General features: G+C 30.4%; 46 protein-coding genes, 3 long non-coding RNA genes and 2 other non-coding genes across 87 annotated transcripts; 28 read left to right on the top strand and 23 right to left on the bottom strand.

Annotated features, from left to right (window-relative positions):
- Positions 1–98,706: 98,706 nt before the first annotated feature.
- Positions 98,707–101,045, bottom strand: atms (RNA polymerase II-associated factor 1-like protein antimeros). The gene is made up of 3 exons (XM_035094763.1): positions 100,942–101,045; positions 100,517–100,879; positions 98,707–100,427 (listed from the first exon to the last, which is right to left on the bottom strand). Exons 2-3 carry the CDS (start codon positions 100,681–100,683, stop codon positions 98,966–98,968), a joined length of 1,629 nt encoding a protein of 542 aa, XP_034950654.1. The 5' UTR covers positions 100,684–100,879; positions 100,942–101,045; the 3' UTR covers positions 98,707–98,965.
- Positions 101,046–101,409: 364 nt separating this feature from the next.
- On the bottom strand, positions 101,410–108,518 carry cnk (connector enhancer of ksr). Its single transcript, XM_035094800.1, has 6 exons — positions 108,132–108,518; positions 106,855–107,806; positions 103,993–106,776; positions 103,781–103,924; positions 102,151–103,450; positions 101,410–102,076 (listed from the first exon to the last, which is right to left on the bottom strand). The coding sequence occupies exons 1-6, from the start codon at positions 108,187–108,189 to the stop codon at positions 101,852–101,854; spliced, it is 5,463 nt and encodes a 1,820-aa protein (XP_034950691.1). The 5' UTR covers positions 108,190–108,518; the 3' UTR covers positions 101,410–101,851.
- A 62-nt stretch (positions 108,519–108,580) lies between these two features.
- LOC118073980 (synaptobrevin homolog 2-like) lies at positions 108,581–110,667 on the top strand. 3 transcript variants are annotated; one of them, XM_035094806.1, is made up of 7 exons: positions 108,581–108,812; positions 108,998–109,082; positions 109,180–109,229; positions 109,309–109,359; positions 109,458–109,690; positions 109,897–109,973; positions 110,429–110,667. In XM_035094806.1, exons 2-6 carry the CDS (start codon positions 109,017–109,019, stop codon positions 109,932–109,934), a joined length of 438 nt encoding a protein of 145 aa, XP_034950697.1. In that variant the 5' UTR covers positions 108,581–108,812; positions 108,998–109,016; the 3' UTR covers positions 109,935–109,973; positions 110,429–110,667. The 3 variants fall into 3 exon arrangements, with proteins under 3 accessions (XP_034950697.1, XP_034950696.1, XP_034950698.1); XM_035094805.1 differs by lacking the exon at positions 108,581–108,812 and having other exon boundaries at positions 108,823–109,082; positions 110,429–110,665; XM_035094807.1 differs by lacking the exons at positions 108,581–108,812; positions 109,897–109,973 and having other exon boundaries at positions 108,823–109,082; positions 110,429–110,656.
- A 341-nt stretch (positions 110,668–111,008) lies between these two features.
- LOC118073979 (long-chain fatty acid transport protein 4-like) lies at positions 111,009–115,659 on the top strand. Its single transcript, XM_035094804.1, has 12 exons — positions 111,009–111,320; positions 112,278–112,428; positions 112,547–112,784; positions 112,857–113,088; positions 113,172–113,373; positions 113,692–113,884; positions 113,964–114,107; positions 114,208–114,412; positions 114,486–114,576; positions 114,664–114,817; positions 114,893–114,948; positions 115,041–115,659. Exons 1-12 carry the CDS (start codon positions 111,196–111,198, stop codon positions 115,137–115,139), a joined length of 1,890 nt encoding a protein of 629 aa, XP_034950695.1. The 5' UTR covers positions 111,009–111,195; the 3' UTR covers positions 115,140–115,659.
- A 30-nt stretch (positions 115,660–115,689) lies between these two features.
- On the top strand, positions 115,690–124,046 carry LOC118073978 (5-oxoprolinase). 2 transcript variants are annotated; one of them, XM_035094802.1, is made up of 20 exons: positions 115,690–116,140; positions 116,742–116,941; positions 117,298–117,722; positions 117,962–118,124; positions 118,198–118,283; positions 118,385–118,586; positions 118,660–118,920; positions 118,979–119,104; positions 119,173–119,374; positions 119,462–119,690; positions 119,758–119,896; positions 119,992–120,269; positions 120,347–120,607; positions 120,681–120,786; positions 121,377–121,544; positions 121,613–121,857; positions 121,984–122,095; positions 122,168–122,392; positions 122,467–122,808; positions 123,822–124,046. In XM_035094802.1, the coding sequence occupies exons 2-20, from the start codon at positions 116,771–116,773 to the stop codon at positions 123,960–123,962; spliced, it is 3,882 nt and encodes a 1,293-aa protein (XP_034950693.1). In that variant the 5' UTR covers positions 115,690–116,140; positions 116,742–116,770; the 3' UTR covers positions 123,963–124,046. The 2 variants fall into 2 exon arrangements, with proteins under 2 accessions (XP_034950693.1, XP_034950692.1); XM_035094801.1 differs by having other exon boundaries at positions 116,702–116,941.
- An 18,315-nt stretch (positions 124,047–142,361) lies between these two features.
- Positions 142,362–188,021, bottom strand: Neto (Neuropilin and tolloid-like). Of its 3 annotated transcripts, none has more exons than XM_035094782.1 (10): positions 187,660–188,021; positions 186,806–186,862; positions 186,355–186,549; positions 166,349–167,464; positions 152,527–152,811; positions 150,289–150,449; positions 149,097–149,343; positions 148,648–148,763; positions 145,285–145,425; positions 142,362–145,053 (listed from the first exon to the last, which is right to left on the bottom strand). In XM_035094782.1, exons 3-10 carry the CDS (start codon positions 186,494–186,496, stop codon positions 144,079–144,081), a joined length of 3,183 nt encoding a protein of 1,060 aa, XP_034950673.1. In that variant the 5' UTR covers positions 186,497–186,549; positions 186,806–186,862; positions 187,660–188,021; the 3' UTR covers positions 142,362–144,078. The 3 variants fall into 3 exon arrangements, with proteins under 3 accessions (XP_034950673.1, XP_034950675.1, XP_034950672.1); XM_035094784.1 differs by having other exon boundaries at positions 186,355–186,862; positions 187,660–187,716; positions 187,875–188,021; XM_035094781.1 differs by having other exon boundaries at positions 186,355–186,862.
- A 1,474-nt stretch (positions 188,022–189,495) lies between these two features.
- Positions 189,496–189,568, top strand: TRNAV-AAC (transfer RNA valine (anticodon AAC)). The gene has a single exon. It is a non-coding gene; the product is annotated as a tRNA-Val (tRNA).
- Positions 189,569–189,917: 349 nt separating this feature from the next.
- On the top strand, positions 189,918–199,663 carry LOC118073944 (uncharacterized). The gene is made up of 4 exons (XM_035094756.1): positions 189,918–189,992; positions 198,850–199,074; positions 199,134–199,274; positions 199,346–199,663. The coding sequence occupies exons 2-4, from the start codon at positions 198,874–198,876 to the stop codon at positions 199,661–199,663; spliced, it is 660 nt and encodes a 219-aa protein (XP_034950647.1). The 5' UTR covers positions 189,918–189,992; positions 198,850–198,873.
- An 11,479-nt stretch (positions 199,664–211,142) lies between these two features.
- On the top strand, positions 211,143–233,091 carry Ptx1 (pituitary homeobox homolog Ptx1). The gene is made up of 5 exons (XM_035094757.1): positions 211,143–212,472; positions 219,958–220,155; positions 221,225–221,472; positions 230,464–231,128; positions 231,399–233,091. The coding sequence occupies exons 1-5, from the start codon at positions 212,205–212,207 to the stop codon at positions 231,757–231,759; spliced, it is 1,740 nt and encodes a 579-aa protein (XP_034950648.1). The 5' UTR covers positions 211,143–212,204; the 3' UTR covers positions 231,760–233,091.
- A 6,851-nt stretch (positions 233,092–239,942) lies between these two features.
- Positions 239,943–244,638, bottom strand: LOC118073829 (progestin and adipoQ receptor family member 3). Its single transcript, XM_035094557.1, has 7 exons — positions 244,314–244,638; positions 243,310–243,478; positions 241,757–241,938; positions 241,529–241,685; positions 241,144–241,296; positions 240,785–241,064; positions 239,943–240,701 (listed from the first exon to the last, which is right to left on the bottom strand). The coding sequence occupies exons 2-7, from the start codon at positions 243,451–243,453 to the stop codon at positions 240,562–240,564; spliced, it is 1,056 nt and encodes a 351-aa protein (XP_034950448.1). The 5' UTR covers positions 243,454–243,478; positions 244,314–244,638; the 3' UTR covers positions 239,943–240,561.
- A 161-nt stretch (positions 244,639–244,799) lies between these two features.
- eff (ubiquitin-conjugating enzyme E2 eff) lies at positions 244,800–248,574 on the bottom strand. Its single transcript, XM_035094562.1, has 6 exons — positions 248,442–248,574; positions 247,481–247,544; positions 247,283–247,314; positions 247,101–247,178; positions 246,906–247,011; positions 244,800–246,820 (listed from the first exon to the last, which is right to left on the bottom strand). The coding sequence occupies exons 1-6, from the start codon at positions 248,463–248,465 to the stop codon at positions 246,681–246,683; spliced, it is 444 nt and encodes a 147-aa protein (XP_034950453.1). The 5' UTR covers positions 248,466–248,574; the 3' UTR covers positions 244,800–246,680.
- Positions 248,575–248,795: 221 nt separating this feature from the next.
- Positions 248,796–250,107, top strand: LOC118073832 (uncharacterized). Of its 2 annotated transcripts, none has more exons than XM_035094560.1 (2): positions 248,796–249,771; positions 249,885–250,107. In XM_035094560.1, the coding sequence occupies exons 1-2, from the start codon at positions 249,058–249,060 to the stop codon at positions 249,951–249,953; spliced, it is 783 nt and encodes a 260-aa protein (XP_034950451.1). In that variant the 5' UTR covers positions 248,796–249,057; the 3' UTR covers positions 249,954–250,107. The 2 variants fall into 2 exon arrangements, with proteins under 2 accessions (XP_034950451.1, XP_034950452.1); XM_035094561.1 differs by having other exon boundaries at positions 248,796–249,775.
- An 87-nt stretch (positions 250,108–250,194) lies between these two features.
- Positions 250,195–306,007, top strand: LOC118073834 (uncharacterized). Its single transcript, XM_035094564.1, is given in 12 exon segments — positions 250,195–250,916; positions 267,719–267,748; positions 290,244–291,536; positions 291,624–291,722; positions 291,940–292,701; positions 294,944–295,216; positions 300,717–300,866; positions 302,207–302,413; positions 303,445–303,887; positions 304,171–304,346; positions 304,431–304,627; positions 305,369–306,007. Coding segments are annotated over 12 exon segments (3,750 nt in total). The 5' UTR covers positions 250,195–250,871; the 3' UTR covers positions 305,444–306,007.
- Positions 251,326–258,202, top strand: LOC118073830 (uncharacterized). Its single transcript, XM_035094558.1, has 6 exons — positions 251,326–251,622; positions 251,697–251,907; positions 252,182–252,295; positions 252,894–253,110; positions 253,692–253,796; positions 257,609–258,202. The coding sequence occupies exons 1-6, from the start codon at positions 251,485–251,487 to the stop codon at positions 257,769–257,771; spliced, it is 948 nt and encodes a 315-aa protein (XP_034950449.1). The 5' UTR covers positions 251,326–251,484; the 3' UTR covers positions 257,772–258,202.
- On the bottom strand, positions 300,493–301,602 carry LOC118073835 (uncharacterized). Its single transcript, XR_004691142.1, has 3 exons — positions 301,422–301,602; positions 301,155–301,271; positions 300,493–300,968 (listed from the first exon to the last, which is right to left on the bottom strand). It is a non-coding gene; the product is annotated as an uncharacterized lncRNA (long non-coding RNA).
- Positions 306,008–306,207: 200 nt separating the features above from the next.
- LOC118073828 (proton-coupled amino acid transporter-like protein pathetic) lies at positions 306,208–313,991 on the top strand. Its single transcript, XM_035094556.1, has 8 exons — positions 306,208–306,749; positions 308,806–308,880; positions 309,824–309,916; positions 310,170–310,527; positions 310,606–310,881; positions 310,959–311,137; positions 311,258–311,427; positions 311,508–313,991. Exons 2-8 carry the CDS (start codon positions 308,819–308,821, stop codon positions 311,747–311,749), a joined length of 1,380 nt encoding a protein of 459 aa, XP_034950447.1. The 5' UTR covers positions 306,208–306,749; positions 308,806–308,818; the 3' UTR covers positions 311,750–313,991.
- LOC118073986 (sensory neuron membrane protein 2-like) lies at positions 311,962–315,512 on the bottom strand. Its single transcript, XM_035094814.1, has 8 exons — positions 315,378–315,512; positions 314,935–315,086; positions 314,677–314,839; positions 314,355–314,603; positions 313,662–313,873; positions 313,403–313,577; positions 312,898–313,233; positions 311,962–312,207 (listed from the first exon to the last, which is right to left on the bottom strand). Exons 1-8 carry the CDS (start codon positions 315,510–315,512, stop codon positions 311,962–311,964), a joined length of 1,668 nt encoding a protein of 555 aa, XP_034950705.1.
- A 935-nt stretch (positions 315,513–316,447) lies between these two features.
- On the top strand, positions 316,448–323,458 carry LOC118073827 (zinc finger protein 628). Its single transcript, XM_035094554.1, has 6 exons — positions 316,448–316,588; positions 316,680–316,838; positions 320,223–320,461; positions 320,591–320,886; positions 320,980–321,256; positions 321,536–323,458. Exons 1-6 carry the CDS (start codon positions 316,448–316,450, stop codon positions 321,810–321,812), a joined length of 1,389 nt encoding a protein of 462 aa, XP_034950445.1. The 3' UTR covers positions 321,813–323,458.
- Positions 323,459–323,843: 385 nt separating this feature from the next.
- On the bottom strand, positions 323,844–326,988 carry Cpr100A (Cuticular protein 100A). Its single transcript, XM_035094559.1, has 6 exons — positions 326,932–326,988; positions 326,637–326,814; positions 326,301–326,577; positions 325,241–325,675; positions 324,871–325,113; positions 323,844–324,689 (listed from the first exon to the last, which is right to left on the bottom strand). Exons 4-6 carry the CDS (start codon positions 325,253–325,255, stop codon positions 324,135–324,137), a joined length of 813 nt encoding a protein of 270 aa, XP_034950450.1. The 5' UTR covers positions 325,256–325,675; positions 326,301–326,577; positions 326,637–326,814; positions 326,932–326,988; the 3' UTR covers positions 323,844–324,134.
- LOC118073985 (ionotropic receptor 75a-like) lies at positions 326,436–329,045 on the top strand. The gene is made up of 10 exons (XM_035094813.1): positions 326,436–326,571; positions 326,660–326,823; positions 326,899–327,207; positions 327,276–327,400; positions 327,472–327,639; positions 327,703–327,941; positions 328,005–328,216; positions 328,289–328,453; positions 328,522–328,640; positions 328,742–329,045. The coding sequence occupies exons 1-10, from the start codon at positions 326,436–326,438 to the stop codon at positions 329,043–329,045; spliced, it is 1,941 nt and encodes a 646-aa protein (XP_034950704.1).
- A 476-nt stretch (positions 329,046–329,521) lies between these two features.
- Positions 329,522–332,526, top strand: ERp44 (Endoplasmic reticulum protein 44). Its single transcript, XM_035094771.1, has 6 exons — positions 329,522–329,660; positions 330,010–330,082; positions 330,418–330,567; positions 330,645–330,945; positions 331,570–331,865; positions 331,939–332,526. The coding sequence occupies exons 1-6, from the start codon at positions 329,604–329,606 to the stop codon at positions 332,277–332,279; spliced, it is 1,218 nt and encodes a 405-aa protein (XP_034950662.1). The 5' UTR covers positions 329,522–329,603; the 3' UTR covers positions 332,280–332,526.
- Positions 332,527–333,876: 1,350 nt separating this feature from the next.
- On the top strand, positions 333,877–512,589 carry LOC118073861 (uncharacterized). Of its 2 annotated transcripts, XR_004691144.1 has the most exons (5): positions 354,201–354,253; positions 374,519–374,639; positions 398,981–399,027; positions 459,561–459,643; positions 512,218–512,589. It is a non-coding gene; the product is annotated as an uncharacterized lncRNA (long non-coding RNA). The 2 variants fall into 2 exon arrangements; XR_004691143.1 differs by lacking the exons at positions 354,201–354,253; positions 374,519–374,639 and adding an exon at positions 333,877–334,306.
- Positions 337,169–402,585, bottom strand: LOC118073858 (neo-calmodulin-like). Of its 4 annotated transcripts, XM_035094611.1 has the most exons (9): positions 382,980–383,028; positions 372,398–373,136; positions 368,068–368,109; positions 349,129–349,374; positions 343,600–343,633; positions 341,545–341,646; positions 340,878–341,013; positions 340,286–340,434; positions 337,169–340,193 (listed from the first exon to the last, which is right to left on the bottom strand). In XM_035094611.1, the coding sequence occupies exons 2-9, from the start codon at positions 372,482–372,484 to the stop codon at positions 340,162–340,164; spliced, it is 828 nt and encodes a 275-aa protein (XP_034950502.1). In that variant the 5' UTR covers positions 372,485–373,136; positions 382,980–383,028; the 3' UTR covers positions 337,169–340,161. The 4 variants fall into 4 exon arrangements, with proteins under 4 accessions (XP_034950502.1, XP_034950503.1, XP_034950504.1 ...); XM_035094612.1 differs by lacking the exon at positions 368,068–368,109; XM_035094613.1 differs by lacking the exons at positions 368,068–368,109; positions 372,398–373,136; positions 382,980–383,028 and adding an exon at positions 402,170–402,585.
- Positions 405,022–407,181, top strand: LOC118073859 (uncharacterized). Of its 2 annotated transcripts, none has more exons than XM_035094615.1 (3): positions 405,022–405,158; positions 406,431–406,645; positions 406,763–407,181. In XM_035094615.1, the coding sequence occupies exons 2-3, from the start codon at positions 406,514–406,516 to the stop codon at positions 407,159–407,161; spliced, it is 531 nt and encodes a 176-aa protein (XP_034950506.1). In that variant the 5' UTR covers positions 405,022–405,158; positions 406,431–406,513; the 3' UTR covers positions 407,162–407,181. The 2 variants fall into 2 exon arrangements, with proteins under 2 accessions (XP_034950506.1, XP_034950508.1); XM_035094617.1 differs by having other exon boundaries at positions 405,104–405,241.
- Positions 408,697–451,670, bottom strand: br (broad-complex core protein). 15 transcript variants are annotated; one of them, XM_035094609.1, is made up of 7 exons: positions 450,539–451,665; positions 439,622–439,823; positions 439,219–439,410; positions 437,707–438,292; positions 437,324–437,371; positions 416,902–417,168; positions 415,460–415,594 (listed from the first exon to the last, which is right to left on the bottom strand). In XM_035094609.1, exons 2-6 carry the CDS (start codon positions 439,805–439,807, stop codon positions 416,915–416,917), a joined length of 1,266 nt encoding a protein of 421 aa, XP_034950500.1. In that variant the 5' UTR covers positions 439,808–439,823; positions 450,539–451,665; the 3' UTR covers positions 415,460–415,594; positions 416,902–416,914. The 15 variants fall into 15 exon arrangements, with proteins under 15 accessions (XP_034950494.1, XP_034950493.1, XP_034950500.1 ...); XM_035094607.1 differs by having other exon boundaries at positions 437,324–437,383; positions 450,539–451,664; XM_035094598.1 differs by lacking the exons at positions 415,460–415,594; positions 416,902–417,168; positions 450,539–451,665 and adding exons at positions 429,220–429,971; positions 440,611–440,895; positions 442,904–442,923 and having other exon boundaries at positions 437,324–437,383.
- LOC118073856 (uncharacterized) lies at positions 490,212–602,485 on the bottom strand. Its single transcript, XM_035094593.1, has 8 exons — positions 602,162–602,485; positions 586,170–586,857; positions 575,341–575,440; positions 573,257–573,419; positions 500,032–500,217; positions 492,608–492,770; positions 492,230–492,528; positions 490,212–492,118 (listed from the first exon to the last, which is right to left on the bottom strand). The coding sequence occupies exons 2-8, from the start codon at positions 586,492–586,494 to the stop codon at positions 491,594–491,596; spliced, it is 1,761 nt and encodes a 586-aa protein (XP_034950484.1). The 5' UTR covers positions 586,495–586,857; positions 602,162–602,485; the 3' UTR covers positions 490,212–491,593.
- Positions 602,486–606,956: 4,471 nt separating this feature from the next.
- On the bottom strand, positions 606,957–631,679 carry LOC118073984 (uncharacterized; the record flags this gene model as incomplete). The annotated part of the gene is made up of 17 exons (XM_035094812.1): positions 631,491–631,679; positions 629,254–629,402; positions 628,900–629,172; positions 626,297–626,454; positions 625,780–625,904; positions 625,063–625,303; positions 624,806–624,922; positions 623,487–623,716; positions 622,018–622,227; positions 619,232–619,445; positions 616,945–617,219; positions 616,124–616,448; positions 615,559–616,041; positions 613,184–613,314; positions 608,506–608,663; positions 607,261–607,517; positions 606,957–607,195 (listed from the first exon to the last, which is right to left on the bottom strand). Coding segments are annotated over exons 4-17 (3,147 nt in total), but the record flags the coding sequence as incomplete, so codon positions are not given.
- Positions 626,165–626,236, top strand: TRNAE-UUC (transfer RNA glutamic acid (anticodon UUC)). Its single transcript has one exon. It is a non-coding gene; the product is annotated as a tRNA-Glu (tRNA).
- On the top strand, positions 629,968–631,193 carry Pym (partner of Y14 and mago). Its single transcript, XM_035094775.1, has 3 exons — positions 629,968–630,134; positions 630,269–630,365; positions 630,447–631,193. Exons 1-3 carry the CDS (start codon positions 630,104–630,106, stop codon positions 630,949–630,951), a joined length of 633 nt encoding a protein of 210 aa, XP_034950666.1. The 5' UTR covers positions 629,968–630,103; the 3' UTR covers positions 630,952–631,193.
- A 363-nt stretch (positions 631,680–632,042) lies between the features above and the next one.
- CCDC53 (Coiled-coil domain containing 53) lies at positions 632,043–633,360 on the top strand. 3 transcript variants are annotated; one of them, XM_035094778.1, is made up of 5 exons: positions 632,043–632,089; positions 632,404–632,480; positions 632,556–632,720; positions 632,806–633,113; positions 633,186–633,360. In XM_035094778.1, the coding sequence occupies exons 2-5, from the start codon at positions 632,427–632,429 to the stop codon at positions 633,235–633,237; spliced, it is 579 nt and encodes a 192-aa protein (XP_034950669.1). In that variant the 5' UTR covers positions 632,043–632,089; positions 632,404–632,426; the 3' UTR covers positions 633,238–633,360. The 3 variants fall into 3 exon arrangements, with proteins under 3 accessions (XP_034950669.1, XP_034950668.1, XP_034950667.1); XM_035094777.1 differs by having other exon boundaries at positions 632,057–632,089; positions 632,193–632,480; XM_035094776.1 differs by lacking the exon at positions 632,043–632,089 and having other exon boundaries at positions 632,096–632,480.
- On the bottom strand, positions 633,349–634,329 carry RpL36A (ribosomal protein L36A). Of its 2 annotated transcripts, none has more exons than XM_035094780.1 (4): positions 634,180–634,329; positions 633,764–633,937; positions 633,561–633,677; positions 633,349–633,436 (listed from the first exon to the last, which is right to left on the bottom strand). In XM_035094780.1, exons 1-4 carry the CDS (start codon positions 634,180–634,182, stop codon positions 633,416–633,418), a joined length of 315 nt encoding a protein of 104 aa, XP_034950671.1. In that variant the 5' UTR covers positions 634,183–634,329; the 3' UTR covers positions 633,349–633,415. The 2 variants fall into 2 exon arrangements, with proteins under 2 accessions (XP_034950671.1, XP_034950670.1); XM_035094779.1 differs by lacking the exon at positions 634,180–634,329 and adding an exon at positions 634,061–634,114.
- A 791-nt stretch (positions 634,330–635,120) lies between these two features.
- On the top strand, positions 635,121–642,404 carry LOC118074028 (acidic leucine-rich nuclear phosphoprotein 32 family member B-like). Its single transcript, XM_035094903.1, has 3 exons — positions 635,121–635,686; positions 639,239–639,422; positions 639,500–642,404. Exons 1-3 carry the CDS (start codon positions 635,579–635,581, stop codon positions 639,553–639,555), a joined length of 348 nt encoding a protein of 115 aa, XP_034950794.1. The 5' UTR covers positions 635,121–635,578; the 3' UTR covers positions 639,556–642,404.
- Positions 642,405–642,775: 371 nt separating this feature from the next.
- On the bottom strand, positions 642,776–646,683 carry LOC118074027 (putative transcription factor p65 homolog). 2 transcript variants are annotated; one of them, XM_035094901.1, is made up of 11 exons: positions 646,370–646,683; positions 645,694–645,806; positions 645,371–645,614; positions 645,156–645,290; positions 644,874–645,064; positions 644,517–644,655; positions 644,158–644,379; positions 643,903–644,041; positions 643,429–643,820; positions 643,184–643,332; positions 642,776–643,090 (listed from the first exon to the last, which is right to left on the bottom strand). In XM_035094901.1, exons 1-11 carry the CDS (start codon positions 646,518–646,520, stop codon positions 643,067–643,069), a joined length of 1,899 nt encoding a protein of 632 aa, XP_034950792.1. In that variant the 5' UTR covers positions 646,521–646,683; the 3' UTR covers positions 642,776–643,066. The 2 variants fall into 2 exon arrangements, with proteins under 2 accessions (XP_034950792.1, XP_034950793.1); XM_035094902.1 differs by lacking the exon at positions 646,370–646,683 and having other exon boundaries at positions 645,694–646,263.
- Positions 646,684–647,289: 606 nt separating this feature from the next.
- On the bottom strand, positions 647,290–655,159 carry LOC118073852 (embryonic polarity protein dorsal). 3 transcript variants are annotated; one of them, XM_035094586.1, is made up of 12 exons: positions 654,397–655,156; positions 654,038–654,118; positions 653,684–653,946; positions 653,323–653,566; positions 653,089–653,232; positions 652,605–652,795; positions 652,143–652,281; positions 650,055–650,147; positions 648,365–648,530; positions 648,028–648,248; positions 647,790–647,947; positions 647,290–647,727 (listed from the first exon to the last, which is right to left on the bottom strand). In XM_035094586.1, exons 2-12 carry the CDS (start codon positions 654,084–654,086, stop codon positions 647,578–647,580), a joined length of 1,818 nt encoding a protein of 605 aa, XP_034950477.1. In that variant the 5' UTR covers positions 654,087–654,118; positions 654,397–655,156; the 3' UTR covers positions 647,290–647,577. The 3 variants fall into 3 exon arrangements, with proteins under 3 accessions (XP_034950477.1, XP_034950476.1, XP_034950475.1); XM_035094585.1 differs by lacking the exons at positions 647,290–647,727; positions 647,790–647,947; positions 648,028–648,248; positions 648,365–648,530 and having other exon boundaries at positions 650,006–652,281; positions 654,397–655,158; XM_035094584.1 differs by lacking the exons at positions 647,290–647,727; positions 647,790–647,947; positions 648,028–648,248; positions 648,365–648,530; positions 650,055–650,147 and having other exon boundaries at positions 650,749–652,281; positions 654,038–654,133; positions 654,397–655,159.
- Positions 655,160–655,161: 2 nt separating this feature from the next.
- On the top strand, positions 655,162–660,557 carry LOC118073853 (coiled-coil domain-containing protein 39). Its single transcript, XM_035094588.1, has 7 exons — positions 655,162–655,485; positions 655,625–656,241; positions 657,222–657,582; positions 658,059–658,250; positions 659,407–659,549; positions 659,633–659,797; positions 659,999–660,557. The coding sequence occupies exons 2-7, from the start codon at positions 655,877–655,879 to the stop codon at positions 660,159–660,161; spliced, it is 1,389 nt and encodes a 462-aa protein (XP_034950479.1). The 5' UTR covers positions 655,162–655,485; positions 655,625–655,876; the 3' UTR covers positions 660,162–660,557.
- Positions 660,558–661,386: 829 nt separating this feature from the next.
- LOC118073863 (apoptosis-resistant E3 ubiquitin protein ligase 1) lies at positions 661,387–683,459 on the bottom strand. 2 transcript variants are annotated; one of them, XM_035094621.1, is made up of 15 exons: positions 683,138–683,459; positions 682,791–682,984; positions 667,982–668,138; positions 667,657–667,862; positions 666,295–666,494; positions 665,607–665,844; positions 665,378–665,547; positions 665,120–665,297; positions 664,398–664,609; positions 664,062–664,328; positions 663,915–663,990; positions 663,526–663,815; positions 663,121–663,435; positions 662,765–663,027; positions 661,387–662,675 (listed from the first exon to the last, which is right to left on the bottom strand). In XM_035094621.1, exons 2-15 carry the CDS (start codon positions 682,966–682,968, stop codon positions 662,573–662,575), a joined length of 2,853 nt encoding a protein of 950 aa, XP_034950512.1. In that variant the 5' UTR covers positions 682,969–682,984; positions 683,138–683,459; the 3' UTR covers positions 661,387–662,572. The 2 variants fall into 2 exon arrangements, with proteins under 2 accessions (XP_034950512.1, XP_034950513.1); XM_035094622.1 differs by lacking the exons at positions 682,791–682,984; positions 683,138–683,459 and adding exons at positions 674,058–674,274; positions 677,785–678,368.
- Positions 670,509–673,285, top strand: LOC118073864 (relaxin receptor 2-like). The gene is made up of 4 exons (XM_035094623.1): positions 670,509–670,631; positions 670,724–670,868; positions 671,087–671,571; positions 671,664–673,285. The coding sequence occupies exons 1-4, from the start codon at positions 670,629–670,631 to the stop codon at positions 672,012–672,014; spliced, it is 984 nt and encodes a 327-aa protein (XP_034950514.1). The 5' UTR covers positions 670,509–670,628; the 3' UTR covers positions 672,015–673,285.
- A 3,379-nt stretch (positions 683,460–686,838) lies between the features above and the next one.
- Positions 686,839–703,586, top strand: LOC118073899 (serine protease inhibitor dipetalogastin). 2 transcript variants are annotated; one of them, XM_035094689.1, is made up of 10 exons: positions 698,109–698,178; positions 698,293–698,402; positions 698,689–698,805; positions 699,100–699,409; positions 700,524–700,667; positions 701,411–701,581; positions 701,983–702,147; positions 702,239–702,361; positions 702,572–702,748; positions 702,842–703,586. In XM_035094689.1, exons 2-10 carry the CDS (start codon positions 698,378–698,380, stop codon positions 703,071–703,073), a joined length of 1,464 nt encoding a protein of 487 aa, XP_034950580.1. In that variant the 5' UTR covers positions 698,109–698,178; positions 698,293–698,377; the 3' UTR covers positions 703,074–703,586. The 2 variants fall into 2 exon arrangements, with proteins under 2 accessions (XP_034950578.1, XP_034950580.1); XM_035094687.1 differs by lacking the exons at positions 698,109–698,178; positions 698,293–698,402 and adding an exon at positions 686,839–687,115.
- On the bottom strand, positions 692,988–701,498 carry LOC118073901 (uncharacterized). Its single transcript, XR_004691149.1, has 4 exons — positions 701,359–701,498; positions 701,157–701,282; positions 699,270–699,662; positions 692,988–694,727 (listed from the first exon to the last, which is right to left on the bottom strand). It is a non-coding gene; the product is annotated as an uncharacterized lncRNA (long non-coding RNA).
- LOC118073900 (DNA replication complex GINS protein PSF1-like) lies at positions 701,912–705,128 on the bottom strand. The gene is made up of 5 exons (XM_035094690.1): positions 704,932–705,128; positions 704,748–704,812; positions 704,367–704,679; positions 704,130–704,289; positions 701,912–703,041 (listed from the first exon to the last, which is right to left on the bottom strand). The coding sequence occupies exons 1-4, from the start codon at positions 704,998–705,000 to the stop codon at positions 704,146–704,148; spliced, it is 591 nt and encodes a 196-aa protein (XP_034950581.1). The 5' UTR covers positions 705,001–705,128; the 3' UTR covers positions 701,912–703,041; positions 704,130–704,145.
- A 21,411-nt stretch (positions 705,129–726,539) lies between these two features.
- Positions 726,540–733,021, bottom strand: LOC118073983 (uncharacterized). Its single transcript, XM_035094810.1, has 12 exons — positions 732,662–733,021; positions 732,500–732,592; positions 732,143–732,410; positions 731,808–732,056; positions 730,896–731,740; positions 729,455–730,333; positions 729,239–729,331; positions 728,991–729,152; positions 728,811–728,931; positions 728,340–728,730; positions 727,797–728,263; positions 726,540–727,702 (listed from the first exon to the last, which is right to left on the bottom strand). The coding sequence occupies exons 1-12, from the start codon at positions 733,000–733,002 to the stop codon at positions 727,190–727,192; spliced, it is 4,422 nt and encodes a 1,473-aa protein (XP_034950701.1). The 5' UTR covers positions 733,003–733,021; the 3' UTR covers positions 726,540–727,189.
- A 1,091-nt stretch (positions 733,022–734,112) lies between these two features.
- On the top strand, positions 734,113–748,637 carry Fak (protein tyrosine kinase 2 Fak). Its single transcript, XM_035094913.1, has 20 exons — positions 734,113–734,363; positions 735,696–736,063; positions 738,185–738,318; positions 738,977–739,152; positions 739,267–739,398; positions 739,485–739,634; positions 739,809–739,997; positions 740,081–740,161; positions 740,258–740,480; positions 740,591–740,626; positions 740,813–740,944; positions 741,036–741,218; positions 741,473–741,880; positions 741,959–742,163; positions 742,235–742,314; positions 742,396–744,146; positions 744,741–744,884; positions 744,957–745,106; positions 745,203–745,534; positions 745,988–748,637. Exons 2-20 carry the CDS (start codon positions 735,786–735,788, stop codon positions 746,607–746,609), a joined length of 5,406 nt encoding a protein of 1,801 aa, XP_034950804.1. The 5' UTR covers positions 734,113–734,363; positions 735,696–735,785; the 3' UTR covers positions 746,610–748,637.
- Positions 748,638–787,418: 38,781 nt separating this feature from the next.
- On the top strand, positions 787,419–864,088 carry LOC118073889 (neurotrimin-like). 2 transcript variants are annotated; one of them, XM_035094678.1, is made up of 10 exons: positions 787,419–787,556; positions 841,401–841,495; positions 849,748–849,955; positions 851,214–851,372; positions 854,374–854,502; positions 854,896–855,033; positions 859,966–860,127; positions 862,746–862,811; positions 862,887–862,991; positions 863,667–864,088. In XM_035094678.1, exons 1-10 carry the CDS (start codon positions 787,448–787,450, stop codon positions 863,840–863,842), a joined length of 1,347 nt encoding a protein of 448 aa, XP_034950569.1. In that variant the 5' UTR covers positions 787,419–787,447; the 3' UTR covers positions 863,843–864,088. The 2 variants fall into 2 exon arrangements, with proteins under 2 accessions (XP_034950569.1, XP_034950568.1); XM_035094677.1 differs by having other exon boundaries at positions 841,398–841,495.
- A 6,189-nt stretch (positions 864,089–870,277) lies between these two features.
- LOC118073825 (neurotrimin-like) lies at positions 870,278–967,367 on the bottom strand. The gene is made up of 10 exons (XM_035094552.1): positions 967,131–967,367; positions 912,290–912,384; positions 899,654–899,861; positions 887,373–887,528; positions 883,494–883,622; positions 882,720–882,857; positions 880,337–880,486; positions 879,127–879,180; positions 871,285–871,347; positions 870,278–871,103 (listed from the first exon to the last, which is right to left on the bottom strand). Exons 1-10 carry the CDS (start codon positions 967,240–967,242, stop codon positions 870,934–870,936), a joined length of 1,275 nt encoding a protein of 424 aa, XP_034950443.1. The 5' UTR covers positions 967,243–967,367; the 3' UTR covers positions 870,278–870,933.
- Positions 967,368–970,071: 2,704 nt separating this feature from the next.
- On the bottom strand, positions 970,072–971,605 carry LOC118073826 (uncharacterized). The gene is made up of 3 exons (XM_035094553.1): positions 971,458–971,605; positions 970,599–970,913; positions 970,072–970,490 (listed from the first exon to the last, which is right to left on the bottom strand). The coding sequence occupies exons 1-3, from the start codon at positions 971,489–971,491 to the stop codon at positions 970,444–970,446; spliced, it is 396 nt and encodes a 131-aa protein (XP_034950444.1). The 5' UTR covers positions 971,492–971,605; the 3' UTR covers positions 970,072–970,443.
- A 6,088-nt stretch (positions 971,606–977,693) lies between these two features.
- Positions 977,694–985,702, top strand: LOC118073982 (leucine-rich repeat-containing protein 40-like). The gene is made up of 11 exons (XM_035094809.1): positions 977,694–978,045; positions 978,122–978,318; positions 978,403–978,606; positions 978,681–978,804; positions 978,911–979,080; positions 979,165–979,307; positions 979,411–979,611; positions 979,685–980,017; positions 980,075–980,260; positions 980,791–980,887; positions 982,834–985,702. Exons 1-11 carry the CDS (start codon positions 977,892–977,894, stop codon positions 983,920–983,922), a joined length of 2,898 nt encoding a protein of 965 aa, XP_034950700.1. The 5' UTR covers positions 977,694–977,891; the 3' UTR covers positions 983,923–985,702.
- Positions 985,703–1,026,299: 40,597 nt separating this feature from the next.
- LOC118073904 (transmembrane protein 147) lies at positions 1,026,300–1,027,361 on the top strand. Its single transcript, XM_035094693.1, has 3 exons — positions 1,026,300–1,026,538; positions 1,026,611–1,026,749; positions 1,026,827–1,027,361. Exons 1-3 carry the CDS (start codon positions 1,026,462–1,026,464, stop codon positions 1,027,298–1,027,300), a joined length of 690 nt encoding a protein of 229 aa, XP_034950584.1. The 5' UTR covers positions 1,026,300–1,026,461; the 3' UTR covers positions 1,027,301–1,027,361.
- A 104-nt stretch (positions 1,027,362–1,027,465) lies between these two features.
- LOC118073902 (DDB1- and CUL4-associated factor 8) lies at positions 1,027,466–1,031,040 on the bottom strand. The gene is made up of 10 exons (XM_035094691.1): positions 1,030,978–1,031,040; positions 1,030,311–1,030,904; positions 1,029,938–1,030,222; positions 1,029,630–1,029,856; positions 1,029,138–1,029,505; positions 1,028,897–1,029,062; positions 1,028,523–1,028,819; positions 1,028,267–1,028,386; positions 1,028,051–1,028,191; positions 1,027,466–1,027,985 (listed from the first exon to the last, which is right to left on the bottom strand). The coding sequence occupies exons 2-10, from the start codon at positions 1,030,681–1,030,683 to the stop codon at positions 1,027,845–1,027,847; spliced, it is 2,118 nt and encodes a 705-aa protein (XP_034950582.1). The 5' UTR covers positions 1,030,684–1,030,904; positions 1,030,978–1,031,040; the 3' UTR covers positions 1,027,466–1,027,844.
- Positions 1,031,041–1,031,086: 46 nt separating this feature from the next.
- On the top strand, positions 1,031,087–1,033,278 carry LOC118073903 (glycoprotein-N-acetylgalactosamine 3-beta-galactosyltransferase 1-like). The gene is made up of 3 exons (XM_035094692.1): positions 1,031,087–1,031,282; positions 1,031,660–1,032,887; positions 1,032,987–1,033,278. The coding sequence occupies exons 2-3, from the start codon at positions 1,031,727–1,031,729 to the stop codon at positions 1,033,179–1,033,181; spliced, it is 1,356 nt and encodes a 451-aa protein (XP_034950583.1). The 5' UTR covers positions 1,031,087–1,031,282; positions 1,031,660–1,031,726; the 3' UTR covers positions 1,033,182–1,033,278.
- An 11,525-nt stretch (positions 1,033,279–1,044,803) lies between these two features.
- On the bottom strand, positions 1,044,804–1,064,982 carry LOC118073888 (zinc finger protein 729). The gene is made up of 10 exons (XM_035094676.1): positions 1,064,851–1,064,982; positions 1,064,706–1,064,761; positions 1,055,559–1,056,425; positions 1,054,779–1,055,114; positions 1,054,373–1,054,702; positions 1,053,595–1,054,178; positions 1,053,044–1,053,520; positions 1,047,393–1,047,590; positions 1,046,613–1,046,784; positions 1,044,804–1,045,719 (listed from the first exon to the last, which is right to left on the bottom strand). The coding sequence occupies exons 3-10, from the start codon at positions 1,056,411–1,056,413 to the stop codon at positions 1,045,480–1,045,482; spliced, it is 3,192 nt and encodes a 1,063-aa protein (XP_034950567.1). The 5' UTR covers positions 1,056,414–1,056,425; positions 1,064,706–1,064,761; positions 1,064,851–1,064,982; the 3' UTR covers positions 1,044,804–1,045,479.
- Positions 1,064,983–1,065,707: 725 nt separating this feature from the next.
- Positions 1,065,708–1,137,068, top strand: tio (tiptop). Of its 3 annotated transcripts, none has more exons than XM_035094625.1 (4): positions 1,065,708–1,066,672; positions 1,109,257–1,109,387; positions 1,129,721–1,129,961; positions 1,130,872–1,137,068. In XM_035094625.1, the coding sequence occupies exons 2-4, from the start codon at positions 1,109,321–1,109,323 to the stop codon at positions 1,134,548–1,134,550; spliced, it is 3,987 nt and encodes a 1,328-aa protein (XP_034950516.1). In that variant the 5' UTR covers positions 1,065,708–1,066,672; positions 1,109,257–1,109,320; the 3' UTR covers positions 1,134,551–1,137,068. The 3 variants fall into 3 exon arrangements, with proteins under 3 accessions (XP_034950516.1, XP_034950517.1, XP_034950515.1); XM_035094624.1 differs by lacking the exon at positions 1,065,708–1,066,672 and adding an exon at positions 1,092,828–1,093,326; XM_035094626.1 differs by lacking the exon at positions 1,109,257–1,109,387.
- Positions 1,137,069–1,153,433: the final 16,365 nt, after the last annotated feature.

Genomic DNA, 1,153,433 nt, shown 5'->3' with positions numbered 1-1,153,433 from the left:
TTTCTAGGAAATCATCACGTGTACAGCCATCGAGTTAGGATGCACGCACGGCGACGGTTGTGCCAAAGTTTCGTTTGAGTAAAATCCACATGGTACCCATATTCAAGTACTTGCACTGAGGTATTAACAAACATTACTCTAAAAAGAGATTGATTTTATTTCAATACTTTTATCATCCATCATGAGTGTGTTGGGTAGACATTCAGATTATTAAAAAATCCATAAATAAGATTTATTTTTAATAATTAAATATTTAAACATGAAAAAAAGATGTTTTATTTTATCAAAAATATAAATATTGAAAATACTTGTAGTAAATTGATGAACTGGTTATTGATAATAAGTATCTCACAAACTTATTGAACTTTATAATGACTGTCTAAGTTTATAATAAATTCAAGATGACTGCTAGTAAGTTTGTAATTAGGCACTCAAATACTGTAATGAATACTTCGAGTTTTTAACTTTTCAAGTAAACATATTAACGTTATCCCCATTCTAATATAATTAAGCATAAAAATCTATAATTTAAATTCCTAAAACTCGAATGAGAATAAATAAATCCAATTATTTAAATAGAAATAAACGTCGAACACACAATAGGTCGTTATTTACTTCGGTGTGACTTTTAATCTCGAGTCATTTCTTACATCGCGAGGTCACTCTCAACACGCCCGATGATCGCGCCCCTACTTTCACGCGCACTCAACCCTTACATGACTTTGCGCACACGTCGGCAGTTCCATCAGCAGCCTATGAGGGGGTGGATGTGATTAGCTCAACGTGCTTGAGAATAAGTTCCCTGGAAGGGTGTCGAGAATTGCAAGGGAGCAGAAATACACTTCACTATAACATTATTAATTGCAAACTCATGATAATAACAGTGAATATTACCTTCATCGAATATGAAAAATGTATAGGCCTATTTGTCGTGACAAAATCTTTTGTTGAAGGGTTGCAATAACTAATGAAAAAAACATGCACGTGCGACAAATAACACTTCCCTCAGTTTATGTATATAATTATGCGGGAGTCCATGGTATTTTGCGTGCATCCAGACAAACATGTGTGCTCTGTGTGAGAGACAACACACACACACACACACATCGACAATGTATATATACCGATGATGATTTGTGGATGGGATGAGTATACGCTACTGCTTCTTGTGGGCCGATACTAATCTCTCAACTCGTCAGGCGTCGTTACGCAAGAGTGTTGCGAAATAAATATGCGTGATTACTAATTGTCTGATCTCGCGACGAATCACGATACCGCCGGAAATATCTTGCCGGAAGTCACTAGAACTTTAATTTTCATCATTTTTATTATATCTTTAATATTTCTTTTAACTTAAAAACTATTTTTTTTTTTTAATCTTTTTAAGAGAGTTAATTAATCACGTTGAATGCGAAATATAAAATAACGAAAGAAATAATATTTAATTAGAGATTGAAATATTTAGGTTTTATGAATTTTATTGCGATTATGTAGTTTATTCAATGTACAAATGGTCCGTCTATGCTACCGCAGTAGCATTTACGGTTTGATAAATCTTTAACACGCATATGCATTGGCTGCACGGTCGTCTGTCACGGAAGAAAAGAAACGGGTTTATACAAACTCAATAAGACACATATATTCATGGAAATGGTATTTCCATTTGAACTAATAATACTCTTATCAAGACTTTTTATTTCTCTATACTCTTAAACTATATTTAATAGAAAAAGATTATAGCGTGTCAAGACATTGCTTCATTACCTATAAATGCTCAAAAAAACATTTAACTTTTATATTTCTTTACATATATGAAATCGCGTTGTACAAAAAGAGTTTAAAATTGAGCTTCTCTCTTGATCCACACTTTGAAAGTTGATCAAGCGATATTGGATATAAAGTTTAGTGTGTTTACACTTGGTCTAGCACTTTTGATACATATCTTCGTGTTTCACCCACATTTGCGGTCATCATATACATTATGTCGCGTCTTCGTGAGTTAATGGCGAGGCCACTTCTACTTGGTGATATAATCTTTGCACGATGTGCGTGACGCTTTGGATCTACACTTACGCACGCGTGTTATATTATTATTTTTTTATCCGTTTGTTTTTTTTATGAAACAAGATTCTTCGTGATCCACAGATAAAATAGTTTCTGTAAAAAAATACAATAAATGTGGATTGTAACAACTAACTTAGATGGCTAATTATACCAACTTCCAATCATTATAGTAATTATGATTAATATTTTAAAAGAATGTAAAATAAGGTAGATAAAAAATAAAAAAAATACCACCATATGCATCAATGTCTATCACATTTAATTACTCATCATTTTGATAATGAATCAGGAAGTTGTTTCTATTTTGTAAATAATTTTACTAAACATTTTTTTTCTTCTCTGAAGCAAAATAAAATAGGTCAATTCCTTCAAAGTGGTAGTTAATGCTTATTATTGTATCATCAAGAATAAAAAAAAAAAATGTACACGTTGTTTAATTTTTGGAACGAGGAGTTAGGACGTGATGTGAAATTCTGAAGTCGTGTTTTCTAGGTCTCATAGAAATGCTTGGTTAACATTACTGCAGTAACAATTTCTACTGGTCCGTCGAGCGATCAACAACTACATGCTCCTACCATTTAGTTAACAACACTGTAGACTGCGTATATAGTAAGGTACCTATCGTCAAATAACGGTAGACGATCTCTCGCTTTTGCTAACATCAGTTACAGTACATAGTAGCTTGGCGATTGCAATTACGCCCCCACAAGATCAGAGAATATTGTAGGCACAACATTGCATTATTCTATATAACTAACCTACTCACAGATCAGGGTATGAATATTTTCTCTTACATTCTTGAGGTCGAAATACCAAAACAAAATTGTGTCAAATGTCATTTAACTTTGTTAAATCATTCAATTTATTAGAAATTAAAATTGAGGATGACTGAAGACTAATAAGGATTCCTAATTAGGACCACACTAACATTTTTGTTTGGGTATTTTCACTCTATTCTACATATCACTATCGAACTTGGTAGGTCTTTTCAGGAATAGAGCTTTAAGGTTGAATATCCCCTCATTAACGACCAGTGGAGAATTTTTTTAACGAGTAAAAAAAGTTATCCTTGGAGCAATCTTCTAGGACACGCAAAAGTTATAGCTGTACAGCTTGGCATTTCTCGTCTGTAAATATTCGCGATAATTTCAGTTTTATTATTTTTTTAAGCCAACAAATTTGAGGGCCTGAAGGCGTACACAATCTTATGTCTGATGCACGCACTTGGAATTCTCTAATAGGCACATACGAGTACATTTGGAGTATGCATGTGCACACCAGACAGGTGCAAGTAAAAGGAAACAAGAGATCAAGGAGAATCTCGTCTTCATTCTGGCTAAAAGCAACTCTTGGCAATGTCTGCACTCTCCCCAAATATATTTACGAGTGTGTTACAGGAAGGATCTGCGATATAAGACACTCGAAAGGCATCGAGGCGTTCGAATTTACACGAAGGACTTTGAAATTTTATGGCCTTTAAGATTCGACCCTTCTTGTCGCTTCTTAGTGCGTAACCTCCGGCACCATTTCGCTTCTCTTTTACTTTATTTGTTCTTTGTCTTTCCTTCGTATTTAATTCCCATCAGTATATTTGCCTGACATCACGCAGTAACACTGCTTCACGCATTTAGTCGACGTCCGACCTAGCACGAACGTTATTATGCCCCTCGAGGAAAAAGAACATGCCATTTAAAATTGTTTTTAAGCAAAATTAAAGCCTGGCCTCTCTTTGATGTCTTCAACCCATATTTAGACATTTATTTTATTCGAAAAATAGCAAGTTTGAAAAGGAAATAAATTTGAAACTTTCGAATTAATAACAGATTAGTTGAGTTGAATTAGTTAATTAGACCAATAGTGTATGATTCCTAGTAGTAGTTGAGGAACAATTTGTTAATATGAAATAAGTGTTGGAGTTGTTGAATGGCGGAAACTACAGAAATGTGCTTTTAGCTTTACGTGCGTAAGCTGGATTTTCCTGGAGAACGAAACCGCACACGGCGGGCGTCGTGCAGTAGCCACGCATTACCGTCTCTCTTGTCCTACCTCCAAGACCATCATTATCTACCAGGATGAGGATTCGCGTTTATGGTTGGATATAGCCGGCAGAAAATCCTCCGACGTTATTATTATTAAACCTCTCAGACTTAGCTCCTGTGTTGGATGGGGTCGAAAGTACCTGACATTGTAGGGCAGTCATTGCTAAAGTTTCATTATTATTTCGAGTAAATTCCACTCCTCCTTTCCAACCTTCATTCTGCAACAATGTTGCTTTATTATATTCATTTTTATTTACTAAGGATAAAGGCAATGAAGTAATTATAAAATGCTTCGTTTTTATTTAAGCTAAATCAAGACAGTGTATAATTTAACTGTTGGATATTGTACTATCGGATAATTAATTTTTAATTATTTCCTGGTGGATGGAGTCACTTATTAATTTATTTACTGTACTTTAAATCTTATGCATCATTTATAATTTATTTGTACGATAGTACTTATTTATATGATAGTTAATTTTGTAATATTATCAACCATTGCTGATGTATGTTCATCGACGTCATGGTATAATCTTCCTTAATTGGTAAATAATTGAAAGAAAGTTTGATGATAGAAGTCATCGTTCTATGTAACTTTGATCATGTCATCAAAATAATATCAAGAAATTTGAAAAAAAAAAATCCAATTATTCAGAAATATTTTTGTGTAATTGCAAGAGTATGTGTTAATTATGAGATATATTAAATGAAGACTTTTCTATTGATAATGTTGGTGAAAAATATAACTCAAAGAAGTCGAGAGATCAAAGGTCAAAAAAAGAGTCACAGTCTTTTCAATAAATTATAATTACTCAGTATAAGACATATGTTTTATGGCTTTGTAAGCTACACTTTCATAACATTTGTCGAGTTTTTAAGTGTATGTTAAAAAACACTAAAACAAATAAAATGAGACTCAAGTTCACATACAAGGAGGAGAAATTTATTATAATAAAAAAAATTAACATCGTAATCCATTTCAAGGTATCACGATTGTATACGTTGTTGTTGTGTATTAGTTACTTTGGTTCTTTGCTTTGCCCTTTCATTTTGATCTCAAGCATTTACTTCATTCTGTATAGTCAAGAAAAACTTATGTTATTAAGTTGCGGCAAAAGTCTTTTTCACTCTTACCCTCTATTCGTCTCTTTTTCTTATTCTACCTCCACTCGGAGCCATCGTATCCTTGGTGTTCCTCTGCTAGATTAGTTCATTACCTGGTACGGCGTGTCTTCAGTTTTTGCTTCAGCGTGGAAATAGATTTGTAGCAAGATCGGCAACTGCGTTCTTGCGTATATACACGTTTCATGGATATATAAAAAAAAAAGATTGAACATTGTAAAAAAATTTCTCGCATTTTCTGAATCTTCTGTGAATTACCGCTTCGGTGAATTTCATGTCCTTCAGTTAACTCGCGTTAACTTTTAGCACTGCTAGCCTTTCATTTTTTGTCATAAAATCCTACAATAATCATTCTTAATCGTGTCTCTTAAAAGTTTAATTGAAATACGACGTAGTAGTAGTTTACGTTAGAAAATTACTTCAAATACTTTCAGTCTTTATTGGAATATATTCGAGCTTGAATAATAAGTAAAGCATGGATTCGAATTATTTTTTATCGAGTATAGTTTACTTGTATGTTATGAGCCAATGATTAAAGTTAATAACCATATAAGAGCTTATAACTTTAATATTATAAGTCAACCATGTCCTTGATATTAACAGCAGCATTTAAGTCTAAGATAAAACTCAATACTAATTGTTTTAAGGTCAAGATCCATTGAAATAAATACTGAAAATTAACTGATTACAAAGTTGCATTGAAAATGACTTGAAATGTTCGAATATTTTAATGATCAGGTAATAAGTATTATTATTGATTGTCAGTGCATCGTATCATAGTTGTTGATGTAATGACTATTCATCAAATGAATGATTACGCTATTTACCTAGAGGTAAAATAAAGACAAGGATTAACGTATAAATATTCTTACATTGTTGAGCGATTTGTCAGTTGAATGAAAAATGTCTAGAAAAATTGGTTGATCCGAGTTCTGATAAACCATCGAGTTGATGGCTCGTAAACGCGGCCACCGCAACGCTAATTGCCAACGTAAAAAACTTCCACGCTAATACCGTCCGACGTTGCAGGGAACGTTTTGAAACATTGCCCTGGTACATTTTGCAGCCTACTAACGAGAGAGGGTGATAGAGTAAAATTATATACACATGGATAATTGACTTGGAATTAGTTTGAAAATGATCGAGTTATGACTTTTTTCAAGAATAATATATTCTGGGGAATGATTCTAAGTTTTCAGATCAATCAGTATGAATGTATCATATTTATAATGAAAATGACGTTTACAAAAGTATCATAAAATCTTTTATTTGAGTTGATGACGTGTTAAAATAGTCTAATTTGTTAAACGAGAATCAGGTGTTTGAGTGGAAATGTAAAATGTAAGTAGTAACTCGTGCCATTAATTTTCACACTAGGATTGTTCTCTGGCAAATACCTAATGCTTGCGACTCGTCGTTGTGTTACAAAGTGGTCCAGCGACGTTTACGATTCGACGGTAACATCCCTCTTGGTTCATTCCGTGTGAGAGTTACGCGTTTTAGCGCGTGATATACTGCTGCTCGAGTGCCAAGCGTTGTCGCGCCGCTGCGACCCAAAAATGCCACCAGCTCGGAATACACGATGAATAACGAAAATATATATTTTCACGAGTCTCTTCCCCGTGGTGATACGCGTAAATCGATTAGAGGCATTTGTCTTCTGAAAAATTAATTTAAACTTACACTCTAAACAAACAAAAAGCTATATCTCATCCATTATAAAAAAAAAAAGTTAAAAGTCATCTCTAAAATGAGTATAAATAATCTCACACATTTCCGAGGAGAAATTTTATCTTAGGTCCACATGACCTTTGCCACATTTCCCATGTAGAATCCAAGGGGTAATCCTAATTGCTGATCTAATTACTTATCTAAGAGCTGGCCCATGATAGATGGAAAAGAACAACACTCCTCACACGGAAAAAATTTCATACTTTATTTTACTAGTAAAATTAAAAATCAATAAGTTTTTTTTTTTAGTAAAAATAGCTAAAAAACTTTCTGAGCATTTTTATTTATCAAAATCGTATTTTTCACTAAGTTGTTAGCTATTTTTACTAAAAATGTCTATAAATTATTTATTTTTTTGCTCGTAAATTACAATAAAATTTTCTCCATGCAGTTATTTTAAATAGATACATTTAATATTTCTAAAATTGGAACATGTCTCTTTAGTTTTCTTGCATTGTTTTTTAAAAAAAAATAAATAAATAACTGAAGTTGTTCTAAAACCATAAAAACCATACCTTGTTCGCAATGTGTTAGTTTATTCATCTAAATATTTTTTATAGGTATTTTAATGATAATATGTTTTAAGATAATAATCGAAAAATATTATTTTATAAATAATATTCCAATTTTGATAAGGATATGATAATAAATGCCTAATATATTGGTATGCTCCACAGTTTGGTAATGAGGACCACATATGTCTTTAGGAGTGCCAAGCAAATATTTCTACTCGGGTTCACCACCCACCACTACGATACGTGTGAAATAATGGTACAAAAAGATAGCTGTAATATTATCATGCACTCAAGTGGATCATGAAATCTTCTGATATCTAATCACGCTACGACGGCTTTGATTAATTTCATACAAGAACACAAAGCGCCAAAACGATGTTACCAGTGGTTTGACAAGCTGAACGTGAAACAGAGACATATTTTACACTTCTCTCCATATTCTCTATACATTGGAGCTGTGTATTCCTTAATCCCATGTCTTCTCGTGATGTTGGCTCGTACGTGGATACAAAACAGCCAAGATATAAACTTTCTTATTTGCATTATGCATGTGTCGATGTTCAGACAGACATGTTGACCTGAGAATAATACTTTGAAATCAAACTAAATTATAATGAAATATCTTCTGATGATATTTTTATAAGTGAAGTTTAAAAGAAGATACTTGATGCGTACATTTGCATTATAAAAAAAGAAATTTCGATCGTGTCTGTTGAGGACAGACGACACTTTGACGATAGTCGTATTCGATTAACCAGGACTAAGTACTGTAAGTCTCCCTTTAATCACTAAATTCCATTTGTATAATGCTTTAGTCGTCCATCAAAGCCAAAAGCATTTTTCTTCGCGACAGGATAAGTCTTCCAACATCATACTACGAATTATTAATTGCTCGTAAAAGCTATTGAAATATCTCGAAAAATAGGTTGCTCATCACTCTGAGCTAATGAATAAGCTTTTATTTTATTCAGTCGAGTAATTGACATTTGCAAGAAATAGTCTGATGTAAGTTACAATATTTTTTGATAAATATTTCGTTACTTATTCACGATAAAGAAATAGCGTGAGCTTGGAATGCGGTAGCTTCAAGTGGATCGATATTAAAATGGTGACCGAATTCCACGAGCTACCCCGACCTACCCGAACCTCGCGTCCTGCCACCCTAGCAACTTCCGAACCTCTCTTTCTTCCTCTCCCTGCTTTCCTGTCTCCCTTGGCCCGAATTCGAGCTACATTCTGGTTACCTAGTCACCCTTCTACTTCCCATGTTCCACTTTTTTCTTTCTTCAGTTCCCCCTGTCATTTCTTAACATGTTACATGATCGAAATTTTTTCTTTCTTGTCTATCAGAAACATTGACTTTTCTTTAGAATTTTGTTTTTGAATTCAAAGAAACTGACTGAACATCAATTCTTATATTGAAAGAGAGATTAAACAATCTACATTGAAAATGAAAGAGTTTTAACTAAATTAATTCCGTTGTTATTAAAGCAATTGAAACTCAATGATTGTAATTGTTTAAAAATTTATTCACCTGTTTCACACCAACACAGAATGACATAAAAAGTCTACAGTTAAAATGTTTTAGTCTGTTTTTTTTTTACCAGTAGCACGGAAAGAAGAAAGGAAAAATGAATAAGGAGGAAGAGGAATAAAAAGAATAAAATTCACAAGAGCGTATACACAGTGTAAGCAGAGAGACATACGAGTGACAAAGAGTCCGTTTATAATCACATAATTGCACTAAAAATGCCAAAAAGCTTGAAAACGTCAAGTTAACAGTATAAAGTGTCATAAGATCGTTTATCCACCATCCTGTATGTATAAAATTCTACCTCAAGTTCAGTAATGACCTTTATTTGACGAAATTTTAGACGTTGGTGAATATTCATTGGATAAGATTTAGCTAATAAAGAAGGTAGAGAAATTTGATTTTTTCTCATTATGATCAAAACTGTTTTTACTTCAATGTAGAAAAATGCATAAATTCTTATCGAATGGCTAAATGATTTTGTAATGTTGTTTAGCTGTAAATACAATTAGTTTGAATATAAAGTTACACACAATGATGTAGAAATAACTGAAAGAAATTTGATATCTCAATGTATGTACAACCCGCATCATGTAATGGCTCAGTACATATATATACACATGAAGATTATTAAATTTTCACACTCATGTGTACCGGTTATGTACGTACATAAAAATAGAGTGCTAGTATCGTACCACTTTACAGTTCATTAATTTGTAATGTAATCCATTATCTATCATAGTCTATCGGCCAAGTATAAGCAAGTTACATTAACCGATCGTAACTTTTTAGAAATAATTATCGAGAAAGATCGTCATTTTTATATTTATCTTTACAATACTTATAAGTTCAATTATTGAAAATAAAAAGAAAAACTAAGCAATAAATATCAAATATCAGATTTGACTAGGATCTGATAGAAATCTTTGTTCAATCTCTTAGGGTATATCTTGTATGTTTGCTATTTGCCGTCGATACTAAGAGTACTCAATCGTGGAATTTATGATTGTCGATAAGGTCGATCGAGGGAAATACGACATATTAAACCATGAACTCACTTGATGTTGCTAGTAATCGTTAAGTATATTTTCTTCAGACTAACAGAGATGCACACACTTCAACGCAATCGGCATAATCATTTTATATTATTCTCATGGTGACAAAGAGCACAACTTGCGGCACAATGACCTTTGTGTGACAAAAAATTCCTCCAACATGACCTCATCTTCGTCTCCTGGTACGCAAATGTCGTTGGGGTGAAAATCTCCATCCATACTGAGACTTCTGCTTCATTCACACTTGACTGGTATGAAGTATCATGTAAACTACAGCATATTACAGCTCTGTTGGAATGAGTGAGTGTAAGTGAGCGAGGCATCAAGAGCTTGAAAAATATTTTTCGTAGACACGCAGTTGTGCGAATGATCGTCGAATCATGACCTATCTCATTCGAGGTCGTAGTCTGGGGTCGCGAGAAACAGCTTGTGATCGGTGGAAATACGTTGGAGGAAATCGCATGTTCAACCCGATAAATGAAATAAAAGTTGAGTTGAGGTAGGTGGAGGGTGAGAGGGCACACGGATATTGGTGTGTACGTAATGCTTACGCTGGTGCGGTAGCGATAGCGTGCACTTCATCTGCACGCTACCTGTGCGACTAGAGGCTGCCAACTAACTTCTGTACCTCCTTCTCTTTTGCTTTTTTCCCTACCTACATCCAATCGATACGTCCAATTTATTTTGGATTATTTTCAACGGGCTCCTACTAGTGTGCGGCATCGAAAATCATTTTTTTCCTTTTCCCTTTAGGAAACACTCAATTGGACTTTGGTATCACCAGTAAAATATTCAAAACAGTCTGGTTGACATTTTGTCGATTGAATTTTGGAAATTTGATTATCTTCTAAACGATAATATAATCATTTTTATACCTTGAAATAGTTTATCATCTGAAACAGATAATCATCTCAATTATTCCATTGACTTTTCTCCTTATACTATTTAGATATAAATTTTATTATTCATCAAACGCAAATAAAATATCTAAAAATACAACGATATTTACTCTAGATTGGAAAATTGACTGCTAAAACATTTTGTGGGTCGTTGCAGACTTGCGATGATATTCGTCTATTTGACATTCGTTACGGACCACGTGTTGGACATATCCTCATGGTGGTTAGTCAAGTGTATCCTTGTTCAGTCTCTATATTTCTCTCTTCTTTTCACTGGCAGTGTTGATGCGTGTGACAGTATGCCGGTGCTGTTGTTTAAATCACGGTGTATCAATAACATAGCAGTTTTTCGTGGATTTCATTGATTTTCGATATAGTTGCGCCGATGTACAGGACAACGTGCCAGCAGGTAGGATACTACATGCACAACATGGTAATTGATTGGTCCTGTGGCCTGATAACCGCGACTTGCTTCTCTATTTCTCTCTCTTTCTACTTCATTCTCGTCTCTCTCCGCCGTTAATTCGAAACCCAAGTACCGACTGGCGCACAAATAATCCTTTTTTTCCATCGTTTTCATCAAAACAAGCAACAAATTAAAATGGTCAATTGCCATATACGTATATTTCTATAATTCCATGTAAAAATGTTTTTTCTACCATTTCAGCTGTTGTCTTTTTTCCAAGTTTGAAATTTGAAAAAAATAAAAATATTATTTATTTTCTACATATTGAATTGAATATCGTGTAATAACTCGGTGAATGTTTGAGTTTAGGAAATTTTTTAATGATCAACAAAATATAATAAAGGAATAATTTACCATTAAAAAAGAACGTGAATAATCAAATATATAGAAATTTTTTCGGTATATTAAACTAAAGGTGAAATAAAAGATCCGGTTACTCACGTGAACTCGTTTATTCTTCAATGATGATATCACATTAATTGAGACTTAGTTGCATGTAATAACCCTTGAATATTTTTTCACAGTATATTCTATGGTCTGAAATAGGATTAATTTGAATGTAAGCATATTTTTAACTACTTGAAATGTAATTAAGCTAAAATTTTTATCAATTAGGTACTTGATTACTTTAAGAGATAATTTGATGAAAAGACACTTTCTACAGACGGATTTCAGTGCGAAAGAAGAAAAAAATTGCAATGCTCTAAAGTATTAATTTTAGTACAAATTGTTTTATAAAACTGTTGGAAAGAAACTGGCAATGCAATTATGTGGTTTCAAAGTTCTTTCAAAGGTTCGGTGCTTGCAGAATTTACTCTTAAAAAAAACCTCTGGGTAACTCGAGCGTCGGCGTTCCGGCAACTTCATTCCGGTCCGACGGATCGAATTAGCGTCCTCTCATTCATTCGCACACACCGCGCAGTGCGTGAGCAATTAACTTTCCTGAGAAATTACGAGATGGTTGAAGATACGCATCGTTCACGAAGTACAGGAAGAATGTAATTCTTTCGGACCTAGCAACCGTCGCTTTGAAATAAAAATTGTCTGCTTTACAAGAAAAGTCATAACAATACACATTAAAATTAAATTTAACAATTAAAGTAACATTGTCAAAATGTCACTTAATGATCATCTTATTAGTATTTCATGACACTGAAATCTTTCTTGAGGTTTTTATTAAGAATTTAGATACATTTAATTACATCAAAATATTTTAATCAACTCATACTAGAAAACTTTCTGTCAGTAATTAACTGTAATTTTTTTTTATGAATATGACATTAATTGTAACTTATTATTATAATAGATGAATATTTTTTATTGTTGTTTATACTTGATAATGATGATTGTTGTCATTAAAACATCGTGATTGAAAGTTAATTAATATCAAGGCCGTTAGATTAATAAAGGCTTAAAAAATGAACAATAAAATTAAAAGAAACTTTTGTTAAATTTTGATTTGAATAAATTTATTTATCAAATTATTTTTATTTTTATTTACAATCAAATAACATCGTAAATACATATGTCAAATATACTCACATGGCTAGAATTCATATTAGCTTACATTTTCATAAATGATAATAGATTATAATAAATTATTATAATAGATGTTAATGTTACTTATAAAAAAAAAGAAGCATGGCAAAAAGATGTATAAATAGTTTAATTATCAACTAATTTAATATGGTTCAAATGGAAAATTACAGATATTAATGTTATACATTGGAAAGTACTTGAAATAATATTTTATAAGAACCTATTATATTAAAGTAATAATGGAGATGTCATAATTAAGCAATTAAGTACCTTAATTAATATTACTTCTGAGCACGTGCATGAATATTTAGCTGCAAATGGTGATTCTTATTTTGTATACTCGTGCATTTCTACGGAACAAAATTACAAAGAAATGTTCCAGCTATTTCACTGCTAATCCAAGTGTTTCAAAACTAAACATACCATTAATATTCCTTATTTATTTCAGTTATTTGAAATAAATAAAATAATACTGCTTATTGGATCCTAAGAAGCCTTCCAAGTGAGGAGAAAATAATAGACAAAAGTGGTTGTTAAAAAAAATGACTATAGTTACATTGACAATATAAGGAAGAAGAGAGAAATTGGCATCACTTTGCAAAAGTGCGAGGCTGTAAACGGTTTAACGGTTCGTTAAGAGCTGCGTGAATGCCCCGCGAAAAAGAAGACGTGTCTGCGAATAACCTTTTCGTAACTATTGCGTTCTTGTTTCAACATTATTTCCATCTTTCTCCTTTATTCATTCCAACTTGCAACTAGAAAGACAACCATCTCTCTCTCGACTACGACAAAGAAAAGACTTCCGAGGCAAAATCGGTTGTTCGCGAGCAAGTAAAAACTGAGTGTGATCGTTACGGTAGAACCGACAATGAAATTTTCTCAACGAAAAGGTAATTCTCACCATCATAAGTCCAGTAAGATTGTACTCTTAAAAGCCGAAGATCCTTCGCAATGTACCATTGAATAACCATTACGCGTTTTCTTTACGCCCTCCAGTAGCTTTTTTCGTTTTTTCTGCTAGTTCATACTTTTTTCCTCAATCTCCTCTTCCTTAACAGAGTTACGAGCCACGAGGTGACGCCTTTCGAACATAATAATATTGTATTTTTCACCGAAGCCAGTTTGTACTATCCATCATTTCTATACTTATGTGCATATTTGCTGTTAGAAGTTCGTAAAACTCCTGTTCGAAGTTATGAACATGTTATGAAATATACTCAAAACACACAATAAAAATTTTAATGCTCAAAATTTTTATGAATATTTTTCTATAGCATGTATAGATATCTATATTTAAAAAATGTACATCTATCCTGTCTATAAATTACATCCATTTAGAAGCTAATTTCGCTCATCAATAAAATATACATCGTCAACCAAGTTTTCGAATGACAGAATAAGATCTCTCTCATGTATCTTCAAATATCTTCATAATTTATTTTTTCTATTTGCGTCAATTTGTATTTTATTAATTTTTAATAAATTATTTGAAGATTTATAATCAGTTATTGATTCCTTGACTATTATTATCATGACAGTTGCTGTATAATAATTAATTTCCAATATTGACATAACAAATGAAATAAATAAAACTCATGTACACGTGTGATAATTATTTAATAGTATGTCGGTAGTCTTTGAAGGCTACACTTTAGCATAGTTTGCTTCGTTATTGCTTGTGTATGTCTGCGAACTTGATTAACTTCACACTATGGTAGTATACGGACACGCATCGTTATTCTGCAGCTATTTATAATAGTTAAAGTGCAGCAGAAATAAATGTATTCTTTCACAAATAATGTTAACAAAATCATCTTGGTGAGTTTATTGAAATATTTAACGAATGAAGGTGCTGACAGTAATGATTGTTGTCCCACTGATTACTTTATTCAGTTCCTCCATTAACGATCGATTCTTGTCGCTTTGCTGTGACTCTCAAGATCAACGATTTGGTCATTCGTCTTCCCTGACAGTCTCCATCGCAGCTGTTTGGACGCAAGTCTACCCAGAGAAGAGAGAGAAAGAAATCACTCGACACACCACGTTGGTCACGATATCCAATGGTCTGCACTAAAGTTGTCAATCTTATTTACTAATGAATGTTCTTTAAGTATATTCTTATTATTATCATTTAATGTTATTACACTTTAATGTATTATCTACGTGAAATTATTAAGATGTAGAAAATTTTTCAATGAATAAATTAATGAGATCAAATTTTTTTATTATGAAAAAGAAAATTTTCGTTCTGCTTTCAAATTATTGTAAATTATCAGTGCGTATTATTGGCTACTGTTTTTTACTTGTATTGTAAAATAATGGTACGAGAAAAGATTTGAAAGAACGAAAAATTTATTAGAAATAACAGCAAGGATTTTATAATTATAAAAAAACGTCTGATGTACTCTATAGTCGCAGTCGTAAATTAATACAAACAAATAAGTCAAGCGTTGCTAACAACAAATCCTGTCGTTTATCAGTCTTCATATAGATGGAGGCATGCAATTATTTGGCAGTATTTGTATAAAAATATATTTATTTAATCAATAAAAAAAATTAGAAATATCTGCAATAGAATATTTTTTATTGTATTGAATGAAATTTTGTTTGTAAAACATTTTTTGATTTTTAATTTAAGATTATAAGTTTAAGTACAAGTGATATTATATTAATTCTTACTTCCTGAGTCTTCATGTATCATATAAAATAATCATTTCAATGAAACATTAAAATAAATCAATACTCAGATAATTCTATTTAAAATAATCGAACACAATATAAATGTATTCTTTTAATGATTTATTTTTCTATTATTTTAAGTAAGCATCAAAATTGAATTTATAAAAGTGTCAATTTAAAAAAAATATATAAGTAAATTTTTTTCTCAATGCATAACAAATCTTATCTTTTATATTTTTAAGGGTTGTCTGTTCATACTGTACCACTTATTAATAACTAAAGTTTATGAATTATCCGATTCGATAGAAATAATTGAATCTAGTCTATACAGACATTGAAACCCTCCGTCAAATAAAAATAATCCATTTCAACTTATTTTTCCGAATAATCTTTTTTCTTATAGTGAGACGGTAATTATGATTGATCGGATTTCAGCCGAATTCAATTATGATGTTTTAAATGCTGAAATAGAACATTTCAATCAAATTTCCAATAGTCAACTGACGTATAACCAAACAAAGTATTATTATCCATTGTCACAGAGTTGGAATTTTTGTTGCGGAATTATTGGAGATTTGATTTCAGAATGAAGAGACCACAGTGAGAAAATTAGAGTAACGGAAGAACGCTGTCGAAATATAAAAAATCCCACTAATCAAAAATCTTTCAGTGTATTTTTAATCCATACGAGACTCTAGTAAATTGAATAATGGAATTAAATAACATTTTGTTAATTATACACATATATCACACACCATCAACCATATCAAATTTTTAATCAGATTTTCATTGACTAGATAATAAATGAGTAACAAAGAAAAAAATTCCATTCGATTAATCACTAATTGTAATTCGTCATAGCCATTTGATCACAAAAATTGCACTGAAAGACATAAATAATTTGCAATAGTACTAGTCTAATGATTAAAGATAAAACTTCAAACAAGAACATTTATATTCTTCGTTATGCTGTCAGATGTATGATTAGATTCAAACACCGTCGTTGAAAATGCCCTAAGCAATACTCCATCTCTTTTTAATTTTCACAGACTGAATATACTGTCCAATCGATGTAGACCCTAAAACGATATACGAAAGAAGGAACGTTATTTTACTACTCTTGACTTACCATCATATATGCCAGGGTAAACATGATCCGTCTTTCGTACACAATCGTAAGATTATTCATTTTCATCATGATGGAGATTCCCAAGTTACGACTTGCGTGTTTATAAACGACATACTTACTTGGATACGCGAGTGTGCATAAGCATTGAGTAAAATATGTAAAGAGTACGAAAGTACTCCGGTAGACTAAATGAAGCTGGCCCTGGGCTAGTGATTCAAGTTTTCTACCATGTTTACCCATCTGGTATATAGGTGTTCATGCATATATTATCTCTTTGCAGAATGTATTTAAGGTATGAGATGCATTAAACTTTAAATATAATGAATACTTGACTGAACCTATTTTGAAAATTTGCAAATCAAAATTATTTGGATAAATGAATTAGGAATTGTAAGTAATGGTTTTAAATGTATTTCAACTAAACAATTATGGTTGTTGAATGATTTTTATTTTCTCAATGAAAGATAATGGCTTTGACCAAAGTATAGATTACAGATTTCATAAATGGTATAAATATCATAGTTCTATTGCTGATCTTAAAGTAAGACTCTTGAGTTACGATATTCCCAGTAAAAGTCATACGTTCTTGATGTTGGCATTCTGTAGCCTTTGGGGTTTGTTAAAAAAATTTTTAATAAATGTTTACAAGATGTAATATTCATTGAATATATAGATTTTGATAAATTTCAGTTTATCAAGGGATCATAATAAAGACAACGAACATTTGTTTAATTTTTTAAAAGTTAGAGTTTACGGACATAATATATTAATGTGCATTCAATGTTTTTATACATGTATGCATACCTTTCACACGCTGTTCCATTGAGTATATTAATATTTTTATTAACATACAGTTTGTAATTGTTCTTTCATTCTCAATTACTTTTTTCAAATAATTTCGTGTTAGATAAAAATACTATGCCATTAATTACAATGGTATTCCTTCATCGATTTATAAATAATCAAAAGGTTTTCCTAGAAAAAGAATTATTTTATTGGCTAAAAAATTTTATCTAATAATTAAAAGAAAAAGTTTATTATAAATAATACCTTTTTTATGAATGTTCAATTGAAAATAAAATTTCTACAATTAGCAATGATACCAATCTATCCATCGAGTAGGTTTTTAATGTCTTTAACCCAAACACTGCAAAATCCGAGTATTTAAAAATTAAACATTTCAAGTGTTTACAATGTTAAACACCATAAATAAACCATAGCAGTTTTATAGACGAATATTAATTATTAAACACTTGAAGAGTTTTATTACCAAACACTTAAATTTTCCTGGATCCGCAGTGTTGAAGTTTTTAAAGAAGTTGGAGCAAATTTTCTAGTCAACTAAATATTCTAAAATTTCTGTAAAACGTTTTGTAACGGAATTTTGAATGTTCCCATCTATCACTTTTCTCGTATTATTTGTATTGGGTTGCAGCAGGGATATGCATGCGCGGGTAACTTACGTGAATATTTACAAGGGGGAGGAGAGACCAGTAGCTCAGCAAGGGGCAATGTGCGCACCTTGGAGTTTACGGATGCTCACAGCATCTGTTGGTACAAGACGGACGTCCGAGGCATTATGTTACGACGTTACAACGCATTACGCTTGAATGGGCCACACACGCTCATTGCGCAAGTGGGAGGAACGTGTAGTAGGCGAAACACCTATGCGATCCACTCTCTCACATGCCCTCCTCTTTCTACTCCCGTCGAGAACTGATGTTCGGTCATTGCTCACCGTTGTTGGTGGTCATCGAGTAAGTCTCATACCGCGTACCGGAAATTGTTTACTTTTGCACTCGAGGGTGTGTGTGAAAAAATGACAAGAGACTAGAGTATGACAGCTTTTTACAGATCATTTCACTGTAAATTTCGTCCAACTTTATGAACATTATTGAAGTTTATTCAGGTAGAAGTGCTAAAAGTCTGAAGTCAGCTACGACTAAGTCACTGTTGAAAAAAACTCGTTAGTTACAGCATTCAATTTATTTTCTAAAAAAAAAAAATATTGTTATTTTTGAATATCAATTATTTTTTATGAATTGTTTTTTTTTTTTAAATTCATGCTGTATCAACACCAATGCGATTGGATAAGAAAATACTTTCTGAGTTTTCTTCATCATTGCAAGTTTGTATTTTATTTTTTCTCGATTTTCTTGTAGAATAAAGAAGGTTTGCAAAAGCCTTAATAATAAACCCCGAAGGGAGATTGAATCGAGCGTAGATATTATCGAATCGTTTGCCGCTCGCGAAACTTTGCTTCGCATCACCGGAGACGATCGTTATGACGTTTTTCTTTTCTCAACTTACTTTGTCGTTTCAATTCTTCTGCGGACGTAATCACTACTGAATTTTTTTCCTCGAAAGACGCGTGTGCAGGTGTTGAAAATAAATACATTTAAACTTGAAAGAAAAAAAACTAAACTCTATGAGTGATCTTGATGATAAATTGATTTATTTACATATCAATTTTTAATTGAATACCATCAATAAATGTACGATTTTTAATTTCCATAATTGTGCGTTAAAACTATATCAATTAAGAATGCAAGAAACTCAATTAAATACAATAGAGAGTAGACAATCAACCGTAGCATGGCCAGCTCACTTTTTATCCTAGAATTTAAAAAAGAAGTCAGTGTTCCGGTCATGGCAGACAGTTTTATGTCTTACAATAAGAAATTTCATGATGACATGAATCAATCGATTATAGAAATCAAGACATTTAGAAATAAAAGAAGTCATGAAAAAATGACATTCTTTTCTTATAATCGTGGTTGGCTAAACTATTTACAGTAAACTTTTTTTAGAGAAATAAGTATTAAAGTATCTATTTTTGTCAATTTCGTAAAAAGTTTGTTTAATTTCCATAATTGATTTCTCCAAATAATTTTAGAATATCCGAAGAAATAATTTAATTACATTGAAAGAAAAAAACTTACTGTGAAGAAGTGATATTTTTTTTTCAAATAATAAAATCACAATTATGAATAATCACAATAAAATGTTTTTTTTTTCGGAATTAACTTGATAACATTTCTGATGGTTACATAAAATAATAAATAAACAATTCATTAAAAGAATACATTTTTATAGTGCCGCATTTAATTAAATAGAATTATTTAATTGTTGGTTTATTCTGGTGTTTTATTGGATTAATTTTTTTTTCAAGATCTATGCTCTAAAAAAGTAAGAATTAATCTAATGTCACTAGAATTTAAACTGAGAAGAAAAGGTAGGATTATGGGTCACTTTTTGTTTTTACTCAATTACATTTTACTCCGTTGAATTATCACCAATTGTGACTTTTTGGAGTTTCTGTTTCTTGCCAAGAAATTATTTTTTAATATATTTGTGGGTTAACTGATAGAAAACGTACTGAGCACTGTTTATATTAATTAAATAAGTATCTTACAATAAAAATTTCGATTGTAGCCAGTTAAGAATAGTTGAAAAAATATACGACATTTCACGATCGATAAAGGAATGTCAATTATAGGCTGTCCAAGTAAGATTTTATACCATGTTGAAACTAGTAGAAAAAAATGTTACTCAGACAAGCCATAAGATTCTAAGAGTTACAGTGTAATCTTAAACAAATTATTACGTTAATACACAACAGACGTGCAGTGTTGGCATATTTTTCTTCCTAATATCTACTGAACGAAAGCGTCTCGTAATTGGAAGTCCGCAGTCTACCACTTCCGTTCACTGGCCACTACTATTTACGAGCCAATAAAACAAAGCGACAGGTCGGTCGCGAGGGATGAAGAAGAAGAAGATGAAGAGCAATTGGAGGAAGACGGAAAGAATGAAACTACAGCACTAAAGAGTAAAGCAAAGATTCTTCCAGTAGACGTATACGCCCCACAGGCATACAATTACGTTAGAATTGGCGGATGGTCGACGATGCGTACCTATAAACGTCTTGCTTATGCTTTTTAACGAGTTGCAACTCTCCTTGGTGACGCTCCTTATCTTCGTCACTGAGGCTAAGATCGACAGGATCGTGGCAGGAAGCACTGACTCGATCGTTGATCGTCTTTTCTGTGCTGTAGACGTCTCGTTAAAGACTTTGGGCCGTCGATGATTCCACAATGTTCAGCGACAACTGATTGGCGTCTTCGTCTTTCCACCATCAAGGATATTGCGGTCCAGTTATCGCTTGAATACAATGCCAAATTAAATTTCTTGGTGAAACGCAAGTGAATTTATTTCGGCGTGATAAACTCTTGAATAAACAAAGTCATTGGAAGCTCAGAGAGATTCAGGAATTTTTTTTTCTCATTATCTGGCATTGTTATCCTCAATAATATAACTTTATCCACATTGTATTGATGCTAATTATAACAATGTCTATATTTTTCTATTGTTAAACCAATAAAAAAAAAATGCTGAGATTTTTTTTTCTTATAAAAATTTCACCATTCCTTTGTAGAATTTTTCGGTTCGTTTACGCCGAAAAAGAAAGCAAGAAAGCAGAGAAGTTGGGACAAAAAATGAAAATTATTTGATCGTAAACTGCTACCTTTGCGTACCTGAAAGTGATAGTAATATGAAGAGTAGAAAAGGAAAGAGATAGATAGATGTAGAGAGAGAGTAGAAGAGAGTAGGGTTGGGCCGGGCTGAGCGACTGTGCACACGCCTAAAAGGGTTTTCGTTAGATTTCATTTCACACCCAATTACACAACACAGACGTAGTGCCAAAGAGAGGATTCAGTGGCAAAAGACAGAAACAGAAGTGTGAAAAAATAAAAAGAGAACACAAGAGACTATCTATGGCTTCAGGCAAAATTATATTCTAGAATACGTATAACATAAGTCATATTATATTATGCTACATTATTTTTCATATTGTTTTTTTTTCCTTTTTTTTTTACATACAAGGTGAGTAATTTTACAAAGAAAACAAAAATATTTGCCAAGTTGTTAGATCTGAAAGAGTTTGCTTAGATGCCATGATAAACTAAAAAATGTTCAACTTTTGTATATGATGTAAATAGAACAAACCAGATTTCCGTTGGCAGAATATGTATGAGACAGAGAAAAAACATTCAGAACATGAGAAAAATTTCACATGACACAAAGCTTATAACCGGGTTAAGAAATATCATTCAAGAGTATTTTCAAAACTAAGTCTCGACTGTCAACGCAGTTCTTGCTGTATTTGCCACCTGTACGGATCTTGATTCTAGAGAAGTGTATCATATTTTAGCTGCTTTATAAACTAAACAAATGCGAGTAAATAAAAAAGAGATCAGGTAATATGTTGGAGATAGTGAGAACATGATAAGAAAAGAATGACATTTCTTCTCAAATAATTATCCTATCAAATGTATTCTATTTTTATATTTTTAAAATTTATTTCAAAGAAATCTCAATGAGTTTTTTGTTTATTTTGAAATGATATTAATTATCAATATTCTCAAAGCATGATTAATTGATAGAATAAAGTTTGACTCGTTTGAAACTAGTAGAACAAGAAAATATTGCTCAGACAACAAGTTGTATGCAGGGTATACTGAAAGACTTATATAATTACTTGACTAAACTGAGAATGAAGAATTCCAAAAATGAAGTTATTTGAAAGAACAATAAATATCATAATTAAATAAAAATAGGAAGATAAAATTTTCTTGTATACTGCAGCAGAATATTAGATTTTTTTTAGTCTTGTTACTGAAGAATCTTGGTGAATAGCATTTAATGGGAAGAGGTTTGTAAGATTCTCAGAAGGAAATTTCCGATTCTCTCTGCTGGTTAGGGCTTGTCCAAAGCGCGTAATGGATGTTTAAGAGGTAGAAAGAGAAGTCTAGAAAGAGCAAGAAATGACTCTTTAGATTGATCTGTAATGGAAGAGAAGCAGGAGTGAAATTACAAAGTGGAACAGTAGACACTTCTAAGAAGAAGCCAGAGAAACTGATGCTTTGTTCTTGTTATCCTGACGCAATTTGACCTACTTTTCGTTTATTTTAGCTTTTTTATTTTCGTTTCGCACTCCAAGACTTTAATTCTGCGAATGAAAAAGTATCATTTGGTTTATAACATCATAAATCTAATATTTATAGAATGAATTACGCCAAATAACAGAAAATATATTATTAAAGTATTACTAAATGGCTGAAAGTTGGTCAGATATATCAGTTATATTTAACTTGCAGCAAATAAGTGAATTCAATTTGCTACATTTTATTAACTTAATAGAAATTTAATAAATTCAATTAAACATCAATATACTTAAGTTATTCATTATAAGGATAATTTATTTTTAAATCACAAAAGCACAAATTTTAGATTAATCTATAAATGATGTAATTTTTTTCGTTATTTATTTTTAAGAACATTGATTACAATGTTTAAAGGAAAAAAAAAGGATGAATAAGTAAAATAAATAGGAGAAATTTGATATCACGAACCCTTGATGTTGTCGTCCATTGGTGTGGCATCAAGAGCTCCGAGAGAAAAGAATTTCCGTACTTTCAAGGAACGCGTTTGAAATTACTAGCGGATTGCGTTGCATTCTGTTCGTTGCGCTTGGCTAGCACCGAGCAAATCTAATTCCTCCGGACTCTGAGTCTCAATCTTTTAGAATTTTTTATTTCTCTTCTTTTCTGTTACTTTTTTTTTTTTAGTCTCTCTATATATCTACTACATCTCTGAAGCCTTCCGTTTTCACTCGTTATTATCTTTGTTTCTTATCCTGTCGCTTCTCGACTGACACCACCCCCCAGAGGTATGGGAAGAGTAATCGACTTTGAGATCGACGCATCTAGGACCTCAGCGCGTTTTTCGGTTAGATGCTAGATGTTCTCTCGGGAAATCTGGTGCAAACGGTACGACGTCATCTAACGTTTGCTGAAAAAGAAGTGAGAGATAAGTAGAGTGAGGAAGATTTTTTTCTATGATACTATTGTTTTTTATTCGAGAGTTTTTGATTTACTTTATATTTCATAATGTACATTGAAACTATTAAATGAAGATTTTAATGTACTTTAATGTGCATTGATAAATAAATTTAAAAACTATTCTATATTTTAAATTTCTTTGTTATGCAATTCAACATTATAACGAATAATGTATCATCAAACATACCAAAATAATACATTATCTGGTTTTCGTAGAATTAAATGAATAAAATTTATAACAAGTATCCTCAAGTTTCATGCGTATTATAGTCAGCACTTGAATATTTTCCAGGTATTACCCATCTATACTTTCTGCTAATGCAGTACGGTTTTGCTTGGGGAAACTTTTCAACAATAATAAGGATGATAGTCTTCAGTAATATCATTTGATCATTAGTGGAAGAGTATATTATATCATACGGACTTATTTCGGCCAATATTATTCAATTTTAATTAATAAAAAATATATTAAAATTAATTTGATAAATGAAGGCTGTTTCATTTACATTAATATATACGTGTTGATTGCTTTTGTTCCACTTATAAGAGAATAATCGATCCAGACCCAAGAAAGAAAAAAAACTATCACCATTTAGTAATTATGGATTTGATGTGCCAAAGTGTGTTTTTACATAAAAAATTTTTTAGATAATAATCTAAGTTATTCGTTCAACTGTTAATATACATTAACCACATGATCGATATTTCTTGAAGTAATTTAGAGCACATGAAATTATAAAAAAAAAACTCCACCAAGTCGTTTTCAAGTTATTCAAATAAATGTAAAGAATATTCAAAGCAAAGAAATTCAAGGTTCAGACAACTTACATCTTGTTTTTCTTCAACTCTTTTCTCCATTTGTTTTTCCATGATATCAGACTGTATCTATCCATTCTGTTATATAATTCATACAGTAGGACATAAATAAATGAGCTACTGTTAAATCGCGAAAAGAAATTTGGTAGGAAATATTGTGCAATAAACTCGAAAGAAAAGCGACACTGGAAAATTTTTGAGTACAATAGAAAGAAATAGGAGCGCATTTACGCATCATGTGGAAGTTTAGTCGGTTGCCAGACGTTGTAAATTTTATCGCTTGAGTAAAAGGCAAGTTATAGAGAATAGCTATAAAGATACTTTAATGTATATTTATATTGGAATATAATATATTGTGTTGTTGGATGTTGAGTGAATTGAATAGTTATGATATTGGTGTTTAATTTATTATCATATCATGAAATAGAATATAAAGTCTTTGGAAAAGCTGTCAGCAAGTGTGGCCGTAGTTCTTGGACTGATTATTAAAAGAGGGCTGTCTGACACGAATTGTCGGTATTTAATTAGTAATTTTACGGAGCACGTCAAGTGTAACATCGATGTTGTCCCTTGGCTATAAATCTTTCAACGCGCGAAGTGGAGTTAAGAATTCAAACTACCTCTCTTACTCTAGCATCGTGACGCGTCTATATCGGTAAAATTAATGGTTCAGAGTTTCATAAATATTTATTTAACTTGAACCCTACAGTGAAAATGGTATATTGGGTTTAGTGAATATCGTCCTTTGTAAAATGATATTTTAACGAATTTTATCTGCACACATATATTTACGCTTTCTCAAACTGCTTTCTCGGTTGCCTTTGAAGTTTTCCGTTATTTTGAATTTTCTTATTGCTTCAAGTTGGAAGAGATCGCGTCGCTGGTTTGATTTGAAAAAAATCGTCCAATGGGAGACACACAGCTCGATATTTGGGGTGCGGTCCCTAGGGGTTTGCAGACCCTGAGGGGTTTGCGTGAAATGTGACGTTGAGAAAGAGCGAGGGATGGGTAGAGAGTGTGTATACTTACATCTATACATTCACGAACGAGTCTCACACACATCCACATCGACTTTGAGTAAAAGCAGAGAAAGCGTGAGGAGAGAAAGAGGAAGTCGTAAGGAGGAGTGAGACGGTTGTCAGTGCAGAGTTGAAAGCAAAACGGGTGAGGGAAGGAGGTGTGCATGCAACCGAGAAAACCTCGGAAGGACACTCGGAGGATAGAGGACGATCGGGGGTGGCTATGGCGGGGTAGAGAAATGAGAAAGACGTAGAGAGACGTGGGAGGATGAGCATGCTTGCACGCGTTGTGCAGTGCGGTAACGGCGTGTGCGTTGTCGACGGCCAACGGTTTGAAGCGAAGCGGAAGGAGCGTCAGAGGCACACTAGCAAAACCACCAAGAGAGAGGAAGCAAGTAAAGTACGGGGTGAGAAAGAGAAGAGACGAAGAGTGAGAGGGAGTGTGTCCTCAGGGAAGAGAAGAGAGAAGGAAGGACGCGGGCGTCTCGGCGTTCTGGCAGACGAACGCATCGATCCCAGGCGGGTCAAGCACGGAATCTCTACCCTTCAGCCACCCTCTAGCAACCCGCTAGTACCACCAAACTCCTCACTCACTTTCTGCCCCCTCACCGCTTCCAGTCGTTATACCGCGCGTTCGCCCCCGCCAGACAAAGACAAATTACGCTGCATTTTCAGAGCCCCAAAGAGCCCTCCTCTTCTCCACAGCTTTCCTCTCCTCCAGCGATTTTGCCACTCCTCTGTCTTCGAACACTATAGAAGGGTGTAAGGAGAATCACCCTTTCCCTTACTCTTAGTCTCCCTTCGACGAATACCTTTCGTCACGCTTTGTGTAAGAGTCTTGACTATGTAGGCCATCAAACAACCACTTGACGTTTACGCACTTTTATTCAACTTTTCATCTCAACCCTTTCTACCTCTTTTATTCTCGACTTTCATCGTAATTGCATATCCTTCGGTCCTCCAAAGCTCCTGTGACGCGTATCTACACTGGAATTCGTTGAATTTCAGTAAATTAAGTGTCAAACTTCTCCAATGCTTTTTACAAAGACTGCAGAGAAGAGCCTCACACTGCATAGCTTTGGAAATAATTGCTCATTGAAAATCCTCGCTGGTTAAGGATCACTTTCATTCACGAGAACTCTTCCACCCTCTATACTTTAATTACGATTTAACTCTGCTATATCTTATTTACATATATTCATTCATTTAATGCTCTATTAATTTTTATTATTTCTTCCATCATCATTTTAGCTAAATCTCACGTGAGATGCTGTGAGTAAATTCAACATCATTTCGGTCGAAGGAATTTTAGTCATGCTTCCAGTAGATTTTTATCATTGTTTTGGATTATGACTATGAAAGAAGTAGAATGTGAATATTGAGAAGAAGATAGTGAGCAATAAAAATCGTAGTAAACTCTTTCTCACTTGGAGAACGTGTCTAGAATAAAAGCATATACATAGGTGAAACTAGACTATGGGTGTGTGCATGCAGATAGTATTTTACAGGAATAGAAGAACGCTTGAACCACAGGTGGCCATCAACTCTAGTATAGTGGTCGAAAATTTCATATTCTCCAGTGAAAGGTCAGGCAAATGTATATGATTCATAATGTAATTTTGGAGTTATACAAGTTTTAAAATAAACTATATTTTAATTTATTTATTGAAAACACAGGTTAGTTGATAATTACTAACAAAAATAATACTTAGCATCTGTAGAATAAACTTTATCATGTTTATTGATCACCTTGAAAAGTATAAAAAGTCAACTTTCTTACAAACAAAGACCAACAAGGTAAAAACTTTTGTGAAACATATCCATAGATCATGGAAAGACCGAGTTTCGTGAAACTTACTGGTAAGTGTAAGTTTGAAGACTCTTTCAATAACTAGTTATAACTAGCATAGTTCCTCTCAAATGAATAACATAATATCTATCGATTTTATAGAACTGAATCAATCCCGTAATTACAAAGATACTTAGAAAAGTAAATGAACATTTAAAAGTCCAATAAAGACTAGAGCAATTAAACTTGGAAAATTATTTTTAAGATGCATTTCTTATGATCATTAAATTGAATTTAAAAAAATTTTGAAAATAGTCAAAATGGGATATAATTTTTTTCTATTACTCTATAAATGAATAACATTAAATAAAATATATATTTAAATTGTTTTTTGTATTCCTACACATTTTAGAATGGTTGGAAACAAACTTTTCTTCAGCTTTTTTACAGAGTTTGGAGTAATTTAAATCTGTAGTTGTAGAATTTCATTTCCAAATTATTGTTTAAGCTTTTAAAATTTTTTTAAACCATCAAATGGGGAAACATTGTTTTGGTTTCAAAATTTTTTCAAACACCTTTTCACGAATATATATATAATAATTAAATTAGGCAAAAAGTAATGTGTAATTGTTTTGAAACTCTTTATTAAATTACTTCAAATATAATAATCTGTTTAGTAATTCCTAAAAAAAATTCAATCTACTTTAGGTTGACTTTATTGTGAGTTAAAAATAAATTATTAATTAAATTAACATTGATAAACATATTAAAAAAAATTGGGAAACGTATTCAGAGTGAAGCTTTTATGACATATTCAATATCTTAATTGTTTTGAGTCTCTTAATAAACAGTGTAACATAATTTTTTAAACAGTTAAATAAATATTCACAGTTGTTTTTTGTTATAACATTCTTTTATGCTTAGATGAATGTTGTCATATCCGCTTTTAGTTTTCCTTATGGTTGTGGTATGTAAACACAGAGCTATACTCACGAGAAAACTTCCGCTAGGGAGATTGTAGAGCTTGCAGTACAGAGAGACTCGTGTATGCTCATCCTCTTCTCTGATTTCACCATCTGAAAAGAGAGAACTCACGGCTATGTTTTCTCTAGGTCAAGCATATATATTCAACGAAATTTTATTACTCTATGCGCACTCCACCCAAATGTCAAGGCTAGCCTAGACTTTTATACATTAAATATAAGGGTGAGATATTTTATTTTCCATGTATCATATTCATTCACTCGAGTTTCAAATTTGATATTCATTCCATGATTATTGTGTTATAATGAAAAATATTGTTCTCAAAAAAATCGTATTTCTTCATTTAATTTTGCAATAAGAAACCTGACCCAGTTCTTAGCTTACATGCATGTACCAGTTGCCAATGATTTTGTGAATGTTCTGACAATCTTTTTTACCCCAGAGAGAACTGTTGGAGATTTCTCTTGGCAATAAAGCATCGGTATCAGTAAAAAATCTCGGTCGTTTCTCATACTCGTTTATTGCTCCAAAGCGTCAAGTGTAATATAAAAAAGTAAAGGTGTGTTGGTGTCAGAAGATGCCAAGAAATCGAGAGGACATCCGGAGTAAGTGTAGGTATTGTCGATAGTGAAAAACAAGAAATGGTTTAGAGATTGGCGTAGGCTGGGGAATGCCGTAGGAAAATTGGAGCCGCAACGTCGAGGGACATGAAAAGACTTGGTGTGAGGGTGCACTAGTATTTGAGGAGGTTGCACTAAGGGTAGTTCAGTGGATGACGTGGTAGTAGGAGTGATGGTCGATAGGGGGACTAACGGCAGTCACACCACCGACGTCGCCAGCAGTACAGACGCATAGAAGAAGAGGAGGAGAAGAAGAAGAAGAAGAAGAAGAAAGAGATGGCAAGAGGTGGGTGACTATGGTGGAGGCGGTTGAGCTGAGATGCAGAGGTATAGCTAAAGGAAAGAGCCGTTGGGTTGGGTCGATTTGCACCAGCACCGACATGGCTCCAAGCAAAAGGAGTATGAGGCAGGATGGCCGGGCCTCTGCTCGCTCGATAAAGGCGCGTCCCGTCGTCCCATGATTGGAAACCAAATCGCCGCACATCCATCCCCTGTCGTCCTTCTCTCCTTCACTCTTCCTACACCTTCATCTTCTCCTTCCTGTACCCTCAGCTTGCAATACCCTTACACTCGATCTCTTACAACCCTATCTACACTGCGTTCGCTCGATCTTCAGTCTCGTCTTTCCCCTTGCCTTTCTACTCCTACAGTCCATCTATCTACCAATCTATCTAGCTCATTTTCTTGCATCTTCCTCCTCCTCTTCTTTTCATTCTTCAATACTGTCTTTACGAACGTCAACTGTGCAACCTTACTACAGCTGTGATCGTCATTCTCTTTTTCTTTGTATTACTCATGAAAAGGAGATGTGATTCTAATGTGAATCGAAGCCCTTAAAACCTTATAGTCAAGGATTCACATACCTACAAACTTCAATGGTCTCCATAAGTAACCAGGTTTACACATTCACCAACTTATTTTTCATGGTAGAAAAAACTCCCACGAAAACTCTTATCTGATTCATCTCATTTGTTACTAATTTTTCTTTGTCTTTTTTTCGAACATTTTGTCCTCTTCTTCTTGCTGCTAACATTTGGCAGCAGTATCAATGGCACAACTGCTTGATAAGGATTAGGGAAGCGATTTTTTCTATCTCAACTGGAGAATCAACTGTACCAGATAATTTTTTCTCTCCCAATAAATTGATGCTCTGAAGGACTCCTTGGTAAACTAATAGGGTAATGATCGATACACACATTTATAAAACAATTTCATCTTCCAATTTATCTCAATGTTCGTACTTCAACGATTCTATTTTACAAATTATAATAAAGCTGAATGATTTATTTGTTTCTGTTGTAAGGATTTTTTTTTAATATCAAAATGTTTGGTATAAAATTATTAAGTAATGAAACGTGTTTATTTACTTATGGGTGTACTATGTCAAAAGTTAGCCCCGTAACTAGAATCAGAATCATTATCACCTGCTACAACGAAAACTTTGTGAGGATGAGAGCAACACTTTCACTCTTGTTCGTAATGTTTATGCAGAGTAACACAAAACTTTCTTCCAGCAAAGTGTAACACACCTGGTAATCATGGAACTACTTCAACAATGTCGCATCGAGCTTACTCGCGATATAACACTATAAACAGTATAAGGATAAAAAGGAATATTAGAGTTTGTAGAGATATACAAGAGTACTGTGACTCTGTATAGGGAAGAAAGTTTCCAATACTCTCTGGAGTATGTGAAAAATTCAATTGAATAGTTTGTCACTCGACATTTTAACACATTTACTTTTTATTAGGTCATATAAACTATCTGACCTTGGGAATTTACTTTTGACTAAAACAATGAATTGATTACTACAAAGTTTTTTTTTGTAATTGAACTTTATTCTCAAATGTTTCTCTTAATTGTGATGAATGATAATTAAAAAAAATAAGCCTCATTTTTATTAATTAACATTCATATGAAACTTTTTAATAAAAAATAGTACAATATCATCCATGAAATAGCAATATCTAATGATAAGACGAATTTCTCATTTCTCCCAAGGCTATCAGTAGCATACAAGTATCTTGACCCACGTCTCAACTTTGCTCGAACCAAGTTGAGTCTCTGAGAGCACAGTATGACGCAATTTCGACACACATACTGTCTCCAAACAAGAGTCTAACAGACAAGTTGAATGTGTACGTGCTTCTGGTGCTCTAGCCAATACATTTTACCCCTATACCCATGCTTTAACATAGGAAGAGATTATTCGCACAGATCCGTGCACAGATGAGCTTGTACCAAAGACGACTAGACGTTCGTCGCAACGTCGCTCCGACGTCAATAGACTTTGCCAGAGAAGACATTACACTAAAGCTTCTCCCTAGCCCAAGCTCTCATATCTTCTGGGCCTCTGGGCAACGCCAAGAACTCATCTCTGCTCATCTACCGTCACCTGGGCTTGCTAACCACCATAGATATACTATCTCGAAAGCTAAAAGCACACACTCATACCTACATGTATACTGAAACATCCACAGTATTTGCACTGGGGAATCAACGTCAACTCAATTATGAAAATAGTCTCTCCCTTGTAGTTGATGTATGCTGAAAAGTATTTATATTTTTACTTATTATCAATCATTTCATTAGCATTAATTATTGTTAAAAAAAAATATCAAATATCTTGGAATGTTGGAAATCGTCAATTATACGATTATTGTATAATCTAATATAGAAATTAAACGTTATTATATAGATTACAATATTGCACCTTTTGTTTAGAAGTACAAGATTCTCGAAGTGTCGCTTACAAATTGTGGTATAACTTCTTGTTGAGTATGAAACCACATTGCAGAGAAGTTAGATCGCAGTTTACTAACGAGTGTTGCTGCAACAGGTAAATTAGTAACTTACAGTGACAAATATCTTATGATGCTTATCTCTTACACGTATTGTTAGTGGATGAAGAGAGTTTTAAAAATTTTTTTATCAAAACAATGACCAATTATCTTGGAAATGCTTCACTACCTGTGCATATTTTCTCTTTTTGCTTGGTCATTTTTTGTTTATTTATCAAAAACCTATAGAATTTTTTACCAAAGTTGTTGTAATTTATAAAGAAACAGTGTCACATATTGTGGTCGAGAATGAAGAAGAATGAAAAGATGAAAAATCATATTCAGTCATATTATGAAGGGATGATATAACTGCCTGACTGCACTTTGTCGAGTACCAAGAGTAGGTGGAGCGAGTCTCATTCAAGAGAAAGTGTGTCTTCTTTGTGAAAAAAAATCAATGCATGTCAGTAACGCAGTCTTAAATTGTTACCTTTTATACAACAGATAGAGAAAAATAAAAGGACGCATCTGGTGTGTCGACTTACATGGTTTCAAGTAGGTAAGTGTTTGTTAATGGACGAAAAATGGTCTATTATAAAGTTATTCACATCTTGAAATGGAATTTTAGTAAGGAGAAATAAAAACAAAATGATAAAGTCTGAGTAGTAAAAAAATGTTGTCTAGAATGACAATTTTTTTAATGATATTAATGTTAAAGTAATTATTCCAATTTTTGAGATTCAACTGAACAAACTTCCTGTTATTCATCATCAACTTGAACAAGAGAATATTTCATTTCAACATCTATTTTCAGTCAAATTGAAATCATGACAACCCTGCTGGACTAGCCCAGGAGAGCACTTGAAAACGATTTTAGAAGTACAATAATGTCATGATCCCTATGGCATATTCAAGGGCACTTTTAGGTTCAGAAGTTGACTCTTGGTCATCACTATCACTGGTGAAAAGCAGATTCCATAATTTATATTACACTCTAGTCATCAAGCACTAGACAGAGGTACCCTCGTTCCAGTGGAGTGATTATGTCTCTTCAAGCTTCGTTAATATCCATAGTATGCAACCATATTGTTAAAGTGGTACAGGCGCCATATTTCAAAACAACACCCTCATCGCGTGGCTTTTGCGATATCGTCATGAAGTCAAGACCTACCCCAACGGTAGGACAACTTCTCACGCCCTTCTGTTCTTTCCCCACTGACACACAGGGGAATGTGCGAGGGATCGCAAACCTAACCATTTCTCCCCCAGCCCTTGTATATCAGACAACCCTAACCAGCCCTAACTCAGACGAACGTGGGCGGGATAAAGAACTATATCGACTCTTTCTTCATTATTATCCTTCCGCCTTCTTTTTGCCTGTGTATCTCGAAAAGAAAACTGACATCTATCCCTAGTGAATGTCTGTAAGGCACATTTTTTCTTTATCAATTCTTTCTCACTCACACTCATTCTTCTTTTTCTGTACGCTGTTCCCTTTTCCTTCATTCTTTTCACAATTTTTCTCGACTCATGAGTTTTTTCTTGCAATGATCTTACTTCTGCTTAACGACGCGGAACAGTTGCAGCTACCATTATTAAGTCTTGAAGAAACTTTATATATATACATATAAATATATAGAAAAAAAAAATGCCATTTTTGACCTTTCAGTCATTTTACTTTTTTCATAAGTTATTGTATGTTGAGATCCAAAAAAAAGGACAACTTTCTAAGTTGAAACTTGCTATAAAAGATATTCTATTGTATTTTTCGGTTAACTTTATGTAAAAATATATTTTCCATTATCAAATTATTCTTCAATCCTTGTGAATTTATTTTTGAAGATTCGTTGATAGTATTATTTTTTTTAATTCTAATGAAAAGGAATAATAAATGTTGATGACAGTCCATTATGAGTTGATCGATATTACTTATTGTCGAGAGTTATTTTAATTATAATCTAAAAATGGTAACGAAGAGAAAAAAGATGAATTCAAATATTCTTCCTAATGATAATTTTTTCGGATTTTAATTTCCACCTTGGGCAGTTCAATTCTCCCAACTTTTTCATCGCCAAGTTGACAGTGGTTTGTGATGAATTTCAGAATTACTTATATATTCAATCATTTCCATGTATTCATTGTGGTTGGCGGAGGAGCAAAAGTAGGAAGATGGAAAAGATCAGAGAGAACAAAAGTAGAAAATGTAAAACCTTTTGGTAACGAGACGAGAAACAACGAATTCCAATGCCGAGTGATACATGGCCTTGGCAAAGTGCCAGGGTTTGCGCTGTAAAATTGCACCATGGTGCTAATGCGACCTGCTGCGATTCTACTCGTCTACGCGACCTGACGTTGCTAGCATTTTTTCGTTTTTTTGTTGACTCGTTCTATTTTTTTCTCTCTTCCGTCATGTGCTTTTCGGCATTAACAATTAGTTGTAGTTGAGACTCCACTGCTTGTTAAATGCCTTGAGATTCTTTGCATGAAATAAAATTAAATGTAAAGGCTCTTATATTGCTGTTTATTGGTGTGATGATGTTGTTTGTCACAAAAGAAAATAGCTAGTGGTAATAAAAATGTCGCCGAAATATTTAGCAAAAGTTTAAGTCGACGTTATCGAAGTAAGATGAGGCTACCGATTGTGAAGTAAAGTTGAGAGCAATTCAAGGAGGGTTATGCTAATGTACTTGGCCCCATACACCCCTTTTCTTCTTCTCGCCCTCTCTGACTGCTACAGCAACACGCGTTCCTGACCCGCGGCGCTGTCACGACTCCAGAACAATGGCGTCGATATACATGTCTCATTTATATACACGTATTCGCTAGAGACAACCGAGGCCAAGGTATATTTGAATGCTTCGCAAGAGATTCTGTACCTTCGCGCGTACGTACGCTAGGGACCAGTCGAGGATATAAAATCCTATGGAATACAATTTAACTCGATCGAAGCTTTCGATACACTTGTCGCTGCTTGTCGTCTTTACGAAAGAATTTTCGTTTCTGCATCGAAACATTTTCACTTGTGCAAACACTGGAAAATAAAATTGTCTTCTTGTTTCAATTGTATTACGCAGAAATCGATAAAAAAAAAAAATAAAAACGTTTAGAAAGAGTTTCAATTCGAATAATAATAGAATGCTGATATAATTATTAAGCTACCAGCTCAATAGTTTTTCACTTGAGAAGAAATGTTACAAATGTTGAATGAACATTTAAATAAATGAAAATGTTGCAAAGAAAAAGAGGAAAAAATGACTCATATATTATTTTGCTAAGCGAAGTGTAGTCATGCAGCTCAAACAGTTTAATATAAGAATGAAGAAAAGCAAGACAGAGAAGATAAAAAAAAAGGAAAAAAGAAAGTTACACGCGCGTGAGTGCACACGTAGGTGTACCAGGAAAGGCCGAAGGCAGAAAGAGAGGGAAAAAACCAGGAAAAGAAAGAGACCGAATAAGAATAAGACTCGCATCGTGTTTGTCCTGCGCAGCCATTTCGTGGCATCGACTTGGAGTCTCCTCGGCATTCTAAGAATATACTTGGCCACCCCTTGCCCTACGCTCCATATTCGTGATGCACGCGCAAGTACGTGTATTGTCGTCTTACTCTTTCCTCCCTTGCTGCTGGTTTCGATCTGCAGTTCTTCGGTGTCGTCTTACTCCACTTGTGCTTCATTCTCTTCTTTGCTAACTCGGCAGTTCAAGTAATGTAGAGACAATGTGCTCTAGAAAATTTTCACTCTAGATAAACACGACTGTTTTCTTCCATTTGAAAAATCATGGAAAATATTTTTAAACTTTTATGAGAAATTTGTTGGAAGATTTTTCTCAATCTTTCATTGGATTTTATACACAATATTAACTTTAATATATTTATTATTATTATTATTATTATTATTATTATTATTACTGATAATGAAATAAATTTTAAATTTAAATTCCATAAAATAAATATTTTTTATCAAATGAGAACATTTTTCAAATAGTAAAAACATGAAAGCATGAGCTTAATGCAGAATAAATTGGAGATTAAATTTTCCGTAATATATATACAAACACACAAACTTTATTGACATACTTTCTAAAAGCATAATTAAATCCTTGCAATAACAATTTGTTGGCAGTGTGTTTGATAAGTGAAAGGTCAAATAAATTTATATAAATGAAATTCAAAATATTAATAACGTAAATAATGTAAACATGCAATATTTCGATTTTATTTTCACTGAAAACTCATTACAAAGAGAGACAAGTCGGCTCTTTTGAAGGCAAGAAACACAGAACATATGAAGAGAGCTGGATGCAGTATATATCGTCGTGGCAATTCAATCGTTGGTGCGCTCATAAGTAGGTGCTGGTATAATGGTTTGCGGGAGTTCAAACGGTCGCTCGGGACTGTGGAGATATATGTAAGAGGGATAATTTATTAGGCCCGGAGGCGAGCAGGCGTACTTATAGAGCCTGTAGGTATAAAACGAGGAGGCATAAAGAGAGACGAGTAAGTATATGAACTAATGTAGCAGGTTGGTGGAGGTGGTCGAGATGCTGTATATTCTCTTCTTTTTCATTGCGTGTAAGAGTTCACAGGTCACGCGAGAATCGTGAACTACCTTCATTCGCAGCAACCTAAACGTCTCCTAGTCTTTCGACCATCTGTATACCTACGTCACATTAATAATGTGCCAACCAGAAGCGAGAGATTATGCGATGCGCATATCGAATGTCATCTCCGTTAATTATCCTTCTTTAACAACACCAATCCGCCGCTCAATTACATCACGGTCGTCGTGTGAAAACTTTTACAGATAGAACTTAGTTGACTTGATAATTAAAATCTTTGAACATCTGGTTGTAAAAAAAAATATTAATATCATTTTATATACTGTTTATTGAAAAACTAATATTCCTATACTGAGAAAAAAATTTATTGGGAACAAGTAATATAATAAAACTTTTGAATAATTGAAATGAATTCTTTTTTTGAATTTAAGATTCTCATTCAACTTTAGAGTCTTTAATTATAATTTTAAAGTTGACATAATAAAAAATGCTATACAAACAATGTTATAAAAATTTATAATAACATTAGTGACTAAAATAAGGTTCTTTCGATCAGGCTAAGACATCAAAATCTCCAATGAAGTTGATGATTCTTAAAATGGAATTAAATTATAGGCGGCAATTGGAACATCTAGAGGAGTTGAATATTTTGAAATTGAAACTAAACTCTAAATTTAGTCTTGGGTAAAATAATCAAAAAATAATTCATTAAAAACATACATTTGTATTGTACTCAATTATTTTAAACGGAATTATCTGAGTACTAGTTTATTCTAGTGTTTCATTAAATTGATCATTTTTTTTAAGATTTATATTGTCTCAGAAAATATGTATTTAAACTCATCATAATCTCGAACCAAATATCCAAATATATTCCATTAAATTCAATAAAATATTTTATAGTGAATATTTTCATTTTTTTTAATTGATTAAATTAACATTTATATGTCAAGCAAAGATTTTCAGAAATAATTTTATTTTTTATCATAATTACACTGGAATCACATGTCCCCTATTTTTATTATGATAAAAAAATTATTATATTCTTTCTGTTTCATAGATTTCGTTAAAAACATAATAATTTTCATACAAGTCTCATTACTTGGTATTTTCCGCCCGCAACATCAATTATCGTTTAATGCCACCGGATAATTGACGCCTTGAAGCGAAATCGACTTGCAGCGCAAATCTTCCATCGCTCGTCAAGTCTACTCACTCAGTCGTATGTATAGAACAACTGTCTCTAGGGTAAAGAGAAAACGTCAGGAGTCATCACTTCCGGCAAGGAATGTCGATTCATCTCTCTTTTCTTTTAGTGGTCAACTGACAAAGCATCTTTTTTTTTCTTTTTTATGTGTCAGTTAAACTAAAGAATGAAAACCATCCAAATGTTTAGCAAAATATAATTCATTTTATTCTTTACGCTTATCACTTGCAACCAGCGTATCTTATCAAACTGCAGCAGCAAAAGCATTGATCCAACACCTAGACATATATACGTAAAGACTAAATCTAGCTTTGTAGAACGACTCTAGATCTTCGTACGCTCATTCCACTTTGTGCCAGCTCCAATGCCGCAGCTTTAGGTAGGTTTACCTCTGGTCGCTGTTGGGTCTGATGGTGCAAAAGCCTTATAAACCTGAAGCCGCTACAGGAAATCGAGGGATTAGCCCGTTAGTTGCTCGGGCGTAAATGTCGAACCGCTTTATTTGGCGTGTATTAGACGAGAAGATGGTCTTGGGATATACGAACGAGAATGGAGAATACTATTTGGAGGGTTAGAGAGAAGACAGATAGGAAGTCCCGAGAGCAACGAGGAAGGAAGGACGTTAAAAAGGAAGTAAATGCAAAAAACCTTAATCACGAAATAAATAGGATTTCCCTTCGTTCCTTTTTTTTTTTCTTTTTTATATCAAGTACAAATTAGCTTTCACAGCCAAAAGAAGACCTGTCGATAATTAATTAAATCTGGAATTCCGGAAATTGAAAGAGGCATCGAGATTCTACCGAGTATTTTAATTTAGTTTCTGTTATTTTGTATTTTTGTGTATGCTTGCTTTATTTCACAGCGTGATTGAATGAAAATGAGTTTATAAATATAAGACAGAATAATATTTATATTTTAACGATACTCTATTTTGACAGATAAAAAATCAGTAAATAAACTAGAAAATATATTTTTAATCTTCTTAAAAAAATGATAAATTCAATGAAATGGAAAAGTGAGTTAAGTAGCGGGAAAAGAGGAGTTGCGAAATGAAGAGAACCACGAATGTTAAGGATAGACAGACAGAGACGGAAAGACTTAGTGTAAGCAGAAGGTAGTTCGCTAATGTCACGGCGCGTTCCTGGAAGCGTCCGCACGCTGAAATTAGATTACCACGAGATTACTGGTCTTCTCTTGGTTGTCTGGTCTCTCTCAGCTCCTTTAGTCTGTCCCCGCTGTTCACCTTCCATCCGCCACCATCGACGTCGTCCTCGTCGTGTGGTTGTTTCTCAAGTCCCCCCTGTTCTTTACTCCTTACTCTACGTTGTAACCACCAATGTTCGTCTCTTATTCTGGGATCGCAGCAAAACCTACCTGGTGGGCTTTTACCATACCTCTTTATTCTCATCTCTTCCTTATGGTTTCAACAAACCACAATCTTCTGTCTCCCACGCATGTGCATCTTCACGCACTTAACAATCACACGCACAAGCATGCAAAGCGAATTAGATGCATTAAACTTCACTCATATATTATGCCATTAATTTCTTTTGAGCCAAATGGCTTCTAGCGATTTATTCGTTAAAAGTTGTATCACCTACGCGACGTGAAGAGAATCATGGTAGAATGACGGAGTAAGGATGAGTAGAAGGATCGAGTTGGACGATATCGCACGCCATTTCTAGGAACTCATCTCGCTGAATCCTCATCATGCCACGCATGCACGCACGCATCTCAGTCCATGTCCGGTCTGTAGAGCTTGTAGATGAGCAATAGTATAAGAGTGTATACGTGTAAATTGGTATGGGAATATACCTGCAAAACATTGCAAGTGATTCTTCGCAGCATGAAAATGCCATGGATATGTAAAAAATTTATTTTTAATGATACATAATTTTTAACATTAAGCTAAAACAGCTTCTGAATAATTACCATCTAGTATTTTGCATAGAAATTGCAGAGATGAACAATGTATTATATATTATTTTGATGATAATTTTAAATAAATGCCTATTAATTACTTGAAAAAGACAACGTTGATATCCATGTGCGTGAAAGTGGTATCTCTGTGGCATGAAACATCTTAAAAACGAAGAAGAAGTTGAACCAAGCATCTGTGCCGGTCTGACAAAGCTAGCGGATCAACGTTTTGCGGTGAATTCTGCGGTAGGAGGCAATTTGAAATAAACAATTAATTTTCTCGAAACAGTTTTGCCGATTTCCGCGCACTACTGCGTTTTAACTTATCACTTTATTTGCGGTTACTGTCAGGTGACTAAAATAAGAATTATGCAACTTCCGAGTGCACGATTGATTCTATATATCATACGTAACGCAATCATTTTTACACTATCTACTTAATTTATAATTAAAATAATTTTACTATCATTATCAATCTTTTTTTTATATAACTTTAAGCTAACATGATATTAAATGTCACGCTGTCTTTATAGAATAAAAATAACATCCATTGTCAAGTTACGTGTTCACACACTTTGTTTTATCTTTTAAATTTTTTTGTACACATCGAGTAGTTCTGCAATGATTATTAAAATATAAAGAATGTTAACAAATAAGTAATTACTAGAATAATCATTGCTGATATTGTCAGAATAAAAAATCAATAAATCTATTTGAATGCTTTGGGGCATGAATAATTGATTCTAAAGTTAATAATAATAAGAATTTAATTATTTATAACATAAAAAAAAGTTGTTTTTTGTGATCGACAATTTTTTATAAAACATTCTGAATTAATGAAGTAATCATGACGAAGAATGATTTGTAAACGATTGAATACAAGAAATAATTTTAAAAAGTAAATTCAAACACCTTTACTTTTTACATGACCTTGCATTCAGCTTATCTTCAAGTAGCAAGGTTTTATCTCACACTTTGTAATAATCTTTTTACTACCGTACAACTTCTGTAGTTTTTTATCCATTTTTAGCTTCCTTCAGCAAGTTGGTATATTGCATTCTTTACGCGTGCAAAAAAAAAAAAAGGAAAAAAAATATTTTGAAAAGTAGCATCACATTACATTTCCCGCTCCTCTGAGGTACTCATGACTTTCTTGAAGATATTGCGGGATGTTTCTCCCTCATTTGACCGATGTACATCACGATGCACCCGAATGAAACTCGCAGAAAGGTCATACTTTATCTCTGACGCCGGTGGCGCAACTGAATTCTCTCTAAGACAAAAATACCTGGAATGTAAGCATCGTAACTTAATTTTAATTACAAAAAAATTTGAGAAAAAAAGTAAAATAACTGAGAATTTCCTCGAGTTCTATTAAAGATAAATAAATAAATAAAAATCGATTGAAGAAGGAAATACTCATCAGTTATAATAATAAAAGTATTTGCCACTGATGTATGAAGAGGGTTGCGAGAAATTATGAATATAATCTGTATTTCATATGCCGGAAAGAATGAAAAGGTGACATGACAGCGAGTAAGACAAAGATAGAAATGACTCAGTACTCTCAGCAGTCTGTTTTAAAGCGGTTGAAGCAGCATGAATACACTTAGTCTACAGCAAAATTGTTTATAGCATGTGCATGTCATAGGTCAGCGCTTTCTGCTGCAATGAAAAGGGTCGGACTCTGAAAGTCTATTGGTATAACGTTTATACCTACGCAAATCTATAACGCAAGTTTATTAACTGTCATCGAAGATCTCTTGTGGATATACTTTTATATATACATAAACTTTTCTCATAAATAATTCTCACGTTCTTTTTATTCCTCAGCATTATTAGAAAACAATGTTTTATGGTTTTGCTATACATATTATTTTCCAATTACACATCGTTGGTCATCAATTATTGTCATCACACGAATTTATTATTTAATCAAATCATCTTGCGATAATTAAATTGAATTTAAAAAATTTTTAAATAGAAAGAAAATTTTTCTTTTGTTGAATAAAAAATTACATCTATTAAAAAGAAAAGAAAGAAAGTCGATATAGTTAAAATCATTTTTGAACCATAATTAATGCTAAAATTGAAGCAAGTTCCCGTTTTACCCCATTTTAGGAGTGAGATAATTAATTTTTCATATGTTTGACCTGATTCCGCATTTCTACGCATTGAGACGAAGAGAATGAGTCCTCGATCATCAAAATCGGACAACTTTGATTTTTCGACCCCAAAAAATGGCAAGTGGTACCCCTTTCCATTTTTTTCAGCCAAAAAATAAAGGTACTCCGATTTTGATGATGGAGGGCTCATTCTCTTCGTCTTGATGCGTAGAAATGCGGAATCGGGACACCACCCAGAAAAATTCACTTTTACACCCTTAAAAACGGGTTACACTAAATACAAATTACGAATTATCATCCCCTTGACTTTAAACCCCTATAACTCATAAACGGACGGTCCAATAACTGTTTTTAGGGACGTTTTAAAAACATTAAAATCTAAGCTATCTAACGATATCCATAGATTTATCGAAAAAAATTTCTTTCACCCTTAAAATCGCTAAAATATAAAAAAAAAATCACATTTTTCTGGAGTTTTCCAACTATTTTTGCAATTTTAGGGGTGAAATAAATTCTTTAAACGGTTTTTATGGATATGTATCTTTAGCTTAGATTCTGAAGTTTTTAAAAACCTCTTGAAAACCATTATTTGATGACTTGTACCAAAGTTATAGAGGTCCAAAGTCGGAGAGTAGATAATTTTTTGTCTTTACTTCGATTTTTAACCACTATAACTCTAATAATAGTCATCAAATAATGGTTTTCAAGAGGTTTTTAAAAACTTTAGAATCTAAGCTAAAGATACATATCCATAAAAACCGTTTAAAGAATTTATTTCACCCCTAAAATTGCAAAAATAGTTGGAAAACTCCAGAAAAATGTGATTTTTTTTTATATTTTAGCGATTTTAAGGGTGAAAGAAATTTTTTTCGATAAATCTATGGATATCGTTAGATAGCTTAGATTTTAATGTTTTTAAAACGTCCCTAAAAACAGTTATTGGACCGTCCGTTTATGAGTTATAGGGGTTTAAAGTCAAGGGGATGATAATTCGTAATTTGTATTTAGTGTAACCCGTTTTTAAGGGTGTAAAAGTGAATTTTTCTGGGTGGTGTCCCGATTCCGCATTTCTACGCATCAAGACGAAGAGAATGAGCCCTCCATCATCAAAATCGGAGTACCTTTATTTTTTGGCTGAAAAAAATGGAAAGGGGTACCACTTGCCATTTTTTGGGGTCGAAAAATCAAAGTTGTCCGATTTTGATGATCGAGGACTCATTCTCTTCGTCTCAATGCGTAGAAATGCGGAATCAGGTCAAACATATGAAAAATTAATTATCTCACTCCTAAAATGGGGTAAAACGGGAACTTGCTTCAATTTTAGCATTAATTATGGTTCAAAAATGATTTTAACTATATCGACTTTCTTCCTTTCGTCGAGATCTCTCATTTAAGCTCTCGATCAACCCCGTGGCATCAATAGCATAAAAGTTATGCAAATCTCCATATTTCTTAATTTTGAGCCAATATATCATTAGTTTATGAATTTTCATTATGTATATTGTTTTTGCAATAAAAAATCGGTTAAAGTACGTTTGGAATAAAGAAAACAAATTTTCAAAAAAAAAAAAAAAAAATTTGTTCCCTAAACGTTCCCCATAGTCTCACGAGCGGAACGTCGAGGAACTTTCCCACCTGATAACATTCAGGGAACCTTTGTGGAACAAAAATTTTTCTATACGGAGAGTTCAAATATAATTATTTAAAAAGTAGCTAATACATTCTAAATCCTCGATCGTATTTTTTTCTCAACTTGCAATCGTGCAAATTACGCAAAAATGCTTAATAAGTCAAAAATAATTATAAATACAGACAGTGCATGCTATTATGTGCAAAGAACTGCAGATGATCATTATTGTATATAACTGAATGAGTCAAGCCGATGTTTATCAGCGTTATATATCAATCCATTGTATATTCATTATAAATTAACTCAGAAACCTTCCTTTCAACAGAAAGTTAATTTTTGCTAATGAACTTACTTGCTCTAAATTTTTACATCAACATAAACCCACTGTTACTGTAGTTATAGAATGCACCTGCACCTATAACGATGAAGATCCGAACTCCCGGAAGACAGCTATTTATTAGCCACCCGCGATGTGTCACGTACCTCTTGCGATAAAATAGCCTAATGATCGAGTCGTTTCAATTTAAGCCTTCCTTCTTCAAATGCAATACAGAAACGTGTCGACATCTTATTATCCAACATAATGCACTCATGTGTCAACTTAAAAAAAAAAGAAAATAAAAAGTGATATTAAGTAATTGGATGTAAAATATAGGAAGTAAAATGAGTGAAAGACCGGAGAAGAATAAAGTAGTCGAGCACTTCTATTAGGTATGACCGTGATAATATATGTGAAGGGATCGTGTAATTTTCAAACTCGTGCGAAAATTGGTGCCTTGCGGCTTTAAACACTGAGAAACTCAGCCATTTCTCTCCAAAAATGCTTCCAGGCGATATCGTATTGAAATTTTTATGATAATTTATATTCTTATAATTAATGTAAATAATATTGGAATTAATTTAATCGAATATTTTATCTTTGTTATGTATAACTTCATTAAATCGATTATCAAAAAATATGCAATTATAATTTTTTATGCTTCCAGGTGTGATAATAAAAACGTTTTCCTTGTAATCAAATATCCACAAACTCATGTACATAGTTTCCTAAAGCAAAACGAGCACCTTACAATTTTATTTTGCCGCTGTAAAAAATGTAGCCCTCAGGGATTTGTTAGCTATATGGAAAAAATTCTTGTCAGTGCAAAAGATCAAAACCTTTTTGATTTTTGTTTAACTTCAAGAACAATTTATAAGCACAACGAATACCAAATAAATTTATATTTGTCACTGAAGAAGACTTTCAATCTGTTCCGGCAACATAATATTTTTTCCATGCATGTATACATGAGACGTGCAAGCTATTCACATACTGTTTTTCGTGCTAAAATGACACATGATGCCAAGAGTTAGTCTCCATTTCAAACATATCAACATTGTCGGCAACTATTTATGTAATGACAATTATCCACAATTATTCTTATTATAGCTCATCTTCTGCAATTTTTCGATGTCGTCACATTGAGTTGAAATAAATATACTAAGCATAAAAAAAAGGTGATGTTCATTGTTATCAAGTTCATGAGTATGATAGAAGAGGACATGTTCTCAACAATTTTCTATTGCCAACTTGCTTGAGAGGATATTAAATGAATTGCTATGCTGCAGGCGCGAGAAAAGGATGGTAACGCGCACAGACCGTATCTGCAAAACATGCAATAGCACGCGTATTAAAAGTCGGCTAATTTAAAATCGAGCGAAGATCAGCGCGTTGCAATCGAGCAGCGAACCCAACCGGGACCTCTCTAGCTGACTCACGATCTCTTTCAGGCACTCGACAGTGGCGTAAATAACAGGGGGCTAATCAAATGAGATCCTTTTTTATTACAATAAAATTACATTCATCCAACAACACTTGAAATTCGTGAAAACAGAAAAATTTTATCTCATGATCGAATAAATAAAAAAAATAAGAGCAACAATTATGGAAAAAGCGTGAGAATTTAGGGAAAAAGAGTCATCATCAGCTAAGTGATGTTCCGGATGTACACGATTTGTTGTATTCGATCATGGAACAAGAAATCAACGGCCTTCTTATACTGTAAGTAAAGTGTAGTGCGAGAGATTAAATACGGAGTAAGAGGAGAAACATCGAGAGGTGATGAAGAGCAACGAGTCAGCAAGAAAAAGAAGAAGAGTTCGGTGAGAAGATCAGTAATGAAAGAGGACATGGAAACTTAAAGCCATGGTATTACGTATCTTATAAGTACTATATAAGCAATCTGAAATTATAATCCCGATATTTACACCTGATAATTATTTTATAATTTACTAATAAACCAGTAACATGATATGTGTATTTGAAGGCTCAAAAAATCGAATTACATATAAAAAATTCAAAGATTTTAATTATTGGAAACTTGAACGTTAAAAATGGTTGAAATTATGGTACGGATAGATGGGAAATGTTATTTATTGCTGATGCCGCGTCTTGGACCAATAAATAGACGTAGTTCACGCACAGACGATTTACTTGAGTTAAACCGAGATGTCTAGAGCTTGCTTTGCTCTCTACCAAATTAACATAAATCATGTCTGTAAATCGATAGTTCAGCTTACTGATCCATTAACAGAGTGTAGTAATAGAGCCGTATTGCTAAGGTTATTGGTGTCCTCTTAATAACAACCTTATCGCGAGTTGAATAACAGAGTCAGCTTGAATTATGGCAGCGTCTCAGCTCCACCCCTTCACTGCTTTTATTCTCCAAGAAGAATTAGCGGATAGTAATCAAGCCACGAACCTCATATATGTTGCAACTTTTGACAAATTTTTCAATTTTTTTAAAAAAAAATTCGTATTGAGAAAAGATCACTTGACCAGCATCGATGATCAAAGAAGTTTTGCTTAGGACAGTGTTCTGACAGCATATGATTAAGGTCAAAAAGATTGAAGCTAAGATTTTTTAATGAGGACGCAATTACCGGAATCTTTTTATTTTTAGTTATTTTCATATAATGATTATATTCAACTTGAGTAATTACTTTATTAGAAATGATATATTTTTTTTAAAACTAGAAGAAGTGGATTTGAAACTCATCAAGTGTCCAAAGAGTTCGAACAATGTTCTATTTAAAAATAGAAATAAATTGAATGCTAATGAAAAGAATAGTCAGTTAATAAGGTGATTTTTAAATCAGCAATAATGCGGCAAAAATCTCTATGGGATGTTGGCTAATTCAGTAATCGCAAAATTTGTCATACAATAAATCAATTGACTAGCGGAAATGGCATGGCAATTTAATGCCGTTAAATTGCACGACTCACCAAACTACTCATCAGACTAAACGCGTTACAGATTTTTAATGGGCTTACTACCTTGTCGAAGAGAGAAGGCGGAAAGTTCGACAATTATCGATGCGCGTTGGCGGTTCTGATCGAACAAAAACATCACGAAATTCTGATGTTAAATGATTGCATATTACAAATTGTCCTTTCGTTTATTATAGCCCATTTCCTCTCATTTCTCTTTTTCCTTTCATCACTCCTCTGGTTTTTTTTCTCTTGCAACACACTTTTGGATGAATTTTGTACCATCATCATACCATCACCAGGAGAATTAAAATATCCAATAAGTAATCGAAAAGCCAAATAAGGGCTGGCGAGAATAAACACAACATTACTTCACACATTTTTATCTTCAAAACATGACGAGGACATCTAGTGCAGCCATTACGATCTCTCTCACGTGATAAATAATAAGTCACGCGAGGAAAAGGACAGCTCGTTTCTATCCAACTGTACTGTGTTGATCGATCGATCCTATCGTACTAGCACGATGCGATGTACCAGAGGGAGAAAGAATGAGAGAAGAAGTAAAGCCGAGTGGTAGAACACATAAAGACGTCACGCTGCATCACGTCGAAGCAAAGACGGCACGATCTCGCTGTGATCAGCTTGTGAGAGACTTGGAGAAGAAAGGATCAGCACTCTCTGCAACCTTCATTGGAAACTCTTTGGTGCGTGCAATGCGAAACGTGACAAAACTCACTCGTCCTTTTGATTTCTCCAACAATACCCTCATCTGTGTCTGCTTTATTTTCTTTTCATCTAGAATATTTTTTTACCTTTATTTCCTTACATTTTTACTAATTTTTCTGATCAGACTTTCTTCTATTAAGTCATGATAAACTCTAGACCTACTTTAGTCATTGGTGATAGTGTTGATACTCAAATGTTTTCTATTTCTCAAATATAAAGTTCCCTTGATATTGATTCTCAAATGGAGTAAAATAATTCTCAATAGCAGATTGCTCGAACGTGATGCATTGTCTTGCCACGTGTCAAAAAGGTAATGAGACATTAAAAAAAAAAAAATTTCATCTTCTCTATTTTTATTCTACGAATTTATCAGACAATCAATATATATTTCAAAAGTTTATAGACTGTCGAAAAAATTAAATCATCAATAGATGAGTTGTCCTGTAAAGTCTGAAGCAAAATAAATCATATTTATAGCAAGTATAAAAAAAATTATCTCACTATTAAAAAGTATCACTATTTTAAATGATGGATTGATTTATCATATTCAATTGTCAATATTGTCTCATGGCTTACATGGTTTGCAAATATAGTTTTCTGTAAAAAAAAAAAAAAAATTTATTCCAAATTTTTAGACAGTGAATTAGTTTTATTGGAAAAAGAAATGAAACCACCGACACCATAGTTATAACTTGGTTCAGTCAAATAAATTTAGAATGAAATGAAACATTTGATGTTTCGATAGTTGAGTTTAGGAAATGATAATTAGATTCTATTCTTGAACTCCAGAGACAATCTATGAGATTGTAACATATCAGACGATTGCATTGTGATTGGATAACTCAATTACATTAAAGTCAATAATTGGAGTGCAAGACTGCAAATAACATCTCCAAAATTGGCTGTTAGTCATTAGGAGAAAAGGATGAATTGCTAAGTGAAGATTCTAGTATTTTCTAACTATCAAGTGTAGACCAATGAGGAGTTTCTTGTATATCCGAGACTTGTATTTTGGACCACCCTGTAAGACGTGAGAGGCGTATGATGGCGACCTCGCTATCTTACCTCACGATCCTGATCACGATCACGCACGCACGCGGAACCGCCCACTGCGTCCACGACTTCTTCTTCTCTTTCTTTTTTATTCCTTTCTTCTCATTCCTTTCATCTCTTTGTCTACCTCGACTGTACTTTCACGTTCTTACCTCCTGTTTTGAGTTCACGTAGTCGCATCACTCGGACGCACGTGCGTGGAACACGAAAGAAAAAAAAGAAAATCCCAAGACGTGACCCTTGAAAATTCTGAAGTAGGATAATCATACCCCATCATAAGGATCTTGAAAGAAAATCGATAAATTGCTTCTCAGTAACTCTACTTATAAATCTTTATATCTTCTCCTTATTTTCAAGATTGTCCTACATGAAAAAAAGAAAAAATAATTTGATAATATCTACTATAATTTTCAGACATAAATTCAATGGTAATATGCTTACTAATTGTGCAATAGAGATATTTGTCGAGTAATGTTTCTTTTTATTTTTATTGCAAATATTAAAGCATCGTACTGTAACTTACTTGAATATATTTAGGTAGCTTTTTAGCATAAAACCAGGTGAGATGACCGCCATTAAATTGAATCGGTGGATTATCGCTTTCCAACCTTCTTAAAATGGTCTGCTTTCTGATACAAACTGATATCCAGCACGATTTACCATATACACTTATTTCCACCTCGTATGATTCAATTTTATTTAAAATATCAGCTTAAATAGATAGCGGAGTATGAACCAACTTAAACGTGATTTTGAAGAATTTATTCGTGATTGCATAAGTAAACTTTAATCGTTTAATTATATTTCCATGGGATGAATATAAAAAAGAGAATGTTGAAATGAAATAAAACATTTTTATTGAACATTCTGCGTAAAAGTAAATTCTGCCTCACGTTGAGTTTAACCCGGACGAGAGCTTGAGATGAAGCGATAATACATGAATCCGGGCAATCCGGAATGTACGATTAGGTATTCCTATCGCTTCACCAGGATCTCGATTCGCGTGCGCTCGTGCCTTCGATCCGTTTTCTCGTGGGGCACACACACCGTCGACTTATCCGTAAACTCAACGGCCGTGCACGGCGCTTGTACTTCTTTGCGCTGCACTGACCCCATCTGACCTAAGAGGATGTCCTCGTTCGCCCCCAGCTACTTCACCACGATCGACGTTTGTTCAAGTACCACAAGTAGGTACACAACTGCTGTCATCATTAAAATGAATTCTCAACTTGGTGGTGAACTTATCAATTGTCTCCAAGATCATTAATTAATATTTATTTATATGAAATAGAAATTCCAAGTCCTATCGAACAAGTTGATGTTATTGAAGAATACAGTAGAGTGTCTTGTGGACTGAAAGTAGCCTTCTGCTGGTATCCTCGATACAACTGTGCAGGTCATTGGTGGTTCATAATTATTGGAGCGTCGTTGCAGCACCCACGCGACGCTGCTGTCTTCTCTCACGTCTAATTGGATACTCCGTTGAGTGTCTCATGTCCCGTTTCTCTATCGATCTCATTTTCTCAGGATCCTGAACAATTTTCGATCCGTTCACTTAAACTGAAATTACGATTACACGGAGAAAAGCATCTTGCCAAGAAGATCGTACATACTTGTTTTACTACACATGTTGAACATCAGTTGAGTTTAAGTAACGTAAGAGAAAATGTATATAAATAAGTTAGTGTCAATTTTTCTCTCATGAAAATCGTAAATTCCTCGGCCGTGTGGAGTAATTAACGTTCGAAGCTAATTGGTCCAAAGGGTTGTGCGAGAAACTCTCGAGTACAATCGCAATATATTTAATTACGCAAGATGAGAGCTAAAATGAGAAAAATAGAGAAAATGTTGTAGGAGTAAAATATACAAGCGCTTCGCTTTGTCATAAGATCCCACTAAACGAAGAGAAAAGTAGAGAGAGACTCATATGATCAGACCGACTAGAAGTTTAAGTACACCATCTCTTTCTCTTCCTTCCTTCCTACCTCTCGTTCTTACTCTATAACTTCCCTGAGTAAAGTACGGCAGGGCACGGCAAAGGTACGAGTAGATCATTAGCCATGATTTGTTGTCGGGCAGGCTGCCCAATGACCTCGCGGTCTCGAACGTGAACTCCGCAGGGAGAACGAGATCTCCGCGCGATCATCTCTCGCGACTGTATACACCCATCGGGACTACGAACTATACAAGCTTGATCGAGGGTATACGCGTATAAATTGCACCAGATGATAAAATAAAATAGAGCGTGGGATGAATTCCAATCGCTGCAGATAACGAATTGTAGATTATGAAAATAATTTGTTTCTTTTTTTTTGCATAATTATTCTGAAGCAGAAAAGATAATGTGTATTTTACTTGCTCAGTTATTTTAATCATTTGCTCTTTTTCAAAATAAAATCATCAAAATGTTTTTTATCAAGTTCAAAAAAAAAAAAAAAATAATTATTGCTGAATAATTTGCAAATTGATTGTAATAATTATGAAAAAGTTCCTTGAGTGGCGTGAAAAGAACGTTGTACTCAAACGCAGTCGGTCACAGTTGAAAAATCCAAGTCGCGGCCAAGGATTCTGCTTTCAAAGTTATATGCACAGCGGTGCAAAAAGGAAAGAATTGAACTGAACGTCAAGAATGCACCAAGTCAGCTTAGATCATCTGGCGGAAGCGTAAGCTAATGTATGAAGTATGTTCTCATTTAAATATTTATCTACGCATCTTTGCCTTCACGCAATAGCAATCAATCTTGAAATGTCTTAAATTTTTTACTCATGTTGAAGTATTTTTGTTAATAATTATTATTGATTATGATTACTCTACTAATCACTGTAAGTAAAAGAGAATGAAAGAGGAGGTAAAAGATCACTCTCATCGCATCATATAAAACATTGGTACCTTCCGGCTCTCACAGTTTTAAGATTAAGAGAGCGGAACGAGAGTTATATGACCTTATGATGTAGCAAATAGGATCAATGATCGCAGGTATTAAATTCCTCTAGCAATATTACAGCAAATGAGTTTTATTTAGGATCATTAACTGTTTCGTTTCAAGACAATCAAATTAATTTTATGAAATTTTTTACGTCTTACGAAAAATGGATAAAAGTGCGTCTAGGTCATCGCAGGAGCTATTGAGTAATCGTAATTAATTGGAGATGTTAGCAAGATTAGCCAACTTGGGTAGAAGGTATAATTTATACCTAAAATATAGCGTGCGTAGATTTAGCTGATGTTGAAGGCCATTATGATGCAATGTCCATTCTGCGAATTTTGGGACTCTAGAAAATTTGGAAGCAGTCGAGAGATATAGTGAGAATGGAAGAGAAAGCGACTCAATCGATGTTTCTGAAATGTGATGACGAAAAATTGACCTGACTACGTATTATATTCTGTGCTACTTGATTGAACGTTGAGACAATAAAGCTGAATTGCCAGTAATTATTACATTTTTCAACTGGTCAATTTATTTCTTCATTAAATAAAATAAAAAAATTTCATTTGTCAATATTACTATTGAAAATACTGATTTATGATAATTAAAGTTTCTCAAGACATTTTTATATTAAATAAAATATTCAATAGCGGAAAAGATAGTTAGCAAAATTAATTTACATGATAACGAGTATTACCAATGTGAAGAACGTCATTAGCAATCGAATCTACATGAAAGAGAAATAAAAGGCAATATATCAACATGAAAGAATCAGAAGCTACAGTTGGACTGGAAAGGAGTAGATTCTAGCTACGCAGTGTTCACGCAGTAAAGATAATCTTGAATCCTTCGAAGAAGAGGAGGAGAATCGCAGGTATAAAGTACCCAAGTACCCTTTTGCTCGCGATACGCGCTCTCGATGGGACTGGGTATCCAACGGCTCTTCAGCTCACGCGGGACGCTGATCTGTGACCCGGATCCTCCCTACCACATCTACGTTTCTTGCTCGTTCTCTTCCATCCTCTTCCTCTTTTTCTACTCAGCATCTTCTTCTCCTCGACAGGAGGACCGTATCCTCATGCTGGTGCTCCAATGTACACTAACTCGCTTACTGTTACCAATACTCGTACATCGTCGTTGTACATGGAACCAAAAAGATGCTGAAGAACGACTGCAGCACATCCGCAAGGATCCTGAGAGCGTGAGTACTCGAGTGGGAACTCTCCGCACGCATCCGTGATAAAAAACAACGCCACGGCCCGAAGTTTTACCGAATACGTAATTCCACGGTCAGGGTTCAGCCAATAATCTGGTTCATTCCGCGCGAGCATCCACATCGCTCTCCTTTGCTGATGCATTCGCTCTCTTGCTCCTTCACGGCGTTAGGGTTCCAATACACTCTTCTGGACTATCGCCAGGGAATCTCTTGTTCCATACGCTGCAATCTTCGCCTCGAGCTTGACTTCATGACCAAGGAAAAGAGTATTCACGAAAGGTGTGTGCTGTAGGCCTTACTTGCAGATCACACAGCTTGCTTTCTTTTTATTCCTCCTCCATCTATTTTTCTTCATCTTCGAGCCCTTGAGTCGTAGATACGCTCTGTATAGATAATAGCCACCGTCGACTCACTGCTCTTCATCGTTTCATTCCCTGGTCAATTTCCACCTTCACGGAATTTACTCAGCATCCAGATTGGATGAGAATCTGACATCGTTTATTCGCTCTTCAATTTAACGGATCGAAGAATTTTGAGACTTGCACTTGTGCTGACAAATGAGTTAACAATGCTGTAATATAAAATATTCATTTGAATTATTATCGATTGAGAGAGAATTCAACTGTGTCTAATAGTGATTATTTCCAAAGATTGGATTTTAATAAATAGTTCATAGGGATTTTGTATCTGTGTGAACATGAGAGAAAAAATTTGCTTTACCAAGTCCTAATCTATTATCTGTTTTTCGGTTATTAGTGTCCATGATGATGTGTTATTTGTTATAATTTATTATCGTCAACAGTGGATAGGTGAGTGTATTAAACCATCAAGATTGATTACTAATGGTAAAGTTATTAATGGAGAAAACAAATTCCAACTTAGCAACATATGACGCATCTATTCTCTCTTTCTGTCGTTTACAATCTGACATGTTTCTACTCACCTTTCTGATGGAGTTTTCGAGGTGCATGAGATATCCATGAAGCAACACTGACAACGAATGGGGTTAATGGAAGGAGTAGAAACTAGACGAACAGTATGGCGACAATTGATGGCTTTAGTCACTGTCACCTTGGTGATAGCCTTGTTACATGTTTGATAAAACAAATGTTTAACTCTCCAGAGTTCCACGATATCCAAACTTGAACAAATCATCTTCAACTTGCTAAGTTATATAGAATTACTTAATGCTCAACAAATAACAATTGAACTAACGATTTAAATTAACAAATAACATAATGCTAGTTTTACTACATTTATAAACACTACTTCATGATAGAGAAAGTGTCAATATTTTATAATAAACTACAAAATCAAGTGCTCTTTACAATTTACAAGTAAAACAATGGAAGAGAAATATTGAATTACGTTACTCTGAGTTGAAAGATTTTACTTTTAATAGTGTGAAAGATTGACTTTAAAAAAACTTTATAAACAAATTAAATATGTAACCCTCGAAATCTCCACAACTAACTTCCCAACGGAAAGAATAAAAATACTACATATTATATTTATCATTATTATTAGTATTATTACTGTAATTAATAATGTCGAATAATTATTAACAACAATCATTTGTTACTAACAATATTTAATTATTGTTAGCACCATTTTATTACTATTAACAATAATTTTTTCACTATTATATCATTACGAATGCTATTCTTTCAATACTGACACAAGTTTAAAATTCTATAAATTTTTATTGTCTTTATTTATTAAACTATCTTTTATTACAATATATTTTTATCATATTTATTCAAATGATTCCAACAGGCAATAATTATAATATTATTTAAAAGATGTTGGGATTCTGTATTATTAAATAATATAATTTATGAATCGAGCTCATTACAATAACCTCCCACTGCAGAATTATTATGAATAAATTAAAAAATTATCACTTTAAATTTTACATTTATTAATTACTAATTCCTTGAATTAATTTTTATTTTTAAAAAATAGTTTAAAATTTTATTTTTATTCGAATAATTGTAATACAATGTTCGACCATGATTTGAGTCCACTTAAAAATAATGCAGATGTTGGTATTTAAACAATGCAGTGAAGCGATATCACGATAATTGTGCATTGCATTGAGCTGTGAAAATGAGGAAGTCATGCAATACGGATGACAAAAGATAGGAATCTAGGATGGATTTTCACTCAAGTTCAGTATTCTACTAATCTCAGTCCATGGCTTGTAATAAATATAAAAGTATCTACCTTCTCTCTTTTCAGGTCCCGGACATGGAATATATGAGTAGTCACGGAAATATGAGTATAGTCCTTGGATATAGGGTGCCAGTATATTATTTGGCATATCTCCAACCGGCCGCAAGGCTTGCTTCATGTTTTTCATCTTAACGTGGCCCTGTCCCCCTGAACAAAGAACAAATTCAACGAAAAATAGTATGTGCGCAAAAAAAGGCCAATCCCACAAAGTTCTTCCATATCGACAATGCGCAATTCGTCCCCCATCATTACTTCTCTTCTTTCCTGTTTTATTTTCTTCTCTTTTTATATTTCTTTTAAAATATTTCGAATGAAGGAAAAAATGAGCAATCCACACTTTTGTTCAGAAATGAAAATAAATAAAAAAAAGAATGGAAAAAAGGCATGTATTTTCACCTGTGCATCTGAATATTAATATTGGAATGTACATAGGAAGCTACGACAACAATGACTATCGGTTGAAAATATTCTAACAATTATTCAAGTAATTTCTATTTTAGTACTTTCTACTCTCATACCCATTAGTTTCTTTATTTCCATCCGAATTCGATGACGAATCGATTTTAATCACTGAAAAATTCATGAGTAAGTAGGTATAATAAAAAACTTTATTATTCATGACAAGAGAGTAAATTAATTTGAAATCTAAATCACTCATTATTTGATTTATCCAGCAAAAAAGATGCACCATCACAATAATGACATGATGATGGAGCTCCTAGAACAGAAGTAATGTCAAAAGAATTATTTTCTACCTACCACAGAAGAAAATTGTATACGACGGTGATTTATAAAAGGGGTTGTCTGCTGACTTGTACTTCTGCTGATGTAAGTATCATTGTGTATGTAGAATGATCCAGTTCCCACGAAGCGTACTTCTTGCTCAAGCATTTGCCGGCATACTTAGCAGCCGTCTTGACTATTTATGCAACATGTATGTATCCAAAGTACGCACTGGGCTCTATGAGACATCAAGGAAGACTTAAGTAAAGCTTACGGCCCGCTGAGAAGCAAGAAGAGTCAGCGCGTGAACCCGGAACGCTCTCGATCACGAACGACCTCCTCCTACGATCAAAGGATCATCCGTGCCGCGTCAAAGCCATTCTTGTAACGGTGTTTTGTCGCGAGATATCAGATCCATTCTGTCTTGAAGAAGATTCTTCTGAAGCAATGAACTTTGTTTTGTCTTTAATAAACAATAGAGTAAACATGCATTGGATTTTTCATTTCGAGATCACCCACGTAAAGGAAATGAAATAAAATACTTGATACCGCTGTAACATTGGATAGAGTTATGATAAATGTATCTCGGCTAAATTATCCTCGAGCAATATAATTTATGAGAGATATTTAAATAAAAGACCAGAAAAAAATTTTAAGTTGATTTTTGAGGGAATTATTTTGGCATTAATGATGCTTGAAATTTTTTTTATTTATAATATTCATCTAAGAGTGCATGGAAACATACTGAATGAAGCTTATTGGTTCCGATCATGGCACACCAAGCTATAAAAATCATTATTGCGTTTCCAAGGATACCGTTTAATCGTTAAACTCGTTGGCTATTCGCATTGCGTCACGCTATACATATATATATCTATGAATTAATTATAAGGGCAAGTACAAAAAAAAAAAAAGAAAAGAGAAGGAATCAACGACAAATGTCGACAACTTTTTGGCTATTCAGTATGTGATATAGATACTTTTTTATTTTCTACAGTCTAATTTTAATTTATTTGATTTTTCTCCGACAATCGATTATATCCTGAAGGTCATAAAACTACAGCGTTTACGGTTTCGTGGTTGATGATCGATGCTTCCAATACATAAAATGGTTTTACGAATGGAAATACACCAGAATATAGAAACAGACGGACAAATTGGTATAGTGAGAAGGAGAGCGAATTGAACGATCTACTCGGCAATTACGAATTCAATTAAACGACAAAATTAAATTGTATGATTACAGAATGACCACAGATTATTGATGTGGATTCAATGCAGACAGAAGTTGCGTGGAGCAGTCAGGAGTGATAGATGTATATTTCCATAGAGAAGTGTTTAATGTAGAGATGTACTGTACTCACTGATAATGTTCGTAAGTAGAAGTTATACGTACAGGTTATACTAGCAATTAACGGCGAGCGACAGCCGTCCACATAAATCAACGGTAATAACCCCAATCCGGCGTTCTCCAACCGGATAACTCGCGTGCGGCTAAGCAACATTTTCGCCAGCAGTCCCATGTCCTACGCTCACAAAACGCCAGACTAACAACGACTTCCGTATTACTAATTTTTACCTGTCAAAATTTGTTTCCAAAAAATACTCCAAAATGATTACTCTATGTTACCATGGAGAAAAATCCGCTCTCTTTGGTAATCTTTTTATAATAACATCCTTTAATGTATATTATCTAAAGTAACACAGCCATTATTATATTGTTATTGCTATAATTATTGTATTCAAGTGAAAGTTTTTGAATTCACTAACGCTAGGTATTAAACAATGCGTATAAAACTTTTCATGAAATAATATTTTTGCAGCTTTTTTTCCCTTAGAATGGATAAAAGTGAATAATATTCTCACCAGTATTATAAAGTTAAAAAGTAAAATAAAGTTATATTCTAAATAAATCAATTGAAAGCAAGATTATTTATTTATTTTTTTTTAAAAGGAACAAAACATTTTCTTGACAATCTGATTATTAAAAACTCATACAGCAATGTGACGGATTGTGTATAGTAACAAGAGACGCTTATTAGAAGCAAACAATTTAAAAATTAATTATAAATTTCCTAGGATGCAGAGAAGCAAAGACAAAATTTAGCTTTAATTAACTATTTCTAAATTCAATGTTCCATAACTCGTTATAAAAAAATTTCTTTTTCGACGTCGCGTAAAAACTTTGTAACGTAGTGTAATTAAAAAAGTGAAGTAATTTTTTAAAATATTTAAAGGCGTTGGTCATGGGGATAAATATGAAAAAGAGTGTTCAAAAAAAAGGTTAAAGTGTCAACTGCATATAAATTCCTAACGCCTCGTACTGGGTACGACGTAAGCATGCACATGTACACCCTCTCACCCTTTGCATCCGATTATACTCCCTTTCTCTAGGTAATGTTGTTGGACAACTGTTGCTGCCAGTACATCCATTATTACAACATTACGACTAGCCATCGTAGCGCACTCGTCTTGGATCTACACGACATTATAACGTCCGTTAAAGTCATTCTCATAAGCCTGAAATGATGTTTATGCTCTCATGCTTGATATAGGTACACCCTCAACGTTGATTCGTATCTTGCGCGTACATAGACTATCTATGCGTTGTGCTCATTATTAAATGAATGTAGAAGATAACCATAAGCTTTTGTCAGATAATAAAGGAAGAAAAGGGTCGACGTGACAAATGCAGTTGACACCAGGTTACCAAGTTCCACTTCCAACCCTACAATACTATGATGCTACACTCGAGAAATCTTCCTTTACTATCGAAAGCGCGCACGCCACAACCAACGCTTTATTATCATTACGGTTCGTGCATCGCGATAATACAATGCTCGCATAGACGAAGGCAAGCGTTAATAAATGCATTCGCCGCTACATAGGAACACAATGTTGGATGAGGGAAAAAGAAGAGTATACATTGTTGGAATTTTTATCTTTTGTCAAAGTTTATTTGCCACGAGCTAGCTTGAGAAGAACGTGCCGCCAAGATACGTGAGGAATTTTTCATCAGCATCTTCCAGAGACATCATACCTTACATTGATTTGATTACTTATTCTTTTTATGACTGTATTATAACAATATTACATCGGAATAAAATTAGTTTTTTCTTGTCATTTTGATGTTGCTATATAGACTGAAATATGGTTAGAGTATATTTCTCATCACGCAAAAAGAAGAAAGCATAGTAGATGATAATGGTGTGAAACTGGCTCCGCATCTCAATATGACGCGAAGGCTTTAGAATAATAAATCGTCTCGGTAGTGTCGAGCAAGTCTGACATCACTTGCATTCATGCATGTGTTTTATCCTTTGGGAAGATAGGCACTGTGCATAGTACATTTATTTGTACTTTCTGTTTCTCATTCTCGAGTGATTTCTCGAAGAAAGTTTGATTCTTCATATCATTCACGATAATGCATATACGAAACTTAACATGCCGCATATACGGATTGTTGACGTAAGTGTTTAATCTCAAACGTCTTGCAGGTGATATTACGGAAGTACGCGGTTAATCTCGATCCACTGAGAATAATTACTTCTCCGACTATATTCTACACGCTTCAAGTGATTTATATTAAACGGCCATTCATTCGTTGATTTAATCAAAATTGATAATCATGCTAAGATTTGTGTACCAGCATTTTCTTAATTAATAGTCTGTTGTGTACATCGTCTGTGTAAGTGTGTGTGTGTGTGTGTGTTTATATTAATGCAAACAAATGATTTTCATATCATTTATAAAATCCTACAGCATTTAATTTAATTAAAATTTTCCCATTTTTCATTTTATTCTGTGTATTTTTAATTATTGCCCATACTTGGGTAGACATAAGACGACTCTTGGTGGTGTAGGAAAATTTGAAGATAGAAATTAAATGTGCTTGGATGAGAATCAAAGAAGTCGTGATTTATGTCAGTACTCTGAAGCATATATTCAATTGCGGTCATTCGTAAAAGCACTTTACCATGCACGTAGTGCTATATTCTGCACCACTTACCTTCGAACTACGTGTATATAACACGCCGAAGAAAGAAACCGAAAAAGAATATATACACTAAAAGCATATCTGCGTTCGTATATAAGTTATATGGATTAGTTTTTTCAAACGGTCTCTCAAGAAAAGAGAGTGAATTACGGAGGAAAATTTATTACAAATCCCTAGAGGAAATTCAATTAAAGATAATGAACGTACTTTTCAATAATGCTACTTGTCCTTGTACATACACAAGTACCTATATACCACAAGTGAATATTTTTTTTTCTTTTGATAAAAGATGTACATTGTAATGTGATGTCATAATTTATTTAATAGACATTATTTAAAATCAAGGGGATGATGATTTCTTAAGTGGATCCAGTTTTACCCCATTTTAGGGGTGAAATAATTAGTTTTTTATAAGTTAGACCTGATTCCGTATTTCTAGGCATTAAGACGAAAAGGATGAGTGGTCAAACTTGAAAATCGGACAACTTTGATTTTTCGACCCCAAAAAATGGCAAGTGGTACCCCTTTCCATTTTTTTAGGCCAAAAAATAAAGGTACTCCGATTTTGATGATTGAGGGCTCATTCTCTTTGTCTTGATACGTAGAAATGCGGAATCGGGACACCGGTCGGGAAAATTCACTTTTACACCCTTAAAAACGGGTTACACTAAATACAAATTACGAATTATCATCCCCTTGACTTCAAACCCCTATAACTCATAAACGGACGGTCCAATAACTGTTTTTAGGGACGTTTTGAAAACATAAAAATCTAAGCTATCTAACGATATTCATAGATTTATCGAAAAAAATTTCTTTCACACTTAAAATCGCTAAAATGTAAAAAAAAATCACATTTTTTTGGGAGTTTTCCAACTATTTTTGCAATTTTGAGGGTGAAATAAATTTTTTAAACGGTTTTTATGGATATGTATCTTTAGCTTAGATTCTAAAGTTTCTAAATAGCTCTTAAAAATCATTATTTGATGTCTTGTATGAGAGTTATAGTGGTCCAAAGTCGAGTGAGAGTCAAAAAATCATCTACTCTTGAAATTTGGACCACCATAATTCTTACACAAGTTAATAAATAATGATTTTTAAGAGCTATTTAGAAACTTTAGAATCTAAGCTAAAGATACATATCCATAAAAACCGTTTAAAAAATTTATTTCACCCTCAAAATTGCAAAAATAGTTGGAAAACTCCCAAAAAAATGTGATTTTTTTTTACATTTTAGCGATTTTAAGTGTGAAAGAAATTTTTTTCGATAAATCTATGAATATCGTTAGATAGCTTAGATTTTTATGTTTTCAAAACGTCCCTAAAAACAGTTATTGGACCGTCCGTTTATGAGTTATAGGGGTTTGAAGTCAAGGGGATGATAATTCGTAATTTGTATTTAGTGGAACCCGTTTTTAAGGGTGTAAAAGTGAATTTTCCCGACCGGTGTCCCGATTCCGCATTTCTACGTATCAAGACGAAGAGAATGAGCCCTCAATCATCAAAATCGGAGTACCTTTATTTTTTGGCCTAAAAAAATGGAAAGGGGTACCACTTGCCATTTTTTGGGGTCGAAAAATCAAAGTTGTCCGATTTTCAAGTTTGACCACTCATTCTCTTCGTCTTAATGCCTAAAAATACGGAATCAGGTCAAACTTATAAAAAATTAATTATTTCACCCCTAAAATGGGGTAAAACGGGAACTTGCTCCAATTTTAGCATTAATTATGGTCCGAAAATGATTTTAACTATATCGACTTTCTTCCTTTCGTCGAGATCTCTCATTTAAGCCCTCGATCAACCCCGTAGCATCATTAGCATAGAAGTTTTTCAAATTTTCATGTCTTACAATTTTTCGCCAATATATTATTATTTCATTAATTTTATCATTATATATATTGTTTTTGCAAGTAGAAAACATTCAAAGTACATTTGGAGTAAAGAGGAAAAATCTTCAAAAAAAAACACTACGATTTTCTCTGATATGTTAAAATCTAAAATAATAAATATTTACCGTATAATTATAAATTTATATTTGTTAATAAATAAAGTAAATAAGTGAATGACATTTGAGATTGGCTGAGAATCTAATTAGCGAAGCGAGCTACAAGCGTTTACACGTTTTTTTATTGTATAAAACACGCGATTGTTTCTAAGATAAAATAAACACAAGGGAGTTCTCGCTGAATTAAATTGCATTAAAACGCAGAGTTGATGAATTTACAAAGTACATGAATAATTATTAATTGATAATATGATCAGTTACATTGATCTATCTTCTGATATGATAAATTCAGAATTAATCTAATTATACATTTTTTTTCCATAACTTAAGATTACATCCAGAAATATTTAAACACGAGAGTGACAGTTGTTAATTAAAGAAAATATTTTTATAAAGTTAACAGAGTGCTTGAAAAATAAAATAAAAAGTGTATCATATGTGTAATGAGTAACTTTTTAGATACGGTTGTTTGGAAGTTATTAAACTATATAATGTAATAAAATTTAATTAATAAAATTTTATATCAGCATTATGAATATTTTATAAAACATTATATATTCTTTGTTAGCTGAAGATGAATATTTTTTACATCACAAGTAAATGAAAAAAATGACAGCAGGAACAAACCAATTTTATAAAGAGGGACTTTTTCAAGAATAAATATACGGTATTCGACCATGGACTGAATATTTTTTTAAAAGAGAAGTCAAATGCTAACATTAAGATTCTAGGTTTTCTCTCTTCTCTATTTCTCACGCGTCTGACGATCGACAGTTTACGAAAAAAAAAAAATTCTGCCGTTAGGTTGAGAAAGAGAATAAAAGACCCGGACACATGCAATGGCTCCGGTATATAGTTCACCGGAGACAGACAGTTTGATAACCATGATCGGAGTGCTTAGAAATGCATGGTCGGAACTTGCCGGGTCACGCTCGCTAGACAGGTAAATACCCTCCGTATTTTCTCTCGATAGATGCAACTACTGTCTCTCAATGTGCGCACGTGCGACATGTGAGAATCGTGTCCATCCGTCTAACTTAACATTTCAAGTGACGCATAATATAATACATTGATTGGTTTTTATAAGACAACGAATTATTTCTTACGATTAAAAAATTTTATTTGATAAATGTCAAAAGGATGTTAACTGAACATTCTCTAAATGTACTGTAAAATAATAAATTTGTGACTTACCATCATGCAACTCAGCAGTTAATCAAGTTATTTATGTTACAAATAACTCTATATTCTAATGTCAATAAACTTTAAACGACTTTTAAGATGTTTATAATATTTTAACTTTTTTCTAGAGTGTTAAGAACATTAAATAAACTCAGTGTGTGATTATTAAACTAAAAAAAAAATTGTATGACATTAAATGGAAACACGGAAAGATATGAATAGAAATGTTGAATAAAAATCAAAGGTAATCTATATGTCAATAAAAGTTTCCACAACTACTTATCGTGAGAAGAAAATTTTTATTCTATTATGGACAGTAACAATTTGCTCGTAATATGCGAAAATCCAGTTATAGAATCAATAATTTGTGGATAGTCAATGAAAGGGGGAAAAAAGTTAATCTATAAATAAATGGATTTTATATACGCATGAACTTGGTATATAGAGTAATACCTCCATTAGATAAATAATGAATAATATAAGAGAACTATAGAAGCTGAAAAAGCTTTCAGCGTAGTTGAGTAACGTGAATTTTAGAGTTCAATATAACATTTACTTTAAGGATACCAGGAAAATGCTGACGTTTGCCTGCCTACTGAATGCGTTGATGCATGCTTATATTTAGCCTAGCGTAACTGCAGTGAGTGAAGATCATAACTCGTTTTTCTTTACGAGATGTTGGATGATGTTGACATGAGAACACAACTGATTGTGAAGTTCAGAAGAATTTTTAATGTTTTTTTTTTTGAATTAAAACCAATAAGTGAATGATAAGAAGAATACTCAGATGACATAAGAGCAAAAGGAAAGATAAAAAGAGCGAACGGAGAGAAAGAGGAGAGAAGGAGAAAAGGTGGGGTGTTATACACCGGCCACATTATGATAGGCGGTAATTACCAGCAGCATTAATTAGCCGTTTGATATATGAGTCTACCGAGGGCTGGCATGGATCATTAGGTCTGTACGCACTGTGGCGTGAGTAAAACGTGTTACCTGTAAAAGTCAGAGTACATATATAAATCGTCTCACCATCTTTGCCAAGACTCTTCTCACATCCCTATTTTCTTTCATTCCCATTCTCTTTTATTCGCCAGTCTACTTATGTCTTTTTCTTCATACATACGTATATATTTTCCCTTTCACTTCTCACAGTTCTTATTTCTTTCTATATCCTCTCTTGAGCCAGTTTCTTATGTTAAAAACCGAAGCTGCCTCTTGAGTTGTAAACAACTTGCGGTCCCCCTTAGGTACATCCCCATAAAATACATTTTATCTATCGTAAATCGATGTGCAATGTTCTTAACCCGAAGCTTCATACAATGCAGCTCAATTAATGCCAAACTGCGATTCTGATTTATTTTCAGATCCTTAATGCCACTTATTTGAATTTTGACCACTCAGAAAAGAAAAAGATTTCTCAGTTTTCAATGGAAGAATGATTTATTATCATCATCTTGGATTTATTGAGGCTTTAAAGTCTAACGAATTTAGTTATCATGATTATGTGGTCTCTAATCTTAGCACAGTCATGAATTCCATGTTAATGCTCCACTGGTCCTTGCTATCCCCATTGTTACTTCAGTATCTGTATAATATGTAAACATCCAATAAACAATAATATCAACATTAACGGCCTGTGTGATCTACATTTCTATCGATACATCCAAGGTAGTACAACTGGATTTGTTATTTCTCTAGTAAAGCTCAAGTTTCGTGAATGTTAGTGAGTGACTAATTAACCCCTTGATACAAGATTTCACGTTACCGCGGTGACTAATTATTTCCCGGTCTGCCGATTATTGTTCTATGCCAACATTCATTGAGTTGACAAGCAAGGACACAAGAGAAAGACAGCCAGGATTTCATGAATTCACATCTCACTATAAAGCTCTTGGTTCCATTGCTATACTTGCCTCCTTGTGTTTCTCTATATTCGAATATATCTGTTGTATCTGGTGGTATCCAGTGCAAACGTTTCCGGACTACAACGCAAGAAGAAAGCACTGGAGATATCACGTCTGGAAATTTCAAACCTTCAAATACCAACAGTTCAGTTATTCTCTCTCACTCATGTTATAACACCCAACCTCTTCTTTGGTTGGCTTCTCGGAATCCTAGGAACAATAGCCGAGGAAGGTATTTACTCAATGTTAAGAGCGTTCTAGAGCTTGATATTGCAGCTGTTGGGTTTCTATTATTCGGCACAATCGACAACAATTTATTTTTATCATCTGCAACGATCGAATAATTTTAAGCTTTAAGGAGAAATTCCTACTTACACTGATACTTTCAAGATACTTGACACCTTCGATTATATACATAAATGTGGTTAAAAAAATACTCCACCTATGAGTGACTGAATATTTTAAGCAATGCTAATTATTGATGAGTTAATAACGAAAATAATTGCTAATGGCGACAGTGGAATATTAAAATGTAATTGACTAATTGAGTTTAATTTAGATAAACTGAACTGAGAACAAGATTTATCACTCTAAGTGGAATCAAAACTTGGAATTTTCAATCACTGTTATTGATAAAATGAAGTTTTTAATAATGGAAGAGAATTTAATTTTTTTAATTGACACTTACACATATGGAATAGAAATGTGTATGATCATAAAATAGCTTAAATAAAGGGAATAAGCATTTAACAATTTTATTGATCCATATTTTTAGTCTTAAAATAATCTCTTGATACAAAGGACTAAGGGGATATGTAGAACAAGAGATAAAATCGAAATAGTAAGAGTTAAAGATCGCAGAGAGGAATAGGACTTGAACGTCGCTAAAGGATAAGTTATCTAGAGCATTCCCATGAAATACAAACATTGAAAGTCGATAAATGTTTCCTTTTAACTCTTCGCAGGCTTTCATTGTGTGAATTAAAACCAGGAAACATTTATTCCGTTACCAAGTCTCGTCGAAATCATATATAGAAAAGTCCAAGTATTGCGTTCAGCATCTTAAGTAAAATACAACGAGAAAGTATTGGCCAATAGAAAATGAGTTAAAACTCACAACCGTATCTCGTTATGTCTCGTTTTGCAGACAATAATAGCATCATTACTTTGTCATTTTAGCAGACGCTTTCATCCATTTTTAAATTCTCTCCGGGAACAATCACCTCAACTGGGACTACATTTACCCGGTTTCTATATATAAAGTCAGTCCGAGACAATCTGGTGTACGGTTGACTGATCTGATACTAAATTTTCGTTGTGACTGTCGGCGACGTGGTAGTTCAATACTACCCATTTGTCTCTCGCATTCTCCCGTGTCTTCTTCACTAAATACGTAGGCGGCTTACGGCGTAATAATAAGTCACGAGTACCGACAAGCGCGCCTGCATGCGGTAAAAGTCTTCGAGTTGCAATCAAATTAACTCAGGGGCTTCCACGATATTGCGAATTTAATTCTTCCTCTAATCGCTTACTACTCGTGAAAATTATACCAGTGACATTATAATCAACCAAGGTGTATCGAAAACTTGCGCCCCGAGTATTTCTTCGGAGACGTGAGCAATTAACAGACATTTTTTTTAATTGTCAATAACTATTAGTTTCTAAGCCACCGAGTTGGAAATTTAGTTGTATATACAGAGACTGAATATTTTAAGATCTTTATTCCGGAAATAATGGGCAGTTAATCGACTATGTCTGTTGACATTGATGACAATGCACATGGATAATCTTCTTGTAACTATTATCCATCACTTCCGCCTTCGATGTTACATGCATTTTTATTTATCATTAAAAAGAAAATAAGTTTACGCGTACAATTATTGAGATTATATTTAGACTTAGATCGTTGAACTGGAGATATTTCTTTTTTCAAAGTCTTTGTTTAGTTTTACATTTCCCCTATCACATTATCCATCATAATCAAATACTTTTTGAATGGAAATTTTCGCTAATGGACATTGAAATTTATGCGCTAATTATTGTGTACATCTGGCTGAAGATGAATAATAAAATACGATTTAATTCAGTGTCTATAGTAATGACTACAGGAATAGTTTGTACGAAATAATATCGTACAAATTTCAATAGCATTACTGTAGTTGGGCCTGTGCAAGCTATCATTCTGTGTCATAATTGAATTTCGGCATAATTCGCAATCAGAGATACTCCAAAATACGGTAGACTCATAAAGTAAACTTTGGAAATTGTTGAGGAATTTCTGAGGTGTCGTGCACGTGGGATTTCTCATCCCCTGCTACAATTATAATTGTACATACACACTCAACATCTACACATAAGTGTTGGTATATTACACGATATCCTGCTGTTTCTGTTAAAACACGCCTTCAAGGTGTTTCGTATCTGTGTCCATCGCTAAACAGCCCGACCGTGAAATCAAACCAGCGGAATCATTTCTGTCCCTAGTTTAAAGTCTCTCATCTTATTTTTCTCTCATTTCTTCCCTCTACTAATGCCTACAACAACGAGAAAGAGTCCAACTTCGAGTTAGTATGCCAGCACGTAGTTCTGTAATAACTACCACAAAGTAGAGCTTTCTTGTAGATATGAGTCTGTAGCAAATAACATACAAATGTTAGTTTCTGAATTACAGTTTCACAATGATGACATAGGGTAATTACAGATTTCAATTTGAATTAATGTTTACCTAATGTACTACTAAGTGTTTTTCATTGTTTTTAAGTAGAAAATCATAAGCAATTTCTCTTTTTTACTAGAAAATAATAAAGCTTGATTTTATTCTTGTTTTATACTATTTATTTGTTGCTTAAATAAATTATAAAATAATATGAATGTATGAACAGATTATATTACTTTTAACAGTGAATGTTTTCTTATTTTTATGATGTTTTTCTCGGAAAAAAAAAGATCATCAAAAGTCGTGAAACCTACTAAAAGGAAAGCTCATCCAGGACAGGTAATGTAATAAGAAAAGAAAGAATGAGAAAAACTTTAACTTGAAATGTCACGTTTGCAGCAAACGACGCACATGGCACAGCTGGAGTCTCTGCACTGAGAGTCTACGTGCCTCCTATCGACTGTACGCGTTACGAGTACATCCCCATGCTCCTGTAGCTCTCATAAACTCTAGAATAGTCTTTGGCTTCACAAACCCTTTCAATGTTTCTCTTGCACACCCAACGATGGAAATGGAACACGTCCGCAAACGCACAGCGTGCAATTGTCACAGCTGTCTGGCGATACAACTTTGTCTAAGCATATCTTTACAGTATTTTTCTTCTTCATGATGTTAATGCGTTCAAAATATATCTCATTAATTAATAAAAAGAAGATTAAATGAATATTCGAATAAAATGAATGATTTATATCATCTTGGCTGATACTCAAACTAATAAATAGCAAATAATGTTACAATGATGAATTTATAGGTGCTAAGATAAGTATAAATGTCTCGTACTCCAGCAACAAATATAGTACCAACAACTCTCATTAGTCATTTATATAGAATATTACATGACACTAAAGACAGTAACCTACAGTGAGTTACAAATTCATCTAGAGGTGGTCACGATTTGCAAGCAATTTTCTGTCGCATAATAAATTTGTCACGAATCGTCATCTATGAATCTTTTGATGCAGATCAAAAATCCTACTATCAACTATTTTTAGCACAATTACTATCGTGAAAGTATGAGGAATAAAAGTGTTAATGATGAATTTTCACATGGGGATAATGCACACTTTGGGAAACTGGAAGGTTGAAAAAGAATAGCAAAGGGTAGAAGCTGGTGAACAGAAATACATAGTAGGGTAGACCAGATAACCCTGCATCCTAGTGCCAAGATAATCTGTCTTGACCCGCGAGTCCTCTTTGCTGAATAATTACATGGAAGGTACACACAGTCCATAGAGGCAGCAGGAGACCTGAACTTGGTGGCTTTCAGTCTTTCTTTTTCTCCTGTAGCTGGATGATAGTATCGAGTTACGATGCCTTCAACTTCTCCTTCTTTAACCAAGTCTTCCAAACCAGCACCCTCTGTCTGTTCTTTTTCTTCTTCAGCACCGCCCAGCATGTAATGCAGCACTCGCAACTTGAAATAGTCTATAGAATTTTTTCAAACTTTTTTCTGCTTTATTTTACTCTGTCCACGTTCTTTACTCATCACCAAAGTACGTAAGTTCTGGCGTTCACTTACAGCATCCTCGGAAAGGGTTGCAACGTGACCAGCGATGTCTGAGAGAGTCCTTCCAAGCTTCCGACTCATTCTAGACCAAACCAACCCGAGTCACGAACTAACGCACACCAGGAATAGATCCGCTCAACCAGAACAATATATAAGCCTTTAAGAGCCGCCAAGTTGGTCTTTAAATCTCAAGACAATTGTCTACTTTTTCTACTTTATTGTGCTATGAATCTCATTAGTTGGATTTTTTTAGCCTGTTTTATCTTTCTTTCAGCTGAAGAAATTTTTAATTTTCTGAAAATCCTCCAACTAAAAGACATCCAAAATAAATGAAACAATTCTACAATGAATTCCTGGACATTAATCAAAAAGTAAACTTTTAAATTCATGATTATGCTGAACCAAACACTTTCGCAATCATTTTACATAACATGATCACTTAGGGCTAAACAGTATTCGATTCTCAAATGTTTCCCATAGATCAAAGTATTATTCTCAACAGAACGTTAAGTGCACAAAGAGAAAAGTAAACTTTCGAGTCAATCATCTGCTATTTCTCCACATTTTTCCATTTTTATTGATCGACAAGAATGGTAACAAAAGATCAATAGTAAACTATTTAAATTGCCCACGATCCTATCATTTTCCTCATTTTACAGTTATGTTATACAAACATTTTTAACTTCTCTTGAATCATCATTATTTTAAAATAACTGAAGATCCTAATTTCAATGTAGTGAACTCACAAATTTTGTTCATATAAATACAAAGCTGTTAAAAAATTTTGTATTTGTACTCTGATGGCAATTATCAAGTTTACTCATCACAAAAGAATAAAATCTAAGTCAAAAGGTGAAAAGGTCACTGGTAGCCATCAAATATTTCTGTAGTGTTGGAGGATATTTTTATACTGGTGGTCACCTATCAAGTAAATAATTAACGTAAATGGTAATAATTACCGAGTGTCAAAAGTGTTTTTCAACTGTGTATATAATTTATATGATATCCAACATAAATTGGCTGAAAGATTTATTAAAAACCACCTGCCCTTACCTACTTATAGAACATTTTAAAAGTCAAGACATCTTAGATAATCAAAATTATTATTTTTTAAATGCTAAATTCTTTACAAACTGAAAACATTTATTTTTTACTGTAATGTTAAAGTACTCATTCCTCTTGCACTCGTTTTTAACATTCGTGAAGACTCCCTAGAGTATATACCACTTATGCAATATGCATTAACGCACATCGAGGCTAGAGTCGCACACAGTAAAGGATGTAAACACGAGGTGAAAACATGAAAACGAAGAATAAGTGTGAGAACTAACCCTCTGCACATACAGACATTTACAAAGAAGAGAAACGCGTAAAACGACTCCCTGTGGAAATGTGTCGGATGCAGTTACGTCTGATCTTTCACCCACACTCGCATTAACTTTTCTTTTAACAGAAGATCTTCCACCCTAACTTACCTTGAATATCATCCTACATCCTTTAAGAGCATTTTATCACATCCTTCTTTTACTTTATTTAGACAGATTATTTCTCCAAAATTCTGTTCACTTAAATTAAAACATTTCATCATCATTTTTATTATGATTTTCAGAAAAGTTTATTTTTATTTTTTGGTAGGAATTCTTTGATGGGTCAATGGTAATACCGATTAAAGATTATGGATCGACTTGGGGCTCAGATGTTTGTAACGAGGGCTCATTTTGTTAGCCAAGGTACGCCATAATGAGAGAGGTTACAAGAGGAAGATGAGTACTACCTGCTACCATCATTGGCTACTGTGTTCCTTCGTCGATGCGCGTTATCGTAACTGAACATTAACTCATCATTTATTAGTAGGTTCTCATGCATTGCAATGTAATACCGTTATTCTGTTTTTAACTTTTTAAAGAGTTAATAAACATCATCTTCTTGTTAAATCTTTCTAAACATCATATTACATGGGAAAAATAGAAATTAATAATTGTGCTTAGTTGAGGTAAAAATTAAATTTTCCACATCAGATTGTTGGTTGCCAATATATATATTTTGTAAAGTGAAAATATGAAATAAATCATCGATGTAGAACTGTAAATTTCGAAATATGTAAAACATCCATTCATTCTATATGATCGAATGTGCAAGTGATTGGAATAATATGGCTTGTACTCGATTTGTGGATTGTTTGCTGGTGTATCGACCTGTGGGTGCTCTATTTTTTGTCCTGCCATTTCTCTCGTTATTAATAGTGAACTCATCTCAATATCATAAAAAATTGAATCACCAATATGTCTGCAACAATTTTGAATAAATAATTGTTCCACATTCAAGTTTACAAAGGATTAGATATTGTTTTTTTTTTTTGTTATGTGATAACATGAAGTTTGACTTGATGTTAAAATGATGAATTTATTTGTTTCATTATAGCATAGGGAATTTATATGAATTCCATACATCTACACAAAATGTTCAATTACCTGTGGCGATGAAGTTGAAAGATAATTCTAGCACTTCAATTCGATTTATTATCGAGTAATCCTGTCGACCCGTTCACCTTCACCATGGAGGACACTTCGATAGCGATGGATACCAATGTAGTATACATTTTGCATGTGGATAGGTCATTATAACGAAGTTCCTGATCTCTAAACGGATGAAAGGAAAAGAAGGAGAAGGACAGGCTTTCGTAATGGGAGTCCCATGAGAGGCAGCCGCGAAGTGAGAATGGCAAGATGAGGCAGGTCGGATTGTTTTCAACGTGTGGATCCTTCTGTTCTACTGCAGCTGTTCATTCGACAGGGTTGGTACGGCACGTACGGCTAGTGACGATATGTAAAGGACTAAACAGTGCGATAGACAAAGACAGAAAAAGGAATGTGAGATGCGAGAAACGTACGAGTGTATATCCGTATGGAAAGGAGCTCCCGTATCTCACTGGTCAGAGCCACTTAATTGACACGCGGCGCATCCCTAACACGTCGCGACCTCCCAACCAGGTTCCACATGCGGCATCACGGATCTCTATCTGTCCCGTCACCAATTCCTCGCACCATCCAATCATGGAAATTGGAATAGTTTGTATACGAGGTTTGTTTTCATTTCAAACTGGAAAATAAAATTATTTAAACAATCCTATATTATTTTACGAGAAATTACTAATTATTTGATTGCTTTCAGGTTTTGAACTCTATCTAAAAAGTATTGTAGATTCTCTGAAACGAAAATAAACTGAACGACATATTTTTAAATAAGTATATATGAATCGATTAAGAATTTAAAAAAATGATTAAACCATCACACGAATGAAAAACAGTTAACAAGTTTCTTGAGGCGTCGAACGCACGCAGAGCATACAATATCGACTAGCATAATCGATCACGCCTATTTATCCCGGCCTTTAGGGGCCGAGCAATTTATGGGGTTCTCCAGCCGTCAGTCCACTGCAGAACAGAGATCGTGCTGGTGATGATGCAACGAGAAAGACGGGGTCTTCGCGTGGCGGTCTTCACGAAGATGAGACAAGCTCTTGTTCGTTTGCTTGGCACCCACATACACTGAGAAGTGAACACGAGGACCAGTAGACATCAGGATCCCCCGCAAGTCCTAAGGCCCTAAGTATAACCGTGAACCTTGGCCTGCGCAGATGAAGAGAAAAAAAAAGTAAAACCGGTGAAGGAGAGAAGAGAAAAAAGAGACAAGTAAACAGGCAGACAAACAGGATGGACGGGACTCACAAGATGGGAGTACAGGGAGGATGGTTTGCTCTGAATTCCAGACGTGACCCTAACTGACCTGGCGAGAACATCTTCGCGTATTTTCTCTTTCTCTTTTGCGTTTCTTCGTCGTCTTCCTCTGCAATTATATCCCCGCTTCTTCCAGTAAGTACCCAAGATAAGTTGCTTTAGGTGGTATTACTGTAACGCGGATGTGTCTGGGCGAAGCATGCCCTCAGGATAGTAGTGCATCCGCACTTGAAACGTGATCCTGCGTGCCATCCTACGGTCACATTCATGCATCGATCTGATGTGTGAATACCACGCATTGCAAATCGAGCTAAGCTTCTCATATGCATCGAGGATGCTTTGCGATATTATGTAACGTTAGCACTCCGTAGAGGGTACATTGTTGACGTATTCTATGGACATGTTGAGCCTTCCAGGGATGATATCCATGTTACGATATTTGTCTGACTGGCAGTATGCTGACACCTATGAAGAGGTATCTTCCTATCTGCATACGTAAATATTGATGACGTATGATCCATGGTAATGTTTCAGGTGAACAACGGCTATACACAATAAATTTCTGATACTATTCAAATTATTCATCATAAGTAAATCCATCGATGTGATGTATTTAATAGTTTTACTATTTCATTCCATATTCATTATTCCTTAAATCTATCCTTAAAAAAGTACCATTTTTTTTTTTATAAAAAACTTTACTTATTTGAAATACTTTATTTTTATAAAAATAAATCTGTATTTTATAAAAATTTTCAAAAATGTAAAAAAACATGAAATATCAATTGAATTGCTTTTCAATTCAGTAGAATTTAAAGCTCAGATTTCTTTGTTGAAAATTCCTATAGCGTAAAAAATTAATCAATTACTAAAGTAAAGTTTTTTTTTTTACATTTGATCGCTCATACTTCATAAACAAATAATCGTTCAATAACTGTTCGGTTATCATTAAAAAGTTTGAAATTTTTTTTTATGTTTATATTTACGATATTTCGTTGAGTTTTTGAACATCAAATTTCAATATTCAAAAGTTATAAAAAACAATATTTTTCATCAAGCTCAACGTCACTTTGGTGGATTTAATTCAAACGTTGTCTCTGCAGTGCATTTAGCCTTGTTTGTGACATTTGATATTCTTCTGTAAACTACAATTCTCTACATCACATAATAAACACATCATTTTATCAATATTCTATCATGATCAGTTATAATGAATTTATTACGCTCGAGTTTAAAACAAAAACTAAAGTCACATGTGTTTATTTAAATAATAGATATCTCAGATGTTGATAATAAAAATCGGGTGTCTAATTAGACAAAGTAAAGACAACTCTATCTCATAATTACATGAGAATACTCAACTGATTCTTGATCATTTAGATAAATAGACATGCTCGGTAACATTTCCAAATTACAAGCAAGAGAGAAAACGGGCAGAGCTGGGGTTTAAAGTGTGAGAGGTAGTACGAGCGGCAAATTTAACTGCGGTTTGACCCGTAGATTCGAAGTAATTCGATGATCTATGTACACGTCTGCTGCATTCCTCCAGGGCTCTTCGTTTGACCGCAACGCTCACGTTGCAACAAAGGAAGGTAAACTGGGTGGAGAAATTGTTCACGTGTACTACAGTCAAACGCAATCACTATAACAAAGGATGCATTCGATTCCGTTTACCAAACTGCCGGGGTCTACTGGGTCTACTCTTCAAGTCTTTGTTATTCAAGTATCAAATTTAAAAAAGGTATTATTTTACTTGCAAAACTTCTAGTCTTATAGTTAATAACACAATAGTCATCTCAATGATTGATTTGTTTTTTTTGTTCAAATTATTTTATTTCTATTAACAAAATAAAAAAGTGGGACAGGTTTGAAGAAAAATGCGAGCTCATTAATTAGTATCAAGAAAATACAATACATCTTCGTAAAGTACAGTCGAGTGAATTGGTGCGGTATATGTAATCGAGCGTGCGAGTAGTTTTGGCCTCATTGTACCACACAATTGTGGACACTAATGTCTCCAATAATTAACCGATGCATAGAAATTGTTTGTATTTACAGAGACGCATCAATTATTCTCAATCGTCTATATTTGTACCAAGCTGTAAGACAATGAAATATATTTTTCAGTAATTCGATCATTTAAAATAAGTCATATGAGCAAACGGCAAACATACCTTGGGTAATGTTTAAAAGTAAGATGTCCCTGTATTCTGACTTTTAGTATTCGACATCACGTTGGAAAGCGTAAGGCTTTAATTGACTGTAATTTGCGTAGCGGAACGCGACGCTGAAGACTGTAAACAACTCTGAGCAGTGAAGCCGAAGCACGGCAGCAAAAGCAAAGGGTCACTGACCTTCTCTGCAAACGTAGAACTCAGAGTAACCTTAACCCTGGAATTGCCCGCTTTAATTCCTACTCTAGACTTACTTCTCGTCGTAAGATGCCGACCGTGCGCACTGTTGAATCGTGCGCATGTATACCTATCTTACAACCTGGTCGCATTACAAGAGAACACACTTGTCGGACGAAGGCAATGGAAGAGACAATCTTACAATTTGTGATTCCATTTTCTGAAATTCTGCTCTGATGTCAGACAGTAGTAATAACGTTGCTACTTTGCACGACTTGTGCTTCAATCATTCTTCCACCGTTCATTATCGTTATTTCAATTTCATAAAAAATTTACTATTATTTATGACATTCAGTATGATTGTTTATTGAAATAATAATGTAATATAATACTGCATCAATATATTACTAAAATATTTGCAAAGCTCATGTAATTATAGATAAAGTATTAACTTATACACACATTACTATCAGATTGTCTCTTGACATACACCTCCTTCAGGCGTTTCCAAGTTTGCCTATCTCCAACCATTTGTGTTCATATAGTTAGATGCAGCATTATCGAATTATTTATTTATTTTTGTGATTGAATATTATGATTGTATTTTCACATAGTTATACGTTTATTTGTTAATAAAATAAAATATTTGGTATTTTATTATCTGCTCATGTAACTGTTGTAACTTCTGAAGAGCAATAAAATGTAATTCCACCAACAAACAGTTTGGTAAAGCCTAAGATATCTGAACATGAATCAATATATTTTGGGTTTAAAATTTTTTTTTGGCGTAATTATTTTCAAAATTAATATTTTATGCTTACAACAGTCTTCATACAAATAGCTCATAAAAATGATTTGCTTTCACGATAGTATATCACCGGGGTACCATAAAGAAAATATTGCCAAAGTGATCTAGGGTCTTAGGTATGTGTACACATACATACATTTCTGTCTGGCCACCGTCTGCAACCACTTTGACGAAACGATCACGTCTGCTGTCGTAAAGTCTAATGCATTTGTGTCGACTAGGGTTGACGCGAGACAAAGATCAGTGTGCATACATTCGCAATATAGAGCATACCATCACAATGAATTTTCGTCGTGATCGTAAAACTTGGATGAATTGACGCATTGACGGCTGCAGTAAATGTTACAACATCGATGCGTTAATAATGTAAAGTGTTGCATATCTGACTAAGTAAACAGATCCATCTACTGCTACCCTTCGTAAATAACTAGAATATGACAAATGTGTTGCATGCTCTTTACTTCACCAACGCCCTCACTCAAACGTTTTCTTCCCCAACACCTTTTCACTGGTAAACGTATTTGTTTTAAGGTCACTTTATGATGGATAATGTCCAGTAAAACACTTAGGTAAAGGGCTCTATTCATCCTAAATCGACCAAATTAGGGTATATATAGACCATAAAAATGTAATATTGATTGTAAATGGCTATTTCGAAGCTTTTATGCTATGTAAAGTCTCTACAGTCTTTAGAGTCAATAAAATAATAAAATGAAATTAACACGTACAATGAAGTTGTTTACAACGATCTTATGTAGTTAATCATTTTTTTATCATAATACCCGTGTCAGTGAAATTTGTGATAAGAATTCTATAGAGAAAGTACAAAAGGAAAAGGTTGTTCTGCTTGATGCTTTTAAAACTTTTTAGTACTTCAAAAGGTGTATTATCAAAGAGGTAAGTTCATTGGTTACAAGCGGTGGAACTGACGTTGACAACATATACTAAATTGAGTAGGTAAGTTATTACGTGGCTTTTATACAATTACATGTTTTATTAGTATATTTTCATAAAAATACATTTACCTACTAATGATGCATGCTTTTAGGTAATTATTCAACAAGTTTATTATCAAACAATAAAGATAACAAAAATATTTTGCTAGCAAATTCAAGTAATGTATTTTCATTATCTAGAGTTAATTTTCTTGTTGATAATTATTTTTAACAAAAATTCCCGAAAAATACAAAAATAATTTTTGTTTTATTTTTTATATTGAATACTACTCTGTTCATAAAATATTCACGGAATGAGTATACCAAAATTCCAATGAAATAGCAGAATATTTTTTCTCATTACCATGAAATTAACTAACGCAATAACATTTTGAACATTCTTCTCTGAGTAATGCGTGAATACCAACTACGAAATTGTACAATTGCTTATATTCACACACACACATTTATGCGTGTGTGTCAAAAGGATACCAAATGTAGTGTATGTGCACATATAGAACGTGATGTTTTAAAAAATAATCAAAAAAGAAATAAAGTACGAGTGAATATTTTTTGTTATAAATGGTGAGGAAAGTGAGAATGTGCGTACAAGAGTTTACGAATTTCAAGAATACAGGATATTGTAGCAGAACAAGAATAGAGTAAGGTTGAAGTAGGGGGTTAGTAAAGTTGTATGGGAATAGAGGACGATAACGGGACTGCGTTTTCGGGCAACGACCTGTCGCCATCCCTACAAACTCACAACTCGACCCAACCTTTTCGCCTATTCTACCAAACCAACCCATCTACATTTCTGTTATCCTTGCTCTTTATCCTACATCCTGCATTTCGTCGCGTCTGTGCTAGGGTTTCGAAATTTACCTCTCATTTCCTTTGAGCTTATAGATGAGTTTTCTCTTTTACCCCCTGATTACTTAGAGTCAAGCACGTTTTCCTATTGCCATCTAATCAACGCCAACAGTCGTTTAAAGTACTAATCAACGTTCTCTAAATTAATTAGAATGATATAAAGCATTGATCGGTCAACTCTGAGGATGAAAGCATGCTTAGTATTAGTGGTTGTGGGCTTGTGAAGCTTTGCGGAAAGCACCGCTAGAGAATTCAAGGGTTTAGAGGAAACCAGGACTAGGAAAATGTCGTTAACGTATGTATACCTCTCACGTGGAGTCACAGAATTTCACAGCATACGCCCAGAAATGGTTCCTATACTGCTTCTCTCTTACTTCCTCTCTTCGTAATTCGGTAATCAATACTAGAGACTGGAGACCGATTGAGACGCCAATTGGAGAGCTTGAAAATCCTTTTTCAGGATTTTTTTACTCACACTTTACTGAACACTAAGCTGGATTAGTTTTTTTATCACAAAATTTCAAGTGAGAATTAAGCAAAAGATAAAGATAAATGCTTCAATGCAAAAAATTTCTTTTATTTAATAAGCATTTTTATTGATGCTATTTAATCGTATTGTAATTCATTTTTAAAATATTATAATCTCATCACAAACATCTTTGTAGTATCTTTTTAAAGAGGAGAAGTATAACTTTCCAATCAATAGCAAACTTAAGAAATGATAATTATGTGATTGATAAAAAATTTCAATTTAATTGCTAGAAAAATAATAGCAATTATGATACTATTTTTTCCCTAGTGGTTCCTAGAAATTAATTTTCTTAGAAGGTTTCCTCTCGACTACCATTTTAACCTATTTACTCGTAGTAGAAAGTTTAAAAGAAAAATGAAGTAGAGGCGAGTATACTGAAGAAAAGACAATTCTTCGGCTCACGATTATCACTGTTCCGTAAGACGAAGTTTTACACTCTCGATTCGGAATATTATCGTGCCTCTGGCCTCGACATCAGACGGTTCTGTTGGTGTGAACGAACTCGGAGTTAGTGAAGAGAAGAATGAGAGAAACAGACTTGATAGCAGTTAAAACCGCCCACCTCAGACAAAAGTTTGGTAGCCAGTCGGATATTTGCTGTTGTGCGTGAGCGAACCTTCAAGGGTTGAGTTAGTAAAGCTCTGTCTATCTACGTGACTTGTCCTTTGCAGTGCGGACTGTATAATAGCCCCTTTTCAAACGACTAATTTAATTTTCACAATACAGAATAATAAATGGATATTAATTTTTCATTATAAACTATAGTTTCTTTCAACTTTAAATGGCATAAATGTTATTTTTAGTTCTCCAGCTGTTAATGAATTGAAAATTTCCGAAGTTAAGAAAAAAAATTTTCCCGAAAGAAAGATTGACTTCCTAAAGCCCCAGTAAAACCTCTGAGTTTATCCACGAACTAATCCCTTGATCTAGGAATCCTTCGCTGTCTTTCTTTCTCATTTGCCGCAGTTCACTCGCCTGCAACTGATTTCCCTAACCATCTGAAAGAATTCGAGAGCAGCTTTAACTTAAACCCTGTAAATTCCTCCTTGAAACAATACCCGAGTAAAAAAATAAATATCTACCTGTTTTTTTTCCTCTGTACTTTCTTTCTATCTATTTTATTTCTCTCCGCCTCTCTCCTAAAACGCTTAAGGAATAATAAAAGATCGGTGTGAACGAACTCCAGAGAGATTCAGACAAAAGTTGGATAGCCAGACGCACATTTAGTGTGCGTATGCGTGTGAATCCTTAGGGAAGGGTAGGCTCGGGGGTTGGAGGTGGGCCAAACAGCTATGGGGAAGAGGAATGGTGGCGCGTCTCGTTTCAGAGTTTGGAGGGAGGTCGCGTCTGGTGGCGCGACTTGACCCCGGTTGACCCGAGACTCCTCTTTCCTCCCCTTTTCTCTCTTCGTTGCTACTTCCCTTCTTCCTCCAACCGCTCACTCATTCCATATCAAGCGGCTTTCTACCCCTAACGCCCTCTTTGCGTCTTACCGTATCCGTCAGCTCTGGTAATTATGGATGTGTCCGACGTCGACAACGCATTGCCGTCAGTCAATTTCCTTCTTCCAAAGAAAATCCTCACACGATTCTGTCTTTTTTGTTCCTCTTCACTGTACAAATACCCCAAGTGGACCAATATAGTCAATGTAAACACGATTACTTGAGCTTCTGAAGAGTGGTAAAAAATTCATCAAAAATGAAAAGATGGAAATTATTCGGAGGGGTTGAAAATAATATTAATGGTCTACCATTATCGACGTTTGCATAGAGTGTATAACTTCCTGATGATAAAAGTATAAGAAATGACAGCAAAGTAATTGAATAACTTCGATATTGATAAAAAAGAAAAAAAAACATAGCTGTCGCTACGGCATTTCCGGCAGACTTACTTCAAATTAGTATAAGATCTACTAAAAGGCAGATGGGTAACGGGCAAAGAGTTATCGACCAGGTTAAGTCGACGAAATGGGTAGCCTCATTAAGAAACTTCGTTAGGTATACTTCGCATCGTCTTTGGATGTTCCACTAGAGTGAAGCTCCCTTCAAACTCACAACTTTCCACTTTCCTGTAAGTAGCGTGTACGGTTCATAAAAGTTGGCTGGCTCATATTAGATTCATTTGGTCATTTTTGCACGTGCATCCAAGTTACATTGTTTGATAGTTTTGGAGATATTAAGACTGACATTATTTCATTCAAGCCAATCAAATTTTCAAAGTCTCCAACATGATAAATATTAAGAGAAAAACATTTATTCTAACCAGTTTCGTTTTTTTATTCTTTCGTAAGAGACATTTACAAAACTAATAAAAGCTGTGCTTCAACATAATTTATTCAAACAAGTCAACGACTGGTGGGATAAGAAGAATTATCCTGCACTTAAAAAAAGAACAGTCGACCCCTCCGTTGCTACACTACTAGAACGTTAAATACTCTCCTCCGTGCACGCCCCACTGGCACAGTTTCCATGCAAATTCTATTTACTTCCTCTTCTCACTTGCACTCTCTTGTCCTCCTATTTATTTTCTCTTCTTCTTGTAAAATCCTACGCCATGCTCCTAAGTATATTCATCTTTTTTATTGTCACATTTCTTTATCATCTTTTTTTCGTCTCCATATAAACCATGTTTATAGCTATTAATAATATCATGTTAATAAAACTGTTATAATATCATTTAAATAAATTTATTATTATTTATAAATAAAAAATGTGATAATATTGATCTTGATAAATATAACTAATCATCTAACATGCAGAAAGGATAATGTCTGAACAAAATAAGTCAGTTTCACTTTTTCAAATATTTCAAGAATATTTAATCTTTTCCTCACTAAAAAAAATTTGATTTGATCATCTTTTAACTTCATTTAATAATTTGATTTATTTTGAAATGAATTTGCCTAGGATTTGTTTTATTTACTACATTCATGCATCGAGCATTTGTTTGTTCTCTACTTTTTCTCATTGGAAAATACGAAAAGAATAAAAGCTCAATGCTGAAATGAACGCATGAATTTCTATGATGTTTTTCAGTTTCAACTCCGTGTCTTTCCTTAGGGTAAAAATGGTGTATGCCACTCAACCATTCCAATGCAATTTCATCGGGCGAGGCTGACTGTTGGCTGAACGTCTTTCGTGTTCGCAGTTAGATCGTACTGGGTATATTCCGCGTGTCGAGCTTTTACTCGTCTAGTCGAGACGATGGCGGCGTCGACGGGCCACGTTTCGGGGGTTGCGTGCGTCGGCTCTGCGTGCATCGCTTCGAGGTGGTTGAACCTCTACAAAAAGCTGGAAGCTCAACGAACGTAGTTGTTGGGTCACAAGAGAGACAGAAAACGCGTGCAGGCAAGAAAGAAAATAAAGGTATAGAGCTGGTGACCAAGACGATGGTGTAGTAGTGTTAGGTCGCAGAAGAACCTAGGACCTAACCTCATGCTACAACAAAAAGAAAGTAAACTGAAAGAGGAAAGGCTTTTGCACGGTCGTCCTCACGCACACTTTTATCATCTCAACATACAACCTCAGCTATATATGGCCACATAAGAGGGTGGTTTCTTTCAATACTACCACTATGTACACACAACCACTTTTGCATTCTCACAAAGAGCATCACGGACGAGAAAACGACTTTCGTCCGTTCGAAGAAATGATGTCCTTTGAAGAGGACTTCAAGGCACAGTCGTAATGTCGTAGTGAGTCTAGAACCCCACTTGCCTTTTTACGAGCATCGTCTAATATTTTTTTTTTCTCTATATTTATACGATGCTAGACCAAATGATTTTTCTTCACTGGCATTTATTTTCAGAGATGATAATAAAGTTTGATGTCGCATGTTCAACTTGAAATAAATGATAATAATCATCATAATATTAAATATATAATTTTTTTACAATTTTTATATACTCTTGTTGAACTTTTATATTTTTTCATTTACTTGACTTAGTTTTTCTTACTACCGCAATACATTTCTATTTTACGATTTATGGAATTTTTTTTTTCTTCGGTACAATAAAGTATAAGTTGATTTTTTTTGTAAAAGAAAAAAATAATTTAAAAATAGATGAATTATTTATTTTATATTTACTTGAACATAATAAATGTGTTATAAAATGGTGATTATTAGTAGTAAAAGCCCTACGGGTAATTAATCAACCAAATATTCGAGTTTTTAATCTACAATCACAAATATCACCTGTATTACACAACATTTTGTCATAAAGTTTAATCGCCAAATATTAAACAATACCAAAATGAATATTATTCGTAATTCGTTCACGCTAGTAATGTCGGTGATACAAATCTAAATGTCATGCATAGAAAGTTATATTATTCAATATATATACTTTTAGCGTGTAATTTATTTATCCGATAAATAAAGTCGATATCAAAAAAAAAAAATTATTTACTTAATACTCTTCTGGTATAAACGTGTGACAAAGTCAAATAAAATGATGAGTTTCCTTGTATCGATAATCATCTTGAGTTGCATGTTTGCACACGCTTATAATTCAATGGGATACCATTACTGTAACTCACTTATCGAGGCGCAATGTATTGACGCACGGCCTACTTGAATGTACGTAAACGATCGTAGAGTCTCAGCCTAACCAAGGAAACTTCCTTCTATTGGTTTCCGTTGAGAACTCGAAGCCAACTTGAATAAGTCAGGAGTAATGTTGTAGAGAGAGGGAAAGAGTGAATGCAAGCTGCACGACATGTCGTTCTTACGAGTGAAGAGGACTTGTTCGTAGCAAAGCGTACGTCTCATTAATAATGGAGACAATTCTATTACGATGTCGTACTCAGCTCGGATATCAACGCATGCTTGGAGTAACGTGAATCTCAAGAAATAGAACTTAATATACAGTGCAAAGAATCTTACAAGAAAATCAATAAGTATTTCTACAGAATGCAGTGAGCAAAAAAAAAAAATAACCAAATGAATCGTAAAAGACATCCTGCATTTCAACCCTTATCGATTTTATTTAAGAGAAAAAATCTTCAACATTTTTCTCGAGTTACTATTGAGTTGGATAACCGAAAATCAGAATGGACTATTGAAGGATCTTACTTCTTTTCACCAGTTAAATAAAAGCCTTTCTCGCTACCAAATCGATAAACTCCATACGGATTTTTTACAAATACTTTCAAAAAAATAAAATATTTCCATAAATAAATTATAACAGTTTAGACATTATTCACTATTCCTAAAACATTTCTATTTGTTTACTTTTATACATTTCCATCGCTTAACTAATAAGCATACATCGCCATAGAAAATAGATATCAAATTGCTCAGTAAAACCAAAGTGTTGAAGAACAAATTCAATTGTTATTCCCATCTAACTATAAGGTACGTAGACTTATACTGAGTATCTTGCAAATTTAATTCATGATAGAGAAAAATTATCAGGTCTATAAACTGTGTAATATTGTGCTTCAATTGTTGCAAAGTTTATAGGTCTACATGATCAATGCCTAACAAAGTAGTGGATAAAGTATATTCGCAGTGGCTTAGAAATATAATGCTCTTTTTCTTCAAGTTTCAATTAAAATATTCACAACTTTATCGTAGTTTGACAGAGTTTTGAAATTGATAGATGCGAAGTATCTATATATACAGCAAATAGTTATTTAAACATTTATTTAAAGTAGAAGTCAAAATTGGCGATTAAATAGGAATATTTCATCCCAAACAAAGATCAACAATGAGTACTTCCCCAAGTTGAATCAGTGTAAACCATTAGCAAATTAGTGTGTCTTTTCAGCTTCAAGCATCCATCAATTGCATTAAAATATTTTAATTCTTTTAATGATCAACATTTATTTGAATCCTGAATGTCTGTGATGGTATCATCCCTAACTTATTATTAACTTATTTATTAAATAATTGTTAATATTTTAATTACTATAATTTTCACACAAAACTATTTGTACCATAATTGCATAATGTACAGTTAAATGTTACATTTAATTCTCACACAAGAAATTGATGTATGGAAATGACAGAAGATTGTTCCTTACAGTAAGCAATCATTTGAACACTTGATTATGCGTAATATTTCTTTCTGTCGATTTAAAATGTACGAGTACATTTTAAAATGCGTGAGTCACGTATAATTTAAATTTGTGGAATGTTAACTTCACCTTGAGAAAAAAAAGTATATCTTTAAAGAAAAATTCTGAATGCTAAAATTATCACAATTATCATAATTGTTTCATTACAAGTATTTAAGTTTTTAGTATTACAAAGTAAAAATGAACAATGAAATAAAATTTTCCAGTAAATTTATCAACTCTACACGTATAAATATTTTTATTCATGCAGTTGAAGAAATAAATGCCTCAAAATATTTGAACATGAGTAAGTATACCCTGTTCTTCCGTTTATATTCATTCAGAAGAAATTAATTTTTTTTTGTACGAGATATTTTTCACGCGTTAAATAATAAATGATTTCTTGTAATGTATACAAACTTGTTTTGTACTTAATAGACAATAATTAATAAAAAGATTCAATATAAATTATTATTTCACATGATAATAGCGTTGTAAACAGGTATTGATGAAGCTAAACATAGCTAAGATTAGCATAAAAGAGAATAATAACATAATCAGAATGAATAATTGACTTTCAGAATGTTTATTAACTCCACTTAATCTCTATAACCAAGGAGTGAAGTTTCCAATGAGTTATCTAAACCTCAAAGATGTTAAAATTGAAAACTTATCATGATAAAGTATTCAAAATTAATTAGAAATATACGTATACAGGCAAGTATATCAAAGAGAGCATAGTATTGATTGGTCAATACTGCAAACGAAAGCTGCTTTAGCTTCATCAGCTGCAATTTTAAGAAGCTTTGAGAGAAATAAGACTGCTGGCTTTAGTGGTTTGAAAAAAAAAACAAAGTCTTCAAAAATGTCGTTAGCACATGGATACTTTTCATGTACCAGATTCTTTTCTGCGTCAAAAAAAAAATTGACGTAAATACTACAGTCTTGGAAGACTTATATTGATCCTTTTTAGACTGAAAATTCTACTCTTTTGTTAAGTTTATAGAACTGTAGAATTCTTGGTACAATAAACTACTGTTAATGCAGAAATTGCAAAATTAAATACCCGTAATTAAATACAGTCTGAGATACGATTTAATTTTCTTGATAAAAGACTTGCTGTTATCTTCAAAATATCTGCGTAGAAAAATCATGATGCAACTAATTTTGGAAGATTGAATAACAGTTGAAAACAAAATCGTCATTGTGGAATTAAAAATAAGAATCAAAATATGTATATGAAAACATATGAAGTGAGAATTGGAAAAAGAGATTGCGAATGAGAGAATGGACATGAGACTGGGTGAAGATATTTCTCTGGAAAACGTCTCAGTAAAGTTGGCAAGCTGAGAAATGATGCCAACCGGACCCGGACCTTGATGGTGCAACGGAAGGGAAGTAGAAGCTTGAAGAGAAGGCACAGACGGTGATATCGACCGCCCGGACCTGCCTCACACCACTTTTTATCTTTCTCTCTCTCTTTCTATTTAGCCTCTTTCTCTTTTACACCAACGTCAATTCAAGCAGTTGCCTACTCACACTGTCAGCACGATGAGTTGTGTGTCCTACTACCACAGTCTGTTACCACTTACACTTTGTCTTTACATGGCTTGTGCGTATATGAATCGTTGTGACCTCTTACGCATTTGCCCACGCAGCCTTGTCGCATCATGAATCTTACACGCAAGCGCAGATTTATTTTAATGAGCGAATACATGTACTTGTACTTACATGTATTACATCAAGTACCCTCTGAAAGTCATTCACGCGTGAGATCAAATTGCAAGTAAATCTAATTTAAGAGCGCAAAAGTAGCTATAAAAATAAATACATAATTTATTTGTCATTTCAATAGATAAAATATGTAATTATTTTTATGGTTGATAAAATGTCTTTTTAATTCGCCATGTTTTTATTCTTTTTACTTTACAAACAAAGAGATATCTTGGCATGGAAAAATCTTCCAATAAAAATTATAATAACTGAATCTCAAAAATACCATATCAATGATGAAGATAAATTTAGGAATTCCAGCAAACTTGATAAAAACTTGAGAAATATCATTATCAGCAACAGAACAGTCAACTGGATGGTCATAAACCGAAGCTAGCAAATGTACGAAGCATGGCTTCTCTTTACAACGCATATCGTTGGACCTAGCAGCAATATAAGCTCCAAGGAACTACGTGTCTGGTACCTGGTCTAGACACATTCTCCAATAATAAATACGACCCCCTTATGGTTATGATATGCGCAATGAAAATTGCGATTTCCAACGTTTCCCTACATCTTAGACCTATTTTCTTTTTTCTTTCTTCCAACTTTGTTATTTTATTTGACATTTCACCTGAAGTTACGACTAAGATATCGTACTCCGATCTTATGTGTGTGATTAATCTTTTTATTTTTCTTTTATTATCTCTGCTATTTCTGCTTTCTATTTTATCTATGATTCGTCATACTTGACATAGCAAAAATCTAACGTCTTAACTTTAGAAAAGAATCCGTACTTCTTCGAGAAGAAAACAAAAGAACGAATTCCAAAGCAGTAATCTTTTGTGAACGATAGAAGCCTGGAAGAAATAAGAAACGAACATAAAAAAGAGTAAAAAGTCTGGTAGTAAAGACAATAAGATAAGAAAAGGGGGTAAAGTATGATCTAAGACTGGAAAAAAGCTCTACTGTTACCAGCAGCATCAGGGTATTTAACGAGATGGAGAGTTGGCAGGAAAATATTCCCGCGCATTTGTTGACTTCCCCTCTCACTCTGCCGATAGTCGTTAAACAGGTCCCTCTCCACATTACGATACGGGGGTTAGGGCTGTGACGACGCAGTCTCTACCACGTCTAGACGCACCCCCACACCCACTGGCATCCATTGCCACTCACACACTCTAGAATTTACTGCCATCCCGTTAATGCCGTATCACGTACTAGCGCGACCTCACAAACATCCTCTTTCTTCCTCTTTTATGTGCATCAAGTGCTACCTTTTCTCTCTATCCTTGAACATGTACACAGCTATATGCGAAAATGCCGTAAACTCCCACACAAAAGCGATTCTGTGGTAGAAAAAGCATTCCCTTGGTATATACACATCATTCGCTTCGCCTCCCCTTTTGCTTCTTTAGTTTTCTCTAATCGTGGCTGAAATATTGGTATCATGAAAAAGAAGTTTAAATTTTTTGTCTTGGCGATATCGTCAGGCAAAAGAATGGTCTTGAGGTAGGTCAATATTACTCACTATAAAGACCTTATACAACGTGTTCTTGAAAAAAAGTTTGTTTTGATTAATGAGCATGAATTCATTGTGTGAAAATATTTTAATGAAAATTATTATTAAATATGTGATTTAATAGGTATACATTACCATTACCCTGTGAGCAAAAAATTAAGAAACCTTTTTTTTCTTGCTAATAATAATAGAACAAAGACTGCAATTACATAAAATACAACTTAGACTTTTATCCAACCACACATACTTGTACCCAATTACTTTATTACTAAAATCACTGAACAAAGTTTTAAGTTTAACTTGAGTCAATAAGAGCTTGAACTATTTTTCAAAAAAATTGAAATAACCTTTCTTTGTACCATTGATCAATGATAATTAATTTGATTAGAATTTTACTTTATAATAATATTATTTTAACCGATTGAATTTAAAATATCTGGATTTATTAAAATCGTATGATTTAATTACCCAAGAGCTAGTGAGAAAATTCTCACTACTTGATACGAATTTTTTTTCTACTAATTTTAAATCACATTGTTCGACAAAAAAAAAACACCTCCAAGTGATTAAATTTATCAAGTAAGTGTTACCCTGACGTAAGTACTTTGAAGCTTGGTAGATTGTCAATTAAAATTGATTGGCACTTCCCAAAAGTAGTACTGATAGTCTGCAAAGTGGATCATCAAAGATTTGTGAGAGATGGCACCTGTGCCAATCAAATTAGATGTATATCAAAAAATCTCCATTGTATTGTTTACTAATAATTATTAGATTTTTATTAAATATATTTAATACTAAAAGCAAACTATGCTTAATATTGGCAACAAAAAAGTTGAATTGATATTTTCAAGGTACGCCCGAGTACGCAACGCTGATTACATTCACAAAGCTTCAGCAACTTGCTTTATCTTTATCTTTTTTGCTTCTTCTCTATCATGACACGCGCGCGCATGAAACTTTGTCATCAATTCTAGGTTTATTAAAACACTGGATCGTCTATTTTATCTTATATGTACAGCCTTGTGTTTAAGGTTTTGAAATTTAAATGAAGTAGCTTGGGTCCTATATTGTCTTTTACTCTTTATAACATCCCATTCGAAATATGATATGCATAATGGTTAAAATTTTATAAAAATCATACAAAAGGGAAGAAGTATATACAGATCATCTAATGAATTAGTATTTCTGATTACAACTGCTGATAACCGCAACGAAGATTACTATAATTTATCGATATTGCACCAAAGCGTGTACAATGGATCCATGTTGATGGGTTTCATCATTCTAGAGAACTTACTTCATCGACTCCATCAAGCTTTATCAGGAGGAATCGAATGGAAATGCATCCAGACTAATTCCGGTATAAAACGAGTATATCTACAAGCTTTGACATCCGATAGAAACTACGATTGATCGAACAGTGTCATTGGTAATATTGAGCTGCTGGTGTAGCCACCTAACGTTACTAGGAGGAAAGACTTGTATCCTTTTCTCTCCACATATCTCAACGCGTTCCTAGCTATACGCACTTGCAGACTTTGCTGTTACTACTACACGACTAAATTTCGACGTGTACTCCACACACACAAATACTCTCTAGTCTTCCATCTATACATCTCGTCTCATGTGCTCAAGCTCTACACTCATATCTCTCACGGATTCTCACAAAAACAAGATCAGGGGCTTCACGCAGACACTTGCGAAATTACGACCTTCGCTTACGTCTGGATACATCGCTCGAGTGAGCAGGCTAGTGCAAGCGGACGACGAGGGTTTATAGGGCTACAGGTAGAGAAAGAGGATGGGGAGTGAATGCTCGAAGAGGAAGAGGAGGTAGAAGGGAGAGAATGAGTCAAGAGTGGTGGGCTTTAGGAATCGGGAGAAGAGGGTTCGTTCAGAGGACGGTGGATACGAGGACAACGCACACACCGACGCGGTTTTACTGTTTCGGAAGTCTAGCCGCCCCCGGCTATCCACCACCTCCTGTCGCGTCCCTTTACTCCACGTCTCCCACAACCTCTATCACGTCGCCTCTCCCCGGGCTCATTCTACCCTTCCGGTGGTCCCACCCTCTCGTCGCTTATACGACCTTCTACCCCGTCGGCCAGACTAGCACACACCAAAGTCGTAAACCCTCTCGTCTCTTGTCTTGCTTTCCTTCTCTCTATTTCTCTCCTGCCGATTGCTGCACCCACCGCCGGGCAATCCCAACCCGTTTTACCTCTTCTCCTATTTCTCAACCCTTCTCATTCCCTCGTTTTCTCGTTCACCCATCTCTCTGCCAGCCGAATCCCAACCATCGAGACTCCCCTCACCTTTCCTCTTCCTATTTCTCATACCTACTATTCCCTCGTTCTCTTTACGATCCCCTTGTGAATCCACCAAATGCACCAGCTCTTTCTCATTGTCCGTCTGACACGCACGCACGCCAATGCTTCCATTTGCCCGGGTACAACCACGTACCCATCTATATAAGTATACACTGAGGGTAAGGTGAGTGCTATGTTTGGTGTAAGAGTAGCACATCAAAGGTAAAGACCAACTCCAAGAGGGGCTACAGGGGAAAAGCTGTTGTTGCATCGCTACCTCCACTCTTTTGGCCTCATTCCAAACCTCAGCTTAATTTCTTCGTGCCGCGTACCGCCACGACGTTTACTCACCACATATATACATATATACATTTTTACATTTACACATGAAACTCGTTTTGATTGCCACTGTTCGTATTACTTTTCAACTCAATGATTTAAACTTTTCGGAACAAGATATCGTGTGTGAATGAATATTTATCTTATTAATCTATACTAATGTGAATAAATATACTTCAATTGATGTTACTTTTTTGTTGAGTAAATTAACCCGGTATATTATATCGATGAGCTACATTTATGTTAGAACTGCAATATTACTGAATATGTTAATGCCAAATTTTTTTTCAACTTCAACTCGATATCGATACCAACGAATATGGTTACTTTAAAAAGCAGCTCTTGTGTATATAACATAGAGGAAAATGTTCAATCCCCAACATTTACCGAGAACTTTAATTTTAGAATTCCCATGAGTATCCCAATCACAATTCTCTTTCTCTTTGCCTCTACATTTCATTTATTGGCGACTACGTAACGCGATATCGCGACATGCATGGACTGAAATTCCATTCACAATAATGCAACCAAGTGTATGACAACATCTCTGATATACCTCTGTAGATGTGCATTAATACAAAGTTGAATTTTAGACGGTGATAAAGCCCAGCAGAATGATGATGAACAAGACTGTCTCGTCATGAACGATTATAATAGGTCAGGAGACGTGAGTAACTGTATAAATTGATGAAAGCATCTTAACCCATCTCCGTGCTATCTCATCCTCTTCCATTTTCGATGTCCGTCAGACAGCAAATTACTTCACTATGAGAATTTTCATCTAATTTATTTCCCTCGGTCTGTGTCTTTAATGCTATTACCATCTCCTTTTCATAAAGAGATCATCGTTCGAACAATAAAATGATTATTTAATTTTTCATTGTTTCAAAATAGATCAATGCATCTATCACTTAGTTGAATGTTGATTGACTGAACAATAAATTATAACAGTCTCAAGATATACTGAGAAAAACATGATAATATTTTTGATGGTTACTTAAAATGATGAATAAATAATTTATTCAAAAAATATATTTTTATTGTGCTTCATTTAATTGATCAGTGTTTTTTTAAAATCCATGGTATCTCAAGAAGTAAAAATCAATTTAACGTCACTTGTATTTAAATTTATCATAATCTTGAACTAAATATCAAAATGCGTATTTCAAGCGAATATCGTTAAATTCAATACAATATTTTATTGTGAGTATTTAAAATTATTTTTATTGATTAAATCAACATTAAATGTCTACATCTAAATAATAGTGAGAAATATATTAATATTTTTCGATATTTTTATTTACAATTACTGCATATTTTTGATTTCATACTTTCCGGAATTTTAAAATTAAAAAATCACTGCACTTTCTTATTTTTCACTTAGCAGATTATTTATAATCTAAAAATGTCTTATCAAATTTTTCCTTTATTCAGTGGCATATCTTTCATATTTCCTCGGTGAATCTCCATATCGAACAAAAAAATTCAACTCTCTAAATCCTGAAGACTGCTCGTTAATGTCGATGCTTTTCCCAATAGCGAGTCCATTACGCAGTGTTGCAGGAGAAAGAGAATGAGGTAGAAACCGAGAGAGAATCTTTATGCCTGACGCGAAAGAGCTGGAGTAGATGACGAAATGGCGATACCTTATCTGTTAGCGTGCAGCTGAAGTAAAAAGGCCATCGGAGGAAGGAAAAATGGTAACGCCGGATGGCAAGAAAGTCGGTAAGTTGAGTTTCGACGTTGACTAAACGAGGCAGGGCGACATGGCGTCCAACAGAAGAAAGATGACTGTGTGTATAGTACCTATACAACTTACTTCTCGACCCTCATACTCTGATTTTCCCAAGTATTTGGATGCTTTCTTCATCACTTTTCCTTAGTTTATTGCACCCTCCTCTAACCATTATTGATTCAAACTCACTTATGAACTAGGCGTTACCCTTTCCAATCAGTAAGGAGTTTGTTTGAACGCATGTAATCGTCAACTCACATACTGTTCAACCCCTTTCTACCATTTTACTGCCAACTTCTCTGTTCTTAATGGTTCTTCATTTCCATTAAAGGTATCTGCTTTCAATCATCTCATTTAATTTAAAATTTCAATGATTTATTTTCAATCACTCAGCTGCATTGAAAAAATTTGAAAAATAATTAGTTCTGCAATGTCTGTCAATTTCATAAAACTTAAAGGTAAAATTTTAATTAAAAATTTTGAAATTAACTGAAGCGTTCCAGTTGGTGAAGCTCTAGTCCATTTATCTGTGAAGATGTAGCATTAATGAGAATTAAAGCAATTTGTTCTAACCTCAAGGATTGATTAATTATTTGGCTCTCCGAAATGAAGAAGGATGTGATAAGGTGTTATGTAAAGCACTGAAAAGTGGATGTTGATGGAGTATTAGTCGTTCAAGTGTCAAACGGAGCACAGCTTTGACCGTCCAAAATGTGGTTCAAGTAGTAAGAAAGGTCTAGGGACCAGCGAGGGCGGATCAATACAATCGCTAATCCGGTGCATTGTGAGACGAGGCGTGGCGTAGCAAAGAGGCGAAGTGAGGTGGTGGTCTTGCTTTCTCTTCTCTTCCCTCGTCTGCCTGGGTTTTCAACCCTCGTCGTCGTCGTCCTCTCAGTTTCCTTCTCACACTACTGTCCCTCTGGATTGCCGTCGGCGTCTCAGCCTCTGACGCCGCGTGTACCGCCCCGTCTGTCCCCGATGCATGTTACTTCATGGCCATATCACCCATCCCAGCTACTCTACCATCTAACATCTTACCGCACTTCCGCTTTAACCCTTAACTCATCCTTTAACATACACCATCAGCCCTGAGGGTCCAATCGCACCAGAGGACAACACGACCAAATCGACACAAAGAGGAAAAAGTTTCAACAGAAAATAAGTAATTCGTCTTGTCAGTCCTTTTGACTTTTGAGACCAATGATGCATTCATGAGTGAACCTTGCAGTTTCAGGATTTATTTTCTTTTTCGATGGAAGAGATTCCTAAAGAAAATGCAGGGATTATGTTTGATAAGATGGAGTGTTATCCTGGTTTGCATGATAAGAGAGATAAAAAGGGCGCCGACGGCCGATAAATCGGATAAGACACCAAGGATAGATCATGGCAAGTTCTTATACGCACTCACTCTCCTCTGTCGTACTCTTTCTCCTTCTTACTAGCAAAGAAATCGTGCTCAGCTGAGACATGGCCGTAGCTCTCATGCTACTCTCATGTAGCGGGCAAAAGATGACTTATACCCTGCCGACGCATTACTGCATTTCCCACGGTTCTCGTCCTAACGTGGCTTCGTACCAGAGGGCGGTAGATATAAACTGCGGATGAAAATTTATTCACCGTTACATGCGCAGCATCTATGGCGCCCAAGATCCAACGAAAATGTCCTTCTCGCTACCGAATATTCCAGCTTCGCTTCGTTTGTTACGTAATAAGTTTGTTTGTCCTAGTGCGAGAGAGAAATAAGCATTGAGAGAAATTCCCAATGAGAAACGACTTCTCTTAATCATGCTACCAACTTATTTGAGAGGGTCATATATGAAAACCACTCTCGGCGAAACCTTCATTATATTAGTAATTGCATTTGCAACTTCCCGACACGGTACTTGCCATGAAAAAAATACTCAATACCTCTAAACCAACCATCAGTACACATATATATAAATGTATGTATGCTGAGAAATACGCGTAACAAGAAACACGCAGTAAATGCACATACACCAAAGACTATAGCCGTTTATCGGCATCCATTAATTCCGAACGTGCGCGGAAGAAGTACATGATTACCTAATCAAGATATGTAGTTACTGGAATCAAAAGGTTCGATGTATCGTAGGTTGAGACAGACATACTGATAACACTGGAAATTATGATGTGAGTATCACTTTAATCCAAGGGCGTGAAAGTTCATTGATGACATGACAGGGATAATGCTGATGATATGTATCTCTATTATTTATTCAACGACATCCAAGTAGATTCCACCTATGACATCTATAACTTTTAACAGAATAAAATTACATGGATTACTCATTTAATTTCACTATTTAATTAACAATGTAATTTTATCTAACTCCACATACTAATCACTAATAAAGTAGAGGATAATTAGAATAAAAAATTAATTTAATAAATTTTTGAAATATTATTAATCAAACTAAATTGCATAATAAGTCATGATTAAAACTCGAAAAATAGAAGCAGTTATAAAAATTTCATTTCATAAATTAATTCGTTGACACCTATTTTTTTGGAGCAATAATGAGGTTCATTAAGCTGTCAGCTCTGCGTTTGTGATGCAATAAAGCTCTGAAGCTGAAAATAAGTTGAAATAAAACATCTGAAATTTATGCACAACAGAAAATGATATGAATGAATCTCAAGTGACTATAATATTATTTTCTTAAATAATTTTAATGTGCAGCAAAACTATTGCCATGAGTGCGAGGGTTATTACTGCAAATCTATCCTATTGGTGCATTCACCCTCTTCTATTCCATTTCCAACCCCTGCATCCTTTCTACCAGGACCGCCTACTCTCAAGCGAGATGGATCCAAACAGACTTGTTTCTGAACAACAGAAACTGTGTTACTAGAATAAACTCTGTCCAAGACAGAGGCAATTCAACAGCATAGTTACCACAAACACAACCCTCAAATACCACAGACACTGTGCACAATCCACCTCCCTATATCTTTTAACGTAGCAGGGTGATGGTTACTCATATGAGAGTGTGGACATAAGGGTTGAGCTTATATAGCATTGTTATCTTAGTTACAACCACCAGAGGGAGGAGGAGAAGGTTCACTTCCCTTTCTCTTGGCATCAGAACTAGAAGAAAGTGCTATAAATTTTCCATATAATGCCTTCTCTTAGAAACTACTGTTCTTATGACCCTACTTGAAGGCCACTACTTGTGCTCTTATTTCTTACAGGAGAAATTCAAGGTAACACGTGTTTCTCATCCTTTCATTTTGCTCATTAAATAATATTTGCTCATGCTGTATACAATCCTTCCCCTTTATTATGAAAATCAAGAGAAAGAGACACACCAAGTTTAACCATCATAATTGCTTGTACTCAAATATTTATTTAATTATTATGACGTGGTAAATGTTTCAATGAGATTTTCTCATAACAACTGATTGATTCTATCACTTGGTACTTATTCATTATCATTACTACTAGCATATCAATAGACAATAAATTTTGAGGATTTTTTTATGGAGTAGTAAGAAGAAAAAAGAGCAAAATATTTACAACAATTTGTTTTATATAAATAATCCTTTCAATAGCTTCTCTGTTTTTCTAACGATAATTAAAAATATAATTTCTTGAGTGAAAAAAACTGTTCTGCTTAATAGCATTGAATTATTCTTCAGCTTTGTAAATATGAATCTTCTTTGATCACTCTAAGTATCTATACATGTTATGATGCTTTTATATTCTCTATTTTTTATTGATAAAGATATACATTACTTTATCTATAAATGTGCAAGCTGTAATGATTGATTTTTACCAAGCCAACGAAGCTATCTCTTGTTGGAATTCAAGTTGAATTTTATTTTCTACAAAAGTTAAAGAGGAAGAGGACAGAAAAAAATTCTGTTAAAAAAAGCATGTGATCATCAGGAAAAATTCGAATAGCGAAAATGCCTTGGCTCGAACCAGTGAAATTAATTGAAAGCTGAGTAATACGAAGATGGAAGAAAATGGAGAAAGGTAAAAGACAAAAAAAGAGTTAGGATGGTAGCAGGAGAAGGTATAAAATGAAGAAGTGAAAAAGGGTAAAACGAATTCGTGATCGAATGAATGATGAAATAAACGAGGAAAAAGAGAGAAATCGCGAGACTTGGCACAACTTGGTGTAGGCACATAGTGGACGAAGAAAAAAGAGAAAATACAGTTGAGAATTCTGACGGAAAGCAACCAATACTCGATATATTGAAGCAGACGTAGACTTCCCACACAGGCCGAAGGTATAAAATAGTTGGACAGCAGTCTATATGTCCTATACATCTCTCGTTCTTCATTGAAGCTCTTCTCAAATGGCAAATACCAATAACCAATTCATGAAGAGACACGCGCAAGGTTTTATCCAACAAGCGAAATGGAAAGAGGAGTTGACGGATACACATATATGTATACGATATGTGCGGGTTATAGATATCCAAGATATATGTGCCAGCTACACCAAATACCTCATTCGCCATCTAACCGGATCTATATTTCCTATAATCGTCACAAGCAATCATCTGAATAATTGCACAACTGCACTATATCTCTGAATCAATAAAAATATTCTCTATAGGAAATCGATTCATCATTTGAATATTCACTGCTATTTTAGAGCGTAAAGAGAATTCATATGTAGTTGTTTGTAAGTTTTTTTAATTATCAATCATAGAATACACTTCCATCATTATCAAATGTTGATTTTTTAATGACAAAGCACAAATCTTAAGCATAAATATTAATTGAATCAGATAGTGTTGATATTTATTTCACAGAAAGACAGCATTTTTCTCACATTCATCATCTGTTGCATACGCATTCTCATTCTATTCACTGAATGTCAACACTTTATTCAACAAAATGTAAATTTCAAATTAACATTTGTCTTGAGACCATTGAAAAATGATGAAAAAGGCCTAACAATGCACGGTGATCGATCGACCGGTGGTTTATGGTGAGCGGATGACAAAGAACGATATATCCGTCGTGTTGACGGAAGTGAGAGTCGCCACGTGTGAAGAGTAGGAAGCGAGGGGACTTTTGATCTTGGTTGAGAGCGCGACCTCGGCCATGCCGATTGATTTACAATGGGTGGAGGTGTGGCAGAACCCGACACCCAATATCATGGCAAAATAGTCAGGACTGTGCTGGACAATTATCGCAAGTTGGACAAAGGCAAACGGGGGTGTAGGTTGCACTTACATACAATCTCAGTTTTATGCTCAATACTCAATTCTGTGCAAACAGAGTTTTCGATTGAAACTTGAAAGGCTTTTTACGTAACTAACGCATGTATTATACTAAGAAGTTGCGTAGGCACTACTATGGTGCGTGGGCCAATGCATGTGCACGCAATAATACCTGAAGCTTCAAAGTATGGCACTCTACTATTATATATGTATACATACGACCATTCAATTATACTTTCCTTGTATAGGAAGCCAATTTATTCGGTTAGCGGCGAAGCGTATCCAGCGAATGGAGCTCTTCGCTTATCGAACGTCGTTGACCCGATGCTCTCAAAGCGCGCGAGAATACCCATCTCTATGTCTCTTCTCTCTTCCATCTCTGATTGCCTGTACGTGTTCCCACTCGTTCTTTATCGGATCTATCTCGAGGATTCGTAATGAGGAAATTGTAAAATCAAGGAAACAACCTTGCATGTACAAGTGATTAATACGATAGTCGTACTATTAATTCAATTCAATTGTCATTGTTTCTATATACGATTGAAGGTTGAAAAATATCTGAAGTCGTATGGAATCTTACTGATGAGATGGGAAATTTACATCTACGTCCGTCACGCTCACGTCCACGTAGTCTCGTTTATTTTTTCGCTGATTCTTCTCTTTCACTGCTACCCCACAGATAGTAATACCTCTGTAAATACCTAGCAATCATCGGTCAATAGACATCCAACATCATCTCATCATTTTTCCTTTACAAATATGACAAGTTAAGGCTGTTGTGTCTATCACGCCTCTGCATCCAACCATCACTGTCTTGAATATTGCGTTGTTGTTCAATTCATCTGTATTATAGTAAATCTATCTATGTCTAGTGAAGCATTAACTTGCACATGTAGTCACCAGCCAAAATACTTGAGAATCGATTTCAAAAATCACGTTTTCCATCTTGTTGAACGTCACGTACGCATTGAAGAAAAGTCTGATAGAAATTCATTTTTACTTCTTTTCACAGAATACGTTTTTATCAAAAAATCTATCACAAATAAAAAGTATTATTATCCAATTAATGGTATTGATCATAGCTAAATACAAGATACTATTTTTATCATTTTTAATGGAATAAAAAAAAAAAATAATGTATTGAACTTTATCTTCTAATTACTTAGTTAAAAATAAGATGGACAATTATGCTTTTAATTGGATTGAAAATATCATTAATGAATTAATGGAATATTCATATTAAACTTTTAAGACTGAAAATCGACAGGAAGATGAATTTGATTTACGTTTATAATGGAGTAATTTAAGGATCTGCAAGAGCGGCGATGCGGCTGAGCGAGCGCGTGAATTCTTAACATGCAAAAAGAGATGTCTTACGGTTAGGTATGTATTCATCTCTCTATTTCGCATATACCGCTGCGAAAACGTAGGTGTCTTAAAAACACACTGAATTATAAAGGCTTTACCGATATACTCAGTTTGCCGCCTATATCTCTACGGACTTAATGCTGCGCACCCACGAGTCACACGTGCGAGAACTTGTTGAAAAATTAATAATTTCGATCTCAATAATTCAAAGAAAGATACAGCAGAACGGATATCGTATGAGTAAAAAGCCTTGTACTGCCTTTCGGCTAACACTACTTTGTGATGTAGGTGTTATAAGAACATGTTGATTTATACACAAGATATTTTTGTCTGAACTGAATTGCTTTCAACGTCTCAAAAAATTGAAAAATATTTAAAAGTAAATATTAAATTTGATGAGTCTAAAAATTGTTTTATTCTGCATTCAATCCATCTTTTTTTTGTTCATATTCATAAAAATATGTTTAAATCCCTCAATCTCTAATTGCTGAATATTATGTTGATTTTTTATTCTCCATGCATAAGCATAAAACTATTATCCTTCCATCTTTTAAAAATTAGTTGGATTATTTAGTTGGATTCATTTAAATCATATATAAATAAAATTGATAACAACATTATCAACGCTGATTTCTGCACATATCCACTATGGGTTTAGTAGTAAAGCTTGTGGAAAAATTCCACAGCTGATACTAGTATATTCTATAATATTCTTATGTTAAATAAATGAAGATGATTCATTTTGTTAATTCTTCATTAATTTTATTTTTAACATTATGAGCGATGTTTATATATGTACATAGATAATAAATAATATCTAATTTGATTTTATAAGTAATGAAAATTCTTCTATACAAACATACAAAAGCTTGATCCTTACCGATTTTCGAAATCAATACTAGAGAGTATTTATTAAGCTCATTCGCTCTCAGATCCACTTCCACTGCTAGCACTACCGCTACCACTTTCACTCGCGCTTTGAGATCTAGATCTCGAGGGTGACTTACTCTTTGATTTAGACCTAGAGCGCGATCTAGATGCAGATGATGAGCGAGAGTGAGATCCAGCTGGTGATGGAGAACGTGATCTCGAAGCAGAACGAGATTTTGAGGGTGATTTTGATCGGCTCCTTGATTCTGGAGATCCTGAACGCGACTTTGATCGATTTGATCTTGCTGGACTTCTGGATTGTGATCTTGATTTTGAAGGTGAGTGTGAACGCGATCTCGATCGTGATTGAGATCTGGACTTGGAAGGAGAATGAGACTGTCGAGATTTGTCACTCGAAGCTGCTGAAGAAGCTCTTGACGAAGGTCGTGTTCCAACTTCTTCATTATCACTTTCATCATTGTCATTATTTCGTTTGCTTTCAGAATTTTCTCGTTCTTCTTCTTCTTCCTCTTCCTCCTCTTCTTCTTCATCATCTTCATTAGGAGGTTCTAATTGTTTTTCTCTATATCTTTGCATTTTGAATTCACTGGCATTCAATGGTCTATGTCGTACAACAAGTCTTGTATTATTAGCTGGTTGTCCAACTTTTTGACGACGCTTGCTCAATCTTACTCGGGTTTCTAGCTCGTTGTAATATACTCCATCATCTCTCATAACCAAGAAATAATTTTCTTCATAGCCTTTCGAAGCCTTACTTTTTACATTCCAATTGTACTCTCTCGCCATTTTATATTCATATTCTTCTTCATCAGCGTAATCAATTCCTGCAACGAAATCTCTTCTTCTTTTTTCTAAAGTTTCTTCAAGTGGTAAGAAGTAAGCTACGAATTGTTCTCCACTTTCATCCATCACACCTCTGATCATTGCCTGTGACATTTCTTCTATTTGAGCTGGAACAGAACGTCCTGATGGAGCAGGATCTGAATCAAAAATGACTTGAGCACATGGATACTTCCACAACTTAAAATCAGGAAATACTGGAAGAATTTCAACAGGAACAACATTTGCTTTACTGTAATGTTTTTCAATAGATTTCTTATTATCTTCAAAAGTCTTCTCAATAGCTTTTATCTGACTTTCACGATCCATGTAAAGCGTTTCTTCTTTGAAACTTTTCTTGATACTATAACCAACTTTTGCTTCAACTTTATCCATTGTTTGAGGTTGAAATCTAGTTTGTTCTGTAGAAATATACTCAGTGCGCCGCAACCAAGATACACTTCTTGCATGGTGTCGAGATCTTTTTGAGTCTTGAGGAGTAAGAATGTCCTCTTCAAGTAATTTTTCATCTGCCGGATCAAGTTGAGCATTTGGATCGCCTGCGTATGTATCACGATTTATTAAATCTATTTCAACACCCAAATCATGTTCGGTAAGAACTTCATATTTATAATTACGCTCCAAAGATGTGGGATTATATTGAATAAATCTGAAATTTGAAGAAAGTACTATTTTAATAAAATAAAACGACATTAATTTACTTTTATTTTGTACGAGTATTATAGAAATAAAAATTACCTTGAAGATTCAAAAGGATAAGTAATAAATTTAGGGTCGAATGGAATATCTGGTAAAGTATTACAATATTTTACACGACAAATCAATTCTGATCTTTTTTCTGCAGGTCTTACAGGTCTTTTTTCTCTGTCATTAGCAGTACCATTTGTTTGAATTGTTGGTGCCATTTTCGATTTATTTTTCTCTCGATTATTTATAATATATTATTTCTTCGTACTAAACAACACTGATATCAAGTTTTTCAGTCAACGTTTTCTTGAAAAAAATTTACTCCACAAAATCGTACACTTATTGAGGTTAGAATCATTAGCAGAATAGATAGTACGTCGGTTTCATTATGATCCAACTTATTCGGCAATCATTCTGAAAAATTAAAACCCGGTTTAGTTATATTTAACAAATTTTAAAAATGTATGAAAATTTACCTTCAGTTTAATCAAATTACACATTCATTTTTTTGCACAATTTTCGAATTACAATCGCAATAACGGTTTAATGGAGTGGCGAAGCCATATGTTGCATATAGATGTGACCGCTCTACATTTTTTTCCGTTCGACAGTTGGTAAGTTATCTGAGATTGATAACGTAGAAAATATGTATCATTTTCGCTTAAAAAATGGCGGTAATAATCATTGCTAAAACTTTTATTTAAATTACTGTAGTATATTTTTCCATTTTACACAAATAAAAATGCTTAATTAAAATACTTTTTAAATAATACAACAAAAAATTTAGTTGACTTTTAGTAGTCAATTTATTCTATTTACAAATGAACAAAATTAAATTTACAAAAAAAAAAACTAAATATACGGTCAAAGTACCTACAAAAACTTCATTAAAAAATTGATTATCTAACATTTTTCAAAATATGTATATCAGTAAAAATCCAGGCACTTGTATAAAGTAATTCATGTTATTTTATGAAATTAGTATAAATAACATAAGGCCACAATAATAATATCGTAAATATTTACCTAAAATGTTTAATTTAAAATATTGTACGATACTCTCTAATATTATATGAATCCGTGCATATATTTTCACATAATGATGAGTTGCAATTATATTTTTATCATTTTTCATATTAGAAAACTAATAGGACGGTTTGCCTTATTTTTTATCAATCATAAATTTTTAGTAAAAAAAATATGCAGTTTTGATAATTTAGTTTCTAATATGTTTTTCAAGCATGTTTCAAAATTATTATTTATATCTTTTTATGAACTTAATGTCGATATAATTTATATTATTGCCGTATCAAATCACAATGTAATTCTAATATGCTCTTCATCATGTAGCGAAAATCTAATTGTTTATTTTATTACTACGTTGATTTATTCAGAACTGTCTCTTTGATTTTTTTTACTTCGATTTCGGAGAAGAGACGCGTCTGACAAAGAATATGTACCGGGTTCAAATACCGGCGGATATTCTAAACCTGGATAATCATCTGGTGGTGGTGAGGTAGGTGGAGGAATATATGGCAGAGTCGGTGGCATTAATAAATTGGCATTTATGTGTGAAGATTTCTTCTGACACATCTCATACGTTTGGGTACACTGAAAATAGAAATAATTATTGAACAACTATAAATAAAATAAAAAAGATTTAAATACTGAAGTAAATATATTACCTCTTGAATATTGCTGGTGACTGGTAAATGACGATTCCAGTCATTAGTTGAACTGAAGCTTTGATTAGATTTATTATAAGAATTGGACGGTTGGTTAATTGAATTATCATTAGAACATTGGCCAACTGCTTTGGAACGTTGGTTGGTATTTTTATCACGGAATAATGCCCTGTGAAGTCTGGGGGAACCTAAAAGCGTTTTCTGAGTTTCTCTGGAAGAATCAGATGTTGATTTTTGAGGACTTTTGCTGCCGAAAAAACTCTTTAATCTACTGGTTTTTTGTACATTTTCACTTTTATCAAGATGCATTTCAAATGCCGCTCGCATAGAACCTTCTTGATCAAATGGTGAAGATGGAATAGGTGGTGGCTGGTATTGTGCCACATTTTTTAGTCGAGATATTTCACTCGAACTTGATTTCTTATCCGATCGTCTCAGTGAATCCATCCAATGTCTCTCAGGTGGAAAGTAACTACATCGTCGATCATTAAGATTGAAACTTGCTTTTCTACTAACGGAAGCTTCTTTTTTTGCACGCTGAAGTGTTTCTGATGATGTACAGCAGCTCAAATCGCCACTAGACCCTGAATAACCATTATCTTTTACATATCGTCTTAGTGGTGGTTGTGTAACACCTGCTAAATCATTCCTATTAGAATCTCTTAAAAATTTTGAACTCCGAAAGCTATTATCAATTGTAAATTCATTTCGAGAGTGATAAGAATCATTTGTATTAGTACGAGTTCTGTGTGATCCTGTACTGTCTAATAAACTGAATTTATCCTCTTTTGCTACTTCTGGATAATAACTTGCATTGTCATGAATTCTTTTTATGAGTTTATTTGTAGAATCAATGATCATTCTCGGTACCGGAGATGGCTGTCCACTAAATTCATTAGCCTTGTCAACAGCTGAATTATAATCTACCCTTTGCTCATGGGGACTATTTACTTGATTTTCATTTATTGATCTATCCTCTAAATTACGTGGATGATAATCATAAGCAGTCCTGTTAGTATTAATCGGTAACTCTTCTCCATTTCTTGGGTGCCCGTAAATCATACCGTTACTGACAGACCCATTTTTAAAACTACTACTTTGTCCATAAATAATATTATTGTCTTCGACGCTTCTATGCTGATAATTAAAATGATCGTGACTTGATGATGCAGTAGGTGATGAAGTCGAGCCATTGTTGTTCAACATACGTTGATTTTCACTTTGATGAGAAAGCATAAATTCTTCCAAAGTTACAAATCCACGAAGATCGTCTGGTCGACGATTACGATTAATCAGCAACCTGTAAAAATGGATCAGAAATAAAATTTTTGATAATGTTTATTCAAAGTATTTCATAATTTTATAAATTACTTACCGATATAAATATAGTATTAACATTTAGAAGGTAATAATTGACTTGCAGTGAATATTTAAATGTTTAACCAGAAAATAACAAAAAAAACATGCACAAAAAGTTGAAAATAAAATAAAAGAAAAATTAATTTAGAAAACTATTTTATTAGAAAGATAATTTACATTACTTTTACATTAGAAATATTAATTTTACATGCAATATTAAATTTTCATAAGTACTATGAAAATTATAAGTATTGGAGTAAAAATCGTTTACCTGTCTGTGGTTTGACGGTAGTCACCCATATCCTGACTAGTGTTTGGTACATCCATAGCACTTTTTGATGATGATAAACTGAAAAATGAGCTTCCTGCTGTATTAGCTCGAACATCTTGAGAGTTTTTTGGTGTTTCTGGTTTCCTAAAAAATTGATACATAAAAAAAATTGTACCAATTTATTTATATACTGATTAAATGTAAAAGCTTACTTATTTGAAGTTGATGATGGTAATACTCTTCTATAACTTCGAAATTGTGCTGTTGGAACAGGTACATTATGTGTACGAGAACCTAAAAATTTTAAATATTTTCGATCTAAACTTGCACCACTACTCTCATGACTTTTTCCACTTGAATCTTTTCTTCCAACTTTTTTTAATGATCCGAATGTTTTGTCAAATGTATTTTTACAATCCAAAGTTGATGCACTTTTAACCTTGACTTTAGTTTCAGTATCGCTTTCATCAGTTTCACTAAAAAGTCCACTTGTACGGTTATGGCTATCTACTCCAAAAGTTGCTTTATTTATCGAGTCTAACCAATGTGTTAATGTATCTTCTGCATCAGCTGCAAAATAAAATACCGTTCCAGTGTGGTAAACTTTGAATGCATATTTGCGTGATTTAACTTCTGATGCTTGAGATGCTGTAAATCCTGGTAACACTATAAGACAATCAGATTTGGTACTTTCTTGATTTTTGAATCGATATAATGATGATCCTTTGAGAATAAACCAAGATCGAGCCCATGCACCACCAGCACCTCTACTTCTATAAGTCAACCATCCTTCTAAATCACCGGGAGCTATATCTTTTACTGAAACATTTCTTCTTCTTGCTAGTAACATATTACGTTTACGACTACTTTTAGGACTACCAGATGAAAGCTTGGAGCTACTATGTAAACCAATACTTCTAGCTACCATCATTGCTCTATTAACAACTCCTTTATCATAATTTTTGTCTTTATCAAGAGTACGAGGCTTCAACTCTGGAGTAGTTTGTGATTGACGCGAAAATCCTGATCCATCAGGTGAGTCTACAGGCCTTGAAAAAAATTCTTGCGATGAGCTTTGTGTAATAGGGCTAGTAGAATTAATTGATCCTCCAAATTTTTCAGTAAATAATTGATATTTGTCATAATTAGATTTATCGTCATGAATTTTTTTTTCACTCATTCTTGGTAATCTTAAATGGTCAATGTGTTCTAAGGATACATGATCACTCATTGATGACGTTGATCCATTAATTGTATCCCTGGATGTTTTCGGATTATGAAAAATATCATAACTGTCACTTTCTTGAAAATTTGAAATCGATTCATAATTAAAAAATCTTTCGTTATATTTTTCTTTCTTCCGAATGTCTGATCTATCTGGAATTTTAGGCTTTTCTTGATATTCCATATCAGAATTACTACTAGAACAAACACTTAATGGTGCAGGTCTGGTGAAATATTTTCGTGGTGGTGGTTCTGGTGGTGTCTGCTTAACTTTAGTTGGTGTATTTCTTTCAACAATCCGTGGACCTTCATCTTTTATAGTTAATGCTTTACCAATATTATCTAACTTTAACGGCGATGAATGATCTAAAGGCACTTGCATATTTGTACATTTATCTGAATCATCCTTTGGATTTTTTGAAATATTTGTCTCATTTAATTTCGGCAATATAGAATCTTGAATTTTTTCAATTTTTAATAAAGTATTAACTTCACTACTACTGCTACTACTATAAATACTTTCTAAATAACTACTAGTTGATTCAGATTTGTCTTCACTGCTTTCTCGATTTAAGACACAATTTTTAGAATCTAATAATGATTCAATTACGTTACCATTTATATTACATTTTGAATTAAAATCATCATTGATAGTATTAATATTGTTATTTATATTATGATTGCTTATTATTTCAGTAGATTCTTGTTTATCGTCAATTTTATAATCTAAAGTATTAAACATTTTATTATCTGATATAATACTTGAAGATTTTGTCATTTCCGAAAAATCCATTCCAGTTTCTTCCTCTGTTTCATAAATATTTTCATTTGTTATTCCTTCAAGATTGCTTATTAAATTTGCTTCATAATCAACATCCATATCCTTTAAATTATTATTATCAGCAGTGTTAATGATTTCTTTTTTAATATCATCATCCGTAATAACATCATTATCAGTCTTGTTAATAGTAATAATACTACAAAAATTTAAAGCGTGTTTTGATTCATCCATTAATTCAGAATTATTATTAACATTATTTAAATGAGAATTAACAATGTTAGTAGAAGATATATTAGTTAGTTCACAATCGGTATGCGAACTCTGATTTACCACAGCTGATTCACACACATTATCAGAACTACTATGATTATTGGTGTTACTTATTTTTTTACATATTGTAGAAGGCACTTCTATATCACCATTATTATTATTATCATTGTCATCATTATTATTGCTTTGTACGCTTAATGCCGTATCACTTTTAATACATTTTTGAACCTCTACATTACCATTTGAGACCACTTGATTGACTTCATCTTCAATTAATCCACTTGGTAATGAATTCGTTTTAATTTGGTTCAATTTTTCATTAAACTGCACTTTTTTTTCTTCTACTGGCTCATCAGTTTTTTTTCTACGTTTACTCGGTTCAATGCCCAAACACGTTTGAGGACGTATACTTGACGGCACATTATCCAAACCGTGGGCACAGGAAGCTGCTTTATCACGCAACTGAAACGTTGTATTATGTTCTTGTTTTAACTCTTTCCAAAGTAACTCAATATCAACAGCATGTTTGGTAGTTGGACTTGCTCCTGTTATTGTTGCTCGTCTTTGAACTAAATTACGAGGTTTGGGTGCATACAGGCGTTCTGATAAATTTGGTTCAGATTCACTATCTGATCCACTACTATCTGTAACCATTGTATTCAACATATTGACAGTATCTATAATACTTGACGGCTCAGGGCTAGGATCTTTAGGCGTATGTCTGTGAAGAATATGTTTAAACATGATTAATAAATAGATTATGATAAGAAAATAAAAATTTTACAAAAATATGTAATACCTTGGTAGTGGTATAGTAAAATCTGGTATGGTAAGTAATTCAGGTCTTGGCGATGGAAGATTGTGTTGCCATCTTGTTGTGTATGGAGTTTTTTTATTACTAGGCAATCGATATGGTTTGATATAAATTTGGCCAAATACTTTTGTATGCTTTGGACGTCGTTTTAATGTTAATAAAATTTCTGAAGGGCATTCGTTGAATAATTCTAAAACATTTTTTCTTTCCCATCCTACAACAGTTTGATAATTAACTTGTACTATTTCGTCACTATCTTCCATTTTACCACATTGATGTGCGGCAGAGCTGAATTTGATATCAGTAATTTGATGAGAGCCATGAAATGATGGTAAAATATAAAAACCCAATTCATCTCCGGGTCTTTTTTTTAACGTTGCCAAATCTAAACTAGAAGGTTGTAAAATCATAGGATCAGATATATCTTGAATAATATAATCAGCAAGTTTAGCTAATTGACCACATGAATTTCTTATTGCTTCAATAGGTTTTACTGCAAATCTTTCTCTTTGAGCACAAGTCGCTATTTCAATTGATAATTTTAATAATTCGTTTCTTTTATCATTGTATTCCAATTGTCCACTAAAAGGTGGTCGGTCAAGCCAACGTACTAATGGTTTAACAGCTGACATTACAGCAACTACGTCGGATAATGCTTGAGTTGAAAGAGGTTTAGAGCCAGTTTGTCTACACAATTCATTGTGTAAACTGTGAGCTTGACAAGAAAGCCGTAATGCCAGTAATTGTAAATTTTCACGATCCAACTCATAATGAAAATTTCTTAAATATTCTACAGCTTCAATAATTATTTCTTGGTGTCCTAATTTGAGCACTCCTAGTTGTTCTAAGTCTTCTGGTCGCAAACTGAGTAATTGTTGTCCATTGACTCGATTATTTGTAAAACTGTGAACGTATGGAAGCACTGAATTGTCGAGTCCTGAAAAAAATACAAATTTTATCTTTGTTAATCATTCATATCGATGAATATATTCCTTATTCTTTAAATAGATATTTTGGAGCAATGAACAAACTCCGTTTATTATTAAATTTTCAAGAATTGAATTAATTCTGTATTTATTATATTACTTGATTCATTGATTCAAATTATTATATCAACTCATTATACCCAGTTTTTAAAGTGCGTAATATTGAATAATTCTACATTGCTTAATACTGGGCTTGTCACGCCCTGAATAATGATATCATATTTTTAATTATAATAGAATCAGTAGTAAATGTAATGATTATTTGTTATAAAATACCTTTTAACCATTCACAAACTTGTTCTGTCTTCCATTCTGCAACATTGACATAAGCCATGACCCGAACTGTTCACTAATATATCACGAAACATGAGATTTCTTTTGTTAACAGTGATCTTTGTAAATATTGTACACACTAGATCCTAGATTGCTAATATCTGGATTACGTATATACACAACGATAAAAATTTATTTACAAGCAATGTATATGCGTGTGAAGGTTATTTATATATATAAAACACTAGGAAAAATTGGATAAATGTAAATTACGTCCAAAAGAATTATTTTATTTCCATTTCCAAAAGTTTTACACTGTCTAAAAGTGGACTGAATCAAAGAAATGATGCCCCTACTTCTTCAAATATCAGACAAGCTACGCATTTTCATCATAGAAAAGATGGAGCGGGAATTCTATAGTATACATTCAGCCAGCTGAAGGATATGCTATAGTTCGTTTTCTATACATATAGTCCAGCTGGCCAAAAATAGAGCCAACAAAAATATTCATCGATGAATTCCAACACTGTGTTAATTATTATATTTTGTAGTGAAAACTTGTCTACTGATTAATCAAAATAAAGATGATTAATTTTTTCTATTTTTTGCAGTCATTAATCATGTACTTATTATTTTTATGATGTACAGTTTTGTTTGATACTTGTTATTAGTTTTATCTGATGTGTGAGTAGAATTTCTGGAATTAATTTTTTTTTAAGTTTTTTCTATTCGAGTACGTGTGTTCATATGTGTCGTTTTTCTAAAAATTAAAGTCAATAATAAATTCGAAAGTTTATTTTCTATGTATAATAATATACATTAAAAATAAATATTGATTTGATAAGTACTAATTAGTAATTTCTATCAAGTTCAAAGTAATTACTCAATATGGCAAGTTTCAACAGATCCACAGTTACAAGTTCTGATGTACGAAGTGCAAATCCTGATGAAAGGGTAACGTCAATAAAATTTTATAAAATATAGTATTTTCTACGATAAAACTATCACTACTATTGAAACTATTGATATTAATTTGTAAAATTTATTACAGGAAACATTGCTAGAACATGATAGTGATCCAGATGAAGATATGATATTTAAGTAAGTATTAGAGTCACTATTTATTTTGAAGAAGATCATGTCTTATTTTATAAAATTAAAATTTATTTCAAAATTTCAGTCGCTCTAGTGTGTCCTCAGATGATGTTGAAGTACACAGAAAGATTGATAGGTATGTATTGAATTTTTATATGGTTATTAATTAAAAAATGTCGAAAACATCATCAATTTGTGGTATAGTAAAGTATAAACTTCCAAAATTATTTTCAGTGTAAAAGTACAAATACGTGAAGTGACTGAAGTTATGCGTGATAATGTACAAAGAGTACTAGAAAGAGGAGAACGACTAGAAGATTTACAAATGGCTAGTGATAGATTAAATATTGCTGGAAATGAATTTCGTGATGCTGCTAAAAAAGCACAACGAAGAGCTTGGATCCAAAATATTAAATCAAGGGCACTCGTCGTAGGAATTACCATCATAATTATTTTATGCATCATAGGTAAGTTCAATTGAATATTCTTTATTTATTAGTTAGTTATTATTCAAAATTTGTCCAATCATTGCATAATTATTTCACTTTATAATCGTTTTTTCAAATAATATCCATCAAATCATTCTAATATCATTTTTATTTTGATGAAGAGTAAAATCTTTGAAGTAACGATCATGATTTTCATACAGCTAGAATTTGTATATCATTTTCAGTTTTAGATATTGTGGTGCTTTATCTGGTTGTCAAATAATTATCGTCTTATTCTGCCAAATTGTTATACAAAATTAAGGTATTTGAGTCCTTATCAGTAGCATTGAATGCTTTGTCATTATTTTTACTGATATCGCTGCTTATAATTGTTTATTTATTATATAACCCCTTGTTTTAATATAATTTATTTCATTATATAGAATAATTGCGAAAAATATAAACCTTATCTGTTGCTCTTTGCCATTTAATTTGATTAACATTTAAATATCTTTCTCAATGTTCATAACATTATAAATAAATTTTTTTACTGCAGTAAATATCATATTAACTATTCATAATTATTTATTTAAAACGAATTTCATGTCTTCACAAGAATATATTTCAATTTAAATGTTCATCACGCTCTAACTTTATTTAAAAATAAAGAATAAACAAAATGATTATTCCTTTAAGTAGTAATAATAAATGCTCAAATATCTTAATTGAAAGAATAAATGTTCTGTTAATACTGAATGTATTTTTTGTAATTTTCAGTGCCTATCATTGTGAAGTATTCTTGACTGAACAGTTAATTGAGAAATTCAGTACCTTATTTTACACAATAATCATCAGATAGCAAAATATTGATTCCAGTCTTATACATATTTGTAAACAAATGTATAAAGTATTAAATAATGTTTAATTAATACAGGATATATTTTTATCTTTATATTTTTAAAAAAAAACTGAAAATTTTTATTATTGTATTGTTTATTGATAACATGAAATACTGTTTATATTTAGCATGTAATATTTACGAAATTTTTATCCAAGTTTTGAAATATTATTTCTGTGATGTAAATTTTTATTTGTTGTTAAGTACTGTAGATAAAAATTACTATTATTTATAAAAAAAAAATATTTGTAAGTTTATATAATAAACGATAATTTTCTTAAATTGAGTGTATTTATACTATTGTAGCTCTTTATCTAAATGGAAAAGTAAAAAAGAGAGAGAAGAAAATTAAATATTATCATTTATGGCTTGGGAATTTCATCTTCGCGACGCCCATGGCCTCTTAATAGCTCGTTATTGTGCCTCTGTATGTATGTACTCTCTCTACATTCAGTCAGCGTTGCAGCGTTCGCCTGCGTTCGTCGCAGTTTGAATCATCTCTTCATCTGAGTTTTATCCAATTAATCACTAATTATTATATTGTCAAAAAATATCAACTTCAGTACATATAGAAATTGTTGAAAAATTTTGATCAATTAAGTTGTATCAATTGTTAGTTATTTAGTTTAAGAAAATATCCACAGTCATGATGATGGGACTTTATCAGATAGGCTCTTCAGCAGTGATCGCTCTTATTGCTGCCTATCTGTTAACCGGAAGTCGATGGCGTACACTATATATCCTTTACAGAACTTTGCCTCGAGATATCATGTAAGTTTTTATCAATAATTTTGATTGATCTATCGTCTCGATAAGTCTGTTTATTGTTTGTTATGTTGATAAAAAGAATTTCCACCAGTAGCAACTAAAATGATGTTGAAAAACGTACAAAAAAAGGAATAAGAGTTTAGTAAACTTTCTTCTTAGGGTCTTATGTGGTGTGGAACATTAAAATAGATTAGAGTGTCTTTGAGTTAAAATAAACTTATTATCATATCAACTGTCTTGGTTGTATAAAACATTTAAGACTCACAGATATAACATCGCAGTTCAGCCTACTACGCAATAGTATATGAATATGAAATAATAAAATAAATCTATGTAGGCTTATATTATTTTCTTCTTTTATAAAAAACTATTTTCAGTCCACGGTTATTTACAAGAAAGCGGTCTGTACCAGTTGTCTAGAGTACCAAGCCTATGGTAAATTCTAGGTCATCTATAGCAACCATGAGATGCATCTGTAGAGCTGATGCACCTTTTATTTACTTACGATAATTAGGACTAATTAATTTTATAAAATAATACTTATTGTTTAATGCAGAATCTAATTCATGGGGTATAAAATAATTGTAAATCGAAATACGATTTACCGGGATAATGAAATTTGATTCGTTTACCTTTGTACTTTACATGTATTAAACAATTATGGTAAATGGTGTCGATTCAGTTATTCAATGAAATGTAATGCAATTCCGGGACATTATTCGAATATTCAAGATCGCAATTCGAGAAAATTGATATTAGCTAAAATAAAATTACAATTAATGACTAACATTAATATTTTTCTTCAAAAAATAAGATATATAATATATTAATCATTATTATTATATGTTTTCAAAGGTATAATTATATTAACAAGTTAATTTTATGTTTGTTTTTCACGAAATCCAAATAATTGTTCAATAATAATAACTTTCATTAATTAATTGCTAATTTTCATTACAGAGGATCATTAAGATTTCTAAAAGTAAATATATTACTATGGTATTGGGAAAAACGAGATTTCACCGTAGCAAAATTATTTACTCGTCAAGTTGAAGCACATCCTGATAAAATAGTTATTATTTTTGAAGATCAAGAATGGTCTTACAAAAAGGTGAATGTAACATAAATATACAAATTATTAATTAAATTTCTAAAATATAATTTTTCATTTTCGAGTTTACTTGTGATTTGCATTTATTTTTTTTTAATAATATCAAGTACTCTTACAGCTAGATAAGTTTACCAACAGATTTGCACGATTTATGCGTACTCAACCATATTCTCGCGGTGATAGCATTGCTCTACTTATGGGAAATCGGCCGGAATATATTGGAATCTGGCTAGCACTTAGTAAAGCTGGTTTTGTTACGGCGTTAATTAATACTAACTTACGAAAAGATGCTTTGATTCATAGCATTAGAATAGCAGAATCAAAAGCAATCATTTTCGGAGGAGAGTTCAAAGAAGGTAAATGATCTAGAAAAAGAATGTTTGTTAAGACAAATTATCAACTTAATAATTCTTTTAAAATTCTTGTAGCAATTGAAGAGATTAGAAATACAGTTTCTGATCTTAGTTTGTACCAATGGTCTGAAGATCCTAATAAACCTGTCTTGCAAGATGCAGTGGATTTGAACAGCTCTGTAGCTAATACTGCAGACGATCCTATAATAGTTGACATGTCGCTTGCATGCCCAAGGGATAAGTTGATTTACATTTACACATCCGGGACTACTGGAATGCCAAAGGCTGCAGTTATCACTAATCTGAGGTAGGTAATGTAATTGACATCCAATACCTTCATTCAATACCATGACCACGAAGGCTTTAATTGTGCTATTATTTAAAATATAGATACATGTTGATGACTTGTGGTGTCTACTGTATGCTTGGCCTTCGTCAAACGGATCGAATTTACAATTCTTTGCCTCTCTATCATAGTGCAGGAGGAATTATAGGTGCTGGTCAAGCAATTTGCAATGGAATAACCATTGTTATTCGAAAAAAATTCAGTGCTTCCAATTTTTGGTCTGACTGTATTCGACATGACTGCACTGTAATTGCTTTCTTATCAATATTGTCAAATTGGGGATAAAATTTTTTAAAGAATTTCTAAGTTCTAAAATATCGCAAAAGCGCACATTTGAACTTTTCATTTTCTGGAATCTTGATTTTTATTGGAAACTTTAACGTTTTAAGAGTTATAATCATCTTTATTGAAAGTTTAAAACTGACAATTTTTTTTATAAATTTCAATACTTTTTAATTTTTATTAGCATTTTTTATTTCAAATTAAAGTAGTATCATTTTACAGGCTATGTTTTCAATGAATGTAAAAAATTAATTAATGATCTATTTTTTTATTGGAATCTAGATAGCACAATATATTGGTGAGATTTGCCGCTTTTTACTATCAGTTCCGCCGAGTCCTAATGATACTAAACATAAAGTTAGATTAATGTTTGGAAATGGATTACGCCCGCAAATTTGGGAAACATTTACTAAGCGATTCAAAGTCAAACAAATAGGAGAATTTTATGGTGCTACAGAAGGAAATTCTAATCTTGGTAAGAAAATTTAATTTAGTGATATAATTAAGTATTTGTGTTATAATATATAAAAACTTGTTTTTAATTTTTTTTCAAGTCAATATTGACGGAAAAGTTGGTGCTGTTGGTTTTCTGCCATTATTCGCTGGGCCCATATATCCTGTAGTTTTAATAAAAATTGATGAAGAAACGGGGGAGCCTGTTAGGGGACCTGACGGATTATGTATTCGTTGCAAGCCTGGTGAGAATAAAAAATTAACAAGGGTTCACTTTTATTAATGCTCAAAAATAATATGAAATATTTATTTTCTAATCTTTACCGTATGTATGGATATTTCTAGGTGAGCCTGGAATATTTGTGGGTAAAATAAATCCAAAGAAAGCAGTACATGATTTTAATGGCTATGCTGACAAGCGAGAGACAGAAAAGAAAATTATTCATGATGTTTTAAAAAAAGGAGACCGAGTTTTCAATTCAGGTGATATTTTAGTCATGGATGAGTTTGGATATTTTTATTTCAAAGATCGACGAGGAGACACATTTCGGTAAATATTGTTAGAAATTTAAATTGAAGAAATCTTTTTCAAATATTTCATTATGTTATAATTGATGTAATAGGTGGAAAGGAGAAAATGTTTCAACTACAGAAATAGAAGCTGTTATTAGTAATGTAGTAAATTTGAAGGATGCAGTGGTTTATGGAGTAGAAGTATGCTTCAAAATTTAATTTGAAAACTTTAAAACGAAAAACTCTTCCTTTTCTGAAATTAATTATCCTTTAATTTTTTGATAAAAGGTTGTTGGAAATGAAGGCAAAGCAGGTATGGCAGCTATTTATGATCCTGAAGGTTCATTGAATATTAAAGAGCTCGAAGAAGGATTAAAGAAAAATTTACCACTATATGCACGACCGATTTTTGTCAGAGTCTTATCAGAATTACCTCTTACAGGTGAGTGATAAGATCATTAATATTTCTAACTGGAACAAGTAATAGAATTTTAATTTATCAATTATTTACATTTAGGTACATTTAAACTACAGAAACGTGATCTTCAAAAAGAAGGATATGATATAACACAGGTAAGTAAATTAATGAGCTAAAAAAATGATCTAAAAATTTCCATAACTTACAATTTGATAAATATAACTTTATGCTTGAAATTTTTTCTTAGATTAAAGATCCAGTATACTTCTTAAATAAATCTGGAAACTACGAGAGATTTACCGAGCAATTGTATCAAGATTTATTATCAGAAAAACTTCGAGTTTAAATAGATGTATTTTTTAATCTGAGAATGAGCAAAATTCTTACTAAGATGATATTTAAAAAGTTAACAAAGCTAAATGCACATTCAGACTACAATAAATGAAAAAAAGACATAAAATATCGTATAAAAATGTGATAAAAATTTATTTTAAATTTCTCAGCTCAAACTCGTTAAGAATTTTATATTTTTTATTTCGTTCCAAAAAAAAAACGTTATATATACATAAATATATAAATTTACATAAATGATATCTACATAATACTCAGATAATTCCACAAAAGACTCATTTCAGGTCTGTGACTATTCCCTATTGATAGTAATAAAGTAAAAAAATAGTTTAATATTTTTTTATACTATTCAAATGTTCATAAATATAATAATGAAAAATATTTATGGTATATTAATAATGGTAGCTTTATAAAATAAAAGCTTTATGTAATATTACTGTAAAATTTAATAATGAATGAGTGGAGGCCATATGGTGGATAAGTATATTTTATTTAATAAAAAAATTTGTTACCAGTTTTGTTATTTATATTTCAAGAATTACCCTTATATTCAAACTTTAAAGAAAAAACTCCAAAAGAATAATTGATAACAAATTAGTTGCGCACTCGCAGAGTGCCAGTGTTTCTCATTAAATTCTTCTATTCAACATTGATCAATGTTTGATAAATAAATTACTTACTTCGTGGCAAACAATATTAAATAATAAAAGTTCTTCAATATTTTGTTCTCTGTAATGATTTTGTAATTTATTTATAATAGTTTTAATAGGAAATAAAATGAAACAGGGTTAATCTGTTCTCTTCACGTTTTGATATCATCTTAAGCACCACTTTCACATCAATGATTCCTAAACGTTCTAAATGTGACAGTTAGTGTTAACTCGTGCGCTCGTTCAGACGTATGAGAGGTTATTATTTCATGAGTTCATTTAAAAGAGTTGATTTCTAAATTTTTGTGATCTTTTTATTACTTAATTGAATAGTTGATAATACTTGGTAATTATACATCCAATATTATAGACGATTAAAGTTCATTAATTTCAAAAAAAAATCAGTAAAATTTCGAATATAAACAATAACTTATATCAAATCATAGGAAAAAAATTTATGCGCAAATTATTATGATATAACAATCAGATATTACAAACAATCACTACACCGAGCTTATCAACAATCAGTGATATAGATATCTGTTGTCATGTGATTTTAACTAGAGCTGATAAAGATCTTTTAAAAAATGATACCACTACATATTTGAATTTACATTATAATGTTTTAATTTATTATTATATAACTCTGACAATTTATGACTTGAATGAGAATGAAAATATCTTAATATGTATATGTTAATAATGGTAGACTCAATGTGAAATATGTACAACATAAATCATGACACTTGTTGCATTTAACTTGTTTCAATCCATCAGTTAAAAAATGCTCATACAATATAATAATGCATTACCTACGGAATAAAAATTCATTTTTTATCCCTTAATATTTTAATTTCATCTGACAATTTTATTTTATTTTTAAAATTTTTGTCGACACTTTTATTAGATGCAGTTAAATAACGACGATAAATTCTGTTTAAATTCAGAATAGTGCGTCAACGTAAATATCACCATAATGACAATCATAAACGATAAATTTGGCTTCGCAATAGATCGTGGTGGTACTTTTACGGATATTTATGCTCAATGTCCTGGTGGTAAAATCCGAGTTATGAAATTGTTATCTGTTGATCCTGCGAATTACGATGATGCTCCAAGAGAAGGAATAAAAAGAATTTTAGAGCAGGTAAGCTATAACACCTTTATTCAGATCTTAACATTTTTTATTATGACTTTTAGAATTATATATATATATAATTTTTTATTTAGAATGTGAAAGTTTTCAAAGTATTTTAGAAAGTTAATAGGCCATATATTACTTTATGGAAGTGAATTATTATTTTGTACATTTCATAGTGACAAACAAAAGTGACTTTAAAAAGTTAATATAACTTTGAAAATAACTATTTTATACACAAGCTCAAACAACAACAATCAACTTTTCATGAGAGACCAGAAATGAGCATATCGATTGAATTTAATGATATTGAATTTTAACAATTATGAAGCGGATTGAAACATTAAAGTCTATTTTCTATTTAGGAAACAGGATGTTCCATGAAAGATGAAGTAGATACTTCAAAAATTGCTTGGATTCGAATGGGAACGACAGTCGCAACAAATGCATTGCTTGAAAGAAAAGGTGCTAAAATGGCTTTACTGATCAACGAAGGATTCAAAGATTTACTTTACATTGGAAATCAAGCACGTCCAAATATTTTTGACTTGGAAGTTGTAACACCATCTGTTCTTTATTCCAAAGTAGTAGAAGTTAAGTGTCGAGTAATACCAGCTTTATCAGGAAAATGTTCTCTTGGCAGTTCAAGGTGGAGAAAAGTAAAAGGTTTGACCGGAGAAGATTTATTCGTTACTCAAGAACTTGATGAGGAAACTTTGAGAAACAACTTAAAGTTTCTACAGGAAAGTGGAATCGAGAGTTTGGCTGTTGTTTTACTTCACAGCTATACGTATGTTGTATAAAATACCTATAAAATTACCACGATATAAAGTAAGAACATCAGACGCAATTTTTTAGCAGAATCATTTTCAATGTTTGATATAAAATATTTCTTGTGTATGATATATATTATCTTATTATCATTCAAATAATTAATGAATAAGTCTATTTTGCTCCAGATTTTCCTACTTGTAAATAGATAGTATATTTGTTGTTAATTGCTAATTGTCGGTAAACTGCTTATTCTAGATACACCGAACATGAGCGCCGAGTAGGTGAAATTGCTAAAGAGATGGGATTCTCTCAAGTTTCTCTATCTCATGAAGTGATGCCAATGACTAGAATTGTTCCAAGAGGGTTCACAGTAGCAGCAGATGCATATTTAACGCCTCATATTAAAACTTATCTACAGGTTGAGCTAGTTCCAAATTAAGTTGTCAATTTTAATAGCTGGTGATATTAAAAAATTTGTTATTTACTTTTAGAGCTTCTCCTCTGGGTTTAAAAATAATTTAGCTGGTGTGAATGTACTTTTTATGCAGAGCGATGGCGGCCTTACACCAATGAATTCGTAAGTAGGATCAACGTTTTTTAAAAGGATTACGATCCCATGGTACATATTATTTAAAAATAACATAACTTTTATGAAAAAAAAATTGCACTTTCCCAAAGATTCAATGGTTCTCGAGCTATATTATCAGGGCCAGCCGGTGGTGTTGTTGGTTATGCAATGACTACGTATCATAGAGAAACCACATTGCCTATTATTGGCTTTGATATGGGTGGTACATCTACTGATGTTAGTCGCTATGGTGGTACCTACGAACATGTATATGAAAGCACTACAGCTGGTGTTACTATTCAAGCACCTCAGGTATTTCTTTCAAACGTATTATTATTTTACAAAAATTTTGAAAATGATAAATATTTCTTATGTTGATATGCAGCTGGATATAAATACTGTAGCAGCAGGAGGAGGCTCAATGTTATTTTTCAGATCTGGTCTATTTGAAGTTGGACCAGAAAGTGCAGGAGCTCATCCTGGTCCTGCTTGTTATAAAAAAGGAGGTCCTTTAGCTGTGACTGATGCTAATCTTGTCCTTGGACGGTTGCTGCCTGAATATTTTCCTAAAATATTTGGACCAAATGAAAATGAACCATTGGATAAATCAGTGACTTTAAAAGCTTTTAAAGAATTAACAAAACAAGTAAGTCACTTGATTTGTTAAAAAAGTTTTTATATTTATTCTCTGTTTGCAAATTCAGGTGAATGATTATTTATCAACACTTGAAAATGCAGCAAAAACAGAAATGACGATTGAAGAAGTTGCTATGGGATTGATTAAAGTTGCAAATGAAACAATGTGTCGTCCTATTCGAGCACTTACTCAGGTATTTATCTACATAAATAAATAAATTTAAAATAAATTATGTGGATAATGTAATGTTAAAATAACTAGGCTAAAGGATATAACACTGCAATGCACGTTTTGGCATGTTTTGGTGGAGCAGGCGGACAGCATGCTTGTGCAATAGCTCGGTCTCTGGGTATGAGTACAGTTTTCGTTCATAAGTACGCTGGTATTTTATCGGCGTATGGAATGGCTCTTGCAGATGTTGTTGAAGAATCTCAAGAGCCTAGTGCTGAATTTTATGAAAAAGGTGAATGAAAATCATTATATTATATTAATAATTGGACGTCATTAAATAGTAAGTTTTCAGGAATAAACTAATGGTCATTATTAACAGATTCTTTTCAACATCTTGGAGAGCGCTTTGATTATTTAAAGGAAAATGTCAAAAAAAAACTATACAATCAAGGATTCACTGACGATCAAATAAAATTTGAATATTATTTACATTTACGTTATGAAGGTACTGATTGTGCATTAATGTGTACTCCTAAAATATTAAATACAAGTGAACATGAAAAAGAATGCCCAAAGTATGGAGATTTCGAATCAACTTTTTTGGAACGGTAAATAATTTTTGAATAATAATTATTGACGATGTATAAATGTTCAAATTGTTACCATTTTTTGTAGATATCAAACAGAGTTTGGATTTACAATGCCAAGTCGAAAGATTGTTGTAAACGATATTCGAGTTCGTGGAATCGGTAAATCAAAAATTCCTGAAGAAAAAGAATTACCATCAGTAACTGAACCTCCGAAAATTGAAAAAGTATAAATAAACCTGATATTAAAAAGGAGTTGATTTAATACAACATGACTAGTGAACTAAAATAACCATTGTAGCATCTGTCTTTAATTTAACAGGTTGCAAAAGTATATTTTGAAGGTGGATATCAAGATACCAATGTTTATCTAATGCATACACTAATGCATGGCCATATGATCAATGGTCCGGCAATTATCATGGACAGCTTAAGTACAATTTTAATTGAGCCCGATTGCACTGGCTGTGTTACATCCCGTGGAGATATACGGATAACAATTGGAAAGGGCAAACGATCGCTCGTTACCACAGAATTAGATACGATTCACTTAAGTATTTTCTCGCATAGATTTATGAGTATTGCTGAACAAATGGGCAGGTATTGTTTAACTATTTTAAAACCTTTAAAATGATCTCTATTCCGTTTAATAATATCTTTGATTAATCATTGCTTAGAATTCTACAGAGAACTTCTATTTCCACCAATATAAAAGAACGACTTGACTTTTCTTGTGCTGTATTCGGACCAGATGGTGGTCTTGTATCGAATGCTCCTCACATTCCAGTTCATTTAGGTGCAATGCAAGAGACGGTGCAGTATCAAATGAGAGCATTTGAAGGAGTATTCAGTCGAGGTGACGTAATCCTGGCTAATCATCCCTCAGCTGGTGGGTCACATTTACCGGATTTAACTGTAATTACGCCAGTTTTCTATAGGTAAGCCAAACCATTTATAAGATATTTTATTTTTTAAAATAAAAACGTGGGGATTAAAAAAAATTATCCTTAGTGACTTGCCACAGCCCGTATTTTTCGTAGCTAGCAGAGGTCATCATGCAGACATTGGTGGTATTACCCCAGGGTCAATGCCTCCCCATTCAACATCCTTAAATCAAGTAAATAGTGCTACTGTATTTTGCTAAAAATTTTCTATTCTATTCACGATGCTTGTAGAATTTCAACAACGCTGTAAGACTGTTCGAGCATTTATCAAAAACCCGAAAACTAGTTTTTCTTTTATTTACTTTTAACTTTTTTTTAATGATCGCATTTATCAATTACATAAAATTAATACTTAGATTTCCTGAATATTGAATTGTTTTATTTATTTATTTATTTTTATTTCCTAAACTGAAAAGCTTTTGAAAGCATTACTTTTTTATGATCTATTATTGTTTTACGAAACACTAAAAACTCCATAACTCCATAAAATGGATAAAAAATAGTTAAATAAAAAACGATAACTTTATTGAAAAGTTCATGCTTCTCGGTTCGAAAGTGTCTTCATAAAAGTTTCTACGATCAATCGTCCATCAATTAAGAGTATTCAAAGTGAATAAGAAACTTTAAAACCGAAAATTAATAATACTAAAAAAGACGTATATTATAAGATTATAAATGTCTAGGAGTTTTCTTCATTCATTTAACAATTTAAAAATTAACAATGTATCAAAGTATAATTTTATTATTTTATAAAACTATACAGGAAGGAGCTACTTTTAAAAGCTTTTTATTAGTTCACAAAGGAATTTTTCGTGAGAAAGAGTTAACAGAAGCTTTGATGGAACCAGGGAAAATACCGGGGAGTTCTGGAACTCGAAACTTGGCAGATAATTTAAGTGATCTCAAAGCACAAATAGCTGCTAATCATAAGGTGAAAAATTGTAAATAAATGGAGTGAAGAAGTGTTATTGAGTATATTGACTTGAAATCGGCTTGCAGGGCACGCAGCTGGTAAACGAACTCATTGACATTTATAGCTTGGATGTTGTCCAAGCATACATGGCTCATATACAGCAAAATGCGGAACTAGCTGTGCGCGAAATGCTCACGTCTGTAGGGAGAAAGTTGCTTCATAAAACGGCAAGTACCACTGTCAGGGCCGTGGATTATCTGGATGATGGGAGTGTAATTCAACTACGGCTTGAGTTCGATGTAGAAAAGGGTCAGGCCATTTGCGACTTTACGTACGTTGGAATTGCTCATTTCGTGCTTGTTATTTATAGCAATTTCTCAAATAAATCCCACTAAAATTGACTCATAAAATAGCTTCAAGTATAGGAGAATTATCAATAGAGATGATTTTTTTTTAGAGGTACCAGCTACGAAGTTTGGGGTAATTGCAATGCACCACGTGCGGTTACGTTATCAGCAATAATTTATTGCTTAAGGTGCATCGTTGGTCGAGATATTCCGTTAAATCAAGTATGGACTAGTTTATTATCACTGAGAATTATTGCATTTTTTTTAAAATATTATGAAGATGGTCTTTTGTAGGGTTGTTTGAAACCAGTGCAAATAATAATTCCCAAAGGATCCTTGCTAGATCCGTCAGAAGATGCTGCTGTAGTTGGTGGAAATGTTTTGACTTCTCAGCGAGTTGTTGATGTAGTCTTTACGGCTTTCGGTGCTTGTGCTGCTTCGCAAGGGTGTATGAATAATATTACTTTAGGTACAGATACATGGGGTTATTATGAAACTGTCGCAGGTGGAAGTGGAGCTGTAAGAGGATAGTGATATTTATTACCATGAAATGTTTATTGATCAACTTTTAAGCTAATAATGCTTATTTAAAGGGTCCAACTTGGGATGGCAGAGGAGGAATTCATACACATATGACTAACACACGAATCACCGATCCGGAAATTCTTGAATTACGATATCCTGTTATACTTGAACAATTTTCTTTACGTCCGGGAAGTGGGGGAAATGGCGCTCATCGTGGAGGTGATGGAGTTATCCGGAAAATGAAGTTCCGATCATCCATGACGTTATCTGTTTTGACAGAGAGAAGATCTCACAGTCCACCAGGTTTAGAGGGTGGTTTACCAGGAGCTCGAGGACGAAACACTCTGATAAGAGCAGATGGTAGGAAAATTAATCTTGGGCCAAAAACTGCAGTACCTGTACTTCCGGGGGTAAGTTTATATGTTTATCGTATTTGATAATATTTATTTTCTCTATAACTTTTATGTAAAACCTTTGGCGAACTTTTTAAAGTTTCCTTTAGTTACAATAGATATTAAATTGGAGCAGTTGTTACTTTATTTACTATATCCCTTTTATTCTTGGGTTCAAGATAAATTTCTTTGACTCCTCATAAAATTAAAATTTTTATAAAGTTTATTGTAATGATAATAAAAATATTCTCTTATAAAAAAATTTTAAACAGCTAAAGAAAGTATGTGTATATCTATACCTTATAGAGTCAGACATATATGTTGCATATGCATACTTATATAAGACCCAGATTTCCGTAGTTTTATGTGATCTCGTAAAGATTTTATTTCTACGAGTGGAAAGCAGCCTCTTTTCTTCCGGCTCACCGCCTTTTTCATGTTTGGTACCATGACATATCACCATACTCTCTGTTGTTATCGAAGCTATAGCTGGCACGTACCAACAAAAATGTATATTCAGATGAAAAAATCATCTTGGTTTCATCTGTTATATGTTACGGTATGCTTATTTTGCAAAAAAAATATGATAATAAGAAGATGGTCGTGATAATGATGATAGAAAATTATATTGAAGATAACTAAGATTTACATATACTCCAAAAACTTGATTAGAGTGTGATGAAACTCAAATTATAAAGTTTCATTGAAGTGAAGAACGCTTTGACGCCCAGCCGGCATGAAATCTGATGGATGGAGTGAACATTTTCTAGTACTTATGGAACAGTCAGTTGCCTTCACATTTATTTTAAAACTAGGAATGACATACGAACACTCTTTTACTGTATATATCACTTATATATATATATATAGAGAGAAAAAAAAACGTAGGTTATAAAAAAATTTTTAAATGTATGAGATCTTCATGTACTTTTTGAGAGCACTTAGCATAAAAAATGGACGCCAAATTTTTTCGATATCAAAAGTTTGCAATTTAATAATAATTTATGAGATTTTTTCGATTCTGTTTTTAGGATACATTCCTGTTGGAAACTCCAGGAGGTGGAGGATATGGAACTCCTGGAACGAAGTCATTAGAGGCACAAAGTGTACCAAAGAAATTCGTTGAACATGGAAGTGTGTTTGAATATCGAAAAGCACAAGAATCTGTATAATTCTCATAATAATTGTTTTTATTTATCTAAAGAAATTATGATTTGTAACAAATAAAATTGAAATAATATATTTTATTACTATCAGATTTAACTTCTCATTTATCGAACGAATTACATTAATTAACTTGCAATTTTCATATGATTTTTATTATATTCTAATTAATAGATTACATGATATTATGAAATTAGTTAAAAGAGTTTATTTACAATTTCCATTATTTGATATTCTAAACGTTCATTATGATATATGATTACAAAATACATTCCTAATTACTCCAACTTTTTATGATGAAATTTCAATGGTTACTGTAAGCACCATTCGGTTCGACACGACGTTCTAGCATAAAGGAATGTTTTTGTGATTCAGCAGAATTAATTACAAATGTATATGCATAAATTAATTCACCTTATGATTTATGTTACCTTCAATATTGAAGAAGATTAGATATACATAATTTTTAATTATATTTCTATAATTATCAAAATTAAGAGTCAAGATTACAGCCGTTTCGATTTCCGTCCAAGTGAAATCACTCAAGTGTTATTAGCAGAACGATCAGGTGGTTGATAATGTAGGTTTGAGATATCATTATTAATGAATATGATAAGTAATTCCAAAAAAGGTAAATAATGATGTTTAGAACGTAGGATTGATGATAAACTTGAAAAAAATTCAAATACGACAGTGTATCAACAGTAAATTAATCCATTAATCACTCAAATATGTGAGATAACCGAACTCGATGATTGATATCACCTTCAATATAAAAAAATCATGTCACTTAAGATAATGAATTTTAATATATGCATAAGCTTATCTTTATTTAGATTTTTTAATTTTATGGGATTAAATTTGAACTTGTTTCAATAAGTTTTTAGATTACTAGTTCAAGGCAGATTTTATTGAACCTATAAATCCAATGTTGAGTACTGACACCTAACCAGAAGTAAAGTCAAGTTCATACAAAGTGGTTCATTTCAACATTTCAAACTAAAAAATAATAGTACTATGAAGAAAATTTTGCTAATACTTACTATTATTGTACTATTCAATTGTTTCACAAACTTTGTAACAGCAAGACCTAGTCACAATTCTGGATCACAAGGATGGAACGAATATCCTGACTATGACTATGGCACAGATATTAACAATGTGCCTCATAGGCGCAGTACCTTTGGACCTGATTTTAAACCAACTTTAACTGTTGTTGACTCATCTGATGAAGAACCTTCGAGAGGAGATATTCCAGAAGGCGAAGAAAACTGGTATAGTTCTGACTTTGATCATCGAGAAAGAGGAGACATACCAGATGAAGAGCTGCTTTAATTACATTCGAGGTTTAAAATAAATTATTATTGTTCAAGAACATAATCATTGATATTTTTTAATGTATTATATAATTTATGTTAAAAAGTTTTAATTAAACATAGTATAATGCCAATTATTTTTTAATTAAAAAAGTTTTGAGAAATCTTATTTCATTATTTTAAAAAAAAAAATGAAAATGTATCCTGTCTCATAATTTCTGTCAATTAAACAAAAGCTATTATGAAGATGTATGATAATTATAATGTGCATTTTATATTTTATGCTAATGTTTTTTTTTTTTTTTTTATAAAATCCTAAGATTAGGAGAAGAATGAAAACTTTTAGAGTAGTCTTTTTACTTAGAAATCTCTCACATAAATGATTATGATATTTTATTTATATAAAAAAGCAAATGTTGATTCAAAACACGTTAATAAGTAATAATACTTGAAGATATAGAATGATTTTTGAATACATATAAATTCAAATAGTGATTTATAAATTATTTATGAGACAGGTTACATATCGACATTGTTACAACGAAAGTTTTGATTGTTTGATAGGAGTTGAAGTTATTCTGACGAAACAGAGAATATTTGAAGTGACTACATACATATATACATGCGAAACTGTTAGCTTTAACTTCAGCAGAACTGTACATGATCAATAAGTAAACGTCACCTCAGATCGATGTTATATTACATCAATGATACTGACTGTTTATTTTCAAAGCCATTATGCTAAATGAAAAATAAGTATTTTTCTCATAATATGGCATAGATAATGGATTTATCAAATTCAAAATTAAAAACAATTTTTTATCTTTATGATGAGGAGATTTAGTTTCATCATAATGATCCTCATTTGAAGGCGTTTAATTGAGGAATGAAACATACTACTTTGTAATTGGCGATTTCAAAGGTTTTGATACTCTTTTGAAATACCTAATTGGATAACTCTGTTACTAAAGAAGATTTCACGAGATTCTCATAAAGTTTTTTCAAGTTAAATCGGCTTTTAAATAGATAGAGACATTTAATTTATTCTTCTTAACATTTTCGTGTCTTCAGCAATATTATAAATATCAAATAGACACTACTGACAGCACCTAAAAATATATCTTGGAAATAAATATATTCATTGGCAAAAGTAACTTTAGAATTCTTCCGAAAAATAAATCACGCTTCTTGCATATATGCCTATCCAAGGAATAGTATATTTCACACCTAGGGAGGAAAAGTAGACTAGCTCAAACCACGTGTAAAATTACAACCCGAGCCGAAGGCGAGGGGGGTAAACACGTGGTTTAAGCTTGTCTAATTGTCCTCCTTAGGGCTGAATATAATTTTTCGTCATACCTGAGTGGAAAGTTCAACCCCTCTCCAATGGAAAAGTGAACTTTCCGCGCAGGCATGACGAAAAATATATTTCGTACTACATACGTATACAGTTTATTGAACCATAGTTAATAATTTATCTTTTTTTTTTTGTGTATAAATAAGAGATGTATTTTATTTTCCATGATATTTTAATTTCTCTAGAATAAATGAAATATTCTGCTAGTTGGTTCTTGAGATAGAAAGAAGCACCACAGAACAACGAGTGTCACTGCAAGCTACTATAAAAATTCGATCAAGCATCGATGCTTTAAAAAAGTTGAATTTTATTGAAGTGGATACAATTCCATCTGCAGTTTAGAGGATTCAGTAATTTAACGAACTGAACCGAATATTTGATTTTTGATTGAATATCTCAGAAACATCAGTAAAAAATATTGTATTTAACAAAACTGTTATAACATTCAGCTTGACGTTTTTTTTTTTTTAAAGTTTCTATTAACTCATTTATCTTATATGTACTTATCGATTATTCACACAGAAACTCTAATTTCTAATCGATTTCACAGAATAAGTAATTGCATATGTAAAAGTAATTGAGTTAAGTAACATCATTTAGTCCAAGCATATTTTAATGCCAATGACTATAGAAGATTTTAGTTAATTATGTTTCGTTGGTTTATTCATCATTTTGTTAGTCAAGTTGAATTAATACAATTCGTAGTTTTGCATGATTAATATAATGGAAAGGCAGTTATGAGCTTTGAAATGTGGTGTCTTGAGGAAAGTAACTAAATGGAAGTGTTAGAAGTTATGTGTTTAGATGGATCAAATAACGAGCATCTGTCCTCGATGATGTTGACGAGTGTAACTGTCTTCGACTTTAATGGAAGTTTGTCCCACAGAAAATTTATTGTGTCTGAAAGACATCAGGCAGTTATGGATTAGTAAATTTGTACAACTATATATTGTGAGTTTTAATGTAAAAATTCTTTTTCAACTATTTTTTAAGTAAGATTCTTATTATAAATAAAATACAGAATGACTATGCTGAAATGTGTGAACGTTTTTGCAATTTTAAAAAATGTTATAAAACTAAACCAGACTTTTTCATGTGGATCATATTTGTTTTATATAGGAAAAAAAATCATCATTCAATTTTAGCAAATTGAAAGAAGAATCTAAAAATTGAAAATATTTTTAATTTAAAAAACAGAAATGGACGAGTATAAATCAATAATTAAGCAACGGTATAGAATGAAATTTTTTTGTTTAGTCATTAATCTTGTTTGGTCTTCATAAAATATGTTATAATTATTTTTTAGTTAATATTGACTTTGAATGGTAGCATTTTTGTTTATTTAAATTATAAATGTTCTAAAGACTTATCTGCAGAATAAAAGAAAAGATTTGTAGTTCAATGTACCAACTATTAGTTATCTCATTCAAGTTTACTGCTAGAGTTCCGTTGAGATATTTGAGTTTGTATCATAGAAATCACTTGCGCAGTGTACATAGTTGTATCCCGGAGGGGTCTGAAAATTATATAGATGCACAGGTACCCTGTATAACATGGAGATCGATTATTGTTGTAGTTTGTAGGTGGTTTGAATTTCAATGGACTATACACTGGAATAGAAATTTTTACAAGTTCAAATACATGATGTTTTTCACTTTTTTGTAAGTTATAATATCACATAAATAAGAGATAAATACAACACCAAGTTCATGTTTATGTTTTAAGTAAACATAAAAATTTTATTTACTATCAGAAAATAAATTAGAGTTGGACAGTTTTAGAAAGAAAATGTTCCATTTTTGTAGGATAACAAAATGAAGAAAAGCGATTGTTCATCTCGTCTATTAAATAATCCTGATCATTCTTTATGTCCTGATAAAGAGTTTTATTAATCCAATACTACATGTTGATCTAATTGAATAGGGTATTTACTAAATTCTACAAAGATTGTATTTTAATTGTCACAAAATTTCAAGTGCAATTAAACTGATTTATTTCATGTTCACTCGTAAGCACATACGGAAAATTGGTAGGATATTACGTTTAGATCGGATATTACTCGGTGGGGAATGGAACTTAATTCAATTGGAAGTGCTTAGCACAGCTTGTTGCATGCCAGTAAAGTTTATTTGGTCAATAACTAAACTTCATCGACATCAGAATAAATATATATTTGAATGTAATATATATTTCAATTCCATTCATGTAAATAGTTGAAAATAACTTTATTCATTTTGTATTGGAATATTTCCTGTAAGAATATTGTCACAATAATAATAATCATACTAGTTTATATTAGTGATAATAATGGTTTTGTAAAAAAATATTTAATATTGAATTACAATCCCTTTATTCTAACTGACGTGCTCAGAAATCGTTAAAACATCCTGTTTGCTTGTTATCGGATTTCTAAATGTCAAATTTTTGTTTGGTAGCTAAGCTTCATAATACATGGATGGTAATATTTTCTATATTGCCAAAAATTAGTTGAAAAATCTTTCATTTTATTTACGATATTTTTTTTTTACTTTTTTTCTTGAGACTGATTCAGTTATTTTCCTCTTTATTCATTTATATTTAATCATCCAATTTTTGCCTCTCAATTTTTAGTAATATTTTTGATAAACTTTTTTAAAAGTATACTCTAGAATTACACAATATTTTTCACGTATTTTTTTCATTCCATGTAATATTTTATAAAATGTTCTTAGAAGGCTTGCTAATTAAGATACTCAGGTATACTGTTTCACAACGTTGCACGACAAATAAAAATATTTTTTCTACAACATTCGTTAAAATGATTTTTTTTTTTACTAATTAACATTTATAATTGAGAAAGTAGCTAGGAAAAATTCATAGCACATACTACTTCTATGTTATAGAATAATGAAGAAAAGGAAAAAAAAATTGGTTGAAGGATAAACCACAATATCCAACTGCAATCATCATTATTTTCTGCAACATATATTCAAACCAGTAAAGCTGTATACATTAAACAAAGAGTGTGGAAATGACATCAAATAATTTTATAAAACAGTATTCTTTCACATTATCTTTATGGAAATAAATATATGCGTATATATTTGCAGAAAATTTTATATATTTTCTTTCTATGTGAGTAATGTGAGATTGAATTGATTTCACTAATCAATATGATTAATTATCTGGTAAATTAATTTTATATCTGAACACTAATTATAATAATTCAAGACGTTCAAGTTCACGAAAGAATAAATTCATCACTCCAAGTTGATGTTTTTGATAAATAATTTTTCATTTTGTTCTACAAATTAGAGCTAACAAATTGCATGGAAAAATGACCGTATAGAACGAAGAAAATTTATGAGCTGCTTGTTACCCTCGAAAAATATAATAAATTTATGATTGCGACTGGGTACTGAAATACCTTCAGGTATATCTTATTATGTGTAATATACTTTTTTTACTTCAGCCCTAAAATCACTTCTTTTGTTTAATTAAATCTTAGTGGTGATATTAAAAATTATAGACATAATTAAGTCACACCATTTGTTTATAACCTCACGAGGTAATAATGAATAAAAAAGGTAGGAATGAGATATTTAATAATGTATAGATTGAATTCTATAATTAAGTTTATCGATAAGTAATTTTTATGATTATGAGGGTAATCGGGTCAATAAGGAAATGAACAACTTGGCTGAAGGAAATAGCAAAAGAAGTAGCACAACATTGAGGATGGAAGTTTAGTTGGCCATTAAGTGGTCTAGTGGTAGGCTATTTTGTTCGTAAACTTCATTTGCTTTTTATTTTCTTTACATTTTTTCTATTCTATATTGTTCCTAACGTTATTAACTTTGTTCCAAGTTAATTTTAACTCAATAAAGACCGAATTGCCTGTATATTATTAATATAACTAAATTTTATTGTTATTATCATTAATATTCAACTGATTAAAAATTTTATCTCAATTACTATTTCAACAAACTAATGTTTGAAAAAAAAAAACCAGTTCTGGAGCTGCTAATTATTCATTATTTATTATTAAATACATTCTCAAAGTTAACAGAAACTTTGCTATAAAATAAAACTTACAACTCTATAACATAATATGGAGCAAAATTTATATCGATTATTTTAATGAAATTTTTGAACTTTTTAATTTAAAAAAAATGTCATCTAATAAATTACATCGGCCATTTGAAAACTGTTTCAAGCAACTTGGAATCTCAGTAATAAAGTTAAATGTATCATTAGGATAATAGTAGATAAATTTCATTAAACAAACTTTAGGTGATGAGAGTAGCATTAGAAAGAATAAAAAAGTTTCGATAGCTATATCCCTTTTAATAGTTAATGACTATTACAGTGACATGAGAACTTAAAATTAAAACGTCAAGCCGTAAGTCTCTCTTACAAATGAAAATGATTGTTTACATATTCAATGTAATTAAAACCTTCATTGCAATTAAAATATCAATTAACATATTCATGGATTCCATAATATAAAATAATTTTAGTGAAATATTTGAATGTCATGAACAGAAAATATTTCAGAATGATTATTCGGAAAAATTGTCAATCATCATTGATCGAAAAAAAATATAGAGTATGTACATATTCAATGATGACTTTTTGACTTTTAGTATTTTATTTTGATTAATAAACTATTTTAAAGTCATTGTTTAATAAAGATTTAATTGCCTTGAATTGTCCAATTAAATGAGAGAAAATTTGTTTATAGATATCATTAAAGTGAACACGACAAGATAGACCAACTCTACTTTATTTCGTGTGTTATTTAAATAATTGACATCTATAATTGCATCGTTATTGACAATGTTATCCAAGGGAAAATAAAAGACAGATTATGAGTTGAAATTTCGATCTATCTTTCATGAATAATAAAAACAATAATTTCTTAATGAATACCATTGTAATTCTCATTGAGTTATTTTTATTATTGTATTATAGAAATGTAAATTCTATACTAAAGTAAACGAACTACCTCTCCATTTAGCTGAATGTTGAGCTTAAACTTGAAAAGTAGACTTTTGATGTCGTCACATAAAAACCAGAAAGGTAGGATTAGTTTGATATATAACAACTTTTCCAAATGGAATAACTTTTTCTTGTGTTAATTTTTGTATTACAATATTACGAAAGTAAGTATTTCTGAAAATATGTTAAAATAAAATTTATGTCATATGCTTAAAATAAATTGGTATAAATTTACTATAAATTATTTTCATTAAATATTTTTTGCAATTTTCGTGTCCATGATGAAAGAAAAAATTATGCATAATTTTTTCTTTATACATATTAAAAATGATTAAGACTGAAATGAGTATATGTCTGACCCAACGATATGGTTCTTCTACTAGTTATTGCATTCTCTGAACTCGTTCCTTCTATTTGAAAAATTTGTTAATTTTCAAAGAGATATTTAGAATATCTACTCTAATTGTTTTTTAACACATAATGACATACAGATATGATCATTATTTTTAATAATATTTTTTGAACTCACAACTCTGGAAGTATAAAAAAATTAGAACGTTGATTATAAGCAAGTGTTTCGAACAAATGATCGTAAAAATAATCTTTTTATATCAATAAAAAAAATTTTTTCAGTCCAAGGTTATTTTATTCATTAAAATTATAATATTCTTTCATTTAAATGACATGCAATATGCTTCAGAAATATATAAATGTCATCCTCTGCGAAATCAAAATAGAAATTTATAAAAGGAAGAAAAAATTATTCAGGAATCAATTTAAAAAATGCATGATTTGTGACTTTTTATACGAAATAATTGAAATACTGGTAAATGAATATTATTTATAAATTTTTTTTATTTATAAAATACATTCATTTGTATATACATTGGATATTCTATAGGAAATGGAGTGAAATATTTTTCCAGAATGATTGAATTTTTTATGCTAAATCCATCAAAAAAAATATAATCTCATATATTTATTTTTGTAAATGTATGTATTAACTTTATGATATTAATGAATAATGATGTTAAATCTCGCAATAAATCAGTAAATAAATCGATATATCGATTCGATATTTTGGTGTATGCAAGGTTTTTCCCGGTATATCCTCGATATGCTTTACCACGTTTTAGATAGCAGCCAGGTAAAACAAATAAATTACTCTTTGGTAGAAGAGTCATGTAAAATATGATCTCATCTCAGGCTCAGAGGTGTTTTGCAAGAGGGCAGCTTCGCCATGTCACGTTACACTCCGAGGCCATTTGCTCTTCTCTGTACATATCATCCTTGAATAAAGACATAAATTCTATACCACCATGTCTCGTAAAGTTTCATTTTTTAAACACTAAAAAATGAAAATTTCCAATATTATATTCATTGAAATTTTTTTGTTATATTCTCGTCGCATTTGATTTTTTTATCATAAATAAATTGTATATCATAACTATTTATATTGATGAGATAATGAAATATCTATTTTTCATGCATTTGAATTTTTTTTCGAAGACTTAACATTGACTGGCAGTCCACAATCGATATGGATGCTATTTTCCCAGGATTTTTGACGTCAAATACTGTGTGAGTTTTATAATGATTGTTCATTTATCATAAAAAGGATTATGTCCTATCATATCGTTTTATGTACTTATCATTAAAAGATGTAAAGTAGCGGAAAACATAAAAAGGATTACCATTTTTATTCCACTTACAAAAAACGTAAGTACATAGAACATATGTAAGAAAATATTCATCCAATATTTATAAAGCTCAACTAAATTTTTATTAAACCGTCAATTTATATTTTTTAGAACGAAAATTTACGTCAAGAAAAATTTTCTAGATTTACATTTAATAAATAAATATATTATGTTACTAAACCAATTGTATTTCAAATTTAAACAGAATTCATTCAATTTTCATGAGTTTCCTTAAAAAATGAGTGTCCTGTGCTTTCGAAAAATGGTATGAAATAATTTAGTAAATCATATTTTCTTTGGTGTGAAGTTATCGAAATTGACTGTAACCTGAAACCAAATATTTTTTGAATTCACCGAACAATGGTCCCTTCGTGAAAATATTGTTGGGAATCAATAAGCTTTCAATTGAACATATTCCATACATTGAATTGACAATGATATAGGATACATATATCTTGTATGCAATCATTACAAGTATTTTGATAGAAAAATTTATGAAATACCATGGAAAACATCGAGCAACCACCAGACCTTTTGAACACATAACATTCAGCACTCAAATAATCAAAAAGCTTTTTTACTGCAAAATAATAATCATCAATAATTCATTCATTCTGAATTACATTGCATAACTATTTTTAGACAATACACAGGAAATGTAATAATTAATTTATTTTTAAAATTGCTTTTCAAATATTTTAATGTGATACGAAACAAATGAATGAATATCAATCAATAATAGACAAAAAATTAATTTAATAAAAATTCAGTACAAATTGCGTGTCAACGTGACTAATTGGATACAAATGGTTTAAATGATTAGAAAAAAATGGTGTCGATTCATCAAATAGTGAAATATTTATAGAGACATTATGGAAAGTTTTAACAGCGATCAATTCGTTATAGGGTATAAGAAAAACGATTCAGGATCCTGAATGACTGAAAACCTCGTGAGATTATACAGTAAGAGAACTTTAAACGAGTCAGCGTGAATGCATAAAGATGTGTGTGCTGTTTGTAAATGAAGTCTAGGAGAGTGATTGGCCCCTTGGGAGACTGTCGTTGATACGAGGGTTTCTCGAAACCTCCTTCCGCGTAATCAAGGTAAATTAAATTATCGTGTTTCCTATAGTAAACTCTTTGAATAAATATTCTCAAAGTATGTATAATGTGAATTGAGTTCTTGCAATTAACATTGCGTTTCTCAGATGTGAATCACTATAATATTACGCAGTGTTTCTGAGCCAGACTTTTGCTTCGAAACACACCCGAGGGAATTTATTCCTCTTTTCTCATTTAATAGAATCTGTTGGTACGAGACTTGGTGTTATTAGTGCATAATTTATGTATTCACTTAAAGCACAGTCAAAACTTTAACCAGGTGGTAATACAATATTTAGTGACATTTTCCACATTGAAACGACTGGTCAATGCTAACTTTTTTTTCTAAAAATTATATTTTAATGTTTCTAAAGAATCGTGAAGCTTCACAAAAGGCATAACAGTGCAGGAACAATTTTATTTACATGATTGTAGGTTTTTTATATTGGGATAACATGCTTGATCATAAAGAGTAACTATATTAAACATGAATGGAAATTTTAAATTTTGCATAATTTGATCTTTTGTTGTCATCTAAATGAAATACCCTCATGTAGGTGGTTATGCTTCCACTTCTTTTACATTATTCATATCCAGTAGAGGTATCTAGAATTACTGAAGTAATATGAATTGAAATGATTGTTGATAAATCATATAATGAAAGGTTATATCTGTTTAGTATCCATATTAATTGACGTTGGAGTCATTTTTAATTGACTTGAACTTATAATAAATTTTTAGAGATCATTAACTTCGTTAAGCATCAAACACTTCGTGCCTGAAGGAAGATTTTAAGAAGAAAATAGTTTTTAAACCTCTGAGTTAAAATTTGATGTAAACAACAAGAGTTGATATACTTTATTTGATGGAATTGAGTTTATTGAAAACATTAGCTGTTCATGTAAAGAAGAATTTTATTTAAACGATGACAAAGTTTAAAGACATTTCCTTGTAACTAACATTAAAAATCCCTGAAGGTATCTTGTTCTTGGGATATTGATAACAAAAAAATACCTTGATCAGCATAAAAGATTACAAGAATGCATTTTTCTGTGCTCTTCATTTTTCTATGTAAATTCAATAATGAATAAAAAATAATTTTTAGATAAATTATGGTCTTCTAATTTAATGAAGTTATTTATTATATGCCTACAGTACTTATAAACATGTGGTTAAGTTATACAGGTATTATATAAGGGCTTCAATGCCTCTAACTTCATTGCATAACTTCATTATTTACTTTAGAAATCTTGTTAGTGAAAACGTTATTAATTATGTATAACTTATTCTCAAATATTGGCATTCAAGTTAATATTAATAATTACTTGGTAATACAGTTTAAATATTTTTCCTGGTGATGCTTGAAAACCATAAGATCAATAGTTACTTTCAAGCATTTAATTGAAGTGATTAAATAATAAATAATTCTATTATCAAATCAATTACTCTATAAATAATTTATAAAAAAATTTTAGAAATTTTACTTTCGTTTGCTTCGCAGATATTTCACAAGTCAAGAGTCTTGAAATATTTTTTATCCAAGTATCTGTTGAGGTGACTTCAAATTAATAGAGTTATGAGTAAAATCCGTAGCGAGAAATTCAGAAAAATGTAGGAAATATTTAAGAGCAAAAGGCCAGAGTTGAGTATATTGAGGTCAGAAAGCTCACAAATTGTTTACACTGACATGAACTTGCAGTAAAAGAAATAAAGTAGTTATAATAAATAAAGAGAGGCTTTTAATACGTAATATTTTATTTGGTGAAGCGTTAAACAAACTGAGTTAAGTCCTTGCTCTAAAACTTTTTGATTTTGTCAATTACGTATCGTTACAGTTATACGATTCTGTTAAATATTGGGAACTTTTCAAGTCTATACAGTAATAGTAATCGTTAAAACAACTCTTTTATTTTTTTCTCTCTATCGGCAAATCTCTTTGGTCCTATTATTTCGAGCCACAGCATCACTTTCCGGCCATTCTCTTGTGAATGTCATTTGTGGATATTGCTTGATATTATTACGATAGTTTTGTCTGGGAAATTTTATATTATATCAGCCTCATTTAATTTTTAAATATTTATTTAGATAAAATAGGAGCCAAGAGAGAAATAACTTTTTGTTCATTCCACTATGAGTTCTACTCATACCTAAATATTATGTTACTTTTATAAAATTATCATCAAATACAAATACAATATTTATCAACCTTCACTGGCTGAATATTTTAATAAGTTTTAAAAATGAAAAATTCATGGGAATCGAATTTTAATAACTTTCAACTAAAAAGTGAATAGTATTTTTTATCAACTTGGTGGTGATAATAATTGTAAAGTAAACCGAAATATTGGCTCTTGAATATAGAATCAGCAGATTCCCAGTGAAACTTATGGTATTCTTTTTCTCTTTACATATTGATCTTTCACACAGTTACTTTATGACTTTGAATGAGGTACAGACATCGAAGGTTAAAAGAAAAGCTTTTCTTGCATGAGGATATAGTGTAAAGGGAATAAAAAATGGTAAAGTATGTGGAGCTTTTATGTAACTTGCATGCTTCAGAGCGTAATCGATTAAAAATGTGGTTTCGTAGCTTTCACATTTCTTTATTTGTCTTTGCTTTTGCTACAAAGAATAATACGGGTCAGAGAGTACTGGTATGTATGTATAAATTCTCACATATGGTCATTGAAAATGTACACGAGTAGTATGATTTAGCGTGAAGCCAAGCCTGATAGGAGCAGCTCCCAAAGGAATAAGATAGGCGTCATCGTGGAAACGGGTGTGGTGACGCTTCGATCCCTTTTTCCTCCTGTGACAATCAAGATGGACAACTTACCTTTACTCATTCTAAAATCCAGCTATTTCAAAGTAAAGATGTAGGATACTTATTTGAAGTGAATCTCCCCAAGATTGCTTTCTTGTGATGTCAGTATTTTACGAGTACTGGTTTCATATTTCACGAAAAACAAAGCCAGAACAAATTTCAATAAAATTCAATTATATTTCAATTCGACCTTCTTTCTAAAACTTTCAAAAACATGCTATCAGAATTTAATAAATTCGTCCCATTATCATACATTTACAAATTTTATGGTTATTTGTTTTGGCTTGTCTTCCGTTGAGGAGAAAAAATTTGACTATTATCGGTGTGAAAATTGTTGAGTAATGTATGTGATATTTATTCATGACATAATGAAGAAGAAAAATGTTTTTTTAAGTGCGCTTGACTAAGTGAAACAGTAACGAATGGTATAATTTTTATTTCAATTACATAAATTATGTACACTCTTTGCTAGCTATTAAAATACCACCTGATGGGACTATTATTTATGATGAATTGAGACATACAAAAGCTGCCAAAGACATTTCATTTTTATCATGAGCTTTTTTTTTCGTTTCTATTGTTGATAGAACACTACCCAACATAACATTAATGACAATAGAATTTTAAGGATTGTTGGTTAACATCAAATAATAGCACTACTAGAAAAGGTAAAAATTTTATCAGGAAACTCGTTCACCTTAAGTTCGTACTAAAGATGTCGATAAACGTTTCCTGTCAATTAAACTAACATGCGACGTGTGTCTCTGATGTATCGACAATTCGCCTATTTCAATCGACAAACTGTCAACTTTTCCAAATACATTTTACATGCTCATTATTACATATTTACTGTCTGTAAAAGTATCTATTAAATTATTCAAGTACTTTACTTTTAATATACTTTTAAGCGGAATATTTCAACCATTTTCTCTGGGCAATGATGGTTGGATGGATGAATCGTTGTGCTTCCGACTGTGTATTAGTTACGCTCAACAAGATCAGTCTGCGAGTTGAACTCCGAAGACAGAACATGTAGACGTGTACGTTATAAGTTTCATCCACCGTGAATTAATACTCATAATGCATAACATCACTGGTGACTGCATATTGTCCTGATTTTAGCATTGAAAATAATAAAACATGTTGCATAACTTTTGTCAATTTTTTTTGTTGTTCTTTATGATAAATAAAATTGACTGACATTGAATTACCTCTGATAATTTTTTCAGTTTTAAACACACTCTCAGTCCACTGTTGAAAAATTTTGGTTACATTTACAAAATTTGTGTAACTTCTGACCAATTTATTATCCAGATATAATGGCTCTATTTTCTCTTCCGCTATTTTATGAGATGAATATTTCGTGCAATTTATTATTATTAAATTTTTATTGGGATACGTGTGAAAATATACATAAATGACTAAACCGGTTCAAATATATGGATATTCACCTGTATATCTATACATCAGATTGTATCGTGTCCGTTTATTACGTTAATGCACGTGCTGAGACACTCGTGCCTTCAGTGCCATAATCCTATTTCTAGCTAAATGGAACTAGATCGAGATTCTGATCTGAATACAATTGTTTTGTTTATTGAGAGAGAGAATATTTTGGTTCTGTAATTACTTTAAAATTCAATTATTCATTTATTCTCATAGTTAAAAGAGATCGCAGATTATACTATCATTTTTTAAAATCAGTTCTATTTCAATAAAAAATTTTTCGTTGTTGATGAAGAGCGTTAATTTAATTTATTGTGAGCTTTTCCCAAGAAATAGATAGAAGATATTATTTGTTCCCTTTTCTGGCTTGATATTATTTCTGAATAAGCATTTAATTTTTTTTGATTATAAATTAATAGAACGTTATAAAATAGATTTTAAACGTTTGAATACAATCGTTTGAAAGCTATTCGATTCAGCAATTTAATTAATACGACAATATCAGGTAATAAAATGAATATTATATTTTCAATTACCAATGAAATTGGATGTTTTGTTATTTTTAGTTCTTTAGAATGTAATCAGTTTGTTTCCAAGCATAAAACATTATGAAATAATTATCAAAATATTTCAAAAAAGATGTAAAAATATTTGTCAATGTAACATTAGATTATCTTTCAATAATCCATACTTTTAATTGATCAATCCTATTGAGAAGATTATTAATTTCTGATCTAATTATACTTATTCATTTTTATGAGCGAAAGAATAATAAAAGTGCATATCTAATGCAGCATAACTATTCATGAAATCGATTATTATCTAGAGTTACTAGCGTTCGTTAATGTCTGCGCATCTGTGATACGATGATCATTTCAGCAAAGATAACAGTCTCTATAAATTGTCACAGTCTCTACACTAGGGAATAGTTTAATGATAGCCGATAGGCTTCTAAGATGTTCAGTTTACGTCACGATAGTGATACTGACTTATATTGTTGGAGACATCCACTGAAATCAACTGAAATGATAAAAGACATCAAGTTGCTAATAAAAATGTAATACACTAATACACATAAATTTTCTTTCGTTCGACAAGTAGTTTGCAGTACATCCTGTTTATTATTGTATGTCAGAATAAATAACATATATTTTATCTATGAACAAGTCAATTCCACGCCACAGCTTTCTTGGGATTTCAGAGTAATGCTCGTTTTATGACTTGGCATCATAAAGAAGGATGCCCACCAATGAGCATAAATTTTTTATCTGTTGCATGGTATGGTCTATATGATATTTGACAATAAATATGAGTCGAATAACGAAAAAGGATTTATTGAAAAATTGTTTTGTATATGCCAATATGTATAAACTTTAGAGAAATGAAAAATGTTTCAGTTATTTTTTTTTAATTCAACGATATTTTTGGTTTTGTAATTCATAGTAGATTTATTCCATATTCTCTTTTGCAAAAATTATTTTATATCGTTTTTTTAATGATGAAAGTTTGAAAAAAAATTACAAAAACAACAGCGAATTCCAATTCGAGTGTGATCATCTAAAAAAAATTTTTTTGTTAATCTTTTAAAAAGGACTGAAAAATAAAATTTGATATTGACAGTATAGAAAAATTCAATAAATTAATAAAAGGTTTACTTCGTTAGTGACAGAACTTCAATAGCCGAGGTTCCATTTTTTTTATTTTACCCTTAATTATTTTATTTGATAAAAAAGCTCTATCAATGAATATCGATTATTAAAAAGTGTTAAGTAATTATTTTATAAATATAAAAAAATTATTAAATTTACCCACTCAAATATTAAAATATTAATTATTTTTATTGAAAATATAACATTGATAGAAAAATAAATTTTAAACATTTAACAAAAATGAAATAATTAAAATAAATTGCCATTACATTACCATAAAATGGTGAAATCGTGAGTTTATAATCCACGTATTCTTGAATAATAGCAGAAATTAGTAATAATTTGGATGAAAACATCGTGCTATTTATTCGAGAATATTTTTAAAAATCCTCCAGTTAATTCAATTACGAAAATTAATGGAAATTAGTATTACTCAAGCAAACTACGAAAATTCTATAAATTTTTTTTAAGTGTTCATTAGTCACAAGATTAACTGTTACTACAGTACATATATCAAAAAAAAAAATTACTTAACGCTCACAAATCTTAACAAAATGTCTTTATAAGATATAGTGCTAACTTTAAAAGCATATTTCTTGTAGCTAAACAATGATCTTTAAATGATAAAAAGATTCCTGAACTAACAATTCATTAGAAGCGATATACTTTGAGCAGTAATGAGAGTAATATTTCTTTTGTGTACTTCTTCTGTGATTCAGATAAATAAGAGTAAGACATTTTCTTGGATTAAAGTACGAAAAAAGTCTCATATTATCACTTTTATAACCATTGATCGTGGCAGTAGAAAGACTAGAATTTTCAGACCCTCTGTGACTTCCATAAAATTGTAGGAAAGTGAGACGATTTGTCAAGTTGGAGGATTATAGCTCGAGCTCAACGTCGTCGCATCGAATGTACGATGAAAGTTACAATGAAAAAGGTACTGTAAGAGTGAATTGTGAACTCAATACCACTCTTTGTCATTCACCTCGTTTAGGACAATTGAAACAAGTGATTATGTCACTCAAAAATGCTGTAAAGTATACTGAAGTATTGATAGATGCTGATCTTCCATCGATTCGTTGAGTCTAAAGAAAGACATTATGACTCTTGAAGGAAATATTGTATCATCTGGATTTTTATTTCAGTTTAAATCATCACAACTTTCAAAAACACCAACTAATGTAAAAGCTTTCTTTTACTCGATAAAATATTTTCTTTTAATCTTTCTATATACATTAAGTGTTTACTATCATATAAAAGTAATGGATTATTATTTTTCCTCTCAAATACTCTACATTAAACAGTTACAACCAAATCTTGGAAGAAGAATGAAATTATGTAGTTTATCACAGCACTAGAACTGAATGTTTCTAATAAAATATCTTAAAGAGGGAGAAAATAAAGTTAAGTGTAATTGAAAAAAATTATGTTGTAATATATAAACATAAGAAATTAACTTTCACAATTTATTTTCAGTAAAATTTTTCTCCTTTTTATTACTGACAGAATGAAAGATTTTTTTTTTTTTAAGTCATAAACGGAATTATAAATTATGCAATAATTTAATTCAACAGATGAAGAAGGAAATGAGGTTAAATCTGAGTGGATGATTGATATAATAGGGAGATTTTTATACAGGGCAGACACATGATAATTTTCCAAGATCTTACTTGATATTCGTATAACGTAGCGTTGGTACTGCTCAAGCGTGTATATTTTATTGTGTAGCATTCTTGCAAGCTCTGCCGCAAGCACCAACGTGGCATCGCTTACTGCAGAATTACTGCGGAAGACAGTTAATTCGCTAGTTTATATGTTAAATTTATTCTTACTTCTCCAAGATAACGTTTCATAAATCAACAACTATGATAGTAATGCATAAAGGATTTCTGGAATTAAAGAATAACAGTCCTAATACTCTTGACTTAAAATCTATCATTCTTTCCAAATCACAGACATGATATCTACAGAATGTGAGTTTTTTTTACAGAAAGGGAAAAAATAAAGAGAAATAAAATCAGATGCTTCTTATTAATTGAATCTAATAAATATTTATTTATTTACTATGCTAATTTTTAACAAATAATTATGATTAACTCATATATTATATACAAATGTGTACACCCTGTACGTTCATCTACGCACTATTGTTAATTCATAATCTGTACATAAAGCACTATTGCTTCTCTATATTATAATTACATGTACATAGTGATCTTCACCTGGTATGATATTGTTCATCTTCCTTTATAGATACATCAAAATGACATCACTTGATAATAAATTTAATTGACTACATTGATTAAAATCATTTCTCATTATGTTCTATATATCGTTCACACTCGGAATAATAAAAAAAAATTTTTTTTTTTTAAATATCGCTATTTTGACATATTTTTCATCAATGAAAAAATGCAAAATTAATTAAAAATAAATAAATGCAACCTTCAATAATTTCCGTAGGTATGAACGATGCCGTTAAATTCGACATATTCAATTTATTTAATCAATGTGAAAAAATAGACCGTTTAGAAATACTATTTTTTTACAGTATTTATATATATGTCAATAACCGCATAATTAATATTACTATTCATACACTATATTATATATTGATTGTAAATTGCCATTTACATTTGTATTTTATAGTGTTTGTTTTTCAAAGGTCTTTAAAAATTTAATTACAAACTTTATGAAAAACATTTCATGTAATAGTACATTATTATCTAGTATATGAAATATTGTAAGAACTTGAAAGTTCATTTTCGAGTAAATTACATGTTTTCATCTTCTACATGAAACTCACTGTTCCTTGTGAAACTTTAAAAATTTATATTTTACAGAGATCTGTCACCTGGACAGCGATATGTATTTATCTACACATATATAAATGTACAATTATTATTTAACTAATAGTTTTGAATGATCAGCTTCTTTAAATATTAAAAAGAAATTAATCATTTGGCAGTGCTGACTAGACTAGACATAAAATAACTGTTGAAGATGGGCAGAGAGGAAAAAGAAATAAATGAACAAAGCTACTCTAACTGTGCGTACTGTTCTTATTAAATCAAAAATCGATTTTCCTGAGTCTTTAATTATCAACATCCACCATTTTTACCCTGGAAATGTACAAAGCCTCGATGATTGTGTTAAAAACGCTTCTCACAGCATGAAATGAACTTCAGAAAGGTATTGACACACCAATATCACTGGTCAAAGATTTTTCTATTGAACCTGTAAACCAAACAGTCCGATCGATATCTGTAGTTGGTATTCCATTGATCCCAGGAGAGCTTTGGGTTGCTGTGTTTTTTTTCCTGGGTCTTGTATTGGTTAGTCTACTAGGCCATGTTCGATATAACGTATCTTGCGTGCAACGTTTGAGTAAACAACAAGGCATAGCAGGACGTATAGATGTTAGGTGGGAGTGTCCAACACAATTGCAATGCCTCCATGTAATGACAGGTGATCGAAACTCTCTAGGTGGTTTTAAGATGGGTAAATCGTCCAAGTGCGGTGAAGTGTCAAGGCTTTGGGTACTTGGACGTAACGCGGTAGAACACGAAGATCAGGAAGTCATGATCATTTCAAATGTAGCAGTCATTGAGGTATCATCATCTAACGAACTCTGTGTGCCAACACTTATTAGTGGCACTCGGTTAAAGGTACTGTGTGATTGACAGTTCTGATGACTCAGACGGGGATGGCGTCTTTTGTAAGGTTCCCAATCCCCAGCTTCCCGTCGTCAGTGCGTCGCGATGACGTCCGGAGCACTTTTGGTACTTTCTATGCTAAAAGGCCTCTTTTGGTCTACCTCGATGACCGCCTCCGCTCGATATCGGGGGTCTGAGGGTGAATACTTTGGAGTTCCTGAATGTGGAGAGCTATGTGCATTGCTGGCAGTGTTATTGGATCCACGACCAGAGCCGTATGAAGAGCCTCCGTATTTTTCACTTGAACCAACAGTCGCCTGCCTCACGAGACTAGACTCCTGATAGTTTTTGGCCACTCTCTCTGGTTTGGGGCTTTGGTACCTCTGATAACTTGGATAGTCAGACTCGGTGTAGCCACCAGATGTTAGGACTGGCGAGTATGGTGGTTCATGAACTGACCATCCTGGTGGTGCAGGTATTGGAGTATGCTTTGGACAAATTCCATTACCACTGTCTTGTCTTACAGTTGAACTACAAATAGAGCATTGCTCGGAGGGTCGTCTGACACCAGAACTGTTCAGAGAAATTTGTTTTGGACTTTGTCTTGACAATTGACCTTGTGACGATTTTCGTGAACTTGTGCTTACACCATTTTGAGAATTAGTAGCACTACGATAACCAAATGTTGAAAATGCTGGTGATGGTATTCCCGGGTCTACAATGCGAGGATCAAAAAGACTTTCCCGAGTTTGACAAGAACTGTCACACATTTCTGGCTCCTCTGTTGATTCTTGTAAACGTTCCTGCGTTGCATTACTAACATTGTTGCTCTGGTGAATGTCATTTATCTCTGTCGTTCCATAGTTCATCTCCAATACGAGCTCTTTTGTGTATTCCTGAGCAATAAGAGTCGTCGGTGGTATTAGTTCCTTGCTTGAGTCTATTTCTAAACTTGGTGACTCACTACTTCTCTGACGAATATCTGTCTGCGTCGATGATATTGGACAAGGCGTTGCTTTGCGACCTATTTCATCCAAACGATTTTCTCGAGACTGCCTTATATGTTCCTAGAATCAAATGCAAAATATTCATGCATCTATTTTTTAAATCACTTATTTTTAATATATTCTTTTAGCTGATGTTAGTAATTACTAAAAACTATTTTCAACCAGCTAGAAATTTATTTGGTTAAAACTTTACTTGAAATAAATCAATTGAAAATTGACACATTTTATAATGAAATAATGAATGGCTGTGAAACTATTAACTGATAAAAACTAAATTATTTTTGAGCTTACTTGAATTATTCGATGGTCTCGTATAAGTTTTTGAACGCAGTTGAATATAAAAGCGAAACACATGCCAAACATAATCATGGAAAATATAACTAGAATAATTACGATCCTTGTTGAGTCTAGAGCAATTGACCCTTTGCCTTGCTGAAACATAGGAAACACAAAGATAATTATGATTATGGTCAAATCATAATTATAATAGTTTATTGTTAACTCACATAATTATGAAAACTATTTTAAGGAGTTTAATCCTTATACTTATCACTTGATTATAATGAATACTAAATCAGAATATTTTGATAACATCTATTTTTCTTTAATCTTATTATAAATTGTATCGTCTTTTTATTATTAAACATTTAATTCATCAAAAATGATCTATTCAGCAAAAAATTTATATTTCTCGAATCTTTTCTTTTTGAAAGGTAATAAAATCATTAAATGATTATTTTTCATCTTGAATATCATAAGACTTTTAATTGTACTCTAATTACGAAGGGAGGAAAATCTTCAATAAGATCATGAGATTTGCTTGAGGTTGGATCATTATAGGGATTACAATGTGGCGGCTTTCCTACTTCACTAGATGTACGTTTTACTAATGCAACGACAAATAAGATCTTTACGAGTCAACCACAACAGAAATAATGAGTCACCTCAACCAAATTATCTAAGGTCTTTAAACCAGGTAAATAACTTAATACCAACCTGTTTTTACTTGACATTGGGGCATCAGTAAATTGTGATTTTAATTATTCTTGAGTGAATTATCATGCAAATTGGTTTTTTTAGATTTAAAAATTCTATTCTCATTATCTGTTTTATTTTTAAACCCACAGTACTAAGTCATTTAAAAAAATTCTTTAGAATATTTTTTCTTACAATAAATTTTTTTCTTATGATTGGTAAAGTTTCTAAAATGATAGCTCAATCTTAGATAGTTGACAAGATGTCTACTGAATCTATTCTCTTCTACTTGCCAGAAGCATTAACCACAACCACAACCGCATAGCTACATTACAACAAGAATCCATTTAGCTTCTGGAAGTTAACGGAACTACCACCTAAAATGTTAATCTTAAAATTCAAATTTCTATTATATAATCAATAGAGTTAAAATTGAAACTACAATGTTGATTTATGATATTTAGCTTCATTCTCATTCACCACTTGTTACATGACTATCCTTGTAATATCAAAACGAATTGTGTTCTCATTGACTAAGTTAGAATAATTTTATAAATTAAAAGTATAAGAAAAATATTGATGTAAATGTTTAGATGCATGAAAAGAATGAATACAGTTCATTTAAAAGTCTAGAGCGAACTCTTGAGAGTTAAATGATATAATTATTTTTTTTTATCACAAAAAAGCTGTCGGAATAAATTTTTCCTTGAAGAAAAATCAAATGAATAAATGTTAGATTTTTTTGTGAGCATATTTAGACAAGTTTTGTGCATCTACGCAAAAAAATTTTGATGTAAAGGTTTTAATAAATAATTTCCATTCTTTTGTTGTCTATGGCTTTGACTGCGTCCGACATAACATTGACTTACATCTCGAGGGAACAGTGAAATATTTACTCGTTTAATGTTACCTTTTTCCCCAATAGACTTGAGTATTTTTATTCGATTTGAATTGAGTATCAAGTATTATTCAGTGTATTGAACATAGCAATACTTGTTCAGTTGTCAACTGTGAAAAAATATTTGTTATGCACACCAGATTTAAACTGAATTCGTAGTTAATTTAGTATGTCTTTGAATAGAGAAAATAAGTAAATATTTTTGTCGAATGAAAAAATTTCAAGCACATATTATCAACATAAAATAGTTGCGTGGTAAACAGGATTCAAAATCAAAGAAAAGAAAAGAACCACATTCATTTTGACTTTCTCTTCTACGTGTGAATGAGCATTTGACGAGAGCTGCTGACTTTGTAACCATTTTCATACAATGTACTGCAATGTCAAATAAAAAGCAACAAAACAAGTATGTATTTCTTTTGATGTTTAAATTGAACATTCCACTATGAGTATGATTTACAAAAACTTAATATTTTTTGTACAAATGTTAAAGTTTAAAAAAAAAAAAAAAAAAATGTTTATGAAAGCTATCCACGATACTTTCTACAGTATAATATATAATGTGAAGTTAATATAATAATAATAATTGATAATAATTATAATAATGATAATTTTAATCCAAAAGTTAATATTGGAGCTATAAGTACATTTAATTAATGTTATGTCTAATAATTTGATATTAATGTGTTTAAAAAAAAAAATTGAACCAGTTGATTTACATCTTGCATATTCAGTCTTGCAGTTCTGAGCTTGTAGATAGTTGAAATACGATGGATGAACTTGAAATTAACTTAACTAATTAAAACTAAAATTTAAACGAGTTTTGATGATTGACGCAGTCAGTTGTACTCATCATGAATTTGTTAAATTAATTTTCATTTATCTCTCCTTTCGTAATTGTAATATCATCAGATATTCTTTTTTATAGAATTAAATAAATATTTAGAATTATTTTCATTTTAACACTGGAATGTTGCTTTACGTTTTTATAATTCCATTACAACAATTTATTAAAAATATTTTAGAAATTTTTAATCAGTAATAGAATAAAGAATTTTTGTTTTTATTATTTCGAAATATTTTGTAGCTAAAAAAAAAAAATTTGAATGAACTATTAAGAGATAAGATCGAAAAGTGAAATAGAAAATTTGTGTTATTTATAAGGGAAATTGAAGTTGAAGGATTCTCAAAGACAAGTAGGTACAAAGACTTCCAGAAAAAGTTCATCGTTTAATATTATACAGGAAAAAAAATCATAAAAAAAAGCTGAATTTTTTTCACGATCAATCTTTTCTTATTACTTACAAAGGAATATCTTAAATACCCATGGAATGAACATTGAGAGAATGAATTTAATGTTGCATAATATTTATGCATTTAAATTTAAAATGATTAATATTAGTAGATGTAAATATATTTAACTTTCAAACAGTTAAATACAACTTGTGGTATTATTTATAAAAAGTGCTATTAAAATAATGTTGACATATTAAAAATTCTTGAGATTAATATTCCGTCTTAAGCAACACATCGTTTGGTGTCTTGTTCTGGTAGTTTGCCAAAAGCAAGGTATTGTGTATCGTGAAACCGGAAACACCCACCCATTCGTTGTCAGACATCTACACTTCCTCATAGCAACTCGAAATAAAAATATGACTCTAATATCTAAAGGCATCGTATTAAAATAAGATATCTGGTCATTTCATGAATAATATTATAATCGAGATGCTTGATCGTAAAATTGAAAAACTTTAGTTCTTAACAATATTTTATTTACTTACCCCACAAATAGATGGATCTTCATCCCATTTAAGGCGACAGTTTTCACGGTTATTGCATCGTAAAAATCCGGCTATGCATGTTGCATCATCACAATCGTATTCGTCTTCTTCACAAGCTGAAAATTTCATATCAAAATTTTATCATCACTTATTTAAAATAATAATAATCTCTAAACTCGAATTAATAGAATTGTTTTGAATGTAGAAAATAATTATGAGTATCAAGCACTGTATTCACTAGTAGTATTATCTTATTTTGTTCTGACATCCTTTCATTATTTTAGAAAAAAAAAAAAATTGAATTCCTTCAAAAATATTTACGATTGTCAATGATTCTTAAATATTAAAGAAAAAATCCTCCTCATTTGTTCGGAGTAAAATAAATACTAATAAGATTAAGCGAATCAGGGAAAAAAAATATCGAAGTTAAATTGTAATTTTATACGTACAAGCATCATTACTTTCTTTATCTCTTACTGCTGTCATTAAAGTTGTAAAAGTACTATTGATGGCTTTGGGTTCTACATAAAATCGAATATACATGATGTGAGACTTGGTAACAACTGCTTCAGCAATGCTACCACAAAAGTTTCTCAATAATGAAGGCATTTCCGGTTTCTCATTAAAAACAGATAAAAAATTAGCATCGCAATCGTTGGGTTTATCCAATTTGAAAACATCGAATCCTAACTGCATCTAAAACATATAATTGTAAAAAAAAATTACATTTAATCGGTTTAAAAACTTATTTGAGAAGATTAAATAAATTGAATTATTTTTTAAGTAAATGAAAATATTTATTAAATCAGACTGACTGAATACAAGAGAATATATGGATATTTCAAATTTCGAAGGCTCTTTTTCAGATATGACAGTCATTTAAAGCTCGCTCAGTAACTTTGTTATAAAAAAAATTGAAGCTGTCAGTGCATTTTTGTATGAAATAATTGAAAATTGAACATGACATGAAAATTCAGTTGAAACTTTATTTCTATTTAATTATTTAATATTTTAAATTTGACTATAAACTTTTAAAACGATATTCCACATAGTCTAAGTAATTTATAACTTTATTACTTGAACTTTATTTTAAACACTATTCTTTTAGAGCCGTTTAATATTCGTGATAGGCAACTGCAAATAAAGATTTATATTTGACTGAAGTATATGCTCTTGAGTAGATTTTCTCAAGTAAAAAATTTTTTTTAATTACTCAACTTCAAGTCAGAACAAATTAGTTTACATATAAACTCATTTATTGTTCGTTAGTTTTTAAGGATTCAGGGTAATAAGAGCTCAGGGGCTTGAGATAATTAGACCAGTGGTTTAATTATCCTAAATAAATTCTTATTCTTCGATCGTTTTCGCTTGGGAAAATACAGTAAAATCACTTCATCATTGTTGAAACTCTGAGGATTCAATGTTCTTTATTTTTTCATATCTTAACAGAAAACAAATGAGTTTTTATGAATTCTAAAATATATTAAAAATATTTTTTATCATATTTATACCACAAAAATGATCATTTATTTTTCTAGATGTTTTCTAATCAAGCCATTTCAATATTTCTTTTCACATAATAATTAATTAGTCTTAAAGAGAATAAAAATTTTTATGTAAAAGAGTGCAAACAATAGTTACCCTCCATTTTTCTTTTACGGTAACAACCCACAAACAATCCAATGGCATTCCATTCTTTTCTGCGATTTTCTTCTCTTCCTCAACATCTGCACTACTGATTATTGCTTCGTACTCGTCAGTCACATTCCTAATGCAGGGTTCCGGTTCCGGTGATACTCCAGCTGTGAATTAAACCTATTACAGCTCTTCTAAATTCATAAAATGTATTCATACTTATATATATTATTATCATAATGTATAGATATTTAAAATAAGAAACAATATATCGTCTAGTCATAGAGAAATTACTTGATGACTATATAAATGAATTTCACTATAACTAATAGTGTGCATACGGTTTATACAGAATCATCTATTTCCGAAATGTCTCATAATTTCTCTTCAGTTGCCGGAGGTAATTTGCATTATCCTCGAACACAAATTGCCCAGGCCATTCGTTAATTGCACATATCAGGATTGTAGTCAATAGCAGGGTAATACGTTCAAATATACCAATTCTAGAAAATTACCCATTTATAAAACATTTACCAAGTGGTTTTGACGTAGCTTTTATACTTGTTTTGACTTTCAAGCATGAAATACTTGACTAAACAAAATATTTCTCCATGAAAAAAACAACAAGTTTCTTCATAGTGGTTGCATGCTTTTTCCAAATAGATAAAGTAAATAGTAGGATTCTATTTGGTGTATTTAATACACCACTGGTTTTTTGAGATTTAAATAAAAAAGCAAAGCATGGAATAAGAGGTTTATTATTCGATGGAGCATGAAAAATTTTAGAGAAATTAACTTTAGAATTCTATGTGGACATTGCCAACAAAAAAATATTCCGATTTAGAACTTTTCGAGATAAAAAGTTTCAAAGTTGGTGATGGATGGAACAATATGATGATTTCTAAAGAAAGTTGTATTTATCTTATCAGAGAAAATTAGATTGGGAATAGTGGTAATCATAAGAGTGATATTGACTTTATTAGATTTAGATAATTAAACCCGTATAAAAAAATTTCGTTCCCCTCGTAGGACTATGGGGAACAAAATTTGTATGATAGAATTAAAGCAAGTTCCCGTTTTACCCCATTTTCAGAGTGAAATAATTGATTTTGTATAAGTTTGACCTGATTCCGTATTTCTAGGCATTGAGACGAAGAGAATGAGTGGTCAAACTTGAAAATTGGACAACTTTTATTTTTCATCCCCAAAAAATGGCAAGTGGTACCCCTTTCCATTTTTTTAGGTCAAAAAATAAAAGTACTCCGATTTTGATGATTGAGGGCTCATTCTCTTCGTCTTGATGCGTAGAAATGCGGAATCGTGGCACAGCCCGGAAAAATTCACTTTAACATCCTCAAAAGGGGGAAAAAGTGGATACAAATTACGAATAATCACCCCCTTGACTTTAAACCCTTATAACTCATAAACGGACCGTCCAATAACTATTTTTAGGGGTATTTTGGAAACCTTAAAATCTAAGCTAAATATTCATATCCATAAAAAATGTTTAAAAAATTTATTTCACCCTTAAAATTGCTAAAATATAAAAAAAAAATCACATTTTTTGGTAGTTTGCCAAGTATTTTGGTAATTTTGAGGGTGAAAGAAATTTTTTAAACATTTATTATGGATATGTATCTTTAGCTAAGATTCTAAAGTTTCTAAAAACCTCTTAAAAATCATTATTTGATGACTTGTATGAGAGTTATAGTGGTCCAAAGTTGAAGTGAGGGCCAAAAATCATCTACTCTTCGCCTTTTAACAAAATATAAAAATCCAATCTTGCTTTTCAAGTAAAAGTGCTTCGTAATTTGTAGAATTTTTCATATTTTAATAAATAATATCAAGAATTTCGACAAGAACTTGAAAAATGTTAGAAGAAAGCGAATAATAAAGTCCAAGATTTTCTCGGAAATAGTTTTGAGAGCGTATAACAATAGTACTTTCAAAGTTAGAAATAAGATCTACACACAAATACATAAATACACTGTCTGTGGATGTCTCTAAAGTATTTTCTCCTAGGGAATAGTTTATATATTTTTTTATTGAAGTTTTATCTTCGAGACAAGGACTTTTGACTTTTAATTTAAGTTAATGTAAAATTACGGTCAAAAATATCAGCGAAGGTTTCTACAAAAATTAGTCTCATAAATTGGAATCATAATTTCATTCTTATAAATTTCATTCCTTATATAATGTATTTAGAGAAGTCTTATTTTTTTTGTGATAAAAATTAATACTTACGATAGGTTGGTCGAGGGACCATACTCCAGACAGCTTTAAATCCTTTGTACTCGATCGTTTCGTCACTGTGAAAGCGTAGCCAAAGGTATCGGGACTTGGATGTGATTTCAGGAGGAAAGTTTTTATCGCAGTAATTTCCAATGGGAGTGGAAAAACCATGCTGACCATCCCGTACTTCGAGAAAATCGAATCGACATTCGGAGTCCTTATTGTCTTTGATTGGCATAGCAGATTCCAGCTCGAAGTGGTCTCGGAAATCGAGTTTTATCAGCATTCCTCTGTCCGCTGAAATTCAGTATAAAATAAAATTCAAATTAGCTTTCGACGCTTTCAAAGATGTTATCATTTCAATTTATCAGATAATCGATAAAATAAAATGAATCAGACACAAAAAGCTCGTTGTAAATAAATTCTATTTTTTAACATAAATTAACGATTTTTATAATAAAATTTCCCAAACAATTAGTGATATGTTGATTAACAAATTGTAGGTATTGAAAATTTTCAAACTTGTTTCGAGTAACGAATCAAGTCATCCGTGATGGAAGTAATCAATAAAATAAATATTTAATAAATATCGGACTTTTAATTAAATGTATATCAACGATACTGCAAACGAGTGTTCAGTCTATTATCAATGAATATTAATAATAACTATATCATCAGACGATAATATATGATACTATGTCATAATAATGGCTAATTATCCGTGATAAACTTGATGTAAAATTAACTGTAGTTTTCGATATACGATAAAGGGACAGAATAAATATCATTCAACTGACTTATTAGTAATTGAATGATCTCCTGTTGCACATATTATTCAAATTACATGATCAATATAATTAACAATCATCCTGAAATTTAATTATAACATCATTTTTAAAAATTTTCACTCAATATCTTTTTCAAATTAAACTATTAGTATCGCATAATTTGTATGAATAGGGATAAGTAATATTTGCAAATTTATGTGCGAAACCTATGATTGAAATCTACTCATCAAAAGCTGCTTATTGCCTCGATCTTCTATGATAATTTTGGCATGTAGATGATCAAAATTTGATTCAATCGAATGTTATGTGAAAAGAAGAAATATTATTACAAAATAAATAATTAAATATTCATGTACAAAAATGTAAAGAATAGTAATTTTAAAATTTAAATATATTTATTTTATTTTCTTGTTACTTTACTTTGTACAATAGAGTTACTTTTTTCTTTTGACGTAGTAATTTAATTTCTCGAGAGAAAATAAGATGATCTTGATTTTTAGCTTTAAATATTTACGTACTTTTTAAAGATGGATACTTCTGCATATGCTGTCTGTTATCTGAGGAAAACTATTCTGTAAAGACTTGCCACAAAAATTTATATAGAAAAAACTTAAAAGCAATGTAGATGATATAATATTTATGCATGTAAAAAAGTAAACATTCGCCTATTTGTAACTGTAGAGTATACGGATAGTTAGGTACGTCCTATAAATTGAATATTAAATATTTAAATAAAAATATTTACCTCCATCAAAGAATTTAAAATAAGTTCGATAATTATTTATTTTATTCCATCTAGTTTCTAAAACATCTACTGTCAGAATAAAATTATATTTACAGGTCTTTGATGATGTTTTCGTAAATTAAATTATAGAGAGTAAATTGAAATGTTTTTTGGGTATCTTCTATTAAATAAATTTTTTTTAAACGAAGTCAACGATGCAGATATAATGGAAATTATATTAATCAGTGAAAACAATATTGTATGCTTCAAAAAAGTTATAGTAAACTTGGCAATTCAATTATACAGAATTGATTTAATACAATTTATTTACTAAAAATAAGTGAAAATAAAATAAATGAACACAGACTGAATAAATACTTGAAACAAATAATTACATCAGGTTTGTTTGGAGAAGTTTATCTCTCTTTATAGCATTTTAGATTCGACTTAAGAGCATAATAGCCAATTCATCATTTAAAAAAATGCCAAATTTTGAATTTCTTGAAAATCATTCTTACAAGTGAATTTAGAGGAGAGTCAGATCGATGGTAATCGATGTTAAAAATTAGATATTCAGAATGCATATGTAGTACAAAGTAGCTTTGGCCTGAAATTATTCAACTTCGGTCCGATCGTTAGAATTCACTTAACCATTTGTTGGCGTATAACCAGCAACTGAACCTCTTCCACAGGAATTGTAGGTATATATACTTTACGCAAATACTATCTAGACACAAGGCATAGTGTGTAGGAGGGTACAGCTTTATGTGCTATCAGGAGGAGTAATGTCAGAGCAAAGATTCTCGTTACTCAGAAGCTGTCGGTTTGATGTTCTCTGATCTAATCGATGCTACATTTAGCATGATATTCACTGTATTTAACCAATATACAGTTTCTAATGATTCTAGAGAAAGCTATTTTCATTTCACATTTAATTGAATTTTCAATAAACACTGAAACCAACATCAATGGCGCTTTATTTATGTCAAATAAAAATACCAATTTACTTTAACATTAAAAGTTAACTCAATAAATCGAGTGAACAAAAAAAAACAACAAAGATAAAGTCAACGGATTGTTAAAGTTAAAAAAAAAAAAACAAATTACTTAACTTGGAGTTAAAGAAGGAAAGTATTTTAGGAATTCTGTTTATTTCAACATGAGAAAAAAGTAATGAATGGAAATTGAAAAAAATAAATTCATGTACGAATAACATTAATTTTTTTAATTTAACTGTTTTATGGTGTAGAATAAAAATAAAATTACTTAACTGTAATCATTTTAATTCTAGCACAAAAAATAATTATAATAAATATATTATTAGTCAATATAAATTCAAGATTTAAACGAAAATAATCAATTATACTTATGATCTAATAATCAACATGATATCATAAAAATTTTTCGTTCTGTCCAAGAAAGAAAAAACAATGTGCATGTTAGAATGCTCGAATGAAATGTGTAGGCTAAATTGTTTCCTTTCTGAAGAACCGAAGAATAAATTTTAATAATTTTCTGCTAGAAAGGAATGCAATTAAGTTTTGAACACATTTATGTTGATATTTAGCATAATTTCTTATAGATAATTGAATTTTTCGTCGAGTTTTCGCTTTATTATTAAGAAAATTCATTTTATTAAAACTAGCCAGTCTTAAAAATGATTTCTCATTCTGTAATAATATAATCATGTCAGTAAAAGTAAATTCTCGTTCATTTTAATTCACATTTTATTACACTCTATGTATATTAACTCTAATTATTATTCATACATTTAGCTTCATGTTTTAAAGACAAAAAAACTCAAGTACTTAAAGTTCCGGTAATTGTATGCTGTAATCACTTTAGCGAGCACTTTAAGCATCAAGACTAAGATTTTCTTGAGTACCCTGGAGCTGTTTATTCTTAGTTGCCGAGTGTTACTATGATAGAATAATATGACTCGGAGCACTGGAATTATTTTTCTAAATTTTTTTTCAAATTTAAAGAGATCATTCTCATTAGTCGATTATCAAAGCCCTTTTCCTTTTTACACTTACGATTTCAAATAATTAATGACCCGGCGTACTATCGATAGCGCTTGGATACTTTCCAACTTCTCCTACAAACACATCACTTTTCTCATGGACTTTGTGCTGCCGAGCAAGAGAATCCGATGGTCGAGAAATATAGTTAAGTTAAACGATGCTTGGAACGGTCTGAAGATACTGAAAATTTCTCAGAAAGCGACTGAAATTTAACCGGATGTTTATGCTACTTGGAAATCACCGTGACAATATAGAATATTTTAAATATCGAATAAAGCTTAAGCTTAAGTATTTTATTGTTTAAATATATTCTTCAATATTCGTCAGATAAAATGGTTTTCCAATAAGTAAGTAAATCTACTGTTTCATACGAAACTAATGTATTCCTAAGGGATTCGGTTCAGCTGAAATGGATTTATTCTATCCAACATGTGATTGGATAATATCTATGAGTTAGTATTTATAAATAGTTAAGGATAAATATAAATTGAAATATTTTGAATGAGTTAATTGCTTCTCACTCTTGGTTTCTTGACAAACCCCAAAATACTTGGCTATGTCTTCAAATAACTTGAAAGACTGACGTGTATACACATGCATGCACTTTAGAATACACCTTTTTTTATATTTGATAAATAATATTTTTATGCAAGTTACTGTATCATACTTAAAGTCGTATTTACAATTAATGTAATCAGTGTAAAATATTTTTGCCGAAAATTCATTTAAATTTAATAATAGTTTTAAAAGTTTTGAATAAATTCGTGCATTTCTTATGAGAAAATTAACTTCACCAAGTAAAGAGTCGAAACTTAGCTATTGCTTCGAGAAACTGCTTTAAGTTTAGTAAGTACATGTGAAAAACTTGACTTTATTATTTTTATAAAAATAAAAGCAATAGTTCACAACTATTTCAACGCAAAACAGTAGAGAGAAAAAATTTCATTAAATTCATACAATTTTTAAAGAAACCAATTAAATTAAACTTATAAACAACATTATTTTTTTTTTCGTTTTCGAAAATTCTTTAATAAATTTAAAATAAATTAAACTTGCTTAATTATAATTATTATAAAACTAATCGATATGTCTTATGGTAACATAGAGTTGATGAAATTTTCAGCAAGATCGGTCAAATCGTATTAAAATTTATGAGATAATTTAAACAATATTCCAGGCAAGAAATTCTAAGTCTAGTCTCTCGAGAGTCAGAGGACTTATAATTAATTTTTATATTAAAAAGTCCGTAAATAAGTAAATTATGCAAAAGTTCAGATGTACAGTACTAGAAGTAATTTACATTCACTTTGATTAACTGACTGTCGTTGGAATAAATTTTTAATTTTTCTTTGTTATATTTTTAATTGTTAACTGTCCGTCAACCTGATTGTTCTTTTCTCAACGCTTCATTTACCAAACAAAATTATTTCTTAGATACTGATGTGATGATTGATGGGAAAAATTCTTCACTAAATATTTAGACACATCCTTCATATTCATCATACACATATTTTTTATGGTCAAGTTTTTTTTATTTAATTAAATAAATATTTTTTCAAGAGACATCGTTATTTCATTTACTTCAAAAATAACAAAATATCAACAATCGTTAATTAGTCAAAATAAACCAACCATTAATTGCTTTGTATTTTTTTAAGCGCTTGTCTAAATGTGGTTTCCACATAAAAATAAAAAAAACTAAAAATATAGAACGTTGATGCTAATATCTCAGTTTTGTTTAAATTTTATGACTAAATAAAATTACTGCTGTTGGCAAACAAAATTTCTGACAATTTATATACTTCCCATAACAATTTATCGATAAATAATATTGTAATAATTATTCATAAATTTTAATCGTTAACTATAATTTAATACCAGAATTGTTTCATCCGGAAAAACAATAGGCAATAAAGGAATGTACTTCTAAAGAGAAATAAATAATTTCCATAGAGCTCAAGAAAACAATGGCACGATTTATTTTTGATATAGATTAACCTCTACCAACAACACAAGTAAATGAAAGAATTTTTTGAATTGAAAAAAACGAATAATACATTTTTAATATTTAATCGGATTCACTGTTGTGATTGGAATTTAATAACATAACAAATAACAGTATATCCATTCTCATTGTGTGGTAATAAATCTTTAGAAAATAGTCGAATATCATTTTGGAGGCTTTTGAATATATATTATTAATTTATTTATGCAAATGAAAAAAGAAATAAATTGTTGAGGTGACATATAAAAAGGGATTACAGCTACATGTCCTATTCACTCTACTTCAGATGCAGTGATTAAGCTTTAGCTTCAGCATTCATCTCCAGAATTTCCAATTCAACTGGTTTTATTCCTCCTAAAATTCCATTATCGAATCCCAACGAGTCGGCCATATGATAACTGGAACTCACCCTTAAAATTTGTCTGGCTGACAGAAGCAGCAGCAATGCGTTGCACCATTCATTGGGAACACACAGGCTTCCGTTGGAGAAATGATTCATGATGTCCGCGTGGGACAAACTAGATAAAGCGTTCTGTCATCGAATGTCTGACAAATACAATAGGTGTGTGGCGGATATACAAGAAAAAAATATTAACAATTCTCGGAAGTACTTGTCATATCATATGGCTGAATTTACAAAAGTACGAAAAATAAAATGACCTAATTAGGTGAATGGTATCATTAGCTAAATTACTGTAAGTAAAAGGATTTCAAATCTGGTAGTTTCAACCAGCTTCTAATTGAACAGAATGAATAAAGCATCACTTCAAAAATACCACACTGAGAAAATACGTTACGTAGAGACTTCAAGTACCATTACTGTGAGTAGTGACTATACAGTAATTTAGCGATCTGCCAAATGACTACCAACCGCATCAAAGTGGTTTCTAACGTTAAGTGTAGTATAGTAGATTTATCCTTCCATATGTAGCTTTTATTCATATCAATATGTATAAATAGCTACTCTTTATAATCAAGTGGTTGTATTTTCTCAATTTAATTGTAATTTTCCTAAAAAGCTTTCAGCTTGAGATACTTGAACATTAGTTCATTCAAAGGATGTGTGAAGAATGGAATTAGCTGAAAGTTAATGGATCATTAATGCTTGCAGGCAACTTCAAGAATTATTAATTAGCTTTGGAAGTTTTTTTTTATTCTTCACGTCATTAGATACTTCCTTTTATTTCTATTCTTTATCTGTTTCGTATTTATAAGTATTCAAAAGTTTGTTCGATAAGTTGAAAAGAAGAAAGAATGAATAAATGAAATTCAAAAGTTTTTTCTCCAAAGGATATTCTCAGAAGTAATTCTTGGACGATGTTGAAATAATAACTTTCGATACATTTGAATATTTTTGATTTGTATTTTATATTTTTGGAATACTGTAAAAAAAGTATTGACCATAGAAAATACTTTGTGATATCTCACATCATACTTGGTCAGCTATAGAAAAGAAGATCTTGTAGTTAAAATGTCTATTTTGTGCTGGACAGAGTAAGTTTTTGTGACTTTTCGCCAAAGTCTACTCTATAAAAGACAGAAAGTTGGGTAGAAGTCCATTCTACAACATCACTATATCTTCTTAAAGAAACTTCCTTTCTATGTCCTCATAGTCAAAGTAACCACTAAACTTTAAAAGCTCAGTAGATGAACTATTTCGTCAAGCCACCTTAGAAAGCACAAGAATTATCCAAAGTCCAGAAATCCTTATATAAATTGTAAGATTATATACACAAAAAATCAAACTACTTTTATTTTTAAGTAGCTTTTTACTTCTATCACTTTTTCTCTAAATCCAGAACCATATTTCTCATTTCTTTCTTTCTTTGTTGATCCATTTTATTTTCAGAGTAACTTTAGTCTAAAAAAAAAAAATTAAAAAATAATTTATAAATCTATTTCTAACTTATTTGAAGAATGTATTCTTTTATTTGGAGAAACTTTCCAATCAATTCGTTCGAGAAGGCTGTAAAAAAAAATTGACTGAAAAATAATTATTTATTAAAGGAGAGTCAATACCTAAACAAAGCTGGTCCATTTCAAGTGGAATTTTCTTCGTTTTTTTTGTCGTCTATTGGTGTAGCTCTTGTAGTGTTTACCGATATTTTAAATTAATCCTTGTCCGTTAGCTTCTTTGAATTTATCTTGTACTTAGCTATCATAGCTTTGTTCATGCTTATGGTAGACATTTCATCTCTACTTAATCTGCTTCTTAATCCACATATAGCTACTACCTAATTCTAGACAACATCGTTTTCATAGATACAACACAGCACCCTGTTTGTGTATCAACGTCACTACAATCTCTCTAAAAATGAATTAATGAATATCATTATTTTCCAGTGATTTTCTCTGATTCATTTTTAGAAAGATAAATCAAGCTTGTACTTACTTATTATTTATTCATAATAATTTCATGGAATTTTTCAAGTATTTTATGAATCATTAATATTAATTGCAGTAAAAAAATTAAAAATAGTATTTATCCAGTAAAATTTAGGGGTTTAATTTACTGACGATTAATAAACCGTGTATTCGATTGAATCAATGTGAGGTCAATTAAATCAGATCCATTTTGCGAACCCGATAATTTAATGAACTTAGACTCTGATGTGGTTTACTGTGTAAAGACATTGATGGAAATGAATCAAAGCTATTTCAATCATTAAGATTCCACGAGCTATATCGTTAACAAATCTATTTGCTCAGATGCATTGAAAAGTTGGTATATTTCATAAATGACTTATAACTAAATTATCGTCATCATGAGAAGCAGCGATTAAAAAGTTTCATCACTACAATCAGAAAGTACTGAAATACAAAACTTGACCGCGTTCCTCGTCAAAGGACTTGAGATGGAGAGTGATCGAGTAAGTTGTATCAAAGAGCTCCGTCAACTACTTGTTATTTCATTAACGAGAAGTACCGTCAAGTTATTGAAATTATTTTACATAAACTCATTCAAATGTTACTTAACATTTTGTCATGTTTACAAGTGTTCGTATAATGAGAAAAAATTTAATTGGATACTCTGGAGAATTTTTTTTATAAAAAGTTATCATATAGAGATTAATCAACAGTTTGATTGTTTTTTTTCTTTTTTTCATATAATATTTAAAAAAATAGGTAATTATTAATGAATACAAGGTGAAAGAAAATATTTTCATTGGGAAGTAAACCATGAAAAATCCACAGGATATGCATGAGATGAATATTTACATTCTTTGAAAGTAGTTCATAAAAGTTTCCATGTTATTTTTAACATTCTAAAGTATTTTTAAGTTTTTTTTTCCAGTCTCCTTAAAATACTTTACTTTAATGAAATAATTTTTAATGTCAACAGATGCATAAATGTATTTTATTTTGATTATAAATAAATAAACACATTTTTTATCAGAAAAGAAAAATTGTATTGGTTTTTGATTTACTTATTAAAACACTTAGAATTTGTATTTCTAAAATTATTTTTATTCTTTAAAGATAATTCATTCGATTTGAAATGTCCTTTTTAATTAAAACTTTTTATAATAAATAATGACAATTATTATGGTAATTATAAAGTTGTTTCAACTAATTTCACTTTAGAAAGTTCAGTGAACCTATCTGTCAAGACAATACATCATTATCATAGTGGTAACTTTAATCAGATTAAACACTTAATAGTATTTTAGCGAGTTTTAAACATTGTATTTAAACAAGTTACAAAAAATAGTGAATAATGAAAATTTTTAAATAAAACAACTCACGTCATGGGGTTATAAACTAGTGAGAAGATTGATAGTAACAGATGGACACAGTCTTTATCAAGATTTGATTTAAAATACAATATAAAAAAGCTGCTGTTATTTTATTAATAGAATTTTTTTTTTTATTGATGAGTTAAAAGATGCATTAGTGTATGATTGCAAGTTAAACTAAATCATAAAATCTTTTATGAAATGTCGACATGAAATAATATTTTCATAGAATGAGATCATTTAGATGCTTCAATCAATGGCACTAAAAATATGATGCACAAGTAATTCCAATTCTCTTGTACTCTTAAATAACAAATTAAATTTAGAAATGAATTTAAATGCTTCCATTCTTATTCTTTCTCTGCATACTAGCTATTAATAGTGTTCTATTTTCATGGCTATTTGTAATTTCATAGCGTCACTACTATTCATTACCAAACATTGCAGATCTTATCTAAACATTTTATAAAATCACAAGCACGTAGAAACCTTAAATATCCCAATTCGATGCAATATCTTCCATTGCAAGGATTTCAATTACCCCAACCGTTTCAAGTTACCCGATCAATATGCAATTCAATCAAATTCCTTTCACAAGACTCGCAGTTGCTCCCACTTTCAGTATATTAATTATATTTTTAATTAATTGCTGCAAAAGGAGCTTCACATATCTCATTCACTGATATAAATTTCACAGGTTGGCTTTATTTCGAACTAGACCATTTAATAATGGTGTCGTGAAAAACATCGTATTGTGAGATATGTTATCTTAAAAGTTTGATTTGTTTTGAGTATTACATATTTCCTATACATTTGAAGTGTATGACGGTATCAAATATACACGTGAGAAACTCAGAGTCTCGCTTCACCTATTGACGCCCAGCTCATCAAGTAATTCACAAATGCCAAGCACGTTTCTGTGTCTCACGATCCGACCTCGGTTTCGGTCTCGAATTCCTCATGAATTCCTGATACCTATTATCATCGTGAATTAAGGGGGATTATGATATTTCCCAATGATTATCGCAGTTTCCTTAGATTCCACTATTCTATAATATGTTAACAGCGCATTCGTGAAATTTTATAATTCAACGTGCTGTCATTTTATTCACCTCGAGACTTTCCAAAGTCACTGACGATACCGGACACGTGTGTTCTCTGAATTTGTAACTATTTCTAGGTGCCAAGAAATTTTGGGTTTAAATTCCAATAGTAGAGCACGTCGACCCTGACTCAGATTCATACAGGAGCCAATAATCTATTTAGTCAACTTCAGCCATTATTCATTTTGTATTTTCAACTTTTTTATGATGTACAACTGTTTTCAGAAAAAATGCTTCTTGTAATTCTTAAAGTTTTTAACCCTTACTTCTATTCACGCAACAATAATACTAATGTCCAAGAAAGTTTTATGTTCAAATTTCTCTTTAACTTTTGAACACAAATCTGGTTTTATTGGTTCAAAAACTTAGGAAAGCTAAAAAAACTTTACTAATTCAAGTCTATGTATGAACATAGCCATTTCCATTTTTCCATTTCCAATTTAAAAGTCTGAATAATATATCATATTTTATTTTATATATTATTACATATTTATAATACTATTAAAAATAATCATAATAATATTCATTATTTAAATCAATTTTTTAATTCAAATAATAACTACATCATCCATTAATGTTAATATTAAATAATATAATCATTATTTCATACAACAAGCTTTATATAATAAGCTTACAAATATAAAATGGAAAATTTTATGAAATAAATAAAATTTCCAACCATTCATTGAAATTTTGAGAAGATTTGAAATGTTTTTAATTAAAAATCATTTATAATTAATATCTATTCAAGTTTAATATAAATAAAATAATTTACATTTATTAATATCATTTACTTCATTCATTAGTATTTTAATAAATCTTTTATTTTATCATTTTTTATTTTCAGAAATAATTTAAGGTGTCTTTCATTTTAATTCAAACTTTGATCAAAAGTTAATAAAAGTATTCATTAAATATTTACATATGAGAATATTTATTTAATCGAAACCACAGTGCAATTCCAAATAAATGTATAAAAGAACATGAGTGTACATCGTCTTCTCATTTCTTTCGTACACGAGTCATAGCCTCATAGGGGATGAATCGATTGGTAAATTCTTTTGCTGATAGACGACTGCACTAAGAAGAAGTACAATAGAAGCAGAAGGAAAAGAACAAAAAAAAAGAAAAAGAAGAAGTGATTTACGACTTTCCAGGGAAGCTTGCCAATTTTTTCGACAACTTCCCTTTAGTCGTTCTCTATCTTCATGTGATCAACGAGTGGACCTGCGGGGTTAAATTGAGAGATAGTAGACTGAGTCGTTCTATATGTACCCTAACTTTACTGAACTACCTACTCTTGATGACTATAATAATCTTTTAGACCAGTTTATTGTTATGGTTTTTTCCGTGTATAGAAGCTTCTGATAAAAACACTTTCTTTATCATCAAGTTTTGAGATGTTTTAATATCTATTTATTTCCTGATCATATCAAATATAAGGATAGATATTTCACAAATAATCGCATAATTTTCCTATTGAATTTTAAAAATTTTTTATGCTTTCTTTTTTTTCTCTTACTTAACTTCCGCTTCACGTAGTACTTCTACACACAAGTCTCTTTTGCAATTTAATACTTCAACGAGAGTTATGATGAATCTGAGTTCTGCCGAATGGCATAGCGAAGGATAATTTGCTGATCCTTGAATCGCATTAGTTTTCAATGATATATTTTTAACAGTAAAATTTTATGACAAGATAGAACTGTAAAAAAAAAATTAACTCTTGAATCTCTGACGCATATTATTTTTTGAAATAAAACTGTTAGAATTTTATACCTACTGTTCATTTAATTTAATTCGTGATATCGATAAAAATTAATTGTAATAAAAAAAAAGAAATGAATAAATTTGCTGAGCAAAGAACTCTAGTGAAAATTTTGATTATCAGATTCAAACTTTTTATCAGATTGATAAGAAATGTTATTGATTTTTGATGAAGTGAAGTTAGTTTCCATTTTTTTTTTCTTTAAAGAAAAAAAATATCTCATAAAAATACTAGAGATATTTTTTCTTATTCATTTTTCCGTATTTTGTCATATCCCAGTTTTTTCTTCAATTTTTTATGATTTTTTTTTATTATTTCATCTTAAACTTTGTTCAATTATAGTACCAAAAATTTTTTAAAAGAATTAAGTTCATTAAAAAACGTATTCCAGAGACACCATAGAAACTCTTTTAAATATATCATCGTGTTTGTGGTATAGCCTTGGAGGCAAAGTAAAATATTAATGACTATTTGACTTTGAGTACGGATGTACGCGGCTTCAATGTTCATTTAGTTCATAAAAAAAATGTAGCTGAACATACCTAACAATAACAAGTATATCAACTGGAACAGATAAATTTGAACGTAATAGCAGTGAGTAGTTAAATTTACACAGCTGCGTTCTGAATACCTGTATATACGTAATTACAAACAAACAAAAACATGTATGCTTTTGAATCTGTATAATAAACATCCTTTATTACTTGAAACTTCAGCTTATATCTTTCTTTACTCTCAAATGTAATATTAAACTTTATCATAGAAGCACCAATATTGAGTTAAAATTCATGCAGACATATCAATTGCAATGAAATTATGTGAATAATATTTTTTGCCTAATTTAATTTAAATTATAACTTACAATTTATTTAATTAATACTAGCTGGGCATAACCCTCGTGCTAAAGTTGTTATATTGTTTCCCTAAAGTGCACTTTTACTACTGCACAGCTTATCGAATTGACTGATAAGCTCATCTTTATAATGCGATTTAGTTGATTATTGAAAAACCAACAATAATTCATATCATGAATCGAATGCACGATTAACTTTTTTCTATAAATCTTCTGAGTGAAATAAATAGCAGATATCTCTATTGTATTTTTAATGTGAATTTTTATTGATTGTCATGATTTTTATAACGTGCTTCAATTAATTGTTTTTTTTCTATCTCATCGATTTGAGTGAATCTGACAACTTAAATGGTGTCGAGTTATCTTGAAAATGTTCAATTATTTAAAAAAAATATCCTGTTTGCTAATGAATCATTAATTTAACTGTACATGATATTGTTTTAATGTAAAACTACGACAAAATCTCTCCAAAAATTTCTGATTTTACTGATACTCAATAACATATACCATGAATGGTACATTTCAATGAATAACATAATAATGATGTCAATTTGAAAAGTGCCAATTTAATAAGCACGATGAAAAATTTACGATACTTTTAGTATGTTGTAATTCATGAATTTATAGCCAGTGAAAATGAAGGGATCAATGGAAGATTATGATAATTAAATATGAAATATCTTTGATAGTAATTAAAATTGTATTTAATATAAATAATCTGTCGATGTTGAGAGAGTAATGTGTGTAAAATTTGTTGAAATCAATTACAAAGGTTGAAAGGAGATAGTTTTATTTGTACAGATAGAAGAGTAAAAGCAAATCGTAAACTCACCCTCAAGGACTCTGACGCAATCGACCGAAGGTGGATAATTCTGCGGGTAGTTGGGACTGTAGAATTCCCGTTTGGCGTCATCGCCTATTTCAAACTTCTCGCAAAGGTTCTTAGGGGCATCCCGCATATACCGTCGAAATGGACCAACCACTGTAGTAGGCAAAGTGGATTCGTGATCTTGGAACTGGAGCCATCGATTTACGGTTGAATGTTGAGTTGAGAGGAGAGAAGTGTTGGATTGATCGGAGAGCCAAGCATGTTCATATTCTGCCTCCGTCTTAGCTGGACTTGTTATAGAGCTAGGTACAAGCATCACGTGGTTTTCAGTGCTTTTCGATTGAAATTGAAGTGAATGGGTGGACGAATGTAGTTCGGTTGGATGGGAAAGCATTTTAACATCGTCTTCTATCACTGGTTGATCTGGAAGAAGAGGGTTTGTCACGTCGGTGCTTGAAATTGTGCCGGTCGAATCCAATTGAATCCTTAAGCTGAATGGAGTTGGATTTCCTGCAGTAGATTTTGTGGTAGCATCAAGGCCCCTTGCGTTGATTTTTTCATACTTTTCGATTCCTGCGGGCAGCATCGAAGAGGATTCTCTCATTGCTTGCTTTCCAATCCCCTTTGGCAATACTTCTGTTTGACGGGAACCATTCAGTCTCGTTAGATGTATTTCGTCTGGAATATCCAATTGGATTGAAAGTGATTGGAATAACTTTTCTTTTTTTTTGGTACTCATATCAGTGATTGGTGAAATCGTTTTTTCGATATCTTCTTCAACGTAAGTTTCAGCTGCTTTTCTTTCCTTGTCATCAACTTGTAAACCAGTGTCATCTCCAATTGCTCCACTTGAAGTCAGCAATGGAGCCATTTTAACTTGACTGTTTGCTAAGTTAATACGGGTCGCTGCGTTGGTCCTTTCCAATCGGATATTAGAATTCGAAACTTTCGATAGCGTATTAGGATAATATTTGTTCGGAAATACGGTTAAACTCTTGAGTAGTTTTTGTTTCGATGAAGTGCTTAGTGTGTTGTCGGATAATTTGGAATTTTTTTCATCAGTCATAGCATGCCAATTGGATTCTTTTGTTGTGTAGGTTCCCGAAGTAGCTCCAGTAACTGCAACAATAAAATTTTACGTTTACTTTTCTATTTCGTCTTATTTAGAGTGGTACAATAAACTGTACAACGTGTGTTTAGAGCGTAGATATCACAATTATAGTTTTATTTTTTTTAAAAATATCCTGACGTTATAACCATTATAAATTAGTTATGTTAGTGTTTTATAAACTTGATACGAAACATGAAAAAATGTCGAAAACATTCTCTACTATTTTATATAATTTATTTATTCTTGGAAAGAGTTGACTTTTTTTTTTAATAAATTATCTGCTCATTCAACTTCAGTGAATTTCACCGACGATGAAATAATTCAAGTTGACAAACCGTACCATTTTGATGATGTCGTGACACTTATAAGTCCAGTAGGAAACCATTAACCGATATATTTGAATTGTTATCTTGCCAGGAAACTCAAGAGAATTAGAGCATAAACAGAAACTTCTAAAAACATTAATAATATGAGATATTCATAAAAAGCTTTCAGATAAAAACATTTGAAATGAGAGAAGGACGATATTAAAAATGATATTATCTATTATATACCGAGGTGATAGTATAATAAGTAATTTAAAAAATTTTCTATCTATTGAAACTTAATCTTTAAGATCAGATTATTTCACTGATGTCTTCTTTTAATGTCACTTTTTTGTGTGAAAAAGTTAATCTTAAACTCGCTTCCCTTCTACTTCGATACGAGTAATTGAGTTTTGCAATGGTGACCCGAGAAATAAAAAAAAAAATTACGTTCGAGAAAAAAAAAAATGAAACTTCATCCTGAGTAAAACGAATAAATTTTTTAATCTCCTCCAATCGATAACAGCAACATATAACGTTGAGATTGCCAGTATAATTTTTTCACCAACAAATAAGGAAACAATTCTTTTCAAGAAATTAAAATGAATAAGAAAATGGTATTTTTTTCTCGAACAATTATACTTATTTTATTTAACACTGAATTCCCATTAAAGATGCCACAAACTTTGCCAACAGTTCGTTTTATTTGAAATACTTAAACCGTGGACATTTTATAGAAGAAATAGTTCCAATAGAATTTTCACGGGCACTCATAAAAAATAACTGAAGAACAAAAATGTCGTAAATGCAATATCTATAGAATCAGATACATAAAATTGATATGCTTTTTTTTATAATCCAGTTTGTCTATAAAGCATTGTTATCATTAGAAAAAATAGAAGTGTTATAAAAAAAGATATTTTTTATAGTTATAATTGTAAAAAAAATAATTTTTTTACAGTGTGATATTTTGTCACATCATTTGTTAGTAGTGAGAGAGGTTTATTAACTGTAAAAGGAATCTCTTTTTGATTGCCCAAGGCAAAATGTTCAATACGAAAAAAAATTCGAATCACATCTTTGTGCCATTACTTCTGGAGGTTTCTTAAAACAAACGGTCCCAAAGTATCACAAGGAATTTGTGAAAATCTCAAGAGAGTCGAAAAACGTTGAGGACCGCCTACCTGAAGACAAGAACCTGGATTTAAATCCGTACCACTCGAATAAATCAGATGCCGCGGCATCTTCTGTAAGCTTGAAAAGTCTGCACATTTACCAACTTCCCAGTTCGCTTTATCTTTAAGTCTTGTGATATCCAGCCAGCGCATCGTTTCTTTCACGCCTACGGAGACAAACAGTGTAAATGAGAGCCTTGTCGTGGTTCTGAAAGTAAGAGCTCCACAACCTCTGAAATACGATGACTGGCGATGAGAAAATTATGCAATTCGTACAACCACAACTTCCGACGAGAGTTTAAAAAGTTTTTATTTTTATTTTTTACCTATGCTCTGTCGACATGAAAAAAAGTAGTTCGTTTAACACCCACGCGGGTTATTTCGTTAATTCTACTCCTTCCTCAACTTTATTACTAATGACTCTGACACTTCCTGACATCCGCGTTGATTAGAGCTTTATCTCTTGACCTATATTCCTTTAAAGCTATTCCTTGATTTCATCTCACGTGTAGATATTATTATCATTATTATTATATTATTTAAGGAGTTACAAAAAAAAGTACAGAAATCACATCTTATTCAAGTTTTTCCTTATTTATATATATACATATATATTTATTTAGTGAAGCTCTCTTTTAATGCATTCATTCTAATACAAAATTGCACAACTATTATAAATGTTTTTAGCAATATATATTCAGGTAAGAAGCTTATAAACCTTTTTTACGATCCAGAGATTTTTTTGAACACCGTAAATAGCTTACATTTACTATACTGCAAAAAGAATTTCCTTGTATTGGTGAAATTTTGTAATAAAGATAAAATTTTTAATGAGATGATGGTATATTTGTAATAATATTCTCATTTAATTTATGAACTTTAATATTTTTATTAATTACGATATCTAAAAATAAAATGATAAGAAGAGTACATCATTAAAAGTGAGAGATGGATAATTAAAATTATTTAATAATATTCTCTAGAGAACAAAAATTTTGAAATACAATTTTCAAACTCTCACAGTCAACTATTTGAAAAAAAAGTTTGATGTGTTTCAATAATGCAATATCACAGAATCGATGCTGTGACCATTTCGATCATGCAGCTTTTTCAATGCCAATGACAGGATTTATTGAAAAAACTGATGGTTTGTGAAATGAATTTTTCAATATTTCCATAACATAGTTATAAAAAATATTGTAAATATTATTTGAAATAATTGAGCGTGAAATTCTACATGAGTAAATTTAGCAAATACACGAAGGGGTTTGCTTTCATTCTATAATTATAAGTATCCAACTGTTGGGAGTATAGTAGTTCGAAGACTCAACTCGAATTTGCGATTAATTGCAATGGTACTTCTATTCTCTGGATATAACGTCTATTTTCCGATTGAACCGCAGATATATTGTTGTAAGTTTCTCTATTGTAACCTTTCGATACTCTAACAATATCAGATCTACTTCCAACACTGTATAACCAGACTGATTTAAATATTCCATGAATAATTCAATGAAATTTATTTAAGCTTCTATATGCATTGATAAATGCAACAGGTTAATTTTTAATACATTTTACCTTCCTCTTGACTGAGATAATATCAATATCGTTTGAAAGTTAAAAGAAGAGGGCAAATGATCAACTGTACTTATTTTATGCTGAAACACAATGAACATAAAGCTAATCAAACACTTTTTAGAGATCAACGTGACCTCTATAAAACCAGCTGAATAGTGTATCCAGAAGGTTTGTGGGCTCCTGGCCAGTAAAGCAAAAGCTTTGCAAAAGAGGGTGTAACATTAGATCTCTTCCGGACGACCCATCGTGTGGTGAACTACACTTGCACCATTGGGATTTCTGGCATTCACCATTTATCTTTTTCGCTGACTTGGCTCGACCTCGGCTCGTCGCTACGATTTATAATCAAGATCTTGTTTGAATACAAAAACGAAAAAATTTCAATCTAAAAAATATCAAAACAACCTACACAAAATATTGTCGTAATTGTCAATAAATGTACTAGATATATATGTATATTAATATTACTATTTATAAAGAGCATACTCTGCTTTGCAAATAAAAATCAAATACTCTCCAACAATATTTGCTTCCACTAAACCAACTATTGATGCAGAGAATGATATTGATATGTGGCGAGTACACGAAAAATCAATATTCGAAGATGAAAGGTGCAATTAATATTTATATAGGAAAATATGTTTTTTTATTTACCATTTTTTTCCATTTCACTTTCCTTTGATTTTAACAAATATGATCTCAGTTGACAACTTTAAATATTGTCTCAGAGATTTTGATGGTTTGAAACGAATCAGACGACAGTCGGAATTCACTAAAAAGATATTAAATTTCAAATTTTCTTAAAGGAATTGAATATTTTTTTTTGGACCGTGTAATGAAAAGTAAATTCTTTATAAAAGTAAGTATTTTGGAATATGGAAAAAATTATGCTTACTATTTCTATGATTATTATCTATATTTATATAGTAAGCATAATAATTGATGACTCGTATGAAAAAATCTCGTTCCCCAAAGGTTCCCCTTGTGGTACTATGAAGAACAAAATTTGTATGATAGAATTAAAGCAAGTTTCCGTTTTACCCCATTTTCAGAGTGAAATAATTGATTTTATATAAGTTTGACCTGATTCCGTATTTCTTTACATCAAGACGAAGAGAATGAGTGGTCAAACTTTATTTATTTCACCCTCAAAATTACCAAAATACTTGGCAAACTCTCAAAAAAATGTGTTTTTTTTTTATATTTTAGCTATTTTAAGGGTGAAATGAATTTTTTTCTATGAATCTATGGATACTGTTAGATAGCTTAGACTTTAAGGTTTCCAAAACGTCTCTAAAAACAGTTATTGGACCGTCCATTCATGAGTTATAGGGGTTTAAAGTCAAGGGGATGATTATTTGTAATTTGTAACTAGTTTTACCCCTTTTTGAGGGTGTTAAAGTGAATTTTTCCAGGCTGTGCCCTGATTCCGTATTTCTACGCATCAAGACGAAGAGAATGAGCCCTCAATTATCAAAATCGGAGTACCTTTATTTTTTGGCCTAAAAAAATGGAAAGGGGTACCACTTGCCATTTTTTGGGGTCGAAAAATCAAAGTTGTCTGATTTTCAAGTTTGACCACTCATTCTCTTCGTCTCAATGTCTAAATATACGAAATCAGGTGAAACTTATAAAAAATTAATTTTTTCACTCCTAAAATGGGGTAAAACGGGAACACTCGTTTATTTTAACATAAAAATGTTGTTCTACAAGGCAAACCGTTGGGGAACGAAATTTTTTTATACGGGTAGTTATTCATGAAGATACATCTTATATTATAAACTATATCACGCACATTTATTTTATTTAGGCCATTTTTTTATGAGATTAATTAATATTCAAATTCTTTGAAATGTTAAATGGAGAGTTAAAATGTGAAATGTGATGAATACACCATGTGCATGGACATTTAAATATATTGATAAAAAAAATTTCTATTTTTTACACCATTGTTATGATCCTTTTAATTCATATTCTTTTCCTTTCATCCTCCATCTGTCTTTTAATTTTATCGCATCATTTCACTAGATTTTCACTTTGTATAATTCTTTCTTTGCTAAAGCCGTTTTTCTGGGGTTTCTTCAGAAAGCCCGATATTTGACATTGCGGATTTTCTCGGTAAAGAATGAACTCAGTGAGGTTGAAAAGTCAGTTATTCGAATATTACGTTTTGCAGATGAATCCATAAATATGAGGAATTTTAAAATTTTACAAAAAGTTTACTCCCATTCATACGTACTGATGGTTACAATATGTAACATTAAAATTATTGAAGGTATGTTGAGAATAAAATTTCAACAGACAGAAAATTAAATTAAATCTAAAGATAAAATATACCATCTGCTTTATTAAATTTAGAGAAGTTATAGTTCATGTTAAATTTAGTAAACTGAAGCAGAGTTAAAATGTAATATTTGAAAAAATACTGAAGATTGTAAATAGAGTAAAATAATTGATAACAATAAAATAATAAAAATAATATTAATAATACAGTAGAGAATAGAATTCATTTAATTAAAATTATTATTGTTCTTTTGTTATTGGAAAGAATTAGAGAGAATGGGCTTTGTAGAAATAATAATCAACAAAACTGGACGTAAAAAATTCCAGACGATTGATAAAAATGTTGCTGTGTAATATAGAAAATCGTTCTGATATTTCATTTTTATTCAATAAAAGTTACAATAAAGCACTAGATTTCCTTCACTTTCATATTCAAAAACCAATAAGATCGAATGAAATTCTATGAGATAGAAAAAAAATTTAATGCAGGACTTTTTGACTTAAAAGTGGTTTTTGATTCATGAAAAATAGATGTCAAAGAATAAAACATATACATTTATTTCAACCACAAAAATATTCATTATGGATGAATGTTTAATAATATTATATTCCGTGTATTCTAAATGATATAATAATTAATTAAAAGTTAAAATGTAGATGATGGTACGTTTCAAAAATTTGTAATTGGCATAATGAAAATGGAAAACATGAAAGTTTTGACACACGTTGTAATACAAATATAAATCATTCAATGGATTTTTGGTTTTCAGAAATTTCGAGTGTATTAAACATCCATCATGTCGTGTTTGAGAAATCGAACTTTTTAATAAAATATGATGAATATATTATTTCATGAATATAATTTGACATAAAAACAACATTTTCAATCCACTAATTGAATTTAATATAATTTATTCAAAAATTTTTCGAAGGAAAATGTTTTTAAATTTTATTCGTATTACCAATAATAATTATACAATATAATAAAATTATTCATAATTTTAATATCATTCATGATTGAAATTTGTAAAAACAAGAAAATCCGTATAAACCAGAATAATTTAATTATCACATTAAATTCCATCAGACATCACTTTTATTCAGAATAATAGCTCATAAGTTAAAGACATATTTCACCATTGATTTTTTAGTTTATAAGTCTTTAGTAAGCACTAGAAACTTTAACTCTAAAAGTAAAATTTATTGATATTAAAGTTATTTTAATGATTCTGAAAGAGAAATCAAGATCGTTAAAATACTATTACATTCATCAATTTTGATATTTTCACTAGGACATTACTTATTTTTACGAATAACTAGAATTAATATTAAACATCAATTTTTATTCAATCCATGAGAGTTAATCTGTCGAAATACGCTACAGATAGTTGTTAGTATTAATATCTTAGGATTCACAAGTGAATAACTAGCTTATACTAATCAGATTATAAATTCGTTCAATTATTCTAGAATAACTTGTTGAACAAAATTTATTGTTATATGAATTTAGTACATAAAGATACTAGAACACAAGTATATTTATCACTATACCCTTCAATTTTGCTTTTTCAATTATCGTTGGTTTAAAATCAAAGAAAATTTTATTGCTTTAGTCATCGATAACTCCCGTCGAATGAGGATTGGGCAATTTAAGAGGAAAAAAATTATTTATTCATAAATGAAATTGCAATGGCAGTGAACTGAAAAAAAAACGCAGTAACACCAACATAACGAATCAATATTGGATATTATTTTACTGAAAATATTATTAACAATAATTGTACGAACATTGAAGGGTATGAAAAAAAAAAAAAAAATTAATAAACATCTTGAGAAGATTTTTTAAATCAGTTGAAAATCAATAAGTCATTTCTAACAACTATATTTCAATTTCTTCAAGTCAAATAAAAACAAAATTTAAAAAATTTCATTAGCAGCATGTCAGACTGAGGATCGATTTAATTCAAGATTGAAATCGGAATAGGAACACTTTCCTATCAATTTTTTTTTATCGAGTATTTATGCATTATTCAACATTCACTCAATTACAATGTCAGTATTAATTCAACACGCTTCATTTCAGACGCATATAGTTCTGAATATGTACAATATATCTCATGAAAACTTGCATTAAAACAATTATTATATTTGGAAACACATTAGAGAATAAATTATATATTGACAAAATTATGATAATATACAGCCATCTAAAACCGAATGAAGTCAGGTTCACTCAAACATGGTTAATATTTGTAACAGTATTTCAAAGTTTGTCGTCATTACAAATTATAATATGTGTGGTCTATTTAAATAATTTATAGTGGAATAAATATATCGACTAAGCAATTTCAAATTTATTAAAACGTTCCAATTACTCTATTAATTACTTTATGTATCACTAAATACTGATTACCTTTTCATGAGTAAAATTCACAAACAGAAAATAGCCATTGCTTGATTGATAATGAAGCTAGCAACCAGAATCTCTTTTTGATGATAGATTTAATAAATATAACTTGAATTAATTAGCGTAACGACTGTTATATTGATAAAGATTTATTAAATTTAAGTCGATAAACGAGAACATTATCTATTAAGATATACTAACTTGATAGTAAGTGATATGCTACTACGTAAATGGAAGCACTAAAGTGGTGAAGATCCACTTCGAACTCAAGGAGAATCTCTTCAACAGACCACTTCCAGGTTATTGAAGGGAAATAAGAGTTAGTGAACTTCGGGAAGTGGTCAGTATTTGCAGTCATGGAAGTTTATTATTTATTTTAGAAGATATTTTTTTGACAAAAAAGAACAGCAAACAATCTTCATTTAGAATTAATAATAGGAGGAGAGAAAAGTTTTCAGTATTAGGCATTTAAGTTCATCGTTGCTGGAATAAAATAGTTTCATGCAATATCGTAAGGATGCAAGTTCAGCTCTTGAGGATAATTTAGACTTTTTCTTTATTTAACACTCTTAATAACATCTCTATAACTTTTAAGGACTTTTTAACCACTAACGCTCCTGGGAATTATAGGCAAAAATACTCTTAACATCTTTACATTTTAGATGAGTCTTTTTAACTATTAATTATTGTTACGTAGGAAAACATCAGTGGTAAAAAAATATAGGTATTTAATTTTGCAAAATAATAGCATTATTAATGCAATAAGAAGAGATTGGCATTCATCTGATATATGAATGTTTTTGTTTTAGTTATTATTTAATTACATAAAATTTGTCTCATGTATATATAAATTATACTAATGAAACAATAAATGAATAACGATGTCAATAGTTTTTTTTTTAGATTTCGAAACATACATTCATTAGTTCATCTAGAGTAAATTTCATACTCGTTACGCTTGTATTCGAAATCGGAATATGTATGGTAAAAAGAACATGAATTTAATTTTAGGTTGTTATGTGAATCAGGGCAATAAATAAAATTAACATATTTTAATTACTCCCATAATCGGAACTAGTGTGTGATGTATTTTTATAGTTGGATTCCACTACATAAAGTAAATAAAAATCTCATCAGAGTAGTGTAAATTTGAGACTAACTGCAATTTTGATTAAGGAAATAAATCTATCTTAATAGCTTTCATTTTAACTAGTTGAACGCTTTGATCTCCTCAATATATCCTTTGAAATCTCACATTTACGTACAATACGTGTAATACCTACGGTTAAATTCTGTCTAGAACAAGTAAACTTTGAGCAATTGGGCTCTACTTATACTTGCAGAGAAATGATTAAGATTCAGAGGTAATGTCGACTGACAGAGAATAACTAATGAGACTGATTTAAATAATGCTTTAGAATAAATTTTTGTTCATAAGAGATAAATATAAAAATTAGTCATGTGAATGGGTGATCATAATGCGTGTTGGAGTAATTTTGTTGATGTCAAAGATAAGTTGAATATGACAAAGTAGTCTTACACATCATGTGAAGCAGTCATGCCGTTAATTTTCAGATGCAAGAGTAAATGAGGATAATCATGGAGGTAGTTATCTCAGTGTGACACAGAAGCGTCTCCTGCTTTCAGTCGTTTGTTCTGTCTGTATTCTCCCCTTTTCTTCGGGGAAACTCTAAAGTTCTTGCGCGTCATGTACGGTACCGTGATAGTAAGAAAACAAGGGAGGTACTCAGTGAATGGAGATGAAGGCGAGAAATACAGACAAGAGTTTCTTCTTCCACTTGAGAAGCCTCAGACTCGATGGACTCCTTTATCTCTTGAGAAATAGCCATCAGCATATAATATTTTCATCATATCAAACCACTAAAAATAAATTTATAATTGTTATGTACCTTGATAGCAATTTAAATTCAGTCCTGGACACACATAAACAAATGAAATCAGAGTAATTTAGTTGATTTTAATTCTTTTTCTTTCAATCCAAGTTTAAAATTATAATTAAAATAAATAACTTAATCGTTAAATTGACATGCAGATGAAATAGTTGTTCAAATATCTGTCCAGTATATCGATTAACTATTGGTGAGTAAAATACATTGTATCGCTTTCATAAATCATACATCAATTTTTTATTTTCATATGTTTATTTATGACTCCTTCGAGCTTTTATTCATATCCGTCAACAATAACCTATAATGTTTCACGTTTTAACTGCTAATAACGCTCGAGGCTTCACCCATTTTAATGTTTCTGTATGCTTTCTATGTAATTTGGCATCAAGCAGATTTTCTGCATCACATAGAAATAATTTGATCGTAGATAGGATTATCTAGTTTACAAAAACATATTAAATATAACGATTATTGTTACATTAGAAAATTATTTCATCTGAATACAGAATATCTTTTGAGATAATTAAGTAAAATTTTTTTAAAAAAATATTTTTCTGGCGTTTTTTTTTTCCTTCCAAATAAAAAATAGATATCTTCAATTAACTATTAACTATTTGATTTGCTGTAACTTTTTAGTTAAATTTAAAAGAAATAATACATTATATTGTTAGAGAAATACATTTGATATCGATAGATTTTTTATCTCTTGCAAAAAATTTGACTGCATTGAACGCAAGATAAAAATATTCGGATTCTATTAGAAAAGGGGAAAAGTTTTGTACAGAGAAATAAAATTCGCAATTCCAACTTTCAGAATTGTAGACAGAACATTGTATTTGAGAATTATCGATAGCTACTAAAAGTTTTGAGGATACCAAGTAATTCTGACTAGATTTAAACGTAAATTTGAATTGTCGAGAACTTTTTTTTGATAGATTGATGGAGTGTTGAAAAAATAAAATTCATGAAACATGAAGAGAGTCGAGGATAAATGATAAAGACTCACGTTATTTTATAAAAATGTTGGTAAATATTGAATTCATACCAATAAAATACAAATATATTTTCAATTTCCAATAATTTCAATTAAAATGTTTTAATCTATTACATAAAATATTGATTAAAAAATAAAAGTCGTAATATTTGATCTGTAATAAATTGTCTAATGTTTTAATTTAATATTGATAGAGTATTAAGTCGCCCCTAGGAGTGCGTTAATATAAAGCCCATATTTTTTTCTGGCACATCTCTACATTGAAAATTTAATTAAATGTTAAAATACCAAGCTAAGTTTTAATTTATCTTTTATAGAACTTTTATAGACAATATTATGTACATAAAAACAAATTATAACAAGCTCGCTCGTTTAAATTTCATACTAGGAACATCATTAAACTAATTTCCAAGAGAACTGTGCAATATTAAGCAAGCATTAAGCCACAACTGGTGAATCCTTCTCACAGATTCCTGAGTATTTGCATTCCGAGAATTTTGCGTTTAACTAGATACTATCATTGAGAATTTATAGAATTTTACAAATTTTACTTACAGTTAGTTAATGTCTTAATTAGTAAATAATTAATTGAAAATACTTTCTCAACTGCACCTGAAGTTTTTCAGTCTATAAAAAGCGAAGGAATGTTTTATTTATTATACAAGATGTAAATATAAAAAAAAATAATTTTTATGAAACCTCTAATGCTGATACATGTGGTTTATGGCAAACGTAATGGGCAAATTGAAATGGTTGAGTAAATTCTATACCTAGAAGCTCTAGTTCTATGATTTACGCATTCAGTAAACTGCAATTGAAATCCTTCTGACATAAACGATGCATATGCCTCTGTTTAATATGACCAAGTGTTTGTATGCAACTAAGCCATCAAGATATTAATTTAATAGCTCAGGAAAAAAAATCAATTTTAAAAATACTTGTTCATTGGATCAGTCTTCGAACGATGAAATTAATTTTGGAATCTAATATTCAATTTATACATTAAAGTTCTATTCAAGGTAAAATATATTCAATATACCATATTAATTACAAATTAAGCAGCTATCTATTTTAAAATTATGCGGAAGAATATTTAATTACAGTGTTGTAAAAAACAGTCGAGTTTATTTGTAATTATTTAGCTATTTTATTAGAGAACAGACACAAAAGTTCGGCTCGTTTTTGTACCAGTTTGACTTTTCTATATCGACATTTAAATTTGATAACTTTTAATGAATAATTTGATTAAAAATAGTATTCTCAGTATTTTAATAAAATGCTGTATCTTCTCTTCTATTTAAAAAAAAAAAAATTAGAAAAAAACTTTGTATAATATTCGCAAAAAAAGCTTCAAGAGAGATCTACTTTTTTAGGAAATTGAACATTTTTTGTTGTGTTAAATATTCAGATCATCAAATACAGACAATTATTATATTGATATTTTTGATTTAATCCATTATAAATCTGAATTTATTGAAATCGACAAAAGTCAGTGTTACACATCAATTCGTAAAATACTTGAGCCGCTTTATTGATCTCTTTGAGGATGAAATTCTTTTTGTTCCCAACACAGATACTGAAACCGCAGAGCATTTCGCTAGTGATTCTTCGTAACTGATATCCTGATACCTATTGATAAACCGAGTTAACTCACGTTTGTCTGTTTGAGTTGTTCAACCAATGTTCAATTGAGCGATTATTTTTTGTATTCATCATTTTCATTCTATTAACCTATTTCCAAGTGATTAATGAATAAAAAATAAAATTAGAAAAATTTTCTTCATCATGAATAAACTCATTTTGTTTAATATTTTAATAATTTTGCAAGAATGGTGAGTAAATTTCACACTACAACAATTATGTATTTTTAAAACTACCCGAGATATTTTCAGTCACTGATCCAATTTAGAATAATTGGGCAGTTGTGTAGTATTTGATGTGAAACACAAAGTTAAAGAAATTAACTTACTTTAGGTCAGTTGTAGAGTAGAAAAAAAATAACCTAATGAATAGTTTACGATGTTGAAACTTGAAGAATACAAAATTCGTAAGAATTTATTTTTAAAACAAGTATTCTGAAAATATTTATTTATTCATGCATGAACGAAGAATCATGAAAGTTCATCAACTCATTTGTGTTTCACAATTTTTTTAAAAATACCTTTGAAGTTAAAATTCAGTTGAAAATAATGTTATTATCATCGAATACAAGAAGATGAAACTTAAATCCTCCATTTATAAAATTAAGTCATTTGGTAAATAATTATAACATGAATAATATTATCGAAGAATACAAAACTTTTTCAACTGATGTAAGTAAGTAGGTAAGCCACAATAAAGTTTAATGCAGTTGAAAACAATTATGAAACTCTGAGACTATAATATTGAACGAAAAGGAAGTTTGATGAATGTGTGAGAAATTTTACTTTGATGAGCCAAAGCAGGACCGGTAACCTCACTAATCGAATTACAATTTCATCAAGATACGACAATACATTTATGGTACAGCCTCATGTAACGAAATGGAACTAAACTCAAATTCATTATAAATAATGAAAATTGTCTTAAAGTTAAAAATATCGTGATATTTTTAGCCATTTATAATCGTATAACTTAATTTAAGAACATTTGTGAGATAAATAAAAATGTAAATGTGTCTTTCCATCTTCTCTGTAAGCTTCGAGCCCTTGCAAATATTAATTAAAAAATTAAATAATATTCAGAACACATGGGACATTATAGTGAGTACGTAGTACATGTGCTTTGTGTCGAGATATATTGCAAAGACACAACAAAACCCGTTGCATAATTAATGTCATGTTGCTGAATTGAGTTTACAAAGTGACAATTAAAAAAATAACAAAAAGGAAAAACCAAGAATATCCTCTCTGTCTTCATGTAATAACATAGACATATACACGTGTATATATCTGGTGTAATTTTCACAACATCTAACAATGTGATAATACGTGCAGAAAATTAAGCTTCGTTATTAGCATTAGTATTCTTGATATACATCCCACCACATTTATTGTTGATATTCACAGTTTTTTTCATCTACACAACAAAAATTAGTACTTTCATTTTTTTCTTTACTTTTCATTCCCTTTTGTGTCTTTTCTCGTTTATTTTCTTTTCTTTAGGATTTGCAGATTCTTTGTTTCCTTCTCGCCCGAAGAAAATATTAGTCTAACAGGTATAATATTATACCTGTATATACATAATTTATGTTGCCAAAAATCCGTCGATTATCTTGCCAAAAATCGCATGAGAATCGGGTCAATTTAGTGAGATGCACTAGATAGGTTATGTGACAAAGTATTCTCATGAATGTAGGTTGACATATTAATACACACGCCTGGGTAACTTGTGCACGTTAGGTAAAAGCTGCACTCGATTCGAATGAGAACGCGTCTCCGGAGGATTGTGCGGCTTTAGAACCGTTGATGAATTTTTAAATGTACGCCGTTTGCTCTCATTTTTCGCTTTTAACCACAATAAATTTTTTTTCATTTCTCCCTGTGAATTATTCAAAACAAAAAATTTCTTAATTAAATTCCAAAAAAATGTATACTCAACCATCTAAGGTCTATTTATCTCTTACTCTTTATCGGAATTTGAGTTACTAATTCAGTATTATGTTTTAGATTGCTACAGAATTTACTACTGTTGCTGATTATTAATCTGTATTGACATTATACCTAAACTAAGTTACGATATTAATTAGGTAAAGTGAGCTTGGGTACGCCATATATGTAATTGAAACCAACATCCAGGCATTCAGAATTTCAGTTGTGGTGTAAAATACATATCCAAATTACTAATTTCATTCACTATCCAGTACATGTATTATCGTCAGGAAAAAAAAATCGACGATTGAAATTCAACTGAGATTTGTGAATTTAATTATTCAGGTTCGAATAAACATCATATAATGCCGAAAAATATAAAAGAATTAATATAAATTCATAAATCTTTGTATCTAGAAAACAAAAAAAATTAATTTAATGAAATTGAATTATTACAATACCAGAACCGAACAATAGTTTAGCACTCTGTTCCTATACAAATAGTCTGCCAGCAAGTGAAAAAAATTTTTTTACTTATTATGAATATAAATAAATAAAAATAAAGTTTTAGTTTTTCAGTTCAATGGAGATTCATTAAAAAATAAGTAACAAGAACGAATATCTACTGAAGTGAATTTTTTTTTTTTCTTAGAAATTTGTATTCATCAGTAGTTGTAGATAATTAGTTCATTCCGGTAACATTAAACTTGAAATATTAGAAAGAAAAATGAATTCATTAATAACATTTTAGATTTTATTCTTCCACTAGAAGTAATTAACAGATGGCTTTGTAATTAGATAAAAGAGATGAATAAAAAATGAGAATGTAAAGAGAGATGGTGAGAACCGATTCAAAGTAGAAAAAATTCCTTAGCTAATTATTTTATTATCAAGTACAAAGAAAAAGCAATGCATATATTCAAAGGTTCCTTCGAGAACAGAAGACGTAATCTGAAAAAAACTTTGTTATGGAGCAGTATTGTTTGGCAGTGGTATTGCAGTGTGCAGTCAACAGCATAGTCCAAACAATAAAACACTGAAATAACCTCCTGGCTATGGTGTAGTCTTCGGAATAAAATTTACCGGTCGGAAGTGAATTTGCACTGGAGGAAATGAGGGTATATCGAAGAGGTTTTCAACTCTTACCAGAGCGTGACCTCAAATTCCTTTTAAAGACATTAGCCGTGAGTTGCCTTCAAACGTCGATAAACTTATTCATGCTTTTTTTCCGCAATACTTTGTTATATTTATAGAGAAAACATTTATGAAAAAATCTAAAGAAAAAAAAGCCTCTTGCCTCGATAATGTTACAAGAGAAACGGATCTTTCTATTCAAGAAAATTAAATTAAATAAACTTTCAATGTTATTCAATTTTTAGATATGAATACGTGGAACCACTCAAAACATATTTGATGTACTTTTGCTGAATAAAACTTTATGATATTTCAATGAAATTATTCAATCGACTTAAATAATGTTTTTCTGTAAATTACTAGTTAAGATGAATTAATTTTTGGAAAATAATTAGATGTATTTATTCAAATGACTTGAACAATACTTGACATTCAGAAGTAAAATGAAAAAATAGTCGAGATTTTGGTTTTGAAACCGGAAATAGGTTAAGATATTTTTGTCAATGTCATGACTCATATTATGAATGCATTAGCTGTATGCATTTCATAAACTCATTCATCAATTTTTTTCAAGTAATTAACATGAATTTATATGCTTGATTTAACTTTGTATTTCAGTTGAATATTTTAATGGTCACAAAAAAATAAAATAAAAACAGTAATCTCAAGAACACCTTGTTACATGAACTTTAAATAGATGACAAATTGAATTAGCTATACATCCAAAATTACTAAACACCTTGCAGAATAGCACAAACTTTAGTTCTTGCGCTTAATTTTGTGCGGTGAAATGTCTGGACTCTAGACCTTTCCATAACTTTATGAAATTGCTCTGTGTTCATTTAGTTCAGGGTCAAAGTCGATATTTACTTTGGGCAAGAATGCGAATATGCTTTGCGAAAACTATAAATATTTCTGCGTCCAAGAATTGGAATGTTTTTTTTTTTTTTTTAAAACCATTATTTTGTTGATTTAAAAAAATGCTGAACATTTTGTACATAAGGTGAATTGTAGCTCGTATTTTATTGCGTGAAAAATTTTCATAATTCATATGATAAACGATGATAGTCTTTATAATTTATGAGTACATTCTATATACCAAGTAATATGTGGCTGGAAATATACGCATTCCAAGCATAATTTTTTTATCATTTGTATCAACATTTTTTAATATCTCATCCATTAACAATTTTTATAGATGTGGGAAACGATGGAAAATTCTCGAAAAACTTTTTATTATATAAAAAATACCGTAATTCAGTGAAATATTAAAAAACATACTATTGTAACAAGATGTTTTAAAAATTTTATTGTTATTGATCAAATATAATTTTTTTATGAATAAATTCTTTTTTAATATAAATGGTATTCCATAAACAAAAAAGTTATGAACAATTTAACGAAAAAGTAATAAACCATTCAATAACATATTAAGCTCTTTTCAAAACCATATCAATGAACTTTAGCTTTTTTTTTATTTTTTGTAAATAAAATTTTTCTTTTTTTAAAATGCTCACCACAATATTGAATGCTGTAATTATATTACCTATAGGTGAGCATAATTTTAATTCCCCATTTGGCATTATGCAATGAATCTTACGGTGAAAAATGATTATTTTTCCAAGTAGTATGACTCAATGTTGTTCCGACCTGATTATTTCTCCTTCAAACCCATAAATTCATATTTTTTAGTCTCAAACATATCTCCACCATTTTTCATCATAACTGTTAAGATAATAATGAAAAATTTTCTAATTGCACATTAGTATAAGTAACATTGCATTTGCCAATACAACAGGGAGTATTCTAGCATTACATTAGTTGGAAAGAGTGATTACATCGTCTCTGTTAATTAATTAATCGGCTACGATGTGCAAACTCTGACAAAGTAAATTATTCACATAATGTTACCATACGATGGATCTATAATTATTAATATTATTTAAGTTAAAATCCAGCATACGTATTATTATGCATATACAATCAACGAGATTCGTTATAGTAACAAGGTTATGCTGAAATTGAATATTTCAATCGCTTTTTGGTATTAGAATTTAGTATTTGATCGTAGACGACATTCAATCAGTCTACCAAAATCCAAAACTCAATTTTTTACTTTACAAAATAAAAAGAAACAATTGGTATAAATAATTTTTTATTTTAATTTAAAATTAAATTACTTGAAAAAAAAAAATTCTCAACATAGAAACATCTCTTTTGGAGCAATAAATAAATAATAAATAGATATATATTTGTCAGGATGTATCTTGGGATAGATTGCTGATCGGAAGTATATAAAGACGTAGACATAAAGTTTTACGTGATATCTAAAAGAATTTATACCGTGTCTATATGTCGGATTTGCAGACTATACATGTGGTAGAGACTATTTGTAAGAATAATAAATCTTTTGTAACAAAGGCTCCGAAAGCTAGCATCTATTAATCGTCGCCATTTTATCTTTTTTACTATCAAAAGAATAGTGAAAGCATTTCAAATGTGCCGCATATAATGTTTTATGACTACATTATCGAAAATCTATTCGACTTTTAGTTATCTTTTATACAAATATAACATTTTTATATAAAAAAAAAAAAAAAATACTGTCATTTAAATTAATTTTCAGTTTCAAAAACTCTATTTACACATGCCTGAAAAATAGATGTATGTGTTAATTCAAAAAACATTCGTATATATTCTGAGAAGCGAGGGAAATATTATAAAACTGAATGAGTAGAAAAAGATTTTTCTCGTTTCAGTTCTGAACAAAATAAATACAAGAAAAGATTCAACATCGTCGCGTCTCTTATAAATAAGGTCATGCTCAGCATTACTAGACTCTTCTAAGCTGATTTCCAAGCTACCTGCAATGAGCCTTATGTATACTTATGTTAAGCTCAAAAGTATAGACACGTTTACAAATAATATGTTAGTAAGTAGTTTAACAACATATTAATTAAATTCTTTTTCTTTCACATGCTTCTTATAGAATGTATTCAAATATTTATCTACTTCATCTCTTTTTGTCTCTGTACATTTAATATTAATGATAATGTTATCATTTTGATTACCATTCGAACGCATATATTTTCTTGCGTTATTCAAATATTATGTAATTAATTTTTTTAAGGCATAGATCATGCATAAATATAGCTAAATTAATTAAATATTATTATATTTAATAATTATATTCACAATATTTAGTTTAAACAGAGTCACTGGGAATATTTGACATTTATTTATAATCATTTTCGATTATAGTATTTTTTCTGAAATGATGGAATTTATTGGATTTAAATTCTAATTATAAAGTTATTAATTTCAGTGACGAATTTTATGCAATAACGAGGAATATTTCGACATGCAATGTTATTATGCATAGAGAGAGTAGAGTTGGACGATAAAACTTTTACGATAGAATTCAAAACCAAATATTTTTTGATGAATGTAAAAACGATAGGATCTGGAACTACGCAATAGATGCAACTACACTGACAATCTATATAACCCAGTGACATCTAAATATAGAGTCACTCTACTCACCGAGTACGAGAAGCAGCAGAACTTGTTGCGGGAGCCGGGCCACCATTGTGGACTCCTCTCGCTCATTTATGTATTTAAATCGAGCACGTTTCTCGTCTCTCGATTTCACTATCACTATCACAAATGCCCGGGGCAAACGCATCCATTTGATGTTGAACCTGGTCCCGATTATACCTGTCCACCCTTAACTGCCCACTAGAGTTTTTTTGGTTATCAATTTATTGAATTGCTCTTCGTAGAAAAGCTCTATAAAAATCTTATCCAATTATTTTTATACTAATTTCTATCACCATATTCCAGAATTACTCGGTTCACGTACCAATGTGTACATATGTATGCACAATGCGTACTATTGCACGAATATCTTCAGTATATAGTGGAGTTCAAGAACATACTAACCAATATATATCTTACAAACGTGCAATTTATGCTCATAGTATCTTTCATATACCTAATGTGCTTTCACATGGTGCTGTGCTCTACATGACTCTTGAATTTACACCTGCCCCTATATCGAAGAAGAGTAAAATATGATTTTTCTAAATTGTATTATGTCGTGAAACGGTGAAAGATGTAGATGCTATCTGTGAGATAATATCATTTTTCTCACATAAAAGAATGAAAAATATATCTGGATGATAGATATGAATATATCACATGAACATCGGGTCACATCTCCAATGCATAATCTTTATTACATTGCACAGAAAAGTGTTGAAATGTGAAACAAATTGAAAACCAATATTATTTTTACTAAAAAGAAATTCGATAATTTTTGCTCCAACAAAGTTCGTTTTTTTTTTTTGTATTCAAGTATAAATCAATGTTATCTTTGAATTTTGTTTTTAAATTTTTTCGATGCTGCTTTGTTATGAAAATAAGTATATTCGTTTAGGAAGGCACATATTCTACCAGCGAACGTTTTCTCTGCCGCGAATGCTTTTTGAATATGTATGATCACGTGCCATCAAGCTTTTGAAACAGTTTGTATGCGTTAATCGAAGCTTTATTGGACGATGATGAATTTATGAAAGATTGACGGATAAAAAATCGTTAAAAAGTTAAATGACATTTGCATCAAAAATCATTATTTCATTCACATTCAAGAAATTTACAAAGATACTGATAAGTCCATTATGAATTAGAAATAATTGAAATATCATTATTAAAAATAATTGCCAAGAGAAAGAAATTTTCAATCATGCTCCAATTTCATTTAAATAATCTTATCGAATGACCCGATATTCATATGAGTCGAGGCTGCTTGGCAATGAGCCGAAATTTTTTCCGGTATATTTTTATCACCTTCGTTCATCGGTCACGATTGTTTCTGCACGATAGATTTGTCAATCAGCTATATAACTAAATTACAAAGATACTTCTTTTTACATTTAAAAAATATTAGATAAGTTTTATTATAGTTTACTCAAATATGATCACTATTTATAAAATTTCTCATTCACGTAACACATTATTTGTTATAAAAATAAAAACAATTATCCACTTTTGGTGATCCTCACTCGTTTTGTTTCAACAAATTTTTCTTCTCTAAATTGTTATTCTAATTCAATAAAGTTACTTATTTACATGAAGAAATTTATATACGGGTTTTAAAACAGTTTTCAGTGATTGCACCACATATAGGAAGAAACGATGTGTTGCATGCGGAGTACAGCCGCCGACTGATGAGCATGCGGTCCGCTAGAACGAACCCAAAGGTACAGCAAAGTGGAAACCGAGTACAGAGCATCCAGCGCTTCAATCGTATATTGACTCAATTCATTTTCAACTTGAAAATTTAGCTTTTTTCGTCACCTTTGAAGAATATAAATAATACAAATAGTTGATTGTTAATGACCAAACATCCAAATCACTAATAAATTAACACTTTAACAATTGAAATACGTAAATGAGTTGAAAATATTTAATATTGCCATCCTTAATGATACTTTTAATTAGATACTCAAGTATTGGAAGATGATAATAATAGAAGAAAAATTTATAAAATATTGAACTTCCAGTATTGTGCTGATATGAGTTATTTGGATGGCAAAATTTTATAGTCGTATTTATGATAGTGAGGACACCAATCATTAAAATAAAATATAATGCTGAATTGATATTGCCTTTGAAGAAGCATCTCATTAAGATTTAAATCTCCAAGTAACTTTTTTCAATTACTTGAGATCAAATATTTAATTAAATAGTTCAAAGCATAGAATCATTAAACCGTTCATTAATAATGAGAATACAAGTGTAATTAACTTTCACAACAGTGATAATAAAGATAGTTATAGATTGTTCTGCAATGAGGGTAGGAGTTTCATTCTGTGAATAAACTTCAATCCTTGGCAATATTGAATTTGAAGAAATAATAGAATAATATTTTTTAGTTGTAATTCAAGAAATATCTCAATGAATTTGGATCCATTAATGAAAATATTATAATAAAAAATATTACATTCTAAATACTTAATGAGGAATTAAATGTAATTACATTGATACTAATTATCCAACTGTTTGAAATTTATGATTATGTATTGAAACAGTTGATAACATTATTTAATTTAATTCCAATAATATCGATGACAAAAAAGTCAATGGCCTATGTGACCTATGAACTATCATACAGGGTTCATAGACAGTCACCCTCTAATTTAATTACATCATTAGTTGGTAGATACCTTGAACTCATACCGAGACAGGGAAAATATACCTTATGAAGACATGCACCATAGGATGGTATGTACTAGTCTGAGAGCTTGCTCTTGGACCTATCGAGTTACCGCATGAAACATTTTTTGTTGTGAAGTACTTACTATTTTTTTGAAAACTTAATGGGCCACCATCTTAAGTGGTGCACAAGATTTACATGGTTTTTTAAATCTTTCAATATAGGTACAGTAATCGTACTAAAGGAGGCTTGAAATTTAATACTTACTATGGAAAATAAAATTATCATTTAGTGCTTTGATTTATATGGAACCATCACCTCAGCAAGACATTTTTTAAGTTTTTTATTTTTTCGATAGGAAATATCAGCAGAAGAATGATGTAACCAGCACTGAGTTTGTCATGATACTTGAAATTTCCACATTCACTCTAGATCTACTTCTTCCTCTTAACTACTTTCTCCAACAAGTTTCCGTGGTGTAGCGGTTATCACATCTGCCTAACACGCAGAAGGTCCCCGGTTCGATCCCGGGCGGAAACATTTTTTACATCTTTTATGTTAAATTTAAATTATTTCGCCATATCACCATATTTTTTTTGCTTTACTTCAATTTATTCATATCTCTTTTTGATAATTTTAATTCCCGTTTGAACTTATCATCACTGCTGAGTCATTGTAACTATGTTGCCGACTGGTAGAAAAATAGAGAACATTTTTATCGACTGCTGCTATTCTATCGATCGTAAAGGTAAATTTTGTTTTTATCGCTAATCAGTACTACCTCAGATTACTGTTGAATTTACTTATAAAACATAGATGGCTCTGTGGGGGATTTTTTTCGTGTTTTTATTGATTCAACTTTGAAATTTCTATAGTAACATGATTATTTGATCGATTGTGTATTTTCTAAAAAAACGTTTTGCCAATCTCTTTTGTCATTATTGAAATTAATTATCATTTACTGGTGAGTAATTTATTACAATTATAATACGTAATGCACAATATCTTTTATTTCGATAAATGAGTAAGAAAATGTATTATAGAGTGTATTAGAAAATTCAGAACATAATTAATTTAATTTTACTTCTATTAAGGCCAGGCATAGAACTATCTATGGTAGGGTAAAGTCTCTTTGACATCAGTCGGTGATTGAGACACCAGTCGACAGACAGTTTTCCCTCAGGTAAACTGGATCAAAGCTTGCAAGGTGCAGAATTGCTCTTGCCTGTCGACGTCAATTCCTAACTAATACGTCAAAGTACTTGGTACAACTATCTAGAGTTTCTTTGATCCCACAGTCTTCTAAATCACCCTTGGCTGCTTTCCGAAAATTTACCCTTACACAGAGTCACGCGTCGTGAATGAATGTTGCAGGGTGATGAAATCCAATTTAACTTGTAGGCACGTGAACATTCCATCAAAACAACATCACTATTAGAATAAAAATTGTTTAAGAGAAAAACACTTTTGTTCAATCAAAATTTTGAAAATTCTTTTTTTCTATAAATCAATAAAACAAAAGGATTGAAATAGCATCTACGAACAATTGTAAATTTAATTCTATAAAAAGAAAAAATGACAAAGTCAAAAAGTAGGCGTCATGACATTGATACATGAAAGCAGATGGTTACTTCAGTTAGTTCATATTTTCAGTAGGTCGTCTCACCGTTGGTTTATTTTTATCGCGTCATTTTAAGAGCAAATAAAAGTGAGATAGAAAAAAGAAACAAGTAAAAGTATCAACCACATAAGAAAGGAAGATAGGAGGGCATCAAAAAATTTGAGGGAGGAATCGTCTCCACGATCACAGTCCTCTTTTGCTATAGATCATTCTATTGTGCGAAAGGGGGAGTGTATATACATTATGTTGGACACATTATGGCAAAGCAATGTGTGTACACACTCTGGGGACAACACGACACAGAATGTGCGGTGTTTGGTCTCCATTAATATCGGATCGACTGGATACTACCCGACCTCTTGTATCTCTTTTTTATGGAGCCATATGTCTTCTGTGCATCGCGTCCCTGCACTGGGCCACTCATTTGTCAACTTGCAATCTGCTGGTGTTGCCATTTGATGACTTTCAGTCAAAGTACGCAAACTCATTGGTATTGTTTATACCTGTGAATCATAACAGTGATTTATCTGTTGACTGAAATGCAAAAAAACCATTTTTTATTCTGTTATTTATGAATAGTATGCTGTGTAATTCATTTTTTATTGTTCGATGACTCGTCAATTATTATTTAATGATGATCAAATATTTTTTTAAAGTCCTATATTATTTTTAAAAAAAAATTTTGTTGTGGTTGACTGCAATTAATTTCGTTCTCTTTACAATTTATAGTTATAGAATTTTTTATATTTGCTATCACATAAAAAATCGAATAAAATTCAAGACTAAAAATTGTAATACATTTTTTGAAGTAAAGTTATGAGATAGCAAAACATATTATGTATATGTATGCGACTGAAAAAAATCGAAAAGCCCATTTGGGAGCATTTAAATGGCTTGAAGACACCTACTGTGTTGACGGAGGGTAGACTATAAAGTCAACTGGACCCCCTACATCTATCTGCGTAGGGTATTTCGCAGTTTTTTCATTTCGAATTCATGTCATTCAAAAAAAATCTCAGCTGCATGCTATGTACTTACAAAAAAAATCAGTGTTTCCACAAAATCAATAAATAAAATATCATTTATAAATTTAAATAAAAGAAAAAATTTTTTTTTGATTTAATTTATCCCTATTTAAATTTTTTTTTATGAAAACTTTGGTGATTTAAAAATTAAAAAAAATTACAGGTAATTGAAATGAATAATGGTGTTAAAACATTGAGGGTGATGTAAAAAAAATATAATTTATTAATAGCAAATATATCAATCAGTAACTCTTTTTTATTGGAATATTTGTTTGATCTACATAGAAGGTCGTATAAAGTTAATATAAAATATGATTAGCACCCGCGGAATGGAAGGGTGTCTTATGTACACCATCCCTAACATTGCATAATATCAATGGATGACGGGGTAGCAATGATCACATCGCATTAGCAATGAAGCGTTCTATGAGCAACTACCGCTACTTTGAGGGTAAAACATCCTGAATGAAGGGGCCATAGAAAACAAGAAGGGAAACCCCTATCAAGTATTAGGCCTACGTATTGGTTCAATCGAACCCCTCTAAAGCGACTCGGGTGTAAAATAAACGATGCCTAATTATACGCGTCCCGTCTGCGTGAAGCTGAAGGGCGAGCAAGTGCTTGGGTAATGTGAGAAGGTGAACTTCCTGTTAAATAGGATTGGGACAATGTAGATTGATTATGTGTAGACGTTAATTTCACAGTTATTATCAAAAAAAAGCATGCTCTTCTTGATAAATCAGACGATTTTAATTATTAAAACTTTCAGATAAAAAATTGCAATTTGTTTGAAAGTCAATTACATTATTCACATGCAAACTATGTATCAGAGGAGTAGACTGAATTTTTGAACTCCCTTGTTGCATAGAAGGTGGAGCATTTGTGGGTTGGCTGTGCGATGATTAATTAGTGTTTGATGAATATGTATGAGAGGAAGGAAACAAAGTAAAGCGAGACAACGATCTCATGGTCCAATGTCTCCAACACCGAGCTTCAGCTCTGTATATTCTATCACCCCCTCATCCCCATCACAATATCGTATTTACCACCCTCAAGCCACAGCCCTGTATTTCAGCTCGGTCAAGTCCTCTATTCAGCGTGCTATGTTTATCAATGCGGTTCCTGAATCGAATGGGCTTAGTTCAGTCGCCACTGCATCTATAACGCATACACTAATCTCACCAGGTCAATAATTTCTTTTATTTTCTATCGACATTTTTTTGGTTTATTCAAATATCAAGTTTATATATCTTCCCATCGCAGAAACATTGCCTATACAATACCGAGAAATAATGTAAGTGTATTTTACAGATGAAAATAAATTTCTCTGGGAAATGAATTTTTATTGAATCGATAAATTAAAGCTTATTTTTTGAATGACGAGTGACGATGAAGTTTACTGACAGGAGCACAGTATATAGATAGCCATGGTAGTGAGAGGTTGGAGTATTGTTCAAACCCAAAGAGAACAAAGCGAACAATGGTGGAATATAGGCGCCGCGTCGCGACCCAGCTTACATTTGCGAATACAATTATATTGTGGGACTCGATTACCATTTAAATGGGAACAAACGTGAAATGCTAAAATATACTCCTGTATATGTCGACACTCATTTTAGAAGACTTTTCCCATCCCTCCTTCATTTCATCCCCCGAAACGTGTACATACTTTTACGACTACATTTTTAACAATAAGTATGGAAATTAAATGTCTCGAAATTTTAGTGATGAAAAATCGTGTGAAAAAAAAATCTCCAAGTGGCGAAAAATCATCACCCCAACCCCTATTATTATACACTTAATTTCTTAATGAGCCGAAGCAAAAGAGGGTGCATAAAACGATTTCGTGCACTGATTTCACGGACCACCTGTCGCACTTACTGGTTTTTCTCTTCCTCAATTCTTTCACTGTGGATTGAACACAGGATCAGACGTTTTATTCCAAATGTCGATGGCTTTCATGAAGTGTATGATAATCAATTTGAATTCATTAACTGTACAATTATTAATACAATACCTGGATTACCTTTAGATATTCATTAGTTAATTTTACTAATTCTTGATGTATCCACCAACCTCTAATACTTTGGAGATTTTTAGAATTTCGACAAATAAAAGAAGGAGATCATCATGTCACATGTTTTAATGTTTGGACATTGCAAGTAAAAGCTGTATCAATATTTTCTCTCTTCTATTGTTGTGGTTTTCTCGTAAAGAGTATATTTTTCACAATAGAACAATATTTACTTTGAAATAAAAATCTAAAATTTTTATAAAAACATATTATGATCATCAGACATTTTAAATGACAGGAGGCAGTTTTTTTATTTAATTAAATAAATATTTTATTTCATTATAACTTTTAACAACAAATTATTCGTTCACTTCTGTTTTAGAAGTCTACTCACATAAAAAATTCATCAATCTTCTATCAAAATTATAATTATCATCATTTATCGTTTACCCTCGAACATCTACTAACTTTCACATTATTTTTATGTACAACAGTGCCATAGATAAACCAAAAGAGTCATTTAGACTTTCACCATAGAAATCTTTACACAGAGAACCTTGAAGGGATGTTCGGAGCTTTATAGAGCAGTGTAGAGAAAAGGCAAATGTGTTCGGTAGACAGTTCAGAGGCAGGGGGGTTAAAGGGCAGAAGAGAAAAGGGGCGGCTTAAAGATACGTGCGGTCAGCATCACAAGGGCTAACAAAGGTCGACCGATGGGTTCAGGCATTCAGATGGTAATGCATCCAATATATTCGAGCATGAAAGTCAGTAGTCCACATACAAACACATACACTCGCTCTGAGTTATACCGGTGTAAGAGAATCAAACCAAATATTGGCAATATCATCCCCTTATTGTGCTGCTACTCCTCCTGGATCTAGCGTGACCTGCTATGATGGAGTTTCAATACTCTCTTAGCTTCTTCCTCATTTTAGTTGATTCCAATGCTGCTGGGAACACTCATGTCTATTTAAATAAACGATTCTTACGTTAGAATCAATATCAGCTTTTTAATCCCACTGACAAGGATTTTTCTAAAAAAAAAACGAATGAGTTAATCTCATTGAGTTGGAATTTTTTTTCCATTATTTATGATTTATGAAGTAAAGTTGGAAGTTTAAAATTTACTTTTTAAACTGGACTCGACGGTTTTTGTGCTGCAAAGTTTTTTTAAAAAAAATAAATTATCAAATAAAGTTGATGTAGATTTTGTATTAAATGATGAAGTGAGAGAGAAGAGGTTTCTTTTTTTTTAATGTAAACTATTTTTAGCTGGTTGGAATAACTAAAAATTACAGATTTATCGATATAACAGATGCACACGACTGACGGATCAACGGACGCGAGCAAGATCGAGGATTTCTGTTGATTTAGGGCGTGCAGCATCGCACCACGTGCGCATAGTGTAGACGAACGTAAAGCCCCCCTGATTTGAACTCTAGCACGCGCCACGATTACGCGATTACGCGTGTCATCTCGCCTACGTGGGGTTCCGTCATGTTCCAAACGTCACGAAGAGTAACAGAGAAAGTTACTTGGTTTTGAGCAGACGGAGAAACTAAGTGTCTTTTACATAACCAGTGACATAAAAAAAAGGCTTGTTCATATCATTGGAAGATTTAATTACAGAGTTTTTAATTTCTACTTGATATTATGGATTTTATAATTGAGGAAGACGTTTAATCTGCTTCAGTCTAAGTTGTGAACTAACATAAACAAATCAGTCAAGCGTTGCTAACAACAAATTTCAGTTAGATGGACACACACATTGATTTTACACTTCTTCCGGTCTTCTAAAAAATGATTCCCGGAAATTCCTGATAGTTGGATGAAATATTCAATAAGTCTGAATTGTGAGAACGAGATCTTTTTATTGCACGAGTTGAAATCATAATTAGAGCATAATTGATGCTAAAATTAAAGCAAGTTCCCGTTTTACCCCATTTTTGAGATGGAATAATTGATTTTATATAAGTTTGACCTGATTCTGCATTTCTACGCATCGAGACGAAGGGAATGAGTGGTCAAACTTGAAAATCGGACAACTTTGATTTTTCGACCCCAAAAAATGGCAAGTGGTACCCCTTTCCATTTTTTTAGGCCAAAAAATAAAGGTACTCCGATTTTGATGATTGAGGGCTCATTCTCTTCGTCTTGATGCGCAGAAATACGGAATCGGGACACCGCCCGAAAAAATCCACTTTAACACCCTCAAAAAGGGGTAAAACTAGTTACAAATTACGAATAATCATCCCCTTGACTTTAAACCCCTATAACTCGTAAACGGACGGTCTAATAACTATTTTTAGGGACGTTTTGGAAACCTTAAAATCTAAGCTAAATATGCATATCCATAAAATATATATAAAAAATTTATTTCACCCTTAAAATTGCTGAAATGTAAAAAAAAATCACATTTTTTTGGGAGTTTGCCAACTATTTTGGCCATTTTGAGGGTGAAAGAAATTTTTTAACCATTTTTCATGGATATGTCGCTTTAGCTTAGATTCTAAAGTTTTAAAAAACCTCTTGAAATCCATTATTTGATGACTTGTATAAGAGTTATAGTCGTCCAAAGTCAAAGTAAGGGCTAAAAATGATCTTTTCTTCGACTCAGAATCTTCATAACTCGTGAAAAAATCATCCGACGATAATTGTAAAAAGCTATTTAGAAATTTTAGAATCTAAGCTAAAGCGACATATCCATGAAAAATGGTTAAAAAATTTCTTTCACCCTCAAAATGGCCAAAATAGTTGGCAAACTCCCAAAAAAATGTGATTTTTTTTTACATTTCAGCAATTTTAAGGGTGAAATAAATTTTTTATATATATTTTATGGATATGCATATTTAGCTTAGATTTTAAGGTTTCCAAAACGTCCCTAAAAATAGTTATTAGACCGTCCGTTTACGAGTTATAGGGGTTTAAAGTCAAGGGGATGATTATTCGTAATTTGTAACTAGTTTTACCCCTTTTTGAGGGTGTTAAAGTGGATTTTTTCGGGCGGTGTCCCGATTCCGTATTTCTGCGCATCAAGACGAAGAGAATGAGCCCTCAATCATCAAAATCGGAGTACCTTTATTTTTTGGCCTAAAAAAATGGAAAGGGGTACCACTTGCCATTTTTTGGGGTCGAAAAATCAAAGTTCTCCGATTTTCAAGTTTGACCACTCATTCCCTTCGTCTTGATGCGTAGAAATGCGGAATCAGGTCAAACTTATATAAAATCAATTATTCCACCTCAAAAATGGGGTAAAACGGGAACTTGCTTTAATTTTAGCATCAATTATGCTCTAATTATGATTTCAACTCGTGCAATAAAAAGATCTCGTTCTCACAATTCAGACTTATTGAATATTTCATCCAACTATCAGGAATTTCCGGGAATCATTTTTTAGAAGACCGGAAGAAGTGTAAAATCAATGTGTGTGTCCATCTAACTGAAATTTGTTGTTAGCAACGCTTGACTGATTTGTTTATGTTAGTTCACAACTTAGACTGAAGCAGATTAAACGTCTTCCTCAATTATAAAATCCATAATATCAAGTAGAAATAAACTTTGTGTTTCTTTTAATAATTTCTCGGGCCATCATTTAACAATTTCATTCCACAATATTCCAGCTAAGGACTGTTATTCTTTTTCTTAGCTCTATAAATTCGTGTATAACAGTAAAATAAACAATTCTATAAGTTGTTTTGATAGACCAATTGAAAGTGTTTACAGAAAAGAAATCGTATTAGAAACTACTTACACACGTAATCCGATTAAGCGAATCAAATTGGCAGAGGATAGCCAATGAAGCTCCCACGCGGGGAGTGAATGAGGGTGTTTGAAATCATGCCCATAGAAACGAGAGAGCAATAAGAACAAGATAGATGCATAAAACTACAGTAAAATGTTGTCAGGCAGTGAAGCAATCGGTGAAACTAAGGGAGACCACCCAGTAGCACGTGCTGGCACGTGACACTGTCGCTTTGGACAAACAGTATTATGCACGCCCGTACTAACATAAATTACTGTGGCTTTAATATTGGACCTCAGCTTGCCTCATGGACTACCACCTTCGCGGTAAAACGTTTTAAATAATACTCACGAATCCATCTTACTCTTAATCCCTCTAAATAGTCTTCCAGAATGAAAACCATCAGAACTTTCAGTGAATGAACTTTGTGAGTTCTACTGGTACATGTTTTAAATCTTCTGATCACTTCATATCTATTTTTTATTTATCTAAAGTAATAAAATAATTAATTTGAAGAAATTTTTATAATAAATATTATCTTCATGTATGTTGATCATAGTTTCATGGCACACTGTTTGACCATGTATAGTATTCAGGTTAAAGCTAGACGTCAGCTCTTGATATACGAGGGTGGTCTTCTCATTACGGTTTACCGGTTATACCCCACGCCATTATAGTTTGTTGGTGAACGTGTTAATTATGCCAGTCGCGTTTACAGCACACCGAAGCTCGCCGAGTTAAATCGTCGTCGGGCTAACTACGGATTCGACCACGAATGTTTATGTGTATTTGCCCTAATTGCAACGGTAAAATCACAATTCAATCTGTTAGAAAATAAAATAATTTTTATTTGTTGAAATGGAAATCGTGAGTGGTATTTAAATTCACCAGCTTATTATTTAATCGCATTTTTCACATTTAAATAAAATGCAAGAAAAAATTTTAAACCTTGAACTTTTGTAATTATCTTGTCTTCTATGTAGATATGATGAAAAAAATTTATGTTAAAATTAATCTGTACATATGAAAGCATGGAAAAGAAAAACTAGAAGCAGAAAAAAAAATAAATGATGGAAAAATGTCGAGGACATATAATTTAGAACGAACAAACATTATCTCGCAAGACTTGAATAAACAATTAGTCGTAAATCTCATTTCCAGCTGTATGTAGAATATATGATTAAGTTATCATCTATCTTGAGTTAAGATACGAGAAATAAAATAGCTATAGTAAAACAAAAAATTACTAAATATGGATGAATCATTTTATATAAATAATTTTGAACATTTTTGAACACACTTTTATCAGAATTATTTTACTTTTAAAATAAAAAATCACCTCAACAGTTATTTATATATTCAATATATCCTTTCTTTGTTTTATTAGACAATTTTATTAAACATTTATTATTTTTTTAGGTTAATAAAATAGCTTGAGAAAAAATGCCATCAAATCATCGGAATCCTTATCCAGTGCCCAACATCTCCAGCGAAGGTTACTGGTATCCAAATGGTCCAGTTTTAGGAAAAAATATCTCACCTTATGACAGATCTTGGCAAACTAAAGCTAATGTTCCTGAACGTCTGTTTTCCCACCATACTCTTAATAGCATTCGTCGTGATTGTCGACTCATCAGACAAAAGGTAAATTATTCTCTACAATTACCACGACAATGGAAATATTTATTGATTCAATTCCGCAGGAACCAAGGGATGCACTTGATTTCGCACTTTCATCTATCTACGTTCATAGCGATGACTTCATGGTTCCCAAAATGTATGTCTTCATGCAGCCAGAGTCTTTGAATCTACAAACTTGGAGACAACTTCGAAATGAATTGAAAGTAAGAATAATATTAGCAAAAAGTGTTGTTCTGGTTGTTATAAATAATGGAATGATACCAACTTTTTTTAGCCTCCAATGAGTTCAATGACAACAGAACAAAAAGCTCGACAAAAAAATTTTTCCGAGAGAGTATTTTCTAGCAAAAACTACCATTCAACATCACCAAGTAAGAACAACTACACAACGACAGAACCATCAAAAGAGTACTCTCACAAACGAGATGATATTCTGGATAAAAACCAGAGGCGTGTGACTTATGCTTCACAAATGCGCGCAATTGAGAGGATTCATCCCAGCAGTCTCAAGCTGGCTATCGAAGGTCCTCATGCGGATCAAACAAATCCTGGCTACAGTCGTAAAACTGATGGAACATTTTATAGCATTTAAATGTTTGACAATGAGATACATATTAATATCATTCTGCAAACTTATATTTCTTTATTTATTTTTATTAACTGTAATTTACTTCAATATTATCTCTCTAAACAATTACAGTACTTATGAGAATCGATGAAATTATATCACATCATAAATGTCAGTTATGCTAGCAGTTCCTGAATTATGGAGCATACAACAATGTTATCTGATGATGTTGAATTAGTCTCAGAGATTACATCAACCACTATTGATAAACTCCAATGAGAATTAATGTCAAAAAGAATCAAGATTATCTCAAATAAGAGTCCAAGTTTTAAACTTAATTAAGTGATTAAACAAAATGGAGGATTGAGTTTGCTTGAAGCTTCTTAAAATTCATCCTGAATCTTATATAAAAAATTTTAATGATCCTATTTAAATTCAAAACTGATGGCTGTTTTTATTTAGTGAGCATCTTTTTATTTCAGCATATAATTACCAATATAATTGGAATATAAAATTGATCGCAAAACTTTCCCCAAGAAAACATGAGTCAATATGGGTCAGAAAGATTCCCATTCTGTCCTAATCCGTGTTTGTAATAAAGTAACGTCCCGCTGCCAAGGGTAAACTATCTCGACACTATCCCCGCACCAAACGCATATGTTCACTCATGGAATATCATTTATGTTTCCACCCTACATAAACGTTCCTGTCTTGTGTTCATTTGACCCCCAACTCATAACCTTCTCGATTGCTCAGTCTGAAAGTTCTACATACAACACATCCGCACCCTCCAAACTCTTATTTTTCGCCCTCATTTTATCCTTATACATAGCCTTAATCCAATCATGATTGCCCTAGCCACCACCCTTGGTCTTCTCACCGCGAATCCTCATTTCAATTTTTTTCAACCCCTTTTATCACGACGTGTGTCTGAACTCTGTTTACATATATCCCTTTTAACAATCATCTTTTCACGCGTCAAGGATTTTACTTGTTTTAAATTCGTCCCGATTGATATATTTGAAGTGAGCATTGGAGAAGAAAAAAAAATAATATAGCTACATCTGATGATGAGTATGAGAAAAGGTAGATTGATTTCTTTTTTTACGATGCTTAAGAAAACAGTAAGGGACGGTGGCAGTTCTTTTCGCAAATGGATCGATCAAAGAATACGATCCACGGATAAAAGACAAAACAGCGTAGCCAATTACTTGGCCGAGCGGTTTTATTTGTATTTAATTCTTATTTAATTTACTTTTTACTACCAGGCTTCAAGGTATACTTTCTACTCTGTCAACCTTCAGCGTTTGCAAAATCAACTAACGCTTCACTTCTTTGCCTGTATTTCGTTCTAGTTTTACTAACCCTCATATTGTGCTGGAAAACGAGAGCATTTGCTCGGGAGTCAATTAAATAACACAATTGGATCCAGTAAGATAATAGGGAATTAGGTAGTGTGTTAAATTTTTTTATCTCAATCTTATTATTTCCCATCATGGCATCATCTAAAATACCACCACAACCCTGACTAGCAATGAAATATAGCCACGTATGGGACTGATTTCAATGATGAAAATTTATTTAAAAATAATCTAAAACAATAAAAATTCTTAGAAAATAAACATGAAAAGTTTGTTGGTTTTAAACAAAAAAACATTGATGGGAAAAATAATAAATTTGAAAGATCACAAGATTATTTTTATAACATTCTTAATATTTTTTTATTTTATTACTCAGAGTGACATAAGTAAAACAAGAAAAGAAATACGATTGAGTAGATTCACTTCTGTTTTGAGGGCTTTACAAAGATAGTTGTCTATATTCCGAAAATAAATAGAAGCGGCTTTACTTGGCGAGGGAACGGGTGATTGGTTACGTTGCGTGTTCTATACGTCTTTACCCTGCCTATCCTCGAGTCTTTCCGCGCGTTTGCCTTCGTCTAGTAGTTGAGTTAGAGAGAAAGAATCTCTATGTAGGTGAGAGAGCCAAATAACTTGCAAGATAGAGATGAGAGAAACAAAAGTGAGTCGTTGGAAAGACGCGTTGATCCTTTCGGGATGAAGTTGCTATTCTACTGAACTTGTTACGTTATATTTATCAGCGTAGAGCAGCACGCCGTCATAGTCTCTAGGGTAACTTCTTTTCTTTTCCTGTATCTTTCATATGTGACATTTTCACATTCAGTCATTTCTCTACAACAACTACAGAAATACAATCTATGAATTCCCATTCAATTTTATTTATTAATATATTGGTTGCTCAACTTTTGCTTTTATTTACATTCAGATAATACTTTCTATATTTAGGATATCCAAGAGCTTATTTTATTTCGAGAAAAAAATATAAATTCTCGTTATCATTCATCAATAAAAGATATTTTTAACATTTTTTTCTTTCAAGCTGAATAGAATTTAATCCAATGAAAATCAAGTCATTATCTTGACAACTTGCTTTTATGGTTTATATAAAATTTTTTGTCCACTCTGAACAATATGCTTATTTCATTCTCAAGTGTTTATCTAGTTTTTTAAAGTTATTTAGAAAATATGTAGAAGAGCAGTTATGATACGATTGAAAACACTTGAAAATAGTGAATGTAAAGGGTTTTCAATGAGTCAAGGGGTTGCTACAGTGTGGGAACTCATCTTAATTGCTTTCAGATTTACAAATACAATCATTTTAAAACATGTATTATAATATTTTTAAAAGAAAATTTTCAATTAAATTCTATGATTATATAACATGATTCTGTATCAAGGTTTTTTTTTTTAATTAAAATAAAATCTTCTCTGTTGATAATTTCTAATTATATCAAATACAAAAAGAAAGTGAAATAAAGATCACGTGAATGTTCGAGAGCGTGCCACAGCAAAAGCTCTGAGGATCAAAATGCAGCCCTCCACAGAAGCAGAGATTACCTTCAAGGGCTCTTTCGACATCCCTGTCTCCGAAGCTTTAACTTAACCTGTGGCATCCCCTTTGTAGCTCGCCTCTTTTGAGATCACTTAAAATAACATCCTACAATCTACTTTATACATATTTTAAAACAAAATATAATCCCATCAATGTCTTTTTTATAAATCACACTCTATTTTTATTCCATCTATTCACGTCAGATATATTTACAACAATTATTGTCATATTTGTCAAATCATATCTATCAATATTGAATAAGTTTATTATTATTCTGCAAAAGTAGACATCAACTTCTTAAGGTGGTTTTTTTGAAAATGCCACCATTGAAAAAAATGATAGAATCACATTTGAGTGACAATTGAACCCTCCGATCAATGATGTCTTATGCTTAACTGCTTGCTCGTATAGCCATGATATTTCTGGGGTATCACATGTAGCACATATACAACAATTATGACAGAAGAACGATATAGTAGACGTGAATCGAATAACGACGCACTTGATGCTACAATTCGTTTGCTCTCAGTTTTTCTATCCCAGTCGTTCGTTATCAAAGATTATGTGCTTCATGAGGCATAAATTCAGGGGAGAGCAGTGAGTCAGGGACAATGATACAACGATAAACTGCAACGTCTATTTCAAATTGTGACAGGAATAAGCAAATTCATCTGATTGTTTTTTTTTTGTGTGGTTGACTGTAATTGTAGATTGTTCTTGATTCGAGATTTTTGATCAGTCATTCAATTTCAATAAATATCTATAACTGTCAAGGTTATTGACATATTTTTCTAATAAATAAAATTACGAACAGCCCGATAAATCACTTAAATATTATTTAAATAATTTCAGTTGATTTTTAATGTAGATAAAATAAATGACAATTTTAATTAATATTAAAAAACATACGTGAAGATAAAAAGTAATTGTTTTATTAATCGGCAAGTTTAATTATACTTAATATTTACTTGAATGTGAAGAAAAGATAGCGACAAGTCGTTTACTCACGTCTGAAATTTTTTTGAACACTCAAAAGATAAGGTTTTATGGCCCATCACTTATCATGATTGTAGTCCATCGTGCATTTTCTTCTACATTAAACTTCTTACGACTTGCATCGGTCAACAATAAGAATTATTACTCAACAATTGTGACATTAAATACAAATACACAGATATACTCTACCTGATATTCTTCAAATAAAATCTGTCTCACAATTCTCTTTTTAACGACATTGAGTATATTGTGAACACAAAAAAGACTTACAATCGTCAATGCGCTTCATAACATAATAAAATTCGCGAATTTTTCAAACAAGTGCAAACGAAGTAATTAAGATAACTCGAGCTATATAGATAATATCGTTTATAACCAGTCATTAATATAATGTTAAAAAAATCTATTATATCATAATAATAATAATAATATACATTGGAAAATAGAACATTCAAAAATAAATAGCGAAACAATTCCAACACCGAGGATTTAATTCTCTCTGTTATTGTATTATTGTAAAAAAATATTAATAATAAATATTTAAAGATGATAATTATATTTAAATAAATTGTTAAAAGCAATCTAATAATCATCTCATCAATCAAAAGTCTTTTTGCTCTCAGTGAACCAATTACTGTCGAATTCATTTGATTCAAAAGACTCTCGGAATATCTAACACACGAATAAGCTTAATTTTGATAAATTACTATTGGAAAGGAAGATAAGTTCAAGACGACCACATAATAGTTTAAGAAACCGATGTTCGGTTCGCATGGATGGAAGAAGGAATCGATGCGTGAATGTCAAAGGCGAGGAAGAAAGATGGGAATATTCTTTCAGTAGCAGTGAAGCTATCTTGGGGTGGCAAGGGCATCGTTCATCATTCTATTGCCGTGGCAGGCGCGAGAATATTCATAGACTACCCTCCTTATTCCACCTATCCCCTGGCATACGATAGACTGTGCAGGACTGTAGAACATTCGCTCTTGCGGTAACTGCGAATCTACAGTCGCCTTTTGTAAAGTAGAAGGGGTCGTGATATATGACGGTGCTAGCACGTGGCTCGTTTCACACCTTCATACAATCTTCATCGTCTCTGATGCCTGCTGTACCTTCTTTATAAAACAAACTTATCTTCGTCGTCTTTGCTGCCCATGAAATGTCCTCACGACCATAAACTTTCCACGTCCTAAAATTTAAACGATGCAACGTCAATTAATCAACTCTTGAAGCAAAGAAAAAATGATCTCTTTTATTTTAATAATTTTTTTTTTCAACTCTAATGGGTTGAATCAATATTAACTTGGTCCTTTTAATTTCTAAGTTGGCACTTATATGACTTACATAATCGGGCCATTACAAAAGCTCTTTTAGAGTAAATAATATTAAATTCCATCATATAAGCATCGTAACTTTAAATCGACTGACGTACAGGTAATTATTTGGTGTAGGAGATTTTGTGTCGGCTTAGTCCGAGCGACGGTAGGAAAATAATTTGCAATACTATGTTAAGCCAGACGAGTAAGTTATGTTGTGCCTATATAGGAGACCAAACAAATTAATTGTGGTCCTACGTATGATATGACCGGCGTAAAATGCAGTCTGGTTATTATTATCTACCTTAAGAGGGATTATGAGTATGTGAGGGTCATTATAAAAACGTTCATTTATTGCTCTCAAAGCGATTACAGAGATGGTCTTAAATTTTAAGAGTATATCCAACATATCATCTTGACTCTGTTAGTCATATGAAAATATCATCTGCAAATAATTGGACAATTTTTTTTTGTTTTTAATCTTCCCCTACATCGTTATAAAAGTTTTGTTTATTTCTTGGTAGATTGAAAGAAAAAATGAAATTTAAAAAATATGCATAGTCAAGAAATGTAGGTGATTAATGAGAAAAGATATAAAAGAAATAATGGAGTGAATATTTTTCAGCTCAACAGCTAGTGGATAGTGACAGACTCGACGTCGACGGCTATGTTGTTTGTTGGAGGTCCGAAGTAAGTGATCGAGCTCCGCGGGGTGGACGACGGCGGCGTCGCGAGCTGCCATGTTGGCCGAGTCGAAGGCGCCGCCCCAAAGCCACGACTCCATTGGCGGTGACGTCACGACGCCGCGGAAGTGCGGGGATTTCAGGGGCACCCACACTCCAATCTATACACACACCGATACGAAACATGTGATGATAAAGGTAGATGTATGTCTACACAATCCAAGTGTTTTCCAATCACACAAGTTACCAAGTAAGAAAAATCATCAATTACTACACCAATAATAAGTCTGATAATTTTTTTTGTTATTATCTGTCATAACTAATCAATTTATTATAAAAATTAATGAATATTTATGTAATAAAATTGAAAGAGATTATTACAAGTTTCTTTGGATGGCAATTTTACATAAAATAATGGTTGCAAAAAAAATAGTTTGCGTTGAAGAATTTAATAAGAGTGTATCAGATGATATTTTGTCAATGGCGAATTTTTTTATGCATGCAGAAAAGGTTCAAGAGTACATGAAAATATATTGAAGCGCGTGCGTGCGAAATAACCTTCAATATTTTCTCTTTGTGACAGGAAAACTTGCACCCTCTTCAATAAGACGAGCACGAAAAGCATACACGTATAAGTAATATACCTGAGAAGAAGCTACAAAGACGACGCGAGAAAATGGGAGAGACTTCTTTGTGATTGAAAATTGATGGACTGGAATCAACAGGATTCGGAAGCGATGTAAAAAAGACAAAGGGATAATAGTGTTTAAAATTCATTTATCAAAGATACTTAATAGATATATCTTTATTTTAATTTTTTTCTTGGTTGATAAAATGGTTATTTACAAAATGTATACACGCGGATGGTCTATAAATGCAACAAATAAATAAATCTCAAAGAATCAAAGACTCGTTAACATCGTTAAGTTTAATACTACTAAGCCATCGCTGTCGCCACAAATCGACTAAGAAACACGCCAAGTTTTCACCCACTTTTCCATCTTAAACTGGATTAACGTTAACTGCGACTAAACTTAAGTAGACAACTCATGTGAAAATATCGACACAGCATATTTACACATAAGTATGTCGCTAAACAAGTAGCTTCAATCATAATATACTTTAGATTTAATCCCAAAAGTATCTGACATTTTATAAACTATTATAAGATGTTTTTATTTTAATACACGAAAAAACCTTTGGCACCACATTGCAAATTGTTGTGTTTTATTTCAATGCATTTAAAGTGTTTTAAAATGATGTAATTTATTTTATTAACATTGTAGTCACTTCTTAAATATGTTTGAGTCAATTAAAAGTGACTGGAATTTTAATCAAATAAGTAATGTCATTTTGAAACACTTTAAGTGCATTGAAATAAAATACTTCTGAATTTTAAATTTGCAATTAAAAAATAAAAAGTACAAATATTTTTGTTTAACAGTGAATTCTGGATTGTTGGAAGTAATTATTCCACTACAAATCTAGTGTTTAACAAGTGTTTAAGAAAACTGAACACTTTAAGTGTTTGCAATGTTTTAAACGTCTGAAAGTCGTCTTTTTAAATTTTTTAGTCTTTTTAAACACTGGATTTGTATAGACACTTCTTAAGTATTAAATTTACGTACAAGAACTTAAAATTTACTGTTAGATAGAAAATTTTTTATTTATCAACTTCGAAATGTGCGAGTGTCATTTTTTGCACTCATATTCAGTAAAAAAATTCTTTCTGTGTATTTGTTCAGTGAGTATTTAAATATTCATGATCGAATGATCATACTTTCCAGAGGATTTATATTTTATGGGATCGTAAGGATGATTTGAACTCGTCATCAAAAAAGTTTTATCAAAAATTATGGATCATTGTAATAAAATTTATAATAAAAACCGATCATATGAAGAAGTGAACACTTTACATCAATTTTTTTTTCGTGCATTAAGTATGAATTATTGAATATTTTTCAATCATTTTCAACAGAAAAATTTAAATTCTCTTATAGATATATATGATATTTACTTATTTTCTTTTTTTTCCTCAGCTGAGAAATTTTTTAATCAAATACAAACATTTGATATAGAGAATCTTCTTCACTACCCCTTACATACACAAAGCTCCACATTTTACCCCACTATGAGTTTTCACCCTCTCTCGTTGCCTACTACATTGACGTCGAAGGGATGAAATCTGCTCCGCCCAGCCACGTGACCCAAAGTATTATCTTTCTCTTCGTTTCTCTCCACTCTCATTTTTTCATCATCCTCCGACCCCTTGTCTCTCATTCTGCCTGGTTGCGTTGGTTTTCCTTCTCCGTCGGCTTCTCGACGACTTTATGCCTCATAAAAATGATATAAAATTTGTAAAGACGGAGCGTCGTAACGACTGAGCAGCTCGGTCGTATATAGAGTAGAAGATGAGGGTCGGAAGCTCACTCACTGCACGAAGAGAAAAAAAGGACGCGAAAAAATGTGATAGAGAGAAAATCGAGAAATGGTGAAGGCAATTTGCTATTGATGCGATGCGTGTAGAGATCAAGTTAGACTTGGGATGGCAAAAAAGGCTGAAGTAACTTTATTTTAAAAATAAACTACAAATTGCTCTTTTCACGTAATAATTCCCAAACAATTTACAAATAAAATAGGCCTAAATAAAAAATATACTTCTGTGCATCAATCAAAGGAAAATTATTGTCAAGCAATAAAATAAAAATATTTCTTTTTTCGCAAAATATTTAGGACTCTCAAATTTATACGATCATATATACGATTTTTTATATGCAATTTTATAATTTAAGGGAATTTGAGATTCTTCAGATGAAAATGTAAAATTTACGACTATTGTTAGTGACACCAAAAATATGTGCAGAATTGTCATATGCAGTGGAATTGAGGAATTTTGAAGCGATTTTATTCAAACGTATTACGTTTTAGTATCATGTTCAGCCATAAAGTTTTAGATATTTTAGGAATTTCAAATGGATAAGATTGGCAAAATTACGATCTACTTCTTTGAAATTTAAACAAGTATAAATGCAACCAATAAAATGAAATTTTTATGAAAAAACCTCAAAAGTCATCTTTTCAAAAAATCTTGATGACTTGATACTGACCTATCTCTCAATTAGAACACCATGAATCTAGAAATAAAAAATCTCGAAATTACTTTAAAGTAACTTTGGTCAGTTTATCAATAAAAACATCAATGATCTATGGTTGAGTTCTTTGTCCTATTTTATCGAGTAGTGGCTGTAGACACAAGGAATGTGTTATCTTCTCTGATGTTCGATAGGAATCTAAAAAAAGGCATTTTACACAAAAAAATATAGACTGTTTGCGCCATACCCTTGTACTATCGCTAATAAAACACGATCGAGCATGTCGGCATCAATTGATCTTCATGTATGTACAACCTTCCGTAACTGATAGACTCTTTTATGATACATCATTCTGCCGACTTGTTTACTCAATGAGAAAATTTTATTTATTAATTTGAATGACATAAGTCAATATCAGAATAATAAAAAACAAGATTCTTTATCATTTCACTCCATTGTTTTTTTTTTTTTTTATATTTATAAACTCACAAGTTTTATTAAATGTTTTTATTATGACCTCAATTGATGATAAAGATGTGCTAAATGTGCTCCAAAAATAAGGTCTCTGATATCAATATATTTTGGAGTAATTCTCTTCTACAATACATGTTGTCATGAAATATGCATCTTATAATTTACGTTGAAATAAAAAATCTCACAATAGACGTAAAATATGTATGTATAGTAAATAACATCAGAGGACTATTATGCGTTGTCATGACCTTCCTTGGAGCAAAATTGAGGTCTTACTGTGAAGCGTTTAAATGTCAGAGTTAATAAATGTCTGTTCCAATCTTTACATAGCACACTGGTGATAATTATTTGACAGTTATTAAAACATTTTACGAGTATGCTTCTTTATAAATTAATAAAAAAAAAAAAAATTCTCCACAATGTAAATATAAATAATATTATTAAAAATAATTATGCAATCATTTGAAGCTGGGATAAAAGTAGACTCTGGTAAATTAGCACTTGATGTCAAACTAATGCATCAACTGAGATATAATGGAAATCAGGAAAGCTGTATCTGTCTGTGTGTGCAACTGATCAGTTCATCCTATTTCCACTTTGCCAGCATGATGCACGAGATCCGCAGTCAATCAAAAGAGCCGATAATAATCAACGACCTCAAAGCCAATCTGCAGGTAATCCATAATCCTTCAATTATGAAATTATAATAACTATATGCTCTATGCATGTTATCATCAGTGTCCATTGTATTCATTCGTGTAAGCACACATTTTTGCACGTTTGCACATTTACCTCGAAACAGACTGTCTCTTTCTCATTCAGCCACACGGAAATAGTGTGTAATCACACACAATCAAACCGAGAAGAGGTCCGTATGTTGGATGGTGACGAGCACGTCGAGCTGGGGTTTGTTCTCTGTTAAAAAATCAACGATCCCCCGCCAGTTACTATTTCCCCTACTTTCAATCTTGTGAGTAGACACACATACTCATAGTAAGGACTCTAAACAACGCCCTCACTGAATTGTAGGCGTGGCTAGATCGTCATTTGTCTCTTGTAGATGTTCCTCAGCTTCTTACTTTTCTTTGTCTTCCTCTTTCCTTCTGTACTGTTGGGGTGGCTGCGAAGGCGCAGGGTTGACGTATGTACTACCCCGATCGGCGCTTCCAGCCGAGTACTTTGCTACTATGACCTTTACTACTTGCAGTTCTCACCTTCGGCTGTGTCTGTTTCTACTTCAGACTCAGCTCTTCTTTTTCCTGAAAGTTTTTTTCTGTTTTTGTTTTGCTTTACTTTATCACTGTAGTTTATTGTAAAGAATAGTTGATATCAGCTTTGTTCAATATTTTTATAAGAATTACTGGTACAAATGTAAGGGAAATTGATTTTTAAAAAGATGGATCGTCATTCCATCATCTATTTGATTGAATAGGAAAGAATTTTTCTTATCGAAATGGAATGTTGATTTTAAAACAGACAGTCATTAAAGTATAATAATTACAATTAGTGAATAAAATTTTCTGAAACAATTAAAAGCTTCTATTGTGTTTATTAATCTGCAATGCTTATTTGCATAGCATTGAAAAGCTTCAGTTGAAGATGCACATGAAGAAACACATGTTTGGTAAGGAAAGTTATTTTATATTCTTACTGATAGAAATATTTACACCTTCGATAAACTGTTTTCTCTCTTACATTCTGTGAGCGCTTGATAAAACGAGGAGTAGACCAAAGGAGCTGAGAAAAACAGAAAAAGCACACATCACTGCGAAAGCTCTGCGTTGAAGCAAGAGTATCTGAAATATACAGAGTGAGTGTGTAGCGATGAGTTGAGAGTGGGGGTTGGTGGCGATTTGAGGTCTCTGAGTGTGTAATTGTGGGAGTGGCCGTCCACCCTAGTGGAGAAGTAGATAAAAGCGGTGGGGATAACTGTGAGCGCAGGCTGAAACCAAGTGGTGGCTCACGCTCTCTGCTATCGTAGAGCTTGGAAGCTCGTGTTGTCCACGCGGGGGGGAGAGTAAGTCTAGGGTCGCGACAAGAGAAGCGCAGTCAGACAGTCAGGCAGGCTGGTCGACAAGCAAGACAGAGTCAGCGTGCTAGGCACAGTGCAGCAGCCAAGACCACTAGATCCGTACGGCTTACCCGACTTAGAGACTTAAGCCGACAGGCAGTCCGAAAGGCTCAACCGGCTAAGCCTCGTCGACCCACCTACCGTCTCCAACGTGTGGCCAATACACCACCTAGGTGACTACCTATCAACCTACTATACTCGTGTCTTTCACCCTTTCATCAACTCTCGCCAATTCTCACGAGGATCAATCCAATCAAGTCCACCACCGAGCTGACATACTCATGGACAGTTATCATACTAACGTCATTATCAGAATTGATAAGGTGGACACGCGGGTGTAAATGTCCAAGAATTGTGCGTCGACTCGGAGGCTGGTCTTGCGTCCAGAGCTACAGTGAATGGGTACAGTCAAGTAGCAAGCAGAGAGTGCGACGCGTGCTCGTGTTTTATGTTGGCGGGATGGTCTAACCTACTTGCCAACTAACTTGGACGTTACGCAACCTAGTGAGCTGTCGGTTTATCGGGTTTATTATCAATAGTCGTCAGCTACCCAAGTGAACGCGTGTACATGTCGACTTCTTGGGGTAGGTGTTGGGAACTTAAGTCTACTTGATTCCCGAGTGGATTTTCAGTTATCCTTTTGTTTGTGTTGTGACTGCAGTGCGCTCTAAGTGAATCATCAATAAACTCTATTACTTAACTACTAAAATATTATTCTTTATCTTAATCATCACCGTATTAACTCGAAATTCCAACCAAAGCAGAATACTAATTTTTGATTATTTATGTGGTGATTGTATTCTGTGTCAATTAAGTGGATTCCTAGCTTCATTAGCATTGATATTTAAACATCATCATCATAAGGTGAAGGTGTATTCGTGCAATTACTGAACATATGACACCCTAGAGTCGGTTCACTAGGTCAAGGTGCTGGTGATTTCTAAGAACACCAGCGTTCCGTAGGGAGAGTGAGTTCTCGAGGTGTACAGCACAGTCGGCAGGACGTTAACCTTCTACAGCATGGAGCACGGCGGGGGCGGGGGAAGCCTCGAACTCGCCGGCGGCGGTGGAAATACTGAGCTCTGTCTCCAGGACCTCGTTTCAGGATCAACTACTGGTTTATCTGTGCAACATTACCAACACGCAGCATCCATGGCTGGACTCCATAGTGATCATCTCCAAGGTGCTATGCATCATCATGATGTACATGCCGGTTCCCATCACGAGACATCCATGATTCGCAATCTTGGTCATCAACTCCCTCACGAGCCACTGGAAAAAATGAAACGTAAGTTGATGTTTTATTAAAATGATGAAACTTTTTATAAGTTTGCCTGTATTTTAGTTGATTAGTTAAAAGAAGGTAAATAATATGAGACGTAGTTAAAGACGTAGGAGCTTATCAGTGACCAACTTATATTATCTTTTTGTTACCTTTTACGATGTTTGGTTTCCGGAGCAGACAATGTCTCCCGACGGAATAGATACATGTTCATTGGAACTACTTGAAACAAAATTTATTTTGACGTCAAATGATTGAACAAATAAAAAATATTTCATTGCTTTACTTTCTGGTTACGGTGATAATTAATATCACATTCATGATTATTGCCTACGATCATGAATCGAGTACAGAACTTTTATGAAATATAAAAAGATCATTAAAATATTTATGATATCGGTAATTCAAACCAGTTTCTTGAAAAGATCAATATTCATATAACTTTGTGATAAAATTATTAAATTTAATAAATGGTAAAAAAATATAATGAATTTCTTATCATTGATAAATTATTTGTATGTAATAAAGACGTAAATTCGATTATAATTATAATTATCATCTACAAAGGATAAAGAGCAGATTATTTACAGATGATAAATCTGCAGATGATAGAAAAAGATATAATGTTGGACAAGAGAAACAAATTTGATTGCTTGTTTAGAGTATAATGTTAAGATATTAAGAGATTTTCTAAATGTTCAAGCATTGGACATATAACAGTTATACGAATTTGCAGACGAAAGATGTTCTCTTTGGCGTCACCACCTGTTTTGTGATTCATTAACTCACCGGCTTATCGGGATAAGGCAGACTTATCCAGGGCTCGAACTCGACATCGCGACTAAACTCGATCTTATTTCGATGGCATTTCACCTATTTCCGTTTTCATTTTACTTGCCACGCTTATAAGCTTATAAGAAAATCACTGTCGTCTTTATTATATATTGATCATAATCACGTAACATGTCATGTCAAACATCATTGAGCTTTAGATTTTCTCTATTTTTTTTTTTAAAGGAAGCCCAATTATGTCAAGATAATTAACAGTAATTAATTTCTTAAATAAATTAATTCGTTATCTTGAAGAATTTATTCAAAATGAATTGAAATTACGCCAGTGAACACTTAGTAATTAATTGGGGCTTCATTGGCGATCAACGGCGTCGTAAAGTAATGATAAGAGCCAAGAAATTCAATGTCTTTGGCTAGAGCTAAATTTTTTGTATTAATTGAATTTTTTACTCAATCAAGAAATCATTGTGAATATTTTTACAATCTTCATACATCTTTGCTAGTTTTTTTTTTATAAACTTATCAATGCCAGATTAATTAATATTGACAAATAAATTAGATAGATTGGTTGTCAAAATAAATCAGTATTAAATAATTGTCACTTAAAATAGTTAGGATCGTGAAAACGATTTATAAATAATATTTCGATCAATCAATTTATCCTTAGTAACTATTTAACCAACGATTATCCTACAAGCAGTCAATCAATAAATCTCTTCTGACACAAATAGTATTTGAAATCGTCAATCAAAGACCCTTCAAAATTTCGTTTACTGGATCAATGAGAATCCCAATATTTTGCCAACGGGGTGACCATACGGTGTGACACCTATTTTGATACTAACCCGAAGTCATTCAATACCCCTTTATGATGATGATAGCTTCAGTAGTATTGGGCAGATGCGTCCTCAAAGTCAACCCTTGTGCCTCCTCTTAATGGTGTTGACAAATTGCTCGGCTAGCCAAGTCTCCCCAGGGAGCAAGACGCGCCTTATGTGTCTCTTCTGTACCACGAAATTGTCTAATCTAACAGGGGCACATTTTCCTAGCTCTCTTATAGAATAATTCATCCGAGAAGCCATCTGAAGCTGTCGCTGTTAATCCTTTACTTTGATTAGTTTCAAATTTCCTGAGAATTGTTTCATTAAATTTCCTTTTATTCTTACATAAAATGATTCATAAAAATTGATTAAAACATTTCCGGAAAATTAATACACTAATTTCTTATCATGTTTGCTTACCGTAAATTGACAATTAAATTACAAAATCATGACACATTTCATGAGAAGAACATTTTTGAGTAAATTTGAAAAAAGTAATATCATTTAGAATTCAAAGAATAATATTCAATGTGTAACTGAAAAATTCTTCAATTATCTACGTAAAAACAAACAAGTTATTTTTTTGTGATATAGATAATTTATTTTTTGGTGACGCATTGTTTGTATATTTATATTAGATAATACATAAAAATGCTCCTAGTGAGGGACTACAGAATAAAGTAGTTGGATAGATTATGTTATTTCCGCACAAATATGTTAATAATTACATAAATTTCATACTATACAGAAGTAACACAAAAACTGATGATAAAATAACATTTATTCATTAGAGATAAATATCATCCTAATGTCAATCAATTTTATTTCCTACTTGTTTTATTTATCTTGTTTTATGTCAATAAAAAACTAATTGAGCATTAAAATGATTAATTAATCAACAGTGAATGTTAGAACAAATTTCTTTCTAATCCACTTCTAATTTAATCTCTTATTGACTATTATTAGCTGCCTAAAATTATTCTAGTAACTGGAACTATTGAGTTCTTTCAATGTAAGACAATTTTAAGATGTTTACAAACTGTGGTTACAGATGCAAACCCAGACCACCCTAGAAGTATTACATAAGCGTGGTAAATGCTCGTATTTGGTAGTAAAAACATGTAACACGAGTGTTATAGGGAAATTTCCGGTTTCCTGTTTGTCACGCCCATCGAAACGACGAAGGTAGCGACGGACTGACGAAACTGCCGGACGGACTCGATTTTCCGCTTCGATTTTCTTCGATCACGAGGTCGGGCGAATAACCAGCATCTCCAATGAAGTATAGGCTCCCGGATCGCCGTAGGGATCAACATAGAAATGAACTGATTTCCTTCCCATTATCTCTACAATCTCAGATGAGACGTCGAGCCCCGTCGCTTCATACCTAACAGACAGTAGTTTTTCCATTGAAGTTAATCAATGAATAATCTTCTTGAAATTTAGTGTGCTTATTAATTAATAAAAATAGTTTTGATGATGTGACTAAATAATTCAATAGCATAACTTTAAATTCAGTCAATCAAAATAGGAAGAAAATTTAATTTTTTCTTGTTGAATATTCAACTTTCCCGACCTCCCACATCTAAACTTCCGACCATATATCGCCGCGATTTTTCGCTCCAAATCTTGAAAACGCCCTTCTCCGCAATAACATCTCAAGTTTCTGGATAGCATATGCGTTCTCTGTGAGTCAAGTTGAAACTAACCAAATCGTCTGTAACATATTAGGGTGTAGGACTTGAATCATTCTAGTCAACCCTATCAAACTTTTGTCTTCGTTGAACCGTCGGATAACTCATACCTTTAATATTTTATATCTCTAATAAATTTATTACCTTATTGGATTACAACAAAATTAATTCAATAATAATTCAAAGAGTTCATTTCAATAAATATGAATCGATGGAAGAATAATTTTGGTAGGTAGGAATATTCTTTGATGTTGATTCACCTGGAGAGATTGAGCTGGACACCATCCGTCGGCTGCAGAAATTAAAGTAATGAACCGCTAAAAATTAATATCAAGTTGGAAAGCATTAAATTAAGAGAATTGTAATCATAAGGTTAATTGAGAAGTCTTTTATAAAATTCATCAGTATCTAAAAAATGGAACCATGGAGTTCATCTATCCAACATCTAGGATGATTAAGCACGTGCTTTTACTAAACGTCACCAAAAACCAGTGGTGTCGTTTCTAAAACAACATATAACGCCCAGCGTGGCTGACTAATAAACGACTTCCTAAGGAAGCCAAGGATTAGGAGATTAGGGAAGAGAGTCCATGCTGACTTTCTCGCAGCCGCGTGCTCCTCTATTCTGAACTCACAGGTGCTCACACGACATGCCTGTACTTTACGACTGACATATCCCTCTCATGTCTTTTCTACTTAAGGAACAGTTTGACTTAGTAATTATTTGCCACATGACACTTTCTTTTTCTTGATACCCAATATCCCTCTGTGCTCCAAATATCATTTTAAGCAATCGATAAAGTAATCGTCAACTATTCATTTCAATTATATTAACATCAATATAAAAATAATAATTTAGGTAATTTATTTGATGAATAATTTATCGACTGTCAACATGAAAAATTTGCATCTAAGAATTTTTATGCCTGAGAAAAATTTCGTGGGATACTTTAGCACAAACCACAGCTGTCAGGGATGTTTTAGTGACCCCCGCCCCCTTGTAACTCTCCTCGTCATTGAGCTGCCGAGACGATACGCCCCACTAACCACCCACAAATTTTTGCGTCACGTGTTATTTTATTCATAGACGCACAAAATATTCTCATTGCATTATAATTCCTTCCCGTTTGTGCAATTTTTTTCCAATTACAAATACATTCATGATGATTCTTCAGTTTCATTCAATCGTCTTCCAATATTTTAGGAAAAATAAAATAAAATCAACTGTTTAATAAATGTCAGTAATGAAATAATAGATAGATACTTTACTCCAAAATTAATGATACTCTCGACAACAGACATATATGATAGTCACTGCAGCATGAACGGACTGAGAATGAATGCAGAATGAACGAGAGTGAAAGCCAATTTGAGAATGAGAGTGAGGAAAACTCGCGTGCACAGTCGTTCGTAAAATCCGTTAGGATTAGCGGGCGCTAATATATCCCGCGGGTAAAAACGCACCGAGCAGCTGAGATATTCGTTCATCTCCCTTAGCCCCTACTTCAAATCACCCATGACATGGTTTGTCTTTGGAGTGAAATAACTTGAAGTAACCCAGAGAAAAGTCATAATTTATATCTTCTTTTTTTTCCAAACATAAATTAAATTCTTCGTCATTTTTTCTAGGTCTTTAGATTTCACTAAATTTCACTTAAGTTCATTTAATTTAAAGAGTCGCTCGTGCCAGTTATGCAAGAAATTCCATAATTTAGAAATCCGATTTTCTATCCATTAATTTCCCTGTCCTCGTGAAATTCAATAGCATAGTGAATAATTGGGCCATTTTATAGACTAAGGTCATCTTTAAATAAATCTTTAGTACGAGACGGGCCTCCATTTTTTTTCTACGAAGGTCAACTATTTCTCTAGGGCCCGTGAAATATTTTTTGGTGTTAAAACACGTGTCTAAACTCCCTGAACTAACTGAGAGGGGCAATACTGTTGATTTGTTACCTAAATGAGTGTCATGACCCTCAAAATAATACTAATGATTCTGGAAAAATTCATACTCATTTTATTTTTAACAGAAAAGAAAAAATGTTTAACATCACTAGTCGAGAGATCCCCATATTATGGCAAAACAGATATATTAAATAATTCTCTGAAACGTTTTAAATATCATTGATGACAAGTTGGAAGTGGAGTGTTGGTTAGCAAGGGTAAAGATCATTTAGTATGACATTACACCCTTATTCATTCTGCATGATGGCAAAGCATCATTTGATCTTACTTTAAAGGAGCTGTAAGTAGTTAGAAAACGCAATTGTCAACTGATCCCAAGGCTCGTGCCTCTCAGAACTCTGCGGGGTAGCGCACACGAAAACTCTAAGCCAGTGAATTTATGTCCTCTTTATTTTACTTTTAGTACTTTTTTTTCATCGAATTCACTTCATAAATTTCAACTCAAGTGATACTGAAATCGTATGTGATTCTCTAATTTAATAGGTTAGTTTTGAGAATTCCAGAAAAAAATAATTCAAAAATATCTTAAAAATACAAAACCAATTTAAAGTCAAGTAGTAAACATTAAAATAAAATATTCAGTTGCTAAAATATTTTTATCATCATCTTATATTATCTAAATACAGTTTTATTCACCTAAAACACATTTCCGGTTTATTCATACACCATTAAACATGTTCTACTAGTATTTACGGGATAATCAAATAAATAAGAAACGAATCTACTGACTCTGAAAACTTTTTCTGATAAAGTTCACAGAATTACACAGATGTTTTGATAAAACTATTGATCTATCATGAATAAAAGGGAAACAATCTAAAATAAAAATACATTTTTTCAAAAAATTATTTTTAATATAATTTAAATTATTTTTTTTTTTTTTTTGGTGCATAGTGAACTTCAGTAATAGATACAAAAGTCCAAAGATTCCCCACATCGTTCACGTCTTCGCTCTAAATCAGACGGAGTTATGTGCCGACTAATTGTGAGGCGCGTCCCCCAAATGACTCGCGTGCTAACCAAATATAACTAAACGAAACTAAACTAAACGACCCGACCGATTAACTTCTCAAGTCACTATAACGCCTCTAGCCCTATTCTCGAACATGCTATACAGCTCATAACAAACTTTTCTCTTTCTTCAACTTTTTTTCCTCGACGCCGTCGCAGCCCTAGCAACTTGATAAATATCCAAGAGACGCCTGAAAGAACATCGATTAATGTCTTGCTTGTAAGCCACTTACTAAATTGGATTATTAACGAAATAATCAACTATTAATTTTTTTACCTTCACCGATATTTATGACTGTGCTTGGCTTCTGGAGGTTCGACATCCTATAGAATTTCATTCAATGACACCTTTATCAAGGAAAATAAAATATATTTTGGGCTAGAAAGACATTTTTTAGGGTAAAAATAATTAATTCCGTCAATGAAAAGATTTATGATGAAGAAAGAATTATTATTCAATTATTAAATCGCTTTTATAAAAGCAATAAATATTTTATTAACTATTATTATCGTTATGATTGTGTGAATTTAATTGTTTATAATAACTCTAAAATAAACAAATGAGTTTCTAGAGAGATTTAAAATTTTTTTTAGTGCATTTATTACATTAAATATTGAAACGAGCAACTCAACTGTTGGCACGTGTACATTCCATAAAACTCTGCGACTCGTTTTTTGTTTTACGATAGAAAATATGGTGACCATGGATCGTAAAGCTGCCTCCCTCATCGTATATATCTAGTCGAATAATAGCTTTGCAGAAGAAAAAACATTACTGTTTTATTCAACCGTCGCGCTTGTTTCCGCGTGATCCATATCGAACTACGAAAAGAACGTAAAAGAAACGACAAGGAGATAGAAAGAAAAAGACACTGAATAAACGTATTCACGTCACAAAGTTAAGAGACTGTGACGTTCAAATTTGTTTATCTCAAGAATCTCTGCAACTAAGAGTTATCTTGAATATTCACCAAATTAATGAACGTATCAATCTCAACAGTCTCATTTTTATTTTCCAGCATGAATTTTGATTAAAAAAAATAATGATAATTTTTAAATAAAATCACTGTGATTCTTGATAAATATTCCAGTTGACATTTAGAACGAAAGCAAGTAAATTGTTAGAATAATTCTTGTATGAATATTAATAATAAATTATTTATTTGTTAGAAAAGAAATAAATGTTTACTAAAAAGAAATTTTTTTAGTATTAGCACTAAATGATTACCGGGATGAAACGAATGGAGGCCTTGCAAGACTCGACTTTTCAGCTCACGGTGGACACACTCCAGGTGGTAGTACACCAAGTACACCAGGTGCTACTCCTTCGACACCCTCGGGAGGATTCTCCACAGCACAACCTCGGAATCGAACAAATAACAATCAAAGGACAGACATTCGTAAAGGTAAACAGTCATAAAAATGAAAATTGTCTATCATTGTAATTCATTATTAGCATCACTGTGATTGTTTAGGGTAACAGTTCACCTCGAATGTCAATCAAGAGAAATTTAAATGTTGTACAACAAAGTGCCATCTATTGATGTCAACATTTATTCGATTGTTTGTTCAAGACTCAGGCAGCGTTTTCTAAATCCCCGCAAATTGAAATATCCCTGTAGTCTTATATACGTTACTGGTTAACAACAACTGGGACAGATCTCACTTCACTCCAGATAATCCAAGGGATGAGGGTTAAGTCTTCTCGCAATTTCTTGAGCAAGTCCGGCACGTTCACAGAGCTTCTGACTGTACCACAAACTCCAAGTAGTTTCGGACACAGTACATTATTTATTTTTACTGTCATTTTAATTAATCATACTCCGATTTCAGCTGCTAATCCACACTAATGCTACCAAACATAATAACCAATAAAGCTACTAAACATCACACAATTCTGTAGTTGATTTAGTAAATGTTATAAAGACTATAAATAACAAGCTGAATATCTTTCTGTGACGTTATTCTATTTTTGTTGGAAAGACTTGACTTTACTGATGAAACTTCCAAGTGCGACTGTCGTTTTTCGTGATCATTGAAACTAAACACTCACGGACTATCAGCTTTATAATACCTGAAGTAGACATCACTAAGTGGTGTGTGATATATATTCATTACAAGAAGAGATTTTGGCTTCGGTATTGCAGGAAATACTGGTGCTGATAAAGGCAGTTTGTGACAGGAGGGGCCTATCAATCATGTGGGTGTCATATATCGGATCGAGAGAACTAGTAACGCTAGACTAAGCTATCAAAAGACTTACGGGACATTGAAAATCCAGGGCTTATTATATCACCTGCCATTTACATATAAACACAGTCATTAAATCGATAATGAATTTTTTTGGTTTATTATTAATCCAGAGAAATATTTTTTCCAAAAATGTTCTTTGCTAATTTTGAGTATTATTAATATTCCATTTTTTATCTGCTAAACAAATTGACCAACTTTTTTGTTTTATATTCTATTATCTAGGTGTTAGAACACCTGAAGTAAAACACGAGATGCGATCAGAAGTTGTTTCTTCTGGCGGAGTAGTGAGTGTAAATGATGCAGTCGACAAGGATGGTACAAAAAATAAAAGACAAAGACGACAAAGGACACATTTTACCTCCCAACAACTTCAGGAACTTGAATCGACGTTCAGCAGGAATCGATACCCGGACATGGCAACCAGGGAAGAGATTGCAATGTGGACTGGATTGACAGAAGCACGCGTTAGGGTGAGTTGGGAATTTTGTTGTTTTTTTATGAATAAATTTATTGTTTGAAGAATAAACCAATGAATAAAGATGCATTTCATGCAAAATTTTCAAATAAAAACAAATCAATGAATAAATTGAAATTGAAAGTATCAGGCAGCATTAAACCATCAATTGATAAATAAAAATGATAACTTTGACTCGAAATGCTTTTGACTAATGAGATATAATGTATGATGTTTAACCAATCGTTACTTGATAGTTATCATCCTCTATCATGATAATCAAACAGTAGGTAGTATGGAATCAAGCGAACGCCATTCTGTTAGTGATAACGTCAGCATTTATTAATCATACAAACACTTGACTGCATTTGAGGACTTTTATTATAAGCTTATTCCTAGCGAATATATCAAAATTATGAATTGCTCTTTATATGTTGAACATCAAGATTAATTCATCTTAGAATCAATCAAGAATTCCCGGTGTGTTTTTTATGTTTAATATCCTTTAGACACTTGGATGATAGTAACAGAAAGTCGTCAAGTTGTTGGCACAGTGCCGGCATTGAAGCATATCAGTTTCCAAAATCAACATCTCGTTTCCTCACAAGTATTTTTCTGGCAGCAGTTGCCAGTCTCTTGATTTGATCCAGCCTAACCGATGAATTGATGAGTATTTCTTTGTTTTAATATTCAAAATATGCAAAAGTAAAGCCTGAGATAAAATATTACACTTTTTTGATTGAATAATTTACTTAAATTCAATTACATTCAGAATTATGCTTAATTTAAGAATGTATATATTTTTTTAAGCTGCATAATACGATCGTCTATCAAGGAATTTAAGCTTCATTAAGAGCTTTTTATTTTAGCATTGTAGATTATTTTATTTAATCATGATTGTTATGAATTTTTTTATATAATTTTAAACAACTGCTGATCTAAATAAATAGAAACCAAACAAACTCATACCATTTAAAAGGTAGAAATTTGTTTTTTTTTTGTAGAAAAAGTTGTCGGGAATTCGGCTACAAAATTATCTTTACGCGAGAAAGAAGATAAAGATATTTGTAGACTACTACAAACAATGTATAAACGAGAGAGGCAAGGTAGTTAAAAGGATAGAGGGTAGAAAGGTCTATGTGGATGCAGCTATAGGGCGGCTTTACGCGAGTAAGCTCCCGATGGATTTATAGAACCACACACAACGCAAGGTATACTAGGTCCTGCTATACACCATGCACCAAAACTCTGTAGTCCTACAGTAGAGATCCTGTGGTGTATAGCAGTATGGCTACGTTACTTGGGTCTGCATTTACCAGGATGGAGAATTATATTAGCTACTGGCACTGCACTCTCGTTCGCGAACTGTAACACACCGATGGAACGTTCTTCATTCCAAGAGCCCCTGTGGCTTTCGTTACGAGGACCTCCACTGCGTTCAACGGATTATGCCACTAAGCGTATATAACTTTCTCGCTATACTGAGTGGATTTATCGAATACCAAAAACTTTGGTGTCGAGAACTTGTGATTCCACTATCGATATCTTTCTTTTTTTTTTGCTTCAAAAATATTTTCAAGTCTTTTATCGATTATCCATTTAATTGCTAATTGTTGACTATCTGTTAGGACTGAGTTGTGTGTGATTTTTAAAATCCTCTTAGTGAAAAAATAGAAAATTAAAATATTTCTGTTTTATTTACTCCAAAAAATTGGATTAACTCATTACTATTGATGGGGAATGGTTTTTTTTTAATGTAGATATAAAATTGAATGAAAAAAATGATGAAAATTGGGAGAAATAAAGAGAAGATAATTAGATAAAAATACTTAAATACTTTTAATTGTCTTTAAAAGTTTCAAAAAGTTAAAAATCGGTCGTATAGGAACGTCATGGAGAGATTTAGGAGAAAATGTCGAGGCGTTCGGTCGCTGTGGTTATCTGCAAAGAGGCAGGCGTATGTTTCGGTTCGTGGCAGAGCGGTGTGGCTGTCCGAGATAATCCGTTGGTGATTAAGACCATAAATCCATCGGCGGATTAGTATGGTTGCACCGCACACCGCGCACCGCTGAACGTTGGTGCCGTCGCATCGCATAATGTCTCTTTCTCACTCTAACCCTTGTCTGTGGCTTACATGTGCAGCTATATTGCATGGAATAGAAACAAGAGAGACCGAATGTACGAGAACATCGTAATGGCAACCAAGAGGAGTAGGATACATAGCACAGGGTTTCCTGGTCAGTTGAATGTGGAAATAGCCACACAATATAGCCAACAGAGGATGTAAACCGGTATGAGAGTGAGGATTACCGCTGTCATCCGTATTCGGCGGGTTAGCGACTGTCAACGGTCGAGCATTGTGCACATAAACCGCCTGCATATTCATATCAATTATAACAGTCGTATATGCGTTTTGCTTATCGTTTATAACCATGTGCACATTCGATTGTCCACTCATTCTCTCGTACAATCACGCTCTGTTCATTTAAATTTCTAATTCTAGTTCAATCACGTAAATAAGCCATATGATAAACTTCATTTCAATGATTACTTTGGCTCAAATCAACGTAATAAGGTAAATTGATCATAGAATAGTTGAATTACATTTTCCTCATTGCATATAATCAAAAAATTAAGCTGATAACTTGCTGGCAACATGTAGATCTCTGATTGAATTTTTTTTGTTATCCATTTTTTTTAACTGCACTGTAAATTCAAGTGCACTATTGTTACACTTTTAAACCTGTTAAATATGACATCAACCATTTGATTAACATTGTAATCATTTTTAATGTGATCCTAAATATGTAAAAAGTGTCTACAATATCAATCAAATGATTGATGTCATATTTAACACGTTTAGATACCTAACAATAATACACTTGGATTTGCAGTGTGTGTTAAAGTTAATCATTTCCAAAAAATGTGTAAACTCATTAAATAAAGACAACTCCAAGGTCAAAAGTCACAAAAGTATACTTTTGTATCGACGAAATCTTTTGTAGGGGAATTCCAAATTACTATAAATGGAGCAGGGATGTGGATTGGTTAAATTTCGTGCTATAAAGATAAATTGGGTAATTCGTATCACTATTTTTAAGGCAGACATTTTTTTTGTTGGTCTGATGGTCTCTTTTTTGTCTCTGGAATTTAATCTATAAAAATGGAGCATTGAAAATTGAAAAAAAAATAAAGCAAAACAATGACTATGGATTTTTGATAGTTTTGTCTATTTATAAATTATCAAGTAACGATGAACATGTGAGGGTGGTGATGGGGGTGAATGAGCATTAAAAATCACGTGTTCCGCTTGAGCTCATAATCTCATATAATCTTTTGCAAAGTTGTTAATACTTGCGGCTTACGGGTGTTAATTTAATATCCATACAGGTGCGCTAACATTGAATATCCGAATCCCACTGGTAGTGGCAGTACTGCCGAGAGTGTTACCACCACTAGTGTGAAAAAAAATCCATAAAACTGCTCTTTCATTCCGTACGTATACGACATTTGCCCTCACATTTTTGTGTCCTCTGCACACCTATACCTCCACACGGGTACTCCAATTCTCATTCAGTAGAGAAGCATTTCAAGCTCGCTGAATAATCGTACATTTAAAACCCCTTTCTATAATTCGATTTTGTTTCCAAGTCGATTAAGTAACGTGAAAGAGGAAGGAAGATATAGAAGCAAAGCATTTATAGAGATGGCAAAGACGATTCTCACGTGCCAGGCGTTCACGGCCAATTACAAATAAGGGTCGCGCAGCCAAATCCACCGGGATCATTCCGGATCAGTCTGAATGACGCTCTGACACACCAAAACATGCCACCTGACCTACTAGAACTAATCAAGTCTTGTTGCACTCATTCACTTTTGTTACGTTTTAAATTAATCAAGAAAACATCTCTCTTATCCAACTGCTATTTTTATTTGATATTCTTTTTTTTTTAAGCTCAGGCATTAAGTAATAATTGTTCAAATATTTTCATTAATGTTTCAATGATATTTTTAATTTATTACGTTCTTGTTTGATACGGAATATTTAATACCATAATCTTTAAAGTGACTTTACTGGCATATTTATACACAAAAGATAAATTCTCGAGTTGCATTTTATCTCAATTTACTGTCATATCATTCCCACGTGATGCACATAATTATAAGGTGTTGTTCGTCATCCAGAAGTCTTTGGAAAAATTCTTTATACAAATTTGAAGGAATATTTTATGCAGTTGTCGAGTTGGAAAGTCGATCGTTCATTACATGAACTGCTGTAGGTATGTTTAGTCATGTAGATCTTATTTTTTCTCGAGTCCTGAGTAAAGTATGACGAATTCTCGAGGAATCTACTTTCAATGGTCTTTCCAAAACATACAGTGCATATTCAAGTGTATAAGTCGATGATGTATGTATATGCGCATTGCGCATATTCTTCCTTACATTTTCATTCCAGTCTATGTATATGTATATGTATATATATACAGTACATATTATGTACATACACCAACATCTATATAAATACATATAAATGGATAGACACGTACTCACAACCACAGCTGCATGTTTCCTTGGCACGACCCCGTGAGACGTGGTCGCTTTCTGCTTGATCCATCTCGACGGTACAGTGAGATTTATGGAGACGCCGCTGCCACTGGAAACTGCTCATTCCTCCGGGGACGCGAGAATACGAGAAATAGAGGAAGTCGGTGCGGTAAAAGGTAGAGACAGGGGTAAGCATGAGAGAGATATATTATTGTAAGAATCACCAAAAAAAATTAAACTTATTTTTTCATGTTTCTGCTCCTTTTATTTTTTCATCATTTCAACATTAAATTATTACCTCAGTCTACTTATAATTTTTATTGCCATCCAAAAGTTAGTAGGTTGTTAAAAATATTAGGATAATAAACAAATCGTAAAGAAATCAGCAATAAATAGCGACTCAAAGGCAAAAACACGATATAAATACAGGTGCAAAATAAATTTGTGGCGAGGGTGAAGTACGTAGATTTACACGAAGAAATGTAGCGTATAACGTGGAGTAGTATTGCAAGAGGAGAAATGAGAAAAAAACAAGGATTCTGATGTAGAGAGGGGTTGAATAGAGTTATGGATACTGACTTGGCTGGAGTTGCGCTTGAAAATCCTTGCGAAGCCACGGATATCCGGTGGCTTCTTCGCGGAATTTATTTTTAATGAAGTGGTGCCGACCGTTTGTTCGGAAAAATAGAGAAGTCTACATGAAGTCGAACGTCGTATCCTTTAAGTACATTTTAGGACTTATCATATTGTCGTTCTCCACTATCCCATTACTTTTACACATTTTTACGAAGACACTTGTGTGCTGAAGGTAAACGTACGTGCACTTTCATCCTTTTTAGGGGATTGTGGAGAAGAAGAAAAATTACAGATTATTGATTAAAGAAAGAATTTAAGTTGAGTTGAAGGGAAAGAGTGAAAACATTTTCCAAAGTGAGTTGAGACATTTGGAGAAGGAAAAAGCAAATTCGCTTTTGCGAGGGAACTTCGTAGGTGTGCGCACACGTTTGGAATAGACAGAGGGATGGTGGATAATATAATGATGGCGTCGCCAAGCAAGGAGGGGCGGGGCTACGAGGGGATCAATATTATCCTCCTCCACCTCTTGCAAGCACTACCGCCACCGCGTTCTTCTCTTCACCCTCTCTCAACTGCTCATGATACTCCCTTTCTTTCCCCTTTACGACCGTCCGAGAACGATCGAGTCTTCTTTCCCTTATGTACACTCTTCAACTATTGTCTTCCTCTTCTCTCTCATACTCCACAGCTTTTTCTATTTCCAGTTTTGTTTTATTTCCCCTCGCTGGGTTGAAACACCACTTCCATGGATACGCACCAACGTGAGTGATGCGTCGATATACACGCACCGCCCTGAGAGTCGAGATATTCTTGAGATGGCTTCCTTCAAGAAGAGAAATGGGAAAAGACTTTTTAGCTTATTCTCTATATGGATATTTGTAGAAATGGTATAGGAGATATGGGGATAGATATTGGCAGAAAAATTTATCGAAAATTACCTAGACTTTTTCGGCTTTAAGTAGATGAATTCTTCCTGCAATCAGACAAATGAAAAACCATGTCCTAAATAGTTTAAAAAAAATAAAAGATTCTCCTTCACTCACTCGATACAACGTTTATAACATACTTCAAATAATAATTCTAAAATTATTAACAAAAACCTTTCAACCCAGCAATTATATGTAACAAATCAATTGATGTGGCTAGTAGATGACCCGCGTGCAGATCAGACAATTTCAGAGAACGAATAAACTAACTAATAAATAATTCTATAAATGTAGTAATACTTTAAATCAAACAATGATTATCAAAAGTCAATTAAATAATCGTAAATACTCACTTGGAATGAAAAAGAATGACCTATAAAAAATCAAGTGGAAATAAATATAAAAGTGTATCAGGAAAGCGACATAAAACAGTCAACAAAAGTAAAGGAAAGAAATAGAGATGAGAGGAACACAATGCTTGAACCATTGTCCAGCAGAGACGTTAAGTCGCAGGATCACGACTGATGGGCCACGAAGTCTCAACATCTATAACGTATCTATAGTTACCGAGGTGTAGTGGAACAGAGAGAATAGTGGCCTGAGCCAGTGAGAAGGGAGATCTGGGGGTGAAGTGATTGATGAGACGCTCGACCACGGTCTCATTACAGTTATATAAGCTTCTATAGATTGAGCTGTGCACAAGCTTAGGATGTGGTGAGGGAGTCGTGATTTGATGAGGTTTTATTGCTCGCGTGTCGCTTCAGGAAGCCATTGTTCTAGCGGTTTTGTTCTAAAAACTGCGTGCGCACATTCGATTGATCATTTTACAGCCAAGTAATTAAATTTTTATTGTTCTGTAATATTTTTTTAATTTTAATTAATCATCTTTATTTATTATTGGACTTCTTATCATGAGGCAATGAGGATAGAAGGGTTGAAAAAATTTGTCAAACAGCTGGAAAACAATCTTAAAAATCTGAAAATGACAATACTGTGGTATCTCATGAATTTGAAAGTTCATTCATCAGGGTAACTACCTAGCGACGGCCATCGTGAAATTTTGCGACGCTGTTAAAGTTTATGGGCGCGGCTTCGCGTGTACAAACCCACGACCTCGTCGGGTGGGAGCCTCGACGTTGCCTCGGGTTTATTGATTCTCCTGCCGCGGTAGCATCTTCATCCTCTCTTTCTCTCTTACATTCTCGTCGTCCACTTACTCTCAATGTTTCTCCACCGGATTTTTAAGTCTTACAAACATACTCATTGTCAACTTACTACTATACTAAAATAACATAGAAAGTTGTTCCTTACTTCACTTTAACATGATACTTTAGTTACTAAACGTGAAATTTATATCTTAATCATTTTTAATTTTCATCTCATGAGAATAAACCAACATTTACGATTTAATGAATCTATAAAGAATGTTAGTTTTATTTTCAAGTCGTCAGTGATATTTTTTAAGAGATTGATTAAAAAAAAGGACATTACTCAAAATATAATCGCCGTAACTTTTTTATATCAAACAAATTAAGAACCATTAAATTGAAGATTAAACTTCAGGAAAACATTAAAAAAAAGGAAACTTTGTTCTGTTATTAAAGACAGTATAATAATCAGACCATTAGTCTTCATTACTTTTTTCCTTACCATGTTTTCAATGACTCCATTCTGGCTCTTAACATTTTCACGCCACGATCAAGTAACTATCTATCTTTAATAAGATTTTGATGGTTGTCATCTTGCTCTGTTCCTTTTATTATCTAAGTCTTTGCCATTTATTTCCCTTTTCAGAGCTTTATCCATGTCGCTTTTATCGCTCATTGCCTTACAGTTACGCGAGCGCGACGTGTATCCAAGTGCAACCATCCATATAATTGCGAGAGGGTGGCAGGACTAGAGGGTTCGTTCGCCACAAGTTAGATATAGAATAAGGAGAAGACTCAGTCGTACCAGAATACCAGTAGCCCTGAGGTCAAAGGACTGAGGGTGGAAACGGCTGACGAGGTCGGTTCCGTATAGTATCGAACGCTCCGCCACGCCGCCTTGAATTAACGCTGTCATATTTCAGGATGGAAGACCCAGCTCCAATTCTCTCGGTTCTTCTTCCTATTTGTCTTCGATCTAAAGCATTACTTTCGAGACTTGCCTTTTTTATTTATGGTTGATACAAAAAAATTGTCAAGAAAAAGAGAAAATATTTTCAATTTGTCAGAAAATCAAAACTCATTTTCAAGAAAATCTAAATTGACTTCTGTGTAAACTTTATATCTAACAAAGTACATAAACAAGATATAAATTATCAGTGACGTTTTTTTTCTCCAATTTATCCAACAGAATTGAGCTAAATAACTGACCCTTTTGTTTTTACAAAAAAGGCTATCAATTTAAATCTGTAAATGATACAATAAAGATAGTACTCCTGTTTGACTACTATAAAAAAGATTTTAACAGCATTGTAAATAAAAATAGAATAATAATAATTATTTTATTTTTAGAAGTTAAATTGTATGTCAATGATCGGTCTATCTATAAAAACGAAAAAAATAGTGGTGTGTACTAGAATAAATGTTACGTTGACGATTATCGCTCTAATATTTTACAACTACTTATTTTTTGGATTTAATATTTCATCATTTTTAAAATCTCAATCAAACAACCAGCTTGAACAAACACCAAGATAACCTAAAAATTCAGGTGAAGTTATTTGGGTAATCTTCAATAAAACTTTATCATCTATAATTATGAGTTAAAAAATTTAGAGTTAAATTACTTCATTTTACTTACTATTATAAAATTAATTTAATTCTCAATATATTTAAAAAAAAAAAAAAATAGAGACTAAGCGATTGATACTTTGAATTTCAATAAAAAAGTTATAAGAGAATATGTTTAATAAATTTATCTCCTTACTTTATGCTTAAAGAAAAAAAATATTTAAAACTGAATGTTTTCAACAGGTTTGGTTCAAAAATCGTCGAGCAAAATGGAGGAAACGTGAGAGGAATGCAGCAAACGCAGCAGCAGCTGCTGCCGCAGCAGATTTTAAAACTGGATTCAGCACTGCGGGGCTCAACAGTTTTATAGGACGTGCTGATGTAGATGCTATGTACAGTTCTTACAGTTCTTATAATAATTGGGCAGCAAAAGTTCCTTCACCATTGAGCAGTAAAAGCTTTCCTTGGGTGAATCATTTAGGAACAGTTGTACCGACAGCTTCTCATCACCATCATCATGCTCAAGTCCCACCAGTGAATTGCTTCAATACTTCAACTTCAGTAGCAGGAAGCCACGTCGGTGGAATGTCAATGTCAGTTGGCCAAGCAGCAACATCTATGCTACCTGGAATGGGTTCAGGTCTTGGAGTTGCTGGATCGCCTGTTGCTGCTTCTGGAGCTGCATGTCCTTATGCAGCTCCAGCAGCACCTCATCATTATGGTCCAGTTTATACTCCGCATCATCGAACAGCTGGGCCCGAGTCATGTACAGTAATGAACAGTAGTATTGCATCATTAAGATTAAAAGCAAAACAACATTCAAGCGAATATGGATCTGCTAGCTCCTTCAGTACTGGAACTACAGCCACAGGTGCTGGGAGTATAAGTCCTGTGAGTTCTAGAGCTTCTTCTGGAGGTGGATTGAGTGCCTGTCAATATGCTCTAACTACTGGAAGTGGGAATCCTCATTCTCCCAGTACTGATCATGCTAATGCCACCGCCCGAGCTCAAGTTTGAGGTGAGGCGGGGGCTGCATCCAGCCCCCATCACTCGGTGTCCACTGCCGGTAGTTCAATGAATAATCAAGTAGCTGGAACACCGCAGTCAACCAACTGTACCAATCAATCTACAACCGACTCACATAATCCATTGAGATCATCTGAGTGACCCAGGCCAAGGTCCGCCGCATCACCGATGTTGTCATCGACACCCTCGTCAACTACATCTCAACCCCACTACCTCATGTATGACGAGGAAACTGCAGCGGCGGACCAGAAAATCAATGACGATTCTAGAATGATCATCAGTGCATCTGCTACCAGTGATAATGGCTCGAGTGGTATTGGAGTTGGTGTAGGAATAGGTATGGGAACTGCTGGACCACCTGGACCTAGTGGAAGGCTTCCTGGTTATTGGCAACATGCTGCGACATCAGCTGCAGGATATTGGTCTTCCCTTTTTGATTCTTGGACCACTAATTCCATTGCTACTGGGTCTCAATCCCTTTCGCTTACTTGGGATGAAAATCGAAGCCAGTGATCACCGAATTAAACGCGCGAGCTTATAGCTACTATTGTCGATTCTCACACGATTACAGTCAGAATATTGAAAATGAGTCTTTTGGAAAATTTATTTTAATTTATCTAGTATCATTTTTTATATTCAAAGCATTAAGCAAATTTCATGATGAGAAAGAACTGATATTCACTGTGACCAAAGTTTCGTGCAATATTGTGAGTTAAATAATTTGAGTTTATGAGTGAACATTTCTACGTTGAGTTACAATTACTGTAAATAATCATTAAATAATAAAAATAAATTAATCCTTATTGTAAAAATAATTTTTTATCGTTTTTTTTGTCGTACAAGAGCTTAGTAATGTTTACAATAAAAAATTTACAATATTCTTTTTATTAACGTTTTCAGTTATAAATTGATAAAGTCTGATTACAATTCTTAAAAAAATAGAAAGAATAGAATAATAAATTCACATCTGTTGGAATATTTGCAAAAACTGCAACTTGACGTAGATAATGATATGAGCGATGAATGAAAATATATCTAATAGCATTAAAAAGCCTTTTTAGTATTGTTTAACGACTGATCGCAGACGAACCGACAGATAAAGAGATCGTTCGCGTCATGAACTCACTATTCTGTAGATATCTGTATAGTAGAAACTAAATATACGACGTGTTAATCTAACCAAAAAAGTTGTAACATTTTATTAATAATAAATCATTAATGAAATAATGTACTATTCAGCTAATACCAAAAAAAAAACCTAAAACTGTAGAAGAAAAAAATAACTAAATAAGTTTGGGCATGCATCAAGTGAAATAATTTCATCGATTTGAAGCTGCCATGTACAGTGTATGAGCAAAATCGTTATCTCGATTATATTGTACGTTATATAAATATTAATATTAGTTTGTAGTTTTGAAAGGTATTCAGTATATTTAAAAAATTATAAAAAATTTTCGTACCACTTTAAAAGCTTGTTCTTTTGTTCATATATCATAATATATCATATCCTGACAAATAAAAATAATCTTCGTATCATTTGGAGCTGATTCAGAGCTTTAAAGTGCCACGAAAATTTCACAATCCAAAAAAATAGAATTGTATAGACTTTAAGGTATAAAAAGAAAAAAAAAACTTGAAAAGACGATCGCTATTTTGTATGAATCCCAATATCGTACAAATATCAACGTCAAAAGCCACATATCCCAAAGTCGCATGGTGAGACGAAAGCTCACATGTTTCACTACCTTCATTCACTAAATGTGTACATGTTTTCAATCGAATGATGTCAAATATTCGATTCTACTCCGTTTGTAATCTAGTCACAATAAAACCGATTCTATTCTATATTAAAGTCGTTTATTTAATTCCACTAAGTTTTATAATTTTATTTATAAATAGGTGAATATAATTAAAAAAACGACAAAATAATAAAAATACTTGTTTGTGCAAATATTTCGTCCATTTTATTTTATCTTTCCCATCATTAAAAATATAGTCATAGGTTATTTATAAATAACAGAATAAATTGTTAGGAAAAAAACTGGTGATCCATGAAATTTTTGTTAATCAAGGCAATAATAGACACTGCAATCTGATATGGATAGTCGTCCGGGATACAAATCGTCACTTAATCGACGACAACTGGTTAAAGTCATCACTGCCAACCCTCGATTATCGGATAAGTAGCGATAACCTTGCAGAATTCTCATGCATAGCAAGGTCGTAACGTATTGCATTAAACAATGGCCAAGGGTGTAAAGCGATAAATTATGCACCCTACTCAAGCTTGAACACCACACTGAGGGTGAAATTCTGAAGCGAACATCGCTAGAGCCCCTCGCATACGCTAAACTGAACTTAACGTACATTACAGTACCTTCATACGTTTACGTTATTCCTATTACGAGATATTACCATCCCAAGGTTCACCATTAAGTGGACGCTTCTCCTCGAGCAGAAAGGATAATGTGCGATGTACTTGCTTAGCCAAGATTATGCTCATGTACCTTGACTTTGTCTTAAGCAGGAATACTCTTACTTTATCAGCCACACTAAGTGTGAATTTATTATAGGAGCTTTTCACTTAAGTAATTTATAACATTTTTTAAAAATATTATTTAAATGTTTTATCCTGGATTGTTTTAATTGGATCATCCTTTAGAAACCACGAAAGAAAAGCAGAGATTTTTTTAGGTAATACTGGAGTTGTATTATCTGATTTATTTTTTCTAGTTGAATAGAAAAAAGAAAATAAAAGAAGTAAAGTATGTGCGCCGTTCGGACTTACGAGAAAGAAGACATCGTAATACGAAGGGTAGTCTTCCATTGCAACATACTCAGTTCCCTCAGTGGTACTGTGAACCTAGAATGTGAAGACCCGAGGATTTACTCAACGAATAAAATCCGATGAGACGTCGTGAACATGTCAGATTACTGCACGAAACTAACTCTATCTGTCGATATAAGTTTATTTTCATAAAAAAAATATATAAACCAACAATAATATACCCTAAAACAAATAAGCAAATATTTTTTTATTTATCAAAAAAAAAAAAAAATAAAACTTGAATAAACAAATTTGTTTATCTGGTTTGATATTCTGCAATTTGATGTTATGAAGTAGAGTGTATTATAGACATATCCTTAGCCAAAAAAAAAAAGAGAGGAAAAAAGAAAGCTGAAAGTATCCTAACAAAGTTTTGAGAAACAACCCTGAGATTCCTGTCACGGAAAAATATATATTCTGAGTTTCCTGATTACTTCGACCCCTTAGAAACTGTCACACTTTCACTCCTCATGCTGCTCACAATCTAGACCAGCTGGATATAGTCTGAAGAATAGTCATTTTATGACCACACTTAGATCAGAAGCTACGTCATGCTCTTTTTGATTCACATTTCGTCCAACTAAATGATGATTTAGTAGATTTCTTTTCTAAATGATTTATCGTTTACTGATGAATTAAAGAAGAGAATAATTATATTATAACTCACTTAGAAACATTGAAAAAAAAGTTGATGAAAATATGAACTTATTGTGGTAAAAAATTATCAAGTAATATATTTTACAAACAAATTAATTAAAAAATAATATTACTATTTGGTATATCAATTTTTCAAACTAAATGAACTTGATATGGTTTAATTGGTCATCATAAAACGTCGTCAAGATTACAGTCATTCGACAATATTAAACATGATGGGAAGATGATAAAATACCTAACCAGTGAACATTAAAACCAAGGCAACATATATTTCTGTGAAAGGTAATAAAGATACCGTATCTTCACCAACATCTCCATGGTCTTATCTTTATCTTGTGACGCAATCTTCAAATGTTGTCAAGACTATAAACTTTGAATTGCAAAAAATAATTAAACGTTTTGTATTTATTATTTTCATGCTCAATTATTAAAGAATTTGGATTCTTTAATCATAAATTTTTTCTTGACAATACATCATGAAATAATTTACAAACGATTACATTTAAAACTAAATTACTTTTAAGTTGTAAGAAAATACATCAATTAAGTTACGGTTGATCGAAGTTGGTCAAATGAATTATAAATATCTGAGCTGGCTTTTATCATTATTCATTCGTTCGTATTCTCTTCAGCCCCTTTAATAGGGGAACACAAAATACGACACTCAGAGAAAAAACTTTTTTTCAAAATTCAAACTGTTGTTAATTCTAAACAATTCAGTTACTCGACGAAAATTCATTTATTGAGATTAAAAAATAATTCATGAAATTTTTATTAGCAAAATATTCCATCAATTTATTTTTCAATATTTTCTGTCTTTTATTTTTATCGTCATGTTGAAACATCTCGGTCATGTCCACATGTATGGACATTACACTTTATGTTACCTAGTGTGCAGAGTGGATTTTGGTAGAGCACAAAATTATATTTATTGGAAGTACGCATACGCGAAGAAACTAGTAGCAAGTAAAGTCCAGTGGAGTCAATGCAATGAAACGGAAATACCTTTTCCTCAACAGACACTTTTTATTAACGAGGTGAGTTCAATGTTGTAACATTTTTAATGCATCAAGAAGTTTTTCTACAATAAAATTACCAGGAAAATAAAATAAAAAGTGGAATAATTTTTTTAAATTATTAAAATGCAATGATTACTTACTGCTCAGTCCTAAATGGAGCAATCTGTTGATGAAGTTGATGACTTTTTTATTCACACTACTCCAATATGTAAATAGTAATCAAGTAGAGTGCTAAATCTAGTTGCACTTAGCATACATGAAGAACAAAAAGAATAATAATTAGTATAATTCAGTTTAATACTTTGTATTTAATTTATTCATTCCTTTCAATGCTTTAGATAAATTGAAAAGAGTGAAAATAATGAAATGAAGAACATCATTCAAATTTAACATCCACATTTATGTATAGATAAAAAAAACTGGAATGTATTTTTCAAAACTGACGAAACACATTCCTCAAAAGTCCATGCATAGATGCATTACAAGGATCAAGATACTACATAATGCATCGGCGTCGATTTACTTTTCTTACGCGCATATACTACCATCGACTAACGTGTTTCAGATGAAGCCCTTTGTGCCTACGAAGTCGTCCCGAGATTGAATATAAACGCGGGAATAAGAAGCCATTTTATCACGCTTTTCGTTGAGCTCTTACTCTAGTGAAATTGAGGGCTCAAGATGTGGCTTAGAGAATTGGGAGAGGAGATTCTCTTACCTCAAGAAGAGTTCACGCTCCACTGAAAATGGACCATGTCGTTTTTTTTCATTGGCTTATTTCTCTTACCCATTTTATAACTCCTTCATATCTATTTTTTAATCATTTGCGAAATTTCCTTGTTAAAAAGAGTGATGCAGTTGATTAAATTTTTTTAATATCAAAACATTTAGTTGAGAATTAGTAGAAAAAATAATTAGACAAAGGGTAACTTTATATAGAATTTGAATAATATTTTTTAGAAGTAAAATTTAAAATCTGATCTATGATTTTGTAACACATACTCTGTTATAAATAAAGACAAGTTGGAATTTAAATAAGATCAATAGATGTATCAGCATTGTCCCAGAAAAATAAGTTGACAGGTTTATTGTTGTCTGAGGATATTTTTAAGATGATTGGTCCCTTCTCTACTACCTTTTCCTTGAATCTAGTTCTAAACATAATTTTTATTAACTCAAAATAAAGAGGAATTTTTTTAATAGACGATAACCTGATAGGCTGATTTTCAATATAAAGAAGAATTTACTTTGACATTGTTGACAGAAATGTCATAATTATCAGCGTCTGACATATGATTCAACGTCACGACTAGAAGACAAGTTTGAAATCTAAAAGGCTGCACCTGCAGGACACTTTGAAGTGAGGTAGATAATCCCTGCTCACATGATGTCGTGCTCTAAGCCTCTGTGATTTAGATGCTCTGGGAGTATTTTAAGAATCCTCTTTGCCTCGACACCCCCGAAAGTAATCGCTAGACAACTAAATAAATTTATACTTACAAAAATATATACATGTAGCTCAGTATTTTCACTTTGTTGTTAGCATTTCAAAGAACTGAAAATTAATGACATGAAAAAAATTTTCGAATTTATATCCTCAAGTCATCTCACAGCAATGAACAAACTTGAAACTATTAACATAATCATAAAACTGTATCATGTATCTAAATCCCTAACAACTCTCTAGAGATATTTTATATCTCGACGAATTTTCTCTCCGATGACATTGTTTTCCCTTGGGTGACAATAATACCATACGTAAAAGCCCTAGCTGTAATAAATCCATATGTTACACGTACAAATTTTATTATAATCAGCTTTAATACCTTCAAGAGAGCAGAATATGCACAAGAGTAAGAAATATACATATAATGATACAATGTATTCATACATATATATTAGATACATGAGCAAGAATATTCACACAGCACAATATATCAGGGTCTGCTTACATGTGCAGAGAATAACGTGCGGACGGCAATCCTCTTGAAGGTACATTGCTGCCTCTTGCTTTCCTTCATTCTTCTCTAGTTCTTCCTTCCTTCCTATTCCTTCCGACAGTTCTCCCCGGCTACCTTGGGCCACCTTCCCTTCGCGCTCGTTGAATCTAATTACACGCCAAGACCCACCCGCTCACTCACCCCCAGTCCCTGTTGCCAGGACGACGGAAGCCATCTTGGAGGGTTGCAGCCACTAATGGCCTAATGAATTTAATGGAGGCTCCAGCTACGAAGAGAGCGAAAGCAAGTAAGAGAATGTTGGTTATCTCTTTTTCCTCGCCCTTGAACCCTCGTCTGATATGCCAGAGGTGAGCCAAAGAGGCGAGCGATTCCTTTGCTAGTGAGTCTAATTCACTGGAAACACTGAGGGAAGAGAATGGTCTTGAACGAGAAGGGTTGTTAGTTGGGTTCCAGAAGCTTGCTTTCGAGGGAAAACGATGCCACCCCTGAACTAGATATATATTTAAAGGGGTCGTTCAGGCAGAGGAAAAGTGTCCTCAAACCGATTTCCAAGCCATGGGATTTTCACAATTAGGTAAAGTGTAAGTGGCCGAGAGACCAGGAGATGAGAAAATTGAGCTAATATAACGAGATTTCCTGACTTCACTTTTGCCCTTTAGCATTAAGTACTTTACCTTATATAATAATACCTGGAATACCTTTTTCTACCAATCTGGTAATTAAATAACTCATGAAAGTCAAGTGAATAACATTCATACCATATGCCATTGATCAAAGTACAAAGAAAAAAATCATATTTCTATTCGCACATATTGTGCATGCAATACATTCAATAGAAGATAAATCTTGAGTAGAAATGATGGTATGGGCACGTGGGTTCCCCGGGAGGGTTGTTTGCCTACTGATAACACTTGTACGTGATACGAGATTATTGTAAAGATAGCTGGAATGAGAGAACGTATGTATTACTCGTGTTTACTGTTGTAACTCCAATGATAGTCTACTTGCTGTTTTTCTAGTGAACATACACATTATTAAAAAAATACGTTTACATACGTGGCATTTCAACTGTACGTGATGATGAGTGCTTTGTTACAGCTATTACTGATTACAAACAATGTTTAATCAGATCACTCTAAAAAACATTGTTATGTAGCATGAATAAATAATGATAAATAGATGAATATGCTCTAAGAATCTTAATTTATTGTCATAGGACTTTACTTTAGAACATTTAAATTTTTATAATTATCAATGCAACGTTTATTGAGGACAAGGTAGAAAATATCCTTCCGTAAAAATATTTGTAAAAAGACAATCCACTAACAGGAAGGTATTGTATCTAGAAAATAAAAGTAAGTATAGCAGAAAGTAATCCAGAGTCCAGTCTAGAGTTTACTCAAGCTTTTTTAGGTGTTTATTGAGTCGATTTGCGCACGCGCTACCAATAATAAAATGACGAGATAGGAAGCCAAAATTTCGACAAGTATTTCTCCAATTCAATTTAAAAAAAAAATTTTTTTTATTATGATCCTTTTAAAATAATCTTTTACATTTTTTATCTCATTGGAAGTACAAATATTTTTTAGAAAGAATTTAACAAAAAAAAACTTGTTTAGTTTTGTGGTATTAAAAAATTAACTCATTTTATTTGCAATACTAAAGTGGCAAAACATTAGTTCTTATAAGTTCAATCACTTTTTAACTGAGGTTTAAAGACTCTCATTCAATTTACTAGTTTGTTTTTCTCATAAATTGAGGAAGTAATTATTCATAAATGCTTTTCTGCACACTTTATAAAGGTATTATAGTCTTTAACTCTATTAAGTGGGCTTGGATAAGAGAGCAAAATGTGAATTACGGCGAGTATAAGGATGCTTATAAGTAATATGATGATGAGTGAGCGAATGAATGAATGGATGAGTCTGCACCAGCAAAGAAAGAAAAAAACACAAGAATAAAAAATAGGGTCATATTTATACAGTCTCTGAAGAAGTGAATGAAGAATCACAATAAAAGAACTTCCACCTCATTGGTTAAAACAAATCTTTTTTAAAAAAATAAACAAAAACTATTTTAATAATTAATTTAGTTAATCATTAATTAGCAATAAACATGCAATCACTTTAGTCTCATTCTCTTTGCAAGACACTATTACTTAGAAAAAGAACAAATAAATTTTTATAATGTTTATTATATAATGAACAATAAATTTATCTTTAACTAATAATAATTAAATAGATTATTATTTTTATAAATTTAAAAAGTCTATGAAAGAAACAAAAACTCCATCTTTCGATATCAATCTGAACATCAGAAGTAAAAGCCTTATAATGATGCAATCGATTCGATGGAACTCTGTAGCTTATCGGTATACTACCTTCAAAAGATATAATTATTGTTACTATTATTATTAACAAAATAATAAAAATAAATAATTCACTTTTATAAACAATGTCATGGGAGCATGAGCTCTTGATGAAATATAAAAATCAAGTGTATGGCTATTGGTAACAGTCAAATATATTCTGATGGAATTTTAGAAATTTGAGGTAGCAATATATACACAGTATAATAAAAATATGTAATGAGCAGTATTTGAAAATATTTCATTACTTACAAAAAATGGTCGATCTACTTTTCAACTACTATAACTTATATATTCTGTCAATCTTGAAGTAATTTATATTAAAGCAAGGTGTGACCCTTTAATAACTAATTATTATCTATATACTTTGTACAAATGCAGTAGATTCAATATAAAGTCTGATAACAATGATTTCGAATATACAGTTAAATAACTATAGTGTATAAAATTAACTTTACCCATAAAGTCATTCATTTCTACTTATCACAACTTCATATTTGTAGGACATCCATGGTTCATTCGATATTCCACGTAAAGCATGCCGGTATTGTGCCAGTAATACAAAGCAAGAACCACTAATGCATGCCACCATTGGTGGGATGATCCGATATAATCCATAGCTCCTTATATATTAATAAAAAAATTATTTAAATAATTTTTTCTTATCACTGAAAGATATCTATTGAAATTATTGAAGATTAACTACCTGGATAAAATCGTTCAGGTATTTTACTCATGTATATGGCAAATGCACAACCGCTGATGATGTACATTCCTAAAACTCTTGGTATAAGCATCTGTACCATAGGATTCTCCATTCCTCCCATGGCGATACCCCAATGTAGAGTCGGCAAAACACCGTATGCTGCCCAAGCAACAAAAACTATCAGTTTTATATTACCATTCACCTCAAGACTTGGAATCTGCAGTATCATAGCGATTACAAATATCAGCAGTACGGTAATTAAATAAAATTGTTGAAGCTCCTGAAATAGTATTGTTATCATTGTTATTTATTCCATTAATCACTAAAGATTAAATATATAAAAATATATTTGACTTTACCTTGTGGCACCAAAAGGCATAATAAACCCCAGACATGTAGATTGCCAGTAAACTTAATGCAATTCCGAATAAATCATAACATAAAAAACACCAGTAATCTTTTTCACTTCGACAAGAGAACGTGTGATATACGGATGAGAGTATCATACATGCCTGGAATATGTTTATGAAATTTTTATTAATTATTTTACTAAGTTAAATGAGTTTTATTTCATTAGTCTTATGATTGATCAACCAGACAGAGAAAATTGTCTTGGTTATTACCATTTTGGAGTATCAGTGATATAACAAATAATTTCAACTAATGAATCAATTTTATACGTATAAAAAAATTGACAGAATAAACAAAAAATTATTTTATTTTTTGTATTATTTTTTTGTCTACCTGAAAGCAAATAAGCAAAAGTGCTACTATCACTTTATCGCCAAATGGAGCATGAATATTCAATAAACACAGATCGTATAGTGTAAGTCCGAGAAAAAGCATCCATCCAAATACGTGACTCCATATGTTGATTGTTTCATTCGTCCACCAAAATACACTGAAAAATATTGAAATAATTTTAATGCAATCTCTATAATCTTATTTAATACTATGATAAATTTTTTAAACCTTTCAAGACACAGCTTTGTAGTTAAATATCCACGATATCCATGTAAAATATAAGGATTGTGTGTTAAATATTCTGGAGCTTCTTCAATAGGTAATAGCCGCCTCATTTTTTCCTCATCTTCAGGTGTAATTTCACCTTTGAACGGTGAACCTGCTGGATTTTTTGGCCTCACGTGTGCTACCTGAAATATTCCGAGAAATATTATTGTTAGTTATTAAGAAATTACAAATTGTAAAAAATCAAATTTAAAATCATAATCCTGGGAAACAATAAAATTTTAATTACAATTCAAGTCAACATAATTTGACCTCCAGAAAAATTTGAATTTTAATCACCATTAATGTACTGATAACACTACTGATATTGCAAATAGAATAAGAAAAATATGTTAACTAAGTTAACTGAAATTAATATCAATATATTAATTCATTCAAATCTAACGAGGCCACAGGTTCATTGGATTTTACAGGGATAAGTAGGCCATTCTTCTCCTTTTCATCTTTAATCCTGAGCAATTGAAAGCGATCTAAAGACTTCCGGACGCTAAGGACAACAGAAATTTTCGCAATTACTTGTGGGTACAATTGCTCAAAAAAATCATCTGGAGTATTAACTTTTTTAAGTATCTATTATACTCATGTATTTCATGGAAAATTGTTTGTATGCACGTGAGACATGAGGAGGAAATCGAATAGTCAATGACTGCATTTACATAACGTATCACGTTGACCCTTGATTATAACTTGATAAAGTTGTGCATATTCACGGCATTACGACAAAGAATTTGTTACCAATTGATCAATACTTATTCGATAAAATAACGTTATGTAGAATACTTTCTTTAGATTCATTTAAACTTTTTAATGATCTAAAATAGTTCACTCGAATAATTAAATTCTGTATACATTTTTTTTTATCAAGAATGAGAGCGATCCTAAATACTTCCTTATATACAACTAGTAAACAAGCTAAATAATGCATTATAATAAGCGCCTCATTTTTTAAATTAATTTTATCAGTTTAAAAGTTGATGTACAGTGAGAAAGAAAGAAAAGCCATTAATTTAACAACATAGTTATTTACGATGATTAAACTTTTGCAGAGTCTTCAGTTGAAAGAAGAAGGTAAAAGGAGAAATATTCTATGCCATGATGAGATAGGAAAGCGGCAAGTAGGTCGCAACGGAACCTGCTTTTCATCTCACTATGTCAAGTCCCATATTGTGGATTTTTAAAATCACCAGTTTTTTCGGTTCACTTTGCGATAAAATTATTTACCGTCATCACCACAATCATGACATTTTACTATTTTAATTGAGAATTGGATTATCCTTAATTTAAACTAATGCTTTCAATAGCAAAAACATAATTCGTGGAATTTTATTCATAAATAATAATAACTTTAGAGAGTAAGTATTAGAAATCTGCAGAAAATTACTGAAATTATTGTCGTAACCCGGAAAATACTAGATGCGTGTCCGCAAGCTTATTCGTATGGAAAAAACTTTTTGTAATAAAAGAAATAACTAAAAAATGTTATATTGTATACTAACCTTTTTCAGACATGGTTTTTTAACTTCTTCTGTACTTGTTGATGTCGTATTATGATTTTCATTTGCTATAATTGTTTGAGTATTATTAAGTTTCTTTGTCTCTTCATCACTGACCTCCTCTACAGCTGCTAATAGTTTCATCATTGAAAGGCTTGTTAATAGTTTATGTCTAAAACAAAATAAAATAAATAATTATTCACGGCTTATAACGGCAATACTTATTAAAGATGAATTATCTAACAACTACCAACTATTTTAACCAGTTTTAGTTTTATAATGATGTGGTAGATAAGTATTTTGTAGAATAAACCACTAACATTCAGAAACGGAGATATATTTTAATTTTTAATTATTAGTGATGAAGATAAACTTTCTCTTTGTGGATCAGAATAATAGTTATGCTCATCATAAACAAATCACCAAATAAAATTAATACAATATTTAACAACTATACAATTAGGCATGATAGTAAGTTATAATTTACAATTATTTTGTTAACTTAACAGTAGCAGAGAAAAAAATTTTCAAAATGAGATAGCCTGTTGATCTCCATCAAGATGTTGACTTCTTTATTTTCACTCTCTCCAAAGCGTATAACACTACACATTCTGTTGAGTCTAGTTTATGTGAAAGTTACGAGAAATGCATTTTCAATCAACTATGAAGATATTTCTTAAGATTTTGAAATGAAAGTAACAGTTTGAATAAAATTTGAATGATCTTCCATTCTGTTACTTCATCTTATTTTTATATAATCAAACGGTTTATCAGAAAACAGAAATATCTTAGACCACAGTATTTGACTAAATTTTAAATTTAAAAATGTTTTAATCATTGATGACAATGAATTTTTTTGAATTTCAAGTTTAATTGACATTTAAATTTCTCATAAGAAGTTATTTACGTCAGCAGTTTCATGAAATGCATGAAATAAAAAATGTATAATTGTGTTAAAAGGATTTACAAAGAGGTTAATAAAATGAAATTGAAAACAATAGACTTACCTTGGGAATGAAGATTAAGGTTCAAGGGCTGTATCCTGAAGAATTGATCAAGTGTGAAACAAGTCTGGTCCAGCGGCTTTCATATCATGAGAAAGGAGCGAGGCCAAACGACTGTAAGTACTGAGGTTCTATACGAACCCAATGCTTATGAACGACGCCAATGGACTGGATTCTACACAACGTAAGAACTCCAAAGTACATTAACTCCATCCTATCCGTCCACCTCGCGTGCCGATTCGCAAGAAAACACTGAGGAAGGGGCCTCTCGTTTACCTCTTGCGTCACCTGCGGACACTCTCTCTGATGGCTCTGAGACACAAAAATCTTTTTAGTGAGTTTTCATCGAGCAAGTTTAGCAGTTAGGTATTGTGAAACAGAAGAACACCTATGTCCTAAGAAAACTTACGTAAAATAAGAATTATTGTATTTAATTTAATTAATTTTTATAATTAATATTAATGGAAATATAATATAATCTTTAGCACGTTGTTATTGTTATGTGGACTTTATTATATAAAGGGCTAATGCTAAAATGTACACAAGATAAGTTATTAAAAATGTTCATGATTGCGTTAAAAATAATAATTACACTTGAACCGCATCTTGTTTCTAATAACTGTGAACAATGGTTATCCGGAATAATTTGTATTTTTTTAATCAATTTAAATACCTATCGTGCCGCGCTTCCTTTTATTTCTTTATCGTGTTTACAATGATAAATGTTCATCTAAAACATGATTGGCATCGATGAACCACCCATTACAACGTGGATAACTAAATTCTTTTCTACGTTTACAATTTTTTTTTTATTTTCAATAATCCACAGGCTTTTTTTTTGTTAATTATTAAAGCACCGATGGAATTGGTTATATGTGCTTTACAAAACTTTTACATTCACTTTGACACACGTTCCATTCTTGTAAATTATCTTACTCTCTAATTAAGAGATCCACAATCATGGCGTATCACGATTAAAATTTATTTTTGTTAAATAAAATCAAAAGATAAACGCTGCTAGAGCCATCAAAGTGTGCAATCTCATCACAATCATTTATTTAATTCGAAAGTTCTAGCATTGCGTGGGAGTTTAACATTTAACAATTGAAATTATAATGCGTAATTATTTTTTTTTCTAATAAATTGAGCTCATTCAAATTCTCTTTCTCTGTTATAATAAATTAAAGAATATTTCCATCAAATATTGATTCATTCAGTGAGAATTGGATTAAAAAAAAAAATTTTGCTATGCTATTCAGATTATTGTCCAGTAATATACAACATAACATTCGTAGTAAAATAAATACTTTTTTTTTAAATTATTATAAGAGAGAAGGAGATTATCGAGGCAACGAGAGAACTATAAAAGGCCCCTTGAGAATAAAAAGAATATCCATATATTAGACAATGAAGTATTTAAATGAATGCCATTAAATAAGTGGATGAGCGGCAAATTATTGACTTATGGCAGTGGCCTTGAGGCAAGCTTTATTGTTGAAATGGGAAAAGTACAATAGATTAACTAACTGTAGTTTCAGTAACGCAAAGCAGATTTATTTAAGTGATTAAACATTTAATTTCGACAATTTCTTAATTTAAATATAACTGATAATATTTATAATTAGTGTAAGCCAATAAGCCTGAGTCACATTTGCCGTTCAGCCGAAAAAACATTAAATTAACAATTAAATTATTTCACACACCGTCAAACCGAGCTATGAATATCAATAGTACTTTATGAAAATTGTTATAAAACAGGTAAGGAATTTTAATAATCAAACAAAACTGAATAGGTATAGTTTCAGAAATATTTATATAGAGCCCAGTCTTACAAAAAAGTGACCGCATTGTTTCAAGGGACGGGCAAAGATCGCTCAGTTGCATAAAAACTAACAACCGGTGTGATGTCAGTACGAAGTTTGGTTTTTTTTTTCACTGAGAAAGTAGGTTTACGATATTACAATATTATAAGCACAATCATTGAAAATTAAACTATTAAGTTCAAATACAAATCCTACTTTCACTCTCCTATTTTGTTTTTTAAATTTAATTTCTTTATTGTTTATGAAAATCAAAGCGGACATTCTTTTTTTTTTGTCGATTTAGATGAATAATATTGTGTGACCACCTTTAAAATTGCCTCAGTAGCCTTCGTGTCGCCGTCTTAAAACTCGCAGGCTACCCAGGAACTAGAATCTTTTGGCGTTGAATCACGTATGACCTGAGCGCTCCTGCGAGCCTCAACTGCGGCACAACTTTAAAATCGGACGAGCAATTGCTAGTTTGAATCGGTGCTGAACGATAAGTGGCATTAGGCTGGGGCTGCTCGTTGGTGGTGTTTAGATGTTGAAGTCAACAGAAACTGACGCATCACATGGCATACTTGCGCGTCCATTCACGTGCCAATTCGTTGTACTTCTCCCTGTCGGTTTTGTATATCCTTGCTATTTCCGGTACTAACGGGTCATCTGGATTTGGATCACATAGGAGAGAGCATATTGATAGTAACACTGAAAGCACATCACATTGATTATCAGCTTTATTCCTGCCATTCTATCTCTGATATAATTTTACTTAAGTATCAATTATAGCTACCTTTTGAAATAGTGAGTGCTGGAGACCACTGTGATCTCAATATATCCAGACAAATACTTCCATTACTGTTTATATTAGGGTGATAAATTCTGGTCGTGAATGCTACCTATCAATTACAAATGGAGTAAAACATTAGTTGTATAAGAATATTTAAAATTGTAAGTAACATTAAATGAGAAAATAATTTTTACTTACTTTAGGTGGTTTAAAGGGATAATCTGTGGGAAAGTGGATTGTAAGGAAAAAAACGCCTCCTTGGTATGGACTGTCAGGCTAGAAATAAAATTTATTTATTAATATATTTCAATCGATAAATCAATCAACTATAATATCAGATATAAAAATGTTACATGAATAAAACAAAATATTATACTTACTGGTCCCATTATAGTGGCTTGCCAGTGGAATACTGTAAAAGGTTAAGTGCAAGAATTAAAATAAATTCTCGAATAAAATCCAAGAAAATTTCTGATTTTTTTTTAACGAGCGAATAAGTTTTTACATTTTAATAATTTCTTATATCTTCTAGAAGATTTAATAAATAATAAATGCAAGAAAATGAAAAATAAACTTACAATCTTCTCCTACGGGACCAGCTGAGCATTGTGCAGGTGGATCTCTTCCAAGATCTTGAAGTTCCTGCAACAATAAAAATGTGAAATATTTTATTTACGAAACAATGAAAAGATGATGATAAAGTGACATTAATACGCAGTATTTTGTTATGTTGAAGTTGATATGAATTACTTATATATAGTTCGTGTCTATATATCGATGTTTACCACAAAGCAGAAGTTAAAAATGTGTAATGCGCTTTCTGCGTATAAGAATAACTTATTAAAGTTCAATTAAGCGATGATAAATTTTTTCTCGGCTCATAATTTGGCACGATTCTTATGTATACAAATGACGTCAATTAAACATTTAGGATATCAATATTAATTCATATTACTCATTACACAATAAACGAATGACAGTGCATGACTGCATTAATGAAACATCAGATCGAGTGACTAATTCTAACCTGATAGACAATAGATAGTGTAAAGTTTTATCAATTTTGGAATGGAATACCTATCACAATTTTTATGGAACTTTTTAAATAACAATTGGACACCGCGTTAACAATTTCACTATTAAAATTTCAGTAAATTCTAAGTTATCTATAGATCTCATGTGTATATATAGATATATGTGTAAAGTGCGGTTTTACGTTACTTCCGGCAATTTATTGGAAAGCCACTCCAAATTTGATAATATTTTCACTGTCACCTATGTAATCAACACCGGTGTATTTTTAAAAGAATCCTCCGATTACTTTATATAAAGTTAAAAATAAAAATATAAATTCGTCAATATCCAAGCACAACAAGCGGTATATGGCAAAAAGGACGTTCAGAGCCACCACGATCTTCAATGCTGGCTTACATTGCTTCTCTACTTCAATCGTTAGGGGCGTACGTCCAGATTTTGTACACTCTTTATCCATGATTGTTTATCCTTATATTTTATCAACACCATGAAACTTTAACGTACCTTATTAATTCGTTTTAAAGCCATCTGATGAACTGTGTGTTGATATTAACTGGCCGAAAAACCAGACAACGAAACCCGCTAGCCAAAGATCTTTGATTAGGGATTGCAAGATGGCTACCTTCTAAACGTCGTCCTACTGCGTGACTCAGATTGTAGTTTATAAAAAAATCTTTTATACTCATTAATTTAATTAAATAATGTTCTATATTTACCGTTGATATTCCAAATCGACGTTATAATTTTTTGTCGTCAATTCTAATACAATATTCGTTTTATTTAATTATATTTTCTTCACTTTTCTAGTGAATATTCGATTTTCTTTCCAACAAATTCTTTGTTATCGACAACTCGCGCTTTTTTGACAGTTTTCTACAGATAACTGGTAGATGACATGTCTACGGCGGGATATTATGAGAATTTTGAATTCATCATTTGTGTCAGTAAACTGAATTAACATAATTATGAATTTAGTAACAAAAATTAAAGCAGATATCTTCAAAGCGATGCAAAAAATTTTTCATTAAATTAATTTTCTCATTAAAAAAATGAAATAAAAATTTTTAAAATCATCTATTTCATTGTGGGTAATTTTTTAATCAAATTTTTTGTTGAAATCATGTATTACGTAATTGGAAAGCCACTGAAATTGAGCGTTAATCAACCTCGATTTCAATATTATCGAGAGGAAAAAGAAAGAATGTTGAGAGAAAAACGTGAAAAAGTTCAGAAAAAAAGACAAAATTTTGTACATAATCCAGGAGATGAAATTTCTTGTGAACCTTACATGATCGATCTTCAAAAAGAATATTCAGAAGCCTCAATTGAATGTGATTCGAATTTTGAACTTCCCTGGGGAGACATTGCTTTACCGCATAAAAAATTAGAAATTCGACAAGAAGTAGATATCCAAAATGGGCAAAATAATGAAACAGTAATTGGAACTGATGATAAAAATAAGGAACAAAAAAAACCGTCGGATAAAATAGAACTCCCTTGGAGTGACATCATTATAGACGACATGGTCGTCAAATTTCAAAGACAACAACGTCAAAATTTAAAAACTTGTGATTCATCTCTCGAGATTCCTTGGGAAGATTTTACTTTAGAAACACCAACAAGAATTAAAGATGTGCCGCAGGCAGAAACATGTGATCGAGAGGACATTGAAATTCCTTGGGACAACATAATACTCCCTAAAGATATTATTATTGAACCAAAAATCAGAAAACATCCAACAGCAAACACTCGACGTCTGAGAAATAATTTAGACTGTAAAAACTCGAGTTGCTGTGATCGATGTACCAAGGAAAAAAGAAAACAATATTATCCGGTGGGTAAGTATAACATGCAAATATTCATTGCATGTTAAAAATTATTTAGCAATGTAATTTGAATTTGTTAGCAATAAAAATCGACTCTAAAACAACCTCACCTTTTTTATAGATAACTATAAACCAGTCTAAAAAGTCAAACTATTTAGTAAAAAAAATGGTGAATTGTTTATTGAGCTAAATTGTTGGGAATAATCAATAGTGATTTATTATAATACGCCTCCAGGAATTCCCTTTGAATCAATCTCATCAACGATTCCATGCAAAATAAATTCATCGTTTTATATTCATCAAGGGCGACTATACGAAATTAATGCAAAATAAATTGCAAGAGAAAAACGATAGTCAATAAAAGTATTATATTCAAATTTGTAGAATCAATTTTATTTATTTGAATATTTTCAGACAGAAATCTATTATCGGTAAGAAAGATTTTATTTTTATCGACTATTGACTAGATAGTTTCAATTTCAGCCACTGCAAACGCGCGCATCAGTAAGTTATGGAAGAGTTTCAGCAATCGACGGCAGTAGACTTTTGTCAGTAGACGCGATAGGTGTGTGATTTATGAGTGCAGATGAGTCAGGTGTAAAGAGACAAAGTGAAAATGGCGTAAGAGTTGCGCCAATCTGCAATATTATGTATCTTTTTTTATTAAAATGTCACCCTGAACGGTGGGAACCGGTTTCATGGCCGGTGCAGAGTAAAAATAGTCAATAATTTATTCGTAAACCTCTAGACTCCGCGATGAGGTTTTTACAGACGAATTGTGTGACAAGGAGTGTGTGAAATGGTAGTGTTAGTGCTTTGGAGCATTGTTTGACATCAATTGTTCACAATCACGAATAGTTTAAAACCATTTAGACGATTGCCTTAATGTGTTATATCATTTGCTAAAAGAATATCTTGAATATTAGTCCGAAAAGAAATTAATGAATGCAAGACATCAGCGATGTCATTATTAAAGTGTCGAAAATACGTCCTCGTGACAGCTTGACGACCTTCTCGACAGCGCAAGATGGCACCACCGGCATTTTGACATTTCTACACATTGAGAGCTATCAGCTGGACTTCATAAACATCCCTTTTTTTTCGTATTATGAACAGGGAATTTTTTGTACCTTGCACACCATACGCATATCCGGTAAGTACTACATCCTTGACTTATTGATCCTATTGAATGATTAGAAAGTTAGCGTGCCTTACGACCTTCCTATTTTTCTACACCTATTGTTTTCGTCGTATGATTCCTTCTTGTCGATCCGTTTTCTACAGGCTACGCGTGCGTATGCTTATTATTGATGAAATCATCGAGGGTGTATAACAAAAGGATATTTTGAAATTTAAAAAACCTTTGTGATTAACATTAAATAAAGATTTCTTTTAATAATGCTTTTAATTATGATAATCAATGATATTTTCAATCATTTCATTTTCTACTTGATTTATAAATTAACACATAAATAGATTTTTATAAATAAATTCCAAAGGTTTCTTTATTCCGTCATCCTCATAAAAATCATATTTATGAAATTTGTTTGAAGTGATGTGTGTCTATAGTCATTGAACTTGAAAAAATAAACAAGAAAGTATAACAAAGTGAATTTGGCTGTCAAGTGAAACATTTTATTTTCGGAGTAAAAGTTAAAAGGTTTGGAAAATTTTCTAGTATAAATAAAATCAAAATGAATCATATAAATTAAAATGATACAATGTCAAATAATCTTTTGGAGCATTTCAACAATGATTCAATACCTGGATCTTCTTCATTGCCAAATAATCCATCTAATGCAAATATTCCACATGAAAACATCAACAGAATTTCAGTTATCAAGAATTTAGGTGAAAGGGTTGGTCATATTTTAATTCATTTTCTAATTAATTTATTTAGAATAAATTAGTTTATTAAATGGAATTATGATAGATCAGATCTAGTTTGCCAAACATCAGGAATCATTTAAAACGTTTGATAGGATTGAAAAATCTGAACAACGTAAATTTAAGTGAAGAAAAAATTGAAGCAATTAAAATTGATGGACAGGAACAAATCGTGGGTTCAACATCTGATGAAACAGTAGCTGATTCTAGTGATCCCTATTATGAGGCGCTGAATAATGATCTAGAGTGTATTATAGGTAATTTCCTAACCCCAATTACCTTGAAAAGTCCGAGTGATTTTTCATTTTGATGTGAAGAATACGTCTCGAAGGAGAAGTAACCAAACACTACATTATTATCGAATGATAAACTAATGTTATGAAATTGTTTTTTCTACCAGGAAATTTCATCATTTCAGTTAATATTTGACCAAATAGTTTGTGTATTTATATTGTTTTTATTTTAATTTTACATTTTTTTATTATCAAGCTGAGATATTGAAATGGAAATATGTTTCATTCCTTTCTCTAGATACTTCAAGTTCAAGCTCTTCTAATTATTTTGAAATATCAATTCGTCCACCAAACTTATACGAATATCACACAGCTGACCTTCCATCAACGTCAACATTTAGACCTGTGACAAGTACATTGACATTCTAATATATTTTGTTCTTTTTTACTCTGGATTATTAATGTTTGTCATGCTCACATGATGTAAAAGTTCTATCTTTTGCATAATCTACATATTCTATTTTTTCAATTTATTTATACATCAAATAACAGTGAATACATATAATTTTGTGAGTCATACATCCACTTACAAATGATCTTTTATATGTGATATGATATTGATATATGAATTGAAAATGTTGGAAACCATATTTGCCAACAGTGACTTCATTAATAATTCGTAATAAAATATTCATTCGATTCGAATTGTCCCAGACTGCACCAGTGACTGATTAAATTGTTAATTCAATAAAATGAATAATTACTTCACTTAATATTAGATTAACATTGTCAAAAAATAAAATATTTCTGAAGTTGATTTCAAAACAGTCATGTTGTAACTTGCATAACTATCTAAAAATATCTGTAATAAACAAACATGTTTTGAATTTTTTTGTTTGCAATTTTATTTGATTAAAATTTGATTGATTACTGAAATGCCTCTGGGAATTATTTGAATGATTGAATTAAAAATGAATTTTTTTATCTTAGTAAAATGATTATACTCCTAGATGATACATCACTAGAAACTGACAGGGCTGAACAGCGTGATACAAACCTCTCAACTATTTTTTTCCCATCCATAAGTACAACTCCATTGATGATTTCTCATAGTGTCAATACAAGCATGGATGCTTTAACTATGTCAACTATAAGGAATGAAGATGCAGCTGTTATAGTTGCTGGAAATTCTATGGAGTTTGTAGCAACATTATACGTTCCAATGGGGTATGTCAAGGACTGCAGTCAATATCCGCTCAAACTTTGACTCAGTTTGATTGATAAGTAAACTAGAATACAAACATATAGACTGTTCAATACCATTCTATACCTTCTATCATACTATCCAGAGGTTCATCGATTACTCGACTGTGGACAGACGTGAATGTTGACGTGTTTGCTCGAAAGTTAACTTAACTCGGCCAGCGAACGTGAAAGATCGATCATGTAGATGCGTAGCAACCCTCTTTGTGTTTAACGGATAACAAAACCTAGAAGCACCTCATGTGTGCCTTTTATTTGGTATTCACCTGATTAAATCTAGTACCACAAGCTTCCAGCCAGATTATTTGCACTAGCTGTGAACTTGTCACAACCAATCGATTACTAATTCAATAATCAACCCACAAGATTAATTATGACAGTTAGCCCAACGTATCTACACGTGACTAAACATGTTTATCATTTTATACTTAATCATAAATGACATTGATGATCAATAATGAGAAAAAAGTATCAAATATGAGAATCCATTAATCAACTTCTGGATATCAAAAAAAATTTTTATCTTAATGAAAATGTTTTTTTAGAGCTGAGAGTAGTGAAAGGATAATTCTTGAACCCAGAAGAGTTCCTTTATTCTTACCAAACAATTCCGTTGGAACATTTAGGATTGGTGGTATTCCATCATCTGGGTGAGTTGATTATAATCAATATAGGCCCTCGCCGGATGCCATGTGCATTCATGACTAAACAGTTCCAAAATTACAAATGTACATTTCTAAACACCCGTACATTATGTATACGCGTGCACTGCTTAATATTTAGAAGTTAAATAGCTATAGGAAATGCCAGGTTTGATCTAGTTTCTGCAAGAACCGGACGTTCTCGAATTTATTTTTAAACCTTCTCGACGATTTTTGAAATAGCTATGCCTGTTGAAATCTACAGACTATATTCATGTAAACGTTACTTGTGATTGTGTAAAATCCTCTTGAAGCTTGCTTCAATTACTGAAGTTACTTTTTTTAGAATAGTAAACAATGGATAACTATTTGAAGTTTTTTTTTTTAAATTCATGTTCCTATAATCCAAGGTAATCAATAATTGGAGTTACCATAGTCATTTAAATTTTAATTTATTTAAATTGAAATAATTCAATAATGAACTCACAAGAATGAAGGGAATATGCTTGGATATGAGGGTATGATGTCATCGATTTTTGACATAAAAATTAATGATTGAAACTAGGAGTATTATTGAAATAAATATTAGATAAAATACTTTAGAGTTGAATGCACTTAATGATGAATGGTATTCCAACTTGTGACAAATTTTCAAAAGAGGTAATTTCTGTTGAAAAAGTTACTTCCTATGGATTTATCTGTGAATATTTGATTTCCTTTTCAGTCTTTTTAGCTTTTCCTTGCTTTTCTTTTTCCTCTTTTGCTTTTCTTCTAGTATTTCTCCTCCTTTCATTCTTTTTCACCTTCTCGTCATACAAGTAAATGTTGTCTAGACATATTGAGAAAATAGTCAATGTGGTTAGTATCAGAGTAAGTTCTAATCGCGTAGAATATAAGCTAAAAAAAATTAGTAACGGTATCACTTTGCGGTTGGTTTACATTCGCTCTATGCGGTGATACGCACGACAATTCGATTCAAATCATTTTCAGGTTACTACATACGAACGATTGTTCTTTAATATCGTATGTGTATGGTATAGGTCATCATCGTGATCATCAATAATTGATACAAAATTTCCACTAGTAATTTACATGAATTCCAAATTAGATGGAGTAAAACTAGGGTGCTCGAGCGTTACTTTCGCGGTCATTCTTCCCATGGAACACATGCTTACGGTACCCCGGATCTAGTGTCTTGTACATTGCGTTTTATTTCTCAAAGTGTATTATATGTGATACCCGACAACGTCACGCGCTTGCCCACCGAACGTGACTCATATACTGTTTTATTATGAATTATGATGATTATGTTTTTTAACTGATGTATTGATCGAAGAATTGCCGCTTCTATATAAAAGTAATACCTCAGTTTCAGAATAATATGTGTGTTTTGAGATATTACAAAAAATAATTGATTATAAGTTTGTGTAAGGATTGGATTTATGTTGAGATTGGAGTGGAATAAGGCTGTAGGATATGTTCACAGGATACGTAGTGTTTTTTACATGATTAATACATTGCAATTTTCAGGTATATTTACAATTTGTTTTATGTATATGTCACTGTAATGCAACATAAATTTAATTTGAAGAAGTGCAGTTGTTTGAGTGTATGTAGAGAAAAAAAAACGACGTAACTCCGTTGCTTGGGTTGTTCAGGAGAGTACGTATATACACGTGCAATGCCCTGAGGTTGTAACGTTCGATCGTGACTCACCAGTATTTATTCAGGTACGGATTGCACGACGTGTCTACATGCGATAACCACATATAGCGCTCGCAATTGGTCTACATTAACCATAAATCATCTACACTTCATTACCGAATTGTTTGAACATCCTACCAAATTTTTTTTATTCCACAATCTTTTGTTTTTCTTTTTATGAATACTCCAATGCCTCAACTGAAACCTAATTGTTAATTAATCTAGAATTTTTTTGTGTCAGTGAAAATGACACTTGGATGCATTGAATGCATAACAGCTAGTCTAGTACCTGGTACGAGATATGGATTGGGGTTTATTTGATTTCGTTAAGGGGTCGTAGGTAGATAGGCCTTTACCTGATTTTGCCTCGTCCGCGTTCACGTTGTTCGTGGGTACGAAATGACTGTGGCGTGCCGATAAAGTCTTCCGTGACCTTTCGATCGGGCGTACCCAAGAAAAATTAGGCAAAGTCAGCGAATAGAAACGCTGCAATCCGATACTTTCCTTACATACTTTTATCAGTTTCATCTGTCTCTGATTTATATAAGTTGCCAATTTACAATAATTATTCTTATAAATCGTATAATTGCCTCAAGCTTCAAGTAAGCAGAGAAAAGTTAATGGCAAGGAGATTAGTAAGATATGTAGTTTATGAGAGAAAAGTTGTTTATTTTTTTTTAATTTCAAAAAAGGGGTTGTCTATAACTCAATCGTGATTGGATTACGTTATGAACTTTTTAAATGTGTATAAATGCATCGATTTGTTGCAGCATTTAAAGTGATTTTTACGTGTATAGAGTCAACTATGAGTTGTCTATTGTCTTTCATTCCTTAGTTGCTCTTTTAACGTGGATCACGCAAACCGATTATTATGTTTCTCAATGTACTCCATAAACATCATCAGTTAGACTGGGTAAAAGAATTGGATTTTTTCTCACCTTTTGTCTCTTTTCACAAGACAATTTTTTCGGCCTAAAAACATAAATGTATATTTCTGTTATGACAGAATAAACATAATGCTAAATAATGATAATAAATTCAGTTGATTAAAATGATAGTAGTATAAAATATAGTTATAATATTTCTCAATTTTTTTTTCTGCTACAACGAATTTCGTCACGGATGGCAATGATGATCGACTAGATAGACACCTCTCTAGTGTTTGTAAATCTTCTGCTTGTGGTTTTGAATCTATTATTGACTCTGCGTGATTTTTAAAAATATCATGAATTTAATTCTGTTATTTATAAATATCTAAGAATTATCTTAATGTATGGAGGAGCACGCACTTATTCTTTGGCTCGTTGCACGCGAGTACGCACTCAAGCCTTAACTAATTATTCTAGAAAGCAAAAGTCCTATGAATAAAAGTCGCCGCTTTGAAAATTATTGCGGCACAGTTTTTATCAGTTAAGATAAATCAGTATAAACTTTTTATTTTTAATCTATTTATTTTTGTTCAAATTAAATTTCACTGATTCAAATGAACTCTTTTACGGCTTTAGAAGTATCTAATCACGAATCGATATTTAATTATATTTTCGGTCTATTGCTCATTAAGTCATCGATTTAATTGTATTTTGATAAGTTTGGTTGTCAATGAAAGGTCAATACAAGTCACAGAACAATCCAAGGTCTCATTAATTATTATTTTCTTTAAGCTTGTGATTTGTATCAGTAGTTTAATGTATTCCAACTAAAAAATACTTGAATTTAATTATCATCTACTTTAGTATTTAATTGCATGTATTTCATTAATATTTTGAAGGTAATTCAAAAACCTGGTAATTTCCGAACTGACTTTTAACACTTGATACAAGATGTTATAACTTTGAACAAACCGGTTACCATGATGTGCGAATTTTCCGGTATTTTGACGGGACTAATGAGCAACGGTTTCAACTAAAGATAGAATCTTTATGAAGTAGGTTTTCGTTTTATTATAAAAATTACATAAAGAATTGAGATAAAGGTAACGAGAAAAAAAAAATAGGAAATAAAAGTGCTTCCTGTCATGAATGTACATTATATATGGAGTTATAGTTCAATATATTCTATTGATATTTAACAAAGAAAAGGCTTCTGGGACGAGCATTAAATATTTACATTTCAAATAGGAGCGAGAGTAGCAGTGAAAGTGGAATAATCAGTGAATTTGGGGAAACAGATGCTCTGATGCGTCACCGAAGGAATGAAGAACGACAATTGTATGATGTTGCCATGAGGCGTACAGTAAGGAAGCCATTTCTTCACTTAGATGATGAACCACCCATATATTAAAGATAATGAAAGTAAATGAATTAGTCATTTAGTTCAGCTAGAATTTTAATAATGTAAACATCTCAGAGAAAATTAATGATCAAATGATGTCTTCATATCATTACAAAGATTTTTAGTAGAAAAAATAAAAAGGATAAATTTTCGAAATCATTTCGCAATATTTTTTACTCATTGATTACTTACAATTGTCTAGAAATTAATGACGGTGTAATAATTAAATTGGTCAAAGAGGCGAAAATACAGGCTTTCGTAATGTGGCTCATGTGTGCTGCAGTAATTGCTACTGTTGTGAAAATTTATAATAGATAATAGATTCTTCTTCCTATTAATTTCTTCCCAAGATTAACAAAAAGAAAAAGAGATACGGAAGCTATACTTTAATTCCTTTAGTCCATAAATCTTTTCCTCTTCTCACCTTCTTAGAGGTTCGATTGTAGCATATTTCCTTGAGGAATGAGGAACAAGAACTCTGAAAGAATGATGTAATGTTTTTTGGAGATGTCTAAGAGATTAATTATCGGAATAATCTAACTAATTATGTCTATTTATATGAACTGCGGAAAAAATTATTTTGACTAATAATTAATGTTTGAAGGAATTTACAATGGAATTAGTGGATGCGGCAGGTCGAGCACGCGTTCATATAATTACTAATGAGGAAATCCGAACGGAAATGACTTCATTCTTGGTTTAGAAATAAATTGGAAAAATATTTTTGTTATTTCCAGGCTTTTTTTTATCTTCTAATAATTATAAAAAGCATTATGTCAGTTTATTAAAATTACTTGTTGCATCATAGACAGCAGTATAGCATATATTTTCTAATTTATTTCAATTAAATACACTGACCGTTGAAAAAGCTTTCTTTTCTTTGCAAATAATTAATTAAACTGTCTTATAATTATTAGTAATCGCTGAAAAATTGGTATTTTTTCTAACAAGTTGATAATCGATGATTCATCATGCTAAGTGAAAGACCAGGAGTTGATCAAGGTTGGAAATTAATTATCAGATCTAGTTCATTGGTTTTAAAATATTCATACATCCATCTAAACATATGTTAACCACTAAAGACGCGTAAAATAATTATTTCTATAAGTGGTCATGTATATATGACACGTGTTCACATTCAGAAAAGATAGTCAGACAAGCATGTTCAGCAGTAGAAAGCAAATTACGTACTGTAAGTATAATTACTGCAGAAAATTCACCATGTATGTATTGTTTATTTGTGATAACCCACAATTATATCGATGAGTGACTGATAATTTACTCCATCTTTACTTTCTGGGTTTACATGTACGTTCAGACACCATATAGTGGTTTAGCTTTCATTAATATAATTACGAGAAATTCATACTGTTACTTTTTACTAGCAGTATGTGGTTTTCTTCTAGATTAAAGTTTAACTATATCTGACTCATGTGCGTTTATGGATTCTAATTCATAATTTCTGAGCAACAAAAAAATGTGTAGTAATAACCTCCGAGTGCTGAGAAAGTAAAATCATCTAGATGTTAGAGATAAAAAAGAGTATTTCGTAGGCAAAGCTTACGTAAGTTTCGGTGAATTGTTCAAAATGTGTATAATATTCGCAATAAATCCTTTTACGACAATTCACTGGACTGTAAAAGGATCCATCATACTAAAAAAGACGATTGTAAGTTACGTAGGTGAATTTCCATTGTTTTAGTGAGTATATATGGACACTTGACATTGAGACTTGTTTCTCGTATCTTTGCCTCTTTTACTTAGGCTATGAGCTTGATTCCAATGGTAGCTACTCCAACTACGGTATAGGGCAGACAAGTCATGAAATGCGTTCCGCACGTAGACACGCTTTGTAACGGCAGCCGAGGACATTATCCTAAGGGGACTCCTCTTTGTCTGAAGTGCTCGAACAACCAGACGTACTTTGTCTCGGTGAAAATTACACGTCTATGTGTAGACTCTGTATTTCAAAATATAATTGATCTTTTTATTATTATTATTTTATATTTTTGTTTATGCAATTCATTTTTCATGGCAGCAAATTATCATCTGTTCGTGGAATTGGAGCTCAAACAATATGTTACTATGTATAGCTCTACAATGTTACATAAATAATTATTATAGCAATATTGTAATTACTGATTTCATCATTTTTGCTGTTAAGTTATAATAATATTTTCTAATTGAATATTCTTAAGTTATATGAAAGATATGAAAATTGCTGTGTACTTGAAAATTTTAATTTTTTCATTTTTTAATAATAATGTAATATTAATTTAATGTTTAAATAATATACCTAATTGGATTTTAATTGAATCAGTTCTTGGAATGACTGCGAAATGTGATATAGCTGTTAAATAATAAAGAAAGAAGAAAAGTGTGTTGTCAGTAATGTTTACTTTTGTAATTGCACAGTCGCAAAACTGTCATTTGTCATTCTCATTTTCTCATTTCCATTATCTCCGACTTTAGTTTACGTACTAATACGCGAACTGTTTATCGTCGTGGACAGCCGGGTTTCACCGTTACTTTCAGACCGCATGCATGAGGATAACAATAGTTTGCATTTCACCGGAGAAACTTGATGGCTTGAACGCATGTGCACTTATCAACAACATAGGATTGAATTTTAAACTTGTCCAATTACTTAGTAACTACTATATTATAGCAGTAGGAATCTATTGGACTTTTTTCTATTTATTTTTTTTTCTCTCAAAAATTTCAAATAAATTATCAATTTCACACTCATTGTATGGACCAAAAAGAAATGTAATGAAAGTTACACTTTTTCTTTTGTATTCAGTAACCATTGTAAATGTTTACGTGGTTTCTCGAAAGCTCTTTGAAAAGACTAACGACCGCAGTATCATCACTGTTAGAATGACAGCAGACTTTCTTGACCATTTTTTAGAAGTAAATATATTTTGTCTAAGTGACTTGAAAAAATCTATTCAAACTGTATTCACTTTGGTGGTTTGTTTGGCATACTTTTTACTCTTTTCTCTAATATTTTTCTCCTTTTTGTCATTTAAATCCATGACAGGATAAATTATGATTGATTTTGAACCATTTAAACGTCTTTATTGCTCTCTAAGCTTTATGTGGCTTCTAATTTGCAAGTAAAATATACGTGAGAGAGGTTTCTTATTCTTTTGACATTACTTAGTAACGATTGAATCAACTGAAATGACTACTTATTTCATTGAATTTATTTTCTATCTATCATATAGCAAATTGAGAACACAAGAGTATATTATTTCTTCTAAATAATCAAAAAATTCTTAATAGTTTTTACAAAGTAACAAATAATGATGACTTCGTTTACACTGTAAGATATAATCATCAATGTGTCATCAAAGGACATCAATTTTCTTCTTCATCATCTTCGTAATAATAGTCCAATCTATCTTAAGATCCTGGAAAGACTTCTTGGAACACTTTGAAGGACACCAGGCTCTGTCGTGTTAATTCATTTTCTTGTTTCTCACTGGCTTGGCAGATATTAGTCTAGGTATACGTAAAAAGTTGTGAGCACCAGTCAACTTGCTATTTGTCTTTTAACAGAAGTAATTACCTGGTTTTGTATATATGTATGTGTACATTGTGGTGTATAATAAGGCACTCGAAAACTTTTACTTTCACGGGTGTTACCACTATCCAAACTGTTTTGTACTTTACTCATTAAGCAAACAATACAAGAAGTAAATTAAACTTTGTTATTGTTAAATTTAGACTTGGAATTAAATATTATTTTTTAAACCTACTACTGACTGTACTGCGTACATTTTTGTGGTAAAGAGAAGCTTATTTAGAGTCAACAACAGAATTTCACGCTTCAGTGATTGCTCTTGATTTTTGTCCTTAGTAAAATATACCTCGAAAGAGAACGTTTTTTCCTTACGGATATGCTCTGATTGTTCGCTTTTACTGACAAATCTTTTAACCAATCACATCTTAAAATATTGTTTAAAAAATCGGTTGTTTTGATCTATGTTTTATAGGTAGACGAATTTTTATTATGAAGAAATAAAATTCATTAACAATGATTCGATTTTTTATAAATAAATTAGAGGTTTTCTTTTAAACTTTTTTTTTTTTTAATTAATATAAAAACAATAAAAATAACAGTCTTGATACTTGTAGAAAAACAAAATTATCTTTTTGATTTATTTATTCTCGTAAATTCAAGTGTATTAAATTCAATCCTGCTATTAAAATTATTTTATTGCGTAAAATTTCCTAGATATTGAAATTTGATTATTCTTGCCTGCGACTTTACTCACGTGGGAATATAATAATTTTATGTACGGATGACTTTATGATACGATTATAACTTGGAAACTACTTACCCAATTTTAATCAAACATAACTTCACATCTATCTGATAACATATCTACATATGAAAGAAAATTCCATGAAAATTGAATATCAATTTTTGGAGCACAACTATCCAAGTAGACAAACACAGAAAAGTAGTCTAACTAAACGGAGTAAAAAAATATTTAGCTCATAAAATTTTATTGTTGAATGTCAGAAATACGAAATAAGTATTCTGTTCTTCTATCAGCTTTTATACATAATGTAGAAACTAAATATAATATGGCTGTTCTATCATGTTAAATACTTTTATCACTTACTCATAACAGATTTTTTGTAGGCTAATAATAAATTCTTATTGAGGGAACTTTATTTGTAGTAGTTATAAAATGAGACCATAATCCTGTTCAATAAGTCACCAGAATCAGCACAGGTATAGACTATTATAGATAAGGAATTCCTAATAAAGTTAAATCAACTCTCTACAAGTTTACTTTCGAATAATATTTCAAAAGTGATCAATAATTTGGTAATATTGATTAATTTTATTTCAAAATTCATTGTAATTGATTACTTACAGATTTTAGATATAGGATGTGTTATGACTTTAATTATAATAACCTTAATTTAAATAGATATCGAACTATTTAGTGTTATTTAATTTTATAAAACTACTTAATTACTTTTCCATGGATAATTAATCATTTTTTTATTACATCAAAAATCGAGTAATAATTAATCCTTAAACCTTTTCACTTTTCCATAAATATCAGATTATAGATTGAATTAACTTTTGACAGCTCACAACCTTAATGAACTTTTTCTAACAATTTTATTTGATTATCAGCTAAAAATCATGTGTTTAATCCACACCCACGTGTATCATTAATCAGCGATATTTATGTTTTGCATGCTTTTTTACTGATTACATGACCCCATGCCCAACATCGACTGGTACTCGTGACTTGATCGGCATTAGCAATAAAGGAATCCTTGATAACACTTTATTAAAAATTAGTTCACTTTATATATTATAGTTCTACATAGACGTAGGCGGTCTCTTTACTGTGGAAAATTTTTCCTCCATGTTATATTAGTTATCCCCAAGTGTGATAATGGCTTGATGAATTGGAGACGTTTGAATGTTATCTTTAAAGTATACTTGACTTGTAGTATTTCTATCACATGACCGCGTGAAACTACGGAAATATGAATTTTTATATTAAGTCTTGCAATAAAATCCAAGATAACAAATGAATCATAGTAAATAATTCTAGATGAAGGATTTATGATTGGCAAATTAAATTATACCTTATTGAATTCATTAATCATAATGTCAATACTTATAACAAAATTAATTTCCTAGAATAAAATATTTCTTTCCTTGTTTATTATTGAATTGAAAAAAAAAATGAATTTTATAATTGAATTGAGAATATTATTGAAGAGTCAGCTTTAATTTATATCTCTTCAACTGCTGAAGTGTGTAGTCTGCTAAATTATTATCAGAGGAAGATACTTGAATTTAAAAATTGAAGTATCATGAATATTTATTTGTTTTGAAGAAAAATACAATTGAAAAAATTTTATTCTATGTTGAATAATTTAATTTAATTAGTTGTACATCCGTATATATCTAGGGTAATAATCGCATTGTCCAATTAAGAAATCAAGGATAATAAAAAGTCGTTAATGAGAGGAACACGAATAATTAAGTGGTTACTTCGACGCGTGCTCATTTATCTTTATAGCACTTTACCTAACGGTACATCAGCAGATCATTTTTTCGATTCCCTGAATTTTGATCAACATCATTCTCCATTTTCTAGGAAATAAATATCTCACTGATTAATTTATTAGAATAATAAACGTACAAATTGATGGTTGGTGTGAATGAATACATTACCTGATGCAACAGTAATAACAGGTATTCGTTCGTTAATTTTTATAGTAAATAATGAAGGCTTGTTGTAATTATTAAGTTTATTACTTGATTTAAAAAATACCTGATGAACTCATTGATTCTCATCATCACCGTAAAGATTTTTTTATAGAGCAAGTATCCTCTTGCTGAAGCGAAACTCAAAGTAGTACTCGAGCACGCAAGTTGGTGGTAATATCTTGCAGGTTGGATAGATGAAATAGAGCTTTCCAGACTCATGAACAGCAATATTTCTGGGCTGCTGCACTGCAAGGTGACTTCCTCCTTCTTCCGGTTAATTGAGATCCACAGTTGCAGTGATTCATTTTTATTCTCTCTATATGATTTATTATTGCCTTAATGTGAACTTTTTCTGATTAATCTTTTTTTCATTATAAATATAGACAAACTTTATTACGTCTTTAATCTTATAGATTGCGGAACAAATAATTAGAGATAGAATTAAAGTTTTTCAAAGAATGCCATTCATAAAATTTTAGTTAACGATTCGATTTCTTTCTTTCTATCGTTGCAATTTATCTAAGATTGCGATTAATTCCTTTCCTAATGAGAGTTTCCCACTAATATACTTTTATAATTGCATTTTTTTTTTGTTACGAATCCTTTTGAGTTAAAATACTTCGTTTGAGGGGAAAAAATACTAATTCAATAAACCATAATTATAGCAAAATAATATTTATAACTCTTATTGAGAATAACTCATTAACATTAACTTAAGAATAACAATAATTTAGAAATTTCTCTATTTAACACGTTTCCCTTAAAATACTCTTTCTTTAGCTGACTAGTAATTTATTGGATTCTCAAATAGAATTGGCTGATTTCATGAGGCATTGACTGCTAGCACCTGTGTTTAATATCCACTAGGACTATTAAGAATACGGAACCTGCAAGAAGTATATACTATAATTTTCATTGAAGTGCAAGTAATCATTAACCAGCTGCTGTTCTCTTCTTTAGTGAGTTTCAAAGATCCACATGGAGATGTATATCTGTATTCAGTATCTGAAAATAGTTTCTTCAAGCACACGTCTCTTTGAGTTTTACTGTTTAGATTGAATAATTATTCAAAGTCTGGGTCATTGTTTTGTGTGCTTGTTTAACTGCAGTCAACAAAAGGTAAAAGATTATAAGTAGTGATAAGACATCATGATGATGATAATATATGCAATGCAGGTTTTCAGATTCTTATTTATTAGTGACGTGTGCACAACCATATGTCGCGACTAAGCATTGTCCCTTTTCCTAGTCATGTTTCATTGTGACTTTACTCTATACAATTGAATGATTACAAAAGGTTTTTTTTTATTGAATGTTTTTTGTAAGTTATATATAGGTACGTAGCATGAATTTCGAAATACTTTTTTGATGTACCATTCAATTATACATTATTTTTAAATTAAATTTAAAGATAGTAAAAAAATATTTTTAATTACTTTTATTATTTTATGTTAAAAAAAAAAACGAAAAAAATTCAAACAAGAAAATATCATTTTTGTTTTACGACTCCAAACCAGGAAGTGAATTTCGCATGAGAATTTTTTGCACTAAAATTTCTCGTCAATAACATGAAGCTATTGTTGAAATACTTGTAGTAATTACTGTATTTTGGACAGTTTAAAGATAAATTTCTTTAAATTGTTCGTTTATGGGCATCATTTAATCTTTAACATAAAAACTAATTGTATCAACAAAAAAATCATCACAAAAAATGTAATATTTAAGGAGTAAATTGTTTTAAATTATATAACGAATAGTAGAAACAAACTATGCAAATAGAATTATTATTTCCAAGAAAAAAAAATAAATGAAAAGTCGAGAGAAAAGCAGAAAGTAAGGGCAAAAGTTCAGCTGAATAATGTACTTGACGTTACAATCTTGCATCTAAAGGCAGTCGATAAAAAGAAAATAAAAAAAGAGGTCATACATACTTTTCAAGCTTGTATAGGGTTAAATAGCCGAAAGGAGTAATATTTTAACGTTCAGGACTTTATAAGTTCTTTCGACATCCTTTCAGACGAATTCAATAACGTACATTATGTTCAATTCGAGCCATTAAATTATATTCAATTACTGCATGAGGTACAGAGGCTTAAGTACAATACTGGTCATTCGAAATATTGTTTTTGCTTGATAAAGAACGATAAAAGTGGTATATAGTTGCATCTGATCAGCTTTATATGTGCCGTCCAAATAACGGTGAAGGTTTATTATCCAGCGTGTTCGTTGTTATTATCATTATCCGGACGATACCTTCTTCTTAAGACTAAACATATAATACCTATATACACACATCATTGGTAGTGTTTCAACGAGATTCTCGTTTACATTTTATTGCTCATATAATACTTAAGCGAATTATTTGGTTTTTGTTAAGCGATTCCAACAGTTCTTCATTGAACCAATTAAATTAATTTCACGCTCAAACTTTATTGCATATACAAATACGATGTACAGTAATTTCAAACGTCTAAAAATATATAATTAAAAAAATGTTCAACTTCTTCTCTAGCTTGCTCATACTGAGACACGAATATGTTGATCATAAATCCTAACTTTCCATAATGATTTTAAGAATCAAGTTAAAAGCTAAAAGAGGTACCTCCAATAATTAAAGTACCTTCATTAACTTTATTATTTTAGAATATTTTTTAGCAAATAAGTAGTTAGTTGTTCCCGTTATAAGAAAACGATTTCTTTATAAGCCAGCAATAAAATTGTTAAGGTTTAAATGCCAATATATCGTCGTATAGACTTCGTGCAACGATTCCTGAACCACGACAATGGCTATAAAAGTCATTGGTATTGTTGTCTCAGCTAATTAATACGAGATGTTTTACTTGATCTAAGTGGTCTGAAAACACATTCTTGGAATTTCAAATCAATTTTTCTTCAACTCGATACCATCTTTGGCACCTGTCCCGTTCATTGTCCCGTAATGTTGTTTCGTCTCGTTTATTTTCGATTGCAATGCATTTACTCGTCATTTAGCGGAAAGGCCAGACGCGCGTGACGATTAAATGCGTATCGCTACCTGTCACGATACATGGAATTAATAGAGTCGACATAGCGGAAGATACAAGAAGTGAGTGGGATCTAATAGGAAGTGTTATGCAGCATGCTTGAATTGTATGATTGCGTGAGCCATCAGCATTCGTTAGAGCATCATATGAGCAACATTTCATCAGTATCATGTTATAAATAAATTATAAAAAATTTCATTTTTATAAATAAGTATTAGTTAAACACCTACATGTAGATAATAATTCACATGGATTATAAATTGAGCATAGAAATATTAAGTTTGTATGATGTGCCTTGAGGCTCATCTTCTTCTCTTTCATTAGTGGGTGTAAGGAACGTGTCAATTTTCGGCCCACACCCTTTGTCCAGTATAAGTCTGACTTGGCACCACGCCTGGTGTACAACCAGGTTGTTTTATCGACCATCTCATACATATATCTAACTGGATATTTTATTACAACGTAAATTTAAAAGCTATGAACAACTGCTAAGATTGTATGTATCTTTTAATTCTATAAAGCTCTTTTTGACAGCTTTAAAGTCCTTACTATTTAAGAACCTATAACATTATTTTTTCAATACTTTACGACGAGTAAATAACATAGTTATTTTATAAGCTCTAATAACCTATCTAGATTTAACCTGCTCATTACTGTCTCATTTTCTGTTTCAGGTAAGTCAAGGCATTCATGGCAGTTTTAAGGTAGTTTTTATCTAATCATTGGGGTTTAATGATTTTAAATCATCTGTACTTGCTGGTTTTTTTTTGTCATAAATTGTAAAGCTGACTAATGAATTTATGAAATACCCCTCAAGGTTAATGTTCATTATGAGATGAAGGTTTTTCAAAATTTCTGCCAACTTGTTTAAATTATATACAAGTGGTAATTGTTGCGTGAATAAATTTTCTGGAAGAAAATAATTCAGTATTACAGTAATTTATGTTATGTGCTAAAGATTATTCAGATGACATCTTGGATTGTAAGCAAGTGGTAAATAATTTAGGAGAAGCTAATTAAAAATTATCGTTGATATCTGTGGAATGAATATTCAATTGTTAATTTAGCATGTTTTATCGTATTGAGAATTAATTAAAGGAGAAAAATGTTGATAGCAGTAACCAAACATAAGTATAAACAAATATGGAAGACAGGAGATCTCCCTTGTGAATAAATGCCGACGTGTGCTGGTGATTTCGCATGGTTTGCCAGAGGCAAATAGCCAGAAGGAACAAGTTTTGCAACTAGACGACCTCCACAAGGCGATCCAAGTCTAGAAGTCTCGTTTGCATAGCATGCAGTCAACAGAGCTTGAACATCTAGAGTCTGCAGCTGCAACTGGACCTCCTAATAGAGTTAATGCGGCTGATTCTCCAACTATTGACTTATACTTTCTCATTACTTCTTCAAGGCATTTGTAATGCAGACGGAACGTTGACTCTTACAATTAAATGATCTTAAATACTCGATTTAATATTACCGATTTAGCTAATCGAGTTTGCTAATCGCATTGCTTTGATTCTAATTCGATTATCAACCTTTAACTTTGTTTGGGATTGAGTCTTACAACTGTAGTATACCAAGTGTTTCTTGTCACAGATTTGTCGACACGGCGAATGATTCTAGTCTACTTTAAACGCACTTCAGAATTCATTAACACAACTTACTAGACCGTCGACTTTGTAACATTTTTTTTAACTTACGATCCAGAACAAGTTTAAATCCTCCATCATAATTATTGCACTTCCAAAAGATACATCTCTCCCTTTTGATATTGAACCAACCCGCATCGGATAAAATAATCGTAAGATTAAATGAATGGTATGCGGGTCGCAGTTACAAATAAATCGTTAGGTAAAAACGCGACACATGTGGTTGGGAAGCCAACGACCATTATCCGCGAGAATTTGGGGTCACGTTCCGAGCATTACTGAATCCCGTCAAATGAACATTCAGTTCTTTCTGTTCCACATTGCTTGATAATAAATAACAAATAGTGGTCCGAAAGTCTAACGTGTATCGTTCACTTTAATATATTGGTCCTATTGATCAATTGACATCTAACTAATGATCTTGTCAAAAAAAAGTCTCCTCAAGGTCAATCATTTGAAGACTTAAATAACTTACTCTGTCATTCCTGCACGTTTGAGACTACTGTGAATATAGGGTGAAGTTGAAACATTTGTTTTATTGGATATTTTTAAACCATGGCTACCAAAGAAAGGTTTGCCAAAAATGGTACGTTGAGTTGGTACTGGAAACCAATCCAATGATGAAAAATTGCTGATAAAATTAATGTAACGACTTTGAAGTTTTTATTTACATTAAGTGTAAAGTTATTGTTTCAAATTTGAATATGAAAAGCAGGTTTTTACTTTGCTTTATCACTGTAGTATGAATATATTCTAAACAACAATTCTGGAGCAGATATTGAATGATTTAAAATTTTAAAATTAACATAAATTCCTGATTTTACGTTGTTTCTTGTACTGGAACTAGTGAATCGTAACAGAATTAACCGGATCAACAAGAACTCTCGGTCAAGGGGAGTCTGAAACTAAAGGCACTTCCTGCGGAAACGGATGTAACCTGGCTACGCTTGGCCAAGCGCTCGTGCTCCCTTTGGTTTATGTCTTATTTGTGATGATGATCCTCTTCTTGTTCGCGTTACATAAAAACATGAGCTAAGTCTCGTTTGACGTGACTGAACGCATCATGTTTCTGCATGTCAGCTATCAATACATACGTGCGTAAATGAAATATTACGTGTAAGTTTCGAATATGATTAAATAATAAAAACAAAGTAAGATCATCAGGTAAATAATAATAGAGTAAACGAAAACATTGAAACGCATTAAAATGGTTCTTACTTCCGGCAGGTCGGGGCCAACAAAAAAGAAAAGAATAAAAATTCAAGTGTATTGAATAGAGACAAACACAAAGAAATAAATACAATAACGTTTCACAAGAATTGAAAGTAAATTTGTTTTTTTCAGAGTTTTTAAAAAACTTGGCTTTGTGTCAAATTAATTATATAAATTCTATGAACCAGCATATTTAATACAATGATAAACACTTACCGAATCCAGGTTAATTTTTTAATGATTTCAAATAACTGTAAAAAAAAAGTATATTACATGTTTTTTGGAGCTTTTTTTTTATTGGTAAAAAAAGATGAATAAAATGTTGTTTATTTAATTTTTAATAATTAAATTAAATATTTTATTTTCAATTTTCCAACTTATTTTCTTTTACACTTTAAATTATTAAAGACAATTATCAAAATTATCTTTAAGTAGTTTTTGAAGGCGTTACATTAAAAGCATTAACATAGATTGATGTCATTATATCATACTTAAAGAGAAACTGATTTAAAAAAGTCATTTTAGTCTTTTTTTTTTAATCGTAATGTTTAAAGTCGAATTAATAATGTAAATTATATGAATTGAATCTTGTTCACTATGATAATATAGACATAAAAAATCGGGGTTAAATTTTTAATGATGTTGAATGAGTGTAAAAACGCATCATTAAATGTTTTTTGATAAAAATATAATCTCAGATAAAATTCATAAAAATAGTCTTTTCATTCAAAAAAAAATACTGAAAATTATCTATTTAATTTATTCCATAATAATTATACTTGATCAAATTTACTTTCAAAAATTTTTTATTTCAACTTTCACAATATATTTTCTCAAAAAATAAAAATTAGCAAACTAATGTCGACATATTTTTTTTAACTGCACAAAGATAATAGAAAATTTATCGTTTTCTAAAGTAATTATTCCACACATTATCACTCCTGCGGAAAAAAGTTTAAAACGTTGAACATATTTTTCATCTTTATCTTTTGCACGTGCCAAGTGACTGAAACACATAGAGAGGTTGCAGTTAGTCGGAAATCCGTGGAGACAGAGTGTACATAAACTCTAATAGGTCTAGTCAAACTGACGACACGTAGCTTGCGGCCTTTTCATGTTTAGTGTAGAAAACTTAACTAAGGGGTGTAAATATAACTCGATCCTATGATGTAGCTTACATACTAGTAATCGCGTGCTGTTGGTCAAGACGAAATTCCATGGCAGTGGAAATTAGAGTTTTGCCGGAGGGATCATTTACCGTACACGGAGAAAAAATTCCAATAAAAATTACCGTGCTCAGCACAACAATCCACGCGCAAATGTCAATTCCCTAAAAAATTAAGACAACCTTCAAAGAAAAATTAGTAATCCTTTTAAAATTTTTATTATAGATTCAATATTTATTAAGAAGAGTAAAAGTAAAAATTCTTATGCAGCACGGTAATATTCGATAAATATTAATTTTTATTCAAACTTTAAACAAAAATTAGTAAGTGACTAGAAAAAAATGAGAATCTGTATATAATTTATTATGATCCGTGTGGTAGGAAAAATTCGGGTGCTCTCCTATAATTTTTTCTATTCTCGAGAGTTTCCGTGCTGGGTCGGGAATCTTCGAATTATCGGTCCAACACAATCTTTCTTTGTATTGTAAGACCGTTCACACAATCAAAAATATAAGCCGTAAAACGTACAATTTAAGACGTACGCGTGCATACTAACATCATAATAAGTTAAAAATTGGTTTGTACGCATGCGTACATCTTACGGCTTTTGTTTTTGATTGTGTGAACACCCTCAGTGCTATAGTTACTTTTTCCATATTGTAAACAAAGATGACATTCATATTTTTCGTTACGATTCAATATTGGCGGCAACACGTTATATCTTAACAATTTATGATAAGCTTAAACGGATTGACGCGGTGGACTCATGGGTAAGCGTCAGCTTGACACACGATGGGTCGCGGGTTCGAGTCCCGGCCGAGACAAAAGTCATTTATATGATTTTTCTCGGGCCACCGTGAGCGGGAGAGGAAGATCTCTTCGGAGAGCCGGGTGGTTGTATCGACGACACAGGTTTTCTGCGTAAGATCCCGATCGTAGGGATAGGGGGGGGGGCAGTATTGTAAAACGTGTGCCGTATTTCATTCCAACGAATTAATTAGTTAAGAAAGTTAATTATCAATGAACCTAATTTATTTATTTATTTGTTTATATAACCAAAAAAATTATCACTAAACTTAAATAAAATTGTTTGTCGGTTACGTAGTTATCACAGCTAACGTTACTAAATTTTCAGGTGCTGTGGAACACTAAATTTTCTGGTGCTGCCAAAGTAATTTTCAAAAAACTGAATGATACATTTTCTTATGTAACTTATAATTTTTGTATGTTGATCATTACTTTTTACTTTTCAGTAAGTTTGAACTCACATTCTTGAGCAGCACGGTAATTTTTGTATGGATTTTTAAATAAAAATTAACGGAATTTTTTCTCCGTGTACGGTGTCTGATAGAATTAACACATTTCATGCAACTCGAATCTAATAATTATTTTATTCATAATTCATATTGATTATAACTGGACTTTACATTGCTTTACTTATAAATTCAAGTAATCTTTCTTCTAATAGACCACACGCTTATTACCCTCTTATTAACAGTTATATGATATATATTTATCAGACGATGAATGATCATTAACATATTATATCATAAAAGTGATCATTTCAGCTTAATCAAAAATTAAATGGCTCAATAAATTGGTTCATTTGTTGTCTGTCTACCAGATAGCTGCAAAATACGAAATATTTATGATTCTTTATTGCACCGACCAGTCAATAAAGAAGAGAAAAAATATAAATAAAAAGATGAAACAACGAGCGCAATAGGTTGAACGCCCTCGTAACGACTTCTCTCACGAATGATTGAATCGACTTGAGAGTAGTCTCATTGCTGTCGGTCTCAGGCATCTTTTAACCGGATTAGGAAGCCCGGACTCCGAAGCTCAGAGTCAAAGCAAAATAACTGAATGTACGTGTTGCGTGATGTACGAGAGATAGAGTAGGTATATAGAGTTTCGCGAATACGAGTTGGAATTATATGTGCTTGGGGATAAGAGACGTGTTACGGTTACAATTCATGCAAACCGTATCTATTAAGTATCATGACTCCTTCATCATTGAGCTCCGTTTCTCAAACGTGTCACAGAAATCCCTAGAGTTGCGATACGTCCGTCGTCTTTTTCTTGAATCCAAGCATCACTTTGGAACGCTTTAAAAGGCAATAAATCGGATTATTGAAATTTATTCGCAATGTTGAGAGTGATAAATTTAATTATCTTCAAGAATCACATTTATTCAACTTATTTTTTGTTATTTCAATTAGATACTAAAAGATTAAAAAATATTTTTATTAAATTTCATTAAATATGTCATTCTAAATTTGTCACACTTTTATGTTCTACTATTCCTCTAAAAATTACCGTTATTAATTAACTCATATGCCATTCAGAATAAAACTCTTGGTGTCTTTCATATCCGTTTTAATTGTTCATTATTCATGATTTATCTTCCAAAATTAAAATACATTTCAAAATAATAATCATTCTCTACTTTAATCAATGTTTATGATCAAAAATAATTTACCGAAAATTATCGGACATTTTTTTTTTTATTTATAGAAACTCTTTCATCATATTGTGGTTGATCACATAAATCAGATTTCAATGTTCATTTTTAATTTAGAGCTGTGTTGAAAAAAAAAAAAAAATAAAAAATAAAGAAAGTTTTCTAGCGTGCAAATAAAATCACGATATGAGCTGATGAAGTAGCAACAGCTGAATAACATCAGTCCCTTCTATGCGATAGGATAGATGAATTGATAGTACACTATTATGTCTAAATAACCGTCTGCTGAGTTTGCTCACTGGTACTCTAACGATGGATAACACAACGTATTTTGCTACGCTCTACAAATCAACAGAGAAAACGCTATATTCTTTATGCTCTTTTTTTATCTATGTTGTCTGATGTATATACCTTGCATTATGCATTTAACTATGGCACCATTTAAGGGATGAAAACTTTTTATTTACCAGTCTCTTATCATTTCATCGTGATGATCATTAATCATGATTCAAACCATTATTTTCACGCTTATCATCTTAATTAACAAAAGAAAAAAAAGGATACTTGAAAAACTTGCACTATATACGAAAAATGGAATATTGAAGTAATAAAGTGATAAATGAATATAAATAAATTACGGTAAATATTCTCTTAAATTATAAGCAAGAATAGTAATTAAACTATGTAATTACGTACTTGCTAATAAAAATGCTAATAAATTTACTTATGTACATATTTTTGGTTCTGATTATTATGTCGGTGAGTTCGTTAATAAATAACAACGAGCAAAGAAAAAAAAATATTAGAATAAATGGATGCAATAAAATACAGTATTTTTTTGAAAGAAATTATCTGCATAATTCATATAAAATGAATAATGTCAAATTTAGACCATTTAAAATAGTAATTGAACATAAGAGAGTGACTGGACTTTATGTTACATGTCATTAATAGTACTGCGAGAAACACTAATGGGTGTGTGAGTCTTGTAGCACAAATGAGTAATGAGTTGAGTATTTAATTGAACGATTATCGAGTATGGTAAGTCGTTTGCCATTTACTCGACACAAGTTACGTCTATTGCAATTCTACTATTTTTACTATCTCTGTCTTTCAATGCTCTCCCACTCGTTACGCATTATGAGTCGGTTTCTAGTTTCCTCAGTAGGTATATTTGTATGAAATATAAAAAATCTAATAGTTCAATTTATTTCAATGGCTCTCTCTCTATAAAATAAAATCGTAGAGTTTTAGATGCAGATGTTTCAGTAATGCTTTGGAGTTTCTCTAATCCTTCTATGAGGAATGTTTGTTTTATTAATCATCTATAAGTGAAAGTTGATGAAGATGATGATGATGCTGCTGCTGATAAATTATGCTTTTCATTTATTAAGTAGGATTCGTCAGATTCATTGCTTTATTATTGCAATTAGTCGAAGTATTGCTAATCATTATTTTTAAAAGGTGATTTTCAATCATTTTATTTTCCATTTGTTTTATTTCTTTTATTGGAGAAAATAAAAGGAGTTTAATATTTTTACCATGACCATAACGTTAAGAGAATAAAAAAAAACAAACTAAAGTTCATAGTAAATTCAATGTCGGGCAATTTAATTATTTTAAAAGCTTTTTATTACTTTAATAAATAAATTCAATGTAAAATAAATCCTCGATAATGTTAGCAATTTGTTTGAATACTGTTACATACTCTGCAAGAAATTCGATAGACTCAGATTCTATTTTTTCTTCTCCTTATCTGCAAACAATCCTACTATCGTATTACACTTCATTGACTTTATGGATGTTGCATTTCATCCCAAGTGTTTCTCAACAGTTGCCATCTGTCATCTGCAAGCACCTGTTCAGCAATACGGTAGTACATGTGGTGTGCAACTATGTTTCCTCTTCTTTCAGTATGTAATAAAAGAGCTTGAATACAGAAAAGCTAAAAATAACACTTTAACATACTTCATCTTAAACAAAACTGTTATTAAAAAACATAAAGTAACAAAGTAACAGATTTTTTTCGTCATAAAAATAGTAACAAAGATGATTACACTTGGTAAATATTTGCCTATAAAATTTTGTTGACGAACAGCTTTATAGAATCTATCTATCCAACAATGTTTATTTTCACTCTTCCTCCTTGATGAAGCAAACACTGGCAATGCAAACTTCACTCATACTTCGCCATTCTATAATTATATCAAAGCTTCAAGCATACGCTTTGTGTAAGTTGATTTTCACATAAATTTGAAATCATTTATGAGTCTAGTATTCGTGGCATTTGATATGTCACCCGGAAGTGTTACAAATACACATCAAGATTGTCTGAATGAGATCCTTGTAATTTTCTCGCTCGACACGCGTATCGGAAGTTTAATTTAAATTTATGGTCTCTTCTTGTGATCATGATGTAATGATGTTGATTATGAACATAAAATCATCAAGACACTGTGAAAGATTAAAATTAACTTATACAAAACATCCCGCAACATCTGTATACACACATGAAATAATATTACAAAATAAGAATAATGAGAAGAAATATAAATAAAATTACATTTCATGCTCATTCACGTACAATTACCTTCAAATTATTTCTTTTAGAATTAATTATTTAAAGTTTATTAAAAAGTTAAGTTTATCATAGTCATCGTCCTTGGAACACCTGTTAACTCTGTTAGATGAAATGCTTGGGTGCAACCAATCAAGTTACATAATTTTTCAGATCGAAGGAAGTGATACAAATAGGTGTCTCTATTGTATATTCGATGTTATTGTGATTGATATGTAATTTTTCGTGTGGTTAATACACGATTGCTAAGTGACATTGCAATGGAACATCGTTATATTCCGACATGTGACGAGACAAGTCAATTGATCGTACATACGATTCACAACGTTGTAAACAGGATGATTGTGCTTGAATCAATCAGTTAAATGATTCAAAAGAATTCTGATTAAATTCTCCTTACTCGTCCAATCTCTTCTGCTGTATAACTCATGTGTTAACAAATGTGTCTGAAGTGTCTTTCAATAATTTCAATTCTTCCTATAATCCTAAGTGATCAAGGGGAAAGTAGATTTAGAAGGAAGTGCATAATGCTATAATCTTTAATCAAATTGTCTAATGAATCATCATGATGTAATTCATCAATTACATGATCGTAATTTTCGCAATATTTTTTTTCTTTTTTAGTTTTATTGGTAATGCTGGATGTTATTGCCATGGAAAGGAGCTCGTGAGATCTCTTCGTTTCGAAAATTCTCGAGAAAAAGTTTCGCGTGGTATGGTTTCTCTCCGGCCTTGCGGCTCATTGCAACATGCTACGAAATAACATATATTTAAAATGCGTGCAATACATTGATGACACCACTGGAATACAGTATTAATCATTACACATTTAATTCTTTAGTAAAATAATTAATTTGAAGACTCGGAACTTACGAGGAATGTGAGAACAACGTTTTTATTATCAACTTATACCTTATAATTATTTTTATTTTTTTAATTGAATTAATGCAAACGTGTTTTCACTCTTAATACAGTATTTATGGATTTCGGGTCATAATAAATCATGGTAACCCTGATATATGCGCATTTTGTCTTATAAGTTTAATAATATATTTTATTTTTTATCTTTTAATTGAGTTAATTTAAAATGAGGTAAATTTCATCATACTAAATGGACAATAATTTACCGGCTTTTTTTTTACTGTTTATTTAAGTTAATGGTTATTTCTAATTATGATAAATAATGATATAAATCATGAAAATATTTCACAAAGTTGAAAAAATTATTTCATGATGTAGGTTCAGATGATATCTGTAAAAAGCTTATAAGCTGTTTTATTAATTTTCTGCGATCTTATTTCAATGCACTTAAAAGTGTTTAATGACATATTTAAATACTTTAAATTGCATTACAGATAACTGAAAATTTATTGAAAGTTCCAACTTTTGCTCAAAAAATTCCGAAACTTTTTATTCCAAGTTTAATTTTTAACTAATTTGAATATTATATAAATCAATCTACTGTTTTCTAATCTTTTTAAATTTATTTTTCCTTTTAAACTTCAAAACATGTAGAATCATTGTCACATTTCTCAATTAATAAGAAATTAAAATAATATAAATATACAAAAGTGAAAAAGAACTTTCTCAATTTTCATCTGTCACTACAAATATGACATTTCATCTCGAATATATCATAAACGTGGGATAATTGAAGTAAGCATGTCATGCATTCCAGAATAAACTGACAATATGAGGAGAGATTACCTTTCACTGTTAGAAAGTATTTGACACAATGATATGTCTAATGATATACATGATTATCAATTCATTTGCAAATAAGACGAATATCAATGAATCAATCAATTAGCTAATATCCCCAACACTCAGTTGAAAATACAATCCTCAGAAACACACACATACACCCATGTGTAAAAAATGCCCACAGACAAGCTGCCTATAGATTGAATGATGTAAAGAATTGTATCCGCAAATGTATATATGGTAGTAATTTCTTTTCACCATCTTTTGAATTCGATAATATGTCGCTGTGAATAAACATAAAATCCGGTTTCTCATGAATTTCAGGTTCTGTGGATGCAATATTTCATTCTATGTTTATCTAATCTTGTGATGTAACTGTTGGATCGAATTGCGATTCGTGATCAGTTGGCATTATTTTACAACGTCGATGTTTTTATTCCAACAATACTACAAATTACAAATAGAGTATTAATTTTTTCTAGAAACTTCATATTACTTATTAAAATAAATGATCTTAAATATAATATTCATTAAAACCACTTACAAGCTATTTTAAACTTACTTTCCAAAGAAATTAAACAAAATTATGATATGCTAGACATTGAAAAAATCTCGTTTATATAATTTTTTTTCAATCGATAAGTAAAGTTAAAATTTATTGAACAAAAAAATAGAATGATGAATTGATCGTAGATATATAATAAACATATGATGGGGACTTGTGCATGCATATTAAGAGCCACCGAGCAGCGGTTTAATAAAACCTAGCAATCAGTCGCATCCTGCGACCTGGTTTTCTCTCTCTCTCTCTGATATATCTTGTTAAGACACACTTAAAACGATTAGCGTTGTTCAACACTTTCTAAATGTTAGCTCTACATACTTCTAAATGTAACGATGACAAGTACAGATATTTATTTATTTTCACTTCCCTTTTCTGATAAAAAACAAAAAAAAATGTCTATGTAAAGTGATGATAAAAAATAAATCATATTAATTTATTATTCAATACAAGAGGAAAATTAATGACAATGATGAGATTCCCCATGACATCAATTAACATGACACAGAATAGTCAAATATTTCCGCTGCTTCCGGTCACCCTTTTGTACCATTTATGTCATTCAACCAGCTATTTATAAACTTGTCAAAAGAGATTATAAAGCAACCTTCATCAAAGACTACTTTGTAGCCACGCCTCGTTAGAAGTGAGCCTAAATCCTTTGAAAAACCTAATTAATTTTTTTTTCCACTGCTATTGATCCTCTGTGGTGATGAAAAGATGTGTTTGCTCTTAGTTATTATCTGAATTAGAGACTGACCAGCTTGGTGGTCATTGTTTTCTAGGCATGAAAAAAAAAGTTATGATCACGCACATGTGATGTTGGTCGTCTTCTGCTGGACATTGAACTCACTTGGAATATATTTTTTATTCATTACAATAGACTGAACTAAATCGAGAAATAATATTATAAATATAATGAGCAGCTAATTAATTTCATTCTGAATAAAACTCATCAGCTGTTGTAATTACCAGCATCATCTCTAACTATTAAATAATTTTCTCAACAGGAAATAATAAATCAATCAATTTTACATCATGATAGCTTTTTTAAATTAAAGATGAACTCGGTTAATGAATTTTAAAAAATACCTAACTAGTTTTCTTTCAAAGACGAAAGACTTTATAATCGATATTTATTTGCCAAGTTTTTATTTTCTAGCAGACAATATTTTGACGCAGTGCAATGACCTATATATCGAACCATCAGTTCGTAGAAGTTGGGTTACCAGCCCCTGTGAATTCTAGGAAAAATTTATAGGATTGTTACGAGTTACCGTTCGAAATATACCTGCGGTTTACCTCGCAATTTCGTAGCAATTTTGATGACTCGAAATAAGGAATGAATTTGCAGCAAAAAAACTATCCCAAATATCGACATTTTTACGAAGAATTCTAAATAAAATCAATTCTTTAAAATTATATATTGTAATAAAAATATGATTTATGATATTGCAGACATAATTATTCGTATAATTCACGAAAGTTTATTTATTAGAAGTTGTAATATTTCAATGGCTGTTATAATTTTAATTTACTAAATGACTTTCATTTAGAAAATGCATATCGGCAAAAACCACAAGAGTAATAGATTTCATTTCAGATAAATTGAAGTTAACAACTAAAATAAGGCAAGTAAATCAGTAAATTAGATTTTATTTCTCGTTCAAGGTAATATACATAAATATTGCCAATCATATTTTACAGTATAACAGCTTGAGAGAAGAGATTTGCAATATACATTCGTATGTACAACTTTAGTTATGACTAGACAAACTATATACTGGCATGTTTGATCGATAGAGCGTTATGTATACGAAGAACAAAACTATAATTCTGTCTTGTGTTCTATACTCTGCTGTAACCTCGGCTATACATGCAAAGTTCACATGGAAATTATACTTATCACACTGACTGACACGCCTGCATGACCATGATCCGCAGCAAGAAATTCATTGTGCATAATAAAAAATCTCTATGACATCTACAAACAAAAATCTTCAAAAGATCATTTTTCGTTTCGATCTAGAAGTCATATAGCTCGAGCTTAGTGAAAGATATTATTGAAATGTAGCTCAAGTCGACATTAAAACAATTTTATTTCCTAAGTACTTCAATAACAAAAAATGAAATTTGCATAAATATAACGATGTTATAAATTTAATCTTTGATATGTTTTCTCTGAACTCTATTTGAACATACATCCATGGCGTAGAGTTAGATGTGTGTGATAGTCGACAAGAGAAATTTGCGCCCTGTAAATATTTTTTTAAACATTGTGAACATGGTCTACAAGCTAGCTTATACGTGAGACTTAGTCGAGGTGTACCAACTTCATATAAAATCAAAGTGTCTAGCCATATCACTACAACTACGAGGAGAAAATACTGTTGCAATACGATAAGAATTAGAATAATAAAACAGTGTGAATTTATTCTTTTTATTGGAAAGAAATAATTCAAATTATAGAGTGGAATAAAAATGAAATAATTCAAAACATATGTAATTTATCAGTTACGTCAAATAATAAAATAAATTCTGATGTAATGGAGTTGCTTTCAGCTTGGTATTATTAGAAATTTGATATAGGTAGAAAGAGAAATATTATTTCACGTCATCTAATATAACATGAGCAAATATTTTTTTAATTAATTACTGACAATATCAATATTTCGTGTCAATGATTTTATTTTATATAAAATCGATTTCAAAGTTTCTAGAAAGAATAATTTTTTTCCAAGACCAACACTTGGACTGACATATATTTTCCTGTTATAAAGATCTTCTGATGATATACAAATTGTATTTATTTATTATTATTATTCCACATTATTCATTTATGATTTAGATAATGCAGTGATAAAAATAAAAGCGTGAAAATTAAAGCTTTCAAGATACATGAGAGTAAACTATTGTACTAAAATTTTGCAGAATCATTATGAAGAATAAATAATATAATAGTGTTAGAAGATTTGAGAAATTTTTTAATAACGGTATTAAGAACAATAAATTTGATACGTACTTAATGTTATTTCGTTCATTTTTTAACGTCTTCAAAACAAAGAGAGACAAAAAGAATTGTAAAAAGTTTTTTCTCATGCTCTGAATTTTCTTCTGCAACTGGTATCTATTCATTGATGTTTCTAACAGTTATCCGGATGCTATTTAAAGTAATGTGGGTCAAAAAGTGTAATTTATCTTTCATTAAATCTATTTTTATATACAAAAAAACAATCAGCTAATTTCAAAACATTCGATCATAATAATAAAAGCAGAACAATTACAAAATTCTACTGTTTTGACATACATTTGATAACAAAGCTATAAATATCCAAATATTCCACGTATTCAGATAACATTCTAATTATAAAATACTTACAATTTGATATGCATTAAATTTTACTTGAAATTCAATTGAACAAATGCTTCATAATGATGGGTAATAAAAAAAAATTTTTTAATGAAATATAAAATAATCAAGTTGAGACTAGTTGTAATGATGAAATCAAAGAGTTTTGATTAGTTTATCAAATCTTGAATTGATAATTACTAGCATCTATCAGGTTTGTCAAATATGGATATCTATTCAACGTTAGATAGGTCAGGAGCCTCGCCTCTTGATACTCGTAAAGTCAATCAAAGACTAAAAAACTCAGATATAGAAAGAGTGTGACCTAATCGATGTACGTTACATTTGACTGAGTGAATAATAAGTACCTGTGTGATGAGGATTGACCAAGCGGAGGAGGAAAAACGGGTAGGTGCGGCGAAATTAGGTCCCAAGGCTCCACCCTTACCCATGTGTATGAGTTAGTTGCATTAAGTTTCAATAGAACATGCCTGAAACCATCACGTATTGCTTTTGAATTCGTTTGTGCTGTGGTACATAATTAACTCTTGAACCCTGACAATGCACGTTGCGCGATTTAATTAAAAGACACGTATTCAAGGTGTCTATGTGTATACTTGGCTTGATTCTCGAGCCAACAGTTATCTAATCACTATCGGTACTCTGCCGTAGATAATCTAGACTATCAGAATATTTTTCATTTTATTTACATCCTTTCTCATGTTCTATGATTTTTTTTTCTAGTTCTTGGTGGTATAAAATACCTATAGTTAACTTTCTATTTTCGTAGTTTCGTTGTACTTATGAAAACTGCAAAGAAACGTGTAATTAAACAAGTTACATGCACAAGGAACAGGTATGCATTTAATCATATTTGTGAATTTGAATTTTATTTCGTTCAATTAGATATGAGAAAATGATTTCTCCATCGATATCAGAAACTAATATTTCTGTGAAGCAACAGAAAATATTTTTTTTATTCATTTTTGATATTTTCCATTTTAATAGGAAGTTTTTATATTTATTTTTCTCACACTATCATCATTTGATGAATATAATAATATTCATTAAAATTTCTTTTGATTTTCCTCACGATACAATCTACATACTACAATGTTAATACTAAAATAATAAAAATATTTATTACATGATTGTAATCATATATATTTTTCTACAATTTTCTCAGGTACAATAGATCTTTCAAATTAGAAAGTTAATTATCAAATACTTCATGACACTTGATAATTAGAGACGGCTAAATATTTATTATTAAAAATCATTACTCACACATTTTAATAAAAGTTGAATAATTAATTATTCTCGTATGCTAAATCCCCGTGAAATGTAGAAAAAAATTGTATACATTTTATTTAAAGATAGAAAATACCTTTACAATAGAGTCATTAAAAGAATTGATGATAAAGCGAAGACAATGGGAATTAAAAAAATTTGAACAATTGCTGCATAGTCTCTTAAGTAAATACACCGTCGACTAATGCAATGTAAAGGGACTGTGAATTGGGATCACGGTTGAGTAACGGGTCCATGGCCAATACGTACTGATTACTGTTTGGAGATGACAACTCAGATATCCTTATACCGTCACAAAAATCGATAAATCCTGTTGTAATCAAACGTACTGTTCAATATCTTCCAGTCGCTTGCATTATGCTAATGCTATTCTTGAGTGAAGTTATCTCAAGATGAGGTTGAACACAATGACATAATCGAATTCAATTTCCGCACCAGATAAGCCGATATTCAATGAAAGACTTCATCAAAAAACTGCTCTAAATTGTTCAATCACTTGGAATAGTTTTGATCCTGTGACTTTTAAAATATTATAAAAATGTTGAAAGCAAATATCACATCTTTTTATTTTCCTAAATATATTGATACATCAAGCATCAAAGTATTCAAAGATGTAGTCGGATGTTTGATAGAAAACCGATTGGAAAGTAAAATCTTCAATAAGTTCGACTTCTCCAACCACTACTTTGAATATATCAATTCGATATCGATCTCCGACAGGCAGTCTTTGGCAAGCAGAGTAAACATTTGCTAAGAGAAACGAAAATATATGTAATAACTGATCACGGATGTACTATGTAGATAAAGTCCAAATAAAAGTTGAAAGATATAGAGCTCTATTATCATTGGATAGGTTCTTGATGTTCTGATATGATGTTACATTTGAAAAGGGTCTGACAGGTATTGCGATATTTTTAGAATAATGTTGATACTGATAAACATTTTAAAGATCACTCTACCAAGGGACTTGAACATTTCTATTATGTAAATCTTTTATTTATTATTACTTAATCTTGGATGAGAAACAAATAGTATATGTCAGCAGATATTTGACTTTCATGAAAGATTCTCTCAACATGGCGCTATATGTTGAACACTTATTAGAAATTGAAAGCATTGAAAGGTCAAGTATCTCAGTAGGGTCAAGGTCTATACTGAAAGGATTCTCGTCCTTCTTAAGCAGCAGAACGATGATGAGTGAGGTTTCTGCCTTTTCTGGCTTACTTTAGATTGTTTGAGAGGCTAAATGATGTTCTATAGGTAGAGAAAGAATCTTTATCTGTATCGTTACACTATGCTTCATTTACTTTCAGCAGAACTAATTTCTTCTTTTAGCTTATTCATTAAAAATGTTAAGACTCATTTAATCATTATTTTCAATTATTTTTTGTGATTGATAAACTACTTAAGTATTTTTTCAACTTGGTTCAAGACTAATTGATTAAAATACATTTTTTTCGAGTTTTCATAATTATGAACGTTTATTAATATTTCTACATTATAAACAGGAAGTTGGTATAAATTTATTGTTTGATAAATACCATTGATGAAAGTTTCATAAATTAAGCTTCCTAAGATAAAGGATAGATTTAAAATGAATATTAATTGGGAAATTTTAATAGGCTTTTTATGTAACATTTTATTTATATTAAAGTGAAAATAGAATTATTAACATAAAATTTTTATTTTTACAATTTTTAAAAAGAATATATATTTCCAACTACCGCAATAAACAAAAATATTCAAATGAAATTCTATCTAAGATATAAAATATTTTATTTATAAATTATCGTGATCATCGATAATTCAAAAAAAAAAGAAAAATAGAATAATTTCTCCAACAAGGAAGTATGTTTATCTATTAAAACTTTTGGAGTTTAGTTCTTGACAATTTATTTTATTTTTACGATTGTCAATAAAAATTAAAATAAAGCAACTTTATTCATTCCATGTAGCGTAAAACTAAACCATTTCTTTTTACACACAGTTGATTTTTCTATAAAATCCTGAAGAAACAATTAATTGAGTAAAAGTTTCTCCTGATTAATAATTTCCATACAGAAAAGTCACGAATAACATTCGCTTCCTTGAATTTTGAATAAGGAAGATCGATGACCTGCGATCGATTATAAAAGGATTCGTTTCCGTTCCTATCATCTGTATGCACACAAATATATGTATATACAACTGAGTAGTAATATAAGCCTACACACTAACCATGAGTCATTCAAACAACTTCTAAAGACATTTCCATTGTGTACATAGAAGCACTATTTAGTATTTCAAGCATATTTCTAAACTAACAAGATTTACTAGAATGTAGCTAGAGGCTTTTTCAAATGTTAGAAACAACCGAATAGACTTGCGTGTAACCATCCGTGACTGTCGACACTGCTAATCTAAATATTTTAGATATTCTCGCGGATCAATCTTTTTTTTTGCTTGATAGTTTTCTTTGATCTAGAAATTCATGATTAAACATTCTTATAATAACATTGAAATAGAGAGTATTTTGAAAAGTGATAAATATTACTCTATAAATTATTATTGACAGCTTAAAAAAAAGTCAACACTATCAGCAGAATTTTTAATTATCACCTCATTGGATATACTATCTAAAGTAAAAGTATCTAGTCTGCAGGATAAACTATTACTATGTTGCTAGGAGTTGTTAACTATTTTTCAAGGGTAGACATGACAAAAATCAAAACTAATGCAGGAATGGACCTTTGACCCACGACGACAAGAAAATATTTTTTTTTGTGAAGGTCTGAACTGCAAGTTCTTGTTTGTATAGTCCGGTATGTCTCGCCCACTCTCTTCCACTACTTAACACACTCCGTTTTATCTTCTTGTTTCTTGACACTCAAGATCTGCTTGTCTTGGAACCTTGGAGTTGTCCATGGTATACCCTTGAATCAGTGGGTATCATGACGATCTTGTCTTAGGACGTAAAGCTGCACTTGCTAGTACCTACATGGAGAAAGCCATGTACCTCTTAATTCATGGCCACAAGTCAGTATGTCACTTTCCCAAAGGAAACCACGCCTGATCTAACTACTTTTCTAAATCGATGATTGATAAGCAATATATCTCATATCAACATTCTTTGTATCATTCTATTAAAACCTAATTTTTCGTTTCTACTTTCTTAACACGTCAACAATCAATTTCATTTTGATTCCTCAGAGAACGTACGTAACAGTTAAGTCTCAAGTGTTGTTATTCATGTGATAGATTACAAGCTATTTCCTGATAATTGATATTAAAAATTAATCAGCCGGTAATAACTGTTATTTTTTTCTCTATTGAGTTACGCCTCTTAGGAAAATAAAAAGGTTTTTTGGATTCAATAAATACATTTAATTAAAATACAAAAGAATTTAATTTTTAGGATACATGAAATATTTGTCTAATTAATCACCTGTCTTTTAATCATTTTGTAAACATTATAGAAAATGATTGAGAAATTTATTACTCATTTAATTTTACAATAAAGAACTCTTCAGAACACAATGTGATTACAATGATGACAATAAATAATGATCACGATTAGGACATTTTTTCTTCTTAATGACAGACCTTTTCTGTTTCGTCACGTTAGAGCATCAATTTCCTATAATTATTAGTGATTGTGAATACGATATTTTAAGCTTTCTTTAAGAAAACACTAGGAAGAGACAGGCGGAGGCGGACAGGATTTGCCTTGAGTGCATAAAGATAGAGTGAAGCTCGTGGGTTACATAGAATAGTTCGCCTACCCTTGGTACTTGCAGAGCACCTCCTAGACTTTCCTTATAAGAACGTTGACACCCGCGCAGATGATTGCTATAGTGTTTCAACTAAAGAGTGAAGAACAGGCTTTACCATGAGCCTCGCCTTGTCGCGTGAATCGTTACTTTTACACTAACGGCTATATAGTAATGCCAGACTAGACTTCAGGGACTTTTCACCTAGCCCACGTGCGTGCTCACGTTTCAAGAAGACTGATAGGCTTCACGGTATAACTAGTACCTACACCAGATAAGCTCCACTATCTGTCCTATGACATCGGCATGAATCATCGCCTCTGGGTAAAAATGTCTCATCTTTTTTCTTTGACCAAAGAATTTATAAAGACTTTATCCTTGCTCTGGTGCAGTTACCTCGACAACAACATTGCCATGTGAAGTGTTATAGGCTATGACATTAAAATTTATAGAACATCGAAGGATATAGCTTCTGAATGAGTTGGAATTAGTGCCTGAAGGTGACGATTGGCAGTGAAAACTTTATTATTATAACTAACAAGAGTATTTCATTCAACGTCTTGCACACAATACACATGGGCTTCATATCTATAAATCAAGAAACGAAGGTCAGCAGAAAAAAGTAAAAGTATTTATGATGAAATGATGATGTTGATGAGATGGAAATAATTTATAGATGTAAATGGAATCAAATGAGACTTTTTCAGAAGTGTAATTTTGCAAAAATACTTTTTGAATATTCAGTTGCTCGAGTAGAAAACCGGCTCTGTAACTCGATCCTTGTTCATACATGTCATTTAATTCACATTCGTTATCCTTTGATTTTTATTTTTTATATGCCTTCCTTTTTTATTGAAAGTTGCTCACAGAGGTGGCCTGCAAAAACAATGAAAAGTCGACAGTGGTTTCAAGAATATCACGAGAATGCTCACAGTAAAGAGTTACCTTTCAAAGGATCTTCAAGGTACTTTCTTGTCACGATTTCATGGCAAAACGCGTTTCACCCCCGTCATTGGAATTCATGAGACCAGTAAGGCTGATCTATAAATAAACTCGTTCGATCTGCATAATCCATTCCACCACTCCATGTTCTCCATGTTATCCCCTTACTACAATCATCATTTATTTTTGCTTTTGCATTAATCGAATTCATTGACTAATCTCTTCTGATATCAACTCGTTGAGTCAATCATAACAATGTTTAGATACTATTAACTCCTATAAAAAATCATTATTGGACTATTTTATCATTACCTGTCGTAATAAAAGTCGTAAGACAGTTATAAAAAATTTTTTAAGCTGCAAAAATAAAATATTGAATCATTTTTATTATTTATTGCAGCTGTTAAAAAAACATTATTCACATAGCAATTCTTTCTTGTTGAAATACATGCTGTTATATTAACATAAAAGCCTGAAAAAATATTCAAACAATTCCTTCGGTCATTTCAATACGTCCGACTTTCTTTTTACAACAATTTGACGAGCGCTCATTTTTTTTTTAATTTTTACCTCATTCCTTAGTAATTTGGTGGAACAGATCTTGGAGAAATGTTTAATGAATGTTTTGTCCATTTTTTATAGTCTTAAGAGCCATTAAAAATAATAAATCCAAGAAATCATAACATCTTGATTTTCTGAAGAATGCACACACGTGATATTCATTTTTCTTTGGTACATAAGACAAAACCGCGTGCTTATTAGCTGAAATTACAAGGTCCTTTCAAAGAATTAATGTATCACGTGCTCGTTGTCATGCAAGACTTCCGTAAGTACGCTTCATTATCTTCATCATTATTTGCCACAGCAGTAAAAGTCGTATTTCAAAAAAGTATAAAAAGGAAGAACAGAGTTTGAGTTTTGTAATTATTCATTAAGTTGCTCTTTCATACGTGCGTGTGGCATGCATTAAAATTTGCAGATCAATTTGAACTATTTTTCACACTAAATTAATTTTTGAATTTAAAATGAATCAAGTATATCTGCATTTAAGAAATTGATTATTTTTCATTTTCATTAAGACATAAATACACTGATCGAATTATGTAATTCATACAAACAAAAAAGACTCTCTGATATCAGTAGTTTTAAAAATATGTATCACAGAATTAATGTCTTTGACTTCAGTGAGATTTCCATATCTAATATTATTAATATCAAAACTTTCTCATTATTATGTACTGAATAATCTACAGTTAAGTACTGTACAATTATTTCTATTAATTAACGGGTGCTATTTAATTGCCTAATCCCACCATAATTATGAAGACGGTTGAAAAAAGTGCAAACAAAAGTAGAAAAGTTTTATCAAGTGGTTGGTAAGCGTGCATATTATTTTGAAGTTAGGATGCAGAGGAAATAAAAGTAAAATAGCACTCAAAGAGAAAGAGCGATAAAAATATCACAAATACTAGCTATTTCAACACTTCGTCACATCATGAAGATCACTTCAATCATACTTTTTTCTTCAATCCTTTCTTCGCCTCAAATGAGTTACTTGAAACGCTTTGACACAAAAGCCCAGTTTTCTCTTACTTTCCTGTTTTGCCGGTCGACTAGATCCGACAAAGTTGGGATCGGCAGCAACGATGCACGTCGACAACGCCCGTCAATGTAATGGGAATACAGAGTACATGAAAACAACTGTGTATGTGCATGTAGCAGTCATAGAACAAGTCAATGTCTGGCCCACATCCTCTCTTGTTATGTGAGTTGACTGTCAGCATTATTATTATGTACTTCGGCTACTTGGACATCATAGACATTTATAGTTGAATTGCCTATGCATTCAGTACAGAAACTGATGTTGATCAACAGAAGGAAATATTTTCCTAAATTTATTTCTCAAACTCATCACCATAAATTATTTGAGAATAATTCTACATAAGTACTTGTTGATAGATCTTGAGATTTTAAAATTAAACTTTTAAACGCAATCGTTTATGTAAGTGTAGGACATTTCTTTATACTGATAAAAACTATATAAATTATCTTAGTTAATTTTTAACTCGTCATTCTCTTTTTCTTTACCATAACTGATGAAATACCACTTGTTTTTTCTTTAGACAATTTCTTCCTACATAACTCGTATTGAGATTATCAGCATCCATATATGTAATTGTTAGATCTTTAAATCTTTTCTATGTATACTCGAGTGTTTTATCGTGACATAAACTGAGCAATCATAAATTATTTTCACGTATGAAAGTTGACGATTTCACTGCGTAACGCGCAATATTATACGCTTTTCTTACTCACATATATGAGCATTTTAGTTTTTACTTATTCATGTATACATCATCAGTTACGTTACAATTGCTCATCTTTTTTAATATGTGTTTACCTAACGAAATAGAAAATAATAAATTCATTAATTCAGTATAATGATATAATAACTAATCAGTTGAATAATTGTCATGATTGTTCTAATGATTTTTATTTGTATTTTTCAGCAAAGCGGCAGTGGATCTACCGAAGGTGTGGTGGTGAATAGTGAACCTGGTGGCATGGACTGCATGCCTCTTCGACCAGGACCATTTCACTACTTAAGTGAACAGGCTAAGTCTTTGGTCGCCCTCAAAGAGCTGCAGAATGAGGTCGGTGCTCTTCTCGAATTCCGGGACCTCGTCATCGAGACGTTCCCAAACCTCAGGCACAAGATGGCTGCTTCGGCTACGGCCTCGGTTGCGGCTTCCGTGATGTCGTCGACGCAGAATTCACATACGCCATTAGCATTATCAAGTCCGTCATCACGAAGAATAAGTGAATGGGAGCCAGGTAAAGTTAGAAGACGAATTGCACCACGAGAAGCTGAGACTTCAGCAACATCGTTACCAAGAAGTAGAAGTAACTCGCATAGCGGAGGCAGTAAAAACAGTGCAACTGTCCAAGACTCAGGATTTAGTACCGAGACTTCGTCGAAAGACAGTGCATCAACGGCAATCCCTAGACCAGCTAGTCCAAAACCTATGTTAGATGAAGCTGAAGATGAACTGTGGAATCTGTTAGATGTAATTCATAGAAAAGGAATAAGACTTCGAGAGGAAGTTGAGTCACTTCAAGGCAAATTGGAGAGTGTAGTTTGTAATGATTTTGTTGCTGAAGACGTGCTTGAGGCTGTGAAAAAAGTGACTGGTCATGAAGAGTCATCAAATAGAAATGACAAAGAGGAAGAAGAAGTAACGATACTCAAAAAAGAAAAAGAGCAACTTCTTGATAAAGTCGCAGAATTGGAGGCTGAAACGATATCAAGTAGATTGCGAGCACAAGAGTTACAGTCTGAACTAGCAGCACTGTCTGCTATTAAGAGTGGTTTAGAAGATCGATTGAGAGCTGGACTGAATGGAGAACAGGAAATATTAACTCCTTCAGCACAAAAAAAATCCATTGCTTTAGTACCAACGTCACCTCCAGAATCACCGAAGAAAGGAGTTAACATTAGAAGTAAATCTTCAGCCTTTGCTTCAGTTGCTGCAGGCAAGGCACATAAAAATCGGTTTAGAACGAGGACGATAGAAAAAAACGTTTTAGCTAATGGAGCTGTGCAATCTACTAAAGAGTTTGATCCTGATGTTGCTGTTCAACAAAGAAGAGTAAGATTAGGAGCTTTAGACTCGGTTCTCATTTCACCTACTAGAGTAGCTCATGTAAAAAATGTTGACTCTGAGAAAATTGCTGCAATTCTTCGGGAACATTCTCCATTAGAACTGCAGAGACATCTCATTACTACAACCGTCCATAATCAGGTTTTAATTTATATTTAATATCTATATAATTTTATTTTATCATTGAAACATTTTTTGACCACATACTAACTATCAATATTTTTTCAGTGCCTGCAAAAAAGGTTAGATGAAGTCCAAAAAAGTACGGAAACCTTATCCGAAAAATTGTATAAGGCTAGGGAAGAAAATGATGATTTAAGGTTTCAGGTAAGATTTATTTTAATTTTAACAAATGTGATGTAGATATGAAAATAGCATTGAGAGAAAACTTGTCAAGTCATAAGTGAAAAATAATGAAAAAAATACATTAATACACTTCTAAATATTTACATAAATTATTTTCATATTCACACCACATTATGTGGCTCTTAGACTACTCTAGACAAGATTATTGATCTTGACACTAATGTAACTTGTATTTCAGTTAGAAGAACGGAACATTGAGTTGGCAGGTACACGAGCACAAGTTCGTGTATTAGAGAGACTGAAAGAACGACCACCTACAAAGTCCGATGTCGATCTAGAGTCTGAAATAGAACCTCGATGTGAACCCTGCTGTTTAGAGCCAGGAAGTAGCACAGAGTCCGCTCGAGATCATCATCAAACACTTGAAGTCAAACCGTCACCACGGAAACGGCCTCCTAGTCGAATACCCCTGCCAGATTCTACCAAATCAACAGCACCCAAACCTCCGATGTGTAATGGCAAGAGCGACAGTCGCGAGTCTCTCAAGACTTCACTCAAGTCTCTGACAAAACCTCCAAGGGATTCTAGTCGTGAGAGCAACACTGGCAATAACTCCAAGACGTCGCTTTCCAAGACGAGGGACTCAAGTCGGGAATCGTTAAATAAAAGTCTACCTAAGAATGGAAAGGAATCAAGCAGAGAATCCTTATCAAAGTCCTCATTACCACGCAATAGTTCCAGTCGAGATTCCTTAAATAAATCCTCGCTGTCCCGTGCTCGAGACTCTTTAGAATCGAGCAATAATCATCATAATCATCTCCAGAATAACACCCCGGGTACTCCTCCTCGACGGCCACTCGCTCCTGCTCGTCGTTCCCACAGCCTGGCTCGAGCTTCCGTCGATACAGATACGACTGGCAAGGTAGGACCAGCTAAGTTCGTCTTTTGGAGCAAGTGGATGAAGTAACTCTCCATTAAATCGAGGCAACAAACTTCAATAGTGCCAGGGCCTGACGGAACGCTTTAGGGATAGGGCTGACTCTTTGAGACTATTTATCTAGTTGACATGACAGAAATAAATATTAAGTATATTGTGACCCACATTCAGAACAAATATTACTACTCACTGTTGACAGAGACATTTCTACTGAGGCTATATACTAATTTTTATGTTTTCGTATGGTTATTACTCTTCCTATTCTCAACAACTATGCTAAAGAAATAAATATCATGAGGTAAAAATTATTTTTAAAAAGAAAAACATTTCAATAGTGACAGAACAGTCCATTAAATACATTAAAGTAATTATTTTTTCAGTTTAAGAAAGTCTTTACATTTAAAAAATGCAAACACGTTGAAGTTGAAATGAATTTTAATTAAAATTAATTTGGCTCTTTTTAGAATTCATCTATTTAACTGAATTGAAGTATATTTTTTTCATTTTTACTTGAATAAAGATGTTCTTAAACTAATAAGATATATATTGCAGATTAGTCTTTGAATTTCTTTTTAATAATAATTTTTGTAATGTAGTAAAGTATCGAGCTGATTTGTATTAATTTACCAATTTTTACTAATGCTGTAGTTACTATTTACATCGATAATTTCACTTTTGTTATATTCAGAAAATTTTAGATCTTCATTTAATTCTGATATTGGAAAATGGTTAAATTATTTCGATTTCTCTGTCATGTGTGTCATACATGAATTTCATATCATCAATCATTTCGTAGATAAATCTATTAATAAAGAAAAATAGTAATAGTCTTATACTGATTCGGTACTCAGATTGAACTATAAATCACAAGAAAAAACTGACTGACAACTCATCTACTGCAAAAATTCTGAACTTGGAGCGCAGGCGAACGTGCGTTCGAGTCCATCCCCAGCTGTGCGAAACGCAAATGGCCCCTTCTCGCGTCCGTCAGTCTCTCGTAAGTTATGCTTCTTTTATTATCATTTGCTTCAATGCTTCTTTTTGGATGTGGTGAACCATTAAAGCCTCTGCCCATAGGAATCTCCTATGATTATACCTGGTAGTATTTGTAGAACCTATATTCCTAATCATTCGAATTTGGCATGTGCACGCAAGACTGTCGTTTATTTTATTTATTGCATTTTTTCATCAATTAGAATTACTCAAGACTGTAAAATTGCTCTACAAATCATTTCCATCGACATAGAAATTTTTTGAAAGTTTAATTACTTTTAACTTCTTATCAAACAATTACATGAAAATTAATTCATTCATGGTCAACGTTATCAAATTATTTTTCAATGTCCACAGTAAATTAATGACTTATTCATAAGAAAAAAAATTAATTAACTTATTGAACCAGACTTTGAGAGTTTTGTGGTTATTTATTAGAAAGTTATAAAATTTTTTCTTGCTATCAGTAGTAAAAGCGAATAAACATCATACTGTAAAGATTAGAAAATGAAATGAAATAGATTTATAATTTACTATCTTTCTTATGAATTAGTTGATGCATGAAGTAATTAATTTTGATTTCAAGTATTACATTCTCGAAATCAATTACTTCAATAATTATTTTTTTCAAGATATTCATTCAATTTTATTTTGATAAAGTATTGATATGAATTGAAAGCCTTCTGGATTTGAAAATTAATTAAAAGTAATTAATTAAAAGTTTGTTTTTGCTATTTTTATTTGCTCAAGTTTGTTTTATTTGCTGCTATCCTTGTTGCCTGACATACGGACATAGCTAAAGAACAATTCCAGCCGCACTTAATTGAACAATTTTTAACTCATCGAACTCGATTGACTTCACGCTTACCTGCTTGGTCTGCGGTTCGACGCTGAATCTATAATAAAGGCTGTATTCCTAATCATTTAAATTTTATATTTGCCATAAGCAAGAGTTTGATAATTACATAAATACATCATTTAAATTATCTTATTGAATTGGTAAAATTATTCATAGATCATGTTTTCACGTATGCATCATCGAAAACCAAAATAATCCTTGTCAAAAGTATTTTTTATATTTCTTAATCAATTTTCTGGCAAACAATTTTTTTTCTTAATTAACTCAAAGGACCGGAATTTATTTGAAAGTTTTCTATTGAAATATCAATTTTTGACCAGGTTATAATGGTTAACATCAACCATTCACAAAAAAAAAAATATAAAAATTTGATGCAAAAACATTTTAGGGTATTCATTAATCAAATATAATTTTTTTTTTTTTTTAAACTATTAATATTTCAATATATTTCAGGCTCTTACTGATCCTCCGACCTCTTGGTGTTCTTCTCATAGTGGCTTTCAAGCTAGTGAATCATCTCTGTGTCCAGATTCATTGAATCCAGAAAGTACATCGATAACTGGATCAACGAAAGTGGAATTCATGATCGGTTCACCGACCAGAAGATTTCGACCAAATGTTGCTTGGCAACATCAGTATTTCGATAGCATAGATTCGGCTGCAATGGCTGCTGAGAGTCTTTCAACTGATGAATTCCCTCTAAGACGTGGTGAAGCGCTTGCTGAATGTGATTCACTTGAAGTACATCCAATATCCAGCGAAGATTAAAATTTAATTACTATTAAATGTACAAAATCATCAATTCTCTAAGATTATATATTTTTTATTAATGATTATTACTTTGAAAATTCTTTTTTAATTATAAAAATCAAACTATCAAAAATTAATCGAGTGGAGTAAGTGCTTCCGAAACACTTATATATTATTAAGTAACGAAGAAAACTGATATATTTCACGACACTAATGTATTGCTCACTTATACAATGAAAAAATTGCAAAATTAATTCTGAATGTAATGAGATCATTGATTGTTAGGCAACATTTATATTTTGTAAAATTTATTCAATATCTTTTTAGATTATTGTTGTTACAATTATTGCAATATAATACTAGTAATTATCGTAATGATTTTCAATTGTTATTTCATTAAAGTTGATTGAAGAATAACATGAGGTGAATGATCAGATGTAGAAGAGTTATTGATAATTTTATTTTCAAATTTTATGTAAGAAGTGAATGCATGCGAATGCAGAATTTCAAGAATTAGTTTGTTTAGCAAACTTAAAATTCTTTGATACCTTCTAAGATTGCGATCAATGATTTAATCTCTATATTTACATTGTTAAGGAAAGTCGCAATTTATATGCATTTGTATCATGGAAATTTTGATAGAGCAGGCTGTTTTAATCTGTTTGTTATGTTTATAAAAATTGTAAATATAAATGTTTATATTATAAGATTAAAAGGTAAATTTGTACTAAGAAAATTTGTGATTATTTTGTAATATCTAGAGGTATTTTATTTTCCGTATGATAGAGGGTTTATTATGAAAACAGATGAAACAGCCTCGAATGTTAAGTTCATTCCATCATATTTATTTTGATAGTGCAGTGTTGCATTCCGATGAGCATTTGTGATTTTTTTTTTTAATTTATTATCGTGTAATATTTTAGTTAACTTTTTATTGAATTTTTTCTACAGATTCTTAAAAATTTTATTTGTAAAATATAAATAATTAAGTGCAATTCTTTATGCAGAAAATATTGACATATTAGCCTAATAAAAATTAAAGCAAAAGTATGTCAAAATAAAGTTTTATTTAATAAAAATAAAAAGTATTAGACATATCAAATGAAAAATTGAAAAAAAAAACAATAAATTAAAATTGACATAATTTTATCTCAGTGATTTATTATTAGCAGACATTACAATTACATTTATGATTAACTACAAAAACTATCTGCCTTCGGTCAAATTATTTTAATATCAAGTCTTTTTTTCACAATTAATAAGAGAAAATGATTTATGATTACATTCGTCACAAGGTTTAAATAATTATTAATAATTTGATGCTATTGTAAAATCTAGATTTTTGCTTGATGGACAAATTAATAATTATGTATTGTAATTAAAACGATGAAAAATTTGAGCTCTATCACAGAAAATCTTGTGATTTACTTTTATAATTATAGACTATGCATATGTAATGACTTGACTATAGCACAATTAATTGTAATAATTATTTATCATATGTCTTCATAATCATTCAATCATTTCATCTATGTAAAAAAAAAAATAAGATAAATCCATAAAAATAAAACCTTATGGAAACTTTTGAAATTCTTATATACAAAATATACCATATTATTACAATAAATTAAAGATGTAAGAGTAGTTATTTTCTTGTTTAAATATAGTTGAAACATGATAAAATTTCTAAGAGACAATGTTGCATAGAATTATTATTCGTATCATGAGATAAAATTGTGCTAAGGTCTTGGCATTTAAACGGTACGTGTATGCATAGTCACTAACTTGTGATTAACGTAGATAAGTTGAATAGGACTGACAGGACATTACTTATTGTGTTAGTGCCTGATTTACTACAACGCAATGTAAAACATAATAAGAACCAGTCGTACCGATGGTTTTTTAAATTTATGTTGTGGTGTTTTATGTTTTTTATCCGTCATTAAAACGACAAATAAGATATGCAAACATAAAAAATAATATGCTCAGATATAATTATTTGTGCAGCTGACGAATTCTTACATTCTTATGATGTGTCCAGCATTGTCTACAGGAGACTATTATTTTTATACGCTAACGGTGATTAGTAATAATAGAGAAATGAATAAGATACTGCTACGATAAAAAATAAGTAGCTTTTCTCACGGATAATCTAGTTGTATTTAAATTTGTACTCCAAAAATATTGTAACATTGTACGATTTACTACGTTGAATAACACTTGTGTTAGTGCGAACCGATTACTTGTAAATAAAACTCAAGTCGTAAAATATTTAACTAGTTTTAATGTACATAAACTATAATATGTAATAAATGCGTGATAACGTGATAAGATTAATAAAGAAAAAAATTACGTCAATCACTCAAGTGCTTTAACATCAAATCATATTAATTTTCCTACGAATCAATAATCAATATCTCCTATCGTTGATTTATCAATTTAAAATTTTTCAATAACATTGATTTATCTACGAAAATTTTCACTGTGTCTCTAGATTGTTTATTACTAAATGATAAACGTAAATATGATAAATTCAGAAAAATTTAAGAATGTTTATTCTTTTTCTTGTTGAATTCTTTGTATTATTTTTATTTTATACTTCTAATTCAAAGTTTGTTAAAACTTTATTTATCCCTCTCTTGATAGACTAAGTTTAAAAATCATAAAACAATGTCAATAACAGATCTGAAATAAGTACCATTTCAGACTAAAAATGAAATAATTGAACTATAAGCCGTTGATAACGATTTAATGTATCTATTAATCTTATCATTGTATTGACTTGTTGTTTTATTATTTACTAATCTACAAAAATTAGTTATTATCATCGATAATTAAAATAATTAGCAAGATTATGATTAGATGATTCGTAATTCATCCTTAAGTTAATAATTAAAATGGAGTTTTATAAAAAAAAAATTACTACTGAAATTGAGGATAGAATGTTGCAAGTCGCTTGTTTTTATGATTAATCATGATTTAATTCGTCATATAATGAATACTTAATACTATTTTTTAAGTTTCCTGTATAACAAAAGAATATTTCACGAGCGTAAAATTCTAGTCATAATGTTTACACGATTCAAATAAAAGATAATTACAAAATAAACAGATGACAAACGCAATATCACATTCCTGTCATCTTTGCAAGGTGACAAATCCAACACAAATTTTGATTGAGAGCATCTTTCGAGACAGCCTTGTAGGATATTATTTTTTCAATTTAATTCTTTTCATACCAGTGGACCTTGTTCTTACTTAGGTCATTAGCACTTATTCTACATCATACAAATTTTGTTTGCGTTGAATTATTGTCACTATAGAAACATTTTCATCACGCCAATTTGTAGAAGGTAAGCATAAGGTCAAGGATAGTAATTTCCTTATAACTTTGTTCTACAATTTGACATTTAAAATTATTCTTCTAACCGACTTAAACATGGCTCACATCATTAAAGTAATTGAATCGACTTTTTAGACATCATCAATTTTCAAAAGTTTTTTTTTCGTGATTTATTAAAGAATTATTTAAGATCAACGTGAAACCATAAAAGTCAAAAGTAATTGATACCATTCCTGCTTTGAGGTAAATTGCGGGCCTTGTTCTTTCCTTTTGTATACAAGTATTGACATTCACTGACACTAAAAATTTATAGTGCGTTAAGTAAAAATGTAAATAATATGTTCCTTAACACATTTTAAGTATACTTTTTAATAATAATTATTAAATTATTTATTCGAGACTCATAAAGAACATTTAAAAAAACTTGATTCACGATGAAATACTTCTAATGACGAGAAGCGTTGACCTCCTTGATACGGAAGTATAATGTGATGACCGGATCTTCCTTGAAGTAGACCTTGTAATCGCCGCAAGGTGCTCTTTCGTGACATGGATAACAAGTAAGAAACTTCACGTCTGCTACACGTGCTCATTTATCTTTCATACCAGTATTTTTCTTCATTTTTTATTCTTTTAACGATTATTTTATCATCGTTCATTACCACTGTCTGCACAGAGAAAAAACGAGAGAGACAGGTGAAAATCCACAAACGGCAACTGTTGCTGAGGTTGAAGCTAATATCAATGAAGAATATGATCCATTCGCAGCACGATCTTTGACTCAGACTAATTCGTACGAAAAATGATTTAATAATTAAAAGCATGATTTACATAATAAACATTGGACTCACCGACATGGTCGAGTGTACTTCCTCACATTCACGTAAAAAATTCTTACATAATGAACTTTGAATTTGTAGAATTCAATTGTATAGATGATAAGATAAATGCACGGATTTTAAATATGAACTAAGTAATTAGCATTCATTGAAATATTGTTTTGTATACAATAATTTTATAAACAATAACATATCTTTAGCTTAGAGAACACGCGGTAAAAAAGTCATATCTATATTCTCCTGAATTATGTCATAAATTTGCTACTAAGTTTTCTTAATACATTGTAGGTAATTATTCCAAAGATCTCACTTTCTATTCACTATAAGCAATATGAAAATAATTTATTATAATTTATAAGAAAATGAATCACTCATTTTTATGAGTGTGAGTGGAAAGATTCTTCATAATTTCATAATTCAAATATAATTAGTTAAATTCAAATTACACATGCCATTTTATGCTCATTATTACTATTTATCTACCGCAATTAAGTTATAATAATTAAAACGTGACAAATGATATCATTAAACAAAAAAATTATAATTTTAGATAATGTATATGAATGAAATAATGTGAAATTAACATAATATTTTAAATCGTAAGAATACTTTAAAAGGCAAGAAAAATGTATCTATTTTGATTCTTTAAAGGAAACATTTATTGCCATTTATTAAAATGTCATGTTAAATCAAACTTAATCACTGTACAATATTGTACATAAATAATAGCAGAATAAAAACTTCGATCAGTTATCTTATGAATTATTAAATGTGACATCTTGTAAACTTTAAGAGAGTAAAAAAGGTCGTTTTCTCTATAATTCGAATTTGTTAGCGACTACTATTGTAGATAAATTTCTCGTATCACTGATAAGATTGTCATGTATAAATGCACAAGTATCATGTATTGACTACTTTTTTCTAGATAAAAATGAAATTACATCTTTTCTATTTACATTGAATTCTACAATATTTGTAAATATACACAGATAAAATAAAATGAAATGAATAATTATTTTTTTTTTTAATATAACAGAGTTAAAAATATTAAATAGTACATGAACTTCGATTATTTTTATTTCCAATAAATTTCAATTGGTATTTGTTCAATGAAATTTATTTCATTGGATTAGTAATAAAATATTAATTAGCTATCTCAATAGAAGATTTATGAAACTGATAAATTTTCTATTATTTACATCACAGTATCAATTATCATATTAAGTTACATTGAAAGATGTTAAAAATGAAAATTTCAAAACATTACTGATCTTTATTATCCTTCGATTATAGTGACTTGGTGGTGTTTATGCACTTACTGAAGGCCGCAGTTGGCAGCGGCATACTTTTTCTTCCACATGCATTCAGACTGGCTGGCTATGTAACGGCCTTAACATGTAGCTTGGTGATTGGAATGATAAGCTCCTATACAGCTATTCTTATCGTAAGTTCATTTTTTCCTGGTTTATGAAGGTTTGTCTAAATATCGAGATTAGATCTCTTTGTTTTGGATCCTCCAAATGATCCAAATATTCATCAAATATACCTGATAACATGAAAAAATTCTATAATGTTTTATTATAATTACTAACGTACCTCTATCAAATAAAAATGAGTCATTTGATCTATATAATTAATCAAAACAGAAAGGATTGATCTCTTAATTGATAAAATACTCAGGCAGTTAAAAGAAAACTAATCGATGTTAAGCTTTTTTGTCGAACAAGGTTACCTTGATTGGACCGGTGAGCAAATTTTTATTGAATTTTTGACACGATCTGCATAAAATTAATAATTATGCAATACTTAAGGTATTTCACCGTTTTTAATTAAGATGACATTTTTTATCCTGCAATAAATTTCAGTGTCATTTAAAATAAATTTTAAAGTATTTGAATGAATATATATAATTAATTCCAACTAAATAATAATATAAATTATTTATATAAAAAATATTTGATCAACCACTAATTATTTAAAATTGAATCTACAGTCTTACAATATTTCTAAAAAATTGTTGCACTTCGTTGAATTATAATTATCACACCTCTTTCTTTAGAAAAAATATTCGCAATATTTATTAGTAAAGAGAAAAAAGAATTATCCGATTCAGAGAACTTTTTGCACAAAACATGATCCACACTTTCGAGAAATCTAATTTTTTGTGATAACGGAACAAATAAACTGAAGACAAATAAACCATTAAAAATTTAATTTATTAACGAATTTTAAAAATAAATAAATATTAACACATAAATTAAATATTTTCGAAAAACAAATCTAACCTAGTATTATCAGAATCGGATGGCAATAATCGATTATCATCGATTGTCTACAATTTTGTAGTGGTACGATTAATTCGTTTGCAATCGAGATATCGATTTTTTCAACAATACTTCTAGAGTCTAACCGTGAAGTTGCCGGTCTTACAAAGGAAATACTAGAAAAAATGTGTGACAAAAGCACTTATTATAAATGCAAAAATATTTTTATATATCTCGAAATGGTGTCAGAATATTCATGTATGAAGAATATGAACAACTATACGCCCGCGCGTTCATTATAAATTCTTTTTATTTGGTTTCAAGACCAGAGTCAGTATTTACGCAACGCTTATCTTTGAATTTTTTTTTACTTACATAGCTTGTAATGTATTTATTAGCTAAATGACTGTGAGAGAGCATCGACCAGGACCACGAGTCGATACCTCTTACGTTGATACTTATACCAATACATACACTTAATCTTTCTCTTTTTCTTATGTCTCCATGGTTTGTCATGCAGGTGCAGTGCTCCCAGATCCTTTGTAAACGTTTAAAAAAACCTTCATTGGATCTCGCTGAAACAATCTCTTCGTCATTTATGTTTGGACCTCAAAGATTTCGAAAGTATGCTGTTCACATGAATATCCTTACAAATGTTCTTGTATGCTTTATTCAATATGAGACGGTTATAATATACTCAATATACATTGGTACGTCCGTTGAACAGGTATGTAATTACTTAGAAGGTGATAATAAAACATAAGAGGAAAATATTATTAAATATTAAATCATTTACAAGATTTTTTTTCAATGAATCATGTTTTACTAGGACGCATAGATTATCAGTAACATTCCAAACTAAATAGGACAACAAAATTCCTGAGTAATAGAAAAATTAAATCCGATATAATTCCAGAAACAAATGATTATATTTTAGATATGTTTACGCATAATGCAATTATCCCTTTAGTTCCACTAGAATTAACCGGAAATTGTTCATCCTCGTAATCGGATAATGAAAACTCTTGTCTTGTTCGGGACAGATTTGGTTAATTATGTAAATATTTGAAAATTCTGGGTAAATACCACCGTGCAATACGTAATTTCCGGTATATGTAGACAATAAAAAAAAACTTCCGGAAATTAGTTATTTCGTAATATGTATAATTGAACTTATAAGAGGCGTAATAACTATATTATCAACTAACTGCTGATATTTACCAACTCATATTAGAGAAATTTTACTCAATACAGTGATGGATGTCTCGATTGTCAACTGAATATAATTGCATCACAACTTTATAATTACGTCGTTATATTTTTTGAGTAATAAATAATCAAAAAAATATTTGAGAATTTTTTAATAAGCATAATGATGAAGATGATAGTTATCGTTGTGGATAATTTTGTTATTTGAATAGATTGTAATTCAAGTAAAAAAAAAATTTGAGTTTACTTTAAATTTGAAAAAAACTAAGCAAAAAAATTATTAGATAGATGCAATATTTAACACTTAGATAATTAAATAACCGGTCACGAGATGTGGAAAATTCCAAACCTCAATAGATAAAACTCACTTCAAGCAAAATTCAAACAACTTCTATTGTACGAAAATTAACATTTTTATTTAACAATTATACTGAAAATTTCCGGTTTGAAAAATGTATTTTTTGATATTTGCATGTATTATTCTAAAACGTCCATAAATATTCTACTCAGACTATTTAAAACTATTCAAGTATCCTGTATTTTTTGCAGATAATAGAAAATTTATTCAACGCATCACTGAACATTAGAATCTACATCCTTATGTTTTTGCCAATTTACTTGGCATTAGGATTAATACCAAACTTCAAACATCTCTTGCCATTTTCCATTTTGGGCTCGATCTTCTTAGGACTAGGCTTGAGCATCACTCTCTACTACTTTTTTAGTGACTTTCCCTCACCCGGAAGACTTGAGACATATACGGGAATTCCCTACATTCCTATTTACTGCAGCATCTTACTCTTTGCAGTACACAATATGACACTGATAATGCCCCTAGAGAATTCAATGAAAAATCCTCAAAACATGCCAAGAGTTCTCATTTCAAGCATGACTCTCAACACATGCATTTACATGGCCTTTGGTTTTTTAGGATACAATAAATATCTTAATGCTTGTGATACAGTGATAAAGAATTTATCAATTGATGACGTGTGAGTTACTTGTATAATAATCTGTTTTATTCCGTTATGCATAAAGATTAATATGCTCATAAATAAATCGTGTAACTAGTAATTTCCTATAATATTTTAGTTTCTTGACTCTTGTTTCCTTATGTAATGCGCAATATCACCTGCTTGGTCTGCTAATTAATTCATAGAAAACTTTGTAATACATGGAATATTCCATGACTCACCTTGAAAGTAGTTAGATATTAGATTTTGCAAAAATATATCAATATTGTTTACAATTAATATGAAATGTTTGAATTTTTAGTGCAGCCAAATTCGTAAAAATTGTTGTCACATTGTCAGTAATGTGTACATATGGCCTTCATTATTACATACCAGTATGTATTCTATGGCCAATAATCAATCAAGCAAGTGAGAGAGCAAAAAGCCATCCTCGTCTGTATGAGATTCTATTTAGATTAGGTGGCGTAACAGTTACAAGTAAAATTTATTATCAATCATGATGTGTTTTAATCGTATTCCAAGAAAGTTTATGAATTTTAATTTAATATTCTTTTTTTTCAGCACTTTTTGCAGCTGCTATTCCACAAATGACACCACTTCTTGGTTTCTTAACAGCTTTAAGCATGACCACCACTATGTTACTATTACCTATCATTGTAGAGCTCATGACTAAATGGCACGATCAAGAACATCCCTTTTTTTTCTATTTACGTTGTGTCAAAGCTTCATTAATCACCTTAGTTTGGTTCATAATATTTGTGAGTAATCAAATGCTACTATCAAATAAATTGTATTTCATTGAAAATATTTTTTAATTATATTATTATATAAACTACACAAGTTAAATGTAACTTATCTACAAAGTATTTTTTATGAGATTATAAATTTCATTTAAGTACCCATATATTATAACGAGTAGTATTTACGTTATTACATGGCTATTATTTTCCAATTGATATCAATGATTTTAATTTAATTTCGATAAATTTATCATTAATTAGTCATTTTTGAAGTTCTGTTTTTGATGATGTTTTTATAATAATATCTATTTAATTAAATTTTACCTTGTCAATACAATTTTTGTTTTCTTATAAAATTAATGCTTTAATTGATTTTTAATGATAAGAGTTATTGATTTTCATGACTTAGAGATATTTTACACTTTAGATGAGGTGGCATTTATCGAGCTAATCTCTTGTTATTTTAATAAGTCATCAACTTATTATAAATACAAGATGATGAATAATACAAAAAATATTCCATATGAAGTTATAGTTAAGCTGATTCCTAAGGTGCTTTGAGGGAAAAAATAGGAATGCATAAATGTATATGGACCTTCGCGCACTGGTTTTAGGCAAATAAATAGATAAAATAAGGGAAAAAAATTCGCGTATTTTGCTAAAACTAGTGCGCAAAGGTCCATATACTTTATTATATCTATATTTTTCTGCTCGAGACGCCTTAACAATTATTAATATTTAAAAAAATCTTCATTTCAGGTGTTCGGATCGTCAGAAAATCTGCGCAAAATAATCATGGCACTTCAGAATGGAGATAGTAATAATACATGTTGACGTATGTCAAAAGTGTGATTTCGAAATTTTCCCAAAAAGGACTGATAAAGTTTCTTAAGGGTGATGAAAGAAAAAATAAGATTGCAATACCTAAAATAATGAACAAGGCAAAACAAATAATGCCAAAAAATGATTGAAATGGAATAAATGTAGAGTCACGTGTTTGTATACTGAAAAAAAGTGAAAGGAAGAACGAGATCGAGAAGGTATATAGACGCGAGGGACTCTCCAGAGGAGTAAGAAGGATAATTACACTAGGATTTCGCATATGATAGAGAAGAATAAAGTATTAAAGATAGGAGGGGAAACGAGGACAAAAAGAATTAACGGGGAGAGAAAACGATAGAGAGGAGGTGGCGGTGAGTTGCAAGAGAAAGGGAGAGACAAAGTGTGAACGCATAACAGAAGTTAAACGCAGTTAACGGGTTCAAAAGAACGGACGGATTTACCTGTCCCCTCTTTCTTTCTTTTATTCTCTCGTTATCATCTCGTTGTCATTCATACACAATATCCTCGACATATACTATGACGTACACGCCTGTCAATCCACTATTCATCACTAAACGACCAAACTAATGTCGATTTAACAAAACTTACAACTCACTACTAAAATTCATGCCAAGTCGAGGACGAATCCCCCACCCTCTGACACAATCCGCTCCTTTATTTTCCGCTGATGACTTACCTGCGACCCTCACGTGCATTCCTATCGGTATATATAATTCTGTCTACTGCTGAAGACACCTGAGAGTAGTGTTCGCCCTCCAAGTGTTATCATAACAATTCTCTTTAGTACGAATCTTCCATTCAATTACCAACATAATCACTCGTTTTTACGCTCTCGATTTTACTCTTGGAAGGATCGAGTAATCTGTTAAAGTTGAAGTAAATTAATAAAAACTGCAACATTTGAACTGTAAATAAAAAAAATTGCAGAAACAACGAGTTGAATTTTTAATTAATTTTAGTGCATTTTTGTGTTTATTGGCAACAAGATAATACCAATCTTGTTAAACAACCACATTCATTATTTTTTAATCTATGACGATAATAATTATCGTATAAATGGGGGCAATATAAAGCGAATTATCAGTAATCATCTCAATCATTGGTGATAACGTAGAAATATTTGTCTCGTGAAACGACTCTTCACGTGTTCTTTAAAGGCTGTCGAGCTTTGGAGAGTGACGTTCCATCGAATGAGACGTTCAGTCTTCTTCGACTCTCGTGATCATCCACTACACACTATTCTACTGTGATTTATTAGACACAAGGAATACTTTTTCTACTTCAACCTCAATACCAAGTATGTACTGACTTATATTTATTGCTTGACTTACACCAACGCTTAAGGATAAACCTTCAAGTTTTTTATCTATTGTAATTATTATGAAAATGATTTAATCATTAGCAAGTCATTCATGTGACGTTAATACCAATCGTTTGAAAATTATTAGATAGAAATTTCGTTTCAAAAAAACATTAAATATTTCAAAAAAGTAGTTGCAAATCCGAAATTCAATACTAAGGTCCAGGATTAGAACAACTGAAATAACGAAATGTCAACTTTTAACTCTTATGAAATAAAATAAAACGGTTGGGTATTGATGTTGATCATTAACTTGATGTTTCTTAATTATCATTTTAATTAACGAAAACATTTATAAATCTGTGTAACTTTAATGAAACTAATGAGGATTAAAGAGACTATAATTAACATTTAATTGTCTGCTCCAATATCTTAGCATGTTTTTACGTAATTTTAAAATATAATCCTGTTGATCTAATTTTTTTATTTAATAAAATTTTATGAATTTATGTTTTATTTATATTAAATTAGCTATTCATAAAATTTGAATTAATTTTTTGGAGTATCTCTGATCTTTTATTACTCCAAGATAGAGAAGTGCAATAAAATTTTGCGAGCAATGACACGATTAATTACCGTGTTGATAAATATTGTAGAGCACGTGGTAAAGAGAAAATCCCCTGAATGATTAATAAATAAAAAAGATATGATTAAAGTGTTCAAATATAAGTTATCATTCTTCAAATGTGAACAAAAAATTTTCGATTAAATAAATTCAGGAAAATTGGATAAAATTTGATGAACTTAACTTCTTAACTATTTGCTTACTTAAAAATAGAATAATTCTCTAGATATTAGATAAGTTGATACTAGCTGGGAACATAGTTATTTTTATTTTAACAATAAATACTTGTTATCATCAGGACTTTAAACAATGTATGTTTACATATACTCATTAAATACATATTTTTTAACCTCAATAACACTGGGAATTAGATTTATTGTAATTTATACTGCAATTACATATTATTATTCATAAACCAGACCAATAGATGTGCGTAATCGCTTACTTCAGCTCTCAATTTACACAATAAATTACATCACGATGATTTAACTTTTGTTACTAATAAAAAAGAACGTAATTAACATTATTTAACAAAATTTTATAAAACCTATATTTTGCAATAATCATTATCGACAAGGTCATTTATTTAGTGATAGCTTTTAAAAACTATTAACTTTGATTTTTGTAATAGAATATTAAATTAAAACAAATCCCTAACAATTTCGAAATAATATGTTTTAATAAATCAGGGAAATGAGAAAAGTATCGAATTGATTGATCAATTACCTTATAATTTATCAGAAATGATAATTTCATTGCTGCTGATTATTTTAATTAATTATCTACGTATATTATCATTCTTCCATAAAGTGATAAAAGTCTTTCTCTTTTGTTTGAAATCTATGACGTTCATCATTCCAAAGAAAACCAAGAATATATCAGATTAAGATGATGATATTTGTGCTTACATGAGCGATATAATAAAGAATACAATCGAATGCAATCAATTGGAATCAATTGATGATTGTTTTTTTTTATCAACATTAAATTAATTATTTCTATTGCAAACACAATTTTTGTCACACTGTATTTACGTATTTGTCTCGCTTGGATACACCATGATTCCATTTCCGTGTTTGATTTGGTGTCAATGTCACAACGATTTCACTTGCGTGAATTGATAATTAGAAATTATACTTCGACCTTCGATATGTACTTGAACAATGAGTTTTCTCTTCCGTATAAATTTTTTCATCTGTCAAAAAGTGGAAAGAAAGTGAAAAAATCCCAAATTTCTTTTAATCAATCAATTAGCTATCACATAGAAAATAGTATCAGTCAATCTTGGCATTGATAATCTTTTGATGGGAATTTCCGCTATGTTATCAATCTGTATTTAAAAAAGATAATTACAATGTAAATAAATAAAAGAATGTGGCCAATAAGCACATTGAACGCAAGTAAAGATAATTTTTTTTTATTTTATAGAAAATCAAGCAAAATGTGGAAAAGTACGACAGAAAAGGAAACACCTGGCAGCCAAATGAAAGAGTTTAGCAGCACGTAAGTATAATCTTTACCTTTTCTTTGTATTGTCAATGTTATGATTGTAATGCGCATTAAAAATGATATAAAGATAATAAATATTTTAGATTTGGAGTTAAATAGCATGTAAGGCTTAGGCAAAGTAATAATAAATGATAACATTTTCGAAAATTTAAAATAAATACTAGGCATCGAGTCGAATCAGTAATTCTCTAAAAAAATTTTATAGCATGTTTTATCAATTAATTATTATAACTTCATGACGTTTTTTGTTGATGTTTAGTCTAGATCTCTTTACTTGGTGGCCATTAACATTGTTATTGATATTATCGAATTCATATCGCCACATAACAGTGTATTTGTGATATGATATATTTATTTTCATTTTTTTTTATTTACAAAAAATATTGTAAATTTGGAAACTGGATTTAATTGAGTTGAAAAAAAATTATGATTACCCAGCTTCAATTTCACTTTTGCACTTTAAGTTACAACATTATGCTATGATAAAATTTCAAGTGCAAATAATATTATCGCTTCTAAGCCTCAATATAATGTTTAACTATTATGAATGAAGTGTTTTATTATTATTATCTTTCTATCATAATCGACTTGTCACTAAACAATCTGATAGTAAAGGTCGTAAAAGTTTTATAGGTAAAAAAATTCTATGATTGATAAAAAAATATTAGTCGTGATTACAATGTGAATTTTTATAAAAAAAAAAAATATTTTTATCAATAAACTTGTGTAACTCTTGACATTTATTTTCTTTTATGATAGTGAAGGATAATTTTTCAAAAACTTAAATATGATTCAGATTTACTATTATCATTCAAAAAAAACTTTTGTAAAACGATAAAAATACTTTTAATAACCTTCTCAATTAATAATAGTATTTCTTTTTCAAGTTTAACTATTTTTAAAATACCTTATATAAAAATATTTTTGAAATTTATAGCACAAAAATAGCACCTGGGCCCATCGGAGAATATAACGAAAAAGATGAACTTTACGACCCATTTGAGAATCGTGATAAAAAACATGCAAACTCGTAAGTAACTCATTGAGTCAATATTAATATTTTTTATTTTCAAAACACATTTAATAATGAATTAACTTTGAAATTATATTTCAATAAATATAAATCCATCACAATATTAACATAAATCATAAAATTAATGATTGAGTACAAAATCACAACGACATTCCATATAAATCACTTTAATGACTAGCGTTAAATTTTTTATTTGAAACATAATAATGTGAATAAAATAGTGATTAACAGTAAATAATGAAATCAACAGTGACCTTGGATCGCTTGTACATATGGTCAAATCATCATTAGGCTCAGGAATATTAGCGATGCCTAATGCTATAAAAAATGGTGGTCTTTTATTTGGTGGAATTGGTACCATTCTAATCGGTATACTTTGTGGCCACTGTGTCCATATCCTTGTCAAGTCATCCCACGCTTTATGTAAGCGAACAAAAACACCATCAATGACGTACTCCGAAACAGCTCAGGCAGCCTTTGCTTGCGGCCCGAAAGCTATTCGTCCTTTTGCAAATTTTATGAAGATCGTCGTGGACACTGCTCTTTGTTGTACCTATTTTGGCGGTGCATGTGTTTACGTTGTGTTTATTGCTACAACTATCAAACAGGTAAATAAACAAACTACATTGAAATTAATTTCTTCAACCATGAATGAGCAAATTATTAAATTATACAACTTTCTGTAGATTACAGACTTTCACACCAAGACGGATTTGGATATACGATTGTATATTCTTGCGTTAATACCAGCTGTTATTCTCCTAGCCCAAGTCCGTAACTTGAAGCATCTCATTCCTTTCTCTACACTCGCCAACGTTTGTATGATGCTTGGCTTGATTCTGACCTTGTACTATGTTTTTAATAATTTTGAACCCACCAAAGACATTAAATATATTGCTGAAGTTGGTAATCTACCAAAGTTTTTTGCTACTGTTATTTTCGCCATTGAAGGAATTGGTGTGGTAAGTTGAGCAAAAAATAAGCTATTATAAATTATTTATAAATTCAAGATCTTATACAAATTTTAATTTATTGCTAGGTAATGCCTGTGGAGAACAGCATGGAGAAGCCAAATCATTTCTTGGGATGTCCAGGTGTCCTTAATATCACAATGAGTATTGTTGTTTTCTTGTATACACTCGTAGGAATTTTTGGATATTTAAAATACGGTGACTCTACGGAATCAATTATCACTCTAAATTTAGCTACCGAAGACATGTAAGATTTATTTTGAACTAATTTATGTAAATTTGCATGTTTTGAACTTTTTTATCTTATTAGAGAAATTAAATTACACAGTTCGTTGAATTTTATATTATGTTAATATTCAAATTTCAGATTGGGTCAATCCGTGAAAGTTATTATCGCTCTGGCTATACTTTTCACTTATGGTCTACAATATTTTGTTCCTCTAGATATTATGTCAACTTTAGTCAGAGCTCGGTTGAGTCACAGATTTTCTGGCGTTGGTGAAACAGTTTTCAGGGTCTTCATGGCATTATTAACAAGTAATTATCATACATAAATAACATAATTACTTACGTATTTGAATAAACATGAGAACTAATATAATGTTGAATTATTTCAGTTGCTGTTGGGCTTGCAATTCCAAAATTAGAGCCATTTATTTCTCTTGTGGGTGCAGTATTTTTCTCGATTCTTGGTATCAGTATTCCTGCGATTGTTGAAACAATTTCCTGCTGGGAAGGACATTTAGGAACGTGTTATTGGCGACTAATAAAAAACATCATCCTTGGTATTTTCTCAATATTCGGTTTAGTCACTGGATCGTGGGTCGCATTAGCAGATATTATCAAAACTTACTCATAACAACTTTGAATATCTGCTTTTTGAATGCTACAAACGCCCAGTAATTCACTCGCTCGAATCAAGGACAAAGAATCGAGAAATTCGAGTGAAAACATGTGAGATTCGTCTGACGTTTTCAACTTATGGATACTTACTATAGTTAATTTGTGACATAGTAGGTATTTTGCCAAATGAAATAAAATGGAGCAAAAAAAAATATTATCACACGACCTTCAGTTAAACGCGTGATTACGACGATTCACGGCTTGTTTAACAAGTTGTTGATTTGGAGATGGATTCTTTTGAGCCATTTTGACATGACCGGTTTTGTTATCCTCGGCTGTAAACTGATATATGCCAATATATAACATGTAAAAAGTACCAAGAATGATTGGAATCCATGAGAGATATCGACAAAAGTATAAAAATCGATGAGCTCTAATAACAGGAGCGAGTAATTCTAATCTTGCTTCACTCGTCTGGAAAGAAAAAAAACAAAACAAACATTATTTACGACACATTTTTTCAATTAAATTATAAATAGAACAATGACATGATGATAATGTGATTACAATTCATGAGAGAATTGAAACTTGAAATTTTTAAACGATTCAAACACCATTTTTAAATTCTATCAATTTACAAGAGAATGTGATAATTCATTCATGAATTAAAAAACGAAGATTGCGTGATTTTTTATGACACATTAATTTATATACAGCATAGAGACTTCGTTATAGTACGATTACGTAAATAAACATGATGATATTATTACAATTCAGTACGAATTTTTTATACTTCAATAGCCTTCAATAGAATTTCTTAGAACTCGTTCTACAATAATTTCAATTACTGAATGATTTATTTTTCTACAACGAACTCTCCATTGAAATTATCCTCAAACTATTTTCAGCTAAGTTAAAAGAATTGGTTACTGTATTACAAATCATGGAAATTAACATTCGAGCTTATGAAAACATTGAAAAACAAAATATTTACAATCAGAATAGGATATGAATAATGTAAAAGCACCAGTGGTTAGACATATGTTAAAACTTTAACAAAATTATTTACTTAAACAAGAATAAATGTGTATTACTAAACTTCAAGAAATCAATTTCCATTAATGAATAATTAATAACAATCATCAACAGAAAAATACTATTTACGCCTTTAAAAGGTTTGAAATAACTATGTCTAACTCTGGAAGCTTCTGAGAGAACATCCAAAGCGGTAAATGATATTGTACTGAAAAGTACCTCTTCGGCCCAAAGAAAGGGACAAAAACCCTCCGTAAGGTTAGATAAAACGGTAACTGCAGTATTTGGAGCGATTCGAACACTAAGTTGCAATTTCTTCGACCCACTCAAAGGAGCTCCAGTAAGAGGTTCGATAACAATATAAGTTGCGTGAGCTTCTATATTGGGCGTCAAACCTTTCGCATAATCAAGAAGATCTGGATCTCCATGGAGAAAATGTGGTTCTGAATATATTGCCTCGGCGTCCTGTAACATTTATGCAGAAAGTATAAATATTTATAATCAACTACGTGCGATCTCACGTAATGTGAACGATTATTTATTAAGCAATGTACAGTAGGTTACATAGAGCCTGAAAATGTCAATCGAGCTCATAAAGTAATTATATACGAAGTATTACATAGTAAATTATTACCTGACACTTTGAGATATCTAAAAGACCAGTTGGTAGACATTTTAATGCTTTTTTTGGTCCAAGTGGACAGTAGCATTTGATTTTGTCTTCAGACCAAACGGAATCATCCATTTCATATCGATGGCCTATTAATCCGTGATAAATTTCATCTCGTTTATACATAGTCTCTATTGATCTATTATAATAATATAATCGTGTTAAAATATTTTTTATTTGTAAACAGTACTTTTTGAGACATAGAATTAAGTTTTGTACATACCGACATAAAGTAGGTTCATATACGGTAACGAAAGGCCATTTTTCTTCCATTGGAGCCCATGTAATTGAATCAGTACCAGAAACAATATTGCACTCTTTTTCATTCCAAAATTTTCCTACTCTAATATTTTTATAAGATGTCGTATTGCCTAATGCATCTTTATTTTTTACTCCTCTGTTAACAGTAAAGGGGCCTTGTTCGGTACCGTTAAGCTGTGACGTAATATTACATTGTATTATTGTAAAAACTATTTTTAACGTAGAGTTAAATCTATTTATTAATCTTAATAAACAATATCGATTATTACATAAAATGAATAATTAATGTTTATAAATGTGTAATTGTTTTTTTTTTCAATAAGTTATGTGTGTTTATTTTTTTATAAGAGTTTCTTTAAATAATTGATTTTATTTTGTTATTAAAATAAACTACAATTATTTAACTTCTGTATTTTTTATGTTATTTCGTGTTGTGTTTTTTATTATGATAAAAAAATAAAAAAAATTGCACACCGAAAATTTGGAATAAAAAATTTGAACCATACTATAATTTATAACTCTCTCTTTTTTTTTGAATTTTTCTAAAATACTTTCTATTAGATTTACCTATATATTTGCATTAAAAAATTTTTTTTTCTAATTATTATTATTATTTCCATAATGATTAATATAATGATCAAAAAAAGATACGTACCGCTCCAAAAAGACTGTAGGTATAATATCCGTCCCGATCGGTAGTTTTTATCATGGGCGGTCTTTGCATTTTCAAGAAAGTGCAGATCATACCAAGATCAGGAAACTTATCTTTATCACAAGATAGTGGAAGTCCTTCAAACAATAAATCCTTCACTTGTACACGTAAAAATATGTCACGGAATTTGGGAAAGAGATTTTGGATTTGATTCCCTAATTTGGGTAACATCATAGCAGCTTTTGCTTTTAACTATAATAGGAATCATTACGTCAAATTAAAAGTTGTTCAACAATAAATATAAAATAAGGTATAAAATAATTACAGTATTCATAATCCCAACGTAAGGACTATTCAATAGGACAACTTTATCATCTGGAGAGTTGCTCCCAGATGCTTTTTTGTTAAAATAGTAAGTTTTAACTAGAGTAAAAGCTATCTCATCTTTTTCTTCATCAATGTTGAGTATTCGCTTGTCTATGATTAAGCTGTAAAAAATATAGGTCAAAAGTTCAAACCTTGACAAGAGCCAGTTTTTATGTAATTATGATGTCTAGGCACAACAGCATTGATAATGACTTACTCATAGACGAATGGTCCACGTTCTTCAAGGATTGGCGTTGCACCTTGCATCACTTCATCAGGATTAGTGACATGAAATAGATATAATTTAAAAAATAATTCATTTCTTTTCCAAATTTTGTATCCAAATTTTCCATCTACTAATTCAGCATCCTACAAATAACACCATATAATGACATCAATGAATACTAATTAATGATGAGATAACAACCGTTAAATATCACCCGGATGATGTTTAACATGGTATTTAAATGAGGTCTCATTTAGATACAATGTAAGATAAACTATGAAAAAATTTTCTTGAAAAAAATTGTGTCATTATCATTATAATTTTTTATTTTTGACTTGAAGAGAGTAAAACTATATTATTATGCAAATTGATAAAATGGAGAAAATTATTTTATGTGCTATAATAACACTTAATTTGTAGCAATTAAAACTGACCTCACGTACTAATTTGGTTACAAAATCTACATGAGACTTAAAGATTATAAGATAAACTCCAATTGCCAGAAGTAAAACTCCTGGAATACATGACAGCAAATTCCGGATCACTTTAAAACCATTCATTTTCTTCATGGTTTATTATTATCACTATGAAACTTTACGAAATAATCGATTATTCTATTGGCAAAGTATATGAATATCAATTAATTATTTTTAATATATTTATCCATGTAATAAAATTTTATATAGTCTTGATATACTTTGTATGCTTCTGATGATTGAGTAAATAATGGTAAAGAATGTTTCTTTACGTACAATTTTATTATGATACCCGTGGAATAACATTTTATATATTCAACAGATTTTATCATATACAAATGAATTATAAAAGACTACAAAAACGCCTGTGAAATAGATTATAAATTTATGCTACTTAGCTCATGCTATGATTTGGATGTCACGCTATATTTATTTACAATTGAATTGAATAAAATATGCTTTAAAAAAATAATATATATTATTTAGGTGGAAATTCATATTTTATTGAGTCTTATCAGAAAAAATTACTTCGTAAAAATTCAATATTTATCACTTTGTATACACTTGGCTTCGTAAGTACCGAGTTTGAATCTTTTCAGTCTAACGTGTAACCGATTCTCCGAATTGTTGATGTTTAGAAGTCTTCCTTTGTAGTTAACGTCGATAAAACAAAATATTTTATTATCGACAGAGTTTATTTTTCACAAGCTTCATTATTCAGCCGCTAGATGGATTGTAACTGTCTCAAAAATTCCTGCGCTTGTAAATTCACAAGATTTTCGATGGGGTGGTGAAGAAACTTGAAAATGGCGACGTTTAACTCTTCCGGCATTGAACAGTAGTTTCTTTAAAAGTGTTTTTCTTGTTTTTATTATGATTACTGCTGTACTATGAATTAATAGTTATTCATATTATCAGTAATTATTTATAATTATACTCGTAAAACTTCTCAATTGTAAAATAATAATTTTATATTAATCTATCTAATTTTATAACCTAACATACTTGCGTTTACCTGAGTCCAAACAATGGCAGTAAATGAAGATTTTAGTTTTTCTGAACTGTGCAGACTCTGTTCCTTAAAAAGTAGTCATCAATTGCAAATTTTTGATAAAGAGGGAGAACAACGACAATTGCTTTTTAAAATTCGTTCTTGCATACCTTCTGTGGTAAGATTTAAATACTATTCATTTTGATTAATACTGAATTAAAAAATTTGTTTTCATTATTTTATGATATATTTATTAAAATTATTTATAGATAACTAAAGAGGATGCTCTACCTAAAAATATTTGCCAGAAGTGTGTTTATAAATTGGATATGTTTTACGAGTTTCGAGTAAGCTGTATGACAACGGAAACGGTGTTAAAGAACTATGCAGAGAGCTTAAAACATCTTGCTTTGTCAGTCAACTCTCAGGTAATACTAATATTTTTTTTTATTTATATTATAATCATGACAACACATAAAATTCGTACATCATGCAACACTCAAATTAGTCTCATTCAAAACATACATTCCATTCTATAATTTCCAACAACAATCATTGATAAATCTATGGATTCTTTCGAATAATTATAACAAGGCATCTAGATAAAAGTTAGTTACCAGAGGCCTTCAATACCATTGAGGTTTTTTAACTCTTATCCTCTTGACCTTGCCATCCCTTTAAGAGACTAGAGGTGCAAATTTATTTGCCCTTGTATGCACACACGTGGTGTATCTCTCACTTTATTGTAAGAGCTGTAGCTTTAATTATCATTGCAATTATCAAATCCCCATACCACCAATTCCTTTGTTATTTTGTCTGAAAGGTTTTTATATAGAAGATAAATACTTTTTATGCTCATGCAACCAATATCATTATTTTCCACTTTTTAACATCTCTATTAACAGATTCTTAAAAAGTAATGTGGAAGGTTTCCAAAGGTACATTGTCGTATTGACTTAAAAAGTTTCCATTAAATTAAGTCAACTCTCTTAGCCCCATGACTGGTGCAGAATTTGGTAATGTGAGATGTTGATCGGTCGTCTGGGACGGTCCTTGATTTCACCTCTTTGCCACCCCAGTCTCCCTTAGGACGCGGCGCCAATCTCAATAATTCCACCCTCACACATACGGTGCAAAGCGAGAGTGTAACCGTTGTTGCGGTGCTATTGATCGGCGCGTCATGGCCCTGCGTCGCGCACGGAAAGTGAAAGTCAGTTCTCTTTTCTTCAGCGTCTCGCCTTCTTCTATCTTTGTCTGTTGAATCCATCGAGGCATAACCGACTCGTTTGATTTCGAAGCCCTTGCCTCATATCTCTAGTTCCCCTTCTGCTTTGTAATCACTAAGGTGTGCATGTGTGTACTCATTCCTTCCTCTCTCTCTTTCTCCATCTTCATATATTCTTTTATCTCACTTCAGTATAATATACTTGATCGTTCGATCCTTCACAACCGATCCTTGCCCGGTACAGGTGCGTCTTGAACCTTCGCGAGAAAACCTGTTTCAACTCTTGAAAGATCGACAACAAATACAATGCGCTCGCATTTTCGATGGTAAATTATGAGGAATGCCAAAAAGGGAGGCACAAAAGCTAAATGATTTTGAAGTATTTCACTTTGCCGAAAGTTTAGTTCATAAAGAACGTTTACGTACTTTCTTTATGTTGGCTTTATTACAGGTATCAGACTTTTTTGATGGCTCTCAACATATACGATAACCTGATCTTTAGTATTCCTATTTCAATGTCAGTGTCAAGGTCGTGCTCTACTACTACTAAGTATATGAGTACGTTATCAGGCTTATGTATAGACTAAAATGAATGTGATCACACGATTAAGAGAGTAACCCTTGTAACTCGAGCTGTCCATTGCAGTCATATACCCCGAACATCAGACGTTTTCAATGGTAGCAAGAGGTTGCGGTGGTAGGACCTTCACACGGCCCGAGACTCTCCACTTTTTCCTCTTTCTCTCATTCTCTCTCTCCATCTTCATTGCTCACTCGTATTTTCATTCTTCCCCTGTCTCCGTCTGTCTGTTCCTCCGTTTCGGGGCACTCGCCAGCCATCGGACGCGCCAGTCTCTCCTCTCTCGTCCGCCACGCTGCATTCCGCGTGCCTCCTGTGTGTCTTCCTCACGATATTGCTGCATGTTGCAGCACAACAACAGCAGCAGCATCCGCGCACCGTGTCAACCACACGTTTGGTCCCTTTTTTCTTTGTCATTTTCTATCTCTCTCAACTTCACCGCACTTATCGTACCTTATACTACTCTTTACGACCATCAGACCGCAACTCTTTGGTCTCTTTTTTTAATCTTTCTTTTGTTCTCAGCTCGCTAACGTCCATTCCGTGAGCCAAATCTTCCTGACAAAGTTCTTTGCTACTGTATTTTTCATTTGCCTCATTGCTTTCTCCCTTCACTTTCCTTTCTTTTATTCTTTCCTTTATACTTTACTTTTTTTCCTTTCTTTGCTTTATTAACGGTCTAAACGACTCGAGTAAACATCATTATACTCCAAAAAAAAGTGACAGATAGTCAAGTTATTATTTTTTAGTTGGTTTTACTTCTTATCTTTATATTAGTGCTCCAAAAATCTACAAGTGAGTTTTAATTATTAATTTATTATTTTTAATATTTCAATAATATTACATAGATAATATTCAAGTTTTTTATAAGTGACAAACTTATTTGTAAATATCTGAATCAGCACTTAACTCTTATGATAATTAAAGATGAATAAATTATGCAGGATAAAATAAAGTTTTTCTAGCTACGCATAGTCACTTACCACTTTTCTTGAAATTTATTCCAAGCTTTACAATCATCCATTTATTCATATTATTAATTTGCAATAATTTCTAGTATGAGCAACATTTCTGAATCAAAAGACCAATAATTACTGTCAACATGTAATTACTATATTAATTTTTTATATTCACCTTTTTATCTTCACATTTGTTATGATCTCAAAATCTTTAATTCAATTAAGGTACAAACCTTTAATTATACTGTAAGTCTTAAGCAATTAGTGTACAATTCATACCATACACGTACAGATAAAGTGTATTATAACTTACAAGGACAGTTTTGATTTCAACGTTGTATGGAGGATAATTTGTTCATCATGTAGTTCCAGTAAATGCAATAAAAAGTCCCGACAGCGTCAAGTGAAGGACAAGTATGTTTTTATAATTCATCCAGGAGTAATGTCGATTTATGGTGAATTCGAGGCACTTTTATTTAACCCTGACAACTGAAATAATAACTAGTTACATTTTATTAATTTATTTACTTTCTTTATTATCATTATTTCATGTGATTATTTCCACTTCATCTAATTCAACATCGATCGTTAGGGTCACTACCCCAAGCAAATATTAGTTTAAAAGGGAACAAACAAGACTTATAGTAGACAGAGGATCAGTGAAAACAATGTGGATACATAATTAAAATAATCAAAGTCGTTGATTTTTTATGAAGCTTGTGAATGACCATTAATATCAATGTCTACGAATGAGTTTGAATTGTTTTTAGATGAATAGATCAAATATTTTGATAGTAAATTAATAGAAAATTGATGGAAAAAGATTAATAGCTTTATAAATTGACACTGGTGACAACTTCTACATTTCACAAGAGTATCTGAATGATATAGTTATAAACTAATGGAATAATTAGCTTACAATTGCAAACTATGATAATTAATCGTTTAAAGTTTCGGTAGATTAAATTGTGTTTGCTACAGTAGATTACTCTATAAGCAATTTGGTAGAGTAGACTATTAACTATATTTAATCTATGTTAATTTTCAGAACGATAAAGACAAAATGTCGACGAGTGGTCAACAGCAACAGCAACGTTCTTATGTAGAAGCTCATGCTGTCGCGCATGCGGCAGTTCAACAGCACATGGCACAGCAGGCTGCTCAAGCAAGACTTGCTGGCCCAGGACCCCCATCGGCACCACAACCACCTAATCCTACATTTACACTTCCTGATGATGGCCTTGGTTATGATGATGGGGTTCGTGTGCTCCGTTCAATTGGCACGTGGTAAGATTCCTCTTCTTAATTGAAATTTAATAACTTGTATGCGTCATTTTGTTTATCAACATCTTGATGCTTTATTGAATTCTCTTCAATAATTGATAAAATAATTATTGGTCAATAACTGCATTTCAGGTCACCAGATTATTCAGCTGCAATGGCCCGTCCTGGTGGAGTAATGCCAGTATTTCCGGGCACGACAGATCAACAGTTTCCGAATAACCGATCAACGACAATAAATCAACCCCTTCGGACTACAAATAATGTTGCAGCTCGACCGGGCTCTGTATCAAAAGCGACCAATACTGGAGAACCAACAACAAAGGCATTTGCTTGCACGGTTTGTGGGAAAGGATTGGCCCGTAAAGACAAACTTGTTATTCACATGCGTATACACACTGGAGAAAAACCATATTCTTGTGAAGTTTGTGGTCAGTACACTGAGACATTTCAATCAAACTTTATCTTTGTACAACTTCTTTATGGTTTTCAATGCTTAATTTGAATTTAAATAATATTTGCAGGAAAAGCATTTGCACGACGAGATAAACTTGTCATTCATATGAATAAGCTTCGACACCGACCTGGAGTTACGCCTTTGTCTACTCCAACAGCTCCAAGTACTGATCAACAACAGCAACAACAACAGCAGCAGCAACAGCAACAACAACAACAACAGCAACAACAACAACAGCCACGTCAAGATACAGTTCATAAATTAAAAGAGGAACCAGTTAGTTGGGCTTGTGAATTATGTGGTCGAGTTTTAGCTACGAGAGAAGAGTGGATGCAGCATGCGCGGTAATTATTATTAAAATTAAGAGGATGTTTTAAACTCATTTACTCTAAAGAACTTTATTTATTCATTTATCTTCTAAATTAACTTTTATGGTTTTTATACTTCAAAAGGTAAGATTAAAATAATACATTAATCTTATGTGCTTGACTTTCTTAATATTTGAAATGTTCAATGTATAGAAATATACATAAATAGAAGTGAAGTTTTGAGACCTCTAATTATATAAAGTATTTTAGCACATCAAAATCATTTAATAAAATATTCATTGATTTCATTTATAGATCTCATTTGGAAGCTTCAGGACCACCTCAACATGCTGCTGCATATTTCCCTGGTTCAGCACCACCTCCACAACCTTATGCATCAGAGAGACACTTTTGCTTAATGTGTCGAACCGATTTTACTGATAAAACGGAATTCATGTTCCATGTACGCTCACATTTTGAAGCACCTCAAGCTCAACAAACATCATCACAACACCCAGGTATTAAACAAGATCCTGCAACAGCAGAGCTGATTGCTCGTGGTCTCGTTGACCCTTCTGGACTTTGCAGCTAGAATTTTTTCAACTATCAAAATGTACCATCGATACGTGTCTTACCGTAGTACAACTAAACGATCACTTTTTACTCTTATTCACGGTTGCATTGGCATGCACTTTGTGATCATTTTATCAGCAAAACAGATAAAAAATACACAGTGTCTTCTGATTAAGTTCACTCAGGGATAGTACTATGTTGATTTGCATTTTTATTCTATTTTTATGTACTTGTTTATCATGTTTTTATTGTGAACTAAAGATGACAATTTAAATTTTGTCACTGTGTATTTTTTAACGCGAATCAATTCAATATACTAGAAAGACTACTATTAGATACTTTCATGACATTATTAATGAATTATTGTCAAGCTAGTATCTAAATGTAAGTAAATAGATAGCACATGTTTTAAGATTAATAGCTTCTTTTTTTTGATTCTTTAACTAAATCTCTTTCTCGGTTGTGACCGTGGAATTGATTATATAAGTTTGCTTATACGACACTTTTTTACGTCTTCGTAAATAGTTTTAAGTAATAATAAGGAAACTTGATGAAAAATACAAAATAATCATGTAAAGATGCCGTGCCTCCTACTTAACAATAGTTTAGTTTCGACTGGCCAAATGAATATGACTGAATACTGCAATTATTTGTATTTTCTATGCATTTTTACATATTTTAAGTAAATAATAGCTATTTTAAGATAAATGCCGAATAGAAAAATAAGATTCAATTTTTTATTGATATTTTACAATGCGTAGGTAGTTAATGACTACAATTTTTTCAATTTTTGTTAAATATTAAGTTTAACATTATTCAATGTTTTCGATTAAAATATGTAAGGAAGTTTATTTTATTTATAGAATGTTGTATTTTTATAGTTTTCATTCAAAAATTTATGGTAGTAGTATGCTATTGAAATATTCAATATTTCTTAAGAAATTTTAAAAGAATCGATCGTGCATAAAAACGTCTTAATAAATATCATAAAACCATTTATGTAGGTTTAATATCATTTTTATACATTTAAGTATTCTTCCAGTGATTTATGTCAAGAAACGTAGAACTTATTTCTTACTGATAATATTTTGTATTAATTAATCTAAATACTTTAAGTGACGGGCTGACAGCGTTCAAAAAATTTGTTGTTTAATTTTTTTTTATAGTTAAGTGCAATTATAAATATTTTTTATTATCGATAGTACTATGATAATGCATTCATCAATTTTAGTGCAAAAATCACTCTAAATTGTGAGATGAAATGGAGGAAAAAAATTTGATTATTAATATTGAAAAGCAACGAAATGAAATTTTTTTAAAATGTACTGATAATATGTCATGAGAACTGAAAAATTTATTAGACGCATAGTGCCTTGTCCTTGAAATTAATTATAAAGCTTTTTATTTTTTTCCTGGAGAAGAAATCTTTAGTTTATAATGTGGAGGCACGTTGGCATAATTATTATGAGTAAGATATGGATAATAAGTGTAATATTTGTTTTTTTTATTTTTTTTATATTCATTAAGAAAAATGTACTTTAAATGCTAACGCCTTTAGCAGCTGTTTTTAACTACTTTTATACTGTTGATGTCATTTACAGCTAATCAGAATCAGTATAATACTGCCATATTCATAATATTCATCTGTATACTCACAATATCTTTATAAATAAATATTAAAGTAAAAAAAAATTGTAGTATTTATTGAAATAATGAACACCAACTTATACTTACCATTCGTTTTCTTGCAATATCATGAAATCCAAATGGTCTTAGTAAATAATCTTGTGGGTTCATAAAATCATACTCTTGCAACACAAGGGAGAGTCTCAAAGGTTAGCAGATGAAAGTAAAATGAACTCATGGCGCTAAATGACCGAGATCCCATGATTCTTATGAAGAAGTCAATTTTCATTGCACTTTAGGGTGGAGTCAGGGATCAATTGTTTCAAAATTCTGATTGTCGACAATTTATGAATAATTCACACGGATCTAAATCACTTTTATATTTTTCAAGTAAAATGACTTTCTATATTGATTGAGACTAAAATCTATTCAGTTATTTTTATTATTCAAATATTCCAATTTACAGTTATCTACTCTGGAAATTTATTACAAAGTGCATCGATAAAAATCTTGATCATAATATTTTAAATCCAATACAGGAAGTGAAGAGAAGTTGACCTTTAGTGCTGCTATTGATACAATTAAATCAATATAATTATAAAGTATTGCAACTATTAAGAGTGCATATAAATAAAATGTTTTATAATATATTATGATGGTAATATGTTTGATTAAATAACTGCAATAATTTAATTATTTAATTTCCAGTGCACTTTCAACTCTTACTGAAGCTATAAGAGAAGCCATCTGGAGTTCTCGTGAAATCTAATTTTCCTGGAGGATAAAATCTGCGAGGTGGAGGTGTCGTAATTTCATTGTATCGAGAGGGAGCTGCGTCGCGTGTTGGTATGGCAATTGAATACTCTACATAAGGACGATATTGTTGAACAGGTTGTTGTTGATGGTATTGTGATGGAGGTGGAGGTGTGGGTTGTGGTTTGTATACTGGTAAAGGTCGAGATTCGTGACGGTATTCATGCACAGGACGAGGTTGCTCATATTCTGGCTGATAGTGGTGTTGATAAGACAAGCGAGGGTGAAGTGGTGGTGGAGGAGGTGAAGGTGAAGGACGAGGTTCATAAGTCACTCGCCTGACAGGCTGCGGTTCAGAATCGTAATCGTAGGACTTTGTAGGAGCTTGTGGTTCACTATCGTAATCGTATGACCTTGTTGGAGATTTATAATCCGGAGGATTATATTCAGGAAGTGGTTCGTATTCTGGTTGCGGTGGAGTTGGTGGAGTCACTTCAGGAATGCCGTCTCCAATGGCCTAGAGCGAATAAAATTCACCTAATTAAATTCATGTGACGGAGTGATAAATTAATGTTCGAATAGCATTTCTCATAAATAAATGTAATAAATTATTTGTTTGTTGATGTTCGATAAAAAATCTGATTAATGATTTTTAGTTATTGATTTTTTTATATTATTTTGAAAATATATTTGCAAACCTGAAATCCGTCTTTTCCAGCTGTATAAAATACTGTCCTCCTCTGTCCTGTAGGATCTACGTAAGAATATGATCCTTTCCGATTGCCTTTGGCATCACTTTCCTCTTTAAATTGCACCCCATCCTCTTGGGTGTAAGCAGCACCAAATGTTCCATCTCCAGAGAGATACCGAGCATCCGTGAGAATCGCTGGAGACCTATAATCTTGAGCCGTTGACAAGGCAACTATACTCAGTAACCAAATCTATAAAAACCGATTATCAACTGATTAATAACTTTTCTTTTCAGCCACAAATATCACTCTACAGTTCATATAACATGTAATCAGATTAATTGAAAAAATTATTAAAGAAACTCAAGAACCAACTTACAAAAATGTAACGCATGTCTAGAGTGACGTACAGAGTAAGGAACAATAATGCGCAAACAAGGAATAAGAGGGGCGTTTTATACTTCTCTTAAGTTCTCCAGTTTCTCAGGATCTACGGGGCCAAAAGGCCTTGATCGCTCTACCCGCGCGTCGCTCTTTCGCTTCTCTTTAGCATCATAGATTGCATGTACCTTCCTATATTCTTTCACAGGTTTTTACCACGCCTCTGTTATCGCGTGGTAATTCCTCACTGTGATCTCAGTAACGCAAACTGTCAGCTCTTTAATTCGTAACAATGCAGTTTAATGGTTCTACCAATGCATCTCTCTTGGGTGTGTCAACTAGTTTCTGCAACCTACAGCACTTGCTTTATCCGGTACTTGTGACAGACAGCTTTATAAAGTGACACTAGCCTCTTAAACAATGCGTCAATGATCTGTAAATAATTTACTGTGTTGTATTGTAAGCATATTCAACATAAACCATGTTGAGTAAACAATAAAATAAGATTGAGTATTTAGGTTGCAATTTGTAGACACAATAAACTATTAAATGTTAATTTTATTGCTATTTAATAGCTGAATGTGTGAAACGATAGAATAGAAGACTTCTCAAAAATTATTTCAACGATATTAAATATCTTACAGGGACAACTGTCTATTCTCTGTACAGTAAATTTTTTTATGAAGTGAAGTATGGGATTCCTAATCAATGGGAGTACTATTCTATAATACGAAGTATTAATTATGAGTGAGAATATTAATACCTATGTTTTGTGTAGAGTCACGAAACGACTATTACATCGATTTATGTAATGTAAGGGTGTAAAATCAAAACCATCAACATAGCTGATAACAGATATTAAATGTCAATACAAAGTATTGAAAAAGTTTTAGTTTTAGTTCTAAAAGGAGTAATTTGAAGTATTGGAACCTATAATTGAACCTCTACATCAATTCACCAGAAGTTAGGATAAAGGAAGGTATTATCAAGAATTTAATTAGTGGAGTCACGACAGAACCTTCATTTTCGAAAATATATGATTTCTATTATTGCGATACCTTATTCAATGTTGTCACATCAATATAGAGCATGATTCGCACGAAAGATGAATGTTAGTCATCATTCATAATTCAGTTGAACTTTCCATTTTCAATTCATATATCATAGTTTGAGAATTAGTACAGACACGAGATATGAACCTTAAAATATGGCTCATATTATCAACTTTATTATTCCAGCTGATTCAATGCGATAAGGACTTAATTCATTTCCTGCGTGAATATTTTGCCAGTAATTACATTCATCAACTTGTAATTTTTGCTTGCTGGAGTGCTCCTGGTATTAAAAAATAATATTACTTACATAAAAAATTAATTTAAATTCAATATTCTTACCTACTGTTTTAAAAACAATTCAGATGCAATTGAATTGGTTAAAAAAATTACTCAACTAGACACAGTAGTGTCTTATAATTTGATCCATGAGCATATTGACATAATATCACTCTTGAAAGTCAATTATTATCACATCGGTGTCATTTTAGACTATGATTGTCCAAAAAGTAATTTTATTCTGAAACAGGTAAGTTACAATATGGATTTTTTCAAATTAAATAACTTGATTAAATTAATTTTAATAGTATGAATTCTATAACAGTTTTCTGATCAACTGGTTTTCAATGATTCTTACTTTTGGTTACTGCTTACTGAAGCATCATCACCACCAACTGCTTCTTTGCGTGATCTTCCACTCACAGTGCAAACTGAAATGACCGTTGCTACCAGAAAAAATGAATTATTTGAGCTTTATGATGTTTATAATCCGAGTTACCGTCATGGAGGTTTTATTAATATTACTTATAAAGGACAGTGGACACCAAAAAATGGATTGGTCAATAAGTTAACTCAATACAAGTATATCAGACGTCAGAATTTATCTGATCTGTCTTTGAATGCATCTATTGTGGTATGTAACATATTTATTTGAGGTCAAGTATAATAAAGGAATTGCTAATTTCTTTGATTTAAAAATAGTTGACAAAAAGTACAGATATGGACTTTGAAAAATACGTTACTGAACCTGTAAATCCACAGCTGGACACTATGGCAAGATTTCAACATGCTGTAAATCTGATTTTGAGAGATTATTATAACTTTAGGTGATCATTTATAATTCAAATAATGTAAAAATGCTAAATTTAATATAGAAAAAAATTCTCGTGCCCAATAGATTAAATTTAAAACGGAGTAGCTCTTGGGGAATGTTAGTCAATGGATCATGGAATGGAATTATTGGTGAAATGCTCGATGGTGTGACAGATCTCAGTAGTTCACCATTTTATTTTCGGCCAGAAAGATTATCTGTGTGCGAATATACTGTTAGTTTATGGAACGTAAAGTGGGTATTATAAAAGTTAATGTTAAAATAAAATTAAATAATATAATCTTGTTTTTTGTTTAGCATTGGTTTTATTTTTCGTCATCCAAGGAAAGATGAAATGAAAAATAGCTTTCTAAAGCCATTTACAACTCTAACATGGTCGGTGTCTTTAGTTATTGGTATCACTTACTGTATTTGTTTATTTATTACAGTAAAAGTAGAAGCATGTTTTAATAAATTCGAAATATCAGAAAATACTTTAATGTCAATTCCAGCTTCTGAAAGTGGGCTTATAACTATGGCTGCAATTTCACAGCAAGGTATAATGATAATTTGTGATAAATTTTTTCCTTAAAAAATTATTCAACTGCATTAATATCTAGGTGTAAGTAATTCTCCAAGTACTTTTTCTGGTCGAATTGTATTTCTGTCACTCTTTCTATGGGCATTTCTTCTTTACCAATATTATTCAGCTGATATTGTAAGTTCTTTACTTGCAAAACCTCCGCGATGGATTATCTCAGTAAAAGATTTACTAGATAGTAACTTGGAGTGTGGAATGGAAGATATTTTGTACAGCTATTATTTTCATAAAGTAAGTTTAAAAAAAATCTTAAGTTCTAGAGCAGCTGTCATGATTATAGGATCCTTTTATTTATTTATTTAGCTCACAACCGATCCATTTGCACGCCAACTTTATCTGAAAAAAGTAACACCAAATAAAAATAGGCTCAAAGGAGAATTTTACTTAGCCGAAGAAGGATATAAAAGAGTCCGAAAAGGAGGCTTTGCCTTCTATTGTGATTTTGCAATTGGCTATAAAATTATAGAAGTAAGACAAATTGAAAATTTTTTTCTTGGTATTATGTGACGTTAAATCATAATTTGAAAATATTTTAGGAAACATTTAATGACGATGAAATATGTGAACTACAAGAAATACTAGTGATTAAACCTCATGTAAAAACTTGGAGTGTTGTATCTAAAAATTCTCCTTTTAAAAAAATGTTTACATATGGGTATTTATTATATTGTTTTAGATAATTTAAATTTAATTACATTCTTTCTAATTGATGTGAAAAAAACATTTTTCTATCTACTATTTAATTTCTATATTTAGATACAGAAAAATTGTAGAACATGGCATATCAAAACGACTTTATCCAATATGGCATCACAGGAAACCAATATGTCCAGAAGCCCACAATTCTAAACCATCACCAATGAATTTCAATGATTTTTGTCCAGCGTTATTTTTTCTTTTGATAGGAGTTGGGGTTTCTATAATTATTTTAGCGGTAGAGTGTTTGCACAACAAATTTTTTGAGAGTATAAATCTTAAAAATATGTTAATTGAAACAAAGTCACCTAGTTTCAATGGTGAAAAACATCAGGAAGTCATCGAAGATCTTCAGGATTTTTAGTATTCATAATTATTTGATTAAAGAATTTTGTTACTCAAAAGTATGACTTGTCAGAGATAATTATGAAAATATAATTCTTGTATGAAACTAAAATTCGTATTTCTCAGAAATAAACACAAGTACACTGCAAAGAGTATCGATAATATTACTCTTTGATTTATAATCTTTCTATAAATATATATATACATAAATTTTTTAGCTAGAAACTGAAAATGTTTTTGAACTTTTTCTTGCATAATTGATGAACTGGTATGATGTCTGATCAAAAGTGGTATTTAAAATACTGTCGACTATCATTGGAAGAATTCGACTTTATCATCAGTCAGAGACCAGTGTCAGCAGTCGATTAAAGAGTTGTATTATTACCAACAATATAAAATGAATTTTTTGAGTTGGTATGAATTAATTTTAATTCCGATCTATCGATAGTAATTTTTCGATATCAACCACTATAAATCTTAAGTTTCACACCATAGTTCACGACAGTTGACACATCTTCGGGTGTTTGTCGATGTTGGCATTTTTAAACACAGAATTTAGCTAATTAATGATCACAAAATGCCTGATTCACGTAATTTCTTCCACCATAAATATATCCTTTTCACTATTTTATCAGTAAGTTATTTTTTTATATTCAATTGTGTAATAATCATTTATAATTTTCAAATTTGTCATCGTCTCAAGTGACACGTTTGAAGTAACCGATAACAGACTGTAATTAACTAAGAAGAATATTTAGATGAGTGGCAAAGGGTTTAATTAATTATATTTATAAATATATCCAACAAGTTTTTTGATGATATTATTTTTTTCAGTCATTTATAATATTCTGGTATAATTCAAACTTTACTATTCTTTTATTAAAAATATGACCTGCATGTTGAAAATGATTCAAAATTTATCAAAATTCTATCAAACAATTTATTATTGTAGAATATCAATAACAATCTCGATTTTCTTTTAGATATTCTTGACACAAAGTCAAGTTGATGGAGGTGCTGTACAACTCACTCAAAAAGATATTGATATGACATTAGGTAAATATCAAGTATTATAATCAACGACTTACATGAAAATTTCACTTGCTATAAAATTTTTTTACAACGCTATTATTATTTTATCACTATTTTTAATTTAGAGTATTTCATACATGAAATATTTGAGTTATGCAATAAAAGTTGTTGAAAATAACTTGTTAATATTCTTTTATCTAATTTTTATTTTTTTGAATCATTATCATTGATATATAAATAAATATATACATATACTTATTATTCTAATTTGTCCTCATTAGTTCATTTAAATGACTAAAAAAATTGATCATACATATATTTTTTATTGAGTATTAATTATTAAATATTTTTTGTTCCAGCGTCTAATGAGTTAGTATTCATTAATTTTTATGCAGATTGGTGTCGGTTTAGTAATATATTAGCACCAGTATTTGATGAAGCAGCGGATAAAGTCAGGGAGGCCTTTCCAACAAGAGTAGTTATGGGCAAAGTAGATTGTGATGCAGAGTGTATGCTTATTTTTAATATTAAATTTTATATTTTTAACGATAGACTCATGATATAATTTATCTATTCACTATTTTAGCTTCCATAGCATCGAGGTTCCAAATAACAAAATACCCAACATTAAAAGTAATTAAAAATGGGCAACCAACAAAACGAGAATATAGAGGTCAACGATCAGTTGAGGCGTTTGTAGAGTTTGTTAAAAAACAGTTAGAAGACCCAATTAAAGAATTTCATGATCTCAAAGAGTTGATGGATTTAGATGATAAGAAACGCATGATAATAGGTTATTTTGATAGAAAAGATGTTCCTGAATATGAAAAATTCAGACGAGTAGCAACAAATTTGAAAGATGATTGTCAGTTCCACGTTGGTTTCGGGTAAGTTTCAGAAATTTTAATTTAAAAAATCAAATTATACAAAAGAAGTCTTTCCAATAACTAATCTACTTCATTATGATTGATTTAATAATTTATAATAAATATGAAGAATATTCAATAGTGAAGTATAAAAAACCAAAAATAAAATTTAATGAGCCGGGTCATTCGCTTAGATGAAAAAAGTAACAATTTGCAAAGACTTTTCTTGTGAGCTAAAATCTAATTGAAATTATTATATGATTTTGAACAACATATTGAATTAATGTTTAATATAATTAAATCTAAATGTAATTTGACAAGCTTTTGCTCCAAAGAATCCTGTCAAATCGGACAATTCTTCGAATCGTAAGTAACTGAATAAATTCGTCGAGCAAATAGGTCTAGTTTTTTTTTTAATGAATATTATTTCATTCTCTTACGTACAATAAAAACTTAATCCATGGGGATTGAGCTTAGATATAAATATTTATAATTAACAAAAAAGAATTACTGATAATATTGCTTATTTTTTTTTATTTTGTATATTATTCGTAGCTTTTTAATAATTTTTTTCAGCTGAAATTATTTATCAATGTCAATAGTAATCGTGTATTTGTTGGAATATCATTGAATCTTTTTTTATAGGGAAGTTAGTAAAGCTATGCATCCTCCTGGCCAACCAATCATCGTATTTCGACCAGATAGAGCCTTATCGAATGATGAAGATGAAACATATAAAGGAAGTCTTCATAATTTTGATGAGCTCAACATTTGGGCTCAAGAAAAATGTATACCATTAGTACGAGAGATCACCTTCGAGAATGCTGAAGAGTTAACTGAAGAAGGTTTACCATTCTTAATCCTTTTCCATGCTCCAGATGATGTTAAGAGTGTGAAAGAATTTAAAGATGTCGTTACAAATTTTCTTGTGGATGAGAAACGTACGTATTTGATTTGATATTAGATTATTTTCTTTCAAACTTATAACTATTATAAATATTTTATAATTTGTAGAAAACGTCAATTTCCTCACTGCTGATGGTTTCAAATTTGCCCACCCACTTCACCATTTAGGAAAAAATTCCTCAGATTTGCCTCTAATTGCAATTGACAGTTTTCGACATATGTATTTATTCCCAAAATATTCAGACATTCACACCCCTAGTAAATTAAAAAATTTCCTTCGTGATCTTTATTCGGGTAAACTTCATCGTGAATACCATTATGGACCCGATCCTAGTCTCCAAGTGCCAGACGCAGATCAACCAAAAATACCAACAACTCCTCCAGAGTCAACCTTTAAGAAACTGGCCCCTAGCAAAAATAGGTACACCTTATTAAAGGACGAACTGTGAATGTGATGATAAGCATGATTAAAAAATTAAACAGCTCAATATAGGATGAGTTGATAAGTTGCCCGAAGATTTTTATTTATCTCAATAGTATCATAGTATTGATGATCCCGTTGGGATAAAACAAACTGATGCCTCGACTTTATGAATATGTGCAAATGAAGAATTATTTTGGAGTAATTGGATTCTAATGATGCAGTTTAAGGAATGATAATTGAAGTATAAATAAATATGTGAATCAATACTCTAACAGTTATTTGGGCCTTATTTACTAAAGTAGTAGGACGTGAATAAAGATACAATAAGGATAACTATACATAACTTTCACGCTTGACTGTAACTATTGAACTATTTTATTGGTTAATTAACAAAAATCATAGAAAATTTTAATTTACTTTAGCAAATATGTAAATGACGAATGTTGTTTGTATAATTATATTTTTTATTCAGGGTATAGGGATTAATCATGAAAGAAAAAAAAAGTTTCTGAATTGACAGTAAAAAATTACATTTATATTCGTTAATAAAAAAAGAACATATTTTTTCAGTTATTGGTAATAGATTTTTGATATATTTTTGTGTTAAAATGATTTATAAAATTCAAAAGTCTAGTACAAAAGGTAAAAAAAAATGAAGTATTCAATTATGGTGATCAAGTAATTATGGAGATTCCATTCAATTATAAATTTATTCAGTTTATTGTTTTATTCAAATTTAAGATATTTATTATTATAACTTATAGAAGTAACTGTGAGCTATTATAACTAATACAGTAAATTATAAGATTCATTTCATTCAACCTTTATAACAATCAATCAAAAATTCGATATACTAGAGTGATGAGCGCAATATAATTGTAAATATTCACACTTGTTTTATGATGAATGAATTTACTACTATGGCATTACTTTTACTGATGTCATCATTGTGAATGCGTGCGAATATATTGTCTAATAATGAATTTGAATTGAACAGATAATAGAAAATTTATTTTCATGAACCATTTTATTTTTCAAAATTTATACTTTGACACATTATATGACTTAAGTAATTCTAACCCAGTCGAATCTTTGATATTATATTATTATTCTGCTATATTTGTATAGATGATGGTATTAATTTTATTGTTAATAAACACTGTCTAAGTCATTATGTACTTATTAATTCACAATTTTGTAATGATTCTGTCATATTTCAATTAATCTGTCATTTTAATTAATTAATAATCTGCATGATATTTTTAAAAAATTATTTACTGTTAATTAGAGACAATACTTTTAGGAAAAGAATCAAATCACATAACACTCTACTCCATTTTTAATGTGCTCTTAAAAATTAAATTTTTTGATTTTATATTTTTCAGAAGATTTTTTTCGAAATATTGGACAGTGTTGTATAAAAATAATTTAATAAGTTAATTTCATTTGTTGTTATATAATATACATACATTTATATAAAAGTAGCTTACTCCAAATTTTTTTTTTTTTTGTTTCGGAGTAGAAGATTTACGCGGGAAAATGTTAGTCCGTGTTCTGTCGGCGCACGCAGTTACTGCGCAGGCGGGGAAACTGCATGCGTATTGGTAGTTTCGTAGCGTCTACCGGCGTCGGTGGATATGATTTTCAAGCCCGCGTACAAAATTCCGTTAAAATAGTATAAAAATTAAATTATCGAAGTAAATAAATATAATTTTTAATATATAATAAAGTTTTTTAAAGCCATAGAGTCATTTTAGATCAATAATTAGTCGTGAACAACGTTTATTGTCAGTAATACAATCGGAGCACTTATTTTGGTGGTTTGCGATTACGGCGTCATTAGTCCGTTAGTTAATTTTATTAATTTTTTAGTGTTTTTTTGTACAAAAAATAATAGTTTTGTATAATTAAAAAGTGTATCTATTATTTAAGTGTAAAAATGAAGCGTTTTGTAGTGTGTTAATACAAGTAGAGCAAATTTATTGTGTTGCGAGCAATAAATTGGAGTAGGTGAATTCCTGGAAAAGCTTCTAGGACATCAAAATAAACAAGGTAAGATTTTTCGATATAAAATCAGTAAATTGCGTCCGCTGAACAACATATAATAAGAAAAACATAAAAAGGTATTCAAAAAAATTCCTATCTTTTCATTGCGACTACTTTGAATCACTCACTTTATATATGTACTCCAATCAAAAAGATGTGTTTCAAAATACATACGTTTAAATTAATTTTTTTTTCTTCCTAAAAATGATTGGAAATAAAATTATGCAATTATTTTACGCTTACAAGAGAGGAACATGTAGTAGAAATAATAGAAATAGACAATAAAATATCCATTAAAAAATGGCTATATTTCATGGATAATGTGATACATGTAGTACATTCCATCAGTACACATCGTCACCGTTTGTCTCAGTTTATTTTCTATTCTCACAATACTTACAAGACATTAAACACATGATTGTTGACATACATCTAACATCACACATACTCATCTTTCAACGGTTAAATCATGTTTTACTTTATGACGAAACATGAATGAAGCAGATCTCTTACGATACTCTGGATTGTAGAAAATAGAGTGATTTTACTGAGAGATTAGAGAGTGATTAATTGATTATTGAAAAATAATTTAGTTCAGTAACTAGATGTAGAACTATTCCAATATTGGGAATTCGTTTAATCACATGTACATAATAAAATTTTTTCAACACAGAGGCACGTATGCCTGATTTCTCCACATTTAGCAGAACTTTTTCACGTATTCAAAAAAGGATAAATTTTTCTACATAATTGTATCTATCAAATTTTTTTTAAGCTTCATTTATCGTAACAAATTTGAGATAACTACTGATCCAAAACCTTTGCTTTATACTGATTGTGCTTCGTCATACTCAGAGCAATATATATATATAGATATATATATTCTTTTTTGTGTTATAAATAATATATTATAATAAACTATTGTTACCATTAGTGCTATAAATCGAATGGTATTGCAATAAGTAATTATGATTAATAAATTCCAATAACTTTCATGTTCATAAAAATTTGATTTGCATATTGCCAATGTATTTAGCATAGTCAAAGTGCATGAACAGTGTAAAAGTTAAAGTAAATTTTCAAAATTGTTATTTAATATTTTTTCTTTCTTTTTTTTCTTTTATTAGATCCAAATGATTCGATTTTACTAGACATTCAAAATTTTATTAAAATTTGGTAATTTTCATGTTCAAATTCCTTTATTTTTAGTATCGAAAGCTTTAGTACTATAAACATTTTTTTACATAAAAATAGTAGCAATTGATAATTATAGAAAAATGTATTCTAAAAAAATAATTTTGCAAGCGTTTCTATCGAAGAGCAAATCTTGTAGAAATATTTTTAGTTTATTTTGTTCATGTATAAAATAAAATAAGTCTGAACTTGTTATAATAATATTTCATTGTATGCTCCATATACATATATTTTTTTTAAAGAAGTATAAACCTTTAATATAGTTAGCCTGGAGCAAATTAAAAAAAAATATGTATATGTTTTTTGAAACTATTGTAAGTAAATTTATCAGATCATTAACAGAATTTATTCAATGAAAAAAATTAATAAATATTAAATTTCTTTGATGATAGAATTCCCATGTGCATTATATTGAATAGTTGGTTGATATTATTTTTCAAAATTTAATTCCAAGCTAACCATATAATCCAGTGAATATGATTCTTGTCTTTTCAATTGTTTAATATTTTTAGTTTCTCCAAAGTAAAATGATAATAAATCTTATACAGTCCAGCTGCTGCGATCCATATCCTTTCTATTCCGATATTCAGTTATTATATAATATTTATTTTACTTAATAAAATAGTGAAAGACTTGTTTCTATATCTTTTGTTATAATATATTTATCAATGGTATTCATTTTGCAATATTTTTAGGTCAAACTTCTATGAAAAATAACCCATTATTGAATTATTAAATTAAATGGGTTTATCTTTGATAAAGATAGTAATTTATTAAATTCTTCAATTATTTATCTGAATAATTTTCTAAATACTCTCTGCAATTCCTTGAAAAATGACTTTATCTCAAGATCCTCTTTGGTTTAAAATTTATAGTATTTGAATAATTAAAAAATTTTTAATTCTTTTATTACAATAATAAATCATCATATAAATATTTGATATATTTAACGGACAATTAATAAGATAATTAATATATAGTAATAAGTAGTTGAAAAAATCACATACAATCATCCAACCTTAATTCTAGGTAATACGAATGAAATCATTCAAAGATCATTTTAGTACATGATCTATGATTCTATATTTAATTTATTTTATATGTTTTTATTATTTAAAACGTTTAACATCTAACAGTTACTTGCAATTTTTTTTTGTTGCACTATTTTTTTGACACGATTTTTTCGGGTTCATGGTAACTTTCATGTCTTCTGATTTATATATTTCAGCAATGTAAATATATACCTACATACATGTACATTGCATCAGTATAATATCAATCATAGAATAACAAGTATAATTCAGTGCAAAAATTGTTGTCAATTTTTTTAGCATCAATTTAGCAACTGAATGATTTTGCAGTCTGCATAATATTTCATTTTTTCAGGAGTTGCCATCTAAATTATTTTCTAACTGGTTTACATATCTAAATGTTTATTTTTTTTATATAATAATTAGGTTTTTTAAAGTTATTTAATTAATGTCATTTGATTATTTTGCAACTTTAACGTACATGATATTTTTTTTTATTACATGTTTCTTATTGATTATTATGATATTATGACAGTATGAAAAAAATGTCAACATTTTTTCTCAATGGAATTCAACTAATTTAAAATTTCTTATTATTTAAAAGAATTATTTCAAATATATTATTTATCAATAGTTTTTTTTTTGATATTTTTATTATAAAAACAAATAGATTCTATAGATCATTAAGATTGATGAATACTTAATTAGGTTCGTTGTAATTATAATTATAGCTGATGAAGCAAATAAATATTACAAAGCTATTAAATTAATGTTACATCAAAACGCAGTCAATTAATACAAAGAACATAATTAGATATGAGGAAGACCTTAATAATAAAAAATAAGCTATAAGAACAATTTATCTCATCACAAGTGGCATTTTTTAGGACGACCTGCACCCTCAATTATTGATATACATATACATAACAATATCATGATTTTAATTATAATGTGTACACCTTAAGTCATGATGCACACGTGTGTATTTAAGGACTTTAAGCTATAAAAATATTTTTTGATTAGACCGAGATAAATAAATCTTTCGACTCAATAAATTCGAAAGATACTGTTTTCTGATCTGGAAATAGTAAGTTAACAGTTACATAAATTATTACATTTATTAATATTTTGGATAGTCATGACGGCCTATTATTACCATTAATTGTAATAATTATTAAAATATAATATTTATAATAATGAAATAAATTCATAATAAATTTTATGTAATTGTGGTTTGCAAATATAAATTGAAAATAATTTTAATTTTAATTTACTAATATAATATTAGGTATAAATATTTTAGATAAAATAAATAATTAATCATTTTAAGTGAATAAGATTCGATGAAGTTAAAAACATCGTGAACACTTTTCGTAGCCTTGAGATGGCTAATGAGAGGGAGGAGAGGAATAATTAATTTTTTATAGATTGTGGCAAAAATGCAAGCTTAGGAATTTTATTCCATTTAGAATGGAGTAATTGATGCTGAACAAGTTTTTTTTTATCGTAAATATTTCGTTAGAAATTGTATGGAAATAGTAGAATTTAGGCCGCCTTAATAATGACTAACCCATGCTTGGATAAATGTATTTTTAATCTGTCAGATATTGTCTTTGGGACGTTTTATATTACTATTTGAATTGGCTCATCGCAATTATCTTGTCAATGGCTTATACATTGTATTATTTGTATAAGAAGTTTTTCACCCTGACATTGTATATCTTGGCTAACATCTAACAGCATTATTCAAGGTACTTTATTTATTTTTATTTTATGAATGCTGTTTTATTATAAGTACAATCGATTCTTACTGTAACATAATGTCAAGTAATAATCGGGAACGTCGATGGTGGCACTTTACTTGTCTTCAAATATATTTTTCTTATCTTAATGTGCGTTTTTTTTTCACAAAAATTTATTTATCAGATATAATATATAGATACTAATTTGTTATAATCTTACATGAATAAATTAGTACATCGTATGTTTTTTTTTTTTTTAATCAACATCCGAACAAGTACAACACAACACATTATTGTCTATCGCTGTGAATAATCATCGACGTTACCGATGATAACAACGACATTGTTTCCTCTTTATTTTTTCATTTCTCATTATTCCTATCTTTCGGTCAATTATACACTTAGAAATAAAACTAGAAAAAAAGCGCTCGGTTTTTTTTATAGACTCAACGAATAAATAAGTCATGATTATAAAAATATTTGTCTAATATTTTTCAAAATATTTTATACCTCTGAATGTTTCTTTAGAATTTGTATTATTTGCAGTATTTTAGTTTACTATTAACGTCAGATGAATTCCTTATGTTTAATTAATTCATATTTTCAAGTATTAAATAATTTATTTGATAAAAAATAATTTATTAAAAATCGATTAATAAATTATCTCAATTTCATTCCGGAGTGTATAATTATCAATCGATCGCATAATGTTCAGGATTTTAAATTGTTGTTATATTTTCTAAAATATTTAATTTTTGTTTTATTATTTATGAAACAACGAAAATATTCTATGTTACCAATACCATTAATTTTACTACATAATCTACATCAATATTCACCTTTTATTATTTATTCCACGCATCGATTAATCATATAGAATTGTTAATGCGTGAGATATTACCTAATATTTATAAATTGATTTATGTTTTAATTTTTATCTCAAATGTCATCATCTCAGGGGTTTCTAGAAGGTGCACGATATTCATTTGCTTGTGTAGTTATAGAGAAAGACAGTGACGAAGATATACCGAATTAAAGTATATATTTGATGTCAAAATGTTTCCTTTGATATTCATAGTATTGTTATATCAATTCTGTAAATTTCTCTGATAGCTTTAGAATTCGACTAATAGTAAAAAAAAAACTGCCATAAAAATAAAATAAATTTGAATTTTGTAGTTTTTCAGTTCAGGAACTTGACGTTTCCAAAATTAAAATATAATATATTTTTGATTATCAAATCATTAATTAGAATAGTGAAATTATATTTTATAAGTTTATCTGAATTGGCAATTGGTGAGAGAATGGATTTTTTATATCAAGTTTTAACAAAATTGAAAGTTAATATTTGGTTAGATTATTGGAAATAGTTTGAATAGCAAATAAATAATTGGTATTAAAGATTTTATAACAATAGAAAGCCGTTTTCATTGACTTAATGCAGTTATAAACGGCGATATATAAATACATTAAATATTTATATATGTATAGGTATGCTAACTGAAGCTCAATTGATTGTTTTAGGATGCAACCTTGTTCTTATTCTCACCTAATCTAAGAACAAATTAATTTAAAAAATAAGTAAAAACAGTTTCGTGATGTAATTAGCTGATTTATTCGTTGAGTAAACGAATCTTGTCGAGGCATTGAAAGTTTTAGAAATTTGATCATCTGCCCTTTTATCCTGAAGAAAGTTTGCTTCTTCCCTTTGTATCTTGCCTTTATTATAGATTTTATTATCCCTCGAGGCGCTTTCAACGTTACGGAATATCAAAACATATTTTTATTACTGCAGTATTATTCATCTGCAGATTAATGCTTGAAATTTTTTTCAAGAGTTTATAATCGGTATAGTTTTCTCGTCCGTAACTTGCAGTTTAATTATTTGCACCAACTAATTTTTTGACGTTAGAATTGTTACGAATTCTGAAAGTTTTTAGTGATAAAAATTATAATATTAACTTTTACATATTTTAAAGTTTTTTATCATTATACCAGATGGTGTTTGAATTACTCACCCTCGTAATTTACCATTCCATCACCATCCAAATCGGCTTCTTTAATCATGTCGTCTACCTCTTCTTCAGAAAGTTTTTCTCCTAAATTCGTCATCACATGGCGTAATTCCATAGATGAGATCAGTCCATCATTATTTTTATCAAATACTCTGTAAAACAATTCGTATTTTACTTAAAAGCATCATATGAATGCCTAAATAGTAAAGTTTATCTGGACTTATCCATTTTGATTATTTAAAAATTGACTAGATGTTGAATTAATTTCATGTTTATTACAATGAGATTTATAAAGCTCTTCATAAATTATACAAGCTTTACGATTTTAGGATTTACATGAAAGGTAGACAGTATTGATTTTCAGATCTATAATTTAAAAAAAGTACTAGTGTCATCTGAGCATATATTAAATATTTACAATGATGTGAGTAGTATCAATGTAACAAAAAATCATTGATAAATTTAAGTTTGAAAAAAAAAAAAAAAATTCTAAAGTAAATAAAAATTTTTCATGAGTTTGTATAAATACTTAATTACTGTCAAAATGAAAGTTGTGACCTATTTTCATTTTTGTATTAATAATTAAAAAAACTACCTGAATGCTTCTCGTAGCTCAGCTTCTCCATCAGCACCTTTCATTTTCTTCGACATCATTTGAAGGAACTCATTGAATTCAATAGTACCATTTCCGTCTTGGTCAACCTCGTTAACCATGTCCCGCAATTCTGTTTCTAAAAACACATACGTTTTAAAGTGCAAATAGTTATGTTAAAATAAAAAAAAAAAAAGTCAAAAATATAAGAAAAGAAAAAGCTTGTTAAAAACTTATTCAAACTACTTATGTGCTATGTGAAATATAATATTGTTAAAAATTCTTCATAGCTATTCAAGTAAATTCTTGAGACAATAGTCAGTAGTTGACTGAAAAAGAATCTCATGTCAAAAGCTTTGAATAAAGTATACTTGCTATTCTGTTGCATTCTTCAATTGCGTAGATAAGATTAAATAGGTAAAGACAAAAAGTAAAATCTACTTGAGTACTTGGAATAATTCATTTTCTTTTGTGAAAGCTCTAACGTTAGTGAGTTCTTAAATAAGCTTAAAAAAATCTCAATAATTAATAATATCACTTTTTAATAAATAAATTAAAACTAAGATAATAATAACTTTAAGTAAATAATAAAGTTAAGTTTAAAGAAACAATGATACTGATACTAAGAGTAATAAATTTATAAGTAACTAATTGAAATTAAATTATTCACCTGAAGGTCTCTGTCCAAGAGAACGCATCACAACTCCAAGTTCTGCCATTGTGATCATACCATCTTCGTCTTTGTCGAAAAGCATGAAAGCTTCTTTGAATTCTGGAAAATGACAATAATTTATGACAATAAATATTTATTGTTCGTTCTACTTATATCCCGGTCAGGGTTAATAGGATCGTTTAATACAAAATTTTGTTGTATGGAAATCATAAATAAATTCAGATAGTTGGGGTAGAAAAAAAAAACTTGAGCGACTTTCTGGCGACGATGAAGTACATTCGTTGAACACGCAAGCAAGCTAACAAATAAAAGGCTCAATGAAATCATCTGGCAATGTTTATCCATTGGAAACTTACGATTGTCAACATAATCTTTTATATGCGTAAATTTCATTGTCGATTAATCTTATACTTTTGTGCACACTTATGTGTAAAATACGTATAGACATACATCACGATTTGGTCACTGGGTTATGACTTGAAAGCACAGATCTCATGTAAAAGCTACTGGGCGCCTAGCCAGAATTCTCCACACACTATTATACTTTCTGATAGTCGATATTATAAATCTTGATCTTAAAGCCCCCGAGTGAGTTCTCGTGTTCCTATCCAAGCTCTACGATGTTTAGACTCATGAACGCTCTTGCAACTTGAATTTATTTTATGTCGTGTAAATGGTTAAATTTTGTTAATGAAATGTCAGGTGATATATGAAATTTATTGTCAGTTATAAAATAATATGCTATTTTTGTCAATTTTATTCCAAAAACAATTATTTTTATGACTATGAAATGTTTTTTCCACAATTATTTGTTCAAAATTTGAAAAACTTATTATTTTTTATCATTAAAATGAGATTATTTGTTTAAAAAGCGATTCAAACCATATCCAAACTTTCGAAAATAATCAATATAGTTTATTGCTAGCAGTCTAAATTTTTATTGCACTTTTTATTTATTTATCCAATTTTATTTTAACAGTAATATTGTTGAAAAAAAGAGATGCATGATCAGATTTTTTTTCGAACTCTGTTATTAATTGAGTTTATTTCATTGCGAATTTCGACAAGTAAAATAGTTAATACAATCTGTTGGAATTGATATTGACATATAAATGGCCATCGTAGAGGCCCATTGGGAGATCAAAATAGGATCTATTCGCTTTCGTGGAATCTCGTTTAGTTAATATAAATTTACGGTACCAATACCATGACAGAAATAGGCTTAACTTGTAAAATGACCCAGATTCCTTAAGATAGTCAAAGTTTGATAAACTTTCATACCATTCATTATAAGTATGTGTCGATTATTACCTTATTATACAGCAAACTTCATAAAAGCTATTTATTTCGATGAAAAGTTATCTCTTTTAATATGAATATTTAATAAAAAGTAATATTTATTAAATGAATATTTAGTTTTTGAAATTAGTTTGCATTTGGGATTTATTTAATGATCATTATGGTTGTGTAAAGATAATTTTTAATTTATGCATTAAATAAAATTTTCAACTGTTGTGGTTATGAAAATTTTTTTAATATCATGTTTACATGGATAGGTGTGTACAGCAAAATTGTAAATACTTGAAATTTCGTGACCGCAAACACTCCCTTTCACATCCATAACCTTTACATTTCTTAAAACAGTTTGTAATATGTGTAAATTACTCCACATTTGTAAACAGCTTAATGTCAACAAGAAAATAGTATAAATCAACTCCGCGAATAAGGATAAAGAGTGAAACGATATTAGTTTGAATTTTAATCAGAGTTTTCAATTAATAAACCTTGATATTAATCTTGATATATTTTTATTAAATTGTACCAGATAACTCATTAGATTTAGATAAGATTAATAATGTTTTACTTATACTCAAGCAACTGCAATAAATTTTTTTTCATTGAAAATTAAATGATGGAAGGGCATTTAGACTTTAATTCTTTTCGCGATCGTTAATAGATTGCTAATAGTTTAAAAAATATATAAAGTGGTCTGAATTATATCCCATAAAAATAAATAACCTATGGACATTTATATTAGTGCAAAAGACTCACCTGCAACTTGATCCTCTGTAAGTCCATACTCCGACTAAAACAAATAGAAGTATGTTTTAATACGTTCATAAAAAATCCATCAAGTTGATGAATTCATAAGTGATTTTATTCCTACTTAATTCCTTTTAATATCACTTCCTCAACGTACATTAATGAGTAGGGATTTAGATACATAGTATATAGAGTTTATAACATTTATGTACATAGAATATATTCCATTTACTGCATAAACGATCAATGTACTTATTGAAGTAAAATCCCATCGACTTATCTAAGGCATTGGAATTTGCATCTCCAGAATGATAAGATCAAAAGATGACAAGACTTTGGCTGATTGCCGAAAATCTCTCTCAACTTTCGAACCGAAAATATATGTATATATGTATTGCGGTTCTACGGAAGTGGTTATATCCTGTATTATTAGTAATATGTGCCACAGTAAACTGTGATTGCAACCAACGTGCACTAGCTATGCTAACGGATATCCGCAGCAGCATAATTAGGTCATTAAAAGTTCTCCATAGACCCCGGACCTGTCCGCATTTACATGCTAATATAAATAAAAAAAATACGAAAATGTTCTATTAATTAGTTTGATTCGTTTATTTTTAAATATAAAAGTACTTTTTTTCAAGCTACTAACGAGACCGGTAATGAATTATTTTCGAGACTGGTCAAATTAATTCATTTCTTGTTATGGAGCTCTTAAAAGTGGTTGGAATTGTGAAATAGAAAATTAATTAAAATATTTTTTTATAATTAAAAATTTTCAATTAAATCATGATCATATTACTAAGCAAATATTTTGCTTATGTTGATATGAATTTACTGGACATTTTGCAAATCCATAGTTGATTCTAAGGAATTAATTCATTTTTGTTATTTAAAAAATAAATTAACCATCATTTATCAATAAAATCATCTCAAGAAATTTACATATTTAAACTTTTCATGTATTCGATTCGTCAGGTACACAGGGGATAAGTACAATGTCTCATAAATTGCTGAATGAATACAAGACAGCAGTCAGTTCATCTGAATCACAGTACAGAAGGGAAAAAATTGTTCACATTTATTTCCGGTGAAAAAAAAAACTCGGTCACGATTACTTGGGTGGTGATTTACATATTCTTTTTTCCTTTTCATGTGTCACATGTGACAGACTATATTTAGAGTCAGAGAAATCAGGCAATATCGTCATAAAATAGATCTTTTTTCAATTCGAATGAATATGCGTGCCACTGAGATGTAAGCACGTTTCATGATACGACATGTTTGGGATTTTTGTCTAATAATAATATCACTACTCTTGTAGATCTTTCGGTTTGTTTTGTAGATAAAAAAAGCTCGGAAGCAAATTTTTCGTTGTGGGAGACACGTGTGTGTTGTCTCGCTGTTTATAAATGATGACACGACTGAATTTAATGCTGTCCATTTAGATATTTATCAGAAACAAATATGTAGCCTTGAGTTTTATTAGCAAGGTTAGAAACTTACAGTTCAATATTTTAAAATCAACCTTCACGAAAGCCACTAATGAAGTTTATTGTTTATTTTTCGGTATTTCCTTGAAAATAACTAAACCATATCATTGTAAATTTAGTAATACACAGCTGGAATAATTATCTATAAATAATTTATGCTTTAATAATAAAACCAACATCTAGTCTTCTAGTATATGATCCAAGATAGAATAGTGTTATCTATAGACAATTGTCATGTCTACAGATGTATGATTCTTTTATTGTCACTTTTGGCGCGGAACCAACTGTATAGCTGATGATGTTAGTTCAGTTTTGATTCAGTTACTATATGAAATAAGATGAGGAAAAAAAAAATCTTCAATACCGGAAAACTTACACTGATTTGTCTTATATGAGGATCAATAGTACTCGTGAGTCTTCTATACTTTCCATATGCTGTTGTGTATTTTTTCTCCGCCTCAGCCATTAGTCACGTGCTTCACTCCTTCACACTTGATCAACTCTTTATAAACACTTTTGATTTGAAGAAATAAACTAGTTTCCACTGGCGCACGTGCACGTGAATTTTATGAGAAAATTCATTGATCTCAAGTTTCCGCAATAAACGAACTGTCGATTTTTAGTTGTGAGTGGGAGTTAAGACAAGATGAGATATTATGATAGAAATTTTAGCAGAATTTCACGGAAATGGCGGTTGTGCTACTATACTCAACGCGCGTCCTCCTTATGTAGATGGTCCGCTACATTTATTACTGGCGCGTCCCAGCCAGTAGTTGGTTGCCAGAATTCCCAAATTCCCCAACCACTTCTGTTTTGTTGGGAACGAGTTCCGGCTTAATTCTTGCCACGATTCTAAAGCCTCGAAATATATTAGATAATCAACAAATAACATGCAAAATGCGGTTGAAACCTGGTAGAGGAATCTCACTTATCTAAATTAAAATACCGATGGTTCGATGTGTAGAGCACAATTCTCCACACTTTGTGTAAACAAACCAATTATTTCTTTATACTTTCGTTTCAGTTGATGAAATTTCCAGTGATATACACCACACTCCACCGCAAATAGATGAATTAAAAACTTCTTTCATCGATAGAAAAAAATTTCTCAGTTTTTTATTACAATTATTTTATCAAAAAAAGTAGAGAGTTCTTAGTTTGTGAAAAGTTTAAGCAAGGTAGCTTTCAACAATGATAGTTGGTTGTAGATTACTGGCATGACACTGACAGTTAGACATCTTGAAAGGAAGAGGAAGCTCCTTCGTTTACTCTAGTATAACCTTCGATCATTTTTAAACTAGTATATTTCTAACGATTTATTGATGCAACCGGTTTTTTTTTGTTGCACCATTACGCATTATTAGAGACGAGGTTCCTCACACAAGAAATTTTATACTCTGCCAAAAAGCATGATTGTAGAGTGTAAGTTGATCTGCAATTTACCTCAAGGGCTCATTACTATCATACATATATTTTATTAATTGCTTATATTCTTTTAATTATGATTTATAATTTTAAAAAAAAAACATTAAAAAATTGAAATGAAAATCTAAGAACAAAAGTTTATAAAATACTTGCCAAAAATTGTTTCTTATTTTGAATATTATTTACTTAAATAATGCACATTAAAATAAAATTATGTGTGAAAATATTTTGAAATTTACTTTTGAAAACAAATGATCAACAACTAAAAATATCTGAGTTTCATTTGAATTATCCTAATATTTTTTTTTCTTTTATTTACGAACAATGGTCAATAGAGATATAGTATAACTATGAACAGTTGATATTACGAGAAAGATGGGGAAGAAAACAAATATTAAATTGGTACAACCACCGTACTAATTTGCGAAGAACTACTGCACTAACCTAGCAGTAATTATTTGAATAACTTGTTCATAGTGCAACGGCTTAGTATATCCATATGTATAGTTACATTCCATTATCGTGTAGAAACAATCTAATTGATCGTAAAAGTAGCATTTTATGGCTAAACTGAGAGATGGAATAATATACTGAGAGATATTTACATGCATTGAAGTAACACAATGGGTTAGAATATCCACAGTATTCTATTCGATACTTTATTATAGTTCAGGTGCTAAAGACCTATCGATTGGTCATCGCTGCAGTAGTCCAAGTAGGTCAAATTAAACTACTTAAATAACAAATAACTAAATAGCAATATATATATTTTACTGTCTTTATTTACCTTTTTTTATTTTAATCTAAGTCACATTGAAAGTTTTATTGTTTACTTTGCTATTAAGTCTGGAAGTAAATATAAAAAAATATCCCTACGAAATATTGACTGCAATTAATTCTTCATATTTAAAATTAGCTTTGTTTTAAAGAAACTTTTTTTTTTTAAGTCCAGATTTGATGAGTAAGAAGGTGTGAAAAATTAATTAAATTGAGTGTTCTAAATAAATTTATAATGGTTGTAAAAAATTTGCTTTTCAACTTAATCATAATAATAATAATCAACAAACAAACTTTCTTGAGACTCTTATCAAATCAATTAGAAGTTTTAGAACTCGGCAAAATTGAATGGAATCTTCACACCTGCTTATAAGTAAAATGAAAGCAAAAAAAGTCCCTTCTGTATCATTATGTTTTATGTTGATTCCACTACATACTTTTTAATTTTGTTTTTATTCAAGCTGTTCACAGGATTAATAGAAAAAATAATTTCAGGAAATATTATTTTCACTAGGGGTTTATTTCCTCGCAATTTTCACTCTGATAATGAAACTTCGTGAATTAAAAAAAAAAAAAAATACCTGAGTTGACAATTACAATTAAACGGATAACATCGTTTTTTATGCAATGTTAAAAATATTAAACATTCTTTAGAAAAAAATAGCTTTTCGCTACAGATTTAATGACACAGATTTCTTTGCATCTAAATTTCTTTCTTTTGAAGTCCAACAACTTAGTTGATAGTTTTCCGTCTACTTGTCCTCTCTTTTAGTGATACATATTTGCTTTGATGGCAAAAGAGTCATTGTAACTTTCAAGCAGGCTGGGTTCTTTCTTGCTATTGTATTAAATTAATTTTAGTTTCTTAAATACAGTTCATACTAATGACTCAAAGACTTGAAACCTTTGATAAATAAGTCACATATTTGTAAAAGTATGCATCAAAAATAAATGGTTGTAGCTTGCAGCATTTGTGTTTTTCAAACATAATGTCCAAAAAATTTCAGCTTCGTTAGCGAATAATCATCACAATAATTTATATGAATCGTGACTAAGAGCAGACAATTTTGAAAAATATCATGACAAGCACGTACTATCGTGGCTTACGGGTATGTCCACATTTTTCAATTATTTTTTGTTCTTTGAAGTTGCTTTAAATCCTTTCATTCTATTTTTAAGTCATTAAATTATTACGTTGGATTGTAGAATGCTTAAAAATTTTTTTAAACTCTATTAAAATTACTTTTCCAGTTATTAACTCATTATTTAACAAATTTACTTAGAATTCATTGAAATAAAAAATCAGTTTCTCAGATAGACCAAAATTAATTATTTAATACTGAGTGGAAAAGTATCTTTTGGCTCATAGTCTTTACCATTTGGATTTTGATGATATCAAAATACTATTCCTATTATTATGAATATCGTTATTCTCATTGGAACCGTTGAATAGAATAAATGTTGGCTGAAAATTTCATTCAAATTTGGAGCTTAATATTGTTCCCTCTATTGTGGTGTATTCCGGACGGAAAACAATATAGAAGCCTTCGAGAATTGAATATACCTGTACCACAAATCTTTGCTACAATCATGCCATAGATGAATAGTCAGTATTGATGATATAATAACAATAGTAATGATCATTATATTCATCAAATGTAACAGCATAGTTTATTTAATTTCAAATGAATTCAGTTATAAATGTCATATATCATACTCTATCTTTTACTCCTAAATGTTCACTTAACTTTGGTTATCATTATCGTTATGAGTATTTAAATGGAATAAAATGTAATAGGAATAATGGTAGTAGTAGATGGAATAGAAGAAGCAAAGTACTTACTATATTAATATTAACTATCAAGTCGTATTGTTGTCTTTGGCCTTTCTTTTTATTTTTTCCAGTTTTAACACAGGCTGCTTTAGGCGTTACTTTGACTTGTCCCTTTTGCGCACTCGGTTTTTGTGCAGGTTTTGCTGCGCCTTTCGCCCCAGGAGCACCTTTTTGGCTGCCAGTCAGAGGTGCTTTTTGTCCGGTAGTTCCTTTTTGATTAACGTGTCCAACTCCATCTGCTGGTTTATTACGAGCCTGTCGCATGTAAAAAGATTGATTAATAGGTGTTTTTATCTTGGAAGCTTTTGTTATAAATTTAAAAAAATATCTAGATTATATAATCATAGAATTTTTTAATTTAAATAACTTGAGAATAAAAAATGATGCAACATTTTTTTATTAAATAGAATTTTTTTTAATAATAATTTTTAAAATGTCTGTTTTCAATTTAAGCATATGCTAGATGAAATTTCGTGTCTACTCTAATATTGTAGCTGTAACATAATGATTCTACTATAACTATATATACGTCACAACTAATGTTACTTTAAGTCTCGAAGTGGCTGAAATTTGTACTTGCAAAAGTTTGAAACAGTAAAATAGAAACAAAAGTCAAAGTTAGGTATAAATTTTCTCTTGCATAAAGAAAATTGTTGATGAATGTATTTAGCATATATATAAAAAAAAAAACGATTATAAATAAAATTAATAAATTAATATTTTTTTCGACGAAAAATCTAGTTAAAAAAATATTAAATAAATACTCAATCTTCTGTTGAATTATTTTGTTGAGATAAATATTTTCTCAAAATTCATCCACTGCTCTATGTACAAAAGAAAGAAGCAAAATTGAAAAAAGTTGATAGTAAAGTATAAAAATAAAATTTTCTCAACAGTATATAATATAAGCTGAAGATACGAATCTTGCGAGAGGAATGAATCTCCGACACTTCATAGAAACATCGTGAGGACTGAAGAAACTAGGACACTCAGCGATCGAAACTTGCAGAGCTCGCGGGTTCTCCTGGAAGTTACCGTCAAACAGGGAATTACGTTAGAAGTAAAGGAACGTTTGTTTGCTTTCTTATTGTAATGCATTTTCCGATAAATCTCGATGAAGCAGCTTTTATTACACACACTGAAGTCAGTACTCGAAATTCAAATAGGCGCCTCTATACATCGCTATAGCGATTTAGATGAATTTTTAATGCTGCAATGGCTTTAAATTTTAACTTTGTAAATAATATATTAGAAACATATCAAGAATGTACATTTATCTTTCTTTTCGTTCATGTTGAAAAGCATTACTTTTGTTTAAAAAATCTCTCGGGATGTACGATTATACCATGAAAATATTCTTGACATTAAAAAGTATAAGACACCTAGAAGTATAAATTTACTCATAGTACTTGTAAAGGTATAAGACTCTTGTGACTATACTTACTAACGTACTCACTGGAAGTCAAAGTAAAACTGGAAGTGAACGAGATTAATCTCATTCGGTGAATGTAATTCAAATAGGCAGTTATTGTGTAAGTTTAAAAGCTCATGCAAAATGTAGATTGGTTTGCAAGATAAGTAATAAAGAATACAGAAAAAATAATATGAAGAATATCTTTGCAAAGATGTATACATAAATGTTAATATAAAGTTGAATTATATGTTTTAAATTTATGACACAAATAGAGACAAATTGTAATAGGGTACAGCGGAAATACAAAATAGAATTCTCGATGTTAAATTTTGAAATTTATTTCAGGGAAATTCATTGGTACAGAAATGGAATACGTAGAAATATTCTGCTGTGTATATTTATTTTTGGTAAACTATTTTATATTTTATTGATTTGTGTAAATTTATATAACAAAATTAATTATATAAAAAAACTCTTTGATAAATACTGTAATTTATCTCCTGTTCTCCAGCGATGTATTAATTAGTTGAAACAACATTGATTATGTAAATCATAATAAAATTTTAATATAATAGTTTTCAGATATTTTAATTTTAACTTTAATCCATAAGCTGTTTGGCTTTGATAAAATTTAATTACACAGTTATAAATATAAATTAACGTTAAAACCTTGTTAAATATTTAATAATTATAAGTATAAGCAAAATAATATCAGATTTATTCATTTGAAAATTGATTAATTACGTTAAAATTCACCAATTTTCAAGAACGTAATGTACATGGATTTTAATCTACGTTAATTAATTTAGATACCAATCATTTTCGAGAGGATTTGAGCTGGAACTAATGAATTCTATATTATTAAATTCGTAGTAATTTAATTTATGTCATTCGTTAGCTTTTATTTTTATGGTTACCCATCATTAAATTAGTTATCTTTTTATTCTTGACAAGCATAGATTTTTTTTAGCAATCGAAACTTCAATCTAGACCTTTTAAAAACAGTTCATTTATTCAAATAAAGAAAACCCTTGGCGTGATAAGGTATTGATATCTAGAGATTTCAATTGAAATCATTAACAATCAATTTATTTTATTACTTCCGCAGATAAAAATGATTATATTCAACACTCTTGTTAGGAATAAATAGTTATTTGATTTATTGGAGGAATAAAATATGCCTCCCCTCTATTGAATGCTTTTTAATGCCTGTGGCGTTGTCGAATATAGAATTGGAGTTTCTTTTTAAATTTTTATCAGAAGCTTTCACATATTCTAATACGAGATACTGAAAGATACCTCGATTTTTTATCCCTACTAGAAGTCGAAAAGTGAAGAATCCAAAGTTTGGAAAGTTTTATCTTAAGGATTTACTTCCACGTCGTTAAGGGTTTTCCTGTTTGCAGTAGTAACTGTGACCTAGAAAATAACTTGAGATAAAATTATACTAACATTTGTCTTTTTTAACAATGAAAATACCACGAATGGTACTTGATCAAAGAGAAAATTATTCTAAGAGTAGTTGTTAAAATTTTGAAGGATAGATGAATATGTCTACACATCATCATGTCTATTAAAATGAATAGTCAATGAAAAATTCTTTTATCACTCATGTCTACTGCTAAAACATATTTTTCTGCTATTCATTTCATCTTTATTCATTGTTCTATTTTACTTTTTCATTTATCACACAGCCTTCTTGTTGAAAACTTTACTTTAAAGTTCTATCTATAGATTTTCAACAAACAATATCATATTTCAAGCTTATCGCTAACGTTGTGAATGCTGCTCTACATATCAATCGCCCTTCACTTGCAATAAAGGGTGCTCGGAACAATGTATTTAATTACTAATCTCTACTCGATCAGTAACCGCTGAACATTGGTATAGCCAGCCCTAAAATTTAATCAAAAGACGTCATTTACAATCTACAACCATTTTGTTTGCCAACAGTCACCAGGTTATTGATAAATCTTAACTCTTGATAACATACTGTATGACTAAAAATTTATCCAAAATTTTCCAATATTCGTGTACATGATAAATGTCTCTTGCTTTTTAATTAATTAACAAAAATGATTATGACATCGTTGGAAGAATGATTTATTTTTATTTTGAATCTTAAATATAGGAAGTGATGGGATTTTTGATAAAAAATAAATGTCTTTCATCCCTCGATACATTTTTGATATAGAAAGTGATAAAAAATAAATTCTCAATTCAATTTGGTTTTAATAGAAAAAACTATGATTCAGAGAAGAATCCTTTTTTTGGTATCATTCATATCCGTAATGGAAAGCTTTTATTTACTTTATAATTTTATTTTTTATCTTGCAGAAAGGTATTTATTTAAAATTCTAGGTAGATAAAATTTACAATTGTATAAATACTTTAAATTATATTAAAATTAATTATATTAGCCCAATTGAAATATCAGTATACAAATTCAGAAAAGATTTAAATGATTTGAGTGAATTTTGTTTAATAAAATTTTGTGATTCTATAAGCTTCAATTATCTACTCTTTCGAAAGAGTTCAAACATAATTTTACTTCATCAAGTGAAGTTATCAGTTTAAATGAGAAAAATACGATTAATTTAATCTAAGTTCAATCCTCAGATATTAAACAAACTTTTTAGCGTTGATTTTTTCCAATTGATTTAACAATCTTTCATAAACTTATCAAAAAAATTAAAAAAAAAATTTCAAAAGCTTTTTCAAGTTTCTTAAAAAAATAAATACAAAGGTATTTCATTCAAGTATTATTTTTTTTGTTAAAGTGGTTAGAGCAAATAGTTGATCAAAGTGAATGGAAGATCAGACTAAGTTTGAGAGAAGAGCCTATTAACAGACACAATGCTTCAAGATTCTGCACTCGATGTTGAAAACGTGATTCAGACTTCTCGAAACCAGATTCTCGGAGATGGATTCTTTAACGTGAATAAATACACAAGGTACACTAGATTAGAGTTCTAACGTAACTATTCACTCGTAAAAGAGACAATTCAAATATGAAATTGTTAGTAATATTCTCTGTATAATAGTTATTCCACCTTATGAGACTACACTAGCACATTAAAGAGAATTCCGATGGTTTAGATGTCGCGAGAGTGAGAAAATAGGGCTGAAATATCTAAATAATCTCGAGAATCCAAGAGGAGATGAATGAAGTTTCTAACTACGTTGTGTTTACTCAAAATAATTATTTCGAATGATTTCTATTTTCTTTATCAAAAAGTATACATATATATATTTTGATAATAAATTATTTATCCAAGCGTGTTAATAATTAAATAATCATTAAAATCATGTTACTTCTGTTAATTAAATTCTTGACAACAATACTCACGAGAGTTTGCGTTAATCATAGTTAAATTACTTGAGAAAATGTCAACTACAAGTTTAAGTGAAAGAAACATACATTTGTATAATGACTGGTACACAGATCAAAAGAAAGTTTAATTCAATTAAATGAATTTAATGAAAAGTGTCATTAATAAATAGTTTGTACGGTAAATTATCATAACTTGAATTCGTTCACTCGAGTAAATGATATTTTAAATATCCGCTTAACTACGTGAGAAAATTAATATAGAGTGCCATGTTGCATATGACAGGAAGATATAATATATGAATACGTAATAGCTTCATTCATTTATGCGCGAACGTAGTAGGTCAGTTTTGTGTAATAGTGTACTTCATCAATGTGCCATTAATCAAGTAAGTCTTATGTGACACTGTAACATTGTGGTGATAATTTTAGAGACTGGCTTTATTTCTCGTTTCCTTGTACTATAAGAAATACGATCGTTTTCAAATTTACTATCCTTTATTGTGAACGTACAAACACACCAGAATTAGACTGGTAGTAATATTTTCTTGTTAACTCCAGAGCAATTAATATCGAGTTCCTAATGAGGTCATAATAATTCTTTGGAGATGCTAAACATGAAGTAAACGCCCTAGGGAGTATAATGGCATTCTCATTTGCTTCACAACGCCCCAAGGCACTTCATCAATGTTTCATTAATCAGTCAAGTTACATGTACAAGTTCATTTTATCGTGCTTTTATCTTTCTAAATAAGCTTAATTCTACTGTCGCTCGTCGTAGAAAAGCAGTCAATTTTACCTGTGGTCAATATTTTTCCCAGGAGACACTAGAACAATTTGTGGAGTATTCTCATGAGATATAACTATGGCTATAATAGTCGCCAAGTTATTGAGTTAATCAAACTCTATTCTACTTAATTTCGTCTAATCGATAGTAGGCATTGAGTCGTTAAATTTTATTTCTTGGCTTGGTTACAAAATATTTTTTCTCGTTTTATATTTTATAATTCTTTTGTAGTTAAATTTAATGATTAAATAAATGAAAATAGCTGTTATGGAATTCATGAATGCTTGCCAAAAAACTCTTTGATTCATTAGAATACTACTTACAACTTTTTTCCAATATCTCTGTACCACCTTCTTGTGGACTTTTTATTTATTTTTTTCCTCTCTCGGTGAAACTAAATGCAATTACTCAGTAACTATAGGTACATTTCTCACCGTGAATAAATGTTAATTAGAGAAATCATTAAATGTTCTGAATGTTAAACTTTGCCAAGAAGTTTTCAAATTTGACTTCAATTTTCTCTTATTGAATATTTTAATCCTCGAACTTGAACATGATGAGCTATTTTTTTCTCATTATTACATGAGAATATACAAAATTTACATTATTATCTTTTTTCTAGAAAATTGAATCAATTATCTTTGGTAAGCTGATCACAATCTGATGTAACTTCAACATCATCAAAGATAAAATTTCTCTGAGATGTTCTGAATGATGTTTTAGAATATTTCCCTCTTGTGGGATTGTTTTAAACATGAACTCCTAATCTTCATTTGAATTCATATGTGCATGCTTCGCAATTTCTCGAATGATATTCCAGAATTTTTGTGAGCTTATTATACTTGAATCTAGCATTAGAGTCGTCGGTTAAAACTGCTATTTATATACCGTGGAAGTTGTTTAACTTTTTTTTTTTTAACTGTTTAGCGGCTTATGGTTCAGTTGAATATTCAATTATCAAACGTGAAACTTAAGAATAATGACGAAAAAAAATAATAGTAATAAAATAACAATCAAGTTACACTTTCTTATTGTTTTCCAATATTTTACAGCTTTTACCGTATTTTGAATTCAGTGGTGCAGTGAATTTTTAAATCAAACTGTCTGGCCACTTTAAAATGTAGCTGTGAAATATATAACAACTGAACTTGAATTGTTAAAAAAATTCGTTGTGAATGAATTTGGGAAGTGAAATAGTTCAAATGATTTGTAGTCATGCAAATGCGAAACAATTTTTATGACGAACCAATTTTCGTTGTAAAAAACATTTTTGTGTATTTTTTTAAGCAGGAAATGATGAGATAAAAAGTGTACGAAACATAAAATAAGGGGAAAAAAGAGATAATAAATAGGAAAAAAAAAATGTAATAAAATAAAGAGATTACAAAACAGAATAAAAATAAAAACGCTAAGCGTAAATTTCGCAGACACATGATGTGTCAAATTGTATGTTTTTCCAGCTAATCTGAGGCGTTTGTCAGTTTAGCTACGTGCTGAGAGACGAGGAAAATAAACTACGAGCCATATAATCCTAGATAGTCACATGGATTTCAGAGGATGCTTGAAAAATCCTTTATTTTCCATAGATCGTTTCCGGTTCTCGAGTCGGCAGAAAAAATATTATTCTTTCTTTGCACACTTCTCGTTTTTAACATTTCAATAAAGAAATCAAGAATGTGATATTTATTTTTGCTGAATTTTAGCCCTTTAGATTCTTTTTCTATTGGTCCTGTTGATGTTGTTGCAAAAAAAAATTATCCTTGCATACATTCGGTATTTTTACGTTATAAAAGTTTTTAAAATAATACTTCTTCTTTTTTTTAATCATATTTCTCGCTCGATTCTCGGTCAGTTAATCCTGGATCATTTGATTCCGGTCAAGAATATTTGAAAAATAAATATTGTGAAAAAATGGCAGATAAGATAAAAGGAAATATTTAGATTTCCAGATTTCACAAACAATTCGTTTTAAATAGTTGGGCTTTTGAGTAATATATTAGTACGATATTATTATAAGCGTAGTAATTTAGAAGTTTTCGACTTTAAATCACGATGACAAAGTACGAAATGGAATCCAAATTGCTTACGAAAGTTCACAAGACTGCTGACTCTCACGAAATAAATTTCTTGATAGTGGATGCAGTGTAAATTTATAGCAAACTTTAATCATTTTATGAAAATCATTGTGATAACAACTACAATGTAACAACAGGATGAAAACAGTAATATTGTGATCTACGATTTCAAATCTACATTAATTCAATTATGATCACAATATGTTTTTGAATTTGGTAACTATAATTTAATTATTTACATCGAATTCGATGTCTTCAATTGATATATACAATTTGTACATCTGGTGTGATTTACTAATTCATCAGTAATATATCATGTGCAGGTTAATCCATTAGTTCCGCTCTGTTCAATCATCATTCATGCCTATGCCTATGTCAACAACTATGCATCGTCTATAACACTAGTTGGTACCAACTAAATAACATTCAAGATGTTGAGATTTAGGTCACCAAATGGATCGTTCGATTCCCTATATCTATTTTATAAAATAAATTTTCATTAATAATTAATAGTTGTTGATCAATTATCATTATTAGACAAATAATATTCCATTTAGTTGCCTCTAAAGTATTTTATGTTGAAGTAATAACAATATTTATCAAATAAAAATTTTTGTCAGTACAAAGTTAAATTTTCAAAGATTTTTCTCTTCTCGGAATTGATAAAATTGTAACTCTTGGCAGTATAATTTTGTGTAAAAATATATTTTTGATAATAAAATTTCTGCGCATGCTGATTTGGCATTACTTTGTAAGACAAGTTTTCATTATTTTAAAAAAATTTGTAGAGTCACAGATGTATATTGATACATTTGGCACAAGTAACAAATTCCAACGCGTGGTCGACATAAAACTACTATTACTTGTCTATTAAAATGGAAACCAATTCTCCTGGAATATTCAACATCACTGACAAATTATATAGTTTAAATTTAAGTAGGCGTTAGTTATTTTCATTTTATTGATGATTCACTTTATGTATATTTATCGTTGCGTCGATTTGCAAATTTTGACTCTATTTATTCTAGTATTCAGTGCGAATCAAAAAAAAAAATACTCTCAGATTAACACTTGTATAGAATTTATTTGAACAACAAAATTTTTGATAATATTTGTAGAGAGGAATAGGATAAGTTGTTGATGTGATTATGTTTTATAAATGTTTAATCGAAAAATAGAAATATAAAATCTGTTGAAATGCATCAAAAAATCTCATTCACACATTGTTACATACACATTGAGAGTGTATTTGTTTCATACAGAGTATAATTTTTTTTATTACAATATATATTATCTTGCAATATCAATATTGTTGCTATATCGAATGAAATAAATATATTTCTAATAATAATCAAAGGATTTACATAAAATTTAATTTGTCAATTTTGTAAGATGGCATAATATTTTGAAAAATTAAATTGAAAAACCTTTTAAAAAAATTTTATTGAAGAATGAGAAGGATCAAAATTAAAAACAAATATTAATGTTTATCATTGCTGAGCTTTGTATGGAATAAATTCAGTATTTCGCTATTTTGACTCACGACTATATACATATGAAATGTTTACTCGACAAACCAATAAAGCTCTGAGATTATGCGCAGGTTGCAAATACATCAGTTCTAAGCTTTATAGGGACGCAAGTGTGCAAATGAGATAAACCATACTGAATAAAATTGCACAGAATGCAATGGTGATGCAAATATGCATCGATATTCCATCACGAATATGCATTATTCTAATTATTTACACAGATAAAGATTGACGGCATTACTACATCACTTTTACATACAATAACATCATCATTATGACCTACATTCGTTGTATCATCAACGATTGTAATCTTTAGTTTACTTTTCAGTGTAATTACTGTATATCATAGAATCCTATTACTTCATATTCTAATGAATATTCAAGTAGAGTAGAATCACAGTTATGAAAAAATGATATAAAAAATTCGAGATTAGCTTACTTTATATCCATTCTATCTAGAAAAGCGTAGGGATCCTTTCATTTTTATTTTTGTCATACGCCATAACTAAAGTATCTCAATGAATAATAGCATTCAATTTAATTTCTATTCTTTTTTTGTGATTTATTTAAAAGATCTTCATTCTTTTCTTGTATTAAATTTTTTGTGGATTATTAAAGCTATCTATTTAAACAATTGAATTTAAAAATGTGTGATATAATTATACAATTAGAATTTCTAGATTAAAAATGAAATCTGTGACTTTTATTATTCTTCACTTTATCTGAAAGCTTGGATTTTTCTTGCAAAAAGTTGCAACAAATAGCTAGCAAAAATCCATCGTAAATTCCCTGAGCTCTTTGTCAGCATGACACTGTTATATCAACACCAACCGATATCGTCCAGTCAAGCCATTGATGTCTCTATCAGTACCTCACTGAATGAAGCAGTCAAGGCTAGAGATAGTATAGAAATGTGATTTCAGTCTCCAAGCAGGATTAAATCTCAATCAACTATGTGCTGACATTGATTAAGACTGATAATGGCAACACGATTTGAATAATAATATGTCACGTTTGCCTACGTGATAAAGAATAACGGAATTATGCATTTGGTTGACGATTGCCACTATCTCGTAGTAGCTTGGAGGCTATGACTAATTTTGATGCTGGCTTAGGGTCTCAGCGATTACACAAGAGTTAAAACACTAACTCTGCTGAGCCAGTCACCCTCATGTAGAACCATCCGGCGTGGCTAACAAAAGTCTCTGCCACTAGCTTTTGGCTCTTTCTCTTGCACAACAACCATTCTCGTTGTCGCCAACACTCGCTCGATCTCACTAATATTCTCGTTACGCCACGTCGTGAATTTGTTCGAGCACGTTTCCTAAATTGGCCAACCTACTATAGTAAGTTTCAACCAAACCCACCCTCAGTTTATTCGCTTGAAATTCTGCGGCATCCGGAACACATCCGATTGCATACAAAAACTTTTGAGTCGCGATTTTTATGGTACCATTATGAAAACTAATCTTATTTGAGTGATGAACACTTGTCTGAAAATCCCTAAGTTTAAAGATTGATACAAAAATATTTTCTATGAGTAAGTTAATTTAAAATAAAAAATATCTCTCAAGAATCATCTTTAAATTAATTTAGTTTAAGTGTGAAGAAGTATATAGAGATGATTACAAAAAAGATGCAACGCTAAATGAAATTCTGACATCATTGGGTGACCAAAGAACTCGGTATAAGACAGATAAAATGATGGCTAAAATAGATACAACTGGTGGATCTCGTCTTGCAGTGGATTTCTGCTGTGAGATATCATCTCCTTTAAGATCTTTGTAGGGAAAAAAATTTACGTGAGAGTGTAAATGATAATTTACGAAATTTTATTTAAGAATACCTTAGGATTATTTCGTCTTTAAAATTTTTCCTGAAAGTTGAATTATATATGTGGTGTTGCTGTAGTTTGTATCACGATTATTCGCAAAGCATAAAAAGTTAATGTGCATGAGAACTAGAATTAAATTTTTTGCGGAGAATAATCTCTGTATACGGACGACCGCAAATTTCTCCTGAACGTAATGAGAATATTTGGATTTTAAATTCACCAAATGCTCTTGAGCTTTTAGTATTAAATGTTTATTTTTTTTTTCACTTATTTTTGTTTCTTGGTTGGTGTAAGGTAAGGTGGAGCTTTTTTGATCCTCTTCTACAGATAATAGAATTAGTTCATGTCGTTATATGTATGAGAAATAGCTGTTGAAATATTTCTAAAATTTTTTTTTGTTATAAAATTAAATATTTGTTCACCAATGTGTGCCCAAAATCATCAAAAAATCAATAATAATTAACTTGACCGTTATTATTGATGCTAAATCTTTCAATAAATAAAATTTTTAAATAAAATGAATTAAGACAACTATCAACAATCAAAAATATTTTAATCTCTACAGTTAGTCACCATTTGGTCTGTTGTATTTTTTTTTTTTAATTTCAAAGCATAAAATGTTTTTTACCCTTTTAATATTCAGTGTTTACACATGCAGAGGAAAGTATAAATTATACATGGAGTATGTACTATATAAAATTCTCGCATTTAAGTACCTAATATTTTATCACTTTAAATTCATATTTCACAAGGTAAATGTTTTAAAAGAAAATTTGTTTTGTTGGATAATTTCTTATGTTAAAGATAACAATTTCTTGAGCTCGAATGTATTATTTTAGAAATATTATTTGTGAGGTTGTTAGATTTTTCTTCAATTCAAACTGCTTTTACGTCCATTGAAGTTGATTCAAATGGTGGTAAAAGTTTCTCTTTTTGAAAATATTCTTTTGAAATATAAAACGAAGTAACTCTTGGATGGAAATAAAATTCTCGAAATTTTCAAGTCCTATTTCCACTGACCTCATTCAAATAATTAGAGGTGACGTATCTACATAATTTTAACAGACAATTAAATTTTAATTGCATGGTTTCTTCTCAATTATCTTCATCGCTCAATTATTTTCCCACCTCTATTTTCTATGCCTTGAATTGAGTTATATGCAAGTTATATAAACAGTTTATCACGTTGCATGTAAATGAAAAAAAAAAACAATAATTAAATGGTTTCACTATTTTGTAGAGTCAATTTTGTTATTATTAATAACTTTTGATTTTTAAAAAGTTTTTGTAAGTCTTAAAAGAAAATTACCATTATATTTATTTAATGACTAATTCATGAATAGATAAAAAATTTATATTCATCAAAGGATTGAATAATTAATCTAGTCTTCAACTAGCAGATAAGATTCAAAGTAAAGTAAGAAGATAGACATTTATTTAAAGCAAAGAAAATTTCATTTCAAAAAGTCCTTTAAATCCAATTTCTTTCTATCTATAGATAATAATTTTGTACCACAATGAAAGAACCTTAGTTTGATAATCGGATATAGAATAGGACATAGGGATATCGGCAAGTCCGAGAGCGGAAGATTTTAATCACGTCCTGGGCTGCTCTCGAGCTTTAGTGCAGTCCCTATGCTCTTCTCCCTCGGCGCGGAGATTAATGGATTTCCACAAAAAGGCAGGGTAAGAGCGCTTGAGGCATTTTTTTATTCACTTTATTCTGCTTTCTCGCTGATTTTTTTCTTCTCGTTTTCTATCAAAGTCGACGGGATGGCAAAAGCTGTCGGCCACAACGTGCAAAACTCTCATTTAAATATTCACCGTTGCCGAGGTTCATATAGGGGTTTTGAAGAAAATAAAAGATGATGTGACAACTCCGGAAGTTGATTCTAAGGATCTCAAATGCATCAAGGAACTGCAAGAGTAGAAGTAAACTTCTGATTGCACAAGACTGACAGGTTTCTTAACTAATTGTCTGTCAAGATCATTATTTTTCACTTTCCTCTAGCTACATCGTCACTGTTCCTCTGTACTTTGCTTGAATAATAGATAGATAACCTTTACTAAAGTGACAAAATATAAATTTAAAAAAATGCAAAAGAATTTTTTCTATTAAATATGAGGATTTTGTAGAGGATACTTTTCATGTGAAGATCTACTGATTCGAAGTTACTGATAGTAAAAGTTAGAACGAAGTTTGTTCCAACAGTTCATATCTCAACCAAAAAAAAACATCATTTAAAACATTTCTACAATGGTATTTTAAAGTAGAACATACAAAGTTTGAAAAGCTATACTTAGGTTTTTTGAAGTTCTTTGTCAATTTTGTAGAAGTTTCCAAATTTTACGAAAAATTAAAGAGATTCTTTTGCTTTCATTGCAATGCAGAGTTGATAGACTTGAAGTATCACCACCATTTAGAAAATAGAAAAACTATTTTCATTTGAAGATAAATAATCAGATATTCTGATTGATAATTTCAATACTTATTCGAGAAAGTATTCCAAGTCTGGGACCAAATTTAATTATATGAGATAAATTAGTGGCTCCACCACAGCTACATAAGAACATCCCTAGGTGACAATGATACCTTATCTAATTATGAACACAATTTAAACGGAGAGAAACAAATTTGTCCGGAATACAATTAAAGATGTTTCATCCTGAAGATAGCTTTATAGAATGAACTTGTATCTCTTTGACAAACCCTCGGAAATTCGAGGCAAACAGACAACATTTCTGGGACTATTGTTGAAATATGAGAACTGAACGCCAAAGAATGAATGAAAAAGGAATTTCGACTACCCACGCGTGTTGGAACTTTGCCCAATGATATCAATACCACTTTTTCCTTTTTGTATTGGAACAACTGCAGTACAAAGGTATAAATTTTAAAATTTACAGAGTCATTGATCGTAAAAGAAATCAATCTCTATCACTGAAATGTTATTCTCTCTCACTAGATACCAGAAGTATCACGATTCATAATAGAGAAGAATTTATCAGGGTGAAATCAATCATGACTGTATCGAATTCCGAGTGGTGTTGAAGTGTACTTTTTGCTACTTGTGTCGCATGTCCATCAACATTTTTTCTGTCTGATCATTTGGTGGAACTTTATCGAGGGTAAAGAGAGATACGAGGTAATGGTGTTGTGATACAACATGTTTCTCATAACATTGGAGGATGAAATTTAGTTTGCGTCAGACTGATATCAGTAGACCATTGAGGTAATGTATCTAAACCTCAAGCTCGCCATGACACCTTTGCACAGCGACAAACGAGACTGGCTTCTATCTAGACAAGTAATTGGTAGTGCTTGAGAAGAGTATTCTCTCGTGTACAACAGCCATGGCAAGATAAGTAAATCAATCCAGAGTGGTCTTTACAGTTCTCGATCTCATTAAGAGAGTCCGGTAATTACCCATTAGCTCTGTAAATTAAATATCTCAGGATATGTCACGGTAATTATATCCTGAAAAACAGTTCTATTAATCGAAAAATATTCTGTGTTGGTTGAGAATAATATTCATTGACATCTCTATTTAAAATATTTATTGAAAAGGGTCAGTTAATTAAATGAATTTCATGTTAATTAATCTTTTACCATGACATGATGATATGATTACATCAAAAGACAAGATTGATTGGTACTTTATCTGTACCTAATCAACACCTCTTGTTTCTTTGGGAGATAGCCAACTGATAATGAATTCAAAATATACTAGTTGTAGTTTTGTAAGTATTGGAATAAAATGACAGATAGATGATTTAATATACCAAGTAGGGTGTAAATTCATTTCTTAATTTTATTTACGATAATTTATTTATTTTTATTCTATTGTGTGTTATTTTTTTTTTCAGTTGAGATGAAAAAAAAATTAATAGAATTAAGAATTAATGGTAGAAACATTGAAAGTTTCTTTTTGATTCAAATAATTAGAGAAGTTTTCCAAATATTTTTTTTCTGAATGAGTTTAAGCTTATTTTACTCTTCTACTACTTTCTAATTACAAATGTAATTAAAAAGGATTCCATCACAGTAAATGTATAAACTTAATAAATTATTTTTCACAGATTTTTTTTCATCATTACTCTCGACTTTAAAGATTGTCAATTTTTATTTCCGTTGATTACTGTTACATAAATTTTTTATGGTACATTAATAAAATTATATTCTTGGATCAAGAATATCGAGTATTCAGTGCACTTTAATAATTTTATAAAAAAAAATCAAAACTGTAACAATACGAGAAAAACACTGATGAGACTAATATCTATAAATATATAATTCATGAAGTCTTGTAAAATTCAATTCTATTCAATTGAGTTATTTTTCTTAAATTGTAATGAACAATTTTATTTAATTATTCAGATACATGAATTTTTTATTTCATTACTAAAATTGATAATTTTAATATAAAATAAAATAAAAGGTAATTTATAATAAAAACTATAAGAGTCATTTCAACAAATATTTATGTATAACAATGAATATATTTTTACATGTTCAAAAAATATTTATTTTATCTATGTAGAATATATTCTGAATATTTGATAAAGATATTTTGAATATCAAATTATGCATTTCACATGTCATGAAGCAATATCTTGAATACATAAGTTGAAATTGTATTGTACAATATTTAGAATATGTTCCATGTTTTCATAGATAATGAAAAATATTTTTTCATATTATGAATTTATTTTATTTCTCTCAACTGATTTTTATTTTATTTAGAAACAAGCACATATTTCTTAGACCTTTATCATAATCTTACAATAGATTTGCATTTAAAGCTGGCAAATGTGTGATATTGCTAACTATATTAATTGTCTTTCATGACTACTCTTAGTTTAAGCAGTCGGTAAATTTTCGATTTAAGAAGCTTATCACGTAGATTAGTGTTGCTCTAAATATATAAATGTATGCCTATGTATTTAAGTCATAGTATATTTACATATGTAGATATATCACCTCTATTCTTGGTTCTACGGTGGTGCAAGCTTTATCTTTGTATTTGCTACCAGGCTCGGAAACCATTTGAACGGGATCAATAAGAAGCTTGCCGACTGTCCTTGAAAAGTTTTACTCTTTCTTTTTCCTCTTCCTCTCTATCTGTTCCTCCAGAGAGTTGAGGAAAAGAAGAACTTGAAGACAAATGCCACGATAGCAAACCCATGAGAAGATTTTTAGATAAAAATAAAAATTTTACCGAGGCCAATTTATTTGTCGAACTGCAAAGTAAAAATGTAGAGGACGAAAACAGAGAATGGAAGAATATAAAGACATTTTTCTTCAATTGTCATCAATTTAAATTGATTAAGTATTTTTAAATGTGAGAAATGACCGGCGTATTTGACGGTAACTCATGTATTCAACGACATGGAATCAGAGATTTCCGCAAGTTGGAAACGATCAAGTTATAGGAGGGTAGTAGGGATGAGCAATATGCGGTCAGCAGAATTGGAATTTCGCACTTGTGAACTGTCCGGAATAATTTTGGACCATTATGGAAGATAGATCATCACTTGATATATCTACATCAAGATGCACTGAGAATGTTTGTTAATTTAATTGGATAGCCCTTTATATAGATAAAATGCGTTGTGGTACGACCTAATTTTGTATGTCACATTTATCAGTACATCTAGTTTATCATCAAAGTTTACTGATTCTGAATTTTTCTCATTTCTGTAAGTGTATGAAGACTTAAAAGCATTGCTAACAATAAACGAGCTTTTTTTTATTAACAATCTAAAATAGCCCGTAACTTGATTTTTGTAAGAAGTAATTCTCTACTTTTTTCTTTAGCTTTTAATTTATTATAAAACTGTTCCATTGTTTTGCTGGAGGTTTCATAAAAGATTAAAGGATTCAATTAAAAATGATAGATGTATGTTGTATAGATAGAAAAGTCAATTATTTGCTGGATATGATTGCAATAATTACCAGAATGACCTTGATCAGAATTGTTACACTTACATGGTCGAATGCCTCAGCAGGAAATTAATAAATGAAAGAGACGAGTATGTACTACTTGCTGTGTACACTCGTGACTGCACCCGCGAGATCATCGATCGTCTTGTCATTTTTACGCCAAACTGCGACCTACAATTGTTGAAAGTTGTGTCGACGAGTTTTCCAATAGAAATATCAATTACAATTATGTTTTTATTTTCGATTATTTTTCCTTTTTCTAACTGTCTCTTTACCACAGTAAAGTACAGTTGATGTTTCAATTAATGTCTAGAAGATGGTTTAAGTAAAGTAGAATCGTTTATTATTTTTTATTATTATTGCACAGAACTCTTTAAAGGATGAATTCAATTAATTGATCGACTTTTAAGTCTGTATTATTTGATTTGATAAATCAATGGGGATTTGATAATTTAATAATTCCATGTTGCAATTGAAACTAATTGATATAAAATCAATTCATAAATATTTGAAATTTTCAATGTATTTTGTTCCAGTCATATAAGTGTTAAAGTTTTGTGAAGAAAAATAAATTTGAAGCTCTTGTAAAATAAAATTACAAAGTTTCTACTGGCTGTCATAGTAAACTCATTTACATACTTGAAAAATATTTTGTACCTATTAAAAATAGTTTACTTTTTACCTTAAAAAAATAAAAAGTAAAATCATATTAGTTTTTCTTTTGTATTTATAGAATTTTTAATTCAAAAAAAAAAAAAAAAACTTTAAGTATTTACTCATTTTATTAGAGATCTCTTTTTCTGTTTCTGCAAATATTATTTTATTTTGATTCGTAGATAAATCAACATCACTCATTAAGTAATTACATATTAACTCGTCCAATTTTAAAAACTATTATTGCAATGGGAAGTTGTTTAGTTGTTAAATAAATCATGTAAGTTAAATAACAATATAAATAAATAAAAAAAATTGACAATTTTATAGTCTTGGTTGAAATCTGAATGAGCTTTGTAATAAGATTTATTTATTCAATCTTGTTTTATAACACGATTTAGAGGTATTTGATACGTATCTCCTCTGGTCATATGTGTTATAAATGAGATACAGAATCAGAGAGTTCAGTTTCACTATATCTCACCAGCGAAAATACCCGGAAGGAACAGGTATATTATTAATACGTCAGACACTAGACGTGTTGCAATGAAACGAGACTATGATTATACAGGGAGTGTACAGAAAATACCTCGAGGAAATGTTAACAACAAATGAACATTCTCTGAATAGTAATTAAAACTAAAATGTTCTTCAATCAATATTATTACTTGTCTTAAAATCAAATAATTTATTATGTTGTTTTTATAAGCCTGGCAAAAACATTGCACTTCCATTATTAATGTTCTGTACGTGATGATTGGGCGTTTTTTTTTAATTATGGAGAACGAAGAAATAGTTCAGACAGCAAAGACAACTACAATCACGTGCAATATTATACCCATTAGTTCTAAGAATTGATACAAATCATTTTTTTCCTAATGATTTCAAAAATATTTGCGTGATTAGGCATGCTCCAACAATAGCGTGTCAACCACACATAAGCAAGTGCTTCATGCATGCATCATTTTCACTTTTTTCGTGCAAAAATGCTATGCACTATGAGTAAAAAATATATGAGCCTTTCATACAAATTTATTTCTATGAACACAATGAGTATAGGAAGTTGAGAACTATGGAAGAATAACATGTAAGCAAGAGTTTATAACATAATTATTAGAATAAAATAGAACATATCCCATTAAGACTTACATATTAATTTCATGGTGATTTCTAAATCTAAATATTTTTATTAGATATAGAAATCAAAAATGAATCAATAAAATAGAATAAACATATTTGAAATAAATTTAAACTGTGACTATTTAATGCAAAAATGCATTCTATCATTGAATAGTTCTATAAATATTTAAGAAACAATAGAACTAAATTGCTAGGTCTAAATCTAGCTATGTGGATTACTGTGATCTTAGTTTGTACCTGGCTTAGGCTTCTAAAGCTACTTGTACTGGCGCTGCGAGCCTGTAAACACAAGTACAATACGGGTCACCAATCACACTGTATTTTTTGAAAAAAGTAGAATAGAAGTATGTTAATACGTGAAATAAATTATTAAATTCATATATTCGTGATAGTCTGTAATAAATAGTCGATATAAAATATGTATATATAAGATAAAACATTCAATAGCCAGTGATACACATACAGGAAAAGTTTTCATTTACATTTCTAAACAATGTGTATATTTTCTATCCAATGAATGTGCTGGAAACATTTATTGTTTATCTGTACATTTTTATTTGTTATTGTTTTATTTATTTCTTGAGACACATAAAGTAAAGCGTGCGATTGAAATTCTTTTTTTTTTTTTTATAAAAAGAATAAAAATAACTGGTAGAATAAGATAGAAAGTAGATTGAAAAATAGTGATAGCTTCTTAAGATCAATACATAGAAAGTGTCAATAATTAAATAAATTTTTATTTAGCTCTTGTATTTTAACAGTTTATGACAGTTATAGCATACTACAACAGCAATTGAACATTGATAAAATTACATTGAGGAAAAGATTTCTTTATAATTAATAAATGAGTTCAGGTGTTGGTTTTTTTTTTTCATTTAATTAATTCATGAAATTTAATAGACTTTATTATTCAAAATTTTTATTCACGACTCCGATTAATATGCAGATGACTTTCCATAGAAAATTTTAAAAGGTAACCTTACTACAAATCGTTTCCAAGTTCCTGTCAATAATGCTCAGTCGACTGTTTGTATCAAGAATATAATAGCTAGATTCAAACTGATCTCCTGTCGTGAATTTTAATAGATCTAAAGCGATCATTTTTGATGGAAATCAGGTTATAGAGAATTGAAGTCGAAATAAATAAACAAAGCTTCTAGAGAAAAATATCAATGTGAGTGATATCTATTTTAAGTAACGTAAAAAAGTTTTTTCAATAATTTTTCTGATATATCAGCAAAACAAATCAGAGTCGAACAGAGAAAATTTCTAAAGACGATTTAATTTTATCTGAGTTTTATTTTATTAATTATAAAGAAATCTTTTTACAGAAATGACTTTTTGTGTGTGTCTGAAATCATTTTTATCCCTTGAGATTCTAAGTATAATAAATTTGGCAATGGGGTGAAATACATTTACCGATTTCCGATTATATATAATGTCGATCAAATATATTCCTATTTCCTCCTAATTTATTCAGAGTCACATCGCAGTTGAACACATCTACTGTGTTATCAGTCTATCAGTTGTAAATGTAATTTGAATTCGAGAAGTGCAACATGGCGCTTGGCATTGTTTGTTTCGATGCATTGCAATCAACTGTACATTCATTTAGGCTGTGATACGTTTGTCAGAGCTTTTTTCTATCTTTCGAATGTGCATGTAACACAATCCCGATTCTGTCACCCACTGAAACGAGACCTGCATGTGTTGTACTATTATTTTCTGTCCGGAAATTTCCAGTCACTGTTTATATGAATTTTATGCTTTGTCATTCGCTGGAAATATTCATTAAGAAACTGTCTCCACATATTAGTTGAACTTTTTTGTGTAAATTATACAATGGTTTTTTAAATCTCTTTTTTTTCCTCATGAATGCACCACCAAACTTCCTTCAAATTCATTCAACAATTGACCTGCAAGACACACACATTTCATTTCCTAATGGTCATTGTGAATTTTCTGTGATGTAAATTTATGCTTACTCTCGTTAATACCAGCGTTTGGTTTTTGATGGTCATTATAGAATAATACCATGAATTCGACTTTATACATATACTGTGAGTTGAAAATAATGGTTAATCATCGACACCTCAATTCGATAAAGTTGGAGACACCTTGTTCGCACGAGAGTGCAGAACCAACTCACTGTAATTCCATTGAGAACTTGAGAACTTAACTTGAACTGTGTTAATTAAATTTCTCGGCATGATATTTGGAAATAGCATCGAGATCTAACTTTTATTATGCAAATATCGTATGTTGATATTAGATAGTAAAAACTCAAGAATATTTATGAATTTAAAAAGTGGAAGTTATTTTTAAGTGATTCATTAACTAGTTTAATGGAGCAGCTTGTTAAGTTGTTATTGAGATTTTACCAGTGATTTCTCGAATAGCAATGAAATATGGACCTGATCACATGTTCCTACTCTCCAACTACTCTAATATCACCTCATTACTCCAGCTATCTTATTATTACCATAGAACTACCTATTACATCAATAATTGCTAAATAGTCCTAGTCTTTTTTCCTCTTCCAGGTCTGAATCTACTCCTTCACCAATACCATAAGGACTCCAGAATAAAGCCCAATTTAAATTGCTACCCAAGTTAATGAATGCACCAATTATTATTTTTTTCTAAATTTTAATTAAACTCACTGGGTGTTTTTCTCTTTAAAGGAAATCGTTTGTATTTGTAATTTCCAATTGTCCATTTACTTTTCAGCAGTATGAAATAAAAATTAATGGTCTTATGAGACCAAAAACAGTAGAGCTATTGTAGCACTTGAATGATTTCTTTCCAATTGATAGCAATTTGACACTTCAGTAAACATGAATTTCACTGGCAATAAAGAACTAAAGAAAAAGAATGAGCACAAAAAATGATAAAAAAACTTAATGATTCTACAAATTAGTACAATTTGCAATATTGATTATCGATAGAAGCTGGATTTTTTTTATTTCACTTTTGTTAGTTGATAATTGAAAAATTTTATGTAAAATACCTAGATCTTTTATTTTATTATTAAAATATTAGTCACATAATTGAATATACGAAAATTGCATAACTAAAAAAATGAATGAGATGTGATCTAATAGGAAATTGAATATTATTAACAAGGAAATAGAATTCTCTGTGTTACCACGAATGTGTTGAGAAAATATGAAATAAAATTTCATGGATTCCTAGATTGAAAATTTTTAATCTTCATCCAGTTTAATCCCTTTTCCTCCATCTGCTTTTAATCTGAATGAGAGTCAGCGATAATTTTGTCACATATTTTTTCATGGAATTGAAATGATAAAATATCTTAAATATACTGAAATAAAATAATTCAACGAGGCAAAAGTCTTGAATTATTTAAAGTTATAAATAAATTAAATACACTTGAATTCAACAACCATATGGTTCTTGAAGTGAAGAGCCTTTCAAAAGACCTCGAGACTAACAGCAGGAAAATGATAACAAAAGAGATGACAAGGCATCATGAGATTTAACATCATCGCTGAAAGTACGTTTTTGGGATGAATCGATAGTTGATAGCAGCTGAAGTCTTAGCTGCTGAAGTATTGTGCCGGGAAAAGGGCGATAAGAACTATCAAACATGACGTTTTCACGAACCAATGCTTCAATATGAAAATAGTGAAATGTTCCATTTTCTATTCCTAGTCGATATTAACGATGATGCATAATCGAACTAATCTTCAAGTGCTATTATCGATAATGGAGAAAAAAAAAAAAACTTGGAAAAAACTTTTCTGTGACAGCTGTATTTTTTCAATATCATTAAAAGTTTCCTCCGTTAATTATATATTATCAAGCACTTTCTGTTTAAGTTTTTTTTTTAATTTTATCATTCAACTTATTCAAGTTTAGTAGTGATATTATTAATCACAAGTCTGTACATCAATAAAAGCTAAAAAAAATAGATTAAAAACTTTTATGTGATCATAGGGGAAACTTTTGAAATGAAGTAAATATAAAAATAATAGACATATTCTAGTGCAGACTTTATTCTGTATTTTTTTTTTTTTATATCAACATTCCATAACCACTCGTACGAACAAAGTGACATACTGTCAATTTATGCATTGAATTAATCAAAACTCCTGGAATTTTCATTATTGAATATCTCCAGCACGAAACTGTATGTTTGTATCAAACTATATATCATGCGTATCACCATTGAAATAGTAACCGAAGTGAATCATGAAAATCACTGGAACGGAAGTTAGTTAAAAAAAAAAGATCCAATCTTCATGTTGCACTTCCGCGAGTCCAATTTACATTGTATTGAAATTGAATAAAAAAATAATCTCCACTTATTGTATTTACCATCATACAATAAACATCTCGTTACCATATATTTTTTTATAATTCTATAACATGTCATTATAATTATTAAACTTCTATTGAAGTAAATTTAAATTACTCCAATTTAGATATTTGAAATTTTATTCATATTTAATAATGATTAAACATTTGCCTAAAGTTATTTTATTCCATTATTATTTTATTATAAAATGGAAGCAATCGAGGAATAAACTTGAAAAGATTTTACCTTGCTCCTATTTCTTGGTGCAAAATCCTCTTTACTTGCTTTTCGTCGCTTGTCCTTGAGAATCATTCGAGCTGCCGCGAAAGCCATCTTTGAAGTTTTGTAGCACTTCCGGTTTTCTCACAATAGAAGAATGGTCTCTTATATAAATTCGCGCGCGAATGGCCCGATTAGTTATTGCTCTTAGAACGGATATAACAACAATATTGCTAGGATTTTATTATCAATAAATATCTAGAAACGGCACACACTAAAATTTATTATCACTGCGCAAGCTATGATTCATAGGTTTGGATCAGATGTTGCTTTAATGAATAGCAATTGATCATTAAATTTAACTCTATCGATTATCTATTGATGATATTTATTTGCATCTAAACTATTACATTAACTGGGAATATCAGCAATATAACTCTCTATCCTATGACAAAATTGACGAATGTAATTTTCTGATATTTTTAAGTCCACGTGGCTACAACTAGAACTAGTATCATTGACCGGTGTAGAATGGTCGGTTGTAATTGTCGTTATTTGGAAATTTTGGCTTTCGTTCACTCGAAACATTTGTTACTAATTTCCTTTGGTAATTGACTTGGTCTTTAAAAATATGATTATCCGATAATGCTGAGTATGATTCTGTTAAATACACATACACGATCACAAATAATATCTTTCTTGGAGTCGCAGCTGCATCTTCGTGGTTGACTAATTAACTGATCACTATTGAACTATGGCCATGGATCTAAAAGAGTAATTTACTGCGCTGAAGTAATTACAATAAAAAATTTTTGACTTTGAATAATTAATGAATAAAAAATGCTGGCATAACAATGTTTTTTTTTATAAGCTTTTGTTCATTATAACAAGTTATGAATGTTTTAATTATTTTTATGACATATTGTTTTACTGGCACAATAGTATTTCCATATTTTATTTTCAATAGTTTTGTGTTTAAATAAAATGTGATGAATTATCGGATAATTATAAACTGGTATTACAAAGAAATTCATCTATAGTGAAAATAAAAAGAAATTTCCCAGTAGTTGGCGCTTATAAAACAATTTCGTTCCCTCTACTTATTTACCTTAATTACTCGTTTCAAAGTTTTAATGGTTCACGTTTACTTTGAGTTAGCAACGGTCAGTTCTCGGAGATAATTAAATGGTAAATATACAACGCCGCATCACGTAAAAGGTTTTATCGTCAAGCTTTTTTTCTCCTTAATCTTTTAGCATGTTAGTGTGGAAATTATTAAGGTTTTATGATCAGACATAGTATTGTTTTTCTTGAATTATTTTTTATTACATTACCTCTAAAATATATTTTATAGAATATTTTATTGTAGATTTTTTATTATTTCTATCAAAAACTGATAAAAAAAATTTATTCTTGCATAAATTTCAATGAATTGTTAGGTGATATTTTTATTCGCAATTAAAGTTTGACATTTTTTTTTTTTTTCATAAAAGCTATAATCATTCCTTTTAGCATGAGTTATTACAAATGAACTTTTTAAGTTGACACGCTATTTTATGCTGGAACATGAAAAGATATTTTCATGCAATTTCATTTATTTATCAAGACATCTAAAGAAGATTAAATAATTCTTAATTTATAATTATCGTTTTTGCTATTGCAAATACTGAGATAATTTTTCAAAATTACAACATCAATTTTATAAATGAACATTTTTTTCTATTTATTATCAACAATATATCTTATCAAAAATAAAGTTGTGTCAGTGTATCTAAAAATTAATCATAATAATACTGTCCATTAATTTTTAACAATGGTGATATTGTGACCTATTCAATTTGTTTAACTACTATTTGAAAAGAATAACTGATGATTCGTTCGCATGCTTTATCATGAATGATAAATTCCACGTAGTCTTGTACAAAACATGCAAACCTATCTATGATGGTAGAATTTTGAAATATGTGGAATTAACTATCTCTAACTAATCTATTAATTCATCTAATAACTTGTGGTTAATTCATATGTCATGTCGAATGTGTATTAATCAATGATGGAGAAATTAATCAATGTATCAAAATAGTAGATTTAGCACATCATGATTATGATTTGTTGAAATATTTAAAATCATATTTAATTTTGTTTCAGGTACTTGGACTAACTATTCACCTTTAGCTGAGCTTGTTTTTAATAGAAGTTACTCGACTTCTTGAACACTAAAGTATCAACAGTAATTGCAAAAGTTTTGGCAATAATCTACAAGAGCAAGGTACGTTGTTACAAGAGTCTCTTACATGTACAAACCAGATCTTCAATAGTTATATCATGAAGGTGATGATAGAGTTACGTGTTTCGTTAGAAAAATTCAGTAAGAATTAGAAACGAAATTACTTGATGTAGTTAGAATGACTTTGGTACCATACACTATAGGTACTTTATAACTCATTTTCCTGCTTTGTTAAAAATTATTTCAAAGAAATTATCATCATTATTTCTTTCTTCTTATCAGCTCAAACTTGTTGCAATTGAAAAAAAAAGAAAGCTAAGTTATAAATTATAATATTTGGCTATTACCTAAAGTAATCTCTTCCTCTTTTCGTTATCATTCACTCTATCTATGTTGATACCCTTTAAGATGCCACAAGGGTCGTTAGCCTTAGTAATATTACCCTCAGACTCCACACATCAAGAGTTTCGTAAATACCAGTAAAGCTATTTAATTAATATTGATTTTTATTAACTATCCAATGGTTTTCAAGGGGGAAAAAAACTTCATGTATCTAGTTTTTAAATAAAATGAAGGTTGAATACTAAATACATGATTTTATCTACTTCTCGCAATAAAAAAAAAGTTTATCAACTCTTTCTTCTCATAAAGCACAAAGCTATGGAAATATAAATGTCATGCTCAGAACATATTGTGAGGGCATAAAATCCAGAAAGTACAGAGGAATAAGCAAAAGCATAAAAAATATTCTAAAATACATTTTGCGATAATTTTTTTAGTAATTCGTAAAAAGATGGCAAATATTAAATAAAAGATGATAATAAATATGTGTTATTGAATTACGAAAAATGATAGCAGAAAATTTTAACATTGAAATAAATAATATCCTGCATAAATTATTTTAATCTTAAATAATTGAATATTTAACTCATCTTATTTTTGGAGACTAATAGTTTAAATATTTAATAATTTTCTCATAAATTTTTTATCTAGTTACTTAATTATAATTATAATAATTGTTTTCATGATCAGTTAAAAAGTACTTGAGTGAACACATAAATGTGAAAAGAATAAAATATTATTGACTGTGATAAACTGAATTAAAATTGTTCAAAAAAAAGGATTTATTATATTTAATATTCACAAGACTAAAAAATCAAAGCTTAATTGTACTTTATGGTACTTCCCCTTTTGATTGAGCAAAAAAAATAATGATACTTAATACATTATATCAGTAAAAAACAAAGTCTCAAAAGTTTATTTTTTTTAGCTCAAGCAGAACAAAAATATATTTATCCTTTTAATTTTATTTAGATTAATCGTTTAATTGATTTTCTCTATTTGATAAAGTACTTTTTTTATATGATATCAAATTCGTGTCTACCAGTAATATAATCGCTCCAATTCTTCATCACTCTTTATATTCATTTAATATTCTCATCAATCATGTTGATCTAATGTACGATTATATTAATAAGGCAAAGAAAACATTCTAGGGGATGTTATTGGTTCACACGTTCAGTGATATAACTCGAGAATAAGATACGTGATTTATTACTTATGTTAACAGTTTTGTGTCACGCAGTAGAAAGAAATAAAATTTGCTACAATTTTTCTTTTGTCTACGAAAAAGCAAACTGCAATAATTTATCACATTAATTTATAGATAATACTTTTATTGAAAAATGAAAATACTTATAAGATTATTTATTTGAAAGTTGAAGTATGCCCTCAGTTATAAATTTTAAATGTCAATGTCTCTTCAAGATGATGAGTGAATAAAGACAGTGCCAAAGTACATACTTTATATCAACACTTCAGTTGTGTAACATTCCTCTTTGACGATAAAGCTTTTTTTAATCATCAAATACTCCTAATTCAAGGGTGACATACTTTGTTAAAAGAATTGTGTCATTTAATAAAATTCCGTCATGTGACTATTAAATTTTGAAAGTAGTTGATCTGATTATGTTGATTAATTATATTAGAGCAATTAAAAAGTCAATGCTTAAGTGACAGTAAATATGTGAATCGACAATATTTGAATCAAATAAATGAAAATAAATTTTTATAGTCAAAAATATAGTTTGAATTTTATATTAAAATATTGAATATTACAAATTCAAGCTAAAATTCGAAATATTATTTCTGGTGAATACAGAAGGGAGAATTTCCTGTAAAAAATTTCCATGTATGAATTGAAAAGACATTGTCCATTCTCTTTTTACTGACTATGTAATCTGTTCGAGCATTTCCAAAATTCGCGAATCGTTTTATCTTTGTTACTCTCCCAGAAAGTTGGTACAGGGGGAGTATTGATCACTCCTACGCCGCACCCAACAGTTTCAACCCAGCGGCATGCTCCGTTCTATTTCTCCATTCTCTGCCCTCTTCAATTTCTCGTTACTTCCACGTCTCCGTCTACCAATTCCCATTTTCTATTCTTAGTAAGTTAGTCGTTGAAACATACTCATTTCGGCTTTCGAATCATTCTGATCTGCCAGACTTTCGATAAAAACTGTCCGATTTTTGACTGCGTTGGAATTAAATGTTACATTATATCTATATGTCGTCTTTTATGATTATATAATCATTTTATTTTTAAATTGAATTTGATAAAAAATCCTTCTTAGCTTGAATGAATTCGTTTTATTGGAACGTGACTAATTTTTCAGTTATTTATTAAATTTAAATTGATTCCCTTCGAAAAAAAAATCACGCTTTTGATTGATGGAATTTTCTAGCGCGCGTATTCGTCCGTGTCTGTCGAACGCTCGATAATCGTTTTCGCGTATATCAAGGTACCACCGCAATTGCAAGAGAGAAGGAATACAAACCGTACGTTATCAGTATCATGCCATTCTCGTTGGGAGGAAAAACGAGTTACCACTTCCGATTTTTTAATGATGATATTCAATATTTCAGATGATTTAGCTTAGATTAAAATGATACGTGACTTTTTACTATTTTATTAATTCTCTATGATTATTAATTCCATTTCATCATTTATTATTTAGCTTCATTATTAACACGCGAGCGGTGATTTAAATTGCTGTAGATATTAAATCTGAAGTGCTTCAATGCTTTATATATACATGAAATATATTAATAAAAAAATGTTTCATTGTTTTAATTTGACAAATCCATATCACAAAGTTGTTATTTTATAAAAAAGTTTATTCGAGTTTTTATTTATGTGTGAATTGATTTTTTCAGTAATATTCTGTACACGATAATAATAATAAAAAAAAAAAAAGGTCAAGAATACTTGTGTTGATATGCAGTGAAAAATGTGAATTCAAAATGGTTATATTCAACTTTTATGTGACGTTTTTGACTTGGTAATTGTTACTTGAAAAAAAAAATAATTCCATTAGGAATGTATGAGCCTTTTTTTTTCATTATAAAAATAAATTATTATACAATTAAACTGGAGAATATTTTAGTAAGTAGTAAGGATGAAGAATTCTCTTAAAAAAAATTTCTAATTTTTAATATTTAATTTTCGGAGCATTCATATTTAAAAGAACGAATTCACAATTTATTTATGAGAGTGAAGAATAATGTTAATTTTTTTAGAATTCTACACCTACTCTATTTTATTTTAGAATAAGGTTTTTTTTTTTATATAATAAAAAATTGTAAAAAAATATACTGAATAATCAGAGTGAATTATACTGGCATACTTGAAGCTACTTGAACTAGTTGAACTGACATAGCAAGTAATTTCGAAAGATGCCACAAAAACGAAGAAAGTAAGAGAAAAGTAATATTGGCATGATGCCAAAAGTGTTGCTAATCCTACGATAATTAGAAATACATTGACGGTTGATTTATATATAGATGTATAGTAAAATTTACTTAATGCGATCTATCTTTTCTACTTGGTCGCAAATGGACATTGTATGATAATCATTGAATTATCCACAGCTCCTAATTTAATCAGCTGAGTGCGTAAATCTACCGTAGTTTATGAGCTTGCGCTACGCACGTGTGATTCAGATATCAGCCGAGTAATTTCAATTGTACGTTCAGACTCTCTCCTTCATCACACTGATTTATGAATTAATTTTTTATAACCATGAAATGAGTTTTGGATAGAATTTTAATAAACATCTCATATGGATAAATAATCTTTCCATCTGTATCTGATCGAATTATGTTAATAAACCTGTGACTAATTTTCAATCACATTAGTGACAGGTTTATGTGTGTTATAAATAATTGGTAATATGAGTGGGTTGTGAAGGATCAGATATTCAATATTAATTTTGTAAGGAATTTGTCAAATTGACGAGAAAATATTTTGTGGGTGGAAATATGGTTATTCTTTAATATTATAGAGCTGACTAAAAATATAACAAAGGTCAATATGACAATCATCTTGATGGACAATGTTACAAAATTTATGTAAACAATTTATAAATTTCAAACATCATCTCTGTAATCTAAAAAAAATAGTATAGTTTTGGATTTATTTATTCACGTGTTAATTTTTGATTCCATCAAAATTTTTTATAATGGATGATGATGTTGGTTGAAACATGGTCGGATTAAAACTTACAAAAATGTATGTCCCAGATTAAATGGTAGTAATTATTTATTTATAAAATAATATTTGAATAGAGAGCACAAATTCAAAAAAGACTTTTTCAATGTCTATTTATTCTTTATTCTGGAATTTATTTTTTACGAATTTTTTATTAGTGCTTAACAAATACTGGGATATACTAACATTCATGTTAAATTAAAAAACCAATTCTAAAATCAAACGACAAAGTATTTATCAGAGTAGCAAATCAAGCTTTAAAATAAACTAAATATCAAAATACTGATCATTTTTTTTTCATCATTTGATTAAATTGAATTCAAAAGTAATGGTATAGAATATATGTATAGAATATATATATCTACAGACTTTTTAAATCCTTAATAAATCCTACCCAACAGTTTTATTCATCAATAAACATTCACGTTGTTTGGACATGTAACCACATTAATAATCAAATTCTAAAAAAAATATTGACAAGAAAATAATATTTTTATTTATCAAAAAAATTTCAATGATTGAAAGTCAATTCATTTTTATTGTATTGTAGTCAGAAAATTTGAAGGGGAACAAACTTATTTTTAGTTGTAAAAAACATCAATTAAATTATATTTTTATTGAGTTACAATATTCTAGAATGTCAATGATTTTTCTGAATTTATTGGATTTCCTAAGCTTTTTGACTTGTTAGAGCTTCATGAACGAGAACACTCAACTTCACTCTTAACTTCAAAAACATCATTGATTTTCAACAAGATGTGCATTAATGAAGTAAAATAGTTACCATGCTGATGTAATTAAACACAATGGATTTTTTTAGCAGCAAAAAACTTCACCCAAGAAAAAATTTCAATTTTTATAAACGGAAAAAAAACTTGTTAGAAAAAAAAGGAAACACTGTGGTAAAATGTGATATGTGTTGGAACATTTTTTAAAAATTAACCACATCATTTTCCACTTTCATTACATAAAATGAAAGTCAAAAATTGCATAAATAATATATAGCAGATTTTCTCGAGTAAGATAAACCAACTACTCAAACAACAAATGAATTTAGCATAATTTTTTTTTCCATCTAAATTAATATCCTGAGCTATTAACGGCTTACTGAATTTATCTACCTATAAATGGAGTAAATTATATTGGTATAGACAGGTAGGACGGTTTTTCCAGCACTCAGTGCTCTGAGAAGAACTTCCTCTTCATCCTTCCGAGAATTTTCATCTGAGCAAAACGACGGAAAAGAGGAATTAGAACAACGTCTTTCTCGAGATCGTTACAAAAAGAGGAAAAAGACGACAGTGAAAGAAGAAGAGGTAGTTATAGATATGGAGACGAATCATGAAACTTCAGTATTGTTATATATCACGAAGTATTTATTGAAGAGGACTACCCATGAGGGTGAGCGAACGTGGGCTATATTGAACATTTGTGTAAAGCCTTGAGTACCTGCTAGGTTCATGTCCCACTTACGATATTGAACTGCAGACAGTAGAGGTCAAAGTAACCGTGCAGCAGTTATCAAATCGTTTATTTTGCGTTTATCTTTGTACCCTGATCTTTAATCTATCAGTGCATTCTTTGTGAAATTTTTTTCAAGCTTGACTAACCGCATCATTCTATTCATCGAATTCAATTAAGCTCACAAATTCATATCATCAGCTGTTTTATATTTCAACATGACTATATTTTAAAATCACTAAAAAAAAGCTAATGGGCAGCTTTTTTTCTATATGTAATTTACTTTCGAAAGAAATGAAAGAAAAAAAGAATATCGATGTCACTTTGAATAAACATTTAATATGCAAATAAAACCATTATATCGATTGTGTGATACAACTGTCGCGAGGTGAATGTCCGACGCTGATTAAATTGTTTTATCGCACCGGCAGCAACACATTAATAGAATGTTTTGATACGAAAATAAAGTAGATCTTTGTATTGAAGATGTCATTTTCGCGATTGGTATTTATAGAAAAGATTACGAACATTAAACATGTATTCACTGAAATAGAAAGTCATTTAAAGTATGATATATGGATATGGATTAACAAATCTTGAAATAATCAATGCCAAAATCAATACCAAATTATATTTTCCTTGACACGCAACTCTATATGTCAAGCTTAGGTAACCCAACTTTGTCATATTTTTATTATTCATTTGCAGAAAGTGAATAAGTACCTGTTGGTGTACGTAATTTTTAAGTTTCTAAACTTTCAAAGTATTTAGAGTTTTTTAGCTCACAAGCATATGAGAAATGGTGTTGATGGGTTGATTGGTATGTTTGATAGCATGAAATATGTGGATTTAGAAAATAGCTTCAATTATTGCGCTTATATTAGTGGAATGAGTCATGCAACTACTTATAATGCTGATAATAAGCTCATGTACTGATTGTGCAAATGATTACACAAATTTTCATGTGAAACTGGCACATATTATCGTTAAGTGCAGTTAAATGTTTTTAACTCTTGATGAATTTATTCCTATCAAAAGTATTATTCTTACAATATTTTTTTGTTATCTAATAATTATTACGTGAAAGTAATATGAGAAAATAGCAATTGACTAACAAGTCACTGCAAAAGATAGATTTATTAAAGTAGATCAGATTTCTGTCAATCTCAATTTTCAATTTCGAATTTTTAATAAATAGTTTGAGAGTGTTTCTAGAGTTTCATCAATGCCTTAATACTGTAATAAACTTATATAGTTTTTAATATCGAAAAAACTTTTAATTCAATATTTTAAATACTTGAAAGATAAGTTTCCGTTAAATTATTATTACTTGTATAAGCACAAACGATTCCTCTTCGCGCAAGTCTCTTTTCATTGAGTTTCACGACTGCTTTTCATGTCAAACACATATATTAACCCAACACAATAAATTTTAACTGCATTCCAAAAATTCTTAGCAGAAAAAATATCCTTTTATTTTAGACATTGTTATTATTTTATTTTTTATATATGGAAATACTATTTTTGGAATATTTTTCAATCGAAATCATGATCATTATTCTTTTTTAAAAATAAAAGTATAAATAGTCAACTGTGATTTTAAGTATGAAGAATGCTATAATCATAGAGCTAAAATTTAATAATTAATTAAAACATCCATTCAGTTCATTCGAATATTCGTATAATAATAATAAATTTTTTTATTTAAAATTTCTTGTACACATTTTTTAGAATAATAATTTTTTTTTTGCTCACGTTAATTAATTTTTTTTAACAATTCATTATAATTTTAATTTATCTAAAACAATAAATGTATTTGCCGCGTGTTTTGCACGTGTATTTTATCATCATTATTTACGATTAACCATTCTGAATGACTAATAAAATAAAAACAGCACGTATCTAACAATTAATTTAAACGAGTTAATAAAGTAATCTAATTATTCTCTATTACTTTAACAACAGGCTGTAAAAATTTAAAGTACTATTTCCATAACAATTATATTCTCATATCAAAATAAATAAACCACGTAACAGCCTCATGATAAATAATACACAATGATGAATGAAAATATTTAGAAAAAAATTAAATTTTAACAACAATAATCACTTGCTGATTTAACGAATAAGAAAAGTAATATTTTTATGTAAGTTTTGGTAAAATAACCGCCATTTTTATAAGATCGAATATCCGTTCGGTTTGCAATTTATCACGATTTGATAACAGAATTTTACGCAAAAATGTGTGAAAAAATAAATAAAAATCATCACGAAGTTTTTATTATCGGTTCTCAATCACATTTCGTGTGATCTTTGTGATTGAACTTGTTAAAACGATGAATCAACGCTGAACGAACGTGTTACAAACTTACGTGTTTGTTGGTAGGCAGATGGGCCGTGACTAACACCCCCGGTAACGACACGCGCCCCTTTCGATGAACTCAATGCAACCCCCCATTGATACGGCACTGCGCAGGTCTGTGCATCCTTAAAGGTTTTTGGCGTCTTCCCTCTTCTTCTTTTGTTTTGGAGCTTTTGTACATGTTCATGATTATCTTTCATAATAATTAATTAGCTATTACCTTTCTTGATTAGCTTCTACTGACTCTTATTTGTATAGATAAGTCATACTAGAGTTAAATACTGACAATTAAGATTTTAAGCTTTCAAGGATTAATCATATTTCGGTAATATGAGAGTAAAATTATAAAATACGAACATGACAAAGAGTGCAGTAAATAATTTCCATTTTAACAGTTATAGAACTTAGTAAAAATATATTATTAAATTCTTGTTAAAGACTCATTTTTAATGAAAAATGTTTAACTCAATCTACTTTGATGTAAATTATATTTTATTCATGAATATGCACATATTCTCATGAATATTCGGATCTTCATTATCGTCAATGTGTTTCAACTTGACAATATAGGAAAAAAATTGTGTTGATAATGTCATAACGATGGAGTAATTAAGATTTCAAAAAATTCCATGAACGTTTGCTTCAATTAAACAAAGAAAGCTGTTGAAATGTTTTAAGTTTTCATTAGCATTTTGATAAAAAAAATTTACTTCATAAATTTTTAATTAATAACTTGGAAATTTTTTTCAAAATCAATTCACAGGATTTACTAACCAAACTTTTATGTATTTTACAAAGTTATAAATATTTTAATTTTGTTTTTATTATAAGATTTATGGAGGATATATGCTGGAAGCAGCTTATTGTAAAAGTAAGAAAGAAGCTTTAGTCTCGCCATAGCTTTCATTAAATACATTATGTATTATTGGCAGCTGTCATTGAAAGGATCTTGTTGGTTATCGCATGTCATAAACATAAATGATTTTTAGGAATATAATCTTAAATAAAATCCATTCAAAGTATTTACTGTAGAAAGTAGGATATCGTGTTGACATTCTATAACATGTGGACTAGATTCATTTATTTTTTTTTTTATTCTACTCAAGTAAAATGTTCTTACGCTTCAACACTTTCAATGAAGTCTACTTCAACAATACATCATGTCAATACACACTGCACATTTCCGTCTTTGTTAGAATGTACGTAAAATTGTACAAACTATTCATTGGAAAATATGAATAAATGAGAAAAATATTTTTTAGTTTTGTCTTGAAGTTTCATTTAAAAAGGTATCATATTTCTATATTTCAATTGAAGCATGATCATTTTACTGGAGTTTTTATTAAATATTGCGAAAAAAAGAGAAGTTGATAGTTGTGCATTTTTATTGATGCTTTATGCTGATATACATCACAAAAGTTATCTTGAAAAAAAATTCCAATTTGTACATTTTATATGTTGAACAATAGATTTATAATCTAGTATTATTACGCTGTAAATTACGCATAATTATTCTAATTATCGTACTCTCGCGATCACAAACAAATAATAGATCGAGATAATTAACAAGCTAATTTCTAATAATTTAATTTCTGCTTGTAATACATAATTAGTTATGTAAATAATTAATTTTCTTTCACATAGTATTTAAAATGTTTTATATATATTATTACATCAACGATAATTTTTTTCTCCAGGCTTTCCAATGCTCTTGAAAGCTTTATAAATATTATTATAACCGTATATTATAATTAATTATTTAATTATATGACATTATATTGTTGTAGATAAAATGTTTTGATAATGAAGCACTCAAACTTTTATATCATTGTTGTAATATTTGTTAAGACATTGTTTTACGAGGTATGTAATTACCATTTATAAGCAGACAAAAAAAACTTGAGAAAAATAACACTCGTTCTAATTAATTGCATCCCCAGTGAAATTCAACATTGTTCTAAAATATGCTATTAATTAAGTAAACAAGCCATCTTTATTACCCGACATTTTATGTATCATAGCTTCTCAGTACCTTCGAATTCACTCGTGTCAACAAAAACGAGTTTTGTTACTTATGAAAAAAATTATAAGCTTCTAGGCAGAGCTATTCTCTTATGAATTCAAGTTTAGCCTTGTGCTATTATTTTTGGTAAACCCAAGATATTTGAATGAAGCATTTACATTCAATGCATTTTTTAAATGTTTGTTGTTGAAACAATATAAAGAAGCATATTGAAGAAAGAAATTAAGTCACACTAAAAAATAATTCATTAGATGCTGTATCATCGAATAGGAGTACCATACATATCATGTGATAAATTTTAATTCCTTTTTATTCCTCTACTGGTTTTCTTTCTGGGCGTGAACACAACTTTCTTAACGCGTCTTCACATCCTTCCGGTTTATTTTGGATTCTTTAACTTGGCCTACATTCACATTTAGGTCATTGACCGATAAGTTGCAACCTACTATTTTTTTTAGTTCATGTGAATAATCTTGTTGCACTTTTATGATAAATTCCATGAAAATCCAAATGGATTTAGGGCTTGGATTATTTTTTTTTCAAATAACTTTTCCAATTTTATCCAAGTATATTTGAGGTAACATTGTAGTGAAGCCTTAAAATAAAGCCTGAACATGTCTTTGGCATTATCAAAACCAAGATCAATTTGATTCGTAGATTTTTAACTCGATTGTTTCTAAAGAATATTAGCTGCTCTTCAATCAATAAGTAATAGCTGAAGACCTGTGAGATTTAATTAACAAGAAAGCTTTCAACACATGTAAGCCTGTTGTTATATTGCTGGCAATTTTATCATTCAATTGATTACATATTTAACAGGATTATTAGTATATATTTTATACATATATTATTTTTTATTTATGAAACTGGAAAATGGATAGGTTGTTTTTACGAGGTATCGATTGAAGTATGAAAGATGATGATGATGATTTAAGCCCAGGGATTAGCTCTTGAGAAGCAATATGTATTGGTTGAAGTAAGGTAAGCGTGGTGCTTAAGGTGAAAGTAATATAGCTCTCTACATTATGTGGTAAAAAGTAATATAAGTCTTATTGCTTCTTCTTAATGAAAATAGTGGTGAGATATTTACTAGCAGATAGTCAAAGAAATACTGAAACCTCTAAAGAACTATAGCAATAATTTACTTGAAAGATAAAAAACTTAATGGATGTATTAATTTCATCTTGAGCACTGAAATTGTCTCATTTTTCACTTGCTTATAACTTACATGCGAAAATTAATCACTACAGAAAGATCATTTTTCCACTAATCGTATCACAGAGTTTGAAGATCCTGTGATTCTAGCAATATCGATGGGGTGTCAGTTTAAAGACAATATACATTTTTTTTTTATGCTTCAAAAAGTGTACTTTATATTTTTGCACTTACGATTCGTGCGAAAATTAGCTCTGGGTACTGGATAAAATTTAAGTCTCACATCAACTATGACAGAGCTTTGCTATTGGTTTCTGCATAAATTATGAGGATTATCAAGGAAACTATTCTGCCCTTATTTTCATGATAAGAACCACCTTTGATTGTTCAGTACTTATAGATAAATTCCATAGTTTCTAGCCATCTTAAAACTTGTGATTTACTGACAATGTTAATGCATGTCTATCGTCAGCACCGTCAACAGTCCACTCAGCAACCACAAACTTTAGTTAAACTTTACGTGTAATTGTGAATGCAGCTTAACAAATGTCTCTGATTTAAGCTTTAGTTGTCACCCGCAAATCTGTTAGGTGTCATTCTCAGGTAGATTTAAACAAATCCAAGTGTCTCAAGTAATTGGCTTAGGGATTTATCACCTGTTTCGTTCGATTTGATTTTTTTTTTTTTGGGAAAAATAGTAAGACATACGTGAATGCGATAAAATGGTTTCGGAAACCATAAAAGGTTTTACAAAATTCAGTGTTTTTATATATATTATACTGCACCCAGTACATTTCTTGTTAAGTCTTTGTCAGAAATAAATGAATGTGACGGCTGTAATAAATTAACTTCTGTTAAAGTGTTTTCAGTAAAACACAACAACAAAATAAAATGCTATCCTGATTTCGTTTATAAATCGACTCTTTTACAGTGATAGATGAAGTTTCTTTTGCTTTACTATATTCTCATAAATTTTCTAATTCAATTGGATAGAATTGTGACTAAATCGACTGATATTCTTGATCATTAAATCAGCAATGATTAGGGTCCTTGACCGTTTCGTTATCATTTATCCAAAATCTAGTCCAAGTAGTAAAAACCTTTGTTTAGTCTGACCTCAAAACATAAATTTCACTAATGTATAAATCCGCCATAAGTTTGAGGCTTTTATAATCTATCAAGATTACAAGATGATTTTTAGCTGCTTATTTGAATAAAAGAGCTATTTACATTCATAATGTAATAGTATGCCTGGAGAATATAAACAAAATTATAAATCGGTAATTATTTGCAATTGGCAAATAAAAAAAAAAATTCACAGATATTATTCAATAGAAATTTAATTATTTCAAGAAGTAAATAAAGAAAAAAAAATGTTCTACTATATAATATTCATCTGAGTATTATTTTTTAGTAAAACAGTAAATCATACTGACGATGAATGGTAATGGAATTTTTCCTGCTTCCATTACGTAATTCATAATATACCGACCAATAAGAACCCTTACATTTGATCAGAGCTTTTTTTTCTAAGCACAGCAAGCAGTACTAGGGTATCCTGACTTACCAACTTGTGCTACAAACTATAAACTGCTGATAAGTCTTCTACATGTCGATAAAAATAATAGAGAACATTCGTAGATTTAGTAAGTAGTTCAAAACTAGTTTTCACAGATGGAAAGCTATCAAATACTTTCATGTATGATATAATAACAAATGTTACAAAAATTTCAATTAATTCATAAGAATATTTTATCAAGAGTATAATTATTATTGCCATTTTAAATTTGCAATACTTTAACGAGTCATTTTTTTGATTATATTAAACTGAATGTAGACATAATTCATTTGATAAATTGATCGACACAAGCAGCTAATATTATTATGCTACGCGTATAGACGTTTGTATGTCAACAAGCTAGTAGATAATCCTTGATATAGTACGCCTATACGATATAGTAGTCTTCATATTTTCACCCCATATTCAACGAGACAACCAAAGTAATCACATCAAAAGCATAGTCTTGTTAATGTCTTGGAAATGATTTGGCGTCAAATAAATAAATTAGATAGATAATATCATGTACGGCAGAGAAGTAATAAAAGCCGTCAATTGAATTTTTTTTATTCCTTAACATATTTCTTATCACGTATTTATTGAAGTGGTGATAAATTACACAACACGAATGGTGTAACGAAGGAATAGTCAATCGAGTGTGAAGTGTCAAGGTTGACAGAAATGCAAGAACAAATTCCTAATGCAGTGGAAAGCACTCCTATGAAGCGCATAAGATCGATATTTAAGATTGACGTGATAAAGTGCAAAAACCAGTAAAAATATTTCAAAAATCGAGTAATTTTCTACCAACTAAAGTATTAAATTCGAACAAAATCCTTTTACTAGACGACAAATACATTTTATTCGTAATAAAAATCACTTTTTGTATTAGATTTCATCCCATCGCCTGCAGGGTCTATAGATAAGATATTTTCGTGAGCATAAATTCAATATCGACATCTTAGTTTGTTGATATTTTACAAAGCAACAAGATGTAAACACATATTGTGAGTCTATAAAAGTCATGTTTGTTGAACAGTAAAGCTCTGTTTTCGCCATTTAAATCGTTAACTTCCTTTCTGTCAATAAAAATCATTTCAATAAAATCTATATCATCCATTTAAATTTTATAATCATACTAAATTTGAAAAAAATAATGTCTTTATCAATTTCTTGAATGCATTTTATCTATTGTAATCAAAAATGATTGAAATGTTCGAGATAAAAATAGACATTGCTCCATTAGATCTATCGGATTATATACATTATTTTTAACAATACTTTTTAGTTGGATAAGTTCAATTCATCGCTTGTAGAAATTTTTAAAGCCCGTTAAATCAATTATTAAATCGTTGTTCATGTTATCTTTCCTATGCATTTGAAAAAAATTCTGGTTGCACTTTTTCAGGGATAAAATAAAAAATATAATTTGATTTAATAAAGTTTTTTTCATGGTATATCATCTAAAATTATTCACTTTTTTATTAGCAAACTTTTAAATGTAAATGACAGTAGAATTTAAATTTTTTATGCAACATAAAATTACTCTCGGTTATTTTCAACTTATAACAGTTTAATAATTATTCAATTACGATCGTTACTGACATTTTTAACAAAATGTCCGATTAATCAATTACTAATAAAATGAAAGGTACAGACAAGCGGATATCAATAATATATTATCCAATATTATAAAATATATGGAGGAATATGTCAATAAAAATAATAGCAGTATTTTACGTATTGTAAACCTCAAAATACTTCTCAGTCCATATATTTTCTGTCATTCGCACATTGCACATTTTTCTGAATAAAAGAGAAAATAATTCTATAAAAGAGATGAGAGAAAAACAAAAAATGAGCCGATAGAAAGGAAACTACGCAAAATCAAATTGAAAATACATCTGCATTCAGAAAATAGATACTCCCTCTCGCACAAAATACAATTTATCTTCGACCAAGAGAAACGACCAGATTTTTTTTCGAGCTAGCAAGTACTTTTTCGTGTCGAGATTGACAGGGTTACGTGATCCTTTACTTTTCCCGTAGAGAATCATGGTTAGGTTGACATTAATCAAATTTTTATTTCATATGAAGGCTTATTAAACTTTTCTACTCAGGAAAAAGAGAAAATCTATACACATCAAAATTGTATTATAAATTTTTTTATGATTGATATTATCATGTAGAAAATCATCATGAAGCAAAAAATTGTATCCATTTTATTTATTGAGTAAATTGCGAATTTTTTCTATTGAGTAAAAAATATTGTTTATTAAAGTACATGTCTATTATGTAAATATTACAAGAAAAAAATTCGTTCCTTTGTGAATAAAATGATCTGAATATTAAAACACTGAATTAAATTTTTGTAATGTACAAAAAAAGTATTTATGAAGGATAGATAATATCAGAGGTCAAACATGAGAACTATTTTAGTAAAAGCAAGAAGGATTTCTAAAGGAATATTTACTTTTTTGAAGAAAAATATATGATATGCCTGTTCTTAATCCCAGGACCTTCAAACCACATTCAATTGGTTTCTATGAAAAAAATTTCAAAACTTAAGAACCTTTGAGGAAATCCTAGATTTTATAAATCCTACCTTGAATAGATGAACACAAGAGCTAATACTTACCTCTGAAAGTACTGAAATATTCTTAAAGTAGTAGAATTATTTATCATAAAAATAAACAAGCAGATTTCATTAAAAATTTCTTTTTTATTGAATTCAAAAAGATGTTATGATTTTTCAAACCCTTGACAGAATTTATTGAAAGGCCACGTGTCTTATCTCACTCACCTGTGACCTCTCAAAGTCTTTGCAATGCGTACTCAAAAGAAAACGAAAGAATTTGATGATTCTTCCAAGATTGAAAGACGAAATTCTATCTATCTTCTTACATAGCCAACACTTAAAGCCATAGCTTTGGATATCTCATCCTTTTTTATTTTTGTATTCAACTTTTTTTTTTATTATTTTTGTTCTTTCATCTTCTCTTCTATCCAACTACCATTTCAAGTTCTCCGCATAGTTTGAACCTCACAGAAAAACAAATATGGAATAAATAAGATCTACATTTTGGTATATGGAACTGAAACCATTATAATATTGTGGTAATAAAATGTTACACAAGATTGAACATATTGCTTTTCGCCAAGATAAATATCACCAGTGGCTTAATATTATGATGGTACATATATCCATAAATTTTCAATATTATTCAAGCACACAGAAAATATATTAAGAGATTCTTATTCGATTGAAAATAATGATAATAATTCAATGTTCTCTAACATCATGATTGAATATTTTTTGCATGTGTTTGGAAATTTTATTTACTTTCTGCGCAATTTAGCGTGAAAGTAAAAAACTTATGTTCAATGACAATAACTGAGTTGCTACAAAAAAAAAAAAATCGATCAGCATAGAAGAATAAAAATGTGTTACAATCGTATTTTAGAGAGGTCAACACGTTTTGTTATAAGAAGAACTTCAGGCTGTCGGAACAAACATCAATAATACTACTGAAATGGAAAAATTATTGATGAATCAATTGTATAAAATGTTGGCAGATATTTTTTAAGTCAATGCTGATATATATATCACCATGAAAAAGTATTTTTCCATAAACTTTCATTCCATATCTTTAATAAAAATATTTGATAATAAATGGAATATTGCAAAATGGAGATAAAAAAAAGAGTTCAAAATTTTTACTGATAGTTTTCTCTTACATTCTTGAAGTCGTTCGACTTGAAAGATCGAAGACGCATCTCAATAGGTTTGTGAAAGGAGCGAGAAGGGTGCGTGGGTAATGTTCCTTTCGTATATGAAGGTGATCGCAAAGTAGACGCGCGGTCTCCGTAGCAACCAACAGCTCCCAGGGATTCTCCTTTGCGTGCTCCAACGCTTCGCGAAGAAAACCTTATTAGCGATAAGAGTGAAATAAACTTTATATGTACCCGTGGTTGCTATAAAATTCGCGTCCCCTTCAACCTTGTCCTCATTAAAGTAGAAAATTTATCGAAAGTAGGAAGAAAAAAAATTGTTATGTAAAAAAAAATATACGAAAGACAAAGTCAAGAAGCTTTTTAAAAAACTTTGCTTTCACTTCTTTTAAAGTTTCTTGTACATGTGGGATTAATTTATCCTTGAAACCATATAAATGAAACGGTCAGTGTAAAATTTATGATTTCGTGTTCATGCCAATTTTTCAAGCTTCAATCTCGTTTGTACACCAATCAGTTCGTAGTTTATAACTGGAAAAGAATGATAGCAGAGTAGCAATTGACAATTCCACGAGAAAATCACAAAATATAACGACGATCTGTGTGAAATAAATAAGACCTGTGGTTATACAACACTTCTATTTATAGCTGACATATTTTTATGAGATACGTCAAATTATCATTTAGAATAGTTTTTTATGATTGACTTTCTTGTGTGAAACATATTATTTTATTATTGCAATCCTCTAGAGGAAAAATTCAGTGATTGACAATTCTAAAAAAAAAAAAAAATATTAATTTAAGTTTATTTTTAAAAAGTCTTGTTCTCATGAATATAATTGTGTTCAACTGAATTAATTTTTTTAAAAAAGTTTCCATTGTTGAAGTGACATTAATTCCTATTTTACGACTTTTTTATATTCATTTTAATCTTGATAAAATAAAAAAAATTTCATCTGCAGTAAATCAAGTGACTTTGCATTACAATTCCAGTACTATATCGTGTAGTATAGGCCTAGCAACAGGTGGGTTGCATTTAGCTGCAGGAAATTTCTGCCTCATTCAAGTACAAGTGCCTTTAAAAATTAATAAGCAGCTACAAAAGTCACTTTATTTCACATTAATCATAATTCATAATTGAATGTAAATGTTTTTTTAATAAACACATCGATTATTTTTATATTTTTTTGTGTTTACCATAAGTAGGATTTTAATTAATTAACAATAAGTCCTTGGAAATCATAAACCTTGAAAATTATAATGGATCTAACATTCATATAATAGGTATTTTAATTCTACTAATCAATATTCATTTTTATTGATGATAATTATCTTTCATTTTCAATTCTCATGAAACCTCAATTATAGATATATTAAATTTATATAAACTTCTTTATATAATCGTGATTTGTTTCAACAGCTATGTCAATATTCATTCTTGTATTAAATAAATATTAGGTAAATATGTAAATATTTTCCAAAAAAAAATCTGCTCACAGCTAAGTACATTATTTATTAAATAAAATTTCTATTAAACTGTGTCTGTGGAAGCATGTTGGTCAGTATAAATAAAGGTAGTAATCAATTTCATGAATGTCATAGTACGAAGCTCGATTGACCTAGTGGATATTACAGCTAAAGGGCTTTTGGAGTAAAGAAAGGAAGTCATTTATAAAGGAAGTAGTCGATTGAGGCGATAACATAGCTCATAATTACATAAGTTGATAAAGCTTTGTTCAGCAGAGTAAAGGCTTTCCAGGTCCTGTAGAACATGTCAAACTTGAAGTACCAACTAACTACTGATTTTCATCATTTTTGCTTATGAGTTAGAGCTAGAGAGTCTGAAATACAGTCCTTCTGATGGTGGCTACCGGAATCTCTAGTGGAATACTTCAGTAGATCACCTCTTGCTGAAGTATTACGACCATAAAATATTCCAGTATTCTGTTACATACTTGCTCTCGTTGCTAAGGAAATTGAGATGGTTTTGAGGAAATTACTTATATTAGATCTCTGTATGAGGTGTTGAAGAGTGAATTGGACACCCCTCGAGATGTCAAGGGAGACTATTATAATAAATTCCGAAAAATTATTTTACAGAAACTAGAGAGAATTTGATTAAAAGTTAAATAACTTGTGCATATAAATTTAACAATGTACAATAGTAACCCATCTCAAAAAATTTTATTTTCAGAAAAAAAGTATCACAAGTTTAAGACAACACTCGATCATAAACTACTGACAGATTATAAATCTTCATAACTTTGACATTTCTCGACATTTTTACAAAATTTCACCACAGGTGCATGGTAGAGAAATCATGCCAAAATGATATATAAATTATATCTAACTCGAAAATATATAATAAAGTCAAAAGTCACTTATCATATTATATTTTTGTTACGTAAAATATTATTTAACATTTTTCTAGCCTTGGTAAATATTTAATCCTGAGATTAAGGGATATTACTGTATGATTGATATGCCCTTCAACCATTCATTTATTATAGATAATAAGTAATTCATTTTATTGATCGTAATATTTAACTTTTTGAGCCTACATTTATTTTTATCCTTCAATAATCTAAAAAAATTATCAAAGTATCATAATACTCTAGATTTCAGTGTGGTGTCGGAACAAAAATGGATTATTCTACTTATGAACTTTGAAAAAAAAAAAAATGGATTCTGATAAAAATTTAATCATTCTGCATCCTTTCATTCAATAATTTCGAATTGATGTTCTGAATTAAAATTGGTCAAACCAATTACAATAATAGGATTTTTAATAATAGATTAATTAAAATTATTTCTAGTGATTCAGTAGTAACAAGCTTACAATCATTTTTCAATAATAAACGAGCTACATGAATTAAACTCTTTGTGAAAAGCCAGTGATTTTAATTTATGATATGGAATTGATAAAGATATATAATTTTTATTGTTCTGGTAAAACATAAATTATTTTCTGTGAAAGATAGAGAGCTTGTATTGTTATAGATTTATATTTATTGTCACACTCGAATAAACTAGAATTATCATTGTTAATGGATAAGTAATTTCGATTAATAGGTTTTCCTACTCTCCTTGTGTATTCAAAGGTGTTATTCCCATACTAAATTATAAGAATCAGAATAAATTCTCTTGCTATATTTTCTTTCCTCTCCAATTAACGATAACGCAATTTTAATTAGGTTAATGAATCATTCAACACAAAGTGAAGATAAAAAAAATTCTCATTCATCTAATGAATATCTATAGTTTAAAAAAAGCTGTGTTGATTGCATAATACTAAGAGAAATAAAATGCTATTGAGCATGTGGATTATAATTAAATATACTGTAGCTATAGCATCACAAAAGGACACTCCTATTTTGCTGATTTTTAGAAATATTTATTAGTGGAATAAAATTGAATGCGCAATGGGTTTATTCAATTATTTTTATTAATTTAATCCTTTTATTTCTAGTTCATATAATTAATAAATACTCTTCTATTATTTACTACTAATGAAAGAATGCATTAAACTAATATTTCAATTTTACTTCTATTTAAAAAATATCTTCTTTATTTTTTCAAATCCGGATATATAAAAATAATTAGAGTTTCTTTAATAATATGTTTTGATCTGATTTATTCAATTGATTTTAATAAAAAAAAAAAAATAACTGAGGGATTCTTTATATAAAAGGGCTTGAATTACATCTATTTGCTGCGATATTGGAAAGAGGAGAAGATAAAATCACAGTCGATCTAATCAATTCCAGAAGCCTTTAAATAATAAAGATTCTATGCAACTCTAACGTTAACTAATGATAAAAGTTATTGAGTAATCAATTTTATTATCGAAAAATACTCAATAACTCTTATGTAAAATTACACTTTGTGATTTTCATCACATTCTAAAGTTTACTCATTCATCTCCAACAGCATTAATCTGATCATTTGATTTTGTATTTAAACCCGCGAAATCGTCTCAGAATCTGAGTTGATGTAAACACAAATGAGCCGGAAATGTCATTTGCAAGCTATTATATTACCGACTATATATTCATTTCCTCATTTGCTATTCTACTATACATATTCGGAATTTGATATATTTCCATTTACATGCACGACGATCGAATCAATATCGTATTGAGTAAATGTATGATATTCTAGCAGAAAATTACATTTCCAGCTAACTATGAAGTTTACAAAACTTTCATTGAAATATTTGCGATAATAAGGATAAATACATGCATTCAAAGAGATAATCGATATCAAAGCCATTCAAATTTAATGATCAATTCTCTTTACATAAAGATAATGGCTAGAGCACTTGAGTATCATTATAAAAACTTTAAGTGTTGGAGATAAAAGGATGGTATAATACAAAAGAGAGCCACAATTACGACTATTATTCGGTGTACGGAGTAAGATCAAAGAATATTTTCCTATTTTTTCATACAAACTCATTCGTTACAGAATCTTGAATTTTGGAAAAATATTTTTTGATGAGATATTTTACTGATGCTGTACTACGTAAAATTTAATATATTATTCATGCAGAAATGTAACTACGAGGAAGATTTTGAATATGTTGCCAGATGGAGATAACAACACAGTATTATATTCTTGCATAGAAATTGACGAGGTGAGACATAACGACAATTTGCTTTGTAAAATAAGGGAGAGAAAATGGATGGTTGTTTAAGAAAGAATATTCAGTGTCTGCAACTATTTTTATTACTAGTGCCTTTGAAAAAAATCCATATTTATAAAATAATCGATATAAACAAAAATTATAAATAATAAGATCAAGTTAAAAATAATTGAAATTCCTATTGACATAAGAAATGAACGATTGAATGATATTTAATTTTAGATTGCTAATTGTCTAGGTAAACATTGTAATCGATTTTCAATCATTCAATTTTTTATTACTCGTATTCTGAAAGTTTATTAATTAATCAAGCTAATTGCCAATAAAATTGTTTCTTTTGTAACTATTTTAAATATATGACTTTGTTTTGATGTTGTGCTTCACTACAGCCATTATAGAACAAGATAAATCATTTCATTGTCGTCCGAGTGTTGTTAATTGTTCTGTTAGTTCCTCTATTAATAACAGCTATAATAGTTGTCATTTGAATGAATATAATAATTATTCATAACGTGACAGAAGTATCACAAAGGGTTTATTACTAATGTTACAATCTATAAACGTTTAGAATCAAAATTATTCATGTACACTGTTTGTGTTGAGTGTAATTTGCCAAAAAAAGAATATGGAGACAAAATAAGGGTGAAAGGTAGGCTGAATAGAGGTCTGTAGATCATTTTGGAGGAGCTATAAATATTTTTCTTATTTTTTACCTTAATAAGTATGAGAAAGAAGTTGATAAATAAATTTTGTTATATTCTAGTGCTTTTTAATATGTACTAAGGTTATAAGTAGAGAACATATATTCATTATATCCAATTAATTATAGTCCAGACACGTATTTAGTCCTGAATAGTCAACTAACATAGTAAGCTTTAAACTAAAAGTCAATTTCCTATTTTCTATTTTGCAGCTTTCCTCTTCTATTCCAGCTGCTACAAACAGCAAAAACAAACTTTCAGCTTACGGCTGACTACTAATAGTTCTATTCTACTTTTCGTAATAAAGCTTAAAAATATTTTTTTTATATAAAAATAAGAATTAATCCTATGAATATTCATCGATGAATTTTTCACACATTAAATCAATGTAATAATTAAACAATGGAAGTGGAATGTACACGACACCATGGTGAATGGTATTCATGGAAAAAAGATATCAAAAGCAAGTTAAAAAGAATTATAAATAACAACTGTTTAATCGACTAGAGTTAGACGAACTTAGGAAACTCATTTCGTCGTCTTTCAATACTTCAACCTTGAGATGAATGTTATGTATGAAATTTATGGTTGTATAATATATAGCTTTATCTTCACAAGCTATTTCATATTTATGCAGCAAGAGTGCATGCAAATACGTTGTATTAATACGTGTATAACAAGTATATATAGAAGCTCTTTGCCTGAGTCTCAGTGGGGCATTAATCTGAAGCATGTAACTGGCTAAAGGAATTAATCCTTGTCTGTCCTTCATTTCATTGAAGGCATTAATCGAAAATGCGAGTGATGATAATTTGTCAATGATAGTTTAATCGATTATTCCTAATTCATCTCTGCTTGTATCCGTGTTTGCAAAATTAGCTACTTAATTACGAGTTCAACTAATGCTCGATTCCAACGTTTGATATGCTAAATCCTAGTAGAGCTCTTTGTAAAATTATATACACTAATTGCTTTCTCGTATCTTGATCATTCTAGCACTTTGATATACTCTTCATTATCAAATTTGAATATAAAAATTAATTATTCTCATCGGCATGTGTCATGACAGTCTGAATTTTTCAAGTCATTCTAAAGAGAAGACTAAAATAGATTCCTCATTTTTTTTCTTTTTCATTTTAATTCATTCATCCTATCGCTGCTGACAGGAATGTTCAAGAAGCTTTTTAACTACGTACGGTATTATTAGTTTATAGAAGGCCATAATAGATTAAAAATGATAAGGGCTGCAGAGGGTAGAATCCTTGGTTGTGATACATAAAAAAAAAATTTTATAGGGCAGCAGAGCGACACGATGTAATAACCTTTTCTCTAGTATCACTTAAATAAAAGTAACAGGATGTCTAGGAACAGACCCTCATTATACCCGTTATTTATGTTAATTTATATGTAAACATATGTTCAAATGTATGTTGTACGTGCAATGCATGGTCGAAACTATTTTATTACTTGGAATTATAATATATCTTATCATGTTTAGAAAAATAAAAAATATATATAATTAAAATATCTGTAGAATTAAATAAAGGAAATATTTTTAATTGGTCAATTCTACAAATTTTCGCACGAAATTATCTTCATTTTAAGTGAGAGCCATTCTAGTATTTTATGACTCAATTACTTGACTACAAATTAATTATCACAGATAGTTTAGCAAAAAGAAAATTAAAACTGGAGAATTGTTCCTTCCAGTGGGATTAATAAATGTAGTAGCAATTTTTCTTTAAAATATTGCAAAGTAATGAACACAATATTTTTAATTAAAAGAACGAATCTAATAATGTCATTTTGAGTTTAAGTTTTTTGTTGATACTTGGAAGAAATCGATTCAAATTAGAAACTTGAAAAGAAAGAATTCTGGACATTGGATTCTAAAAGAACTAACTTAGAAAATTTAACCGTGAGAAGCCAAATGGAATGAAGAAAATTGTTTAGTTTTCATAAAGTCTTTTGAACTTTTAACGTCAACCGTAGAGAAAGTTGGTGGTAAAGCGAAATTACGTTTAGCTGACCAAGACATAACCAAGAAATGTCTGATGAAACAAAGGTTGTTTGAGTGTCTACTAACTCTGTATAAAACAACTTGACTACTCTTCATTTAAAACCACACTAAGCAAAATGCATTCCCGTGTAAAACATACTTTCCAGTTTTAATAGTTAATATTTTTGTTGGTTCCAGGTCGGAAGTTTATTGTGTGACCTTTATGATACATTTGCAGACATGATGTAAGTATATAATCCTAATTTTCTATTAACGTTTTAACCACGAAATAAATTATCTATTCATTTTATGATGAATTTACCAAACTTTGTGACATTTCAATAGACTTATCTAATTGTTTTATTTAATTTACAACTTATGAATAGTCATGAAGCATCACAGAGGAATTTATTAACTATTTAAAAATTATTTTAATTAAAATTAATAATAATATTCGTATATACAGTGAATGTTAATTATTTTACAATTACCATGTCATTGTGGTTGTACGAAAACCATATCCGCTATTATGTTCGTGAATTATAATTGATTTCCAGCAGTAAACGGAAATAGACAACTGAAGTAATTGTTTTCACCTTGATACGATCGTGTCAAGAACTCCCTCTGTAATTTCCGCCAATTTCTCTTCGCTTGGCATACCTATCGTCGTAGAAATAAAACTGTACGATCGTGGAGAAGTTGAAGTATTTCTTTTTATTATTTCCTTCCATTCGTTAATTGAAATGTAATACTTATTTATTTTTCTCTTTTTTTCCTTTCTACAACACGTATTTATTTTATACTTCATAATTGAAATTTTTCACTCAAGTGTGTAGAAAAAGAACCAAATCCTTTATATTTTTTCTAATGATCTAATTCTTTTTCACTACTCCATCATCTTTATTATTACTATTATTATTTTAAAAGTGAATGAAAAAGTGTAGATGATTAAAAATATTTCCTATAATATAATAATTCAATTGTTCTTTGTCGAAGTGCCAATTGCTTTTTATTTCTTTGACCAGTCAAAGATATTTCAAGTTGTCTTATTTTTATTATACTTTTACTCATCAAAACTCGAACAAAGTAGTCAATATGGTGGTATATTGCGAACTCTAAGAAATAGGAAATAACTTGTAGAAGAAGCGGAAATAGAATGTTAACTTACGTAACAGCGAATGGTTTGAAATAATTGAAGATTTTTTGCCGCGTCAGCTTATTTGAATTTCAAATATTTTTTTGTTGAATTCACTACCAACACCTCTAGAGTTATTAGAAATCACCAAGTTTTACCTTTGATAATTTATTATTCTATGCTTCTTGAATATTTAGGAATGTTCATGGTTAAAAGTAATAAAATAAAATAATATTTCGTGGGAATAAAAAATAATTAACTGTAACGGTGTTGATATAAATTTTATGAACAATATAATTGAATTAATTTCAAGCTTTTCTCTTTTATTAGAAAGGCTTTGTTTCAATTTAATTTTTTGTTCTTTTGGGCAAAGAAATGTCCACAAACACTTTTCTTTAGTTGCCAACGGTAAATGTTTCAACGGTTGACATTTAATTACCTAAAACCTTCTTAACATTATTACACATGATTTAATCTCAACACTGTACGTGTCGATGAATTTTTATTGCAGTCTTTAAGTTCAAAAAAAAAAAATATAAATAAATATTTTCGTGAGTAATTAATAAATAATTTGTATGAGATAAGTGTAATAGCATTAAAACTATCAAGATCATCTCCATAAATAAAGAAAAATTAGCATTTTAATTATCCAATTAAGTATTTTCTGAATGATATCGTGGAAGTTAAAACTTAATAGATTTTTTACGTCGTTAATTAAATATGAAATAAGCTCACGATGAGGAATGAGATCTAAAGATATTTAAATGAGAAAATTAATTCCATTTGTTTAATATAAATTAATCAAAATTGACGACGAGATTGTGATTACAGTTGCAGGTTACTCAGAATTGAGTCATCAGTTTTTAGATTAACACCTTTAAATTTCACTTTATAGCAATTTAAAAATGAACTCCTACTATACAAGGACAAAGGTAATGATAGTATTTATCTTCATCTGACTAATGTACCTCTAGCATTATTCTAAATGTCTTTGCGATATCATCAACATGCTTCGTTCAATAAACCAAATTATTTCTGCTGTTTCATTCACTCCGAGCTTTTATCACAAATTCGATGGAATAAAAAAAAATCAGTTTGCGTCATAAATTTTTTATGAACTGTGAGTGAGAAAAAAAATTAGTCTTAGAAATGCAACGTTACCAATCCTCTTTGAGCTGAGGAAGAAGTTTATTTTATTTCGTTGATCCTTTGAATTTGTTGAAATCGTATTTTCCTTCGTGATAGCATGAATTATTAAATATGTATAGGTAAATCATTTACTTTGGTGTTAGATTCTAACCATGCTCTCATTTATTGATAACACTAGTTTATAGAATTTTACTCGAGAATATACTTGAGTTTCAGTGTGAAAAAAGTATTTTTATCACAATTTTTTATTGAAAAAATTATTTCCATCAAATTATTTAGATCAAAGGGTACAAAAATGAAGAAGAATTTCTGCGTGTCAGTGGATATATAATTAATATTTGATTGGCTCAATGATGTATCAGTACTTAGAAATAATAAATAAACTTGTTTTTTAAAATTAGCAGATGATAAAAATTTCAAAAATCACATGTTATACATCACAATCGTTAAGTCACTGTAACAATGACGTCGCATACTCGTCAGTATTAGAATACATTATAGAGAAAATTTTAAAGGGTATAAAAAGCATGTGAATTCCGGAAGAAACTTCCAATATTCGTTTGAATTTTAATGATTCACCTTGACATATTATATTTATGTTATACACAAATGAATGTTCCTTGAATATATGGTTTTTTATCTCGAATTCAATATGCATGAAATGATTATATTGAAAGAATTCTTTATATAAATTTTACAACATTGCATAAACACGAAATAAATGCAAGTCAAAAGTTAATCCGCGTGATTAATATATATTTTCATAATTATAAGTGTAAAAAAAGTTTACTCATTAAATTGTCTCAAAAGATCAATGTCAAACACCAACGTTTGTACTCAAATCCTCACAATTAAACTCACAAAAGCCCTTTACCTCTTTACTCTTCATTTGAATATTCAAATAATGAATGTTTCTTTAATTCACAACAAAGATATCTAAAAAATAGTCCAAACAACAAATATTTACATTTTACAGTAAATTTTGTACACAATAAATTCCGTATAATACAGAAATATTTAATTTGTTTTCAACATCCGGTATGTTATTTTATAGCCAATAAAATATTATCTACACATTAATTATAACTATTAAAATGACTTACCCTACGCATAACACGTAAAGAGAATGATGAAGTCTTCATTTTGGTGGTAATCCTGGTGATTTGTTCTCGAGTCCCCGTCTCTCCCCGTTTTGTTTAGTGCAACTCTTCTCAACGATCAGCCTTGATTATCTTAATTTTTCTTCTAATTAATATTGACTCTTTATTAGTAATCTCTAGATTCAAAGTATCCACTTTTCCATCATCAAAACGAAGTCGTGAATAACCGCCAACTCGTTCCGATAACTACAGGTGGTCGCGCGAGATTTTCAGTTTATTTCCACCAGAGGTGATAGCAAGACTTGTTCAAGTGGTTGAAAATTTTTTTTTTTATTTTTGATCAAAGTCAACCTCAGTCGTGAATGTCGAAAAAGATAATTTAAAAAAAAAAAAAAATTTGAATGAAATGGAAATTCTGTCAGAGGTTGACATAAAATAGAGAGAGCTCGTAGCTGCTTCGTGGACGCAGTTGCCGAGCGTCTGATCGAGGTGGCCTCGGATAGCACAGAGACAAAACCACCCTGTATCAGCGCGCACGCTCATGGAAACCCGTAGCCAGGGGCGCGCCTACCACCTTAAGCCTTAAGGTCCGGGTCATATAGCATGACATGAGAATGTACCAGCTTAACCATCTATCGTGTAATGTAGAACATGACATGTCCTAGAAGCCATCCAAGGCCACGCATAGAGCAGCTTCATTTCATTAGATACTGAACGGCACACCGGTTCATATAACCCTTGTCCCTTTAGTGATAAAATGAATCTACACTACCTGGAAACGTTGATTGCGCCTGTTCACAGCCAATTTACAGTCTATCGAGGTAGTACTCTCAGTTTCGTGTTATGCATACGTTCTATCTAGCAGATATGAAGCTAGAGAACCATGGACTGAATTTGGATAAGAATGTGCGAATTATCTGACAGCCTTTACTTCATCGAAGGATGACTTGTTGCACAATATTCGTATGCTCGAACCAAGAAGAGGGGAAACAAGAGTGAAAATGGTTCCATGGTGAAAGCAAATACTCCAAGTTGATGAAGGAGAACTGTAGTAGCTAAGTATGCGGTCAAGTGGAATCAATAGAGAATTGACGTTTCCTACCAACTAAGCGGAAAGATCTGGAGTCTGGAAGATTATTAGGTGAAGCAGTACTGCTTTAATTAATGTCTAAGGTCAAACTATTATATTTTATGGATAGTTTGAATTTTTATTCTATATCGAGTATTTAACAATATAATAATGCTTGAAGATAGATATTCATCTAGTTATTTAATGATTAATTTATTATAAAATGGAATAAAAAATAAATTAAATTCAAATATTTCTCACCAAGTATTTTTCAATTATTTTAAAATAAATTTTCTCTATATAAAAATTTATATTAATTTATTGTAAACATATGAACACGTCTGCACCAGATGCATTTATACACTGAAAAAGTGGTTATCCAATTGACTGTTCTAGTAGATCAATCGTCTAACTTTTTTGTAGCGTGTGAACCGAGTGGCCAAAGAGTGGTTCATCGATCACACTGACTTTAATTTTTTTTCTATAATTTAGAGCATGTAAAACATTCTGAAATGCACTTACCTTTTACTATAAAACTTCAAAAAAAAAAGGTGATAAAGAATATCCAATAATAAAATTTATAAAAATAAAAAAATTCTACGGTGAATAAATGAACATAAAGTATCTCTGACATTTTCGTGTTGAAAAAAATAACAAAGATTAATCGTTCCTTCAAACAGTAAGATTTTCATCACTGATATTATGAAACAATATTTAATAGAATAGTTAATATTCGTTTAATATTAACTACTTTCAACATAAAATTGAAAAGAATTTCTAATAAACCAAAACTCATATACAGAGTAAAATGATGGAATATTTTGGTTTAATAATAGGATAAACAGGATTATAATTAATATCAATTCCATTCTTTTGATAATTAACTTAAATTAATTTTCTAAAACTTTCCTCAATGCAATCTAGATTGAAATGTATTTTCTGATAAGACTTATTACATTTGCTATCTTTATTTACTCTATCATTTACATAAAATCCTTATCTGGAAATTTTTTTATTCCGTTTCTTGTGTTTACTGTGTGTATTTACTGTATAGGAATTTCAATACATTGAAGGTAACTCTCTTTCTCGATAGTACACAATTCTATAAACAATACAAATATTGATAGTGACGGTTTAATGAAATTTTTGTTTATTTCCATGTTTGATCACACAAATATCTACTACGTTTTCACACATTCCATATTCGACCTTACTTATTGGATGCTTACAATGGACGTGAGAGAAATCTTAAGTCGATCTTATTTGAAAAGTTTCCTTAGTGGAAAAGGTCTTGTACTGGTGAAACGTCGCGCCGAGATATATATATATATATATGTGTATACGGGTGTGCTTTGATGATCCGGTGAATCGCACGTGCTTTGAAAACAAGGCGTCTCATGACGAAGGCTAGCTTCGAATCATCACTTAGGACCATATGACTCCCTTGAACTCGAGAAACACCTCATCTCACTCAAGGAAAATTGGTTTAATATTTTCTCATCTCTCTTTTTTTCCAACGTTAATCTTCTCTAGTGTATTTCCAACTTTCTCAGATAATTCTCATAATCCAGATAATTTAAACTTTTTGATATTAAATATCTTTTCTTTAGATTTAAGATAAGTGGTTGAAATATACAGATGTATGTTGTTTGAAAGTTCAAATGAAATGTCGATGATTTAATCGTCTATAAACTCTGATGAAATATATAACAGTTAGTCAAGTTAGAAATCAATTAAACATTCTAGATTAAACGACCAATATTTTTCAGCTTACCACTAGCCACGATTTAGTTCAATTGAATGTAAATCAATAAGTTCCAATCATTTCATTTAGATTGATTCATAATTTAAAATGTTCAATCTACACTCGTGCTGCAGCTAATCCAGGATCATTTTATTTTATCACTTGAAGCTTTGTGCTGCGTAAGTAATCTATGTAATATTAGATTTTGTTCTCATAAATATACACCGTTTAAATAAACTCTTATTTACTCAGGAAACTGATGGTAAATATTTCTACATTTTAATTATTATAAATTGTTTATAAATGGTCGAAGGTGGCAATTTTATTTATTTAACTGAAGAAATGTATGTTAGCTGTAAGACTCAGTAGATTGCGGTGCAATATATCACTGTTAAGAAAACCATGAATCTCAAGATAAATTATTTTCAACGAAACGTAGATTCTTATTCTAAGATACTTGCTTACACAACCAACAGTTGTACCTGAGTATGCATTTTTTAGTGAAAAAATGATCAATTCAATTGGAATTCAGATGGAATATTGGAGGAATATTCTCTTATAAATTCACTGTATTCAATTATACTAAAAATTCGAATTGAATTAGATCTTCAAAGAAAAAAAATAATAAATTAAAAAGATGAAAAAAAGGTATTTTTTTTGTTGAGAAAAGTTGAAGTTTATTTTTTTTAAACTAAAAAGTTATGGTTTATCATTGAAAATTAATTAACTAAATTAAATTTCCAACTTTTCTAAAGTATCAAATCAATCCTACTGTAGAGAATATGTACTTGAGTCAAAACTTGATAGACAAACTGGATTTGGTTTGGACAGGAATTTTTGATAGGTTAATAGATTTAGGGAGATATAATAAGCATAATCCATCTTATTAACATAAATCTGATTATCATTAAATGATTGGTGTAGGGTGAATATAAATAAAGACAAAAATAAAATGTCAAATCATCACTAAAATTTGATTCACTTCACATAGAATAAATTCAAAAAACTTTCTATAACATATATGACATTATAATTTTGTTTTAAAACTTAACTTTTATTTCGATCAAATCTTGATAATATAATGTTGTTTGTACATTTCAAGTTTTGTTGAAACTTGAATTTAAGTAATTCAAACTTGCTGTATTAAAAAAAACTAATTAAATGTCTACAACTAAAAGATAAGTCCATGTAGTGTAGAAAGCTTTGAATTATAATTTCGATTACTTCTACAGGAAATTTTCAATTTCATTCATGTCACTGAATAATTAACAAAAGATTTTATCAAACCAAATTGAAGTTCAAAATAAATGAAATATCTTCCAAATTAAAGACATAATTTTCTAGCATTTATATTAAAGTTGTAAATCTGCTTTAAATTAGTAATATATTTTATTTTAATTATTTATCTAAGATTTTTTCGGTTCACTTTTTTATACATAAAAAATCTACAGGATTCTACATCAGTATAAGAAACTAGGCCAAGGAAATCTAAACTGTCTACTCAAGTATGTGGATTTTTTACTCTTGACTGACAATGACATTTCAAGAAAGATATCGATTTTCTCTAAGAAGTGGACCTTTGCGATTTTTGCAAATATATATAATAATAATTGGATCCATAGAACCATGGACAATTGTTGCTAATTCCATAACTTCACCAGCACCAGTAAGTCATCAACAAGTTTTTACTTGAAACTAAAAATAAAATTTTTTTAAGGACTAAAACAAATTTATTCTTAATAAATGTCAAAGAAAGTATACTTTAATCTAAAATATATTTTAGTCAAACCAATCGTCTTATGAAATTGAAAGAAACAATCTTTCCACATTCACACATATTAATTCAACCCATACTGCTGAAATAAATCAACGACATAAAAATGATACAGGGGAGAATAATGATGAGGAGGAAACAACATTCCATCCTGAAACTATATTATTCCAGTTATCTGATAGAAAATTTTTTAATTCTCCAGACAAAATGAATAACACAAAATACATTAGAAAAAAAATGCTAAATGTTACGATGTATAATGCAAAACCAGTTGAGCCATTGAAAATAAATCCTAGTGAACTTCCTGTTGAAAAAAACCGTACAGACCTTCCAGAGCACAATTTATCTAAAAATCTAGAAACAGTCGATTTAGAAAGCAGAATGCTTTTTGAACGAAATAAAGAATAAAAATATTATTATGTATTTTCTATCATTAAAGATTTATTTCATAATATTACACCAACAACTATTAATGAATTTTTATAATAAATCCTTATTGTGTTAAAAATGCGAATAAACACTTAATTATCAATATATAATATTATTCATTATGTATATATATTTTTTCCATATTTATAATATATATATATATATATATATATTATTCTAGGATCATATAATATATTTTCATAACCTAAAGATACGCTATATAATTGAAAACATCTTCTTAAACCCTCATTTATCACGCTTAGCATGATTGTATTTTAATTATTTATATATAAGTGGGTTTGTTTTCATTGAATGTACAACTTTCTTAATTATCTTTCATTATTTTAGTATGGAATGTTTAATAACGATTGATAAGAATACTAATAATAATAAAACAAAGAAGAAAAAATACATATCCACAACGTAATCAAGCGTATAACAGTCTCCACGATTTTATAAGAAATATTTATTTCGATGATATAATCGATCCTATTCCTACAAAGGTGGTTAATTTAAAAAAATATTAGCTGATTGGAAAAAATGATTATTAATTATTTTTTAATGTTCTTCAATGATTCTAAATTTCCTGGTCTTTTTTTTTTACAAATTATTGCAAATGCATTATGGCAGTCATTTCATATAAGTAGTATGTAATATAACAAACTAATAAATTTTGGAAGATTACAATTGTTTCAAAAAAATAGGACAGCAGCTATTTTATTTTTACTCTATTTTATTTATGTTATTGACAGGAGCATTACCATTCGCATGAATTTATTTTGCAATGGATCAGCTTCAGTTTTAAAAATATACTCCTGGTATTGATATTTATTTATTAACCGTAATTAGTTATATTAAGTATATTGTACAAGGAATATTATATAAGTACAACTATTGTAGCTTAAGTGAGAATTTGTTACTGTCGAGCCTCAAATATCAGATAATTATTCATAGTGCTTTTGAATTTTACAAAAAATAGTTTGTGATCTGGTTATATTTTTTGTGAACTTGGCAGTGTTTGTTGATCACTTCAAATTAAGATAAAGGCACCTGATTTACAAAAATTTAACCGTTAGCATTTTTCAGTAAAACTAAATGATTATTCACAATTATTTTATACAAATAATGAGTGATTTTTGTATTTGTTAAAAGTAAAATTAATGAATATTGATCAAAAGTATTATTTAAATATAAAATATTATATTGAGAAGTCAATTGTTTGATTTTAATGAAATTATAGAATTTTTTATTTACTGTTAATATTTTTTGTACGTTCTAAAATCGATGAGATGTTCATTTTTTCTGGAATCCGAGGCTGCGACATTTGAGGTATTTATGAGAAACGTCGCCTTCAACGTAGATGAGCAGCGGTATAACTTTCGGAGAGAATTTATTAATTTTTTTATCTATTTATTTATTCATTATTCTTTTTTCATTTAATATCTTAAAATTAATATTTTTGTTTCGAAACCTTAACTACCAGAAGTGTTGCTTCACTTTAAGTCGAAGACAAGTTTTTTTTTTTTTTTAGTGTATTTGTATTCATTTTGTACTTGTATTGTTTAGCAAGGCAGCGTGTTGCACTTTGTTACTTTACATTATTGGGCCACACTATGTACGAGAGATCACTCTATTTTGATACAAGAGAATATTTCGCCAAGCTTTATCATGTACTATAATAACAGGGTGAGCATAATCAACTGCTTTCATTGAATACATATTAGAATCGTACATTCCAGCCCTTGACTTCGATAGCATTAATTATCACGGAAAATATGTGGACGAATTACATAAATCATTGACTGTATCTGTACCAAATTTTTCTATTCAAAGAAAATAATCAGAAAATTATCAAATTTTTTTATATAACCACTTTTCCTGGCTTTTAAAAATTGTTTATTTTATTATTTAATCTGGGAAAAATTTCCCACAACGATTACAAACGTAATTGATTTTTTAAACGGGAATAATATTAAATTTTTAGTTTATCATGTATTTAAGGTAAAGAAATTTAGGAAATCAACATAAACATCAATAATAACTATAATCATATAATAATAATTCATAATATTAATAATAATAATCATTGTAATAATAAAAATAATAATAATAATTATATTAATAGAAATAATAATAATGAAGATAGTTAGAATATAATTATCAATAATAATAATTAATAATATAACACATTAATACGCTGATAATAATTATAAGCATTTGTCAAGTCGTCATAAACATATTTCAACAATCACTTCGACAACGGACGTAATAGCGAGAAAAAAACTAGTGGAGTACCTTAAAAAATATTATTATTTTATCATAATATGTATGTCTAGATATGTATACGTATGTACATAAATGATAACGTAACGTAAAAGTTGTTACGTAATTTTTATATCGTACATCAATGAACTAACGTACATTGAATAGCCCTTAATAAAAATATGTTATGTATTGTATAATGATAATACATTCGTTTTTAAAATACCTATGCCCGCGTGAATGTATTATAAATATACATGGTCCATCAGAAACATCATTGCAATTAGTATTTGTGATTAATTATTTCAGATACAAACATCAACTCATTAGGATTCACTGCTATTAGCAATATCTTGTGATGATATATATGTAAAAACTGCTTAAACAGATGTGTCTAAATTTATATCTAATTAAAATTAATCAGTGTGTGTAGGAAAAACAAACGAAAAAAATGCTATATAAAGAATATTGCAAATACAGAAAAATATACAGTACAAAAAGTGCAATGCGATACCTAACTATCGTATAATATATGATCATAAAAACATTCTGGATTGAAATAACATGAAAAAGTATTATTTATAAATCATAATTATAAATATGAACAGAGGAGAAAAACTTCTAATATTACTTAGTATTATTGTTATTAATTCTCTAGTAGCTGATAAAAAAAAGGGCATTCAAATTATTTTTCAATGATGTGCGGCAGTGGTCGACAATTTCATCACTGATTTTTTTTGTTATCGATTTACTGTTATCACATTTTCGCACTTTTACGCTCGATGTTTTTCTACATATAACAAAATTACGCCAATTCCGACATTTTATTGACGATCAATATCAAAGTCTTAAATTCAGAATTGTTATTGTAATTTACATTGCACATGAAATCATGTAGTAAATACATCGAGTGTAAATGAGTTATTTTCTAATTACAAATTTTTTTTTTATCATGATACAGTTATTTTTTGATGAGAAAAATAATAATTAAAATCCTAATATTTTGAAGAAAATCATTTGAAATAATTTTTCGAAAATAATTAAAACACCAACTTATTAACTAATAATTTCGTACGAACACAAACTTTGGTGCTTATCAAATAATTTTTCATAAAAGAAAAGAAATTTTTCATGTTACAATGAGGCATAGGCTTTTGATGATTATGGAAAGCAAAAAAAAATTATTGTAGAGAAAATATTAACATACAATAATGAAATTATTTCATTTAAAGAGTTTGTTTACTAAATTGTGATGAACGTTCTGAAAAAACAAGATTTTTTTTTTTTAGTTTTTCGCAATGATTATTCATAGCTAGTAATAATTTTGTTTTGCAATTTTCCCATTTGATAAATTTAAGAATTTTTTTTGTAACAATTAATTTCTACTTAAAAGTTATTAATAATAGTTATGGCACAATATAAATATTATATTTTAAGTCTTTTTGAAGACATTATAAAATAAATCTAAGTAGTCTTTCTCCTATGTTCGACAATTTTAATTTTTCTCTTCTAATTTGCTGTAATAAAATTCCTCAATCTTTCAAGAAGATTCAGAAACAAAGAAAAATTCTGCCATTACTATTCAACGCTTTTATTAGCTTGTTTCTTTTTTCATTTTTATTTTTAATTTTTAAAATTTTTTTAAAACCTAAAACCGTTTGATATAATAAAATCAATCTTCATCAAGCTTTGAATATTGTTAATTTAGATCAGTTTGCAGTTTTTCTTGCTAAATAAATATTTTTTTTAAATTAATTTTGTAGCATTCTTTGGTAAAACAATATCACATGATCAACAAAATTGAAACCAATTGGAGCAGTCTAATAAGTTAAATTTCCTAATTTAAAAAAACGAAAATGGAAACAAGTCAAAATAAATTCGATTTGTCTAATTACACTGACATTTAAAAATTATAAAAATCAGCCTTCTTGAAATTAAATTCACACGTAACAAATGTATTCCTTCACAGCGCGATAAAAATTAAATTGAGATTTTATACTCTTTACAAACTCGTGATAAATGTCGAGCAAAAGAGTGTAACAATGTTCATTTTTTCCTTTCCTTATATTTTTATAATTTTCGATTATAGTAAAAATAAACAATAGTCTTAAAAAACGCTGACAATCGAAAATTGCTGATCACAGTGGAAGGAAAATTGCCGGAAGTGGAATATCTCAAATTTACTTATGCATTATTACTAATTTGGAAGAAAATTGATAATCTTATAATAACGTTTTCGAAATAAACTTATTAATGCCAAAAATTATCCCTGATTTCCGGTCAATTTTTTCCAGATAAATCGGTTGACATATCGAAATTACATTCTTCACAAAGCATCAAGTATACATTTAACACAAAGGCGCAATGATATTCATCTCAATTTACAACTGAATACTTCAATGCTTTATTCTATATAAGTGGCATCAATGATTTCCATTTTTCCACAGTTAATCAATAAAGATTTTCTGTTTACATAACGAGCTTGATACCAGTCTATAGTAGAAGTTTCTCTTTATTCCTATGGATATTTTTTTCGTTTCATATTTACATTATTACGAAAGAGTGCAAATAAAAATTGTTTAAAATATTCTCCTCTTTCAGTCCTCCTTAAAGTTTATAAGACAAAAAAAATAAATGTAGTAATGTTTAATAATGTGTGATAATATTTTTCGATAACTATTTTTACATTAATTACTTATTATTTTCGTCAGATTTCTCAATGCGTTGGCACATTATAATTTTTTGGTTCACTCAAAAGTAGCAAAACGTCTGCATCCAATACTCAATTAAAATTAAACTTTTCTTTAAAAAACATTTTAATTACTTTCATTCATCGTTCATATTTAAAGAACTTTTTTCTCTTAAAGTTTTGATAAAATATTATAGTCTTAAAATAATAAAGTCACATATAAAAAATAATCATTGAATGAAAGTTTAGTAAAAATAATTATAAGTTAGGACAAACTAAGCAGACATTTTACTGATTTAATTTTCCATTATTTAATTATTTTAATTTAATCAAGTCGGTCAGAAATATTTTTATCTTCTGACGACCAAATTCACAACATTTACGATAAATTCGAATCCGTATACCTTTGACTAATATCATTTTTTTTTAGTAGACAAACTCCCACGAAAAAATATATATTGAAAATTCTTAAATAGTATATTTATAAGTTTTGTATAACATACTATTTATTAAAATTTTGAATACAGCCCTTTTCGTGCAAGCAACTCAAAAAACATCACAGAACTTTTCGATATAATCAATATGTTCTTCATCATGTATAATATTTGCAACTATTCGATGACTTTCATAGTGTGAAATAACTTTTTGAAAATTTCATTAGCTCTAAGAATTTTTTTTTCGTGTCTTTTAAACTTTACTCTCCCTTTTTTTATCACAGTATCACAGAAGAGTCCAAATGTGACTAGGATATAATTCTCCATATTTGAGCTTACTTTTTTTTTTTACATCTACAATATATATAAAAGTCAAAAATAAATTTGGCATGAAAGAATTAAAGATAATTTTGGTTTTAGAAAAACATTTTTTTCGTTCTTTTTTTCTTAATTTCATTCGTCATTCACACTATGATTATTGATAATAACTTGTTGAGTTGCAAATATTTTCAAAAATTTTTTTAGAGCTTATACAGACGACTTAAAAAAAATTTTGACACAAATTTGCACTCCATCGTCGTCAAAGTGAACTCCGTGGAGATACTTATATCTAAATCGTATAATTTTATGGTATACTCCGTAATCAATCGATATGTCTAGAATTAATTTCATTTTTCTTTTTTTAAATTCACACATTTTTTTCATTCATTACTACGGAATCTAATATAGTTGCTCTTTCTTAATTATTTGTACTTGCTCATTAATAATAATGGCATTTTTTATTTTTTTTTTTAATATTCGATAAAACCACAATTTTTTGTGCTTTACCTCTGAGTTTCACACCTGAATATGTTACGATCAAAAAGAACTGTTAGAATTTTTTACTTGTACCATTTTCAGTACGGATTATTTTGGGAAATATTTCAAACAAATAATCTGCTTGATAAATATTTATAAAAGCTCTTTAATCATTTGAAAAAAATCCACTGCTACCATAAATCATTCTTATATGTAATAGTGATCAAGTAGTCAATTTCCAAAAGTTCCATCAACAGAATTCAGTGATAAATATGATATTGAGTAAAAAACTCTTGGTAGAAATGAAAAAGTTTTATAGAAAGATCAAACAGATTATTCTGTTATGTCTACTCGTTTAAAAAATGATGCACGACATCGGGACGTGATTCCTGATAAAATGCTAGTAACAATTAGAGCTAATAGTGAAATTAAATGGATATATCTGACATATCTGTCGCTATAAGAAAAAGGAGGATATTTATTATATATATTTATATATAAAGAGTCCTGATGTCGTACTCAGATTGAATGTAAGGTAGTGCTTTTTTTACCTTCAGAAAATTTAAACATAGAAACATTATTTGTAATTAATATTGTACGAATATAATATATATAATATATATTTATATATATGTATGTATATATGTACACAGTTCAAAATATTATTTTTATAGAATTAAAAATATAGTCTGTGATTTGCATGTGTGATGGACCTTTATAAAGTATGAATCCATAGTATTTAATATTTTTATTCTTATCTATCTGCCACTGTTATCTTTTATTTATTATTTGTAAGACTTTATGGAACTTGAGCACATTAGATTTCGTAATTGAATTCCACTTAGGCCTAAGACGTTTATGGCTATCCTAAATTTGTCTTGACTTATTAATATATAATAATATAACATCATATTTGCATTTATTTATTCATTTCTTATTGCACGTTTCAATTTGTTGTACATCTATATTTTTTATGAACATCAAAGTAAATAATGAAACGTGCAATTAAGAATTCTTGTTTTTTTTTTTTAAATTTCTTATACGAGTCACTTTTACTAGTCTCTACCTCTCGTAATTGCGGATTGAGACGTCTACTTATCACGCCAGTATCATTATCCTGCTTTCCCTAACGCGTTAACGCACATATTCATAACGAAAGTGCTTAAAAAACAAACTTGCCATTTTTCTTTAATTAAAAAAATAATAATTAAAATTATCTCATTTCCACAAATTAAATAAAATTTTCGTCACATCTACTTTTTTCTTTTTATACATAAATATTTTTTTTTTAAAATCTTTTCTTCGATCGGTGATTAATCAGTTCTTTTTTTTTTCTATTAATAACAAAAAAAATATTTTAATTTATATCGATTTCTTTGCCTCTTAATAACATTCTGGAATGTTCCCGATCGATTAATAATATTTTGGTTAAGCTTAATTACGTAAAATTTATTTTAATTTCTCAGTCAATTCGTCCCCATTCTTTGGATTCAACGCAGTCTTGACGAATATGAAAAAAAAAGTCGAATTGAATAATAGAAAGCGAGGCGATACGCTGAGCCAATTTCATAAAAAGAACACTCATGACAGTATTACATATGTATTTTCTTTTTTTCTTTATAATTTACTGACTGAGCTAACACGACTCCCATTGATTGTCCAAAACAACGATCAATCGCAAGACGAGTCCGAGATCACGAAATGATTATAATTAATCAAATGACGATCATGATAAGTTTTAGCTAAATTTTCATCCGATCGTATTGTCTCCTTAAATTATAATAATGTTACCAGTGATTCAATAATGACGGTAACTGGTGTGATAACGACCATTAAGTGTTCTACTAACAGTAGGAGAGCAATGACGAACAGACCACCATTTTCATTGAGGCAACTGTTGCATCGGTGGGTGTTGTGCGAGGACACTCTTCATAGCTGTAGTCTTGAGTAACCTCTTGAGCATGCCGCTCGAACCACGATGTTGAAGACTCTTGTGCGTCGTAAGTGAATTTTTCGTGCGATAACGACGATTACAGAACTCACACACGTACAGAGTATCTGATTGTTCGTGTTTGTCCTGGAAGTGACGTTTCAATGAATAATAGCAGGAAAAGGTACGACGACAGTAGGGACATTCTTGTGGCTCGTTGATGCCGCCTGCAGTAGGCGGTGGCATTCGGTACATGTTTGTGGGAAGCGTCGTCGTTGGATGCATCCCATTCCCTGTACCTGAAAAAATATCATTAATCAAATTTTCGTTTTACTCTGTTTTTATTTCAATTTTATATTTTTCTATCAATTTTTTATTTTTCAATTCCTGATTCAAGTTAAGACTAAAGTCAGTGTTTCTATTTTAGTCTAGGATTCAGTGGATAAATATATTGGGATAATTAATTAGGTTATATTGTTTTATTTTTTAAGTTTATTAATAAATACTTGTAGACAATTTTAAATGCTATTATAACCATGCTAAGTAGTCTATTTAATCGTGCTAAGAATAGAAAATTTAGAATTAAAGTAAAATAAAATTAAGTGTTTTAATAATCATATTTTTCATGCATAATTTACTTTATTTTTATTTAGCAAAAAAGTGTGTCATAAATAACGCAAAATATTCGATACATAGAGTGAATTGTACATGCAATATTTCACGAGAGTGTCAAAAGAAAGGAAAATGAAACGAAACTAGTGAAAGTGATTGACATGCATACAACATTCAACATCAAAAGCTTTTACGAAATCTGAATGAAAAGCAAATATGCTCGTCAATAAAATGTGAATACGTGAAAAAGAAAGTAATATAAAATTTTTTAAAAAAATTATAAATATAGACAAAGGCGGTAGAAGGAATAGTTAGTAATAGGGAACCTGAAGCATGTTAGTATACCCATTATGTAAAGATAAACCCTCCTAATAACCCTACTAAATTATTTTTATATTTCCAATATACGAGTGCAATATTACAACGGTCATATATTCTGCCTATATATTATATACCGTAGCATCCATTAAAAATCACCGCTATAGTATACCCAAGTGTCATCAATAAATAATAAAATTACAATTTTTTATTTTATTTTTTTTTTTTTCAATTATTCTGTTTCATTCTCCAAGAAACACTTTTTATTTTATTTATTTTTTATCAATAACCCATTCATGCAGATAGAAGTAAGATACGTATTCCTTTTAATTAAGGTTAAATAATAATTAAGTGATATCGTAGTTGAGATAAAAAAAAATGCTTAAAATTTAAAAACCAAAAGGAGTAAAATAAATGTTTTATTTTTGGTCAGGAGAAGACACTAGAAATCAATGAAGATATATATGTCTGGGTCGGTTAGTCGAACATGCAGTTGCTGCAAAAAATGGAATACCAGAGCAGGAAAATAGAAAGAGGATGATTTATTATATTGTGGGATAGTACTTGAAATAGGCATTGAGAGGAGTGAAAAAAAAAAATTGAAAGGATCAGTAGAAATAAAAAGAAAAAGAACGAAAGAATGAAGACCGATTAATTTCGTAGTACGTGGCCCTACCTTATCTAAACCTTCAAAAGAACTTAATGTCAATGTCGCCAGGTCTGCTCTTATGATAGGTATAGATATGAGTCATCAGGGAGTTTCGCGAGCAGTAGACTCGCTCGCAGATGACACATCGGTACTCCTCCTGTCGCTCGGCGTGCTTGTCTGCGACGTGGCGTTTCAGGGATGCTTTGCTACAAAGCACTTTGCCACACAGTTGGCAGGTGAACAGCTTCTTGGCCGATGGTGTATTCAAGGTCAGCCCTGGCATGGAGGCGAGCACTGAAACACAACAATGCACCTCATGCAGCACCCCACACACTTACCTACACCAATCTAACATCTCTATTTTCATTTTCTCTTTACATTTTTCCTACCCTCCCCTCCTTTAACCTCTCTCACTCCATTTATGCATATATTGATCGACCTACGCACTCTATCGGTATTATCTTTTTTCGTCAAACCTCATTTATGTTACCAGGTTATCTATTTATTCATAGAAATATTATGGACTTTATTTTCTAACAAATTGTGGATTTTTTCTTTTATCATCTACAAAAAATAATTGGATAATTTGTGAAAATGATTACTTTGAATAATTTGACATGAATGAACAGTGGAGAATAACCGATAAGTTGATGAATCAAAATCTTTTAGAATAAAATAACCCATTCTTGAGTATTTGGAAAAAATTTCTCTTTAATTATCATGAAAGAGAAAATTGAAATCAATAAAAAAAATAAATGCATTTAGTTGAATGGTTAGTCTGAGTAATCAACATAGGGAAGAAGTGAAAGTGTGGAGTAATAAAATGAACAGAAAATGTCATATTCCACGATTGTTGCAACGAATTAAATGTCAATAAGTATAGAAGCGCTTCATTTATTCAGAAAAGTTATTGTTTGACGGTTGAGGGTTGAAAAGCTGTAGGGAATTGCTATCCACTATTCTTATTCTTGAATATAATATCATTTTATGTTCTGTTCTCGAACGAATGACGAAGCAAAAACGTTGGCAAAGTCCGTAACCATTTATTTTCATTGAAAATTGCTTTTTATCCAATTTCTCAAGTTGTGTCTCATTAAACTTCAGGCAAAAGAAACTGCAGCAGCATGAAGGAGACGAGGGGGTAAGTGAGGATGTCTAGTTTGGTTCACAAGGTAGGGATAAAACTAAAGAAGTGTTTTTGTATAACTACGTCTGGAATTATCACGCGCGATTGAAATTAAAAAATGAATTCAAAAATTAACAATGAAGAAAAAAATTATGAAACGAAATACCTCAGCTGGATGCAATTTAAAATGAGACAACAGTTTTTTTGTCTTATTAAAGAAATAACGACCCGATGTTGAATATTATAAGGGTTAACATAAGACACTGAGCATTCTGGAAGACATTTAAAGCATGCAGTTTTCGTTACAATATCCCGCAACGCTTTAACGCCATTCTAGACTCTCTTGCAGGTCTATTGTTTCTATATGTGTATTGCAATGTAGCAGCTTTACGACTATTTTATTTTATATATATCACCAACGCTATAGAATTTATTTCTTAGCAAATGAAGGATCAGGTCTGACTATAACGACAATTTCATTGTTAACGAAAGACATTCGCGACTGGCATATTGAAAATAAGAAAGCGTGGTTGAGGAGGAGAGGTGCAGTCTTCGCAGCTCAATATGAATCTCATTAATTTTATACGTTACACTAAGGTTGTTAAAAATGAGAACATATCTTAAGAAGCTTTGTATCTTTTTTCTCCTTTTCTCACTCATTTCAAGTCAGACAGATTCAATATTGTGCTGCGATAACTATTGTTCTCTTTTAACATTTTCTTATATTGTAATTGTAAAAAAAAAAAATTTAGGGATTGCTTAGAAGTGATTTTTTATTTGGAAACAAAATCTGAGTTGTATTGGTGATATAATTTTTTTTAAATCATCTCAACAGTAATTCTAGTGCATGACATTAACAACCCTGTTGACCAATAAAATATCACTTCTAAAAAATGACCAAAATTTAATTCAATTGTTAGGATTTTATGGCTGACGTCACAGTAGAAACAACACAGTTACAATGAACCCTATTGGAACAATTAAGCTAACTTACCTTAAGGCTGAAATCAGCAAATGATGCCATGATATGCTTAAGTCTATGAATAATAATAATTTGAGCAGCTATGCTAGTAGCTTAGCTTATTTAGACTTGAAACTATTGTATGTAAGGATGTGATAGGTTTTATCATAAATTATGTTTAAATAAAATAAAAAAAAACAACAAAATTATTAAACCAAACAGTACATTTTGCATATACAAAAATGAAAATATATTAAAATGCATTTCATATAGTTTGGATAATAATTAATAATAATAATAATAATAATAATATAATAATAATAATAATTAATTAATTATCAATAATAATCATTAATAATATTAATAATTATCGTCATCAATAATAAATATATACTATAACCAGAACACCTCAGGAAATAACAAATAATAAGTAAGCAAGATAAAGTAACTGTCTTTCCGTGCGATTCTTTTTCGTTACATATATATTTTATGCGCGAGCTAATTATAACTGGTTTCTTTTGTCTTTTTAAACTAAATATAATAGTTAATTTAATGATTATTTATAAATAATATTCATTTTGCATTTCATTCAGCCACGTAGGAATTTTTTTAAAAATATCCAGATAATTTGTTTTCGCCTCATTTTATCCTAAATAAATCATCTTCTATATATTTCGGTCGCGCAGGTACTAACGTTTGTCTGCATTTTAAATGAATTTCAATCTCGACATCATGCGGATGATGGGTGGATAACTATAATAATATTAAGTAACATATATTGACATAATATTTAAGCTATTGTGTGAATCGGCTGTATTTAAATGTGTAGGCATAATCTATTATTTCTATTACATAATTTATTATTGATTATATGTGAAAAAGCAATATGTGTGTGTGTGTGGTATGTATTTATGACCCTATTCCTTGTATGTATGCATTATAATGCGGCTGAAAATGCGGAGCGAAATATAAGTAATCACGTTAACGGGTAATTTGAATAATCGATTATGAATGTTTTATATAGAAATAAATTTTTTTTTATTTTGAATTATTCGGTTAATTTAAAATTTATTCAGAAGCTCATATGTATCGCGGTTGTCGAGTTTCTCGCAGACCTTTTTAATTTTTTTCTTATTAATTGCACAACTCTATATCATTCTTTTTTTATTTTTATTTGGGTATTTAATTCGTTTATTTTTGTTCCATTTTAAACTTAATCATTAGGTACTTTTAATTAGGAAGTTTGGTAACATCAGTCAAAAGTGAAAATCAGTCCAATAAAATCGACTAATTAAAAATTGAAGCGAATCAGTCCAATACAAATCACACAATTATATGTCATATTTGTGTTACCCCAATTGACAAGCTCAAGGCGTTTAATTAATAATTGGTGACCCATTTAATTTCCAATTCAGTCTTTTCATTAACAAAATATAGGAGCCACAGTTTAATATTTTGACAAAGTCATTTAATTACTATATAGATTAAACGAAAATTTTGACTATCATTCTTGACACGAGATAATTTAATGGTCGACGATGAAACGCTAACCGGATTTCTCGTAACGACAATAATCTTCTATATATTAAGAGATAGAAAACGCGGCTCTCATCATATATCTCGCATAATAGACAACAAATGAAGAAAAAAATAATGTAAAGAAATCAAATAAAAACTCTACAAATATTATAAATTGTATATCATATGCAATTAATTAAATATTAATCAATTTATATTAATTTCATTAATAATTTATTATTTTTATAATATGTCTATCCATAAATGGACGACACATATCCGCGTATTTGGCCATTTTTACAGTAGTCACAAGTTAATTTCTTGAATAAACTACTTTTTTAAATATTATCAATATCAGTTCTTTCTTCTTTCGTATCTCTTGACTACTATAAAACTGTTTTGTTATTCTTGTAATTTAAAGCTTCATTCTTTATTTGCGCTCCCAATAATCTCCTAGTCATCATCATCATCATCATTCAAACTTGTTCTTTTTTCCTTTTTTATTAATCATATTTGCACCTGGTGGCAAGCACATACTTTGACGATTGTAATATTTATATGTATATAAAGTGCATACAATAATTTAACATCCCACAAAATTTAATCCACTTCTAAAGTATGTGCTGGTCAGAGTCAATTCAACATACTCTAATTAAATCTATCATAGCCTATCTATTAGATAATAAATGTGTTCGAGCGTGAAAATGTGTTCTGTATACGGATATTCATGCACAAATATTGTTATGTTTGCTGTAAAATATAATATATATCATATAGATTTATGTTATTCGCCAAGTTCTCACGTCAGCTTATAACTGAGACGATACAAATCAAAGCTGTCAGTTTATTTAATTCTTCAGGATTATCAGAGCCTCCTTTTTTTTTTATTTATCAGTAAATCTATATATTCCAACTAAATCCATTTCACTAACGATAAGTCATTTTCTTTACTTAATAACCTATACCTTTATCAATTAATGCTTTCCACTTAATTCTCACTGGTAATTAGATTATTACATTTACGTAAAAAATATTTTATAGTGATTATCATCATTATTATATCATCAAGAAGACTCTGAGCTTGTATTTTATGAAAATTCTACTAAAATATATATATATTTAAATATATATGTATATTGTATATATTCGACTATATATTTGTGGCTATTCCATTATTTAAATATGTCATTAATTTGTCATTAATGGACTGCAGTGATTTGTTTAGTTTTTAGCAATTTTTTTTACAGTATACTAGTATTAGAAACTGGGTTTATTTGTTTATTGTTGTCTTTATAATTACCTATATATGTCCAAATATTTTTATAATAGTACAAATTCATTTGAAAAAAAAAAATTAGATCACTTGAAATTTTTTTGAACAAACTCAAATGAAAATGACAGACAATCAATCTATTAATTGTATTTTAAATTTTTGAACATAACTTTTATCCAACTCTAGTACAATTGATTTTGATTAGCTTAATGAAAGCTTTTAAAATTTAATCAAAAAACAAAAATAGTAATCAGAAAAGTTTATAAAATAATCAACTTTTCTTTTGTTTCTATTGAATTAATTTATTTTCGAATTAAATAAACATATTTGTATGCACTAAATTCTATTAAATGTATCCAAATATTTACAAAATGAAGAAATTCTACTGAATAAATATTGGCAATTCATAAAACATCTCTCAATATTTGACACCACAAAATATTGGATGAGTATTTTTAAATCATGTAATATTTATTGCAAGCTCTGGACATATATAGGTTGACAACGGAAATTGTCCATTCTCTGAACGGCATAATTGTAAGATTATAACAGATAATTGATATAAAATCTATTCTTAAGAAGATAAATAATTAAGAAAAAATCTAAATGAAGAAATAATTTGATGGAAAATATCGCAAAATATTCTCGACTTTACCGGAAACGGAAACCGTAATTGGGACACAATCTAGTAGCGCGATAATTAATCGTTATAAAACGTTGATAAAATAAAAATGCGAATATGATATAGGACAATAAAGATAAAATTGTAGGTACGCTGTGTAAAAACCGGGATGCAATTCTAAAATTATAATGCGTTTCTATTTAAAAGGTACCCCGTTTAAAGCATATATTTTCATATGGAATGAATATATTAAAATAAAATATATATTATTTAATTTAATTGTATCTTTCCAATCTCTCATATTATCGCGAAGCAACAATAATTTGTGCAGGTTTTAAGCTGCGGAAAATTTACATTTTTTCTTTTATTAATTGAATTTCTCTCAAGTCAAAGACTGTTTCAAGTCCAACTAATGTTTACGCTTCACGATTATTAAATTTTCCATATTTCATAAATTCTAGGTATTCATTTTTTTATACTTTAAGTTTCGAACAATTAAAAATCTCGAGTCTTGTAAGTCAATTTATCATACAGTCTTTTAATATGTAAATGTTTCTTCCTAAAGTTAGTTGGACGATGGCGTTTTCAACGCTTCTAAATTTTTCTGTCAATAAATCCTAACTAACGAGTTCGCATGGAAAATCCGCTTTACACCCCCTTAACCCCCCCCGTTTTTTTTTTCTTTATGCTACAAATAAATTTTTGCATCATTCTAAATATGTAAACAAGTTTACAACCGACTTCTTATAATATATTGACAACGATTTTTTTTTTTTATCATAAGCTAAAAGTATGACACTTTTTTTCAACTTTTTCATTTAGTCCAATGTCATTCGAAATTTTCCAGGACTTCCTTGTCGACATTTATTCCTTTTTGCACTTGTGGAAGCACTAAACTTGTGTATAAAATTTTATCTTCTTAATTTAGGTTCACTCCTGGTTAGTTCGAAAGGCGATCGTGACTTTTATCGAAGTCTTTTAAATAATTTCGTTTTTCTTCCTTTCTAAATAAAAAATATACAAAAGAATTTTCACCGAAAACTAAAATGATAACAATGCCGTTTGAATTGTTACTAAAAAACTTGATCATAATGTCTCGAATTATCAACAGACTGACAAATTCTATTTTTGTCTACGGTGATAGATACTTTTGTGATTGTTCAAGCTGTTAAGTGTTCTAAACACTTTATTACACATGACGCATAGTGCACTGTTGAGTGGTTGAAAATGTTGTTGCTCTTTATGACGCTTTAACGTGAGTTTAGTTGATAAAGTTTTTCCACAAACGTCACAAGTGTAACATATTCCAGGTGGTAGAAGATTATTGTGTAGTGGATGAGACAATCGCATAGCGAGTATTGCTGATGGTGGACCTTGATGTTTTAATTGATTCAAGCAGCCAATTAAAAAGTATTGATTTTAATTTAATTATTCATTATTCAAATGCAAGTGTATATTCCAAGATTAGTAGAGTTCAATGTGAATATAATAAATTAAGTACAATATCAATTGTCAATTCAATAAATTGTGTTTTTTTTTTCGGATGCATCATAATTAGAGCAATTGCAAGCAAAAAATATATATTAAAAAAAAACCAAGCACCGTTACATTGATCCCAATTTAAAAAAAAATATCCGTTACGAACCAATTGACGTGGAGGAGGCGGACACACAGAGAGCCACGTGTGGATGGACCCCCAGCGCAAATCCGTTCGTGAAGGTAGTAGTAGGTACACACAGAACAATGACGAACCAGAGCACGTTTAGCCGAGCGAGCGGGACCGGGAACAAACAAGAACAAAGATACGACTGCCATTAATATTGTGGACACATTAGTAACGATACTAGTATTTCTATACAGGGGACATTCGTAAGTGGTAACTGGCCGGGTGAGAAAAAGGGATGAAAGTATATAAGAGAAAGAAAGTGTCATATTTATTATTCTTGGGCCATTGGGTTCATTACTCATTTACTCTCATAATTATTATGTCACTCCTCTCATTCACTCTCTCTTTCTTTCTTTCTAGTCTGTTTCATTCTAAACGACTTTGGGTTTTGCTGACACTCGAGGTAGTGTGCACTTGTTTATATCTAATGCACAAGGCTCGGGGCTCTGGTTTGTCATTGATCATGGTAGTGTGACTCGTGTCAGCGATTATTTTACACCTTACGAGACACGCTTTACAATGGTAAATATGCAAATGCCCATTTTTGTTTAACCGTCCGTTGTATTCAGTTTATTTTTATTATTTTATTTGGAGTCATTGTGATAAAAAATTATTCATACTTTTAAATTAATGTTATATATTATTTATTATTTTTTTTTTTAATTATTATTCTTACGAAAAAAAAAACTTTTTCAAGTTGATTTTCATCTACAACTGTTGCGAATAAAATAGCACGATGACTCCATAGGAATACAACAGAAAGTTTTAGGCAATTGCGAAGAGAAACTTCTTTGTTACCAGCGACAAACTTGTAGACAGAAAGCAGATTCGAATAAATAATTAAGTTTCTTCCAACATACCATTCTCAATGCCTCCCAGGGTGTGGATGAGTCTAATAAGGAAAATTATATTCCGAGACTTTATCGCATATTCATATTGGGAAATCATGAGATTTGTATAAATGGATATTGATATGGACACTGATAGAAGAATCTACTCTCAGACATTCATTATTTCTACATTATTTCATTATCATACTATTTTTCAAGAGATAAAATATTTAAAAAAATTAAATCATTAAATTATTTTGGAGTAAAAAAATTCTTCTCTCAGTGTACAATTAATGGTTATAATATTATTCTACCAATAGAATGAATAAAGCTTGTTAAGACTAATATTTTTGTTATTTGTTGAAATTTTTTATTCTCATTGTTAATTTTTCATTTAATTCATACGAAATCGCCCGACATTATTGATCGGTTGCTGGTAATACAATAATTTTGCTCATTTCAATACAAAAGAAAAACTTTTATTCCATAAATTATAACGGATAACGCGAATACAATTTCAAATACATTACCCTGGACCCCCACAAATTCAGAACATTATCAATTATTAGTAATAAAAAATATATTATGTCTTAAAACTCAGGTATACAATTTTTTTTATTTACATAACGGATTTGATTCCGTCTCTACTGTTCTCTAATATATACTCTGTTGATCAGGTATTTACAATGTTTGCGTAAAGAATGCATTTACGCGTGACTTTTCGTACAATATCAGTTTCCTCAATTCGCGATAATTATTAAAAACAATGCTCTATCTATATTCAATTGCAAAAAGTAAAACTTTATTATTTAAAACTTAGTAATAATTTAACGAACTTTAGGTACTTTACAGAAAAAATAATACCTATTACAATCTGTTCAATCTATGAAAATAAAATTATTAGAAGAATAAAATAAAACAAGAAATATCTACTTAGTGATGCGATGAAGAATTTGAAGAACTCAATAAATGATTAATGTGCAATACAAAAATTTGTTTGAGTGCATTAGTAAATTATTTATTAAGATAAAATATTTCTGTTTCTATGAATTAAGATCAATGTGATGGAACTAAATCAATCGATAATTTGTTCCTGACATGCAAATGGAGAAATAATTTGTCAGAAAAATAACAATAGTGAAAGAAGTAAAATGAAAAATGAAAATAAATAGCAAAGATAAATTTTTATTGCTATGCCCGGTTTAATGTAAAGCCGTCACATTAGCTCTTATTGACTTAAAAAATATTTCTCTACAAATAGTTATTGTTACTCATCATCTATAATTAATAGCAATAAATGAATAATTAATAAAGTATCAAATATAAACGTTGAATCAATAAACATTAACAAAATAATGATAAATATTTACTAAAAAATAAATTAATCTAGTTTCAACTTTAAAAAATGTATGTAATCGAATAGAATGGAAATCAAGGATGATTTTTTGTAAAGTGGAAAATATGATGGGTGCGTTTATGTATTATAAGCCTCAGTTGAATGAGTTAATTCTACGATCACCAAAAGCAGCTCAATAAAATGTAATATTTTTAAATGACATTTGACAAAAATTAAAATCTGAAAATTCGGTGGTCGTAGAATTAATTTAGGTACATAATGTATGAAAACTCTATATATAACTCATTTCAATTATTCAAAATTAGATTGGGTTAAGTCAATAAAAATTGAATTATTAGATTTTTTTAATTTTCACGATATTAATATTCAGATTGAAATAAATTTACTATTAATATTCATGAGCCTCCTTTCAACCTAAATCTTTTTATAATAAACTAAAGTGATCACCCATTTTCACGGTAATATCATAGGTTTTAGTATTTGGGATTATTTTATCAATTTTTTCTCTTTGCATGAATTGCGCTATTTTGGTAACTTTTGGAGTAAGATAGTATAAAATAAGGTACTTCAGAAAAATACGCCACAAATTAATGAATAATTCTAAAAATATTCCTATAACTAAAAGATTTTTTTTTTCTTTTTTTTATCTAAATATTAAAATTTAATAAAAAATTTATCTAAAATAAGTTATTTTTGTGCTAATAAAATTGCATTCGCTTTTAACTAAAGACTATCATCATAAAATATATATTTAAAAGTAGAACATTCAGAAGAAACTCCAATATCTTTTTATAATCCCTCAATTAACCTCGTATTAATATTAGATAATTTCTTAAAGAACTAGCACAATCAATGATTTTTAAGATCATTCCTCTCTAATTGTTTAAAAATATTGGCTCACCAAAGAAGAAGGAAAATAATAATTGAGGCGTATTTAACCGAAAAGAATAGGACAGATAAAGCTACAAGTGTGATAATTGCCATTGTGGAAGTAATGATTGAACCATTGCAATATCCCGTCGTTTTTTTTAGCACAAATATTTAACACAACTTGGTATGATAATGAACAAATGCTTGCAGCGAAAATGAAACTCTCAGTCCAAGGCACAAGAATGGTGTGTAAATATTGTTCATAAAAGTCGTTAGATATCAACAAAAATGTCGCTCAATATCCTGGACAAACTGAAAATAGTTTATCAGCCCATTCGCGAGTGCTGTTGCGTTTGTTGGGAATAAGATTTGTCGTGAAGTTCCCGTTCACGCTGCAGCTGCTCTTCATCCTTGCGTTGTTGCTCGATCTTTCCATGTTGTCGATGATAGATGCTCTTGTGATTCCTTAGACTGTTGAGACTGGAGTAAACCCGCTTGCAGATGTTACAGATTGGTTCCTTGCTGGGCCGGGTGTGCACGTTCTGTATGTGCCGCTTCAACCGCGTTAGGGAGGTCAGGTTTTTGTTGCAAGGCTCACATCGAAACTCATCAGTCGCGCTGCTGCCGGCCAAGAGACCTGGCGGCAGAACCAGACAGAGGGTTACTTTTTTTTGCTCATGGCTCAACTTTGAGCGCCACGTAGAGGCACTTCTCCTCCTCGTCTCAATGCGTCACATTTTACATCATCATCACCGTAATACATTAACAATCTTTGCGTCACGCGTTATCATTAGACTGTTCGTGCCTCTTACAAGAATTTATATCACACCATCACCACCACCAAACCGTGCCAAAACATTTCTATCCTCATTACTGATACGTTATTACATATCTCATCTATTAATTAAGTCTTTTAAAAATTTATCAATTAATTGTTTAATATTGTTTAATAATAATTTTCATGAAATATCTTGCTACTAATGATTTTAATAATCATGATAATAATATTCTTTTAATAAAGACCAATTAATAATTATTTATTAACAATCAAAAATAAAATTTAAATTACGAAGCAAGAGTGAAAATAATTTTTTTTTTTTTTTAATTTTAACGAATGTAACAATTATTTGAAATAAATGAAACAGAAACAAATGAAATATTTAATTGACAATCGACAAATAAATCTAATAAATCTGTATCACATGATGATCGATAGATTGAAGACATGTTTTATTGGCACGGAATTGGCGTGAGAGTAATAGTTGAAATATTAATTCATAATTGAATTGAATAATATTATCACAAATATATGCTATCGAATCAAATCGTTGATTTGGGGTGTATATTTTTTTTTTTTTTTTTAGCGCATAGTAGAAGTAAAAGCAATCCAAGAAGTCCAGCGATCAATTGAGGGCGATGGCGTTAGTGTTTGAAAACACCATATGGTTTTCCATTATTTATAATTATATATTTAATTGATGCATATTATTTACAGCGAAATAGTTGAGTAAACTTAATAACGTATAATAGATAACAGATATAATATATACAAGTGCGATCAGTTTTGATGATTTGATGTAATGAAGCGAATTTTTTGAGATATGATATGATTATAGCAGTCTTGTGATACTGTCATACTTATCAATAACTATAAATCAACGTTTGTCTTTTCTCTCTTTTGTTATAATACATATCTATATCACCCAACCCACCTATAAACGCTTGCTTTTATTCCCTAGTCGATTTCACGAGTCAATATATCAAAATGATTATGAAAATAAATGTCACTAATATCAAAGTATATTTAAAAAAAAACAAAAAAATGGCTTTCATGTAATTATTATTATTCTTACTTTAACGAAAAAAAGTTGAATTCAAATATTTTTTTATTCACACGAGTGACAATCAAATTTATGTAATCAATACAATTCAATTACTCACATATACAAGTTGTTTATTAAGTAATTTGCACAGCAAACAATTATATCATACATTATCAAAATGTAAAATTAGTATTCATCTTAAATACATTGATTTGTTTTCATAATTAAATACATCATATGATAAGAAGTAACAAATACGATTGTTTTACATAATAATACTTTGAATAACAATCCTGAAATATATTTTGATAGTTTTCGATAAAATTAGTTGTTTTGGTTGTATATCACTTGTTGAAATCATTCAACAGTTGCCTTTATTTATTGTTATCAGAATAGTGTGGTAGATTCTTATTAATTATTCAGTAAGTGGTTTCACGTTCCTTGCGTGCATGATACTGACTTTTATGGCTGACAAGACTGTTCCTTGATTTGTAGCTTCTGCCACATTGATCACAAGTGAGTGATTGTGGCACATAGAAGTGAGTATCTGCTAGATGTCTTTGAAGTGACCAAGCTCTTGAGAAATTCTTATGACAGAATGTACAGAATGTGCCATTATTATTACGAGTGTAAGGTGTTTTAGGCTCTTGTTCAATTTTTTTACGATTTGTGTCTTGTAATCTTGAAAATATGGTCGAGTCGTCAGTTGAATTGTCACAATGGTGATCCTCAATATTGAATCCATCATCTTGATCATATTGACAAGAATTGGTAGGAACTAAAGCCTTATTAGGATGAAAATTGTCTTCATTCTTGAGTAAACAAGATTCCAAAGCTTCATCAGTGTCGATTTGGGGTGACATCGGCTCGGCTTTAAATGCGATTTGTTCGCTAATGTCATCTAGTAGTTCAATTATAGGTAAATCGGCTGTCTGCACGCGTCGATAAGCAGTGGGTGAGGTAGTTTGCTTCGCGTCGTTGATTTCCCCTTGACTTTCGCACGTTGTCGTGGCGGACCTCCAGCCCCCATCCTCCCCGGTAACCTCCCGGTCTGCAACCAAAGAGGAGGGGGGGCTGAGTCCAACCATTTTCGCAATTTTCGCAAGGTAATTCAAATAGTAAAAGAAGAATATGATAAAGACAAATAAAGATAGATAATAAAGCTCTTTACATCACATTCATGGTAAAAAGTGGATTTATTTTTTTCTTTCTCTCTTTCATTTCAATTAAAATACCATTTCTAATAAAATCATTTTAATCTGTTACCCTTTCTTCAATAAATAATAATTATATTACTTTTACAATTAACCTTTTTGACATTTCGAGAAAATTTAAATTTTCTATTATAAAAATAAATTAATATTCAATCAAAATATTGACAATTTAATTAGCTGTTGAATAAAAATACTATTTATTTCATTTTTATCGAGAAAAATCCACTTCTTTCCATGTAAATATATTCATAAAATTGTCATATTGAGAATTGAGTTCAGTTATATTACAAATTTTTTCGATATACATGATATGAGGATTCATGATATTTAAAGTAACAAAAAAAAAACTAAGACTAAGTAAGAATGACTGGACAAACTGAGAAAGCTGATGACAAGGGGTGGATTTACTAGTCATAAAAGTCTGTCTAACGCCTGTACAGATGGGATGTCAATACAGCGGAAACCCTTCGAGCCGCGGTAGTTCTTTGCAGGATTTTACCCAGCTGGTTACCCTAGCAACGCTACCCCACTGAACCGTCATCCGCGACTAGGGGGTCAAAGGCAAGTATAGCAGGTGAGGTGGAGGCAGAGGGATACCTACGATGCGTATTATTCTTAATAACCCTGGCGTAGCTCCGTATTATGACTGATGTTGACTCTAAGCGCGGAGCGGACCCGCGAGACGATCAATAGGCCAACTCGTTCAACGAGGAAAAATGTGAGGGGTGGCTACTATGCTTTTACAATTCATTCCTACTAAAAAGTGAGATAAAAAGATAGGATAAAGGATTCTAAAAAATGACGATAGAAATTTGGCGCAATTATTTTCAAGGAAAATCACTAACAGACATGAATGAATGTCTATAAATCAATGAAATTAAATTGTTTGAAAATTCAAAAGAAAAGAGAAATTAGTTCTTTTATTGGGGATGATAAAATATCCTAATTGACTTGAATTCATTTATATATTTTAATAATCAATATCATAGATAAGTCTGACAAATTATTTCTCTCGATTTATTCATAAAGATTTCTTCCGTCAAATAAATTTAAAATTTTTTTACTAGAATATACTGATAATAAAATATGTGTGTAAATGTATGAATTGATATTCACTCAACAAAGAAATTGCGATTACGTTCACTGACTAGAATTGATTGAATTGATATTAGTTAAGACTTGGACTTCCAATATAAAAAAATTTGTGATAATGGATTGAGGCAATAAAACACTTGAGTTAGATAAGAAAAAAAAAATGACTTTGCTGACACTTTCTCCCCACTTGTTACTTTCTCTACAAATTTTGGATTACTACTATTTTGTTATTATTTCTAATCACCCTCAATCATCGATGTGCAGATTATATTTGGACTTGAAGTAAATTCATTATTGATAATAAAACACACACATACATGCGTAAAAGATGGAAGGAATTCCTGATAACTACCTAATATACGAGAGATAGAAAGTTCAACTGGATTTGCGAATTGTATAAGAACATTTTCAATCGACCTTGAGTGATTTGTCGCTAAAAAGAGTTTCATTTAAGTCTACAAACTGACGATTATCGCTACAAGTGGCGAGGTAAGCGAGTGCCAAGAAGAGATATTTTATGACCTCGAAAAATCAACCGAGTTTGGAAAAAAAAAAATTGCAGGAAAAAGGTTTCTTTTTCTGAGTAAACTTGCAAACTTTTGTTAGCATAAGCATACACGTTTGCGAATTAAGTTGTTCAAGTGTTCTCCAACTTGGCCCAATGCTGCTACACTAAGTGTCTACATTAACGCGTGGAGATTTTTGCTATTCAACTACTCCGCTAGATGTCGACATTTGCCTTGCTATTATTATCGCGAAATAATTTAAAAGTAAAAATTACATCGTTTGGAATTTTTTTCTAGCTTATGTATCAAATATTTATAAATACCTTTAGCAAAAAATACTCTAGATGAAGGATAAAGAGTAAATTATAAATCTCAAGAGTCTTTAATTTTTTAAATCAAATTTTTAAAACGATTTCAACTATTTTTAATTCCAATAAAATTCCGCTAATCAATTGCAAAAATAATGTCAGAATATTTTGAAGAATAACTACATTCAAATATTATTTATCTATAAAAAATTTTCAACGATGAATATATCAATTATTTTTATCTATTGAACTTCATCTAATCTTTTCAAATATCAAACTGCCACTTGATAAGAAATCATTTAATGTATTCATAATTCTTCTATGAATTCAAAAGAAGAATAGAGTATTAATTTTATTTTAAAATAGTATAAAAATACCAAAAGATGTCTAAATACAGAAGGGTTGCGAAATTTTGCAATAAAAAAATTGCGATTTGTGTTAAAAGCGTCCTTGAAATATCTTCCACTGTCTCGAACACATTTCTGCACATATATGACGTCACTGGAACGTAAACACGGATATTTTACCCATGACATTTCATGATTGTGACAATATTAAGGTATTAAAGTGTTTAACTACTTAGAGATAATCATTGAAAATAAAGAAAGAATAATTTAGTAGACAATTAATTTTTATGGTTTACCCAAACTGATAATAAAACAAAATAATACATAAACAAGCTGTCATTTGAATAATAATTAATGAATTATTATTATAGTAAATAATTCAATAAATGCGATAAAAAGAGTAATCAAAAAATAAATTCAAATTAGATGTCTGTATTGATTAAATAAATGTATATTTTTCAGCGAAATTGCGTTAATACAAGGTGAAATGAAGTCATGGAATAAATATTTGCAAAAGTGTTGCACCAAACAGTTGCAACGTTTTTTTTTTTCATACGCGTATACTATACAACACCAGAGTGGTAAATAGTTCACTTTTAAAAAGCAACGTGCTATTTTTATTTGACCACGAGTTTTTACAACAGATTAGCATGAGTGTAGAGTATTCATATGAAACGAAAAAAAAATTGGCAAGAAAAAATGTACGCCCAGATCGTTGGAACGTATACGAAAAAAAAAACTGATCTCTATTAAACCAACGACTAGCCGTTTTAGCGTTGGAAAACAAACTTTTCTTTCGACGCCAAACAAGCTAAGAATACACATCACGATGATTCTTTTTCTCCTCAACGAGAGTGCAAATAATTGCGACAGATATAATGGACTCATAAAAAATTATGATAAGGAATTTTTGGCGAAAAAGAAATAAATAAAAATTCGGCAAATATTTGAAGCTGGTCTTTGCATTGTACCTCCTCAGATATTCTCTAGGCTAAATGATAAGCAGTTGAATATTTTTTTCTGATGAAAAGCAATGTGTGAAAAGTGATTTATTCACTTGTTTGAAGGGCAAATATCTAGTTGAATTGAAATTTGAAAAATAAAACAATTGTTGAGTCAACATTCTTATATGCTAACACATTCATAGCTCATGAAATGGGTTCGTCAATGTGTCATCACACACTCACATTGTAGAAAACAGGCAAATTTTTCTGCACATATTCCAAGGCTGCCTAAAGTCAACGTCATCACCATATGTATGCAGGCGGCTGTTAAAATAAAAGAATTAAATAAAAAAATATCGCAAGTTTCAAGCTAAAAATCTATCAAACAAAGAAAAGCGCATCCGGCCTGACAATTTATAACGAGAACCCTCATACTTTTTCTCATTCGCTCGTCTATTCGCTCTAATTCTTTTCTCCCTCTCTGTTTAATCTATATCTTTCGTTATTATTTTTTGCGTAACCACATTACGCCCGAAGGACGATAAAGCCTCAGTTCAGTTTATTGAGGAAAGACACAGTGAAATAGAAAAAAAAATATTTCACGCCTCAGAAACATTTATTTCTGTCAGATAACGTCAAAGAGTGTATCGCGTCGAGCCGTGCTCTATTTTTGCAGAGGTTGCAGAGGTTTCAGAGGATTCGGAATGGCAGAGAGCAAATAGATAAATTTCTTTGAAAGAAACAAAGAAAAATAATGCATCATTTTATTTATTCCTGAAAACATTATGCAGATTATTTTTATTTAGATTTCTTCTTTTATCTATTTTTAATGTAACCCTTTACATCGTTGTACTTGATTAATTTTCTAAAATAAAATCATCATCTTAGGTTATTATTTATTGATTTATTTCTACTTAGAATATTTTTAAATTAACATTTGATTAAAAACCGTATGATAAATTTTACTTTTAGCTTGATGTAAAAAGAATTATTATCGTAACTGAGTTTATTCTCTATCGAATAGTATTTTTATCGAATAGCCTAATTTTCATATTCTTTAGCTGAGAGATAAAAACGACAGACGGTTCAGTGTTAATGATTAGATATTAAAACTAGCTCGAAAGTTTTAAATAAAAAAAAAAAAATTCAATGTTCAATTGTAGATTATTCTGCACATTTCACTTGTAAAAAAAAATAGCTTGACTATCATTAATTTACATAGAGATAAATTAAAAAATATATCTATCCTTCATGACTATGAGATATGCGAATGTTAGATGTAAGACAAAATTATCAAGATACCAGAGAGAACGACAACCTTTGGTATCGCGTTTGAAGTTTGCCAAATGCCAAGCGATAAAAATTTCTTTGTTAGCTTGACAACTCGAGTCTCGTCAAATTGGTATTATACATCATATTAAATAATATGCTATTTTATTTGACGAAAAAAATTTGTAAATCATACAATGAACAAAAGTGGCTCATCAAGGCCATGGTATTTTTATTTACGGGCCAATGTTTAGTTGGCAACATTCAATGCAGATATAGACAGACCTTGAATTTCGCGGATAACATCTGCCGTCTTATCATCGCCCCTTGATAACTTTTGCAGTACTAACCTAGCATAAGCCAGGCGTTCAAATATTAATCGACGGGCCAGACCGCACCTGAATTTGCTCAGTGTCTCGAAAAGCTACTTTTTTATAACTCATAGAAAGCCTACCAATGACAAACGATGACTGTATCATTCGGATATTTATTATATTAACGATAACAATATTATTTCTCTAATTCATTAAAAAATATTTACCAATTCTTGTTTTATTATTTTTTTTTATTTAGACTTCATTATTCATTACGTTAATAAGTTAATAGATTAATGTATTTTTTTTATCTTTTCAATATCAGTAAATTCTGTGAAATAAATTCAAGACCTTGGTTATAAAGTCGCATTAAGAAACTGCGTTATGTAAACGGTGAGATGCACGGTGTCATCCCGTGATTACCATTTCACCAACGATCGTCTTATCTTTCCAAACTATCACTGAAATACACTAAATCTGACAGACTTATAAAGCAATAAATTTACGTCCAAAATTATTCCGATTTTAATGTTTGAGAGAAAATAAATAAAAAAAATAACAGCAATAGGGAGGCCAAGGAGAAGTATTATGGAAGGAAACGTAGATTTTAAAAAATGAAATGGTAAAAGTATTATATCTTATCCATTTATGATCTACATGTTATCTTAGTAACAATAAAAATTATCCAAATAAAATAAAAAAATTGATGTTTGGGTTTTTTTTTTGTATAAACGATTTAGGGTAATATCGTAGTATGTTATAAATAATTTATCGAGAGAAAAAAAAAAGTATTTAAATCTGGTAAATTAAATTAACCTATCACATCCTTTTTGTCTAGAGTATTTCAAATATCATGGACTTTTCTCTACAATTGTGTAATAATTAAATAATAAACTTATGATTGATTAAACTAATAAGTAAATAAAACTTAATTCTAGTTAATTAATTAATTTAACCAATAGTACTAATAATGATAATAATTGTAGCCATAAATTCCTAACTTTTTGTACAATCAATTGCCATATTGATTATGATTAAATGAATTTGAATTATTGATTACGCGTAAGCATTTTGCCAAGATCTATTGTCTTTGACAAATTAAATGATTTTATGTTGATACGAAACTGACGTAATAATGAACAACAACACAAGTACAAAACGATAAGTTGTTGGAATGTTTTATCTGCGATTGATAGTTGAAGTTAATATTTTGATCATGGTGTTGAATGTTGACGACTCTAATAAAAATAGTATTCTGATTGAGAATGGAATGCTAGTTTTATAGTTGATAAATTTTTGTTTCATTATGGAAACTATTTCTTTTTTTTTTCAATCATTTTGTATCTATTTTAGTTACTAAAATGGCCATTTGTAATTGAGATGATACTCGTAACGGTCAATAAATTGTACAGTGATGCCAAACTCACGATTGTTTCTTAATTAATTGGTTCTTAACGCCAATTGGTGTGATAACGCGAACTTGGTGGTTCAATGTCGATTGAAAGATCCTTCTAAATAACTGATAATTTTTGGAAGGTCCAATATGTAATTGCCTCATCATTTAATTACAAATTTAATCGATATTACTAGATTAAATTTCGCCTGCTTACATGTCCTTGATATGGCATCAACTCAAAAATTATTCATCCAATTGAAGTAAAACTCCATCAGAGATAACATTTACTGCCTTGACAACATTTCTTTTTTTTTTATCGATTTTATTTAAAGTAGATTTTCGTTATCTAACTTTTTGGGTCATGACTGCCAAAAGTGTAACAAATTTTTTGACATAATAAATTACACGTAATTTATTTAATGAATATTATTAATAATGTTCTATTTAGAATTTAATATATTAATTAAGTCGTCACGTCACCACCAAGTTAATTGTGCAAACTCACAATTTGTAATGAATTTATGAAAATGCAAATGGAAGCGACTCGTGATGAATTTCGGACAGAATAGTATGATGATTTCGATGATTTGGAAACGCATGCCAATTAAGAGAAATTTAATTTTCCAAGCAGACAGTAGTGCTTTTGAACCGCAACCAATATAAATTTTGTTTTTATTTTATTTTATTTATGATTTGTTAGTTTGATATAACTGCACAAGTCGTAGTGACCATTAAACCGAACCATTACATCGATAGGCCTTAATGGATCGACCTATCATGCACTGGTTATCGATAGAAAGTAAAGTAAAATAGTTTAGCGAGGAGTGCCCTTGGAAAAAATCAAAAGAATGCCACTATGATTTTTTTCTATATGTTCTTAACGTCGTACCTCGATGTGACACACGTAAAAACGAGGAGGAAAAGTTTCTAAATTGTTCGCTACACCCTAAATTATTCTTGTGATTTTATAGGGCAATGAAATATAATTATTTTATCAAAACTTTTCTTACCTTGCGAAGTTCCTGCTAAATCCGGCGTCTGCAGTCCATGACTTAACCCTGAAAATTTTACTGTTGTTAAACGTAGATACTCATACTTTTCTCTTAAATATTAAATAATAACGGCCTGTACGCAATTTCGCAATTACTCAATCAACATAAATTATTTAAAACCCAGTTATTAATATAGTCTTAAGTGAAATTATATTTTCATTCATTTAAAAGATCATTTTACATAAAAATATCAATAACTGAGTTTTAATTACAGTTAAATCAAAGGAAAAAATTAATAAAAAATGATTTAACTAAAATAAATGACAGGTTATAAAAAATTAACATAAAATAAATTGGTCTGTGCGTAGAGGCCTGATGATAATTGAAGTAAGAAATTTTACCTGACAATGGATTGTGTTCCGTAGTAAGTGCGGCCATGGTGAAGTTAAAGCTCCCCGGTGTTGTAGGAAATATTTTACTTTCTGGCAGAAAATTTGGCGTTGACGGATGTTCAGGTTCATGCTCGTGTTCGTTACTACTCGCTGATGCCGGTGGTCGATCAGAAGCTGCTGCCCCAGAGTCCGAAGAGTCTTCGTTGTGGGTTGCAGTACCTCCATTCCCTCCAGTTAACTCCAGTGGCTCACACTTGATGTTCTCTTCCATACGACTGTTTTCGTCATGCAAACCATTGCCTTCTACCTTAGATAACAGGTGATTTTTAACCATGGAAAAATCTGTTGGTGTTGCATCGTTGTTATTGAGCGGTGGTGAAGGTAATCGGGATCTCTTTATCGATTCATCATGTTCATCAGGTGTGCGCCTTTCATTCCTACGTATTTGTGTTCGGCGTAACAATTGCTGTACCGTCGTGGGAGTTGGGGTGACCGGTGTTGGTGGGGATCCACCTCTTGGAAAACCCTCATCCGACAGTTTATCATGGGGTTGTACATGGTTAGTACGTGCCGCTAACGCACGCACTTGGGATAACTAAATACAACAAAACAAAATTCCAATAAAATTAAATAAGACGATTTAAAAATTATTATTAACACGTTACAGTCTGACGATTACGAAAATGACCATCATTTTAGCATTACCCTGCAAAATTAAACGACCTAGATTCCTGATAGAATTTTATTTATTCGATGACATGCTCGATAAAGTTACAATAGTTTTATTATTTGGCAAAAAGAAAAATATTCTACTTACAACAATCAATTTTTTATTATGTTATAAAAATGAATAAAAACTATTCTCTCAAACGAAACTATTGAGTAGAAGTAAGAAAAATATTTTCATACATACGAGGATTATTTTTTAGATCTATTTCTGTTGTATAAAAAAAGTAAGTTAAAAATAGACGATATTTTCGCAGAGTTTTTTTTTGTTTTCAGTACACGATGTTTGCTAATTTAAGCAGTAGGCATGTGATAAATATATGAAATAAAAATTATCATAAACTTAGTAGCTGCAAAGATCAAGGATTTACTTAAGATACAAGATATATTTAAAATATTTATTTCGTTAATTTAGATGGTAATGGGTTAATATTAAAACAAAAAAAAAAGAAACAAATAATAAGAGCACATCAATTTAATTATTTTTACTATCTCATTCTGCTTGACCTATGACAATCTCTAAAAATTGTTATGATCACTAAAGGGAGAGTGCTGCTGTGCTGAGATAAAAAAAAACTCTTTGAAATTTACTCAAACATAGATAACCGAGAGGATCAAAATTTTATCTTGGAATTATGACAAATAAGAAAGAAAAGCTTATCAATTATCATTAGCTCAATTCTGTTGGATTTAAGAAATTAGTAGTGTGTAATAAAAATTACTTACTTTGTATATAAAAAGTTAAGGCGGGTAGAGAAAAAAGTTCTAACAAAAAAATAGACAAAAAAAACTTACCTCATCTCGTTCATTTGAATCTGTTTGTTGCGTAAGCCCAGACACCCTTAAAACTTCAGCAGTTTTTAAGAAACTACTGAGAGATCGTTGATGAACGTTTACTTCTCCATGATAAATGAACTCTACTAAAGCGTGTAAATCACTAAACGCTACATCTTGAAGTACTATCACCGGATGTTTGCACGGTGTGCTCTGCAAAGTATCAACATAAATAACTAAATAAACAAAGTATAGACAATTTAATATATGTAATTAAAAACAATAATAATTAATCATAAACTCTCATCAAAGAGTCTCTTCACAAAGTGATGAATATTAAAAAAATTGAATGTCGTGTTGTTGTTTTGTTTTTTTCCTTCCTCAATGAAAAAGTGTTGATTGTGTTATTGTTGTCATCACTAACCTTAAGAAGTTCACGGAAGTATGGACTGCATGCAGAGAGTACAACGCGGTGCGCTTTGAGACTCTTTCCATCGCAGGCTAACGTGACATCTACAAAGTCCTCATCATCCCGAAGATTCTCAAACGCGGACGTTATACTGCTCTGGTAATTATTCCATCGCAGACAAAAATGTTGCGTATCTACCATCGTTATGTTTATTCACCTGTAAGCATAGGAAAAGAAAAGAAATGAGAATATAAATATAAACAATAAATATAATGTAAGAATGGAGATTCTATTTATGACGTTCTTTGAATTCAAAGAAAAAAAAATTATAATACAAGCCGATGATTTACGTCAACAATAAATCGTACAATTCGCTGTGTCAGTAAATAGTTTTATTGCGGCAAAAAATTGCAAGATTTTTTTTTATACGACTAGAAAAAAAAATTAGGTCGTCATTCTGGCGCCGAGCCAGAAAATACGATTAAATGGCCGGTTACTTATAGAACTGCAAGTACAAAATGTCTACTGATAACTATTATCTCGGCGAAATGATAAAAAAAAAATCTGGAAACAAATTTACTGTTGAACCTTCTCGTCAATTTAGATGCTGCTGCCTGTACTACATATTAATGACATTTTTTTTAGTCTTTTAATTACAATGATAATAAATTTTTATCAATATTATTGCGCATGAATTATCATGTATCATTTTGAAAAAAAAAGTCTTTAGTTAAATATGTGCCTTTACAAAATAATAATATTTTTAAAAGATTACATCTACATCACACATATAAACGATATTAAAACTTTTACATCTAATCTCAAATAAAAATAAATTTCATTATTTCAATCAAAATAACAAGTTATTTTTCTACAAGTTTTTCAATTGAAATCACTATTATATAATTGAATGAAAAAGATTAAAAAAAAAAAATAGTCTGATTGATTCAATTGTATCCTCAAGCAATACTAGATTGTGGTGAAACAGAGATTAGATACAATACCTTAAATACTTGTGCATCGATATAAGAAGTTAACTACGAAGGCACTTTCACTTCACTGTGATGTTTTGAAATGTCAGTTAATAAAAAATACATCATCCTGGCATCGGTTTATGATCTATCACTTATCATTATCACGCAAAGTAAATAATCAGAACAAAGGATTGTCTCATAAGCTCTCCTATTCGTTCATCAATATCCAATGCCACTATACCTCTTCAAGTCAACCTTCTCACTTTTCACAGCTTAACACGAATTAGTAAACGTTTAATTCGTGACAATGCATTACTGAAAGCATAACGAAGAAAGTAATTTTACGTTCAGGAATCTCAGAATCACTTGTATATAAACAAAGACTTATAACAAGTTGTTTTTAATTAAGTCAATTGAAAGGATTTAAGCATATCAAACTGATTATATATGTGCGCTTTCAAAGCACGTTTTCGCCAGGAGTTCGATTTCGCGCCAATAGTTATCTGACTTGGGTGTTGATGAAAACCAAGTGACTTTGTAGAAACATTTTATTTGCATGAAGAACAAAAAGTATTTGACGAAAACTATCTACATAAATGTATACACCTCACTTGCAATTGAACGTTGACATCTACAAAAAAGTATGTAATAAATAATGACGAAGCCGATAATTGGATAAAATACGTTGATTCAGCTGAGAGGCAAACTAATACGCCGCGTGGCTAACCAGCAGTTGGAATCCTGCTCGCGCAACCACCCATGCCTCACCCGTTACACCGGACGAACTAACCCCTTAAACGTCACAATCGAAACGACGGACTTCCCGCTGAGCCTCGAGGATCCCCCGGAACCACCCGAAAATGACCGAAATTACGCGACTCAACGCCGAAAGATGAAAATGACAAGCGCGCGCCGAGAGAAAGAGCATGCGAGATCGAAGTGAATGCAGACTTGAGCAAAAAGAAAGAATAAACTTGAATGAGAGAGATAAAAAAAAAGTGTGTAAACTCACTCGTCGACGTGTGTAGCACGCGGTCGGCGTATATAACGACGGCTGATATTATTACTGATGGTAAAAAGATGAATACTTGATCGTCAATTAGATACGTACGTGTTTATAATAATATAAAAATATCAAGTCTAATAGATCGGCCGCCCTAAATGTTCTCGTATGTACGAATTAATACTGATGTTATACATATAGTGGTAGAAGCACCTGACGGATTCGCTCGCGTGTGCTACTGTGAATACTGCGGCCGTGTTCACTACTCCTCCCTCCTAATAGTCGCTCTCATTTTTTTATCTCGCTACACATGTGATGAAGTTAAATCGTCTTACTGTCTTTTATTAATTATCTCCAAGTATTTTTTTTTAGCGCAGAGTTCTCTATGAAATTTAAATGAGTGAAAAAAATGGCGCTTAATTAATACACTGATAATGTGTACACGGAGACAATTTTGTTGCCTAATAGGTCCTAGGTTTCCTCCAATTATCAAGATAATTTATACTTTTAAAATTTTCTCCATTTATATGTAATGTATAATTTGATGTACTGAATTGAGTTCCACTGAGGGCTGATGTAATAAAGGGAAGTTTACATTTACGCCGCAGGCTGAGGTACCAAAAGAAAAGAAAGAATATAAAGGAATAGAATTACGATAAAAAAGCTATCTTTTACAGAAAAAGAAATACTCGCTCGAGTTGATAGAGAAAAAAAAAATCCAATGAAAGTAATTGAAAGAGTATGTACCGTAGTTTAGAAAAAGAACTAGTGGAAGGGTTATACCACGTCCGTTACGAGTTGGAGAACCGAGTTAGGACTAACACCGGGTCCACAGCTTTATTCTTTATCGGCTCATGAGACATCTGTCGTAATAAGTGTGGACTAAAAAATAGTGCGTACGCAGAGAGAGAAAGAAAGCAGGAAAGGAAGAGATAGAAAGTTGAGTTAGAGTACGAGGGGAGTCTCAAGATGAGACTAGACTGGAGGGGAGATATAGCCTGTGGTAGCATCGGTTCCATCCTTTTTTTTTTTCTCTTCATTTTACTCTCTATGCCCCACCCGTTTCGCGAGATGAAAATGCGCAAAGCTAACGACTTCTAATTAAAAATGGAGTCAGAATTCAAAAGATTCCAACACACGAATATTACAGCTTTTTTGGCATTCTTTCAAGCAGTGATTTATTCTCAGGTATATGCAGACTTAAATGTCTGGTTCTCCAGAAACAAATGCTTAACTTTCTTCAACTGCTCGCGAATTTAGATCATGATGTATAAAAAAGGTGGACTGTGATCTAATGAGACAGATCTGGACCTTTCATACCTTCTTGGTTCTCTTCTTACTACTGTAGAGCTTTTCTTCTCGTCTATTCATCTCCCTCTCCTTCTCTTTCAACAACTCAGCTGTAGCCAAACTTTACTGTTCTTGCTTGAGTACTCTCTCACTCTCTTCATAACCTCCCTGCCTCTTACCCCTCTCTTTCGGGCAACGTTCTGCCATCGTGACCCCACTCGATTCGCCCCTCAAAAAATCATTACGCCGTTCCGCGGGCTGCGCATGAACGCGGTTTTAATTCGCTACTAGAAAAGTAAAATACAAGCGGCGCGAGCAAGAGAAAGTTGGTTGCCTGAGGGATGAGAGGAGGCGGAAGACGAGAGAAGCGGAAGAAAGAGTGAGAAGTGACGATAGTAACTCTGACAGAAGGATAAGAGAATGAAAGAAAAGGAAAGATGAAACTGAGAGGGGTAAAACTACGCTGCTGGAGGACGGTGTCTCAGTAGACGTTAGATACATCTTTCTTCCTTTTGCGCCCTGCTATATTCCCCCACTTGTGCTCGGCTTCCATTGTAATATTTATTGATTGGATTCTCCAGGAGGTGGACGATATACCCACGTATCAAGTACTTTGAACCTTATTTTTATAGACATAATGATAATAACATCAAAAACAACAATAGTAATAAAGGTACATGATGATGGTGATAATAATAACTTTTCGGGATCTTCATCATCTTGATCATCAATTAATTGTTTAATTGGCTCGTTAGTTATATATTACAGCAATAGGTTACATCAGTATTCGATTAAGCTAAAAGTTCTCTTGTATTCGCCATTTCGAATATCACACTGTCTAGAATTCAGACCTTGACCATGAAACATACCCTCAGACACTCCCTTGATCATTGCTGTACACATAGAATGCGTGACGAGTCGTCTCTATTTCGACGAAATGCGTCTCACTGTCAAACACAATTAGGATGTTTTCTATGTCGCATGAGACGTCCGGTGAGTCATTGGCCTTGAAGACGAATACAGCGGAATATTGTTGCATGTATATATATATATATATATATACACACTCAATAATAGCGAAAAAAAAACTGCACACATGAAAGCGTTAAAGACTTGAGTTTCGTCTTTCGAAAGTTACTTGATATTTTTCAAGTGTACTCCTGGATGTATAAATAAAAAATAATGTGTTGTATGGTGGATATGATTTATTTGTTAATTATAACATGACAGATAATTTTAATTCATTTTTATAAGGCTGAAAATAATAGGGCCTAAGTGAGAGAAGTGGAACGAAATGATTTTCTAGGTTCAAATAGAGGACCCCTTTATATGGCGACGACCGCGCTTGATGTGGAGCAGCGGGCGTCGCTCTTCGAGTTCAAGGCTAACCACCACTGAGAATGCAAAAGGGAGAGAACCGTGCCAGGGATTTTCTGCCTCGCGTGAATCACTCGCACCTGCACCGCGGCTCATTCACACCGGTCGGTAGAAATAACGAGAGCAGAAGAGGGTGACTATTTCAAAATCAAATACTGGACACGATGCAATTGCTAGTTTTTACTCTTTTATATACACTTTTTTTTTTTTATTAGTTCTCACGCTTTGAATATCACTTTTTCCGATGTTTAAACAAAAAGTTTGAAAGTGAAATAGATATTGATCGCGTAAAATTGGCAAATTAATTTTAATTATTACATGGAATAAAATCAATCGGGGAAAATAAAATTTTTTTCTAACTGATTGATTGCATTTATAGTTGATGAATGACTGATGAGTTAAAATGTGAAAAAATTCGTTTTTTAGAGGTGTAGGTGATGAATAAAAAAATCTATCGAATTAGATAAATTGATTGAGTACAATTAAATGCCCAATAATAGATGAGAATTCGCTTTCACTAAAAAAAAAAAAATTATTTGAACGCAATGAATCTATCAATAAAAATTATTCAATGATTAACAACGTGATTTCGTAGCACAAGTATGAAAGAATAAATTAAAATATTAATTAAATACATAACTCAATGCTCTTTGTTATTTTTGCTTGATGAAAAATATTAATTATTAATTTAACTAATTAACAGATTTACTATTAAAATCAAAGTAACAATATAATACAAGTTTATCAAAAAGATGAGAAAAATAGTATGAAAACATTCAAGAAGAGAATACGGATATTTTTTAGTTAGATTAATATTTATTTTATGTATTATGTTACGTCGTTGTTATTTTAATATGTTATTTTAATTTTCGCATGACATAAAGAGAAAAATAAATGAAATATTTCAAATAAGTTATATTACACGATGATATAAATTGAATTCACTCATTATATAGATAATAAAAACTCGTATGAAATTCATAAAATTAAAATAGTTTTAAAAAAAAATGTAAAAATTTTTTTGGATCAATTTAAAAAGATGCCTGACAACAAAGTTTATCCAATCGTCATTAAAGTTACATCAGTCCCCTACCCTTTAAATGACTTATTAGCCATGCACACCTGCTAAGAAAAGTCCACAAATTAGAGCTATAGGCTTCATAATAAAAAAAAAAATAATAATATTCGATCTTCCAGGGTCTGCTCGCGCCTTAATATCGCTTGGTAACATTATACGTTAAAATGCACTGAGCACACGCAATTTTTGGCAGTGCAAGAGAGTAGGATGTACTGAAGAAAGAGAAAAAAATGAAGCAAGCCCAAGTGCGTAAAAGAAAGAGCAGGAGAGAAAGAACATGGACTGCATCAGACCAGTACCCCTCTTGTATACTTGGTCTCATTCTCCGTTGCACCCTTTCCCTCGTTTCCTCTCACTCTTGCATTCATGTACTTCCCCACCCAACTTATATTCGAAAACATTTGGCGGTCGTTGAACTCTACAGGCTAACCCGCCAACCGTTTGAACAACAAGCGACTATTCTTTTCATCATCATAAGCGTACTAAACGACGGCGAAAAAAATATGAGTCTCGTCGAGGAACAGAGTACACGAGTCAACGCATTCTTTTGTTACGGCCGGGACAATTTTATTTGAGCTCCTGGTGTTTTTTTAAGCCTGAAAAATCGTCAATGCTTATTTCCATCAGACGGAAAACCGCTACAGATTGCCAGTAGATTTCCACTTGATACAGTCAGCCTAGATCTAATGCCTTTCACTGTCTGCCTAGATAACTCTAACGACTACTTGAGTTTTCTCTACTAGCTTGCATAGTCAGACATCCAACCGAGAAAATTCATCAGCCAACTCAACTATTGATACATTTATTTTATTTTTTTTATCAATAAATATTTATTGTTTAGTTCAGAGATACATTTATTCATTGTGAAACATAGTTTCTGAATGAAACTATCATTACGTCAAACAATACGTGGAAAAAAAATGTCTTATAGAAGAAAATTCCTCAGCAAAGGAATTATTTTGTTGAATGTTTTGAATGAAAACAATGTAGTGTTTTTGATTCAGAAAAGTTTTGTCATATTGATGAAGCAATAATAATAACAACAGAAATAAAAAGAAAAGTGGTAATGATTAAACATTAAATGGATATTTTTCTTCGAATAAATATAATTATAAAAAACTCATATTTTTTTCTCAGTAGATGTGCTAAAGTTTGTGAATTGAAAATTCCAATAAAAAAGTTACTGTCAACTAATTTATTCTCAATAAAGTAATGTAACGATGTATTTTTTAAGCTGCAGATTTACGTACATTAAAAAAAAAAACTTTATCTACTCTGACTAGAATTTACATAAACACTTTATAGAAAGTTTAAAAATTCCATCTCTATCGATTCTTCCATAACTGATAATTGTTTTAACAGAAATAAATTTTCTGATAATCCCACACAAAGCATACTTCATAGAGTGCTTGAAGAGAGAAGATTTCTTCAACATATCACGATGTTTTTATATTTCATCTACTCTTGAAGAGGAAATAAATAATTTCAACAATTTTCTCCAATTAATTTGTTGGAATTTTTTTTTATCTCAACGGAATAAAAATTTAAATATGTAAAAAATAACTCGAGAAACTCGTTTAAATTAGGATATAACACATCTACAAAATCGATTTTTCGAATTAATAAGAAATAATACTTTTTGTGACCGAGATTTTGATAGTGGATTATTATAGTCAGCAATGATTCGTTAGTATTTTCATCCCCAATTTAAAAATAATGAAAATAGGTCAGCGTTATATTTTTAATTGGTTAAACAGATGAGAAGCCAGACGTTGCAGCCGGATCTGAGCATGTCGTATAAGTAGTTGCGTCACGGAGATTCTCATGCACTTTCGTCTTGCATCTTCTCCTTCTACTTTGACTACCATTCGAACTTCGCATCGGGTTTGTCGCTTCTTTTTCTCTTCGCCCAGCTGCCTGTCTATGTACTTACACAGTGAAAGGCAGTCTACAGTATACTTAAAATTATAATAGTGTATACACATATGTTGCATATGTACATGAGACAAAGAATCACCAAAAAGAACCGTATGTCCGTTTGCATAAATATTCTGTAGATACTTGACTTGTGATAACTATTATAAATTTCACGATTTTTTAGCGATACAGCTGATACTCGAACACAAGTTGGAATCAGCTACGACAATGATGATTTATCGAATAAGTCTTTTGACTCGAATGAAATAAAAAACCACTCCCTCGAAAGATAACGACTTTTTGGTTGTAAAAATATTTTTATACACTTCAAATCTACGTTTTATTAGTCACAGTAATGTTTAATGAATGATCGACATCGAAGAAAAGTGTATTTGAAAAGAAAGAAAAAGAATAAAAAAAAAAAAAAGAGATTGAAATTCAAAGAGAACGATTGAGGTCATTCAGCTTAACATACATCTTGCTTGTCTTCATTTTATCGTTCCTCTTTTCTTAACCTTTGCACGTCTCTTTTCTCAACCGCTCCTTGAACCCCTGACTCGCAGGATATGCGTGTCTTTCGAAGAATTCGGAAGTAAATGTCGTTAGTAGAACAAATGCCCCAAAAGAGACAACTAAATGCTAAATAAATTCTCCTAAAAACTTAGTCATTCTTATCATAAATTGATGGTGGATTTGCTGAATTGACTTTCATAGAAAATTGACGTGAGTTTTGACAGTCAGCTAAAAACGATTGATTGACGAAAAATGCAAGTTTTAAATAAGTACCACAATAATTAATCATTAGTGTATCGATCTTTACTGATGAGTATTAATCGAACGTTATTATACAAAGGTCAGGAGTTTTTTTTAATAATATGGTAATACAAATTGATTAGCAAGCTCATCATGAATGCTGATATCATGATAATTATTCATTTAATAATATTCGTACATGTTCACTGACTGGAATCTAATTTCAGAGATAACACCGTCACGTAATCTAGTTACTAAGCGTCTTAATCTAATCAAATATATTATATTTTATTTCTAGGCACTTCTAAGAATCTAGAATCGTAAAATTATTGAATGAAATAGTGCTGTTTAAAACATAGTAACCTGACCTAAATGTTAACAGAAAAGTTTGAACAACGAATCCATTTATTTTTAAGCAAATTATTTCCAGCTCTCACGAGTAAATATTTTATTCAAAATTAAAAACCGTGATAATTGTGAAATAAAATGACTGATAAAATGTTAGATTAATCTTTTTGAATTGTTAATACGATTATAGTATTGTCCAGACTATTTTAATTCATAATAAACCAATGAAAAAATTTTTTTTTTTTAGATAAAAATGCAAAAAAAAGAAAGAACCTACATTTTTATCTGTATATTTGATGTGTATATATACATTTAAAGGACATGGTATTAATAAAATTGTCTTTTGTGTATGAGCTGCAGTCAACCGAATACAAATTTTTCCACCACTTGATACAACAAACTTACGTAAAAGTCGAGTGTCAATAGATAGACTGATGTCCTATATACACTCAGACAAAATTCTTCTTGTACTTGTCAAAATAATAATTGTGAATAAGAAACATTAAATATTTCATTTTTTACTCTAACAAAATTTAATTCTTTCAAATATTTTTTTGTCTTCCTAAAAAGGACATTAATAATTACACTCATTTAGATCGAATCTGTTTGTTTTTCATTGAAATTTAAATTAATGTTAGATAATTTATTACTCAAGAGACATAGAGAGTCAGAGGTAAAATAATTAATAAATGAGTTTATCATGAATTACATTAAATGATAATAAAAAGGTAAATGTTTGCAAAATTTTATAGACTAATAGAAATGAATTAAATATTACACAATGGACAATTAAAGTAGTGTCTATTGAACGTAGTCTTTTTAAATATTCCGCATGAAACTCATGCTCAAGGATTTATTTTGCATACCATGATTCTGTGGGGCTATCCCCTCTCCAAAATAATACAAACTTCCCGCGTGGATTCTTAGCTACGATCTCGATAGCTTTAGCTTGACTTTCAAGAGAGAACTAACAGAGAGACATTTGCAAAAGTGAAAAAAGGAAGACAGCACATGTATGCGCAATAGCCCGAGGGCATTGGAACTATTTTTATTTTGCGTCTCGCATAAATTCTCCTGGCACAAATCTCTATTTTTAATACTATGTAGCATGTTTTCACGCTGCAGCATGACTACGTTCGCAATGTAAAATGGGAAGATGAAAAAAATAAAGTGAAGGATGAGAAAAGAGAGAAAGTAAGAGCATACGTGAGAGAGATAAAATGATTGCAATGGATAATCGCTCGAGTTATTTGTACAAGCGCTTCACTGGAGCGACAGTAAAGAGATAGTGCTCAAGTTATTCGACGGAAGATAACACGATTGTTCTATCTTTTATTTCCGACACCTCTCTTTTCTAATCCCTTGCAAATGTAATTTTTAAATACTCACATTACTTGTCATCAACTTTCATTTAATTTAGCCGACAAATCGTGACCTAGACAAATGTATATACTCTTTCTACTTCACGAATAAAATAGACTATTTGTACGATAAAAAATATTTTTATTAAGCATCTTAAATAATTGCTAATCTAGAGGGAAACAAAGCCTGATGACGTTGATGATGATGAATAATATAAATAGTTGTAAATGAAGAAGGTAATAATGGCAATAAACAAAGCATCACTATAGTTATAATCGCTATATTTACACCGCCGTCTAACGATAAAGGATTGAGACGATGGTGATTACATCATCATGGTCGGGCATGTTGGCAAAGTACGCCAAGCGTATCTGGCATTATCCTCGTCTAGCGCTTGTCTAGCCGCCGCCGTCTCGACACACTACTAACACAGAAAGCCGTTCACACGCGCGCGACCGAGTGAATAGAGAAGGCCGAAACAGAGAGCAGCGATCGAGACAGCCGCGGAAAGGCTATGCCAGACATAACGCACACGCGCAAAGCTCAGGAAGAAGGGGCCCGTAGAGTGAGACTCGCATTGCGGGATCGTTCATGCACGCGGGCCTCTCCTGCTGTACCCTATTCTCTCATCGCGCCGGTTTTAAACTCAATAGCAGCAAGTATACATACTAACTGAACGATACATTATGTATATACGTACTAACACGTTGCAAACTTTCTTCTATCTCTTTTCCGCTCTTTCTCTCATGGCACTGACGAATAAATGCGACGGACACGGACGTCCGAAGGCCACCACCGTATACTCTATCGCTCATCAGCTGCGGACGTACCTTGATCGTCGACGCAAAGTGAAGTGTGTGCTTCCTGCGGTGTCCTTGCGTGGTGCTAAGTCGACAAATATGACGACTCTCTGTGTGACACACGATGTTGGACTTGTCTATGTCTGCAGTTGAGGCTTCTTCTTCTCCACCACCACCGCCGCCGCCTCCTCTCCTTCACACTCTTTCTCGCTCTTAATTTCTTCACAACTCTTTCCTCTGCTGCGTTCGTCTCTTCAACTTTGTCTAGGCTGTCTTGTGGCTCGTGAGGATATCGTGTAGTATTAGACCACTTGCGTTTAAGTTTGCGTCCATGGCAATGAAAATGTTATGTGCTGCAATTGCACACTAAGACTATAGTAATAATCCAAATAACGAGGTGTTTTATATTTATAATATTTCTATGCTATTGACGTCTTTTTATTCTTATTATACACTTGATTTATTATTGAATTATCTATTTATCGTCTAGTCAATAACGTCACAGTCTCGTCACATAAACTCTCTTTCAGTCTTGTGTTCTCACTCAAATCACCACCGGTCACCGAAGCAACTAGAGTCCTCGTGTTTAATCTCTCTTCCTTCGGTATGCCGTTTGTTCGCCGCCTCCTACTCGTCTCGACGATAAAATCGTGCATACGCGTGGCTTCCTCTCTTGATAACTTGGTATTTTTTTTTTTCCTCAACAATTGATGATCAATCTCAAACACCACGTTGTTCTCCACCAACACCAAGTCCGTAATATTTGAATATTATTTTAATAAAACTAACAAAAAACAAATTCGATAGATGATATCGATTGATAAATCACTGACTACTCGTATAACTTGTGCGACTTGGGTAAAACGTGAGTAGCGCGGTGGTTGGTGAACTCGAGGGAGGATCGTGGATGAAGAGATGACACCAGCAGCTTTTGGACACCGAGACTACCTAGTCGTAGAGTGATTGGGAACGCGACTGGCCAAAGCACTTGATTCGCGCGCGGTTCGGTTTGCTGCGCCTCTCCCATGCACTTTTTTCGGGTACGGTGTGTGCGTGCGCGTGATGTATACGTGTGTGAAAAAAGAGTGAACACCAAGCGGATAAGCGGGTGAGCGAGTGAGTGCGTGTGCGACGTCGGGTAGGCGAGGTATAGTTACCGAAATGTTAACCTCGTGGAACCACTTTTTATTGAGTGTCGCAAAATTCATAGGAACCACCGGAGAGTGAGCGAGAGCACACGAGAAAAAAAGAGGAAGAAAGAGTGAGAGCGCCTGACGCAGAGGGGAGCGTGCTTGGCGGAGGGCGCACGAGGAGCAATAAGGAGGGAGGACTAGCAACGGGACATAAGGGGCGACAGCCCCACCAGTTGTTCCAGCCTGACACCCCTCTGTCCCTGGTCCTCGCCAATTCTTTACCCCACTATTTCTCTCGTGCATGGGCCTCCCCAAACACGCCGTGGCCCCTCTCTCACTTTCCTCTCCTCTCCGCTGATATTCTACTCTTGGCCCCTCTGCCTGGACGCCCGCGATTCACCCCGCCGACTCCTACCATTTCGTTTACTCTCCCTCCCCCGACACCCCTCAACCACACGACCACCTCCTACATGCTGCCACTCGGCAGAATACTTCCCGCACCCCTCTCTTCCGTCCGACATTTAGCCCGTGCACAGCCAAACTTATGTACAGTTAGCTCCGCATCGAGTAGTCCCGACGATTTTTCGCCCGTACACCCGTCGACGTTCAGATCTACCAATGGATACACCATAGTCACACTCAATCTTCCGTGTCAATATAATTACTCACCAATCCTCAAGAGTTCAATTCATCTCCACATCTTTCTTCATTAATATTTCCCATTTTTGTTCATTTTATTATCCACTACAAATAGACTTCTCACATACTCCCATTCAATATTCATTTCTTATCTTCAAGTATAATAATATTATAATAATCATCCTTATGATAATTCATGTTCTGATGATTCATTTGCTGTAATCGTTTGTACGTCATCACTTCAAGGACGTACATACGAAATCTCAAGGACCAAAATTGGTGAGAAATCAGCCAATACTCTGCTTCAAATATATTAATAGATTATACATCGATTTTATGTCAATCGAAAACCACATTGGCATGTGTATCCCTTAATGTGTCGCTGCGTCAGAATTAGGCACATCTATCACAGTTATATTCAACAGAAAAGGGGGATGGAGAAAAAAAATTTCATCCCAAAACAAAAGTCATCTCTAATCAAGCAATTAAAAATAATAATTTTAAAATTAAAAATATTTTTATCAATTGTTAATAAAATTTTCTTGTCTATTAAATTATCCGCTACATGAATTAAATTGTCTAAAACGGTATGAATTATAAATACGTTATAAAGATTGATCGTAAAAGTACCTTAAAAGCCTTCGTAAAATTTTCAATAGAGTTGATAATATGTGAGAGATAAAATTAGATTGAATAATACATAATATTCTTATTAAAATAGTAATTGAATATCACTTATACAAATTGATATACATTAATTCAAAAAATTATTTAAATATTCAATGGAGAAAGATATTGAAAGAAAGTTCACTTACACTATATGTGTAGAATAAATAAAAACACCGTTATATACCGCAAGGAGCTTCGATCTTTCAACATATTCAACAGGCTTGAGTCCTTTGAACCAATTAATTTCTCGGTGGTTATTTTTGACCTCCTGTAGTTTTTTTATTACTTTCATCTGAGATTGTTTATTAAAGTTTGATGTTCTTAAGTATATAATAATCTTTATAAATTAAATTGCTAGGAATTGTATGAGTTACATCGTTGTCAAAGATCTTTTATTGGACGAAATCTAGATGACATATCTCTAAATATAGCTAGATAACGAGGTCACCTTCAATTTGATAAGGACATCTACGATTAGTTGTTAGAATGAATTCTCGACTAAAGTTAGTAAATTTAAAAACAAATTGTTTTGCACTTTTTTTTTTGATTGCTTAATGGATAAATAAATTTGATAAAAGATCAATTAGATATGATTGGATTGCGGAGAATGATAAGAACACATTTACTTGTCAAGAAGATGAAGTAATTTTTTCATTCAGTCGAATTTGATTCAATATGATTTTTTAATTAGATTTTATTACAAATTATCAAGTCTTCAAGATACATTACAGAAAAATTTGTTATGTAATAAAAAAATATAATGAAATATTTAAAATAGTAAATTACAAATGGAAATAACAGGATTAAACCTTGAACGAATTTTAAATATATACTAAATCATTTTTAATGGTAACCCAGAAAATAATATTAGAAACAATATCGATGTGGATGATGGTTTTATAAATTATCATTGAGAATAATTGAACACCGAGAAATATTGATAGAGAGTTAAATGAATATTTTAAATAACTACCAGATATTTCTAGATGAATTTTAACATTCAAATGACTCTAAAAATATATACTTAGTTTTAAAGAAATAAATTTTATTTTTATTACAAGAAGTCGATTTAATCAAGCATTTAATTCTTAGGAATAGATGAAGCACAATAACAATAAAAACTTAAGCTTTTTAGTTGAAAATGTAAACGTTTGGTATTGTTTTAACGATTTTTTTTTCATTTGAAGAAGTGAAGCATATTACCAATATTTACCATTGAAGTGTAAATTTAATTAATTTCACTGTTGAAAAGTAAAGTTTCTTTTATGTTTACTATAAATTTGTTGTCGATATGTTTGATGATACACTTCAATATAACAGGAAATGAAGGTTTTGTTTTATTACTGAAAAATGTAGAAAGCCATTGTATACATCTGAAGATTCGGATTGAACGAATTTTCATTCAATGATGCTTCATGTCTTTAAACCTCTTCTAGTTCTCGACTTATCGACCTCCAACTCAATGATAAATCCTCGCCATTGACTCACTTGTGGTTTTCACCAAAGGTAAATTGAGACTAAAGTCTCGTTGTTCAACGAGATATACATCCCTTCACAATAGCTGTGCTTATTTTTTTTTTTTACATCAAAAATTGCGTTTGCTTTTCTATATTTATTATTTTAAAAATGATAGAATAATAAATTGTCTCGAAATTTTTGTCGTATAAAAATCCAGAAGATTTTTTTTAGCAAAACCTCATCGTCAAGTGCATCAACCGCACATGCTTCAGTTTTACTACACAAGTTCAAACAAGATAAGATTAGTGGTGTATGCACGCAAAGATACTGCAGTGTGTCCTGACTTCCTTCGCTAGACGCGTCCGCGATAAAAATAGAAATGGGAAAGTTTTATTCTCAGTAATGAATTGCATATGTAGCTGAATCAGCGATAAAACGTTTTATTGTCGCTGAACTAGTGTTATTATCAAGACTCTAAACTTTTCAAGTATTTACAATACAATAAATAAAATATTTTTCTGTTTAATTTACATTTTTTTTTCTTCTTTCAATTCAAGTATCAATTTGCAAAAAACCGTATAATTATTGAACATAAAAAAAATACACACAATTTTTGTAGCAATTTAACCCTTCAAATCAGATTGAAAAATATTTTCACAGCATAAAAAATAATCTAAAAAATTTTAATAGCCAAAGTAATAGAAGAAAAAAGAGGGGCAGCAGCAAAAGAAGAAGATCTAAACTATATAGAAGTCGTTTTAGGCGTCGTCCGGCTCTATCTCTCTTGTGGTAACTTTAAACTGGTTTTTATATTGTCTTGATGTGCAGTTTGTAATAGTATATGTGTCTACGTTCAATCTAACGCTTGATTATCCCTTTATAATTTGAAAGAAAAAATAGAAAAAAAAAAATGCGCTTCACTAAAAATGCAAAACAACGTTGATGATAAACTCGAAGCAGCAGACAGTGTTTATAAAAAAGTGAAGGACGTCTATGTGGGTTCCAAGGCTTCGTCAGAATGTGTCACAGGTGAGAGGACGAAACCGGTAGTAAGACTGCTACATGACACGACCCTTTGGTTGTCGATAAAAATTCTTGAACCATATATACAACAAACTCTTTTCAAAGCATGGTTTATCATTACATTCCATCCTTTCTCACGACTCTATTATGTCTTTTTAGCAAAAACCAGTACTATAATTAGCTAAATAGCCATTTATTAGAAACTGAAACATTTTTACTGATCACAAAGAAATAAATAAAGACCTTTTGTTCTATTTGGAAGCTGGATTACGTTGAGTGGATGATGTAAATCGTTTTCTGAGGGCCTTGTGGTTGCTAGCAGATTCGGCAGGATGGGTTTTGCACACTCACTAGTTCGTTCGAGGGCCATGAACCCCGAACAGGTTGCCCCCTTGGACGTTCACCTCCTGTATTCCCTCGGCACCCCTCACTTCTACCTCTCTCATCGTGCCGAAATGCCGTGTTCCCTCTCTTGTTCATCGTTCCCTCTTCCCTGCTGCCTACTTTTCAACCGCGAAAGCTAGCCACCCTGGCCCTCGGGCCCTATTCCTCTCCTCCCTCTCTCTTTCCCTCTTCAGCAATCCTTCTTTAACTCACACTAGTGCAATCGAGTGCTGTCGTGCCTTTCTCTTCCTCTCTCGTGCTTCTTCTACTTACTCTCTACGCCATCCTTCCTTGCCACTCCTCACTTTCTATCGCTTCTTCACTGCAAACCTTGCACGCAAGTGTTAGATCATTTTACTTTTAGAGATCTCATGCTTTACATTGTTACTTTAGTGATAAGAAGATTGTCGAATTAAATTGCGTAGATTGGCGAATTAATGTGGCAAGTAATCACTCAAACTTTGGACATTTGAATTTTATTTTTTTAATTGTTATATGCCAAGATGAATCTCGAGATTGACTGTGAGAAGTTTGAGTGCTATAAAATATCAATTCGTACTCTTTTTTTTATAATCCTTCGAAAAAAAATTTTCTTTGATGTATGTATTCGTTAGAAACATTATTAATGAAACGTGAGATCAATATAGATTGATTATCTGTTACTCTCGTGTAAAATAAATGCTATCTAATGTCTACACGAAATTCAAGTCTGGTGCAACCAGATAGACACCAGAAAAAAAAATACTTTTATTATGAAAAGAAGAAATGAAACTGAAACTTTTGAGGGCTTCTAATTAAGATTTATTACTGGGTTATCGTCGTTATAGTACACTTTTGAAAGTTTTATTTAGCAAAATCATTCGAATCAAAACAATATAATGAATTAATTAAAAACTTTTTCACATAACTAATTATGAGTCATCTATTTATTTTTAAATACACAGAAAAAAGTAATTTAAAATAAACTTTGTTATTTAATCAACTAATGATTAGGATCTTTTTATATACATATATATTAGTTTCGGTTGATTAATTTCAAGTATTCCGACTGATGTTAAGTAAATATTTTTTTATATTGATGAAATTAAACCATAAACTGATACACGATAAACTTGTGGTTAAGTACTGGTGGCCACAAAAAGTGCAAGGATTTGCAAATATTGTGCAAGGACAAAAGAATCACATTGCTTGGAGTATGTCATGTCAATCTAGAATGTGCATGTATACTATGTATCTATTCTTCATAGAGAATGTCGAGTTAGTAGTTAAGCAACCATATATCCGACTTTGCTAGAGCTTAAATTACGCTGAGCAAATTATATTGCGATAGACTACAATAGAGCTGATTGGTAGGAATCTTGAGTTTAATACCCAGAATTTTATTGTATTCATTTGTTTGTGAAATAGGTTAATATTTAGCCAACGTCACCTCACAATGCTAATTATTTACTTGCTGATAAAAGAATTATTCATTTCATTAAATAGCTGTAACTAATTTTATTATGTGTTTAATAATTTCATAAATTTTTGAAGTATCATTTAATTGGAGCAGTTGTTAGATGTAAAATATAATTATTCAATTGTGGATTAAATTTAATGAGATAATTATACGTTGAATAAATATTCCACATTAGATGAGTCTCGTCTTATTAAATATTTATTCTTGTGACACTCAAAGTAATATTTGAAATTCACAGTAATGAAGTTAACGTCTTTTATGCATTGAGCAGGTGTTTGCGAATTTTTGAAGAAGGGTAAAATAGATCTGCCAAAATGATGTATATATTGTTTGCAACGAAATATAGTCTTTATTTGTCCAACCACAGCTTGGACAAAAAATTTTTTATCCAAATAGATTTGGATTCATGATGACAAGAGTATTTTTTTTCAACTATCACGCAATGCATCAACCCTGCTGTCACCAACAAAGGGTTATAATGAAAATAAAAAATAATGAATTCAACAAACGTCAGAGTTCACACCGGAAATATATTCGAATTACATATGTATTTCACATTGTGATGGAAAAGTCAATACTATTTACCGCTTATCAAATTTTTAAAAAGTTGTAATTTTATACATTTTATCGAGTCCTTTGCCATTGCATCAACGAGAATTATTTTTATAACTATATCTCACAAACGAATGTTTCAAAAATAATAAAACATCGTAGCATATTATTATTTTTATAATCAGATTAAAAAATTATCTGATCCGTCCAAATAAATACCAATGTAGTTAACAATTCAACTGAAATAATTATAAACTTTTATTTTGACAGTAAAAAATGTTCTATTATTATAATTATTTAGATTAATAAAAAAGAAAGTTAATTATTGAAATATCTATGGATAGAATTAACATTACCAGATCAACTAATATCATTATAAAATTCTCATATTATTGATGAAATAACAATTTTTTCTTTGTTGCCATGGACATTACGAATTTTAGAGGATATAAACCTGATAGAAATAATCCAACATTTGCAACAAATATTGTATAATTAGAATACCGAACAAATATCTGATATTTTATTATAGTCCAATTCGATTGACGTGGTGTATTGTAGAGGAAGCTGATGCTTGTATGTAGTTGATGGATGATAAATAAAACGTAATGAAATATCCATTTAATTATATTTGTTGAAAGGTATTTTGTTAGTTTTTTAATTAAAACATATGTTTAAATTAAAATTTCTTGTTACGTAAAGAAAAATTTTCTATCAAGCTTTTTGCAATTTGAAATAAACAACTAATTAAACAACAATAAAAAATCTTTTTTAAACTGACATATTTTTTGTGGGTCAAACATATTTTTTAATCCAAATATGTGATTAATTTTGCATCAATGGCATGAATGTAAGTTGGGTACAATCAGCCTTTTTTAATCAGATTTAATTCAATAATTACTTTCCTATAAATTAAATTTGATTTCTGTGTTTTTTTTTTTACGTTCAATCGAATTTTATTGTACACTCATCCGTAATTATTGATGCGACTGCTTAAAACCATTCGCATTTCTCTTTCCCTTTTTAATCAGACGCGTGTGCGTCAGGACATTCCACATGTGCGCGTGCGGCTGATGCACTGAGCGCCGAGGACGAGTGATAAGTGGTTGGATTATTTGTGTGGGTGTGCTCTCTTCACCCTATTTGTTGGTCGTGCGCATCGTTTTTCGTAAGCCGCATGTAACTGCACCAAGAATCACACTTGGAAAACAAATGTATACACCCTTGAATCCTGTATTCATTTTTTTTTTACTGAACATCTCACTCAATTCAATGTAATATTACAATCAACCGGTTATTCAGTGGATAAGCATAACATTTACTACTATAATGATGCAACATATTTTTAAAATATATAGCCTTCAGCATACATCCACATTTTGAGTTTTATGAACAAAGGTAACAACTTTTTCCATTCGAACTCATTTCTTTTTTTTTTCTTGCATACAAGTGTATTGCATGAATAACATTTGTAAAAATGCTGATTATTGTAATTTTTGATAGCATCTAACTCGAGTTATTTGACCCAGATACCATGCATTAATTTCCGGAAAAAAATTTCTTCACATAAATACTCTATATAAGTGTAAAAAAAATGCTGCAGCTGATACATTCATTCTTGATGATTATTCTATGATGTAATTTGTAAATGATATGGTGAAATTTGCTAATAGCACAGTTCATCAATGTCATGACTAAAAATATTTTCTTTTAATATATAAAATTTTTTCTTCAGGCTCCTCCCCAGATGAAAAGATGAGAAAGGGATGGTCGTGGGATCGACAATTATACTCCTTTATCTGGTGAGAATTAATATAGGTAAGATTAAAATTTCTTTATTCAATTAATATAATTAAATAATAATAATAATAATAATAAAGAAATAATCTATAATAAAATGATTCAATGTGTATACGAAAAAATTTTACTGTAATATTAATTAGCTGGTTGCTGAAATATGTTTTCCAATACTCATTTTACAATGAAATTTATTAAACACACAAAAAACTGGATGAAATAAACACAGATAGAAATCATAAATGCATTATTATTATTATTAATATAAAATTTAATAAAATTGAACATAATAAATTACCTTTTGATGTATATTTCGATACAATATAATTAATAATTATAATATAAAATGAGCTAAAAGTAGAACAATGTCATTTGTGAGAAAGATTCTTTTTAGAATTGATAATAAATTCAATGTATCTGTTGCAAAGAAATATTTTGATTATTTAAGGACGTCACACAGCTATATAAAATGAATACAATTACTAAAATAAATGAACGCGTCATCTGAGTGTTGTGTAATAAGAAGTATTCAGCACAGTTTATAACGAGTATTATAACTTTTAATCAATTCAAAGAAGTGGAATTCCCGATAATAATGGTTACGTGCAAAAGCATCATTTTAGTGAATGATGTACAACCGGATTTTAGGCGGAAATCATCAGTTAGTCGCAGAATGAGCCAAATATCAGATCAAAACCATACTATACGTGGGAATTCCTTTTCCCGGACGTAGGTACACCATGTAATACATGATCATTAAGTGCATCCTTGCAAATTTTCGTCAGTGAGGTTTGTTAATGTGAGGACCTCATGCACCCGTATACATATATTATATACTATAGATATGAGCTACAAACTGACGGATATATTTTAAGTTAATAATACAAGCCAGTAGATGTAAGATAGTTATAATTAGTCGTATATTTGAGTCTAGCAGTAAGCGAGTTACCCATGTGAACTTCCTTTCAGTTTTGGGCATAAGATATTAAGTCACGTTTTATATGAGCCGACTCCACCCTTGGAGTAACTGTTTTGCTAGTCTTCATGCATCTCTGGGTAACTTGGCACAATTTCGTAACGTGCAAATAATGTTATTTTAATCATAAACAAATATCTCTCATGTATTACAATTGTTCTTTTTTTTTTTTATTCTCAAAAGAATGAAGGGGTGAAACAGGATAGAATAAATGGAATATTTTTTTTATTCATTACCGAAAAATTTATTATCAAATCTGAAAATATTAAAACTGATTATATGTCAAAGGGATGACTTCAATAGAGTATTGATGATAAAAAATATCATTGGTGATTAATTTTTTTGTTTTAAGTAAATCATAAATACACGGCTCATTATTGAAAAATCTGGAAAAAAAAGATTTATCGCTTTTGTATTAAAGAGAATAATAAATATCACAACCGTTGATATAAAAGATTAAAAAGTATTTATATTTGAAATATTATTTCACATATTTTCCATATACTGAGTGCCATTTATTATAACTTTAATCCTCAGTTAATTATTGATTAAAAACTGCAAGAAATTTTCTCTTGACTGCTCAATTCTATTTCAATTTAATCCATACATAAAAAAATGTATTTTTCAATTTAGTAGGTTTACATTGCTTGTCATTCAAATATTAAATTCAACTAAAACCTTTAATCTTCGTGGAAATAAAATTATTTTTTTACAAAAAGGCACTTTAGTAGTTTATTTTCATTAACCATTCTGTCATTGCTATTGATTGTAATTACTTATGGCAATTTGAAAGAAAAAAAAAATTTGTTTTAAATAAATTCATCGATGGAAAGAGTAAGCTGCTGTTTGAATTAAACCTGCTAAATTAGCGGAATAAATTCTGTTACTTTAGTTTGAATAAGTATTCGTATATGAAGGAGTAGTGCAAATATTTTTATTATGAGGAAGCTAATTATTCATCGCCCTGTTGTACGGATTATTAAAAATATGAATGATTGAACGAAGTATATGATTAAATCCTCTGTACCGTATATACTGTTTCAGAGAAATAATGAGAATTTTATTATAAATAAATAGAGGAAAAATGAATGCAAACAATTGGACCGGCGAACATTTTATAATTAAAATGAACAGTCTACATCGCTTGGACAAACAACGGATTTTATTATTTATGAACAAGCTGCTTTGTTTGTTAAAATTACGTATTCGTATTGCAATTATAATGCGATTGAGTTAGTAGATCTGATATATTCCAACATTTTTATATACCTTGCGATCAGCTCGCGAGAGTGGCGTTGGCCTGCTGGGGACGCTATTAATGCTGCGGCGCGTAGTAAACAAAAATAATAATTAATATTTATTGTCGATAATTTTCGTTTACTCAATTTGAAATTTCCAGAATGAGAATTACTGTATTACTCACAATCTCTCGAGATTAATTCAGTTAAGTGCACCATTTCATGTTACATATGTATTAGATTGTATTTATTTTATTCGATAATCGATTCATTTACATGTAATACGTGTTGTTTTTTTTTTATTTTTATTCTGACCTTTCGTTGTAATCATTGTGCTTAACAACATGTGTTTCCATGATGTATCAATAATTAAAGCTTCCCAGGTAACAGGGTTATTTTTATCATGTTTCAAAGTTCGAATCAAATTGAAAAAAAAAATACAAATAATATTCTTATATTTTTCACCAATAATTGTTTTTACAAAAAGTGATATATTCACGCTGAGTTACAGAATAACAATTTTTTTTTTTTATATATCATACGGATATTTTTTTTAATTAAATTTGGTTCGCGATTTTTCATGTAACATGAAAAATGAAGCGAAGAATAATTTTATGAATTGAAAGAAAAAAAAAATTGAAACAATTTTTTTTTAGCCACTGAAAACCGATTCTAAAAGCTTTAAAATGTTGGACATGGATTATTCAAAAATTTTCTTCTCGCTTCGAGAACGCTCGAATACTTTACAGGAAATTAAAGGTTCCTCTTCATACTTTTCTTTAATTTTTTATATTATAGTAAGAGAAGAGTAGTAGGGTTAATAAAATTCCTTCAGATCATTTTTCTCCGAAATAACGTAACTCTGAATTATAAAAAAAAAGTTTTTAATTTTCTTTTGATTATAGTGATTCACTTTAATTTAATACTGATGTCTATCATATTTAAAACTTCCAAAAATAAAGACAATCAAGCTCTTCAGAATGAAAGAATAAACCGACACAAATAAAAAAAAAACTTACTTGGACAAAAAAATTGCATTTACAGAATAGAATTATCATATTTTTTAGCATTCAATGGTGTTTCTACTCGAACAAAACTAACATCACAGAAAGATCAATGTAACGAATAAATATTTTTCTCTTATTCCATGCGTGTCTGTTTGACTTATGTCTGATGTGTCGTCTTTCATTTATAATTCCCAGTGCGTCCTATAATTCGAGTTGTTCAAATGTTTCATATTGATGTTCGTAACACAGTAGATTGATCCAAAACTTATGAAATTACTCTTCAAATTATATGATTAATTATCACCTCATTATCAGTTGGAGTTTACGACTTTCAAATGGATCTCTTTGCTTCAATGATATCCTGTGAAAGGAGAAAAAAAATAAGCCAAGTGACTTGCAAATTTCTAATTTGCGTGGGAAGGTCGCTAAAAGAAAGACATCTCGATGCAAATGGTTGACGTGAAATTCTTTTTCTAAAAACCGCCATATTGGGGCCAACGTAGTACAGATAGGGATCTGCGGAAGACGCCCTCGGGGACTTGTTTCGGCTGCAAACAATGTGGGAGAGTACTGATGGCAGGATGCACCGAAACAATCGGCAAGTTTATAGGCTACAAAAAATTTTCGACGTGTTTAAAGTACCGTAACGATTCACGAAAAAATTCTTCTATTGGAAAGTTTCAATTCAATAAACAAGAATTATTGACATTTATATCCTTCTTCCTTATTATTTCACCGTCTTGTTTTTTTGCCAATTATACACCCCGTGATTTCCTCTTTTACTTAAAGTGTATGCAGAGCACATCTCTTTATTGTTCGAAAATCTTTTCATAACACGTGTCAATGCATCAGCAGTTATTTTAATAGTGGATCAAAAAACTCCTAAATTTTTCGTTCGTTTAAACACAAACAAAAATTTTTTCTTTCACAAAGAGAAGAACGCTGGGCTATTTCTTTCTCAAATCAAACATTCTGGAAATAAAGTTTCGCATCCTGTGTAGCGGCGTTTGGTGCACACGCAACTACAGGGTGTAACCAATACACTGTCACATGTATATATTCGCGTACGTTAGCCTTGGCATGCACGCACGGTGGTCACGCATGGTGGAAAAAAGTTTGGCCCTAGAGATTGAGGCCATTGCACCTAAGCCCTCGATGAACAAGCCACGTTTCGTTTGGTGCACTCACTATAGCAAAATGGCCCCGGGCTATGAAAGGAGGATGGAATCCAGGAAAGCTTTAGCCATATATTTACGTCGTTTGTAACATTTTTCTAGGAAAGTGTTCGAGACTCGCGTGCACTTGGAACCAAAACATTAAATTATATCATCTGAAATGAGATTGAAAAAAGTTTGTTTGTTTTTATATCAAACTAATTATAAACACTAAAAAATAAATCATTGAAATTCGTTAGAACTAATTAAAATATCATCCACTTGGAATAGTTCAAGTTCAGGATGATTGTAGTTATGAAGTTTTTCTCGTATAATATAAATCATGTGCCACTGCAAAAAGTTATACCACGATCAAATTTAAAATATTCATATGAATATGATTAAGCTATTATATCAAATAAGAAGTTTAAATAGAAAGATTTAATTATTTCTCGAGCAAATATTGCTCCATAATAGTTATTTGAATTTTTGATAAAAATATATTTCAAGGAAGCAAAAGATCATGAATATCTATTCAAGTTTTAAAATAATTAATGTACGAGGTGATAATTTTAATACGCGGAACACACTTTAATAATTCAAATTAAATTAATTTGTCTGTACAAGAGTAGTTTTCAATATATTAATAAATATTAGTAAGATATAATGATAGATGGTAAAAATAAAAGCTTACCAAAAAGATAAGAGGGTAAAATATAGTTTGATTATTTTGTAAAAGACACAACGGTACAGCTAATTACACTAATGTAATATTCATGACGTTATTTTCATAATGTAATGACATTAATAATTTCCATCATTCATAAATATATTTTTTAATTAGCCTTACATCCACTTGGAACATGAAAATGAATTTGAAAAATATTTTCTCATGTGCAATGTCTATTTATAATAATTGTTAGTATTCAAGTGCCATTTTATTAGATAATAAAATAAAGATTGATTAAAGAAAAATTGTTTGATGGATTCAACAGAGTTTGATGGTTGAATGAGTAATGTGTTAATGTGTGAGTTAAAAATATCAATGAAGTCAGATCCTAGTCAAGTGGTAACAACACAAAGGATCTTGCGGTATGCGATCGGCTGATGAATATTTCGACATGCGCACATATGCACGTAGATTCTAAATGGCTAAGTCAACAAGGGTAATGCTCGCAAGCCAATGACGAAGGTGGGCAGGTGGTCCAAAGAACTCTGACTCAAAGAACTTTTTTAAGGGCATTGATCCTCGTTGATGAACATAGCTTCAGCAGCCACAACGCTACTACTATACGTAAATGCACTTACATACTGCAGCATATAACGGCGTCAAAGAATAAATTCGGCAGTGCTTTGTCTCGCAGAAAGTAAGGAACGAGAAACACAACCCGACCGTGAATGCACGTTCGTGTGAAACGAAAGGATGTACCTTCAAGCGGTTATTTGTACTTCGAACACGATGTGGACCGTTGAGAATTAGAAGTGTATGAGGTTCGCATGTTTCTTTAAGCCTCCGAGGTCTTAAGTTTTAAGTATTGCTCCGGATATTACAAATTTACGCAGAAATTTCACCAACTTATTATTGCTAATTTTTATACAAGACTTTCTAAAATATCAAACAGGCGTTATTGCATATCTTTAGCATTCTCTACAAAGTAAGATGATATTTTTAAAATTGTTTCCATATTATTTAAATGATACATTAATGAATTTATTATTTAAATTACTTTAAATATAGTCAAAATTAATTAAATAATATTATTTATTAATGATGTGTAATAATTAAATCTCCTATCTTACTCTGAGAATTAAAGCTTCAAGTATTTTTAATACTTTAAAGATGATCAGAATTATTCTAATTAATAATTAAAAAATAAGATGAATTAAAAATGATTTTTATTCTAGTGTCCAATCGAATGTAATGTAATAATACGACTTAATTAATAGAAATACATATGATTGCGATATAATAAGAAGTTGATTGAAAAGTGCTGAAAACAATAAAATTGAAACTAGAAATATTTTTTATCGTCTTGCATAATTGAGTGAGGATCGAATAACGACAATGGCGTTGTCAGAAGGCCTTCGGTCCCATCGTGGTCGTCATCGTTGTCGTAAAAGAAGCACGTCGCGTTTATACTAGCATAGAAAGGAAAGAAAAAAAAGGAAAAAGTAAAAGCAGCAAGTGAGGGGCTTCGCATGCTGCTGAGGTTCGTATTGCGGCCGTTGTCGAAAGAAGCTAGAGTAAGTGGAGACGATTGCAGGGGAAAAAGTAACGACGAGGTTGGGTGCGGGGGTGAGTTTGGGCATTGAAAAAAAAATGGCGCCACCAAAAAGTGCCTAGCAATAGCATGAAGTGGAAAAGGAATGATTGCCCGAGGAGTAGAAACGACGACACGACGAATGGGGGAGGGGGAGATGGCGAGGAAGCGAGCAGTTGGACAGCAGTACCACAGTTTGCAACGCGGATCAGTATAGAGAAGCCTAAGAAAAAGAAAGAGATGTAATGACGACGGTGAGAGAAGCAAAGGGAGCGGGTCTAGAAATTAGGTTGTTGCACCGGGCCCAGAGTGGGGGGAAAACCCAAGGCCCCAGCCACTTCTCCATCGGGAATTTAGGCCGTTGCACTTTTCGACAGTCGAATGGAGGGGGTCCGAAATAGGCGGATAGTTTGAGTGGGGAGCTGTTACAACGGAGAGGCAAGGAGAGATAGTGCATTTAGGTGCAGCAGCCAAAGAGGGAGACGTGGAACGAACTCTAGCAAAGAGACAGGGCCGCACCAACTGATTCCACTTACAGTCAACTCGATTTCACCATCAAATTTTTTTACTCCCATACCATCTTTTTGACATTACTGACAGCTTGCTCAAACAACTTTTATTGAATTTATTTTTATTATTATTTTAATTTCTTAATTGAGACTACGTCTTTTTCATGTACGTACATATAATTCAATGGGTTGAAATATTTTTTACATCAAGTCTCTTGGATAATTACTCTCCGGCTGAGTAGAAAAAGAAAAATAAAAGTGTATTCTAGTAGGCAGTAGGTTTCGTTAACTGTATAATGTAATATAAGGGAAGTAGAAAAAGTAAGATACGAATAAAGGACGTGAAAACTGCAGTGGCGCATATATGAAAAGCAAAAATACTTATATACTAACGGAACATTTCACCAGGGACGATTCATCAACATGGAGCTATGCTCGTTAAGACATACTCCATACAACGCTAATATTTCAACGGATCACATGGGGGATTAAAGAACCTTATATGAAACAAAAAAAGACTTAACCATGATCTTTCCTTGCATCCGTCATGCATTTCATTTATAATATGCTTGGTTCTTTTTTAATGATTCAGTGAATACGTCAAAGAAATTCTAAGTGACAAAAGAACAGCATTAACCTACGAATAAAACCGCGTAGTTTTATCACATAAAGCGAACCCGACGTTAATTTTTATTCTTAACATGATGCATATCATTGAAATTGACTGTAGAGTATCTTCTTGACTTGAGATATTGGAGATTGCAACTTGTTTCGTGATCCACACTGGGCATGATGCTCTTTTCTATCTTATTTACTCGCCAAAAGATCCAAGACAAGCAGTAAAGAGAGAGCTTAGGTAAAAAAGAAAAGGGGACGCGGCTCAAGGAATAAATTGCATTTAGGACGTTGCACTTGAGGTGGGATGGGGTTTGAGTTGCAGATCCCAGAGATGTGCGCAAGCGCAAAGAAAGTATATTTATATGTCTATTCACGAAAAAAGGGGGCAAGTGGGCCTAGCAACTAGAGGGGAAGAAAACAGACGCGAAATAGTGGGGACGAGGGAGAGGATGCAGTTTGAGAAGAGGCCCGGAAGGGAGAAAGGAGAAGCAGCAAGATTGCATTTGGCTCCGATTGCAGCATTGGACGGTTAGAAAGATTCGTCGAGGGATGGGAAAGCAAATGCATTTTGGGACTATTTGGATGAAGTGGTGGGGTACAAGCGTACCACTTGGGCCCTAGCAACGAGAGGAAGACGCCTAACAACGAAATAGTGGGGGAAATGATGATATGGACAATTTTGCGGTGAGGTGAGAGCGGGAGGGAACTACCTAGCATGCACTTAGGTGCATACAGGTTATGGTGTGTGGATCGACCACGAACTGGGCCCGCCGAAAGAAAGGTACTATGGGTGGGGGGTAAGTAGGGTTCACCAGAGGTTTTCGACTCCTTCGTTCGTCGGTCGTCGCGACTAGTTTCAGTGGTTCGCAAATTTTTATGGCCAAACATTTTTACTTACCTTCCAATACCAATTAACTCGCCTTCAAAACACCTTATTTTTTATTGATTATACCTTCCAATTCAACCGAAATTTATCACTTTACTATTTTTTCACTGAAAACACTCATCTCCAACAACATTTGGCTCATTACGTGACTCCAATAATTTTTTTTCACCTTCTGGAGTAAAATAGAGCTTGAAATAATGCTCCAAAAAATTAAAACTCTTTAATACGAGAAAAAAAATCGTTCTCTAATGATGAAGTAAGCATGCACACATCTCAAAACAGTCTGATCCAACATCTCGATCACACGATAGGTTTCGGTCTCTATTCTTCATCGTAAGTCTAGGAATCAATGACTGTATTCATTTGATATTTCCTGCATATGTCAACTCTCCATCATCACATCGATATTTATTATTCCAACAAATGTTGGCTTCAAAGTATTAGACTTAGATTAAATAAATCATTAAATCAAATCAATGCTGTACGCAATGACAAAAATCATTTATCAATTATATATAATTATAATTATTAGCTAATGAGAATTGGGTAATAAGTGTGAATAAAGCTGAGAAAAATTTTCTCTTAAAAGAAAGTCAATAATTAAAATGGCAATCCAGCTAATGAAACGACCATAAGTATAATGTAAATATGTGTATAATTTGAAGGTCTTATAAAATTGAATATACAGTACATATATATTATATATGTGGTAAAATTATATATATGTATATACAGTTCGAATAAAATAACGCATGCAACAGCAATGCTCGCACATTGCGTGAAAGCGCAAGTGTACACGCAACGCACATGTTATCTGAGATTAGGTATAAGATAATTTGCGATAAGTTCCGTAGTCACAACCATTAAAATAGCTCAGCTAGCCAGACGTCTGTCTTATTCCCGCCAGCAACGACATCGCGACGTTTTATTGACTTTAAACTTGAGTAGAACAGGATGTGAATCATCTATACTCGGCTTTCTTATATACTTCGTACTAATCTCATAAATACCTAAACTTATCTATTAACTGGGTTAATTATACTCAATTAATAAATCATATACCATTCTCTAATCACTGTCTGGCTTCTAGTTCGAACAAATATACATTTTAAAATGTTGAAAAGAAAAAAGTGAAAGATAAAACAAAATATGTATGAAACAACAGAGGTGAAAGAAGAATAACCGGAAGCACGTTATATAATCCAACTGCATCATCGCGAGGGTTGAAGGTTATACTCTAATTGTGCCAGTTCCGTATATGCAATCGTGCAATGCTGTGTGTTTTACTTTTTGTTGGTATTACCTGCACGACCTTGGTTGTGACAATGAACAACGAGGAGTGGCTGCGTGCCTCGTGTGCACTGATCGTCGTGACTGCGGTTGCATGCGCAAGATTAACTGTTGGAAAACAACCGTTTGAAAATGAACATTTTAAATATTCACTATGATTTGGACTTGAATTTATATGTCGTCTGTTTTATTATATTATTATATCTGTCAACACTCCACTTTATATCATTCTTTTTCCTCAACAACTAACTCGGCTCATTTTTTTTATTCTCCCTTCGAAGTTAAATACAAACGTATTTATATTATTAAAAATAATTTATTCGCATTGTTTAGGATGGAATCATATTAAAATATTAATTTTAGTATTATTTATTATCGTTTGAAGTCTATGAAGTTGAGACTTTCCCTAAACTGTCAAAATACTACTGCTAATAGACAATGCTCTAAAAATCCAATGCCACTCTTTAAAATTCATGGAGTATTGTTGGCAGTACAATTATTTAATTGAAAAAAAAATATCTCAAATCCTTCACAATCCTAGCTTAAGCTTTTTTTGTGTTTAAGCAACAACAAAGTTATCGAGTTATTCCAGTTTCCTCAGTTATTTCGCTATTGTGAAGTGAAGTATTTTTTTCTTTGAGAAGATTTGGTTTATAATTACTATATAGAATTGTTTTTTTTTCTTCTTTTTATTACATACTCCTAAGTCTTCACGTTCATCAACGATAGTTGACCATACAAATTATTATTATTATTATTGATAATATTGAAACGTTAATGAACGTGATATAACAGCTTTACTCCAATCAATAGTATTTATGGTATTATCTTGAAACTTGTTTGACAAAGGGAAACTTATTCAATGTTATTATTTTAATTTCTATTCATGTTATTCTGTAACAATTATCCATATTTGCTTATAGTATATATATATGTATAGATATATATATATATATAAAGACAATGACGACTTTCGTTGGTCATTGTTTGATACTCAAAACTCTCCAGTATGCACATCTGCGTTTGATATTAACTGGAATCTACTCAATAGTCGCGGATATATTTTAATTACGAATAGTTATAAACTCAGGGCTATTTTATGATGTAACATATTTTAAAAATTATTCATGAACCATACAAAGACTTTTAGCACTGAAATAATCTATTAAATTATCTCTATCGATCTCGACTTCTATTTTATCATCAAGGGTTATCTAAATGAGTTTTATTTAATTGTGAAAATTTGATTATTTATAATAAGGTCTGTTTAATTGATTTTTACTCGAGTGTTAATTATTGTGATAATTTTGTTAACTAATTTTATTAACATATTAATAATTAGAATTTGAATATTTTAATGAATTGTAATTTTATTACAAAGAAATTTTCGTTCAATAAAAATATTTATTAATTATAGATCTAATTATGTTAATTTTATCTGCTTATAAAAATTCTAGGATGCTTCACAAAAGCAGAGTTAATTTAACCAACAAGTAGTTAAAGTTTATTAAAGAAAGACTTGAACAAATATGCAAAGAATTTTCGTAAAAAAGAGAATGTAAAATTCATCTCTTTATTTATATGATAAAAAGGAAATATATTGACTGTAGAAATTTTTTAATATTCTATGGAGCGATTGAAAAGTTTAAGAGAATGACTAACATCATGTAACATCTTTTGCACTTTGGGTATTTTCAGTAGCAACTCCACCCCATCTTGGAATCAGGTTCTGCCACGAGGAGGCCATATTTCATAAGACGGTGGTTTAGCTCCTTTCTTTTTCTCTTTTAAACGGCCCGTATAGAGTAGTGAAAGAAGGAGCGAACATTCAGCAAAGCAAGATCCTAGTAACGCTTGCGCGACCCGTTCCATCTCTCGTCCTATCTCATTCTATAGCCCTTCAGTACTACCAGCCGCCAATGTAATGTTTCTTTTATTGATTTTGTGGCGACCCGCGGAAATTACAGCGGTTTCGAAAATATATGCAACTGCACGAAGCTTTACTCCCTCTCTTTCTCATTTTTATTTTCTATCTTTCTTGTTTCCTATGTGCTTTCACAAGCTCTCTTCCTCTCTATCATTGACTTTCATTTAATATAAGCTTTTTCATTCCCTGGCAACTGCTGTTTGAAAATTAAACATGTAAAATTATTTGATATTTCATTGTATATAATATTTCATAATTGAATTCGTATCGCAAAATTAATTAAATTTCTTTACATGCTGGAAAATTTATCAATTTTCTAATAGATTTGTACGAGAATTGTATTGACAGTGACAAATAAGCCATCAACGATATAAAACAAGGTGCATTGACCTACACTCGTTTGAGAGGTGAAAAAAGGACATATAAACTTCCGGCGCCGAGAGTTGACGTCGATAGGTCAAGGACGTTCCCACGGTACTCCGGGTCAGGTCGACAAATCACCCTTTCGGGTGGAATGCTCGTGGAGAAAAAAAGTGAACAAAAAAGCTTCGAGTGAGAGGAATGGAGAGTACGAGAACGTGAAAAAAGAGGGAGAGAGAGAAAGTGAGAAAAAACAGCGAAAGAGAGGGAGGAATTACGATTCTCTTTTATTCCTACGGGCATTGACATGTTTTTGAATATCATTCGATATAAAAATATTAAAAATCACATCTGATGGTTATCATTGCTATTATAATTTATTTATTACACACGAAAATTTTAATGTATGATGGTATTTTATTATTTCTACATTCAATTATTATTTTATCCAGTAAAATTATTATTATTATTATTATTTATTGTAACTATATTTTATTATCTTTCCATATATAAAATAGTATTGTTATTTATTAATTATTTTATTACTCGTTTTTATTATTATAATATTCAAGATAATAATAATAATATTAATAATAATTTTGTTCGTTGTCTCTTGTTTTTCAGATATTTAATTAGTTTTACATTTAATATAAAAAACACATGCAGGATAATAAGCAATAAATAATGTAGGGAAAAGAGTCTCCTTGATAATGAGTTAAATTGGTTATTAATATATAATATGTACTAGAGATAGATTCAATTTAATTAATAAAATTTCAGGCAAACAAAGTTTTAATTTTACTCAAAAAACTTCCTTTTAAAATCAGTTACTTCATTAGAATTAATTAAATCACTATAATATAATTTATTGGCAAGACAATGCGAACATAAACAACAGAATTAAAAAAAAAGGTTTTTTAAATTTAATTCCTTTTTTTTTTTAAATAATAAATTATTCATCGATCATTAATAACTAATTTATTTGATTATTTAACCATTATTAATATTACTTATTGATAATTAAAAATTTTATTTACTTGAAAGACTATTTCTTTTTTTTTGTTAGCAAAGTTTTCTAAAGTTTAAAACTACCTTTTATTGGGACGTAATAATGATCAATAAAATATACAAAATCTTTCGATCTGATTTGAGGAGAGTTTGTGTGCTGACAGTCGCGATAATTCATGCATAATGCGATTTCATGTGTGTATAGCACACTCGTGCATGAAATATGATGGATTCAAAGGTATAGAGTTAACAGTGCATATATAAACTAGTTTATCGATGAGCTTACTAGTGAAACCACGTGCCAATGCGTGATGCACTTAACCATGAGTGTAAGTGCGTAACCACGAGCGTAAACTCTCGTTTTCGTCGAGCTCGTGTATATAGAAAGCGAAAGCGTTGCTACCTACATTTCGCCCATTCACGCAGAGCGTTGGCTGAAAAAAAAGTGGAAAAAAGGAAAAAATAGAAAAAATGAAAAAAAAAGAGAAAAATCAAAAAGAATGAGAGAAAAAGAAAGTGTAGACGCGTGACCGAGAGAGAGTGAGCTTACACTAGCAAATATCAAGCTGTATATATGGTGATAGTATAGTTAGAGAGAACAAACCGGGACAGAAACAATAGAAAAAAGAGAGCATACAAGTCGGGAGCAAACGAATCCGCGGAAGGGTTGAGCGGTTGGAAAAAGTGGTAGTGAACTAGATAAAGCAAGAGAGGGTATAAAAAGTGAGGGTGGGAGTAACCAGGTAGGAGAATATAGAAATGAGTGGGGAGAAATTACGAAGAGGGCGGATAGAGTAGTATAATGCTAGGGATGGAATCGAGCAAGAGAAAGGGATGATATAAAGTTAACATAGAATATAAGCTGGAGAAAGATGGTGAAAAAAGTAGAAAGGGATGAGCTGATGAAGAGTGAGAAATGATGGGCTTGAACTGTTGGACGAGAAAGACAGTTGGAGCGTGCCACACCACAGCAGGGTAAAAAGAGAAATGGGGTGAGTTGGTTGCCAGGGATGAAGTACGTAGGTATTGATCTATTTAAAGCCTAGAGTACCAAACGAGGTCCTTATTAAAAAGTGGAATGAAACAAGGGGAGTCTGATGCTTGCTATTCCGCATACACCCTCTCAGTTTCGTTGCTTTTGCTTTTTTCCTTTTCTCCCTTGCCTCTTCATATATACATGTATATTTTTTTCGACTATTTTTATTCTCAGATTTTTCTTCTTGATCTATGCAGATATTCCCTTATTACTTTCTTTCACTTGGTCACTGAGAGTTTACCGGAAGCGTAACATAAAAAAAAATATCATCAAAAACCTCTAAGCCACTGGAGGGGTCGTTGGATAGAGGGTTTTGTAAGATGAAAGGAGCATCACTGTCGGGAATATGATCATGGCTTCTATCTAAAACCCTCCATAGTCCTATTTTCATACGCTTGTTGTTTGCTTGAGATTTTTTTGATTAATTAAATTCTCGTTTTATCACGTTATTTATTTATTTCAAACTCTTGGAATTTTGTTTAATTAATTAAATTCCAATCAGACTCTTTTTTTTGATAATGCCATGATGTACATTTTTGGACAGGATGTGAAAAAGGTAAATTGATTTCACGGAAATGGGATATCGACATTAATATATATGTACGAATCTGTATGTGAAAAAAAGTAAGTATGAAATTGAAAAATCATTCAATAAGTTGATCGAGTTCTGATACGGTTCACTAGTCATGTTAACTTTTACTATCCTCTTCTGAACTAGATAGATATAAAATTCGTGATTTTAAAGCATTTTAGTATCGATCTCTTTTTTTTTACTCTAGGCAAGAGTGAGGAAGAACTTCGGCACCGGGAGTTGGAAATATCACTGGAGGGGGTCGTGTGCTAGTGGTTGGAATTAAACCTCCACCTCCTAAAACTGCTGCCAGCAATGGGGTGACGCGTAGTTACACGGGATGTATAAGTGCGTTAATGCATAATCAAATTCCGCGAATCCGCTTCTATCTCGATTTTACTAAAGGACTAAAAAACATTCGTCCACATGCGCTAAATTATTATCAACTCAATTCACATTTTTTACAGTCAATTTTTATACGATCATATATTTTATGTCTTACCAATGCGGGCCGTTTCTACTAGCTCTTACCTTTAAGTACGAGAGGAGAGAAATAATATGCTTTGTGATAAATGAATTCGTTGTTTTTATATGATTCTATTATTTGATAGAGAATTGTTTATAATGAAATTAAAAAAAAATCTCGTATGGTATTTGTTTCATTTACAGAATATTTTTAAACTATTGACATGATACTGAACCATAGATTGTTTTTTTGTAATTGAAATGAAACAATTGGAATTTAATTCTTTTCAATGCAGAAAAATTCAAACATGAATTTCGAACCTTTTACAAATAAGAGCAATTTGAAATTTTTGTTTAATCAATGCGCTAATGCTATTACCACAAAAAAGGGTGTATATGTTTTTTGTGGTCTAGGTATTTTTAACTCGATTTATCCCTTTCACACGACATCTCCTATCTTGCCAAATTTACTGAAGCTTCATGTAATGATTTACAAAAAAAAAATATGATTGTAATCCTCTATACAAATGAAACAAAGTACTACTCCATTTTCATAATTTGCAATTATACATGGAAATAAATTTAGCGTAAATTTTGTTGAAGAATATAACATATTTTACCTTGTACTATTAAAAAGAATTTTTTTTTGAAATAATAACAATCCACGTAAAAATTAGTAATATAAAGCTCAACAAATTTACTCAGAGAATTAGTGTAATTCTCTGTAGTCAGAGCACACAGTTTTATTACATGAAAAAAGTTTTACGCTCGGAATTAGTTCAAAATTAAGATAAAATTTTCATAGTGTTCATTATTGAAAAATTAATTGAAAATAATATTTCAGAATTTATCATTTTTTTTTGTTTTTTGAATTTTTTTCATTTAAAAAACCGATGTAATTTTTTTTTCTGTGTTGATAAATTGAATAATATTTTTAATGGAAATACTTTTTTAACTGTAGAGATCAATTTTTATCTTGTAATAGAGGGAAAAAGTACATACTGCACGAGATGAATTAATTTTACTCACGCATATCGAATAATCACGTGCAAGCCTCAAGCTCTTGTAACCTTTCGCACCCTCGGTCGTTCTTGTATGCTAGATGTATTACGCTCCGTTTGACATTTTCTCGCTTCTTTCCCTAGATCTTGTATCTATAATTAACTAACTCTAATATTTTTCCATTTACGCATAAAGCATCGATCTAAAGGAAAAGTTATTTTCATAATGATGCAAGGAAATAAAACTAGTATGCTTCGTGATAGCTACTATGTTATATTCCACACAATTCTAGGTAATTATAATTTATGTACAAAAATGGCGAATAGAACAACGGTAGCAAGCAATGAGAGAGAAAGAAATGAGTGGAAAGAGTTGGGGGGGAAAAGAGAACTGTAGGAAAATCCATAAAGTTGTAAAATGTGCGGAGGGCATAATAGTACGCACCGCGCAGATTAGTTATGAAAATATAAAAGGGATCAGGAGAGGGGATAGACCAGTGAGGGTGACGCTGGTTGGGTCCCCGAGAGGGCTCAACTTTTCCAACAACCCCACCAACCCTTCTCGTTTTTAATGGCTCACCCAGCAGCCGTCTGTTTCACGTTTTTTTTCTACTTAAAAAAATCATCGTATTACACATTCGCTATTTCCCGAAAATTTAATAGAAGTTAATTTCAGATTTTGTTTGATGCATATACGTGAATCCACCGTCAAAATGCTAAATCAACACTTTTTTATTTTAATATTTTATTGTCGATTGGTGGGGACAAATCATTTGCCTTCTTCTCTTTTTTTAAGCTGAAGATATCAACACTGGAGGGCTTCAACTTCAGTTGAGAAATGAAACGTCCTTGAACTGAAAGCACAGAGATCGATCTAGTCGACGACAACTTATGAAGACACTTGATGTTAATCGATGGAAATGATATAATGTAGTTGTAATGGTCCAAATAGTCTAGGGTTATCTTTCTAATAGTGATGTCTGATGCGGCTTCTTAAGAACATCATCCATGTGTACTTCACTCTATCTCTATTCCCTTACATGATAGATTTATTGTACGTGCATGTACGTCGTAATAGGGTCGAGTCGACCCTCCAACATCGTCTTCCTTGTTATCACAAGATAGACTACAGGAAATGGCTGTATCGAGCAAACAAGTGAATCATTATTATCAAATTATTATGTGGTCACTCTTTTGTTCACTATCTTTATTAAGAAATCTAAGAGTCTATAAAGCTGTCATTCTTGTGTAATTTTTTGGGTAAATACCTATCTATTCTCTCATGATACGCAATTATAGAATTATATCGTTTTCCCTTCAATAAAATTAACCAAAAAAATTGTCTCTCTTTTTTTTTGATTAGTTTAAATGGTTGGGAAAAATTCATGAAATGAATTCATTTTTCCCTCTATTTTTTTTAGGATTAAATGTTAAAAAATTTATCAAAAAAATCTGTCACACCAGATTTTATATTGATAATATTATTGTGTAGCCATGGTATTAAGCATGTCAATGTGACTTGAATTGATTTATTATATAAAGACAGTTATAGGGATGCGACTCCTTTATGTTAGAATAGACAGTTTCAAGATTCTCTTTTATTATATCGATTTTAGTCTTAATAATAGTGAGAAACTAATGGCATTGTAAATGTAAATAAATAATAAAAGTGTTGAGGATTAAGAATTTTTAATTATATTATTCAAATTACTAATGTCATTGTTATAATTAGTATTTTCAAATAATTCTATTTTAAAATTAATTTTATAGTAATATTATTTTCTGGAAATTTGAATCCAATACAATGCCTGATTACTAATCGTTGATTTACTTTATTATTATAATATAATATTGCTGTAATGATCATTATATTGCATTAAAATTTTTTTCGATCTCAATCGATATGATTGGTAACAAAACAATTATCATTGAAAATTCATTTATTAATTATTTTAAGAGGTAAAGTAAATGCTAAAATTAATTCTACAATTAAATTATTTCATTTGATGTCGAAGAATCAGTACATGTGTTGTAAGTGGTCTAAAATTTAATTGAAGATCTAAAAGATAAAATAAAAATGGACAAATTTTTATTTGATATTTTTTCTTCAGTACTTCTTGAAGTAGATTTTTAAAAGTTATCAGGTTTTGTAGAAAATAAGTAAGATGATTTCGAGAAAATATAATCATTCATTATTGAAAGAAGTAATTTTTTTCCAATAAACTCTAAAACAGCTTGACCAACTCAAAATCCAATTCTGTGAAGACAAATTGAAGATGAACTTTCGAATGAAATCCGATCAACTGTTCTTAAAATACTGGAAAATAAAATTTTTGTAAATAAATATTACGTTATGATTTTCTAGATAGAAATAAAAATCTAAAACTCAAAAATACCTAGGCTGATAAAGTATTCTAACATTTTTGAAGTATGAATTTTTTCTTGTACCATTGAAAATCAGATTTCTAAATAAAATGTGATACAAATCTCAGTGAGGATTATAATCATATCGTTTGGAATAAAATAAAAATATATTGTAACAATACTTTTTTTCCTCATGAAAGTTGATTGAGTGAAAACAATTTATGAGTGTCTATTCATAGAGAGCTTGTGAATAAACTGGGAATTAATTTTGATATTGTACTCGACATAAATATGACATCTACCACAAATTTTATGATTTATATTCCAAACTTTATATTAGATAATTCTATTGTTGTTAAATAAAATGATTATATTTATTATCTCTCATTTTTCTACCAATTACAAATAAAAAAAAAGCAATAGTTCTCGATGAAAATATCTTGACTGAAAATCCTCAACCACTGTCACTTGATTGTCAGTTACAGTATCAACGACAGTTTAAAGAAGTGGAGAATACTTGGTATAAAAATTCTCATTTAAGAATGTTTGGCAATTGAGGGAGATTAACCACCCTCAACAAGAAAAAAATCTCATTTTATTGAATGCTCCACTTAATTGAATTTCACACGAAACAAAGGAGTAAAAGAGTTCTCGAATCTATTGGTCGGCGATATATATACATAGGAGGGGTTGCATTGCATCCAATTTCCATCTTGCCGCGTCTACTTTTCTCAGCAGAGGAAAGATCGTATATAGGATTTTCATCGAGAGATGCAGACCAGAACATCTCCAGTTGGATCATAGAATCGATAATGTATGAGACGCCTACTGCCTTCAGTACTCTCGCGCACCGGTGTGCTCATGCATAATTCAATCAGAGTTAGACTAGAAACGTCAATACAGCTCGCAGATTATTTCTTTTCCCGGGCTACTGCTTTTTGCCGTTATTTTCTCTTTTCTCCACGACTTCCCCATTTCTATCATGTCCATAGATATATTTATACTTCATATTCACTTGCCCCTCAACTTTTACTTTCTCCACACACATCCCTTCGAACATATCCAATGGCTTCAAACGAATACCTTCTTTTCTATCGACCTTTTTCCATATGCTCACCATTAGTTCTTTCACCTGACTATTTATTTAACTCTTTCGTTCCCTCTAATCCCTTTACTATTTTCCAATGTGTTTCATTTCACAAATTACATAAAAAACGACCTTTCCTATTTGTTTTTCTCATTCAGTCGATTGTTTTTAACGTAAATAACATTGACTTGCTAATTGATATTTTAGCGTAATTTTATTTATTTCATTTACAATGAATTTTACTGTATATTTGAATTTATTTTTAATTTAGTGAATTTTTTTTTTTCCAGTAAAATCAGTTATCCAAAGGAACTGAAGGGAGACGAAAGTTGATTGTTACGTGGGTAGATTATCACAAGCCGCTGTAACGGAGAACATGCTAGTATCTGATAGCAATGCGTGGGTATAAACCACACATACGCGTAGGTGTTAGCAACGCATACCTATAGATTATGGTTTTTTTTTTTTTTGCTGTTGCGTTTATGATAACCGATCCGTGTGACAACTGATCTTCTCTAAACGAAAACGGTTAATTTAAATTTTTTTTTTCGCTTTCGTAATAAATTACTTTTTTTTTCTTTCAAGAATTTGTGTATTTATCATCAACTTAGTTGAATGTAGAAAATGATGTCGATAAAAAAATGATACAAAACTCGTGATTCAACTCAACTAAATTTACCTCTATATCGAATTACAATTTTTGATATGTTTTTACAAACCAGTTATTCAACCAGCAATTGAGAATATGAGGAAAAATTTTATCTCATATTTTAATTAAATTTAATTGACTTTTAAAAATTTTAGTACCTATGATTTTTTTATTTTTTTGAAAGCTGTAAATCAATTATCAGGAATGTAAGCTTAAAAACAATCATTTAATATTTTTAACTCAATTGAATTTGTTAGAATACAATTCAAAAATTTATTTCATCGATCTAGAGAATTAATTTCTCTTTTTGTGATCTTGGAAATTTATTTTTTACTTTTGATGTCATCAAATTATTATTTTAAAGAGAATTTAAAGTAACATCAACGAAAATTGAATTAAAAACATAGCACATATTCCAAGAATCTTTTTTCTTTGAAATACAACGAAGGATATTAGCGCATATATGATGCAAAAAAAGGGTCTGTCTAGTCTAATAGAAGAGTTCTCGGTACACAAAACACTGAGAAAGAAAAAGTATTACATTGTTAGCTTTTACTGCTAATAGCATCCTTTGATGATTAACCATTAATGAAAGCCTTTAATCTGGCCTCTATAAAGATCTACCTTCAAGGTATGTGAAGTTAGCACATCGTGAGGTTTAAGTTACCTATTACACCTATCTTCGGAGGAGGGTTTTCCATAAAAAATAGAAATAAAAATGACGCGTAAAAGTAATATCTAAATGTATTACGATGTGGAAAGAATAAGCGACGCAGGAATAAAACGTGGGGGTGAAAAAAGACGATGCAATGATGCGTGAGGGTCGACGTACAATGAGAATTATCTTGGCGCGGAAAGAAAGCATTTGTGTGTGTGAGGGTGAAATGAGAGAGAAAGGGATAGTGAAGACCCGATCCGGGGTTTTTCAATGTGAAGCACCTCGCACCGCGAGTCTGTGTTTTACATAGTTGAGAGTTTGTTCTTCTCTTTTTTTCACGATCCCTTACCCCACTGATGTAAGCGTAGCAACGATTATTTATCCCTCTCGCACTTTATCCATTTTCGTAGAGTCCTTTTTTACGAGAGTATCCCTCTCGCTCTCATCTCATTCCTATTACTCTTCCGTTTCTACTCCTCACTCTCGCACTTTTTTCTCTTCATCTTCCTCATCGTTCTCGTTCGTACCTTCCTCATCTGTACTCTTACCCTCTCGCTAACTTACTCATCCCCATATTATCTGATCCCACTCTACGTCATCATAGTCACCCTCTGCCTACTCTTGCTACGCTTCTCTCTTTTTTTTTCCGTAAAACTCTAGAGGCTGCCATCTCGACTGAGAGACTCGCGGAGTAAAGAGGGAAATGAAAGCGAAACTGTTGAGCAAAGCTTCCCAGCCCCCGCTTAGTAAGGCCCTCGTACCACCCTTCTAATTTTCCCACCCCTTTCACTAAAATTAAAATCAATAGTGGCACCACGTGCCTGGAGACCCCGGCCTGGGACACCACCCCTCGTTGCTCTCAAGCGCGCCAGACCTCCCGCGCCTACCGAACTGTTTTAAAATAGTACGTATCTCCCCGTAGTACTTTTGTCCTTTTCCTCCTTGTCTTTTAGTACATCGTCGTAGTCGTCGTTTATGACGGAATTTCAATATTCACTTTTGCAAAGTATACAACCAACTCTCCGTATAGAAGTATACATTAAATATATATCTATATGTATAAAATGCCCCTCTGTTACAATCTCTTTACATGCACTCATCATTTCTATCTCTTTCTCCTTCTGTTCATTGCTTTATACTCACGTCTTTATTTCCACGAGAATCCGGACGACGTGTTGTCGTGCCGCTTCTTTCTTTATATCGTATTACTGTACGTCGAGACTCAATTGTTCGGTTAAAGCTGCCATTCTCAGTACTACATGATGCTCTTCTCATGCTCAAACTTTTACTCTGTCAATATAATTTCCTTTCGTTACAAGTAAAAACATACATTCATGATCGGCTGACAAGAAATTTTATTTGTGAAAAAAAATAAATAAATAAATGTTTGTGGTCTCAAAAGGAGTCTATAGGCGAAGGTACAAATCGACTGTATTCATATCATGTTGGACAAGCTAAAATATGAGTTAGATACTGGATGAAAATAAATACCCAATATATTTTATAAAATATCCATGCTCATCACAATTTATTTTTTTAAAGTTTCTTCATTAATATTCATAAAATTAAATTACTCATTGAAATTAACATGATTGTTTGTCTTATGGAATAAAATATAATTCAAACTACTATGATATTTTATTGTAAATAAAAAAAAAAAAATTCAATCAAATTTTATACTTATTTTAATATTCATTAATTTCCTTCCTCATAATAAGTATTAAATTCAACGTGAAATTATTAAAAACACAGGTTTAATTATATTATTTAAATAACTTGTTAAGCTCTCGTTGGATACCCTCATAAAATTGCATATGACAAAAGTAAATATATATATTTCAAAGCTACATTTTTTTTTTTATCATTTTATTAAAAAATAATTTTTATACATTAATTAGTTAAACATTCTTATAAAAGAGATTATTAATGGGAAAAATATTTTATTGTGAATTATTGTATTGATGTTGTATTTTTACGTTCAACAAATTCATAATTCATAATAAAAGAAAAAAAAAAACTTCTTCAATATTAAATCTTTAAACCGTTTATATCAATTTATATTTTTATTCAAAAAAATTCACCACTACAATTTGTTTAATAATCATGGTATAAAAGAATAAAATTTTTATCTCTCAATGAAAATATCTCAATGAATAAAAACAGAGTTAAAAATAAAACGATTGGACTTTTTCATGTTAACCATCTATATATCAAGCGTGTTTCCACTGATAAAAGACGAGCAGTGTGGAAAAGTCAATTAGATCATGTCACACTTTATCGGGTTGTATCTATCCCTTTAAATGTGGAATAAACGTTCTTGTCACCGTCAATCGAGTGGTACATCTCAGCCGGAAACGGAAGTGCTTTATCGACCTTCCTCTCATACCTCTTGACACTCTGGCCTCTTGTCTTACCCTGAGCACCCTCTCTAATGGCGCGCATACTGAGAAGAGTAACAGGTAAGGTTCAATCCACGAGCAAAGCATACAGGTGGCCGACCATGCTTGTTTGTGTGAGTTTGCATGGCCATATGTTTACAAACACGATGAAGACGATACGACCAAGTGCCGAGAGTGTATGCAAAAGAGAAAGAGCATGCCAGATAGATGTTTATACAAACATGCATATATACAAAGTGAACCTGTATGATACGTGTGCAAATGCCGGTGCAACGAAAGCGAATGTGGAAAAGCGAAGCAACACGAGAAAAAGAGAGAGAACTCAAGGGGTGCAGTGAGTAAGAGAGTAGGGTGCACGTATCGGAAAACCAGTCAACACATCCGCCTGTATCCCACTCACTCTCGCCCCTCTTGTTGATAGCCAAAGGGAATTTCGATGGGGATGAAATGCTTGCGAGTGAGGAAAGGACGTCGGAAACAGGAAGAGGAACTGTCGCAATCCTCCAAGTTCTCTTCACTGTTTATCTGTTTGTAAACAATCTTGTTCTCCGGAAACTACTTGGAGATATTAACTAATTTCACGCTTTTGCACTTGAAAAATAGTTGTTTTTCATCATCAACTTGGTCAAGAGGAATTATATTTTCACCAATTTTGATATCTGACCAGCCTTCTTTTGCCAAGTCAATTCTCAGCTGGAGGTGTATATCTATTTAACTGATGTAAACGTAGCTGTCACGGCAAGAAGTTTGAATAAAATTAGAAGAGTGTTATTCCGTAGAAAAAATTTCGTTTTCCAAAGATTTCCCGAATGTTCCCAAGTGAGGAAGTTCCCCGAGCTTCTCCTCGTGAGACTATGGGGAACGAAAATGAAAATTGTTACATAATGACATAATGATATATTGGCGAAATACTGTAAAATATGAAAATGTGCATAACTTATATACTAATAATGCTACGGGGTTGATCGAGGACTCAAATGAAAGATCTCGACGAAAGGAAAAAAAACAGTGTGGTTAAAATTATTTTCGGACCATAATTAATGCTAAAATTAAAGCAAGTTCCCGTTTTACCCCATTTTAGGAGTGAAATAATTGATTTTTTATATTTTTGACCTGATTCCGCAATTCTAGGCATTGAGAGGAAGAGAATGAGTGGTCGAACTTGAGAATCGGACAACTTTGATTTTTCGACCCCAAAAAATGGCAAGTGGTACCCCTTTCCATTTTTTTAGGCCAAAAAATAAAAGTACTCCGATTTTGATGATTGAGGGCTCATTCTCTTTGTCTTGATACGTAGAAATGCGGAATCGGGGCACAGCTTGGAAAAATCCACTTTAACACCCCTAAATGGGGGTAAAACTGGATACAAATTAAGAATAATCATCCCCTTGACTTTAAATCCCTATAACTCATGAACGGGCGGTCCAATGAGCGTTTTTAGGGACATTTTTGAAACCTTAGAATCTAAGCTATTAAACGATATCCAAAAATCATGATTTGATTGACAATCATAGGAGTTACAGACGTCCAAAGTCAAAGAGTAGATGATTTTTAGCCCTTACTTTGACTTTTGACCTCTATAACTTTTATACAAGTCATCAAATAATGATTTTTAAGAGGTTTTTAGAAACTTCAGAATCTAAGTTAAAAATACATATCTATGAAAAACGTTTAAAAAATTTATTTCACCCCTGAAATTGCCAAAATGCTTGACAAACTCCCCAAAAAATGTGATTTTTTTTTATATTTTAGCCATTTTAAGGGTGAAGGAAATTTTTTAAACACTTTTTATGGATATGCATATTTAGCTTAGATTCTAAGGTTTCAAAAATGTCCCTAAAAACGCTCATTGGACCGCCCGTTCATGAGTTATAGGGATTTAAAGTCAAGGGGATGATTATTCTTAATTTGTATCCAGTTTTACCCCCATTTAGGGGTGTTAAAGTGGATTTTTCCAAGCTGTGCCCCGATTCCGCATTTCTACGTATCAAGACAAAGAGAATGAGCCCTCAATCATCAAAATCGGAGTACTTTTATTTTTTGGCCTAAAAAAATGGAAAGGGGTACCACTTGCCATTTTTTGGGGTCGAAAAATCAAAGTTGTCCGATTCTCAAGTTCGACCACTCATTCTCTTCCTCTCAATGCCTAGAATTGCGGAATCAGGTCAAAAATATAAAAAATCAATTATTTCACTCCTAAAATGGGGTAAAACGGGAACTTGCTTTAATTTTAGCATTAATTATGGTCCGAAAATAATTTTAACCACATTGTTTTTTTTCCTTTCGTCGAGATCTTTCATTTGAGTCCTCGATCAACCCCGTAGCATTATTAGTATATAAGTTATGCACATTTTCATATTTCACAGCATTCCGCCTATATATCATTATGTCATTATGTAACAATTTTCAAAAAAAAAAAATTTTTGTTCCCCATAGTCTTACGAGGAGAAACTCTGGGAACTTCCTCACTTGGGAACATTCAGGAAATCTTTGGAAAACGAAATTTTTTCCATTCAGGATGTTTCTCAAGATTAAAGTTCAATGAACCTTATCTGTTGTAAGCAATAGTCAAGCTTTATCTGTATATTTCAATTTGATTCTGTTTTTATTACTCGTAATTATCGATAATTATAATTTAGAGAAGTCGATTAGATTTCATAAGGTCAGATGTAACTCAGACTAATAAGAAATTAAGATTATGATATAATTCGATTGAAACTGATAAATTAAGAACAACTTGACCTAATTTTTTATTATTATTTGTATTGTTTCTGAGTTTGTCTTTCAATTTATATTACGGAAATTCTTCCAATGGCCACAAGGACACAATATCTTCAGCATTATATCCAGGACCCTATTCATAACAGTCTACATTTATGTCATTGCTTGGGTTAAATTGACTTAAGTTAAATGTAATTGTATTAGATTTCCAATTATCAGAAGCTTTCAGTTTATTTAAAATTATTACAATATTTTTTGAATCAATAACTCACAATAATGTTATTAATGAACTATTATGTAGATTACTGATAATGTCAATAATAATAAAATAAAAATCTAATTACAAAATTCAGCTAAACCTCATTATGCGATACCAAATGAATTTTTGATCCAAATTATATCAATTTTGAGAGTTACTACTTAATTCATTTTATTGATTAAATTAATGCATCTATGTGGTAATTTACAAGTTTATGATGATATCGTTATAAATTAAAAGCTATCAGAATTCGTAATCCTTTAATTAAACTTTACAATTATAATTTTAAATTAATATTTAAATGAAAATTTTATTTAACTGAATAGAGAATGTTGTAATCATTCATTCTAGATCTTATATGTTAATAAAATATGAATAGATGTTCTAGTATGTATTCGTTAATATATTTATTTAAAACTTTGAAATTAATTTAATTTCAATGAAATATATTTTCAATAATAATTGAAAAATCTCATCAACATACTCTGTCGTATATTTTATTACAATCCATGATATTACATTAATTAATAATTGATGTTTACAGAGAAAAATAATAAATGATATTTATACATATGTGTTTAAATGTATTGATATGTATTTGAAAATCAAATGAATATGTCGAGGAAATAGTAATTATACTAATGTGAATAATATTCATCTCCGATATACGTAAATAGAAATTTGATTTTTCAAATAAAATTGCACATTGACACTTGAACCGTAGGATACAGTACGCACCAACGAATTTGGTTGTATCACCCTTCCGATAATTTGAGCGTGATATCATGAAATGGTTGTCGACCAACAATAAAATCGGGTCCAGCTGAATGCACTTTTGGAATAAATCATGCAGAGCGACGTGAACTGTAAAAAAACTCTACTTCAACTAATCGATGACCAGGTTAGCCAATCCGATGCACTGCACACGATAAAGCCATTTATCAGGCATGTAATATTTATAAAAAAAATTCTGTAATCATTTGGCTATACACTATCCAATTAAACTCGCAATATTTGAGCATGAGTGGCTGTAGGCGGAAGTAAAAAATAAATTATTTCCGCCTGTCGAATTTATATTTATGTAGTAATTGATGAACGATAACCGATTGATCAATCGTTCAGTTATCTGTCGGCCAATAAAGTATTTTTCTTGCTCAACGTTGTTTTTTTTTTCACACATAAACTACGGTGAAAATTAAGTTCTTTGATATACATTTTAACTACATACGTTAAATGCAACATCAAAAGTACGAAAATCTCTCGATAGCTGTGAACATAAACGCGTGGAAGCGTTAAAAAGCTGATGATATGAGTCTGAATATTTGATCGTGAAAGGCAATGTACTAGAAACATAAAACCTTTATATTACAAATGTTAGGTAATGATCAATGTTACGAGATCGAGTTAACCCTCTCTTTATTCTTTGCCATCTATATACAACCACCAAATAATATTCATGGGGTGTTTTTACCTCTACCACAGTACTTTACAATGGTATGGTATTGATTTAAAAGTTCATTCGTGTTTTCATAATGCTGTATCTGTAAGTACTGACGCCCATTTTATTCCCTCATCACCCTTCGCCTGCAATATCCTCGATCCTCCAAATGTGTGAGCGAGGTTTTAGCACCCCTCCTATACAGATATACTGACTGACCAATTAAATCCCAACTAATCATGAAATAAATGCCTTTGTCGTCCAAAATAAAATTATTAAATAAAAATTAACATTCCAATTCGTTAGATACTACAACTAGATATTTCTATTCCCTCTTATTCCTCATCTTCATCTCCTTCTCTTTCTCGATAAAAGTTTATGAAATATATTCGGTTCAATGAGTAAAAAATTACGTTCACTCATCTACCGGACGTGAAGAAAATTGTAATCATCATTCCACTGCCGCATTGCGGTTGTCTTTAAATTATTTTCATGATATTTAAAGAAATAATGGACAGCGGATATGCAAAAATTGTCTACATTAAAATATTCAAGAGTTTTTTTCAGTTTTCAAAAGACTTTACCTTTTAATATTCGTAACGAGTTTCTTGTTACTAGGTATAAAAAGTAAACGCAAAGGGCTACAAGGGTTGTACGAGTGGTTTTTACTATTGATTATGGAATTAAAAACGCGCATGTATAATTTGGCGATACATTTATTTTGTATATGACTGCAGGAGGCGCGCTACAACTGGTAGATTACATTTTACCCTGTATTTACCGATAGATGACGTTAAGGGTGAAATTCTACTACCCCTAAGAGCTTTTAAGCTCATGGTAAAGCTCATGATATCGCTGGAGGAATAAAAGCTCTGTAGAGGGTTGAAATAGAAGATTCCAGTGGATTGTTTGCTTTATTACCGGCTGTTACGAATTATCAGCAGATGTAACTACATATTTTAAAGCTTTTAATCGATCGGAAAGCTCTCAAATAATTGATCAAAATTTTATAAAAGATACAGTTGATTTGTTGTTTTGAATTATTTATAGGAACGTTGGTAACAAGATCAGTGAACTGGAAGAAAAGAAATAAAAGTATTATCTCTTATTAATAATTTATTTTGCAAAATAAATTAACATGTACAACATGGTATCTTATAGCAATGAGCACTAATTGAATCTTCACACACTTTTATGAGATGTATTAAATTATTTTAGGTAGCACAAGAAGAATATTTTACTTTCAAGTTATACATATCTCTAGAGATGAAATTAATTAACAATAAATCATTGAGATTCAATTTAAAAAATATATATTAAAATTTTAATGTGTTTGATATTTTAGAAATAAATGTATCAGACATTCAGAATTAATTTTTTTTATTGTTTACACGTAAGTAATTATATAAAATGAATTATTTTTTGATCATTTCAAAAGTGTCAAATTTTTATATTTTTCTATTTTTATTTCTTATATCGTAATTTTTTATTAAGTATTGAATTATACACATATTAATCTAATTCATCCTTTTAAAATAACTTAAATAGCTAAAAAAAAAGTACAACTAAATAAAGAATTATTTTAAATGTAAGATTCTATAAAATTTTTGTGCAAATTTACCTATTTTACATAAGCTTTGTGACTTTTATGTATGAATAAACATATATGTAAAAAGGCCTTAATACTTAAGACTAAAATACATATTTCATGTCTTTATACTCGGCGCTATTTAATCTTATATCTATATTTTTCTGCGTGTTTCTAATAAGAATTCGATTGCTTCTTTTTTTTAACTATTGAGTCAAAATCAATTGTTATGATACAATTTATTCATAAAAAAATTTTTATATCAAAATAAAGAATTTAAAAAAAATAGAAAAAAATTAGTTCATCGGTACATTAATTATCAATTGTATTTTTGAACACAGAAATTGTATTATGTTTTTCACACATGGATGAAAAGAATAAGTTCTTACATTGTCTTTATTAATTGTTAATTATTATGTGTTACGATTGCATTTTTTATTTTGTTATTTATTACTCACATATAATACTGTATAGTAAGTCTTAATGATACATAAGACATTTAATGAGCTTTATATAAAATTTATAGTTAGCCTTATCGTATCCTATAGCACCCTAATACTATTTTGAACTTATTTAATAAAAGTAAAAAAAGGAATTAACATTTTTATAAACAAAATACTGCTACTTTATGTTTGTTTTCATTAATTATCTTACATACAATTCTGTTATTGATACTCCAATAAGAGGATTAAAAGTATTTTTAATTCAAAATATGTAATGGTTGCTCATAAATAATTGTTTTCTGTTGGAAAGGATGGAATGTATTTAGCAATAGGAAGACTCAACTAACTGCACAAAAATATTTATCATACCATTATCATATAAAATTATTCAAATAATATTCAATATTTAATCACATACAAGTAATAATTTTCGTTAACATTATTGATAATATTATAAATTTATAATAATATTTAATAACACAAGCTTATAAAATTTGAATTTCATAACGTACTTAATTACTTAAAACAGAGTTATAAATATCATCACGCAAAACATTCAATTAGATTATTTTTAATTTTTCAAAGAACTATTTTGGCACTAGAATCCACTTGAAGTGATCTATAGCTTCAGTTTAAAAAAAAAAAGCTTAATTCGTTATTCATTATTATCTAGACAATTCATTTCTAAAAATTTGCAATATAGGTCATAAGAGATATTTTAATGGATTGAAACATTAGTTTATTTATGGTAATGTCATTCTCATTAAAATATCGAAAAAATTATTTTATAGATTTCCAATAAAAAATTTAATTTTTTTCTCATTTTCTCAGATTATTTTAATCCTATTAGTTAGTCTATTATGTATGATTACCATTTTTTCAGATACTTTTTGTTTAATTGGATTCCCATTAAACCAACACTTGAATCAAGACTTATTAAATTAACTCAGTTTTTTTCTTTCCCGCCACTGCATTTAAGTATTTAAATGAACTTCCAATTGTCTGATACTCTATATATATATTGATTGAGTTTTCAATATACTTTTGAAAAACTCTTAGTAATTTTATAAATTACAAAAATCCATTTGAAAATTAACTAAACTTTTACTACATTAGCTGTGTACTTATTTTCATACTGAAATACATAATTACTTGATGTATGTTATATTTCAGAGTTCACATACGAGGTATAATTCTTCACATTTCCAAAAAAAATTCTTATAAATTATTATTATTATAATAATAGGATCTTATATCGAGTTTATCATATATCAAATGGACATTTCATGATGCTTATTATTTAGGTAGAATCAGATGTACCGTTTATTATTACTTTTTTACACCACACAATTGAATTTACTCGCAAATATTCAATGACAATAATAAATACACATGAAACTGAATTAATCATAGATATGCCTGGTGCTTGCAGTTACACATATGTATATAGCAAAGTACTAGTATTCCTATGATTTGAGTTTCATTCATACGTCACTGACTGGCGGGTCTCGGTTCACACAATGTACAGCACGAAATTAACACTGTGCTATAACGTACGAGTTCGTTAGTCTCAATTGTTCTCTGTGGCTCGTATGTCTTTACGTTTTTATTCAACATAATCCCTTGAATCTGCGTCACGTCAAGAAGACAATGAGGTGAACAGAGTAGTCGTCAACGTACTGTTGGTTCGATCAACCATCTCTCACGACTCGAATGCTTTTTCTTCAGATTTAGCCAATTTATTGGAATGATAAGAGAACCAGACTCTAACATTTCTCTTGTAGCTTTCAACCATTCCCTACGAATTTTCACGTCGATTGAAGATCCATCGTAATAATATGTAAATGTCGACTTCTGCGTCAATTTGTCAAACCATCGAATATTCTCTCGATTCGAAAAATTAAATTTTAATTTTTTCCTAGTTTTTTTGTTTATTTTTTTGATAAAATCAGCAATCAGAAATATTATCATAGTAATTTTCTGATTGACAGTAGATTAATGATTTTTCTATTCCTGCTTCTATAAACGAAGCAACGTATAGTTTTATTACTTAATAAATTAACTTTCTTTTTCATCAATCGGACTAATTTCATTTTGAAGTAATTCAAACTTAGGACTTAAACTTGGAAGAATACTTGTTTTTATTTGGCTATAAATATCAATACCCTTTTTTCGATCTATTTCAAGAGAATCTTCAATAAGTCGTGGTGGGATACTACCACTTCGTTTGTGACTAGGAACAAATACACTACCTTCAGGGTTCTGATCTCGTGGTTTGGAATTTTTATGCTCCGGAGACAAAGTTCCATTTCCTAGTTTGTTTTTCTGCTCCTGCAGCCCCACCTCGGGCACTTCATCTTTGAACAGAGCTCCAGTTATTATTGGTTTACTAGGTTCCAACTTATCACAATCTCTGAGTAAACCCTTACGTTCCATGTTTTCCAACTTATTCGGAGTTGTACCATTTATTTGTAAATTCGGATTTGACCTAACAGTATCAGTTGAATTGCTAGCATCAGTTGAATCCTGGTGTTCTAATGATGATCCTGAATCCAAGGAACTGTCAATGTTATTTAATTTTTTCTGGAATGAAAAAAAAAACCATTCAAATAAAATAAAATTGTGGTTTATTGAATAAATAGAATGGAAAATTGGAAAAATAGAATTTACATATATTTCTAGAGAATTACTTACGTATTCATGATTCACTCCTTTGTCAAAACTAGAGTTTTCACACTCGTTGAGAAGTATCTTTTGAGTGTCAGGTGATTTATCGAATTCCACCCACTTAGAGACGCCCTCAAGGTTCCGAGAGATGAGGTCAGCCTTGTAATTTACATCATCGTACGTCGAATAGCCTAGCTGACTAGCATCATATTCTATTTGATTTCCATAGCGATAACTATGATTTACAGTACCATGACTAGCAATTGAAAGGTCTGATTGAGACAAGCCAGTATTGATGCTTCCAAAGAGCTTTGTGGTCCCAAATTCTGATAATAAGAGAACATTCATAAATGAAATGATTGTTTTATAAATTATAGTTAATTAGAACATTGAATTCTGCACTACCTGATGATTGATCTTCTGGAATTTCCTCTCGATGAACCAATGCTTGTTGATCAGTCACCCTGCATGTTACATCATCGATTAAACCAGTTGTAATGATATCTATATCATCTTGTAGATATTTTGGTTGAACTTCAACGACAAAAGAATTATCTTCCATCGTGACCTGCAATGAAAAATTATTTTTATTACTGAACAGTTTTATTTTTAAAAAATATCTTCCTAGTAAATAACTTGTTTCTTAACATTACAAAACTTTATAAAATATTTTAAACCGCTTCTTCAGTCAATTTAAGTAGATTATTTACGTTAAGAAGATTAACTATTTGATGGGGAGAAAGTTTTAAAAAATCTTATTACGAAATTGGCACAAAACTTTAGTGCAAGTTGAAAGTTTAAGTAGTTTATTTATCTTTACTGAATAAAGTGAATTTAAAAAAAAAAAATCATTCTGTTAATATAGTTCACGTGACTAAAAATTATTAAACAAATTTGTTCATTTCAAAACATTAAAATGTTTTATTCTTGTATTCATTTCAAGTACAGTGAAAACTACCAACTCTGGACAAATTTATTGCCAAGGTAATTAAACTCAAAGTCATACTCTCCCGTTATTTTTATCGCGCTTAGATTTATAAATATTGCATTTATAAATTAAAGAAACCAGTTTACAGTGTTTATTTTAATCAACGTGTTCTCTTAATACAGGCAAGCCGTGGTTATTTAAAACGATAGTTTTTTTACATTAAGATACTGATAGTGTATAAAAAAGAAATGCAGACAGTAATCTATATCAAATAAGTTTTAAAATACTGATCAACTCTAACGACATGCTATCGTATTGCTTCTTATCAGGTTTATTCATCCGAGAGAAAGTTCTTGTTGCGCTTTACGATCACACCTTAAAGAGTTCTCTGGGCTAATGATGAACGTCGCTGACTATATACATTTATATCTATAGGTGTAGTATAGCTATAGATAACGATCGATCACGCTTGAAGGTAGGTCAGTAAGATTCATCCATTGTTTCCCCTATCATTTAAGCTTTCCTAGCGTAACGTAATACACTCTACTTGACATTAGGAACATCGATCTGCTAGACATGACCCCAGTATCCATCAGATGACCGAGCGTTGTACAACTTCAACTAACAACATTGTCGCTGATTTGAATACTAGTTACTTCCGTTCATAGTTATGAGTAGTTTCTAAGTTTCCGAACATCTTTAGATAACTCACGAAATACAATAGCTTAATGTTAGAGTAAAGTATACATCTTACACCAAGTCTTCTTGGATTGTCACTGTAGCAGTACATGAGAGTTGTGCGGAGAATATGTAGCGAAAAGGTGATTAATTGTTCTCCAAGATTCACGGAACATCATCAAAATGAAATTAAGTTTGCTGTTGCATGCAAGTTTGGATTTAATTACTTTTCGGAGATGAAGAGTGTATGATGTTTTGTGTACGTGAGAAAGATCGTTTTACAGTTATTTATAAGATGGAAATATAATAAAAAAAATATTCATGTACTCCATTTTACTGAAAACTTTGATAGCATTGGAATAAACAGAGTGATACGGATTTTATAAAAGGGTGGTTATCAGGTGGAATCCTGATTCCTTGGTCCTGCTTTCATTCATTTTATGTTAAAAATACATAATTGTTTTCTGGAAGAAAATAGTTCATATCTATTCATGATCAATTTAGCATATTTAATTACACTATTTGATAATAATGTAATTGATGATAGACAATATTGTTCAGTATGATTAATAAAAAATGGATTGGAAATTGTTTAATAAACGTATATATCCGGTATCACTTATAAAGATACCACTTACGCCGTAAAATCTGAAACCTTGAACTGGTCGTGTGGAGGAAAGCAAGGTAGATATGCTTCATATATGGAAAATCGATTTTAGTTCATGATCATGCACGGTAGATTTGTCACATGGCTGCAACCAATCTATAAAGCTCAAATATAATATATTTGCCACTATTAGCTAGGAAATTCTGATATTTTATGATTTAAAATTTTACATTACCAGATGTAATAAACATAAATATGAAACTTTGTGGTTCCTGTATAATTAAGCAGTTTATCATTATGATTATTTGACAATGGAGATATGTAAATACAATTGTTTGTTTAAAATATATATATAAATTAAAGATGATAATATTTTCTCATTACACTTAAAATAATGTAAGGTGGAATGAATAATTCATCTCTTATCAAAAACATCTCAAAATATAACATTTTGTAATAGTTAATTTTAAATGAGTAATTTTGGTCTTTGAAAATTAACGACGTAGATAAAAATACCATTAAGAATACCTTCTAAGTACATGAAAAAGAAGAGCTGGTTTTACATCGTAAAAAAAAATAGGTCAAGGACTGAAGCTTATACAATTTATTATTTATTGTATATTTATTTTTTCTAATTTTTTTTTTTAATAAAAGTGACTCTAAGAATTTTATTATCTTTTCTCATATTTTATTTTTAATCTTCTTTAATTATTCTTTTAATCATATTTTATGAAATATGTTATAAAATAAGACAAAGGAATGTCATAATAAATTAAATTTACCGATAGAAATATTCTGTGTTGTTTGATAGGATAAATGGAGAGATGCTTAATGAGAATATTAAATGCATTGCATTATGTCAAATTAATATTGACAATAATTTAGTGAATAGTAACGCCCATTGACTGTGTACGTAATTAGCTTTTGTTCAACCAATCACAATTAATATAGAAACCACAGTGGGAAAAATAGTATTATCTGTTGATTTATTTCAATAATTACAATCATAAGCTATTAGAGATCATAAAGACAATTTAAGAACTATTAATTTATTACATGTTCTTCCTGTCATGGCTGTCTTATTCAACAACTTCTTCATTACTCATTTAACTTATATTAATAATAAAGCTTTTCTTCATAACTCTGTTATTAGCACGTTAATATCAAACTTGATCGTAAGAGAAGCTATGCTGAAATATTGATTGCCTGTAAGCAATATTGCAAAGTTTAATTTATTCAATTTGTCTTAAACAAGCTAGTTAAGTTTTATAATAGAACATATTATAGCTTATCAAATAGTATACAATTCAAAATTGTTCCCTGAGGATTTGAGTAATTGCATAGTTAACAAATTCAGACGGTAATAGGAAAATGTTTACGTCATAATAGTTTGAAATTAAAAATATTCTGTGAATTGTTTGGAAATAGTGATGATATTATAGGTAATAAGAGGTCAAGAGATTCATCGAGACACGTACTCAGTCAGCAACTTGAGAAAAAAAAAAGTAGGACCACTGAGACATTGCCACAACTATATACTACTTTCTGTCATCACAGCACGCTTGAAGAAATCTCCACTAAGAATAGAAAGATGTCTAGTGTATTCACAATGAAAACTGAAACACCTGAGGATTGCATACAATATATGATGTCAGAGTATTTGAATAAAATATTGTACAAACTAGAGAACCAATGGAATAACTTCTATTAAGTGTAATTAAATGAGTTAATGGTTTAATAAAATTAATTAACTCCAGAATGAATTTTATACTAATGAACTGTTTAACTTATTATTCTTGGAAATTCTTTTATTAAACTTTATTAATTATTTAGCGAATTGAACTTATATACAATAATTAAAAAGTTTTTGCTTTTGAATAAGTTTTATACGTGATGGTCTGATGAAGTTGATCTTGTGTTGTGAATAATGGAAAAATACATTGAAGCTGGAAATTTAATTTGCCTAGGAAATGAGCCAACGACTGCTGTCGAGTGTATTTTATGTTTCAGAATATTTTCTGACGAGGACCAATATATAAAAATTTCGTTCCCCGAATTTTCCCAAGTGGAACTATGAGGAACGTTTGGGAAACAAAAATTTTTTTTTTTTTTTTTTTTTTTTTTTGAAAATTGTTACATAATGACATAATGGTATATTGGCGAAATACTGTAAAATATGAAAATGTGCATAACTTATATACTAATAATGCTACGGGGTTGATCGAGGACTCAAATGGAAGATCTCGACGAAAGGAAAAAAGTCAATATAGTTAAAATTATTTTCGGACCATAATTAATGCTAAAATTAAAGCAAGTTCCCATTTTACCCCATTTTAGGAGTGAAATAATTGATTTTTTATATTTTTGACCTGATTCCGTAATTCTAGGCATTGAGAGGAAGAGAATGAGTGGTCAAACTTGAAAATCGGACAACTTTGATTTTTCGACCCTAAAAAATGGCAAGTGGTACCCCTTTCCATTTTTTAAGGCCAAAAAATAAAAGTACTCCGATTTTGATGATTGAGGGCTCATTCTCTTTGTCTTGATACGTAGAAATGCAGAATCGGGGCACAGCTCGAAAAAATCCACTTCAACACCCTCAAATGGGGGTAAAACTGGATACAAATTATAGAGAATCATCCCCTTGACTTTAAACCCCTATAACTTATGAACGGACGGTCCAATGAGCGTTTTTAGGGACGTTTTTGAAACCTTAGAATCTAAGCTAAATATGCATATCCATGAAAAATGTTTAAAAAATTTCCTTCACCCTTAAAATGGCTAAAATATAAAAAAAAATCACACTTTTTGAGGAGGTTGTCAAGCATTTTGGCAATTTCAGGGGTGAAATAAATTTTTTAAACGTTTTTTATAAATACGTATTTTTAGCTTAGATTCTGAAGTTTCTAAACACCTCTTAAAAATCATTATTTGATGACTATTATGAGAGTTACAGACGTCCAAAGTCGAAGAGAGGGCCAAAAATCATCTACTCTTCGACTTTGGACGTCTGTAACTCTCATAATAGTCATCAAATAATGATTTTTAAGAGGTGTTTAGAAACTTCAGAATCTAAGCTAAAAATACGTATTTATAAAAAACGTTTAAAAAATTTATTTCACCCCTGAAATTGCCAAAATGCTTGACAACCTCCTCAAAAAGTGTGATTTTTTTTTATATTTTAGCCATTTTAAGGGTGAAGGAAATTTTTTAAACATTTTTCATGGATATGCATATTTAGCTTAGATTCTAAGGTTTCAAAAACGTCCCTAAAAACGCTCATTGGACCGTCCGTTCATAAGTTATAGGGGTTTAAAGTCAAGGGGATGATTCTCTATAATTTGTATCCAGTTTTACCCCCATTTGAGGGTGTTGAAGTGGATTTTTTCGAGCTGTGCCCCGATTCTGCATTTCTACGTATCAAGACAAAGAGAATGAGCCCTCAATCATCAAAATCGGAGTACTTTTATTTTTTGGCCTTAAAAAATGGAAAGGGGTACCACTTGCCATTTTTTGGGGTCGAAAAATCAAAGTTGTCCGATTCTCAAGTTTGACCACTCATTCTCTTCCTCTCAATGCCTAGAATTACGGAATCAGGTCAAAAATATAAAAAATCAATTATTTCACTCCTAAAATGGGGTAAAACGGGAACTTGCTTAAATTTTAGCATTAATTATGGTCCGAAAATAATTTTAACCACATTGACTTTTTTCCTTTCGTCGAGATCTTTCATTTAAGTCCCCGATCAACTCCGTAGCATCATTAGCATAGAAGTTATGCACATTTTCATATTTTACAGTATTTCGCCAATATATTATTATGTCATTATGTGAAAATTTAAAAAAAAAAAATTTTTTTTTTCCCAAACGTTCCCGATAGTTCCACTTGGAAAAATTCGGGGAACGAAATTTTTATATACGAGGAATTTCAAATTTTGCTAAGATTTCCATCGATCAGTTTCAATAAATGATCTATTCAACTTAACCCAGAACAGTTCATTACTTGTTTATATTGCATACCGTCATATTCAAAGTAAACATATCAGAAATTGGCTTCCAGCCAGGATGAATATTCTACAGATGTGTGTAAAACACGTTGCACATTTCTCAGGAAACCCACTGACGTACTCCAATTTCTATGCATTTGGAGGTTTTATACTGTTTGTAAAGAGCTGTTTGACTCTAAGTTCATTTACCATTGAATTCGATTCCAAAAATACAGCACACGCCTCATTTCAATTTTATGACAGTTATTTCATCTCGTAGCTTTTGAGATATCTATTTTATTTCCAGATAAAATAGATATCTCCATATTTGAAAATATTCAAATGCCAGAATTTAATTATCACAAAAATATTTACTAAATACCGTATTTTTCAACAACATACGAAAGAGTTTCGTAATACCAATGGTTTTGTTTTGCAACAATACTACAATTTAGAATCAATCATGATCAAATTTTTTTTTCCACTAAAGAAAAGGCAATTTTTCGATATTTGTGCATGGTACCGTGGTACGTTTCTATACCAACCCTATCGTTCGGCATCGCGTCACGATCCACGCCCTTCCGCTGTTCGATCGTTTAGTCAGTCTGCAAACGACACAGGATGGTTGGGAATGCCAAGTTCACAAGTCCCGGGAGAGATGAGTTTCCCGGGCGTCCTGGTTCTATATAAGAAGAACTATAGACGGAAATAGAATTGCCTTGGTAACCTTCACCCCGTCTTAGTCAACGAAACTTCAATAATTGCAAATAATTCCTCTTTGTTAGAAGAACATAACTGACAGACTGGAACAATTCCCATTCACATAATTTCTCCAGATTCCTACGAATTCCAACATTATATTAATTCTTTTCCCCTTCTTTCATCTTTTATGTGATATTTTTCTCTATACTCTATATTCTTCTAATTTTTGCTCAATGTGTAAAAATTAAACTCATATTTAATTTCATTCTTCAAACACACCTGTTACGAAATACAATCAGTAATTGTTCTTTATAAACCTTTAAAATATGATGAGTGTATGAAATGTCTTCCAATTACATTGAGTCTCAATTATCAGGAATCGAATAGCAGTTTTAGCTGATAAACTAGTGAATAAAGTAATCTAGAATGAATAGTAATATGAGAATTGGCGAATGATTCTATGGATTATTTGAGTTTGTGATATTAGATAGGCTCGAATTATATTATTGTATAAGCCAATTTATAGTTTTCACCCCAAGTTGTTATTAAATTAAAAATATTTTTATAAATAAAATATAAATCTAAAGAAGGAGCAATTGATGCAATGAGAAAAAACAAATTTATTGAATAACAAAATTATTATGGTAATAAAATAAAGTAGAAGAAAGAAGAATAATAATATTAGCATGATAAGCTTCATTTTGATTCTTTTTTCGTCAACTTGTATAGCAAGTTGTTTTCACTTAGACATTCGCAAACAACATTTTATAACTTCAGGCGTGTCCAAAAGTTCACACGTAGTTAGAATTTATATGTTGAAAGAGCTTTTATTCATCTTTTCTTCTACCTCATCTCTGCAACTTTTTTCGACTTCGTCATTCGGTAGAAAAAGAAAAAGGCTAGAGAAAGTTTCTTCTTCATACACTCACCGCCCGTTCCTCGGTCTCGACGATGAGATGGTTATTCTTGAGCGTGAGGGTGATGATGTTGCCATTGGCGTTTTTACCCGAGTGGTTCCCAGGAGATGCGAACTCTACGTTGCTGGCTGCAAGAGCTACTTCGTCCATTACTTCCGTCTCACAGATGTACCTTGGACCATTGAGACCGTTTACCAACTGAAATCAAAAAAGATCAACTTGATGACTCAACTACTCCTGTAATATAACGAAAGCTCAATGAAACATCTAGACGTGTGGTCGATGGAACACCTAAATTAATGGTGACAGTTGGAACGTGCTTTTCACGAATTTTCATTGCCAGTAATTTACTGATGCTTCACCACCATTATCGTTCCCTTTTACCTCTCTACACACATATTTTGTGACCATAGCACCACTGAACCGAGTATAAGCTCAAATTGCGGATGAGTGGACTGAATGTCTCGTCGATTTAGTTAATCGTTGGTCAAATATTCGTTAGAACAGAATAAGTTTTAATTTCATTTTCCATTTCAGTTATTAGTCAAATCAATTTATGGTTTTCTCGATAAACGAATAAAAGTTATCGGTCATTACTACGGGAGCACGTTTAATAGTTTTGAAACACTAATGAAAAAGCTTGTCGAGTAACAAGGCAAGTTAAATATACAAACATTCAATTTCAAAACTGGTAAAGTATTTTATATCAACAATATTCTCTATTAATTATTTATAGAAAATTATACGATGCTGTTAAAGGAGAAATTTAATGCTTGCTAATCAAGAGCTTAATTAATATAAAATTGTTTAGGTTAAAACTCGAGTTTTTCGATACATCAATGAAATCGTTGTGGAAATTTTCAATTGTCTGAATATTAAATAACAAGGACGTGAAATGATCATCCCTTTTGCAGTATAGAACAAATCAACATAGAAATGAGCTTCAAGCGATTGAGGTACCAACTAATATATCCTTCAATGCGGTTGTAATCAATTTCATTTAAACTAAAGCTCACTCTATTCGATTGTAATAATTAATTAATTCTTCAAATGCAGCCATGTGGATCATTTTGTGATGTACAATACCGTAAAATACTCATGTTCGAAGCTAATAAAATCATCGCAGTGAGTGAAAGAACTTTTTTTTTTTATTAACAGCGGTGACTCTCTCACTTGTTTTGTTGTTTTTTATTTTTTCCTTTTTTTTTGTGGGAGATATAAAAAAGTTGCTATCACAAAGATCAATGGCAAGGCTCGATGTGAGTTTATTAAATATTGATCTTGTCGAAATCGAAGGTAAAACTTTTACTTTTGTCGATAAACCACAGACAAGATGAAATGAAAGAGCAACGTGCGATAAAAAAAAAACTCCACGAAAAGAAAAAGTGCAATTTCGTAGAAAAGACGCGCCTGCCGGAAGTGGTGACGTGGAGTCGCGTAAATGATGCATGAGTAGAACAAAGTTCCACGTAATTTATTTACAACATGACGGATCACCGAGCTTGCAGATAACTTCATTCTCATCAAAATAGTGTGTAGTTTTAGAATTATAAATCAAATTTCGGTTAAACGTTTTCCATCATCTACTTGATATCTCATTGAAGAGAAGATGTTTGGAGTAACTATCAATTTTTCCTTAAATATAAATACATAACATTAAAAAGAAACATGATATTCTTGAATATTATGATAGAGAATGAAATTATTCTTGATCTAAGGATAGGGTTTTGTGAATGTAATGAACAGAAAATTATTATTCTATGAAGAGTAATGGAATTGAATTGGAATCAATAATGATAATTGGTGAAATATTGCCATCAGGACAATTATTCAGTCCTTAGAATCAAATAGTTGGAATACATATAAATTTACCTTCTGAGTACCCTTTAGGATAACCATCACTTCAGTAAAGATGTATTCATGATTCATCTGCATGCATTCTCTAGGGGTAGTATTGTTCGATATAATTATAACTTTCTCCATGTGTAACGTGGAGTTTTATTGGAATTTCAAGAGGAAAAATGCATTAATAATTTCTAGTTCCAGATTTCTGCTGTAACTATATTCATGGAATTCATACTTTAATTATTGTGATGTAGATTTTATGATAGAGTGAGTAGCTTTGGTATGTGTTAGGAATGCTTTAATAAAGTTTATTTTATTTCTAATAAGTTAGTGTAATAGTTCTGCCAGAATAATACCTACCATCATTTCCTTCTCGCTTTTAATTTTTACCACAATTAAAGTTTAGAATATTTTTCTTTTTTCTGGCTTTAAAAATATTATTTTACTTTGATGAACTTGTGGTGGAATGAAAATATATTTTACATACTTTTGACTTTTTCCCTGTACTTTCCGTTGCTTCACTAGTTTCTCTATATTGAACATCTTCGTTTTCACATGATCAGTGTAGCAAAGAAGTCTGCTCTAGTAGTTTCCTATTGGCTCATTTTTCCTATTCAATTTGTCAATCTCTATTGTATTGTCGTTGATAATTTAGCGAGGTATAAAAGAAACACGGATAGAGCTATATCTTATTTTAAGATACTTTTTCACCAGAACTTGAGCTGAGATGTTTTTGTAAGGGTACGTAATTTGTTAGAAGTTAATGGCTAATTGGTAATTATGTTAAAAAAACTTCACTCTAAAAAATAAATATGAAAAACTGCCTTAAAAAAATTCCTACTTCAATTGTAACAAGTGCATTCGAAATTAATTTATTTTGGCTCACTTTAATTATTGAATTTTGCTAAGAAATGTTTATATTTCAACAAAATTAAATTTATTCAGAATTAAAATTCTTTTTTTTTTTGTAATAAAATTATAATTTTAGTACCTATATATCACATTATAGAGGAAAACACATAAAACTTGATGGGAATAAAATTTTCATACATTAAATTAACTTCCATCGATAAAATATATAATTTCACATTCAAGAAACTTTTTAAAATTTATTTGAATAGGAAAAATGTAATGCTGATGTAAGTCCTTCTTTTTCTTTGTGTGTTTTAAAGTTCGCAAAAGTAACTGCGATATTTAGTCGAAGTAGAATAGCAAAGATGATTAGATATTTATGCATTGAGAGAAATATATAGTTGTATTTACTGTTATTAGATCAAAAGGGAGTCAAAGATCAATTTTACCTAGAGTGTGGGAACAAATTCGCCATATTTTATTTTAATTAAATCCAATTTCTTCATGAAAATTAATGCAATTGCTTTTAACTTGGTGTCTGGTGGAGTAAAGCTTTACATGATTTAATTTTCTCGAAGAGGTATTAATATTTTGAAAATAGATTTATTTCAGGTACAAACTTTTACTCTCAACACTAACTTTACTAAGTTGATTATTTTGTGAAAAATGTCCTTGAGGAAAAATTCAAAAATCCCTGAATTTTACAATCGTTCATTTAGTCGTGCAACGAATCGTAAAATAAAAAGTTAAATATGATTATGAAAATTTACAGTTGCACCGAGAGTCTGCCGATAATTTTGTCGCTTCACTTATCGCGCATACATAAAAAAGCCCAAGTTTTCGAAGCGTACAAGAGTAAGTTGACGCCGCAAAGTCGACGAGCTTTAGTCGTTAAACTATTTCATGGCCTTTTGCGAACAGTTTTTCCATTTTTCTTTCATACATATTATGAGAGTAACTCCTCTTTGATTACGTAAAAAATAGTTACAAAAAGAAGTGATAACAAAAACACGTTTTGAGCTAAAAATACTTTAATCACAATAAACCTTCAGCTTTATTTTTTGCGACAGGGTCATGAGACTTTTTAACTTAATATCAATTTTAAAAAATTATTTTTAAAAATTAAAAAATCCCCGGGATGTTTGTTGAGTTACATTAATTTATTGACATACTTTTTTACACAAAGAATTATTTTTCTTTTGTTAGCTTTTTACAGTTTGCAAAAGAAAAAATCTATTTTTATCAAAAGCAGTGTTACTTTGGTGTATGATGAAGTTTTTTTGAAAAAATTAATTGCAACGACAAAGTAAGCCTTTGTTTTTGTTTCGATAAAATTTTTTGTTGAAGATTTTTTTTATGAGTACTTCTGTGTCTTCAATAATTCTGAACCTTAGAGTCTTTAAAAAAGACATCTTTGAAGTTATATTCTTTCATAATAAAACATCATTTTCATTTAAGACATGAAAATGTTTAAAATGATTCTTAAAAAAAAGTAGTTGATGACGTAAATTATTTTTAAGTGTGTTTTTAATTTTTAATATTTTTAACTTTCCATTGAAATAATTTTTTATGATCTTTATAATTATTTTAAAATAGAAGTGAATAAACATAAGTCTAAGAAGCTATTCACATAACAAGATAACATTTGTATTCATTTTGTTTACAAGTATTTAAAATTACTTGTAGCAGAAACATTTAAATAACTCATTTAATAGACATTAAATAAATCCCACTAAATAATATATCTTTTTTCAAATTTATCTCAATCGTATTTCTATTGAATCATCTAGGTTTTTTAGTGATAATGTGCTACTTTTCCACTTTAATTTACTCCATAGAAAGCTCGAAATAATTTCTTTCAGGTTCCCTACTTATTAAGTCAATAATCTTTGTTAAATTTCAAAAGTCATATTACGCCATACGAAATCGATGAGCCGGAGATATTGGGATGTCTTCGTATTTTCTCCAAGACTATTTTCAATTTCATGATGCCGAGAATTCAGTTCGCCACACGATGCTCGTTCACAAGGGAAAAGAAATTGCCAATTTAAGCGAAATGTCGTCTCCGGAGGATAGGAAAACGTCTGTAACTAATGTGGTCGCAATGCCTCGATAGCCACTGCTTCGATATCCGATACTCTCAACCGTCTCCATAACCATACCACCATACTCTGTCCACTCTTTTTCCCTACATTCTCTGATAGCTAACTCGCTTTCTTTTCTTTCTCACACATCGCAGCTCTTCCTTTCTAACTTATCGATCCTTTTTTTTTATATACCGTGCGATTTTTTTCTCCTACAACACCTCATATCCAGTCATCTAACGAATTCCTTCGATTGTCCGGTCAATTTCCCCTGTTTTGTCGCCTAGGTTTCACCTTATATCATCAAATATTTTTTTAATCCTCTCACACAGCACAAGAAATTATAAATTAAAAATCAACCCGATAATAATTCTAAGATTAATTATTTTTACCATCTACTTTTTGATATCATGGGACTTTAAATTCTCAGGTTAATGCCCTCTGAATAATACGTGTTTTCATGGTAACCAATAAAACATAGGGTTTGAACCCTAATATTTAGGAATTGCCAATACATTGTATGATGAAATCATTTTATGAAAAGAAAAAATGAATTGATACTCGCAAATGTTTTTTTTTTAAACATGCCATGTGTTGTTATGAAAAGGGTCAATGAACTGTTCACATTATCAATCTTCTGTGAAACTTTTTTTATTGCGAATTGTCATGCCATCATTTTGATCATTCTAGTATCAATGGATAGATCAATAGATCAGATATGTGCTTCATCTATAGCCTTTTTCACGATAAAATAATCATAAAAAATTTTAATGACTTTTTAAATATAAAAATGATATTCTAATGAAGTAATACATTCAATTATTTATTGGAAAATATTATGCCACACTGTGTATCATATTTTCTCTTAAAATAATAATTAAATCGAAATACTACACGTTTGTAATAATCATTAATCGTAAAATTATTCTCCTCTACCTGTGATATATTATTTAGCATTTTGCGTACACATCTTTTAGCGTAATTTCGTGGAATGTTTGAGAGTGAATATGTATATAGTATGAAGATTTTAATTAATGACTCTGAAGTCTGATGATATAATCTGAGATAAATGTTTCCTTGTTCTCGCTTAGGTTATCGACCTGCCTAAGATTTTTTCAGCTTAGATTTGTACTTGTCGTTGAGTCATTAATACTTGGCGCTTCTAAATGTTCTTCCCAGTCAAACAGGATCCACTCAGCATGACCATCATTCTTGAACTATCATAAACTCCCTGCACGCAATATAAACATGATGTTATAAGGACCATTATCTCCATACGATTACCACGATTAACAGTCTTATTACAAGGTAGTCATATTTAAACAAAAAATTTATTGTTAACAACTTTGGGTGTTGAATAAGCAACAGTTGAGAATAAAAAAAAAATAAAATAAGAAAAAGGGGTTAAGTCAATTAATTGTTAATGAATATAAAATAAAACGATAAGAAAAACTTGATGAAAAGTTGAATGTCTAAAGAGAATTTAAGCGAAAACATCTACGATATATATTGTGTATTTCTCTTTTGCTCACCTCATATAACATGCTTTCTTTCTCTTTCATATCAAATGAGTTGCTCGTTACGCGTACGGGACTACAGGAAAGTTCGTGAGCTTCGAGGCGAGCACGTTCCACTCTAATTACTGCCTGCACGCCTACGGTCGCGTCGTGGAGCCAGGATTAATGGCGATTACTTGTTTCATCCTGTGGGGAGCTTCCGCGGTAGCGTCGCCAGGTGTTGGACTTAACGTTAGTATTCTCGATCGTTTGAAAACTTTGTTGCATCTGAGCTTCATGAGCTTTTGTCACTTGATAATAGAAATATACACTTAATCATCCATTTACTTCTCTTCCTTTGTACGTTCATTTATTTCAATAAATCAAAAATAAATTCTAGTTTAAATAGATCTCAATGTACTATTTTTTCGAATTGTTTTTTAACAAAAAAGAAAAATATTCCGAGGTAAAATGTTTTTCTGTATTTTCAACTTCAATTTAAAAAACGAATTCCATAAAGAATTTTACCGAGTATTTCGATAGAAAAAAAATTAAAAAGCCTAGTGAAGTTGTACTTTGAAACAAGGGAAATTTATTTAAATAAAATTAGAGATGATTTTATCAACAGAATAATGGCGAAGGGCGAAAAAATAAATCGAGTGAAAAGATAAAAAAATAAAAAGAATATTTAACAGCTATATTTTTGAAAAAAAAGTGTTATTGAATCATAGAAAGAAGGATAGATATAAAAAGAAGTTGAATGCTACATGAATTTAAATAGAGAATAGAATTCATTGTATAATAGATTACAGACAAAAACTTTCAATCTTAAAATTCCATTGAAATCAAAGTCATGAAGAGTGAGAGTTAGAAACTCGTTAGACCGGTAGAGTTAGAAGGTGAGTGCGGTGGTAGTAGATATAGTCTAGACGGTGGTCAGACGAGACGGCCAAGGTTACGAGTTGAAAATAGTATTAGAATTTATTCCACTCTAGTCTAGGAACTTGTCACGCGAGTCACGAGCGAATTAGAATGGCATAGACTTACTACGGTTTGTCTACCTGACTACAAAAGAAGAAAAAAACAAAATAGAAAGGTAGAAAGAGAAGCCTATCGTCTTTAAACGTGACCGACTAGCGGTTATACTGTTCCCGTCAGCTTTTTGAAAGCCACACGACGCTCATTAGTATTGTGCACGATCTGAATGTTCTTTAACAGCGCAATGATGAGTCTGGGATTACCGTAATATCTTTTAGTGCTTTGAGAGTTTCGATGCAAAGGTAAAAATAATGGTAAATCATAATAACGGTTTTATTCTTTGCGATTATCTTTTATTTCTCTATTCATGTTTTAAAATTATTTTTTTTAAATACTTCGTTCCTTTTGTTTATTTTTTGGTTTGCTTTTTTTTTTTGCTAAAAGATTTATGTAGTAAATTTTCAACATTCTTTCGAATATTTTCCAAACAGAAAACTTGCAAAATGAAAAAAATGCTTCTGCGAATATTTGGCAATAAAATTTCCGGCTGTTGATCACATGTTATTCATCATAAAATTTTAGCTAAATTCATGGAACATTTTATTGTCAGTAAAACAATAAAAAAAGCATTGAACGTTGTTCTTATAAATGCTTTGATGAATCAAGAATACCAGAAAAAATATTTTTTCTATTAATAACAGCCTATAGTTATGTGTAAGAAGCTGATGGCAAAGGCTAGTGACCCTGACCCAAGGGGCGTTGATCTTGCTTTTACGAATCTCTGCTTCCTCTCTACCTAGCTTGCCATACCAGTGTGAGATACCGCCTCCACGGCAACAAGTCCTTCGTTAGCCTGTCTGAAATTCTAGTCAATTGACTAGCGTCTTGCAAAAATATTATAATCACCCAGAATGCTGGAATCAACAACATCATAATAGAGCTACTGATGGTCATTTATAAAAAAACACTTTAGATAATAAATATCTTCACTAACTGCATTCATCATTTTTGTCAATGTTTAAAATAACCAGAATATTAATATATGACAGATGCACTACATGATTGTTAACATCTTTGTTGACATGCAAATGATTTATTGATGGACTAGGAATATTTTACCAGTTGGCATACAATCAATAATAGCCAACTTTTTGAGGAGTTCCATTAATTTTATTAAATAAATTTAAAGTTATGGAGTTAATTCAAAATTTGAACTGAGATAGCTACAATTAAAGTGCATTAAGTAATACAAACATCATATCAAAATAGTTTTGTGCTATTTAATCAACGTTGAATTATTTTATGGATAAAATTTATTCTAAAACTTGAGAGTTCTAAAAGTTGGAGCAATAATACTAGTCGAAGTCTGTTCCATTTTCTGACCATCGACCACTTGGAAAAAGGTGAAATTGAGTGAGCTAATGATTTGTTGGGAAAGTTCAGAGGTATTACTACATCTATAGTTGAATTTTGTGGTTGGTCCTAAAGCACACTTGTGCTAATTCTCAAGTGCTTTCTCTACCACCAGGCGATCCTCCTACTACTCACTCCCACTACTTTATACTTTCATTGTTACTCCTTTAGCTCTCTTGGAGAAAAGTTTTCCCACGACAACAGACCGGGTGACAATTCATCTACAAGCCAGCCTCCGACACGAATTTGCAATTCCATCTGGTGACAACTTCAACAGACTTTGCCAGTCCCATCGTGATCGTATACCTCATGAAGAATCAAGTAGACTTATATGTACTCGTATTTCTATAGCACTCTATATAGTAGTGGATCCATGTGGGTAAAACATTACCAAGTGTGTGCGAATGTTATGACTGAATAGTAAGTAAAATGTTGATGATGAGGACTATACAATTTTGAAAATGAATACAGCCATCGTTTCCTGGAGATGAAACAAAGGCTCTATTTGATGACCTACACTAGTTACCTGGAGGCAAGTAGACTTGAGCAATGAATGAGATCATTATAACTTGCTACTCTATTATAATGAATGATAAGATTTCCCAGACATTGATGATTGTACTATTATTCAGTTACTTGTTACACAGACGACTATCAAAAACACAATTATTTATCCCATAAGATATCTATATAATTACTACATCTGATTTTGATAGAATAAAAGCTAAATATTTTTATGTTTATTTCAAAATAATATCAATTGGTAAAATGTTATTGAATGAATATTATGTGATGAGTGCATTGAACTTCATAACATATTCCACTGTAATCCAGAATCAGTACAGAATAATAAACGTCGGTTATTAAAATTTTCATCCAGAAGTATTTAAAAACTATGTAAACTTTTATAAATCATTCATTAATTTAATGTTGTTATTTTTTAACAAACATGATGTAGAATTGATGAATAACAGCTATTTTACATAGATTAAAAGTACATTTTTTGAAGAGTCTAAACCACAGTTATTACTTTGAAAACTGGTGAAAAATTCAAATTAAATAAAGCAAGCTCACATGAAAAGGTTTTTCCCAAGGGGGAATTTTAGAACTAAGTGATTTTCAATGCTTCCAACCAATTGAATTTAAATATTTCTTAGAACGAAAGAATTTTTTTTCGGAATTTCAAGTTCATTTGACGATTCGTGATTTTTTCCTATTTAGGGAATAAATCTTCTTGATGGAATATTATTCATCAGACGACGTAATGAAATTATAAAAATGACTGCTATGTAGCTTATTTTTGGGAGTAATATAAATTCCATAGTAATTCTTGTGAATGTGGACAATACTCCTACAAAAGTAAAAGACGCCAATGTTCATCAGACGCATTTGAAAACTCATCCAGTATAAAATATTTGTCACTGGTCCTTGATGTCGACGTGGAGATATCTGGTGAGCTAAAAAAAGTGCCTTCAACGTGATCGCAGGTCGGCATATCCCGTAAAAGGATCGCTAAAACTCATTCCTGTTTCTCTCCGCCTCCGGCCTGGACTGTTTGTTCCCACTACTTAAACGTGTGGATGCCATGAAGATCCCACGTAGACGAGTTTTGCCAGTGTGTCCTATATTCCGGGCCTTTCACCTTTGCTGCCGAATCCGGTGCTCCTTCTTAAGATATCATACGTTCAGCTCCTTGCCTAAGGCTCTTAACACGTTTTCTACCCATTTGCTGCGATAAATTTGTTCCTTAATGTGCACACTATAGTTGCTGCCGAAAATCCATGATTAAATTTCCATTACGATATTCGTCAGCTCAATAAAAAACTAAAAATAAAAGGACGGAATAGAAAAAAATATATATATATTTTTTTATTACGCATCATGATGAAAATCATGTTTTTTTTTTGACTACTGATATGCAGGAATATTAAAACCGCAGTGGAATGAACTTTGATGTTGACTATAGATTGCGTGAATAGATGGATATAGTCAGTATGTATATACGTGCAAAAAATAGCATTAGCTGGGAGCAGTCAGACAGGTCGATATCAGTCATTCTCTCTAATTTAACCTTGGATCTAATACATTGCACTCAACGTCGGTCATAGACCTGTTCATTGACGCAGCAGTAATGTCATTGAACGATGAAAAAACAAAGTAATAACTCTATGCATACCAAAAAAAGTATTCTCACTGCGAAACTAATTTTAAAATAAAACGAATTTTTTTTTTTTCATTTATTATTATCTGTTTAGAATCAAAACTTCTGAATGTGAGTCAATGAAATATTATTATTTATCAAATTAAATACTTAAAAAAATAGTAATAAATTATCCATCAGTTAATTCTTCTGTTTAATAAGCAGCATATTTTTTTATTGAATAAAATAGATAACTAAAATAATTTATATTAATCTCATAGAAATTTTTTTATGCAAGAATGCTGGTAGTTGAGAACTCTTATCTATTGGATTACCTAGAGCTTATCAATGCCAAAGAGTTATAATCGGATATAATATAGTTGAGGCTATTACCGTATTGTTATTAATACTTGCATCTATTAATCTCCCTAAGCGATCATAAATTTTTTCAAGAATATTTATCCTAGATACAAAACAACAAATATCACTTCAAATGATGTAATAGCTGATACATAAGATTGGAGTTTACTTTTATTAAACTCATAAAGTTGGGGTTAAACATTCTGTTTACGCAATAAAATGTTTTATTTTAATGATAGAAAATTCACATAAATGCCAAATATTTTAGCATCGAGAGGATGAAATAATATATGTTGTCTTTTCTCCAAAACCTTTGACATTAATGTGGATACAAAATTTACCAAGGACATGAAATTCGAAACGTAAAACAAAAAAACCGGTCGATGTGAGGAGGCATTAGATTCATGGTCGGTTGTGAAACTTCTTAGCACAAGGACACTTGCGAAATCAACAGAGCATTGACAACAATCGTGTAAGAGAATGTTAACTAATAATAATATTTCATTCCACCAAATTAATTCATATTGATCATCAACTTCTAATCCATGCTTTTGATATCAATATGTTTTCTACATTTTCTAAGCATATTTAAGTTAAATTTAGTAGTGTTTTACTATTATTTACTATGAAACCAAGAGAGTTTCGTGAATGAGATGAGCTTGTTGTCTTGGGACAAAATCCAAACTTCAGAAAAGTTGAGATCCCTAAAAGGGCAATAAAACATGTTCTAGGTTTGAATGTAAGCATGATGGCAGACTCTCCAACTCTAAATAAGCCAACTATTTGATGTTCATGTGAATTGTGTTCTATTATGTTCTATTTTAAAACCGAAAATATTTATTTAATTTTTTGGAGCATTTGTTTCAACAACTTTGCTTCAATAAATTCAGTTTGATCAAAACGTATTCATTCTTCTCATGTTGTTGTTATTTTAGGATTGCTTTTTTAAGCTTAATTAAATCTATGATTAAATTTGCAATATTTTATGTTACTCAATTAATATTAATATTATAATAAATTATTGTTTTAGGATTACTTTAGCTTGGAGACTTGAATGTGGCAAACGACAAAGCACTTCCAGGATAATGTGTTGAGACATCAAAAAAAGGATAAGGTCGTGACAGATGGGGGAAGTCCGAGCACTAGATAGACAGATTACACTTGACCCTTGAGAGGAGAACTCAACCACGAATCAACTTTATATCAAGATCGTATTCTCGTCTAATAATTATTTTTCATTTATTTTTATAAAAAAGATCCCCATTTTTTTTTTTACTTATAAATCTGATATTTTCTACAAACCCAAAGTGTTCGCAAAAAAATGATAATGTACTTACTTTAATAAGCTTACGGTAAGTATGATTTAATAACGAAACTTGGTGTATGATGATGTACTTAAGAAAATGAGAAGTTTACAAATTGTTTTGAAATTTTTTTTACTGTTTGCTGTTTATTTTTCAACCTGTTTCTATTCCTAAGAATTTTGTATAATATTGTATTCATGAAACAAGTATCTATCTGGTGTACAACACCACAATGTATTCCCGTTACTCAATAAAACATTTTAAATTTGCTTCTCTTTGTCTGAATTCTATTATTATTTACCAGGTACAGTTTTGCCAATTTTGTTTGACAAATTTCTTCATTTTCCAGTAGAAATGCATATAGGTCTATCAAAAAGCAACAAAGATTTTCAAATAAACTATTATTCGTTCGTAATTAAAAGCACAACTCTATTATATGCACCACATCAAAGCTGAATGTTTGGTTCATTGAAAATTATTCTTTTTGCGTTCCTTGTCAGCTTGTTAGAACTTACCACAAAAGAGTTCATCGTGGTTTCATTTTCTTCTGTCGACTCTCTACCTCTGCTCATAATTTCTAAGGTAATCTAGGGCCATGCTCTTCACTTCCTGCTTAGTTTCTTCAGCGAACTTCAGCACGGAAATTATTTGGTGGGTTGAAAAAAAAAAAAGATTCTGCAGCCGCGACTTCCTATCACGAAGCTTTACTTGGTTTAAAATAATAAAAGTAATAAAAAATGAAAATAATAGAGATAATAAAATAAAATAAAAATGAAATCCAAAGCTCTACTCGTTGAAACCCACAGACGTATATACATCGACAAAGGAGCGGCTGTCTAGACGCATTTGTGCTAGTTCAAGGTTAGGCCAGACGGAAGTCTGGCTCCACTGTGTTTGGAATAACATTAGTATAGCCATAGCAAAGAGCGTGAGCTCACACAACACACTCACAATTAAAATATAAGCATCTCAAATAAGCGATAGTAGCACTAGACGCGTCTACCCGGTAACATAGGTTAGTGACATTCCAAGGCCATCATCACACACATCAAAAACGTTTGAGACTGGAACCATCTATTTGCATGTACAAATCGCCACTGCTCTGTGTTGACATAATAGTCAACAGTCTAGTCTCATCTTCAACATTCATTGGACTCTATTTGTACACATGTCAAATATATTTAGGAAAGTTATGGCTCAACAAATTTTTTTTACAACGCAATCTAGTTTGTTTGCACTGAAATTAATGCTAGAATGGTGAATTGGAAAATCGATCAGTGTCGTATTTTTTGATATCCATGCTCATACAAGTAACACATAAGAAGCTAGAAATATCGACATTGACAGACCGGGGTCGGAAGTTGAGAAAGATGTTATAGATGAGCACATGCACCTTCATAGTGAACGTGTCTGTCACATAATACTTACTGTCATCGTTTAGGTACATGACATCTCTATCGTCACATTTATTTATTCAAGATATACTGACAGGTAATGTATTTTGTCTATCATGATAAACTCAAATGTCTATATAACAAATTCTAGAACATTTAGAATTTTTTCTCAGACATTTGTCTTTCAGTCATCATGTAAAAAATTGCGAGAAAGGTTGAAACGTTTTTTTTTTCTTTTGCTATACTCAGAAGAGGTTGGGTATAAAGAAGTCTTCCGGTTCTAACATAGAGTAGCTAAATAATTACGTAAAATCATTTTAAAAGTCGACCTTCAGATCTTTACCGTTAGGGGTGACAGACGGTCAAACGCATCTTTGTGATTTTGAGATTATGTAACATATACACATACATTGTTAGTTCTATAGAAATACTTCAAGGCCTTGGTTTGTGATTTCTAATACTGTCGGCTACGAAATGATGTAATATTTTGGCATTCATTGGCAAAAATTGCTAAAACAATGACTGTGAGACATTGAGAAATCAATAATTAGAATTACAAATGAACATTAAAAAACTTATTAAGTAATAAAAATTTATTACTATTCAGAAAAAAATAATTTGCTAGAAGATTAATAGATTCAAACAGTTTCATTATTTAATTAATATCATTTTAACAGGATAAAATAAATAATTAAGGAGTGACTTAAATCTACAGTAGTCAGTTTAGAATGAAATTTTGTCAAGTGGCGTTGTAATTAACTGAAAAACTTTAAGTGAAAGAGAATAATTGACTTTAGTTTATGAAGTCTCATTTATAACGCTCAATTTTGTGTGAACAGTTGGAAGTCGTGGAACACAATTGCGAAAGTTTTTTTTTGAAATTTTTTACGTTATCTATTTGATTAAATATATATTTTAATAATGAATTTTAGTTGAAAACATATGCTTTAATTATAAAATAGACTTTCCAAATATTACCAACGAGTGATAACAATTATTCATTATTCTTAATGGCAATATTATTTTTGGTCGCCATTTTTGTTATTAATTGATTAATGCATCCATAAATATTGACTGCAGCAATTACGAAAAAATTGCGGGTAATAACAGAAGTAATTAAATATCTCAGTTATCCAGATTCAATTGATGAATTATAGCTACACAAACCAACTAAAAATAATTCAAAGTGAAAATTACTGGCAGTTATTGCGTAATATGACCATGAACCAACTAGACATCCTAATATACTCAAAGTCCTTGAATTCTATTTGAATCTTTTGATAAACATAATAGGTCATCATTAGAACGTCTGACCATTTGGAATTCATCAAAATAAATGAATATAAAAAATAATCCATCGAGATCGATGCAAATATAAAATTGTATAAAAGCATAATTACGTAATTTTAGATAATATTAAAGTTATAATATAATTCAGAGAAGTTATAACTGTGTCAGTATATTTAGTGAGTATAAGAAAGTATTAAGATAAAACATAAAATTTTAATTTAGCAATTTTAAAGTTTGTGATATATGTCGTAGAATGCATTAGCATTTATTCGTATGGTTGTAAATTACCGTTAATTGGATTATATCATTTTGACAAACTTCCTTTTGTAATCTATATTTTTTGCAAATGCAAATTTAAAACGTGTCTATCTGCATGTTTTAACAGCCACCTGCGATGAAATACCTCAATCTAAAATTTAGATATTAAATTCCGAACGGAATATGTGTCGTAGGCCATTGAATTAAATTTTTTTCACTTAATCTGGTAAGTCAAGATTGAATTCTTGAAAGTTTATAGTGAAGCAACATTCTAGTTTTAGGTATAGCTAAAATCGATTAAGTATTACTGACTCGAACGACTAACGGTATCGAAAGACATTAAACTAACAGATAAAGTTATCTCGATAATTATATTTAATGTGCAAATAAAGATCAAAGGTTAAAAGAAAAAAAAATTATTTTCTAAAAGTAGAAAAAAAGTCACTTTATTACTTTTGTTTCAATCTATGTCATATTTATCGAATGAAAAGAGACACAAATTTGTTTGCAACGTTCAGGTCAATAAATTTTTAAAGCTCCCTCACTAAATCGGTAATATGGATAACCGTAGAATTTAGCCATACTCCCTAGAGTATATCAATTAAAATTTTTCACTTAAAATACACTCAATCGATAAATGAACGTATGCTACAACCGTATGCAGTTTCATCCCCCCTTAGTTGCTCAAATTTCTTTTCTTTTTTGTTCATTTTCTATCTCTGCAGCTACTGAGACAAATCGACCATAAAATTTTCCGAACAATCAACTCTCGTCAAATATATGCTGTCGACACTGCAATAAAAGAACAATCGATTTTTTCTTTAGCATCTTTTCGCTGAATCCTATCTATTTTTCTCACCATCTTAGGTTTGCTAATTTCTTTTTCCAATGAAACTTCAATAAACTGTGATGAAATAACTCCTTTTTTGTTTCAAATCACTCTTCTCACATTTTATCAATTTTTTCTTTAAATAATCTTCCATGTTATTATAATGTTGTATTCATGGATTATTGATTTAAGATGATATTATTTTAATCAGTTAGTAAGAAAATTAGTATTCGCTATTTTTATGGTTGTGAAAATTAATTTACATATTAATGAGTCATATTAAATGATGAGCAGTTTATATAGTGTTGATAATCGAGTCCGAATTCGTATTCATAATCTGTTATGGCAACGGAATTATTTTTTTGTGAACCAGCATTGATAATAAAAACTTATAATAATGTTATTCTTCAAGGAGTTTGATAGAAATCTCTTCATGCACGGTTAATGTTTCATTGCTCTTTGAAAGTTTCATCATGAAGATGATATAGTTTATTCTAATTAATATATTAGTAGGCGCAACTAATAACATTGTCCTTGAATAGTTAAACTTGACCGAGTTTATTACTCTTGTCTGGAACACACATGAAATTCGAGAGGTCGTCTAGTAGCTCGGAAATGGCTGAAGGTCTTTTTTTTCAATCCAATTTATATCTAATTCAAGAGTATTCAGCCTATTTTCAATTGTATTAAATTAAATGCATCTTTATTTTAAATAGTTTTAACTATTTTTATTCAACAAACTCTCCAACAACTAAACAAAACCGATAATTAATTTATTAACTTCAGTTACAGAGAAAATTTTTTTTCATTTATACACTACAGCTGGATGATAAAATAATCTGCAAACTCTTTTTTTTTTATGAAGGATAAAACTAATTTTATTCAAAATTAAAAAAAGTACTTTTTCATTTTAATTTCACTGCAGTGAACTTGAATTTATTTTTTTTATACAAAGCTTTATTTTTTGGCAGTCTTTTTTCTCTATTGAAGAGCCTTTAAATTAATTACATTTACTCAGCCATTTCAATATGAGGGAGTTAATTTTATCTTACCACCAAGTCTTTTATTTCTACGTAAACTTCATCGTCACCTTTTCTCACAACTGTGAGTTAAGCTGGTAGCTACATAACAGCTTATATGAAGATTTTGTAGAAAATGGCAAGGTCGACAATCTAGATTGAGACGTAGAGCTTCAATAACACTTTTCTGCAACTCTTGGTTGAATTTTGTAGTCTAAGTACACATACAAAACTAGAGTATGAAAGAAGTAGAAAGGTATAAGGTAAATGTGTGTAGTATAAGCGTAAAAAGTGGACTTGATAAAGATGAGAACTCTTGTCCTTGTGAGAGGGTTGGTTAGTGCTGCAGCAAGCTAAGAGCTTTTCTTCCAGGAGTTAGAACGAGATAATCCCGAGAGATTTTGGCCATTGTCTAGTAATAGATGCTTCAGAACGATAAAAAGAAAAGTAAAAAAGAAGAAAATCTGTCATCAAAAAATTAAAAAATCTTATCAAAATTTATGAGAATTCTAAATAAAAGAATTCCCTAAGATAGGATATGTACAGTAGTTGAGATTTGGAGATAATTTAAAATAAATTGAACTGAGAAATAAGTCCTTATTAATGAAGGTGACAGTCAGAATTGCTATGATAATACTCGAGCCAAATACAACTAAAGATAAAATCATTGTCAACATGAAAAAAGTCATATTTTTTAGAATGACGTCACAATGTCTTCTGATCTAGGTCGAATTTATTAGATTACTTTTTATTTAAGTTATGCTCGACTTTCTGTCTGCCACTCTGTGATTTACTATGTCGCACATGTTAACATTCTTTGAGTAACTCTGTTCAACATTCTCCTGTATCTATAAATTTTGAACTTCTATCAATAAAATTCAAATCCTGAGAGATCAATTTATTGCTTCATCATTGGCTCTATTTAGGTCAGACAGTCAAGAATTTCGCAGTATAGTCAGAATCACAATTCACTTTTAGATCCAAGTACAAAAAAGTTGAAAGTTTTTATCTCACTTTTCAAAATGCCCGATCCTAATCAGAAGTAATTACTGTAAATCTTCATGTAGATTTTCTATAGTCATTCTATCAGAGCTTATTGCATGAATGAATTTAAAAAAACAAGTGACTAAAAAAAAAGTAAATATAGGACTGATGTAAATGAATTCAATGTTTGTTGTCAAACATGTAAAACTGAATATGCATAGCATAAGTTCCAGGTAGAATTGTTTTGGTGAAAATTTATACAATTTGTATCATTCTATAAATATGTATAAATTGAGAAACATCGTCATCAATTGCTTTAGTTTAGTTTTTGATAGGATACTGCTCTGAGAACCGTAACATAAATACCGTTAACATATGCCTTCTCAAAGTGGTACAACTATGTGCTAGAGATATACACACACGCCCAGTTGAGCTATATAAAATTAGTATTCCACGTATTCAACTATCTTCACGCTGTAAATGTTAACGTTAGCTACATCTTACGACTTAAAAGCAGTTAGAACGTCATGAATGTAACGAGTTAGCAATAAAACTCCCATGTCCAAGATTAGACAAATAGGATATGAGACCATAGAAATTAGATTGTGCTTGCAAATGCCAGCTGCATTATTATCGTTTACCCAGCTAGACAGATATTATGTTGTCTTGTGATTTGAGAGAACAGAGTTAGAGAATAGGGAATATCAGACTTCAAAGTTTCCTAACATCTTGGTTAAACATTTTATATTAATTGAAATATAGATTCACGTAGGCTTCAACTTCTGAGATGAATTATCTAGAGTAATCTACTGAACTGATGTGAGTAATTATTGAAGAAATATATACCAACTTAAATCAACTGTTCAAGAACATTGATCAACTACCTATGCATCATTTGAAAGCTCATAAATGTCAATGGAGCTCATGGAAATTATATTACTTAAGCCAAAAAAATTGATATTATTTTAAAAAGTGTTTTTTTTTATACAAAGAATAAAAGACTTGCTTATTAATGAAGTAAAGTTCTAATAACTTATTAAGTGCTGCTTGCAAGTAGTAATCAAATTACTTCAGTTTGCTCAAGAAAATACATGATATTTTGACTTCCAACTTCAAGACACAGGTAATAGCAGCAGTTAAATTAAACAGTTCTTTAATGTTCAAGTAAAACATTTTATATCGATTAAAAAATTAACTTTGAACTTGTGATCTTAAACTTGAAAAATAAATTATGTAGAGTGGTTTACTGTGTACTAATGTACGTAATTATTTAGTAAATTACATTAGCAAATAAACTCAAGGTAATTTTATTATCATAAACACGATTCTGTACATCTAAAAGATTATTTAAAATTTCATTAAGATTATTATGTTGTTTCACTCTACAAAGATTTAGATGAGATTTCCGTCTTAGGTCCTATCTTACTTTGTTTTTTTTTTCCTACTGTGTTGCTTATTTATTCATTTAATTTCCTGAAAATGCTGACTACACCATATATACAATAATAAAAATTTAAGGCGCTTTATGCTACTCATTATTAAAGCCAACTTGGTTTATTCACAGCTGAAAATAATGCACATTATTCTATTAAATCATCCCACAATGAACTTTGAGCACTATATACGTACTAAGTTACGACCCAGTCCTATCATTAAAGCACAGCCGCAAATGCAAATAAGGGTGACGAGACGAACATATTCTCTACTACTTCCACCATTTCTATGAATTAATTTAGACTATTTAGATGCATAAGGGTTAAAGTACTATATTTAAGGATGACATTATATCGACGTGTTGAACTGAAAGTTACGATTGCTTTTACCTGCATTTAAGCTACCTAAAGCTATTATGTTTTTAAAAGATATTTCCTGCAGTTAAATAGTTATTTATGTTTTATTTGATACCTTAAATAGCTGTATTGAAATTAAATTCATAGCCATCTAGAGTCGACGATTTTTTTTTAAACTTCATTCAACGTAATTCCAGTTTAATTATAAGCTTTTTCTTCAGCTACCTTTTCTGGGCAAAAAAATTTCATGACATTTGATTACATTTTAAGTAGAATATACCATGGATTATTTCAGAAGTATTAAATAAGATAAAATGTATATTTATTATGGACAGCTTTTAATTATATATAATTAGGATTAATTTTAAGCATCGTGGTAGATGAAATGGTAATGGTAAATGATGATACATTAAAGGTATTGTGGACGTGTACCTTTTTAGAATAACTGTCCATATAATATATCAAATGTTTAATGAAATAACCATGAAAATTTAATTATCTGAATTTCCAGAATTGTTACTCATTATCTGTATATCTGTTATTGCATTCTCTCGACGCTTAGTGTCGATAACAATCAACCGTTTCACGTCCACACATCAGAGAATGTACTTTGGTCTTGTCTATTGCATACTGTACATATTAACATTTCCAGTGGTCAGCGAGGAAGATTGAGTCAAGGCTGTTATACCCAGGAGAGAGAGTGAGAGAGAGGGAATTCACCTTCAATAGACGCATGTGAGTCTGCTGAGCAAGCTCATTAAACGTTAAGTGCATACGTGAGTCTGTTACAGTTAACCCTGTACCTCATCAGCTTACCAACCTTCCAACCTATCGCGTGCAAATCTACACTCTCGTTTCATCTCCGTCTGCATTTCTCCTTTTTATTACTCTTTCATTCTCGTTGATGGGATTGAGTGTTTCCTTCTTCCGGCTTGGCATTAAACATCACCAAAGCGATGTGATTCTCGGTCAAGGTTGCCCGGCTCACTGAGAAATTAAGAGAGGGAGCAGAAAACTCGTCTGCATGTTCAAGTTACCTTCATGGCTCTATAAAATTATTCCAACGGAAATGAAAATTTTAGAAACAAATTTTTTTATTAAATTGATGTAAAAAAAATTTTCATTTCATCGTAACAAGGATGTATGATTCAATCTAGCAATGCAATTTATTATTTTATAAATCTTCATAGAATATATGATCGATAATAGCAAAATTTATTTGTATGTTTTATGAATAATAGTCTATTTTAAAATATTTTCTTTGAAGTTCGACTCCTAGGATTCTAGATAAAAAAATATCATCATGAAAGATCTGATTGAATGGAAGGAAATGAACATCAAAGCAAGAGTATTTGGATTGCTTGTTCCATAAATATTAAAATTTATGTTCATAGTGAACAGCATAGAGAACATGAAGAAAATTGATAGTAGTGTCAAGTAAATGTAATTAACTAGAAATTCCTCACCTCAGAGTAAATACTATTTGAATCAGTCATACAAATACTTGATCAAATTAATGGATAACTAGATTCCAGCAAATATTAATAAAGACGAAAGAACTGAAACTTGTTTTATTTTCTAATTAATGAGATTAAAAAGTGCATGTATTGAAAAAAAGAGTGGTAAAAATTACAGATTATAAAAGAAAAAATTTTTCAGATATTTAACAAATTAAAAAGAATTAAGCCTCTTTTATCACTTATTAGTTGTAGCACAATGGGATTTAAAGTATTCCCGTACGGCTTTCCAGGTATAATCGAATGCATTATTCAAAATTCACTAATCCTCTTGCAAATAGTACAAGGTACACGGCAACAGCATTGCAAGCAGTTTGGAAAGAGATACGTCCCCAACCATTACAAGCGATCAACGAATTCCCTATTGGATCTGTGTATATCCCACGTCGTAGCTTGTTGCGTTATACAGAGTTCACATATGAGGGTCAAGCGAATTCGCCAGTGCCAACTCAAACGTCGCTCTAGTTTACCTTGTGCTCTTCTGACTCGTGTCTACCATGCATTTTCAATAAATATTGCATGAGAGCAAAGCTGCATTTATTATTTACATGTTACCACATACCGGAAGCGAGATACACTACTTCTATTCTTATATGAGACTAGATATTCCATTGCTCCAACAGATCAAAAGGTCAATAGTTGATATCATCTTCATGTAGGAATGGCTTTTGGACTCTTGTTGGAGATTAGATATTCAACTTATTTATATTAATGGTGGAAGAAATAAAAATAAAGTTTTCAAAAAAAATGACGTGTTATTGTAGAGCACTCTAGTATCCAATTTCATTTCACTTTCTTTTTGTTTTTATTTTTTTTTTTAAACCAGGTTATATCTACATAGTTAATTATGCAAAATTATCGTGTGCGGATGTTGAAAGAAAATTAGAACTTTTTTTAACGAGTGCAGTTCGGATGGATTTTAGCGATGTTGGTATTTCAATGAATCATAAGAAAAAAAATCAAGTGATAGAAAGAGAATTTTTTACGATAGGAAACGTTAATCATAGAGAAACGAAATATTTCATAAAATGACAACACATCTTTTTCTACGTGACTCGAATTCGTGTTGAAGCACACGATACGTTTGAGCGATGAACGAACGAGGGAGACATGAAGTCCAGGAAAATTGCAAAGCCAGAATAGAAACAGCAACTGGTTAAATGTTCTCTGTACAGAATGCTTTTTAAAATTAAATTGCTTTTACGTCATGACTGAGCTTGTAGCATGCAAACGACGCTCGAAAAATCATGAAAGAGGATCAACAAATTGATGAAAATAAATACAAAAAAGGTGCTATGTTCAATATAACTATTCGACCGTCCTATGGGAAATTTTCAAAAAGACAAGTGTTAAATGTGTTATTCTGTCAAGATTTGATTACCTGTTTAAAAACGATGTCTATATTTTTAACTCGACATTTTACAATTTTATTTATTTTTATTCACTTGTACCAATCTATTTCTGATAATATTTATTTATTTTTTAGATATTATAGTTTAATTATTAATTCTGTTTCCCATTTTTTTTCATTCTCTAATTACTGTTCATTATATGGATGGATATTAAATCGAAAATAATTTTACCGTTCATTTTATTTTTTTTATTTCCCTATTTCTCTCACCTTCATCTAATTAAAAAATACTCTGCTGTTTCAAAGCAATAAAAAGTTTTCCATTCAATATTTTACTGCACAACAGCAATCTTCTTTTTTTTCATCAAACATTATCATGATTTTTTTTTAATTTTCTTCTGTTTATGTGCGAATTTAATTTCGATACAAAGCTTTCTGCATTTTATGAAGATTCTAAATTAGATGAATGAGAAAATATTACTGAAAGCATCTCTTGGGATATCCTTGTATTTCTCACATTCAAGCATCGTCACATTTATATTATATTATATTTGTCCCGTCAACTGTACACCCCGTGACTCTTTTGACTTCCGGAAGACCTCGTGTTTCCAACTCAGTTGCACCTGACAGTCCAAAGAAGCAACACTCGTTAGAACTTGGTGTTAGTGGACGCTCAGAGTCCGGAACGAGGGGAATGATAATAATAATTGTCGTAATAATAATAATAATGATGATAATAATAAGATATTTCGGTATGGCCAAAGCAAAACGAGTTCACTGAACTTACTTTCATAAGATTGATGAAGAAATTTGAAAGTTGCTAAACGATATCCATCCACTAAGGTATCCTCTTATAAAATGCAAAAAGGAAGAGAAATTTAGGGAAGCTCGTATAAAACAGAATTTCAGAGAGTGCTTGCAGTCTGGGGTTTGCAACTGTAATTTACGTAGAGACACTTTATATATTTCAGTTCAAGAGCACGCCTGGCAGATAGCTAATTGAACCATTATAATAATTAATCTCGTTTCACAAAATAATTAGAGGAATGACGAGACCTCAAACATTTTCGTTTCGCTTGACGGTGTTTTAATTTATTAAATTAATCGAAAAATTAATTAACAATGATAATTAGTCTACGACAAGCAAGTGTGTTGCATTTTTTCGATTTACTGCATTGTAATATTTCATCCGATTGATATTTTTTTTTATGAATGATGTTTTACATGATTATGAATAGAGTTATTAACTTGTGAGAAATTATTCATAATAATTAATTAGAAAATATCTATTGTAATAAAGTACATGACTGTTTAATAATTGATTTAGTATTACTAATAAATTTTGATGGATAAAAGGAATGAAATAGCTATTGAATCATGTTGAAATTAATTCGGTTGCATATTCAAGCTTTTAATATGATTACAGAATTTTTAATCAATAATTCAGCCATTAGAATTAGAGCTATGAATTATTCTAAGCAGATGGAAAGTGAGATAAAAGTGTAATCATTTGATGAAAGTATGAGGGTAATATCGAGATAAGGCACTTTTAATTAACGAATGTATATCAATTATCGGTAATAATATGTTGTGATACATGTAGTCAGCTGGTAAATTAATCTTTGCATTTCTTTTGGACAAAAAATAAATTTTAACTGAAATTACTACTCACCCTTGGTAATTGCAACTTTTATTATCATACAAAATTGTTTCTTTTATGCACTTTACAATTATTTTAGGTGATGCGTGCTTTTAAGGAAAATAAGTATGTGAAAATATAAAAACCATGATTCTTTAATTGCTTTAAGAAAATCACAAGAAAAAATCTTTAAAATGTGTCGAAAAAATTGCAACTTTTATTTTATGTAGGACACTGCAAATTTTAAATTTAAATGTGTTTCAAAATGACGTCACCTATTGGATAAGTATTATGATTGCTTTTAATGCACTTGAACATATTTAAAAAATGACTACAATGCTACTTCAATAGATGACGTCATATTAAAATACTTTAAGTGAATTAAAATAAAACACGACGATTGGTAGGGAGATGAATTGTAAATAAAATATTTAAAAAATAGTAAAAATAAAATATAGATAAAAATCTTTGAAAATTGATGAGTTTACTTTCATCTTATGTGTATGGGGTGAGTTCTCATTTTTTACGGACGTAAGTCTGAATTTTATTCTCTGAAGACAAGACTGTTGAAAAAATACACAATGTATTCTCTACTTCACTTTATTTCCTGATTTATAAATCAAATAAAATTTTGGTAATATCGTAATATGTGAATAAAATGGTAGATAATAAATGAAATAATCTGTAGCAAATACGATGATACATCTGCTATAATATACATCAAGTGGTATGTAGTTATATTAGGGTCGAGATCTTCCAGCTTTCTAAAAGCTTCTACGTCAAAAAATTACCCTTATTCTCCGATGAAAAAAAAATATTGAAACATTCAGGAAATACTTTCACGATATTTATGTTTAAAAGTAATCTTAATAAAAATCAATCAACCAAACCGGAAAAAAATGAACAATTATTCCAGTTTGCTTCTCTTATCATGACGTTGCAAATGATGATAATTTCTGCACTGCATACTGCTATGTCAGTAACATACTGAAGCCAGAATTTTTCAAAGCGATAGCACGGCCTAGATTCATTATGAACAAAATGTTTATTCGTCAACGCTTGTATACTGCTGATATATTTAGCCATTTCTGCGGGTACCGACATGCATTCATAAATTTATACATCGCTGCACTCTGAAGCATATTTAATTGAACAATTATTTTAGTTTTATGTACATTAAAAGAATTATTGCATTTTAATTACCACGTCATTTCATTGTTTCTTTAACTCTCTATTTATTCAACAATATTGCAAAAATCGATTTAAAATAAATGCCGGTGTGGTTATTTCATTTTATAAAATATTCATAAGAAAAAAGAAGAAAATAAAAGAAAAGTGGTCTACTACAGATAGAGTGCACTTCGTTGCTGATTCAAGAGTTTGCATTGCGAATTAACAAAACAAAAATATTATAGACTACAATTATAATCACAAGTTGTACAAAACGTGTGTTTTATCACTGGCAGGAAATATATTTTCAACTCACTGATGAATGATGAATTATACAGAAATTTTTTATTCTTCTATTTTTTTAATCCTTATTCTATGAGAGATATTTTTTTTGTTCCAACTTATATTTTAATGCATTCAATCGAATGTTTTAGTCTCTATCACGTTCGAACTAACGAATAAACTATTGCAATGTGATGAATACATTCATGACCCTCTGTAAATGCAATTATTTTGCCCATTATTAAATACTAAATGGACAAAAAAATGTACAATCTATTTTCAATAGTGGTGGTTTTTTATTGGCTTCTACAGAATGTAATTGAATTCATATTCATACAAGAATTGTAAAACAGTACGTTTACAATTCTTTGTAGGCATCTGCTTCAAACCCATGCTCTTTTCTTAGGCAAAAGTTAGGCACGCAAACGACTTTGACATGGCTTCGTCTCGGTTACTCGTTTATTTCACGGTTTAATTGACGGTTTTTAATTCATTCTGAAGGAGAAATAAAAAGCCTTCTACTACCATTAAGTGGTACATGTTTCAGGAGAGAAGGAAATGAAATGATTGATTGATTTAATTACAATTAAAAATGAAAATCTTTCAGATCAAATTTCAAATATTCTATGAATATTTCTGGATATTCGTAATAGATTCATTATATTGAGTAAAGAAAAGTACATGTCACCAAAAAATATCCAATATGATATTTTCTATTTTTACTTCAATTGTATGATTGTAATGGATCCCTTTGTTGGATAGTGATTTTATTTAAATGTTAATAATTCACGAAATTAACTTTAAACGGTACCGTTTACTGCTTTAATAGGCTATCGATACATCAAAAGGGAAGAAGTGCAGGACAGCAGGAAATGTGAGGACAATGCACCCAGCACAAATTACCTGAAGCGCAATTGAGGAACTGAAGTGAGAAGTTGTGAAAAGAAGAAAATAATTCATAAGAAAAAGTAATGGAGGATGATGTATCCAAAGGCTATATTGGAATTCGAATCTCAGCAGCAGCAGCAGTGAGTCTTTTTGACAATGATAATTTCCATCAGATTACGTAGCGAGTATAGATGAAGTACCAAACAGGCGATGCTTATCGTGACGCGAAATTCGCGATAAAAGAGTAAGAGTTGTCGTATAGTTACTTGAATGTACTGTGAGCTCAAACATGTCTCTTTCGTGCTGCCTCCGGCAAACCCCTCCGCTGAAAAACAGAGTTGTCCCTCGGTTCTTTAGAGGCCCTTTCAGTTGATATGTAAGGGAGAAAAAAACAGAATCTGAAGGGGGAGATGACTACCGCGAAATAACCGACTATTCGAGGAGGTCGGCGGTAAATAACTATAATTTCTCTTGGTCCGGGTATATTTTTCGGGGGTCGAGAGGGAGAACAGACGGGAGAAGCATGGTGGCACGAAAGAGAAACGGTGAATAAGGAAGAAATGGTGAAGAGGAGAAAGAGAAAAAGCAGGAGGAGGAGGTTGAGAGTAGGCTGGCAGTAGATTCACCAGAGTTCGGACTTAGGTCCGCGGCTGACCAGAAAGTCTGTGTGGAGAGGAACCAAAAGCGGGCCTGAGTGCAACGACCCCTTCTAAGGTCAACCACCCCGCACCACTCTTGAGAACTTATAAACGGACAGATGGACGAGTGGACAGAAGGAAGAACGGCTGGGCAAATTCTCGCGGAAACTCACCATAGCGCTTAACTTGAGCTAAAGGAAATGGCTGGGGGATGCGCCTCAGCGACGACATTGCTCAAAATTTTGCGGTCTAGAACCGGATCCTATGATTGACGGCTACTGATGATAAGCTCTGATTTGCTGAATTCCTTTTCAGAATATTCATTTTTACATTCTTGCCTGGGAATATTTTTTAATTATCGTAAAAAGAATCAATAGAATAACTTTAATTCTTTATTCTAAAATACACTTATTATCTTCTGTAAATGACTACAAATTTTAAAATTTTCGGCACGCAAATAACATCTATAATTATTTTGTTATTTCATTGTTTTTTTTTTTTTTTCAAATGTTGATAATTACGAATAATAGCCTAATATTTTGACACAAAAATTTTAATTATATATTTTTGCCCTCAAAAGAATATTTGTTTTGTTAATTATATTTATTACAATATAAACGTTGATTTCATTAAACTCGACATCAAAGAATCAAAATAAATAACCAAATAAAAACATCACAAAATTTTTATAATGTTGTATAAATTTTCTAGAGTTGAAACATTGTAGTTTCTTTGTGAAATGGTAAATCTAAAGCTGTCGATTGTTCTCATTGTAATTCTTTTCAAGAAACGGCAATTATTGTAGACAATGCCAAGAATCAGTGCGAAAGAGACAATAGAGTCTGGTTGCAAAGGTACCAACTTAACAAGACAAAACATGCTCTATAGAATGTATCGATTCTAAAATTACTTGAATCGTATTTCCGTATAAATTAGTTTTATTAACGAAACATTGAGACGTAGAAAAGGGATCGAAAACCACACACATGTTTAGCACATCATCACTATCATCTTACTCTACGTAGATATTGCGTACGTACTATTGTGTGATTCCATTAAATCATTTGTTTAATGAGAATGTGATCTTGCTAGTTCGCTACAGTGATATAATTATAAACATGATACTGTACATTCTGACAGAATGAATGTGAATTATTAAGTGAATTTAAAATTTTTGTATTCTAAAAGAAAACTAAATTTATACCCTTCGTTGAAAAACTAAAATTGAATACAAATACATGTGATATTTAATTACAAATTATAAGCTTTTTATAATTTTTATTTTTATTATTTGATCAAAACTTGCAAGCTCATCATGAAGAACATTAATTTATTTAGTACAATGTATACTTTGTTGGAAAAGTTTCTATTTAATTTATTTAGTAAATTAGTCAACAAAATATTTCACATTGTATTCTAAATAGTTAAAAATACAGCTTTAAAGGAGATTAAGAGTTTTACGTGATTATTTAAAGCTTTTTACATGTTGAAAAAATCGCAAACATTGAGAGAGATTACGTTGTGAGTTGTTAGTTGGGAATGCAATTTTACTTAATTTTAGATAGTTATAAAATAATAATTATTTTTATATAAATTTCATTAGTGTATCTCAATTGTTTGATAATTTATTATAAAACATAACTTCAAATATAATAAAACTTTCCACAATTTTAATAAATTTTGTTTTCCATTTATCTTCCATACTAAACAGTCAATCTGCATTTAAATGCATTCCAGAATATATTTTTCACAAAAGTCAATAAATTCAACGAAACAATTAAAAAAAGATAGTTATACATTTTTCTTTTATTATTTTGCTAAAATACCTATACAATGACCAACAAAAAATAGCAAAGGATGGATTTATTTCATCATTTATTTTCTATAGACTTTTCAACTTAGAAATTTACCTATCAATTATTTCAATAATAAAAAAAGCACTCACAACATACAGTTTGAGTATTGTCACTTATTAATAATAATAAAAATTTTAAAAATATTCAAAATGTGTTGGCTATAGAAACAGATAACCAAAAAAACCCCTCAAAAGCAAAATCTTTTGAAGGCTTCATCTTGATTCTCTTGCAATTTACCAGTGGTATTTGCCTCCCTCTTCTCTCACGAAAAACTTCGCTAACCGGTTTCGCATCACGCGTCTCTATTTATTGCAGAGTGCGTACTGAATACAGCAGGCAACGTATAAAGTGAGCGTTGAGTATTGGCTGTGGAGATATAGGATATTTTCTGCAACGTACATACTACCATCATTGAAACACGTTAATACTGCAGTTGGAATAATCTCTCGGCAGAATCATCGATAATGATTTTAAAAAGTTGAGGATAAGAAACGTAATAAAAAAGATATTTAATGTATTTAATAAATTTGATAAATCGAAAAAACCTTTTTAATAGAAGCTCAGAAGGGATTTATTTATTATCATCATTAAATATCTGAATTTATCTTCAAATATTTTTTAAGATCATTAGATATTGTTATTGAATTTCAGTAATATCTGATAATTATGATTTATGTCGACGATTTAAGTACAAATACTATCAATAATTTTGGAGAAGTTAATTAATAATTGATTAATATTAAGTATACATCCAAAATTGAATGATAAATCCAAACAAATTAACGTTATGAAAACTTTTATTGAATGACGAATTAATTAAATGAATGAAACATTGCATCATTATGAGATTACTTAATTACTTGAAATATTCAGGATACATTTAATTTATCACTATACCCATCGGCAAGCCATTTGCATGCTGCCAATAAAAAATAATAAGAACATACTCAGTAATAAAAGCCCCGGAAAAACAGATGAATTCGAACAGGTATGGATTGCTTGAATACACTCAAGTGCTTCTGTCTTTGAATTAAAATACAAGAAAGAATTATTGAAATAAAAAAGGCAATATATCTCAAGGCTATAGAAAAATAATCACATTGGTGCTTTTATTGTAGAAAAAATATCGAGAAATAAAAATAATTTTAAGCTAAAGTTTAAAGAAGAAAAATGAAAAGATAAGAGAGAAAAATACCAACACAAATTCGTGAAGAAATAAAACCTCAGTTCGATGCAGCACAAAATCTCATCTGGGTTTAGATAAATCTGTTCCTGACCGCTACTTAAGATCTAAGGACGTTTGAGATCTTTAAGTGACAATTTCCAGAAAATGCTCATTTCTCACAGATTTTTTTTCGTACTTGGCCTCTTCTAAATCATCTCCTCATTAGTCGTGAACAAATGTTCGATTAATGACTTGATGTATATATCATACTAAGAACCAATTTTACTGGAATAATAATTTGCAGTTCTCGAAAATTCTAAGAAGTGATTTGAGGGGATGAAAAAGTGAGTAATCATTTAAAAAAATACCGGATGTGTACGGAATGAACATAGAGTGAGGAAAAGAGAGAAAATGACTTCTGTATGAGCCTTATATAGATATACCAGCATCGAATTTTTTATCTAATTATATTTTATTTGGGGTAAAATGATAACTTGAGTTTTTTAAGACATTTTTTTAAGCTTTTTTCCCTCATTAGGAGGCTTCAAGACTCTTAGAGTAGTGGTTACGTTATTATGTGTAATAGCAAACTGGAAATTATTCCTATTTTTAATAGAAAAATTAATTTTCTTGATAACTTGATTCACTCTTTTAATTATATGATTACTTAGAAAAATTCTGACTTTGTTGTAGAGCTATGGGAAACTTTTAGGTTAGACCTTATTGGAAATGGTCATATTGAAATAATGTAAAAGCATTCCTAGCTTGGACTTTCTACTTTAAGAAGCTCTTTTAGTTTTTCAATTATATCGATGTTTTACTAAGTTACAAAAAAAAAAACTCTTCATTCTGTTCAACTTTTTTTTCCTCAAAAAAAAAACTATGCTTTATTTTTCTAATTAAGCTTAAAATCTCGTGCTTATGGCTTAGGAATCGTTTTTATAGAAATTTTCCACAGCCATTTTCACCAAATTATCCTGGTTTGAAGCTAGAATCGTCTTTTTAGTTTCATGATTCGCTCCGTCGAGAATAAATTGTCGTCATAAATGAAAAAAAAAAAAAAACATTACAGTTTTAGAGTAAATGCTTTCAAACTTAATTTTGCTACAATTTTTATCTAAAATATTACAACAGTACAATAAGACTTATTTTCCCTTCAAACTGTCTTTAATTTCCTTCTCAACAAAAAGGAGAAAATTAGACTCTCCGATAAACATCCGTAAAGTACAAATTACTCCAACTTGTAGACTTTTAACTAATATTTTGTTTTAATTGATTTCAAAGTGCACTGTTTTTTTTCTACATTGAAATTTATGTAAAGGATTCAACTTGTGATGTGAAATAAAATTACTATCACTTTCAGTTACGTAATTGCAATAATATTGATGATGGTATGAGGTGTTTATTATTCTTTACAAGAATATAAAATTAACAAAATATTTATTTCCATTCCAGTATGCATTATCGTACAACTGTACCAAATGTAATAAAAAGTCGATTACGAATTATTTCTTATCATGTTAACATTCACGTACATACATTCACAAACTTTGTTAAAATTCAATTTCACCATCTATTACTCTATCAATTTAGACTTGCGAATAACTTATAATGGAACTATTCAACCATAATTAATGAAAGATTTACGTAGAAATTCTTAATTACTATTTCAATTAGATCTCGAATGAGTAAGTTTTATAAATTTTTCTTGTAAATAATAATATTGTTTATTTAGTTAATTATCTTGACTTTTTGTCGAAGATAATAAAAAGAGAGATAAAAAGCTTCTAAGAAAATGAGATTCTCCTTCTTATGGAAGATACACTACAAGTGCAACTCAAGTTTATCTCGTACTTACAATGTTTCGTTACCGTACCATAAACGTTCTAGTTAACTTGCTTGGTTGTATACAACATAGTCTTAACTTTCATAACACTATGTGCACTTAAGCGGCTATTGTATATCAGAAGCCTATAAGTTGTTTTTAGCAAGTCTCCTAAAGAAATTTAACTTTTTTATCTGAACAATTATCTAGTAATTCACATGAAATTCATTGTTAAGTGAAAAAGAAATCCATTTTGTTTTGCAATAGTTATTGTTTTTTTTTTTTTTTTGTTTTTTGCAAAACAAGAACGAATTGAATAAATCACTCATCTGTTTTTATCCACATTTAAATGAGTCCCAATAGGTGTTTATTCATTCTCATATGGAAATGAAAACTTTGTTGTGAGTGAAAAATTTTCGACAAACTATTTGATTGAAAATATTCAACGAACCATCCATTAAAACATATATACACATGAGTGATAATGTCAAACTAAATTAATGTTATTCTTTCTTTTATAAAACATTTTATGATCATTAATCCAATTATTTCCACAGTAAATATTTCTTCAAATAACGGCTTGTACGAATAAAGCAAGTTTTTAACTGTTCATATTCGTTAGTAAATGCTGTTGAATAAAACATCATAATCGCACTCATTGTATGAAATTAATAAAATCACAGTTTTTATTTGTGAGTTTGGTATCTTGCTATTTTTTTAATTTCTTGGAAGCTTTCAAAGAGCTCAAATATTTACTCAGTTGTGGGATTTGTTTTTCCTGTCTAATTTAAATGAAATACCTAGTGAAGAGTTAAATTGTATAAACGGTTGGAGAAAATGGATCTCAAAGAATAAATTTTGTCTTTAGAGAGAAAGAGAGTCATTTTTTTGAAAATATTTTATTAACAAAAAATGAAGTTTATTGAATAACTTGCGCTAAAGTTCAAAGTGAAAAGTGCCTTTTCATTCAAACAATTGCACATTAAATCAGTCTTTATACTCTAAGGACACTCATAAATTCTGAAAAAATTTTAAAATGTCAACATTCATTTATTTATGAAGAAAAAGAAGAAAAATAATGAGAAGGAAATTTTTGATAAAATATTTCAGGAATGAAGTTTCTTTGAAAATGCCATTCCAATATCTGAAGTTTATCTAGAGATATTTGAGTTAATAATGAGAATTGAATAATGTCAGACAATTTTACTTCATTATATTAATTTTATCACAAATTTAATAAAATCACTAAAGAATTTCTATTATGCAGTTTCCAAGCAATATTGGATATATATTGTACAAACTTGCTCTTTATGACTCAATTAAAATTCATTAATTAATTTGATTGACTACAAAATTTTAATTATTTTCATTGTGCACTATTTGAAATAAAATTTCAAAAAAATTTAGAGTGGAAGGCATCAGTGAAAGAGATATAAAATTTAATACAGAGCTGAATAGATCAAATTATTTTGTCAGTATATTCGATTACAGACGTTTTTAATTAATTGAAAAATTTTTCATTCATACATTAAGACCAGATAATAGCATTTTATAATAAAAAAAAACTAATAATAGCATTCGATAAAAATTACATTAAAAATATTAATTAACTTTGTATAATTTGTTTATGTAAAATTTTTCCAGAATATATGCACGCATGGTTATAAAAATAATTATTTTGGTGGGTTTTCAAGTATTTATACCAACAAAAATTTAAATAGACCATTAGCGTATACATTATACAATATATTTAAATTCCAAATCAACACAATTAACTCTTAATTAAAATTTTTATTCTTTTTTTTCTCGTGTATTATATATCGACAAGTTTACTATTCCAGATAACCTCATATCATGCAAACTGCTTTTTTATTGGCAGAGGTTCTATGTTTGTAAATTCAGTGACCGACAAAACAATTTTTTCCAAGATTCTCAAAAGATTGAGTTTACTCCTAATTAAAGGACCGTTTCTCTATTAATTTTATGTATCAATATTCGATAAATTTAAAAGATATAAATGTGTTAAAAACATTCTTATACATAACATTGTTGAAAGTTGGTTTAACTCTACCTATAATTCACGATATCATGATGCTACGCCAAAATTCGAGATAGCACACAGCATTTAGTATACTTTCTACTGGTATCGCAATTGCATTTAGTATCAACGAATCATTATACAATAAAATATAATTCCCAACAGACTATCTTTGTCTTCCTGTGCTACTCTGCTGACTATGGCGTTACCTTGCATACCACTTTTGATTCGAAAGCCAGAAACAATTTGCATGATGCTTTTATATACCTATACACCCATGTAGATACTTTACCAGGTCACAGAATCGTAAGACAGAGAATAAGCGAGATGAGTAATGTGAAAGTCGACTGGTATTTTCATTTTCACATTGTCGACAATACAAGTAGATGTCAGAGTCAAAGAGGAAGAGAATGTCCATGACCTCCAAAAATAAAACGCATGTTGACACGCATGTGAGTGCATTGAATGCAAAATTAAATTCTCGTGTATTTGGTGTATATACGAAAGTAAAAATATATTCTTATTGTCTTACATTTAGTACATCATCTATTATTATATGGAAATTCAGTCAATTCATCGAATTAACCAACCGATAATCAATATTACTCGAGTCATGCTTCATTAAAAAGCTTAGGAATAAGACTCAACCAATTGTTATTTTTTTTTTTAGTATCGTAATTTAAGATTATTGGTTACAAATGAATTAATAAATTATGCAGATAAAGCTGTAAGTGTACAAGTTATTATCAAACTTGTAAATCACTGTGGAAGATATAAAGCAGCTGATAAATACCTATCTGTAAATCTCGAGATTTCTGGTGTCAATATCCTGATACACTATCGCTTTGTAGAACTTTACAGGAGTTTGGTACTCATTAAAGAGCAATATCTAGTGTAATCATTAAAACTTCAATTCACAAATAGAAGCAGTGATGTTAATTACTACTGAACATTCCTTTCTAGAGAATTTCCATTTTTTTTTTTTTCGTTTTACTTTTGATGATTAATTATTGAATATTGAAGAGAGAGTAATCATATCTGGGGAATACAACATCGGAATATTAGGAGTAAATTTTGCTGCTCCAATAATTGACGTTAATTAAATTTTTTTAAATTAATTACCTCGTTATACTATTGTAATAGACATTATAGTTAAATTCTGAGCTTGTTATATCGATGAACTCTAACATTTTAATTAGTGAAACAATAATTTAGTAATTTACTATTGAGGAAATAATCAATTTAAAGGCGTTAACTGTGAAAATGTAATTAATTATGTAAAATAATGGAAAAGATATTTTATTAAATCAAGCCAAATTGCACTCATCAAATATTTGTTTCAAATATTCATAAAGTAAATGTAAAGATATAATTTTTATCAGTTGAAACTTTTAATTAGATATGAAAAAAAAGCTGTATGAAAGTTGTGGGATGTATTAGTTAATGAAATATCCTTTTAGAAAATTGCATATCAAAACATTGGTTGATAGTAATACTGATGTATTGATTTGAGTAAATATTTCAAAGAAATAAGAACGTCGTATTGGCCACGTTAAATAAATTACTTTTGAGTTGAAAAGGCTTTTGGAATTTTTCTCTTTATCAATATTAATATAAAATATCTAAAAAAAATCTATAAAATTAAGAAATTAATTTATTACTGAACGATCACAATTTTAAGTAAGGAAATAATCCAATGTGGAAATCCACCAATCGATTCAGTATCTCATGGAAGCAGACTTCCACGTGCTATACGAAGGCTGTTCAATTCTCCTAGCTTATTCCCCTACATCTCCTTCGCTTGGTTTCTTTCTCCTCTACTCGAAATCACACTCTTCTTTTACTTTTCCCCTCCTTATCGCGACCTACTTCCTGCAAATGCACGAATTAAATGCATTACTATACTCACACCATTGCTACATTTATTCAAGTGGGCTATCAGTTATTTAGCTGGCCATGAAAGCTTCCATTTACATAGATGACAAAGCTTGTCGTCAAAATTTCAAATTATTTATAACTTTTTATTAAACTCACTGGTGGTACATACTATCTGTATGGTACCAACGTTGGCTGCTTGCCCACATAATCCAAATACACCGTGTATGAAACATTCACAAATTTACTCGTTTATGTACATATTCTAGGTTCATTAATTCCATAACGCTGTAATCGTATTCTATTTTAAAATACAACTATGAATTTTAGAAATATTTAAAAGCTAATGGCCTATTTTTTCATTTGAAAAAGTATTTAAATTTTCCTCCATGCTAATAAAAGTTGATATAAAAATTAAAAATATTTTTTTTATGCTCTCCTATGTAATTATTATCTATTCATACTCTCATACGATGTTTGCGCGTTGAATCTCCATTAATTTGATAATATTTAATGACGATAGTGATTAACAACCTTCATAAATACAATGTTTCGATAAAATAATTATTTTTATGATTAAAAATACTTTGGATCTCTAGTTTGTATTAATAAAAATAGTTGATATATAAATAGAGAATGAACATAATAAGAATCGAACTTTTATTTTACTTCAGGGGGTCACTTTAGGAGAATCATTTTAACGTGTCGGTTGGACAATGACCATTTAATCGACGAGGTCACCAGAATAGAATAATGTGAATTCACCCTGTCATTAATACACTGAAATCGACAGAGCCCACGGGCAACAATGAAATTGCATGGCATATATGTACATATATACTGTATTTATATCTACATGTCGACATATAGTATATAGACGGTTAATACGAAGCGTTGCTAATCGTTTAGCGACCAGCGTCAGGTCCAATTCATACGACGTTTCCTATTTCAATTGCAGATGTAGGTACACTCGGTAAATGCACCTCTGTGTCAAAAGACTGAATCTATTGACTATTGTAACATCGAATCACTTTTTTTCCAGTCTCATTATTTGTTCTCCAAAATAACCAACACTGCTAAACATCTACTTTTTTTTTCATCAATATTTTATTGGCAAACAATCATAATATTTGGACATTTATTTCTCAAATAAATACTACTTTTAAAAAATTTTACAACTGTTGAAATAATGTTTTTTTATTTATGTCAAATATTTATTGCCTAAATAAAAAATTCAGAATATTTAGATTAACTGCAAAATAAAATTAAAACCATTGTTGAGGTGTTTGTTTTAAACTTATCGATAAAATGTAGCAAAAAGAAAATAATTTAAGAATGATTACAAATAGGTTTTAAAAGATTAAATGTTATAAATAAATAAAATGATCTATCAATTTTTATGATAGAAGATTTTTTTCTAAGAACACAAGATAATAAAATTGTTCGAGAAACTTTTTAAGTCAACAGCTTATTGTTCCAGTGTCTCGAGTGATTCGTCATTCATTGGGGGACAATAGATCTTTGGCACGTTGTTGAAGTTTGAAGAAAAAGCGATGCAATAGAGGAAGATGAAAAAACTCGTGACTCGTCGTCCGGGATCGGGAAGCAGAAAAACGGGGTAAAGTGGAATTGGGCACACGCGAAATGTGTACAGGCAGTTGAAGTCTCAGGCAATTGCAGACTTGCTGGTTGCAACGTCGCAATGTGGTGAGGCAAGGCGGGTCAGCGGAGAAGCAGACACCCGACGGGGGCCTGCTGCAGTGACGGCAGCTAGGGGCAATAGAGGGCAACGCACCCAGTCAGCCTTGGCATGAATTGAGTCTAGCAATGCGCGAGTGAAGTTAGCAAACATCAGACACACTAGAATATATTTTCTGACATGGCACCGGCTGCAACTGCAGCTCTGCAACAGTGCAATCTCAATGCACTTGCTCTTCAGGAATTTCTGATTATTTATTCTTATTTTCTTTATCCACTTTATGCAGACATATTTTTGGATTCATTCTCATCGTAGTAGTTTACTCTATTATTTATATTGTCAAAGATCCTGTTAAGTCTCAAGACTATTGCAGCAACTAAAGTTACTTCCAACCATCAAGAACTCCAATGCTGCACGATATAATCTCCTTCATTACTGTCATTTGCATACTTTAATTATAGAATAAAAATAAAATTTATGACTGATTTGCATTGGTAACAGAATTTAACATTTAAATAGAACCTCTGAGTCACATGCACTTCTGTTGTAGATTTAGTTACACTATAATTAGTTGCACATTTTTGTTTTATATTTATTTAAACTTTTAATATTTTTGTTGTCTCACTTTAACTTTGAAATTTATTTGATAAATACATAACTTTGTCATATATAATTGACCAACATGTACAAACTATAAATTCAACTTTTGGATAGAATATACAAAATGGTGGAAAGTCATTAAAAACTTATTTACATAATTGATTAAGAAGTTACTAAAAAATTCGATTAAAAAGCTGCACTTAAAACAGCTGCGAGTTTTATTTATTAATTTACTTGATTAAGAAAATGGTGATGGAACTAATTGTATTGAAAATACTTTAGATATATCGAATTGACTGCATTTGTCTTTGTTGATTAAATAGTAAAAGAAAAATTTTCATTGTAAAGAAAACTCGTCTTTAATAGTATTGGCCACTGGATAACTCAATTTACAAAAATCAATTTCTTCACAATGAAATGAAGTTTTTACTTTTTAGTCATGAATAAGAACTTTTAAAACAAAGTTCTATTATTTTTTGTTGATTTAAAATAACAAAATTAATTAATTTTGTAGAATTAATTGCAGTTTATGTTTAATTTGTTCATTATTAAATCATGTATGTAAAGCTGATATTCATATCAACGTTTCAAATAATTAATAATTCTTTATTAATTCATTTTACATACGAGCTTTGGATATACATCAATAACAGATGCTTTAAAAAAAATTAATAATTCATTTTTTCTATTCCTATTATTACATATCATTCTACAGTATTGAATATCCGCGTTTCATTATCAAGCATCACAAATTACCATAGTTCACATTCATCAATTCCCCTCAGTTTCCTCATTTCCTCGAAAATGAAGCACATATATAAACGAGACAGCTTGAGAATAGATTATTTAATAATGCAAGATGATGGTGATAATGTTTTAGATCAAAATTGACATTTATGACATATTTTTAATATGACTCTGACCGATTTTCCCATCTGAGAAAGAAATTTTCCATCACTTAAAATGACAACGATTCTTCTCCCACGGGCTAGAACCTCTTCCTATGTCTTTCGAGAGAATAACTGGAAAAGTTGCAAGACTTTTACATTTATCTCTCAGAAATCTTGGCAGTCTTTGGATTCTCAGTGGATGTAAGTTAGCTACTTTTCCATCGATCTACTAAAATGATGAACAGTGACCGCATCTTTTTTTAACAACTACTCTACTGATAAATTTTAAATTCCAGAAACTCTGTCACAGTCGAGTGATCTAATCATACTTTTAACTGAGAATCATTGCTAAGCTTGAACATGACAGGATCAGTGAAGGAGTTTAATAAATTTCCATTAAATAATCCAAATAAGCTAATTATAAATATGAAACACTGCAAATACCATATTTAATCCAATACTTTTGTTTTAAAAAAAATTCCTATGACTCTGATGTATTAGTATTTGATATGTAAGCTTTATAGATTGGATCTGGGCCTTTGGATATAACACATAAAAAGCTTTCTAATGAAAGCAAACGTTATTTTTTTAGCAGTAATTTCAGTTAGATATAAAGTAAACAGGAGTTTTACCAATCAATTGATATAAAATATTACAAAATGTTTCGAAAAAACTGAATATGGTGATCAGATATTTTATGGAATTGATATATCAACGATTTGAATGTACATATATAGTATTATTGTGATAAAAAACATAACAAAGATTATTCAAAAAATTCTGTTTCATTTTATACATCAAGTGAAAAAGATATTTTTCGAAACAGGTCACGCTTGGCAGCATTCACCCTCGGGAATCATATTCTTTGATACAATAAAACAAAATACTCAACTCTGTGTTTGTCATAAAAAATTCTTGCCCATTTGAAATGAGGACAAGAAGCTTTTGAGAATAGAAAAAAAAGAAAACCTTAGTACAACAGCTTTTAGTCATTCTTTCTCTGTCATATACTTATACTTTTGTCATTTGCCACTAGTGAGAATACGTGGATGTGTTTTCGTGACCTTTTGAACTAGTGTTACGCTTCAGTAGAATAAATGTCGTGCTTACAAACATCGCAATACATCCCAATATAACCAATCTAAAGCTCATAAAATATACTTTTCAGTTTGAAGAGATTATATTCACATGTATTACCTACTTTTATTGCATTTTGGACGTAAAGCATCGGAATCTGACGAAAATCAATGTTCCAATGGCTCTTTTGATGTTTATGGTTTATTTGAACAAAAAAAAAGGATTCATTTGAACAAGAATTTCATTTTCATTCTACAAAGAATTTTTGCTATTATTTCAAACACAAGGAAATTATATTTTTGATAACTACATTTCATACATAGAGAAAATTGTAGTGTTTATTTTACTTTGTGGACTGTTAAATATTTAGTGAAATAAAAATTGAGTTTTTATTTCGAGCTTTTAAAAATATTATGGTTTTAAGGCGGAAAAGTTTTATTCTATTTAATTTAGATGATGTAAACACATTAGTTTTTCCAACTTTGATGTAAAATGATATTTTTTAAAAATATGAATATATTTAATAATTCTAACAAAAAATTATTTAATTAAATAATTTCCATTATTTGCATTTCCAATTGTAAAATAAAATTAAATAACCATTGCTCAACCTTTTTTCTATATTTCTGTAAAATAATTTCGTATACGTAATATAAAATAATTGTAATTCTAGCTGCTATTAAAAAGCTGTACGAAAAATATTTATAATGAAAAATGCATCAATAGATTGCATTACATGGAGGATGTTGGACTGGATCTAACCAGTTAGGCAGCCTTCATACTATGCACACGTTTTTGGTTTCTCTTGTTCCTTTTCTATCTTACTTCGTTCTACTCGCAGAGAGATGCGATGCACCGCATCGAGGCCGTGAAAAGCAAAAAGGGACAACGTAGCAGAGAATGCAGCAACAAAGAATGAGTAGGATTCGTACAAGTGTGATAAGGAGGGAATGATAACTCGTAGACGAGAGGATGGGGGAGACATGCAAGAGAGTACAGAGAGTATAGTTGGAAGCAGTAGGGTTGAGAAATGCTGAAGAAAGAGGTGGAAGTGTAGGCAAGGGAGGTGAAACGAGGTGTTGTAATGCATTAAGTGGGGGTTATGAGCGGGCTTTTGAAAAAAACCGCGAAGCTTTAAGAAGGCACACCGCATTCCCCCACTACCAAGTTTCATACGAGCTTCTAGATCGACATAGACTAGCTCTCGGTGAGTCTAATGATCGGGAAAAATAGTCAAAGTTATTGAAACCTGATAGTAAAACAAGAGAACTGTTTATGCAAGCCCTGCTTTGTCATTGCAAGTCTCTTTTCTGTTGTTGATTTTGCAAATATCCATTACTCTATTTGTCATTGGTGAATAGAAAAAGACAATAGAATTTAACTCAATGTTTTTTCAACATTTTTTTGAACAGATAAAGCTTTAATTTTTATGCATTCCTGGATTGGTGATTTTTTTTACGTTTCATACAATAATGCAGGAATGATCGTTTGCTTATGAAGCAAGTCAATAAACATGTTAAATTAGTTGGTGTAAAAATAACGGACTTTATGCGGTGTTAAAAGAGTGTAATGTCCATTTGGAAGTATAAAAGTGAAATTTTGTGTCGCCAAAAGTAAAAGTGTGCCAAGTGAATTAATAATATAGGATTTGCACAAGATATTAAATCGATAAACGGATTTTTAAAGTAATTGTAAATGTAATAAAAAAAAAATAATTGTAAGATAAAACCATCGTCGTATATATACTAAAAAGTTGAGAATTGGATCTCGATATTTCAGATAAGTTATCGGAAAAACAATTTACACCTAATGGTGAATCGTTTAATCCCTCGTAAATAAACGATGTGTCTTAAAAAATATATTACCTACATATTTTCTAGTCATATGTTAATGTCTACTTTATTTTACATCTAATTCTACATTCTTCATATTATATTTATATTTTCAAATAATAAAAAAATTTTTTCCACAAAATTATTTCATGATAAAAATATTTTCACAATTTTATTTTTCCGCTGAAAAAAATTTTTTATAATAAAATTTTTATCTCTTTCCGTTATTAATGTTTTTTTTTTTTATTTTTTCCATCACCAAAAATTGTTTGACCAATTTTTCAATATGTTATTGATCTTTTTTTCAAAATGAGCCATTTTTTGATTGTCAATTCAATATAATAATTTCCTCAGTTAACTAAAATTGTATCCGGCAAAATGAATGCTTGAAAGCTGTAAAGTCATGATGATTAAAACTTCAAACAACATTTAAATTTCTCTCACAGGAAATTTCATGTAAAATGCTTTGTCGAAATAAACGTTCCATTAAAAACAGTTGTTCAATATTTGCTTCGTTTAAGTCATATTAGCACACTATGTAAAAATTTAATAAACGTAGAAAATAAAAGAGATTCTAATCAAAAGACATATCTCATTACAATTTACTTTTTTTTTTCTATACACATCGTTATTCTATTTCCTTTTACTCCTCAGCTCATTTCTTGTCCAGTTTACTCTACACGGTTCTATAAAATTGCTGAAGATATGGTAGGCGCCATAGAAGGTATTATACGCGGAACCAGAGAGGATTGAACGATAACAGGATATTTTACGGTATCGCATGAAAGCCGCCTAGGGATAATAAAAAGTGCACATCGTTCATTTCTTCGTTCAAGAGAGAAATAACTTCGAACTGTACTATCTCACAAATACCACCACATTTTTGCCATCAATCTAGAAACCACTTTTACTATAATACGTACAGCACAGTTAAGCTGTTAATGTATATGTATATAAATATTATGAATCATTTATTTAACCATTGCATTCTATAAACATGAAAAAAAAAATTGTTTCGTAAACTCTTTTATCAGCCAATCATTAATATTTTCTATTAAAATGTCTAAACTGAGTCTTTCTCAGAGGATTTAAAATTCATTCGTCCTCAAGTGGTGTGATTATTTTCTTGCAAACTGAGTATTTATAGCGAGGAATATTAATTTTGTTTCATTCTTTCTTATTTATACTTTTGCTTATTCTTTAATAACTTGTTATATCACGAAGTTCATAATCTCTACAATATTTTTCTTACGACTTGATGTATTTTATTACTCACTTCTTCTGTTAATTCTCTGTATTAACCAATGTTCAGTAGGAAATGTTGCGATACATCAGCTTGAAATAATATTCGAAAGATCTATCTTTAAAAGTCACAATTGAATAATGGGTTTACCATGAGGATAGCTGGTGAAATTAGAATTCACTTCATCTGAATTAAAGTTTAACGTCGAAGAAAAGTTGGTTCTGATTTTATACTGACAAAAAGTTTATCGAGAAAAAAAATTTAAGGGGATGGAATACGAATTATAATAGTCCATGTAAGAGTCGTTGACAAAAAGAAAATTCATGGAATAATGAAATGGGTTACAAATAATATCCAAGTATTAATTGATGAATAAATTAAAAATTTAAACATTGATGATTCATCATTTTAGTATTTTTTAGTTTAAAGTTGGTATTAAATTAAATATTATATAAAGAAGAAATATATGAGGTTATTTACAATCGATATAAAATATTTTTCGAATAATTTAAAATATGTAAATAAATTAAATAAGTTATCATTTATTTATTAATTTTGAAACGAAAAAATTTGAAATATTCTTGGAAAATATTTCAATTAAAAAGTAGTCCAATTGGGAGCACACTGAGTAATAAAAGAGTGGTTATACTGCAGAGTTCGAGGTCAATTTTTTTAACAATCAATCTGAATTTATTTCCTCAACCCCTATCATGTTCAAAAAAAATTTTATAATTACCGTAAATACAATCAACTTTTTCTCGGATATTTTAGTGCTTGACTGTATGAAATATCTGATATTATTTTCGATGAATCGAGTATGGAATTGTATTTGGTCTATTGATCTATTTATATTGTGAGAAAATCTCTAGTGGATTTCACAATAAAAAAAAACCAGTAAAAGATGAAATAAAATATCAAGAAATAAAAAACACACGAAAGATGACAATCATCTTGACATCGCCAGCTAGAATCAATAGTGAGGAATACACTTGACTTGAATTTTAAAAACAACAAAAGAATTCTGTGGTCGAAACATCTATAAAGAATGTGGAATAAAGAATAAAAAAAGCTCGCTAACAGACTATCGATTATTGTTGATATAAAATTAAATAGCATATACTTTTCTTTTATTATAACACTCTAAATAGAAATTTTGTCGACTTTTAAATTACTTTTGCTAATGCATGGAATTTTCTATGTCAGTACTTACGGATGAGGATAATCCAGAGCTGAGTCTAGTTTTATATACATATATACATGTATGTGCTACAATATAAACACACTTTACAATGTCTTAAGCATTGAATTTCTCATTACATTATACATTTCCTCTAGTAGATGGGCTCCAGCCAAACGAATGCAAGCGCAATAGACTTATCATCAACGTTCAAAGACATTTCAAATAAGGAATCTTATAGTGAATTAATAAAGAATTTTAAATTAATACCGGAAATTCCAAGTATTTATGAATAAATTAGCAATAAAGAAAATTAACTATGAAAACTAAAGATTTTAGTAATTAAGAAGTTCCATGCTGGGGTCACAGTTCAGTTAAACTAGGGGATAACTGAACTAAGAAGGAGATAATTACACAAAAGAAAGAGGTTTGAATTGCTCGCAGCCTACTAACTTTTATATTATCTTTCACCTCTTCACTTTCGATCAATAATAATTACATAAAGGTTCTATAAGTTAAGTATGTCTCTCTAAATTTTTATCATCACTTTTTGTGTTTTTGTTATTTTTTTTTTTTTCTTGTCAGAGATATGTATAATAATAGAGTTGTATTATACATCCTGGCGTTAAATATTTTTACAAAAATACAAAAGAACTTTTAAAATTATTACGTTGTTCGCGAAAACAAAGCTCTCGCTTCCATTATATTACTTTTAATTTGAAATGGTATAAAAATACTAATATTCCATTATTGGCTTTAGAGTACAGAAAGTAGAAAAAAAACTACATCATGTTAATTATTTTATAAAAATTGCTTAAAAGAGAAAAAACAACGTAATAACTTTTCACAAATTTTATAGAGATAAAAAAAAATAGAGGAAAATATGTTAAAAAAGTTTTTGTAAAAAATGAGAAATATTTTTTTTTTTTTTGCTAGTATGATCATAGTTTGGTCTTATTGAAAAATAAATGCCTGATTATTACAGAAAAGGCTATTGATTTTTTCATACAACTTCTTTTAAGTTTTTATTATAATAAATATTAGTTGTTAAAGTTTCTTTTTTTTCTGTACAGGTAATTGGCTTTTTTATATGATAAAAAAAACTTTTAATTATTTTCTTTTATAGAAAGAAAAATTTGATAAACTTCATTAATCAATCAATATCCTTTGCAGCTGCTAATTAAATTTTTTATGGAAAACTTGTCTGCCTGTCTTGACTTCAACTATTTGAGCAATTACATGCAACAATTATTCCATATTTTAATTATAAAAAATTCATAAGTTTTCATCTATGAAAATAAAAGCACAATTTATTCTTAATAACTGAATAGCTTTATATAATAATTACTTCATTGATTAATTCTGGTTCAAGTTAGACCTAAATTCGAATAACAATGTAAGGAGTTCGTGCACGTTTTGTATAATAAACTCATTGAACCGATAAGTGATCTAAATGGAAACGATAATAATAATTTAGCAATATCAACCAAGACTCTTTAAATATTATTTCTACTAACAAAGTCTTTATTATTAGACTATTAATAGAGTCATATTTATTCAATATAAATTATTCTTATTCTACATTTATTTCTTAAACAATATCCAAGTCATTGTTGTTATAGTCAGACAGCTAAGATACCTCTCGTACATATGGCACTCGAATGTTCAGTTACTCGTTGGCTTGGAACATATTTTTGGGTTGAATTTCAGTATTAGCGATCAGCGAAATAGTTTCAGGCATTACACAGCTGACGTAAAAAAAATGCGAGGATAATAGAAAAAATTCTTTATCCCCTTGAATGTTGCGAAGACGCAAAAAAATGTTTCTATAGTCTAGTGGAAAAGAAAAAGAAAGCAAAGTGGTATTCACGTGGCTTCACAACTGCACGTTCCTTGCTCATTTCTCTTCAGCAAATTTATCCGAGATGGAGATCGACGCTAGGCGAAATGGTTGAGGGTTATTCTATGCAAAATACTTGGTTATTCTCTTATCCTCGCAAAAACAGAGAAAGAAAATACCGGCAGGAGCGACCGCAGTTAAATATACGTAGCGAATAGTTGGTAAGACATAAAGAACCACGAATGAAATAACAAAACCGAGAACGAAAGACAAGAAGGTAAAAGAGAAGTGAAAGGGAATGAGACGTGCGACGTGAGATCTCGACGATCTATTGCTCACCCTCTTGGCGTAAGCGCAAGACTGGAATTACGTGTTCTACGTGAGATTAAAGTGTCAGTCGACCTCTCGAAGGAGTTCCATCTTATCTATTATCCGCTGCTCACAACTCACCGTATTCTTGACATACAGGGCAAATAACTTTTTTTGATCTCTCATCTAGCAACCCTTTAATATTTTTTATGATTAATAGCCTTGGTTTATTCTAAAAGTGCCCTGATGTAAACTGATTAGTTCTGGATTTATTTTTTCCTTGGAATTTTCTTCAGCTTAGAGCATATTTATTTTATAGATAAAATTAATTGAATTAACAAATCTTTCAAATTTTTTCTAGCCAATAAATTACTGTAACTTGGCGGACATGTATATTTTATTGTTGCATTTTTCTAAATAATCCAATCTTGCACGACATCCTTCTAAGAATAGATACCATCTTTTTATTCTATAACTTTCTTATGCAATTCTACTTTTGTAATCTCCTAAGATATTTGGAAAATGTTCTAATGATTTACCCATGTAATTTATTCTATCTAAATGATATTAATGAAATGCATAAAATTCAGTGAATGGACTGAAATTCAAATTTTCATAATCATTGCTACGAATAGTCCTAGATAATCTAATCCCAGTCAGCGAAATTTACTTATTTCAAACCAATTACTATAAAAGAATATGATAAGATTCCTTTTTTCTAGCATAACATAAAAATAGATGGACTCATACTTGTAAATGTATCTAGATAAATCTGTAAATTAAAATAAAGTACTTCTCTCTTTAATTGAACTTTTAGCTGTGATTTAATCAACAGGTAAATGATGATTGTTTGTCTTTTTTTCTAATAAAAAAAATTCCCCTCAATTCTCATTTCCAAACAATAGTATTTATTATAATTTATTTCCTGATAAAATGTGGCCAGTTGTCTGATTAATTTTAAATTCACATCATCTTCTATGAAAGATCAATAATTCAATGAACATTCAAAAGCATCAGTCTATCAATCTATTAAATGGAACCGTTTTTAAAACAAGTATCCTCAAGCACATAAATCGATTAAGGTAGAGAATACTCGTAGTGAAGCTAATACTTTTTGTCGAGTTTGACTCATATCTCAAAAGATACTGTAAAATATTATAGCAAGTCACCAGGATAATGTTGGAATGATCGATAGTGAAAAATAAATGAGAATAATACCGTAAAGAGAAGTTAAAGAGGTAGTGGAAGTCGATCAGCTAGTACAACCATCACGTTAGAGTCTACAAAAGAAGAAAGATATAATGGAACGTGAAAGAATTGGGTACACAAAGGATCTACAACGGAACATGCTATACTCTATGTCTATATGCGTATGTACCCAAGAACTCTTGAGTATCGCAAGGGATATCCACTATATTACCTTTATCAGTTGAAATATAGACCGAGGGAAAAAGTAACATCTTGAAAATGGAACGCTTAGGCAAAGGTTAACGATTCTTGCCTCGAGGAAAGAGAACAGTTCTAGAAAAAATCCTTTTACATTGGGACCAAGGTAAAATCAGCTCCTCCTTCAACATCGTACCTAGTGAGAATAATAGCATGTCGTTTCCTGTACTCGAGTTAACCTTTCCTCCTAATGTTTATGGATGGACACCCTCCAATACATTTGAAGCTTTCACGTTCAATCATTTACAACGTTCTGATAATGTCGTTATTTTCGACACTAATTTTGTCCCTTTTTTTATTGTTGCAGATAAAATCAGGGGTTGAAAATAAATGGATCTGTGTGTGTGTGTGTGTGTGTTTTGGAAGATTTAATTGAATTGATACTTTTAATATGAAATTAGATAAATAAATAAAAATATATGTAACAGTTTGATAATGGAGTGTCATTTTTCAAATAAATTGTCTTTATTAGAGTCATTTATTCTAATCTATCTCGCATTTAGAAATGTTATTTTTACATTTACAACCTCGAGTAACAGCAATTTTTCTACAGTTGACTGAAAAATCTTGCTACATCTTTCCATAAAGCCATGAAGATGGTGGTTGTATGAATATATATGTGTGTGTGAGTAATAAGAGTTTCTCGTACAGTAACTTTAAACTTTCTTATGATGGAACGAATTCTTTAATGATGAAATATTACACACAGAAGCGACATTATCGGTCAGCTTAAAAGCTTCTGTGAAATGCTACTGGTATATAAGATTCACATTGTGTCTACATGTAAAGGGTAAAGCGGCACATATTTCAGCAAGTGAATTCATGCAAGAGAGGTGATGCTTCAAGCTAACGCGTGAGTAGAGATTCCTATACATTTCTCTCATTCGTCAGCGTGTCTAGCAGCAGCCACAGCATCACCATCGCTCGGAAATCTTGTCACAAACGCGGCACCAGACGGACGAGATGGGACTGTATGACTATTAACCCTCCAGTCCTTCGTATCCGGCGAGACATTTCGTATTCAACTCACGCAAGTTATGTGAAGCGCTTGGCGTACGCCACACATACAGTTGCCATCTCCCTTTCTCTTTGAAGCCAGTATGTCTAAGTCTCTTTTCCTCTCGAATATCTACTTGTCGTCCCACCTATATTTTCGTCTCTTCTGCGTGAACGTGCGAAAACTACGCGTACTTCAGGACGCGTGTCACCATCACGACCAAAATCCTATCTTACTTCAAAGAATTGCTGCAAAATGTTCATGCTCTACCGAGTGAATTTAGTACGTGTGAATTGACAAAAAGCTCTCAAACAAATCTCAACCATGAATCTTACAAAAATTTTCAAATAACACGTAGTCGTGTCATAATCAGTTGCTGCCGATTCTTGAACCAGTCTTGATATTACAGAATACATTTTATTGAAGAAAAGCAATTGAAAATTTTCCCTGCATTCAACATTATGAGTGTGACAAAATAGTAAAATAATTAGATTTTATCAATCTAGGTCGATGTAAAAATTCAAATCCACTCAAATAATATTATAGGTGACTATGAAACACTTCATTTCCAGTAGATTAATTTAACTCAACTGGTCTACTTTAAATTGATCCATTATTTAAATAATTCAGAACACATTCGCACTAAAATAATTGGTCCATAAATAATTTCTCCAATCACTAGAAATTTTAACAAATACATGAGATCAAATTACAAGAGTGAGTTTTAAAGATCCGTTTGACCTGAATTCAAGCCTTAAAGGTCAAGTTACTGAAGGAAACGTTAGTGGATCATGTGTTCAAAGATCAAATTATTCATCTACAATAGCATGACACAATTAAAAATCAATATTATTTTTAAAATAAAATTCTAACAATTCTACTTTTATAAAATTGAAGTCAAAGAGTATAAAATATTCATTGCTTTTTGTTCAAGAAATAATTTCGGTATCAAAAGAGTCCAATAATGATAAGAAAACTTAAGATCAAAAGCTTTTCAATCAATTTAATGGTCTTAAAATTTTTTATCAGCAAGTATTAGCTCAGTTGATCAATAATATTGATGTCTAATAAGTCATTCAGAATAATACATAAAGGTATAGATACATGTATTGATCATCACTTTGATAGCACAATATTAAAGTACCACTTTGACGACACAAGCCATAATATGTATTACATATCTCTGTATTCAACATGTGAGGCACGATTCAGTTAAGCTAGAAACAACATAGAACATCAAGAGGTGCATCCTCTTGTAACATCAAGAAGCATGGATTACACATGCAGTAAGTCCATTGATGTAGATTTCAAAGCTTAGACATTGTTCAATCTTAGGTAGAATCTCTAGATTAGTAATACACCAGTGGACTTCGAATCCCTGTCATGAGTCCGACAGATATATCGTTGATGCATGAAAATCATGATGTTTATTCAAACGAAAATTCTAGTGATTTAACATGAAAATTTCTTCAACGTGAATACTATTGTTGTGGTTAGTTTATTTGATTAATTATTGAACATTTACTTCGTTGGATACATTTAATTACATGCTAATTAATACAACCTTAATTAATATGTTTCAAAACATGATTATTGTAAATCGAATAGTTACAAAGCTTCATAAATTAATACGTTTGATGTCACTGATTATTTGAAATCCATCATTCTGTATTAAATAAGCTCAATCTTCGTTCTAGGAACATGGAAAAATATCTTCTAATAAAATTCCTTAGAAGAAAAATGATTGGAGTGAATTGATGTTTTGGAAGCTAATGAATTGGAGATAATATCAAAAATACTGTCAGAAGAATCAGAATAAAATTGTGTGAATTGTATAAAAATCTAATTTGTTTACCTTTGCAAATATTATTAACCCCATAAACTCTAAACATCACACGATAAGCGGAATAAAATGTCAGAGACATTTCACCGAGTTTAATTGAAAATAACGATGACTGTTGATTAAAACTAACAACGATTTATCTCTTAAACAGAATTGATGTATTTTCAGAGTAATGGTGGATATTGAATTATTGAAATAAAAAGCATCAATGATGATTTTTGTTAATTTTGTTATCTGAATCAAACACTCCAAGTTTGAATGATGGAAGCAGTCGATGATGGTTCTATGAAGTATCTGTACTATCAACGTTATCGAAGCGTGAACACAATCGATCTCTCTCCATGCGGTTAGTTCCTATATTTCCGCATGGGATATGCAAATTGCTAACACGCAGTGCTACCACGTACTCGCGAGTCAGCCGATAGCTCTTGTCACAAGCATTCTCTCATATACTCATGCTCTCTCTCTCTCTTCTCTCTGTTCAGATATTCTAGCAAGATAATTGAGAGAGAGAGAATTAAGAGAGAGAGTGTGAGAGAGAGGATAAGGAAGATCGGTATGAACTAGAATCGGCAAGCCTGTACAGATGGTAAATTCGGTTCTCTGTTTAGCATATCCGTTTGACCTGATAACTATTCATGGTATAGTTATCTACGGTAATCGCAATTATTAGATAATGAGCTGCGTCGCACCATACATAAATGTTAGTATGACTAATGAATATACACAATATCTATCCATTCAGCTGGACTATTCGACGACGGCCGATTGGATGCAATTGTTGATTCCATCCAGTAACGTTATATTAATCCTGTTGAGAGCTCATAATCTGAAAGTGACGGTTTTACTACTTGATAGATATTGAAAGCTAATAGACCTCTCGATCATGTCTGTTAATAGCTTGAATTCAAAACAATACTCACAAAGTTATATGCCATTTGCAGGTTTAAACTCTCAACTTTAATATCGAATAAAATAATTTTTGATTTCTCATCAAAAAATTTCCTTAAGGGGACATGAAAACCAGATATCTGATGGAACTTCAATCAGGACTTTTCAAGACTGAAGCTTCGTGTTTTTTTTTTATCAGACTTTAAACGATTCCGTTTTTATGATGATGCAAGATAATTATCGCTTAGTTAATAGTCATTTTTATTGAATATTATTTTATTTCATTTTTTGATAATTAATTATTTCAGAATAATCTATAATAGATGATGATTTTTAGAGTGAATATTAAAATAGCATACCATCATTGAATTAATGATTAATTAATTGAATAAATATTCATTCTTTTTTAATATTATTCTCTCTCACCTTGATTGTCATTCCTCATTCATTAGTAGATTAACTAAACCCATTCATCATTACAACAATCAGTAGTAATAGACGTGAATGTAGTACTCGCATTAATGAGATCGCCGTTTCCAGAATAGAAAATGAAAAATTTCAATAAAAATGAATATGAGATCAACTGATTTATGTAGTGAAATAGCATAACACTCAATTACTCAATTCTATTTCAGTATTTCCTTTATATAATTTAACTGAAAAAAAAACAACGTTTTACACAAAATGGAACTAAACAAAATGAGATTTGCTGATAATTGATATTAAAATTCAATAAGCTCTATATTTAACCATCATATGTATTCCTATCACATCTCTTGAACATTAATATTGTAGAGCAAGCTTCACCTACACTTGAATTATAATAACCACAATAAGATTTTCTCAACACACTCGACAAATTAGTCACGAAAATTCAACTGATTTAATTTTAGTAAATGAATGTCTAGAAAATCAGGAATCTGAAACATTTAACTACTGAAAACCTGATATGTTTAACAGCACAATAGTATTAACATGCATCTTGATCTCATGTATTTTCCGAATATAGTTGCTTTCTGCAAGCATAGATCGTAATTGCAAGTGCAAATGAGCGTCAGATCTGCGATTGATGTATAGAGGATAATACTATCACAAAGAGAAGATAGGGAAAATGAAAGCACGTACATATGTATGAGAGAAGACAGAGAAATTCAACCAAAACATACATAATGCTTTGACACAATAGTATCCACAATATATAATATACATGGTTGATAATATATAACTGAATGTAGCATAGAACATTGGTGGGAAACCAATAGAGTCTGGGGAACCACGACTCAGTTTATACGAGCAAACGTCGATGCCTCGTTTGTTTTCAACATGCAACAACATGCATAACCGACGAGCGAAGTAAACGGGTGTCGTCTCTCACTGGAATAGACGCCTTGCATCGAGCGGTATTTTCGCAAGAGCAGAAGAGGTCGCCTGTACTATAGATAACCTGGAGCTAACGGGTGTGGATCTGGGTTAATGAGTTTACACCTCACCAATCGACACGCCAGCCTTATAATGCTTCAGATGCATACCACGCATCTAAAGCCAAAGATATTTAGTCTCAGAGTTCATGGCAGGTACTTGCAATAAATTGCTTCAAAACAAATACTCGGATAGACTTTTTATAGCTTTTATTCTCCTCATGGCTATGTCGAAGAATATTAGAAACTTGGAACTTACTTTCAATATAAGATGAAACTGGTTGGGAGACCAAACGCTTGGAACGAATATTGTATAAAGCTGTGTAAGCCACCAGGCGGCAGTAGCTGTTAGACTGAGCTAAACTCACTTACCAAGGAAAGATGTGAAAGACCAATACGTTGGAGAAGCCACTGAGATGGAAAGCTGAAAGTTCGTTACTTTTAACAGATGGAAATGTTACATAGTACTTTACACATATCTCCCAAGACATTTCGTTATATATGTGCATTATATATATCGTGTAAAAATCAGATACTTTCGAAAGAATAAAATAACCGTCTGTTGCAAGAGTTGTTTAAAAAAGATGAAAAAATATTCCACGTGAAAGTTCTTAGAAAAATTTACCCGCAAAAGTTTTAGCAAAGAATTAATATTTATTTGGCTTAAATTCTGGATAATCTTTGAGAATTAATTAACTTTTGCATCGAGAAGGATTTTTTTCAAGACAAATAATCTAACTACTGTTTCTGTCCCAGTTTTTTCACATTTTAACTTTTTTAATTTGCAATAATAAATATAAAAAAGAATTTAGAGAATAAAATTTTTTCATATATACATTTTTTTTTTTTTAGTTTCTTTAATAGTAAAATAGGTTAACATTTACTGGTTTTAATATGTTCTGAGAAAGTTTTATAATTCTTTGAAAAATTTTTGAAAATATGGAAAAAAAGATATCAGCCAGCACTTGAAAGTGTCAACCTACATATTTTTGCACAGTGAGTTTTTTACTGTGCATAATAAATTTATCTTTCCGATAGGGAAGAAATTTGTACTTCGAGAGAGCTTTCAATCTGTTCTCTAGACCACTAAATTTAAAAAAAACCGTCATAAATCTCCAGCAAGTCTCCCATACTGACACATATTAAAATCATTACTTTTTAAAATTTGATTCTAGAACAACTCTTTGATTGCATCTAAATTTATATCTCTCATGTTGGTAAATAATAATAAAGAGGATTTGATAGAGAAATGACTCTTAAAAATGGAGTCATAAACTACAACATTTTATTGGGGTTTTTTCTAACAATAGAAACTGCAGTTATCTATTCCAAAGGAAAACATTTCATTCATCGCTATGACGTCGTATTATTTGACAAATAAAATAGCCTACCCAGCAGAATACCTGACCACTTATCCTGCTCTTAAGAATTGCAACTTGTATTGGAATAATGGGATTTTATACAGCACCATTGTTGACACCTTCCATTACTTTACGTCCTGCTTCTTGCTTCCTGATTCTTTTGTTGTGAATTCAAGACTTTTGCCATCAGATCAGAGTTCTGTTGAGATTAGAACGAGCGCTTCGTACGTGTTTTCTTCTCCTTTGAAATGTTGTTAAGGTGTTACTATTCTGTCAGATGCAATTATTTACCTCATTGTTCTTGAAGAGTTTTGAGTTCTATCAGTTTGGTCGATGTAAGAAAAAAAAAAAATGATTCGTTTAAAACCCAGTAACTTCAGTAATAGGTCCTAAGTGAGTTGAGTTGGAAAATTCTTAAAGCAAGATCTCTTGAGACAAAGATTCATTGGCAAGTTTTATTTTTTTTTCTTGTAGAAAAAAGTAGTACCAAGAAAAAATAACAAAATAGTTTGAAGACTATACCTAGTGCGATTGGTCACTAGATATAAATCCACCAGTGTTATTTATCGTGGAGTAAAGTCGTTAGGTGAAGCGAATAATTAGCTTTTGTATGCTTGAATACGAACCCTTGGGATTGCAGTGGAAACTAAAGCAAGCTTCAGAGGTACCTGTTAAGTCATTCCAATCGTGTGTACATAAAGCTCCAATGATATTACATTCAATGGCGCAACTTATCTAAGGTAATTATCTTATTCCACTGCAGCATTAGAATAGACTACTGATGACGTTGGAGATGGTCTTGAAAAATTTTCCAACATTTACGATTATTGATAAGACAATGATTAAATACTATGTCTCGACTATAATTCCCTTGAGTAAGTGTAATATGTTTGATGCTCTCCTTATTTACTTTTGTATCTGCCTCAATTGCAATCTACTCTTATTAACTTCCACAACTGGGAACTACCTACAAAGTGATAGTCTCTTTCATCGTTTAAACGATCGGAATAGACGTTTTTCCAATTAAACGAACGCTATGGTTCTGTGCATCGGGTGAAAGCGCAACGAAAACGACCAATTAATTCTACAGCCATGACCTCTACCTCTGATGGTATATCTAGTGAAAATTCTGCAGTTAAAATTTTTTTTAAGCATTATCTTTTCTTTTTTCTCTAACCCAATTTTTTCTTGCTGCGCTTTCTCACTATGTTTTTTTAATCATTGTATGTTCAATGCCACGGCTGATGGGTGCTGATTCGCAAAAGGCTCCAAATTCGGGCGTGGTCAACGGCCTGCAAATCTGTCTATTGTGTCAGACGTGATCATGGAATGAGAATGTATTGCAGAATTTTTTTTTTCCTGCCATTGAGCAAGCACTTCATCTAAATGGCATAGGATATCCACACCAGTGTATATATATCCTGGCATGAAATTTCGTGAAACGAGGTTATCGTATCTCGTTTCGGCATACATTGAACCATATTTTTGACTCACAATATGTCTACTAACTGATGGAAACTCGTCAGAGGGTGAGCAAATCCATGATGCCACACTGAGATGAATGTAGTTTGTTTTGATTTCTTTTTTTTTTGACATCAAATATTTTATCTAAAAATCTACCCAAGCGGAATTTACGTGACTCCAATAAAATACAAATATTGGGAGAAGTGTCACTAAATTTGATCATTTGAATGTATGAAAGAAGATTAATGGTGAATAAAATTGTCAGTGAAAGTGACTAGATAGAATTGGCAAATTGTTTCCAGACTACACATGTGAATGATGATCGAGATATTGTGAGCTTCAATTTATATTATTACTAACATTTTTTATAAAATCTATTTAAACGAATTTAGAGAGAAAAAATGGCTAAAATTTACAACAAAGAATTAATTGAAATAATCAAGTAAATAGTGAGTTTTTTTCTCCAACAAAATATTTACCCTCAGGATTCCTAAATAACAATTAAATAATTTCGTTGTAAATAAAGATAAAAATTTAACATTTATTTGCTGTATGATAACAATTTTTCAATCAGAGGAAGATTAATTGATTTTTATTAAAAATTGATCCCAACAGAATTCAGTTATTAAATAGATTTTTTCTCTTTTGGTATTTGCAAACGAATGAAAAACAAGTATGGCCAGTTTTAACAGAATAAAACTATTACAAACTCGTTACAGAATGATACATTTAATGAAATTTGAAATAAAAAATCACAATTTTATCCATTTTGTTTACTCAATACCAGAAAGCTGGACTCATTATCAGATTTAAATATATAATTCTGTACAAGAGGATTCTCTACAGCATTTGAATTCCTATTTCACTTTCTACGTTGATTTCTTATAAAAGAAAATGTAATTCGAATTTTGAGAGCATGCTTGAAAAGCTCCAACAACTTTCAAGAATTTTTAAGAGCCTCTTGAAAAAAAATGCTAATCATATAATAAGATTTCTATAAGAATTACACTATTTTCAACTTAAGGAATAAACAGGATTTATTTGACTTTTAATCAAAGATGACTTGAGTAACAGTAGCATTGGTGCTATAAGAAAAATTCTCATTCTTCTATGCTTCATCTCCAAGGAAATATTCTACACTGAAGGTAAATTTATATATCCATCATAATGATGAGGTTCCCAATTTTTAATTTACTAAACATGAACTGGTTGAATAAATCTCGTTCTTTTTTAGCATGAAAGAGAATAATTGAGACACAGAAAATGAATAATATAGTTGATATTCATATAATAAAAGTTTAGAGTGAAACGAAATGTTGAGAACCGTAAGATCCTCCTTGAAAAAAAAAACTTTTTAAATAGTCGCTCACCTTATGGCTTGACTACTTCCAATCTTCGTCTAAGAACTAACGGGAACGCACTATATAAAATTCTTGGGTGAACAGAAAGAACAAAAATAAAAAAAGTATTAAGAACAAAAGTTGTGGAGGTCCATAAATATTATAGAAATGCAAGAAAGCTTTATACCTTCCTTTCTCTCACGTTCGTGATATCATCCTATTTTTGGACTTTTTCCTCTTATTTTACCTACAAATATATATGTATTATATATATATTTCTTTGTTCGCTAGTGACCCACGTCCGATTTCTTGACAATTTATCTTTGTACTTTTTCAATGCATCTTTCACCTTGTTTCTTTTCTGCTATATTCTTTGTTGCTATTCCTTTTTTTTAGTGTCAGCTATAAAAGACATGTCATATGTAATATGTGATCTCTTTCTCCAAAAAATTTCCGATAAAAATGTCTTTCCTGTATCCAAGACTTTGTGAAACGTATCAGCAAATTTTGTTGATGCTCCACAAAAATGAAATATTTCTAGAATGACTTCATATAAGTACCGATTCAGATTCAAAGAAAGAATAGAAGGACCCCAGAAAACGACGGAATACTTTAACAAAATGGAATGGATAAAATATTTTTGCAAAATTGAGTCATTTTTTATGTTGTCCAGAAAAATTATTTTGGATACCAAAATAGCTTAGAATACCAGCTGAATAATAAATGTTATTACTGTTAATAATTTTCCAATTGTTACAAACAAATTAACAGGTATATATGAGAGAAATAAACCTATCAATAAAAACAGATGTGGTAATTACGATAGAAGATTGATTTTTGTAGTTTCGTGATTGTTACTAATTGTTGTGAGAATGGATTGGAATGAAAAAATCAAAACAACAGTTTCAGGTTTGAATTACTACCTTAAACGACTAATATATTCCATAGTACTCATTCTAAAGCAATAAACTCATTGATAAAGCAAGCATTTATCAATTCTTTTAGACCAATAATTCTATTCGAATAATCAAACATAATGGACATAAAATTGAAATCGAAAAATTTACATACAATATTTTCAATAATTCTGTAATTGGACCAGTTTAAAAAAATTTGATCAATAAATCATACAGCTTTGAAAATTAAAAATTATTTCATTTCAAGTTTCTCTCCATAAACAATTGCTGAAGATTTATTAAAGGAGCATATGCATCTAACAGAGTCGACTAAAACATTTAAATAAGAGCATTATATTTTCTCCAGAGAATCCAGATTATGGATTTGGCATCGGTAAAACTGCATAAGTTGAGCTATTTTTTACCAGAAAAAAATTTCCGAACATATTGTCTAAGAACAACTGTCTTGAAACAGTGAATATTTCAACTCACTGATTTATTTTCATCTTCAATAAAGCATCCTTACAAAAAAAAACGAATAATAATTGGCACTTAATTATTTCTCATCCATTACGTAGATGAATAAAAAGATTTAAGCTTCACTAAGTATCAATAAAATAACGAGAAATTTCTTTAGACGAATTACAATGGTAAATTAAGGACTGAAATATTGAGATCAGATAAGATATCGACGCCCCAGCAGCTCGACATGATGGTGCCAGACGACTGAAACGAGAGATCATAAAAGTGCACTTTTCTCTTGAAACATTTCCAGAACCTACTGAGAGTCTAAAAGTCTAAGAGTCTTTCCAAGTTTTTCTCCCCTGAGCTTGAGTTTAAGATCCTTAAAGTCATAGCCCTTACAATTTAATAATACTTCAATAGGATACTCTACAGATACTTCGAAACATTATGTCAAGGGTATTTGAACCAATGAAATATTTCTTTACCGATTAATTATCCCAATATATAACATTTACTTCATCATAACTTTCAACAGAGATTGATTTTATATATCTATCATATTTGAATCAAACTATTCAATTATATAATGATGATCCTTCGAGCAAAAACCTCAGTACGAATAACAGTTTCGAATGAAAAGATTTTATGAGATACTAGGACATTTTTATTGGATCAAGAAAATGAATTAAAAAGAAGAGAAAAAAAAAACGATAAATGGAATTTTAAAAATGAAGAGGACTTTTATATAGGTAATAAAAATCAATGAATATTTACTGGAGAAGTAGATACAGAAGAATGAAAGATATAAAGCACATTCATGCATCAAGAAAAAGCTCGTCCTGCAGTACGAATCCCCTGTGAGACTCTAGCCAAGAGCATTTTATCCTTTAAGATGTGGGCGCGTTGATGTTCGTAGTCTTCCGGGAGCTGACGAGGCAGTGGATCTGCAACTGGGAAAATCTTGGAGTTTCCTTCTCTGCTTCTTCTGTGACCACCAGCCCTTTACTTGAGACGTTTGTTCACTTTTCTCCATAAAGGTGGTTGAACTCATTACACATTCATCATTTCGTTGATATAATTCAACTGCAGACAATAGTGATAATTCAACTTTGTTTCATAAATATTATTAATTCCTCCAAACTAGACGACTGGCATATTAAATTAATACAAGTCTCATTAACTTCTATGAATTAAATTTCTCATGGTCTTTATAAGTTTTCCAATTATTAAAGATCCTATTATATTACTATTCTCATATTACAAAGACACTTGAAGTATGGTTATATTACTCTATTTTATACCGAACAAGCATCTTACATCATGTTTTATCTTCACGTAATCTTATCTGGTTAATGTCTTACAAAAATTTCTAACATCCAGTCTATCTTAAATAACTGAACATTAATTTTACAAACAAGTTAAACTTTCACTGATAGGAGTTTATTGTTCAGTTTAAAATTTTCTTCTTTTTTGCATAAGAAACAGAGAAAATGGCGAAAAAGAATCGGAAAGGATGCAATGAAAAAAAATTGCTATATCAATAGTGGTGATACTTTACATAAATTTAAAAATCAGTACCAGATTTTGTCGATTTATCTTTTGCTTGAAAGGAATGCCAGGAACAAAAGAATAAAAGATGAAAGAAAGATAAGTTTAGAGAGGACCTTGGATCGAAATCCTACACAGCTGATTGGATGATTGCTATTAAATCTAGACATAAATCTCATCCTTTTTTTTTTAATTCATGCCTAGAAAAACAAGGTTCATCTTCTTCGCCCTCAATCTCTCCCTAGCGTATAATTTATCGCTGCAAGCATGGTTTACTTGATGTTCTTCTCGTTTTTCTCTACCTCATTTCGCCCTTCTTAAGTCTCCTTCACCATCAATTTAGCAATTGTACATGTGCTTTCACTTTCCACTTATCTTCTTCATTTTTACAATTTTACTTTCTCTTCTATTATCTTGAAGTTGTCTAGATGTTTTTATTTTATCAAATCATCTAATAGAGCTCGACTCCTTTTCAACTACACAGTTCTCTTGGTATCATATTGTTTACTTGGGTTTGTATTCTAAAAAGAATCTCATTGTAAAATATTTCTTTTGTTTCACTGCTTGACATATTCTTCTCTCTGATTCTTCAATTCTCTATTTTATTTTCAAAATTATTTTAGAATAAAATTTTTTTATAATATTCAGGATCTTTCCTTCAATTCCACCTCATAATATGGACTATGAATTTTTATTGATTAAAGTTACAGTTTTATACAAAAATTTTTCTCTAATTTATTACATCTTTTTCTAATTCATATAAAGCCGAAATTAAAAAAAGACTGATTAAACTTTTTTCTAAATGCCAGTAAAAGTTGGTAAATTACAAATAGGAAATAAAATAAAATTCTATTGCTACAAAAATCTTGGAGATACTTATTTGTAAATCAACTTCACAATTACTTAACTTTTTTTTTCATGAAAAAGTACATCCTTAGTTACATTTCCCTTAGGTTACAAATATTTCACTGCACTTACTCAACTCTCTAAGTTTCCTTGTATCTTTGCAATTGCCCTGCAGCTTTTTACCTTAAATTGCAATGTATCATTTTTTTTTTACGTCTGTAAGAGTTGTATACTTCTCTTTACGTTTTGCTCGCTAATACTACACTGTGAAAAAGGTAGCGTCAGATATCAGTAAGAAAAAATGAGGATTATATGAGAAGTGAAGGGCGTGACATCAAGAATGTCACAAAATTCATGAAACATAAAATACGATTGGATAAATGAAGCCTGTTTCTTTATATATATATATAAAATTTTTCTTTTTAACAATCTAATACTGAAAAATGTTTCGTAATGCTGTCTGTCTGTTTTAGGAATTCTTTTCGCGTTCTTTATATCAAAAGTGTCATGTCCTTACATTGAATAACTCGGCCAGAAACAGAGAAAAGCCTTCGGGATAGTAAGGACGCAATGCACGACAACGCCAAAAAGACTTCGTCATTTGTTTTTAGTGCTCCAGGGATCTCAACTCATTCCCATTTACAGATCTGTTCGAGTGTGACATCTTTTTCACTCATCCTGTCATCACCCTAAGGTATAAGAGTCCTAGACATCACCTCTAGACAGTCATTTTTTCAAAAATTCCAAATTGTTTCGACTACAAAATTATTATTATTCTACTTCACAACAAAACTGTTTTATCTTCATAACAGGTTTGCTAAAAATCATTGTGAAGTTGAATGCCACGCACGAAATCAGTTAGAAGTGTTTTTGTAAAAGAAGTCAATGCGACTAGACTATTATGGTCAAATTGAAACTTTTGAAGTGCGAAGACCAAATGTAGAAGTAAAAGAAATGTGTACTCAAGGTTTTTTTTTATGCCCAATGAAGACTTGTTTTTATAGGTAAAATGGAGACTAATTTTGTTGTATTTTTAGTTCTTTAGATATTCAAAAAGGTAGCAGGTGCATATAAGAGTTGTCAGTCTGAACGTCTCAAATATTCACACCTGCCTTGTTTCATATCCTAAAGCTGTCGTTTGTAACATGACTTCAAATAATGGATAATGAATTGTTAAGTACTTATATTTATAAAAGAGAATCATCAAAATTGTACTTGAACATTACACTCTTGTATTTTTTTCACACAAGTAATTGGATTACTCATTACTTGTGGAAGGAAAAAAAATTAATAATGGCTTGTTACAATCGTTTGAAAAATCTTTTTAAAATAATTTTTCTTTTCTTCTCTTGAGTTCAATGGAAGAGAAATTTAGTGTCGTTTAAATTAATGATAATATTCTATCATCTTCATTTGATATAAAGTTTATACTTGATATTTTTTTTTTTGTTGTAATTTAAAGTATTCTGTAATTCATCATATTATTTTCATATTTCAGTAGTGATCCTAACAAGCATAGTTCCAGAAAGAACTTTATATAGAACAGAATTAATTCTACTCTACAAAATAACATACAAGTTGAAAAAAAAATAATACAACTTCTCTACTGTTTTATTCTACATTCAGTTTTGACTTCTCTTGTTAGTTCATAACTGAAGTAAATAAAACGAGAATTTTATCGATTATAAATATTTTCAATAATAAATAGAAACATATTAAAAGAATCTTCCTTCTATATCTTTTGATAAGCATATTTATCATAATCTACTATGATAAAAATATTGTGAACATCCAATTCGTAATACCAATTTTGTAGTCGAATTGAATTGACTTGAATACAAAATTTTATGAAACAGCTTTTGAAAAATATTCAGAAAAGAATTTAAATAGAAAAAAAGTATGTACGTTTGTGGTTTTTTCCAAATAGATTTTATAGCATCATTACAATGACATCGACCAATTGTTATGGTTTCAATTTAGTCGAATTCGCTCATGAATAGATGCTCACGTGATCAAATTGCTGGCGTAATAATAGTCTAAAAAAAAAAAGTAAAAGAAGAGAGAAAATTGGTCAGATGAACATCAATAATTCCATATGTCGACAGCCGCGTTTTATTTCACGGAGAATTCAGTCGACAGAGATAGAGCTTAAGTTCTCCTCATGTTGCTTCATTGATGTGAATTGTAATCCTAGAGGGATAAAAAGCTTTTCTCTTTTCATGAAATTTCTCAGTTTTTCATCGGTTACGATATACTACATACTTAAATAATTTGTTATGATGCCACTCCGTGAAAGTAAATCGCAGGATTTGCTGTTCTATTTGCTCGAAATTATAATACAAATAAGATTAGCCATAACTAATTTATTCCGGGGAACCTGAGGATTAAGCTTTTAATGATTATTTACCGCTACTATAATGTACTAGTTGTACCATCTAAAACAAATTTCCATTTTAATAATGTTTATGTTAAAGAAATAAAGATATTGATCACAATTAAAGTAGTACTATTAAAAATAGTAAAAGCATTGAATAGTAATTAATTAAATATTACATGACAAAAAAATTAGTTTAATAATAATTTACATGTGATATAAGATATTAATTAATACTATTAATCTATTAAAAGCTTTTAATAAGGTTTTTAGCTGAGGTTTAAAGATTCATTTTGGTGAGAAAATCATATGCTTGTGTTTGTGCAATTATCTCTCTCTCTCACTCCCATCACGGTAAATCGTAATGTTTTATTCCAATGCACTTCATGTACTTTAATATAACCTCACTTATTTAATTAGCATTACAGGCATTTTTTAAACACGTTCGAAGGCATTAAAAGTGATTACAAAGTCAATCAGATGGATAACGTCATTTTGAAACACTTTAAGTAAATATTTAATAAACTAAACAAAACAAAAATTTTGAGGATAAAAGAAGCAGTCTTTGAAATAGATAAATAAAATGGAGGTGTTTAAAGTATGACTATTTTTCATCGGACTACTTTTAACAACGAAAAAAAAGCTAATTCTTCATTTCCTGTAAATATTTTTAAAATAAATAACGAAAAAGAAATATTATTCCTATCGTCTACCATCTCTGTAAATTTATTCTTTTTTTTTTTGCTTCATTAAGTTAGTATCAAATTGGCAGTTACAGGATATCACTTGCACGTCAACAAATTATTCAGTAATTTTAGTAGAAAATAAATGTCTGATCCTTTATCGCTGTCAACAGAAAGGGCAGAAAGAATAATGAGTGTATCGATGTTTCACATCAGCTGAGAAAAAATTACCAAACTAAATTCCACATTCTGGTAGAGGGTTGGAGTATTTTACAAACGAAATCCCACCATGGTAGCGGTGATTTGGTTACGCTGAACCTTAACGATCCGGAGACTACCTCGTGGGTCGCGTATCGGCATGAAGCGATTCTCTTCTCTCGTATTTGGAAGTAATTCAACCAACATTGTTCGGTCGATGTGAGTGTGGCTATGGTGGCAGCGCAACGTGTACCGTTTGGTCGCGGTCTGTAACCGCTGCACGGAGTTTCATTTTGGTTTCAGCTGCTGTGACGTTATCCCCGCGGGTTTGCATACCCAATTCGCATCGGATAAGCGGCTTACGAATTTCGTTCGATCGTATCTAAAATGAATCGCTGAATGTGCTGCGTTCAAAAAGCCAATACGGTATTGTCAAGTATGATAAACAATCTTTATGATCTCTCTTAGTCAATGCTTAAAAGTTATTATCGTGATTGAAAGCTTACTGAAAGTGGATCAACATCAAATATTGGACAAAATAACTGGCTAAACTTGCCTTCTATTAAACTCTCCATTTCATCCCTCGCCATCTGACTCTTTTTGTTCCAAAAATGAACAAAAAAAAACTGAGAATATTTTCCAACCATCTTATAGAACCTCATGAACATCTTTTCAAAATTTTTCCACTATGAAATAATGTAGTATAATGAGTTAAAGTTATAATCCATAAGCACATGGTTTATCAGGATTTCCCATCTTAATACCTTCCGTACTTTATGTTTGATAAAATTTCAAAAAATATTCTGAAACTATGGAATAACCATAGCAAAATATGCAAACTAAGCTAACTACAGGTGGCTTAAAACGTTTTAGTGCTGGTCATACTACTAAATAATTATATATTATTCATAAAACTTGTAGAACTCATTCATTTTTAACTTTTATTATGCAATATAAACTAAGAACTATTATCAAACGTTGATAAGGAAATATCTAAAAGTTTTAAACCTTTGTTTTTATTTTTAATTTAAATATTTGTTTATCTAAGAAGTATGAATAAGAGATGAAGCCTTGCAAATTATTTTTAACTTAAGTAAAATAATCTTATTTGACTCATTCATGCTTTCAATTGATTTACTTCAACTCAAGTGTAAATCAAAAAACCATCTAAAGGAAATGTAAGATTTTTTATTTAAAAATTAATAATGGAGATGATGCTTTCTGACTTGTAAAAAAAGATTGAAGGAACTTTTATTAAGCATGACAAAAAAAGAGGATTATTATTACAGTGGAAATAAGGAAAATCTTAGAACTGAATATTGCATGGCTGGCTGCTCTTTTGCATGAAATAAGAAATACAGGGACAAAACAAAACATTTTGAAGAGATCTTCAGAGACCTCCCAAGAGTGCCAAAAGGTCGCGGAATGCATAGAGCAAAATGCTATGTTGAAGGAAGGCGAGAGAAGCAGTAACTTGAATTTTTCTTTTTCTCTCCTTTCTTCCACCTTAGTTTTTGCAATGTCGTGGACCGAGGCATTTAATGCAAAAACACGATTTCGTGCCACACGATTCGCCGACGGTGTTTACGTACATCGAATACTCTGCACCAACAGAGGAGAAAATAAATACGTGGTGTCGAGGGAGCAAAAGAAAGAGAGAAACGACAACACCAACGTATAGGTCTGAGACGTTTTTTCTTGAAAATTACTTGAGGGAGAAACAGTTAATTCTTTCACTTTTCACCGGTAGCTACATAACGTACACTATAATTTTTTATCATTGCATCACCTTTCAGGGTAATCATATTATTTACATTCTTTAAAATAATGTTTTAAATATATTGCAAATATTGCTCAAATACATGATCAACTTTTGTATGCGAGCAATAAAATTAAATGGTAAATACTGGTATTTCCATCGGTATTAAAATTAAAGAAGAACATATAGAGAATAAAACTTTGTGGCTGTAATATTGATTTTAATCTATATTTGTCGAGTAATTTTTTTTGTTAAATTTAGATTATTATTTTTAAAAGTCTTTTGAACGTTTTATCGATAAAGAATAATCAAATTTTTTTAATCTAGTTCTTAATTGTTATTTAAATTTAAACATGTTAAAAATTTAAATAAAAAAAATTTAATTAAGTCTCACAAAATTGCTTTTTCTATTCAATTATTATTTATATATCAATTGGTTTTATCTTTAAAAATGTTTATATCAAAATGTATCTATTACGTTACTATTATTATATATATATATAAATATATATACATTTTTTTCATTGTCTCTTTTTATTCGTGTTAGCTATTATTTAAGTGAAGGCAGTTGTCTCTCATTTTTCTTCCCTTTCTATTTATTATTTTTTTTCTACTCACTATTCACACTTATTTTCTTTTTCTACCTTATACTCTTTGCTCGAGGGACGACTAGGGAATCACAGAGGAGCAGACGTTAATTATTACCTCACGTTATCCAACGGTGTTGGTGGATAGAGAAGGTAGCCCAAGAGAGACAGAAATCAAGGGGTAAAAAACTCAAATCGACAAGGTATGTATACATGTGAGAAGAAAAGAAAAAATAGTTGACATGAAGACAAAAGTTATACAATGGTGAAATATTTAAAGTGTTGAAATATTTTGCATTGATTACAAACTAAAAAGATCCATAATGTTATAGCAGAGAAAAAATATCAGTACCATCACGTAGCAGCACGCAACAAAGTGCTGTTGCTGTAGTTTCGTTTATGCATTAACACTATGCACCACGAGAGAAGTCGAAGAGGAGTTACGTGTGTTATGTGTGCATACCAGCAGCACTCGGTCCATGACCGCAAGCTTGTGGTACACGAATAACATGAGACACGCTGTCATTTGTAGAGCCCTGGTCTCAGTGAGAGAGAGTTTCGTGTATATTCTAAAATTTGAAAAGTTAATACAATGTGTCAAGAAAAAAAAATGATGATACAAATGAATACATAAAATGTTGCACAAAAACCATATGGGGGATGATTTAAAGACAATCATTCAGCTTAAGACATTCAAACACATTGTTAAACATTTTAAACACCTTTCAATGGTCTATTCAACAGTTCTAGTCTTTATAAATACACCACCGATGATTCTGCGTCGAACGAAAGCCCTTAGGGCTAACTGGATGAAGCAGTGTTAGATTCGTAGCACCGTAATTCTCAGTACCCACATCCATGTGCAACAAAAGCGCAGAGCCTAAGGCACTGCAGTATTCGGCTATCTGTACTGCATGAGTCGCTTCAATGTGTCTCGAGAGAAAAGAAACAGAAAAGGCATTCGTGATGTTCAGAAGTCGATGATGGTATGAAAGCACGAGCTTCTATGTGACTATGAAATGTGGCGTTTTTATGTGAATCTTTCTACATTGAACGTTTTAATTTGAAGCAGTTTCTTGCCTCTAGTGATATATAAAATCCAAGTGGAATCCTCGTGTTCGAGAAATGTGGTTTTCTGTAGCACAGATGTGTCGAGTATATAACTACACATACTGTGGAATATTCAACATGCTGCGTATTTCCAGCGATTCTCAAATCCAATAGTTACATCCATGTTATGGAAATAATATTTTCTACCAAAATTCGCAATCTCTAGGCGTAAATTTTGTGTTACTTGCCTCAAATGCACTTCTAATTGAACGTTGCTATGTAAGGGGAATTGAGAAGCTTCATATTGAACGTGATTGGATTTCTACAGAATTGGTTTTCGTTTCAGCATTGATTGTGTTCTCTCTGCAAGTTCAATCTTTGACTGCTGATGTTCTCGTTGGGATTCATTGACACGTGTATAATAGCGTTGCAATCAGATTTTTTTAGTTTACTACATGCTCGCAAACCAAGTGTAACATTACCTTTTTTTTTTCATTGGATAAAAAAATGTTGTAACTCATGCATGTTTTAAACAATTCCATACAGTTTGAGAATTAACTCTTCTTATTTATTATTATCATCAATGCACTTTAATGCTTTTAATATTTTATTAAGAATCTCATCTATCTGTAATAAGTCTATCTAGATGATAAAGACTAATAAAGCTTAAGATCAAATATTCAAAGCGCTGGAAAAGCTTTTAAAATTGGATATCATTTTTGACTTGGTCAATATTGATTTCGATTTATTTTTTATTTTGTATGCCTATATTTTTTTTTTTTTTTTTGGAAAAATTGTTTCCATAACAAGAAACAAAAATCGAATAAATAGTAACTTGATTGAAACCAATTAACAAATTTACACAACATCAAAAGTCACTTAATTTTTCTTCATTGCAGAAGTAATATAAATCCAAATTCGATAAAACTAATTTGTTTCCATAGTAAATATAGATGGGTTTAAAACTAAGTTGATTAATAGTTTGTAGAATAACAAATCAGATAATGATTTCACTGTGAAAATATTTTGCTTCGTTTAGTTTGATTTTCAAACGAAAAATAGTTACAGAGTTTGAATTTTTATTCAAAAAAAATCTTAACCTTCAACAAGTTTACAAATATCAATTGATTTCTCACAGTATTGTTACTACAAAGATCACTGAAACATCCTTCAATTTGTCAAACAAATCCTCCCTAATCCTATCGCGTTTGATCCATTTACAACCAAGAGATATCCTAGGTGCTAGTGCTATTGAACATACACCATGCCATATACTCTTGTTAAAATTCATCAATCTGCCATTATCCCACATAACTTTTTTCGTAGAAATAAAAGTCTTTTAAACAAAATTTGAAGTACATTTAAAGCAAATCTTCTAAAAATCAGATTGCGAATTTATTTTTTTTTCATTTTAACCTTTCATGCTTTGCCGCAAGTTCTTTTAATTCTTTGTTTTCTAAACCTCACAGACTTCGTGAAAACTTGGAGCTGCTTCGTGAACTTTTTTTTTTCCTTAAAAAACATCGTGTCATATATCGATTATCGTCAAGGGAATAATGTAAAGTTTCACATACCCTGAACAATATTTTTTGTAACCATTTGTCATTTTTGTTGAGAAAATTTTATAGCTATTTTCCTTTTTTTTTATTGATTATTTTCCGTGTACTCAAATGTGAAGTATTAAAAGTTGAAAGATAGGAGCAGATAAACTTTTGTCGTAGATTTATAGTGTCAACGATATTCATTTAAATTTTCTTTCCATTCTCTTCGTTAAACTTTGTAAATTTACATACGAAAAGAAGTTATATTTACAAGCAAACTTTTGATCGATTGTAAATATTATACTGACAGTCAATTTTACTTAATATAAATTAATTTTAGTTATTGTTTATATTTAATAAGATGGTAAAAAAAGGAGTACAAAATAATTATATAATGCACTTAAACTTTTTTAATTACGTCTCAGGGTTTTTTCATCATTTTTCCTAGCTTGACTTATATAATTCGATTCCAAGCTTATTTTTCTACTTAACACAATTAAACGAGCATTCATTTATCACTTGACTTTTTCAAATTTTTTTTATAACAAAAAATTACTGATGAAACTTTTATAAATAACTCTTGGGTGAACATCACATTGAAAACTTGACATCATTTTAATCCTCATCAACACGAAGATAATTACAAAATAAATGACAAGTGATGATATCCAAGCTTAACTGATTTTAAGCGGATGAGTAAAGTTCTCATTACTTGATAATCTGATTGAGTTTAATTTTTTATTCTTTTTCAATTAATCCAAGATTTCATGTAGCTACGCGTTATTCAATCCACTTGGATTTTACATTTCAATTATTTCATTAACGAAGAGTAGGGTAAAAATTGTTGAATAATAATAAAGAAATGATGACTGACAAAATAAATAATATTCGTTTTCTAGTGACATTGAATTTTTATGAGGTCTAATTATGGGAAAAATGTAGACACCATCTGGTAAGAAAATCTCAAATCAAAGTCAGCTGGAAAAAGAAGGTCTAAGTTGAAGAAAAATCGTTGTGAATAGCAAAAACTGACGAAAACCTAAAACCACTTGGAATATGTGCACAGGTGTACTTCTACAAATGATTGTAATTTTCTTCGAATTAAAGAAACATTAAACGAGATTCTAACTGACACTTTTTTGATTCGACTATCATATTTTTATCCTAGTATCAAGGAAATCTCATTTTAATAATCAATTTTGTAAAAAATACAACAATTAAAAAATAACTATTAATTATGAAAATACATGTAACAATTATTTAACTGTCAAAGTACGATAAGACATAAAATATTTTTGCAACTTTTATTTTTTACTACTGTTTTAGTATTTATGAACTTCATCCATGAGTCACGAACTTTTGGAGTTCATTTCGCTTAGTACAAAAAAGAATTGAAAAACTTTTGAATAATTTTCAAATGTTATACCATGTAGAACAACACAAGAAGAAAGTTTATACTAATTTTTCAATAAAAGTTACATGGTACCTCATGATTTCTTGATCACGATACTGGAATAAATGATTGATAGAAACGAAATATGTACATACGATTAATTATCAACTATTCAAACAACTGTATATTCAAAAATATCTTGATGGATATAATATGCTTCATATAACTCAATATGAAATGCAAATTATTCCAAGCTGTACTTTGATCATCAGCCATACTTGTTGTCAACTTTCAGTTAACTAGAAATATTACAGCATAGAGAATTTGAATGAGAATTAGTAATAGACAGAATAATTTCTCATACGGACTGTTCAACTTAAACTGTATATAGCAGAGTGCACTGCTTCTGTATTTAAAATAACGAAGAACATGTTTCTGAAACTGGTGAATTGGGATCCACCATACCTCTGCTCATTTGACCACAATCATCCATAGTTGCTGTAGATCTAAGTAAGCTTCTTATAGGTACATGAAACACTACTTGTGGATAATCAAACAGAGCTTGCGGCTGATGAACTCACAAAAACAATCCACACAACCAACGCATACAATCAAAAATAAAAAAAAACCATCTATCAACAACGTCTATACAATGTCACTGATTGAAGTTCAATATAAATTATTGACCCATGTGAAACTACCATAATTCTTGTTACACAACGCGCTAGACATTTTTCATATTTAACGTAGTCAAGAGTCAATTTTTTTTCATAGGCTTTAACCTGGTCGGATCAACGTCCTCGTGAAGCTGGAACACGATCTTCGTAATTCCCAATAATGGAGAAACAGTGTAGGATCTGCTATTCTCGTCAAGTGCGCAACTCACTGAAGGCAAGGTAGCTTTTTTAAGCATCATATAAGATCAAGAATGAGCAAAAAAAAAAAATTAGTCAAGGTAAAGATGATTGGAAGTAAAATTTTCTCAAGCTTTATAACCACTGATGTTTACTATAAAGCTTTATGGAATATTCTATAAGCTTCTAAATACATATAAAAAGCATATTTTACTTATCTATTAATGTCAATCGTGCTTCTTAATAACTTTTTATCGATTTTCTTTAAGTATCATCCATTAACGTGTCTAAATTCAGTTCTCAAGTTTTTATAATCCTCGACTTACTTGCCACTTATATAAAGACGATAAGTTCTTTACTTGGTAAAAACCTTTTATGTGTTGATAAGTTGATAATTTATTTGATTATCAAGTTGAGTAGAAAGATTTTTTAATATAAATTCCAAAGTCTCGAAATATGATAAAAAAAATAACCAGTAAAGTACCAGAAAAAGCAATTATACCAACAGTCACGTAATAGAATGTCATCATTGTGTTTAGTGTACGTTTTGTATGGTATACTTGCCAAATATCCGCTTCTTTCTTTCTCTAATCGTTTATATGAAATGGAGTAAATAAAAAGAAAAAGCAAGAGCATGTTAGGTTAAAAAGTAACATTTGGCAAGTGTACTATACTTTTTTCTATCATAATCTTGTGTGTATGTGAGATTGTTTTTTTTTTTTTGAAATTTAGAAAGTACTTATATTTCTATTTATTAGAAAGCTAGAAAATTATTTTTTTACAATGGAATTTATGTCATTCATAAACTCCTATTTACTCTAAAAAATATTAAAAAATACTTTTGCAAAAGGATTAATATTTTTTACAATATCAGAGAACTATTGTCGAGTGGGCAATAAAATATATAATAACTGTTCGTTGTGAATGAAACAGAATTTTATAACAACAAAAAAAATATTTTCCATTACCTCAGAAAATATAAGAAAAATATGTCATCATGTTGTGATTTTATATGAAAAGAAAATATAAATAAAACACACTAGACTATTAGTTTAACGTCAATGAAAGATTTAAAATCCTTCATATTTCTCGTTACAACAAGAACCAATTGTCAAAGTTGAAACTATTATAGTCGCATGTTTACCTAATATGCCAACTGTCGTTGTCAGTGATTAAATTCTCTGATAGTATTACAAAACTATTCTCAACTTTTAATTGCTCGTAATCTAGATGTAAATGATATGATATAAATTTCGCATATTCAACATAACCGGAACGAGAAATTGAAATAAAAAAGGTGATGTATATAAATAAATAAAAATGGTTATTAACTCACGTCTTGAGCTGATAATACTCGTGTTGCTGGTAAGATGCTGATACTACCGGAATGAGGGCGATGATGAAGAGATTCTGCAGTATCATCACGGGAACAAACACCACGATACCAGGGCAAATTACTTGCTCCATTTCTTCTGTGTCTGTATTTTCTCCAAGCATGCCTGAAACCCAACATTTTTTATTGTAAGAATCTGTTTAATTCTGGTGATTACTTCAATTTAATTTGTACTACTTTTATCAATTTCATTGAAATCCTTTAGTATTAGTTAATTATTTTAAATGATGTAAAAATTTTGGACTTTCTAAAAAACCAAAAACAGCTGCACACTTTCTAATAATTATAAATACAATAAATTTATTGCTTCTAAAGTAATAATTTTATACTTCTACTGAAATTTTATTTTATATTGCCGTTAGCATGTTAATGACAAAGTACAAAAAATAGCTAGGTCATAAAGTTGGTATTCAAAAATTTATGATAGTACTTGCATAATAAAAATACTTTTGACAAAAAATACAAGATCTTTTGGTATTTGTTCTTTTTTGACATTCATCTTTTATACGATTTTTTACATTAATTACCAAGTCTAATGAAAAACTATCAATAACAACAACAGTTTTATTTGAATTGTTAATTTAAAAATTGGCGAATATATGAAACATACAGATTTTGTTAAATTAGAAAATATCGAAAACACATTATATCTCGAAAAATTGATCGAATGAAGATAGAAATAGTAGCCATTAGCTCTTCATTTTTATCACGTGGAGAAAATAAAGCATCAAAAATATGGTTATGGATGTAAAAATAGTGATAAAAAAATATCGTAGAATTTTTAAATGTTTGTAATTAAGATTTAATTTAGATTTGCTGGGGATACTTTTTCACAATCAATTCCAACGAGTCAGTAGTTGAGAATACAAGCATACAAAATAATTGAGTTTCCCTTGAAAAGTTAAACAAATTACGTGTCATCTAGTCATACAAAACAAAAAAGAGAGTAGAAAAACGACGATATCTCGATCAATCAAACGAGAAATTTATGGGACACGCCAACGAAGGTGTTATATGAATGCACCCATGTCAGTCGTATACCGAATAGTCGAACATTCACTTGCTCCCACGATCTAAAAGGGTTGACCTAGTGTGTATATGAAGTGCATACTACTTGCCATTGAATCACAACATTAATCAATGTCAATGTTCTCGCTTTACTCTAGAATAGGCGCCATCTTCAATAGAGTTACGACTTTTCCTGCAATCCAGTTTTTGCTGACTTATGACAATTGTAAAGTGAAATAGTATGATCGCAAAATGAAGTGTTGGAGTAATAGTTCTTAGAATAGAATAGGTGGCCAAATAGACAGGGATCTAGTTCTGGATTTAGGAGAGATAAAATCCAAGTAGGTGGATAAGTTTCTCCAATACCCTAATCCTTTGATGAACACAAAAAATAGCTCTTATCGAATCAATAGACTATAACTGTAACAGCAATGATTGATTTCAATATATATTTACAAAAAGTGAAACCATGAAAAATCAAAATGCAAACCTGACAAATGTCACTGCATAAATTTAGCTCCAATGGAAATTGTCGAATATATTAAAAGAATTTTTGTCATTCACATATGTTATTCATAGGAATTTTTTCGTTAAAAATATTGAACTTGGTGATAAAATTTTTCTACATTTATTACAAAGCATGACAGTAATGTCAAAATAAATTCTGTTCTTGTTGAGATAAATTATTGATAGATAATTTTACAAGCAAACAAAATAGTCCAACCAATCATCTAGGTTCCTGAGGATAATTTATATTCACTTGTGAATCGAAAGACGTTCTGAAACATTAATTAAGCAATTTGAGAAGTGAACACGAAAGTTAATGCTCCAATGATCAATGAAATTGTGGGTGTTAATTAGCCAAAGTATCAAGTATTTCACAACGTGAACTCGCCGTAAGCAAACTTCGTAGCAGAATGCAATTTTATTAAAGAGGTTTATGATAAAGGAGATTTCATATTTTATTTTTTTAATGTCAGAAATAAATTCTCATTTAAAATAATATGAATGTTATTTACCTTACACCAAAAACAATTGCCAAAGCGACGATCAATGGCAGTAAAGTTGAAATGCAGGCGAGGAAAACTGTTTGCATATCAGAAAATGCTGCCAGGATACCTGAAAAAAAAATAAATTAATTATGAATGATATAATTTATTTAGTAAAATAATAAAGTAATTTCCTTTGAAAGCATTTGCTGTGACAGAGATATTGGCATTTGTACAACAGCAATCTACCTTTCATATGAACAAATGAAAATACGTGCCGAGGCGTGGAATATAAACTGTAAAGTTTTATTCATACAACGACAAAAATTTTCGTTAACACTCTTGTGCAGTTCTACTTGAATTTTGCATTTGTAACAAGGAAACTTTGCAGGGATATGTAAGCAGTGACCCGTAAAATACCTGCTTGCACTGCAAAGCTCAAGCGTGACCTCGAGAAACAGTGGCCTTATGCAGCAAACAAAGTCAACTTGGAGGGTTGGTGAACATATTGAGGACATAAGAAAAGTGAATAAGAAGTGTTGGAGAAAACTCTTCTGATGCTTTAAAGCTTTATTTTGTTTGACTTTCCTTTCAACACTCAACTTTGGCATAATTATTGAAAGTAACAAGTGAACTTGATAATAACCCAAGTAAGATGAAATTTATTATCAGGAATATCAGGTGGAAGATTAATTTATGCACAAGTGTTTATTTGTTGATCATCGAAAGTCTGTTAGATCGTTCGAGAAATTCACTTGTTTCATCAAAGCTTAATCATTTCCTTTGACAAAATTTGGCCCTTCGCTACTTACCAACATCACTAAACTGATGTTAATAACTCCTAATTTGAGCTATAAAGATTCTGTACTTGATCAAGGGATTCAGCATTATTAGTTTGATGATGCAAAAGGTCTCTACGTTACTTTTCATTACTGACATTCCATTTTTTTGGATAGAATATTAAACAAATTCTGATGATTATTAATGAATATTTAGCTAATGGATTTGATGAAGTTAAGGCAAAATTTAAGTTGACTTTACAAACTTTCTCATCTGGTAGAAATTAATGACATGCTCACTAATCAGAAAGGATGTAAGTGTTCAACTTCAATCACAAGAGATACGTTATATGCAGCTGAATTTTTTTCATTTATAAAAATGAGTCTCTTAACTCATAAACAGACTCCTACAGCTCGAAATATTTATCGCTATCATTATAAACTTGATTAAACTTTATTAAAAAGGTTATGAATATAAAATACTGCATAACCAACCTTCCAGGGTTTCACACGTCATTTTGAATTCTCATTTATTCGTTGTGAGCTCGTGGTGATTTCATTATTAAATTTAGATCCTAGTTGACAACTTATTCGATAATGAAATACAATTATTGATAGAGTTATGAATTATTTAATTAATAATTTTGCCAATCCTATTAAATGAAATATGAACATGAATAAATATAATCTTATTGTTAGAGAGGAATATTATACATTATTTCAACTCCAAATCGATAATTACTCTGAAAATAGTTATCATAAAGTACTCGATTCACGCCATTCAAGTATTTATGATATAGTACTAATGGTTATTATTCGAGAACTCTAATAAACCTAATTCAACATTACTATCTTATAAATGATAACGAGAGCATCATATGAGCATCATAATAAACTGGATATAGATGTTAATAATTTCAGTATGCGGACATTATTCCAACATTAACTGTAGGGAGAAAAACATGGAATAATACTTTTGATATAACTGGTAAGTACCTCAACTACTTAGCAGCATTTAAAAAATGACCCAATGAAATTTTGAAAATTAATTGATTTCATTTTAAAGTGTGGTAAAATTATTTTCATGAATTTTCTTTGACAATATTGACATGGATAAAAATTATACAATTTATTATTTGATTTGAAATTATGATAATTAATTAAAATTTAAATTTCAGGAGAAAAATAATATTATAGAAGTGGTAAATATTATTATTTGCTATTGGCAGAATTATGATGGGGTCAATATGGAAGATAAACATAAAAATACAAGTGTATATCGACCGATCTCTACATGTGTATTTCCAACGACAACATTTTTCATTTATTTGCAAAAAACACGCATAAACATGATTCGATTTTCCACTGGATAATACTGCTGATGCATTTTATTATAAAATATATATAAAAATTTTCGTTTATTCTATCAGAGATTACGATTTGATGTAAAATTTCTAAAAACATTTCGCAATTGGTTCTCTTTAAATAAATATCATCTACAGAATGTATATTTGCTATTTGATTTAAACGCATTGTTAAAAATCATCAAGAGTTTGTTTATAACCACTTGATATTTTTTTTAAAATATAAATGTTTAATCACACATCAGCTGAGGGTCAGCAAAAAATTATCCTCACTTGGTATTAATGATAGTACAAAGTGCAGATTATAGCTAATAAATTAAGCCAAATCTATGTTAGGCTTGGGCAACATATGAAAATGACAATTATACCACATGTTGACATAATGTCAAGTATGCTTTTGCATGTGGTTAAGCTTGCTTGTCAGCTGTCAGCATCAACCACACGTATTATTTAGCATGATAGCAATTACATGACATCCAAGCTTTTTGAATCACTACCAACTATTAAAACATCCAACAAATAATATATCCAGACCAGATAGTAATATCAAGTTTAAAACATCTCAAAGATAGACATGGATATGTAGATATTTATTTAAAAATAAATATCACTAATACAAGTTGTTCACGATGAAATTAATTATTGATTTACTATCACAGTATTACAATGAAATCACATTTTCAATTGTATATGTTTCGAACTATAAATTTTTCCAAACTTTTAAGACGCATAGGTTTAAGAAAAAGTATCTGCAAAGGCAGAAAGAGTCCTAAGAAAAGAATCTGATCGCCAAGAAGTTGAGATTACATTTCGTTCAACGAATTCTCTGACGAGCGAATGCTTTTACCCTTTAAAAGTTGTTGAATAGTTTCAACTGGACACAATCTCAAGTATTGTAAAAGTGAGCTTTTTTTTTTAGAAAAATTTACAAAGTGATATAAATTTTATTCTCATCAATACAAGTGATTTATCCTGGTATTTAGGTTTCACAAATAAAAAGAATGAGAATAAAAATTAAGTAGTCCATGTAAGGATGTACATACTTGCCAGCAGAATATATACGATCAATTTCCCTCTGGCAGGATATCGATTACGTATTGTCTGATGTATATACACGAATGTAGAAGTTTGAGTTTATCTAGACAAAGTCATTTTTATTCATAGAGTTCTTTGCATGTACAACGCGTTGTGCTTCCATGTATTATCGATATCCAACGCATTACACTATTGTATTTGCTCCTTCCAGCTTCGAAAGATGTAACAATGCTGGATAGAAATCTACCGGACAGGCAACTAGGGAGGAAGAAGTCAATATAAGCATATTGACAAGAGACCAAGTGGTTCTGGGTCATGCATGGATTTTACTCTATGACCATTTGAATGTCGCCGAGAGATTCACAGAATTCCCTTGTGTTCGTATCATATAAAATGAATCGCTGCTGTGTCCCAAAGCTTCACAGACGGAGACCAATTTCACGGGTCCACGTTTCCGACTAAATGTAATTTTCAACCATTGCTGCTGCTCGTATACGTTTACTAGCATTCACTTGTCAAACTTTAATTCACACGGACCGATTAAAGTTTGAACTTTGTAATAAAAAAATATTGTTTCAATCGTTTAAAATGTATATTCAGCCAGAAATCCATAGCCTTTTAATATCTGCATTTTTATGATTGAATATTCGTATTCGTAAGGCCGAGCGAATTTTTATTACAGAACCTTGCAAATGAGGGAAAGGCAGGATTGAAGAAACACATGTTGGGAGCATAAATCGATCGTCAAAAATATATAGGTCATGATAAAACTACGAATTCAATTTTTTTGCGGTAGTAATGGATATTTATTTTGCAGAATATTTGACTTGTTAATACTTTCTATAAAAAAAACAGTCCATTTATTTAGAGTTTTATAGATGAGTGAAAATTTATATTTTATACAAATATTACAAGTTATTGAATATTTTGTCTGTTTTAAAAATAATTTTAAAAAAATTTTTCATAAAAAAAATTCTAATTTAAACTTACATATTAATTTTTACTCCAATAATAACGTCGAATTGTACAATCATATAATGTCTGTGTGTATTTTGATTATTTTTAATAATCAAATTAAATAATGAAATCATCTATTGATAACATTTAAAATTATTGTTATAATGTTTCAATAATTCTTATTGAATATTAAAATAAATCTAAATTTAAACTAAAAAAGTGGATTTAACAATAAAGATGCTCAGAAATTCGACAAAATGTCTTAACTTTAGCATTAAAAAAAGGAAATCAAAAACTGGTTGAAGATCGTAACCTCTTACAGACGACACTACGTGAAGCACGATTTAGGTCACTAGAGCTATCAAAGACAATGACCCCGATCAGAATCTACAGAGGATTCTCTGAACAAGCGTCAACATGCTGAGTACGTGAGTCTCCTTAACGATCGACTTAGCGTGTCGTCTTCACTACGATTCCGATCTACCGACTTCCGGGCAATTTAGAAGCTGCTGGACGAGCCTGAAGGCGACAACCTCCAAGATGAGAAAGGAAGAGATATTTGTTGGAATTGAAGGACAAAGTCAATATCTTCGCCTCGTCGATTCCGGAAGACACGTTGAGCTTTGGCAAGCCGAAGGTAAACGAATAGAATTCATTGATTTGAAAACTCTAACGGTTCACAGACAGATGAAAAAATAATAATAATAAAATAAAAGAAATTGCTATTGAATGTATGTGAGTTATGATAGAGTTTTAGTTCAAATAAGACCTAGACTGAATTAATAGCAAAACGTGGAATGTGGATGAGGATTGAATAAATCTGAGCATAATCATTTTTTTTATCTATCGATCTTCGATGTTTTTGAAAAGTTAAAATTTAAGAAAAAATTCCATTTCTTTAGCAAAAGTGAACACCTTCAACTACAAATAGTATTCAAATTCTTCTACTAATTCCAGAAATACCACTCTAAAGTAAGAATCTTGACTTTACTGAACAATCAAATCTCTTTACAAGCCAAGCATGCTTTTCAAGACAAGCACAATCTTTGAATAAATAAGCAAGTTATTGTTCAATAAATAACTATTCAGTTCTCGCTATTTCTTCTTCAGAGACTAATCACATTGAACATTAATATGATCATATCACATCTTAAACATAAACTTTCAATACTTTCTGACATAAAAATATAATGAGAAAAAATTAATCAGAGTTTTAATATATGAATTTGTCTACTAGTTTTTTGTTCACTCTAACTCGTTCTCTAATTTTCTTTTAATTTTATGAACAAAAATTATTCATGCATATATTTATTCTAGAAAAAAAATATACATATTAAAATTACATCGTATTTTATTTTCTCTCGTTTTCATGATATTATACTACATGCAGACGTAATTTAGACAATTTGACAAAAAAGTTATTGACATATAATGCAATTTTAACAAGCTATTTATTTTTTTTTCCCCCCTGAAACGACTAAAGTTGTCTGCTATAACTCATAGCATATAAAAATTCATTCCAAATAATAAAAGTTAGGATACTTGAATTTTGACATCTATAAAAAGACGATGAAACTTCCTAAGGGATTTATTTATAGACATTTTTAACTAAAAATAACAGAAAATGATAAAGATGACAATTTGATATTGTTCAATTTTGTTTCTAGTCTTTTTGGCACAGCTAAGAATAGATTACGAGAGAAGGAGAAGAAGGTGGAGAACGAAATACAAATGAACAGTGACAAGTAGAGTGGAAGAACGAGCTATGAGATTTGTCTCAATCTCAGGTTCATACGGAAGTAAAGACGACAGTGGGACGGATGCAAACTTTCACTCCAAGTGATTCATCGCACCAACGTTGCCGTGAAATATACTCATTCTTTCTTTTTCTATCTCTTTAGCTGATGCACGTTTTATACCTATACGAATACAAAACCATATTTTATATGCATCGTTTATTATCAGATTTTTTTTTTTTGCTTTTTTTAGATACGTGGCGCCACGCAATTTCGCTTCGGCATCCCAACGAAACATGAAGAAAGTATTTATGGGAAATTTTTATTCAAATGTAAGAACATATCGCGTCGCTATTCCGTTCGATTCTTCCGCTACTACGAGCTTTATGGTCCCTGCTCTAAATTGCCATTCGTTTTCAAATATCTACTATCAATTTCATCCATAAATCATCGCATTTCTGTACTTATGACTTTTTTATGTTTCAATGCACGATTGAAAAATAAAACAAAAAGCACATCAAATGAAAATTAAGAAAATAACAAAGAATTCATGATAATTATTTGAATAACATTTCCACAAATTAAGAAACATTGGTTTGTTCAGAGTACCTGAAAGCTGAATAATACTCTAAAGGATAAATTCTGCCTTATCTTGAACGCGGAGTGTAATTGATACTGTATCTTATTGTCTGAGGAAGGTGAGTGATGAATATTGTAAATACGATATAATTACAAAGCAAGCTTTTATCTTGGAAAACGGGATTACAACTGGAACACAAAAGACTTTACAGTCATCCTATCATTGTAGGAAGTCCGGAAGTCTTCTCGACAAAGATAAATGGGTTAACCACAAGATCCATAGGCTCATTTGTCTCCACAGAAAGTAGTTCCGGTTCTGCAAAAGGGACTTTGGTTGTTCTTGGACATCAGACAGAACTATCGCACTCACAACAAGATTCACGTAAGCATGACCAAGCCAAGAGTTACTTTCATTGAGATCATGATGGAAATGATACAAGGTAGTGGAAAAGTACTTTGTAAGAAGCTTTTTAAAGTCCCTCAATACTTTTTATTGTCAACTCGTCAAGCCTTTAGATTTATAGTTTAAGTTACTAAACTACATCATCAAATTAAATCTTGAAGAACTCCAATAAAGTTATAACTAAAAACTATTTCAAATATTTTTCAATAAAAACTTTAACTTTTTAAAGTTAAATAATTTATAAGAATTGTTTAGGTATTTATAATTTTAAAAAACCTTAATAAACATCAATCAATTAAACCAAATATTACCACTCTACTCGAGCTATCAAAAGGATAATTTTAATCTCTCAAAGAATATATTGCGAAATCTAGATCAATGATAGAACAGTCAGAAAAGAAACAGCAATTTTTTCTCAATTCATCTAGATTATTTTGTCACAGAAATACTGATAAGTTTTGCTCGAAATAAAACTCCAGTTCTGATGATTGATCGGGAGAATTCATCAATTTAATCTTCATCAAGATATCTACTTGGAAGAATTAGAGCTCTATTTTTACCAACTGATGATGGAAAATAGTCAAAAAATATCAACATTCAACAGCATGAACTCAATAACTACTGATTTTTCAAAGAAATGAATAATTAAAATCACCTGAATCAAATATATTGGTATAATCTTTCGTGCTTCATGGAAAAGTCAGACTTCACCAGATGTAATCAAAAATTTAACGGCTGTTGCAGAATGATGCACGAGTGAGTAGTTTGCAAAAATAGACTGTATCATAAATATTGAAGACAATACCATTATTTCAACTTTTTATTGACCTTTACGATGGTTTGAAAAGTCAATCTTATTCGGATGTAATTCCAGGGGCATAAAATCAAAAAGTGAAGAAAGTAAACTATCAAACCAATGCTGGTGCATTGGTATCGCTGAAGGAAATCGTGCTCGTCAATCCTCTGGTGTAAAAGAAGAACTCATTTATGTCTTGAACCTTCCAATAACACTCGACAAACGTTCACTGTGTCGATTTCATCGTAGTTTCAAGATTTTCTGAAAGCTTTTACCCAAAAGAGTTTTCTTTTTACATTTCTAACGTCTCACATAAAGTACCAATTTTTTCACACTGAAGCTTTCATACCTCAGCTGTTGAGAAAAAATCATAGTTTTTTATAACAATTGAGAAATGTTCTCGTTATAAAAAGGTTAAATAGAATAATCTCTCTGAATATGATAAGATCTTATATAATAAACTCTTTTTATTTCATTACTTGATGCAAAAATAGTAATCCTCTGAAACAATTAAAAGTCTTTTTAATATAATAATCTGATATGAAATAATTTATCATTTTATTCTAATCCAAGCAATAAAAAACTAAATCCACTTTATAACTTTACTATTTAAATTTTATATTACCACCAATATTTTCATACTACAGTAGCTTCAGAAAATTTTAGACTTATTTTATTATATATGTGTTAAAAGGAAAATTTTGATGACAACTCTTTGAAGAAAGTCAACGTTAATTTACAGAAGCCACATCATCCGACATATTAAAATATCATAGTATTATCTGAGAAAATCTAACCTCTTACACGTGAAAATTAGATTCTCTGGTATACTCTAACATCTATGTGACTCGAAGCATAAAGCCGCGACACTTGTACCGTCTACTCTTACCCTTTACATGTCTCAAAGCTTAATGTCACCGTGAAAACATCCCGAAGTTGAGAAGCTTTCTTGCTATTAAGGATAAATTGCATTACCATGAATCTCTTTAAAATGTACTACTTTTAACATGTGAGTAATCATAGGATTATATAGAAGGAACAATTTAGTCAAGGGAATTGATACCGATCAGAAAGATAATAACCATTATTCTTTCAAGAAATTACTCCAGACAGTTGAGCAAATTTTACAGGTAGATGATCACATAAAACTTTTACCTCAGGTTTTAATGTGAGATTTATCTATTACGATTAAACTACTTTAAAATCATGAGTGAAATTGTAACTCCAGTAAAGGCAAAAAGACTGAGATAAAAAAAATATGCAGAAGATCCAGAGAATCTCTGCTATTTTCAGAGACCCTCTGGATTTCTAGTGAGAAGTGAAGAAGAAAATGAAATTAAAATAAATGGCTTTTTCGTGCAAGGAGTTTAAAATTACTGTGATAATGCAGTAAAAATATTTCGATACCATCATAATATATGAAATGTAAACACAACGATTTCTTTTTCTGGATAGACTGTTAAGTCTCCTATCGACTGAACAGTAGTACGGATCGCTGAGTACCCGACACTCAGATACTTAGTATGCCAGTGGAGTAGACCGTGCTCGGTCAGACAAGTAGCATGTAGAAGATTTATTTCTGCAAACAAAACCACGAAAAATGGAGCTTTTCTAGAATGTCAGATTTTTTATTGAAAATAATCGTCCAAGCTCATGATACATATATTCATGTTTTCTAGAGTATAATAATCAATTTTCCATTACTTTTAGTCATTCAAAAAAAAAATGACTTAAAAAAATGACCACTCACTATGATATATTTTATTTAAAAAAATTTTAGTTACACTTAACTGAATCAAGCTGATCATTGCTTTTAAATTAGAATTGAATCAGATACTGATATATTGATTCAACTCGTGTATATCTATTCAGATAATATTATAAAATTTTTGTCTAATTCAGCAGGTTAAATCGCCTGTGTATAGTTAAGATAACTTTCTGATAATACTTATATTATCTGCCAAAGATTTATGTAAATTTATTACAGTAATATTGAAATGGACTTGATACGGATATACTTTTATGAAATCCTGTGCCAACATTGATCCTCTCTTTTAGTCTCTTTCTCTTTAAAATAGTTTTTCCATCTACAGAAGAATGTTTGAATAAGTACTAAAAGAGTTTGGCGTAACTCGATGAAGTGAGAAATGAATCTAATGTAACTCTCAGAGATATAACTGAATTTTTTCCCCCTATTACCAATGGAAAAAAAAAATAAAAATATGGTAGAAAAAGATGTTGAACAGAGTACGAAGATACTGTCCAATTTTAGTAATCCTCTAGAGTAAAAGTAGATAGAGAAAAGATTGTCAAAGTATGGTTGGGGTTTTTTTGCAGCAAGGCGTCGAGGAAACCGGCAAAGTTTCACCTTTAAAGCAGAAAGGGCAACTTGAGCGGAACCAATAAGTGGCTCTACCCAGAATTGAGAAGAGGCCAGCTTTTCGATTTCCTTCTGTCGAAGGCATCGCAAATAGAAACTCTTAAGTCAGGATAAATTTCAAAGGGAGGTAACTTTTGTGGAGGGTGTTCTTCTGCATGATCGGATCAGCTTTTACTTGCTAACATTAAGATAAAAGAAAAAGCGACCATGGAATTTACCTCGATGCTTTTGATATTCAAGAACATCTGTCGAATTCAAGTTACTTTGGTACTTGAATACTTTAGTATTTTCATCGCATCACCAGAAAATGCTTCTTTGGCAAACTATCTACAACGATCGTTTCTCCTTCAATACAGAAAAGGCACTCCAGTCAAGTACAAGATGTAAGACGGCTTAATTAAGGACTTTGAGACCTACCTGAATTTATCTATTCGCAAACTCATCAGGGAGTTTAGTGAATAAGAAATGAAGGAACTCAAATCGTTTCAACAACTTCACCCTTTCATTTAATTCAACCAGAAGCAGTACTTGTCCGAAATTTGTTGAAATCTAACTAGCCCAGTTACTTTTTCGTTGAAATCTATTTTCAAGTATCCTATAAATGTAAAATTTAAGAGTGTATTTGATTCATTAAAATTCAATGCTAGAAATAAATGATAAAATAGAAAAACGTATAAGCTGATAATTAATTTTTCATATAAAGTGAAAAACAATTTCTCCCATGAGTTAACTCTACGAAGGGATTAGCGTTTGCTGAGATAGCAGGCTAGCCAACTAGGTTTGAGGAAAGTCCAGGTTAAATTAAGACCATGTCTTATTTTATTACTCACTGTATTCCAGCTCATCCTGCTCAACGAGGTAGCCCGTGGAATTGTAGACGTGTTGGTCTGGCTTAGTCGTGGTCGTAACCGCGGGACTGGTTAAACCCGTGGACGGATTAGCCGAAATAGTCACACTATCGCTAATCGGGCCCGCAACCATGGCTTGTGATGTCGGTGAGGGCACAGAAACTACAGCGTTGTCACTCGTCCTTCGCGTGTTTGGGTTAGCCGGAGATATACCAACCTCTGTGGTAATGGCAATGGCACTGCTAGTGAGATTCGTGAGAATGTGTCGAAGCATCCGGCTCACAGCCTCTTTTCCAACACCTGCCATTATCTCCTCCAGATCGATCACCCCGATACCACACTCTCAAACATTCTTTATGAATGTTTGAATCTCTACACTATTTCACACATTTACTTTTTAATTTTTATGCTTTCAAACTATCTTGTTTTATATTTTATACAACAGTTTTTAATTACTTTAATTCCACTGAACTTTTTTAACAAAACACTTTTCACTCTGATTCAACTTGAAAATTGCAATTTTAATTCCCAGTTCATTTATTTACTCATTTTTTAGTTAACAATCTGAAGGAGTTATTTATGTTATTGGTTTATCCCAGGAAATTGGAGTCCATCCAAAATGTGATTGAAAAAACTATTGAAAATGTTCAGTTGATGATAGCTCCAAACTCTGAAACAAATATCATTGACATGTACATAGAAAAATAATAAAATAATGTAAATACAATTATTACTAACATAAACATCAATATTATTTGAAATATAGGTAATACCATAAATATTCATCAACAGAGTTAGTTTGTAAGCATACGCAATGTTGCTCATGAAACATTCAAGAATCGAGAATACTATTCAAAGACACGAATATCCTTTGATAATTGAAGATTCGATTAATCAGTGTTCAATCATCGTCGCTTTGCTTCTTCCTTCAATCAATCCAACATCTCTCCTGAAGTGACAGTGAATACGGAGGTTAATTTAACTTAGATACGTACTAGGAACGTTTGTGAATTAGCAATTTCAAGGTGGAATGCACGTTGCAACATTTACATGTTCTAGGCAATCAGTATCATCCTACTAAATAAATCTAACTCACAACGTTTATTCTCATTATCTATAAGTAACAGTGAATATGACAAAAAATCGTTTCATATTCTAAAATAACATCATAATGAAAATGACTAATTTATGTGAAAATATTTTCTATTGATAGAGACGTACATTACGTACTTTAATTATGCATTGCATCTCATTTAAGTGTGCGTAATTCTCTTCTCGCTTATATGCATAACGTTATAATCTATTAATCATTACCTTTTCTTTGATCTTATTACGCTTGAAAGAGCACATTTACGCTCCAACGCTTCAATATAACATCCATTTTGGGTATTTATTACGGAAGAAGCTTTCTTATAAGTCATAAAGCGGTTAGCTAGGTAATTGCATTAGGAAAATAGCAAAATGTCTTGAAATCATTGAGAGATTTCATTTGATTTATATATGTAGTTGTTTTATTTAATTTTTTCATCACGAAAATTGTATTAAAATCCTTATTTATATGATAAATACTTCCAAAATATCAAAAAAGTAAAGAAAACATTACGACGCGTTCATCTGTGGATTGAGGGCATGCACGACTTACTCAAAATGGCTGCCATAAATCTAACATAAATCTAATCATGGCGTCTTACCATGCGTTGTTTACTTAAAAAATTAAAGGGGGCAATTTTATCATAATTTATTTTATCGATTGAGTTAACCTAAAAATTTATTAATTGATAGCTTAATTCACTTATCTAATCAATTCATACTTAGACATTGATTAAATTATGATCATTTCAATTTAAAAAAATATGTATACAGTTTAATTATTCTTTAAATTATATGTAATTGAATTTTTTTTTAAAAAGTAGACTACACTTGCTAATAAATTGTTCGTTTACTGTTTGGATGTAATGTATCTGAGTTGAGTGAGAACACGAGAAGATCAGATCTTGGGAGATGGATTACGGAAATTAACTAGCGAATATTGAGGTATACAACTTCGTAATTGAGACATGGTAGAGAAGTATCGATTAAAGCTCTCCAAAGACTTCAAGATAGAAAATGACTTTCAATTTACAACGTCAAATAATTTAAAAGGATGATCAGTTTTTATTCTACTCGTTTAAAACAGTAAATAATAAAAATTTATTTGTTCACATTTTATTTGAACAATCTACAAATTTCTATCAACATGATCGTCATTCACAAAAGAAATGTGAGTATAAATTATTTATCAAGATATTTCGAAAACTTGCAATAATCATAAAATTCTATCTACATTATTTTCAGTTACCTATAAAAGTGCTTGATAATCCGTATTTTTTTCAATAATGTCAGAGACAAAAAAGAAGTTACTATTATAATTGTTATCTGAAAAGTTTTTATTAAATGAAAGACAGAAGCAAATGGATATTGTGTAAGTAAAGTAGAATTTTATGAACTAAACTATTTCGAAAGTAAATCTACTCTCTCGCCTTCCGTGAAACATATAAAAGAATTCAAAAGTGTTTCAGCAACAGTTACTTGTCATCAAGTAAATAGCGTGTAAGCGATAGAAAAAACTGCAAACATTTCAATAGAATCGAATACAATTGAGCATGTCTTCTGAAAAACCCTATTGCATACTTTGATTCGAAACGTAAAATCCGTTGGATTGCTCTGTAGGTCTAAAAATGTTTTGAATGTTTTGCAGCTCAAATATTGTGGATAAAACTTTTCAATCCTTGTCAGAATATATTTGTGTTCCAATCGTGATAGGACATTTGCTAGAACTTTATTTTTTTTTCACTTCCTGAACATGAAATAACATCTAGATTTCTAAAGTATATTCAGCTGTGAAAAGCGAGAATTTCTTTTACTTATGACGGCTATATCTATGATAAAGTAAAATGACTATATCACTACAATAAATTTCTTTAATTTTTGTAATTTGAAAATGTGAGAACTATTTATTATATCTATTATATTTTTTTCATTATTTTCGTAGACCAAACGAATTACAATTTTTTATTTTTTTCTTCTAGAGCTCAAGGAACTACAAAAAAAAACCAATTTTAAGTACATTAATGAGAGTTTATGGTGACAAAGTAGGATGTGCGCTCGGGTCTCTGTAATTTTCATCAGACACCACTGGAGAGATCGCAGAATAACTGGTAGCGAACTCCTAACAGCTTCGTTCAAGTAGCAGAAAACAAATTGGCATAATTAGCCCATTGTTCGTATGTCTCGACATAGAAATTAATCTTGTCGACGTATAGTGTGTCCAGCATCAGTTCTATACTTCAATGTCTTATGTCCTTTTCTCTGTCTATCTTTGTCTGCTGTCAGATCTACGCGTTTAGGAATCATTAGTTTGCGGTGTCACGGGTTGTTCTCAACCACAGAGGCTCAAAGAACAACCCTTAACAATGAAACAAGAGAACCAGAGTGACATTGATAAGCCTTTACCACAGATAATAGTTATGGTTACCCTTCCTATACCAGTCAAAAGTGAAAAGTAACACCTGCCTCGTAATTCCCTATCACGATATAAAAATATCTCTCATGTGTTGGCTGTCACCAAAGTTTATCGCTTGAATAGCCATTCGATTCGTAACAATTGTGATGAAAAAAAAGTATCGAAAAAAAACACAGTATTTATAAAAACAAAACGACTGAATGGGTAATGAATCAAAAACTTTTATCTAAATAAAGGAAACGAAACTTTTTAATGAGCAAAACATAGTAAAATGGTAAATGCTCCACCTGGAAATAAGGGCCAAAAGAAATGAAAAGGAAACATTGTAAAAAAACAAAAGAAACTGCTTTCCAGCAAAGTATTATAACACAAGTATACTGAAGAAAGCCACATTAAAGTACGACGAAAGTTTCTCTACATATACAGATATATCCATCTGCAGGTATATATTTCTTCATTTAAAATTAGACACATCTTTTTTTACGAAGTGGATTGGCGTCGTGATTGCCAAAATTTTCATAATCGAACTGCCAGACCGACGAAATGAAAAAGTTGGCCAAATAGTTCTAATGCAGAATATATCCAAAGTATTCACAACATTAATTATAAACTTTTGTTTCAGTTCTTAAGTAGATAAGAGTAAAAAAAAAGAAGGAAAATAAAACGATTATTTTTGCCACCTCGCCAATAGAAGTTGAACTATAATGAAACTAATGCAATTTTTGAGGTTGAACTTTCTGAGCTTTAAGTAAATGGTAGAAGCTACGGACGTAATTATTTAATTAAATCAGGTCGGTAATGCAAGGAATGTCGAGTTTAAAATAGTCTATTGATCAAATTACATACAATTGTGATAAGATACGTAAATAACAATATTAATCTATGGGTTTTCGATTAAAATTCAATTATTCGATATACCCTCTTATTTCAATCCCTAGGTCATACAATCTATTACAATTTGGTAGAAATAACTTCGATAATCGATTTTATTGGACTTCACACATCGGCTTCGCAGCATGTAATGATATTCGCTTTTTTATTTTTAGTCCCCATGCCAATATCAATGTTATTTATTACAGAATAATTACTAATCATATTTTATAAAATCCAATTATTTTATTCACAGTTGATTTGCATAAAACACCGAGTATTGTGTTTGAAAATGAGAACAAGTTTGAAAAATAGGTAGAAAAAATGTCTTTTTTCATTTTCTATGATGTCTCTAGAGAAATAAACTCGTTGGTACTAAAGCCCATTTATTTCAAAATTCCATTTGTGTTTTTTATTATAAGCCGGAAAAACTGTACGACTTCAGGTTTCCGTTAACACAAATCTCATAGAAATACGAGACAATCAAGCGGATGACCATAAAGTTCAGGATGTTAATGATGAACGCCCAAAAAAGTTTCGCTCGGACGGACGCCTGTCAAGCTAAATGATTGATGGTATAATAACCAGAATTCCTAGTGTAGCTAAAGATAATGAAGGAAGAAAAAGTACGAATAAATCTCGCGAATTTGAGAGCTCTCAAAAATTGTATACACTTGACGGGTTTCGTGTACCACATGATAGCATATGAAGTTTCTAAATTCTGAACAATTATAGGTCTTCATATGAAGTTATGTTTTTCAATTTGTGAATTGGGAATAAAGGACAAAATGATTGCATCACATATGACAGCAATCAATTTTGATTTTATATCGTGACGTACAAATGTGATTTCTCTCTCATTTTATATTGTTGACAGATTTTTCATACTTCTTGCCGACAAGAACGTCTGTTCTCATTTTCACGCCCAACCTTTCTACGATCGACAGCACTGTCGATTGTAATTGATTTTTCATCCATTCAATTTCAAATATTAATGAGAATTTCGAATCATTTTTTTGCAGAATAAAATTACATGAGCATGTATAGTTTCAAATAATTGAATATACAGAGTATGTCCTCAAAAATAATATTCGAAAGAATTCAGCTCAATAAGTTTTCATCCAAGAAGGCCAATAACATTATATAAACATTTACTCCTCAGTAGTTGTGCTCTGGGGATATCACCAAGCCTTGTTTATTCTTTGAGTAAACGGTTTCCGTAGAAAAATATATTAAAAAAATAATACATCTTATTGAGCAGTGAAGAGAAAATATCGAAAAGCATCTTACACGTCGGAAATAGGATTCGCAGTTCCCCAGCAGTAAACGAAAAGACATTGCTTACGACTCCCTAGAGTGCTTCAATTTTTTCCTCAAACGGAAGAGTCTTAAAAAAAAAGAACATTCGTTGAGTAGGTCTGTATACATTAAAGAATATAAATCTAAAACAAAATATATACTCATAGTACTACATAAGAATTGTATTACCTGATGTTTTCTTGAAATCTTCAGACATGAAATAAAAATGAAAGGTAGTTCATTGATTTTCTTGAGGCTTGATTCAATCACCAGACTATTATTCGTTTAATGAAGCTCGAATAATTAAAATCTTAAGAAATACTTGATAATACTTGACTCAATATTCGCTATTGTATCTTTAAATTGAATTTTCTTCATCACAGTATAGAATGGAAGAGTATAAAATTACTCACACTTCATTGAGAAAAAATTTACCCCTAGTTTTTTGATTCAATTGGTCTGTTTATGATTTTCTTTCTTATAAAAGACAATTTTTACTATAAATAATAATTGAATAAAGTGAAATGATTGCAATATAATAGATATATTAAAGGATTTCTCTTTTAATAACCAATATTGAAGTACTTTTATAAAGTTTTATACAGATGATAAATAATATTTGATTTGTTTTTAATTTTGCATCTTGTTTCAGGATTTTAAACGCTCGACTACACTAATATGAACAATTATGGTAATCACGGGTAATTAATTTCACAATTATCTAATTTGGAACACATTGGACAAATACTGTAAAAATCATCGATCCATTATTCCGGTCACTTCACCAATTCTCGTTTGAACTTTACTTTTTGTGCTCGATTATCCTGATCATATAGCAGATAATTTTACTATGCTCATATAGCTGGTAAATTCTGAACTGTGCAAATAATAATGATAATAATAAAGTTATTAAAAAAACCAAGTCAGATCGGAAACCACCCACATACCATATTTCAACGTTTCGAAAAAAATTCCGAGTTTAGTAATACTGAAAATAAAATGAGAAAAATAACCTCAGTGAAAACATTCCTCGAAAGTTGAAAGGCTAGAATATTTTAGAAAGGAAATATTTGGGGTGCCGTTCATTGTATTGTTCATGTGCAAACCGCGAAGAAGAAGGCTATAGTCATTTCAATAATTTACGATCCGATGAAGGGTTAGTACGATCAAAAGTACAATACCAAACAATGCACATGGTATAGTAATCGCAGCTTTTCGGATTCTCTAAAGCTGGGCTATTGTCCTGCCGCATGTACTTGGACTCAGTTTTCCATAAATGATGAGATATTTAGCTTTATAAAAATACGAATAAAATCTGAGAGTAAACATTCATAAATAATTAGCTGAAATTGCAGTTTACCAAGTCCAGAAATAGACCAATTTTCCAGATAATAACTCCAAGTAGAGTGAATCAAATAAAATGTGATTAACTTCAATATTTTTCCATCGTTGTTGATGATAATAAATTCTAAATTAAACAATTTTACTTTTTATAGTCTATTATATTTTCTATTATAACGGAATTTAAGTATTTATTAAATAACAATGTCTAGAGCCATAGAAAGGGAGAATAATATTGAAAAAAATTTAATTAAACTGTAATTAATTAAAAAATCAACATCGATAAGAACTTAAAATACATCAAAACATATTTTTTCCATTTCTGATAAATCTAATTACTCGTAAATTTGAAAAAATGATTGACTTTTACTCAAAACACTCTGATAAATAACGTTATAAATATAAAATTACTTAATTATGTTAAGTGTTGATCTATATCAATGAATAAAAAGTCAAAATTCAATGAAGTCTTTCAATTCTGCTATACGCAGTCCATGTTTAAACGGCATTCCATCAAATAGTCAATAGTTAGTTCACATTCCTGCAAACACCAGTTCTAGATTATTACAGCTATATTGCTTTAACTCAACTACATACATTGCATTTGACATGAGTTCAATGCGGACACCGAATTAGTGCTGTTAGCATACGATATGACAGGCTGATCATAGATATTTACACATGAGTAAATTCCATTGGAGAATCAGCTATATGAAAGTATGCAAAGAGGAATTAAACCGAAATTTAGTCATTACTACATCTCTAGCAATTATCAAGTACCAGAACTTTATAACTTTTTAGCAGGAATGAATTGAATACAGTTCTAATTCGATAAATGAGAATAGTTTATTTTTATTTTCATAAAATCAAATGACTTTGTACATCCATTAGAATATTTTCAAAGGTAAATGAAAAAGAAGCAAATACTTTACTGTTAGATTAGAAAATAGTCTCGTGAAGGACAAGTAATTCATCAGTATCAACTTTAATCTGACCACAATTCAATTTATTTCTCATCAATATCTTTATTTAATCTAGGAATGTTTAAGTCAAAGTAATTGAACAAAAGGATCCAGATACAGACTTCAACATATGTTATATTTTTATAATTAATTCTGAAGTGTTTCATAAAGAACCATCTTGGCTACTAATAACATTCACAAATTTAATAATCACTTCTGTTTTTGGTAAAATAAATATGTACTTATAATTATTTATGTATTTAATAAGAAGATTCATCTCAAAATTTTGCATTAAGTTTACAAAACAGTTAATTAACATCATTTCTCTTTAGGGAGCCATGAAATTTTCTTGCGTTGCAAACGCTCATTACTCTACTTACAGAAGGAGAATGAGAAGAAAGGAAAGAGCTAAAGAACAGAGTCAAAGCATCTTGAAATTATCTGAGATTTCATTCATAGAATGAAATTGCACTTTCTACTAAGGAATCTAAAATTATTCGGATTTTTAATTTATCATTTCGAGCTCATCTTCTATTCCTAGACTTTGATTATGAAAAGCCCAATGATTCTGCCACAACCTTAACTTTCCAAGCATTAATCGTTTGTTTATTATTCCTTTGCAATTGCTGGAATTTGCATATACCAATGTAGAAACACTCTATTAGTGAGGATACCTAATTTGATCAGGGAGTTTGGAATGTAAATTCGAAGTAAATATTAATTACTCTTGATGTACATATACACAAATATCAGAATGCTCAATTTGATAATAAATACGTGGACATACTTTCGAAAAATAAATTCCAATGATTAGTTAATAGCTTGGAAGGTTGATTGGCATAGGAAACATATAACTTAACACTGAGAATTTATAAGCGCATAGCTAACATAATGTAACTGTGTATCGTCGATGAACGTGGGCGTAATTAATCAACGGTGTTGCTCTTGTGGGTTCTCAACCCATTGCAATTAGCTAAAGCATGCGAGTCGACGTTTCCTTCATTCTAACATGTTGTCGAAGGGTTGCTTTGCTAACAAACAACCATGAAAGTGGTCTTATTAATGCCAATACGACCATTTTCTCAACAAGCAAACCAGCTAACCAATGAAAACAACAAGGGTGAAAACTAAATCAAAATGAAATATATTGATGATATTTCATTTCTCTTTTGTATCAAATTTTCTTATATTTATTTCAGTGAACTTGCTTGAATATTATTTCAGTATTTTAGTATTCTTTTTTGCATTATCTACAATGGTGATGGATAGATGTAAACAGCGCATGATCCTCGTCAAAGCTTCACTCATTCACCAAGTTTTTACTAGCATGATGTAAAGCTACGAGGAATTTCTTGAAGGGTAGATGAAAAATTGCGTCGTTTATACTGACGTAATCCAAAATAAATCAAATGAAAAATATCTAATCTCTATCGTTTTTTTTCCTTATTTGAGTTTTTACGTTCAGACAATACTTTATTATTATTAACAATGACGTAAACAATGAAGACAAATATTTATGGAATCTACAGGTCTAGTGTCAGTTGTGTATTTTATCAAATTGTAAGACTGAGGGTTCAAGTTTTAAATCTCTGTTAGAATTATTAAGTGAGATATTACATCATGTTGATAGGCGTTTAATCGGAGTTTGCTTAATCTCTAGTGGATTGAAAAAGTTTTGAAATTTTTTTGATTCAATCAACTGTAAGTTTATTTATGATTTTTTTTTTTGTTAATTTAACTTTCCTCATTATTGTGGAAAGTTGATAGTCAGTTAATTTGATTTATCAGAATTTTTCAATCACAATTATAAATCAAATGTGAATCTGCAATAATTAAAAAATAATTCTTCACGTGTTTATTGAATTTAATAACTTAATTATCTAATTGTGAGAATGGAGACTGCTCTTTTGAAATATATTGAACTTTTCTTTCACTATTGGAAATTTAATAAAAAATTCAGAGATTAATTGAATAAAAAGTTTTGTTGATAATTGATTGTTGATTTCCAATAATTAATAATTAATATCTACATATAGCAAATTGTTTCAAACTAGATAAAATGAGTTTCATCTCTCCCAATATTCTCTATGAAGGTCAATATAATTTATAAAAATTTTAATAAAGAGCTTGAGAAAAAAAAAAGTGAATGGAGAAATAAATCAGAAACAATTGAGAGAGTTATTTTGACAAAATAAAACGTAAAGTTCAAAAAGTTAACAACCTTTCAGTGGAGATATATAGAGAATATTCTTTCATGTTCATAATATTATCGCACACTGAATGTAATGTCTAAAACTAGTTAACTCACATTCGTCGTTCGATTTTCCTCTTGCTCAAACTCTATAGCCTTTGTACTCTACACAACCCACCCTTTAATTCGCCAGTACTTTTCACCGTGACAAATTTCATTCTTGCCAAGGTACGTGCATTGAATACCTTCTAGTACCATTTACAACGAAGGAGAGACTGCAAATTAATGTCGTTCGTGCCCGCCCAACCCTATGACGGTTTATATCATCGGGTACCCGCATGTTATCGTTCTCTTTGCTTATTTTATTTACTATTTGTACGTTTAGTTAAGAGCTCGTGGTATTCAATGACCTTACACAGAGCTACAGTGAAAACTATTCACTTTGCTACTTCAGTTCTTTGAAGTTGTTAAACTAATTGTGTTCAAACATTTGAAAAATTCTATTTATTCTTAAATAAAATAGCATCGCGAGACCGGAAAAAAATAATGATCATTACCCACTACACTGTACTGATGAAAAATAGAAAGTAAACTTCAACATTAAACAATTTAAACATAACTTTAATTCATTCCAGTTCTCGTGCTTTCAGTCAATAACAAAAGCTCTTGGTAAATTATATCTTGAATGAAAAGTTATTTTCAAAAGGATACATAAACTTTATGAAGCAAAGAATTTAATGTTAGATATATTATTAATAAATTGTTCTATATCTAATAAAAACTTGTTGCGAATAATTGGCTAATTTTTTTCGGTTCGTTATACAAATAAAAAATAAACTTTTCAAGTGTACGTAATTTTATATTATATGACTCAACTTGATAGTTGTGAGAGAAGAAAAAGTATAAAAAAACTTGACAAGTTGCTTCTGCTGTTTTATAAAATATATAAACTTCAAGTTAGAGCGACGTTTTCTTGAAGATTACAATAAAGTTTAAATGATAATTTTTTTTTTGTCTGTAAATAAAATCACAAGATTTTACGCGTTAACTTTTGCTGACGTCCCGAAAACGAGTTACGGTTTAATGAATATTATTCTAATTCATGTAAAACACTTTTGAAGTTGTTGCATGTTGCACCTTCTATTGCATTAAGCTGCTTCAATTATTCACTTGAGATTAAATTAATAAGAAAGCATATAAATATGGTAAATAGAGGAAACATTGATCATTTACCCTAACATCAACATGAACCAATGGCGTAAAAATTAACACCCTGAGGGTTGAGAAGAATCATCATAAATTTTATTCAATTGAATGAGTGAAAAGAGGGATAACACACAACTATATCGATAAACTTGACCGCATCGGTATACCCATAGATCCCTCAAACCTACATTAAATGTCTGAGGGACAAAACATGATTTATCTCACTAGATATTCGAGAAGAAAGGTCGAGGACGATGTCGACATCGATAGATTTCACCATTTATTAAGCAAGAATTGAAGCCAAAATCAACCCCAAGTAGAAAAGATATGGTACAGTCAGGCAAAAAAAGATGATTACAAGTAGGTACATAAAAGTAAATCAGATAGTGAAAAAGCATTTTGTAGCGATGAATGAAAGCTTTAGAAGAGGGAATTGATGAGCTTAAGAGAAAGACTTGTAAGGTGAAGTTATAACCGTGGTCTACTTTTTTTACAAATCAATGCTAGCAAGTGTAATTAGAAAACCATAGCTCACTGTGACCTTAAAAAAAGTTTATTGTTCCAATTAAGTTATCATTATCTTTGGATAAATAAATTGAAAAAGAACTGAGGAAATTAGGAAGAAAAAAGTTCAATACAAAAACTGACCTCGAAATGCACTAGCAGAAATACAAAACAAGGTCTTACTTATTTTTTTGCAATGCTCCAACAAAAGTGCTGGCCGAGTGGTGGCAATTTTACCTTATGTAGGAGTAGATAATCGAGAGAAGCAGAAAAGGAAAAAATGAAGGGTGAAAAAGGTGGTAGCAACGAAGTAAAGGGTGATAAAAAGTAACTTTCAATAGATGAAGGTCAGTTAATGGAGTGAATTAGGGGAGTTTCATTGGAATTTCTATCATGGATTACATAACAGCGATTCAACGTAATTGCTGTCGCAAGCTCAGGGATCTGCAAAGTAATTTAGAACGTGAGTGACACAGAAAACTTAAACTCGTCAGCTCAATCTACTAGTGACCACGTCAAAAAGGGAATTTACTGTGTGGGTATAATAGAAGTTGGTTGAGATGTATGACCAGGATAGACTTGAACACGCTTTCATCCCCAACTTGAGGCAGAAGTGACCGTAATTTCATAGTGGGATTGATGGTCGATGAAATCACATCTGGGTTGTGGTACATCAGTGGTTTAGGGAACCATGCTCTACTCTACTCTGCTGCAGTATAATGAAGGTAGTGTGCGACAGTGCACAGTTAATCGACGATCATTACAGATAGGTATGTACATATGAGATGGATTTTCCTAGCATACGCTCTACCTACCAAGTGATTAGGTATTTGGTATATTATATTCTACGAAATATTGGCTATTGCATAGTTCAGAATCCATTGTCAATATTTCTGATGATTAAAAATCCTGAAAGTCACTTTTCATGATATTGCAGACTGAAGTTATAGCTTATATTGATTATTTTATAATGGGTATTTTAACCCAATTATTATCATCATTAAATTTACAACATACAATGAACGGAAGAAAGATAAAAGTAAAGTGGAGGCAGAATGATGTCGGGCCTTGATCCTGCCATCAGTCTGTCATCATTCTGGATCTATTGGTTTTGCACAAAATTTTTTTAATTCAAAAATACTCATCATTTTTCAGGTATAATAATTTTTTTCCAATTAACAGAAATTAATTTTTAAAAAAATTTAGAAATACATAATACTTGAATGAACTAGCAAAAAAACGTCGATGATAGTTATATTTTAACACCTGTTTTATCCCAGGTATCAAAGCATTATACACTATAATTCAGTTCCAATGAAATCTTTTGTAATATGAAACTAATAATAGAAAAAAAGGTATTCCAATCATTGATTTAGCCATTATTTGTCAGAAGATCTAACTAAATCTATTATTCGAAAACTCTGAAGTCTAATAATAAATATTCTCATCATAAATAATTTTTATTATTAGGATATAGTTTTTTGAAACATGGAAAATATACATTCCAAAATTTCTCTGAAAAACAATATATAGTAACTTTATGGAATGAGATATTTTATTTAACCGAATAAATTTTCATGAAAATAAAATATTCCAATTAACCGCATTAACTTTAATCCTTTATTATAATCTCTCATTTCACGATAAAGCTATTTGTCGACTCCAATAATGAATAGATACAAACCACGTACACGAATAAACACGATTTCATATCTATAAATATCAGAGAAATAAAATCACTGTAGAAAATAAAACTTTTTCTAATTATGATTTTGATAAAAAAAAAAAGTTTTATGTAGCCATTTTTTAATTAATTAAAAATCTTTCCCTCTGACCAATACATATACCATGAAATAGACCTCATTACTGATTAAAGTTAACACAAAAAATTATATTTACCTGACACAAAAAAAAATTTTTCCATGATAGATACGATGATGTATCTACAAGCCAAATAACTATCAAAACAAAAAAGTTATTAAAGCTGGAAAAAAGTGGTGATGTTTTCCATGTGTTCGTAACCAAAGCGTATTATAGGAAAAAAGCTTCTCTTGCAACATAAATAATAGTCTCTTCAGTATCGCAGATGAAACGAATTCGCATTCAGCAAATATAAGCATTAAAATTTGTGACAATTGGTAGAGGAAAGTATATTTACTCATACGAGTTGGTTGGAAAAGAGAAATTACATGCTGATTAAATTCGTTGCATTGGAGCAGGCGTCAGGGTGTATTCTCAAACTGGAGCAAGCTCAAGCCAATGCTTGCAACGCATTCCGCTTACTGAGTATACGGCACACAGTGGGATTATAGAGAATTCGGACCGCGTTCGGCCGCACATAACCGTATACCTCTACTACGTAAATTTGATTGTCTCGACGCTTTCAGAGCGACTATTAATTGTGAATGCACTCGAATGAGTCCAAAGGGATGAAACTTTGTAGTAGGAGAGAGATAAAGCGTTGAGAGACGTTAAAGTATCGTCTATATATGCACACCTACTCTTGCACTCTTTCTCTCATTTTAACTTGTTCCCTCGACGTTCGTGAGGCGGCCACCCGTGTAATTGAAAAACAACGCTTTCGTATTCGTATATCTGCATTTTTACGACATCTCTCAAAAGTTTGTGACACGTTAATCTACGAACAAGGGAATTCCAAATGGTCTAGCTGTCTTAAATGACACAATTGACTTCATCCAGAGCCAAAATCTCCTCCAGATCGTCTCATATCATCTCTCACGTCTTCCTGTGCAAGCCCATGTCCAGTCAACTATATACGCTCTAGTTGTGCTTCGCTTCCAAGATATGAATGATGATTTGGCTGAAGGTTTGGAACATTTTGATAAAAAAAAAATTGCTCCAACAACTTACTCAGTTGACATTTCCTCTATAAGGATTCCATAAAAAAAACTATTGATATTCTTGTGTGATAATTTATGTCGATAGAAAAGGACGTAGTCAAAATATAAAAATGAAAGATTATAAATTTATTTTACACATTGATATAGCATGTAAAATAAATGATATTTCATTCGTACTTAGAATGTAAATATTCAAGGTATGCTGACACTTTCTTTCTAGAAAAAATTAAATTATGCATTCAAGTTTGCTCATCTGCTAGACATTTTTTACTTTAATATTATAATAAGCTCATAACATGTTCTATAAAAATACCTACATATTTGGTTTTTAAATAAACTTTCATCCTCCTCTAATATTTTTATTATTAATGTTTCATCATTCTCAATTATGAACAATCATATCAAATTTAAATATGAATAATAGTAATAATAATTGTTATTATATTTTAATGAATGCTCATATCATAAATCACCAAATTAAAATCATTTATTGGTATTAAAAAAAACATTTTTATACATATAATATTGATATTCAATAATTATATCATTTCATACTCCATTTCATTGAAATCATAAATTGTACATTGAATTCACAGCTCATAAAATTACAGGAAAATTGAAATATCACGACCGTGTGTAGGTCTTACACTGTAAAATAGTAATTAAAAGCTCAATACCCATCTCATATATTCATCGAAGCAATAATATGGAGTAATAAAATACGAATCAACACTAATTACTTAATTACATGTTATCCAACAGTAATCAGTGTAATCACTATCTTTTTAACATACAATGAATGTCAATAAATGAAAAGACCATGAAAAAGAAGAGTTTATAAAATAAAAGAAAATAATTTCTTTATAAAGCATATATAATTGTCTAAGAAGATTATTGTTGTTGTTTCATAATCACACCATGAAGCCTTTCATGTGGTGTTTTACGGTAGTTATGGTCCAATGATTATTCTCTGCACTCTGGTAGTGCACAAATATAACTATGACGAAGCTTTTATTTTCAAGTACAATAAGTCGTAGTAGTTTATTCAGCGAGTTAGAAAAAAAGTTAGTGTAAGGTTAAAAAAAAAATTGCTGTTACTTATTTCGGAATAATAAAAAAGAGGAAAAGAAACTTGAAGTTATCTTTATTATTACAAAGAATTGTACAGGAAACAGTTTTTATTAATAGAGGAATTTTTAATGAAAAATATTCCTCTTGAAACATGAAAAAAGGCTTACCAAGTCGTGTGTTACGGAGTAATCCCAGTCGAGAGATTGCTTACATTCCAAAAGCTATACCGTCCTTGTCTCTATTTTGTCCTATATACAAGCTTGACCCCGTATTCAGTCTCCCATATGACCTGACCCAGAAACGCATTATCTCTAAACTGTAAACTCACTTTTTAGTTTTTTTTATTTAATACTTGTTTAGCGGAACCAACTCAATGTTTGCACATTAAATATATTAATTAAATAAAATATAATTTTATTTCAAGTTTTAAATGACATTTAATTTTAAAAATTAAAAACAATGTCATTTAAACGCCGATTTCACATCGTACGATTTTGAAATGTGAGAATAGCGCGAACACGACTGATAGGATACGCGAACGGCACACCTCTACCGAGATTCTGATATGGTCCACGAAAGAGATGCTGTGAAACTGAGAAGCGATCAGAGCAACAAGAGTGCGCGGGCGCGCGCACGCTTTCATACCAACCCCCGTGCGCGCGGAACACAAAACTCACGCGAACAACCCTCTCATAGTTGTTAGATATAACATGAAAAGTAGTTCTATTTTAACAGTGACACTGATCTGCACAGCCAAGAATTAAAATTACCACAATTTGCCAGTCATTTAATTAGAGAATATACGAGTTAATGATGCAGAATACAACAGCATCCTTCACACAAACTTTTATTCCTTTTATCTGAAGTCTTAGACACTTAAAGTCTTTAATTAAAACCTGCGATGAATTTTTATTGAACATTAATATTAAATTTACAGTTTATTTAACCGGGGAAAAATATTTAGTACCCTCAATAGATTCAAAGTCTTCTCTTACGACAGTCTTAATTCGTTCATACAAATTTTTTCTGTTTACACTGAAAAAAATTTTTGCTTTACAAGAAAAAGGGATAATTTAATCAATGAAAAGAATTGAAAATATTCGTAATAAAACATTTTATGAAATTTAACAAAAAACAAAAACAAACTTAATTTAAAAAAAAAAAATTGATTGCAATTATTCAAAATTTTGATTTTATTAATTGAAAAAAAAATTGCTGTGAAAAAGTGTGCAGTAAATTAAATTGCGAATAAAATAGAAATTATTTATTACGATTGTTTAAAATAAATGACTAAGAAACTTTTTACTATTTACTTAGTAAAGTTTTTTTCTCAACAGCTTTAATTTATAAAACTCTTGGCAGTAGAATTATCCCGATTTAGTCCGACACTCTGGAGTTGTGATTGAAAACGTATTTCTATTTTACGAGCAGACAAGGGATTTATTTTAGAATAAAATTATGTCAGAAAAGAAACAATTCCTAAGACAGTTGACTCTCCGGAGTTTAATTAGGATTTTCATCTTCAATCATTTTTTTTTTGTTTTTTTGGGATGTAGGAGGTCTAGTAGACATTCTTGGAATGTTTTAGCTTCTAGTCCACGTTTAGAAATATTGACTGACCATTTAATAATTAAAATTTCTCAAATTCTTCCTCCGGAACATTGTAAGATAGAGTCGCTATGTATATAATTAAATCTTTTTTCCCTATCTCTGCAGTTAATCAAGATATATTGATAAATCATCTATCTATTGATGCTGAAATAAAATAAATGAGGTAATATGTCGAACTCATTTAATCATTTTTATACTGACTTCAAGTCAAATTGATTATAAATGATCTCAATGAGGATAAAAAAAGCTTTTCTGATTAATGTCTGGTCAATTATTCCTAAATTATTTGAAGGAAAATTAATGAAAATTCATAAAAATAAATTTATGCAACGAATACTCAAACCCAGTAATTATAAAAAAACCTTTCCCTTCTCAATTTAAAATTAAATTTCAATTCAATTACTGAACGACATTCCAAAGCTCCCTTTATCCATCCTTTCACTCAAATTAATGCTTCAAGGTTCATATATACCAAAGACCTTTCGGAAAAGCCTTGAGAATCTGAAATAATTATGATGGCTCCAAGATTTGGCCATTGAATAAGAATTCCATTGTCTTATCAAAAGGGATGGAAATAATTTAAATGTTCATGAATATCAAAAAAATAATTAATAAATTCACTGACTCGTGAAATAAATGAGAAAAACTTAATTGTTGATATGTCAATGACATTTAATTTATAGGAAAATATATCTGAATAAATGTGTATCACAATAGCAACATGATTTTATTTGTTCACATGGACATGAACACCTGTTTTTATGAAATACTGACCAGACCTCCGACTCTATCCGTATTTGATGTCTCTACTCATTTTCTAGGTGATGGTGTCGTAAACTAACTTAAACCTCACTAATTGTTCCTACCAGTCCTTAACATGAAAATTTGACAATGTCTAAATGTCATTAAAATTATAATGAAATGTAATTGAAAAATTTAGAGTGAGAATATGTTTGATAGATTGAAATTTTATGAATAAATTCTAATTTTAATAAATGCTGAAATTAATGGTCAGAATATCTGATTTTCATAAAAAATAATAACGCTATATTCAAAACAAGCTACATAATAGAGTTTCACTTGCAACTACTGCAGTTGCTTGAAAGTTTCACATCGGTCTAAGTGCACAAAGAAAATTGTTGTCTTATGCTAACGAGATTGGTTTTAACCTAGTTATGAGCATCATAGTTATAAGGAAGTTGAAGAGTCCTCGTACTTCATGGACAAAGATTAGATAAAGTAAAATTAAAACCCGCTAGGGGTTTGGAAAAATAAAATATTATTAAGCCTCTTGTGTTGGAATAAAACCGAGTAGCAAATTGTTAACAAGTCGCGCTTTGTCATGAAATGCCTACAAAAACCTTCATTGGCATGGATCCAAAGATTAATTAAGCGACTTTTCCTTGTTACGAATAGTAAATATTGGTTCACAAAATAGTGAAACCACTGAATTGTAAATAAAGGCAATATTGGGTATCAAGAGTACCATTGCAAAGAAGACATCACCAAAAAAAAACATACTAGAGTGAATTAATAATAGTCTAATTCTCTTTTTAACAATTGACTGACAAGTGCAAGAATTTTCTAATTCAGGTTAATGCTGCTCTTATGTCATTCTCATATAAATTAATATTGTCCATTACGACTAATTAATAAAAATGAATTTACAAAGTTATAATTGAATTTCATCCTAAAAAAATTAAAATCATCATTTAAAGTGATCAAATTTCCTTTTAATAGTAATTAAAAATAAATTGGAGAAAAAAGTAAAAAACACATCTATACAAAAATCTTTCTATCAGTGTAGGCGCAGTAATTCTACAATCAATTGCTTCTAGTTCACTTTCTAATTCAAGTAGACGCTGAGTGTTTTTCATTAGACTTTTCTCACAGCAGTAAATGTTTACTTCCGATAAGAAAATCGATTGGTTGTGGCCGGAAGTAAAGAAAAGGGATGAAAGTGAGGTAAAGAAATAAAATTTTAAAAAAAAACAGAAAAACTAAAGCATTTCTTATGTCCTCTTAGTATAGAAGATATAATGAATGTGTTTCATTAAAAGCAACCTAGTGGCTCCTATACGACTTTACAGTTGCAATAATATTATAGCTTTCTCCCACCGGATGCATAATAAACACAATTTACTGTTAATGCGTGCAAACGGAGGAGCTTAAAGCTCCTCGCTAATTTAACTTGCACCTTGTGTTCTTTACGTTTTTTGTTATCCATGCAACCGTTACGAAAATTGCACTTAATTGAGACACAACGTGTTGGCATTGACATCATGCTCTGCGTTATGTTTTCCTCATGCATACCAAGTGCTTCGAATACATTTGTGTTTATTACAACAACACACTCGACAATCTTATTGTGTATTCAAAGAGATGAAGACATCTTCAACTGGCCATAGTGAATCACAGAATATCCAAGTTGCTTGGAGGAGAGTGTTTTCTACAGTTTCAAGCTTAAGATTACCTCTATAACTATCCCAGAACTCTATTCAATTCTAATGCCCCTGGCTAACCCTATAGCTTGTTGTGCGCTCTCATACAATCCTCTTTAGATCTCTTCATCATAAAGGATATTATTAGATAATGTTCTGAAGCAAATGATTATTCGCAAACAGCTTTATGTTAAAATACTAAATTTACACCTCAATTAACTTATCTTTGATGCTGAAATTAACTAAATATAAGTCTGGCTGAGAGAGTATCGACTACCGAGCTTTGATATTATCTTGAAAATTATGTGAAGAACCTTCAACATCTTGTATCAGTATAATATTTGCTTTTCTTGTTAATTACCCTTTTAACAACACTTCTTCTGTTATTATATTGCTAGTAATATATCAAGTTCTGTTTATTGCACCATTCTTGTTAGCTTTTATTTCATTTTATAGTTTTAATAATTGTTTATTGTGTTTAATGAAATATTTATAGAGAAATTAATGAATTAAATAATATTTTTATATTGAAAATGAAATGAGATATAAATAGTTAAAAAAATTAGTAAGATGAGGTTTTTTTTAAAGAGAATTTTCATTACAAAATAAATAAAGTCAAATATAAGAAAAATGACAGAGCATGAAATGTTGATTCAAGTAGCCCTTCTTGCTCGTTATATTCTACTTACCTTTCGTGGAGATCCTTCCGTTATGCATATGCGCTTGCAAGGCTGGAAAGTACTCTCAACGTAATCGTCTGAATTTAAATATACATGAAGGTCAGCTAATTTAACAGTACTTTGGATCTTCTTAATATTTATTATATTTGTTTCATTAATATTATTATAGAAATAAAAAAATTAAATTAATCTAACTTTTGTAATAAATTAATTGAAAAATTGTTTTTCAGTTCCAAGAAATTATCAACCTCTTCGTGATCGTAGTACTGTAGTTTTCGATTCAGAGCTGTTTCGAGAAATTCCCAAGACGGCAGTATCTCATCCGCATTGAGACCAATCTCACTCCCAGATTGCCGACTATCTGAGTTGCTCCATTTTGGGGACTCCTCACGGCTTATCATCTCTGCAGACTTACTCTTGGTGAAATTCCCATCGGTGCTAACTCGATCCCACATCGGGAATGAAGATCCTTAAATATTCACTCTCAGTCTAATTGTCCAACTAATTTAAGCACGTTGGTATTCATAAACCTACCTCTCATCGTATTCCAAATTGGGGAGCGCTTCCTTCGCAATCTACTGCCAACCGATCGAATTGATGAAGTCCAAGAAAGTGTAGAAGTTGAGTCCCATGATGGAATGCAATTTCTTGGCCTCAACCCTCGAGTTAACGTGTCATGCATTTCTAGTATTTCTTGATGCAGTTGTTTTTGGTATTCAGCAATTATCCCACGCTGACGTGAACTGGGTGACAAACGGTCTTCTGATGACTCGATAAACTCAGCTTCAGATCTATTAGAATCATTAAAAAAGTGTAAATTATTTTTTGATTCAACAAAAATAGAGATTGAAAAATGACAATTAAATTTTTTTCGATTCACTAAATTGAACTGTTGACAATCTGTTTTTCAAATGATTTGAATTCAGTTTTTTTTTCTTTTAAATTACCCGTTATCAATACTGACAACATGTGTACAACCGACTAAAAGGTGACAGACGTCATTGATCAACAAAGGAAACCACGAAGCGGCAACATTGTAGCATGGGGTTACCTATAATGATAGGGTTGCCTAATGGCTTCTTGGTAACATGGTACTTTTGGATGCTTTAGAAGGTGTTCGTACTGTTTTTAAAACTATTGTTATTTTTTTTTTGCTTCAAGAATCAAACGTGATATAGAAAAAATTGTATACAAACTAATATAATACATTAATCATTAAAAAAATATTCACATATAAATATTTTCTTCATATTCAGCTACATGTATAACTAGTCAATTCATTTTCTTTATTACCATAATTATCTGTTAGCGTATTTTTCGAGCTAAATTATAAGTACACTTCTACGAGTAGCTTCATAATAATGAAATGCAAATATCTCTACTATGTACATAGATAATTGAAAAGAATAAAATAATATAATCATTATTCTTTGTTATGTTCTTCATCAATTAACAATTTCTTTTTTACGTTTTATTTGTGTAATCTCAAAATATTCTCCCATGTGAATAGGATTTGCGTCAGACCCTGCGGATTAGACAACATGGAATATTTTCGAACAACAAGCAATGGTGTTAGCTTATGACGGATAAAAAAAATAATAAATCTCTCACAGAAAAAGGTCGAAGTATTATTAATACTCTTTTAACACTCTAATAAATTATTTTAAGTCATATAGATGTGGATATTTTTTTTCATCTTTAATAATGACAAAAATAGTCAAGTAAATTCTTGTAGTTCAGTAATGTAAGAAATTACTAGAAAATATTTTTGTAATTCACCTAGGAGTATATGTTTGTTTAGGAATATTTGAAGAGTCCAAATCTGAACAACTAAATCGTCTTAACCGTCGAGATGCTTCTCTAGATACTTTTTGAACGATATCCAACATAGCAATTCTTTCTTCATGAGGCAATACAGCTGCAGCTTCTTGAAGTATCTGGAAAATAAAATGGTTTGAAAATAAAAAATATTTCTTTTATCATTTTCTGCAAAATATATTTTTTGTTATACAACTTTTTTAAATTGAATAAAAAATACGAGTTCAAAAAATAAAATACTAAAATATAAATATTTTTCTATTACTCAAAGAGAATTTTGATTCATGTCCACTAATTATTGGGTGTATTTGATTATCTTCAAAAATATTGATGTTGGAATGATTTATATATCATTATCAAATGAACAAATAATTCCTAAATAAATGGAAATGACCGAATTGATTGCAACTTCTTCAGTACCATTATTTGTTCATAGAATATAGGATATAATTGAATGAAAATGCTGATTGATCTTATTGACTTAATCCCATAGTATTATGATACAAAATTCGAACAACAAAAGTCAATAAATTGAAATTTCTAGTTATTATGAATTTATTTGAATTTTATGAGTTTATTAAATTTTTTAGATAAAAGGTTTTTAATGTTAACTCCAAAATAAAAAGCAAATAAAGGAAAAGTCAGGCATATCCGAACGAAATCACGTTCGGTTCACGTCTGACCACAATCAAGACACGTCCCAGAGGACATCACTAGTGAATGAAGTACTTGCACTCATTCCACTTCCAACTCGTAACCGGAAATTGCTCAAAATGGTGCTGAAGAACTCCCTCCGGATGTACCTATTTGACGACCAAGCTCAGCATTGAGAAAATAAAGCACTGACATTTGTGCCTTTCTGTATCATCAATTTGATCATTTTCTAAATATTTAAACAGCTAAAATTACGATGGTTTGAATAAACTAGTTTCTCTTAGTTTCACTTTTTAAAGAATATTACCTCAACTATGTAATTGAGATGTTTGATTTTCCTCACATTAAAGTTCGCTTATTAATTTTAATAATGAATACATTCAACCATCTAAGAGTACATCATTAACATCACTACTATTATTCATTCACTATTTAAATTAGTAGTAGAAATAAATAGCAGATTTGTAAGAAGTTCAATTTAAAGTTTAATACTTGTTGTTTTTTAAAATCTAATTCTTCAAAGCAACGAATTATAAGAATAACTAACTTCAAATAAAATATAAAAATAACTAAAAAACAAGAAATTTACATTTTAATTAATTCTATAAATCCACGAAACACGCGAGAATAATTTTAAATATAATATTGTCTTCCTACAAATTGAAGTACTTTTACTCAACTAGTATCTTTAATTAAAAAACCTTCTATCAATTATAACTAAAATTTTCTTCGTTATCCACACAATTTCATAAATTTTTTTCTAACTACTTTTTTGACAGTATTTTTACTAAAGTATAAAAATGAATTATATATAAACCAGTTCTATAAAATCTACAACTTTATGGTTTAAAGATTAATGTTTAAATAAGACCATTCAAACTGAAAACAGGCGCAACTTATGATTCACTAAGGTTTAAGTGACACTTGGTCTGCATTAAATGAAGATGACAATCATTAATGAACAAGCTAATATTTAATCCAGAATCATAAGAAACGTTACTCCATAATCTCTTTGAAACCCGTAAAGTCTATTTCTCAACAAACTTGGCTGTCTCACTTTAACCCTCTCACTTATCAGCTTTTTTCACTCTTCCCCTTTTACCCGCCTCCAGAGTCCGATTTTCACTTCCTTCCGGCGCTTTGCTCCAACGTATAATAGTCTCGAGGATGAGAAGAGTACTGATCTTTTGGAGTCATATTCACGAAGGCTGATCACGTCTTGGTCTAAACTCTAAACTACCTAGCCCGCTGAATGTAATTGTAATTCTCGAGTTTCTCGAGTCGCTTTATACTGACCCTGTAGAAACTGCCGGTTTCAAAACTTTTTCATAGCATCGGAGCTGGAAATCGAGTCTCTAAATACACCAAATCCTTTTTACGGATTTTCATCTAAATGCCCTCTTTCATATCTTACTGTGAACGTTTGCGTCCATTCACATACATTATATTTCCCCTTAAGAATCCTTCACTTCCACTAGAAAATTTATCCCCATTTCCTTTCTCTTGATGCTTGAAAGGGTCTCAACATCACCTTCAATACCTTTACGTGCGAACATTTTTTTTATCAACCGATTCTGTGGTTTCACGTTCTCCAATATATTGCGTTTCATGAATTTACTCGAGAGTTTGACGACAGACATCAATGAAGAGGGGTGGTTTCACATTCTCTTACAATATCAGTCTCCATGAGTGCTTAAAGGCATCAGGTTCAATCTTAAATAATACTTTAAAGCTCTAGAGTAAATTTTTGAGGTTTTATTCAAAGAATTTCTAGTAATATCAATGCCATACATATATATATATATATGTGGCATATATATATATAAAAAAACGAAAGAATAAAATGATGAGTGAAAGTACATACATGCTCTTATCGAAGGAAGCCATTTATACTTTTTTCTTCATCGTAAAACGTCTGGGAAATGCATTTGCGGAGACTTCAAAACTATTCTAGCTACTTTTCGAAATATTGATCTCACACATTCATAGATAAAGTTATTGATAGTGAAAAACAATCTTGTTATTTCTTTACTCCCTCTGAGAGATCTCAACACATTTCCTACTATCCTCAAGTATAAGAAAAGTGTAACTATTAAAAAATCTTTTACCTTTTTTATTTTTAGATTCAAAGCTTTTCTTCAACTTCTTGCCTTTTTTTATCAAACTTTTTTATTTTCTTTAACTAAACCAATCTTATTTTATTGTACAAAAAATATCTATCACATTATTGGATTGATCTGGAAAACGTGAATTTAATTTTACGAATAAAATTGACAATTTATTTCGATAAAGTTCAGAATGTTTTCATAATATCATCGATAATTACTCAAACTAATCATAAACTGGGCATTAATCAAAATAAACTACATTCGAGTAAAAAAGTAATTGGCGCAAGTGAAATTTTAAAGATACCAAAAAAGTTTCACGTCTATAAGGATAATGGAAAGAGGTATAAAAAATGATGTGCTTCGTTAACTTTAGAACCAAATTCTAAAGAAGAACAATATCCAAGTCTACTTTTTTATAAGTTAACAAGCAACCTGATCGTGATTATTTTTTCTATTGTATTACACCATTAAATCAATGATGTCAATTTACTTATAGTTTAATTGACGTACGCTCTTTCGTTATGCGAATAATAATCTGATCTAATTATGATTATAACGATCATAAATCAACCTTTACGGTAGCAGTATCTTCTCTTTTTACCGCAGAAAAAAATAAAATAGGTCGAATCGATGTTTTTCAACAGTACGTGATTATGATAAGCTAGGAAATATTGCCCATCATATTTTCCACTAAAAGTTAAGTGCTACTTGTAGAATTAACTGATTTTTTGTACTATTATTTAGTTGAATTATGTGCTTTATTCTCACACTAATTGGCTCAATCAGTACAATAATAAAATTAAATTCTGTATTATCTAAAGCTTTAAATAGTAGTAAAACTGAATTTCGTTTTTTTTTTTCACCAACACAGAGCTGGTCTATAAATAAATTTAAGTTTTACCTCAGCTCGTAAGATTACTCGAACAAGTTAGCGTTGGCCAAGTTCGCCTCATTCTTCGTCCGGTAATTCCGCAAACGGCCAAACTTGTTCAACCCTTTTACAAAATATCCCCTTCCGTACTCAGTAACGCTACTTCACCCCTACCTTTTAATCCTCGGGCAAGACGCCCGCTTGTGTAACTCACGAAATCAGTTTAGTGTTCACAGGATTTTCTTCGAAAACGGCCATGTCTTTTTCGACTTATGCACAAACCTACTGAGAATTTTTATCGACTTATCTACCTCCAGGCTTAATCCGCAATCTTCATTATGAACTCTTTTGAACGAAAAAATTCTATTGATTAGAAGTAAGTCTCAATGATCGGATCAAATACTCTGATCACGTACCTAAAAATGCAAAAAATTTTCTTTGTGAAATAATCATCATCATATAAATTATTTTTTATGTCTAACCTGTCTTAAATGGATGCAATATTTTCATTACAAGAAGAAAAAAAGATCAATAAAATCAATAAACTTCTTTAAGCTTTGAATCTTCTATAGTAGGTAATCTTGGTCAATTTCTAACAAGGCTAATCTAGTACTGACATTTTACTTTATTTTTATTCTTCATTAAAAAAAAACTAGAGATATAACAAACATGATAAAATAAATAGAATGGACGGTAAAATTTTAATTAAAAATTTGTCCTTTATGAATAAACTGATCATAAATTTTTTAATTCATTTGTATTTGAAATTAATCTGTATAACTATTTATCAGACTGGCAGTCGTCATGGTCGAACAATTATTTTACAATATGACTAATTTGAAACTGAAAGGGCACTTATTGCTAATTGCTAACAAATAGCGCTTAACCCTTTGATCAATTTGCGGAGGAATGTAAAAAATTCCAATCAACATAGTTTCAATATCAATATATGAAAATGGAAATCAGATATAATTTTAAATCTGTATGGATGTAAAGAAGTACTTACCCTAAATTTATTAAGAGCTACTAATGCTGGAATTAATCCACCAGGACCTCTTTGTCGACCTTTTCGACGATTTAATGAAACGATGTACGTCAAAGGACTGGAGTCTCTTAAATCAATATGACTGGCATAACCTGAATTTTTAAAACAAAAAAAAAATTCTTTAGAAAAGTTTTCAACTAATTTTATCAGTCGGGTACATAGTAAGTTAGTTGTCAATGAATATTCAAAAACTTTTATCAATCATATGCAATTTGAATAATCAATAAAAGTTAATATTTGATTGGAATTTTATGAAGCTGAATAACTATGGCATCATTTTGATATGTTTATTATATTGAATAATCATTCAATTATAATGAAGATAAAAAAGAAATTTAATTTTGAATGTATTAATAAAATGTCAAAAGATAATTCTAAATATTTTAGTGACATTTTATTGTATTTTTATTAAGTTACTTTAAATATATTTTTATGAAAAAGCATAAAATTTTAAAGGCATATGACGATAAAATTTTATGAAATACAATAACTCAGTAATGACAGGTAAAATTTAAATCTTGTCTTCTTATCGATTTAGAAAATTTTAATTTCATTTTTTTTTTATTGTTAGAATATTTTATTTCTAATATTTAATTCAGTTTTATGATTAAAATAAATGTAGTAAAAAATTTAATATAAACATAATATTCCTAAAGTTTATATCAATTTTTTATGATACATATCTTCACGTATATAGTGTTGGTTGAATGATTTTTATATAAATTTAGAAAATGGATGCACTCATTCAAAGGCTTTTTTGTTTTTCACTTTATGAGTACACACTGGACAACGTCCACCATAAAACCGTAATGAAAGCCAGGCTAGCAAAGGATTTGACACAACCACAACGTCAGAAAATGAGACGTAAAATAACGTCGTCATAAAACGAAAGTATAGGTCGTGAATTCGTTCTCTAGACTATTCTACACTTGCACTCACGTGTATTCAAAGTCTCCTGACCCGATTTTAATTAATTCACCAACTCTTCGAAGTTTATCGTTTGCTAAAAGTTTGCTCTTAAACGAATCAGAACAAAAAAAGTAAAATCTCCAATTACCCAACTCAACGAAGGGTGTGAACAGCGCGACAGAATAATTTTAAAGAGAATTCTATTCTCAGATTATATCCAGTTTGTAAGTAGTTTTGAACATCATATGAAATGTATTGAGAGCCATTAAATTCACATAAATTTATTTAGCAATTAATTTCCTAAATTTTTTACTTAACTTATTTTTTACAATAAACAGAAGTTAGTTAAGTTAATAATTAGCAATTAATAAATTCCATTTTTACTTTTCTCAATTATTCGGGTTTTCATTAAAATATTCTAATACTTCTGTTTTACTAAATAACTGAGTAATCATATAGAAAGAATCTGAAAAATACAGACTATAATGTTACGAAAAGAAGGCCTTTGGGAAATTTTAGAGCTAACTACATGGATCATATTATAATAAAAGTTGCCACTACGACCGTTTTCCAAGACCTTGGGATTTAAAGAGTGAATTTTATATTTTGATGTCATAGACTTGGACTACATATGTAACTTACTTACGTAATTCCTATATAAAATATACATCCTTTAACTTATCGTAAGTTTACAGCACATGAATTTTATGTCAGAGTTGGGTAAGTAACTAACAAGTGTAATCCACATTTCAACATACACATATATGCAAGTATAAAGTTTGATCCTTTGTTGTGGCTTCAAGATATTGACGTTCAATATGAATTGACAACTGTTAAAAACACGTTTTCATCAATATCAATAAAAACGTATATTAAAAATGTATTTCGTTATATTTTTATGAATTTTACTTGATAATTTTTCATCGGAAAAATTATTAAAAAATAGACACCATTAAAATCACTTATATTTTTTATGGTCAGTAACAATTTTATCAACGACAACTCACGAGCAATTATTCCACAATTTTATTTCTATCTTTTATGTTACATCTTCAACTTTCAGTAAAAAATTTCAGTCGTTATGTAACTTAAATATTTCTTCAATTACTTTATTTTTATTACTATCTTTAGTAAGTAATTGTAAAGAAACTTTTTCAATGTGTTTTTAGCAAAAAAAAAAAATGTCAAGTATAGACTTAATAGAAGTCAATAAAAATTCTGTACTATAAGGAAAACCTCTTTTATGTTGATATAGAATTTTTATTGACCATTATTGTTTAAAATATTGATATTTCTTAGGTACCACCAGATCACTTGGTAAGTTTTCAATATTTTTCATGACAAGAATACTGATTAATATTCTACCTGGAAACTATCCATCTATAACTTTATGCATATAAAGTACAGAAGTTGTGCAATATTGTTACCTGTGTTTATTTGATTTTCTTCAGCTCTGTCAGTCAATTTTGGTAGACTATCTGTAGCAGTTATCATACTGTTCCTTGCAATCGTTGCCCGCCTTGCAGCATTACCAATATTCCGAACTTTACTCCAAGTGGAGAAAGCACTCAAGCCTCGATTGTTTGTGAATGTCAAACTATATCTCATAATTCGTCCTGGCATGATAAATACTAGTCTTAATCCATCTTCAGAACGTTCAATTATTTTGATTGTCTCTTCAGCCCAAGACCAGCCCTTTGAAAGAGCTTCAACTATGCCATTGGCTGGTGATACCTCCTGTGTCGTAACCAACTTGCAGAAGAGGGATATTGAACGCATCTCCGAGTTGTAAATGTCTTGTCGTTTTCGCCAGGATTCTACGTGCCAGGCATTCTCGTGGGACGAGTTGAAGAGATTGCCAAGATATGGACGGAGAATGTGGCCGAGAATCTTCTTGTCGTGCTCCATTCCTATCAAGTTAACAGGAGAACAATCATCATTTAACTATGAAAGACACATTTTCGTTGATTCCAATTAACTCAGATCCATTACCAAAGTAGAGCCATCTCAAGAGACTCTTTGCCATAATGGTGTCATTTTCGAGATCTGCGTAAGCAGTCTCTCGATCCCGACGGACAGCATCAACGAGAATATCGACAGACCGTTCAAAATAGCCAGCAGCTTTTTTTCTCCTCCGTGGCACACTAGCAGATCTTTGACACCTACTTCTAGTCCTTTGATGGTTTGTTATTATGTAAATCTGATCTCGTGCTTGCTTCAACACTAATGTCAAGAGGTAGATCAAGTTCTCAACTAAAGACGATGGATTGTGTCCGGATACAGGGAAACCTAAAAAAGTGCAGTCGTTGATATACCCCTGAAAGACAATATTAAAATTTTTTATATCTCAATTTTTTTTTGCTTTTGGGTTTCGCTGTTTCGATATCAAACTACAAAGAAGAATAAAATCAAACATTCACTAAACATTAAACACACTTTGAAAAAATGTTTGAGAGTAATGCACGTACGAGTATTGATTTATGGGAAATTAGTTTTTACTCTTGGGCAAAAAATATATTTCGTTATGACTGAGCTTATTTAAATAAATTCTAAATTCATACATTAATGTAAATATGTAAAAATATTTACAGATAAAATCGCACGAAATTTTATCTATTTAAATATTTTAAAAATTGTCTGTTAAATAACATTTTACTTTATCGTTCGAAATAATAAATAGCCTGATGATATCGTTCTGATATTTTTTTATATCATATTATATCATAACGAAATCTATTTCCGTTTAATAAAATACATCTCCCTAGTAGTAAATATTTTGATAGTTAAATCATGAACTGTTCTATACGACTTACATGCAATAAGAGTTCTTTAACTTTCAAGACTTCTCTAACAATTAATCCCAAGTATGTCAACTGTCGAGAATTGTAACCATTGCATCCTTCCATAGAACCTCTTGGTAAAGAGGTCATTACACGGCGCCAGCGCACAATCAACTCGTTTTCGAGCACGTCACTTGGTGAAAGATCAACTGGAGTCAAGTTCAAGGAATACTTGTGAAGGCCATGGAGATAAGATTCTAAAAGACGAGCATCTGATACGTATGAATCTTCATGATGTAGAATGCCACCTAAAAATTAGATAATTCATTAATTTATTTCATCTTATATTTTGAAATTTATTTGAAAATCAGAATTTTTTATTATAAGAACGTTTAAAAATAAATAAACTTTTAACGTTTTACATTCTCCTTTCTATTATTAACTTGTCTTCAATGTTATAAATAAAGAATTAAAGTATGTAAAGTTTAAATCATTCCATTAAACTTTTAAAACTTTTAAATTTACTTTTCTATCTTTTTAAGAATCAATGTTCGATTAAGAGAATTGATTAACCAATAAATATTAATGGATATTTGAACACGACATCTATTTATTTATACTTTTTTGGCATTTACGAATTCTAAATAATTTTAAAATGTAAATAACGCAACATATTTTTTAAGAAATGCCTGAATATAAATTATTTATTCACCCAACCTACTCATTTTTTCGTTCTGCATACTAGGATTTCTAGCAATCGTCGAGACGTGAATATATTCGAAGTATTTTGTGAGCCATGGTCCTATCCGCTCACTTTCAGCTTATCACACTCATGCCACAAGAAGACGCAAGATTTCCATTCTAACATTATACAAGATCTATTCCACAAGAATGCAATGCAAATGCATCGTGATATCTTCTAAAAGTGGTTTGTGTATAAAGTGCTTCAAAATTCAATCATTTATGTGACTCTATATGTTACAATTTATGAAATAGTTTGTAATAACATTCTTGAACATACTAACTAAATAAGTACAATACTGTTTGTAAAAAATTGATTGTATTGGTATTTCATCAGATGTACATTGAAGTTCTATTTTGAAATATTTACTTTTTTTTATTCTGCCCTTATCTACTGGAATTGTAATGCAAAAAAATTGTACAATTTTTTATCTTTGGCCTGTTATTTCTTTACAAAAGAAAATCCTAGTACAATTTCCACAATCAAACTCAAAAGCTGATACGAAGGCTTTAAAGTTGTTTTTTAATGCTGAACTATCGTACCTTTTACTTGTTTTCTCAGTTTTGCGTAGGGATTGTGTTTCAAGCTTTTTTATAAAAAGCTGAAGAGTGTAAAAAGAAAATTGACTGAATTTATCATGGAGTCAACTATCAGTAATTCTAGAAGATTTTTACTTTACAATAATACTGTTTTTCCTTAATATTTTACAGTAATAATATTATTGAAACAAAATTTGTGAGTCATAGAGTGGAGTGTACATGTTTGCAGTAAGTTTTCCTAATTATTCACACGTCACATCCTTTTACATGTTACGTACATTCCCTCTGGAGCAAATAATCGGGGAACTGGTAACGAGTTTCGCATCAAACACAATCAGTTAATATGACGCAGTGATGTAGAATTGAATGATATTTATGCATCAACAATTAGTTTAGGGGAAAAACTAGTTTAAATTATCAGATTTTACTTTACACAATTATATATAACAAGTATTACAAACTACTGAGAAAAAAAAGTCAAGAACTTGAGTATTGATTGAATGAAAAAATATTTTAACTATACAATTACACGCAGTTATTAAATTAATATAGAAAAGAGTTTTTTAATTGCATTCCACTTGATCTCGTCGCTGTTTCACACCCAACAAGAGTTGACCACAATAATTTCATGCCTTTTCAACAATAAAATAAACTGATGTGAAAAGATTGAAAACAGAATTAATAGTTTATATCGTATTTATGGTAACAATTAAATACGATTTATTCAATAAAATCATATATTCTTCATATTTTTGGATTTTTATTATTTTTAAAGCTTTTTTTCTTTCTGGAAGGAACATTTCATAAGCCACGGAATCCACTTGCAATATTGTCTTGCCGATATTGCTTTCACACCAGCAGTTACGCTATTTTCAGTATGTTTCCACGAAGTCAAAAAATTCGAGGAAAAAAGTGTGAAACACGAATAACAAGTTAATATTTTTCCATTATGTTAAATTATATTATAAGAACAGCATACCTAAAAATTTATAAGATAAAATCCAATACAATAATCTTAGAAATTTATTCAATCATATACCTTTAGTACATTGTAGCATGATGTTGCACCTTGAGTGAAAATAGCACGATAAATTCTGGCACCTCAGGGCTGTGACCAACTCATCAAGGGCTACAAGAACGTGACGAGAGAGACTGTCAGGAGCCCAATTCCGCAGAGGATCTGGCCCAGCTCTCTCTAGTAACCACCAATGTGTGGTTCGTATAATGTGACGTGATACTACTCTCAGATAGTCCTGTTGTATTAAAAAAACATTGGCATTTAGTATCGTTTTAAAACTTGAAAATTGCTATTCAGTAAAAAAATTATTCTATCAATATCAAGATGATCCATTTAACATCATTATATTCGAATGATAAATATTTTATATGCTGATTCATGGAATAATTCCAGCAATTAAACGTATACTGACACTAATAAAAATGTATAAACAATAGAACCATTTTCCATTACAAAGTTTGATTATTCTTGCTTTTATCTATGTCTTTATAGCTTCTGACTGTCAAGCAAAGAACAGAGACTTGCTGCATCGTAAAGTTGTAGATGAAGTTTAAACTAGATACCGGAAACTGAACAAACAGAAAACGACTATAAAACAGCAGATACGAATCTTACCAAGAAGTTTTGCCAGTTGAACAAAATCGTCGCAAACTTTGCATCAACGTTTTCCAAAACGAGGCATCAATAGTGGCAAGAATAGATCTTTGATCTTCCAAGTATGCATTAAACTTGGGTGTATTTGTTGTATGCGCTTAAAAGTAAAAGCTCCTCTGGCATCATCCCCTTAGGACTTTAACAAACACAAAGGCAATCACTTCTAAAGCGTCGCCTTTATCTTCAAGTTTTCCTTTAGTACGAATAACAGGAAATCTAATATGCAACCACTACCACACTTTTCATCCAATTGCTAACTACTTGCTAACAGTGCAATTTAAATAAATTCAATGTTATCATTTAGTTATCAACATCAATAAACTATTTTAGAAATAATTTTTATCATTTCGCTACACGTAGTCTAGCAGTTTTTATCTAAACAATTTATTTACCTACATATATTATCAAATAAATGTCTATGGTGCATTGGATATAGTTTTAAAGAAGCAAAAGCTAAATGAAATTTTTTCATCGTACATTAAAGATAAAAAGGTAAATTCAATATCTCTGTCATGTTTATGACTATTTTAAACTTGAAAACTGTTCACAGTACGTAGCCAACAGAATACATAATACTTTCGCACATTTTTCGGCAATTTTCTCTTATTTTATCGTTATGAATACAATTTTTCAAAAGTATATTTTTAGTCACTATTTCTCCGGAAATAAATTATGTAATATTCAAGTTGACAATGTTCTCTTTAAGTTATTCTTGAAGAAATTAAAGATGAGTATTTATTAATTATTATTTAACCAATTAAAAAAAAAAACTATAATTTTTAAGAAAACTTTCGTTTTTCATTTAAGAAAATAAACAAAGATGTTTATATAGTTGTAATAATTGAACAATGGAAATTTGCGAGTTCAATTTTTTGGTTCAATAATTTCAGAGAAAAGTCTACCAGATGCATCAATATTTATTTTGAAAACAAGAATCGTACAGTCAACTTTGAACAGCCGTAAAGTATGAAAAAAAAAAGTGGAAAAATTATTATTTATGTATATTCCTTCATCAGTTGGCATGACTCTTTTAATTCCATTGAAATTTATAAAGAATAGCATGTAGATGAGAAGATTCATTTCAAAAAAAGGTCATCTTAGTAGATACGTCTTCATCAGACGTAGATGTTAACCTACATGTATACTCTATCTTCACTTTGATGTTGGATATGCATGAACTAGTTTTTCTTTTCTATCATAGGAGTGAAATAAAAAAAGTTTGTTTACTTTATCTGTCTACGTATAAAGAGAGAGTATTTTGACTTGAATATCACCTTTACTGTACAAACTCATGTGGAAAAACCTTTGGGTTTTAGTTGGTTAACTTGAACGATACAAAAACATAGAAATTCAATCTACAAGTGCATACATTTCTCAAGAGAATAAGAGCATTCAACATTCATAAGAGAATCGGGACTTCCACCTTAGTATCACCTGGGATGTTGGCTCACTCATTGTTCATTCGAGTCTAATAACAAGAGACGATCCAGTTCAGTGAGGAAATTCTGATCAATTCAAGTTTTCTCATTACAACCGGTACAAACTTATGTACAATCTTTCTCTCATCGTTACATGATGATAAATACTCCTATTATATTGAAAATATAAATACAAGAGTATAAAATTATTCTCTAAATACGAAATTGTCTTTTGTTTTGTTGTATCATTAAATACTTTAATTGATAACAAGAAAAAAGGAAAATTTCTTTCACACCTACAAAAGGCGAGAATATCAAGAAAACGTAGAACCTTCAAAGGACTATGGTACAGTTTGTAAAAAAAAAATATTATAATTCTTTCATCGTGAAGCAGAATAAGTTTAACATCAAAGGGTCGCGATAGCACCATTTTTAATAAATTCAAGACCGTTTCAAAGAGGTTTTTTCGTCGTTGTATAGAAAATAATGGACAATTTAAAAAAATGCCTATGTACAAAATTCTCAAAGTGTTGCCTATTTTCCTTTATTTCATGAAAACAATAATAACTGTAATGATGATTATCTTAAAATATATGGATCTGTTGAAAAAATATGCCTTCAACCATGAAAACCACGTCTTATTTATTATTATATCTTCCATTATTAGTTTCGAAGAACTTGAGTAGAGAGTATGCCTATATATACTAGTTCAATATAAACTTTATGCAATAGTACCTTCTGGTGCATAGGAATATTCAGTGGCAATCTTCCTCGAAGTTGATCCAAGATATACATAAGCACTGATTCTGTCAACACAGGAATACTCTCTTCGGAGTAATGTTGATTCATGATTTTCTCGGTAGCAGGAACACGAAGACGCCACAGAGTAGCTCGATCATCACATCTGGCACCTGGATAAGGACCGACAGCAACTGCATACATTCCCTAAACATTCAAAATACAACATTGCTTAATATATTCCAAGGGAAGCTTATGAAAATGAAAACTTAAATGTGCTAAAAAATTTTGCAGTAAACTCTATGTGGGAAGCCAACCGAATTTATTGCTAACATAGCTATGTACACATTGCTGACATTACTATGCTTCAGTGTAACGTAATAATTTCCAAGCAGGGGTAAAAAATATCGGCAGTAAGATGGAATAAGTATGCTCTCAACAGAATAGAACGAACCTTTTCGTGGTTGAGTGCCCATTAAAAAAGGAGCTTGCTGAGTTCCCTCATTCCTTCACTCTTTCATTCACCCGCATTCTTCTTCCCTACTTTTTTTTTATACCAACACGTAATGGTATAAAAAAATTGTTCAATATCTACTTTGAGTGCAACGTTAAGTACTTGTGTCAATATGAAGTTACATGAGCTATGTGCATGTACTAACAGTCACTTACCACAGTAAATTAATTAAGTGATTAAATACATTTAGTAGCTTCAACAAATAACCATTATTACTAAGTTGAGGTAAAAATGTTCAATATGTTCTCTGTACTCTATTATAAACGATAATTTGAAAACAAAAAACGTCGTCAAATTACAGAGAAAAATTTATCAGACTATTTTTTATTTTATTTTTTGATTGAAAAAATATTAATTAACTTTTTTATTTGTTGTTTTAATTTTTAAAACTACTAGAAAAAGAAAAAAATTATTTTATTAAATATTTTTAATAATTTGTGATAACTGCTTTTTTTAAGTACTAAACTGTATAATTTTTTATAGCATTATATGTTGTGGTTTTCTACACATTCACACATTTTTCTTTACATTCCATAAATACATTCTCACGTGTGAATACCGAAAACTCACTTTAAATTATTTTCATAATTTCTTTATAATTTAAAATCTACCTTTGAGAGTAATGAAATTTTTCCAGTTTACCCCTGAAAATATTTCATTACCCTAATGCTATACTTTAAAAACAAGGTCAAAGCATGCATTAGTTACCAAATAATTATTCAAAGCCACTATACAAACTTCAAGTTGTAGTGCTGGAGTTATGTGAATATTACTCGAAAGTACTATATACTCGTTCGAAGCTTCTCCAAATAAACTAAGTCAAGACATAATCATGATCATAATTAGATAATTAACCAAACAGTTTTAATAAACAAGATAAATAATGTGTGCTATAATCATGTTTGTGAATGCAATAGTACCAGTAAACAGAAGGACGATAAACATGACTCACGCTCTGAGCAGCTGTGTAGTGAAGTAATGCATCGCAATGATGAAGTGGTATCCGACGTGGATAATCAGCTAGTGATGACCATGATGATACGCCAGCCCCGACTAGAAGTCTCACTTCAATATCCTTTGTATTGTTTCCAGCCAAGCTAATCTTGAGAAGTATTCCACTTGCATCTTCCACCAACGCTATACGATGATCTCTTGGTTGTGGCAAGTCTTTTTCCGCAGCCGCTGAATAAAAATTAGCATAAGAATGATCAGAATATGAAAACGTAATACAGAAATTCTCATTACAATGAAATGAAACACAAATAACGGAGGTATTCTTGTAAGTGAAGCTTATGAAAAATACAAAATATTATTAAAATATACATAAGTTATAATTTTAGTATGTATTACGGAAAATGCATGTTTTTTTTATATTTTAAAAAATAATATCATCTATAGAGAAGCGTCATTTAAGGATGAGTATATGGTATAAATAAAAGTGTAAATTGAAATGTTAAAAGTGTGACAATAAAAAATGTAGATATGATTGCTGTTGAAAATGAGAAATAAAATAAACTTCACGTCGTGCTCTTTATCATTCTCTAACTCGAGAGAAAAGAAAATTCTCCATTTTCTCGTTCTGAAAAAAGGTGAATTCTGTGATTTACTAACGCTCACCCAAGCTACGAGTGTAGACACTTTATATTTTCCTTCAACGTCATAATTTTAGATCTCCGCCAGTTATAATTAAGTAACTCCACTCGACCGTACATTCTAATTTATAGTACACGGCTTGTATTGAATTACTCGCGTGGCTTAGCGTTTGTTACAGCGATCGGTATATATAAAATATTACAACGAAATATACATGAAGCTGGTCAAATGAAATGTAACTTAAAAAGAAATGAACAATGGTTAAGTAAATCTTTAATTTAAATAATTTGAAAATATTTAAGTGATATATTACTGAAGAAGTAAATTTAAAACTGCTCTTAAATATATTATGCAACGCAGCTACGTTATGAAATATGAAAATAAATTATAAGAACGTAATTTTAAATATTTAAATAATTATGATAATTATTATTGTAAAGAAATTAATTAACAGTAACTCTCTAACTTTGATGTTTTAAATGATAATTAAATTAACCATATAGGAGACATAATAAACTGACAGTTCTAATTTTAATCATTATTAAAACATCTTTTGAACATTTTGAAAAATAATCCTAAACTTTACTGAACAAACTTAAAAGTTAATTAATGAAACCTAGATTGCCAAAAGATGTAACTAAAAATTAAAAAAAAATTTGTAATAACAATAATTATTACCAGGCCCATAGAATATTCTGCAATGCTCAGGTTGTTTGAGAATCTTATCAAGAGTTTCTGCATCAATTACTTGTCCAGGGGTCTGATAAGTATGTTCTTCCACATCATTAATAGCATCTGAAAAATAGTATCTCATTATATACTTGATAGAAAAAGAAATAAGGCAATAAATCTTCATCAGCTTTGTAGTAAGCCGGAATAAACGACGCAGATGGCAAGGCTGATACAATCCGAGAAACCAACTTTCTACTTGGTACCTTGTTTAGTAGCAGCTGCCAATAAGTTCACGAGTTTGGCTTTCACGAGATCTCTCCTCAATCGTCCGCCAGGACCAAGAAATTCAGCCCAAGATTCAACGTCTGCTCCTCGAATCCGAAGTCGAGCAAATCCTGGTAATGCTGCTTCCTCTTCTACACTTGCTATTGTAGTATCCTTACTTGAATCGACTAGTGGAGTTGAAAGTGCATCAATTCGGAGTAAATACTCGAATTTCAATTGCTAAGAGAAATTGTTACTTTAAAAATATTGTAAAAATGTTAGATTTAATTTTTTTATATTTATTATATACTAATCTTAAAAAAAAAATTTCATCAACACAGCTTTTTTCGTTTATTAAAAAAGTATCGTTTTTAAATTGATTTACTGATGAAACTCACAATTTAAACTAATACATATTGTATTAATACAATCGTTAATCCTCAATAAATGTTTGCACCGCTAGAGAATTTTATTTATGTTTGTTATAAACATCAACATGAATCTATTTAACAAATTATCAGAATAAATATAACTGCACATCAACATGTGAAATAAATTTTAGAGTATTTATAACGAGCAACCCATTAATTAAAGTAAACATAATGCATGATCTTATCTAATTATCTATTGTATTATTAATAAACGTATTATTTAAACCATTCTAGTGAAGTAGTTTCTTTAAAACTGTCATATGAAAGAACATTATCATAATTTACCTTTACTCTTTGTTTTTCATTTAAAGAGACCAGAAACATTGATGCAAATCTTCTATCAAGATTTCCTACTCCTATCACCAATCGTTGTACTAATCTTTCCACCGTTGTTTCTATCAATTTGATATCTGTAAAAACAAAAAAAAAACTAATTAAAAAAATCTTTTATCAATCCATGGATTAAACAGTTCAATGATGAAAATCATTAATCACTATGAAATAATAATAGCTGAACTATAGGTGGAAAATTATATAAAAATGTTTGAAACAGCTAAAATATCACAAATAAGTTGTTTGACTAAGTCGTGGCAATCAGATAATAATAGTATATTTTATTTTGGGAGCAATCTGTTTGCTTAAAAGAAAAATTTCAACAATCTCTTCCAACTCCCGTATGGTCTAGTGGCTAGGATACCTGGCTTTCACCCAGGAGGCTCGGGTTCGATTCCCGGTACGGGAAATTTTTTTTTCTTGTGTATTGTATAATAAATTATGAAATAACAATAATAAAATTTTTTACCTTTATCGGCAACGTCATTGTCAATCATTTCTCGAAAAAATCCATTTAAGTTTTCTAATTGTGAACTTGTAAAGGCGAGTTTCGTTGCAATCAAATGAGTTTCAGTACATTTGTTGGATAGCATACTTGGTCCACAACCCATGATACTTTTGATTTATCTAAAATAAAATATTGCCAATTATTAATTATAATTTAATATAAGCGAATAATAGTAAAAATATAATTAAAACCCAAACTTTTATTATATTTAATTATTCAATGAAATATATTTATAAATTATAAGGTAGCAAACAGTCAAGTTAAAAATTTTATTCATAAATTGAATGATAATTAAATTATCTGCTCCAGTGAAAATTTAATTTAAAAATAAAATATAATCTTAGTACCTAAATTAAACCAAAAAATAATATAATACTATCAATTATAAATATGTATGTTGGAAATTAATTTCATATATTTAGTGAATAATTATAAAAGTATCATTATCATCAACAATAATTATATTAAAATTTATCAATTTATAATGAATTTACTAATTGTAATCGCTAATTGGAACACAAACAAATTAAACAGTATAATTTCCAAACAAAACGAAACCTGATAGTTCATCAAATATATCTATACTTGGCTTGAGGCCACAGTACTTTTGTAATGAAATCCATTTCTGCAGTTAATTGATTGAAAATTCTCATATCAGCGAATAAACGAAATTAAGCGCTGTCAGTTACTAATAAGGTAGACGAAGCGAAAGAATATCTATTAAATAGAAAAAGATATAACGAAAGCAGATGAATTTTCTGTTGAAGTATTCGCATGGACACATAACATGAAATTTCATTTATTAGAGTATGAGAATTTTACACATTTCTTCGTTATCCATTCGGCAACCTGTAGATTTATGTGACCGATGTGACAAATAAATCATCGACCATGTGAAAATTTGTATTCATTTATAAGCATATAATTGATAGTGCTTTCGAAAACTCTAGATATGGCGATCAATTAGAAGGTTAACATGCCATGTAGGAATAGCTTACTTTAAAAACCTTTTTCTTTCCCACCATTTTATAGTAGGATTCATATAATAGTAATCCCAGCACTTAACCGTACTAATGATATTTTTTGTTGAATTTCTCCAACGCTAACTACTACCCTGTATTAACCAAATGCAAATAAAAAGGATCAACTCTTTTTCCTTTATTACATCAAGTAATCTTCCTAATAACTCTTATCCACGATGTGCATAATTTACTTCGTGATTTTCTAAAGCCTGTGTAGACATATAAAATCTACTAGGTATTCTCATATAATCCAACCCTATTCGCATAACTCCTACCCAACTTTCCAAGATATGTGGAGCGTTCTAGTAAAGTTTACGATACTACAGCTTCTGATCGAAGAATAGACTTCTAGGTAATCTGACTGCCAGCAAGGGTTGAATGCAATGAAACTTGGTCAAACTTTAAGGTTAGTGTAGTCTATACACATATTTGACACAACATATTTTCTAACTCCAAAATCTCAAATATTTTTAGGTATATTGAACTTGTCTCAACTTTATAGGAGCTAAACTTCTAAGGATGTAATAAAGTCTCTTCTTTGTTTATCTTATCCATTAAATTTTTCTCCCTTTTTCTAAATACATTATTTTTCTTTATTTATTATCTTTTGTCTTAACTACATTTCTCGTCTTAATAGCTCAGAGTAGCATAAACAACATCACTTTCGATCTTTCACAGTGATGTACACGCGTTGGTATTCGCAAACGAATCTCATGAACGTCTTTTACTTCTCCCCGTGAATTTTCCCGAAATCAATCTTTCAAGCTTAATACCACCAGTGGCTGGGATTTAATCACGACACCTCAGGCTTTTTCCGGACTTTACGAATGGGAAGAACGAAAACCAAAACGAAGTACAATCCAAAACCCTGAATTGAGGAATTCACTGAGAATCTGGTGAATGGATTCCTAACAAATTCTTTGCATACTTTTTTATCACTTAAAGTGTAAAATACACTAAAGTTCCATGTTAAATAATACTTTGATCATTAGCTCTACTTTTCATATGCTAATAATAAAATGAATTAACAAAATGGCTACCACAATTTATCACTTATCTGTAACAATAAATTTTTTGTACTATTTATTTTTTTTTGGTATTATTATGTGGTCAAGTCAATTGATAAAAATGGTAATCTTTCAATCGATGCATTTAAATTCATTTAGTATCATCTGTGTCATGTTTTATATTTTTAATTGAATATTTATTGTAAAACAACAATATAATTATAAAAATTCCAACACCCTTCGAAACATGTAATAAAAAATTGACGTGACCACAATGAAAGATTGACATTATTTCAATATGCGACACTTTATATTTTTACCGGATAATCGAGATAGTACATACCATAATTTTATGCATGCAATTGATTTAAATAATTTTTTGAACCTATTGTTCATTCAACACCTACACACTGTGAATTATGCACAAATATTTCAATTTAAACAATATAACTAACTAATCGAATTTACGCTCTTAATGGTTAGAAGTTGTTTTAGTTTGATAATTAATTTAATTCAAAATGAATAAGAGACATACCTCGCGGTAACAAAAACATGATACATACTGAATCAATGTTATTTCACGAACCATATCCGAAGTAGTTTCCACCTAAATGTGCATTGTAAAATTACTGACTTCCTACAATTACTCTTATATAAAACTTCTGATGTCAAAAGTTTTTCGGTTAACTTTCAACAATGGTTCCATAGTCCCCATCAAATCACTTCCGATTCCGATTGTTAGATGTTAACTTCCGGTTTTATAGGTATGTCCATGACACAGAACGAGAGCTTGGTGATTGTAAAACTCCTGTCAACAGAAATTTCCTATATTTGTACACATGTTATTGAGCTTGAATAATTTTGAAATTATTTTTAAAATGAAACATACCTTATTTAATATTAGTTGACATCAAATTGTTGATCTATGCTGTATTTTACTCTTATTTATCTCCATGATCTTATTCGATTATATTTGATGCTTATTGCTTCGAAATGCATTTTGAAACTTTCATTAAAACATCCAACTGTAAGTGCACCCTGAATTAATAGAGGAATTATAAATTATGACGAAGTTATATATGTTAATTATTCAACGAGTTACAATGCTTCAAATCCTCAAACTTTTGTTACATACCTAATGTTAAGTTTAGTTAAGTCTTTTACAGAAATAAAAGGAAAAGTAAATGTATATTCAACTCGTTAATATGATAATTAGAAAACAAATATGATAAATTATTTCTTGAATTTTACACTATTTATTTTAAATCAAAAAAAAAATTAACAATATCTTCTTATGCATTTGAAATATTTCATTTAATCCAACATGATTAAATGTTACCTAGAAGTCAGAGCTAACATCTATCAATGACGTAAGAGGGAAGTCTAATTAGTCACCCTCCTGATCAAAATTTTGCGAGATGTGACCTTCAGGTGTTATATGTACATTTGAGGATTTGAATTCTTTCAGTTTTCTCTAAAAATTGTTTGTAAAATACTTTGTAAACGATTGATGATAAATGATATAATATCGACAGTGAGTCACATAGAGAATACATTTAAAAGACTGTACCATCAGCTTATGAGTAACTTGTAAAGAGCAACAGCGAGCAGCCTTTGCTCTATAAGCTGTGAAGCATTATTTTCATCACAACAAAACGTAATGGCTTGTTGATCGTAAATATTTATTGTAAAAAATCTAGTGAATAATTCTTCAATTAATAATTGTCAATTAATGAAAAATGGCAACATCTTATATTAAGGATGAACAAGGTAAATAATTTCATTTATAATTCATTAGAATCATGAGCTTCATATAACCTAAACTTTATAAACATATACAACTAACATTGTTTGAGATCAAATGAAAGTAAAATCATAATCAATTTTCATTTTACTTGATACAGGTGGAACATTTATTGCACCTAGTCAACGACCTGATGGAACCTGGAGAAAGCAAAGAAGAGTTAAAGATGGATATGTACCTCAAGAAGAAGTACCATTGTAAGTGAAAGAGAGTAAAATTAAATATTTAATTCAGCGAATTTTTTAATAACTAAAACTATTATTATGTATTGTTCAAAGGTATGAAAGTTTGGGAAAACAATTCCAGAAAAATAAACTATCTTATCCAGTTGGAATGTCTCCAGAATATGTAGCAGCTCATAAAGCAAAAGTTGAAGCAGAAAAGAATAGAAGTACAATTCCAGGAATGGTGATTTCAAATGAAACCAAAAAGAAGAAGAAAAAATCGAATAAGAATAAATTGATGAATTCGGTAACAGAAGATTTAGCAAAAACGTCAATTTCAGAAATTGAAGTGAAAAAACCTACAACGAATAAACCACAGCAAGCTGGAAAACCAGTCAAATCACAATCTACTAACTCAACAAGAATAGATACCAAGTTAATTTTAAGTGATAGTATGAAACGATTGAAAAACTTGAGAAAAAAACTTCGTGAAATTGAAGTTTTGGAAAATAAAATAAAAAGTGGTGAAATAAAAAATCCTGAAAAAGAAATGCTTGATAAAGTAGCAAGAAAAAAAGATGTTGTGGATGAGATTAAACTTTTAGAATCGAATCAATAATTTTTTAAATTCTTGAGAACAATAACGAAATGACTTTCATTTGTACACTTGTGCTGGATGACTTTTTGCATTGCAAGAATAATTTGTATATTATCTATTTTTAGAGATTTTTCATGTAATTGTATAAAAAATATTTCATTTAATATATAGATAAAAATCATCATGAATTAATTCGTATATTTAGTCTTGAAGATTTGTAATCGTATCATATATTCTATTGTAATATTGAACTGACTTAATCTTATGATCTAAATAACCCCGATTTGGTATTCCATTATCAATACATTTATTATTAATCACATCTTTAGTGTTAGAAAAACAATAAATAATAGAATATATATCATGAATTTACATAACTTTTCTTCTATAAACGTACTAATTCTTGTATGTATATTTTACACTTTTTATATTCTATAACAACCTTGTCATTTTGACATTTCTTTTTTTGTCAGAATAAATTATAAAAAAACTAATGGTTTATATATTTAATAACAAAGAATTATCTTACACAAATAAAAATTTTACCATTATATTCTTACTTTTTCAAACATCTAATGACGTAGTTAGTGTTGAACATACACAACAATTTTATAAGTTTTTGTATGTTTAATTAATTTATAACATGTTATATGATTAATAACAATATTAAAGCAAACAATTGTAAATAAACTTTTCATTACAAAATTTTATTTTTGTATACTGAAATTGTGAGCCTTTCTTTTCTAAAAAGTAAACTCCCTCCAATTTGAACACTTGTAAATAACAAACGTGAAGGCGCTGTACTTTGCTGATTCGTGATTTTGCCACCAGACGAAAAATTTTAAAAGTAGAACAGTCGATGGAATTTGCACAAAGTAAAACCTAAAAAATTATATTTGATATAAAATATTTATACAGTATGTTTGTCAGGCCATACAGTAGATTTTAGGTCTATTATTTATTTTATCAAAATTCAGAAAAATCTTTGCAAATAATTTTTATTTATTTTGTTGTTTGTAAATTTGATCATTCAAATTCCGGAAATCTGTAATCATATCAAATCAGGGCATGGCTGCTTATATCGTTCAGATAACTTCACTTCCAACTGCTTTTGACAGTCGTAGGTGTCGTGATCTTCGCTAATGAATCATTAGTAATGGTAAATTTGCAATACTAATGTCACTGTTTATATTGTTTTCTAATTTAAATGTATAAAAAAATTAATTTTTCTAAATATATTTTTTTATATTAAATTTATTCAGAATTTCATTTTTAACTTGTGGAATTCAGCTTGGAAATAAATACTGAGTCACCTTGTTAGAACTAATTTTATAACTTGACTTGCACTGTCACCAAGAAATTTATTTTTTTGAAAACTACTTGGAATAATTATGAAAAGAATGATAACAATCATTGAATAATTTATAACATATAGCATTATAAGCTGATAATAAAATAAAATCTATTTATTAGGAGATAATGGATATTAATTTTTCATGATGAATGACAATAGCATTCCAATTGTAGAGCCAACTATTGATTATACAAAGGTTTGTATTTTTCTTTGGTAAAAAAATAATAATATCGAAAGATGTTACTCATGCTATTGACAATTATAATTCTAGGTTCCACCAATTCATCCAAAAAGGACTGTTTCATTTATAAATCATTTCATAGTAACTACAGTGTCTTTTTTAAATAAATTTGCCTTAAACTGTGAAGAACGACTTTATGAATTTGAAAATAAATTACAAAAATTAGAGGCAGCTATAATAATACTTGAATCTAGGGTAAGAATATTATAAATATTTACATTATCAGTCGTACAGCTACATATTATAAAAAGTGATCTATTAATTCATTTGAATTCGATAGCTTGCATCGGTACCAGGATTAGATAATAAATCACCAGATACAAAAGACTGCAATCTAGAAGAGCAGGAGACTGTCAATACAGAAAGTAATGAGAAGGTAGACACAATGAAAACTCCAGAAGTAATAAATAATGTTGATGAAATTGATAAAAATGATGAAGAGAAAAATCCAACTCAAGCATCCAATGTTGAACCAATTTCATCACATCCTCTTTATCGTAAATATTTTAAGATGGTTAATGTAGGCGTACCAAAACCAGCTGTAAAAATAAAAATGGCTCAGGAGGGGCTCGATCCATCACTTTTAGAGTAAGTTTTATCCTTTAATTAATCTTATTTAATTATTAATTCAATGAAATGTTTAATAGTTGTTTTTTCTAGTGATCCAGACCAATTGGTACCTAAAGACGAATCCCCAACGGCAGACGGATAATTTGTCGTCAGAACGACTGATGAATAATAAAATCCATGTATTTTTATACAATGCTCTATACTAATGTTAATGTTAATTGAATGTAAATAATATAACAAAAAACAAATAAAATAAGTAAATTAATTTAACGGAATTTATTTTGTTTTTAGGAAATACAATTCAAATCTTAAGTTGATCCTTAAAACTGGATCATTTGACCCTGCAACAAAAAGAAAATATTCGATGTAAAACACTACTATACTGATAAATGCACTGCATGTCATTCAACAAATTTATTTACTTTGAACTAAAGAAAGAATGTATTGAACATAATAATTACATACCTTTCTTTTCTTATCCCCTCCCAGTTCAAAATGCTTGCACCTTTTTAGTGGGATTTGTTTTCGGAATTTGCACTCTGTGCACTCCATTCTTAAAACTATTTTCTTAGTTGTTTTTGCCTAAAAAAATTAACAATATTTAATACAATTCTGATTTTTAGCATAATGTATTGACATTTTAAGATATAAATATTATAACAACTTACTTTCTTCCTGAAGATGGGTTTGGTTTGACCACCAAACCCTTGTTGTTTCCTGTCGTACCGTCGTCTTCCTTGAGCTGCATGCCGCTCTTTACTTTTTTTATATTGAGTGACTTTGTGCGTTTTGTGCACCTTACACTTTTTACAAAAAGTCCTCCTCTGTTTTGGCACGTTCACCTGATAAAAAATATTAACATTATATCATTTCAAAATAACACCAGTAAAAATGTTGAAGGTTATGTTTATGATTTTTTCCTTCAACTTATACATATTGTAGCATTCACTGAAGAATATTCATACTAAATATAAATTTATAGCATCACTAATAATCACATTCATAAAATTTTAATAATTTCTTTGAGATTGTTTAAATAAACATGGATATGATCTAATCTAACATTCATAGAAAATTTACCTACCATCTTGATTGTTTAAAAGAAAGAGACGTGAACGACACAAACGGAAGTGTGCGTTACATGAAGCTTTATACGCATGCGTTGCTGTATAACCTGATATTTTTATTTCTCATTAAAAATTTAATTTTTTTTCTAAAAATATCAACGTTTGCTGGAAAATTCAATATTTTTGGTTGACTAGTTTTTTATTCATTTATTATTCATGCATAACAATGTAAAAATAATTCCTCCATTAATTTAATACTAACATATTAATGAAATGGTCAACGTTATTATACGTAATAATAAATCTATGAAATTTTCCCTAAGTTCATTAATAAAAATGAAAATAAAGTCTGATATTAATCAGATTTAAAATAAAAAAATGATTCATAAGCTTAAAACCTTGCATGGGTAATTGTCTCACATTTCCCGTCAATTCTTGATGCGCCGCAAATTCAGAGCATTTTGAAAACATTGCTCTTTAGTTGCTTGATCGTTCCGCCATCTATACCGGGCAAATGCATAATTGAAGTGATAAGAAACCATTGATAAATAATTACAAATAATAAATCTATCTATATTCATTGATAAAATATAACTAAAATATTAATTTTTTTATAATACTTATTAAAAAAAAAATTTTTTATAAAAAAAATAAGCATACAATTAGCGCCGAAGCACAAGAATTTGAATCGTGTAATTTAATCTCAAACCCAGACTCCTAGTTCACATCACGAACTCTCGAACCCCTCATCTAATAATGAATTAAACTTCATTTATACTAAAAACCTACTTCCACACTATCAAATAGTAATTAAAAATAATTTGCAGATAATAACTAATCTAAGTTTAAAATTTTTTTCTGAATACTAGACGAAAAAAATGATTGACGTTTAGCCAATCAGCGATTTATCGAGTTTCAAACGCGCGCCATCTTCGTTTTTGAACAAAGCTGAGTTACAAGCTACGAGAGTAGGAGTATCGAGAATTGGTGTAGAGAGTTTAATAGTGTATTTGCGGCAATTAAAATCATAATATCGACAAAATACAATCAATTTTATATTAATTATTCACAACATATCTTATTTGACGAATAATTTCATGTATAGACGACAAAGAAAATCGCTTTAGTTTGGGCTTATTTCCCCTCCTCTATCTCTGTCTTTTATCTTATTCTCCCCTAATACAGTCTTTGTCACACTCTTGTTCCCCCACTTTCTTTGCTTCCCCTCTTTTCCCCACTCTCGAGTGTTCGCCTGACGACGCTGCTCTCTCGGGTATTTCGCCGGAAACCAACGCCGCGTGAGGACGCACGCATCTTTCAGTCTGGTCGTGGTTCTCTTTTTACGCGCCTATATTACACGTTCGCGACATTTGCATACTTAAAAATACGTATCTTCACGCACATACCTAATCAATAATGAGTACCAAGGAAAATAACGAGGTAGCCGTCGAAAAGGCAACAGAAAACGACAAGGCGTCCGGGGACGCGAAGTGTGAACTCAAAGGAATCAAGAGGGCGGGCGAGGTAAGTTTTCCATATTTTTTTTACATTTTACATATAATTTACAACCTGCATGTTACAATTTTCCATCATTCTTACCAAACATCCAGTGATACTGTTCATGAACTTTTTTGACGTGAGGTTATTCCATTCATCAAATGGTTTGGTGTCTTGACGGTTTATTATGTCGGCGTTCTGGGGTAGAGAGTACTATGAGGGCGCATGGTGCGGTGAGTTTCAGCAATGGAGTTACGCGGGCAACAGACATGTGGGAGTAGATGCCGGCCGGCATCTTCTATTAGGCTCCATTTTCTCTTACCTCATCGCACATTGACCTGGTGCTCGCATTTCTCTTCATCTTTCTTCGTATTTATTTTTTTCCAATCTCATATCATCTGCAACTCCCTTACTCACTAACAAATACATAAGTACTAGTGACGCCATGAAATCGCGTGGCTTCGGTTGATCACCCCTGTTGTTCATCGTCACAATGCCGTCTATAATTACCAATCCTCTACTCGTTACGCGAAAAATCCAGAAAGATTATTGCAAAAACTCCAAACTACTTTTTTTTTATAGATAAACTAACTTCCTGCATTCTTTGAACGTACGACAAAAATTTTTTAATCAACCATGTGCTTTACACTCATAAAAATAGCTAGGCTTTGATTATTATTATTATCAAATAAAATATTGTGATATTCCTACCTACAAACAATCTACATCTCACGACCTTGTTAATAAACATCATTTGTCCGCCATTTTAATTCAGTTGCTGTCATTATTTTTCTATGTTTCCTAATGTCTCCCGCGCGTTTTTTTCGTTACTCTAAACATGAAAACGAACCTGTCCATTATGGCCGACTCCGAAAACGACTAGGCGTCCGTCTGTCCTTTTCGCGCCTTGCTCTACAATTGATCGATAAATAAATAAAAATCAGGTTAATTATGTCACATTGAATGTAGTGTATTGGAGTATATGTATTTTATTGAGCTTCAGGTCAAAGTTTGCTTATGATAGTAAATAAACAGAAGCAGTGTTTTCATGGAAAAATCTCTAGCCTACAGGAAACGACAACGCCATGTATTATGATGTCGGCGCTTCGCGCGCGTTGGCTTCCTTGTCTGCCAGCCTGCTTACTTGCTTGCCTGCCATTTGCTTCTCACTTGCTCTCCCTCTCTCCCAGTCTTTACGAACTTTCGAGAAAACATCGCGTCGCTTTTTCATGTTATTTCTCGTGATTTCATATAAAAAATAAATAAAACAAATTTTTATCAATATTAATTAGCTACATCAAGCTATTAAATCAAAGCTAGAGTTATTTAATCGTCGCTATGGTTTTAACCAAAACTAAAAAAAAAAAAATCACAAAAGAAGCGTCGGTGTTTTATATCTTTGTCGGTCACGCGCTATCTCTTTTCTCGAGAAGAGATTCGCGATACTTCACGTGGAACGAACGCGGCTTCTCCTGTTCGTCAACCACGCGCGCGCACGATCCGACAAGCAAAAGGCGTCTTTTCCAAGCTAAAGCATACGGGGACATACATCTTTCTCACTCCTTCCTTACTCTTTCATCGTCAAGTTTCTCAATCGTATTTTATGCGATCGATGCCACGTAAAAGGGATGATGTTGAGGGTTATAGGAATGGGGAAAAATAACGCGCGAACACGTTCTAGTTCGATCAAGATTATTCTTTTAGAATTGTTTATGACCTCAATTGCCTGAAGCTAAATTGATGGTACTTTCGAACACTTTTTGTTATTTTATTTTGTTGATTTATTAAATCTTATTGATAACTAACTAATTAGGATAATTATCATTAATTATGATGGTTATCATTATTTTTAATGTTAATTTTTTTTAAGTATTATCAAATTAATCAGAGCATTAATACCTGAAAAGAAAATATTTCTAAAATAATTAATATTTATCTAATTAATTATAACACATTAAAACAAATTAAATAGTAATTATATTACTTAGAGTTTTTTATCAATATATTTTGTTATTGTCTTATTTTTGAATTATGTATTTCATCAAACTGATTTGAAAGTAAATAACTTCAATATTAGCTTAATAATATCATATAGAATTTTTTATAGTGAAAAATTAAATGTAACTAACACCTTATCTTTGACCAATAATTTCGAGTAATTCACTTAAAAATTACTGGTCTAAAAAAATATCATCTACTGTCAAACAAGTGTTAAGCTCTATGTTTATTAATTATTTTTTCTAATTAAGAATTAATATTCGTAATTATAAATAAAATACAATAATTATGATGTTAAGAAAAATCATGATGTTAAGATAAGTTGGGAATGTATCAAGCATACGAGATTTCTATAAATTGTTACATAACATCTTATTTTATTGGTATTGGAGTAATCGGTTTTTCAGGATAAGTTATGTTATTCATATGTATTGTTTCATTTCATAAATGAGACATTAGATATATTCTTATTAACAATAAGTCACATTCAAATGAAAAGCGGGAAGATAGGACAGGTCAGGCTAAATTTAATTTTAGAATTAGCAATATCACTCGCCATATTCGATTTTCTGGTTGACGGAAAATTCTACCCAGTTACGATGATTCTATTAATGCTTTCTCTTCTCTATATTCTTTTCCATTCCAAGGTTTGTTAATGTAATCATGTGTTACTATTGAACTATTTGTTTTTCATACACGTTTCAAGTAACTCTAATGCTTCTAACTTTTCTATGCAGTAGCCAAGTTGATTCACTAAGTTTTGAAAATGATGTTGCAATTAATCAACACATGATCAATTAATGTTTACAGTATGAAATTAATAATCATTTTATAATAATAGACTTGCTATTTTTCATACCTAAGGTTTGTTACAAAACTTGTAAATATTCACATTAATCTATAAGATTAAAAACGTTAGGTTATCTTAGAAGACCTTGTGATTAGTGGTTGATACGTAATCATGTGTTGTTCGAGTTTTTGCCACTTTTAATATATGACGCTACTGTCAGCTACAAAAAATTAATGTTGGCTCATTGTTTATTTTATTATTATTTTTAATGTTATCCTTGGTTAAAAAGATAATCATCTATTCGATTAACATGATCCTTGATCTTGTCCTTGAAGCTTATAACTACTCCATTTAATTATAGATCGAATCCTCGGTGTCAATGGACTTTACTGAACACAAATCATTCAAATTATATGTTATTCATTAATTTTTACTTGCAATCTATTTTGTATGTATATATATTATTTTAGTAAAATTAATTGTACTTTCCATAAGCCCAACTTCCCCTAACATAATTGTTGTATGGTATTCGAACATTCCTACTTCGTCAGCATTGAAACATCTGCCAATCGTTTTCCTTTTTGGTCTTTCAGCTGGTCAGTCGAGTTCATTTTCTCCCCTTTTTCAACAATTAATTTTTAAGTTTACTAAAATAAACGGTTTCCCTCAAAATAATGGTTAAATTGATTTTATTGCTGACTCATTATGTTTTTATTGTGTAGTTTTTTACTTATAATTTATAATAGAAATAAAATCATAAGCTATATTAATACTTTCTATGTATATTATAGGAAAAAGCTGACGAAGTTAAAAAACAAAAAAAAGAAGAAAATGGTGACGGAAATGATGAAGGAGATGAATTTGATGGTGAGGGTGAGGAAGAAGATGATGAAGACCTTCAGGGTGATGACGATGTAGATGAAGATGAAGGTGAAGACGATGTTGAAGGAGAAGAGGACGGTGACGAACATGAAGGTGAGTAAGACTTGATAATTACAATATAAAACATATTAGAAGAAACGATATTCATTGATATAAATTTTTCTACTTAGATGATGAGGATGAAGAAGATGATGTTGACGATGAGAATGAAGATGATGACGCATAATGAAAAAAAAATGAACAAATTGCTATGTAAGTAAGAAGGAGGTAGACAGATAGCGCCATCCTCGATCACCGGCAATCATCTCAGCAAACATTTACTCTCATATTGAGCGGTTGATAGCAAAGTTGACGCCTATCATGCCCAGTCCATTTGTCGGATCCTCCTGATCTTCAACTAAAGGAAAAAAAAAATAAAATAAATTGATACAACTCCGCCAGAGTTGTGTTGGGCTGATATTCGTCAGTGGCAAACGCAACAGGACGATCTTGGCTCTTTGCAACTCTGGTTCTTCTAACCATCAACCAAATACTATTCTGAAAGCGGTTGGGACGGAGAAACAATAAATTCGCTCAAAAAATACAAATAAATAACTCCTATAATATTGGAGTTTTAATAAAAAATTAATGAATTATTATACACATATTGATGATAATCACAGCGAATGTATCGTTTGTTCTGAGCAACCTATCAACTGGTATTTGTCACCATCTGGCTTTCTTCGCGGGGACAGTTTTATAACGAAAACTTATTTAAGAAATGAAAAAAGCTCTATTGTATTTAAATAGTGTAAAATGAACATTTGTGGGTGATGATTTTTTTACATTTAAAATCAAATTACGTTTGTAGGTCGACGAATGTCTTACATAGTGCGCGTGAATGAGTTTTAATTTCAGACCGATGATGTGTAATAGTGTAGCAAGGATGTGAGTCTGATGAACCTTTTTTTTCTTTATATGAAAATAAAGATGATAGGGCGCGATGCGCAATACGTAAACGAAATAATCATAAATCATGAAGTTGAAACAATATTACTTAATTGTTCGATGTATAGTGGACAATTTTGTGACTAATTTTTTTCTTTGTTTCATGCCTTGCGTTATTATACCAACACCCGTTACGATTATTGCAATGTTGTTCGCGCCAGAGAATGAATGAAATATGTGTGGCTCACATTGCATAATAATTATACATAGTATGTATAAAGTTATCAACTAAGAAACATTTTATTATTAACGATATTATGTAACATGAAAAAGATTCTTATTAATCAGACCTGGTTAAGGAGTTGGAGTGTATTACGGCATTTAAACTCTACTCTTCCGTGAATTATATTGAAATATTTAGATTAATTTTCAACCAAGAAATTTTTTTTACTCGGAAATGCAATTTATTTTTTCCTTATTTCTCCTTTATTGTCAACTCACTGTAAGATTTACAATAAATGATCATTTATGTATAATAATTGCAATGCTGGACGAATGAAACTGTATAAAAAATTGGATGGAAAAAAAAATACAAAAAAATATATATACGACGCGCGATCATGAAAGAATTTTACAAGTTTTCTCCCAATTCATAAGTTTTTAATTGGATTACTTAAACTTAATTGTACTAATAAGAAAATAACTGATTTAAATAACAATTATATGTGGGTAAGACACTTCCAAGTTCGTTATTATGAACTTTTGATGCAAATATTCGTTGACTGGTGCAAAATGTGTAACAGTATTTATCTTCTATTCGTGATTCACTTGTGAAAGAAAAAAAATTATCATCTAATCGTTCTATAGTCCCATAACAGTTGGATGGATTTTGTACAAGTTAAGATAATGCAGCCACTATTTACTGAAACGTTAAATAAATGCCTCCACTCTAATATATCGAATATGCGTAACGGTTTTAGTGGCTGGTAATGTCTTCTTATTCTATATGAGTCAGAGTTTAATAGACTAGTTCAAACAAGAAGACATTGGTTCTAATAATCTTGTACCATATAGCTGCGTGAAGAAAAAAACGCCAATTTGAATACGAAACGGTGTTCCACGTTTTAATGTACAAATATTTTCGAAGGAGGGTAGTTAAATAAGATGCTGATAGATTAAAGTAATGGGAAGAAATACGTGGCTCATTGCCACAAGTAGTCATGGGTTTAAGAGATAAAAAAAATTAGATATGGGATTAAATAGTCATTTTTGTTAATTGAGAATCTTGAAAATTTTTCTAAAAATTGAATTGATATTGACACCCTCGATACTCGTTGAATAATTCTCTCTGGTATCTATAAAAAGTTGATAGTGATTTTATGAAAAAATGAACGGGAGGTTAAAATCAGATACCTCATTAATAATAGAAATAAAGACCGTGGATTTTTTGTATTAAATTTCGGCAGCCGATTTCTACCTGTATAAATTATACCATCATTATAATTTTTATTTCCATTGTTACTGATATGGTTATTAAATTAATTGCTGCTGGTGTTTTGTCCACGTGTCTGCTTGACTATAAAATGTCCTGATAATGTTTAGTGGTGAAATATCGCCTTAAACATAATACAGGTGCCTGGATAAGATGAATAAATTGCATCTGTAATATTACTTACATAAATGTTTATTTGTAAACATAGGTTCTACAAATTTATTTGGAGAAATTGAAAAAAAATTGCCTTCTATCACTTTTTTGAAATTAATCGAGCTATTTCAAAAAACAGATGTACAGTGCAAAAGCTTATTTCTTCAATTAAATATCAATGAATCTTATTACACATAATTTCGTTAATTATTCAAAACAATTAATTTTTTCTTATGTTAAGTTAAATAAAACGAACTCATTTTTCATAAAGTACCTAAAAACTGAAGTCGAGAATTAAAAAGAAAACCTAAGCTAAGATTTTTTTGGTTTGTGTGTTCATGAATCTTGTTCAAATAATTTTGTACAGGATTTTATCGCCTCATCTCGCTCGACAAATAATATATATTACAAGAGTCCATATACCACAGATTACATTTCTGCTCATTCCATCAGATTTGCAACATTAATTGTATTTTTGAGTAAATACATTTTGAAAAACAAAATTGATGCATTTATTTCATTCTAATCATATGATTAAATACACATAACATTTCAATTATTTAAGCTAATCAGAAAAATTGTTTTCAAAACCTGAATTTTATGTATACTCTAATTGAAGAACAGGGTAATGTAGAATGAAATAGATATTTATTCTAGAAGTATTAAAAATTACAATGTCCTAATTTTATTTACACAATTCAATAAGCTAAAATTACATGGTTTTTCACAGAGTTTATCAAACGTGATTTAGTAATTAATAATAAGAGTATTAAGACACTTTGTGTCCTTTAATTAATAGTGTGTAATAAAGTTATTTAACAATAAAAAATCAATTAATAATTTACAAAAATACATTTTAATTACAGACATTGTTTAATAATTAGAATTTATTTGCTATAGTTGTTAATTTTCTTATATACAAGTATGATAAATTTTTATCAAAAATAGTATTTCATCATCTCTTAATAGTTGGTTTTCTAATTAATTTCAACAAGAGAATGAGTAATCAAGATAATATTTGTCACAAATTATAGTTATCCATGAGATTAAAATTTGATCTAATCAAATTATCATTGACAATATTATTTAATCAATGATTGGAGTCTAGTTTCTAGAACTATAACTTTCATTTAGAACAATATTTATCAAATTTTCCGTTTCTCGATCACAGATTCTTAATCCTTTCAAACTGCAATAATAAAAAAAAATTCAATAAATAAACTAATAAATAATTTTCATTCTATTGAACATCACAATCGATATAGTTTCGTTCTATACATACCTCAAGTGGATCTGCAAGTGAAAAACTTGCCGAGAAAGTTTCAGATAAACCAGCCAAATCTTCAGAATTCAATTCCTTTAAAACATCTAATGGATTTACGTCAAAGTTAAGGCTATTGCTATTGAAATCCATCGGTGATGGAATATTATCTGAAAATTTAAGATACCATTTTAGTTACGAATTATGAGCAAATAAATAAAATTATAAAAAAAGATAAAGATTAGAATGAAAATGATCTTCCATACCTAATATGTTATTATCAGCCATGGGTTTTTGTATCCTATAAAGTGTTGGCCCTTGATTCTGATTATTTGATTGCTCAATTTGTCTTTGAATAGGAAGTAACGAAATACCAAGTGATGATGATGATGCTGATGGTGGTGGTGGCATTGATCGTCCAGGGTTGGTTGGAATACATTGAGGATTAGGTTGAACAACTGGTTGCTGTGCATTTCTATTCTGGTATTGAGCGAACATATCCTTATTCTGATATTGATTTGATGCATCTCCATTTTGATACTGATTCGATATATCTCTATTTTGGTATTGATGCGATTCCTCTCTATTCTGATATTGATTTGATGTATCTCTACTCTGGTATTGTGATGCCTGATTATTTGCATTATGCCATTTATTACTGTAAAAATGATCAAATGCAATAAATGGTAAAATATACTACAAATTTAATTATTAATTATAAATAAAATTTAAAAACTTACTTTGCATTGTACGTAAAACGAGCAGGAAAAATAGAAGGAACAACATTTCGAAGAGTGAATTCCGGTGCATCTGCTCTATTATTATTCACAACACTTTGTTGATTTAATCGTCTGTCTATCATTTCAATATCTCTTCTACCTACATTATAAAAAAATAATAAAAATAATTTGTTATAATAAAATAAATGCAGTCATTTAATTTTTTAATTAGTATTATATAAAAAAATAATATCAAAACTATTAGAAAAAACTTACTATCTGCTTCAGCTTGCAGTTGTTTGAGCAATTTTATTCTGTAAGGTTCATTTGGTGAAGTCTGGTGTAAGTGAGTTACATTGGTCGTAGCAACCGCATTTGCTCCTTGATTGGGACACATGGACTTACAGCCAGGCTGATTGTAAATCTGTGAGTCCATTACTTCCGATGTATTGTACTTTTGTCGTTTGCGTTTCAGTGAATTTGCTATCTCCTTGCCAACTACAACCACACCAAAAATATTCACATAACTAAACAAAAGATTTTATGGGTTTACATTCATTGTTTAAAATTTTCAGAAATTCACGGTCAGAATATATTCTCATGGCTTACGAAGACGTTTGTCAAGTTAAGCATACCTGTATCAAGTGGTATGAGTGTGAAGGGCATAGGTTCACTTGTGGTACCGTCCAAAGGTCTCCTCAGTTGGATATATACCTGTACAGGATTAGGCACATCTACAATTGGGTACCGAGGAGTTCTAAAAGCAATCGCTGTCTACAACCAATAAAAATTATGATGGGTTATTAACATTATAAAATGATAAATTATAATTGTTTGACATAAATAAATTTAGCTATTACATTTTATTACGTTTAAATTTTTTGTTAATATTTAGAAATGATTCATTGACAATTTCAGAAAATTTTTACTAGTACAGGTGATAATTTGTATTTAAAAATTCTTAAAAATAATATTCTAAATTTTTATTTTACCTGCTTGTGAACGTCGCTTGGAGTAAATACTCCAAAGTCTCGCCAAACCATTTTATCATTCTTCATTTCGAAAAATACTATTTGAATGTTATCCTTGACAACTTTTTCACATAGAAGTATCATTTCCATCCCTCCATCTGTTGGAGCACTGCTGTGACTAAGTTTGCAAATCACCAATTCATTCAAAGTTTCTAAAAATAATTAAAAAAATTCGTTCAATATCAGTCTATTTATTTTTTCAAAATTGCAATAATTTATTTTAAATATTCAATGCAAACTTACTTTTATCATAAACTGGATTTGAAACAACTGGTTTCAATGGGATCTGAAATTTTCCATTTCGCCCTTGGAGAAAGACTTGAAAACATAATCGAACAGCGCTCAAATCAAGTGTTATAGGATTAATATCAAAACCAGCTGAAAAATAAAATAATGAAAATTAGATTTTTAATGACTTCAAGTATTTTAATGAATAAAAAACGTTTTAAAAATAGTACTTTTAAAAGGATCAACGCGTGCTTTTTTCCGTTGCTGTAGAGCTTCTGCAATGTCCTTTTTCTTCACACATTGAATTCCTAAAGTTGGAAAGACTATTGGCTCCTGATCGGTATAACGTTCTACCGTGCAAACCCCTTGACTGCACATTTCTTTAGAAACAATGCTGTGAGGATGAGGCATGTATGGTTCATCTTTTGTTACACATGAAATAACGATCACGGCACGTCCTTCATATCCTACAATCTAAATGAAATAAATGTATAAAATTAATTTCACATTTCATTTAATTAAATAAAAACACGATCGAAAAAGAAGTACTTACTCTGATACTTGGAAATGTTTTCTTCTCAGGTTCACTATTTTCTCCAGGAATACATCCTGTAGAACGTCCTTCGCATTCATATCTAAATCGAATACCTTTATTAGCCGGTTGCTCTAAAATTTCAACGTACGGCATATTATTTTGTTGTTGATGATCCATGATTAAATAATCCGAATTAGACTTCTAATCAACAAGTCAACACAATTATCCACTTATTTGAAAAGAAATCACATAAATGTAAGAATATAACTGTCACTTGTACCAAGTTGATCCTGTCGTTAAGACTCTTATTCCGTTACTGGATTAGGTAGACAAACATTTGCAAAGGTACCCCAATGATTTTCAACGTTTGGTCCTTTGATAGCGGTGGGGAGCAAATTTCTCTTCAGGTCATGCATATACCACACCAATACAACGGTACATGCCGGTACTCTAATGCTCACAGGGTGGGAAAAGGTACTGAGATTATGAAGAGAGGGTAAGGTTCAAAGAGAGTCAGGTCTAATAGTTAGCTATTTTTAACTGTAAAATTTTTGACAAACAATCTCGGTACTATGTTGAAATATTATTCACAAGACTGATATTAAGATGAAAAAAAAATATAAGAATGAAATCACTCAGTTAAATGACTTTTAAAAGAATCAACCGTTTTTTTCTCTGATTTATTTTTACTCACTCTCATATTGGGATATATTTTCTTGTAAACTATTTTCTTCAGAAATAAATTTTACACCAAATTCATCATAGTAGTACTTAAGTCGATGCAAGTACTCTGCTGGTTGTTCTATTATTTCAACGTATGGAAACATTTTTTCTTGAATATTCATACTTTTTCTTTAATATAACCGTAATCACCAACCAAACGTATACACATGAATAGTTATTTGATAGATTTGAATTTTTCTTTTGAAATCATAGGCACATGAGTATAATTTTTACCTTCTTACTTTTCTAATAAAAATGAGCAAAATGAGATTTAATGGACTATTTAGATTTGAAAACTGCATGATGGTAGGGAGATTTTGAGTTGAATACACGCTTGGGTATTTATACGAAATTTAAAGTATATATTTATTTACTATCAAAAGATTTCGAATATACATATAAATATACGTAGGTTTATTTTTACATCAATACTGTGTACGTATTGCTTCAAGACCAAATGACCATGTTTTATAAGCTAATCCTTATGATATTTATGTTTAAAATATTATTAAACTAATGAAACTTAACAATTATAATCTACAAATTTATTAATTATATAGAGAATTAATTTCGGAGTAAACAATTTATATTACATTTTTTCTTATTATTAAGGTACTTATTGTATCACACTCTTAGTTTATAGGAATTTACTTCAAATGTATCAAGTATATGAGATTTTTGAGTATTTTTTTTCCATTAAATACATTGATGATATTTTATTACGTTATTAAATTGTCTAGCCATTTTTAATTATTATTATTATTAAATACATAGATATTAAAAAATATTTTTAAAATAATTTATTACACAACCGTGAATAATGTTTAAGATTTAAAAGCTTATAACAATAAAAATAAACACAGTTATATTTAAAATATGTAAAATGTGCAATTAATATTTATAAATTGTACTATTTTGTTGTACAAATTAAATATGAGAATAAAACAATGAGCATTGAACGTTAAAAAATATAACGCCTAGAAAGGTTTTCTATTACATTAATTCATACATTTATGAAAAACATAAGCTAATTTCATAATTAGCTGAAAAAATAATTGTTTGAAATGTTCAATTTTAGCAATAAGTTTTGAAATTTATTTATTTATTTCTTATTATTATCCTGTCATTCTTAAGTTCTAATAGATCATCCTTTGTAATGATGATTTTTTTGCAATTCGTTCATATTTCCTTCATTGGATTATATAAACTATTAAGTGTGCACAATTCTTGAATTGTAGTATTTGTCAATCGAGTAAAACTATCTGTCATGCTGGTACCTTCACCGGCATTATTGGCTGTTGAATTTTGTGCTGTCTCCTTAGCTTGTGCCTGATAAAAGTTCAGTGGTTATCAAATTATTTATTAAAAAAATTTTCAATTATTTTATATACCTTATTAGAGTCTGATATAGACAGTCCGCTAGAAAAATTCTCAGATAAAGCATTTCCTAAAACTGCCAGATCTGCAGAGTTGAGTGGATTCAAACTGTCTAACTGATTCATATCAAAGCTGTATTGATTGCTATCTAAGTCAAGTACGCTACTGGCACCTATATTTGAAAAAAAAACATACATATTTATTTCAACTCTAAATTACAAAAAAATGTCAATGTTGTAATAGTAATTTTACCTAAATTTTCATGAAATCCTAAATCTTGCTGAGGTTCTGGAGTAATTCTATTTAAAACTAGTGGCTGATTGTCATACATCAGTTGAGGTTGAAGATTTGGACTCAAATGTCCAGGTGATTGATATGGAACAGTGAGGTTCTGCTGAGGTTGTAGATTCGGCATATTATTATAAGACATGCAGTCTAGTGGAGATGGTGTCCGATGAGGAGAATTAATTGGCCTAAAAGAATCATATAACAATCAATCTCAATTTATATCAAATTTCTATATAAATCTTTTCAAAGATTTTTTAAACTCAATGCTTCATAATTTTACTGAGAAAGAAGAAACATATACCTCAAAGTCTGTACGTTGGAAGGTGATAGAGGAGATGCAACTGGAATATGATACATTGGAGAAGATCCTCCATGCGGGATGTTATTGGAATACAACATTGAATCCATTGGCTCAGGTTTCACGTTGAAATTATATGGTAAAGATGAATTGAATGCTACATGCCCTGCTGTAATTTATAAAATAATTAATACATGTTATTTTATTAAAGTAAACTTTTAGATCAATTTACAAATCATAAGCTTTTATTAGGAAGGCTATGATTGAAAGAAAATTGATATGAGCATATAAAATGGAGAAAAGACAATCATTAAAGCATATGTTAATCAAGCTGGTAAACATTGTAAGGTGTTTATATGATTGAAAGAATAAACTGAAATGAAAATTTTTTTATATGATAAATAAAGATCATTCATGCATATTAATAGTTTGTTTCAACTACCTTTTGTTAACTAACTCTTTTAAGACAACAAAAAAATTTTTTTTTAATAAATCAACAATTCTAACAAAATCTATACACGTCACGCAATAATATCAAATTATTGATTATGTTTACCTGTTTATCTATCTGTTTTCACAATCGAGCTCTGAAAAAATATTCAAGGTACGATGTATGACGTGTTTTCAATGAATAGAATTCTCACGATTTTATCTAGTTATATTTATATATGTATATGTATTTTATATTTTATATTTCAGTATCAATGTATTTATATAATCAATACAAATATTGCAACATAACCATTTTTGTTTGAAAGCTCATCGTTCCGCTTAAAAATTACATTATATCGCACAAATATTGCACAACATTATGTTTTTATATTCTTTCACATCCCGTATCAGAAATTCTCCATTAATTATTTATTAAATTGACATATAATTATTTTCTATTTTACACCTTGTTTAAATTGATATACGGCATTCAACAATTATTTATGATTTTAATAAATTTGAAATTTTTGTCAGAAAAATATCAAAGGAGTTCATTTTATCCTTTTTTCAATTATTAAAACAATGCCTATCAAACAATAATTTTATATTCGTATCAAATATAGTATTCGTTTCATTTCTGTTACATTAAAGGCCACTGCTGTGTTTTTAGCAAAATACAAATCTGGAAATATATCCATAATAGTTTATATTTCTATTATAAAATGCATTTCGTAAAAAAGTACAAAATACAAAAATCAAGTCGCTTCCTTCAAGTACAATAATTATTATGATTGAGCCATTTTTTTTCTCAACAATAAAATTCATTATAAAAATCATTTAACAACCTTTTTCCAGTTATATTTACAAGTACAAGAAAAAAATAGACATTAAAAGTTTAAACTTTTAATGATCAATAAAAGAAGAAATTTGTTAGTATACATTATGTGTATAATACAATTGAGAATCATAATTAATTGTCAACTTTTAAATAAATACTTATAAAAGTTTTAACAAAAATTATTTATATTAAAAAATTGTAACTTTTGCAACAAAATTGTTGGATAAAATGATTATATTTTTATGAATCAATTGATAATTATGACTCTCATGTAAAACAAAATTTACAATATAATAATGATAAAATGAAAATCCCATTTCCCACAATATCCAGTATTCCAGTCCCAAGCAAGCAACAAGAATTTTTTTTTTATCATGAAGTAGTAATTCATTTTCCATTTTTTTACACATTTAAAATACTTACATTTTTCCGCCTCGACTTGTATATGTCGTAGGACAAGTGAACTTGGACTGTTATTAAACTTTTGCCTCTTTCGTTTTAAGGAGTCAGGATCATCTACGAATGTATTGATTACATTGATTAATACAGTCATTGTGTTGCTCGTAACAATAATGGCCAGTAATGTACTGTAGCTTGACAGGATAGAAATATTTTATATGAAATTTAAAAGACTATTTAACCACAATAAAATATACAATTTTTAAATGTATATAAAAAATGCAGGGTATTGCAAATATCTCTTTACATGGAAAGATTCAATTTACGTGAGTAAAACAAGCACTTTGGTGCATGACTAGATGTATCAGAATTGAAGTAATTACTCCTTAAAATTTAAACATCCAAAAAATGACTAGTACAATTTTGTAGTAAAATTAAATTTCCATTGTCAAAGTTTTTTTACGAGACAAGAATAAATTGTCATCGATAAAGATTAAAAAGTACAATTATTGAGAAAAATCTACTCTTACAACGACGACTGCTGTTTATCAGATAAACACCAAAATCACTATGACTTGGTCAAGAGTGATTATCATCACGAATAAAATGTTTTGAGCATAGACCTTATTCAAGATCAAAATCACACTATTATCGATTTTCATTTTCTTAAGAAAATAATTATAACCAACATACTGATTTGCATTTATAAAATTTTTTTTCATTTTGTTTCTGTCAAAATTTTTCCTCCTTCAACTGGACTATAATAAAATGATAATTCATCAAATTCGGAGGCAGTAGCGTGAGGTGCCATACTAGTGTATAAAGCGTAATGTTCAGCTTCAGTTAATTCAATTCCGTAAGGTGGCGATTCATCGCCATTTAGATCAAAAGATTTTACTGAAGCAATACTAGCAACACTTGGCCTAGGTAACTCAGAATTATCAGGATAATCTGGCAACTCGTTTTTCATTGATGATATACTGTTACGATTATTTAATGAAACATCACTATTTTTAAGCCCTTCTAAAGACAGATCTTTATCTTTTTTATTTTTCTTAGCAAATAATTTTGAAAATAAGCTTTGTTTTGGTGACTTTGTAAGAGTTCCTGGGAGTGATGGCAAGTTTTTATTTGGTGCTTCAGAAATATTTTCTGCTGTATTAACAGCCTGTATTGAAGATGATCGTGGTAAAACAGGCATTGACGACATTTTTCGAATTCTTTTTGGAGGCAACGGGGGCATTTTTTCCTCATACGCTCTTGTCACGTCTCTTTTAGCGGTAAGAGGCGGAGGAGGCAAAGGAGGAGCACTTGTTTCTCGACTTGGAATAGCTACATCTTCGTACTTTCTCTCATCTTGAATATCATCGAGAAATTTAATTGGATTCTTCATTGCCATTTGTAGACTTGTATACGTTTGATTATCACAAACGTCTATGTCCATGAAAGTTTTATTTGGATCCTCCAAATTTTCTTGAAACATTTTTGTATGTGTATCAGCATATATTTGATCAAGTTCTGCTACTTGAGTCAATAAATCGTCGAAAGATTTATTTTCATCTTCTTCATTTTTTAGCTCAACATTAGTCATCTTTCCATCATTAAAACATTCTTGATTTTTCTGGACCCACTTGCCAACCTCCGAGTAGTCAAACCAGTCAGTTCTGTCTTTTGGCAACGTTTGCACATCCGGATTGTTTGCATTCTCTATCTCTAGATTCATTTTCGGAGTACTAAAGTCATTCATTGAAACATTTCTCAAATTATCTTGAGCATTTTCAGGTTTTTCTTGGGAAATACCTTCGTTATTAATATTTTTTAGAACATTATTTGACTCAGAATGATTAGTTTTCAAAATATCACCAACATTCTGAGTGCCAGTAACATTTTTCACCTGATATAACTCATTAAGAACACGCAATGCTGATATTTTATCACGTGCAACATTTATGTTGAGATCATTATTATTATTGTATTCATCAATATTACGCGTGAATTTTTGATTAGAATTAGAGAGCATTGCTGCTTCAGTAGCAATAATTTTATTAAAAGTATGAGGATCAGCCTTCTTTTTATTTAAGGCTTTGCGAAGTGACCAGAACGCGGGCCTACCTGAACCTAATGGTAACATCTGAAACGGTAACGCATCACTCGTTGCATTATCCGAAGGCCTCTTCAGTTGTATGTACACTTGAACCGGTTGATCCACTTGCTGAATGCGATATGTTGGTGTCCTAAATGCAATTGCAACCTGAAAAAATTTCAATTATCGGTAATTTCACATATTATGTAATTCTTAAAATAATGCTAAAATATCTAAAAATTATGTAGTTTCTTAAAAAATGGAATTTTGAACTACGAAGAGAAGATTAGTTTTATCTAAAAGTGTATTTATCAGTGCTTCTTTAATATTTGTTCAGTTCTGTTCAAATTTTTATGAGCATACAGATATGCAATACATTTACTCCAAAAATCAATAGTCTTTTTTGAAAAAATAAGCGTTTAAATATATGATGGAAATAATCAAAAAAGTGCTATTAAAACTATGATTTATTTTAACATTTGATAGTATACCTGTTTATGAACATGGGATGGTTGAAAATCTCCAAATCCTTCCCAAACGACTTGTCCATCACGTTCTTCGAAAAATCTCACTTGGATATCTTCTTTAGCAACTTTCTCGCATAGAAGTATCATTTCCATACCACCAGCAACCGAAGCACTATAATGACTGAGTTTGCATATCACTAAATCTGACATGGCCTCTGAAATATTTATATTATATTTTTAATAAATCTTCCAATAATTTTATTAATATAAAATTTCATCAAATACTTTCAATAAAGTTATGATTCAATTAAACGTGACTCTTTCATCATCACAAACTAAATTTTTACTATTTAGTAAAAATAGTTTTATCTGTGAAAATGATGAAGTTAAATATTCTAAATGTCTTCGTAATGATCGTGTGTATGTACAACGCTTCATTTCATTTTACAAATTATATGAAGTAAGATTCTTCCAAGAAGCCATTTAGCTATTCAAATAAACAACGTACTTTTATCATATATTGGATCTGACACAACTGGCGACAGTGGTACGGTAAATTTGCCTTTTTCAGTTCCCTCAAGAAATACTTGGAAGCACAACCTGACGGAATTCAAGTCAATACTCGCCGGTTGTCTCTTATGATCGAAACCAGCTGTACAAAAATGATAATATCATATTTAATACTAATGAGAATAATCGTTATAAATAAATTATTTATTCATTATTATGAAAAGACTCATACTTCGAAAAGGGTCAACTCGAATATCTTCCCTAATTCTAAGTGCTTCTTCAATGTCTTTTTTCTTTACACACTGGATTCCCAAGTTAGCAAAAGTTACTGTCATGTTTTCTGATGATATTTCTACTGTGCAAACACCTTTCCTGCAAGCTTCTTTACCCACAAGATTATGGGGATGAGGTCTGTATGGTGAATCTTTCGTTACACATGACACAACTACCACTGCTCGTCCTTTATATCCTACAATCTGAATGAATACCAGGACATTAATATTGAGTAACTAATTATATTAAACTTAAACATAACTTATAGTACAAAAATGTTTGGAACTAATAATGAAAAATTAAATTGAATAAAATCTTACTCTTATACTAGGAAATGTTTTATTTTCAGGTGTGCTATTGACCCCGGGTATACTGCCAGCAGAACGGCCTTCACATTCATATCTAAATCGAAGAGCTTTACTTGCTGGTTGTTCTACAATTTCTACATAAGGTCCAACTCTTCCAGTGTTTACTGCCACTGGTTTGATAGTTTCTACTCCACCACCAGACAACATATTTAAAGCTTGATTTTGACATCTGGTACCTTCCACAAATTCAGGATCTGTTGTTTGAATCACTTCAACTGCAAGAAACAATTGCATTTATTATTAATTATAATAATATTCAGTCATTGATTAAATAGTCAAAAATTAATTGATTGAAATGATACTTACTAACATCACTTATATTAATATTGTCATTCATATCATGATACTGATCCATGCCTTTTTTTAGACGTTGAAGTGTTGAAACATCTGGAACAATTTAACCTGGAATATTAGTCTAATATTATGATATTTTTTTTAGAAATAAAATTATTGAATGGTGTATATAAATGAAAGATATATCGTGAAGTTTATTTACTGAAGGTAAAAAAAGATGTGCTCCAGAAGATGTGTGAGAGTAAAAGGAAAAAAGGAAGATAGAGAAGCACCAAAGGGTGATCCAATCATTATTTTGGGCGAGCCTAGGTCTGTCCTGCTCTGGCTATAATTAAACTATTGCTTAGGACAATGCAAAGCGGGGCACTTGCCTGTTTTAAACTCATAGTGAATATATCCACACGCTTCTTCACTCGTTCCTGAAGATGTACTATGTTCTCTGTAATATACCAGAGATGTTTAGACAATCAATTAGACAATTCAGCACCAGATGAACTCTTAGTTCAATATTTAACAGTATATACACTAGATTTGATAGTCATCACAGAACTTTTTTAATTTTTTCTAAGAATAAGATTCTCAAAAAAGTTTCTTCTGATAATCAATTTAATTAATTGAACAAAAAATTTATTTATCACTTTTCACTTAATTTTGATGATATCGTTCAGTAACATATTACGCAGTTGATGCTGTTATTTGACAATTGGTTAGTGATGATTTCATTTTAATAAAAAAATTGAGGGAATCTTTATATACTTGTGGTGGAGCATGCACACGATTGAAAACACGCGACAACCTCACGAAGTCTGTTATTTCTTGCGAATGCTCTGGTGAGCATGAAACACCACACGACAACGAAGAGTAGAATTCGTGACTATTAACACGGATGCGCAAGCGCACCTTAGCCACCTTGTTCTCTTCTCTCGACACATGCCCGTACCACACACAGCTGTGAAACTCTAGATTTATTTTCGGTCCACATACAGCACATTTGCGAATCACTTGATACACATATCCAACTACTGCGTATATTTGAAGGATTTGGATTTTAAATTGAATGTTTCTTACTTGAGAAATTGTACTTTTTACATCATAAATAGAGAGCAAGAAAAGGAAAAAAGATGATTTAGTATGAAGTGAAAACAGGCACTGGTTTAATGCGTTGTACATTTGATGCTTATTGGCTGTTAAAAAAATCACGTGGTATTTTTTTCAAGGTCGTACAATTTTCACTGTATATAAAACGTTTGAATGGACTCAAAGAATCGAATTGTAAATAAATTCTCATTCATCACAATTACTTGATAGAGATCGTAATAGATATCTCTTGATTTTAAAATCATAATTTATACATCATCTACATATGATCAAGGAGCAACGCTAACTTTCAGAGTTTTAATTAACATTAGGAAGAATTGATAAATATTTCAGCAAGTCATTGGTTTTAATGGATCGTACAAGTATCTATAATTTACTTTGTATTTATTTATCAATTAAATAATTGTTTTTTAATTAGTATTTTGTATGAATGATCCGAGCAAATTTAAACAATTATGAACATAGTAACGAATATTGGTTATATAGTTTATATTTTTTCAGGATTCGAGAGAAATTGAATAACTTGAAAACATGGTAAATAAATTTAAACAAAAGTTAAAATTGTATGAATGAAACAAAATATAAAAAATCAACTAATTAACCTTGGCTCTTGAAATTGAAAGTAAAAAAAATATTTGCTTATTCACTGGCGTTTGTTTGCGTAATCCAGTATTTTGTTTCCATGACGAAATGTGTACAAACAATTTGTAGATGATCTCGTAAAGTAATTTTTCGTAAAAGAGTGAATACAGAATGCAACAAGAGACAGTAGTTGATACAAAAAGCTCTAACACGACCCGGCTGGTACAGCTGAATAAGTTCAAGAAGGGTGTAACAGCATTAAGCAGCAGTGGAGAAAAGAGCTTGGTGAAATGTATCAACCGTAAGCCCCAAGTACCAACGAAATGTCAAAGGAAACCATATATACGAGAACCATGTACAAGATTTGCTGCTAAACCTTTCTCAAAGTCTGCTAAAGTTTTCAAGCCAAAAAATAATTATTTTCAAGTGTCATCATATCAACCAGCTTTTGAAGTTCCCAACACTTCTTCATGTAGAAAAAGTTTGTCGATGATAGAATTATCTCCTGGTACTCATAGTAATAACGTTGATAACAGGTATTTAAGAAAATGATTTATTAAGTAGTTAAAGCATATAAATTACTTGCAAAAATTAACAGCATTGTGACAACGATTGAATAATATAAAAAAATAATTTAAAACAATATTAATATTCTTTATTAACTTAAAAATGAATACTGATTAATTTCTTTAGTATATTATGGTATAAAAACGGCTAAGTTGAAACATAGTCTATAATTCATCACATTACATCATTAAACATTAACAATAAAGAAAATAATGTACTGCTTTCTAGTTGTAAAGACAGCTATACAGTTTATTTGACATAAAAATTACAATCAACATGTGCTACCTCTTTGCAACGGTAATAATTAATCATCTAGTTGAAGTTTTATGAAAGTAGAATCCTGTAAATGATTAAAAAATTTTCAATGGTAATTTTACATACTATTTTAATGTTCATATTCATTTTGAGTGGTTGGGTCATTCAGAAGATCCAAGTATCTATGTATAAAAAAAAAGAGAGTAAAATAATAGTGAAGGATAGGCTGTAAAGATGAATGTGGCAGAAGTTTTGCTCGCCAAGTGTCGACGATTTTTCGTAACCCCATCTTCTGAACAGCAGCTTCGGTCTTTTGCAGTGGTTTATAAATAGGCATATTAAATACGTTTCAGCAAATGAGACAAGAGTCCTCGGGGTAACGTCGTATTTACTTTGTTTTCTTGACTTCAAAGCCCGTCACACGCACTTTACACACTATGAAACATCACTCAGAGATAGATACACAATAGAAAATGATCATTATAAGCTTTGCTGATAATTATTCTTCTTGACACTGACTGATTTCTTTATTAAATGGATTATGTAAAAATTAATATTATATATATATTGATTGAGGTCTTTATTGATTTTATTATGCTTGCATGAACAATTATTATAAGCCATGACTAATCTTCATTCAAAATCTATACTATGACTTCAACATTACTTTTGTTCGATTTTAATTAATGTCAAGGTCAAAACGAAGTTTAATGCTGATGGGTCAAGGTATACCTAAGATTCCGTGTTCAACTACTAAATCCACTGGTGGTGCGAATCATGATCAAGAGCATGAGGATGTATCAAAAAAAGCTTCACATTTGGTCTGTCATGTTTTAATATTAAATGCTTGGAGAAGAAGACGAGAAGAAGTTGTAGAGCTTCAGGGTATTATTGAGAAGTCTGATCAACAGATTGATCATCTGCAGTTGCAGATTGTCGTGTTGAGAAAGCTCTTGGACACCGAGAATAGCCGAGTTGGTAAACTTGGCGCAGAAGTTCATCGTGCTAAAACACAACTGGATGGTGTTATAAAAGAAAAAGAGACGATTCACGAAGTAATTTCAATATTCTATTATTTTACTTTATATTTTTAAGAGATTGCTGGCTATTAATTAAATTAAGTTGGATTTATTTTTTTAATAATCATTGCAAAATTTTTTTCCAATAAAAAAGGAAATAATAAAATAAAATAATTCCACTTGAAATAAATGAAATCTCCATGACTATATATGATTATGCATTGTCTGTTGTAAAAATGTTCTTGGAGTGAATATAACATTTTTTTTTAAAATTAAGTTAAATATATACCCTCACTGAGAATACTTAAACATGTGTTTTTAATAGCATTATTTTGATGAAAATTTGGGTGGTTAAGTCCTCTTTTGTATATGAAAGAACGAGCAAATGACTTTACTTAATGCTCTAGTTAGATACTCATTTTATTTTACTTATTCCAAGCAATTGAATTTCAACAAATTTCTTGTATTAAAAGCATTATAATTATACTGAATATTCATCTTTTGTCTTTCAGGAAAAAAAGAAATTAGAAAATGAATTTGAATTGTTGAAACAATTATCAGAAGAGCGTAGAATAGCTGTAGAAAATTTAAAGAATGATCTATTTTCAACAAAGAGTCAACTGGAAGCTCTGGATTCTCAGATGGCCAAAGAAAGAGAAAAAATTCTGAAGCTTCGAGAAGATAAAAAAATTCTACTTGAAAAGGTACATTAAGAGATTGATAAAAAATATGATTGTTTTCTATCGTTATTTATGATGATTGATGCATTCATGCTGCAAAAAAAGAAATGAGAACTACGATAGATAGCAAACGACATCGATGGTCGACCTATATTTTCTGCCGTCAGAATTGATTAACAACATTGTAGTAAAGGGTGAGTCATATCAGTGGTTGGTAGAGACGAAGCAAGGCCTAGACTTAGAGGGAGGTTTCTAGGAGGTTTCCGCGAAGTGGTGATTCAGAGTTTCAATGTTTATCAAACTTCTAGGATCTAGGATACTCGCCCACGTATGCGAAAACTTGGCGTAATTTTTCTTCGAAGTTATCTGTCATTCCAGGTCATCAATTTCTTCCAGTATCAATTAAAGAAAGCATTTCATTGCCAGAAGTAATAAAAATGACAATAAAAATTAATATAAATAATTCAGATAAAGCTTATATCGTGTGGAAACAGTCGTTATTGAGTAATTCGCCCGGAAGGATATGGAATACCTACACGAAAGGGCAATGCATCGTTTTGCTGTTAGGTCAACGTACTCATGCCACTCATGGACATAACTAAGGGATGATTCATGCAGCAATATTTTGAATGGTGACTCAAAGTCGCATAGTGGCAGTTTTGCTATACTAGATACTAAGGTTGCGCGCGTCCTTAAATACCAGTTTTACAAGTTTTCTTATTAAAATAATTGGATTACTGACCTTTTTTATACATTCTCGAACATGATTCATGCTTCATGATTGCATGATAATTTGACACCTTTCGTATTACTTTCTACTTGAAAAAGGGGTTCTTCATCCTTTTGCAAACAACCTGATGTTTCATACAAAATTGATTTTTCAAATTTAGCAAAATTTACATCTCCTTAAGAATAAAATTTTCTGAAACAATTACACAATGAATAAAAATGTGATGACTTTTCTTTATTTTATTTTGTCACAATATTCGTGATTGAATTACTTGCTGATTTAAGAAAAAAGAAAATTTTTTATCAAGTTTTATATTTAAAATATCAATATTTTCTTAGAGTTAAAAAAATTGTATTAAATCTACATGAAAATAATTAAAAATTAAAAATGAAAGATTGTTATTATTATATTAAGTTTCTTCTATTAATATTCATCTCACTGTTAATTAAGGTGTTTGCAAATGAAGCCCTGGCTAAAGAACGTGGTGAACGAGCACGAGCAGCAGAGAAAACAGTTGAAGAATTGCAGGATAAACTTAGTATCCATCAGGGAATTATTGAGAGCTTACAAGAAGATAATCTTTTGCTCAACAAGTAACCTTTTTAATAAAACAACTAAAAATCTTTCTGTTTTAATGATGAATATTTAACTTATGAATAAATTAATTTTTTAAAAGAACAATAACGGATTCAGAAACGGAAAAAATGGAACTTACACAACAGTTGTTAAGTAGTGCAGAGATTGAAAAAAATTTAAACGACAAAATAATTCATCTTGAAATACAGCTAAGCGATCGTGAAACTGCTCTTCGACGTTTTGAATCAATTTACAATTCCCAGTTGTAGGTTTATCTCTAATTTTCAATAATTCTACTTAATCTGATAATCAATTATTCAAACATAATGGTAAACGAGGATTGATTATTGGAATCCAAATATAAAACTATTTTAATTTATGATTATTCGAGTAACAATTTTTATTTTTAATGTTTATCTATAAAATTAAAAAGTAATTAATTAGTTAATAAATTTTTTTTATATAGAATTGAACTCAAAGAAATAAAAGAAAAAATCATAAGACAAAGTGAAGAAATGGGATGGAGCAGCAAATTTTTACAGATTGCAGGAAATATTGTAAGAGTTCCTAGAGCTATCTTACGTACACTTTCATTCTTGGCAGTAGGTGGAATTTCTTCACACCCTTAAATACAAAACTGGGTTATTCATTCTATGATGAAAATTATGAATTGCCACTTCACTCTATTCAAATAAAAATTTCAAATGGAGAAAAATTTATAATTCAGGAACAACCTCAAGAGTATTCCAAAGAATTTAAGTGAAATATTTAATGTCGATTGAAAATTTCATATGTATGCATTTGTATTTTATGACTCGTGAAAAACGTGAGACGATAAAGAAGTAGTAAAGCTCTAGAACGAAAAAAAAAAAGCACTAATGCAACTGAAATATTTTTAAACATATATGGAATTATAAAGTATCATAAATCAATATAACAAAATGTTTTGATTAATATTGGATAAAACTTTTTTTTATTTTTTTTTTTTTTTACTAGACTTATATACGAATCATCTATGTAACTGTTACATGGAATGTGGCGAATAAATATATAATTTGATATAAAAAATTTCTCATAATTTTTTACATGAATGCGTATATTCTACGAATTAAAAGATAACATACTTCAGTTTAAAAATTCTGTTTTAATTATGACAAGTTCTACGATGTTATAGAAGGTGTTAACAGTCGTTAATAGTCAATTACTTATATAAATAATTTAGATTCATTTTATCAAACAAAAATTTCAAAACATTATCTAATATTATGCTATTATATAATGTGGTAATATTAATATGACTACTTTTTGAATCACTTAAGAACACAAAGTAGTATCATGATCAAAAGAATATATCTATATTAATCCAACAATTAACTTTATGAGTTTAAAAATAAACTTTTAACATCGAAAAGCATGAGAGCTACACAAGATCATTCTAATAATTCTATCAATAACTATCATTGATTATTTAAACACATTTGTTTAATAAGAATTGTGTATTCAAATATTATCTAGTAGGTATTTTGAATTTTTGTATTGTTTTCTATTAGTACCAAGTACTGAACAGCCATTATTTGATGATATATTAACGTTTTTATCAGCCCGATGTTTGATTGTAACGCTAATATAAGTACAAGTTATTCTAAATTTTAATTTACTTACAAGGTGTATTATACAGCCTTTAAAGCTATTAGAAAATTGTGCTTTTGATGATTCTTATATTTTAAAAAAATGAATTACGAGTTTAATTTCTACGAAAGATGACACGCGTTATCAGTAAAAAGTTACGAGTATTCAAGAAGTGTTCTTCCAACCCTACACGTACATACTAATTAACAAAGTTTTTACACAATATTTTTTTTTCCAAGTTTGTAATCTACAAAACATTCTATCATAGTCTATTTTAATGACGTCACTTATATTTTTCACTTTTATAGGGCACGAAATGCCCGCTGGAGAAAAACGTAAAAAAATATGAGAACAACAACCATTCGTCATACAGACAGTAATATTATTTTTTTATATTGCTATATGCATTCACAGAAGCATGAATAACATGAAAATGAAAGCATTGAAATCAGCTATAAACATTATAACTGAGATATTTTCTTAAAATATGGATAAAGTGATAATGTGTAATATTCTCTAGTTGTTTATTTAGTTTCTTTTCATTCAATTATTTTTCTTCATAATAGTAGTCTAAAATCATATAAAAGAGGAAAGAAAATTCCATTAACTGAAAATTACTCTCATTTATTATAGTCTACGTTATGAATATTGAATAATTACAGTGCACAAAAGCTCTTTGATGGTCAAATTCTATTACACAGAGATAATTTTATTGTGTTGTGGTATTATAAAAAATGTTTTTTCAATTTTCATTTATTATGATTGTTAATTATTTCAAAATAATTAAATGGATTACTAATACATATTAAATAGATTATTACTAATAATATTATTGATACAAGAATAATACTTAAATAACACAATACGATTTATTGGAATAAATTATAAACAATCCGAAAATTATAAAAAAAATTTATAAAATAGTATATCGATAATACAAAAGCTGATTTCAAGTACACTCATATTCATGATTGATAATACTGTAACATGACATAATAATTTGTTATTAAATTACACTACGCAATTTTTCTAACAACTATCTATCTTAAAATTGTCTTTATATTTATTGCAAAATTGACTGAGTGAAACGAGTCGATAAAAAAACAGCAAAAAATTCATACTCGTTTCAGATGAGAAAAAATCACAATAAGCTAGTGAATATTGCAATTTTCAGAAGAAAATTATCAATACTAATCTCTCGAGTAGTTAGTTGCACATCCCATGTGTAAAATATCATTGAACCATTTTTTCTAATTTCAAGAAGGTTGAACGAGATTATTTTTTTATTTATAACATTCTTGATATTTTGACTAGTATCCTATTGAGTTAAGTATTTCACAAGTTTGCACTGCTTGATAATCAACAATAGACTAGAATGTTTAGTTTTATTTCAGTGATTAGTTAAATTCTTTTAAATCATACCGAAACCTTCTGTTCCTTCACTAATGGCCAGCAAGAGAGCACGTTCGAAGTGATCATAACACTCATAGTCGGGTAGACAAAGCTGGTTAAAGCTAGAATGACAAATAAATGAATTCATTATACAATCTAAAATATTACTTTGAATAATTTTAATACTGTGAATAATTTTTAAACTTTATACCAGGTATGAGCAGTAGGAAGGTTGGCAAAAGTCGGTGCCGCGGTGATTTGAAAGCGCGGACTTAATTGCTGAAAACCCCCTGGTGGTAGTTGTGAACAGCCTGTAGTAAATTGGAGCAATCTGGCCATTTCCTCTTGTGTAAAGTTGCTAATTGCAGTCCAGAACCAGTCAAGAACACGAAGGAACTCAGGTGAACTACCATTCACAACGTGATGAGCACGAAGATCTGCTACACTATATTCGCCAGTTCCACACAACAAGAGCTAGAACAAGAGGAAATGTATTTTAGTAAATATTTAACATGTTTAATGCTTAGTATTTTAGTCAAATGTGCACGATTAATAATAAAAAATTACCTCCAATTCATTTTCATCAAATATTCCAAGTAAATTATCAGGAATGAGTTCATTTAATCCACGCAAAAAGGAATCAACCTCATTTCTGATTGAGCTAGCTAGTCGATGCTGTGCTAAAGCATCAAGATATCGTAATTTCGTATCATTTGTAACTCGAATTTTACTTCCACCAGGTATCAGCTCAGCAACTTTTATTAATTGCCCATCTTTATCGTATTCCTCTTCAACAAAGTAAAGCTCCATTTCCTCTACGTCATTCTCCAAAATGTATTTAACTTTGCTCAAATATAAATCCGGGTCATCTTGCTCGAAATACTGTTATTTAATTAAAAGTGGTTTAATTAAATTTTATATGTTTTTCTATAGCTGAGAATATATATGATGAGTTTTGAGATATATGCGTACCTTATAATGAACTCTAAGACCAATTATTTGTGCGAGGAATGAGCGAGTAAATCTCGCTCTAACGAGTTGACGGTATGAACCACCTAAGGCTGATTCATAAAGACATTTACCTACTATTCTCCCAGCAAACTCATAATGTTTAAGCTTCAGGTTTGGAGGTCTTTTACTATTGGGATGTACTAAGGCTTGCTGAGATTCTCCGAATGATGCAAATAATCCATTCCCTGGATCAAATAACGACGCGCAAATAAGTTCAAACCATTCACGTCTCACTCCACCCCAATCAACTCCTGTTATATAGCAGAAATTAATTAATCAACCAGAAAATTTTGAAAGACAGTAAAATATTTATATTTTTGTTCAGTTAATAAATTAAAACAATCATTTACCTTGCTCTCCTTGGAATGTAATTTCAAAATTTCTGCACCAGTCACTTACAGAAAAGCCTTTAGTTGCTTTCATCGACTGAAAATTTTATTCACAAATAAATGTAGAGAATTTCTAAGGGTATGACATTATTATATTGAGAAACTTACAGATTCTAGGAGCTTTTCACGTTGCACTTTTATCGTAAGTTTTTCATGGTAATGTTTTTGATGATGTTTTCTAACTTCGTGATAAAAAAAATCCTGCTTATCAGCAAACGTTTCACTACCACCGATATTCTTTAATAAAAATAATGTAAACGTCGCAGCAATTACATCTCGGTAATGAGAAATTAATTCTACCGGAGGCTGACAGCCGTCGTCTATAGAAAAAGAATCGTATCCTTCGTATTCATTATTTAAATTATCAAAGTGAAACTGCAATATAAAAATTTTTTATTAAATAGCTTGTAGAGATTTATGATTAATTTTTAATATTATGTTTACTTTAGTGGATGGGCAAAGTCTGAATGTAACAAGACGCTTTGGAATAAATTTTAAAAGATATTCTTTTATCGTCAATTGTTTGGGTGAAATGAAGCAGAATACTTTTTTCGGCTTTGAAAATCGTTCGCCTTGCATTCCTAGCAGTTTTGCTGCATAACATATATCTGGATCCTTTGATGCTACATTATTGTGAACCATTCTTGCCACTGGGCCTAAAAATAATTTAAATAAATATTAAGCATTAACATTTATACTACTTAGATTTATGATGGTTGATTAAAATGATTAAATGTCGACGGTACAATGATACTGTTGACATTTACAATGACTGACTATCATAAATATTAATTATTCAATGTCATTATCGATATATCTTATGTTAGTGATGGCTGATAAAAAAAACAAATGAAATGTCAGAATGATAATTATTTAAACGATAAAATAAAATATTATCTATTATATAATCAATAAATAATTCTATAATTTTCTAGTTCTTTTAGTTTAAAAGCTTTCAAATTAGCTAACTAACAGTGTTGATAGATTGTGAATATGAAATAAATCTTTTACTAGATACTGTTAATCATCTAGATGAACTTTGATGAAATAGCTTGTTTACTGAACACGTTAGCAAATAATTCAGGAATATTGAATAGGGATTCTGTAGGTTGAAGCATCCAATGCATTTTCATCAATAAAATAAAATAACATTTACGTTAACTTACTTTCGAGAACAATAATATCAAAATCCCCATTATGTAGTTGTAATCCAGCTAAACTGACTGTTGCATGATAACATCCGCCTTTTGGAAACCCAACTTTTAATCGAATCCTCTGGTTTGGTTGATCGTATTCAAGCTGGATATTACAAAGCACGACTTGGCCTTCTTCTATACAACCAATCTGCAATAGAAATCGATAAATAGCTGAAAAAACGGTTGAAAAACGGGTCAAAATTAGTTACGATGTTGCAATCAGCTTGCCTGAGTAATATTGACGTTGTAACCGTCAGTAGGATGGTCTTCAGCACTAAATATACACAAATTATCGTATTCATCCCTGGGTTCTATTGTCATCGAATGTGCAATTCCAGCAGTGCATACGACAGTCGAACTTTGACGAACAAATACCGTTTTATTGGGATCGGGAGGTCCTACGGAATCACAATTAGGTAAAATCAATAGTTGAAATTATGGTTTGTGTTTTATGTACCAGGAAGAAAATTCTTGAGAAATGGGCTGCCGTGAACATGACAGGATCCAATCAACACAGCGATTCGGTATTGTCCAGCATGACGAACTGTAAATTTGACGACGGCAGTATTCGCTGCCAAAGGATCTGTTCCACCTAAATCTATCAGGGTAGCTACTCTTCTTGTTCCTTCAGATACATCCACTATAAGATTGTCTTTGTCACAGATTGGATATGGCTGACCGTTACGTTGATAAAACTAAAGGCATTGTAGGAAAATTGAATTAAAAAATCAATTTGATAATATATTTATATAAATTAATTAAAATAATTGATTGAACTGGACATTGTAGAAATTTAAATTAATATTTTACAAATAAAAGAACACTTTGGGTTCCCAATGGAGAATTATTGAACTCAATTTGGACAGAATATGAACAAGTTTAATGAAATTGGACTGGTAGAATTTTATCGTAAAAATGTTAGAAACTGCTGGCTTGATTAGTATCTCTAAAGTGAAACACTCGTTTGAGTGTTGCCAATTATAAGTAGAATTTTCCGATTGATTAAATTATGTAATTACTTTCCTACTTCTCTAAACCCATTCGTTAACAGATATAATTTGAAAAAATTGAAAAACAGTTTATTTTATATTTTGTAAATAAATTAAAAATATTGATTAACTTATGAACGATAATAAATTCTTTACTTTAACAGTAAATGTCATAGTTTCTCCGACTAGCTGAGGTTCTTCCCATTCGAAGTGGACTCGACAGTTACTTGGAAGTAAATATTTCCCCGTAACATATTGAAGCAGTGAATGTTTTGCCTCAGGAGCCAAAGCAGGTTGAGTCATAGCTGCAAGGGTAACCAACCCCGCAACTGATACAGATACTACGAGCATTCCCCCTGCAATTGAGATATCCAATAGTTTTTATTTATGTAAAGACACTACATAACGTTACTAAAGCTATTTATGTCTATTTGTATCGATAAAAAGATATTTTTGTTTCGTGATACTTTTTAAAAAAAAATTTGCATAGATTAGAATAATGCAAACTATAATTAATCTGATAAAAAAGAACCTAGTTTCAATTATCATAGCATGAAAATAAAGCTGCATAAATTATTTGTTAGAAATATTTTTTGTTCACAAGCTAAATTAGTCTAGAAACATGATATCATACATTTTTCTAATAACTTTTTTGACCCAGTTGACTTTTAGTGTATCATTAATTTTGCCAATTATAGTTTTAATGAAAGGAGAAAAAAAAAACAGTTAAATACATTTCAATTGTTTGAGGACATCTTAACAAATTGAAAGAAAGAAAAGATAAATGATAATTTTGTGTTGATAGTTGAAAAAAATTTTCTGAAACCTCAACAAATATAGTGTTTATGATTAGATAAGATTGAAAAATGATTGCAGGTTTTTTTCAAAGTGTTGAAATTTTTTTTCTACTGATTTATTAAAATGTATCTTTTCGGAACGCTGATAGTTAAGGCTGAATTTTTACATTTCGTAATTTTAGTTATAAAAGTTTCATAAAAATTTTCATATTTATGTTAAAAACAAAATCACAGGACTGGCGTGAAATGGCTGTAAAATGTGAACAAAATATCCGAGAGAAATGTGTCACAGCTTAGAATGTATGAAAATACACATATTTCTAGACATATATTTGTGCATTTCAATTTATTTTATTAAATCCGCGGAAACTCGTGGAAGCAGAAAAAGGTATGATAATGATTTAGAATCAGTAGAATGAATAGAATATAAAAGTAAAGACTAAGTAGTGGGTAATTACATAAAATGTAATAGAGGAATAAATATTTTATATTCAACTTTGTGAACATATATCACGTCACTTCAATGAAATAAAGAAAAATGTTTCTCATAAAATGGAACAAAAGAGCTTGAAAGTAGAAATTTAGAAATCTGTTGAATATTTAATAAATACCCACGAACATGACGTTAGATTGATTATCAGATTAATGATATTCACTGGAAGTAAATGTATGATACTTAGGAAGATTACAGACAAATTCCGTGATTAAATTAATAATTCACCCCATGTCCAAGCATCCTGATGTTGGCTGTTTTTGACAACAGAGCTCCAAAGATCGGCCTTAAGTGCCTCAAGGTCATCTTTTGACGTCGGCAAAGTTTGTCGAGCTTGAATCCACCGGGGAAGATCTTTCCCAAGAGCGGAACGAGCCTCATTATCTTCAACCCAGTATACATCTTCCAAGGATAAGACATCAATCTGCATTAGCCTTGAAATTCACATCCATCAATAAGCAAACTTTTGAACATATTATCAAACTAATTAAATAATACTTTATTAAATTTATAAATAAAATAGAATATTTAATTATACAAAAGTTTTACTTACTTTTGGTAATAAGCACTTAGACCGTGATCACTCAACCACTGTCGAAGCACCAGTCGTTGTTGCAACAAGCGTGCAGCTCGTTGTAAACGTTCCTCATCTTGAGGTGGCAACTCCGGTAAGGCTCCCACTTCACCACAGCTAGCAAGACTCGAAATGCCTGCAAATTATTAATGACACATATTTAACACATGGCCTCTTTAAGAAGTACAATTTTTCCAGCTCATATTGATTCTCATTCAAAATTAAACCTACGACAAAATACAAGATAATGTTAATAGATTTTAATCACACTTTCAAGTTCATTAGGGAACGTAAATTTTATGATATAAATTGTATTTGCATATTTAATTTATATTTTACATGTCGTTAACACAGAGTAGCAACATGTAATAACTAAAGCTGCAGCTTTACTGAAAATTTCTAAAGAAAGTCTAGAACATATGAATAAATTACTTTAGTAAGTTAATGAATGTTTTAAATATTTTTAAATATATTTCTGATGTAAATTTTTTGATTTTGTTTAAAAAAAAAGCTGACATATTTTGTAATTAGCTGTAATTTTAGAGCAAAATTTTGAATTAACATAACTTCTAGTTGCATGTGAATTTCCTCTCAAGAGGAATAATTTTAGTTTTGAGAAAAACCATGGTATTATCTTCTGGTCTACATTTATTCTAACTTTGTTAGACAGCATGACATCTTTACAGCCAAAAAATAGTCATTTGTGACAATAGAATAAATAGCTAGGGTTGCTCATAAAAATAAAAATGGAGCAATTCAGCTTTTTTTATATTCTTCAAGTAATTTGTGACGTACCGTAATTTTCTTTTATGCTCAAACAGTGATGCAATGGTGCTCGATTAACTGTTTAGACAGTTACATTTAGGTGCTATCTAATCGAGTTTTATGACACTGATAGTCGATAGAAGTATCTTCTAAATGTCAGTATTCTCTTTTGTTCTGAATAAAAAATTTAAAGGTATGATCTCTTTTGCTTAAAAATATATTATATTTTAGTTTCATTAAAATTTAATGATTGAAATGAGTACGCTGCTTCAAACTGATTAGTTTGAGAAATGAAATACTTTATAACTTTACTGAACATACATAAATGAATATTTTATTCATCCACCATACTATCTAAAGTATTTCAATTTTTCTTTGCTTTGTTAAGTTTAATCATTACAATTACCCTGCAAATTATTTCAAAAAGCTAATTGATACCGTCGGAATTCCAATGTTTTATAAAACAAATTATTCTAATTTTTGCAAAATATATTTGCATAACAATAACCTTTTCATCTTCTCGACTGGAACTTTCTCAAGTTATTTAAACCTGTCGTGTACAATTGTCATACTTTTTTCCATTTTGATTCTTCTTATTATCTCTTTCATATTGTATATTTACATTTCATGAATATTTGGAGACCTTTTGTTATTTGAAATATTCTTTTTCATTTTTAAAATACGAATATGGCGATAATAAAGCCAGACTAAGTTTGCTTATTATTTTTTTAATTTCGTAAAAGTGCTTTCTGTTTGATGTATTCAACACATTATTCTCAGCAAGTAAATTAAATTTGTAGTTTTTTTAAATGCGATTAAAAATAAAAATTGTTTTGTAGAGTATTTTATTTTCTCTGTAATACATTGTTTGAAATTCTCAAAGTACTAACTTTATTGATAAATTCTATCAAAAGTATTTCAATCAATAAAACAGAGATTCATGTCACCATTCCTGTAAGGTGTATAAAATTAGGATAGTTATATTATTAAATTAATCGATAAATATATCTGACATTACATCAGCTATAGTATTATTTGCTGTAGGCGCTGAATTAAAATAGATATGAGATTTTATATCAACAATACATCCATTTCAATTACAAGCATAAATTTTATTTACTCATACAACAATATTTTTCTACCGTAATAGAATTATATTAAAAAGCATTGAAGTTTACTAGAATTCTTTGAAAAATTTAATTAATCTCTCTGAATCTATAAATTTTTAATAATTAAAATCTGATTACAATAATTAAAAATACTGAAAAATTTAATTCAAATATCATAGTTAAAGCTTTAAATTAAATTAAATATTGAAAGAATTTAATGAAATAATAGAGAGTAAATAAATCAATTGATTGAGAAATAATGAAATTCAAAAGTTCTCTTTTCAATTATCAGCTAGTGTCAACTCTTTCTAATGTATCGACTCATAATTAATGTATTCAATAATTTAGAAACCCTTCATCCTTTTATAAGTGCTTCAATAACTTTCATGAACCTTTTTAAAGTAGTATATAAACTTTATTAACCTTTGGAACATGAACCTTTTGAAGATTCTAGAAATATTGAATTTTAGAAACTTTTTAATCTACCCTGGTATTCTTCTTCATCAATCAGAATTATTTGAAAAATAAAAATAAGAGAAAAAAAATATCAGTTTTCTAGAGTTAAAATGAACTGGCATCAACAACAATGTTGTTTGTTTTAAATTAGCCATTTTTTTTTTCAGAAAAAAATTCACTATTTTCTGTTTTTATTGTCATTCCACTCTGATGTACTATTTGTATTGAGCTCAACGAATATGTTTCCATAAAAGCGTACATAAACGATGTACAGAAAAAATATCTAACAACTAGAAATGGTGAACTGATCCTGATAATAAAAAAGTATTTTTAGATATCTCAAGTTGGTCATCACAACAGAACTTATCTAGACACTCTTTCCTGTTCTTAGGCATTCCATATCCTGTATGATATTTTTTATTACATCAGTCATTCTTTTGTTACGATGTTGAACACACGTATTTTTATATTTTTATGCATCTTCAAGTGTATCGATTTCACGTCAGCAGTGTGCAATGTATCTCCGTATAAAGAAGGTAAGTCTAATATTTATTTCTTAAAAGCTTGTCAGTTATAGAAAAACCTTTTAACGTCATCAAAGCAATCTTGCTTTCAGAGCAATCCAAGTATTAAAGCTTTTACTTGATATTTTATATTTTATTTCATTACACTTCTTAATGATTATTATTGTGTTTATCATTTTTTCTTTTTTATTATCAATTCTTTGATGATAAAATATATGAATATTTTTTAGGTGTTGAAACTAAGGTGAGGTGTTGGAATACATTACTCAAAGAAGTATTGCAGTCTAGTGGATCATTTGCCAATGTCATAACAGTTTTACATTCAAATCTTGGTTCTCTTGAAGGAAATTCATTCGCCAAGTACGGGAAAAGTCTGACACTATTGAGTTTTCAAAACTGCAGTATTTCAAGCATTCATCGTGATGCATTTGCAGATCTGAGATATTTGAAAAAGTTGACTTTATCTCATAATAAAATTTCGGAATTACATCCAGATATTTTTAGATCTTTAGAATCTTTAGAGTATCTTGACTTAGAATTCAACTCAATTAGACACATTGAGGACACTTTATTTTCAAAACTACCACGACTAAAGCTATTAAATTTAGATGACAACCAGTTGACATGTTTAAAGCCTGAAGGAATCCAAGCTCTTAATAATTTAGTGCAAATTCGGATTTTAGAAAATCCTTTAAGTTTGTCCTGTCGAGGAAGAGTAAGTTGAAGAAATAAATTTCCCTGGTGAATATGCTGAGATTTATTCTAACAATAGAAAAGTTTTCTTTATGCTACTTTCTTTGTTCGCAGTTGACACTATGGCTGAGAGATCATGGAATAAATTACTCCAATGAAAATCCTACCAAGAAAGAAAATTGGTTAGACAGCCTCCTCTGGCGTTGTGCCATGGAAAATCCTGTCACAACAACATCTGAAGATGAAATGAGGCGATGTATCATCTTCTATATGTTTAATCAACTTAAATCGGCAGTACAATCTACATCAGACTATTCCGTTGATCCTAGAACATGTAGCAATGAAGTTGACCAGTTTCTCCAATCGATTGAGAGTACCACTCAATTTGGTAAACCAATTAAAAATGGCCAGGCAATTGAAATTATGATGTACGCATTACGAAATACTATCATGCAAATGAATTAATGGTCATATGAGTCTGCAGCTTACATTAATATCCTTATCGATTTCAACAAACTATGCTGACCTGTCCAATAGTGACTGTTACATTAAAGGTATTGACATTCGATTATAAATTGAATTGAAGGTTTCAAGTACAGATAAATTAGTAGTTAATGCATTGTACTAGATGTAGAATACTACCTCTTATTACTTATGAATTTATACCTACAATAATAATACTCATTGAGATTGTCTTAGAGTATAGAGTAACTGTTTAATGTTTCCTCCTGGCCCAAGGCTTCTATCGATCGAGTTGATTTTAACGTGATATTGTTGCTGAGTATAGACGGGTGTACCCGACTTCTAGAGAATATAATTTGGTGTTCGCACCAGTGAGCCAATTCGAGCTTTGTTTCTGTGCAGTCAACAACCCGAAGTAGTATTAATTTTAAATGAGAAAAAGTTGATGCAATTTATAATTCACATCGAAATAAATTTTTTAATCAAGTAAAGGTATAAATTAGTAACAGGTTCGTTAATTAATGAACATGTTCTGTACAGTTAAACAAGATAAATATCGATTTATGCTGATAATACGGATGTAATTGTTAAGGTGCTTCTCCTTTTATACAATCGGTTAGAAGGTGAGTGGCCCAGTTTTTGACCTCTTGGGTACACGACTTAACATATTGGTTCAATGAAGATTTTAATGTTGACTTAAATACAGTTGTTATTGACTTATCACTTTGTCATTTAATGAATCAAATTAATAAACTGAAAACATCAATTGATATTAAATTTTATTTTTATTCATTTTTCAACAATCAAATTTTTAAACCTTAATGAAATGTATCTTGATCATTTTTGAAGAAGTTGCAATGTAACTTTAAAACTTGTGACAATTTGGCAAAAAAGATATGAACATTATACAATCTTCACGACAATAATATCTTGAAAAACTTCAACTAATAAAACTTCCTGAAGTTGGTAGACATATAAAAATGTGAAACTTTAAAATTCTACAATTTTATATATTAAAGAATTTTTGTGAAAAGATATTAGATATTTTTCATTTGAAAGAAATATTATATTTTATTGTATAATTTTTATAACCAAACTGTGAATTTGGAGGAAGTGAATATTTATAAATACACATCAATTTGATATTCCAGAGAACCAATGTTCTCTCATAATTAATAATCCAGCATTGAAAATAATATGACATTTCCCAATATTCCACTCAAATTATTTTCAACGATGTTCAATTAAATTCAAAATTATACGATTGAATATTTAATAACATTACCTTATTGACATGAGTAATTTTTTCAACAGATATTATTAAAAATTAAATATAAACAGTTTTATTTGTTTCATTATCAGCAATAATGTGAATATTAAATCATAATAAAAACTATTATTACAATAAAAAAGAGAATATATAAGAATGGAGTAAATTCAATTACTTAGATACTTGTCTTTCTTTTTCTCTATAAAAAGCTCACTAGAATCAGTAGTAAAAACGTCCTCGTGTTTTATTTCACATTCATTTGCACATACGCTTTATACTCGTTATTTTTAATGAACAAGTAGTTGTTGCCCAGTGAAATTTACTCTATTCCCATACCTTACTTCTCAAAAGTTTTTTTTTTCTGTCATACTTCTTTGAGTGGGCTTTTTTATTTTTTCTTTCTCATTCTTTATATTATTGTACATCAGATATTTTTTCTTTATTTATATAATGTTGATGTAACAGCTTACATAGTTTAATATAGGATAGACTATCCAAGCGATTTGATATCCCTTGCTTGATTAAAAATCTGATAATAAAACTCTTTGCCAAGATACCCGTTTATATTTTATTGATTATTGATTCTAAAGGACAAAGGCGTACTTTTTTCGCTATATTTTTCGATTTCATTTTCTCATCTAGAACGTACTCCAAGGAGATTTCATCAATAGACAAGAATAGAAAAATACAACGGTAAGAAAAAAATTGAATTAAAGTCGTAGAGATAAATAAAAAAAAATTGTCTATACACTGGCAACAGAAAATTGAAAACTCACCAGAAGAGGAACTGCCACTTGGTCGAAGTGACATACCAATCGATGATATTTCGTCCACAAAGAACTTCTTGTCTCGTTGCCCATCTCGACTTCCGGTATTTTTGTCCGGCATAACTCAATTTCAATGCTTTCTTTTTCTTTTTACTTTTCTTCAATTCTCACTCGAGCATTATATTTCCGGTTAAATCAATGGTAGACACGAGAACTTTATGACGGTCTTGTATGAAACGGAAAAAGTTTGCTCTAAGAAAAGATTCTTTTTTTACAATGAATAAAATAAATGGATTGTCAGAATTTTTCTGCGATTTTCAAAAGAATAATCATTGTTTGATTATCAATCAATTCTATTCATGATAAATTAATAAATTCTTAGTGTGATATAAACCTGACAAAATTAATTTATTCATATTTATTAGCATATAAATGAACTTTTTATGAAAACTGTCAACCTATTTGTCATAGTCCTCTCAAACGTATTCCATTGTTGAGCTTTAAAGCTATTGAATATGAGATTAACCAACCCTGCTAGTTAAGTTTTATTCCTAATGAAGAGTCACATGAGCAAGTTAATCGAGAACATAGTTAGGTGAATACCAAATATCCTTTGAAGATAAATATATTTCGATCTAATAGTACGTGTTATCTGGCTCTTTGAGAGTACTAATTATTGCAATACAGTTCATCTTTGATAGTTATCATGATAAGGAGTATCTGAATGACTTTATGTGACTCAAATAGTTTGAAAATATTGCATCGGTTTAAATACTTGCCACATGTATTTATTTATAGTCATTTCATGTTATTTAGCATCATTAGATTGAACCATACTATAAATTAAGTGTAAATAAAAGTCATCTCATATACAACAAAGCCTTGTTCGCATGGTATACTGTAGATGGTAGATTGCACGCATAAAATAGTGTCAAGGAAAAATAAAATTAACGCTATTATAAACTAATTAGTTTAGCGGAAGTGTGAAATAGGAAAATTGTCGATATTTTTTTACAATAGGAAACGATAAGTTTCTTTGTATATTAAGAGTAATATCTTGAAGAGGGTAGAATAAGAGATAGAGAGTGAAGAAAAAGATGAAGATGGTGAGTAAAAAATGTAGATTGAGATAATTTGTGTACTCGAGGTCTTATGACCTAGCTTGGACTCTTGACCTTTCACGTAGACATCCTTTACTGACATTACTTGGTACTAACGATCCTTTTCGCGATGACGTGAGGACGAGGCTAAAGCTATGAGGATTTTAACTTCTGAGGGAGGTTCGGAAGGAAGAGCAGAGGAACCAAAGGAAGCTGAAGAAGTGGGGAAAGGGTTTCTCCACAGGGTTTTATGTATGTTACACATACTGCTCATGATTATGGATGAGAGGGTAGTCTCGAGGCATTATGAAAGTAGACGAAGAATCGATTTGGAATTCTCTCATGCTCCACACTCACCACCGCAAAGTCTGGATTTCGTCCTAATGCTCCTAGACTTGTTCAGAAACTAAAAAACCAACTTTTTCCTGCTCCACTTGAAATTCAGTCTCGGAAATCTCAACGGATTTCCTGATAACTTTTGTCTTTTACTTTGACGAAAAACCACCCGATTAGAATAGACCATCTAGACAAAGGAATTCATTTCCACATCCATTTTGATATGAAAATTAGAGAAAATTTTTTCCAAATTTACTTTATCGCCAAATCGATCCATCAATTCAGCTTTGTAGACCGATTATAAATGAAGATTGAAGATTTATTACCAGTGAGGAAATAAATTGTGAAATGAAGTTAATAAAAGGAGAAATATGACGATAAATGGAGATAAAAAATGCTATAGAAAGAATAAAAAATAATAATTATGATACAAGTGGATTTTTTGTTTTAGTTTTAATCGAGCTGATCTTCTTAACTAAATACTTGTTATGTCTTACTTGATTATTTTTATTTTTATCCGGGGCTTACATAGCATTTACATGGTTACACTCAATGTAACACAGAATGATGTCATATTTATCACAGAATGCAGAAAATTCTCGAGAGAATTGTTGTCTATTATTGTCTGTATAACTCTAGAATTTATATACATATATAAGTATAAATATTAAATGCATTTAAATGATAAATGTGACATGCATAATCCATTCTACTTGCACATGATTTATTATCTAGCATGATAGTGTTATGCTGCATAGTTGGAATTTCAATTTGATTGTTTATAGTTTACTATATAGTGTGTACATTGTCTAGTGGATAATTAATTATATTGAATTATAAACAATAGAATACTTTTGAGAAGAATCAATTTTGAAGTAAATTCAGCATAAGAAAATCGAGGGAAAATTGAAATGAAATTTTTCTATAAATCTGACTGAAACGTGAGTCAATCTATGGAAGTAAACAAAATAATAAATTAATCATGAAACAATATCAGCTATTTTTACTGAGATGAAATTCATAACAAAAGTTAGAAAAAAAAAGGTAGAAACAAAAAAGTGTAAAATGAGGCTTTTCTACACAGAATCTGAAAGAGTCAAAAGCTCTTTTTAAAGGTATCAAAAGTGTAGAAATCCGTTCTGTATAGACCACGAAAGTGGCGTGGACTCAAGCTGCAGAATGTAGGCCGACTTTTGCAAAAATCGATTTCTAGGTGTTATACACGCAACCTGGGTTTCTATCGAGCATTATAGAGGTCGAAACTAAGTGTAGCAACTTTATTAAAGAGGAGTAAATATGAAAAAAATTACCAACATTTTTTTCCTGTACTTTAAGAATTAATTGCTTCCTGAAAGTTAACAAAAGTGAACAAGCTATTTTTTGCAATCTCAGTTTAAATTCTTGAATAATAAATGTAATCTTTTCTTTTCTAACAATATATATACACCAATATCCTTTATCAAAATCTCATTTTATTTTTTTTTATCTAGATTGACATTTGGACTTACAACTCGTCTTTCATTTCCTCGTCACGACAAAGTGTGAGATTAAAAATACGAGAAAGAGAGAGAGAGAGCCTCTGGATGAGATGAAGAAATATTTGAATTTAATCCTGCTTCTTATTCAATGAATTACAAAGTTTTGGTGATGGAGTGGTAGTATTTAAAGTGGATTTATTTATATAAAAATAATACAAAAGACATCTGCAATGCAGAAAAGTTGGATAGGATCGAGCTGAATGTGTATACTGTTTCTGGTAAGTTGCAACTCAACGAACATTAGTAACAAAACTTGCGAGAAGTTTGATCTTGATCGCGACGCGAAAACTTTACAAGTAGATCGAAACTATGACGTCAACCCTCAGCAGTATATTCCAACAGGGTTTATAAAACCAACGAAAACGATAAGCAAACCATAATAGAACTAATGTGTTGTATGTGATAAGCACCACTTTAATTTAAATTTTTTCTGTATATTTTTATCGAAAAAATCATCTAATGGGACTGAGGTTATTTACTACATTTGTCAAAAAAATTTAGAAATGTTTTAAAAGTTATTTATAATAATAACATTGTTTAAAATCATAAACAAATTATAAAAGTAATGAATGTATAATTGATTAATATAGTCAATTAAAATTTCGATGAATAATATCAATGGTTAATTACATCTTCCATTAGTATTATGATAATAAAAAATAAATAAAATTTATAATGATTAATATAGAAGCAATGAAATATTGTGTTGATTAAAAAAAAAAGTCTTGATGAAAAAAAGAAGACTAGATGTAAGTGATTTACCTTCATGGCAATTATACTGGGCACTTGAAATTACACGTTTAATACGCCCACGAAAAGCATATAAATAATTGATACAATTGAACGAAAAATAACCAAGTAATATTTTAACTTTCTGCAGGCACTGAAGGTTTCCTTCACCTTAGTAATTTATTTTAATCAACAACTTTGTACTCGATAACTAAGAGTAACAAGGCCTCTTAATAAATATTGTTTCTAATAAAACAACAAAAAAAAAATGACTTAAAATTTTTTCTCCTGATGACAAGTCATTTAACGTTTGTGTCAAAGATCTGTAGGAGTGAATGTAACGATTTCGCAGGATTTAAAAGTATTTGATGGAGATAAATTTAAAAGTATCGGTTGTTCACGTATTTGTTTTGTCGATGATAGCATTATTGCCACGTGTTTGCTGTAGTATTTTAGCTTGTTTGTTAAAATAAACAGCAAAAAAAAAAGAATGTATATTTATCAAAGGTTTCTTTGAAATCAAAGATAAAAAAAGTTTATCATCGGGGGGAAAAATCGCGGGAGGAAATCCGCCGCGAACTGCTCGTATGAAGTCACGCTAGTCGACTGCATACAATACGATTACACGGGCAAACCAACCCTCGACCCCACCAACATTGCCGCCACCACCTCTACCTTTTTGCCCATCCTGCGATACTACTCTGGCGCGTGCTCTTCCACACGCTACCCCTTTTCGAACGTGCTCCTGTGTATATATACGTTGGTGGTAACACCATCACTCCCTAAGTCGACCAACAGACACGATCCTTCGGGAGGGAATCCTCTGCCCCCACGTGTTTTGCAGTTGTACTGATCTCATTCTCCAAAGAGTTGGAAATCGTAAATGCCATCCTCGTTCAACCTTATACGAATGTTGAAATGTTTTATTGCTCCAATATATATTTTTTAATGGAAAAAACATATCTATATGTTCCTCTGTATATATGTTTATGTGTATATAGATACAGAAAGCATGATACATTGATGCAGCTTACAGAAAATTGTGTATTATCGTAAGATACTTTTTCATGTTGGCCTATCCAATATTCCAAGTTGAGCAAAAGTGCATATTTACCAAGTGTGCTCGAGCACAGTAAATTCAGTTAGTCGCAGAGTCAGTCTGTACAGACCAGTGAGTTAATTATTCGTCTCGCTTGTGATTTTGTTTTAACGGCTTCTGTCCTACCCTGTACAGCTGAACTATTATGTGTCCAAATGTGTGCGTGCTAAGAGTGATAGTATAACGACAGAGTTAATTGTTAGCAAATTGTCGATAAACTATTTTCTCAAAATGTCTATTTGTTTTGATTGTTAATCATTTTGTATGTCATAATTTTAATGATATTTAAAATATAAAATTGTATATACAGATAACTATAATTATTTTAATCAACTTTGTTCGAATTGATTGGATCCATACAATTGATATATGGTTGAATTAAATAAAAAACTTTACTATGGAAATTGATACTCTTTTTCTAAACATTATTTTCTATATTTTGCGAAAAATGCAAATTTTAAAATACAATAGAGTTGAAACTGGGTTAGATGATTATAGCAAATTAAGGTTCAGATAACTGATATGATAGAATGATAAGCATTTTTTTCAGTTTACTTCAATTTTAAAAATGATCTTTTTAATGAGAATAAAAAAGAATTTAAAAAAAATACTACTTTATACAACATGATAATGTCATGTTTTTTGCCTCTAATAGTTATTAACTTTTTGTAATTTTTTTCTTCTCAAGATGAGATAATTTTTAATGAATAATCTCCAAAGAAATTCTGCAACATCTTGGAAAAAAGCTACTTAAAGTCAATCTTCGTTGTTTCGAATTTTCGACAAAAAAAGATAAGCCCTTATTTTTAGACTGGCTATTAGCAATTTTACTCCATATTTTAAAAGCTTCTATTCCAGGTAATTAACAAAAAGAATTCTAGTATAAAAAAAATTCGAATTCATGATCAAGAAAATAAGTATAGTCAGTCAAATTGCTGCAGTAAATTTAAAATGATAGAATTTATTAGACTATGAAATCTTAAAAGCTGTAAAATAATTGAAGATTTAAGGAAACTCATAGAATAAAATTGAAGAGTCGTAAAAACAAAGCATGAGTTTAAAATAAAATATTCAAAGAGAGCTGAAGTAAAATTTGAAAGAGTATTTGGAAAATATGGATTTAAAAAATAAAAAAAAAAAAATATCAAAAAATTAGTTTTGTTAAAATATTGGAGTCACCAAAAAGATTTAGTACTGTGGAATAATTTTTTTGATATTAATTAAAATTAATTGGAAGTCTGAAAAATTTCTAGATGCTAGAGAAATAAAATTCAATGGAAACAGTTATAAACAAGATGAAAATTGATCTATTGAGCACAGGTGTTTCCATTATTCCGCTGTTATTTCGAGAGATAAAAGTACCCACCATCAATTAAAAAATATATAGGGGAGATGTGCGTGTATAGTGACAGCGCAGGTTAACAAATAATCAATCAATGGAGATAATAAATATAAATAATGAAAAAAGCAATTAGATAAACGCCTCTGGTTAAATTGAAATTGTTTGAAGTGAATAAGAGTGCACTCCAAAAATGTTATTAATGGAAAAGTAAAGGGCAAAAAGTCAATGGTTCATGTAGTAGATATTATTCAACCTAAAGTACACTTGACTCTACAGTAGAACACCTTTGTTTAGCATATGGACTAAAGGTTAAGATATTCAAACTTTTGAAAATCACTTTTCCATTGACAAAACGATATTCTTGGTTCAGAAATAATTTTATTCTTGATCATAATATTCTTAAATAAATAATTTTATAACACAGCACGAATGAAGACAAGACAAGATCAAAATGGATCCAGAATGATAGCAGGATCTTGTCATCATTCGTGTTATGTTATAAAATTATTATTGTTGTATTTAAAAATATTATAATCAAGAATGAAATTATCCTTGATCAAAAGATATCGTTCTTTCAGTTTATGAAAACAATTTAGGAAACAAGAGATTCTGATGTATTTAAGTATGTATACATGAAGATAGATGTATTCGAATGTTCAACTTGAGTGAAGCTACATGACTGTTTCTACAATTTCCGTGATAGTCAGTTGTGTGCACCCTTATGCAACTCGTCTCGGTCGTTTTGCTGTTCTCATACCAAATCCATGCAAATAAACGCGCATTGGCATTTCTGCAGTCGACGACAAACCGAGTCGTTTATCTCGCCAATAAAGCTCACCAAATTTTCAGAAATAAATGCGCAAGCGCTAATTATAGCCAGTATTTGAAATACTTTTTTTTCTATTATGTAAATCTAGATAATAAAATAAAACATCCAAATGGATTTTGGCCAAGGATTTTTTTCTTTGCTCTCAGATTATGAAAATAAAATACTACGTCCTTTCCATTTTTTTAAATGTTATCTGAATCACCCTATAAATAAGAATCATTAATCATATTTTTAGCTGGATAAGCGTGATAAAACATTCAATGGCATTTTACTTGTTGAACCTATAGAAATATTTCTAATGAAAAATGGCCAATCAATAAAACTTAATTTTTCCTGTCTATATACATATATGCAGAGAGAAATGAAAAAAAGATACATAAATTTCTACAGGGAAATATATTTGATGCATATAAATTTCCTTGGGTCGAATAAGATTGCGTTATATCGGGTGATGGGTTTCGTTTGATAGCAATATGTGCCATCAGCTTAATCGAAGTTTCTCTCGATTGGAAACAAATATACGATAGCTATGGAAATAGAGTTGAAAATTATTTTAAAAAAATCTAAAATATGATTGCTTCATATTATTTGTTTCTGAAAATATAATTCAATATTTTCTACGATTTTCAGATATTCAATAAGCAATGCAATTTTTTTCTCTGCATACATTCATTGAAAAATACTGTTTTAAAGAATTTTAAATTAAACTTTTTCACTTTTTTCTTAGCTCATTTTTTTAAATTCATTTATGTTTATTTTGTACAATACAACAATATAGAGACTCTTAAAATTAAAAGTAAGCATGATAATTTAAGTAATTAAAATTTTTTTCCATCAATGTTAATTATCATTTCAAAAAAACTCATTTCTTCTAAACTATAAAAGCAATAGTTTAATGCATATTAAACGTGCACAATATGTGCAATTTAATTAAGCAAACTATAAAATGAAAGAAAAATTTTATACATGGATAATTTAGTAAAATGTTCTAGTAGTTATTAAATTTTTGATATTGTTAGAATGGGTTATTATTGTAGTCTGTGAAATGATATTGCATAAACATATTTTCAGTATAAAAGTCAATGAGAAAAATATAAAAAAATTAACTAGCTGCCATATTCGATTTTTGATAGACCAGTTTTAAACTGTCATGTACTTATTTTACGATTCATTTATCACAACTTTTACGTGCATGAAATCGTATAAAATTTTTATGATAGAAGTTAGTTCCGACCTAGGCAAATATTTTAACTGCTCCAATATAGTATATATAAGCTCATAACGTATTTAAACAGATCTAAAATACCTTTAAATGTTCTCCTAGTTTTCACTCATATATAATTTAATACACTATCAACTTAGATCATTTTTATAAAATTAAAGCGAATAAGTAATTATAATAAAATCCCCTTTAATAAGAGGATAAGCAAAAGAGACCATTTCTTAGAATCCAGGCATTTTCATAGTAATTTTGCCGGATTTAATAAACTAAATGAGCTGCAGCTAAGTACATAATGTGGGTTCAAATAGACTTTATGTCAACAGATTCGTTCATTCATTGTTCCAAGTATTTGAAATTTAACTTGAATGAATAAACTTTAAACCATTTGGTAATAAGGATCAAAAATATCTAGCAAACATTAGAATATATCCAGCAATAATCGAATTAAATGATTTAGTATTTTTGTTCATCTTGAATAATCTCCTGTCCATCCTTCAATAATTCTAGAATAATGAGTAGAGGTGGGTTAGGGAAATAGCTTACTTACCTTTCTTTTTGAACAGTTGTCGATATTGTGATAGGCCAATTTCTGATAACCATTGATCTGCTTCCGTCAAATCTCCATTGTTCCCATTACTAGCAGCAAGCATCAATAGCTTTCCAAGTGACAACATCATTGACAAAGCCAAAAACACCCCTGATAATACCTTCGACCATCGTGCCATTGTTTAAAATCTTCATCTGCCATTTAAAGATAAACAATAATATTATTATTGGAAAGAAATAATTAGTTTTGAAATATAATTATAATTTATGATATATGCAAAATAAAACAATTCTAGGTTATGAAAAAAATTGTAAACAAGCTAGAATATTAAAATAAAATTAACTCACTACATTTTTAAATATACAAAAATAATCTCCAACATTTATCACAGCAGTCTTAAATGTCCATTCGAATTAATATGTACATTATTATAGGTTAAAAAATACACATAAAATTTGACAGATCATACATAGCGGCAATCTCACTCCGAAATATTTTAATCTCATAATGTAGGCCAATTTCCATTTCAATTTTTATGGAAACTTTTATCAGGATAATGTTGGATTTATATATTAATTATTTGACATTTTTATGACGCGTTTAACAATTAAATTAAGCTCCAAAAATAATGCAATAATTGATTATCATGTTTATTGGGGTTTGTTTTGATAAGAGTAGACACATTGGAAACATAAAGGACGACAGAGGTCTCTGAAAGTGCTAAAAGCGCCCTCTATAGTGCAAAAAGAGAACGTTCATGCAATGCATGCAAATTTTCTATCGGTAATGTAGATTTATTTATTTAAAAATACTGGACTTACATTATTTAATTCATTCTCTTACAAGTAGCTAATATTACTTTAAAAATGCTCAGTTTTTTTGTAATTACTATGTGCCATACGACACATCAAGATAATGATTATTGATTTAAAAAGCATCACACAAATGGCTTCTGTAAAATCATCATTATTTGTAAGTGTTTCTTTTATCAGTCTACTATCAAGTGATCAAATAAATTCGAAAAGTAATTTTCCGTAATAGAATTCTAAAGTACATAATAAATAATTATTTCTCATCATCATAATCTCCGTATAATTGTGAGAAAAATGACAGCTCAGATCATTACGAATGTCTATGTAGCAAGTTGTTTTAACAGTAATCACGTAAAACCATGACAGAGTAATAAAAAAAAATAACTATGTGAGGTCTTGGTACCACCGATGTGAGTTAAGTAAAGGAGGCTGCATTAACGGTTCGAGAGAACGAGTGAGTCCAAGTGTCGAGGTCTTTCTCGCGGTGGTGTCGAACCGCGTGTCAATAGACGACCGAGTTCTTAGACTTCTCCAGGCGTAAATGTACAAACGACATGACACTTAAAGATCGTCTTACTAACGTCACACCTCGAGGAATCTGTCCGCAAGGATTCATAAAAACTTCCTGCTTTCGGAAATATAGAAGCGTGTAAAGCTTCAACTTGTCTTCACGAGTTTCGCAAAAGGTATCCAGACCGGGCCATTGGACTCATTCATTGGCTCGACCTCGATGCAGTCAATCTTTTTTCTCACGATTCTTCAACCGTTCTTTTTAATTACACATTAGAAAGTGTTGTAATGAAATCATGAACTTGATTATTGATATTTTCTTTTATTTAAATAACTTTTTCTTGTGAATTTTAATCTAAACGTGCCTTTTTTCATTCTTTTCTACTAACATCTCGATAATATTAATTGAATGCAGTGAAATATTTTATAGTAACCAACACATAAAAGTAATGTAAAAAAAAATAAGCTAGAACTTTTTATAGTAATCTAATCATGCTCCATAATTATTATGTTAATTAAGATATTAAGTAATAAGAGAAAAATTATAATTTATTAGCTTTAATAACGACATGAAAAACGAGATTTTTTATAGCATACCTCAAACTTTTTTCTTGGAATTATTCAAGTAGAAAAAATGGGAAATTTATGTAATATTACTTACCTCAATTACGACTTAATTAGTTGATGTTAGTGTTCACTTGAGATTGACAGCATTTCTAAGGCTGATCAGTAAATCAAATAAGCGTCAATTATGTCAACATAGCTAGTGTACAACGTGAAAGAAGTGTGAAGACTGAAATGGTTCGTATCACACACGATGCAGCGGGCGTGACGGTACGTGACAGTTAAGAACGCAAACAAGAAGAAGACATCCTAATACAGAATGCACCTTACACTATGTTTAAATCTTCCTCTTTTATTCCCTTTTTCTCATTGAATGTCACTCGATAATCCAGTTTTTTTCCAGGCATCAATCAAATTACGAGTATGATGCTATACAATTGCAGTACATCTTGGCATCTCGACAATTTGCTTCGATCATTAAACTCTTATGGAATCTCTTCACAGTTACAAAACACAGCTTTTAACAACATGAAAAAAATCAGCAACAACTGATAGTCATATATGCATCTATTTTTTGTAGATAACTTTATATGCAATACAATTTCGTTTTTTGTCATGATTGCTACAAAAAACATGGTTGTTTTTAGGTCAGAGGACATTGAAGTTTGCAATGGGCAACTGGCCAACTAACGTAAAAGTTCCAAAGTAGCTTTTTTTTTTTGTAGTCAATTCGTGCTTATCTTTGGTGATACTCACCCGTGGGTTGCTGCACTAGCAAAGGTGAGAGAGGTCTAGGTCGTAATTTAAATGATATCTTCTCTTGGTGGTATCAGTATGGACGATACACATATGCAATCTAGTGTGCATATGTACGTACATTGAGCACATGTACTTACCCCGTCTAGTCACATACTTTACGATCGTCTGAATATGGTCACGAACATGGAGCACCTCGGAGACTTGCACCAACTTGTCTTTGACACTGCAAAATGTTTATTCAATGCGTTAATATTTTATCGAGTATTATACTTGACATTCATGAGCATACTAGTATTTTTTACCAATGAATATCATTTATAATTTATTGGCTCAATAAATTTTTCATTGAAAATATCTTGATAAAAATGGACACAGCCTAGTTAAATTGGCGTACTTTCCCAGTTGATAGCACCTGTTTTCATGCTGTTGAGGGCAGTGAAATATCAGACAGTGATTTGTCTTCTCCTTTACGATGGATTCCTGGGTAACCGATGCATTTATTACAGTCAGGAAAAACAGGTGAAAGGCGCTGTCGAATGTGCAGCTTAACAAATACTGGGAGAGACTTCAACTTGATGCATAAGATCAAGTAAATTGTCCGTAGATGTAGAACTCATCAAGTAGCGGGTGAAATCCTCCAATGTTTTTGGTGTCAATCCGAGTCCTCGTTATTTTCTTATAGCTCATAAATTCCAATGGCTACCATTAAACTTGAAGAACAAATAAAAGATTTAAATTTTGTTCATACTATCTTTAGGGACGCATAATACAATCTCCAGATGAGTGGATAATTTGCAAGTTTGGAGTAATAAACTGGAGCTTCGGCCAAATTTTAAAGAATCAGTGAATACAGGTTACAAAAAACGGTATCTCTCGTATAACAAATTGTATATTATTGCTTGTAACGTATCGTTAACGTTGTTTTATTTCTTCGAATTTTTAAAATGTAATGGTTTTTTAACTGCGGCAATAAGACCATCTTAACGTTTCGGATCTTAGCTTCAAGTAAGTGAGGGTAATTGAGTAAGAAAAAAATGATTTGAAAGTAAATTACAAAGGTCCAAGAAGCGGAGCTTATCGGTTGCATCAAGAAATCAGCAAAACGAGGTGTATGAAGGCAGAAGGAAGGAGAGTTAGAGGTGTGAGAAGGTGCAGGCGGCTACAAGGTGGCCTAGAAACAGGGTAGAAATGGACATAGACTGATCTAGCAACAGTTGAAGCTCTCTTGAGGTGGGACTTCTCCGACTTATGTTCGAATGAGGAGGAGGACATCGTCGTCGCCGTCATTGGTAATGGTAATGATAATGGTCGGCCGTGTGGTTGCTGTCCGCTGAGGAGAGTCTCTGGAAATGAGAGCACGCTTGTGAAAGTAGGAAGGGGAGGCTATAGCCAGACCGACGTTGCTCCGACCGTCTCAGTTGTTCGTGGACCTCGAAGGACGACAGAGGTCGAAGAGGGCACGTTTCCTCCTCCTTCTTCGCCTTTCTCTACGTCCTTGCGCTCTTTCATCACACCCGTGTACTGCTTTGTACCGTATAACCGTCTTTTAAGACTGGCTTCCGCACTCTCGATCACTCGAGAACTCAGCCACGTGAATCATCTACTCACTTGCCAATCTTTCATCTACGAGGATGCGCTATTATATCGTCGCCACCGTTTTCCTCTTCTGCTGTCTTCAAGGTCAGTTCAAATTTATTTTCATTTTCAAGTGTCACGCGATTTTTCTTGCCAATTCAATTATCATTTTTGTGCTATTCTTATGCCAAGTTCATTCAATTGATGTACATATAGTGAATGTCTTTAATTCAATTTTTTAAGCTTAAAAAATTAGATGTTATTTTGGGTAATCACATAGTCAACTGAGTGATATTTTCGTCGGAAATTTCAATATTCAAACTTTATAATGTTAACGAATCTCTGAGCCAGTATACTTGTCTGTCAAAGTCTCGAGAGCATAAGATTTAAATCAGTGCATTGATGCATGTGACTGCACTTGAATCGAGATTCTTGAACTCTGATTCGTACAGTACTCTGTATCCATAGAAGCTGCCACCATTTCAGATCAATTTCAAAGGGCCCACATCAAAAAGTCCTCTTTCTCTCTTTGCTATGCATAAATTTTAACCATGCTTCTATTATCTTTCGTCTTCCATTCTACTTCTTATGTGATGGACATAATCCATTTAATAATCTGAAACAAAAATAAAAGAATATGAAAAAAAAATGTTTCTGAAAAAAATTAACTGTGGAAAAAATAAAACTAGTACAAATCATTGCTTATTAACTCGATAGCAAATAATTTAAGTAGACAGATTGTTTGCTATTACATGTGAAGTGATCTGACAATGTAAAAGAAGGAAAGCAAGCCGTAGTATGAATAGGATCAAAGATTGAAAAACTTGGAGATGCGTAAATACCAAGGGTAGAAAGAGCATAGATGCATAAAATGAAATTAACAAAGTGACTGATAGACAGGTTGATTCAGGTTTAGTGGAGCACGCGATAAATTGATCGACAAACCGGTTGGATACGATATAAGCTATTACGAGTTAATAATCCGTAACGTATCGAAAATCTTCATGAGTGGCGTGTCTGAAAATGAATGTCGTTTGTTCAACATTTTTCGCATCGACATTGTAATTAAATCATCGTTGAACGAATATCCTGAAAATTGTTCAATGAAACCACCTATTTCAGGATGAATAATTTGTAATTTAATTTTTTTTTCTCATTACTCTAACTACGAGTTATCAAATTAATTATATTATCCATCAGTATATATAACTTCTTATCTAAATTTTCATCAGCTCGTGGAGATAATTAATGAAGGAAAAATTCACATTCATTGAGTATAGGCATATAACTTGGTTTTTTTTTCTCATAGTAATAATTGAGTTAAAAGAAAAAAATGGTGACGAAGAGAAAGAAGAGTGATCATGATATTATTGTTTCTCTTCATCTTAGCGGTTGTTTTTATCACCAAGTACTTCAGGTAAGAGATGATCGTAGCTTTGGGGATGTGTATGCATGGTCATTAAATTTCCCCCTTTCTTAGTAAATACGCACGTGCTGTGGCAAGGGCAATGGGATTCAATTTCTCGCGTTGTGGTCTCTTGGTTGCGCTTGTTATAGTTCATACATTAGATGACTTTTTTCGTGGACTTTTTCCCCACCAATGACTGAAGCACTGAAAAATGATAGATAAGTAAGAAGCGTAAAAAATTGAATGATTCTTATTTTAAACAGGTATTACTTAAATGGATTGCTAATTTTCTAATTTGAAAAATATATCATTGAGGTTCTGAATGGGTGAAGCCAAGTAATTTGTCGTAAACATAAAGCTATCATTTCTTATACTTGGCATAAAATGTAATGAGTAGTTTCGAAAAAGAGAAAATCATAGAGTGTCTGGTCTTTATAACTTGATACAGTCTTCATGATATGATTTAAAAGCAAGAAAAAGAGTCGTAGGTACATTAGAATATGAAGAAAAAAGAATGAAATGTGTATAGAGAATGAAGAATCATCGATGCTTGGGTCGATTACAATACACAAAGTGGTCAGCAGACCGGAGATAAAAAACGAGGAAGAGTCAAGTTAGTCTATTTAACCAGGAGAGTTCAGTGGGCATATAGTCATGCGGACCGTGTTCGGCAAGAAGATATTATCTGTTCGTACATTCCCTTGGTGAACCAGTCGTCGTTGTCGACGTCGTCACGCGTTGTTGCAGTTGCAAGAGTTAAAAGCGCAAAGACACCGATTGGAACGCACACTCTTGGATCGAGATCCTATCAAAATGGTCTTCTCGTCGTAACACTTGGCCACCAGCACTTTAGCACTGCTGCTGTTGCAGATGCAACGAAGACCAAGACAACGCCCTACCTCGTGTTTAAATGTAAATTGCTCATTGCCTGCACTTCAGTAAACCAGATTAATCATTGGACGCTTTAGCACTTGGGTATGCGTGTGTAGTGATTACTAATGTGCTATCTCAGTCTTATTTTACTCGTCTGAAATTCCACTGAAATAAAATAAATTATCCTACAAGAGATTTAGTGATGTAGGATAAAGGAGTTGGCTGAGTGACTGAGATTAATACTAGTAATATCCAGTTACATTAGTGATACTGGCGCTCAGCTTATCTGATAATATTGTTGATACTAGTTAACACTAGTTCGAATTATTATTTGCATTGAAAATTTGTTTTTACCTCGTTGGTAAAGATGTTCAGCAACAGGGATGATAGTAGATAACAGATTAACTGATGTGGGGACTTTTAGAATGATACCATCTAGTGCTGGTATCATTTACAAATATAAAATCAAAAAAAAAAAATATTCTCTTATTTTTGTCATACGTATGCATATTAATATTACATATTTGAAGAATGTTCGTAACTCATTTATCACTACTCGATCCTTGTTCGTACTTAGTACACTCCACTTTTCTTTTGGATGAATATGCACATTTACAATTTAAATTTAAGAAATTTTTTCTTCATAAGTAAACTGTGTTTCAGTCAAATTTTTTGTTCAGTTTTTTTCGTCTGTTTTTTGTGAATAGCAATTTTAAAATTCATTAATGTATGAGCATTGATGAATATTTGTGTTAAATTAGAAATCGGAGAATGATATCATAGAATATTCATTTAATTCTTTATGGTAATTTAAATGTTTTAATTTAGAGATCAATAGATGCATATTAGATTTTTAACGATGTCATCATGTCAAATTAAATTTTTATCTTCCTTTCACCAATCTACACTTCAATGCAATCCAACGAGCCATGATCACCGAAATGATCTTTTCATCTACGCTCAAGCGTTGTTGTGTTGACACGATCAATCATCTTATTTTGTTGTTGAGTCCAAGCCCGAGTGACCGAGACTAGCGTGGGATGTAGTAAATTAAGTCCAAGCAAACTCGACAGTTCAGATATACTTCTTTCTTCCTTTCTGCCACTCAGTCATGGTCAACATAGTTTGTTAACTCTTCGAAGAATCCTTCCTCAAGCATTCAATGTTGTTTAAAACTTGGCAACTTTAAATGACTTACTCCCCTGACCCGGAGACCAAACTGCTCTCTTGAATTTTAATCAAAGCACTGGCTTAAACCCATCACTTTTCATTATCTATTTTTATTTCTAACTTTATTTTTCTCTCTCATATTCATCTTCTAGGTCGTTAGTTAATATTCTTCTCTTTGCTATCTTTCACAACACAAATTGGTTATAAGCCCGAAAAATCTCCAAATGACTTATACCTAATCTTTTTTTTTAACATCATCATCATTCTCATTCACTCTTTTTCATCAACAGTTCCACTCTTCTTCTCTTGAGGCAATTTTTAATCTAGCATTTTACTTTTTATTATATCTTCGTTTCTCTGTTCTCATCAAGTACGATCATCATTTGATGCTGAAGCAAACTTTCTTCTGTGGCATACTAATGAAGGTGATAGGATATTAGAGATGGTGAACATGCAATGTATACCATGTAAGAGCATTGTATACAGGATTCGATTAGCAAGGCTAATATAATTGACGTGCGCTAATTTCAACTAAGAAATAAAACGAATAATTGCTTTATTTTTAGCACTATTCACAAATTATTTCCCACGCTTTCGAATTTGTCAAAGCAAAAACTTTTTCAATCAATCATTTCTCCACTAAATCTCACTCACATTTATCCGTCGTAAATCATATATTTTTACCTTAAGCCATTACATTAAAGAAAATTACGTGGTATTCACCTGGTACGAACACACGTGGCACGATGTACTTTTCCTTCTCTTACTAATTTGGTGTCGAACACGTGAGTTTAATGAGTTGGAAATCCGTGGTTAAAATTACAGTCGTTGACTGCACGACTGACCTAGAAAATATTTTTTCATTATTTCTATTCATTTATTTATTTATGCTTTATTATTTTTGTACATACCTCAATTTATGTTTTTTATTCGATCTACTTTGAAGCAGATATGGTTTTATGAGCCCTGATAGACACATATATCATTTGTTAGCATTTGCATGCACTTCAATTGGTCACGGTAGATATTAGAAAAGTGTACAAATTACTGTTTAACAACTGGTTATTTTAATATCCACTTTATCATTCTGTGCTCTAGTTAATTTATCCAAATGTCATTTGTAACAATTATGACAGGAAATCATTATGCGAAAGGAATTTGTTATGTTTTTATAAAAAGTTTAAACTATATTATTACGACTCTGGGTGGTATGTTATTATGAATAGTGTTAATTTTTTAAGTACATAGAAGAATTTTTATTGATAAAACGAAATGTTTATGAATAAACTGATGTTCATTTTAACGGTATATTAATAATTAAATTGAAAAAATTATCGAAAAGATAACGGATTTTTTCTCTAGCTTATAAATGCAAATGTGATAAAAAATAATGGAATTTAGTATCTATGGTTCAATTGATATAAAAATTAGTTTATTTATGAGAAACTTTCTTATGTTATTTTAACATTCAAAACAAGTACAAATAATATTTATCTTAAACTTCAACTTTTCTTTATCATTTAACGATTCTCATCCGATTTCTATCTTTTCTTGGGAGTGGTTTAATGTTGAGTGAATGACTAGTAATGATTGCACCGAGAAAGTAGCAAAATAGAAGATGAAGACGATGAGGAAGAGGCTTGAAGATGTTGAGGCTTTCCTAGGTGAAAAGCGGCCTTGAAAGAGAAACCAGAGATTAATTGTGTCGTGTACCTAATAACCCATATCAAGCTTGTCTATGGCGAATCAAGCTAAGTGTACTTGAGCAGAAATGATGTGAGCTGTTTGTAGCCCTAGGCATCTGTATGCTCGTAAAGTAGGTATAGAGGTAAGGTCGAGGCCATCGTCGTCAGTGGTGAGCTATCATTACCACTGTCCAAGAGTATTAACTCTCTATCGAAAGGGTGTTGAAGACTATCGTTGTTGAGAGTTTATTATGAGCTTTCTCCATATTCTCTTGTTAGATTTTATTGAATCATTTTGAATTCAATGTTTTCGCTGGCGCATAGTGCTTCATTGTATTGGCACGTTTTTACATTATCCTGTAATTCCAATTCCGATGCATTCACGCTTTGTTCAATCAATTGTATGTACGTGCTGAGGATTTTAGTCTGATTTATTACCTATTGCTCTGTATCGTCACTTAAACTTACATTCTGACATTCTTGTAAATTGTTTATTTAATCCATTCTTACGGTTTAACGGTGTAATTTACATCATTGTTATGCCCAAAACAGCGAATGATTTGATCATAGCAATCTAAAAGGTCATGCTGAAAATATTTATCATTTATTCGAATTATTTGTTCATCTGCAGTTGCGATTTTTTTGTGCTACGGAAATTTTAGTTATTTGGTGTTTTTATTATAAATATTTGAAACATGAGAAAAATAAATTAAAATATCCGAGGTATTTATTGGAAAAAGCAAGCAAAAGGTAAATATTTTTCAATAAATTTATTGAATCTCATGTGTAGTTATCTGTGTATAAATAGTTAAAATGAATACCGTTGGATTTACGGCTTAACTTTAAACTCAGTCAATATTTCTATGTAAATAATTCAATCACATATTCTCTTATTGGAAATTGATATAGGATTACATATTTTATCCTTAGAAGGGAATTTGCATTATTCAATATCATTTTTCTTGCAATTTAAACTCGTTAGATATTCCATTATACTTGGTTTTATAAAGCCATGTATCTACATACTAGTTTGAAAATATTCGTAATGAAACTTTTTACATATTGATTAAAAACAATATTTACCGAAACATCATCAAGACCATTCTCAGCGATTATTTGAAATTGAAATTAAATTCTTATCTAAAAAATAAAATTGAATTTTATAAATATCTGTTAGTATTACCAGGGAATATGTAAATTTATTTTTTTCTCCATTTTTTGTGGGTTGATGGTTAAAGAGGGCTTTAATGAAAATCGTTTTTTTATGCACTTTTTTCGCCGTAAAAAGTTGTTTTGAATTCATCCGGCGATTTATAGGGTCACTGAAAATTCATTGCACGATTGCCTAGCTTCAAAATTACACGCACGAAAGATCTCGTATTCATATCTAGATGTGTGAGTTTTCGTAGCCCGATGTGGTCAATTTAAATAACTGTATATTCAAACCGTTCAGAGCAACGCACAGTGGTAAGCGAAACGCAAGAAACCTCTTCAATACAAATTTTTGAACGGCCAAATCATCAAGGACTCAATTACCTTTGGCCTTTAGATAAAAAATGAATACATGAAATATCATAAACCATATGGGTAATTTAGCTATAAAGCTAAATATTATTACAGCTCACAAAGAATCTTGTTAGAACATAAAAATAACGCAGTGTGCGAAACTCGATTGAACGTTCTCCGATCTAACGGATCAACAGAGCTCTCTGAAGCTAGTATGCTGAGGAAGTTATAGAAAAGACCATACTTAAGGCATACTCAGTCTGGGAGGTAGTTTTTCGCCCCAGTACTCCACTTACCACTTAACCGATCACAACGATTTATGGGACGGGATTCGGCTCGACTTAAAGTCGACTTACCACTCGCTCTCTTCGATTGCTCTCTTGCAAACGCCCTAGTTGACATACATTCCACACACAACTTATACCCAAACTCATTCATTCCACAATATACAAAGATATACCGTTAATTCTGATAATTTCGATAGAATTATTTTATTTGGATCAACAATATTATTTTATTATTTACCTCGTATTGTCACGAAAAATATCCAATTATTTACTTTTCTTAATTGGCTTTCTCATTCCAAATATGCCAAAGTACAGCTCATTAAATTGATGTCCTTCTAAAGCCATTTTCAGTTAAAAGTTCTATTTGCAATGATGAAAGTAAATATTTTCTAAAAATAATTGGTATTTTTTTGTATTATTTAAATAATGATGATTAGTTGTTTTATGGCTTTAAAGGTCAACTGTAAAATTTCCTTATTCAAATATTTTTTTGGATAGTAATTGAGTTCAGAAAAAATACTTTGTCATTGTTTTTTTTAACCAGAGCTCTGACACAGAAAATTGAAAACTTAAAAACTTTCTAGATTTAAAGTTTAATGAGTTCGATCGAGAAAATTACATTTTTCTAAACTTTCTTTCTGATTGACATTACTCTCGTTCTTTTAATGGATTTCATTCAAAATTTTACCAACTCCACATTCGATTCTCAAAGCAATTAAAATAACTTCTTCCTCTTCTTTAGATCCTGTCCAACTGTTATTAATGATCGTTGAAAGGCTGCTGAGTATCTAAAAAAATTGGAATTAAAATTATTAAATAATAAACAAAACAGCTTTTTAATTAGTCTCATCCATCAGCTAATTAATGTGATTAATTATTCAATTATTCATGGAGACGATTGATAAATTAATTAAATCTCTGCATGAATAAATAAATTGATAATTCAAGTATCTTGGTAGGAAAGATTTTTATGAAAGGATTAACTTAAGCCTCATAACTACTCTATCTAAATCAATTGGATTAAAATAGGAGTTTAATAATAGAAAACAAGAAACTAACTATCATTACTTGCTATTCCAGCATCATACGGTCCCTGCACGTCCTTTCTTACATTATATAGCGGGACAATACAAACGAGAAACAAGTAACAAGGAAATGAGATCGGTTTTGCCGATAGCTCAGCACCCGTGGAACGTTGATGACTAGTTCAACCACATGTGGTGTCGCCGGAGTGCTTGCAATTAATTGAAACATAGAACTTAATTTTAAAACAAGTCTAGAGGTTTTTGTAAGAGCTGTATCATTTTCAGCTACGTTTAATACAATCGATGTCCAAGGTTAGACATTCCTTGGATTATTATCTGGATGATTCAATTAAATCTCAAGTTACTTATCAGCTTTAGAGGTATTTAAAAAGTGTCTTATTCAGTCATTGACTTTGAAATATTTCAAAATCATGATTTATTTGATGAATTTATTATTCGCAGATAACAATTGAAACAGTTATTTTACAAAAGAAACGAGTAGATGATCACTGGCAATTTGTCGACTTGCCGAGTCACTACAGTCCGCCTCTGGAATAGCGTTCCACAAATCGTTATACCGATCGATGAATCGATAACTTGATCAGAAGCATATAAGCCTGCGGTCAAGTGATTACTATCAGCCACGAATCTAAGCTATACAATGTATAGTGGGCTGTGCCTCAAACACATGATATGCATTTCTCTTTAACTTGTTCATCAGTTTGCTTATACGATTGCTCGTGCGGGCTCTCTTTTTCCTCCAGGCTACTGTTAATGTTCTGCTGATGTTCTCCACCACATCAGTTTGAACGTCCAGGCAAAAACAACATCCAGATGCTTATTTTCTTTTGGTCTTGGTCAGGCACTCCCTTTTTGAATCTATCAAACTGGCTGATTGAAAAAAAAGGGAGCAAAGCAAGGATCCACCTTCTTTTGGGTATAATTCGAATGTGCACAAGATTCTTTTAAGTTCGCTGACCCTTGTATCATACGATTGAATCTTTCTTTAATGCATCCTTTGTGCTCGTACATCCTCATTATACACTCCAGAAACAAGACGAGAGAAAAAAATTAACTTCGTGGAAAAAGCTAACTTTGGCGGCTCGGGTGGGAGGTTCAGCGACCCTTGTTGAGTCCGTTAAATGCATTGGTTGTATTGTGGATCCATGATGAACATGGTGCAGCAGCAGGAGAAAGCACGATTCGCTCTGGAACAGTGATGGTTATTGTACATATAATTGATTCATTTTATTTGCTTTTTGTTCAGCCCTCATCTCATTCCTTCCCTTTATTTGCGTCATTAAAAAGAACGATAATCGATCGTTCAAGTCTCTGACAAATTTATTTCATGCTCATGGCGATAATACGATCTGATTCGGGAAGAATTTTAGAGAAAAAAAATTCTAGAAAAATCATTTTATTGCAGGATCGGAATGAGATGGTGGTCATTACCAGAACCCATCCTTAAAAACAAGTCTCTCGTTTTCACACTCGTTCTCAGTTACTTTAATGCTGACTTTATAATCCCTAAGGTCTCTCGTGAAAAACCAAGTTGAATGGGATACATACATATAGTATATCGAGGAAGAAACGTCAGAAGGAATTTAATTAAGATATCTCGTATGTTCATGCACCAGCTATCGTGCTATTTTGTGTTTTATATATTCCAATTAAATCTAGGATAATATCTCGATCACTATGTTAAACCTTCATCATTTTCAGCCATGGTAATCATGAAAATAATATAGTTTAATTGGCCTAGTTATAGATATGAATAAATGAAATAAGATTAAAAATAGAATTTACATTAATTGTTCTCATAATTCTACACTATTAATAAATAACTGTTGTGCTCTAAGAGAAATCATTTAACACTCATTAGCTACTTCAGGAAATTTTTCAAACTATTTATCCGATAGGCGGAAAAGTTATAATATGTAGATAATATCGCACCATTTGATAGTTGACACGAATTTGTTCAATAACATTTGCATAAATATCAGTGCAATATCTTTATCATCATACTAACTCTAAATTGTCTGTAATGCTACGATTAAGATGATAATACGAATATAACTGGTCTTATATTTAAAATTAGAATAGAAATAAAATCTCCTATGTTCTCAAGATTTAATGTTACTGCTGATGACTCGATAATAGTCCAACAATTAAATTGAGATATCACGAAAATACACTTCACTTTCTGATAACATTAAATAAAAATAATAACAACATATTATTGTGTATGTTATCTTCATTACAATGTTTTTATTATTATGTTGGAATTAAGTGAATCTTAGATAATTGATTAAAACAATAATACAAGAATAACTGGTCTTCGATACGAAGTGGAATTCAAAATTATCTACGTCCGTGACAGCATACCACTGATATTAGCTATCATTTGCGAATGCTTAATCACAATACTTATAATAGAAGCTGTATCATTTGAAATTCTACATCGAATATGTATTTATGTAACTGTTCTGTTGAATGATTATGTAGACAATTTTTTTCTAAATTTTTTTTGATCTTTACTAATGGAAAAAGTGATAACTTTTTAAATTGATAGGTTGGTGATTCAGTTAGTCGTTCATATTCATATAATTAATAAAATGAAAGTAATATTCAATTACATAGAAAAAATTTATATGATATTGATTCGGTATATCTAAGGGCATTAATAAACTAATAACAGAGTGATTATATAGACGTTGAAATTTAATTACAAATATGAGTATTAATGTACTTGATAAACACGTAACCTGTATTAATCATTACCTAATTAATTTGTAGAACGTGATCAATGGGTTTTGCGTAAAGAAATCAATTACTGTTAATTCGACAGTAGTATCACTAATGATTGGAATAAATCAGAACAACTGAGAATACTTTTTGTATACGATTATAACGGCACCAGTTCTATACCTTGTTACTTTATTTCTCGTATTTATTTCTTACTCTTCCTCTCTTATCATTTCTTCTTTTATGTTGCTATTTCATTTACTTTTCCTTTAGTTCTAAATATCTTTGGTGATGCAGTCTTTGATCTGTTCTTTTGCGTTCTTGTTATCTATAGGAGTAGCAATAACTGTTAGTCATGGTTTTATTTCTTGTTAATTTTTAACGAAGAAAGTAGAGAGTTGTAAATCCATAAGTGCTGTTGACCTGAGAATCGCTGGACCGAGACCAATATCGTACAGTGTAAGGGCATGTGTGTACCCTTTTATTTATAGATCTTTCTTGATAGCGGAAGCAATTATTATTACTACAAAATCTATATCTTTTACGTAATAATTCAGGATACGTTTAATACTTAAATAAATAGGGAATGTCTAAATGGCTAAATGGGCATCATCAAGATTAATATTTATCTCTAAATTGTAACGGCCTGAAGATTATGGTTTTTCTACATGAGAGACTTTGGCATTGATTATGGTAATTTCACTGCAAAATCTTTGTGTTTAAAAATAAAAGATATCATATCAGTTGACATTCCAGTTGAAGATTTTAATTAATAAAATCAAAAATTTTGCCAAGTTTTATTAATCCCTATTAAGAGCCAGTACATTCACCTTATGATGTTCTAATAATATTCCAATTTAGTATGAAAAAAATTAAATTCTCGTCCAACTAATTTTAATTAAATCTGAATAAGTTAACGAGTAATTAAGCTGAAAATTTAGAAGTTATTAATGGCATGCGTTATGAATTATGTTCACAGAACTGGTAGGAGGCGCGTGTCCACGGATATGTCCAATTGGCGGAGAGCCAGTATGCGGTAGTGACGGAGTTATATACGCTTCTCAGTGCGAAATGCGGAAGAAGATGTGCGGAAAAGGTATAAGAGACAAATGATCATAGTAGTACTAAGGCAACTGTAGTAGTCATGCTATTTAAAAGCCTCATAATTAGAATTATTGCATGGCCCTCTAACTTATGAAGAAACAAATCTCTACCGGAAGATGTTAATGACGTAAAGTTATTGAATTTATGAAGGAAAAAATTATGTTTAGCGGCATCTAAACAATTCATTCATCTACCATCATTAAATAAAAAACTTCATAAACATCTTCCCCTCATTGTAACTAATATAATAATTATAATCGCTAATAATAAAATGTATTTATTACAGGAGTTACTGTCGCAACTGACAAGACTGCCTGCTTAAGATCATCCGGAAGCAAGTGCGAGCATCGTTGTCCAGCTGATCAAGACCCAGTTTGTGGCACTGATGGTCGCACTTACTTAAATAAATGCATGTTACGGGTAGAAATATGCAGGGTAGGAATCGAACTATCTCACCTTGGACCGTGCAATAACATCTCAGCTCATCGAGAAAACTGTCCAGTATCTTGTGACTTTGCGCCTCTAGACGGACCGGTTTGCGGAAGCGATGGAAACGTCTACAAGTCCACATGTCAGATGAAACTTCTCACTTGCAGGTAGATTCTCACTCTTGTCTTTCAGCAGAATCCAACGACGAACACAAAGAGAGAATAACTCTAAATGTTGAATCGTAGTTGGCTTTACCACAATCCGAGGTCATATCCGCATAGAATAGTTGACATTCATCTTAAAAAACCCAAGAAATAAATACTGGTACCGTTGACTTGGAACACTCTAATTATCACTGAGTAACTCAGTAGACGGATGATTTGTTGATTCTCAATGTAGAACCGTTGACAGTACTAGACCCTGAAAAAAATTAAAGTATAATCGTACCAGATCATAATAATTACTATCTGTGTGATTTTTTTCAGACATTGAGCCTAATTATTTTTTTTTCATTAGATGAGAAATAATTTTAGACTTCAGTTGAAAAAATTTTTTTTTGGTTTAATATACTATGTTAAGAATCATCTTATTAGAGTTAATTTTATATCATTGCTACTTATAGCTTTCGCTGTTTTTTATTGTATCTAATTTTAATTTGAATTTTTTCTTAAGCCTCATGCTTGTCAGTTATATATAAATAAATCAATGTACTGTATGAAAAATATTATTAGCTATGTCGGTATATCAGACTTGTTCTCGATTATTTCAACAAAAAATACATATGATATAATAATTTCATAGAAAAAAAATATTTATGATATTAAAACGTGGGATTTTCAGATTATCTTATCGTATTTATATTACTTGAGTAAGCCTCCGCATGTATTTGCCAAGAATCCTTTCTGGAATTTTTAAGCCTTTCTTTGAAACAACTTATCAAAACTTTTCTGTCACATACGTTTCTATACATTAATTCAATATTAAGAACATTTTTTAAACTTATCATATTTCAAATTTATTTATTCCATTTGATAAATAAAAATATTGTAGATGAATTAATATTTATCAAATCAGCCCAATTAAAGAGCATGTTTATTAATCGATTTATTCTTCAGTCAACTCAATGATAAAATGAAAAAAAAATCCCCAATTCAAAATAATTTCAAACAATTCTCCTGTGAGTAATTAATAACAGTGATGTTTCACTCAATTTAATTAATATTTTAATTTAAACTCAGTTTTATCTTTACATATATGGTTTAAACAAAATTTATTTTACAGGCAAGGCGTAGTGAGGACGAACAAAAAGCACTGTCAAACAACTAGACATTGCCGAGAAACGTGTTGGCGAGGTGCCAAGCCAGCTTGTGGCAGTGATGGAGTTTTGTACGCCAACACTTGCAAAATGCGAGCGAAAAACTGCGGGTAATAATTAACATAGACATAACAAAGACAATTTTACAACGGCTAAAAATAACCAATCAATTCTTTTTTAAAATTCACAGTAGATTGTAGTTTTTTTGTTTGAAGAAATAAGTAAAGTACACTTTCCTCTTTAATTCTTTTTTATCTTTCATGTGAATGCTTGTAATGAATTAATTATCATTCAGACAAACATCGACTCATTTTCAAAGCTCTTTCAATAAGTAATTGAAAGAGCTGTGTAAAAAATTTACAAACACCTTGAGGCTATAAAAAATATGTCAAAAATAGTTTTTGCGGATGTTTAAAATGCATAAACTGATAAAACAGCTATTATGAAAAAATTATCTCCAATATAAAAATATTAATGAAACTTTGATATTTAATTTACACGATATCCATTACGAGATTTGTTTTATTTTCATATTCATTATCAACCGTAATAGTGACAGTAATGGTCATTCAAAAGAATATTTAATACATCATTTTTACCTTCTCTTAAACATCCCTCGTTTCTCTTTCTCTTCTCTAATCCGAAATGACTGAATAATTCATGAGATCCCTAACGACAGTGTCGTTAACTCAAGTCTTGATCGTGGGTTTAAGCTGCTGCTACTGCTGCAAAAAAAAAAAAAGAATTAAAGCCGAGTCAACAACCTTAATAATGTTAATTATCATTAGTAAAGTAACGTACATTTTTAACGACTCTTAGGTTCATTTTTTTTTACATTTATTTACTTTTTCAGTAAACACGTATTCGAAGTACCAATGTCATTCTGCGTTTCTCGAGAAAGAACTTCTGGAAGTCTTGCTACAGCTTGTCCACTGGACTGCAAAGAAGAGCCTGAAGTGCAAGTTTGTGGATCGGACGGAAGTATTTACAAGAATGAATGTGAAATGAAAATGCTCAATTGTGGGTAAGATTCCATTGTATCATACTGTAAATACTGACTAAAAATTTAAGTTGTAATTTTGAAAAAATATTACAGTCACTAATTTTTATAAATAGATACTTGTTATGTTTGTAAAGTATATGAGCACAAAACAGTAAAGTACAATTACATATTTTTTTTAAATAATTGGTTTAAAATATTTCATAATCATCTTCGTTGGAAGAAATTACTTTACAGAAAATAATTCTATAGAAAAGCATTTTCTCCAGAATCAATTTCATCTTATAATTTGTATTGTAATTTTCTATGATTGTAGATCTTAAAGGGATTCTAATGAGTATTATCAACTGTATATTTTATTGTTTTCAAAAATATTTATTTAATACTTTCTAAATTTTAATAAAAAAATATATTTATTTTTTTAGGCAATCAAGACGGAAAATTACAGTTGTAGATTTCGACAAATGTAAAGCGAGAGTCCTTAAATGCTCTAAACTACTTCAAAAGTGTGGTAACGATGTTGACCCAGTTTGCGGCAGTGATGCGAGCACTTATCCTAATCAGTGCCATCTAAACGTTGCAATTTGCATGTAAGTGAAATAAAAAAAAACCGATGAGAAAATAAATAAATAAATATTTAATAGTAAAAGATTTATCTTATCAACGAAATTTTGTATTCAGGAAAGGAATACAACTTGCACACGTAGGCGAATGTACGACCTTGAAAGAGACTGAGAATTGTCCGGAGGATTGCAGCAATGAGCCTGAAGAACCTGTTTGCGGTAGTGACGGAAACGTTTACCGGTAAGTGGAAGATATTATTGAAGATTGATTAAAATGCCGAGACGTTGAGGAAGATTTATGGCCTTAGGTACCTCTGAGGTTTTTTTTGCTGGTTGGAAATTATAAATTTAAACGTAACTGATTACTGATAAGCAAAAAAAGCGTTATACAAGATTCGAGATAATGTACTTAAGATTTTTGAATGTTTTGCTTTTTGTTTATCATACTTAGATCGTTGTGTCATCTCCGACGAGATACTTGTGGTCAGAGGGTGGTTTCCGTGCCAGCCCAACATTGCCGTACAACTGCACTTTGCAATCAGATATGCAGCGGAGAACGGCAGTTTGTCTGCGGTTCTGACAACAAACTTTATCGCAACGAGTGTGAGATGAAGAGAGACAATTGCGGGTGAGATGCATGACCATTTGAGATTGTTCTATCTCCTCATATTAAAATTTAAAACCAAGACAACACTGCTCACGTGAGAAAGTTTCATTTTAGAAAACATGTCTACGTCGTTCCCATGAAACGTTGCGTCCAGGGATTCCTCTTCCGTGGCTGTCAGAAAATTTGTCCGCCTTACTATGATCCAGTATGTGGCACTGATGGTATGACTTACAGTAATGAGTGCTTCTTGGAGATTGAGAACTGCCGCAGTCGAAGTCTCGTTACCAAGCAGTATCATGGAATATGTGGCCAACCTACAGAAGAACCGAAAAATTATTTATACTGAAATAAATCATTAGAATTTAATCATTAGCTGTGATACAGCAATGACCAATCAATTAGGCAAGCTTGCCAATAATAACTTTGGAATTAATTTTTATTTTAATTCCATTCGATAAATACCGAGATTATCGATCAATAGAAAAATGGTAAATAATTGAATATTGTCGAGATTGTAATTAGGTCTAGAAAGGAAGCAAATGATTAAAGAAAATTCTTGCCAGTTGATAGAAAACGTGCAGTATATGAGATAAAAAGAAAGTTTACAGCTATTACATCGAATATTTTTATAGAAACTTTTTAAAAAAAGGTACATAAAATATATTTTCTAAGTAATATTTTTTATAAAAAAAATTATTACTTTTATCATGAGAATTTACTTTTTTTTTGGACTTTTAAAATATTTATAAACTGCACAATTTAGTAAAAACTTATTTATTCTAGTATTATAGATCAATTTCGAGTATACTGTTATTCAGTGTGTGTACTTTTGGCATACATTTAATATCATTATCAGATAACAATGGAGTCCATTTTTAATTAAAAACGTTTTTCATAATTATAATATTTCACTCTTCAGTTATATAAGATTTTTATATTCAATAACAAAAAATGTATACATTCCTTTCATTTGTGATTATTGTTCATAATTTCCCTGTATTATTTTCATAATTATGATTAATATTATCAAGCATTTTTCCTTATTTATTATTCGATAATGTAAGAACCTACTTAGTCTCATGATTAACATTTGTATGAGCTTGTCATTTATACAATAAACAATACCCATATATTTATTTTAGCATTTAATTATTATTAAGAGACAATTTAAGAAACTCTTATGTATAAATATACTTGAAATAATTGGTAGTAATTATAATTGTTAGCGAAAGAGATTATGATTATGTTACTTATCCTCTTAATTAAATAATCTATTGTTATTATGCATCTCTAATTGGCGATTTCTCCCGTACAGAATACTTTATAATTCTTTACTATTTCACAATATACTTCGTATACTTATAATTATAAAATTGTTATTCAACCGATTTCTTTTACATACCTTTTATTTATATGAATTAGGAGTTAACATGTTCTAAAACGCCTTGTCTTATGAGAGGTTCACACTGAGCTCGAGGCAAGAGATGATGAGTATTCTTTTTCAGGAAAATCACCTGACCATCATCTAACTCAAATTTCCCATAGTCGACAAGACATCTGACCTGTAATATAAGAATGTATTTTTTTTATTCAAGTGGATCAAGTTCATTCATTATCTAAGTATGAAACCATCATTTACCTCAATGTATAATGATTTAGGTGGAACCATGTCCACAGTAAGATTTAATCCTTGATTATCACCAATAGACCTCATATATGTGGCAAGAGATTTATTGTAAGCTTGAAACCACTGAGTTTCAAGATTCAACATGCTCGCACTAATCTCTGGAGGTAAGATGCTACCGAATTCCCATCTTGCTTGTCTCAGTCTTCTCATTCTATTGAAAACATAAGCTAACAGACAACGTTTATTACGATTTAAAGCTGCATGTCTCAACTGAACAGACATATGACGAGCTATCGAGCTCTCTGTTCCTGAAACTGTGGCATTTCTGTAATCAGTAGGTTTGATTAAAAAAAAACATTGGTGAACAAATAAGCAAAATTAAAAAATACCTACACATCTTCCAGGTTGGCGTCATAAAGAACATGCATTTCATCAATGACTTGACGGACTAGAGTCTCCTAAAAAAGTGTTATACGAATTTTCAGACCGCAAGATTGTTTATCACAGGTTATCAGTGATGCATGTATAGGTAAACAACACAGTTTACCGTGTAATAAGTACGTTGAATAATACTTACATTGAATGGTTTTATATCATCAGATAACTCTAGCTCTGTTATAAGCTTCAATGCTTCTTTTCCAAACATACTGGCTTTATGACTTTAATCGAAAGATCTACAAATTGAATATAACGAGGACTTTTTGTTTCTCTTCAACGCGTGTTTTAACCGCCTTTTTTTAGTGATTAGAATCAATCTAATGAAAACTCAGAGGGCGCGAGTCGAAAGGACAAAGAAAGTAGTGCCGAATGGTTCCAATGTTTGCTAGACGAACTAAAATGATGAATGTGCCGATATTACAGGGTCATTTTGATTCGCTGATAAATTATCAACACCGTTAATGGTCATTTAGATCCATCTATAAATTTATTGTGAACTACACAGTCACATATTTTGTTATCAACAGTCTTAATTCAAATATGGCGCCGAGTGTTTACGACAACTGATTGCTCGTGATCAAATTCGTAATTTATGGAGTGAGTTTATCTTGATAAAGTTATTCTATAAGTGCTCTAAAACTTAGTATGATTTATAGTAATCAAAGTAGCTTATCAAAAATTAAAGTACGTGTTTTATTTTAGAATAACATCAGTATATTTTCCAACAACTACTTGTGAACATAGTGAAGTGTTTCTTCGAATTCTATAGTAACCCACGTTACATCTCCTTTTTACAATTGTTGGCAGTAAAAGAAAAAAAAAACAAAAACATTCGAGTAAAATTTCTGCTTCTTCAACGTCAAGGGAAAAGTAATAAACGTAAGTACTTGATGAATTTTCCTCTCAATTAGAGACTTATCTCTTGAGAATCACAATTATCGATCCTTCGTCCTAAATTTGCTGGAGGTCAATGGACCTACTCTGCCTTTATCCCGAAGGACTTTGACAGCAGCTAGCGGCCATATTTCTTTAGCGCCTTTTTTGTATCTCTACTCTTTTCTTATCTTCACTTACGAGAGATTATACGAGTTGTGTTACATAAAATGCTGCACCTGCAACTTTTATAATCACTAAGTAATATAATCAAGTCGAGGATGTATCTCCTCCTATCCTGTCGTTGATTAATCTTTTGTATTCTCGAGGAAGTTAATCAAGACAACTAGCACAAAAGAACTAGATCTATTTTTCTTAATTAAAAAAATTCCGATCTATTAGTTATGGTTTATTACTAATAATTCTTTTATATACAGATGAATAAATTTCAATTCTATTTCCCTGTAATTTCATTTGTTGATTGCTCCTGAGAATTATTCACTTGCTTGAGTTTCGACAAGTTATTCAGTGTTGCAATGAATCAAAGTTAATCTTTTAATACCTAAATAACGTTTCGATTGTTATATTATCAATTTATTCATTGAAGATTTATCGAGGATTGAATAGAGTTTAGTATCTACGTTTTATTAAGTGCAAAAATTTATGATCTTTTTTTGCTTTATTGCTGCTCAGAATTGCAACTTTCACATAACAGTTGGAAAAACAAAAAATTTATCGAAGAATTTGCTATACATTCTCCAACGAGTTTAAGATAATCAAAAGCAAATATAATATAGAAATTTATTTTTATTTTCTTATGTAATTAAATAAATACTCGATTATTAAATTTTTAAAAATAAATAATAATTTCGTTATAACTAGTTGGTTATTATATCCTATTTGAATGACATTGCACGAAGGTTTTTCTTTAACATCACCAATATTATTGCTTACATTCGTCTATTTACAATGTAGATACGAATGAAAAGAAAAAAAAATAATTACGGAATGTCCAGTACTTGTACTATTAATTTTTCGTTGGGATATTATTTATTAAAGCCGTTAGAAGCTTGTTTTATGACTTGGTAAAATTTTTTAAAAGCTACTATTTTGCTGATAAAGCTATCCTATGAAGAATAAAATGATTTAGTTGCTTAATAAAATTTTTTATTAATATTTAACGCTCCCTAACGAGACATAGTACTTGTTGTGAGTATTAATTTGTTACTTTGTAGCTAAAAATTCAAATAAATTAAAAAAGTTAATGAATATATACTAATAATGCATTCATGCAATTTCTCATTAGGCCTAGAAAAAGTGAATAGAAAAAAGGGTGGAGCTAAAAGTTACTTGGGTAGGTCGTTTTAGTACTCAAAGCCTTTACAACAAAGAAAAAAATTGTGCTTAGCATTCAAGCCATTGACTAGTGGTTATTATCTTTTTTCACGAATGTAAGATCTTTGTAACAATTTACCTGTGGTAATTTTTAGCTTTTTATCTTTAGCATTTCACCACATTTGTCAAATATATATCTTGTTCTAAATATTTTCCAACAAATATTTAATCCATTATAAAAAAAGAAAAAAAATAATTCACTATTTAGCTCAATAGAATGTAGAATTTAATTTGTAAAAAAATGATTAATCGAGGCATCTCGTGATCGTCCTTGTTAAAGAGGTCTAGACTGAGATATGAGTCATGAAGTGAAGCTGCTGATTACATCTCAGTAGCAGTTTTACTAATCGACCAGCTTCAGTCTTCTTCGATGTCTTTTGTTAATAGGAAAATGTCCTTGTGGGTTGACCTATTAACAATAAACTATAGTTTCTAATTCAATGTTCAAATAATTTTATTTAACATTAATTACATTATAGAAGTTCTAAATGAAATTCTGACCATCAAATTGAAGTGTTTATCTAACATACTAATTTGAGTTTTCCAATTAAAATTAATGCAAATATTAATTGATAATTGATTGTAAAAAAACAATTACTTTAACTTAATATTCATTTTCTTCATTGCTTTTATAGTAGATTTTAAGTGATCAATTTAACGATTCATATCAAATGCTATTAAGCTATAATTTCCACTCGCGTACCTATTCGGAAGTCGTACGTTCGTGTTCCGTGACTGTAATAAAAAAAAAAATACATAGAGGAAGATTGTTTCAAATTTATATGTAGAAACCATAAGACGATGACGAGGAATGACAGAAGCCTACGCACAGAAGCATGGTGTCTGCTAACTTGAGTTATATCGTGATTCTCAGGTATTTCCGGACATTCAACTTGCTACCAGCTAACTTCTTCCTCCTTCATATTAATCATTAATCGCTACATTTATTACTTTTTTAATTAAGTAATTTATTAAGGAGACTCTTTAACCGTACCGTTAATAAATTAAATAATTACTGATTTATAACCTTTTGAATATGTCGCATAAAATTGAGAAGAATAACCAATGTGATTGCTAATTTTTTTTTTTTCTTTAAATATGCTTGACTCATAGAAGCAAAAATTTTATTTTTATGGCAGCAATACCCTTTTAATCATCAAGCTAAAGTGAGTTGATGTTGTAATGAGTTGATGTAATGAACAATGTTCTCATTTGTTCGAAAGAAATATAAACTCAGTAACAATCATGCAAAAATTTTATGTTACAAACATTATGATAAATATACCACTTGACCATCAATTTTGAAGTGAAATAAAAAAATTATTTCTGGAGTGTTGCATTGGATTGTTCAATTTTATAGTCAAAATTCGTTAGAAAAATATTCGTGAATACTTGAAAGTTGAAGGTAATAGGCAAAGTAGAGAGCAAACTTTTGAGGCTTGAAGACTTTGATAAAAGTTTGATTACCATTACTTCAGAAAATTATTATTCTTCCTCTTAGTGTAAGCTGAAATATTTATCAACAACTAATTTAACATCAATTTATTTTTCAAGATCTTACCTTTGGTGCAATTACATTTATAAATACTCCAAAACAATTTTTTTTGAAGTTCGATAAGAAATTATTAGCTATTGAAGAGTATATTGATCGAGACAAATTCTTTAATATTTATTTACTGAATTTAAAGAATTTTTAAATCTAAAATATTCCATTCATACACCTGTGATCCAAACTTTGCTTCTATTGTGTACTAGAACATATTTGGTTCGATGCTCTGAAGTTCTTGAGACATAAAAGTTTTTTTTTTTTCTATTTCGGTCTCATTCTGTTTCCGAACTTCTGCACATTTCATTCGAGTGGAAATGTCATGGTGCAAGCATTCCTTTTATTTTTTTTTTTGAGGTTTCTAGTAAAGTGTATTGTATAGATATACACTAAGCATAGCAGTTCTATCTTATTTTCTATTTTCTGACGCTTCTGGCATCAATTTCTATTGATGCAGTCGTCTGTATGTATACCTGTAGACATGTTTAATGTCCATATATATGTAAGGACATTTGACGTTTACGTATATGTGTAGACATGAAGACATTTTATTTCCTGTATTGATTGTATATGATGAATTCAAAGCTGCAGTTCATTCAAATGGCGTAAAAGCATTCAGAATTATAATCCATTCCTCACAGTAATTTTTCTCGCCTTCGTGTCTTGTGTCCGTACGGAAATTGAGATAAATTCGATAATCCTTCTCTGATTGCGCAATCGATTTCACACGCAGTAATTGGCAGCAAGGGTATGTTCGTGACTATGGGAAATACGTTTCAATTTTCTTACTCAATATGCAATTCGACATCGTCTGATTTCGATTACTGTTAGTACAAAAAAATATTTGCATTCTTCATCTTTAAAAAATGTTAATACTGATATTATTTCATTAAATATTTATACACTTTGTTATTAAACATTATAAAGTAGCTGTTAAATGATAACGTTATATTAAATGGATCATGTGAATTGAATTAAATTAATGAAAATTAAATGATGTTAGATAATTAAAAAATGAATGAAACAAAATAATCGTAATTTAATGAGTATTTAAGTTTTGTTTTATTTTTTCTATTTTTTTTTTTTTTTTCATTAATTAATTTTACGTTTTATGGCTCTGGAAACGTTTGATTTATTTTATAGAGTGTAATTATCAGATGCACCATATTATGATGGTTAATTAAATTTTATATGATAGTAAGTAATATATAATGACCATTAGATAATAATGTTTTTAATATGGTTTATTTATCGCGTTATTGATTCAATGAATTGTAGAAGAAATTTATAGTAATGATGATAGTTTAATCATTTTTAAAATGAAAATATTAATTTGTTTATTGACTGATTATATTTATGTTTAATTCTTTTGATAAAAAAACTTGTTTTTAGATTCACGAAGAATTCTATGTTGATAATATTGGTAACATTTGTAAGATACAACTGGTCGTAAAAAATGTTGGTACAATCTGTAAAAATATTATGAGTTTTTTATCATTTTTTTAATGTCCTGTTTGCGTGGGAAGTTCTGCTGATTATTTTGTAATATTTTGAGATAATTTTTTTTTAATCAATTTCTAAATTTTTTTAACTGAAAAAAAATTAAAAATTTTTAGCTCTAATTTTTATCTACTCTAAAAAAATTTTCCTCACACTCAACCATTTGACAGTTAAAGTTGTTATGTGGATCAAACCCTCGGGACATAGATCTAAAATTTCCTGTCTCTGATATTTTTAAAAGTTCTCACGAAAATTTCCAATAAAATGATATTTGGGTGCGGCAAATTTCTACAGAAAGTTTTTAGAGTAAACTGTTTGATAACTCGTGGTTTGAAACTTTTATTTTTATACATGTGCATGTAACAAATAAAATTTATAAAATTATTCGCTAACTATTAAGGTTAAAAAATTGCTTATGGTTGTATCAAAAAACTTGTCTATTGTCCTAGATTATATAAAGAACCAGATGAATAATAACACGGTTTAAGTCTCATTAATTAGAGCGTTTTAGTTGAACAGTTCTTAGTCAAGGATACAAAAAAAGCCCTGAAATCACGTCATCTATGCACATGGAATTATCATGTGACGAGTATTTAATACATTCAACTGTTAAGTGATTGAATTTGCAATGTTGTTAGCTTCAATTCTATTTCTGAAAATCACTATTCAACTTCAGCATCAATCTTATGCTATTATAACTGTAAATTTAAAAAAAAAATCAATTGCTCTCAAGTGCTCTTAATGCTAGTGGAGATTTTTCTTAAAAAAAAAGAAATAATTTTTTTCTACTTTCCTATAATTCTGTAATTTAAAGGAAAAAATATTATATAGAACTGAGATGGCAGAAATGAACTTGGTATGCATAAAATAAACAAACGCAATTGATCATGATTGAGCATCTCTTGAATTCCAGTGCTCGAAATGCGATATAGATTGTTAAGGCGAGAGTTTAATTGACCGTTTGGTGCTAAATTGAAGTCTGGTTTTATCTTTGCGATTGCATCGAATTATTGTTGAGAGAATTCAATATGGACCTAAAGTTTCGATTGCTTATGAAAATTATAACCAATAAGAACTACTAAAAATCCACAAAAATTCAAATCTTTCGTAATAAAACACTTCAAATGCGTAGTTTCTAAACAATTATGGAACAATAAGATTTGTAATGCAGTGAACACACAATTTGAAATAAAGCTTCCTAATGAGTTGATTGCAATAATTAAATTTGAGAATGTTTTATAAGCCTTGGTTTCAGCACAAATACGATTGTGAGTTGATTCTTTTATTATTCCAACATTATAACAGATGATCCATCTTGATTTTTAACTCTATCTTCTTTCTCTCAGTTTCTATTCTTCTCTTAAACGATCGTAACTTGAGGAATATAATTGAATTTCAAGTAGGATGAATGGTATAGACAAGTGATCATAAATAAAAAGTAAAAGAATAGAAAGCAGATAGGGAATAAATAAAATCCTACATTGTAAAGTGTAAGATGCAGTGAAACTTGGAATTTCTCATCGCATTTCCGTTGGAATGAGACGATGCGTCTGGCATTACCAGCTGAAAGTCTGCCACGATAACCCTTTTTGATGTGCACTCACATGCTAGATTGTATCAGTCATTTTACCACGGTAATTAGCAACGACTCGATAAACTCAATGCCGTCTTGAGTTTTCCACCTGCTGCTTTGTTCGTGAGATCGGAAAAGCTGGTTATCATGATAAAAAACTATTGTCCGTTATCTTTGATGCCTCATTTGCCTTTTGTCAGTCATCTATGAGATCATGTTTCGCATCTTTACCTGATTCAATTACCGAATGAACCATTTACATCAAATCATTACAAATATTTATGATTTATTGGTTATTTAACCTTATGCTTTATTCCGTTGTCTTTATTTATCTTTATCTTAACCTACTTTATTGCTTTATTATATTTGCTGTAGACTTCGCGGCTTATAAAATATAAGAGAAGTCTCTTCTTTGTACATGTGGTTACCACCAAGTATTCAAGTGTCTTTTGAAGCTTTATTGAAAATCTCTATTGAACTTAGCTACCTGAAAATTTTTTTATTGAATGGAGACTCTCACCATTCTGGAGGATATATGATGTAGAAAGAAAATTAATAATAAATATTTTTTTACAATGTTTGCAGTGGTAGGTAACTTATGAGAGAATAAAAGTCATTTTGATGAAATTTAGTCTGTACATAAAGGAAAAAATTATCAAAGAAGTTCATCCTGTTTTATTTGTTCAGAGAATGAGTTTAGTTTATTTTAGACAATATTCATTAACAATAAATAAATGTACAGAAAAATTTTATATTAATTTTTTCAATCTATTCTGAGAAATAAAATGGACTGTGAACAAGTAATTTTCTTGCAATTTATAAAATAAAAATTTTAAATAGTCACAATGGAATATTTGTTTAAAAATTTAATTAAATTTAATAAAATATTTTATTGCGAATATTTCCAATTATTTTAATTGATTAAATTAACTTTTTTTTTATAGCGAAAATTATTTTTTCTCAGTGTAGGAAAATAATCCACGTTTTATTCCAGTAAATTAGTGATCAAGTTTCAATGATCATCACTTCAAAAGTTGAACATTTCTGATATTTTACATTAGAAAAATGAACTCAAGACCCTCTTTCTGTTTGACTGACTCCAACAGAGCTTTCTTTTTGTATATAAAAGGTCTCCCCTGAATTATAGCTGCTCTGACACATTGAAGATAATTAATCTGCAGATTTTTTTTTTAAGAATTAGCATTTAAAATACTTATAGCAGTAATTTGTACAAACGAGGAAATCCGGTTAAAAAATTCTCACTGCAATAGTTATTGTACTTTCTGGATTATTAGCTAAGAGCTCATATCAGTTAATACCTACGCACATAAGTTTTCTCTTTCTCGTGTGATTAGTTGCACGAGGAACATCCTTTTTAGAAAGACGAGAGTGCGCAAATTGGCGTAAAGTAGCGAGTCGCACGTGGCCTCCAGGCAATAGGAGGGTTTTACACGCACATCATCATCATGTTATTCGTTGTCTTGTCTTTTCTTTGTACGCTGTAAGCGTTGGTCGTTGGTTTAAAAATATGACTCAACTAAACTGACACACTCGACGAAGACGCGAGCCACTGTCATATTGTTCGTGACGGTGGTTAAGTATTGCTAACTACTTCTCGAGGATATAAGTACATATATACGCATTAAATATGTATCGATATTCTAATCTCTTTAGTTTAAATAATAATGGTCCGGAACTATTATACCCTGTTATCTGATACCGATTCCGTGACGATAATTGATTTTCGTGCAGACTCTGACTCGTTGACTTTGATCAGTTTGACCGACATGTCATGAATATGAAAAATTCTTCTGCTATTTAAAAATTTCATCAGAATCAAATTTTATTTTTTGTTTTTTTTTTCAACAAGTTGTGACAGCCGATTAAAAGTACTAGTTGTCTTATATAAACCTTTCATTATAGAATATAAAATGTAAATTTCAAAAAATCATCACGGAAAATTATTCCCCTTATACGGAAAATAATTAAATCGCAATCATTTTAAAATATAATAAGCTTAATAACTCCTTGACAGTAGGTAATATCGTTTTGTTTTTAACTTTCGTCAAATATTTAAATAAAAAATAATCTAAAGGTAAACAAATCAGTAGTATAAAATAAAACACTGTATTTTTTTTTTATAAGGAAGCTTTTCTCTATCTCCAACTAATACATACCGTTATATAGAGCACAAAAAATGTATCGAGTACTTGAAAAGCATAATTTAAATCCTAGATAATAATAAAAACATATTTTTGCTGTTATCCACACCTTCGAGAGATAAAGAGAAGGAGTAAGAGAGAGAGAGCAAGAAGTCTCATGCAAACGGATAAGGGAGCAGTCGGGTGTGCGAGGGCGTTACTTATAGTTATAGAACATGTGCAAGTGAGGAGTAACGATAAGCCAGCGGTGTATATCTCTAAAGAACAAGTGGGACAGAGTAGGACGATGGAGTAGAGGGAGATGGTAGGTTAGTAAAAGACAGAAAACAGAGGATGAACATGAGTTGTATGCATGTAGAGAGACAGTAGTTCTTTCGCAGTCAGTGTGGTCACATCCAATACCTTTTTTATTCTGTTTTTTATCCCACCCTACTTAATTACGAAACCCTCAACGTTATTCGTCGGGTTGTACGGTATAATGACATAGGCTCTTTATGAACTTCAATAGCTGTGTGAGTGCTTGTGACAATACATTTAAAAAAGTCAATTGCTTTCAAAAAAAAAGGTAATATCTTAGTAGAAAGGAGTGGCTGTCAACAACTTAGGGGATGAAAGAAAATCCCATTCTTTGTAGAGACTGTTGAAAAAGGTTTATCAGAAAATTTTCTATCAAGACAAAGGTGTATCATAAAGTAGTGTGTAGTGATTGTCTTGTCATTTGTAGACTGATAATACCGCTCCCAATTGTTGAAATTAAATGTTATTTGAAATGAATATTTGTGCTCTGATTGCGATGAATTTTCGTTTTAGTTTAGTAGAGATGTGAATAGAAGATATTAAGATTGGCCCTTTGGTATTTAGAAATACGGTTGTGAATGTTGTAGTTAAAAGTTAAAACGTGATTGATATTTTTTTCTTAACTTAATCCTATAGATCAAGGTAATTGAAGTGGATGCATTGGTACATATCTAGGTGTATATTTCGATTGTGGGAATGAAAAGCTTCTTCGCACCCTTAATGTGAGAGTGATGTAATCTAGTAAGGAAATGTAAAAGGTGTAGTCGTAAAAGTCAAAGACGTACATTTGGAAAATAAAAGAATAAGAAGATTGCTAAGAACGTGAGGAAAATATAGCTCCATAAAATTAATGACGTTTATATATGGTTAATGTGATGGTGTATTACGAGGGGAAATAAGGAGTGTAAAAGAAAGAGCTTCTGCTAGTGCTGCTGTAGGTCGTTGTTCGCGTATGCAACGTGGTGGTATACATTCTATGTCTGGCCAAAAATACTAAATGTATTTTTACCATACTTTGTATACCATGGCCAACCGTCTTCCCACGTCATAACGAGAGGCCTAAAGTAGTTATAATATACTGGTGAGAATCACCAGGTCGATCAACATCGTTTGATGTATAATATTAAACTCTTCTACAGTAGATAATTGGTATTTTAAGTCACTTAAAATTCAATTTTTATAAATCGTTATCTTCGTATACTTGCCCTAAGTGCCTTCAGGGATTAAGAAAATGTGCAGCTAGAAAGATTTGTGTACATTTTCCTGACATGTTAGTTAGTTTTCGAGGAAATCCAACTGGAGATTTATTTAAACTCTTCTAACCTGCGGGGCTTTCTTCTTCTTCTTCTATTTTTTTTCCTTTTTAGTCAGCTTCATGATATATATATATATATAATCGTGCACTTCAATTTAGAGTCAGGTAGATGCTCCCAAAACCCTTATCATCTTTCGGTATCTTTCAAATGTGCTTTTTCTAATTACCTAAGCAGAAAATTTTTAACCTAATGATCTTTTTTATCTGATCGAACAGGTTCTTGTTTTATGCTTGTAAATCATGCACAAATGAAAATAATTTTTGTTATATTTTTTTTTTTCACAATCGATAACTACTTGAACAAAAAGCTAGAAAAAGAAGACAATGAAAATAAAATGAGATAGGTGTGATGTAATGTTATAACGGTGAAACGGAATTTGAGGTATGCCCGGAAGCTAGTGTAGGATCTACGGTGAATCGATTCACAGAACCTTTGATACGACCCAAGTGACACTAGTGCAGGTGTCAAACAGTTGCTCATACGATGTTTCTCTCCTGAGAGCCTTTCGTATTCATCCCAACTCTTTTACTCTTTGATTTTCTCTTTTTGTTTTTCCTCTATGCAAATCTATTCAGCCTGTGATGAAATAAAAGAAACTTGGTCTTTTTCGCGATCGTGGTCAGAGTAAAAATAGAAATACTTCCGCTTAATATGTTGGATGTGATAAAATATCGTAATATATGACGCCGTATTTATATATTGATGATAATACTAACATAATATTTTTCATTTATTTAATTTCATTTTTAATTTATTCAATACAATACAAATAAATAAATTACTCCGAAACATAATTTTTTGGAGTAAATAAAAATTTTTTTTATTAATTATTCAATTAATTCTTTATTTGATAGAAGAAATAATTTTATTCAATTTATATATTAATGATAATATTAATATTTTTCATTTATATAATTTCATTTTTAATTTGTTGAATAAAATGCAAATAAATAAATTACTCCAAAAAATTGTTTTGGAATAAATAAAAGAAATCTTTATTAATTATTTAACCAATTTTTTTTAGTTGATGAAAGAAATAATTTTATTCAAATAAATTGATTGAAATTCTCAATCTCATATCAAAACTTCAAAGAATTTATGCTAATATAAATGATGTAAACGCAAACCACTATTTTACGAAGCAGATTATCCCTTTAAAATATCGAATTTAGATACAGTCACAGATTACAGATGTGCAGAAGATAATAAATGATCAAAGTGTAAAAATGTTTGATGAATCACAATTGTGTCCTATCATGGAATGTAAATTGATATATGATTGATGTAGTGATAGTCTTTTCAGTCAGGAAACCTGATGAAGATTCCAATTTGCATTTCAAACGTAATTCAATAATGCGTCTATTTATAAATGCATATGCAAACGTGATGTGGCCCAGGGTTCTATCTTCTTCACATACGTTTTAATGGTGTTCATATCATCGTTCATGTCTACATACGGGTAAATCCTTTATACGCACGTCTGTGCATACACTCATCAAAATTATCGCATTTCACTTGAGCTCTCTTCAGTCATTACCAATCAATGTTGGGCTAAATAAATTGTAATGATGAATTTTGATGTTTGGGAAAGAGAAATCAATCAATTGCTTCGATTATGTTGTATAGGTCATCACTACTAATCATCTAGAACTCTCTCTCTCTCTCTCTTTACTTTAATATCTTTTTTGCAATCTCATTGAATATAAAATTCCGTTGCTCTTTTATTGATATCTTTGATTGAGGAAAAGATACTTCAGTTGCGATAAGTCATTTAAAATAAATATCCAAGCTAATAATTATCTATGCACTTGATTTGTTGTTTATGAAAACAAATCAATATAAATAATATTAACAATATTTTTTTTTTAACCATTTTTTCTTAAAAAAAAAATTCACAGGCTTTTTTGTCTGTGTCATGTAAATTTATACGATTTTTCTCTCCTCTCCGAATGATTTTTATTTTTATTTCCGGACATGAAGTCTGATATATTGCCAAAAAAGGCTTCATGAAGTGAGTATCCTTGAAAATGAAGGATATAAAAATTAGTCAAAAATGTGAAAATAAAAGACAGGAATTTAGATGCCTTTATTGATGCGAATAAAGTAGAATTTTGCGGATGCACGAAAGATATGCCAACGGCATAATTATGAAGTTGAGCCAGACTCACGAGGTGACACGTCTACCAAATAACCGCTACGCTCGCGAATGCGTTGGTTTATATAGCTATACATATATACATGTCCATACATAATAAACATAACTCAATGCTTATGGTGTACTTATAATCCACCCTATAAAAGCCAGACAGGAAGTAACGTAAATGAATGTTTAATTTTTCTCAACTCCTTTTTTCTTTCTTTTCACTCGACTTTTCTTAAAAATTGGTAGCCAACAATGTTTATAGACTTTAGATAACTAATAAAGCATATGCTTCAATGTTATCTACATACTTGCTATTTAATTCTATAGAATAACTCATTGAACAGCCGCATGTATTCTGACACTGTGCACACATCCGTCTCATCGTACGATGAACTTGTCGATACTTTTGTTTCAATAATTAAACGATGCGGCATTGTCTTTATCACTTATTTAACCTTTCATGATGTGGATAATAAATAATCTTTAAGACGCATTACGATTATTGAAATGAGTGAGTGAAATATATTTTTATTGTTATGATTGAATGATGTTCTTTTTGATACTGTGAACGTAAAGTTCTTATCAATTTCTGATATTACGGTTTTATCTGGCTTTGAATATTTCGCTTGCTGATGTAAAGGGAATTAAACGTAGTAGTTCTTCAGTGCCATGAATCCGGAGAAGGCCGTAACGCTCGATTATAGCCACCATCGTAATTGCTCGTTTTTGCGTTAGTCATCCGAGGGAATATTCTCGTCGAAAGTTCGCTTTAGAGAATCTTGGCTCAGTTGAAAGACACAACAGCAGTTCAACCAACTTTAAAACTCAATTAAAAATGTTTGAAATATTTAATCTGATGTTTTATTTAGAAAATAAACTTTGAAAGTAACTTTGGAAAATTTACGTCATTCAGGAAAGGATGCGATATCAAATAGTTCGGAGTTGATAAAAAAATTATGATAAAAGTTTCCTTTTATATAAAAGAACATTTTCCATTCTTCAATAGTGAATACAATTATTTTTAAAAATATAGACTTCTGCTTTTAAGTCATGGATAATATTTTAGGCACAGGATATTTTCTTTATTATACATTAAGAAAAAAAATTTCTTCTATAAGAAAAAATGTTGATTCAATCAATAAAAATAATTTGAAATATTCGCAATAAAATATTTTATTGAATTTAATGAAATTTTGCTTGATATTTGAATTAAGATTATGACAAGTTTAAGTACAAGTGACATTAGATTAATTTTCACTTGCTGAGATACCATGGATCTATTAATAAAATAAATTAAATAAAAAAAGATCAATTAAATGAAAGATTAAAATAAACTAATACTAAAATAATTCTATTTAAAATAATCGAGTACAATAAATAGAGAAGGTAGGATTATGGTCCTTTCGTTTATTTTGCGAGCATGGTAGGTCTTTCATCAACTAACCCACAAATATATTGAAAAATAACTTCTAAACAATAAACAGAAACTTAAAAAAGTGACAATTGGTAATAATTTAACAAAATAAATTGTTATTTAATAAAAAAAAAAGTGGCCCATAATCTTACCTTCTTTTTTAAGTATTTTTTTAATGAATTACTTTTTTATTATTTCAAGTAACAATCAGAATTGGTTTTATAAAATTATTACCATGTTAATTCCTAAAAAATATTTCATTACGACTATTCGAAATTGTTATTTTATCAGTTAAATACAATATTTATTGTTTACAGTTGATTTTTTTTCTCAGTACACTTAATTTATAATAAAAGCAAATCAAAGAACTAGCGTGAAAAATTTTTCCATGAAATAACAGCTAAAAGGGCCGGAAATAAAACTAAGAGGGTCAAAGAGAAAATCAATAACCACCGGGGAATCTTTCGTTATGTTAATTATGTCGATTGGACCGCACAAAGGTCCGTTACGGCTCGTGCCAAGTAACTTTACTGCATTCGCTATATACACGCGATACTCAGGAGAAGCGTTTATATCCTGTCACCCAGTTCTACGTATCAGCGGAGGGTATCTTGAGAAGGGTCTTGGTCCTCTATTTTCGAGGGTGCCCGACCATTATACAATTCCGGAGTACTTGGTTATCTATCTCGTTTTTTTCTCACGTGCACACTGCATATTCCCACGTCTTTAATGCTGAACCACTTCATTTATAGGCGCTTGTAATTTAAAATTTAAATAATATTGTTAAATGTGCTATTTTACTATTATTCAAGTATTCAAATATTTTTCAATTAGTAAACTTTGTATTCAAAATACCCACACACATTCATTATCTCTCCTTACCAACTTGTAAAAAATTTAATACAAAAAAGAAATGAAAACTTTTGCATTCAACTGTGAAGCATCATTGCGTAATTTAATGGCATGTTTTATCATGTAAACATAGAGGTAATGTCAAATCGATTAGTTACCTAATTACTTGATATTGAATGTTTTAGTAATCATAAAGATGGTTTCTTAAGATAACGATAAATATTGAATTGAAGGATTATTCAATTCACAATAATCTTAATCCTTTATTGCATACACGATCGTCATATTTAATCAATAAATCGAGGATTTGAAATGTTGAATTACTGAATAAGCTGATTATCAACATAGCATCATCAAAGATCTCCTGCTAGATCGTAGTTTATTTGATTATATCAGAAAAAAACTATTAATAACATTAACTCTTTCATCATAAATTATTTAAATATTTCAAGTATTCTATAATTTATTTGCAAATTTATTTTAAATAAAATAATAACGGGACATTTTTCTTTTGCTGACAGAGAACTAGCAACTGATGAAAAAATTATAAACTGCAAAACAGTTTTATATTTGAGAGAAAAAAATTTCCGCTTTAAAAGTTTTTTTCATTGTATGTTGCGAATTATTTGAATGAGCAGAGGAAAAAAATTTCAACGAAATTCAATAATTAATTTAAAAACCATTTATGCAATATTGTTGAAAAAAAAAACAAGATTTAGTAAATTTATACTGATATTTATCTATATATACAGAAAACTCTGTTGGAGAAATATATTTCTATCAATTACATTTGATGAATAGCAAACGAGGAATAAAAATAATTTAATAGACTTTCATGCCAGCTTAACGACATTAATGAGATAAATTAGAAGCATTTATTACAGGCCAAAAGATACATCATTATAAAAATTTTACTGAATTCTAAACATCTATTGAGAATGAAAAAGAAATCTAATTTGCTTTTTGAAGACATTTAATTTGATTTTTAAGTCGATCAATACAGTGCTAAACGAGCGGCCTCTTTACCTTTTGTATGATTAGATAGTCTGCATAAACGTATGTTGGATTTTCTACGTTTACTTTAGTCGCGTTGCCATTAGTAACGTAACAAACTAGTTTCTCTCCCTTCTGCCTATATATTTTCGGGAATATATGCTCTACAACTGGTTTCGTACGTTTGAATAGGGGTGCAAAATGTTTCCGAAAGAGTTGAGATGGCATTGAATTAAAAAAAAATTCATAAAATATGTTACCACAGTTTATGTAGGAAGGAAAGTTAAATTAACGAATTACTTCTCTTTTGGAGTAAACTTGAAATTTTAACACAACAGTATTCGGTATTGGATAGCTTTTGTTACAAAGTTATGAAAATATTGTGGTAATGAGAAACTTTTTAGACTAATATTTGAACGAGATTTTCAAAACTTCCTGCATTGAAAAGAAAATGTGGATTGAAGATTAATAAGGTTGGAGAGACATAATTAGTTGAAGGAAAATTATATTTGCGAATCGATATGACTTATTTTAACACACTCAAGTGTACTAGTAAATGAATTATAATTATTTATATTATAATGTACATGAATTTAATAATTATTATAATTATAACAATAAATTAAATAAAATTAACTGAAAAATTTACTGCAAAAAAACATTTAAATATTTATAATGTTGAGCACCATAAATAATTGTAGTATTTTGATGAACAACAAAAAGTGTTTAAAATTCGTCTATCAAGCTGCTAGAGTCTGTTTATGGCATTAAACACTGTAAATGTTTAGTTTTTAAATAATCTTGTTGAAAAGAATCTTTAAAAACTTGTGTGAAGGGAAAATAAATATTTTATCATTTTAATAATGAATAAATGTATTTATTTAAATGTTGATGTAGTTCAGATATATTTTTGAAAGAAAAATAAAGCAATCAATTTAATATGTAGATAAAATATTTTTAGCCAAATAAAAAGCAAAGGTACAATTTAAGCTATTTTCATTACGAATGTTGGAATATGGCTTTCAGTTAGTTGATTCCATTTCATATGAAATGAAATATTTCTCTTTCATTTTTTATGTGTCTAAATGAATTATGGTAGATGTAGAAAGACTTGATGTTTGAAATAAAATAATCCAAACAGATAGATTGTTATTTTAGTTGATAATATATTATAAGGTAATTAATTCATCTATTATGGTAAATATCTGCAGAATAGTATACTTGAAGTTAATTATGAAACACTATTGTTCATTTTGAATCTACAAAGCATTGTTTGATGCAGATAATTATCTTGCGGAACCATGCAAATGGATAATTCAAAATGCTCACCAGGAAATGGTTCTTCAATTGACATAAAAATATATTTGAAATATTAAAAAACAGTCGTGATCGATTACCATGAATTTGTATTTCATTTATTCTCTCCTAGCGTAGAATTGTATGTTTTATATGATTATTATTCCTTGTTATCCCACGCAATAAAAATTTACCTCTGGCGCCCTACATGAATTGACAATTTTTTTGTATACAAAAATTCTGACAAACAAAAATGAGTGTGCTTTTCGCAGTCGAGTCCTCTTTAATTTGATTTGTTGATTTTTCCCACCCATCTTCTACGAATTTTTTTCTCTTTTCATCGGAAAGTCGTCTTCAAAAAAACATTTTAACTACTTTTAGTACATCTGAGATGATCTTTATACAAAGAATAACATCACAAAGTTCCAAATATATGATTGAATTAGCTCTGATGCTGCGACAAAAATTCATGCAGAGGAGACAAGAGAGCTGTGATGGTGGGTAACATCATGAATAAAACCTCCCGTTTTCTGACGTTCAAAGACTCTAACAATGAGGGATAGTAACGCCCGGTTTAACTTACACAACTCGACAATGAGACGAATGAAATATGAGTGTATTTCAAGGTGCATTCAAATAATTGTCGGACAAAAAACATCATCATGGATTGTCGACAGAGAAGGCGGAGCGACTTCTGTTCTGGTCACAATATCAGGGGTTGCCCATTATTTTCTTTATGATATATACACACATATACACTTCATACACGATACATGATATCCCCTTATGAGCAGAATCTGGGTGCGAGTTGGGGTCTTGTAACAATGATCGATTTCTCGTCTGACCGCTTCAATTAACAAATTGTTCATTAATTAACATCTCTCTGTCCCTTGCCCCTGAGATTATGTAAAGGCTCAAACATGCGGAAATATCGAGACTTGAGCCAATATTCCAATAACCTCCTCTAGAGTCCTTGACAACATGGACTCTGAGAAAAAAATTCAATGCGAATGAGTAATATTTTTTTGCAACTAGCAAAATCCAAGTTTTAAATATTTGCAATTAAATATTCTTTTGGAATTAAATTTAATAAAATATTCAATTACGAATATTTCAAATCCTTCCTATTGATTGAATCAATATTTTTTTGTCTAGTGCAGACCAGAAGTTTGGAGAGTTGTAAAAATTGTTGACCAATAAAATAGAAAAGTTGTTGTGTGCAAAAATTTTATAGATTTTTTACGTTCAATAACAAAAAGGAAAACACATTCATAAAAATAATTTTTTTTGTAACTTTAAAGTTATTTAGTTTATTTAAATTCTTCTTCATAGAATTATTCGCCAATTTATTTTTGTCTCCAACGATTATTGTATTCCTATATACACAAGAGAATTAAAAAGTAATTGACAAAAAGGTCAGAATATGTTGAACAAAAAACTGTAACACGAAATTGCAATCAAAAGAATGTACTCGTAGAACGCATCGTTTTCCATATATTCACAAAGCTCTTTTGTACATGAATCGTCGCCAAAAGTAATTGTCTTTTTTTTTATTCATGAACACCCCTTTTATTTCTGAATAAACGTACATAAAAATATGCAAAAGTTGAAACATCAAAGTATTTTGTAATGAGACTATATCTGCTTCAATTAATTAATTCTACAGGAACATTTAAAAGTTTGCTTTAAATGGTTTAATCAAACTTTTATTATTTTTCATTCATTTACATTGAATTGTCGATAGCATTTCAATATCCCTAAAAGATCAATGGCACGTACAAAAATTGACAATTTAAAGTTTTCTCTTTATTTCAATTTATCTCAATTGTTTACAATTATCATTAGCTCCTGGTGAGCTGAAAAATAATTTTTTTTCATGCTCTCAGGCATTTTCAAACTTGATAAGTGATGTAAAGTCAATTTCTTACTTTACCTGAGGTATTAATTACATTGGAGGGATCCCTTAATAGTGTTAGCGAAATTAAATATTCTGATTATCGTTTTTTGAATCTAATTGTGAAGAAAAAGGGTTAACCATAGAATTTAACGTAATTATTTTTTACCTGTAATCCTTGGTAGTTGATAAATAGTTTTAAATTTTAAAGACTTAACAAGCTCACTTTGTCATTTATTATAACTAGAATTGAGTTAAGAATCAAGAGTATTAAAATAAAAAGTTGATAATCTTCCTGATGTTGACAGCAGGTACATCAGAAATCAATATCTAATACCATAAAACTATTTTCATGATCAGATATATTACGTGGTGCATCAAAATACACAAATTCCACGGTTTTGAATCCTCCCCTGTTTGGCGTTAGTACGCTTGGCATTGAACATTCCTTGTGGTAGTAGTGCAGGAGGGTTGCGCATTTACGCGCGCACCGTTGAACATCAGGGGATACGTGGCCAATCGACTCTGGTTTGGTTGTGGAGAGGGAGAGAGATATACAATAGGTATCCTGGTGTCTTGGTGATAGCATTAGAAAGAGAAAGACACAAAGGTTTGTCGGTGCGAACGGTTGCTTTCAGGCTCACTGCTGTTTAGAGGAGGGATAGGAGGACGCCCGGCGTCGCGGCGCAGCTTTGCCGCACCCAACAGAGCGCCTGCTCCCTCGAATCGGCAGGACGTTGCTGAACAGTTGTCCACGTTATACTTTATTCTCTCTGTTGCCAAGTGCTAATGATCTTAAAAAACTTGCCGTCTTCTTTCTCAACATCATCCGGAAGAGCTTCCAAGTGTGTGTTCAAAGTCTTTGAACTCTATGGGACTAAATTACGACGCAGATTTTATCTCATTCAAAACTCCTCCACTGTCGGCTTATTTTTGAGTGCCTATTCAAGCTGTTGCCGTGACAGTTTTGGATGTTTTATCATGCGAAATAAGAACTTGAGCTGCATTACATAAGCCTCAGGAAAAGAAAATGGCCATTTGATTAACTGGAGAAAAAAATAATACCAATGACAACTGGTGTTGTGAATGTTTGGAGATCAAGTTAGTTAGTGATATGCTGTTGCGGAAAGTTTACATTTTCGTTGCAAATCAAAGTCATGTTTCTAAACTGCCGTTTCGGAGACTAAATTGCGTCGAGATTCCCTTGAGTAAATTTAGGATCGCGTTGTGAAGGGGGGCACTGACCGGAGAAACGACGTTTCGTGTATCTTGGAACGTTGAACCTCACTGTGATGAGAGGGTGAAAGAGAGAGAGAACAGGAGAGGGAGGTTCAACACTGTTATTTCCAATAGTGGTTAGTGTGTATAAGCAAATTCATCTAGGCGGTGGCTTGATCACAATATAATAGACTGTTGAAGCTGGTGTGATTACATTCTATCGGTTTTTTACCCGATAATCAATGCTGTTGGACAAAGCATTGAATAACACTATGTTACATTTGTAGAGCTAACAAAACTCGATAAGATTGAATCAAACTCCATCGATTTAAATATTTCCGTCCACACAAACACCTGCCTCTCATTATTCAAATACCGGTTTTATATTATTTATAATATTTCTTATACGTTTTTTCAGCGAAATGATTGAATTGAATCACAATGAAAATGATCATAGACTAAAAAATACATCAATTATTGGCTAAATAAACACTAGTGAGTGATTATAAGTAAACGTTTGTTAAATGATTGCAATCATTGTGGTGATGCAATCAAAATAAATAAGAGAGGTACTTTGATGTTCGAGTGATTGCTCTCTCGATCTTTGTGTCAGTGTTTTTGGTATTCAAGTTCGAATGAAGAGACTCTAGGATGATGGTAGATCGTGTGGAGGGTCATCTTTTCATGTATCGCCGTCCAGTGTATCGAGTATTCCAGTATCTCGAAACAAGCGAGTAAGTAAAATAGCAATAATGGTTGACAAAAAATATATTTCTACTTTTTAATTTTAAAAAATATAATGACAGTGAATTGTACCTAATATGGGATATGGGTGGATAATATGAAATACCTCTGAGCGTAGATAAACAAGAACTGCACTCCATTTGTAAATAGTATAGAGCTTGTTTGTCTTCTGCTACCACTGTTAGCTTTAATCATTTTTATTCTACAGTTATATTTACACAAAAAATTTTAAATTACTTTTTTTTCTCAATGGAACAACAAACGAATACTAAATGTGTTGATCAATATGTAAAGTTCTTGATACCATACCAAGTTGTTTCTCATCATCATTCATGTAGAAAATTCGTGGATTAAATGTACATAAATTATGAATATTTTATAGCTAATTTTACTAGTTTAGATATTGAATATGCTTATAAATTATGAAAATTCATTAATAAAGTTATAGAAAAAAAAACTTTGATGCTTGGAAGTTTGAAACAAATTCTAAAATTCAACTTAAAAAACAGGAAATATTTTTTTTAGGTAGATTTACCATATTTGTGCAATTCATTATCAGCTAACAAGTCTATTTAAGCTCATAAAATAATTTGTAGTTTCTCTTTGTAAGCTGTGAGTAATGGGAAATTGTCAGAAGTAATTCGAAGCGGTGTGATAGTTTGAGTTGAGATTTGAGTTTCCCTGTCAGTAGCAGGAAGACGGGAAGTGCATCCTATCCGAAATGTAACCACAATTCATTAATGATTTACACGTGGGAAGCCACAACATAGTACGCTTGTTATACCATGGTGTATCAGATCTTGAAACAGGATATATCGCCTCCTGTTACATCGATGATATTGAGATGTATAGATATGTAGGCAGCCACAAATTAGATTCTACGATGAGATCGTCTATTCATCCAAGTTATTCATAAGTAAATCGAGATGTTGGTAGTGATATTGCTAAATAGACAGCCTTTGAATTTGCTTTGTTTATGCATACATAGTTTTAGAACACTTAGAAAAGCCTTTGTAAGTAATAGGAAGTTTATCGTGTTGCTTCCAGGAATTTAATTTATAGGCTTTGTAATTCACAAGTCAAAGTCCGAATTATTGAATAGATTGACCTTATGGAGGGCTTCCTAATCGGATAGCCATTGCTCTGAAACCTGGGGGTAAATTGAGCATTTAATAGTGTTCTTATTGATCTTTGGAGGATTCAGACAGTGATTGACATTCCGTTGAGCCGTCTGGTTTTGTCACGCAAGTGTTTGAGTTAACATTAATTGGAGCTGGATATTCAGTTTTTGCTCTACGCCATTTAAAGTTTTGATTAATTTGATTTGAATTCTGTAAATATCCACGATTTTTAACTTCATCAGTTTCTGATAATGTGGTTGCTAAATTTTGTGCATATTTCTTAGTTTCTTTTGCCTTTTTTAGTTGATTTCTGATTATCCTGTAAGCTTCATTATCCTCAAAACCTGCTGGAAAGAAAGGCAAATTTTTTCTTGCTGTTAATGTTCTGGATCCATGAATTAATTGATCCAAGCTCATTTCTTCTCCACTGAATGGAGAATCACACAGTGTTGGAGGAGGCTTTTGTTCTACTGCTATTCTTTGACGAATCCAATTTAAGTTTCTGGAGATGCTTACGTATTTCCATTGTACCCAGCTCTCGACGTCGTCACACGTATAGGCGACCATAGCAATCTAGAATAAATTATAAACCATCTAAAATAATGACAGTTATAAAATAATTGTATGAAAGTGTTTTATAATTGTTAATATATTTTTTTAATGTTACCAGTGTTTCATTTTTAAAAATTGGAGCACCAAGTGGTGGACAATTAATATATTTTGGTGGTGGTAATGATAAATCTTGTTCTTCTATAACTAAGTCAGATGATACTGATAATTTATCAGCACCTTTTGGTGGCAATAGGCTGGTTATAATGTCTGTGAAAATATTTGTGAAATCACCGAATGATCGATTTTGCTGAGCTTTTTCATTCAAAAGAGACATGAACACATTAGTCTTTCTCTCAGATGGTAATTCTTTCACCTGCTGAACATCGATTTTACTATTTTCTCCGTCAACTTCTATAACTGTTCCCAATCTTTTTATCGTTTCATCAACTACACTGTTGGCAAACTTTTCTATCTTTTCTTTGTTTGCATTTGGAATTTTCGATTCCATTATTTGCTCTATTTTCATCCAATCGACTTTAGATAATTTTTCGTCGATCATCGATAAATTTGCTGCAATTCTCTCTGTAAAATAAGTTTATAAAAATCATTTAATAATATATTATCTGCAGGTAAAAGTCTTACGAAATGACATACATACGAATGAGTTCTCGTCTACCATCTTCAGTTAAAATATTCAGAGTATTATTTTTTGCATGAGTTACATTGTTGACTGATTGTTTTTTCGCATTAGCAATTTCATCCAAAATATTTTTAATATTTTCCCGTTTAGAGTTTGAACTTTTTTCAGTGCTTTTTATTGCAGTAGTGCTTGCAGCCTCGGAATCTCTAAATAGAAAGGACGGTGCTTCAGCAAGCTTACCCGGGCTTCTTTTATATCGAATCCATGAGGATACATTTCTTTTTACTTTGTGTGATTTTCTCATTTTCATTCTGCGTCTTCCATCGTGCTGTCTTTTGTTATTATCATTTAGGTCATGGGCTGGTGGTGGAATGTGTTTAGCTTTTAATACTCTAGCAACGTGATGATTCTTTAGAAAGAAGAAACACATTATTTAAAAAAAGAATCAGTGTTGGAATTGTTTTTTTGCTTCTTTTTTGGACCACTTACGTCAGCTTTTTGAATAATTGTTATAATCTCACAGTTTTCTCCACAACAAATATGCCCAACATCATCGTAAATACCTTGTGGAAGCTTCGGAGGAACGATAGTTCCCATCATGAAGCTAAAACTAAAATAAAAGGAGTTAAAATGTTGATGTAAGTAATTGATAATAATAACAGACTTTACCCGCAATTAAGAAACAGTATGGCAAGATTATTTTTCGCGTGATTTGGATCATCAATATCATACACATAATTAGGATGCATTTCATAATGATTTATTTTAATAACATATGGTGAAGATGTTGATCCACCAACGAGAACAGCCAGATCAGCCCTGATGTGTTTCCTACAAAAGTTGAGCCATGGTCAAGGTTATAAATAATTCAATTTGAGATTTTACGATCGACTATATAAAACCACTAACACACATACTCATATAAATCGGCAAAAAGCATGCAGGATGCCGTTGTAATAGCATGCGTAAGGGTCAAAATTGCACCACTGCACATAAAATAACGGGTAGCGCTGGAAAAAAAAACGATAATTACCTATGTTAAAGAGGAAAAAAAACCAACAAATTGGCGATAAGTAAATAAAAAATATTTTTCTTTACGGTTTTATAATAAAATAATAAAATTGACTATAAACCTGACGGATCGTGCTGCAGTACAACAACTTGGTATTACTTCATCTCTTACTATAAATGCATGCATCTTCATCATCTCTTCTTCACCCTCATATTCTTGAGATATCCATCGTTCCAAGTTTATCCGACGTTTTACTCGTCGCTTAAATTGGTTTTTAATACCGTTATTCAAATTATTCTTCTCATTTTCTGGTTGAAAATCTCCCAATTTAGCACTCACTTTGTCATAAATATCATTAATTTCTTCATTTCTTCCATTGTTTCTGTTTATTTCATTAATACTCATCAAAGACAACTGTGTTGTAGCTTCAAAAGATTGTTCATTAGTTAAATTAATGTGTCCAGTTTCTATCATGTCATTTCTCTTTGTCATTCCTAGATTTTGTGACATTAAAATTTTGGTAATTATTTTTAAAACATTTCTCAAAGTCTGATTGAGATAAGTTGGATTTTTAGGAAACACATTGGACTTTCTCTGTTTGGAATTTTTCTTGAAATCAAAGAAAGTTGAAGATCGTGAGTTTTCCAAGGACACGTTGTTACTGTTGGATAAGTTGACCTGAGAGAAAGTCAAAAGAAACGTGTTTTGCTTTGGCGAATCTCGTGTCATCATCACAGGATTATCTGAGCAGCTTTTAAATTTACATACTTCCCTTGTATCACTTGAAGCTGAATCTCTGGTTTCATTTTCGTTTAATTGATGCAAAGTGTCTGATTCAATCCTCTGATCATCATGCCATTGTTTCGACTTAAATTTATTTTTTATATCCAACTTGTAAGGTTGATATTCTTGTAAACTCCCAACAATTAAAAACAAAAATATCATTAAAATGTTCCATCTCGATGACATCTCAGAATTTTTATTTCTTGAATAAAAAAAACTCCGTTAAAAACCAACGAGTTACACAAGACTTAAGAAATTCGATTGAATTAAAAAAAAATGAAGTCAATGAAGTTGTACACAGTAATTAAAAAAAAAAAAACATGCAATCGTGATTGCTTTGCTTATTCATGTTCTTTAAGTGTCAACAAGCACTGTTGATACCAAGAAACAAAAAGTTTACTAATTAACTTTGATATACTGAAGTAACGATCAATTAATTAAACGATTTTTTATGATAGATAACAATCAGTAAGAATAATAAAAGTGAATAATATTAAAATATCAATTAATCATTCTAGATATTTCGTTTTTTATTCAACAGTATTGACTTAAAATAAATATGCCATTAATTAAATTGCTAAACTAGGTTACATTCAATTGAATTCAATATTTTTAATAAAACTCAAATAGATAGTAAAGATTAATAATGATCAAGTACATGGATTGTATTACTTATAAAAATTTATTTAAATTATGAATTATTAATTCAAATGTATATTTTATGTTATTGAACTTTAATTAAATTACAATAAAATAATGAATTATCAAAATAAATAAATCAATAATCAATATCTTCAGAGTCTTTTATTATTGGATTTTCATGATTTATTTGTGGATTAACGTAATTATTAGCATGTCTACGTCGTAACCAATTATTTCTTTCCTCTTGGATTAATTTTTTATTATTGAAACCTTTGACATCATAAATATTCTGAGGAGATTGTATTGGCTTACTAGGATTTCTCAGAAACCATGAACGATTACCTACATTTTGTAGCCCATTGTATCTAAACATTCTATCCATATCATTTCCATGTGAATAATTCCTACCTCTCATCATAACTGGATTATTGACAACGAGTCTTGTAGGTTTTTCATTAGCCATGTTTACCTCTTCTTTCACCTGACCAGTAGGGATTCTCTGATGTATTTCATTCATTTCAGCTAATGATTGTAAACATCCAGGTGAATTGCTTGGGCATCGATCCATTTGTTTCGATAGAGTTTCTTGAATATTATGACTTCCAACTCGTCGAGAATTACTCCATGAATTTGTAGGCTTCTGAGTGTCTGACCAAGCTTCCATAAATTCTTGATTGGATACTTGGCGAGTATTGTGGATTATTTTTGGTTGCTGATTATAAAGCATTCCTTGGTTTTTTAGACAATTTCCTTTTCCTCCTTTACAACCCACTGATATGTAGAAGTTGAATATACAGTTTCCACAATTTTTAGTTGAATGAGTTTTATTGACATCTGCTCTTGAAGATTCATCTTCTGTATACTCTGGCTTATTCCAGTTATTCAAAACGCTGTTGATCCAATTTTGATTATAATAGAGATCAGTATACAAGAAGGGTTCATGGCCTTGTCGATCATCACAAGAAGTTGCTATTATTGCAGTCTAAAAAAAAAGGAATTGAAAGAATTCTTATATAAAAATATTTGTTTAAGTAATAAATATTTCATACTTGAGTATCATTAACCATGACAGCAGCACCAGTTTGAGGACAAGCTCTTAATCCATTACTTGATCGTTTAAAAATTCTATGATCACTAAAATTTTTAAATAAATTCAAATCTGAATCATCATAGAATACATCAGTTTTCATTTTTCTATTCAATTCACTTATCTTCTCTTTCGATTCATCAATAATTGACCTTCGACGTCGATCATACGATGGTATTTGTGGAGCTAGAATTTGATAAATCACATTCATCTAGAAATAGAATAGTTCATGGATTAATTTTGTTTTTTTAAAATTATTTTATTGATCATTCAACTCTGGACAATAAGTTAACTTACGTAACCACTTTGTCTATAAACAGCAATGATGCAATTTTCTTCCGTACAGATGTGTGTCATAGGTAGAGTAGGCAGTTCAATTTTATGATAATTAACTGATGAAATTCTGCACGCGAGACTTAAAATTGCTAAATTATGTTTTGGGTTGTCTGCACTATAAGGGTTGGTGATATGTTTTGGATGAATCCTATACTCTGCTATCCTGATGACTTGAATCGATGGCTTCAGTGGTGCAATTACCACAGACAGAGGTGCACGAATATTATGCCTAGTTAAAAAATCAGTTGTACAAATATTTGGAAAAAATAAACGGTTGAATTAACTAACTCATCACTTAGTCATGAACAAATAGTGTACCTGACATTGATTGCTTCCTGCAAACAAGATGCAGTTGTTAAAATTCGATTCCTATTTAGAATAGATCCTGCACACATCAAGAACCGACGTTGACTATGAAATAAAATAATCAGTATTGGAAATAGCAATAAAATATTGTCTTTAAATAAATTAAATCTTTACGTTTTTTGATGTCCTTGATTGCAAGGTCCTTCAACATCTTCATCTTTAACTATTATAGCTTGTATTCGTAGTAAATCTTCTCTAATATGTCCCATTTTTTTCATCCAGTAATCACCAACAATTGGTTTTGGAGTAACTACAGTTCTGTTTAATTTTTTAGGTTGCTCTGTCGTGAGCACTTCTAAAAGATCATAAGCATTTTTAAATTCATCTTCATTAGCAACAACATATTTTTGACTCATTTCACTGGAAACATTTTTTATTAAAATATTCGTTAGCTGGAATATGAGACACAAAACTATATTTATGTATAGATTACGAAAATGATATGGAAATAACATTTTGCTTGAAGTTAATAGAAATAATTAATTTAATAATTATTTTACTAATTAAAGTAAATAGATAATAAAAGGAAATAGGAAACACAGTCCAACGTAGTTAGCAATCAACTGCTCAACAGAGATTGCCTCTTGCTGTTGGTTAATTTAATCAGAAATATTAGTAAACTGTTTGACGTTGTAATTGTGATGTTATTTCCAGTGATTGTAATGAATCTTTTTACCAAGATATTTTCTTAGAGATTTTTCAAAATAATTTTAAACACTACAAAAAGTTAGTTGTAGTAATATTTTATTATTTATCTCGTAATATTAAAACTTATTTTAACCCTCTTTAGGTGACTAAGCTCTTATAGAAACCAGTACCAAGTTATCCATGCTATGCTGGCATTTGAAGCCGTCAGCTGATATAGAATTCTCTACCAGAGACTCTAGCTCTCAGATTGACGAGAAAATAAACGAAACAAATCACAAATTTATTTTTATACACTTTAAAGAGAAGTAATTCTCAATTTTTCACTAGTTGAAAAAAAAAAATCTCATTACCTTTTACTCAAATTCATAAATCATATTTTATTTTTCCGAGTGAGTGAAAAATACTCGAGCTCAGCTATAAAAACATTTTGCCGAGTTGAAAACACTCTCGTCGAAGTGACTTCCTGAAACATGTGAAAATATCCAAAATGAACCCGACTAAAATAAAAATGCTTACTCTCTTGTGATTCATCGTCCAACTCTTTGATTCACGAACGAACTGGAGATTATGAATGTATTAAACGAAATACTAGGACAAATTTCGTGCATATTTTTTTATTTTTATTTTCTATTCAATCCCACAAGAAGAAATGGCGTTATTTTGTTATAGTTAGCTCATGGGAACTTGCAAACGGTATGTTGGGGCTACCCACGCATTAAGACAGCGGTAACGAGACACGAAGAGAGAGAGAGAGAGAAGGTAAACGAGAGAGGGAGAAAACTCTCAAGTCCTTGCCTTGTCGTATCTGATCAGTAAGTGTTTGACGGTGGATCTAAACGTTCACGCGAATTCATTGGAGTAATATACACTTTTTCCAATTCACCAACCACGTGGCAATGTAATTAATTATTTGATTAATTAGATTTTTTTATCTACCAACATACAGAAACTAATGCAGAAACAATTATCAATCTGATGATGAATGAACTTGGAAGCTCATTAATAAGTGAATTTAGTGAATGCTGGAGAACTGAGTAGTGGTGATTATTTGAAAGTGATTAGATTTGCTATAAATCACTGTCATTAGCTGTTAATAATATCAGTGATAAAATGAATGACGTTATAATAATCGAGAAACATGTAATTTTTTGTTCCGACACTCCCCCATGTGTGTAATTCATAATTAATATAAATATTATTATGCAAGTTAACAGAAATGACGTTATCGTCATCCTTATGGAATGTTTCCCTTGATTTATGACACTATAGCTATTGCCATTTATTTCATTTTTTCATTCTTTCTCTTTATTAATTCATCAATGCTTTTGTCAATGAATTGTTGAAATATGTCAAGGATTAGCTTCCTAGCTACCAAAATATTATTTTAAGCTGTCAGATCACGATTGCAATTTCCATGTGGTAATTTAACCTCATTTAATTTCTCTATAATGAATTATCGAAACAAGAGTCAACCTGAGTGGCGCCCACACGTCTTTGGAGATGTTTCTTTCTTCCTTGTATTCATTCTGTTGCGATAATCAATCTCTTGTAAAAATTCTTATGAGTTTAAATAATCGTAAAAATCGTATAAATTAGCGGTTTTTATTGGAACTTGAATTTTTTTTCTCTATTAATTTGTGCATGATTTGGTCAAGCAATAAACAGTTAGTTTTATTTTGAAATGTTGTTAGCGATGTAATCATGAAATTTTTATTTTCATCTTTGAATCTATAATTGAAGAAGCACCTACGACTTTGTTTCCTGATTAAGACTAAAGTGTTTCACCTGTTATTTAATAATCTTCCAGTTTTTTACATTTACACTAACACTCAAGTCAGGCAGCTGAAACTATGATATCATATTTTTTTTTAATACGCTGACCATTCAAATAGTTTTCGGTTATATACCCACGTGATATGATCCCGGAAACATAATTCACACCTTAAATTATAAAACTCATAGAAGTAGGAGTGAAACTTGAAGTCAAGAATTTTCATGGCGTTTTAAAAATTGTTACGGTCTGTAAAGTTTTATTGAACAACAAAAAAAAAAAAATGATTTCAATCCAATAGCTGGAATAACATTTAACTTTTTCCATTCGTAATGTCTTCATTTTTACAAGGCTTCATCCTTTGCAAATTTGTAATAATGTTAGTTGCTACTTAGGAATCATTATATGAATAATCCAATACATTTTACACACTTTTTTTTGCTTGTTCGACATATCAAATACTATTCAAATAAAATTAGAATGATTCAATAATTATTTTATCAATTTTTATTCATCTCAAAATGCTATTTATTCTGCCAAAAAATCCTAATTACATGCTAAAGAAACGATTTAAAATTAAAAAACAATTTTTATTGTAATAAAGTTTTTAAGAGAAGCTTTTCCTGATAGCATTACATCAACTCTCATAACAATATGATTATAAATTTAATCTATGATTATTGATCACCAGAAGAGTCCCTATTATTTACGATAATGTTTTTTTGACAGTGAAAATTATACGCGAAAAAATGGAAAAGACTGTAATCAAGTTTATTGTAGAAAACAATGAAGTAACGGATTAAAGTGAAATGTGCAATAATGCTCAGTCTCATAGAACGTAAAACAAGTGGGATGTCATGGCCTACGGCAACTCATCCTAATTTGAACTTTAGCAAACTCGTGACAAAGCCTGTAGGCGATATGATCCTGCGACGTTCATCAGAGCAGGAAACTCCAAAGCCAAGACACCGATCATCTGTTTGGCAACGTAACAGTAAAGGTTTGCTTTGTGCTCTCGGTCAATTTGGTTGCAGTGATTCCCACTACAGTCCTGATACCATCGGGACATGGAAGTTCCATCGGGTTTCGCGTCCAAGGTGATTTCACTCGTTAATATAAAAATTCACCAAACCAAGAGAAACGCTTGGTCGATTACATTAGTTCTGGTGGCTTAAGTCCCGAGTGTGAATTTATACGTAATCATTATCGCAAGCAGACGATGTAAAAGTGCAATAGAGAAAGTCATAGGGAAAGGTAAAGCGTGGGCGATGGTGCAGGTGCGTGGTACTGTTGTTGATGAAGGCTACAGAGACGCTCGACTTTGAGTCTATCATACCAAATCCATTACGAGTTGACTAATTTATTGACGTTAATTAAAATCGATTTCCATCATTTCCTACACTTTATTGCGTGGAGAATGAGATTATAACATATTATTTATAATTGATTTATAAAAAATAGTGATCCAATTTATCATAGCTTTATAAACAAGTATTATTAGATATTTAATACTAGATACTGGTCTATAATCATGGAATACTTTGAAAATATTAGATTTTAAATAGAATTATATTATTCTTCATTGGTAAAAAATTTTATCAATATTTGTTTTAAAACACGAATGAAACTTTTTTTTAACAACTCATAAAAACTGATGTAAAGATATATCTTTTTTAAATTGGAGAATTCCTAATAAGGCTGAATCAACTATCTGTATATAATATAAATATTTTTAACATATTAACTTGGTAAAAAATTCCACTATTTGTTCTGATTAAGTTTATTTAGTAGTCATTTATACATCTCATACAGTAAAAATAAGTATGATTTATTTATAAATATTTAAGAATATTTTATTAGACTTTTATAGAGAATTATTTTTTTTCTTTAAGAGTTTATTACTAGTTTAATTTAATTCATTACCATTAATCACTACATTATACTTCCGTTTGTCAATTATTCATTTCCAAGAGAATAATATTCTTTTGAACTCCTAGAGCATAAAAATTTACATTTATAAATTAATTAGAATCCACTGAAACCCTTTCACAGTCTTATCTTTTCCTACCAAGAAAATCATTAATCTTCAAATTCTAATTTCTCTATTTATATTTTTACCAATTGTTCTACAAGCCTTTTTCTCCAGTTTCTAAGTAAATATTATTTGCATTAATTATGAATCGTTTTCACTTCAGTCGTTTGATTTTTTTTTATCGACACCAATGTATATTAATATGAAGACATTTATTTACTTTTAATAAATACGAGAAAGCTAAATGGACTTTGTGTTCCAACGATACGTGTGTGTTGCGGAAACGCCTGTGGATCCGGCGTGGTTGCCACAAGGTCTTTTAAAGTCAGATGATGTTCCTTCTAAAGGTACGTGGACTGCAGTCAACCCCTCTGCGGAAGTGTACGGTTCCTTTCATTTATGTGTCGTGGACACGCGATGCAATTTTGCACTTTGCTCTGTTCTCTTTCACTTGAAGTACCCTGTGATGTTGTCTTACTCCGCAATGTATGCTAACATCCTTTAACGCCCACAGAGAGACCCTGGTGCGCTTTCTGCCCCTCTTATAAATTTCAAGGTGCAGCCGTGCGGATCGAAAGATGCGAGGGCTGCAAAAAACTGGGTCGTACTTGGAGTGAAGTCACTCAAGTGCGAATATGCCTTATTCTAAACTGTACGTCTTGATCTAATGTGAATAAAGTATTTCTGTTGTGTTCTAATTTATTTTTATCAATTACAGGAATTAATAATAATAAGTTGTTTATATAAATTTGTTATAACTGATAATTTATTAATTTTTTGTTTTGTTGATAGCTGTGATTGTAGTAAATGAATTAGGTTGAATTGTTAACTGTTCAAATAACAGTATCATGGTTTTTGTGTTGGAAAAGATTTATTAAAATGTGTTCATGAGTTTTATAGAATGCGTTATAAATAGAAAAAAATATATGATGCCTAGTAGCAACTGGCTCCCATGTGCAAACATGAGTGTAATGAGCTTAGTGAGAAAACGAGAATCCATTCGACGCGTTCCTTTTTCACGGGCAGGGTCACGCATCGCAACGCTTTTCCCATGACGATTCTCAGATGAAAGACATTGCTGAAGAAATAATATTCTTTTTTTTTTCCTAGCTGAGAATGTCTTTATATTCTCAAGTTAAACTACTGAGTGCTTTTAGTAAACCTGTGGTTATCTTTCTTGTTACAGCCATGAGGGGATGAGCGCTGGAGGCGGTGATGGAGCTGGCGGTATCCAGACTGGAGGTGGTGGAAAAAATACTCCACCTCATGGCTCGCCTACCCCTATGGACAAAGCCACCTTGAAGGTTCACTTACCTAATGGTAAAGACTACTATTAATTTTATTAATAACAATGCTATTTACTTTACAATAAACGCATTACATACTTTTTCTATTTTCATTCCAAGTATAAAAGAGACATCTGCTGTTTGTAGATAAAAAACAAGAGTTGTTAGGGTTTCTTTTCTTTGAGGTTGAATAAAAATTTTTCCACACAAAGTATAGTAACCACAATGGAACAGCCACCATTTGTTGGAAAATAAAAAAAGTAAAAATTTTTATAGCCAGAATGGTTGTCTATCACTTTTATCAAGATCGTTTCCAACTAAAATCACGTACAAATTAATGATGGCATGACACAATTTTAGATTTTATCTGAATTTTTCCAATGTACATTTTTTTTAAATAATAAAATACATTTTATATAGTTGATAAAGTTTTATTAAATAATAAAATTATAAGATCTACTTGAAAACAATTGCATAAGAATTGAAAATTAATTTTAATTGAAAAATTTATGACCATTTTTATTTTTCTTTAAAGGAAGTACTTGACTAAAAATAACTGCCATCATCTATTTTTATATTTAACTAGTTTGCCTAGCAGACTTTCTGTTCATCTTATATTATAATTATCTGATAGAGACTACACATTTATGAAAGAAAAAAATTCAATATCACATGATTTAATATTTTTAAAGGTGGATTTAATGTCGTCAAGTTTGGAGATGCGATCGATGTCAAAGGAATAATTTCCCTGGTGACCAGTCGATTGGCCGTTGGAACAAGAAACTACAAAAATCTGTACGCCATGAGATTACATCATCCAGGATCTGGAGAGAGTTATTGGCTCCATCAGGACACAACAATGTATCAAGTATGCTTTCAATATATACTTAATGCTGTACTTCAGAACGTCTATACTTAATCCCCAGTTGTCAAAGAAGCCGAGGAAAAGTATGATTAATGACAATAATGATATCTGTCATAGGTGCAAGAGAAATATGAGCGAAAACACCCTCACTCTGAGTGGAGGTATGAACTACGGGTCCGTTATTTACCTCAGAACCTTAATGATTTATATGAGAAAGATAAAGTCACATTTTACTACTATTATGATCAGGTAATTAAATAATTGAGTTGTTATTGTTAATGTATTTATTGAATCAATTAAACTTGAGTAAATTAATGTACTTCATGATAACTTAGGTACGGAACGATTATCTGAATGCGAATCACTCAACGCTAGATCAAGATGTGGCCGTCCAACTATGTTGCTTAGAGATACGATATTTCTTCAAAGACATGCCGCAAGTGGCTCTCGACAAGAAGAGCAACCTGGAGTACCTGGAACGAGAGGTCAGTTACGGCATATATATTTTGTTTTAGTTTGTAGTAATAAATAGTGTAAAAAAACTGATTAACATAAAAAAATATTTAATCATAAAAAAATTAAATTGATCATAAGATCTTCAATAAAATACTTCACAGGATGTCAGATGTTTATAAATAAAAATAAATATGTAATTACAGGTAGGATTGCATAAATTCCTTCCACGCTCAGTGCTGAACGGCGTGAAACCGAAAACATTGCGAAAGCTCATTCAGCAACACTTCAAGAAGGTCGCTGCTCTCACTGAGCTCGAATGTATGTTCAAGTTCTTCGATCTTCTACGCTCGCACTATAGATTTGATCAGGAAAGGTTTATATGCGCATTAGGGGTAAGTAATTAAACCAGTTTGATCGACTTTCAATGATTAATCATTAATCAACGGTGTATTAATTTACTTATCTGATCTATTAGTCGAGCTGGTCAATTCCAGTTGAACTAGTTATCGGTCCAGATCTTGGGATCTCATACATGGCACATCGAGGTGGAACAGTGGTAAGTTCATTTCCTTCTCAAGTTTATTTATTATTAGTCTATTAATTAACATTAGATAATTGAATAAAAAAAATAATAAATTGATATATTTTTTAGCCCACGAGAATGGCTGAGTTCTCTCAAATTCAATCGATTCAAACTCTTGTTTCCGACTGTAAAGAACATGCCAAAGCTTGTATTAAACTTAGAGTTGCTGGAGCCTCAGAGACACTTAGTATCACTTGTTCAAGTTTGGATCAAGCTGAAAGTCTGGCTGATTTAATCGATGGTTACTGTCGGTTAACCACAGGATCTAACACTTCGCTATGGAATAGAAAAGGTAATAGGATTTTATTATTATAAAACACTTTACATGTTAAGCTACTTTTTATGGATATTAAAAAAAAAAATTGATTAGCTATTAACTTTTATTAATTCAATTTTTCAAAGCTGCTTCATGGAAAAATTACCCATGTCCCTGTAAAGGTTGGTATATGGTTAATTTTTATCAGTAGGACAATCAGTATCAGCTTATTAGTATTAATTATCATTTTTAATTACAATTGGAGATGTTTATATTTAATTCAATTGTTTAAAGAGGCAGAGTGATGTATTTATAATGTATAAAAATCATGTGGTAGCTATTAATAGGCTTTTGTTTGTTTTCATTAGATGCTCATCCACCAAAGTACCGACAAGATAATAGTGGTAGCCCTGAGAAAAACGCCGGAAAGACTGGAACAATTTTATCGGAGGATTATGCAGAGATTGTTGACGAAGAGGGCGATTACTCCACACCAGCTGGTAAGAACGATTTTCTTAATGATTTATTCATGTGATCAGACAACTGAAAGACATTTCAAATGTAAATTATTTACTCATTTATGACTTTCAGCTCGTGACTACGAAATAGTTAGAAATCAAGTAGAGTTAGGTGAGATAATAGGCGAAGGACAGTTTGGAAATGTTCATAAGGGATCGTACAAAGGTCGAGACGGTCAGACAATTGCTGTCGCTGTTAAAACGTGTAAGGTCGACGCCGATCTTGCGACCGCTGAAAAATTCTTGGAAGAAGCTTGTAAGTATTTTCATTCATCCTTACAAAAGCTATACATTAATGTCCAACCATTGTCATCCTTAATAAGGTGTTTTACGCTTTACGAAAATGATTCATTCGCAATACATACCTTGTGCCTTTGTCTATAAGCCTTTCAATTATTTATGAATATTTAAATTGAATGTTTATAGCGATCGATAATTTAAAATATTTATGAATTTATATTAATATATTCATTTATTACAAAAATAAATTTTTGAATAAATTAATTTTAGACATAATGCAGCAGTTTGAACATCCATACATAATAAGATTGATCGGCGTTTGCTCAGAGGCACCAATCTGGCTGGTAATGGAACTGGCACGGTTAGGTGAAATGAGGGCATACTTACAGAACAATAAACATCGTCTTGATCTCGCTACTCTTTTGCTCTATACATTTCAATTGAGCACAGCACTGTCTTATCTTGAAAGTAAAAAATTTGTTCATCGAGATATTGCAGCAAGGAATGTTTTAGTATCATCTCATACATGTGTAAAGCTTGCTGATTTTGGTTTAAGTCGATGGGTGGAGGACCAAAGTTATTATATCGCTAGTAAATGTAAATTACCTATAAAATGGATGGCACCTGAGAGCATTAACTTTAGACGATTTACGACGTCGTCCGATGTATGGATGTTTGGTAAGATTACATATTCACATATAAATATTCATTATTTATTAGCGGATTGAAAATGCTCTTACTATTGTTTGGTTTTAGGTGTTTGCATGTGGGAAATATTGATGTTAGGAGTCAAACCATTCCAAGGAGTAAAGAATAATGAAGTGATACGTAAACTAGAAAATGGAGAACGATTGGCTCTTCCTGATCGATGTCCTCCGCGTTTATATTCTTTGATGTCTCAATGCTGGAGTTACGAACCGAGTAAACGACCAACTTTCAAAGACATTCGAGAAAACTTGCAGTAAGTTTTATTCTTTTTATTTTATTATGTTTATTCGAGTATAGAAAATATCATATTCCAATTTATTTCAGTGAAATTTTATTGGAAGAAAGACATCAGCAGCAGGAAACGATGAAACGTGAAAACCGTCGAGTGCAAGCTATGTCCTGGGGTATGTATTGATTACTATCGAAGAAGCTGATCTTGCTGTTGAATTATTTAATATGACTCATTGGTATATCTATGTATGTAGGAGCAGATGATGTTCCACCTCCTAAACCTTCGAGACAACCTCAAACATCCATGGAGCCCGTTCAGGTATCGACAACAGCAGCTCCCGTGTCCACATATATCGTTGCGCAGAGTCCAGAGGTGTTAGCTCAACTATTAAAGGATAACCAAGCTCGGGGGGTATGTCCCTCTGTGTACACGACGCCTGCCTCTGCCTTCAATACGCTTGCGGTTCAGTTTCAAGATGATCAGCAAGTTCTTACTACTGCTACTGTATCAGACTTACCTTTCTTCGAACCTACCGTTTCCGAACCCAGTAGCATCGGCTACAATGAATGTCCATCTGCAGATTCAGCTCAATCAGAAGCGAATCTAGACTCCCTTGACTCTACAGATACAATGTCATCCATTATGTCTAATCTTAGCATGTCGGATTCTATTCAAACGCAATCACCTGCCGCGAATCGAAAGCAACAGCAACAACGTAAGGTTAAAGAGATGCAAAATTTATATGCAGTCAGTTCGAAGGTGGTTGGTAATGTGACAGGTGATTTATATTCACCTGTTCAAAAATTTTCGGTCTCTTCTGGCGTACCAGTATCTACTGTGACATCTGTGAGTGGTGATATTTATGGTCCCGTTGCGAATTTTACTCAAAGCTCAGCAATTATCGGTAATTTTAGTCAGGGTCCAAATGTCGGTAGTAATTTTAGTGAAAATATTGATAATTCCGGGCCCAATAGTTTCAATAATGTTACAAATCATCAAGTTCCTACTAGTCTGATGTCTCAGCATGCACAAAATCAACCTATCTTTTCTCAGTTTGCCAAGTGTTCTTCCTCAGGTGTTTCTCAGGCATCTGGTGGCGGTCAGAGCTCGGTTATGTCCTCATCAAATTTAAAGAATGCTATTGGTGGTGGGGTTAGTTCAGCTATTCCCGTTTCAGGCACTGAATGTTTGTACGGTCCTGTGTTAAAATTCCGTGCACAAACAGCTCACAGTCAAGTCTGCACTGATGCAAAATCTGCATCTTCCGTTGGGCAATTTGCTCAAAACTCGCGAGTTTATAGTCCGCCAACACAAAATTTCCAACAACAAACAGTACATGCACAAAATTATCAACATCAACAACATCCAAATTTTGGACAAGGTGGATCATCAGTGCATGAGATAAGAGCAAAATATATTGCCAATATTCAGCAAATGAATCAACAACAAGCACCTATTGTTACTCCAACACAATACCCGGTTCATGGACAAGCTAATGGAGTAGCACCAACTTATACAGTCCAATCAACCCCAGCCATGGTTGTTCAGGCGCAGAATTCATCTCAACAGGGATTTGAAAACCAAACACCAACCAGTGGTTATATTAATCCATCAGTCAATCAACAATATTCAGCAATGGTGCACGTATCTCATCCACAATTCGCTGTACCGATACAGCAAATTAATCAGCCTCAATATTCATCTTCACCAGTAAAACATATGCCAATAAATTCTGGAGGTATCGGTGATTTTAATCAACAAGGTGTCAATTGTTCAATTGCTAATGCACAGATGGCAAACGTCAGTCCACAATCATCTAGACCTAGTGGACCACAAGTAGCCACTGGCATTGCTAAAATAACGACTTTTGTTAGTTCTAATACAGAAGAACAACTCGTGAGCTCCATCGATGGTACTTTATCCAGCTCGCTGGTTTCTTCAGCTGTCAGCGACAGTACCATGTCATCTAGCGGCTCAATCTTAGAAGAGGTTCAGCAAGATCAGGTTTGGCAAAGCCCATTGGAAATAACAGCATCCGTTATTTGATAATCTACGATTTAGAATGATTTGTTCTTGGTTTTTTGGTTAGAATTTTGATTATGTGCACTATTTCGCACTTTCAATTTTGTTATTTACGCTTTTCGAAGCACGAGCTCTCACATTTTTTAATCGGAATTTTGTTATTTATTTTGGAAATAGCCCTGTTTATATTATTAGTAGGTAATTGATTGTTTGTATTCATAATTTTAATTATTTAGATTAAAGATTCCGGCATGGGGAATGTTTTTTTTTTCTTACGTCTGCTGATGTTTTTTGATTTGCATGCACAACGTATGTTTTTGTGCTATTTTCTCTGGATTTTTTATGCATCTCTTTAATCTTTCGCCGTATAAAATAAAATTCTGTACATACTTTTTCAATAATCTAATCAAGGAGGCGTTATTTTTCTCTAACCGTATAATATTCCAATTTTTTGACACATTAATTTTCTACTGTTTTTTTATAACACCAATATACTTTAAATACAATAATCCATAATTTTTAATTACTGACTTAATTATAAATTATTAATATATAATTTTCATTATACAGTTTCAGAGAAATACACAGTCGCAATTGTTTGACAATACTACTGAAAATATTCATAACAGCATCGATGAAGAACAAAAATTATTGGAACAAAGACTTTTTGAACAACAAAGGCAATCGGAGGAAGATGGCCGATGGCTTGCAAGAGAGGAAGTATGAAATTTTTTTGGAGTTGTTAATTTTACACAAAAGATAATACTTACTAATTGTTTTATTAATATTTAGAAGCGATTATCCATTGCTACAAGTGGCGATGAGAGTGCGAGTCCTCCTATTCCACGTTCCATGACCCAATCACCAGCTCACGAGACTCATAGTGCCAATACAAGTTCGTTTGGTTCGGATAAAAGTGGTGACAAAATTATTGTCGTCAAGGTATACATACTCATTTATATTTATTACATTTTACAATAGGTTTTATTTGAGAGCAAATGGATTTTTTAAACAAATATTATCTGATCTTTATTGTAGAAAATGGAACCCACACCTACTGCTGATCTAGACCGAACAAATGACAAAGTATACGATTGTACAACCAATGTTGTTCGAGCTGTAATGTCCTTATCTCAAGGAGTTCAACAAAGTAAAGCTGATCAGTATTTAGAACTGGTACGAAGAGTAGGAATTGACCTCAGATCGTTGCTATCTTCAGTAGATAGTCTTGTAGACATTTTACCTGCAACAGCGCATCGACAGGTTGAAATGGCTCATAAAGTATTAAGTAAAGACATGGCTGATCTTGTGACCGCAATGAAATTGGCTCAGAATTACAGTTCTACTACTTTGGATGCTGAATATAGAAAGTAGGTCATTTTTTATTTATTCCCAAGAGAACTTTTTTTTTGATGTCAATTTCTTATGATAATTTCTATCAATATTGATAGAAAGCTCATTTTTTGGGGTTTATATATCATGTAATTTTATGAAAGAAGTTTCGTAATATTCTTTGATGTGTACGATTATTAGAAAAATAAGTTCAAGTTATTTATTAGAGCATGATTATATAAAAATATTTCAAACGTAAAAGTGAAGCAAAAATTTTCTAGTTTTGTAGATGTCACTAAAAAGTTGAATATAAAACTTTTAATGAATATTTAAGAACTTTCAGAAGCTCTTTTGATCTATCATTATAAAATTATTTAAATCTTCTACAGAAAATTAGAAAACTTTTTGTATCAACAAAAATGTTATTCGAAACAATAATTGTATAAATTATACACTTATACACTTGATCTAATGAAATATATTGTTTTTAGGGGAATGTTATCTGCTGCTCACGTTTTAGCGATGGATGCAAAGAATTTACTCGATGTTATAGATTCAATTCGTATTCATTATCCGTATGTAGATAATCAGATTTGCGAGAGGCACCACGAAAACATTTGTAACACCCGTCAATCAACTCCAGAGCATCGGATTCGTTCAAGTCAATCAGGAGAACAGCTCTTGAGACGAAGTCAATCAACTGAGAGGTCGGAAATGACTTTCAGACAAAGTCAAAGTGGAGATGTATTACACAGATTAGATGGTAGACAAGTTGATCGTTCATTACCTGGTAGTCCATCGGACGGAAGTTCAATGTCTAGCCTAGAGCGAAGACATCGCATAGTGACCAACAGCTTAGAGAGGAATTCAACTGCAAGAAAACAAACAGCTACGAACAGCTTAGAACGGAAACGACCATCAATACCTTGCACAGGTTCTCCACATAATTCAATAAGTTTGCCGCCAATTGTACCCGTTTCCTGCAATGTAGTGCAGACGACAGCGCCAATTATTCATCCAAGTCAAATGATAACGAAAGATTTGAGCCAGTCTCCATCAATTTATCCAAACAATGGCAAGGATATAAGTGAAGTTGCATCAAATGACAGCTAACAGAACAATGTTTTATCTTCATTTGCACGGTTCGAGACTTTCAATAGTGTTTAAATAAAAGCCAAGTCATTCGTTATCACGTGATAATCAGTATCCATATAAATCCATATTCATTAATAATTCCAAGTAAACGTGAACATACGCATCATCGTCTGTATATAAAGTGAATGATCATTCATTTAGATATATTCAGATTATGCATAAATATATTTTTTTTCTCAAGTCTAAGCGATCGATTGTGCTTGTCCGATTTTTATAATTTCATACTTTATACATTTTTGTCAAAGTGTACTTACACATAGGACAGTATTCTCTAGATTTAGCATTCATCAGCGACGATTCCATGAGATGAAAACTATTTTTTCTGTTGTCTAATTTTTTTATCAAATTAAATTTTATTTTGTTACTTTATAAATTGATTTATTGTACGATCGAAAAATTCACTTTTGTGTTATATTCAAAGTATTCAATCATAATAAAATGATGTTATATAAAGAAGAAATAAATTAAGTGGAGATTTATAAAATTTATCTGTATTTGTATAAATTGTTTTTATTGCGTTTATAAGGAAGAATTCTTTCACATGGAATCAGCTATGAATAGAAGAAACCTTATCAAACAGTCAAGGCGAGAATTATAAAAAAAAAAACTCCAAAGCTTTAGAGTATTCGTCAGTATATTCATTATTTTATAATAACTATTACAATAGGGTGATTCAAATGAACTGCTCAATTCAATAAAAACTAGGCATATCTGTTTGCAACATGAAGCTATAGTATGCATACGAAGAAACGCTAAAATAATATAACAATAAAATAGTATGATAACAATGGAGCATGCAGCTTTCATATTATTCCTGATTCTTGAAAGAAGCTTTTAAAATTTTTTGAATAACGAAACTGTTGCAAAAGTTTAAATTTTACGGTAAAACTGTGTAGGGTGAATGTAGTATCATTGTTTCACCCCCTAGCAGATAAATATATTCATATTATGAATTATTGTATATTGATGTGGTAATATATTTGAATAGTATCCTCATTAATATTTTGCGTCGACAAATTGTATTTTTAACATATATACCACTGATTCATTGTTGCATCGTAGAATTATTTGAACACATGAAGTATTTGTTATTGAAATCGAATTGTAACAAAAGCAAAAATTCATTCTTTGATTATATCCTCACTTGACATTTCAAATTACAATCGGAAATCTCCATTATTCCATTAAATTCGGGGCCAGCGATTTCAAATTATAGCCCGTTTATAAAATTAATGACGAAAGCGTTGAATTTTTGTAATTTTGGAGCATTTTAGAGACTATTGGACTGTGCACATTACCAGTAATTTGATAAATAGATTCGTATTTGTACTAATTTAGATATTGATAACATTTTACCACGTTTATAGAAAAAAATACGATGCAGTTTTTATCAACTAAGTGACAGAATAATTAAATGAAACAATGAAACTCGAAGACATTTTTAATACAAGAAAACTTTTTCATTTGTATGCCAGTTTTGTAAACACAGTTAATTTATTTTTATGATACAACAATTGATTATTTTTTCAATACTCTGGCTGCGATAAAGATGAGAAATATTTCCATTATTTGAATGTATGTTATTATGTTTAAAACCTTGTATATATTATTTTTATTTCTTGTAAATTATGTTATATAGTGTGCATTTTTTAAATTGATTTGCAGATATTTTTGTTTGTACATTAAAATTTATATGTATCAATTTCAATTTCGAGATTTTACTAGAAAAAGCTGTCATTTAAATTTATTCATTATATAATTACAATATCTTGTTATAAATTATCAGAATTCGTGGTTGTCATTAAATGAATTATGAAAAGTTTATATTCATCTGATAAACTAAATTATAATAAATGTTAAATAACAGTTTAAAAAAGACTTACTTTAAGTGAGCCTACGCAATAAATATTCCTTGGAAATATCAATAGATTAAAAAATTTCATATTCGTTTGAACTCGAAACGCACATTTTTGATGACAATTTATTGAATAATGAACAATATAAGTTAATTAATAAAAGAAATTAATAAATACTTTGTAAATTTGTGTAAATTCATTTATTGTATCAGACAGGCAAAATAAATGCATGTCTACATTAATTCCGTCATCACAATTTCAATAATTTAAGCACTCATAAAATCCTGTTACTAAAATTTTTTTACTATTTGTTTCTTGTAATTAATCTGTATCAGATATTACATGAAAATTGTTGCTATATGCTATTTTAGCGCAAGGTTTCCTGTCATCTGATACACGATATTACAGAAGCCTGTGTTTAGTATAATCACAATTAATTAGAATATATGTATCTATTACATTTACTAATTTCAAGATGATCCCAAGATGCTTCTGTCAACACACCATTATTTCTAATTTAAAGCTAGTGTTCCAGGTTACTTGATATCTTATTAAATCGTTCCCAAAATATTGAAATATATAGTTTGTATTTAGTATCTAATTAAATTTAATACGAGTGATTTTTTAAATGCAAATGCGAATATAAATCAAGTAACTATATTTTAAATCGAAAATGTAGTCTTAAAAGCGAATAAATTTTACGGTCCCAATTAATATCCAACTATTTTCTATATTTCTAGAACAATTGATCTGCTGATGCGATTCTAATTGATTATCTGGTCATTAGTGTAGCTTGCATTTTACTATTTTGCGCTAGATAACCTGAACTGTTTATTTAATTATCGTTTAATTAATGATATTTTTATTCTACCTATTTCTTCATTTCACTTTTAAATTGAAAATGATTTATTCTTAATGAAAATTTGAAAATTTCTTTTAGTCATTGATTTCGAACATGATAGAATTTATGCTGATATAACCGTCTTTTCAAAAAGTTCTTTCCTTGGATGGCTTTAAGATATTTAATTTTCAACGTCTTTTCAAAAGGTGAAAGAACATATTGTAGAGTCATCTGAAAACTTACAGCATCCACTTTGATGTAATTTATAAATATTCTATTGAAGAGAACCACCATCTATTGCAATTTCGACGCAAAATAAAGTGGAGACAAAGAAGAATTGTTCTTTGGTGATTTATTCTTTAGCCATTAGTTATTTAGATTTTTAGTGTTTTATGTTAGACATAACTATAATAGTGTGAGTACAACTAAACTCAGGGAGTATCAACAACAAAAAAAGTCTAAACTGTTTGAAAAAACAAGCTTTGTTTTTTTTATTGGCGTAGGTCAATATGAGAGAATAAATAAAACTGGCAATAAAGCGTCAGAGTTTGATAGACCATTTAACATTAGAAGTTTCATTGATCAATCAAAGTTTTATGTGTCTAACATTATTGCTGAATCTTGTCTGATTTTTCTGAATTACTTCAATGTAAGTATGCATTTAGTCTACAATCAATACTTAAATTAATAAAAACGAAAATAGAAGCATGGACGATAAGAGTTTTTAAAAAAATATCAACCAATTTTCAATGTTTTTATTCTTCTAGCAATAGAAATAGAAATATACATATAAATTCTAGATGGATTATTGTAATCCGACTTAGGATTATTGAAAAACTAATTACGAATAGAAAAGATCCTTTGAAAACGCATCAGTGGATTAGGTTTTAAGTTATCATGCTGAACTTTCTAAAATAAGTATCATTTTGAAAAGTGTTTAAAGTTTTCAGTATAATTTTCTAGTTTATAAAAGTATAAATTTTAACTCACTGCTTATGTTTTGAGCTTCAAGCTTTCCAGAAATTTTACGTTAAACTTTTTATAAAGAAAAAATCTAAGCTGATGAAAATATCATAGAAAATAAAATATAAATCTCAGAATTTTAACAGTATCTAGAAGCTTCGCTGTTGTATTCCATTGAAGGAGATGAAGAAGAGTACGTCCAAGTTGAAGTAGTCAGTGGTGTAGTTTCAGGAGTAGTTAATGTTGACAGTTGGTTGAAATCCATACTTCTACTCTATTATGTCAAAATTTATTAGCAACTCAAATAAATAAAGCAATATAGTCCTCATAATAATAAAATCTATCAAAGTAGTACTTTAAGGTATGTAAGTTACAAGTCTGGTATTCTAGAGTGAGATAACTAATATAATAGTTAGACAGAAACTATCATAAACTCGATATAATTACACGCGAGTTCAGAGCCGTTGAATATGTCGGTATAATTAATAATCTCGTTAATAGACTGTTAGTTGCAAATATTATGGCCCAACGAGAAATGCGATAAGCGAGGGAAACTGTGGTGAAGAAAACTTCAAACCCTTTTGATTGTTGTTAATTTAATTAAAAGCTGCTGTCATTTATTTATTTTTTTATCATCTTGGATTGTTTTTTTTTTTTAATGAGTCCATAGGTCGAATGACATACATTTATGAGTAATTACATTATTTTAGAATCAAAAATATCCATGATATTTTTTATGCAGCATCTGATAGTTTAATTTTCGGATTAATTGTCCGTGGATAATGGACGAATCGAATTGGTCATTCAGTAACTTATGAATGTAATAAAAAAAATATAATACTCTATCTCGGATGGATATTATTGTTGGGGAAGATATGCTACCACAGTAATTATTTTCTTTGAAATAAAAATATTAATTTTTGTAGTTGTAGTCTCATTTCATGATTCGTAAAACTTTAATATGTTGTTTGATGATACAAACTTTTTTATTAGCTTATGAAATAGTAACTTCGAGAATACATAAACGACGTACTGTTTTTATAGAATACTGTGTCCTAAAAAAAGTAAATGGCTAACGACAAAGTACACTCAGCTGCATTAATGCCAGGTTTATATACATCAGCAATTACCGACCTCGGAGATCATTTATTTTATATTGAGTTTCCGGTCTAAAATTTTTTAAGATTAGGATGAACTGAGAAACAATAAAAATCGAATTATATATCAAATAAGATGTTTAAAGAAGTAAAATAATTTTTTTAACGATTGAGAATTGAAGGGGGAAGTTCAAAAAGGTTGTTGTCTGTTTTCTTAAAGGTTTGACACCAAGCCAGCAGGACAATGTATCAATCGCATGGTCTGCATGTGAAACACATTAAATTTGTGCTCTATTTTAATCGATTTAGTTTCGACGAGCAAAAAAGTACTTTTTCTGATGAGAAAAAAAACCGAAAGTTCATCAGTACGTATGTAATATCAATTTTTTAATAGACTTGTCAATTAAACTGATATTACTTACCTTTTTGTTGGTGAAAATAATAGTAATTAATTGCATTTGACAGGCCTGATATCATTAGTTACTAATTAGAGTTAGAGACTCTGTAACCATTATCCCTGAGACTTGAAGTGATCAATGGATTTCAATTTAATCCATAATGATTTGAGTAAAAAATGAAACCAGTAATTATGTCAATAATGTTGAAATGACAAAAACAGAATATTAATTAGTTAAAAGCCTCTTCTTGTTTTTTCTTCTTTTATTGTTATCATTCTTTACAGAATAAAGCTTCCTAATTCTGCACTTTAGTGAGTGCATTTTCCTGACTTGAGTTAATGATGTTCTTTACCTTTTGATACTTCATTTGTTATTATTACGTAATCATTTTAATTACTTTAAGTGAATAATATAATTAAAAAATTTTCAATGATGCATTTTATACTGAATAGATTGATTTATTTTAAACGAATATTTATGATACATGTTATGAAGAGGAAAATAAAAATTAGTTAATCAAGAGTTATTGAAAACTACTCTGCAAGCACTTTCAACAAAATGTCGATATAAAATATTTTCAAAATATTTGTCACAAATATGTTTGCACTGTGTAAATAAAAATAATTCAAGTAAATTTTTTTTTATCGTTGAAATATCAGTGAAATTTTATTCTCAATACATTTTATGAGTTAAGTGGATAAAAATTGTGCCAATGAAAATTTTAAAAATAACATTTTGATAGTGAAACACTCATAAAAAGTTAACTTGATATGATTTATAATTCTGTAGCAATGAAATATATTATTTCGCAGTTTTGCTTAAACATGATAGCTCAGATACGTGCCTTGATGGTTATTTATGGTAATGTTGTTTTTAAAAAATAATTAGTTTAATTTATTGTGACACATAAAATAGTATTCTCGTTTTATCGGCTGGCAAAGTACTTCGTACGCGTAACACGGGATTCATCCATCCAACTGAATGAGTTAGAGCACAACGGACGAGTAATAGAAGAGGGTAAAAAATACAGTCAATAGGTAAACAACCTCATTAAAAGTCTAGGTCAAGTTCATTACAAACTATATCAAATTGTGTGGAAAATATTTTTGTACCGTTTTATAAATTAAATTCTTTTGTGATACAATGCCAATATGAAGTCATATTGTTGTATATATTGAATGTATTAATTTTTAATTGAAAAAAAAGGTGATAATAGAGCTGAACTCATGCAGCAGGTGTGATATTAATATTCATTTTACTATCTGAAAAAAGCATTTTATTCACTTCTATAGATCCATAAAAAATATTAATTGAATTCAATTAAATTTATGGTATTTTACAAATTTTTTATCCCAATTATCAAATTACAGAAAAGTAGTTTTCTCATTTAAAAATCATTTGATCCTATTTTTTTTTTTTTTCAAACGGTAGAGATGATATGGATGTTTTTAAAACAAAATTCATCCAACGACAATATATATGTATATTATTATAAACAGATTTAATCCTTAACACGTGATAAATTTGGATTTATATGAGATTACAAATGAATTATTAAATATTCGCGTTTATCCATGGATTACTCTTTATATATTAAAATAATTTCATATAGATTCTCGATTATTTATGATTCACAGCATATTAATGAATTCACGCGATATATTTTATTCATGTTGATTAACCCACTCATAACTAATTTTATTAATTGATTTTATGACTGGTAATTAAATGCCGTTTGAACTATATTTTTTCTTATTCATCAAACTTGTGTTTTTTATTAATCTGAATCCATAAAGACATGTATTTGGTTTTTGTAAATAACATCCGGTATAAAACAAATTTTTTCTCTCGGATCTTTTTATTGTAGGAGTTAAAATCATAATTAGAGCATAATTTTTGCTAAAATTAATGCAAATTTCCGTTTTACCCCATTTTAGAAGTGAAATAATTGATTTTTCATATGTTTGACCGGATTCCGCATTTCCACACATCAAGACGAAGAGAATGAGTGGTCAAACTTGAGAATCGGACAACTTTGATTTTTCGACCCCAAAAAATGGCAAGTGGTACCCCTTTCCATTTTTTTTGGCCAAAAAATAAAAGTTCTCCGATTTTCAAGTTTGACCACTCATTCTCTTCGTCTTGATGCGTAGAAATGCGGAATCGGGGCACAGCCCAAGAAAATTCACTTTAACACCCTTAAAAAGGGGTAAAACTAGATACAAATTAAGAATAATCATCCCCTTGACTTTAAACCGCAATAACTCATGAACGGACAGTCCAATAACCGTTTTTATGGACTTTTTAGAAACTTTAGAATCTAAGCTAGAGATACATATCCATAACAACGGTTTAAAAAATTTCCTTCACCCTTAAAATCGCTAAAATATAAAAAAAAATCACATTTTTTTAGAAAGTTGCCAACTATTTTGGCAATTTTGAGGGTAAAATAAATTTTTTAAACATTTTTCATGGATATGTTTCGTTAGCTTAGATTCTAACGTTTCCAAAAATTTCTTGAAAATCATTATTTGACGACTCGCTTGAGAGTTATAGTTGTCCAAAGTCAGAGTAAGGGTAAAAAATCATCTACTCTCCGACCACTTGCCATTTTTTGGGGTCGAAAAATCAAAGTTGTCCGATTCTCAAGTTTGACCACTCATTCTCTTCGTCTCGATGTGTGGAAATGCGGAGTCCGGTCAAACATATGAAAAATCAATTATTTCACTTCTAAAATGGGGTAAAACGGAAATTCGCATTAATTTTAGCAAAAATTATGCTCTAATTATGATTTTAACTCCTACAATAAAAAGATCCGAGAGAAAAAATTTTCTTATAAGGTAATTAAATTAATTAAAGTGCATTGTTATTATTCAAAATGATTGAATGAATACACTGAGTATGTCTAGCACGTTATTACTTAAAATAACACATACTATTCAACACTGATTTAATGTTCCAAAGAACATAAACATTTTGGAATTAAGAAGAGGTAATCCAGCATTACCTTTCATCTTAATATACTGAGATATTCATTAAGATTATGCAGTTAAGAGGCTCTCAAACTTTCTTTGATAATTTACCGACTAAAGACGTTGCTTTTGCAAATAAGACGAGAGTGTCATGTTCATGTATGAATATCCTATTTCCTTTCAGGATAGTAAGGCTCACAGATAAGGAGTTCCACTCGAATATTATCCGATAGTAATAGTGCATATTCTAATACCATAAGATAAACATAACGGCATGGAAACAATCAGATAATACTCATCGGACATTAGTCAATTCTAGTTCCCAGTAGACTGGAACAAATAGCAATGCAGCTAGCCAGTTTGAGATTATTGTCGCCGGACAAATGAGCTAATAAAGAGTTCCGTGGAGATAAATTTCGGTTGCGAGAGACCTATTAGTGTAATCAATGATCTATGACTGTTTAGGATAATTTTCAAATCTGCTAATTGTATATTGGTTTACTATTTGATTATTTCTGGACTCTCGAAAAATGAAAATGATACAGAATCAGTGAATATAACACAACTGTTTCAACTAGTTATCGTATTATAACTGAAAAATCAGTGACTCTGCAATTGTATTTCATGATTTTCACTGTTTCATTTCAAAAGAGTATGATAAAAAATTCTACCGATTTTATTTTTGCCAGATGATAAATCATCTATTGAAAAACGTTTAGATCCACAATAGATACTGGAAGATTTATTAGACTCCATTATTTATTTATTGTAAATAGTGTGTATTTATTCAGCCACGTTTCGCTTTATCATTTATTATTAATAAATGAAGTTTATCATGCACTAAAGTATCTTTTGCTCAGTGAATAATTAAAGTTAATCCTGATAATTCATTGAGGTATATTGTGGTATTATTATCATCGATCTGTAGTTGTATGGAAAAATTTAATGCAGGAAAATTTCTTTGACTTTGAATTTATACAGTTTTTTTTTTTTTTACAGACAATAGACTTTTATGAAGCAATTTACGAGAGATCATTTCGTATGGTACACAACATTTTTTTAGCCATTGGCTTTTGAATTTAGTTTTTATATTCGCATCATGTGTCACTCTAATACGGATTTTTCGTCACAAAAATTTTGTGTGGTTGCTCACAGAGTTAAACGAAGAACATTCAACTACTTTCAACGCCTCTACATGGAAGAAATTCTTGTCAGGCCTTGCTGGACAACGTGCCAAAGTGAATGAACGTTTTCTCCAAAAATAGCAAATGGAAATTGTAGAGAAAATCGAAGTTGTCGTTGATTTCTCTATTGATATGTTGACAAAACGAGTTTAATCCTTTTTTTTCTCAATATTTTGTCATTATACTTATCTAAAATTCATATAAATCATTTTATTCTAGTCTCTCGATTGAATTATGTTGATAAAAAAATTTCCTTTACCTCTGTGTGAACAGTTTCATGTTTGACATTCATCATCAAAGCATAAAATCAAAATGTGTATAACATTTGCAATGAATTGACTCTCAATTTGGAGTATTTTATCACGATAGATAGTCGTTTAGTGTCGCTTTTGATACGATATAGTGTTAAATCGGTCTTTGATATGGGCTCGTGTACATCTATGTAATATACTTGGGATTCTCAGCACATATGTAAGCAAAAACCGCTTAGAGGTATTTCCTGGAATATCCTGACGGTATCTCTGTAGATTGTGTACATTCAAATAAACTGGGGTTGAACGACAAACTGGACCGTTTCTCACACATTTCACACTGACGACTCTGTGAAGCAGACATCGATCTTACGGATCTCGGGCATCGAGGCGTACACGACGTTAAAGATCGATGCTAGTAGAGAGTTGAGGCGACAAGTCTCATTCCGTTTTGCGTCCTCGATTATTTATCGACATAGAAATATCTCGCTCGCGCTTTCATTTATCTTGATGAATTGAGAGAATCATTTGCACACGTGAGCTTCATGTCTTTTAAATCGTCTTATAAAAACTAACACGAGGGTACGTCGGAAAAAAAAATATACACAGGGAGAGAAAATAAATGATAGTCATTATGACGATACCTTGGTATATCAGAGCAAAAACAAAATGCGTCAATAAAAGAAAAAACAATTCGTTCACTCGTTTTCTCCTGATAATTTGCTGATATATTTTTATTTGAAATAAATCTGATTAATTGGCGACCAGTAGTTGGACAAACAAATTATCGGCTACGGGTGACAAATAAAATCTGCGAGAGGAAAAATATTTTTTACCATTTTTTTAGTGATAACGAATGATTGTTGTTTTAATATCTACATAAAGCATGCTGAGTGTATTATGGAATATAAGACTTTTACCTTTTTGTAGATACAGACTTTGAGAAAAATAAGTACTGTGGATAAGTAATATTTTTTTTTAGTTAATAAAATAAAAATTTTGAACAGTTGCTATGAAATATTTTTTTTTGGATTGACGTGGTAATATTTTTATAGATTCAGTTCTGATGGTTACTTTAAATAATTCATTGAAGAAATATATTTTTATTGTGCTCCATTATTTTAAATATAATTATCTAAGTGTCGGTTTATTCTATGTTCCATTGAATTGACCTTTTTTTAAGATCTGTAGTGTCTCAGAAATAAAAGAAATAAATAGTAATAAATAATAGAAATAAATTTATTGCGAATATTTACATTTTTTTTTTATTGTTTAAATAAATATCTTCGAATATTTTTTTCATTCATGATAGAAAGAAATAATGTAGAATCTAAGTTGGAAAAAAAATATTAATATTTATTTTAGTTCAGTGAATGATAATTTCAATTTCCAAACTATCGATTTTGACATGTTCATCTCCATGATGCCAATAAGCATTCGACCGTAAGAAGAAAATGTCAAGTTCGACAAATTGCAAAATATTGAAGAGGTGCTTACGTGAGAAAAACGTCCGATGACGAGGTTACATAAAAAATGGCATGCTCAGGTGGATTTTAGGAAGAAGTACAGTATATCCAGTGAAATAAAATGTCAAGTGAATAAGAACAAGTAAAACAGAGTGAAACATAAGAAGCTTCGAAAACAATTTTGTCAAGAATAGATCTGAAGAAGAATATTCTATTACAATTGGCATATTTTTTATTTCACTCACTATGACACTCACTATTCATTCACATGATATTCAATTGAGTAATTTAGGTCTTTCGAGTCAAATCTATCATCCAATCTAAATCAGTAAATTGCCGTTCTTGAGTTAACATTACCGATCATCGTGGAAAATAGAGGTTAAGATCTCGAATGTACCAGCATCAATCAGGGTGGGATATTGTCTGAAGGGAAAAAAGATCAAACCGAGAGCAGCCAGGATTAACAGTTGATGCTTCCATCAAGAGATATATCCAGGTATTGAGGAGAACAAAAAAAATATTAATGGAAATGAAATCAAAAAATCGTATCACCTATTATTTTTAAACTAGAATATTTCATCTTAATTCATCATTTATTATATAAATTTCCTACTGCTCGTTACCTTCAGTAATTATTTTCATTTTATTCTACATTTCTAAGATCCTTAATTGAGTTCTTCCTCAGAAAATATTTATTTCTCAAAAGAAAATTGATATTTGAAAAATTATTAATTAATTAATAGTTTATTTGTCTGATGAAGAATCTTCTAAATAAGTTCCTAGAACTTTTTATCAAATATTATTCCATGTTTTATACTGGAAATTAAAGTATATGAATTCATCATCTTTAATTAAAGAGATATTTCTGCTATTGAATTGTGTTTACTTTACAAGTTCATGTCAGAAAATTGGTGATTTCTTAACAAAGTTATCCACAAGTAAACATAGCCATTAAAATAGATATGAAAATATATGCTCACTTATAAAAAGTGATATACACGTGGTACAACTTTAATCAAGTTTATTTAGTATTTAATACTGATTCACTTGAAGTACGACATAAAAACTCTGCGTGCTGAATGTTAAATAGGTTGCAACGACCAATTTCTCTCTAATTTTATTCTTAATTTCAAACAGACAAATAAGGGAAAAGAAATGATGAAATTCATGCTTGTTTTTATTTTAATAAGAATAATTTATTATTAATATTTCAATAAAATGTGTGTGAAATTTTAATAATGTTAATAAAAGTTAGATAGTATAAATTGAGGAAGATGGGTTGCTACTCCAAATAGACGCTACGTTAAGGAAATTCAGGGCGTCATCCATGGCAACATACCGTCTTTCGCGATAACAACATCGAAGCTGCTGGCCAGACGGATCCTTATATCGAAGCAGACTGTATTCCCATCTGAGATAGTTGAACGGCATACAAGTCTATGCTTTGCCATGCTTCTGTTGAGATTTTCTACGCTTCGTGATCAGCATGCTGAGACTCGCAACTTAAGTTTGCTAGCTAGCTGTATCGACATATAAGATGATCTCATATACGTTTCGGAAGCAGCCTGTCACGCTTCATCGATATTATCAATAAAGATCGTTCGTTTGGTTTCAAATAATTGCAGTCTCCATTGCTATCATTTCAATAGTTCTTCTAGAATTGATGTCTTTATAACAATCTATTCCAGGCTAAGATTTGAAGAAAAAAAAAGAACAATTGAATGATCAAAAATTAGATTGTTTTGTATGTTTTTTTTAAACTGGTTTTTCCACATAAATCGTAACAAATTTTTCCTGTCCGAAAATTCGAGAATCAATTTCCGGTGAAACTAAAAGTGTGATGTGATTACTTGGGATTCAACTCTACATTTTGATAGAAAAACATTCTCCCGACGCTTGATAGTCATTTTTAAGTGAAATCAATACTATTTCTATTAGTAAAATGATCAACTATAACAAGGCCAACCTTTTTTAATCTCTTTAATATTCTTTAATAAAATTTTTATTGAATTATTTAAATTCATCTCCTCTTTATCGTGACTGTTTGATTAATAAACGAATCTTTATTAACATGAAATTACATCCTTGTAGACAAAGCTTTCTCGTTAAATATTTCCTAGTTTGCTTGACTTTCTTCATGACGTATTAATCACTATGAATTTCATTGATGTGATGATGCATTTTCTCTTTTATTATTTATTCATAAGATAATATATTTAATTATTAAACAGATTAGTTCACATGTAGTTGAGATAAAAAATGGGTCAATTTTTTTCTCGTGTATCGTAAAAAATCATTAACTTGGGTGAAGCTGTAGAATACAAGTAAATGTTGATTTATTTTGAAATTTGTTCTTGGCTAAATCATATATTAATGTTGTTCGATTTCTAGTAAATGATTGCTCTTGGCAATTTTTCTGCACATTCATCTAAATCATCCCGAGAAACATGTATCTATTTTTTTGCCATGTATATAGATAAATCGATTAACTTAATAGAATGTCAGTAGAATAGAATGAATATTTTTTCTACGTGTACTGCTGTAAATTCAGACAACAGAAGTTTTCATATTTTATTTCTGTTGATTATGGAAGTGAAGTGTAAAGTAACAAAATTTCGTTCCTCGAAATTACGACTAATGAAATATTTACCAACATGCGATATTGAATGGTTGCATGTCGTTTTGGAGTATGTATCACACTATATCTACGGAATAGTTAAATATTTATTGGATTCGGTGTTGGCGGTGGAATACGCGTGATTCGCGGGATGACAAATTCATCGAGTAGAGTGCGCAATTGATTTATGTATATGTATATGCATACGTATGACATTTCAGCATGTTCGTTTTCCTTGTCTATAGATGGCCATGTAAACATCCGAAGGATCGTCATATCCAATATATTGACATGTATGCTAGAATTTTTATCCATTAAAAGAGGTAAAAATCTATCAACATCTAAAAAAGAAACAAATCTCTGTGTTTATTTGGTCTATATTGAAAAATTTTGCAAATGAATAAAGGATGCAATTACAATTGATTTGCAAGCATGATCATTTTCATTTGCATTTCAAAATATTTTTAGAAATATCACCAGTTATGACGCTCGGGTATGCATCGTCAAATGAGAAAAAGATATAAAGAAACAATCATATTAATTGAAAGTTACTGTTGAAAGCTTTTAAAAGAGAATACTCATATTTATAAATGCTCTCTATCATTTTTTACTTCATTTTCGAAAGACAGCTTGAGTAGGAAAGCAAACAGAAACTTTTTTATAGATTATGACGAGAAAGTATGTGAGCGGTATGATATAAAAAATTTACACTTTAACCTTTAGTACATTACTAAGTTTTTTTTCAGACAGATGGTTAGCATTACGCAGAACAGAAAGATGTGAAAAATAGAGACAAAAGCTTTCGAGAAAAAAAATAAACGAATTAGAGATAAAAGAAAGTAAGAGCAGAAAAAAAAAGTAAAGGTTCGTAATATGTGACGTTTAGAGAGTAGGTAATACTTTTGTGGGTTGACATTTTAGCGTTGGGAAGCAGTGATTCGTACTCGGGAGTACATTCCCGTGGGAAAAGGGGATGGGGAGTAATTCGCGAGCTGCATTGCACAACGACGAATGCTCAACCCACCTATGCTCGAATTAATTACTGAATTACTACAGTAGAATGAGTACGTGGCTTCACGCCTAGAACAATTTAATTAGACATGAGTATTTTTCCTCATTTCATGTTTGAATGAAAAATGAATAATTAATCTTTACTTTCTTTTATTCTGAAAATCAATTTACGGTTTAGATCATTTCAATTTCAGATTGATTATTTTATAAAAATATTAAGAATCAAAATAGAAATAGATATGAATTCGTGGAAACATTGTTAGTTCAATAAATTGCAATCATCGTAGATATATCAGTTAATCTACAGTTTTGAATAAATCATTATTTTATACAAATAATAAAATTTTAAATAAAAATATCAATTTCCGCATTCATCCAACGTAATCTGCGGTACAAACCACGAGCCTTTTCAATCAACTGCAAGAAACATAGTTCAATTTACCGAATTAATATTGTAAATTGAATCAAAGTTTACTTTTTGTTAAATTTCAATTTATAATATGAAAGACTGATTATTTGTATTATAACGGTGATTTATATTGTGTATTGATTCAAGGACTATAACATCGAATAAACAATTGTAGAAGCATCACATTTTCAACTCACTCAAAAAAAAATACAAACGGATCTGAGATCTATTTCTCCTAGGGGCTCGATTTTTAATAATTTTCTTTAAAAAAAGTATCTTCAATATTTTTAAAAAGTTTCTTTCATCCCGAGTTGGAATACAGGTACTTATTTGAGTCCTTTTAGATAATTTTTACCACTTTCGAAGTCTGTTTTAATACTTCAGACTTTTTCTTTCGGTTATAATTCTTTTTTCACCCCCAATATTATTTCTTTTATATTTTTTGAGAACTAATATGTACTTGGAGCTATGTATTCTTTAAAAATAGTTATTATGTCAAAAATTGATGCTAGGATTAAAGTGACAAGTAATATGCAGTAATAAATTTAAAGTTAATTGTAACATATAAATAATATGAGAGGCCACGCAAATAGCAATAAGAGGAGCAGTTGAAAAAAATAATATTTAATTCAAATAAATTTTTAATTGTGGTCATATTATTTATGCATATGCAAAATAATTTATTGATAAAACTAAAAAAGTACTGAATTAAGACCTACAATTTTTCTTTATAAGATCCTTAATAAATACTCACTACAAATCGTAGTGTTTTATTGTTAAATATGATGTGTCACTTATTTAATTAGCAATGTAGTCATTTTTAAATACATTCGAGTGTATTAAAAGTGACTATAATTCACGATTCTAATGTATTCAAAAAATACCTATATTCCGATTCAGGATATGAAATAATATTATTTAGCTTTCCTCTACCATATGTAACAATAAGATTATTTATATGTTCCATTACCTAGTTACTTCTGTTGATGGATTGATTAAATTGCTCTAAACTTAGTACAGCAATTCCATCAAGTAATGTGGGACAATCTTGAAGTGGGTCTACGAACTTGCTACATGTCGGTGTTCATCACGTGCTTGGGCGGACGCATTTGTGCAACAGCATCGCGAATGCTTACTCGATGTATTGATATCTACAACGGAAGTAGTGCTTTCAGGGCGGAAACGATGTCGATAAATTCACATCGAGACATTTCCTCCTAGAAGCTTCACCCTTCCTTCCTTTATCTCAATGTCATTTATCGGGTTAAATCATTTTCGGCCAGTTGATGTATTTTATAGATTCACTCTCTCTTTCTAGCTCTTTGCTTTTGCTCATACTCAGTAGTATCAGAGAGGCTTGGTTTGATGACAAAATTACATCCCTTTGACGTTATTTACTGATATGAGCTTCGATGTGGTTGGAGATTGGAGAGCACTAATCGATTGTCGATTACTGTGTGCCTCTCTCTATGGCACAACGGATATGAAGCGGAATTGGGAATCAAAACAAGCATGAAGTCGTGTGTGCAACAATAGTAACAACATTGTTTAGATATTCTTTTGTCTTATAGACACATTATCATTATTCTGCAGTGAAAACAAAAATACCTCTCAATATGAAGTGTTGAAAGTGCAAACAAAATTATCAATATTTCACCACACGTGTCTCTGTGTGTATTGGGCCAGTGACAGCACCATTGTCGAGTAAGCTGAGAAAATGTGGGAACATATTTTGTGGCAAAAAAAGTAAAATAAAAGCACGTTATGGTTCGCCTGGTCAACTTACGTGTTCGGAAGCTCTATTACGAGTAACTGCAACTGCAAGCTTTCTTAGTGATTTGTACTTTCGTTTATCAGCTACCCATGACATTTACAAATTGTACGCGATTCCTGGAATTACTCTTCTCGTGATGTTTATTTCTGATTAATTATGAGCTATATATATTTAAAAAAACTTTTGCTGTTTACCTAATATATTTACGTCTAGTTTAAACTACAAATTCATACTCAAGGTGATACTGTTTATATTTACTCGCTTGATTTATTGTTATCAAATGATGAAATGTGGGATCCTGGTGCACCATGGTCATTGATGTTGTGTCAAAATTCCTACGAATGATTGAGGTAAACATATTATGTCAATAGCCAAATAATTGATTTATTAAATAGGATAAAGTGTTGTTATTAGTCTGTACTAATATCTAGTGTATTTATTCAGGAGACAATTAAATGACTAGAAGCTGTAAATAATTCATATGTGAAATCAACTGTTATTTACCTTCAAGATGATACTATTGAATACTTTTTTTCCATCGATCGAGTGGTGATGTTATGTGCAGTTCATGCTATCAGAGCGCAGATAACGATGTCTAAGAAACTTTTGTAAGAGAAGTAATGTGAAATAATAAATAAAATAGAATAATAAATGGAAATGAAAAAAATGAAATTGCACGGGAATTGTAGTATTTTAGTATAAAATAGGTAATGAATAATAATAAATTACACTGAATAGGAGTGAGGATTCAATAAGACCAATATACTAAGAGTAAATTGAGATTGAAAAAGCCACAGATGGGTAGTATATTATCGTCCCCTATAAGAACTTGATATTCTATGTTATCTGCACTGGTAGATCTCCGTTATCTATATTCCCATAGGAATTTCAATGGTTGCCCTCTCGAGTCACTTTTTTATATTCTCATTTGAACGCGACACTATCGAAGCCCTCAAAATTTCACCAACGGCAGCACAATATAATTTATGACTGATACGTCCATAGGGCCAATACAGATTCCAGCATGGAAACTCACTAAATGGAGAAACAGCAGGAGTGTGAGCATATATGCAATACCCTAGGGAGATCTGTTACCATATTTTTTAAATCAGTCACAACGTCATAAGTAACGAGACTAATGACTTCCCAATGACTGACGCCATCGATTTAAATAATTTGATAGAAAGAAAAAAAAATTAAACTCATCAACGTTTATCACAAAAATTTGGCCATTTTTCAATGAGTTCAACTTGATCGAGTTTTTCTTTCGATTGCACTGGAATACCCTTTACCCAGTTGTCCTCTAGACCTTTAATAATACAAGATTCTTTACACTTTAGGATCCATCTACAAAATCCACAAAGAGTGACTCTATTGTATATAAGAAACGTTGGACGTGCTATCTGCAAAGGAACACTTGCGGATCAAAAACAGGAGTTTCTTCTTTTACTTCTGTTCTCTTATAGTTCTGTGGCCAACAGTTTGACCCCTCAACCCTGTGTGACCTATATTTAAGAGTCCGATAAACCAACAAAGCTCGTCGCAAAGGAACATGTATCCGAATGAGAGAGAAAAGAATCGAGGAAAAATGTGATAAAGTTAATAAAAAAAAAAAAAGTCGTAACTGGTGTATTTCCATTTTCCTTATGATAAAGACGGTAATGGCAATAATAAAATCATATGCTAAAGACTTTTTCCAGATAGGACAGCTGGAATGTTTTGCGAGTTCCTCAAGTAACGGTGGAAGATAAAAGTTGACTGTTTCTAAGTATGCGTCAATGCGAGAATTATTGATTTCAAACCGTCAGCTGTCTGGCTATAAGAAATACATGAACAGTCGTATCGTAACCGGAAGTGGATGATCAGAACGTTCAGAATGTCTTTCGTACTCCTTGTTTCCTGTCCTCTTATCTTAAGATCACTTCTTGGATGTGCTGTCTAGATTTGGCGATGGACTTTGGCTCGAAAAAACCAGTTGATTTTATAGGAACCAAAAAAAAAAAAATCCATCAATATTTCTTTTAGATAAAATAACGGTTTTTGTTTTAAAGAAAATACTTTTAGGAACAAGATGTTCAATTTCACTCTTTTAACTTTTGTTCGATTCCTTCAAGACTCTGTCGCTTCGAGTTTATTTTGGGTTCAGCTGTATGTGAAAATGAAAGTATTTCAAGTACTAAGCCCCCTAGAGGTTAATATGTTTCTTGTATTTAAAAGGGTGATGGGTATTTGTTCTGATGGAGAGTGACGTGAGAAGATTACGCCAACTGTTGTTACATCGATTATGCTTCATTATTGACCCTTCCATCAGCAGAGTATTACGAGATGTGGCTTTCATGAACTAGTTTTTAGTATTCTTATAGAATGAAAATTAAATTTAAAATTTTTAACTTCCCATTAGGAAGTTATTTTAAATTGATTTTTGCTAATCTCTTTACTGTTGATAAAAGCCGGATAAAAATATTTAACGAATTGAAAAAAAACTGTTTGTGGATTAACAAATAATTAATTGAGAAAATACTATTATTTTTTTTCAACAGATTACCTTCAAATAAAAAATACTAATAAAGACACTTTTATATGATTGATATCATTGGAGATCATTGATATGGATTATTTGTTGAATATTCATGATCATTAATGGATACAATTGTTTGTCAACAAATATTATTAAAATCTAATTAAAATTTTATTGTGAGATTGTCATCAAAATTCAGCTAAATCTGGCAAATATTGCATGGAGACATCAATTACAATAAAATATCATCGTCTTCTAGATTTTTATGAATACTACTTTATGTTTAATGTAAAATTCCTCTTTTCATTTGACTTTCTTTTGGAAAAAAACTGCAAAACATACAACAATGATAGCAAAGAGCAGATACGACGAACGTGATTTTATTCGAGAATTAAAATTGTTTCGACACAATTAAATTTAACGAGCTTCTTAGCATCATTAAAAATAATGAAGGTTTTCGTCCAACCTTAATGCGGAGGATGTTCAGTGGTATAAGAATGGTATGATCATACAAATATGTACGATGATATTCAAAGATTTTTATTTATTCTACTAAAATGAAAATATTTATTGTCAATTGAATTTCTCCAGTCGAGCGAAACAAATATGTTAGCAATAAAAAATGTTTAAAATCCCGTATGAAAAAATTCGTACCCCGATGTTCCCCTCGTGGGACTATAGGAAATGTTTGGGGAACAAAATTTTTTTTTTTTTTGAAAATTTTTCCCCCCTTTTAAGAGTGAAAAAATTAATTTTTTATATTTTTGACCTGATTCCGCATTTCTACTCATTGAGACGAAGAGAATGAGTGGTCAAACTTGAGAATCGGACAACTTTGATTTTTCGACCCCAAAAAATGGCAAGTGGTACCCCTTTCCATTTTTTTTGGCCAAAAAATAAAAGTACTCCGATTTTGATGATTGAGGGCTCATTCTCTTCGTCTTGATGCGTAGAAATGCGGAATCGAGGCACAGTCCGAGAAAATTCATTCTATCACCCTCAAAAAGGGGTAACACTAGATACAAATTGAGAATAATCATCCCCTTGACTTTAAACCGCAATAACTCATGAACGGATGGTCCAAAAACTGTTTTTAGGGACGTTTTGAAAACTTTAGAATCTAAGCTAAACATGTATATTCATGAAAAGTGCTTAAAAAATTTATTTCACCCTTAAAATCGCTACAATATAAAAAAAAACACATTTTTTTTAGGAGTTTGCCAACTATTTTCGCAATTTTGAGGGAGAAATAAATTTTTTAAACCCTTTTTATGGATATGTATCGTTAGCTTAGATCCTAAAGTTTCCAAACATTCCTTGGAAATCATTATTTGATGACTCGCTTGAGAGTTATAGTGGTCCAAAGTCGATGAGTAGATGATTTTTTACCCTTACTCTGACTTTGAACCACTATAACTTTCAAGCAAGTCATCAAATAATGATTTCCAAGGAATGTTTAAAAACTTTAGGACCTAAGCTAACGATACATATCCATAAAAAGGGTTTAAAAAATTTATTTCTTCCTCAAAATTGCGAAAATAGTTGGCAAACTCCTAAAAAAATGTGTTTTTTTTTATATTGTAGCGATTTTAAGGGTGAAATAAATTTTTTAAGCACTTTTCATGAATATACATGTTTAGCTTAGATTCTAAAGTTTTCAAAACGTCCCTAAAAACAGTTTTTGGACCATCTGTTCATGAGTTATTGCGGTTTAAAGTCAAGGGGATGATTATTCTCAATTTGTATCTAGTGTTACCCCTTTTTGAGGGTGATAGAATGAATTTTCTCGGACTGTGCCTCGATTCCGCATTTCTACGCATCAAGACGAAGAGAATGAGCCCTCAATCATCAAAATCGGAGTACTTTTATTTTTTGGCCAAAAAAAATGGAAAGGGGTACCACTTGCCATTTTTTGGGGTCGAAAAATCAAAGTTGTCCGATTCTCAAGTTTGACCACTCATTCTCTTCGTCTCAATGAGTAGAAATGCGGAATCAGGTCAAAAATATAAAAAATTAATTTTTTCACTCTTAAAAGGGGGTAAAACGGGACCTTGCTTTAATTTTAGCAAAAACTATGCTCCAATTATGATTTGAACTAGTGCAATAAAAAGACCCGGAAGGAAAAATTTTAAAAAAAAAAATATTCCGTTCGAATCCAGGGAACAAAATTTTTTTATACGGGATTTTAGTTTAATAATATATGTAAATGTCCTGATAAAAAAAATCTATGACCATATCATGAATAGCATAATTATTATGTCATGTATAACACATTACTTCGTTAATTTTTTTCTGTGAACGCGTGTTCGTAATGAGCTAGATACAACTTCATGTTGATTGTGAAAACTTGATTGAACTTTTGAGCAGTAGGTACAGAACGATATCGTCAACTGTCGTGTAAATGTAGAACTTTCAGAGTCACGAATTTTCTTCATTAAAGTAGTATAATAAGGCCAAGGTGTAAGTATATAAATTACCTTTTTTCATTTGTACATTCTTTTTACAAAACATCCGTTGACTTTAGAGTATTGCGAGTTTACGACAACGACATTTACCATATTTTTCGTCATTACATTTTCTTTCTTCTTCACGCCCTCAGGTAATTTTATTTTTTTTATTCAAACATATTATGAACTATAAAGTAGCAGAATGACTTGGCAGAGTTCCATAGATGGCAGCTTTTGCCATCAAGATTTTATAATGTTAATTGGCGTAACAATGCAGAACTTTAGCTTAGAGAACAACAAGTGGAAAATTTTTAAAAAATGCTCTGCAGCTGAATTAGTTTTAAATGTAACTATTGCTTTTATTCTCTAACGCATACAAAATGCTATATTACTTTATTTTATTTAAAATTTTTTTAAATGAACATACCATTATCAAAATTAACTGTCCAAGTTGACTAAGTCTAAAAGTATTAATATATTCGACATGGAAGCTGATTGTATAGAAAAGTATTTTCCAAACCCAACAAAAAGATAAGTAAATTCAAAAAATTTTTATACAAATTACCATCAAAGTTTATGCTTGAAATGTATGCACTTGGCACATAAATGTGCGAGCAAGGTACCTTTAATGAGCTGCATGAGAACAGGATAGAAAGCAGCACAAGATTCTGGCTCAGCTCGAAAATCTTGGCTTGCCTGCCAGATGCTATCCAGCTTTTCCGTATCAGCGAGTAAACGAGCTTGAATCGCCAGGGGCAATATTTTATGTCCAAATAAGAGTTTTCTACTCTGTAATACTGGCCAAAGTCATTGGTCGTTTTAAACCGTTTCAATAATCTCACAAATACATATTATTACCTGCTGTTGAAATTTTAATGCAATTAGCAAATGTGAGAAATAATTATGCTAATTATTACGAACAAAAAATCAGTTCTTGAAATCATACAAACAAATTATAAATATATTTTCTTGGTGGCTTTGACCTGTTTAGTTAAATAGTTTAGAAGAGAAATTATGTAAAGTTAAATTTAGCCCTGTATGAGGTATGAAAAAATAAAAATGGCCATTTATTTTTATGCATGATTAGTGAATATACATATCCAAGTGGCATAATCACATTATCAGTCAAGTTATCAAGCAGTTAAAAAAAATGAGAGAAGGCTTTTAAAAAAAATGTCATGAGAATCATAAACATATTTTAATGCAGATAATATTCGTTATAATTGTCATGACAAACATTGAGAGGAGAAAAGTTGTGTCTTATTTATTGTGATTATTTTTGTTGCATATACTATTTAGGTTATGATTATAAATATAACAAAAATTCAGATAATCTGTATATTTACATATTTTAAACAGGAAATGTAACTGACTTGTTTGAACAGTCTCTAATACAATTCAATAAATGCATAAATCTGTTTCGAGCATAGGCAGTCGTAAAAAAAAGCTGATTCGTTTGTATAGGTTCATGTCTATTTCGTTATTTTTATAGTTAGCAGAATTTAACGATTCACTGAAATTATGAAAAATGTAACATCCCAGTTGTATGTTTTATTTTTATATCTTTTTATATAAAGAAAAAAAGAATTGCTATTCATTAAATTCATTTAATAACAAAAAAAAACCTGACTCTCTTAAAACGAGTCAGTGAAAATCACTAAACTGTGAATATTTACTGATTTATTTTTTGAAAGTAATTAAAAGTAATCTTATGATTAAAAAAATAATAATTTATCCACTTATTTACAATTAATATTTAAATAATTTTACATTGAAGAATAATGGGTTATTTAAATTTCCATGAATTCGTCTCAAACAGATGATCCAACTATTCGTTATTATTATGCATACATGTACTCGTATTAGCATATTTGTTTGGTATCGTATGATGCATCTTATTTCTTCGGATAATATTGAACGAATGTCTATCCAATATTCAAATGATTCCTGACTTGTCTGTTGAACCAACCAATTTCTAAAATTATGATTAATTTGTCAATAGCAGAAGTTCACTTGTTATTCTTGAATTAAAATAAAAATATTTTACCTTCACTTTCTTCACTTACCCACAAGCTATCCGTCGAAAGTTTTAAATTGATAGTTCTGATAATTTCCAATCCAGAGCGTCATGATGTCTTGATGAATATGATGGATAGACAGATCTAGGCGGAAATATTCCGACATTGACAATAGAAATAGTTACTGTAGGTAATTGGTCATGATAATTATCTAAACCCTGCTGTAAACTTTGTAATTGTTTCCTATTCATTGATAGATAACATAGAATTTTTGAAAGTAGTATTGCCTGATTTTAGTCAGACATTTAATTATGTACACTGAGAAAAAATTTTGCTATACAAAAAAATGTTAATTTAATCAATAAAAAAATTGGAAATATTTGCAATAAAATATTTTATTGGGTTAAAAAAAACTTAGCTTGAAAAAAATATTTTTATATTTGGTTGAAAGTAATGAGAAGTTTAAGTACCAGTGACATTCAATTAATTCGAACTTTCTTTAACACCATGGATCTTAGAAACAAATGAAACATTAAAAAAACCAATACTCAGATAATTCTATTAAAAATAATTGAGCAGAATAAATAAAATTTGGATTTTATTAATTGAGAAAAATATTACTTGTTCATGGATAAATTACTTACACGACATTATTAATAAATCAAAATTACTGTGCTTAATAAATTTTTTTCTCAATGTACCGATAAACTGATTAAATTGTCATAAATATTATGAAAGAAAGTATGAATATATTTTTGCAATAATTTATAAATGGATACTGCTGTTAAGTTAAGATATTAGTTTATTAAAATGAGGTTATTTTCAGCTAATAGCATCCTTAAATAACATTTCCTCAGAGTTCTTACACTTCACTTAGTCTTCTTGTCATCCGATAATTTAATTTTCATGTTTCTATTAGGTTAATTATGAGTCACTTCATAGTTGAACAGTATTCCCGACGGCAATTAGCCATTGTTGATAAACGCAATTTGTGAGATGTAACTTCATATGGTCCATATTAAGTAAGTGAAGCAGAAGTGAGTTGACAATAAGAGGGAAATTTTAATAGAATTTACTTCTTACTTCATCAACATTACGACACAATAACATCAGATACTTTCATTAGAGATTTCAAATACCAGAGATTTGTCGTGAGTTTATGGAGATATAAAGTCCTTTCTAAAATGGTCTTTCATGAAGCAATAATGTGATATGCTTAATTCATAGTAAGTCTGCATGTCAGTCATACAAATATGAATTAATTATACATGATTTCGTAGTCTCGTTGTGTAATTGATATAATATAATTACAAAACGTGAGTGTTGTCTTTCATTAAAGCACTGTCTATATAAATTTGTTAGTTTGTACTGTCGTCGCTTTAATCTCCATCAGATTTACCTTCAGCTTGCCCATTTTAACATTGTATTCTACTCTGCATTTTCCCTCGGTCTCACTCAGTCGTCTTACTTCTGCTTCAAATCCGTCCCTTTGTAGACAACGTAATTTACCATGCCATCTCTCACTATGTGACCTTTCCAATGTTCTTGATATACTTAGTATAATCAACCTCGACTTTTATAGAAATCATTAAAAAAATTTTTACCTCAAGTGTAGAAAAAAAAATCTATAAGATTAAAATTGCATCAGTTGTTAGAAAAAAAAAACAAAGTTGAAAAGCTGAGAATTATTTTTTTAATTCGTAAAAAAGTAGATTTGAAATCTAAATAATTTATCTCCATGCAATTCAGTATTTTTTTTCAATGGATTTCAAAGTGCAAATTTTCTAGCTTTTATTCATGCCCATTCGTACTAAAGTGAAAAAGTTATTTTTGGTTTAAAGTACCTACAAATTATGAACAAATAATAGTACAGATCGAATTGGAGAGCTTGGAAAATCCTCATAAAAATACCATGACTCGATTTGCAAAAAAACATTTGCAAACAAAAAGAGAATTAAAATAATTTAAATAATTTTCTACAAAAAAGAGAAATTTACTGGATATTTATCCAGAATTATTCAACTTCTTCTTCTTTTCAGATATGATGATAATAAAAATGTATTAATAAAGCCATCGTAGAATTGAAAATTCGATAGTTTTCGTATGAAAACAATTCAGGCAATAAAGTAGGAGAATGCTATTGGCATATCAGTAAAGATATTATAGAAAGTGTGACGAGTAAATCGTTACAATTTGGATGATTGTAATTGCTGTATTGTGGACATATGTTTGATATTGTCAGGATATCCTGACATATCCGAAAACAAATTTTCCCCATGCTCATAAATTTATACGAATAAACATGTCTACTATTCAACGAAACACTCATCCGACACTCGAAATGTAAACGGTAAACGAACGACATTCAATTATGGATTATGTTGAATGTATCAGAGAGAGAAAGATTGATAAATTGTTACACGATTTATGGTGTTTTCGAAAATTCTTAGTTTAAATAAATGAGACTGATATTTTCATTTTATAATAAATATCTTGGAAGCAGTGATGACACCTGAATAGTTTAAATAGAGTCATGTAAAACATGTTTCTTAGCAGGAAGACAGGACTTTGCTGCTTAACATTAGGCCAGCATTGGTCAACTACAATCCAGTGTTGAGCTAGAAATGGTCAGTCGTGCTTTCCTACTAGGATAATGTGATTAGAATATAAGTAAGTCATGATAAGCCGAAAATAATTTTGAATTTGATGACAGTTTTTTCTGTCACTGGAATAAAAAAGTTATATTTATAACAGTGAAATAAAAAAGAATGATAAGATTCTATTATTATTTTACAGATTATTTTGCATACACCGTTGAAAACTTTCCTCTGAAATATGCTTGGGTTGCCTTTACTTCTGTCTCCATAAATGAGATGTCATTTTACTGTTCATGGCTGCCCCTGTACGCCAATGAAAGTTGAATATCACAAAAAGCTCAAAAAAAAGTAGAAAAAATTGTTTAAATGCAAGTGGGAAGAAAGAATGGAACGAGAAAACGAGTAAGTCTTTGAAACCGCGAGAAGTCGTTGCTCCTTGAGGTCACGTTTCTCATTCCTTTGCACTCCTTCCTCAACGGAAATTCGCTTACCCATTTACCGTGCACGGTTTCTCGAAAAGTTGAATGTCCCATTATCGTCAGATAGTTTGGATGAATATCGTGTTCCAAGGTTCAGGAAACATACGAAAGAAATACGTTGAAAAATGTGATTGGGTAATAATACATACTGTACAAACGTGAGACAGATATTTCTAATATATTGTATATTTACTTTCCAAATGTTTTATATTAACATTTACCATAATCCACAATTTATCACTGATTATTAACAGGAACATATGTATGTCTTTTTTTTGTATATTATATTTTATTGACATTAAAGTTTCTAAATAAATTTACCAAAAAAATGTCGATCACCAGAAAAAACGTTGATTGAAAAAATGTTCAGATGTAAAATCGTAAACACATTTTTTCCAGTTTGGTTTCGATATAAAAATTGTTTTTTTCAGTTTTCAATCAATTTTTGGCTTCGTATGCTCCCTTTGAACTGTCCTCTAAGCCAAAAAAAAAATATATTGAAATATATATATCATGATACATATATCACGAGTATGTAGCACTCACACACTATCCTTCTTGTTGTACATGTATCAACATTATACACATTTCATAGGAAAACAAGATGGTGTAACGTGTTTACTCAATTTTTTGCAATTTTCCCTTACAGTTTATATTTATAATTTTATTTCAACCGACAGAATATCGATTTTTAGTAGAAAAAAAATTGAAAAAAATGTTTATCTTAAGATATCCATACACATTTTTTATTGCTAATTGTGTTCTTCTCGTTTCTATTTAAAGAATCGTTCATTAAAAAAAGAGTGGAGTAAATGACACTAATTATAAGTGGTCTGAACTTTAATTAACTAAATAATTAATAATAATATGCATGAAAATTTTTAGAATCCACAGATTTTTACAGTAAGTTATCTCTTTTTTCAGCGACTCCATTTACCTCTTTTCTCATTTTCCTTTATTTCAGTGTCTTAATTTGCAGCTTTTATTTGAATTATTTAGCTATTTCCAATAAAATTTCAACCTTCCTTTTTTCTCATACCAAAGCTGGAATTCCTAATGATCAATAATATTTCATTTGTTATTTATAACAAGAGTTTTAGTTTATTTTGGATAAAGGACTCAAATAAAAAAATATAATTCCTCAACACACGTATTTGTGAAATCACATCGCACCAATTCATCTCTGTATATTTTGATTTTATCCACGCGTGCTTAACACCTACAATTTTGTCCCCATAACATTTGTTCCGGTTGTCCCAGTTCTCTCTTTGCGCATATTAATAAAATAAAATTTACAAAAAAACTAGTAAATCCGGTGTAAATCATTAATTCCATGAATTTTAAAATTTTTTATTAAACCTAAAATATATGTGTTGGAAGAAGTTTTTATGTATATATGGTAAATGCAAAATTTCATAAACATGATTCCTGTTCAAAGCAATTACTTCACACTTGCTGGTCAAAGCAATCATATAGTCAAACAATTTATTCTGATAATCCTTACTAAATTATTGAGTAAACAATGAAAATAGGTAGCCTGAAAGCTCTTGTAACAAGTTCAAATTCAGCTCACGTCAGTATTGGATAGTTCACATGCACCCGTTATTCACATGCATTTCCATCAAGTAGTGACCTCCACTTTGGTATGATTACAACCGATTGCATTGTCGTGTTAAATCTCGTCTATTCTCTGAGAATATTCAAAGAATGGGAATGATTAGTTTTTATGGTAATCTCTATTTCAGATTTGCATTTTTTCAATCGACAAAAAATTTATTGGAGTATCTGCTAAGAAGTTTAATTCATTTACTTATCTAAAGTATCAAATTACTCACATTCAAACTGGCTACCAAGTATCATAACTAAATCATCGTCATTCTTATTGCGAAATCAGGTATCTAGGAGTGTACCTAGACCTGAGACTCAATTGGAAACAACGTTTATCCATAATGTGTAGAAAGCTAGATCTTAGATTTAAAAAACTCCACTGGTTGACAGGCAGACACTCAAAGCTGTCATTAGAAAACAAATTCATGATTCACAAAGTCATCATCAAGCCAATATGGACATATGGCATCCAGCTGTCTTAGCTTAATCCAAGTAATACAACGACATCAATCCAAAGCTCTTAGAGTCTTAGTAAATGCTCAACGATTCTGGATAAGAATAACGAAACACATGGACTCCAGAAAGAAATCCAAGCCACTAGATTTACCATCAAGATTGATAAAGTGAAGACCAAAAGGTTTTCAGGACTCTAAAATATTATAAGACCTTCTAATTTACATAAATAAATAATCACAATTATTTATTGTTTAATCGGAACAGATTGTAATTACAATTATGTAAAAAAAAAATAAAATTCTTATTGCATTTGTTTTTATTAAATATTTATTCAAATTTTATGATATCGTTTGCCATTTATACCTCGAAAAAGCGTATTATTTTAAATTATTTTTATGAAAGAGGTTGATATAATTGGTCGATTTTTGTATCAAACATAATACGATGAAAGTATTTAATAATGATTAATCTGATGATTGAATCAGTGTCGTTGAAAAAGAGAACATTCATCAATAAAAGTTGATCAGAATATCGTGCTGATAACTGCATCAAATTTTCCATAAAGTAATCTATTCAATTACCAGGATATTCAAATCTACTTCAATAAATATAAAGCTGAGTAATTTACACAAAAACGTCGAGTTTAATAAAGAATTTCAATTTATTTTCGTCGAATTTTTTTTTTGTGTTGCGAGGACTTTTGTTTATATCGAAAATTGAGTTATATTCATATCTTTCAATTGTCTTGATTTAATCTCCGCTGTGTATCAAAGCTTGCCATTCAGTTGGGGATAAATTCAGAACAATATGACTGTGATATAGAAATACGCGAATCAGTAGTTTGCAGTTGGTACCATCGTCCCTAATATAATAAAATATAATTCTCTGAAAATTATGTTGATCTTTGATCATTATTATTCAGAGTTGTACCAAGAAGTAACTGTATATATTTTATTCCTCTAAGTTCTCACATTTTTTGAATAAAAGTAGACTATAGATGAAACGATTTACAAATGTGGTCACAGGTGGTCAGAAAACAATGGCTTACCAAATACTGACTATATCTTCTAATTGCAACCATTTTGGTCGCTCACATTTGACTGGATCACGTTTCTCTCAATATTGAATAATTTTTTTTATTTCTTTCGCTATTGAAAATCGAAATTTGCCCACGAAACAAGAGACATCGGTTCAATTTATTGCTTCCAACCACGGGTTCAATTGTTATCGATTCCAATAGAAGATATGTTATTACGACGTAAAAATGAGCTATAGCAATTGCCCTTTGATTGTCAAAGGATTTTACAAAACATTTTTTGTTTTAGCAATGATAATATCCAGGTGTATTTATTTAATATTATCCTTCTGATATATCGTATTACCATTTTTTATTCTTGTACAGATCCAGTTAATTTACTAATTCCATAAATAGTAAAAAAAAAATAGATAAAAATTATTTTGCAAATAGTCATTGTGAAATGAAAGAATAAATTAGATTCCTGTCTTTTTCCTATAATTCTCTTCTTCCTCTTTTTTTTCTGTTTATTTGTTTTTCTTTTATTCTCAGATTAATTTAATTTTAATGAATATCATTATTAAAATTTTATGAATTACGGATTTGGCAACTCTCGGTGATTGTGTACCTGTTTAATTTAAAACTTAAATTAAGTATTTATGTGAAGAGTAAAGAGAGAGAAATGTTGATTAGTAGCTTCATTCATTCGACACAGTTGTTTGTTGCTAGAGAGTCAAAAGCTTTATAATGACGACCAGTGTACAGGACAGCTCCATACGGATGGACATGGACCCGTAATTATCATAATTAGACAGCTTGAACGATGAGCAGCTGACGCGTCTCGGATCCATTTTTCAAATTCCTCGTACAATTATTTTCCTTTTCAAAAGCTCCAGTATGCTTTAAATATATTTACTAATACTTCATATACTACGAATTCATGAAAATCCTTTCACCAAAAAATTTATTCGTTGAAAAAGCAAGTTATTTTTGGAATTATGCATTCATTTATATTCTAGAAAAAATTACCAAAAAAAAATATTGATTAGAGTTATGGTATATAATAAATAATATTCTCAAAGTGTCACGATTCTCAATATAACATTGATGCATAAACTACGCCATCATATTTTTTACGACATTAGTTTTTCAATATTTTCATTCCACCAAGTTAAACATTGAATTTAAGAGTATGGTCTGAATAAATTTGTTACAAATTCTAAAAGACTAACATATGAATAAAGAATTCAATTCCAAAACACAATATTCAACAATGTGGTAATATTTTTTGAATAAAAAACAATATTGCTATCAATAAACAATGGAGATATATATTGAATACTTCAGGAAGAGAGTCATGAAAGATTGATGGAGATATTTTTTGAATAATATTTCAACATCAGTTCACTCAATTTTGACTTAAGCTTCATTTTCAATGTCTTTGAACAGATTAAAGCAAATTGGCTTTTGACAGAAAATCTTAATGACAATTGAATTCAGGATTCTACCCAGATTTCAATACTTTTCTAATCTTTTTTTCAGCAGAAAAGTTTGAAAATGTACTCTGTTAGAAACTCGTAGAATTGTCAGCCAATTACAATCGAAGAAGTTGGGTCAGAATTGATCTCATATGTTCAGAGATAATTGCAAACGAACACACATCCACCCATGCATTGATACATATTGGTCAGTTGGAAAATTTTCGTTATCAGAATCCAATCAAAAATAATTATTATTAACAATATAAATTATGCAATTAACTATTTCAACATTTCTAACAGTGTAAAATTCAACAAAATGATCACCAACCACATCATTCTCACCACAACACTATTGATCGAGTCCTTAATAATTGATAGGAAAGCCCATAGTATTAAGTATCATAGGTCATTAATATCATTAATGTAATGAAAGGCAAGATTTAGAGCAAGATACACCCAGCATATTCATTTTCGTTCTATTTACGAGCTTGTATTGAAGTTGTAAACTCGATAGCATAGCCAGTTTATTCAAATTAAGTATAAGCAAATTAAGCGAACTTTAGATAAGCTCTGATTAGGTATAGGGCTGGGTAAGATATAACAAATATCAATAAGTTGGTACTGTTTGAAATTCCAATTTAATATAAGTGAATAATTTATGTTGAATGATTATTTAACTAGCTAATGGCAAATCTTATCAATGTTGATTCATTATTTATCATGTTCAATTAATATTAGCTCATTGACAAGATTCATCAATAGTAATATAATACTATCAGCCAATATTACTTCAAAAGATCAAAGGACTGAGTGTATATGTAGAAGTTCTCTTTAATATTGGATTCACGAGAACATTTCATGCATACCATATAGGAAGAATAAGCATCAGAGTGCAGCATTACGGAAATGAGTATAACTACGTTAATTAAGACTCAAGCATTCAAAGTAGCAAATATTATATAATATCACTGAATGCTCCTTTTCGTTCCGGACGGCGTATACGTTTGTTCATCATTTCGTTTATTTTCGTTTTATCTTAATCTCAAATATTTTCATCAACTTAATGTGGTGGCATTTGTTGAAATGCATAATTCTATTCAGAAAGTGAAAATTATATTTCGTTCATGTTTATTATATAGATTAGTTATATAAGCACTTTATTTGTAGCATCACCATTGTTTAAAATACTTTATAATGAGTTCAAATTATGAAATTAAAACAAAAAATACAATGTGATCTTATTACCATGGTTTTTATAATGAACTGTAGGTTTTTGTATTTTAATTAATTTCGATTGCAGTCATTCTGGAATAAAAATGTTTGATGGCTTCAAATTTAATTATATTACTCTACTATTTATATTACTACTCAAGGATTTTGTATGTAGCAATCATGTTTCTGAGATTTATTCAAATAGAAAATCTGATAATTGGAGTATACCCTTTCTTTTACGTAATTTATTTATCTAGAATGATTAATATTTTATAATAATTAACACAATATTTTAAGTTGAGTAAATGTTTTCTTTTTTTTTTATAAGAAATGATATTTATAAGGATATTTTTATTTAGTTCCATGTAGCTGGAATCATCAAAGTTTTATATACAATGCCATTCTCTGTTCTTTCTACAATTGACCTGACGTCTCTCGATGAGGCAATAAATACAATTTACGCATGAGGAGCAACATCCGACGCATTGAAACTGGCGACACGTGTCAACCGAACAGGAACAGGAAGCTCGCTCCCACAGGATTTATTTCAACTTCTGTCGAGTTGCGCCTCTATTCACCCATTGATGCACTGCTACAATATATAGTTTTTTTGTTGTTACTTTGCTTTTACTCTTGCGAGAACTTCTATTCTAAAAAGCCCACGTTCATGTTGACGTAGACGAATATAAGGCAGTCATTTGCAATTTAAAATTCATCTTTAAAAATTTTCTGCTCTTCTACACACTTGTCAATACATCGGTCTACTTTTCCATCAACTGTTAATAATAATAACAACACCATTTAGTAATCATAACAATAATTATTTTTGATTTATTTCAAAAGCTAAAAGTATTTTAGTGATAAATATTATTAAGCAAATATGAAAAAAATTTCATATATGATTTTTTTTTTAGTTTAAAATCTTTCATTTTTTTATGACTCTCTCCATCACTTCAGAGAAAATTGGAAAATAGTAAAAATCTTCTGCTTTTTAATGAATTTCGAAAGCTTTTGTAAAGTTAGCAAACATATTGATGAATGTAAATAGAGTATTAGAAAAACTTTGCTTTTAAAAATAATTTTTTTAAGTATTTATGTACTATTTTTTTAGCACTCAAAATAAATAAAAAAATATGTAAAAATATATTTTATCTTTAAAAAAAAATGTTATAGAACTCTAAAAATACTTGTGAATAATAGAAAAACATTTTACTGTGAATTTTTCATTCATCTTACTTTGATAAAAAAAAAATCATGGAAAACAAATTTAAAAGGATTTACTTTTGTCTTGATTTTTCATAAATAGTTTAAACTGTTAAACAAAAGTTTAAAACAAGCTATTTAAAATTTATTTTATCACTATAATTATTAAGTTGGCATTGTCTTTGAATTCAACGGACAAACTGGTAATCAAAGGTGAAGAAATCTATGTATTAAAAATAATAAGAGTTGAAAGAAAACAATTGGCAGAAAAATAATAAAAATCTTTAATTAAAATACGGTATTTTATTTTTGTGTCATGTGGGCAACTCGATTGAAATTGGAAGCGAATTATAGCATGTATTGTCTAGCCGTCTGAAGCACTACTGTGCGTCGGCTCCAGTTGCATGAATCGGTTCGACCACGACCGGTCTTTTCCTTTTTGCTATTGGCTGGTAAATGGTTTCGGGTCTCCATGCAAACGCCAGATGTGCTTTTCTTTATGTTATATCGATATACAGATATTTAGTCAGTAAATTTCTTCTTTTCCTTAAAAAACAACAATCCTCTACATTTCAAATCGAAAGGCTTCGTATGAATATTCAGAAACTAGAACAATTTCGCAGTCTTTGCTATACGTATCTTTCTCAAGATCAATAAGCTATAATTTATTACCTATCATTTGGAATGTGGTATTTTACATAATTTGATTTTCCATTATTATTAGACTCAGTCATGTATAAATAATGAAATGGTGCTTACCAATTATCAATTATATCATTATCGTTGGTTAATTTATTGAAATGTTTCATTTTATTTTTTCAGCTGGAAACCATATCATGGTTCGGGCAAACCATCACTGCCCCACATCGAATATGTATGTTAATTTCAAGTACACATATATATTTGTTGTCAAAATAAGATATTTAAATTTTGCTCATCATTGGAGTGATTTTATTTTAATTTACAGAATAATGTAACAATCATTTTTTTATCATAAATAAAATATTCACAAGAGTTTTGAGCGATTTCATATTTTCCTTTTTGTGCTAGGAACTTTGTGAAAAAACTTTCGAATGAATAAATAAATATCTTCAAAGGATTGCACTTGATACTGCATCAACTCTGGCCTTGTTCATTATCGTTTAAAGGGTCGTATTACTGATCACCCTTTGTTTTCTCATGTCATAGGGTGGTTACAAAATAGATACTTCATTTTTCTTCTATGATCCCGAGATCATCTATCAAAGAGGACAAATGAATTTTTTATTCTAATGTTTTTTTGTAAATTAAACATGTGTGAAATATTTGACAAAAATATTATTAGTTTACTGTCCTTTGAAGCAGTATTCACCAACAAATGAATATTTTATCAGTTGATAATTCTCCTCTGATGATTTGAATATTATCGATTTCATCACACGTTGTACTGAAGAGATTACGTTGATGAATGAAAAGTTGACAAGCTCAAATAATTAAAGAGCATAAATACAATGAAAAATTGACAATCATCTTAAAATGGAAAATTAATGACATTTAAATCCAATCGATATTTCGAGATTAATCCCACAAATGCTGACTTAGTGAATAATTGTAATGATGAATGCACTTTGGAGTGGATCGATTATTATTACATCAAGTTGCTGATCCTCTTTCATTCATTCACTATTGCTAGTCTCGATTTTACATTATTAAAAAATAATTCTATTTAAATACAAGTGACTCTTATACCAACATAAATGAATATTTTTTATTACATCGAGCAATATTCTGTTATAGATTGGTTGCTGTATTGTTTACTCACCCGAAATCCTTTAGTACTTTTCGAGTGGTAGTAAAAAGCTATTGTCATCGAGTACAATTGTGGTGACAATATAAGAAAAAAAATTGAACATTACATAGCGAGAAATAGACACTAGAAGCAAAATGAAAGAGGAATGATGATAATAATAAATGAATCGAATTTCCCGGAAATTGCGAACCATTGTTTTTTCTTTCTGTGCGAAAATGAAATAGAGAGACGTCACAAGTTAATTGGCAAGTAGCGAGAGAAAAGCAGTGTGACAGGATTTCACATTAGCTCTCCTTGTTTCTTTAGTTTTCTTCTTTTTGTCCTTTACCCCTATTGCGTCTGAACAACTGTGACTTTCAATATCTGTCATGGAATGCTGTGTTTGATACTAGGGTGAACGTCACATACGAGCCATTGTATAACAATATCACAAAAAACTATGAGAGGAGCTCGGTCAATTAAAATATGTGAGAAACTGTCGATATTGTGGCTATGAACTATCCAATGGTTTTGTCAAGAGACATTTCTGGCGTTTGCTAAATGCTATGTGTCCCAGAAAAAGATGATGTTGAGAGTTATACACATCACATTGGAACTCAATAACATCTTGAATATTTTTCCGTTAGTTTAAAAACTCATTTTATAAATCAAAAAAACTTCGATGTTGGTTGATTTTTAATTTAGAAATAATGGAAAATCAATATTTTAATTGATAGAAAATTGATGAAATTTATCAGTAAAACCTTTTGAACTTTAATTCCTCTGTGAAGAATTTTTTTTAGTGAGAAGTTTTGGAATAATTAATTCAATTGAATTTTCTGTGAGATTTTTATGACGTTATATTTATAGTAGCAAAGTTATTAACCGTCAAAGTAAGAAAATCTTCTTTAATTTTTAAATTCAATATAATAATTAACTAAAAGTTCATAAGGAACTGAAAACTACTTTGAATTTTTTAATGATAAGATTTTTATTCATTTCTTTTACATTTTATTAACTAAATTAAATTTTATTAAGTATTTAATTTCAAAAAATGGTTCATTTGAAATTTATTTAAATAATTAACTTAAATAAGTCATTTTGGATTGATAAAAAATATGAGGTTAGAGGAAACCAAGCCTTATTGTTCCATAAAATAATTGATAGATGATTTAAGATATAGTTTGGGAGATAATTTAATTTTTTCCCCCAAATGACTTTCCGATAGTTGATATTTCATCGAAAGCATTCCGTAGGAAAATCGATAAATATTTCGAGTATATTCATTATGAAGACAAGTATATAAAAGTATGAGATTCATTCCAGAACTCCCGAGCATGAGAAAACCATTCTCTTCAGTTATTTCTTTGGCACAATTCAGTCCAACTTTACTTGCGACGTAATTTAATGCTAACTTTTGTGGTACTCCTTGTATAAGATATAGCAGTTTCAATTCTACTTCACATCGTGGAATAAAATGGAATCTTCTGATCTCTTGTGTTATATCCAACTCTTTAATCTCTCCCATTGTCTACAAGATACGTTAAATTAATATTAATATAAAACAATCGTCGTAATAAAGAAAGCATTAACAGCTCAAAGCGGTTTCAACCACAAGGAATATCATTAACCGGAAAAGAAAAATATTGTCAATCTGTTTTTGCAACGTTGCAATATACATTCATCATTGTTGGTACAGTAAAAGTTATTTCTTCGATCTGTTGTGGTAGCAGAATATTTTTTATTTCATCTCCAAGGCCAATATTAAATGTTTTTTTAATAAAAAATTTTTTTTTCCCCAAGTATTGACCGAAATTCACTGAGAAGGTGGATTTTACTGTCGTTCGTGCTATTGTCTGTGTGTGCAAAAAAAACAATGGTGTTAAATCCTTCTGAATCGAAGAATATGGTTGTGAGAGAGGGTGTAGTATTGAGAGGAATAGAAGTTAGAGGCTGAGAGAAATGGACTCGGACTGGTAGTTGGGTTATTCCGCAAGGGAATCGAAGGTTCGGATCAACAATAGAATGAATCGATAGTGAGAACGAGAGTGTGATGACTGCTGCTTGAATCGTCATTTGGCTCTTGGGAATTAATGAGAATGTTGGTAGAATAATCGACTGAATGGACTGTGCTCTCATTTACGAGTTTAATGTGTGCGGGCTTTTCAACGAAAGGTGAGACATGGGACAGCGGGTGGTAAAGCAAAGTGAGAAAGTAGAAGCGGACGTGGAGTGAAGGCAAATAACGAAAATGTTAGGAATGAACCTTGGTAACTTGGAAACTACACAGTAGCAGTGCGTCTTGTGGCGCCATGGAGTCTCGGATACGCCTCCAAACGTGAAACCAACAAGAACCTACTCTCCATCGTCGCGTCCTTCTATATATGTAGTGAAATTGTAATTCACGCCTCGAGCCTGCGGCGACGTTATTTACTCAGTCCGCTGACGCTTTAATCGGACACGGAACTTGCCATTGTGGCCGTTATTCGGCGTCAACGCCTGTGCGATATTTTGCCCCTTACACACCCCTTTCAAATTTGCTTTACCTTCAAGTATTTACTGTTTAATGCTATTAATATGAGCAATCAAACGACCATTTGCTGTATAAACCCTCGGTTGAGGTGATTTCGAATTTCGCCCAGAGTTAGTCAATTAAAAAAATACCGAAAGAGGTTTATTTCATTTATAAATCAAATTCCAAAATGGTTTTGTGTACTTTATGAAGTTGAAATTTTTTATCACCATTCCATATGGTATTTGATAATTACGTATGTCTGTGAAGTTTTTCTGTTGAAAAGGTTGATAAAAGTCTTGAAAAAATTTTTAAAAACTTTCCGACAACAGATATGGGTTTATTCGAAGTTAGTTCGACTTCACCTTTAGATTGAAAGATTCTCGTGGAAAATTATTTTGAAATTCTGATTGAGCTATTTCGTTCTTATTGAATTATTCAGGAAACTCTTTTTGATTCTACTCAGATAAATAATTATCACAAAGTACATGAATTGTTAATGAAGTAAAAGTGTATAAAAAGCCTTTATTTTTTTTTTTATAGTTTATAGAATTTTTTAAATATTAACACCTGGAAAATTTTAAAATTACAAGCTGTAATTTTATTATTGAAAATTTTTCGAATTAAATATTTTATTTTCTTCATGTAGTGGAAAGAAAATTTAAGAGTTTTATATGACTAGGAAAAATGAACATAGACTTATATTTTTTTATGAACAAAAGCTCTGTCTTGACCTATGTCACTTGAAAATACTTGAAATAACCCGAGTCACGATATTACTATTTTTTTTAATACTTCAGAGTCCTGATTTTTAGGTATTTGAAATTATAAAAAAAATTTCAGTTCCTAGTTCAGTACTTTTTTTAGTATTATTAATAAATTCTCAATTTATTTGCATTTATTTAAGGTGCTTAATTAAAAAATAACATGGAAAATAATTATCTTAATAAATATTCGAGAGACAATAAATTTTAATTAATTAAATATTATTCTTCTCCACTGCTGATATTGTTTATGTGTGTTCGATTATTTGTTACAATTTATTTTAAATTAATTACTGCAGAGTATTCTTCAGGGACTCTAATAATCTAAAAAGACTTAAACAAGTGCCTATATTTCGACTCAGGAGATACTTAAACATAGCTACTGAGATGAACCAGAATAGTTCATCTTACTTAGAGATGACTGCACAATTTGGTCCAACAAATTGCATAATTTACAATTCACTCGTGAGTTGATGGATTTCTTCGATTGACCGCAAGTCCGCACTAGCTAGAAGATCATCAATCATAACCAGAGTGATTCATTATCTCAACTTGTTTTATTTTTTTTACACTTTTAGGTGCGAGCGTATATTATTCTCTCGATAAATAAACAATTTTCGTTTCCATGCCGGTCTTGTGGCTTTGGCTGGCTTTATTAATCACACCCGGTCGTCGATCGAGTGAACTAAATCCCCGATAAATGGATAGCTTCGTGAGTAAACTCTTTTCTCATTTTTCGTTGATTTATTTTCAATGTATGAACGTTCGTCTGTATGTATATGAAACTCAATGTTGCACTTAGATGATTGCTACATTTCCATCATTTTTTATTACTTTTGCTTTCTCCTTTCCTCGGCACTTTTTTGACAGCACGGGGATTTACATGCACAGATATGTTATAAAGCGCCTGACCATAGAGTTACTTTATCTACTAGCAGCGAACAGTAGATGAGACTATCAGAGGTTTTAAATGTTTATTTTTCAGAGTTCAAGATGAACATCAGAGATTGAAAGTGAAATGAGAGAATAACGTAAACGAGGTGTTTGAATGCTATTAAAAACGGAGGCGTTAAAAAATAAACTTAAATAGCAGTGAAATAACCAAGAGATACGGAGCTGGCAAAGAAAACGGATGCAAGGTAGGAAAAGTATGATAAATCGTTTGCGCTGAAAATTAAATAGCTAACGAAAGTTGTTCCTTTTCCTTGGTGGTAGTGTAACAGTGATGAAGTTGTTAGAGCTGAGGAAATTTGGCGACACGGTGCGCACGGACTTTCGCACTTTAATTCACTTTCCTCAGGGACCTCTTCTCTTACCACGTGCCATCCAGACACTGTGCACTGTGATGTGCGACAGTTGGTGTCGAGTTAAAATACTACGTACGGCCAAGAACTTTAACAATAAAACTTTCTTTAAATTATTTTCAAGTATAATATGTAGATATCTTTCAACTGGATGAAATAAATTGATGAAAAAGAAAGATATCCAGTGTATTTGACATTCGTGACTTGAAATAAAATATTTATCTGGCCGAAAGAATGTTGTGGTATGATAAGGAATTATCGAGAGTAGGTGGATATGTATCACGCAAGACGATTGTGCACGATCAGAGAAGTGATAATTAATCACAGCTATTGATGAGGTAAGTGAGAGAGGATTTAGTGGAGTGTGTGTGCGAGGTAAATTCTGAAGTGAGAACAAGAAGAGGAGAGAAGCAAGTGTAGACCTATATAACGATCAAGAGAGCGTCTGCGCGGGGTGAATAAAACGTTGACGCTAGCAGTGGAGGGATGAAGTAACCACAGAGGATAGCGTTTGCTATTGCCTCCCTCAGTCGGGATGCCGTTCGTGCACCCTCGGGTTCTCCAGTATCACCGCGATGATCGGTGTGCTTAGAGCACCGGTAAAGACGCCCGTCGTGGTTACGAGCTTCGCGCTACTTCTTATTTTTCCCGGACTCGCGCGGACCGACGTACTTCCGACAGTCGGTGAGTGATTCTTTGCTATCATTTACAGTTCTATTCAACGCTTAAGGGAAGAGAAAAAAAATCATCCTTTTTGTTGCTCACTTTTTTGTGTTATTTGCTGTTGATATTTAAATGTTCAATTATACAGTTACATGAATATTAATTAATCGCACAAATCTGTTTAATACCAAAGGATATCTCTGGAAAGCACTGACAAAGTATAATTGAAAGGTTCTCGCGTGATTTCGATTATTTTAACTGGCAGTGAAACATTGTTCCGACTACCGATTTGCTGAAACGATCGATCACTTGTGATGTTGATCGATCGATTGATGTATGCATATGTATACACACGTAGATACATAACTTGTTGGTCGGTGAAATAAAAGTTAGGCTGAATTACTCGTATCAGGTCGCACATTCGAGAACTGTTCACAAGGGAATAGCAATTATGTTTCAGGATTATCGTGCGTGACGTTGCTGAACGACAATGCAACGAGTTTCGAAAATTCGATACGCATATATATATACAATGTGCTAGACTGAACATTTGTCACTATAGTTGGGTTGGTATGAGAGAAAATACCAAAAGGGTGAAAGCAAAGCGGGATTTTTGCAGTGTAAAGGTCCTTGTTTTATTCGCTCCTCTCTTTTTCGCCAATACTCTTCTTGCTGCGCTTCACACGCATGCAACCATGCGAATCACTCTATCGTTTGGACCAACGTTTGCACGTATTTACGTGGCAAAGAGGTCCTAACAAGTTTGAGTGTACACAGCTTTGAACTCGTCAGCAATTGCAGTGAATTTGATTCTCGTTACATTGTTTTCTGTGATTCCAAGAGTTCACACATTTGATATATATTTTTTACGCTTTCATATTAATTAGTGAAATTGAGTAAAAAAAATTCTTTATTTGTTGTCGATTAATGTTCCTAACTTTTTTTTATAGTGAGAAAGAGACTATTGTAATGAATGGAAATGCGCTTAATTTTTTTCGTGATTCAATATGACAGGGGAAGAAATTAAAGTACGAAAGAAAGAGAATTTTATAAGTAAAATAAAAAAAAAAATATATTCGCTTCAATGCATTTTCACTTGCTGTACTTTTTTCCTTACTTCTTTTTGAACTGTTTCAATACGATTATATCCAACGCCTTTTTTAAATTATCCAAAGAGTCCAGTAAAGGTAAAAGCATTTGAGTTGAACTCTCCAATAAATCGAATGTAACACTTACAAACGCTAGCAAAAGAATCAAATGAACTGTATATCATAAATTATGAAAATTCGTAATCATTTCAAAGTGCAAAAGCTTTTAATCGTTCAACATCTTACTTACTTGCGATTTCTTTTTTTTTTCTTATTTATATTTGATATAAATTTGATCATGGATTTAGTAATAATAAATATTTTCTCGCTTTGTATCAATAGTTGGAGTGAAAAATTGTATTCCACTCACGGAGATTTTAACGATTTTTATTAATGGTCCGAGCATTGGTGCGAAGACCGTTTTAGGTAGCTGCATATTGACCGATTTGACAGATACAATTTTTTTTTTATCGTTCAAAGTTAAATATTAAATTTTTTTCTGAATTTCGTGGAAACTTTTACGATGACATATTCATCAGATGAAGTGCAATAGTAAAGATGTTTTTATTTGTAGCCAATGTTTTGCAAATTAACTAAATTAAAAATTTATATTCAAACTAATAACTAAAATGATACAAAAATAGAAATTGTTCTCTTCGTTGTAGAAACATTGATAAATTTCAAAAAAGCTATCGGAAAATTTCTGTTTATTAATACCATGAATATTTCAAGAATATTCATCGACATTTTTTTTTTATTCAAAAATTTTTCTGTCAAAAATGTAAAAAATAAAAACTATAAAATGACCAATCGGACTTGGACAGATAGAAAAATTCTTTACTCATTTTTCTCACAGCTAACAAATGATTGTACACATAAAACTGTAACAGATATTATGCATCAATAATTTTAAAAAGTAATAAAATCAAACGAAAATTTTTATTTCCAGTTACTATTGCAGTACAAATCGTTAATCTGCTATAAATAACGATCACTTGAAATTTGCGTTAAATCAATAATTACCAATATTGCTGAAGAATAATTGCAAAAATCACCCACCCATACAGATACACACACACATATTCATGCTTTATAATAGCAATAATTAATTTAAACGTAAAAAGTATTCACAAATAAAACCATAAAGAAATCAATGGAGTATTGTAACGTGAGGATATACTCAAGAAAGTTGTACTTTATTGTTAGATGTAAGTTATCTTGTATCTTCTGTGGTTTAAACGAATTCTGGAAACTTTTGTTACCTTAAGACATCTACGAATAAGGCTGTATTACAGATCCTATCATTTGATACTTCAGAAGTATAAGTGAACAGCTCTAAGATATCCTACAATATAACTAAAGTTTTCGTTATATACTTACATAGTTTGTTACGTTTTCTAATTTTTTATTTTTCACTACTTTAAATGATCTTTTTTCTTTCGTACTTTCTGGAATTCGAGTCATTATTTACGGGTCTAATTAATTAAAACTTATTGCTTAAGTAAACTTTGCGAATGAAATAACTCGGGAGATCAGTTAGATGATATATAAAGTAGCTAATCACGTTCAAATAAAGCTTGTTGAAATTTTATTTGAATCTGAAACAGTGTAATTTACTTATACAAAGCTGCTGCAGTTGAATCTGAATGCGGAAGAATTTAAATGAAAAATATTTACTGGAGAAAATATGTATATTTATTGACATTTTATACGGATCATCGTGTTTTTGACACTGGCGAATGATCCACAACTTCCACCAAATGTACCGCAAAAATTCCGGTGCAATTTCTGTCAAGATAAAGAATGATACTCTTATGGAAAAGTGCACGCAATGCTTTTCTGCAGAGTCTACTGACCTCAAAACTATGTAACAACATGTGCTTACACTTACATACACTTCAATCCGTTGGGTATATCTATTATGCGTGGAAAGAAAATGTCGGCTGATTTACAACAAGTATTCATTTTACCTAGGCGTTCCCGTCTCACTGGTAATAAATTCACATGAGCTTGTCCATCTGTTTTCTTCGCAATTTTTCAGCCACTTTTATTCAACGAAAAGCTGCACGACTATGTATCTATCTACATATATATATACATCTTCAACCACATGAGCTACGTGAGTGTTAACTACAAGTTTGTCAAATAAAATAGCTGCGAGCTTTAAATAAAATAAATGTGAGAAGCCAAAATATTTTTTTAAATTCTTCTGAAGATTCTAGTGATGAGAATAAAATAACAATTAAATAATTTTAAATAAATTCATTAACAATTAAAAATAATTTACTCTTAAAAGAACGTTTAAAGCATAAAGATATTTTTCAACAGAGAAAAAAAGAACTCCAAAATTGTTTGGATAACTTTGATCTTTAATTCATATTATCAAAGTTTTAAATACTGTTGATATAATTAATTAATTAAAGGATATATTTTAAATCCTCTATATTGTTTATAAATAAACAGTAATAAAAATGACAAAGAAGTCAATAAAAAAAGTTTGTTCAAAATGGTGGACTTTTGAGGGCAACAAAAATGAAAGTAAACAAAGCGAAAGTATTTGAAGAAATAACCATTAGAAAATTCGATAAAATCGAAATGATTTCTGAATGACAAATTTTCTGAGAAATTATTTAGGTTACGAGGAAATTGTTTGGCCTTGAGTAGACGTGAGACAAAGGCTGAAGGTAATAAATCAGTCTCGTTAGATAATATCGTAAATACGGTATTTAACGTCACAAATGTTTTGAATTGATTCTGCAAAATTCCCACCACACTAACGAATGGTAGAATTTGCAGTATCAACAAAAATATGCCAGTGTGGTATTTATTCTTTTCAACTTCACATTCCAATAACTTTTGAAATAATGCTCCGATTTTGATTATCTAAAATTTGTGACAAAGATAAAATCCAGATCTTTAAAACAACATTATTTAATGTGTTGTACAAAATTTTGCTTGAATAAAAAAAAAAAATAACTTAAGTAAATAACTGTATGCCATTAATCAATAGCAGATAACTGATGAAATTTAATGAATCATTTTCAGCTGCTTGGATTCATTAATATAAATTAAAATTATGTATGCCCTGATTAACTAACCCCAACAAATTTAAAACAATAAAGTATTATTCTAATAAAATTATTATTAAAATTAATTTCATAACAGTTTTTGATTAATTATTATTCTTTTCTTATGTAAATGCTCATAAAGCTCATAAAAGAGCTTATGAAAATTTTCTTCTATTTTATTAATTAGAAAAAATGTTTTTTTAATGAGAAGTCGTTGAATTATTTATAAAAGTTGCATACTCTCTTTGTCACTTAACAAAATATGTCGAGAAAAGATGAACACATTTATGAAGACCTATTGAGTCTTTATACTGCTTTTATAGTATACCTGTCAAGTTAAGAATATCTTCTTTGTGATTAATGGAGTAGTTTATACTAAACTTATACATTTATGAAATGATACATCTTTATTTAATAGAGTAAATGATAATGATTGGCATTTGAAAAATTTTGGCATTTATTCTTCCTCTAGAAACTCTGATTTTAATGGTAGTGCCAAGAGAAGTGCAATTCACTTGTATACATTCAACGTCTGTTTTTCACCAGAGACCATAAAAAAGCCTTAAAATATCGATTTAATTTTCGTGAGGTTTTCAAAAGGATTTCACACAGTATGGTTATAATGTGAAGTTTATTGAACATAGCAAAAGAACAATTCACATTTCTGTTTGTGATAAAAAAAAACGATACGATGAACACAGTTGGATTGTTAACAACACAAAAATGATATGTCATAGTTTTGATCAAAGTGCCAGAATAAACTGTATGGTGTGGCGAAGATGGCGTCTGTTTGTCGAAAAGTGTGCGGTTGAAAACCGTGGTGAATGCATCGGTAGAATGAGGCTATAAAGGAAGAAATATATTGCAGGGTAGCAATTTTCACATGGTCCAACGTGAGAACCGCAATCGAAACATTTTCAGCATAATCCTCTTATTCGGACCCGGATTAATTCGGTGAACACCACGTCATTTCCTATCCCTTCGTCTCTGGTTAAATTCAAGAATCTTAATTTTTTTGAACAAAATTGGATTATTAAAGTGCTAGTGATCTTTTCTTTTATCACTTTATTAGTCGCAATTTTTTTTCCTGTCGTTTCTGCACTGGAGTAAAAGAAAAAAGAGGGTGATTCGTTGTTCGAGCAAAGAGTAATGGTATTCCGATAGGAAAATTACGAAGAGTGGTGTGGTTAAAGTGGTATCCCAAGGAGTTACCACACCATTTAATGGAGATCCTTTCTCTAACACTTGACGATGACCAAGTAATGATAAATACAGTGACATAGATATAGTCACTGGAGTACAGCAAATGACATAGTCAAGTTAAAAAATAAAGTGCAAAGAAGATGACGTAAAGTTAACTCTAAGAGCTGTGCAGAATTGTCTGATCAAATTACCTTTTTTCTTGTCTTTGATTTCGTTATTTGACACTTTTCTGTACAGCGGAAATTCTGTACAAGAGACATGTACAATCACTGTGGTTCAAGCTTTAGTCTAAACTGAGAGGGAGAAACAGTGACAAAGTGGAGCTGAAGGACAGAGGAAAATGGTTTAGAAGAGAGGCAAATAAGCAGAGGTAAATTAACAGCATATAGAAAGTACGGTTGAAAGGCTGTTGAACTATGGTCAAGAATAAAACAAAAAGATAAATAATTACTGACTTTGAGCACATTTAATAACCGTAATTATAAATTTTTGTTCACTCAAAGAACCAAGAATTTCTATATGACTCTTTTTTGCTTACTATTAATAATGTTATAATGAGCCCACATAAATGCAGCATAGAAGTTAATTGACGGCTGTAAACATATATTTTCTTCTCATATTAGATTGAAATCATTTTTTTTAAATCTTCTTCTTTTTTAATATCACCGAAAAAAACATTAGAAAGCTTTATGTACAAGTCGTCTTTGAATTCAGGGAAAGGTAGACTTCAAGGTGTTTCATCATTGAAACTCTTCATTTCTAATTGCACAATGGAGGAACTTTGTTATTAAGAAAATAATCAGTCATCCTTCTTTTAAATTCTGAAAAATCAAAATAATAAAATAGAATTCTTCTTATATAAATATCAACTTAAAAAAAATGACTTCCCCCTCGTGGGCCATCTGCAGGGCAAGACGTATCCCTGGGGGTAAGATGGGACACAGAATAATTAATCATCGTTGTCTTCACAAACCGGACAGATATAGATAGCTTGAGTTTAGAAAAGTTGATTAAACAAATGTCGCACTTAATGTACGTCAAAAATTAAATAAAACCACATTGAATTGAAAAAATATTATGAATATCTGTGGCTCTAAAAATTTCTTCTGAATGCTTTTAAATGGAGTTAGAATAACATTTCTAGTGACATCGTATCATCAGCTTTTTCATGGTTCACATCTTACCCCACTTTCTCCTATTCGATTTTTACTACTCTGCAGAATTTCGCTTTATTTTTGAGTAATCAAATAAACAATTATAACGAAACAAAATAATTGGAGATTTATTGCAATCGGTATAAATTGTATGTTATGGATGAGTATTTTCCACTACTCTAATATTTTTCAGTAATATTTTTCAATCAATAATCCCTTAAAGCGTAAATGGAGATTATACTGATAAATTGTAATCAAAAAGATTCCATCTAAATGAAATAACATTGCATTTTAATGAATCACCGACAATCAGTCTCAGTTAATTTTAACTGGGTTTTATAACAATAAATGCTATTTTAAAGTTAGATTAAATATTTGTACGGTTGAGTAAAGTTTTCACAGGGTCTATCGGAGACCCAAGGTTCTCTCAAACATTCAATGGAAGATGGAGTAAGATGATAGCCAGAGAAAACTGTAGAGTGAGGTGATAGGAGAAAGTATACTGTAAACTTTAACCAAACAATGCCCGTTGCTTGTCATGGACTGGTTTGAAGAGTAACTGGAAGTAGAGAAAAAGTAGGCAGTGGCATAAGCGGATAGCCGGAGAAAGAAAAATCACAGAGATAGAATAAAATAAGAAAATATAGAAACTGATGAAAAAAGAGAATGTCACTAAGTGCATCGGTACCCATGAGACTCTAAAATTCATGAAATATACCTCGTTATTCACGATTTTTAAAGGATCGGGGACTCCTTACTCTGGAAAATATTTGACGGAAAAATTTTTGGAACTAAAACTTTCCAGTCTTGCTCTTTTCATACATATCCTCTTTGAGCTTTTTATTTGACCTTTTGCGAAATGTTGTTTTTTTTTTCTTTTATTTAATGCAATGGTAATAGGATTTATTTGACCGGAAAATTCTCTGGGGAAATTTTTGTTTGGATTTTTGTCGTTCGAAAAGTTGATAATTAAAAGCGAATAATAGAGACCGAAGATAAATGAAAAATGTATTTTTTATAATTTTGCATCATGTTGATTATTTTTGGTTTCACGTTATTTTCAAGCTTTAACAGAACATCATTCAATAAAAAAAATCAATATTCTTTATTTTGATATTTGAATTAAATATTCGAAAATCAAATGAATAACAGAGTAGATTTACATAATGATAAAAAGAGTGAAGTACAAAATATTATAAATGTTTACTTTTATGTTGATTTTGTTTTGTTGCTTGTACATGTAATAAAAAAAAACAGTGTGATTAACAAGTAATACAAAAGCTAAAAACAAATTTTTTTAATCATAAGCAACAATTGTAGAGAATACAGCATGAAGTTTCATTTCTTGCTGCAACATGCGCAAGTAAGTAGATGAAGCCGATATTACGGAAAAGTTATTTATTAAGAACTCTGTTTGAGAACTTAATTAAACGGTTATAGTCATTGCTACCGCAGTTAAAAATAAAAACAAAAAGGTAAAACCAGGAAAATTAATATTAAAGAGAGTTAAGAAACTTGCTAACTGAAATTCATTTCTACTTTTTATATTTTTTTGTTTTTTATAAAGAATGATATTAAAAAAAAAATTAATGAGTTCAGAGAGAAGATGTGATATGCAAGAAATATATATAAACTTAAAAGACGGAATTTGCAACGAAATTATTTTAAAATTATCCAAGATTAAAGTCTTAACAACAAATTTAAAAAATTAACCTGAATGCAATGCCATTAATTTAATTATTTTTGTACCAATAAAAAAAATATTATCATTAAAATTCTTAAGACTTATCTTTTTTTACTCCAAGTACCAAGTTTATTTCACACTGGAGATTTGTTACATCATCTTTTACTCTGTCCTCTTTATATATTTATATTAAGTATCTTCTATAAAATAAAAAATGACCCGTAATAAATTTTTTTTATAACTAATAGACACTCGAAAAAATAAGTGATCAGGATATCCATCTTCCTTAGGATGACCTTTTTGTTTACATCACCAAGTGTGAAGTTTATTAGGTCTGCGTTCGAGTCTACAGAGTGGATAATTATTGGGCTGGTGAATCAAGAACTGGTTAAGCTCTAAAGCATTAGTAGTGCTTTAATCGACTTCACGATTAGGCTATCGAAAGATCTTTGTATGCAAGTTAATTTCTTCTTTAGAAGATTATATAGGAATTATGATGATAGTGTACGAGATTTTATCAAGTGCAAACGATTATTGGAACTCGAGGGTTTCAAAGAAACTTCGAAGTAAATCCGAGTCAAATATGTCCGGCCATTTTCTAACTTTCTAAAATGGTAACTTAACAACGACTAAGTTACTAAAGAGGTTTGGGATACTTCGTATAATAAGCTATTGAATACCAACTAGAGTGTACCTTTGGCAAGAAGTTGGTAAAAAGTTTGAAATATCATTTATTTCAGAGTCATGTTTACAGAATAAGCTATTCAACCAAATATTTAGTCTCTTCTATTTTAGAGATAATACCTTTCCATTAACAACTGCAAACTGCTTCTTCATTTCAATATATTCAAACAAAACTCAGCTACAAAAACAACTGATTATGTGATTTTGAATGAAATAATTTTTTTTTTTTTGATGATTTTGAATAACTTATATCATAATGAAATCCTTTTAAGTATGAGAGATGGTCATATCAGTGATTAGAGAGATAGTGAGCTCACATAGATTTAATTTAAACCACCAATTCAAATTTGAACTATTAATTTAAATTAAATGGACAGGTCACCTCTTCTCAGCCTATCTAATGGGATCACTTAGGATTTTATCTTACTAGATCATTTTATATGCATTTTTTAATACAATTCTGCAGAAAGAGTTAAAATATTTTATGAATAAATTGTTTTATATAATCCATCAATTTACAAACCAGCTTTATTAGTATTATACTGTTATTTCATTATTTTAATACAATGCAATGTTTTTGATGGAGTAGGTGTTACAGAGTTCATTTTTCAACTAGTGATACATATTTGATTTCACTTTGGTACTGGAGAGCTTTAGTAAAGTTGAGAATTAACGCCTTGTAAATCATAACTATTTTATTGTTTTATTTTCAATGAACTTTCATGGATGAATTATTACCTACATTATTGTATTTATTATCTTTTTGGGAATAATTTTTGTTTCCTTTAGCAAGGAATAAAATTCATCATGTACTAAACTTTGAGAAATAATTTTTATATTTATTGATAAAGATAAAATGCTAAACGTTTATTCATGAAACTTTTTGATGATGCTATTTCTAAAACTTTTTCTCTAAAAATAATCATTCAAGTATTTCCTCAAAAATTATATACAAGTCAGTTTTTTCTACTCGTTCATATTTATTCAGGGATTTCAATTATTGGCATAAATTATTGAAGTTAAATTTCCTCGAGGCATAGGATATAGTTTCATGAATACATCCTTTGGGATTTCGACCAACCAGTGAGAGACGGTTGTTTGAATTTACTCAGCATTCGAATGAGTTAAAGATACGAAATGTTTCGTTGTTATTTAGTATATTCTCAATGATAAGTTGAGACGAAAGCTTGAGAAAGCTTCGTATATCCTTCTAATTCTAAATTACAGTCGTTAAACTACCAGGATAACTGACAAAGTGAGAGAAATAGATGAGTAAAAAGGATTCTGATAATTTAAAACTTAAACGAATAGCCGGCATTCAAACTTGAAGTTTTAATAAATGAATTTTACAACGTAAATAAATGATCTCCAAGTGGAAAAGAAAAATAGAAATTACCAATTTTATTTTGATTCTATGGTAGAGAAAAAAAAGTTCTTGATAAAGATATATTTGTGTAAACTTCTGTGATTGTCATGATCTTGATTTGAATAAAAATGAAAAACATTTGTCTAATTTTTCAAGAGATGGAAAAAGAATAAGCTCGACAGAGAGGAATAACGAGTATAAAAAAAGAAGAGAAAAATTTTCAAATTATTCTAGAAATGACATTCGATTTAGAAGTCAAATTCGTTGCTTGCGGTCTCTTTCTCTCTTGTCCATGTAGTTATGGAGAAATCTAGAATCTACCTACCATTTTACTGAGTGAAACTCAGCAAGCTTCGCTTAATGCAATTACATGTATTATAACTACAGTTAGGAAAACTCAACTCTCTTGACACAAGAGGTTTGTCACCTACTGGACCAATCAGATAATTCTGACAGTATTTAATCATCTAGAATAACTGACGTGATTCCATTTTTTATTAATAATTGTAAGTATTGAATTGGAATAATTGTTGATGACAAAAATATTGGTTTGCAAAATTCAGGTTTGATAATTTATTAAAATAAATAGGTTGGCGAATGTTGGATGCTGATGAATGAAACAACTTTTTATTCATACTACATTTATATTCAAAAATGTACACAGTCTATCCCATGAGAGTCATATATAAGATACAATGGAGCTTGCATTAAGCCACAACTTGTGGGAAATCAGTGACTAACTGTATCTTAATAGGAAATAACAATACTATTCTTCTATAAGCAAACACAAAAAATGCAATTTTATAAGTATGTCATGACTTTCATTTTTTATTGAGTTAAATGTCTCCCAAGGGTTTCAACTTGGAACTGTTTTTGCTAAAAAGTTCACCCCAGGTTACTTAATCCTTAGAATTGCCAACTCATGAGCAATTAATATCCAACACACCAATTAACTCATATTTTTTTAGAAAATAAATTATTAATAAATGAACTTATTTTACATTTGAAATATAAATGTTTTTGAAGCGATTAATTGTACATCAAATTTATTAACTAATTTTAGAAATTTCAATAATTTTATTTTAATGAAAAGCTGATTATTTATGACATGTAATACAGTTCAGTTATGTCAAACGTAAATTATATAACAAAATATTCACTCGATTATTCACAGAATAATTCCAGACTTTGATGCAAAAAAAAATTGATTAATATTTACCTTTTATTATTATAGTCGTTTACAAATCTGTGATATTAATTATTATTGATGAATTAAAAAAAAATTTCATTATCGTTATTAAACTGTGAGATACCAGAATAAAAGTTAAATCCTATTTGTAAGTAATCCGTATAAATATTCTGACTGGAATAATTTTTTTTTACCCATCTTTAATTTTGCTCTGATGCACTTTAGATCCAGGGGTTTCAAACTAACATGTAAGCATCGTTAGTTTCAGAATTAAATAGTTTCACGTCAGACTAACTGACAGTCATCCTGACGAGGGTATGGGGATTGTAGTGAAGCTCTAGAAAGGAATATCATATTAAAATATATATTAAAAATTAGATTCTCGATGCTTCTTTTATTCACATGGAGAATCACTAGAATATACATTAAAGTTTTGAAAATGTCTAAAAAGTTTAAGTCATATCATACATTCCAATTATATAACTAGCACTAGCGAGAGCAAAATTAAATTATATTTTAATACTTGAGAGATTATTACTCTTTACTATAATTATTTATTTATAGTATTTCAAATTTAGATAATAATTTGAGTTGAATGTTTCTACATTATTATCAATCCTTTCTATGATAGAATGATATGGCATTCGAGAAATGACAGCATATCATGATTCAAAGAGTGAACACATCAATTTAAATTACCTAAATCGAAAATGAGACAAAATGGGGGAAATTAATATGCGAAATGTATTTAATATTTGGTTCATTTAATACCCATAGGCTACTAAATTAGCCATTCAACTGATGCGTTAGGAAATGGAGATCTCTGTAAAACGTATGTGATCATTTATCCGACTGATAATGTGGGTTGATAAATGTAACTCGCTTTGGGACACAAGAAAGCTACTATAGTACATGGATTCTCACTGCAATTGTGTGTTTCCGTCATTGTATTGTCAACTTAATTGACATATTAACGATAATGAATAGAAATGTTTAGACAAATTATCCACCTATGATGTATAATTATGCTAATCTAATTGTCATGTCAATCTCAATCATTTCCCAGCTTTTCAACTGATATATAAGGATGAAAAAATAATCATTTCTACTAGATTTTATGAAAGGAGCTTTTTTCTAGATGTTATTGTTAGCACCTGTGATATGCTTTCCTAGTTTTAGAGAATTTTTTTACACTTTTTAGTACTAAATTTTAGTGACAGACAAACTGACATCCAGATGGGTAATATTCTGACTACCATTTTTTTTTTTTTTTAGATTCCAGAGGTGTTAAAACGTAAATGTCCATTTAAATTTTATTGACTATGTCAATTTTCGATAAAAACCAATATTTTTTTTATCACTAACCTAGTCGAAAATATTTTGTTTATTTTTCATTTTGATTCAAACGAAAATTGGAAATAAATTGAACATTTTATTCTTTGGTGCATGACAAAAAGACACGGATATCTAAATAACAAAGTGTTAGTTACGTTCTTTGAAAGTGTACTCTCCTTTATCTTGGTTTTAAAATCAACTTTGATAAGATATGTACTACTATCAAGTATCATAAATATACAATCTTAAAAAACACAAAGAATAAAAACAGTGCATATTATTTTTAATTTCAACAATGGAACTCAAATAAAATATGAAAATTGTTTTTATAATGAAAGCTAAATTTTTCTGAAACGATTGTTTTGTGGCAGAATAAAATCTGAATAATTCAAATAAGAAAGATAGTCCAAGGAGCTCTCACAAATTTTTCAAAAACAAAAAGCACATTTTTCTTGAAATTTATGTGCCATTTGTATGATTTGATGAAATTTTTAAGTGTGAAAGAACAAAGAACTAAGAATTGTACGTTGCTTTGTGAAATCTAATTTTATTATCTTTACAAAAGTTGTTTGAAGCTGGACTACTTAATATTATACACAATACTTCTTGGTCATGATCACACGTTGACTATATAATGCGACGAAAGAAAGAGAGAGGACTACAAAGGATGCATAATAATCGCGTGGTTCGAAGTAATTTTACAGAGAATTAATACTGTGCATAATAATTATGACGACCGAGAATCTAGGAGATTTCTTCAAATGATCACTAAAAATTTCGCACTTATAACTTACCGGATCATTAACTCTGACAAGGACTGCGATCAAATATCTTTGGAAATGCGGACTCGCTTGGTGCACCAACAAACCGTTTGGATTTTCTTACATTTCATTCTCTTCCGCATCATTAACAGGAAATTGGTTTGTTCCGTCGTTATAGAGTACCTAGTAATGAATGAACTATATTGAAAGGTTCATTTCGAAAGCATTCTGCGCAGTAATGAGAAATCGCATTTCAGATTTACTCCATTTCCCAACATATTTAATCTCTAATGCCATCAAACGTTACTTGGCTATTTTAAAGGATGTACAGTGTGTAGACTCATTAATAAATCAATTTAAAACAATGACATTTTAGTAATATTTTTAATTGGCAATTAGGAATGGATATTTTTTTCAACTTATTAAATCTAAATTTAAAATAGAGGCAATGAATTATTTTTTTGGAATTAACGATTTTGTAGATTCAGTTCTAATGATGACTTCAAATAAGCAAAAAATAAGTTCTTGAAAAAATACATTTTTATTGAGCTGGATTATTTTGAATTGAATCATCTCAGTATTGGTTTATTCTAATCTTTCATTTTTTTTAAGATCCATGGTGCCTCAGAAAGTCACTTGTATTTATTAACTTAAACAAATATATAGATCCAACAACATAAGCCAAACCTAAGACCACAGATACATAGAATGATACAAATATGCAAGAAAGAGAAAAGATTTATGAAAGTTAAATCAGAAGCACGTTGAAGTTATTAAACTTTATTTCAACTTACCATAATTTTAAACCAAATATCCAAATACGTTTCAAGCAAAATTTCGTTAGATTCAATAAAATATTAAAAATTTTTTGTTTTTAAATTTAAAGAAGCTTGTTTGAAAAATTTTTTTTTTCAAACATTTGTGTAAAAACGAGAAGTTTGTTCGAATAAAAGCCTATCAGAAGTATATTTCTGAAAAAGAAAAATAAAACTAACAACTCATCGTCGTAATGGCCGTAAAAATATTCATCTTGTAAAACAGATTCATATTTCAACTATTTTGAAAGAAAAAAATCATTTATATTTCTTTCGTTACGAAGATTATTTTATTTGCAAAATTTAATGCAAATTATCTATAAATAATTCATCTTTCATGCATGTCAATTTGTAAAATATCGATCGGCTATATATTGGTGTATTGTTTGATGAAATTCCACTGGAGGATAGCATTTAAGAGATAATATTGATCTGATATACTATCTACACACTTACCTTTTCTTTTCGTGGTGTTATTTCTTCAATTATCTACTTGAGTTTTCCTATCATCTCGAGCTGTGAAAACACACGATCGTGAGGAAATGAGAACTTGAAAACGGCAATTTTTTCAGTTGATAATATATTAAAAACAAATTACATCAGATATAATTTATAAAAAGATAATTGGATAATCTTTCGAAATTACATTTCAAGCTTCTTCAGATAAAAGTTGAACTTTTATATAAAATGATCAAAAGATAGCGATAATGATAAAAAAGTATTTTCACGGGTGTTTGTGTAGAGATAATGCTATGAAAATCTCTTGTGAACTTTGTAAAGCTTTACTGTTAGCGTAAGTTGTTCCTGTGAAATTTGCTCTCACTTTGAACTTTTTACAGAATTAACACATTTTTTCTGTTTGCCATGTATATTTTCTTTTAAAGAAAAACTCTATTTTCTGGTCTGTTTGACTGAGGAAAAATGAAAGTGTAAGAAGTTTGTACATCGAAATGTACAGGTGATGCATCTTTTTCACGATGACGAGTAACTCTATGTGAAATCTCAGAAGGTGTTACGAGTGACAAGAAGACATATTCTTCCTGCAAATATGACTCAAGAGACAGTTCCGTTATGTTGATTTCTGAATGAACGACAGAATGCTTTGTTGGCTAGAAAGAAACAGGAATGAAAAAAAAAGAAGCTTTGAAATAACCAACATATTAATAACTAATGTATCTTGAGCCAACTAAGAGTAATGAAATGTATCCAACTTATATATTTTATTTTATAGGATATGATTAATGATTTTACTTTGGATATCCATCAACATTACTGCTCCTCAGTATTATATCAATATCGAGAAAAATGATTCTCATATATTTGTAAATCTTTTATCCATATTTATCGATTGGAAAATCATTTAGGGTTGTAAAGTTCATTTTAAAACAATTGAAAAAAATAGGTCTGGGTGCACTTTGTACCCTTGGTCTACCAACTACTCATTCCTATTGACTATTTATTATCATATGTTTTTTTTATATTTTTATAAGAATCTGATCCATCTACATTCTATGTATTTAATGAAATTCGTAATTTTATTACATCACTATTGTTTTTTTTTATTACAATATACTAGAATCCATACAGAAAAGATATATTTTATTTTACAATAATATTTAAAAATAATATTTTATTAAAAATGTTTTTTTAATTTTACGTACATTTGTACGTACGTACATTCATCCATTTTTAAATCTTCTGAGATGCTTTTAAATGACTCAAAATATAAATATATGACAAAACTACGAATTCCGAAAATCGACTTTATTACAAAAATTAAAATTAAAAATTTAATTAATCAATTTGTAAGTTGAAATATAAAATGATGACAAGGAATTTAAAAAAAAAATACTAGCATTAAATTCAGTTCCACATCAGACAGATATACACTGGTATTAAAGAGGGAAAAAATTTTCAAAGAGGCCTAAAAACATGTATTTCTATTCTAGGTCAACTGTGACCAATTGTCCTCAAAGGGTTAACCGCTAATGTGCATTCCAAGGCCGCTGGCAAAATTTTATTAAAGCATATCCACTACAGTTGAAAAAAAAAATCTCTTTCATTTACTTGTCTCTTGTGTTTCATGAAACATTTATAATCAATTAAAAATATACAAATCTCAAAGAAGCATGACGTGAAAAAATAAATGATTAGTAATAAATCTTAAAGTCTGATACAAGTACTATTCAAAATTACAAGGTATTGCCGCATTTGTTAATTAATTAAATTTACGTCTATAATTTCTCGGCTCCCTTTGTGTTTTAGGAACATTAATCTATCCGTATTATCTGCTTTTGTGATATCGGAATCGCTATTGAGGCTGTTGATTACAATAATGAGTACAAAGTGAGATTTGTACAGGTCTCTTCGATCAATGTTCGTGATTTGTGATGGCCAACAATACATCGAATAATTTGTAAATAATACAATCGTTCAGTTGGACTTTGATTTAGAGTTAATTATAAAAGTATTATTCGTTGGAAAGGAAAAAAAAATAATATATAAAGGAAAAGTAAAGTTAGGAGAAAATATATATGAGACGTCGAAAGCTTTCAAAGGATATACTCTGCCTGGGTGATTTATCTTTCGTTTGTCAGTTGAATTTCCTTTTTCACGTTTTCTTCTTATAAGTCCAACTTTGCTGGTTTCGTATAATATCCATCCGTTAAATATTGCTCCGACTTAAAAGAAGAACTTTCAATACTGTTCAAGAATTATGAAAAATATGTGTCGTTAAATTTATTTAAACGAATTAATCTCGGCTGATAGACAAGTGCTGTTTGTATTTAAAAAGCTGAGGAACTTAAATATTTTCTCTTAATACATCATTATAAGGCACTACAATTTTTAAATATTTTTCCAACGAGTTTCGTACTTATCAATTTTCAAGTAATAATGACTTTACTGTTTTCGTGTTCTCTCTATTGACTTTTACGGAAGTCCGTACTGTTTTTCTAAAGAAATAATTGCGTTCCTGAAGTACCAACTGGCTTTAGACAAAGTTCCAGAGGAAGTGAAATTGGTTGATTAAGACGAAAAAAAATAAATTCCACTCTTTTGTTGGTTTTGTAAGAATTCTTGAAAATATATTTTACTTAACTGCAGATTTTTTATCGTTTGAATTCCCGGATAAAAATTTTTCCTCTCTATTCCGAACGTCCTTTAAATGGTTTCTACTGGCAAAAGCAGTATACATAATAAAATTAATTTTTTATATTTTTGACCTGATTCCGTAATTCTAGGCATTGAGAGGAAGAGAATGAGTGGTCAAACTTGAAAATCGGACAACTTTGATTTTTCGACCCCAAAAATTGGCAAGTGGTACCCCTTTCCATTTTTTTAGGCCAAAAAATAAAGGTACTCCGATTTTGATGATTGAGGGCTCATTCTCTTCGTCTTGATGCGTAGAAATGCGGAATCGGGGCACAGCCCGAAAAAATTCATTCTATCATCTTCAACAAGGGGTAAAACTGGATACAAATTATAGAGAATCATCCCCTTGACTTTAAACCCCTATAACTCATGAACGGATGGTCGAATAACCGTTTTTACGGACTTTTTAGACACTTTAGAATCTAAGCTAAACATATATATTCATGAAAAGTGCTTGAAAAATTTATTTCACCCTTAAAATCGCTAAAATATATAAAAAAATCACATTTTTTTAGGAGTTTGCCAACTATTTTCGCAATTTTGAGGGAGAAATAAATTTTTTAAACCCTTTTTATGGATATGTATCGTTAGCTTAGATTCTAGAGTTTTGAAATACTCCTTAAAAATTATTATTTGATGATTTGCTTAAAAGTTATAGTGGTTCAAAGTCAGAATAAGGGTAAAAAATCATCCACTCTTCAACTTTGGACCTCTATAAATTTTTTAAACCCTTTTTATGGATATGTATCGTTAGCTTAGATTCTGAAGTTTCCAAACGCCTTTGAAAAATCATCGTCTGATAATTTTTACACGAGTTATAGAGGAATCAGGTCAAACTTATAAAAAATTAATTATATCACTCCTAAAATGGGGTAAAACGGGAACTTGCTCCAATTTTAGCATTAATTATGGCCCAAAAATTATTTGAACTATATCGACTTTTTTCCTTTTGTCTAGATCTTCCATTTGAGCCCTCGATCAACCCCGTAGCATCAATAGCATAGAAGTTATGCACTTTTCCATATTTAACGGTTTTTCGCCAATATATCATTACTTTATTATGTAAAAATTTTCAGGAAAAACAAAAATTTTTATTCCTCAAACGTTCCCCAGAATTCGACGAAGGGAACGTTAGGGAACTTCCTTACTGGGGAACAGAATTTTTTTATACGAGTTATTAATACAGCCATTTCGAAAGTGAATTGAAAATTATATTATCAATTATTACTGTTTCGGTAATAACGTATTTTTATTGTCCATTATTTTGTTATTCTTCAAAAATTCTTAAAAAAATTTTACTCAACTGCAGATTCTCTTATCGTCTGAATTATCAATCTCGCCTATCAATTTAAATTCTTTTTTAGTCGGCTTATCTCGGGCATGATATAGCTGTTGGCAATGAATTGGAATTCTCATAGTATTTTAAACGTTTTCGGATTATAATCTGTCGAGATTTCTTGATTCAGACGAACGAAAAAGGACATCTATACATATATTTTTGCGGATTTAATCTGGGCGAATGAATGGGGCTGCTCTAAATTCACTTATCTTTGTTCTTTCGACTTCAGTGACTCATGATTTCATTAGGAATTCTGAGAACGTATACTGCACTTTCAACTTTCTTCTTCTCATCTTTTCTATTCAATAAAAAATATTAATAATATTTATGATTGATACTACAAAGAAAGCACCAACGAAAAATTATATCACTCAATATTCAATTTAAAACAGGGACTATAGCACATGATACCATCATTTCACTGACATTCATAAATTATTTTCCACTATTTTTGAATTTTTAGAAATATTACGATACAAATTATTCACAATCTAATGAACTCGAGATTGATATTGAATAAATTAAAAACTTAGTCATAATAGAATATTGTGCAAGGTAAATGTTACAGGAAATCAGGGCAAGACAACCTTCAATAAATCGATAAAATCCTCCGGGACACTGTTTTATCTTGATTTCCCCTAAATTGTCGTCAATAAGTCTTCAATTAAATCTACAATCTCGACCAAATTAATATTCACTATCTTCTATTAAGCTCATTAGAAAAAGTATTTAATGTTGCTTCATAAATTTTCCTGAATAAGAATATTAATAAATAAATATTCTTCCTTAACAAGTCAGTTTGAAGCTTTGATGCAGAATATTTAAATGAGATTCAATCATTATACAATAATTTATTTATTCATCCAAACAATTTAGCTTATAGATGAGTTTTGAATAGTTTTTGTTTGACTTAATTTGATTTAGGTTAATGAGTTTCTGTTACTTAGTCAACATGTCAGTACACATGGGAAATGAATAAAACTTTTACATAAAGTCAGCACGATGTTAGGGCCACGATAAACTGATTTATCAATAAAGTATTTTGGTGATTAAAAGTTGAATTAAATTATGCATATAAAAAGTATGAGTATGAGTAAATATTTTTCATGGTAAATGGGGGGTAGGATAATGTGATAAGATGCGTAGATAAATGTTATGGTTGTGTGGTTTAATCAAAGGTCAAAGAAAAAATCATGAGGTCATTAAAGTTCGAGCTCTAATTATGCAAATGTGAAAGCACCCAACGATTTAAATGATCGGACGCTACGTGGAATTAGTTGATGGCAGTTTGCCGAGCTAACGTACGTGATTGTCTTTAACATTCTAATTACTACAGCATGGAAACGTTAGAATCATTATCATACATCGGCACTTCTTTGACTTTTAAATTGTAGAAGAAAATCAAGTTGTTGAGAAGATGATTAATTCAACGTTTTTTTTTGATTAATGGTCGTAAGAAATGATTAATCTTAGCTGGAATAATTACTGATGTAAAATTATGAAAAAAATTTGAATTCATTATGACACAATAAATCTTTATTTTCTAAATTAGATTTCGCAAATATTTGGAATTATTATTCTTTTTGTTTCTGCAACAAATTTATTCTGCAAAAACTCGTAAAATATTTCTTTCCTATTTATTTTATTCAACATTGGAAAAATATTTAACTAAAATATTTACACAAAGTGGAATATTTTTTTTTTAATGCATCTTTTTCATCAATCTTCAGCTAACATAAATATATTTCATTACAAAAACTGATAAAAATTCTTGCCACGAAAGAATTCTTCAACATCTTATTTCATAGAAATATAATAAATTTCTTTCCGCATTGATTTGTTAAGAGATAGCAGAAATTCAGTGTTTAGCGATACCTAAAAACCGGTCTTGAGAGTAAGAACGGCGTTTTGATCTTTACACACAACACTGGTTCCTATGAAATGAAATTCCTTTGTGGTTTGTATAATAATGACTGACGTGCTTCGGTGTAGAATTTGAAGCAAGACTTTGGTAAGAGCGAGAGAGATAATAAATCATTTGTCTGCTGCAACATCAGCTCGTCGAGCTGGAAGGTTTCAATTAGAAACCACTAAGTACTAAAAAGACATTTTCAACATCATGTTCAATGATCAATGAATTGAAGTGAATTAGATTTAGCACTCAAAAGCTACCGATTTCTCTTATAATCTTAAATATCACTAAAATGAATTATCTGAGTTAAGAGCTTTCACTAATTAATTTGAAAAAAATATCAAAAATAACAAAATAAAAGAGATGAAAAATTAAATTGTAGCTAAAGTTGTTTTAACTGCGAGCATTTGTCAGTTAATGTGATGATGTTTGCCCTCTTAGTTGTACAAGATATGTCAATTGTATTAGAACACGTGTGAAATGGTATTGTGCTCTATCAGTCACCCCTCGTGAGAAGACAATGTAGGGGAACTGTTGAAGATTCAAGCCAAGTCTTCTGCTTAAATCGAGCGTGTTAAATCGGAATTCAATTGTGTTTAAAAAAATTACAACGACTGGGAAAATTCGAGATAAGACAAATTTTAGGAGGTAATAACACAGCTCTTGAGTTTCTCAATTAATGAATCTTCTCTAGAATAAAATTGTTTGAGTTACAAGAAAAGCCAACAGCAAACAACTTTGTAAAATAAATTCACATAAAACTTTGAATTGCTTTCTGTGATGAATCTGTAACGTAATTTCACCTAAATGAACATGACGAGTAAATCATAATTTTATTTTTGAGTGTATATTTTTTGTCATTTGAAAAATGCTCTTAAAAAGACATCATTCTGTACCATATTTTCGCTGGATAATGAATACATCAAGTTCTTTAATATCATCAACTATCATTTAAATACAATTCTTCTACATTCAGAGTAAGCTGCACTCTGCACAAATTTCTTGAAAGTGCGATTGTATTTATTCGTAAATTTTCATTACTCAAATAAATCAATTATTTATCAATTTACATTTGATTACAGTTTTGCCTATTTATATGGTTCCTCTTGAGAGTTATTCTCTACCTCTCGGATAATTTTTTAATAATAGTTTTCAATTATAAAATAATTGAAAGTATAATTCGATTATCAAAAATGATAGCATATCTTTGCTTTCAGGCTAGATTTTGTGCTGACAAATTTTTTAATAAAACTATTTTTTCAAGGTGTGAATAAATTTAACCGACAGACTTTCTAAAATTGTTTTTTTTTGTTTTTTTTTTTTTTTTTATTTCAATTAAAGAGGCTTTAAAACGAGAAGATTCATCGAAATCAACTATAGACTATTTTCGATCTAAACCAATACGGTTTCTATCATAGAAGTGATAAAAAGTGAAAACAGTCAATTGAAAACAAAAGACAGACAAGTGCACTTTTTTTTTATAAAATCAATCAAGTGTCACTGAAAAAAAAAAAAACTTTTTTTTCAATTTAAAAAACATTTATCGTTTAAAAATTTGGTGTATTATTTTTAAATTTATTTTCTAATCTTAAAAATCTAATTTTGTTTTCATTTTTTATTTTACGATTAATTTTTCAGTCTATTTTATTTTTTAATCTAAAGCTATAATAATTGTTAAGAAAAATATTTCAAAGTTATACCGGAAAAATTTTTTATTAAATTTATTCTAACAAATCAAATCAGATGTCAAAACCACTTCTGCTGTTTTCGATTGACTTACGAAGTAGAAATCGAATGTTATTTTTGTAAAATTATGCAACTCACCCCATTCTGATATTACATTTATTTATATAAATATTTTTTCCTCGATTTGAGAGCTAGGTACTATTATTACTATATCTCATTAACAGTACTATATCTATCTTATCAACAATAAATATTCCAACCACTGTTGGGAATTTGCAGCTCATTAATTTAGAACATGACATTACGATATAAGCAATTAAAGCAATCTTGAGTCTGTAAAAAAATTTATCATAAATATTTAAATGAATGTCAATTCATTTACACTATGAATGTTAATGATTTTTTTTTCTTATCTAAGTGAGTATATACTCAAGAATGAATATGCAGACTAAAATTATCGCTATATTCACAATTAATAGTAAGTGCATGGATGGAAACTCGGAGCTGTTCAATAAATTATAGTGTTGTAAGAACTTCTACATGGTCTGATCAAATTAAAAATGACGTCAAGGAGCAAAGTATATAAACCAAGTGAAGTATTAATGAAAGTATTAACTTGACAGCATATTTTATACCTTCAATGGAAATATATCTAACGTCATCTGACGATGTTTTATAAATTTAAATAATTATTTTTAAGAAAAAAATTATCGAAGATATGATTATGGATCTTTTTATAACTGACGTTGTTTATAAATTAATTAAAAATCAAGAAAACGAGAAAAAGGGAAAAAAGTGGTAATTAGTTTTTAAATAAAATTGAGGCAAGAAGTTTGTGTTTTACTGTGACCGAATTCTCGCTCCAAGAGTAAGCATTTACAAATAATGCTAATGACTAAGGTTTATTGGAAAGTTAAAAAAATATTAATTAATCCTTAATTGCAACTAAATTCATGTGTATCCAATTGCAGATTAATATTTTAATTGAACACTTTCATTACCAATAAAATTCTATCAAAAATGTTTATAAGATTTTTTTTTTTAATAGTAAAGCTTTAATAAAATCTCTGTTTACTTTTTTCACTCATCATTGAAATCAGATAGAATTATTCACACTGGTTAAACTCCAAGTGAAAATTGTTATTCCTCTGATTGACGTGAGCTTCCAAGTGTTAACAGGAATCTCAAAAAAATAGAAAATACTAGTGTACACGTAGCCGTTGGGATTGTCTGCATTCAATTAGAATATAATTTGAGAAGATTAATTCTCGAGGACCTGCACTTAAGGGTGCGAACAAAACTTGGCTAATAATACTTGAAATTAATTTGTAATAGTGCTCCATGCACAAGAGGATTATTAGTTAGAAGAAAGGGTAAAGTTTTCACAAGGGGGATTATTTGTGTGTTACATGAAATTTAAGGAACATAGTAATTATTTCCACATAAATAAAAGCGGAAGGAAAGGTTATATGTGTATTTATACCTCTTCGCACGTACACATTTACAGTGTGTACCTCACCACTATATAAGTGGCGGACATAACTTGAGGCTTTACTACTGCCGTCCGGGCTAGTCTGGTAGTACAGTTTGAACTAGTTCTACTATCTCAACATGGTCTATGAAATGCAAATAAAATAAAAAAAAAAAACCGACGGATTTCTCGGTATTCAAGTTTCGTAAATGATGCTACTTACGCGATAAATTGAGCAGCAAACTTTTTATTCAGTTGCAATTGTTTTTCGCCTGTTTTATTCTTTTATAGAGGTATATTCACTTCTTTCCTTTCTTATATTCTTGTGTATGTATTTCTTAAACTCTTACGTAGGACTGATGACTCGGGGAATACTCTCTATAAAATCTTGAAAAGCGAAAAAGTCCTGGAACTGCAATACCATTACAATTATTTCAAATGTAGCAGTTTATTTCCTTTTTACATTCATTTTTTTACTTCTACAGATTCTTTTTCACTTCTTTCCACAATTTACACGCTCAATAAACACTTTTCTAAAAGTACAAAATTTATAGTGATAACGTCAGTAGAGGAGCTAGTTGATTTCTGAGGAAGAAATTCGCTTGATTTCTCTCTTCTTACTTCCCACATCTGGTGAAAGGAAATTTCCTCACCACAGGTTGGGGTAATTTGAACTAATTACTCGAGAAAATTACCTTAATATTAAGAAACAATATGAAAAGTGTTGACGATCAGTTTATAATTAATCGGAAGCATTACCGTCGAGTAAGAGGAAACTAGTAAGTCTTGGAAACCAAAGGCATACATCAAGTCGTCATGATGACGGTAGAAAAGGGGGAAAGGAGAATGTGAATAAACGAGCAAGACCGACGAGGTCGTGCTCTATGCAAAACGATTCAACTCACGTGCATCTGTGCGTAAATCTCTGGGTCATTAATTAGACATCTACGTTGCATTGGACCTTGTAATTAGATGCAGTTAATAGTTGCGGGCGAACCATACCCAACGTCTTGGGTTGGAAGTGAAACTTGGTAATCCCCAAAAGCGCTTGACAATATATGCACGGGATTTAGTGCAAGGCTCAACTGGAGTTACCTGTCTTCGTACCCCTGATTTGCTTTGCAGACTACGTGTTTGTATAATTAATTATTTACTTAATTTTTTTTTCGCCCCAGCTTCTATTCAGATTTACATATTCAAATAATATTAAATAAACTTTGTGTTGTTATAGACAACTAATAAGTCATTTTATTCAGTTTTTTGGAGGATACTTATTTCGCGAACTACCTGCATTACACTTTTCACTCAAACTTTATTTTGCTATAAAACAAGTTCACGACTGAGGAGTTATGTAAATGCGAATTGCGAAGCCATGTTTTTTATTCAAAGTCTTCTTCGTATTTCTCTTCTTTTTTTTATTCGTCTACCATTCAAGCTGTAATAAAAAAAGAGGAAAACAAAAAAATTTTTTTTCTACGAAAAAAAAAAAAACAGAATAGAAAGTTTGACGAACGAAAACGAGAATACCGACATTCTCTTCATGTCTTGTATTTCATACTTTTCCTTCTGGTTTGTTCATTACCACAGTAAGCATAACGAGACGACATAGTTGTCTTTTTTTATAACTTGAGTTTTGTATCGTGAGGATGGTGAGGTAAACCATGCAATTATTTTACTGTATTTTTTCTGCACAGTCGTACATATCCTGTGAATTCTTCAGAATATGCTTTAGTGACTTTAATATACAAAATTAATGCAGCAACCAAGAATGTTGTGTACTTACATTAACACCTTTTTGATATTTTTTTTTTTTTCGCTGCTATTATCAAAGAAAAATCTTATTTTTTGTCAGCGACATAATGGCAGAAAATTCCTGTTCTAAATAGAGCTGGACAATGTTTATTTTGCTGTGAAAACCGTTTATGAGATGTTTCTCAAATTGAGAATAGTTTTTTTTTAATGTTTCGAGTTAACATACTCTGAAAATTAAAGATAAGTAAATTATTAATTTTTCAATGTTTGTTTTTTAAATCCTCCTAATTATAAACACAATCAAATTAAGATGACATTATTAAAAATTTATTGCTTTTATAATTAAATAAATCATCAGATAAAAGCAAAATATAAAATAATGAATATAATTAATTAATACTAATTTTATTAATTATTCAAAAAATATATCCTGGGTACAGAAAAAATACCATTTTATTTTATTTCTCGTCACACAATTAATTCCATCACACATAATTACCCACAACTATGCAAATTTATATTTTAAAAAACGTTTTTAATAAATCATTTATTCGATAAATTGTCAATTATGTTTCGACGAATTTTATTAAAGTAAACATCTCGAAATAAGGTATTTAAGCGTGTAGAAAATAATCACGAGAAATAAATGTATGAGAGAAAGATTTCTGTGTCACGGTATAATTTTTAAGAGTACTCTAGAGAGATTGTTACGTCGAGTGAACAGGTTTTCAGAATGAGAAGTGAGAAGTTATCGTTGTGTTACATTATCGCGATCAGTGAGCATTGTTTCGTCAAAAGTAGGTTTTTAATAAATAAATTGCTAACAAGGGATAGTTATGATACAATGAATAAGATAATGTTTAATTTTATCAACACCCTTGGAGTATCATTAATATAATAACAATAAAAATCATTATTATCATCGTTAATATTTATTAATATGATTATTTTTTTTTCCCTAGAAATGTATACAACCCTCAAAATAATCAGCATGATAATTAATAATTCCCCATCGTTTGAGCAGACAAAATATATTGCGTTGGTACATTCATTCTCGTCGTCCTCTTTCTCTCTGTAGGGGTAGGATTATTAAGGGGTTGAAAAGGGGTCGTGGTCCGTACGTTCAACACTGCAGGCCATTTCGCGCTGTTCTCACAATGGGAGATGCATTTATTCTGTCGTCTCACTTTTATTGTTCAACTGCGTTCAGTGCCGATGCTCTTGGACTGGGTCATAGAGTGTGAGAGGCATCTAGTTTCGACTAGAGAAACTTTGATAATATTCGCAAGCGCCTGGTCTTGTGAGTTCCACAAACTTCGACGTACAACTTGAAGTATTGAGCAGGTGGTGATGTCTTAATTGAATACGGTTCTGCTGCTTTCGATTTAGTGAGTAAATGACTTGGCCCTCATTTACTTGCCTTCTATGGAAAATGTTTTTAAGCCTACTCTGTCAATAGATCGGGTGTATTGCAGCATATTTGCTTTGGAAAATTAGATGAATAACTAACTTATTCAGAACCGTTAACACGTGCTAAATGGTAGCTTTAATAGTTGATGCTTGTTATGTTTGAATGAGAATTCAAAATTAAAGTCGACTTCAAAATATCGTTAGCAAATAAATTGTTTACTCTTTTCCCTTCGTATTATCGAATTTAAAAAAATTTTTTTTTTCTCAAGTTGTCTTTTATAATGAATGTTTTAATCTCTATATTATGTTAATATAAATTACTGGAGTCACATCTATCGTATGTAAAAAATCTGTTGATTAATTCATGTAACGTCCCTGGAGATAGATGTTCATTTCATAAAATCACCACGAAAGTTCTACAAAAATAGTCGAATAAAAAAAGGAACAAAAATTTAATAAATCACTCAATTTAAGTGTTTGTCTCCTGACATGAGAAATTCAAATAAATAAAATCAAGTAAATTTAAAAAATAGGTTAATGAACATATTTTTTTGCAAATAAAAAATTAAAATGAGTCTACTCGTAACTCGAGAATCAGATAATTAATAAAAAAAACTTTTATAATTTAAAAAAATCTGTGAACATTAAAACTTTTAATATAGATAAATAAAAATAAAAAAAAAGTCTCATAACAGTTTACTACCCAGCAGGAACACTATTTATGCATTATTGTGGGGCGCATGCTCGTCATTATGATTATAACGATCAAGTATCTTTCATTTTGGAATCTCTTTGAAAAAAACATATAAGTCGATGGGAACGTGCATCAAACTTTGGTTGCCACACGCTTGCCATACGTTGGTCTTCATATTGTCGTAGAGTTTTATCGTTTAATCCGCTTAATCGGCCTTACTTTCCCGCTGACAGTCCTCTGGCCGTTCTATTTGGATTACGAGGAGCTTAGGGCTGGTCCCGGGCGTATTGTTTTTTCCTTCAGTGTACGTGCAAACTCAAGTCCTTTAACCCCTGCATTATTTCTTTTAAAATAAAAGAAAAAAATTATAAAGGAGATATTGAGTAAATTCGATATATCAAAATAGTCATACTGGTATTTTTTACCATTGTAGTTTTAAATTATAAACTTTTTACTACCATGAGAAAGTACAACAGTTAAGCATTTAGCTTTTTAAGTGGTTGAAAGTTTCCCGGTGAAATAAAGTGAGACTCTAGAGATTCGACTTGCAAAAGCTTTGTCGTTGTCGCCAGTCTTCATCACTGTGGCTTTAGATCTAGTCTACTAAAACCTCTTGATAAAAAAAAAAGCATCAAAAGCGTGATGCAAAGATGTTCAAATGAAAATAATAAAAAGTAGTGAGTCTCTTGCGTATATGAATAAGTGCTTTACAATTTGAAGACGATTGAAGGCTTCAATTTTAATTTCAACAGCACTTGATATAGTTCCTTTAGATAAATAGAAAAAAGATCATGTTTCTGACATTTTGTTTCTCTTTTTTCCTTTTATGATAGACTGAAGGTTTAATTTTCAAATGAAAAAAAGGGATATGAGATGGATGACATACTGGAAAAAATTCATTAATTTCTTGGTTTTCTATGTAAGAGTTACTTGAATGAATTCATAATTAAACTTCACTTCGTAAAGTAAAAAAGTCAAATCTCAAATTTAACAAGAAAAAAATAGTCAGGAAAAGTTTGACGGATTGTTTTCACGCGTGACGAGATTATACAAGTTTTATACGGATTTTTGTGAAGAACTTTTCTCTGAGAAATAAAAAGAAGATAATAATGAGTACTACCGTCCTTCATTAGACTTGGAACGATGGGTTGCAATTCATCTCAAATTAGACCTAGTCATTTGGAATTAACAATTGTTACTCCGAACACGTAATGCCCGAAATGAGATAGGCTGATGCTTATTCATATAGGTGTATATATTTCGCTAGTGTAGTCTCGGAGTTATAACGTAGAAGAGCGTGCTAACATTAAGGATGTGATCATACATAAGCAATTCAACATGGCATGGTTGTGTAATTTGTTAGTGATGCATTCATTAGATAGATAATCCTTAACTATTTCAACATTATGATTGCCAGACATTTTTTTATGATGAATTAAAGGTCCAGCAGTTAAAGGAGATGAAGCAGTATGTCAGAAAAAATTTTATTCTGAACTTTTTTTTTTGCGAAACTTCTCACTGAACATTCTTTGTTGACAACAATTTTTTTAATTAAAATATATTAAATATTTTTTTTTAACTTTCTAGTTTATAAAAAATTCTGTCAGCTACAAAATTAATAACAATTATTCTGTAAATCTCCAAGAGTTCTTTATTAAATCGTTATGTAATCCACTGTTTATTTACACTAAAAAAATTTATTGTGAACAATTAATATTTTTTCTTAATTAATAAAAAAGAAATTTCGAATACTTACAATGAAATATTTTTTTGGAATTGACATAGTAACTTTTTTAGCTCTGATGGTCACACTGCTCATCGTAGTGTTTTATTTCAATGCACTTAAAGTGTTTTAAAATGACATTGCCTTTTTGATAAGCATTGCAGTCATTTTTTAAACATGTTCCAGTGCAGATTTAAAATACGTGGTGTATTGAAAATAATTAAACCATAATTTATTGGAAAAATACATTTTTATTGTGCTTGATTATTTTAAGTATAATTATTTAAGTATTGGTTCATTCGAGTGTTTCATCAAATTAATTATGTTATTTTACAATCCACTATATCTCAGTATTTAAACTCCTCATAATCTTCAATCCAACATCAAAATACGTTTTTTAATAAACTTTCGTTAAATTCAATAAAACATTCTACTGCAAATATTTCAAATTCTTTTTATTGATTAAATTAACATTTTTTTGTGTAGCGAAATTTTTTTTCATTGCATTTTTTTTGTAAAAGCTCTGTTGTATGATATTATTATTAAAAACAAATGAACATCAGTACTGACAAAATAAATTATTTCTTCTGAATATTAAGTTATTTACAGGAGAACATAATCACATGACGTTGATTAATGGTATTATGTATAACTAAACCAAAGCAATGTTATCGTTCCATTTATTTACATTAATTATATTAACATACGATGCTTTTGATCGATTCGATATGGAAATAGGTAATTATTGCGATATCATCATTAAATTATATTAAGTATATCACTTGGACTCTATAATTAAATTTTCGTGTAATAGCAAGAAATTCATAATGCAATTGATTGATTTAACAGTTGAAATTTATTATTTACTCGTGTGAGGATTAAATAATCAAGTTTAATCATTCGAATCTTAACTACGGATATTATTAATTGGTTTGGAAAAAATACGACATTTGTGGCAATACAATTACATGCAACCTATTTCACAGTTAAAACAATCAAATGGTAAACCTCACAAACCATTGCGGTACAAATTGTGAAATGAAAAAAAAAAATGAACACATTTACTTTGATAAATAAACTAATATTGATTATACGAGCGTGTCAATTCAAACCGATGCGAAAAATTTACTTGAATTTTAATGCTTCCAAAGCACTACAACAACTAAACATCAATAGAATTGAAAAAGTAGTTGATCTACAAAGTTTGTTGTTTACTTACTTTATTTTATATTTATCGTTTTAGAATTTCCATGTCGTAGAAATAACTGAAGTTTAAAAGTATCACTGAGAAGCATGTGCTTCAATCAAAAACATTTCCAATAGAGTTAAAAATATTTAATAAATAAAAAAAAATCAGTACAAATATTTTTGTAGAGATTTTTTTTTTTTTTTATTCAATTTAATAACTTTAAAATAATTGATATTAAAATTGTGAAAAAGAGTATTGTTTTGATTTAATTAGAAACAGCTTGTTCCATTCAAAATGAACATTTGTCTTTGTATTGCATACAAAGTTCTTCAAAGTGTGATAGAGTCTGTATTTTACGAGTTCTTTAAATGAACTAAAATTACTTGACTCCTTTATTGCAGCAAGTGACATTCATAAAATCTATAAAATAAATCATAATCGAAACTATACAAAGTTAGTTTAATGCTTGTTGAACTTCTTTGGCTTCTCGAAGTAAAATGTTTTGTTTGTAATTATAGTTTAGGCACATGAAATAATAAGGAAATTAAAACTTATACTTTAATTATGGTTATAATAAAGTTTCATATTTTGTGAATGGTCAAACTCATCACAACTATTCTAAACAAAGACGACTGAATGTTAGAAACCACATGAAAGCCATCTAAAATCAGAGATCGTACTCATAAACCCGTTAACTGTCGCGTATGTGTTAAACCGTATAAACTGTTGCCCAGATTAAACCGGCCAGAAACTCTTCGCCCTTCTATTACTATACACTGTGAGATGTTTTCTGTTCATGAACACCAAGTTAGCGCTCTTTGTTTGTGTCAGACTTCACTTGTTCCTGGTAATATCAATTTCCACACTACATATGCGGTCATACCTTCACGTGTATATGCATATCACTTCGTTTTATTCACCTCTTTTCACAAATAAGCATAAATAGTATTGTTATACTGCTTTTTTGGGGTGAGTTTGAATATTTATGCTCATAGTAGAGTGTTGTACAAATCATACACAATATTTTGATGAGATTCAAACAATCTCTGCTTTAATATTGGGTTGCTGTATAGGCCTTTGCAAGGATTGAGTATTTTTACAAGTATTCATTTTTGCAAAATATACAGTATTATTCAGTAAAGTAATCGCTTTCTGAATGCATGATATCTCTTTATTGATTACCCGAGTAAAAATAAATAGGCCCAAAAGAAGCCCGAAATAAAAAATAAGCCCAATACAGACCCGATTGTAGCCCTATCTTGACTTAGAGAAATTTTCCGGGCCCAAAACGAACCCATTACAGGCCTAAATTTCGAAGGAGCCCAATTCAAGCCCAAAAATATTTTCTGTGAGCCTGAAAGACGATTTGGGCTTGAATCGGGTAAACAGAATATGAATTTTCTGATAATAAAAATCCTCACTTTTTGAACAAGTCAATGTTTGTTTTTTTTTTTTTCATATTAATTTTACGTGAAAATAACATTTCAAATTTTCTGTATAAAAAATGAAATCGAATATTCATACCTATATTTAACTTTTAATTCTCGATAGTCAATATGTCGAGCCAATTCGCTTGAATCAATCTAAAAAAAAAAAATTCCGAATACATCTCGATTTTTTTATGATAATGAGCCAGACAGATTTAATTAGAAAAATTATCCATGCAAAAATTCCTTTCAATTTTGTACTCTCTACGATATTGATTGAAAAATTGTCGTCGGGTAATGAAAACGATGCGCTAATTTTTTTTTTTTATAACAAAAGACAGAATGTTTGTTGTAGCAATGATATAATATACGTGCGAGCTAAAGTAATTGTTGATGTTTGATCCAATAGAAACATTGTCTCTGATATTTTTTTTTTTTTTTATTTGTTTACTTTGCCTTATTGTTCGTCGTTTCATGTTATTACAAGTGCACACTCAGTAAATAGTGGAAAAAAATCAATTTATAGTAATGACTGCACTAATACGTGCCTTCTACTTTATAGAAGAAGTGCTCTCGAGAATTCAAATTTAAACGTATCTCTCTTTTCTAGAGCGTTGTTGAAGCTTTGCACGAACGTCAAGCCTCATGATTTCGATAAAGAAGAAATTCTCTTCTTCCGGGATAAATTCAAGCTTATTGACAGACGCCTGAAAAAAGTGAGATAATATTGAGTTATGCAAGATTGAGTCAAGAGGCATTTTTGTAACTGACAACGAAATATTATTCTTTGAATATGTGGAAGTGATCATTTATTGTTTAACTGTTGAAAGTTTGACAGAGTAAGCACTTTTGAGATTTGTTACATTTTCATCTACTTATTTCATCCACTTAAAATAAAAAAATAAATTTATAATTTCAAATATCTAACACTGGTCGAATTTTATTCATAACGAGGAGAACATTCAAATCCGGCCAAATATTTAAATAGCTTAAATACACCAAAAATAGCTGTGAGCTATTTTTGTAGCACATGTAGTAAAGCATTGTTTGAAATACAATATTTTGAATTTTTATTTAAAAAAAAAAAATATTCTACCCAACTTTTAGTTCATATAACCAAAATGTTATGTATCCATTTTATGGAAGAATATATGGGAGGTATTAATTTGGAAAACATTATTTATTCAAAACTGAGAAGGGCTAATTTTTGAAGTTATATGAGATGAGACTCTTTTGTTGTCTTGTCTTTAGTACAAAAGGGTCGGTGTAATCTTCTACGTGGGGTAATCACGCTTGCTTTCACATTTTACAGTTTAAACGTGCGGTTTCACCCTTCTAATTCTTCTCTTTTCCTTGGTAGACTTAATAAAAGTCTCTGCATCGTAAGAAATAATCTCTTTGCGAGGCTCATAAATCTAATTACCTTAGAGGTTGATGACACTTGGATTAACTGGTCGTCCGTGTGAAATGTCCATGAGCTTAATCTTGAACCATGCCAGAATGATATATGTCTTAGTGTTGTATTAACTATATCAGCACGCCTGCAAACAGGCTTCTGAGGATTGAGTCTTATCATTGTTATACAAATCTTTCTCTATAAAATCTCTAAAGTACTTGGCGTTATTTTACTATGCAATGTACATCTTATCGTCAACAACTTTGTTATCAATTTTAAAAACAAAAGACTACTTAAGCTTTAACATAATTACTTATTCTCATGATAAAATGTGTTCAACTTTGTTGGAGTTTAAATATCTTTATTCATTCTTGTAATTAACTAAATTTTTTTTAAGTCATTCCAGTCTGTCGTGATAAATAATATGTCAACAATTTTCATTACTCCAACTTTTACTTAACGTTTTAAAATAAAATTTTTTGCACTTTCTTTAGAGGAAAGAATTTTTCAGAGATCTCTAAAGTAGATAATTCTAAAAGTCTTTGACATTAATCATTAAATTTTTTGTCATTTTTCACTGAATGTCTTTTTTATTTATTCCAACATGGCATGAGAACAGAAAAAAGTGAAAATAAAAGTGAATGTATGTATAAAAATCAATTTTTTTCATGATACAGAAACATTCCTTAATTGAACAATATGATGGATAGTGTTGAAGGATCAAAGTATGATGCTTTGTAAGATTAACCATTTTTCTGAAAGCTCCAAAATGAAACTCATCAAGGGAAAAGATACTACAGAGTGTGTATACACGTATATACTCACATAACAACGTCAAACAAAAAGGAGAGACTACTTCGTTTATGATATCCATTCGTTATAATAAATCCAAGAATCTTGAGGTACCTCTCTCAAGTTACTTTTGAAGATTACGATGTGAAAACACCTTCGTTAGTTCCTTCAGATGGGATGAACATCAACGTACTTTAGGTGAAATCAGTCTAAGAGTTTGTTCGAGTAAAGTACACACTGTCTCAGGTCACGAAAGCTGGCGTTGATGGGTGAAAGCGCTTTGCAGATGCGATAGCAAATTCGAGGTTCCTCAGACTGCCAACTGTCTAATTACCACTCGCTCTTACTTATTCTTAGAGCCATCTAATTAACGTACATACTTCTATAAAGGACTTTTCTGAAGTCACTTATTAACATTTTTTTATTTCAATTCTTTTGTATACTACCATAATATTGTTGGTGATAAAATGAAAAAGCTTAAGAACACGGGAATTTTTGTTCCCCCTTTTTTTCAAGAAACACTCGAGACAGCTATTAATAAAATAATTAAGCTAAAGTTGAAAAGTGTAAAGTGAAAAAAAAGAATGACTGAAGCTTAATAAATAAGTACTCGTTATAGAATGGTTTTAATAGATTTTTGTTCTCTTCAATATGGGGATTAGTAAATAATGGAACAACAATCTCACACAGGTGCAAAATCAATGTACTTTTTTGCATTACTTACTTTAGAAGAACGTTAAAAAAATTTTTTTTATAGCCTTCAGCTTTCTTTAAACTCGTAAGAAAATGCCAAACAAATATGCTAGCGTAAATTGTAAAAAAAGTTTTATAACAGACATAAAATCAATAAGTCGATCGAGTACTGAATGTCTTGAACACCTTGAAGAATATAGCAAATTTTTATATTAAGACCTCGGTATTTTTTTACGTCATAAAACCATATTTGGCTTTTTTTCCATAATGCGGTTTATCAATTTCGAACCACCGCAGTTTATTTACGAGCAACTAAAGGGTGGCTATATCATGTTTCTTGAGAATTTCGTGCACCGAGCATGTAGACTATAATAATACAAAGAACACAGTACCTGACACAGCCAAGTACAGATTTATCAGCACAGAACATCATAAGATAGTCGTAGAATGATGGAAATCTCACGATATACACTAGTGTTCTTGAGACATTTATTTTTTCCTTTATTTTTCTATTATGGAATTCAAAACTTTCTTTTACAAACTTTTATGTGAATAATAAAATTGTTAACAAAACATAATATCATAATAAATTTACTTGTTAACATTTTTTTTTAATATATTTTATAAATAATGTAAAAATATTTTTATTGTTAATTTTTTTTCTCTTTCAGCTTCTTTTTTTTTTCTTTTCAATGTCTTAGTACGATAAAAATCTGTCATATAGAGGTTAAAAAAGCGTTTAAAACAAAATAAACGGGGGAAAAAAAAATATCAGAACCACCAAGTGTCATGTTGACACATCAAAAATCTGGCACGACACTGTCTACACGTTGTTTCCACACTTTTAAAAACTTTCAAGTTTTATAAGAGCTTGTTTTTCAACGTCAACAGTCTCGATTAAAATTTTCATCAACCGCTGTCATAACAAAAATGTCAGAATGAATGTCACAAAAATCAATAATACAATAGGAAAATAATTACCCTAAAAATTATCACCTATCAATTTTATCACATTATCTAAGTGAATTTGAATTGGAGAATTCATTTGGGGTTGAAAGTTAGGAAACAATTATTATCACCTTGTGAAAGTGTGAGACGTGTCTTTAAAAGCATCACGCAAGCGTCAGTCAAACTGGCTTTTAATTAGTGTAATTTCCAGAATAAAGTTTTGGAAATAAATTAATAATGTTCAGTTATTACAAAATGGAGCAAACTTTACAGTTCCGCTTGTTATGCATAGTATGGAGATAATTACATATATTTATTTGAATTGGAGTCATTTACATATTACTAATTTGAATAAATTTCAATATAATGAAGAACATTCTTTCAATATAATAATTTTTAAATTAAAGAAAATGAAAAAAATTTCTAACTAAACTATTTAACTGTTGAATCTTGAAATAGTTCAGCATTCATTTTAATATGAATAAAATAATTTCAAAAAGAGTTGTAAATGTTAAGTATCAAAAATAAAAATTCTAATTTTAATAAACTTTCATTGATCAGTAGAAGAAGAGGCTTTTTTAATGGAATCATTTTCATAGCTTGCATTTTAGTGCGATTGGTTCACTGGAATAGGAAGTTGCTAAATTTTTAAATAGAAAGATGAACGATAAAAATTTATCTCAATTTAAATTTATGACGTCTGACAACGAACAGTCGATTTTCTTCGACAAACGTACTTTAATCGAGAATTTAAGTAGTAAAAAAAAATAATGAAATAAAAGCACTATAAAAAAAAGTCAATTTAAAGAGCAGGAAATCAGAATAAATCACTTGCAAGTAAAGAAATTGAAGCCGTAATTCGTGTAATGCTCTCTTCTTGCCGGTTGAAATCCGTGCCAAGCTCGCGGAGAATCGAGTGACCTGATCGAGGCATCGATATCAGATCGGGGCAAAGTGATCGGCCTTTCTCCACCCTTATCTACAACTCTTTCCTTCCTCTTTTCTGTACACACCCTCGTTCGTCAGGAAGCGTAAAAAGTGGAAGTTTGTGGCGGGCCAAAAAGGAAACAGGCACTGCTGTTGCCATAAAATACGTTACTAAGACGTTCCCAACAGCTTCGAGTCCTCTCAATTTTCCTTCCTCCAAGTGTATGTGCATTTTTCTTCTCTATCTATTGCCCGGTTCTTCCCTTATCCCGCCCCACGCGGCATTTTCATTGCATTCTCTTCTTTCTGTGCGGGTACTACGTCTGGCGGCTGTAAAGCGACCAACCGGAAGAAACAAATTCTCTGCAAGATACGATTTATTGCCAATATTTGCATGGCCAAAGTAACCGGGGCAAATAATATGTGCTGCCTCGTGAAAACAATTCTCACGCCTTTTCATATTTACGCTAACATCCTCTGGGTCTAATACTTCAAAGAATTTCCCAACTACCCACCTACATACATCGAGTTTACCTATCATCCTAATATGATAATATTAGCTTCCACAGAATATCAGTCCACCAACTATTTCTCGTTGTGTAACTCCACCTTCACTATTTGCATAATTTTTTGATTACTCGAACGATGAATTTAAATATGTTCTTCAGAATCTGATGAAGTGATTAAGTTTTTTCTAAGTTAAGTCAACTTTCGCAAAAGTTATGTGAATGTTTTTAATGACTTTTAATGTAAACAAAATTAATTATTAAATGTTATTTTAATATTATATCATACACATTTTATAATTTACTGGAACATATTTTTATTACACAAATTTATGACATAAAACTTGTGGGTGATATCATTTACATGAAGGGAGTTTTATACATGAGGAAGAGAAGTGGTGTTCAAGATGTGTGATAAAAATGAACAATAAACATGAAACGGTGATGCTAAACATAGCAACGACTGTTGATAATAAATACACATAAAGGGAATTGATTATATACACGATTTGATATTAACTGCAGATCTTATTTCTTTTTTTTTTTTATCGCATTCGAACTAAAACCCTTGCTTCAAGAAATTCTAATTATTTTCTAAACATGCGATTTGATGGTTATCTACTGATTATATCAGACATGAATCATAAATGATATTTACATATCTCTATGCATTTATTTAGCAATGATTAAACACAAATATTGATGAATAATCCTGTGGTAAAGCTAGAGAATTGAGAATGTGAGTAAAAAGGGTACAATGATAATGGTGTGGTTATGTACATATAACAATTGCGCTGGTCATAATGGTTAGCGTACGAGACATTAATTTTAAAGCGCCACAAGGCAAAGGAACACATACAGAGGTGTGTGTGTGTATGTTGCTGGAGGTTGCTTCTGTTGTATAAGTCCGTCACTCTGAGAAAATAAGTAAAGAGAATAGCAGAGAGTATTTCCGTAAACAGACGTGTGGGGATGTCTTCCATCCACAAAAACTCACTGCACTGAATTTTGAGTTTTTATTTAGTGAGAAAGTTTCTCACTCGAGCCCAAACTGCTCTCTTGCCTTTCTCCTGACTCCCTGGAGAGAGAAAAATTCGTTGGTGTGTAACAAACCGACGACACAGTTGTCGTCTTTGCTCCTTGCTTCCTTTTTTTTTAACCCCTTCTCTCTTTCCTCCCTTCCAAGAGTCCGCTGACCCGCATACTATATTGTATGCAATATTCCTTTAACACCACCTCGGAATATAGTAGGTATATACAGATATATCCATAAAACACGAGAATTTGCACGTCACTGTGTCTCGAATATCCAAAGTTCAAAGTCCTTTACTTTGCCATACGACTTTCTTTCCTATTATATATGTTAGTGTATGCTCGAGAGTCTGCTCTTCTGAAATTTTTCAGGATATGGCTAAAGATTTACGTACGGAAAGCAGGGTGACTACTAAATTCTTTTTTAAAAGAACCACCTAAATTCGACTGCACTCTAAAATACTTGGGTTTCCTTTAATAATAAAATATTGTATTTTAAGAAAGATAATTAAATGTATATTCAGCTAATGATAAATGTCACGATTAATTGACCTTCATGACAAGTTAAGAATGAGTCGAGACAAGTTGTCATAAAAGTTTACTCGCTTTACTGTGAATAAACTAAATTGAGTTTTTCAACAGTTTCATCTTGAATGCTATTGTTAGTAATTAATGAATGGAAATTTTTTTTGTTCCACTGAAGAATGATGTAAATGTAGAAACTCATATTAATCAACTTGAAAAAGTTTAACTTGTTTTTTTTTAAACAAAAAAAAAAAAAAAAATATCGCTTTGTTAGTTGTTATGCTCAATACAAAATTAACAAAAGCTTCAACAACAGGAAACAATTTCGCTAAAAATAATACTAATATATTTATTGAAACAATGCAATGTTAAAGTAAGAAAAAAAATCTAGTATATTCAACAGTTATTGCTTCAATATTTAGTTTCAATTTTCCTTATCAACAAATCTAGAAAAAAAAAATTATCTAAAAAATTGTTTTCTCAATAGGTTGACACACACACACACACACATCTTTTACGAAGTAAATGGAAATTCATTTATCATTTCGATCGTATAAATATTTTCTCGAATCTACTTTCGCACATATGGGATCTACTTGACTCCAAGCAATCATCATTCAGTATGAATATCTAAAAATTATTAAGTTTTCTTTAAAAATATGATACTTTCAATGGACGAATAAATATTTAAACAAATCTTCTTTTTGATTAAGAATGTTATTTTCATAAAAAAAAAAAAAATAAGAAAATTATTATATTAAAAAAATCTCATAATCTAGTGTACCAATAAAAATATGCGAAATCAAAGACGGAAATTCCTGATTGAATTATAATTATATTCACTGAATATTCAATTTCATCAATAATCGAATTCTATTGGAAACTTGCCACTTTAAGCTCATCTTGAGACAAAAAAGAGCATGAAAATCTGACGAGTTATTGGTAGGATTGGTTTTTTCTCTAAGTTTCAATGTGCTTGCTTTTTATACAATTCTTTTGTTCATTTATTTTTTAACTTTCTTCTTTTAACGACATTGTATCATATAATATAAGAAACTGGTCTTGTAGAATCAAAGTTTTACAAAGTCTCAACTACATTAATTTAACTTTATAACTAATTATGATAATCATACAACGATGATTACTTTGTCTGAATGAATATCCGTAAAGAATTGTCGGAGTTTTACCAAAAATTTACTGATTGGAAATATTTAATGAGAAATTGAACTAGTGGTTTAAAATAGGTGTACTGTCTTCTCCAATGTGCTCAGATATTAAAACTTACCAGTCTATTTCAAGTTTATTAAAACTCGTCAAATACTTTTTAAATAATGAAATAAAGTTTGATAAAACTCTGAAAAGTTGATTACCGAGACGTTGAATTTATTTTTAAAACATTTCCAACACCTTACTATCAATACACAAATCAATTAAAACCTGTTAAATAAAGACTGATTCGTCGTCTCTTTTTCTCATCAATTTTTTTCCATTCAATAAACAAAAAAAAATTCTCAAATGAAAAACCATTCATATGTTGACTTCAAAGATGTGAATTTTCATTTTGGATTACTCGAATCTATGTCTTTGATGACATCCTTTTTTTCATTCTGAAAATGAATTTGAGAATATGAATAGCTAAAGGCTATGAAAGAAATCCTCTGTATTTTATTATCTATCAGATCTTCTACAACAGATATTTATCAACAAGAAAAAACAGTTTGTCTTAATCTTTTATTTGCAAATTCTCTTTATTGGATATTTTCTTCTGTTTATGCAAATACGAATATCTTTAACATCAAAACTTTCACTCAAAGATGTGAAAACAGATACAAAAACCAATAAAATGGTGTATAATACGTCACAAAGTAAGACAGCTTCTTGGAAATACAGAAAAATACTTGAGATTGTTCAGAAAAATTAAAACATCTTGAATTCCATGCTCAATAAAAAATCCGTTTATTCGCTTCTATAAAATTACTTCAGCATTTTGGTTTGAAGTAAGCATCGAGGGAAAATATCAGAGCAGGTAAAATCGATACTCGACAAAAAGTAATGAATGGTATAGCGATTTCATGTGCAAGTCGTAGCCTATCTCATCTTAAATCTCTTTTTTTTTCTCTACGTTCCATGGTGGCTTGGTTGAAGGGGATGAGTAACCCCTGAAATCGCGATGTCTTATCTCGAAGGATTAGTGGAGGTATGCTGGATGAAGTGCAGTCTACTAGACGAGGGTTTGCAAAATTCTCGAGAGGAATAAGGTAAGATCTAATAGGCACACAAGTTCGATGGCACGTGTGGGTAAAAGAGGCAATAGGAAAAGGTGAAAAGATAGAAAAGCTTCTGTCGAGTAAGGATCTTTTGAAGACCTAATAGCGTGAATCTTTTGGATTACGAATTGAAGATAACACTAGTAAGATTGTTTCCGTTCTGTCTGACTAGTCATTGATATTTCTACTGATTAAGTATCTTGTGGTTCATTTTTTCTCTTTATTTTATTCTTCCACTGATATTAGATTTTTCATCAAATTAAAATGATGTTTATTCAAGCATGAAGATATTGGAACTCTCATTCGATTGCCACAGTTATGAATTTTTTAGTCGATACTATTTGAAGATGAATTAATAAGACTATCAATGAGAATAATTACTGACCACTAAGTTGTAGTAAAATTCACTAAAATATTCAAAGAAATGTAAAATGATGGCTTAGTGCCAAGTAGCCTTTTATCAGGTTGAAAATTTGCTTTACTAAGTGAGAATACTTGACTTTAGACAACCAATCGTTAATAAAACATCAGTTTGATTTACTTAATTTTCATTGTTCTTCAGCAAAGTCTCTACTTATTCCTTTAATGATCTCATATTCTATTTAAAACGTTACCTGTTGTGAAATCATATTTAATGCAGAGAAAAGGAATTTCATAAGCTGCACAAATAGAAACTCACACAATTTATTATTAACTGCGATATAATTGGATGACTTATTTAATCATAAATAGATATTTTGATTGTATTTTATCGATCAATAAATTAAAATGATTTTATATAAAGAAATATTCTTTTGAACATGCTGAGATTTTTTATCTCGACATTCAGACTTATTAAAAAAAGTATTAGGATGAGTGAACATCAGGATAATAGAAGAGTTCATTAAATTCTAAAGTAATATGCAAATGCGCCATCAACTTGTCCCGAATAAGACAAGGTAATTCATCTCTTAAAGACGACAGGTGATTTTTTCTCCATTTCATTTTGTGACTAATAACATTTTTATGATGTAGATATTCAGAAAGAAAGCAGAAATAGTAGAAAGATGAGTCGAGTGAGAGTATCACTATGATAAAATATTGCATATGACAGTGAATAGTTATTCTCTGTAGCTGTTTCTGTTTGTTCAATCATTCACAGCTTCTCACAGAGATACGCGGTGGATATATCCCCTGGGTCTCGTGTTTCGTTTGAATATACCCTACGTTACCGAAACGCGTTTGTTGGGTCAACGGTCCTGGACATGTTACCAGAGAATGAGGTCAGATGGGTCATCACGTAAAATGTTAGATGTCGTCTATTTGTTATCAAAAGTCAAGCGAGAATAGCTTCAATATTGGCACGATTTCCATTCTTAACAGTCACGCCAATTCATTATTACTTGAGTTGGTGAATTAAAATAACTTGTGTTTCATTCTGATTGAATATGTTGGAAGTAGTGTACCTGATGGCAAAAAAGTGGACACTGAGAGGCTATCATTATATCAGTGTAATTAAAAAGAGCTCTTGGATGATAAAAAGAATGGAACTTGAAGAACATTTATTAATTTTCTTGTTCTACCTTTAAATTCATATCATCATGACATATATTCCACAAATTGGATATTTTTGAAATGTCTTTTAAATAAATGTTAATTTGTCAGTCCATTGGTTCGAATAGTTATTAAAATAAATGCCTGGAACAGTTATTTTTCAGATGAAATTAATAACCAAAACACATCAGCTAACTCCAATATGATTTTTAATTCTGAATATAGATATATGGGTTTGACAGAGACACTTTTGGAGTATCGTTTCTATCTAGCAATGAGAATGAATCAATACAGTATTTTTTAACAAAAAACAAAATAATTCTATTTTCAGTATAACTACCATGTGTTGAAGTTTGAATTTTCATAAAATTATTAAAAGTCCCAGATAAATTTTAATGAAGTTTTCTTGTTAAAGCCAGCTTTTCAGATTAGTTGAAAATAGAATTTACTTTTGCATTTCGACTAAATATAATTACTTTCTTGAAATACTCATTATGAGCATTGAACCTGTTCTATGTCTATCATATTAATAATTAGGTTCTTCAAATTCTCATTTTTGAGAATATTTTAATAATAGTCTGCTATCAAAAAATTACAGATGAAAATTAAAAATGTATTTTTATTCCTAAAAATAAAATAGGTCAAAGTCGACAATAGTCAGCTATACTGGATCTCAACTTTTGTGATTCTTAATTCACTGAAAAAGTTTTGAAGTGATTAAGATGAAAGATAGTCATATTTTAGACTATTAGCGCCACATTCTAACCGTACCGGGGTTGCAATATTTTTGTCAGTAATATTAAGAACTAAAATGTGAGATAGCAAGCTAAATTTAAGATGAAAAGTTGAATTTTTAGTTGGAATCAACCATATAAATATTTGAGCTTCTTAACCCACCACCAAGAGTTCATTTAGATTAAATCAATCAAAATATTAGGAACAGTTTGTGGATTTACATAAACATGTAATGAAATAAATTATTTAGCACAGGGTAAGAGTTGTCTTAATAGAATAAAAAACTCAAGGGGAAAAAAGTGAGCCATTAAAGAAACTACTTGGAACCATTCATTTACTCTCAGCGATTAAATTGCTCGATAAACGCAGTAAGATTTACCACGTAACGCAGCGGAAGGTGCTGGCACAATTACCGCAAGGGAAAGCATTTTGGTATTCTCCGCTGCAATGTTCCGTCGCTGGAGTTTCGCATGGATTAATGGTAATAGTAGCTAATTGTTAGTCAATGCAGAGCTCTTGGATATTCCCTTTGACTCAAAAACCTATTACAAAGTCAAGTAAAATTACCATTAGGAAAATTTCACTGACTCTTGGTTAGAGTTTCATTGACAGGATAATTTAGATGATTTTATTCGAAATAAAAACCTTTTCTGTAGGTGTCTGGTACACGAGAAAATAGAAGTAAATAGGAGGAAATTTAAATTTTACAGGTGAACAAGTACAAGTGCATGATAAAATTCAAATTTTTTTTAAAATGTGATTTTGTGTTGAAATTGAATGAAAAAGTACGAACTGCTCTGATATTCTGTTTTAGAATGGAATCCTTTTGTCTAGGAAATCTATTTATTGGTTCTTTACATCAATTGAAAACTTAAGAATTTTTATAGAATACTTGAAAAGTGGTAATATTTTGCACTTTCGTAGATTCCTTTAAAAGTAAGCAATAAGTGAAATAGGAATGCTGAATATTCAAATAGCATACACTTGGATATTCAGTATGATTGCTCTAGTATCTCCAGACGTAATATGCAATATCGAATGAGAACATCTACCCGAGTTCCAGTTTCACAATCTGTTCAGATGTAACTGTGACTTCATTCAGCTCAAATGCAAGCAGATAAATCTTACATAGATATATGAAAACTCAATGAATATATCGACTCACCGATTTGTCGATTCATGTTGGCCGAACTTGCGTAAAATCCTCCTGAATACACTCTTCTCACAACCATTTCTTATAGCCTCGGAATTTTCAAAAAGTATTCAGAGTTTTCCTTTGCAAGTTCCTAGATTTAGAAATCTTCTTTCATAAGTACTAGCCTTGCAAAAAAATTCACCAAGACGATTTTATGAAAAAAAATTTCTAGTTCTTCACATAAATGATTCTTAACAAAGTTAAATTATTCTTCTTATACGACTTTCCATTTCTAAAATATGAATATACTTGTTAGGAATTTTAATATCTAATTATTTTCATGAATAGACATTTTTTAATGTTGTAGATAACCATAGTCATAATTTTTCCCATCTTTATTGTAGCTATATCTGACTCTATATTTCTATTTATAATAAACTAGCCACATTTCATTGGAATTTATGAACACTATTTAAATTTGATTGAACGTAATTCAATTCGACATTTATGCAATTTAATATTCCATATGAAGACACTGGATTGGATTTCTTATTCAGAATGATGGCGACTATTATTTTTAAAACTTTTGAGTCATACGTAAATTATTTCAAGTATAAATGTCTGCAGTTTTTCAAAGTACTTCAATTTTTTCTTTAAGTAAATTACAATCTGTTATTATTTTACCAATGAGTAATTGTTATGACTTATTATTGGTGACATGAATAGACTCTATTCAAAGTATCCTTCATTGAGTCTCTGTTTTTCCCCCTTTCAAGAATAAGTGAATAAATAAAACAAAAATAATCCAAAAATAGAAAAAGAAATAAACAACAAAATAAAATAGTTTAAACGACAAATCAAAATAATAATAATAATTTCTTAGTTTCTAATTATTAAACCGATTAATAAAGTCTGCTGGTTTAAATTTCTCCAACCTTTTAATGATTTAATCCTCGTTGAAGAGATCAGCAGTGAGTATGTTGAGATGGATGTTCATCCTTGTTTTGTAATTAGTGCTCAGCTTGTTTATAGTTTCTTGAACTGTTTCCATATTCAAGTCTTTGTGGATGTTGGCATTAGAAACATACCATTAGACGTTAACAATGGTGCTAAGGGCTTTTGATTGGAAACACTGGATTATTTCGATGTTTGATGTGCTAGATATACCTCATAGTTGGATACTTCAGGTCCAGATAGGTTTGATAATAACTTTGTTTACAATTATTCTATTATATAATAAACGTTTGGATTTTCTTGTGATGAGCCAAAATATTTTTTAATCTTTAGCTCCAACTTCTTTTCCTCACTTTATTCTTTGGTCTAGGTGTAAGTCTAGGTATTTTACTTCCAGTTCTTGTTATGAAGATCATATAGACAACTTCCATTTGACTATTTCTAATTGACTTTAATTAAATTTGCATCCAAGATTAAATTATAGTAGAGGGTTTCAAATAATTTAGAAGTAGTATAAAAAGCATTGAAAAATACATTGAAGATTTTATGTGACAACAACTTAGATAGATGGAATCTTTTTATATTGTTTCATTGATAGAAATACATTTTATCATTCTAACCGAATGCATTTATTCAATATTTATATATACATTCATATGATCTGTATCGAATCTCAGCAGTAGAATGTGTAGCATATAAAATAGAATTTTCACCTCAAGCCAAACAGAGTAAGCTGAATATTGCTTTCAAGTTCTATACAAACTTACTTCCTAACGCTGAAACGCTGACATTCGACAAATCGTCCAATACTACAAAGGCCGTCTAACCGATAGATTTATAGCATCGTAATAAAAAAATAAACATACTTTCTTGTTCGACAACTTCACCACGATTTCTTTCGGGAAAGTTAAAAGATTTTTGCTGATGAGAAAATTTCGTTTTTCTTCACTTGAATTATTTATCGTAAGATATATATCACAAATAACAATACCTTCATAGATAGATAATTTTTTATTCGTAATTATTTGAATTTCAGCCAGAGAAAAATATCTTCATTTTGGCAACTTTTTTTGAAAAAAAAAGTTTTTCGTATTTAAATGAATGACAACCCACCATATTAGATTACTTTTTGTAATCTAACAAAATAAACTAAACAACAATTTGCGATAAAAAAATACTACTCGCTTAAAAAAAAAATATATCACAAAGGATACAAACTATTTTCGTAGTTTACAAATCAGCAGATAATGTAAACATTTTCGATACAATGAAATTGTTTTTTGCAAAAAAAAAATTTAAAAGGAATTTGGGTATTTCGTTCTGCTTCGTTCAGTCTGCTAGAAAAAGGATAAAAGTAGAAGAACGGATTTAAGGGATAAATATAACTTCTCGTATCGTTAATGTACGGTAAAGAGAAAAGAAAGTTTATTTTCTTCAAGTCGAAATGACTCATCCAACTTAGTTAATTAGTTACCACACCAGTTACATAGTCCACCTCCAAGGTAATTTCTTCCATTGGAACTTGATGTTTTCACAAATTTTCCTCTCTACTTTGTTTCTTCATTCTGTTATTCTTCTACATTCTTTTTTTTTTTAATTTGTTTTTAATTTTTTTTATGTCTTTGTTGCAAGTTTTTTTCATTCAAGTATTTAAATGAAACTGGATAAAGACTTTGTACATAATGCAATATGTATGAAATGAAATTGAAGAATCAAAATCATGAATCTCTATGGTACACTTTCGTAACATGCGGGATGGGGTAGCACATATTAACCGCAGTAAGTTTATGAATCCAATTTTGCAGGAGATTACTGGTCAGAGAAATCCATAGATAGTCCGGAAAAATCGATGCAATAGAATGCAAGGTGTGTGGTTGGGGTCAGCACTTGTAATTGCAATACTCAGACAATTTATGACTCGAGCATAATTCTTTCGAAAGCCTCAATAAATGAGTTCAATCAGAGTCATGATTTTCATTCGAATGTTTGCAAAATTGTTGCGATATTTAATTGTTTTAAGCAAATTATTTTAAGCGAATTATTTTTAAAAAAATTATCAAAGCCAATTATTGGTTTACTTTTGACATTTTACTCTGTCTCTAGACCTCAGAGACTTTTTCATTTATCTATTAAACAAATTACTAGAAATCTATAATGCAAGGCTTTCAGTAATTTGCACTTAGGCTATTGAATAACCTAAAATTCTTGTTCATAGAGTGTTGCTTAGGAAAAGAGAATATTATTCTACCGCACGGTTTGCCCTCTTTTACAAAGATGAACAGAGAACAATATTATCGCGAAAAAAATTTAACCATTGAAACCGCAAACGGGTGCTTTGTATCTCCTGGCTGCGATGGTCGTCACAACTGAAACGCTTGTATTATATAGTACCATAAAAGCTTCTAGTTTGAAAGAGTACAATACATTCTCCCTCAACTAGTGTGACTACCTAAAGGCAACAAAGAAAAGTTACCAAGTTAGATAAATTTTTTCATTACTTTTCTGTATTTCTATTTTCCTGGGGAATTTAATGATTGTAATAGAATAGTTGTGACTATGTATATAGACAAGTATATCCTATGGTTATATTTATACAACAGCAAACAATATGGTCGTTGTTTGTGTTTGTATTTTTCTAATAGCTTTTACAAATATAACGAAGGACCTGAACCATTGTAATTTGCCTTCCAAATAAGTGAATGTTTGGAATGAAGGAGAAGTACAATCTGTTCAGTTAATTTAGATAGTCTGTATATCGAAACCAAGTGGAATGGGCATGAACATGGTCCCACAAGGATAGCTATAACAGACGTTAGTGGGCGGACGGTCAGTAAGGGTAATTGATATTGGTACAAGGTGAGTCGTTCCAAACCTCTCTAGAATAGTGGGTTTCAGAGGTTACGCAACCGCACATGTGTCAACTCAAAGCATCTGCTAATGTTCTTGAGTAAGACGTAAATTCATTTTAGTTATTTTGATCAACGACTAAAAGCTCCTAATGGCTGAAACTTTTTTCACGTTGACTAGAAAAATGAAGAAAGGCATTAGCTGTCAGAAATTGAATATTCATATATTTTTTGTTCAATGTATATCATGCAGACAAGATGTATTTTTATAAAAGACTACTATAACTGCAATCTCTCGACATCTTTAAGCTTCTTATGAATATGATAATAACATCAAAGCCATTCTAATTATGATAGTCCAGCTTACACTTGATTACGCAATTGTTGATTCATTTGTCCACTCTCTATTATCAGTTGAGCTATTAGATGCTTTGAAACATACCTACTGAATAGTCATTTATGTACTGATCAATCGAATATTATAATCTACTTACGTGATGAAATTTCACATTATTTTATATCAAGAAACTGCAACAAGAATAAAATTTCTGATTACTTTTCTTTCATTCCCATTATATTATCTAAAATAATAAAGCTTGGTTTTATTGATTTGCATCAGTAACTAATAGCTGTTGATTTGATATTGATCAACGTTAAATGTTTCCGTAAGACCCTTTAGCCAAACTGTTACCTTCACTTAGCATGTAAATCAGCCATCATGATAATTATCAATGACTTATTGCAGAAACAGTGCAATAAGTCATTGCAAGACGGCTTGCAGGATATAGAGAATCAAGTTTCTCTAGGATTTGCTAAATTGATAGACTTCTCAATAAATTTGTCAATACTCGGTTCCATAAATTCTGATAATCTAAACCTACTTTACAGAATAGTTGGTGAGCTTAGGAAATAGGAATCTAATACAATATTATTCTGTAATCGATATATTTTCATAGTGAATAATTACTTATCCTTTTGAGTGAATTATTTGCGTTATATAGTGAACTGTACATACACAATGCTTTACTTGATCAAAGTGGCTAGTAGTGCAGTGGTAAATCGATAGTAACCTCAATAACAAAGCAGTATTTCAGAGTGCACCAGTCAATCAGCTCAAATGACTAGAAGACTAGAACAAAGCTCGCTGAATAGGTACTAAATACTATTAGCAATATCGAAATAATATATAAGTAAAAATATCAACGTAAAAGAAGTTATTTTTTATTTAACATAAATAAAATATGTCTTGATGTCAGTGAACAGTTGAATTATGGTTCCAACGGGAGACTTTTGAGTAAACAGAGTACTTAGTCCATTTGAAATTTATGAGACTCCATCTGCAAATACTCATGGCTATTGACTCAAATGGAAATAAGCCGAGATTGGAGTGCACCCGTGACAATAATTCTGTAATACTATAATTGATTCATTGAGTATTATTAAGTCGAATAAAACCTCGTAAATTCAATACTATAATCGTTGATTATTCTCACTCATATATTTAGGATTTAATTACATAAAACATAAATTATTACTTTGTGTTTTTAATTTTGCATCAATTTTGGTGATAAACTATTTCCACAAACCAACTGTGATTTATGATGAAATTGTTACAGTTGTTTCATTTGAACTTTTTATTGCCAAAGCATTTGAATTTGATTACCAAAATTCAATTGATAAACAATTGATGTGATGATTCATTTTTTATTTTTTAACCAAAGTATTTAAGTCAATTATTTGATTAATAAACAATCTCTGACCAAATTTAATTCTAAAAAGAATAATTTCAAATAAAAAAAATTAATAAATCGAATTATATTAATTAATTCATCATATCTTATAAGTATCTAATATTTAAATAAGCAAGCTGTATACATTATTCTAATGATCATTCTCCAACTCAATTATTCTAATTGGATTTATACGACATTTAATTCATAAAAATACCTGTTATTCATTTGTAGAATAATTATAGATATTTTATTTTCCTTTTTCGATAAAACCATTCAATCTATGATTTAATTATCAAGACTATTAGTACTCTAGGAAAGTTTATTGATTCATAAACTTTTCTGTGCAATTCATTATGTGGCTGAGAATTTACAGAACTTTAATTAACTACGACCTATTACTAACCGAGAACCCCTCGATGGAATTGTCGTTTTGTCGTTTCGAAACTGTAATTTAGCTAGAAATCACACAAAGCAAATCATCCTTCTTATCCAATGTCACCCAAGTAACTCGAGAAAGTCAGTCCTTTGACTATATATTTTTACTCTTCTCATCTTTTGTCTGATCATAATGATGACAAGACTCTATTTGAAGATACTCAGTATGAGATTCTCTTACCTGAGAGTTCGATACTAAACCAAAAGTTTCTAAGAGTTTTCTGGAATTTAACTTTCTTCCATCAACGTAATTAACAAATAAGTTTGAAAATAATGGCTTAGTGTGACCTGATAAGCAGTTGGACGTTGACAATGATAATTTTTTTTATTTTTCATTCAAAGCGTAGCAAGTAATAGTGTCACTTTACTTAATCTATTATATATTTGTCTTTGTTTCTGTAAGCCAATTAAATTATCAACCTTTTCACGAGATTGCATTCACTTCTAGAAAACTTCACAACACTGTGACGATGATAGAATACGAAGCAGCTGCTACGAAATTCGTTTTTTCTTCCTTTTCTCATCTTTTTTGTTATTTTAAACTTCATAAACCCTATACAGCATGCTGTAGATAACATTATTTCACGCTGTGCATTCGATATTGAGGAGCGTGAGATGAATAAAAAAGCAAAACAATTTTCACTTGTTGCACAATCTCCTGTGAACAAACAACGAAATAACTCATGTAAAATTCTAAATAGAACTGAAAAGTATCACTGTGTTTGATGATTTTCTTCCCTCACTAATGGACATTATTGCTGTATAATAATAATAATTACATAACCAAGACATCAGCAAATGGATGCCATAAATGGTGTTAGCTTAATACATGCACACACTTCTTGTTTACTGTGCCATCGATCCTGTGGAATATCTCTCCAGAGAGTGTAACGCTAAATAACTGAATCGGTGGAGTCTAATGTACATACACTTACATGCTGGAACCTTTTTTACTCTGGTCTAGGTTGATCGAACATGCCAAGAAAGTAAATGACATTGAATAAACATATTTCAAGATAGGGGAAGGTGGGGTGAGACGAGGCTTTAAGGTATTTCATGAAAAAAACCCTTCATTTTTTAACTGCACAATGTAGGAACTTTTTTATTTAAAAAATCATCAGTTATTCTTTTTTTAAATTCTAATGAGTCAAAACAAAAAAATAGAATTCTCCTTATAAAAATATTAACTTGTAAAATAACTTCCCCATCTTGGCTTATTTGTAGAACAAGACGGTGTGCATCTCGGGGTAAGATGGGATATAGAATGTTTAATCGTCGTTGTCTTTATAAACAAGGAAGATATGGATAGTTTGAGTTTAGAAAAGTTAATTAAATAAATGTCCTTCACTAATTCACTTTATTGATGATTAATAAATATTAGAAGGTCCGAGTTGAATTTAATAAATCATTTGAAAAATAAATTAATGGTTAATAAACCATTTTAATCTGTAGTAGTTTGATTAAATAATTAAAACTGAAGTCAAGTGGAATAACTTCATTAAATTGATTCATTATAAATGAAAATTTCATACGTGTAAATTTTAATTAAATCAAGAACAAAGACGTCTAAACTTTGTTATATTTTCTTAAAAGTTATGTGAAGACAATACACTCAAGAAACTCATGTAAAATATATTCAAGTATTTACTTATTTAAGTTTGTCGATTCCATAAATCCTCTACTCCTAAACTTTCTTTTTTTTGCTTGTTTTAATTATATACTTTGTCATAAAAAATTATTTATTTGCATATTATATAAAAATTAAATATAATTTAAATACTACTATACATACATTTTACGTAATTTATTTAGAATATTTAAATTTTATTAATAAATTATTCTGTGACTCTTCCACTCATTTCACCCAATCATTTATTTTCATTTATTAAACTCGACAAAAAAGTTACGAGAATTTTCCAGTTATAAAAACAATGAATTTTTTTATTGGAATACTCGATTATGTAACTCATTATCTCCTCGTTAGGAATGATTATTCATTTTTGTCTTTAGTTAACTTTTCCAAGTATTGGAGCTCGTAGATATAGAATTGATAAAACGTGCGAACATCTGGAGAGGTAATTATTAACGGTTTAACGTTGATTGCCATTCTCATCTACGTTCAATTTTAACTTGTTTGCTTTCTCTTCTGACTTCGATTTTCGTGATGCTGACTCATATTGTATGTTAAAAACTATTCCATTTTTAATTAAATTTTTTTCAATAATTTAATTATTTCAACATTTACAAATTTTGTATAATTGTGATAGAATTTTTGTTGCTGTCAACCTAATTATTTTCCTGCTCTTTTTGGAATTAAGTATAAACTTTTAGGATTCAATTATTAGCTTCGTATCGACTCAATACTCTAACTGAAATTCAATCGAATGGCATTCGAATTCCTTTAGCTGTAAACAGCTCCTAATGTCCTCTTGAAATTATGGAGAATGGTCACTGCAGGTATCTTGGAAGTGTATCGACTTTTCATATTATGTGGTGCTAAATAACACGAACAGGGTTCGTAATCCGTGATCCTCTGAGTTTGGAAACTGTTCCCTAACATGTAATTGGGATCAGTGCTTATCGGTCGCGTGCACTCAATATCCTTTTCACTTCTCTACCACTTTGATACTTAAGGCCTTATGAATACTAGACTTAAGTCCAAGCTCAATAAGTTCGCACATCAGTTACTAGATACTTCTTTTCTCTTGGTGTATAAAATAAGGTAATGAGATTTTTCTTTGAGAAAGAATTTCTTTTTCAGTAATATATTTTGTGAGAAATATTTCCATGAGTATAATTGATAAAGACCAAGACATTGGAAATTACTTGAAAATTGTGTAGGTAAATAGCAGAGAAAATTTTCAACTAAGTTCAATGTCACCTAGATAAATTAACCAATAAACTTTTAGATAGAATGGAAAAGACAAAAAACTTTGAGAAAAAACTCTCAAGATTTATTGAGATTGAAGAAAATAAGTGCAACAGCGAATAGACTAATGCATAGAACACATTATCCTTCGTCTTGTCATTATAATTATTCATTGTCTTTTAAAAAAATTATAAATTTTACATAAACAAATTTTAAATTAAGTATATATTTAAACTTTACTTCTTGACTGTTATTATTTATCTCATTTTTTCGTGTAAATTGTTATTAAATGTTGACATGTAAAAGTCCAATGGCATGTAATATAAGTTTGTAATATTAGCAAAGTTCATTAAAGTGATCCTAAACTCTTTCAACGATATCAAGTAGACCAGTTGAAGCAATCTGTATAGTTCTTGACACCAATTTGTTTCAGAAGGACCGACCTTTGTCCTGCCAATAGCAAACGTGACAGTTCCAGTGGGAAGAGAAGCAACACTTGCTTGTGTTGTTGATAACCTTTCGACTTATAAGGTAATATTTATAACATAACGAAATTTAATACTTTTCATTCAACTATTAAACAAATATTTTTCATTGCAAATATAACTTAACATCTAAAATGAAATGACCAATTTTGTTTAACAATGATATAAATAAATGTTAAATCACATGAAAATAATAAAAAGAATATCACAGTTTGATTTGATGTATAAAGATATTATTGAAGTTATAAAAAAGTAAAGAGACATACATAAACATTTTTACGATTTATTCTATAGGTTTAATACTTTTCTCGCCATAATTTTCCAACGTTATGTGTACTGAATACTCTGCGAGAACACCAAGTAGATGAGTTTCTTCATAGTTGCAAGTTTCACATTAGATGTTAAGAACACTTAGAGAGTTACTAGTTGATGTTCTTGCAAGTTGCGATAGTCGACAGAGAGCTTACAGGGATAGCATATTGCAGGAATAGAAGGACAAGAAGCAATGGCAGAGGCCGTATAGCTTGAGTTAAGTGAGCAGTTTAAGCCCAACTATTATCCGGCTACTGATCAAGACATGCCTGGGTACTTTAAGTTGAGCCACGAACCTCGTTTTTTTTCATTCGAAACATTTCAGAACAAAAAAGTTATAATTAAATGCTAAATATAAAGAATATTTTTTTTTTTTTGTTTATCTTTGAAAAGATTTTTCAATAAGTACAAATTTAACAAGTAGTTATAAAATTTCTAGAGTATCTACAATTATTTCAAAGCTGTAAGTAGTTATTCAATTATATTTTTATAAAGTTATTAACACTTATTTGTAGAAGTTAAAAAATGTATTCACTTTGAAATAAAATTAATGAATTTTTATAGATTTTCTAAAGTTTTGCTAGATTTTATTATTCAAATCTCTCTATGGACTGTAAACTTTACTGAAGGAACTATTATTGGCTTCAATATTCGAGAAATTTATTTCCTCAATAAATTTGTCACTATAAATATGTAGCAGATATTGTATGGTCACTAGAAGTAGAAATTAGAAAAACTTGTAAGTGCCAGTCCATAAAATTCTTTCAATTTCTTTTAACCAATGTGAAATTCACGTAGTTTATTCGATTGTGTAAAGTTTATCGACTTTCCATGTAAAGTTGACAGTTTGTTATAGTTAAAACATTTATAAGTAATATATACTCTGTAAGACTAAAAGTCTATAAGTCGTTGAACCTTTACAATGCATTGAGATTTCTTCAGTTAGAACTCGATAAATATTTGGACGAACTTGTAACTATTGTCTTCTTACGACTTTTCGATTTAGATCGAAAGTGAAACACAGCAGTAAAGTTGACTTGAATCTTTTCACAGACATTAAAAAAAATACCAAACGATATTGTCCCAAAAATAAAGAAAAATCTCCACTTCCTTCAACCTGCAATCCCATTACGAACTTGAATTTAATAAATGAGTTTATTACTTTATTAATTTACCATACTAGGTCAACAAAGACTTTTATAAGTTATTTTTAGAAAAACAAGAACCAATTTCATTTTAATCGTAAATTTAACTGAAAATTATTACCATATAATTCAAGTTGCAGCTCTTATCTACTTCTTAGAAGTAGAATAAAAAAAAAGAGAAATCATATTGCAATTTTATTGCTCAACTCTAATTGTAGTATATCAAGTAATTTTTTTTAAATCGAAGTTTACATAAGAATAAAAATTAGCATATCTCTATTTGAAAAATAATAGCAGTGGTTCAAGTTAATGTTAAAAGTAGAATAAATGCTACTGTAATGTATTCTGTTAACTGTTTATATAGGACAGAACATCATTGATTTTATATCCGTCATGTTTTATAACAGTCTCTGTGAGAAAAATTCGCTTTGTGTGCACAAAGTCAATTAATCATGCTTGAATAATTTTAGACTTGGTAAATTTGCATCGAAATAAAAAATGACTGGACATATTTCGTAGATTAATTTCGTTTTTTTTTTCTCCCGATAAAGTTGCTAAAAGAAAGAATATTTACAGTTGGTATTCTACTACACATAATAAATCATTGGCAATGACTGCGGGATATAAATAGTTGAATAGATGTAGTTATGGTCCATAATACATATATATTGGTACTATGACATCCAAATCGTGGAGTCAACGGTGATTTTAGCCTAAATGTAGATAGAGCTTAGAGTACAGAATATGTTGTGTTGCTACGGTATATTTGTGATATTGGTAGTGGTGTTGCTGGTGATACGTGGATGTTAATCAGAATGGGATTTACATACCCGCCGCGTATTATCCGGTAGTCAAGCAGATGCGCCGAGAGTGGAAGATAACGGCCCTGAGGGAACTTGCAAGCACCGTATGAGGCAACTATCTATACATCTGTTTTGTTAGTATATTCACGCGTATAGTACTACTCAATGTGTACGATGAGTTAATTAATTATATAACAATAATTTTTCATGTTACAATTGGAATCTATTCTGCTACTTAGTTTCTCCACTGAATATGCATCATCCCCATCAAGACTACCTCAAAGTTTTCATTTATCTTCTACTTGAATAAGAAGTGATTTACTCTTTAGTTTACTCAAATTTAAGAGCTTTCTAGTTTGACCCACATTTTAGAGCGTTTATTTATTCGCAATAATCTTTAATTACTTTATATTGACCAAAATGAACCTTGAATTACCATAATGATCTTTTAAATGCATGAACGAATCATGAAAGAGGCATTTTCACTTGACCTATATTTCGAATAAATAAAAATATTTCATTAAATTCGAAAAACTCTAGTTTTATTGAGTTTAATTATTTACTCAGCTACGTCCTGTCTAGAATTTGCTAATTTACTTGCTCACAATATCAACATGTATTTACAGCTGTAGTTTTCTTTTCTTCATTAAAAAATCAACAAATTGTTGTTCGATGGTTATACTATTGTGCTCTTTTTATTTTTAATTAACACACAAAGGCCGTATTTTAAGTGAGATTATTTTCAAATAACTCCTAAAGATATACTGTTTAACTAACTTATCAAAGTAATATATGGAAAGCCTCTGATCAAATATTTACACAGCATTATTTGAAATTTAGTTGCTCTTTTTTTTTTGCTATTATAATTAAAGTTCTATGAAATTGAAGTCTCAATTAAAAAATAGAAAAAAGAATGTCTTCATTTTAATAAATTCTTTAGACTTTGTTTCAATATTTAATAATCTATTTATTTTTACATACATTTTTTAACTGCATACAGCATGATAAAACTGAAATAAAAAATTTATATTTATTAGAGGCTTTTAGTTTAAAAAATGAAAAAATTTCATTTATTCTGTATAAAATAACAACAAAAATGCACATACTTCCTTTGATTTTTGATGTATTGATTTATTTAGTATAAGTTTGACGTAATTTATTACCGAATTTTTTTAACAAAAAATTCTTTTGAAAATTAAAAAAAAATATCTATACAAAAAATGTAGATGGGAAATATCATGGGAAATGTAGCACTTTGAGTATTGAATATTTGAAATAGAATTTCGAAGCATAATATTATGTAGAAAAATTTTTATTCAAGTTTTAATAAAAAATAAAAATACGAAGCTCATGTCAATATATATATATCTATAATCCAGATAAAGAAAGTTTTTCGAATATCATAAGGTAAGTACGTTTATTTTGCAGAATAATCTGTTGAATTTTTATATATAAAAGGTCCTGTATAAGACCCTACGCCTCGGAAGGTATTTCAACCAAATATGATAGCATCTGATGATATATTCAAATGGCAATATCATTGAGACGAAGACACCGTTGTGAGTAAACGATTATGATCGTTTAAACTAAAAGGCGATCTTCTCAACAGGAAATTCTGGCATATAAAAGTCACTTCAAACCGTTTTATTATGAGATCTCGAGATATTATTTAAGCTAAAAACTCATGACCCTTCAACTCCACTTGCAGGAGGAAATAAAATAAACAAAAAATTCAAATGTTCAGAGAGAAAAGTTGATGTTCTATATAAACATACTTACTTTCAATATCTTCATTTGATTTACTGAAGAACCCAATTACCTCAATGTCTTGATAAAATTATGTCTTCAACCAGTGAAGTTGATTTGTAATTTACTCAAGAGAGTCCTTGAATTTATATTGAACAATACATACATCAACAGCATACACATTTCTGCATTTATAATTTGTTGTGCTGAGAAAACTGACGGCAAGTCCTATTATAAAGACTTTTGTTGAATATAGCCCCAGTGACTTTTGAGCCTTAAGAGTCATGTAGGTGATGTTGGTTCATATATATAAGCGATCTTTCGAGTAAGACTGAAGTTTATACAATCCCGAGCCAAAGTTAAAAATTAAGCTGCCAACTCTTAGTATTTTTCAAGTCTTTCTTTCTAATTCTTTTTTCTGGCTCACTTTACTAGCTTTAAACATCCGTTTGATATAGTAAAATAGGTCATGCAAACATTATTTTCACTCGTTTAATAGATCCCGGAAATTTTTTGGCTTAGTATATGTACAAATAAAATAATTCAATGTATTTTCAACAAATTTTCCATTGTTATGTATCAATTTTTTTACAATATCGAACACTATTCGGTTGGTAATAAAATAGTGAAACATCTAGAACTGCTTTTGATTTTATTTTTTTATTTAATACTCTACAAATTTCACACTGTAAATCTCAGTTTTCCAAAATGCATTATTTTAATGCGAATAAGTGTGTTAAATATGACGTCATCCATTTGATTAATATTGTAGTCACTTTTAATGTAGATCTAAGTGTGTAAAAAGTGACTACAATGTTAATCAAATAGGTGACGTCATATTTAACACACTTATTCGCATTAAAATAATGCATTTTGGAAAACTGAGATTTACAGTGCAATCTCTAATGCTGTCATCATTGTATCAATGACTTGTGTTTACCTCATAATACTCAACATTCTAAAAATTCAATATTATTCTCAAATTAATTCATACGACCAATATTTCTAGTTCACTTTTGATAAGATACCTTCCGTTGATACGTTTTTACAGTAATGACTGTATTTTTCTACCAACAATCGTAAACGAAAAATGGTCAGATGTGAATCTAGGAACATTAAGTCTAGTGACACTATTGTAATACTCGTAATAAATCTAACAATAACACTCACCTTTGTAACAAAACCGAGTTACAAATGAATACTTTTTTTTTAAGGAAGGAAAAGATTCTACTTACAGTACAGTATCTTCTTTTCTTTATACAATAAATGTTTCGTTATAAATTTTCTTTGCTCATTTTTCGTCTTCTTTCTTCAGTCAAAAATAAAAAGAACTCATCTTTCCTTTTATATCAGCAGATTTCGATTTATTTTTCTTTGTTTTTTAATTTCTCTTCTGGATTGGCTAGAGATTTTTATCTCAACCTGTCTCCTGTTAGACTATGATCACTTAAATAAAAAAAAAAAATAGCTACCTTTTATTTCCAACAAAAAGTGCCATACGTGTAGTCATATCTAGTGAGCGTTTAATCTCTTTTAATAAAAAATTATTTTTTAATCTTTCCTTTACAAGGATGTACAATCTTTTTATGAGAAGTTTCATCATCATTAAGTGAGCTAATTCTTCAAACAGTTTGGGTTTCTATATAGAAGATCACTTTAATAATTAATTAACTATTCCATTTAGTTTATGAGATGTTTACAAAAAGTTATTAAAAATAAATTAAAATGATTAAACGTCTGACAATGGTTTGACTACCAATCATATTATTGAACAATCAAATCAATCCAGAGGAATGAATCCAATGGGTTTGAATAACGCTATGACAGGTATCATCAAAAGTACCTCAGAATTACGATGATAATTCGTGTCTCATAATCCAAATCCTCTTAATAGAATCGACCCACTGATCTCTGAATAATATCAAAAAGATGATTAATGGTTAATATTATTTTATATGACTTATTTACCATAATATTTATTTTGAAAAATTAAAAATAAATTGATATTATTTCTTTAAACATTGGTGATGATAGACTCCTAAAAATCTACAGAATAAAAAAAACTTGTAGACTGAAGTTGTTGAAATGAAAAAAAAAGTCTGAAGATGAACTCTGGTGAAAATATTTTTCATATGTGAAAAATAATATCATGTTGGAACTACTTTGCAGAGGTGACACATCTAAATACCACAGTCATAATATTCCTCTGCAAGATGTTCCAAGAGAAAAACTTTACGAGAATATACTCATGATATTATATCACGTGATATGTGGAGATGTAAATTTCAATTCAGGTATTGATATTTTTTTGCAACCCTAGTATCAATTTGGTGATGCAATCATCCATGATGGGCATTAAATAAAATATAATTTATTTGTTTCATGACAGAATTTTCGTCTTTTGTATTTCAATAGTAGTACAGCAATGAAAATTATCGAACTGTTCATTTCAACTTGGCGAAGTGAATAGAGATATAAGTACTGAGATAAAACAAAAATAGAAGTGACAATTGTTCTCTCTCTCATGAATTCAACATTTCACCGACTCCGAATACCAGGTGATTGAGCCCGAATCAAGTTATGTCTCTTCTGGTATTAGTTGCTTTGTACACTTGAGAAATTTTGAAAATGACTTAGAAGAGCAGTAAAGTAAACTCCAGCTGTAATTTACAGAACAATAGCGTTACCTTTACTGTTGATTTTAACGCAAGACATCCATCGTTGTGTTGCTCTTATGATTACTTTGTATTGCAAAGTTTGTTATTAATTTTCCAATCATATGAAATTCATTCCCCAGCTTTTTTTTGGTATTTTTTTTCAAGAAAAACTCAAATGCTTACTCCAATGGTATTCAGTTTCTATCCAACTATTTTAAGGAGATTAAATCGGTTGAATTTTCGTCGATAAACTCGTCGAAAATAAATCAGTTTATTTTGGTGTTTGAAAGGATAAAAAAAATGCATGGTTTTAAAGAGTAGATGCTCAGGAACGATGAATTAAAAATCGAGTTCAAAAACTGAATAAATAAGTCTTTAAAAACTTTCCTCAATAAAAAGTAAAATATTGAATTTAAGACGAGCAGAATTTTTTTTTTCAATTTCCTGGTTTTTTTATTTTATATACACTAGTATTTTATTGAAAAAGAATTGTAGTTTTTTTTGTGTATGAAGACAGAAAGTTGATTAAATTTCCGTTTTTCTCTGACAGTGCGGTTTTGTATATAGATGCACAAGTATTGGTGTTAATCATACATTTTTAGATCAGAATAAAAGTATCTAAAAAAGTATTCAGTAAGAAAAAAAAAAGTATGATAGAATTACGTAGAATTACCTTCATTTTCCCTCTTTTAAATTTCCGCCTTCATATGTTCAACAAAATAATGATGCTAAGGTGAAATGTAAAGATTTATGAGTTTAAGTACGTGATGTTGCAATTTATTGTTTTTTTATTACTCAAAGAGTATGAGAAATATTTGAGAGCGAAAAGAAGCATATGATAAGTTATATCATATAGAATAGCATAAAAAATTTTTTACGACAGATGCTTTTAACGAAATCTTATGCAACATTGGAGATATGAAGGTAATGTTTAAGCTTTTCACTCAAAGTCGTTTTTATTATAATTTACCAAGTCAATAAGCTTTTTTCCCAGTAATAGAATTTAAAAGAGCATACTTCTGAAAAGAAATAAAATAAAGATGCAATAAAAGGACACTTTCTTGTTATTCTTTTTTTTTTCAATGCACCTCCATTGAAAAATAAAAAAAAATTAATTTTCTCCAAGTTCATGCTCAGCAATTTTCAAAAGAAAATCCATCAATCAATATTTATAAATTATATTATTTTAATTTAAAAAATAATCACTTAATATGATAAAAAAATTTTCATATTCATCTACTAAAGTATTGAAAAAATTGAATGGATTTTTGTAGTAATGAATAGTTAGAGAATCCTTGCTAACAGATGCTGTAGCTGAACAATAACTTAAGCTTCACGTTGATTCCATTTAGATTCAGTAACAATGTAACATTGGTTTCGAGTAAAGTAATTTCTGTGAATAATACCATAGTGTAGACAGATGTTTTATTATAAATGCCACTACGTTATTATGTTGGTGCGTTAATGTCAAGTTATCCAACAACGAACATCAAATAGAGTTATTGAATTCGTGTCACCATCAGTCGTGATACATCTCAATCATCGGCTTACAAATTAACGTTAATGATTAACGATTTGTCAACTATTATTTCTAATTGGAATACCTCACAATCAGCCATCTCTTTGTGTTTACAGGTAGCTTGGCTCCAAGTCAATACCCAAACGATACTCACAATTGCAGTTCATGTGATCACGAAGAACCACAGGATTGTTGTATCACATAGTGATCATAGGATATGGTATTTACACATACGAGACGTTCGTGAAAGCGATCAAGGAGATTATATGTGTCAGATAAATACAGATCCAATGATCAGTCAAGTAGGCCACCTTAAAGTTGTTGGTATGTATGATTTAATATCATTTTTACTTCATAAAAAAATTGATTGCTATCTTTTATCAATATGTTGGATGAAAAAAGGGGTTTTTTTATACTGAGCAGAATTAAAATATAATTATCTTGACATTTATTTTGCTACTATACAATTAAAAAGCAATGGAACTATGATGGATCGATGATGCTGCTGAAATTTGCACAAAAAAGTTTAATGTATAAAATGAAAAGTAAATGAGTGATGACTGGATATCAAATAAATTAACAATCAAAGTGTCAAAGTGTCTGTTATATGAACTTTTGTTAGAATACATAAAAAAGTAATTGATAAAAATGTAAACGAGCTGTCATATTTCAATGAATGTACAATAAAGAGGTTATTCAAACAATTAACCCAGGGAAAGGTAATAAACTAGTTGGAAACATTTGGAAATAAATTCAAACATAGATTTACTATAATCAACAGTTATATTATTGATATTTAAATTAATATGAAAATATTGTTCATTGCTATTCAGTAATTTAATTCTCAAAAATCAATACACTTAATTGTTCATTCAAATCTGAAATTTTTTACATTATGATTTATTTCATGCCATTCAGTAGCTTAAGAAAAAACTATAAATCAATCATGAGTATCAGGATTTTCAAATGAAAATAAGTATAAATGTTCAGAGTAAAAAAGAAGTTAAATTTTTCTCTAGCCAAAGGTACATCGAACTTAAATCTGGGGTAAATTGAATTCAAGCTACAAAGGTATAAACCTTTTTTCTCTTTTTTTCTTCTCAAGGACAGAAATGAAATATCTAATATGGTTTTTTATGTATGTATTCCGGCAGTATGACACCAAGTTTTTTAGAAATAATATTAAATATCCGGTTGATGTAAAATCATATCTCTAAAACTACAAATAATTTAACAAAATAAAATAATAAAACAACAAAAAAGTTGAAATTACAATTCATTACTCATAAAGTTAATTGAATTTGTTATCTTAATGCTCAGCAAGAATGAAGAATTACAAGGATATATCATACTTTTCCATCTTATTCTATTTGATAAACTACTCGTAGCAATATAATAAATAAAACTGACTTTCCTTTAATTACCATCACTAATTGGATCACCACACATGTGTTAACACTTTATTAATTAATAAACAGTTATTAAATAACAGTTAAATTAAAAACTACGACTTTTTATATTACCCTCATTAAAGTAAATGTACGAACGCAATTTAAGCTGCAAGTATTTATGTACATTACAGTTCCTCCTGATATCCTCGATTATCCAACAAGCACGGACATGGTGGTAAGAGAAAATAGCAACGTGACATTACGTTGTGCTGCAAAGGGATCACCAGAGCCGAACATCACTTGGAAACGTGAATCCGGCGAACTTATCCCATTTGGCACGAACGGTGAAGGTAAAGAAAATATCTCCTTTTTTTATTCTTCAATTTCTTCTTTTAATTTGGCGAAACTTTTCGATGAGTTTAGTCGGTGAGTAATAATCTACGGAATATGAAAATTGGTTTTAGCATGAATGTAACTTAGTTGAGGCTGTAATTAAAATAATACATTATCACTAGAAACTTGAAGATAGCCAAGAGAAGTGCGATTTCTGCAGGAAGTTCGCTTAGCAAACAGTGTACAAATTTACGCGAATTGTGCGGTGAATATTGGACTGTCTCATACTGTAAATCGATTTAGTATAAGTCCTTTCATTACAACCATTCAATTTTCAAGCTTTCCTCAAACTTTGTTGTGCAGTTGGGCCTATCTAGATTACCTTTTGCTTCATAGAACATACAACTACTACGACTTGTTGCTTAAGAGCTACTCTAAAGTCATCGAACCGACGAGCAATAGTTAGTCTTGTTTTATATCAAACAAAAGACACTCTTCCCTAAAGAGACTATGATGATACTCTAACCCCTAGTTCTGTTGTCATGCTATCAGTTGGTCTATTCAGTCACTCAATGTTAATCCCCATGAGACTGTGCGTATTCCATAGCATTGCACAGAGAAAAGCCAATTCAGTGTTTATACGCGACTGTATTACGACCGATGGAGAAAGCAATTAAAATATCATCATTCAATATATTGGAGAAAAAAAAATCAACAAACCTATTGGGTTGAAAGTTATTATTAATTTTAATTAAAAAGTGTTTATCCACTAGTATTTTATTATTTTAGATCAATTTTCACTAAACAAAAAAAAAAAACGAGAAATTCGATCACAGCAGAGAGGATATCTTTCAATTCGGATGAAAATATGAGAAATTTCAATGAAATACGTGAAACTGCACTAAAGAATGGTTTTTTTTTGTTCCTTTTTTATTGCACTGTTGAAAGATTTTTCTATTACGTATAAGTCATATTTTCTGTGATTTAAAAGTTTTATGAAAGCCTCAAGAAAATCAATTATTTAATTTTTTTCTCCTCCACATGTAATATTGTATCATTTTTTATGACGTTATTTTTAAAATCGTTATTTTTATCGAGCTCTCCACATGAATAAAAAGATCTCCATGCAGCTTTTCTGTTCTTCAAACTATACTCATAAAACACATGTATGAGTTCTCGACTGAACATCTTGTATCTAGTAACGTATAACAATACAGCAGTATAATAGCAAAGTTGTTAAACTCTAGAGAATTGAAATTTGTTCTATTTTAATAAATAGTTTTCTGCAAACGACAAACAAGTATACTGGAATATGTCTCCGAACAACCCCATGGGAGAAATACCCTCTAACAAGAGAGAATGAGGTCTGTTTGTGGTTATTTGGGAAACCGTATACATCGTTACTAGCCAGACACAGGACACTGCATGATTAACGTGTTTTGCGACTCAGAAAATGCACGTGTTGTGACGACAAATTTAGAAGAAAATCCCATGAGATGAAAATAATTATTCATTATACATTTAATTAAAAATAAACAGTCGACTATTTTGTTGTAAACTTGAAGAAACTAAGAGAAATAAATAAAAAAATTTTCATTGATCACTACAGTGATAGACAGTTTGATTAAAGAGAAATTTTTTTGTGTTAAAAAGGTGACAACAAAGCGATTTAATCAACAACAGGATAAGAGCTCTGTTGGAAACCTTCATTGTAGTTAAACACGCTATAGAGCTCAACTCAATTATCACGCTGGGGGTAAACTGCTTGAGATCAGGTAGCATTAGATGCCTCATGATTCATCAAAGTGATTACATGCTCACGCAATATGTGACCGGAAGGTCCGTGACTGCTGCTCGAACCCTCCAATGTCTTTCACAATAAAGTTCACACTTTCTTCATACATTCCTAAAAGTTTTTTCATATCCTGCTAGATAAATGTCCTTTTTTTTCCTCCAACAAACTTTCTTGCACTTGATTTAGTACATTATTACAATTATTGTGAACTCTGGGCTACGAAAACCTGAATTGAATAGTTTTTGCTTCAAATTCCCACCAAGTGGTTGGAAATTAAATGCTTCTGTATAATCAATGGTACAAAAAATCCCTCTATGCTTCTTCTTAGTTGATTTCGGTAATGATTTATTTATATACACACCAAAGTAAATTCCTACACGAGAGTGTTGATTTAATTTTAATTATTTCATTAAGGAAGTGAATAAGATTGATTGGGAACAGTGTTGAGTGAAAAAATTGAATCATTTCAAATGTAATATTAGGTGTCATCAAAGATTATCATTCTTTTACAATTAATATTAAATATTCCACTGAAAATATATATATATTATATTTTATCACTATAAATTTTATGTTCTGATGATGTACAAGTACACTCCTTCTGACACGTTCATAGACGATGATGTCCACTGCAATTTATGTTTACGTAGAGTTTCAGAAAATCGATAGGAAAATTTAAAAGATTTTGAAGTGCATTTTATTATAATGGGATGCAAATTTTTTTTAATTTATTGAAATTAGAAAATATGTACATAGATAATGCAATCATTAACTATAAGTACACTAGCTTACTGTCGCAGTTTGTATTAATTACTATCTTAGGAGCATCAGGAAATTGTGTGATGTTAATTAAACTGTCACTACAAATTTCTCTCTGACAGAAATTTAATGATAAATTCATGACCATTATTTACAAATTCAAAAAGTCTTGCTAATTAAAAATATGTAATTAAACCTGTTATTTAATATTTTTCAAATTAAAGCCACATTGAAGAATTAATTTATTCCAATGCATATAAACATGTATTGAAAATAAAATTATTTCTACATTGAATTAATTATAGTTCAATGGAAAAGATTATTAATTATTTTTATTTAAATTTTTGAGAGATTAAATATTTATTAACATAATGAAAATTCAAAATATAACAGCATAATGTATTATTTATATTAAACATTTTATAACAAATTTTATTTGATAATATGGAAATGATTTTTTACAGTATCGAGTATTAATGGATCATCTCTGACCATAATAAAAGTGAACCGTCTGCACATGGGAGCGTATTTGTGTATAGCATCGAACGGAGTACCACCGACTGTCAGCAAGAGGATAATGCTCATCGTTCATTGTGAGTATGGCATGTATTGACGTTCTGTTTTAACCCATCAGTTTATCATTCCGAAAAAAAAACAAACTCTAATTGTCAGTTTTGGCCACTAGTGGTGAGTAAGTTGGAATAAAAAAGCCAGTTACGAATGTTTGAAAATTCACAGCGATTGAAGGAGTGTAAAGAAACGTATAACGACTCTCTTGAGACATTGACGACAAAACCCATTCCACTATTTGTATTTATAGATCAATTTCTTACTCTTTTTCCCTCTCATGCCAAATGCTGTCAACCTTTTTATCTGCTCATTCGTCTCGACGTCCCTTGGGTATTTGTCTTGGATTTCCGGTCGATATAAAACAGAAGTAAAATTATTGTTCAACCACCTTGGTCTAATCTATTTCAATTTTTCAGTTCCACCGATGATAATGGTTCAAAATCAACTGGTGGAAGCATACATAGGACAAGATAAGACATTAGACTGTTACTCTGAAGCATTCCCAAAAGCAATTAATTACTGGACAACAATAGGAAACGAAACTATTTCTAATGGTAAATATGTCCTTTAATTTCCTCATTAATTTGCATTCAGTATTGATTTTATCCAAATATCTAGATGTTCTAACTTGTCTGATGTACTATTTAGCAGAGGGCTTTAATCAACATGAGCGTTTCTATATGTAGATATTTTCATGGTTAATTAAACGTAATCTAAACGCAATGCTTGATACAATAGAGATTAAGGATTAACAGATCAATGTTCTGCTGATCCAGCTGACTTCCAATAATATTTTGTCATTGAAATGTTACTTGATGCACCTGAGTAAAACTAAATAGACTTGAAAGTGATTCAAAACACACCAAAAATAAAGAAAAATCCCAATACAGCTAATCTGAACTTAAGAATATTTTCAGTACCCAAAACAGTGTCTTCTGGGCCTGAAAAATAATTTGCGTTTAAATCCGACCTCTTTTGGGTGTGTCTAAAAATTAATCATTTTTATTTGGGTGATTTTTATTGATCTCGATAGTAAATATTTTTAAGAAAATTCCAATAACATATTCGATGTCTCTAGACAGTTTGAATATATGATACCAATATTTTACTAGGATGTAAAAAATTATTTTGCTGGGAAAATAAGAAAAATAATGTTAGCTAAATAGCCTGATTAAAAATAAAGAACTTTCACATTGAGTAAATTGGGTTACAAGAATATCACAAGTAAGAAATTGATGAAAATCGCTAGTAATGTAATTAATACTTAATCTCTATTAAATATGCATTTCTTCCTTCCAGCTGTCGATGTTTATTTTTCTTTTAAATTATCGTAATTTATAATGATTAAAAAAAAATGAAAAAAAAGGTATTCCACTGAGTTACGTATTTATGCCTTATCAAAGTACGAATGTAGAAATAATCCAGTGCGAAACGTTAATTTCATTTTGATGATGAAAAAACTCGACTTGCTGTGACGCCTGTCGGGCGCATGTGCCCGGTGCCTAGAATCGTGGTCTCTTTTCTGAGGTCTGAGTATAACTGAACAACACAAGAATTACGGGTCAAGTTTTTGTTCCTCAAAACTCATACTCTTTTTCAAAGAAAATTCATCGTAGATATGGATTATATCCAGTGAGTCCAACATGTACTACAATACGATTAAATAATTCTTTTATTAAGACTAAAAAGACTTGTTTTAACGAAAGAAATAAAATTGGTGTATGAAGCATTCTTCTGGAAATAATGATATCTTTTATAAATATATTTCTAAATAAAAAAGTGACAAAGTATCACATTAACTCGAGCCTGGAGATAAGTAAAGGGATCATTTTTTCAGCAAGAATACAATTGTTCTTCATTTTTTTTTTTTTCTATTTATTAAAATTTCTTACTATCCATATTTTTCATTTACACTTATGAGGTTAAATTATGATAATCATTTTTTTTTTTCACCTAATAATGATAAAAAAAATTAATTATAATGCCTTGTAATCTCAGTATTTGTACAATTAATTTTTAAATTAAATTAGTTTGAATTAATCAAGTGAAAGAATGAGAATAATAAACCGAGCTCTATAATTTTTTATTGTTTAACTTTGAAAATTTAGTATTCAATTTCCCAAGTTAGTAAAATAATTAATTTTTTCCTTACAAAATTGTACTGTATAGAGTTGAGTTAATGCATTATCTCTTTGTGAAGAAAATTACGCATAATATGTTTTACACTGGTGAAGAAAATAGCTACGAAACCGTTACATACAATACATGTTCGTGATGATTTCTATTCAGAAATTTTCACTATTTAATGGAGAAAGTTGCAAACAAACTCTATAAAAGAATGTAATTTTAGTATTTGGCCATAAAAGAAATTGTTTTACTCAAACTTTTTAACACACTGGAGATCGGTGTGTTGTTACAAGAACGTTCTCAATAACCACCAACATTTAATTATAGTACATGGACGATGTGTTGTTATGCTATCGGGTAAATACCTGAGACGTTGTCAACCCTCTAAGCTACAGTATTATACATAAACAAATACCCTGATGTTTAGATGGTTGAAAGATAAATATTATATGGATACTATAAAAGATAAGGATCTCTGTGCAATATCACTGCGATGATATAAAAGTCTTTTTAAACTCGGGATGATTTAAAATCGAAACCAGATTGGCTCTAGAAAATTACCCTGGCAGAAATTTTGTCGAGGGACTGTCCAGGGCTTTGGAATTGCCTTCATTTCAATTGGTAAAAGAGGAATGTATTTAATTATTAACTTCAACAAATTTTTTTGGCAATTCACCACATTTGAATAATTATTTTGCAAAACATTTTCTGATTTAACAATAAATTAATCTAAATAGCAGTCATTCACATGCATAAAATTTGAACTATATTTTAATTATAAATTTATTAATTTAATTAAATAAATTATTTTCGAATTTTCTTATGGTTGTAATAATGTTTTGGTATTCATTATATTTACATTGCTATTATATTTCAAGAATTTAATGAGTACTGTATGAATTAAATTAACAAACTGAAGAGAAATGATGATAATTTTTATTTTATTAGTTGTTTTAATATCACTCTGTTTTGGAAAAATATTGTTCAATAGGCATTTGTTAAGTTATGTTATTACGTATCATAACCATGTTAAATTATTTTTCATGGGCTGTCTAGACAGTGCCTTTATAGAATCAAGGGGGAACTGAGTGAATTTCTACTGGGGAAACGATACTCCATTTGCGTCAAACTTTTTTAAATCAGTGTTTAGTTTATTCCGAGAGCTATGAAAATATTTATTTATCGTAGTTATTTAATTTTAACAAATCAACACAATCATATATGGACTTTTAATCGAATATACATGCATTAATAATTCAAGAGCATAATTGTAAAATCGACATCGAAAGCAGCAACATACTAATAATTCTCGAGTTTGTGAAATAAAATAATAAACACCCAATCTCAGTGAATTTTTCTGAAATAAATTGAAAAAGTATTGAAATTAAAAAATGAATAAGTACATCAGATGATAACGAAGTTGTAAGTTGCAACCAAAACTTACTTGAAAAGATACGTATAATTTCTTTCGAAGACTTTTCGAAGAGCAGTCGCATTTTCGTAGAATGTAGTCAACCTGATGCGACGACAGCGACCATGCTTAGATCGTAGTTCAACGTTGTTAAACTTTTTCATCTCCTTTTCAAACTCTAAGCCGATGAAAGTTTTTCTTCCGCCCGCCAGAATTCAACCGCCACTCCATAAATGCATTTTTCCGTGAAAACTCTTTCACCTTCTCTTCTCGAACGAACATGTTTTTTTTCGGTCTCTTATTCACCACCCACTGAATTATCATCTGAATTATGTGGCTAAAACTTTTCTATTATTTCTCCACATGAAAATCAATTACTTACAGTTGAATGAAAATAATAGCCAACAGTAAAAGAATATATTTAATTGAAATTTAAAAAATATTAAATCTATACATATTGAAAATTGTAGCCACAAGGTTTTGAATTATTTACTATCATTTTAATATTTGTAATAAAGTTTCTAACGTTACTTTATTTTTCAATTAATAAATACATACAAAAATATTTTTATTTATTTATTTTATTTATATAAATATCATAGATGCATATATAAATATTTATTAGAAAAATTTTTTATTAAATAAACGACAGTTAAATTATTCAAAAACAAGCTTCCAGGTTTACAAAACCTCACAATGGTTAAAATATGCATTTTTACGTTTTTGCTTCACCTATGTGGGTTAGAATGTCGATAAAGTTTACTAGCAAACCTTTTTTTAAATCGTCCAGTGTTATTTTCTACAGCTTTTTTTATGTATTAAATATTCCATTATTTTTCTACAAGAGATTTTAGCTCTTGGGTAATGCTCATCGTAGCTTAAAATGTTTTTCTATTGTTATGTTCTGGAATGAAGAGCCCTTGAATGCCTTCAAGTCAACAGTTTATTTCCTATTATTAATTTTTAAGAGGATTTTGTTACTATTTTCTCAAAAATTTATCTCTAATAAAAACATTGTTGTCCGTTTATTTCAATGAAAATAAAAAATTCTTTATAAAAAATACATTATCGATTCTAAAGATCTTTAAAAACTTTTTTCATAATACTTAAAATTTATTCAATAATATTCATGTATTAAATAAAGCTTCTATTTTGAATTGCAATTTTTGCAAATCATTACATACGTTAGCTAAATCAATATTACCTTATTTGTCGAGTATAAGTTTTCAATATTTTCCCTCTTTTATTTTAAAGTTAAGATTAAAATTTTTATTCAAATCCCAATACTTGTCTATTCTAACATGAAAAGAAAAAAAAAAAATAAGAATGAAAATATTTCCTATTTCTTCTTATACTAATAATTTTTTTATAATGAAAAGTAAATACCACCTATTATACATCAAAATTGTTGTAAAAAATAAATTCTGTTGAAGATTATCAGTAGAACTTGCCTTAAAAAAAAAGTTCAAAAATAAACTACTCTATTTCTCTAGAAAGCTTCAACGCGACCAAATCTTTATTCTGGAATATTTGTCAAATGATAACATTATTACACGCTTAAGAATTTCGTGCACGTTTCGATTTCAAAATCTATTGAGTCTCTTACAAGGTAAAATTTTCTCCTCAAATCTAAATCGATTCGATACATGATATAACATACACTGTGCATTCAAACATGATTCAAGAGAGAGAGAGAATTTTTTTTTTTGCTTTTCCCATTTTTGTATTTTACGTTTGATAAAATCTACTCAATTTTATGGTGTAATATTATTGGACATATAGCTTATACTAAAAAATTTTATTCATCGTCTTTTTGAAGCTTAAATGTAGCCATTTTTCAAGAAAATACCTCAATCCTTAGTAAAAATGAATATTCTAAAACAATTCTATTGTTCTTTGGTTATAATAAAAGTGGATTAACGCAATATTTTTCTTTGAATATTTCCAGGTGAGAAATACGAATTTTCATCCTCAGATAATCTGCATATGGATGAATACAAAGTTCACATGAAGCTAACAATAAAAAAAATTAATCAATCAGACTATGGAACATATAAATGTGTCTCAAAAAATTCACTTGGCTCAACTGACGGAATCATCCAACTATACAGTAAGTATTTTATATCAAATTTATTCTTTTATTCATTTGTAATCATATCTCTTTAACCTCTAAACATTCCAGTAATTTATATTTATTCTTTCCAAGTAAATAAACTTTTTGCGCAGTTTCTTTATCGTCCAGTTGGAAAGTATCCAATAATCCGTTTTAAAATCTCATTCGCTCAGGTGAAATTACCCAATGGGTTATTTTCGGATTTCAAAGACCTTTATATCTTTACTCTAGGTAAGGCGATCGCTTTTTGTGCTCCAGGCTGCTTTTCTCAAATGGAGTCTTCACTTAGAGACGATGTGGATGTAACTTCCTATGTGAATCAGTCGAAAACCTATCAAAAGTTTCAACTAGTATATATATATATGTGAGGAAAGAGAGTAGTAGTAAAAGTTGTGGTTGATCCTCAACTATCATTTCAGTAGGAAGTGGGTTTGCACTTCAGCCATATTCCCAAGCACTCAATGTCTATACTAATCAAATTAGGACGATAGAATATCTGCTTTTAATTTAATAGCTATACTGTCTGTATAGCTTCGTTTTCCATCTTAATAAGCGTCTAAATCATTAATTGTCATTGAAGGAAATACACAAATAATGTATTCAATTCCCAATCACTGTCCTAAGGGTGGAATTTTTTCAGAAACTTTTTTGGAATAATATCATATAATTATTTTTACAATCATTTTCAATTGTTGTGCTGTCAAAAGCATTGGTCGCAGAAATATTAAATTACAAATAATAAAGAAATTAATAGAAATAAATATCGATTTTATTTTAACCGTTATTCAATGAAAAATGTGAAACAAGAGATGCTGCTACCTGGTAGCAATAACCAAAAGTGTCCTTTAAGTGACATTTTAGCTCAAACAATTCAATTACAAAGATGTATTCAATTGTTGTTATAAAAATGAATTATGATAAAATTAGTGAAATTAAAAGGAGTACAGTTTGAAATAAAAATGATTACTTTAAATTAAAATGTCAAAAGAGAGTTTTAAATATTTATTGTTAATCTATTTGAGAGAAAGTGAAATCTTGCGTTTAATAATTAATTTTATGTTACTTAAATTATAATTTTTAATTGTATTATTACCTTGATGCAACTGATAATTCAAAATATTTAAGTGAAATATATTGATACAATTGTTGCAACATAACATGACAAATTTAAATAATTAAAATGATCAAACAAGTGTAACAAAATAATTTGAAAACAGTTTCGTATTTTGTGACCAGAATAAATGCTCTGAATAATTCATAATGCTAGTTAACAGTTTGAGAGTCTCATGTATAAATTTAGGAGTATGCATGAAATGAATGTAATTAATCAATTAATTAAAAAATAAATGTTAATAGAATTTTGTAATATTTGGATTTGGTCCAATAAAAGGTTGTCTGACATTTTTCAATTTCCGTATGAGTGCACTCACATTGCATGAAAGTGGAAATCATTAGGAAAGTTTACGGCGTCGTTGTTCAAAATTAATTCTGCACCAAATTTAATAAAGTTTATAGTACTTTTAGCTAATTCTGAGATAGCAACAGCTGGTTCGTCTGTAACACCTCAAGGCGAGTGACGTATTCTTCACTCTTGTCTCCAGCTATCGTAATTGTAAAGACTTTACTGTATTAAATCACTTCTAATTAAACTTGTAATTTGGTACGAATTTTATCAAATCTTGTTCACACAGTGATTCCTTTGTTGTAATTCTTTATCGTTGGTTATTTAAAATACGATTCGTTAAACTGTCAACATTTTGTCTTAAGAAAAATCGTCGATAAGATTTGGGCAAGAAAATGCACAAGGATTTAAGTTTTTTCTTTCACGTTCGTTTGTCAAAGCGATTTCTAAAGAATGTGAGTTACTAAAGTAAAAAAAACTTTTGTTGTCAGAATCAACGGTTGAAAAATGCATCCAATGCGAAATCAGACGATGCTGAGTTTTCGTCAATGACGATAAGGAAAGCTCTACCATTTCCCGAGTGAACATAAGGGATGAGAAGAAAGATAAATCGTCTTTGGGTGAAGTTGAAAGACGTGATCGAGGAGTATCCAAGAGTTCGAGTTTAACGCAGATGGGCATCCCGATAGTTGACTTTAAGATAGAAAAAATAAAAGCATAAAAAAAAACTTTAAATGTTTCTACCATCCTTGATGAGTTGTACTTTAAAACCAAACGATAAATTTTCATTAAAGTGTTTTTTTTTCTCTCTCTCTACCACTTTCAATTACTTTAGAGCAATACTTAATACATATTACATTTCTTCTATCGAAAGTTGTCTATGGTTGAACGCTTTGGAAATTCATTTTCAAATAGAACTTGTTAGATGAACAGTTTCTGTGAATAGTTAAGGTTTTGGAGAAAGCGACACTGTTTCTCACTTCGAATTCAGCAACAAATAGATGAGTAGCAAGTTTCACGATCTATATCAAAGTCCTTGTCGACGTTAGCCAAGTTTTAGAGAGTTTACTTTAGTAAACTCCTCTCTCCGTATACAAAAGTATGTGACACAGATGAAATTTACCTATCAACCATTATAACCACTAAACTCATTGAATTAGCATCCTAAATGTTGGTTGTCATAATGAAATGACCAGATTATTCTATTTTACAGGAGTTGATCCGCCTACAACACAACCGAAACCAACAACTACTACACCAATGCCAGTTGTCGTCAAAGGTAAATAATGGTTATTTTTTAAATGTAAACAATAGTCTGCTAATTAATTAACTAATTGATTCACAAAATTATTAGTTCCAGTAGAGAAGAAACCCAAGAATCGACAGAAAACATCTCCAACAGTGGAATCGAATTTTAATGAGATAATTGATGCTTCAAAGTCGACTGAGAGTGAAAAAAGTATCTATTTAATTGTCTTATTATTTTCTAATTGAATTGCTTCTGTTATTTATTTTTTAACAATAGCAGAGTAGTGCTAGTAGTAATTGTTTATATCATCAATATTGATGTTAAAAAAAAACTACTCAAAACAACAATAAAAATTTACTTTTAATAAAAAACAATTTTATTAGAGAGTTGAATTAATCATATAACTCTTTGTAACTATTTACAAAGGAATATTTATTTCACTTGTATGTATAAACAATTACTTAACTTATAATTTGTTCAACTTTAATGCACGAATAAACTGATGTGTTGTGTACATATTGGAGCTACGTAACAACTTAAAAATTAAATTACCTTCTGTCTGTGAAACGCGACTTATGAGTTACAGAGAATTTCATTGAAATCAAGAGATTACAGACTTTAGTTTACTGGACAAAATCTAAATTTACACTACACATTATAAGCTGTCTCCAAACTCCATCTACTCACATGTAGTCTAACAACTTTGGCATTTTGATGAAGTTTGCACAACACTAAATTGATTATTTAAAACGATCCTAAATCTGCTTTCATTTGCATTTGTATTGCATGACTTTGTAAATAGCATGAATTCATATCAACTAATCAAGGAAAGTATCTTTGATTTTGGTTGGAAATTATAATTAATAATTTTTATATTTATTTCAGGAGCACAATTGCGTGAAAGACCAAAGAGTGAGACAAAAAGTGGAAGAAATCGTAATGAGGAAAGAATAAAAACAGATAAAACAGCACAATCAATGTCGTCAAAAAGTGGTGCTACTGTATCATCTTCTAGGTCGAATTTCATTTTTGTTATTATTTTATTCAGGTTTTATTTATAATTGAGATGGTTTGCAATCTGTGATCATGATATTTATTATTTAACAATATTATATTTTTGAATATTGTACTTGTTTGAATGTTTATTTATGAATAGGGGAAGAAAAATTTATTTATTTGTTATTGTTGCTTATGGTTGAAAGTGATTATCAATAATATAGAAATTATGTTCGATTATCTTACAGAAAGTATTGCTTGACTGCTCGTACAAAATAATTTCGTTCCCCAAAGGTGCCCTGAATGTTCCCCTAGTGAGACTATGGGGAACGTTTAGGGAACAGAATTTTTTTCTTGCAAATTTTTATATAATGGAATAATGATATATTGGCGAAGAACTGTAAAATATGAAAATGTGTATAATTTCTATACTAATGATGCTACGGGGGTGATTGAGGGCTCAAATGAAAGATCTCGACGAAAGGAAAAAAGTCAATATAGTTCAAATTATTTTTGGACCATAATTAATGCTAAAATTAAAGCAAGTTCCCGTTTTACCCCCTTTTAGGAGTGAAAAAATTAATTTTTTATATTTTTGACCTGATTCCGCATTTCTACTCATTGAGACGAAGAGAATGAGTGGTCAAACTTGAAAATCGGACAACTTTGATTTTTCGACCCCAAAAAATGGCAAGTGGTACTCTCAAAATTGCCAAAATAGTTGGCAACTTCCCAAAAAAATGTGATTTTTTTAAATATTTTACCGTTTTTAAGGTCGAAATAAATTTTTTAAACGCTTTTCATGGATATGTATCATTAGCTTAGATTCTAAAGTTTCTAAAACGTCCGTAAAAACGGTTATTGGACCGTCCGTTCATGAGTTATAGGGGTTTAAAGTCAAGGGGATGATTATTCCAAATTTGTATCTAGTGTTACCCGTTTTTAAGGGTGTTACAGTGAATTTTTCCGGGCTGTGCCCCGATTCCGCATTTCTACGCATCAAGACGAAGAGAATGAGCCCTCAATCTTAAAAATCGGAGTACTTTTATTTTTTGGCCTTAAAAAATGGAAAGGGGTACCACTTGCCATTTTTTGGGGTCGAAAAATCAAAGTTGTCCGATTTTCAAGTTTGACCACTCATTCTCTTCGTCTCAATGCCTAGAAATGCGGAATCAGGTCAAAAATATAAAAAATCAATTATTTCACTTCTAAAATGGGGTAAAACGGGAACTTGCTTTAATTTTAGCATTAATTATGGTCCAAAAATAATTTTAACTATATTGACTTTTTTCCTTTCGTCTAGATCTTTCATTTGAGCCCTCAATCACCCCCGTAGCATCATTAGCATAGAAGTTATGCACATTTTCATATTTTACAGTTTTTCGCAAATATATCATTATTCCATTATATAAAAATTTGCACAAAAAAAATTCTGTTCCCCAAACGTTCCCCATAGTCTTACGAGGGGACCGTCGGGGAACTTCTTCACTGGAAATCATTCAGGGTACCTTTGGGGAACGAAATTTTTTCGTACGGGATGTTAATAGATTAAAGAAAGTAACTTGTATAGTAAAGAATACAAGTTATTTACGTGAATATTCTGTATATAATATCAATAATTAAAAGTAAATTAAGTAAATAAGGAATTCAATTAATTTAAGGAATATTTTGTATATAGTAAGTGATAAGATGGATTATGATGATCTGCATAAAATGATCATCACTTGTAAATAATTGAATAAATTGTAATTCATTAATTGTTATCGAGAGTGACAATGGATGTTGTATGATTTTAGAAAGATATTGTGTCGAAATTATGTGACAAAATGTTAAGTGTATATACATATATCATAAAGTATACATAATATTTGGTATATAATTAAAGATCTTTTATTAATCATAGCAAACGCAATTCAATCATTCAATATAAAAATTTAATTTAACTATTCATTTGTACTGAAATTTACACTGTAATTTTATGTGAGTTGAATGCAACTTCAATATTTTTGCCCTTCAGAATTTTATTTACTCTAAAATATCTAAAAATTATTGATCATTTATGTTCGATAAAATGTAAAGAAGTACGTCTAAATAGATGAGAATATATTTTAATTAGATGCATAATTAATGAGTGAATATTTGATAAAATTTGTCACGAGACAGTTGAACGATTGCTAATGGTAGGCGTGATAGCGTGAAGGTTCTAGTTATCTATAGAAGTGTTCACTTTACGTATAAATTAGTGATCAATAGACACAGATATAAATTATCATATAAACATTATTTGGAATTTATGGAAGCACAAAAACTCATATCAGGCATAGTAGATATTTCATCATTTAACAAAATTGTTCAGAGACAAACTTGGTTAGACAAAAAATAGATTTATCGTTATTCGAATATGCTATTAGTTCCCTTGGAGTGCATAGATGCAAAAAAAAAAATCCCCAGAATACCAAGATGATGAAAATATAAACATTTAAAATAACTTTTTTTAAAATATACTTGATTGATGATATTTTAGAGTAAATATATAAATATCAATGAAATTTTCTATCTGTCACAAATGGTTGATAAATTTGTAATACTTTATTGTCCGTTTTTAAGCATTGTATTATTTGCATTATTATTCAATTAAACATTAGCTCGTTCTTGTTCATTGATTATTTTATTACATGTAAATCTCCTTTCATACCATAATATCAGTATCATTATTATACATTTATCATCAATGCAAATTCTATTATTAGCATACTTTCTGAAACGCGAGTTTAATTTTAAGCATTTACTCTCTATCGATTGATATAAAATAACGCAATGCAATATGCAAATTGAGCATGAATAATCTTAATGTATCCCCTTGCTGATTTCGATCAGTCTAAAATAATTTTACAACTATGTCCATAACTGTATTTATTTTCTTCTAATATTAATACTATTCTTTCTTTTTAATTCCAGTAATATTTTTCAGTATGTAAATACATGTAGATTGAAGTTCGTATGATAAGTTAACAAGTTGGTAATAAATATAGTAATGATTGATCAGCAGAAAACTGCAGTATTGAATAACAGGGTTAGTCTTTATGATAATATAGACAGCATTTAAAATGATTTATCATTTGTCATATTAAAACCAGAATATTGTAACACGAATGAATAAGCAAGAAAAAAATTTCAGTTTAATTTGATACATTATAATAATCTCTGTGTAAATATATTAATCATTTTGTTGTAGCCAATTGGAAGAATTTGACAAATCATTTTATATAATAGGGAAAATGTTTCCAAGTGAATTTTACGTTTCACATTCTTTATAAATAACAAAAAGTTGATTTAATGTTAATAACATACATATAAATATCATAAAGCATAGTGGAGTGTGTAAAATATTTTTTTCAATGAATGCTAATTAGTTAGTTGTAAGACATTTACTGTAATTACGTTGACATACTGTATGATAATATAAACATCTTTATGTACTGTGTATATGAATTATATTTAACAGAAAAGTAACTGCAACCATCAATTTAAAAGATCCACTCTACCTTACTCTAGAGAAGAAATGCAATTCATTGTATTACAATGAGAAACTAATTGATTCAAGATTCTCTTTTCCTCAATATGCAAAGTAATAACTGTGGAAAGAACACGTATGAGATAGGTAATTAATATCATCTAGCACCTTAAAATAGAGAAACTGACATGATAAAAGGAAATTCATTTACATTGCTGTATTATTCCAGTTATTTCATCGAGTCATCAGAATTAAAAGTTTCTTCAAAATTCGAATACTATTTAATTTCTTTCAATTACATTCATTTGATTGAAATTATATTAGGTCACAGTAAAATGATTAATATTAAATATTCGTAACTTGGTAGAAAATCATTTTTTATTTGAATAGCACTAGTTAGTATTATATTGTTTCATATACCTTATACATTATTGAATCTTATTTTTTGCACAAGTTGAATGTAAATTATTTTCATATCATCCATCAAACAAATCTATATGTAAATTTACACCATCATTTATCATCAATTGTCATAATCATTGTAATAGAATCTACATTAGGCTATAATTTTAGAAGGAACTGTTTCTAACTTTGTAAAGTTAAATATATATTCTATAATAATTAGATTTGTGAAGTCTTATCAATTTTATGAATAATCATTACAACTTTCAAAAATATTTTATGATTAAATTCTACTTTGCATACAGTTTAATTGACAATATTTTATGTTTTAAATCAGATCTGCATCAATTTAAATAATACAATTAAATATCCAACATTATAAATTTATTTAAATTCTCGTCATAAATGAAAACTTGAGATTGATAAATTTTAAAAACTTGGTCAACTAATGAAAATAGCATCAAAGATAACTTAATCATGTATAGATGTCACTATTTTTGGCTTATTTTTATTTAAACTTACTTCAAATGAGTAAATGTCGGTTAATTTTCAAATGACGATTTAACAGAAGTGTTTCAAAAGTTACAAATTTTTATAGAATTAAATATTTCTGCTTGGTAAATTGACAAATCCATTAAAAACACATTTACTTGAAGATAGTGTCCAATATTTGAATAGTCCATAAATATTAAATTTTTGTGCAAAACAAATAAGCCATTGAATCATGAGGACAGAGATTGAATTTTTAATTTCATCATCACCATGATTATGATTAAAATAGTATAAATGAAATTTCTAGAAAACTATCATAAATATTCACATTATTTCATAAATATTGATTCGTCTTTATTACACATACGTGAATTCGTCGAAATCGAATTATAATAAATAAAAAATCTAATTTTGTAAAATATTTATTTCGTCAAGAATCAGTCATTATGTTACCACCATTAACATGAATAATTAACGTAATTAACGTTTAGTAAATTTCTAGATTAAATAAATTATTTTGAATATGATGAATTATGACAACAAGACATTTATTTCATTTTGTTTCTACAGTACACTTTGTTTTTGGTAAAGCAATTTTTCTAGAATTTTATGCAACATGAAGCGTGACAATGGTGCGGTCATTAACCCGCTTTGAAAAATATTAAAAAATAAAATATATTAAATATATATATATATATGTTTGTATATATATATATGTACATTACAATACTTTTATATTAAATTTATTTATTCATTTCTTTTACAATGATAGATACTCTATCAGCTAAAAACAGCATTCACGACTCACAAAAAATCAATACACAATTTTTAATATGCTATATCTCTAAATAATCTCATTTTCTCATCAACAGTATCATATTCTCATTGAATTCAACAGATCTTATTTACAGTTTCAGATGTTAAGTCTAGATTGTACGTATACACTCGTCACAAAAGTTTTCAAAGTTGTTTCGGTAGTATACACAGAAATAAATCAAAGATTCATCTACTACATCCATTCATAATAGCTGTTGAATTTGGTTGGAGGGTACGGCAGAATCAGATTAAAGCTGTACCACAGCGGAAATAATGTGAATGTCATTTCGAACTGACGGCTTTAGAGGGAGTCAAAGTTATTGAATAATATAATCGTGGATCTCACGCTAGTATGCAGTCTTTGAAGCATCGAACAGATGCAGTGATTCGTGAATACCTTCATAAAGTACATAGATGCAACGTGTGTCAAGGTTCCTTGTAATCTGCTCTTGTTTTTGATGTTTTGATGATTCTCTTTTACGATAATAAATACAATTTATTGTTTTCACATGAATGCTTGGAGAGTTTATCGATTAATTCAATCAATTAATTTTTCATACAAATGTATTTCTATTTTCTTACAGGCCCAAAATATATTATATATATATTTATAATTTTAATGACATAGACTTCTAGAGGATGACTAATAGTATTAATATTATATTGAAGCTTTTATTTTAAGATAAATATTTTAAATCACTCTACTGTACAGTGTATCGAAATTGAATGATATTTACACGCATTACTTTGAATATTTTAAGTCAATCTAGACATATATAATTGAAGTGAGATTAATGCATTTAATTCAAAAGTGATGCAATATTTTGGTGAAAATAATTGTACATGAGAGTAAAACAATAAATAAGACTATTTAAAAATTGATAAATGCTGAAACCGCTATGGATGAATTTATAAAAGGTGTAAGGCACCATCAACAAATCGAAATCAGCTTACGTATTACTTTTTCGAAGCTATGCGTGTAAAACTTTTCTCTGGATTTTTTTATTATTAAACATGTACAATAATTTTACATATACATATACTTCACATTTGGACGTATTGTATGTACATTCGTCAAGTTCAATCATTGATGTATATAAACCACATTAGCACATAAGTATTAAAGCTTATATAACTCTACATGGAGTTCTATCTGATTTAAAAATTATTTATCTTATAACTCTGATTTATAATTATACTTTTTGAGCTTTCAATGAAGATTTTAATAACATAATAATGTTTGTGTATTTTGAATTTTTAAACATTCCTTTGATATTAATTATACTTAATACTTATTCTCATATTCTCTTCAATTAAACAATTAGAGAAAACATTTTCATTCAGGTAGATTTATTTTTGGTGTTTTTGTTCAAGTTTATTTTAAATTCTACTTCATTGAATAATTATGAAATAAAATCACCTCAAAATTATTAGCTTGATAAAAGTGAGCAAATTATAAGATTGACTCTAAAATGGCAATCAACATATAAATATCTTGCTCCATAATCTTTAATTAGATTTAATTAAAATTTGATCATCATTGAATTAAAATTACTCGTAGATTTAGATAATTATGTTGATTAATCAGCAATGTTCTCCATGTAGTATAAAAATGAACTCACTTATTCCTCTTAGCACTATCGACTTAAAATAATTTCTTTTATTTGACATACTGTTTTCTTACAATTTAAAAAACACTTTGCTTATAAGAAGCACGCACATTTTTTTTGTTTTTTTTTTTTGAATATTCTGTTCGAAAATTTGTACATCACTTGGCGATGTTAACTGCTCTACATAATTAATTATTATCACTGGGGATTCCTTGTAGGAGTTTAAGCTTTAATTTTCAATAAAACCGACTTTAACGAGTTGTACATGTTCTTGAAATGATTATGATGATACAATGGGGAGCTAGAATGAACGTTTATCCTCTCAAGCGGGATGAAGAGTTTGCAGCTGTGGATGGTGGTGAAAGCATAGCACCAATGTAGTAATGATGACTACCAGTCCAGTCGTACATTTAGTTACGGACGTGCCAGAACCATCATCATAGTCCTCATCTTCATCTATGTCATTATCTTTTCGTCCTCGAAGTTTTAAATCTGAAAAATAAACACTTCTTATTTCTGTTTTTTTTTCGTGCAAATAACTTCTATTTAACTTTTTAATATTTAAAGATTATTCTAAGATATTTTAGAAGATACTGTCGACGTGAAAATGAATGTCTTCTAAAAAATAAACTATGAATCTCACTATTTCCGCAATTTTAATGCAATGTTTTACCTCGTTCTTTCAACATATCTTGATTTCCTTCCAGTAAACTGTTTGAATTTTTCCTCAGCTTTCCTAGAAACAGAAAAATATGAATATTAATTATATTTGATCGTATGTAAATGTACTCGTATAATTGCTAAAATATTAAAAAAAAACACATTTTTTTCGGAAGTTGCCAACTATTTTGGCAATTTTGAGGGTGAAAGAAATTTTTTAAACGCTTTTCATGGATATGTATCATTAGCTTAGATTCTAAAGTTTCTAAAACGTCCGTAAAAAGGGTTATTGGACCGTCCGTTCATGAGTTATAGGGGTTTAAAGTCAAGGGGATGATTCTTTGTAATTTGTATCTACTTTTACCCGTCTTAGAGGGTGTTAAAGTGAATTTTTCCGGGCTGTGCCCCGATTCCGCATTTCTACGCATCAAGACGAAGAGAATGAGCCCTCAATCATCAAAATCGGAGTACTTTTATTTTTTGGCTGAAAAAAATGGAAAGGGGTACCACTTGCCATTTTTTGGGGTCGAAAAATCAAAGTTGTCCGATTTTCAAGTTCGACCACTCATTCTCTTCGTCTCAATGAGTAGAAATGCGGAATCAGGTCAAACTTATAAAAAATTAATTATATCACTCCTAAAATAGGGTAAAACGGGAACTTGCTCCAATTTTAGCATTAATTATGGTCCAAAAATAATTTGAACTATATTGACTTTTTTCCTTTCGTCGAGATCTTTCATTTGAGCCCTCAATCACCCCCGTAGCGTCATTAGTATAGAAGTTATACACATTTTCATGTCTTACAGTTTTTCCTATATATCATTATTTCATTAATTTTAATATTTATATATTGTTTTTGTAAATAGAAAACGTTTAGAGTATTTTTGGTGTAGAGACGAAAAATTTTTTCATACGGGTAAAGATAAATTGGATAATAATAAAAAGTAATGAATGGTAATTACTAGAGTCGTGTATTTTTATAAGATTAAATAATCATTCCATCATTAAAAATTCATATACGGTAATGTATTTAACTCAACTGAAGTAATAATTAACGAGATGTCATACATTAAATTAATCTTATTAGAAAAAATTTTAATTTTTTTAATACAATGAAAATTCAATGGCAGATAAATTATTATGATTGAACTTCATATGAAATGATTATGATGATAGAAAAAAGGCAATGCAAACACAAGTAATTGAAAAATTGAGAGTGACAGTTATATTTTATTGTTTTATCTAAATCTGTTTCTACAAAGCTTCAATTTTTTTATCAATAAAGAATTAAAAAATAATTGAATTAAGCTTTGAAATGGTAAATTATTAAATATATCAATAAAATGTACAATCTATTTTTTGGCTCTAATATAAATATCGTTTTCAGCAACTGGACAAACGAATAAAGTAAATTCTTTTTCTGAACAAATTTCGTTCAAGAATCGTACAATGTTTAGGAGTTGTTTATTTATAGAAATTGAAATGTATTGATAATAGTTTCTATGAAAATATTTCCATCTATTGATAACAAAAATTTTTTTATTATATAAAAGATATTAGTATTGCACTGAACTATAGAGCTTTTCCTTATATCTAGAAAATAGAATAAAATAATACGAAAAAATGCCTTGTACTATTCAAAAGTATATTGAATTGAATTCTAAAAATTTTCAAAATTATTTTATTTAATGTCAAAAAATTAATTTACATAAGAAATGGAGTTTATATATTTTTATGAATGAATATATTATTTTTGTTATGAAATAAAAAATGTACTCAATAAATAATGCTACATTGAATTTAAAGATTTATCTGCTTTTTCAAGTTTCCCGAGTAAATAAGATTTAATTATCTTTTTCCACTATTATTTCTCAAGTACCAATTATAACTTTGTTATGAATGTAAATTTAAATAATACATCTCGATGTAACTGTAATATTAAAGTTGCTTCATAGCCAGCGTTTATGGCGAGTTTATCCTTTTTGGTTTGCTGAGATTTTGTATCAAGAATTATGTTTGTCTGAATTTTTTATTACTTCCAAGTAGTACAACTTGGCTCGTTTTACGTCGTTGTAAGGTTGACTATCGCGTGACACGGATGACAATGACTTTTTTGACTACTTAAGTTGACCCATGAACAGTAATCCTAGTATCATAAATCTCGCTTTTTCAACCTGATAATTTATCGTCATCCTGGTATTTGCATTATTTCCACACTGCGGTGACCTTTAATCGAATGTCAGTATGTATCGTGTATTCATTCACAATCCATTCCAGCACAGATTGAAAACATTTTTTTTTTATTTTGCTAAAAATTCTAAAATAATATTTCATAACTCCCAATCTCTTTTTCATTTACAGCCAGTTTTTGATCCAACCATTAATTAAGTACAATTAAATAAATAGATATACAAATATTAGTAATATAAAATAAACTAAAATATTTTTTGATGAACATCAAAGAGCTAAAATTTTATTGATTCAAGAAATTCCAATTTATTTTGCTTATTTTTGTTTAATCAAAAGTTTCCAATCTCATTTTTCTTCTAAATATTATTAACCAAATAAAAAAAAATATTTTTATTTAAAGTAACATCATTCAAAACTTGACGAATAATTTTTTCAGAGTAACTAACAAGCCGACACGCCTGATAAAAACATCGATTAACCATAAAATAAGAGTAAAAGTGTAAAAACTTCCTAGCCAACAAGATTAACCGTTAAACTCTGAAAAGAAATGGCTTGTATTACATAACGAGGATACTAGACAAGTTGAAAAGCATCACGGAAATGTTAAATGAACCATTGCTGAGTATCTTATCATGTTTTTCAGGTCTCACAAAATTATCCAGTAACTCTTATTCTTAACACTGCTATCTTTTATCCGTGTACCTCCGCAATTATAATTATACCATGGCCGCAAGCAATGCAGTTACACAATACTCAAACAGCAATGTACATGCTTACAGTAGAACGGGTTCATGGTAATACAGCATACCATCGTGCGAACAATAGAGCATCATTTTCATCTTGCGTCTCTTCAGTCGATCCTAATTTATTTCCAGGGGCGGACTGGTTTTCCCGAGAATGAAAGCGATGAGCCAAGAAGTCTATAGCAATGCTTGTAGAACTCACGTATGATAGATACGCTTCAACATTGTCGATAGTAATACGTCCCCAGTTGTATGATAATGCGACATATCGGCTACGCTATCGTAGTTCCGAGTTGACGCGTGTCAAGGGAGAGTGAATCTGTGCGAAGAGCTCGATGAACACACACGAGGGAAGAATCGGCAAATTTGTCACGGTGAATCCAAGCGGAATGAGACATGTATTATTCCTGCCACGTGCGGACGAGTAAAGAAACAGAGAAAGACAAGTTGAAACAAACGGATGATAGGGTAAGAACCCTCCCTTAGATGGAAGCTTTGTATTCAAAGATAACTGCATACTAAAATTTACTGTTGAAATTTCATTCAACTTGCTGTATATATCCGTCATCTTGAAATATACCAGCACCATTTTGACAATTAATATCACTTTTAAATTTATTATTACCGTACACCGAAAGAAAAATTGACTGTGAACAATCCATAATTTCTTCAACTAATAAAATCCAAATTTGAAATAGTCACAATAAAATATAAATTGACGTGGTAACATTTTTATACAATAAATAAAATTTATTGTTGTAGGAATACCGTGCCCCTTACATTGACTATCTCATTAAATAGCTGTAGAGATTATCTAAATAATTCTTTGACGATATCTAATCCAGTTGTTTTGGAAAGATAGTTTTTATACAGCTATTTTAAATATCGCCTTGTTAGTATTGTTCAGATTTTAGTCTAAGAATATTTTTTAACTTTAGCAGCAATGTATTTTTTATAATAATAAATAGTATTCTTATCAAATGACGTTAAAATTATAATTTTATAATTAGAGATGAGCTTATGGGCGTGTGACGTCACGAGTCACTCTTTAGTGATGTAGATAGCTTTTATAGCTATCCAGTATTGTTCTAACAGCGATTTGTCCGTAACGATACTTTAGATAGTTCTTACTAATGTTATGATTTAGTTCTGATGTTTACTGAAAATAATTAAAAAATAATTTATTGGAAGAATACATTTTTATTGTGCTTGATTATTTCGAATAAAATTATCTGAACATTTTAAATTCCTTTTATTGATGAAATAAATATTTTTTTGTATAGCAAAAAATTTATTCTGAATGTATGAATCTTTTTGTAACACAATAATAATTCCATTATAATTCGCACCATCAAATTAGCTCTATACAAGACAGTACAATACCGACGTCTGCTCATATACTTCTTCAAAGAGACCAACCGTCTAAATTATATATCACTGCCGGACAGCTTTATGCAATGTGCTAGAGTTTTAAACTTCTTAGAATAAAACACATTCTTTGTAGTTTTAAAGCTGAGTATATGAAACAGTGGAGAAGTTTAACTTACTTTCTTGCATCAAAATATACCCAGTAAACTTTTTATTTCACTCCTCGGTATGAAAAAAAGCTAAATAAATTATTTTTTCCCCCGCTTTGGATTTCCGCCAGCTCAACTTGAGGAGTAATATTTAGCACGAAATCACGGAAATTACCACGGCACATTGTCTCCAATGAGCCTGAGATTTAATCCCGCATATCCTTAGAAAGAGGATCAAGAGAGGAGTGCAATAGTTCTCGCGAAGATTAATCGTTGCTACCGGATGCCCCAGGAATTTCGTCCGACGTTAATAATTCCCTAGGATATATACGAGAGATGTGCAGAAATGATGTTACATTCTCAACGAAACGCCACAAATTTTAGACAAGTCTGCAAACCGTTTCATAACTGGCAGTGGTAAATCGTATTAAAAGTAAATATAATTTAATGCTTTGTTGTGATAAAATTAGATGGATAATACGACATGAGATTAATATACACGTATTATTATCATGCAGTACACCTTGCCAAAGTTTTTGTTTTGATTGCTTTCAGAATGGAAGGATTCCCTGACATAAAATATTTATCAACAAATAAAAAAATGATCTTTTATTTTTAAAATATATATATAATCATATTCCTCTAGTTTATTAACTCGTTCATCAAACTATCTGCTTGGAATCCTCTTAGAAGTCTGTAACGATAAAATCCACTTATTACTTATTTCTCAGGAATGAAGTTATGTTGGACAACTTGTTCGATAATCTGACAAACTATGATAATCATTTGGAACATCAATTTTCAATATTGAGTCAACTTATGACAAATTCGACTGATGAGGATTACTATCAGTATCCTATTTTAAGAATCAGACTGATAAGGTATTAATATCAAAATACTTTGAAGGTAATCTATTTAGATCTAGTACAGTTGAAAAATAAATTTTCAAGTAAAAAAGTAAATGATTGCAGAAGTCTTTAATAATAAAATTTTCTAAATTAATCTTTCAGAGAAGGTAATGATAAATTATCCGTAAAGATGAAAATTATTTTTTGGTAATAAATTATTCGCTATTCTTCAGCCATCGTCTTCTTAAAGAAATAGAAAAGTGTCTGTTGAAGAGTTGAAAGTTTTTATTGATAATGTTAGGAAAAATATCTAACGATAAATTCTAAACAAGGAAAGTAGTAAGCAATTACCACTGCATCCGCTTAGTTTCAAAGATACAAGTATATTACACGTAGTTCTATACTCGGAGTAATATTTACCCTGTTTCAGATATACTTTACAGCTCAAGTCTAATCGGATTATGCGAGGATTTGCTTATTCATAAAGTTGAATAGACGGGGGTGGTAAATCGTTTGTGGTTAAAACTACTCCTCTGATCCTCTTGAATAACGTCCAACCAAACCTAAGATTTTTTTATGAAATACGTTTACAAAGTTACACTCGTATTTCTGATATGATTGTTTAACTAAGACTGTTGGATTGACATCAAAGAAAATCTAGCCAATTTTCAATTATTTAACATGGTAACATTTACTAGTTAATTTTTATTTGGAATTCATGACCTAATTGATAATTGAGTGACAGTTGATGAACAGAAATATACCACCCTTGTATAGCATTTCAAAAAAATAACAATCTACAGAGTTTTTTTTTGTAAAATTTTCGATGAAAATATTTCAAAAGAGATATTTGTAGCTGTAAGTTGGTACTCTGGCGATATTAATACCAGTATTTTTTCGAATTCATAAAAGCATGCAGTACAAAAGACAAAAATAATAACCAACAAATAAATTAAAAATGAATGGCGAAAAGTTTTATGAAAAAATTTTGTCAAACAAACAATATGAGCTTTCGAAACTCGTTTTGGAAATTAAAAAATTCTTGACTTAAAAAAGTGTTTGAAATTTATATAAACGTCGAGAAAGAAATTATTTCTTGATAAATAATGAATGAGTACATAGTTTACATCGATTTTCAATAAATGAATTTATGATACCGAAGCTTTAAGTGATATTATTCATTCATTTTTCAGTTTATGATAAATGCTTTATCATTTCAAATATCTTGCCTGTCAATTTTTATATAAGAAAGTTATAATGAAATAAAAAATTCATCAGCTAACATAATTAATTAAAAAAAAAATTAAGTGGTTTCATCCAATTTTTGACGTATATTAAGTGCGTGACTGTTTAAAATATCCGGTGTACAAGATCTATGTAATATTTTTTCATTGACATCTATTCAATTAACTTTTCTAAACTCAAGCTATCCATATCTGCCTAGTTTGTGGAGACAACGACGATTAAACATTCTATATCCCATCTTACCCCAATAACAAGGGGTACACCATTTTGCCCTACGGATGGGGCAAGATGGGGAAGTCATTTTTTTCAAATTGATATTTATATAAGAAGAATTCTATTTTATTCTTTTGACTTATTAGAATTTAAAAGAAGAATAACTGATAATTTTTTTCAATAAAACCATTCATACATTGTGCAATTAAAAAATGAAGGGTTTTATTTTTGAAATATCTTAAAGTCCCCGTCTTACCCCACCTTCTCCTATGAGAATATTCAGTTTCAATGCACCCAAATTGAAATAAAATGAGTAGATTGATACATCGAGCAGACGTATTAATCTAAATATCCTAGGAATAAAATCCTAAAGCATCTTCAGACAGCATTAAAAATATTCCTATCACTACACTTTTTTTCATTCAACTGCTCAACTAAAAATGCAAAGAAAAAATAAAGTACCTAAAAAATGTTTTTTTTTTGAAAATAATTATTTTTGAATGCATAAAAAATATCTTTTCTACTTAATCATCATCGAGTTGTGAGAATGACTACTATGATTATCAATATTAGAATCTCACCAACAACAATCACATTATTCAACAGTTACACTTTTTTTCGAAAATACTCGATAAGAGTTTTCAGCTGTTCAAAGAGTATTCTCGATCTAATTAATCATCGAGCCAGTAATACTTGTCTGAATTCTATTACATTGTTTCAGAAAAAAATGAGTACCTCCTAACTCTATTCACTTTTCTATAATACAAAGCCTGCTCAAGTACTCCTCAACAACTGTTCCTGATGTCTATTTCGAACACGAATATATTCCAAATACATCCTCACGCGCATCTCTGATTCTTTAAAAATTTTTCCAACACAGAGATAGATAATATCTATTCGTAGTGCCGTTTTATTATGTCGATTCGAATGCATTTGTTTTGTAGTGCTGTACAAAAGAACAGTATTATATTACATCTCGTTGCTTTGCTTTTATCTCGTTATGAATTTATTGCTATATTCGATATTTGAGGTACTGAAAATGCAAATCTCAGAATATATCTTTCTATTTTATTAAATTTTTTTATTAACTTATTCTTACCTTTATACTCACTGCTGTCCTCATGTGTATTATGGTCGTTATCTGAAGTTATTTCTGCAAAGAGAAAAGAAGAGGTAATATTAAAATGTCGCGACTCCATCATTCCCTAAGTGAATGGTGTAATAAAATGAAGAGGGGTAGCAATTTTAATTAACCAAAATGTTGAAGAGTTATTATTTTTCATTGCCATGGTGATAAGGAATGATTGGTGTGAGTTGAATAATTATTTTATTTCAGATAATTTATCTAACGTTATGTCTATTTGGTTTTATTATTAGATTATTATCACCACCCTTATATACTATTACTAGAATTCCTGTCCGTCCGCATATGTGTCAGTATGTCAGCGTCCTTTAACCCTTTGTGGTTGAGACCTCTTAGTATGGGCAGATGTCACATTAGCTTGGTGACAACTGCACTTATTAGAGATTGATTAATAAAAACCATAAATTCCGAGTAATTTAATTTGAACTTGAGTTATAAAATACAGAAAATGTTTTATTCTTTATTTTACTAATTTTTCTATTGTCTTAGATAAAACAATACAATTTGTAAAGTTATTCAGACAAGCTACTTATGGACTTTGTGGGTACTTTGACTGCACAAGTTAATCATTTGAAAAGTACTTTTAAACACTATTAACGATCGAATTTACTTAAATATTGCCTATGTAAATATTACAATTAGAAATAAAAACGTATTTTACTTTATACTTGTTGAATAAAAATTAATTACTAACATCAAATCATAATCCTGTGTTATAAAATGTTTGTATTGCAAATGAAATAAAAAAAAGTCGTGAAACAGATTATCTATTGGAAATTTATTAAATTTTTTTTTTTTTTTTTTTTTTTTCTTTCATTTAACAAACATTTTATTCGTTATTAACAAACCTCATCCTTTATTAATATTGCTTTGGAGATTGATCGTTAATATTTAAAAATGCTTTTTACTCCAATAATTAAAAAAAATAGGATTTTTCTTTTGATAAAAAATATTGGATTAATGTTTAGATAAAATTTTTAGTGCAATGAATGAAATGAATGTAAATAAATCAATAACTATTTTTAAATTTAAAATTTAAATCCTAAGTAGAATAATTTTATTATGATCAGACATTTAGTATTATCTTAAAAAACTAAAAAATTAGTCGTATCATTCTTAAGAAGATAAGATAAGATAACATGAAATATTTGAACAAAACAATTACCATAAAGTTTGATAGTGCCATCAGTGTCGCCTAAGGAGTTGCGGGATACACATTTATAAGTACCAAAATCAGCTGGAGTGACATATCGTATTGTAAGTTTCATCCTGACTTTGTAGGTATTATCAATAAGCACCGGTTCAAATTTTCCATCTGAAAATTATTAAATAAACCCATTTAATAATAGTAATGACAGTTGATGTGATATGTAAAAAATAAAAAATATCAATACAGGTATTGAGACGGAAGCTTGAGAAATTTGAGCACAGTTATATACTACAGTGGAAAGAATTCATCGAAAAATTTTTCTCGTTTATTGAAGCTACGTCACAATGGTTCAATCAGGTTAGATGATGGCTTTAACCTATTCGTCAGTCTGGCTTATTTTAGTATTCGGCACGCAGGGGTTAAGTTAACGTGATTTCTGTTTAGATCGACACCATTCAAGCATTTCCGTCTTTCACCAATACTAGTTGGCTTCGTAAAAGAAATTTCGATGCTGCAATCAGTCAATAAAAAAAACTTGTGGCCATTTATTCTGTCAATGAATCATCCATTTCCAGAAATATGTGGAAAATATATACAGGAAGAATCATAAGTTGACACCATTGACCCAATTACTTTCATCATGTTAAAATATAATATCAATCAGTTTTGATTAGCAATAAATTTTACATGATAAAAAAATATAAACTGATGTAGTCATTTTGCTGTTATTAACTTTGGATCTAATTCTGTGGGCAATAACAGAGACTATCACTGCTAGCAAAATTCATATTAGAATTTTAATGAATGTTAATAGAAACAATATTACTAAACGAACCACTGTATTAATACCTAGGTAAATTTTTTGAACATGGACTACTTCATTTAAATTTCAACATTGGACTTTATTATTTTTCAAAGCTTAATTGCATCACATACATGCAATCTCTTAATTTAATTTACACGCTTGTCTGTCTGTCTATTATTCTGCTATAATTCTAAGAGTATTAGTGGGAGCTACACGAAATTTCCCATGAGTATTTAGTACTTGAATTCCAAAAGAAATCAACATATTAATTCATAAAAATTTTAATTTGTATTCATTATAGTTTGAAATGTAAATATTATGCTATTTTCGTTTTTATTGAAGCATTTAATTTTTTTATAGATAATTGATACGTATTTTTATTCATAAAATATTGATGAATTATTAATTATAGAATGTGAATCCAAGTCAGAAAGTTCAAAGCTTAGGTAAATCATTAATATTCATGTGTAACTGAACTATCATATAAGAAAGATTTTTCTGTTATTAAAAAAGATATATTTGGATTCGGTGTCAGCACAGTACAAGGTCTTATCTGTATTCATTTCAGCAAATAAAATACTTGATGGATCTCCATTTTTGAATAATTTCTAGTTAATATTTTACACAGCAAAATTTTCAGTCAACGTAGAGTCCTAAATGTAATAAATAAAGTTCACAGTTTACTATTTTAATAAAATTTCAAGTTTCAAACTGGTATAATATGAAATGTGAACCAGGATACGATGAATATGCAAATAATTTTACTAATTGAAGAAAATGAAAATTAAATAAATTGAAAAATAAATTTTTTCCATACGTTTACTATTTTTTAACGCTATTCATACAATAGTTCCAATCACATCAATATGTAAATTCGAAAGTAAATTCTAGTGAATCAGGCTAAATATCACCATTTTAATATTTATAAATATTTTTTTAAATTTCATGGATGGTCATATTTCACAGATCTAACAAGATTTCTTCAATAAAACATTTTACAAAACAAAATTTTACATTGACAGGCACAAACCACGAACAAAAATTCCGCAAACGAATGGATTTATATAGAAAATTCAATTTAGAAAATTTATTAGAAAAAAATAGACATGCTGGTGTGCATGAAAAGTTGATGTCTTTTTTTTTATGTTGAAAAAATACGCAGCTTATGATTGTGTGACGCCAATAGAAGAAACAAAAAAAAAAATATAAATGTGGCAATATAACCATAGGCACGTAAAGAAAGTGATGGGAAACATCATGTAAACAAATTCAAGTAAACTAATAATTTCGAGGATGATATCAGATTTGAAATTTGTATGATAACACGTAAATTTGTTGATAGATACTAGTGTAAGCAAGAGAATGGCAATTTTTATGCTCGCCCATTACTAATCTTCTTGTTTGGTCACATTGCGTACGTGCTTATGTAACATAATCCAATCCCCAACAGAGAGAGAATTGAGTTTACCTAGTATACATGCAATTAATTAATTCAACATTCAATACTAATAGCTGATACAATTTATTAGCCATTTTAGTCATTCTCTATTGTTAAAAAATTATTCTACTGTTAAATCACTTATTAAGTATTACCTTGAGCAAGTATTTCAGATTTATCTTTCGACCAATAATTAATCGACTTTGGATATGCTTCTGACAGACACTCTAGAGTCATCATTTGGCCTATTCGAGCACCAACCAGTTGATTTGGGATCCATATCATTGGCGCGACTGGAATAGATAATAAGTTATATCAATATTCAATCAGTTTGAGACAACAAAATAATTATTTTTATCGAATAAATCGATCAATGATTACACCAGTAGCTATTTTTTCTGATTTGATAAAATTCAATTCAATCACATATAACAATATTGAATATATTTTTTTTAATCTAACAAGATCGGGATATAATGTTTTATCTTTCTACATGGAAATGCAATTATTAATTGTAAAAATAAAAATTCGTGAGTTTGTAAAAATGAATATATATTTAATTAATATTTATCTATATCAATACCATTAGAATATGATTAATAAAATGTTTGTATTCTTATATTTTTTATTTCATGCATCACGAAATTATTGCTAACTGGACTGATGAAAAAAAATTGCATTTACTTTGAAAAATATCTCTGAATGATGAAGGTATCATATCAACTGCAGAAATACAATAAAATTTTCTGCTTAAAAATATGGTATATTATTTTTTAAATATAGTTAAATTATTTTAAAAATATTGAAGGTTAAATTTTGAATAAATATTCATTTTTATATTATCTTTCAATGAAAAAGTTATTTAAAAGAAAAAAAAAGTTAAATAATATGAATTTATGAATGATAATAAAATAAAATTTTATTCATACAATGGACGATAAGCATGATTCTCTTGCTAACAGAAGGTGGTACGCCATTGGATGCAATACACAAATATGATCCCATATGCGAGCGTGTCACTTTGGTTATCCTGAAGTATTTCCCTTCCACACTTTTGACTGTAAAAACATAAATTGATTATTTTTTCTCAGCATATTTGTTTTGTCAGTATTTCAGTTTACTTATATTTATTTATGCAACAGGATTGATATAAACAAAATAGAAGAATGAAAAAATAATTTGTCATGTTTGTTATGAGTACAATGAAAAAATAGTTGCGGTTAGAAAATCGTATTTAAAAAAAGTAGATAAATATATAATCAAGTTAAAATGAGAAAAAAGTTAAAACAATTGTATTATCAACCTTTTCCAAAGCTTTTAGGCTTTTGAAGCATGTATTTCTTTAAAATAATTACTTGGGCATAGTCATTAGTCTGTTTCTAGCTTGTCACAATAGCGAATGCAATTTATTTATCTAAAAGCGAGACCATTAGTTTTTACCACAATTAAATCCTTGAGTATTTATATAGCTGTAGAGCATAGTGAGCTAAATGGTATATAAAATGTTAGATTAAGTATTAAGAAAAATTATAGAAGCTTTTCTGCCAAGAGAATTTTGGATTTAATAAATTATTATTGAGAAGAATAAATTTTATTTAAGTACAGCATTTAAATGATATCTATTAAGAAATATTTTCTTTAATAATTTCCAACAGAAACTCATAATAAATAGAAATAAATATCAGATAAATATTCGCAAAAGATTGTTACAATTGTACTTTAGCTGTATTTTTTAATCAAATGTAAAATTTAAAAAGCAGGTTCGAAAGAATGGATGAATGCGAGATCAAAGAAATGGGGAGAATACAAAGAGAATAAAGCTGAAGAGAAAGAGAGAGTGGCAAAAAGAAAATTGAAGAACAAAAGAAATGGGTAGTTTATGAATGATCAATATGTTGGTCGACAGAGTACAATAACATAAGTGGGTTTCAGAAAACTTTCCAATAGAGATCAAAATTCCTATTTCAGGGAAATAGTATCCGAGCTTATTACGTATGAATATGATTAAATAGCTGTTTTGAACTCAACAACCTAAATAACTTATGCAATTGTCTCATTTTATCATCCTAGTTATTTCTATCTCTGCTTTACATACACTGGGAAAAAAATTTTTAATATGCAAACAAATTTTAATTCAATTAATAATTACGTTTAATTCAAGATTAGGATAGGTTTAAATACTGTTACATCATCATGGATCTTAAAAAAAAAAATAATCGAGTACAATAAAGGTGTATTTTATTTTTAATAAATTATTTTTTGATTATTTTAAATAACCATTAAACTGTTACCATGTCAATTTTAAAAAAATGTTCTATTGAGATTATTTAAAATCTTAATTTTATTCGTTAAAAGAAACATTGCTTGTTCAAATTAAATTTTTTTCTCAGTGTATATTTATCTATTATTATAAGCAGGAATAAAACTCAGCTGATTCTGCTCCGGTGAATAAACTGTTGTGTCAATAAAAATAATTTCCATTGTAGATGATTAAAAAGATTTCTATCTACTGAATGACACGATGAATATTATTAAATATTTTCCTGCTTAAACAATTATCCACTGATTTCTCAATTAAATTTCATTGATGAAAAAAACTTGGAACCAACAACTGCGCTGGTCTTCAGACGCTCTTTTATGTTAGCGAAACTCATGATTTTATTAAGGTAATATAGTTGAATATAAGTTTAGTAAATTCGCCGTTTCGATTCACTAGTTGGAAGGATTTCCGGAATATAGCGGACATTTACGACCTGGAGCCGGAAACGGTTAGTAAAGAGGAAGCATGTGGTTAACTAGAGAAACGCAGAGTTAACTCTCTACTAGTGGATGAGAACGAATGCCACTAATGAAGTACCTAGTGAATACTCTGACCTCGATGCAAGAAAACCTATACCTGCTTTACTGATAAGCCACGCGGTTTCTTTCTGTCAGACGTCACACGCGATGCTCAACCCTCAACGACTATAAAATGAATGTTCTGACTTAATTTCGTTGTTAAATGTCTGGCTTTTTTTCACGGCTGCTTTTTTCATGCGGAACGAAACTTTGCGTAGAGATCATCACTCTTATATGACCGTGCGCTAGATATTTTATGATAACCGGGCTTGTTGTGATAGACGATAAAAACACTGTAAAAACTCTAATAAAATACGTCCACAGAGATGTCGAAAAAATTATTATCGTGATTCCCGTCGATAAAATTATCATTTAAATGACACATTTTATTATTTTCGATAACACTTGAGCAACTATGGTAACTGAAATCATCAATTCATCCTATTCTTTTGTCAACCCGACTCAAAATATAGATATTTTTCTCATAACTTAGAGTTCTGATTTTTAAATATTAAAAATTATCCAATTATTATTTATAGAATATTAAAGAACCTTTTATAAGGACTTAATAAGAATCTTACGAAAAAATCTCTTAGGTTTAATAATTTTATAGTTTTATTAAGTAATTATTTTGTGTATGCATAAATAATAGGACTAAAATAAAAAATTTATCTACTTTTGTTCAAGGTACTCAGCCGGAAAAAAGCATGGGAAACAGTTATCTTAATAAGTATTTGAGAGATAATAAGTTTTGATTAATTAAATATTATCCTTCATCACTGCTTATATTGTTTATATGTGTTCGATTATCTGTTACAATTTAAATTCATTACTGTAAAGTACTCGTCAGGGATTCAAAAAGACTTCAACAAGTACCTGTATTTCGGCTCGAGAACATATTACAATTTATGGGAGCACCAGTGGAGCAAGGGTGAAATAAAATTTTTTAAATTCCCTAAGAATTTTTTTCGTAATTAGCTAAACGGTGCTAATTAAAAGCTAGATCAGTATAAAAAACAGGTATCTAGGACAGAACTGGGTACTCACATAATTCAGAATGAATTTAAAATAATTCCCTATTCTATGTGTCTTTTTTTTTAAATTGATGTTAATAACAAAAAAACATAAAAATAATGGAGATTATTACTGTTCCGAATACTCTTTTCCAGCTTAATCCTAGAATTATATTTTAAATAAAATATTGATAACATAATAGCTAGAAATCTGTTTCGAAGTATAATGAAAAATTAATAAAATCCTTTATTGTAGTTAAAACCAGGATTCAATACTGATTAATAAAATATATAAAATACCGATACATTCCTTTTTCGATAGACGATTGGTAATTAAATAAATTTGATACAAAAATTTTTAAAATGTCGAGTGAGTATCCTAGAATGCGATGAATTTTTTTATTAACGTCTCTAAATAAAATGTGTCAAAAGACTTCTAATCTTCTGGAATTTATAATTAGTGTTGCCGAGTGTTAAACAGTAACATGACAGAAGCATGTGAGTTTACCGATTATTCATTGTAGTCCCGAGGGAAAACGGTGTGGAAACGCGCCGCCCGCGTGTTTGCCAATTTCAATGCAAATATGGAAGCATTTCCTGCTCGTATAAATATACCTTTCGTTTCCTCATAACCGCCTGGCCTTGCTTCACCTCTATATCATGTGTGAATTCATCTCTCTCTCTCTCAAAATACTACAGGAAGAATTTACTATAGGTGTCTGAATGTAGTGAAACCGTAAACTGTAGAAATATTTTCTCGTAATCTTTCTGCGCAGACTATTAAAAATAGTACTTAATTCAGGAAATGAAGTAAAGTGTAACTTAGAGGATCGCTTAACTTAATAAGTCTCATACCATACCAGAGAATGTCATATTTTTAATTAGTAATGGAATCCTATTAAGATATAATGCAGTTAACTTTTATCTCATGATATCTTCAAGTAGCGAATGTCCTACCTTTTTGCTCATTTCCAAGGAATATCTGGCCATCTTCACGACGCCAGGTAATGTTGGGTGTTGGCGAACCCGTGGCTGTACATCGGAGTGTTACGTTGCTTCCTTCTCGAACAACCATGTCTGTACTTGTCTCGTGATCGATTATATCCGGTGGAACTGCAACAAGGAAAAAGAATTAGATCAATTTATCAACTTAATACTTTTGCGATAAATAATTGATCGACTTCACACACAGATCTATCATTCGATCAATTAAATTATTTTTTCTGAAGTAAAATAAAAATATTTACTCTAAAAATAGTGATGATTATTAGATAAAGCATGTCTATATTTGATAAAAAATTTCTGTAATTAGAAAATGTATTTGCCGGTCGTTTAGAAGTGATTTATTGATATTAATTAATTATTATAAACTGTCTGAGTAATAATAGCTGTACTGAACTCTATTCTTAAAAATGAATGAAAAAGTTTATGATTTATAGATCATTTTTAATATGTTAATGAAATAACTGACTTTAATGTTTTAACAATGGAATGATGATATTTTTAAAATTTAATTAATTGATTATTAATTTAATTTAACGAATACGAAAGTACTTTTTTTTACTTTGAAGAATTAAATTAACTTGAACAATTAATGCTGTCACTCCATATATTCATTATTTAAAATGTAACATCGAGAAATATATTTAAAATTTATCTACAATCATTGAATTTATTTTGAAAAATATTTTTTATTGTATATAACTAATCAATATTGTGTTTAACAATACTTTAGGTAAAACTTAGTATGCAAAGAAATATAGAACATTGTCAAAAATATTTAATTATAAATGAAAAAGAAATTAAAAGAAAGATCGATTTTTTCAAGCCAGTCAAAATAAATCATTTAATTAAAAATGTAAAAGAAGGAATATTGCTACCTGGTAGTAGCAGCCAAGAATGTCCTTCAAATGACACTTGAGTTCAAACCATTAAATTATAAAGACATATTTAATTGTTGTTATGTAAAGTAATTTCGAATAATTAATTGTGATAATATTTTTGAAATTAAAAGGAACACAGTTTGAAATAAAAATTATCGTTTCGGATTAAAATGTCAGAAGTAAGTTTCAAATATTTATTCTTGATATATTTCAAAAAAGTGAAATCTTATAATTTTAATTTATTATTTAATGAATCTTTCAATTGGCTTTCAAGTTCTTTTTTAAATTTATAAATAACCCTGTTGATATAATTTCCTTATCATTTTATTTTAAATTAAAGAATAATTAATTTGTTATTTTAAATGTTCCCAGCTATTGCACTAGACATAGGCTAAAAGAGAGTGTTCTTTTGGATGTTATTTTAATAATTTATGGCATCACAATGCTATAAAAATTAACACTGATTTTATTAGGATATATAATACAAGATCTGGTATAAATGAAGTTTATCTAAATAAATCAAGTAAATTTGTCCATATGCTCTAACATATGTATGCTAAGGTTACTTTTCTGGCCAGTCATGTCCAGATTTACCCTACACACAATTTTATCAAGGTTGATTTATGTCTTTAACGTAATTCTAATATGTTAGTACTATTTTCTCAAGTTAGTCACGTCTCCCAATATCAATAAATATTTTTTATATGAATAAATTTTTTTCACGCTAGAATATTTACAAGAAAAATGATCCTTAAAAATGATTAATTGAATTATTTTTCTGATGAAGTGTTTAATTTCCGTCTTTTAAGAAAATTCTGATAAGAAAGTAATTAAAAGTTATCAAGTTCTAAATTTACCACATTGTTTATGAAAAAAATATTTACGTAAAACGATAAAATAAATAACAGTAATAGTATAACTACCCATCCATAATTGAGAATGATCCAGCACAATATTTTTATCTCTTTATCATTTTTCCCCAATTTGTCCTAAGGCTTCAATTTATGTTCAGAGGGGTTTTGCTTAATAAATTTATCGTCAGCAAAAAAAACACGTCATGCAGCATATTGTCAAAAGTCAACTCCACAGCAAAAAAGAGCCAAACAATGACGTAATCCGGTGAGATTTTTTACAAAGCATTTGTTACTTGCATTTAACTAAATTCGTATGAGTGAATATACGCAAAGAAGAACGGAAGAAAGACGATAGGGAAAAGGAAGGGCCACATCCTCGACATAAATCAGTCTCTCTCAAGCGTTAGTGTACGCCAGTATCCGTAATAAAGCAGAATGATAACGCGAAACATCGTATCCGGCGGAAGTCAAGTCAACCCATGGCTACGCGGACGACATCCCACTTTTCGCAGTCGACGCGACCATTAAACTGCTTTCTCTTTCCTATCCCACCCTCCGACACACCGAGTAAATGCGTCCCTCGCGGATAATGTCTTACTCTAGGCAACTATACGTGAATCGGTTTTCATAGGGGTAGCGAGACCGATTTTAGTCTGAACCCCTCTGTCCGGAACTCGATTTGCGGTCGAGTGGTCGTATAGTTGATGCTGAATTGGCTGGTCAAAGCAGATCTCCAACAGCATCTCTACTTCTAGCTCTGTTTCATGTATAGCTTGTGCTAGTTCTCCTTCTTCTTCGGATCTCTGTTCAACTGATATCTACTTGTTCACTTCAATTGCTACCACCAGGGTTGTCTCCGCTTGCATCTCGCATCAATCTGGGGTGAACCCGAGCTTCTGTCCTGCCTCAAGTTGACCCGATTCCTCCTGATAGAACCCTCTACACGTGTCCATACGAGCAATAGCTCCATTTCACCCACAGCTATTGACCACTGAAAAAGTGGACAGTCTCGAGTTCCTCTTTGTATTTCTGTTTTGTTCTTTTCTCTATCTTTCACGTCTACCCATTCTCTTCCTTTCCTCCTGCCATTGGTGATTCAATAAAAAACACATTTATTTATTTTTAAAGCCATCGTTTCTAGTGTTTTTTCAATTTCCTTAGATTTGACTTTAAATATTGACGCACACCTTACAAAGAAATATATTTATTGCTTTGAGCCATGTAATAATGATACGACAAGACATTGCTGAAATAGAATCACATTATTTTACTTCAAAATAATAATATTTAGCAAATGATGGTATCATAATAACATATTGTATTGTTTTATGATATAGAGTTACAGCATTTCAAATAGAAAATGTATTCCTCAATGATATCTTTTTAAGTTTTATTTTATGATGAAGAAAGAATGATGAAAAAAGCAAAAATGAACAATAATACAAACGTATATTAATCATGATCGAACTGAGAGTAGAATAGAATGTAAGGAGGAAATATCAAAGTGGAAATAAAAAGGAGTGATGAATTTCTAAAACAGAAACGAATTTGATCGATTGCTTGGATTTAAAATTCCTCAAAAGGAATAAAAATATACTCACATAAATGATTATGAATCTATTGGGATGTACATTTTCAATATGCAATTGTACCTTTCATTTTTCTTCCAATCATCTGATAGACGGAATGCAGGCTGGAAAACCATCGGTTGTGATGACCCGCGGGCTTACAAATAGTTTACGAGAAAAAGTGTGGGATTCGGTAATATATCAAATAGACACTCAAGTCTTGCCCTCATGGCTTCAAAACGCAGTAACTCGTTTTCACATGGGAAATCCCAGAAACCATTTCATCACATAAGCCACGTTATCCCCAAAGCTGCGATGCACTTCGATAAAAAAAAAAAAACAACTACAGCATTGGAAATAGAGTAAGAAAAAAATAATAATTTAGAAATAAAATGCAGCAAAAAAAAAAAAAGAAAAACTAGTATCAATAATAGAAAAGTAGTGTAACATTGGTAACAAAGACACAAACACACACATATTATTTTTATTTATGTTCTAATTTATGTCTCATTCTTTCTGATAGAAGCTATTTCAAGAAATAATAGCTAAAAAAAATTTGTTCTAAAAATATGAAACATTAAAGGATAAAAAATTAGTGGTTGCACGCACAGTTATTTGTAATTTTGATAATGATTTATCAAGTACACCCTAGTGCTATGAATCAAAAATATTAGTTTCAGATTTTTTTGAAAAATTTCCTTCTTTTTCATCTGACATATTGATATTACTTGAACCATAATTGCTTCGGGTTTTTGTTTATCCTACTTTTTAAAATCAAGTATCATAAAAAAATATTCCATCAAACTTTCAACAATTCATAAAGTTTAAAACTTTTCAAAATTATTTAAAAATAAAAATTTTTATAGACTACATTGTGACATTTATTCACCAGATACAAATGTAGTCAATGAAAAATTTTCTCTTTGAGTACATAATAATATTCTGAGCAGAGAAAATATTTGAAATAATTTCTAAATAAGTGTACTTTATATAATTAACAAAGTAATAAACAATGTAAATTATATTAAAGTATTCTTGAGTCTATGATGATATTTTGCTATTGGAAGAAAATTTAATAAAAGGATGGAAATAATAAAAGTGGACTTGAACATAGCAAGCTTAAAAGTTGAAAACAGAGCGAGCGAAATATGCTGAAGTCTACTACTTGTGACTAGAGAAACAGATGATTAAAGCGCTAGAGGTATAAAATAAAAGGAACTCTACTATTAGTCAGTATCAATTTGTATGTCCATTCAACATATATGCTTTTATTTTATTCTTTAGAAGTTTCTTTGAAAATATGTATCTACAATGCATCAAAATACAACTGATGGAAAATTATTTTTTCCCTTTTTCCACCATTTTCTATACTTGTCAAACGATATTCCGTATCTGTTGACTATTTTCTAATTTATTTGAACAAATACAACTGTTTTATTGATTATATTTCGGCAAATATTATCTTCAGCTTTTGTATTCACGCCTTTGCTTTAGCAATTACAATTCACATATAATGTTTGCTATATATTTCCATTGTGATTGATTTATTTTACAGCAAAGAGATCACTCGAAAATTTTATGTTTACGAAATAGGTTAAGTAAAGCACAGGTACACACGAAAATCTATGACAAATATTTGGCTGTGAAGTCGGGTGTTGCATCGCTCGCTCAGCATTAACGTCGTTATGTAAATATATAATACTACATAGAACACTAACGAGGTTGCTACAGTTATCAGCAAGCAATGACCACTATTAGAGTTAGGAAGCCGTATTGTCCAACCTGACGGCATCGCGTCCACAATTACGATCATTGATTCTATTAACCGATAGGATACACTTCCTATTCATACATTTCATTTGAGATATTTCTAAAGGTATTCTAAAACTACGATAGAGAGTACAAGTGAAATGAAGAAAAATAGCTCACGCAAACCAACAACACTTTGATGGGATTTCAAAATACTATTCCTCTGGTGACGAGACATCTAACAAAGATATTGTTTATGATTACCTTAGGTGGATCCAGATTTCTTCAAACACCCAACTGGAATCGGAATTGTAATTAATAAATTTTATAACTGGGTTGTTATGATTGTCTGCTATTTTTCATTCGAAGAATCTAAAATGAATGATTTAATGATTTGGGTATCAATTTAAACCAATTACATCCAGAATGAAATAATGAGAAATATAATGTTGAATGCATAACTATTCTGCATTAATGAAACATTTATAAGTGTAATCTGATGCTATACTAACACTTCCTATTAAGTTATAATAAATAGACAGAATAATATTGTACGCTGATGAATTATTCTTCAATAAAACAATGTGAATATGGCTATTCAAATACAATTGTACGTAGCATGAGATTTAGTTGCTCAGAAAAAAAAGAACAAAAGTAGATTTAATTTAATGGATAATTCAATAAGCTTTGTTTGTTAAAAACAATTTGATGAGAAAGATGTTGTAAGGATTGTTGCAAAAGTTCAAGACGTAATTACCCTCGGAAATGACAATTTGCTTTGATTAAACCACTCAACTACACAGACGAGCTAAGAATTTACTTCCAGTCGAGAATTTACAAGTTACTCTTAGAAAATAGACTACAGAAGTACGTAAACTTTAAATCAACACTAATTTTCTTCATGTAAAATAAACGTCAATTTAACATCTTGTTTTTGCAATGCATTAAATTTTATGTGATGTAGAATAAGATGTAATATTTTATTAAATATTTAAGTGATAAAAAGTTGTAAACAATTTTATTGTATATAAGTTAAGTATAATGTTGAGAAATAAATTTTCTACTCTACCAAACATCTCCATCGAAATAAAGTGGATAAAAATCAATAAAATAAATTGAACTTGATTATTGAAAACATTAATCTTAGACCTCTGATATATCCTTTCTATTGTTTTACATTCTTATTCTTTTTTTCCTACTATAAAACTTGGACAAATTGAACTGCTAAACAATTTGAGTTAAAAAGGTTTCGACTTATCGAAGATTCCAAGTTAGAAAGGTATCACAAACGAATATACAACTTGTAGAAATTGTGCTACAATATTTTTTGTTATTTTCTTGTTTTTATGACAACACAATATATATTCATGAATATAATTATGTTCAATTGAGAGATTATGTGTTACTTCATTAGTACTTTAGTCAAATGAATTTAACTATCAGATTATTTATTAAATTTGTAACTTTGAAATTGAGTTACTCTTAAAAAAACAATTAAAGTAAGGAGTTAATTAGAACAATGATGAAATATAATATTAGATACTGTTGATAATTCGACGTTAAATTACTTCAAGTTCTATCATGAAGTGTCACTAAAAAAATTGTCCTCAGAATATTTGATAAATATTCTGATGAAGGAAAAAATGTTTTTAGCCAATCTTCTCAATAATCTATTGTAAAAATTCTCAATTGCTGCTAGCTATACTTAGAAAGTTTTTCTTTAATTACAAAGTTCTACGACCCAATACGTCTTCAATAATTAGAAATGAATAAAAAATCATCGACTCAACAGTTCGTCACATTCAATATATTATTTACAATTATTTTTTTCATTTACTTGGTATTGATTTGATAACTTTAACTCAAAGTCAATCTGATTTGAACTTAATAATCTTAATTACATGACAAATCAATTAGAAATAATTTCTTCTCCATAGTATGAAAGTTCAATTTCGATTTGTACTGTAGAATAAGCACTTTTTAAAGAGCCTTGAAGAATTAGTGGTTAAAAAAAAATTCCACAAACTTTTGCTAACTCGTCAATCCTCACTCCAACAAGAAAACCACTGCTCACTTGAGAAAGTTTCAGCCACTGTTGAGGACACAAGAATCTCCGGACCTTTCGTTGTACTATACAGTGCTACTACACAATAAACTAAGAAATTCTCGATGCGTAGGTAACGAGAGGAAGCTAAACTACATTCAACCTTCATTATTCTACTTTTTACGGTCTAGAAGTATTTTCAAAGGATTCTGCTACTTGTCGGTATGTCGTTGGTAAAGGTTAACAAGTAGTGAACACTCTAAGGTTGATGATGGCGACTTGACGATTTTCTAAGAAGATATTTTTCTTATCTACGATACCGTCTTGTTATCCACGATGAGAAGTTAAAAGAAAAGGGATGATGCAGAACTTTGAACTTCTCTGACACTTTAACGTTCAATATTATCTTATTATTTTTAATATTATTACCATTTTTTTTTTTTTACTTTAAAAAAAAATCAGTTTTAATGATGATTAAAAATTGAATATTACTCCAAAAAATGATCATTAGATATTTTTCTATATTTCTAAGAGAAAAAATTATAATTTGTACGTACAGAGGAAGTATTAAAATAAAAACTCTGTCATAAGCAAACAATACAAGTGTAAGAATAGAAAGCAGATACTAAAAATGAGTCTACACTTGATGAAGATCGAAATGCCACGAGCTCTTGAGGTTAAAGTCCTATTGTAGATAAGTTTATGTTTCATTTTTTTTTTTTTTTAACATAAATATCAGACGTTATTCATATCACAACTCGGGCTCCAATCGAAAACATTTGTTTGTTGCAGGTGTATTTATTTCAATATGCCTGAGGGAATCTATTCTAGTCACAGAATTGAAATCGCCTGTTCATCTCTTTCACTTAACCTCTTGCTCTTTCTCGACAACGAATTTATTTTCACGTTCAAGCAGCAAAATTCCCTTACACGTGGCGCAGTCTCTGCATCAACGCTATATAGCTAATCTTGCTATTCATTACTGTGCTACACGAAAGCACGAGAGAAAAAAAAAGGCAGGAGGGCAAGTACCTCTACTCACAAAGCACTTGTTCGTCTTCGTTGGCCTGTTATATACCTACATAGTAACGTCGTTCTTTAGTCCCATTACTTTTCTGTGATATTAGAAAATGTACGCAATCTGGAGCACCGCAAGGGAGGCTCGTTGGAATATAAAGAGAAAGTCTTCTCCCGATTTGCCACACCTGCCCCTATGTAATCGCAACTACGGTTAGATGTTGTTGATTTTTTTTCTGTGAAAAAATTCATTGCTCTTCGTATATTATTTTGTTAACTGTCTATATATAGTGACGACTAACAAGCTGGATAAATTTGCTTTATTCATCCAAGGAATTATATATCTACAAAGTTTCTTTAAAGTTCAAGTTTATTAATTGGCTTCTTTTAATATTATTGCTTTCACCAACTACTTTATCCGCCAGCTGAATAATATATACGTATTTTTTTTAAAAGTTTTATCTCATTATAAATTATATTGCTTTAGTCTACACCCTGCACTTTCTTCTACAATAAAATTCATCTTTGTTAAAGCTTCATTTTTTTTATATTGTAGTAAAAGTAATTTATTTTAAATTAATTGTGCTAAAAATATTTTTCATCCACACTTACACACTCATCTCAAGCTATTCTGGAATTTTGTAGATTTTTCCTTCTCAATGGAATATTATCATCAGTTGTTATTAGCATGAGAAATTTTTCACTCATGTATATCATAACAAAAGTAATACAATAAAAAGGATTAATTTCAAAGGTGAAAATAATGTCGATAATTTGTCATTTAAAACAATTTCTTTATCGTTTAAAATGATGAACAAAAATGTATAATTTAATTTTCAAAAACTCAATGCTGTCTTTCAATTTATTTTATGATTAGTATTAAATTCCAAATAAAATATATTATGATGGTATTTTATGAAAACAACATAAGCTCATAATAAAAATAACTGTCATTCGATGCATTGATTTATCTGCTTTGATAAAGATTTTTAATTCATTGATAATAAATGGCAATGAAATATTTTTTTAGAATTGACATGGTAACATTTGTATAGATTCAGTTCTGATGATTACTTTGAATAATCAAAAAATAATTAATTAAAGAAATACATATGTACTCTGAGCATTGGTATATTCTAATGTTTCATCGAATTGATCATTGTCTGTTAAAATTCATGGTATCTCAGAAATGGAAAATTAATCTAATATTACTTCTATTTTGAAATTTACTACAATCTTGATCGAAATATCAAACTACATTTTTCAAGCAAAATTCAATAAAATATTTTATTCCAAATATTTCCAATTCTTTCCATTAATTAAAGTAGCATTTGTTGTTTATCAAAAAAAAATTTTTTTTCATGTATTCATTTTTATCACATAATAATTTAATGAATTTTAATGCTTGAAAATCAAGCTTTAAAAGAATAACAACTCAAGATGTAAGAAATATTTTTTGATTGCTCTCCAAGTTGATTAAAAAACATGTAAAAATGATAAATCATTACCATTTCTAATCCAATTATTTTTAGACAACATTTTTCTAGGCTTATGAATATTTATTTGTTAATAAATGAATATAAAATATATTAGTTAGCTGAAGAAATGATTATGACCTTTTGAACTCTCTTAGTTAAAATAGTAAGCAAATGCAAACATATTCATTTAATTGTTATAGATATAATTCTCACTGACGAGTAAGGTAGTTAAGATGAGCATGCTCGATTACACTTCAAAGACTAGTTAGTACTCAAAATGTGTTTATACAATCAATCCACACTGAAGTTTACATGTTCGGAGCAACTTTCAATGCTACTTGAACGTCAATGAAGTTCTAATAGCAAACGAAATTCTGAAGTCAATTCAAATAATACTGTTCACTTGTGGTAAATGTGTGAATTAATAGAAACATACAAAAAAGCTTTGAAAGGAACCAAGTGCTTTCCATTGCTCTTAATATTAAATAATTCAGATCAATGCACCTTTGTATAAGCAAAACTCTATTTATATTTGCCATGCGAAGAAAAAACAGCTCTTCATGCACGATTAGCAGATAGCAACCAGCTCTTTTATAAAAATTTTTAATATTTTTGAAAATGAAATAGTTTAGAGTTAAATCCTTAGCTTACTAATCCGTTCTTTTCATGACATTTTATATTTTATTCAGAACGCATGAGTCACTGAAGAATTTTTTTCTTTTAAGTGAAGCACTTTTTTACAAAAAAAGAAAAATATCAATTATAAAACAGGAAATGGAATAAAATAAAAATGTAGGACAAAGAAAAAGAAGTATCTTTGATATGATTTTTCTTCTGTCCATGCAATTTTGTAATTCGACTTTTATGAGCACATCGTGATCACATTCCTCCATTGGCAACTTTTAAAGCAAAATAAGTATTCTAAGGACGCCAAAGCTGTGTATGCATCCCATCGGTATAGCAATTTAATCCCGTGAATTCTCAGTTGCTACCCTTTACTATCCTATTCCCAATGCAACGATACTCTCTCCTTTGCTCTCTTATACTCTGTTATATAATAGTCATATACCTCGACTACTTACGATACTCAGTCTCTTCCCTCGTGAAATCAGCTCCGAGTTTTCTCATACGTTGATTTACCCCGAAAAATGTAGTCGGGACATAAAAGATAGGCTACGCTCGAGAGCGTGCTTTGATCGTAAAGGGAATTTAATGGAATTGAAGTAGTACCGTTTTCATCCGTGCATTTAGGATTAATGAGGCTCAAAATAATTTTCTAAAACTTATTGTGAGCTGTGATATGCAAAAAAAGAAATAAAATTTTCAATACTATTTTTCGATTAATGTTTCATAATTCAATAAAATCCTGAATCGAAATATAGGTAAATACCTACTTGTTTAAGTTCTTTAGTTCATTTTTCTGTTTGAATAGATAAAGGTGGAGTAAAATAGAACATCAAGAAAAAACGTAAATCAACAAATTACCCATTAATTAAACTAATGTTAATAACTTTAAATGCATTAATAAATTAACAAATTGATAAATAAAAAGTGCAATAAACGTTTTTAAAGTTATTTTAAAAAATTAGTCAATTGTCTCAAGTGTTTTACTTTGCCTCCGCGTTCCACTTTACCCTCCCTTCGCCTACTTAAGATTTTTTCTTTCGGTGGTAATTCTTTTTTAACCCCCAATATTATGTCTCTTATATTTTAAAAATAGTTATGTCAAAAATTGATATTAAGATTAAAGACTCTTACAAGTATTTTAGAGTAATGAATTTAAAGTAAATTATAACATACAAACAATATAAGAGGCCATGCAAATAGCAAAAATAGCAATGAGAGAAGCAGTGGAGAAGAATAATATTTAATTAATTAAAACTTATTATCTCTCAAATACTTATTAAAATAACTGTTTTCCATGTTTTTTTTAGCTAATTATATCTAAATAAATTCAAATAATTTTTTAATTTTGGTCATATTACTTATTCTGAGACTTGTAGATTTGTTATAAATAATAATCAGATAATTTTTAACATCTAAAAATCAGGACTCTAAAGCATTAAAAAAATATTTATATATTTTGACTCGAGATCACTAATTATATCATAATATTTTTCTTCAATATTTTCTTGTGTTTAGAATTCATTCAATTATTTACTAAATAAATAACTTATGCAACTAATTGGCTATAACGAGATACATTAGCTTATCGACCATCAGTTCATTATTGATGAATAATTTATTGATTAAATGAACAATAATAATTAAATTTGAGTGAGTATCACACATGAAGGATCATGTGAAGATCACATAGCGAATGCTATGCGTTTAACTCGATGCTGAGCTCATTGGCATTCAATTGACTAATGTAGGACGCATTCCGAACACGAAACCAAATATTCTTTTGACAAAGAAAACTGCTAATCATCAAATTGAAATTGAAAAATTATTTATTCAGCTATGGAACATAATTTTCGAAAATTCAATTTAACTTCATGTCGTCTTTTCGAGAAACTAATAAATTAGTCGGTCCATCATTAATATAATTACGTAATAAAACATTATGAGAGTATAATATTGAATAGAAATTTTAGATCATTATTTCATAATAATTGTTTTAGAATAAAATAAAAGTCACTCACCAACAACATCGAGGAAACCAGTTTGGCTTTTCATTGGATCAGTATTTATTTGACACATGTACCATCCTCGATCAGACTCTCGCACTTCACGAATGTGTAGAAACCACGTTTTGTGATCACTGTAAGTGACTCCAATTCTGTGGTTCTTTGTGATCACATGGTTGGCAATTGTGAGAATTGTCTGAGTGTCAACTCGTAACCAAGCAACCTGCAACATTCAATAGGATTTTGTATGAATTTTTATCAAAGCTTGCAATTAACTTTTTATTGTCATTATGACTTGGATATAATTCCTGATCTGTTGCTGTAATAGAATATTTTTCTCCCCTAATTTACATTAAATCCTAGTCAGCTCATTTTGTTGATGAATGTAGATAATTAGATAGTCTTTACAGCTTAATAACTTTCTCCAGATTTTTGAACTTGACTTATATCCTCAACTGGGTCAATGGTCAATTAGCTGTAGTTTATCAGTGCTTTTTAGTCAGGGTCAGATTCGCTCTCCGGTGTTAGAGCGATTAAGTAGGATACGATTCGGTCCAAACACATGAGTTTCGTGGTTTGCTATTAGCACTTCGTTCTAACTTTGATACTTTGTTGTGAGCCTTGTTTATTTTTATTAATGGACCTTGAGAAGTGATACAATAAACATAATAAAATAGAAATAATGTTAGAATTCAAAGTATAATAATGATAGTGATAAAAAGTGGTGGTCAAGGGGGTGGATTTTAGTGTTTTATGCATCATCAAACCGCTCTGATGTTATTCAGAAACATCTAATATTCGGAGGGAAATAAAAACCTAGATAAAATAAAATTCTTGAATGTCCAGTGTTCACTTGTAGTTTCGTTTACGTCATTGAATTTAAAAGCAAAGGAATATCGTCATAAAAACTATCGTTTTTCTCCTGAGAGAGTACAGGTTTTAGTATTTTGCATTTTTTTTTTTAAATTACAATGCATTTTAATTTTTTTTAAGATACATAAAATGCTGAACAAAGTATTAGTGATCACTTTTTCACTCTTAGTATCGTTAAAAAGTATAGAAATATTTATTTCAACACACCCCTTGGATTTGTGGGGTATAAACTTTCATTATTTCATCAATATTTTCCTAGTATAGCAAAAGCAAATACAGTAACTGGTTCGATTTATTTGCATTTGTCTGTCTTTTTTTAGAACTTTACACCTGAGTGGCTTGGAAGAGTGTATACATGTAATCGAGAAATGGCTCTCGACCAGGATGCACGAAAAACACGCCTTGTAGTTGAAAGTTTTGAATTCAAATATATTCAATCCTGTAAAAAGGTCTTTTTATGTATAATATCAACTTTAGAGAATGTATATTTTCAAATGCAATAAGAATCAATTAGTAATTAATTAGGAATTAATTGGATCAAATCGTGACCAACATAATAAGCTTACTACAAATTCTTTGAATGAATAAAAATAATTAGTAATAAATTATATGATGAATAAAATATAATTATTATCAATATTAAAAGAAGGTGGAGTAAACAGAGTAGCAAGACAAGATAGGGACTGTAACAAAACTGATGGGCCAAGATGGAGAAGTTATTTTGTTCAAGTTGATATTTATATAAGAAGAATTCTTTTTTTTTTGTTTTGACTCATTAGAATTTAAAAGAAGGATGACTGATTATTTTTTTTAATGAAAAAGTTCCTATATTGTGCAATTAAAAATGAAGGGTTTTATTTATGAAATACCTTAAAGTCCCCGTCTTACTCTACCTTCCCCTGCATGTCTAAGATTTGACTTTATTTTCGTAAATTCAAATGCATTATTACTAAAAACAATTTCAGTAAAATCTTGTAGAGAAATTTGATGTAAGATTTCCAGTGAATAAAACATATCTCTCTTACATTCACGTCAGACGTTTGTAGAATTTCATGAGTATATAACAACACATATAGAATAGTTTGAAATTTTGACAATAAAGAACACTATAGTTAGCTTATGACTAATTCCCTTGAAGTAATGTTAGAAGGTTGCCGAAGCTGTGCATCAGTCCAAGCTTTTTAACTCATTACATCCAACAGCACTACTCACATCAAAGGATATATACTTTCTCTATAATCTACACTTCCTCTAATGGAATGTATCATTTTCCTCTTACATTGTTAAAAGCAAGCTAACATGGAGAAATCGGACACCTCACATCGTAGCCTCTTTAAACATTATTATTATTATTATTATTTTCATTAATGATATTATTAGTAAATAAATACTTGTTAATTACAAGTATACTATTACTTTTGAAAGAATAAAATTTATTGTACAATTTTATTTCAGTTTTCATTAATTGTTTTAATTTAAAAAAGAATCAAAATGTCTTTACAGAAGAATGTTGAATCTTATTAGATTTTTTACACTCACCAGTGCTTGATGCTCGCAACCCAAATGCAAGAAAGAATGGGTAGTTTTTTTTCAATACTTAATGGGTTTTATAATGAATGTGATTTTTTTCATTATTGTTATGGTTCTACAACAGTATAGCATTGTTTTATCACCTGTATCATTATAAAAATGATAAAATATTCAAAATGTATTGTACTCATTTATTTCGTTCAACTTTTCTACGTGAAACCATTTTCATAGATGAAAAATTATGTATGTATAAATTTTTAGATGATTCATCATAACAGAATAATTATAACTCTTATTACATTCAGTTGATTAACATTAATTACATCCATATAAATCCTAAATTAATTAATTAAAATATTTAATAATGAGAAATGAGATAAATCAATTTTTAAATAAATAATTATGACTTCAGTTTTATCAAAAACCATAACAAATTCAATAGAAAAGAATTCTAATATTTTTTTATATTTATTTAAATTACATAAATTGTGTAAAACCTCAAAATTCATTTTGAGGTGGAATTATTCTCAGTCGTATGACAATAAATTGTCGAAGAAACATACAGAGAAAATGCCTTTTATATAATTATAACGTTATTTGAGTTCAAAGAATAAATCATTTCATTTCAGTTAACTTGTATTTTTTATTGTTCTATTAAAGGCAATCAGCAATATATGTAATTGATATAAATGAATGCTGAAGCAAATTGCATGTTTATTACTCATAAATTCTTCTGAACTTATTATAAGAAACTCATTACATTACATGAGGATAACAATCAGTTTGATTTTGTACAGAAAAAATATTTTTAAAAAATCTGTTCTTTCATCAATAATAATCCCTCGAAATAATAACATCATAATAAAATATATCCTAGAGATTAAAGCGCAGAGAGTTTAACGAGAAAATATTCAATCCCGACTATCAAATCTCCATGGATCCTGCAATCATGGATAAACATATCATCTATCGTCTATGGTCAAATGAGTATTCTGGTTGGATCATTAACCATGTAAAAACATAATCTCTTCAATAGAGTATAATATTATGGTAAATTTCAATTGCAAACGAGTGAAAATCCTTAATATTATGAATTAATAATTAAAGATAAGCTATTTAAAATAGAAAGTATTTTTATTCTAAAAAAACTAATTTCTGGATATTTTTTAAATTCAAGTCAGTGATGAAGTTTGATAAAAGCTTGGGGATTTTTATAAATTGTAACATTTAAAAAATTTTAGGTAAAAATGTAGTTTCATGACAGATGGATATTCAGATATGTGATGCTCTTGGAATCACTACTATAAATTTTCAACTCATCACTGGAGTGGTGAGAATATTTTTCAAAGAAATATTCCATTAATATTAAAGAAAAAAAATAACGTATCTTCAAAATGTTTTATTCGATTAAAAGGAATTTAATTAACAAATGTGCTTACTGCAATGCTAAAAAAATTCTACCTTCAGAATATACTTGAAGCATAGAATAAAAATTAAATGACTATTTTTAAATACAGCATTTGTACGTTCACAGTTCATTTAAATTAACGATGAAAAATAAAATGAAGTCCACTTTTGTAAAAAGTCTCTCTCTTAAATTTTAGAAAATTAATATAGTCTAAAATCACAGACAATCATTTCAATGTGTATGAGTATGCGAGATTGAAGCAGTGTAATCTAGGATTATTATTCGAAATTTTAATGAAAATAACAATTTCGTTAATAATGGTAATTATGAAAGTAAAGTTAGTAAAGCTAGTAACAATTTCGATAGGAATTTCGACAAACTGTCGTGTGGTCTAGGAAAGGGAGAACATTATATACCAATATTGTACTATTGTACAGTAGTTGTGTTGTTGAAAGACCTCAAAAGAGCTACTGTCTCGCACTATTATCTATAATAACTAACAAACTTCTCCTAATACTAGGCACATTTAATGGTGTACACATGCAAACTGTACATCAGATAGACTGGAAACGTAAGTGGTCATTCTAAAGTTATTTAAAAGTACATTAAGTTTTTGCAAATGAAAGTGATCGAAAACATGATTAAAAATAACCCAACAAAGTTATTGCCATCGTTAAATTTATTACAAAATTTTAATGAACATTCTACTTAATATGGATAGAAAAAAAATTAATTTCCAAACAAACTCATTTCTGTAACATAAAATTACAGCTATAATTTTTTATTTACACTATGAAGCAACCTTTTTTCTACTTAAACTGATCATCTATTTTTTTTTAACGTCTCTAAGGGTTTGATCGATCAATATGTATCGACAGATATATCTATCTACTCGAGTTTTATGCTTGCAGTCAAATCTTTTATAAAAGTTTTCGATATTTTCTGTTCAACATAACAGATCACTTAGGCGTTCATAAATCCATTAGGTTTACATTTAAAATAAAAAATGAATTGAATAAGTGAAAGATTTTTTGATATATCGAATTTTGATTCTAGTAATGGATATACATTCATATAAATACAAAGATATGAATAAAGCTTTAATATCATTCCACACAAGATTTTCTTCACGACAAGCAGCTTTCTTAAAAATATCTCCATATGGTTGAAAAACTCAGTAGGATTTTTTTTTATCTATGCATGAGCATATGAACAATATAAAGGGCTTTCATACATTTTTCCGCTTCACTTTATAAGAAATAAATTCTTTTACTTTGTGATCTCAGTACCTTTGAAAGTCAGAACATCAGTCAGTTACAGTAAGTATTGAATGCTCCCGTTTTCTTCATGAAATATTTTTTCATTTTCGTTTTTTATTCGAAATGATGAAAAATGCATGGAAAATAGAGCGCTACGGGTCCACTTGAATTTCTGAGGCGTTGTTAGACTATTCTCGCATGTTTCACGTAATACCGAATGAGAATTTAAACTGCGGTGAGCGTGCAACGAAACCCTAACCACACACTATTCCGCACGTGCTTCAAGAACATATACTTATAGATATACGCGCAAAGCGAAAGTGAATATACTCGGTGAAAAAAACCATAACCCATTTTTACGAGAAACCCATGAGTCATGCTTGAATAATAAATATCAGATTGACTAAAAATCGTTTGAATCTGCATTATGTGTAGTATATATTTAGCAATGGATTCAGTTAATTGCAAATAGAGCAGCGATGCCGAAAGATATATATTATAAACGCATTCATATCAAAAATAGCAAGTCATCATTACTTGCATATTATTTGTGTGATACTGTTCTGTACCATACGGTTGTTAACTGGAATGGCCATAAATATTTTAAGTCTAAATTAATTCTCATACAATTATTATATTCGAGTTGAAATATAGGGATTTTTTTTTAATATTTTTGAATTCTGGTTTCTAAGTATTTGAAATTACTCAATTATTATTTATAAACAATCAAAAATTCTTTTTGAGTACTTTTTTAGTATTATTAATAAATTCTTTTGTGTATGTATAAATAATAAGATCAAAATAAAAAATTTATTTACTTTTGCATAAGGTACTTAGCCGGAAAAAAAGCATGGAGAACAGTTATCTTAATAAGTATTTGAGAGATAATAAGTTTTAATTAATTGAATATTATTTTTTCCCTCTGCTCTTCTTATCGCTATTTGCCTCTGATATTATTGATGTGTTACAATTGACTTTGAATTTATTACTGCATATTATTTATCAGCGACTTTAATTTTGACATGAGTGTTTTTAAAAAATCCATGGCTCCAAGCACATATTAATTTTTAAAAAATGTAAGGGAAATAATATTGAGGGCTAAAAAAGGATTATAACTGAAAGAAAAAATCTGAAGTATTAAACCAGACCTAGGAAGTGGCAAAAATAATCTAAAAAGACTTCAACAAGTACCTACATTTTTCTCTATAAATTGATAACAAACATGATCGATCGAATAACTTTTTTTTTACTAATTTCATTAAAGAAGGTAAATAATCAATATTTTATCTGGACAAGATAATGTTTACCTGAGGTAGAATTGTAAAAAATAGTAGTAACAGATTGAAAAATTCATGACATACATGTGGAAAAAGAGACAAAGAGAAATAAATGAATGAACAATGACTGTAGTTCTATGTTCTCTAGAGAAGAACCTGATTAAACGAGTACTTAGTTTAAAATTAAGTAGTATGAACTGTGGATAGGTCAGACACATAAAGTCTGAATGAATGAAGATCACAAACGGAACTTCCATAGCAAATAGCTTGGATTTAGTGAATATGAAAGTCTTCGAATATCACGTATTCATTGAAATAATATTTTATTTAATTAAACAATAATATAATAAAGAACAATTTGAATCAGAATAATTAACATGCATGGAACATGGTACGATTTGGATGATCCATCTGTTGTTGGGAATCAACAAGTTTACAGTTCTTGCATGTATTTGAATACACATGAGTAGTTGATGTATTAGCTTCATATATGTTTCACGGATGATCTTGTAGCCATATCTCTGTTAATATCAAAATGATACCAATGTTCATTTCAATCTTTGTATAATATAATAGCATACAGTATCAACTCATTCGATGTGGATTTGATTTTCAATGATTAGAATGAAGCCATTAATATAAATAATTCCAATCAATACCACGTTGATGCTGTGATGTTAAAAATAAAATATAAATAATAAATTTGATAAAATATCTAAATCAACTTAAGAGGTTTTTAGTTATTAAGCTTTGACAAGTTACAAAACATGTACATTGATGAATAATATATTGGAGAGGGTCTGAATCATGCTGACGTCCACAAGAGCACCATTTGGCAGTAATCCATGTGCTACTTATATTCAATAAATAAAGCCAAAGTTATTTACTTATTTATTGACCAAAGTACATTAGTTAGGCAAGGGGTTCTTTTATAGTTCCTATTTCTTGTGACAGACACTATTATTTGACAGAATCTTTGATAGTGGTTGCTAATGGACAACCAGCTTTGAATACTTTCATCTTTTTTTATTCATTCAGTACATTGTGGCATTAAATTTACTCTTGTAAAAATCTTTTACGTCTATCAATTAGTCCACTCAATTAAGTTAGCGTGACCTAGGATTTTTTTTTCTCTCTTATCTGAGTATTATATATATTTTCCAAGTGATTGGCTTGATGATAAATTAAAAAATATAGGTTTAAACACCTTATAAGACATCTAGTAAGTGAGAACAGGGTGATTATGAGTAGCTTAAGCTTTTTACGATTTATTTATTAATTATGAGAGCTGGAAAATGATGTAAGATATTTATATTCTTTTAACAAGAATTACTACTGAGTCATATCTTATGTATAATTAAAAAGATTAAAGTTCTACTCTTGAAAATATTAGCATTTAATTTCAAAATAAATTTTTCAAATAAATTTGATTGTCCAGTTTATTTCAGTTGACTGGATTTGACATTAATTACCTAGGATTTCAATCAATTTCAAAGGTAATTGAAGAACCTGAGGCAAAATTAAATGGTAAAAAAACAGCATATTTACAAACCATATAAAAAAATGATTTTTTAAAATCATGATAAGAATGGTAAAAAAAAAATAGAAAATCATTTATTTCAAGATTTTAGTATTGATTTATTGAACTGAAAATAGACTTCTTCTTCTCTAATATTAAATTACAGATTTTCAATCTAAATCATTAGGTATTCACTGGTTCAATAAAACTGTCGTCTTCACTAGATATGAATAATAATAATAATAATAATACCTGAGTAAAAAGAGTTATGTATATAAACTGAATATAGATTTTTCCTGTATAGCTTAAGAGTCACAATCATCATAGTTTAGATATAACAAAAAACTTTCAAATGAACTGGGTTACACTAATATAATGTACCAGATATATCAAAGTTAATAATGAAGAAGAGAAAGCTTATTTGACAGAAGATGATTTTTTTTTCATTATAATATATGTAAGTCAAAGAATATCTGTTCAAGAGAATGTAAATTTTGACTTATGCTAGTTCATCTATAATAGTTGAACTTAAGAATAGATATCTTATCAAGACTCTACTATAAAATTAAGATGGAAATGTTATTTTTATCTACTGATGTCAATAATCAGTAACATTCTTTTTACTCCTTTCTCAAGAACTAAAACAAATAGATAAAAAATTATCCTCATTCTTTATACAAAGTTTCTGATTCAATCTCAAACGTAGATATAAATATCCTGACCTACCCAAAGAGAATGATAAAACGTTGAAACATAGAAGAATGGTCTCATTTTTTTTTTAATTATTTCTTATTTAAATTCATTAGTATATTAAAGCTTCAGTGGAATGTCAAATAGAAGAAAATAAATTGAAAATTTAACATTGAGACTCTTTTATCAAATAATTCAAGTACTCTACAGCTTTATATTTCGGATTTTATTCAGTCTGACTTAGATTGTGTAGGCAAATTAACAAAAAAAAAGGATTTTATAATAAGAAAGTTGAGCAAAATGTTTATTTTTTCATTGAATGATTGATCGATTACAACTGTTGATTCTAAGAGGTTTAGGTCTCCGTCTCCTTAAGATGGAAAGTTACCATGTTCCGATTGAACAAGCATTGAGAAATGAAACGAGAAGATGTGTAGGTTGTATTCTGTGGTGCACTCCACTCGATGAAAAGAAAATGTACCAAAAGAGAAACCCTTACAGTAGCAAATGCCAATAGTACGTATATCAAAGCAATGCAGTTTCTGTATATCTAGATTTATTACTGTTCAATTTCCTATGGTACCTGACATATTACTTCAATCCCTCGCAACAACATGGTCAGTTTCTCTTGAACTACCTATTCCATTTTTTCGTCTTTACAATTGGCCTGCAATTCATTTATCGTTTTCTATTACACCAACTCACGAATAGCCGAGTTAGTCTTGACAAAATTTTCAAATAAAAAATGGAAATATCGAACAGACAAGATTGCTTCTTGTTGGGTAAAACGATGCTGCTCAATATCCCAATTGAATAAAATTGAGCAATTTGCGTGGAAATGAAATATACCTTGCTTCGAACTAAATGTTGGGATATTGTTTTACTTCTTTCATTTTATGTTCAATTCATCTATGTGGATCATGTATATACCAGCATATAAATCTGTCCTGTGAGAGATATCAAAAAAGTATACTTTTGTTGGAGTATTCATAAACTTTACATTGATAAATGTTGAATTCAATATAAGTATAATTATAGTCTTAATCTTCGATACTTGATATCGAGTTTATTATTCAGAACATCTTCTCAGAATGTTGCTGCACTACACAAAAGTTTCAGCTTTTAATTATTCACTTGAGTATAGAGTACTACATATGCACATCCTGACATGCAGTAAGCTGTATAAGACGAAATTTCACATATTCTCCTAATAACTATGCATTATGCATGAATATAATGAATGGGAAACTGTTTTTAATTATTTATAAAGTTCTGGTGATACTAGTATTATAACAAAGAGACTTTTAAGCCTGCTCACTGTGATAGTAATTAATTATATTAATTTCTCATCATTCAAAGAAATTAAAAAATCTCCTAATTGTGATGATAATTAAATCTGTTAAAAATATTTTGTATCACATAAACTTAAAAGGAAAAAAGAAATGTTTAGTTAGGATTAGACTTTTTTATTATTCATTTGTAAAGTATTATTAAATATTGAAATGTAAAATGACTGAGGTTTGAAAAAAAATAGTCTCCTGTAACTATCCATTTGCTTGAAATATTCTGAGTAAAAATACCCTTTAATTTTTTATCAACTGTAAAAGCCTCTGTGGAGTTTCAAAAAATTCTGCTAAATTTAGAATCAGTACTTTTTTTAACTAGTGGTTTTGCATCAATTTTTTTCTTGCTGTCATATTGTTGTAAACTTTTTTCAGCAAATCATATTCACACTGTTCGAAAAAAATTCCAATTTCACTCTTTCTAGTACACATTAATTAAAAATATGTTTGTAAATTACAACAGTAATTTTTTAAAATACGTTCCACTTTAAAACTGTCATAGTTACAGAATAAATTTTATTCTTTCCTAGTTTGAAAAGTGATATATTATTAAAAAAAAAAAAAAAGAAGCTTGGAATGATCCTTCATTTCTTCAAATTAAATATTTGATACTTTCATTTCAGGCAGATAATTAAATTAAATGAATTCTAATCATAAAGAAAAAGAAATACAGTCAAACGCAAAACATATATTGGAATCTAATAATGAACATAAAGGATTAACTTAATTGAATGAGTAATAAATTAATACTGCACATATACATTTGATATAGAATTGCAAATTCTCCAAATCGTATGATTAATTTATTATTTAAAAATGTGGTAATCATTTAAATTACTGTATGCATTCCTCTTTGGGTTTGTATTATAATATATAATTAATGAATAATCGATTGAAGAAATATGCTCGATTTGAAGCTAAACAAAGTTGACTATTTATTATATTGACCTTTAAGCTTTAACGCTGAATGAAAGCTTATATCATCTATAATAATTTTGATTAAAAAAAATATTCTAATACTCTTGTTAACAAAGAATTTATTCATTTTTCAAGAAAAGATGAATTTTCATACTTAACCATATCGAATAATTTATGGAGCTAAATTTTCTAGTATATTTTCATACTTATTCCTCGAACGCTTGAAAAGCTTTGAAACAACGTTTAGTACTCATCCATTTTAAGAAAATTACACTCTGTATTCCACTCCTGTATCTTGAAATCGTTATGATAATGAAGTAATAACTCATTTTGGATTCAGAAAATGATATGCAAATTACAAATTAAATTTAAGTAAATAATAAATAAATTTTATAAACTATTATTTATGATAGAATGAATAAAAAAAAATGATAAATTAATGAATAACAGATGGGTACGAGAGATCGTGAAGAGAGACTCTCAACCCATCTTTACATTTCAGATATTTACTGAAATATCTTTCGAGTATTTACTTTTATTATTCTCATAAATTATCTAAAGGATCTACGGGGTAGTAATAAAAAAAGTAGTTCATAAAATAATTGATTGAATTATTGAATGAAAAAGAAGGAAATACACTATAATCTGACTGCAATATTTATTCAAAATTCAACGATGTATACAGACTCAAATACTCAAATCACGAGGAAGAAAATTTATTTAGTGTAGAATAAATTTGAATCTCTGTTACTGTCCGGAAATTGATGTGTGCAAACGATATATACACGCTTCATCGGTTCATCGAACTGGAAATGTACCAGGAATACGTATACGATAAATACAATCCGATCAAAAGCTAGCCATTGGCAAAAATAGGGGCCTTATACTGAGAATCATTGACTCTGACGTTTTTTTTATACATCGCATATTTGGTACATACAAAACAGATCGTTTGCACATACAATTTTATCATTTATTTAATATTCATACACACACGTAGTTTGACAATCAATCTCTTTTGAGAGGAAAAAAATGATAACTTTTACTCAATGAGCAAAGAGGCCAAGTGTGGTTAAACTACAATGGTATTAACTGGAGATACTTTTAATTAACAACATGGAATATTAAATAGTACATTCATTTGAATGATGCATCTAAATATATAATCAAATTGTAGTCCAACGAAGTTATTGACCGAAATCACTATTCAATAAGAAGACCTGAATTCGAGATATCTTTACTCTGAGCTATTTTTATTCAACAAATCTTTACGTCATCGAAGTTGTATTTAGATCGTTCTCTATGAAATAAAAATTTAGTACCAATTGTGTTGAGTAATACTCTTGTAGTACATTGAAAAAAAAATTGACTGAGAACAAGTAATATTTATTTCAATTAATAAAATCAAAATTTTGAATAGTCCTAATGAAATATATTTTTCGAATTAACATAATAACATTTTTGTAGATTCTGATTGTTACCTGGAATTATTCAGTGAAAAAATACATTGTCATTGTGGTGGATTATTTTAAACAAAACTATTTGACCACTGGTTTATTCTAGTGTTTTATTGAATTGTTGATTTTTTTTAAGATTCATACTATCTTGGAAAATAAAAATTAATCTGTCACTTGTATTTAAACTTGTCATAATCTTGAACCAAATATCAAAATACTTTTTTCAAGCAAAATTTCATTAAATTCAATTGAATTGTTTATTACGAAAGTTTTCTCTCAGTGATGTTATTATTAAAAACAAATCAATATCAGTATTGAGTAAATTTTTATATAAAAGAGTATCAGTCAAAATAATGATAATTGATAAAAATACTGACCTTATAAGTACCAAGATTTTGTACAGCACAAGCTAATATTGCTTCTCTTCCAACAGATGCTGTGACGTTTATTATCGGCTCCTTGAAATTGGGATCTGAAAGGAAAATTGTCAGTTACTTAAACTCCAGGAATATAAAATTTACATAAAAGAGAAAAAAAAAATACATAAGTAATTGTGCAAAAAGCTGACATTGATAAAATAACAGAATAATGCTAGATAAATCTTAGTGATGAAAAGCACGAGATGATGCTTATTAAGAAAATCCGTCTGGGTAAGAAGCGCGGATACCGAGAGTAGTCAGCCGTAAAAAAGCTAAGTGAGAGGAGCAAGAAAATGTTGGACAGAATTTGGGGTTGGTTTCATAATAGGAACATAGGGGTAATGTAATTCTATCACAGTACATAACTATCTCGTGTAGTATATATTCCAGTTGAAGGCCTCGCGGGATATCCCATCATGTAAAGACTCAGACGAATGACCAAACACATATGAGTAGTTTGATGAATCAGTCGGGTTTAATCGCTCGTACGATAAAATACTGTCATAATGAGTGACATATCAAGGATCCTATTGCTATGACAGCAATCTCAATCGGTTTTTCCATTTAAATAAAAGATGTGCTCGTACTAATTGTAAGATAAAAATAAAAAATTTATCTGAATTATTCCCTCTTATTTCAAAAAAGACAACGTTAGAAAAATCTCGAAATATTGCGGTCACGACTCTAAACCGTTTCGTTTTTTTTTACATGTCGATTCGATATATCTTGACTTTCAAAAAATCTCGGAGTCAAAATACGTGCGAATATTTAATGAAATACATACATACATTTAATCGTATATCTTATAAATTAGATTTAAATGCAGATAAAAGTGTTCAAAACTACTTACAATTCTATTAAAAATCTTGTATTTTAGTCATGAATACTTTATCAATGGTTTTCATTTTTATTCTAGAATCACCGCAAGCAGGTTAATTGATAAGCTGTGATTAGCTTTTTTGAGAGATCCGCTTTTGATAGAAAGAAAATTTCATGCGGACGAAAAAATTCTGCAGAATACCATTCAAGGTATTTTGAAGGATAAAAAAAGATCTAGGACCCTTTGAACTAAAATTTATATTTTATATTAAATATCAAATACTACACAACAGCTTCCTGCATATTGATTAATTTATCTTTTATTACTTCAAAAAACATAAAAAGGTTGATGCCTATTTGATAGGAGAGTTTAAATTATAATTATTATTAATAATTTAATTTTTTAGCAACGATATGATAAAACTTGATTTTTTTCAACAAAGAATTAATTACAAATGTATTCACACTGTATAAATTTTTTTACGAAAGTTTAAAGAACCGTTTTCGAATGAATATTAAAAAATCTAGTCTTGTAGTTAATTGTCACTGGTTTAAATGGAGAGAAAGGGGAACTTAGATTTTAAATAGCTTAAGTTTTAAACAATTAATTAATTTTTTTATTAAAAGAAAGGTTTTGTTTTTTAATAATATTTAATTCCAATACAGCAAAAAAAATCTAAAGAAAAAATTAATCTCAACCGAAATACCTTGATTTCAGACGGGGATAATTTTATAATAAATTTTTTATAACTTTCCGAGTAAATTTCAATACTTTGGACTAACTTAATTAAGGAGAATTGAATTTATCTCAAGATTAATGAACACATGTGAAGTATGTGAGCACTACTTCATAGTTAACACTAATTACTTTTAAGATAATATTAAAATAATTAAATACTTAAACAAGATATTCAAATGAGTGTTGTTTTTTTTCTAACTCAGTCAATCATTAAAGCAGTAAATATTTTTTTTTATTTCTTCAGTACTTCTTCGAAACTACTTCAGAAATATCGTTGACGCATTGTCAGGTATAAATAATAATTTACTGTTAGTGGTTATAATAAAAATGAAATATGAATAACTATCATGGATGATTTTTTGTTCTAGATATTTAGTCGTTAAAATAACAACTTGTTCATTTTTTACACGGCTGATTTAAGAATAAAAATGAAGGATTTTTATTTATAACCCCAGCACGATAAATCGCCTCTTCAATTTCAGGGAGAAAAAATGATTCCAAGAATCTCGCCAGTTACCCTCTATGCTGGCTCCTCATGCACAAATGACTCTCGTGCAAGTCGACGAAGCGTTTGCACGGCTTTATATTCGCCAAAAAGATCGCGTGTTTGGGGTAGATTACGGTGACGCCGACGAGGGGTGCAAAAGTCACTACCGCGTCGGCGCGATGCTTTTTTGCCTAATCCGTAAAATAATAGGAAGATTTAAATCGTTTCCCTTGGTCTAGAACCAATTCTCGGGATAATTGTTATGGCTTAAATAAATTTATTTTTTGATGACAATTCAAAATCCTTAAACAAATTTTTTATTCAAAATCCAACAGCCACAAGAGAATATAAAAAATATATAATAGAGATTATTCTACCTTTATTTAAGTCGACTTTCTATTAAAAGATAGTACAATAATCTGCTGAAACTTGACATCGAGTTTTAGCTTTGTCTTCATTATCTTTTTGCTCTTTATCCATTACTCCAACGTCTTAACATTTCTTCAATATTCAGTTCGTCCCGAATCTCGACATAAACGTCAGAAATATCATCCGGAAGATGTTGAGAAAAAAAAAATGAAAAATAATATGCAAACCAATTATATTTTCGATGAAAAGAGATGATGATGTAGATATAAGTTTTCAGTAGAGAGATGGTCTAGAATATCCAAGTATTACTTGCTATTAAATTTGAAAAGCATACCCAAAGGGGAAGTAGACTGATGGTAAATATTATTGAACCAATAAGATTATCGAATTACCGAGTGATTCAAGATTCTTGTACGTGTCATTCTCAATTTCTCACACAACTTTACGTCTTTTCTTCACTATTATCGAATTCTATTAAGATGTATCGTATATATAATAATGTCACTATTAAAAATCATTCCTTCACTATAATTCATCAAAATCCATTAAGAGCTTGACAATTTACTTCTTTGTACATATTGCAATGACAAAATAGGCTTTTGAATCAATATTTTTAATTTAACATCAAATTTTGTTGATAAAAAATAATTCAACGTTATATTCCACAGCAATGATGAATTTATTTTAAAGATAAATGGGTAAATACAAAAATAAAATTTGGCACCACAAAATTTATATCTATGAAAAAATTGAATTTCATTCATAGTGATGTTTATTTATCGTATATATTATATATGTACACAAGAGCAAATGAAATCTGGCTTTTTAGTCAACTATAGGTTTATATAAAGCATTGAATTTAAATAAATACTTTTATTAATAAAGGAATATGTTTTTTTTTTCATGAATGTACCGTGTAATAGAATAAATTGGTTATTTGCTAGTGAACAAATATTAATGAAATAAAATATAGAATATCTCATTTTTTTCATAGAATTTGAATAGTGTATGATGTGCAGTAACAAGGTAATATACGTATACACCATAATTGAACGATCTCTCTATACTTCAACTTGATTTTTAATAAATCATTTATTTTATAATTGAATTAGAATCACTTCACCAGAAATTTATTGCATTTTTTTTTAATTAGAATATGTCAACGGCAGTATTATGAGTTCTCTGATCAAGATGATTTTTTTTTTACTAACAATAATAATCAAAGATTACAAAAAATAATCATTACAATTGATCTAGAAAAAAATTTGTAAAAAATGTAGAAAGAAATGAGAGCAAAAGAGAAATCAACCGACAAAACTTTCTTCAGAGTTTATTCAGATTAAAAATGAAGTCAATTTTTATTCGTTGATTTAAAAACTATTTTTTTTTTTCAAGAACTACTTTGGCATCTAGTTAGCTAATTCTATTCGCCCTAATTTTGGGTATTTTATTTTTATAAACAATATTTTATTTCAGCATTAAAGGGACATGAAAAAAGCGAATGTAAATATTGAATTATGAACAAGTACATACTTCAAGTAAAGTTGGTATATCATCATTGAACATAAGAAGCACAACCAGCTGAGTAATAAGATCAACTCAAACTACATCTTCTGCTTAAACGAGGATCATGTGTTAGTAGTTGAAGATGCCTTGATTTTCAAGTTGAAATTTCAACAAGTCAGTAGAATCGAGCAAGCAAATAAAATATATGAGACAGCTTATTCTAATTACATGCAGCAGTTATTATTCATCAGATAAATTTACTAGGTGACGGTAATTAATTATTTCATGTCGATATACATTGCACGGAAAGATAGAGTGACTTAAAATATCTAATCCTTCTTCCCGAGTGAATTATACCATGAATTTCCATCATTTTTATTTAAATTTCTTTCTATTGAACAAATAAAAATTCATAAATAAATAATAATATTTATTATCAACACTTAAAATATTAATTGAAAGAAAATATTGTAATCTTAAATATTATTATTAATAATTAAAGATCTTATCTCTCCTATGAATTTTTCCAAAGTTCCATTGATCTCCAATTCATTTTAGGACATTTGTTGCCACCATTAGAAGAATCATCATATTCAACGTAATTATTTTCTAATAATAACTAATAACACGTGAGATGAATTACTTTTGACATCAAAGTAATGCAACAAATGGAGATATTTTGAAAAGAAAAATTTATTCAACATGCCAGGATAGATTTAGATGACATCTAAATGTTTCCTAGTCTTAGTCGAATACTAAACATGAACAAATCAGTTGTGCATTGCTAACAACAAATACTGTTCGTCAATCTTCAGATAGATGAAGATATACATTTATTATACAATATTATTAAAATATGAGTATCCTGAAGAAGATTTACAGAGCTTTAAGACTTATGGGTGAGGAAACCACGAAGCCGAGAAACGGAGAAGATAATCTTACGATGGTTATTTCTCTGGCTTCTTTCTAACATATCACCTTGCGGACAATCGATCGTTAGCTGAGTAAGAAATTTTTTACCATCACAAAACGACCGAAGAAAAAGAAGCATATAATTAAGATAATTAGCTGTTTCTTTTGATCCTTTTTCTCCTTTTACCAGTTCACGATTAAACGATGAATAAAACTTTTATTATTTTTTTTTTCAACATTTCAATTGTTTTTAAAGTTGTATTAATGACTATCACCAAGCTCATTTATTTACAAATTCAATTTATTTACTTACTATCCAGTTGAACTGGAAATATAATGGTCGTATCTTCAAAACTTATCAAAACTTCTTTGAGTCATTGATTCATCTTATTTCTCTTTAAAGAAACAAGGCTGCAATCAATTTGACCTACTTTTTGAACCGATCATCTACAAACCACTGCAAACTACTAGGTGCTGTACAATCACGACAGGACAATTGCTTCCGGAAATTGAAAAGTGCGGAAGAAAAAGTGACTCTATTGAAAAGCGTAATCATCAAGTTCACATTTAAACTACAAAATTCTTAAAGAACACATTCGATTTTATCATCAAAAATAATTCGAGTTTGAAATTAAAGTAATTCATTGATAGGTTAAATGAATCGTCGAAAAAAAAGAATCTGAAAGCAATTAAAAGTGTCATAAACCCTTTAAAATCTTCTTTTATTCTACTTCAGAATTTAAAAATTTTTTCCGACCATTAACATCACTTTTTCTGATGATTAAAAATATGAAGCTGGTATTATTCCAACATCAGACGATTTTTGAATAATTAAGAAAGACTTATATCTATTTTAAAAAGTATTAGTTTCGTGTAATAAAATATTTTCGATCAATTGCGATAAAAAAAAGCTCTTTTGATCTCTAGTTATTATGAACACAAAATGTTTAAAAGTATTAGAATAGGTCATAACAATCATGGTATTTCGTTAAAAAAAAAAGGTAGCGCTATGCGTCAAAGAAAGAAATTACACTCATTGACTACGTTATCTATGATCGCGAATTATTAACGCTTAAGTCGACTGAGAGTTTCAGTGTATATATCGTGCGACTAATTTTTCACGTAAGTATATTTTTAACAATCTCCTATTATTTTTATTTCTTTAACTAATCATTATTTTTATAATAAAGTGGTTTAACATTTACTAATGATAGACGTGTTCAAAGCTTCCCAAATTAAATGACATTTTACCACACATGGGCCTGTATGTATTTTAATTTCTTTAAAGAAATTATTAAATATATTTTTAGCAAAGTTATAAATTAATAGTAATAAATGAATTTATTAATATATTTTATTCAATAAATGATCCTAGTCTTTCTTTTCTTCTGGACTTCCTTATCAGGCAAGGCGTCTCAAAATTCTATTGGACCATATTGAAAACTCCAGACTAAAGATTTAAATTGCTACTCCGATCGATGATATTTTTTTAATACCAACTGTCCAAAAATATACTTGGTTGAATAAAAAATTTTCCCCACGTTCATTAAGCTGTTTAATTGAGCAGAATATAATCGAGCAATTATTTATCTCAGACCTGTGTTTTAAGCTGTCATTCAAAAAAAGTCGGAAATAGAGTTCAAAGGCATTCTAAAAGAATACTTAAATTTTTAATGATTTTAAATCGACAGCATGAAAAATGGTATTACTTGTAAAAGACCACCTTTTTATTTTTATAGTAACAACTGCTTTATTCCATTAACGGCTATTAATTAAACGAATTTATTGAGCTTTATGATGTAACAGAAAGAATTAATTAAAAAGAACAATAATAATAAAGTCTGAAAATTGTAGAATATAAAACCATGATGATTAAAGTCGTTAAAAAAGGACCTTTGTGAGCTAATAACATTCCATCTCATCAACGATACCAATAAAAGTCAGGAAAGTATAATTAAGTCCTAATAAATCTCCGAATTAACATTCTTTCAGCTCTTCACCATTAGATGGAATTAAAATGGCAAAATTTATTTCTTTTGGTGATTAATATATTTTTCCCACATCCTCATGCTAATGAACTTAAACAAAAAATATTTTTCACTTGACAAACAATGAAAATAGTCAACGAAATCACTACAAGTCTATGAAATCAGAAATTTTGAATACTATACTCTCATACGTGAATAACAATACATACGAGCGTGCATACAAAACAGAAATACCTAAAAGCAGGCAAAAGTAGATTATATTTACGGGTCATGACAAGTAGAAACTCTTAACTGTAGTGCTCAAAGTATATTCGAGTACAGAATTATCAAGTTCTTCTTGGTAAAATACTATGAGTCTGATACTGAAATTTCTTTTCGAAACTCATCCAGTTTTAACTGCTCTCTTAAACCTTTAACAACCGCTAATGATTTTTGCCATATTCAAGTGGCTAACCACGAATGACAGACTCATGAAATCCTCTTGTACTTCATTTTCAAGAGACTCATTACGATGATAAAATTGTTTCAAATTTATAATTCAACATATTAATAATATTTTTATTAATTATTGTATAAAAAGTTTCTAATTAATACATGAAGACATGAGTAATCAAGTAGCTCTGTGAGGTTGTCTTTTGCATCAGATTATCATTCTCGAGATTTTAAATAGATTTTTTGAATTTATTTTAATTAAGCAACACACTTTGCAATTCAGTAATTTTCTTGCTTCTTTCTCATTTACTACTCAGTCTATAAAATTTTCCTTGTTAAAATGAAGAAGCTTGGAGGTACGTAAGAATGTACCACGTCGCCTATACAAAATCTAATAACTTAGAATGCTCCTTAATTGGATAGTTAGTGTCCGGTGCCTATTCTCTTTCTCTATTTTGTCTCAGATATTCTTGTAAAAATACTAGGGAAACACCCGATGCAACTGGATATTCTACCGTATAAAATAAGAAGCTCTTTTTAAAAATTATTGTATCTATAAAAAAAAACACCTAACCACATAATGAAAAATATTGAAGCAAAATATGGTGATTCATATTTTCATTTGTGGTGTTAGATTATGACACATCATTAGAATAGAACGATGAAATATGTCAGGTTATTTAAAATGTTTTTAAAAATTTTTATTTGTGAGCAATCAAGATTTATTTCTTCTAATAATTAATGGTCGTTATCAATCTGATGATTCATTATTCAACCATCAATTTAACCTAATATCAATTACCTGATATAGAGTAACGAAAATTGAGAAATATTTTGAATAGACGACACGTATATAGTTATTGAAATATTATTAGGGGAAGATAAAGTAAGATGGAGACTGTAACAAAACTAATGATACGATGTCGCTAGCAATGTTCTTTTAACGTTATTTAAAAAAAGTTTTTAGTGCCTGGCGTGTGAAAAGTGTCTACAAGAATAACACACTTGTATTTGCAGTGTATTCACAAGTAAAAATTTATAAATCCGTCTGTGTTGTGGTGAGACATACACGTTGCTACTCATAAACATGACGTAGGAAGATAATAACAATTTAATACCATACCTATAATACATAATGCTGCTCTTAACATGACTATAACATCGATATTAAATTTTGTGTTTTGAGTAACATTAAAAATTTTTATTCTCCTATTAACACCACTGATTTTTTATACTATAATAACATATTATTGCTAAAAGATTTTATCACTCTATTCTATAATAAAAAGGAATAATGGATCACGGTAGCAAAAAGTTTCTTTTTTTAATTAAAATCGATTAGATGTAATAATAACTTGTGTCGATTCATTGACCTCAACTTTTTGAAAATTCTGATAAATTATTTCGCAATATCTCGATAAGAAAATTACATAAGCTCACTACTTCTCTTGATCGATTGAATTCATATTACCTTACATTCAATAATACAAGCAAATTAATCACACAAATTGACAATTGTCTTTTATTGATTACGATGGAGCATAGGAAACAATAAGACGTATTGTTCTACTGTATTTTACATGCAGAAATATGAAAGAAAATTCATTCCAATTCATTTTGTTTTTTTTTTTTTAAAACAATCCAGATGGTTCGTTAATGTATTCTAGATTAAATATTTCAACCCCCGTTTTTTCCATTGCACATAGAGATTTTCTCCAACAGTTTATTTCTCCTTTCGTTAATTTGTTATGTCAAAAATAATCTACTTTTACTATTACACTTTCCTAAGCATTATATTTTATACAATTAAAATAATAAGGAAAAAAAAATTCACTCTTGTTCTTATGTGTAAGCGAAATAATTTAAATTAAAATAAAACCTCATTAGTAAAAGGACGTTTTACTATTGAAATTATTTTTTCAATATAGTATTTATAATTTTTCTCTACTAACAGTTATTAATAAATTTTTTCATTTGAATATACTGTCATATCATATCAATTAAATTTTAATCGAATTTTTATCAATGTATTTTTCTATACAATTTTATATGAAAAATTCTTTATCATTTGATACGCGTTGGTGTACTGTTGTATGAAGAACTGTTCTCTTTGTGATTGAATTTTTAACAATTGTGAGAAAATATTTGAAAAATGTTAATAACTCAAAAAGAAAAATAACTTTGTATTTTCTGTACCAACACATTGATACGATACTGAAGAACAATATGAAAGTAATAATTGCAGAAAACTAAAGCTTCATAAAAGATTGGAAAATGTGTAGAAAAATAATAGATTATGCAAAAAAATAAATAAATATAATGATATTAGATACATAATCTTTCGTTTTATTCAACACAAAATAATTTTCCTTTAAAAACTATTCCAAATGATGTATGTAAATATTTATTCAATATATTTGAAGGTATTTTTAAAAGACTCACATAATGTCAACCTAAATCTTTGCGATTCATTTAGTTTCTAAATTACTCGCAAGTGCAATTTACATCAATGTAGTCGTGCAAAACCAACGCAGGAATAAATTGGCGTCAGAGAGATTGACATGCGCAAATCACAGAGAAAGAACGAATAGAACATTGCTTGTTTGCAAGAATTGGATATAAAAGTGGGTGTCGAATAAATACATTACTAGACAGTGAGCGTAACGAATAAATGTATATAATGTAATTATAGAATTGTAATCTGATATAGTGTTCGTATTGACACGCACGAAAATCAATTCCTTACAAAAGAAATATCACTACCATACGTTGATTTTAGTTACCTATCATACAACAAAAGAAATATTCTATTGCTGTTTTAAATCATTTTTATTCCCCCTTTTTTTTTTGACGAAAAATATTATGGAATAAAAATAGTGACAATAGAATACTGGATTATTGCAAAAATTAAATTCTTTAAAAATCAAATTCATGTTTTGCTGACCAACAATTATAAAAATCAATTATTAAATAGAGTGGTTTGGAGCTCAAATAACTATTATCCATACTAAATTGAGTATAATAGAGATGCATGAGTTTTTTGTATCAATTTTTATTATTGGTACAATTAGAAAAAATTCGACATAAAACTATGAATATTCAAACTTTCGAAAGTTTTACTAACCACAATTATTTTTGCAGTAAAAATTTGGCCAGAAAATATAAAAAAATACTAAATGTTTTATTCCACCTTGTGTGATTTAAAGTAGAGCATCACGATGAAGTACAACAATCAAGTAGTCAATTCAATCGATATTTGTTAAAAATCACATACTCGTACTTTACCTGACAAATTTGACTGTTGATGATTCGCCAATTCGCTTTTCGGATTCATTTATTCACTATTGTTCAATTTTACAAACTCACCTGGATTGAGAAATATTTTGTTGCACGAGCTATAAACTCAAACGATGAAAATTACGTTCTACAGCCCCCCTCCAACCCTCCTCGATTTCCAAAATATCAATATATATATGTATGTATGTGTCTTTTATATATCAAGCTTTATATATACAGAAAAATAAAAAAAGAAGAAGTACCATTGAACAAATCTAATTTTTGGGTAACATGCAGAAGATATTATTGTGCTCTGATTCACACTCTATGCAGGAAAATATTTAATATTGAAACGGAACAAAGAAAATGTCACAGCCGAAAAGAAACGGTGTTAACTATGCATGTAAAAATGTTTAAGAGGAAAAAAATATCCAATTAGATATGAAAATTTATTATTTTGAGATACTTGTTTTCATCGTAAACTTTATTTCTCATTCGAATAAGTAATTGTTTTTTGTTAATGAAGGAAAGAAATTGTTTCAACTCATAAATAACTTCTATTTATTCTCGTATTTCTGACGTAAAAAATTTAAGATTTAAAATTCAACATTTTTTTGTACGAGTTCCATCATGAAAATTAGTTTCATGCTTCATCTGCATCTGAAGCGTATGTTTGTGTAAAATCATCTATGTGTGTGTCATGGAGAATTCATTTCTGAAATTTTTATCACCAACCAAATAATATATTCTACATACAAACACTTTATATAAGGAACAAACAAATGAATAAAGATATATCAATATTTTTATCATACTTATTAAATATACGTATTCTTTTCTTATTGAATAATTTGAATAAAAAAAATATAAAATAGGTGAAATTACCTGCTTTATTTTTATTGGTTAAATATGATTTCATATTATATCATTTTTATTTTGAATTCGATTGGTTATCCAAATTCACTGCTGAATTTAAAATTCTTACTATTGTTGTCTTTTCATTTTTCGAAAAGATGAAATAAAAATAAAGTAAAATTAGAAAGTAATTACATAAAATTACCATCTTATTATTATAATAATCTTTATTTCCAAAATTCGGAGTTTTGTAATATTTTTCTTCATTATGTTGCAAAATACATCATGAAAGAATAATTTTATTTTTTTGAAAAATTAATATTTCTGCAATACTTTTAAAAAACATTCTAACTAAATAATCCATACATCAGACAGTAGATTAATTTTTCCATTATCATTAAGGTTCCTCACCAACAAACTAAAACAATTTATAATCGAAGGAAATGATGCAATAAAAATGCAGAATAAATATTCTTATTTTCGTAAATAATATTATTGTCTGTAATATATTGTTTGGTATGTGCTGTTGAGTTGGCTATCGCGTGTAAATTGCGAGCTTTTCGACTTTAATAACTTTAACGATCCCCTCGTCCCGATTATAGTTGGTTCGAGCACACGTCACAATTAAACTTAACAACCACCGCGGGCATACGCAGTGTACCATTAATATTCGCAGAACGAATAGAACGAGACGAGAATGGAAGAGAGAATGGGGAGTGCAACATTACGGCGATATGACGTCGTACAAGTTCTACAAGTGAGTCCTCGATTAACTCGAGAGTTAAAAGTCCCTCTTGGCGGTCGAATCTCGCTTTCATTTTATGGATATTATTTCTATGCATCATTTTCGAGAAACTGTGGGTACTCGCCATTGGATAGCACCAAAGTATCTCTTATCGTTGCCGGTCGAACGACTAAACGAGCAATATCAACAAAGGTTTTTTTTTTCATCTTTCCTCACAGAAAATAACATAGAAAACGACGCATTTCCAGGGATGATATGACACTGCCTTCAATGCTATTCAGAGTTCACTGTTGCTCGAAGCAATGATCCGATAACTCTAGGGAATATGTTGGATCCTCTGGGACACCAACGTGAATGATCGAGCAATCTTTCATTTACACTATCATTTCCACAGCTCTCATGTCGTTCGCGAAATACACCCGCGTCAGTGTTGTAATTAAGATGATTCTTGTCATAGAATAAGGGAGATCGAAAGAATTTAAGAGAAAATTCAACGACTAATACTTGAAATGTGAAGAGAAAATATTGATTTTTAAAACTAGTATGTCAGGAAAAAATAAAAATTTGAAATATATGAGTTTGAAAGTAGTTGGTACCAAAATGATCAACTCTTATATTTTCAATGCATTTTTCTGTAATATTTCAAGTAAGAAAAAATAATAATATAGCTTTTGGAATTTTCAATATTACTTAGAGAAATTGAAGTATTTCTGGCTGTTAATATAAAATTATTATCCATTAAAAAAATGTTCAAGATTTTCTTTCATGTTTTATTTATCGTTTAGTAGGTGAATAAATTTGAAAAAAAACAGCTACAATTACATTGACTATTTACTTTTTAATATGACATTTTAGTATAACTACTGCCATGTTTCGATTGAAACTGTAATTCTAAAAATTTTATTTCTATTTCGATAAGTAGAATTATTCGATTTAGCTCCGACACTCAACTACTCTGCAGTCAATTTATAAATAGAACATTGAATGGAATATATTTCTTGAGTAAAAAAAATTTGCATTAAAAAAATCAATAAAACTTAACTTATTTTATTTAAGATGCCTCTGGAGTTTGAAAGATTGTAAATCAAAAGCTTAACGAGATAAGTAGTTAGTATAGTGACATATCGAAGTTTATTATCATCCTTTAGCCTTTTACGTAGTCAAAGTCTTTCCACATGCAGTGACGTTTCCGTTTCTTCGCGACATGAAAGCAACTAACGAACCACAATCCACTTGCGAGTCATACACAATGCCCCAAATGACCTGCTTCACCATTATTTTTATTGATTGACACTGATTGTGACGAGATTGTTAAAAGGCTTAAACGAAGGCGATAACGATGAGAAAAAACAGTTGATGAGCAAAAAATTCTAAACTTAATTACAACATTAAACTCGATAAAAAATATAATAAAACATCTTCATGTCCGATGATTGAATTTTTTGACATTTGATAGAAATTAAAACAAAAATATTTTTAATCCTTCCAAATGAGACACTTGAAACTATCTCAGTTGTCTCTTTATGAAACAATAGGGAATAGCACAAAGAGTCCTTTCTGAATAAGAATAATAAAATTTATAGTCATCCTACAGTCGCTCCTGAATTTTCGAAAGTAGCCTTGAATATGAATATGAACGTCTGGGAATACGAACATGAAATTCTCGTTCATGTCTCATACAGTTTCCTTTCTTTCATTTGTTTCACAATGTTGTTAAATATAGGAACGAAATAATTCCACACTCTAATTAACTGTCTTTATAAAAAATGGGTGGCTTTACTTTCAAAGAGATAACAAATTAATTTTTAATTAACATCAGTCGAAGCTACTTTTATAAATATGTTATTTTCTACTGTTACTTATGTATAAACTCACATGTGTACACTTATGTAGTCAGCTTTTATTGACAATAAAAAAATACTTGCATATTCAGTAGTGCAAATTTATGAAGTTTAAGTGGAACAATTTTTCACAAGTGCAGAATGTGACTATTACAAGTTTTTTTCTCTCTATTTAAAATATTTGTAGATGCTATGCAAAATAAATTATTCTAAAGAGTTTAATTTCCTATTAAATACATTCTAATTGATTATGACATTTTTTTAAATAATATTAAATACATGAGTTTTCTGAAAAATAATTATAAATAAAACATCTGCACTGAGTATACCCACACAGAAATCCTCTATATCCGAAATATATTCAGGATATATTTAGATAAAAATAAAATATATTTGGGATATTAACCATTTTTTCATTCCTAAGTTGGATCACAAAAAAATTCCTTTTATTTTGATTTTTTAACGTTCTCTTTTCAATTTAAGGATTTTTATATATTAAATAGACAATTAAACTCTTTAGAATAATTTATTTTGCATGCAAGATTTAAATTATATAGTATTCATCATAACAAGTAATAAAAGAATCTTCTTATTTAGAGAAATTCCGTTTGTTATTTGAGTCAATGAACTAGTCTGCACTATCAACAGACAAACATATTTAACCAGTTACAGATAACTTTTCGGTTGGAAATTTCTCTTTTCGAGTCAACACAATATTCGGTAATCAAAGTCAAATAGAACAGTTACAAAAATCGAAATCCTGATTTCATTGAGTTCCGATACAAATAAATTCTTTCATTTTTTTTTCCTACAGTTTATAAAATACTTTTTCAAACCCTCCAACCTATCAATTTAGCTGCGAGTCTATTTATACGAATAATAAATATTTTACTATTTGAGATTCGTTAGAATTTTGGTTTTTTCAAATTTATTAACGTTTAAAAACAACTGATACTTGTACAATAAAAATAAAAAACTGTATGTATATAAATTTTCAGTAGTAAACATCAAGATATAGAGAAACATTTTATCAAATAAATTCATTCAGATGAAATTATTAGCATATTATTCCCACATAATTAATATAGAATATCAAGTTACTAGAAAGGTAGAAAATGCAGCGATAGAATAATGCAAATTTATTGCAGAATACATTTGTGATTATTAATTAAGGTGTCAACTTTCCGATAAATAGAAGTAATTGTACATACGTACGTGTTTGACAAGGTTAACAGGAATGAATCATGAATGGGATACAGGATAAATTATCCAACGAAAGCGAATTTCCGAATGAATGCAGAAGAATCGGAACCATAAACTGTACATATGTCTCGCGTGTAGTGGCATTCATATAACGTGACGCCAAGTTAACAGTAGATCTCACTGTATTGTTAGTTTTTCGTCCTGATCTTGTTATCTCACCCCTCTTCATGTTTTTTATAGTTCTTTTAGTTGAGTTAATCAGATATCACCCTATTATGTAAACTCATTAACTGCGAGATAACGATCAAAAGAATATTTTGTCACGAATTTAATTGGTTCCCTGAAAGAAAACCACCAGCTATAAAATAAAACGAGTTGAATGTCCTGAATCTACGATACCACTTTCACAATTGCAATGTATTGTATTATGATATTATGCACCACTCGTAATCTGACAGGGTATTATCCCCACGCACTTCGACATTTCCATATTGCAAGCAACGTTATATTACATAGAATCGACCACATAATTACTAATTCTCGATTAAATGTTTGGATCATAGTCTTAGCTTTACACCCGAGAATATCGTTGTCTGCATTTCCATGCTATTGTTAAGATTTTAGTGATTTCGAAATTCCTATTATTTCAAGTCTATAGGCAAAGTAATTGGATAAGTCTAGCATTGTTCGTAAAATCAATTTTAATGTCGAGAGAAATAATCTTGATTCAGAGAATAAAAATGAGTCTGGGCCCACTATATGCCTTGATGACAAACTTCCCATTTATTAACATTTTTAATTTTTTTGTTTATAACCAATTGCTAATTTTATAAACTAAATATATGTTTCTAATTGTTTGGAGTTATGTAAAGTCATTAGCAACCATGTTGTGTTAATATTGATCTAATTTTTGAACAATATTAATTATTCAATAAGTAGAAGCAATTTTAAATGTCTTTTATTGAACTTCTTCTAGTCTTTTTGTAATAAAAAAAAAAAACAGCTGTACTGAATTTGTTTAAACTTTTTTCAGATTGTCTTCATTATCTTTCAAATGAAATTTGTCTGGAGTTGTTATCTTTAGTGATTCTGGAGATATCGAAAATAAAAAAACAACCTTATATACGTACGTATAATTGTACGTACATTCATTTTTAAATCTTGTAATATGCTTCCGAATGTCTTCTAATGTATAGATAAAATAAAATGACAAATTCAAAAAATAGACCCGATGAAAATAACTTCCTAATGGGAAGTTAATAAAAAATATTTATAAGAAATTAAAAACAGATGGAAAACATATAAAAGTATTTTATAGCAAGAACACATTTGACCTAAAAAATATTATACATTATGTCATAATAAAAAAAAAAAAACTATTTTCGAGAAACCAACATAAAAAATCGACCTATAAATTACCTAAGTAATCCAGTATGTATTATTGAAAATTTTATGTTACCGCAAATTTCTTACGCAATTTTACTTTCCTACCTAGTGCATGATATCCACTATTTTAAAAAGGTATTTTCTGGTTTGTCTTGGACACGACCAATGTTTTATGAACGCTAAAAGAACGTGTGAGAAAATTACATTTCGTAGAAACGTATACTGACAAAGGCTTCGTAAGGTATGTTGTTTACGAGATCTCACTGGGACCGTCAACTTCATGTAAAAGGAAATAAAAATTGTTGTAGTTCGTGCGCGCCAACAGTGATATGAAAAGACGAAGAGAAAATGACGACGTCGGATAGTTCAACTACACTGAAACAGTAAGAGTAGCGCATGACTGTTTCTTCGTAGTGGGTTACAGTTTATGAGACTTAATATCAGTATTTCGACGATAATTCCCTTGGATATCTGAAAAGTAGAGTGTCGATAAGAGCTGCACCGGACAGACCTTTGCATGCCACTGTTAATAGCAAGATCAGCATACGATAGCATGTGTGAAATCCAAGGAATTGCGCGTATTGTTCTTCGGAGAACTATAAATGATTCGACTCTTAATAGGATTTTTTAAGTATCTTATTTCTTTTCTGCTCAGCAATTTTCTAAAGGTCAGAAGATAAAAATTCCTTCTCTTAAGGTAGTCAGATAAAATTAAGCAGTTAGTCAAATGAAGTACTATGAAAAATAGTAAAGAAAAATTCAACAGTACTAAATTAAATATTATATGACAAAAGAAGTTTGTTTACATAATTTAACAAAACTTTTGGATGATTTACATGTGATATAAAGTATTAATTACTACTATTAAATTTTTTTACAATGTGCAATCTAAACATGCTTTGACTGAGTTTGACATGAAAGATAGAAGCTGTAAATTATTTGCATTTTTCTGAAAACAAAACACAAGAATGTTCTATAAGTTTTTTAGCTAAGTTTTAATGATTTATTTTCGTCAAAAAATCATACATTTGTGATTGTGTAGTTATCTCTTTCTCTCTCTCACTCCTTTACAATGTTTGCGATTTAAGTAGTATACATACACATCACTGATCTTGTACTTACTGGGATTTTATGCTTTATTCCTATTGTTATTTATTTAATTTTCTAAAAAATAAAATTCATGTCTAGCTTAATCCCCCCCCCCATTGGTTTCATGAATTTTTAGTCACAAATATTTAATAAACTAAACACAAGAAACTTTTGGGAAATAAAAAAAAGTATTCATCTTTTAAATAGATCAATAAAAAATACAGGTATTTAACGTAATACTCCTTTGCATCAGACCACCTTAACTGATAATTATTATTTCAATCACTATTGAATACTTTTATATGAATGAGCTTTCAGGTGATTAGTCCGTATTAAAATATTAGTGGTGTCAAAATATTTTGAAAGATGATAACAAATCCCGTGGTGTTTTCATAGACTAAAAAGCGTCTGCGGAAAACCTCGACAAAAATACGCCCTTGGGTGTGATTTTCGGGTAAAAGGAAAATAACCCGAGAACGACCACTCTGTCGTGATGAGATACAAGCTTCAGCTCCAGACTCAATCCGAGACTGATTTACATAATGCTAACCCCCTCGTTATTCGCCTATTTAACTTATACCGAGTCCCTTCATCAATTTCCCCGTATATTTGGGAGATTCATTCAGGGGGTGAATATTTGGCTTATTTGTTCCGCTTCGATACGGAGTCTATATAATTTGAAATATTTGGATAAATGAGAGGGGTATTTAAAGAGACACCATCTCGTTTGTTTTATATTTTATATCATTCTCTAATTAAATAATTTAATAACATTTTCATCGGAAGCATATTTATTTTAAAAGCATTGTATCATTGATTCATCAACTAATTATAAAAAAATATCGTGAATTGTTTTGTATAACACTAAAGTTGCATGTTAAAATTTTTTTTAACGTCTAAATAAATTTCATGTTGTTACAAATGCCTTCTATCCCATCGAGACAATAAACACGCGTATTTATTATCGCAAAAACTATGTACATAATTTTATTGTGATCTAAATATTCTATTTTTTTTCTATATCGCGACTTTTCTCTGACGTATCTAATGCCGTTGTTAAGGTGTTTCAGCAATAAATCTTATCGGTTTTTTATCTCGGAACTTTCACAACCTCATGGTGACCACAGTGACATAAAAGAGATGTATGCCTACAGCATTGGGTGGTGACACTAATAAAAATGCACTCGAGACTTGCCAAGAGATATCTCTTGAAGGTTAAGTCGAGGGTGTCGTCCATTGAGTCCAGTCTGAAAAAATCGCTGACCAATCTGGCACTTCACCCATCTACGTGACACATTTATCCTTAGGCAATTGTCACACCCACTCTAGCAACGTGATCCGACCTGATATACCCACGCTTTTTAAGAATAAAACAGGAGAGAAGCCCCACCGCACACTTTGATGCTCCTCAGGGATCAATTAATTGAGGCGTAGCTCGTAAATGCTAACAGCCAGCTTCCTTTTACTATTTTCTCTCATACGTTATGGCAAGTGAGACAGGCAAAAATGAGACTGTTAGGAAAAGAGAGTATTTTATTATTTTATTACACCCTTATATTTTTAATATAAGGAAAATTCGGTAAGGTCGCGTGGGTAATACTCAGCACACAAAGTGCGGTTGAATGAGCTACTAATTAGTGAGTACGAGAATGGAATAGAGGGGGGGGGTGAGCTAGTGAAAGGGAAGGACGAAATGGGGGTGACTATGGCAACGCAAGCGCGTCTATCTCGAGTACTTATCCGCACGAATAGACATACTATTCGCGTTTAACATCAACATAGCTTACATTAGAGTCGCATGTTTGAACTTTAGTCTGTGTCAAATAAGTATTTTGCGCATTCATGAATTACATTTTAACTGATAAAAGAGTTTATGACGATTAAGTGGGATTTATTGATATCGAATTAATGATTTACCGGCACTCAATAAATTTCCATTGGCAAAAACAAAAATATTAACATGAAATAAAGTGTTACTTTCAGTGAACGATGCTCATAAATTGGATCAGAAATTCGATTTTATACTTAGATGAAAAATAAAAAAATGAAAATGATCTGATAGTTATTGAAGAATTGTTAAATTCTTCTTAGTCAATTTTTTTTTTATGTAATACTTAAACCGAGTACTTTTTCTATACTTTGCCAACTTTACAGTCTTTTTCACTGGATAAAAGAAAAAATATTGAACAATCCGAGATTTTAAGGGTGAGATATATTGGGTTTGATAAGAGGGATATCCCTCAACTTTAAAATTCTATAAACCGCAACCCCCAATGACGGTTTCGATGAGCAAGTTAACGAGTTTTAAGAAGAATAAAAAATGAGAGAAATAAAATTTTAAAAGGATAAAAAATATTTTGCAGAGAAAATAGAATTTAAATTTGCGAACCTCGTGAATTTTACGGTTGCACGAAAACGACAGTCCAGCGAAATTTAATTGATGAAACAGATGGTTATCACGGTCGAGATTGTTAAGAGAAAGGTAGAAGCTGTATTTATATATCGTTACAATACTAGTGAACAAACCAAAATGCATATGGTCATTCGTTCAGATGCAAAATGGACAGTTTTTAAATTGTTTCACATTTACTAGAAATTATTTTTATTTCATATTACGTCGACAAATATGAAGTTTAAACTCAAATAAATGATAAACATCCATTTTTAATATACATTTTTTCCATGTTATTTTTTTTAATCGATAAAAACTCATGAAATTATAGAGAATAGTGGCTCTTTTTTTTTATTGTCACGTATTGTTGTACTAATAAATAGAAATAATGATAGATTGAAAGATAACAAATTTATGACAAAAATAGTGACACTTAAAATATTCAATCAATTGATGTATTTTTCAATAATTTAAACTAAATAGCATTAAACTTGTCTATGAGAATCACATCAACTATTTATTTTATTACATTTACCACATTGCACATTACTTTATTGATTAGTATTTGAAAATAAAAAATTATGAAAAAACAGTTTTTATACGTCAGCATTAATAATTATGGACTTCTTACATCTGTGACAAATAAAAGACACTAATTTCAATCTTAAAATTGTTTCATCTTTTTTTTTCAAATAGTAATCTTATTATTTTTAAATGTCCTTAATTATTGAGGACTTGGACTGAAGTATTAGATGTAATACCAGGAATTAGCTACTGCTAACACAATATCAGAAACGTATATATCAGTAAATGAAATAATTAAACGAGTTTTAAAAAATTCATTGTCTAGAAGATAATGTGCATTGACTGCTACAGCGAACAATACGTCAAAGTGATTGAAGCTCGTAATAAGAAACCAAACCACATACCGATCCTACAAATATATACTCGGCGGCAGACTGCTCGGCGACCACCAATGATAAATTATTAACTCTGCCGACCATTCAAACGTATTATCACAGTACATGTAGTACTGCCTAACTGCATATAACCACTACCTGTTATAGACTAAGGTAGTTCTTTCTAAGAAACCGTCCGTACCCTCTGTCTCTAACATATGTACCTGAAATATATTTTAATAATACTTATTGTTCCAAGAAGCTTTTTATCCTCACTAATATTTACTGAATCAAAGAAATTCACTTTTTGTTCGAGTTCGTGATGATTCAATTGAAATAAAAATAAACTTTTTCCGTGAATTTTACAATCATTGTTTTTTGATTATTAGTTAAAAGTTGCTAAGTAGTAGGTATAAGCTGATTATATGATTATACGCTCGAGTTATGTAACAACTAATAATTTAAGTATTTATTTGACTGATCTCAAGCTTATAAAAACAACCCATGTGGCAAGAGATATATTTTTTAAAATATATTGTATTTCAAAGATATATTAAAATTTAATTTCCTGGCCAAATCTTGTAAAATCAAATATACAGAAATATAATTAAATATATTTATATAATCAATTATATAATTATAAATTTTTTTATTTGTTTATTACTATTTTATTTACCATTATTTCATTAGTCCTGCATCCATTCATGCTTAAAAAAAATTTTTGCTGGACAGAAAATGTTAATTTAATCATTAAAAATGTGTTCTTTCAATAATATATTTTTATAATTAAATAAAAATAAATTATTTTTATAACTTTATTATGTCAATTCCAAAGAAATATTTCATGGCAGGTATTAAAAATTTTTATGTCATTAAAATGACATTACATTGATTACAATCAATTATTTTAAAATCACAACTCCAATGAGACAAAGTTAATTAAACTTAAACTCCATAAGCAATTAGCTTCGTAATTGATCTTGTTTTGAATGATTATGGAAGCGAAAGAAATTCAACAGAAACATTGTGTTCGATGTATGAATGTAGTAGTCATTTGAAATTTGAACAAATGATCGTGTATATAGGTTGTGTTAAATTTTAACCTATTACTAGTTAAGTAACCAATTTATTTTAACAATATATGGATTTACGTCGAAAAGTTAACTTTAAAATTGACATTTTGTCATTAACATGAAATTTTTCTTGGAGCTAGTATACAGGAAACCGAAATTGATATGCATTAATATTCATGTGAATTTTGCCAATAATATACAAAGTTTTTATTAATACAAAAAGAAATTATTTCATGAGGACCATTGATTACATTGAAAAGTATTTTATATTCAATTCAATTTTCATTAATGACATTTATTACATATGTTTAAAAATGTAATTGCGAAGATTTTGATTTCAATAACAACAGCAAAATATATTAATCAAAACATCTCTGCTAATTGATACTAAATAAAAACATTCATTTTTATTAAAAAAAAAAGTTTGATATTAATTCTTGTGAAAATAATTCTAACTCTCCAACTAAACGATTTTTCTTTTTAAATATACCTCGAGGAAAGATAATGTTTAAATACTCGTTCCACAGTATTTCTGGAATTAACTCGAACTATTTCTATGCAGTTTGCACTCGAAGTGCATGTTTCTATTGTGCTTCAAAGTCACGACAGATCACGTGACAACTTCCTTATTTACGTTCAAAACAATTAATGATCAGTATCGGTGATAAGTGTCAATTTTTGTTCTTTTAATAATAAAAAAATTTTTTGATAATAAAAATATTCTATTTAATTAATTGTAAAAATATTTTTTAATTTTAATATCCTCTGCCTCTCTAGCTACAAATATCTACATTTTTTTCTCTCGAATAATAAGCAATTCAAAGAAGTTGATATTATTTTTTTCCTGCAATGAAGTTTCTTGTGGAACGAAGATTTTTTTTTCTGTTGCTGAAGCAGCACTTTACATCATTAGTTGTTATTATAATATAAAAGATACTGTAAGAATAATCATGACATAAATTTTTAATAATGTCTAAAATTATCAAAGATTATATTTCATTCAATCAATCATTTCAAATTAGTTATTTTCAATTCATGAAGTATGAATAATGAATAATTAAAATCAATTTTCTCTTTACAACAACTCGAATGCTATTCTATTATAAGACCAAGCTGTCAGGTAATGATTTTTACGTAATAATTTTGGGGTGTATTTATTGAGGAACCTAAAACTAACAATAAGTTATCCAAACGTGACAGTATCTAAGAAACTCAGGTACAGGGAATGAATGTGTTGCTTGCAATTGCAGACGGCTGGCAGGTGGTGCCAGTTTCGGATTACATATCGTCTCTCTTACCAACTCATGCCTGGCAAATACTCACACGTTTGTTTCGCCTGCAGACACATGACTGCACACATTCAGTGCAAATACATATGTATATATCAGCTTCGCCTAACTAGTTGGCACGCCATGCGTTATGTTAAGAAGCGTAGTTAATTACGAAGATAATTTTGAGTCGTATGTTTGCGTGCTGCACATAACAAGCTTCCGACTTTGGATGCCTACTGTCATGCAAGCCAATCGCTCTTAACAGCTGGTCATAGACGTAAATTATCTCTCAGATTGAAAAATCAAATCCTACCCTTATCTTGTATTCAATTGTTTGAATATTATTTCATGCCTTATTTTTTTAAACAACGACCATTACTCGTTGTAATTACTTTTCAAAATCTCGTTAAATTCTATTAAATAATTTATTGCAAAAATTTCAAATTTTTTTTATTGATATTCAAGAAAGAAGCTTCATTGAAAAACTAATTGAATGCATGAAAAAAAATATGATGATAAAGCAAAGTTTTCATGAGCAGTCATTAATACACTTAGTATATTATGCTACTCAACTTAATATGAATTAACCATCACGAACGCAATATTCAACAACCGTACCATCGAGTAATTAAATAACACCGTTGAAATGTTGACACAACCACATAAGTATTGAACAGCATGTTTTTCTTTATCAACGAAAATAATTTAATTTGAATTTGCCGCTAATTCAAAGCCCCACAATCGATCGCTATATCAAATTTACTTCTGCACCAATGAAAATTCATCGAGCAGAGAACACGATTTTCGAAACAGCAAGCAATTCTCAATGCTTTTAAGATGAGATTTAGCAATCTTTTGATGGTTTGAATTATAATTCACTTGACATTTTTTAAAACGTTTTCCACGCCCTTCACCAATAAATTTCAGACAGGCAATATTACCTTTTCTTTCACTTTACGTCGAACTTTTGAATTTTCCAGAAATTACTAGCGAAAGCATTGAAACATGGTCTGGGCTATACACATATACAATAGCAAACCCATTTTTCATATCGCCTGCATCTCTAGCCTGTCATACTCGATCGTTATATCTTAGCCTTTTCGAAAGGGCCGTTTATCTATAAAGTAAAATAACATTTTATCTAACATGATCATAAGAATTCTTTCTACAAAATTTTATCAAACTTCAGTTCATTAAAAAAGTTGATTTGAGAAGTTTCCGCAGATTATTAAATCAAGAACTGAGAAGTAAAATTTGTGCTTTTTAGCAATTTTAATATTCCAATTAGAGTTATTAAACTCGGACTATATATAGATATGTTAAACCATGACCCTTGTATCTATTGATCTTGAACAGTTCGAGTTTCGCCATCGACTCTATCGATATTGATTACATATGCAGATAGCTTAGCAGCCTAACAGGCAATAATTATCCCATTCCACTGGGATCACGGCTTCAGCAAACAATTGAATCAATGAGCAACTGTCTCATGTGTTAAGCTTACTGTTCGGAATTCGAAAGTTCATTAACAGGCACTAAATGAATAATTTACAGTAAATACATGAGAAAAAATCCATTCTCGTACCAATTTCATTTTTTACAAAGCCAAAATCAAATAGAGATATTTACTTACTGCTGTAATAAATGTTTGGTAAATATTTAAACTATCCTTACAAAGCTTTCGGTTTATAATTAACACTCTACTATTGTTAAAGTAGTGCGAATCGTCAATAGATCAACTATTGACTGAATGATTCTAATTAAATGCTTTACTTGTTGACTACTTGAAAGCTATTTATTATAAAGAAAAAATTTTATAAATTTATTTCTTCCATTTTATTTAACATTAGTTTGATTTTGATTGATGCTACTTGACAGGTGATTTTATGTATTGAATTTTTGTGAGTTCATTATCTAAAGTGAACTTAGAAACAGTGTACAGTTTGGTAAATATCGAAAATATCTTGAAAAATAAAACTCGTTGGTCTTTAGTATATCAAACATGAAATTTTCGCCAAAGGCAACTATAGCATTGTTGGCACTTTATCATCTTTTATAGTGCACGACATACAATCGATATCGAGGGTAGAAAATGATCTCTTACCCGGAAATTGAATATATGTATAACCTTATCCCTGATGCCTCTACCACAAAATCAAGCTCACTAATCGACTATTCGCTTCTCTATCACGTTTAGAAAAGATAGAGTATTCTTCGAAAAAAAAATTCTCCATTTTTTTTTGTTTTCATGAAACATCAAAATTCCTATTACAAAAACATCAAGTAACAAAAAAAAATATAAATCTCAAGATAGAATTAATTTAGAGCTTTTCCTCAAGTAAATTATTCTCACTTTACCTCATTTATTGTTTTAATTTCGAGTGATACAGTAAATATATAAATGAAAACTACTCGTAATTTCACAAAACTGTATCAACTCAAGTTGTATTCACGCTCTCTACAGGAGGGCACATTTTAAACCTCTCAACAAAAGAGTAGAGTGGGTGATGAATAAAGAGCAAGTGAAAATGATGAAAGTGAGAAAGAAGAAGCAGAAAATAGAGAACAAACCCGATTGACATGATACCAGCTACAATTCATTTCTGTGCCTCTGCGTTATCAACTCTCACTTACTACCCGTAAAATTTCATTAATTTCACGTGAAGATTTATTATTTAGCTTGCTTGCTATTTTATCACAAAGTTCTACATCAACTTTGTAAATAAACGAAATCGTTAGTGCAGAAATCTGATGCTTACATGAATTTATTTTTTTATTTCTCTGTGTATCACATAATAACATAATGAACAACAATACTTTCTCACAGATTATACCAAGTTTACATCTCCAACACTTTTTATTGGAGATTATTATTTGGTTATAATCTTTAAGAAGAAAAGATGTTGAACTTTAACACTTTAGGTAAAGAAATGGCATTCTTTTATACAAAATAGTAACATATTTTGAAACAAGTGTCTAAATGATAATACAAAGCAATATGTGTACAATGCATAATGTTCCTATTAAACTCTTCAAGAATTGTTTCGGCTACAAAGAAAGCAAGTAGATAAAATTACACGACATTGCCTTTATATATTGCGACAAAGCATAAATTTATTGTGTCTCTGGCGTTTCGAGGTGTGAAACACTACTGGAGAGATTGAAAAATGGTTTTGTTTTTAACTAAGTACTGTGGTAAGTTTTAATCAATACTTAAACAAATCCTGATGCTAGCACCATTATATCCTACTGATATGATAACAATGCGACAATTATGCAAATAATTCTAAAGACTATATAATTAGATATTATGCTAAAGAAGAAAAGACAAGAAGAATAATAGCTCTATTAAGCTGGCTGAACATTTTAAAAAGCTAGCGTAGCAAAATTTGATTTGTCATTTGCTATTAGTTTTACAGAAATACCAACAAAGGTTTTTGAAATATTGAGCTTCTTGAATAATCACTACTTCGAATTATTCAAATAATCAATTACAATAATTAAACTCGAAAATCTCTGTACAAAGCTTTTTTTTCGCTCTGCATCCATTCATGCTGAGGAAAAATTTTTGCTAGACAAAAAATTGCTAATTTAATCAATAGAAAAAATTGGAAATATTTGCAATGAAATATTTTATTAAATTTAACAAAATGTATTTCAATATTGGGTTCATCAAGATTAAGATAAGTTTAAATACAAGTGACATAATAGATTAATTCTTTCTTTTTTTAGAAATACAATATAACACACACACATTCACACACACTTTAATGGGCAGCCTAAATTACTTATACTTATAAAAATATCTAAATAGCGTTTTTAATTTAACTAGAACAGTCTTGCTGTAAAGATCACGTTGTAAATATATTTATAAAATCTCCAAATCATTCTAATCACCTGCCTTATATTTATTCCAAGTTAACGCTATCCTCAACACTTTTTAAGACATCATGGATCTTAAAAAAAAACAAGATCAATTCAATGAAACATTTGAATGAACTAATACTCGGATAATTCCATTCAAGATAAACAGTGAATTTTTTTCTCAATGCAGTGTATAATCTCTGTGAGTAGATTTAATATATTTTATACTTTGGGAAATAGGCTTTGGTAATATATGATATTGAATACCTTGGTATTGAACAAAACATTGTATGGATTGATGAATAAGTGGAATTTTCATTTTAAGCCTTCTGATTAATACACATGTAAAATGCATAGTAATGCATGGTAAAATTTTAAGTAGAGTATTTCAATCATTTACAACAGCCATCAATTGATGATATTCTGATAATAAATTTTTAAACATAATTAATGTATTTATTTATAAAACCATTGATTCATTATTAAATTTATTGATTTATATGAAAAGACAATTCATAAAACTTAATGAAATTATTAAAACATTGTTTGTCATTGTTATGCAATAGATAAACAATTATTTCAAAGCGGATTTTCTTATAAAGATTGACAGTATTGACACAAGCTGTGAAGAAATAGAATTCTCGTGACAATTATTTAGATGCGGTTATGACTTTATTAAAATGAAACTGGGTAAAATAATAAAAAAAAAACTGGCGCAAGTAGATGAAGTCAATAGTTGTTTCTGCTATCAAGTAAACCACCAGAACCGCATAAAATATATGTTTTCCATTCCTAGATAACACGGTTACCGCATGAAATTCATTGACGAGATTGATTGAATACCAGCCACATGCCACCAAATAAAAATTATTCAAAATGTACCAAATTCATCAATATTAATTTTAAAAAATCATTTAAAATGTTGAATTTTATTCCGAATGGACTTTGTGGTAATTGAATTGAATAATAACAAAAAATTTCTTATCTACTGAACAAAATTAATGAAAATAATGAGATCTGATTAAACATAAATTCATCAATTGTTGGCGAATTGGTGGCAATATGAGACAGCAAATATTGGAAACGATGAAATTGCCAAGTTAACCACACCAATAGTCTGTGTTCACGCGGCCATTTAATCACAGCAGTACTTTAATAACGTGAAACGTTTTAATCAATTTTACAGTTTTTTTTTATGCATCATTAAATGATGTAACGGTTAACTGAACAAAAAGCTTATTAGGAATTAAAATCATGAATTATCTTTGATATTATATACATATTTCTATACTTTTATTTAATTACTTATAAATTAATAAAACATTTTGATTATATTCTATTAGTAATGAAATATATCCATTGATTACATGCAATTAATTGTTATCAATACTTTGGTTATGTGGAATGTTTTAATCAACGTCGTAATAAATTATATGATCCATAATAATTATCAATCACTGTAATCAATGTATCTATAAATGTTTAAGTATATTATAATTATCAGTTATTCACTTTGATATTTGATAATTCATTTTATTTTATTTTAGAAACATAACATCAGAAAACATTTGAGTGTTTCAATTACCAGGTTTGCAGTGGATGTAAATAAGGTAATGATTATATTTTAACAAAGTTACTTTCAATGTTTGTTATGAATGGCATAAATATTTTTCTAAGCTCATATGACTTTTGTTCTCTATTCTTGAAGCTCTAATATAATTACCATAACCATCCAACACTAACTCAATTAACTATTCAATAGTTGTTCTGACACTCAGAACCAGCTTATCATGTAGAGCACTAAGGAACCCACGCCCTCTTAGATAAGAGATGGAACGTCGTAGATGAAAGCTTCTCATTATTATTATGATTATTGTGATTAAATTAAATCATTATGCGACACAACTCTTCCCACATGTTTCTATTCACTGGGAATATAAAATTAAAAATATTTTTAATGATTATGTAACAATTTATTCCTAGTTCTGAACAGTGGAAATTAAATATGTTAAAATTTCAATTATCAGATAATTCAACTAGTAATTAATCGTCATTAATTATTGTAAGAAAAGAAAGAGTTAAATTGTAATACACACTTCTTTTGTCCATTTTTGTGCCCCTGAGCTCAGTGAGTCCGGGATTCGACACTAGCAAATCGTCGGTATGCTTGCCAAAACCTTTATTTGTTTTTATCAAGTTGTCAGGGGATATAATAAATTGTTTTATCTAATGATTAATTGACTAATCAATAATTTAAAATGGAGTATGAACTCAGACACAAGTGAAAATGTGTTCGATTTCAAGCATATTTAACAAAAAAAATTATTATAAAAGTGCACATGAAAGTTTTGGCAGATATACTGATGAAATTAAACAAAAATCAATCAGAGCAATTAATATTTACAGATAAAAATCAATGAAACTTATTATTCTGAATGGTAATGAATATTTTCACACCATTTATCTACACTAACATTCTTGATGAACACATTCAGTTAACCTCCGCTCACAAGATGTTCAAGTGAAAGAATCTCTGAACTTAAATTAGAGAACATTAGCTAACTTTTAGTTGTAACTTCCTCACTGATTTATTTAATCACATACCTAGAGCTATAAATGAGTGAATATTAACTTATTTACGGTGATTTTCACTAACTTAAGTTGAAAGAATAAAGATTTGCCTTTGTTTCGATTGAATATTAATTTTTTTTTGTGAAGAAAAAAAAATGGTTTTCTCAGAAAATTTTACTTTTATTGCCCATATTAAACCAGTAAAAAACTTGATTGGAGTAAATCGTTTATCGTGAAGTGCTTTATTATATTCTGGAAACTGAAACTTTTTTAGTTAATTTCATCTGGTATTTAATGAAGCAAAGTTTTATATAATAGAATAATAATAATAATAATAATTCGTATTTCAAGAATTTAATAAACACTATTCACCCTTAACTGCATTTATTTCTATAGAGTAGAATATATTATTGATTATTTTAAATTAATTGTCAAAACTCATTAGTCCCTGAAAGTTTCTCGCGGAAAATGTAAATTTGCAAGGACCCCACTGTGTCAGTTGAGTTTACTTCTTGTTCTGTAAACGATACACAAATAATTTAACGTGACGATAGTTAGTGTAAATTATTCAGAATAGCTACTCATTGATATTACTAATGCATACAATTCGTAGAAACCGATTAGATATAAAACAACATAATCACTTTATACCACCAGTCATCTATAAACCATTTCTTTTATCTCAACGAAATTGAATTGGTGAAAATTTTCAAATAAAATGCAAAATATTTTAGCGAAATTTTTGTTTAGATTGACAGACTCATATACAACGTCATTCATTCAGTGGGAATAAAAAAATCAATGTAATACCACAGTATTGGAACTGCTATTCAGAATTCTACTGCTAGCTTCTGTGTAATATCAAATAGAAGGTTTTCAATGAAATGAACATTGCTATGTTAAATTTCAAACGTCGAAAAATTATTTAATCATCATCGAGTAAACGAATAAAATCACGTTCAGGTAAAAAAAAATCCTGAAAAACCAATTTTATGAAATTTCTCTAATTGTCTAGAATTAGTTGACCTGTGATAGATTTGACATTATGTTTTACGTGTCCTACTTGCTTACAAATATACAACATAAAATACCTATCGTGACCGAAGCGCGTTCTCAATCATATTCCCGGAATTGTATAAAGTATGTCCATAAACTCACACGGTATTGGGTTGAAAAAAAAAAGGAAACAATTGTTGGTCAAACTATAGATTAATGCTATAGCAATAACAAGTAATTGCAGACAATAGGTGTGTGTTTTTTTTCTTCCTTAAAAGTGAATTGTCACATTTTAACACAAAGTTTTACAACTCAATAAATCAACAAGCTAATAGAGATACATTCTCGAGGAATAATGGTAAAATCAATTAAAGTGGAGAAATTTAAATACTCAGATAGGGAATTGAGGGTGTATGTACAGAGGGGAACTCACTAAGAGAATAAAGTCGTAGTCAGATGTGGTCGCATAGTAAGTCTGAAGGTATATGTACGTATATAGATGTATGCAAAGCCTATTGAATAACCTGTACGACTTCACACGACCTCCGACTGAGCTTCGCTTGTTTGCCGACGGCAAAGTTCGCGATTTTCTGTCGCCTCAAATCCTCCAGGCTTGCATCGCAAAAGTTGTTAATATTTGTAAACTAATTAGTCTTCCCGTCCGCTGCATCATATCTAACAACTGAAAAGTGAGTTCAACATTGCCGATGGCGAATAAACTTTTGATCCGACTTGTTTGTCCACTAGTCTTCATATTCCTGTTGATATTTTTTGCATCATTAAATAGTGTTCTCTTATTTACATGAAACATTCACATAACTCACACAGTGCAGTGTATAAATTTTATTATTATTTTGACAATAAGTATTCAGTCTTGATGAATTACTTGCTCTGTTAAATTTTATACTCGAAAATAATTATTAAGTAATAAAATTTATTAAATTTTTTTCAGGTCACTAAATGAAATACTCAAATATTTTATAGATGAAATATTTTCGCATGTATAGAGATTTTTGTAGAAATGTTAATGTGTGTTCATTCAAAGCATGAATAATAATATTAATAATAGAATTATTTTTCGATGAATATTTGAAGGAATTTCTTTTATTTTAGTAATTTTGTTTATTAACTATTTTGAAAATTCCAATATTTGATCAATTAATAAATGTATGTGTTAAAAGTATCAAAATATAAAAAACAAACAGAAGCTGTTCGATAAACTTTAAATTACTTTTCAAAAAAAATGAAAAAAAAAAAAAAAACAAATGAAATTTTTTTTGTGGGATATTTGAAAGCGATAGTTTGCAATAAAACAAGTATCCATAAATCAGTTTGGATTTTTATCCACGTAATAAAATATTTTCTTACGTGATATTTTATCGATGGTCTACTTATTTACGTAATATTTTATCACTAGTATTTTGACGGAAATATTTCAATAGACACTTCTTGAATTTAGTATTCCTCATATTCATATTTAATAAAATGGAATATTCAATGTAGTTCTAAGTAACAGTCATTCTGTTAATAATAAATTTTTCCATTCATACAATATTATCAATACATTAAATCTTCTTCTGAATAAAAAATCAATTCATTAAAATTGAAAGAAAAAAAAAAAATACCCCAAATAACTTTCTATTGATACTAAATATAATACAGCGGTTTTTAATAAACGATTATTTTAGCATCTAGAATATGCGGAAGAATCGATGGTTCACCTTACATGAAAGGTAGAACAGGAGTTTCGAAATTAACCCCTGTATCCGGAGTTAGTAAACCTGGCGTATCTGACGAGTGAATCATTGAGAATATGTACTATAGCAACATGTAATGAAGCTTTCAGCAGAGAAGTACATACAAGCGCCCGCAAACTTCCGAAACAAATTTTCACGTTTACTCAGCGACACTCGGAACTAATTAAATCGGTAAATTTTTTTTTTTTTTTTTTACATATAACATTTTTATATTTTTAAAGCTAGAGTTTTACATGAAATGAGTAATTAAACCAACAGTGATTTTAACTTACTAATTGACTCGATTCTCAGAGGACCATCAAGTAAGCTAGAAAAAGCTTTTCCTTTTTTTTCAAGGACTTCACAGAGTATAAAAAAAGGCATGAGTCGAATCAATCGGGATTGGATGATATCAAATTGCAATCGCAAAGGGGATATTACTAAAGCATACGGTAGAGGGGATCAAAGAGAAAGAGGAGAAGAGAATTGAGGAATAGGAAAGAGTCATTTGTACCACGAGGCGCGAGGTCGCCCCGGCGCGATTGCGTGCGCGCTCGTGCTACCCTGTCGTTCGCACGCTCGCAGCACCCTTTATACTGCCGAGGGTAGATAACTTTTATCCTCTAGACTAACGGGCCAATCTGTGATTGAATCCTCGTTTCCGACAACTCGTTGTCCCGGACAACGAATTGTTTGGGAATTGTCGAAGGCGAAAGGCAAGTGGAAAATGACTTTTTTGCTACTGAGCGATTTTAACTGGAACGATTTTTATTCAGACAATGAATTGAATCATTGCATTCTCTACTATTCTATCTTTGACATAGTACCATCAAAAAGATCATTGCAATGAAAAGGAGAATAAATGTGCGTCATGTTCGATCAAAGAAATCAGATCCAAGAGAAAAATTTTTATTCCAGTTTGTTTAAAAATTGAAATTGTTGGAATTCTTTTTAAAAAAAATTCTCTAGAGATTTAAAAAAACTAATATACATTTTATAGTTCATAGGTAGATGACCTCATGATGATGATAAATTTTTAAATTTCATTAAATTTAACTATAATCGAGTTTTGCAAAAACATTATTTTTTAACAGACTCAAGGAAAAATTTCTTTGGTTCAGCTATTTAATATTTAAACAAAATGTTTCAGTACTTATATGAATATTATTGTCTTTGATGTGAATACTCAGAAGCTTTGTTCGAGTGCTGCATAGTTGAAAAGAGAACATTTTTTTTGCGGTAGTTTGGAAAAATACTCTCATGCTAAAGTTCAACTTTTTTTTCATTTAATTCAATGGTTCATAAATTAAGGTATGTTCAGCTAAATTGAAAGTCACCAAAATACGATCATACAGCGTCGTCGCCAACATGGGATATTCCCTCGAGTTATGTTATTGACTTTATGTTAAGTTACTCTAAGAAATATCGATTGGTTGTCTAATGAATAAAATTGGCCAACCTATTTGCGAGATGTTGTCAGCTGAAATTTTATTACATGGTTGTATTTATTTATTTCTAAAAAATTGAATGATAATTAAATGAAAATTTAAACAAATATTTTGATTTGATAACAAAAAAAAATTAATCTTTAAAAATATTAACAAGTAGAAATTTGATAAAAACGTAATTTTCGATTTCCGATTTAATTACAATAACTTCTTTTACTCTTTAACAAAAATTCAGGAAGTTGAAAACGTTTCGAAGGCTCAATAAAGTTTTTAAAGAAGAAATTTAAAGTTTCTACTCTTTCAAGCTGCACAATAAATTGTACTGACACAAAAAAAATTTCCAAAAAATTGCGTGCATGTCGTGATTTCCTCTTTTATTTTACTTCATATAATTGATAAAATTTCAACTGTAATAACTACTTACGCAATGATTATATGAATGAAAAAAATCTACAAAAAGTACTGAAAATAAATTTTTAATGAAGATAAAAAATTTTAACATACAGGAATTATTATATCTTCCGATTTCACTTGTCTCCAAAGCTTTTCAGGCTAATTTTTAACAGCTGAAAAGTTATATTTTAATTAATTTCACGCTGAAGTTGAGTACTTTTTTTTTATCTCGTCTTCACGACATGAAAGTGAAAAATGTTTTCAAGTTGATAAATGTAAAATTGACACTACCAGGTCATCCATGCGAAACATAGAATAAACGGGAAGAGCATATGTTACATTCTAGTTTTGCAGACTATGCAAGCTGACGTTGAAAGTTCATCTCAACCGTGGCGGGTGGAAATGAAGTCGTGGGCACGCGAGTTGTGGGGATTTCCTCTTTAGTTCTGTACTAATACCCTCACGCGTCACCAAGTAATTCGTGTGTTCGAATGTAGTAAAGTGGAAAAGATCAATGTTTGCGCATACGGCATCTAGATATATATATGATTCAAATATCAACATTCTCAGGGAATTCACTTGTATATCACGACATATCAATTGTGCTACGAACAATATATTAGTGAGCACCACCCTGTCAGCATATGAAAATTAAAACACTTTATCACTTTGAACTTGGATCGATTTTGGAGAATTTGACGTATGGAAGAAAATACACTTGCTACTCAGTTTTCCCAACATGTGCTTCAATTTGAAACATCAGAATGACTGAATATATAATAAATCAATCAAGTATAATGATTGATTAATCTACTTGGGACGAGACTTTAACCAAATTTATCCCAAGCTATTGCAATCTATTATAAGCTTGATAAAAAAAATATCAATTTGGAATAATTTACGATTTGGATTTTTGAATTTACATCAAACTCATCGAGAAAAAAGGTCAATCACTTTAATTCGTAAGTAATCCTGAACACTAAAATAAGTAATCTATAAAAAAATTGCAATAGACATTAATAAATTTCATGACTACCAAGAAGTTTAAATTAGTTAATTCATTTTTTAATGTTTTTTATTCAAATATCCGAGGAGTTTACTGACTTTCCCGTAAATCAAAAGAACTGGAAGCTTGACACTTAACCTCGTAACGGGAGTCCTGAACGCTGATACCTAAATCCGGTGCGATATCTCACCGTCGAGTAGAATATGTGCTAGGGAGTGAGTCAAAACGAAATATCTACCACGCGAGGCACGCGTCACGAAATTGTACAAATAAGCTCGACTAGACTTGAAACGGCTTGTGATTAACGTGACAGACGTAGCCGCTAGACTACCACAGTTCATCTCTTTTATTTAATTGAATAATTAAAGGACGAAGCTTCCAGCTAAGACTAAAGTCACTGGTCTCAATTCTAAGCCCAACACTTCAACTAACTAACGAGACATGCGGATCATGGAAATCCATACTATTCTCTTACTAGACTTTCAGAAAGTAATTACTACTGTTTTTACTTAATGAATGTGACATGTATTCTATAAAAAAAACATTGAAAAGTAAATTTAAAAAACTTAAGACCATTATTAATAAAAATTTATTTTATCTTTAAAATTTTTATCTCCCTTGTAGAAATTCCATAAAATCGCGCCAAAGAAAAGACATTCAGTTACTAACCTCTAAAAATATTTTGGAGGTTAATGATTAGAAACATTCCTTTCTTACCGACAGAAATCGAGACAATTTTAAGACCATAAACAAACTATAGCACTTTTGTAGATAAATTTTAAACGTTTCTTGGCGTTTACCAAAATGCTATAGTTTGTTTATGGCATTCAACATTGTAAACAACTTTGGTGTTTTATTAGTAAACACTTGAGTTTTCTCAGATTTTGTCGAGACATTGAGTGGCTCAACAAAATTTTTACTAGAGTTAAAGTTGTTTTCTAATATGAATAAAATACTGAAGAAAATCATAAATATTGATATATGTGTATTAAATAAAACGAAAAATTAGCAATCATTATCAAGTACAGTATTTCAATAAAGTAATAAAAAATATTGAAATACTATTTTAGCTCCATGAAAACAACGCTTCAATCAAAAAAATCGATTAATTACAATCTTGCTAATAAAAACGTTGAATTGATTATTCAAGATTAATTGTCTTATTCAAATAAGTGCAAATGGAATTGAACACTCTATCTTTTTTATTTCCAAAATAAAAGATTTTTAGTAATAATTGAAAGCATTCATTAATAAACAAAATATTCTATTAGAAGAGTAACGTACTTTTGAATAAGCAAATATCGATCAGTCTAACAAAAGCTTATTAAATTAAAAATTAATATCTCTGAATAGAATTTAACAGACTAATGGGTTAGCACATTTTTTGTATTTTTTTTTCATTCATAAAATTATTTTACATATTATAAATAATTCATAATATTTATTCACTAAATTATTCAAATAATAATAAACTCAATTCCAATCATAAAATTTTTAAATCATACATACATAAACAATTAGTACATGATTTTTCATTTACAGCAGAATTATTTCAACGAATTGTGGATGAAAAACAGAAATATTTATCTTCAGATAAAAAATAAGAATAAAAATGTATGTACGATATAAATATATGATCCTTTCATAATCTTTTTTTAAAACTTTTCCTCGTGTGAATGACTGAAATTCATGTTTAACAACTTGGTATTTCCCACAGAAAATTTGTTTTGCGTTAAAATTTTTTTCGTCGGTGGAAAATGAAGGTGAAGGACGTGTGGTAACGAGGGAATAAAATGAGAATAGTTGGGGCACATGAAATTGTGTTGGATGATGTCACTAGATGCCACGAGCAACGTTGCGAATAAATGTAGAGATCGGCGTAATGGCTAGGAATTCACAGTGCTATTCACCAGGATTCTAGCACATGTTCGATGAAGTGGAGTGGAAGCAGCCGAACTTGGCAATGACGCATGAATACAAGAAGCATCGTCGTCTTATATCGTTCCTCACTTGCTTCTCAAGTTTTCAAGTCTGTATGACTTGAGAAGGAGGGCAAGAGTTTCATGTTTTCATTTCTCATCTCTATGACGGATGGCAACTGGAAATACTGTATTCCTCTTGCTCATAAAGATACACCAAGTCTCCTGACTTGTAATATCCGTTCTCCATACAGTTATACTACCCTATACAACTGTGCATATATACTTTTGCACTGTAAAAGACTACCGTAATAGTGGCAAAGATGGAAAAGCAAAAAGTGAGTAGTGGAAATATTGCCGCGAGCTACTGAAACTTTTAAAACTTTTTACTACTGTCCTTTGACTTGATCTTCTACTTCATATCACCTAATTGAAAGTTTTCATTTTAAAAATTTAATTTAATTAATATACATTTACCATAGTCATTGATACTCTTTTCAGGAAAAATTACTTCTAACAAACTTCTTTGATAACTTATTTTTCAAATGATTCTTCGTCAAGAAATCTATCAAAGAAAATTGACATGAGAATCTAGTATTTTTATTATGAAAAATCCTATTAGTTAATGAATACACATAATAAATAATACAAGAGAGTAAATTTAATAGTCAAATATTTGAGTAGTTGATTTTTATAAACGAGAGAATAAAGCTATCACACAAACTGTGAAAATAATTAACTTATTTCAAAATTCTACAACTCAAACACAAATTAATTCAACTGTTGATTATAAAATAGTATATTCAAGTTTCCTGCTGAATGTTTTGAAATTCCGTGTCACAATTTAGAGGATAAGAAAGAAAACCACGAAACTTTCCAAGACTTTGAATCTCAAAATAGTTTTCCTTGGTAAAAGTTTTGACTCAATCCCCAGCTAATCACAAGATCAATGCATCAGCACCCAAGTTACGTAACCCATCCATATTTATATTAATTATACAATCTTGCTGGCACTCGAAAGAGGCGTGTCTTGAACAGACTAGGTTTATAAGCACTAATTTCACCCCAAGGAATTTCGTAATTGGTGTGAATTAGCAAGAGACCCACCTGACGGCACAATTATTATTCCCTCATTTACAAGGTAGGCCTTCTCATCGAGATGCACCTGCGGCGACGATACATGGATGTGCTAACCAGCGAACCATTTCGTACCTTTCACCCACTCAGACTAGAGCACGACAAGCTAAAGTGGCTGGCCGGTTGATTTATTCACCTAACTGTGACAATGAGATGTTATCTGCAACGACTCCGCGTGGCACACCGCAACGCTAACATAGTCACCTACACCTTTACTCTTTAGTCGACGCCAACACGGACCTAAGTCACCTTCCTTTCAACCCCTTACTCCCTTCCTCAAGTATAATCTATTATAACGGGACGGTCCTAGGCTCTGTTGGGCGGCTTACCGGCTTGTTTATAGGGACGAACCTCGACGTACCACCTTAGAAGCACGCCAGAGCTATATTCGTTTGCCACGACACCAAACAACTGGAATGCATTACACTGGAATAACTCTTCCATCTTTGCCAAGTCTTGACCTGGGCAATACAAAACCTTTCGCTACTTCTCCTCACAGGTGCGATATCGCTTTTCGTATGCTGATTTATAGTTTACTAAGCCAAAAACCTTTGGATTAAAACGAATGAACTAAAGTTATTTATTTAAAAGCATGCCAACAGTGTCACGCAATCCAAGATCTATTCTTTACTTTGATGTGCTTTGTGATTTAAAATTTTACGAATGCCCAAACTTACATTTAGCTATTGGAATTTTATTAAGTAAGTAGTCTACTAAAAAGTGTCACCACTTTGGCTACTTGGTATATTTTTAACTCTGATTCTTCGAAATTCATAAAAAGCGATTTTTTTTACTGATTATTACTTAAAATGAGTCTTGATAAATTAAAACTTTTTTTTTCACTATTATCTATATTATTACAGTAAAAAATTCAACTTCATTTTTCAACAACGAGAACAGTCACAATCAAAATTATTTTGACGAATATACTTTGAGCTTTATTTTACTTTTTTGAGAAAAAAAAATTATTTTCTTAATTAATCTTTATGTTATTTTTTTGAATAAATTTAAAAAGCAGTCAAAAATCTACTAAAAGCGAACATTCCACATTTGGACAATTCACTCTGAAAATAAAAAAAAAAAGGTAAACAAAAAAATTACAACTCGTTGAGATTCTTCAGGAACTCGTCCGAGAGCTTATCAGACTACATGTGGATGTTTCTCTCATACAGGTACGGACGCGCAAGATACAAATTCGAAAAGCTTTTTACCTTAGTCAGTGAACTGCAGCAGGTGAAGAGAGGGGTGAAGAGGGCAAAGAATTGTTGGATTTCAACTGGGCCAAAACGAAAGCCTGTTGGACGCAGCTGCAGTTGGCTTTCATACCAACTGCAACTTGAAATCTTCTTGCTTATATCTAGTACTCTAGTACTTTCTCTATTTTCTTTCCTACACCTTTACTCTGTTTTTTAAGCTACGATATAGGAGAGAATTGCCGGCTCCCATAAAGCTGCCTTATCGCATCGTATTCTCAACCTCCTCTGCGCATTTGTTCCGTCTAGATTTTGAATTCCACTAGGGACATGTCACGTTTCCCACGGGCAATAGTCCAGCTGGCTAACTTTGCGTGTTCTCTTTCGCTTTTCATCAGCAAGGTTTCCCGGACTTGCTGACCCTGTTAATACACTCAGCGCGTCGGTCTCGCGAATCATGCTACTCTTATACGGCTTTCGAGCCTTTAATGACTTTGCAGTAACGCGTAATCGTTATTTTTACGAGTTGCTCCAGTTGCTGTCTACGTGTTTGTATGCCTGGATGTCTTTCATTTCTAGACATTAGAAAAGTTATGTCTTGTGAGGATGTATGTGTGACCTTTCCCAGCTAAATCCTTGGAAATTAGTCATTCTTAAAGTACCTCGTAAATTCAAAAGAAAAAATGTTCAACTACATTCCAATACATGCAACAACATAATATACCTGCAGTTGGTAACTCGTTTAAAAATTAATGATTATGAATGCATTAAAGTATGGAAGAATTAAATTCCAAATTAGCAGTGAAATAATTAATGAGAGATTAATTCATAGATGATGGTTGAAAATTTTTATACTGTAGTAGATAATTGAAAACAGAAAGCACTTTCGTGATGCCTTTTTTGTTGTGTTATTAATAACCATGGATGCATTAGTTATGATAATTATTATTTTATTTAAAAAGCACGGAAGCTGTCGAAAGTTCTATAAAACTAATTACATCACATCATTTAATTAATTTAATAATTTTTATAAATTTAAAATTCTTCATGGACTTATGGAATTATTAATGTACCTTACAAATATATGTTTCATTAAACCTTGAAACTACATATTAGGAATCCATTCAACTAAATCGATTGAAATTTTATGAAATGAAATCGATCGACTGACGTACGTTTGACTTTAAGGAAAAGGTCACGAGTGTTTGAGACTGAAACACAAGTCAGGTCAGAAAGCTCACTATTGGAATGGAGGAATTGCGACAGGTGCATTAAAGTGCACCGTCGTGGCTGACTACACCGACACTCACTCTCCTTACTCACTACTTTCAATCTGAAGCCCAGTTTGGTCACCGTCTGTGCAACGTCATCTACAAAAGACGAACGGTCTCCAATAATATCTGTTCAAAAATATTTGCTTGTCCGTTAACCTTAACGTTTGGATTTTCATAAGCTTTTTTTTATCGCTTACAAGAATTTATATAAAAAGAAAACTAAGTTATAGCTAGCTATCTATAAGTTGCCTTTGTTTAATTATTTATTATTTATGTAAATTTTCAACTGGATTGAAATTCTGTTATCGATAACTTAAATTTTCACTCCAAACTTCATTTCTATTTGTCGTTAGTTTTTTTTTTAACCATCAAAACTTTAGATACATTAAATTAAACTATGAATATAATTATAAACTTTTAAGTTTATTGAAATGTGGCAAGAAATGACTTGAATTATTTCGAAATAATATGAATAAATTTATAAGTAAGAAAATCATAAATATGATCAATTAATTAAAAGTTAGAAATAAATTTGGTGACAAAGTTTTAATAAATACTAATCAACAAGAGAAATGAATAAGATTTAAAAACTCAGATTGACAATGAAATATCACAATTTTTATATATATAAAAAAAAAAAGAAGTTTTAATGAAAATTCAATAACTATCAAACTTAATTTTCTTTATCCTGTTCAAAAGCTCAATATTTCAGTTTATATTATTTTTTTCATCTTATAGAAACTTACTTTTGAATAATAGAGACACGAAGTTGAGACGACAACTTGCAGAACATAAATAAAATCAGTAGAAAATTTTAGAACATGTCAAGAAAAAAAAATTCAAGATTTCAGCTTTCGAAACAAGTTACCTAAACAGAATCACCATTTTTGGTTCAAATATTATCTGAAAAGGATAAAAAAATTTGAAAAGTTTTTGTGCTATTTTTCTCCAGGAAATATACATAAATTAAAACCTAAAGAAGCTTTTTGAAAAATAAAATTTTAATACATCTGCGTGACTATTTAATGTAAATTCTATTTTTTTTTCTCTTCTAAAAATTTATTTTATTTTCAAACAGGCAGTGTTGGGAAGCAACAATATTGAAAACTAGACTAAATAATTATTTAGCTTGTTTGCTTGATTTTAAATGTTTCATTTCATTTAATTAATTAAAGATTTTAGACGTTTCTTTTATTTCAGCCTAATCGAATATTTTATCCATCTACAAGACTAGAATACATCAGACGTCTCTCTTTAATTATAAAATCTGTCCTATCGTTTTTAATAAATTATTTATCATTTGATATCTTTTCGTGTACTGTTATTTTATGATGTATTGATATTTTAATCAAGGACTTTACTAACCAAACTATATTTTATACCTCAGTGCATATTTTTTATTTAATCATAAATAATAATATAAAATAATGAATAACTGGTAGCTGAGAAAATAGAACAAATTTATTATAATCGGAGTAACTTTTGATTCTGATTACCTTTAGGTTTTCATCCTATTCTATATATTTCCTTTCGCTTTTTTTTTATTGACTCTCATTGGTTTACTCTGCCAAAATTTGAGAAGTTTGGAAGCCTCTTGAGAGTTACCCTGAACTACCAAACTACCGTGACGGTTAAGTAAGTGGAACAAACCCCTTTCACAAATATGAACACTATTACGCGCAGCATCTCTTATACAATAGGCCGGCGGCAAGCAAGCCCGAAAGCTTGAAACTGCTCCGCTATATACATTCTAACCAAAGTCACACTTTGCGTTCATTGCTAGCATAAGAAAAAATAATAAAACGGTTATAAAACGAAACATTTCGGTTTATATTTACGGATATCGTTTCTTGAAACTAGAGAATAGTTTACGTGAGTCATGATAAGGAAATAGTGAAGGCAAATGATAACGTCTTATCTTCATAAGAATCTTTACTGTCTATAAAAAGGTCTGAATTAGAAAAGACTTAGCTAAATTGTGTATTGAGGCAAAATGAACAAAAAGTAAGAGAGCACAACTCCTTTAATGAACTTCCGACAACGAGTTGTCTTTCTGTATAGTACTATACCTCGAACAGTGACAGTCACTAGCCTGCAGCAGGTAGAACCTTCGTAAAATGAGATTTGTTCAGAGTACCCACTATTCCTTCACTTATCTCAGCTTTTCTCTGTCTTTTTCCTGAACACCCAACTCTAGACGACGTTTACAAATTTATGGAAATTACAAGTTCCAGTGCTTACGAAACGATGAATATAACAGGAAAATGAGGAACGAGAAAACCCAAACGAGATAAAACTGAAAGCAAGTAAAAAGTCCAGTTTTAAATCAGCTCAAAGATTTGGTACGAATGTGTCCATTCAATCAATCACCAGTGCTTACTTTTCAGCTAATATATATTTCAAAATTCTCAAAAATAAATCAAGATTTTACTGAATATGTCAATCACAAAAGAAGCTACATGTTGGAAACGAATATTTTACTTTTCAAAAATATTTCGCGTGATTAATCCTTTGATGTATTATTGAAAAATCTGTTATATTTTTTATAATTAAAAATTTAAAACAGATAAAATTGAATTTTTTTCAAATTATTTCTCCAACTATTTGTGCTTTGTGTATCAGTGAAACAGTAAATTTTGATGAATAAAGACAATCCAACGTTTATCGTTTGGTATTTTCAAGTATTATTGCCAGGAAATTCTTCCTTTGCCAAGAGAACAACAAAATAAACAATAGCTCAGAAGAGGGCCCTAGTTGAAAGAATTTCATTTCACAGAGAAGTGAGTTAGAAACTGAGTAATTAACCTGGAAAATAATTCTTTCTATTTATCAACCGTTAAATATATTTATTTTTTTTTTTTTTGTACATATGTATACATCTTCAATACATAGATGTTTATGTATTTAACAGACTCGTCAGTGTTCATAATTCCCAGAAATTCTGTAGCAAACTCGACAGAATTATTGAAATAATTTGATGCTTCTAAAATGTATAATGCGTCCTCTTAAGCTCTAATGGTAATGAGTTTTAAGCTACCAACTGTCGACACAATGCTTATGCATTCACTTCTCATTTACATATTTTTAAAAAGCTATGTACTATAATAAATTTTCTGCACTTTTGGTTATCAAAATTTTCCTTAGTATTATGGTCTATTTAAGGAAAACGTTAGACATATTTTATACTTTAAAGGATCATTTAAACTTTTTTTATGATAAATAAATTTTTGAATTATTTATTTAATAAAATAATTTAGAGGAAATATTCAATATTTTATAATTAAATGACCTGAATTATTATTGACATTCAAATTGTACAATTATTTATAATGGGATATCGATCATTTTGGAAAAAATAATAACATAAACAACCAAACATTTTGTTTTTGAATAAATTCAATAAATTAACATGGCCAAAATCAGTTGGATAATATTTATAGAATGATTATTTCAATCAACATTCAATGACAGAATTCATCAGCGCCAATTCAATATTTATTTTGGCCCATCACAATATTTTATCTATAGATATATGAAAAAATCATTCATTGGATGTGAATAAATTTTTTTTTTCAACAGTTTCATTAACGCAAAAGAAGAATAAAGTAATGATATGAAGAACATAATGAATAAGTATCTCGGAAAACATCACATTATGAGAAAAAGCGTGTTGACGAAGTAACGAAATAACAGAAAAACATGTCGACACATCCAACGTGTCAACGCGTCCAGAATTATGTAGACATTTCCACAATTCTCATCCTGTGCACACTAAACGAAAGGATGAACCGCATACACCAAAGCACTCAACATTGACACACAACAAATTGGATTCAACGAATGGAAAATACTCTCAAGAATGAGGGTTCATCTTAGGAATTTATGGATTCTCGGTGGCCATATTATTTTTATTGTTCAGACCATAAAGTCAACGAAAATAAAATGTCTGATCTGAGCTTTCAACTGGAGAATAGTCTGAAGGTTATTTGCTTAACAAAAATACTTGTGATATACTCGATATTTACATATGACCACAACTTGTATTTTTGACCGTGTAGTTGAGAATAATAACACACTTTTTTGTTGAACGTGACAATATTTCAACTCTTTTGACAATTTTACCTACTGTCCAATTTTAAACATATAAAAGCAAATTGTGTTCGCACATTGAGTATTCATGTAAAAAATTTGTATCTAAAACAAATGCAAAAATAAATACGAAAGTTAGTGTTGTTGAAAGTGTATGCCTGTGTAACGAGCTCTTTCCAAATGCTCTCAGGAAATTGAAGCTTGATTATTTAATGATTCTGTAATCTGTTTTAACGCGGTCGAGAGGTATCTACTTTTCGTATGACTGCATATTTCGGTTTGTCATTCAATCAACATGTCCCGTGGTAAAAAAAAATCATTTCAAAGTGATATCAATAATGTCATTTAGTTGTAGCATATGGTATTTTACATCCAAAAATATTTGTGGTTAAAAAAAAATTATTTTTCTTAATTTTTGTTTGTGTATCTATTCTGCATTGGGAAAAAAAAAATTTCGCTTTACAAAAAAAAAGTTAATTTAATCAATAAAAAAAAATTGTAAATTTTATGAAACACCATGGATCTTAAAATAATCAAGTCAATAAAATATTGGAATAAACTAATACTCAAATAATTCTATCCAGAATAAGCGATCACAATAATAATTTATTTTTTCGATGAATTTTTTTTTAAATAACTTCAAATAACAATCATAATTAAATCTATAAAAATGTTACCATGTCAATTTCAAAAAAAATATTTTATTATGACTGATAATAATTAAAAATTTTTATTTTTAAATAAAAAAAAAATTCATTATTAATAGTAAAAATTTTTCTGAGTGTATTCACCCATATAAAAAATAAATAAAATATACATAGAAAAAGCAAACAACTCCATGGTAAAATTATTACATAATTATTGCAATATTATGGTACACTGTGCTTTCAAAAATATTGGCATAACATTGTCCACTTTTATCAATTACGTTAGAATATTCATTAAAGGCTAATTTAGGTCGAGTACATGGCATCGTTTTGTGGCCAAATTAAAATATAAAACATCGAAAAAATTAGTTTGACAAACAGTGCATTGTCGCCAACGTTGTGACACAGAAAACAGAGTTGTACATAACATAAACACCCTACGGAAATTTTCCCTAGCTTTCCATGCATTTGTATATTATTCACAAAATAAATGAGATTTGTACCCGCTTGTATCCCTTTCCTTACTCCGACCGAGTAAAATTATGTTAGTCAGAAAACGTACGGAAATACCACGGAACATATACACCTATGCAATCGTTATCTATTATTTTCTTTTTTATTGCATTTCATTATGTTGACTATCACAACGTGTATTTATTTAACAACGGATGTCGTCCAACATGTTTTATTATATCGCGAATTTTTGTCAAATATTTTGCGCGTTTATATACGAAGTTTCTTTTTAATAACTACTCTGTCAATATTTGATCAGTTGATTTTAAATATTTTTTATAATAATTTATTGTGCAGCTATTCTTTGTCGTTATTTATCTCTTTCATCACAAGAGATTAATATTTCACTTTTTTATAACTAAATTGAAACAATAACTTTTTTCACTAAGCGAAAATGAAAAAGTTGTTTAATGTCATTAAGAGCAGAAAAAAAAAAAAATAAGCTGTTAAGCGATGACTAATTACTGCAAGGGTGCAAACTAATTTTTGTGCTGTAAGGAAAGATAAATATGCTGCTTAATATTTCAAAGACAATAAATAGATTATCCATTATAATTATAATTATTCGCGTGAAGTCACTGCATGTTTTATTCACAGAGAAATAGTATCTTATAAATCCGAATAAACTCTATCTTATTTTGGTTTCATAATTTAATCAAGAGATAAATACCATAAGAGATATAACAGTTTATCGTGGCTTTTGACGACTTTACCCTATTTTTTGTTATAAAAAAATAAAAATGGTCGAGCGTAGTTATTCAAAATGTATAATATAAGATCCGTCAGTTGTATTATGCAAATATAAATTTACTCCAACTGCAACTGACAGAACAATATTTCTAAAAAAAGTTTTTATCCTAACTCACATATGACTTCAAAAAGTTAAAGGATTAAATTGAAGATTTACCGAATGCCACAGTTTATTTTTCAAACTTTTGAACTAACTTATTATATTTCCGTGCAAATCACTCGCGACATTTAGACTCGAAAGTATACTGAAAATATAACGCACAATACACTGATAGAAAAGTCCTAGTAACCAAATCAACGTAAGACTGACGGCAGATTCAGATATTTCGACCTATGTTTGTCATTTACGTATGTATTTGCCGTTTTTCTCAAACAGATAGACATCGGATTGTCGTCAGGAAATTTCACGTCAGACAATGAATAGCAATCTGACGTAGAAAGTAAACAGACGTGCGTAATTCTAACGAAAATTCTTACGTCAGGTTACTCGAGAGATTTGTAATGCTAAAAAAGGCTTCTTAATTGTTTAAAAATGTTATATAACAGTTAAAAATCATATCTTAACTATTAAACATTAGGTGGCGTTGCGAACGCCAGATTATTAACTGTAAAAAAAATTTTTTTTTATAATAAAACAAGATTTATTTATTATAAAACTCCTAATGGGTTCATAACTTCTTAGTTAGGGCTTTTTTGCTATTAGAAAACAGTTTTTGACAGCATATTAATATATCATTTATAATTTGATAGAAAAAAATAATAAATACGACACTCATGATAATGGCTTAATATGCGTAAGCAGCGTTAATTGGTTTAATAACGGAAACGATAATGCTGTCACTAATCTGCAATATTCGACTATTGGGAATTATTATTCAAATATTTAATGATATCACGACTCTTTAATACACTTGATCTAATTCATATATTTATAAATGCGATCACGTGTACAAAAATTAATACTTTTCGCTACTTTTAATTATGATGAATTGATCATTACTCTCATTGCAACAATATTCCGAAACATGACGTTTAAGAAACTTTTTGATTTATTTGTTTTAAATATAGCCGCACAAAAAATTAATATGGCCAAAATTTAACTCTAATTGTTGTGAATTGAATATTTCGATAAAAATAAATCAATCACATTCGATGGAATAAAAATCCATTAAATAAATATTATTCATTTCTATTAACAGACGTTAATCCTTGAAACCCTTTTAAAATGAATTTTCGGTAAACCAACGAATATGTAAATAAATAAACTATTAAAATGCATTATTGTTGTTGCAATAAGCTTGACGAATAACATCAGATTACAAAACTACTCAACAGAATAATATTCATAAATGGATATTTTTCTATTGTACATTTATTACCAGCAATTCATTCGTCCTCTATAAAAAAACAAAAATTGAAAAAATGTGCAAAAACTAAACCGGATAGATGTTGCATGTTACTTTAAATTCGAATCGAACGATCGGGTCTGCAAACGACCTTGCCGTTAGACGTCGTAACAGAATGAAAGGAAACAACATGGAAGGGTGAGAGGTCAATGTACATCGTGCAATAACTATCCGAGTGGTATCGGATGTTACAAAAGAATATGGGGGAAAATAAAAAAGATTCGAAAAATCGACGTACGGGTAGTATCCCAAAGGAGCTCATAAAATTGATCCAATCATGGTCAACCGTCCGCGATGGGACGATCCCAAGCACCACACGAATCACATCTACAGGTGACTCGAGATATTCTGAGAGTCCCAGTCAAGAAAACCCAATTAGGATAGCCATCACATGCCGACTGTGGTCAAATTTAACCCCCAATTTTTTATACTCGTTTTGAGAAATTTCACGCAAACCCAATTTTATGTATCAACTTTTTGTAGACGGTTTTTTATAACATTGAATGCGGTGATTTCTGAGGAGAAAATAACGAATAAGACAGTAGAATTTAAACTACTCGATCTGACGAATTTTTATTAGAGATCTCTGATTGAAAAGAATCTAAGATAGCATTCAAATCAATGAATGGATAATTTTAAGATGTTTTATTTCTTCAAGCTTCTATAAGAAAGGAAATATTCTGATTCACTTAAAGCATCAATTTGTCATTGATTGTAAAATATTACTAAAAACAATAAAAATCTTGATATAACAATATAAAATAACTACGTGGAGAAAGAAATTTACTATTAACAAATAACATTTTTTTTTATTTGAAAAATAAAAGATTTATCTTCATATTTATATTTTTTTTCTGGAATTTAATTTTTAAAAAATTAATTAAATAATCGATTTTAAAAAATAATTTAATTGCGAATATTTCCAATTTTTTTTTATTGATTAAATAAATATTTTTTTGTATTGTAAAATATTTTTTTTCAGTGTAAAAAGAATATTATTCTCAACTTAAATATAAATTCATTATTTGGTGAATTCGTTAAGTCACTGTTCAAAATGTACATAAATGTATGTACTTTTGAGTCAATGTTTCCATGAATTTCCTAAGCTCTCAAAACTCATGGAGATAAATTCTAAAAATTATGATAACTACGTATGAATTCAAATAGTTTACTAGACTTATTATATCTCACAATGACAAATAAAAGTTTATTTTTCATCTAAAAAATTAATTTATAATACAAACTTAATAAATATAAATAATTTCACAACTTTCCTGTTTTGTTTTCGGAAATGACTTCGCCTATTGGTTGACATATTTGTTACTATTATCATGAATAAATCATGAATCAAACAGTCTTAGAAACAATGCGGATATAATTGACCCAAGAGTACCAAGTGAGGATTAATGCTCCTGTCTATCTATTGATATATGTACTCGACTACTGACATGTTGACCCTAAGCACAATAGCAACTTTTTCATCAATCAAAAGTTCTAATTCAATATAGAGTGGAGATGTATTATCTCTAAGCTTCAATAGACAGAAAACATTGAATAGATGAATATTATATATCACTTACTATTAATACTAAAATAGTCTGTGTATTTTTGAATATTAATATTCAATATTACTAATTCAGTTATTTAATTTTAGTAATTTAATTTGAAATTATTATAAACTTGTCAACGACTTATTTTAATAAAAATGTATTCTTATATTTATCATGTCATCTTGATATCGATATAATAATTTAAAAAAAAATGACCGAAATTTAATTCTTACTCTTGCTCTGAATAATGTAACAAAAATATTAAAATGTACTCCAGTAATTGAAGTGATTATGCAAAATCTATTTAGAAAAATTGAATAAGGAATCCTTCCTTAATTCTTTTATAATCTTAAGGTAATAGAAGTAACATTTTCCATTACAAGAAATTTTAATTGAAATTTTATTGAAGATTAAAAAATGTTGTTTTTGAAGATAGAATTTCCTTTATCCTTCACTTCATTATCTTTCTACAATATTTGTGAATGAAAAAAAAAATAAAAGGATAAACTTTTGGTCCAAAATAGAATATGTAATATCCCTATAATGAAACAAGTAAAATACTAGTGTGCCAAACTTCTCTGCAACACAATATTCCGAGTAATATAACTGCTAATTCGAAGATAATAATATCTACATTTAAATTACAAATATATTTATTAATATGGGTATTAGAGAAAAATTAAGAACCAAAATAAATCGTCATCATATTGAGTAAGAGATGATAGAATAGAAATAAAAGAGGATAAGAAGCTAATCGTTATGGATTTTATGAATGGTTAAATTTTTCTTAAAGAATTTATGGATAAGCAGTCGAAATCAGAGTAATTATACTTAATCACGTAAGAAATAAAGGAAACTGCTATGATATTAACGACGGCTATAGAGATTAAATGTAAATATTAATTTCCCCGATAGAATGACGGAAGACATTAGTGCAATTAGTGGAATTATTAACGATAAGAAATTTTTCTGCACAACACAGTAATACTTTGAACTTGTTAGAACGTCATTTGCATCAGCTACACTTCAAGTAATCTAAATAATCTTTTTATTTTTTTTAAATAATTTTACATCATAAATAAGTCAGTTTGATTTTAATAAAGACACTTGACATAAAAAAAACGATGAATCAAGTGGTTATAAAATTAAGAAAAAGGAAATATTCAGTTATCTTTAATTTTTATCTGTTTTAATGTATAAATGTAATTAGTTTCTGAATTGTAGGTCAATATTCACGTCAAATTTGTTATAAAATAACATCATGTATAAACAAAAAATTGTCTCAACTATTAACTGACAATTCTATTTTTTTTTTAACTCTTAAAAAAATATTTTTTACAATAAGATATTATCTGAAGAAAGCTCATTTCAATATTGGAATTAATAATAAAATATTTCCCAATTTTAAATAATATTTCTCTATGAGTGATTTTGATTCTGCTCTTTCATGCTAGAAAGAAATAAAGAATAAAAATAAAATAAATTTACTTGAAAATATCACCAAAAAAAAATTTCTCTGAGTACATCATAAAAATTCATCAAAATTTATTTATGAATAAAGAATTCTAATAAAGCTATAAAATGATACTGCTATTAAAAAAAAAGAGTTAATAAGGAGCATAAAGTCTTTTTCTAAGCATAAATTACTTGAAAAAAGTTTGTCAGCTGGAGCTCGAAAGAAACCTGAACCCTGCAACCATACGCTCGATTAAATGTTCTCGATCGATCGATAAAAAATAGTACGGTCGATTGAACCACACCATGTGGACAGTTACATGCTTGTCTCAATAAACACGTGTTACAGAGTTTCAACAGTGGTATGGCATTCAGCTCTATTATAACATAGAGTTTCTGAACTCAGAGTTGAGGAAACGCGGAAGATTTGAATATTGGTGTGTAGATTCTAACCAACGACACGAACGCTATCGATTCTGAGAGGGTGAAGAGGAGGCATCACGCAATCAACCACAAGGTAACACCATATGCGACTGACTGTCAAGCAGTCCTTCTCACCACCTAATATGCACTAAGCATTTCCTCGAGATGTCAACGAAAATTAAATGAATATCTGAGGAATTGAAGTAGCTCTCTTACACCTCTCAGCTTGTGACTGCTGAATTATTGGCTGTGATTCTGTAGTGCTACGACTCTATCGATATCTGTCTCATCTTCTCGTTCACTCTATAGCTCAAAACTGTTCACTCAACTTTATTCAACATCCACTGATACTCAGTTCTTCTTTTACAGACATCGATGTCGATAAAAATCTCGTTTGCTTATATATAGAAATATCACGTCTTTATTTTCCGTTTACTCAGGACGGTGGTATCGTGCAATCATCAGTCAGGGATTTCAATATTGAGTCCACTTACTTCCAGAGCAAATAAGCATGCAATTATACTGGAGAAATGATTGAAAGCTGTTGATCATTTACTGTTCAGAAGCACGAAAACATATTAAAGTATACATATCATCGTCAAGTATATATGGTAATCGATGGTAGGTATTTCAAAATGCCTCACAAGTCGAAGATTTTTCATATGGACCGTCCACCTGATAGCTTTAGATTTCTTCATTGGTTCTTCTTTTTGCCTCTACTGCTGTAGACTTTTTCAACTCCAGTCCAATTGTGTTACCCGCTGTTGTGCAAATAATTGTTCTATTGGGAATTGCCATTTACTGAAACTTTTCCGTTAACGTGAAAGCGATTCTTTAAAAAAAAAAAAAAAAACTTGAAAGACATTGCAATGTTTTTCCATCACGAGCGTGACACAATCAAGCATAAGATTGATAGTTATAATACATCCAAGATTAATCGATTGTCGTTTTTTGTTTTGACTATTTATTTGTAAGCTTATTGGAGTATTGTCAATTCCACTTTCATTTCACTTTGCGAGTTTATTTCTTATCGACGATCTTGTGTGTACAGCATCATATTGAGAAGTTTATTTGCTAAGAAAACCTTCCCCTCACCCTCTTGAATGCAATCAAATATTACTTATATTTCTCTTTTATGAGCCACATCCTTTATGAACTACAGAATCCTGTTGATTGACTTTCAAGTCATTATTTACCAATTCGATAAATAAATTTATTTAAAATTAGTTCAAAGCATTGTGGGGTTTTTTTTCCTGCTTATTTATCTAGATTGATAAATACTCGAGTCGGAATATAGGTACTTGTTGAAGTCTTTTTAGATTATTTTTGCGACTTTCAAAATCTGTTTCAATACTTAAGATTTTTTCTTTCGGTTACAATTCTTTTTTAACCCTCCAATATTATTTTTCTTATATTTTTTAAAAACTAATATGTAATTGAAGCCATGCATTTTCTAAAAACAGTCATGACAAAAATTGATATTAAGATTAGAGTCCCTGACAAGTACTTTGCAGTAATTAATTTAAAATAAATTGTAACACATAATCGAACACACATAAACAATATAAACAGTGATGAAGGATAACATTTAATTAATTAAAATTTATTGTCTCCTAAATGCTAATTAGCATAACTGTTTTCCATGTGTTTTTTTTTTTTACTAAATACTCTAAATAAATGCAAATAAATTTTTTTTTTAACATATTATATATGCATACACAAAATAATTCATTAATAAAACTAAAAAAGCACTCAACTAGGACCTAAAAAAATTTTTTATATGATCCTGAGTAAGTATTGATGTGGCTGAAAATGAAAATATACAGCATAATTCAGGGCTGACTTTAAAAGCCCTTTACAGGGCCAATTTTAAAAAACTTTTTGATCTCTTGTAAATAATAATTGGGTAATTTTGAATATTTAAAAATCAGAACTCTCATGTATTAAAAAAAAAAATACCTACATTCCAACCCGGGTATCGATAACGGAATCTAGAAGTTGATAAAAAAAAAATTAATGATGTTTAAACACCCTCTTGCTTTAACTGTCTGATCTAAATATAAATAACCACAAAAATTTCTGCTATTCTATACCTGCGTTATATTTTACGGTGTTTATGATAAAATTATTTACACATTGCTTTTTACCATTATAACGTCATGATTCATTAAGGAAGTTTAAATATGCGTGCATATTAAATGGGATAGTTAGTCGATACTTCATAGAAACAAGTGGAAACAGGAAAGTTTTTGAAATCCAATTATACAATGGATTATTCTATCTAAGTTCACAACCGGTGTGACAGTGAAATTGACGCAAACTTTATCTGAAAGTTGCTATGAAAATAATTTATTCTATAGGTGCAGGTAACACTGTGATGTCCACGAACATTTAAGATAAACATTTAAGTTATCGAGAGTCTATTCAATAAGAATTAATTAATCGATAATCAATTGCATTTCATGAACAAACTGTTAATGAACTACGCTTTGAATTTATCTTACACTGTAATCGTCACGTGACAACGTGATTTTTTTTATTCAGATTCTTCGCTCGAGAAGAAAAAATTAAATCACGAAACATTTACTCTAAAGGGAATATAAGGGGCAGAAAGAAAGGAAAAAAAAACGATGAAGAAAAAAATATATAAATATCAAAATTGTCAGAGTGGTTATTAAAATAAATGATATAACCTCAGAGAAGAGTCAACTGAAATCATAACACGCGTTGAATTTTTTCGAACTGAAAATATTTAATTAAAAAATACTTGTAAATCTACGAATAAAATTTAAAATAATTTCAATCTCATAATTAACATAAAAAGAATGCTTCAACAATTATTTATTTATAAAATAAACATTCATCCAATATTTATAAATTTCCATAATTAAATTTTTAATTTAATCATTAAACAGATTTAAAAAATAATAACGTTAATTAAAAACCAATAAGGTCATTTAAAGATTGCATGATTTATTTTGTTATCATAATAAATTATTTCGAACTCTTCATTGTAGCATAAAAAATTTTGTAAAAGCCACAAATGCGTATAAAAATGATGACAATAAATAAATTGTGATAACTTTTTCATTGATTCACATAAAGTGGTCCAATCTGATGAGTCGAAAAAAAACTTAATAAACTCACCGATGACTTGTGAAGTGGAACAAACGAAGAAAGTTGCAAAAATCAGTCCAGTTAAAAGTGGATGACACGTTCTAGAGACACCTCTTGATAACATTCTAATCACGTAGCTCATAGCCGATTAATATTGTGTTATTACAAGAGCAACTCACATTCAGATCCCGTCAAATAACTATCGCGCGTGTCGTCCGCGTCGCGACTGAAGTTCCAACTTGATAGAATCCGATGTATATCCTCAACCTCTCGGCAACTCCCCACTTGCGGGTACAATGCAAGGGTTTCTCTGGTAGACAGCGCGCGCCATCCCCACCACGCGTTTGCTGTTCATCCCCCTGGTAGTAAGCTATAGTAGAGTAAGAAGGGGGGTACAAATGCCGAGATGACCTGAAGCAATCACCCCTACATCATGATCGCCAGTCATACGCAGCCTGAAGGTAGGTTTAGCTTTCTTTTTTCCGCTTGACGAACTACAGAGGGTACGGCTGACTACACATGACCCGTATCCCTTACGCAAGAGGTTGAAGGTATGCGGCAACCTTTGCACGGAAGTCTCTTGCTTCTTTCGATGATGCTCTCATCTTCTCAAGCAGTGACAGAGAGGATCGAGCGCGAAAGATTTATCGTATGTGTCGCATAAAAGTCTCTTTATATCCTCTAATGAGCTTTTCATAAATGACATTATCAGGATATTGCACCAATAAAAGAAAGTTTTATAAAATTTATCAGTTTGTCATTTTTTTTATCGATCCATCCTGACATTTTATCTTATCCTACAACATTAAATATTAATATACATGCTAGGATAACATTTTCTCCAACCAACATTACTTGATCAAATTAACTCAAATATTTATTAACTGAGAAACATGTTCAATTACCACAATTTCAATGTAATATATTGGATATTGTGTTACATAAAGAAGCAATTACTAGACTATCGATCCTTTTTAAAAATATTCTCAACACAATACTGTAAAAATTTTTATAGTTTAATTCTTGTTGGTTTTGTTTTGTTATTAAACAACGTGTTTCAATGGTGTTACTAAATTAATGATACTTTTGGTGTAATAAACACAAACAACTTGGTGATCAGTGCAAGAAAGTGATATTTAAAAAATATAAATGATGATGCCTACACAGCAAACTCCATAATCGTATATTTTTTAAATGTTCAATCGTTTTTATGGTGTTTTGTAAGCTAGTAATTACTTGTCGAAAAAGCCAAACAAATGGCAACTAAACCACAGAGACAACAAGGAAATACGACACGTGAGACGCATAAAGTATAAAAAAACGAAGCCAACCAAGTAGAGATTCGATTTTCCAACTACAAATCTTTAAGAATCGTCGAATCAAAAAAGATGAATATATTTATTCAGAAATAACTATGTAATCAGGTCATCACTCGAAGTGAATAACTAAATGAATATTCTTATAATATAAGATTTTAATTTATAAATAAAAGAGTTGAAATATTTACAATAAAATGTTGTATTAAATTTAAAGAAATTTTACTTGAAAAAGGTAGTTTGAAAGTTGGTTCAAGATTATGGACACTAAAAAAATGTATAATTGTAGGAACAATACCGTACCCCTTTGATTAATTATTTAATCTTCAAAATTCATAGTATTGCTACTATATTAATACTTCACTTGCTCATACGGTCAGAATAATTGTGATAGCTATCTAAGACACTATGGATCTTAGAAAAAAATGATCAATCCAAAAAAAAATAGAATGAATTAATGTTTAAAAAATTCTAGTCAAAATACAAAATTGCTATAGTTTATTTATAGTGTTTCACATTGTAAACATTTTGAGTGGTTAGTTTTGAACACTTGAATATACAGTGAATAAAAGTGTGTAATCAACAAAAGGTATTTTTTGATTGAATTATTTTTTATTATTTGAAGTAACCATCAGAACTGAATCTATGTTACTATGTCAATTCCAAACAAATGTTTATTACAAATATTTAAAATTATGATTTTATTAGTTGAGAAAAATATTACTTGTTAATAATGAAATTTTATTCTCAGTGTCTCTACTTAGCTAAATAATACCCGATAGTTATAGCAGATGGAGTAATATTCGACTTGAAGATAATAATTGGAGTAAAAGGGAAAAAATGGCATTTGGAAATGTTAAAATTTCACCGAGAGTAACAGTATCGATTGAATATTACAAAGTCGAGCATGAGATAACAGCCACACTGCCACATTAGACACTTTGACTTGCTAAACGGGTTAATTTGAATGTTTAAATTCCGCCACCGTACAACTCAATTTGCGTTGACTCAGTGTCTGGTGAAATACTTTTTTCTTTCTTCTTCTTCTTAACCACAAAAAGCCCACTGTACCCATCAACTACCCTCTAGCATATTTGCACTTGCACACATTCATGGACCAGAAAAACTACTTTACTCGTATTTTTATATATTATCTAATTAAGAATTGGGTTATAATTATTACATTATGAGATTCTGAACTGCTAGTTCATTTAATTTTATGACTTCCCACATTACCTTCTCATAGTGAAAATCGGGTATGTCGAAGAAGTGTAAATGAGAACTGGCGACCACAGCAATCACTACCATTACCAAGTTTACTCAATGAGATTGAAGTTTAATGAGCGACTTGTGCTTATACTTGGTGGAAAAGCTATGAGAAGTATGTAAGTATTAACGAACGCTTTGTGCATAATCATGAATATTAAATCTCTAACTTTATGGAAATATTCAACAATCGAAAATCATCATAGTAAATATTCTCATATTAAAAGAAGAATTGATTTATATTTGATGAATCTTATAAATTATTAATAAATTCCATCCTCATGAGTGACACAATCCATGGAATTTTTGATAATAACGAAATATTTATATCTAAAGTGAGCTGAATGTATTGCTTTATAGTCGAAAGAGATTTTGGAAAATTAAAAGAATTTTTTTTCGGAATTTTCATCATATATTTTTTCATGAATAGTTTTTTTTTTTAAAAAAAATATAGCGTGGGCACATATGTATATATTTGGACAAGTTTTTCGTCAATCATACGTCAAGAGTGGTTCATCCAATTTCAATTTAAAACTTTTTTTCTTTCCACTACATCACAAAGTAACTCGAGTTTGATTAAATTTCCAACTAATTTCATTCACCTTTATATTGGGATAATTCAAAAAAAATATGTATATTTATTTTAAATCATGAAAACAATTGATTTCGATTCTCATAAACAAATTAGCCTTCAGTAAATCAATTCACAAACCATTGTAAATTATTTCCTCTTTTTTTTCATCTGTTAATTACATAGTTCGCTATGAGTAATGTCGCTGACACGGCCCGTCATGGAGTTTATAGTAATCTACGAAAAAAATAAAAAATATAGGGCAACATAAATTGGAAGATATTTATGAAAGTATTGCATGCACGACGTGAAAATAGAAACTGACAAACGATCGTCATTGCTTACTCGTTCTATATGCTATCACGTCGTACGTTCCATTCTTTTCGTTGTTCTCTTTGGTGTTAAACTCCGTACAAGCATTGTAACACAACATGTGACAAATGCTTGGAAAAGATCGATCTTCATGATCTCGATCCCTTGCACAAATTATTCGACTTCCATCACCGTCAAAATCTTCCTTGTACAAAAAATTTTCTATTGAACTATCATTTTCATTATCGTCTTCTGTTACGACGATACTTATTACTGCTGTATCGTTATCGCAATGGTTGCAACTGCACAAATTGCAACTAATTGATTGCATCCATATCATAGAAATGGCTGAAATTCATAATATGCCATTCAAACATCTATGTAAAGAAGTTCTATTGGAAAAAAGTTTTCATTATATTTTTTTTTTCTTTATTACGTATTGCTTTTAGAAATAAAATGATTCTTCTTGGTGTTTGTATATTTCAAAACAGTTATAATTAACTCATTTAATGATTCAACTATGTAAATTAACGTAAACAATATAAATTAATTTGGAGCTTTTGTTGATTGTAGAATTGAGTACCCACAAAAGTTATATTTACTGTTAAACTCAATTTATCATAAATTTAGTTAAATTCCGTGTTTATGAATTTATTAATGACTTTATTACTTATGAGAAATCACTATCGATTAATTTTATGATATTTTACTCAAGGAACTAAACTGTTCCACCAATTAATCTAAGCTACTTCAGATGACTGTACTAGATAATTTAGCAAGATTTCAAGAAATTAATCATGAACAATTATTTATTCAGGCAAGTGGAAATGAGAAATCATTACCCCAAAAAAAAAATATAATGAATCTTTAGTTATCACTCTATTTTACTCACATGTTACATAAAAGATAATAGATAGATACTTCATTCTAAGGTAAACAAAAAGAAGAAGGCGAATTTTAATCAATTCAACTACAAGTCCATTAACTGGACTCCAAGATCTTTCTAGTATAGCATTGACTAAACCACTGAAAACACAAACTTACTAAAGATCTAACGAGCGACAGTGCTGTGTCCAGTGAAGTGATTAAATGTTGCCATCTCAAAGGCATGACTCAGACGAAAATTTATGGCAAGTTTCAAAGTTAGAATAGGAAAGCCTCCAGATTAAATTAAGACTCAGAAGTCCTTCAATATAATAATTAAATTACTAGTTAAAATAGAAAATGTTTTACTGAATTACCTTTTAACAGGGATCTGTATGATTAAATTCCATGATTGTCGTGTTATCAAAGAACATAACCTCTTGATCTTTGGAGAAATAATATTATTATCTAATCACTGCAGCCGACACCAAAACCGCAATTCGATGAGGGGTTATCTAAAATATATATCAGCCTTAGTATTCGCAAGGAATGTCTATTAATTCATGCTTGATGTAGAATCATCTGTCAGTCAGTATCTTGCATATGACTTGAGATAACTCAAGAGGTGACAATAGTATGCCTAGGGCTTTCTATTGCCAAGTGTCATAGCTCTAACTAGCAAACCCACCCTATTTGCATTTTCATTTAGCAAAGTCTATTGTTCATGATTATTGTTGTCGGAATGTTGCCTACAGGTAAATTGGCTTTATATATTAACGTGTATATACAAACCCCCCCCGCTAGAAACACTGCTGATTTATTACCACGAACGGAAGTAAAGTCGAGCAACAGACCATCAAACTTGCCAATCTTGAGAAGTAAACCAAGTTTTACATCTTCAGTTTACGAAATGCTTACGTGACCATCCAAATAGAGCTGAACTAAACTTTCCAAATTTATTTCTGAATATATCCATAGCCAATAAATGCTACTACTTCATATATATGAAAGGTTGTAAACTTTACAACCAGGAATTCCATCAAATTTACAATTTTGACTGTTTATTTTCATTACCCACCAATCCAACTGTCATCCTAAATGATACTAGAGTAAACGACAACATTAAAGAAGCAAGAAATATGATTGTCATCAAAAGAAGACCTCATCCATTTCAACAAAAAAAAAAATGCGTTCCAGAATAAAGATGGGGTGCGTAAATGTCGCATTTCAACCCTCCAGCGAAATGTCACAAGACTGAAAAAAATGTTGTTAAATCCTTTTTACCAAGATAATAAAATTTTCAAGAATGTACCTTATTTTTTCTCTCAAAATAAATAAATAAATAAAATAATATTTAATAATATCATGTAAACTTTGCTTTGGTAACTTTAAAGATTTTATCAATAATAATATTAATGTTGTATATTTTATTATATTGACATGGATAATACTTGTTTATGCTGCATTGTATTTTATTATAATCCTACACATTTATATTGATAAGAAGATTCAATACGTCTCTATTTTATAAAATTTTTCATTACGTAAATATGAAATACTCTAAATAAAAAGCAATCTGTCAGTTATTTACGTTCAAAAATGAATATACTTTTGAATATATTACCTGTCACCAAAACAAAACATATTTAAAAAAAAAACGAACGTTAAAATGAATTAGAATAATGAATATTTAACTATATGATATGAGATATTATTTTTTACTTTTTGATTATCTTATTTCATTTTATATAAAAGTGTCTCCAGTTACTTGCCTACATTACTTTTTAAATATTGTAGTCATTTATTTATCTAAATAATGTAGACGTATACATTTCAAAAAGGCTTAAATATGCATATAGTACATGTAAATACATTCTACGAATATGCTATTTCCATCGTTCAATTCATATTGCCGTATCCAATCTCTCTTCATTTCACAGTATTCACCTGCGAGTATACGTCACTCACCAAGCTTGTTCGAATATCAGAAACTGGTTTATTCCGATATCCCACGGGTTCACCAAGCTTTGAATCAGTTCAATTCAGTCTTCGATCGAAAATACAACGAAAGGTACAACGAACCAATTCATTCAGAGACTTTTCTTCAATTTTCCCCGGTATCAACGGCAAATCAATATTTAATTAATAGCTTTTTTCTCAACTAACATGAAATCACTATTTAATTTTTTAAATGGTAATTAAGTTGATAACATTTTTATCATTCACATGACTATTGATAGTATTAACTTCAAAGTTTCCAATAGTAATTAAACTTAAAAATATAAAATAGAAGGAAAAAAGTGTCACATGGCGTCGTGTCGTCATTAAGGGTCCACTGTAGCACGTGTCTGAACTCTATGAAAATCACCGAGGGTGTATGAATAAGGTTTCCAGTACGTTACATCCTTTACTTCACATTGGGAATTACATCTTGTAAGTCAATTCAAGTTTTACATCATTAAACTACAAAAATATCCGACACGTATATTAATATGAGGGTGACATTTATCTTGCTCCCACACCGATGATACATATTTAATAAAAAAAATGAATATGTGAGTTAGGGGATTTAAAATTTTCTTTAAATATCCATTAAACTGTAATCGATTGAATAAAAATGATGGAGTTTATAATTCATCAATAAGAATTAATTACGCATAAAGGATTATCCTATATATGTGGACTAATTGTTGGTTTATTCAATCCTCGATGATGAGGTAAACATCAATGTTCATAATAATATATAAATAGAACTTCGTAATTATTAACATTAAACACATTGCGACGATTTATAATGATGCTGACAGGCTGAATTAGCTGGAATCATAAACCTAAAATAGAAGGTATATAGAATTTGAGAGTAATTCCGCATTGATGAGATAAATAGCCCGCATTCAATACGATTGGTTATAAGATATATAATAGTTGTGTGTAATTGCAAAATACTTGATATACATTTCTATTTTATTGAACTCTTATGTTGAATTATTGGCTGTTATTTTTTTTAACTGTTCAGATTTATAATTGCACTTATGAATGATGGTGGTGTTTACTAAATTATTTCGACTTATTGTAAATAAAATATTAGTTAAATGTTCATTTTCGAACTCTATAGTTAAATCAATTTTTTACATATTTTATAACTTATGTAAAAAAAATATTCAAACTAAATTGAAATTATTCTCTTGCTTCCAGATTCATTATAATCCGTTTCAGAAACCATTCACATGAAATAAAATTATTTATTTATTATCAAAAATAATTTAATTTGAAGTCAGAAATATTGTTATAATTTATTCAGTGTTACAGTTAAATTTATCTTTCATAAAAAAATTATTTTTATTCTTTACTGAAAAAAAAATTTACTATAAACAAGTAATATTCATTCCAACTAATAAAATCAAAAGTTGAATAGTTACAATAGATTTTTTTTTATTTTTGGAATTGTCGTGGTAACATTATGAAATATTCAGTTCTGATGGTTTCTTAAAAAAAATAAATTATTGAAAAAATATATTTCTATTTCGCGGAATTATTTTGAATAAAATTATCTGAACATTAGTTTATTTTAATGTTTTATCGAATTGATCATTGTTTTTTAGAATTCACGGTAATTCAGAAATTAAAAATTAATTTAATATCACTTGTATTTCTAAATTTACTATAATTTTTAACCAAATATCAAAATACGTTTTTCAAACAAAATTTCGTTAAATTTAATAAATCATTTTATTGTGCATATTTTAAATAATTCTTTTTAATGATTAAATTAATTTAAATAAATAATTAAAATTTTTTTTTTGTATAGTGAAAATATTCTCCTCATTGTATGTAACTTCCATGCCATGAAAATTTAAATAGTTAAAAAGTAAGTTGAGGGTAAAATTTTGAAATACTCGTTTGTAAAACTTTACATAATTATTATATTATTTTAATATTTGAAGTAAAAATAGTTAGATATTAAAAACAAAAAAAAAACGATTATTGAAACAGAAAATAACTGTCGATTTAATTGGAAAAATATTTTGCTGATTCAACAAATATATCCAGTTGAATTGAACAATTAACAGCACACAATACATGAATTATTTACAATTATTACAGTTTAATTAATTGTAGTACTTCATTTCCAAGTTTTTTTTTTAATTTCAACATCGACAGCATTGAATATATATTTATAACATATGTTAAACATGTAAAAGTTTGATCAGAAAATTTGGAAAATATGTAAATAGTTGAAAAAACATAACTTCTGGAAATTTAGAGAATATATCTTCATGAGATTGCAGCTATATGTATAAGTCTTCAAAGAGATATACATATGGAAAGCCAGAAATATATTTTCAAAGTGCATAAAACTAAAAAACACTAAAGAATTTAGGTACGAGATATGGTAACCCGCATCCCTAAGGAAGTATATTCAAATCTGCATTCTTAGAAACTAGAGCAGCGATATAAATTTCTAGTGGAAAGCAACGAGGCCTAGATTTACTAGTGAATGTAGTGGAAATAATATGTAATAAATATGCATTTGAAGAAAACTGATTTGCGTAGCCTTGGGATTTTAAAAGGTAAGTTCGTTGGCCCAACGAGAATCAAGTACTACGTCAATTTTCATTTCGTTTTTGTACGTCTTCGTGAATAAAGAAAATAAAGGTAACCAAAATGCACGAAAGCCACCATTAGAGTCACGTTCGACGAGAAACGCCCTCAGTTTTCTTCGTCTGACTCTATACCTATAGCCAAGTAATTTTGGAGGAATCCAAATCACGGCCACGCGATTCTCTATAAGCAGCGAGGGCAAAGTTGATGAAACTAATTTAACTACTATCACAACATAAATCTACTACAAATGTCTTTTGTGGGCGCAAGGTGTTCAGCTCACCAGTGTCTCGATCGTTCCTATTTGGACATGTTAAATAGTTTGAAAAATTACCTTGCCATCATATTTCAATATCTAAATTAGTCTACTCGTTAAACAACATTAGTTTTGAATAAGTGTAGCACAAAAGAGGAAATTGGTATATAGACTCAGTTCAATATTTATGAATAAAAAGAAAAAAAAAATATCCAAAGCACATTATCAACGTAACAAGCATAATCATTCTATTCATCAGCTATTTCATCATGTTAAAAAGTCAATTAATAGATGACAAGTAAATTGCAACAGTTATTCCAACGTCAGCAGTGATAATGAAAGAATAAAGGTACAAGAATAAGGATAAAAGTGCACCACCCATTTGTTCATGTGTCTATATAATACGATATAGACAAGAACCACGGGAGATTATACACTTGATTCAACGAAGCAAATCAGAATTCGACACGCGAAAATAGCATGAGGTATCACGCAAAGTCACCTTTCCTTCTCCAAATCTTTACACTTATCTTGTTCCTTCACCATTGTGTTCGACAAACTGTACAGACTGAGTATTAAACTCTAACTTTCATCCATTTTTTGACTTACAAATTATCTATTATCCAGAAGTTTTGAAATTGCTTTCAAGAATATTTTTTTTTACCAATTCTATCAAGTTAACGAGTTGGTAACCTCATCATCCTTACCTTCAATTACATTTAATTTATTTTTCTATTGTATGACTTCTTTTATTTATTTCGATTTTTAAATTCTATACTTTAGGTATCAAGGAATGATAGATCATTGGGTTTTATTGGAAAATTCTTAAAATAGAAAAAAAATTTGGTCAATTATTTTATCAAGTAACTATCTTTAATATATTCTAAATCTTATATTGCAAACAATCAGATAACCGAATATAAAATAACCTACATGCATGTATATGAGTTAACCGCTTTAAATCAATCTTCATTAGTACGTTCTAGTGTCAATTTCCTTTCTAGACAAGTATGCAAAATTAAACAAACATGATTTAATTATATTCTCTGAAACTCGGTAAATATTAATACGTTTTTTATAAGATGCATCAGATAAGATGAAAATTTATAAATTATTGACATCTTTTCGAAAGATTAATTTTGAAAAATAAATGCATGAAAATAATGCAATAACAATAAAACATCAATATAATTTAAAATTTTTAATAACACTTATTGATAAAAATATTTAAAAATAAATACGTCTTCGAATCAAAAAAGTGAAAAAAAAAATAAACAAAAAGATTTCAATTAATCCAACAATCAATAATACTCTCTAGCTTCAAAGGAAACATACCGACAAGAACTATACCAGCTGCTGTTGATACTAGGAAACTGTTCATGTTTTTGTAATGTTATTGATTGATGCAGCAACTGGACAATTCAATATGTCCTCCCTCCGAGGCTACACTATTTATTTACTACGTTCACATCAAGTTCACGAACACAGGAAATGTAGTTGGTTGTTGACAACTATCATGGGTAGTAAGTCACACAGCTCATTGTGTTATAAAATACATGAAAACTTGATACTGCAATTAAGTTAATCAGATATAGTCGAATAAAATGAGTGCAGTGAGAAGAAAAGATCGTGTTAATCATTTAGCTGTGTTTAAACCAAGGACAAAAAAAGATGACAATAATGAATTATCAGAGAGAATTATTGTAGAAGCTCGAAGAACAGGCGAATTAACTCTTTCTGGTAGAGGATTAGCTACTGGTATGCATTTATTTTTAATTATTTTTTTAAACAATATTTACATTATTTATATTGTTTTTTTTTTATTTTTATACAGTTCCTAAAAGAGTATGGACTTTACATGAATTAACTGAAGGAGAAATAGCAGAGCTATATAGAGAAATTGACTTTGATAGTAATGACAAAGATCATTGGTGGGAATATGAACCATTAAAAACTTTGAACCTTAGTTCTAATAGCATAACTAACATCGATTCAGAAGTTGAAAATTTATTAGACCTTGTTGAGTTGGATGTAACTATCAGAAATCTGCTACATTTACAATTTTAATAGACTTTAACTTAATATTTTAGTAATATCCTCATTCATATGTTCTAGATTCATGATAATTTATTAGAAAATTTACCAAATCAGATTAGATCATTATTGAAACTCAAAATATTGAATCTTTCACATAATAAATTGACTGAAGTCAATATCAATTTATACACATTGGAAAATTTGAGACAATTGAATCTCTCATATAATAGTCTCCAAAAGTTAGATCCAGCTATTGGAGATCTTGTCATGTTGGAATCTCTGGTGAGTTTTTTAAGAATATGTTTATCCATAAATATATTTTTCTTTTTTATATTTAATAAGTCATTCTTTTGTAGAATTTATCGCACAATAATTTGAAAGAATTGCCAGTAGGGTTGGGATACCTCGTACGATTATGTAATCTCGACCTGAGTCATAATCTATTGGTAGAGCTACCACCGGATATTATGAGCATGAGAGGTGTGTCTTCTTTACACATGAATAAATAAACTCGGCCAACAAATACATAAGATCACTAATAAGATAAATAAATAGACAAATTTATTTCATGTTAAATCTATTTTAGTTTTAAAAACATTGGATGCAAGTTCTAATCACTTGGAAGTAATTCCTGCTTTTGGTGAATTAAGAAAATTGGAAACTCTAAACCTTCAAGACAATAATTTATCAGTGTTTCCTAATATGACAGGTTGTACTGCTCTACGAGAATTACTGCTTTCAAACAACAATATTGTTGTAAGTATTTTAGCATATGGATATACAAATAATATAATCCGTTTATAATCGTTGAACATAACATGGCCATTAATTTACCCTTAGGAAATTGATATGGAATGTTTAGAAGGAATAGGCCAACTAAAATCCCTTCTACTAAGTCATAATAAAATAGAGACTATTCCTGATGAAATGATAAAATTATTAAATTTGGAACGCCTCGATGCATCATTCAATAAACTAACACAGTGGGTATTTTTGATGAGATCGAATCGTTCATTGATTGAATCGTGATTAACAATTAATCTAAAATATTTTAATATGATATAATATTGAAGGATTGATTTCTAGGATTTCTAATAGCATTTGTGTGATGCCAAATTTGAAATACTTTATAATTGAAGGAAATCAAGTTAAAAATGTACGAAGAGATATAATTCAATGTGGGACTCCACGAATTTTGAGACACTTAAGACAACAGTTGGATGGTGAATCTATCGACCTTAATCAATCATCAACTGTATGCTCTAATTCTATCTCAATGCCAGACAGGTATACATTGTTAAACAGTTTTAATCCAATCATATTTTCCTACTATCTATCGTCAATATTTGAATATTTATAGATATACAATGAAGAATACCAAACTTCTAAGTCTAACTAACAAAAACCTTGATTTAATACCTGAAAATGTTATTGAAGATGCTATTCTAGCTGAAGTAACCTGTGTTGATCTGAGCCGAAATAAATTATCACAATTGCCTGACAAATTGGCATTAATAAAATTTACAGAAGATTTGAAACTCTTTTGTAATCGACTGACATCAATTCCAAATTGGATCGGAGAGGCCTATAATCGTCTAAGATACTTAGATCTTAGTAAAAATTTATTGTCATCATTGCCAGACACAATTGGAATGCTTGAACATTTACGTGAAATAAATATTTCACATAATAAGTACGTATGTAAGGATGTTATTGTAATGAACAATAATCAAGTTCAATCCTATTTTAGGTTTGTCACAGTACCTGATTGTATTTATAATATTTTACATTTAGAAATATTGGTTGTTCATGATAACCAAATTGAAGAAATAAATGCTGAGGCATTGTCAAAATTAAAAAGATTAGCAACTCTAGATTTATCAAATAATAACATAAAGTTTGTGCCTCCTGAGTTAGGAAATCAAACAAATCTAAGGTAAATCAAAGTAATATTTCTGTATTATGATGCATGCTCGATGTAAAACATCGCCTAAATATTTATATGTCAATTTGCTTAATTTTATCAACATGATTTATTCAATATAGTTTTATCATTTTGGTCAATGTTGTGTATTATTTTTTTTTATCAGTTTCCTCTAGTTGTTTTCATCATCAGATTGATCGTTGGACACTGCCAAATAGCATTCCATTGCATTGCATGCTAACCATTGTATATTCAGAGCAAATGCTACTTGATAAAAGTCACAATCCCATCATCAACGTTGGTAATAAATATGTCATTATTGTATTGTCATAGATCATTATTTTATACATAAAACAATATTCGAGGTAATATAGATTGCATCATAAATAAAATTGATGAAAAGGCTTAAGTTTGAATGATTGAAGTAAAAAATATTCAAGCTTGAAGTCATTGTCTTTATTTTAACCTACACTGCCTTGAAAAAGCTTTGAAACTACTTCTATTTGTGATTGACTTGAAATCTTCGAATTGTTTACAAACAGGACTCTACTTCTTAGCGGAAACTGCTTCAGGCAACCGCGACATGAAATGCTAATGAAAAGCACAGAGGAAATTTTATCCTATTTGAGAAACCGAATTGCGAAATGATATATTTTTGATCGCAACAATATGGATTTTGATGTATATATTATAATTTTCAATAAATATGTACGCCAAAATAAATAAAGTATTAAATACCTTGACTGCATTTTGGAGTATCCCATCATACCTCCTTGTTTACAGTTGTCCATGGAGATATAAGACATGATTCACTTCACTCAAACGTAAATAAGACTTTAACAACACTCACAAAAATCAATAATGCATTTCTATACACCTTCCCGGTTTTTTACTCGCTAAATTCGGCAATATCAAACAATGAAAACAAGAGTTATCGCCAATTTTGCCGACTGACGCGCGCTATTCGTGTTATGTTAACTGCGCATCAACTGTTGCGCATCTTTTTCGTACTCGTGCGACGCCATAGGATCAGAGGAATTTGTATTCAAATATATAAGCTCTGGCATACAGAATAGCTAGCAATTAAAGCTTCTATAAATTATTATGTCCGTAATATATTGAAATAACTCAAGAATACTAACGGAAAAACCCAATAAATAGAAGATTCAGAGAAATTGAAAAATACGTTTGAGCCGAAAACTGCGCAATTGAAATACTACCGACAGTTGGTATTAAATGTAGAAGTCGGTAAAAGAACATTCACATGATAACTAAATAGTTATTATGAAATGCAGGAATTTAAATTCCAAAAAATCATTGTATATTACATAATTTTATTGAAAAAATTGATGGAATCAATGCGTTATTTTACTAAATGTAAACAAATAAAATTGTTTAAAAAGACCCCCGAATTCTAGAAATAGTATTGTGCTGCCATCTATGAGTATCTATTTTAAACAAAACGAGTGAAAAAATGTCGATATATCTGAACTATGCTGATAAAGTAGGAAAATAATTTTTTTATTTTTGACAGTAGCAGTTGGTAAAAAATCACAGTTGCGTGAAAAAAAATGAATTAATTTTGATTAAAAAAATTGATATTATGATATAGAAAAGTAAATATTCATTTTTGTAAATATTCCATTTTTCTAAATTAATATCACTTTTAATTTTAGATTAGACATGTTTATGATAGTACTGTTATATACTGTTAAATATTTAGAATAGTTATTTTTAAAAAAATCGCACAAAATTAATGGGTATAAACAAAGATAAAAGTTTAACTTAAATGTTAGATACAGATATATAAAAAAATAATAGTATTTTATGAGACTAAAGTATTCAAAATTATTTAAATATAATGTGTACATAAGTAAAAATTAATAAATAATTAAATTTAATTTATGTCTTTAAAAAAAAAAAAAAAAACTGCATGAATTACTTTATGAGATAATCATTCTTTTATCAATTAAAACCGTATCTCAAAACAAAAACTATACTAGAGAAATTTATCGTTCAATGTTGTTTTTCAAATTAAAAGAAGATATTAAGCACAATAAGTGTGAGTAAAGAAAAGACGAAGACAAAGAAGAAGAGAAGGGACAGTAAACGAATTAACACGGTGATATGGACGCATGCGCACCAATCAAACATGTAACTCGAAGTTGGCGCGGACTACATTGAAAGCTTGCGACATGCTTCTAAGATAGTCAGTCGCGCGCTGACACTCATTCGATTGATTTCGGTTAATCTTACTTATAAAAAAAGATACAAATGTGTTAACTAGTTTGTCATTTATTGGCGTAGTTAACTTCTATTATTGCTGCAAAGAAAGATTATTTTTATTTTCAATTGTCATTAAAAATTAAAATAATAGTGTCAGAAATATAAATGGACGAGTCAAGCTAGCAGTGAATAAATATCTTGTGAAGATTAAAATGAGTTCTGTGAAGGAATGTAAAAAGTGAAATATTCATTTCAACAAATCGAACTATTTTCGAACAATTGTGATTATCTAATATTAATTGTAATTAAAAATAATATAGTAGCCAAAAACAAGGCTGGTGATAATTAAATATTAAAACTGTGATGCGCGAGTGAGTGCAATGGAATCACCAGTCATGTATGAAACAGGAGCCCACCAGGTTCAAAATCAGGGTGTTGGAGATTTAAAAAAATCACAAGGACTACCTGGGAATAACAACAACAGTCCGAACAATAATAACAACTCATCTCTTCAAGTCAATCACAATCAACAGACCAGCAGTACAGTAAGCAAAGTATCGGCAAGCAAGGCCAGTCTTCATCAACAATATGCCGAACACTGTGCCGCTGCTGGTGAATTAACAGATTTAAATAACCCAGAGATATCTTTGGATCTTCAACATTTAATTGATGATTCTCATTTTAATGATGGACTTTTGGATATGCTTAGTAGCGGTAATGGTGCCGTCAAACATACTAGAAACACCGGATATCCGAGAACAACTTTAGCCTACATGCCTCAACCAGTTCACAGCGGTGCTAGTTATCATCAAAATAGTAACAGCTGCAGCGATAGTAATAGTTCGTCTTCCGAATCACCTAGTATCAAAGAAGAGCCAATGGATCCGACAGATTATCGACGACATTGTCCTCAATATCCTCCTGGAGGATATAATCCTGGTAATGGTCCTTTTACTAATGGTGGTCCTACCTTTACTACACTGACACCGTCAGCGGTACCAGGTCATCCTGTTCATCATCAACATCCTCAACAGCAACAACAATCTCAACACCAACAACATCAACAACCACCACGGGGACCTATGAAACCAGTAATAACACATCAACACCAAGCAGCGGCTGCTGCTGCCGCTGCTGCTGCTGCTGTTGCGAGAAAACAAAATAAAACTATAGATAAAGCAAGTGATGAATACCGACGACGAAGAGAAAGGAACAATATTGCTGTGAGGAAGAGTCGAGAAAAAGCTAAAGTTCGTTCGCGGGAAACTGAAGAAAAGGTTAAACTGCTTGTAAAAGACAACGATATCTTGAAAAAGAGAATTGAGCTTCTGACTGAGGAGCTTACTGTGTTTAGAACCTTATTCAATAATGTTGGCGTTGTACCTGAACATATGCACCGGGAACTCGCAAGGCATTTGGAACCATTTCAGCAACACACACCTATGTAGCATCGTCATCAGCATGTGTAGTAGAACATTTCAGCGCACGTGCAATTTTCGTGACCTTCGAGACTCTTCGGAAAGTATCCGGCTGTGAAAGCTCACAAACGTCACTGTACGCCGTTATATTTTTAATAGATCATTCCGATCGATCATTTTAGCGATTTATTATTCAATTTTTGAATAATAGATATACAGGATAAACATACAGTCGGATTTGCGATTCATTTAATTAATGAAATAATATTATCTAATGAAACTATTTTGGGTAAATAATAAAAAAAAAAGTGCCTTATTATCCCAAATGTTCAATGAACCTGACTAGGATTAAATTTGGACACTTTTATAAATTAATTTTTGTAGATAAAAAAAAATAAGATAAATTTTTTTAGAAACATTTATATAAATAGAGATAATTGCGCTATTCGAGCACATATTCTAAAGTACCGTCATTTTTTTTTTTTGATCTCTCTTACTACTCAAGATTCAAAACAAGTCTTCGAAATGGCGGCATCGACATTATAACTTTAACTCCTTGGTACCTTTATTATTTTTATCACGATGTAAGACTGGGATAGTTACCCGCACATAAAAGTACCGATCAAATCGTACTGTCATGACTCATCTTAAATAAAAAAAAAAAATCATAGAATAATAAATCATAACTATAAAATTATTAATTTTACATTTTATTAAAAACAAATATATATATAAAAAAAAAATTACTATATGTTACATTGAAATAGATCGCAAATTTCTCACTGTAGATGTATATTTTGTTTGCATAGCGTTGTGACTAGGTACAATTATCATTAAATTTGTTAAATAAATTAGTGTATCGCTCTTGTACGAAAATATATTTTGGATAAAAAAATAACCCCATTGAAATTGGATATTATTAGTAACAATCGTTTTATAAATATTGCTAATTTTTTGTTTTATATAAAAAACAATATCGCAAACAAAAATATAAAATTATTATAAGTAAAACATAGTTACTTTATTTTGTTTTCAATAAACAATGAAAAGAAAAAAAAAAATTCTTATGACATAGCGTTAATAAAAATTTTTAAAGAGCTGGATACACAAAATCCAAAATATAATTTTGGAGTAAAATATCCATAAAAATGTACACAGCCTTGTATTATAGTTAATTTTAAGTTAAATATAGTAAAAAATGTACGTAAAAATTAATATATTTTTTGTTCAAAGAGCGAACATGAATACTTGTTTGCAAGGGCCAGGATGAATCATCAGTTTAAGAAAATATGAAAAATGTTATGTTTCGACAATAGTTTATTTTATTAAATAGTTGATAATATGTTAAGTAATAACTGTACGCGTACCACCAAAATCACTGACATGAGTTACCGTAAATATGTGTGAAGCGGGCTTCATTGTTCATTTGTTTGATTGTTGATCATTTTTATGTATGACAGAATAAATGTGAATTGTCATCATCATCATTGTTATAATAATATCAAGTACACTTAAAGTACATAATGAAAAAAATTCTCCTTTTTACTTTCAATTCTTTTTTTTTTTTTTTCATGTCTTTACACTAGGACTTCCTCCTCTTCTTCATCTATCCTAAAAAAGATCTTCTGCTCTTTTTATTTTGCGCACTGTGTAACCTGGCGGGCATAAGATGTACGGGTATGAATGTATATAATTTTTATGCGTGCAGCATACTCAGAGATGTGTGTAGTGCGACGCGTGTCGAGTATGAGATTACCTGTCACGGTTGTCTTCTTGTCTATGCACAAATATATTTTGATATAAAAATTTATTAAATTGTTTGTATTTATTTTTCCAACTGTTATCCACTTGTAAATATCAATTATTACTTATTAAAACAGATTAATAAAAAAAAAAAAATTTCTGATAAGGTTTATCTGGGTTTTGAATCATACTACATAGAATACATTATTGGTTGAGCATAAAATTTGTAAGTAAAGTAATTAACATTTTTAAAGTAATGTTATTAAACGATAATTACTATTGTTATTCATAAGATATTATGAATAAAAAAGTGATCTTCTCATCTTGCCTGTACAGTCATTTCCTCTAGAATTATCCTTTGTTTGAAATTGACAGAGTTATGAGTTTATGTTATTAAAAAACCCTGGGCCCTTTCAAATAAATTAGTATTTTTTATTAAATATACGACCTATCTTTCTGCATATTGATTAATTTGTCTTCCATTACCTCGAATAACATGAAAAGACTAAAAAAAGAACGTTGATGCCTATTTTATAGAAGAGTTTAAGCTGAAATTTTTATTAATAATTTATTTTTTTAGGAACTGGACAATAAAACTCTATTTTATTGAGTTTTAAACGATTAATCGTTTTTTTTTTTATTAAAACAAACTTTTTATTTTCTAATAATCGTTTATTCTAATGCAGTAAAAAAATCTTGAGAAAAAATAAATAGACTTAAAAATACATTTTATGATTTAGACTAGTTAATGTCTCCTACTGGATTGATAAAAAACCTCAGATAAATGATAACATCATTAATATTTTTTTTTAACTTGAGATTTCAGCAAAATCGATTAATACCTGAAGTAATCAACTTTTTCAAACCGGAATCTATACTTAACATGAGTCACAAGATAAGTTTGTTGTTAGTCAGATAAATCGATTAACGCCGTCTAAGTGTCACGACATAAGATTATAAGTATAGATGTAATGACACATGTATATAATATAAATATAAAACATTAATTTTTCATTAATCCTTTAACTTAAATCGCAAAAAAACGTGTTAATAAAAATTTGCAAATTTTTCTTGATGAATTATTACATTTTATTGCAATCATGAGATTCATCAACCACGTTTTTCCTTTCCATGTAAAGAGGAAATTACGGATTTTCTAATGAAAATTATTCAATGTAGATGTCTCCTAATAATAAATAGTACGAGTTTAAGAAGAATTTATTACTAAATATATTAAACAAGTAATAAGTAATAATCGTTTATCTTCAATTTCATTCGATTTATAAAAATAGACAACAATTGTTCTTTAAATAAAATGGAATATTTTTTTGAATTTTCAGTGTTCATACGTACATAGATATCTCCGTAATTACATACATGACATAGCTTAAATGATCATAATAAAAAGTGACATAATATGTATGCTAAGTTTTGACGCCAAGAAGTCTACTTACTGGCACCAGGAGCTATTTTCTGATCAAAATTTTTACGTCTATTTTAGATAGACAACAAGCTTTTGTTGATTGTTTAGTTGGAAGTTAGATTAATATTTTTCCATCATTTCTATTAGATTATTTAATTCACTAAAAATTCATTGATTCAATTATTTATTTATTCAATTATACACTCACCTACATGTTTACTAACATATAATTTTTTCAGGTATTTTTATTTTTTAAATGTTGAATGAATAATGTGATAGTACATATCACTTTTGTTAATGTAAGCTACACGTGTCAACATTCTATTAAATAATTATCTTTACGCAAACAACTAACATATTTGATACGTGAATGTAACCTGATTGTTCTACAAAACCTCTACTTTCAAGTATACTTCTGCCTTAAAATTGATGATGACTTGTTATGTATTTATGCATTAAAAAAATAATAATTACCTAATACAGTGAATCCTAGTTAAGTGGGCTCTGGAGATGTGAAAATCCTTTGTGACTGATAACTACAAAAGGTCCTGACACTTTTGGATTAGAATACCTCTGTTACTGTCCTTAAATTCCTCAAATTTTGTCGATGTTTACCTTTACAATAATTGACACTTGGCAGTCCAACAACCTGTATAAGTAAGACACTTTATCAGGTCACTTCACGTTTGTTTACAATCATTTAAATTTCTTCCACACATGCTTTGTTTTTCAGTACTAAGTCATAAGTGTTGTAGTATCCTTTTAAATAATAAAAATTGGACATAATGACAACATAAAATATTCATTTTTATAAATTTTTTCATCTTCATAAATGAAAAAAGATTTATTTCGACTTCTCTCAGCAAGACTCTCATAAATAAAAACAACTGTTATTTCGAATTTTATTTATTTGCTTATTTGGGAAACTGAATAAATGAAGAGTAATAAAGAATTCTAGATCCCTTGAGATCCCAGTTACACAGGTTTCATTACAATACATTTAGTAGCGAATCTGAATATTCATAGATGAATCAGTTACTTGCATTATGATAAAATTGCATTTGACTGAATACAAAACTCTATTAAAAATAACTCTACTCGATAAAAATTCTATAATTATAAATATAGTTATACGTTCATGTATATGATTATAGTCAAGTCCAGCGTTTACCTAATTCATTCATAAATCATTTAGCGCGATCATTATGTCCGCGTGACAATATGTAATTTTCTTTTAATTGTGTGCGTAAACTTATAGTGTACGTGATCGGGATTATGTGTAGAATAAGTATTATGCGAATATGTATTTTTTCTCTGTATTTAATCTCTATCCTTACGATAAATCATTCAGCAAATAAATCAATGACCTTTGTCAACTTTTCTATGAGTGTTATACTGATTATATTTGTGTTAAATTCGTCGTAATATTTTTAATAATTTCAAAAATAGTTCCCAACTATTTAAATCATTTTTAATTTAGCGTATAGAAATATGATCCATCATACTTGGAGCTTTGAGGATTTAATTATCATTTAAATATGCTCTATGAAAATTCGGGAAACCCAAAAATCAGTAGCCATACAATTTAACTTTCGAGTAGAGTGTGACGTTCATCGTGTAGGTGTGACCTGGTTTTCAAGAGTTTCACTTTCCTGTAACAAGAGAGGATGGAGGGAGAGGAGGATTCGACCCCCGGCCGTTACATCATGCATTGTTATGCCGGCCGTAACTGAGAGTCATATGCGCGCAACCCGCGAGAATTCAAATCAGATAAACTTATTTCGCTTTGAGATCGTTGTCATTTCTATTCACGTTTCTAAACTCGTATCAACATGAAAATAGTACGTACATACAAGTCTATTCAAATAAAAATAATTCATATCGATTTTTTTAAACGAAAATTATTTCATATTACATTCACAATTAAAAATAGCAATAATTAATAACAAGAGTTTTAATAATTAATTATTATTAATATTCAACAATTTCAATACATTTAAATTGCTGAAAAATATGCATTTTTTATACCTCAATTTATTAAATTGTTAACATAATTTATTTTTTAAGATTTTCGGTTACAAAGGGTTATGACAAGTTTAAATACAAGTTGAATTAAATGAATAATAATTAAATGATTAATAATAAACAATTAATATAATTCTTACGTTCTGAGATGCTAAGGAAAAAAATTCATTGCGACTATTCAAAACATTATTATTATTATAATACTCTACATATTTATTGAATTGGTTGCCAATTAATTACTTATATAATAATACTTCCATTGAAATGAATGATACATGAATATTACCTCTGTTACTTGCTAATTATTCTGACGTCGTACATGCCACTGACTCATAATTGTAAAATTTTTCAAACTCCGAACTGGTCGCGTCTTGCGCTGCGTAGTAAATTTTCTTTCTTTTACGTACATCACATGTGATACGTTTCTCGTATAAGTAATACATGTAGCCTAGTAACTTGAAGTTATGTACACGTGATCGTTTAATATTTCCTTTTTTTTTATTTATCCACTAATGTATATTTTTTCCAATTACCATAAACAAATTCAAAATTTTATGCAACGTTTATTAGCTTTTAAAAATCCTATACTTTTCATTGAAATAAATCTTTTTACTTAAAAATTAATATTCAACGTTCAAGACAGTCGCTTTTATCTAGCCATTCCAATGTATATCAACATACAAATACAAGTTTTATATTTAAAATATAACAGTCCAAGCATATTTTTGATGATGAAAATAACTGGTATAACAATCAAACAAAAATAGTTGTCAACACTACGAAAATTTATTTTGCCTCAAACTATACATGAAAAATATAATTTATATCACGAGAAGCTTGAACATATCAAAAAGAAGAATATCGAGCATTAAACAATATAAATATCTATTCAGAATACCGGAAGTAAAAACACTTGGATATATTCAAATCTCTTTTCATCTGTGACCTCAATAGTTAATACTTCTTTATATATACTATACGAAACAGACACTTATACAGAATGCATTTACGCATCTGTATATTTATATATCAACTGTGATGCACGTTGAGGAAACAAGAAATTTATTTTTACCAGAGTTTGTCGTTGGATCATTCATTTCGCCCAATCCATGCACTGAAATGTCATATCAATGTAGTAAATTTTAACTCACCATCTGTAAGTTGTATTTTTTCAAAATAATCATCTATTTTTCTTTTTTTTTCTTTCTCTTATAGTAAATAAATGAGATTTAATTAAAAGGGGTATGTTTTTTAAATGTTATTTTGAATATTCATTAAAAATGCAATTTAAGAGGCGGGAAATCAATTGCAAGAAGTTAATAACGGAGATTAATATTTTGAATGAGTGCTCCGGATGTGGTTTGCCACAAATGATGGTAAAGCGAGAATAGAATAGAAGACGAAATTGCACTTTCGTCACCCAATGACAAGTCATATTATCCTTTACTGTGCCACTATATAGACAGCTTGTCTTTTCCATTATTATATCATAAATGAATGACATTAGCAACGCTATAATATCGAAAGCACTATTACCGTGAGGAGTATTACGTGGCTGCAGTCTTATAGTTTCCCTTCTCTCTTAGGAATTACTCTTACTCTTATACTCAAGAAATCAGGTCACTGCGCTCTAAGAAAGTTACACGCTATTTCAACTGTGAATTTGAATTATCATAACTAACTCAATATATTTAGTTATTTATTAAACATCGTCATTAAAATAAAATATCTATTTACATCATCAAGTTAATTTTTTTAAATATTTCAATAATAATATTTATCATCTTTGCTTTATATTGAGATAATACTTTGTTATCAATATTTCCTACAAGAGATACGTCAAACGATCATTTGTAACAACAATGATCATTTAATTATTATTTAATAACAAATTTTATTATTACACTAAGAAAAAAATTGAATGTGAATAAGTAATATTTTTTTAAATTAATAAAAGTTTGAATAGCTGCAATAAAATGTCTTTTTGAAATTGACATGGAAACATTTTTAAAGATTTAGTTCTAATTGTTATTTAAAATTATTTTGAAAAAATAACATAATTAATTCAATAATTTGCTTTACATTATTCAAAAAAAATAATTAAATTAAAAAAATAGATTTCTATACAGAATTATCTGAGTATTGGTTTAAAAATTTCGTTAAATTTCAATAAAATGTTTTATTGCGAATATTTTCAATTAATTAAATTAATATTTTTTTGCATAGCGAAATTTTTCTTTTAATGTATTATTATTAATTTTAGAAATAATTATCATTAGTGAATTTATTCGTGTATTTATTATTTCTATATATGTATATAACTTTATCATAAAACATGAGCATACAGGAATAAAAAGATGTGATAATGCAGAAGATGACATGATTTAGCTGAAAAAGGTCGATGAGGTTAGTCATGATTGGTCAGTATTCGTATATATAATACCAACATATTAAAAATCCAATGAAGTTCAATCTCGTTCAAAGTCTAAGCAATCGATAAATACGAAAAATATCTTTCTAGCTATATTTTTTTATTCATTTATTTACAAAATAATTATTTACTTTAAAATTATTGAAATCTTTTCCATAATTCCAATCAGATACATAAATATGATATTATTATTACAAAAAAACTGGTAATCTATTGTAATTTATGTAATTATTAATACTGAAAGGATAATGTCAAAAAAATATTTATTTTCTAGTTTTAGTACAACTAACCGATCACGTAAGTGACATTAAAATACGAAAGATGGTAAAGATTAATTGAATATAAGCGTTAATAGGACGAAGGAGATACATAGTAAAAGTAGGGTTTTTGTACTCATGAGCATATTTCATGTGGGTTACAGTTCAATGCCGTTCAATTATACGCATTGTATGAATGCGTAATCTGCTGTGATACAATCCGATGTACATATTATGTCTTACATATTAACTGTTATATTCAAGTATCATCTACATCAAACTTCCATCCAATTTTACTCAACATTCTTTTATTTCTACTATAAATTAATTATTTTAAAATTTTTCTCATATTTAATAATTATGCATCCGTATTCTTTTTCCCAAGGATCACTCAAGGACGTAAACACATAAAATCTAATATCGGAATGAGAATTATCCTCTCACCAGGAATATCAAGGTATGTTAAACGATTTCTGATTCAATGGTGGTTACATACCTTCATCTTCTGATGTTTCTGGTATCCGGAACTCTTTCTAGACACTAATACAACAATGAACAATCTCATTGTGTGATCAACGTAGTCTCAAGTAAAAAATATAAAAAAAGCCATCTCGACCTTCTGCTCCATAATGAATGGTATATCAAAATCCGTATTCTTCTTGTAAATTTAAAAAAAAGGTGAAAAAAACAGTAATTATATTACTAATGATATTTGTAGGTACGAAAACATGTTTTCGTCGTATTTGTACGAAAAATATGTTCAAGTGTTTTGTATAAATTTAATACAATAGCTGTCAAAATAATATAAAAGATGCTAATATTATAGTTAACTGATACAATCTGTATTCTACAGTAGTCTAATTGTACAGTTGTGATTGAATCAAAGCTCGTCTTTTTATCCAACCAAGTCAATGGTCACTTTCCTTTTTCAGCGACCTAGATAATCCATGAATACTCTGATTTACTCCTTCTTGATATCTAAAACAATCTTCATTTATACACTTACTTCTAACCCTAAAATTCTAGCATAAAATTTGTTTTATATTCATACAGAAAAGAATTTTAAGATAGTAAAAAATGTTTCTCTGTACACAAAATAAAAGGTATTGTCAGAAAAAAATGTGATATGAGTTAAATAATTAATATTATTAGGGAAAGAAATATTCTGTTGTTGCAACAGGTTGAAGGTTTGCTTCTGTTACAGTCTTAATTTTATATACACTGCGACAGTTTTTGTTCTTCATGAATCTAAAGCCTCATTTTTTTTTAAAACCAAAAAAAAATATTTATTTTTCACTAGCAATATTAAGTACGCAGTTAGTAATTTAAAAGAATATTTTACTACATTATTTGAGAATTAGAAACTGGGTTATCAAGATATAAAAGATGGTGTGATTTACACAATAATGGAATGAAAGGGATTTAAAATGATCTTAAGTTTTATTATTTTCTTTTATAAGTAAATATTACAGGATAATATAATATTTTAAATGATAACCTTTATCAAAGTGATAAGGGCCAAAATAATTCATTTAAAAGAAATTTTTTGTTCAACTAAAATTACACAATTTCATTTATGTGTAGTGTCACGAATGATTTGATGACCTTCATCTAATCATACGTTCAAAGTTTATTATTGGTTTAATTATTACAATTAAAAAGAAAAACATCATTAAATAAATTATTTCTTCAATTTTTAATTAATAAGTATAAAATATAATCCATTGTTAACTGTTAATGCAATGAATGTATGTATTTAATATAAAAAGTCAATTTCATAGAAGTTAAGACTTAATCATAGAAAATTCCAACATGAAAATTTTATTACAAAAAACCTTCACTATTATTGGAATTTAAGTCTTAAAAATTTAGGCACATAATTATATACTTCTTTGACAACCATGAAAGTGAAAATGAAAGCGTAAGTAAAAGTTGGAAATTTTAGGTAGTCGTCAAGCGAAAGTGTGTCTTGTATACCATTAGAGTGAATTAGAATGGGTTAGATGTCGAAATCTATTCATTTTGGAGAATACATTGAAAAGTCACACTTAATGACTACTTTAGAAAATTCGTCATTAAATTTTTTTAAATCAAATTTTTTCGAATTTTATGTAACGAATGATAAGTAAAAAGACTGAAAGTATTATCTTTTAAAACACTTGTGTAGAAAGCAAAATATTTAATCATAAACCTTATGCATAAACATAATGAGCAAAGTATTTAAGTTTAAACTTATATTTATTTTAAAAAATATATGCAAAAAATGGAGATAAGTACACGCGCCAGATCGAATACTTATCGGTTATCATGCGCGTCTTTTGTCGTGACCTGTACGATTTCCGGGCCATCTATTATCTCAGTTCAAGATATAACTCAGTTGAAAATGGAAATCCCAAATATTCTTTTTCTGAAGAAAGTTATTGTATTTTTGCATTATCAATACTAAAAAAAAATTTATTGTGGACAAGTAATATATTGTTTAATTAATAAAATCAAAATTTTTTTTTTGGAATTGATATTTTTGTAGATTCAGTTCTGATGGTTACTTCAAATAATCAAAAAATATGTCATTAAAAAAATACATTTTGATTAAACTATTTTTTTAAATCCAACATGCTCGGCAATGGTCATTAATTATCTTAATCTCATTACTCTCTTTAATTACTTATCGGACTGACTTACTTAACTGATTTAATTATTCTTCTGTTTTAAATACTGATCTGCAAATATTAATTGCTCTGATTGACTCTTGTCTTATTCTCTAGCTCCAAATCCTAGACTAACTGACAAAAAAAGAGACCCGCCTATTACAATTCAACTCTTTCTTTTATTACAATAATTAATAATTACATTGTCTGATGATTGAAATTTTAACATGTTTAATTATTCCCTGTTCAAAACTAGGAATAAATCGTTTCAACTTCAATAAAATATTTTGTGATAAATATTTAAAATTTTCTTTGTTAATCAAATTAATATTTTTTTGTCTAACAAAAATGTTTTTTCAGTGAATATTCACTTTTGATTAAAAATGTTTATTTTTACGAAAGATCATTCATATTTATAAAAATTATTATACTCTAGAATTTCATCTAATTGAATAAATTTTTTTCTTAATTAATCTTGTCACATGGCCAATTATATTTGAAGGTGGAAAACGAAAATGAAAGTTGTTCAATAAAGTAGTAATTGAATAGCGTGGGTGCATAAACGTTATAAGAGGACCTTGTTAATGTAGAAAAGTGGTTGTTATAATGTGTGCAAACGCATGCATACTAGAAGCGTGTGACAAGGTCATACAGCGTACATCGTAGGAGGGTAATGCGTTAGAGTAATGCATACATATCTCATACATCTACTTGAGTTCATACATAAAACTTACATTCATATTGATACTGTCTTCATATCGGAAAACATGTCGGAAGTTGTCATTTCCCACATATGTCCTGTCTTCTTCTTGATTTACAATACGATAGTTTATTCTAAAAAAATTCTGCACACATGAAATAAATAGATAAAGTACCTTTCATATCAAACATAACTATACTTTTTTTTTTAATATATATATATTAATTCGAATTTTCAAAATTTAAGTGATCCACTCAATTGCATTGATAAAGATTTATATCAAGCATAGATATTTTTTTTTTCATCGAAACAGTTATTCCATTTTATGCGTATGAATAGAACAGAGTAATGCAGCTGCATAGAGTATAAGTTGGAATGTAGGATAAATTGGCTCAGAGTAAGACCGAATGCAAGTAGATTGTCCTACTGGAATATGAGCGATTGAAATTAATAAGTTCTCGGCCCGTCACGATTAATGTGGGCAGTGTGAGTCCCTTGGTAATATTAGACACATACTTCAAATATAGTTAATTTATTTTTTCTTACAATTCTTACCAAATTTATATTTCTCACATGAATTTTATTTATATTATTATTTATCATAATTATTACTGTTCATTGATAAGATTTATGAACATAATAGTAAATCTCTTGATGTACTGTTGTATTTCTCGCTCACCTGGCAAAATTTTCTAGCATTGTCGGATGCACTGTAGTATTGCAAAGGAAACATGATAACTTGAATGTCAGCAATCGAATTGTTAGTTCTATGAAAAAAAAAATGTGCGAATGTCGCAAGTGACTCATTGAATTTTTAAAAGGAAAAGAGGTCATTGACTTAAGATTGATCATAAATGCTTATTATATTTACCTTTAATGAATTATTATCACTCATCTACATTATTTTCAATTTTTTCAAAAACATTGACAATTTATTACTATCAAACTTCCTACATATACGGTAGCATAAATAAAAGAAAGGTATAAGTTTTAAATCTAGGAAATAAATGGAAAAAAAAAAATTAAAAAATCAATCACTGGATGATATTTCATTATCTATCTGTGAAGCCATATTATCAATACGAGCATGTGAACAAAAAGTATTTTTAAATTATTCGCAGACAGTTATCAATGCTTTACTGTCGAGACAGACGTGTGCTACTGGTTACCAGTTGCTGCGACGTCCTTATTACGAAATTTTCTCTAAGTCAACTAAAAGAAACATCTGTAACTTTAATATTTAAACTCCTTTTTTTTTTTTTTGGTTTAACAGTGAACAATGATCAAATATAAATTCCTTAATTAATAAAAATGATTAATATTCTGATGTTTATAACAATAATAATAATTTATAAAATAAAAAGTTTCGATAAATGTTCTTAAATATATACTAATCACAGCCCACTGTCTTTATAAATGCAGTTTAGATGACACTCATCGTAGGTTTCATCCTACGTAAAATTTGCCCACATACTGGAATCTATCATTGAATAATAATTGCAGTTATTACCACCGACTAATCCTAATGATTATATCATATTACAAATAATATTTTTATTCTTTTGATTAATAGATATTTAACCAGACATCATTATTAATTCCAAGATTAAAGAAAAGAAATCAAATATTAGAAACCAGAAACCTTGATACAAACATAATCGTAATACTATCTTTTTGATATCAAATTTTTTTTGTCAGTTACAATACTAGAGAAGTTTTACTCTAATTATTTCACTTCATTCATATTCTTTGTATTACGAATACAATACACTGCAAATCAAAAGGTTTAGAAACTAAACATTTAAAGTGTTTACAATGGTAAACGCCATAAACAAACGATAGTAATTTTTTAGACGAATTTTAAACGCTTTTTGCTGTTTACCAAAATGCTATAGTTCGTTTGTGGTCTTCAACATTGTAAACAATTCGTATTTATTATCAAACACTTAAATTCTTTCAGATTTGCACTGTAATTAAAGACTGAAAGTTACATTAAAAATTTCAAATTTCAAAGTATTTTATTCTAATGCTTTAAAGTGTTGTAAAATAACGTTAACCATGTGATTAACATTTTAGTCATTTTTAATACATTTAAATGTGTTTAAAAAAGTGGCTACACTTTTATTAAAGTACACTAAATGCATTAAAATAAAACATTACAATTTACAGTGATACAATTTTTGTGATGCAATTTTTCTCTGCTACGAAAATTTATGAAGCATCATAAAAAAAAACATACTTACTTTTGGAATTGATCATTTACTTGGCGTTAATGTTTCTCGGTTTGAATGTAGGCAGTGGAACGAGCCATAACATGGGATAGCTTACTGAAGGATACGTATTCAATTCATCCTACGATTTCAGTTTGAAAATAAAAATGTTTGGTTACATTAATCGCTTAATAGACGCTTATGTTGTTGACAATTAACATTTTTCTCTCTTTAACATAATTATCTATACTATTGTTAAAAAAACAGGATGGGTTTGACAAAAGTAGATTCAAATACAATAAAAGTGTTATCTTTCTGATAAAATATTACAATCTAGAATAGACAAAAAGGTAGATATTGATTAGAGTTCAACACTTTGTCATAGCCATTTATCTCGATAAATTCATGAATGAATGCATGATGACGGCAGCACGCAACAGGTATGATACTGTACGTAGTGAACCCAACATACAAGTCAAGTTTACGTATTGTTCTTGCGTGGAATATAAATATTTATCAATGATATAAAAGATAAATATTTTTATAATTATTTTTTAATAAATATCATGGACGATAATGACTGTACGTTTGTGATTGAAAATTTTTATCTTGTTATCTTACGATTCTTAATTATAAGATGAGGAAAAAGATCTCTGTAATCTTAATTAAGCCATTTTTATTGGTATATTAAATTTAAAAGAAAAATTATGAAAATAAATTTTCAAAAACTTTCCTCACATTCATTACTATTAGATTACTCAATTCTATATAAAATTATTACTCAATCATTATATAATACTTATAAAAACTTATATTCTCAAGTCAAATCATCGTGGGGTACCTCAACACGCTAAGAGAAACTCACAACAGCAAAACTGTCACAACACCAACCAGAAAGAAAAGTTTGAATTCGTCGTTGCGTCAATAAAGTACCATAAGCAATGTGAGTAGAAAAAGTTTTTCAAAAAAATAATTACTCTTTTTTGATGAACATTTCATTTATCTCAAAAATAAAAAAAAAAAAAACATTTTTGTTGCGACAAAAATGAAGATATAAAAGAAGTGAAAATTATAATTGATGTTATAATAGTAATTTTAAAATTTTTTATGAGTTATGTGATAATTTTAATGATAATTACTAAATTCAGATGCTTATAATGAGAATAAAAAATGATAAAAGAGAGATCAAAATATATCTGATCATCAGTTGTAGGTAATATTCTTAGAAAAAGGTATTCGTGGCTTTTTGCGTGTTATAATAATTCATAGTGAACGGATCTTAGATGAAACAAGTCTTGTGGGCTCAGTAGATTTTAAAAGATCTCTTAGGAGGAGAGACCGCGCGTGCTTCGGTCAACTCGTAGTGGAGTGACGTGGGGTTGATTGTAAGTATGCCAAGGTGCACTTCTCGTCGAGAAAGCCGGACTGGCCAGACTACAATTTCCACTACTACTTTAAGCAACCACAACACACTACTATTTTTTAATAGTTACATATACATATATATTTGTACGAATATTTGATATTTGTTAACGTGATCATATGTATTTTGATTATTGTAAGAGAGTCGAGCACAAACAATCATTGTTTCTAAAAGTAATGCTTCACAGTTAATTAACCGATAACAATGTATGTGTATATAGAAATAAATTTACTCCATTGTCAAAAGTGTTAAAACATTGTAATATTTTCAAAAAAAAAAAAAAGAAATGAGTAATGTTAAACACAAAATAACGGAAATGAATACTTCCGGATGATCAACGTCATACTCAGGGTGAAGGTTACGATGTTTTCCATCTTGTCAATGTTTACTTGAATTTATCTAATACCTGATTATTTAATAATTCTTGCTCGAGATTACTTGATCAGGCCTACATTACGTACATGATGTAATAAAGATTTTTGCACATCAGTTTATTTTTGCAATAAAGGTATCAGAAATGTTTATATATGAGAGAATAACTCTTTTAAGTAATGCTAACAAATATTCTACGCTAAAAAAAATATCTACATTGAAATAAAAATTTATTATAAACAAGTAATATTTTTTTTATTTTAATAAAATTATCTGAGCATTGTTTTATTCTAATATTTACTTAAATTACTCACTTTTATTCAGATCACATTACGTTACATTTCGTTAAATTCAATAAAATATTTTAGTTAAAAAATGTTTTTCTAATTCATATATCCCACGATCTACCTATATCTAGGATTTGATTTAACAATAATCTACGTCACATCGCAATGAAAGAATAAAAAAAAATTGGAATAAAAAACGATGATAATGTACAAGGCTACTGACCCTTGAAGCCGAGCAATTATTATATTGTATATTGTTCCTGTTAAACAATCTATAACTTTACAAACTTTTTTTTTTTTCATGTTCATTCACATGATTCATACTACAGTTTATTATTATCGAATTCTGGTTAATCTTTTATATTGTGATTAGTTTAACAAATCTTATCGTTGAAATCAGTACCTCAAGTAATATGTTAAGATTAAAAAAAAATTTATAGAGATAAAATTATTTTACATACTATTTTTATATGAAATCTATCTATAACAATTCATACATATATATAAAAAATTTGTATACTCAGAAATATCTACTTGTCTCTTTATATTCCTCTGTTCGTATTGACCCTAGTTGCCTTAGAATGAGTGCGTGACGTCACTAAATAATTAACGTCACACTATCAGCATACACTGAGCTTTGAGTGAAGACGGAGTAAACTATTTAATTCTTGTGTCATGTACGTTTATGGCTAACAAATCATTATGCTAAATTGTCTTAATCGTATTATGAATTCACTTGGATATTATTTCCTTTTAATTTCGTCGCCACGTGAATAATCGAATCAAATTTAATTATTTTCACCGTACTATTTTATATATTCGAAAGTGAAAGTGCTGAAACAATCGAGTGATTATCATAAATTAGTGACTAGTGACATTTAAAATAAAATTATTATCATTCTTTTACACTAAAATAAGTATTTAATGTTTCCATAAATGTGTTTTTTTATTTAAACAATACTGACTGGATGGAAATAAAATTCTACCAGTTATTTTTTCCGAGCGGATCCAGGTGTTAATAACCAAATGTAGATAATTTAGTTATTTTTTGTTACTACAAACGTATCTAATTCAAATATTTATATAAATGTTAGTAAATGGGACATCATTCTAATAATAGTGAGAAAGAAAATTTTTAGCCCTTGATGAAACGATACGTCAACTTTAAATAACTAGGCCTTCATGAAACTGGATCTGTTAAAAGTGTCAAATAAAAATTAATTATGATAAATGATTGTATTTAAAAGATTGGACTTTGAAAAAAATTTGTAACATTAACAATAAAAAAAAAATCAACTCAACTTAAATTTAAATTGTAGTATTAACTTGTGAATTATAAATAAATAAATAGTAATGAACACTAACAAAAAAAAATGTGCGAACTTTTTTATTAATGTCATTTCTTTATTAATTAGTTAAATAGATGGATCATCAAAATAAAGTAAAAACAATAAATAATCCAATTCCAATAATTCCATTTCCGCGATTCGTTCGTCGTCATTATCGTCACTGTATTTATTCTTACTCGTGCGTGGCACATAATACAATGATAAGATACATTTATGAAAATAAGATAAAATCATATTAAATACAAAAAGAAATGATAAACTTGTCGTAGAATTAGTAAAGTAGCATTTTAACTATCGTCATTGCTAACGATGATAATTTTTGTTTTCACGGAAGTGTCATAATGATAACCTCACGAGAGCATCGTTCGATCTAGATTTAATATACGAATTAGTAGAACATGATCCACTTGGATCGTGCGTGATTCTATCGCTGTAGTCTTTAGTTGGATATTTAAAATGTTCTAATAGACGCACCAGCAGATGAGTTGACCGGATAATTGTAGGGATGACTTGGGTACTGCTCGGGCCAAGGAGTTTTCTATTCATAGTCGTACTAGAACTACATTCTCAGCTGCGACTTTGATCCAAAACCTTATTTCATGTCTCCTTTATACTAATCTACATATTATTTTTCGATTTCTATTTTTAATTTTTTTAATCTATCCTGTTTCTGTCATTCTCACAATTGTTTTCAACATTTTTACTTGTCATTAAATAATATTAAATATATCATCTGAGCTAACTAAAGAAAAATTTTAAAAATTCGAGAACATAAATGAGTGATTAGCCGATAAGATATGCAAGTTGATTGCACTTTGTGTGTACCTTATGATATCAGTGAACATTTACATACGAACATTTCCTATATTCGATGTTAAATAAAATTAGTGAAGAGCATGTTGAAATGCTTTATTTAAACTCTAATGTTTTTTTGTTTTTTTTTTTTTATTTTTTAATATTTTAAATAGAATGTTCAAAATAAAAAATTCATCCATTTTATTAATGATTGTTGAAAGATTAACGATAAAAATCATTCTTTTACTTGTCTTTCGACATAGCAACATACAAAAGCGTTTCAGTTCCGGCTACCGTCCCGATGAAACACAGATCTTATATTATTCCAAGCTCAGATTCTTGTGCATGGTGAGATCTAGAAGTAGGTCAACCATATGCATAGGAAGAACTAATCATTCTTTATGCTAGATGTTTTTTTTTATTTCATATGATTGATTTTATTCAGCTTCTAAATAGAAAAATAAAATTATTTTAAAATAAATTAATATTTTTTATTAAAAAATTTTAATTAGACTAAAACTGCATTTTTTTTTATACCATTCGAATGTATTTATCAATTGAAATTTTATTAAGTGTTCAATTTCTATGAATGAAACTCTTACAAACTTGACTAAGTTTGAGAAAATGAAATTTTTTCTTATCAGTTTAGACTATTTTTTCAATGCTACGATATTGTTAACTAAAGAAAGCTTAATTCATGTTATCGATAAAGTCAATTACCTCGAGCAATTAAATTTTTAACACTTAAATATATTCAAATATTGTTCATTAATTATCTTTTCAACCTTTATTTTCTGGATATATTGGTTTACATACAAATATTTTTTAATTTTATTTGTTTAAATATATTTTATATTTATCATTAGAATCCACATGAAAAAAAAGCATTCTTAGTAGACAATACAACGTCTCAAACTTGATTGAATTTAATTAACAACGCATGTAAAATAAATAAATATTAAAAAAATAATTTCTGTTGATAAACTTTAGACTTTGATCTCGTGATTAGTAGATGAGAAATTGTAATAAATCATTATTAGCAAAACTTTAAATAAATATATTTTAAACTATTTGTATTATTTGTCATTTAATATGCAAAATAAAGGAAATATTTTTTATCATGAATCTGTAAATTCATATTCCCAAATGAATACCATAAAATAGATTATTTATACTGAAAATAATAATAATAAAATGAGTAAACATAATGTATTGAATTGAATTATCGATTAAACTTTAAATACATGCATCAAATCGAATTGCCGACAGTGGGCTGTACTTAGTAAGACGTGTACGACTCAGCGATGCCTGACCAACGTACCACTTTCACTACTTCATATTTAGGTCGTCGCATCAACAAATGGGAGATCCTTTTCTTACTTTTTGAAAGCATCGTTCTAGTGTTTGAAAGTTAATTGATATAATAAATAACTAAAATATTTTTATTCGAACAATATCCCTATAGTTGATCACATGAAATATTAATTATGTGATGTTGATAGTGACGACCCCCAGTGATATTTGTTAAATCTTTTCGAGTAACTCGGGAAGAAGGAGATAAGATTAAAAGAGTAAAATCGTGATTCAGGTAAGAACGATAGAGGGAAAAAAAGAGAACGAAAAATGAAAGAAAGGTAAAGATAGAGTAAGAGAGACCGAGTGAATACGATACAGAGTACACAAATGGTTGAGTGATATACTGGTGGTAGTAACGTAGATTGTGGTTCTCCCATTTACCCAGTTCCCCTCGCGCGAGCGCAAACGTGCAGATTATGTAACCAAGTGAAAGTGGCACAGCGTCAAGCAGCAACATCAGGCCGACCAAGTAACCACCATCCTCTACTGCGTCGACTAACCAATCCAAACCCATTTGGAATTCGGAATCCCACCACTAGATACCGCTAAATAAACTAAAAGCAACGAACCATCTCCATGTCTTTCCTCCTTTCCTGTCTCTACGGATCTTTTTGTTTCTGGGTCACGTCCGCTTTATTTTTTGTATTTCATGTTTTACTCTCCATATTTTTAAATCTTTTCTTTAGACCGAATCTTCCAAGTTTGTTTGATGATAACGAACTGACGAAAAACACTTGTTTGTAGATACTTAAAACATAGTCACATGATTTGTAAGAATAATAAAGTAAACATTCAGAACATGTATTATAGATGAATAGAAATAGGAAAACTGTTTGGCTAAAGCAACAGTTGACTTTAAATGTAAATACACGATGGTGTAATAGCAATGTTGGTCTGGCTTGATCGGGTATTGAGGTAGATGCCAGCTACCGTTTAATTCTTCAACAGGCAATAGAATTCATTTCTTCGTTAATTTTTATGAAAAATCGATTATTATAGAAAAAAGTTAATCACCTTTTCAGTATATCTCTTTTTTTATTATATGTATTTAATATTTGATATCTTATTTATCGATGAAAATAGTTGGGAAAACTATACAATTATCACTTAATAATAATATATTGAGAAATAAAGTTTTTATTCGACAAAATAGTGTTAATTTAATCAATAAAAAAAATTGGAAATTTTTGCAATGAAATATTTTATTAAATTTAATCGAACTTTGCTTGAAAAGCTTTTTTGAAATTTAGTTCAGAATTATGACGAATTTAAATGCAAGTGACATTAGATTACTTCTTATTCCCTGAAATACTATGGATCTTAAAAAAATAATCAATTCAATGAAACACCAGAGTAAACCAATACTCAGATAATTTTATTCTAAATAATCCACCACAATAGAAGTGTATTGCGTCTATCAAACATTTTGATTTTATTTGTTAAAAAAAATATTACTTGTTCTCCGTGAATTTTATTCTCAATATACAATAACAATCCAAAGTATCTTGACGAACATATTAATTGCATGACTTAAAAATGAACAATAAATACAAAAGTTGATGTTTTTTTTTTTTAAAAGATATCCAATGTTTTAATGCTTTAAAAAAATCATTTTTCAATACAGTTTTATTGTAAAGAAAATAATAACGAGTTTTCTATTGTCAAAATAATTTCGAATGCTACTGTACGTTAATAATATTAAATTACCAATAAGCGTGTTATTTTATTCAATATATCCCTTTTTAATGTTTAATATTTTATTCAAGCATGAAAGTAATTAAGAAAAAAAAATCTATCACTTAGTAATTTTATGTTAATTATACTAAATTAATTATAAGCGTATTATTTTAATTAAAGACACACTAAATGATGTAAAAAGTGAAATCACTTTACAATTAAATTCAGAATTGTTTAAAATATGAATATACGGGTAAGTAACCTATAACCTCTGTGCCACCCTACTTACTACGCTGAAATAATAGCGTGCTGAGACACTTCAGCCCACGAACTCTATTTCAACTAGTTATATAACGACTTAATTACTCTGCCCTATTTTCACGAGGTATTGTCTTGATGGGGCACTTACTTCCATACTTTTGGTCTACTACTATTATGTTTTAGACTAATTTCTTCTAATGTAGCTATTGAAAATTTTTTATACAATTCTTAGTAGAAAAATAAAAATAATAATTCATATCTTATGTTTCTTTTTGAATGATGATCTATAAAATACAAAGTCTCATCTTCTACAAGCATTGTTTTGTCGTGACTTTTATGAATATTGATAAAATGTTGCCGTACAATCAACAACATAATAAAATTACGCGACAACCATTCATAAAAGTGTAAAGTGTAGATAACTTGAACAGGATATTATGTGGTTTTCACAGCCACATCCTGCAAATAATAGTCACTAAGCTCTAGAATTGATTGATAAGTGCTTATGTGGGTGCAATATAAAAATATATATTGAGTCATACGGATTAGAAGAATCCTGACAGACAGAAAATTAATACAAACGACTCATTTCCTTGATTAATACAACTTTGATTTACTTGTAAATTGAACTAAAAGGGAAAAAAAGTAATTTATTAGTTAATTGTAGTGAAATAAACAATAAAGACAATTGAGACGGCGAGAAACAACGGTAATTGAATAAACAAAAGAAATGATGAATTTTTTTTCTCTATACTCCAAATTTATTTCTTGTAAATCAGCAAAGCGCGTCCCACTTTCATCAGCAGCGTGAGTAGCAGCGCATTAGCTCGAGGACAAGAGAAACGTATGCGTGTATCAACAGAAATCGAAAGTAAAAACATGATAATGCTGAAGAAGTAATGAAGAGTACAACATTTAGAATTCAACTTGGTGTGTATAAATATATATTTACTGGAGAATAAGTGAAATGATTTTTCAAGCATTATTACTATTTTCTATTCGTTGAAGAAAAAAATAAGACAAAGCAAGCAATCTGGCCAAAGTACGGTGTTATTTAACGATTTTAGTGAAACGTTCAAGACATTATACAATCGGCCTAGATTCTGAGTCACGGAGCGTCACGGATCGTGAACGGTGAGCCAGTCATCCAGCCGCAGAGTGAGATTGCCTTCACCAAGTCGTAGATACACTTGGTTGAAGCTTTGCTCCATTCGTTGAATGCTCCCAAATGACACGTGCACACTGGCAGCATTAATAAAAAGTAAAAGACACATTCCACCTGGATATACATACTCATAAATATTTTATTTTTTTACTTGTTCCTTCAGGCTGAGATTTTTTGTATTAAGAATCCAAAAGTGTCCACCTGTTGATGCTCATTTAATTCCGTCAATTTAATTATCTTTGAATGCACTGAGAAAATAATTTGCCGAGAAAAAGTAATATTTTTCGAAATGAATTGAATCGAAATTTTGAATAGTCGCGATGGAAAATTTTTTTGGAATTTACATTTTTATGAATTCAATTCATCAGACTGATACTTAAGTTCACATGAAAGTATTTGAAAAATAGTCTAAACGAATAGCCTTATATTAAATATATTGGTTGAGAAAATTATTTTTAGTTTAATTATTGTATTCAGACAAAGAAAATTGTTTTTAACTTGAACAAATACATTTTGTTGATTTCACATTTTTATTGTGCTGAATTATTTTGAACAGAATTAGCTGAGCATTGGTTTCTTCTAATCACCGCAAATCCGACAAAATTCGAGTGTTTAGTAATAAAACACTTCAATGTTTACAATATTCGAGGCCATAAACAAACTATAGCATTTTGGTAAACAGCAAAAAGTGTTTAAAATTCGCTTACAAAATTGCTAAAGTTTTTTTATAGGATTTTTTTAACATTGTAAAAACTTAGTTTTGCAGTGAACGTTTCATTGGATTGATCTTTTTTTTTTAAGATCAATGGTGATCAAAATTTTTTTATAGTGTACAATATTTATAAATTATTCCGTATTAAATTGTTTACTCCTGAAACATATTAAAATTGATTTAATGATAAAGATGATTTTTAATAGAAAATATGTAAAAAAAAATGAAAATATTAACGACGTCATTCCAGTTGGTATTATTCTTGAGTATTTGAAAGAGTTTTAGCGTAAACACATAATGCGTTGTTTTGACTTGACTTAGTGTCAATTTGAGGTTGTTGATTTCTTATTATTCGTTAACGTTTTTTCAAGACACTCATTGATTTTATGTCGTTTATCTATATACTTGACGTTAGCACCAAGTGTGTTAGTAACGTCATAGGTACCTATGTTCAGCCTTGACGAACCTATTTTACATTCTAATGCCAAGCGACTTCCAGAATATATTTACACACGTGTATATAAGTAGATACATGTACGGGATGCAGCAAGTTAAAGGCAAACAAAAATATTTGAAGAGTCTGATGAACGAATTCTTGAGTTATTCGAGAAGGTTTATGACTATAGTTCATTGGAACTACCAAGGTCTCGAGAATTTTCTCAACGTTAAACTCGTTTTTTCCGTGATCAGCAGGTCAAAATGATGAAGATTATTCTGAGAAAAAGATTGAGACGGACCTTCCTGTATTCGCCCTGTATCATGCCCGGTTTTACCACATACTTTGTTCGCCAGAGTCGATTGCCAGGGTCAAGCATTCCGTTATTACGTCTTTCGTGGTTTATTTTCTCTTGTAACATTTGCAAGGCGTGTCAGCGACTGCGGCAGTAGTACTACCAATCACTTGGTGCGCGAGTAGGATACAGAGTGTCGAGACTGTTACGCCGCGAGTTGGATAACATCAGGCAAAAGGAAAAGTGGCTAACCTACTAACCGCATCGTTCAACGGATGCGGGTTGAGAGCGAAACGATCACTGTGCGGTGATCGTACACAAGCAGTAAGGTAAAAACTTGCCAGGTAACCGGTTTACTGAGAGAGCACCAGACTCGATTTAACGCCTTCTGCTTCCTCTGTCGCTTGATCAAATTCATTACTGACTACTTGATCTATTTTTTTTTTTCCTCTCAAAAAATCTTTCTCATAATAATAACAACTTAAAAATAATCATCAACTTATTATTTAATAACATGCCAAATAAAATGTCTTTTTCTCACGTATAACTATGATATACTCATCAATCGTCGTTTCGTAACATTTACATACAAGATGTACATAATTTTATGCGAGAGAGCGTTTAGGCTTACATACACGATGTTACTTCTGAAAGGGAAAACTCAATGCATCTAATGACCTCGCTGAGTTGTTCTCGATGCAGCATAGATTCAAGTAGATACGTCCATATACCACAGACCAACTCGTTTATATTTCCATCTATACCCGATACAACTTTCTCCCTCGATTAGCTACTGCTGTGCGTGCTGCCACGCACCACGAATTTCTCGCCTTTCCGAAAAAGTGGCCTTCACCGCTCCTCACATGCGTAATACACGGATGTGAGAGGGTATACACGAGAATTACGTGTTGCTCTCTATGCTCACTCGTACGTATCATATTCCTCCCTTCTCTCCTCTCTTCCTTTCTTTTTCTCTACTTCTTTTTTGTACTCACGTGCCACTTCATTTTCACTTCCCAAAATTTGATGACACTTTCGTTTTAGCTTCACTCTGTTAATATGTATATGTATATATATATATATATATATATAAATACCATCTATTCTTCGACTGTTTGAATAGAATTGAATATTTAAATATTTATGTTTTAAAAAAAATTCTCGACCTACTTAATTGAAAAATTTCCTCAGTTTAATTCTACAAAAATGTCGAATGTATTATTAATTGTTTATTATAATATTGCACAATTATGAGGAAGAGACTTAAAATTGACTTGAGGATTTACATTTGCACTCTATAGACCTAATGACATACTTAAATTCTTGGTATCTTGACTGCGTGGAGAAAGTAAACTGTAGACCAAGTGTAATAAAATTACGTCGTTTAGAATAAATAAAAGGATATTATGATGCGGGTGTGCTTGTTTTAGATAACTTTCGATTATAATTGATTGACAGTAATTCGTAGGTATATCTTATCATTGTCAGGTTCATGAAACTATTTCAGTCATTTAAATGTTACATATAAGACTTTTTATGCAATATTACATATCACCTATTGACTATTATTAACTGTGTATATGTGTGTGTGTGTGTTTTATATTTTTTTTTTTTTTTTTATTTATTGAAAATAAAAATATAATAAATTTAAAGCTAGAATTATTAATAATTAAATAAATATTCTTCAAAGAAATTTATGAATTTTTTTATCAATTTCTTCAATGTATTTCCTATCTGCATTTATCACCATCGATAATTAAATTTAATTAAATTTTCTCAGAAATTAACGTCATTTACAAAAAAAAAAATTGTTTGATATTATAATTGTAATTATTCTTGTTGCTATTATCATAAACATTTTAGTTTAAATGTGAGAGTAATTTAAAAATATTCTTGAAGGAACGATAGATCATAAAAAAATTGATGTTAAACTTTCTGAATATAATCACTTTGTAATTTTTCATTTATAGAATGTTCATTTAAATGGAAAAAATTTGAAAAATTTTGCCTGCAGCAATTTCTAATAATTGAAAGATTCTTTTATCATATATTTATTTCATATAATTACAAGAATTTTATTTTAATATTCGAGATAATTATCGTTAAGGGAGATTAGATTTCTTTAACTCAAATAAATAGAAAATACACATTTTGAGCATATAGTTTTAATGACAATATAATTGACCTCATATTATCTTTTAATTCATTGGACTCTTTTAAAAACGAAAGTTCATTTCCTCGTTAAGCATTCAAAGCTTGTATATACATTTTGGAGTTTCACCAAACATCACAAATAAAAGCGTTGTACGTGTACAAGCCTCTCCATGTTGAGGCACTGACATCAACCAGTCAAATTTCCAGGTCGTTAGAACATTCGAAAATAAATGTGAGATTTTTTCGTTGAGAGACAAAACGACGCCACTTTTTATTTTTTTTTTCGTTATTTTTTTTGTTTTCTTTCAACTTCTTAAGTCGATATTATTTATAACTAATCTACAAAAAAATTATTATAAATATTTATTCAAAAGATATTTCCATTGTATTTTTAAAATATTTAAAAAGATTTAGACATTCCAATTATATAATATCAGTTTTAAAATAATAATTGATTGACACGTCTCAGTTTCTAAAATTTTTCTGATGTTCGACATATCAGTTGATATTTTTCTATTTCACTTATTGGATCATTAAAAAACATTTGATAAATAAATAATATTTTGGATGATTGTTATCTAATTGTACCTACGAAAAATCCTCAAACGTCATCAAAAACCTTGTAGTTATACAGACAATCTAAACATATTTACTTCTACTTCGTAGATGTTTAATCTTATACAAATACCTTGAGAAAAGACAGATAGAACCGAGGCTATGGTTGTTCTTGAAGACCATGGAGTCTAGTCATATCAAATCAGAACTAAGTGCGGTGCTGATGGTCACCGCGTGTGGCTTCAAACTTTGAAAAAGTGAAACTCGACGCGCTGCGCGTGTAACCTAGAAATGATACAGCGGTGCTCAACCACATTATTTAATAATAAATTATCTATATTACCGTAAAATGCTGTAAATAAAAGTCCTCATGATGAATTGTTACTGGTATCCAGTAGGAGACTGATTCAATCTTCCGGCTGGCTATCTGAACCAAGTTTTAGTTCGGAGTCTTAAATATGGCCCACTTAATTTTGGGGTCTTGAAAAGGAGTCAACTTCTTTTTAAGGCTTAGATATGACAATCAGAGATGCTAGATCAATATCGGAAGATCGATTCTTGAAGATCAATCTGAGTCAATATCATAAGATTGATTTTTTTAAAAAATCAATTTTTTAAGAATCGATCTTTACAGATCACATAAAAAATTAGCAAGGAAATAAAAATGCTAAGACTAAATTGAAATTGTAAGAAATTGTATGTAATATTTAAAAAACAGGGAAATAAAAAAAAATAGTAAAATAAATTATAATTAAAATTTAAATTTTATTGATTAATAAGTTTAGAAAAAAACGATTAATTTAAACATCTAATTAATTTATGCATGCATTGTGTAGCCATTTTTTTTACGTGCATGAGCTCAATAATTTTTTTTTCTTTCATTTTAGTTGAATCATGTTTGCTAAGATTTGATTCACTCGATTACTCAATAATAAAAGATCGAAATCAATATGTCATCCCTAATGACAATAAGACCAAAACCATTTAATACTGATTTATATAATGGGGTACATCTATTTTATTAAGAGGGTAGTTGATAGGTAGTTTTGTATTGCTATTAAATATTTCAATAGGATTGTACTATACAATAAGAAACCGCAATCAGGCCCATATGTGGCCATATTTCATTGCTACTCAGGCTTTTACACAAATAAAATAAATCAAGATCCATTTTGTTCTTGACAATAAAGTAACTCAGGTTGTTATCACTTTATTAATGAGTTGCATCATTTTAATATTGCGGATGTAATAGATAACTACATATTTATTTGAAAGACAAAGAAAACTAACATTCAAAACATATAAAATAAAAATGATTTAATTAGTGTTACATAATATTTTGCTAATTTATTAATTTTATTCTCAATTACCATATTCACGTATTGCCTTTCTTCATTAAGATATACTAGAGAAAATTTTACCTAATATTCATAATTATACTTTTATTTATAGAAATATACAACGAAAATAATTAACAAAAAAGTAATGAATGAATAAATTTATTTTGCTGAATTAAATAGTCCATGATTAAATGAAAATAAAGTTTAATAAAGGAAATAGTAATTATTTTTAAGCGTAATGTAATTTTATAAGCTTTGAGGTAATAAATGAACTACTGTAATAAGTAAAAACAGTCTCAACAATCTACTCAGTACTTATAATAGTGAAAGTATGAGCGAGTAGCATCGAATGTTGGTTTGCTTGCTTCAGGCAACTGCAGCACTAAGGATCAAGGCCGATGCTTAAATAGTTTACGTACATTTTCCTCATAATATAATTAAATATATAATCAATGAAATTAGAAAAATAACATTGCACTTTTTTTTTAATGAATGGATAAACTATAGCAATACGTTCAGCACATAACGATGCATTACTTAATGAAGTGAAAATGAAGAATTTTACCACAAGTTATTATAGCAAAAGGTTGATGTATATTTTTTCATAACAAAGAGCGTAGAAGAAATATGGTTGATATTTAAAACTATGGAAAATTAATGAAAAAATATAATAAAGGTGATTTGAGGAAATTTGATGGAAATATTATGACAAAAAGGACATTTGAAATAATGTTAACAAAGATCAGATACTCGAATAGCGGTCCACAAAATTTAAAAGCAGAAACTATAGTAAAATTCCGTTACTTTTCTCTGCCTGAATTCTTCCTCATATAACTTCTTAAATCTTTTTTTCTTCTCCGTTCTCGTATGCTCAGCATCCCAAAGTTTACATTATACACTATATGGTCGATGCACTTTCTTCACGAATCAACGGTACTTGAATGAGTTCAAAAAAAAAATGGCTTATCATTGAAATCAAATATATTCCTTTGGCGTGCTTGGTGTCATTACAGATAAATTATTTATAATAACAATCATGTCATAGAAGAGTTTCCACGCTCGCCTCCAGACCACACCTATGAAAGATCTCAGAGGAAATCCGCCCACGGCTTATTCCCGTAAACTCACGCACGTGGCCTACAACACACCTCATTTTCCTACGCTCTTTCTTTTATTTTACGCCTGTGTATCATTTATGCACTTTAACTAATTCTAATTCATACTTGTACTAATGAAATAACATTCATCAAATTCTACTGTATTTTTATATTGAGTAATATTTTATTTTTTATGAAAAAATCAAAATTTTGAATAGTCGCAATGGAATATTTTTTTGGAATTGGCTCGAATTACTCGATTATTTTGAATAGAATTAGCTGAGCATTGGTTTCTTCTAATCACTGCAATTTCAACAAAATTCAAGTGTTTCGTAATAAAACACTTCAGTGTTTATAATGTTAAATACCATAAACAAACTATAGCATTTCGATAAACAGCAAGAAGTGTTTAAAATTCGTCTACAATACTGCTATAGTTTTTTACAGTATTTAATATTATAAATACTCTAAGTGTTTAATTTTAAAACACTTGAATTTGCAGTAAATGTTTCATTGGATTGATCATTTTTTTTAAGATCCATAGTGTCTCAGAAAGTAAGAATTAATGTAATGTCACTTTTATGTTTGAATTTACTATAAACCAAATATCAAAACACGTTTTCCAAAAAAAATTTTTTTAATTCAATCAACTATTTTATTTCAAATATTCCAAATTTTTTTTATTTTTTGTAAAGTGAAAATTTTTCTCTCAGTGTAATGTTTGATGTATGAACAGTTGTTTTACAAAAAAAAAATTTAATTACGTTAAACACTAAAATAAAGTGACATATTGATAGTATTTAATGTCTTTTCACATTTTTTTTTAGATATTAAATACATTTATTAAATATTATTGATGTAATTTAATATTAATTACATAGAAGTTTGTATAGCAAAACTATTTTTTTTGTATTTGATAAAATTCATTAATATTATCCAAATGTCTAGTACATTAGATAGGTGATATAATTTGAAGCATTTGCATACGCGGATAAATAGGCTTTTTAATCTAAGACACATTTTTAATATTAAATTGTTATGAATTTCTATTTTGAATAACGCACTATCTTAATCTAATTGATTCGAGACTTGACGTTGAGAGAGATATGTGTTACGTTAAATGACGAAACATACTTACGTTTACACTGGTCTTGAGTAATAACCAAAAAGAATTTGTAATATTAGGTCTAGTCACAAGTGATTTAACGTTGACACAGGTCTTTATATATTTTACAATAAGCCTTATTATATATATCAAATAAAACTTAATCATACATAACAATTCAATTATTGATTGTTCTAATTATCCTTTTTTCTAATTTTTTTCCGTTCAAACAAATTTGTTCTTTTTTTCTGGCAATATTATTCTTTAATACTTCATTCAAGAGAATTAAATGATTAAAAAAAATTAACGTCGTTGAGTTTATTTGAACTCAATGATACAAAATAATACATTATCTAATCTATCAAGCACATGTTCATATTAACTCAATTCATAGTTTTTATCAATATTTTTCTCTTTTCCATAAAAATAAACAAAAGTTTAAACTTACATGGTTGAACAAATGTTTTCTTCAAAACTCTATTTTCATTGTCATTTTCATCATTGATAAAAATAATAAAGTTGAAAAAAATAATTATTATTTTTGAATAAATCATAATTTTTAAAATAAATTATTACCAGGTAAACACATTGAGACAAGTAAGAACAAATGTTCATTAATCTATAATAATTTGTAATCAAATAAACATGCATATCATAATCATACAAGTGAACGGCCACCCAGTCGTATCGATGATAAAAATGGCTTAGTTAAAATACAAGCAAATATAGCAACTGCACGCGCTGAGAATCGACACAGGTAGTGACAAGTTAACTTGGCGCACACTTGTGACTATGTATTTTATACCCACATGTATGTATATTTATACTTACATGCACCAAGTTGGCATTATGCCAATGTAGTCGAGGCGCGTAATCCAGCTTGTTACGTCGAGCAACTTGATCATGTGTCCTATTTTATTTCTAATATTCTTCTACCTAAACTTGTTTAATTCAACTAATCAGCAGAAAGTCAATAAAATTTAACTATTAACAATTCATTCTTTTTATTATGCTATTTTTTATTTCTATTTTTTTTAACGCCTTTATCTTTTTGTTCCCAATTTCGGAATAGATCAAAACCTCACGTATTTCTAAACGACAGGTATAAAATTTTTTTTTTTCTCTTTTTTTTGATGCCTTCAAGTCATTACCTTTTAACCACTGTGTTGTATGGAGCATAAAAAGTCGTCATCCTGTTCTACATTTGGGATCAATACTTGATAATCCTATATTTTGTATATTCATCATTTTTGAATGTGTATTTACTGCACAATTGGAGCAAATTAATTATATATATCATTTAATGATAATAAATAAATAGTAATGATTTTATGTAATAATATCTAGACAATTACTCTTTAAAATTGATTTAATTAAAAAATTTTGTTTTTTCTTTTAATAATGTTAGTTCATGAGGAGGATAGTTATTTTTTATATTCCAATTTCTTAAAAGATGCTAATAGATAGAATAGAATTCCTCTAAGAGAGTTAACCAATAAATATAGTTATTTTTTGCCAAGGGCAGGTGCCGGAATAAAGTTCCACGAATCAACTGCTCTCTGTTCCATAGTTTCTAATAATTTATCTGTAAATATATAGGTCCATTCTTCTACCTGCAGCATATTAGTTCCCATCCTGGTAACGTAAAATGTGTTATACAAAGTCAAGCCCCCCGGGTCGTTGTCCGTTAAAAGAAATATATAAAAAACGAAGCAAGTCGGTATTTTTGTATCCTTCCCAGCTAACCAGAGCTCTGTTGAGTTGCTCGCTACTCGAAGGTCCTCCTCACCTGCATCAAATTCCTAATCGACCGTTTTCGGCCGTTGACCTTATCCCGGAAGAGATCAAGATGAGCATCGTATCTTTGATGTCTTTTACTCCTTTTTATTGTGTAGTCATGATCATAAAAAATAGAAAATTAAATACGTAATCTTTCGATAAACTTAATTTAATTTTGTAAAAAAGGTACCAAAGAATTTTAATTATTGTTTGGTATTACATTCAATAGTGTATAGTTCAATTATTATTCTGTTTTTACAATTGTTTTATTTGTTGCTATATATTATAAAATATAAAATTTTCAAGTAAATTTAATACACACTGCACGGAGAAAAAAATTTTCGCGAGACCAAAGAATATTGATTTAATTAATAAAAAATGAAAAATATTTAGAATAAAATTTTTTATTTAATTCAAAGAAATTTCGATTTGAAAATATATTTTGATATTTGGTTTGAGATAGTGATAAGTTCAAATACAAGTGAAATTAATTTAATTTTTACTTTCTGAGACACCATGGATCTCAGAAGAAAGATAATCAATTCGATGAAACACTACACGGAGAAAAAATTCCAATAAAAATTACCGTGCTCAGCACAACAATCCACGCGCAAATGTCAATTCCCTAAAAAATTAAGACAACCTTCAAAGAAAAATTAGTAATCCTTTTAAAATTTTTATTATAGATTCAATATTTATTAAGAAGCGTAAAAGTAAAAATTCTTATGCAGCACGGTAATATTCGATAAATATTAATTTTTATCCAAACTTTAAACAAAAATTAGTAAGTGACTAGAAAAAAATGAGAATCTGTATATAATTTATTATGATCCGTGTGGTAGGAAAAATTCGGGTGCTCTCCTATAATTTTTTCTATTCTCGAGAGTTTCCGTGCTGGGTCGGGAATCTTCGAATTATCGGTCCAACACAATCTTTCTTTGTATTGTAAGACCGTTCACACAATCAAAAACATAAGCCGTAAAACGTACAATTTAAGACGTACGCGTGCATACTAACATCATAATAAGTTAAAAATTGGTTTGTACGCATGCGTACATCTTACGGCTTTTGTTTTTGATTGTGTGAACACCCTCAGTGCTATAGTTACTTTTTCCATATTGTAAACAAAGATGACATTCATATTTTTCGTTACGATTCAATATTGGCGGCAACACGTTATATCTTAACAATTTATGATAAGCTTAAACGGATTGACGCGGTGGACTCATGGGTAAGCGTCAGCTTGACACACGATGGGTCGCGGGTTCGAGTCCCGGCCGAGACAAAAGTCATTTATATGATTTTTCTCGGGCCACCGTGAGCGGGAGAGGAAGATCTCTTCGGAGAGCCGGGTGGTTGTATCGACGACACAGGTTTTCTGCGTAAGATCCCGATCGTAGGGATAGGGGGGGGGGCAGTATTGTAAAACGTGTGCCGTATTTCATTCCAACGAATTAATTAGTTAAGAAAGTTAATTATCAATGAACCTAATTTATTTATTTATTTGTTTATATAACCAAAAAAATTATCACTAAACTTAAATAAAATTGTTTGTCGGTTACGTAGTTATCACAGCTAACGTTACTAAATTTTCAGGTGCTGTGGAACACTAAATTTTCTGGTGCTGCCAAAGTAATTTTCAAAAAACTGAATGATACATTTTCTTATGTAACTTATAATTTTTGTATGTTGATCATTACTTTTTACTTTTCAGTAAGTTTGAACTCACATTCTTGAGCAGCACGGTAATTTTTGTATGGATTTTTAAATAAAAATTAACGGAATTTTTTCTCCGTGTAGGATGAACCAATACTCAGATAATGCTATTCAACGGAATTGAGTACCAAAGAAATGCATATTTTCAACCAATTATTCTTTAATTATTTGAACCCTTTGCAGCCCAAAATCATAGAAAAAAAAAATATGTTTATGATAAGATAAGTTCAAACGTATATTTCTGTAAATTCGAAAGTATTTAAATGGTTAAATATTACTGATAACTAATAATTAATTATATATTAATTATTAGTACTTTTTTTTATGTTTATTGTGGTTGTATTAATTATTGTACTATTGTTATTAAAATAATCGAGCCCAATAAAAATATATTTTTCGAATGAATGTTTTCAAAATTATTTAAAGTTTCAATCAGAAATCAATCTATAAAAATATTACCATGTCAATTCAACAAAATATTCAACTGAGACTATTCGAAATTTCGATTTTTTTTATTAAAAAAAAATATTACTTGTTCACAGCTAATTTTTTCCTCAGAATAGTTTTTATTTTATTATTTTATTCACAATGATCACTTTTAATCATCATTCTTACTATAAATAAATCATCAAATGATGATTATGTTGTTTTAAAATCATTGAATATTTCTGGAGAAATTTAGGAATCCCCTTATCGCTTCTGATGTCATGTAAGTAACGTGTTGCATAATTAACACCAATGAACGGTGAAGGCCGCGTCACTTATTATAGTATACGTTCAGAAGAAAAGCTACACATAAGAAAGTTGAATTATTACACCGACCACACATCATACTTTGTACTTTTTCGTATTTTTCTCCTTCTTTTTCCAACACTCAAAACTATCGTTTCAATCTATCATACATTTCCAATGCCAAATTCGGTGAAAGTTAAGACGTTGATAAAAATCACGATTATGAGATTGATTGTGATAGCCATGTAGGACTGTAGTCATTCAAATGGAAAAATACCATCAGATAAATATGGAGATGTAATGAAAGTTAAATGGATACTTTTAAATATTTGACTTTTATATTTCGATTGACAGTCAATGATGATAACGATTAGTATTGAGAATCACTGAGAACCCGCGAAGGCTTCCTAAACAATGCTTAACTCACTTTCACTTTGTTCCTCTATACTACCATTTTAACTCATCAACGTATGTATACTCTTTTATTGTTATGATTTATATTTTATAAAGTATTATTTTAATGTTAATAATTCAATCAAATAACATAACTAAAAAGTTTTTTAATGTATAAAAAAATAAAATGGTATTATAACAATAAAAATCATTTATCCTAATTAATTATTTGATACATTATTAAATAATATTAAATAAATGGTTTAATCATAATGTTAAAAATATTTGTATTATTTAAATCAAATAGTAACAAATAAAACATAAATTGCATAAATGTAACACATGAGAAATTTTCAACAATAACTCATAAATTAAAATTGATTATTCAACAATTAGTCGTTGTTTTTTTTTGTTATCACTCGCACTTTCAAACATATATTTGAATTTTTGATTGCAGAAAATACTGGCATATTATTGAGCATCCCAATCTTCATCGAGGGTTTCATATAATTGCGGTTTATTCATTTTTTACACTACTATATTAATTTTATCATGAAGGGCTTCAAAGTAATTAGACTGAAATAAAACAAATTACAATTTTAAAAAATCAACGTTGATGAGAATATCTTTTATAGGATTTCTACCACTAAAATTCTCTGATTAAATTCTTCATAAATATATCTATATATATATATTAGATAAATGTGATAAATAATGCAATGACCTCTTTAATTGTTAATATTCATCATAACGTCATAGCTAAACAATAGTATAATACAATGAGAAAGGAAATATGAACTAGAATGCATAAATTACTTATGTGAAATTATTTTCAAATAAAGGTATTTATTTTCATTTTTTATTCTTAATATTTGCAGTAGATTTAAAGTAAATAGTAACTTTATCAACATTTTTAAGTATTAAGTAATTCTTTATTTGTCAAAAATAAATAAAAAATGGATTAGACTGCAATTTTAAATATTTCAAACATTTGTGGAAATTTTAAAACAATTGTCATCGACATTAAGGTGGCATTACACTGAAAGTATTGAATCCGCTCTAGATAAATGAGACTTTAAAGCAACTACAGTTTCAAAGGGTGTCGAATGCATTAGTACAATCATTATTATTCAATGATTACGTTAGATTAAACCAGTAAATGCATATTGTATAAATTTATGCTTAAGTAACAAAACATCGCTAATTTCATAACACATCAGTGATAATTACAATCTATTATATTTTAATGAGACTCATTAATCTTAAATAGAGTTATAAAATAATTTATTGATGTATCGATCGTTCGTTGCCAATTAGCATTTGTTTATCTTAGCAATATATAATAGTAAATCTTAATATTGATAAATAAAAGATATATTAATAAAACTATTAAAAATATATTATTTAATCATCATCTGAATGATTGATTTTTTTCTGTTTCTCTAAAAATAAACATACTAATGATTACCTTAAAAATCATCGATAAAATTTGATGACACAATCATATATTGTTTTACTAGAAGAAGTTTGGATAGAATTAATCAAGTACTTTTCTAGAACTTTCAAAGCAATACTAGTGTTTTGTCTTAATTAAATCCATAAAATAGTGTTGATTATATAAGAAATATGTACTGGTTAATAAATCAAAATGTTCAAAGAGTGGGTAACAAGTGGAAGGAGAATGAAAATAAAAAAGAATGATACTTTAAATCATAAAGTATTGAAAAAAAAAAGATGGAAAAAACCAGATCCATGGACCCATGATCAGTTAAAAGGAATGGAACTGCACCAATGAGAAAACGATGTAAACTGTGCAATACGAAGAGGTGAAAAAAAGTGAAAGTTTCTACTTCTACATCAACTAAAATAGCCCTTTCTTTTCTTCTTTATTATAAACATTAGTATTGTTAAGTCATTATTCTCCCTTCTTTCATTTTATTTATACAGTATAATCCATTGTTTTATCATTATTATTATATTATTATTATTATTGAGACAATCAACTGGCTATTATTTTATTAATGGATATCAAGATAATATTAATGATTATGATGATTATTTTGGATAAATGAACTTTTATGTGTATAAAATTGTTGTAAAATGACTCTACTAAATAAGTCAACATTGCGGATTGATAGTTTAAGTAAATAGCAAATTTTGCAGTATTAGTTTCTTTGGGGTGCGGCTTTGTGAGCGCCCTCGATTTCACTTTCATCGCGAGGCCAACTAAACACTTCACCTACTTGGATAAATACTACTACTACTACTTACATCTAGATTAAATCGACCAAAATTTTATACTCCATTGCGACAATTGAAGTGTCTTTTCTTTCCAATGAACGATCTTTTGAATATTGATAACAATTAAAACAGTTAATTTTTGATGAATAATTCATCATAATTATGCATTAAAAAATATTTAATATCGTTGAACTTTTTTTGAACTTTATGTCAAGTACGATACAATCTTACTACTGATAATAATTATGCCAACAGAAACTATTATGTAAACTGTTTGTTCTTTGTTGGGTGGAAAAGACGTCTGTCACGTCATGATTGATTTCCACGCATGTAAGAATGGTACATACACAAAAACTTACTATGTTGTTTTGCGCAGCGACATTTTACTTCACACCTTCTTCGTACAGGCCTTCTATTCGCTGTCGAGGTCGTTTTAGCCTCCCAAAATTTCTCGCCTAAATAACCGCATTCCGGCCAAGGCTTTTTGAACATAACGTCGATGACCGCCAAGATTCACTCGAATGTTTTTTTTTATGTTTACACATTTGAATTCATACTTGACGAATAATTATTAAGATGTGATTTGAAATTATTTCAATAATTCCTGTGTAATTAATATTAAATTACATCAATAATATTTAATAAATGTAATTAATATCTAAGAAGTAATGTGAAAAGACATTAAATACTGTCAATATGTTAATTTATTTCAGTGCTTAATCAAATTAATTTTTTTTCTTTTCCAAGAAAACTGTTTACAATTCAATATTTTATTGAATTTGGAAAAATTTTGATATTTGAGTTTTTTTAAGATTTTTCTAAAATAGAAAAGTAATTAAAAATTTAAAAAATTAGCTTGAGAAATTAGCAGCTCCTTTTTATTAATTGAAAAAAATATTACTTGTTCAGAGTTAATTTTTTTCTAAGTTTATAAATTACAAGAAGATTCAGATTAAAAATACATGTGTTTAAAATGCAATACTAGAGTTTGTACAAGAAATAATATAAGTAAGCAGTAGCAAAACCAAAGACTGATAGTATCTCTGATAGAAAGGTTATTATAAAAATAAAAAAAAGACAGTTGTTGGATTAATCTTGATATCACACTTACAGCATAATTATTGTGATTAATTAAATTCAAAACTATCACTTTAAAACTGACAATTATTATCATAAAATTCGCAGTTTATTTTAGTTAAAAAAAATGGATTATGTTACATATAAATTGGTATTAAATTGTAATGCTGTATAGAATAGAGATCGGCAGGAAGTTAACGTAAAGATGGAGCAAAAAGCCGAGGTAAGCAAGAAAGCAACAAGCAACCTCCTGGCGTACACAATCTCGACCTAGTTACTCAGCGGAGCCTGGCGTCAGTACAGACTGCTCACTTTCGATTAAGTAATCCCTTACCACCGATAATACCCCTTATAATTTTATCTAACATTTACTCATAATTCTATTATTTTTTATCTGTACCGATCGGCATGAAAAATCAAAACTTGTTAGCTTTAACTCGTAAATTACCATTTTGATGAGTAATAATCAGTTCGGTAAAAGTTGTTTATCATTTAGGTCGGAAAATTATCATGCTTCATCGAACTAATCAACTTAGTAATTACACATGTTTGAAAGAAAAAGTGACACGTATGAGTTTGTACTAGAAAAATTTAATAATAATATTCTGTATGTTACTAAATATTTTGCCAATCATCGAAATATTTTTCAAACCAATTTTGTTTATCGTAAATACACACACAAAGGTCTTTATAATATAACATATAAATAATATAAATGTCTAGATACATGAGATTATTATTACGAATTAAATTGAATAATAATTACAATTCGATAAATTAAGCTTGAAAATAAAACAAAGATAATTTTATTTATTGAAATGATATGAAAAAGTTATCTTTTTAAATCAATTTTTTTCCCCTGTGTTGTATTTTTTACAATTAATGAGGAAAATTTATATCAAAACAAAATATCTGGTCGGTTTATTATACCCTGACCTTGACTCTGGCGAACTAAGCAGCTCGTTTGTGCCAGGAATAAGTTCAGCACGCGGTGACCATGTTGCAACGCTAATATTAGCGAATGCACTATGACAACGGTCTGTTTAGGCAACAGGACTGAATAAGAGCATCAGTCAGTATGTATACATAAAATAGGTAGATGAGAGACGTCAATTGATATCTATTAAAAATCGAATTTAAATATTTTACTGATTGATAATCATCACGTCATAATTTTTAAATTAATTCATTTTAAATTAAGACTAATTACTGTCTTTATTGTTATTTGTATACTACAATAAAAAATAATGTGATTATTATCAAAGTTAAATATAATATTATTAAGAGGGAAGCAGTTTAATCAACGGATGATAAAATAATGGAAATATTTGGTATGGAATATTTTATTCTAGTCCTGATGAAATGTTTAAATAAAATATCATTAGCTGGTTAGAGGTTCACAATGTGATAACATTTGATAATAATTATTAATATACTTTTCTCAATGACACGTGTTTGGCCTTTTCCACATTAATGAAGATAGAGTTGTCAAGATATAACTATGAAAGTAATTATTTATTAATAATCCATAAGATTTATTTAAACATCATGAAATTTTAAATAATTTATTTGTCTATTTAATATAATTATTATTTGACAATTGACAAATAAAAACTAAAAGTATAAAAGATTAATATGATTTAATGTGTGTAAAGTAGATGATGTAACAAATCGCATACATCTCATGGGTATGTTTACTCATGGTAAGATCAATCAGTCGTCAGCGATGACCTCTTTGCTTGGGGTAGTCACCAAGAGATTATGGATGAAAAGAATGCTAATGTTACATGTGAATGGAATCGTTGAAGAGGTTATAGGTTAAGATCTCTCTTCATGCAAAACATTTAAAAATGCAATTATTAATTGAAAAAGTCTTATCATGAAGTTAAAACTGTCTATTATATTTTGTAACGATACTTCATATTTAAACTTCAAGTATAATATGAGGGTAATAATCATTAGATGATTGATAATAAAAAAGAAATTGTGGTTGATTGAAGCTTTTCAATAAAATGTTGATAATTTGATTTAATTACTGTAACAAATCTGATATGATGTATTTTATATTAAAGAGTTGAAAAAAATCTTTTTTAGCAGCTACATATCACAATATTAATGTTACTGCGTCATTAAAATTAATATAAAAATTATTGATAACCCTAAAGTGTTATTTGATTTAAAACTGTGCAAATTCTGATGCAACATCGAATCAGTGACATTCATCACAGGGGGTCTTAATAAATTCTTGCAAAATATGTTTTTATTTGTTAATTTTCATTTTTCCTATCAATAATTGGTTAATTCGGTCTTATCACAAATATGTTGAAACAAAAAAATTTAATTAGAAATTTTTATAACAATAAAATCTAAATTCTTAGAATTATTTTTCTTTCTTTATAAATACTAAAATAGAGTTTAAGTAAATGTAGATTATAATAAAAAGCGTTAGTTTTTTATAAACATTGTATGTATGTGTAGAGTATGTAGTAATTAAACCATGTATGTGAATTGATGTGTAATCATTTTATTTTGATAATTAATTACCACCTGAAATCAGCAAAAAATATTTCGAAATAAAATGTATGTCAACTGAAAGAATGCAAAGATGTTATTAAAAAATAAAAATGACGTGATTACTGTGCTTTCATTTTTGAACAAATGATCTGATATTGAGGCTTATAATTAGAGTCCTCTTCACCTGGTGTATATTCAAATGAAAATAACGATTCAATTTAATAACATCGTAAACATTGCCAATCTTACTTTTTTAAACCTGTTTTTATGCCTTCATTGATAAAATCAGATTTTACTTTGATTTCGAATTAAGCAACTGTAATTATAAAATGATCTTCAATCAGTGCATTCAAGACATTACAAGCAAAATTTGTCCCAAATAAATTGGAAAATCAATTAGAGAGTAAAAGAAATGCAACATCAATGACACCTGCTGCAAATCGACCAGATGGTTTGCTGTAAAAAAATTAACATTCAATTTTATTTATACATGTTTGTAAACGAAATATTTAAATTTATTAAATTGTAATAATATCAATAATTCAAGTGGAATTTATAGGAATGTTTAATAAAAAATAGAACTCAAGACTTAATTATTCTAATGAGGTTATTAAAAAAGGAACTACCAATAACTCATTTCAATTTACTATAAATAATAAATTTTTAACTTTTAAGTTTCCGTATTTATGGCATTTAATCAACGCTAATTTTCTTTCTACCAAAAGAACTTCAAATTTTCACTATTTTCAAAGCATTTTGGCTGGACTAAAAATTTAATTTGGTATATATATAAATATGATAACGTTACTTATTGTTTATCAGAATGTATCACAACATTGTAAATTTTCTTCAATTATCTATGAAACGAAAACATGTTTTGCATTGTGAAGATAATTATTGTTATTGGAAAAGTTTAAGAATTTTTTGTAATTATTAATACAATTTAATGTGACTCTACATCTCGATAAATGTAATTAATTAAGGGGAAAATTTAAAAATACACACTACATGACAAGGGAAATATTATTGCTCGTTTAACGAAAAAAAAAAAAGTGAAAAAGCTAAACATATTGTTATCATTAATAGTAAGGCCAAAAATGAGTTCTCAAATCTTATTTAACCTTATTCAACCCCATCATCGCAGATATTATTCGTCCAATTCTTATTATCAATTTCTTATCTTATTTAAATTTTAATTTTTACCAATCAGGATTTGATTATTCATTATATATGTGTAAATATTATCCAGAGAATGCAAAATTGAGTCTATTAATTACATGAGGAATAATGATTCCTATTACAAATAAAACTTGGAAAAATAATTACAAGCCAATAGGAATATTTATCTTTTAAAATTTAAATAATTTGAGTAGTATCAACTTTTATTCACTATATTTAAATATCATTTTTATATTTATAAGATAAGCTATCAAAATCAGGACATAAATAATGAATATATGGATGGTGCGATATTTAACATGACCAATGAGAATAATTAACAGTGCCTTACCCCCATACACGTGACCTTACTTATACGTCATATCAATGACCCTACGTACAAATAAATAATAAGATTAGTGACTTAATAACATCGTATTATCTAGAAATATATTTTGTATGACATTATCTTGTAGTGACGTGATCATATCATGTGTATCATCATCTAATGAGTATATCATTTCGAACATTTCAAATATGCAGTGATAAATAATGGTTATAATCATTAAAACAAAATTACACTGCTAACTGAACGTGAAATAATAATGCACTTTTCGACTTTATATCTTGAATCCTCCGAATATAGCCAAGTGAATAAAGGTGTATAATTTCTCGAAGTTTCTGAATATAAAATAACATTTATGAATAGCTTGATAGTATCTGAAAACATAGATATCAGAAATTTGATATTATCATTTTATCTAAACTTTGATTCCAGAAAATAATTAGTCGATTTTTTAATTAAAATGAAAATATTTCAAATAAAAACTCTGAAAAGTATTACGAATGCCATCTTTAAATTGAAAATGATAACAGTATGGTATTTTTTTTTATTTTACCGACAGTAAGTAATCTACCAACTTGTATTTTTCATGATTAGCTACAAAATATACTCACACATACATAATTACGTATAAGAAAACGTATAGTAAATATATAACCTCTTCCAAGAGTTTTTATTTGATATTCGGGTAATGTACCGGATTCTAACTCAAGTGTTCTTTTTCATTAAATTATACGTTAGAGGATATAATTTTTTAAATACCATATAAATCTAATTATTCAATATCTTTATGAGAAAAAATGACTCTTTACCATTTCGGAAATTGTGTAGCACTAGTTTATGTACCATATTATTTAACTTATAAATACTCTGGACTGTAAGTAAAAATGATTTTACTACTATTATCTAGTTATCAGTCAATTTTCAATTATCATTAAATTTATTGTAGCTCTGAATATGGAGCATTTTGGAAATGTATCCAAGCAGGTGGTATTTATATATTCACTCAACTTGTTAAAATGTTAGCACTTGCAACATTTTTTCCCACATCTGATAATACAGGTCAAGAAGGATTTGATATTCTTGGGGTATGTATATAGAGCTGATAATATTATATAAGAAAAAAAAGGAAAAAACCTATTTATACCATTTTTATAAATTTCAGGAATTTTTAAAGTACTCAATAGATTTGGCCGATCTTGTGGGAATGTTAATTGTATTGAATGGAATTCCTGGTAAAGGGCATGCTAAAGTTCTAACAGCAGGTATTGGTTGGGCTGGAGCTGAAGTTCTTTTAACAAGATTTCTTTTGTTATGGGTTGGAGCAAGAGGAGCTGAATTTGATTGGAAATATATTCAAAAAAGTCTTGAATCTAATATACTGTTAGTTCAACATATTACTACTTCGACGTTAGTGTGGTTGTGGTCCCGACATGATTTAAAAAAAAGTTTTGTTCCATTAGTTGTATTTATGCTTCTCTTGACTATCTATAGGCCATTAATTTTAGATTTATTAATGTCATTATTACTTGCTGGTCCGTGGTCTTCATTATTAATTAAAGCAGTAACAACTCTTGTCATTGGAAGTGTAACTCTTCATATTTATGTAGGTCTTGCACAAGCTATTGGAATATTTTAAAATTATTGTTAATTTATGGGAAAAAATAGATCATTTTTTGAATAAATGAATTTATAATAATTTTATGAAAAAAAAAATTATTGTAATTGTAATGTTTTGAAAATTAGAAATATGAATCTTATTGGGAACATTCCTTTATTTCGTCTTTTTTAGTTTACAATGAAAACAAATATACTTAAATTGATTAGAAAATGTCTTTACTATATATATGTATATGGGTAGCCTCTTATAATTACAATAATTAAATTCATATTTTGTGTTCTCTATTAGAACGACAATACTTAATTTAATTTTGAAGAAAAATTATAAAATCTATCTTTACATTGATATTTGAAAATAATACAACTAAAATAAACATTTTTCAAGACTTATTAAATTTGAAATCAATGTCATAGTAATGACTTTATGTATAAACTTTCTCTAAAAAAAGTTCACTGCTTTTTTGGCAATATATCGAATAGAAAATTGAAAAATTAAAGGATAAATACTTCTACAGAAGACGTATTAAAACATTACAATATTATAACATTCGCTTCAAAATTGTTCATGATGTCGTACATTGAGGACCTTCACTCTCATCACTATCTGACTGACTGTCATTATTAGATGATCGAGAAACACTCGATGAATCTGATTCTACTTCAAAAACATCAACCTGGGATAACCTTCGTTCTACTGCGAGAGACTACACAGTAAAACAAAAAATTATTTCAAAAATTTGAAATATTAAATAATTTTTTTATAACTTACCCGGCTTATTCTGTTCAGTCTGTTACTTGGTGTTTGGTATTGACTTATAAATCGCAAAAACAACGGAAGTGAGGGTGAATCAAATGGATTTAATATGTAAGATAATTTATCACTTCGGTCTTTGAAATTGGTTTTTACACACTGAAAAGTTATGTTATTAATAAATTGATAAATTTCAATTTTTATTCAATAATAAAAAATATATCTAATACGTACTTCATTTACGCCAATCATTTTGGGTTCATGCTCACAAGAAGGAACCCATATTTTTACATCAGAATCTAAACCACTCGTTGCTAAAATTGGTACGTATGGGTGAGGTTCTAGTCTATTTACCTATAAAAAATTTATAATTACGTAATAAGTACTCTAAGGATAATGTTAAATAATTATTTTATAAAAAATTCAACATAAATATTTAATAAACACTATTATTTAGAAAAATAATAAATTAATACTGAAAAAATCATACCACTCCCTGTTCATCGCCTGGCATCCATTGTACAATTGCTTCAGTATTTTTATCCCAAAAGAAAATATTACTACAGTCTGATCCAGATACAATAAATTCACTTTTGGGTCCAAAAAAATTAACACTCTTTACTGTAGTATTATTACGATGTCCTTCATATTTATGAGCATAATCAGTTGTTAGCTGTGGAGTCGCAGTATCAAATAAATATATATCATCATCATTGTAAGATGCTATTATTTCGGTTCCATTATAATTGTATACTGCACAAGTCACGTATACAGTAGTATTTTTCTTCTGAAATTAAAAATAGATATATTATAAAAGTAGAAACAAATCAGTTTTATTTGTATTTATGTATTGAAAGAACTTGCCAAGTTTTGTGGTGTAAATTTTTTCAATGATGGTAGAGCTCTTCGTCTATCAAATATTTTTACAGTTCGTGAACAACCTCCAGTACAAAATTCATCACTATTACGTGGATTTATATGAATTGAATAAAGAGAAATATGACGATATTTTTCTTGGACTTTTAAAAGACTATAAAAATAATTTGTATTATAACAAATGATCATTGAGCGTTAGAGAATTATAATTAATCAAATATTGACTCACAGTGTGGGTTTTGGATCTCGAATGTCTATTGTAAATACTTTTCCATCATCACCAACCGAAAGAATTGTGTGAGGATCATTTGGATGAACTGCTAGTCTTCTAGCTTCTTCACGATGACTAGCGAGCTTTCTATGTTCGTTTGTGTTTGTATCAAGTAGTCTTACATGACCGTCACGAGCACAAGTTGCTATCAAATCTTTATTATGGTTAAAAAGCCATTTAGTTTCAAAAACATTAAGACTATGTCCAGTGTCTAAAACGGCTCGTTTTCTTCCAACTGCCCAATCCCAAACTACTACTTTTAAATCATCAGAACCACTTGCTAGTAATGATCCATCTTCATTAAAATTAATAGCATTGACACATCCCTATAAATAAATTATTTTTATGATAACAGTTAAGTTAAATAACAATAGAAAATATTTTTAAAGATATTCTGAATATTTTGCTGTTATTCAGAAAATAACTGATAAAAATAAAGTGAATTTTTACTTCATGCTGCTCCATTTTATACATCAATTCAAGACGTTGAACAGCATGTAAAGATCCATAAAATTTACGATGTAAAAATCGATTATAACCAAATTCACGTCTCATTAATTCTGGTACAATAAATAAATTAGGTTTGGGAATAGGATTTTTTAACACTTGTGGAGTTTTACGTCCATCATCATCATCATCATCATTATCAGCAGACCATTCACTAGAATCATCATCAACTGAAACATTGATAGATATTTATGCTATAGAACTATATAAAAATATGGTAAAACAATTAACAAATAATATATTGTTAGTACCTTTCATAACGATGGGTAGTATACCATCCATATCATCTGATTCAGAAATTTGATCTGAACTATGTCTTCTTGTATTATTTTCAGCTGTTGAATTATGACTAATGTTAGAATCATCACCAGAATCTTCATTTGATGTTGTCTCTCTTGCTTTCTTCTTAGATTCATCATCTCGATCTTCATTATTCTCTGAACGTTTTCTGTAAAGTCGTGTTTTAAATTTTGATTTTTGTTTGAAAGATGATGCTTGATTACTACAACTTGGTTCATCATTATTTACATTTGAATCTATGTAGGAATTAAAATATTAATTATTTAAAGTTTTGTTTTAGTATTTAAACTATGATTCCTTATCTACAACAGAATTAAAAAATACCTGTTGGATTAAAAACATCACCTGAACAAGATTGACCATTTTGTTCAGTATTAGAAACATTAACGTCATCATTGCCTGTTGTAGAATTATTAAAAGTATTACCAGATGAAGTCTTATATCGTTTTTCTACAGGTTCAGTTTCGTTTGTAACTTCTTGAAGTATCGTTTCAGTTGTTTCATTAGGTTTATTACAGTCGGTATCATTCTTATAATTAACATTTTCAAGCTGTTTTTGATCATCTGAATTTTTTACTGTTTCCATTTCATTAGGTGACAGACCATCATCAATTATATTTACGTTTTTGTAATCTTGAGTTAATGTAATATTGTTAGTATTATCGTTTAATGTAATGTCATTTTCAGAAATCTCCATTTTTATTTCAATTTTGCAGCATTCTTTCCAAATAATATATTTATAGTATATTAATTATAGATTTCTATATTTGTAAGAAATAACTATACAAAATATCGAATATTTGTATTTTCACAGTAAAACGCAATTATAAATTTGCTTTCACATATTCTGCTCTAACCTCAATAAAAATTATTGATGAAAATTAACACTTGTATTCTTATTTTAAGCAATTGATATTTCTGAAATGATACAAAACAGATAAGTATGAAATTTGTATAAATTACTTTTACTTGTTTTCATTTAATTACTCACATATGTTTATTTAAAAATTAACATTATACTAAACGTAAAAAATTGCTTCGTTCTATTCAAAAAGTGAACACTCGATAAAGTTGAACGTGAAATTTCTGTTTTATCGATTATTTGTTACATTTGGTTACTTTATTAGCCATTCAATAAAATTTGTTAGTTCAAACCATTAAAAAATTTCACTTTAATATATTCTTATTGTTTAATATTTTTTAGTTTATTGTTAATAAAAAAAATATACTTTTATTTATCCAATAATCAGTAAAAGTTTGTTTTTTTAGACAGCTGTAAAATATAACCTGAAAACGGTAAATAGTAATTGCTTTGTTTTTTTTTTAATCTATTTATATATTTAACATTTGTGAATGAACACTACTTGTCCAAGTCATACAAATAAAATATGCTCATATTTTAATATAAGCTAAATATTGTCTTGAAAATTGAAATTTATCCATTGATTATTGATTAGTATCGAATAAATCTTACATAGTTGTAAATCGATTGTAGAATTTTATCGATAATTACAATATTGCATACATGTTATATCTATATTATATTTAAAAAAATTGTTTTATTTTACAATAAATGTAAATATTTCAATAATAATCAATAATCATTGTAATATACGAATGTAATATCACAACAATTTCACGTGTATTTAATGATAATATATTTCATTTGACAGTGTTATCAAATGCTATAACTCAAAAGTAACATGTTCAGAAGCATTGAAGGATTATTATTTTTTCGAAATGCATCTTCGCTCAATAAAAGGAAAACTAGTATTTTCAATAGGATTCTTTATTGGATTTAGTGGTGCTATATTATTAGCTTTAATTAGCAATGATTTCAATTTTGCGGGATGTAAAAAGAAATCATCAAAATTAGATGATAGTGGATATTTATCTGCTTCAATTAAAGACAAATGGATAGCTCGAGGAATCAAATTTTCAAGTGAGAAGAAAAAAAGTGATTATCCTACACCAGCACTGTCAACACATCATCAACAGATCCAATATGAGAAATTGTTGCAAGACAGTAACATGGTTGTTTCACCTATTGATTTAGATTTTGAAAATTATCAACTGGACGATGATAACAAAACATTTACACTTCGAGAATCAGATTGGTTGAAAACTAAAGTTGATGTTTTATGTGTTGTATTTGTTAAAGAAGTAAAATTAGCTCAGGCAATTGAAGATACATGGAGTAAAAGATGCAATAATATTTATTTTTTTGGCCATAAACATGAGGATCATAATATACCTATTATAAAATTACCAGTGAACATTACATCATCATGGCAAATGCTGTGTGAAACAATGCACTATATTTGGAAATCATCAAATGGATCATTACAGTGGACTATTTTTATTAGAGATAATATGATGGTGTTGCCAGAAAATTTAAGATATCTAGTAGCACACTTAGATCACAATAAAGATTATTATTTGGGTCATCCAGTCATTTGGTGGGGACAAATTTATAATGTTGCTGAAGCAGGATATGTTTTAAGTAGAGGAGCTCTAAAAAAAATAATTGATCAGTTTAATTCTCATGAAAAATGTAGTGCTGGTGGAAAATATTGGAAAAAAGAGGATTATTATCTAGGCAAACATTTAGCAGCATTAAATATTTATCCATCAGATACAAGAGATTATAAATTACGTGGTACATTTCATGGATATCCTTTGCAAACTCTTTTGTGGAGTGTTGCAAAATTAGGAAATTATTTTACGCGAGCTGTATACCCAACTGGTAGCTTTTGTTGCTCTCCAAGATCTGTTTCTTATAGTATTAACGAATCAGATAAAATCCATACAAATAATTATTTGCTTTACCATCTGTATGTTTATAACATACAAAGTGTCTATGGTAATAAATTCGCTCCTACACCAATACCTGAGCACGAGGTAAAACATTGTTACATTATAGTTATAATTAGTTATTAATAGCTATTTATTTTTACTTGTTTTGATATAATTTTTCATTTTAAAATTCCTATTTTTTAGGTTTGGAAGCAAGCCTTGAAGGATGAATTTAACATAACAAATATTAAATTTATGTCACCCGAACGTTATTATGCTATTTGGCGTTTAAAATATTCAATTCCATCTCAATTTATTCATGGAAACTACAAAAACATTTCTCAAATTATAAATGCTGTTTTAGCATCCCACAAACCGTTCAATAAATTTGACAATTAGTTTATTACATTGACACAATTTTCAAGTAACAGTATTATTTTTATAACATGAAAGAATTAGGAACTTATTTGTACAATTTTAACAAATTTTTTTTAAATATTAGAACAATTGTAAATGTGAATATTTTTATAACTTAATTTTTTTTTATACAAGTATTTTTTTTAAAAAATAATATCAAAAAGTTGATATAAAGAGTATATAAAATATGTACTATCCGTCCAATAGAAACATTAACAGTGACAGTATAATATTTATTTTATTAATGTATTTATTGAATAAATGGTTACAATAAAATAAAAGTTGTAGTATGTCCTTACAGATAATTTTTGTAGCACTTAATAAAAATTTAAAGATAATATGGCAAAAATGTGGAATATTTGGAATGATATAAAATAATAAATGCCCAGTCATCTGTGTGTCTCCCCACCTACACTGTGTATTGCTGACACGAACGCTTATGTCTACATAAATTTTCATTTAAAGCTCGATAATAAAGTAAGCAAGAGCAAAAGACAGACGCAGTTGCTTGGTTCGGCCAGTATAAGTCGATGCATAGATCACCAGAGTGGAAGGTTAGTATGGATAGTGGAAGGAGAGAAAAAGAGAAGGCAAGATGCCAAGGATGTTGAATACAGTGTAGTTGGACTATAGTTCTTGACTGCATACATTTTTACACGCACGAGTTCACGCGTGTGCCATTCTGTGTACATACAATCGTGCTACATTCGTGTGTCGATACGTGTGGCTTGCACTGGAGCGTCACCATGCCAGAACGCCGTGCTTAATTATATGCATTCTCGGAATCTGCGCGGATCTCTCCACCTAATGCCCGTGTATTCTGCAACGCTCGTGTTTGCGCCCGGTTGAGAAGAGCAAAGAGAGGGAAAGAGAACGCGACCCCCTTATTTACTGCCCCCCTTGGCATAATGCGAAGGTAGAAATCGAGCTTCTTCCTTCTTCTTGCTTTCCTCACCTCTTTAATGCAGTCTTTTTTGTTCTACTCCACAGCTCCTAATCTTCCTTCTTTTTTCTTCTTCACGCTACTCCTCTTTCCCTTTATCCACTCGAATTATTAATTCTGTCGACGAATTGATATATTCGCGGCATGCCGTTTTCGTTCAGAGGCTACGACACAGAGAGATCTTGGACATCTGTTTATTTATGATACACGAAGAAGATGTCCTCGTACAGATGACTACTCGCCGCACGGTATCTACTACGGCAGCTAACCAGCATCTTTTATATCATCTATTTATCTTTTCTCAAACATGCTTATATTATTCTTAAATACATTTGTAAATATCTTGACACGTTTATAAATAAATTCAAACAATTGTCATTTATTAGTGTCTCTTATATGAAAGTCAACTTTATGTTTAGTTTATATTAATAATAATACAAAGAATAAAAGCTAAAAGCACTTGGACTATATGTATTTGAAAGATGGAATTTTTGGTATGTTATTATTTATAAATGAAATTGATCATGAAATTTTTATAGGCACACCTGTGAAGATGCAAAGACGCAATGAATGTGGGTGTAAAGAGACAACCCGTATCGGAATTGTCAGTATAGGTTATTGGAGGTCCTCAAATGATATCGAACACGACTGGTGTGGATTATAAGAGTACGGGGGTGTTGTCGCAAAGCAGGGAAATTGATAAGAGTCTATAGTATTTTTCTTGCTTCATGGTCTTCTCGAACGTTTGTTGGCTGGTTCTCTGAGTTGGTGCAGAGTTGGCGTATATGTTCCAGGGCTCGTAATACTGCACGAAAAGATACTGCTGGACGTGGCCATCACTGATGAGCCAACCCACACCGTGGTGCGACAGCGACAAACAGGACAGGACCGTCTTGCTTGGTATCAGGACTGTAAATCCGGCATTTTATTCACCCGGTATCGAGGTTTATAGTGTCCTCACCGACTGCCACAGTGTGTGCTTCTATATGTGCGCGTGAATTATGTTCAAGTGTCGAGTCACAAGACGTTTGCATATCTCCAGCAAAAGCGCTCTGTTTCATTCTCTTATATGTTCCAAGAGAAGACCCGAGGGATATGAAAAGGACTCGGTTACTTTGCTTTAACATCAGGACAGGTCATTGCAATTCTTGGTCCATCATCCACATGATGTTCAACTTGTCTTCCATCGTCCTTTTCACTATATCGAGTATATAATATAATATATAAAAGACGTGGCCATATACATATTGGATGGAAAACGTCTTATCGCAGCCATTTCGCTCGATTATTAACTGGCTGTCTGGCCAATTAAATTTATCGAGAAGCAACTCTACAGTTGTAGCTTTATCGAATGCAGTTACTGATTCTCAAGTCACTTGGCATAAAGGGATGCTTTTCAATGCCGTATGACCACATGTATATTTGTGATTGAAAATTATTATTGTACCTTCATTTCATTTATATTATTTTTATCTTTGATTTATGTCATTATGTATGTGTCTGTACACAGTCACACAATAAAAGAATATCCTCTCAAATATTTTCAATCATTTAATTATCAAATTTGTTAACATTTTTGATACATATTCGTTTTACAACTTTTACTATATTATTACATAAATAAAAATTAACATGCTTTTAAGGAATAAATATTTTTTAATGATGATGGAAAATTCATGTAAAATGTGATATAAAGTGACATTGATTATTTATTTTTTATTGTATCTCATAATAACACAGCAGTTAATGAAATCTTTTACAACTTAAAAACGAGAAAGAATAATATTAAGAGTTGGTGTAAATTATTTTGAGAAACGGTCATATTAATAATTATATAAATTTTGAATTTTTATTTAGAGAATGTAAAATGGAGGATTTTGGTATAAATGTAATTAAAATTCACTTGATAGATAAAATTTTCACGAAGCTTGCTAAACCAGAAAGGATAGCATAGAGAGCACTAAAATCGCAATACAAGTGCGTGACTTGAGACAGTGCGGAAATTCGCATCGTCCCTTTGATCGCCCATGTAGCTAAGTAATCGGATAGCCGCTCAACAAGATCGTTGGAATGCCGGAAACTTGGAAAAAAGATGAAAAATAAAAAAGCCAAAAACACTTAAGTATAATACTTTATTGCTGAATAATTTCTAATAATATATAAAATAATATGGTGTGCATTGTATTTTATTTAAATGGCTAATCGATAAGAACTTATGAGAGCGGAAATAAAATGTTGGATATGTTTAAGGTAGATTTAGTCTGATAAATTCCTTAAGTATTTCTTCTCCCAGAAAACTTGTAGTGAATTTTTAATTAAAATTGATGAAAGAATAATTATTGACTTTAATCTTTACGATAAGATAATAGAGGATACACTTTAGTTGGAGAATTCGCGACAGACATCAATTGCTTCCATAAATAAGGGGCATTCAATTTAATTTTCATAAATAAGTGGCATTCGAATCAGAATGATGTTGAGACTCGTTGCGATTGCAGATGTAGGAGACGTGAGACGAGGAAATGGATGTGGGATAAGAGAGACACTTTAGCTGGCACACGGAGGTAGGTCTCATATCCAAAGGATGAGCTTTGCTGGCGAGTTTTCGGGTACAAGCGGGGAAGTGATCTAAGCGATGCGACAGCAGGGAGTAAGCTGGATATATTACCGCCCGAGAGCTCGCTGTTTTCAACCAATTATTTCTACTTGTGGTTGCATGACGGCTCGGGCTGGGTCGGGGGCGGCACACCGTACGAGAAAGAGGCGAGTTAATGCCATAAATACATCAGCGTTATGGATGCCAGCAATTATATGAGACTCGGACGAGTGGAGATGAAGCGGCTCTTCGCGAATGTATGTATAAATACTTATAAGTATATACACTGACACATTCGGATATTATGATTTCTTCTGACTCGACTAACTTTTCAATCTCTCTAGTATATCGAAAGTTTTTCATTTTATTTTCATTCGGATAAAAAATTTCCATCATTTTATCTGATCTAACATTTCTCTCATCATATAAATATTACATTGAGAAAAAAAATTGCACTCTACAAAAAATGTTCATTTAATGAGTTTTAATGCAAGTAAAATTCAATTAATTCTTACTTCCTGAGACACCATGGATCCAAAAAAAAAATGATCAATTGAATAAAACATTAAAATAAACCAATACTCAGATAATTGTATCCAAAATAATGGAGCGCAATAAAAATGCATTTCTTCAATTGTTATGTCAGTGTGTATTTTAATTTCTTTAAATAATAATTAAATATATTTTAAACAATATTAAAAATAAATAGTAATATAATTCAAGGATTAAGATCAATGATTATTACCAAAAATCATTTTTGGAGTTTCTAAGATTTTTTTTTGAAATAGAAAAGTAATAGAATAAAAATGTTATATTATTTTATTGCTTTTATTGAAAATTATGATTTTAATAATTGAAAAAAGTATTACTTGTCCACAGTAAATTTCTATCTTAGTGTACAACAAGTAAAACTCTCTCTCTGAAATAGACCTTCGATTTGTTGCGGTAACAGATCGTTTCATGTGGACACATCACTAAAATACTAAATGACATCGCTCGAAAACGCTTAGTCCAGCTAAGAACGACATAAAATTGTGTATACGAAAATGAATGTTTGCCAGAATGTATTATTGCTGGGTCCAGGTCGTAATTCAAAGATGCTTGGCGTTATCTTCATCAGGCCTACATTGACTGTGGTTTAGGATGCATAGCATTGAGAGTTTTGCAGATGTATATACGCCTTCACTAGTTGGCATTTTTACTATTTGTTATTATGTCATGAGTACTTTTGTCCATTTATTTTATAAAATATTATTTCAAAATTTTTTCATCAATTAATGATTTCCAATAGCAACATTTCAAATATATTTTAAAAAAATCATAATATTACTCTTTAATCAGAAGTCACGCACGAAGAAAATTGTGATCGAAAATGTGGAAAATCATACGAGTTTTCTCTTGAAAATGTTTATCACAATTTACTAGGGCTATTCATAGATGGCAGTATCAGTAACATTTAGAAGTCGTACTGGGCAAAAGGGTATCCAAGTTAATTGACCTAAATCTTTTTCTTATAAAAAATAGCTCAATAACGAAAACAGTTAAATTATATAAAAGTATCAGTGCTTAAAATGTTACAACGAATTCTAATTACATCTTGGATTATAAATTTTTGCAGTTCATAAAGTTAAATGATTATCGTACCTATTTGTTTTTATTATTTCCATTCAAACTCATTTATTTAATAGAGATTTATATTGTTGATGTATTTTCTATATGATATAAACAAAACTAAGTAAAAGAGGGGTAGAAAAAAAATAATAATACAACATGAAAAAAAAAAGAATAAATGTAAAAGAAAATAAAGAAGAAAAGAAATAAAGACGAATGACAAGAAGAACAAGAAGAAGGTGCGCGATGAACAGGAGCGCACGAACAATGGAGACCAAAGCTCCATATCGAAGTATGTAACCTCACGAGAGGAGTTGTGGCTGCTGCAAGAGAAGTATCACACACGCAAGGTAGTGAACGAAAGAGAGAGGGAAAAGAGCTAGCAAGCAGTAACGGTGAGACAGCAGGTGCTTTGTCACCGCGCGAATAAATCCGGCCAGTCGAGCGCTCATTCTCTCCTCCTGTTCTTCTTCCTTCACCTCCACTGCTCACCTCACCGCATCTACGCCCATGCTTTTGTACCGATGACGTCATTGAAATATGGTTGGCTTTTTCATCCGGGCAACAGGACGCAAGGAAGGGCATAGTGGATACGGGGTCGCGAAGGCGCTGCATGGTGAAGGAGTGTGTACGTATAGTGTACACATATACATGAGAGGTTCATGGGAGGAGAGAAGAGGGTGATGACACGAACCAGGACGGGGAACGTAGACAAGAGAACGTTTTTGTTTCCTAGTGACATTTATTTGGGCACGGGGACGTGGGTTTGCTTTGCATAAGTCAGGTGTACCCGTGTGCTAGCTAGCTGGAGGCATCGTAATATAAATCCTCCGGCGAAGAGACTGCCCAGTGGCTATACTTCTCTTCCTCGCGATCTTTCTTCCAGCTTCGTATCGCGATTCACCAGCGCACTATGGTCCACCCTGTTCTGCATATAATGCACCGAGAACCAAAACCTCCAGACAAGACAGTAGCCCTTGACTAAAGAGTTACTGGGATAAAGCGCGTGCTCTTCTCTTCATTTCTCTTACACAGACCACTGATTATATTATTTATATTAATACTCAATGATTGATTTTGTATTCATAAGTTGCCTTCAATAAATCATCTATTTATTTGATTGAGATTATGTTAATTATTATAATATCACGATTCTCATTAACATAACTCTGATGTAATTTCAAAACTTTTTACTATTAAGGATAGTCAGTGACTAAACTTGAAACTTACACATTTATGAGCCTACTCTAGCAACGTCTTTGCAAATTGATCCCAACAATTGACTACAGAGTGGGACACATTCTCGGCAGAGTACACACGTACGCTTCATGCAGATCCGTATCCCCAGGATGGTCGTTGCCATCGGCGAAAAGAGCTAACCGCGTTCTCTCTGTAATCCGATAGTATCCAGCACGAGTGGAATCGAAACACGTTTAATTAGATTGAACCCCACGACCGTGGCCTTTTCGATGACCTCCCTTCGGGCCAGGTCCAAGTAGTATATGTTGTATGCACACTGTTGTTCCTCGCTAAATTATCTCGACATTTTCCATTTCCACTTGGACATGTAATTCTATACATCTTGATTTGGCCTCTCGATGGTCCGTCAGAATTTATCAATTGCTTCCGTTCAAGAGTCGGAATTTACAACCATGTTGTAACATCCATTTTCATTTTTTTTTTTGGTCACTTTGGAAAATATGATTTCATATAAAATTTTAGTAATTTTATACTGTCGCGGTCCTCTCATTTTTTTGGCTCTGAAAAAAATTCTACAATGAAGCTTTTCAAAAATTTTAAAATATTCTCAAACTTTCTGGGAAATAATTTGATTTTAAATATCAAGAGAGGTGGATATCAGTTATTTTAAACACCATGATTATTTTTATTGAAAAATATTTAATGGAATTGTAAATTTTTTTTGTTCAAATTTTACACAGACAAAGTTGCGAGTACAAGATAATTATTAAATATATTTTTTAATCTATCATATTAAATAAAAATAGAAAATATTATATAATTTTTCAAGGAATAGTTTTAATGAATTCTATCCGGTGTATGCTAATACAATCAAGAGTTATGAAATGTAAAAAGTCTTAATAAAAACTGAAATATTTGAAAAGACAAGGAAGATCTTCGATGAAACTAAGGTTCATGATGATATCGAAAGTTTATACACTGCCGACATAATAGGCCATTATCCACAGCACATTATAATGAGTAGCCGGTCTTGTTAAATCGTGGAGAACATAGACTTTTTACCTAGGTAATCATGCATGCATCGGAGTATCGTTGAGTGGTAGAACAACGAATGTCCAGAGCTTCTTATATCTTTTACGTCATGACATTAGAACTCGAAATGAAAGATTATATAAAGACGGCACAAAAAAAATCCAAGTAGATAAGTATTGACAAAAAGAGATAGAGTAATACGAAAAGAGCCGTGAAAACGCACCAAAGTCCAATAAGTTAGCCATCTAAGTTCACGTGAAACAGGCGCAAACAGGGGCTGGAAGATGGTATCAGATGAGCGAGTTTACGTAGAAATGCATGAGCAACAAGAGGAAGAGAAAGAGAAGAAGTGAAGGGAGAGGTCGAACGTCGCCTCCTGCGGTATCGCACTTGGAATCGTCCCCTGAATTCACGACGCATACATTATCGTGGCCGCGTAGCTTCAATCAGTAAGCAAGCAATTCTTGATCACATCCTTGGGTCAAATATCTTCAGCATCGTTTAAATTTTTTTTTCTCCTTTATACACCAACAATAGCTACCACTACTTATCACAATCATCAATTGATCTTGAGGATCATCTTATGAAATTAAATCATATTATTAAATAAAAAATAATGAACTTCCATAAAATATCTTACTACTGATGAGATTGATATTTCCTTCTTTGTGTTGTAAAGTAAAAAATTATTAACCGGATGTATAGGTTGTATATGTAAATGCTCAAAGTATACTGGAATTTTCAAGTATATGATCTAGTGAACCGAAAAATCGAATGAGAAGCGAATAAAAACAACACACCATAAGATGAGAAGTATAAACGTTGTAGGATGAGCCGACGTGATACACACGCAACGATCTTCCTTAAATCACTCGGTTTGAAGGCGAGTAGAACCTCGAAGGATATAGCGAAAAAAAAAATAAATAAATAAAAACAAAAACGATGGATTTATAAGGGGATGCGGGAGGCCTGGCGTTTTGGGGATTCCACTCGTTTGCCAAAGAAAGAAAGAGACGCGCTGCCTCTTTCACGACTTTACAACGTTTACTATCATCCATCAATCTTACATATTTTTTTTCTACATTTTTTACATTGTCAACAATATAGTTTTTTACTACAAGTTTATTTGCTTACGTGAACAAGTTGAGAATTTAAAATCTTTAGACATTTGTATGAATATATTTCGTCATTAATGTAAAATTATTGATTGATAAAAGTGTAGTAATTTTGAAAACTTCTTTAGTTATTAACAATTAAAGTTAATATTTATGCATAGGCTTTTATGAAGATAAAAATAAATAAATGGAGTAAATAATAAATACATATAAGTATAAGGATTTACTTTAATTGTTAGTAACTAAAGATCTTTTCAAAATTACCACACTTTTATCAATCGTCCTAATAAACACTTTTTCAAAATTGTTTGAAATTAAACTCGACTCCAGTCTCAATCGTAAACTAATATATTTTTTTATTTTCATTTAGATGAATTACAGTCTGTTATTATTTAACAATAAGTAATTGTTCTGGTTTTTTGAATAAATACAATTATTTTACAATTGTCAGGTGTCATTGTCGTAGTCTCACAGCAATCATAATGATATTTAAATACATTTTCAATTCCTTTTCGAGAGTGTTGAATCCTATAGTTGGTTAGTGGTAATTTTACATTAAATATACTTGAGGATGTGTTATATGAAAAAACAAAATTAATGTTAATCATAAAATTTCAAGATTCACAGCTCTTCAGTATCATAAATATGTGGATTATAAAAAAAAGTACAAAACTGAAACGGAATATTTCTTTCAATCGATATTATTAAAAATGAAATCGAATATCCAAAAGTGATAATCAATGATAACGTAACAGAATAAAATGACAGTGGTGAGCTGGAGAGAAGAGCAAGGCTAATCGAGTTTCTTGAAAAACGACAGGTATAATATAGTTTCTGTAAGTTCCGGAGCGTCCTTTAATTCCATACCAAGCATGGATAACGCCGAGTTTGCGAAACATAGTGGCTTTAGCGTGTATATATCGTCCGAAGAAGGACCAACAAGAGAAAGAGGGAAAGAGGACGTGCAGCAGTTAAGTGTATTTATATATTTGCATTCCGGCCAAGTGCACGCCGACAAGACAGGAGGCATCGAATGTTTAATTCAAGATACAGGCGAGATCTTGCAGCTAACGCCGCAGACGAGAGTGAGACGAAGAAAGTGAGGATGAGCGTAGGGTAGCAATTGATGGGACAGGGTGGCGCGTTTGTTGAGCTAATTACTGTAAGGCGAGGCGCTTACGCGCGCCGCTACATACAAACGGCATTAAAGGTGGTGGCCATCAATCCCAACAGCCCTTGACATCTCCAACTTCCATTTTCTTCGACAATCCATGATCTTCTAGCTATTATGCTTCTTCTTTACTATTTTAACCCTTTTTACATAACTTTATTTTAGTGTCTTTTTTCCATCAGTTTTTACACTGAGAAAAAATTTTCGCTGTATAAAAAAACTGTATTTAAAATATTTGCAATGTTTTATTTAATTTAACGACATTTTGCTTGGAAAACGCATTTTGAAATTTAATTCAAGATTGTGGTAAGTTTAAGTACAAGCGACATAAGATTAAGGTAGTATGGATTGTCAATGGACCTTCTATTTTTTTCTAAATTTTAAATAACGTACAAAAGATTATCCCAATAGTACTATAATTAATTACAATAGTTGAATTAATTTTATAATAGATAATAATACACAAAATCTAATTATAAACAAAAATAATTTTTTTACGCTATCTTATCGCTATATTATACATTGATTAATTAGGTATATCATAATTAATCATTAATATCTAAATTAATAAGTTCTTCCAACTTAAAGCTTTTTTGTATTGTGTATAAACCAAAGTTTTCTAAAAATAAGAGAATTTTGGTTTAATCGGTAGAATAGTGAACAGTTCCCAATTGTGTCATTGTAAAAACTACAATAATTGATAATTGATTTTTGATTATGGAAGTCGTTAAAGCATTTTCAAACTTGCCAAAAAATTCATTTGGCTGTTTATTTTTTTATTTCAATTATACGACCTCAATTTTTGCTTCTTGAGACACGTTAGATCTTGAAAAAAATGATCAATTCAATGAAAAAATATTTATAAAAAACCATGTAAAGGGAAAAGAGGCTGAAGTGAAACACTTAAGAAAATTCACTAATTTATTAAAATAAGTTAAAAATACTTTTTGCATTTTTTTTATTAATTCTTCAATTTATTAATACAGTTAAAACTATAAACATTTTTTAATGTATTGATTAATTTTTTAATTATTATTTTTTTCTTGGTATTTCACTTCACCCTATCTCCCCCTATAAAAAACATTTCGAAAAATTTAAAAATATTTGAATTTTTAAATATTAATAATAATTCATTATTAATCAATGATCGTTACTTTTATTGTAAATTATTGTTATTATTGTGGTTTTTAAATTGTTGTTATATTAATTACTTATTCACAGTAAATTTTTTTTTCATTGTTCATAAAAATAATTTTCGACAATTGACGATAGTATTTTAAAAATCAAATAAAAAATTACACAAAGAATTCTTGAACAGTCACACCATTTTCGGTGTGTTTTTACGACATTAATGCATATGTACTAACCACTGCATATCAACCCCCGCGGTTTGTGTGTTCCACCCACTGTCTTGTGGTTAGTATTTACGATACCGCAGCGAGCAAGACCGCGTACCCTCGTAGAGAGTCGCAGTCTTTGGGGACAAATTTTCAGGTGTAATTGGGGGAATGAAATCCGTAGAATTTGGCCAACGAGACACGAGAAAGGCACTGAAACCAGCAACGAGAAACTATCCACCGCTACTAGAAGCTGAGAGAAATGAAATGAGGGTGTCGACGACCTCGTTATATCTTTATTAACCAACTTGTTTCAACGCCACCTCCTTGACTTTGAAAGTTTTCCTGACTCTCATTTATAAATTACAGAAATATTTAATAATTCACTCTAGCTTGCTACCTAGCTGCAAAGATTTTTTTTTATACAAGTTAACAAATATATACACATATATAGACATTTTGAACAGAGTGGAATTTTTTTTTTTAAATATTCACTACTCAAACTTTTTATTATTGTATTCAAATAATTACATTGGAAATGATAATCTAATAATGGACTCAAAAAAAAATGAAAGTTATGTTTCAATTCTTATCACGCAGCAAAAAAATGTAAAAGAAGACTTGATTCTGAGGACCGAAAACTGGCTAGTCGTAAATATTCGGGTGCTAAATAATGTCGAAGACTATTCACAAGTACGGGGAGTTGAGAAAAGGAAAGAATTAGCAGTGAAAATACATGAGGGTAAAAAAAGAGACTTGTGCATCGACTGTTTCAACTCGTAATGAAGGACATCCTCGTTAATTAGTCGATAAATTATCCTTCACACTTGACATTCAACACTACGCTTCGATATGTCTTTAATTTTTTATCCCGCCGGATGCAAGTCCTGTTGGTAAGAGTATGGTGTGGCTTACGACACCTATCAGCCTACCTGTAGGTCCTAGTATTGGACATTTAAGCATCTCTCGTTATAGTATTACTTTTGCGACCTTCGCGACCACTCTACAGACCTTCTACGACCTCAACTCGTGACTGTCTAGTAACATAAACTCACATATATTTCTTTGACAATTTATAGCATGAATCATGTCTTTTATGCCATTTTCATTTTTAATAAATCATTTTTATCATCATCAACGTTGTATTAAAGTTATAATAAAATTACTGTCACTATAATTCTTGGATGTTTCATGAATATTTTTTACCTTAAACCGGTAACTGTCATTATCTTTGGAATTTAAAAATCGTAAGATTTATACCGTGAATTTTTTGAGTCATTCGTGCGGAGTGGATTGTCCATCACTGCCAAACATTCCAGCAACATAACTGTTAGCATGACCAAGCGTTGGGAATTCCTCAGAATGTTCTTCTATTAAATGAGCACGCAATTCTTTTAAAAAATTCGTTACATAAACTGCTGCTGTATCCTTCTTTTTCTTTTTGCAATGATCACACTCATAAATTGTTTTTCCAGGATGAAGTTTCGTTGATAAAACGTGCTTACGCAAATTTTCCTGCAATCATTCGTTCAAATTATTAATTATTTTATATCAATCTCACAATAACTTAATGATATTTTATTATAAATATTATTTATATTAATAAATATATAAATAATAAATGCTAGATACAAACTCTAGTTATGTTTGAAAAATTAAGTAAATAATTGATGTTTTTTATAACAAGGAACAATTTCATTAAGTAGTATGGCTTTTAATATGTGTAGGTGGTACAAAAAGCGTGTAACTATCTGTGGTAAATCATAACACCAAAGGAAGGAAGAAGGAAGGAAGGAAGGAAGCAAGAAAGGTGGCGCGTGTAAACTCGTCGACGCAGCAAACACTACATTTGAGGGAGCAAAAGAAATGAGAGAGTCTCATTAAATCGTATCATGCTTAACACATTCTTTGCTTATTAATTAACAACTATTTTCACTAATAACAAAATATATCACGAATATTTTTGAACTTTCAAGATCTTCTATATGACGAGAAATGATTTAGAAACTCAATAGGATTGGTGGATTCTGTGAGAGCCACTGGAATGAGTTTATGTCGCTATCAAAGAGACACGAAGACCTCGTATGCGAGAAGCATCCCAACTAAAGCTTCAAAGGACATTAGCATACCGGCCGCAGTATGACTGGACGTGCGTGTGTGGGCATCCAGTGAGCACAATTAACTCGTTATCTTATCGTGGCGGCGGCGCGGTCCAAACATTAAGGTGTACCTTGCTTAATTTACGCCACCAAGTAGTACAGGGATGAGGTGAGGAGGTAACGTGAAAACCAGTAGACCGAGTAAAAAAAAAACAAAATGTCTAAAAATATTTTTATCAAATAAAACAAACACAACAACAGATTGAAAGAGAAACAATATAAAAATAAAATCCCTTGATTTTAACTTACTATATTGTTGCTTGCATATGAACAGTGAGGACATTTATATGGCTTAGTGCCGGTATGTAAGCGAACGTGTCGTTTCAAGTGGGAACTAAATCTTGTCGTGAACCAACAGCCTTTGTAGGAACATGACAGTTGCTGAATTTCGTTGCCAATACTTTTATGACGAATTTGATGCCTATAAAAAATCCAAGATTTTCAGAGTGTGTTAAAAGAATTTACATAAAGTGTGGTTAATATTATATTTCTATAAATAAATTATAGAAGTGAACACACTTTAAAGCGAGTAAATAGTGACTTAAAAATGCAATAGTTTGTACATAAAATTTTAATATTAAACACACTTGATGTGCATTATTTTAATTTACAGAGATTTGCAGTCTATATTTTGCAAACAAAAATAATTCATAATAATAACAGTTAATATTAATAAATTTTTCATTGAATCCGAAATATTATTTCTTCACTTGCACAATAGTTTATTTAATTCTTCTTAAAAAATTTTAATTCTAAAAAATTGAAATTTCATTTCCTCAGCACTAAATGTGTTTTAAAATGACTTCAGCCATTCGATAAACATTATAGTCACTCTTTAAACACGTTCAAGTGCATTAAAAGTGACTTCAATGTTAATCAAATGGAAGACGTCATATTAAAACACATTTAGTGCATTGAAATAAAACACTTCTAAAATTGAGATTTGCAGTACATTTAGCTCAAATCAATTAATTGTAATTTATTGAAAAATTTAATTAGAAAAAAAAAATAAAAGAACTTAGATTGAACCTGCGGAGTTGTGTTTTAGTTTTAGCTGCATAAGAGCATTCGTTGCATTGAAACTTGCGATGAGTATCTTTTTCAGAGTGAATTAGAGCTTGATGATTTTTCAGTTCAGCTTCAGTTCGAAGAACAGTTGGGCAACCCGAAAAACTACATTTGAAATCTTTACCAGTATGTCGAAGCATATGCTGTCGTAAGTTGTTTCTGAAATAAATGAGTATACGTTATTTTTAATAATTTATATATATATAAAAATATACAGGCTTAAAGCATACATATAAAGATAATAAATATATAATAAAGTGTATGTGTGTAAGATAAGTAAGACAGGTGGACAATAATTCACCTTAAAATGTCACAGGTATGATGAGAAAGCTATTGAAATAGAATTTGATTAGGCAAGCACCGGATGCGGTCACTTTCAATAAATTCACCTCCGTCATCGAGTGATTTACGTTTTAACGGCAGATTCATTTAAAAGAAAAAAAAACCTATTTCTATGGATGTTTCTAGCGATAGTTAGTCAATTCTCGTCAATAATTCGTGGCAAGACATCATGATGAAATCACCACTACTTAGAGAACAACAAATAAATTAACTAATAGATAATAAAAATAAATATTTTATTCAATTTAAAAATATCATTTTTAACTTTTACTTGAATAATAATAACACTGCAGTGATTTTTTTTCTCTAATATAAATATTTATGGAATGAGCACATTTATGCTGACTGATATTATTTGATATCAAGTAGATAATAAAACAAAGGTAAGAAGCATTTTTGGAGTTTGAAATAATATTTTGAGAATGAAGAGAGGCGAGTGAAGTGAGCATGTAGTACGAGTAGGTTGAAGGGAGCGATGGGAGCGAACGAACGCGAGCATTAATTAAAAAGGTTGCGCATTAAAATGATTTGTTTTAATTGGCTGAACGCGCTGAGGTATTTATGGCTGGTCGGCCGGTCCTTCGCTTGTCGGTCGCTTGGTTCTCCGATATAGTCCGCTCTACAGCGACGCAATGCTTCTCTTCTTCTTCATCATCATCATTTTCTTCTTCTTGTTCTTCGTTATCCTCTTCATTTCCCGTATTATTTATTTATTTATTTTTTTTTTAATTTAATGTTGTTTTTTTCGTTCTTTAAATTCATCTTCAGTCACTTGATTCGACGGTCAAAGCCGTTACTCCTTTGATTGCCTCTTAATAGTATCCTCCATGAGAGATTCATGTCATTGGAGGTGGGATTTATTGGAATGTTGTAGGCTGTAGACGAATATAATATTCGAGAAAGTCTATATCAATCGATTAAAATGAATAAACTCAAACAATTTTAAAATTAAAAGAAAAAAAGCATTTTTTTGATCATCATCACAACAAACACTATTAATTACATTTAATTATTATAATTAATCAACAATACAAAGGTAATTTTTTGATTATAGTAATAATTAGTACAGCCTACCAATTACAAAATAATACCAAGTGGAAGCAACAAAGAGAGTATTCGTTCAATGAACCAAAGATATTTGAAACAAAGGTCAAGGCTGTATACACACAAGATTGTCACATGTTTTGATGATGGAACATACTTAACCATGGAAAGATACATTTTGATTATTTATTTGAATTGCGAAGCAAATAATGAGAATGTTAATTCACAAGCCGACATATTATAATCGATGCTTTTGAGTGGGTGGAATCGACGATTTGACTCAAAGGTGGGATCGTTTGGATCCAAGCTCTGGGCATCGGATCGACGATGATGGCGAAGGAGGCGGCGATGGTGGAACGAAAGAGGCAGGACCAGACTCTGAGCCGAAGGTGATGCATGGCCGACGTTTCTCTACGTTGCAGCCCTGAGAGAGAGAGAGCGAGAACAGATAGGAATAATAAGAATAAGAAATATCCGCTTGGGCTTTCGAACTCAGCCGGCCCCCTGGAGCAAACGCTGTCATAACTCAATCCCACCTTCGTCCTGAGTCTCATGGTCCGTCTGTCCGTCTCGATAAATACTCCCTGCACCTGTATTTCTCTCTCTCTCTCTCTCTTCATCTTTTTTCCTGTCTCTACCTTAGTCAGCTTCTCATACCTCTCAATACACATGAGTGTTATGTTCAAGATTGCGCTAAATATTAAATCGCAAAACAAGCTTTATCACCTTCGTCTCAGCGTGTTTTCTGTATTCATTTTGGTTTCATCATTAACCAACATTTTTCTTCTTTAGCTCTACCATATTTCTTGATGTCACTGATGATTCATCAACAACTTTTTTTGCGTTCCATCCGTGATGGTTGTCTATTTGCTATTCAGACCAATATCAAGTGATTGTCCAATTTTATATGTAACATACATCATACAAGAACAAGAAAAATGGTCATAAATTGAGCTATATTATATTAACTACCACGCCATATGAAGATTGGAGGATCGACAAGGAGACACTGTAGATTATAAAAGGTAGTTAACGACTTGTAGTTGAGGTTTGGAATAAACAACGATATTATAACATGAGCTCAATTGCTACGAAGAGCTCCTGTGATAATGCTTGCATAAATTGAAGCTCTGCAGATATAACTTGGCTATGGCGAGTGAGCCTGCTATTTGCCATGTAATATGCTATATTATTATTATGTTCATTTATGATACATACTTTACTAATAGATTTTTTTATACTAATTTAAATCTAGGTTCAAAATTAGCCAGGTTCGTGATGACTGTTTGTCTTTGTAGCCCAAGATCTTCAAAAAATAAATTATGTTGATAATGAGATAAGTTTACAAACGTAAAACAACTCGTATTTCTCGAAATTTAATAATATTTAATTTGTTAAATATTGATAATAATTAATTATCTGTTAATTATTGTTATTATAGTTGTTAGTTAATTATTGTAGAATTATTGTTTGTTTGTTGTAAAAATGTCACATGAGGCCACAAAGGATTAATGATAAAAAATAATTAAACTATAAATAGTTAAATCGAATAAAATAGCATCATTGATAGAATCCCAATGAAGAAAAAGAAAAATTTATTACATAACACCTATAGACATTAGTGGTTTGGCTGAATTTCAGAAGCTGCTGAAGGGAAAAAGCTTTACTGTGGTTTCGGAGTATGTAGAAGGGTGAAAATGTAACAGTAGGGGAGGGCAGGATGAGGTGTATAGCTGAAAACGATGGAAAAGGAGCAGACGAAGAGGAAGAGAATGAAGTTTCAAATGGTTAGCAAGCGTTATATCTACGCTTTCTCGACCACAAGCCTGTTTTATTTTATGAATGGCAATATTTCACGCGACAACTGGACTCGCGGGGCGGTCACTGTTAAACTGTCTGCATACGCGAGACTATGCTTACCGCGTGCCATACCATACTTGTACAAGAATAAATATGTACACACACACACACTGATACACAAATCGTCCAAGGGTGGTACCCCATATCCAAACACTATTGGTATGAGCTCATGAGACGTATACGCAGGGTTATGCGAAGCACGAAGCTACCAACACTTTTTAAATGCATTCTCTATATCCTCTTCATTTTCCCTTTCTCTCTTTATGATATGCAACAGCGTCACATTGTTTCTCGGGTGCAGTATGGAGATTTGACAGCGTGCGGTGCAAAATCTAATATAAATAGTCGCGTGTTTAAGGATGAACTATTCCAAGGGTCATCATGACAATGAATATCGACAAATATTTATATTCATTATTAGGAAAATAATTATTTTCATGATTTCTGTATACTGAGAGTTTACTGCGAACGAGTAAGATTTTTATCAATTGATAAAATAAAAATTGGGAATAATAGCAATAAAATATTTTTTTTAGAATCGACATGATAACATTTTTATAAATTCAATTTTGATAGTTACTTAAAATAATTCATTGAAAAAATACATTTTTATTGTGCTAGTTAAAGGTTTTGAGTTAATTTGCAATTTGTTATTATTATTCTATTTTAAAAAAATCTTAGAAAAATTCAAAAAATGACTTTTGGTAATTATCATTAATCTCTTCCTTGAATACTCAGTCCTTGAATTTCTTTTGAATACAATTATCCGAGTACTGGTTTATCTAGTGTTTTATTGGATTGATCAATTTTTTAAGATCTATGATATCTCACAGAGTAAGAATTAATCTAATGTCACTTGTATTCAAACTTACCACAATCTTGAACCAAATATCAAAATAGCTCTTGTTAAATCCAATAAAATATTTCATTGCAAATACTTCAAATTTTTTCTATTGATTAAATTACCATTTTCTTCTCAGTGTAGTGATTGAGGTAATTTTTTCATTAATTCGTAATGATATAAATTTTTATAAATACAAGTGATATGGTCGCTAAAAATGTTCCAGTCGATAAATGTAATTCACATAAAAATGTGTGATGAATTAAATTTTTTGATGAGTTAATGGCGGTGTTGAATGATCTTTAAGAGTTACGCCTATCTCACCCAGTATGCCTATCTCAGTGTATTTACTCGCGGTTTATAGTAAGGAGGCGGACGTGCGGAGCGCCATTACTGCAACGAAAGATAAAAGATACGTGCGCACCACGACGCGGTCCATATATGTAAAATACCTGAGGGAACGCACGTAGAGTATGGAGAAGACAGAGAAGAAGCTGCCCAGAGGTGACTCTTTGGACTTTGTTGAGTAAAGAGGGGGTAAAACTGAGGACTCAGTAGCGCGCGTATGTAACATACTATCTTGAATATGCGCATACATCCTGACTGGCCTCGTATTCTCAGAATTGGGGGACGCGATCGGGTGCGCGGAAGCTGACCATCGCGTAATTACCTTCTTTCTTTCTCTCTTTCTGAACCTTTACTGCGCCCCCGCGCAGTCGCTCTTCTTATTTCCATTTGTGCTTTTTTTTTTCTCTCATTTGCTTTGCCTTGTCTTGAAGAGCTAACGAATGGGTCTGCCAACTCATCCAAAGAAACACTTTTCGAGTATATACTTTTTAATAACTCATAAAAATAAAATTTAATAAAATACTACTTCTTTTTTCTCTGCCATTCCTCAAAATTTTCTTGCTGCAATCATTTCTATCACCTCAATATTTTTTTAATATAGAAAAAATTATTTGTTGTCAATCATCTGTTGCTATTAAAGATACCAATATGTCACAATGATAATGTTGAAAAATCAGACAAATGTGAATTTAAAAATAAGTATGGAAAAAAGAGATGGAACTAATAAAGCAAAGGGTGTTAACATTTGCTTTATAGCAGTTTCAACACTATACTGATGGTTTAATACTTATGTCAGCAAAGTAACGACGTGTAGTCATAGACACTAGACCTAATGCATACTCGTAGAAACAGACCAGACATACTTACAAGAGCCATAATGTCTGCCTGTTAAATACTAGAATGAGTTGAAACTTTACAAGCTGCTATCAACGAGTATCCTTATATTGTTTGTTTTTTTTTCAGTATAAATGAATATCGAAATTGTTTATACCATCTCAATAGCTCAACACATTTTCTACTTCACCACATCTATTTTTTAATCAAATTAATTTTCCAGTAAATGTCTTATTTTTAGTTCCTCAAGAAACATCTTTACTTACATTTTTATTCTCAAAAATATTATAAGACCATTAGTTGAAAAAATGAATGAATTAATCGAATATAATAAATTACTTACTTTGTATAAAAAGCTGTGTTGCAATCTAAACAAATGTACTTTCGTTCACGTACTTTCTTCTCATTTAGCTCATATAACTGGCACTGGATGATATGAAGATTTAATGAAGATTTTTTTGAAAAAGACTCAGAACATTTGGAACAACTGTAAGGTTTTTCACCAGTATGACTTCTAATGTGAGCACGAAGAGAAGTTTTCGTGAAGATTTTTTTGCACACGGGACAACGAAACATAGCAGTTTTACGAGAATTCGTTTGTTTTGAAGGAAACTCCACATTACCGGCGTGCAGTGCTTGATGAAAAAGAAACTCTGCTTCAGACTTTGTAACGAATGAACATTCAGGACAATTTTTTTGGTCAACTGTACTAATAAGTTCTAGTTCACTCATTTTTGTAGTATTTTCTTGACATTTATCATATTTAGTATGTTTTGTTAAATCTTGAGATAAAGCGAAGTACTTTTTACAATTCAAACACCTGAAAGGTATCAAATAAAAAAGCTTCAATTATAAATGATTACTTCTTATAGAATAATGTAAAACGTTACTTACTTGTGACAAAAGTCTGGATGATTTTGAAGTAAATGTTGCTTATATTCCAACAGATTGTTAAATTTTTGTTGACAATATTTACACTCTTTTACAACCGATATGACTTCTGATTTAGACTTGGACTCTTTCACAATCTGTTTGTGACTTATTGTCCTCCTATGAAGCACAGCATCTTGAGCAGTTTTAAAGTTAATTGAACAGAAAGAGCAAAAGTATGGAGCTGATACTTCATCTTTAGTGTTTGACAATTTATGACAGGTTAACTGATGACGCTGCAATGCAAGCAGCGATCGCAAAATTTGAGGACATAAAGTACATTTTATTATTCGTTGATATTCATTACTTGCTGTCCAACTTTCTGGATGACCAGTTTCTTTAGAATGTAATCGAAGTTGAAGATTATACCGAAAACGACGATTACAGGTTTCACATGATAAAAATCTCTGCCTTCTTATTATAATTGGTACTGAATTATTAATCATGGCCACTGTTTCTCGATGTTCCAAACTTAATAAATGTTTTTCCATTATGGTGTCACCCTGACACCAATAATCACAACATACACAAGTGTAATTTTTATCATCCTGAAAAATGATTATTTGAATAAATAATTATTGATAATTTAAAAAATTATAATATTCATTTGAATAACTAATTAATAAATTGAAAAATTATCTGTATCAGTCATGATCATTCGTTTTATCTTAACATTTAGATTGTTAATTTTCTTATAACAAACTGCTTTTTGATTAAGGTATAATTATAATAAGACTCTCACCTCATTACATGAATTAATATGAAGATCGGAACGCCAGTGACGTAGAAAAGTGTCTTCAGTATTACAGTAAAAGCGACAGCTTGTGCACTGAAATGGGCACTGGCGAACAACATTACCCATGTTTTCCAGGATAAAACGTCGTGCGGCTGTACTACAGGGATTTAATCCAGCAACACGACAGTGGTAGTGAGAAAGCAGGTGCTTGCCCAACTGAGGACGATGTACACGAGCGTGACACATTTCACACCGAAGAATTTGCTTTTCTCGACATCTTTTCCGTTTTGTTGACCTATTATTATCCACAATAATCTTCTTCGATTCTGCCTTTTTCTAAAAATACAAATAATAATAAAAATTAATTTCACTTGATTAGTAAGAACATTTATTAAGAATTGGAGATAATTACAATAGCAAGAATTTTTTGACGTCTGCTGGGATCTTTCTTGCGTAAGAGTGGACCAACTGATCGTGGTAATTTAACATCTCCCTCAATCTCTTGAATACTCCGTCGAGCATGTAAGTCTGAGCGCAAGTGTCTAGTGTAAACCAATTTAGACGCAAGCTTTCGGCCACAAGGAGCACACCAATAACCCAATTCAACTTCCGACGTAACTGAAGCTCCAGGAATCCATTTACCACGAGTATGGCCAAGGGGTGGTCGTCTGCTACTTTTCATCAATGCACTTTCTTTGTCTTCGTCTTCCTTTTCAGCCTCAACTGACTCATCTTCTTCAGCTTTCTGCTAATGATAGGATAAAAGAATCAATGAAACAACCGATGTCCACTACGTATCCAAGGACGACAATTAGTCGAGTTAGCCTAACAGCCCTGTGTCACGCGATCCTTTAATTACTAAATCTCACACAAGCGTCCTTGAAGGTTTACAATTAAAACATAACAAGGGCTAACTGTTATAAAGTTTGTAATAGCAAATATCTATTTATTTAATTTTTAAAGCTTTAGAATTATTGTCTAATTTCTAATTTGGCCCATTTTTATTTTATTAGATCTAAGTATTTAATTAAATTGAAAAGAAATAGTTCTAGCTGGAAATGATTACTCAGTGTGGAAATAATCTGTAATAGGTCAACGTCAATTCATTTACTTAGAAAATTAATTATGATTAAATTAATAAATCATAATTTAATTGTTGATTGTATTCTACTTGAAAGAACTTTTATTTTACCTCAGTAGGTTTCCATTTGCCTCCAGAATGTGGAGGGACTAAATTCTCATGGTGATAATCATCTTGATCCAATTCATCATCATTAGATACTGTCATATGATGAACGAGTTGACCAGGTTTCCATTTACCTCCAGTATGAGCTTGAGGAGGGTATTCTCGGTCATCTGGGTAATCAGTCTCAGAATAAGAGTCATCCTGACCAATATCATCCACTGGACTTTCAACATCTAAGTCATCATCAGGTTGATAAGCAAATTCAGTATCACTATCTGCAGTTGACACAGTTTCCTTATTAGCATCATAGTCCTCAAGATCATCCAACCAAACTCGATGATCTTCATTTCGTTTTTTATCATTATCAACAGGTTTAGAACCAGTAGTAGACTGAAGCTTTGTTGATGTGGCTGATGATTTTTCTGTAAAAGTAACAATATCAGGGAAGCCAACAAGTGAAGGAATGCCAATATGATCAGTGGGATCATCAAGATCAGTAACAACTGGTGGCAGTGATATTAATTTCTCTTTCGAGTTTGATTCCTCAATGTCATGATATTTTTTAGCTCTTTTCCGCTTCCCTAAGAGCCTGTCAGATTTTCTTTCTGGCTCAAGAAATCTTGTTACATTTTGCTTAGATTTCGAACTACTTTGAAGCTCTAATGAACTGAAGAATGCATCAGCATTGAGAATCTCTGGATAAGAAACTTCAGTTGATGGTGGTTCAGAGGATACACTTTTTGATTCTGTTGGTCGACATCGAACTTGACGATGTTGAACGTAATTATCAAGTCCACTTATCGTCAAATGACATTTGATACAATAATGTGTATCATCATCATCTTCATAATTTGTTTCCATTGAAGTCTTCAACTGAAACAGAGCAAAAAAACGAATCCTATTAATTAAATATATCATATTTGATTAATCACCATATATACATGATGATTATCATTAAAATATCATAATGTAAAGATCAGAAGTGAAATGAAAGGGTATCTATGAATAACACGTATGATGAGGGTACAAAAAGCAAGACCAACCGTATTAGAAAATAGCATTGGTCGGTGAGTAACAGGCAAATTGAACTCAATATTCGAGGAATAGTAGGGAAACAAGTTGACGCTTCGTACGGGCCATGAAAGGGGAAAGAGGTGCAGGAAGATCGGTCGATGCCGCTTGGCCGTTATTCGGACGACGACACTTTGCCTCCCAGTTCTGGTCCCTACCCGTCTCACTTTGCGCCATTCTCTTCTCTCCCTTACTTTCTGGCTTGCCCTCGGCTTTTGCCTCACCACCTCATCGTAGCGTTGTCCCTCACCCTCTCATTCTCTCTTCAAACTCAGAAGTACGCTCAAGTCACTGACTCCACACAAAGTCAAGTCGATTAAAACCAAAACGTTCTTCTGCATCACTTAACCTCAGTTCGTTAAAAATTAATATCCGATAGATAATTGTTTTCAATAAATAAAAATAAAAATTTCAGTCATTCAATTCTTAGATTAATTTAATATTTACTTATGAAAAAAAGTTCAAAAAATAATCATAATATATTTTTATCAATTATTATTCATACTAAATAATTATTTTGTTTTTCGTTTGTGCTTTTTGAGAATATTCGAAAGGTATTATTTTTTTTGTTACAATTATTTATATTGGTCAATTATAAGCATAACAGATAAATAAAAAAATTTATACTCAAACCAATGATAGCATAATACTATGATTGATTACTGTAAGGGATTAATCATTTTATCCTTCAGTTAGATTATTGTTAGGAAATATGAGGAAAAAGTACAACACATCTGTCTCTATGTTTCACTCATCAAATAACACATCATTGTGAAGCGAGAGTCATGTTTGCTAGTTGGGATGGCTGGCGACCACTTCGTACTCGTGTCATGAATCGAGCAAAGAGAAGTAGAAACTTGTTGAACATTCAAATCTAGGTAAATTTTATTGTTTTTTTTTTTTTTTTTTTGATAATCTAATTAAAAAATGAACATATTTTTCGTTATGTTTGAACAAATAGAAAACTGTCAATTATAGCAAGAATGATGATTGAACGAATATGAGGGTCGATATTAATCTTATCTTGTCATTAAAAAAAAATTATAATGAAAATGATAAACGCGAAATTGATGTATAAGTGTATTGATGGTTCTACTAATTTTTCTAATCTGTTGTAATCTATTGAATAATGAATATCATACACTAATTAAAACATACAATGAGAAAAAAACTTACTGTGAACAAATAATGTTTTTTTTAATTAATAAAATCAAAATGTGAAATAATAAGGTGTTGCTTTTGAGCTAATGTTTAAATTTTTTATTACTATTCTATTTTAATTATTATTATTTAAAGAAAGATGACAGCTGATGATCCATTTTTATTGTGCTCGATTTTTTTGAATATAATTATCTGAGTAATGTTTAATAGAATTGACCATTTTTTTTACAACATCCATGTTGTCTCAGAGAGTAAGAATTAATCTAATGTCACTTCAAATTACCATACTTACCATAATCTTGAACTAAATATCAAAATACCTCTTGTTAAATTTAATCAAATTGCGAATCATTTTATTGCGAATATTTCAAATTTTTTTTATCAATAAAATTAAAATTTTGTTGTATAGCAAAATTTATTTTCAGTGCACAAATATTCGATAGATATTTGTTATTTAATTGTAAAATCTAAAAATAAATATTACAATTCCAAGTAAATCTTATTAGAGAACATTTGAATTTGCAAAGAGAAAAGAATCTGTAATCAGTTTAAAAAATAAACAACTAAAGACCGTAATTTCGAATTGGGATCATTACGTGAATGTATGCGAAAGATAATGGAATGTCTACCCTCATTTTGATAATGACAATGATAATGAGTTGGATATTTAATTGGATACAGTTTTGGTAAGACTATAGTTACCTTTTCTTAGCTCAAACTATCAACTTGTGTCTTCCCTACACAACTATATCAGATATATCTATAGATATAAGCTGACGTTAAGTCAGTTGTAGAGATGATAGACAAAGAAAAGAAATCTTTTGGGAGCCGTCAAATGAAATTGAACGATTTCGATTGAGTGAACCTCTGATCATTTCCACAAAATCTACTTCTTTTTTTTAACCAGTTCCCTTCCAAGCTACCCTACCTTTTACGTGAATTGACCAAATCATGAAAATCGCTAGATGATCATAGATGGATTTTAAAGCTAAGGCTCTACCAAGTAACCATGTCAGCACATTTACAAAGGTTATAACCTTTTCATTTTAAGTTGAGATTCTCTTTTACTTCATACTATTTTTTGATGTCATTATATATAAACATATCGTCAAGATTAAAGCTCGAATTGATATTATATTTACAATTTATTATATACAAGTGATCAAGACAAGCTTCAAGAGAACAGTGTGGTAAAATTTCTGATACAATTTAACCAAATTGAATTAGAATTGATTTCTTTTTTACTTGAAAAAATGCTTTTCTCGTGGGTGAATTTTCTGATTACAAGAGTTGATAAAAGCACAGCAGTGACCATAAGGTTGTCGGAATATTGATAGAGTTGGTTTGCTAATGTGCCTAACGACATTAGACAGCGGTGACCCTGGACAATGCGTGTGTCATGAAAAGAGAAGATAGAGATGGATGCAGTGGTGAGTGTAGGAGGACAAGAAGAACAGTAAGTGAGTATATGTGTGCACACAAGTACAACTAGTGGCAGGACAAAAGTGACGTAAGCTTGTGTGTATGTAGAGCACGTACTCATGGCCCTCGACTTGGACGTTGGAAGGAGACGAAATCGGAGGGGGTGGTAGAAGAGCGGAAAGGGACGTAGTTGCATCTAGCAAGAGGGTGAGCGAGCCTCTGTCTAATCGATGCCGCGGTGGTGCGCGCTCGCCCCGCTGGCTATTACGCACCTTAATGTCCTCGCTCCCGAACCCTCCAACACCCGGCGCCATCCACCCACTCTACCATCGCCATTCTCCCCAAAACGTCTCGCCTCGTCTCGTCTCGCGTTTCATCGAGAGAAAGAGGAGAAGCGGCCATGACACGTGTCAATCTACCGCAGACGCCCGATCGATACGGACGGACTTCACATTCTCCTCTGCGCTTCTCTACAACTCCTTTTCCTCCTTCACTCTCTGCAGACGATTTCCTTTGCCCGTTTAGACTTTCTCTCTCTTTCTCGCCCTCTTACCTCTCTTCTCCCTCACCCACTTCTTCATCTATCCTAACAACTCGTAGTCTACCAAGCCGCCTTTTTATTGCCAATAGTATAAGCTGTAGCGTGACAAAATCTCATCTACTCAATGTGTGTACTCTTGGCTTCTCTTAAATGCGCACTCAAGCTTTGAGTAAATTAACTTTTTACTTAACTTTTTTGAGGTATTATTTTTTAATAGCACTCTACATTGAGAGAAATGTATTTCGCTAATAACTTCCAACTAGTTTGAACACAATTACGAAAAATTCACGATTTACTTCAATTTTATCTCGTTCAATCTATTCATTTTTAATCAATTTATCTCTGTGGCCGGGTGATCAAAAATCGCGATCGTTAAAATTACTATGTGTGCAATGAATACTCTTAACGAGAGGACCTTTACAAGTTTTACTGTATCGAACAAGAATTTTCCAACATGAACCCCTTTTAAATTTTTCTACTCAATGGGAAAAGACTTTGTATGAACCTATAAACACATGAATACAATGCATCCTCTGAAGAATAAGTACGTTATTCTTATAAAAATAATGTTTTATCGTTATATTTGGCTATTATTTAATTTAATTTAATTACTAATACAACAACAATATAAATCCTTATATACAATACTTTACATTACATTAGAAACTTTATTATTATTTAATATATGTTTATGCTTATACTTAAATAATACTTAATACCTCTATCATTAAAAAAAAGCTTTGATTTTTTTTAATATACAAAGACGCTGAAAACTATTTTGACAATAGAAAATTTGTTATTTTTTTAAAATAAAATTGCATCGAAAAATTTCTTGAATACAGAAAGGAACAGTTTGATTATGATTTCTTGAAAGCATGAAAACATTGAATATCTTTTAAAAAAAATAATGTATTAATTTTTGTGTTTCTTGTTTCTTTTGATTGATGCAATTAATGTACTCGTCACAATACTTTTGATTGCGACTGTATTTTTATTACATAAAATGGTGATCAATTTACAAATTAAATTAAATCAATATAAAATTTTTATTTTCAATTTTGGTTTCATTAACTGACTTTGATTGCATTGAATTCAGAGAAAAGTCCTTTATAAAATAGATTTATTATGATTTGCAACCACGTGCAAAAGCTTAACCATGAAGACTTGATAAAAATATATTTCGACTTACGAGAATAAAAAATTCTTTGTCTGAAAATTATGAAACTAATAAATTTCAAAGATGTACATTTGGCAGACATATGGATTTAATTTTCATGAAAATACTTTTTGTCAAACGAGTTTTTTTCGGTGCTAAATAATTATTTTCAATAGAAGATACCTACTTAGGTAAGGAACACGTGGAACACAGAGAGAAGAAAAATAAAAAATATTTTGTAATAAAAATTGTTAATATAAAAAGAATTTAAAAGTTGGTATATGATCCACAATCCAGCTGTAAGAGCTGTATATAATATTTATAAAATTGAGGTCCATGCGATGTCTTTGGCTATTTCAATAGATTTTTAGCTGCAGAATCCAAAACCGTTGGTATTTTTTCGATAGAGTGGTCCGTTCTTTAGTTATAAATAATTTAATTGTTTAAACGCAATTTTTCGCTGAACTATTATAGATGGTAAAAAATAGTTTGAACAAAAAATGTCCCTTGTTCTAAGGGGAACAATTTTTATTCCAACAATTTTTACTTGATTTTCATTATTTACAAGTTATCTGTCATTAAAAAATTTGTAAGGGAACACCGCCTCACTAAAAATTCGACCATAATGTAAACCATTTATGAATTTTTTTATATTTCAACATAACAATATCGGAATTTAATCATAAATTTTAGATGGAAATGCAGACAATATTTATGTTAATAAACATGTGGAAAAATGATTTTCTACTGAAATCAATGAATTATAATATGATAGCATATAATGTCCACATAGTTGTCGAGTGAAAGCACTCAAGTAGCTGCGCAAAAGTTTCATGAGAGAAGAAAAAAAAATTGCCGCTCAAGTTTTATTCTTTTGTACCCTTCTGTATCTAAGGGAAAACGATCTCACGATAGGGTAATAAAACTTTTATTCGTCTAACGAGTACCTTAAGTTTATTTATATCCGGTCATCAATAGAATTTTCTTATTTCTTATTTTACTTTTGAATGAGATTACCTTTTGATGAGATGATTAAAGATATCTAATGATTTATTTGCAATGATGTGTGTTAATATATAGTAAATAAATCAATTATTTAATAAGAAAAATAATGAAGTAGCAAGTAAGATAGTGAACACGTACGAAAGACCACCAGAGTTGCAAATGTCCCTCCCTACCAATTTTAAATGGCTATTTTCCAGCTTTTTAAGAAAGAGAGATCACTTTTTTCTTCTGAATTTTATACCTGACTTTAAAAAATCCAACAGTAGGTATCCATTAGATACGATATCGTCCTTGAAACATGTATATATATATCTCTAAATATCCGTGTGGAGGACATGAAAAAAAACTTAAGGCAATGTAGTAGTATTTTTCAAGTCTTAACATTATTATTACTTGAAGGATTTATGTGGACACGAAAGAAAAAATAACTTTTAAAGAAAAAGCGATCAGTAAAAACCGATCAGTTAAAAGACTTTTTTTTTGTTCAAATTTACAACGGATAATAAATTTAATTCATGAAGAGCAGGGTACTTTTGAAACAAGTGTAAAATTCTAATGAGCATTCATTAATATGCTCAAAGCAAAATAATTATTGAAAATCAAAAATTATGTTTAGAAATTTTTATTTATATAACAATACAATTTTCTCTGTAAATTATTAACTTCCCATTAGGAAGTTATTGTAATTTTTTTTTAAATTGACTAAAATAATAAATAATGTATTTATTATTGAAAAAAAATATATATATATGGAACAATTTATGAAATTGAATATTGAGAAAAACGCATAAGAATCTGAAGGGAAATCAGGAAATTTTATTGGTTCAATTGCTGTATGAACATTTAAGAGAAGAGCAAACATAAATCTTGATAAAATTTCACGCCCACATCACGTAAATCTCGACTATTATAACTCGATGGTGAATTAAATCGTTTGGACGAGTGTTATCGACAAAATTCCGAGATGCTTGCTCGTAGTCATATCATCGCCCACGTATACGTATATTAAAATATTTATCGATTGAAAAAATATATAACACAGACTTGAACTTTTGTATGTGTAGCATGTACAAAATTCGATAGATTCAAAGTCAATCTCCATCGGGGGTCCACCTGCGATTCTTTTACATTAAAACATAGACGTCATGGACTTTTAAACAAATCGCTCGTTCGCATGCCGACGGAATTCTACTAAACAGACTTGTTCAACACTATTCCATGCATTGCCAAGTCTTCTAATTAAATATTCTAAAATAGTCGGAAAATTATTTTTATTTTAAAAATATTTATAAAACAAATCTTAGTTTACTACAAATATCTTCAGAGCATTTTTTTTCGTTTCATTCATTCATAATCATTGTTTAAAATTAGTACACATTTTTTATATTAAATAAATAAATAATTAGAACAACAATTTTCCTTTAGAATAAAAATTCTCAATATAATAGTCCAATTTCGACTCGAATCAAAACTTTTACACACCTAAAAGTGATTACAATGTTAATTAAGTGGGTGACGTTATATTTAACACGTTTAGATGTGTAACAAAAATGCACTTGGATTTGCAGTATTGTCCGTACTCTCTAACCACTCCGAAACAGTGTATATCTACTATTTTGCAGTTATAAAAGTATTACTATTTAAATCAGTGCAATTGTTATAACTGCAAACAGTGTGCTCACTGATTTGTAAGGAATATTTTTGTCACCGGTAAGAAAAATAAAATTGTAAAATAATAATACGAATCGAGATATTTTAGAAGGAATAATTCATTAAAAATGATAGCAAAGATTTTATAATTAAGGAAAAAGTCTAATATGCACAAGCGTTGTTAATAACAAATTCTGTCGTTTGTCAATTATCATGTTGATGAAGACATACAATTATTTTACAATATCAACAAAATCTGTAGCATATTCACAAGAAATCAAGTTAGTGTAATCACTCCATCAATTGTCATGTTAAATTAATTTAGTTTTTTTTTTTCAATTATGTAGTCAAGGTCATCATGAAATCACACGTTTCTTAATTGAATAAAAAAATTGGTGATTCTTTTAAATCCTATCGCAACTTGAAAGTCTAATATTTAATAATAATTACAACATTTTTTAAAATGTTATTAAATATACAAATAAATTAATTTTACCTCCTTTAAATATTTAAAACCAATATGAAAACCATCATAAATAAACAGAAAGAAAACTGAAATTTACAGTAGTATCATAATGACAACAGGTTGATAAATGATATGAGAAAGATGTAAAAAAAATCTAATAACGACATGTTTCATTTAGGGAATACTTGAATGTCACACGAAGCAACGATCGCCACTAAATCGGCGTCTCTGCACTTTTAATTGACAGGAATGTTTAACAGAGTAATGAACGCCGTGGATAAGCGCGGGAGTAAAAGAAGCGAAGAGCAGATATGTAGCGTGCGTTGTATTGCGGTGGAGCTAAGCGCAAAGTCGGTGACTAGATAGAGACACGGTTACCGAACATAAACATTCAGCCGATGGGGCTGAGGCTGTGCGCGCAATCTGCATTGTGGGCGTGCTATGCTATTCCGAACCTATATCGCGAAATACTAAAAGGGGGTACTCTATGACGCTATAGATCACCCAAACTCCACCTACTTGCCCCGTCAAGAGGCGGAGTTTTATTCCACGGTCGTCGCGTAGCGCCACGCCGCGGTCATATTTATAATTAATCTCTAGAACAGTTAAACCACAAAAACAACGCATCAACCGATTGAATTTTTTCATAAACTACTTCAGATTACTACTTTTAATACTTACGTGATTACAGAAGATTAATTTTACGAAGATATATATTACTCCAATGGTCAAGTATACTGAAATATAATAAATTACAAATTAGAGGTTATAATCGTGTTTTTTGATATTTTAGTCATATAAATAATCAAATAAGTCGAAATTTTACCTTAAAAGTGAATAAAAGATTTGTCCAAATGGTTTTTCGCTGTTGTACTTAATTAAAAGCACGTAAAAATGATTTTTTAAACGAAAATTCGAAAGATTCACGAGTTACGATTCGCGCAACCGTAGTTCCAACGTCACCGTGAGGAGCAGCACTTGGGGATGAAGGTGGAGCCCGCCTTTTTGTCCTGCTCCATGGTGATCAAAGTACGGAATCCCGCCCATTATGTTTTGCTCACAGGCTCTGTTCCAAGTATGTTTCTTTTTAACAGACTTTACTCTATTCTATACACTGTGTATTTTTCTGTAAGTTATAAAAGCAATCAAAAACTGTGTATCAATATATAAATGGATAACTTGATATTATTTGGCAATAGAACGTTACGAAAAGTACAACGATATCAAATTTTTATATACATTTTCTATCGTACGATAATTGCAGTTAAAAATATTCAACATTCTTTATATATTATTTTATTTAAAAATATATATTTATAATGAAGAGAAAAAAAATTATTGAATCAATCACAAAGATTTTTAAAATTCAGAGTGATATTTGAGTAATTTGAGATAATATTTTTCATGAATGATCATAATAATAATAATAATAATTGTGAAATAATATAAATACTTAAGAAGACCTTTTTTGATAAGTCTTATATGTTGTCCCCATAACTTTGAATTTGTAACGGAAGAAAGAGTTGACGCGTGAGTGAGGAAGAAAAAGCGCGCGTTAGGAGGAGGAGGGCGGATCAGTTGGTGAGCAAGCACGAGAGGGAGGATCGAGGGAGCGAAAACCTCCCCCACCACACGCCGTTTTGCCGTGACGCCAGTCTGCAGTCAGTCAGCGCTGGACCGCCGCCCGCTCAATTTCTAATTTCACGTTGTGAGTTTTGAAAAGCTCGTGCGGGCTTAATAATTACATTAATCATTTCATATCGCGCTGCATCCATTTAGCCAAAATATACCGTAGTGGATACGAACTGTGTATTACACCATTTATTCGAAACTATTATCATTCTCTTACCGAGTATACAACTATTTGTGGGCTTTTTTCTAACTTATTATTCAAAAGTTTTCCAACCAAGATGTATTGTAGAATTACTGTACAGACATAAGTTTATTCAAATCAACCTAAGCTTCCAACAATTCAATGTAAATGGTCGCGCTAAATTGATTGGCGGGAAAAATAAATGTTACAATAGTGGTAAATAATAATGTATTATTGAGTAAATTTAAAATGAAAAAATGGCATAGTGTTGAACATAATGTGTGTGGACCAAATTTTCTAACAGTGACAATGACAGGAAAGGTAGACATTAATCAACCTCGAGGATGTACCTAATGCAACACATTTGATCTCTTTCTATTTTCCAATAATCAGAGTGTCAGTGGTATTAAATAATCCTCGAGTTGATAGAAAATCAATGAACGGAAGAAAAGTCTGAAGTGTGACAGCAATCTTGATGTTCTGAGACGAGTTAGTGCTTTACAATATAGTGTATAAAGTTTCTCAACATATAATTGGTGACATGAGCTATTTTAGTAGATCAGTGTGAGAGTGATCGAGTTTTAACATTAGTGAAAATAGAATTGAAGCGTTGAATGACGTTGGATGATGAAGATAATATCAGTGCACATACCTCGGAAATGAATGTCATCGAAATTTTCGACAGATAATTTGTCAGTTAACGGATTTGATAGTAATTATAAATCACCAAGACTTTCATTGACATCAAAAATAACCGTTTAAACTTCAATTGTCATTCAATTTTGATAAAGACAGATGCCTCGAAGAAAACAACACGCACCGCAACGCATGAAATGTAAGTCTATTTAATATTTTTATTGATTTTCATTTAAATAATTAGATATTGCATGTAATAACTTGATAAATCGTACTACAAAACTGTTGTGAAAATGAAATATGTGCGTGAAATAAAAGTTAGAGTTTGTTGATTCGATGTACCGCGCAGCACGTTGCTTTACCCCACGTGGGTTTTCAAGAGGCGAAAACAATCTTCGTATTATAACATATACATAGATCCGAGTAAAACTGTATCTTGTGGATAAAGTTTGTCAGAACGAACCTGAGAGTTGAGAAGTTTTCTCTTTCTTTAAGCCTATGGTATGCACGTTGTGTTTGTTCACCGGTAAATCCTGCTCCAGTAGCTTGAGTGTGCACATAAATCTTACAACGGAAGACTCTACACTAGTAAAGTTTCTTGGAGTCAAGAACTACTATAGTATGCGCTCGTTGAGAAGAAAAAAAAACAGAAATAGTAATATACTTCAACTACATAGGCTACATTTTTCTGTTTTTTTTTTTTAATAACTTAAAACATGTGTGTATTTAGTATTATGGTAATCTTTGAAAATTATTATTCTCCTAGGAGTATAAGTATTACGCTTGTAATAATTCAATAAATTAATTCATTGACCTGCAAGGTAATTATGTCTAACGATGCAAAATATTAGATCGACCGCAAAGGCTAATCAAAGTGTAACTTTTCAAAGTGTATGGGCTTAGGATAATTTATTGTCACTCTTGGCGTGCTTTATGACGCCTTTAAAATTCGAGACTGCGTTTTCAGGGCGCTAACGCAGTAACTTTCTTGCCGAGTCGTGGTTATCCCCACTAGTGAATCACTCGTCGGATCGGCGTGCACATAAATCGAACTCACCTGACAGCCGACTCAACCGAGACGCGGTTTAAATTCTTTACGTGTCTTTTACAAAATACGAGAACATATCGCCGTAAGTGTATGTATGGACATAGTGTCACTTGACAAAACCACATCAGCATTAAAAAAATTCTAATATACTCTGTATACTCCATGCTGCAGAACTCTTTTCTTACATATTTTTTTTTTGTAAAAAACATTTAATATAATTTGAAAGTTCATAAAAGTAAAACAAAGTATTTAATATTTAAGTGTAATGCTGCATAATTAATTCATTTTTGGATATGTCTCTTAATTGAAACTCGATTTAGAAGTAAAAATATTTTTATTAGACAGTAAATTTTGAGTTCTTGTAATTAAATTGGATATTTACAAAGTGTCTTAATGAATACAGTAACGATCAAAAGTATTTTGACGAAGATATTAATTGCATGAATTAAAACAAAAAAGAAACACAAAAATTTCTATGTTATTTTTTTTAAAAGATATCGAATGTTTTAATGAGTTCAAAAAATTACAATCAAACTGCTCTTTAGTGTATCCAAAAAATTTTTTTATGCAGTTTTATTTTAAAGACAATAATAATAAACTTTTTATTGTCAAAATATTTTTGAGCGCAATTGTGATTACTTATGATAACTCAAAATTCACGGTCAAGTAGAAATATTTTTACTCCTATTATTTAAAAAATCTACTAGTGATTTTTTTCTGACGGTTAGTGCAAAAATTCTCCGCACTTTTTCAATTTTTTAACACAAATAATTCTATAACTAGTCCAGGACGATTTTTAATAAAAAATATATTCTGTCGAGACAACAAGTCGAACATATAAATTATTCAATATTTTAAATAACACTTTTCCAAATAAAAGAAAACAATAATTCTATTTATTAATTTATTAATAAATCATTAATTAATACCAACTTTATAAAAATTATTTCAAATTATTTTGAATTTAATTACTATTTAAGTACCAATGTTATATGTAATGTAATATTGGGAAGAAAAATAGTACAATGTATAAATAATAGAACCATCAGCGAAAGTTTGAACGGGAGATAAAAAAATCTTTGATTACCGAGGCGTTTAATTTCTCTACTTAATTTATCGTGTCCGGTTAAAGAGTGAAAGGTATATACACACAACTACTTTAGTCTAAACGTCCAAATTGAAGAGATAAATGTAGGTTTATATGCAGGCAGGATAAATAAAATAATAAACAATATTACAGTAGATATTCAAATGCGAGAATAACTTCAATATAGGTATGCTTCCTCTTCTATGACGTGGATATCAAGACATATGTGGGCGTACCAAAGAAATATACTGGCTGCGATAAATTTCAGCAAGCATGCATTCCCTTTTGATTCTCAGGCGATTAATCTTTCACAAGTCTTGTAGGGTGAAGACGTCGAATATATTTATTTTTAACTTTGAGACTGGACATCATTACATAAATATATTTTTTATACTAAATGATCGTTTTTTAAAGTACATTTATTGTTTGAAAGTATAAATTACTATTATTCTATTTGTTATTAAAAGTGTTAAATTATTTCATTAATAAATTGTTACATCATGAATCATTAATAGTATCTACACTTGGTGACATCAAATCATTCTCAGTTGAAAATTCATTGATAAAAATGAACACTCATTTTTACTGTGGTTGACTCATTCGAGATTTCAGAACAGTTTATTTCTGGATAGACGAATGAAAGGAGCATCACGATGCATTAACGACGCTCTGCAACCAATCTTACCGACACTGAAAATGAGTGATATGCCGAAAGAATTGCATGATTTATTTAAATGGCTTCTGTCTTTGTTATTTTATATTATATTTAGATTTCAAACTGCCATTATTACTTCTCCCACCAAGATCGACTTCTCTTATCAATTCACGGTTGTATATTTAATTTAAAACGGAAAATTTTCACTTTTTTTTAGTTCTTTTTTTAAGAAAAAAAAAGAAAAAAAAACATAGTTCATCTCTTTTGTCTACCAAAAAAAGCATTACATGTTATCCGAAGGGCAAGCATGGTAGATACTGATTTTTCCTCTGGCAAGTGACAGATTTATGACTCTGTCCTTGAAATTCCAGAAAAAGCCGAGAACTAAATCTTTGGTCCTATTGTTCAGAGTGAAAGTTTACGCAATGGGTTTCCGTGTAATGTAAAGATTGACCGAGTATTGAAGGTATTCACATACTTTAGAGATTTAACTTGACTGTACCAGGCGACATCACTAGGTTTACTTAGCTTGGCAACTTGAATCGAAACTATTAAAGTTATTGATACAAAAACCAATAGATAATTCAAAAATCATTGTCTAAATTGTTTATTTTAATTTAAATAATAAAATAAATACTAACAGTATCTGTTACAAATTAATTCATTTTTTATCAACATTTAAAAAAATATTTGTTTCACATTTTTTTTTTCTAAAAAAAAAATATTCAATATATTTATTGATACGCATTTTTTTTCAGAGATAAATAAAAAAGTTTGTATACCAGTTGATCTCTTCATAGTCGCCATCTTTAAACTGATAGTTTTGAAAAAGGAAAATGTCATGTTGAAAGATCTGTGCAGTATGGTTACAAACTTATAAAGATTGGTCGAGCCATACTACCACGGCAGGAGACCAACGTTTTTGAGTCCCAGTCGCGGTGTTAATAAATTAGTCTTAAGAAAAAGATGGCCGGATGACGAATACCCGATGCCTGGTGTCTAAAGCCAGAGAGTCATGGAAACGTAGCGGGAGAGCGAGAAAAGGTTGAAAGTATAAGCAAGATAGAGAGACCATGAGAGAGCGAGAGATAAAAAGACTGGTGTGTGTCGTAAGAAGCAAAATACGAAAGGACAGAACTAACACTTTAAATCCACCAGTACTAGCACATCAAAGAGATGTCTAACCGCCAGTGAAGACATCATGTGATATGATCCTTTCAATTAATCACCTTTATCTTTAAATTACCAAGATACATCAGTGAATTAACAATTCATAAATCCTAATAATGACTAACTGGATTATAAACTAGTTTATATTCAGATGCCTCACATGTCTTTCTATTTGATATGATTCTTCAAAATAAATGTGTTATTATTTAATATTAAAAAAATCAAATGAATAAAAGTAAAAGCGTCAATAAATAAATGTAAATTTTCTAAAACCTTCGACAAATATACAATGGTTATATGTGTAGCAGGGGTTCGGGGGTAAATCCACTTGATCCAGGAGCTGACATAAACATAAACACTGACCAACGGACAAAACGCGTCTCAGAGAGATCTCCATTACGATGGAAATTCCATTATCCCTCAGAAGAAGAGTCCCTCGACGCCTCGACACAAGCAATCGAACACAAGTATCCTCTCCTCGTGTCGCTTATCCTCTCGTTCACTCATACCGTTTCTACATGTACTAGTTCTCTCACCACACTTAAGGGAACCTCTGTCTCTTCTCAAGTCAAACCCACTTATCCAAACCAGTAGCGCTCGATTATCCTAACGTAATAAAAAAGACATGAATATCAAACAAATAAGGACTACCCATCGTATCCTACGGTGTTTATAACTAAAAATATCAAGTTGGTTATTTAATGCGAATGACAAAGGAAGAAAAATAAGGATAAGGAAGCGGCATCAGTCATACGTATCTGGTGATATACACACGTGTAAGGGTAGTTGTATCGGTATGAGGATAAAGGGAAAAGAAGACGCGTGTGAGTGTTGGAAGCCACTCAACCTCCCCTTGGCCACCGTTAACTTGGACGTTATATAGCCAAGGTACAGGTGGGGATGGAGTTTCTCTGTGTCCGTCTCGTCTCGACTCGTCTCGCGTGACGGCCTCGTCAGCCGTCAGCCAAGCTTCGTCCGGATCGATACGCTTACCACTCTTTGCGTCCTCGTCGTAGCGCCACCACCTCACCCCTTGGCCACGCGAGTGGCGCCTCCCGTGAAAAGCAATGCACCCACTCTCCTTCTGTGCTACAGCAACCCCTCGCTATTCTCCTAGCCGAGTCTAGTTGAGTCGAGTTGAGCCACCGGCCGGGTCAGAAGACGTCTGCTGCCCGGGCGAGCGACAGCTATCCCCACCCTCCTTACATTCTCTCTTTCTCTCCTTGGTTTCCTTTGCCATCGGCTCGCTTGGTCTTCACTGTGACTCCTTCCTTCTTTATACTCACCCCTCTCAATTTCTTTCTCTCTTTCACACACTCACACAAATACACATACACACAATGTCCCTCCTCATCACTTTCTCTCTGTCCTCGCGACCGTCTCCCGTCGTCTCTACTTCACGACTCTATTCTACCGCGACGTGCTGCGAGATGGACAGCTTTGCTATCAAAATGTATGTTGGACGTACGTGTCGGTGGAACGCCGGCGCCCCAAGCTGTATCTTATACCAAGACATTTACACTTTATATGTGGAGACAACTTATTCACCAATACCAATACACTCACATCTTTCCATGTCTCGATCTGATCGAAACTTTATCCTTCATCACATCTTTTATTTGTCACTTTATTCTTGCTTTATCTGCACAAGCTAAAATTACACACCATCTACATGACACTCAGTCACTTCTGGTTCTTTTTACACACTTTGATTAAATAATTATTCATTACATTGTCTTATCCACACAACTTTGTAACTTTATCAAGAAATCTGATTAATATTTTTTTTAATTTATATCCAACCTTTATTGGGTTTGTTAATTACATTAACGAAAAAAATATACCTTGCTTGTGTTTTGTAAATTTTAAGGTTACATTTCCTCCAAAATTTAAATATTATCGTACATGTTGGCCCATCAGGTTCAATTAAAAGTTCGGTTACGTTTAATGGTAGCCTCTTTCCTGATTTTTGGAGATCTTTCAACAGGGCTACTCTTTGTACATTAAAATTGGGATATTCCTTTAAAACATTATTTCATTTTTTTAATGATTTTTTTCCTATAGTTTCCTATAATTAGTTTATTCCTATACTTTTTTAATATTTATTTAAATAAAAATTTTTTTATTCCGCTGAGACAGGGGTTTCAGTATCACCTGATGATTATATGATGTTATATAATGATTGACTGATTTTGTTGTTAACAACGCTTCATAATATTTATAATACAATATTAAACTTTAATTATTATCAATAAGAAATACCATGTTCAATGAGTGTAAATAATTATATTTTTATTCAATCTCAACTAATTATTAAACAATAAATTAGCAAAGAACAAACAATCAATACTCTTTGAGTTGAACTTGAGCGATTTAATAGAGGAAAGGCAGAGAGAGAGCTTTTCTTGCACTTCTTTGTTGAAAAGAATTGACGATGAGTGAAAGGTAGACGTGTATGTCTCGAGAGATGGTAGAAAATAATATAGAAAGAATGGTAAGAAAAGACTAAAGTGTAAAGAAACCCTGATGAAAAGTTACAAACGGAAACGAAAGAGATGAAACACATCGTTCGCTTCGTCAAGCTGTCGAACTGTAGGAGTCTCATCCGTGTGACATGCGAGTAAGAGTGAAAACATGAGTGAGAAAGAATAGGACAATAAATCCAATGAAAAATAACAAGTTAAATGTTAAAGAAAGATGGAAAATCTATTTAGCTTTAAGAAGAAAAAATTGCTCTCATCTTATAATATAAAATAAAATGCTCCTTGGTTCCTTTTTATTTATTAACCTTTCAACTCTTTTTCTATTTTTATTTTTTATATTTTATTCAAGAAAGATGTTTGATTATATTCAAAAAGTTTGGTGTGGATGACCAACTTTAGAATAATAACTTAGTTGACGGGGGTAGTTTAAATTACGAACAGATATGCTGACAACTGGACGTATCTGAACCCATGTAACAATTATGACGCACGGACAACGCCAATCAATCAGCTCATTACTAACGTCAATCATACTCATTCTTGATGTTGTTGACGATGCTCGTTCGCTGACACTTTCTTTTTCAATGGCTCTCCCGTCAATTTGTCATCAATGAACTTTTATTTAGATTTTTTTTTATTTTTACTTCATTCTTTTTATTTACTTATCTTCGTTACTATTTAATCATGCACTAATACTTACTTCATTACATAAATTATTTAGTTAAATTAATTATGTTGATGAATACAATGAATGTAAATAAGCACCACTTTGAAGTGACGTATCCAGCTATTATGCTCAAAAAATATAGACATAAAATAAAAAATGACAATTTCAATTAAATTTCTAAATTTTAATTGGATTAATTTTAATCATGGTACAGTTAATATTATTAATGTTTTAACTATGTTTTACACTTTTTTTGTCGTTGTAAATGAGATGAATAAATACTCATAACGTATTATATGAGGAGCAAGTCAAAATGATCCTAAACTACTAACGCTATCATAAATGAAAGCTTATCTAGGGGTAATTTCTAATTTATAACTTTAGGGCAATGTGATGAACCGACATCATAAAACATATCACACTCTATCATAGGGTGTTTGGTCCTATCATTATTACCACCAACTTTTTCCATACTTTATTGCACTTCTTTCTTATTCCTTTCTAATTTATACCACTGTGATGATTAAAAAAAAAATAAATAGAAGTTAATTTTGTTGCCATATTTTATTTATGAAGTATTCAACAATTTTTATTCATCATTTATTTCCTATGAAATTAATAAAAGAAATGTATTAAACAATAATTAAATTTTTAATATTCAGATTTTATGGCATTAATTCAATGCTAACTAAAAGTATCATTTCTTATGATTACATCAGAGTTCATTGTCTCGTGTTTCAATTGAAAGACATAAATTAATTTCTCCCTGTTATTTTTTTTTTTCTTCAATTTTTAATTATTTTTATTAAGAAAAAAATATATTAAAAACAAAAGCAGTATCATTAATTTGATGCTAGTATCATCGATACATATCTTAGAGTTTTTCTTCTGTTAGCAAGTGGATAAATATAGGAATATAAATAGAAAAATATTTTATACTTGACTGTGATCTAATATCTATTCGTTGAAAGGATAGTGAGTGTATACTGTAATATTATGATTTTTTATAAAAAAGAATGTTATAACCCTAATTTAATTTTATGGCTCGTATTACAGAAAGATTGTGTTGTATATCGAAGTCTGGATATTATAGTCGTATATATAGTAGAGTTGCATAGTGTATAATGACGAAGAGCAAGGGGTGAACGACGACTAGAAAGTGGGGACTAATAATCAGTTATAAGGTGAACCGTCGTAAACCACAAAACAACGAGAGTGAATAAGATGAGGAACAGGAGGAGAAAGGTGATGAGTAAAGGATAGATAGGAAATATGTCTATATTTAACTGACCAAATGTGAATTACAGACTGATTGCTATCAATTCTGATATCAAAAGTCATCCTCATGGATCAAGATCATTATACATATTAGATAAAAATAATTAACTTTCTTTTACCAAGAATTTAAAATCGGTGATAATTAAAGACATTATTTTTTTTTAATGGTTTACTATGAGCGATTATCAAATAAAAATAATGTAAAACGATTTGACTAGATTTCTTGAGTTTAAAGTGCAAAGTTGTTTAACTTTAGCTCGATGGAATATATTGCAAAACTAAATTACTATAATATGGCAGCATCACGTTGGGTTTAGCTGCATATGCCGTTATATTATTATCGATCGGCGAGGAGCGATATTAAAGTGGTTCTCTATGTTTACGTCGGATCTTCCGAAAAACCATGAAATTACCTATAATTGCCGTGAGCAAGCACACGATGTTTCTCTTACCCACATCTCTAGCTAGCGCTATAATCACTGAAGTTTTTGTCCTGTGATTGGCGCCGCATTATAAGCGTCACGACCTTTTATTTTGTTTTCTCTTTTATTCATTCCCATGTGTAATACTATATCAGAATACAGAACACTTGTATTATACGACTGTATGGTCAATTTGTGCAGAAAAAAATGCGTCATTACTTCTACGAAAAATTTTTTGTCATAGAAACTTCATTAAAACCTACTTTTTCTCTGGGGAAAAAATGGTGATTTAATTAATAGAAATAATTTGAAATATTCGCAATAAAATATTTTGATCAATTGAAATAAACATAAGAATAAACCAATGCTCAGATAATTTTATGCAAAATAATCAAGCACAAAAAATATACATTGTTTCGATGAATTATTTTTTGATTATTTTAAACATCCCCGTAGAAGGAAAATAAATTTTTTTAAATATATTTCGAAAATAGAAAAAATGCAATTATTAGACCAAATTTTGTATAATTGTTTGCATAAAAATATATAATTATGTAATTGACTGCATAATTATATTAAATTATATTTTTATCTATTCAATTATTCAAGATTTGGCCGAATAATTATATTTCTATATATTTGTAAATAAAATAAATTTAAAACAGTTTATTTTCTGCACATGGGACAATCAGAACTGAATCTACAAAAATGCTACCAAATCAATTCCAACAAAATATTCTATTGCGACTAACTAAAATTTTGATTTTATTAATGAAAAAAAATCTCACTCGTTCACAATAAATTTTTTTCTCAGTACTACTGTTAGCCGAAGGTCTGTAAAAATAACACACTTTAAGTGTGTTCAATATTAAATTGCTATACACAAACTACAGAAACTTGTAGTCTTCTTCAATACACTTCAAGGTGTGTTATAAAATCCATAGTTTTTTTACGGAGTATATAATTGAACAAGTGGAGTTATGTTGACTATAACACACTCTGAATGCATCCACTCATATAAATAATACTTTTGTATTTGTGTTTCCGAGATGCGTATGATTCTCAAACAATTACTTGTGTAACAATCCATATAAAAAGACATTTTTCTATGACCAAACCTAATAAAAAAAAATTCAATTATATTTCTATATTGATCATAAATACTTTAGACAGAATTCATGAATTCTTTTATTTTTTAATTCATAATTGAACTGACAAACTTGAGTTGAATTTTTTATTAGGAAAAAAAATTTATGTTCAATCAAGCAAGAAACATAAGCTTAGATCAAGATGATGATGAGGGAGAGTGTCTATAGTTGGTTAAAATAGCGGAGTATGCGTAAAGGAAAAAGGTTGAACAGTCGAACTGGGAATGGCAGGAGTTCGGCTTTAGCTGCTGGCCGCCGTAAAAACGTCAATTAAAGTGTTTTATTTGATCCTTCGTTAGAACGTTGAAATGGAATTTTGATTTATAGCTACCGTGGCCCACGGCGGGTGTGTGTATCAGTGTGAATGTGAAGTGAATGAGTGAATAGGTCACACATACATGTATGCCGAGTGCGTGAGTGGTAAATAAAATAAATAGGGTAGCTATAATTAGTTGGTGAGTCTTAAGCTGTGAACTTCCGAGCATGTCGATCACATATCTGTCCTGGAGTACATGCGTTGTGTTTTTGATTATCAAATATCATTTAAAAGTCATCATATCAACCACATAAGGTCCATTTACAATCCAACAACACAATTAAATTAAATTTTCTTACAAAACTTATTATCTAAAAGAGAAATATTATAATTTTTTTCATCGTAATTTCTCTGTTAGTTTTGATTTATGTAGAATTGTTTTATTTTTAAAACAAAATAAATTTATTTATATGGAGGTGAAATGCCATTAATTTGAAAATATATTAACATTTTGGAGGTTGACAGTTAGTCTGTAAAGTTTGAATGAAACTAGTGAAGAAGTGTCGAGCTAGCTAACCCAGCAGCCGTCTGGCCATATCCAAATGTTATTGTTTATTGTGGGCCAACGGTAGTCTGATTTATCATCGCTTTCCACGCCCATGCGTGAAATAGTAACATAATCCACTTGATTTGTGGCCGCCATTGTTCGCGCGTGCACTTGGTTCAAGAGTATCGATACTCTGTGTTTATTTATTTTCCAGTCGTTATCGCGCGACAATTCTCACTTATCGACTCAAAACTTTGATTAGATTAATACACATAACCTGGATTTATATATTTTTACCTCACAATATATCTCACAGTCAGGAATATTAACATTACTTCTTGAGTTGGGTTTTCAATTAGTATCTTGTTGACAATCGTTTAAGCAGCTACTTGATAATCATCAGTCATTGCTCGTCAATGAACACCCAACTCCTGCAAAAGAGTTGGTCGCAGTGTCAGCTATTATGGTGAGAAACAGCGGGCGGTCTCTACTGTTTGACGAGTGCTATTCATCCTTATCCACCTACGTATTCACGTTAATATACTAGCGTTTCACTTACACACATGTTAATCCATCTTAGTGGGTCCATCTGTCATGTGTCACAAATCAGAAATAGCTCATCGCTACTTGCACCAAGTCATCTTATCTTTTTATTTTTATACAAAAAGATAAACTTGGTTTAATTATCAGTTTATATTGTAAAATAAAAATGAAGATTAAATGAAGTCATTTTTTTTTCTGTTGGTAAACATAAAAGGTAAATATTACAAGAGGCTGTGTAAATTGAATTGTTCATAATTGATTGATTTCATAGCTTTTGTTGATAATGAGCTGTCAACGATTCACGCATTAGCTCTGTGGATAACACTGTGTCTAATCAGACCTCATAAATTACAAAATTAATATTCCGCTTTAGCCCACACAGGGTCATCCGTCAGGTGTCAACTACGGTACCAGATAGTAGTAGTGGCCGCTGTCAGCTCATAGCACTCTCGTCTACGTACAATTATAATGATGTGCACCCACGTCATTTTATATGTACTCTGATTGACCAAGCAACTTTGATAAAATGAAAAACTTAAATTAAATTGCATTTCAGTGACAAGATCAACAATAAAGAAGGTTTTAGAAGACCACCCATTGTGAATTTGCACTTCTATACAACAACTGGATGCTGCAACTGTCAACACTCGTAGGTTCACTCTGTAGGGAACATGTTACTCGTCAGCTTTTCTTCAAGTACATACACCTTTCACCCACGCACGTAACTAGAAAAGGAGTTTTATGTACAGCGAAAGAGATCAAGAACCCCTCTTACGAATTAAGTGACAAGCACCTTGAGCCATACATAGACTATGCTTCAAATGTACTTGCATTTATCTAACATGATTACTAATTAGCGAAGTGATATTTTTAATTATCGACTCACTACATATTGGAATATCGACTGCATGAGATATTTTAACAGCAAAAATTGGACGGTTTATTTTGATTTGTATGTATATGCATTTAGGGTTATTAATAATAATTACTAGGGAATATATTGTGTGCTGGTATAACTGCATATGTGATTATAATAGTGTAACCTGTATAGATTCAAACGAATTCGCGTGCTAAGTCTCACAGGCAAAGTCAGTTTATGAATATAAACGATCTTCTGCTCTCAGCTTTCCAGCATTTTATGACACGTTTAATAACAATAATTGTTTCAGTACTCTGGTATGATACACGAGTTGCTATAGGTAGTTTACGTGATTGAGACAGATTTGTCACGTGGGATCTCATACGTTATTGTCTTCCACCTTATATCCAACACAAATATATATATTCTTGTGCATCTATAATATGTGGAATTTCTTATGAATTATGAAAAGGTGTAAATATGTGTATCAATAGCAAATTTAAAGATTGAAAAATTTATTGTCTCTTTGTAGCCTCATATGACATTTTTGCAACAAATAAACAATAATCTGGCGACAAAAATTAATAAACAACAATTATTAATAATAATAGAAAAAATTTACCAATAATAATATTAATTAATAATCAATTATTATTATTAATATTTAACACTTCAAATATTTTTTGATTTTTGTGAAGTGTTCAAACTAATCTCATTATGAGCATAATTTTTTTTTTTCAAATCTTGGGTCCGATTTTGCAAATTCCGAATTTCGGCTCATCTTCTCGTTTCAATATTGACCTTAAGGTCTCTTCAGTTGAATGATATGGTTTTTTAAGAGGATGTTCATATGTACATATGGCTGTATGTTTGTTATCAATTTTCGTCTCGTGTATCTCAAGAAAAAATGATGATAATATTGACATGGTATTACTTTCAATTAATGTATAATTATGTAACTTAAACCTGATCAAATTTTGAGCAAAATCAGTCAAACCGTTTTGTGTGCAAAATATTATTTTTCTAATTGTAAAATAATTAATTGTTTTGCTAATTTCTTTCAGCTTTTCATCAAAAAGTTAGTAGTTTGGACCACTTGGGTTGCGCCTAGACCAGATATTTATTTTTCTAAAATGATGAGATGATTTATGTGATTAAATTATTAATTAATCAAAACAATACAATAAGTTGATTTGATATGTGATATTTAATGACTAAACATTCAATTTAATAAATTTCCATTAAAATGTATTTTTACGGAAATGTAGATAAAAGGTAAAGGAAATTGGATACAGAAACAATAATAATTATAACGAACGCGTCGTATTGCATTATATTATCGGACCTCTTTCGAAAAGCCAACTCGAGTTGAACAGGCTTTTTCGTATCCCTCGACACCTTCGACTTCTGTCTCGTTTTTCACCACTCTATACATGTGTATATTTAGCCCCATTCTCACCATCTTCTACTTCTGTCTTTTCAATTGATCATTATTTCCAGCCGAATGCTGGCTTTTTCATCTTTATTTACGTGCCGTGTCACGTTTTATTACTGTATGATACTTGCTAATTGGCAAGGATTAAGAACATACAGCGGCTAATAACCGGTCATCTACAGTAATACTGAGTGTCCATTGAAACTACAAATAATCATTTTGACTTATATTACTCTACCATATAAATATCACTTTCAATATCTAATTTTTACTCAAATTATGTCATGAGAATCTAATCAATAAATCTCTTTGATTCATCAGTTTATTTCATCATCACCGTAATTACTTACCTATGAAGTGTCTAATAAATTGAATATTTAATTGCAATATGCAAAAAAAAAATAAATTAAACTCCACCATTTTTTGTGTACAAAATCAATTATTAATATACCGTTCTCCAACATCTCAAACGATGATGTGACAATTTTTGACGCGTGTTGACAAAGACTACTGAATTGTGGTAGTAAGCAGGTAGCTAATTTTCATAACAACTCAACCAGAGTATAAGTTAATGTAGCAACTTTACGCATAAGATGAAAAAGCAATGGTGTAGACAATGATCATCATATTTAAAAAAAATATTCTAAATAAATGTTAAAATATTATTTATCCGATATTTTTATATATTTGCAAATTTAAAGATAAATATGATTTATGTTGTACATAATACTAATTTATAATTGATAACACACTTTGATAAGTTTATTGAATATCAAATAAGATAATATTGTCAGAGTACCCTTACAAACTACGCCTCTGTGATGAAACACCAACGTGTAATCTGAAACGGCGCAACGACTCTTTTATTCAAAAGGTGCTTGTCCCTTGCACCCTCGATGAAAGTTGATCGTCTAAAAAGCAAAGAATTTGTCCGTCAATTTTGTGGTCTTAGAATTCAAAAGATTCACACAACCATTCTTGTAAGTGTAATATGTACTGCTACATGTAAACACACTTGAATATAATCAATTACAATTTTATTATAAATGATTATTTAGAATTTGAAAATTTTAAATAAAGAATAATATTTTAAGGAGTATTGATTAAATTAGGAGAAATAACGTGAATGATAATAATAATTGTAAAAATACCATAAATACTAGTTGAACGTATCAGATTGAAATTTCTAACAAAGAATAGTCATAATTCAATCTTATTTATTGTACAATAATTCGTAAAATCTGTCGTATATTCGACTACGTATTACATATATGTACAGATACACACGTAAAGTATATTTACGAGCTGTAGATCATGAGTTGAAGAAGCCTCCGATGGGGAATCAACAAAGTTTAAAAGGTAGAAAAAAAAGAATAAAGGAGACGATCCATCGAAATCCATCGCACTCTACGTAGCTCGACGGAAATCAGGAATGTTCGATAATCATCGATAAATCATTCCCCCGGTGGTGAGTCTTTGCATACCATCGCGAGGCCAAGCCTCGTCCCCGTCTCCTCACCTGTATTCCTTGGTACCTGCGCGCGGGTCAACCTTTATGGCTGGTATAACTCGCTTGATTTCTTCCAAGATTATCTTGTTATTTATTGGAAAGTTGGATATGCGGTGTCTTCAACCTAAAAAGGGACTTGACTTCCTTTTATTTATATAAAGCTACGGGACAACCTACTGGGAGGTAGTGACGACAAACTTGGATGAGTTCATGTTGATAATTTTTTTTCTTACTTAATGTTCACTTTAATTCGACTCTAATGGATAATATTGTAAACTATCAGTAGTGTAGATTATTGAAACCAATCTATGGTAAAAGAAGCTACATTTTGCCAAGGTTCATTTTCATAAAACTACCTACTAGAGGTGAAGTCTGTAATGTATGTGATGTTGTACATTCTTATTTATTATCTAATGAATTTTCTTGATAGCTTAAATTGCTCATTAGTGATCAGAGATTATGGTAGCTGTATTCTAAAATAATTTTCAACACTGAGAAAAAAATTAACGGTGAACATGAAATATTTTTATTTAATAAATAAAATCAAAATTTTGAATCGTCCCAATAGAATATTTTTTTGAAACTGACATTTTCATAGATTCAGTTCTGATGGTTACTTACAATAATGCAAAAATAATTTTTAAACCAATACATTTAAAATTAAGCTTCGCAGTGTAGTGAACATTCAGTGATACTTTTAACTAAATTTCGAATCTCATTTTAATATATGAAATTTATTCTCAAGAAAATGGGAAAATCTAAAGCGAAGCAAATTAATTTATAATTATTGTTGGTAATAAACAATAAAATAAGTCATTAGTTAGCTAAAGTTCATTTTCATAATGTATAAATGCAAAATTGACTGTACAGTTTTTGGAGCACGGATGTGAAAGAAAGAAAAGTAAGAGGTTAGTACTTTGTGAATTAAGGTGAGACATTTATGGAAAATGAGGAAACCAAAGAAGATGCAGAAAAGTGGACGTTGGAAGTAGAAGAAACGGGTTATGGCAACATATATAGTATATATATACAACATTAGAATAGCCGCGACAAAAATGGTAGCAATGGTGTGTTTGCACCTTATACTTCTCCATAGCAGTATAGAGCACAACTTGATAATAATAAACTAAAAAAAAAAAGACGTTATTTTAAAAGGGAAATGCAGCGCCGCATTTTTATGTCTTCACCAGAACTTTTCATCTCTCGCGGCCCGCGTAAAGAGGACGAGCCGTTTGTAAAGAGAGTGAATGCGAGAGTCTGCAGAGTGAGAAAAAGAAGGGGTTTGAAGTAGAGAAGTAGACGGCATAGTGGAAGTAAAGAAGGGGCTAAACGCGGAATGAAATGGTAGACTGCCGTTGATGAAATTCATAATTTAGATCCAATGCGCTCTCTGTACCTCGTTTAGAAATACACTGCTATTTATAGTCAAAATTTTCCTTCGAAACGATCTCACAACCATGCGGAAACGTGGTACCTTCAACTCCAGTCTCTGTATTCTTCTCACTCCACCCTATGAAACTTTGGAGCGATGTCGGGGAATCTTTGTTACACTTTTTTATTTACTTACATAGGCTTGAAATTTTTTCGAGATATTTACCCAACTCTGCCTAACACATTAATGACTACTATCTACGTATTAAATAAGCTACCATTTATTTATAACTCAATATTCCATGAAAAATACTATCAAAAAAAATACATGTTTATCATATGATTTTTTTTATCTCCAATTAAAACATCATTTTATTTACTAGATATCAATAATTATGTTTAAATCCTGTATTACAATATCAAAAAAATGTCCTGACTAAAATACATCTTTATTAAAAATATCCATTGCCCAAAATTTGTTTAGAAAATCATTCCATTTTAAACATTTAACCTCTCTTCACTCTCCCTCGCACTCCCAAGCCTCTACTTGTCCGCTCACCCTAAATGATAAAACATTTTTTTATCCTCACAATACACTGGAAAAAAATTTATCGTTGTAGGAACAATATTGTACCTTTTAGATTAACTATCTAACCTTTGAAATTCATAGAATTGCTCTTTTAGCAATACTGCATTTGCTCATACGGTTATTAAGATAGTTATAACAGCTATCCAAATAATATGATTAAAGTAGGCATAAGGATTGTTGTGACAGCAGTCTACTTCGGCTATACTTTGGATTGTTCCTACAGTGTAAGTATATAATTCATGTACATGTACAAAACTAGTGCATCTATTACCGATTAAATGATTATTGTGAGTTGAAATAAACAATCTAAGTTTTCTGGGTATTTTTAGCAAGGACATTAGGTGGGAGGATATTTTAAAAAAGATTATAAACAGCTATCACTAATTATTAATAATATTGGTAATTATTTAGAATTGGGGCTCCAGTCAAAAATCGCTCCAAAAAATTTTTCACCACCTGGAAACTATTTTGTTAGGTAGAATTAGATAATTAAAGGTGGGGGAGACATGTTTCATGAGGTTTCATCGAGAAAAACACGATTTTTAGGTGTAGGTATAGCTTAAGTTCGAATAATAAAGTGACGAAGAGGATGGAAGGTGCGGTGTTAAAAGGGCATAAATAATTTTGTGATTATTAAAAATATTTATGTTCTCTTAACAACGCACCTCCCATCCTTTTCGTCATGCTATTAATAATCAAAAACAAGAATATATATTTTAGAATAAATACAGTTTAGAAAAAATGTCTGAAATAATGGAAATAATATGTCTCCCCCGCCTTAAATTTACTATTTGTACCCTCAGAAACAACCCCAAATGCATAAAAAATTTTTTGGAGCGATTTTTGACTGGAGCCCCAATTCTAAATAATTACCATAATATTAATATTAATAATTATTGTTGTTATTATTAATTGATGATCTTTTATTTAATGCATTTAATTGTATTGTAGTAAATGATTACTGTTGTTGGTTTTTTATTCCCTCTTTTTTTGTTTTCAATTTAACTATAATTGTCGCGTTTCATCCGGCAGTTATTTCATTCCTAATAGCTTGTAATATTATATGAAGAGTCACGTCCACTTGAATTCGCGGGCTTTAACGCTTATAGAGCACGATAGCTTCTGGCCAAATCTTTATTTATTAGACACTTCATAGTTGTCTTTCTATCAATAATTCTATATAACGTTCACATACAAACAATGAAATCACTTTAAATATATCAAACATACTTAAAAAATATTGTTAATACTCATTATTTGATTATTTATAATTAATGTAATGTTAATTAACAATACATCTAAGGAAACATTTGAGTAAAATATATTTATTTTTCATCATAATTAAAATAATAGTGATGATAAAACATTTTTAGAGATAATAAATGATCGATTGAGGCCACTTTACGCTTATATCCACATCAGTAAATCACCATAAAATAGTTTGAGAACTGTTCGTCCATAAAAATTGCACATTCACATCGTGCATTGGACCGTCAATTTATTCGAAATAGATGAGTCTCTATATACGTTTAAACAACCTCCAATCGATAGAGCGGCATGTGTCCAGCACCTATACACTCCGATTCCAATTCGAAAACCCAGGCAACATCGTATTGACTGTAATTCCGTTCAATGTTGCGCGTGACGGATGGATCAGTGTCAATTGACCATTGTGGTGGTTCAAATAAAACAAGTAACAGAAAAAAAAATAACTAAAACATGCGGTAACGATATCTTCGATGCTTTAGTATGCATTTTTGTTTTGGCCTGAATCTCACGTTGTTTTTCGACGACAGTTTAAATTAATGGTGACATGATAATACGTTAAACTGGGACGAGATAGTTACAACGTTGACAGTACTTTGTAAATAATAAGCCATGAATACATTTACACACTACGTCAACTACTTTACATTTTATTAATTTATCGTTAAATTTAATACAAAGAAAATAAATTCATTCTTTTTATCGAATAAATTAGCATAATAATTAATTATGATATTAACGATGGAAAATTTTTTTTTTACAATCAACAAAATTTTTATTTTATCATAAATATTGAATTGATTTTTATTTTGATGAGATATTAGTGAGGACGAGAGTTAACTGATAGACATATGGCAATGATGAGGTGTAGAAGGTGAATCGTGAGTTGATACAACGCGTTGAACCACGGAATAAATTAACATACTAACATGCTGTGCCGGCAAAATGTGTATAGTTATATGGTTAAGCGCGATTAACCTTCTCCCTTGTTGAGAGGGAGGTGCAGTAGAGTTAGTTTGAGTGAGAGAGAAGGAGTTAGATATTGAGTAGGAAAGCTACACTGTTGCAGCAACGTTGATACACAGAGTAGACCGCGAATTACCCTTTCGTCGAACCAACTATCAATTTTGGCCCGTGCGCGGATGCTGATACATTGCTATTATAATAGTCGACTGTCTAAAGTATTCATTTTATATAACAGGAACATGATAATTACTTGATTTAGTTGACATATTACATGAGATTACATTTTTGTTTTGTACACTGAGAAAAAAATTATTGCGAACAAGTAATATACTTTTTAATTAATGTACTGCAAATCCCAGTTTTCGCAAATGTATTATTTAACACACTTATCCGCATTAAAATAATGCATTTTAGAAAACTGAGATTTACAGTGTGAAACCAAAATTTTTAATAGCGGCAATAAAATATTTTTTTTTGGATTTTACATAGCAACATTTCTACAAATTTAATTCCGATGGTTACTTAAAATGACTAAAAAATAATTCATTGAAAAAGACAATTTTATTGTACTGGATTTTTCTTTAAATGTAATTATTTCTTCTGAGATCCATATGGATCTCAGAAGAAATATGTGTCTCCAAAATAAATTAGTCATATGTGTCTCCAAAATAAATTAGTCAATTAAAAAATATCAAATGCAGTAGAAAAATTCCCATGCCAGTAAAGTAAAAATTATCAGGTTTTGGTGGGGAATTATATTGCTTTTATCAAAAATTACTGTGTATCAATAAAGTTTTTCCTGATTTTTTTTAGAAAAATTCCATTACCTGTTACTTGCACTTGCTCTATAGTGACGAGCATCAGAATTTTTCTAATGAATTTTTTTCCGTGTATATTAAGTGACGTTTCTGTATTAATTAATCACCTTTTTCAAGCACTATTAATGATTGTATTTCTATGATTCACAATTTAAAATATTGTAAAATTTTACTTTGACAACTAATAGAAATTATTAAAACATTTAATGTTCTGATATGTAAGTGAGAATTAATCTTATGTCACTTGAGTTAAATTCAATAAAAAGTTTTATTTAAAATATTTTTTATTAATTAATAAATATTTCTTTGTATAGCGAAATTTTTTTTCACAGTGTATATTTTTCGTAACAACACTCAATTCGTAGATGTGGTAAAAATTTTTGAAAGATCTTTAAATTGAAAGGTTTTGATGGTAGTAAGACCTGCAGAAACGAATAAGGTGAAACGAAAATAAGAAAAGAAGAATTAGAAGTAAAAGGGTTGCGTGGAAGATCGGCCAGCAGATAGGACTCATAATGAAAAGCATTCATTGGTTCACGGAGCCGACAGTGAAGCTGAGTGACGTGGTTGCAGACAGCTGCCCAAACCTGATCGTTCGTTCGTCCTTCCGCTCATTCCTCATCTTCAGTCTTCTCTTTACGCTCTCACGTGATTGCTTTTATGATATCGTATAACCAACTAAACCTGCAGCTAACACCGGATCAAACCTCTTGTCCATACTCAATTTTGAATTTAATCAACAAATTTTAACAAAAATATTCAATACTTAATCCCACATAAATCGAAAGTATAATTTGCCGTAAAAAAATAATAATCAAATACACAAAAGCACATGCGTATGGACATATATAATAAAAAAATTAATAATTATTTCAAATTGATTATTCATCGATGCGTGTATTTAAAAATAATTTTATAGTAATTAACCAGACACCAATCGTGACAGCTGGTAGTTGGAATATCAGATTGAATACACGCGACGATCGTGGTTGCAACTAACGACGAAATGAATACGCCGTTCTCACTTTACCACTTAGTCGTTTATTTTTATTGTAAAACATTTAATGTCATTTTTTAAACGATATATTTTATCTTCTTTTCTAAAGTGATATAATTAATTTTGTTCAGTTGTTTTTTTATTTTCTTTTTTTTTCTCTGTTCATGAAGAAGTGAATTCATTATTATTCTTCATCAGTCTGCGTGGTAATTAATCCCAAATTTACAACTAAAAGGACAAAGTAATCAAATAGGATAATTACCACGCTTGAGAAGAGCTTTATACACTGTTCGTGTGAATGCAGCTGCAAAACCGGTAGTGAATTTGTTCACGTGCGTGGGTGATCCTGTAGTGACGATAATTTTTACTATTTTTTCAACACTCCAGTTTTTTTTTTCTGTTTCTCACTTTTATTCAGACTTTTTTCAATGTTTTAACAGCATCAATAAATTTAAAAATAAAATAATAACGTTTACTAAATTAATTTTTTCTATTTACGAATGAGAATAATAAAGTATGAACATTTTTTGAGGTTAATTACATAATTCAATGGATAGAATAACAGTAAATATTAGTAAATAAATATATGTCTCTATCTATGTATTAATTGACAAACGACTAATTTTATTGTTAGCAACGCTTGAAAGGTTTGTTTACGTTTAGTACAGTACCAGACATTAATATTTTGTTATTTTGGTATAGGAAAGTATAGGGAAATTGCATGTATAACCTTAAAAAAATTGGACATCGTTAATGTCCGGTAGTGTATTCGACTGAGACGAGTCTTGACCAGTTGTCTTCCTGAATCTGTCATAATTTCTTCATCTTAGATGAATATTTTAATTAATTTTACTAAATATGTAGTTATCATTTCGCTATTTTACAATATTTATTATGAAAATGATTCATTCTTATTGATCCAAAAGCGACTTATCACATTTGATAGAAGCGTAGTAGTACACATAGATGCAGTGTATAAAAAATTTTAATCTATATTTGCTGTATGGTTGCATTCTATAGCTGTAACAAGTGGAGAACAAGTGAAGCAGAGCGGGAGTGATTTATGCTAAATGTTGATCATGCTGGCGAAGCGGGGGCTCGTATACGCTCGTAAGCGGCCATCTTGGGCCCCCCTCTCGATCTTCGCTGGCTTCTTGGATCAGATTGACGTACCACCGTTGATCGCCAAGCAATTCTATATCCCCACCAAAACGAATACTTGCATCTCATCCTTCTTTGCGTCACATGTTTCTCACTGATACATACATTACACATCCTGGAATCGAAAAATATTGCTTGTCAAGTTCCTTGTAAGTGTTATTTTTTTTTTTTTCATCAAGTTTGGATTTTTTTTTTTTTAAATACTACATTTTTTGTCTACTGATCCCACATCCAGGGAGTCGGTTAAATTCTTGTCGGTCACTGTGTGCAGATTTACGGCAGGATCTTTAAGGCCCATTTTAAAACTAACCAACAGAAAGAAGAACAAAAAAATCTAAATACCTTGTGTGCAACAATCGAGTCATGCTATTTGTCAAAAGGACGCTTCTTTTTTTCTTTTATTAATGTTCAGTATTGTTACCTGTTTTTGCCCATGTGATAAAAACGACCTTTAGCGATTAATTCGTAAATTGTGTAATTATAATGGTAATTTGAACTGAATCATGATGGAGTATTCGTAGACACTTGACAGACAATGGTCATACAGATTGATGATTAAACGAAATATTTGATGACAAAAAAAAAAATGAAAATAAATCAAAAAATTCGTGCTGATTTATACAGTTTAGTAAATGATGAAGTTTTTCATGTCGACGAGTCAAAAATACATTTAAATGATGATGGGCATATGTGCGTGAAATTCGTGTAAGAGATAATAACATTCTACACGCACTGATCTCTAATTTATATAAATTGACAAATTAATAAATACAATGGATTTTTGGCATCATGGATAAATCTATTATTTAGTTAATATTTGCATTAAAAAAAAATAGTCCAGTAGTTGCCTCACACAATAGGCAATAGGAAAAGTTATTGAGAGGCCTAATAAAAGATTTAGAAGACTATATGGTCGATTTGTAAGAATATAAATATAGATATAGTGAGTTACGGAAAAGGGATTTCGATTCAATCAATTGTATTGAGCTGGCGTGACGAGGCTGTCTTTTTAACGACAAGTCTCGCATCATCACATTCCATTGCTTGCAACGATTCATTGTTTTATTTTGCGTTCAAAAGAGAAAATACATTTTATTAAAAGATTTAATAAAAACACAAAGAAGAATATGTAATTTTAAATATATTTATATTTTAAAGAAAAAAACAATAGAAATATTAATTTTTTATATATTTATTCGCGGAAGTAGTCTTCCAAATCTTTTATTTTTATTGTTTTCGTCTTGAAAAAAATGAAAATGATTATTTATAATCAATAAAAACAAATGAACTTTACTTAAAATGTTCAAATAGATAAAAATACAATTAAAATTTCTATCCGGGTAATCAATACGTTTTTAAATGATTTATTATTAACATTTAGTAAATTTATTATAGTTCTGATAATGAATTTATTATAGGTGTAATATATTACTTACCATATAATTAAGCCACTGGTTTTCTTATATCATTATTTTTTAATATCTCATATAAGCTTTTACTACATGTTTGTGTGACTAAAATATTATTATATGGCTACAGAAAATTCAGAAGAGCAACTATAGGGGGGTTTACCCGATGGTGAACAGAACGAACAGACAGGTCACTTATTTATGGCAAGTATGCTTGAGATATATGAACTGGTTCTCGTCGAAAGTCTGAGATGCATCTTTCCATGTGTATAGGAAGATATCTTGACAGTCGTTTTCAGTTTATATGATTCAAAAAATCTATTTCAGTGTAATAACTAATTCATTTATTTATTTCATTTTGTATTTTATTATAATAATTTCCAATATTAATAACCATATTAAAAATCCATTGATTTCGACGACTTTCAAATTTTATTAGACAAAAACAGTTGTGAGTAAACTAAAAAGAGATTACATTAACAATTTGTAAAAAATGCATAATTTTCGTAGAACATATTGTAGTTTCACTTGAATACACTAAAGTCATTGAGGGCGCTCGATTTTTTCAGTTTTTTGAGGTTATACACGCAATTCTCTATACTATCCTATACCAAATTGAGAGGTTGTTTTGATTTTCGCTGATAGTAGAATGTAGTATAATATATTGAGAACTTTATTGCAAATCCCGAGAAATTCAAATATTTAGTAACGCTAAAAGTTTTTAATAATTAACCACATAAGTGTTTGCAATGTTGAAAGCCATAAACAAACTATAGTATTTTGGTAAACAACAAAAAGCGTTAAAAATTTATTCTCACTCTGCAGTATCACCAAACTACCATAAAATTCAGGGTAATTTTTACTATACATGTTTCTGCGTGCAGAAACTCGCAGTCATTTTTACTCACTTCAAGGCGTGTTAAAATCTCTAGTTTTTTATGGAGTATAACATTGAACACGTGTGGGTATGTTTACTGTAAAACACTGTAGATTTACAGTACAATCTTAGATAACAAGCCAAACTAAGTGATTATCTTTTTTTTTGTTTACAATATCATGTTACAATTTATTAACTAATGTTATGTATCCTCTAAGGCCGATAAGACAACATACATTGAAAGTCCAATAATCGAATACATGTGTACCAATGAATGTATCAAATCTTGATTTTTGAAATTTGCAGCGCGTTGTTTTTCCCACGTTCCCTCGCGCTTGAACGTTTTATACGGCTAATTTATATTTATTCTGTCTTTCGTTCCCTTCAGGACATTCGTGGAGAACTTAGGCGTCATGAGGGTGCCGGGGGAGGGTTGAATCGTCTGTGAAAAGAAAAGAGAAGAGAAAACGATAGAGAGTAGATAAATAGATGGATGGGCAATATTATAACTCACTAGCTGTCATCCTGCACGGCCGAGTCAGGCTGCTAATCAGACCTTTCTCGCTCTCACCCCTCACCGACCCTTCACGAAAAATGGATTTATTGCCGTCCGCCTCGACTTCGGCACGCTATCAAGCTCCCTGATCCGTGGAACGTAACCATCGTCGTTGCTTGCCGCGTTAGTTCACTCCCCCTCTCCTTTTATTCATCTATATAACTCCCAACGAGAAAGAAAAAATATCGCGGCCCTTCGTTATGTACATATTCTTCTTTCCCTTACAAATATATTCTACCAAAGAGCTCACTAAATATTTCATCATGAAAATACGACTTGGCAGTAAAAAAAAATAATAATAATTTATAATAATAAATTATAAATCAATTGGACTAAATTTTTAAAACTTACATTATGGAATTTATTTGATATATTCTCAGTACATGTTGTTAATTTTGTATAATTTGTATTTTTCTACATTTTACAATTCAGTTTAAATGCATTTAATATATCCATAATGTGTATATATACTGAATGCATTTACATTCTCGAAGTTAATACTTGATAAAATTATTTCCATTGATTAAATACAAAATGAATAAATATTGAAAATAATTAATTGCAGACAAGTTATTACATCTGATAAGTAACTCATCATTACATGTAAAAGTAATAGTATTAATGCAGACTAAATAGTTGAACGAACAATAGTTTTTAGCAAGTTTATTTTTCGAATTGAAAACCAATTTATATCCAGATAGCAGTTGGCACATAAACATAAACATTAGAAGAAGAATTGCACCTGCGTGGTAAGCAATTGTATCAAGTGCGCACGCACGAATATCGCGCGGACTTTCAAATATGCGTTTAAGATTTTTGCGGGAGATGGGTAATCTGTGTGTGTGTGTGTGTGTGTATATCATCAAGTCGATCGGAACTGATGAAGTAGAGTGGTAAGTGAGAGAGTTGCAATGTAATGTTAAAGCGAAAAAGAAAAGTACTTGGACGGAGAGTGAGGCGATAAATAGACTAGCGGTAGGGTAAGAGAGTGCAGTGAGAGGATGAGAAGCTGCGAAGGGAGAGTTAGGATAGAGGTAGAGAAAGAAAGAGTCGTTTGAACTGTCAAGGTGGGATGGGGGCGTGGGTGGAATGAGACCGTTAAAGTGGGGAGGAAATCGTGGCGCCCCTCCCTGTAGTGGGGATAGGTCAGGGCCGCGGGAGGGATAATACGGTGCGTGGAGAAGTCAAGGAATAGTGGGGAGATGAGTCGCGAAGCCGTCAGTTCGCCACGTGCTGTCAGTGTAGTAGGGTGTGTTTTTGTAAATGCGCATTACATTTTATGAGTATTTTTTTCTTTTCTCCTTTTTATTGTTTTTCCTTTTGTAATTTATTGTTATTATTCCAATGTTAGATACATTTGTGAATTATTATTATAAAATAGTGATTATTTGTGTTTAAACTACTAGTGTTAATTTTATTTACATAATAATAATGAATCTGCAGTGTGTAGAAAACAATAAAATGGTCAATGATATGAGTTAATTTACAACGAATGACAAGTTATAGAATATAAACTTGTTTTTACTAAAAAGTTACCAATCAGTATTTTTCATACGTGGAGTGTTTATAAAAGCCGATTAATAATAGAAATCGCTACTAGCGGTACTTGTGAGATGTGGTGATGGTTTTATTATTACAAAGAGACCTCGTGATTCATTTGGTATGGAATCAACGTGACGAAATTGAACATCTCTGGTACGACTGACGTACCTATTGAGTGGAGCCACTACTTGTGGTGAGTTTATTCTATTTACCATTGTTCACAGATAAGAATAAATAAATCAATTTTATATTTTTGTGTGCATTACGCGATGAAAATATTGAGATATTGATTCCGCTAATTATACCTTGAACTAATATTACCGAAAAAGGCTAATATAAAATTTGAAAAAGAAAAACAAACAGACTATTTATCACGTGCCATTTGATTTTAGTCTAACAATAAAAAGTACACTTCCGGACAAAAATAAAATTGACAAAAGTAAAAAAAATAATATCTCTGTTTATTTATTTCTATTAAACAGTGTTTTTATTTTTATTTTTGTCCAGAAACTTTTTATCGGCAGTGTATATTTTATATTAAATAATATATTACATGTATTAAAAATGATTTTTTTGATTTATCTTTCTGTGAAAAATAACATCCATTTATGTATGTATGTATGAAAAATTTCGCCAATAGGTATTGAAGCCTCTAAAACTCAATTACGATTGACCGCCTCATTGTGATTGGTCGCGGTGAGCAGTAGTTAACGAGGCAAAATTGCGCTACACATTTTAGCAGTTAAAACAAAAGAAAAAATTCATGACACGTTTTGTGGTGACAGGAAAAGGGGAAACTGAATTACGGCTCTACGATTGATTATATTCGATAATGACTCACACGTTCACCAAGCGAGTGAATAAAAAAAACTTGGAAAAGATTAGGTCGTTCAATTGGCATAAGCGGCCTGTTCATATCTTCGTTTGATACTCGAATTATCACTATCAATTGAGTGCGTTTATTCGTGTATATGTTGACGTACCATTATATTATTCTAACCTTGTTCAATAATTATTCTTTAATGATAAAAAATTTCACACACTAATTAGTTTTTTTTTGTACTGTCAATTCCATTTAGTACAAGTTATTCAACGAATTTATATTTTTTTAATGTAACGAAAAGAGAGTTATGTAATTAAAAAATAATATGACAAATTTGATTTTTTTTAAAACAAAAATTTACATTTCCACAAGTACTACAAACATTCAACTATTATGTATTACATGTGTACATATTTATATATATATATGAGAGTGACTCAACAGATTGAATAGTCAACTAGTTTATGTCACGATGAGATAGTGATTAGTGTATAGAGTTATTGAGTAATACAGATCATAGTGATTAAAAAATTAAAACATACAGTAGTTGTAAGATAAGCCAATAGACAAAAAGGGATAGAGTCTTTAATGATATTTTCTTTAGTGTAGCTAATATAGTCTTTATAATATTTATTATTATTATTTTTAATAGATATTTTTATGATACTAACTTAGGTGTTATGTACATTGCAAGTAGAAATTATTTGTATGTGAATAAAAACTTGTTCATATTACAATACTTGATAGTTTGAAATAACGTGTATTTTAAGTGTAGTAAATTCACGTCTACACACCTGTGAACGCACGTGTACAGAGATATACGTCGCAGCTTGTGTTTATACTACGTTATCCAAATGTCATACTAACACTATCGATACAGACTGATGAGTTCAATAATCGATCATCTCTTTTGCTCACTGGGGTTTTCTCATTTTTTTTTCTTCTCATTGATAACACAGTGTTCAAATGATATTAAACTTGTTTTTGTTCTAGGAAAAAAAGTATCACAAGTTTAAATATAATTTGAACTCATCATCAGATTTATTCAGTATAAAATTGAATAAATATAATTATTTATAACCCATATTTTGTCTTTTATGATTTTTATTTTTTTTTTATCAATTATTCTACTGTTAGGTTCAAAAATATCGTTCCCTGACTTTAAAAGCGTGTGGGTGGAATAAAAAAAATGATAGCCTAATGATGAAGATTGGGATTTATAGATAATGCGATTCTACACATTAGTAGTAGAGTTTCTAATCGCTAAAAAAATTTTTGCGCGAGTCACAAGTAATTGAAAGAATGAAAGTGACGATTTTCAGTGGAATTTCTGAGGTAGTCAATTTTGATTGTTGATAATAATTAATAGAAATATTGTTAATAATTTTTGTTATTAAATAGTGATTGTAAAAATTGTTATTTTCTCGAGTCTATTAAAATGTAATATGATAAAATAATGATTGAAAAAAGAAGGAATAAATCAGGAAGAAGAATAAAACTTTCCACTAATAAAAATACGAAAAATATTTATATGGCATAGATAGTTGACTGGTTTATGTATTCATTCCGTTATAATTTAAAATATTATAACGAAACGCGTGATTTTTTTTTTACATTTTTTCAATGCGTTAGATAGGCGAACATACAGTACCATATCATGTGTAATATATTTCAAGTGGGTGATTGATAAATGACTTAGTGTAGGCGAATAACTGATATTACCGATTAGAGAAGTAAAGTTATTTTCTTGAGATCCACAGTCGAAATGACATACACGTGACATTTCATATTAGTAGGTATAACTACATGTATATTCGTACACAGATTTTACATATCGTTCATGTGATATGTGCTGTTGGTACACCTGTCTTCAGCTTGTTGTACGTTTATAAATTATGATTTACCATTTGACTTGTTTAAGCAATAACTTTTTTCTATTTAAATTAGTAGTTATTCATTCAGCACCCAAGTATATTTTCATTTATACAACTAAATAAATTATTTACATATATATTATGTATATAAATGTTTAAAATATAATGAGAAGTTTTTTTTTTATAAAAAATAAAATAATTGTAAATTAATCTACTTACGTACTTTGATAAAAAGAATTCATTGTGAACAATCAATATTTTTTTGAAATTGACATGGTGAAACAAATGTACAGTTGTAGAAACAATAACTTACCCTCTAGATTATCTATCTTATTAGATAACTGTAGAAATTATCTAGATAATTCATTGGCAATATCTAAAATAAATAATTATCCAGTATCTGTAACAATACTTTGGATAGTTGTGAGTATTGGTTCATTCTAGTGTTTCATTGAATTGATCATTTTTTTCTGAGATCCATGATGTCTCTGGAAGTAGAAATTAATCTAATGTCACTTGTATTTAAATTTACCATGATCTTGAACCAAATATCAAAATAACATTTTTTAAGCAAAATTTCGTTAAATTAAATAAAATATTTTATTGTGAACATTTTTTATTGATTAAATGAATATTTTGTTGCACAGCGAGAATTCTTTTTTTTTAATGTACAGTATATCTGAGGATAAAATAATAAAAAAATTGGAGGATGACAGAATAAGCCCGCATCTTTAAACTCGTTTAAATAGTTGAATAAATGATATGGATAAAGAAAAAGACAATTGACGAGTGTGTGTTGAGTATGTATACGTCGTCAATACTTTTCGCGGTATATCCAATCGTTTGGTCCTTTATGGTACAAATCAAAGAGGCCCTCGAGCGTTCGTTAGTGGCTGCCTACAGGCTGTGGAGATGATGGGTAATGCGAAATGCAAAAGAGTTGACGATTGTGTCGAGAGCATGTATACTCTCGCGTATATATGCGTCGTCTCCCTCTCTAGTTGCTGCTGCTTGCGATTCACTCGGCTATTGAAGTTCTCGATGACGGCTCCCGTCTGTCAGCAGATCAAAGCTGAAGTAAGCTCTCTTTGTGATGCTTTGCCGTGCTGGTATTTAATTATGTATGAGATCGATATTCATGCCTTTAGGCACATCATCTTTCTCTTTCTCTTGATGCTCAACCGCGAGATTTTTTAGCCCGCAAGCACGTCACTGTAAATTGCAAAATGAGATTCGATGTCCTAATTGTTTGAGCTTTTGAACATACTTTTGAATGAATAAAAATGTGCTTGACATTTAGTTTAATCAATTTATCTCTTGATAATATTAAAGTTGTAATAAAGAAAGTAAATAATAATACATGATAATTATTATTAAGTAAATTTTATTTTTAAAAAACAAAAAATGATACATATTTAAAACAATTAAATTCGCCTGAAGCTATTGAAAAAATATAATATTTAAGTCAAATGGATTTTCATTTATAATATTTTATATTAACTTATAATCCTTTGTCCTGTATTACGAATATTGTTTTTGAATCTAACCAATCAATTTAATGTGTACTTTGTTCAGAAAATCAACTAAATGTAATTTCTGCGTGTATTTTAATTTTTCGAAATAATTATTGAATATATTTTAAGCAAAGTTAAAAATAATTGTCTTCTGATTGAAGGGCTAGGACTAAAGAGAGGAATTTAAAGTTTCTAAGATTAAGTATATGGTTCACATATTGACATTTTTAAAGAGTAAAATGACATAAAATGAATTATAATACAATCTTTAATGACAAATAATATTAACAATAAATATTGTAGAATGGAATTAAAAATAAAAATGAAATAATATTAAATAATAAACGAAAATGATAAAAATGGATGATAAAAGAGTAGATGACGCGTGCATCGACGCACAAAAATCATTGAGTCACAAACTAAATGGCTTATCGATGTGAATATATGGTATAAACATAAATGCATATGCGTAATGCAGTAAATGTATAGAGTACAAGTACAATACAGGTCGCAAACTCCAAGCATGCCACGTGCACGCTATAGTAAAAGAGACAGATTCTGATACTATTCGTTAGTAGGTGTATATATATCTATAATATTCATATTGCTAGCTTCATAAAGTGTATAGGGTACAGCCGAGAGTGCTTTTTGATCATTAGCATGGAAAATTGTATTTTCAAAATCAATTAATATCCACCGAGTAATAATACACTGGTTAATGATTGCACATACATGCCATTGCCGGAGTACAATTTCGAGCCATTCTGGATTTTCAACCCCTTTGGCTAAAATAACCAGCCCTGAGGCATCGTACTGTGTATTGTACTGCATGTCCAGAGACTATGCAAGAGTTTCATGCCATGTGCAAAGTACGTTTGACATTTTTTTATTTATTTATAATCAACAAAATAATTTATCGAAAATTCATAATGCTGCAGGTTAAATCGCGACACAAATGATTATATTTGTTCTCATATAAGTATTCATATTATTAATACTACAATTAATGTTTTTCAAATTATAATGATTCAATGATTGCGACAATTTTATATACATACATGTATATACATATTTATACACGTATATTTACAAATTTTTATGTATACATATGTGTGACAGACAAAGAGTGTGAAAAAAAAAAAAGAATCGATTAATTTTGCAGGCTCGTTATTATTCCAAACGAACGATCACAGCAGCAGCCTCGACGCGTCGAGGCGCCACATCGATCATCGCCATGACAATTTGACTGTCGTTGCTCTTCGTCTCTTTAAACCACTATCTACTTACTCTCTCTCTCTTACTCCCTCACAAACGGGTACTTAAATATATATACATATAGGTAGATTACTTCCACATGACTTACATACGTGCATTACTTCTTAACCAGATGTGTGTTTTGATGATGAGCTAGAAATATGATCATTTTCAATTCTTTGTATCAATAGATACTAAATCTAAATATGTTATCATTATTAGATAAATATCATTACGCCCATTTTTTCTCAAACACTCAATTAGAATTAACAATATCTTGATAAATACAATATTTAATTACATACTAATTATTATTAATAAATAACTTATTTATAATACTATTAATTTTAATTGAAAATTTTTCTTTTAAACATAATAAAGAATGTTACAATTTAGAATAAATGAATTAATTGAAAGCTATTGAATAAATATTTCCTATCTCTTATAGTGCATGAATGATGTTGCCACATATATGCATATTTGCTAAGTAAATGAATTTGCGGTTAAAATATTCATCATTCATTAATCAATTAATTTCTCATTATACGAATGGAAGTTTAAAACATTTTTCAAGTATTTTTAGGGCATTTGTAATAAGCGTAAATACATATACACAGTCACATGATATTGTTTCAATCTATTTGACATATTGATTTATCTTATAAGCTGTTTGACTCGACGCACTTGGCTCATCAACTCAAATCGTGTGAATCCGTGTGACACAAGGTCTCCAACATGTTATTTTTAAATTCGACGTAAGCATCATCATTTTTCGGTTACAATAAGTAAAATAATTTATCTATTATCAAGATATTCATCATTTCTCGATCTTTAATAGTTGAACAAAACTTTATGCGAGTGGATAATTACTTATGATAGATTAATGTCATTTCACAAACTTGATTGATGACTATTTTTGGTCATTTAAGTGACCTGAATTGAATAGTATCTGTCGCCGTCTAACGGGTATATAATCAACGATAACATATAGATAATAATTGTCAAGATATTACGTCATCATTATAATAACGGATAACATGGCGCATGAATGCGACAGAGCACATTCATCACTTGTAGTTTAAGCACATTCTAAGAAGAAGCTAAGAGGTCCGGTACAACAGTGGCTACACCAACGCTTGTAACCAAGTGTTTCAGTTCAACATTGTCTCTGAGGTATATTCTCTAATGTCCACGTGCAACATTAGCACACGTGTACAAGTCATACATATATACATAAAACAAGTGATGCCTGCATACCAACGGATGAATCATCATGTGTACAATCTGTAAAAATACACCGACAATTTGATACGACTTATATTACTTATAATTAGTGTTATATGAACTTGTGAGAAATACTAAATTCTTTTATTTACCTCAATGTCTTTGTGTTATAAGCACTGGTGTATTATCAACTCTGCTTATTATTCGGTCTATTATGTGGTCATTGGAAGATGCGCAGAGTCGTTTCGAGTTGATTGATCAGTTACTTGTATTGAGTGTTTGCTCTGGTTTGACGATCGTGCTGGCTCAATTCGAATTGTCACGTTCATCGATTATTCTCGACATTGGTGACTGATGGCGGTTGAATTGATCGATTGACATTTCTGTGCGCATCCTACAACTCATTCTAAACCCAAGAGATAAAAAAAACTAAAAATATGTTGATGACATTGATATGTTCAAGCAAAATAAGTTGAATGTTGTTGTGTTTAAATAGGATACAGAATTAATAATTAATTTAATTAGGAATTAAATAAAATAAATTTTTAATATACTCATAAGTGAAAAATTATTCTTTCAAATTGATTAGATCACTATTTGAATTATAATATAAGTAGTTTTTTAATCATTATAATTCATGATATTAATATTCGTGTTCAATTATAATTGACAAAACAATAAACAATAATAATAATTAAAATTAATTATTAGAATCAATTAATACATGTATGCATTAAGAAAAACATTTTTGCGATACAAAAAAATATTAATTTGATCAATAAAAATATTTGCAATATAATATTTTATTAAATTTAACAAAATGTATTTTAATATTTGGTTCAAGATTACGATTAGTTTAAATATAAGTGACATTATAGATTAATTCTTATTTTCTGACACACTATGGATCTTAAAAAAAATGATCAATTCAATAGAAGATTAGAATAAATCAATGATCAGATAATTCTATTCAAAATAATCCAGCACAATAAAAATGAATTATTTATTTATTATTTTAAATTGAATCTATAAAAATGTAACCATGTCGATTCTAAAAAAATATTTTATTGCAACTATTCAAAATTTCGATTTTATTATTTGAAAAAAATATTACTTATTCACAATGTAATAATGATATTATTTTTAGATACAGTTGATAGTATAAAAAATTCATAATGATTAATTATTAATGCGAAAGTTTATAACAACAATTTAGTCATTCAAAAGTAATCTCCTAGTAATTATAAAAAATTAAACATACATGCTTTCAAATAAATAAGAAAAATAGACCAAACAAATTTATTACCTGTATATTGCTAGCGAGTCAGCGTCACGAAAGGCCTATTCGTCATAATTGCCAAGTTATCAGAAGTATGGAAGCGCGATGGCAATACGACACGTGCAATATCGGTATTATTATATACACATATAATACTAGCGATGGTAAACGCATAAATACGTTTCCAATTAACGCGCTTCCGCGTACCATCAATGATTAGATACGACCTTATAATTTATCCCTATCGTAACTACCCGTCTTGTTTGTTCCATCTACTATGTGTGTGTGTGTGTGTGTACCTTATTTTGCAACTTGCAAATGCTAGCAAGGTCGATGCTCGCTCGTGCATTAAGTCGCTCTTTATCGTGGTAAAACATAGCGGACATTGACTCGTCCGATCGATAAGACTCTCGATATACGATGAATAAATAATTAAATATCATCTTAAGATTTACAAATGATATTTCGAGTGATAATCAATTTTATTCTTACACATAACTCTATCTAACATATTTTATTACCATTAATTATTCATATATACTCTAATCTTTCTTATCTACCTTTGAAAAATTTTCACCTCGATCAAATTTTATTGTAATATTTTCTGTATACAACATGATTTGAGTGAATCATTTTTGTTTGTCGTACTGATTTATATGAATGAAACACAAGATGGCAATCCTTATCGTAAGCACCTTTTCTCTTTCTCACACATACATTGAATGAATTCCATAAATGAATTATAATGATTTAGTCAATATTTTTTGCATAAAAATGTATAAAAATCCATGTAAATGCATACTTTGTTAAAAGTGCTGGAAATATAACATATATAGAATGAATGAATATCGTCTTGGATTCACAGTTTGACTAGACGAAGATTTATCTATTACTTCCTTTCAAAATATCATCATATTTTAATCTAAGAATGTTTTTTTTTCCAACGAAACACGATACTATTTTTTAAAAAAAAAATTATTAATGGATTAGACTTATTTAATTGATATCAATTTTCAAACCAATTGGCCAACAGAGATTTGTAAATCCTTTACTTCTGTACTCTACAAGAATATAAAATAGAAAAGAAACAATCGATACCAACGAGTAAAAATAAAAAATATAAATCATATAAAAAAAAAAACATAAGAGGCTCAGATCTTGGATCTCATGCGTCCGGCTTGAAAGATCAAATTCCCGCTAGTCGTCTCGAATGCACAACGAAATTCAAAACTTCTAAGCTGACGACTTTTTCCTCTTTTATTTAATGAATTTCCATTAATAAATTCGAATTAAACACATACTTTAATGTCATTGAATTATTAAAAATAATTGGTTAACTATATATTCGTTTATAAACGGAAAAGTAAGATAAATATTATTTTAAATAAAAATAATTATTAAATAAATATAATTTTGTGTAATCTGTAAATCAATAATTTAGAAAAATATAATACCGTACTCCTTAAATTAACTATCTCATTAGATAGCTGTAGAGATTATCTAGATAACTGATTGACACTATCTAAAATAAAGTTGTTTTGGAAAGATACTTTTCGCAGTTATTTTAAATATTGTCTCGTCAGTATTACTTATATTTTAACCTAAGAATATTATATAATTTCGGCAGCGAATATTTTTTGTAATAATTAATAGTATTTTAATCAAATGACGTTAATATTATAATTTTATAATCAGAGATGAGGTTATGAGCGTGTGACGTCACAAGTCACTCTGCAGCGATGTAGATAACTATTATATCTACCTATCTGTAACAATATTTTAGATAGTTCTTACAACTTCAATTTTTTTGATGCACTTCATATATGAGCAGAAACTATTAAGAAATGTTTATAAATACCGAATTTTTTGTAATTTATAAAACTATTTCGTTTCATAAAAAATATATAATTTGAAGATTTTGAGTTAATAATTAATCAAAAATAAAACAGGAGTAAGTTTTTTAAATTCGGTATCTTAGCAAAGGAAAATATAATGAAAAAAAGATCGTCTGAGTCTGAGCGTAGAATGATTGACAGGTGAGTTTAGTCATTCGTTCGTTTTTTCTTCATGTTTGTAGCTCGATCACGTTATTGTATACTGCATGCGTGATGATTGGCTATAGATGAGTATTTGTTTCGTGACGAAGCACGACGATGGATATTCGCGACGAGTCACGGTTATAGGGGCAATAGGCACATGAGTGTGTTCATCAGTGAGAATCCTATAATACATATACATACACAAATACCTGAATTCTGCTGATGCTACGTCACTATAATCTTTTTTCTCGTTCGATGGACGACCACGGACAAAACATCTGAGAAGAGCTACCCAATGTTCCGTATGCTGCTGGAATGATAAATAATAAATATACGATAGTACAGCATCAAAAGTAACGCTCATGGTAGATTGATGGCTAAGCCATGACTGACATTCCATCGATCACTCTTTGCTCGTCACTGTAGTGACCAAACTTTACACCAGAAGCCACTTCATTCTCTTTTTCAATGCATTTACTGTCATCATTAGCACACTAGAACTCATCATTTTATTTTATTATTATTATGCTTCATTTTTTTGCGTTAATATTCAGAAATTTAAATAATAACATAATAGGCAAATATTAAATGGGAGAAATAACTTGCAATGATTTATCCTTTTTTTAGACAGCAAAGTCTGTTGATGACCCAATCATGACGTGGCGTACTTTTTATAATTTGTATTCTCATTAAAAATGATCTCCGTCAAATTTCGAGTCACTTTTAGATCGTTCGAAATATGTCTAAGATAATTGTTGTTAATTTTATTGATAATAATAGAGTACATAAATGTGTGGTTTATCTGATATTATTGTGTTATGTAATACTTGTTAAAGATGTTGATTTTTATCACTATGTTAATTACATTCTATGTATTTATGTAGAGAGAGAAAGAGAAAGAGAGAGATATTGTGTGTATTATTTGGTATACTGTTGATGTTTATGTATAGAAACCATATCGATTTCTGCATTCGACGTTTGACTAGTGGCTACTACTGCAGACTATTACTATATCATAATTCGTACCTCTTAGCGTATGGTGAGTGGCCGAGACGGATCAATCGAAAGGTTGGTATAAGTTTCCATCGTTGTGGTCCAAGTGAAGTCAGAGGACACAAGTGCGCTGAGCTGTCGTGGTCAGTTCCGGATTGCGCGGCGATGTTAGTGACAGCTGCGCTCGAGAACCGCGTATTGAACTCATGTCCAGTCACTCTCCTTTATACCTACTTAGCTCGTTTCTCGTTCTACTCAATTTCTCATACCCCTCACCCTTCTAATACTATTCGTTGTTATATCTACCATATGCTTTACTGCATCTTTCATCTCTGTCAATATTTTACTCTATTTACTTTTGTTTTTACATTTAACATTATTATATTACTATAAATATATCAATATATGTGTTCGTTTACAAACTTTTTTTATTTGAACATTTAAAGATTTTTTTTTAATAATTTTATAAATGGGGGAAAATAATATAAAGTGGCACAAATTAATAAATGAATAAACAAATGATTTTTAATGCATTATTAAATGAAAAATTGATAGACAAAAAGTGTAATAAGACTCTTTAAACTTTTAAGCATCTTAATTGCGCGCGCTTTGCGACATAAATGGTGTCTGATTTTTGTAATTTTTTTGAGGTTATACATGCGATTCCCTATACCCTTTTATACCAAATTGAGACACCATTTATGTCTTGTAGTGTATCATTTATGTGAACATTTTAAAATTATAATTCAAACAATTATTTATTCTTTCATTTACCACAATATATTATTATAGTACATTATAGTATATCATTACAAAATTGCTTATTTCAACAATCCAATCAAATTATCGGGAAAGAATACCAATATGGCGTCTATCATCTCATTCGTCGACTTTAAGATAGAGGATTTTAATGAATTAGCGAATTTTTTCGAGTGTTTTACTTTGTCTTTATTGTTCCTAATGTCAGAATTCTTAACAGTAATTCAAACACCATAAAATCATTTTTTGATGATTTGAAGTAATCTTTGGAACTGATTCTATAAAAATATCACCATGTCAATTCCAAACAAATATTCCTATTAAAAATTTTGATTTTATTAATTCAAAAAAATATTACTAGTTCACAGTAAATTTCTTTCTCAGAAGTTGTTATAAAATCGTTTCAACTTCCAATTGCCTTAAATGTTTAGGCTATCAGTTAAAATATAGTAGATATACATATTCATAAGAAAAGGTCTCTTTTGTTCCCATTCTCACACCGGTTATCCCTTGGTGGCGTCACTATAATTTCTGCTCGCGAATCGTCAGACTAAACGGTTGAAAAGGGATAATATAACTGGAATACAGGATAACAACACCAAGAGAAAGAGGTTCTGTAACACTACGTATGGGTGAAAGATGAATAAAGCGTAAAAAAAATAGGAATGTTACGAGAGTGGAGCAGATATAGGATGGGGAAGAGGGGCTTGTAGGACGGCCGCCAAGGGACGTTTCAACGCAACGAGCACCTTATCTTTGCTACACCTTCACCTGCGAAACAGACTAACCTATCTGGCATTTCTATCCTCTTGGACGATAGTATAGAAGCCGGTGGCTAAATAAACTACACTCATGGCTGTGTAGTTGTCTCAGTGCGACTGGTGGAAAGAGAGCAAGTATAAAGAGGCTCATACTCTGTAGCGAGTCATATGTAATTACCCTCTGGATATTTCCTATCTGAAATTTTCTCTTTCTCTTCTGAAATTTTACTCATTTCTTTGAATAAATAACTTGTCAATTTTTTATTCGACATCAATGATTTTGCTGCGAATAATAAATATTGTTTAAATGTAATATAAAAATTTAATATTATTTATTAAATATTTATGTTTGTTACAATTACATTTTAAAAATAAAACAAAAGTGATTTTTAATAATAATTTAAGAATAAAATGTTGAAAAAAGAACTAATCTCCATATTCACATGACCTCAATAAAGAGTGTCTACTTTGAAGAGATTGAGAAAATCTTGGAGTGCAAACTCTTCACAATTTATAATCGTTGAGAGTCAAGCTTGAATCTTGTCTTAGCGTTTTATAAATGTCTCTGAGCAATAAAGACGCACGATGGATTAGCTGTGGACTCGACATTCCAACGCGTCGGATCTATTCTGGTGATTTCAAGTTGGACACGCGCGTCTAATGAATCAATCGTGTAATGTTATTACTTAGATAGTTGAAACATTTATCCCATTATGAATTTGTTGGAAAAAATCATCAGCATTATGCATTATTTTCATGAATAGTACACTCAAATGTTTACTCATTGCTTTAATTTTTTAAGACTATCTTTCCAAGTGACTACTCTGTATAAATTGTCATCATCATTAAGCAAATAAATAATGATTATTTTCTATTTATTTTGAAGTTGGAAAAAATTCAAGTAAGCTTATAAGAGTTACATTGATGGCATCTTTTCTGGTAGTCTGGAAACCCACGTACATGTCATAAATAGTGTCCTCTCGTCCCTCGCTTTCGTTCTCAAACCACCAGCATCACCAGTGTCTGGTTTCTCGTATCGTCGTCGACATTTTCCAATATTCTCTACTGCACTGATTCCATCTGCGTCCTCTGAATCTTTGTAACTTATTTTTTTTTTCTTAGAAAAAAAGAGAGATAGTAATAAAGGAAACAGTAATACATGACTTTTGCTTATTACTATTGTTTACTCCATTCTTTTAAATTTCAAATACCAAAACAAACAAATCAAAAAATATTTTAATAATTCAATTAAAAAACAAAGAAATCAAACTTTATAAGCTTTTTTTTATTTACTTTGAATACATTGTGATGAATGGAAATAAAATTTAGCGCATTTTGTAAATTGATAGAGAAAATGAAAAAAAAATAAAGTTTAAGCTTATTTGATAGACCGCGTGTATGTAAAACGAGCACCACGAGATATTGAGGCATGCGCAACACAGTAATGTGGTGGAATAGTGTGTGTCGACCTTTACCCGCCAACCTTATACTACTCAACTATCACCTCCCTCCTCTTGTTACTACCGTCGCCAACCCTGACCTGATTTATGTGATTCTGGAAGCGTCTAGTCGGACAACGCGTGTTGTAGGGGTGCACATTTACCATTCATGCTCTCTTGTGGATTCTCTCTCGTGGATTCCACTTTACTTTGATACTTATTCACACTCGGCTTTTTCTCATTCTCTCTCTCACTCTTCAAGTCCACATTAGTTTGTGAACTTACATACAGTAGTGCTCAAAAATATTTTAATAATAAAAAATTTGTTATTATTTTCATTAATAAAATTTCATCGAAAAATTTATTGAATACAGTAAGAAGTAGTTTAACTGTGATTTTTTGAACACATCGAAACATTAGATATTTGTTGAAGAAATGAAATATTAATTTTGATGTTTGTTTTTAATTTATGCAATAAATATATTCATCAACATACTTTTGATCACTACTGTATTCATGTACTATATAGAATTTGACAAAATACTGAGAATATTTATGTGTGTATGATGATAATGATGATGATGACAGAGTCGGCAACGATGATGGCTTGCGTTTTTTTTTTTTATTCTTTTATTTCTTTTCCCAGATCTAAAATGAAAGTTAGTATAATACAGAACAAAATAAAACCAATTTATTAAAATATCTTTGACACACTGGCGTATACTTTCTTTTTCCAAGAAAAGCAAGTTGGTATCGCTGATGGTCTGTTGAAGTAAATTTTCCCTTCATCCGGAAAAATCGGTGTTATACAAAAGCCGAGTGATTTGTGTCGTTGTCCATTCTTTGGAGCTCTACACAGTGTGCTCTTTGTTCAATCCGAAAAGTTGAGTTTATCTCACTCTTACTTATATAGAATCAGAAGCATGAAGGTACATTGAGTCTGTCTATCTTTCTCTCACACTCCGGTAGATATGGTTGGGTAATATACGAGCCCTGCATCTGTTCCCCTGAGTGACGCAACGTCCCGCCATAGATCACACCCAGGCTTTTAGAGACTGAAGGCTGTTAAGGAGAGAGCGTGCGAGGGTGCTCGTAGCTGCAGCACGAGAGACGATGAAAGAGTGAGATGAAAAAGAAAGAGAGACGACCGTCAGGGTGACGTACGGTTACTGTTAAACTCGCTGGCGTCGCTAAGAGTATAAAGAAGAAGTGATAGTGTAGATCTTGTGCTACACAAGAAACACTCGGTGGGGTAAAAGGGGGTTGTGAGGCTCGAGGGATTGCTCCAAGTTGTACGCTGAGACTGTCAGTACGACAGATAGCCCACGACTCATCGCAATGCCAGAGAAATGCATGGCCGCAAGTATTACTTTACTCGTTGATGCAACTCTAGACTTGCTGACTCTTCGGCAGCGCCGCAGGACCTTCAACAGACACTCAGTTGAGCGAGAAACGTATGCCAGAGGTGAAATATTTATGACGTGAACGTTTTCACTTCCTGCAGAGGTTCTGATGTCGGTGATAGCCATGCAGGAAATAAGGGCTAGGGAGCATGAATTAATGCTAGCTTCAGGCACATTTATCTTTAAAAAATTTATTACTACATCTTTGTGTATGCTAATGTTAGATTACACAATGAAGATGAGCATCTCTTTATCATTGGTATCGAGAAAAAAATTTAATTATCATTGAAAAGTTATGACATGATACTATCTTGAAAAGACATTTTTAAATGTCATTAAAAATTATTTAATTAATCATATGTTTATTCATTTTATACTAATATTTTATTTAAAATTATGATGAGATCAAAAATGAATCCTTCTATTTTTTTAGAATCTAATCTTATATTTATGATAACTTTTATTTTCTTTATTCCTCCTCTGTAAAGTTTTCGGCACCCCAGAATGACGTAATGTGCAAATTAAAACGCCTCATAAATATCTAAAACAAAGACAGCCGTTTGGAGGGTGGAAGAGTCTGAAAGATATACGATACATATATTCTAAGGCTGAAGGGAGTAGTATAGAAAATAGTTAACCCCCTGGGAAACCATCATGAGGGTGCATGTGTATACGAGTTGATACTTGGAGTTTCATATACATTCATAGGAATTTAGAATAATGTACTTCGTATATATGTCGTATCTTTTTCTGAATTTCAGGTAAGTAGTGGTCTCCAATCGTTTGAAAAGCAAGCGGCCCATCTCGCCGCGCCGGACGGAAGATATGCGCAGCAAGCAGCAACCGAGGCCTTCCTTCCGGTGGCCGCAACAACGCGGCGATAACGTTACCGGTAAATATCTAAATATACTCATAACGTCAATGTCTGCACGAATGTTGTTCACTCGTAAATTTTCAGTTAAAAGTTTCTCTTGCACGTGCAAGCGTGTTTAGTTCGTGTCAGTTGGAAATGTCGTGTCGATTTTATTTCTTTTCTTTTTCTTCTTTTCTTGTTTGTTTTTTAATCTTTTAACGTGGCATTTTAATTTTTCTGTGTAAATTACTTATCAAAATTTTTATACATTACATATTGTCAAATAAATCTATGTCTCTATCTATGTATTAATTGACAAACGACTGATTTTGTTGTTAGCAATGCTTGACCAATTTGTTGATGTTTAATATTTCCTTGAATCGAAATATAAATACTTAAGATTTTTTCTTTCAGTTGTAATCTTTTTTTAACTACCAATATTATTTCTCTTGTATTTTTTGAGAACTAATATGTACTTGATTTTTTTTAATTTTTATGTCAAAGATTAAAATTAAGATTTAATTCCTTGAGAAGTACTCCGCAGTAATGAATTTAAAGTCAATTGTAACACATAAACTATGAAAGAAGCCACGCCAATAGCAAAATAGCAATAAAAGGAGCAGTGAAAAAAAATAATATTTGATTAATTAAAACTTATTGTCTCTCAAATGCTAATTAAGATAACTGTTTCTAATTTTTTTTTTAACTAAATACCTTAAATGAATGCAAACAAATTTTTATTTGTATTTATTTAAATGCAATTAAAAGAACCTTTTGATCTTTTATAAATAAAAATTATGTAATTTTGGATACTTAAAAATCAGAACTCTAAACAATACATATATTTCGACGCGGGTAAAAAAGCCTGGACAAAACATCTTTCTGCATTTGTCATAATTTATTGATCTTTAATAAACATTTTTATTGGTTCTACTAAACATTTAGTTTTCATTTCGCTATATTCTACAATATTACATGAAAATACTGATCTGCATGACAGTTAAATTCCACATTATTGTTGATTTAAGAAAAAAAAAAATGTCAAGTTTGACAAAATATATTTCATTCGATCGGAAAATATAACTTGGTGACTTCCGTACAAAAGTTTAAATCCGTGGTTACCTTTCATAACTAAACAATAAACAAAAAGTCAAGTATGAGAGAATGAACTGACGTAAATATCCAACATTCGCTCAGGTCATGTCACGTAGCAGGTGCAACCGTCATGGTAACTATACGAGACTTACCGGTTGAACTGTAACATTATTACTACTACGAAGCGAGCTAAAACGAGTGAGAAAGCAAAAGAGCGAATAAAAAGAGACACTCAGTGTTAAAGTTAGACAATATATTTATATTTATAATTAAATAAAATAGTATTGAGTTCAAAATCATTGAATAGTTTGATTTTGAAGTGGTAGATGAATTAATATTATTAAATCTTAAGCAGCAATGGTTAATCGTTGTATGGGAATGTTAGTGGTATATGTATGACAACAAAGTCATCAAAAAGACAAGTAGGTAGGTAGCAACCAAACCCCTCCGGTCAAACTAGAGTGCATTGTCTGACGTGACAAGTGAAATTTGTACTTCCACATGAGGATATTGGCACACGCGTCTAAATGAATCTTCCTTTTCCCCAGCAGATGCTTTGATTTCAAAGGGGACAATTCACGAGTAGTAATAGAAATATTCATTTAAATATCTGTCAATACAAAAAATTCGACGAGTAGGATAAAGCAGTGGGAAAAAGAGAGAACAAGTAACAGAACATCGAGCCGCTGGAGGCAGACTTACTTGGTCTTTTCTACTACTGCGTAGAGGTCCAATCGTTTTTATCCCCGTAAGCATTTCTCTCTCCTTCAATTGTTACCCCTTTTACCCCTCACCCTGATATATACTAGTGGACTCTCGTAACTTCTGTCTGATCTCCCCCACAGGTACTCTCGTCTTTCCCCTTTGTACTCATATAATCGGCTTCGTGTCCGGTGCTTCTTCCATCTTTTGTACGACAATTCCTCTTTTTCCGCAACTGACTGGCCGATGCAATGATATCTGAAATTGGATGGACGACCTAGACGAACATAGGGTGAATGAGAAGTCTGTCGGAATTGTCGTATCCATATACGAGTCTGTAATTGACATTACAAATTGAAGTTTGATTTTTTTTAATGTTAAATTACATTCTACTGCGATAAGTTTTATCAAATATAATCCATTATAATAATAATAAGGAATATAATTATCTTATTTTATTATATTCAATTTTCTTTTTTGCATCTTTAATCTCAAATAAAAATAAAAAATGTCAATAGTATTAAATTGATGGTGCTATTATTAAAAAAAAAAAAGTGAGGAAAGAATCATTTCATGATTGAAGAAAAAAAAGTGTATTTTATTTTTTGATTCTTTTAAATTCATTTCTCATTTTCTTTTCTATGTCGTGATATTGTAGAGTGAGTATTTCTAAGACATTCTCAGCTTCTTACGTTTTATAGAGGCTATAAACCCAAGCATAAATTTTTATCGTTACTACACAGACGATCGCAACAATTGCTATCTTTGTCAGGTTTGCTAAATGTTCGTTACATTCATCTAAATTTTAACGTCATGATATTTATATATATGTAAAAGATAGATTGAAGTAATGTGTCAACGTTATTCGTAGAGAATTTTTTTCATTTGTCAATGATCATTAGACAATGAAAATTAAGAGTTGATGTGGTTGCGGGCATTTTGCAATCCCAATATTTTTTCTGGAATACGAACAAAAATTGCGGCAGCTTTTCATCAGTTATATACTTGGAAACGAAAAAAGTAAGAGATAGAAGAGAAATAACTACTGACTTGTCCTTCTCGTAGAATAAAATAGCATATTTGTGACATAATGTACACGTGAGACAAGTGCGAAACGCAACAAAATGTTTGGACTGCTAATTGAAAGAAATACACAAGTATATATAAATGAACAAGCCCTTAGGTAAAATTTTCTTTTTTTGTTACACTACCTATTTTCTCTCTACCAGATTTTACCTCAATTCCCGACTTCTGTAGCATTTTAATCCACCCAGGCGATGTCACTTCTCTCTCGACTTCACGACGAATAATTAGTCCGAAATTCGTTGCGAAAATCAAGCCAACGGATTGCCGGAAACGCAACAAAAGAACGAGATATTAGTTGTCTCATGTTGTTGATGGTTTTTTTTTGTTTTATTCATTTTTTTTCTTTTTTTTTTTTTTTTTAAATCGTTCATATTACATGCGCTATAAAAATCTTGAATTTGTTTTCTTTAAAGATTATCAAATAAATATTTATTTACTTTTGATAACAAGTTATTAATAAATTGTTAGACATTTTTAAACTTCATTAATAAAAATTTAAAATAAAAAAAAAAATATTATAAACAAGTAATACTTTTTTCAATTAATAAAATATTTTTTCGAAATTGGCAAAGAATTATTTTTAAAAATTTAATTCTGGTAGACTCTAAAAATTAATAGTTGAGTCCCATACTTGGATTTACAATACTGAGTTAATTTCTCATTTGACAGAAAATAGTTGAGTCTATTTGGAACTATTAATAGTAAATATACATTTCGTTAAATTCAATAAAAAATTTTATTGCAAATATATCCAATTCTTTTTATTGATTAAATAAACATTTTTTTGTATAGCAAAATTTTTTTTCTCGAGGCACTTTACATGTATTTATTAATTCACGCACACTCGTCATAAATAATTTTTTTTTGTTACATGATGCTTTTAAACCAATTATACACGATTGCTTTGGAGTTGCATTTTAATAAATTTCTATAGGCTGCAATCGTATGTGTAATGAATAACGAAAAAATCAAAGTGACACCCATGAGATTAATATTTGGGTAATAGGGGAATTGATCGTCACGTTTTCCGTTATATAGTCTTTCCTGCATCAAGAATCTTGTAATTACGATGGTGGATCATGCTGCTTTTTACCTGTCACAATTTTTTCATGCTATTACTTTAATTTATATTTATATATATAGATACATATATATATATATATTTCCCAACGTAAAAAAAAATCCAGAAAAAACAGAAAAAAGTAACGAAGAAACTGTGTAGAGAACAGGGCAAGGAGAAGTTATCGGACAAGAGAGAAGAGAGGTTGAGTGAACTGTCTGTCCTGTCCATCACGTTGCCAGCGTCAGATTATCGTTCTGACACTTTCTGAGTTATTCCGGCCGTATGCCGTAGCTCGTTTCAGACTGACTCGTCTACGGATCACGTGCTGGAAGACGAGACAACGAATACCCTGTCGGTGAAGCACTCAGTCGCGGCTCCTATCGTGTATACCTACTTAAGAAAGACGTGTGCGCGACGTGTGTCCAGCCGACTTGTTTAGTGGGTGTCGATCAAATTTCCGAGAGCGAAGGCCTTCAGGGTGATTTGAGACAAAGCTTATCCATTTTACAATTTTTTTTTTCACCTTTCTTATGCTCTGTATTCCTTTATATTGTGCCACATTATTTCATGGCATGTGTTTAACTGGTTCCATTTGGTTTAATTTTCAATTAGAAAAAAGTGTGACCGAAAAATGATAATTTATTGTACATTTTTGTATAAAAAAAAAACAATCATTAATACAGTAATAATTAACGAATAACAGAAATAACAATAATTAATTTCTTATTATTAACATCTGATCATGTAAATATTTTTAAGATTTGAAAAATGTGCATCATCTTATCTTATTATCAACATAATTTATTTTTTTAAGATCTTGAGCTCAAAAGAGATATCCTAGTGCATAAAAATAATAATGATATTATTACTGATTCAGTAATAATTATATCAACCTGAAATTTCATTATAAATCGATAACATTCAATCAGTCAATCAATTTTTTCGCATTTATTTAAAATAGTTGATAATGATGGCAATAAAATATAATGGAATGATTATAAAATAATTGTTGTAAAATAACATTAGATAAAATTTGTTGATTCATTATTTATCAATAAATAAAATATCTAATGAATATTAATATAAATGCTAATTGGATTGTCCGATGATTAATTGTTATTCAATATTCATAATTGATAATTATAATTAAATATCATTTTTTCAATATGTGAAATATTTTTAATGAATGCAAAAGAGTCAATAAAATACAGTGATTTTTTTATTATTAATGTGAACAGTATAGCAAGTACAACGTGACCACGTCGAATAACTATCAATTAAATGACTAGAGGATACGCGTGTGACCCCAACCATTCGTGGCACCCAATTAATAATTCAATCAGCGTTTACCCGATTGGATTACTTTTTAGGTGTAAAAATGTACAGAAGCGTGGATGCATCAACAATAATAAATGGAGTGAGGTATCGAGAGAAAAATATAACATGCGGCCATTATTACGAGTGCATCGGTAATTTGCAATTATTTGTATTTTCCATTGGCATTTCACGGTTGTAGGAGGGAGAATGATGGGTACTGTTCGTTCGTCATTTTGCGCTTCACTTTAGCGAACATCCAGGCACTGAGTTAATTACCGTCCATACCTTGCCGGTTATTGCTAATGAACTCAACTGTTCCTCCCTCGTTAACTACACTTTCTTTCTTTCTTTATCTTTCTCTTTTTCACTTACTCTCAATTCCTATCTACAAAGCAAGAACCTCTACAGCTATTTGTTCATTTCATTTGTTTGAACAGCAAGTTACCATTTATCAATTATTCAGCTACACATTATCACGAATTATAATAATCGGCTTTTTATATTTTCTATTTTCATTTATTGAGTTTTATATTTATTTTTGTTAAGAATCAATCATTTTATCGATTTGCATCATTATTTCTGTTCATTTTGTTTACAACAATTTACTTAATTATTTTTTATTTATAAACATAATTTTAATTATTACTACTGTGATTAATGTTTCATCTACAAAGTCATCTTAAACAGCTACTTGAGTACAGATTGCGTGAAAAGATAGAAAGGACTTTGTACACCTATTACATTTTATTCAACGACTTTTTATCCCGATAATTGATTAACTGTAACCAAGTAATTTAATGAAAATGTATGAATGTTTTTTTTTCTTTTTAATTCATATGATGTTAATTGTATGACAGAACAAATTGTCTTACAATTAAACATAGAAATTATTTATAACAAGTTTTATATATACCATTAATAATACGATCTAGAATAATTTTAGTAATTTTTTGTTTGTTTTTTTTATTTCAGGTAAGCATTGTCAATGATCTTAAGGAGGATTAATTAAACGCAGTGAGTTATATAGAATAAGTTAATAAATTTTCATGCCTCCGAGAAAATCTTAATAATAACTCACTGCTACTTCATGAGCAGTTGATTGATACATACATTTTGAATCTAAAATCTTTGAACTTTTATTTTTCATTACTTGTCAATTTAGAATTTCAATTATCGATTTTTCATTTTAAGAATCTAATTTTAGAAAAAGTTATCATTTTATACTCGAAATATTTTCATTATCAATTAACTGGTAATTAAACAATAAAAAATTTCGATTTTTTTCTGCCCAACACTGGTTCAACATTGAACACGTTTAGATATGTTTACTGTAACACACTTTGGATTCACAGTGTGCATTGTATATGGTCATGCCGTGGAAAAGATTCAGGATTTCAATGATCACTAATTTATTATCACACTAAATGTTTAACATTGAGAATGATTTTAGTTCACAATAATACGCTGTCTCAATCACTTCTATCTGTGATCAGATATTCTTAACTTATTAACAATATTTCAATTCTTATCTTCCACACTGAATCGAGAGAAGTCTCCAAATGTCTATATCAACATTCCAAAAAATAAATTCGATGTAGATAAAAACAAAAAGTAGACTACCGTGCATATTTTCATATTATTTATCTATGAAATGAATTTTTCCAAGAATTGGAATGAAAAAAGATAAATAATCAGCATAGAGTATAACATGTTAGAGAATTTTTAATAGAGCAGTTGGTTTATTTGGTGAGGAGAGAAAGGAACAAATGAAAGCCATCATTGGCATACCAAGAGGACACATGAGGTTCAGTGCGTTGGACATGGGTATGTTAATGTCTAGAGCTGTAGGTGTAGCACGACATCTCTTCTGATGAAGTTGACCCGTGCGACGTGTAATAAGGGTCGCGAGAGAGACAAGACCGACGGACGTACGAACGGCTGAGGAGTAAAAGGAGAAAGGTAGAAGTGAAAGGGGGTAGTGGAGGGTGAAGGAGGGAATAAGAGCGAAGTGAAGCTGTCGAGAGTGGGTTGAGGCTACAAGCGGACGTGACACGACCGTCTTGCGACCCATTTCGTCGTGCACCCCTTTTGCGTTCCATCCAAGCTTTCTCCCAACTCTGCGCTCACTCTGGCACATACCTCGACACTGAACGTCCACCACTGGCCCGGCTCCATTGTTGTTATTATTAAAGGGGGCTGTGGGGGGGTAGTTCGGGTAAGAGGGACGATGACGGAAAGGAAGGCGGCGTCTGCAGGTGACAGATGAAACAACCTCCCTTTACTCCCCCTCACTCTTTTCTTACTCGCTCTTTCTCTCTTACTCTCTCTCTCTCTTTATCTCTTATTCAGACTCACACTATTTTCAAGTTCTAACCCTTTCAATTCTCGTCAAACATATATAAAATTATTTTTCTGTCAACCAATAAATAAACTTACTAAATGTATTTTTACATTATTCAATTATAAGTATTTTCTAATATGATATGACATAATATCACTGAAAGGATTGTGTGTACTCTATTTTTTATAATAAAAAATAATCAAGATATATAAATTACTCAATAATAACAATTCATCCTGTTGTTGTGATCAATTTTAATATTAAAATGTATTATATGTTAATAATAGTGATATGCAATCATACTTTTTATATTATTTTTGAATAAATAAAAAACTGGGCAATGACAAGTGACTAACGGGGAGGGGGGGGGAGGGGAAATAAGGGTTACTTTTATCTAACTTTACGACTGTCTCAACGGCCAACAGTGGACAATCTGAAAAACGCATGGAATGTTTCTTTACTTTTGTGTCTATGGTAGCTGTTGGGGTCGGTACGCGAGGAAACGTGACAGCTCAACATTGGCGCGTGAGAGGGTAAAAGACGATGAATTCTCGAGGTTGAGCATCTCAACGCGAATAATTCGACGTCAGTATTCTCTCTCGTGTACACATTGTCTTTTGCAAGCTCAAACGGACACTTTTGGGACGACAGACTAAAGGATTTGCGTACGTGTAAGACTTTTGCTCGTATTAAAACCAATAAAGCAAACGAAACGACGTCAACGATATCCGTATGTTACTATTTGTATATATACTGTAAGTTGCTACTTACTTTAACGTCAAATACTAGGGTGAATGTTTGAAAACAGAGGTCTGTATAGAGGGGTCCTATTGCTACGTTAACACGACAACCACACAATTTTCTGACGAAATCGCTATTTTAGTTCACTGAATATGCAATGAGGCAGTTTGGTTCGTTTACTCTCTGTGCTTTTTCACGATTTCGTCTTCTCTTCTTCAACTGTATACAACCGAAGGAGATTACTTGTCAATCTGTACTTTCTAATCATGAAAGTGATTTTCTCTCAGAGTCTCTAGGTTTTAAAAAAAAAAAAAAATTGTCTCGTTCGTGGCGCTTCTGGTTGGTGAAGGCGTAGTGATTAATATTTTCTGAAAAGGTCGAATGAGAGAAAGAGGAAAATTGTTCGCATGACATAACTCTGCAGAGTAAAATAAGGGAATGAACTACTCACTTGTATAAGTAAGCATTCACTTGTTCACACGATAGACATCCGTCGTGGACACTCAGGAGTCGTCATCATTTTCAGCATCGATTTGTCCAACAGTCTTGACATCAAGCCATTGTAGAGAGGGGACTCTCTCCTTCAATTCCACCAGCTATACACACAGCAGATCAAGCGAACTGGTGAGTGAGGTGGGAGGATTCAAGACAAAAGGGGAAGCTCTATCGTATCACTCTGAAAGACAACTTGTCACCCTACGCCTGGAACTCATTACAACCTTTTTGGCCTCTCTTTCTTATTTGATCTACAAATCTTCTGCTCTTCTTACTCAATTCTTCAAATGCGTTTAATAAAAATACAGAATGGAGCTTCAAATAATTCGTCTGAGGAAAATGAATATAATTGTTCTATACTTTAATTTAGATTGCAAGAGGGAGGAGTGGGGAGCACGAAAATACGAGTGCAAGCACGATTAATTAATAGGTGAATTTACACGAGTTTGGGATAGCTTAATCAGAAGGGCATCTAAAAGGTCCTTTGTTTACTTATTTTTTCTGCAGAAATTGTCCTGTATAAGTTGTGAAGTTGTCTAATTATTTGTTTGATTTGAAGCTCCAATTATTTAAATAATTACCAAAAATTTTATTCTTTTATTTATACTTAATTATTACAACTGATTGAAATGAGAAAACAATATTAAAAAATTATTGATCAACAAAAAATGTGCATCACTTTACTTTGTACTATATTTGTCACAGATATATTTTTGCATATACATAACTACATCAATAATTTGTATTTAAAAATAAATTCAGATTTCCCGGATACGTCAAATAATGTTGAAAAAGATTTGAAAGGATGATAGTTAAAATAGATTATGCTTTTTTTCAATATTATTTTTATTATACAATAATAAAACCGAACTTGCTTTAAATTGATTTTCATATCCAATGAGTCATTTTAATTTTATATATGCTTCATATGGTTAATATATAAATGCTTCTAAAGTTGGACAGCTTGAAGTTTCAATCATTGTATTGATTTAGGACACAGAAAACTTAACTCTTGTCTGAGCTCCTTCATCTTTTTTCCAACGTTGATGACTGCAACTTCATTTTTTATAAATGACAGGTCACCTATTTCGGATATAGACTACCATCACTTATATTACAATTTATGACATTATTATTATTCTTATCATTTGATAATTATTTTATTTAAAAATAATCAAGCCAACATACCAAAATACATTTTGGAGATCTTGAGTGTTTTAAACATTAAAAAAATTCTCTCATCGTTTCTGTATTCCGGTCATCATAATCTTCAAAATTAACGTGCATCTAAGAGTTAAAAAAAAAAATGAAAAGAAAGAAAACATTATAAACGAATGAACGGAAGATTTAATGATAGCCCTGGGCTTTATGACTTTAGCTCGGACGAAATTCTTCGAAGCGACTGTCGCTCATCGCGGATTAGACGCTACTGCGAAAAGAATGTTTTGAAATAAAAAGAAAAGATAATTGAATCACAAAATCGCAAGAGGGTAATATAGTGTTGTGTTTCAGGCCGACATTAGAACTCGATTGCAAATCTTTTTTAAATTTCATAATGATCAATAATTATTGAGTATAAACTTGCGGTTCAAAAGTCTTTTTTTTTAAGGCGAAAAAAAATGTAAGGGTAACGTTGATCGAGGGGTTGCATGGACCCTACGTTAAGAGGAATACACGGAGAGGGGCTGACTTAGGTAAGGTTGGACGGCTGACCCGGTTGACAATCGATTGACGGCTGTCGTCAAGACCTCCGCGCCTTGACTCCCTCTTTTCTCTCTTTCTCTCTCCTTCTTCCTTTCTTTTATTCTATTTTTTAGGTATAGTATTTCCCCTTTTTGAACGTTCACTCTTCTATAAAAAATTTGACGGTATATCCGCCCTTGTTGAGAAACCTAAAGGTTTATAAACCTGTTCTATGCCATCCAGTTTTTGACAGGTTGAATAATTTTTCTACCAATTAACTCATCGTTTTTGATATGTATAATGTGACATTCAGTCACTCAATTGGCTATTTTTTATCATTTCAATCTTGTATTTTTTAAAAATAAATTGCATTGTGATGAATTTTTATTGATCAATGAAAACAGAATATGAACCTCATAAAGTGTATATTTGAGTTTTATTTAATTAATAATTGATCCAAGTAATATTAGATTTATTGATTTACCAGGGTTGTCAAGTAAATCCTCTGATGTGCTGGCCTGGATATTATTTGTCGAGGACAGTGACAAACGCCTGTCAATGTCATTTCCACTCCGTATCTTTGGGTTCCTCTGGTAGTATAGTAGTTTCCCTTTCTCCACTGCAATTCCCCTCATCTTGTCGTAAGGTTCTTAGTTGTCTAGTCGTTTTCTACGGGACAGAGAAGGCGAATCTCAGACGTGACAAGCATATCTGGCTCACGTGAATTCGACTCGTCATCCCTGGCCAAGAAGTAGAGTCCGATATTCTCTGTCCTATGCAGTCTCCTAGTATATTTGAGTAGGAAGAGAAACTTGTTCAATGTTCTGTCGATGAAATGCTCAAGTCTTTTGTCAATTTCACATCATCGAATATATAAATATATATATATATTTTTCAAAAATGACACAAGAAATGATTGAAAGGAACTAGAAGTTTATTAAAAACGACAGGAAAGATTTTATAATTAAAAAAAGACATCTGATGTGCACTAATCTCAGTCATAAACTAAACATAAACAAATAAATCAAGCATTGTTAACAACAAATTACGTTGTTTATTAATCAATGAATCGATGGAAGCAAATAATTATTTTACATTTCTCCCGGTTTTATAAAAATTGCCTCCTGACAATTTCTAACAGTTGGGTAAAATACTGGATTAGGCTAAAATAAAAAAAAAACATTCAAAATCTCGAATTAATGACATGAAATTCAATATTAAACATCAAGCAAATAAATTAAATACAATGTAAACTCCTTATATCCAAGGAATTTTATTTTTAGAGTTTTCGTTACACTGAAAAAAATCATGTTTAATTGAAGTAAAATTTACTGACAGTTAATAGAGAATTTGAACAATAAAAATAACATGTCAATTATGAATAAATCCTTTTCTAATTATTCTCAATTGCATAATACAGTCTGTAACCTTTGCCTGACTTTTTTGCGATCCCAATATTTATTTTGTATTTTATCCATGTCTTGGGACGTGGTGGGATCATCTTCATCAAACAATAAGAATTTATGAACTTATTTCTACGTTATAAAGAGTTTATACTGTAATCATTCAGCCTAGTTTCCCATATTGCTGCTTTCCAACACTGTCTGCTTAAAACTAAAAGTTTGTCAGTAAAAATGTGAATTTTTAAATAAACTTCATTAATCTTTTTTCCTGCTTTCTCTTTCAATGAAAAGATCTGGAAAAACCCAATAATATCAGAACAAAGTATCATTTAATATTTGAACGATTCGTGCGGGACAATGACGGGCATATGATGAGGACATCGTTTGACGTACATGGTATACGTGTTACTGAGAAGTATAAGCGGGGCAGTCTGCGACGTAGGTAGTCATTATGTGGAGGGAGGTGACGTCACTGACGGTGACGGATGGCTACGCGTCAGGCAAGTATAAACCCCATGGTACCCAATAAATTATTGCAACTATAAATTACTTCTCTGCTCACGATATATAATGCTACGGCTACCGACTCTCTGCGGGTGTGTAGCGGACGCTTGTACATGGGGGTACAGGGAATGGTTACATCGTTATGGTGTATTTCACGACGACACTATGTGATCGTGATGACGATGCTATCAAGGAAATAGACAGTAGAGTCTACTTGGTAAACCAACAAAGGTGCTAGAATTTCAACTTAATAAGAATACTTTTATTTATTAACACTTTTTTTCTTTCAATTAATTAATTAAATTTTATATTATTCCTTAATATATTTGAGATTAAAACGGATAATAAAAAATAGATTTGGGTACACTTTGAGCCCACATGACGAATTTTCCATTTTTATTGGAATATTGGAATTTACTATTTTATCATTGTTTTTTTTTTTAATCGATTAAAGCAAATTAAAATTATTCCAGATTATATAAATTCATTAAAAATAATATTGTATTGATATTAAATAAATTTCTCAACGATTCTTACCCTTAAATAACCCAAGTTAATTTTCAATCGTCTTTCACTTTATTTATTTAAAAAAAAAAAAAAACGGCTTTACTGAATTTTTTAAAATTATTTCAAAGTTTTCTTCATTGTATTATCTTTGAAATGAAATTTGTCTGAAGTCGATATCTTCAGTGATTCTTGAAATATCGAAAAACGAAAAATGTCTGACATACGCACGTACAATTGTACGTACGTACATACATAAATCCATTTTTAAAGCTTCTAATATATTTGTAAATGCTTTAAAACGTGAAGAAATGGCAAAATTTCGACCCGATTAAAAGAACTTGTTAACAAGAAGTTATTAAGTCAATATTAAACTAGAGAATATTAGTGGATCTATAATTACAATATTTTATTAATAATTGAATTTAAAGTGATATTAGATCATTTGTCAATTTCATAAAAAAAATTTTCTCTTCCCACGTTTTACGGCTTATATGTTCGTTTCATTCGCCAATCGCCTTGACTCTAGCAGCGATAAATCTGCAGCTATATCGGCGATTTCATCTCGCGAAGAACGATGGGAACCACTGGAAGAACATAATCCCGATATGTAATAAATATCGTATACGAGATCGGCAGTATTGGTGCGTCTGTCTCTCATCTCGTGTACGTCTCAAACGGCCTATATGTTGGCCAAAGGTAGAGGGTAAAGAGGGGGGATTAGGGAAACAGGGGAATGGAGACTCTAAGGGGAGGATATTATGGGCGATCGAGTGAGTTATATGGCTTGCCGCATGTGTGTCGCATAAATCTGTTCTTATGTCAGTCTCAGCCCCTTTAGGTATATGACTTTAGTCTCTGTGAAGACTCGTATTAAGCAATTGACTAACTGCCGAGCGAAAAGAGACGATTGGTGATTGTTAAGATGTGATAACAACAATGTATATCTAATTTAAATATAATAATATGAAATTAGAACTCAAAATGACGTGACTATTTTCAATTTATACAGTAGATTTCAAGAACGGAAAGTTTAAAATTGGGTACACCTGTCCTTCTGTACATCAAGCATCCGTCATTCAAACGACGTATGCTCTGCATCCTTTATGCGTTTTCGTAGCGCGTGATCTGACGTATTCCGTGCTGAGTTGCTTATTTATGTTGACACAATATTTATTAGAACGGATCGGAGCGTCGAGTCTGCTTACTTGTTCATTCCACAGAGCCTGTTAGCTTATTTTGGTCTGGGACTCTTTCTCTTTCTCTTCGCAAACTGTGTAATGTGTGTTCACATCAATGATAAGACACAGTGAGTCATCATCATTATTTGACTATGTATTTTTCAAGAACACTGTATCGATTTTATTTTAACAAAATAGCCTACTATAAGTTGAAATAATATTTACTATGTATGTTGATGTGTACAGAGAGAAGAGAAAACTCTCTGATCGAGTGAGTGGCAGACTGTAAGGAACGAATGTGATCGGCGGATCAAGTTTCTCCAATAAAGAGAGACTCGCGTGTAAACGATAACCAACCGGATCGGCACCAGCTGCTCCGCATTTGTTGTCCCTTTATAAATAGACATTTTACTTTCTCTCTTCATCAGGCTTGCCTCTTTTCTCTCCCACGTTAAATTATCTATCTCGTGGTACTTCTTGTTCCTCCCTCTCGTTCGTCGTCGAGTGTCGCGACGTGAGAGACGTTACTTCGCTGACAATTATTGTTGTCACGCCAACGACTCCGGCAGTCGGTAGCAAGACTGACACGTGGAAAGACAGTGTGACGGAAAGTGCAAGAAGAAGCCAGAATGCTGAGAGAATAAGTGAGAGAGGAAGAGAGAGACAACACAAACAAGAATAAGAGTGACGGACATCGTGATGAAGGCGTTCTCTTCTGTCGCTTTATTCCTCCTTTTCCTTCTGCTATATTCGTCATCTTTTGCTACATCTCGTTGGGTTTCTTTAACGTCCGGTTCTTGTCTCTGTGTGACACCTGCTACTTGCAACCAATAGCCACATACTTCCGTCTATCTCGTCAAAGCAAATTGAGGCCAGAATAAATCTACATTTTTTTTTTTAAGATTATTTTTTTTTCTTCAAAACCTTGAGTATGTATGTATATGATGATGACTTGTAATTAATTGCACTCCATGTCATCTTGGTAGTCGTCATCATCAATGAGTTACTGGACTTATCGGTGGTGGTGAAACGAGTTCGCAGATTTCGCCTTCTTAAGGTGCATACATCGATCATCACTGTCGTACAGTTCAACCGTCCAGTAGGCATTTAGACGAACCAACGTATACTTCATCCATCATCCAGTCACCGGATTTGCTTCTTCGTGGCCGTATTATCGGCCAACTATATATAGGTATTAATACAGTATGGTTACATCAGGCAAATGTAGAAGCAAGTAAAACGATTAGTTGTCCAACAACTTCTGTAGACGTGTGCATTTATCTTTTAAATATTATCAACATCTAGTCAAAATTAACCAATTTATTACTAATCACCTATAAAATATTCTTTCAATATTTTTATATCATTATATTTAATGCAATGTGTATTTTATTGATATTTTTATATCCTCCTATCATTGTGTTTTGTTTTCAAACTGAATTTCAATCCATCATTTACCGTCACTTTGCCCTGTTTGTCGCTTCATCATTCCCTACTTTGCAACATCAAAAACAAGGAACCACCACTAAATTCATGTTCTTCTTCATCTTTTTCTGACAGATGTGTCACTTTAATGCACCAACACTTTTCACTAACTTATCCCTATGTACCTTTCCAAGTCAAGTTATTTCGAATAAAGCTCCAAATCTCTAACAAATTATCTGACATACTATTCAAAAGAAAACTTACTTGATTGTGTATTACTGGCATAGTGGAGTTGACATTTAATACTAACAAATTGTCTAAAAAATCAATAATTGGATAAATATCATTGATTTCTTATTCTAAGCATTATGACTGGTGTGAATTGGGTGATAATAATATGTCAAATGTCATATTATTGATCATTCAAATAAATACAAAGTACATAAATATATGAAAAAATAAACATTTAAATGTGATTAAAGTATTATAAATTTATTTATTTCATTTTTTTTCTTTAAATACTGAGAAAAAATAATTAATTGAACGTATTTGTTTAATGATGACTGCAGAAAAACGAATCTGTCGATATTTTTTTCATAAAGTTGTTATTTTTTTAGTTATAAACAATTTAATTGTTTAAACACGTTTTTTGGCTGAACTATTAAAGATAGAAAAAAATAGTTTGAACAAAAAATGTTCTTTGTTTTAAAAGGAACAACTTTTATTCCAACCATTTTTACTTCATTTTCATTATTTCAACAGTTATCTGTTATTAAATAATTTATATGGAATACACCTCTTATGGCTGGTCTATGAATCATATTATATTGTTCCATTGAATTGATCATTTTTTTTTAAGATCCATGTTGTCTCACTAAGCAAAAATTTTTCCTCAGTGTGTATGCTAGAATATTTTATGTTGATATTCAACACATAATCATTGCTTGCATAGATTTGATTCAAATTATCCTAATAATTAACAGATTGAAAAATGTTTTCCACATATCCCTGAGTATTATTGATTAAATGTTAAAATAAATGGAAATAAATGTTATTTATAAAATTTTTTAAAGTCAATAAATTACACTTAACAGTAGTAAAAAATGCGACAGAGAAACTTGAAAGAAGATACACGTCTAACTGATGGAGTGAGTGTTGACTTGGGATAACGGCCTTCCCATCGGTCAATCAATCAAGTAGACTAGTTTATATAGACTGTATTCTGAATGTAGTAGTATAAAGTTAGTGATTTTATAAATCTACGTATGTGTGTATCGTAAAGTATGTTGGACGATTGTATAATAACGGAATTTAACAACACACTTTACTCACCATGAGGATGCAACACAGCAGATCGATAACTCAAACACTAGTCGATGTATATCTATCGACATCCAAAATACGTTCATTCTCAATGTTTCACGTTTCACTAGTCGGGTTGAAAAGAGACAAAGTAGAAGAAGAGAACGGATTCACCCGTCAGTCATTTGGTGGCAGGCCACGAGAGAATCACAATGCAAAGCCTTCCCGCCTCTCTCGTCCTTCTGCTCGGCGATCTGTCCGTGTAGCTGTCTGTCTAGTGGCCTGTCCATCTCTCACAGTTTCTTCCTCCTCCACTATCACCACCACCGTGCTGCTAGCCTGTCCGTCATTCTTCTTGATCCGCGTGGTCTACCCTCTCGGAGATTCTTGCATCAGAAATTCATTCCATCCTTCATTTTCCATCTCCATCTTTGGACTCATCCTTTTCATTTGACTGACTTGCTATTAGATGGTCTTTTGATGGTGCAGTAGTCGAGATCAGCCAGAGGGGTCTCGAGCTCCGCTGCTACCAGTTATACCATTCGACACAGAGTCTGGTTGCCGTGCGAGTTTTACAAGCGAGTACTTATGTAAAGGGATATCTCGCTTATCTGCATATATCCACAGTTCGTGTGCATGTTTGTCGTGAGCTAAACTAACCAAGAAGAATCGTTACATGTAAGTTTAAAGAAGTTGCTTACAGATAAGACTAATTATTGTTGTGCATTCATCCCCTCCCACATGAGCTTTTAGATTTGTAAAAATAAAATACTAATAATGATGATGATAAAAGTCAACCAAAAGTAGATGAGAGCGAGAAAATATAAGAAAGAAAGAGGAGGAATGGTAAAGTATAAATATATTGCACATTGGCTTTTGCCCACAGTATTCAGAGTCCCTGAGTGAACCGAGGACAGAAGCAAAGGATATCGCGTATAAACGATCTTCTCGAGTGTCAGGACTTGGTCGCCCGGTCGGATACACCACACAGTTTCTTCTTGTTCTTCGTGGTATCTTTTCTTTCGAATACGAGCACCGTGTGCCTTGTTAGTGGCTGCCAATAGGGCCACAATGTCGGGTCGTGCGAATATTTTGCATCATTGATCGCCAAGAGAACCCTATACTACCTGTGTGCGTTTTTTTGTTTATTTATTCTTTTTTCGCCTACCACTTTTACTTAAGTGAATATATATCAGTCTTGTTGACCTTGGTCATCGGTATCGAACATTTTTTATATTCATTATTATTACTAAATTGTACATTTTAAATGAAGATCATTATTATTACTATTTTCCCAATAAAAAAAATAAAGTAGGAAATTGATCAATAGCAAGTATTTGAACAATAGCAAGTGCATTGACAAAAAAATTTCTGCTGTGAAAAAAGAAGTCAATTTCAATCAATAAAAAACATTGGAAATATTTTTAATAAAATAATTGATTAAATTGAACGAAATTTTGCTTAAAAAACGTATTTTGATATTTGATTCAAGATTATGGCAAGTTTAAATGCAAGTGACATTAAATTAACGGATTACTGCTCAATGTTCGATAAATCGGATGCAAGAAAATTGTAAATATTGTGTAGAAATAATTCAGTAATTAAGTATTTTTTAATTCTGAATGAAAGAACATGTTTTTATATATATGCTAACTTTTTACTGATTGGACTTTAAGCCATCATTTGACTCTGAGGCATCATGGATCTTCAAAAAAGTGATCAATCCAATGAAACAGTATGATCTATGAGTCAGCCATAATAGCTATAATCTTTCTATCTTCCGATGAATTATTTTTGAGTAACAATCAGAACTGAATTGATGAAAATGTTATCACGTCAATTCCAAGAAAATATTCTATTGCGACTATTTTGATTTTATTTGTAGTCAATTTTTTCTCAGTTCATATTTCGTAATTATCGGCAAAAATCTTGGATAGTACTATTTCTTAGACTACATACTTTTAAATCCATTATCGTGGGAATAAAAAAGAGAACCATATAAACGTTTAAAAATCAAAGCGAAGATGAAAAAAACAATGTAAGTAACTGAAGAAGAGACTTTACCAGAATAAGCGGGCGGAGCTGTTTCTGCTGGTGGTCCGCCCTATGGTACCTTATTCTATCTAACTCTCACAAACTTTTGCATCCAATCCTCTTCTCGGTTCATCTCCATCGTTCGATGTCCTTTCCGGATTCTCTTCTTCTTGATTCTCGGTTACACGTTGTGTCCTCTTCGTCCTTCTCTTCCCTTACTCTTGGTCCACCTCAGATCTTGGACCAAGAGACAATGAACAATGGGGACATAAATCTGCGTAATTAGTTGCCGATGCTTCGACGGATCAATGTGCGATCTCCTTTTTCTCCCTCTTCCAGTTGAACCGCGAACAAACGATCCTTTGGTTGGCCAGTTGGCAAGGTAGGAGGATGGTGCCACTACGTCCCCACCCGCCACATCTGCTTTCATTCCTTCAGTCTCTTCTTATACACCCTCTGATTTCTTTACTAGAAGCTACAACAACGACACTCCCTTTCTCTTCTTCTTATCTTCCTTTTCTTTTACTGCTTCCTCCTCATCCTCTGTTATTTCTTTCCGAAGAATATGTACTGTCCAAGATGGCGATATACACGTACTTTTACTTTCTCTACGTTGTCTTCGTGTCCGGGTTCAGCTCATTTTATTCTATTTTTTCTTCCCTACAGTCCTTCTTCGCCATCCGCAAACTTATTTGCATCTAGCACCTGTCTGGTGTCTCACCTCCGTCTTGCACGGCGTCGATCCCGACGGCCACTCGTAAATCTTATAGTCTTAAATGTGCGGACGTGATTTGGTGTTCAGTATCTACAAGTTACTACAGTGAATTTGGTTTTCATTTTAAATAATCTGATTTTCATCAAGCACTCTTTTTTTCATAAGTCAATATATTTGATAAGAATACAAATGAAAAGTAACTTTTGATATCTTCAGTAATTTTTTTAAGGTGTACATTGTTATTAGAAGAATGAAAAGGCAAGTACAGAATGGGTAAAATGGAAATGATTTGATTAAAACTCATAATACTCCTAGTGAAGCAACTCTCACTGTATCACAATAGGACACCGTCGTGATCTAGCTGCTGACGTATCTTAGAGTACAACTCGACATTGCCACGTAAAGGCTGATAAATGAACCGATAGAGTCATTGTTACTCGCCATCTGTACCTTTATATCATTTCTGCGTAGACTTGGCCAGGTAGTACTGCAAATGGCTCTTGATACATTTCTCTTACTCTGTACCTTTCACTTTTGATGTCTTGAATTTCCTCTATCCTTTAAATATCTCAGCCCATTATACTTTGTCGAGAAATATTATTGATGTGTTTTAAAAATAATCAAACTAAAAGTATATCATAAGTTCATTATAAATACTTCAAAATATATTATTTATGAAATTGATATTTTTATATCCTAAAAAAAAACTACCATGCAAGATAAAGTAATGTTCAAGTTATAATCAATTAATTTAATGTGTAAATATTCTTTATCATTACAGGGGAAGATGGAATCGAGAGTTCAGGTCCTGGTACAGAACTCCAGGCTGATGAGGGTGAATGTATTGATGAAGATGGTCCGATAAGTCCAAGTGAAAGAAACTGTCCACCTGTAGCTAAAGAAGATGATGAAGCTGATGCAACTGATGATGAGGACTCAACTCCGAGTCCCTCAACACCACCTCCATCAGTATCTTCAAGGTTAAATCCTATCAACGTTCGGGACACAGGACCTCCCGATAGGTATATAACACAAAAATGGATTTTTCTTTTAAATTTATCAACTTATTCAGATTAAAATATATATCATTTTTTATTTGTACGTTATATATCTGTCAGTTTAATAGTCTTTAGTGCTGTATGTAAAATACATAAATAATAAATAATGTGTACCGCCAAGTGCTTTGTAGATTGCGCGTCTACTTTATCCTGAATTTGTTTAATCTCAACAAATCGCGCATGAATTTCTCGTGTACTTGAGTATAAACAAGCTTGATATTATAGCGGTTGCCGCGGCGTCACTCAGCTAATAGAGATAGGCGTGTGTTCACTCTCCGATCAGCTCTGTCGGCAGTTCTGTCACTCTTCCCACCTCAATGACACCCTCGCCACCCGATCCCCACTTGTCCTTCTGATTCTAAAAACTTCCCCTGCATGCGTACCGTTGGTTACCTTTTATTTCATTGCACGCGCATACAACATTTAGTCAGGGGAGTCAGTTACGAGTAAACCGTCGACAGGTTTGGAAGCACGCGCCCTTCAGTCAATAAGTGTTTTATATGTTTATACATTACACACATATTAAATATATATAGATGATGCACGTTCTCACAATTTAGCAGGTATAACTTGATTGCATAATTTTTTTTATCAAGATAATAAAGTAATAGCAAGATGACTAGTATGTTGGACAATGTTGTATGTTTTTAAATGAATAATTATGAATTATTTATTCGCATAGTTTTTTATCATGTTATTGAGATAATTTTGTGATACAAACTCAAATTTTTTATAGAAATGATTGATAAAACTTGGTATGATTTATAAAATTAATAAACTACATCTAAATTTTTATCAATGAAAATATTATTTGACTATAATTTTTATTTGAAAAAACATGTATGTATATATGTGCTAATTTTATATGTTTTAGGGAACCAATGAGTCCTAGTCCTCGTTGTTCTTCTAGAGATTCTCGGGGATCGTCAGGACCGGCAGCTGGAAGTCCTCCACCTCAAGCCAATAGAAGTAGCGCAAGTCCAGTAAGTCCAAGCAATCTTGTACCACTGGCAAATCATCCCCTATTACCTCCTCATTCTGCTGCCGTTATGGCAGCATATATACAGCAAACCCACCAGAGATTGCTACTAGGGCACTCACCTTTATCAGCTCGTGGCTCTGTTTCACCATTGGTCACTTCTTCGTGTTCACCACCTGCAGCGACGCCTGGTATTCTTGTCTCACCAACTAGTGGCGGTGAAGTATCGCCTGCAGCGACTCCATTACCAACAGTTCTTGACTTTAGTACAAGAAAGACTTCATCAGCCGAGGAAGATGAAGACGAGCACATTTTAAATCTGAGTAAACCACCTACGCCATCATCTTCAAGTGAAACAAATAATGGGCCTTTAGATCTCTCGTTATCAAGTCGAAAACGACCGAGTCGTGAAGGTGAATCACCACCGCCCCCTCCAAGAAAATCATCGAGACTTGGATCAAATACACCTGTTGTTCATCAAGAATCCTCAACAACAATTTCATCGTATCCTAGACCACCCGTAGTATCTCCCTGGACATCACCAGTTGTTGCATCACATTTTCCGTACTTTGCAGCAGCAGTTGCAGCGGCTACTAGTCAACAACAACTTTCTCCGAAAAGTACACCAGTTTTAGGTGATCATCATCAATTATGGAATGGTAAAATTAAGCCACCAGCAACGTTAGATAAACCATATCAACCAAGTGAAGCAACAAAGGCTTTAGAAAAAATGAGTGAACTCAGTAAACTTGGAGGAGAAGAACTTTACAGGCCGTCTAGTGGTGTTGGTTCAGGTAATAGTTCTTCTGGAAGTAATCCAAGTGGAGCATCTGGAAGTCGTCATAGTGCTTGGCAATCACATTGGTTAAATAAAGGTGCTGATCAAGCTAAAGATGTACTTAAATGCGTTTGGTGTAAACAAAGTTTTCCTACTCTTGCAGCAATGACGACACATATGAAAGAAGCTAAACATTGTGGTGTTAATATGCCTGTTCCACCACCATCATCGGCTATTCATTCACATTCTTCATCAATTCCTACAATACCTCCATCTCAACAAACTCAACAGCAGCAACATCAATCACAAAATGCTTCAGCTGGAAGTAGCAATAATGGTCATACAACGCCCAGCAGTAAACAAAGTCCATCAGAATTGAATCTTCTTATAAAAGAAACAATGCCACTTCCACGAAAACTCGTACGTGGCCAAGATGTTTGGTTGGGTAAAGGTGCAGAACAAACGAGACAAATTTTAAAATGTATGTGGTGTGGTCAAAGTTTTCGTTCATTAGCAGAAATGACTTCACATATGCAACAAACTCAACATTACACAAATATAATTTCTCAAGAACAAATTATATCATGGAAATCATCAGATGAGGGTAAAAGTAGTAGTGGAGTCCCTAATACTGGTATCGGTAGCACTGGAACAGGTACAAATACTGGAATGCCACCTGGAAGTGGAGGACAACATGGAAATACTGGTGGTCCAGGAGTGGGAAGTGGTACAAGTAGCCATGTTAGTGCAGTACTTACTTGTAAAGTTTGTGATCAAGCATTTAGCTCTTTAAAAGAGTTAAGTAATCACATGGTAAAAAATTCACATTATAAAGAACACATAATGCGTTCTATAACTGAAAGTGGCGGCCGTAGAAGACAAACACGAGAAAAGAGAAAAAAATCATTACCTGTACGTAAACTTTTAGAATTAGAAAGAGCACAAAATGAATTTAAAAATGGTGACACTACTGCTGGATTAGCGCATAGTTTAGTAAAACATGCAGGCAGAATAACTTGTGAAAAATGTGGTGATAAAATAGAAACTAGTGTTTTTGTAGAACATATTCGTCAATGTATCGGTGCAGGCACCGTTGGAATCAATCAACGTAATTTTTTAAAGTCTGCTCTTATGTCTAATAATATGCCACAAGTCCTTCCGTCAACTGAAAGTGGTCGAAAAAGTGTCAATGAGGACACTTCTTCAGTGTCTTCAAGGCATCATCGATCGCCATCTTCAGCAAGTGATACAACAACTCCAGGTAAAGATACACCAACTCCTAGTGCCAATGAATCTACAAGTACTACATCGTCACCTTCTGTACTTAATGCAATTGAAAAATTAATTGAAAAAAGTTTCGATTCACGTGGTCGTCATGGATCTACGAGCTTACATCATGCTCAACCAGGAGCTCCCATGGGTTCTAGTATTCTTAAACGTCTTGGAATTGATGAGAGTGTCGATTATACTAAACCACTTGTAGATCCTCAAACGATGAATTTATTACGAAGTTATCAACAACAGCATTATAATTCTGCAACCGTCGCAGCAAGAAGAGAAAGAAGTGGTAGTGAATCAAGTTCGATATCAGAACGTGGAAGTAACAGAACTGATACAATGACTCCGGAAAGACGATTAGATCTCTCAGTCAGTCATGATCGACTTTCAACTTCTTCGTCATCTCAACGTCATCGTAATTCTCCTGACAAACCAAATCCAACTCCAAGTCGACACTCGATGCCTGAAGAATCCGGTGATGAAGAGTCTATAGTTGTAAAAAAAGAACCACGTGATGATGATGGTGAACCACCTATTAATGAAGATGAACCACCGAAAGACATAATTGTTAAAAAAGAAATTGAAGACTCAAGAGATGAAGATGAATCATCAACTCCTTATAATTGTCATGGACGAAATAATATTCATGAAAGTACTGAAGAAACAGGAGAAGCATCTTCACCTCAAATAAATCCTCCAACACCACGATCTGGTGGTCAAGGAGAACAACAACATCAACAAACAGCTCGAAGTCCTTGTAGAAATAGTACAAGTAGTCCAGCCAGTAGTGATCGTTCAGTAACTCCACGAGGAACTCCTGATACTAAAACAACTAGTAGTCTTGGTGCTCTTTCTTCCATGTTTGACAATTTATCGGGTGGTGGAGGTAGTGGTAATGGTGGTAATAGTGGAATGACTGGTAATGTCGAAAATCAAAATCGGAAAACTAGCAGTCATCCACTTGCAGCTTTACAAAAACTCTGTGACAAGACTGAAACTCGTGGCCCTAGTAGTTCCAGTAGTACAAGATCTTTAAATCCAAGTCAATCATTGGCCGTTGGAGGAAGTGGAAGTTCTTCGGGTTCTAATCAAGGAACAGGACCAACACCAGGAGCTATACTTGCTTTTAGTTGGGCTTGTAATGATGCAGTTGTTACTGCTGATTCAATAATGAAATGTGCATTTTGTGATACACCATTTATTTCGAAAGGTGCTTATAGACATCATTTATCAAAAATGCATTTTGTCAAAGACGGAGTTATTCCTGATCCTCTAACGATCGGTAGATCAGCTGCTGCTGCTGCCGTAGCTTTAGCGGCATCTCAATCAACCTCTACCGGACCATCAAGTCATAATGCATCATCACCACCAAGTTCACAACGCAACAAATCACCACCTGTTCCTCAGGCGAATGGAAGTCCCTCTCAATCAGCAACCTCACCACTCGAGGAAAGTCCACATTCAAAATTTCTCAAGTATACGGAGCTAGCTAAACAATTGTCTAGCAAATACGTATAGTCCGAGTCCCGTAAGTAGCGGTGCCATTTGTATATAAGTGTATGTATAGTATAATGACTGCAAACGAGCAACGTAGTCAAATAGATAGTATCCCTTTATCCTATTAAATTCTTATCGCATTTTAACGCTGATGATCGAAAGATTGACTGAAGATACATCACGTTGAATGGTTGTATTGTTGTTACAACGCGAGTATCATAATTGTTTTAATAATTCAAATGAATCTCTCTTTTGATCATTTACGCGTTATGTGTGTCTGATAATTGTCATTCCTTGTCGACGTATATTAGAATGCGTTCGGCTTAGTATAACGATATTTTCTTCCCCTAAAATGGGATAGACTGGTAGGGTGGCTTTATGCGCTCATCTTCTCTTACGTTCTCCCTCTCTCCCTCTCCTTCTCTCTCTCCATGTAAATTTATTTTGTAATTCACATCATTTTATTCTTTATTGACATTTTTTGTGTAATATAAATTGTCCATCATTTTTATAAAAATTTAAAAATAATTCCTCTTTAATTTAATTGTTTTTCTAATTACACATTGTAACTATTAATTAATTAATATTTGTACTTGTTTTCTGTCTCTAAATTAATCAATCTTTTTGTCATAAAATTATAATCAGTAATTCTTGAATTTTTTTCTTTATCTATGTATAGATAAATATTATTTCTGTATTTATTTTTAAAAAGAATATGTTAAATGTTTAAATTTTTATGTCAATAATGCAAAAAAAGAAGTCTAAGACTCAATAATGACAATGACAAACAGAAGATTTAAAATTCTCGAAATAAATATACGTGCGTGTGCGTGTACGACAAGTATGGAGTGGTTAATTAATTGTGATGTCACCATATCTCGCGGCATTGCTGAGTCACGTGGCTCGGCACGCGGCCAAGTTTGTGATGTTTCTAATAAATACTTAAGCAATTCAATGCCTGACAAAAGTCGACTAGAAGTCAAAAAATGGTCAAATATAAAAATTGATTATTAAAATCTGAAAAAAGGAGAATTAATTAAGATTGATGAAAAAAAAAACAAGAAAAATAATCTAAACATAAAATAGAAGAAGAAAAAAAAAACAATTGATTCGTAAAAAGGCTTATATATCATCTGTCATAAAAATTGACTGTCAGTATGTATACCATTATTAATATAAGAATTTTAGAATATTAAACATAGAATAGATTGGCATTTGCCTACATCAAATGTCTTTATTGAAATCTGTAGGAATAATGTACAAGAAAACTATATTTTATCGCACATAATACACTGAAACAAGAATTGCATAATTGAAATAACATATATTTATTTAATTTTTTAAACCTAAACATTTACATTTATTATATCAGACTAAATGATTAATTTATACATTTATATTTTTTGATATTTTCAATCAAACGAATAAAAAAAAAAACATCTTAATGTCATCAAATGGAAGTGAATTAGGAGAAAAAGAAGCATATAAATAAGAAAATGAAGATTTAAATGAATAAATACAGCAGATAATTAATTTGATAAATTGTAAATAAATTTTTGATTCAGTGTATAATAAAAAAAAAGGGAGAGTTAGATGAGAAAAGATGAGTGCGCCACACGGTGCAATACCGAGATTTATTGTAATAATAGTAGATGTCATCAATTAATTATGTCAATGTAGCGATAATTATACATTATTTTATTGTAATATTTTTGTTTTTAAGTATGATGCACGATAAATGATTTATCGTGGACAGAGACCATTGTACATTTTATTTGTTTAAAGATATATTTATTATTGCGTCAATCGAGAGCCCACTTGTGTCATTACGTGTAAAATATTGTCATTATCATTCGAATTATCGCGATAGTGTGTATATTAAATTGAAAAATTATTATTATACATATAAATTTAATAAAAAATAATGCCGAACAGTGATATTGTATGAAAAAGGGCGTGAATGAATGTGATATATTGAATGAATGAAATTTAGAAACACGATCAATGATGTAGTAATAAAAAAAAACAAAAAAGTATATGGATGCATGATTAAATAATGCTGAATATATTGAAAAGTAGATTATTGTACGGCTCCAATTAATTTCGGAAAAAAATAGACATAAAACACTTGTATACGTATTCCTTGTAAACTCTAATTCTTCCATCGCAAACTTTTAAAGTATTTATCATTATAATAATATTAACATTATTATTGTAATTATATACGACTGCTGAGAGTATAATTAGATGATTGAGACACGAATATTCGTGGTACTGAGATACAGAGTGAGTTTATTGAATTGTATTTAATTCGATAATACATCTAATACTGATGAAAACAAAATTAATGAGAAAAAAAATGAAAATAAATTAAAACAAAATTATTGTAAACTCTAAAATTTTCAAAATAAAAAATAAATATTAAATAAAATTCATGTATGTACACAATTGGATATATGTAAATAAAAATATATATATCTAAGTGTATATGTACAGTATGAAAAAAAAAACATTCACAAAAATATGCATCATGTATACGCAAAACTCTTGAAATCATTTTACCAGATTTGTCATTATTTAATTATTTCGGTTGTATTTTAAAATGCAATTAAAGCTCAAATAAATATATATGTTATAAACTATCAATTATTGTATTATTTTTATCAATTCCTTAATTAACAAAACTTTATCCTTAATTATTATTCTTATTCTTAATTATTGTTTAAGAAATCAGGATGAATAATTGTTTAGTTAATTGGCATAATTTTGGATGATAAGTTTCTTATTATTTGATCAAGATCAATGATTGGCAGAAAAAAATTGCAATTAATCATTACTCAATTACTAAGAAGTTGTTAATCAGCAAATGATCATTCATCCTATAAATTGATAATTTCGAAAAAAAACATTATCAAATGCTGCATTAATTGATAATTCAATTCTGTCTATTTATAATTATTTAGTAATTCAGTAATTAATATTTTTATTTTCCAAATTATCCATTACAAGATTAATTAATAATTTTACCCAATAATACTAAAAAGAAAAAATGGATACAGAACTCTGATTAGACGTTATTTTTTTCATTGAAATCTATCCTGTGATTTTTAGTGAACTTTTCCTTTCAAAATATTTCCATTTGTTGCACTATTTTACAATATCATCGTCGTCTCTTCACAAAATTATTACTTTCATTGTCATTAAATATTTCAAAACCAATTTTTAGTCCATGTATTGAAAAAAAAGATATGCTCAATTTTACCAAAAAAACTTACCGAATTTATTACAATAAATATAATGTCATCTTTTTATATGACTTTGGAAATATTTGAACAGTGTAGTAGTCGATATCCGGATTATCAGAGGAACGCCTACGCTTTATTTCCTTCTTTTTCAAATACCAAATCGGATTATAATGTGAATTTCATTCAGTTACTCGGTCATTTCATCATACTTACGTATGTTAGTATTTGGTATGAGTTTGAATAAATAATCAGAAGTGTCATGTATAATAAAAAAAGAGAAATTCAATATTACAATTTATTATTAAATAATGCATAAACATTATACAATGTAAAAACAATCTTAATTCTTGATAACGAAATGACAGATAATCAAATTCAGATAATTTTTAGATGAATTCATGGAAATTTTTTTTAAAGTGAATATGAATTGAAAAGTAATGATGAAAGCTAAAAGCTTTGTGGTAGGTGTAGAAGGACGGTCAAATTACTGGCTAAAGTTGAGTAGAAGTTATAAACCAGTGCAGGTATTCTTATTTTTCTCTTCCAGCTCCTCCGTATTTTTCATTATCTATGTATATATATATATATATTGTTTTAGTTTATCTTTTTCTCTTTCTTCTTTTTCTTGTCCTTATTCTTTGTCTTGACTTTTCTCGCACGATGAGAGTGCGAGTTAGTGAGGTGTGGAGCGTGTACAGGTACGGCAAACTGCAGCAAAAGTCGAGTCGTTCAACGATGAAGGGGAGAAGAAAGAGGAGGAACAAGTCGAGTCGAAGACCGAAGCACTGCAGAAACCGGTCGTATCTCTTGAGTCCTCTTCATGAAAGATACGCTGCATGCCGCAGATACGTGAATACTTTTATTTTAACCGTAATGCGCTAATGAATTGATACAGCATGCTACAGAGTATAGGCGTCTTCTTCGTTTACTTTATTCTCTGTATCCTTTCTTCCCTTTGGTTGCTGTGCTCATAGTCGCCTCTTGGGATACAGTCGTGCTTCTGCCGACGTGCTCGTAAATTCCATCGCCAAGTCAAAGCCGCACAAAATTCAAACCAGTGGCAATGAGACAGCCACTCGTCGTTTGCAGAATATCGCCCATTAAGGGAAAATTCTCTCGGACAATCCAACACTCGAAGACCCTAAACGATATGCCCCTCAACTCATTCTTTACAGAAAATACCTGCTTATGCTACTAGATTTATACAGTTTAAATATTCCATTTTCTCTCTTGCATTGAATAAAATAATATCCTGAATCAAAATATAACATCTACATTTACTCTGTTTATTTCCATCAACCTTTTCAACTTAATATTGCTTTGTTTTATTTTTCAAGCAGATCAAAATTAGAATGAAATGGAAAGTAAAGCCGAATTTCAGCCTTTTGATTCTTTAGTAGATTGTTAATCGAGGGAGAAAAGTATGATATTCTGACCTGGGTATAAAATTGCATCCCAAGTCGAAGGTGAAGCCGGCAAACAACCAGGTGAGAATATTTTACTTTTCTCCCGTGGCCCACATGCTATTTTTTATCATATCATCGTCCAAAACTGAAGTTTGTCGTTTGTTTTGAGGTTGGAAAAGTGACGTTTTCTTTCTCACAGAGTCTGAGCATGCGCACAGACGGTTTTTGATTAAAAATATAAATTAATTTGTTATTATTGAAATATATATTAATTAACTGAATAATAAAACGAATTAATTATGCTTACAAAATCAATCAACTTTATTTTAAATTTAAATAAATATTTTAAAACCAATAAAACAAAATATTGAAATGTACTGGTGTATCTTATCGACATGAGAATCCTCGGAGCACAAGTGTTTCCAAGACTAAAACACTATTTCAATACTCAAAAGCAAGGTATAAAGTTTACATCAGAACTAAAGAGAGAGAATTCAGTATTGCCTGGTAGGTTGGTAATGAATTCGTCTAATGGGTCGTAAAGAATACGATCTTATGGAGCAGAGGGAAGAAAATAAAACAGCTACCGATTCATCCCAGACCCTTAAAGTTTAAACCAAGCTCAGTCTCTGAAAGAAAAAAAACTTATTTGTAATTTCGTTCAATATTCAAACCCTTGAACGACTTTTTTATATAATTATTTCCTAACTCACTATGTGTACCCCGAAATATCATATAAATTCCCATATTAACTTAATAATTCTCTGGCAATCGATTGCTTTATTTTATCTTATTTCAATACCTCTTGTTTCTTTGTCCAACCATTTTGATACTTTTCTTTCCACTTTCACAGTCTCTCTTCTCTCGTAAGTATTTCAGTAGTTTTGGACCAATCTCAATGTTTTTGTTGTTTATGTGTACCAACTAAGAACCATGTGATCCTTAGTTATTATCTACACCAACATTGACTCTTCTTTTATCCATCTCTTATTCTTTTCTTCATTTACTTTTATATCCTGCGATCCACGATATACACTCAACTGCCTTTTGCTACTCTCCCCCGCGCATTATTCCACCGACAGTTATATAGACGGTTTCGAGAATGGACCTCGAAGAAACTCCAAGGCATTAGAGAGTCACCAAAAACTCCGAGATCCACAGATAGCTAAGATTTGTGGCGGTCGTGTCTACTGTCGATAACTGCCCGCTTCTGCTTCTATCCTCACTACTATAGTCGTTCTTTACTGTCTTGATGGGTTGAGTTCGGCGATGACATCGAAGTTTAATCTTTCCCTACCCATAGTTTTCAATAGTTGATGATTGAATTTTGTGTCATATAGTCATGTCGATTTTATGAATCTAAAAAAAACAACAATTTCATTTCATTATTTTTGCTGATTTTTTTTTTTTTAATACGAAAAGAGTATTCCAAAATAATATTGATTCCTCTTATCGTGATTGTTAACAAATATATAAATTTATTCTAGATAAGCTGAAACTTAAGTCAGAGATAAAGATGTTGCTTGCTTGAAACAATGAGTGGGCGAACCAACTGTAGTTATGAGTTTCCATTCGAATACATATTCATTATTTGTATAAAATATTAATTTTCACTTGACATCTTTTTGCATTAAATGTTATAATTATTCTTATGATATACAGTAGCGAGCAAAAGTATTTCGACGAACATATTAATGACGTTAATTAAAAATAATCAAGAAACAAAAATTGATGTTATTTTTTTTTTTAAATATCCCATGTTTTGATGCTTTTAAAAAATTACAGCCAAACTGCTCTTCACTGAATTAAAAAAAATTTTGGATGCAGTTTTATTTTAAAGAAAATTATAACGAATTATTTTTGCGAAAATATTTTTAAGTGCTACTGTAATTAAATTATTGAAAATAATGAAGAACTCAGGCAAGAATTTTACAACTTAATGTATGATGTTATAAATGAGTTGTGGTCAGGAAAATTGAGGTTATATTAGTTTAAATATAATCCATTTTATCAATGATGATAATTTAGAGATAAATATTTTGCAGTCATTTTACAAATAATGTAAAAGAAACTGATAAATAATGTGATTACTTTGTTTTTTCTTTCTAGATTGACAAACAAATTTCAAGTAATTATGATTTGCTAAAACAAATCTAATGAAATTAATAGTAAATGTTATACTTATCCTTCATTTGCAACGGTTTATACACAACTTTAATGCAGTATATTTTATTTATGATAATTCTAAATGTAATATCTCTAATGTTTTTCAGCAGATTATTTTTTACAACGAAACTGAGATAAAAAACATAAAAATGATCAACAAAGAAACGTATTGTGTGTATTTTTTTTTTTAAGAATAACTGAATGACTCTAAGTTAGCATACAGGTGTCAAGCTAATGTTTTATCAACACACCGGAATCATTAGGTCAGACCTTGTCTAGAGATAGAAAATTACAAGAATAGTCTGTTCTAAAACTAATATACTATAATATGATAAAATAACACTCATTCTTTGTTAAATAAAATGAATTGAAATAAATGAAAAGTATTATTAATTAAGTTTCATTGAAATGTTCAACTGATTATTAAATTCCTTTGGTTACTAGTAAAAGTTTCAGTGTCTCCAGCAAATTCAAATGATTAACATTGTTCGACATACTATAATGATTAGAAGTTTAAATAGTTGAATAAAAGTCCTTTTAATGAAAAAAGCTGGTTTTTATCTTAAATAATTTGACCAAAATATGATAACATTTCAATGTAACCCCAAGTCCTGATCACGACTCGGTCAATTTTTGAAACACCTAGCCTGGTATGGCACTTGTAAAGGAGTCCATTCAGGCCTGGAAGAGAAAAAAAGGATCAAGGTCATTTGGTGATTATTTATATAATGGGTAGTTCTATGGTAGTAATGAGGGAGTAACAGAGGTAGTTGGAGGGTAGTAATAACACCCATAAAAGAATAAATTCAGGCCCAGAAGAGCAAGTTAGACCAGGACCATTTAGTAATTATTGATGTAATTGGTATTTTGAGGGTAGGAAAGCATGATCAGGCCCATATATTTCATTACCATTGGAGTCCTAGATGATGGTTGGAAAATAATAAAAAGATATAATTAAATTTGAATAACTATTTTGGAGCATCTCATAAATATTTATTTTTTTTATTGCATTAAGCTGCTATAGGCAGTGAGTCACGGTAAAAACGTTAACGAGCTAGTCTTCATCATCTAGAAAAAAAAATATAGGGGTAGTGGGTATGTTTCTCCACTTGATTCTCGAACGTCGCCGACCCTCCGTTTGGAGTGAAAAGATATTCTATAGCAATTCTCATAGCGGGAACCACGTGCATCTGGAGTAAAGTTGCGTGAATTTGTTTAATTACAAGTTAGGCTGGCGATACATTAGCAATGTAAATAGTCAGCTCGTTGGTCTCTCAGTGTACATCACAAGTGGAAAACAAGGTGTGCGTCCTTGTTACTCTCAAGGAGAAAGAGTACAATTTGCAAAGGAGAAGCGAATTAGGAATTATACAAGCAACTCCTGGAGGGCGTTCGTCTGCAAGACTACCGAGTGCTGCCAGGGACACGACGTGATTTAACGTTTCTGTTTCGACTCTAGAACTCGCCCCGTAGTCGCAATGCCGAAGCTTTACAGAGTTTATATCGTTGTTCTAGCGCACAAACGGCCTGGCGTTATTATAACGATGATTTATGACGTTTATATCGTCTTGGTGATATAAATTCAAAGTTTGTCCAGATCAATGTTCGTTTAGGTCGATGTTAGCAAGTCACGTGAAGAAGGTTACTTTTGTTGGAAATCTTCTGAATTATAAAATTATTCATTATTCATATTATTAGCAAAACATTCGTTACTTGAAGTAATCAAAAAAAAATTCATTGAAAAAATATATTTTTATTGTGCTCGATTATTTTAATTAAAATTATCTGAGTATTAAAGATAGAAAGAAATAGTTTGAATAAAAAATATTCCTTGTTCGATGAGGAACAACTTTTATTTTAACTATTTTTACTTAATTTTAATTTTTTTAATGTAAATTAAAATAATGCACATTAAGTGTGTTCAATATTAAAACTTCAGGTACAAACTATTGTATTTTGTAGTCACTTTTTATTCACTTTAAGGTGTCTTAAATTCTATAATTTGTTTATGAGAATTTAATATTGAACACACTTCATGTACATTATTTTAACACACTCTGAAACTCTTAAATTATCACTGTAATATTTTATTGAATTGAACATTTTTTTTTAAACATCCATGGTCTTCCAGAAAGTGAAAATCAATCTAATGTCACTTACATTTCACTTCCTTATAATCTTGAACCAAATATCAAAATAACGTTTTTCAAGCAAAATGTAATTAACTCCAATAAAATATTCTACTGCGAATATTTTTAATTTTTTTTATTGATTGAATTAACCTTTTTTTTTTGGTAAAAAACTTTTTTCTCACTTTATATGTTAGAATGTATTCTATTAATATTCAAAGCATAATAATTGCTATGATAAAAATGATTACATTTATTTATCGTACTTAATAAGAAATAAGTAACAATTGATCCAATCCTCGAAGAATATCTCAATGAGATTAAAAAGTGTAGAGGAAGAGATATTGTGTGATTGATGAGAAAAAGAGTAGTGAGCGTAACCAAACGTTCCGGATCTCGTCGAAGTCTAGAAGACGACTGTTGGAGCAATGCCAGTTCGGAAAGCAGTACTTTCGTGTAGTTATTTGTGCGGACAAAAGTAACGTGCTTTTGTGTCCATAGTATACTACCAATGGAGACTCTTTTTGTCGTAAAAATTATCCGTGGCGCACGAACACAGTGAAACAAAGACTAAGTAATATGATCGTGAATTATCTTCATGATCACTGACAACGTTTATTACGATTATTTGTTTTTATTTTTTAACGACACTTTTTCTTAAACAAACATTTTTGACTGATATATTATTACTTTGAAAATATCAGCAGAGAAAAGATGAAAATTCGTGGTAAATGTGAATAGTGGCAAAATATCTATAGCTTCATCCCCTCTCTGTTAGTATTTTCCCGAGATTAACACCTATAACTCACATCGGACGTGAAGGGTCGAGCGTCACTCGTAGCTATACTATAATTGCCGACATAAATCAATGGACCGATGAGATCATAAACCCGAGGCGATACAGACTACATAACGATTGGTACTTGAATAATTCGCGCCCTCAAATGACGACTTGCGCTTGTTTATATTTGACTTGCTCATCATCATTAATGTTCAATCAAACATGACGCTATTATTTTTATAAAACTATTTTAGATGCATTAATTAATTATTCATGTATATTTTTTGATAATAATAAAAGTGAGGTATTATTTAACAGCATTTTAAGAGTTTGGTAAATGTCACTTTTTTGTCTTATATATCAATAAAATGATACAACGTTCAATGGATATAATATTGAACAGTGAATACATGAACGGAAGGACAACTTGCTATCTTCACCCTCGTCTATAGGGAATTCAATAACTATAGATCATGAGGATCCATGAGTTAACGTTGCCCAGTGCTTTTACGACCACACCGATATTGAAACGCTACTTTTTCATTCCAAGATAATAGTATAAGTTTAGTGTTATTTCCTTGTTAACGATAAACTATTTTGAAACAATCATCAATCATTGGCATTATTTACGTATTTTTTAAAATAATTTTGCATTTATTAAAACAACTATTTTCTATCGGTTTTAAAGAATACGTTTAGTTAAAAAACGATATTTCATTATTTCGGTGAATTTAATGCACTTGAAGTGTTTTAAAGTGACATCATCCACTTGATTAGCATTGTAGTTGTTTTTCAAACTCTTCCAAGTGCATGGAAATAAAACACTTTTAAAGTTAAAATTTGCAGGGACAGCAACATTTTAAGTGTTTATTTTTTAAACACTAGAATTCGCAGTGATTGATTTATTAAAAATATTAAAATAATTAAATCTTCAAAGATAGATAGATTAAATAATTTTCAATCAACACTTTACTTTCAAGAACTCTATTTATGAATTTAAATTGACATATGAAGTTAGCCAATAATCGAAATACATCGAAAAAAAGAGCGGCTTTATTTAAAATTATCATCCTATGTTGAACTCCATAAGCAAACTATAGCATTTTGGTAAACGGCAGGAAGTGTTTTAAATTTGTTCACAAAGTTACTATAGTTTGCTCATGGTGTTAAACGTTGCAAACACTTCAAGTGTTTAGTTTCTAAACACTTGGATTCACAGTGTAAAATCTTTGGTAATATTTATATTATGATATTCAAACTATCAAGTTTGTTATTCCTTTGATTATGACGAATACTTAAAGTAATTTATCACCTTAAAAATATAACATTAAATGGAATAAAACAAAACAATTCTAATAATAAATTTAAAATATAAAATTAGAGGTATTTCGTTGTTGTCGACTCTCTGCCGTGGGTCTGTATTCTGAGTCAAAATATTGAGACGGCGTTTATTTAGCAGAGAGATATATGATATGACGAGGACAATATAATGCATTGTATTCAAATACGGAAGCCCATAGAGTCGTGACCGGGAGCGTAGAGTCCCGCGCACTACTCTCTCGAGTGCCTCCCGCGTATACTTCTCCCTTCTCGACCCTTATATATACCTTCGCCACCTTACTTCCATCGCGTATCTCTCGCGGTAACTCCTGGCTACTCGATCCACCCATACAATATAAATAATATCTCGTGCCGTGCAGCTCTCCCAGTCGGGATTAGACAGTCGCTGTATATGTCCAAGTATGCAACCCAAGTATTTATATACGTGTACGATCGCATGACGGGGAGGGCCGCGCGTACGTTACCGACTATCTCCGGTCCATATCAAATGTGACCAAGTCCTTCTTCACTATTTTTTTCCCCTTTTTTTGTATTAACATTATACATCTTAGATTATTGTATTTACAAGAGATTGATTAAATAGTTTTTTTTTTTTCATTATGCAAAATTTTTTGTATTTGAAAATACGATACATAATATTCTTCGATCAAGAATTATTTTATTTTTTATTATAAAATTTTTAAACGAAGTAATAATACTTGTACAATATAATATAAATGAAGATAAAATAAGAACAGAATGATGGCAGGATCATGGTATTTCTGTCATCATTCGTGCTATGTTTTAAAAGTATTATTGTTTTATTTAGAAATATTATGATTAACAATAAAATTATTCTTGATCTAAAGATGGTATTATCAGTGTATATTTATTAACAGTAATTGTATTTGAATATAAATATTTTAATAGATTCCTTGGATGTTTTGTAAAATATAGAGAAGGAAAATAATTATTTAGAATTAGGGATCCAGGCAATAATTGCTCCAAAAAATTGCCCTCTCCCTAGAAAATATTCTACAAGGTAATAAATACTTTGGTGGAAAAGAGACCTTTTATAAGTTAAAAAAAATACGATTTTAAAATTTTTCGAATTATACGATTTTTTAAAATTAAATAAGATTTTTATTTGCTTTAAAATTTTGACAAAACAAGAACTTGGCAAAAGGCAAGGGACAGGGAAGTTAAAACTATTCTTTATACCCCCAAAAATGATTCTAAATGCAAAAAAAAATTTTTGAAGTGATTTTTGTTTGGAGGCTTCATTCTAAATAATTACCTAAAAACTAAATGTTTAATAAAACTAATTAAAATATTTATTAAACATGAATAAATTATGACAGATTCAGAAAGATGTCTGATCAAGGCTAGTTTCAGTCCAATACTAAACATATTGCTAACAATAAAATCAGTGGTTTGTTAATTAATACATAGATGGAGACATATATTTATTCAACAATACTTGTAGATATATATTGTATTACGATTGTAAAGTCGGGTAATGCAAGACAATAATCCGAAGAATGAAATGAAAAAGTTAATGAATAAAAATAAAGAATACAAAGCATCACATCGCGATATAAGAACGTAAGACACACATTTCGAAAACTCCAAGCTGACTTCAACTAACAAACTCCATATTTTTCTGAAACTAAAATGATGCTGCTAGTGCAGGAGCTATAGTTGGTGGATTTTGTGCTAAAGGATGAGAAGAGAAGCAGAAGAAAATTCAAGACAAAGTTTCGTCATTGCGAAGTGACACGAGTGGTCTTTATAGCGCACCCCGTCGCCAGAACTACCTCTGTATTGACAAAAGTGTCGGTTGGTCGCCTCTTCCCCGTCTAGCACAGTTTTGTCGCGCTATTCTCTAATATTACCGACATGAAGGGTTTTCTCAAGGGGTCGGCGAAAAGGACGAATCGACGGAAGGTGATTGCGACAAAATCATTGCAAGGAATAGAGGAGATGCCACAGTTGGCAACTCATAAGATATCTATATAACGTTTGTATTTCTGTAGGCGTCGACAAGATATAATCGAAGAAGAGACGCGAGAGGAAAGTGTACAAATAAATGCTGAGAATAAAGAGTCTTGGAATGACGAGGATGGTGGCATCATGTACCTTACGACAAAATCAATTTGTCAATGAATTGTTATTAAAAAAAAAAGAATACAGAAATGATTAAGATAATTATTTAAATTATATTTAACCATAGTTTTTTTTAAATAATATTTTTAATCCATCTGATAATTGGTTCATTCCAAGTGCATCAATAATTTTGTTTTAAAAAAGTCACTTTTATGGGACCAAACTGATCATGTAGATATCTTAGAGCATTGAACGTAAAGTCCAAAAAGCTAAAGTCAGATCAGCTTCCAACGGAAGTTAAAATCCAAAAAGAAGTGGTAAAAACGACTTGGAGCAGTTTACGAGCTCCACGAGGTGCGATACCGATACGTGACCGTTGCTACATCACGCTCAAAATCTGGTGAGGAAAAATATATCGGGATAAAGGTGTTAGAAAGGAATGGATTATTAGTATTGGCACTGAGGCACGACGAGAGATGTCGGGAAAAAGGTATAGAAAGAGATCAAATTAATGTATATATGAAATAGGGAAAGACAGAGAGAGAGACACACAAGTGAAGGAATAAATCGAGAAAATGCAACGGATGGGTGCATCATGAACGAGTGAGTGAGAAAAAAGAGTATTGGTCCCAAGGGAGTTGTGACCGTCTGACTAAGGTGGCTGGATCTACTGTTTCGTCCTCATATATTATATACCTAGCTACGTGCCTACTACTCCTACTAAGAGAAACAGTAGAGGGTAAGAGTGAGAGGATGAAGAAGAAAAAGATGATACTCCGAGACGATGCCTATTTGCTTCAACTGGTATTCAGCTAAAAGTATTGACAAATAAACTCAAGCTGTTACAAGATTGGAGACTTATTATATTTCTTTGTTTTGTTCTAAAAGAATGGAATGTTAATTTAATCAAATTTTGATAAAAAAGTAATGATAATCATTTATTGTAGTCAAGTCCAATGATTGAAGATTTTTAAGTATCCAAGTCAAAATATAACGCTGGGATTTACTATTTTTATACTATTTGCTTCCTTATTATTATGATATTAGGTTCATTCTCCTAGAGTAGATAAAAATTAGGATGGTATAGACAGAATAGCCTACTTTTAACCTTATAAATCTACTTGTTTATAGCTAGTAGCAGTTCTGAAAATGGTTAGAATGAGGTCAATATTGTAAACTTTGAAAAAATAAAATTCGAATAAAATTAATAATTATGAAAAATAATGTTGTCATTGATATAAAATTATTTGGATCTCAAAATAAAATTAGACTGAAATTAGAACAAAAATAAAATAAGCTAGGCGCTAGGACTAAAGTAAAATAAGGATGAAGAAAGGATAAAATTGGTACGAATTTAGGATACAATTGAAAAATTTTTGTCCTAAAAAAATACTGATCTGTTGCGTATTCCGGTTTTAATTAAGATCCGTCCATCCTCCGTTAAATCTTTGGAAACGATGTCTTAGGATAAAAATAGGTATTATATTTTGACTCTGGTAATGATTATTTTGTTGAAAAAAAAATTTGAATGCAAATATACTAAATTAATGTGTTAATTAGTTAACGTTAATGTGGAATTTTTAAACGTGAACGAGTTTTCTCATTTCCATCAAGCTTTTTAATGCGTACATGTGAAAGGAAGTGTAAATAGTATAAGGATAAGATAAGATGAAATGATTCACTTAAATATTTATATTTAATGAGTATGTTCCTTTAACACTTTAAAGCCGTTAAAAGTTAATTGATGTTCGGCAACCCTTCAAGATTTGTGACGATTGTAACTATAGTTAACTGTGATGATAAAGCAAATAGATAATACCAAAAGTTTAATTAAAAGTCGACGTCTGAATGACACATTTGATTACCCGAGAATTTAATTAATCGCTTGGAGAGTCCTACTCCACCCTGCGCAAAAGATGTGGAATCAAGCGAAGACTTGTGCCAGCCAGAGCGTTGATAAGTCGCGAATCGCTACTGCAAAAATCGCTTCATTTTTTGTTCTCCCTTTCATTATTACTATTTTGTTTTCGTTTAGCACTTTTCTCTTATGTACGCTCGATGAATACTCTTCCGTCAATTGATTCACTAACGAGAGATTAATTAGCTGATGCTGAGTTATCCGACTGTAACATCCACTTGTGTTGTTATACTTAATTATACAATTATTCTTAAATTCAATATTCCATGAAATACTTCACTTTTATTCCAAGTGAGTTTAGTATCTATCTCAATTATAAATTATCATAATTATCATTTAAATTTGATTAGGAATATATAAAACAATGATAATACACTGAGAAAAAAAATTCTTAATACACGAAAAAATGTTCATTTAATTAAAACAAAATAATTTAAAATGTTTGTAATAAAATATTTCATTCAATTTAAAGACTTTTTGCTTAAAAATAAGTATTTTGATATTTATTACGTTTAAACACAAGTGACAATAGATTTATTTTTACTTCTTAAAACACCATGGATCTTAAAAAAATATTAATTCAATGAATTATTTTTGAGTAACCATCAAAAGTGAATCTATAAAATTGTTATCATGTCAATTCCAACAATTATTTTATTGTCACGATTAAAGTTTTTAATTTTACTAAAAAAAAAATATTACTCGTTCATCGTATATGTTTTTCTCAATGTATGAATTTACGAAAAATATATAACAATGTAGATTAAATGGTGGTTTTAGATATGAGCAGCTATTTAAGTAGTTTTGATAATTATTTATAAAGAAAAGGGCTAAAAAATTAATTAAAACGATAAAGAAATATATAACACTATGTGATGATACTGAATGAAGCAGGAATATAGGCTGTGGCTGTAATTCAATTCATTCAGACAATTTGCCGTAACAAAAATGCAGAACTTATTGTTGAGTTTGCGTGTAGCATACCAGATGGAATAATAACACCTTTAACAAAATCTATTATCCGACTGTTAGTTGATTTTTAACCATCAAATCAATCTTTAAAATAAACTCCAGCTTACCTCAAAGTATACTTTTTTATCATTAAATGAAAATCACAATCAGCTTTAAAAATAATTATTTTTCATGACAATTCTGTAAAAATCTAATTATGTAATGAAGCAAAAAATGATTTTTTATATTGAGTAAATAAAAGTTGTATTAAAAAAAAAAAAGAACCCTAATGAACTTGAAATGGAATACTATGAAAGAAACTGCATAAGTCACCAGGGCTAATCACGTAAAATAATTATATTTTGTTTTGGCGGCGGCTACTAGGGCCTGATGGACTTCGGGACCGTCACGCGAGAACAGAAGTAAATACATATGGTGTGTTGGATAAAAAGCATGGGAATATATGTGTACGTGTTCACAAGGTGTAGGTGGAGAGAGAACCTGCAATATGAGCTCAAATACTCAAGAGAAAGCGAGCAGAAGTTGGAATGAGGTAGTAGGGAAAAGACATGTTGAAGAAAAGACTTGCCGGCGTTCTTGCGGCAAACCACACAAGGAGAAGCTAAGGTAGAGCTCCATCAACGCTCGTCACGCTGGCTCAAAATACCAACACTTGCAATATTCATGACATGATGTACAAAGAATATCATTGGGAAATGCAGTTCACAGTTTTTTTATTCTAAATTTTTTTTAAAAAAAATTATCAAGTCAATATTCTGTTAAAGAAAATAACAATTAATACTCATTAATATTTGTTTGGAAAAAATTGATAGCTGCAGTGCGAATTTCGATTTTCAAACACGTGTTGTTTTTACACAGCTAAGTGTGTTAAAAATGACCTCACCTATTTGATTAATATTGCAGTCATTCCTGACACACTTAGAAACGCGTAAGAAATGACAACCATGTTAATCGAATGGGTGACGTCATTTTTAATAGACTTAGCCGTGCAAAAACAACACGTGTTTGAAAATCAAGATTTGCAATGTGTAGAAACTATCTCAAGTATTGTTACAGATCACTGTTAGAGTGATACTAGATAGATATAATAGTTATCTACATTGCTGAAGAATGACTCGTTACGTCACACGTTCATTACTTCATCTTGATCATAACATTACAGTGCTCTTCAAAAGTTAGTTGAAATAAGCTATGACTCATTTCAAAAAATACCTTCGTCAATAATATCTTTTCATTTGACATAAACAACTCAGTTTTTGTTTCAATTCACTGTGCTCTAGAATACCTTATAAGTAAGAAAGAAAGAATACCTGAGAATTTTTACTTGAATATTTCAACTAACTTTTGAAAGGTACTGTATGTTATTAATATCAATTGATAAGAATACTATTCATTATTATAAAAAATATTCGGTGTCAAAATTGTATGATTTTATTAGTCCAATGAAAAGTCAATATTAAAAAAGCTGAGCAAAGTGTTTTTTAAAAACAACTATTTCAGATATTGTTAATCAATTATCTAGATAATCTCCACAACTATCTAATGAGATAGTTAATTGAGGAAGTACAATATCGTTCTCACAATTATAAAATTTTTTTTTGTGAAGACTTACTTTGTTTCATCTACAAATATTTCAAGTAAATACTTGATGTTTTAAATATTGATGAAACATGATAGTAAAAAAAAAGGAGGCTAAAAAAAAAATAAATTTAAAAAATATACAGTTTGAAACAACGCAAAGACATAACAAGTATAGGAGTGCAGAAAGATGGCAAATAGAAGGAAGAAACAATACAACTAGGATTGAGGGGATGGTGTTCAGTATAGCATAACTTCAGGTATATCCAGTGCCAGTAAATTATACGCAAAGTGTACGCGAGGGTACCTCCCCTTTGGACGTTCCTCCGGTCCCGCGACCCTCTCGAGGCCGGAGCCGCCGCCGCGTTTGCCTCACGTACATCATTATGATTGATCGCTTCACCTTACTTTGTAATTAAAACTAGTTGCCATTGTACCCGACTCCGCGAGCAAACGAGCTCGCTGGTCTACGTCTACATTTACATACGCACACGAAATCATAAATGTAAGAATAAAAAGGGTTAGAAAAAAGTTTTAAAAAATAGATACAGTTACAAAAACTTGTACGTATAGAGAGTTTATTCAGAGTAAGAAGATGCTAAAAAAAATTATCGCATGACGATACAAAAAATAAGATCAAAAAGTCAACATGTCAATGTGAATTTGTATGACCTCTTTAACGGAACTTAGAGTTCATTTCTTTTCTCCTATGTGTTTTCGTGTTCTATAATGTCCTCCTTCCAACACTATGCAACCCTACTGCAAAAGTCTCAACCCCCCTTCACCCCTCGACTCTCGTTCTCTTGAATCCTGAGCGCACCCCTGTCTCTTTTGCCAGCCATGCGTCATAGTTATCTATGCTTTTTGTACGGAGACTGATTTAGAGCTGTCTAAGGACCGTGCCCTACGAAAATTAAATAATTGCTAATTTATGGCGCGAATCGTCGCTCGATGGAGCCCCGGGCGGCGGCGTTACTCTACGTTGAGTGTTTCTCGTTTGGAGAGAAACACACGGCCCGGGTGTATACTGAGATAACGCGTTCTTGTGCTCGTGTACGCGCACCCTTTCTCCCACTACACCCGACACACCCTCATCCTCTGCATACCACCAACCTTTTTGCCGACTTACCCGTTCTGCTATATTTATAGGCCACTTTGACTTTCTCGTCTATTCCCTTGTATCTACTTTCCAATTCCATCCAATCTCTTCGATTTTATATCATCCAGATAAAGTCACTGCTATACCAATTGTATGATGAAATGAAATAAAACTAAACTCTGTC

Source organism: Chelonus insularis, unplaced genomic scaffold, assembly GCF_013357705.1.
Source record: "Chelonus insularis isolate UGA/USDA-ARS -01 unplaced genomic scaffold, ASM1335770v1 scaffold_714_pilon, whole genome shotgun sequence".
Classification (NCBI taxonomy): Eukaryota; Metazoa; Arthropoda; class Insecta; order Hymenoptera; family Braconidae; genus Chelonus; species Chelonus insularis.
Note: the sequence above shows the minus strand (reverse complement) of the source record. Positions and strands in the feature narration are given on the sequence as shown.

Coding starts and splice junctions, on each gene's coding strand:
- atms (XM_035094763.1), bottom strand. CDS start 100,683: ATGGCACCAACAATTCAAACAAATGGTACTGCTAATGACAGAGAAAAA. Junction 100,428..100,516: donor TATCCTTTTGAATCTTCAAG/GTAATTTTTATT, acceptor TTCAAATTTCAG/ATTTATTCAATATAATCCCA.
- cnk (XM_035094800.1), bottom strand. CDS start 108,189: ATGGCTTATGTCAATGTTGCAGAATGGAAGACAGAACAAGTTTGTGAA. Junction 106,777..106,854: donor TTTACTATACCACTACCAAG/GTATTACATATT, acceptor TATTCTTCACAG/ACATACGCCTAAAGATCCTA. Junction 103,451..103,780: donor TACCGTCAAACCACAGACAG/GTAAACGATTTT, acceptor CCATTTTTACAG/GTTGCTGATTAATCGTAATC.
- LOC118073980 (XM_035094806.1), top strand. CDS start 109,017: ATGGCAAGTTTCAACAGATCCACAGTTACAAGTTCTGATGTACGAAGT. Junction 109,360..109,457: donor GTACACAGAAAGATTGATAG/GTATGTATTGAA, acceptor AATTATTTTCAG/TGTAAAAGTACAAATACGTG. Junction 109,691..109,896: donor AATTATTTTATGCATCATAG/GTAAGTTCAATT, acceptor TATCATTTTCAG/TTTTAGATATTGTGGTGCTT.
- LOC118073979 (XM_035094804.1), top strand. CDS start 111,196: ATGATGATGGGACTTTATCAGATAGGCTCTTCAGCAGTGATCGCTCTT. Junction 112,429..112,546: donor AAGAATGGTCTTACAAAAAG/GTGAATGTAACA, acceptor GTACTCTTACAG/CTAGATAAGTTTACCAACAG. Junction 114,577..114,663: donor CAGTGGTTTATGGAGTAGAA/GTATGCTTCAAA, acceptor TTTTGATAAAAG/GTTGTTGGAAATGAAGGCAA.
- LOC118073978 (XM_035094802.1), top strand. CDS start 116,771: ATGACAATCATAAACGATAAATTTGGCTTCGCAATAGATCGTGGTGGT. Junction 117,723..117,961: donor GTTTTACTTCACAGCTATAC/GTATGTTGTATA, acceptor TGCTTATTCTAG/ATACACCGAACATGAGCGCC. Junction 120,787..121,376: donor ATTCAACATCCTTAAATCAA/GTAAATAGTGCT, acceptor AAAACTATACAG/GAAGGAGCTACTTTTAAAAG.
- Neto (XM_035094781.1), bottom strand. CDS start 186,496: ATGCGTTTGCCCCGGGCATTTGTGATAGTGATAGTGAAATCGAGAGAC. Junction 145,426..148,647: donor AAGATCCATCTATTTGTGGG/GTAAGTAAATAA, acceptor CCTATGTTTCAG/CAAGGCAAAGGGTCAATTGC. Junction 145,054..145,284: donor GAGACCATCGAATAATTCAA/GTAAGCTCAAAA, acceptor ATTTGATTCTAG/GAACATATAAGGCAGTCTCG.
- LOC118073944 (XM_035094756.1), top strand. CDS start 198,874: ATGCCATCAAATCATCGGAATCCTTATCCAGTGCCCAACATCTCCAGC. Junction 199,075..199,133: donor GTCGACTCATCAGACAAAAG/GTAAATTATTCT, acceptor TCAATTCCGCAG/GAACCAAGGGATGCACTTGA. Junction 199,275..199,345: donor AACTTCGAAATGAATTGAAA/GTAAGAATAATA, acceptor AACTTTTTTTAG/CCTCCAATGAGTTCAATGAC.
- Ptx1 (XM_035094757.1), top strand. CDS start 212,205: ATGGAGCACGGCGGGGGCGGGGGAAGCCTCGAACTCGCCGGCGGCGGT. Junction 212,473..219,957: donor GCCACTGGAAAAAATGAAAC/GTAAGTTGATGT, acceptor AAATTTTTTTAG/TATTAGCACTAAATGATTAC. Junction 220,156..221,224: donor AAGGACAGACATTCGTAAAG/GTAAACAGTCAT, acceptor TCTATTATCTAG/GTGTTAGAACACCTGAAGTA.
- LOC118073829 (XM_035094557.1), bottom strand. CDS start 243,453: ATGATGAAACTATTAGCAGCTGTAGAGGAGGTCAGTGATGAAGAGACA. Junction 241,939..243,309: donor AAAAACCATGTCTGAAAAAG/GTTAGTATACAA, acceptor GGAATATTTCAG/GTAGCACACGTGAGGCCAAA. Junction 241,297..241,528: donor TTTTGCTTATTTGCTTTCAG/GTAGACAAAAAA, acceptor AACATATTCCAG/GCATGTATGATACTCTCATC.
- eff (XM_035094562.1), bottom strand. CDS start 248,465: ATGGCTTTAAAACGAATTAATAAG. Junction 247,315..247,480: donor TGGTCCCGTAGGAGAAGATT/GTAAGTTTATTT, acceptor AACCTTTTACAG/TATTCCACTGGCAAGCCACT. Junction 246,821..246,905: donor AGCACTCACTATTTCAAAAG/GTAGCTATAATT, acceptor ATGTGCTTTCAG/TGTTACTATCAATATGCTCT.
- LOC118073832 (XM_035094560.1), top strand. CDS start 249,058: ATGTATTACGTAATTGGAAAGCCACTGAAATTGAGCGTTAATCAACCT. Junction 249,772..249,884: donor AAAGAAAACAATATTATCCG/GTGGGTAAGTAT, acceptor CCTTTTTTATAG/ATAACTATAAACCAGTCTAA.
- LOC118073830 (XM_035094558.1), top strand. CDS start 251,485: ATGTCAAATAATCTTTTGGAGCATTTCAACAATGATTCAATACCTGGA. Junction 252,296..252,893: donor AACATTTAGACCTGTGACAA/GTACATTGACAT, acceptor TTATACTCCTAG/ATGATACATCACTAGAAACT. Junction 253,797..257,608: donor GGTGGTATTCCATCATCTGG/GTGAGTTGATTA, acceptor CATTTCAAATAG/GAGCGAGAGTAGCAGTGAAA.
- LOC118073828 (XM_035094556.1), top strand. CDS start 308,819: ATGTGGAAAAGTACGACAGAAAAGGAAACACCTGGCAGCCAAATGAAA. Junction 310,882..310,958: donor CCATTGAAGGAATTGGTGTG/GTAAGTTGAGCA, acceptor ATTTATTGCTAG/GTAATGCCTGTGGAGAACAG. Junction 311,428..311,507: donor CTTCATGGCATTATTAACAA/GTAATTATCATA, acceptor GAATTATTTCAG/TTGCTGTTGGGCTTGCAATT.
- LOC118073986 (XM_035094814.1), bottom strand. CDS start 315,512: ATGAAGAAAATGAATGGTTTTAAAGTGATCCGGAATTTGCTGTCATGT. Junction 315,087..315,377: donor TAACCAAATTAGTACGTGAG/GTCAGTTTTAAT, acceptor TGTTATTTGTAG/GATGCTGAATTAGTAGATGG. Junction 313,234..313,402: donor TAGATATCTCAAAGTGTCAG/GTAATAATTTAC, acceptor TAAATGTTACAG/GACGCCGAGGCAATATATTC.
- LOC118073827 (XM_035094554.1), top strand. CDS start 316,448: ATGGCAGTAAATGAAGATTTTAGTTTTTCTGAACTGTGCAGACTCTGT. Junction 316,839..320,222: donor CTTTGTCAGTCAACTCTCAG/GTAATACTAATA, acceptor GTTAATTTTCAG/AACGATAAAGACAAAATGTC. Junction 320,887..320,979: donor ATATTCTTGTGAAGTTTGTG/GTCAGTACACTG, acceptor TAATATTTGCAG/GAAAAGCATTTGCACGACGA.
- Cpr100A (XM_035094559.1), bottom strand. Junction 324,690..324,870: donor CTGGAAAAGACGGATTTCAG/GTTTGCAAATAT, acceptor TATTCGCTCTAG/GCCATTGGAGACGGCATTCC.
- LOC118073985 (XM_035094813.1), top strand. CDS start 326,436: ATGAACCTTAAAATATGGCTCATATTATCAACTTTATTATTCCAGCTG. Junction 327,401..327,471: donor AGAGATTATTATAACTTTAG/GTGATCATTTAT, acceptor CGTGCCCAATAG/ATTAAATTTAAAACGGAGTA. Junction 327,942..328,004: donor GGCTGCAATTTCACAGCAAG/GTATAATGATAA, acceptor ATTAATATCTAG/GTGTAAGTAATTCTCCAAGT.
- ERp44 (XM_035094771.1), top strand. CDS start 329,604: ATGCCTGATTCACGTAATTTCTTCCACCATAAATATATCCTTTTCACT. Junction 330,946..331,569: donor CAGTTCCACGTTGGTTTCGG/GTAAGTTTCAGA, acceptor CTTTTTTTATAG/GGAAGTTAGTAAAGCTATGC. Junction 331,866..331,938: donor TTTTCTTGTGGATGAGAAAC/GTACGTATTTGA, acceptor TATAATTTGTAG/AAAACGTCAATTTCCTCACT.
- LOC118073858 (XM_035094611.1), bottom strand. CDS start 372,484: ATGGCTTTCGCGGCAGCTCGAATGATTCTCAAGGACAAGCGACGAAAA. Junction 349,375..368,067: donor GCTTTAGAAGCCTAAGCCAG/GTACAAACTAAG, acceptor TACATGCGACAG/GCTCGTAATAAACCAGCAGA. Junction 341,014..341,544: donor TCTTGGACAGAGACCTTCAG/GTGAATAATTTA, acceptor ATGTGTTTTTAG/AAACAGAATTGCGGGACATG.
- LOC118073859 (XM_035094615.1), top strand. CDS start 406,514: ATGACATTTCAAGAAAGATATCGATTTTCTCTAAGAAGTGGACCTTTG. Junction 406,646..406,762: donor CCATAACTTCACCAGCACCA/GTAAGTCATCAA, acceptor AATATATTTTAG/TCAAACCAATCGTCTTATGA.
- br (XM_035094594.1), bottom strand. CDS start 439,807: ATGGTAGATACGCAACATTTTTGTCTGCGATGGAATAATTACCAGAGC. Junction 439,411..439,621: donor ACTTCCGTGAACTTCTTAAG/GTTAGTGATGAC, acceptor GATACTTTGCAG/AGCACACCGTGCAAACATCC. Junction 429,972..437,323: donor TTTAGCAGGAACTTCGCAAG/GTAAGAAAAGTT, acceptor CTTTGGTTGCAG/ACCGGGAGGTTACCGGGGAG.
- LOC118073856 (XM_035094593.1), bottom strand. CDS start 586,494: ATGGCAGGTGTTGGAAAAGAGGCTGTGAGCCGGATGCTTCGACACATT. Junction 575,441..586,169: donor GCAGGATGAGCTGGAATACA/GTGAGTAATAAA, acceptor TTTTTTTTTCAG/GTATCCTGGCAGCATTTTCT. Junction 573,420..575,340: donor GCAATTGTTTTTGGTGTAAG/GTAAATAACATT, acceptor GTTGGGTTTCAG/GCATGCTTGGAGAAAATACA.
- Pym (XM_035094775.1), top strand. CDS start 630,104: ATGGCAACATCTTATATTAAGGATGAACAAG. Junction 630,135..630,268: donor TTATATTAAGGATGAACAAG/GTAAATAATTTC, acceptor TACTTGATACAG/GTGGAACATTTATTGCACCT. Junction 630,366..630,446: donor CCTCAAGAAGAAGTACCATT/GTAAGTGAAAGA, acceptor TATTGTTCAAAG/GTATGAAAGTTTGGGAAAAC.
- CCDC53 (XM_035094778.1), top strand. CDS start 632,427: ATGATGAATGACAATAGCATTCCAATTGTAGAGCCAACTATTGATTAT. Junction 632,481..632,555: donor CAACTATTGATTATACAAAG/GTTTGTATTTTT, acceptor TTATAATTCTAG/GTTCCACCAATTCATCCAAA. Junction 633,114..633,185: donor CTCGATCCATCACTTTTAGA/GTAAGTTTTATC, acceptor TGTTTTTTCTAG/TGATCCAGACCAATTGGTAC.
- RpL36A (XM_035094779.1), bottom strand. CDS start 634,099: ATGAATGTGATTATTAGTGATGCTATAAATTTATATTTA. Junction 633,938..634,060: donor ATGCTATAAATTTATATTTA/GTATGAATATTC, acceptor ATTTTTTATCAG/GTGAACGTGCCAAAACAGAG. Junction 633,437..633,560: donor GAGGGGATAAGAAAAGAAAG/GTATGTAATTAT, acceptor TTTTTGTTGCAG/GGTCAAATGATCCAGTTTTA.
- LOC118074028 (XM_035094903.1), top strand. CDS start 635,579: ATGAGTACCAAGGAAAATAACGAGGTAGCCGTCGAAAAGGCAACAGAA. Junction 635,687..639,238: donor GAATCAAGAGGGCGGGCGAG/GTAAGTTTTCCA, acceptor TGTATATTATAG/GAAAAAGCTGACGAAGTTAA. Junction 639,423..639,499: donor GGACGGTGACGAACATGAAG/GTGAGTAAGACT, acceptor TTTTCTACTTAG/ATGATGAGGATGAAGAAGAT.
- LOC118074027 (XM_035094901.1), bottom strand. CDS start 646,520: ATGAATATTCAAGAAAAAATGTTTCCATACGTTGAAATAATAGAACAA. Junction 644,380..644,516: donor ACTCATACCACTTGATACAG/GTATGCTTAACT, acceptor GTGTGGTTGTAG/TTGGCAAGGAGATAGCAAAT. Junction 643,333..643,428: donor GGCTGATAATAACATATTAG/GTATGGAAGATC, acceptor TTAAATTTTCAG/ATAATATTCCATCACCGATG.
- LOC118073852 (XM_035094584.1), bottom strand. CDS start 654,086: ATGGATCAGTATCATGATATGAATGACAATATTAATATAAGTGATGTT. Junction 653,567..653,683: donor AAACATTTCCTAGTATAAGA/GTAAGATTTTAT, acceptor GTATTCATTCAG/ATTGTAGGATATAAAGGACG. Junction 652,282..652,604: donor CATCCCATGTTCATAAACAG/GTATACTATCAA, acceptor AAATTTTTTCAG/GTTGCAATTGCATTTAGGAC.
- LOC118073853 (XM_035094588.1), top strand. CDS start 655,877: ATGCAACAAGAGACAGTAGTTGATACAAAAAGCTCTAACACGACCCGG. Junction 657,583..658,058: donor AAAAAGAGACGATTCACGAA/GTAATTTCAATA, acceptor TTTGTCTTTCAG/GAAAAAAAGAAATTAGAAAA. Junction 659,798..659,998: donor TCAATTTACAATTCCCAGTT/GTAGGTTTATCT, acceptor TTTTTTATATAG/AATTGAACTCAAAGAAATAA.
- LOC118073864 (XM_035094623.1), top strand. Junction 670,869..671,086: donor TGTATCTCCGTATAAAGAAG/GTAAGTCTAATA, acceptor AATATTTTTTAG/GTGTTGAAACTAAGGTGAGG. Junction 671,572..671,663: donor GTTTGTCCTGTCGAGGAAGA/GTAAGTTGAAGA, acceptor CTTTGTTCGCAG/TTGACACTATGGCTGAGAGA.
- LOC118073863 (XM_035094621.1), bottom strand. CDS start 682,968: ATGGCACGATGGTCGAAGGTATTATCAGGGGTGTTTTTGGCTTTGTCA. Junction 663,436..663,525: donor GTCTTAGAGTTCATTATAAG/GTACGCATATAT, acceptor ATTAAATAACAG/TATTTCGAGCAAGATGACCC. Junction 663,028..663,120: donor TTGATGAAAATGAATTGGAG/GTAATTTTTTAT, acceptor CTCTTGTTCTAG/CTCTTGTTGTGTGGAACTGG.
- LOC118073899 (XM_035094687.1), top strand. CDS start 687,067: ATGCGCTATTATATCGTCGCCACCGTTTTCCTCTTCTGCTGTCTTCAA. Junction 698,806..699,099: donor GAAGAAGATGTGCGGAAAAG/GTATAAGAGACA, acceptor TATTTATTACAG/GAGTTACTGTCGCAACTGAC. Junction 702,362..702,571: donor AGTGACGGAAACGTTTACCG/GTAAGTGGAAGA, acceptor TATCATACTTAG/ATCGTTGTGTCATCTCCGAC.
- LOC118073900 (XM_035094690.1), bottom strand. CDS start 705,000: ATGTTTGGAAAAGAAGCATTGAAGCTTATAACAGAGCTAGAGTTATCT. Junction 704,813..704,931: donor ATGATATAAAACCATTCAAT/GTAAGTATTATT, acceptor ACACTTTTTTAG/GAGACTCTAGTCCGTCAAGT. Junction 704,290..704,366: donor CTAAATCATTATACATTGAG/GTAAATGATGGT, acceptor CTTATATTACAG/GTCAGATGTCTTGTCGACTA.
- LOC118073983 (XM_035094810.1), bottom strand. CDS start 733,002: ATGTTATTTCCATATCATTTTCGTAATCTATACATAAATATAGTTTTG. Junction 732,057..732,142: donor TTTATAGACAAAGTGGTTAC/GTAAGTTAACTT, acceptor TTCTATTTCTAG/ATGAATGTGATTTATCAAAT. Junction 731,741..731,807: donor TCATGGTTAATGATACTCAA/GTATGAAATATT, acceptor CTTTTTTTTTAG/ACTGCAATAATAGCAACTTC.
- Fak (XM_035094913.1), top strand. CDS start 735,786: ATGCTCAGTCTCATAGAACGTAAAACAAGTGGGATGTCATGGCCTACG. Junction 741,219..741,472: donor AAAATTCTTGGAAGAAGCTT/GTAAGTATTTTC, acceptor AATTAATTTTAG/ACATAATGCAGCAGTTTGAA. Junction 745,535..745,987: donor TTGGATGCTGAATATAGAAA/GTAGGTCATTTT, acceptor TATTGTTTTTAG/GGGAATGTTATCTGCTGCTC.
- LOC118073889 (XM_035094677.1), top strand. CDS start 787,448: ATGATCGGTGTGCTTAGAGCACCGGTAAAGACGCCCGTCGTGGTTACG. Junction 860,128..862,745: donor CGGAATCATCCAACTATACA/GTAAGTATTTTA, acceptor TCTATTTTACAG/GAGTTGATCCGCCTACAACA. Junction 862,812..862,886: donor AATGCCAGTTGTCGTCAAAG/GTAAATAATGGT, acceptor CAAAATTATTAG/TTCCAGTAGAGAAGAAACCC.
- LOC118073825 (XM_035094552.1), bottom strand. CDS start 967,242: ATGAGCTACGTGATTAGAATGTTATCAAGAGGTGTCTCTAGAACGTGT. Junction 882,858..883,493: donor AATCATGCTTATCGTCCATT/GTATGAATAAAA, acceptor TATCTATTCCAG/TCGCGCCAATGATATGGATC. Junction 880,487..882,719: donor ATCTGAAATACTTGCTCAAG/GTAATACTTAAT, acceptor AATAATTTTCAG/ATGGAAAATTTGAACCGGTG.
- LOC118073826 (XM_035094553.1), bottom strand. CDS start 971,491: ATGAAGTATCTATCTATTATCTTTTATGTAACAT. Junction 970,914..971,457: donor TATTATCTTTTATGTAACAT/GTGAGTAAAATA, acceptor TATGAATTTCAG/CCATTTCTATGATATGGATG. Junction 970,491..970,598: donor CGTGATAGCATATAGAACGA/GTAAGCAATGAC, acceptor TTTTTTTCGTAG/ATTACTATAAACTCCATGAC.
- LOC118073982 (XM_035094809.1), top strand. CDS start 977,892: ATGAGTGCAGTGAGAAGAAAAGATCGTGTTAATCATTTAGCTGTGTTT. Junction 978,607..978,680: donor TTGTCATGTTGGAATCTCTG/GTGAGTTTTTTA, acceptor ATTCTTTTGTAG/AATTTATCGCACAATAATTT. Junction 979,081..979,164: donor TTTCAAACAACAATATTGTT/GTAAGTATTTTA, acceptor ATTTACCCTTAG/GAAATTGATATGGAATGTTT.
- LOC118073904 (XM_035094693.1), top strand. CDS start 1,026,462: ATGACTCTTTACCATTTCGGAAATTGTGTAGCACTAGTTTATGTACCA. Junction 1,026,539..1,026,610: donor ACTTATAAATACTCTGGACT/GTAAGTAAAAAT, acceptor AATTTATTGTAG/CTCTGAATATGGAGCATTTT. Junction 1,026,750..1,026,826: donor AAGGATTTGATATTCTTGGG/GTATGTATATAG, acceptor TATAAATTTCAG/GAATTTTTAAAGTACTCAAT.
- LOC118073902 (XM_035094691.1), bottom strand. CDS start 1,030,683: ATGGAGATTTCTGAAAATGACATTACATTAAACGATAATACTAACAAT. Junction 1,030,223..1,030,310: donor TGATGTTTTTAATCCAACAG/GTATTTTTTAAT, acceptor ATTCCTACATAG/ATTCAAATGTAAATAATGAT. Junction 1,028,820..1,028,896: donor AATTTACACCACAAAACTTG/GCAAGTTCTTTC, acceptor TTTTAATTTCAG/AAGAAAAATACTACTGTATA.
- LOC118073903 (XM_035094692.1), top strand. CDS start 1,031,727: ATGCATCTTCGCTCAATAAAAGGAAAACTAGTATTTTCAATAGGATTC. Junction 1,032,888..1,032,986: donor CACCAATACCTGAGCACGAG/GTAAAACATTGT, acceptor CCTATTTTTTAG/GTTTGGAAGCAAGCCTTGAA.
- LOC118073888 (XM_035094676.1), bottom strand. CDS start 1,056,413: ATGGAAACAAATTATGAAGATGATGATGATACACATTATTGTATCAAA. Junction 1,054,703..1,054,778: donor GTCAAAAAATTCTTGCTATT/GTAATTATCTCC, acceptor TTGTATTTTTAG/AAAAAGGCAGAATCGAAGAA. Junction 1,054,179..1,054,372: donor ATATTAATTCATGTAATGAG/GTGAGAGTCTTA, acceptor ATCATTTTTCAG/GATGATAAAAATTACACTTG.
- tio (XM_035094625.1), top strand. CDS start 1,109,321: ATGCGCAGCAAGCAGCAACCGAGGCCTTCCTTCCGGTGGCCGCAACAA. Junction 1,109,388..1,129,720: donor ACGCGGCGATAACGTTACCG/GTAAATATCTAA, acceptor TTATCATTACAG/GGGAAGATGGAATCGAGAGT. Junction 1,129,962..1,130,871: donor GACACAGGACCTCCCGATAG/GTATATAACACA, acceptor TATATGTTTTAG/GGAACCAATGAGTCCTAGTC.